Below are 1153433 nucleotides of genomic sequence, written 5' to 3'. Positions count from 1 at the left end.
TAATCTTAAAACCTCTCATAAAACAATAATTTAAAACGATATATATTCATAAAAAGTACATGATGTTTGACACAAAAGTAAAATAAAAAGGGACATAGCTTGCAATGAAAAAAAGAAGAAAAGGCATTATATATTCTGAGCACTTGAGATTGACCACCCAGTCCAGATGCCATTTGGAGACTTCCTGGTCATCAGAATGAGTCCGGCATTTACCAGTTGCACAGTGCCACATTGCTGCCTGATTTGACTTTATAGGTAAATAGGTCACTTGGACTGCTATGAATTTCTCCGCCAGTGATGACGAAGACCAGTGAATCATTAGCCTTTTTTGCTGTTGCCATTTTATATATAGCGCAAACTCGCATACTCAACCAGAAGATATTGGAGTGCTTCCAATGAGCACCAGTTACATTGCACATGGTCATGCTCTTTTTTTTATTTATTTTTTAGGCACGGGTGATTAAGTGAGTTGACCAGAATCACTTGATGTTGAGCCAATGGCGAGACTTGAACCTGGTTCCCAAGTTCCGAATGCGCAGCTCTGAGCGAGAAGAGACCATGCCTGGATGCAGCAAAGGAGGAAATCATCTCGGCAAAGGGGGGCCAAGAGGCACGGAAGCTTCTTTGGTACCACATCCAGGGCATCACCAAGCCTGCCATCCGCTGCCTAGTGCACCGTTGAGGACTCAAGTGCATCTACGGCCTCATCCATGAGCGACGTGCTCAAGGTTTTGCTCAGAATGTCATACAGGACGCTGTCACCTACACCGAGCACGCCAAGAGGAAGACTTTCACCGCCATGGATGTGGTGTACGCCCTTGAGCGCTAGAGCGCACTCTCTTCAAATTTGTCGGCTAAATATTCTACTTACTCCCAAAAACATCCTCTCCTCTAGGTTTAGCAAAGAGAGGTCTCTTCTGTCGAAATGCTTTATAGATTGCATGACCTCTGTCGTAGGATGGATAGGCGCCCACTCAACTCCAGAAAAATTGAAGTCATTGTCTATTGAATCGCCGCACACTGTGACAGCACATGATGGCCAATGAGCCTGCTAGCCCACCAGAACTAGTCAGTTGTACAGATGCCCTGTGAGTCATCTTTCACTTCTAACTCTCCTTTACCAAACTTACTTCGCCCTGCTTTTATCTCATTAAAGCTTTTTGAAAGATCCTTTCTTTTTCCTCCTCTCCCCACCGGTACAGTTGATCATTCTCTCATGACTTGAGTTCTGAAGTTCCTTTACATCAGTATCCTACGCTGTTTCCTGCTGAGACTGCAATTATTTCAGAATTCTGCAGCTTGTCTAATTCTAGGAATCGCCAGGCGCGCCCACATCTCCACCCACTTGGCATGACTTCAATGGCTTCCAACTCAGAAGCAGTCTTTGTTCAAACCTCTCCTCACCTGTCATCGTGCCAACAATAATAAAGGACATGTCTTTAATAAACAGCGTTCCTCTCGGTGTAATCCTGCCAGGGCTCTCTGCTCATCAGCGCCTCATTATCTGTATTTTTTAAGGGGTGCCAGCTCTCCCCTAGGAAGCCAAGCTTTGTTCATTTTCATAGCCGAGGCTTGAACAATCCTACTCACTCACCCCTGCCGATTTGGGGTTCAGAAAACTTGGTGGACTTTTGCAGACAACTCAAGCCCTAAACTCCTTTATAAGCGAGCCCGTAGTGCCAAGGTTCGGTGCCAGGTCACCATGTCCATGGCAGTGCCGGAAATGAACAGTCACTCGGGGATCGCATAAACTGTGAGTCAGGGAGTACCAGTGGAGATGGGGCATCGTCACATGAAGTTCGGAGTCTGACAGTCAGCCTACACATCTTTTTTTTAAATTCTGTCAAAAACAAATTGGCTACAAGAAAACATACTACAGTATATCTCTTCCCTCTTACTTATTTGGCAGCAAACAGATTATGTTTTAGAATATCTTAAGAGGGGTTACCATCTGTTGCAGAGATCCTTGTGTACCCAGCAAGCCCCAGGGTGTAATAGTGTAAAGGTAAATCTAGTGGTTGAGGTACTAGTGCACCCTGGTCACAGGTTTTACTCATGATAAAATAGCGTAGAGGGTTAATATACCTGCTGCAAAGCTCAGAAAGTACCAAGAAGGTCACAGGTTTGTATTTTATGTAGAAATGTCAGAGGGTTGCTGCTTTTCTTGACACAATACTTATGTTACCTACTGGTCACGAGTTACAATCCTCGTATTTTTTTCAATGAAAGTTTCTTTTGGGAACAACTAACCAAACACAAAACAACACTAAGCCCAGTCCAAAGAGACACAATTACACCTAAAACTCATAGATAAAAGAAGTCAGCCATCAATTGAGTCCCAACAATGACGTCTGACAGTCCGGGCTGCATGCAGGACCACAGTCCTTGATGTAACTGACTTCACAAGTTCTAAAGCCAGTTTCAGATTTCTAATGTCAAAGTTTCTCAGTAGTGGGAAAAGTCATCTTCTCCTAGGGTGGACTAAGTTGGAAAGGGTACTAGGAAATCCATCTCATCCTCCTCCCAGTTTAGACAATAATATAAATATTTTGACTGAAATTGACCTATTTTACCAGTTTTATGTCTAATAATTCAATGGCAAAATGAGGACGATAAGTTAAAGGTACGAAGTCTTTGCAAGTACTGGAATTACATCGTATAAATATCTGTGCATACACTTGCATGTCAGAAAGGCTTTGGTCAGGATGCTGTGAGGGTTTTTCGAGTGCTGCTTCATCTATTGTGAGCCACCGAGACTAATGCTCCGTGGTGTTTTCCTGCTTGAAGATTCAGACTTCGATTCTATCCATTCCGTCCTATTGACCTGAAGTCCTTCTTCGCTTTTCATTTACCCTGATGAGATAGACCTTGATCCTCACTGGCTTTCTGGAGACGGATTCTTCCCTCCATCGGACAAGGACCGTTCCCTTTGGCCTTTTGTTGAATAAACATCCCAGGCCCTCGACCTTTCCTGGAATCTATTCCACCTGTTGTGAATATACCACTCGTCGAGCTATTGAGAATACCTTTACCGCTAGATGTGTTTGTCCCACTCTACCTGCCCTCCTTCGCCCTGATGAAGGTGTAGCCCCCGTCGGGGCCTGACACCGAAACGTGCGTTGGCGTTTTTTAGCCCATCGGGCTGCTGAAATCATATTCTGTGAATTTGAATAGCAGAATTGTTATCTAATCATTTATGTGGTTTTATCTTTTGTGAATTGAGTTGATGTGTTGTATGATGTCACTGTGGAGTGAGTGCTAGTATGATTGTGTTTTTTGAAGGAGATGTGTGGGACTGCTAGTTGCTTTATTTACATGAATTGTGCAATGTTTTGTTATCAGCTCTATGTTACGATGTTGATCATTATATATAAAAATCAATTAAAAGATTAATAAATCCAATGACACTGTGATTGAGCTGAGTATTGTCCTGGTATGTTTGCCTACAGGTTGTGGTTATTAACTGTTTGGACCCTGTATAGGGCCTTGTTGTTAAACTAACTTTTGGCAGGTAATTTACTTCCTTTTGGTCTGCTCCTCCTACAGCCCTTGAAAAACCAACGTCTCTACAGGCTTTTGAGGAAACTGTTTTCACAGATCGATAATCATATAATGTTGGAATGGGCTCATATTTCTGCTCCATATTTGAAGTGTTTTGGCACGTGGGGGCAGATTTACAAGCCCCATGCGTCACATTTACGCCGCTGTTGCGTCACTTCTGTGACGCAGCGGCGGCGTAAATCATGCGCCACGTTGCGCCTTATTTACGATGTGATGCATCTAGGGAGATGCGTCATGTTGTAAAGCCCTGCGCCACATGAAACCTACATTAGGTTTCATGTGGGCGTTCCGGCGCAGGGTGGGCGTTTTGTCGCAGGAACGCCTCATAAAAGTGACGCAGTGAAATCTACAAGATTTCACTGAGTTACTTTTACGTCCATGCTCCGTCAAAACAGTGACGCACCATGTTAGGCATGGGGCGCCCCTGAGCATTGCTGGATCCACGTCGCGCTTGCTACACGACTCCAGCAATGTGCCGTCCTTACGCCACAGGATGCGACACGCATCGCCCTATCCTTGCGCCATGGTGCGACGCATTGTAAATGCGACGCATTTGTGGTGGTGCAGGGAGGGAATTGCGTGTCGCATCTTTTCTGGCGCATCCCTGCTGATTTGCAGAGATGCACCACAACCCGTAAATCTGACTCTAGGTTTTTAATGCATATAGGGCGAGGGATATAAGCAGCCTCCATTTTCCCTGGTAAAGTGGGAAGTTCCACCTTTGATCTATAAAGTTCTTTGATTGCTCCACTTGCAACATCAGAATTTCAACCCAAGGTAGATACATTCTCAGACCTTTTCCAGGGGACAATTGTTCATGGTAAAGTTAATTTTTTTGCACCTTTATGTGGTCCAAACATCATCAGCTTGGCCTTCAGTATTGACGACTAACCTCAGATGTTGACGGAAATAATACCTAAGCATACTGAACTTTGTTTTTATCTATTTTATAGGTCGAGACCCTCTGTGAAAGACGGTTGTATGTTTATGTCTGTTGTCGATTAGATCTTTTCTCCCTTAACACACATTGTTCTCATTGCCCACATTCGGCAACTCACGCTCATTGCTTGATTTTTTTTGTATATTTGTATATTTTTATGTGCGTTCTAAAATCCTATTTGTCTCGCATTATATGGTAAGTGACTTGATTATATTGTTTCTTCTTTCATTCATGTAAAGCGCTCTGATGTCCTCGGGTCTAGCTAGTGCTATAAAAAACATACAAATAAATAAATAATAAATAAATAAGTGAACCAGTCAAGTAGATTCTGCAAGCTTGGGTAGCCTGAAAACCTAGAGGCAATTAAAAGGGTGACAATCTTGGACCCACCTAATACAGGGGCATTGTAGTTACAAATGGCCTCTACCGCTTGATTTATATATGGAGAACATAAAGAGAGCTAAGGAACAGCCCTGTCAAACACCTTATTCGATGGGAAGGATTTTCTGTTTCCCACCGTTGGATCCCAATGAACTAAGGAAAAAATGTGGAGTTGTACAAAGATGTTCAGGAGATCCAATCGGTTACCCAAATCTTGGATAGAATTCTGTGACAAATGTCTAGAGACATTGTCAAAAGCAAAGTGAAGATTGATAAACACAAAGCTTAAAGCCAATCTTTTAAATATAACATACTTTCCTAAAATTTGAAATAAACCTCAACACCTGGTCAATTGTAGCATTTTTATTTGGAGCCTGCTTGACGTTGTGACAAAATTCTATTATTTTTGACACATTGTTTCATGTCTGGTTAATACCACAGAAGTAAAAGAATATTTGCATTTTATCAATTAATCTTTACAATCCTTGAAATATAACTGAGTGATCTTACTGAGTTATGAACCAGCATCAACCAGCAGCATGCAACCTTAAGACATCTGTGTAAAGCCTTGCTGGTCTTTGTCTCAATCTTTCGCTAGTTTCACATTCCTAACATTGGCTCCTTTTAAGTAGTAATGACTAATATGAGTTAATATATGTGACTTTCTTACAGTTCACTGACATATAGTGCTTGGAGAAGTCAAAAACTTGTCTCCATCAGCGGTCATACACCATAGAGTTCATATTTCGAGAAGTTATGGCTCCCGTTCGCCAATCATATGAAGAGAGATCAAATGTCGGGAGGCAAGCCCGCAATTATCTCCACGGCCCTTTTCCACTCCGGACTCTCTGATCAATCCCTCTCTCATGAAGGTGATGGTAGTTCCTCAGAACCCTGGACAATGATTATTTTTTTGACATTTCCGTCTGTATTTATCCATATTTATTGTTTGTCAACTTTATCTGTATTTATCCATATTTATTATGGGTTTTGTGAAAAAAATAAAGCTAAAACTGATGTATTTCTGCATTTATTTAACCAATAAATAGGCAGTCATGCTTGAATGCCTGCCCGGTTTCAGTGATATGAACACCTGCAGAAAATGCACATTTATGAAAATATGCACATTTCATTATCAGCCTTGTTCATATCTACTGCTCTTTTAAGCCTCTTTACTAAAATTCCTTTCTTTTTTAACCCTTTTACCTATCAACCAACACAGTTATTGGCCTGGCAGTCATGACAAAAGGCATTTAGAATCACTCAAAAAGCACCCAACTTCCTTTTTTATCCATATTTAAAAATAAATACTGACAAGAAAATAAATGGTTTTCTGTCTGTATTTGTCTGTAAAACTCAGTAATAACGGAAAAGAGAGAGCCTTAGTAATGATTTGTTACAATATTGTGTATCACCGGCGTTTTTTCTCTCTTTTCAACAAGATATACAAGCAGAATTGTGTGCTAAGTTAAACCATCATTCATTTCAAACCTCAGAAATAAAGTTTTAAAAAAGAACCCGACTCTAAATAATAGTTTATATTTTAAACACTTTGAAGTGCCAAGCTGAATGTCTTTGTTTCCCTGGATGTTATTTGCATCAAGGTGTTATGCTTCAGTGACAAAAGACGTGCATTTGGCTCTTAAAGTGACGCCTATGTGTTAGGCCCAGCTGAAACTGAACCTAAGAGATTTCCTAAACGCCCCTGCAGATCGAACTGAGTGTGTGTCTTCTCTGGAAATTGCCCGGGGACGTCAGCAAATTTCCGGCCCAGATCATTCTTAATAACAACAGCCAGATCCACATCTGGTGGATCTCCCACTTCTTGCACTGGTCTCCAGAGGGCATATGTATCAAATACCATTATTGCGATTCTCAAATAGCGATTTTTAGGGAATCGCTATTTGAGAATCGCAAAACGGGATGTAATAAAAAATTTGCAAATAATTTGCGATTCCTTGGCATTCCTTAATTGCGATTAATTAAGGAATACCTTCCTATTCATTCCTATGGGCTAGGAGGCCCATAGGAATGAATGGGAAGACATTCTCAATTTGCGATACGCAATTAGAGATTCGCAAAATGAGAATGCAATTTCAAGGGTGCCAGGGTGTCAAAAGGACACCCTGTTGCACCCCTGGAATATGTATGAGTGCACATGTGGCGCACATACATGTCCTAAGGGCCTGTATGTGCGCCACATGGCCCTTTGAAAAATTCAAAAAAGTGCATTTTTCAAAGAAGTCGCAAATTACCACCAACTTGAAGTTGGTGGTAATTTGCGACTCCTTAAGGCCAAATTGCACATTTTCTGTGCTTCATACATTGCATTTAAGGAATCGCAATTTGGGATTCCTTAAATGCAATCGCATTTGTGATGCCCTTTTGGGATGATACATCCTAAAAGACCTTTTCCTGTTCGCAAATGGGCCGATTCTGAGAATCTGCCCGTTTGCTAACGGGAAAAGGGCTTGATACATATGCCCCCAGGTAACAAACAACTACAAAAAATCTCTGTTCTGGGCGCCACCCAAGGAAAGATAAATCTAGGTTTTTAAACAGATCCTTTTACTGAGCTGTTATGACTGGCAACGTTGCTTACTGGCACATGCATCAAGGTAGGGATTTGCGTGTCCTTGATTGTGAATATTAAGGATTCGCAATTAAGGACTCGCAAAATCCTATGCATGTAGGAATCGCTATAATAATAGTATTTCCTACACATTCCTTATTTGCGACTCGCAAATTGCGAGTCGCAAATAAGGAATAGCTTCCCATTCATTCCTATGGGCCTAATGGGAAATTGCAAGCGCAATTTGCGAGTACCAATAGGTACTCGCAAATTGTGCATGCAATTTCAGGGTGCAAGGGTGTCAAAAGGACACCCTGTTGCACCCCTGGAATTGACCTGTGCACATAAGTTGCGCACACACATGCCTGTGTGCGCAACATGAAACTTTGAAAAATGCACAAAAGTGCTTTTTTTCAAAGGTTTTGCAAATTACCATGAAGTTCAACTTCATGGTAATTTGCGCACCCTATTAGCGAAAGCGCTAATTTTTTTACTTTAATGCATTGCATTTAAGGAATCTCAATTTGGGATTCCTTAAATGCAATCGCAATTTAAGTAATCGCAATTTAGCGACTACTTAAATTGCGATTTTTGCATTTGGGATTATGCATCCCAAATGCAAAAATACCGATCGCAAAGGGGCAGATTCTGAGGTGCTGCCCGTTTGCGACCGGTTTTTCTTTTGATGCATGTGCCTGTTAGTGAGTTAAACGCTCGCTGCTATCACCTACAAATCGAGAGTTTGAATCATGGCAATTAGATCTCATTCCGTTGGCAGGTAAAAACTGAAATTGGTAACCAGTAAAACTTCTCACGTACAGCGTTTAAAAAACCGGGACCAGGAGTTATGTAAAAACGATTTGTTACTTACAAAAGCAAGACTTATGATCCGATCGATTTGAGGGGTTGAGTCTGAGAAAGAAAGTTGGCTCTTGAGCCGTCAGATGTCTTGGGGGCTGGCAGCTCTTAAGCTGACGTGTTAACGCCGATGCCAATGAAGGACAGAACTGTACACGTGCCACCTTGAGGGCATTAGGAAGATTTAATGTATTTCGAAATACCAAGTACCATAGAAGCGTTATTTGACCTGCTGTGCAAACATTGCCCACTAGATGGCAGTGTTCACAGTAGTTTGTGGAACTAAATGTCAGGCATTATTGATCAGTGAGAGGCAGCATCGTGAGGGAGAACAGCCTTCCCTAACGGGGCGGAGACTAGCTGCCCTCCAGGGAAGAAGCTGAACTAACAAACAAGCAGTTCCACCTCCGCAGAGAGTGCAACAGCTGCAGAACCAGAGGACACAAGGACAGAAAGCAGCGTAAGAAGGAATGACTTCACCGGATGTGGGAGAGCCCTGACTGACGTAAGGCAAGCCAGGTATTAAGGGCAGCCAGGGAGCAGCAAACCAGGATACGTAGATGGAACGCAAGCAACGTCTTGGACACAAAAATGCGCAAATGATATAAAAGAACCGGAATGGAAACGGAAGACAACACAAACTGTTCTGGACAAAAAGTTTAATGATATAAATTATACGCGGTGGAAATTGTATGGAACGATATTAACAGGAGCCGAAAACTGTTGCAACGTATATGATCTGGAACAACATGGCAAGCAATTTAATAGAACCGAGGAGGCAAGCAAAGCAAATTATTCGGTTAAAAAAAAAACCGGTGAGCATTATAAATGTTCTGGGAGTAACAGAGACAATTCACCTACCAGAGAGAGATGCGCAGCGGGCAGCGCGGTGTCTGTCAGCAGCGTGGCAAGGGTTCCGTGAACCCGGGCGCAAGGATAACGGCCTGTTAAACTGGTGTTGGGGTAGCAAAATCCAGCCTTGGCAGGGTTAAGTGGGCAGCGGTGCCACTGCACATGCTGCACCGATGACAGCTACGCCCGTGTGGTGTGGGAAGGAGCGATTCATTCTTTCGTGTTACCTATTCGGAAGGACCCGAACAAACATGGAGGAGAAGTGATGGATCTACCACGATAACGGAAAATAATTCATTCGGCGTTTTTTGTCATTTCGCTTAGTTGTGCAATATATTAAAACGAGATGAAATCATTAAAGGTTATTCTCATTAAACACATCATTACCAATTCCAAAAGGCGGAAATATAGAAAGGATGCGGCCAACAGTGGACATGATCTCACGAGACAATGGTAAGGGAAGTGTCGGAGGGTTATTAAAGTGTGGGAAAAGGCGGTATGGTTGATAAGAACGCAAGACCGGTGCAAAAATTCAGAGTGGAAGAGAGGGTGACTGCGAGAGAGTTGAAGGGTGACTTGCTTACTCGTTGACAGATTGCATATTAAATTGCGTGGGCGCTGAGAATAGTTCTAACGCATTGGTATTTATATAGCGCCTTCTTTGCCCCTTAGGAGGCCAGAAGCACTTTGTGGGTGGTTTGATTGCATGTTTTACATAGAGCTTCATACTGCTGGCGAGGTTAAGAAGCCCTCCTGTTTGCATCAGGGTCCTGGGAGCCCTTCGAAGTATATTGTTGAAAGAGTGTTGTCAGAGCCACTGAATTTATGCGGCAGGGGAGCACCAAATTATGTGGCATGATTGACTGAATTGTGCTGAGAACCGCTAAATTATGTAGCACATTTTTTGATAGTATTAATTCCTTAATTGATTAGTTTTACACATGGCAATGCTGTCAGGGCGAAGTATAGTGTCAGGCTAACAACTAAATACAGAAATAAGCAAATTAATGATGAATAGTTAACCTGTGCGAAGTGCCTACTAGTGTGCGAACATATTTCCTTGCATTTTTTGAAAATTTTGATTCGTTTGAGCTAGAAGCAAACATTTTGTGTTCAAATCTACAGATTATGCAGCAGATGATAGATTATGTGGCAAATGCAGCAAATCCATAACTATGCGAAAAAAGCTGCTGCCGCAGAATCGCATAATTCCAGTGACCCTGACTAATGTTTGCAGGTTGGCCTACATGGCACGTGTTGTGTGACATGCATGTGGTTATAGCATCATAACAGAAGCCCGGTGCACCTAATGTCTCAGCCCATGATGCATGGAGTGTTGCAAGGAGTGTGAGAATAGACGTGAGGCTGGATTAAATAGTCTGCATCGGTGCAATTTTGCACCAACACTTTCAGATTACGAATGTGAATGTAGTTTTATAGCTACAAATGACATGCTCACTGTTCAAAAAATGCAAAAAATAAGGTTTGCAACAATAAACCAGTGGAAACATTTCATTTCATCCCCTCGGCCATCACCTACCCAGCCGGACATTGGGCACAGTTTCTCCCCGTCTCCCTGTTTTCTCCCTTCCCTCCCACTCCCATAACAAATTTTCTGTAACTTTGCCCTTTTTCTTTGTTTCCTATGTTTTGATTGCTCTAAAACAAACGTAACATGTTAACCTGTAACTCTGATCCTCATGTAAAGCGCTCTGATACCTCCGGGTCTACCCAGCGCTAGATAAAACTCATTAAATAAATACATTTTGCATGTGTCAGACAGTGCCGTCAATGTAATTTGGAAATGTTGATGCAAAACTGCATTGCCACTGATGCAGTCTCTGTAATTCAACCCCTGTCCCACTTGATAAAGTAATTAAAAGATTAATTGATATAATGAGATGCCAAATTCATGACTGTCTGCCACTTACGGTACAGGTTCAATAATTATCAGCTTGTTTAGTTTCACTGAACTTGGCAGTTTCAGGCGAGAATACATATTGTTCTGCACCTTAGCAAACAATTGCACAAACATATTTGGCAGCTTTGTTCCCTGTGTAATAGTAAATGGAGCAGACAGGTTTTGTACATACCAAAGCGTTGCTTCAAATCAAAACAAGCATTGGCATAGCCAATAGGTCTCGCCTTTGGGACCTTATAAGTGTTTAGCCATGCAACAGTTGCATAACTAAATACTTATAAGGTCCCAAAAGCGAGACCTATTGGCTATGCCAAGCGGCCGCGAAAGTGAAAGTAATCGCTGTAAAGCACGGCGCGCGCGCACATGCACTGTAACTCTAGGCTGGCCTTGTAGCACTTTTTGGAGCCCTCTCAATAAGTCTCGCCAGACCAGCGCATGCGCTGTGTCAGGCGAGACCTAAAAATAGAAGGAAGTCAGGCATCTCCAACGAGTCGCCCGCGAGCTTCTGGCAGCTTTCCAGCTACCTGTAAGTAGCTCTCTTACGTACACCCCAGCCTACTAAACTAGAAACGTTTGCTCAGTTGAATTATTATATGTATGCCAAAATTAAAACATTTCAGGACAAAGAATGGCAGCTAGGCACACAATACTGTACCACCCAGCATAGTCGCAAGCAAGTCTCGAGAATTTATATTGCCCACCTCAAATGACCAGCTGCCCCCTTGCCATAAATCAAATACAATTACAACAACAGAATGAGTGGCACTAATCACAAATATTAAAGAGATTTGAGTTCAAACAAGGCTGCGCCTATTTGCCTAAGTAATAAGTATTTGAATAAAGAATCTCCTCGCTTACACTGGAAGCTGTGGATTGAAATTGTTTGAACTCAAAATTCTTTAATATTTGTGATTATTGCCTCTCATTCTGTTGTCAAAATTAAAACATGCATGCAACATAAAATGTGTGTATTTTGAGAACTCCTAAACTGATGTTTGGTGAAACATGGTTGAAAATCCAAAATATACTTAATATTTACATTTGAGTGATAAATCATGCTGTGCTGGGGCAGACGTATTACTAGTCTATTTAACTCATTGCCAGTGGCATTGCAGCTATGGCTGCTAAGTATTTCCCACGTAGAGGCATTTCATATTGACAAACCCTTCTTTGCATTACTGCTGGCCAGCCACGGCCCGTATAGGGCGTGCCACCGGGCGGTGACGTGGAGCAGGGTGGGGGGTTGTGTAAAATGCGGCATACGGACGATTTCAGGTAAGTAGCGGGGAAAAACCACAAATTTTGTTGCGCGCGCTGCCTCGCATTTGGCGAAGCAGCGCGCGCAACAAAATTAGTTTTGTTTTTTTCGTTACTTACCTGAAATCGTCCGTATGCCGCATTTTACAACCCCCCACCCTGCCCCACATCACCGCCCGGTGGCATGCCCTATACGGGCCGTGGCTGCTGCTGGCTACCGTGACTGATGCAAAAAGGTGGCCACGGCTAGTAATCCTGCATATGGTGGCCACTAATGTAATCTTATCGGAAGTGGTCACTATTATAACACTTGTAATAGTAGCTTAGGATGCTCTTTAGTGAACTTACGTAGCCCTTATTGTAGAAAAAGGTGGAAACCCCTGGGCCAAGTGATTTCAAGCTATACTATTTTTGCTGTGGTTTACATTGTAAGAAAAGAGCCTGTCTTCAATTATCAGATATCAAATTGGGACTAGTATCATGCAAAATAAGGTGTTCTGTTTCATAGGAGGCAAACAGCTAAAACTGCAAATGAAGGTTGCTTCATTTTATTTTAAAAGATGGTGACCAGTTTCTTTTTTTATTCTCTAATTTTTATTATTTTTTAAACTCTCTTAGGTGCCTAAAATGAGTTATATGGAGTTAATGTGTCACACATTGTCTGCAGTCTCTTCTCAGCCTATTTTCATTTTTTGCCTTGGTACAAAATTCTATGTACTATGGGCTGGAGAAGAATCCATGAATTTAAATCCCCATAAACCATCCATCTAAAATGCTGTTAATTGTTTTTTATTTTTTGCACCGTTTCAAAATGTGTTTAATATTGTCATAGACCAGTGATACTCAAAGTACGACCCGGGTGCTGCATGCGGCCCTCCTGACCATTACATGCATCCCCCTGGGCAACTGCAGCACTGGGCTACTGTTCACTGGAATCAGCACTAACATTACAACAATGTTAAATACATTTAGAGCATTTTTTTAAAGGTTCATTTCAATTAAAGACAGGAAGTAACTAGGGTGTTCTGCATCCCAGGTTGTCCAGTTGCACATTGTGAAATTCAGTTAAGCCACTAGATATACTTGCTTCGCTTCTACTACACCCACTTTACACCTCCCCCACCCCACTCCATCATCCTGCTGGCATTAGTGTGGCCCTCAGCCACACCAAAAACCAAACTTTTCGACCCCGGGAAAATGTTTGTGATTACCCATGCTCTAAGGTATTCTGCTTCCTCCCGAACATTTCAAAGCAATTGGCACCTTACTCGAAGTCTTTTCTTTCTTCTGTTTTTGCTGACTCTGCCTCCTTTCTCTCTGGTAACAAGGTCCAGGGCCACAACCACTTCCACTTCTTTAGGTCTGTCTCCTGTCACAATGGCTAATAGAAAAGTGGGACAGCATAGCACAGGGGGTGGGCTTGGCGTCTTTGCGTCCACTGGAAGCCCCCTTGTTAGGCTCGAGCAGAGTTCTGCCTCAGGATCAAGTAATCCAGGAATTGATTGGTTGGGCCAGGAGCTCACTGTGTGACGAGGTCAGACAGTGGGTCTGTCTGAAGCAGCATCACAATCGTATCCCGGTAGTAGAAGGCGGGAGGATCGATTACCGAAGAACATGCATAGATATAGGTAACTCTATGCATTATGTGTTTGCCATAATATGACAGATGAACACAGCATCACGCAAATGTCCTGAAAAATCAAGAGAAGGGGAAGGTGCAGCAGGCCCCACTCCCGCTCTTCCTTTAGAGATCTTTTCTCCAATAGGGGCATATTTAGTTCATTTTTACTGGAAAGGGGGTCTTTCCTAATAACATTTGCTGAACTACAGAGAATGCCAGAGAAGGGAGTTGTTACTGAGGAGTAGAGGTGTGCCGCCTTCTTATTTGGAAATTGAGGAAGAACTAAAGTCTGTGTCTCAATCCAGATTTATTGGAAAAGAGCTACTTCCGTAATCACGGATCGCATCCGAGACAATGTTAGGAGTGCTTCCATGCGGGTTCCTCCTGTGGGAGCTGGAGATTTTCACAACTCTCTGAAAGTATTAACAACAGAGAATAGAAACGTTCAGAAAAGTTGAGTTTGCCATAATTTATCAGAAAAATGTATCCTGTTAATGGCGAAGAAATGTGGTTATCGGATACTACACCTGCGGATTACATGCTTCACAACCTGATAGGGAAAATGTCCATGGAAGCAGAAGACATGCCTCCCTGTGGTTCAGTGGGTCGAAGAACTGAAACCGCTTAAAAATAGTCTACGCCAGTTCCAACCTTTCCTAATGAGTTAGTAGACGTGGCCAAAACCTTCAAAGAGTAATTTTCAGTCATTATGTGACATGATGCAGGATGAACTAGACAGTTCAAAGATTCTCAGCCTGATGGAGCAGTATGTTGATATTTGCCGATATGGTGTTTTATTCAATCAGGGCACCACCTTCACAGGCGGTTCATTGGTAGCGACAAGATGTAATATCTGGGTTCATGAGTTGCAGACTGATGAACCTGCCAATTTTGAGCAACAATATATTTGGAGCCGACCTTGATGGCATGGTGCGGCACTTGTTCAAGAACGAGAAGTTTGCCTTTCCGTTTTTTAGGCAAGTCCAGCTATTATTATGATTCGCCTTCTAAAGACCAGGAAAATAAATCTCTAAGTTCTAGTCCTTCTTTTTTGGAGGTCCTCACAAATCATGTGAGTGCAAAGCAGACAAGACTCGATTTCCTCCATCTGCACAAGAGAAACAGTCACATTCCTGGCTGGAAGCTGACCCCCTCATCTGGAAATTCCAGTTGGGGGTCATTTCAAGGATGCCTGACATTGTTCTTTTCAGGATCCATGGTTCCTCTCAGTTATATCCAAGGATTCCGAAATAGAGTTCTTGTCTTCTCCAGTCTCTCTAGGTCCGATTGTTTGGCCTGCCCCAGGTGAACACATAGGATTTTAGGCACTCATGGAAGGCAACCAAGTGCTACTCGGCTGATGGGCTGTGATTCTTGTTCCGCCACGTGAGCAGTGGGGCATGGTTCTGTTTCATCACTTATGATGTTCCCAAGGGCAAAGGTGGTTTCCGACTTTTGTTTGATCTCAAACATCCTGATGTATGGAATCAAGGTTTGACTTTCAGAATGAAAACATTAAAAAGATAAAAATATTGTTCAGACCTATCGAATGTATGTCATCTCTGAATCTTCAGAATGCCTATCTTCGTGGACCAGTGTGGCCTCTTCTCGAAAGGTTTATCCAATTCATCATGTGATTAGCCTGGCGGCTGCGTTTATTGATGCTCTTAGTGGGGCTGTCGATGCTCTGGGAAGGCCGCAGAGAGCAAAACTCCCATATTCCACTCTGGGGATTACTAAAGTTTGGACTGCCTGTTTGAAGTCATTTGCGGGTATGGAGGGTTTCTGTCTTCTTAGGGTGTTCATTTGAAATGTTGCTCCTTTTGTTGCTGCACTGCTTCTGCATATTTAGCTTATTGTCCAGAGTTATACCTAGCGATTTGGCAGAATTGATCATGAGCACTTGGCCGTCTAGTGCTGTTAGGTGCTTCATCCATTCCATGATGGTGGTTGTTTGGTTGGGGGGCGCTATTAGGAGGAATTCTGTTTTTAGGGTGTTTAATTTTAAATGGTTATTTGCCAGCCAGGTCTGTGTTTTTTGTAGCGTTGAATTGAGGGACTTGATGTCCTCAAGTGAGTGTACCTTAATGTAGAGTTGTGTGTCGTCTGCGTACATGTGATATTGGACCTTTGCAGAGTTGAAAAGTTCTGTAAGTGGTTCCCTGAACAAGTTGAAGAGTGTCGGGGAGAGGGAGGATCCTAGGGGTACTCCTACAGTGACAGTAGTAGGTTTGGATAAAGATTGATTGGTCTTGAAACTTTGTGTTCTGTTTTGAAGGAAAGAAGTGAACCAATTGATAACTGTTCCCGATAGCCGCATTCCATGTTTCAGGAGGTCTAATAGACTGTCGTGTTTGACGGTGTCGAAGGCGGAGGATAGGTCCAGTAGGATTAGTAAACATGCTTTGTTTTGGTCCAGAAAGGTTATCCTGTCACTGTGGAATGACCTTTAGACTTGAATGTTTTGCAACATTAACAGATGTAATGAGAATTTATTTTCCATAAAGTGGTCTTTGTGGTGACTATTGCATTACTGCAAATGTTAAGAGATTTAGAACCTCTAGTTTCTTGTCCTCCTTACTTAAGAGTGACGCCTGATACTTTGATTGTTCACCCTGGCCCTTCCTTTTTGCCAAAATGTATTCAGGAATGTAATTCGGATAGATAAATAGTGCTTCATGATTTTGGGTTCGATATTTCTCTTTCGTCATTAAAATCTTAGGATGTCGGAGAACCCTTTTGTGTCATCTGGTTCGCAATGTAGACTTCAGAGCTTGTCAGCTTTTGTTTGTTAATTGTGGGTATTCAAAGTGGGTATTGAAGTAGGATGTATCCACTCTCAATTGATTTGATGTCTCATTGAAAAATCAGATGCTTAACAAGGTGTTGAGCTCCCTGCAGTAATTCAAGGCCGCTCCACTAGGAGGGTTGCTGCTTGCTGGGTTTCAGCAGCACATATTACTTTGTTAGATTATTGTAAATCTGCAATGCTGTCTGAGGAGGCTGTAGCAAGTGTGGGCCTACAGTTCTACCTACTGCTTGCCACTGACACATTTAGTGTTTCTTCCATACTTTTTTAGTACATTATTTTGTTTATATGTGTTAAGCATCATTAAGTGGTGAGTTGTGTTAATCCTCAACCAATGAGACATATTGGATACACCAGCCGAGTGTGATCATTGGGACAAGGATGAGACAACAAGACTGTAATGTTTTGATTACGTGTGATAATCCTCATTACATCATACTCTATCATCCTTTCCACATTCATGCATAAGCGGGTGGTTGAGCCATGGATTCTTGGATACCAAGGAAGTGGTTGTGGCTCTGTTGCGAGAGAGAGGGGAGATAATTTGCAGCCGAAACCAGAAGAAAGACAAGATTTGTGGAAAGAAGCTGTTGACATCAAAATGTTCGGGGTAGAGGCAGAATGCCTAAAAAAATAATGAATTGAACCAAGCTGACAATGACGTGACATAAAGAGGATTGCCATATGTAACTAAAACATTATATCTTCTGGCTGTCTGTAACCTTTCAATGGCTATACATATTGACTGAAGGAGGGGGCTGTCAGAAAATCAGATGCTCTGCCATGTCGCATATCTCTGCAGTAAGTCCAAGCACCTTTCCCTTTGTCCTTTAATAAATATTAAAATCGCCCCCTTTGTTCCCTAAGAAAGAGCCTTGTTCCATTTAGGTCTTTGTAAATAGTGGTCCATCGAGAGCTATTTATTTAATCAAAAATTTGTATATTCTTGATTGGGATTCTACTAGGATCAGGATAGATCAATGGTTCCACACAAGATTGAATTAACTATCTTAGTAGCCCCGTGAGCAGATTCTCCACCTACTAGGTTGGTTCAGTGTCCGCAAGCTTGCCTCTTCTAGCTGACTTCAGTTTCCAGGCTCTTATTCTTGCAACTTTCACATGAGCAACAAGATTTACAGAGCCCAGGTACTTTTAAGCACCACATAAAATCAATAAACATCTCTAACATCCCGATGATTTAATAATTCTGTATTTGAAACCAATTGTGCAGCATAGAATTTTTATCTAATTAGAAGAATATTAAAAGGATAGCCATATTAAGATTAAGACCACTGAAAGTAAAGTGATGATATTTTCTCGCTAATTAACCAAAAAATAATCTTTTGGGATTTTAGGCAAAGACAAACAGAATGATGAGGAAAGACAATAATTTCGGAGTGGTGCATAAAATTTTTTTTAAAAAATGTAAAGTGTGATATTGACCAACAAGTGGTCTATGAAACCACTCATGGCCTTGCCTAGGATTTGTTTGATGTTTCAGGCGCTTCTAATGAAAGTATATGCAATGAAAATCTTGCATAACTCCGGAATGGGTTTGAGTGTGTACCACATACTGATTTACAGCTGCGGGCCATGCAGATAAGAGCGGTGGGGTGGTGGGGCCGGGTGAGGGGGGATTTCGAAGGACGATGATGAAGGAAAATTAACCACAGCTGCTTATTTAAAGATTTATAAAAGATATAAGGAGAAGTATTAGGGAAAATTGGATGGTTTTAGGGAAAGCCTTTCTAATGAGACAGGATGCCTGGCTCTTGGTTTATTTACTCAGAAAAGTAAGCCAGTGGATCATGAATAAAATAATGCCATGCAATGGTATGTCCACGGATATTCAGTCCAAGCAAAATAATGAAAAATGAACTGTTTGGGGATTTTGCAGTGGATTATATACAATTATTGATTATGTGGTGAATCAAAATGTTAGCACAGTAATAGATCTATTAAATTACTCGTATGGACCAAAATAGATAATCATTTGTATTTAAATTTTCAAATTATTTTTAAATACCGTACAAACCTTTTTTTAGACATTTTGTCAACGGAAATTCTGATTGGAAATGACTGATTATTTTGTCTCTTGTATGTTTGATGTGTTTTGTTGACTTATTATGATGTTGGTATCAAAACTAATAAACTTCATTCTTTCAATAATCATCTCGAAGTCTACTTTACAAAACTATGAATAAATGTGTGTTTTTGTGTTGTAGATGGTTCTTAATGTAGCAGAGAGGCATCCACACTTTTTACAGAACACATGTAAAGAAAAAATAGAGAAAAAAAGAAGTGCACATAAATATAGACTGAAATGTAAAAAAAAAAAAAAAACATCAAACCAAGAAACTTGTCTATCGTCGTCAAAGGTCATCCCTACCAAATGACTTTAATTTCTATCCATAATTTGGCTCCTACATGTAGGGCATTAACCCCTCTCCCTTGTCAATTGACTCCTAGATCTTTTTTTCTAAACAGTTTTTATTGGCATTTCATCAAGATAGCTGCAGGCCAAGGGCCTACAAAAATAAGGGCGGAGGCAGGGAGAGGGGAAAAGGGCAAGGCACAGTGATAAGTTGATGAAATAACACAATCAGTCTCATCGTCATCCCAGCAAAGAAATGGTTAAAACAGCAGTGAATTCTTTCCAATACATAATCAAGCAATGTATAGCACCCCAGCGAAGAGGCGACGACATATGTAGAAATCCAACTATCCAAGTTGCATGGCTTCAGATGTGTGAAGGGGCAGGAGCCAGGTCACCAGAGGGGCCAGTGGCATCGTCAAGCAAATTGGGAAGTGCATCTCTCGGCATTTTCCCAGCAGTGGCCAGCACGGGAGAGGTATCTATCTGTCGTAGGTATGCCAACTGTGGTTCACAGATGTCTTTCGGGTGGGATCTGAGGGGCATGAATTTCCAGTATGCAGAAAGCGGTTCCCGGCAATAAACTATGTTGTGAAGCCAAGTCCCAGCTTTTGGCACCGACCGTCTCCCCCAGTGAACCGCAACTCAACGTTTAGTCAAAAGCGGGAGCAGGGCCATGAGGCACCAGAACTCAGGGGGAACATCCTTAACATATCCCAAAATACCTATTAGTGGGGTCTGCAACATTGAATGGCCAGTAATCTGGCACTAGATCGTAAATATTTCAAACTACTAGCTCACCACTCTCGGGCACTCCCAGGCAAGGTGCAAGAAGCAGGCCCGCGGGGCAGTGGCACGCCGACAGCAGTCATCATTGACAAGCTCCATGTGAGCAGCTACACCGGAGTGTGGTACAGCTGTTGTAGGAATTTGAAATGGATAAGCCAGAGTCTATATTTGGGTGAGAGGGCCACCAGTTGCCCACAGCTGTATGACCACTGCGCCTCAGTGATGGGGGGGGGGGTCTGACTCAGGGGCCCAATCAGCGCGAGCCCCCTGGACACGCACTGTTACCTTGTCTTGTATCTCAATATACAATCGAGTGACAAGTTTACGAGGGCCAGTGTTCATGAGCATGTGTTCAAGTGCACAGGGGTGAGGGAAATGTGTTGCGCAGAACACAGCAGGTGGCCCAGAGCTGCTGTTAAAGAAGGACATCTACCGATTGGGGACAAAGGGGTTTGTCAGCCGCAAACAGGGGTATAAATTTACCGTTAGGGCATATGTCAGCAAATGTGGTGAGACCTCGCCTATGGGCTCACCCTCTAGCACTGTCATCCTGCAGCGGCAAGAGCATGGTGTTATGCACTAGGAGATGGGGCAGCATAAATGCAAGGAAGCAGGGGCTCAGCGTGATGCCGCATGCCGTCCCACGCCCATGGGGTGCACTCTACTGTGTCAATTTTTACCCGCGCCGACTTGTAGGGATGGTAGAGTGCTGTGGTCAAGAGTCTGCCTGATCTGCTTCCACTGCTGTGTGGGGCTGAAAGCGCATCCGATAGTCAGAAGTGAATATATTGAGCCTGCGTGCACCATGCATATAGGATCATGTCAGGGACACTCAGACTTCTCTGCTGGAATGACAGAGCAAGCGTCTCCCAATTATTCCATTGCTGCCTACCAACCCAGACTAGGGCTACAAGGCTGGAGCGTAGGTGCTGGAGTATATGTGAGGTTAGCTGTATCAGCAGGTTGAGGAATAGATACAAAAATGTTGGCAATACCACCATTTTCACAAATGCAAACCTCCCCGTGACAAACCGAGCTAGCGAGTCCAAGCCCGTATCCGCTCCTCCAGCCATGTCATGGCCTGGCCATAATTGACTCTCCGGAGCTCGTCCAGATCTCGGCTGAGCCATATTCCCAGGTACCGTAGCAGTTCGGAGGCCCATTGCAATGTGTATTCCAATTTGATGTTGAATTGCATGCTGAAGGAGTGAGCCTGTAAGGTGCTGGGTGAGGAATTGTGTTTAGCAAATTTTCTAAACAGTGACATTGTTGTGTAGGGCTGATCCACTTTATTATTGCCAATATCGGCTGATACTCCTGGCACTAACAGACATTGCAATATTATCTTTTTCACTTAAAAAGTGTTATAAGGCTGCCAGTGCTGGTTGCTTTATAGCACTTTTTTCAACCATCCCCTTATTCACCACCCTCCTTACGTTCCCCTTAGATACCCACTCCCGAATGCAAAAACAGTAGCTTGCCCATGGGCAAGACCTATGGACTTTGCCAATGCTTGTTTAAATCTGCATCTGAGTCCACCTACGCTCCTCACAACCTATCAGTGAGCCTCCCTATCTCAGCTTTCTTTCCCATTTCAGCCATGAAGCCTCTCCCTTTCTGTCAGTCTCCATTTGTGTCCCTCCAAGAGTTCCTTTGCATCCCCTGCTAGTTTTTCTTTGCATGTTCCACCTTCCCCACTCCCCTGTCTTTGTTTAACTCCCAGGTTCTCCAGCCACTCATCCACTGTATGTTTCTATTCTTGTCTGGTTTAACCACCTCTGTCTCTCGTTTTAGGCCGAGCCTGGGCAGGGCATGCGTTGCTCTGCGAGGCATGCTGTATTCAGGTAAGGACTTGAAGCTCTGCCCAGTCTCCGCCCATATTTTTCACTGACTTGTGTTATTGTCCTTTGTAAATGCTGGTGATTGATTCGGTAATAGGTTTGTTAGTCCCAACTTAGTACCACCTTGTCTTCATTTGCAACCTCCCTTGAGGACTGGCCCTTTTACTTCTGTTGTGTCACGGAATGTTTTATTTAGTCTGTAAGCACTATTTTCTTTAATGAGTTTTGCTCTACTGCAGGCACAACGTGTCTTCCTACAACATGCAGCACGCCATGCATGCTTTCACTTTCAAAGCAGCCGGCGGCAATGGTGTCTCGTATTTACGAGAGATTGACCTATTGGCATTGTAAATGACAATCAATCGATCACATAATTTGTAAAGCGCACTACATACCCGGGAGGGTTTCAAGGCGCTGGGGGGGGGGGGGGGGCTTAAACTCCCCCCTCCCCTAAACAATAGCTTAAACTCTCGCAGATGCGAGACCTATTGCTTTGCAAATATATTTGTTTGTTTTAGTCAGGAGAAACCATCTTATTGGTATTGCTATTCCTACAACACTGCTGTTGAAGAGCGTTTCCTTAGCTCTGCATATGATGTATATTTAGCATACCACGGTTTACAATGCACAAAGTGAGCTCCATGTGAAAACAGAAGCTGTGTTCCGTCCAAAAGAAGCGGAAACATCCAACCCTCAGAGCACATTTGTCTCAGTCCCCAGCCTGCCCTCTCATGTCGCCTTCCACTCCCGCAAGTTGGGTTGTCACAGTGTATACAATGAAAAGCATTGGTAAAGCCAACAGTTCTTGCCTTTGTGACCTTATACTTTTGCTGAGTCTGTGAAGCTCCGGCAAAAAAGCACACGAGGACGTGGCTGTTGCTGGTAGTGACGTAATTCCCTGTATGAGTGATGACATATGCATGAACATGTAACACCTCACATTGTGAGGTGATACATGTTAGTGCATATGTCATCACCTTGTGAGGTGATACATGTTCGTGCAAATCTCATTTAGGGAATGATGTGAGCTAATTGTTTATTTTTGTTTATTTACTGATCCAAGGTGGATAACTCAGTTTGGCTCCGTAAATAAAAAACATTAATTTTAGTGGCACGATAGCGCTTTAGTCAGCCCAGAAACAAATGGCAACTATCAGGTCCTACCAAAAAATATATACACGTATCATAAAAAATTTCGGGGAGCAATGGAGGAGCAGGTAGCTGCGTAAAGAAATGGGAGCGGGCGTCGGGGGAAGGGAGCAATGACGCGCTTGTGAAAGGGCTGGGGAGGCCCAAAAAAGGAAAACAGATGCACTCTCATGGAATGGTGAAAGAAAAAGTAGTTCCCTAGCTGTGAGCAGTGAAATGATATGTCAGCCAATCAATAGGTTGGTAACAAGGCTTTGCTTTAGGGGAACGGCAAATACAAAAAGAGAAAACTGCCGCTAAAACGGCGATAATGGGCTTGATAATATGCTCTATGGAATTCCAATTGAAGCCCATGTTAGATGTGAAGGACATCTAACCTGAGCTGCGATTGGAATTCCATAGAGCATATTATCAAGCCCATTATCGCTGTTTTAGCTGCAGTTTTCTGCCACTAAAGCGGCGATAATTTTATCGCCTGTCTTGATAATATGCCCCTAAGTGCTGTTGGGCAAAAGCCTCTGAGGTATAAATTGAAGCCTGTATCTGCTGGTATCTCGGGGTACATCTGTTTTACATCTGTCCTTTCAGTGTGTGTTTGTATAGTAAATTGATCTGCTGGAAGATGTGACTTCTTCCTCATGAGGCCAAATTGAGCGACCCTAGGAAAATCACTATATTAATGTGCATCACTCTTTGTTACTGACAAAAGCCGGAGAGCTCCTAGAAAGAAGCTAAGCCTCATTGTTAGTAATCAATGTTAGGTCTCACATTAAGACCTCTTTTGCTGTCTTGTCAGCCTTATTTTTTCCATAAGAATCACATAATCAAAATATTGAAATATACAGGGACTTTTAGTCTGACCTTTTTATCCATTGTTATGTTGTAGTGTCATTCACATCACAAGTGCACCTCCGCCTGAAAAGAAGTGCTCTTCAATTCCAGAACTGATGACTTAATACTTTAACAATGCTTTTTCCTTTTGATTCTTTAGCCTATATTAATTTTTTTGCTATCTGTCATAGGTAAATGAAGTCCAGATGTAGTCTGGTAGTAAGTTCCAAGATAGTGCTTCATTAAGTTCCAGGTACAAATGAAGTATGATGGTAGATAAGATGGTAAGTAGCTAGGTAATTGCCCCACCAGGAGCAGCCTCCTTGCGGCTCAGCCTGCATTCATAAACTGATACTCCACGGATCAGCAGGCACCCAAATATTCCGTGACATCACCACACGTTCCAACACTCATCCTGGCTGAGCAGTAGGGAAGAAGAGAAAAAGGACAAAGAAAAGGAATAATAAAGACACAACACTATCCTTGTGTGTTTGAACTATGTCCTTAGGTTACTGCAGTTTAAAAGCCAACAGTTACATTTGTGAGTCAATATGAATTATATTTTCCTTTCATCTGTATCAAAACTAATAAAGATGGGTTTCTGTGCAGGTCTTTGTACAACTGCCTGCTATAAAGCACTATTCTTTTAAAACCATGAGATTATTTTTTATTCTTATTTTTTTATTTCAAGTATATGGCCGCTATATTCAGAATGTTTTTTTATTTTAGTGGCCTATACGTGCAATAAAAGTAAACATCTCATCCATTTGCCAAGCCCATACCTATTGCCTTTCCCAATGCTACTTTAATATAGCACTATGTATCACACTTCTGGCTTTTATGAACACTGTAAGTTGCATATGTTATGATCATCGACTTTAACTCGACTAATTTTACTGGCATTAAAAGAATGTAAGGGTGAGCGACTCTTGTCAGTATTCCAACGTAGCTCGTAGAAAGATGTCAGCAGAGAATATTTAACTTACTGCTCCGCATGCAACACAAGCAGAAACTGGTTAAGCTGAGGCCAGCGTTAAACGATTTGAAATGTACTCTCAGTAGGATGACCAACTGGCATGGGTGCAAATTCAGGACGGTGAGTGTAAAAAATTCAGGACAAAGGGTCAAAATTCAGGACAGAAGGTCAAAATTCAGGAAAAAACTTCAGGACAAAAGGTAAGTTTTACAGTCACATCAGTGCCATTGTGAGATGTTAAGCGGCACACATAGGACCTGCAGTGCTGGACTAGAGTGCAGTCCTCCGAGTGGCCCGCTTTATGTGTCAGATCGCTTCAGGTATTCCATGTCTGTTCAGCTGGTGATGAGTGCTTTAGGGGCTAGTACAGTACTGAGCGATGGATAAAACCCACAGCGGACAGGTATTGTGGGCGGGTAAGAGCATGAACAAAGAAAAGGGAGTTATTAAGCAGCCTGCATGAGCTACAGTTGGCTGCAGACTGCTGAGCGTTATGGTATTATTGTGGGTTAGAACTGTTAGATAGGAGTTGACATTACTATAGAATGCACTGGCTAGCCTTATATCAGCCCTCCTTAGTTTACCTGAATATGGGAAAATAGTATACTGCTTGGGCTGTTTCATTTCTGTGAGCTGTAAACTGCAGATTCTCATGATGCACAGAAGTGTGCTACAAACTAGAAACTGTATACACTGTTAAGGCATCATTGTAGGGCAGAAGGAGGCACTGTCTTTAACAAACAGAACCTTTTCTTTTGATTGGAAGCAAAATGCCAACATTCAGTTTTACTGATAAAACTATATAGCGCACAAATACTAATGTGTAGAATTGTGGTTCCGGCAAATATGTATCATGTGAACATCACCAAGTAAAGTGACTTGATTGTTTTGATCCTATTAAAACTGTTTCTAGCACACTTCTGAATCACAAACAAGTGGTCCATTTGTGGTTTCCTAACTGCTGATATGTTTTGAAACATTTGCACAGTTCATGTGCAGATATTTAGAAGTTGTGTTACAAACAAGCTGACAGCTTACAACCTTTGTTTTTGCACCCCCAAGGAAATTTGCGAAAACATGGTGTATTTTACAACACATTTGTCATTCTATATTTAATTGCATTATCTTCTAAAGCATAGTAAATGATGACCTTACTGTGCACCTGGATACAGCAATCTTTGATAGGGATCTTAAACGATTCCCTCACTATCACCAACAGTGCCTCGATCTCACATGTATTTCATTTGTTTTATAGCGCCTCTCATACCAGTGTAGGGTGCCAGAGCACTTTACATCACACTCACAAATACAGAGACAATGAATCATATGTCTGTAAATCAGTCTATAGAAAATGTTACATAAGGCAACGGGGACTACAAGGTGTAGGATGCACGTCACCCATACTGGTAGGCATTTTGTGAGAGTGCTTGGTCTGAAGAAGCACAAACTCAGGATCCAGAACATAAACCATTAGTTAGCGTTGACTTTAATGATAAGAAGTTATTTCTAGCCAAACAAACCCTTTTAGCAACATCAGGATAATGAAAAACTGGGAAGAAAGCATAACTTTGTAACCTGCACCATGCAGCTTGCATGCAGCTCGAGTCACATCGGTGCTGTTGTCTGCAAGTTCAGGTTATGTTGTCTTGCCCGCCTTTCCCTGCAGAAGTGGCTGCAGGGAACCGTGCCCTCATGCATCTCTCATGGACTCGGGGCAGGTGGAGGGCTGCTCGCGCTGCTTCCTGGTTGCATGGGAGCAGCGCCTGCGCCGCCCAGTGGCACAACATCAGAACGTCTCTTGTCGTACCACAGCGCCGTACAAGGAATTAGTTTTTCCTTTTTGGCAGGCAGAAGAAGCATTTCCAGACCGAGTTCCGCACTTGCTACCTGACGTCATGTGCCGGTTTGGGAGGGCGGGTTGAGTCACCCAGGGGGGGGGCAAAATCCATTAATTCTTTCATCCATCATTCAGTCTTTCACCATTCATTCTGTCCTTCCATCAGTGTGCCCATCCATATCCAAATCTATTCAACCATTTCCAAACCTATCCATCATCTATCCTTCCATCCATCAATTCAGTCATACATTCCTCCATCCACCCTTTCACTCATCCATCCATCATCCATTCATCCTGTCACCCCATCCATCCGTTCACTCATACATCCACCCATTCACTCATCCATCCATCTATTCACCCAGTCACTCATCCATCCATTTGTCCATCCATTCACCATTTCACTCATACATACATCCTTTCTTCCAGCTCTTCACCATCCTTTTCACTCATCTATGCATTATTTCACTCATCCATTCTGAAATCCTTCTTTTCACTCATCTTTACACCCATTCCCCATCCATCCTGTCAATCATCCAGTCATATTTTCACTCATCCATTCATCCTCCCTTTCTGTCTCCTTCCCCTTTTCACTTAGCTATCCCTTCACACATCCATCCACCCACGATCCATCCACTTATCCACTCATGAATCCATCCATTGACACTATAACGTATCCATCCTTTCTCTCATCCATCCATCCTTTCACTCATCCATCCTTGCCTTTGCCCATTTACCTTCCCTTTCACTCACTCATCCATTCTTACATCCAACCTTTCACACATCCATCTATCCATTTACCCTTTCACTTATCAATTCATCAATCCATCCATCATTTCACTCATCCTTCCACCCATTCACTCGCCCATCATCCACCCTTTTATTCATCCATCCATCCTTTCACTCATCCAGCCACCCATTTACCCATATATCCACCCTTTTACCCATTCAGTCACCATTCCACCCACACATCCACAATTCCACCCATATATCTATTTATTTACTCTTTCTCTCAACCATCCTTCACTCACTCATCCATCCATCCATCCTTTCTCTCATTACCCATCCATTCTCCCGTTCACTCATCCTTTCACTTATCCATCCAGCCATTTACCCATTCCTTCACTTACTCACTCACCCACCTATTCACATTAATTATGAGCTGAGCCTTTGTCTGCAGAGTTGCAGACAGAAGAGGCTCATTAAGAACTTCACCCCCGCTGTAGTTTCTAAAGCAGGTGGTGGGGGTGGGCGAGGGTTCGCTATGCCCCTGCACATACGTAATCTAAAAACTTGGAAGTCATGAGTCATGCATGATGCACAGTGCCAGGATGTGAGGTGACTGTGACATGGTGTTGTTTCGAGGGCTTTAAGTGGGTTAAAAAAACTTGAGTCTCTCCAATGGGTGTGTCCGATGTAAATACGGGTGTGGCCTAAAACAAAGAAGCTAAAAATCTGTGCTTGGAATAGTGTGCTGCCCAACTGGTATTTTGCTACTTCTGCCATTGCATCAAGATATACAGTTGTAGGAAAGTGGCTCTGTATATACTGTTCCCAAATAGGTACAGTGTGTACAGAGTCCACAGTCCCCAGGGGTTTGGCAGAGACTAAAGTTAGATATAACCTTACTCTCTAAAGTGGTAGCTTGGTCGAGCAGTAAGGCAGTATCAGAGGACAGTGTAAAGCATTTGTTGTACACACGCAGTCAGCAAATGGTCTCACTCACTCAAGAACTGAACTCTAGGCCAATGGTTTGTACATAAAAATATATGGTTGTTTTATTTTAGAACCAACAATAGGTATCAAAATATACTTTCTCAGAATGAGATACTTTAGTTAAATACTTTGCAATAGGCAATTGACTTTTGAATGCAATAGTTACAGTTTGTTGCAATAGGCAACACAATATCAAACACAATAATACATTGAGCTCAATGGGAATTTTAAGTTAAATGCAATTGATTACTTTCAGGATTACTTTTCTAACTCCAGGACTGGACCCTAGATTCAGTCCTGGGACATTTCTTGGAAACAAGTGAGTAAATACGTTTTAGTTACTGTTGTGGTTTTTAAGCAATATTTTGGTATTTTAAAAGTTGACACTTAGAAACTTTTTCTAATCAAATTACCAATGTTATCCTATGGAAGGAAATTCACTTAGCAGGTAAGTGGGGTTATGGTTACTTTTTCAGGTTCAGTGTTGGATCGTGGATCCAGCAGTAGTATACAACCTGTAAGCAGCTGATAGAATGCGTTTAGGTTATACAGACGATTTTTAACGAATATTTGTAAGTTTGCAAAATCGACACTTAAAAGAAATTTCACAGAAAAACAGTCAATGGTTTCCTATGGGAGAAAGTTCAAGTTACCGGTAAAGTATGTTCTCGTTACTTTTGTAATCCAGGGCTGGGCTCCTAGGCTCAGTACAGGGACATCTATCGAAAACAGGTAAGTAATTACGTTTTCACAGTTGGTACGACTTTAAAGAATATTTGTAGTTTGCAAAAATCGACACTTAGAAGAAATTTCACAGAAAAACAGTCAATGGTTTCCTATGGAAGAAAATTGAGTTAGCGTTAAGTATGGTTTGCAATTACTTTTCAGGGTCAGTGATGGGCACCAAGATCCAGCACTGGGATCTCTCCTAATAGCAGGTGAGTATTTCCGTTTTTGTTACTCGGTTGATTTTAGGTGAATATGTGAATATTTTAAAGTTTAGAAACTCCACACTTAGAAGAAATTTCAAGTGAAACCAGTCAATGTTACCCTATGGAAGAAAAGTGAGTTATCGGCCTTTGGGTAAGTACTCGTTTGGCAGAGTTACGGTTCTGGGCATAGACTCAGGGGTCTCCAAGGGTAAGGTAAGTACAGTTGTTACACCCTCAGCGGCACAGGGGCAGCCGGGTGCAGAGTGAGTTAGGCCCAATGTTATCCTATGGAAGGCAGGGGGCCCTTGGTTGGTGGCTGCTGGCTAGCAGGCCACGGGGCTGTGGGAGCTGGGCTCCTGGTCACTTGCTCAGGGCAAATGGGGAAGTAGGTAGGAGTAGAGGTTGCACAGCCAGGGGCACTCGGGCGGCTGGGTGCAGGGTGCTTTTGAGCCGTCAGGCGCTCGATGGATTGCAATGGAGAAGCTAAAGAACGAACAAAGGCTGCAAGCTCGGGGAGGAAGATTCTTCAGGTGCGACCACCACTTTGAGAGGTAAGTTGGGTAGTTGGAGGATAGGTAGGTACCCAGGAGTTGGGCACATGGGGTCGCAGGGCGCTGGGTGTATGGGTGCCTTTTGGTGTCGGGAAATCTTACCCTCTGTTGATCGCGGTTGGGGGGGTCCCTGGTTCTGAGGCTTCAGGTGTTGTCAGGAGCCTCGAGGTGGGTCCTTGGGTGCAGGATTCGGGGTCACAATCACCGGGGGGACGTCCTCGTGGTCTTGGTCCACTCCAGCACAGGCCAGGCTTGGCGGGTGCAGAGTGTGCAGGGTTCGCGGTTCCTGGCTGATGCCAGGGGTCAGTTACTTGCTTTGAGCAGTGCCACTGCTCCTGGGAGTCCCAGATGCTCAGAGTCACAAGGTAGCCAGGTCCCCCGGGGTTTGAGAGGTTGCTGGCCACGGGAGATGCTGGGATTTAGCAGGAGCAGGTTCGAGGGTCGACAGGGCGGTAGGGCTGGGGCCAAAGCAGTTGGTGTCTTCCTCTTGTTAGCAGCTGCACGGCAGGTCTTCTTTCTTCTTGATCCTCTTTGTTGTTTCGGAATCTGGATCTAAGGAAGGAAGGTTCAGGGTGCCCCTAAATACTAAATTTAGGGGCATTACCGGTAAGTAAAGGGGGTGGGTACACCCCCTATCCTGCCACCCTCCTGTGGGAGGGGGGCAGTGGCCTAGTCCTGATTGGGCAGGGCTCCCCATCTTCAAGATGGCGAGAGCCTGGAGATGTGCTTCACCTCGCCTCCCCCACCTGAGGGGTGGGGTTGGCAGAGGCTGACACACCCCCTGTCCTTCCTTGGGGTTTCCGGCCAGTCTTCCCACCAGAGTGGGAGTTTAGAACCAGTAGGGGCCAGTTGCTGAGTACAGCAAGTGGCCTGGAGAACCTCACAAAGGCGGCATGCCTTTGAAGCTTCCCCTACCCATCCTGGGGGAGGAGACCTAGTACCTCGCCCAGGATGTGCATTGTTGCAGGCCCAGGAGAGCGGATACCTCTCTTCCCAGGGGTCCAGCAACATGTCTGCTGTGTGGCAGCCTAGGCAGCCCCTCAGACCAGATGTGGATTGTAGGTTAGGTTCAGGGGGCATCTCTAAGATGCCCTCTGTCGTGCATTGTACATTAAATCCTGCACTGGCGTCAGTGCGGATTTAATGTGCTGAGACGTTTGATACCAAACTTCTCAGTCTTCAGTGAAGCCATCATGGTGCTGTGGAGTTCGTGTTGACGATTTCCCAGCACCATATACTCTTAAATGGCAGCACTGCATTTACAGTGCCCAGGAATGGACCTGGGCACTGTAGGGGCACAGGGCTCATGCTCCTGTGCCCACACCACTGGCATAGGGTACCCAGCTAGAGGGGTGGCTGATGTATGCCAAGGCAGTGTATGTTGTGGGCATGGCACACAGGGATGTGTGCCATGTCGACTTTCTGTTTTGTTCTATACCCAGACACTCAGCCTGCAAGGGCAGTATGTTTGTGTCAGGGTACAGGGCCCCTAAGGGTGGCACAATAAGTGCTGCAGCCCTTAGGGGCCTTCCCTGGTCACAAGGCCTTGGGTACCTAGAGTACCATTTACCAGGAGCTGACATGTGGCCAGGATTTGCCAAATTGGGTTTTAGGTTTCAGCACAGTTTTTAGGGAAGGAACATAGGCCCTGGGCACCTGATTGGCAGGAGCCCAGGTCACACTCAGTCAAAGTACATTCAGCAATTCTGCAAGAAGTGGGGGCATACCATGCAAGAAAGATGGCACTTTCTCACAATAATACATTACACCTACAAGCCAGGACTATTGGCTTTGTCAATGGTTGTTAGCTGCATAAAATAGAAAGCAGCAACTATGGCTTCATTGTATATATTACATTAAAAATGTGTCCGCTCTAAAATGATGAGACTGTGAAAGAACTATTACATCTTCTTTCTAACTTCTTTCCCTGGCTTCTTTTCATGAACTGGATTCTGTACATTTCTTCCATCCGGTGAGGTTCAACATTTTTCTTTAAGTACTGTTAAAACAGAATGCCTTGCCCTAGATCGAGGCAGGAGGGGGCCCATCACTTGCTTTAACAGCCCAGACTGGCCTATTGTCATTCTGTATGTGACAATCGGCTGCATACAGAATGACAATGTGCGAGGTGGGGCTGCTCTTGTGCTCAGAGGATGAGTGCGAGGCGGACCCATTAGGGAGCTGAGGGTTCTTGCAGGGGAACAGCGCTGCTCCCAGCAAGGCCCAAAATTACGGACAAAAGGGGTCCGTACCGACAAAAGGCGTCCGTTGAAAGGGATCATCACGGGCAACGGGCGTGAGATCCAAATCACGGACGCTCCATGAAATTTATGGACAGTTGGTCACCATAACTCACAGTGCAGAGTTTTCTGACTCTCGTTTAGGAAAGTCCAGGCCTTATTTTCCAGGTGCCGACCAGGAAGCCATTCACTGTTACTCCTGATTGTGGAATGTGTTGGACAGGAAACTGCGTCTCTTCAGATGACCCCACAGTACGAGTTGAATGAGGCATCTAGGTTCCTCCCACGAGGGCCACGCCCTCTCAGGCCCTCCCCTTTCCGACCCTCCACCCCAACTGGTGGCCTTTTGAGGCCAGCTTTTTAAGATTATCTGGGGCTTATTAACAAGCTCTTTGTGCCGCCGGTGCTTCACTTTTAATTTGGCCTACCTGAGACGCAAGGGGCTTGTATATAAGCCCCTCCATGTTTATAAACGGGATTATGGGAACCGATGGTGGAAAATGGCCATAATTTCTAATTTCAAAACTGTATCCACCTCACAAACCAGTTTCCTATCCATTTTTGAGCGGGCTTTAGAGCAGTTATATTGATGTAAGTAAGATCTGGAGTGACTCTGTAGTGGCTTTACAGACTCTTTTTTGGGAGGGGGATGTTAAGGAGTTATCTCAGTGGAATTTGGAGAAGTAATTACTGTAATCCGTCCATTTCTGTCGTATTTTTAGGGTTGTTTTGGTGTGGTTATGATTTATCTGGGAACTTGGAGTATCTGTTGTATTTTATTTGAATACATCTTTGCATTGCTCGATAAAAAGGCCATGCTCCTCCCGCCCCAACACAATCCAGACCCGTGGCCCAGACCCGCAGCATGTCTTTTCTAGACCTGAGTTCACCAGATGACTCTCGGTTTGCACCATATTCCAGTCCAGCTTGAAATTTAGCTCTGTTGAAATGAACTGAGTCTCTAAGACCTAGAATGCAGGGGCGTATGAAAGGAAAGTCTGGGCCTAGAGTACGGTATCCCAGAAGACACTACTCACCGGCTAACCTTGCGGAGCCCAACAATCCAGAGAGGAAGCAAGTTTCAGGCATCAGAAAGAGGTAACAACTTCCAAATTAAGACTGGAGGAAGGAATTCCATTTGGCTTGTTGCTGCTGCCGCGTCATTGTGTAGATGCGCTTACAGCATTAGCATTAGCAAAGTCAACAGGTCCTTAAGCCGAGGCCTGTTGACTTTCCACTGCTTGTGTCTTTGACGCTCCTCTGCAGCTGTGACATCACATTTATTAACTTTAATTTACACATCTGAGATGGACGCTGCCGCCATCCTTTGTGTTGGTATGTCATTCTTAATATTATAGACAGACATAAATTACATATACTTCTCCAGTCACACAGCTCCAGTACATATATGATCCCCTCATTATGGACGCCTTTCCTGAAAATGAGCTGTTGAAACACAGGCAGGGGCGGCTTGAGGGTTCATGCGCCTGCCTCCAGCCACAAATCAGTTTATGTAAGCCAGCTAACAAGCACTTGCCCCAAACGATGGGGAGTAGGCCAGGTAACGAAGACTAAACCGAGCGAGGGCGATAGGGAGCGCCTGTTGGAAGATCCACAGACAAGGTGTTTCTAATATCCCAGCATAAGATCAGGTTCATCTCTATGGCCCATGCAACCTATGAGCACCCTGTGTTGTTTGTTGGCCTTTATGAAGCCAGCGGCGAGTCCTGCCATGCCTCAGTTCCTGCCTGACCCTCCTCCTTTCTTTTTGTGGTTGTTTGCTCTGTGCGGAACGGACTGTAATGCTTGGATTGCTGCCCATAGGCCAAGAAAAATATTTTCACTCACTCTTGGCCAGTGCTGTGTAAGAAGCGATGTCGAGCTCGAAGAACACGATGGGAAAGTGAAAAGAATACTCCCATAAGTCTGTGCGCGGTTGTTGATCTTTGCAGGCGGCTCCCACTACAGCCCCCAGTGCCAGTACAAAAGCTGATAGTTAAGTTTTTGAGCTGAAGAGGAGGTAGGACAGAGATGATCCAGCTGTGTCCTGTTAAAGCTGAAGTAAAAAATAAAACTCCTTTACCACAAAAGAATGTCATAGTCTTGGAATTGGTCATGGGAGCTCCCTTGAAGCTCCCTTGAAGCACTCGTGGAGCCCTTGCAGCCTCTGCTCCGAGTGATCGAATGGTGCACATAAGGAGTTGGCCCAGATGCACCACTTTTTTGTCTGACTTCTTGCGTACTCCTTTCTTGCCACCCTCCATGCCGCTCTTCCCTTCACAGTTGCCTATCCAGCCAAGTATCACACTCTCGCACATAGATATTGATCCTCTTTTCCAAACCACTAATCTGTCGCATCATTTAGCAGTCCTATTTTTTTTTTTACCAAACAGGGAACCTGGTCTTAGTGGGCCAGGAAGCAGCAATACCATCTTCTAAATCCCCACAGTCTCAAGAGAGGTGCAGTGGAGAGCGCCACTTTCACTCTTGCCTCAACCAAGACCTTTTATGTTGGATCCAGCGCATCAAAGAATCACCATCCCTTTGACCACCAACCCTTTGATCCCATTATATTGGTCACTCATGAAGCTGGTGATGGATGTGGACCAAACGTGGAGTACTTCTTCGATTTACATGGAAGGCAAGCCTATCCGTGAACCACTAGAATTCCATGTCCCTGAGCCGAGCGGGAGACTCTCTACAAACCTTCCTGGACTACTCATCTTGACTACATGGCTGTTATCATAAAGATAAAGGGATAGCGACGGATAGCGGTACATGCTTAAGATTCTTCAAGTGGGATGGGTATTCCCAGACGTGGGACCCGTGCTCACTACGCCACTGGAGTCAAGCTATCCTGGCTGATGACGGCTGATAGCCAGAAACCGGTCCTAGGATGCTTGATTCCGGTCCAGGGAAGACATGGCTTGGCAGTTCGGGCTGGACTGTGCCCATGAGGCACAGGGTCAAGACTGATTTGCATATGGCCATGTCTAAACTGGGGTGGTGTAGTGGGCAAAAGAACGATGGATTTAACCCAGATCTCTTGACTGGGGGAGAATGTCTGCATTGTCAGCATTCCGTCCATCATTTGTTTGTTGTAACGCTTTTCGCCCTAAGTGGGATGGGTATTCCCAGACGTGGGACCCGTGCTCACTACGCCACTGGAGTCAAGCTATCCTGGCTGATGACGGCTGATAGCCAGAAACCGGTCCTAGGATGCTTGATTCCGGTCCAGGGAAGACATGGCTTGGCAGTTCGGGCTGGACTGTTCCCATGAGGCACAGGGTCAAGACTGATTTGCATATGGCCATGTCTAAACTGGGGTGGTGTAGTGGGCAAAAGAACGATGGATTTAACCCAGATCTCTTGACTGGGGGAGAATGTCTGCATTGTCAGCATTCCGTCCATCATTTGTTTGTTGTAACGCTTTTCGCCCTAAGTGGGATGGGTATTCCCAGACGTGGGACCCGTGCTCACTACGCCACTGGAGTCAAGCTATCCTGGCTGATGACGGCTGATAGCCAGAAACCGGTCCTAGGATGCTTGATTCCGGTCCAGGGAAGACATGGCTTGGCAGTTCGGGCTGGACTGTTCCCATGAGGCACAGGGTCAAGACTGATTTGCATATGGCCATGTCTAAACTGGGGTGGTGTAGTGGGCAAAAGAACGATGGATTTAACCCAGATCTCTTGACTGGGGGAGAATGTCTGCATTGTCAGCATTCCGTCCATCATTTGTTTGTTGTAACCCTTTTCGCCCTAAGTGGGATGGGTATTCCCAGACGTGGGACCCGTGCTCACTACGCCACCGGAGTCAAGCTATCCTGGCTGATGACGGCTGACAGCCAGAAACCGGTCCTAGGATGCTTGATTCCGGTCCAGGGAAGACATGGCTTGGCAGTTCGGGCTGGACTGTTCCCATGAGGCACAGGGTCAAGACTGATTTGCATATGGCCATGTCTAAACTGGGGTGGTGTAGTGGGCAAAAGAACGATGGATTTAACCCAGATCTCTTGACTGGGGGAGAATGTCTGCATTATCAGCATTCCGTCCATCATTTGTTTGTTGTAACGCTTTTCGCCCTAAGTGGGATGGGTATTCCCAGACGTGGGACCCGTGCTCACTACGCCACTGGAGTCAAGCTATCCTGGCTGATGACGGCTGATAGCCAGAAACCGGTCCTAGGATGCTTGATTCCGGTCCAGGGAAGACATGGCTTGGCAGTTCGGGCTGGACTGTTCCCATGAGGCACAGGGTCAAGACTGATTTGCATATGGCCATGTCTAAACTGGGGTGGTGTAGTGGGCAAAAGAACGATGGATTTAACCCAGATCTCTTGACTGGGGGAGAATGTCTGCATTGTCAGCATTCCGTCCATCATTTGTTTGTTGTAACGCTTTTCGCCCTAAGTGGGATGGGTATTCCCAGACGTGGGACCCGTGCTCACTACGCCACTGGAGTCAAGCTATCCTGGCTGATGACGGCTGATAGCCAGAAACCGGTCCTAGGATGCTTGATTCCGGTCCAGGGAAGACATGGCTTGGCAGTTCGGGCTGGACTGTTCCCATGAGGCACAGGGTCAAGACTGATTTGCATATGGCCATGTCTAAACTGGGGTGGTGTAGTGGGCAAAAGAACGATGGATTTAACCCAGATCTCTTGACTGGGGGAGAATGTCTGCATTGTCAGCATTCCGTCCATCATTTGTTTGTTGTAACGCTTTTCGCCCTAAGTGGGATGGGTATTCCCAGACGTGGGACCCGTGCTCACTACGCCACTGGAGTCAAGCTATCCTGGCTGATCACGGCTGATAGCCAGAAACCGGTCCTAGGATGCTTGATTCCGGTCCAGGGAAGACATGGCTTGGCAGTTCGGGCTGGACTGTTCCCATGAGGCACAGGGTCAAGACTGATTTGCATATGGCCATGTCTAAACTGGGGTGGTGTAGTGGGCAAAAGAACGATGGATTTAACCCAGATCTCTTGACTGGGGGAGAATGTCTGCATTGTCAGCATTCCGTCCATCATTTGTTTGTTGTAATGCTTTTCGCCCTAAGTGGGATGGGTATTCCCAGACGTGGGACCCGTGCTCACTACGCCACTGGAGTCAAGCTATCCTGGCTGATGACGGCTGATAGCCAGAAACCGGTCCTAGGATGCTTGATTCCGGTCCAGGGAAGACATGGCTTGGCAGTTCGGGCTGGACTGTTCCCATGAGGCACAGGGTCAAGACTGATTTGCATATGGCCATGTCTAAACTGGGGTGGTGTAGTGGGCAAAAGAACGATGGATTTAACCCAGATCTCTTGACTGGGGGAGAATGTCTGCATTGTCAGCATTCCGTCCATCATTTGTTTGTTGTAACGCTTTTCGCCCTAAGTGGGATGGGTATTCCCAGACGTGGGACCCGTGCTCACTACGCCACTGGAGTCAAGCTATCCTGGCTGATGACGGCTGATAGCCAGAAACCGGTCCTAGGATGCTTGATTCCGGTCCAGGGAAGACATGGCTTGGCAGTTCGGGCTGGACTGTTCCCATGAGGCACAGGGTCAAGACTGATTTGCATATGGCCATGTCTAAACTGGGGTGGTGTAGTGGGCAAAAGAACGATGGATTTAACCCAGATCTCTGGACTGGGGGAGAATGTCTGCATTGTCAGCATTCCGTCCATCATTTGTTTGTTGTAACGCTTTTCGCCCTAAGTGGGATGGGTATTCCCAGACGTGGGACCCGTGCTCACTACGCCACTGGAGTCAAGCTATCCTGGCTGATGACGGCTGATAGCCAGAAACCGGTCCTAGGATGCTTGATTCCGGTCCAGGGAAGACATGGCTTGGCAGTTCGGGCTGAACTGTTCCCATGAGGCACAGGGTCAAGACTGATTTGCATATGGCCATGTCTAAACTGGGGTGGTGTAGTGGGCAAAAGAACGATGGATTTAACCCAGATCTCTTGACTGGGGGAGAATGTCTGCATTGTCAGCATTCCGTCCATCATTTGTTTGTTGTAACGCTTTTCGCCCTAAGTGGGATGGGTATTCCCAGACGTGGGACCCATGCTCACTACGCCACTGGAGTCAAGCTATCCTGGCTGATGACGGCTGATAGCCAGAAACCGGTCCTAGGATGCTTGATTCCGGTCCAGGGAAGACATGGCTTGGCAGTTCGGGCTGGACTGTTCCCATGAGGCACAGGGTCAAGACTGATTTGCATATGGCCATGTCTAAACTGGGGTGGTGTAGTGGGCAAAAGAACGATGGATTTAACCCAGATCTCTTGACTGGGGGAGAATGTCTGCATTGTCAGCATTCCGTCCATCATTTGTTTGTTGTAACATTCTTCAATGGCTGAATACGTTTGAGCATTACCAATTTCCATAATGACTATTGATGAGTTAAATTTGCATTCAGTGGATCAGATTGGTAAGTTACTTTCCAATTTATTGAGAATACATAAAAATCTAACTGAGTGCAGCGCCGAACGACGGCCAGCAATGATCCATCACCTCCTAGGGCATGGTGCAAATCCTACAGAATCCTAGGTATCTCACGGCATGAATGATCTAAAAAAATCTTCACGCGAGATCACAAGCTTGAAGCAGTGAGATTACTTTGGAAAGTATTTTTATGGTTAAGGCTCGCATTAGTTATGCCAACGTTGAGATCTCATATTTCCTGTTTTGAAAACCTTGTTGAGCAACTTTCCCATCACAACATTAACTACCAAGAAATCAAATCTCGCTTCCTCTTTACTGAGTAAGAAACGTGTTCAAATTCCCAACAGCCAGCAGTATCGTAGGAAACGTTTTTATAGGAACTACAACTTCTCGGAATTGAAAAAAAAAAAATTCTGCGAAGGAGACCAAATGGAGATCCCATTCCTGACACTTAAATGTAATTAAAGTCGTTATGTTTGTTCTCACGGGGATATCTCCCTCCAGCTAGCATTATCCTGGCAGCATCGTTAGCCTTTTACTGCTGATCAGTATTTCAGGCTTTTTTGGTTAAAACATCTTGGCATGATTTAACCCCTTTTTAATCAGATAAAAAGTGTAAGTAGCTGTAAAGAGGTAATTAGGCAGCTGTAGCCTGTATTACCGTATTACCAGGGCCGGCTTTAGGGTAGTGCGAACGGTGCGGCCGCACTGGGCGCTGACATGTGGAGGGGGCGCTGACCTCGGGGGAGGGTACTGTGTTTAGCAGTAACTTATGAGGGGCACTTTTGGCCAGTGGTAGTGAGGGAATCCAATTATTGTCGCACCGGGCGCCACCAGCGCTAAAGCCAGCCCTGCATATTACATTCTCTTGCTGCGCAGGCTTTAGAGATGGAAGATGTGCCACTCATCTTTACTGCCTGTATCACACACATAGCAAGTCCTTGGTGGACAGAGTCTTAGCGCCTTTATCCCTTGCACATTCACACCAGCCTCTCCCACCACATAATCACGGAGGGTGGTAAGAATCAGTAGTTCAGGGGGTACACGAAGTGGCGCCATTTCTTGGGTCAAGCCATCCTTAGCTTTAAGCTCTTAAGGGGCCTTGGAGAACTCCGCCAGTTCTCTGCCCCTTGCCACCGTTGGCCTGGAGCCCATTTCAGGATTTATGCCGTGGGTTTCATTTGCTACTATTTTCCCCAAGGTGGGCCCTATTTCAGCTCCTCATAGATAGCCTTGTGGGCACTATGGTGTCCTGTTCGGGTCGCCTGCCCCAGCAACCCACAGCACCCTCTACCTCTCTTATCTCTGTTTTCCCTGTCACCCACCACAACTCTTTAAAGTCGTGTTGCATCAATTTAAACCTCTTGCATATTCCAACAAGCATTTGAAATGCAATAGGTCTCGCATTTGCGAGAGTTTAAGCTATTGGCATTGTAAATGACAATGCCTTTTATTTATATGTTTTGATAAATAGCACATAAATAAAAGGCATTGTCATGTACAATGCCAATAGCTCAAACTCTTGTAAATGCGAGACCTATGCAAAGAAGTGGCCGCCATTGTCCGGGGCTGCTTAGAAAGTGAAAGCGCGCATGGCGCGCTGAATGTTGAAGAAAAGCATGTCGTGCCTGGGGTAGGAGAAACTAAAGAAAAAAATAGTGCTTACAGACTAAAAAAGACTCACCATGTAACAACTGAAATAAAAGCGTCAGTCCTAATGGACTGGCCCTTTTTTTCTCAATTTAACAAATTCTTATTTAGAAAAAAGACCACCACGGATCCTTCATGGTTCTCTTGCCACACAACAGATACATGCAATGGATGGAAGTTTTTTTTATAAGGCCTGCCCTCTAGAATGTCATACCAGTGATGCTTATAAAGCATTTTAACAGCGGATTGCTGCTTTAAACTCCTCATAAACATTGCCAATATTACCTTCTTCAGTGAGTCAGCTCTGCTGCTAAAATCACTCTCCTCTAATTTCAAGGGTAGAACTCTGAAGCTTTAGAGAGGGGCATTTATTTGTGTACCCTGTAACACACATATGTCAGTATTTATTAAATATTTTATAAAGCTTCTGAGTAGTGAAGGGACTTGGACTGGGAGGTCAACGACAAGGGTGCATAACTTGGGACCGTACACCAGACATGAAGGGGGGGTGGGGGGAGATTAGGTGGGAGGGGGTCTGGGAGGGGGGATTGGTAGATAATGGGTAGTTCATAAGTTTGGAGGCATGGACTGTAACTGTCACCCGTGGGGGTGGACATAGATGAGGCAACATGCATAAAGGTGCAATTATTGCGGATGTTAGTAGAAAAGCTGATTATACTTGCATGGTAATTGGGCCATGAACCTGAGGAGGGATTTCGAGAGATGAAGGAAAATGTATTATTTATTTAACTTTGTCTCGTTGCCGTCTCTCGGAATCCCCCCTCACCTGGCCCCACTGCTCTTACCTGCAGCAGCTGCTGCCCTGGAGTCCTAGAAGCGGCCAAAGAGGACCGAGAGGCGGCGGCGGCACACAGGTAAGTGTTGTATTTTCTTTTTTTCACTCCCTCCCCTGACCCACCCTCTCCACTGCCGTTAAATACCAGCCGCCACTGGGAAGTGCCAGTGACTTTGTCTATGGTCAGCTTTTGTAAACCACTCACTGAACTCTTCCTAGCCATATGCGGAGAGGAAAGGATGTCAAAAAACCCAGGATTGTCCACAGTCATTGCCCATGCCCAGCTTAGCACTTGACCTGGCACAGAGCCCTACCTTTTATGGGTTAACAATCTACATCAAGGGTTCCTGCATTTTTGCAAGTGAAATTTCAACTAAACCCCGTCCACTTTCTTGTTGCACCCCCCAGGCAAGGTATATTTGCTGCTAACTTGCCTGTTTGTCCTTGTAATGGACGTTCTGCACATGGCACCCTGCAATTTATTCTCTTCTGCAAATATTACTCCTAGCTAAAGGCTGTGTTTATCTTACCGCTTCTGAAGCAGGCACATTTCAGACAGTGCATGGCTGCCATGGAGTTTTAGCAAACCTGGGCCAACGTGAGCATCGAAAACACAATCAAGACCATGAGCACGAGCCACTCCGGCTCGCCATCTACCCCTTTTCACACCACATCTTCAACAAAGCCAGCAGCTCCATTGCACCCCACCTGCGCAACACCATCAACCTCTCCTTCGAGACCACGACCTTCCCGGAGAGCTGGAAGCACGCCGAAATTACCGCCCTACTGAAGAAACCCAAGGCGGACCCGAGCGAACTCAAAAACTTCTGGCCCATGCCCTACTGAAGAAACCCAAGGCGGACCCGAGCGAACTCAAAAACTTCTGGCCCATCTCCCTGCTTCCGTTCCCAGCTAAAGTCATCGAGAAAATAGTCAACATCCAGCTCACCTGCTACCTCGAAGACAACAACATCCTGGACCCCTCCCGATCAGGATTCCGCAGCAACCACAGCACCGAGACCGCCCTCATCGCCACCACAGATGACATCAGGCTCCTACTGGACAACGGCGAGACGGCAGCCCTCATCCTCCTGGACCTGTCCGCCACCTTCGACACCGTCTGCCACCGCACACTAGGCACACGACTCCACGATGCCGGGGTCCGAGTCAAGGCCCTGGACTGGACCTCCTCCTTCCTCTCCGACAGAACCCAGAGAATCCGTCTACCCCCGTTCCAATCCGAAGCCTCCGAGATCATCTGTGGCGTCCCGCAGAGATCCTCCCTCAGCCCGGCGCTGTTCAACGTCTACATGGCGCCCCTCACACGCATCGCCCGACACCACGACCTCAACATAATCTCCTACGCCGACGACACGCAACTCATCCTCTCCCTCACCAAGGACCCTCTCACCGCCAAATCCAACCTCCACCAGGGAATGAAGTCCGTCGCCTAATGGATGGAGGATAGCCACCTTAAGCTGAACACAGACAAGACGGAGATCCTCATCCTCGGGCACAACCCCTCAGCATGGGACGACTCTTGGTGGCCCGCGTCACTGGGGACACCCCCCGCACCCACGAACCAAGCCTGCAACCTGGGAGTCATCCTTGACATGAAACTCACCATGAACAAACAAGTCAACGCCATCTCTTCCACCTGCTTCAACACCCTCCGCATGCTCCGCAAGATCTACAAATGGATCCAAACTGACACAAGAAAAACAGTCACCCAGGCCCTAGTCAGCAGCAGACTTGACTACGGAAACGCCCTCTATGCTGGCGCCCCCACCAAGCTCATCAACAGACTGCAAAGAATCCAGAATGCCTCTGCACGCCTGATCCTCGACGTCCAGCGCCGCGACCACATCGCCCCCCACCTCAGGAACCTGCACTGGCTCCCTGTCAACAAAAGAATCTCCTTCAAGCTCCTGATCCACGCACACACAAGGCACTCCACAAGACCGGCCCAGCCTACCTCAACAGCCGACTCTCCTTCCACGTACCCAACAGGAAACTCCGCTCCGCAGACCTCTCTCTGGCAACCGTCCCACGCATCCGTAGAACCACAGCCGGAGGCAGATCCTTCTCCCACCGCGCCGCCACTACCTGGAACACCCTCCCCCTCATCCTACGACAAACCGAAGACCTACTAACCTTCAGGAGACAACTCAAGACCTGGCGGTTCGATCAGTAGCTACAGCCCCCTCCCCCCCTTCTCCCCTCCCTCAGCGCCCTGGAACCCTTGCAGGTATTTAGTGCGCTCTACAAATTTTTTGATTGATTGATTGATTGATTGCAGTCTTTATACAGCGGGCTATACGCTCTGCACTTGTCCCATAAAATTGTTTTATCCTTGTATGTCACGACTTTGACCAAAAGCTTTCTGATTTTACGTGATCATTTTGTAATGATTGACTTTATACACTTATTTGTGTTTTATGGTATTTTGTGTTTTATGCCTATTGGTTGACTGGATAATGAAAAACGTATGAAACTTAAACAGGGTCTAACTGGCAATAGCATGTTCCATTCATGCATTTTGAATATGCTTTTTTATGCCTCTTTTTATGTATATTAATAGCCATTTCCTTCTATATGAAGATGCAGGGATCTATGCTCTCCTGTCAATAAAAGGCATATTATTTTTTCTTGTAACATAGGGGACCCATAGAGGTTTTGTCTACAGATGTGCTTCAGAGTTGGCGGGATATGTTGGCTAATCACATTCTGTTGTTAGGCTCCCTGTGCACATAGCACTTTGGGACCTATGCAGGAGGATGTTTTTATGGCACATTCCTCATGTACGTTGTTATTGTTTCAGAAACGCTATTATGCAGCTTTTAAGTATGATGTAATTTTGCAAATGTACTTTTATGATTTTAATTAAAATCAAATAAAGGTTTTGGTGATGACTCTTATCACATGTTTGACAGTAGCTGCTTACTGCCTATGCGCCAGCCGTGGCTCGTGCCGGTAAGAGTGGTGTGGCTGGGTGGGGGTGGGGGGTATTTCGACAGACGAAAACGAGGGAAAATTAATTATTTATTTATTTTCCCTTGTGGTCGTCTGTCGAATCCCCCTCCAACCCAGCCCCACCGCCCCACTGCTCTTACCTGCACAAGCCGCGGCTGCTATGCCCTGTACCTGAAGTGTGAGAAGATGACGTTTAAGCTGCATTTCCCTGAAGCTCGTGACAAGCCGCACTCATTCCCCGCTCTAGCATTGGCTAGAGGCTTCTCCCAAGCTGCCCCTGCTCCCCGCGCTGCATTACAAGATTGTAATGCTTGTGAAGTGGAGACTGAGAGCAGCAAGAGACGTTCCTCAGGCGGTGCAGCTAACACTTCCTCAACCTCTTCTCATTCACTCATCCAGGTGTCATAGAGTGCCTAGGAGTGCATGAATCAGCTGCTGTAAGGCCTCTAACAGCACTGCTCACATTCCCACAACCTGTTCAAAAGTGATCAAAGAGCTTATACACCATACCTCCCACTTCCTCACCTTGCACGTGCCTATATGTGACAGGCAGCACACTGTTAGCAGGGCCGGACTGGTCGTAGTGGGCATCAGGCGTTTCCCCAGGAGGTTGGAAGGGTGGGAGCCGGTTTTGCAGCAGTGGGGGTCAGTTTTGTTACTGGGGGCTGGTTTTGCAGCGGTCTTGCAATCAGTGGCAGCTCACAGAGGCAGTGCTGCGGTGACATGGGGCGGGGGAGGGTCCGGGTGGGGGGGTAGTGGAGTCGGACATATGACGGCCAGGAGTACAGTAAGTAAATAAATAAATAAAACTATTTACCTTGCGCTCGCTGCATCGCCTGTTTTATATTAGCCGCCCTTGTATGTGTAAACTTTGTCTTAGGACTATACTAATTCAACGCCCATGGCGCCTTTCTTTGTGCCAATAAGAATCATATTTCCCTGTGATGTGCAGTAAAAGTAAAAAGGGTTTTTATAACTGTTCTACCCACAAAGCCTGCACAAAGTACCAATTATGTTCTATTAAAATGTATATGCAATGGTTAATTAAAATCAAATCAATTATTTTTCACCACGTTTAGGCAATGGCATGTTTTTTTTTCGTTTTTTTAACTTTTTCTGAGACAATTAATTGCTAGGAAAAAAAAAGCCATGACATCAGTTTGATATTGCCAAGGGACAACTTAATCACAAGTGAAGGGCTCTCTGGCCCCTATGTACCACTGTTACCCCAGCTGCTCTCTTGCTCCATTCCTGTACACGCCAGGAGGCCTGTGTACAGACCCACTGTAGGAGGGGGCGTGGCCAGCTGCAGATGCGCCGATAATCACTGATGCTATCCCATAGCGCTGGACAACTTAACCAAAAGCAAAGGGCTCTCTGGCCCCTATGTACCACTGTGACCCCAGCTGCTCTCTTGCTCCATTCCTGTACACGCCAGGAGGCGTGTGTACAGACCCACTGTAGGAGGGGACGTGGCCAGCTGCAGATGCGCCGATAATCGCTGATGCTATCCCATAGCACTGGACAACTTAACCAAAAGCAAAGGGCTCTCTTGCCCCTACGCATCACTGTGACCCCAGCTGCTCCCTTGCCCCATTCCTGTACATGCCAGGAGGCGCATTTGCAGACCCGCTATAGGAGGGGGTGTGGCCAGCTGCCGACGTGCTGATAAGCCCTGCTGAAATCCCACAGTGTGGGACAACCAGCGACGGCCCGTATAGGGCGTGTTACCGGGGCAGTAAGTTACGAAAAAAATTAAGAAAACAAATCGCATTTGGGGATGCTGCGCGCGCAACAAAATTCGTTTTATTTATTTTTTTCGTAACTTACCTGCAATCGGCCGTATGCCACATTTTGCGACCCCCCGCCCTGCCCCTCCTCTACCCCATGTCACCGCCCCGGTAACACGCCGTCGCTGGGGACAACGTAATCAAAAGTGAAGGGCTCTCTGGTCCCTACGTACCACTGTGACTCCAGCTGCTCCCTTGCTCCATTTGTGTACACGCCAGGAGGTGTGTTTGCAAACCCACCTAAGAAGGGGGCTGGTCAGGGCAGCACCATATTTTTTTTTAAGCTGAGATAAAAATATTACGGGCATGACATGTGGCCCAGATTTTGTGGCGGATATGGTGTGACATTGCTTATTAATTTTCCTTGGATATTTGAAATCTTACCTAGACATTGTTAGTTGTGGAGGAATTCCTTCCATAGAAGGAAAAGGTTTTTTCTAGGTTTATTACATTTATTCTGGGTTATAAACAGGTGAAGATAGTCTGTGTATAATCCACTTGCCCCTCTTATTTATCCACCAATAAATATGGGGGAAACGTAAAGCTGTTGATGCCAGCACTATCCCTAATAAACCCACTAAATTTGCTAGGAAAAATGAAGAGGAATCTAAAGACACAACGACACTCAACCAAATAAATGTTGAGACAAAAATGAGGGGGGAGGAGCCTAGCGCGCATCCAAGATGGTCGCGTGAGCACAGGGCTCCCCGGACCCTCGCTGCTCCTCGGAATTTATCCTGATAATATCCTGATGTGGTTTATGGAATCTGGGAGATGAAGACCGGCTGAGCACGTATCTCTTTTCAGAAATTGAATCGGACCTGGGAATCCTGAGTTATCGTTGTTAGAACTTTTGGGACCCACCCGACGGAGGTGCCCGGGGCGAAGGTGAACAGTGGAGCCGTGTCGCAATTGAACAACAGCGGCTGCAGCGCGGTGCCAGGGGCCGCTCGACCACTTTCGGTTTCACTTTCGGACCTCAGGGGGCTGGCCGGTGGAGCGCTTGAGGTGGCGGGGTGTATCCTTGGCCTCTGCACGAGGCTTTGTCTCCATCTGCCACTAGAGTGCCTATCGCCTTGGGTCCCCCCGCACCGCCATATTGTGGTCTCGGATGAGGCGCTAGTCTCCGGTGCCGGTGCCTCTGCTACTTTGATCGGCGGTCCCCTTCGGTGTCCGTGACCGCATGGGGGGCAAGGGGGGCCCCGAGGGGCGTAAGACTAAGGCCTCCCTCCGGGGGGGATCGGTCCAGACCAACAACATGGACCGCTACACTCAGGGCAGAGGCTCCCCTGGAGCGGCCGGTCCCCCCCCGGACGCCACCGGTGGTGGCACGTCCATCTCTTCGGAGCTTTCCCTACAGGATATCATGGGCGCCATTGATGGCATCAGGGAAACCATCGCCACGCAATACGAGGCCCTGGCCCGTAAAATCGACACGGTGGCAATTGATGTCACCTTAATACGGGCGGATCTCTCCAAAACAAATGAGAGGGTTCAGGCTCTCGATGCGCGGACCTCCACCCTTGGGGCGGATGTGTCGGGCCTGCAGGCCGCACTTGGTGACATCAAGGTGGTCAACGATCAGATGGCCCGGCGGCTGGAGGACTTCGAGGGACGGGCCCGACGCAACAACATCCGTGTCATAGGCGTACCGGAGTCCTCCGACGACCGCCCGGTTGACCTCCTGGTCGAGGAGCTCATCCTCCAACAGTTGACCCCTGCTGGCTTGAGTAAGTTCTTTGCCGTGGAGCGGGCCCATCGAGTTCCGGGCGGTCGACCACGGCCGGGGGCCCCCCCGAGGCCTATCGTGGCCAAGCTGTTTTACTACAGAGACCGGGATGCGATTCTGCAGGCCTCACGTGTCCATGGCCCGGTTCGATATGAGAACTCATCCATTAACTTTTATCCGGACTTTACCCAACTTGTTCAGAAACAGCGGATGGGATTCCAGGGGGTGAAACGTCGTCTTCGTGAACTGGGCCTAAAGTACTCTATGCTCTACCCTGCAAAGCTCCGAGTGGAACATGAGGATCGGACTGCCTTTTTTGACTCTCCTGTGGCCGTGAGTGACTGGCTGGACTCGCTGCCGGACAGAGGTGGCCGTCCCGGGCCCTCTGCAGGTGCCAACGGGGACGGGTCCCCTTTGGAGTGACTTTTGGTCCTTGATTTTGCCATTTCAGCTGGGTTGTACTTCTTTGGTTCATTGTGTCTTGCTAGGACCTGTGTGGGGGGCGGGCGGGGTCGGGTCCCTTTCCTCTTCCGGGGTCTTTTCGTAGAATGGGGTTAGTTGGGCGACAGGCACACTGCAAGTTGGGGGGGTTTTTTGGCCCGCAGGGGTGCAGGGTGGGGGGAGTTGGATGTTGGGGGGGGGTGGGGGGGAAGGAGGGGTTGTTTTGTTGTGTGTTTTTTGTTTGCAGGGCGAGGTATTGATTTTTGTCCACCATCGGGAACTGTGCTGCTTACTGGGGGACCTTTGATTTATTGGAGGGGATGGGGGGGGACGGGTTGAAGCTGATGTCATGGAACGTCAATGGGTTGGGGGACCGTATCAAACGGGGTGTAGTACTGCAGTACTTGCGTCGTCTGACTCCTGATGTGGTGTTTATCCAGGAGACGCATCTGGTTGGTAATGTCTGCCATGCAATGAATAGGGGGGGATACCGCCTCGTGGCTCATTCTGGTTTCACAACTGGCTCCAGGGGGGTGGGCATCCTCCTGCGATCCTCACTTCCGTTGGAGATTACCAGGGTAGTCTCAGATGACAGAGGGCGTTATGTGTGTCTGACTGGGAGGTGGGAGGGGCATCCCCTTGCCCTGGTCTCAGTTTACGTCCCCCCGGGCCTCCAGAACTCCACCTTCGCGGACTTGGGTCGAATGCTGCTTGAACTTCCGGACAGTCTTTTGCTTATGGGCGGGGACTTTAATTCGGTGGTCTCGGGTGACCTGGATCGTCACCCACCCAGGGCCCTCCCCGCTGCCCAGGCATGGCTAGGTGGTCTGTTGGAGACCTTCGGCCTGGTGGATAGTTGGCGATTAATGCATCCGACCCAATGTCAGTACACCTTTCACTCTGGGGCACATGGGAGTCTTTCTAGGTTAGACTATTTCCTTATGCCCGCGGCGCAGACTGGTCGAATTCGAGAGGTCAGGCACCTGGCGAGGGGTATCTCCGATCATTCCCCGCTGTGGCTGCTCTTTGACACCGAGTCGCGGTCTGCAGGGCGGATCGCCCCCATTAACCCGTGGTACTTGCGAGACCCTACGACTCGCGATAGCCTGGTTAAGGCTATGGACCAATACTTCCTTGAAAATGAGGGGTCGGTGTTGTCTGCAATGTCCCTGTGGGAAGCCTTTAAAACCGTAATCCGCGGACACGCCCTCTCCCAGATAGTGGTGGCTAATAAGCTCAAGAGTGAGGCAGTGGTGAAGCTGGAGACTGACATCTCTGGGCTGGAGTCGGCCTTGGAGGAGGGTGTCACTCCGGACGGGCTCCATGCCCTCAGCCTGAAACAGTTTGAATACAGGTCTCTTGTCACTGACGCTGCCAAAACTATGTATAGGGAGCAGCAGGGTCGATTGTATGATGCCGGGGACAAGGCGGGTAAGTTGATTGCGTGGCTGGACAAGAAGGAGAGAGTGAATCGTGTGGTCCCGGAGCTGCGTGTCTCGGATGGAGTGTGTGTGACTGAGCCTGGTGAGATTGTGGAATGTTTCGCCGACCACCTCCGGGCCGTGTACTCCCCGGTGACTGATAGGGATGAGGAAGACTCTTGCCTTCTACTGAGGGATATTGCTTTGCCCGGCCTGTCCGTCGAGAACCGTGAGCAGCTGGACGCCCCCTTGTCGGTAGATGAGATAGCAACTGCGATTCGATCCCTTCGCTCGGGCAAGGCTATGGGTCCCAACGGTCTACCTATCGAATTATATAAGTTGCGCCCGGATAAACTAGCGCCCTTCCTCCGTCGTATGTTCCAGGAGTCCCTTGAGGCGGGATCCCTTCCTGTCGACCAGCGACTGGCCACGATAGTCGTGATCCCTAAGGAAGGTAAGCCGCGGGACCGCTGTGCCTCCTACAGGCCTATCTCACTGCTAAACGCAGAGCCTAAAATCCTGGCTAAAGTCCTTGCCAATCGTTTGTTGAGCGTCATCTGCGATCTGATTCATCCTGATCAATGCGGCTTCATCCCGCATCGCAACACCGCCCTCAACTTGCGGCGTCTTCATGGCGCCCTCGCCAGGGCGGAGTACCTCTCCGAACCGGCCGTGCTGGTTTCTTTAGACGCCACGATGGCCTTCGACACCATCGAGTGGCCGTTCCTCTGGGCTGTCTTGACCAAATTCGGCTTTGGGGAGGGATTTCTTGGCTGGGTGAAGCTTCTCTACACGGGACCCATGGCTCAGGTGGTGGTTAATGGGCGGGTCTCTCGGCCCTTCGCGCTCGGTCGGGGTACGAGGCAGGGGTGCCCGTTGTCCCCTCTGCTCTTTGCTCTCGCCCTGGAGCCCCTCGCTGCTTGGCTCCGCTGGGAGCCCTCGATTAAGGGGATCCGATGGGCCCCGGGCTTCGAGGATCGGGTCTCGTTATATGCTGACGATATTCTCCTGTATCTTACCTCGCCGCGGCAGTCGCTTAACGTTCTCTTTGACGTTCTGACTTCCTACGGGAGAAATTCGGGTCTCACGATTAACTGGTCTAAATCCTGTGTCTATCCTATCTCCGGTGGCCCTCCTCTCTTGCCGCCTCGGCTTCCGATCCAAGTATCTCTGGCCGGCTTTAAATACCTGGGGATATACGTCTCGTTGGACCCGGTGGCTCGCTATGAGCAAAATCTCCTGCTTCCACTGCGGCGTTTGAGGGAAGACACGGCTCGGTGGTGTAGGCTGCCCTTGTCCCCGCTGGGTCGGGCAGCACTGTTTAAAATTATGTCCCTTCCCAGATTCCTCTATGCACTTCAGAACTCCTTCGATGTCATTCCAGTGGCCTACTTTCGGGAGGTGGAGAGCCTGCAGAGGAGACTGGTGTGGGACGGACGGGCGCGTATCGCCCTGGCCAAGCTTACTCTCCCCTGGTACGACGGGGGCATCGCGCTTCCCGACATTCGCAGGTATTATTGGGCCTCGCAGTTATCGGCCATTAACCATGCCACGTATGCGCCTGGCTTGAATCCGGCGTATGAGATGGATAAATTCTTGCTTCCCGGCGGGAATTATAACAGGGCGCTTTACTCCCGCTCGGCTGGACGGACCCTGACGGGCCCTACTAAGATTGCGGTGCGGATCTGGAAGGCGGCCAATGTAGCCATGGGCTGGAGTGAGCGACCAACATGTGCTACTCCTTTATTTGCCTCCGACCGACTGGGAAGCCTCTGGACGACTAAAGGGTTTGACCGTTGGGACACGATTGGTATTAGTAGGGTGGGAGACCTATGGAGGAAGGGCGCGGTTAAGACCTTCGCGGCGCTCCAGAGCGAGTACGAACTCACGGACAGGGAGTTCTTCCGATATGCCCAGGTTCGGCACGCCCTGCTCTCCGTCTTTGGGGAGGGGACTAATATCCCTGCCTCTTCGCCCCTCGAGGACCGCATACTCGATGGTCATGTCCCCGACAGTACTATCTCTTTAATCTATAAAAAACTTATTAATAATCGGGCTGACCTATTGGTGCGCCTTCGGGAGACGTGGACGGGGGATGGGGTGGAATTAGACGACGAGGACTGGCAGTCCGCACTGTCGTCCCCTAAGGAAGTGGCCATTCCAGCCCGTCTCCGCCTGGTCCAGTTAAAGATTCTCCACCGGGTGTATGTGACGGGTCCCCGTTTGGTCTCGATGGGATTCTCGGAAGATGGGCTCTGTAAGCGGGGATGTGGGCTCAGTGCCACCTTTCTCCATATCCTTTGGGAGTGCCGCGAGGTGGCGGAATACTGGCGTCGGGTTCATGGGGTCATGGGACAAGTCACCGGAGTTGCGCTGCTGCCGGAGGTGCGCCGCTGTGTCCTGAATGTGTGGGAGCCCAATGATTATAACGCGGCTCAGACTCGGTGGGCGGCCCTGGGGAACATGATTGCCAAGAGGGATATAGCGCAGCTTTGGGGCTCCCAGCGGCCTCCCACCGTGTCAGTATGGAAGGAGAACATGGACTGGTGTATGTTCAGGGAGAAGACTGTGTATGTGGCCCGTGGTAAACCCGGGGCATGGGGTAGAATTTGGGGGCAATGGAACGCATATCGTGGGGGTATCTGTGCTCCCCCCCTTGTGGACACCGATATTGCCTTGTCCCCCTGACCCTTGATAGTTCCTTGCAACTTGTTGTAATAATCGAATATAGATGTTCCTCTAACGTTACCCCCCCCCCCGATCTCTCACTGCTCCTTCCTCTTGATAGCTGATTGAAGGTCCGAAGTAGAGTCCCCCGGATGTAGCCTGACCCACGTTTTTTGCCCTTATGCCTCGCCTTTTGTTTTTTAGTTGTTATTTATGTTAAATTTATGTCTCCTGCCTCCTTCGAACTATCCGGAGCCATTTACGGGGCTGGGCCCCAGGAGTCGCCTACTGCCTTACCTAATGCACGATCCTTTCTGAATCTAGCGGCCGGCCCTGGTGGTTGTAGGCCCATGCTTGTAACTGATTTATTGTTCAATAAAAAATTTAAAAAAAAAAAAAAAAAAAAAAATAAATGTTGAGACAATACTAAACCCACCCTTATCGGCTCAGACTGGTGGTCATAAGAAGGGCCCGAAATCTCACACAGCCAACATTGTCAAGTTTTCTTCCACTAAGATCTGACAAGGCAAGGCCTAGTACTAGTAGGTCATCTCCTGTTCCAGTACCTACCCCAACACGAGTAATAGCAGCGGAGACTTCTGATGCCCGGCCACCCCCCACCTCTTCAACCCACGGTGATCTGCTCTAACCACTTGTCCCCCTTAATGCAGGACACTTTAGAAGGTCCACCAGAAGTAGAACACAGGAGGAGGAGGCTAGTATTATTACTAGGTCACATGCTTCAATAACTAACTTGTATGAAATAGTGCTCGCCTTGTGTAATGAAGTAATGGGCAGGTCACAAATCGGAAGTACACGTGGGTACACGGCATCCATCCACTATTTTCACAGGTTAGACGCCGTCCACCCTGCCAAGAACTTGGGCCCCACAGAAATATGGTGAACTGGTCCTGGTGTCATTTTCATACACGTTCAGCAGTGACTGTACGTTGTCTGCTTTCCATACCCAGCAGCAACGAGCAACACGCTTTTTTATTTTCACCTTCAACTGGTCCACCCATTAAGGCCGAAGTTAAGAGGCCATCAGGCCTCCTTTTGATTGAGTATCCTGAGTGAGAGTGGCCTGGAATCTCACACTTGCAGGCAAATGCAATGGAGGGGAAACCAAAGCATACAGTTTGTTACCACTTCACAGGTACTTATGAGAGACATGCGTTTGCCTTTGTTCAGTCCCTGTGCATAAATGCGAGTGCTGTAAGAATGTCAGGTGTGTTGGTCTATCCCAGTATTCATACAAATAACAATTTAAATAGCACTATTCCCAATGCAGGGTGTCAGAGCGCTTTATGTAAAAAACACATTAATAATAAATCATGTAAGTGTTTTAAACAGTGAACAAGATGTGTTGCATGAGACAGTAAAGGGTTATATGGTGTAGGGGTCACATGTCCTTTATAGCTCACTGTGCTATATTTGAAGGATTACAATGTATGAACTGACATTAACAAAAGGATCTCTGTGTAAAAATCAGTAATCAACTTACCTACATACATAAAATAAAAAGTTGTCATCTACATGTCAAATGATTTCCTCTGTAGGAGACGCATTAACCTTCTTCTATTCAGATCTGGGACTACACAAAACACCCATCTCTCCAACAAACGCGTTCACCTACAGAGTTATCTCATCATTATTATTATTCCCAGAGATTTACTGGCCACCTTTGCAGCAGATGCATTAACCCCACATAATATTTTAAAATTCCGACTTTGCAAAGAAATTAGCAGAACAGATCTACTACCATGCTTCTCCTTGTTGCTAATTTCTTTGTGGCAAGGTTTTTTTAAAAAAAAGGAATTACTTGAGTCCTAGATTTAGGGGCACGATTGCGCCACTTTTTTGGCACAACCCCGACGCATAATCTCAATCGTTAAATCTCATAATGCGCTTAAATGTACTCTAAATATACCTGATAAGCATTTGTGTGAGGTCTTAATATCAGATGGTACTTCTTGTGATGTCACTTCCTGTGATGCCATGTGCGATGTAACACGTTGTTACATCATGCGCTGTAGTTGCACGCGCCATGATGTCAAATGCATCCTGCCTAACTTAATTAGTCCCCCCACTTCTTTTTAGGTCTCGCTGAGTCAGTGCGCATGTGCTGCTCGGAGAGACTTTAGTAGGTGAGTTTTCAAAGTGCTGCTGGCTGGCGACAAGCTTGTGTTCACGCGAGCGTGCACGCGCGAACCGCCAGCCTTCAGCAGCACTTTGAAAACTCACCTACTAAAGCATGTCTTGTAGCGTGTTTTCTTTACTTTTGGTATCATCGCGGCACCCGCGCTTTACTTTTCATGTTATAAGTAAAGCGCGGGTGCCGCGATTATACCAAAAGTAAAGAAATAGGAAAAAACATCTATTTCTTTCCTTTTGCTATAATCACGGCACCCGCGCTTTACATTTAACATTAAAAGTCAAGCGCGGGTGCCGCGATTATAGCAAAAGTACAGAAATAGATGTTTTTTTCGATTTGTTTACTTTTGGTATAATCGCGGCACCCGTGCTTTACTTTTAATGTTACAAGTAAGCACGGTTGCCGCGATTATACCAAAAGCAAAGAAATAGAAAAAAACATCTATTTCTTTACTTTTGATATAATCGCGGCACCCGCGCTTTACTTTTAACATTAAAAGCCAAGCGTCAGTGCCGCAATGCTTGTTTTTTTTTTGCTATCTGTATACAGATTGTTGTTGGCACCTTCGAATGGCCGTTCTGGTCTGCCTCCCACACATTCAGTGAAAAGGTCCCGGCCACCTTAAGGACACTGGTGTGCATCTCGTCTGTCTGTCAAAGCAGGCTTGGCAATCTGTGGAGTTGAGGTTTCTCCTCCAGGGCAACCTTGCTTTATTTGCCCCTTTTCCCCACATGCAAAGCAACCAACCGTGTACTTACTCTATGCATTCTTACCTCTTTTATTTTTCGACCTTAGTGGAAGGCCACATTAATCTTGGGCTTCTGTCCCTAGTGGAATCCATGGAATTACCTGCGCCTTTCTCCAAAAGCTTTTGGACGTACTGCTGGGAGGTGTCTCCCATTGGGTTTGTCTTGCTGCTTATCCTTCTCTTTCTGTCCTTTTTGAGAATCCCTGACTCACTTCCATTCTTAAAGTTCTTGTGGTTTTAGGCGGTTCTATATCCAGACCTTCTTTCTTGCAATTCTACTCTACTGGGCAACTCTTCCTCAGCTCAATAAAGACTCAGTGAATTCACTTCGCCCCACAGTTTCTGCATTTCACACACTGAGACATTTCCGTAGCAGATCCTTGGTCCACTTAGGGTAAGAGTTGCTGGAGGTGCTGTCGGTTTGCCTTCACTACTTCCAGTATGAACACCTTCTTTTTCAAGGCTTACCGGAAGGCATTCTCTACAAAGTGTGTGTATCCTGTTCTTACTCAGTCTCCCCACCCCTTCATTCTGTCGCTGCACGCAAGCATCATTCATTGAAACTCACTGGCGTTATCATCTTGTCTTACCTTGTTTATATTCATTTCCTGCCCGAGACACCTAATCCTAAGAAACTCTGCAATGGTTACAAGGACAAGTACAAGTCCGGTTATGTGGACCCCTGACTGCTGCCGACCCAATCGCGATGGCCTTTCGGACCAATCTACCAAGAAGAATATTGCTTGTGAGCTGGTCTGTGCAAAATCCATCATACGTATTGCTTTGGCCTTTGCGTTCATTCTGCAGCTCACCCACTCTTTTATCTCAGCACCACTTTTTTTTGCAAGATGGTGTACATAAGCCATCTCGTAACTGGCCTGCCACAAGTGTATTAGATTTCGATTGCTATTGATTGTACCTAATCCTCCTGAGGCGGAAGCCGGGAGTTCTGTTTGCTTAAAATTTAAAATTCACTGCTTTTAAAATTGTATTTCTGTATTTTTAAAGCACTTAGCACCCGCTCCTTAGCGCTCACCTGCTAACCCCAATCAGCCGATCCAAGCGCTGTCAGGGGCAGGAAACGCTTGCTCGCCGCCATCACTCACCTCGAGGAGCCACGGGACACGCCCACTCCTGTTGGCCACGCCCACCTCTCGCTAGTACAAAAGCGCGCCCTGATTCCTAGTGCCGCATTGTACCTAATCCTCCTGAGGCGGAAGCCGGGAGTTCTGTTTGCTTAAAATTGAAAATTCACTGCTTTTAAAATTGTATTTCTGTATTTTTAAAGCACTTAGCACCCACTCCTTAGCGCTCACCTGCTAACCCCAATCAGCCGATCCAAGCGCTGTCAGGGGCAGGAAACGCTTGCTCGCCGCCATCACTCACCTCGAGGAGCCACGGGACACGCCCACTCCTGTTGGCCACGCCCATCCCTCCAACGCCCATAAACTCCCCATAAAACATGTGCCAGCGTAGGGAGCGCAGCGGACGGGCGCAGCGGGTGCGCCGTCAGCGCGCCGAAGGCGCGCCAAAGGCAAGCCCGTCTGGGCCCGTCCGGGCCCAGCCGGCCCTAGGCCCAGCCACTCTGCCCTTTTCAGCCCGTAACGACAGGACCTACACTCGCGCGGACTTATTAGCCTTAAACCCCAACAAACAACCCTTCTGCTCGCGCATCCTGAATGGAGACACCCAATTCTCCGGTTGTGACCTCTGCGACCCCGCCAATCAGAACACGGCACCCAAGGGCTTGCACCTAGGCCTACTTAACTGCAGGTCGCTCGTGAAACACTCACACGAAGTGAACCTCTTAATCACAAACAATGCCTTGGACATTCTGTTTCTAACAGAAACCTGGCTCACCCCCAGTAGCGGCCCAGACATCGTTCTAGCACTCCCCCCCGGGTACGTCATGTGCTCACTGAACAGACCAAAGGGGAGGGGAGGTGGACTAGCGATAATTCTTAAAGATACCCTCACCTGTAGAACATCTGATGGCAACATCAAGGGATACGAAAGCTGCCACTATACAATACAAATCTCCCCAGTTACCTTGCTGTCAGGAACGCTGGTATATCGCCCGCCAGGCAATCTAGGAGACTTTCCGAACAAAATTATTGACCAGACGTCCATCAAATGTACGTCCACCACCAACTACCTACTACTAGGAGACCTGAATGTACATTTCTTGGACCCGGATGACAAGCAGGCCAGTGAACTACTCCAGGATTTCACCTCAATGGGCCTTGACCTCAAAAACCCACAGGCCACTCATGAAAGAGGGCAACTGCTTGATCCTATTCTCTCCAATATCCCCAATCTGAGAACTCTTGACCATATCCCCCTTCCCTGGACGGACCACTTTTTGGTCTCCCTAGTATGGAACATCATCACTCCGCCCCCTCCACCTCCCAAAACCAGAACGTATACCAGACGATGGCAGAAATTGGAACCAGACGTTTGGGCAGCCAAACTTAGGGAAAACGCTCCCTACCCCCCCACGACACCGTAGCAGGGGATAAAGAATTCAGTACCTGGATTACCCAATCGCTCGACGCCATTCTGCCTAAAACCCACTCTCTGAAACACACTAAGAGAGTTAATCCCTCATCCTGGTATACCCCGGAACTCAACCTTCTGCGTAAGGCTTGCAAAAGGAATGAACGTATCTGGAGGAAGGAAAAAACCAAGGAACAAAAAGAATCATTCCGTACCTCTGTAAAAACCTATAAAAAAGAGCTCCGCAACACCAAAACTAGCTTCTACGAGAACAGAATTAAAAACGCTGCCTGCTCGGCCCATGAAACCTATTCAGTTCTTAAAGAACTCCTCCACGCCCCTGACCCCCCACTTAAACCCCTCGATCCCAAAGAAGCTGAAATTAAATGTAACAACTTAGCCACCTTCTTTGACGAGAAGATTCAAAAAATTCTTCTTACCATACCCCCCCCCGATCAGGCCCACACAGAGCAGGATCTCACTACCACTATCACCTATCCTCCTCTGCTGTTAGCCCACCCCCAACCCTCCCTGGACGCTTTCGGCCCCGTAACAACGGAAAAAGTAGGAGCAACGTTGGCCTCAATCAAAAGTGGCTCCCCCCTCGACCCTGCACCCCTCCGCTTCCTAAAAAAAGTGTCGAGCACCATCATCCCTCCCCTTACGGCCCTGATCAACTCCTCTCTCTCGGAGGGCATAGTCCCCCCCAGCTGGAAAGCGGCCGCAGTCAAAGGTCTATTAAAAAAACCCTCCTTAGACCCGCAGGACTTCACCAACTATAGGCCCATATCCCTTCTCCCTGGAAACAGCAAGATCGCAGAGAAACTGGTAAACAAGCAATTATCGCTTTACCTAGAAAGCAACAACCTCTTAGCGGTCTCCCAGATAGGGTTCCGTCCAGGTCAGGGCACGGACATCGCCCTCCTGGCAGCGGTGGAGAAGGCCAGAAGCATTCTGGACACAGGAGGATCAGTGGCAGTGATCCTCCTGGATCTCAGTGCGGTCTTCGACACTGTAGACCATCCCACCCTAATCCACCGACTGGGAGAGATCGGACTAAAGGGTACGGCCTTGAAATGGCTAGAATCCTTCTTATCAGGACGCTCCTTCCAGGTGCGGGAAAACGACAGCTGCTCATCCACCATCCCCCTCCGGTGCGGAGTACCACAGGGCTCATCCCTTAGCCCTACGTTATTCAACGTGTACATGGCCCCACTGGAGAAGAGGGTCAGCTCGTTCGGCGTGTCAGTTATCAACTACGCCGACGACACTCAGCTGGTCGTAACCCTTTCACACCCCCACCACGCCCCATCCGATCTCCACAGCTGCCTCTCCGAAGTCCACCGATGGATGAATCTCTCCTCACTGAAACTGAATGGGTCCAAGACTGAGATCCTCTTGATGGGCCACAAGGGGCCCTCTCTACCATCTCACCTTTGGCCCAGTTGCCTAGGTGACCCTCCCGCACCCAAGGAAGAGCTCAAGAGCCTTGGTGTGTGGATTGAGAAGGACATGAGCTTTAAAACTCAGGCTAAAAGAACGGCAGGGACATGTTTTGGGCTCCTCAGAGCCTGCAGGAAGATCTTCCCCCTGCTCCCCGATACCGCAAGGAGGCTCCTCATTCAGGGTCTAATCCTGGCAAGATTAGACTACTGTAACGCCATCTACTTGGGAGCCCCTGAAGCCACCCTGAACTCGCTGCAAAAAGTCCAAAACGCCGCCGCCCGCCTACTCACGGGCACACCTGGAAGATCCTCCGCCAGGCCGGCTCTTAAATCCCTCCACTGGCTCCCAGTCAGAGAAAGGGTCGTCTTCAAGGCCCTCTGTCTGGCCCATAAAACCCTCAACAATAACGGCCCCCCTCTTCTCAAAGAACTCCTAATCCCATACAAAGCGGAGAGAGACCTCCGGTCTAGCGTAGAAAATCTTATCGTAGTCCCTAGAGTCAGAAAAGCCAAGATCGGTGGCCGTCGCTTCTCGGTTCACACGGCCAAACATTGGAACCATCTACCACGAAGACTCAGGACAGAACCAAACTACCTCCAGTTCAGAAAAACCCTAAAGACCCTCCTCTTCCCGCAGACATAATCTCATCAGACGGCTGAAACCCTTGAGAAACAGGTCAGCGCTGGGATGCTCTTTGAGTTACTACGCGCTTTATAAAACCATTAAATAAATGTCTTCTAAAGTCTGGAATCAATAATCAACTGTTTGCCAGCCAACATAAGGCCCTCACTTGTTAATGGGCGGTATTAATGGGAGTGTACTGTTGTTTTCCACTGATGTCTCGAGCACTATTTCACGTGAATTAAATGATGATGTCACTTTCTTGTACACTTTGCTCGTGTGATTGGGTAGACAGTCTTGTTCTAGGACAGGGTAGTAGTTTGGAACACAGAGACATTAATTGCACACAAAATAAATGTTTAATCACATCTATATATTTTAGAAATAAAACATTTGTTCACATTCAGGAAATTTAGGACTGTTAAAATAATGGGCACTAAATCAGTACGCCGTTGTCAAGTTGTGTCATACAGCACCAAAGAGTTTAGTAGCACATGAGCAGTTAGGCGCTACACTCTTAACATCATGATCTTTCCTGGACAGTGTTATCACATGCGGGAGAAACTGATTTCTCATCTCTCTTTGAATACAGTCTGTCTTGGTTCTTTCTCTGTGGCTTGAACTGTCCCCATCCAATGATAAAAAAGTACCTGGTGTGCTACGATGCCTCTTCTCAATGACTCATGGGCAAAGTGTAACACATCAGTGGGTTTGAAGCCTGGTAGTTTATATAACAAGCATTGGCATAGCCCATAGGTCTCGCTTTTGGGACCTTATAAGTGTTTAGCCATGCAACAGTTGATGTTGTTGCACCAAGGATATTGTGCTGTATAACTAAATACTTATAAGGTCCCAAAAGCGAGACCTATTGGCTATGCCAATGCTTGTTTTAGGACTTGTGCCCTGGTAATGGGTCTAAAGGAGTTTGTAAAGTCTTTGAGAAAATAAGCTGAATTCCACAGCCGATAAGATTACTCAGATTATTACTCCCCAGTCTCATGTGGCTGGCCTGTCCACATTTATACCCCCTTGTCAGTCGTTGCAACCCTGCCAAACTAACACAGAAGCATCTACTCTGTGTTCCCAAGGTAACTTTCTAGGTACCATGAGGTCTCGGCGGGTCACCCAGCCTCCTCAATTTAACAGACATCAGGAAGATCATTGTGGCTTGGGCTTTAGACAGGTTGTCACACATGATAATAATGGTTTGGAAGCCCATACTGTTGGGTCCCCTAGTGTATCCACTATATCAGGTTTCACTAGGGAATTGCTTAAAGGGCATGTAAGAAATGGTCAGCTGGATAGGGATTTGTGCGGTCCTACCAATAGTAGATGTTCCTTTGCCAGACCCTGTGTGGGTAATTACACTTTCAAACTGATCAGAGTCCCGAAATTGGACAAAGGTTTTTAATGAGAGTAGGCAATCATTATCTAATAAAGTCCTACACTGGGTAAGGAGTAACTTTAAATGCAAGCCGATCATCATGCCAGACATCTTGCATGTACAAAGGAAATAACAAGACTCCCAGTCACAGGACACAATTGAGATTGAGGTAGGATCCAGGTAAATCATCGATGGTCTCCTGGCGATTGAAGCTCGTGATATTCGTACTTCTAGAACAGGGATACAGCTTGCTTTTTAAAGTGATCCTGACTATTGATTCCCTATTAGCACGGTGAGGAGAGATTACGGGAGAGAGAGGCCCCTTTCTTAGGTTGACTTACGACCTCCTGATACCATTAGTGGAATCCCCTCTCCTGCTACTACCCCAGTGGACGTTGCGGGATTATATCCACAACAAGTTGAATTGACAGCTTGCACCCAGGGTGACGTTGTTCCCATTACAGCCATTTCTCAAAAATGTTGTGACCCAGAGGGGCAGCTGCAGGTCATTTCACAGAATATTGCAGGCATACATAGTAAGTTGGTTGATCCTTTATGGGGAGCTTACATTGACACTTTTAATGAATGTTTGTTCCAAGAGACATGGGCCCAGGAGCCCCTGTGTAGATCAGGTTTCATAACATATGCTGTGGACGCTCTTCCCTCTTCGTCTGGTCGACTTGCCGGGGGTCTTCTGATTTCGGCCAAAGTATCTCTCAAGTGGGATATTAATCAATTGACAATTGAGCCACCTGACATATTAGGTATAATCGTAAGAGCAAGCAGCTTACTCTTACTATTAACATTTACAACATCTATGTTTGTAGTTTGCCAAACTCGCGCCTCTGTGATCATAAACACCTTAGACCACCATCTAAGGTCACAAACTAGTCAGCCAAAAGTTCTTATTGGTGGTGACTTTAATATAACCTACGAGCCACTGGATTATATATCTTGGGTGACTGAATTGGAAGATGTGTCTATGGCTATTCCGCAACTAAATGCCTCCCTTAAAATCTTACTCTGCGGTTGCTACTGAGTTGGCCCTGTTTACGATCTCTCATAGAGTCCGGGCATGTAACAATAGATCAGTGTCTGATGTATGTAGGGCTTATACCTTCTATCGTGGAGCTGCTCAAAGTCGAATAGATTACATGCTTATTTCCCTTGATTTCTGGTCATGGTTGACAGACTTTGTGCTTGAAGACAGAATAGAGAGTGACCATAACCCATTAATTCTAACTCTTAAAGAAGGATTGTTAGCTGCTCCTTCCAAGGTAAGGTTTCTAGGGGATGTCATTGATAGAAATTCCAAAAGCGTCCGCAAGTGATCACTAGTTATTTCTTTCCCTGAGCTCCTTAGCACAATTTATGAGTGTTTCGATTCAGCTCTTTTGCCGTATTCGGATTCTAATCCACGTGTAATAACCATTTCTAAAATCCACAACCACCTTTTTAGTGCTTTAAGGGGACTAGTCCAGGTTGAGGAAGGCTCCGGTCGCACTAAACAACTCAAACCGGGTATAACCTGATGGTTCACAAAGGACTGCACATGGGCAAAAACTAGTTGATACTAGCCACTAAAACCTTAAACCCTCAATGTATACGTGAAGCTAGATCTTTTTATAAAAAGGTATTAGAGGCGAGCATTTAAAATGGAATGATGAAAATTGGCAACATTTATTGGAGGCTTCCCGAAGAAATTATGTTTAAACTTTTTGGCATATACCACAACAGGCCTGGGTACAACTACAACAGTTTGCAACCTTTATTCCACTCTTCATCAGGATCAGCCTACTAGACATGAATTCGGGTATAAGTGACATTGGCAACACAACAAATCATCCTTTATCACAGTAAGAACAATTTCCCCAAGCTAGCAATGCAGTTCCCATGGGTTATGGAGACCTCTCCAACCAGGTGAATGACATCTTTTCACTTGAAGACACCAAGGTAGCAATCCAGTCCCTGAAGCTTGGGAAAGCCCCTGGACTGGATTGCATACTGGGCGACTTTTATCGATCTGACGTCGATGTTTGGGCCCCTTACATTCATCTTGTCAAATGCTATTATGGCCAGAGCTCCCCTACCTGATACTTGGAGTGGTGCTGTGATTACACCTATTCAGAGCCGAGTAATTACAGGCCGATCAGCCTCATTGATATGTTACAGAAGGTGTTCTGTCGTCAGGTTCTTGATAAACTCCCGGGGTAGATCACTGCCAATAATATTCTTTCACCTTTCAGGCAGGGTTTAGATCTAGGGTGGGAACAATGGATCATGTTTTTAGATTTTTTTATGATCCTCAACACATATACTGAGATCCTGAAGGATCATTTATACATAGCCTTCATTTACCTGAGAGCTGCCTTTGAAGTGGTCCCAAGATCCAAACTTTGGGAGTGCCTGAGACTCTTATGGACACCTGTTGGAGATACTAATGAGACTGCATAAAAACAACTATACCCAAGTCCGGTGGGGGCCAGATGGGGAACTAACGGAGAGGATAAAGGTAACACGTGTGGTGCAGCAGGGATGCATCCTTGCACCCACCCTTTTTTCATTGTTTGTAAACAGCGCACTTGATTATCTTCTGGAGTGTTCTCATGATGCCCCTAAACTCTGTGGTATCCCCGTACCCGCCTTATTTTTTGCACAATACACGTTGCTTATTTCAAGGAACCCAGCTGGAATACAGAAGTTGCTAAATAAATTCCAGGATATCTGTAACCTTAGAGGACTTGAGATTAACGTTGCCAAGACAAAGTGTATGTATATCAGGCCTCACAGGACCTTTCAGGGGAAAATTGAACCTGGGGGCCTAGTTTTAGAGGAAGCTAAATCCTTTGACTACTTGGGTATAAGAATTAGTAATTATCTGTCATGGAAATCTCACATAGAGGAAAGTAAGGCTCCTATTGAGCACAAAGCAGCTGCAATTGGGAGAATGCAAAGGGCATTCAAACAGAGGGCTGTATCTTCCACTGTAGAGATTTATGGGGTTGCAGTTTAGTCAGCCGCCCTATATGGGGCGTAGGTTTGGAGAATGATATCTGTGGATCAGTTATCGGTTAGTGAAAACCACTTTGGAAGATCTATACTCACCTTGCCACGAGCCACACCTCTTGTCCGAATATAATATGATCTAGCACTTAACAAGATCAGTGATTTAGCCAGCTTAAGACCACTGGCTTAGAATTTGGTCCACCCCCAAATTGTTCTCGTATCGTGAAGACCTCCTCGATCTCATTCAACTGGATTGGAATGCAGCCACCCCCTGGTTGGCACACGTCAAACTATGGCTTTTTAAATTAGGTTTGGGAGAGTTGTGGACTTACCCCCTAACTATTAATTCTGCCTCAAAGGTCCTTTTTAAAGGATCCTTCTGGGGTATATTAATTGTAATCTTCCCCAAAGAGTTGACAGTGACAGCCTCACTGGCAAGTTTTTATCTATAAAATCAACACCTTTGTTTGAATCTTACATGGATGAGATCTTACCCTCGTGGCCCAAAATCCATTTTATTAAATTAAGGTTTGGTATCCTGGCACTTAATAGCTGCACCTGTAAGTGGAGGAAGTAGAGCACCGCCTTAAATGTTAGGAACAAGTACCCTTTTTGCCCCTTTTGCATCGAAACTCCCAAACATGTTCTATTCTGCCGTCCACTGTATTCTTATAATAGAGCGAAATGGCGAAAACTTTATTTCCGGAACCTGAAGTTCCAGCTATATTTGCCACCCTTTAGCATCATGAGAACAGAAACTAGCCTTTATACAGTGTTCTGTCTGAGCAGGTTCTTATTAGCTGTAGGTGTGACCAGAAAATGGCTTGCTCTACCATTCTAGTATAAATTCTTGTCATAGTTTAGGGTAAATGTAAACGCTGTGAGTGATGACTGTTCTGTGTTTACATTCTTCGGTCTTTTTCCTGTAAAGGTGCAATTTTACGTGTTGCTATCCAGACATGAGCAAATGTAGGTGTTCATTAAATTGACCAAGGTTTTTTACTATGCTTAAATTAATTTTACAGTATTTTGAGATACATGTTTTGGGAAGTCCCATATATTACGGATATTATTTTATTGTATATCTAAAATCATTTTATTGAAATAAAAATGTTTTGTATATCTCTATTTCCCATGTGGAAATGTTATGTTAAGTTAGTATTGTGGACAAGATGTGTTATTCTTAGTGCACTGTACTTTTAACTTCATCTGTTTTCATTTGTGTTTTGCTTGATGGTCTGTGACCAAAATAAAGCGTTATACCAGCACCAGCTCTTTCGCTATGGCAGAGGAGCAGCGACCCCCTCCCCCCCACCAGCAGCTGGAAAAATGTACAAATAAAATGATAATAAACCAGATTTATTATCATTTTTTTTCTCTACTGGGCCAGTTTGGGGGGGGGGCACCGGGGTGGGGGTGAGGGGGCAGTACGGGTGAAAAGTGATAAGCACTGTGATTCAGTGCACATGACGACTTGGACGGCCGTCTCAGGCAGGCCAAATTGTCATGCGCACTGAGGCTCTTTCCACCCCCAGCTGCAATGCTGGGTTGGAGAGAGCAGTCACAGGCTCCAAGTCTCCCTGAGAGCGCAAAATCGAGGTTGCTCAGGCCAATCCAGACGCTGCTCTCATGAATGAGAGCAGCGTCAGGATTGGCTGCAGGGGATTCTGGGAGTCTAGGCCAGGAGAATGAGAAAAGCTGCAATATGGCGGTGCGGCAGGACGGGCAGGTAAGTTATTTTTTTCTATTTGTATGTTGTAGTAGTCTCCTCCCTCCCACTTTCCCCCTCCCCTCCCGCCTCACCACTCAGCGCAGACACCAGCCGCTACTGCGTTGTACTACTATTCCCAAACCTATCTATCGACGTTGCCAATGCTCGTCATTCTATCTATTGACTTTGTCAATGGTTGACGTTCTTCTGCTCTCCTTTTGTCGCTGTTTTCCTATCTTTCCCTTCAACTTTCTTTCCCCTTTGTGTGCCTTTCTCTCTCTTGCTCTGCGTCTAAGCCTGAAACTGCAAATTTTTGTCCTGGTCCCCAAAGATGAATGCCCTGCGCACCGCCGCACAAATTAAGGCCGGCTTGTGGCCCACTTTAAAAGGACTACCATACTACTGCAAGCAGCCGAATAAAACCGGAATCAGTTCTGCAGCGAGTCGCAGTATCCATAGATTAACGCTGTTGTGTGTGTACCGAAGGTACCTCCGTCACTGCCGCTTTAAGATACAGACTGATCGGAAGTGACTTGTCAGCGGCACAGGCGGGCTTGAAAGTCTGTCTCGTTACCTCTTCATTTGTTCCCTAAGCTCTCTCTCTGTCTGCTCTCCCCCAGGCGGGGCCTCTCCGTTTCAAAGAAGGAACACTTGTCTAGGGTGCCGTCAAACTCTCGTGACCTGAACATGTATTTCAACATGTTGGAGTCAGCGAAACCCGTAGAGAACTGAGCTGCATTTATTACAAGGACGTGGCTTCTTCCAACAGCACCTGATTCACACGAGACGGCACACTGGCACGTGATGCAACCAAGAAAGGCACGCAATAATAGGGGTGGGCGAGCATGTTTACTTGGCGAGCATGTTTACTTTGGCAGCGAAGCTGCCTGGTTGCTTTTGAAAAGTTTTTCCCTCGCAATGCGAGATAATTGTCAAACTAATCGAACCCATCTAGTCTGAAAAATGAATACTGAATTTTTCTATGCCGATGTTCTTTTTGAAGAACTTTTTTGTATAAATTCGAAAAAAAAGCACTTACAGCCCGATTTCCATTACCGGCCAACAGGGAATTACAATAGCTGCAGCAATGTAGATGCGGTTCTCTTACAGAGCGGGGCAAGCACTGAAGCTCTCCAGGCGCGGGTGTTTGCCCCGTAGTGATTGCCCCATGTTATTTTTTATTTACGGGCTAGTACCACCACCACAACCACCACACGCACAATTTCTTCTTCCCACCAGCATCTGCAGCGTTGTTTATTTACGTGGTGCAGTGCAGGTGGGGAAAAATGCCTGTTGACAGGATAGCCTCGGCACAAAGGCTGTGAAGGAGCTGGGTTCCACGTTCTAGATTTACTCTGGAACCCTAGGCCAATGTCTCTTTTTGTCTGCATGAAAGTGTGGACGGGAGGAAAACGTTACTCAATCAATCATTACTGTTCCAATGAACTATGACTGAAGAATCACAGACTCCCAATCAAGTTTAGTTAGTTTATTACAAAGCCAAGAACAATTGGACATACAAACACCTCAAGACGAGGGTATAGAAATACATGGGAACTAATACAAAGCCAAACCTATGGGTGAAGTTGAGACGGTGCAGCATGGGACCCTTGGCCTTCTGGTAGGTCGCTCCCCCCTCCCCCCGCTGCAGCTCCGCCTGTACCCCCGCTGTCGCTGTTGCCGCCGGAGTAGTCGAGGTCCTCCACCACCCGCAGGCTCCACCTGCGCCTCATCCCTGGTGGCCAGTGGTGGCCTTAGGTTCGTTCTCGCTGCACGCCTGTTGTTTTGCCTGTTTCTGTCTGTGCCCCCTGCCCCCCTCTCGCCGGTTGCTTTGTGCCCCTTTTATTCTGTACCCCTCGCCGTCCTCTTTACCCTTGCGCTAATTCTGTGCCCCTGTGACCCTTGAACTTTGTGCCTGTATCTGTTCTGTGCCCCCTGCCCCCCCACTCGCTGCTTGCTTTGTGCCCCTTTTATTCTGCACCCCTCGCCGTCCTCTTTACCCTTGCGCTGATTCTGTGCCCCTTGAACTCTGTGCCTGTATCTGTTCTGTGCCCCCTGCCCCGCTCGCCGCTTTGCTTTGTGCCCCTTTTTATTCTGTACCCCTCGCCGTCCTTCCTACCCTCGCGCTGACTTTTGTGCCTCTGTGACCCTGATTTGTACACTTTCTTTTCTGTGCCCTGTGCCGGTCTCCGGTCCCCCGTCCCCGCCGCTGCCTCCCCTGCGGTCCACCCCCTCCGGGCCTATTCGTCACACCCGTCCCTCGCCCCCCGCCTCCCGCCTCCCAGCTGCTCCTCCCTCCCCACCTTCCCATATATGGCGGCCGCTGCGCGGTGAGGAGAGCGACCCTTGACCTTCTGGTAGGTCGCTCCCCCCCCCGCTGCAGCTCCGACTGCACCCCGCTGTCGCTGCTGCCGCCGGAGTAGTCGAGGCCCTCCACCACCTGCAGGCTCCACCTGCGCCTCATCCCTGGTGGCCAGTGGTGGCCTTAGGTTCGTTCTCGCTGCCGCCTGTTGTTTTGCCTGTTTCTGTCTGTGCCCCCTGCCCCCAGCTTGCCGCTTGCTTTGTGCCCCTTTTATTCTGTACCCCTCGCCGTCCTCTTTACCCTTGCGCTGATTCTGTGCCCCTGTGACCCTTGAACTTTGTGCCTGTATCTGTCCTGTGCCCCCTGCCCCCGCTCGCCGCTTTGCTTTGTGCCCCTTTTTATTCTGTACCCCTCGCCGTCCTTCCTACCGTCGCGCTGACTTTTGTGCCTCTGTGACCCTGATTTGTACACTTTCTTTTCTGTGCACCGCGACGGTCTCCGGTCCCCCGTCCCTGCCTCCCCTGCGGCCCCGCCCCCTCCACGCCTATTCGTCACACCCGTCCCTCGCCTCCCGCCTCCCAGCTGCTCCTCCCTCCCCACCTTCCCATATATGGCGGCCACTGCGCGGTGAGGAGAGCGACCCTTGACCTTCTGGTAGGTCGCTCCCCCCCCCCCCGCTGCAGCTCCGCCTGCACCCCTGCTGTCGCTGCTGCCGCCGGAGTAGTCGAGGCCCTCCACCACCCGCAGGCTCCACCTGCGCCTCATCCCTGGTGGCCAGTGGTGGCCTTAGGTTCGTTCTCGCTGCCGCCTGTTGTTTTGCCTGTTTCTGTCTGTGCCCCCTGCCCCCCGCTCGCCGCTTGCTTTGTGCCCCTTTTATTCTGTACCCCTCGCCGTCCTCTTGACCCTTGTGCTGATTCTGTGCCCCTGTGACCCTTGAACTTTGTGCCTGTATCTGTTCTGTGACCCCTGCCCCCCGCTCGCCGCTTGCTTTGTGCCCCTTTTATTCTGTACCCCTTGCCGTCCTCTTTACCCTTGCGCTGATTCTGTGCCCCTGTGACCCTTGAACTTTGTGCCTGTATCTGTTCTGTGCCCCTGCCCCCTGCTCGCCGCTTTGCTTTGTGCCCCTTTTTATTCTGTACCCCTCGCCGTCCTTCCTACCCTCGCGCTGACTTTTGTGCCTCTGTGACCCTGATTTGTACACTTTCTTTTCTGTGCCCCGTGCCGGTCTCCGGTCCCCCATCCCCGCCGCTGCCTCCCCTGCGGCCCCGCCCCCTCCGCGCCCATTCGTCACACCCGTCCCTTGCCCCCCGCCTCCCAGCTGCTCCTCCCTCCCCACCTTCCCATATATGGCGGCCGCTGCGCGGCCACGCCGCTGGCACACCGAAGGCGTGCCTAAGGCAAGCTCGTCTGCGCCCGTCCGCGCCTGGAGCGCGCCCAGCGCCAGAACCCCTGGCCCCCGCAGTAGTCACGATGTCCGCCTCCGCTACGACGCCAACACCCTCACCGCCCTCAACCCAGGAAGGACCCACACCTGCTGCAAGACCAACCCGAGGCGCACCCATGGCCCCTTCACCTGCCGGAACTGCAACTTCTCCTGCCACGAAAGCGCCAAGACACCCACCACAACGGAAGGCAACCAGCTCAGATGCATCCTGATCAACACCCGCTCCGCACACAAACACGCCGTCTAACTCTGGGACCTACTCGACACCACATCACCGGGCGTCGCCTTCCTGACCAAGACCTGGATGAACGAAACCTCCTCGCTAGACATCGCCATAGCCATCCCAGACGGGTACAAGATCACCCGCAGAGACCGCACCAACAGGGCCAGAGGAGGAATCGCCATCATCCACAAAAACACCGTCAAGGTCTCAACAAACACCAACGACACCCTCAGCACCGCCGAACACATGCACTTCCAGATCCACACGGACCCAAAGACCACCCTAAGAGGCACCCTCATCTACAGACCACCAGGACCCCGGCCTCAATTCTGCGACTCCTTTGCCGACCTCATCAGCACGCACGCGCGGACCTCCACCGACTACATCCTCCTCGGCGACCTAAACTATCATCTGGAGAACAACAACGACAGCAACTCCTCCACCCTGATCGACAATCTCGCCAACCTCGGACTGAAACAGCTCGTCACGACGCCGACCCACATCGCCGGCCACACGCTAGATGCCATCTTCTCCTCAAGCCCCCACGTCACCTTCAGCCACGCCTCCAAACTCACCTGGACAGACCACCACTGCATCCATTTCACCTTCCGAAAACCACTCAAACACCACCCTACAGACCCCCCGCCGCCGCTGGGGCAAAATCACTGAAGAACAACTACAGACAAGCCTCACACTCAACCCTCTGACGAACTCCACCAACCCGGATGAAGGTGCACTCGCCCTCAAACGCTGGATGAACGACTGCGCCAACACCGTAGCCCCGCTGAAAAACCCCACCAACAGAGACACCAGCAGAAGAGTCAGCTGGTTCACCCCGGAACTCCTCGACTCCAAACGCACCTGCCGGAAACTGGAAAACATATGGCACAGCAACAAGACGCCAGACAGCAGCACTGCCCACAAAGACGCCATCCGCAACCACCACCACCTCATCAGGACCGCCAAAAGAACCTCCTTCACAGACCGCCTTGACAACAACGCGAACATCAGCAAGGAGCTCTTCACCATCGTGGAGGAACTCTCCAACCCCAGCTCCAACTCCAACAACATCCCACCATCACAAGCCCTGTGCGACTCCCTCGCCGCCTTCTTCCACTGGAAAATCACCGACATCCATGACAGCTTCAGACCCCGAACGACCCCTGCCGACCACACCGCACCGAACCCACCGCACCCCACCGCCCAGGACACCCAGACAACCTGGACCAACGTGAGCCTCGAGGACACAATCAAGACCATGGGAACAATCCACTCCGGTTCCCCAGCCGACCCTCTTCCGCACCACATCTTCAACAAAGCCAGCAACTCCATGTACCCCACCTGCGCAAAATAATCAACCTCTCCTTCGAGACCGCCACCTTCCCTGAGAACTGGAAGCACGCAGAGATCAACGCACTACTGAAGAAACCCAAGGCGGACCCGAGCGACCTCAAGAACTTCCGGCCCATCTCCTTGCTTCCGTTCCCAGCAAAGGTCATCGAGAAGATAGTAAACACCCAGCTCACCCGGCACCTCGAAGACAACAACATCCTAGACCCGTCCCAATCAGGATTCCGCAGCAACCACAGCACCGAGACCGCCCTCATCTCCGCCACTGACGACATCAGGATCCTGCTAGACAACGGCGAGATGGCGGCCCTCATCCTCCTGGACCTCTCCGCCGCCTTCGACACCGTCTGCCACCGCACACTACGCACCCGCCTCCACGACGCAGGGATCCAAGACAAGGCTCTGAACTGGACCACCTCCTTCCTCTCCGGCAGAACTCAGAGAGTCCGCCTCCCCCCTTTCCGATCCGAGGCCTCCGAGATCATCTGCGGCGTCCCTCAAGGATCCTCCCTCAGCCCGACGCTCTTCAACGTCTACATGACACCACTAGCATGCATCGCCCGACAGCATGACCTCAACATGATCTCCTACGCCGACGACACTCAGCTGATCCTCTCCCTCACCAAGGACCCCCTCACCGCCAAATCCAACCTCCACCAGGGAATGAAGGCCGTCGCCGACTGGATGGACGACAGCCACCTCAAACCGAACACAGACAAGATGGAAATCCTCATCCTCGCCTCCAACCCCTCCGCCTGGGACGACTCCTGGTGGCCCACGTCACTGGGGTCCCCCCCGGCCCCCACTGACCACACACGCAACCTGGGAGTCATCCTCGACTCAAAACTTTCCATGACCAAACAAGTCAACGCAGTCTCCTCCACCTGTTTCAACACCCTCCGCATGCTCCGCAAGATCTACTGATGGATCCCGACAAACACGAGGAAAACAGTCACCCAGGCCCTAGTCAGCAGCAGACTCGACTACGGAAATGCCCTCTACGCCGGAGACTCGTCCAAGCTCATCAGCAGACTACAGAGAATCCAGAATGCCTCTGCACTCCTGATCCTCGACGTCCCGCGCCGCGACCACATCACCCCCCACCTGAGGAACCTGCACTGGCTCCCCATCGACAAAAGAATCTCCTTCAAACTCCTAATCCATGCACACAAGGCACTCCACAAAACCGGCCCAGTCGACTCTCCTTCTACGTACCCAACAGGAAAACAGGAAACTCCGCTCCGCTGACCACGCCCTGGCCACGGTCCCACGCATTAGGAGAACTACTTCAGGAGGCAGATCCTTCTCCCATTGCGCCGCCAAGACCTGGAACACCCTCCCCCGCTACCTGCGACAAACCGAAGACCTGCTGACCTTCAGGAGACAACTCAAGACCTGGCTCTTCGACCAGTAGCAGCTACAACCCCACCTCCCCCGCCCCCCACCCCCAGCGCCTTGAAACCCTCCCGGTTATGTAGTGCGCTTTACAAATTATATGATTTATTGATTGATTGCACAGAATAGTTAGTTTGAGAATCAGGATACAGAAAAGAATGGCCCCAACATCCAAGTTTCCCTTCATTGGGGGTTCGTAAGTAAAAGCATTTGCCTGTCCCTGCTCTACTACTAACGTGACATCCCTACTTAGCATGGCCCAGGCAAGTTCTATAAAGGTGTCAGCATGTGAAGACTTCCTAAGAAGTCTATTCACGTTGGAATGGAATGGAATCGTTCTAAGATGTCCTCTTTTCGAAGGCAAGGCAGAAGTCCCCGGGCTCTGTCCTTAACTTCAACACAAAACTTCAGGTAGGGTCCCAGAATTCACTGCGATATCACCCCATCCAAGCAAGCCACCTCCTCATAGGTAACTTTCTACGAGGCAACGATGCTCCCAGGCTTCAGCTCGATTACTTTGATTTCCAGGCTCTCTCCGAAGAGAAAGAACACTGTCCCTCATTATCAATACCGCCGTTCAATGTATCTTCTCCTCCCTAGGCTTAACTCCTAACACAAAGAGATTATTCTGACTAACAAGGATGAATTTCTCCACCTGCAACAGAAACCTGAGAAAGAACAAATTCCACATACACATGAAATTCACTAGCAAATCTAATACGAGAGAGAGCTTCCAGGAAGAAACACAATTCAGGCTTACAGAAATCGGCCAACATAAGAAATGGCACATAATTTTATAACGCACACATATAAATAAACATTATTACTGAGCATGTTAAATCTAGGCAATACACAAGTACATTGGTCACGAATATATCCGTTAGCTACACATACAATCCTACATGCTTAAGGATTTTCGTCTAGCCACATACAATTGCAACGTTGATTTCTTCACTTTATACTGAAATATACCTAACATTTAACTTTTCATGTTATTACAGTACACAATCTAATGAACCAATGTTAGCACAATTAAAGACTATATTCTGGCGCGAACTACCCATGATTATAATGCACCCCTACAAATGAAAGAGTCAAATCGCGCTCTAACAGCTGTGCACACCAGGAATATCACGGCTCCTGGGTTTTTCAAATGGATATTTTGTCTGCTCAAAACAGGCAAAATAAGCAAGCGAAACCTACCCGGAAAAGGGGGATAGGATATGGGACGTTGTGGGTAAACATAGATTCCTGTGTGTTATTCCCTATTTCTCAGGCTTATGATTGTAAGGGACCCATATTCCCAATTCCCGGCCGCATCAATAATCACAGTGGCTGAACTTCTGGATGGGGGAATACAATGGGAGTTTATCACACAAGTTGTGACATAGCCCTGTTTTCTGCAAAGTACATCTTACTCAGAGCCACTTTGTTACTATAAATGAAGCATTTGTGTGCCATAAATTGACAAGAAATTCACAATGTTCACACGTTAGTACCATAGCAAAACAGTTTATAGACTTCCTAAAATTGCAAAGTTTTTTCATAAGCCATGGCAAAGGTTGCAAAGAACAAACTTTGTAACTCTGTACACCCCAACATAAAACCTGTATCAGTAACCATTCTGACCTGCGGAACTCTTAATAAGGCCGAAATACTACATCCCAAGGTATTGTAATTCCCTATGCATTTTTGCTTAATGATTTACCCATCTCAATCAGAATGAGGGCATAAGTCGTTGGGCCACTTCCCAATAACTTCTGCTGGCAGAAAAACATTGTAACTTCAGAGTAACATCCAAAATTCCAAAATATTGGCTTGATAAATATAGAGATGCATCAGATATGCAAATATTACATACTGCTCCGATATGGAGAATCTTGCGAGCGGTCAATATAAAGAAAAGAAAGCGGAACGAGGGGGATACTATGATTGTATTATGCAACATGAAGTCATGGGAACTGCCCTTTACTTTGTATCTCTTGTGGATAGATTTAAACACTTTCTGGCCTATATTCAAGTGGCTACATGGAAAGGGCCTTTAACAATACACACAGAAGGGCTACTAAGGGTATCAGAAAATTCCATCCACAGAGGGTAGCACGTTCTAAATTGAGGAGAAACTGGAAAACCATCATTGAAATGTTGGAGCAGAAAGTATGATCCAAACACTTAGGTCCCTTTGACACTTTATTGTCTTCAGTGGAGCTCCTAACATTCCAAACTTTCAATACAATGTCATGCTAAGTCTGACTCTAATTTCACCAGTATTATGTATCTTGTCATGTGAAATTTGCAGAAATGTTCTTTAGTTTGTGTGCTAGGTTTAAAGAGCAAGAGATGCACGATCTGTTCCCACTGAAATTGACTGAGTACCACAGACAGCGAGTACTGCCTAGGCCACAAACACACTGTAATAAGGAACATCAACATTTTAGAGTGGTTTGAACTCAAGCAAAGAGGAGCACGCGTGGTGCTTACGGGTGATGTTTTGGTGTCAGAGCCTTGTCAGGCCAAGAGACATTCTCATGTACTCTGTCAGAGCATGTTTCTTGTGCCTTACAGGCGCGGTGCGTCAATTAGGGTGTTGGGGCGTAGCCCCCCCGCCCGCAGTGTCGCCCGCAGCGTCGGCGTCTTTGAACTTAAGTAAACTGAATCAGTTTACTTAAGTTCAAAGAGGAGAACTGACAATCATGTCAGTCAGAATGACGTCGGACCGCCCACCCGGGGGTGGGCGGTCTGACGTCATGTTGACTGACATGATTGTCAGACAGACCAGGCAGGGGCAACAGGCAGCAGCACAAGTGCGCATGATTGGGGAAGGTGAGCGAATTTTCGCTCCGTGCCCAGCCATGTGCACTTTTGTCTGCTCTGGCTGGCGCATGCCCATTAGGAGACCGAGGGTTGAGCAAAGGCTCAAACCTCGGTCTCCTAATTGGCAGGCGGGCGAGCAGTAACCGTGCCCTACGCCAATCCTGGCGCTGCTAGCAGCGCCAGGATTGGCTGAGAGCCTGAGAGGGGCTGTAGGCGCCATTCCAACGGACGGACCCGAGGCGGCGCGGACGTGCTCAGGACCTCAGGTAATAAGTATTTTTTTAAATTTATTTCAACACCCCCCCGCGCGATCCCCCCCCCACGTGACACATACACCCCCCCCCCCGCGAGCCGCAACTGCTCCCCCTCCCACCGCTCCTACAAGTGAAAATCTGGGACTGGGATCCCTCCCTTGGGGTGTGAGAGGTGAGTTTTTAGAGCGCATATTTAGGACTTTTGCTCAGTTGTTTATATGATGGGTGGAACAGCTTCCTCACTGTGCCCCTTTATAAATACTGGGTGTTCTTTTGGATGTTAATAGCGATTGATCGTTTGTTGCATTACACGTGGACGTTGGGGGCTCCTGTTTCATTTATTGGCATATTAACTGGAAAAAATGTTGTGTTTGCTTCCTGTGAGGTCGTGAATTCGTGGGTCGGCAATTTAGTGCGCGGGGAAAGGGAATCAGACTGCATTCGGAGACAGAGCAAAAGGTGTCACTGTCCACGTTTTGCAAGTAAACTGGTATATTGTCACTTATCGCCTCACCATTTGGCTATTGTTTACAAACGTATTTGAAGAATGCCCCTTTTAAAGTATTGTCTAATTTTGAGTTATTCACGCTGCTGGTGGTGTGTGGAGTTTCCAGTCACCTGACACTGTAGTGCAACATCCCATTGGCAGTGCTCTGAAGCGCTTCAATTAAAATGTGAAATGGCCCGCTCAAGAGTAGCATTCCCACGGCAATTCTAGAATTTGGCACACAGTGCAACGTTTCTATAGATACGTAGTGACACTGGCTCACTCGAGTGCAATATTCGTATGGACATGTCATCCATTTGGCACACAGCAGGACAGTATTCATGTGGCAATGATGTAGAAACGAGTTATTGTAGTGTCCCATGGTAATACTGTGCATTTGGGTGTCTATAATACAGTATACCAGGCCATTCTGTTGATTTACCTCACTACAGTGCACTATTCTCACGGTGATTGGGTGATTTTGGCACACTGTACTGCAGCATTCTGTTGATAATGCTGTGGCCTGCTACGGTGAAATACTACTATAGAAATGTGACTGTAGCACACTGCAGAACAGTTTGACAAACAGTTGTGCAGTGTTTCTATAGAATATTGTAATATTGGCACTGGCGAGTGCAGTATTAATATGGTCATGCTGGCGATTTGGCACACAAAAGCATAGTGCTAATGTGGCCATAATGCAGATATGGCGCACTGTAGTGCAGAATCCGCAAGGTAGTCCTGGGGGTTTAATACAAGATAGTTCTGTATTTTATGGCCATACTATGACCTTTGTAAACTGCATTACAATATTCCTGCTGTTAATGCTCTGGATTTGCATAACACAGTGCTATACGTGTGCTTGTCACAATGTTGTGCAATATTCATAGGACAACACTGCGTATTTAGCATACTCCAGTGCAGTTTTCCTATAGTAATGGGAGGATTCGAATCAAAATTGTGCAGCATTCAGAACCCCCCGAACCCCCTTTATTGCCGTCGGTCTCGCTCGCTGCGCTCGCTCGCATACGTTCATTTGTTATGCATACGCCCCCCCAGTTTCAAATTCCACCAGCCGCCACTGGTGCCTCACGTTTGGGGATCGCTGTATTGGAGTCAATTTTACCTTCGCTGAAGAGAGATTGCGGACTATTCACCATTTTGAATACATAAAGTAGTAATATCTGCCACAAAGTGGGAGGAGTAAAGGGAAAAGTAGGAAGGGGCATAGGGAGGCACATGCAAATACAAAGACACACCTACAAGAGGGAAAGCCAGTTGCTATTCACCAAAGTTACAACCACATCTGCTCCAGTGGTACGACAGCCCAAACTTACTCAAATTTACTCCAGTCAAACCTTGGAATACGTTACACACAACATATGGCCTGCTGCAAGGGAATCTCTTAGAAGTCATTGGTGGCAGAGAATAACACAAACAGCGCCACAGCGAAAAGTAGAAAAACAATAAAAAACACGTTTTATGCTGAAAAAATGTTTGAAAAAAAAAATTCTTTACAAAATATTTTTATATCATTTAAAAAATAAAGGTCCCACAATCACTCAACAGTAAACATATGCTGACACATTATTTCTCCTTGTTCCTTAGTTTGAGGAACAGCTACTTCAGGGAAGAGAGATAAAATAGAGACAGGAAATCAACACCGTTGGAATTTCCAGGAAAGCAGTACTGGTGAGTACTGTCCTAATGGTGGCAGACTGGGACCTTGATCTACAGCCCGCTCACAGGCCATCGCTGCACGTATCAAAATACTGGTTGGCAATCTAGCGCATTGTGTTTTTTGACTTCACTTTTTATGACTTTCTCTTGCATAAAGCCACAGGTACCTGCCTCACTTAATAAGTCTATGTTTGCCGGAAGCCTTCAAAGCAGAGGTGAAGATCAGAGAAGGGGGCGGAGCCACAATGACATATTCATCCTTGAGCTGGACAGTCTCTACTTAAAAGGCACTGAACTGCCAGAGTGGTGCAATGCGCATGTTACGCGTAGTCTGTGAAGTGCAACATTGTCGTGCCACCTGCCTGCGTGCCAGTGGGCAGCCCACTCTTTTGGTGGCGCACAATACATTGACGACACATTTATTGGGTACTATTATTTCTAATGTGAACCTTAGTCTGCACATTCGTTGCGTCTGTCTGCGTAACACACTTTGTGACACTAGTGTTACAAGAATGGAACAAAAGGCTAGCGTAGTGCACTTTTTCTAAAATGACCATGTTTAGAAAAAAGTTACACTATTTTAGGCTACTTTATGCAAGTTAATAAGAATAAGGCACAGATTGTGACCGATTTGACAGGTAGCACCCTCCTCCAAAACTGTATTGAGGCCAATAGCTTAGAGGACTATTTTAAAACTGATGCTTGTAGTGACAGTGGTAAAGTAAGCTTGCTGACGGCTGCATGGGCTCTATAAATAAAGTCCCTCTTCCCCCAAGCAATTGACTAAACAAAACCAGGTGGTGATATCAGTAAAAGCTCACCTCTTATTGGCACTGCAAATGAAGAAGTGTAAAATAGGTCCTCTGTTTCATCTAAAAACTTGAAAGTTCAGCAAATGTTTGGGGCTCAAATAATTGTCTGCTAGAAATACTAGCCAGATCCACCAATCTACGTGCAGATAAATTTGAGGTCTAGGCCTACTGCAAACACTTACAAACTATGTTATGGCAACTGTCACTGTATAAGGGCAACTAAATTAACTATTGAAATGGGTTGGGGTAAGGCCAAAAATAAGTCGATTTATTGCTCAAGTTCATCCATTCTAGATAAACTATCCACTCTGCCGGACAACCTTGGGGAGTATCTTAAAAAGGGCGCATCACGGCAGAACGGAGCATCATCGTTTGGATTGAGTAGCGAAGGGTCAAATGACGCAGGAACAATGGGCCCGATTCACAGAACTAACTTAAGACAAAATCCTAAACTTACTACCATTTTCGTATTCACAGAAGGCACTTACTCATTTTGGTATTCACAGAAGACACTTACTCACTTCGGTATTCACAGAAGTTAGGAGTCCTAACTTTAGGACTCCTAAATGCCTTCTGTGAATAACGAAAGTCTTAAAATTAGGATTTTTCTCAGTTTAGGAGTCCTAAAGTTAGGACTCCTAACTTTACTACAACCAAACTGAGAAAAATCCTAATTTTAAGGCTTTCGGTATTCACAGAAGGCATTTAGGAGTCCTAAAGTTAGGAGTCCTAACTTTACTACTACTAAATAGACAAAAATCCTAATTTTAAGACTTTCGGTATTCACAGAAGGCATTTAGGAGTCCTAAAGTTAGGAGTCCTAACTATACTACTACTAAACTGAGAAAAATCCTAATTTTAAGGCTTTCGGTATTCACAGAAGGCATTTAGGAGTCCTAAAGTTAGGAGTCCTAACTTTACTACTACTAAATTGAGAAAAAGCCTAATTTTAAGACTTTTGGTATTCAAAGAAGGCATTTAGGAGTCCTAAAGTTAGGAGTCCTAACTATACTACTACTAAACTGAAAAAAATCCTAATTTTAAGACTTTCGGTATTCACAGAAGGCATTTAGGAGTCCTAAAGTTAGGACTCCTAACTTCTGTGAATACCGAAATGAGTAAGTGCCTTCTGTGAATACCAAAATGAGTAAGTGCCATCTGTGAATACCAAAATGGTAGTAAGTTTAGGATTTTGTCCTAAGTTAGTTCTGTGATTTGGGCCCAATACATTTGGTAGTCCTAGGCTCTTTTTATATTGGGCAAACTCGACACGAAGGTATTGGAGCGCTTTAATGGCTCCCAGTTACATTACACAAAGCCACATTTATTTTAATTCATGGGGAGATTAAGAGATTTGCCCACCACCAGACAAGCCAAGCCTCGAACCTTGTGTAAAGGCCGGCAGTTAGCTCTCGCCGTATCCCCACATCCGTGACTGGCTCGTGACCAGGTATGAGCAGCATTACTGGACAGGCCCATTTGGACAGGTCTACAGCTTCCGGTGTTCCGGCGGGTGTTCACAGGGTGAGTTCCCACCGGAGTCCACCATCTGATGCAAACCTGCAGGCGATAAGGGCCCAGGGAGCACCGGTGAGCTCCTATGGAACCCCTCTGGACCCCCCAGTGCTGACTACCGTGTCCAGAGCAACGAACAGCGCTGGTTTTGGCAGTCAGGGTGTTGGCCACAAGACTGCGGAGGAGGGCTGTGACTAGGAGACCCATTGGCACATGCTGCCGAGAGAGGCCTGGAGCCTGAGAATAGAGGCAGGAGCGATGGAGCGGCGAGAGAACCCCCCACCCCCATGCCTCCAGGACAGACCCTGCAGCATGGAGGTCGGGACCCTGTGGCAGTTGTGGGTGCTTGAGCCCGGTGGGAGGCCTGACTTTGTGGTACAGATTTGCCTGCCCCTTCGGCCAACACCAGCTCATGGATCCCTCCAGGCCCAAGATCACCGTCCCTGAGAGCTGACTGAATGAGCACCGCAAGAACCCCAGCAATGGCGAGAATATGTAAATATGTGATGTATTATTGTCCAACCCTAATCGCTTCAAGTCTTCTTAAAATGGAATCTTGAGTGAATTTGCAACTTGTATATATTTAACTCTAACCACTAGTACCTTTAGTAGACTTATGAACTTACTACAATTATTATGTGATCTTGGAGTTTATATGTTTGCATCTTTTATGTTATTCATGTACTCTGAATTCCTTATGTAATGTAACTGGTTCTATTGTAAAGCGCTCTGACACCCTCAAGTAAAGTCAGAGCCAGAAACTACGTCCTACCCTTTATCCCCAAGCGGAAGGGTTGCTTTAATTAGCGCTCAGCAGAGACCGCGGAGACGGACAGTAACTCCTGGCCGGTTGGTGTCTGTGAACAATGGCGCTCAGCTTCTTCTGGCTAACTCTGTAAGTGGCCTGTCGAAAAAAATTAAAATAAACTCAGTAAGAACGTTCCGAGTGCCAACTATATTTTGTGGTCTGGCAATAATCCCTCCTTGGCATTGAAAGTTTTTATTCTCCATTTTTGAAGTTAACAATGGTGGAAAAGGCAGCGCCTCAGGTGAGCAGGCAAAAATAGAAATGACGCAGAATAAACAGGGAATTATCATTACGGTAAGGCAGTGATTCAAATGAGAAAATGAACATAATAATGCAGATTAAACAGCTATCACTACTAGGCTTCAATAGAGCAGCACCAGGGGCCGTATCGCATAAGGTGCCCGGGGGGGGGCGCAACAGGCGTTTATGCCCGCTTTGCGTGCCCCCGGGGCACTTTGGTATTATAGAAGATGCTTGTTTGTCCTCTTCTATAATACCGATAGCGCTGGCACACTTATTGCGCCAGCGCACCCTTCAGAGGGTGTTCCCTCATTTGCATAGGGGCGTGCCCTATCCAAATGAAGGAGTTCCTTTGACTCTGCGCCCGCACCATATTACAGATGCGGGCACAGAGTCAAAGAAGGCCTCAGGAGGCGCACTGACGGTGCGCCATTTAAAAGGAGGCGCACTGTCTGTGCGGCCCCTGAGAGCAGCCCTCTGCAGGGGGTAAAATGAGTCTCATGGACCCCCAGACATACCCTTGAAGGTGGGTGCAGTCACTGACTTCACCCACCTGCAAGGGGATCTCTAATCCCCTCTGAAAGTGCAGGCGGGTGCCGCCTGCACCGTGAACACAGAGCAGCTGCTAAGTGTTTTCACATGAATGCGCTGTCCCCAGGGCAGTGCAAGTTCATGGCTGGCCCCAGAGCAGAGCATTCACCATAATGGGGCGCATTGGCATTGTTTGCGCCCGGCACACCCTTTCAAAGGTGCACCAGGTGCAAACAATGCTAATACGTAATACGTTCCCAGGTGTTATGAAATCAAAAATTTATTTTTTCCCACCTGAAACCTCCCCAAATCTAATACAAGAATCAGAGAATGAAGCAAGCCCCGGGCTAACGATTATTGGTTGCAGAATACCTAAGGAAGTGAATTCCAGACGCGTTGGGATACTCTCCTACAGTTTAGTTCTGTCAGTTCTATTACCCTCAAACCAGAGGTGCATCTTTATCAGAAAACTGGGCAGAAATGTGAAGTAACTTGAATGAGAAACAGGATACTGAGTAGATGGAAAGTAGAAGATTTATTGCAGTAAGGAAGATCTCATCCAACCGCCAGCCATCAGTCCTTAACTGGAGGTTTTCAGAACCTTGTTAAGCTCAACAGTCCATGACATCGGCAAGTGATGTCATGGGAACACTAACACTCTAATACCCCACAACATGAGATGCCACACATCTCCCTTCCCCAAATGCAGAAAACAACATTATAGACAAGTTTAATAAATACAAAAATAAAGAAGATTAAATGAAGTCTGCCAAATAACCTGGCTTCATAACCACCCTGTTGGAATAAAGAAGATTAAATGAAGTCTGCCAAATAACCTGGCTTCATAACCACCCTGTTGGGTTTTCTAAGACAGTTCAATTTCACACCCACTCCACCACTACTGTGTGAAGAAACGTTATCATTCCCCTTTGAATCGGTATCCACACCACATTCCAACTTTCCCCTACACACAACAACCCTATTCAAGTTCCAAATGCGATGATCTTGAGTTTGGATTGCATTTTTAAATATTTTAGTTACCTTGATAGGTTTCATGTACTTGGACATAGAGCTGCCTAGAACACCAGGACGTTTAATCATGACCCAATCTCCCACATGTACCACAGTCCTCTTTACAGCATGTTTCATATCAAAGTATTCCTTCCTTATTCTCCCTTTTTCTTCCTCAACTCTCACCATCTTTTCTCCATCACATTCCTTTTCTTTTCCTTTTAGCAATTCATATTTATTGACCCAAAATGGTTCAACACACGTGTTAGGAAGTCTACCCCGAAACAGTAAGAAAGGAGTTTTCCCCATAGCTGTGTGTGGAGCTAGTATATATTCCTCAATTTTTGCAATGACCTCTTTTTTTCCAATCAATACCAACACTCTTTGCTAAGGCAATAGTCTCCTTGATCACTTTGTTAAACCTTTCTACCATCCCATTAGTTTCTGGGTGATAGAGAGCAGAGGTTTTGTGTACAATTCCCTTAGAAGACAAGAATTGTTCCATTTCTCTTGAAATTAACTGAACCCCATTATCCGATAAAATGGAAATGGGCAAACCTTCCCTGGCAAATAAAGACTTCAAACACTCGATAACATTGCCAGTGTTGACAGATGTCAAGAAGAATACTTCAGGCCACCTAGAATACATGTCTATGACCACTAGTAGGTATATTTGAGATTCTTTCCCATGAATGGGACCCACTATATCCAAAGCAATTTCTTGCCAAGGTCCGTTTGGACGTTTCCTTAAGACCTTAGGTTGTTCATGTGTACACTTGTACTTGTCGCTGATGGCACACGACACACAATCTCTAATAACACGCTCAACCATTCTGTCCATACCTGGCCACCAATAAGACATGCGTAATCTTTCTTTGCACTTAGTTAGACCTGAATGAGCCATATGTACTGAGTCTACCAATTCCTTTCTTAGAGTAGTAGGAGGAATCAGTCTTGTTCCCCTAAACAAGAAATCATTGTCTACTGACAATTCATTTTGTACACCCCAAAAACACTTCACATTCTCTGATACATTTTTGTTGGAGCACCACCCTGCCTTTAACAAGGACATAACTTCACACAAGGTTGAGTCCTTCTGTATTTCATCTAACCACCTATCTTCTGATATGATAACCTGATCTACAACACAAACAATTTCATCATCCTCTTCGTAGTCAGGACTATACTCATGCAAACTGACAGAGGGCACCAAACGCGATAGAACATCCGCTACACTGTTTTCAATACCCGGAATATACTTGATCATGAAATTATACTCCTGTAAACCAATCACCCACTTGGTAATCCTACCAGATATTAAATCCAAACCTTTCTTACTGAAAATCTCAACTAAAGGCTTATGATCCTATGGACCTCAAAGTCTACACCCCACAGAAACGTTTTGAGTTTTTTTACCACCCAAAACACAGCTAACGCTTCCCTCTCAACAACTGAATACCTAGTCTCTGGATCTCTAAGACTTCTGGACAGAAACATAATAGTTTTCATGCCATTACTACCACTCTGCTTCAAAACTGCTCCCAACCCCTTCTCACTCGCATCTGTCACCAAAATGGATTTACCAGAAGGATCAAAACTCTTCAAAGAAGGAGCTAGTCCTAGTTTTCCCTTTATAGCCACAAATTCATCCTCACATTTCTCAGTCCACAAGTACTCCTCACCCTTTCGTAGTAACCTTCTCATATTCACAGTTGCTAAAGCAAACCCTTTGATAAATTTGGCATAATATTCAATCATCCCTAAAAATTTCATAAGGTCAGACTTATTGGTAGGAGAACACATTTTTGTGATGGTTTCAACCAACTCGGACTTGGGCTTTACACCTTCTCCTGAGATGCTATGACCAAGATAATTGATGGTGTTAGATCTAAATGAGCATTTTTCCACTTTAATCGTGAGGTTGTGCTTACTCAAAGCCTTTAACACAGATCTCAATCTAATGTCGTGTTCCCTGTCGTCTTTTGCAAAAACCAATATATCGTCTTGGTAGACACACACTCCAGGAAGATCCTTTAAAAATCTTTCGTTTACTCTTTGGAATACTGAGGACGCAGACACCAAGCCAAAAGGCATTCTCCTAAATCTAAATGTACCAAATGGAGTAATGAACGAGGTACAATCTCGAGACGACTCATCAAGTTCAATTTGATGATACGCCGAGGTCAAATCTAACGTGCTGAAAATTTTTGCTCCATCAAGTAATGTTAACAATTCTGTAATGTTAGGCAATGGGTATCTGTCCACCACAACACTCTTGTTCAGTTGTCTTAAGTCAATACACAAACGCAAATTACCATTTGGTTTGCGAGCTGCGACAACCGGAGCAAGCCATTCCGATCCTTCTACTTCCTCGATGATCCCACCACTGCTTAGTTTTTCTATTTCCCTTTTCATGTCATCTTTAACTGATAGTGGAACACTCCTCACCTTACATTGTATAGGAATCGCATCAGCTTTTAATTGTATCTTGTGTCTATACCCCTCCAGACATCCCAAGGTATCCCTAAATACCTTTGGAAATTCAGATTTAAGCATAAGAGCATACGTTTCATTGGCATTGTTATCTACAGAATGAATCCTCTCCCTCAATTGTATCGGAAAATCTGCATTTGGATCAAGAAACACTCCTAAATCCCCTTGATGTAGCCAACTAATGATGCTGTCTCCACGCTTTGAAACATAGATTTTCCCATTAATCAACCGATCTTTATATTCTATTAGACCATTGAAATACCCATGTAACTTTATTGGTTCTCCCCCATAAGCCAATGGTATAATGTCTGGTTTAGTGAGAGTAACCTTTCCCTTAAGTTTGGATGCATAAAAATTATTCGATACTATGGTGATCTTAGCACCGGAATCAAATAGTACCTTGGTACTTTCTCCCTCCACCATAATTTCATCATATGGGCCTGTTTTTTCCCCAGTTTTTTCCTCGATTTGTACTACAATTTGTCCACAAATTGAGTTCTCAGAATCATCCTCTTGATAAATTTCCACCTCTTTGACCTTTGTCTTGAGTTTAGTTTTACAAAAGGCAGTGAAATGCCCCTTTAATTTACACTTTGAACATGTTTGATTGAGAGCCGGACATTTTCTATCATTAGCCAAATGATCCATTTTACCGCATCTATAACACTTCCTTTCCATCCCTACTTTGTCTGATTGCGTTTTAGTATACTGGTCACCTTTTTCTGTTTTAATCTTTACCACCTCAACCTTGGACCCTTTTTCAGCATCTTTCTTTATCACCGCAACACATTTTAAAGAGTGTTCAATGCGTTTTGCAACACTTAACACCTCATCTAGAGACGGTTCATCCCTCAACCATAACTCTTCTCTAACTTTTTCCATGTTGCACCCAAACATGAATTGATCTCTGATGCGTTCATCAGTTAAATTATCGAACTTGCAAGAAGAAGCAAGCTTCCTTAACTGAGTTATATAATCCTCAATTGACTCGTCAGTGGATTGCATTCTCTTTGCAAATTGATACCTTTCCAGGATAGTGCTAACTTTTGGCAAATAATGCTTATCCAGCTTCTTAATACAAATGTCATAATCATTTAGACCTCTAGCTTCCTCAGCCGATAGATCTGGCAAGTTGTCAAACACATCTTGGCCTTCCGAACCTAAACAATGAAGTAATAAGGCCGACCGTCTTTCAGCACTTAATGACGGACCACATACCCTGGCATATCTTTCAAATACCACCTTCCATTTTTTCCATTTGATTGTAGGGGCACCAGGACATGATAAGAAGAAAGGTGCTGCAGTAACATTCTGCATGGCTGAATGGCTAATGTGTCAAGTATCAAGTAATTAATTAAATTAATATGCCTATTATACCTTAAATAATTGCTATGTCTATACCACTCTCAACTTGTATTTACATCAATATTGACTCGTACCCAATGTAATGGCCATTGTTATAGTCAGAGAGACGCTGATCCATTCCACTTGGTTGATACATTTTGATGCATGTTAATTTTTTAAAACTAGTAATAACAAGTTTGTTCCCTTGCTTTTTGAATTGACTCACAACCTTTTCATTTTTAAAAAAAAAAAACATGCATGCACACCAACAGTATAACTTGCTACGGACTTACTGATGTAAATCGCAGATATAATATGGCTAACACAACACTCTCGGACACAAACGGATAAAATATGTAAAAAAACGTAGTTGCTAAGCAACCGTCAACAAAATGGCCACCACGCACGTCCAAAGTAACGTGATGCGCGATGACGAACTACAGGATGCCAGAGAAGTCAATCTCCGAATCAACTCCGTGAAGACGTGTTCCAAAGTTCTTCGTAGAATCCTGTAACGTCAAACTCCGACTGAGCGCGATGAAGGTCGATCATGGAATCCCAGGGTCAGCTTACAGAAAGAAGAACTCCAACTTCAGAATGAAAGTTCTAGTTCCAGGTATGCCGCACCGTGTCCGTTGAAACGTAAATGTTTGTCTTTGAATATTGCAGATTGAAATCGATAACTCTTGTAGTAATTATATCTTTGAGACCAGAATCACGATAACGGTTACGATGTCGATGAAAATGTTGCACCATTTGAGTCCGCTAGGCACAAAACATTACATCATTTTTGTGTCCGCCACGCACAAAACCATACACCGCACACCACCAGTTCTGAAATTGCGGAGCCGATGTGTATGGCGCTAAGAAAAAGCACATTGAACCAAAGGTCTCGCTGCAAGTGCGTCAGGCTTCACGTTATGGCTGCAGACAGCTAGAGATTCAATACAGGCTGACGATCTCTGTGACACTCCACTTCAAAACGGCAGACACAAGAACGAATATGGACTGACGATGATAATTGCAATCCGGGTGCACTTGTAATCAAACTCGCATCCAGTATAATGCAATATTCAAAAATTGATGGTAGACTGATGTGGCTTCCTCTTAGTGTACTTCACAAAAATTCAGAGGAAAAGAGACCTTTTAATAGCTTGACTCTCGTGTTGAGATCTTCCCGTTCCAATGCCGACTACGCCAATGAAGTATCTTGAATGAGAAACAGGATACTGAGTAGATGGAAAGTAGAAGATTTATTGCAGTAAGGAAGATCTCATCCAACCGCCAGCCATCAGTCCTTAACTGGAGGTTTTCAGAACCTTGTTAAGCTCAACAGTCCATGACATCGGCAAGTGATGTCATGGGAACACTAACACTCTAATACCCCACAACATGAGATGCCACAAAATGGAACAATAGTATCTCAGAAATTTGCTGTGTGTGTGAATCTCTGTGAAGCGCTCTGATACCCTCAGGTCAAGTCCGAGGTATATAAAACTCAATAAATAAAATATTTTAAAAAAAGAATTGTTGGGTGGTAAAAAGGACGCACCAAAACTGGCCACATTATCCTCTGCAGGGAGTTTGAAGTAGGCGTGTGTGAAATTCACGCAATTTGCTATTGCGTAATTCCATGAAGCTTCACAAAAATGTACGTGAAATTTTGCAAGATTACATGAAATGAAAATCTATCACTCAACATAAAAAAAAATCACAAAAAACACAAGTGCCGTAAACAACAGCTACTTGTGTTCTGGTAATATGTGTTGTTCGTGTGCTGCGGCACATAATTTTACTCTATGTGATTTCAGGAATTTAACGTAATAGGTGTAACACAAAGTTCGCGGAATTACATGAGATTACATAGTTGTAATAGGAATTGTGCCCCGGCCTAGTCTAAAGTGTTAGTCAATCACAACCATTGCCTCTGAACATAACAAGGGAGCACATAATAGTGCTTTTACTGCTCCCACATGGCACATGTTTATGCACGGTTGTAGAAATAATGAAAACATAAAAGTCACTGACTCTAAGCTATAGTACAGTACAAATACAGACCCAAAGGGAGAGAAGGTATCCCAAACCCACGAGCTAGAAACAACGATCCTATTGTATCCTTATTTCCCCTCGAAAGAGTCTCTTGAGGTGCTGAACAGGGGAATATATTAAAACATTTAGGCGGCCGCGGCCCGTGGAGGGAGTTCCGTATGGTGGAGGGGCGGGGGAGGGGCAGGGTGGGGGGTACTGAAAACCGGAATATGGATAATTGAAGTAAGTAAACAATTAAATAAATACAATGAATTTTGTAGCGCACGCTGCATCGCATTTTGCGAAGCAGGTTGCGCAACGAAATTCGTTTTATTTATTTAATTACTTACCTCCAATTATCCATATTCCGTTTTTAGTACCCCCCACCCTGCCCCTCCCCTGCCCCGCCTTTCCGCCCCACGGAACTCCCTCCACGGGCCGCGGCTGCATTTAGGGCCTGATTACGATGTTGGCAGGATGGCTCCCGCCGACACTTTTTCGGCAGTCCTCCCACCCACTTCATTGGTGGTCTGACTGCCCGATTTTGAACTAAGAGGGAACACGGCTGCAAGACTGCCACAGTCCCGCCACCTCTGCCAAAACTCCTGCTCCGGCAGCGGGAGAGCCAGAGGAAGCCCAAGGAGGGAGTTCCACCAGATTCCCACTGTGCATATTATGATCTGCCTTTCCGCCAAGCTTTTCCTGGTGGGGACACCGCCATGCAAGAGTCAGCGGAAAGACAGTACGTGAGTTAAAAACTCACCAAATTCTGGCCCAGAGTGTCTGCAACTTATTGAGGAGACACAATCACAGTCCATGCAGTGTCCATTCCAGGTGACAGTGTGTGGAATGTCTCTGGCTTGTTCCACAGGGCCACACTGTCAGCGCCCATACCGGACATAGAGTGTGCACATTCCTTGTTCTACAGAGCCACACTGATATTGCACGCAGTTCCAGCGGTGTAACGTCACTCCGTCATGACTCCGCCGTAAAGAGACCGCCAGCCCATCAGAAAACTAGTAATGCAGCGGGCAGGAAGGCCTGCAGCTCGGTGGAGGACTCTGTCCCGCCGCGCGGCGGAGGTAAGGCCGCCAACATTGTAATCACTCTTAAGCTCTAAGGATATCAACTCAGTTGCATCCAAAGCTCATATAAATTTCGAACTCAGGGAAACCATTGTAAAAACATTAGGCAGCATTGATACAGCTGCCGTCCCTATTGACAACCAAGCTATTTTTGAGCATTGGGCGATAGAAGCACAAAGGGAGCGCTATCCAAGTGTTCTTAAAATCGAAAATTATTCTTATTTAGGCACAAAAGCATTTGAGACCCCAAATTCCTACAGTTTAAATTTATAAGGTGCTTGAGGCTCAGATGGGAAATGGGCTCCAGAAGATGTAAAGATGACTATCAACTGGGACAAGAAGAAAGGGCGCAAATGTATGCTAAACCAAACCCATGAAAACACCATCAATTGGCTGGCTGATCCTCTAGCAAGTGGCCCTTAATGACAAGGATGGTGCAACTGAACCAGCTAACAGCAGCTCTAGAACTGTATATACATTACTCTTAATTTCATGGAACCTCAGTGGATCACATAAGCTATAAAAGGATAACAAACTGTTGGACGATATAATGGGCCTATAGAAACACTCGGGCCACGCAACAATCCCCATTAAGTGGGTATAGTGATTTTTTTGTGCTTTAGCTAAAAAACTTAAGAAGAGTTGTGGCTCTGGAGGTCTTTCAAATTATGTGTCTAACAATCTCAATTTCAATGCCACACAACTAACCGTAGATGTTTTATATATACCAGAAGTGAATTTTAAATTATCTAGTCATGGCAGTGGACATTTCAAATGGTTCTTAATTTTCAATCTATATATCCATCCAGCAACTTCAATAAAATGTGATAGTGTATCTCTTACCCAACGTCATTGCTAAGCTCAAGTCAGAATATTGTAAGGCCATGTCATAATAACTTGGGATTTTAATTTAAATCTGTTCTGGTATGATTACAAACGGAATCGTTTATTTTTTGCTAATGCACAAGGGTGGATTTCAAGTTGCAGCCCACCTGGTCAAATGAGGAACAAAGTAGGGGTGGGGAGGTCGAACGCCCTCCACTCCTTAGGCTTTTGTACCTTGGAGGCTGATAAAACAAGCATTGGTATAGCCAATAGGTCTCGCCTTTGGGACCTTATAAGTGTTTAGCCATGCAACAGTTGCATAACTAAATACTTATAAGGTCCCAAAAGCGAGACCTATTGGCTATGCAAAGCGGCCGCGAAAGTAAAAGTGATTGCGATCACGATCAAACATCAAAGCGGCCGTGCGGCCGCTAAAGTGAAAGTAATCGCGGTAAAGCGCGGCGCGTGCGCCCGCGCACATGCACTGTATCTCTAGGATGGCCTGGTAGCACTTTTTGGAGCCCTCTCAATAAGTCTCGCCAGACCAGCGCATGCGCTGGGTCAGGCGAGACCTAAAAATATTGACTGCCACAATATATTGTTTTTTTATTCAAAGACAAGCAGTATTAGATTTTATATTGACAACAATAGAAGCATTTGAAATAATTGTGGATCATAAAATAATTGTAAGTGATTATTACCCTTAATTGAATACATTAATTTCCAATCCCCCCCCCCCCCCACGTAACATGCGATTAGACTTGGAGGGACAATTCACCGGGGTAGATAAACGAAAAAGAATAAAATGGTCAGATTTTAAGTTGGCATGTCTCCCTGAGTGGTGTAGCAAAATGGAAATAGCCAACACCGCAGTAGCAATACAGAACAGACCCATGTTTCAGATACTGATGTCAACTTGACAACTTTAGATCCTACTGCCCTACTGTATCTCCAACTGTTAGATGATGTAAAGAAACATTTTTGTGTCGCCATTTTCCTTGTTGCTGCTGCCCGTCTTTGAAAAACAAGATTGCCCATGGTTAATGTTGTATGAATTTAACTGGAACTGTTTTTATCCGGGACTTCTAAATCATGATGTATAATAGAATATTTATGGTATTTTACTTTTTTTACTGCCCATTTGTATCTAGGATAATAATTGTTTTATGTGTGTTTTTATGCATTGTACTTTTATGATTTTAATCAATCGAATAAAGTGATTTTGTCTGTCTGTCTGACAACTTTAGATCTGCACAATTTGGCCTCAAGGTCCCTTTTACCAGTGACTGCAATACAAAAAGCACAGCAGTGTGGAGGAACAATCGGTTTACTAAGGATTTGAAAGAAAACAAGAGAAACTTAAACAAGGTTGTGGGGAAAAGCTAACAGGGTAACAAGTGATCAACAGCTAAGGCCCTGCTTTAAAAATTGGCTGACAGAGTACACTCTATCAGGAAGGCAGAGGACATTACGTCTGCCACCATGACAGGCTAACAATTAGACATCAGCTTACTAGGAACCGCCATCATGGTGGTTCCTGTCAAGATACAAAATTTGGTGCATGGCCAGCGCCAGTTTTGACGTACGTTTTTGTTTTAAAAAAGAAATCACTAAAGTGAAAGGTTAAGATTGAAAAACAAATAACCAATAACTACAGAGTTTTTTCCCTGGGTGAGGAGGTCACTGTTATCTCTGTCCCTCACATCCAGTTTTACTTGGCTGTGAGAGAAAGAACAAGCATTTGCAATGCAATAGGTCTCGCATTTACGAGAGTTTGAACTATTGGCATTACAAATGACAATGCCTTTTATTTATCTGCTTGAAAAAAAACACATAAATAAAAGGCATTGTCATTTACAATGCCAATAGCTGAAACTCTCGTAAATGCGAGACCTATTGTATTGCAAATGCTTTTTTTTGTAAAAGCGCCCAATGCCGATGTTTTACTTTAATAGCGGCTGCCCCTCTTTCATTAGACGCGGCTCGTCTAAAGAAAGGGGCGTGGCCGCCATTAACGTGAAAGCGCAGCATGGGGTGCTTGTTAAATAGATTCACTTGGCTAAAGGTGGATGATTTATAAACAAAAGAAGGATCCCATAAAAACTTACCAAACTTTGCAAACCATATTAGAAGGTAGGATACATGTTCTTGCACATCACAAACACGTTGAGTTGTAAGTAGATGTTTCATTGTGCGCAGATCCTTGTCTAGTTAGAAAGTAAGACGCATCATGCATCAAAAAAGTGAAGAAATAGAAATAAAACATGCAACCGCGTTCGGTGCCGCGTATAAACCAAAGGCGCAGCCACCACTGGATCAGCGTGGTGTGCCTGCTATGAAAAAAAAAAAAGCGTTGCAGGAGAGAGTGTCCTGCCTGCAACAGCAGGCAGGTGAAATCCATTTAACAAAATAGTGCTCGGAGGCTGTAATTAAAGCCTACTGACTAACAACACATGTAACGGGAGGTGTCCTCAAGGGAGGCTACAAGAAGAGACAAGGCAGTACTAAGGAGGGTTTACTAAGCCTATTGGCCAACGAAAAAAACAGTTTACAAAGGACAATGAAACAAGCCAATGAAAAATGTGGGCAGAGAGTGGGCGGAGCTTTATGTCCATACCTGAATACAGCATGTCTCGCAGAGCAGCGCATGCGCTGCCCAGGCTTGACCTAATAAACCAGCACCCGACCCAAAAACTAAACCTTTTTGAAGGGTCACCAGTACATGGAGAAGAACAAAGGCTAGTTCCATGCCGCATTATCTATGGCAGTCAGAGCCTCCTACAGTGAGCAAGACATAATTGAAAAGGCAGCAATGAAAAGGAAAGAATGTCAGGGAAAGAAGATCAAACTGTACACGTAGTGATACATTTCCACATACAATATTCATTTAATTTGTATGTGCCTTTTGCACTCTGTCTGTGTAGCGTTTTTGAGTAGCAATTCCTTTCACGTTTGTTACACATGCATCATTGTATGTTCTAGTTCTGTATCCCACTCTGTGGTTTTTCCTTGAACTTGTGCTAATTTGATTGGTGCCCTGGGAATAGGAACATCTTCCGTCGGGGATACAAGAAATACTAAATAACTTAAATTGTCTTGAGTGCCCTTCCTCAGTGCACAAAGAAAGCAATGGGGTTTTTTTCTGGTCTTCTGAAAGAATGATGGGAGACGCCCCAAAACATGCCCTATTCATATCTGGTGGGAACTGAGAGAATTAGCCTTTTGTTTGTCGATAGGTCTGAAAGTTTCACAGGCAGAGGTGTTTTTTTTTTTAGAAATACCCTCTCACTCTTCACGTGTTAAGAGTAATGTTAGATTAAGTTATTTAGCAATGAAATAGGCCTTTAAGCCTAAGGGGAAACCTAGCATCTTACATTATTCTATTTCTCTTATAAACAGTTGCCTTCCAGCCTATTCCGAGCACTATCCAAACCCGGAAGTTAAAGGGGTCAGTCAGCGGATGACGTCACAATAGGTATCAACCCCCCAGCTATTGTCCGATGCAACGCGTTAGCACGCCTACCGTTGGTGTTTGATTGAGATACAGGACTGGGTAAACGGAACTGTTTTATTCTCTACACAGGCTCGCCTGTTAAGGCCGTTGTGTGCGTCATTGTCTGTTGATGCTGTTGAGCGTGCATTGAAGGGTGAGCGTCTCTTGTTGTGAAAGAATGAGCCGAGCATTTATACAGCCCACAGTTGTTTCTGTCGTCGTTCTGCTTCCTTCTGGAGGATTCAAGTGGTGTGACTGGCAAAGACTGGAGTGCCCTTCGGGGGTGTCTAATTCCCAGTTAAGAAGGGTCACCTCCAAGGCCATCGGTGGTAAATCCTAACTGGAGCTGACAAGGGGAGAATTAGACCCAAATAGAGAACACCTTACTTTAAATCCCTCGCGTGACAAGCGGGGGGCATGTCAAGGAAGATGATCTGAGAAATACGAATTTAACAGTAACAGCTTATACAAAGGCCTGTGTCACAGGATTGTAACTGCCTCTAGAGAGCCAATGGGGAACAGTCAACCGTTTTGTTTGACGCAGTACAGCAGCCCAAGGCGAGGTAAGGATTTAAAATCACAATGAATGTATGGCCACAGTGGATGGGAGGCTGAAGGCGGCCTGCTATCGAAATCTCGGAGGTTTTATTTTCAATTTCTGAAGTTCACTTTAAAGGCAAAAAAGTGAAAAAGTGTTTTTTTTTTTTTTTTAATCATTGACCACTGTACTATAATTGCACTACATAGATTTTCCAGAGTTACTGTGTTTACTTTTTAACAATTGGAATTACCTGCTGGAAGCAATGATAAATGAAATGTAACTTTTTTATTCCACTGAAAATGGCCGAGATCAGCAGACATTTGAGCCCTGTGACATTAAAACATCCAAAAGCGAGAGTTGAATAAAGACCTTTCTTCATTTTGAGGCCCTCAGTTCAAGCTCTGAACTTTGTGAAGGTGGTGAGGGGCAGAGAGACAGAGGTACTTTCTCCTCTCTGCCAACAGACTACACCTGCAGGATTTCAAAGCAATCAGAAAAGTGGACGAGGGTGAAATGACCACAAGTAAAATCAATACTTGGCTGGCACACGTGTAGATATGAAGGGTTCTGTACTAATGCATGGACACCAAGACCACAATTCCCCCCTTCAAGTCAGTCTTGCTCATGATGGAGCAAGGACTCGTATCGAGGAGACTTGCACGGATGTAATCTTCTCAGATAACTCATAATACCGTATTAATTGTGTTTGTAAATACTAATAATGCATCACATTTCGTACATTTAAGCTTAGGGGAAGCTTGCCTATGTGTTGTACTAAAAAGTTACCCGTGTGCGACTAAAAATGGCTGCTAATGCAAAATTCTGTACTGCGCATGTTTCAACTACATTTACATAGTAATGACGAGTTCTTGCTTGGAGGGAAATCTTTGCAGCTGTGAAATCGCTTTCACGATGGACGCTTGGAACTTACATGTTAATGCACATGCTTTTGCTGAAACTAAACCATGCAAATTTAAGAAAATGCTAATGCGAAAGATTTATATAAGTAAAGGGGGTTAGAGTAGAGATAGGTGGTATACAGTGAATTCATTTTATTTTGAATTTAATATGTCTCTTTCGGACTTCTTTATTAGTTCGTATTTTGGGCCTCAAAGGATGACCGATGTCCATACCCCACGTGGTCTTCGCACAGGCGCACTTGTAACCCGCCAGGAACCATGACGAATGTATCTGAAACTCATCCAAGGCCACGACCTCTACATGTCATGGGAACGAAGTTGTCTTCCTGACTGATGAATGTAGAAAATATTAAAATGTATAATTTTGATCGATAAAGATGTGAACTTGGGTGGAAAATAAAGCATGGGAAAGTAAATTAAGGGGCGGGAACACGGAACAATAAGCTAAAAGAAAAGTATTAAACTTAGCATGGTGAGATGATCATCTCCCCTTTTCCTGTCCAATCAGAGTTAGGAGTTTCATAAATTTGAAACATTTAGGGGTGGTACATGCCATTAGAAGGGTATAATTGAGGTAGTTGGTTAGTTAGTTAACACACCACAGCAAGACCAGAATGCTGAGAGACCGAGATGCTGTCCGAGAATTGAATAAATGCTGAAGAAGAACCATTTCCAGACTTAGAATTTTGAGCCAATCAATTAGAAGAATATCGCGGAAGAACTGAGGAGGCACATAATAGAAGAAGATCGCGGAAGAATCGAGGAGGAAGATAGTGTCAGAGAGGGGTGCGACGCAGGTGTCGTATCTAGAAGAGGTGTCATCTATCCTGTCCCTGAATCTTGTCCTGAGCCTTTGTCACCTGATCTATCCCAGTGGACCCATTCCAGCTCCTTGGCCAAGGGGTTGGTTTCCACACAATTCTAGGTAACTATAATTCCGTGTAGTAGGTCATTGTACTGCTCTCGTTGTTTCTTCCCTATTCAGGTACTGTCATCGTAATAACTTTGTTTAACGATTATTCTGTTTTAAATTTTATTCCCTTCCTTGGAGAAAACTGTGTTCTAATTGTATTTTTGGTTCCTAGTTCACAAGAATTTAACTAGATAAACATTTAAAACTCTCCTGAGTCTGTGGTTATTAAAAGGTTTTATTCTATGTCAAATTTTTACCTACAAAGTTATCTAAAAGCTCCATTGACCAGAGGAAAGTACATTTGGTTAGAAAGTTTTGATAAGAAATGGGCCCAAGTGAGTATGAACCTTTGATTGGTTAGTAAAAATAGAAGCTACAATAATAATTGACAGTGGGCTTTGCATGTGAGACACGATCCAACATTAATAGGGAATCGCCCAGATAGAAGGTATTCAGGATTTGCCGGAGAACAATATATAAAAGGATCGACACCTAAAATGTATGGAGAAAAATGAAAGATGACATTTATGCAGAAAAGTAAAAATTATTTTAAAAAGGATAAACCCGTTAAGACTAGAGAGGGAATTCTTATCCCTCCCCCAAAAATGCCCGCATCACACATGATGATGGAAAGAGGCTATCATACTTGTGTACGGTTGGAAACTTGGATAGAGTATACAAAAAGTGATGGAGTTCTAGCCTTTCCAGAACATGGTACGTTTAATGGAAGGAATCGACATCATCTGAAATTAAGAATGAATGAATTAGAGCCCCGACCAAGATTAACACAATATGAAGCTTTAGAGGAATGGGAGACTGAAGCATTTGAGTGTGATAGATCAGAAGTAGCAGACGCTTTAGAGGGTTTTATCCTAGACTACCGTGCGAATCACGAGATAATCAGATGAAACAATGGAGACAAGCAATGGTGGCTGAGGGATTATATCCTATACTAATGGCTGAGGAACAGTCAGGAGGCAAGTGCACAGAGAAGACCAAACATTTAACGATGACAGGTAGCGGAGAATCGGAAGATGATTTTTTGGAGGACATTTTAATGAAAACCCCTCCACCTTACCAAGAAGGACTAAGTAGAACTACTCCCAGTGCTCCGGTTTTGGGAACACCATTAGTTCCCCAAGTTATACTTGACCCAACGAACGGATGGGGACTTCAGGAAAAAGAAAGAGAGGCAATAAACAAGACTAGAGAGGAAATAATACATAAAATAACCCAATTGAGTACCCAAACCCTGAAACACTGACTATACCAGTGACTATAGGTCCGGTGGTTCCATTATATGGAGATAAGACAATCGCTCACAAACCACCAGTCGTGTCCACACCTACAATTGAACCCAGAAAAGAGAATATAATAATTGGTGATCAAGGCAGTGAGTGTGATTCGGTGATATCATTAATGGATTTGCCGATAAGAGGACAGATACATGAAACCCTGAGAAGAGTTACACCTAGTTGTACAAAGGAAGTACAAATTGAAACATCTACAGGAGTCAAGAGTGCTACATTAGTATCCCCAGAAGAAATAGAAAGATGGGCACAGGGAATAGACAAGACAAAACAGCCACTGAAAATTTTAGATATTTACAAATTGAAAGTGGAATTGGAAGAAATGATAGCTGGAAACGTGGGACTGGACAGGTTAAATACTTACAGTGAAGAAGAATTACTGTTCATTTGTAGAAGTATCACTAGAAATACAAAAATATTCCATGAGAAACTGACAGACCTATCTTCTGAAATGGGAGTTGAAATAGGGAAATTCAAGGTATTACAGAAACCATACAGAGCAGAATTCAGTGATAAGGACTTGGAAAATATTAATGCATCTGGAAGAAAATTACAGGCTAAAGAATTATTGACCATTTTACAACAAGCATTTGCAATGCAATAGGTCTCGCGATTGCGAGATTTAGAGCTATTGGCATTGTAAATGACAAAGCCTTTTATTTACGTTTTAAAAACAAAAACATAAATAAAAGTAATTGTCATTTACAATGCCAATAGCTCAAACTCGCGTAAATGCGATATCTATTGCATTGCAAATGCTTGTTTCTGATGGAGTGGTGTGAGGGGAGGTGGCAAAGTGCTGAACAATTTTTACTTAGGTGTGTAAACTTAGGTTCTGAAAACCGGGCATTTGTTCCTAAAATGCAGACGTTGCATAATGGTATAATTGATAACTTTGGAAGTGGGGAACCAGGTACGAATCCTGGCGCCTGCTCAACGTCCTGTGATACTGTGCCAATCACTTAATCTCCATCTGCCTAAAAACGGAAAAGAAAAAAATGCACTTGTAAAGCGCTCTGATGTCAGTCGGCCAAGTTTCTGCTATATAATACTACACAAAATAATAATATAAGATAAAGCAAGCTGGTTACCCCACCCCTAGAAGACATGTGACATGAAGCCCATTCCTTCCCTTAATGGAGCGCCCGACCCCACTCCCCCTTCACCTCAGACTTAAGATCGTGCATCAATCTGTCCTAACAGCCTGTCAACCCCCAACTCAGGAAGTTTTTGCAGTGGATCATCCACTGGTTGTAAATCCTGGAGATCTGAGTTCTGACAACGTCTTCCTCATGAGAGCGAAGGCTGTGATCCGTGGAATATATCACCCTATCTCCATGGACCGCAGTTACCTTGCCTGTTATTATTAGGCGCTATCTTAACATGTCCAAGCTTAAGAAATAAGTAAAATATGAAACATGGATTAGAAGCGTGGGTCTGCGCCAACTGTCAATAACAAAACATGTATGGGACGGAAGAAACAGGATGTTTATTACACGTTTTTTTTTTATACAAGACGTAGCTTATTCGGAAAAAAATAGTTCTGGTGGTATAGTGCCCCCACATGACATTCCCACGCATACCACAGGTACAGAAAAACATTACTGTAAACGTTTGGTTGTACTTACAGATGTGAGCATCGAACTGCAGAGTAAAGAGAGCATAAGGCATGTTCTTAAAAACTCCATGACAACCGCAGAACCGGGGTCAGGCCCGTTCCTCCTCATTCAAAAGTATTTTAAATAACATCAAATGCCACCGTCCTCCCTCAGAGAAAGTAAAAAAATAAGTCAAAAATAAAAGGATAAAAATAAAAAGTTCAGTGCAGCTCGCAGGAAGTTGACTTGAAAATCTTCGAAGCACTGCACAGCGCTTTCCTAATACACAGTGTGCGCTGGCAGAAAAGTCCTCTTGTCATGGGCACCTGAGGGATGAATGAGTTGCAGGTCCAGGCTCGGGGTGGCACTCGCAGCACAGCGGCTGTCAGAAGCAACGTGTTCCCTCCTCCCTGCCGGTCCAGGAAAACCCCTCACTCAGCTATCTGCTCAGGTCTCCCCGTTCTGCCTTTAAAGCCCGCACTTTCATTAAAGAAAAAAAAATTGAAGCGGAGGGGCGGGGCGGGGCCCGGGTGAAGGCTGCGACGTGCGAGCTGTCTCCGCGTGCACATCTCCAGTACGCGCAGGCACAGCGAGCAGGAGACAGGGAGGGACAGGAGAAGTGCACGTGTGCACATTTCCTATCCTTGCGCGTGCACATCTCCTGTCCCCCTTCCGCCGAATAACCGACAATAGATCTCGCCAAGGCGAGCAGCGCATGCGCTGCGTCGCTAGGCGAGACCTAAAAAAGGGCATAACACCATCTACCCATAATAGGGTGGGCACTGTAATGCCCTTCCTCCGAAGGACCCTACTCTGTCAGGCCATTGGAGGAAGCATTCTGTAGACAGAGCCATTATGGGCTACTCTGAGGGAAAGCTGATGGTCTGTCTGACTCTAAATGAGGCAAGCAAACTGAGCGTTTGGCCGGCAGGATACTCCACCACATTTGTACCCTGTTTTTTAATCTCTAAATCGGGCCCGAGTCTTGAGTTACTCCGGATGAAGGACAGATGGTAGGTAAAACAGCTTGCAGAAGAAAACAGCTTGGTTCAGTTACTCGAAATCTGCAAAGGGAGTAAGACCAGTGCAAGGTTTGAAGTTATTTAAAGACTTTCATTAGCAATGAGGCAGAGCAAATGAACTGCGGAAATTTTGTTTAAAGAATAGGTAGTGTGGACGTGGAAAACAATGTTATCTCCCACTGACGAAGTGGTTTTTGGCAGAACTTCGGGGCTGAGGATAACATATTCTTTCATTCTTACACAATTGATCTACACACGCCAAGGATTCACTCCTTTGCACAGCTTTCATAGGCCTACATATATAATTTGGTATCATGAAACTGGTTATGGGGAAGATTGGTTGACTGAGGCATTCCCACTAGTTTTCTGAAGCCTATTATCATGCTCTCCATGGTCACTGGGGTAAAAATAAAACGTGGTCACCTCAGATAGGGTCTACACAAACAAGGGTATTATTAAGCGGGGGTGCATAGTGCCTGCTTGCTGTTTAATTTGTAAATATCGAACTTTGGGATATATCTTTTCTTGTCTTTCATACCGCTGAGCAAAAAACTCTCTGGGCCACTGTTCTATGCCATCTTACACAATATTCAAACTAAATTTATTGGCGACTACATACTACAGACTAGTTGCCTTCCGTATGAAAGTCACTCACTGGGCAGATCGTATGCAGTGCCCAGCATACAGATTGCTATATGGGCTGTCTGACAGCACAGCACAGGCACAAATATGGTGGAGACCTCATTTATGAAAACGGTCGCCTCACTGTGACAAAACAGCGATGCAACAGTTTTCACTGCACCCTCCTTGCGACATGATGGATGCGCCGTATTTAATGTACGGCACTCCATGTCGCAAGGAAAGACAGATACGTCAAGAATGCTGACATATCTGTTGGTGCAAAAGTCACACATTGCTGGAGTTGTGTCGTAAGCATGACGCAACTCCAGCACTGCATGGGGTAGGCCTGTGCCTATAGCACAGCAACCACCCCCCCCCCCCAAGGTTTTGTGGAATTGGCATCCTAGAAGTGTTCAAGTGAAATCTCACTTCTGCTCAGCTTTCTTGTGGGTGAATGCCCACCCTGCATGCATTATACCTGACGCAGGTATAATGTGGCGCAGGGCTTTACAAGGTGGCGCATCTCCCTAGTTGCGACACTTTGTAAATATGGCGCAACATGGCGCATTGTTTACGCCACCGGTGTGTCACAACAAATGATGCAATGGCGGTCGCAAGGCCTTCATAAATAAGGCCCTTGGAATCTAACCCGTAAATACAAACTCGAATATTTGAAGCTATATTTGTGTCAGTGTGAAAAGTGTAGGACAGCATCAGCAGGAACCTTGGCAAGAAATGAATAAACGTAGCCAACTCTACGATAGCCCTGATGTCTACTTCAGGAAATCAATTTATAATTTACAGCTCTGGCAAAAGCTGAGACAATCTACAAGCAAAAACGTTCATTATGAAGCAACCCAAACCAATTCCATTCAATGACGATTCCTTGGTGTTTAATAAGAAAACACATGCATGGTTGAGTTCATTTCCAAAGACAATGCATAAATATTTTAGCATGTCAATGTTGCTTCAACAGAAGTGCAAGCTGCACAGCTATAGAGTTTTTACTATTCCCATTTCAAGATTATAAATCCAGTAAAAAAATATGAAGGTCATCTGACCTCCTACATATGTTTAGTTGAGAAAAATAATTGGCACCTATCTTACGTAACTGACTGTGCCCGATTAATGAACGTTTATGCTTTCTAAGAGCTAACTTTGTGCTGCTGGGGATCAGGAAATGCCCTGAAGCAGCAACTGCATGTTTGTTTCAGTGGCTCAAATACACAACTGACAGGGATCGTTTTAAAATATATGGATGTAGTACACCCCAGGTTTGCATTATATGGAGCAGCATCTGCTCAAAATAAAACACTACTTGGCATTTTGTAAGTAAAAAGACATCCTACTCTTAAATCTTTTGGTATTCGGTGGACATGCAGAGATAGTGTTGGGGGGGGGGGGTGGATGAATGAAATGATTATTGCAAGGAAGGTCACCTTGCTACCTCCATTTAGATTAAGTGTATCACTTTCAAAGAGTGATACACATTTGTTACTCCTTTATATCGAAAGCATTGGTAGATGTACTGCCTGTGTCAAATGAATTTTATGGAGTATTTTTTTATAGTGTGAAACTTGATGACTGTAATGTGCATATTTGATTCCTTTGTATTTTCATACTTGTTAAACACAAGTCAGCCTGCGCGACTAACACTTTTTATAAGTTTTACAACTAGGGTAACTTCAAGCTTGTGAATGGCATGATTGCTTTTTAGGTCTCGCCTGGCGATAGCAGCGCATGCTTAATCAAAGGCGAGACCTCCTATTGCATTTTCAATGCTTGTTTGTCTTTTTAATGGTTTTAAGTAATCAAACAATAAAGAGTCAATTGAATTGCCTCCTCTCCCCTTTCTGACTACTGAATCTTTCTAGAGGATCCCTGGGGAGCCAGTGGGCATCTCAAAGGCAAGCCAATCCTACTACTTGTGCGAGGTACTGAGATACATCATCAGGAGAGTGGCCAAGTATATTGCTATTCCTCAGTCATTGATTGAAAGGCAGTGGGTGGCAAGAGAATTCTATTCCATTGCCTCAGCGCCTTGAGACCCTCACAGGTGAGTAGCACGCTTACAATTCCCTGATTGATTGATTGATTGATTCCCCACTCTCCTTGGGTCTTCTGTGCTGTTGATCGGCCCCACATGGCACTTCAACCACCTCACCACAGAGAACAGAATTTGGCCTTACATCACTGTAAAAGCTGTCTGCTTTGTCAGAGGCCGCTTCACTGATTTGTCGGCTGCCTTACACACACAACAAGTACACTTGTCACGAACTAGAAATTGCAAGTCAGCTGGTGGCAGGCGATTTAGATGAAATGTGTCCATTAGGTAAGCGTAGCTTACTCACACTGGTTCTACACGTGAGCCTGGCGAATGGCTCCACAAAAATAGGGACTCATAGCTTCACCCCATCTAAATATTCCCATGACTGTTACTTTGATTGCATGCAGGTATGGAATATCTGCAACATTGTCATGGTAACTACGTTAAAACAAATATCACATGCGTTTCTTGCAGGTGATGCCAGATAAGGCCCTTTTACCATTGCCTTTAGCTGCTTCCCACAACCAGCCACCCTGCCTCATAAGAGGTACAGCATGGCACCCATGCGTGCAATCATTGAGTGCATTTCCGGCATTTGAAAGTGTTGTTTCAGATATCTTGATCAAACAGGGGATGTGCTACACTACTCCCCCAAAATAGTGTGCAAGATCAATGTTGCAAGTTGCACAACATCTTTATTAGAAATGTACTAGATCTAGGCCCTACCCCTGAACAATGATCTATCAAGATCCCAGTGGTGGGTCACAGAGCAGCAGTCAATGATTGCAGTTGTGTGACCTACTAGTCGTCTCACATTTTTACCTGAGCTGCTAGTTTGATAGCTGCATCACATTGGTTGGAGAATGTTGAGTCAATGAAGAAAAGTGGCCTATGATATCACCCATCACACATACCCTCCTGAAACACCACTGTAAAAAAATCAATTTTCCTAGAACCGGGCAAGCTTCCATGTCTAAATGTAGTAAACATTTGCCCACACATCACTCACATCACAACTTATTCAAACATTCGGTCATACATCTATATACATTATTTATCCACACTTGTAACCTTCCCACACATCAGGACATGTAATGTGCTGAGAAAAGAACATAACACTGGTAGTATTACATCTGTGTACCAAACCGTACGCATTATACACATATAACTTCACAGTGTGTAGTTTCATTTGAAAGTGATGTATGGTACCACTAGGGTGTCATTCTGAACACCAGCCTTATTGTCGCCTTCACTCTTTCTTTTCCCCTAGTTTGTAAACTTATGTAGCATAGACCTACATAGTGGTGGTGGATTTCTTCTCCTGACCAACATCAACACAGAACTAGGTAGTAGATGCAGAGGTTTCCACAAACCGTGACAACAGTGAAGGTATATATAGCCAGAGGAAGTAAGGCCATTCTGACCCATGATTGGACCACAGCACAGTCCTCTTCCTTCCTGCTGCTTCTTCTTTTCAGAACCCCCCAGAATGGCTGAGAAGTTAGAGAGGGCCTCCAGCTTCTCCCAAGAGGAACTGGAAGTCATTGGAAAGGTGGTCATCCCCATTTTCCTCAGGTGTATGGTGGACCAGACATTCAACTGAGCAATGCAGTGCACATGGACTTCTTGGTAGACACTGCCAGCTATTCCCATATAGTGGGAGAATGTCATGTGGGCATCCTCCAAGCCCACAACACAGAATTGTACTCCAGTCTCAGCTCGCTGCACAGGAGGGTCTCAGCACATGTTGACCAAACCTCCACACCTAGCTGGAGTTTCATGAGCAGCAGCACAGTGGTAAGTCTTTGCATACATAAAGTGGCGGCTTCATCTGTGAATGGCAAGTGTGGTTGTTTCATGTCTCCAGTTTAGTGGGCCTGGTCAGGTGCATGATGTCTGTATTTAATGATGTCATGCATAAAGTGCATTTGAGAGCACATGGTCAATATGGCCACAATGACTGAGGTGTAAGAGGAGCTCCAAGTGGTTCAATCCTACGACCCCAAAGGTGGCCAGGGGTGAGATGGAGGTGGGTTCTATATCTCTCTCCAGGAAGAAACTTTGACCCCTTTATCATGGAAAACATCTTCTTCCCCAGGCTTTTCTCACCTCGCCATGCTTTCTTTAAATCCCCCATAAAGAGAACCTTCATCACAATGCATTCACCTTGTAGGTAACATTTTGCCCCATCTCCCCCCTCCACTCCAATGAGGGTTAGTGGAGGCAGATCATGTAGTTAGTTTCCTGTAGTGATTGACTACAAAATGAACTACAAGTTCTTTCTGCCCTTCAGTGAACGTGTCCTTTCTCTTTGTAAACTGGGTATATTCTGGAGACCAGAGATGGTGACAGGTGTCCACAAGGCCAAGCGTTAGAAAGAGAAGAGGGCAGAGAGCAGGGTGTGCACTCTATTTATGTACTTCAATAGTTAATGTTCATGCGTGAATTCCCTGGTGGGAATGATGTTTCCCTATTCTCTTCATTCTTACTTTTACATAGTCTAGATGGGCATCTCACAATACCTTACATAGAACTACGCCTATATCTGTAGGTCTAATGCACATAAATTTGCTAGCAGTACTCTCACATCCATAATTCCAGATGTACCTGTATCCACCACCGAATTTAAGGTCGGGGAGATACATATTTTCATATTCCTTTGCTAATTATTTCATCCAGCCTCTGACCTGTAGTTTATTAACCAGCCACTACCAAAGCACTTTAAAAACTCCTCATACACATACATTTCTTTAGCAATTAAGTAATGCTAATTTTGCCTTTATAGTCCAATTCCAGATACAATACAAATGTATCTATTGGCAGTTAAGGTATATGGTTGATGTATGAGATAGCAAATGAAAACTTGTTTCAGGCTGGACATAAAACTGTGTTGTTTTAAACCACAATTATTAGGTTTCAGATGTGTATAATATTCTTTTTTAATGGTCTGACAAATTGGAATCCAAATTAGCAGGTTCTACTTCTACATTTCACTGAGCTAGACACTGCTGTTTGCATTTAGAGCTCATTTAGTTTCCCACACTTAGTAACCATTTTTGGCTCTGGACAGTTACATCCTTGGGTGACTGAGCTATTTTAATGCATGCGTAGATCCATAACATTAATAACTAAGTTGAATGTAATAAATTGAGCAACAGTTAAACAGAGTTCCATAAGCAGTCTTTATAATCTGTAAATTGTACTGAAAGATTCTCATTATGCATAAAGAGGTCTACAAGTTTGGTATATTGTATTTCTGAAAAAAACACAAGTGCCATACATGATACATTGTCTCCATTTTCTTCAATCTCACTTTTGTAGAAAGTAGAGTGGCTGAATATAAAGGCAGGACTTCTCCTGGTTGAAGATAACTCAAATGTAATTCAGCTTTCCTGAGAAGAAATGTCTCTATTCCTTTCAGTGGCGGCTGGTGAACTCTGAAAGGGATAGGTTTAAATAAGTGCCCCAAGATGCACTGGGCGAGCGATCAAAGTGAGCAAGTTCAACGTCCTCTACAGGAGATTGTGGAGAGGATGGGATCTCTTGAAATGAATGCGTGAAAAGTGGAGGAAAATTGTGCATTTTAGGACACAATTTTCACATAAATTGTCTGAAATCCAGAGTATCTAAAGGGGCACTAATGGAATATTCCAATACTTTCAGCCAAACCTTATCTTTCCCAGAGGTGTAAGAGGTTTACCGTTTCCAAGAATGGTCTGAAATAATTGTGTCAAAATGGCGTCCATTTCAGTACAATTTCCATATAAATTGGCAACAGAGCAGCTCAAAATAATCTGGGTTTGCAATATCACAGGGTATCACATTTTCCAAAAGGTTTAAAACATCTGTCTTAACTTTTACATTCCTCTTCCGTTCATTTTCCACTCTGTCCCTTCCAAGTAAATTCTTCGTCCCATAACTATGACTGAGAACCTTCCTGGAAGGGGGCATCATGGAACAATCAGATGGTCTACAAGTCACACAATCACAGGTCGTACAGGTACAGAAATGGTACTGCTCCGTTTGCAAAGGCTTTGTGATATCACAAAGCCGACAGTTTACCACAATCTTACATACTCAAGTCTCAGATTTTAATAAATATAGATGATGAGATGCCTACGCAACGGTTGCTGCAACGCATAATGCAGAAAGTGCTCTCTGCTACAAAGGAACCAGGATCAGCAATATGCCACCCAAGCTCAGTATGAATTATCACTTGAAAAAAATATTTTAGGATCACAAATGCAAACAAATGGACTTAAAAAAATTATTGAGCTAGTTTCTGAAAATACTCATATTTTGGTATTAAATGCAAGTTTTCCCTTCCTTTTGGCTAAACACTAGACTCTATTCATCCATACAAAGGATTATCATTTTCACAAATAAAGCACTGTTTTTGCCTCCACCATATTGAGTTTTCATTTTTAGTAAATAAATATTGACAACAAACATAATTTTCTCATTGTAATCAATTACTTTTGTGTAGTACTGTCGCTTATTGGTAGATTATGACTTTTATGCCCATTTATCATCAAATGTTATGGATATAGCTCTCCAGTAACAGTTATTCCAACTACCATTATGCCTGGGATAGACAGTAACATGTAAAAAAAAATGCCCCTACTTGTCAAGGACAAGCCACTACTGAGCCTGGGATTGATAAGATATTGTTAAGGAATCCCACAATATGTCATGGATGGCTATTAAGTTTGTGCCAAGACCAGCGATTGCAAATGTTCAACAAGCACTCCTCACGCGGTCAGGCAGCATGTTGCTGGACACAGGCTCAACACATGGTTAAGCATCCGTGCCGCCTGGATTGCTCTGGCTCTTCCACGTTTGCAGTCACCCGGGGGAGTGTTCAGACACCCGCATGGAGTATCAGGTGGGAAGGGTGGCAGCAGCGCTGCAGAGTTCAGCACTGGGCAAAGGATTTCAAACAGGCACTTCATCACAATGTGCCAAAGCAACACCATGAGTTTAGGGAAAGAGCGTGGACAAGCCATATAAAGTGCCCTTTCCAAGATGGTGGTCTGACAGAGACTTCTATCTAAAGCTCCCAATCCAAGATGAAGTAGAGACGTTCTTTGTTTTGTCAGTTCGTGTTTAAATCATACATAAGGAGGCATTTTTAATAATTGGATGAATCACAATGCATTAGTTCCTTACATTTTCAGTGTGTTCTTTTCACACTTGCTTCTATATTTGTCTCTCATTTGTGTTTCTTGCAGATGGAACTTCTATTCAATCTACTTATACATGTCCTTGATTGGCTCTTTCCTCTTCCCTGATGTCTGGGTAAGTTTGGGGCCTTGTTATTAACTTCTATATAAATATCCATCTTCAATATGAGCTACAAGATTGCCACAGGGTTTTTTTTTTACTCTTTATATTTTTTCTCCTAAGTTGGACCGCCTTAAGGAGACTCCTGGCACATTTCAGATGTAATGTTAAGCAAAGAGCAGCACCGTGGCTACTGGGTATAGTTGCTGTATCTTGGGCAATGAGGAAAAGCACTCATCAGACCATCTCTGTGTCCAGTTCTTTATAATGGGCCACTCTATTACCAAGGATTACCTGATAGTGAGTGGAGAGAAGTAGTGTGGAGATTGTGAATGGAGAGAAGTACCGTGAAGGCATTGAGTGGAGTGGAGCATTGTGGAAACAGTTAGTGGAGAGAAGTGTGTGCAGGCAGTGAGGGGAGAGAAGTATTGTGGAGACTGAGTGGAGTGAAGTAACGTGAAGACAGTGAGTGGAAAGAAGTACTGTGAAAGAGTTAAGGTAGAAGAAATACTCTGCAGGCAGTGAGTGGCGAGAAGCAATGTGCAAGCAGTGACTGGAGAAAAGTATTGCAGAGACGGTGAGTGGGGAGAAGTACTGGGAAAGCAGTGAGTACAGGCTCGTAATAGTAAGTCAAGGTACAGCCTGATGCCACTGGTCATCTCATATCCAGTTAAGCAGCATCTTATAAAATGGGGTTGTAATGCTCGCCTCACTCTCCTGTGTCCTTGTGCCCCAATGCCTGACACTAATGATAGCTATGCCCCGGCAATGGCCCAATGGGGCTGGTCCCGTTCCTAAATTGAATAATCTGCTTTAATCGACTAGATTTGTATACTGACAGCTATTGAGACTCCGTGGCCACTATTACCCTTGTAGAAAGACCGTTTAATTATTTAGGACCGTGCAAACAGCTAGTTGTGATCCTTTAACCCTTTCGATGCGCATGACGGAGCGGTTCCATCATGCGCATCGGTCGCGCTGTGCGTATGACGGAACCGCTCCGTCACGGCCCCGCCCGCGCAACGAACCTTCAGCACGGCGCGGTAATCCGTGCCGCGCTGAAGGGGTTAATATCACAATTGCAGTGTAAACTCTTACCGCAGCAGCCCTGGTTTAACACTCAAAGACAAATTCCAGACACCTGCCAGAAAAACCTCTGGCAGATAACTTGTACCAAGACTTAAGGTCCCCTCCACACAGGACCTCAGCCTGAGACACAGGGAAACTAAACAACACTCCCCTCTTACCCAGTGTAGTAGATGAACTGCGATACCAAAGGCAGCAAACACAAGTGTCTATCTATGTGTATGAAAAGAGAATTGTATCATGTTGGTAAATAAATAGCGCTTTCCTTGCCACCTGCAAATTCTAAAGCACTTTTTGAGTGGTCCTGCTGTACTATTCCTATGGCACTTCATACCCCTGGGTCCGGTCTGATTTGCATCAGGTTACTGGTACCATTTAGATTCCATCAACAAGATTGTGATCTGGCCAGTATGTGACAAGTTGGGTAAGGCGCCTGGCGTTTAACGATATTGCAGAAACAAATATCTCTGCGCATAAGCATGGCGTGTTAGGAAGAGAATGAGAATAGACGTAGTGATGCATGAGCATACTTATCTTTTAGGGTTGAATGGTAATATATGCAGAAACCCTTGTTGATGTGCATCATTGAGGTCCAATACATGGGCTCCATGCAGAAATATGGAAATTCCAGGCCTTTGAAGGCACAGTTAAACCCCCAAGCGTTTAGTATTTGGGGCGTACCCAGGAGTGGCAGAAGACCATCCCATTAGAGGTTCTGTTAAACCACCATGAGAGGACTGTGTAGCTTCTACCCACAAGCAACAGAAGATTAGTCCTTTGGAGTCAGTGTTGCACCTCTAAAGGAGATTTACATGGAATCTACCCAGGAGTGACTGAACACCACCCCCACTCGAGGCCCTGTTAATTCACAAAGATGCTATTATAGGGATGGACAGAGGGAGATGGAAAGCAGACGTGATGAGGAAAGAGAGATAAAAAACAGAAGAGGGCTGGAAGGGAGAGCACAAGTGAGAATTATTTAATATGATAGTGAGAGAAAAGGCGGAAGATGGAGGAGGAACATTAAATGTAATGACAAAGCAAAATGAGCAAGAGAGAGAGTGATGAGAATGTTATAGGAACAGAATGAGACAAGCAGAACAGAATAGAATGAACAACGAGGAGCAGAAGAGTTGATTGAGAAGGATCATGTAGGGAAGGGGGAATGGTGGAAGAGTAAGAGAGACAAAAGAAATAAGGAAGTTTTGAGTTTAGATGATAAAGGAAGGAGCGTGTGGAGAACCGAAGTAGAGGGGAATGATAATACCGGATTCTTATCTTATCTCACCATCTCTTACCACTCATAAGAATCCTCAGGTCGACTGGATCTTTTATCTGCTGTGAAGTGTAAAGGGGAGAAACCAATTCATTCAAATCAAACCAATAACCTAATCAATTTCGACTCTGAAGAATCACTAACTCCAAATTAAGTTCTAGGGGATTTATTACAAAGTCAAAAATAACTGAACATACAAGCACCTCATGACGAGGTTAAGAAAATACATGGGCACTAATGCAAAGGTTAGTCTACGCAACAACCTAATTCGATGAAGCATGAAAAGGATAATGAACTCTAAAAATATCAAGCAAAAGATAACTGCTCTAATATCTAAATCAGTCTTCATGGTTACCTACAAAGAAATTGATTAGTCTGTCTCCCTACTCTGCCTCTAAAGTGACATCCCTGCTTAGCATTTCCCACGGTAAGATCCGAAAAGGTGTCAGCTCGTGAAGACTTCCTAAGAAGTACACTCATGTTGAAAGAATCAATAGCCAAACTACCAAGCTTGTTCTAAGTCTCCTTCCTCAATATCGATCTCTTCCTTCTACCCTCATCTGCTCCTTCTCTGCTCTCTTCCCTCTCTCATCTCTGCTCTCCTCCCTCAGGGCACTGTCCCTAATACAAATTGCACAACATAGAAGACACGCCTTCGTTACACCTCCTCTGGCTGGACACGTCCTGAAGGTAATTTTCCAGTGAAACCTGTATGTCGTCCAATAATGGTTGAAACGTCCTTGGGTCCCAGGCTCTCTCAGCGCAGAAAGTAGCTTCTTCCAAATATCAGCATTCCTGTAGAATATTGTAACTATCCTCCTTCGTACCTAACTCCTAAAACAAAAGGTTTGTCTTAGCTAACAAGGACGATGGCCTAGCACCTGCAACAGAAGCTTGAGAAACCAAAATCTTCGCACGCACATAATTCTTGCTGACTTTCTAAATGAGAGCTTTCCCAGGGAAAATACATCTCGATCTGCACAATTCAGCTAACAAAAGAAATGCGAATAGGCCTTCTCACAGCACAATATAGACATTCTGTTAGGCCTCTATGCATCAAAAACTACACACATTAATAAACATTACATCTGTAAGCACTATATTTCCTTGCATTCCATATATAAATAATCATTCCTACACGTGCAGACTTTAATATTCTGCACGTTTAAATCTAATGCATTACATTACACATGAACTGATTCGTTTGGCACTTTGCAATAAGCAGTTACATTTAAAATCAATTTACCCTTTCAGCTAACACGAATTACATTTCTAATGTTACAGTCACATTATTTATTATTATATTTACTCCTCTAATGATCATCTGTTAATACAACATAAGAATATATGTGTATATATGTGGGTGCGGGCTACATGTGATTATGATGCACCCCTACAATTTTCAAAACCTTATGGCGCTCTATCAGGAACAATTAGGGAATCGGGCAAGGAGAGGGAATGGGGGAGAAAGCCAAACGCTGAATTCAGAGATGTAATTCAAAGAAATGGGAATGGGGAAAGATAGAAAGAATGTGGCAAGAGTGTGAGAGAATGAGATAAATCAGGGTAAAGAAGAAATTACTGCTGTAGAGACATAGAGGCAGTGAAAACAAGTAAAGATCAATTCACTGAGCAACACATATGCACGCAAAACGAAGAGGCAGAGCAGAAATAGAAGCATTTGTGATAAGAGTTATCACTTTAGTCATTATTGGTGGGTGCAATACCCCACTAGGTCCAATTACTAATCATCACACTGTTAAAATTGTGACAATTCATACTATTCCAGGGCCCTAAAGCTGTAAGAATGGCTTGGAAGGCAAATACTAATCATTGAAAATGTAAATTGAATTAATAAATAGATGTTGTTGTGCTCGTACCTTAATTTGGCAGACACCACTACCATGTGGCAGACTGTCATAAGCCCTGATGCTGGCAATTAACTGCTGGTGCCAAACACCGGAAACCACTGGCCCAAATAAGAACTGCAAGCATGAAGCCTAAGGCATTGTAAATTCTAAGAATGAAACAAGTGATCTTTTCTGAAGACAGCAGATAGGTCATCCCTTCTGTCATTCTGCTCCTGCCTCTGCCATTGTGACCCGTGGGAGTATGACAGCAGGAACAGTATCACGGGTACCCAAGAACCAACAGTGTTCGGTATGTGCTGTTGATTGCGTGTGGAGGGCATTGGCACTCATTTTTGTAGGCAGGGACTAATATTTCGTCATAAGACTTTGACCCAGCCCAAAAGGGAGAAAGGCGGCAAAAGGGAGCGAGAAGGAGGAAGTGAAATATAGGAAGACAGTGACAAATATAGAAAACAGAGATGAAAAGGAACCTACAAGATTGACATAAATAGACAGGAAGTCCACCATAGAGGAAGAAATAGCAATGAAGTAGCTCCTAAGGAGACGTGTTGGCCCTTGAACATGCAAAGTAAGAACTACACCCATGGATGACTTTCGTAATTGATGTTCATGCTATGAACTGGGTGGCATGAATCTCTGCAAGCAGAGTGAAGACAGTTGCACCACCATCCCTGGCACTTTAAATGATACAATAACCATAACATTGAAGTCTGCCATACCCCAGCTGTATTCGGTATGCATTAGAGCTCTCTTGTACCCACTAAAGCTCTATTTGGCCCTGCAAGTGCTCTACCACAACCACTTTACATACAACGCAAGGGCCTATAGGTACGCGTAATCCTGAGTTACACCATTTAAATAATACTATTGCTAACCTAGTGTAGCAGACTGATTGCAGTCCTCATTCTTTTATTTTTCCTCAGGCTCTGTTTACGAGTCGCAGGGTACTGGTGGGTGGCAAACTCTGCACACATGATTATCTTTACTATGCAATTTCACCTTATACAGGACAATTATGAGTAATGGGGAATAACTGTGTAATTATTGTACAGTATTCTGATTGATATTCACTATTCTGAGGGGTTTAACACACACATTTACCACCTACACTAAAGATGTCGCAAATGTGTGCAGGGTCATCTGTGTGGAGCAGGGGTGGAGGGCAGGGGGCAGGAAAGGCAGAGGAGGGAAGTGTAGGAATAGTCCTTGCAGGGTGGAGCATTGCATGCTCCCCTCCTTTCCAGTGAAAAAAGCTTGGGTTCCGGGACCTGGCTACTGTTGCCTCCGAACCTCAATTGGTTTTACCTTCCGGAATTTCTAGCTAGTAAAATCAAGAGTTTCTGCACCTGGGAAAACCAGGTGTGGGAACATCAGACTGTCATCTATTTTTTTATATCCAAACTTATTTTTATTGGTTTAGCCATAAGAAGGAAAAACAATTATAATCGTGAGAAAAGACAAGCCACAGAATTAGTAGCATAACAGTAAAACCTACCTAGGATTTAACTATAAATATAGATCACAAACGTCACGCATGTTCACTACTTCGGACAGAAGCCTGCATTCTCTAACAAGCACATGGTAGCCAGGATCATGCAGATATTTCCTGGCATGGACCCGTAACCGGCTATGGAGATCCACTTGCTCCCAACCCCGTGCAGGTGGTGGAACTCTACGAAGAAAATAGCTGTTTTTGGTGTACAGAAGGCTGACTGCCCAGCATATTAACACAAGGATAGACCAACACTCACTGAAACTTGGCATGGCTTTCATCTGCCTGGAGGGCAGCACTGGGACACACTTTTCTCAGCAGCTGGAAGGAAGTGTGAGCAGCTATGTTTATCTGCCAACATAACAATCCTCTGCTCCACTCAAAACAAACGCACGTTAATAGATGGGTGGGAGCTGGTTGAGGAGATGGAAAACAGAGAGGCATTAATAAGAGTTGACAAAGCCTGTAGGCTTGGACTTTTTCAATACTAAGCATTGTAAGATTTGCATGGCAAAGTGATGGTGGATTTTTTACCAGTGCAATACATTTATTTTTATTATTGTTTTTATCGATGCCTCTCTATATTTATATAAAAATGATCTCAATGGGTGAAACAAAAGACAGACCCAGAGACAGACTGATGTGCGTCTAGAGTGTGGGAGGCGGCAGGAAATATGGAGATTTCTCTGTCTTCGTTGTTTATTCATATTCTTTTGGGTACACAGGAAGTGTTTTTTAAGAGAAAAAGCAGATGTGGGCAGTAAGTAGGATTTGCAATGTTGCAGCAGGCAGACGAATGATAAAGTTTCATAATAAAGAATGCTGAGTGTTGGGTAATAGGTATTATTTGAACCTGTCTAGCGCTATGCCTTGTTCAGTTGTACTCAGTGCTTTAAATGGGCCGGTACTCACCGGTACTGAGTACCGGCACTTATTTTTTCCCCCTCCAAGAGTACCGGCACTTCTCTGTTATTAAATAGAGTACCGGTACTCACTGTCACACATAGTCATGTGAGCATGCATCGCATTTCTACACTGCGGCGCATGCTCACATATTGGTGATTTCACAAGGAGAGCAGTGACGCCATGGCACCAAAGCAGAGCAACGTGTGACCCAGGCGCGCAACGCCCATTGGACTCAAAGGCCTTCGCCCCCCACCCCCCCTCGTGTGTAGCAGCCCGGGATGAGACAGTTTCCCCGGGTACAAACACAGCCGCACCTGAGTACTTCACAGGTCTTTAAAAGACCTTTTGCTCGTTAACGAGGCTTTGATGTTTTTCACCCCTTAGAGCCCCTGCACCTCCACTCTACCTTTTGCTTGAAGAATCAGACCCCCCACCCCACACGAAATTCGACTCTAGTTGTGCCTCAGGTGTGACCTCCCCCCCCCCGCCAGGAAGCTATGCGGCGGGAAGAAAGGGAAGCTCTTTAAAAATCCCAATTTGCTCTGGCTTTCCCTTTCTTCTGTGCGAAAAAGACGGAGAGGATAGCATAGCAGCTGGCGGGTGAAAAAGGGGACAACTGAGGAGAGCTTTCAGAAATGAAGGGGTATAAGCACAGTCAGCTAAATAAATCGAGGGGTTATCTGAAAAAGAAGAAAGGGGCAAGCAAAGATATTTGAGAATACACTGCGGGCGTGGGGCAGCCGCAGTGGGTTTAAAATAAAGCACCTGATGGATGAGATGGGGATCATCTGATGAGAGTCGGGGTGGGTAGGTGTCCCAAGAAAGCCAAGGCTTTCGATAATGACACAGGTCGGTGGAAGGGGCCTGTTGTTTGAGGACAGAGCGACAGCTACAGTGGCAGAGACTGGTATTTTAAATGGGGGAGGGGTATCCCAGAAAAGCAAGAGAAGGAATTTGATGAGATGAACAAGGGGACATTTAAGATGAAAGGTGGCGTGACCACCTGAAAAAAGAGAAAATTTAAAGAGACAAATGGGGCATCGGAGGGGACATGGGGCTAGTAAGTAAGGGCTAGGGACATCAGAGGGTAGAGGTAGGAGAGTATCTCGTCATCCAAAAGAGTGTTATCTAAAGCGGGGGCGGCAGCTGAATAGAAAAATAATTTTGAGGGGACAGTGGTATTTTTAAGTCGTGTTTTTTTTTTTTTAGCAGCTAATATAAAGTTTACCATAATGTGACTCATTTTTTTGTAACAAAGTTAAACAATGAAAGGCTCAACAAACAATCATAAGAATTCAGATCGCATACTTGGAGGAAGAATGGATTTATCAAAATACTTAAACACAGTATAGACCTTACTAGGGCACACTGGAGGGGGAAGAATAATGTGCACGGAGTTAAAAATGCGCGTTTACCAGAAAACACTGAATATAGCTAACAATATAAGCATTCAAACACGACTAAGACATGACATCCCATGGCTTGGTGAAAGTTTCTCATTCATTTCTATGATGTAAGATCACACTTTGAATTGCTTCCAGAATGCTTGTGACTGATATCAAGCATTTCTTAGAAACGAGGCCTATTCCAGATTGTCAAGTACGCTTTTTTGCTGTCATACACATGCTCAGTCACACTTTTTGGTATTTCTTTGTTGTTTAAACCCGATAAGTGCTACTCTCCAAACAAAAGCGCTTCAACACCCCATCAGGGGTAACAAGCGCTATATAAATGGAAACCTTTTTCCCTCTTCTATCTCTCTGCTTTCCTTCTGAATCCAAATAACTGACTAACCTATCCACCACTCAAATTACTTTCAGATTTTCACTATACTAATTCAACTCTAATCCTTCTTAGGTTCCGGAGTAGTGCGCTACTCGCCGAAAAAGCGCTTCGACGCCTCGTCAGGGGTAGTAAGCGCTATATAAATGCAATTACAATACAATACAATACCTTCAGTGTGGGGAGGATTTGGCCAGCTTCTACAAGCCCTTGATGGGAAGTGTTACAGTGGTTAAGGTGTTTTCATGGGTTTCTGAACACAACAGCTGGCTGTATCTGGTATTCAAGAAAAAAGTGAGCCACGTAGTAGGAGTGGGAGCACCAGGGAACCCAAAGCGCCCAAGTGAGGAAGCCAAGCCTTGGACTTGAGGTGAAGGAGTAGGATTAAGGGAAGCTTTGAGCATCAAACACATGTGGGTACAGGGTGCCTCCCATATCAGAAACCGTGGCTACAGCAGGCCTGCTGACCACCATCATCAGTGACACTGTGGTCATATGTACATGGTTATATGTGCCTCCATCCCTTTACTAGCCCCTCAGAATTTTGGACTAGATTTTGCTGGGTGGCACAGTATCTGAAAGTGAATGAAAGGGTGAAATATTATTGCTCTGTAACCAGATAACTTTCTTCTCCCAGGATCACTAGCATGACAACTGATGGCTTCCTTTCACCCGATGCGAGTCAGAGTTGCATTTTAGGATGTAGTCTTTTTCCTTTAATTAATTTTCAGTAAAACAAGTCTCTGCACCTTTTAATGTTTTGTTTAATATACAGGTGCCTCTGACAAAAAGGAAAACGTGATAGTTACCTTTCAATAGTCTGTCAACTAGTACAACTTCATACATGCAAGGGCATCAACAATAAATTGCTGAGGGAAGCAATTTGTCATCATTCAAAAATTCTTGAGCCCTTCAAATGTTTTTAATTAGACCCACCCCTATTCCCGCCTCTAGCCCCGCCTCCTTGCCACGCCCCCAGCTCGATCTGATGAGTACCTGCACTTTTTTTTCCCATTTAAAGCACTGGTTGTACTCATATACACTGTGTATACATGCTTGCTGCATTGTTCCATACAGAAGGAGTAAAGTTGTGTGTGCTGGTTAGTTGAGTCCTTCATCAATACAGGTGTACTTTGTGGATGCATCCTGCTTTTTTATAATATATGACATAAGACTCTACATCTTACAAGAGAATCTAATGTGGTGAATCTTTGTCCCTGACTGTTGAGTAAAGCCAGTTGAATAGAGGCTGAGCTGAGGAGACATGTGAGCTGGTGAAGGGGTGTTCCTAGTTAGGTGCCTACAAGTTAAATGCTAACTGATAAAAAAAAGGAACCTGAAGCTGGTCTCTGGACTTGTCCTACTCTGAGACAAGAGAGTAAGCAAACAAAGCCTGCTGCTAGGCAGCAGCCTGAAGAAGGAAGGCATGTGGAGATGCAGCTCAGGGAACAGCCATCATGCTCATTTGAAGCCTACTGCATATGCTAGATGAGGGCTATATCATATCCAGTAAACTTTTCATCCTTTTTTCAGCCATTGCCTCCAGACAAAACAAACTGACATATACTCTTCAGAACTTCGTCTTTTCCCATCTCCGGCTCCCATTCACTCTCCTCCATTACAGACCCCATCGTGATCTGACACACTCTGACCAGCCGTGGCCGGTGCAGGTAAGAGCGGTGGGCAGGGTGGGGAGGAGTCAACATAATTCGACGAGTGAGAATAAAATTTTAAAAAAGAAAAACACCTACCTTGCGTTAGTTGCATCGCCTACTCGGTTTTCTTGGTTTAATTTTATTCTCCTTCCTAGTCATATGTCGACTCCCCTCCACATCGCACCCATGCCCCACTGCTCCTACCTTCACTGTCGTGGCTGCCTCTGACTTTATTCTCCGTCGACCCGCACACTTCATCACTCCTAATTTCAGACTTCACTGCCAATATTCACAGGCAATCTGCAATCTTGTTGTCAATACCCAGCAGATAAGAAACAACAAACTGAAAATCCTGAAGTGCTACCAGCCACTTTCAGATCCTTGACGTCTGTGAGAGACCCCACAGATAACCGGCATTCACTGTGTCGACCACCACTGTGAACATTGTCTTCAGAGAATGAATGATGTTACAACGCATACAATTACAACGCATGCCTTTACAATGCAGTTTTTACATCGCAACACCCTTTACAATGCATACATTTACAACGCATGCCACTACAGCAAAATTTTTAAAACTACATTTACAACGCATTCCATTACATCGCATTATACCTTTACAACGCATACCATTACAACGCATGCCATTACATTGCATTTAAGGTAAGTGTTGGATAGTGTAGGGGTAAAAATTACTGTTCCAACTCCAGGGAGTGCAACAGTAGTGTAAGTGTTGGATGGTGTAGGGGTAAAAATTACTATTCTAACTCCAGGGGTGCAACAGTAGGGTAAGTGTTGTATAGTGTAGGGGTACTATGCGTTGTAATGGTATGTTTTGTAATGACATGTGATGCAATGCCTGCGTTGTAGTGACATGCATTGTAGTGTCATGCGTTGTAGTGACATGCAATGTAATGGCTGCTTTGTAGTGATATGCGTTGGAAAGGATCCTGCGATGTAATGACTGCGTTGTAAATGTAGTGCGATGTAATGACTGCGTTGTAAAGGTTGTTTCCCTCTTCAGAACCCTCTGGAGAATGCAGGTTCATCATGGAAACTGTATTGTCCAATAGACACACGCAATACAGTCAAGGCAAAACAAGAATAAATATGTACACACTACCACAGACTGCTCTTCAGAGGTGGTGAAAAAGCAGAGAAAGAAAGTTGGAAGTCTGTCCTCTAATCCGCAACGCCAAACAAGCATTGGCATAGCCAATAGGTCTCGCCTTTGGGACCTTATAAGTGTTTAGCCATGCAACAGTTGCATAGCTAAATACTTATAAGGTCCCAAAAGCGAGACCTATTGGCTATGCCAAGTGGCCTTGAGGACGCGAAAGTGAGAGAGCAGCGGAACCCAATCTAATGGGGGTCGAAAAGAGATGCTATTATCATTATCATCATCACAAAATATCCTTAAAAGCATCAAATTTGGTCAATACATAAAAAATAAAAAACTGACACAACTAAAAGACAAACACATACAAAGCAGCAATGTGTATAAAGTACAGGTGCAGTCAGAGCAAAATAACAATCTATAACATTACACAAATATTAACAATGACCAAAGGATGGTTCTGACTAAAACAAAAATAAAAAGCAAACCGCTTTAGTGCAATTTTTGCTGTGTAAGTGAACACACAGCTAAAGGAAATAAGCATTAGCTACCATTGGCTGACAAGTCAATACTTATTTTGTTCCTCATGGATTTTGGAAAGCGTTATTGTGAGGAAGCTGCCAGGTCCTCGCTAATATAAAAATAAATAATTGCCTAATAGCCAAAATATATTTTTTTTGTCTAAAAAAGAACATCTGACATTAAGGGAAGTACTTTGTGCATGGATGCACACCTTGTCAAAAAGCAGAATGCCATCACTCACAGTGAGGTTAGGGAATAGTTGAAGTGGACTGACCAGTTGCCCCACGCTATATGCTGTAGTGGGCGGAATAAAAAAGTGACACAACAACAGATCAATGGATGAAGAGTGCAGGCCAAAATCTCCTATAGGTATATACATTATATATGTAGTTTTAGTAAAATCACAAGGTCTTGGTTAATGCCAGGACTAAATAAGCATTGGTAAATCCAATGGGTCACATATGGTTGACCTATTGTCTTTGTCAGTATTTTTTGACGATGTTATCCAGTATTCTGTAGGCTCGCATATGCATGATAATCTATGCATGCACATGCCTCACCATGGATGCATGTGTCGGCAGAATGATGCAGGTGCCATTTTCTCTTTTTAGATTTACCGATCTTAGATGGATGATTTCACTTAGATAGGTATAAAAAAAAAAAACATTTATTTGCTTAAAGCAGCATTTCCCAAACTGTTGTCATGACCTACTGATCCCAGCAGATTTTTTGTTGGTTAGGAAAGTCTAAAAAATAAATAAAGGGTTGTTTAAATTCTGGGTGTAACTTGTCACATTCGTCAGTCTTTCAAAGACAGGTCAAATATCAGGATGTGTTTTCTGACAAATTGCTGCGGGATTGCTGTTCCTTGGCTGCAAAGTGAGAGGAGTTTTTAAAGTGAAATATGTGGTAATCTTGCTGAAGTACAGGGAATGGGAAAGGAAAGGCTGGCGTTTTTTGCAACACACTGCAAAATGTAAATACCTGTAAATGAACTGTATGAAATCAGCAATTAGGAATGCAAAAAAGAAGTACATTTTTGTAATTCTGAAGTGCCCTTTACACAGAGATTTTAATACAATCAAAAGAAATCAAGACACTTTACTAAGAGATACACAAATTATAAATGTTTGCAGAAACCAGCTTTCCACACATCACTATTTGTGTGTTATGTATGCCTGCTAAGTTAGTGGCCATGTCACAGTAAATCTGTCATCTGTAAATGAGCATGCGCTACCACATAATGCTTTGGCTACATAAAAAAATAGCCCTTCCTCATGTCTATTAAAGGTAGCTGGGTCGCGAACGTTTGTCATCCTAAAAAGTGGATCATGATCCTAAAAAGCAGGCCAGCAGCAAATGGCAGCTGCTGGTCTCTCAAAACCAAATAAACAAAAAAAATCCATTGGCTGCAAGGGATGGTAGAGCAATGAAGGAGCCCTTAGTGAATAGTTAGGGATGCTGGAGGGGAGGAAGAAATGGAGCGGGCAGATTAATGGGAAATGGAGGCATGCTAAAACACTTTTGGGAATGTCGTATGGCCCGTCTGGAAATGGTAGCTGCCAAGTCCTCCGAGAAAAGTAGAATTAATTTAAAACATTTATTTCTAGGATAGCAGTGGATAGGATAGCAATAGAGAAATATGGATTGGACCAGCAGAAATGGTAGCTGCTGAACCCTCCAAAAAGTCAAATTGAACTAAAACATTTATTTCAAGGACTGCGCTGGTTAGGTGAGCAAAGGAGGAGCGGGTAAGGTGCAGGTGAAGGGGAAACAACTAGAAGGCGTCTATTTGAGGGTGCATATGCAGCACACAAGAGAGAGCAAGAAAAGGGAGGCAAGTCAGCAAATAAAAAGCAAGCAAATAAGAGTGACTATGAAGCCAACCAATGATAAGCAATGGTTAGGCTCTAAGCCAACTGCAAGTTTTTGGCATGATCCACAAGAGGTCTTTCACAAACTGCCAGCTTTTACATATCTCTTAGGCGAGACCTATAAAGGGGCGTAAGAACTGACAGAAGCTCTTTTTCTACTCTGATGTACCACAACATTATAGCTGATGTTTCGCTATGTACTGTTGGATGTCGCCTGTCTTGTTTCGTTACTTAAGGTGAGTACCAGTGAGTGTTTATGTGTAGTCTGGCTGGCATTACATAGATGGAGGTGGAAGTGTTCATGGGCCTGTAGAGTCAAGAGTGATAGTGTTTGATGAATAAAGTTTTAGCTGCTACATTTTAGTGTTGAGAGGAACCCCCATTAATTTTATGTTTGCTGTTGCAATGGTCAAAGTGAGACTCATTATGTGGCTAAGTGTGTTTGACTGGATGAGGACCCGCTTGGGGGAGTGATTGCCTTTGTGTGGGGCATTCAGTAGCTGACATTGCGTGAGGCTGGGACCAACCCACTGTTTCATGTGCATTATACTGCTTTTAGTAGGTAGTTGATCCTTATAAGGAGATGTGGGTACCCTTGTGTGAAAAAAACGTTACACATGAGTATGTGCTATGTGTCATTGGCTAGGGTAGGTGGTTTGCTTTTTCATTTGTCGTGTGTGGGTGGAGAGTGGGTGGTATTAGTTTTATGGTGTCATACACCATGATGTCAAATTTGTGCCATTGTTTCCTTGGGAAGGCTGAGGAGGGCTGTTTCTGTGCAATGTTTATTTATATCTCTTTTAAGCATTTGCAAAGAAAGCCAAACTCAGAAATTCAGTACCTGCTTGAAAAGGAAGTATGGACAATCACCTCCAAAGCTTTAAAGACATTGCTCTTGCTGTCACTATCACACTAGTTACTCTGACCTATCCATTAAAACAATAAAAGTGTTTTTAAAAGGACTTTGTGGTTCTACTTCCAAGACCGCTTATATTAAAACGGCCTGAGTCATGCATTAGTCAACAACTCTTTCAGAGTTCGTCAAAAAATCATGATTCCTATAAAAGCCATTGTAAAATGTGCACCGTCTCCCCTAAAAGCTCTCCATCTGCCCTTTGAGCGCTTGATCTGCCCTAAGAACCCTCCGTCTGCCTTAGGAGCCCTCCGTTTGCACTTTGAGCCCTCCGTCTCCCTTAACAGCCCTCTGCCTCCCCTGCAAGCAGTCTGTTTGCCCTAGGAGCCATCTGCCTGCTCTAAGAGCCCTCCAACTGCCCTACAAATCCCACATCTGTCCTAAGAGCCCTCTGTCTGCACTAGGAGCCCTCTGTCTGCCCTAGGAGCCCTCCATCTGCCCTACGAGCCCTCCATCTGCGAGCCCTCCATCGGGCCTCCAAACTGCCTTTTCAGTTTACTCCTGTTTACTTGGGGCTCAAATGATCAGAGAAAATGAAAGTTCGTACTCTTCTGAGCACCAAAACAAAACTCAAATCGGCTTTTCATCAACCTAAACGCAGCAGCAGTATCCCATTGGGACTTCAGCTCCATCCTTCACTTCCTGTATTGATCCACTCGGTGCTCAATTTGTTAAAAAAAAGTGCAGGTGCTTTGGGCAAATGCTTGTGAATTCAGATGTTGCCAACAACAAAACTGCACTCCCTGACTCTTTATCTCACTCTTGTATGTTCTTTCCAGGTCTCGCCTATGCAGCGCGCAAGCGCTGTTTTGGAGTGACCTCTTGGAATCACTCCAGGCTTTTGTGGAAACTCGTGCATGTTCTGCACTGTTTCCAATGAGCCCTTGTGCATGTGCGGCATTTGCCTTGCGGGAGCGAGTAGCGGCGCCATCTGTTTGCAATTATCGCGCTCGCGCTTTGAAAACAGATGGCGCCCCTGCTCGCAATCGCAGGGTAAACACTGTGCATGCACTGAGCCTCGTAGCCGCGTTTGCGTTATCTTCGTGTTAACAGTTTATTTCTTCTTGAATTATGCCCCTCTCTTGATTTCTGTCTGCCTCCACTTCGCATTACTTTCCAAACAATGTTGCTCTGGCGGTGCCTGGTCCACCAGATGTGCCTTGTTTACAAGTGACATCACCAGTGGTTTAGGGCCCGGCTGTGACCGTGGGCCGCAGTTAAAGGGTGACTCAGCACCGGCTCCATGTGTTGTCTGTGCCCTGCACTGGGACAGGCAGAAGTGCAGACGGCGCAAAGGGCAGTGTCTGTGCCCTACTGACAGGTGCTGCAGCTGTCGCGTAACACATCTTGCGTACATGGCACATGCCAGCGTGCAAGGGCACCCGGGCTGCAGATTGTGTTTCAGAATATGGGAGAACTGTATGTGCCTACTGAACTTCAGGAAAACGTTAAACGCGCAGCGAACGTCACCGCTACTGCCGAAAAAACAGCGCCATTCTCTCTTAAATGGGAAATTGCGTGTTATAGTAATTTCATTGCCTTAGAAGTGCCCGTCTCATTGAAACATCCCTAGTCACTTTCTCAAATGGTCATTTCTCAGACATGGCAGGCGGTGCCTGGGCCAATAGGAGTGAAGGGACTGCTGGCTCGCAGATGCTTTTCACATTTCTATTGTGTGCTGTGTTTACTTATTTCGTGCTGTGCTTGCTGTCCCCGCAGTCAAGATACAGATCTGCCCGTTCGAGGGAGCACATTCAGACAGTTTATCTTCTGACAGTCTGGCACTTTACATCAATCAACACCCCCTCCCCCTTCTACCTTCCCCGAACAGACACTACTGCTCAGGACGAGGGCCACTATTCCAACATCCAAAACAAACTCAGCTGACAGTGTGCTGCTGCATGCTAGCTGGTACCTTAATGCCTCTGTTCATGCCTTAGCGCTAGTTCTTGTTGTGTATTTTGACGCTTGTTTTCATTTTTTGTGGTTGCAGTTTGATTGAGTGCAACGCCGTTGTTGTCGCTTGAGTTGAGCTGAACAAGTTTCCTCTCGCCTTGGGTTGCTTTGTGTCATGTTTAAATCCACCCATTTAAGGTTTGCCAAGAGGCCCTATACTATCGGTGTTCCTCTCAACAACTCCTTGTTCAGTAAACAGCAATGAGCTGAAAATCAAAAATGCAAGTCCCAGAATCCTTGCTACTAATAGCTAGGTACCGGAGCTGACTGAAGGTGCTCCAGCTGGCAAAGGGGCCGTACCTCCTTTACTGGCGCTGACCGTCTCACTCTGCAATGCTGCCAGCCCCCTTTAATCATGAAGCAATCATTGCCTGACATCAACTGGAACCTCGTCCAGTTTCACGTCTTTGCCACTGCAGGCTCCGTAACACTGGAACAGCTTTCAACTCAACATAACCTGTGCGTCTCCCCGGAGCATCTTTAAAATAGCCCTGAAACACCATCTCAAGCTGAAGAATCTCCCTGGCACCACTGCCCACTACATGCAGACTACATTATCACCCCTCACTGAGCCTGTCCTGTTAGATACTCAGCACTCATACATCACCACCTCACCACCAGCGCAGCACCACCTCAACATCAGCGTAGCGCCAACTCAGCACCAGCACAGCACAGCACCACCTCACCACCAGTGTGCCTTGGCATCTCGCCTTTGGGACCTTATAAGTGTTTAGTTATCCAGCACAGTATCCTTCGTTCAACAACATCAACTGTTGCATGGCTAAACACTTAGAAGGTCCCAAAGGCGAGACCTATTGGCTATGCCAATGCTTGTTTATAATTGATTTCTCCTTTGGTCACTGTTTTGCTATGTTTCTCTTTCTCCTTCTTTATCCATGTTCTGACTCTATCTTCCTTGTTCTGAGTCAAAGTCTGAAGATGGAAGATATGTTTCGGTCTCCAAAATTTAATGCCTGTAACCCCCACCTGCAAGCGCTGACACCAATAATGCACTGGATCTACTGCTCATTTGCAATGGTCCCTCTTTCATTCCCTGGCTAGCTAACTTTCTCATTCCTCATACAGTATTTGTTAAGAGTTGAGCTATATGTTCTGTTCTACTGTTTTCCTCCATAAAGTGCTCTGATTTCCCTCGAGATGCAGCCCTGATGAATTCCTAACAGATATGTTATGAACAACCTGGCAAGAGTAGATTTGCCTATGGCTGGTGGCCCTTCCAATACTGGCTCTGTGCATTTGTGAATTTATTTATCTGGGAGCTTTGGCATGGCACCTTATGGCCACTCGGCTCAAGGTCCATGAATATCATTGAGTAATGGGAAACTCAGAGGCCCCTTTCACATGCTGCAGGGAAGCCCATCATTTTTGCATTACACCACTGCCTGGACTCATCAGGAAAAAGGCAGGAAATTCTGCAAAAAATACGATAGCGTGTGAAGCAGGGGCGTAACACAGGCCCCCGCAGCCCCTGCGGTGCGGGGGGCCCCAAGCTCCAGGGAGCCCCCTCAGCACAGCACTCTTGCCGGAAAGCTCTTGATTGAGCTCGGAGGGGGCCCCTTCACATGCTGCAGGGAAGCCCATCATTTTTGCATTACACCACTGCCTGGACTCATCAGGACAAGGCAGGAAATTCTGCAAAAAATATGATAGCGTGTGAAGCAGGGGCGTAACACAGGCCCCCGCAGCCCCCGCGGTGCAGGGGGGGCCCAAACTCCAGGGAGCCCCCTCAGCACAGCACTCTTGCCGGAAAGCTCTTGATTGAGCTCGGAGGGGGCCCCTTTCACATGCTGCAGGGAAGCCCATCATTTTTGCATTACACCACTGCCTGGACTCATCAGGACAAGGCAGGAAATTCTGCCCAAAATACGATAGCGTGTGAAGAATTGTTTAACGAGAATGGGGGCTTACAAGAACTGGCAAGTTTGAAGTCCACCTACACAGGGTGCTTCGGGTGGGTGGTGTGGTCTGGGAGTCACGGGGAGGGGGTGACTTGATTTTAGGTCAGGAGTTGGCGGAGCTTGGGTTTCCAAGGTAGGGTCAGTTAGATATGACTTCTCCTCACTGTCCCTCCCTTTAGTTGGATTAAGATTAGTGGGGATTTATTCCCTACTTTCTTCCCTGCATTTCCCTTTGTGGTGAGACAGTTGAATTTAGTTGTGTTTAGTAAAGTTTTATTGGGGTCTTCTCGGTGGTGAACAGGTGCAAAGGGTTTATGGTGGTGGTTTCGGAGAGAAATTTGCAGGGTTTGACAAATTTGCCTTTAGGAAGCAGCAGGATGAACAGCACAGCAGAAGGGGGAGGGTGGGGAATTGCACAGCCAATAGTAGTTTGGCAGTGTTGGATAGAAGTTGGCATCTTGCAGGTGGATGGAACTGGAGAGACTGATGTCAGTGGGTAGTGTACAGCTTTTTAGGGGTGGGGGAGGGAGAAGGGCTTCGGTTATTAAAATGATTAGTTAAGCCATGGTGTTAGTCTGTATCAGCAAAGTGCCTAGGAAATGGGATTTTATTTTGCACCTGTCTAATTAAAGCGTCCTTTTCACATAAGTTGCTGTGTTCGTTTTTCATGAATGCGCCGACCCACCAAAGGTGTTTAGGTCCTACCAGATAATCCATGGCTAGATGCTTCCTATGACACTTCGCCTTTGAATTGTATTCGGTTAGGGAACATTCATCTGGTTGTTGCACAAGGAGTGATTTTGTGGTAAAGGAAGCATGACCTTTAAATCATCTGGTAATGCGTGTACAAGTGAAATTGAAAATCAGACTGAATGGTGGTCCCTAAAAAAGAAACATATAGATTTACAGACAACCATACCAGACACAGGAGACATAATGAGATTATGATATATGTGAACGGGCAAAGGTGCACACAGTTATACTGTAAGTACAATTCTAAAAATCCCCAAAGTGTTAGATTTAAAGGCAGAAGTCCACCCTCCCCCCGCCCCCAAACAATATATTTACAAGAGCAGAATGCAGGTATTATATATTTTCTTATAGAAAGACCAATCGGCTTCTCATATGCATTTTGAATGTGCCCCGCACTGTGATGATTACCAATTATAGGGTGACCAGATTTTGAAAACCAAAAACTGGAACATTTCACCACCGCAGAAGAAGGACTACAATTTTGCATCCACCGTGGGGCATAGAATGACTTAATTTACAGCGCTGACCAAAAGACAAAACACAAACAGTGGCGGCTCCTCGGCTATGGCGGAGGAACGTCGCCCCACTGCTTTTGAGCAGTGCGAGAAGAAGAAACATAACATGATAATCTTTCAGTTATTATCATGTTATGTTTCCTTTGCGGGCAGGGCAGCTCTGCTCACAGAGCAGGGCAGGGGCGGAGAGGTCTGCCCACTCAAGTGCGCAAAGACTGTTTGGTCGGCCCTCTCATGCTGCCCAAAGCAGTCATGCGCACTTTCCCCTTCTCCATGCAGGCTGCATTACAGGCTGAATGGAGAACATGCCCAACCCTACAGCCCCTGGCTGAGCGCCATGTCACGGTGCTCAGACCAATCACAATGCTGCACTGCAGCGTTGCGATTGGCTTAGGGGAGGGAGCCTGGCTGCCTACTTCCCTTTCGTGGATGCGGACTCAGGAGAGCAGGAGCACAGAAGACGCGGGACCCTGCCTCGGGGTAAGTTATTTTTTTATTGTATTTCTAAATCCCGCTCCCCCTGCACAACACCCCACCCCCTGCAGCCCCCGCACCCGCGAGCCATGCCTGCCATCCTGAACACAGGCAAGACACGAGAAGATTAATTGCAAATTTTACATACAGTATCATCTGTGTTATCAAAATTGCTTTCTGATAAGGGCTGCTAACTAATTATGCACTAGAACACATGAAAACGTTCTTCCTTTTATGTTCAGTAGACCATCTCTGAACGACTAACTTTATGATTCCACTTAGGACAAAAAATGTTTTAATCAAGCCACTCTTAACAAGCATTGTGTATCCACATAGTGCAGTGTGAAAGAATGTATGTATGTTGTTAAATAGAATTGTCGTTATAGCATGGGTTTAATCGTGGTCAATGAAGTATAACAAATAATGTTTTAGGTGTGTAAAATGGGTAGTCACTCATGTCAGCTTTGTTGTACATGTTTTCAGATTCTCTAATTATTAAATTGGGATCAGCAAACAATCCTGAGGAAGGTGTTGGCCGTTACCTGTAGCCTACCGAAACGCGTTGATGCTCTATTAAAGGGAAATCGAATAAATTTTGTGACAACACGGGTTATGTGAAATGTATAACGTAATTAAATGTTACCAGGGTCACAACGAATCAATCCTTGATTAAGCGATTTTCCCTCTGAAAGTAGGAATAATTTTCCTGTTCTTCTCCCTTTTTCCCAATTTTCTTGTTTTTATTAATTTCTCTATTGTATACTGACAGTGAGTATTATTGTTGTGGTGTCATTACACTACTTGTCACTGAATCATATGTACAATTTTTATTGAATTTTGAATTTTTTGTGTATTTTGATAAATTGTTATACAATTGTGTTAATGGATGTGTACAACTGCTCGCTTTTTGTGAGATCTACGTGACTAATTTTAATAAACTAATGATCTAGTAGTTTGTTTGTTTGCTTCGTTGATGCCGGTTTTCACCCTGCTATTATTTTTTTTAAAGTAAAGTTTTGTGTGTTTATATGATTGTTGGCATATACAGATCCAAGGGAGATCCTTCTTTTTTTACTACGGTCTTGCTTGGCACCCCTCTTCCTTGGTATAGGGGTCCCTCTCTCTTTGTTAGAGACCATCTCTGAGAACCGGGACGTATGCTGAATTTACTGAAATGTACCATAACAGATGATGGAAAACCGGAGATATCCTGACAAAACCGGGACTCCTAGACACTCTTAACAAATGAATATTCCATCGTGTGGGCAAGATGTCATTCACTCAGTGCACCTTAGCATACTCCTGTCCATTCAGTCATGCTTTCCATTGGTTTCTGTGTCCTTAGCAGTTTAAAATCCTTTCAAATGTTAGAAAGAAACGAAAAAGCACGTTGACCCCCTTAGAATAGGTCAATCAAAGTAGATTTGTTTAGCAGAATATAATAATTATTTTTCATTTTCTAGGCCTCTTTGTGGTGCTACTCGCCTCTACTGATGTCAGTTGATACAGCCAAGGGGCTGCCATATGTCCCACTCGATTCTCCAGCTCTGGGCTGAGCTGAGTGTTTATGAGGAGGTAAAAGAGTCACGTGTCTCTGAGTCAACTGAAGGGCGCAGCTGTACGATGAGGTTATGGGATGGGTAGTCTTTCAATTCAGGGCCTTTTAACTCGTCAAACAACAGTTTTATAAGGTGAAGGAGCAAAGGTGAGAGATGGGACAAATGAAAGGTCCACAAGGTCTGCCCTTGTTTGCGTAATGTGACTGTGAAAGGGGATTGGACAAATAAAGGTTAGCCCCCCGCAAATGAAAAATTTAGTAAATTAAGAGTAGCATTTACTGTAGCACAAAGGATGTGAATACTGTGGGGCATGTGTACAAGCCCCTGGCACCACTGGAGCATCTCTTTTTGTGACGTTCTGGTGGCGCAATGTCCTGCACCATATTTATAAAGTGGAGTTAAGCCACTTTTTGTGGCTTAATGTCTCTTTGTAAATATGCTCCGCTTTCATGCAGGTATCTGAGTGAAAGGGGAGTGCAATGGGTGTTGCTGTGGGCGTTCCACCGCAACACCCATTGCTTTTTGTCACTGCCCCAGATTTACAAGGAGGTGTAAATCTGTGGCAGCACCAAAAACTATCGCCATGAAAGAGCAGGTGTTGGAATGGCGCACAAGGAGAAATGCTTTTATTTCTCCTCATTTTTGCTTTTTCTATGTGTGCTGCATTCTGTGTTGCATTCTGTGTCTGTGTAGCGGGGAATGATTGGTTGTGTGCAGGAAGGTGTCCCTTCCTGCACATAAACAATCATAAATAATGACAATTTGTTGTTTCTATGTGCGTTGCAGAATGAAGCAAACATAGAAGTAACAACCAGCCATCGTGGACGAGGTGTGGTGCAGCGGCCAGGGCATCTGACTCCTGAACGCAGGAGCTCATGGTTCGATCCCTGGTGCTGGCAGCAGATCAGCCCAGCACCATGTGACTCTGGGCAATAGCTCGCTTAATCTTTCCAACGGCCCCCAGCGCCTTGACACCTTTGGGTAATTGTTCAAGCTTTACAAATACTGGACACTGTGGATTGTTCATGTGCAGGAAGAGACACCTTCTGCAACAAAGGCACCCTTATAGTGCAAGGGTGCCTGAGTTGGTGCTAGGCAGCTAATTTTAGCACCAGCGCTGGGGAAAACACAAGAGTGCGCGGCACTGTAGTAAATACGGTGCATCCCTGCATTTTGAAAGTGTCAGAGTGTGGTGCTGGCAAATTTGGTGCAGCTCTGCGCTCCGACATTTTATTGTCCATATGCCCCACTGTGTTTATCGAGTTGGCAAGGTAGGCGAGCCTTCCAAAGACCCTGATAAAGTAGGTCTGTTCTTTGCAGTACAATGTCGCTACTCCCGCTGGGATGGCTGCGCAATCAGGAGAGCCTGCACTAATTACCTCGCTAGCCAGACAAGCGTGCCGTGCTGCGCGTGGGCTCGTGTGTCACAGATTATAGTCTGGGGGAGTTTCTTTCTGATAGTCAGATGAGTGATTTCATTCTTCGGGTGTGCATGCACTAGGGCGGATCTCTGACTGATGGTGAGTGGTGACCCAATGTTCCTGAGGGTTGTTGTGGGCAGAGAAGCATTGGACAAATGCCATTTTCGTCCTGGTTCACAAAGTGAAACTTTTCTCAAATGGCCTAACCCGGTGCCATGGCTGCTTTGTATGCAAACTGAAAACAGTTTGCAGAAAGAACATTTTTATTTGATTGAAAACACATCATATCAAATTAGTACAGTAACAGCACAAAATCAATTAGATTTAGTGTTCAGGAAGAATTATTAAAGTAAAGAATTTAAAACAAACATATAACTATGTATTTTTAGTAACATTACTATTGTGAACACTTTTAGATTTACGGATATATTTACAATTGAAATAATTATAATTATTAATGTGAATGTAATAGCAATTTACAAGCTATCATGGCTAATTTGAACCATAAGACAATAGAAGAAGGAAAAGGGAGAGATGAAAGAAAAATATTTAAAAAAATCATGAAAATAATAAAATAAGCAGAGCATTCATTACCACTGTTCAATAATAGAAACACTTTGAAAACTAGCATCACACATTTATTAGGCTAAACTATCTTATCAAGGCTGCCAACATGCCAGACCTGTCACACTCAGACTCATCTCCTATTGAGAGAATACTTACGTGCAAAGAAATGCTTTAAGATTTTACAGAACATAAACAGATCTTGTACTCCTCTAATTATGGACAGATAATGTTTTAAATCTTGGGGTCACCAGTAGTTTCTTTTATGTTGATTGTTACATCATCAATGCAACATGGCAACCTATGTCTGTTTTGTTTGGTTGCTTTAACCTCACTATACTATCGCGCCAGAGAAGATTCAGGGCACTATATGAAAGCGAATGACCTGTGAAGATCAAGATCACAGAATACATGCATAATATAAAAGGCATTAAAGAAATGTGTGAAAAACCAGACAGTGCTTGGATACATCATCAAACTTTCTTTGCTTTACTTTTTTTTGTATTTTCAATACGCTACCTACAACACATATATTACATTAAATGGCATATACATGGTGAGAATGTAGACAACCCCAGTGTGCATACACACAATACATGAGACACTGAAAGTATTTAGGGCCTGATTACGAGTATGGCAGACAGGCTACTCCATCACAAACATGGCGGATATCCCGTCCACCTTATTACGAGTTTCATTTTATCCAATGGAACATAATAGAACTCGGATTACGGAGGTATGAATATCCGTCACGTTTGTGATGGAGTAACTTGTCCGCCAAACTCGTCATCAGGACCTTAGTGTATGGTGTCCATATATCAAACCAGATTTGTCTTTGTGTCATGTGAGGGTTTTTTGTTGATCTTTATGACTTCCTGTTTTGATTCACCCTGTAAAAATAGGCATTGCATTTGGTCTCAGGGGACGTAAAATACAGGTCTCTAATAAAGAGACTTTCCTTCCTAAAGGGATCACTTTGTGACCCTTCTATACTGATGTTGATTGTACAACATTTCACAATTCTTCTTTAAGAATTGTGTTTCTTGACAGAACTCACTGTAGGTGTAAGAATAATAGGCAGAAAAACAGCTGCTATAACAGAGGACATGATCAATCTTCAAACCTCGAAGATGGCCATTAAAGGGATCTTCCTATATAAAAAGCTAGATTGGGTTTAAAAAGCAGACCTTAAAGGGAAACTCCTAATCTGTGTCCATGTCAGACACAATAACTGATGCACCATTGGGACAGATAGCTACAGTTCACAGAGCTTTGCTTGTGCAGCAGGATACTAAGGTATTTACAAAGTTAGGGCATCTGGTTTGAAGAAGAGGCTCACTTAATTTCTCAGCACTGTATAATCTGTCTCAGCTTTACCCCATTCCCATACTAATGGTATTCGTCTGTTGGTGGAAGGGCAAATTATAGCATATATCAGGGGCCTCATTACGATTTGGCCGTTATTTGGTACAAGGATACTGGTGGCCCGGAATCTACAATTTTGTCCAGCATCCCAGCACCAAATACTGTGAATCACATTTCACTGCTCTTGGAATTGGGAATAAAATATGGACGCAGGAATACTGGGTCCATTCTACACATCATTCCCCCCTTCCGGGCCAAATCACAGGCCCTTTCCTAGGAGATTTACTATCTGCTTTTAACAGGTAGTCAGCGGCATCATGATGAGTGCTGTGGGTCGGGAGCTGAGAGGGAGAGGAATTGAGGGTGGAAGGAGGGCTCACCACCGCAGATCAATTCTGGGAAGCATTATACTCTCCCTCGTGGTGCAGAAATGGGGCAGGCACGGGCTGGACTGTGCCTCTACCACTAACCATGCCTACAGCTTCTCTTTGTGCGCATTCACAACCTGCGAAACCGGACCTGGTGTATTCAGACCTCAATTGCCAGGTCTAGTATTCGGGGACCCTGCCCTCCCTTGTCTGGAATCACTAGCATACCTGTAGTTGCCCAAAGTTGTTTCTCTCCTGGGGATATCGCTTCGGGCAACTCATAATCAGGCCCTGCATAACAACAGGGCTATGTGTACTTCCTCTGAAAGAAAACATCAGTTTGTGTAAATGGAACAATCAGATGTCCTCAGAAGTTTGTTTTATGGAACATCTTGTTAATGAGAAAAGAAAGAGAGGAGTGTGTATGCAGCCCTCCTTTACACTGCTCTGATTCAGACTTAGAGCGTCTTGAGGGTCAGGCGAATGGTGAGAGCCTCACCTTTGTAGTTATACAACTAAAAGTAGTTGGAAGGTCAGAACAGAGTGTTGGGTACCTCAAAATGTAGGTAGGGTCCTGGAAATCTGATGCGTCCAAGCACTGTCTGCTTACAACAACATTACAAAAACAGTACTAATGGCCCATCCAGCTTCAATAATTAAATAAACAATGCTGCCTTCAACAATCCAAAAACAGGGTGCCCAATTTTTGATAAATCCATTCACTACCTATGCAGCTAATCTTGAAGATAAAATTGAAACTGTGTCCCAGAGTATAATGACAGCACAGAAAGCAAGACTAAACCATCTAAAGATCTTCCTGCCAGATATCAAGTGGGAGAAGTGGATCATACACCCCTTTAACCTCAGTGGGACCTCCTTTGTTTGAGCCAGTACTATTCAAAGAGACCCGCAAAAGACTCAACAAACAAAACAAACAAAATAGAATTACTAATGATCTTAACCATACGGCGAGAGCAAAACCAAACTCTTTACTTTCCGGATCAACAGCGCAACGGCAGGAAAGAGTGGATCCAAGACAATTTTTTTAAAAGAAAGACCAATAAACCAGCACATTTAACATCCAATCATCCAGGAGTACAGTGAAACCACAACATGAACGAGTGGCGAACCAAGAGGAAATTGTATTTCTAAAATGATTGAGCTTTACCATCAAAGGTCCCAAGCAGAAGCAGCAAATGGGTTATTACGGACCATCAAGTACAGAGAAACACACAAGATGCTGCTCCGCACCAAATGCCGGATAGCCTTCCTGCTCAATCAAAGGTATTGCTTGTAGCAGATGTAATTCAGACTGATACAACTATTCAAACACTGTAAATCTCAAATCCCAAAGCAAAAACGCATAGAGAAGACAACTCTTTCAACCACGAGTGATCCAGATTGCTCAAGAAATAGCTCCATAGATTCAGTCTTGAGGAAAAAGCCTGACATATCCAACAGAGATAGTGGTGGCTGTGGGAAAGCGTTGATTTCTCCCTGTACTAGTGAACCGGATGTTGCGGGATTAAATCACAGTGATAGAATCTCATTGTTGACAAACGAAGCTGCTGAAGCACCACCAGCCATTGATCAGTACATCCCGAAGAAGACAAAATTCCTGCTTTCTCTTTACACCACAATATAACTGCAACAGAATTATTGATATATTAAACAGAGTCATCTATTGCATTTACTTAAAGTACACCAATATTTGAATCAACTAAATATGGCTAATTTGGAAAGGATCAGCTTCATCACCACATCAACAGAGGAAAAGTTTGAAAAAGCTAGAGTGCACTGGGAGAGTCAGTTGTTGATATGATTTATTCTTGCAAAGATGACTTTGAAGAATGGGAAGTCAGCATTGAAAAACCAGCCAAGCAGCTCCACTCAACCCCACAGATTCCAAGAAATTCAAAGAATCCCTTTTTAGAAACAGGAGGGAATTCTAACTCCTAATTAAAAGCTGCAAAGGGCCCAATAATAACTCAAACTAGTCGCTGGTATAAATGTCACCTGCAACATCGGCTCACAGAAATTGTGCCATTTAAATCAAGATATACCTACAGAAGCCATAGACGATTGGAAGTGGATACTTCCGGTGTTCCACCGCGGTCCTCCCCATTATTCCCACCTGCCGCACATTGTTTTTTACTAGCATGTTAACTTCGGATGGAAAATCACTTTGTTATACACGTTGGGGCAGATTTACAAGCCCCTTGCGCTGCCAGTGCGTCACTTTTTGTAACGAACCAGCAGCGCATTTTTCTGCCCCATATTTACAAGGACAGAAAACGCCACCCTATGTGGCTTTACCTGTCATTGTAAATACGACCCCTTTATATGCAGCACTTTGCGTGAAAGGGGCGTTCCATGGGTGGTGCTGTGGGTGTTTCCACGCAACACCCATGGAACCAGACACATTCAGATTTACAAGAAATTATAAATCTAGAAATACGTCTGAATGCTACGCCTCCCCAGGGGAGGCGTAGGGAGGTGCATCATTTCTCCTCGGTTTTTTTCCTCTTTCTATGCGTGCTGCATTCGGCAGCACACATAGAACGAGGAAATAACCTCTAATGATTGTTTATGTACAGGAAAGTGTCCCTTCCTGCGCATAAACAATCCTTTAAATAAATGACGTTTTACAAGTTCTATGTGTGCTAATGCAGGACACGTAGAAGTTGGAAAATGTCATTTCTGATTTTTTATGTACAGGAAGGGAACCCTTCCTTCACATAAACAATCTCTCCACTACACAGGCATCCTTGCACCATGGTGCAAGGGTGCCTCTGCTGGCGCATATTGTTGTAAATATGTGGCATCCCTGTGCTTTGAAAGTGACTCAGTGCGGCGCCGCAAAATGGTTTGCACAACGCACTGAGTCACTTTCCTTGTAAATATGGCCCATAATAAGAAAATCTTACATTTTAGGTCATGGAATCTTGCAGATTTTTGTAGATTAAAAAATAATGACAATGTTTTAAGTCTAATCAAATCACATGGCATTATTTGCTGTCAGGAAACATGATGCACAGAGCCCAAACCCATCATTGGGTTCTTCTTAGTTCATATCCCAGCAATGAACTCTAGGAAAAAATGGTCGACCATGTGGGGGTTTATCAACATGCATACTAACTTCATTAAAACCTATTTTGTTCAAATAACACCAATTGAACCTAGAAACAGTGCAATCAGTATTGGGAAAATTATAATATTTAACACTTGCATCACTATGGCCACAAATCAGAAGATGCTGGCTTTAGAGAAAGAATTAGAAATCTTTAAAAATATAAAGGTATCTAACAGCACAGCTTTGGTTTGTGCTGAATTTATGGGGCACCGATAATACATTGTTAAAAGAGTTCAAAGCCCTATAAACAGATGCCTGGGTTTCTGTGGAACGGGAGGACAGTGTCTCTCTTTAGAAAAAAAGATACAACAATAGAGGTTTCAAAAAGGCTGTATTTTAGCTCCAGTTTGGTTTAACCTTAAGAGCATATCCGCCAAGAATCAGTAGAAGGTGAGTACCAAAGTTAATGTATGACACTCAGCGGCGGCCCGTGCAGGTAAGGGCGGTGGGCCAGATGGGGGGGATTTCGCCAGATGATGACGAGGGGAAATTAATTATTTATTTCATTTTCCCTTGTGGTCATCTGTCGATTCCCCCCTCATCCCAGACCACCGCTCATACCTGGACAGGCCGCTGCTGATGACCCTGTGATTTTCGACCACACCTGCATGGGACTGCGACATACACTGAGAGGGCTTGAATCCTGTCTTAAAAACAAATACCTAAATATAGACCACAAGAATCCTAACATACTTTATTTCGGTAAAATGGAAGCAGGAAAAGTCAGCTGGACTATAAATAAGGAACAAATTAAGCTAGCTGATTTTTACAAATATTTGGGAGTATGGTTTAACAGCTCTGGAAGCTTCCTCAGACAGTAAGCAGAAATAAAAGCAAAAGCACGCAATTTGATGTTTGCCTTATTGAAATTGGGGAATAATCTGTCTGGCCCATCAGTGAAGCCAGCTATTGAGGTAATTAGAGTCAAATGCCTGTCGTTGTTATTCCACAGTTGCTAAGTGCTTCTTGCTCCACTGATTTCATGCTGGACATAGGGCCAGGGTCGGCTTTAGCGCTGGTGGCGCCTGGTTCAACAATCTTTTATGGTTCCCCTCACCATGATCTCTTCGTCAGATTCCCTATCACCCTATCACCCAGCAAAAGTGCCACTCATCTCTCCATGGCCCCTCTCTCACATACTTGGAATTTGTTTTAAAGTGCTGGTAAAGGCTGGCTTTACTAATCCACGCAGCTATCCACACAAAATACAGATCTGTTCTTTGCAGCAGGCATATTAACCCTTTACACTGCTTTATGGGGATTCAAAACTATCACTAGACAAAACACCCACCCGATCTCTCTCTCTAGTGGGAACATTAATCAAGAGTTATCCTGACATTTTTATTGCTGCCTGGAAGCTGGATGCACATGGAACTCTGCGACAGGTGCTTTTAAATCGTAAGTTATTGCAAAACTCAGTATCCCCTTTGAGGGCAGGGCCCCCCTTCCAGTGCAGCTGCACCGTTCGCACAGCCCTAAAGCCAGCCCTGCATAGTGGATGTATGACGTTACAACGCATGCTGTTACAACGCATGCTGTTACAACGAAAGTTTTACAACGCGAGTGCATTGACAACGCAGGACATTACAACGCAAGTCTTTACATCGACTTGCACTAGATGGCGAGCTAACATTAAAAAAGTGTAATTTACTATTCCAACTCCAGTCCACGTAACAGTAGGGAAGGTGTTGGGATAGTAAACTACACTATTTTTAATGTTAGCACGCCATCTAGTGCAAGTCGATGTAAAGACTTGCGTTGTAATGTCCTGCGTTGTCAATGCACTCGCGTTGTAACAGTTTCGTTGTAATGGTAGTGCGTTGTAAAAGTTGCGTTGTAAAGGTTGTTCCCCCTGCATAGTGCAATGTAATCTCTCCAGGCAACAAGTTGCTCTGCCTCCTTGTCTCGCGCAGGCCCAAATATGTTTGGAATTCAACCTAATTAAAGGCAGCGAGCCTCTTACATTATTGGCAGATGTAAGAACTCAGAGCAGGATTCATTAAGATCTCATCTGTGGCTTGAACTTGGAAATTCTACAAATAACAAATCGTGCCACTCATTCGATCTTTTCAAAATGAGTGACTTTAGGAATCATACTTACACTGGCCCAAATTCAAACATATTCTAAAAAACTCAAATGCAACCAGAATCTTTTAAATGGTTCTCCATGCCTGCTTGGCCCTAAAGCACCGTGGCACTTTATCAATATCATATTTTCAGGGATCATTGCAATAGTATCTAATAGAAGCCCTTCTATTAAATCTGTAAAAAGGATACCAGACTTAGATTTGGCCAGTTTTATATTGATAAGATTGAACAAAATAGTGATATACTTGTCAATCTGAGATCTATGGATAATATTGTAATAAATTGGAATCCCTGACACATGTGACTTGCTGTTGCATGTCTTATTTGCACGTTTTTGTCACCTTGGAATCAGAACTTGCACCGAAGCAATCAAATAATGTTTTAATCCAAAGGACATGCAACTGGTAAGCATTTTCGTAAAGTTTACCGAAGATCTTTCAGCTACACTAGCTGCTCCCATCTAACCACATGTAACACGTAGCGCCTTGGCTAACAACAATGGGTTGAAACAGAATGGGCTCCGTATTGACAGAATCGGTTGGCAATACATTTAAAATATATTTTAACAGACAAGTTTCTCGAAGAAGAAATCAACTATCACTTTCTTTTAATCTATTTAAATGTCTTAACATCTTACTTTAAGACATTAAGGGCTGATTAAGAGTTTGGCGCTGCGGCGCCGGTGCAACGCCGACTCTGCTGCCCCAAACCTGTGCATGGACCGCCGGCCGCATTATGAGTTGAACTTGTGTTACACGAGTTCAACTAGTACTATGGCGGGTGGTCCTTTGCCCTTCCCATGGCGGTGCCTGGAAAACAGGTACCGCAATGGGATCGGCTAAAAAGTTCCAGCACGGCATGGATGGTGACGTCAATGCCATGCTGGTACTTTGTGGGGATACAGAGAGGAGGGCACATGTTGTGCCCCCTGAATGTATCCCTTTGGCGGGGAGCACATGGTTTCTGCACTGCCAGCCTTTTTATGGCAGGGCTTTGCCATGAAATGGCTGGCGCTGCAGAAACCCAAAATATGCTGAGCGGGACTGCGCCAGTTCCTGCTCATCATAACGTGTTGTGACGACTGTTCTTTGGCGTAGCCGGCGGTCCACCACTGATAAGACTTTCAAAGTTGCAATCTGCAAAACAGTGGATCGTCCCTCCAACACCACCGCAAGTCTGGCTGTCGCAAAATCACCAGACTCGTAATCAGCCCCTCAGTTTTTGGGAGTTTTTTTGTAATGGGCTTTATTAACTAAGCAATAAAGATTTGACTTATTTGCATGGTCGACTGCAGAAAACATCTGATTAAGCAAAACAGAGCTTTGGAAAAGGAGGACTGGAAGGCAATGAGAGAGGCGAGGAAAAGGAAAGATGAGCCATCTTGGTGGAGACGGGTGAGAGCGTGACTCACTAGCACCAAAGAAGATTAATGAACCTCCTACCCATGTCCCAACAGGGAGAACTGTAGCAGCAAGTTAGTGTGATGCCTTAGTGAGGAGCACTAGGGGCCAGATGTATGACCCTAAATTGCATGCGCCAACGGGTTTGCGACCCGTTTGCGCATGCAAAATGTTACAGGGACATGTAGAATTCCTAATTAGCGAGTCGCAATTTATTTGCGACTCGCTAAGTATGAATTGCGAGTCGCTGTTAGGAAGCGGCGTGCCAAGGGCTTCCCTTCCTAATAGCGAGTCTCTACCCTATGTAAGAATGTTTTGCGACTGCAATTGCAGTTGCAAAACACTCACAAATTACCGCCCTCTTCAAGACAGTGGTAATGGAGTCGCAAACGGGAAGGGGTCCCCAGGGGACCCCTTCCCCTTTGTGACTGACTCTAGAAATATTTTTTAAGGGCAGGCAGTGGTCCCAGGGACCACTACCTGCCCTTAAAAATGAAACAAAAGGGTTAATATAATTTTTTTTTTAATGCATCCCGTTTTCCTTTCAGGAAAATAGGCTGCATTAAAAAACCTGCTTTATTGAAAAGCCGTCCCAGACATGGAGGTCTGCTGAGCCCAGCAGGCCACCATCCCTGGGAGGGCCAGCCATTTCCAATGGGGTCGCAAATTGCGAGTGGGTCATTAATATTCATGAGCCTCGCATTTTGCAACCCCATTGGGAATCGCTAACAGTGTCTCTGACACTGTTGTACATTCTAAATTGCGAATTGCAATTTGCGACATGCAATCAAGCGGGAATTGCGACTCAAAATTTAGAGTGGTCGTACATCTGGCCCTTGATCTCAGAACATAAAGGATCTCTGTGCTTTAGGACTCAATGAAGAAAAGTTCTTTATTTTCTTTCAATGAAATTTCCAGAGGTTAACAAATTGTTAGGAGGTAACATTGATTTAAAAGTTGATTTATTCTTTGAGAACTGAGCCGTAACAGAGTCAGACCTTATCAATAACCTGAATTAGGTGGTAACCATTTAAAATAAACAGCAGGGGATAGAATGATCTCAACAAAAGAAAGACTATACACATGAAAATGCACAATTAATTTGCACTTGTAGAATAATCCGAACAATAGGTGGCTTATCACATTTGCTGCATAATTCATTGTTTGCTGAACAATCAGCAAAGCTTCCAATCCCAAAAACATTTCTACAGTAGCGGTCCGTGGAGGGAGTGACGGTGGGGCAGTGAGGCGGGGCGGGGGAGGGGCAGGGTGGGGAAATGTAAACACCGGAATATGGATGAACGGAGGTAAGTACACATTTAAATAAATAAAACAAATTCCTTTGCGCGCGCTGCATCGCAAAATGCATTTTGCGATGCAGCGCGCGCAAATGAATTCGTTTTATTTTTTATTTAAATGTGTACTTACCTCCGTTCATCCATATTCCGGTGTTTACATTTCCCCACCCTGCCCCTCCCCCGCCCCGCCTCACTGCCTCACCATCACTCCCTCCACAGACCGCTACTGCATTGCTAGCTCAAACAGAACAAGCATTATCGTTATGCCAAATGCCTGATAGGAAATTCATCTAATATTGAGCTCATTAACCTTCACTTGCTAATACTGATACATTTCTCATGTGTTTTCTAACTTTAAACATCCCCAATGTAAGAACTGATAAGTCACTCCCCAGTCTTGCACCTGTGCAAACAAAACTTTGTTCCGCCACACATCTAGATCACAGAGGTGACCGCTACTTTTAATCAACATGTTAAAGTGTTAAAAAGAATACACTTGTTTCCGGAATATTTAGTTACTGTAAACAATGGATAAAATACTAAATAATAAATTAGTAATTTTTAGAAATAGGCAATACAATAAACATAACATAACTATAATGGTGAGGAAAATGAACACTGGAACCTAATAACATATGATTGGAAATATATTTATACAGTACAATAAAATCCACAAGTATAGTTTGCAAATCAACGAATAGCCTAAAAAGAAATAATGATACATAAAAGTACATGGCAGTGGAAAAAAAGGAACTAAAGCATGGATAAAGGAACTAAGCAAAGAGGTGTCATTACATGAAACAAACCTAACAAAGCGATATTTACAGCCTAGTAGCAATGCAGTGAAACAAAATATGCAATACTTTCTCAATCATGAAAAATCAACATAAACTGACAAGGTTTTCAAGGAGGTTTAGCAACTTTATTATTCACAATAATACAAAATTTAGAAGACAAGGAGGTTTATGTTAGGCACCCTGTCAAAGGTAACTAAAATGTATTATTTTTCAGGAGCAAGTGAGACATCGAACATTTATTAGTATTAATTGTATGCACATAACGTAAAGCATTCCACCATGCATTGTAAGAAAGTTTATAACTATCTTTCCAATACAATGAAATTTGTTGTAACAGTGTTGTAATAAACACATCCAATGATTTATCTTTCATTGGAAAGGGTTGAAAACCATTGCTATATTTCCAAGAAAAATATTTTGCACATATTGGGGAGCATTGGTATGGAATAAAATATTATTCTTTTTCCAGACATGTTTCCAAACGGACTGAACTAGACCACACTCAAAAATCATATGTGTAAAAGTACTGTGAGAGAATGAATGTGACCAACGAGAAGTGGACATTAGAGTGTTACATATATTGATAAAAAGTCCAGTAAGAAATACATGATTATAGAGAAAATACAGAGTTTTGATAATGTTAGCAGCACATGAAAAAGACATAATCTTTGTCCATACTTTACTCAAAAGTAAATGTAAACAAGATTTGCTAGCAACATTCAATAAGTAATACATTGATTAGGCCTTAGGGGGTAAATTAAAACAACATAAATTAATAACACCCTGCAAAGCACTAGGGGCCATATGTAGGAAGCCCAATACCGGTCGGTAACGGCCGATTTTCGGTAAATATACCATTACCGACCGGTATTTAGGCTTTTGCTATGTAGGGGGATCATTTCTGGATTCGGTAATTTACCGAATCGGTAAAATTACCGAATCGGTAATTTTACCGATTCGGTAAATACCGAATCCAGAAATGAGATGTAGGGGGAGTGTGTCGTGGGTGTGGGGATTCGTTATTTACCACCAACTAAAAGTTGGTGGTAAATGACGAATAGGTTTAAAAATGCATTTTTGTGCACTTTGAAGTGTGCAATGTGGCAGACATACATGCCCTTAGGGCATGTATGTGCGCCACATGTGCACACATGGACGAATCAGGGGTACAACAGGGTGTCAATGTGACACCCTGCCACCCATGATGATGCCTCCCCCATTACCGATTCGGTATTTACCGATTCGGTAATGGCAACTGGCTTCCCATTCATTCCTATGGGCCTCCAGGCCCATAGGAATGAATAGGAAGCCAGTTGCCATTACCGAATCGGTAAATACCGATTCTAAAATACCGACACTTACCGATTCGGTATTTTTTTACCTACATTACATTTACCGATTCATAAGTACCGAATCGGTAAAATTCGGTATTTAAGAATCGGTAAATGTAATTTACCTACATATGGACCTAAGCATCACTGATACAGATGCACTTAGCAACTAATGAAAGGTAGCTTCTATTAATGTATTGTGTTCTTTTCCACAATATTTGGAAAAGTTATTCTCTGCATAAGCAGAGCATTTAACTTCATTTCAGCCAAAATAAAAAACGTCAGTATTGGAATTGTATCTGATCCTGTCTAAAAACATTTCAATTGATAAAATATTAACAAGAGGAGGCAAATGATAGCCTTGAGTAGTTCCACTTTTAATAGTGAAAAGATGAAATAATATTATCAAAATTAGAAGTACTTGGAGATTTATATCAAAAAGCAACCACACTCAAAAATAGGGCCTAAACAATGTGATTTCAAGGCCCTTAAGATAAAATCCCAATTGAGGTGGTTAAAGGCTTTTTCAGCATCCAGGTACAATGTTGCAAAGCGGGATTGTATAAAATGTGTGTTGCTAATAATATATAGGAAAACGCTGGCATTATCTGACCTTTAGTTTATGTAATAAACCTAAATTGCTCTGAGTTGATGAGATTAGGGAAAACTACTCTAATTGATTTGCTGCTATATTAGCAAGCATTTTACAATAATTATTCTTTAATGATATTGAATGATAGTTATTACGAGGTGGTTTATCTGTTTACAGGTTTAATCATAGTGCAAATCATAGTTTGTGAAAAGGTGTCTTGAGGATTGTTAGTAGAACAAAATATTCATAAAGGGACAATAATTTAGAGGACAATAAATCCATAAATGTAGACTAAAATCCAATAAAACTCATCCAGCCAAGGGGCTTTCCTTCTTTACATAGTTTTATTGCATTCAATACCTCATCTACCTTTAAATCCTATTCTGAAAGAGTGAAATACAAATGAAGAAAAATATCTTATGATATTTCAGGAAAGTATTTATCAATATCATTTAAAGAATGGAAGAAGTCAGGAGAACTTAAGCTGGAAAAAAATAAGGAGAAACTTCTGCAATATGCCTACGAGCCTTCTGGACTCTTCCAGTAGTTTCATCAATAATTGAATCGATAATATATCTCTCTTTTTTAACTTTGAAATATTTAATCAATAATTTCCCATTAATAGTTTACCTTTATAAAACTTTGCTTTAATTCTAAATATTTAATGGGACTACATTAAGTATCTGATTGGATCAAATAGCAAATTGCAATAACCGGCTACAATTAAATTCTTATCACTATATTGTACTGATTCTTATTGACAGAAGACCAAAATGCTAAGCTAATATTGTTAGAAACATATATATTTTATAGTGATGACCACATGTTAGTCCCTTGTAAAAGGTCCCATGGATACCAAGGGCACTGTGGCCAGGGAAGGCCTCTAAGGGGTGCAGCACTTATTGTGCCACCCTTAAAGACCTGTACCTATACACACACACACTGCCATTGTTTTGATGCAGACCAAAGTGAAGAGACGACATGGCACACATCCCTTTGTGCCAAGCCTACAACCCACTGCCCTGGCATAGGTCAGTCACCCCTCAAGCTGGGTGCATTATACCAGTGGTGAGGGTACAGGGGCATGAGCCTTGTACCCCTACAGTGTCTAGACCAATTCTTAGACATTATAAGTGCAGTAATGTCATTAAGAGTATGTGGTGCTGTGAGTTTGTCATTACGGACAGCATCATAATGGCTTTACTGAAAACTAGGAAGTTTGGTATCAAACTTCTCAGCACATTGAACCCACACTGATGCCTGTGTGAGATTTAATGAAAAATGCACTCAAAGGGCATCTTAGAGATGCCCCTTGAAAAATGAGAAGCCTCTGGTGGGTTTGCTGACTGGTACACACCAGCTTGCCACCACGATAAATGTTTCTGGACCTCTGAGGTGGGAGCCTTCGCTCCCTGAGTCCAGAAATAAAGCCTTTCCTCAGGAGAGGTGTTCACACCTTCCCCAGGCCAGGAAGAGCCATCTGTGGCAGGGGAGCTTCAAAGACCTTGTGGCCTTTGTAATGCAACCCCCAGCCTCTCCTATTATCAGGAGCAGGCCCCTTCCTGTCTCCCCTCATTTTCGGCGGGAAGACAGGTGAGAGAAATTAGCCAACCCAGAAGGTGTGCCCACCTCTTACAACCCCACCTCTCAGGTGGGGGAGGTGAGATGAAGCTCACACTTCAGTGCCCACCATCTTGCAGATGGCAGGCACTCCCTAATCAGGAATAGGGATTGTGCCCACTCCCCCACGTGGGGTGAGCACAGCAAGGGTGTAGTCACCCTAAGGTCAGTAGCCCATTGGCTACTGACCTTGAGACCCCTAAAAGGCCCTTAAATACAGTATTTAGGGGGCAGCCCTAAACGAAGAAGGCAGATTCCCGTCGCATACGAAGAAGAAGGACCAAAGAAGACGCCCAGCAGAGGAGACTGCAGAGAAGAACTGACGGTCCCAGCCCTACCGGCCCATCTGCAGTTTCCAGAGACCCTGCGCCAAAAGTCGCCTTGTCCTGCATCCAGCAACCTCCAGAACCCCTGGCAGTACTGACTGCCTTCCATAAAGACCGGATCTCCTGTGAACAGCAGCTCTGTTCAAAAGAGTCTCCAAAGCAAAACTCGGAGCTTGCTGAGGACAAAGAAACCCGACGCCTTGAACCACCACTGCACCCGTTGCCTACGGTCCAAGTTCGAGTGGCCCACCGGTCACAGCGAGGTCCCCCAGCGCTTCAGAGTTTGAGTGCACCCTGGGTTGACCCCTCCAGGACTCCCTGATGTCGCCTGCAGCCTCTGCACGGAGACCCTCCAGCTGTGAGTGGCCTGGTAAGGTGAAATCTGCCCTCAAAAGACACACCTGCATCCAGCATTCATCCACCCTGAAGAAGAGAACCTGAGGTGCACACACGTCCCCGAGTCCTCCAACTTACCTGCCCAGCTGTTGGTTCCTCCCGTAAGTCTTCCTGGACTGAGCCTGCAGCGAAAATCCAAAACAGGCAACTCCCATCGAAAACAACCGGACACAACACCAAAACAACACCCTGCAGCCATCCGCCCCTACGCCGCTGCGGGTGTACCTTGTGTGCTAACTCGTATCGCCGGATTTGCCCTTAGCCTAAATCCAGGAGCTTTGCTCCCACAACCCTGTGGCCTGCTCGTGAGCAGCCACCAACCAGAGGCCCCCATCCCCCATTGGCTAACATTGGGCCTCAGCACTCTGCACCCGGCCGTCCTAATGCCGCTGAGGGTGTTTCAAGGGTGCATCCTTGACCCTGGGGGAACCCTGGTTCTAACCCCAGAATACCAACTCCCACAACAAAGTACTTACCTGTTAACCTATAACTTCATTTCTCTCCATAGGAATACATTGACTGTTTTTCCTTGAAAAATGTTCTAAGTGTGGAGTTGATTTGTATGAAACACTGAAAAACTGCAAATGTACAAAAACTGAATTACTTACCTTTTCTCTAGGAAATGTCCCTGTGTGATATATAGGCATATCATACTGAGTAAAAAAATAACTTAAAAAATTATTCAAAAAGTAACATACAAAGTAATCCGAAAAGTAACTGAACAGTAATTTCAAAACATTTAGTTACCTGTAATTCAATCAACTGCATTTGAATCTGCATTCAATTGTAAAACATTGCATACGTTTTTGCAAAGTATTATTTCACTTACCTGCACCAGGCGTGGCTTGGTTCTAGAAATATAATAACTTAATAATATTTTTATACAAATCAAATTGGTCTGAGTTCAGTCTTTGAGTGTGTGACATAATTTGCTGATTGAGAGTGTACAACAAATACTTAACACTACCCTCTGATAAAGCCTTGCTGCTCGCCCACACTACCACAAATAGAGTGTAAGGTGCTATCTACTTTTACCACTGCCTTCCTTTGGGGTTCCACTGGACTCTGTGCACTATATCTCATTTTGGTATAGTATATACAGAGCCAGCTTCCTACAGTCATCATTAGTTGAGGGCTCAGGGACCAGCAAAAGGCGTCCAAGTGCCCTGTCGGATCAAGAGGGCTGGTAGCCCTATGAGACCAAAACTGTAACCACACGTGGTTCACGCTGTATTGACTGTATCATATAATCACAAGGGCTGTGCAAATGGGAAACTAAGCAGCAATGTTTCAGGGGCTCAATACTGACCTAGTTCTCTCCTGTTCAACTCTGAGACGGCCCCTAACTCCGGGCAGCCGCGGCAGGCACAGGTAAACTTGGCGGGCGGGACAAGGTGGGAGGTGGGGAAGTCGACAGTCGATGGAATAGGTATAATTAAATAAATAAATAATACCTATACCATCATCGGTCGGCTTCCCCCGCCGCGCCCTGCCCCGCCCCACCCCACCGCGCTTACCTGTGCTGGCCGCCGCTGGCTCCGGGCTTGGCATTTTGGACCACAGAGCAGAACCCCTTTATCTCCCAGCCAATCACACATTCACCTCATGTAAATTGGCTTGTAGGTCATCCTCAATAAGTCTACAAGGCTATACAAGTTGCTAGGAGCAAGTAACAGTAATCCTAACACCTTACAAACTGTGACTGACAATAGTTAATGCATGTCTATGAAGTAACCTCACCCTCCTGGCTTGTACACATACCTGTGACCTGTGAATAACATGCACTCAGCCACTTACTTCGCATTGGAGGACCTTTACTACTCTATATGTACAACAGGGCCATACCTGTTGGGAAAAAGAATGATCAGATCTGGTGAATGTGACATTTAGGTACAGTGGTCCCCTAATGTTAGAAATTATCATTTTATCCAATACTGTCACCACAGGGGCTACACCATCCTCATTCTTTGTCAGTATATAATTCTTAACTCAATGAATTTAAGTCTTATCTTACGTTTCTTATTTGAAACGATAGACACCTCAAAGCCCCTGTTTATACCAAGGTTTGTCTGCCTATTGCTGTTCTTACCACCATCAAGCAAGAATGACCTGTCCTAATCAAAAAAGAGTAACAATCACTCAACTAATCTTTTCTCAAGTTGGATCATATGACTATTTTAAACAATCCCACTAGAATTTACACCAACACTAGTCACATCATGTTTAATAAACACTCAATACCATTCTCTTTGAGGGTTGCCGGATGAGTTAGAAATGGTCTTGATGATACCCTTCTTTATAGAGCTGGGGATTTTTTTGAGACTGCATTTTGCCATCCTCAAGGTGTAGAATGACCTTTATTTGCTCACTCATAGGTTTTCTCACTCATCGTTCAGTCCCAGTCATCTAGGGTAGATAAAAAGTAATTTCACAGAGGTGCTTCTGTTTCTCGGCTAGGTGAAGTGTCATGGACCTAGAAGGTCACTTAAAGTCCACATATACATTTTGCAGATTCTCTCAAGCTCATATGCCAACATTATCAGATCTTCATCATAGTTTGTTTTGTTACTCACAAACCAAACCTATTAGTCAGATGCATCCCTCAACTTCTCCCTTACAGAACAACCCCAAAGAAAAGAGCATGGAATTTGTGTGATTCTTTGAAGAGAAGATATTGAAAAAATAATTTCTACCTCACAACCAATCCAACCCCTATGCTGGAAAAGAACCACAAACATGAAAAGCTGATAAGAGTTTTTTTTTTTAATTTCTCACTAAAATATGTTACTAAGATGATATTGAATACCAAATCCTCTTCTCGCTTCACAGAGATAATTCCTTGTTACTTCATAAACAACTAAAGCCCCTCACCAGCTCTGTACTGGAATAAACTTATAAATATGTCACTGACACAGGGTATATAACCAGATTTCTTGAAACTAGGCCATCTGACCCCACTCCTAAGAAAACAACATCTCATCCTGAAGAACTGAACATCTTTCACCCGGTAACATCTCTTAATTTTCCAACTAAAGTCATAGAGAGCTGCATAGTCTTACAACTTAACCATCATTATCGAGAGAAGAATCTAATCAGTAATCTATAATGAGGGTTTAGAGTGGGCTGCAACACAGAGACAGCCATGCCACAAAATATTTGTGATAAGCTAAACATCCTAAACAATGCCACACTCGTGCCTTAGACTTCTCCACAACGTTCGATGTGACTGACCACCTCACTCTCATCATTATTCTAAAGGATCACAAGAGAACACAGAGGTGAGTCTTGAAGACTGAACCTAACAAATAAAAATAAACAACACATTATCAGAATCCTCCATTATAAAACAAGCTGTTCCCCAAGGCTACACTCTCTCCCCACACTTTTCTAACATCTACATCTAATCCCTCAGCTCTGTCCTTATCACTCCAACATATTGATTCTGGCAACACTCAGCTATTCCTTCCTGAAACTATTGCACCCATAACCTCGATTTCAGAATATATTCAATATTGGAGTAGTAAGTAATAATTCATCCTGAATCCCCTGAAAACAGATGTTCTCTTCATCGCTGTCCTACACAACTCTGTTTCCGTTCTATCTACTTCACTTGCTCAATATCTTAGGCTACAACCACCCTTGCATTGATTGCATGAAATCCCTAGGCTAAACCCTTGCAAAATGTAGTTTTTCAATACAAGTCCATGTAAATACACAAGCAAAAAAAAGCCAATCATCAACTATGTCTCTTGCACTATATCAAAGCCTACCTCCTGGCATCTGATTTAAAAATATTAATCCAAGCAGTAGTTCTCTATAACTTGTGCCCTAAGGTATTTATAAATCATGTCCTCATAGATGTCATTTTAAATGTTGCAATTATGTTATCAATGAAATTATAGAACATGTAACGAGTGATGTAATATGTGGGTTAATTAGCTGTGCATTGAGAGCACACGAGTTATAGTTACCTTAGGGCATGAGTTATAGTTACCTTAGAGCATGAGTTATAGTTACTTAAGACACATATCACTGGTGAATTTCAGTGTGATTTTTAGTTTAAATGTTATATTGTCATTGAAATTTTCACCTAACTATAACATCACTTTAACATTTGTTTTTTTCAGTGATTTTTTAGGGTTTTCCTTAAAGTAAAGTAAAATGTTATTATCATATGTAAAGTCAAACACACTGTGGTTGGCCTTTCGCCATACACAGCGAGAGGTTGGCCGTGGAGCCTGACCTGCATCCAACCGCCCTGCCAAACCCACACTGACTGCATCCAATCCCCTGTCGGCAGTCAACCCCACGCTGTGCATGGCCCCTGGGACCACCCCCTTGCAAGCAGGCAACATGCAATGGGCAGCATGTGGTTGGTCTCACAAGTCATGGCAGCACTCAGGTAGGCTGACTGGCTTTGCCAAAGAGTCACAACACCAATATAAAAAGTGACCCTATTATCATCTTGCTCCACAAATTACCAATATGTTTAATCTACTGTATATTTCAGTGATTTACATGATGCAAGGCTTAATAATAGTGATTATTATAAAAATGTTTAATAAAGTTTCAATAGAGAAATGTCTGTATGTCATTCTTTAAACATTTTTTTTATTATTGCATTTTGTGGGATGACAAATTTTAAAAGACTCAGAGACATATCAGTTTTATTTTTTACAAAAATACCAATATGTCTGTGAGTATTTCTTTTAACATTTTTATCCCATAAAATTAAATCATACAAATAAGCACAAGTGGGCCTTGTACTCCAGCATAGAGATGCAGCTAGGAGTGCTGTTTTTATGTTGCTGGGTGGCTGCTTCACTTCCTGCATCCCACACCACAACATTAAAAGAAAGATGAGTTGTGGTGCCCCTTCTCTATTCTAAGGGCACCAACCTAAATAATTAATAAACAAAAAACCTCGCAAGGCATTATGGGGCACACCTAGGAAGAAAAGTGAATTATAAATGACTCCTGTTGCTGATTTATTATTCACTTTGGTGTCCAGGTGCCTACCTGGGACACCCTTTTTTTAATTATTGGAGAAGGGGGCACATACCCCCACCTCCCCAAGCCTTTATGACCCAAGGGACCCTCCTCCCTGAACTACTTTGGAGCTCGGGGACCCCAACCCCCAAGGGCCACTTTGTGCCCTGCGGGCTTTACTTTTAAATAAAGGGCAGGGGAGGTGAAGCTCCCCTCCCTGAGCCACTTCAGGCACTGGGGATCCCACCTACCAGGTTGTTTCTTCTTTTTAGGAGGAGGAAGGGCATGGCTTCCCTCTGTCGAGCCACTTTGGGCTCCAGGGACCTCATTCCTGGCACCTCAGGTGGGTGTCTCGGTGCCCACCAGGAGCACCCACAAACCACTATGTTGGGGGCTACTGGAGCAGTCCCAAGGCCTGGGCGGATCGGCTAGCTCCCCACAGGCTCCAATCCCAGGTGCATTGGGAGCTGGCTTTGCTCCCACCCAGATGGAGTAGCTGTTTTTGCTTTCTCCCTCTCGGCGGCAGCAATTTGAGTTTCCCTGCCTGCAAGAGAATTAGTAGGGAAACAAATATCTGTTCCTATCTGGTGGGAGCATTGTTAAAGAGTGGACACATTTCTCAGCCTGTGCTCCTGCGGCCAGGAAAACGACTGGGCACCCTTGGATACAGTTTGTGAGCCAGGTCCGGAAGATGGGGTCCCCAGAGCACCTGCAGGTTTGGGAAGGGGGTGTGCACCACACTCCCACGTTTTTATTACTTGATCTGGGGCACTGGGGTTCAGAGAAGGGCCTGCATGCCCCCTCCCCTATCTTTAATATTTGGTCCCATGATCTAATAGAGACTTGGAGTGGGGGGGGTGCATGCCCCCCATCCCTTTAAAGTCTAATGGGCCCTTGGGATGGGGTCCCTAGGGCCCAGAGTGGCTTGGGGAGGCACTCCCCAAACTATTATAAATTAAAGAACCCCAGGCCCTGGCCCATCCCAGGGGTCAAATTACTAATAGAAAAAGGCCCAGATGTATTTTCCTTATTTTTAAGTTGCAATCTCTCCTCTGGGAACCCGTCTACGGAGACAGCTTCTTTGCTTCCGTATATCTTTTTCTTCTAATAAGCTCAGAACAGGGGACTAAGTCCCAGAGTCCTGTAATGGCTGTCTGCAACATTTTTTCTCATGCTCCAGTCAGCCAGACTACTCACTTCCACAAGAGCCTTTCTCCAGTGGAAGCAAGGAGTCCCAAGAGGAAACAAGCTCCCTATACCAATCAGAATGCTTTATATTTTTTTTAATGGGTTTGAGGGACCGAGAGTCCCTCGAAGCCAACCGTCCAGATATCCAAATATTTTTTATACCTTTATTTCTCAAAAACTACTGAGTGGATTTACACTAAATCACAAAAAGCAGGCTTTCTGGATTGAGATCTAGTTTCCTGCTAACTTTAGTGTAATATGCAGGACACATACATGCATGCACAGACACACACTACATAGATGTGGAATTAAGTAAAGTAAGCCACTTACCTATACTTGGTATCTCTATATTTTGGTTGTTGATATTTTACTACATTATCAAGGTAGCATATGAAAGACTATATTCTGGTATGACACCTTCAATGCAGTTTAGAAAAAAAACACTTCTCTTTACCCATTCCTGCATCTCTAACAATCACCAGCAATAGGTATTGCGTAATGTTCCTTTGTTTGATTATCCCTGCTGGGCCTTTGAGACATATTATGACATCATTCACTTGAAAGCTTCTGTAAATCACAACATATGACCTTTGAAGCATTTTTATGGTCATCCACCTCTTCATGTATATTGTTTGGTAAGCGCCAGGTCTATGTATACATGCATGCATTTTATGTTTCAACTGTATGCACATACTTTTCAACAAATCCCCATTAAGTTGTTCTCACCTTCCTTCAGCAATAGGACAGAGGCAAAGACGTCAATGCCTCGTGTTTTTGCATTCATTTTGTGTGTGAGGGTGGAAGGATTGCAAGGGCATTGCAAGGGCTGATGCCAATATTTCTGAACAGAGTGGAAGATTTAGAAAAAAATCGGAAGAATTAAATTTTCTTATAAACATACATTGAGAAGGAGGAAATATTTAGCCAGACAAAGATAAAAATGAAGTTATCTTTAGTGAAAAAAGTACAGTTTCCCGACGCAATCAGGAGTGTTGATATGTGTGAATGTTGTGAAATGATCTGGAGGAAGGCCAGATAGGTTCCACCTTTCCAGCAGTGTTTCCTTATCCAGGAGAAATTGTGTCTGTTGTGCTGCCTCACTGTGGTTTTTGACTTGCTTCCTTAATTGAAGGGTGGAGTACACCAGGGGCAGGAGGCGTGGCTCCACAGGGGATTTGAGGAAACAGCAGTTGTTGTGCCAGCTCAGCTTTTATTTTATCATAGCTTGCTTAATCTCCACAACGGCCCCATCAGCGCTGGGATGCCTGGTTTCACCTTGGGGGTGCCCAGGAGTGGACATTTCACAGGGAAAAGCCAGGAAGGGTTCCACAGCGGTACGAGTACAGCGCCAGGACACCCTAGGGTAACAGTGCGCTATACAAGTACAACACATTTACATTTATTTAGATGTCTACTTGTTTGGTTAATTGAAACGTGCACATTTACTAGGCAGGGGCGGCTGCACAACCACAGAGCAGGCAGGGCCGGACTGCAAACACAAACCAGCGCTGGCAATTTAGTCGGACCGGCCCCTGGAGGGGGGGATGGGAGGGGGCTAGCGAGAAGCACTGCTGCTGCTTTTGTTACAGGAGCAGATATTGCAGCAGTGCTGAAAAAGCGACCCCAGTAACAACAAGCATTTGCAATGCAATTGGTCTCGCAGTTACACGAGTTAAAGCTATTGGCATTGTAAATGACAATGCCTTTTATTTATGTTTTTAAAACGAAAACAAATATAAAAGGCATCGTTATTTGCAATGTGAATAGCTCAAACTCACGTAAATGTGATGTCAAAAACACCCACAAAAAAGTTTATGAAGTAAATATAGCACAATCACAAATACATAATCTAAATAAAAAAGCATACCTGTTATCCCTAGTCCGCCGTCAGGATAGTACTGTTCCGGGCATCTCCTAAAAACGCTTCCAACGGTATGTGCACATTCGCGCGTTGACTGGGGGATAAAAAAAAAAAAATAACGCTAGGCGCGAGAGCGCACGCGCGTCACAGCGAGCTGTAAATGTATACAGAGCTTGTGTTGAGGTTGTGAGGTCTGAGTGAAAAACATGTGAAGACTGTCTTCATGGCTGGTGTGTGTAGTGCTTGTGCACTGGTTGTGAGCGGAGCTGCTGCGCCAATTGTGCCCAATCAGACAGCTTGTGTTTAGGCTGTAGCGGGTTGTGTGAAAAGTAGAGGTGGGCGAGCCACTGAAGGCTCGATCCAGGGGTCTGGCTCTGGCCAAGCTCAAGGTCCTCTAAGATCCCCGAGCCCAAAACTTGCCGAGCTTCAATATGGCTTCTGCCTGCCACCTACACTCTACCACTGCTCTCCAAGAATTAAAAACAAAGTATAAACCATTGCTATTAAAAAACAAGTGAAAGAGTGGAGAATTGAATAATGTGAAACCAGAAACAATTGGACCAATTCTGGCTACCTGCTTGCCCAAATTGTGTGATCGTAGGAAAATATTTTAGTTTGCAGAGCCTCCTTTTTCTTTGTTGTTAGGTGTGAGAGCAACTTTCAAAACACGAGTTGAGGCCAGGGAGTGCGCTGTACAGAAATAATATAGTGTATTGAGGTCAAACCCTTCTGCATGTTAAATATCTTTTTTAATTTTGAAGAGACCATCATATTTTCAAACGAGGTTTGTTGCACGATTTAGATTCCAACTATTGTCACGGCTCGGTTCGTGCACCACCTGTTAGAGCCTCACAGACCCTTTGCTCGTTTCTGGCTTGGCTTCCCCTGCTAATCTATTGGCTCGCCCACCTCTAGTGAAAGGTGTGTGTAGTTATAAAAGTGGTGCGCAGAACCTGTCAGTCGGCTGCGTGCAGTGCATATTTGGGTGTATACAGTTTGGGTACAGGTTGTCTGCAGAGCTTGTGTGCATGTTGCCTGCAGAGTTAGATTGGGGGCTGCTGTGCCTCCACCAGTGATTGTGTGCAGAACACGTGAACAGCTTGTTTGCAAACTGCGTGGATATCTGATTTACAGGATGTGCGCACATTTCTATAGCTATTTGACTGTGTGCGCTTCTAGTTTTCCCTCTTCACTCTCTAGGAATGTCTCGTCACTGCAGCCACGCAGCAAGCGCTGTAAGTAACCCGAACCACCGAGCAGAAAGTAAAATAAGCTTTGCTTCTTTCAACTCCCAGAAATCCGTTCTTTTAGCCGCTCCATTTAAGCAAGCTGCGCAAACAAACTCAAGAAACAAGCGCTTCGAGTATTAAATACCTCCGAGCAGGGGCGTATCTCTTCTATTCTGTCCTGATGCCGCCGCTGTCGCTCGCGCCGCTCGCCGCCTCGCTTGTCTGCCGCTTATTAGCTGCTTCTGCTCGAGTCCAGCAGCGAGCAGGATGCAGCCAGGCGCCGCCTCCCGGCACAGTCAATCTCAGGGCTCGGGTGGCCCCAAACTCCCGGCCACACCGACTCTGCAAACCCAGGCCGGAGCATGCAGAGGGGATGGTCACAGGCAGTGCTCCAGGCCCCAGGACCCTGCTGCGCCCAAGCTCAAAGCTCCACAAAACTCTGAATGATAGCAGCTCCCTACATGGGCAAAAGGCCATTTTCGGACTTGGGTAACAAATGGCCCCGGACACCGACATAAAAGAGGCTTCCAGTAGCAAATCAGATAGCTAAAAGAAATGGCCCATATTTGGAACTGGTACAATTTCGGACTTGTAAAGACATACTATACAGGTGCTTCCCAAGATAGGGGTTACTGAGTGCATTTGCGCTCGCTGTAGGAAAATCAAACAATAAAACCAGTGCACAATACCATAAAACAGAAGCACAAACCAAACAGCCAAACGAACTGAACTTCCAGACCAGCCAGGGCACAAGTAAACAAGCAAAGAAGCCCACGAGTGGTGCGGACGGGCGCGCCACAGCGAACATATGGTTTCAATTATCGCGCCCATGTCTGGACACGATAATTAGAAACATATGCTGCTGCTGCTGCGCGTAACAGACACCAATAGGCCATGGGTGGAGCAATGCACCCGCCGTTGGCCTATTGCGTGCTGTCTTGGTAAAAACACGCACGCAAAGGCCAAAAGCGTGCCACAAAAGGAAAAGCACACGCACGAGCGTGTGCGATTCCTGGCTCGATTTTGTAACCCCCTACAAGAGGTCTCTCGCTGCAGGAGTAGTGCTGCGCACTGCAACGCTAGGCGCATGACCTATAAACGGCCCCCACCACTCAAAAACCAGCCCTCACCCTTCCAGCGCATTGGGATAACACCCGGTGCCCACTACGGACACTCCGGTCTTGAGAGCAGGGTCTGACTGTGTGTCAGCTTCACATCAGGCAACCAGCACAAGCCCAGCTAGCCTTAGGGATTAAAGCAAGGACCAGGACATCCCTGGGTTGGCAGGGAGGTCATTTAGCAATTCTTAGTGTTCGAAATAGTGCCCTCTGTGCTGCTGCTGGTAAACACTATAGACTGTTTTGTAACACTTGGGAATTAAACCAGTCTCACTTTTGAGCTTTTCAAAATAATTATGCTTTTACTTTGTGATAATTGTAGAATCTGGATGTTTTTGCATGCTATCAATTATTTGTACGGACCAGCCTTTGTGTTTGCAATAAAAACTGTTAAAAATCTGAATTAAAGTTCATACTTTGCACTCCAGCATTTATATGCTGCTTGGACAGAATATCAAGGAAAAATATTGTGTGGACAAAATATAATTTCAAGAATATCGAGGCCAAACATTTTGAGAAGGTAGTTTTTTGTGGTAAAGCAAAGTTTTACTATACTTAAATCCACATATACGTACCTTGACAGTATATAAATCTAACTTCAAGGTACGCAGATGTGGACTTAAGAATAGTAAATCTATACTTACCTATTTACACTTATCTTGTCGATATTTTTGTCCTCGACATATTTGACACAATATTCTGTCCACACGATATTTTTGTCATCGATATTCTATTAGACAGTCATTTACATAGCGCCACATACCCTATCGTTGTGTGACATAGTACATTTTTTGGAGGGTTGAATGCTATACTATAGGGGAGTGCATGGTTGGCAGAATGTTGTTTATTGTAGTGATCTTAAGAGTGACGTGTTTTGGTGCCATGTGTGAGTGACGAGCTCGTATCTTGGGGTGCAGCACCTAGCAGTGTGATGGAGGTGGAGGTGTAGGAGAAAAGCAAACAAGATATAATTACCTATAATTTACACTGTATCTCTCACCGAATCGTACATGGTACTATCATACTAGAGAGAGGAGAGTACCTTGTTGGGCTGTCTTATAATTATCCCTTTTGGGGAGGGTAGATTTTAGAGGACATGTACACCAAAAAAAGGTTGCAATTGAAGAAGGCCCAGTAATCCTTATGTCAACAAATGCAAAGCAGAGATGTACAATTATGCTAAATGGCACCAACAGCCGTGGCCCGTACAGGTAAGAGTGGTGGGGCCGGTTGGGGAGGATTTCGACATACGACGCGGGAAAATTAATTATTTATTTAACTTTTCCTCATGGTCATCTCTTGAATCTCCCCCCCCCCCCGCCCAACCCGGCCACAGCGCTCTTACCTGCACAGGCCGCGGCTGGGCACCAATAGGAGTTGGTGATACTAAGCAGTAGATATGCATGTTTATAAATGCCGTACAAGCACAAGTCATAGGTGAGGAAAGAAGTGGAAGACAAATAAAGGTTGGAAACCTGAGCAGAAATGACACAACCTCTAGAAGGCCCATATTCCACATACTCCTGCAAAGCCACAATTTTGAGTAGCTGCTTGTGCCCAAGCTCCTCTAGTGTTCGTGAAGGCGCTCAAAGGTACTCAAGCACCAGCTGGGCAAGCCTGAGTCGGGTCATGGCTTAGACCCTGTGATATAACTTAGTGTGAGTTGAAGACTGTGTGATGTCTCATTTCTAGTAATCCAGTGATAATGGTGACAATGGATCAGTATGGCTAGAGGTTGAAGAGGTCTAGAGTATCTCTGCTCACAATGTTTTCTTCACAAAGTCTGTCCCCTTTTACAGCCTCACATTAACTCTAAGATGAAACACAATCACTTTTGGGCTGTTTTTAGCACTGCACTGTGTTCTTTGTATGAAAAACTGCACACAAACTCTTACGGGTCCATTCGGATGGCGGCGGACTTCAGTACGCCTGCCACCCTAGCGGTGCTGGAACCGGCCACCAGTGGTGCGGCGGACCCGCACCGCCAATTAGGATGCGACCGCCACCTTGGCGGTCGCATCCAGCATATACAACATTGTGGCGGGCGGTGCTGTAAGCAGCACCCACCACAATGTGGTAAATGTATGTTGTACATTGGCATGCACAATGTGACAGGCACTGCGTGGTGCCTGCCATCTTGTGTATGCCAATGTAGGGGGGTACCATGGGTAGCTCCCAAGTGCAGCCCCCACTCCCCCAGGGGCCCATAACAGGCCCCCAAAGTGATTCCCGCATGCCTTTCCATGGCGGAGTCTCCGCCATGGAAAGGTTTGTAACCGCCAACATCCTAATATGGATGGCGGTGCCTGCAAGACAGCGCCACCCTATTGTGGGCCTTTTCCGCCCGGTAGGCAATCGTGACGATTGCCTACCGGCGGAGAAGCAGCAGACAGTCTCTCTGTTCACAGCGGTACCCCTTGCCATGCTAATGTGGCGGGGGGTAACAGGCCGTCCAGCAGGGTGTTTTGGCGTGCGGATCACCACCGCCGGTTGGCGGAGGAGATCCGCCCACCATGCTAATGACCCCCTTAATGCGTATTTTGGCAAAACAAAGAATGTATCCCTGGAAGACAATGTAAACAATGTGATAGTTATGTCAGCCAGGTATTCTTATTGTTTCACAAGATAAAGTATCTTGCAAACTTGCAGGAATGTTCAATGATTCAGTTGGGCTGGCACTCATTCATCAGGGAGGTATGTCAAGTATAAGAACTGTATATTTTGTAAGAAAAAAAAAAGATAATAATAATTGGTTTAGAGAGCTCTAAGTCTCTCTTAGGGGCTCATCGCTAGTGCTGCCGAATGCCAGAGCTTCGAAATACCAAGGCTGTCTACTCTTGATACCGTGCTTCTCTTCCATTCACCATACTGCACCATGGGGCCAGATGTATGGCCATTTTTTGCGGTCGCAAACGAGATATTGGCCCGTTTGTGACCGCACATTGGTCTGCCCCATTTACAAACCCTATTTTGCGAGTCGGTAACCTATTATCGACTCGCAAAATAGGGTTTGCAACTCACTATTAGGAAGGGGCATGCCATGGGCATCCCTTCCTAATAGCAAGCCGCACTTCAATGAACGATTGTTTTGGGACCGCAATTGCGGTCGCAAAACACTTGCAGTTTACCATCTACTTCAAGTAGGTGGTAAGCCACTCGCAAATGGGAAGGGGTGCCCAAGGGACCCCTTCCCCTTTGTGAATGTATGCGAGGGAGCTTGGTGTTTACTTTTCTTTCTCGGACTTCAAGTGAGGGGATTTATGTGACAATCTGGAGGTGTGAAAGGAAAGACTTTTTCTAGCACACAACAAAATCTAAACGTCTGTTAATAAACTGTGCAAATAGTTCAGAATATGTAAAAATTAGAAACGACAGATGAAGCAACTTTTTGGGTACTTCTGAAGTGTAGTGAATATAAATATTTTAATATTATCAAAACAAATCAATATACTAGACGATGCCATTTCCGCACATTATCGTTTGTGTGCTGTATAGGTTTATCAGTAACCATTGAGAAACGAAAAAGTACTCTGCCCATATGTTTCAATAAGTACAATGTATCATCTATTAAATTAATGACACTCTGACTGGACCGAACAAAAAACAGAAAAACAATAGACAAAAGAATATTTGAATCCAAAATAGAAAATAGAAAATAGTGATAATATTTGTCTTTTATTACATTTTTATGCAAGTTTTTTAAATATATATAAATGTAAATAAAGATAATTTATGTCTTTTGTTAGACAAAGGAAAACAATTAATAGGTACTAATACATAAAAATGACTGACAAGTCATCCGCAATCAGATACAAAAGGTCCCGGTAAACCGTCATTTAATCAAGGCATTCACTCAACCTCAAACACAATTCATAACGCAAGCCAAATACACACATCACACTCACACCAAGGAACAACCTAGCTATGCATTAAGACCCCACCAAACCTGAATACAAGAAAGACAATTCGGTAAATGCTCAATAAGTACAAAATAATAATGTTACAAATTCGAAGAAAAGAGCATCAGCGTAAATACAATCAAAGAGAAAGGGGGGGGGGCGTTCAAAGCGTTGACGCGCGTTTCGGTGAGACAACCCTCAATAGGGGTACCACCTTCATCAGGACGCAAAAAACACAGTACAGAGAAGATATCCGGGGACCTATATAGATATGCAGAGGCTGTTTAAAGCTCTCAACCCTCGCAACTTAAAGGTAACAAGGCCACAGTCCTAATTGGAAATTAAGAATATGGAGTCATTATTGCAGGCCGTGCAGAATCGCAGAAGTTTTCAAAAACGCGATCTCCAAGAGTGTTTCAAGGAAGCAATCTAAAAAAGAGTTTCAATATTTGTAGAACGGCTGCAGTATCTACCCTAGCTCTGGTTAAAAAGCGCAAGAATGAAGCGAAGCAAAGGCAAGACTCGATAAAGACTTTCTAGGCATAATACGAACAAACTGTCCATGTTTTTCCGAGGATCGAAATCAGAATCAGATATTAAGCATATGGCCAAACTTAAAACATAGAGACAGCGCCGAAAACTATTCAATCCATCATAGAAACGACGTCCAAACAAACGAGTCACAGGTGGCGGGCCAGAAGTTCTCTTTATTTGGTAGGTTTATCAGTAAAACTGCATGTCTGTGCAAATGTAATTGTCATTTGAATTGAAAATGGGTTGTCTGTAATGGCAGTGCGCTACCACACCATGTATTCTCTACTCTACGCCACTATTCTCTATGACACTCTACTCCACTGTATTCCACTCTAAGTCCCTCTGCTCTACACCCCTCTACTCTACGCCACTCCACTCTATCCCTCCCCACTCCATTCCACTCTATGCCATGCAACTCTACTGCACTCTGTGCCACTCTACCCTACACCACTCCACGTCTCCACTCTACTCTACTCTACAACATGCCACTCTACTATACTCAACACCATTCTACTCCACTATATGTCACACTACTCGCCGTTATGCCACTCCACTCTACGCCACTCCACTCATCTCCATGACATGCCACTCCATAACACTCCACTCTATGCCACTCCACTCTACGACACTCTATGTCACTAGACTCTATGACACTTCATGCCACTTCACTCTACGCCACTCTACTCTTGGAAACTCTATGACACTCCACTCTACTCCTCTCCACGCCACTCTACGCCACTCCACTTTATGCCACTCCATGTCATTCAACTCTATGACACTTTACGCCTCCCCACTCTACTACACTCCATGCCACTTTGTCCCACTCTACACCCTCCTCTCCACATCACTCCACTGTATGCCACTCTTTTCCACTCCACTGTAATCCATTCTATACCACTCCATGACACTCCACTCTACACCCTGTCACTCTATGCCACTCTACTCCACACTATGCCACTCTACTCCACACTACGCCACTCTATTCCACGACACTTTATTCCACTCTACAACCCTATACTCCATTTCAATCTATGATACTCTACTACCCTTCACTCTTCGCCTCTCCACTCTATGGTTTTCCACTCTATGTCACTCTACTCCACTCCATGCCACTCCTCTCTACAACACTCTACTCCACACCCCTCTACTCCCCTCTATGCCACTCCAATCAAATCTACGATGCACTACTCAACTCTAATTCACCCCACACCACTCCACTCGAAGCCCCTCTGCACCTGTACACTCTATGTCACTCCACTCCACAACACTGCACTGTACGACACTCCAAACTACAACACCCCACTCCACTCTATAATACTCGCCTCCATTTCACTCTACTCCACTCTATGCCACTTCACTCTACAACACTCTACACCACTCCACACCACTCCACTCTACGACACGCTACGCCACTGCACTTTACAACACTTTCTGCTACTTCACTCTATGACTCTCTATACCACTTTACTTCTCTCTACTTCCCTCTACACCATGCCACCCTACACCAATTCATGGTACTCTCTGTCACTCCATTTAATGCTACTCTATTTGATTCCACTCTATGAAACTCTATGCCACTCTACACCTCCCCACTCTACTACACTCCATGCCACTTTACTCCACTCTACCCCTCTCCACTCTCATGTCACTCCACTCTAGGCCACTCTTTTCCACCACACTGTTCACCTTTCTGTGCCACTCTACGCAACTTCTCTCCTCACTACGCCACTTAACTCTAGGCCACTCTACTCCACTCTACGTCACTCTACTCTATAACACTCTACTCCACTCCACAACACTATACTTCACTCTATGCTACTTCACTCTATGACACGCTACTCCACTTTACTCTATGCCCCTCGACTCTACGATACTCAACACCACTCTATGCCATTCTTGTCTACGACACTCTACTCCACTCTATGCCACACCATTCTAGAACACTCTACTGCCCACCCTTTACTCCACTCTACGCCACGCTACTCTATGACACACTACTCAACTTTAATCCATCACACACCACTCTATTCTATGCCCCTCTACTCTACATCACTTCACTCTATGCCACTTCACTTCGCAACACTCCACTCTACGACATTCAACTCTACAACACTGCACTCCACAACATTCCACTCTAGGATATTCTCCTCCATTCCACTCTACTCCACTCTAGGCCATTTCACTCTACTACACTCTACGACAATGCACTGTACAACACTTTATGCCACTTCGCTCAATGTTACTCTACGACACTCCCCTCTACGACACTCTGTACCATTCCACTCTACAACTCTTCATGCCTTGCCACTCTATGCCACTCCACAACACTCTATGCCATTCTACTCTATGCTACTCCACTCTACAATACTCTTTGCCACTCTACACCACTCTACTCTACTACACTCCATGCCACTTTACTCCACACTGTGCCGCTCTACTCTATATCGCTCCAACCTATGCCATTCAACTCCACTCCACTGTACTCCACTCTATGCCAATCCATTCTCTGGTACTCCCCCCCCCACTCTATGCCACTTAACTGTAATCCACTCTACTCCAGTCTATGCCACTCTACTCTACAACACTCTACTGCACTCTACAACACTCTACTCCACTCTATGTCACTCCCCTCTCCAACACCCTACTCCACCTTACTCTACGCCCCTCTACTCTATGGCCCTCCACGCTATGACACTATAATCCAATCTATGCCACTCCACTGTATGTCACTCCACTCTATTCCACTCTACAACACACAACTCTACTCCACCACACATTATTCCATTCTACTCTCCTCCACTCTATGTCCCTTCATACCACTCCACACCACTGTACTCCACACCACACCACTCCAAGTCACTCCACAACTCTCCACTCTACTCTACGACACTCCACAATACTCTACTACAACAAACTCTAGGACACTCCACTCCAAGGCACTGAATTCAATAGCACAACACTCTACCACACAACACTCTATGACACAACATTCCACTCTATGACACTCCACTCTACCACACTCCACTCCACAACACTCCACACCACTCTTCTCTAAGCCACTAATTGTATGCCATGCTGCTGTGCAACATGGCTAAAACACATTGACAAAGCCAATAGCTCTTGCATTGGTGCGACCTATTGGCTTTGCCAATGCTTGTTAAATGTGTGCTCATATTTAGTAACATTTGAACTTTAACTTTCATGTCGACATTAATCGACGTGTGTAGACAAGCATAAGCAGGAGCCACCTGTCACTTGGCTGGAGGAGTGAACTCACCATGTTTAATCACTTTATGTAGCTTCACCTGAAACTGGCGAGGGCTCTGCCTCTAACTGGGGTAATTAAGGGTTTAGCAAGCAGGGATGAGTCAAAGCTGGTATGCTCAGAATTAATGCCATCACAACACAGAACAAGGATTGATTTATGTGGAAATGCTTGGAATCTTCATACGCCTTGTGCATTTGTTCTCAGTGTGTTTGTAAAGGGAAATAAGGAAATAGACAAACGTCTTACACAAATCAAAGAGGGAGAGACAGCTCAGTCAGGAGTTAAAGACAAAAAAACACCCACCTGAGGAACAGAGGACCGTCTGATGAACTGTGTTTACATATGATCCTTGATATTCTATGAATAGATGACTGCCACAATATGTCACCCTCCCCTACAACAGATTCTTTGCCTTTGTCAGGGTGTGTCACATAACTCAAGGAAGTGTACTCCATGCAGAAACATGCCTTGTAAATATGTAAATTGAAGCTGTGACGAAAGAGAAGGCTGAACTGAACAAAATGTACTAAGCGCAGTCACAGCAACAGGTCTGACCGTCCTAGTTCGCGCTGTCGATTGCTCCCTTTCGTAATCATGAATTGCAGAGTTTACAGAACCCCTGCACACACTGCAAGGCCTGTGTCTTACTCCTACCTCGAATAGCAGCCAGTGGCATGTAATCCACACAGGAGACTCTTGGAACCAACATTCTTTGTATTTATGCTGTGCCCAACACTACGCACCCCTCAAAGAATCCTAGGAGCAGATTTACTAACATTTGAGCTGGGTTTGGGTCACAAACATAATGCATAGTGGTGCAAAATGTTTATTTGGATTTACTTTTCAGCGCAAACCTTGTTTTGCACTGGAAAGTTGCCTGAGTGCCATAACTTATGAGATATGGTGCTGACCTGCTCTCTCCTTCTCACGTAACGTGGCACAGCAACTTTGGTTGCTGCACCGCGTTGCGTGACAATTTTGCCCCCCAGAGTCTATTTGCAATACCTTTTCTCCCCCCCCCCGAACTCTCTCTGCCTGCCTGCCTGCCTGGCCTGCTTTAACTGCCTGCTCAAGGAGAAACATGGTGGTTCGCACTCAAAGGTCGATGAACTTTAAAGCCTGGCTGCTGGACCTGTCTCCATCTTGAATGCCAAAAATGCCTCCTTGGTGCCTTGTAAGGGGTCCTTAATGAATATTCTGTAAGGAGTTGTGTGCTAGCTATCCACCTTTTCAACTACTGTAAAAAAAAAAAAAAAAAACAGGTTACTCTCAATGAGTGTGGGAAACTCATTTGCCCCAAGATATTGGTCGGCCAAAATGTCACTTCCACACAATCTTTTTACTGGCATAAATCTGTCAGTTAAGGGGTCCTTCAATCCTCGATCCCCTAGGGGACTTGGCTTCGGGGCTTCCTAGCTTAGAGTGCAATACTTTGCTTCTAAGTGTATCAATATGAAAATACTTAAATGCCTCTGTTCATCTTATTGGAGTGAAAATTAGGGAAATTCAATCAATAGACGTAGGAGTCATAAAACACACCATGGTCTTCCATGAACTGGCCATACATTCCAAAGGTATTGTGGAGCACTGGACAGTAAATAGCATGACAGTGCATAGGATGTAAAGGAATAAGGATGGCCTGGACCCCCACCAAACAGTCATTGCGCACTTAGGAGTGGGCAAACCACTCCTCCCCTGCTGTGAGAGCAGAGCAGCCTCGCCCACACTCCCGCCTGCAAAGCAGCACGAAGCATAAAATGATAATAACTCAAAGTTAATATAATTTTGTGTTTCGTACTTTGCACCGCTCAAAAGTAGTGGGGCGACGCACCTCCGCCATAGCAGAGGATCCGCCACTGCAAACACGGCAGCTCTGACAGCTCCACCTTTAAAATTGAAACAACTATCGGGGCATACTATCTACTGTAATACAACATCACAAACCATCAGTTCCAACAGGGCCACTAAACCAAGGTCCAGTGCTGGAAAGGCAACAGAGCCCTACATATTTTTTTTTTTTGTGTTGAAATTTTTTATTGAATTTTATAAGACAAATACATTAGAGCATATGCAATAATAAATAAAAGAGAATAATTACATGTTAGAAGGAATCATGGAATAAGAAATTGATAAATAAATACGATATAAATATGCGTTTAAATAGATAAATACAACTTGATGCAGCAAAGATATCAAAACCCAGCATAATATATAATAAGAGTGAGCAATAGGGAAAAAAGAGAGAAGAAAAACATAGTGGGATAAAGAGTGCTGGAAATATAAAGAAATAGAACAAAGGAAAAATAATTAAATAAAAGCAGAGGAGTACCACAACGGAGGAAGCAAATGATTGTGAGGGAACAGGGAGAAGAGAAGACAAAAGACAGAAAAGTGAAAGTTAATTAGTGTGTTTGAGTAGAAGTGGAGGCCGGAGGGTCAGCAGCATTTGATTTAAGAAATGGAGACCATATTCGAAGAAAGGTGTCATTTTGATCTTGAAGATTATAGATTGTACGTTCATGGGAAGCAGTTTGCATCATGGCCACCAACCAATCCTCCTGTGATGGAGGCATAGTTGATTTCCAATGACGCAGTATACATATTTTGGCAGTAGCAATTGAAGTATGAAAAAGACGGAGTTGTGGCTTCATGAGCTTTGGGGAATGACGTAAGTCATGTAGGAGAATGTTAGTAGATGTAAGTGGCAATTTTAGGGGCATGGTGGATTTCAAGGTAGCACCAATAAAAGTCCAATAGGGTTGAATACTAGGACACTCACAGATGATATGAGTAATATCACAACCTGAATTGAAGCATCTCCAGCAGTTAGAATGCGAGAGAAGACCAGCTTGGTGTAATTTGACAGGAGACCAGTGCCAATCATGCAGAATTTTAAAAAGACAAAATTTAAGCCTTGATTCACGAGCTCCCTTATTTAAACTCTCTAGAATCAAATCCCACTCAGCATCGGAAAAGGAGATGGAGAGACGAGATTGCCATTTACGCTGGAGATCATGTGAAAGAGATTTAGAAAAAAGATGAGATGAAAAAATTTTGTATATACCAGAAGTAACACCCTTAAGTTTCCCCCAAATGTGCAAATAGGATAATATAGGGGAGTCCTGTAGGAGCCATGGTGATGATCCCATATGGGTCTTTAAACATTGTTGGAGTTGAAGATATTTGGAAGAATGATGAAGGGGAAGATCGAATTCTACCCTGAGTTGAGAGAATGACTTAAAATCCCCATCATGTAGGAGTTGATCCGGATAGAGAATACCTGCAGCTCGCCATTCAGACCAGGATAACATACGGCCATTAATACGGATCCCCGAATTATTCCACAAGGGAGCCTTAGCATGTATTCTGGAGTTTGAGCCTAATAATCTGTGACTTCTCTGCCAGGATTTATGCATGGCGGAGAGTATCGGGTTTTTTGGGTCAGAACGACTAGAGCCAGTACCATACAGAGGAGAAAGATTTGATTCCGAGGATAGAAGATGTCTTTCTATTTGAACCCATTGTGGTAAATCCTTGATGCCAGGTAAAAAATATGAGATTTGGGAAATATGTAACGCCAGAGAGTAGTGCTCAATAGAAGGAAGACCAATTCCGCCAGATAATTGGTGAGCCTTCAACTTAGTGATAGCAAGTCGCGGTTTCATAGTACCCCAGATGAAAGTTTTAATCTGGGCATCTATTGATCGAAGTAAGGATAGAGGGATCTGCAAAGGAAGCATACCTAGAATGTATATAAACCTCGGAAGGGTAACCATTTTAACCGCCTGAGTTCTGCCCCAAAGAGAAAGGCCCAAAGCCTTCCATTTGTCAAAATCTCGTTGCATTTGGGATATAAGAGGAGATAAATTATCTGCAACCATGTCTTGCAATCCTTTATTAACGAGGACACCCAAGTATTTAAGGCGTGAAGGCTGCCAATGAAAAGGGAATCCAAAAATGGCTGCTTTGGTGGTACCGTTAGAGATGGGCAAAGCTTCACTCTTGTCCCAATTAATCTTATAACCTGAAAAAGAGGAGAAATCATTGATAATGTGAAGAAGAGAAGGAATCGACCGGGGAAGACGGGTAAGTGTGAGTAGTATATCATCAGCATATAAGTATATTTTAGAATGTCCAATTGGAAGGGGGACACCAGAGACCTCATCCGATTGACGAATGGTGGCGGCCAAGGGTTCCATAGCCAGAAGAAACAAAAGAGGGGATAGTGGACATCCTTGACGTGTCCCTCTCTTAATAGTAAAGGTGTCTGATAGAAACCCACCGCAATTTACCTGAGCAGAAGGATGATCGTATAATAAGCGTACCTTATCAATAAATTTCTTGCCTAAACCAAATCTATCCATGACCTTGAAGAGATAGTTCCATTCGATGCGGTCGAACGCCTTTTCTGCGTCAAGTGAAAGGGCTAACGCATCACCCTTAAGATGTTGAGCCGACCATAATGCATGGGCCAGAGAACGCAGATGATTCCTAGAGGATCGACCCGGTACAAAGCCTACTTGAGAATGGTGTATCAAGGAAGGCAAGACCTTACGCAAACGCGAAGCAAGGATGCTGGCCAGGATTTTAATATCAGTATTTAATAAAGAGATGGGGCGATAGCTACTGCAGAGCTGGGGGTCCTTACCTGGCTTTGGAAGCACAACAATAATAGCCTTGTTAGAAAGAGGTCCAAGTGAAGATGAACTATCCGCCTCCTGGAATGCGGTATGCAGGGTATCAATAATATTGTGACCTGCCCAGCGATAGAACTCAGGGGGAAATCCATCTTCACCAGGGGCCTTGTGATAGGGCAGGGCAGTAATCGCACTAGAGACCTCATCTCTGGTTATTTCACCCTCTAGGATGGCTCTGCCCTCCGCCGAAAGAGAAGGAAGGTGTACTTTTGCAAGAAATGCTGTCATTTTATCCGGGTCCATTCTACTATCGGAGGTGTAAAGAGATTCGTAAAAAGAGGCGAACTCATTAACGATGTCTTGAGGTTTCGTGCACAGGTGACCTTGCGTAGATCTAATGGCCGGAATGGCCATGGACGCCTCCCTCTGACGCAGCTGCGCGGCTAATAACCTTCCCGCCTTTTCCCCTTGCTCGTAATGCCGGCCTTTCATTTTCTGTAAAGCGAATTCTGCTTTGGATGTAAAAAGGCTATTTAAGGCCATTCGGGCTTGCTCTAGTAATTTGCGGTTTTGTAAAGACGGAGATGCGGCGTATAAGCGAGAATAAGTTTGTATATCAGATTCGAGTTCACTTTGTCTCCTTGCATTTTGTTTATTGGCAATTGCTGCATCACGCATTAATTGCCCCCTCAAAGTAGCCTTCGCCGCGGCCCAAAGAGTCCTGCTGGAGGTGACAGACCCCTGGTTAGTAGAAAGATAATTTTGAAGGTGAGATTGCAGTTGGGCCTTACCAGCAGGAGTCCTGTGGCGTTGGATGCTCATACGCCATGGTTTACGCCCAGGCCGAGAGAGACCCAGATCAAGGGAAAGGAGAACCGGAGAGTGATCAGACAAGGCCGCTTCCAGTATGCAGGAGTCTGTAACGAATTGAACTGTATTATGAGAAATAAGGAAATAATCAAGACGAGAAAATGTACCATGGGCCGAAGAAAAGAAAGTATATTCCTTATCCGTTGGATGGCTAAAACGCCAATGGTCAACCAGTCCGATATCTGATATGATGTCCCCCAACAAGGCTCTGTCTGACGCATTGCCCCTATCTAATGGGCCAGTTTTGTCTAGAATGGGATCTTGCGTCACATTCCAGTCTCCACCAATCAAATATTGTGAAGCATTAATTTCAAGCAGCAAACGGGAAAGTTGAAGAAAGAATGTTTTTTTGGTACCCGTAGGGGCATAAACAGACCCTACACAAATGTGAGACTCTCCAATTTTAAGTTTGGCAAATACATAACGGCCATTTACATCTGACCATGTTTTAGAGACAGTGACCGGGAGGGATTTGCGAAGGAGGATTGCTACTCCACATTTGCGGAGAGGGCCTGTGTCTGAGGAATCGTCTTGTTGAACACTACTATGGATAACCTTACCCACCCAGTCTCTGCAAAGTTTGTCCGACTCCAGAGCATCCAAATGGGTCTCCTGAAGCAAGGCCACATCTACATGTTTGGTCTGGAGATAGGAGAGTACTTTCTTCCGCTTTATGTAATGGGTGAGGCCATGTACATTCCAGGTGATCGCATTCAGAGAATGTGCCTGTGTCATAGTAGAATAGAGCAAAAATCAGGAGGAAGAAGATAATATAAAGCACAAAACAACGTGATGAACCAAACAAAAGGAAAAGGAGAGAAATGACAAGAGAAAGAGGAAACAGAAAGAATATAAGTGGAAGTAGTACTTCTAATCTAGATAAAATGCATAAAGAAAACAATAAAAAGATAAAGACGAAAGGAGGTAAGATTTAGAAAATAGTACAGTAATAAAGAAATTATGGAATAATAGCGAGTAAAGAACAAGAAACCGTAAGACTGTTACCCGCGGGTCTGGGCGCACTAGAGCGCCGCCGCGGGAAAAGACCCCACAGAAAGAGAGAAGCAATTAAGAAGGCATTAATAATATAGAAGAGAAGCCCAAAAGAGCGATATAAAAAAGAACAAAAGAAGATAGAGAAAGCCAAATAGAGGTTGAGAAGCAACACTACAGAAGAAGAGAGATCCTACAGTAATTAAATGTGAGGCAACCTCAGCGTATAAAACATATCATACACATATATCAAAAATCTATACCAATATGCATACGAGCAAATAAGGTGATACAACTATAATCAAACAATTAGGCGCCAATGCACCCGGGTAACTGCAAAACCAGTTGAGAATATGCAATAAAATTGTAGCATGAAAAGTGAGAAATACAGGGAGAAAAAAGAATAGCATTATAAGGCAGAGATATAGCAGAAGGCAAAGTGAAAAGGAAAAGAGGTAAGATTAGAAGTTAATGAGAAAAGAGGTGAGAAAGAAAAGGCAATCAGATATTATAACAGCGAAAAATGCCAAAGATATATAATAATGGTTTAACAATATAAACAAGGCCCATAAGGACCGGAAGTCTACGATAAACTGCCAATAAGTCAAGAAGTGATTTTTCCCACATGAGGAAGTATTATTCAGTCCGCATCCGAGGGGGTTTTAAGAGGAGAGCGGGACTTGTCCCTTTGTGAATCTTGTGGGAATGTGGCTGCTGAGACCGACTGTATTGCTGACTTCCTATCTTCTTGTGAGCGGTGAAGTCTTTCAAGGTCCCTACCACGAGGCCGAGGACTACTAGGAGGGCGTCTGCTGCGGTCTGGCAATGGAGTAGAAGACTTATAGGGAGAATGGGACTGATCCTGCTGCGAAGATGAAGTGAGAACTTCCATATCTTGAGGTTGAAGACAGTCCAAGAATTGCTGAAGATGCTCTGGATCATGAAAGTCCTTAGAAACTCCATCTTTGGTGATCCGAAAACGTGCTGGTTCAAATAGGCCATACTTAATGCCTAATTGACGTAATTGAGGTCGCATAGAAAGAAAGGCTTTCCGCCGCTCATTTGTTTCTTTAGAGAAATCAGCTGCCATATGAATCCGATGGCCATCAAAGGAAAAAGAACCTTGTAACCGAGCAGCAGCCAATAATTGTCTTGTTTGATCGTGACGGAGAAAACAGGCAATGATCGGTCGTGGTCGCGCAGCAGGATCATTGCGTGGGGGGCCAAGTCTATGAGCCCTCTGTATCTCCAGAGGTGGAGTGAAAGAAATGCCAGTCAGCTTTGGAAGTATATGACACAAAAATGCACTGGAGTTTTGTCCTTCAATGCGCTCTGGAAAACCAAAAAAACGGATGTTGTCCCTCCTACTACGATCTTCCAAATCAATGAGCTTACTATGTAAGAATAAAAGGTCTTGTTCTTTGTTTGGAAGGGAATCAAATCGTTTCTCCATTGCCAGAACTCTGGAGTCCAGGGATTCAACCTTCACATGGAAGCTGGAGATTTCTGCTCTAATTGATTTAGTCTCCTCAGCCAAGGACGTGATTGTAAGGTTCATGTCATCTAACCGGCGACTAACCTCAGTTATTTCATGCAGAATACGCTGCATAGTTGCCGCCGACGCTTGCCCACCATTAGAGGGCGCAGCGTGAAGGGCCGAGGAGGATGCATGGCCCTTCGTTGGCATAGTAGTAGACTGTTTAAGAGCTTCTGCGAAAAGAAGTGGTTTAGGAGACTTATTTCCTTGCTTGGTAGCAGACATTTGAAGAATAGGCTTGATGGAGACTTTGAAAATACGTGAAGGCGTCTTTCCGTGTGGTGAAATACTTATATGTGAGCACAAAAAATATGGCAAAGTGTCGGAATATACAGAGCAGCACAATTAATAACTGTATATATATATGATGGTAGGACACTGGCCCCCCCAAAAGAAGAAACCCATGTCTCACCTTCAAACACTGAAATGCGAAAGCATATTTTCAAAAAGTGGTATCTGTGCAATAACAAGGCATCAATTATCGCTATAGTCAAAAGGGCGCAGAAATATAACAGTAATAGAATGAAAAACAGCGTATGTGCGCTTATGGCGGTGACAGACAAATTTGCGATTATGACGGGACTAAATTAATCAATATTCCAGAATGCAGATTAGTCATGGACCATACAGGAACAGAGGGCACAATTCCTGACTGAAAAAGTTGACAAGAGCGCTATGACGACATTATGAGGAGACACAGTCTAATGTAGGTCAGTCAGTCTGCTCTTAAAAAAGCCATTTTCATGAAGCACCAGCGTAAACAATAGTCAAATAGCGCAAAATTGTAGTTGCAGTGAAGATGAGAGGAAACAACTCTCAAAGGAACGAAGGTTCCGTTTTTTGTAAATTTCAGCTGAGCTTGAGGAACCAGAACTTCCCATTACAAGAGAGCCATTGACCATGTAAAGGATGAAGTGCACAAATCCTGTGCGAAATGCGCGTCAAAGGTGCTACAACAGTAGTATGGAAGAAATTAGCCCTACCAGTAGCTGACGAACAGCGCGGCAAAAAACATGGTTCCTGTCAGAAATTCCTGAACTCTGAAGGAGGCGTTGCTGCAGGCATGTTGAAGGAGGCGCGGCCAGAGTGAAACCAGGCAGGCGCCCGTTGTCAACGTCGGGGGCGCGGCTTCATGAGGAGAATGAGGCGGCCTGAAGGAACACGTCAGGCAGAGTGCGCCGGGCAACATCACCACAGAACATCGTCGAGGCGGTCATCAACAGAGAGCCGTTGTCATGCCTCCGAAACTCGCCCAAAGCCTGCCCTCCATCTTCCGGTTGCAGCAGGGCACGAAGAGGAGATTCGAAAGCCGGTGGAAGGTGAGAATATTCCCTTAAGGGCTCATCCCGCGGCGGAGCTCATCCGTCAGGCGGCCATCTTCCTGCGTGGCCAGACCACGCCCCAGAGCCCTACATATTAAGTCAGGGCTTCCTCCTAGCCTTGCTCCACTCAACCTTCAAGCTTGTTGATAATCCTTAACCATGTATCAACCCATTCTGATTTCTGAATTATCCATGCATCCTACCTGAAGCTTACAGTCTTCTACTGTGAACCAGCCACCTCACTGATTTAGTCCCACAAGAGGCTTGCATATGCACCTACTGCGCGATGTCTCTCTCCTGGTAATGTGCTAAAGAGCGAGGATCAAAAATTCCTTTGTGGCTTTCAGTATTACCCAGAAGTCCTCACTCCTAATACTGAAGAGATCTGCTCTTCTCAGAATTGTATGGTGGTACAGAACAAAAGAACCTAATATCTTCAAGTGTTATGGCAGAGACCTAAACCTATGTCAAAATGTCATCATACATGTGGAACAATGTAAGCTTGTGATAACATGGCACTCTTGCAGATCCGGCACCTATTTCTTTTTTGTGTTTGTTTTGCAGGTTCAGTTATTGATGAAGCAATGACTTTCCTTCTCCCACTTCAAACCCAACTGTGAAACAGAGTTCCACACTTACGTCAAAACACTCCACAGATGCAGCATCACTTAGGCTGAATATGTAAACAAAACAGTAGATTAGCATATCTCCTGTGCGTGTGATGTAACACAAGTACGACAACAAACACACAGTACCTCTCTCAACCACCTGTGCATTCAGTGTACCACCATAACCTTAAAAGTACTCCAAAACAGGCACACGACTGCCGGACCACATCATTCACCAGAAGCACAACACCACCCAACTGATGTAACCAAGGCTATTCTGCATCCAACTTCCAAACGGTTTTACTAAACATGAACATAAAATATTGTGAATTTTGTCACCCACATCACCCAGCACCTAGGGAGACCTCCACTAGTTCCCCATCCAGAAAAGAGGCCATTTCAAACTACTGACCCACACCTACACAGCCCTCCATGACAAAGGACCTGCATACCTGAACCACTGCTTGAATTTCCACCAACCACCCAGAAACCTCCACTCCGCTCACCTCGCACTCGCACAGACACAACACATACGCTGCTGCAGCACCAGAGGCCGTTCCTTCTCCCACCTCACCACCAAATCCTGGCATATCCTTCCCCTCAACCTCCGAACATCACCTTTGTTGGCAGACTTCAGGAAAGGACTTAAGACCTGGCTCGTCAACTGAACCCGCATCCCAGCGCCTGGATACCCTCACGGTTAACAAGTGTGCTATATAAGTACTACATGATTGATTGATTGATATCCCATTCACCATGGCATATAATCCATGGGATAAAATTAACTCTCACAAGCTGAAAATTATGACATAGAAATAAAAGAAACCAGAATCACTAGCACCGGATTAACGGCTGTCTCTCTGACTTCACTCATTTATCATCCGTCCTACAGCAAGTAGGCCAATTATGACTAGTGCAGGACATATTTTCAATACAGTTTCCTGGATGGCTTTTTCCCTTAAAGTCTCTTCTTACTTCTGGAATTGCTAAAGACAACTGAAGCAAAGTTATATTTATTATGCATCCTACTGGTGGACACTGAGCAAGCATGTGAGGGCCTGGCTCTGCCGTCGGTTTAGTTAAAGTTATGAAGTCATTATGTGACTAAAAGGTCGAGAAGTTGAGTGCTTGAGCATCCTCTCACACTATGGGGCCTATTACTATGTTGTTCAGAGTTTCCTCTGACTGACACTATGGCGAAAATGGGACCGATCGACCTCTGGTCGGAGGTCCTGACTGCAAAATTAAGATGCGAGCACACATAGTGCGGATGCATTCTCCCATTTCTCTATGGGAGCTTGTGTTACGGTCGTAAATGGGAGATTGTGTTAATCCCTGCACCCCATGGTGCCTGCCACAAGGTGCACAGATTAACAGGGGGATTTCATAAATGCCCCTTCGGCCTCCAACCGGAGGTCGCAAGGGAAAGGGGGCCCTGCTAGGGGCCCCCATACACGCATTCAAACAGAGTTTCCATGTCAGAAAGGTTGGCATAGAAACCCTGCCGTAAACCGTGCATCATAATCCGGACGCCGTAAACCACTGTCCGTATGGATTGCAGATTGGTTCCAACTCCGTCGGAGGCCTGCCGGAATGACTGGCCGGTTTCAATTCCGACAGGCTGTATCATAATCAGCCGGTCGGACCTAAGTTCAGAAGCTTTACGACCGACGTCGTAATCGCCCTCAAATGTCTTTTTTCCTATCGATCTCTTCCTTGAATGCATCTGGTGAGCATGGACAGAAGTCCCAGTTCAGGCTATTGTTGAAAACTCACACCAGAAGCTTACTACTTTCAGAACAACTTCACACAGACTGCATGAAACATTGCCAGTTTGCTCAAAAACTTGTATTTCTTTATGACTGCACTATGCTTTCAAAATGCTAATTCCCGCAACTAGGAAATATGAGTACCAAGTCTGGCTTTTCATACCAGATGTAGAGAAAACAAGGCTTGTAGCACAACAAAGCCACGACGAGGGTTGAATATAAGCAACTTTCCAAGGGTCTTTGTCATTATCAGTTTCAAAAGATGACAGGACATGTGCCACCCTACAATGGCCAGTAGATGCTGCCCGAAGCCGGTAATGCATGCTTGAGGAGTCCACATGTGATGCATCTATGAAACAGATAGCAAAGCATATGCAACAAAAACTACGTCTGGAAAAAGTGATCGCTTCCCCCTGGTCAACAGAAAAAAATCAAGTCAATAATAATAACCTAGGACAGGATCAGGCTGGTCAGATATCAAATTCCTTACAATAGCCTGGACAGAAGTTGATCTGTACAGATAAAACTGTCTCCTTAAAACAATTTCCACCAGCGCATCAATAGAAGTTTTAAGATGTAGTACAAAGACTAATGCACTTTAGGTGATTTTGGAAACCAATTTGTCAGCTGATGCCTTCAACAATAGTTTGTGTGAATGCCCCTTATTTTATTTTTTAGGCATTTGTTTATTGATTTTTTGTTTTTTGTTACAGTTACAACTGATATATGTGCATCCTGCAACAGTGTTCTAGAAAGCTCTCATTATTTCTTATTACGATTGATTTGTTGTCTGTGCACATTTCATCTGCTACATTATTCTTGGTATGTTAGTGTTCCAGCTAGCATACAATGCCCTTATTTAAGTCCAATTAGATGTTTATACATATTTAAGCCAATAAACAGATGGCTGTTACAACAAGTGTCAACATAAACAACAGTAACTTCTGAGCATTTGGTAATAACTTCCCTTCGGACATCAATCTCACTCTGTGTTTCCTTACACATTATGTGATATCCTTATTGTGTGCTTCCGCCTCCGTGTTTCTAAGTGCTGCGGAAGCTTAGTAGGCATTGCATGTGTCATGGGACACATGTTCATCAGTTAGTTGGCTTCTTCCAACAATTCTGTGACTTTAAGGTGAGGGATGCACGGTAGCTATGCTTGACTGATAACGGTCAGTCGTTGGGTGAATGCCCCTTATATCGACATTTTAATCTATTTTGGGCGGTGCCGCCAATTAAAAATGACGCTCTTTGTCTCAGCAAAGCAAGGATCCCAACTTAATTTACTATTACTCCTAATGCCCAAATATTTGTATTTCCCTGTGGTTACCAGCTGTGGACCATTTAAAAAACACTTACTGTCCTTGAGGGACTGCCCAAAGCACACAACCTGTATTTATGTTAGATTAATGGGAAGAGAAATCCGTCTTGAATAAGCATGCAAGCCGTCCTAATCTCCTAGGGTGTGATTGTAAAGCAGCAAACTACTTGCGGGAGAAATACAGCTAAATGTATTCATACCACAATTTGGAAGGGACAACTTAGCACATGTTAGATCATCATCCATGTCACACGGATACAGATTAAAGAGAAAGGGGCCCAGCACACAACCCTGCCTCACTCATTTGACACAGTCTATTTTATTTCTATATCTGCCCTTTGATAGGTTGATATCCTCTTGCCCCAGAATAATGCTCAATAATTACCATGATGAGCTCTCCAGCAGCACCCATTGTGAGCAGGTTAATCCACAATTCCAGTCACTGGTATGAAATGCTTTTGAATATTCCGCGTATGCACCGAGTAATGGGGCTCCACCTCGCACAAGGGATCTCCAACAATGACTGTCAGTGAAAATATTCCATGCTGTGAGGACATCTCTTTCGAAAAATCAATCAAATTTGGTGACAAAATTCCAGACCAGTGATTTTTATGTTCAGTCTTTCTGAGACGAACCCTGCTAGTAGTTTCCTGGGCAAGCCTAACTTGACTATGATTCTATAGTCTTCAGTTTGTGCCTTATTTGAAATATTTAGGCAGCAATAGTGCTGTTTTACCTTTTTCTGGATTGTTACCAATTTCAATAGCTAATTTAAAAATGAATGTCTGTGTATTTTTCCACCATTGATGGCAGACCATCAGAAAGCTATTAGCCCAGCCATGAGGGCCTGTAGCCTTCGAGCTTTTGCCTTCCACGATTTCTTCATTATTTCTTGAAAGGTAATTTTAGGCTTAACACTCTCCTTGTTTCCCCTAATTGATGCACTTCTGGATCTGCTCAGATCCAAAGAGATTCAAAATTTGATATGACCATTCATGATCTGATGTCCTTTTAGGCTGTTCATCAACTGGAAAACCAGTGCCTAATCTTACCACTACCATTGCCTTATCCTATCTTTTCATATGTGTAATTAGTACACAAAGATGTCTTCTTTAGGTCTCAGTCTCACTCTTTTCTTTTCTGTGCAATGTGTGCACCTTACATGTCAGACCCACTCATCACCCGGCAGACAGTGACAAATTCTTCTTCAGGCAACACAAGGGCTGACTATAGACCAGGATCACCCACACCTGAGAATGGTATTCATCGGCAGTCTGCTGAAAATGACACTGGTGGGATGAACTAATATTCTTCAGTCCATTTACTGGTTTCAATGTAGTATACATAGCATAAAGAGCCATTGAAAATCTTGTTCCCATTATAACAATGCAAGCTCTTGTCCTAGTAAAGATGCACATCTTGTGCTTTATGTAAGGAATATTGTTAGACCTGGCATTTTTGGCAGGTTTAGTCCAAATTTTTTGATTTTTACCTCTTGATTTTGTCACATTTTTCGTTGGTTTTAGGACTCTGGTCACTTTACCACTGTTAATCGGTGCTAAAGTGCATATGCTCTCCATGTAAATTGTGTATGATTTTGTGTTTCCATGATTGGCTGATTTGATTTACTAGTAAGTCCCTAGTAAAGTGCACTGTGTGTGCCGAGGGCTAGGAATCAAATGCTACTAGTGGGTCTGCAGCACTGGTTGTGCCACCCACACGAGTAGCCATTCAAAAGTGTCTCGGACCTGCCATTGCAGTGTCTGCGCACATATTTTACTGCCATGTTGAAATGGCAAGTGAACCCACTTGCCAGGCCCTAACCTTCACTTTTCTTACATTTAAGTCACCCCTAAGGTATGCACATGGGCAGGGTGCAGTGTATGTGAAAAGTAGCACACGTGCTGGTGGGATTTACGTTTCCTGATAGTGAAATACAATCAATTTCATTTTTCACTATTGAAAGGCTGTCTTACCCATAGGTGATCATTGGAGCTCCCTTGTAACATCTCACAAGTGTAACTTTACACTGGGACAAGATAGAGAAATGAAGTGTAGGCTACCTGAACTGTGGTAAATAATTTAATTACCGGTACTTAATTTGATGCGGAACATTAATAAGAATAGCTCAGTAAAATAAGAGGCAGAATCCGTGGTATTAGAGGTTCGGAACGGCTTTATTCCTATACAAAGGAACATAATTCGAATTATGGGCCTTCTATTCCATCACCACGAAAGTTCAGGAAGGAAGGACAATACTTTATTGACAGGTAATCATTTTTATAGAAGAGGCATTACAGTGAAACAGATGCAGGAGGCGTAACAGTTGATAACAGAGATAAAGACATACATGCGTAACTAAAATGGGTGTAACTAGGCGTAACTAAAGAACGTCATTAGGTATGATGTCACAAATGGGTGGTTCCATGAAAGAATTGCGCAATGTCAGCAAAAATACTTGGCAGAGATGTGCACGCAGCAGCATGACGTGTGATTTGACGTGCAACTAGGGGGAGAGAGGGACTTGACATTTAGCTCTACATGTGGAGACAGAAGTCTGGGGTTATGTCAACCTAATCCCAAATCATATCTAATATCCTATGTTTAAAGAACTGTGTTATCCAAAAAGAAAGGTCTCTTAGGATAGAATCTTATTCTATACTGACTATACTGACTGTTAGTGCGTGTACAAGCGTCTAAGTGTCTACACTAGATGCGAGGGGGTAGGAATATTCCATGGTAACAGGGCTATGAATTACTTGCATGAGGGCAGCGAGGCCTGGCCCTTTGCGCGGTAGCTGGAGGAATGTTTACCTAAACTACTAGACAGGAATGCATTGGATGAGGAGCGGAGCAGAGCAGATAATCTTGAAGGTGAAATACAGTTTTTGGCAGGCAGACAGGCCGAGTCAGGCACCGTTAGCCGCGCAGGGAGTAAGACATAGTTCATGGTCACAGATGCGAGCTCAGACTGGAGCTTTCAGAGGCAGAAGGCAGGAAAAGGCTTAATGGCAGAATCAGGGCCTACTCGCCTGGACTGTAAAATGGGATAAATGAACCATATAAAACCGGTGGCCTTTCATACTTAGGAATAGAATATCCGGCCCATTCATGGCGGGTCTGAAAGAGGACATGTTGACGGTGGACGCACATGTGTTTGCGTCTTCATAACTGGAACTGGAGGGAACATACATGTACTTGTGACTTATACATGAAACCGTTGGGGTCCAAGATAGGGGACATAACTGATCATAAAAATCCATATTTCCACATTCCCTCCTTGTCCCCTACTTGCCCTTAAGAGATATCAATCTTCATCAATCCGTTGATCTGTTCATATAGCATCATTTGTTCTTCTTTTTTCTTCTGGGATGAATGAAATCTTTGATGTGGGATACACGAGGTGGCACACAGACCACAAATCGCTGGCCCACATTGTAGACATAAGCAGCAACTGAATAGTATGAGAAAGCCAATACCTAGGAAGGAGAGCATTCTCCATCCCCAGGCTGACAACACGCCCCAGAACCAACCGGACCAAGTCCAGGTGCCTGGACTCTGGTGTATCTGGCTTACAATCTTATGAAGGCGGGTTATGGCTTTATATACTGACGGTGAATTTTCTGGTATGAAAATGCAACAACTTGATCCGATGACCCTACAAGCTCCGCCCCTATCGGCCAGGATGACGTCAAGGACAAGACGATTTTGGAGCACAACAATCCGCATAGCAGACTGCTCTTCTGTTAAATTGCCTAAGGCGGAAATAGTTTCGTTCACTACTGCTTCAAGGGTTCTGGTTAATCTACGTATCAGCTTACTATTAGTGACTGTACCTATATAGGGAAAGAAACCTTTATTGAAATCTGTGTATTTTTCCCATGCTGTTTCAGTGTAATCGACGATTGGGAGATCTCTCTGCTGTCTATTGTGTACTAAATGAGTATTTCTATGATAATCAGGAGGAGCTAGGAAAACAGGTGGTAGGAGGAATGCTATGTAACAGGTACCATCCCAATCTAGAGGTAGGCGTATATATGCGGTCTGGCCACATATAAAGTAGGAATGACGAGAAGCTCTAAATGTAGACTTGCCTTGATCACTGAATTTTATCACAGTGGTGCATTTACTATGGCCCATGTGTATGGAGCCATTCTTTCTTATACATAGTTCCCCTTTTACTGGGAATACGGACATGGCGGACAAGATTGGTGTAGCTTCAGATTCAACGTTCAGGATCATGAGGTTAAGTGTAAAATTACCTAATCCGTATACTTCATTTTCTAGATCAGTTCCTGTTCTTTTGGGAAGTCCCTCCTTGTTAGGGTAGCAGACTTTAAGCAAAACTAAGTTCATGTTTCCCCATACCCAGTTGTCTTGATAGACTGCGGAATTCGAATCTAGGGAATTAATCAAACTAAACCATGCTCCACAGGAGCCATTGTGTGTGAACGGATAGGGAAAGAGGGGCAAAACTCCCTTATAGTTCTGATAGGGAGGGAGTCGGCCACATATCCAACAATTTGTGGCATTGCTGGTTTGATGGGAATGATGTAGCATACTAATGAAAGTGTTATTGCGCAGCGCAAATCTATAGGACAACTCATGCGGGGGTAATTCACTAAAAGAATGTTCAGCAGTAACATTGTAAACATGTTTAGAAATAGGATAATATATGTGCAACAATATACTTGCAGTGATTATTAAAAGATTTAAGAAAAACAAAATTAATAACGTCACTGTGCAATGACTACGCAGTGATTTACAGTACGCATGTTGTTTCAACTGTATCTTTCGGTTTCTTTCTCTATTCAGGTCTAGGGGATACATGTCAGAGACAAATTCGACCGATTCACCTTGGAGAGGACTTAAACAATCAAATTGTCTGACTTTTTAGACCGTAATTTTAGTTTGTATAGTTCCTTATCGCTTAGTTCAACCAAAGGAAGCTTTGATTCAATCGGTGAAGACACGCAAGGTGTATCATTTACATCAGACGGTAGTCCATGAAATTTCTTGATATGACTTGAATGTATCCAACCTTTGCGACCTTCGATCTTCACGGCTGTCCTCGTGGTGAGCAGTACAAGATGAGGCGATTTCCACCTAGGATCCAGCTGAGTCTTCCGATCAAAATTCCGCACTAACACCAGGTCCCCGGGAACTACGTCATGGGGTTTCACCTCGGTGTTGTCGGGAAAGGCTGCAGCTACCTGTGAACGACAAGATTGTAGTGCAGACATCAAGGAAGCCAGGTAATCTGTCAGCATATTACAGTCAACGTCAGTTATTTTGCGTGGTATAGGCGTCCCCCACATATTTGGTGGTCTACCGAAGATCACCTCATACGGGGATAGCCCTGTTCGAGAGTGCGCTACCATTCTCATGTAAAAGAGTGCAACTGGTAAGGCTACTACCCAGTCGACACCTTTCTCCCTACATATTTTGGACAATCTAATTTTCAGAGTTTGATTATGTCGTTCCACGAGACCTGCTGCCTCGGGGTGTCGGACACAGTGAAATCTCCATTGATAGCCTAACAAAAGTGAAACGTGTTTCATTAGTTCGGATGAAAACGGCTGGCCGTTATCTGAGTAGACAACACGTGGTAAACCGTACCGTGGGAAGAATTCTCGAACCAACTGTTTGGCAGTAGTCGGGGCAGTGTAATCTGAAACCGGGTATGCTTCTGTCCAACGGGAAAGAGCACAGACAACTACGAGAACATATTTGAATCCTCGACATCGTTCCATCTGGATATAATCCATCTGGAGGACTTCAAAAGGGTGATCAGGAGGCTGAAATCCACCCTGTTCTACGGGAATGCTTTTACCTGGGTTAAACTGACAACAGATCATACAGGTACGAACTTTTTGTTTAGCTGCTGCTCGTAAATGTTTGTTGAACCAAATGTGTTGAATGCTGTCTAGCATAGCTTTTTCTCCTAGGTGCGCTGGACTATGTATTGTATTAATGATGACTTGGACCATTGAGTCGGGAAGAAACCATATAGATTTTTCCTTCGTCATCCATCCTTGATCCGTTTGGATCCCTCCTAATTCAGTCCATTTCTTTATTTCATCTGGTGTAGCATGTGTCTGTATGTCAATTACGTCAAGAGCGGGATCCTTAACCGTCATGCAATGTGTTGGTGTCAGAACTATTGTCTTTGTCATGTCAGATGTGTGAGTTTGAGCAGTCTGTTTAGCTGTTCTGTCAGCTAGATCATTGCCTTGGGAAATGATATCAGTAACTTTCGTATGAGCTTTACATTTCATAATTGATATTGCAGTGGGTAGATGTATTGCATCTAATAAGGCATGAATGAGGGGTCCGTGCTGAATGTGGGCACCGTGAGAAGTTAAATAACCTCTCTCTCGCCACAGCACGCCGAAGTCATGGACGACTCCGAATGCATAACGTGAATCTGTGTATATGTTGACTTTCTTATTTGTGGCTTGAATACAGGCTTGTGTCAGAGCGATGAGCTCTGCTGCTTGAGCTGACAAGGTATTTATGCAATTTGTTTCAATGACTTCAGTGTCTGTTGTGACTGCATACGCGGCCACTAGCTCTCCTGTACTTGTTCTCATACATGAACCATCTACATACAACGTCAGGTCTGGATCTGACAATGGGACGTCTGTCAAGTCTTGTCTGGGTTTCGTCGTGATAGTAATAACCTCAATACAATCATGTGCTAGTGGGTCTGTTCCGTTTACTGGCAAAAGTGTGGCAGGATTCAATGTATTACAACGTCTGATTTCTATGTGTGGCTGAAACAATGTTAATTCGTAACCGGTGAGTCTTGCTATAGTCAGGTGTTGTGTTTGTGTGCGGTTCAAGAGAACCTCTACTGCATGTGGTACTTGTACTGTCAATGGATGTCCTAACACTATGGCATCGCTTTGTCTGATTGCTAAAGCTGTCGCTGCCACTGATTTTAGGCATGCAGGCAGAGCCTGAGCTACGGGATCTAATGTACTAGAAAAATAAGCACATGGTTTGTGTGATCCTGCTTGTTCCTGAGTGAGTACTGACAAGGCAGTACCTTCGCGTTCTGTAACAAAGAGTGTAAACTGTTTACTGTAACATGGTGTTGCTAGGACAGGTGCTTGACATAAAGCTTTCTTTAGGCTTTCAAAAGCTTGTGTATGTTCCTGAGTCCAAGGGAGGACAGTCGATGTGGCCGCCTCCTGTGTTGTCAACTGAATGAGTGGTTTTGCTAGAAATGCATACTGAGGGATCCACTGCCTACAATATGAAGTGAGGCCTATAAAAGCCCGTACCTCCTTTTGTGTCTTGGGTATTGGCATGTTAGCAATTAACTGGATGCGATCTGACGTAAGCTGCCTTCCCTCCTTGGACAGCGAGTGCCCAAGGTAAACAACTCGCTGGACACAGAATTGCAGCTTAGAAGGGGACACCTTGTGCCCCTTTTCGGCCAAAAATTGTAAAACCGTCAGTGAGGCTTTTTCACATTCAGGTTCGCTTCTAGCGGTGATCAGCAGATCATCGACATATTGAAGCAGGGCAGTGTTGACTGGCATGTGGATACTGTCAAGTTCTCGTTTCAGTGCTTGGCTATAGATGCTGGGGCTTTCTGTGAATCCTTGAGGTGCGCGTGTGAATTTAAAGCTTCGTCCATTTAAACTAAATCCGAACAAGTATTGGCTTTCCGGATCTATTGGGACGCTGAAAAAGGCATTCTTGAGATCAATTACAGTAAAGAATTTTGCTTCGGAATCAATGGCTGTCAGTAATGAAGAAATGTCTGGGACTACGGGGTATTGTGGTACAATACATTTATTTAATTCGCGCAGATCAATAACCAATCGATATATTGGCGGGGCTTTTGGATCAGTTCGTTTAAGAATCGGAATTATCGGGGAATTACATACATTGGAGTCGGTTTCCACAACCACTCCTTGGGTAATAAGCTCGTCAATGATTTGCAGTAAAGCCACTACAGCATCTGGGGGTAACTTGTATTGTCGCATTCGTGGTAGTACCACTCCTGTCTTTAGTGTGACTCGATATGGTGTAATGTTCATGCAACCAACATCTGTAGGGCCTTGTGCCCATAAATGTGTGGGTAAAGTCTGCAGTCGGTGATCCATGTCTCGGGACACATAGTGCCCTTTGAAATCACGTAAAAACAATCTTACTCCTTCCGGAGAACAACATATTATAGCTCCTAGAGCTTTCAATGTTTTTATACCTAACAGGTTTTCTGGACATGATTTAGTAAGCAATAAATCTGTAGTTCGTGTCAAGGGACCAATCGTAAGTGGGAGAGGCTGTGATACTTCGTTAATGATAGGTTTTCCCGAAAAACCAAGGGAAATATTCTGTGAGCCTGAGAGGGGTGCCCCTGGAACTTCACTACATTTTATGGTTGTTCGGCTTGCCCCTGTATCAAGTAAAAATTTTCTATCTTGGCCTAATAGTTCACTGTGTACATAAGGTCCTTCTTGATCTACAGGGACCTCTATAAGGGGTAAGCCAACTTCCCTCTCTAGGCTGTTTCATGAGTATCGTTGATAATCAGGATAGTCATACTGTGCGGTCTGGTACATCTGTTGTGTGGTTGTTTGTGTGGCAGCAATAGGCTGCGGTGGTGGAGCTGGCATAGACTGTTGCGGAGCTGGCATGGACTGTGCATGCTGCGGGGCTCCTTGTTGGTTCTGATCCTGTCTAAGTGGCCGTGGTCTTTCTTTTGTATTACCTATGGCGATATTATGTTTTAAAACTGGACAATCGTGTACATAATGACCTGGCTGTTTACAATAGTTGCATGTCCCTTTTACAGAACCTGCTGAAACACTGGACTGTGTCATACCCTTTTTATGACCGTCAGCTGGAACTGTCTGGGAAACTAGCATTTTCATTTTCGTGTCTTTCATGCGTCTTTGTTCATGTTCTTGTTCCTCTCTAATTCTATTGTGATGGTACTGTAGCATTTGTAACATTTGTGACGGAGTGTTACCTTGCCAGGTACTCTCGAATTTCAATACTCTATTCTTAACTTGGGGCAAGGCATTTTCAACTAATTTTGTCACAAACAGATGTGGATACGATTCGCTACTTGCTTTTATTCCACTATTTATACCAAAACATTTTTCGAATCGGGCATAGAAATCACTAGTGTCTTCATCTGGCTTTTGTTTACAGGCTGATATTGCACCCCAGTCTTCCTTTTTCGTAGTTAATAAACGTGGCAGTACCTGTACTAATAAACCTGGTAGTATTTTGGTCTTTTCCCCAAGCCCTAAACCTGGACCTCGAGCTGTTTCTTCGTTTTCTAATGCTGTCCAATCTATCTTTTGGTCTCCCACCTCCCAATCCTTTTCTTTGAGTTTTTCGTAAATGCCCGCAGGCATTAATACCTTTAATATTTTCATAATGTCGGGATAGGTATACTCTCCCATGAGCAACATGTCTTTAATTTCACGGTGGAAACCCGCTGGGTCTTTGTCATGACTGGGTACCACTTTCTTCATTTCTAATAGTTCCATTTTAGATATGGGTGTGTATACAAACACACGTTTAAACTGATTGTCATCACCTTTTATCGGATGCACTTCGCGTAAGGGATTCTGTCTATCCATATAATACGTCGTTCTTTCCTTGATGGGCAGTGAGACATGTTCGGGGCATACAAAAAGAATGTACTGCTTTCTGGATTCTAGTATTTCTCTAATTAACTCAGTACCTGAACCTCTCCATTTATTCGTGAGTAATTCAGTCAATATATCAGGTAAGGGACCAGGATCGGAGTGTTGGCTTTTATATAATATAAGGAGTTGTTGAATCATGTAGATACCAGCTAAACGCTGTTCATCTGGGGTGAGGTTCAAAAACGTGTGCGCTAGTGTATCATCACTATATTTTCCGGGACTGTCAACCCAGTGAACGGCTGACCTGGCTAATTCTTGTTCGTCCATAGAATCGAGTATATGATAACCCCTTCGTTCTCGGAGTAATTTGTCAGCGGCTTGGAACGAATGTTCAGGGGACCTTATATTTATTATAGGGGTTTGGAAATTTCTGTTATTATCTGGACGTATCGGACGTATCGGATCAGTAAAGCATCTAGTATTATTACAAGATCTTCCTCTACCTACATAGGCCATGGTTTCTAACTGTCCTGTGGGCAGTTCTAATTCTTCCTCCTCCTCGTTTTGTTCAAGCTGGTCTACCGCCAATCTTTCTTCGTGTATTCGTTCTACTTCTTTGCGGATCTTTCGGCACATAGCTACTATACTTAATAGTTTATCATGTCTCCCCTCTGATATATTCCGACTCCATGTGGTAAGAATTCGCATTTCTTCCGGATTTACCCCTGGTCGGTCTTGATTTCTGATCACACAATTTATGAGGAAACGTAACAGTTCCCCCTGTATCTCCACTTTCTGGTACTCCATGGCTCTATTAATACTTTCAGAATCTCGCCCTGACTGGACAAAGTGATATATGTTTTCTAAATGTGTAGTCATTCCTGGTAGCCTCCCTAAATATATTGCAGCTCGTCGGATACGTAATGATGCCAGCAGCATTTCGTCCTCTTTGCCGGGCACAGGGTCATATCTACAATCTACTAGAAGTTCCTTAAGCATGTCGGGAGTTACTAGTTTGGGCGTACGTTGGTGGGCTAATTCTTGAAAGGAAAGTTTATTTACTCTGGGTGGCGTGGAAAAAATGTTTGCTGTACCTCCTGTGGCACCGCCTGGGGTGCTGGATGTGAAAGGATTCGTTGAACGTGATATAGCAACCATAGGTGTGGGTACAGCTGTAGAAACAGATGTGCTTGCCGGAACTTGTGTCGGAGTTTGTTGTTGCGGAGGTACAGACGGAGGGTCTTGGCGTTGAACCCCCTCGGCAGGCGGTCTATGTGGTGCAGTATTAGCATACTCGGGAGCTGCGTCGTCTAAATAAGAGGAAAGAAAAACATCTTCTGCGGTTCTGGGATGCCCTTTGGGATGTGCTTTTATCGGAAACAATGGAGGTGGCAAGTCTTTTGGTATCTCTGGAGTAGCCTTAGGTAGCCCTTCGGCCAGAAGAGGATACATACCATTCATGAGGGCATTTCTTTGTCTGTCTACTTGTTCTGATTTTACTCGGGTACCTTCTTCAATTAATAGAGTTTCTCGGATTTTATTTGAATTCTCCTTACTTTTCTCTTCCTGTCTGAGTGCTTTTTCTGTACGTCTATATGATTCTTTACGCCATAATTCAATGGCGTCTTTCTGTGATTGTCTAGCTTTCTTTTTCCATAATTCTTCCTCTACTTTCATGATGCAATCTGCATCCCAGGTCCCAGCTGCGGGCCACCTCTGACTTTCTGGTAATTCCTTGGTGTAGTCTACCCATAAATCAAGAAATAATATGGCGTCTAGGCCATGTTTATGATACATGAAGTACCCTGGAGTGTCCCTAGGAGGAATGGGAACAGCTTCTTCGAGTACCCCTTTTCTAGTTTTGATCTGTCTTAATTTCGAAAAGAGCGGCATATTGAGAACTGATCTGATACCTAATTTTGAACACGTTTAATACAACAAAACACAATAATGAACAGTCATTCACACCACAATATGCTGAACGTATTTAAAACATTTAACATTTAACATTTAATGAACAACAATGATGGCCATTTAGGGAACTAGTCACTAAGCATAATACTCGGCACTAACTAGGTAATTCTGAATTATATACTAGACATACTTGATATACTGCTAAACAGTACAGATACACTGCTGAAACAGTGCAGACCGGATTTGTGTACCCAAACCCGTCTTGACCGGCACAACCTATGTGCACGTCAGAACGCCTCCCCGGCAATGGTACTCACCGGGTAGCTCGGAACGGAAGGCCTCGGAACTGAACTGAACTGGACTTGGACCGGACTGGACTCGACTCGATACTTCGGAACTTCGGAACTTGGTGGGCCTCTGTATACCTCGGATCTTGCTCTCTCAGCTAGGCTCTGGTCGGGATACTTCGCACTTCTCACCGCCTCGTCTGGGTGTTGATCGCAGCCTCAGTTACCCCCGCTCGGCAGGAGGGAGATACAGGAAATCCTGTGGGTACGCGTTGTTGTCCGTCCAGCTGTGGCAGGAGACCGGGCCTGCAACGCACCTCCGGCGCGTGAGATGAGAAAGTGTCCCTATTCGGGCGCCATATCTGTGGTAAATAATTTAATTACCGGTACTTAATTTGATGCGGAACATTAATAAGAATAGCTCAGTAAAATAAGAGGCAGAATCTGTGGTATTAGAGGTTCGGAACGGCTTTATTCCTATACAAAGGAACATAATTCGAATTATGGGCCTTCTATTCCATCACCACGAAAGTTCAGGAAGGAAGGACAATACTTTATTGACAGGTAATCATTTTTATAGAAGAGGCATTACAGTGAAACAGATGCAGGAGGCGTAACAGTTGATAACAGAGATAAAGACATACATGCGTAACTAAAATGGGTGTAACTAGGCGTAACTAAAGAACGTCATTAGGTATGATGTCACAAATGGGTGGTTCCATGAAAGAATTGCGCAATGTCAGCAAAAATACTTGGCAGAGATGTGCGCGCAGCAGCATGACGTGTGATTTGACGTGCAACTAGGGGGAGAGAGGGACTTGACATTTAGCTCTACATGTGGAGACAGAAGTCTGGGGTTATGTCAACCTAATCCCAAATCATATCTAATATCCTATGTTTAAAGAACTGTGTTATCCAAAAAGAAAGGTCTCTTAGGATAGAATCTTATTCTATACTGACTATACTGACTGTTAGTGCGTGTACAAGCGTCTAAGTGTCTACACTAGATGCGAGGGGGTAGGAATATTCCATGGTAACAGGGCTATGAATTACTTGCATGAGGGCAGCGAGGCCTGGCCCTTTGCGCGGTAGCTGGAGGAATGTTTACCTAAACTACTAGACAGGAATGCATTGGATGAGGAGCGGAGCAGAGCAGATAATCTTGAAGGTGAAATACAGTTTTTGGCAGGCAGACAGGCCGAGTCAGGCACCGTTAGCCGCGCAGGGAGTAAGACATAGTTCATGGTCACAGATGCGAGCTCAGACTGGAGCTTTCAGAGGCAGAAGGCAGGAAAAGGCTTAATGGCAGAATCAGGGCCTACTCGCCTGGACTGTAAAATGGGATAAATGAACCATATAAAACCGGTGGCCTTTCATACTTAGGAATAGAATATCCGGCCCATTCATGGCGGGTCTGAAAGAGGACATGTTGACGGTGGACGCACATGTGTTTGCGTCTTCATAACTGGAACTGGAGGGAACATACATGTACTTGTGACTTATACATGAAACCGTTGGGGTCCAAGATAGGGGACATAACTGATCATAAAAATCCATATTTCCACAGAACTCAGAATTTGATAACTCATATTGTAGTAAAGGTGTTTTTTTTAATTGTGTGTTTGAAATGCCACTTTTAGAAAGTGTGCATTTTCTTACTTAACCATCCTGTTTGCCTCTGCCTGTTTGTATATTCACTGTCTGGTTTTGGAGCTACAGGGCTGGGGATGTACATTCACTCTAGACAGTCACAAGGGGGTTGAGGTGTGCCCTGCCTTTCCTAGGTGACTCAGCCAGGCTGAATGGACCGTTCTGCATTCAGAGTGGTGGGATGATTTTTCACTAGCACCTGAATGAGCTGTGTCTTCCCTGCACAATGCTGTCTACTCCTCCTGTAGTGAAGTTGGACCAGGGAGGACAGAACGTTTTTTTTACTGAACTCAGAGACATTATGCCTAAACCTTGAAAGGGAAAAGTAGTATAAATATTGGGGCCCTGACCCCAGAACTATATAACTCATTTGGACTAAGGAACCTGCCAAGAAGAAGAGCTGGGGAAGCTGTGGGGAGGGATTACCACTTTGCTGTGTGCTTTACTGTGTTGGTCTGCAGTGGCTGCTTCTGTCTTGGGCAGTGAAAGTACTGGACTGGAATTTCTGCAACTTACTTTCCTGAGTTTCTCTAAGGGCTTGAGGGAGAGCTTGCCCCCTGTTCAAGAAGTCTCAGGAACAGGAAAGACTTCAAGTTAATCTACTACCAGCACTGGAAACTGTGTGTTTTGTGCTGCAACAGAAGATAAAGCACTGCCACTGCCGACTGACACCGCCATTGAGCCGTTGCTTGTCCCGTGACCTGAGGGCACCGCACCTCGCACAGCCTCGCTTCACATCTCAGCCCTGGTATCCCCGATTACGCCGCTTCACACCGACATCGATGCTGCTGCCTGCCCCATGGCCTGGGAGCACCACTCGTAAGTTACTTGACCCACTGCCCCCGTCCCATACTGCAGCCTTACGATGACGGCGCTGCTTGCACCGTGACCTGCCAGCACCTCGACAAGCACTGCCCCAGTTCGCACCGCAGCCCTGGTTTTATCCACGCCGCGGGATGCTGTCACCGAGCCGCTGCCTGCACCACGACCTGAGGGCAGCGCACGCCACTCCACTTCGCACAGCAGCCTCAACGCCTGCCGTTACTCCTGACTTCAACCTCACAGAGTTTGATCTACAATGCGTGTGACTTCAAGGGCCCAACGACTCCTGCACCAACCTCCGGGAACAACGCCTGCAGCCACCTCTTTGGAGCTCATCACAAGGTCCACAACACCCTGTTTGCAGGTCTTCTCAACACTGTAGCTGAGCTGTGACAATGTGGCTGGCCTGAACTGTTGGATTTGTTTGTTCACAACGCTGTGATAGTCCCGAATGGAGCTATTGACTTCAAGGAACTGTATTTTAAGTTTATTTTTACAATCTTTAGTATCTTAATTAGTGTATGTTGGATTTTTATCGTTTTTGTCTTGTTTTAAACTGATCTATATTGGTTATTTTTCTAAAACTGCTGTGGTGTCCATTCGTAGTGTTTTCACTGTAGTACTGTGAGTTATGTGTAAATGCTTTACACATTGCCTCTGAGAGAAGTCTGACTGCTCCTGCCAAGCTAACCAAGGGGGTGAGCTCGGGTTATTTTAGACATGTAATCCCTTTTCCCTGACTAGAAGGAAGAGTTCCTACTTGGAAAAGGTGCATACATCTGCCAACTAGAGACCCCATTTCTAACATATGTCTTTATTGACGCCCAGATTACAGTTACATTTGCAGGTGGGAAGACGTGTGTAAGACATTTCTTGGCAGCTCACCAGGAGCAAGGGCTTTACTGTTCAGCTTCCCAGACATAACTTATGCAACTGCCCAGAGCCCCACCCTCACATTAGAACATACTTTCCATAGATGACTTCTTATCAGCCTGAGCAACACATAGAATACAGAGGACATATGAGAGAGCTACCTATAGTTGAAATATTACAGCAGGAGAAAAATCTGTTAATATTAGCAAACTATATAAGATGTGTTCCAAAACAATGTGTGATAACAATGTCAAACTATGGATGGCCCAAAAATTTGACACCAGTATAATATAAGGTTTTAAAACTAGAAAGCATTAGGTATGGGCATTAGGTATGGGCTGGACGTTTACTAGCTGTAAATCCTAAAGTTCAGAACTATCAAACAATACAGATGCTGTACTATTCACCTAAAAGGTTAAAGAAATGGAAATTCAAGAACAATTTACGCCGTCTGAGATGGGGTGCAGAAGAGCCTGCCGACATACATATGCTTGCGGCATGCAATAAGTTAACAGAATTATGTACTAATGTTTTGTGTCAGCTAAGTACAATATATGATATTGCGATTCACCTCGACAATCATAGTATAACATTGCCCTTAAGGATGAGATTGCGTAGTAATATGATATGCTTTGTTTAATAGCCGTCATTGTTGGTAGATTAATTGTCACCTTCTTTCCAAGCTAAGGATTAAAGCAGAACCACCGAAATGTGATGAATGCTGGACAAAGTTGTGTAATGAAACTGAAATATAAAATGCCGTCTATCAATGTAAGGTAAGGCAGGGCAAATGGCAAGGGAGGGCTAGTTGGAGCCCGTTTCCAAATTATTACTATTCACATCAATTTCATCCTAATGCATATTGAAATTGACTTTCAAAACATACAATGGGACAGCATAATGGGATCTTCGTTATATGAAGGGATACCTTATTCTAATGCAAAATATGTTAATCGCCTGCCACTAAAATTAATATATTCATAACGCTGTCTATTTTCTCAACTCTAAAAACGTAAGTATAATTTTGTTCCTCAATGTCGTTTCTTGATAAAATAATGTGTTTCTATAGGCAATAGACTGTAGGAACAGGGTAAAAGCAAAAGTGAAGATCATTTTGGGAGGAAAACATTACTGTTTGAATAACAGAAACTCTTTTTTTATTACGAACAGTGTGCACATCTAGGCTTTTTGCTGATAAGAGCAACATTTGTATGCTTTACACAAACTATTTTACCGAAGGAATTAGAAAGTACATTGTAAGTACAATGATGTTTCTGTGTTTCTTTACTAAATAAAGCCATTAATTATAGGTGCATAACAGTTTCAAGGGGATCCGGTATATTTCATTAATAATAATGTTAGCAATGGTACATATTAACAACGGTATAATAATGGTATACGCGTCAATACTTAAAAAAAACTTTCATTGACTACCGACTGGGCCTGCATTACTCAAAAGACTTAAAACCGTCTTGGAAACATCAGAACGATAGTCTCCAATGTAGACTATGCGGATATCACAACGAAACTCTAATTCACCTGTTTTGCGTGTGCCCAGCGTTAATGACACTGAGAAGGAAATACTTACGATCTACTTTTCTTAACTTGAACATAAAAACATGCCGGCAAGCGATAATAACTTGGTTGAGTGGCTCTTCTCCAATTCTTGCATGCCGGGGACTTAAATTTATGACAGAAGCAAAAAAACTATTCCCGGGCAAATGAGTAGCTCTACATTATAATTAAAAAGGATCACAGAGATTAAGGCCGGACGTTCCACCATGTGACTACAGCTCAAAACGCGTTAGACTAAGAACCCAAAAATATAATCTTTCGGGGACTTTGCGATATAGTCTTAGAAAACAAAATATTAAACAAAATAAAAAAATAAAAAATAATAATAACAGAGATAAATCAAGTAATTTATGAATGCAAGTTTTATAATTGTTTTTATACTAAATGTGGATTGTAATAGTTTTCATTAATTACGCAATAAAATTGAATTGAATTGAATTGAATTGAGTATACGCGTGTATTAATAACAGCATACATTATTTCGTGGTGCATAACATTTTTAAGATGATCTGGTAATCGTGTATTCTTTTCTTTCTTAGGCAACCTTTGTTTTTTGCGAATAATTGGGAATCCGTTTCAATCAATGTTTGTTAAAATAGCTAGAAATGCTATCACAAAATTAATCGCATAATATTGCGCAATTAATCCTTTTTGCCACACAGTTCAGTCAACCCTGCTACACAATATGGTACTCCACTTCCGCATAATTCGAGTTGCCTTGCCCATGGGCTAACCTGCGTCTGCTCACTGGTTTTGGAAACTATGTGGGACTAAATGTGAGTAATGTTATTTTAAAAAATAAAAGTGCTGACTTGACCTTTCAGGGAGCTGATGGGAGATTGCGGAGCCCCAGCTTGCACTCAGGGACACTGCAGGCGAGCTGGACGCCTGCCCATTAACGGCGAGTCTGTATGCCCTGTTATGCTGACGCAACTGTCAGTTGTGTAACATGTTGGACAGCTGCCTCCCGAAGAGGTTCTTCAGCCACAACCTGGGAACATTCCCTGCCCTGAACTCGCTGCTTTCCCCGGGCCACGGAACACGCCGTCTTTGAAAGAAGGGTGCTCTATTTTTCTAGGAAGAGTGTTTTCTTCGTACTTCAAACCTTATTACATTTTACAAAATTATACAAATAATGAACAACAATCACATGCCGTCGTGTGTAAACATAAAGTTCAGATGATACATAAAGGTATAAGGAAAATAGTAATGGAGATGAATTAAAAGATTAAAAAAGAATATTTCAAGTCCCGTAGTTAAAAACAAAGATGCGGTGGGGGTTGTTTAAGAGACTGCGTCAGTCTAGCCAGAGAAGTAACAATGTTAGTACATAACACAAGTGCCATTCATTAAGATCTCGCGGTGCCCGTGACCTCTGAACTGGAGTCTGCACAGGAGGCCCGACAGACTTCTTTAGTCCCTTCACAATAAAAGACGTGCTCGCTAGACTGTTTCGGGAAAAACTGGAGTTAGCAGCGTCCCCTCCCCCACTTCCTTCAGGCTTCTCCGTTCATCTTTTCCTCAGCTAACCGTGTCTCGTTACCCGGGCCCCCCCTTCCAAGCTCCACCCCCTTAGCAAACTAACCCATGGGCCTCGGCTGTCCTCAGACTCCGAGAGCAAACCTCGGGGCCAAACTGGGAACCAAAAGCAGCCTCGTCGAGTGGAGGGAAGGGGACTGGGGGCATTTTCCCATCAAGAGATTTTTCAAAAATCGTACGAAACCAGTGGTCGAAGTGTGTGTGTGGGGGGGTCTTGAAGGGGCACGATGTACCGATACTTTTATAATTTTAGAAAAACAGATCCCCCTACATTAATTGGGTGAAATGAATACCTTCCCGGGACGGTTATTTCCGAGAGCGGAAACGCTGCAGCAGAAGTGGTAGTCTCGTGCTGTGAAACCGATGGAGGCGCAGACAGATAAGCAAGCCTTCGTGCCAGGGTGCCTGCTTCCCTGAAAGAAATGTAAATTTGCGCAACTGGTCAATCTGCAAATGTAAAGGGACCTTGGTAGCCAGTATTGGCTTTAATTGATGGAATCACTTGAAGCTTTCCCATGGCACATTTGTTCCTTTTGGTGGGCATTGTAGGGGAGCTACCAGCTAAGCTGTGAAGAGTGTGCTTATTAAAAAATAATCAATACATACAGTCTGCAAAAAATATACATTTTGAAAACACTTTTTTTATCTTGAAACTTTTTGCACATTTTGTAGCAGCCTATACTGGGTGTAATTCAAGTTATAATGACTTACATGTTCACAGGGCTTTCTGTCACAGACCGGGACTTTGTAAAACTAAACATAGACAAGTCACTATTCTCCACTGCACCAACCAGGATTTAATTACGCGGCTCTCTGGTGAAGTGTGTTGACCAACAGAGGTTTCATAATGTGCGATAGTGCATTTCCCACTGAATAACATAGCTTGTATTTCATTTTCATTTAAGTTGTACGTTATTTGATATGTAGTTACACATATATTCCCTCTTAGTTCTTGACTGGGCACCTCTAAATCAAGCAGGCCACATGGGACACAGCTTAGCTTCTGGATGATGTCTGGAAGTTTTGTGAAAGCAGGCGCAATTGCTATGGTATGCTGGGCCAGTGTTATGTAGTACCTTCAAAGTGTGGCTGAGGAGTTTGAATTGTGCTAATTTGTGAATGGGGAGTCAGTGGATCTTTGTCAGGTGTGGTGTGATGTGGATGTGGCTTTGGAGGTTGAGAGTGATTCTGGCTGCCTGGATGGTCTGCAGCCTTCTGGTGAGTTTTTAGCTGATTCCAGCATAGAGGTTGTTCCCATACTCTAGCTTGCTTATGACCCGGGCGTGCATGGCGGTTTTCTGGCTGCTGATTGAGAGTCACTTGAAAATCTTCCTCAGTATCTTCAGGGTATGGAAGCGTGAGGCGGTGGTGGCATTGACTTGATTGGTCATGTCTAGTTTCCTGTCGATAATGATCCAGAGGTTCTTGGCGTGGGTGTGGGTGTCAGTCCTAGCTCTGTTGGCCACCAGGTGGAGTCCCACTAAGATATTTTCTTCCCGATGATCACGATTTCGGCCTTATCAGTGTTCATCTTTAGACAGTCGGTCTTCTTCCAGTGGGGCGATTTCAGTCATAAATGCATTGAACTTGATCCTAGTACTCGGTGCTTGCCTGTGAGGGAGAGAATGAGTTGTGTTTTATCAGTCTAGGAGAGGACGTTGATATTGTGAGAGCGGATGATGCTGGGTAGAAGGATCCTGTATGCGTTGAAGAGGGTCGGGCTCAGGGAGGATCCTTGTGAAACTCAGCAGATGAGGTTGCAGGCATCTGAGGTATACGGTGCCAGCCTGATTAACCGGGTTCTTTCAATCAGGAAGGAGCAGATCCATCGGAGTACGTGTCCTTGGATTCCGATGTTATGTAAGCATTGGATGAGGATGGGATGGGAAACTGTGTCAAAAGCTAGAGAGAGTTCCAGGACGATGATGGTCGCCGTGGCTCCTCTATCCAGAGTTATACGGATGTCACCCCGTGGCAGCAATGAGGGCAGTTTCCATCCTGTGGTTGGGTCTGAAACCAGATTGAGTGGTGTCAAGTAGTTGGTGGCCATTGAAGTATTCAGTGAGCTGTATTATGATGATTTTCTCTAAGACCTTGGCCGGGAATGGTAGCAGGGAGATCGGTCTGTAGTTGGTGAGCGTTGAAGGGGCTGCTGAGGGTTTGTTCAGCGATGAGAGAACAGTTGCGTGGTTCTAAGCTTTTGAGAAGGTAACAGAAGAGGTGGAGGTATTCACAAAGGGTGTGATCATGATGCTGATGGGTTGCAGTTCTCCAGAGTAGACATGGTGGGGGAGGGGTCTGATAGGGCCCAAATGGGAGGCACAAGTGTCTGGGGGATAGGCATGAACAGGACACGAGAAAATAGGGTAAGAGGTATGTGGGCATCAATTGCAACATAGTCGGGTCAAACAAGGTGTTTGGAGCTGCCAAATGGCAGAAAAATGGTTAGGAAAAAGAGCTAGACTGAACAACATTGAAAGTAGGGGTGAAAAGTTAAACACAGACACTGGTCGGAGAGAGCGGGCAGCTGCCTCAAACAACTCCTTTTCCGCTCATAGCATCAATTGAAGACATCTGTAGGGAGAAGATAGCCAAACATGGGAACAGAGCCTTTATCTTCTGTGTCAGGTGGTGTGTCAGGTACCACAGAAAGATGGAGAAAAAGTAATTTGTATAAAGGATCATCAATGTGCCACCAAGGCACTGAATTGAAGTTTCACCCTCTGGGAAAAGCAATGGAATCACTACTTTGGCAAAGCAAAGATATGTGAACAAGATAAACATCAGAATACATAATAATATCTATACTCATCTAATGAGCTCTAAAAAGAGTGATTCATGTGTCAAGAGTTGTTTGGGCTAAGCTGTAAAGGGTATATCTTCAGATTTATTGATTCAGTTCAAGTGTTCGGTCAAAGACCAAGCCCCATTGAAAGGCTAGTACATTAAGCTAACAGTTGCCTGCTGGATGCTGACACCTGTAAATTATTTGGTCTAGAAGGCTACAAAGGTATGTTTAGGGATCCCTCCATACAGAGTGAGTTGGTGTATGCAGTAACTAAGTAACTGGAGTGTTTGTTGGAAGTAAGAGAGTAAACATGAACTGGGTGAATGCTCCAGCTGATCCCTGTAGGCGGTACAGCTGTACATGGCGTAAAACATGTGGGCTAAGTGATAGGTACCCACTAAGAACTGGGAGGCTGCATTGGTGGTCTGAATGAGCTCTGTCAATTGATCGGTATGGGAAGAACCCAGCAGGATAGTATACGGCATGAGTAGAAGCTCAGGAGAACAAGTGGAGCGCAATCTTTCCTCACTTGTGATGTATCATGGTGGTACAATTTTTCAAATCTCGACGGAAGGCCCCACACCTAGCAGTTGAGGACTCAGAAGGACAGTAGTATGTAGACCAGACATCCAGGTTACCAGACTGACTACCAACACACTGGGTAACTGAGGCATCTGGTCAGTCCCCTACATTTTATCCTCAGTTATTGCAGTCTCCTGTGAGAGGTCGGTCAGGTCAAAGTTAAATAATGCAAAATTGATCGATTAAAATTACTAAAGTAGACAATTTGAAAGCTTCTCCAAATGTAATTTTCAAATTAAACTCAATATTCCAACATGTGGGCATTTGATAGGTGTCTACATTGTTAAAGCAAAAAAATATATGTGAACCATTATTCAACCATTTTGAAATAACACTCCATTTTATATCTGCCTGTAGACTTTTTGCAATATGCTTGCGTTCTTGTTAAATGCTCGCTTGTCAGAAGCCTGTTGACAGAAACTTGTAAATTTCCACTCTGTGATGATGAACTGTGATAATGCAGGTGCAAGGTGGGGGTATGCCCACTTGATAGAAGTCGTTTACACTCTTTGTCATAAAGAATATAGGGGCAGGCACATAAAAGCTGCCTTTTCTTAGAAATGCTTAATTGGGGCTTTAGCCTTGAAAACTAAGAAAAAGAATTAGTTACAAGGCACAGATTTCCTGCCAAGACACTCAGCTGTGAAGCCAGTGTCCTCTAGTTTTTGAGTGCTTTCAAGTTCTTGATAAAGGCGACCTTGCAGCTGCAAGTAGTAGAGGATTTAGCTCTCGACATATATCCTAATGTGCGTTCTGATGTATAAAAGGATTACCGTAACCCCAGTGAGGCGGAACACTTTAAAGTTTGGTCGACTGCGCATTTTCGCTCGAGCACGGGGCAAATAAACTTTGCTCTTTATTTGCATACCACATCCGTGTGCTGACTGTTTATTTCTTTCAGATAATTATGCTTTCACAATATGTTTTTGCAATTTTGTGTATTGTTTTGAGGTTCAGATCATAGAATGTTTAGGCTGGGGGTCCCCAACTCCTATATTGATTCAGTGGGTGGCCCTGGGTTCCAGTAATGATTCAGTGGGGGTCAATAGCACTCAAAAGGTTACCAACCTCTGGTCTAGAGTTAGGCACCATAGATGCCTAATCCTTGTGACAACACCTGGCATGTGAGGAGTGTGCCTCCTAGTTCAGGGGTGTGATGGGGTTAGTATGTGGAGGATAACAAAGAATGTTGAGACATAAAGTCCCTATTTATCCTGCATGTGTCATAGCCCAAAGGGCTCAGTCAGTGTATGAATGTGTGTACAATCCAAAATTCTCAAGTCACAAGGATCTGACGGGGATAATGCTCCCATACAATAAGTGTTTGGTACACAGTCCTTGTGTCAGTGGTGTTTGGTAGAGATATGTCAGAGTGATAAAAAACCAGGTGAAGACACAGTGTTAGGTTATTGGAATGCTGGCACTGTACTTGGGAAAGCCCTACACTATTCACACCAATGCTGCTCAGGACTGTAACAACACTCTTGTTCAGACATCAAAGGTTGGGTCCCATAGGTCCTACTGCATTGGGATACATAACTAGGCATTTCCCTGTAGTCCTCATTTAACATATAGGTCTCCGAAAGCACTTGGAGCTACGCAACCTTGTTAGCATCTGTCACACAAAAAAGGATGTTCCACACAGTGGGATCCTTTGATATTGCCAGTGTCTAGCCAGATCAGAGCCAGTGGTTCAATTTTGTTGTTCAGCATGAAATCTGTCTTAGATGGGTTCAGTTGGCAATAATTGTGGATGTTCACATGTGAATAGAATCCACCCATGACCTCATGCATTAGATGTCACATATTGAGATATATCTACATCTTGTAGGTCTATTGGTGTATATGAATGTTACATACTCTTAGAGGGTTCGCTTAAGGGATGACCTCCCATAGCCAATGTCGCAGGTGAAGAGTCTAGTCCAGGATTTTTAATTGCACTTTGTTCGTCCATGTGCATCACAGAAAATGCACATTTACCCCAAATGCTAAATGTTCTTGACTAATTAACAGGAACTGGCCAAAAATGCTACTCGTGACATGGGGTGATTTGGTAGCTATGAATAGCACATGATGGTGGATGGTGGTTTGGCAGACTCAAATTGGCTAGCTTGCGGTCTCAAAAAAAGGGGCTTTTCACTTTTGAATAGTGTCAGTGCTGCCCAAGCCATCAGGTTCCAAGACTCTTTGTCTTCAAGTCTAAGTGAACTCAAAGACAGGGAAGGGTCACTGTTGTCAGTAATCTATCGTGCATCACTCACCAGCCTAATGGTTTACTTTTCAGTGGTATGTCGTGGGCTGGACTTTTACTGGTCGGACTTGTGCAGAGGAGTTCTTGGAGATGAATTGTCAGTGCTCTGTCGAAATGTTTCTACCAGAAGAACTGGGCAATGCAGCACTAAACAGAGAGTTTTTCTGGGTCGAGTATGGGATATTTTGATATTCAGCATGACTTCACCTGGCTTTAGAGAAGATGTGTAGGTGCCTGTAAGCAGTGAGGCACTGGTGATGATGACAAGAGGCCTGAGACACCCAGTAGAGAGGGTATGATGATTACGCCCTTGTCATAGTTTATTGCTTTTGAGGACATGGTTTGGAATGAGTGTTAGGGTGGTATAGAGTTCTATAAGTGAAACCCTACACAGGAAGGGAATAGGTGTCACCTGCCAACGGTAAAAGCTGAGCGCAAAGCATCTCTAAATGGCCAGATATCTCAAGCGGGGAACAGTACCATGGATAACACAAGCATCTGAAGATAACACCAATATAAGGAAATAGAAAAAGTGGCTAGTACAAAAATATTTTATTCAAAATAGAACAATCTATAAATATTTTAAAGAATTTTTATTTTTACATTTATAATAGAACAAATCAAATAACATAATCATACATATTTTCCTTTGAAGATGCACCCAGAAGAACAATAATAGTGAAGTATCCCCTAGGTCAAGTGTATCACGGCAAAATAATAACTTAAACCATTATCATATCAGTTACACCCTAACACTCTCTCATTAAATCAATCATACCGCAATCGCACCCATACATCTGTCATACTCTCAAAGCCTACCAATAAAAAATGAATATATATAGACAGGGGCCACAAATGAAAGTAGCAGTGGTATAATGTACACCCCAATATCTGGGTGAAAGAGTACAGTGGTTTAAAATGATGTGCAGCCAGGTGTTGGCTGGAGTACCATAATATTTAAATCAGTAAACTAGTACCCAAAAATTGCCATATACATTATTATTTGCTCAATAACATTGATTTCATATGTACATGAAGAGAGGAAATAATAGAAAAAACACATTTGAACAGTTCAACTTCCTCTACTTCTTTACATGTACCAGGTGTAGAGTTCTGTCTGACTGTATTGATTATGTGACTGAAGTAGTGATTTATGCCCATGGATTTTTGCATTGCGAGTGGAATGAATTGGGGGGTGTGGGCGTAAATGCAGTGTTTAACAGCTTTGTAAATAACACTGATATGATTGTTGACCTAAAGCATGAACTTGAGGTAGTTGACCAATTAGGGTGAGATCTTTTTAAGTTTGCACATTTTCTGTGCTTATGTTGTATGGGCTCATTTGGCTTTCCACCAGGTATTTTACATTCGTGTATAGTTTGATTAGTTAGAGGTACGCTATTTTTGTGAGAAATGTCCAACTAACTATAACGTCCCTGAAACCTATGGTTTATTCAGTGAATTTCTAAGGTTTTTTAAATGCTAATTTCTAACTATAATGTGCCTGAAACCTATGTTTTTTCCAGTGAATTTCAATGTTTTTTTAAATGCTAATTTGTAACTATAACGTCCCTGACACCTATGGATTTTTCAGTGAATTTCAAAGGTTTTTAAATGCTAATTTCTAACTATAACATACCAGTCGTGTTTCCAGAGTGGTGGAGAAATGCGAGTGTGGTCTCCGAAACACCTCTTAGCAATCCCACTGTGTGGTATTTACTGGAGGTAACAGGAGTAGTTAGCCACCAACGTCAACCTTGGGGGCCAACTATCCCTTTTATTACCACCAGTAAGTCCCACACAGCAAGATTGCTAACTTCTTATATCAGGCCCGCCCCCTCTCTGCACCACTGTGCAAATGTGCCCCCTAGCACATTGTAAGTTGGGGTTTTAGTCCCCTTGAATCCTGAGGGTCCCTGGGGGCCAACAAGCCCACCAGGAAGCGGCCTTCAGGATTCAATGGGACTTAATCCCCCAACTTAAAACTTGCCACGGGGCGCGTTTCCACACCTGTCACACCAGGCCCCGCACCCTGCCTTCACCACTGTGCAAACGCACCCCGTGGCGCGCTTTAAGTTTGGGGATTAAGTCCCCTTGAATCCTGACGGTCCCTGTGGTCCAACTAGCCCACCAGGTATCTCCAGTAAGCGCCACAGACCTGTGTTGCAGAGAGGTGTATAAAGGGGCATGGCCTCAGACCACCTCTCTGCAACGCAGCCCTGTGGCGCTTACTGGAGGTACCTGGAGGGCTAGTTGGTCCCCCGGGACCCTCAGGGTTGAAGGAGAATTAATCCCCCAACTTAAAACGTGCCACGGGGCGCGTTTGCACAGTGGTGCAGGGAGGGGGCAGGGCCTGATGTGACTAGTGTGCAAACGCGCCCCTTGGCGTGTTTTAGGTTGGGGGATTAAGTCTCTTTGAATCCTGAGGGTCCCTGGGGTCCAACTAGCCCACCAGGTATCTCCAGTAAGCACAACAGAGCTGCGTTGCCGAGAGGTGTTAAAAGGGGCATGGCCTCAAACCACCTCTCTGCAATGCAGCTCTGTGGCGCTTACTGGAGGTACCTGGTGGGCTAGTTCGACCCCAGGGACCCTCAGGATTGAAGGGGACTTAATCCCACAATTTACAATGTGCCAGGGGGTGCGTTTGCACACTTGCTATGTCAGGCCCCGTCCCTTCCCTGCACCACTGTGCAAACGCGCCCCCCCCGGCACGTTGTAAATTGGGGGCTTAATTTCCCTTGAAGCGTGAGGGTCCCTGGGGGCCAACTAGCCCACCAGGTACCTCCAGTAAGCGACACAGAACTACGTTGCAGAGAGGTGTAAAAAGGAGAGCGACCTCGGATCACCTCTCCGCAACGCAGCTCTGTGGCCCATGCTGGAGGTACCTAGTGGGCTAGTTGGCCCCCAGGGAACCTCAGGATTCATTGGGACTTAATTTCCCAACTTAAACCGCGCCAGGGGGCGCGATTGCACAGTGGTGAAGGGAGGGAGCGGGGCCTCCGGCGTAATGCCGGCATTTTAATTTTATTTATTTTTTAGAAGGGGGGCTGTGTGGCCCCCTTCTTTCACTATTTTATGGGGCCCTGGGGACCCCATCTCCCAGGGTCTGGGAGATGGGGTCCCCAGGGTCATCCCCCAGGGCCGGCCCTTTACATTGGGGACCGTGGAGGAAGCCCCAATGCCCCCACGGTCCCACCGGCTCCCTGCGTCCTGCGGGAGCCGGCATTGCTTTTGAGCAAGGGGAGCTGCTGACATGCAGCTCCCCTTGCTCAAAAGCAATCCTGCTTTGCTTCATTGAAGCGAGAGTAGGTTTTCCGCCCTGCCATTGCAAATGGCAATGTCCCAGGGGTGAGCACCCTGGGACATTTCAGGGGCCGGCCCTGGGGGGTGGCGGTCCCCAGGGCCATCAAGGGCTCCTGAAGGGGGGCCGTTCGGCCCCCTCCCTTAATTTACAGAGCCCCGGGGAGGTGGCGGTCCCTGGGGCCGGGAGTCCACTACAGACCTCCACATTTAAATAAGTATGTGCCCCAGGGAGGAGGTGGTCCCGGGGGAATGTGTGGGGGGCTCTTGCCCCCCCCCACAGAGGAGGTGGTCCCCGGGGGAATGTGTGGGGGGCTCGTGCCCCCCCCCCACGCATCTTTAAAAAAAAAAAATGAACCAGAGCCCCAGTGAGGTGGCAGTCCCTGGGGCTGTGGGGGCCCCCGTGGACCCCCACACCCTAATTTTATATTGCCGCCGGGACCTGGCCCACCCGGGGCTTTTTTAGTAACAAAGCACAGGGGCCCGCGCTTTTTTTTTTTTCGGCATGATTCGCGCACCCAGACCGAAATCTGCCGATTTTTTTAATTTTTTTTTATGCGTTTTGATCCTTTCTGGGCCGCATCGTATTTGCATCAGACCTTTCAAAATGATCACATTTTAAAAATTGAAAATCATTAGTACACGACATAAAGCAAAGTATCACATACAGTGGGTAAATGTAAAAAAGCTTTGCCTATATTGGAATAACGTGAACTAATCTTGTTCTTACATTTTATTAAGTGAAGCCGAACATTAAAGCAGGTATATTCGTCAGAGCAATCAGAACTTCATTTTCAGGTTAAGTGACCAGTATAAACTTTCTTATTTGCCAAAAACATTTGTTTACATCTGACCGTTCAGAGTAGATTCATCGCATTTCTGTCCTAAGGCAGAGTGGAAATAAACGAAGGCTACCCATGCCTACCTACTACAGACAAGCTTTTAGCGTTTTGCGAGGCATTCTTTTAGATAATATCCGTACCGTATACTTCATAGAGTCCCTACCCCTTAAACGATCATCTTTAGGTCACGAGTTCAAATCCCGAAAATGCCTACTCCTTTCGAGGGCTGTAAATAGAGGGAAATTCAATTAACGCTATTGATACCTGTTACTTATACCATTTGGAAAAGACAAAGGTGTGGTATAAAAACTCAGTATAAAACAAGTGGATAGTATTATTTCTTGAATTAGCACCGGGCTGGCTTGAAGGGACGTTCGGCTCTGACTTCCTCCTGACGGGGCCGCCTCTCAATGTCCCATGTTATCTGCCGTCCTCTCCCGGCTGCTTCTAAGGGTGTGGTCCTGACAGAGTCGCTTAGTCATGAAATGCAGAAATACTACAGAGATGAAAGTCAGGTGTCCGCCTCTTCAGCCGGTGTCTCCTCGAGTTGTGAGTGGGTGCTGGAGCAGGCAAAACTGGCCTCCCTACAACTCTGGCATCTTCCGGGGGTGGGCTAAAGTCTATAGGGCTGCTTCCTGACCAGGATAGGCTGCCATGACCCAGCCATTTCTCCTCCATGGCTCCAGTTTAGTCAGCGCCTGCTGCAGCCTGGGGTTGGGTTGAATATTCTTGCTAAGGCTGATGATGGTTTCTAGTCCAACCCTTGACCTTAGAGCGAAGTGTTTCCAAGAATAAGCAGCGATAGCTAGGGTTGCCATTTTTTTTTTTTTTACATTTTAAGATTCTGTAAGGCTTGGAAATTGGTACTTACATTAGACCCTATGTAAGGTCCTTTGTACTCATTTACAACATGGCAAGTCTGCATTTGTTTAATTCAATTTACCTTCAGGAGGCCCAAGTGCACCCTGTAAAGTGATTTCCTCTTGTATTTTCTGCTTTCGCATGTACTGAAAAGGGGAAAAATACCAGCTTTGGCTGAATTTTCTATATTTTGTTTGCCTCCCTCGACATGAAAATACTGGCCATGTAGATATTTGCAACGCCAGAAAAAGGGTCTGATTGAAATGTTTCATGGTATTGTACCCACTGCCTATCTGAGTCAACGGTGTGGACGCTGTAGGAATCTATCCTGCTTATCTACCCCCAAATCATCATATCCTTGCAGGCAGCCGCGGTCGGTAGTAGGAGTAACCGCAGGGCGGTGACGTGGAGAGGGGGAGGGGCAGGGTGGGGGGTAGTAAACTATGGATTATGGAGGTTTACAGGTAAGTTAACATATAAATTAATAAAACGTATTTCGTTGCGTGCACTGCATCGCATTTGGGGATGCAGTGCACGCAACAAAATTAGTTTTATTCATTTATATGTTAACTTACCTGTAAACCTCCGTAATCCATAGTTTACTACCCCCCACCCTGCCTCTCCATGTCACCGCCCTACAGTTACTCCTACTACCGACCGCGGCTGCTTGCAGGGCCGGACTGGCCGTAGCGGGCACCGGGCAATCCCCCGGTGCGCCGCACGGGTGGGGGCCGGTTTTGGGCCCCTGGGTGCCGTTTTCGTTACAGGGCCGTTTTTTTGCAAAATCGGCCAAAAACCGGCCCTGGCAAAAAGCTCGGCAGCACCCCGACCCTGCCCAGCACTTTGCCAGGGCTGGTTGTGGTTCCCAGTCCGGCCCTGTATCCTTGACAGCAACAAGCTGTTGGACCAGTTCAAGATGTTACCTTAGTAAACACCCCTAAATCCTGCCACAATGACCATGCACGGGGCAAAATGAATGAAGGAGTGAATGAATGCATTTATATGACGCACACAGCTGTCTAGAGGACGTTCTGGTGCTGGCGAGCACAAAGAGACCTGGGGAAATTAGCTGGATGGAAAAGAAAGCCTCAGCTGAGATGTGAGTCGCCTGTTTGGGTGCCTCACACTTTGGGGCCTTGTAACAGAAGCTGATTAGAGGATTTGAAAGGTGACGGAAGGGACGGTAGGTAATATTTCTTTTCCTTACCTATTTAGGGTCTCTCTCATAATAGGCTTTGAAATTTAAAAGAAAGCGTTTAAAATGGAGTGTTTGCCTACTGGGAGCCAACGTGGGGCTCTTCGCAGCTATAGGTTCCTGTCTTGGTAGACAGAGAAGGCGCCTGGCCGCTGTGCTCTGAAATACTTGCACATGCTGGATCAAGTAGTCTATGAGGTTGAGGAAAGTAAATCGCGGTAAAGCGCGGCACGCACGCCCCTGCACATGCACTGTAGCTCTAGGCTGGCCTGGTAGCACTTTTTGGAGCCCTCTCAATACGTCTCGCCAGACCAGCGCATGTGCTGGGTCAGGCGAGACCTAAAAACTGCCGGTGCTCAGACCCGGTGAGACCCGGCCCACTTAAAGCCCTGATGAGGCATAATCTAGACGAGAGGTGATCTGCACATGGGTAAGAATCTTACACATCTGAAGATCTGAGTTAAGCTTTTCAGCAACGAAAAGCAGGAGACTGTTTCTGCTCTCAACTGGGGCTAAAAAGAGAGGTCCTTACCCATTTTAGGCCAATATGTTTAACTACCTCCACTGGCTCAGGTGGAACTCCGAGCTCAGATGGCCACCAAGCGTTGGGAAAAAGGGGGTGGTGATGGACAGAGTTTCTGAATGATGCAGAATACTCTTACCAAGTCAAGAGATCATGGTTTTAATCCATCACCGTTTTTTAGCTCACTGCACCATCCCAGCTCAGAACCTGGCTACATGCAAATTAGTCTGTACCTGTCCCAGTGCATGATGGGAACAGGGCAAACCAAACTACCAAGCCAATTCTTATACTGGGAAGGAAACAAGCTTCCGGGGACCGGTTTCTGGCATCACAGCCTTCGTCGACCCGGCTTGCCTGAATCCTGATGGTGCAATGAGCAAGGGACTCACGTCTGAGCATACCCTCCCACACTGAGTGTGGATAAATTCGATTTGGGAAAAAGGGGGTGGTGATGGACAGAGTTTCTGAATGATGCAGAATACTCTTACCAAGTCAAGAGATCATGGTTTTAATCCATCACCGTTTTTTAGCTCACTGCACCATCCCAGCTCAGAACCTGGCTACATGCAAATTAGTCTATACCTGTCCCAGTGCATGATGGGAACAGGGCAAACCAAACTACCAAGCCAATTCTTATACTGGGAAGGAAACAAGCTTCCGGGGACCGGTTTCTGGCATCACAGCCTTCGTCGGCCCGGCTTGCCTGAATCCTGATCCACCTCCTTTTGTAACGCTTTGTTCGCCATAAGTTGGCAGGGTATGCTCAGACGTGAGTTCCTTGCTCACTTTGCCACTGGATTCAAGCAAACCTGGCTGAAGACGGCTGAAATGCCAGAAACCGGTCCTAGGAAGCTTGTTTTCGGTCCAGGGAAGGCATGTCTTGGCAGTTCGGGCTGGACTGTTCCCATGAGGCACAGGGTCAGACTGATTTGCATATGGCCATGTCTGAACTGGGGTGGCAGAGTGGGCTAAAGAACGGTGATGGATCAAACCCAGATCTGTTGACTGGGTGTGAGTGTTTGATTGGTTCTGATGCTCCGTCCATCACCACCTCCTTTTGTAACGCTTTGTTCGCCATAAGTTGGCAGGGTATGCTCAGATGTGAGTTCCTTGCTCACTTTGCCACTGGATTCAAGCAAACCTGGCTGAAGACGGCTGAAATGCCAGAAACCGGTCCTAGGAAGCTTGTTTTCGGTCCAGGGAAGGCATGTCTTGGCAGTTCGGGCTGGACTGTTCCCATGAGGCACAGGGTCAGACTGATTTGCATATGGCCATGTCTGAACTGGGGTGGCAGAGTGGGCTAAAGAACGGTGATGGATCAAACCCAGATCTGTTGACTGGGTGTGAGTGTTTGATTGGTTCTGATGCTCCGTCCATCACCACCTCCTTTTGTAAAGCTTTGTTCGCCATAAGTTGGCAGGGTATGCTCAGACGTGAGTTCCTTGCTCACTTTGCCACTGGATTCAAGCAAACCTGGCTGAAGACGGCTGAAATGCCAGAAACCGGTCCTAGGAAGCTTGTTTTCGGTCCAGGGAAGGCATGTCTTGGCAGTTCGGGCTGGACTGTTCCCATGAGGCACAGGGTCAGACTGATTTGCATATGGCCATGTCTGAACTGGGGTGGCAGAGTGGGCTAAAGAACGGTGATGGATCAAACCCAGATCTGTTGACTGGGTGTGACTGTTTGATTGGTTCTGATGCTCCGTCCATCACCACCTCCTTTTGTAACGCTTTGTTCGCCATAAGTTGGCAGGGTATGCTCAGACGTGAGTTCCTTGCTCACTTTGCCACTGGATTCAAGCAAACCTGGCTGAAGACGGCTGAAATGCCAGAAACCGGTCCTAGGAAGCTTGTTTTCGGTCCAGGGAAGGCATGTCTTGGCAGTTCGGGCTGGACTGTTCCCATGAGGCACAGGGTCAGACTGATTTGCATATGGCCATGTCTGAACTGGGGTGGCAGAGTGGGCTAAAGAACGGTGATGGATCAAACCCAGATCTGTTGACTGGGTGTGAGTGTTTGATTGGTTCTGATGCTCCGTCCATCACCACCTCCTTTTGTAACGCTTTGTTCGCCATAAGTTGGCAGGGTATGCTCAGACGTGAGTTCCTTGCTCACTTTGCCACTGGATTCAAGCAAACCTGGCTGAAGACGGCTGAAATGCCAGAAACCGGTCCTAGGAAGCTTGTTTTCGGTCCAGGGAAGGCATGTCTTGGCAGTTCGGGCTGGACTGTTCCCATGAGGCACAGGGTCAGACTGATTTGCATATGGCCATGTCTGAACTGGGGTGGCAGAGTGGGCTAAAGAACGGTGATGGATCAAACCCAGATCTGTTGACTGGGGTGTGAGTGTTTGATTGGTTCTGATGCTCCGTCCATCACCACCTCCTTTTGTAACGCTTTGTTCGCCATAAGTTGGCAGGGTATGCTCAGACGTGAGTTCCTTGCTCACTTTGCCACTGGATTCAAGCAAACCTGGCTGAAGACGGCTGAAATGCCAGAAACCGGTCCTAGGAAGCTTGTTTTCGGTCCAGGGAAGGCATGTCTTGGCAGTTCGGGCTGGACTGTTCCCATGAGGCACAGGGTCAGACTGATTTGCATATGGCCATGTCTGAACTGGGGTGGCAGAGTGGGCTAAAGAACGGTGATGGATCAAACCCAGATCTGTTGACTGGGTGTGAGTGTTTGATTGGTTCTGATGCTCCGTCCATCACCACCTCCTTTTGTAACACCAAGTGTTGGACCAAATATACTGGCCAAAAGTCTGCAGAATCTGTGTTTCTAATAAGCATTTCTGTCCAGCCTGACTTTGCACTCCTGGGGCCGTATTACAGAAAGTGCCCTGGGGTGCAACAGACGTTTGCGCCGCTTTGGGCGCCCCAGGGCACTTTGGAATTATTGAAGGGAGCTTAGACACTTGTGGGTCCCCTTCAGAAATAAAAAAAGCGCCGACAAACAGAAAGCACCACTGCTACCTTCAGGGGGCGTTCCCTCGTTTGCATGTGGGGATGCCCTATTCGTAAATTGCTTTCCCTCTGCGCCCACGCCGTATTACCAGTGCTGGCGCAGAGGCAAAGAAGCTCTCAGAGGGTGCAAAAGGTGGAGCACTGTGAGTGCGCCCCCTGAGAGCAGCCCTCTGGAGGGGGAAAAGGGCTCCTATGGTCCCCCCAGACATCCCCTTGCAGGCAGGTGCAGTCACTGACTGCACCCGCCTGCAAGGGGGTCTCTAATCCCCTGTAAAAGTGGAGGCGGCTGCCGCCTGCACAGTGAAAACACGGAGCAAATGCAAGAGCTGCTCTGTGTTTTTACATGAGTGCGCTGCTCCTAGGGCAACGCGAGTTCACCGCTGCCCTGGGGGCAGCGCATTCACCATGTTAGGGCGCACTTTCATTGTTTGTAACGGGCGCACCTTTTAATAGGAGCGCCCATGGCAAACAATGAAAATGCATAATACGGCCCCTGGGTGTTAAAATGGGATGTATATGACACTTACAGATCAGTGGTTTTATACATTCACTCTTGCAATTATGTTCCCAAGATTTTTTATTTCTTGACTCTAACCAATGAATAAAAGTGTATTTCTCCATTCAGTTATTCGATGGTTGCAAATGTAGGTATTACGGGGAGCTTGTAATTTGATAGAACGTGTTAATGTATCAAAAACACCCCTTGACTTAACCATTGCGTCACATTAGTTTCTGGGGCCTTGGTTGGAAATGGTCATTTTAATTCACTTGGCAAAGAACCACGATTGTACTTTCAATGGCTACGTTTCTGAATCCGTTCGAGGTAGGTGAAGCACAGATACCACACAAGGACAAATCTTCAGCCACCCACCTACCACCCACCAGGGCTTCATCAAAATAATGCCATGCACCTTCACTTCCCCATGAAGCAATTCACTTTTCTTCCCTTTTTGCTCCGTTTTTTATTCACAAAATATATAAATCAGAATGCAATGCATTTCATTATCTATGATGTGCTTACATGAAAGGAGTAATGTCAGTTTCATAAGTAGCCCTCTTTGACTGTTGGTATATCTTCATGCTGAAAATGTGACCACTGTACCGTGTCCTTGAATTAATGCATGAGTTCAAGCAATTTGTCCTTCTTCTTACAAGTACATGTATTATAATTAGTGCTCCCGGTTTTATGGTATTTATTTTTTTGCCGTTTCCGTCTGTATTTATCCATATTTATTTTTTGCTAATTTGATCTGTATTTTTCCATATTTATTTTGGGTTTTGTGGAAAAAGTAAGCTAAAATTAGTATATTTCCACATTTATTTAACCGATAAAGATGCACTCATCCTTGAACATCTGCCAGGTTTCAGTGCTGTGAACACCCGCAGAAGATAAATCAGTGCACTTATATAAAAATATGCACATTTCTGTATCAACTTTGTACATATCAACTGCTGTTAAAGCCTCTTTACTAAAATTATTTTCTTTTTTAACCCCCTTACCTATCAATCCACACATCTATTGGCCTGGCAGTCATGGCAGACAAAATTTAGGATTACTCAAAAAGCAGCCCAATTTCCATTTTTATCCATATTTAAACATAAATACAGACAAGAAAATTTATGTTTTCTGTCTGTAGTTTTCTGTCTGTATTTATCTGTAAAAATCAGTAAAAACGGAAATCAGGGAGCCTTAATTATAATTGTGGTAAGTAAGAAGGTGGCTATTTTTCTACAGTATAAAAATGTTGTGGACTTACATGTAAAACTGCAACGTTTTCCTAAACGTGTGTCTATGCACTTTATACGTGCTTTAGGGCATGGCCGGTAATTAAAATTAATAATATTTTGTCAACAGCTGTGTTATTTGCCTTCATAACACTGTCCGCTCATCTTAGCTTCAATAAAGTGTTTTGCTTAAAAGCAGGTCATAAGTTTGACAATATCCACAATTGCCGTTCACAATGTAAACTCTTACTGCTATTCCAGTTTTCCAAATTGCATCTGCTCTAGCACATTAAAAAGGCACCCTAGTCATATCAGTATTTATAATTGCCCATCAGCATATACAGCTCCATTGCCATTCCCATATCCGTAATCACCTCAACAGGTATGCGGAACTGCTGTAATGTCGAAAGCTCCCTTGCCACATCAGACCTTCTAGCCTTCAGGAGACAACTCAAGACCTGGCTGTTCGACCAGTAACAGCAGCTCCCCCCCTCTCCCCACCCTCAGCGCCTTGAAACCCTTGCGGGTATGTAGTGCGCTTTACAAATTATTGATTGATTGATTGATTGATCAGTATCCACAATTGCCCATCAGCATGCAACTCCCCATTGCCATTCCATATTCGCAATTTCCGTACCAAGTATGCGGAAGTGCCCTAATATTGAAAGTGCCATAGCCATGACAGTATCCGCAGCTTTCTGTCAGCCTATAAAGCCCCATTGCCTGTCCAGTATCCACATTTACCTCTGCCTGCTATTGTTCTTCCGTATATGTGTCCTTTTTCACAGTTGATCTTCCTGTACTGCTAGAGTCCCTTTCTGCACACATTGCCATCACACCCGTGGTACTGAAATGGTTTACCACCTTTGTCTCTGGCAGAAAATAATTAGTTTGAATGGACTTCTTGGGTCACCTCTCACTTATGGCCTCCCAGGGGACTCTATATTAGCCTTCTGTTATTAAATGTATATATGAAGCCACTCGAAGCACTACTTGATCACCAAGTCATACCAATTCACTAATATGCTGATGTCTTAAGGCTTGGTGGTCACAGTGACCTTAGCTTCTTGAGAGCAAGAACAATGACTCTCTCCCAGCAGGAGGGTTTGTACTCTCGGTGCACTTCATCAAGCGAAGCATTGGTCTTCCAAGGGAGAAATATTTTTGTTTTTTGGACAAAGCTTGCACTTTCTGCCTCTCTCAGACAACTGATGTTAGCTTCATTACCCTCATTTTCAATGTTTCAAACACACGGTGTACTTGTCAGTGGCGGGGCTAGGACCTAGAAACCATGAACAGATTGAGGGCTTTATTTAGAGTTTGGCAGATGGGATCCTCAATCAAAATATGATGGATATCCTGTCCACCATATTACAAGTGCCATAGGCTACAATGAACTGTAATATGTTGGACAGAACGAGTAGCGTAACGAAATCTAAGGAGGCCCTGCTGCAAGTTCAGGTGAAGGGGTACCCCCACACTGAATGGGATGCGGGAGGCTCTGTTATGCCCCTGTATGGAGCTGCACTGAAGAGGCAGGGCTACATCTTCAGCTTCTCACAGTGAGGTAAACATCTCCCCTGCCTTGCCTGTCTCGGTCATTCTGCCTTTTATTTCATCCCTTTCCATTCTATCTACCCATTTTCTGTTTTCTTCCTTCTGTGGTAGTCTTTCTTTTCTCCCTTTTCTATTTAATCTGTCTTATCTTTTACTTTTTCACCTGTCTCTATATCTAATACAGATCTCCCTCTCTCTCTAAGCTCTCTCTCTCTTTATCACCTCTCTCACACACCTCTCCATCAGTAATATCCTCTCTCTGCCACTGGCCATATTATTATCAATTTGTATTTTCAAATATTTATAGTAATCTGCAACCTCCAGAGTTCTTTATTCCAGGAACCAACCAAGACAAGTTTGATTGTTGCCGAAGCATATGAACACCTCGACAAACAAGTTGTTTTCCTGGGCATGGAAGTCAAAATTGTTTAAGAGAGGCTAGAGCTGAACTGGCAACTCATCCAAAAATACTACATAGTCAGAAAAAAAGCAACACAATATTCTTGCAGCCCAGGTTTACAGGACTTGAACGGATGTGCCTAGCTTTCCCTTCATCCTCTGCAAAGTTGCCAACATTTATGTTAAAGAGAAGGGAAGCAGTGGAGAGGTCCAAAATAGACAGTCCTCAGAAGGCCTCCATAGAAAATTGCTTGCCTGGCCATTAGTGCTTGGGTTGATGTGTTGTGCATTGTGGAAATCTTCACTTTGAATCCAATTCACACTTTGAGGACAATTTTATGGAAGGCCTAAAAATTGTTCACAAATGTTTTGGAAACCCACTTACCTAAGTAGGAGGATTGGAACAGCATCAACATAAGACGTTAGCTGAAAGGGAAATTCATGTTGTCCTTTTATATGGACATGTATCAAGGTTTTATCGAATATGACTCGTTACTACTCAAGTCATTACATCGAGTGGCATTACAACGCGGTCATTACAACGACCGCGTTGTTCCCACGCATGGCATTACTACGCAACTCATTACATCGACTTGCAGTAGATGGTGCGCTGACATTAGAAATATATCATTTACTATTCCAACTCCAGCCTACGCAACAGTAGGGAAGGTGTTGTAATAGTAAACTATATACTATTTCTAATGTTAGCGGGCCATCTACTGCAAGACGATGCAATGACTTGAGTAGTAATGGCATTGCGTGCTAACAACGTGGTTGTTGTAACAACCGCGTTGTAATGGGATCGCGATGTAATCGCCGCAATGTAAAGGTCGTTTCCTTGTTTTATCATTTCAAACATCAAGACTCTAGCACAGCCAGTGCACATAACATCAGCAGTTTAAGCCATAAATCTATTTGTCCATAAATGTCTTCAGGGGACCAGCTTTCTTGGCCCAAGGCCTTAACTATCAGTATGCATGCAGATTTTGGTGTTTTCTGCATCAACATCTCCATGTCCTAGCATTTACTGGGATTCCAACCCCCTCCTTGCCCCCCCATTCCCTGCATTCCCAAGCCGTATATTGTAACAGGCTTGTGAGATGCAGAGTTTAATTACCTGTTATGATAAAACCCACAACATTTTTAATTGCAATCCCTGCACAAGAAGTAGTTTGCTCAGGGATCAGAATTATCCATCCCATTTGTAATCAGGGCCCACAGCTTTAAAACTCTTGATACCAATGTTAGTTCCCTTAACATGTTTGAATTAATTATATGGGAAGATATGAATTAACCAGGATGCAGATGAGCCTCTAAGCTAGCCACTCCTTAACACAGAGTTCCCACACAGAATGACACATGCATGTACCCTTTCCCAGACAACCCCTACCCTCTCTCAAAGGCCCACAGTTCCCAGTCCATTCTGTTTTCTGTAATAGTTTTACTGAGAACAGATTGATAGTAGAGTCTTGGAATCCAGGGAAAGCAATAGTTGTTTCTTCAATCAGATGTCCTTCATGCCACAAAGGAAACCAGGGGCAAAGGACGGGCATCCTGTGGCTCACTAAAGGTTGCCTAGGTGTCTTTAGCCTAGTTCTTCTTGTTGCCATGACGTTTCCCAGTTTTACTGGAAACTGTGTACCATGGGTAAGTGTGGAACAAATGCCAAAATCTTCCCTGGAAGTTAAATGCCACTAGTGGGCTACAGCACCTGTTGTGCCATCCAATATAGGCGCAGTGCAAACATGACTTCAGGCTACCACCATAGCCTAACTGTAACTATGCAAAACATGCAATGCAACCTGACAAAATAAACCCTTTTGACAGGTGAAAACATTCCTTTTAAATATTAATAAGTCAACCCTATGTAGGCCTTGTAGCCCACAAGGCATAGTGTGTGGCATTTAAAAATAGGACATGTAGAACTTTAAAGTTAACATGTCCTCACCTCAAAGCTATTTTCACTGTAGGAAGGCTTTCTGGCCCATACAGAAAATCAGAAAAAAGATTAAAGTAGTAATACTGTATATCAGGAATGGGATTAGCTTGAAATATAATTAAACAACAATTTATGACAATTATTGAAAATCAAATTCAATGGTGAAGTTGGATTTAAATGAATATTAAGGAAATTTAACTTTTAGAAAGTAACCTTTTCCCTGCCTGATGTTCATGGAGGCTAGTCTGCATTTGCTCTCCAACTTCTCCACCCAGTGATTAGCATTTGAATAGGTGAATAGGTGTGAAATGCCTCCCAGAAGCAGACAGTAGGCTGACCGGAAAGGGCAGAGATGACTCCTCTCAACTTCACAGACTATGCAGTGTGGGGGCTGTGGGCCTCTGTTTTTGATACTGCAGTGTCAAAATCCTATTAGAGTGTCAAATCCTGCTTGACAGGTTTGCTGGGTTTACACATAATACTGACGGTGCACTTGAAAGGTAGAGAGCAGGATGGTCTTGTGCATCCACTGTCTGGTTTCAGGAAACCCCTGCATTTGTCTCAGGGTTATTGTGGGTACAGTGGCTGCCTCAAACTGGAATTTAGTGTTACGTATGTGAGCACACCAGGATTATCACAGTGCAGGCTACACACATACCCCCAGCCCTCAGAGATGAAGTTTAGTGTGGCCGAAGACTTTCGCCATTTTGATAATGCCCAAAGTGGGTAGGGTTGGCAAGAGGAATTTTCACTCTATTGGTTAGGACATGCCCAGGAGTCATTCTCACCCGCTAGCTCATGCCAAGAATAAATGTGGCATTTCCAGGCATCCACTTCAGAACACTGATGGGCCTCAGGAAGAACAGGAGAGGACTGGACCTGCTGTTGGTGACCTAAGAGGAGCTCTGAAGAATTCGACCTGTTCCCTCTTGTTTTGCATTCTGACTTTATTACTGTTTTGGTAGTGCATACATACTTTGCACATTGCCCTGAATTAAGCCTGTTTGCTCTGTGCCATAGCTAGTAGGTAGTTGAACTCAGGTTAATTTAGAGACTTTGAGAGTTCACTTTGACAAGAGTTGTGGTTATTTCTTGAGGTGGGTAATCACCCACTTCATATAATAATTCAATTTCTCATAGAAATGAACAACCTTTCGAATGAGAATGGTTACCACTTCATCACCTCAGGCTACTGGAAGACAAATGATTGTAGCAGCAAATTTGTTACCATTGGGCCCAGGGCTTTTCATATGGTTTATTAGTTAAAAGCACTCAGGCTCCATAACTGTGGTACCTTGCTTCCGTGATGCGTGAAAGTCTGCGCAATGTGTGTTGCAGTGTGTTTGTGGACATGTTACTCTGATTGAGATGAGTAGTGGTTCAAATGGTGCCGCACATGTGGACCACATCTTTGTGCTGTACAAGATGGTTGCTTTGCATATGGAACAGTGCCCGTGTTGGAAATATTCACCTGCTACTATGCCTTCGGAAGTCTCCCTCCACAGTTCTGGTGTACCTGCTGTGTGGGGACAGGGCATCAGTCCATTCATTTATTTAGAGTAGACTTCCACCTGAGAGAAACCAAACATTCCCCTCTTCTCTGTCCAACTTGCAATTCACAAAACCACTTTCCACAGATTTAACTATTTTGACCTGTGACTCTAGGCCAAAGGTCTGGGAAAAACTAGACACCCAACAGGAAGATGCAATGCTGCAGAACTGGAGAAGGGTTAACAATTGAACGAAAGTGGATATCTGAGTCCGCATTATAAGCAGGGGGCACTGTTCCTGTTTGTGCTGCATCAGACCTTTAAATCTGTGTGTTGTGCACAGATCTGGACAGTGCAGAATGTTACAGTAAAATGGCTGCCCCGGTGAAGCTACAACGTGTGCCTGCTCTGGGAACAGTGCATTAGTGTAAGGCAAACTGGCTTGTTGAAGCATCTGGTCCACGTTTCAAAGTGGAGGTGGCAACCTCGTCTGGTTTTCAAAGAGGGGCATAGATCCCAATCAAGTGAGTACACATGCCTGCAGGAAGATATCTGGAGGGTCCACTGTACCATGTTATCCCTTTGAAGGGTCGCCTCAAAGGAACTACCCCTTGAGATCGCTCTGGTGCACATACACTGACGGCACAATCTGGTTTACAGAAGAGGTTGAGGTCTTGTTGTACTGACCTGAGCAGAGATGAAGAACCTACCTGTCTACACAAGGAGCTGGGCAGTACCTACCAGGAGGAACAACCTCTTCACAGGTAGACTTGCACAAGACACACCCGATCAGAGAATTTATGTAACATACTATTTAGAAAAGCCTGCTTCGAAAGACTTGAGGATCTGTGCTGCGAATACGCCAACGGACTAGGGCACCCAGACAAGCACTAGATCACTCTTCAAAATGTTTGTGCCTCATAACTTCACTGCTCAGACAGAAAAAACATCAGACACCCCTCCGATATCCACTCTGTCCTCGAAATCAGATAAACCAGCTGCCACAATGATTCCTGTGTGTGCTAATCAAGGGACAGAGGAAGCCGCTGAGATTGATCAAGGGACCTTTAAAGATCTTGAAACAGCTACAGGGTCTGATGTCATTTGCAAAGATCTGGATCAGCCCTATTGCAATGAGTGCGAGCAGATCGCTTTCTTTGTATATGGTGGCTTTTACACTCACCCTTACTCATATATGTTTCCTTGCTTGTTTAATGTGCTATTGCACTCATAGAATGTGAATAAAAATCTTGTTGTTTTAAGTGAGAACAATGGATGGATATGGATCTTTATTATAACGTATGTACTTTGCTGTTGTGCTGTGAGTTCAAACCACATCACTCTTATAGAAGCGCCTTGACTGTTCCATCGTGTGCCCATTGGAAGTCAAGTCCAATCACAAGGCTACCTTCGCTCCCAGCAGAAGCTCCCCCTGCTCAGGTTGCTAGATTCCAAGCTCAGACACTACCATTTCATTAGGAATGAATGACCTCCGCTAACTCAGTTCTCTAGAATCTGAACTGCTAGAGTGGAAATTAAAATTATTCCGTCTGTAATTTGGACTGGATAATTGTGTGCCCAATATTTCTGTTACTCTTAGTTCATGCTTTTCTCAAGGCCATTGGATTACATTTGGCTATTTTCATGGCACATCTGTAGTAACCGTATACATGGCCAGATAAACCGCATAGGTGTGCTATACAAAGCTTTAGTACATATCACATTATAACATCACATAATATAAATTAACATGGAATGGTAGGGATTACATATGAAATCCCCTTCTCACATGTTGCGGTGAAGGTGTTGATGGGTGCAAGCATCAGTGAATTGATCACCAGGTTGGGAATTCCGTCAAGGGATGCTATAATACTCAATACTTGAATTTAGCCGGTTTCCAAGCACTCCCATTGCTCACAGGTATGGGAATAAAAGCTGAAAGACTGTTACTCCATTTGTACATCAGCTCTCTCTTCTGGAACAGACAGCAAGCAGTCAACGTTAACTCCAGAAGATGGTTAGAGCATAGGGCCTTATTTAGAGGTAGGTGGAAGGGATACTCCACCACATACGTGGCAGATGTCACATCCACCGAATTACAAGTGCATTTTTGCCTATGTCACTTGTAATACAGCGTATAGGATATCCGTCACGTTTAGACGGAATATCCTATCTACCATACTCCAAATAAAGCTCCATGATCTGATTTAGAGGAGATTGGCAAGGAGAGAAACTCTCAAAAAGTTGTCCAGGACTCATAGTTTCCACCCCCTCCCTCAAATAAAGCAGGTAGTATTCTATAAAGTGATTATAAAAATGCAGCCACCCTGCATGAGTAGGGTTGCCACTTTTCTGAGAATAACATTAGAGTCATTTGTTTACATTTTACTGTTTTGGACAGCCAACAGGTGGTAGGTGAAGAAGTACTCCTTCAGAATGGTCATGAATGATTGTTCTGTAACATGGAGTGCTTAATTTGCAAAAAATAAGTGCCAGGGCTCTCGTCATGAGGCCCCTCCACCTTGTACCACACATTGCCCCTGCCAGCGGAGCCAATGATAGTAACAACACACTCTTACAAGTGTGACAGTTTGGACTATTTCAGGCCCCCAAAGCTATAAGGATAGCTTGGATGGCAGGTAATATTCAATGTTAATGTATATTAAGTAAATAATTAACTGGCCTTGTGGTCATCTCTAAATTAGCCAGACAGCTCCACCTTGTGGAAGACTATCACAGTTGAAAATGAAGTATCATGCCGAGCACCGGAAACCACCGGCCCAAATTAGGCACTCATGGCAATCGTCCATCAGTTTGCTCTAATAATCATTCAGAAATGATTTAGACCGCTCACAAAAACTTTTGAACTTCTTTATGTATTTTCAGTTTTAGGTTTAAGTTTCAGAAGGGCAAAACGACCAACTTTGACTGCTTTTCACGATATTTTATAGGTCAAAACTAAAACATACAGGTCAGGCGGGTGAAAAACGGCAAAGTGGTAACCCTGTCAGGAACGCGGCATGTGTAACACTACTGAGCTGGCTGCTACACACAGCCATTTGTACCTGGTCAACTGGAATTTCCACCACAGTGAGTCAGCCATTTATAGCGTGCGCTTCATAAAGCAATAAAAATCGACTTTTCCAGAGGAGAAATTATCCATTCTTGGCAACGCAGAAACTAAAAGCAGGTTTCGAGTGTCACCGAGAGGAGAACACGCTTGCAAAGTAAACACGGCGAGTTCATCTAGTGCCGCTGATGCAGTACTCCGAGTTCTGAAATGAAATCGTCCACTTATCCTTGACAACCCTGCCAGCGCGCGAGGCCCTCTGGAGGCGTAATCTTCATGCGTCAGGAATGTGATTACGACGGGAGGCAGGGCGGCCGCGCGGGCGGCCTTCTCATAAACCACAGATTCTGCAGACAATTTACACTTCATCCAGTTTTACACGGGAACATTTTTTTTGTCGCTCGTAAAATATGTAAACGTGCTGAATATGCTGGAAATATTTCTGTTGTTATTTATTTTGTCATTTCTATTTCCAAGTTGTGTTTCTACGTCAATCACGTTGTTTTCCTTCTTCACTACGATATTTATCTTTTTTGTTGTTGTACTTTTTGGATTTTGTTTCCCTTTTCTGTTTTGACACCGACCAAATATGAATTTGTTTTAGGGCTCAAACATCCTGTTGCTTGAATATATATTTTAAGGTGTGAAGACCTGATTACTGAGGTCTCAAACTCTGAACATAATAGCATCATGAAATGTATAACACAGTAACAGCAGCCAGTGCTGGGTCTTGTATAAACATTTGATTACAATTTCTAAACCCGAAACCGGTCCCAGGATGCTTGTTTCCGGTCCAGGGAAGACATGGCTTGGCAGTTCGGACTGGACTGTTCCCATGAGGCACAGAGTCAGACTGATTTGCATATGGCCAGTCTGAACTGGGGTGGTGGAGTGAGCTAAATAATGATGATGGATTAATCCCAGATCAGTTGACTGGGGGTGAGTGTTTGATTTGCTCAAACACTCTGTACATCATCCCCTTTGGTATCGCTTTATTCGCCCTAAGTTGGCAGGGTATGCCCAGACGTGGGTCCCTTGCTCACTTTGCCACTGGATTCAAGATAGCCTGGCTGGCGAGGGTTATGAACCCAAAATCGGTCCATGGATGCTTGTTTCTGGTCCAGGGAAGGCATGGCTTGGCAGTTTGGGCTGGAATGTTCCCATGAGGCACAGGGTCAGACTGATTTGCATATAGCCATGTCTGAACTGGGGTGGTGGAGTGAGCTAAAGAATTATGATGGATTAATCCCAGATCAGTTGACTGGGGGTTAGTGTTGGACTTGCTCAAACTCTCAGTCTCAGCTCCAGCAGATGCATGCAACAATGCTGGTATCTTTATTAACATCATACAGAGTGTGGAGAGTTGGCATGATGAGTTGGTGAGCCTCATGTTCAGTTTTTTTGGGATGAAAAAAGACAAAAACAATGATAACCCTAAGTCTCCACCAATGTATTAGGATATAGATGCTTACAGACCTTAAGGACCCAACCTGTGCCATCTACTTCTACCTGTTAATTCTGTGGGAGTCTCTTAATGATCTTCTAAAGAGTTGTGATAGCCATCTCAACTTCTGGAATAAATATTGACATAACCCTAAGTCTCCACCAATGTATTAGGAGATAGATGCTTACCGACCTGAAGGACCCAACCTGTGCCACCTACTTCTACCTGTTAATTCTGTGGGAGTCTCTTAATGATCTTCTAAAGAGTTGTGATAGCCATCTCAACTTCTGGAATAAAAATTGACATAAAGTCAGAGACACAGAATGTGAACACCAAACTGTCCATCTCTCTCACTACTAGAATGCATATATATCTTCCAAATACAGGAAAGTAATTTAGACATGGTGGGCGGCCCACCACGTCAGTGGAGCTGTGGCATCCGCGCTTTTGGCAGAAGCCCCGGAGTGATTTAGAAATCCCTGGATGCCTGGCAGTGAACACTAAGCCAATATTCGAGCCGCCATACTGGCAGTCCCACTGTAGTCTTGCTGAAATGGAGAGCGTATGCCATTTTGCTTTTGCACACTTAGTATTTCTGTTTGTTTTACACATAAAAAAATCCAGAGATGAGCACATTGAAGAATCAACGGCACTGATGAAGATGGTATTTTTTCCCATCCAGTGGGGGTCATTGAAGGATTTCCCTGCTGGGAAATATAGTAATGGATTTCCGGCCCTAAATACGGCTGGGCAATCGTCACTAAGTCTTGGCAGACAATGACATCAAGAGTTTCCAGAGGTTGAGGAAGCTGAGGCTTCACCACTGGATGTCCCATGCTTCCCCAGTATCTAAACGAAGTGAGCCAACTGAGAGCTTGGTGAGGCGGTAGCCCTCCATTTATGACGAGGTCCCACTACACCATGCTCTAAATTACCCTAATTCTCTTACAGCCAGGACGGAGTGAATTTTCTGTCGGAAATTAAGAGAGTTAGACATGGTGGATTTATTGTATAATGTGACAGCGATGTACCAGGATGAATGCATAAAAGCATGTCTACAAGGTCTTTGTGCAACATTGCCTATTACAGATTTGGCACTGCCCACAGCTATGTTCTTTATGTGTATGACAGTTTGCTACCTGATACTTCGTGTGTCTTTTCATTCATGGAATGCACAGTCCCCCTTGTACACACATGTGCAAGGGAACTCATTCATGCTCGCTTTCTCATCTGTGCCCTTGCGTCATCTCCCCAGGGAAATGAGGGGAGGCGTCTCTTCATTACATAATGTGAGTGCTCTACCAAGCACACCACTAGGCATCTACTGGCCCTACCAATGTTATTTCACCATAACCTGAAGTCAGGTTACCACTGGAAAACAAAAACAAGCCACATAAACCAGTACTGTAGCCGGCCAAACGTATCAAGCACTTTAACTTAGCAAGCCTCTCCGACGAAGGCCTTGTTACTTTTTGATCTTCCTTTCACCTGCATTCATATCACTTAGCTCAGCATTATAACACACTAGCTAATGCACTAAGCACCTTAACTTGTGAATCCTTAAGACCACGATCATATCGGCCTCCCCATCGATCATATATACACATCTCGACGCACCAATAGTATATGTCACCGCAGATGGAGACAGGATTACCTTTGGGACTGCAGCGTGCACTAAGTCCTTTAACATAGAGAGCCTTTAAGATCTAGGCCACAACCTGCACTGATTACGCGTTCAATTGAACATAGCACACCTTAGCTGACCTTTTCACAAATAGGCTACCGCACCAAACATTTTAACCTGAAACATTTACGCAATAAAAATAATAAAACCTTATGACAACTGCCATTGTTAGTGATACGGACTCTGGGACAGAGGAGTTAAAAACACATGGAAAGTTGGACTTAATTGTGGTTTTTAATCAACGAGATCACTGATTTGTACTTGTTTTTACTTGTAAGTTGTAATTAACTGAACAATAAAGTTATTCATTCATTGTAAGTAAGATTGAATATTACTTCCCACAGTACTATGCAGGGGTAAACTCTGAACAGGGTATTCATCAAACTAAAATTTTGGCATTTAGGTGCTGAAATCCCTCTGTGCCAATTGCTACAGGGCTAGCTTTTCTCTGCAACATAAGTAATGACCCATCCAGGTAGACTATACAGTAACATGGCCATTACACCACTATCATGGTCCAAGTATATTCAACCACTTTACCCCCATCTGTGGCCCTCCAGATCTGTGTATCCAGAAAGGGTAAATGCCACCCAGCTCCCAAGGCGTGAGCGTAATTCATTTTTCATCTTTGGAAGTTTCATTCTGGAGAACAAAACCTTTTGAAAAGTTTGGTGAACTTCCATCAAAGCCGATGTCAGTCATACACCAAACGTTTTGTTCATTGAAAGGACCACTGTGATAGTCCCTTTCATTGTACAGAGATGAGCACTGTACCAACACTCATTTGTAAATTTAACAGGCGGAAGACCGTCAAGATGGTGGAGGTAATGTCCTCCACATCTCGATGGAAGGAGTATCGTTTATCAAATTCAGACCCTAATACTTTGATTAAAGACATTATCTTCTGACATGTAAAAAAGCCAATAACACTATTTTGGTTTGAGCGTTTGAGGTACTTCATTGAACGTTCACCAAACTAGAAAGCACTTACTTGCCCAGTAAACAAGAAAAAGACGTGTTAGGTGGCTATTTCCGGCTCAAAAGTGGAGATTAATTTGGAAAAATATAATTTTCTATTTCGGAATTGCTGTGTTTCACAGAGCTTGGAAATCAACAGGGAAGCACATACAGAAAAACAAGCATTGGCAAATCCAATCAGTCTCACTTTTTTGTCTTTTTTTTTTTTTAGTTTTATATAGCGCGAACTAGACCAGAGGCATTGGTATCGAAGTGCTTTACATGAGCGCCAGTTTCGTTACAGATGGACACATTCCTTTTTTGTTAGGTACGGGAAGATTACGTGATTTGCCCAGAATCACAGGATGTGGAGCATTGTTGCCAAGACTCAAGCCTGGTTTTCCAGGTCCGAGGTCGACCGCTCTAGCCATAAGGCTACATTCTCTCCCCATTACTCACCTTTCTGGGTGCGCAAGGCTATTTACTTTGCCAATGCTTATTTGTAACACATTGGTTTTAAAAAAAATATATATATATATATATATATATATATACATATATATATATATATAAGAAAAAACATTTTCAAAATGAAAATGAAAACCACATATTTTAAGGTGTCTCAAAAATGCACACTGAATTCAACATTTACTTTTTTTGTGTGAATGGTATGCTATATTTTTCAAACACTTCTCAGTAGGAAAACTCTGAACATAATTTGAAAAGAATAAGGACAAAAAAAATGTGTTAAAAGATATTCATCCCTTGTAGTTATCATTCTGTAAATGTCTGAAACATTCTCAATTTTTGGCCTCAATTCTGATGGCTTCTGGTTAGCATTAGTGATTCCTTGACACTAAACAAAAAGAGGATACCGGGGGCTGACTCCCAACACCCCAAGTTCATCAATATATATGAATCGAAGCAAACCGTGTCTCTGTTGCTTTATCTGCCAAACACGTGCAAGCGCATTGGCATGATTTTACTTGCAGTGTCAGCTATACGAGAAAACGTATACATTCATTATTTCGAGATAATAAACGCTCTAGATTCCCTCTGAACGCAAGGGCCACTCACGCTGACCCAGCCCCCTTCCCAAAACTCCCATGTTTTTTAGTAAGGCCTAAATGCAGGGCTTTAAGTTGGAAAAAAAACTGGGGGTGCTCTAAAAGGGGCGAGGCAAACCTCTTAAAGGGGTGTGGCCTATCCAAGTAGCGGCGTGGTCTAAATGAAAATATGTATGGATAACGCCATACACCCTCCCCAGAGGCGCAGGTAGAGCCAAATTTCGAGGGGGGGGGGGCTAAGAAAACATTTTGGGGGGCTAATTCTTCAAGCAATAGGCAGAGTGTAGCTGCAGGGGCTCTAGAAAGGGGTGAAAAACAACAAAGCCTCATTAACAAGCAAATGGTCTTTAAAAAGACCTGTGAAGTACTTGGGTGCAGCTGTGTGTGTTTGGAGGCTGGTTGCAGGATCGCAATCTTACTCTTACCAAAAATAAGGCACGAAATCTATGAAATTACATGTTTTTTATTATCCTTAGTGGCACGCCACAGATGCTTTATGGTGGGCTCTGCGCTTGCTCCTGGGCCCCAGAAACTCCCCATCCCAGACATTTACCATTTGTGAGTCCGACGGTGATTTATTCATTATGTTGTTGACACTGTAATGTGTCAACCACTTTCGAGTAAGTGTGCCCTGACCTCGCACAATGTGCAGTGGGTCTGGGGTGGCACGGGTGCACACTTACAAGTGCACGGCCGCGCACATCTGCCAGTAGGGCTGCCACTTTTCCAAGAGAAAAGCGCTGACCATGGTACATTGCTTATTTTATAATGGAAGTGACAATCTCTTACATCCAGTAATAACTTTTTTTGTATTTATCTGCAAAGAGCGTATGTAAAGTACTGCCTCCGAAAGACACGTTTATTGTTTAATATCATGGTTACACAATTGTTTTACATTACAATGAACAAACCTAGTGCCCTTCCATTTCAACTCCTTTGCCGCAGTTTCAAGATCTTAGTTTCTCGTTACTCAAATGGGTGCAACTTCTGATATTTAACTTTTCCCATGGACTTCATTGCTTGATTTTGCTCGCGGGAAAGTGTCACTCATAGATAATGAATATCACTCCCAAGTACACTGACATATGAAAATGTCACCCATAAGCAGTCTGAAACCTTGGAAGCTATGAACGCTTTGTATGGGGTGGCAGTGAAGGATAGTTGTAAAAACTAATTTAAGAAAACACAGAAACAATGATCACTTAAATACTACTATGCGTATTCTTCTCTGCTTACCACAATTTCCAAAAACAAACCTTTAACCCCTTCAGTGCCATGCCCTTTCCCCGCCCTGTGCCGGGCGTTACATTAGCGGGCGGGGTTCATGACGAGATAGTCTCGTCATGGGCACAGCGCAACCGTGCTCCATGACGAGACTATCTCGTCATGGGCACAGAAGAGGTTAAATACACCTTCATACATGTATTTTGAATACAGTCACAAACAACAACACACACAAGGCATCAATCCGACCATAAAACTCTGGTCTATTTATTTAAGAAGAGATTGTATAATCCCAGAGGTCATCAGCGGGGTGTCCTGCCTCTGGCATCTCACCAGCTGCGGCCCGTGCAGGTAACAGTGGTGGGGCGGTGGGGGGGATTTTGAGGGGAAATTATTTATTTATTTAATTTTTCCTCTGCATCGTCCCTCGAAATCCCCCCCAATGCGGCCCCACCGCCCACTGCTGTTACCTGCACGGACCGCGGCTGCATCTCACCACGCCCCGAAGGCTCTGCCTGCATTGGTGAGTTGGAAAGGTAGCAGCACACAGACACTCCAGTACATCAATCGTTGGATACTCCATTTCAGATTACGAAAACAGAGCCCAATAGAGACCCGTTTCGAGGCCCCCTAAAAATAACTGCCGGTGCTCAGACCCGGACAGACCCGGCCCACTTCAAGCCCTGCCTAAATGTATGTCGCAGCCTTAGTTTTCAATTGAAATGCACTATTGATTGACATGCACTAATTGTGATGAAAGGGCTGTTCTATTGACAGCTAAAGACACATCTTGCCTCGGTTCATAGAGTTCAGCACATTTACGGACTGCCACGCAACCCGAAAATTAACCCCCCTGGGAGAATGGACAAGTAGGAATGCATGGAAACAGAAGTCCTCTCCACCAGTGGGACCAGGATGCCTGAAAGTACCAAATAAATAGGATTTATCGTGAAAACATATCGATCTGTAGCACTGCCCACGCTCTAGAAACACTTCGATAGTTTTATGAAAATTGCCTAGTTCACTCTGATGATATAACATTTAAAAATGACAATTTACGTTTTAAGGGTGGACATAGTCAATGGAGATGGGCTTGTGTGTGTGCAGGAAAGTGTCAGGGGGTAGGGGGCACTTTTTGAGGCGCAGCACCACAGAAACGAGATAGAGGCCTTAGTACCAAAAAGTAAATCCACGCTACGGTGCAGAGAACGCCCAGTCTGTGCGAGGACAATAGCGTGTCCTCGCCTGTCAGCGGCTCTAAGCAACGCGTGACATCATCACCTGGCACATGTCTGGCTCTGAGGCCGCCTGTACCTGTGCATGACGCACACCTGCTTTGATGCTTGCGTCCTGGCACTTCACGACTGCGCCCACTCGCAGGAAGGCGGCCAGTTCTAATTCGGCAGGTTTTGTTTTGGCATCCGAGGCGGCAGGCAGAAGAATGAAGGGGCGGCAGCGGAAGCCGAACCGAGACCGCCTTCAGGCGCGCAACACCCATTGGGCTCACCGGGCTTCAGACCCCCCCCCCCCCCCCCCCCCCATGTGTGTCAGCCCGGCTGAGACAGCCTCGCGGGCTGGCGTCCGTCTAATTGTAGCCGCACCCGAGTACTTCACAGGTCTTTAAAAGACCATTTACTCGTTAATGGGGCTGTTGTTGTGTTTTCTTTGTTGTGTTTTCACCCCTTCTTACAGCCACTCTGCCTATGGCTGGAAGACTTAGCCCCCCCCCCCCCCCCCCCAAAATCTTTTTCAGACCCCTCCCCCCTCCGAAATTTGGCTCTAGTTGCCCGCCTGGTTACCTGCGTGTTGTTATTTCACATTTCACGTAGCTTGTTCTAAATGATTTTTCTGCTGGCGGGGTTTAGGAGCCGGGACGTAACTCCAAATTTGAGCAGGGAACACAAAATATTAGAAGCAACATACATATACTTTATAATAGAACGTAAAGTGCACCGCTCTATGATGCGAGCCATTTCCAGGAAAAATGTAAGTCATTTATTAACCTGGGAGTGCCAAACCCGGACCTGCTCTTAATTGCTACTGTGTGGAGTTGACGCATCGCTGCACGTCAGGAGGGTGACGTCAGGCTCGGGTTGGCCAGTTGGGCAATCGTGTCATTTCCACGTAGAGATGATAGCAGGTCAATCTGGGCTAGCGTTTTTACATTATCAAGGCCTGATTGATGGCAGTGACTGACTGCTGGGCGTGTCTGTCTATCCCTGCAGATGGCCCAGTGCTGAATCCGAGTGCTGCAGGCTGTGGATGAGAGATGCAGAGCCTGCCTTTTGAGTGGAGAGGCTGGGAGCCCTAAAAACCAGTGGCTGCCAGCTGGGCATTTCAGTCAGGTCAGCTCAGGGAGAAGGTGGGGGGCAGTGTGAGAAACAAAAAGGTAGCGCGGAAGGAGGAATGGAGGAAGAAGTTCAAAGAGAATATAAAGGAATGTACCAATTACTTACCTGTATTATTCTTTACATCTGTGTCTCTTTTATCCACCTTGAACATTTTCCGTCCAAGAGATTGTCATTCTACAAGTTGAACACCCCTGCAGTATTTCTGGTAAAGATGCTCCTTGATACATAAACACGTTTTAGTCCATCGACTGTTCAAAAAGGGCCAACATTGACAAAGACTCTGTTGCATACACTGCATTCAGCTGAACTAGAGAGATTTCACTGGCCGGATGACATTGAGTGCATGGGCGTAGGAAGTGTGGGGGACGCGGGGGATATATCCCCCCCAGATTTTGGAGTGGGGGGGACACGGGGGACAAGGGTGGGGGGGACGAGGGGACAAAGGAATTTCCCCTCTCCCTTCTGTTATCGCAGGGCCATTAGCACGCGAAAGCGCTACCTAATGGCCCTGCACTTGACCTGCCTGGAGTCAGAGGCCACCCGCCCTCTGCCTTTTGTTCTGCTGCAGGAAGGCTCAGCCGTTGTGGAAAGGGCAGAGAACGGAGAAAAAATAAACGCCGTCTCTTTTCCTTCATGGCAAGGACCGTGCCCACTACTCCTGATCTGCCTCTGGCGGCTGCCCTCCTCTCTTTATTCCTCCATCTCTTTCTGTCTCTGTCTCGCTCCTGCTTACTGCTTATTTCAAGAGGCAGCTCTTAAGGTACTCCCTCTTGCCTCTCCTTTTCTTTATTTGTTCCCCTGTGAAATTTATTCAAAAAAGGCTGCACACTTTGGCTGTAAATGTCCTCATTTTCTGACCGTTTTCTATTGAAAAGAAAAACCTCGGAATGGAGAGAAAAAATAGTTAAATACCTAAATAAAGCAATACAGAGTGGACAGCAGACAGGCCAGACTGTTATTTACACCCACACACATTAGCGCCACTTTACAGAGTTTGCCAGTGAAAGCGCTACTTTCTTTTTATCTTCTTTCTTTGAACAACATTGTTTTCCCAGGGTGGGTAAGTGCACCATTCCTAAAGGGACTGCAATACCTGGTTGATGGGTAGAGTGGAAACGTTTAATATGATCGTTTTCAACTTTTTAATTATTTTAGCTTATAAAATGTGGCTCTGTGTTTGGGGATATGGTCTTTTTTAAACCAAACTGCATACATTTTGAAAGGATATAAGCAATGGACATTGAAAGGGGTCCCTTCCTGGTCCTGTAGCCATGTCTTGAACTTTTCAAGCAAAATCACTTACTGATTTCTGAATAATGAGTTTAAAACCGTTAAGGTAACCATGTTTTTTTCTGATTACAGTTCACATGCTTTGCTTATTCTTGCATCCCCTATGAGTGTTTGCTTTTTCCAGGGTGTTATTCATTTTTTTCAGGCAGCATTTTCCTGTCGTCTAGTGCATAATTTGAATTTAGTCGCAGCACAATTGAGTTGTGCTGAAGGCAGTGCGAGTTTCTCTCAGTGGGGCAGTATGGTGTTCAGTGAGGGAGAGAATGTGGCACTCTGGCCAGAGCTGCTGAATTTGGAACTGGAGAACCATGTTCAGACCTTCATGACCAGTTCACCATACCACACTCCTGACAGAGCTTATTCCGATGCTACACCTTAGAAGGCCCAATAGACCTTAGAAGCCCAGGTGTCTTAGCACCCGCTGGTGGACCTGTCCACCACAATCCATACTGCAGTTCACTTCCAGTCTTACGGGCAGGCATATGAAGAAGCACATCCTAGATCGACAGTGAATCTGTCACTGAGGTCACAAGACCCTTGAGGCCAGTCCACCTCACCCACCCATTGGTACCTCCATTGGCCTTTTTCCAGCACTAGCAGGGCAACTTGCCAGGGGTTGGCAATGTAGGATTTGCATGCACACCAAACTTAGGGGGTGATTATAATGGCAGTGGCACCGCCACGTCACCCCGTCGGTGGCGGTCCCACCGCCATTGGTGACTGCATCACAGCCCGCCATATTACAATGGCGGGTGGTTACCTGGCGGTCGGAAAGACCAACCACCACGCACCCGACTGGCTTCTTGAGCCCGCCGGTGTGGTGGAGGGGCTCGTGGTTCCTACAATGCTGGTGGTGCCTACCATGCACCGCAGCAGGGATTACGATGTCCCTTACCCGCCACCTTATCAATGGCGGTTCACCTGCCATGGAAATGCTGGCGAAAGGGACATTGGGGGCCCGTAGCAGGCCCCTTTACCCCTGGCCCCCAGACATGGGTCCTGGGGGGCATCAATGATGCCCCACAACATATCACTGCACCATGTGGCAGGCACCGATATATTTAATATGTTCCTTTTTTTTTTTACTTTGCGGCGGATGATGCAGCCAGCAGCACCTGCTGCAATGTAAAAGATAGGCACTGCGAACACCTTAGTGGCAATCGCATTGTAATGCCTATCGTGGGGCCTCCACCTTGAAGGCCAGCGGTCCCATTCCCCGATTCGATGGCGGTGGTACTGAAGTCCGCCTGCCATCGTAGTCAGCCCCTAAGTTTGCATTTTATGAATATGATTCAGCGGGAAATAAATTGATGTTTGCAATTTAATTGACTTTGGTTGGCCTCTTATCTATGAGATTTCCCTGTTGAATGTGCCTTTACATTATACATTTTCGGTTGTATGAATTGATTGCATACTACACTCTCCTACAGGTATTAATTTGAGTGTCATTAGGAGTGTCTGGGACCAATTGTTTTCTTAGGAATTGTTTTCTTTACTAACCTTTGCAAAGGGCCCTAAACTTCACAGCAACACAAGTCACATTTCTTTTAGTAATTTGGGATCCGTTTGAGCTACAAAATTGTTTTGGAGGAAATCGTTAGATTATGCAGCAGATGATGTATTATGTGGCAAATATGATATAGCCATAGTTATGTGGAAAACATTTTTCCACTTAATTTTGCCCCAACATTGTAGTTGATCAATTTGTATATATGTTTTATTTTAAACATTTGGTCTCATTACTATATGAATGTAAATAACAATAAAGCATACATGCAAACTGTGACTACATGCCTGCTTTTCTCAATATTTCACTTCGAAAGTATGCAATTGTATTTGTTTAACGGGCGGTGATTTGTATAGGGTCACTGGAAAGTGCACAAGGTTGTCCCTGTCCCCCCCAGAATTTTAGTGTCTCCTACGCCCCTGATTGAGTGGATGCCACACCTCTTCACTGGCCAAGGAGGGAGTCAATAAAAATATGGAACAAACTCTTGATCTATATGGAAAGAGAAAGACACTTTGTGACAAAAACCTAGACACATACAAAGAATAAGACTGTCAAAAGAAGGCAGCTATTGAGGTTTATTAGACAATGAGCGCAACTTCCCACATCTGCGAGCTGTTGTATTGTCCCTTAGCAAGAAATCCTTGACGGATAGAAATTTTAATGAAACCTCTTCCAGAGGCTCAAAAGATGGAAGCTTTAGGGCTTTGAGAGCCATAGGTAAATCCCAGAAAGGCAAGGCACAAGTCCTAAAAAAAGAAGTGGGGGGACTCTCCAAGTTAGGTGGTGTCACAGGAAGTGACATCACGAGAGAAAGTGATATCACAACAGGAAGTGACATCACAACAGCAAGTGACATCACAACAGCAAGTGACATCACATGTGCAGCAGATCTATCATTTGCACGTATTGCAAGATTTAACAATTGAAGCTGCTCAGTACTTAAGCCTGTGACTTAAGGTCCCTGTACGGAGGAATTAACAGCCCAAATGTGGAAGAAGTTTGGTGTACAACTACATTAGTCAAGCCACTAAGTGCTGTAAGCGAGGCATACTAAAACATGGCACCATGAACAAAAGCAGAGTTTGTGCGTTGTAAAAAACAAAGAAAACCACATGCTAGAAACTACAATAGTGATTATCAAAACTATAACATTTATTATGCTACCTAGAACACCACATTTAAATATACTGACAAGTTTAATACACTGTGACCATGATAAAAAAATGCAATGTGCACACTGTACAGTTTCAACCTGATACTCTGTACATCTGTTATTGCAGACATTATGGGACATGTTATATTGCCACAGGATGTTTGACCATGGAAAATTAGTAAGTCTACTTATATCATTGAAAACCATCAATTAAAAAACGCCCATGCGTCTGCATATCTTTTATTGTGCTGGGCTGTAGGATCTACCTTTCTAGACTGAGTATCATCTGCATGGCGATGAGCAATCAACCACCTGTTGACATATGGCATTGGGTTCCAAAGAGGCAGAGGAGGACCCATGAGGTTTATAAACATTAATGAGGAAAGGCTTCCGATACCAAGGCAGTTTCGTATGGGTGACATTATCAAGTTCATTGTGCTGAAACCCCTTTCACTGTCACTTGAAGTCACAGGAATTGTGTTTATGGCCCTCAAAACAGGTTGCAGTTTCTCTGGAACCTCATTACCACCATTATCAACATAGTCTCTGACGCCTTCAGATACGCCTTTATAATTAAGAGAGAATCTCCTGCACAGGTTTTGTAGTTTCTCCTCACCTTCATACCATGGGCTCTCAATGTCGTTTGGCCACTTCTGTGGGTTGATAACATCTATCTCTGATGTGAGCGCTAAAAATTCATCTGTCTGAGATGATGTGGCGGACCTATTGCTTGCAGACTGTGCATACAACTTGGAGCGCAAGTTATCTGCCAGATTTTGATAAAACTGGGGAAGGTTTATTTTTACCTGCCCACGTGAGTCCTCCCAGCTGATTAGCACTCCTCTAAATAAGCCACTCTCAATAACTTTGTCAGCCTCCTTTCTGTGTGTCTCTGGGAACTCCTTAAGCTTTTCAATTGCCCTTACTGAACGATTGATGAGCGGGTAAGCTCGTGGCAGAGTTACGTCATCCCTTTGAAGTGCTTCTGACAGTGTTCCAATTTCATGCACCGCATCTGCAACACCAGCTAGATTCAGCAAAAAATCGGAAGATGTCAGGATTTTATTCAGCCCGTTGAAAGTAGACTGGTGTTTGGCATCACAAGAAGTACTTAAGCTGGACTGAACAAAAAGCTGGTGAAGGGCTGGGTATGACTCCCACACTGCTCGTATTGCCCTTTTGCTAGAAGCAATCCACTGGACTGAAATACTCGCCCAATTTTCAGAATTGCAATTTCTAACTCTTTCGCACATGCAGAGAGTTCCCGCTGATTTTTGGGAGACTGGTGGTACACAGCATACAGGTTTTTGAAAAATTATGCGAGGTGCTTAAGGCCTGGCACTGTATCAACCGTGTCCGTGACACTGAGCTCAAGCCAGTGGCATAGACAGTGCCATTTACAAGGCGAGGGTATTTACAACATAGCCTCTCCAAAACACCAGAGTTTCTCCCAAGCATTGCACTGGCACCATCACTGCACATCCCTATCCAATTGTCTGCAAGGAACTTGTTGCAAAACCCATGTTTTTCAAGACATTTCAACAGTGAGTACTCAATGCACTCTGCTTCTCCTCATGGCAACTCAAGCACGTCAAGGAAAAAGGCGAGGGGCTCTTTTCCATTGATTGCGGCACAGACATAAATAATTAAAATGGTGATGGAAGTATGGGTTGTTGACTCATCAATATAAACTGAGATTTTTAGAGCCTGTTCAACGATGCAGATGCAAAGCTTTCTCCGCGATTCCTTAGCAATGCAATTGGTTATCCTTGCTGCAGTGGATTCGCTGTGTTGAATCGAGCCCATATCTGACTCATTAGCAACCTGCAAGGCTACTAGACCTAGAAGGTCTGAAAAGGGGCCATTATTTTTTGCACAAAAGTAAAGTGTGCAAAATACCTTAACCGTTGAAGCATGGCAATGCCTCTGCTGGTCCAGGATCGTTGACCGCAGTACCTCCTTCTTGGATGCAGCTCGGATATCACATGCGTTAGAAAGAGCTTCAGAAATGTTATGCTTATGGATTTATTTCCGCAGTGAGGTTAAGTGGCTAGCTTTTGTTGGGCCTGATGCAGCAATGCTCCCAGTGACCCATTCTCTAGACATACCCACACCATGTGACGCTAAAACTGAACGATTGATGAGCTGTCTCCCGCATCCCGGATCGTTGTTGTAGAGTCTTCCAGTGGAGAAGGTTGAATTGATCCTTGGCTTGACATCATACTATCTGAAACTTGTGCAGGTACATCGTTCAAGCACGCACTGGGCATCAATAGGCTACTTTCAGAATCGTACCGTGATCTCTTGTTCGCATTTGCAAAGAAATCCATGATGCTGTATTTGCGTTTGCTTATTTCTGTTGAAAGCATTGGGTCAGCTATATTTTTTTGCATTTGCCACTCTCATATTCACTGATGGTTGGTGAGGAGAAAAAATTGCAAAATTGCTTGGCAAAAATATTTTTATCATTACTTTTTGCACTTAGAAAAATGTTTGTGGCCCAATGAGCCACCCATCCAGGTTTGTGGTGGTATTACAATAAAAAAGAGAAAGTCACACAATGCCATTTTAAAAAAGAAAAATTCCCTCAATTAGCAATCAATGATCTTCAATTTTACCGGTGTGATATTGCTCATTTCGTTTCCCATGTAATGTATGAACATTAAATTACAAAGATCTGTGGTCATAAATGAACCAAACATTCTCTGGCAAGGAGTACCAGTGCTTTTTACCTCTCTTGGCTACCACTGTTGCAGCCTCCGTGCTAGGGCGAGAAGGTAAAGTTTCCAGTCTGGCAGCAGCTGGCTCTGCGACTTCCTGGTGATCTGTGTTGTGTCCTGGGTGAGCATGGGACCCAACGCGGCCCTGCTGTATTGCAGGATGGACCATGGTAGGTGTGAGCAGGACAAATGCAAGGCAGGGAGCTCTATTGAATAGGATGGCTCCCAAGATACTGTCTGTAAGCTGTAGCGCAAATAAAATATTCCACATTAGGCCGCTGTAAGCATTTTCATAGTTGAAGGAATGGTGGCAACCTGCTGCCATGGTCATTCATTCCTTAGAAATGATTCCGAGGCATTCCATAGATTTCCATAAATCTTGAGCACCCAAATTTTAATATTTGAAGAGGTTAAAGAGCTTTTGGATGTTGACGGCACAGCAGGTTGCCTTTCATGACTGCATTGAGACCTTTCAAAAGTGATCATTTTTATCCCTAAAGTTAGAAACATCCATGCTTCCTTGCCCCAAAGACAATTCCACTAGGGAACTAAGAGGAAAGTCAATTGGAAAAGTCATGCATGATGTGCGGAGCAGAATTGGTCAAAAGCAAAGAAAAAGATGCAGTTCTCAAGCTATGTTACGCGCTTGTAAAGTGCAGCTGCACAAATTGAGTTAAAATGATTCCAATGCAAGGTAGGTATGGTGTATTTCAGTTAGGAGGGTCTTCCATGCCGCAAAGTGATGGGATAATAGTGCATAACTCGAGTTAATACAAATAGCTGCCAAGTTTTTTCAGGATGCTTATGTGTAAGGCTCCCCGTTTTCCATTTTTACAGATTTTTTACAGATAAATACAGACAGAAAACACATTGTTTTCTGTCTGCATTTATTTTTAAAAGTGGATAAATACAGAACATTGTCCTACTTTTAAGTGACTCTCCGTGCTGTCTTTCATGAATTACAGAACAGCAGCTGGACAGCATGGAAATTAAAAAACAGGATGACATTTCTTTAAATAATAGCATATGTCAACATACATTTATGGTATAATGCTAGTATTTGCAGTGGATGTATTGTTATGTAATATTTGCCAGCTTAAATAGCTAAAACATGACAGACAGCAAAGTATGAGTGCGTGTCTATCAGTTAAATAAATATGGAAATGTACAGTTTTACAACTTAATTTATTTGCAAAGCACAAAATAAATATGAAGAAATACAGATAAAATGGCCAAAAGATAAATATGGATAAATACAGATTGAAATGATAAAAAAAGAAATACCATAAAACAGGAAGCCCTTCTTTTGTGTGACATTTCCATGGTTTCAATGTGTATGTGTGACACTTAGAGTGTCACTTTCCACTCAGTGAAAACAAACCAAGCTACAAAGTGCAAAGCAATAGATCTCAGTCATTGCACCCGATTCAGCGATGAGAAGCACTACAATATTTTGAAACTGCTGCAAAACACCTGAAATAAAAATCTGCGTTTCATACCATGTTCACACATTCAAGTGCAATCTATAGTTGTGAGAAATCGGAGAGCAAATACTGATTAACCTACACATGCTTCAAGCAAGGAAAATGTAACTTTCTAAAAGCCAGCCAATTAAAACCGATGGTAAAGTACCTATGCTTCATGGGAGGGTTGAACAAGATTGGCAAGTTGAGCCACAAGTATTGACCACACATCTTACTCTTCAGATTTTGCAGGACGAAAGAGAAGCCTTCTCCTATTGCAGTCGAAAAATCTTCATGGGACTACCAACTGCAGCTAAGGAACCATGTGCGGACAACTTGTATCGGATGGTCCACTGATAGCGTTATTCAGGTCTCAACATGAGCAAGACACCAGAGTCCACTGCAGGCCCAATCACCCTCATGGCCTGTGTCTCCCAGGACACTGTTTGTGGCGGTATCTGATCAGTAATAGGGGAGTGAAATGCTATTTTCCATGAAGATTTCAGCCAACTACCAAACTGATTTTGTCCTGCCATATGTGGCTCATTCACTGCAGCCCATTCCTTGTGGCTCTTTCTATGAGCCACTCAATTCCTGTGGCTCACTCCTTGCATGCCCTTTACCTCTGTGGCCCATTTTCAGTATCTCATTCTCTCTGGCTTAGTTCTTGCTGTTCATCCCCTGTGACTAATTCTCGGCGTTGCTCAAGTCTTGCAGCCCATTCCATTTGGGTACATTCTCTGTGGCTCATTCCTACGTGTTATACCCCATTGCCCATTCTCAGTGCTCAGTCTATGTGTGGGTTCATTCCCTGTGTTGCTCATTCCTTCCTTGTACCACCTATCTTATAATCTGTGGCCTATTTCCGGTGGGTCAGACCTGTGCTTGAAATGGAAAAATGGAAATGCCGGTACTCCATACCGGACAGTACAGGCTCATTTAAAGCGCTGGGTCAGACTAAGTGTGGTTAATTCTCTTCAGAGCTCTGTCCCGGGCGCTCAATGCCTGAGTAGCTCATTCCTACAGGTTCATTCCCTCGGGCTCATTCTAAGTCGCTTCTTCCCCTGTGGCACATTGCTATTCACAGTATGGCTTACTTCATGTGCCTGGTGCATGCTGGGACCTGCAGTTTGGCCTCCTCCTTAGGTCGGGGGGGTTGGGGGCTTGATTTGAGATGGGGAAGGGGCTTGGTCATGTTCTCTGCTTCAACAGTTCAGGGTCTGCACCACTCCTCCCGTGCGCCACCCCCTCACTCGAATCCATGCCAGCACTCAATACTGCACACTCACTCCTTCCCTCCACAGGCCCACTCGATACTGCACGCTCACTCCTTCTTCCCTCCCAACTCAATACTGCAGACTCACGTCCCTCTCCCTCGCTATCCTCTGTCTGAAATTTAATGAAAATGCAGATGCCCTTATGCTGGTCTGGCAGAGTTTACACTTAATGCTAACATTACTAACTTCACAAATAGCCAAGACAATAGTAAATAACCCCGCTCCGTCCCGGCCTCCCTGTCACGGGTACTGCAGAGCCCAGGCACCATCAGCTGCTCCCTTACCTTGAGATCGATTTATGGATATTTGTCAAACGGCACTGGAATACTCTGATTGCATATCCAACAACACTTCCCCTTCCCACACTTTCCAGAGCTAGACATCCTAATATGCCCAAATAACCTCAAAATAATTACCACTTTTTAACCGACTGACCGATCTCCAACACATCACATCAAAGCTACTGTGAACTATTGGTCTCCTGTCTCTAATGCAACTACCATATCTGCCTAGATCAAAAGACTTTGACCTTGAGTCTACTACACTTACTGAAACCTTGTTCTGTTCATCCCCCATGGACGCTACCATACCACAATGACACAACATCGTTAAATTTAGGTTAAGCCAGGGGCTGTTTTTAACCACAATTAATACTTTAAATGCAAACGAATGAACTCTGTAAACTCCTTCTCATTCCAGTTCCTCACTGTGAATATTAGAAACACAATACAAAAACAAGCCTTGGCATAGCCAATAGGTCTCGCCTTTGGGACCTTGTAAGTGTTTAGCCATGCAACAGTTGCATAACTAAACACTTATAAGGTCCCAAAAGCGAGACCTATTGGCTACGCCAAGCGGCTGCAAAAGTGAAAGTGATCGCGATCAAACATCAAAGCGGACGTGCGGCCGCTAAAGTGAAAGTAATCGCGGTAAAAGTGGCGCGCGCCCGCGCACATGCACTGTAGCTCTAGGCTGGCCTGGTAGCAGTTTTTGGAGCCCTCTCAATAAGTCTCGCTAGCCCAGCGCATGCGCTGGTCAGGCGAGACCTAACTACTAAAGCTGAACATCGTTCACCGTCCACCTAGAAGATGGTTTACTGCATTAGAGCACTGATGAACTCACCTCTTCTTGTGATAAGATTTTCTTGGAATCGTTCAACCTTCTTTGCGACAAAAACTTGCTAAAACATTGCAACTTTTCTACCCGCAGAAGGGCACCCCCTGGACCTGGTACTAATTAGATAGTGTTGTATACAAATCTTGAATGCAATGAAATGTGTCTTAATTTCTTTATAAATCAGGATATTATCGCACTGTCCCCTCGCTAAACTTGATGCAGAAATTAGAACTCCTAGAGACCTCAATCACATTTACAGCTTTATGCATAATGGGCTAATGCATGCAAAGAAATTACAGCACGAATATGCACAGACTATTTTCTGAAACTAGTCAACTTTTCTCATTCTATGCCCTGGTTTAATCTCAAAGTATACAAAAAGTGATGAATGGAATGCTTGAATGCATCTCAGCCACTGGTAATTACTCAGGCTGCATCCCAGTCCACCGTTATTTTGCGCACCAAACCAGACGTGAGTCCTGTGCACACTGTGTCACTGGAGCCAATCTATACCAAGCTAATGAGCCCATAACAAGGACGAAACTGGTCATATTTCTGGGACCAAGCTGAGGTGGCATGGTGCACAAAGTAACGCTGGAATAGGATTTAGCCCTGAATGATTACTAGGGGCTGAGATTAATTCAAGCATACATCCATTATTTTTTTGTATTCTGTACTGGTTTTAATCTCCGCGCTTGTAGTGCTGCTATTTTCACTCCACAAGCTTACTCCTATCTTACAGAATTGGACAGCCCTCAGCTCCACACACAGTAGCACAGAATGGCCCACATAGTTCTATATTGCGGTCAGTGTTCGGTGTAAGATGGGGTGCTCAAACTTACATTTCCAGTACCTGGCAGTTGGGCAGCTTTCCCTGATCATCATTCAGTGGATGTCAAAGGTCTTAGATCCCAGCTCCCAGAATGCATTTAGAGGGTTGATACTGACATGGCACGAGTCAGGTCCACTCTCTAATTGCTTGTTCTCATGGGAAACCTTATGTACTACCTTCAGACAATATCCAGTAGAACAAGAAGGAGTTTGAGAGGGGAAAGGGGCTTGGTCATGTTCTCTGCTTCAACAGTTCAGGGTCTGTACCGCTAATCCTTGCGCCCCCCTCCCTCAATCGAATCCATGCCGGCACTAAATACTGCACACTCACTCCTTCCCTCCCCAGGCCCACTTGATACTGCACGCTCACTCCTTTTTCCCTCCCAACTGAATACTGCAGAGTCAAGCCCCTCTCCCTCGCTATCCTCTGTCTGAAATTAAATTAAATTGCAGATACCCTTATGTTGGCCTGGTAGGGTTTACACGTAATGCTAACATTACTAACTTCACAAATATTCAAGAAAATAGCAAATCATCCCCGCTCCGTCACGGACTCATTGTCACAGACACTGCAGAGCCCAGGCACCATCGTCTGTTCCCTTACCTTGAGATCGACTTCACAAAATCATTGCCAAGCCAAAAATAACTTTCCTTCTCTGGATGCCAGCAACAAGTTTTAACTACTTCACTCTCGGGTAGGTCGGGCAGGTCAGGCAGGTCAGGCAGGTCAGGCAGCTTTTGAGCAGGGGGGAAGGCGTCCACTCTTGAAAATAAGTGGACCCCCAACTCGTGCCCTGCAGAAAGGTACAGCTGATCTAAGAGGAGGATGGTGAAGAGAAAAACTTTTCAGGAGACGATTTCCCAGTTGCTCAATTATAGATCCTCGCCACAAAAGGCTTTAACACCCTATATTGCTGCCCACGGTAACGACAAACTCAGATTAACCCGTCTTGAAGACATCAAAAGTCCCATTTGGGCCTAAATGTGCATGAGTCTAGAAATTTGCCTTAACACCAGGAAGAAAAAGTGTTCCAGTAGTGGTCATGTGACTGTCAAGTACAACAACACCAAGATGCTTGAATAGATACAGCAAGAGAAAAGGAAAGACATAGATGTTAGAGATCCCTCCTTTCAGCTTCCCGGCAGTTAGACGATGATGGTGACATCTGGAACAGAGGAGAACCATGGCACAAACAAGAATTTAAATGGAGATACAGGGCTTCGGCTCTTTGTCTCAGCAGGGGAAAACCAACCCATCTAGGACCAAAAGGTGACAATCAGAATTAAGGGCATGATTAGGAGTTTGGTGGATGGGATACTCCATCACAAATGTGACAGATATCCCATCCACCGACTTACAAGTTTGATTGGATATAATGAAATTGTAACTTTGGCAGATGGGATATATGTCACTTTTGTGACGTAGTAACCCTGTATGCCAAACTTGTAGTCAGGCCCTAAGACTACCTCTTCTCTCCAGAAACGAGCAAACAATCTGGGAATCAGAGGTATTAGGGGAAGTGGTACAAAGAAGAGGGGCCAAGGAGAAGTTAATGCATCTACCCCCTATACTCCGTTAACTGGAGAGGTAACATGGAGGAATAGCATTGTGGGAGCTGGCAAAGAGATCAACAACTGGAGTGCTGAACTTCCTTCAAATCTCCAGAAAAACTAAATAGGATAATTTAAAAATGTAAGAGGGAGAAAAGATTCTGTAAAAGTGATCTCTCACATTGAGAATTCCTAGAACTTGGGAGGCAGATAGGCCCCAGGTGAAGATCAGGGCAGCTATGTGAGTTTGACAATCAGATCCCATTCCTCACTGTTTGTTTATGTAGGACTTTGTTTCCATGTTGTCTGTCCAAATCAAAATTGCCTGAACATTTATCAGTGGAGAAAACCAGAGAAGAGCTTTGAGAATTGTCACCACGTGTCTTTAGTTAGAGGAGTGGCCTAGATCTGAATAAGACTACCTCCCCTGCACTAAAAAATGACCTTAGAGGCGCTACCCAGACCCCTTTGTTAGCATCTGTGGTAATAATAACAGGAGGGAGGGAAAGAAGAACTCCTCGCTTGAGGTCTGTAGGATTCAACCACCTCTGAAGACTGTTCCTGAGTGTAGAAGATACGGAACAACCATGTGATACTTCCGAAAATAAGGAGGACAAAACAGTAGATGTCTGATCATTGGACCCTAGTACAGACAAACTGAGTGAACAAGAAATACACAGAGTGCCCACAGTAAGCAAAATCAAAACTGTTAGTCAGATCTTGGCTAAATGAAAAGTGTCTTGGATTAGAACCCTTCAGCCCATCTCTGCTTGTACTTGTACAGTCCTTGACTGGAGCAATGTAGTAGACTAGAATGTTAGATAACTGAAGTCCCAACTTGTCCACTTTCAGTTCAGGGAGATAAATCTCTCTGGTGTCTAGAACCAGGTTCTGATGAATTCCAGATCTTGGGATGGACTGAAATGGGACTTATTGGTGTTGATAAGAAACTATGTCATAACAGAAGCGGACAGACCTTCATTGTGTCCTGTGATACTCGTTGCAGATGGAGAGTGGTGTAGCTTGATTTCTGGACTATGAAGGAGAGCTATTAAGGGCACTAACACTTTGGTGAATATCAATGGGGGTGAAGGTAGCCTGAAAAGCAAGACCTGAATCTACCACTAGGATGCCAGAACGTAAATCATTAGATACTGTTGACAGTCCGGATCAATCAATACGTGGAGATGTGAAGTTATATGGCTGTCACCCATTCTCCTGGAAATATCAGCAGAATGATTTTCTGCAAGATCTCTATTTTCAAATTAGTTATCTTTTTCAATGGATTCAGACTTTTCGGATTCATGATTGAGCTGAAGGCCTTTTTGAAGATTTTAACATCAAGAATAATGATGAATAAACTTCCTTTCCTCATTCCCTCTGAAGAACTGGAGCAATGGCTCATATTTTGAATATTAAAGGACGTTATAGTTAGGCTCATATCGCTCTCTTACAAAACCATAGAAATTCAGCAGTTATAGTTACCTGAGCTAACTATAACTCATGGCCCCACAATGCACTGCTTATGATTTCACATATTACATCACTCATGACATGGTGAATGAAATCACTGATGACATCACTGATGACATCTCAAAAGACATCGCTGATGACATCACCCAGTGAGTATAAGTATTTTGTAAGAATTTATGATTGTTAAACATATATACTAAGGTACCACAAAAGTTAAATTCGTAAACAAGGTGTACTACTAATGAGTGATACTGCTTCTAATATATATTATGTGAGTGGCTGTGTGACTGTGTGTATGCATGTGTGAGTCATTGTGTGAGTCCCTGTAACCTTTGTTTTTTTCAGTGAATTTATAGGATTTTTTTTAATTCTATTTCCTAACTATAACGTCCCTGTGACCTTTGTTTTTTTTGTTGTGAATTTTTAAGTTTTTTAAAATTCCATTTCCTGACTGTAACGTCCCTGCAACCTTTGCTTTTTTAAGTGAATTTCTAAGGTTTTTATTTTTTATTTCTTCAGTGTAACCTATAAGAGTGAGTGTGTGAGTGAGTACATGTGTGTCTCAGTGGGTGTGTGAGAGAGTGTGAGTGTCTCAATAGGTGTGTGAGTGGGTGTGTTCGTGATTGTCTGGCTGTGGAGTGGCTGCATAAATGTGTCACTGGGTGTGTGAATGGGTGCCTGAGTGTCTCAGTGGGTCTGTGGGTGGGTGCATGAGTGTCTGTGTGGGTCTGTGAATGGGTGCGTCAGTGTCTCAGTGGGACTGTGAGTGGGTGCAATTAGGCTCTGAGTGCATCTGTAAGTTGATGCATGAGTATCTCAGTGACTCTGAATGGGGCTGAGTGGGTGTGTGAGTGTCTGACTGGGTCTATGAGTGAGTGTGTCAAAGAGCTCCTATTCAAGACTTTCACAGTAGCAGAACTGCAGAATGTTTCCCAATGTCCTTTCTAAGCCTCTCTGTCATCTAATTTAACAGATTGACTGGAAATGCTCTAAGGGGGGAAGGAGATGAGATAGACAAGAGACTGCCTAATCTTCTTGGTTAACTTCTTCTTTCTCTGGACTCACGTCTATCTCCTGGCTGGAAAACCACGTAGCTCTTGCACTCTCTTGTGCTACTTTTAGAGCAACTGCAAGAAAACTTTATACATCTTACTTATTTCAAATGTACAGTTCACTGTTTCAAAACAATATATGTTTGTAATAAAATGAATTTTTAATGTATCTATACATATATATATATTCTTATTTATAGGATGATAAGTAACCTCCTTCTGTTTGCTTTTTTCTTTTGTTTTTAAAGCAATACTATTTGAAACTCCTCAAAGGAACTGGAACAATTCACAGGTAAGTCTTATTAAGATTAAATCTTCTATGCTTTTTCAGCGTGATACATAATATATTTATGACAATCATTCAAGGATTAATGGCATTTTCTACTTGACCTTTTCTTTTCAATATTATCTGTGCTAAACACTTTTGCTTATTCACTTAGCTCGATTCAGAGGAATTCCACAGAACAATCTCCTCGGGTCTATGGAAAATTTCTCTTGACCTGCAGGTTCAGGAAACATCAGGAGACACTGCTCTCACTACGAAAATTGCTGTGGTACTGGGACACTTCTCTCACTCCGATGGTGACACGGTGTAGGAACACTGCTCACTATTGTATTGTATTGTATTGTAATTGCATTTATATAGCGCTTACTAAACCTGACTTCTTTGGATTGAGAAGGGTAAGGGAGGGCTAGAAGAGGGAAAAAGGTTTGCATTTATATAGCGCTTCTTACCCCTGATGGGGTTTTAAAGCGCTTTTTTGGCGAATAGCACGCTCGTCAGGAACCCATAAAGGATTAGTGTTGAATTAGTAGAATTAAATATGAAAGTAATTTGAGTGGTGGATGGTGGTGGATATGTTAGTCAGTTATTTGGATTGAGCAGTGAAGAGGAGAGATAGAAGAGGGAAAAGGTTTTCATTTATATAGCGCTTGTCACCCCTGATGGGTTGTTGAAGCGCTTTTTTGGCTAGTATCACATACTCCGGAACCCATAACGGATTAATGTTGAATTAGTATAGTTAAATAATAAAGTAATTTGAGTGGTGGATATGTTATTGTAAAGTGTAAAGCTTATTCAGTTATTTGGATAGAGAAGGGTAGCGGAGGGATAGAAGAGGGGAAAAGGTTTGCATTTATATAGTGCTTGCTACCCCTGATGAGGTGTTGAGGCACTTTTTCGGCAAATAGCATGCTACTCTGGAACCCATAAAGGATTAGTGGTGAATTAGTATAGTGAAATATGAAATTTGAGAAGAGGACATGCTAGTCTGTTTTTTTTTTTAAACAATTTTATTGTCAAAAATAAAGTATCGGCATACAATATGAATCAGCACATTGAGTTCAACGCCCACAAAATATGACCAGCGCTTTACCTCCATACATTTCCCAACACAGTCTCGAGCCCTGTAGTACCTCTGGCCCTTGGGCAGCCTTCTTCGGGGCACATTACTAGGGGAGGACGCCTGCACAAACACAGCAAAAAATATTAGATTGTGCATTGTATATTTCCTACTCGGGGTGGGAAAGGCCACAGCCTCAGGCGCTAACTGGTCCAACCTCTCTAGTCATTCACGCCACAGCTCTATCGTAGGGGAGATACAAATATCGCCTCTGTATCTGTTCCACTTCCCCCACCGGTGGTCCCACTTCCCAGGGCAGCCCCGCCCCTGCTAGTCTGTTTTTGATTGAAAAGGATAGTGGAGGGATAGAAGAGTGAAGGGTTTAAACTTTTTTTTGTTTTGTTTTGGAGGTCATACCAGTAGGAGGAGGCTTGAGATGAGTGAAAAAGAATGTAGAGTGAAAGAGTCAGAGGGAAGAGTTCAGAAAGGCTTGTTTTGGGGGATCGGTATAGTAAAAGAGGCGTCAGATGATGCAAGGAAGGCTAGAGTAGGGGAGACTCTAAGAAGGGTTCTTTTGGGGATCACAGTAGTGGTATGGGGTTTGGGATGAATGAGAGTGGATGTAGAGAATATATTGATAGAGGTAGAGGGTGGGAAATAGGGAAGTGCATTGGAAAGAGTAGTAGAAAGAGGTTTGAGATGAGTCAGAGTTGAGGTAGAATATATATTGCGAGAGGCATAGGGTGTGAAATAGGGTAGTGCATTGGATATGTTGAATTAGAAGAAAGCAATAAATATAGATCCATAAGTACATGGAAAGTATATAGATGGATAAAGGAAGTGAGTATATGTAAATTAAAGACATTGATAGAGTTATTGGGTGAGAAATAGGGTAGTGCATGGAAAATGCTTTTTTAGGAAAAAGATATAATGCATATAGGAAGTAAGTATATGTATATTAAAGATGCATTAGATAAACTCTGGTTTTCAATTGTTAATGTACTTAAAAAGGTTTTTTTAACAACATAATTATTCTACATGTTAATACAAAGCAATACACATACATAGATACATATCCATAGTACAAATAAATGCTTATATACAGAAGGTTATGCTGTATATTTCTGTTTGTGGATGGTTCTTATGTGGAAAGAGCCAATTCTTGAGTAGTTTTCTGAAGATAAGGTGGTTGTCCGTGGATCTTATGTTGGGGGTAAAGAGTTCCATAATTTGGTTGCTTGATCAGAGAAGGATGTGCCACCCATGGTTTTTTTCTTGTATCTTGGGATTTTGAGTCGAGTTGCCACTCTACAGTGGAGGTTCCTTTGTTGAATGTGTTTGGTGATTTTATTCCTGATGAAGAGGGGTCCAATTCCATGTATCACTTTGTGGGTGATACAAAGCAGCTTGAACATGGATCTTCTGGCAACTAGTAACCAATGCGGGGCTTTCAAGACAGGGGAGATGTGGTCTCACAGTTTGATATGCAAGATTAGTCTGGCAGCCGAGTACAATCCTTCTTTCAGGATGTTCTTCCAGGTATCATTTGGGCTTTAATTACCCCCACTTTTACCCCCTTTCTCTTCCCACCTTTATCATTGCTTCTGGAAACTCTACCTTTGGCCATCATAACCATCTACTGATCCACTCCATCTAAGGATTGCTTCGGTGAACCCAAGTTATGGCACTTTGTTACTTAGCTCTTCCACATTAACCCACTGGGTTCTTTCCAGCCACCCCAGATTTTTTATAACTTCCATGGGCAACCCCTTCCAATATAGACCACTCTTTCTGATTCCATGGCAACGTCTCTTTTGGCTACCATGATTCTCAAGTTACAAAATAACAGGTTAGACCATGTAAGGACGACATTGCATTGAATAGCTAACAAGATACATGGAGGTGTTAACTGGATATCTATATCCAATATGGCTTCTAGCTCCTTGGGAATGATGCTTCAATACTTACAAATTGGGAGTGCAGGGGTTAGGGGGGTTTTGAAACTCCAATATTATGTATGAATGTGCCCTCAGTTGCATTACGTCTCAGACAGACAAAGCTCCAAGCCCTGCATATTTTAAATAACCTATTCCTGTTATATAAATACTATGTAGTATTTTTAATTGAACTAAACTCAGTCTGGACTTGATCGCTACCTCTCTACGGTGCATCCCAATCAACATCTTCCAGGGGCCAATATCTCTCTTCCATGTCTCTGAGTTTTTGAGTGTATCAGGTTTATAGTTAATGATGGTGATATATATTTGTAACACTACCCTAAAAGTGGTCAATTTTTGTAGCAATTTTCTCTCTAGAGAACTGCAATCCACTGTGGAAAATCTATGGTTTCAGTTGCAGTGAACTTGCACTTTGTGATGGTCTGCATCCCCCTGATATCTCTAGCTTTTGTGCCAGATATATGGGGGTCTTGAAATGTAGGGCTTTATGAGTCATGCAAGCAATCTTTAGCTGTATTCTTGCATTGTACGGCACCCAGTTTAGGGTTTTTAGGGCTAAGGATATGTGATCATTTATTTTTGTACATGTTATAAGTCTGGCCACGGCATTAAAGGAGGCCCTTAGCGGGGCTAAATTGTATTTAGGTAGACCGCAAAGAGTGGAGCTTCCATAGACTAGCTCGACAATACAAGAGCTTGGACCGCCAGCTTAAAGTCGTCCTGTGGTCGGAAGGGTTTGAGTTTCCTCAGTCTACTCGTCTGTTATTTAGCTCCCATGGTGGCATTGCTGATATGATTCTGCATATTCAAGTGTTTGTCTAGTGTGATTCCAAGGGATTTAGCGGACTCAATAATGTGAGGCAAACAGTTGAAGGCTGTTCAATGCTTCATCGAGAGGTTGATCTTGGGAGTGTGATTAGGAGGAGCGTTGAGGAGGAATTCCGTTTTGGAAGTGTTAAGCATGAGATGGTTATCAGTGAGCCAGTTTTGAGTGTTCAGCAAGGTAGAGTTGAGTGAAATGAAGTCTTCTGGGGAGGAGATTTTTAGATACAATTGTTCTTCCCAGTCTCGTTGTGGAGTCCTCTCTCGTAGAAAAACCCCATTCGTTAACAGTTTGTATCCAAGAAAGTCCACCAGTAGGCCCTGATATTCAGGACTGCTATCCCCCACTGTATACCGATCTCTGCAGAGATTGCAGTGCAATTTGGGGCGCGCTCCCATCCCATAACATGTAACGGGTAATCCTGTCAATCTCATCAAAGTATGGATAAGGCATTATAAATTGAGTAATTTGTAATAAATACAGCAGTTTTGGTCCCTTCTTCGGGTGATATATCTTGTAAGAGCATGTTGAATCAGAGGAGGGTGCATTCTGTAGATTTATTTACTGCCTGTGTGCTGAATTGTTATATATGAAATGCCAATAAAAATAAGTAAAAAAAAAAAAATACAGCAGTTTTGGTAGTGTGACCATTTTAAATATTGCTACTCTACCCATTAGGAACAGTAGACACTTTGTTCACCTCTCTAAGTCCGATACTCTCCAAGGACCACCTCTAAGTTACTCTCTAAGAATTGCGATTGGAGGGGAGAGAATATTTATGACACAAACTACAGAGAGGGAAATGGGCGTGGGGAGAGAGAAAGAGACACTGCCCACATGTCAACTGAGGAAAGTCAACTCTAAGACGCTGGTCTCCTCTAACAAATAGCACTGAAGCCAAGTACAAGAAGGAACTAAAACGACGCTCCCAAATGATGCCACTACCTTAAACTAAACAAACACATCGGAGGGAGCTAGAATTCTTTCCTCATAGGGAAAAAGCTCAGCGAAGTGTGCAGTATAGAATTAACACACACTGGACATTCCATTCCAGACCTTGCTGGAATCCCTTTCAACACTAGAATGGTGCTCAACTTGAAGCATATCGGAAGCCATCTTGGAGTTCCTTAAACTCCACTTTAATCTCCATTTATTGCTTTTGACACTACTCTTATTGCGAGACCTCCTAGAAGAAAGGATTACCTTAATCAATTTAGCCTTGCATCTAGGTAACCTTGGTTGTATCCTGACAGAGTGTGAGTCTCTGAGTGAGTTTGTAAGTGGGTGCATGAGTGTCCGAGTGGGCATGTGAGTGCCTGCATGAGTGTCTGAGTGGGTGTATCAGTGTCTGAGTGGGTTTATGAGTGGGTATATGAGTCTCTGAGTGTATCTGTAAATAGATGAATGAGTATGTCAGTGGATCTCTGAGTGGGTGCCTGATCTCTCTGTGGGTATGTGAGTGGGTACGTGAGTCTCTGAGTGAGTCTGTGTGTGGTTGCATGAGTGTCTGAGTGGGTCTTTCAGTGGGTACATCAGTATCTGTGTGGGTCTGTGAGTGGATGCATGACTCTCAGAGTAGGTCTGTGACTTAGTGGATGAATTCCTTAGTGGGTCTGTGAGTGGGTGCATAAGTGTATTAGTGGATCTGTGAGTGGGTGTATGAGTCTGTGACTGGGTTTGTGACTGGGTGTATTACTCTCAGTGCATCTGTGAGTGAGTGCCTCATTGTCAGACTGGGTCTGTGAATGTTTTACTTTTCTTTTGTGGCTATTTCTGAATTTGCCGCGATGTTACACTGGGGCCTGCGATGGCAGTAATGACAAATTAGCAAATACCGCGTGTGAAAAAAAGCCTGTTTAGCGACATATTGTAGACACGTGGAGTTCCTGAAAGATGCTTATATGCCTCCCATGGGGTCAGGACACTTCCAACCTGACCCCTTATGCCAAGTTCTGCCATTTGATTTCAGTCCTGGGGACTGTTCCAATGAGGTAAAATGACGGCCGCAACTCTCTGCTCAGGTTGCTGCCAGCCAACCACAGCCTTCCTGTTGGCACAAGCATGGCAATTAATTGTGAAGTTGTCACACACTAGCCGTGAGCGCAGATAAACAAATTTAGATTTTCTTAAATTTCACAACAACTACAGAAAGGATTTACACCAAATAACAAAAAACACAATCTGCAGGCCAAAAGCTAGCTTTCTGCCAAATTTGGTGTAATTCCGTCAAGTGGTTAGGGCTGCAGTCGTGTCGAAGTGTCCTATGGGAAATAACCTGGGAAACACAATTTTTTGGACTCCCCCTTGTTCTCTGCCCACCGCTTCACAGATCGTCCCGAAACTTTCCATGCACAACAAGACCCACCATGACTCCTTTTTTAGGGAAATTTAATGAAACTTTGTCAAACAACACTAGAGATATAGGCATGTCAAAAATGCTTTTTCTATGGAAACATGGTCTTAACGACTACTGGCAACTGCCAGTAGGTAATATCTATCTATCTATCTATCTATCTATCTATCTATCTATCTATCTATCTATCTATCTATCTATCTATCTATCTATCTATCTATCTATCTATCTATCTATCTATCTATCTATCTATCTATCTATCTATCTATCTATCTATCTATCTATCTATCTATCTATCTATCTATCTATCTATCTATCTATCTATCTATTTATCTATCTATCTATCTATCTATCTATCTATCTATCTATCTATCTATCTTTGTATATATAGATAGACAGACAGACAGACAGACAGACAGACAGATAGATAGATAGATAGATAGATAGATAGACAGACAGACAGACAGACAGACAGACAGACAGACAGATAGATATTCACTGAAAAAAACAAAGATTACAGGGACGTTACATTTAGGTTCAGATTTCCCTTGAACAAAACCAGTGAAATTCAGACGTCATTCACCCATACAGCCACTGGCACACCCACTCACTCACAATACAACCACTCACACATCATATCACTCACCTACACAGCTACTCACAAATCCACTTATACACCCAAACAGCCACTTGCACACACATACACACAAGGATACAGTCACACAACCACTCACATAATATGTGTTACAAGTAGTATCACTCAGTAGTAGTAAACCTAGCATACTAATTTAAATTTCGTAGCAGGTTACTATATATGTTTAACACCCATAAACACTTGAAAACACTTACATTCACTTTATGATTTTATCAGTGTTGTTATTTGAAATGTCATTGGTGATGTCATCAGTGATGTCACTGCCTATGTCATGAGTGATGTAATATGTGAGGTCATAAGCAGTGCATTGCGGAGTCGTAAGTTATAGTTAGCTCAGGTAGCTATAACTGCTGAATTTCACTGGTTTTGTATGAGGGAAATCTGAGCCTTTGGTTTTTTCACTGAATTTCTAAGGCTTTTTAATTCTATTTTCTAACTAACGTCCCTGTAACTTTTGTTTTTTTCTGTGAAATTCTAAGGTTTTTCAAAATCTATTTCCTATCCATAACTTCCCTATAACCTTTGTTTTTTTTAAGTGAATTTCTATGGTTTGGGTTTTTTAACTGGTAGTTGCGTTTGTAGAGTGATGGAGAAAGGGGGCAGGCCTCCAACCATCTCTCAGGAATCCCACTGTAAGGGACTTACTGGAGGTAACATGAGGGTTTCTTTCACCCCCACGGTCAACCAGCATCCAATAGGACTTCATCCGCCAACCAGTATTGCACCAGGAGACGCATTTGCAGACTGATGGAGAAAGGGGACGTGGCCTCCATCAACTTCTCAGCAATCCCGCTGTGTGGGACTTATTGGAGGTAACAGGAGGGGTAGTTGGCCCCCCAAAGACCCTCTGGAGCCAAGGGGACTTCATCCCGCAGCCAGCAGTGCTCCAGGAGGCATGTTTGCAGAGTGGTGGAGAAAGGGGCGTGACCTCCGAAGACCTCTCAGCAATCCCACTGTGTGGGACTTATTAGAGGTAACAGGAGGGGTAGTTGGCCCCCAAGGACCCTCTGCAGCCAAGGGGACATCATCCCCAACTAGCACTGTGCCAGGAGGCACATTTGCAGAGTGTTGGAGAAAGGGGGGGCAAGGTCGGATGGACCCAGATGATATACCTGGAAATGCCCATTAAAAAAAACACTGGTTTAAGCCCACCTAGGGTCCATTTAAAGAAAAAGGGGGGGGGGTAGGGTGACGGAAAAATGAGTGAGCAGGCATTAGTTTTCAAATTTTTCTTGACACCGCATATATATTCTCATTCTGGTCTGTGTAACCGCCTCACCGCTCCCCCTATCTCCTCATTCCCGCCCTGAATCCAGCAGTCAAAGGGTATCGACCTCTTCCACAACATGTTCAAATTTTCAGTTATTACTGAATGCACCACACCCACGTCCTCGGAGGGGCTGCTTTGACCACTAATGCCTGCTCACTCATTTTTCCGTCACCCTGCACCCCACCCTTTTTCTTTAAATGGACCCTAGGTGGGCTTAAACCAGTGTTTTTTTAATGGGCATTTCCAGGTATATCATCTGGGTTCGTCTGGCCTTTTGGCTATCAGGGGGCCTGACAGGGACTGCTCGAGACAACTAAGCGAGGTCACTTGACCTGCATGCTACCAGCTACAGTAGTAGTATGCCTATGGCTACAGTAGTAATATGTCAATAGTTGTAAGCCGAGCATGCAAAATAAGGCACTTGCCCCCCTTTCATTCCTTGAAGGCGATAGGCGCAGATCGCTCAGCACATGCACGACGCATCCATCACCTTGCTCCCTGTCACTTGTAGCACTTGCTTTGGCCACCGACTGCCTAAACTTGGACAGGGTTTTTTAACTATAGTACCCGCCTCTATGAAATGTGTCATGCACTTTTATGAATTAACTCGATTTTTGAGGGTTAAGTATTTGCCGCATTTGGTAATCATTGATGCTAATCATATGACTGTCTGTTTTTTATTATAATTGGTACGCTCCTGTTGTGCATATTTCTTTCATCGTTATCATTACACAGGAAATGCCACTTCTGGGTCATTGTATGACTTTTGACAAAGACCGTGCTGTCGAAACACGTCAGTAAATAAATACTTGAAGCTCTCTCTTAAAATCCTGAGTGCGACTCTTTCTTACGAACTTATATATGTGTATATATATTACCTATTGGCGGTGGCCAGTAGGTAGTTATAGTTAGGACCTTGTTTCTATTCAAAAAGCGTTTTTTCTTTTGCCAATATCTTTGGCACCGCTTGATGAATCTTCACGAAATGTTCAAAACTAATTTTTCACTCAGGTCAGCTATTGTCTCTAAAGTTTTTAAGTGATTCGTCAAGCGGGGGCCGAGAAAAAAGGAGGGTCCCAAAACATGTTTTTCCCATGTTAATTTCCATAGGAAACTTTAGACACAGCTACAGCCCAAACTGCTGAACGGATTTACACCAAATTTGGCAAAAATGTAGCTTTTGGTCCAGAAAGCACTCTTTTGTTTAAATGGTGTAAATCTGTTCAGTAGTTGCTAAGAAATTAAAAAAAGAAAATTATCAATATCTGAGCACCGAGGATGGTTCGTGAACCCTCCCAGGCACGAGCTTCACTCTGATTGACTGCCAACACTCTAAACCAGAATGTGTTGGCAGCCATCTTGTGACCCGGTAACCGAGTCACAAGAAATAGGTGAAAAAACATTAAAAAACAAGAAAAGGGGGCAGGGTAGAAAAACCCTGACCACTTAGGCCTGCTCAAGGAGTCCCACAGGGACACCCAGGCCCAAAAAAGTAATTTAAAAAAAAATTTGGGGGCTGAATTCGCGCTGGGTTCGCGAATCCGGCCGAAATTATTTTTAAAAACCTAAGCACGGGCTCCCGTGCCTTGTTTGTTAAAAAGCCCCCGGGTGGGCCAGGTCCCGGGGGCAATTCTAAATTAAGGGGTGGGGGCCCGGGTGGCCCCAACAGCCCCGGGGACCGCCACATCCCCGGGGCTTCATAATTTATGCGCAGGGGCATGAGGCCCCCCCACTGACCCAGGACCACCACCTCCCCAGGGCTTAAATTAAATAAAGGGGGGACTCGCAGGCCCGCCATAAGCCCCGGGGACCGCCAGCTCCACGGGGCTTTGTTGAAATTGGGAGCCCTGAGGATCGCCACCTCCCCGGGCCATTTAATTATTTGGGGGGCCTCGTGGGCCCCCCAAGGCCCAGGGACCACCACCTCCCCAGGGCTACCTGATTTAAATACGGGGGGTACGCGCCCCCCCACAGCCCCAGGCATCACCACCTCCCCAGTGCTACATTCAAAATCAAAGAGTGGGGGGCTGGGGCGCCCAACACTTGCCTGGGGACCACCACCTTCCAGGGGCACTGTGTATTTAAATGTGGGGGTCCGTTACAGACCCCCGGCCCCGGGGACTACCACATCCCTGGGGCTTTAGAAATGCTGGGGGGGGCACGTGGCCCCCCTCCTTGAGCCCCCACCCCGGGACATTGCTGTTTGCTATGGCAGGGCGGGAGCACAGCTCCCACCATGACATAGCAAACTCTGCTTTGGTTTTTGGAAGTGAGAGCAGGAAACCTGTTCTTGCTTCCAAAAACCAAAGCAGAATTGCTTTTGCACAAGGCGAGCTCCATCTCAGCAGCTTCCCTTGTGCAAAAGCAATGACGGCTCCCGCAGGAGGCGGGGAGGTGGCGAGACCGTGGGGGCATTGGGGCTCACGGTGAAGCCAGGCCCCGGGGGTGGGGTCCCTGAGGCAAGAAGTGGGCCAAGAGGTGGGCTGTGTGGCTCCCTCCCCTTTCATTATAATTTTACAAAAAAAACAAAAAACAAAAGGCTGACCCCATGGGACAGGGGCCCGAGGCCATAATTGGCCTCTGGAGGGAGGCCACGCAGCCCCCCTCCCATGAAATAAAAACAAGAAAAAAAGAAAAAAGTAACCTGCAACTCGCCGGAGGCCCCGACCCCAGGCGCGTTCTAAGTTGGGGAATTAAGTCCCCTTGAATACTGAGGGTCCTGGGGGGCCAACTAGCCCACCAGGTACCTTCAGTAAGTGCCAAACAACTGGATTGCAGAGAGGTGGTCTGAGGCCACGCCCCTTTTTATACCACTCTGCAAACGCAACTCTTGGCGCACTGATTGTGGGGTCCTCTTGTATCCTGAGGACACATGTTTGCAGAGTGGTGGGCAAAGGCGTGGCCTGCATGAGAACTTAGCAATCCTGCTGTGTGGGACTTAATGGAGGTAATAGGAAGGGTAGTTGGCCCCCAAGGTTGTCCTCTTGTTACCTCCAGTAAGTCCCACACAGTGGGATTGCTAAGACATCTTCGGAGGACATGCCCCTCTTTCTCCACCACTCTGCAAACGCGCTTCCTGGTAGACTACGGGATGGGGGATGAAGTCCAATTTACTCCTGAGGGACTTTGGGTGCCAATAAGCCATCCTAGTACCTCCTCTAAGTCCTATGCAGCGGAATTCCTGAGCGCTGGTCGGAGGCCCACCACCCTTTCTCCACCACACTGCAAACGTAACTACTATTTAAAGAAGCATCTTTCTGCACCTCTAACTTAGAGGTAGTTTTAATCCCCCTGCCCTATTATGTACTAGGGCCTTTCCAAAGAGGTCATGTCAATCACAGGGGTACCCCAATGCATAGTGTTCCCTAGTTTATGTAGGGGTTTTCACTGTATTCTAAGTGTCTTTTAGCATTACGCTGGCTCTAGGCCTGGTTAGTCAGAGTCAGTTACCACCAGTACCTGTCAGCAAAAAGTTGGGGGCACAGGTTGACTTTGCAACAAGGCCTCTTTCTGCTCCTCTGTTGGTTCTTTGTGCACATTTCTTGCTTCTTTCTGCACCTTTCTTCATCTTTCTGGACGTCTGTTGCCTCTTTCTGCATTTCTCTTGCTTCTTTCTGCGTCTTTCTTTCTCTTTCTGCACATGTCCTACCTCTGTAGGCATAGTTAGAAATTAGCATTTTAAAAAACCTTTGAAATTCACTGAAAAAAACACAGGTTTCAGGGACGTTATAGTTGGAAATGAGCATTTAAAAAACTTTAGAAATTCACTGATGTCATCAGTGATGTTGTTTGAGATGTCATTTGAGAAGTCATCAGTGATGTCCTACTTCTGTAGCCATAGTTCAAAATTAGCATTTAAAAAACATTAGAAATTCACTGATGTCATCAGTGATGTCATTTGAGATGTCATTTGAGATGTCATCAGTGATATCATCAGTGATGTCACTGACCATGTCATGAATGATGTAATATGTGACGTCATCAGCAGTGCATTGCGGGGGCGCAAGTTATAGTTTGCTTAACTAACTATAACGGCCGAATTTCTCTGGTTTTGTACGAGTGAAATGTCCAACTAACTATAACGTCCCTGAAACCTGTGTTTTTTTCAGTGAATATATATATATATATAATTTGTTTTTCGTTTTCTGAAACATGTGCAGGAGCACCAGTGGAAAAACACATTGGCAAAGACACTAGGTTGGCACCTGCCTTTAAAAGGCAAAAAACTATTGTTTTTTTAATGCATGTTGAGTTTGAACGCCTGTCCTCTTTTGGATCTTCCTATCATTGTCCCTTTTATGCTTTTTAAAAATATGTTGGACTTTATTACAAGTGTCCTTGTATTTTGAGACAGTAATATCACCCAAGAAATAGCAACACCTCCCACGTGTTAAGAGTTTTGCAGGTTAGAATAAAGTGTTAAGGCAGTAATACCACAGTTTTTCATTCATGCTGAACTGCAAAACATTGAATCATTAGCTTACCAAATGTGTGCGTGGAAACATACACTTTGTTATCCTGATTAAGGTGCAAACTTCACTTTGCATCCGGATCAAGATTACAGAGACACTTGTTAAAAAAATGGCACCTGAAGCGATAAAGCAGCATTTGACACCAAAGACTAATTCAAAGATGCAACTTCTTCTTAGCAGCTTACTATTTATTAAATGCAAGCATTGTCAAAGCCAATATCTTCTGAGGTTGATTACCAGCCTTTTGGTTTTGTCAATGCATGTTGTTTTTGCTGCATTTTTTGTAAAATGTTACCTTTTCGGCGCTGGTGGTCTTTTGATTTTATGAAAAAACAAAATTATTGGATAAAAGCTAAAATATTTTTTTGTCTCGAAAGCAAAGCTATTCATAGTAGTCCTTGGCTTTATAAGCATCTACTTTCCATGGATGTGCTCCTTGTGAAAGAGCAGAAGGTCATCAGTTGAAGCAAAGTTAACTGATGGCTGAAGTGATCTGACCCATTGTCCTGTGCTGTGTGCTCTAATGCGTAGAATTTTTTTTACATGACTCTAAACAACAGATCAATGGATGAAGTGGGCTGGCTGAAAGTCCCTATAACTAAGTATGGGCTATATGTGAAAATGCATTTTCTTTTCGCAAACACTGCGATATGATAAATCAGAAAGTTTGCAACAAGAAAATGTGGTTTTCAAATGTACTGAACCCATTTAGAGATTCTGTAACGTTATCGAATTGCTAAATGGGTTTAGGAAATGTTAAGGACTCGATATTCGGAAGGAGTGTGTTTAGGAGGTCCTTCCAAATAGCAATTCCTTATGAGATGTATCCATGTTTTGTGACTGAAATGCAGGCGCAAAATAAAATATTACCGACACCTCAAAGGAGGTGGTGACCCGCTCGCAAACAGGAAGTGGTCCCCAGGAGACGCCTTCACCTTTGTGATTGGTCTAGAAAACATTTTTAGGAGTAGGCAGAGGTCCATGGGAACTGTGCCTACTCATAAAAATATTTTTACAAAGTTTTCTCTTTTTTTAATTGTAAATGTATCCTGCTTTTCTCTAAAAATAAAATACGGACTCCATCAAAAAAACTATTTATTTTAAATTTTAAACCATTCACAGATACGATGATATGCTGGCATTAGTAGACAACCATCCTGTGAGGTCAGCGAGTTGTAAGGATCACAATTTGAGACGTACCTCATTAATACTCATGAGATAGGTTGAATCACTATTAGTACATAGGTCGGTTTGCAAAATACTGTTGCAAACCCTTTCAGTGAATCCAATGTACATACATCTGGCCCCTAATTATATAGGCATTGTCAGTTACTCAAACTCCACTGCAATGGCAATGAGGCCTTACGTTGTGGCACAGGGTCCAAACCAAAAGGACAAATGAAATAAGGTATGTATTTACTCCTATAGTATTACTCTTACATTTTAAGCAACAATTCTAAATGAGGAAATCTGAAACTAACGTGATTTTAAATAGTTTCTCCAAGGGAATCCATTTTTTTTCAATAGCTTAATGCTGTCCACCTAAGCCCCCATTGAATAAAGAGCGTTTCCATCCAAAACGCGCTCCTTGACAGAAGTACATTTACAAGGGATTCCACGGGGCAACCCTGCTGCAAGGGGAATGTAAATATACAAACTGTGTTATTTACCTACTTTTCCATGCTGCACTATCTTGGAATGCCATAAATTGTGCCGCATCCCTTAGCAACCAATGAGGAAATTCTGCCCTACTGCAGTGCCCACTTTACTGAATGTGAATAAACATCCACCAATCCCGATTCTTTAAACGAGGATGGATATTTTTAGGTTGCATAGTGATCATTTTGGCTAGCTACATTCAGCATAGGTCCACAAAATGCTTTCTGATCAGCTCCTGACTATCATAGTTGGAAAAAGAATAGATACATTTTTTAAGAATGGTTTCTGTTTATCAGGATCTAGCTACCTATTTAATGCCAATCTTTACTAAGTAAATAACGAAAAATAATCCAATTGAAATATTACCGGACGTAGTGTCAAAGAAGCAAGCCACATTTATTTGTTACAAATAATGCTCCGATCAGTGTAAATCCAAGTATAAGCTCTTGATAACATTTTGGTCCCTGCTAATGATGTCATGACAGTTCTATCTAGAAATTCTGCCAACCGACCCTGAAAGAATTGAGTGGGGCTGCTGGTTCACCACATCAATGGGGAGCCTGTTCCACACCACAACCATTTTCACTTCAGAAACACTTTCTTATTGGCAGTGATCAGACCACATTATTTGCAGCTTAATGTGTGGTGAGGTGCTCCGGCTGCTGTGGCTTCACAGTTCGGTACTAATGTGTCATATGGCCCCCTAGTGCACATATACAGTGCAATCACAACCCATCACGCTGTAATTTTTCTCAGGAAAAGAATCCTAGCTATTTAAGCCCCCATCACGACTTAAGAATTCTAAGCATTTTTTGTTAACATTCATGAACACAAGTACTTTACACTTATCTTGGCAGGTTTTCAAGCTCTGGTTTCTTAAGTTGTATTATCAACTTTCCAGGCTGTTAATGGTGCTTGCCGCCCTCTGCTAAGGGGGTTAACCACTATTAATTGTTCTGGCTCAATTATGGATAAGAGACAAAGATGAGAATGCAATTAACAAGTACTAATGTTTAACAGCAGCTGGGCAATAAAGTTACTATCAATCGTGCCGCTGAAATCGCCCATCACAGGCAAATAAACACTCTCACTTTCTCTGCCACAAGACTGCCACTGAACTTAGAAAGCAGGTAAACATCACTAGTTAGTGCTCCATTCAAAGCTTTCCAGTATTTTGCAAACCCTTTCAGTGAATCCAATGTACATACATCTGGCCCCTAATTATATAGGCATTGTCAGTTACTCAAACTCCACTGCAATGGCAATGAGGCCTTACGTTGTGGCACAGGGTCCAAACCAAAAGGACAAATGAAATAAGGTATGTATTTACTCCTATAGTATTACTCTTACATTTTAAGCAACAATTCTAAATGAGGAAATCTGAAACTAACGTGATTTTAAATAGTTTCTCCAAGGGAATCCATTTTTTTTCAATAGCTTAATGCTGTCCACCTAAGCCCCCATTGAATAAAGAGCGTTTCCATCCAAAACGCGCTCCTTGACAGAAGTACATTTACAAGGGATTCCACGGGGCAACCCTGCTGCAAGGGGAATGTAAATATACAAACTGTGTTATTTACCTACTTTTCCATGCTGCACTATCTTGGAATGCCATAAATTGTGCCGCATCCCTTAGCAACCAATGAGGAAATTCTGCCCTACTGCAGTGCCCACTTTACTGAATGTGAATAAACATCCACCAATCCCGATTCTTTAAACGAGGAAGGATATTTTTAGGTTGCATAGTGATCATTTTGGCTAGCTACATTCAGCATAGGTCCACAAAATGCTTTCTGATCAGCTCCTGACTATCATAGTTGGAAAAAGAATAGATACATTTTTTAAGAATGGTTTCTGTTTATCAGGATCTAGCTACCTATTTAATGCCAATCTTTACTAAGTAAATAACGAAAAATAATCCAATTGAAATATTACCGGACGTAGTGTCAAAGAAGCAAGCCACATTTATTTGTTACAAATAATGCTCCGATCAGTGTAAATCCAAGTATAAGCTCTTGATAACATTTTGGTCCCTGCTAATGATGTCATGACAGTTCTATCTAGAAATTCTGCCAACCGACCCTGAAAGAATTGAGTGGGGCTGCTGGTTCACCACATCCAATGGGGAGCCTGTTCCACACCACAACCATTTTCACTTCAGAAACACTTTCTTATTGGCAGTGATCAGACCACATTATTTGCAGCTTAATGTGTGGTGAGGTGCTCCGGCTGCTGTGGCTTCACAGTTCGGTACTAATGTGTCATATGGCCCCCTAGTGCACATATACAGTGCAATCACAACCCATCACGCTGTAATTTTTCTCAGGAAAAGAATCCTAGCTATTTAAGCCCCCATCACGACTTAAGAATTCTAAGCATTTTTTGTTAACATTCATGAACACAAGTACTTTACACTTATCTTGGCAGGTTTTCAAGCTCTGGTTTCTTAAGTTGTATTATCAACTTTCCAGGCTGTTAATGGTGCTTGCCGCCCTCTGCTAAGGGGGTTAACCACTATTAATTGTTCTGGCTCAATTATGGATAAGAGACAAAGATGAGAATGCAATTAACAAGTACTAATGTTTAACAGCAGCTGGGCAATAAAGTTACTATCAATCGTGCCGCTGAAATCGCCCATCACAGGCAAATAAACACTCTCACTTTCTCTGCCACAAGACTGCCACTGAACTTAGAAAGCAGGTAAACATCACTAGTTAGTGCTCCATTCAAAGCTTTCCATTTGGTTGTGCCAATCTCAAAACTCTCTCTACAAGTTGTTAGCATTTAGCTATTTTTTGCTTGTATTTATAAAGCATGGACCTAGACACAGGACAGGTTGGGTACCTTACGGGGCTGACCAAGAGGTATTAGGTAAACCACAAAAACATACAAAGGACTGGAAGAAGCAGAAAGAGTACCTTGGGGTGAGGTAAAGCATCAGGTTTCAGGTGACTTTGACTGTGGGACTACATATTGATCTGGTGAAATTCAAACGTTTAAAGGTTTCAGAAGGTACTATGCTGTTGGTAAGGTTGATCACTTCTACAATGTCATAATATTCAGGAAGGAGTGGGTGAATGACCCCCAACTATGTCCAGGGATGTTCTTATTAAAACATTTGAATATAGCACTCCTTTTTAATCCAAAAATAGCCCTGTGCAAGACAGTGTCCTGATCGAGTGAGTGTGACAGATAATGGGATGTCAGAGAGGTTAATGAGATGTGAGTGAGACTGCAATACACACTTTTGCAGGCACATGCATCAAAGAAAAAAACGGTCGCAAACGGGCAGATTCTCAGAATCTGCCCCTTTGCGATCGGTATTTTTGCATTTGGGATGCATCATCCCAAATGCAAAAATCGCAATTTAAGGAATCTCCCAATTGCGATTACTTAAATTGCAATTGCATTTACGGAATCCCAAATTGAGATTCCCTAAATGCAATGCATTAAAGTAAAAAAAAATTGCGATTTCGCTAATAGGGGGAGCAAATTACCACGAAGTTGAACTTCATGGTAATTTGCAAAAACTTTGAAAAATGCACTTTTGTGCATTTTTCAAAGTTTCATGTTGGGCACACACAGGCCCTTAGGGCATGTGTGTGTGCAACATATGTGCACAGATCAATTTCAGAGGTGCAATAGGGTGTCATTTTGACACCCTTGAAATTGCATGAGCTATTTGCGAGTACCTACTGGTACTCGCAAATTGCTCATGCAATTTCCAATTCATTCCTATGGGCCTGGAGGCCGATAGGAACAAATGGGATGGCATTCCTTAACTGCGACTCGCAATTTGCGAGTCGCAATTAAGGAATGTGTAGGATTCGCTATTTTTATAGCGATTCCTACATGCATAGGCTTTTGCAATTCCTTAATTGCGATTCCTTAATAATCGCAATTAAGGAATCACAAAAGCCTACGTTGATGCATGTGCCAGATGGTACTTAAAACATGCCTAACATAATTTCATTATACACACTGCTAATATGAAGACACTATATACCCTGTATTATCTCGCCTTTAAATTTAAATGTGTTTTATAGCAATCACTGCAAAAAACATCATGTTTAGTAAACAGTGGAAAACATACTTTTTGTCAGTGTGGGTGATTAGTCAGCTAATAAACAATTAAGCACTGACTTCAAAGGGCTTGGAAAAACTGACGAAACACTACTGAAATCCGCAAAATATAAACTCAGAAAACAGGACAGCCTATTTATATGTCTTCATTTTGTCATAGAGGCCAGGTAAAAGTATATGTGATTTTGCCAAGTGCCATTGTGCCCTACGTGTTCCCCCTGGTCACTAGAGAAGCGAGGTAGTTCTTGGACACATGAGGAATGTGTACTCCAGTTTGGGGTCCCCACACAAATATGTAGTCCTAAAGATTGTAAGGTGCATGCTTGGGTTAGTGGTAATAAGAATCCTGATGTCTCCTACAACCTGCATGTCCTCATCTGTTACAGTTCTTTCATTCCCCACTACAACCACTATAAAGCTAAGTGTATGCGTTCTCTGGATGTGTTTAACTTTGAATGGAGCCAGAAAATCTCTTTGCGTTCACATTCTCTGGATTTCGCTATATCAATCTGGTCAGTTTTGGACTGAGAGATGAGACCCCTACGCAAAGGACTCTGGCAACATTTGTGGCCCCTACAAAGGAAATGGGCTTCTTGCCCATCGTCCACATAATATGTCTTGATCTGCCCAAGAAGAAGGACCACAGCACCAGCTCCTAACTGGATAGAAGGTTGTCTGGCTACAATACAAATAAGAAGAGAACATTGTGGATGCTCACCATGCCTAAGAACTGGGGTGAAATGTTGTATCAATGCGTAATGTGCACTTTTGGATTATTGGTTCCCCCCGAAAGCAAGGGGACAACTTGAAACTGAGTAACCAGTTGCTTTAGACCCACTGCCACTGTTCTAGATACAAGTTAGTCCTGTGAATCTGCTCTACGTTCACCTTTTAACATGAAAAAGCTCTGTACACCTGTGCAGGGAAAGGCATCAGGAGAACACAAACTTGGCTGTTTCTTTTTCAGGAGTAAACTACAGAATGGAGTAAAAGACCTTCTGCTATCTCAATCTGAAAGTAGATCCATCCATTCCACATGTTACTGTGTGGAACGTGGACTTGTAAAGTGCTTCCAAAATTGGAGACTTGTGACTGCTACCCAGCCTGGCACAAGATCATTGATGACAGAAAGCAAAGCAAACACCAAAAGAACATTTTCATTGCCTGATACTCAGTGAGTTTAGAAAGAGTAAAAAAGCTGATGATGCAGATCACTGTGCAATCATGCGGATTGCCCAAGGTCTCTCTATTCCTTGCAAGATGTGCTGTGCACAAAGTGCAGCCTGACAAAAGTAGGGGTTAGTGGAGGTCTATGCCCTCAATTGGCCTCCGAATTAAATCCGTACAGAGCTCCTGTGATGACACTCTCTGAGTGCTCCACTTGCCGAATGGGCCTGTTCTCTTGCCACCTTGTTATAGTTGTGAATCTCATATGGCTGCCGACTCTGTACCCAGCTACTGTAATCCTCTTTGCTCACTGAACCCGTGTAAAGCCAGAGATTCCACTGACTATGCATTCAGGTGCATGGCTTACCTGTTATAATGGTACCCAAAAGAATGGAAAGTCCTGGAACCTTTCTCTTCAGCTATGGCAATCAGAATGCTGCAGAAAACCAGAACGCTGATCCCTTCTCGGGCTCGTTTGCCAGAACTGAGCATCATCCCTGCCTGCTCCCTCTTGTGTTTTGCCTCACTCTCTCAGTGAAGGGAGTGAGTCATTCAAAATATAGCACCAGAAGGGGTGTTTTAGGGTTTAGCCTGTGACCGTGTAATCCTGGTGGTACTGCCCGCATGTGACGTCCATTGATAATAAAATACCCCGCCTGGTTCTGGGACGGTTGTTATCCCCCAAGAGTTGTATGCGGTGTCTGGTGTTTCCTTGCTCCAGGTGTCCAGGTGTGTGTGCCTAAGCGACATGCACCGCAACAGTGGTGACGAGGGTGGTTCCTTGCATTTGAGCGAGTAAGGGGTGTTTTAGGGTTTAGCCTGTGACAGTGTAACCCTAGTGGTACTGCCCACATGTGACGTCCATTGATAATAAAATACCCCGCCTGGTTCTGGGGCGGTTGTTATTCCCCAAGAGTTGTATGCGGTGTCTGGTGTTTCCTTGCTCCAGGTGTCCAAGTGTGTGTGCCTAAGCGCCATGCACCGCAACAGTGGTGAAGAGGGTGGTTCCTGTCATTTGAGCGAGTCCCAGCAGCTCTGACGCTGTGCTACTCCACCTCACACATCTTGCCGCAAAGGCAGGCCTTGAACGGCACAAGCTGCTGCACCTCATCACTACCACCTGTAGATCCTCCTGCTGCCTCCTACAAGGGCATGCCCAATGCCATTGCCTAGCCTGTATGCCTGCTGCCTGTCAGTAGGGCTGTAGACCGTGCTGGGCCTTGCCTCTTTGGTGAGCCTGATGCCCGATCCCCACACGAGGAGGCACTGTGTTGGTGCACACCCATCAAGGGGCACCAGATCCACGTGGTTCCAGACAAGCTGGGCATTTACTGGTGTGCACAGTGTCCTGTCCTCAATGTGTGCTATGAGACATGCCTGACCTCTCACTAGACTGTGTCAAGTGCCCCTAAATGAGAGCCAAGCTCAGCAATAGCCCCGTCCCTAGTTCCACCGCTCATTTCAATCTGCCACTACCTACACTTCATGCCCTCCTGTGACCTGGTAAGGCCTGTCTGGCACAGTGCACTCTGTTACTGATGGCCATGGCTGGCATTCCCATGATTAATCCATTTATCATCTCTAGACACCCCACTCCACACACTTCCCTAACTGGAAGTTGTGGGTGGGATGGCTAGATTTCTATTTCAGGGCCACAGGGGGTGTGAGGGCTGTGGAACATAAGCAAGCTTTGTTACTCCACCTAACAGGGGCGGACATATATAATCTGCTTCGTAACCTCACTGAGGCAGGTCTTCCCCACACTTATGCCACCATGATTGCAGAGCATAATGCTTATTTTAAACCGATGACGAATCCTGATTACAACAGGTTTATCTTTTGCCATGCCCTCGAGGAGCTGGAAGAATCACTCCGTGTTTTTCTGGTGAGACTCAAAAAATAGGCCGCTATCTGCACTTTCACAAATGAACCAGAGAAGATATGAGCACAAATCATCTAAGGGTGCATGCCCTCCAAATTGAAGAAGCACACTGTCCAAGTATCAGGTATGATCACTCAATTACTCCAAACCCTGGGCCGATCCAACCAGTTGTCGAGGGCAAGAGTATCCCACATGGAGGCAGCACTACATAAATTAATTAAGTCAGAGACTGTAAACTTGGTCACGGCCGACAAATTGCCCAACAAAGGGAAACCACGACCAACACCACAATGCTCCAATGGGTGCCTGGCAGAGTGCCTGGCATGCAGCAAACGTGCATCCTCCCAAAAGCTAAATCTCTTTGTAAAAGTATGCCACTCTAGCCAGCATACCAAGACAGCACCATGGAAAACAGTGAACACTATTGCAGGCCCTCCAGGGGATGAGAAAAGAGAATACATAATGGATATGGACGATGATGACTTGGTAGAAGTGGTTCACAGGGTTCTGGCAATAGGACACAACCACACTGCGACCCCTTGTTTACCAAAATGCCAGGTGCCAGGTGCTAGGGCAACAAGGCTGGTGGGCATCATTGACACAGAGGCCTCTGTCAACATAATAGCGAGAGAGACCTATGAGAGCCTAATCCCAAGACTGCCCCTTAGCCAGACAAAACTCAAAGTCTACACATACAAGCAAACACACCCTCTGTTGCAGAAATGCCAATTCAAGACCAACATAATCAGACAATTGATTCTACAATACAAGTATTTAAGAAGGAACTGGAAAGCTATTGAACTGTTAGACCGCAGAGGAACTCAGGCTCATGCAATTAGCTCTACGAATACATACCAGCCAGCTAGACTTCCTGGTGGACTTCTAGGACATATTCAAAGTCATAGGGTGCCTAAGGAACAGAATTATGGCTCTCCACATTGATTGATCAGTCACACCGGTCATCTTAAGTCATCGGCAAGTAGCCTTTTATTTAAGGTCCAAAGTGGAAGCGGAACTGAGAAAACTGGAAAAAGAAAACTTCATTGGGAAAGTGTAGGGTTCCACACTCTGGATGTCCCCGATCATGATCACAAGGAAGCCCAAGCAAGTAGGAGAAGTGAGAATATGTGTGGACATGTGGCTAACAAGTGTAGCGATCAGAAGAGAAAGACCTCTACGGCTGAAGACATCCTCAGTGAGCTGAGTGCACGAGGGTGAATTTTGAAGATGGACCTTCCCTCTGGTTACCACCAGAAACTGCTACACACCGATTCACACTCATAACAACATTTTCGACACTCTACCAACCGACTTAATTTTGGGATATGTAGCACAGCTGAAGTGCCACCACATGCTGCTTTAATCCACCACCAGACAGTGGCTGCCCCCATATCTCACTCTTGAAGGTTTCTGCTTTCTCCATTGGTCACGTTTTCTCTATATTTATTTTCCTCCTTCTTTCCCTCTTGTGTGTTTTCTCTCTTTTGCACTAGGTCATAGTCAAATAAGCGTGCCAAAAATGAGTGCCGGTGGGCCCCAACTGCAACCAAAGGCTCAAATTATGCACTGACTGCCACAGACGCAGACAACTAATTAGGTAAGAGAAATGCTGCGAAAGCTCACGCCCTCTTGATAACCCAGACAACAAAATGCTGCTCAAGTTCGCAAAACCAGCTCAGGCAAGCACAGCGACTGCATGTGTGGTAAATGTAACTATGAAATATGTTGTTAAAAGCCCAGCAGCGCTTTCAGAGTGCATTAAGGAATTGTGCTACATTACCATGTCACGTTTTTAATACTAAATGGAATTAATGTGATATTTCTTTTATTAAATTAAATATGGCACATCCAGGATATTTTACGTTATTAAGTGATATGCATATTCTAACTGAAACTAATGTTCTACCCTTTAACTAACCTTCAAGATAAACCATTGACTGTTGAATTTCGCTTGCCCCTGAAAGTCGAAGCCTGAACAGAAGGTACTTGGAAAGTTAGTGAACCAACAGCTGTATTCAATACTGCTCTGAGGATAATTAGCACCACCGTTCACAAGAATTACCAAGGTACCATTGAATCACATCATTCCATGGGCATCCTCTGTTTGCTCGGTAAGTGCTATCTCTCTGCGGTTTCTGTTAGCTTTAGAGGGCTAGGCATGAGAAAATGGATAATATTTTTGGGTGTCTGGTTGGGGTTCCTATACTCAAAGTGTGTGCGCTACATTCAATTTGCATCCGCTTTTATCTTTTATTTCTCGTGTCCGCATTATGCTTTCTCCTGAGGTTCTATCTCTTTACCTCTGGACTCCTCACGTCTGCCCTTTCTTTACTTCCTGCCCCGTCCTTCCCATTTTGCTACTATCCTTTCTACTTGTTTCTTGTCCAGGATCTGTATTCAGTTCTGGCTTCTCTTCCCTTCATTGGACTCCAATGGTTTAAATCCACCTATTGCCACAGTGGGTCCGGTACCAGGCAGAGATACGCAAGAAATGGAAAACAATGTTACTGAAGTAGAATGACACAACGGGTCAAATCATTGAAGTATCCCTTGAAGCCCTAGGTTACAAAATAGTTATATAATTTATTTTGTGTTCCAGCGGAAAATCATGCTACACATGACTTTCATCAGCATACCTCATTCCAAGAAGACCTATTAGGTAGGTGGGGGGGTCACATAAAATGTTATCCTCGCACCTTTTAAAGGTCTAGGGCCATATGTAGGTAAATTATTTTTACCGATTCATAAATACCGAATTTTACCGAATCGGTATTTAAGAATCGGTAAGTTATATGTAGGTCAACATTCGGTAAACTTTACCGAATCGGTAAAATTCGGTAAACATGAATCTGAATTTACCGAATCGGTAAATACCGCTTCGGTATTTTCCGATTCGGTAAATACCGAAGCGGTATTTTCCGAATCAGTAAATACCGAATCGGTAAATACCGAATCGGCAGTTCAACAACACATGACTTCAAGCAGCCAATCCTGTGCAACCTCAACCCCACCCAACCAGGGAGTGGCCACACCCAGGCAGGTGCACACAATTAGCAGACTCTGGAGAGGCTGGGAGTGCTGAGGAGAGGAAGAGAGCAACTGCCATATTCAGACCTGGAGACTGCAAGAATGGCCAGCCAGGACACAGAGAGGGAAGGAGGGGAGAGGAAGCGAAAGCTCAAATTCAGCCCAAAGGAGCTGCAAGTTCTGGTGGAGGAGGTCGTGAAGCAGCACCAGAAACTATTTGGGAAACTGTCACAGCAAGTGCCTGAGTCAGAAAAAAGAAAGATCTGGCTTGGAATCCAGGCACAGGTGAATGCCATAGGAGTGACCCCCCGGGACATCGATGTCCTGAAGAAGCGGTGGTATGACATCCGCATTATCACCAAGAGGAAGGTGGCAGATTTAAAAAAAGAGGCCAGCCAGACAGGAGGTGGACGCAACAGAGCACCAGCCCTGACAGAACTGGAGGAGCTAGTGGAGACAACGATCGAGCCAGAAAGCATCGTGGGGATTGGGGACGCTGACAGCTCCGCCAGAGGCACCTCCAAACAAGGTAAGACGCTTGCACAGCAATGTGCCCCCCCCTACCCCTATCCCAACTCCCAAAATGTGCCATGAGAATCCAACTCCAGTACAGGTATTAGTGCATGCCGGCAATGCATCATGGGAGATGTAGTCCCTGAAAGGCCAAACATGATACGAGGACATTGAGATACTGTCTAGAAATTGCATTGTCATGTCAGCAAGACCAAGCTTCAGGTACACTTAGCTGCTGTTGCTTTTCTGTCCACAGGCACTACTGCGAACAGAAGTGGCCATGAGAAGGGAGAGAGAGCACACCACACACCCAGCACAGAGAAGGCCACCACCAGTTCCGGCCAGGGAACGGCACCACAGGCACTTACACCACCCCAGCCAGCATCGCCGCTCCAGCCAGCATCCCCAGTGCTGCAGGTTTCACCACCATCTTCACCACCTGCACAGCACAGGTTGAGTAGGCGTCCTGCAGCTAGGTTGGATGTGACCGACTCATCATCCGATGAGTCGAGGGGCCCGGAAACGTCCACTGTACCCCAGGATGTAACCCATGCCAGTGTGCCGTCCGAGTCTGAGGGAGAACACACTGTTGGCAGACGGCGCCGCAGGGCTCGGCCGCAGAGTCCACCTCCCCTTGGGCAGGGCCATGGAGTGTTCTCAGGTCTTGAGGGCACCATGGTGAAAATACAACGCGTACAGGCAAGGGCAATGGTGTCCGTACAGCGACAGATGCGTGGCCTACACAACACCTTTGGCAACATTGAAAAGGGCATCACCACCATGGCAGGGGGCATTGCGGATATGGCAGCGGGCATGCGGGACATGTCCCAATCCATCATGGAGCTGTGCTCAAAGTTCGATGAGGACAGGGCCACACGGCGCAGGGGACAGCAGAGGAAGGATCAGACCTCGAGGGCAGTGAACCGGCTGGCGACTGCCACATCGCTGATCTGCAGGCGCTCTGTTGCGATGCAGGAGGGCCTTGCACAGTGCAGCACAGATGTGTCCAGGGGGATGGTTAGGGTCACAAGTGCACTGGAAGTGCTGCTCACCAGCCAGTCTGCAGCAGCTGGCGCTTTGGATGCTGGCGACACAGAAGACACGACCAGCAGGAGCAGCATAACCCCCCCGTCCCAGACACTCGTCGGAGCAACAGGCGTCAACGTGGTGCCACTGGTACCCCAGCCAGTGAGGACGCCCCCTCAATTCCATCCCGCACTGCTGCGCGTGGGCGCAAACATTAATGCCCCATGCGAAACTATGACACATTTGGGTGAAGTAACCCTTAACTCACAAAACTTAATTTTTCATTGTTGTTGCAATACAGTTTCCTTTGTGTTGTGGCGTAGTGCTGCCTGATTAAACTACGTCATGGCATCCAACTACAGGCTGTGTCCCCTTACTCATTCAGAAATAGTTGGATGTGATCTCTGCCCGTCTCACTCTTCCATCTGTTGCTGCTTGTACTCCTGCTGCGTTGGCCTCTGCATGCGCAGTCTCATCATCATTGTCCTCAATATATGTCATTTCGACCTCTGTGCCTCTCTTTGTGGCAAGGTTGTGCAGCATTGCACAAGTGGCAATAATCTTGCAGCAGAGGATGGGTGTGTACTGGCGTGCACCTCCACTCTTATGGAGGCAGCGAAACCTGCTCTTCAGTAGTTCAAACGTGCGCTCCACCACATTGCGAGTTGATTTGTGTGCCACATTATATCGTCTCTCACTCTGGGTTGATGGGTGTAGGTAGGGAGTGAGGATGAATGACTGCACGGCATATGCACTGTCCCCTAGGTGAGTAAAAGGGAGTCATCAGTCACATGCCTCAATACACTATGATTTGCACTGAGTACTATGTAGCGTCACTGTTACTTACCTAGCAGGTATCCTTCTCCGAATTCTCCCGCAAGCAGTCGTGTGTAGATCCCACTGTTCTGGAAGATGTAGGAGTCATGGGTGCTCCCAGGGAATTTGGCAACGATATCAGTGATGATGTTCCCTGCATCGCAGATTACTTGCACATTGATGGAGTGGGTGGACTTTCTGTTTCTGTAGATGTGCTCAGTGGCAGCTGGTGGGCAGATTGGGATGTGTGTGCCATCTATACAGCCAATGACATGGGGGAACTGTGCCATATGATAAAAGTCAGTTTTAGTTTTCTGCAGTTCAGCCTGTGTGTTTGGAAAGCTGATGTAGTGGTGCATTCTCTGCATCATGGCATCCAGGAACTTCCTGAAGAAACGGGACATGCAACTCTGGGAAACACCGCCCACCGCAGCTATCACCCCCTGGTAACTGCCAGATGCAAGTAGGTGTAGGCTGCAGAGCACCTGCACATGTGGTGGTATGGCATGGGCCCTTCTTGTTGGCTGGTCCAGGAGTGGGTGCAGGTCCCTTATCAGGTCCAAGATGGTTTGGGGGTGTAGCCTGTACCTTTCATGTATCTCTGCGTCAGTCAGTTGGAAGAGTGTGATGCGCTGTCTGTAGATGCGTTCCTCCCGTCTCCATATCCTCAGTCCTGCAGCCTGTAGACGTAGCCGCCTTGCAATGACATACAGAGCAGCCATGTTGTCCATGCTGTTGCATTTTGGGATTGCTTAAATGCACTGTTGAAAATTACCACCTGCTTTCTATCAGTGTTAATTACCGACTCTTATTTACCGATTTTTAAGGATTTCTTAATTACCGAATTTACATACATATCATTTTTCCGTATTACCACTTCATATTTACCACTTCATATTTACCGATTCGGAAAATGTGTATTCGGTAAATTTGAAGCGGTATTTTTGAAGTCGGTAAATTTGAATCGGTATTTACCGATTCATATTTACCGAATATGTGTTTTTGGCCTCCTACATCTCAACTATCTAAATACCGGTCGGTAACGTGTGTTTTACCGAATTTCGGCCGTTACCGACCGGTATTTGGCTACCTACATATGGCCCCTAGTGCTCATGTTTATCTTTGAAGATGAGGTAAAGTCCCAGAATCCAAATAGGGGATTAGGAAATATTTCCCTAACTTAAAGTTTCCTTTTTAGTCTCTACATTCTCTTAAAAAGTAGGCACACGTGAAAATCTGCGGTGGCAGGATGCATTTTGCCATCGGATGTTCCCAATGTAACACATGATCAGACTCCTTCTATCCGTCACCACAGATCTAAGTCTCAGTGGCCGAACATCACTATTCCCACAGTGATAATAAGGTAGAACCTCATCCTCACCATTGGTGAAAGGAGGGCATGTGGTGCCTGATGGTGGTGCCTGAGACTCATGAACCTCAGTCTGCAAGGCTGAAGCATCGGTGTTGGAGCTCTTAGTCTCCCATCAGTCAAGAACCCTAAAAGCGGTGGCCCCGCCACTGCTCTGCTCAGCCTGGTAGAACAGTGGAAATCTTAAATTAATATTAACCTTGGTAACAACCGTCTCACCGGTTTATTTTCTTGAACCAGAGGGAGGTAATGCGCTGCATTGCCCTACAGAACATGTCTCTTAAATAAGAAGACTCCTTGTCTGGTAAGCATTCCCTGAAATACTGATCCCTTTTCTCCAAACATTAGAAAACAAATACCGTACAAACTTTGAAAATCTATAAAATCACAAAGAAATCTAGGAGAAAAGCAAAATATTAAATCCAATCTCATTGAAATCGTTCCATTCTGTGGCGAATATAACATACAAATATGTTTGTTTTTTTAAAATACACTTTAGCTCTAATGAATCCCTTTGAAAGTTTGATTACCCATTGGTACCTTGGGCCAAAAAACATGTTTGAGGCCGGTAGTTTGGCGTTATGACTTTATCAGTTTCCTCAAGGGGTCTCTCTCTCTCTCTCTCTGTCTCTCTCTCTCTCTCTCTCTCCCTCCCTCCCTCCCCTAGGAGCCTGTGCCAACCGGAAGATGGAGGTCTAATGTTAAATCTTGAGAGAAGTTTCTGGAAAATGTAGTCTCAAACACTGCCTCCTCCTTAATCAGGGAGTACAATGTCGGTTGTCCGATAGCCAGGAGGGCTGCTCACCCGAGGATTTGCATGCACGTAGTTTCCCATCCCTGAAGCTTCCACTCACAGAGGTGTTAGGGAAGACCCCTGGAGATGAGTAGAGTCGCTGGATAATTTTATTTTTGTTTTTACAGCGACTAATTTGTTCTCATTAATGAGAAGAGAAAACAACTCGAAGTGAGAGCGTGCGCGCGCATGTGACTCCCAGGGATGTCTTGGGGCGGTTTACCGGAAGTTCTGAGGTCAACCATACGTTTCCGACATTAAGCCACAAACACACATGAGCAGGTTGAGCCAAACCAACATGGATTGCCTGTCGCTCTATCCTGAATTTGCAGGGAAACCAAAGCTGCGAAAAAGTCAGCTACCACGGTTGTTATTCCATGTTCGAACTAACAATAAAACCAGTCTCTTCGAAAATATTCATGGGGGAGGGGAGAGGGACATAGCTTCACGATTAAGCAAAGACAAACATTCATTTTATGGAATTTTATTGACAAAAGTCTACCATCCTCGGGTCATCTTTTAGACAATTACCGCTGCTACCTGAAAAGAATGGTTGAAAGGAATATTTTTTCCTATAGGATTTGTGCTGTTGCAAAGCTGTGAGTACGTATGCTCATCGGTGCAGTGGGTTAGCATGGGTGCCATGGGCCCGGGCAAGGGTGCCATGGGCAAGCTTGGCAATAGGGCCCCTTAGAGCTGAACAGATAATAAACATAACAAGGAGGAGGGTCCAGAGGGACCCTAAGGGCCTTGTTGCTGCACCTGGTGCATAATTGACAGCTACGCCCCAGCATCTGTGGGCTTCTTGGGAATTACATCACCTTTAGGTGCTGTATGTCACAGAGACATAGAACCTACAATGGTAACATAGTCATCGGCCCAGCCTATACGCATTCACCCAGGGTTTGGGACCGTCAGAAATGATGCTAGCTCTCCCAAACAAGCATTGGCAAAGTCCATAGGTAACACCTTTTTTACCAAATGGCTTTCCAATGTTCTTCGACGATGGTCTGCAGTATTGGGAAAAATAAAAAATAATCTGAAAAAGAGTGCGATGATGAGGCATCAATGCCATTTGTACACATTACTCTATGGTGACTAAGAAGGATGACGTATGCGCGCTTGCACCACCATGCATGCAAACCTATACGGCATGAAATGGCTGCCATTTTAATTATTGTTTTATTTAGCATTGTTGAATGTAGTGTCGACCCTACAGTCAACACTGAGGGCAGCGCAAATTGTGCACTACATGTACCATGGTGCAAAGAAGAACACTTTTCTGGGTTATGATGTAGTGTCTGGTTGTAACCTTTTCCCTGGCCAAACAGTTTTTCATGACCTCCTCTACCATTTATCACACATTCCTAATGTTCCTTTTTGTCAAAATTGCAATCTGGCCCATTGATTACACTTTATCCGGCCCCAGCTGGAGATTACGTCTGGAGCTGGAAAGTACGGCCTTAGCCGGAGTGTACGGTCCGGGTGCAGAGAGTACGGTTCGGGTGTGGAGAGTACGGTCCGAGTGTGGAAATCCGGCCCGAGTGCGGACGTAATGTTAGGAGTAGTAATTGCATTCTGTGAATACCAAAAATTGTAAGTTCCTTCTGTGAATACCAAAAGTAGTACGTTTTGGATTTTGTCTCACATTAGTTCTGTGAATTGGCCCCAAGGTGAGGAAGCAAGCAATGGACAAGCTGTGTATGGTGGAGGAGGGGCAACATGTAGCAGCTAATAAGGGGGCTGTATTTCAGTTGTAGCGCAGCAAGTGAGGAAGAGAGCAAGAGAACACATACATTCTAATGGCGTACTAAGGAAAACAGGAAAAAAGTAGTCCCCTAAGTGTGAGCAGTGGAGGGTTACAAGTCAAACAGTCAAAATAATGGCAAAAAAATGTGGTCCAAGAGATAGAAAAACACAAGCATTGGTAAAGTCAATAGGTCTTGCCTATGCAAGACCTATTGGCTTTGCTTATGTGTTTTAGCCATGTTGTACACCAGCATGGCTGCTGTTCAGCATGGGTAAAAGTTAGTGGCATTTAGGAGAGTGGTGTGGAGTGGACTGTCATACAGTGGAGTGGCGAAGAGTGGAGTAGAGTAGCTGAAAGTGGAGCAGAGTGGTGAAAAGTGGAGTAGAGTGGCAAAGAGTGACATGGAGTGGAGAAGTGCGGTGGTGTGTACAGTGGAGGTGCATAGAGTAGATAGGCGTAGAGTGGATGGGCATGGAGTGGAGGGGTTTAGAGTCGAGGGGTGTAGAGTGAAATAAAGTGCTGTAGAGTGAGGTGTTGACTAGTAGAATGTCGTAGAGTGGCATAGAGTGGAGTAGAGTCAGAGTTTAATGGGGTAGAGTGGAGTGCAGTTGAGTGGAGTGGCGTCGAGTGGAGGAGAGTGGCATAGAGCAAAGTGGAGTGGAGTGGAGTGGAGTGGCGTATAGTAGCATAAAGTGGAGTGGAGTGTCCTAGGGTGCAGTGTAGTAGAGCTTAATAGAGTGGAGCAAAGTGTTGTAGAGTGGAGTAAAGTAGAGTGCCATAGAGTGGAGGGGCATAGAATGGAGAAGCATAGAGTGGAGAACATTGTTATAGAGTGGAGGAGAGTGGAGTGGTGCAGAGTGAGGAAGAGTAGCGGAGAGCGTAGTAAAGTGTTGTAGAATGGAGTGACATAGAGTAAAGAGGTATGGAGTGTCGTAGAGTGGCGTACAGTGACATAGAGTGTCATAGAGTGTCATAGAGTAGAGTGTTGTTGATTGGAGTGGCATAGAGTGGAGGGGCATAGAGTGGAGTGTTGTTGAGTGGCCTAGAGTGAAATAGCATAGAGTGGAGTGCATTGAAATGGAATGGGGTCTGGTGGAGTGTTGTGTCGTAGAGTGGAGTGTTATAGAGGTTCGTCGAGTGTTGTAGAGTGGTGTGGTTTGGAGTGGAGTTGCTAGAGTGGAGTATGCATGGTGTTAGCGCACTTCCATTACAGACAACACATTTTCAATTGAATTGACTGTTACATTTCCGCATACAGTTTTACTGATAAAACCATACAGTGCACTATAAGGTGTGAAAATGGTATCACCTAGTGTACTAAATTGTATTGATTGTATTAAAATATTTGTTTCCACTACACTTCTGAATTATAAAAAAGTGCACAGTTTATTTACAGACATAAATGTAGTTGTGTGCTAGGACAAAAAACTTTTCTTTCCCAATACCGGCAAGATTCTAGTATAAATCCTCTCACTCTGATGTCAGAGAAAGAAGAGTAAACACCAAGCTCTCTTGGAAGACAGAGCCAAATATTTGGCGTCTGGCTTTGAACACACAGCAAATGTTACACGATAAGAACAACATTTAAAGGCCTGTTTAGCAAAAGCAAGGACATGTGGAACAATACAAGAAATAATGGTGAACAAACATTGCTCCACGGGAGCGACAAAGACATGCTGAACAGCCTAAAATAAATAAAGCCAGCAAACACGAAGCAAGAAAATATGAGTTACAAGACGCAAAGCTAATGGTAAGCAATGGGTGGGATGCATTCCCAGGGAAGCTTTCAGATTGCCCAAAATAAATCTTTTCACAACCAGACAGCTGTGCAGGCTTCGACCTAAAAAGGAATATTACAGCACACGACCTGGACTGCCAAACCACACAGATAAATGTTCGATGAGTAATTGCTGTGTCTGTTGAGTGCCTAATCTCCCTCTCTGCGAAACCATGGACTTATCAGACATCTTAACCGTGCCGAACAACAGGGGCCATATCATCATCCCATTCTGTATGTTGCACCAATGCAAAATCCATCTGTATGGCATGGTATGGAATGGACCGTATGGCCTATCATATAGTATGTTATGGTGTGGTATGTCATTGTATAGTATGATATGGTATAATATGGCCTGTTACGTATTATGGTATGGCCTGTCATTGTATAGTATCGTATGGCCTGTCATTCTATGGTATGATATAGGATGGTATTGCCTGACATTGTATAGCATGGTATGGTATGGTAAGGTACGGTATGGTATGGTATTGTATGGTATGGTATGTGTGGCCCATCACTGTATGGTATGCTTTATATGGCATGCCATTGTTTAGTATTGTATGTTACAGTCTATTATTGTATAAAATGGTATGGCCCATCATTGTATGGTATGAAATAGCATGGCATGGTATGGCCTGTCATTGTATAGTATAGCATAGTCTGCTATTGTATAGAATGGTATGGGATGGTACGGCCTATCATTGTCTTGTATGGTATAGTATGCCTGTCATTGTATAGTATGGTATGGCCTATAATTGCATAGTATGGTAAGGTATGATATGATATGGTATGGTATAACTTACGTGTCCCATCACATGAAAGTGAACAATAAATTGCATTTAAAGGAAATGTATGCTGGTAAATATGATGTAGTCACTGTTGTTTCCATGCAATGGTCAGCCTTTATTTTAATGGATGTGATAAAGCTAAAATCAAGAGGACAGGCATGATAAAATAATATGTCAAGAGGAGATTTAAATATAAACTCACGCTTCTGTCTATTTCATGGAGAAGCTTTTATGCGAGTGCGAGTCTGAAACTTGAAAAGTGAAACTGATGCAAAGCTTTTTTTTTAAATTTAGCACGTGCTTTGATAGTAAATCACGCAGGTTTAAAAGTAATCTCACTCTGGCAAATCAATGTGTTTATTCATACTCTGATTTGACAGTGAAACAGTATTTTTAATCGTGAGTGTGCTTAAAACACGTGATCAAATCACTTTTCCATCATTGCAATGTAGGGAGTTTATTTGGGTGCGTATTTACAAAGAAAAGCAAGCAAACTCAGAATTAAAAGAAATGTTGTACCAGCAAATCAGAATAAAGATAAATGCAGGACAGGTGAATGTATTTAATTCTGATTTGCCAGTGGAACATTACTTTTAATATTGTGAGCGTGTGAATTACTTTCAAAATATGCACTTAAACAAACGCTTTACATTGCAGTGATAGATGCGTAATTGAAGCGGGTGTTTGGAAAGTCAATCACGCCCACTCAAAATTAAAAGTATTCACCAAAAACAATCTCTCTTTCAGTACAGCAGTGCAGAAGTGAGCTTTAATACCCGGCCATGCATATCCATCTTGCATGAATCTCTGTGGTGCACGCAGTTCCTTTTCCATGTTTTGTTTTGTTTTCCTGTGTTACATACTCTCTCTAAGAGTAGCCCTCCTCTGAAGAAACACACTTACAGATGGCACTTAGTAAAAGTCAGTGGGGCCGATTCACAGAACTAATCTGAGATAAAATCCTAAATTTACTACTTTTGGTATTCACATAAGGCATTTAGTAATAGTAAAGTTAGGACTCCTAACTTTACTACTACTAAACTGAGACAAAATCCTAACTTTACGACTTTCGGTATTCACAAAAGGCATTTAGTAGTAGTAAAGTTAGGAGTCCTAATTCTACTACATCTAAATGCCTTCTGTGAATACCAAAAGTAGTAAGTTCAGGATTTTATCTCAGTTTAGTAGTAGTAAAGTTAGGAGTCCTAACTTTACTACTACTAAATGCCTTCTGTGAATACCAAAAGTAGTAAGTTTAGGATTTTATCTCAGATTAGTTCTGTGAATCTGCCCCCAAATTAGCTGGCATTCCTAATATTAGAAATGGTAGGAGCCAGTTTACAATACAAAATCGGGTAAGGAAAGGGACGTTTTAAAGGCCTGCGCGGATTAATCCCCACTCTATATATGACAAAACACAAAATCCGCGGGTCTCATTAAGCGCACATACAGTGCACTAAGCACAACAACAGGGAAAAAAGACAAGCTAAGGAAGTCCTATTTCAGAGGACGGTATCCCATCACCCACCGAAGTGGCATGCTTCATCATCTGGGATCTCCTCTTGGCTGCAAGCCTAGTGCAGCCAAGGAGCTACAACTCCTTGCACGTGTTAGGAGGAGCTCGCGGATGTTTTAGTGCTATCCAGTGGCTAAATCTCCTAAGATCAATGGAGCATGAAAACAATGTGAGTGAAAATGCGTTATGCAGTGTGTGTAGTGAAAGGTTAAAATTGGCTACCAAGATTTATTTTGGGCATTCTGAAAGCTTCCCTGGGAATACATCCCACCTGGACCGGCATCCGGTTGTCACCGCTCGTGACAACCGGATGCCGGTCCGAGGTAGCGACAGATAGAGCATTGGCTCACGCCCTGATTTGTTACCATGAGCGGTGAGCAGTCCTCCCGAATACTTACGGGTGTCTACCAAATATCCCTGTAGTGCCTACCAATAAGTATTATACAGGTGAAAGTTGGTTGTATCGTTCCAATAATATTTGTATTTTTTGTGAAATTATTCACTCATGCATATTTTGTTTGCAGTAGTAGTAATAACTAGGTCCTGAGGAAAGCCATGATCAATACATGATCACGATTGGCTGAAACATGTAGACCCTCTTATTTTTTGACCAGCGCGCTCGCTAATTTTATCAGACCGCGCTTACAATGTTTTTTAACCCTTGACACCACGAGATATCCAATAAAAAAAAAATTCTCTTGGTAGCCAATTTTAACCTTTCACTTCACACACTGCATAACGCATTTTCACTCACATTGCTTTCATGCTCCATTGATCTTAGGAGATCTAGCCACTGGATCGCACTAAAACATACACAAGCTCCTCCTAACACGTGCAAGGAGTTTTAGCTCCTTGGCTGCACTAGGCTTGCAGCCAAGAGGAGATCCCAGATGATGAAGCATGCCACTTCGGTGGGTGATGGGATTCCGTAAAACAGGATAACAGCATAATAATAAGGAAAGCTGACAAGGGTGGGAATATTGTTTTAATGAATAAAACTGGCTATGTTGCAGAAGTGAAGAGACAATTAGACGACAAGAACTGTTATCTAAAACTATCCTATAATCCCATTCCAGAGGCGAGCAGGTTGATCTTAGGGAAGCTGTATGATTGGAAGGAAGCAGGGTTACTTGATGAAAAAGAATTTAAATATCTTAATGTGACTCATCCTGTACATCCCTTCATATACGTATTACCTAAGGTACATAAATCTCTGGTCGTTCCACCAGGAAGACCTATCGTGTCAAGTATGGGTAGTATTACTGAGCATGTATCAGAATTTGTGGACTTGTTTTTAAAACCACTGGTGTTAAATTTGCCGTTGTACGTTAAGGATACTACTGATATTTTGAATAAACTTCAAGATATTGTATGGGACGAAAGTCTAATGTTAGTAACCCTAGATTTAGTAGGGTTATACACTTGCATCAAGAGTGACAGTGGGAGACAGGCATTGCAACATTTTTTAAGTCAGAGAAGTGCTAGCCATTTAGAACATTCAGATATGATTTTGGAAATGTGTGACTTAATTCTAAATAATAATTTCTTTCTGTTCGGTGGTGAATGGTACCATCAGATAAGAGGGACTGCAATGGGGTCCAGGTTTGCTCCCTCTTATGCCAACCTATTCATGGGTTGGTATGAGAGGGAGCATGCCTGGTCACGACGAGCAGCACAATGGATAGACTTGATCGTCTTTTGGGGCAGATTTATAGATGACGTTCTGATGATTTGGCGGGGTACAGTAATGGAATTGAAAGAATACTTAGACTATCTAAATTCAAATGACTTTAATGTACAGTTTACTATGTGTCACAATGAAAGAAAAATTGCTTATCTGGATGTGAAGTTGTTTATATGTGACAACTCCATTCAGAGCAGACTATTTCGGAAAGATACAGCGACTAATTCAGTTTTACGAGCAGACAGTGCTCATCCCAAACCAATGGTTAAGGGAATTCCATATGGAGAAATGGTTCGCTTAAGAAGGAACTGCAGTCAGGAAAATGATTTTAGATCAGGTTTAGATGAATTGCAAAACCGCTTATTAAATAGAGGCTACTCTAAACGCATTATTTCTCAAGCAAGAAGTAAGATAGAGAAAATTACAAGAGAGAGCACTTTAACAACAATTAAGAAGTCTAAAGCTAATGACAGGATTGCATTTATATCGACGTACAGTAGAGAGACTAATCAGATATTCAGAATTTTAAATAAAAACTGAAGTCTACTAAAATGTGTGCCTGGATTAGTGGGCGTAATTCCGGAAAAACCGGCAATCACTTATAGAAACTGTCCAAAGTTGGGGAGCATGATTTCGAAAAACTATGTAGAGAAGCTACAGGATGAGGGCACAAACTGGTTGCCATCTCCACCCAAAGGCTTTTATACATGTAATAATTGCAATATCTGTGCTCTTGGCCTTAATGGAACTAAATCATTCAAATATAATACAGATAAAACTTATATTATTAATGAATTTATGAATTGTAATAGCACAGGTGTTGTGCATGTGATCATTTGTAACTGCTCCAAGGTGTATTTTGGGAGTACTAAGAGGATGTTGAAACTACGAATACAAGAGCATAGACGGGCAATCATGAATGAGGATGTGAAGTCTCCCTTATACCAACATATTAAATCTGAGCACAGTGAAAATAAGTCATTTAAATTTCATGGTGTGCAGAAAATTGTATTAGGACCAAGAGGAGGAGACTTAGTGATACGTCTGAGACAGCAAGAATCCAGATGGATTAGTAGATGTAGAGCGGTGCATTTTGGTTTGAACATTGACGCTGAGTTGCACTATTTCCTCACATAGTTTTCACCATTTAGAGTGTGTACAGACAATGTGATGTTGTTGAACACTGGGACGAGTTCGGGCTTTATGTTACAGTGTCTTAGGCAACATTAATTAGACAAGATTTAAAGTCTGTATTCATATCGACTGGTATCATCTTGCCAGAGTAAAACATTGGGTCATCAAGGGTTTGTGTTTAACGTGAGATGCCAATAGTAATTATTTCCAGTGTGATATTTCAGTTGAAATATATATTTTATAAGTAATTCATGATAATAATGCAGTTAAGATATGTGTTAGATTTTATTTTTGTGAATTAGAAGCCTATGTGATATTATAATCTGAATGGAATATTGTTGTCGGACATTTGTTATAATAGACTGTTTAGGAGCAGTCTTGGATCGTGTGGTGAGTGTTAGCTCCTTGAGATAATATGGTATCAATACAAATTTGGAGGTCGCGAGTTCGAGACCGGCATAGTAATTGTGGCGCTACTGGGCAGTCGATATACAACGCGAGATGCTAATAGTAATTATTTCTAGTGTGCTATTTCAGTTGCTATATATATTTTTTATAAAGTAATTAATGATAAAAATGTAGTTAAGATATGTGTTAGATATTATTCATGAGAATTAGAAGCGTATGTGATATCACAGTCTGAATGGAATATTGTTGTCGGGCATTTGTTATAATAGATTGTTTAAGAACAGGCTTAGATCGTGTGGTGCGTGTTAGCTCCTTGAGATAATATGGTGTGAATACTAATTTGGAGGTCGTGAGTTCTAGACTGGTATAGTAATTAGGGCGCTACTGGGCAGTCGATATACATGTTTTAAGTAATTGAGGACATAAGTTGAGTTTAGCTAATAGATTTAGCATGTTTTTGAGAATCAGATAAGTCGGACTACTGGCGCAAATGGTAGGTGTGGAATACTTTGTTTTACACATTGTGAAAATTTGGAAATTCGTGAGTTCGAGACCGAGTTGGGGATAATTCCATCTTTGTGATTTTTGTTCAAGTAATGGAGATTTAACATTTTAGGTGTTTTTCAGTTTATATCATCATATATTAAAGGTTTTTTAATGTTGTAGATTAATATTAATGATGTAGTTTGTAAAAGGTATCTATTAGGCTGGTTCACGATGGCTGACCAGAATGGAAGCAGTTGTATGGTAATCAGTGGGATAGTATTTCTAGAGTGTGATTGGCTCAAATTTCATTGCTTTAATGTGATTGGTCAGTAAACAGGTTTAAATATGGAGTAGCATCCAGAGACGATTACCGCTTGGGATTTATCGGGCACGCGGCAGGAGAGAGGATCGCTGTGAAATAAGATTGATAGGTGAGTAAGATTATGGGAAGGTCGACTGCTAGTAGTTTTTGTTAGGGGATATCTTGAACTCATAACAGTAAAATATAACATTATCTTTATTAAAAGTGGAGGGACTAATAGTCTTTCTTTGGTACTTTGTGCTTTTTTTGTCGCAGAGAGAAAGATTTTGAACTTAGTGAAAGGAGGAGGACTGAAGGATTTCAGAAAAATAATAATTGATTATTTTCAAGGTATGTTTCGAACTCTTGACTGTCAGTTAACAGATTCAGTATGTTTTTGAGAATAAAATGTTGATGGGATATTTCATCCGTGAACTGACTAGTGGATAAGTCTGATCAGTGGCGGAATTGTTAGGTGTGGAAAAATGTTGTCTTACACCTTGTGAAAATTTGGAAGTTTGGGTATTCGAGACCGAGTTGGGGATAATTCCATTCCAGAGAAATGATAATTGATTATTTTTAAGATATGTTTTGAAATCTCGAATGACAGTAGTTGAGGTAATGGATGACTTTAGCTAAAAACAGTCTAGTTGAATAATATTTTTGGGTGGCAGTATTGTGATTAATTATCTGGTTCTTGGATTTTGATTTTTTACACAGTGATTATCTTTTGAACATAGTGAAAAGAGGAGTATTGAAGAAATTCTGAGAAATAAGAATTGATGGAATTCAAGGTAGGTTTGAGCTTTCCCATTGTTCACCTCCTGATTTTAGTAAATACTGCTAGATACTAATTCAATGGGGACCCTTTTGTTTTCTTATTATTTTTTAGAGACTTAATAAGGAATTAGGTGTGAGACGTTTCTATTTCAAAGATCAATTTAGGTCAGTGCGACCTTTCTTAATATAAAAGTAAGGAGTTCTAGAGTAGCCTTAATTGGAAACTATCTATGATATTAATGTTTAAGACAGGTTTTATTCCTCATCCATCACAGAGATTTGGGGGCACGCTGTTAATTAGGGTCCAGTAATATTTCATTTTCAGAACAAGAAGAGAGATCTTTATTATAAGAACATAATAATTATGTATGTATTTATGTAGACATAAGTTCATATATCAGGTTACACTGGTTCAATGAGTAACGTTAGGGAATGTGTTTTTCTAACATGTAAAAAAGGGAGATGGATGAATTCTTTTAAACTAAATGGAAAAGAGAATTTTCAATACATGTTTCATTTCCCATTTACTACAGATATCTGGTTGCGCACCGCAAATTTATGACACAAAGTATTCGATGTTTAGAAAAAGAAGAGAATTCTTCTCTCTAAAATACAAGGTGTGTGAAGTTTAACAATCATTACTATAGTTTATTGGAAACTGTTAATTTATTAAGTTTATAGAAGTCACTGTTGCCTTTTTCATTTGGTGAGGGGTGCTATATATCATTAGTATAGGAAGTGTCTGTATTAGAATCAGGTCATTTAAACTAAATGTTTGTTGCATCACATGGTTTTGGTATATTGTGAAAATCGGGTGTAAATTGTATGTTTATTTGTTTATTATTACAGCCCTGATGAAGTCCTAAGGGAAGGACGAAACGCGTAGGCAGAAAGGCTGTTGATTTATAGAAAATGCAACTGTTATCTACAAATCGATTTTGTATTTTCGATTGAAGCAACTCATTGAAGAATCAGCAAATTTGAAAAAATAAAAAAATAAAAGGTTACTGAAACCTGAAGGAAAGATTTCATGGACTCTATTTTTTGATGTTCCTTCCTAACTGTACTCTTTTATTGATTGTGGTTTTGATGACAGTGAACCACAGGAAGTTGAGCATCTAACATTTTTTAAATTGGGTGGTACTGTATGTGTTAGTTGCGCACATTGTGTTCCCTTACTGTCATTGTTCTCAGAGTCTTGTCTTTTTTCCCTGTTGTTGTGCTTAGTGCACTCTATGTGCGCTTAATGAGACCCGCGGATTTAGTGTTTTGTCATATCAGGATCCAGTTTACACCAGCGACAAAACAAGCAACATCAATGCGGGAACAAAAAAAAAGTACCTCAATCCAAGTGCAAGCAGCGAAAGGACACTGATAAAGACATTAATCAGTACTTGGTCCATGGTCCATCAAAGAGACAAACACAGGAAGAGAGACAGTAAAATCAGCACATGCTGACTCATATGAAGAATGGAAATGAGAGTGAGGATGAAGCTAACCAATGGTAAGTGATGGGCAGGCTCTAAGCCCTTTTTAGTTTATAGGTCTCGACTACGCAGCACGCATGCGCTGCTTAGGAGGACCTTTAGCCGTCGTTCTGCTCTTTTTTGAAGCACATACCTGTGCTTGTGGCGGCATACACCTTGCGGGGGCGCGCAGGGGCGCGCCACAAGCACAAGTATGTGCTCTGAAAAAGAGCAGACTGCTCTACCAAGCGTGTGCACGCGCGCGCAACACTCACGGGCTCACCTCCTGCTCCCCCTCTCTCTCACAATTAACTTTCACTGCCGTGGGGCCACGCTTGTGTTTCAGCACTTGTTACAGTATCTGTGCACATTTAGTTTCACATTTTGATATACAGGTTTTCCATTTTCAAAATTGATTAGATTTCCCATTCAGTTCCTTTTATTGGTTCTGTATTTGTCATCTTCACACGGTACCTATGATGATTGTCGGCGGCCCTGTTTGAGAGGATTCGATCATGTGATGTATTTCACCCCCTCTGTATTATGTAGATGCAGCATTGTTGGTGCTCCCGCATTTTCGATGTTGTACGTAATATTTGTTTGTATCTTTGCATGCTGAACACTCTTATGTATGGAGGGTGTTTGGGGAGTGTCCCCATGCATGAGAGCGGGGGCTCTTGCACAGCGTATTCTGCATTTTCCTTTCTTCCCTCGGGCACACTGTGTCAGCCATTACGGAAACAATGAAGTTAATGTTGATATTTCCCCTGATTGGTTGTATCACGTGACAGACTCAAAAACTGTATAATGCGGAAGCTGTTATAGTTCCGGTTAGTCCTCACGCACAATCATAGCGTGAGGGGGATCCCTTTATCTGGAGAACATGCTGCATTATCAAAGTAAGTTTTCGTTTCAGACACGTTGCGATGGAGTCAGCATGCACGGGCCATTACATATTGTAGAAGTAAGACTGTTTATTGGGCACGCTATCCTAAAACATGGGAAATGTGAAAGTGTTGCTTTTAGTTTTGGGAGGGTTTTTTTCTAGTATCAGATTCTTATTGGTCTCATCGTGACCCAGTTTATTCTGCAGCAATATCATTACAGTTTGGTTCATTAAATACAAGAATACTGAGACGTGTGTATGGGATCTGGTGTTTTAGTTGTAAGATCCCTCTGTCCAATTATCGTGCCTATTTAAATTGTGCCATCTCGCCTTCATACACACAACCCGATATTGAAGGCATTCTCAGAAACAATTCATTATTTTTAGCTGCACGATAATGCTGTTAAAGCAGTCCCATTGAGAATTCGGCATTTGACCTCATACTTGGTCACTGAACAGGAGGTTGCGCGCTATTAAAATAATAGCTTTTCTGAACTAGTCAAACCCCTTAAATTCAGCTGTAATATATCGCACATTGCACAGTCTGCCCGTTCACAAACCATCAGCTGTCTGGGCCAGCACCCACTGTATAAAACTCATATGGTGCACTCCGCAGCTGCCATCATATTATTAAACCTGCTTGACATGCCTTAACATAGATCTTGGCTTTATGCGTAATAGCTGTATATACCAGCACTACACGTTTTTTCTTGTGTTTCTTTACCCTTTAGAATTATCTAATCTAAGAAACGCTCAATGTATCGCAATGTAAGTATTAGAGGTTTCTTCTCCTCTCCTTTCTCCCTTTTTCCAACACTGTGACTTCATTTTAAATTCTAATATAGAATCATTATATAGTAAATCATTACGTTCCCTCAATGATTAGCATACTACGAAGGAAGTATTTAGTGGTATTCCCCTTCTTTTTCAGTAACTCTCCATCACCGGTTTAACCTTGTTTCAAAACATCTTTGTCAACAACATATTACGTTTTACGTACCTGCAATTGATATCCCTGCAATTGGCGCACTCTTTATCTAGGTACATATAATAGCAAACCATAAATTTTTACATCACCGCATGATAGATTCTCATGTAGGTTATGTTTTTAACATTTAGTTTACAAAGATTACAGATCGTAGCAGAGACTGCACTGCACAATTTACAGATAGATTCTGGTGACCACTAACGTGATAATAGGGTAAACTCAAATTTTCTTTTCTTTTCCCTTCCCCTTATTCATCCATTCGGTGTCCACAATTAGACACACGTAGGTTTCAGTTGGGTGAAGCTTTGATTCATACCTTTTAGGTTGAGGCTTTTCTATTTTTCACTATGCACGTTATTCATCCACAATTTCAAATTTCATTTATATTATCTCCAGACTATCAACACCTATCTCATTCAGAGATAACAGGATACATTTCTTCTCTCCACCTTGGATATATTTTTCATTCACCGCCTTAATTCAGTTAACTGCAAACATAAAAAATAATTTTGCTCGCTTAATTAGCGGCTTTTTATCAACTAACTGAAAGAGCCAGTTATATAAAATATTGTCTTGTCAGGTATCATCGTTGTTTGATTGTGACCTTTCCTGACGAAGGCACCCCTCCAGTGCCGAAACGCGCGTAGAATACAACAGTCAAATATTATTGTGCCATATGGTTTGTTTATGTTAATGAACACTAAATATCAATTTCTATGAACAATTGTTTGTCATTTATATGTTGTTTTTAAATTGAGTGTAGAGTATATGAGATGTGTGACTGTAGACACAATTGGAATAGCATGATTGGATTTTCTTATTATTGAATTGATTACTAATAAAATATATTTTGTACTTTTTGAAGATAAATAGTTTTATTGGTTCTTTCTTCTAATTAATTCTTCTGTTCTATATTGATCACTCAATTGTTTATTGCTTTATATTAGTATTGTTGCCTTAAATATTTACACTGATTTATGTAGCCCTGCCTTATTAAGGAACTTTCATTTCATTAGGAGGGGGGCCTCTCTTTACAATAAGTACCGGGAGAAAGGTCAGAGGTCAGATGGCAAGCAGTCTGAAATGCCTGTAATTCCAACTTTACAACAAGCATTGGCATAGCCAATAGGTCTCGCTTTTGGGACCATATATGTATTAGCAAAATATCCTTTTTTTTTTTGTTGCAGAGTTTTATGTAGCGCGAACTTGACCCAAATCCAATCAGGTATCAGAGCGCTTTACATAGCACCAGTTACGTTACATGAGGACACACATTCATTTTTTGTTAGGCACGGGGAGATTAAGTGATTTGCCCAGAACCACAGGATGTTCAGCGTCATTGCCAAGACTCGAACCCAGTTCCCCAGGTCCGAGGTCGAGCACCCTAGCCGTTAGGCCTTGGTGCAACAACATCAACTGTTGCATGGCTAAACACTTATAAGGTCCCAAAGGCGAGACCTATTGGCTATGCCAATGCTTGTTTTAAGTAATAATAGACTCACGAGTGACAGCGCCTGCACTGTCTCAGGCCAGACCTAAAAAGGGTCTTAACCGTTCCTTTTACTTTCTGTGCTTTGGGCTCTTTGCCTGTCCCCTAGCCCCAAAGTATCAGACTAGAGTCTATTTAGGGTCTCAGCCTAGAATAAAGTGAGATCCTTTAATGTCATAAAGTGTCAAGAGGTGCAAGGTCAAAGGGTGCATATCACCTGGCATTTTGGTGAATTGACATCAGCGAGCATGCCCAAAGGCCCTTGTTATGCAAGCCTTATTATTTTATCTGTACACCATTTATCTCACTTCTGGCATGAGAATACATGGGAGCCTGCAACCCCTTGGTCAGACCCTGTTCCTGATTTCCTTATTAGAGTTGAGTTGTGTCATCCCTAATCACATATAAAAAGGAAATGATGTAGCTGCTCAGCTGTAATAATTTATTACAGTTGACTTGTGATGTCATAATAAATCCGGCAGAACCAACCGTCAATGTGAAAGGCAGATCACAGGGCATAATTCCGTTGCAGTTTAAACAACAAGAACAAGAACTTGCCTTCATCCTTATGATTAATTTTTATAAAAGGATAAGTGATCAGCAGAAATGAGACATGATAACATGTTTATTGTTAAACAGGACGGATAGAATCTCTGCATGTTTTACAAATTCTGAGTTACTGCCTTTTTCAATCTGATTTATGTTACTGATTCTAATATATGTTTGTAACAAATTACTAGCCGTCTTTTGGTGCGTTTAAATTTGCACTACAGATTCATCTTTTATTCTTCATGTCTGTAAATACATTATCTCTTTCATATTAAAGAGTAAGAAACGAATGATTTAAGTGGTTTGTAGCAAAGGTGCTGGTGAGACATGGTATTATAAGCAAGAAAAAACCCTCTTAAAAAGACTCTTAAAAGGAAGTCTTCCATTACTTTAGAAACTCTGCCTTCAGCCTTGTTTCTTTATGTGGTCATAGAACTCCCCTGTGACTTGCAATATGCTTCTATTGCAATACATAGGGTACTTTTATTCCACATATCGCTGCCCATCTAAAAGTAGGTTTTCATGGCAAACCCTGTAAAACTTTTCTTTTTATCTCTAAGTGAAAAAAGAATAAACTTATTTTAGATGTAATAATTATTTTTGAGATTTATGAGGTATAAAATGGGGAATGCTTGAGGTGATTTATTTATTTGGACATTTAATGTTGCATTTTTCTCACTACTTTGCTAAATCTCATGAATAAACCTTTTGTTATAGTTCCTGGCCAACAACAGGCATGGCTGCAAATAGGAAGAACCTGTTCAGCCCCCCTTTAATGAGACAACATGCCAAGATGCCCACCAGGCATGAGCACCATTTCACTATGTCTATTTCTCAGACCAGTATCTTTCTATCAGGTGGTATTTGTTTTATCAATATATAGAGGGCCATGGATCAATGTAGCACCACCCCACAACCTTTCCATCATGGGCCTGATGTAGGATTCTTTGCTCCTGCTCTGCTCCTGTAATGCAGCTCCACGTGTGCCCCAGACATTTCCTCTGATGCTTGCAGGTTCTACGTAACAAAAGAAATCTTTTCTGTAATCCATGTTACACCTGCGGTAGCCTGGCTTCCAGAAGGGATCACCGCTTCCTCGCAGTCTATAAGAAAGAGGTAAAGAACCAACCCCTACAACATGCCTGTGATACTCTTTGTGGAACTGAAACGTTACTTTGCTATGCTTTAAAGCTTCAATTTCAATTTTATTCTGAATTGTCACTGACATTTCTACTGACTTAGTTAATCATCTTTTTTTTTGTCAAAGTTGTATTTATTAGCAACAGGAAAGAAAGTACAAATCATGACACTGATAATTTCACAGAATGGACCGGCAAGCGAAGACTCTGCAAAAGAAAGGTCCAGACCCGACCCAAACCCGGACATAGACGAGGCAAGCCCCCCCTCCAGTAATATATGCCAAAGTAGGTGTACAGCTGTGCGAAAATATGGGGCATAGCAGGCCCAAAAAACTGTGCCCCGGAGAACCCCCAAGGGCAAACCCCATAGACCAATAGTCCGGTGTCCACAGTCTAGGTAGAGAATAAGAGTCCATTCAAGCCGCAGTCTCCGTGCCAAGGAACATCAAACTGATTTTATAGTAAACCCAACTCCCCACCACAACCCCACCTGTTAATCATCTTTTGATCGACCCCATTTGAAACTCAGATGGCAAAATATTTCTTAAGTTCCAGTCCATCCAGGAAAAAGTTGCTTTTTCCTCAATCCTCCCTAATTTCTGACCCTTGTTTCTGCTAGCCCAAATGGTTTTATTTACAAATCAACTCTGATTAACTTTTCCATCAAACTCAAGCATTAGAAGCAGCAGTTTCTTGAAATTATGAAAGCACACTCATTTCAGACCTTCTGTTGTTTAAAACTGCTTCTTCAAACTTTTATTTCTCGGTTAAATCACAGTTCTTCTTTGAACCATAACTTCCTAATCATGCTAGTTCTCCACTACGACCTATTATCGTCTTCAATTTCATTGACATGCTTCACTCAATCTTTGTCAGTCCCATATGCTACAAAGGGTGTTGAATCTTCAGGTCAATTTTTTGTGAATAATTTTCAAGCATGTATATTACTTACCTTAATTCCTTTCGTTCACCTTGTGCGGTTCCTAGTCTTTCCCTATTTTTATTAATAACTCAACTTCTCTGTAACACTCTCTCGGTGTAAGTGTGTTTGTCACTATCCCTTGCTGGATTTGTGCCGGTGCTTTCTGGTGCTTAGCACCGACACTTCTTTATCAGGGCTGGGTCTAGACATACCTGAGCACCAACTCACATAGTGGCAACGTGTGTCACACAATATCGGCACTTCATTGCAGCCTCCGGTGAAGAGCCAGTTGATATATCACAAACTAAAATAAATCCATGCCTTCAGTCAGTGTTGCGCTGGGTGGGCCACTGACTGGGCAGGATTTGGTCTTGTGTGCGGCAGCGTAACATTTTAAAAATTCAACGCTTCCCTCCTTGTCATGACGCACACACGCAAGACGCACTGGCACTATTCAGTCAGTCAGGCAGTTCAGTTGAAGCAGGCAGCAGCATGTTGTGCAGTGCAGCAGCAGGCTGCAGGCCTCGGTATCAGATTAATAAAAGCAGTAAGTAATTCTGCTTTTTCTTGAGCTTGCCGGCCATTACAATTTTATGTCAGCCAGGTGAAGTGAAAATAATTTGTACCCACGTCGCTCCTCCTGGGAATAATGCCCCGTCATTCATAGCAGCTAAGCTGAAATATGGGTGATTTCGTTGGAGACAACTAGTTTCGTCGTGCCCTAGAGACGACCCTCTAACTGATCCTCACTTCCGGGCTATACTTAGGAATATTTTTTTACTGGATGCATGTTTTGGCTTCTGATGTTCTAAACCAAGCATTGCCGTTAAACATTACATTATGTTAATATAGTGTGGATAGCTGAGTTGATTAATGTGCATGCTTTTTATAACAACACATATGTATGACGTATTCATCTTCCGACAGTGACAACTCTTTCCTACTGTGTGCCCCTCCAAAACAGTTTGTTTAATTTTGCATGTGCTTCTCTTTAAATTGAATCAGAGTGAGACCAATTTGTGATTGGGTGGGAGGCAGGTAAATTGCTACCGAGAGTTAAATCTGTATGAATTAATATGTTGGTATCCCTCCCTACTAATCCATACATTTATATGACGCCTAACCAGCAGACTCTAGAGATTCTCGTTTTATGATGTTGTGTCCCAAGCTTTAAGATCAGCAGTTTGCACATGTTCTGAATTGCCTGAATGGTTGTTTTGCTGCCTTAAAAAACGTTTTGAGTGCAGTACTGAGGGGTCGTGGTGCGGCACATGTGAATATTCAGCCAGCAGCGGGCCCCTGCGGGGCTGGTTTAAACTGTTGATAAAGAAGGTGATTTATTTAAAGTGTGCCATGTCTGGGTGCAAAGTTCAGTGGGAAGGAACCAGGAGAGCAGAGGGAATGCGCCTGAGAGGCAGGGCCAGACTGGACGTAGCAGGTGCAGGGCAATCCCCCGGTGCGCCATACGGGTGGGGGCTGTTTTTGGACCCCTGGGGGCTGGTTTTGTTACAGGGCCATTTTTGCAGCATATCTGCAAAATCGGCCCTGTAACAAAATCGGCCGAAAACCGGCCCTGCCAAAGAGCTCGGCGGCACCCCCACCGAGGGGTGGGGGCCGGCCAAGCACAAAATCGGCCCACAGTAACAAAATCAGAAGGCCACTGTGACAGGCTAGTCTGCACTAAGCACATGATGCTGCCAGCCTCCCTTTCTCCTTCCCGACCGGCACCAGCAGCAAGCACATTGTAGAGCGCAGGCTCAGCGTGCACACGCTTCACATGTGATGACCCTGCATTGCTTTTTTTCCTTTTTAAAATAAACATCACCCTATCCATATAGGGCGTCATTCAATTGGGTAGCGCAAAAGCGCTACAAATTGAATTGCTCTAGTGTGGTTGGTCTGTCTTGTCCATGTGGCCTCTGCCCTCACCGTCACCATGGAAAGCATTTGCATATTATATAATGCTTATGCTCGCACAGAGCATAAGCTTTAAATAATATGGAAATGCGTATCTGGAGACCCCAGGAGTTCATCTCTGCAATATGCTGGAGGCCCTCCCTTCCGATATGTAATCCCTTGCTGGTTACCCCTTGCCATGCACACGTGTACTGGGCTCTCTGGGCGCTTCTGTTCTGAGACAGAGTGACCTCAAGTTTTGGACCAAGACTGTGTGGCACTTTCTCCAGTGTCGTCGGGCCAGGAGGGTAGAGGGCGGCACAGACAGAGCATACTGGTGGTGGTGAGTATAACCTGCTAAGTTTGCATTGTCTGAACTTCGTGTGTGCCATTTCAATGCTTTCTGGCCTGGGCCATAGGTACTGGAAATAGGGTTGTGGATGCTGCAGCAACCCTAAAATAATCGGGGTAGAGTTCAAATAGGGGAATGGACAATATAATGCCTTTACGTTGTTCTCTTTTCATCTTGTTACATTTGCTGTGCATTCAAAGACAGGTCAAATGGCAGGCAATGTCATCTGACAAAGTGCTGTTTATTCTTTTTAAATGGATAGTGGTGTTTACTTTTATTTTTGTGACTGTAAAGTTAGTGGCTTTTGTAAAACAAACTATCTGTAAAGGAACTGCATTAACATTTCAAAAGTATACCAGCATTTCGAGAAGTGAAGCACATTATTTTGTTAATTCTGAAATGTGATGAAAACAATGATTTTAATAGGAGCAACATTAATCAAGACACCTTACTTGGTGATGTGCAAATTGTAAATATTTTCTAAATCCCAATTTCCATTCATTACTGTTTGAATGGCACATCGTTTTATCAATAAAACTGCATGTCAGTGGGACTTTTTGGCAATTTGAATGGAAAATGTGCTGTCAGTAATTGACAGAGCGCTGCCACAGCATGTTTTAGTAATATTTTTGCAACAGTGGTTTCCAAAATGCCCCACTGCTTACACGCCATCATCACCTCCACCGGAATTTGCAAAGCTCATTTGCTCTGCTTGTTCTTTGTGTGATACTTGGATTTTTCATAATCCTACCACTTTAGTGATGTCATTGTCACTTTAGCCAATTTGTTCCAAAATTATACTTTAAATGCACTTTTGTTTTCATTTTCAAAAGTGGTCATGGGTTAGAGAGGAACCTCCTATCAAAACCTCATTTGAGGAAGGCTCCCTTGCTGAAATTCAGATCGGTTATTACAACTGCCTTTCAGCAGTGCCAGTTGAGGATGTGGGTGGAGCCGATAGAGTAAGAGGGTGGGGCCAGTGGAGGAAGTGGGTGGAGCCGGGGAAAGTGGGAGTGGCCTTTTACAAAAATTTGAGCACCTGGACTTAATATTTTACAAATTAAGCACTGGGTGGCATTGATATAGTTGGTGCGCCAGATGCAGTCGTAGTGAGGCTGAGGAGTACGAGGGACTCACTGCACCCAAGCTATGGCCGTATTTTACTACACAAACCCCAGGGTTGGGTGGGGCAGACAATGGGACCCATGTCACCCTTACTACACCATTGTCCTTTATGTTACTCAAAATGTTTTAAAGTGGATCAACCTGTCCATGTTTATTGTATGCTTCAATAAATGGATTATATAATTAGTAGAGGTTTGTATTTTACAATTTGTTTTTTAAATAAACACATACATAAAATGCATATATCCTTGATCGAGAATAGGGATCTAGTTTAGTGTGACCAGAGATCGTGATGTGTATTCATAAAGGCACCAGTGCTAAAACCTGTCTTTGAGGCAAACTTACCCACAAAATGCGAAAGTGTCTCCTGAGGAGAAATGATTTATTATAGAGGGTGCACGTGCTATGACTCCAGCTAAGTAACCTTTTCAGATTCAGGGCTTGGCTATGGGGTGCATTTTCCAATGAAAGGATTTTTCACACAACGTTACATATTTTTAGAAATCTTTTTTATTAACTTTGCTCATGGTCTCATACAACACATCCATAACATCACAAGATAAAATAAAGGGGGAGTACCCCCTGTACGGGATATACAAACGTTACATATTTTTGAGGCATCTGGCGACCACCAAAGGTCACTAACAGACAGTACTTTCAGCTCCTTTTTGAAGCAATGACGTTGTGTGGATTGATGGTCGAATGGTGTTCCAAACTGTGGGCGCACAGCCAGAGAAAGATTTGTTCAGTGTCCATTTTTGTTAAAGATAAAGGAAGAAGATGGTTATTGCTGCAAAGTTGGTGAGATCCTTCGGAGGTCCACTTTGTTCTAATATGATTCGACTACAGTTGTATGCATCAATACTGTCAAGGTGAGGTTCAAACTGAAGCAAAAATGTGAGCAAAGCGGAAGCAAAACATACACCCAGGTGGGATATATATCTATCAAGAAACCTTGATGCAGACATGGAAATACTTGTATATTTAGATTGGTTGGACACTTTTACAGTATTTTATTGTTCATTTTGTTGGTTAGCTCTTGTATTTATAATTTTCTGGTGCTTATTGTGTACTCAATAGATTTTCATGAGCATTAATTACTAGATAATTCCCCTAGGGGTTGGGTCAACAGCTAACATTTCAAATAAAAGCGCCAACATATATAATATTAATCCATACTCTTTGTGCCAAATTGTGAAACACTTTTGGCAGGGTATACTTAATACTGACAGCTGGACAATGTTCAATTGATGACAGAATTGTTGAACACACATATTACAAAACTGTAAAATGTGTTAATTTAACTTCTTATGTATTATAATTAAACATTAATCAATGAGAACAGAGAATCAGATAGAGCACGCCATGAAAGGTATAGATCAAATTTACTCTCATAATATCACCACAAACACTGACAGAAACTGTGAGATATAAAAGTATGCCCAACTACAGAAAATACTACAGTACATCATCATTAAAAAAAATTGGGGAAATATGTATTTCCATGAAACATAAAGTAAAATTAAAACATTCGTCAAAAGGAATAGCAAAATACATCTAAAATTGTCCCGAGTTTTAAGCTTCACAAAGTGCAAATGCATACAGAGAGTCACTGCCATCATTATAAGAGCTTGTTATGGTTAAAGTAGACTGAAAAGTGCCCGTGCAACCTAACCATTGTAAAATACCTTTAAATTCCCGAAGATAATCTTTTTGTAAGAGTCCCCTACACAAAAACAACAATAAAAAAGTCTAACATCTGTTGATAGCATTTGGAAGTAGCCTGACCTGAGTAAAATTCATACCTTCAAGTAAGCGAAAAATAAATTGAGACATAAATCAACTTAAAAATTACAGAACATTCTAAAATGGAGCGTATCAGGCACAGAAGACATATCACATCTACATGGTTGAAGGCCTTTAACCCGAGCCCATTGGTGCGGGGTAACCAACAAATGTTTTACCAGTCAATGGGCCTGATTTATATGTTGGTGTAAAGAGAACTCCTTTGTAACAGCGATGGAGTTCCCTCCCTGCCAACATAATAGTTCACCCGCCCGATTAAGAGTCGCGTGGACCATGGTTTGAAGACAGCACAGACTACTCCATCTCTGTCGTGGTCATACTCCTTTGATGGCACAACAGAGTGAGGGCTGTTGGAGATTTGACTATATATTCACCCACCAAATTTAGAGGGGCAGACATACAGCTGATTTTCAATGCCTGTCACTGTGAGAAAGTGGCTCTGTATATACTGTTCCCAAATAGGTACAGGGTGTACAGAGTCCACAGTCCCCAGAGGCTTGGCAGAGGCTAAAGTTAGATGTAACCTTACTCTCTAAAGTGGTAGCTTGGTCGAGCAGTAAGGCAGTATCAGAGGACAGTGTAAAGCATTTGTTGTACACACTCAGTCAGCAAATGGTCTCACACACTCAATAACTGAACTCTAGGCCAATTGTTTATATATAAAAAAAATATATGCTTGTTTTATTTTAGAACCGACAATTGGATTTAAAATATACTTTCTCAGAATGAGATGCTTTATATAAATACTTTTGCAATATGCAATTGACTTTTGTAAACAGTTACAAGTGGTTGCAATAGGCAACACTATTTTAAACACAATAATGCATTGAGTTCAATGGAAGTTTCATGTTATTTGCCACAGATTACTTTTAGGATTACTTTTGGAATTCCAGGACTGGATCCTAGATTCAGTCCTGGGTCAGTACTTGGAATCAAGTGATAAAAGTCGACTTAATTACTGTGATGATTTTTAGACAATATTTTGCTATTTTAAAAGTTGACACTTGGAAAATATTTCATAGAAAACAGTCAATGATTCTCTATGGCAGAAAATTCAAGTTACAGGTATAGTATGTTCTCGTTACTTTTGTAATCCAGTACTGGGTGCCTAGACTCAGTACTGGGACCTTTATCCAAAAGCGGTAAGTAATTACGTTTTCAGATATTTTACGATTATTAAAGAATATTTAAAGATTGCAGAAATTGACACAGAAGAAATTTCACAGAAAAACAGTCAATGATTTCCTATGGGTGAAAATTCGGTTACTGGTAAGTGCAGTTGTAAGTAGTTTTCAGAGTCAGTGCTGGGTACCAAGATCCAGCACTGGGAGGTCACCTAAGAGCAGGTGAGTATTTTCGTTTTCGTTACTCGGCTGATTTTTGGTGAATATTTTTAGTTTTGAAAAGTCCACACAGAAGAAATTTCAGGAAAAAGCCAGTCAATGTTACCCTATGAAGAAAATTGAGTTATCGGTTTAAAGGTAAGTACTTGACTGGCAGAGTTTAGGTTCTGGGCATAGACTCAGGGGTCCCCCAGGGTCAGGTAGGTACAATTGGTTCACTCCCAGCGGCACTAGGGCGGCCGGGTGCAGAGAGAGTTAGGCCCAATGTTATCCAATGAGGGATGGGGGGCCTTGGTTGGTGGCTGCTGACTAGCAGGCCGCGCGGTTGTGGGAGCTGGGCTCCTGGTCACTTACTCAGGGCAAGTGGGGAAGTAGATAGGTGTAGAGGTTGCACTGCCAGGGCCACTCGGGCGGCTGGTTGCAGGGTGCTTTTGAGCAGCGACGGCGCGTATAGGGCGTGTTACCGGGGCGGTGACGTGGCACCCCTGCACCCGGCACCCCGCGGCCCCCTGTGCCCAATGCCGGGGTACCTACCTATCCTCCAACTACCCAACTTACCTCGCGAAGTGGTGGTGGCACCTGAAGAATCCTCGTCCCCGAGCAAGCAGTCTTTTTCTAAACCGGAGATTTCCCATTGAAATCAATTGAGTGCCCGAAGGCTCAAAAGCAGCGACGGCCCGTATAGGGCGTGTTACCGGGGCGGTGACGTGGGGCAGAGGAGGGGCAGGGTGGGGGATTGCAAAATGCGGCATACGGCCGATTGCAGGTAAGTTATGAAAAAAATTAAGAAAACAAATTTTGTTGCGCGTGCTGCATCGCATTTCGCGATGCTGCGCGCGCAACGAAATTCGTTTTTTTTTTTTCCGTATCTTACCTGCAAACGGCCATATGCCGCATTTTGCAAACCCCCACCCTGCCCCTCCTCTGCCCCACGTCACCGCCCCGGTAACACGCCCTATACGGGCCGTCGCTGCTTTTGAGCCTTCGGGCACTCAATTGATTTCAATGGGAAATCTCCGGTTTAGAAAAAGACTGCAAGCTCGGGGACGAGGATTCTTCAGGTGCCACCACCACTTCGCGAGGTAAGTTGGGTAGTTGGAGGATAGGTAGGTACCCCGGCATTGGGCACAGGGGGCCGCGGGGTGCCGGGTGCAGGGGTGCCTTTTGGTGTCGGGAAATCTTACCCTCTGTTGATCGCGGTTGGGGGGGCACCTTGTTCTGAGGTTGCATGCTTCTTCAGGGGTGTCGAGGGAGGTTCTTGGGTGCCGGACTCGGGGTCACAGTCGCTGTGGGGTCGTCCTCGTGAGTCAGTGCTGGGTACCAAGATCCAGCACTGGGAGGTCACCTAAGAGCAGGTGAGTATTTTCGTTTTCGTTACTCGGCTGATTTTTGGTGAATATTTTTAGTTTTGAAAAGTCCACACAGAAGAAATTTCAGGAAAAAGCCAGTCAATGTTACCCTATGAAGAAAATTGAGTTATCGGTTTAAAGGTAAGTACTTGACTGGCAGAGTTTAGGTTCTGGGCATAGACTCAGGGGTCCCCCAGGGTCAGGTAGGTACAATTGGTTCACTCCCAGCGGCACTAGGGCGGCCGGGTGCAGAGAGAGTTAGGCCCAATGTTATCCAATGAGGGATGGGGGGCCTTGGTTGGTGGCTGCTGACTAGCAGGCCGCGCGGTTGTGGGAGCTGGGCTCCTGGTCACTTACTCAGGGCAAGTGGGGAAGTAGATAGGTGTAGAGGTTGCACTGCCAGGGCCACTCGGGCGGCTGGTTGCAGGGTGCTTTTGAGCAGCGACGGCGCGTATAGGGCGTGTTACCGGGGCGGTGACGTGGGGCAGAGGAGGGGCAGGGTGGGGGATTGCAAAATGCGGCATACGGCCGATTGCAGGTAAATTATGAAAAAAAATAAGAAAACAAATTTTGTTGCGCGCGCTGCATCGCATTTCGCGATGCTGCGCGCGCAACGAAATTCGTTTTTTTTTTTCCGTATCTTACCTGCAAACGGCCATATGCCGCATTTTGCAAACCCCCAACCTGCCCCTCCTCTGCTCCACGTCACCGCCCCGGTAACACGCCCTATACGGGCCGTCGCTGCTTTTGAGCCTTCGGGCACTCAATTGATTTCAATGGGAAATCTCCGGTTTAGAAAAAGACTGCAAGCTCGGGGACGAGGATTCTTCAGGTGCCACCACCACTTCGCGAGGTAAGTTGGGTAGTTGGAGGATAGGTAGATACCCCGGCATTGGGCACAGGGGGCCGCGGGGTGCCGGGTGCAGGGGTGCCTTTTGGTGTCGGGAAATCTTACCCTCTGTTGATCGCGGTTGGGGGGGCACCTTGTTCTGAGGTTGCATGCTTCTTCAGGGGTGTCGAGGGAGGTCCTTGGGTGCCGGACTCGGGGTCACAGTCGCTGTGGGGTCGTCCTCGTGGTCTTTGTTCACTCCGGCACAGGCCAGGCTTGGCTGGTGCAGAGTGTGCTGGGTTCGCGGTTCCGGGCTGCTGCTAGGGATTGGAAGTAGATTTTGAGTACAGCCTTAGTGTCAAAAGGTAGCCAGGTCCTCCGGGGTTGGTGAGATTGCTGGCCACAAGAGATGCCAGGTTGGAGCAGGAGCAGGTTCGAGGGTCGACAGGCCGGTAGGGCTGGGGCCAAATCAGTTTGTGTCTTCCTCTTCTTAGCAGCTGCAGGGCAGGTCTTCTTTCTTCTAGCTCTTCTTCGGATTTTGGAATCTGGAATCTGGAATCTGGGGAAGGAAGGTTCAGGGTGCCCCTAAATACTAGATTTAGGGGCGTTACAGGTAGGTGAAGGGCAGGGACCAATGGGTCCCTGTCCTCGGGTGGGTACACCCTCTATCCTGCCTCTCTCCTGCGGGAGGGGGGCAGTAGCCTAGTCCTGATAGGGTAGGGCTTCCCATCTTCAAGATGGTGAGAGCCCGGAGTTGTGCTTCACCTCGCCTCCCCCACCTGAGGGGTGGGGTTGGCAGGCTGGCACATCCCCTGTCCTTATTTGGGGTTTCCGGCCAAGCTTCCCGCCAGAGTGGGGGGTTGCAGTGGCCTGGGGAAGCTCACAGAGGTGGCATGCCTTTGAAGCTTCCCCCTGCCCATCCTGGGGGAGGAAATTTAGCACCTCGCCCAGGATGTGCATTGTTGCAGGCCCAGGAAAGCAGGGGCTCTCCTACCCAGGGCTCCAGCAACATGTCTGCTGTGTGGCAGCCTAGGCAGCGTCAGAACAGACGTGGATTGTAGGTTAGGTTTTAGGGGGCATCTCTAAGATGCCCTCTGGGGTGCTTGGTACATTAAATCCCACACTGGCATCAGTGTGGGTTTAATGTGCTGAGAAGTTTGATACCAAACTTCTCAGTCTTCAGTGTTGCCATTATGGTGCTGTGGAGTTCGTGTTTGACGAGCTCTCAGCACCATGTACTCTTAAATGGCAGCACTGCACTTACAGTGCCCAGGAATGGACCTGGGTACTGTAGGGGCACAGGGCTCCTGCTCCTGTGCCCACACCATTGGCATAGGGCACCCAGCTAGAGGGGTGGCTGATATATGCCATGGCAGTGTAGGTGATGGGCATGGCACACAGGGATGTGTGCCATGTCGACTCTTTGTTTTGTCTTGCACCCAGACACCCAGCCTGCCAGGGCAGTGTGTGTGTGTAAGGGTACAGGGCCTCTAAGGGTGGCACAATGAGTGCTGCAGCCCTTAGAGGCCTTCCCTGGTCACAAGGCCCTGGGTACCTAGGGTACCATTTACCAGGGGCTGACATGTGGCCAAGGTTTGCCAATTTGGGTTTTGTGTGTTTAGGGAAGGAACATAGGCCCTGGGCACCTGATTGGCAGGAGTCCAGGGCACACTCAGTCAAAGTACATTCAGCAATTCAGCAAAAAGTGGGGGCATACCATGCAAGAAAGATGGCACTTTCTCACAGTCACCACCTGGAAAAACCTGGTGAAAGGTAATCAGTACCACCCTTGCCATGAGAGAAATCTCACATGGCGAGGGGGGCAATTCTTTTTTTTTATTTTCGAAAATAAAATGCTGCTTTCTGGTTTTCTTTTTGAAAATAAAAAAATCATTGTAAGTTTGTCATACGGCTCCACTATGTTGACGGAGCTTTACGGTAAACTTACATTACATTGACAGCAACTGCCGTCATGGCAGTTCCTGCTAATGCTAGAAACGTCTGCTGGGCCTGCAGAAATTGAAAAATTTGGTTAGTGGCATCTCTGTCAGGGCCATAGGGTAATTTACTCTGTCGCCATGGCTGAGAGCGGGCCTCCTGCCAAATAATAAATCAGGCCATAAGTTTCTGGTGATCATTGTGCCATAATGAGATCAGAGTAGATTATCAAATTTTATTTGGAAGTTTGTAGTCAATCTTACAGAGAACTTGTGCTGTCCATGTGAGGATGCATGTTGAGTATTCCGCTATTATTTTCTTAGTAGTAATAAGAGAGTTATGAGAGAGAAGTTCCGCTAGCTCCTTTTTAAACTCAAGTCACGAGGGGGAGATGATGTACGAGGGAGAGAACCAGAGGCTACTTTGTTAAGTTAGGATTGCGTGATGGTAGCTCCTGTAGTCTGGCAAGTTTAGGGTACCCAGTGATTTTGGCAGTCTTAGTTTTCTTAAGGCAATTCTGGGTTTTTGGGATTGCCATAAGAATTCGGTGCCAATTGCGTCTATTTTGGTAAAAAAGGAATCAGAAAGGTGAATCGATGACATACTGATTAGGAAGTTAATGAGTGGGGTAATCATCATTTTGAATGATTCAATACGTTCCCACCAAGTGATTTATCTAGAGGACCAACCGTTTACAATGTATCTCATTTTGGATAACATAATTTTCTCATTGTGATATATGGATTATTTTAGGTTTTGGGAAAGCCATAGGTCTAGGTATTTTATTTTGATGGAGGCCTAGTTGAGGCCGAGGTCACTTATAATGGAGCTGTTACAGTGTATATTAGGAGGAAGCACCTCCGTTTTGTCTTTACTGAGACAATATCCTGAGACCTGGGTGTATTTGTTTATTGTGGATGTGCTGTTGGGTAGGACTATATCTGCTTAGGAGGTAAATAGGGGAATATCGTCAGCCTAAGCTGACACTTTCTGTGTTCCTTCTTTGAAGGGGATGCCTGGAATGGAGGGGTCCTCTTTGATTTGTGTCAGAAGGAGATCCAGTGTTATTAGGAATAAAAGTGGGGAGAGGAGGCAGCCATGTCTGGTACCTTGTTGAAGGTATTACATAGGCTGCTGTTGATGCCTATTCTGGCTCTGGGTTCTCTGTACAAGATGAGGATCATTTTAATAAAGGAAGAACGTAGGTTGACGGTAGTGAGGGTGGCGTGGAGGAAAGGACAAGAGACCTTGTCAAAAGCCTTCTGTGTGTCTATTATATGGCTGAATATTCTGATATTGTCTGCGCTAAATCTGACTTTGATGAAGCCGGTTTGGGAGGTTGATGTATACAGTTATCAAGTATGGGTTCTAGTCAAAGTGCAAGAATGTTTGCTTATATTTTGTAATCAGATTTTATTAGGGATATAGGCCATTAGTTTTTAGGGTTGGTAGGATCTTTCCCTTCTTTGGGAATGACTCTTATTGTTGCTTCTGCTGATGTGTTTTTAATGGTGCCAGAGGAGGAATAATGGGCAAAAAGGTCCTCTAGAGGGGTGACTAAAGAGGATGTTGCCATTTGGTAGAAGGAGGTTGGGAAGCCATCTAGGCCTCTGGCTTTCAAAGGTTTGAGTTTTTTAATTGCGTATAGGATTTTGTATCGAGAAATAGGTGTTTCTGAAGAGAGTTTGATGTCCTCATATACTTTTTTTATATTAATACCTTTCAGGTAGTCTAAACAGGAGTGATATGACAAGTTATTACTTTTTTACATGGAGTTTGCGATAGAAGTCTTCAAAAGTGGTTAGAATATCTTTCTCTTTTTTGGGGGATATGTCATGTTCGTTTGTTATATAAGTTATCCTAGATTTACAGTAGTTTTGTTTTAAATAAGAGGCTAGTATTCTACCCGCTTTCTTTCGACCACAGATTTTGATGCCTTTATTTCTTTGAATTAAAAGAAGTGCTTTCTTACTTAGGATTTTGTTAAATTCATACTTTAGTTTACTCAGTTGGTTTAGTTGTGACTTATCTCTGAAAAGTGTAAGGGATTTTACTATTGGCTTTATTTGGTCTAAGGCTTTATTATTTTGCTTGTTTTTCTTAGACATTAGTTTAATCACATGGCCACGAATTGTGGCTTTCAATGCATCCAACATTATTTGAGGATTAGAGACCGAGTCTTTGTTGACTTCTTTGTATCATTTAATTTCTTTTTTGATTGACTTCTTAAATATGGGGTCTTCTGAAAGGAGGTAATTAATTTCCCATGTTTTGGTTGTAGACATGGCACAAGAGATATCATAGAGTAGGGAATGCAGGCATGGTCAGATACCAAGATTGGTTTCATAGTGGGGTGTGAGGTAGCTGTAACATGTAGATCATCTACTAAAATGTAATCGATATGCTACAAGGAGTTATGAGGGTGGGAGAAGAACGAGTAGTGCTTGCCTGTAGGGTTACAGAGTCCCAATATGTAATTTCCTTTATTTGTTTTACAGAGGTTTAGCATTTGTTTCTTAGACCTGTTAGGTCTAAAACGGCATTGAGTTTCTGTCTAGTAGTTTCTTCTAGGCGGTATCAACAAAAGTCAAATAAGGTTCTATAGTCCAAATTGCTTTTACCAAAACACGAGTATGGACAGTTACTTTTTGGAATGTGTTAGACTCCCTAATGGGCTTTTTTAATGCAAGAAAGTTTGTTTTGTCTAGGGTGGGACTGATTTCTCAATACCCTCTGGAATTAAAAATAGTTCTGGGGGCCCCAGATCCATAAAGCCAGGCCCAACATGATTCAAACAAGAAATCCTGCCAGCTTTTTCAAGTGACAAACAGTCCCTTAGAAAAGTTGAATTGAGCTCAAGTTCTGGGTTCATCCAGACCTAGAGCCATTTTAACAATGTGCGAAGGGCAAGCATATCACTAATATAGCTCTGCCTAGCTCTTCATAGCCTATATAATATTTGATGCTATGGGGAACAGCCAGTAAATGTCTTAGGAAATTGTTTTTAATAGTTGGTAGGAGTGTAGAGTCAACATACTCTCAAATATCACTACCATACAACACTGCTCTAACACATTTGGCATGTAAAACAAAGATGGCTGGGGTCCTATCACTTCCTGGCCTAGACCACGATAATTTTAACAAACAAAAGATGGGCCAGAAAGGTTGTTGAATAATTATTTACCAATGCCTAGCCATTAAATCCTAAGCATGCATGATTTATTTGATATTTTTTCAGTTTCAAATTATTATGCATAGAAACATTTTGTCATGTCTTAAAAAAGAAACACTAGTTTTTCACATTTAACAACAAAAATACATATAAATAGAAATACAAAATACTTAATACACACATATACAAAACATAGACACCATATGAAATGTCAATTGCCTCCTACAAGTCTTTAGAGAACACCAGTCCATGTATAACACAAAAGAACAGGCAGACGTATCTTAATTCAACCGTTCTACCTGCTTGCTGAGCTGAAGGCTACTCTATGTACAAGGGATCATAACCTCATAAGGGAATACATCTCTTTTAACACCCCTTGGGGTGCCCCATAAATGTCGTGGCTTGAGCTCAGCAACGACACTCAGGTTGATCCCAAAGAATTACGAGAATGGGCACAAAGAGCCTTTTGTCTTCTAGGTAACGCAAGCATAGCCCTTTCTAATGAAAGGAAGAAGAGCATCCTGCTTAAACTAGACCCCAAGCTTATGGAATTAGCAAACAAGGAAGGAGGCCCTTCTAGTCAAGGCCAACTCTTTGGGGATGACTTTATAAAAGAAATGGCTAAATATGTAGGGAATTTTCGTTCCATTCAAAAAGCCCAAAAGGAAATCAGAAAAGTCTTTCAGGATAGAGATTTTGCTAGGGCCGGGAGAACAAGGGGTCGGTTTCCCAGCTGAGGTCAATTCTCCTCCAGACCTTTATGGGACGTGGAAGCAGATTTTATCAACAATCTGGCTACGGATCCTATCAAGGCTTCTACCCCCAATGACAAAGACCCCGCAACAGATCATCAAGAGGAGCTAGAAGGCAGAGAGGATTTTCAACCGGTAACTCTTATGAGAGACCTTTTAGATACCCCTATAAGGGTGGGGGGCAGACTGTCCCACTTTTGTGGGAACTGGACGTTAGTAACACAAGAACCTTGGGTATTAGAAACTGTCAAGGGATACAAACTGGAATTCTTAGATACCCCATTCCAGAGGAAAATTCCCAGGTAAATAACCTTTTCACAAGAGCATTCGGAATTAGTAACAAAAGAAGTAGAGGACCTACTACTAAAAGGGGCCATACAGGAAGCATTCAACCCTGGGATACGTTTTATCAGCAACATTTTCCTAGTTGGAAAAAAAAGGCAAAGGTATGAGACCCTTTATTAATCTCAAAGAATTAAACGAATGGGTGGTCTATTGTCATTTCAAAATGGAGGGGATTTACCTCTTAAGAGACATTCTGAGAACAGGGGATTGGTTAACAATATTAGACCTGAAAGATGCTTGCTTAACTATTCCAATTTGTCCTCCACATTGAAAATACCTCCGCTTCACCTGGAAAGACAGACTCTGGGAGTTCTCGAGGCTCCCTTTCGGACTTTCTTCGGCACCTTAGTGCTTCACAAAAGTACTGCGCCCGGTAGCAGCATGGCTCCAAGCGAGGGAAGTAAGATTAATTATTTACCTGGACAACATCCTAATAATTGGGCAATCCAAGGATCTCGTATCACAACACACAGACTGGACAATTCGACTGCTAGAAAAACTAGGCTCCATAATAAATTTTAAAAAATCATGCTTAACCGCATCACAGAGCATCCAGTTCCTGGGGATCGTTGTAGACACATTTCAAACAGAACTACGATTACCAATGAAAAACAACAAAAAAACTATGCAAGGAACTAAGAAAGAGATATAATTGAAAACATTAGCAAGGATTCTAGGCCTGTTATTTTCAACGATTCATGCAATATTTCAAGGACCTCTACATTATCGAGCCCGCCAAGGACTCAAAACAAGGTGCTTGTGAAAGAACCCTTCATACTCTCAAATGTTGTGCCTCGATCTCGAATCAAAGGAAGAACTACTATGGCGGCTGAAGAATGCAGAGGCATGGAACGGAAGGGCAATTTTTGGAGAAAAACTCGAACTGATAATAGAATCGGATGCAAGTTTTGAAGGATTGGGGGCGAGATGTGGGAATTCTTCCACTGGAGGTCCCTGGTCAACCCAGGAGAAGAAGTTACACATCAATTACTTAGAATTGCTAGCAGGTTCCTTTGCCGTACGCAGTTTCACACAAGAAATGATTAAATGCTGTGTGGTGCTTCGCATGGACAATGTTTCAGCCGTGTACTATGTCAGCAAGATGGGGAGACCACATTCCAAGAACCTAGCAGATTTAGCGAAAGACTTTTGGGGATATTGTCTGAGCAAAGGGATTTCCATTGTAGCAGAACACATTCCTGGGTTGAGCAATGATAGTGGATTGGTTCTCTCAGAACTTCATTGACTCCAGCAATTGGAGACTGAACAGATGGATCTTTCTCAATATCCAATAGAAATAGGGCCATTCGGGTTGGGTCTCTTCGCAGACAGATTGAAAACACAATTAACTCACTTCTTCAGTTGGAAACCAGACCCCCAAGCCTCTGGGGTAGATACTTTCCTACAGAACTGGAAAGGCCTGACACCATATGCCTTCCCGCAGTTTGCCATGCTACCAAGAGTTCTACGGCAATCACGCAGATACAAGGAAACCCTAGTAGTGATAACCCCACTACGCAGATCACAAGCCTTGTTCCCAATAATACTAGAGATGACAACAGACTTTCTATTACTAATACTGGAATTCAAAATAGTACTCCTAAGTCCAGAGGGAGAAACTCACCCGCTAATGGAAGAAGGCTCCCTTACACTGATGGCATGGAGGATTACAGGAGACAGTGGGAAATCCCTGGGCTTTCGGCAGATGCTTTCAGACTCATATCAGAGTCGTGGGCATCTGGGACAAGGAAAGCATATTGACTGGCTTGGAACAAATGGGTTCGCTGGTGTCTTCAACGGGGTTCCAATCCCGTTTCAAACGATGTAGTACACATAATTAATTACCTAACAGAGTGGTTTGGATCAGGTTTGTCCTATAGAACAATAACGTCTATAGGTCAGCCATCTCAGCTGGACACTGTTTGATAGATAACATACCTATAGTCCAAAATGCATTAACAGGAAAAAAATGCAAAGCATGAGAGTTCTAAAACCACCCTTAGCAAAATACACCTCACTGTGGGATATTAAAAGTGGTTTTACAAGTACTTGAGAACTGGGGTGTGAGAAGTTGGCCTGGTATATGCTGTTCACTAGTTAAAGTGACCACCTTGTACCATGCCAAGCAACCCTTATGGTGTGGTTGTAAGTCAACCTTTTCAGACTAGCTGCCCTAGTGGTAGCGTAGGCTAAGCAGTCTTTGAGGCTTAACTCGTTAAAGCGTGTTAAGCAAGCTGTTTTACCATATGTAATCCCCTTTTATACCAATGAAAGGACACCACACAGATATATATTCAAAATATATATGTATGTATTACTCAAAGTATCCCCTAGACTCTTTATGAGCACAGGAGCACAAATCGTTAAACAAGAAAGTATTACAATATACAGAAGTTGCACTTTATATGGATAGGGCCTGGTGGCCGATCAAACCATATACTAAAATAGTGGTATAAGTACCATGAACAGGAAAGGGAAAAGGCCTAGGGCCTCTAGAATCGCTGGGCCTACAAGGAGCTAACTTCAGTTAGTGACCAGGAGGTCCACGGGTCGCGTGTGCAGCGAGGAAAGTTACACGCGTGCTCCCATAGGTTTTCAATGGGTGCGTAAAAGTTCAAAAGTTACTGCTAGAAGGGTCTTCTGGATGGACTACGAACTTAAGACTTAAAACATAGGCACTAGAGATGTTTCTCTACACTTGGGCACCGGAGTGCCAGCTTTACCTCACCCACAGGCAGCGGGTGCATAGGTCTCGAAGTGCGTCGGGTTTCGTCTATCGATTCAATGGAGCCTGATGACAAAGATGCTGCAGGCGGTCGGTCCAGAAGAGCTGCGTTGGATCCAAGGGTGGATCGGAGTTGTAGAAGACCTGAAAGCAGAGGGGACAGTGTTCACAGTCACTAGCCAGTGACCGGCGTGGCACCAGGTAGGTACCAGGCGATGTCGGGTGCAAACAGGTGATGAGGTGTAGCTTGTCTCCGCAGCCACGTGGTCCCTGAAGGTCGACGATGTCCAGGAGTCGGTACACGAGCTGTCCCACGCAGGCTCTCGCTGTCGGCGGTGTCGGCGACTCGAAAGAAGCAAACAAGCCTTGGCAAAGGCAGGAGTCATGGAAAGTAAAGAAAGCTGTTTACTCGAACCAGCAAGGTCAGAGGGGCTGCTTCTTTGGAGGGAAGGAGGGGCCAGTCTGGAGCAACCAGACCAGCATTGTAATATTCAAGGTTCATTGCCAAAATGGCCACTAGCCAACGGGCCAGGGACCGGGCAGGCGCCTCAAGATGCAAAATGCAGAAGGGCCCCACGCAGATCGTGGAGATGCTGGAGGGCTCACCTTTGGTGCAGATGCTGCTCGGGTGTTGGGCTTCTCAGGACCCAAAGCACAACTTGGAGGGAGCCTCTGTTGTCGCGCTTGCAGCTTGTCGTCGGTCTTTCAAGATGGCTGGCTCCACGTGTCTCGGTGCCTCCACGGGTTCCTTCTTTGCAGGGACTGTGGATCGGGCTGTGAGAGGTCTGGAGGTCCAGTTCTTGTTGGGCTCTGGGCTCGGGCTCCGGCGGGAGGCGGCGGCAAGCAGACGTCGAGTAGCTGGTTGGTGCTTGCGTTAGCAAGATGGTCACTCCCTGACCATAGGGGAGATTTCCTTCTGTCCTCTGTGCAGCAGAGCGTCGAAGTTCCCGTCTTCTTCTTGTAGTTAAGTTGATTCCAGGATGTCCGAAGTCTTAGGACACAGCTCCTACCTTTAAGCGGATTCTAGGGGCCGGACTACCTGCTAGGTCTCTCCCTAAGGGTGGGACCAGGAAGGGGGGTGGTTACACCCCCAATCCTTTGTCCAGCTCGCCCCAGGTCCGGGGCTGGTGTGCCCCAGGACCGGTTTGAACTGGCATATGCACCGAGGCTCCTTGTGAGCCTCAGGCATGTCTGATTCCATTCAAGCCCTACCTGACCAATACACAAAATCCTGTCTGGGGTGGTGCACGCACCTCCCCTGGCAGGAAACCCTTTGTCCACGTCTCCCAAGCTGGAAGGACTCCCAGCAGTAGGAGGGCAGACTTGTGTCTGTGGTGGCAGCGTCCATTTTGTGGAGCTGAGGCTATGTCTGATTTTACCCGGGTTTCAGGTACTGTACATGTCGTGTCCCTCTAGAAGGGTGGAATGCTAACCCCGTCGCCAGAATTGGCGAGGGGTTAGTATTCCAATTCGTATGACACCTTACTCGACATGTTTTGATAAAGCCAAACCAAAGATAGCATTTAACCGCGAGGTTCATAATGCACTTAAGAGTATATGGTATGACGATATCTGGAAACGGTAGAAGGAAGTTGTTCCGACCACTGCAGACAGGCTCAGCTCATGCCAGAGCACCATCTCACATGGAACCAAGCACTCTGCCTTCAGGATTGTCAAGGCCTGCCATAGGAGTGACTTATAGGTTAACATGTGTCCCATTTAAGGTTAGGTATAGGTATACTACACCTAAGTAAGAGGTGGTTACACAAACTTACCCCAGCTGAGTGATCAGCCAGTTGTGTCAAATTTGTTAGGCCAGTCCAGGGGTGGCACAATACATGCTTCAGCCCCTGGTGGCCTTAGATACACCAATGCCCTGGGTACCTAGTGTATACTGGTACAGGGGCTCACAGGGTGATCTAGTTCCAATGGGTTATGCACCTAGGGTACATGGAGTCCATTTTAAAGAGAGAGCAGGTAGGCTGAGATCCTGAATGGCAGGATCTCAGGCCAACTAAGTCGAAAAACCAGCTAGACACTAGGCAAAAATTTGGGGGTAACCATAGTCAGATATCCACCTTCCTACACAACCCCCCCCCCCAAACGAAGGGAGATAAGGCTGTCCTTGACCAGGTAAGCCTCTATTGCCCAAGTGGCCATATAAGGAAGAACCAGCACTGGCATGCTTACCCCCTGTCTCATGGTCCACTAAGCAATCCTTCACCCTAAAGGTATCATAGGGTCTCCACCATAGGGAATCTCTACCTTTGGTGTGTCTTTGCAAAGTAAAAGGCGGGTGTGGAGATGGAGTACTGAAGTGAGGGTCCTCAAAGTGAGGCCTCAGCTTCCTCCCATCATCCTCAACCATGGATGCCTTTCTCTCTTTAGCTGAGTTGCACTGTGCTCTCAGGGTCAGCCTCTGGCTACCTAAAGCTGGAGGCTGGGTCCCTTTTGTGGGCTTACTGGAGGGGCAGGTCAGGTTTGGGGCCCTAAGGTCCCATGTTTGCCTGTGCCCAACAGAATCCCTCTGGGGGAGGTCCCTAACTACCTGTAAAGGAGATCCCTCAGGAATGTTTTTACCCATCACCTGGCTAGGGCTACTAGTCAGGCAATCCTCATTCTTTTGATGGGGGGGTTCTTGTGGACAGGGGCCCTCTTGGGGTCCACTGGCCTCCCTGACCTCTGCAGCCCTGGAATGACGGAGGCAGGGTGGAGAGAGGCAGGCTACCTGCACCAGACTGGGTCCCACCTTGGAAGGGGCCACTGACATCAGAGGCTCTGCCAGGCCAGGCCTGGCTACCTCTGGGGCAGTTCCTTCACAAGGGGTGAGGTCAGATCCCTGAGGAGGCTGACCTTTTCCTAATGTCTGGGGAGAGGGAGACTTTTCTTCCTCCCCACTACTCTCTGTTTGTGTGGAGTGATCCATAGTTTCAGGCTTCACTACACCTATGTCAGTCTGAGTATAGGCTGAGACCATTGCAGCCTTGCCAACCTTTTCAGGGGGGCACTCAGTTTGTGTTTGAGCTGTGACTGTCACAGCTCTGCCAGTCTCTACAGGGAAGTCTGTCTGTGCCTGGGCTGTGGCTACCACTGCCCTTCCAACCTTTCCAGGGAGGAAATCTATTTGGACAGGGGTTGTGAATGGCACAACCCCACTACCCTTTTGTGAAAGGCCTACCATTTTAGAATGGGTGTCTTGTTCAACTCCAGCCCAAGCTGAGAGTTCTAAGTCATTCCCCACTAAGCAGTCTACAGGCAAGGTTGGGGACACTGCCACCCTTTTAGGGCCAGTGACACCCCCCCAGCTGAGACATACCTCTGCCATGGGATGACTGTTTTGTTTGCCATCAATGTTTGTTACCTGGTAGGAGAAACCAGGCAAAAGCTGCTCAGAGGGAACTAGCCAATGGGCCACCATAGTGATGCTAGCTCCAGTGTCTCTGTAGGCCTCAGCTTTTGTACCATTGATGTAGGGCTCCTGTCTGTACCTACCCAAAGTGTTGGGACAGGCAGTGAAGTTGGCAAACCCCATGCCACCATCACAGACAAGAGTAGTTGCTGTAGGGGAATTGGCTAAGCCAGGGTCCCCCTGCGTTCCCCAAGTGAACCCACGCAGATTTCTGGGGGCACTCCCACCACCTGGGGAATTACTGCTGACAGTAATAGGTGGTGTGACAGGAGTAATTGGAGCAACAGTTTTGTTTTTAGCCTTTGGGCAACTGCTGTCAGTTTTCCAATGCCCAGGAATTTTACATTCATGGCAGTAAGGCTTTTTAGCTGTGGTAGAGGAGGGAGCTTGGGACCCACCACCGTGTGTGGAGTTTTGGGGCCCTGAGGAAGATTTCTCTTTTGCTTTATCCCCACCCTTCTCTTGAGGCTTGGTGGTATCTTTCTTTAGGTCACCACCCTGGTTTTTAGGCCTGATCCTGGTCCTGACCCATTTATCTGCCCTCTTTACCAATTCTTGGGGAGAGGTCAAATCTGAGTCTACCAGGTGTTGATGGAGAAGCTGGTTTTGACAATTACTTATAATCTGCTCTCTCATCATCAAATTGTACAATCCTGTATAATCAGACACCTTACTTCCCAGCAACCAACCCTCCAAAGCCTTAGTGGCACATTCCACATATTCAGACCAGTCCTGAGTCTGTGCCTTCTGGGTATCTCTGAACATTAACCTGTACTGTTCAGTGGTTAAGCCTAACCCATCAACCAGGACACTCTTCAGGGCTCTGTAGTTTCTGACATCCTCCTCTCTAACAGTGAGGAGTCTATCTCTGCCTCTACCTTCAAAGGAGAGCCATAAGATTGCTGCCCACTGGTCTTCAGGAACCTGCTGCACTTTGCAGGCTCTCTCAAGAGCAGTCATCCACTTGTGGATATCATCCCCACTTTTGTAGGGGGGCACAACCTTGGACAGGTTCCTATTGTCAAAGACCCTATCTTTGTCCCTAGGGACATTGCTGCCACCAGTGGGTATAGACCCACTCTCTCTAGGTTGCCTAGCCTTACTCAGTTTCTCTTCCATCAGAGCTACTTCTAGCTCCTGTCTCCTGATTCTCAGCTGAGCTTCCTTCATTCTGGCCTCATGCTCCCTCCTCTGAGGGCTGGTCATCCTTCTCCTGGAGTGACCTTGAGAGACTCTAGAGGCATGAGAAGCATTAGATTCACCTGAGTGATTCCTTTGCCTCCCAAACCCCTGGTTAAGTCCACTAGGGAGATCCAATGGGGTGACCCCATTGTCAGTCCCCAGTAGCCTTAAGTTAGCTGGGCCACGTATAACACTTGGCACTGGGCTAATTCTCCCTTTATCCCCACTACCATCTGTATCAGTACCCTTATCACTTTCCTCCTCTGTAGTATGATTCTCATCTAAGGGGTGACTATTGGAAATGGGTACCTCAGTGGCATCTTCAGAAGGGGGGCCTCCTGTTCCAGTCCCTAAGGGGCCTAACTGGGAAGCTTTCTTGAGAGCTCTCTGATCTTCATCAGCTTGTAAGAGTTCTCTGAGTTCAGCAGAGGTAGGGTTCCTGGGCTGTTTAAGGCCCCTGATATTTGCCAACTGCCTGAGCTCATTTTGGTTTAGGGTAGCAAAGATGGTTGGTGCCCTCTGGGGGTCACTCTCGACAGAGATGGGTACATTGGACCCCTCTGCCCCAGCCATTGCTCTTAAGTGTGGGTGGATGTGTTGCAACTACCTACACTTGGGTTTTCCTACTAAACCTATCTAGTAGTTGTAGTCAGGGTGTGCTACTCCCTTTGCTCTACAACAACTAAGTTCAGTAGAACTTAAGTATATCTAATCTTGTTTTATATGTACCTACAGGTACCTGTATGATCTTTCAATTGGTAACAAAGAGATTACAGAGGTAAAACACAGTAAGCTCAAATCCAACCGCTGCTCACCAATGTGAGAAGTTGGCCTGGTATATGCTGTTCACTAGTTAAAGTGACCACCTTGTACCATGCCAAGCAACCCTTATGGTGTGGTTGTAAGTCAACCTTTTCGGACTAGCTGCCCTAGTGGTAGCGTAGGCTAAGCAGTCTTTGAGGCTAAACTCGTTAAAGCGTGTTAAGCAAGCTGTTTTACCATATGTAACCCCCTTTTATACCAATGAAAGGACACCACACAGATATATATTCAAAATATATATGTATTTATTACTCAAAGTATCCCCTAGACTCTTTATGAGCACAGGAGCACAAATCGTTAAACAAGAAAGTATTACAATATACAGAAGTTGCACTTTATATGGATAGGCCCTGGTGGCCGATCAAACCATATACTAAAATAGTGGTATAAGTACCACGAACAGGAAAGGGAAAAGGCCTAGGGCCTCTAGAATCGCTGGGCCTACAAGGAGCTAACTTCAGTTAGTGACCAGGAGGTCCACGGGTCGCGTGTGCAGCGAGGAAAGTTACACGCGTGCTCCCATAGGTTTTCAATGGGTGCGTAAAAGTTCAAAAGTTACTGCTAGAAGGGTCTTCTGGATGGACTACGAACTTAAGACTTAAAACACAGACACTAGAGATGTTTCTCTACACTTGGGCACCGGAGTGCCAGCTTTACCTCACCCACAGGAAGCGGGTGCATAGGTCTCGAAGTGCGTCGGGTTTCGTCTATCGATTCAATGGAGCCTGATGACAAAGATGCTGCAGGCGGTCGGTCCAGAAGAGCTGCGTTGGATCCAAGGGTGGATCGGAGTTGTAGAAGACCTGAAAGCAGAGGGGACAGTGTTCACAGTCACTAGCCAGTGACCGGCGTGGCACCAGGTAGGTACCAGGCGATGTCGGGTGCAAACAGGTGATGAGGTGTAGCTTGTCTCCGCAGCCACGTAGTCCCTGAAGGTCAACGACATCTAGGAGTCAGTTCACGAGCTGTCCCACGCAGGCTTTCGCTGTCGGTGGTGTCGGCGACTCGAAAGAAGCAAACAATCCTTGGCAAAGGCAGGAGTTGTGGAAAGTAAAGAAAGCTGTTTACTCGGACCAGCAAGGTCAGAGGGGCTGCTCCTTTGGAGGGAAGCAGGGGCCAGTCTGGAGCAACCAGACCAGCATCGTAATATTCAAGGTCCGTTGCCAAAATGGCCACTAGCCAACGGGCCAGGGACCGGGCAGGCGCGTCAAGATGCAAAATGCAGAAGGGCCCCACGCAGATCGTGGAGATGCTGGAGGGCTCACCTTTAGTGCAGATGCTGCTCGGCTGTTGGGCTTCTCAGGACCCAAAGCACAACTTGGAGGGAGCCTCTGTTGTTGCGCTTGCAGCTTGTCGTCGGTCTTTCAAGATGGCTGGCTCCACGTGTCTCGGTGCCTCCACGGGTTCCTTCTTTGCAGGAACTGTGGATCGGGCTGTGAGAGGTCTGGAGGTCCAGTTCTTGTTGGGCTCTGGGCTCGGGCTCCGGCGGGAGGCGGCGGCAAAGCAGATGTCGAGTAGCTGGTTGGTGCTTGCGTTATCAAGATGGTCACTCCCTGACCATAGGGGAGATTTCCTTCTGTCCTCTGTGCAGCAGAGCATCGAAGTTCCCGTCTTCTTCTTGTAGTTAAGTTGATTCCAGGATGTCCAAAGTCTTAGGACACAGCTCCTCCCTTTAAGCGGATTCTAGGGGCCGGACTACCTGCTAGGTACCTCCCTAAGGGTGGGACCAGGAAGGGGGGTGGTTACACCCAATCCTTTGTCCAGCTCGCCCCAGGTCCGGGGCTGGTGTACCCCAGGACCGGTTTGAACTGGCATATGCACCGAGGCTCCTTGTGAGCCTCAGGCATGTCTGATTCCATTCAAGCCCTACCTGACCAATACACAAAATCCTGTCTGGGGTGGTGCACGCACCTCCCCTGGCAGGAAACCCTTTGTCCACGTCTCCCAAGCTGGAAGGACTCCCAGCAGCAGGAGGGCAGACTTGTGTCTGTGGTGGCAGCATCCATTTTGTGGAGCTGAGGCTATGTCTGATTTTACCCGGGTTTCAGGTACTGTACATGTCGTGTCCCTCTAGAAGGGTGGAATGCTAACCCCGTCGCCAGAATTGGCGAGGGGTTAGTATTCCAATTCGTATGACACCTTACTCGACATGTTTTGATAAAGCCAAACCAAAGATAGCATTTAACCGCGAGGTTCATAATGCACTTAAGAGTATATGGTATGACGATATCTGGAAACGGTAGAAGGAAGTTGTTCCGACCACTGCAGACAGGCTCAGCTCATGCCAGAGCACCATCTCACATGGAACCAAGCACTCTGCCTTCAGGATTGTCAAGGCCTGCCATAGGAGTGACTTATAGGTTAACATGTGTCCCATTTAAGGTTAGGTATAGGTATACCACACCTAAGTAAGAGGTGGTTACACCATCTTACCTCAGCTGAGTGATCAGCCAGTTGTGTCAAATTTGTTAGGCCAGTCCAGGGGTGGCACAATACATGCTTCAGCCCCTGGTGGCCTTAGATACACCAATGCCCTGGGTACCTAGTGTACACTGGTACAGGGGCTCACAGGGTGATCTAGTTCCAATGGGTTATGCACCTAGGGTACATGGAGTCCATTTTAAAGAGAGAGCAGATAGGCTGAGATCCTGAATGGCAGGATCTCAGGCCAACTAAGTCGAAAAACCAGCTAGACACTAGGCAAAAATTTTGGGGTAACCATTGTCAGATATCCACCTTCCTACACATGGGGTGATAATGCCTCTCTACCTCTAAAAAACATTCCTACAAACTGACAACTCTACTATGTTTAGTATTCTTTAGACGCACCTCAGATGTAAGGGCCTTAGATGTTACCAGTAAAGCATACCAACTGGAAGGGGTCTGTTCTATATTAAAAGAAGAACAAAGACCCTATCATGTACTATATTCTGTCCCTACTTCCAATGAAACCCTAGACTATGTGTGGTTAAATGTCTAAAAGAATACGAAAAAAGAACTGAAAGTATGAGGAATGATGTCCCACAACTGCTAATTTTCCACAAATGGCCTCATAGAGTTGTTTCTTCCCCTACCCTAGTAAGATGGGTGAAAGATGTGATGAAAGAAGCTGATGTGGATGTTTCTAAAGTTTGGAGTGCACTCACTTAGGGGTGCATCAGCATCCAAAGCCTTTGTTTTGGAAGGCGGATTGCAAGACATTTTGAGAGCGGCAGATTGGTCGAATTAAAACATGTTTAGAAGATGTTACTTTAAACCAATGTCTAATGCAATTGATAAGGTGTTGAATGCACTTTAAACTTGCATGATATTAGACTACGTGTCATGCCATAAAATGTCAATTTTTCACAGCCTGGTGGGCAAAAAATCTGGATTTCATTAAAGACACGGAGGCTAAGATTAACCCGCAAAGCAAACCGATGAATGTGTCTGGTAAGGCTTGCATTCATTTGCTAATAATAATTTTGAGAACAAAAACGGTTTTGAGCTCCATCTGAGCTTTAATTGTTAGGAAAATGGAAACCGGGGGGTTTCCTTTCCAGGGTGGTTAGTGTAGAAGAAGCCATGCAACATGCAAAGATTTTGGGGGGATAAAACTGAAAGATTTAGGATTGTCGGTCTGGGTTGCATCAAAACACTGTCTCAACTAATCTGACTTCCAGATAAATAATGAGGACTATCCGTCTAAGATGTCATAGGTAAAAAGAAAGAGTGACAGTCTAGATTAGTTCTTAAAGTGTAGGCTCTTAGCATTGTGGTTAGGCTGCATTTAGGTACAAAGAATACAAGGATATGCTTCATGGCTTTTCTTTATTTGAGGTATTTGTTAGGCTCCAATCAAGGCTCCCTTGCTTTTCAAATTAGGGGTGTGCTTAACGTGCCTGGAACTCTTAACCTCACTGGTTCAGAATGGCACCAATATCACTCAGTCTTTTTTTTTTTTTTTTTTTTTTTTGAAACCGTTTATTACAAATCTTCAAGAATATACAATTATGGGCCCACAACCTTCCGGCCGGCCGCTAGGAATAGCAGAAACATATGGCATACGTTCATAGAACCTTTGGCATTACAAAGGAGCATAAGCAGGAGTCATCAACATCATGGGCCACAGCCATAAAACGTCACAGTGCGGTTTCATTTTATACAAACAACAAGAAAACAACACCCACAAGGCTACCCTACAGTCGAAAGTAGCAGCACGTGCTCCCCAATGGGGAACCCCAACTATTAGAAGAGTCCAAAGAGGGGAAGGGAAACAGAGCGAGGACTGGGGGAACCCTGTGCCCGGGGCTAGGGGAAGGGGTCAGCTAAGGGGACGGGGCTGGTGAGGCAGCAGGCAGCAATGGTGGCGCGCAAATACTCCCACGGTAGGCGTTCCAGGGGCCCCACACTTTCACCCATGTCGCAGGCTTACCCCTCGCGACATACACCACCTTTTCTCGAAACATGCACCAGTCCATGTGCTCTTTCCAGGCCGACACCGTCGGGGGGTTCTGGGATCCCCACAGTTGCGCAATGTCACGCTTAGCAATCATATATCCCAGAGTCACCCACCACGTTTGCGGAGCCGAGTAGTCAGTTGGTTCCCACACATTCAACAGGCATCTCCTCGCTTCCGGCAGCAGCGCAACACGCGTAACCACTCGCAGGACCTCGTGCACACCGCGCCAGAATCGCTCCAACTTCGGGCATTCCCATAAAATATGCAGGAAGGTCGCCAAGGCACCACAACCACGCTTACACAATCCATCCACAGTGTAGCCCATGCGTTGAAGCCTTGGCCCCGTCATGTAGACCCGGTGGAGTATCTTGAGCTGGACGAAGCGAAGGCGAGCCAGTATAGCCACCTCCTTCGGAGAGGCCACCGCGGAGATCCAGTCCTCATCGTCCAATTCCAGACCGTCGGCAACCCAAGCCTCGCGAAGGCCAATCAGCAAGCCCGATCGATCATTAATCAGTTTTTTATAAATAAGGGAGATCGTACTGTCTGGGACGTGGCCATCTAGCACTCTATCCTCCAGGGGGGAAGACTCCGGGATGGAGGCGACGTCTGGGAAGACGGAGCCCAGTGCATGACGGATCTGCAGGTATCGGAAGTATTCACTGCCCTGCAACTGAAACTCCGTCTGCAGCATCTCGAATGTTTTAAATCCTCCCCTCGACCAGAGATCCCCCACTTTACTGATGCCTATCATGTCCCATTTCGCGAAGCCCTTCGAGGTCCAGAGAGAGCCCAACTTCTCAGACGCATACAGCGGTGACGCCCGGGTCAAACGGTCCTTCCACCCCATAGCTGCATTAGCCGCATGCCATACGCTGACCACGACACGCGTAGGTCCCGTCAAGCGAGCGTCGGGCGCGCCAGAGTAGAGCGCTCGATTGTAGTCGCCACCGGGCAGTAGCATCTTGTCCATCTCAAACGCCGGGTTCAAGGCGGGCCCATAGAGGCCATGGTTAATTGCAGCTAGCTGGGAGGCCCAGTAATACCGTTTAATGTCCGGGAGGGCAATCCCCCCGTCATACCATGGGAGCGTCAACTTCGCCAGGGCAATGCGCGGCCTCCCGTCCCAGAACAGGCGGCGCTGTAAACTCTCCACCTCACGGAAGTAGCGCGCCGGGACTGGGTCCATAGTGTTCTGGAGAGCGTATAAGAAACGTGGCAACGACATCATCTTAAACAACGCCGCCCGGCCGAGCGGCGAAAGCGGCAGGCGCCGCCAGCGCACGACGTCCTCCTTCAAGCGCTGGAGAGGGGGAAGCAAGTTCCGCTCGTAGCGGGCCTCTGGGTCCAGAGTAATGTAGACACCCAGGTATCGAAACCCCTGAGAGGCAATCTGAATCGGACAACCCCGCGGAAGGACAGGAGCCTCCCCAGAGAGCACATACACGCATGATTTAGCCCAGTTGATGACAAGGCCTGAGTTCCGGCCGAATGAACGTAAAACATCAACCAGGACTATGAGTGACTTACGTGGGGAGGCTAGGTACAAAAGGATGTCATCAGCGTATAGGGACACACGGTCCTCATACTCGGGGGTCCAACGGAGACCACGGATGGAGGGGTGCCACCGCAGCCACTCCGCCAGGGGCTCCAAGGCCAGCGCAAACAGGAGCGGCGACAAGGGGCAGCCCTGTCGCGTGCCCCGGCCCAGCTCGAATGGGGCCGAAACTCTTCCATTCACCACCACCTGCGCCAATGGGCCCGAATACAACAATTTGACCCAACTGATGAAGCCCGGGCCGAATCCAAACTTCGCCAGCATCGCCCAAATGTATGGCCACTCAAGCGTGTCAAACGCCATAGTGGCGTCTAAGGACGCCAAAATGGCCGGCTCCCGCACGAATGGGACACGTGCGAGCACCCCGTGCAAGCGCCGCAGATTAAGGGCTGTGTTGCGATGGGGAATAAAGCCGGACTGGTCTTGGTGGACCAGGTCGCCCACCACGCCGACCAGCCGATTGGCCAACACCTTGGCGAGAATTTTGGGCTCCGCATTCAAAAGCGAGATAGGCCGATAGGATGTGACCCGGTCCCGAGGCCTCCCCTCCTTGTGGATCACCACGATAGTAGCCAGACGCTGGTCCGGCGGGAGGGAGCCCAGCGAGTGGGCCGCCAGGAACATCGCGCGGAGGTGGGGCGCCAGTACATCTGGTCGCAACTTATATAACTCGATAGGGATGCCATTTGGGCCCATGGCCTTGCCGGAGGCAACCGAACGTATGGCAAGGGCAATTTCGTCGGATGTAGGAGCGGCATCCAGCGACACCCTGTCCTCCTCCGAGAGGGAAGGCAGCGCGATATCCCTAAGCAGGGAATGGGAGTCCTCCTCCGAGCAAGGAGAGACCGGAGAATACACCTCGCGGAAATAATCCGCGAAACAGGAGACAATTTCTTCTGGCTCGGTGACACTCACACCATCCGTCCTCTCAATCAGCGGGACCACACGATTCACTCTCTCCTTTTTATCCAACCACGCTATCAGTTTGCCCGCCTTATCACCCACATCATACAGTCGCCCCTGCTGCTCCCTACTGAGGCCCCTGGCCGCCTCCGTAACGAGGGCCCTGTAGGCCGCCTGCTTAAGTTGTAGGACATGCAGTGCAGCATCCGTCACTCCGCCCTCTAAATCACCCTCCAATTCAGCAATTTCGGCCTCCACCCGGGTAACCTCCTCCCGCTCACGCCTCCGGGCATGGGAAATGAGGGACAGGGCCTCTCCTCTGAGAACTGTCTTGAAGGCTTCCCACAAGGAGATAGCCGAAGGGACGGACCCCACATTCTCATCAAAGTATCGCTGCAGGGATTTAATCACAGCAGCGCGAATGGTGGGGTCGCGCAGGTACCAGGCATTGATGGGAACTACCCTGCCCTCACCCCTCGGAAGGACATCAAAATGGAACAGGAGCGGGGAGTGATCTGAAATACCCCGCGCCAGATGGCGCACCTCCCCCACACTCCCAGCATAGGCCGCCGGGACAAGGACATGATCAAGCCGTGAAAGGCTACCATGTGCCCCCGAGTGGAAAGTGTACTGCTGCTGCGTGGGATGTTTTAAGCGCCAGCAGTCCACCAATCCCAGTGTATCCAAGAGGCCAGATAGCCACGCCTGGGCCCGGGGGAGGTCCCTAGGGGGGTGACGATCCAGAGTCCCAGAAACCACCGCATTGAAGTCCCCCCCAACCACTAGGAGTCCCCCCGGAAGGCCCAGGAGGAGGCGCCCCAGGTCTGCAAAAGTGGTCGCCTGCAACCCCGGTGGGACGTATACCGATACAAAAGCCACCACTTTGCCCTCCATTCTCCCCACTAAAACAGCATAGCGCCCCCTATCATCATGGCGCACCTCATCAATTTCCAACGGGAGCGAGTTTTTCACCATAATGCCCACACCCCGTGAGCCCGACGTGAAGCCCGAGTGGGCCACCAAACGATAGCCACGCCGATTCATGGCACAAAAAGAGTTTCCAATAAGGTGTGTCTCCTGCAGGAAGACTACATCGGGTGAGATTCGTTTCAAATACTGCAGGACCACACCTCGTTTGATCCTATCCCCCAGTCCATTAACGTTCCAAGACAACAAAGTCAACTCCCTACCCCCCATAACACACAGGAGCCATCAATCGTCCCCCGGAGAGCACCTTAAAAACAATACAGAAAAGGGTTTGCCTTGTGGTAAAAACGAACAACAACACCCCACCCCAACTCCCCCCCCCCAACAGAACTCCCCCCTCCCTGCACCCCTGCATGAGCCCAAACAGCCCCCCCAAAGTGCAGTGTGCCTGTCGCCCCATAGATGGTGAAACTAACTAAACCCCCAGAGGAGGAGGGAGAACCCCCAAGAGACCCCACACGACCTCCACAGGAGGAGACTTACTCGAACAGGCGAACAGTCAAAAGTGACATCAATTTTGTCCAGAGCGAGGCATAATATTAGTCCCTCAGTCCTGATCCGGCGGGCCCTCTCCCCCCACCGCTCCCCCCCCACCCCCCCGATCCCGATCCCCAGGCAAAGTATCCAGCCAGTCCCCGACTGCTTCGGGACGATCAAAGAAGTGCGTGCGGCCATCCAACTCCACCCGCAGCTTAGCCGGGAAAAGCATAGCGTACTTAAGATTTAGGTCCCGTAGACGACGTTTGACTCCGAGAAAGCTTAGTCTCTGCTTTTGGACCGCTGGGGTGAAGTCAGGATAACAATTTATATCCATATTGTCGAGTCTGACCGGCCCCTGTAGTCTGGATGATTGCAGGATAGCGTCTCTGTCTCGGAAGTTGAAAATCCGGGCGATGAGAGGCCTCGGGGGGGCTCCGGCCTTGGGCCTTCCCCCGGGAACCCTGTGGGCCCGCTCCACCGCGAAGAATTTACTCAGTCCCCGGGGCTGGAGGTGGGTGAGAATCAAGTCCTCCACGAATAGATCCGCCGCCGCCTCCTCCCGTCCCTCAGGCACCCCGAGAATACGGACATTGTTCCTCCGGGCCCGACCCTCAGAATCCTCCAGGCGACGATCCATCAGCGCGCTCGCCTGGCCAAGCCGGCGCACCTCCTTTTGGAGGGCTGCCACATCCGTCGTGAGGCCCGATGTGGTGTGGGCCAACGAATCAACCCGGTCATTGGTCTTGGATAAATCGGCCCTTACCAGGCCAACATCCTCAAGGACCGAGTCAATTTTCTGCGCCAGGGTATCAAAACGCTGGTCCACCGAGGCCTTCATCTCAGCGATGGCGCCCATCACGTCTCGCAGGGTCAGGTCCGCGGGCAGAGCAGGAGCATCAGTCGGGCCCTCAGGGGACCTACGCGGCACCTCGGGAGATCCCTTCTGGAGGGTGTAGCGGTCCATGCTGTTAGACTGGGGGACTGCGCCACGTCGGGTCGATTTCACCTTTGCCCGATCTCCATCTTGCTTTGTGGACATGGTTCCAGTCCCACGGCCGTGCCAAGCACGTCGTAAAGGGCGGGCAAGCCGGTTCACGGGATCCGGGGGGGGGGTCACCACAGGGCCACGGGGCAAGTCACAGCCGGCGGGTCGGCAGGGCACCCCAACGGGGCCACACTACCTCACAGTGCCCCGCGACCCAACCTCGCAGAAACAGCAAGGAGGGTGCAAAAGCGAAAGTGAAAGTGCGGGGTATGCGAGCCGCCGCGCCCAGCCCGCCGCTGTTGTTGACTTTGCCTCCGGATCACCCCACAACTCCAATCCGGGGTCCGGCGTGGAGAAGGCCGGAAATCTCGAATCGGTGCTACCGCCGGAGTCCGAGGTCCAATTTGGAAGCGGAAAGCGGGTGCCACCTCAGCTCGGGCTCACCAACACAGTCCCCTCATCTAGGACAGGATATTGTCAGGATATATGTAGGAGGTCGCGGAGGTCCTCGGGAGCCTCGCACCTACGCGGCCATCTTGGTTGCGCGCTAGGCTCCTCCCCCCACTCAGTCTTGGCTCATCACATACTACCACTTGGTAATATTGACAGAAAACAAACACAAGACAAAGACTAATAGAACTCACGTGATCAAGCAAATATTGAAAAACAACATATTGATTTTGTGTCTTTTGCTGGACCCTATATGTTTACTGGCTGTAGGACTCTGTGCAACTTACCCCTTCCAAGCAGTGATAAAGAATCTGTGCCTCCGGCCCCCCATTTTAACAAGATGATATTGGCATACACTTAATTGGAATATTTAACTTACCTATAAGATCCTAAAATATGGTACAGAGTGTACCCAAGGCATGTAGGGTAACTGTAGTTGTATTTGTATTTATATAGCACTTACTACCCCTGATGAGGCATTGAAGCAATTTTCCCTGGGCAGCATGCCGCTTCAGAATCCAAGGTTAGTGGTTAGTCTAGTGCAATTGGTTATTGTTAGTTATTGGAATCAGTCTTGTACAGAACCCATTGTGCCATGCACTACAGTGACAGTGACTGCAGGCCTACCATTTGTAGCCTGGCTGTTGCAGTTTAAAACTGTAAATTCGAACTGTAAATCAACCCCTTTTGAGAAGCCTAAATCTTCTTTTGAAATATTTATAAATCATCCCTATGTAGCCTTATTGCCCACAAAGCAGGAGGCATGGTATTTAACGGTAGGACTTGTAGGAATTGTAATGTTAAACATGCCCTTACACTAAGAAATCTCCAAAATCTATTTTCACTGTCGCAAGGCTGGCTAATCAATTGGAAAACACTAGGTTGTATTATCACATTTAATCAGTGGTCGAAGTGGGGGAAAAAAAGTAGGGGAACTGTGGGCGGAGACTCAGGGGGCGGGAATAACCCAAGGATTGGATTAGTGGGCGGAGTCGGAGGTGTGGCTAGAAATAGCAAAACATACCAATTTTTGAACGTTTGGCATTTCACTGACCAGTTACAGCTTATAACGTTAGTTAATTCAAAGAATCAATAAACATGTTTATTTGAGGTTTAATATATAAGTTGTTTATATTTAATTCATTTACAATGTGGGACATGTTTCCAATCACAGAATATTCCAAATACGCTTATAAGTGGAATCATAAGCCATTTGTCTCCGAGCCATGCAGTCTCTTTCATCTGCACTTCTCCTCCCTTTTTCTAACCATTTCTGAACATAAAATTCAGGTTTAAATTCTATGACAGGTGGCCCCACGATATTTATGAACATTGTAGAAGACAGACGATTGATTGATATTCTGTTCCGCAGTGGTGTGAGCACATCATTCATTACACTAAAGCCCCGTTCACATTCAGCAGTTGAGGTACAAAAGGTGTTTATAATGTGCATTAATGGTTTCAGGCTTTCAGAGATGCAATTTTTATTTTGTTTGTACTCTCTGAAACCAAGGATGTACTGCCTGGTATCAAATACATGCAACCTGCTACAAAGGTTTTGTAATTCTCCCTCACCGTATAAGATGTCTACTGGATCTGGCCAATAAACTGGTTGTAGGAGTTTCATTCTATGTACTAACTCTTTGTATTCTATTTCATCATTGTTTGTGGTTGTGCATCTAGAAACATTTGATGCATTAGACATTGTCATCCTTTTTCGCAGGTTATTTGCTAAGCTCCTAGAGAACTGTGCCATATTGATGCTAACACAGCCTTTGTTCTGTTGCAGTCCTACACCAGCAAACTGCATCCGTTCAGCAGCATCTAATGCAGTTGTAGCAAACAAAGGGCCCAGGTGCATCAGCCATTGATTCAAACACTAAAATCTGCATCTGTATTGAACGATCAGCCTCATATATGGTCATATCACGCCGCTGCAGCCTTCTGGATAGGTCACCCAATTCTGTGAGAGCATCATATAAAATGCCCATATTTTCAACAAACACCAGGGAGGTTAATAAATGGTTTAAACCAGCATATTTCCTCTGCTCAATGTCACTCCTCGTTGAGTCTTTGGAAGATTCCATGAAATGTTTAATAAGTCCTTTGTAGTTATTCCAAACAGCTCTCAAAGATCTTTCACTTGAGGACACCCAACGTACATCTAGCACCTTTCCAATTGCCAGAAGTCTTACTTCTACCTCCAGAGCACATTCCCCAAGCTCTCTCTGATTTTTCGGAGAGGCATGGTAGGTGGTATATAGTTTATCAAAAAAAAATTTGAGCTGATTAATGCCTGCGACTTCTTTACAAACATCACCCACAGCAAGCTCCAGCTTGTGGTTAGCACAGTGCCATACACTCAACTGTGGATATTTCAGTTTCAGAAGAGTTGCCACACCGGATTTCCTACCTATCATATTGGAAGCACCATCTGTTACAAGCTGAACCAAATGACTTTTTAAATACTCATCAGTAAAACCGTGTCTCTCTAAGCATGCAAGTAAGGTATCTAAGATTAGATTTGCTGCTGTGCTTGGCAACTCAACAAGGTCCAAGAAAAAGGTCAGTGGCTCATTGTGTTTATCAATACATGCTCTTACACAGATAATTAGTCTGGTCAATTTACTATTTGTGAGCTTAGGGACATATTTATGGGAATGGTGGCGCAGGGCAGCACAGCAAGTTACTTTGCTGCGCTGCCCTGCGTCACAGGGAAAGGGCGGGAATGTGCCGTATTTATCCAATATGGTGCATTCCGGTCTTTTCCCCCTGCACTGGCGCCATTTCGACAGCCTAGCTTCAACGCAGGCACACTTGCCCCATGGTGCAAGGGTGCCTCCTTTGCATGCAGGATTGTTTTTGTGCAGGAAGGGGCACCTTCCTGTACAAAAACAATCTTGAGAGGCTTTTTCATCTTTCTATGTGGGCTGCAGAATAAAGCACAGTTTGAAAGAGGAAAAAGCACAGAGAAATAAAGATATTTCTCCTAGTTATGCCTCCTCTGGGGCAGCGCAAGATTTTGCTGCATTCCCAGGATTACAAGTCCTTGTTACCTTAACGCTTTTACTCTCGTTCAGAAATCAATGAGTATTTTTTGTCTCAAACATTGAGGACATGAATATAGGGCTCCTCCTGTACACATGTGTTAAGCAGGGCTCAGAGACAAAGGAACTCTTCAAGAGAATCTGATCTGACTCACGGAAACCCACAAGGGCTCCTTCTTATCCACAAATTGTGCACTCTTGATTGTCAGCGCCAGGATGCCTGTTAGGTGAGAGTGCGATAAATAAATAAATAATTCTTATTCATGTCAGCCAGCTAGCTGCTCAAACATAGTATAGCACATATGTATTCAAGTGTCCTGCAAAGAAGAATGAGTGCGAGTAAGTAAATGTGGGTGTGAATGATTGAGTGCCTGAATGTAACTGAGCATGAGTGAAAGAGTGTATGTCGATGAAAGTGAGAGAAAGTGAGTGAGAAGGAGTCACGTAGAGTAAGTGAAACTGTAAGTTAGAATGAGGTAATCAGAGTAGGAAAAAGTGGTGAGACTGATTGAGTGAGAATGTGATACCGAATGTTGAAGAGTGAGTGCAAGTGAGCAATTTTGAGTAAAAGGGAAAGTGAATGAGAATGAATAATGGGGGTAGTGAGCCTGAGTGAGATAACATGTGAGCAAGCAGGACAAAACACAGGCCTTGGCAAGTGGAGGTAAATATTTACTTATGGGAGGAACATATTGTGCATCTTGAAAAAAAATGTGGTCAACTCCTGGGGATGTTGTCTTGGCACAGTAATGGCTTTCGAGAGAATTTGTGTAAAAATGGGGTGTTGAAAATAAAATGCAGTATTTGACCCTATAGTTTTTTTTTTCAAAATTATCTTGGGAGTAGCAACACCCAGACTGCAAATCCTCCGGGCCCTCCTTTATCTCTTCTTAGTCTTACAAGGCCCAGTAAATCGCACTCTTTACCAAATCTCTTTCTAAATATTATCACTCTCAAAAACTGTTTTTTCTATGTAATTTTCCTTTGATGGGAAGAGGAGGTTTCTGAGGTGGTAGTATCAGGCAAGTGACACTACTTGGGCTCCCTCTGTTCGAGCCTTCATGGAGGATCCCTCTTCATTGCTACCTCCACCTGACCCCAGACTCCGCAACGCACTCCCTTACAGGCTTGATTATCCACTACTCCTCTCCAGTGCACCTTATCTCACAGCTGACCTTGGGCCCCAGCCCCATATCAGGCACCATCGGGCTCCACTTTCATTTTTCCCGGTAAAAACATTAGTAAAATCACCTTCAAACTTAAAACATTGAATATAGCAGTAAATACAATTAGCACACACTTTAAAGTATGTTCCACAGTAGCCCTTATGACCCGACTGCTAATTAAATAAACAAAAACAGAAAGGCCATGACAAGGCCGGCTTTAGCGCTGATGCGAAAGTCTTTTTTGGCGCCACACCAATAATCACTGCCATACGCCACAAGTGCTCCTCATCTCCCCATAGCCCCTCCCCCTCATGACCTCCTCCTCGGATTTCCTCACTGCCACCCTCCACCAGTGCCCCTCATTTCGCTGTAGCCCCTCCCCCTCATGACCTTCTCCTCAGAATCCCTCACTACCATCCTCCAGCAGTGCCCCTCATCTCTCCCTAGCTCCCCCCTCCCCCCCATGACCTCTTCTTCGGTTTCCCTCACTGCCACCCTCCAACAGTGCCCCTCATCGCTCCATAGTCACTCCCACTACCTCCTCCTCGGATTCCCTCACTGCCACCCTCCAACAGTGCCCCTCATCTTTATGTAGCCCCTCTCTCATATGCAATTCATTTGTTGTGTAGCGCTACTCATATCAGTGTAGTGTGTGTCAGTACTTTACATCACGCACACATTATACAGAGACAACGAATCATACAAGTATGTAAATCAGCCTACAGGGAATGTCACATAAGCCAATGAGGATTACAAGGTGTATGAATCACATGTCATCCATACTGGTGGGCAGTTATTTTAAGAGGGTTTGGTCTGGAGAAGCACAAACTCAGGATTTAAAGAGTACTCCAGTGGTTAGGGGTTGGCTTTACTGATAAAAATTTATATCTGCCCAAAGATACTCATTTTAGCAACATTAGAATAATGAAAGACTGGGGAAGTTCTAACTATATCACAAAACAAAAAACGCGAAGTTCTAACTATATCATTCAGGTTTGCATACAGCTCTTTGATGACAGTTCATTGGTCACTGTCCTAGGTTAGGATTGTAACTTCTGAACTGCAAGTAACACAAGGATCTCTTGTCACAATGACAATAACCCACTGAGCTTCCACATAAAATACAGTTCATCTGCACTTAACTACTAACAGAGAAATGATTGCTCTCCAGCAGGATCATTAATCCCCAGCGTTATCTGGGCATTTTTTTATTGTCCTATTGTTGTCCTGCATCAGCCATGATAATGATAAAAACGGATTAAATGAAGCACACACGAAGTACATGTCCTGCTGCGCCTGTGCAGATTTAAAAAGAAAAACAAATAGTGACACATTCTCCTACCTACTCCATTAGTCAATCTTAGTGTCGCAGCCTGAAGTGATAAGCAGCTGCAGGGGTTGGGAAAGGTGAATCGAAATAAACAAACTTCTTTTCTCCTGCGCTGCAGAGAAAAAGAATATCCACGCAGCAGGACAGTAGGCAAAGGTTACAGCGGCCAAAGAAAGGATGTGTCGCCTTTCGCCATGTGGAGATGAAGGGGTGAAAAAATAAACAAAGCCTCGCTAACATGTAAATGGTCTTTTAACCCCTTCCATGCTCATGACGGAACGATTCCGTCATGAGCATCGGTTGAGCTGTGCTCATGACGGAACCGTTCCGTCATGTCCCCGCCCGCGCTCGAACCCTTCAGCACCGCGGGGGAATCCGCGCAGCGCTGAAGGGGTTAAAGACCTGTGAAGTACTCAGGTACGGCTGCGATAATCTCTGAAACTGTCTGTGTGTGAAGCACTTTGATCCCCTTGGCGCCTACCTTCAAGCCCTTACTAGAACCGGGTCTGAATTAGGGCAGTCCCGGGACGCTTTTTTAAAATCAAGAAGTAGGGGAACGGACTAGCATAATTTTTAAAAGTAGGGGCACGCCGTGCCCTTCCGTTCCCCCCCACTTCTAACACTGCATTTAATGCTAATTTCAGTTAGGAAACAACTAGAAAGAGAATTTTTTTATTTTATAGTTATTAAAAATGTAATCCAATGGTGAAGTTGGATTTTATTTTAAATGTCTTTTTATTGACAAAACAAAACCCACACAATCAATACATCCTGCAGGGCACATAGTATGACCCAGTGCAAAATTGAAGCATTAGTCATATTAGCACATTGACTTTTAATACTAGCCTTGCAAGTGATGTAATACAGTAAATACCAGTTGTTGTATCTCAAACGCCTTACAAGGTAAACCATGTACTCCTGGTAGAATCGGTACACCCATATAACTATAAACTGACACAATCTCTCTTCCAGGTGCCCCACATCTTTTGGAATTTCGTCGGACAACCCCTTCCTTTATATACAAATTGCTCAGCTTTCATGCACAAGTCCATGATTATAGTCCATTGTTCCAAGTGAGGCAGAAGTTGAGAACCCCAAAATTGTGCAATGTTGCCCCGGGCTACCACAAGAGCTAAATTACAGAGAAGGCACTGGTAGCTGGTACCCTCCCTTTGGTCTGCGAAAATCCAATGATTGATGATGACCATTTGGGCAGCCCAGTAATATCTCCAAATGTCTGGGAGGGCTATCCAACCTTCGCCTTGAGACCCTCAAGGGTGAGTACTGGGATAAAGCAATTCTAGGGGTGCCACCATTCCATAAAAGCTGTCCTAATTCTCGGTCAATACTTTGAAAAAAGCTTTCAGGAATGATGCAAGGAGTGTTTTGTAAAACATAAAGGAACTTGGGCAGCAGCATCATTTTATATAGAGCCGCCCCACCCAGCAGAGGTGAAGTTGGATTTTTGATCAATATTAAGAGAAAGGCCTGAAACCTCTGGAGATCCATTTGCATTTTCTCTCCCACTTCTGCCAGCCAGTAATTAGTATTTGAATAGGTGTGAAAAGGTACGAAATGCTTCCCAAGAGCAAACAATAGGCTGACTTGAATCAACAGATATGACCCCTCTCAACCTGACAGAATATGCAGGGAGGGGGTGTGAGCATCCTTTTTTACATTAAACTGTAACATCCTGCTTGAATTTCATTTCCTGCTTGACAGGTCTGCTGGGTTTACATATAAAACTGATATACAGGATGCCAAAAACATTCCTGTATATCCACTGTCTGGTTGCAGGAAAACCCTGGTTTGTTCTACCACACTTCTGTCTTTGGGTTTTAACACATAACACTGGGGGTACACTTGAAAGGAAGGGAAGCAGAATTCCGAAACATTTCTTGTGTATCCACTATCTGGTTGCTGGAAAACCCTGCTGTGTTCTACCTGCCTTCTGTCTCGGGTTTATGGGGGTATGGTGACTGCCCCACACTGGATTTCAGTGTTAGATATGGAAAGATACTAGGATTATCATAGTACCCTCCTCAGACAGTAACCCAGCCCCCAGAGCCCAAGTTTAGTGTGACTGAAGACTTTCGCCATCTTGAAAAAGCCGAAACTGGGTAGGATTGGCCCCAGGATCTTTTAGTCCATTGATTAGGTTCTGCCCAGGAGTCATTCGCACCAAATTACTTGTGCCAGGCAAAAACGTGCCACATTCCGATGGCCTACTTCAAAACTCTCCTGGAACTGAGGAAGATCAGAAGAGGACTGAACTTGATGTTTGCAACCTGAGAAGAGCCCTGTAAGGACTGGACCTGCTATCTCTTATACTCAGGAGAAAGAAGACAAAGAAATGGACTCCAAATGTCTATGGCAACCTCTTGTTAAAGCTACAGGAACACACAAGTTACAGCTGACCAGTGGCAAGTGGACCTAGACTGGATCCTGCTGTTAGGCATCTAATTGATACCTTGCGAGTCTCTGTGTTCCTCTTCTGAGGTCGTGGGGGAGCTCTAGAAGTGTACTCCTGTGGTGGTTTGAGATTTAAAGAATTAAAGCAGGTAAAATCTTTGACCAGGACAAACCTGATTGATATATCCAACTCGCACTCCACCATGGTCAGTGTCAAATTGCACCTAAGTTCCGGTCTACAGTGATTATTGACTATCATTGGCAGCTTATGTTTCTTGGCGCTATTTCTACTTGGAAGCTTAAAAATTCATATCTCCAGCTTCCTTTGTTGGATGTTTGTCATTTGGTGTCATTTTGTGTATTAACTTTTCCTCAATTTTTCTAATTCGGTTTGGGATAATTATTGTACTGCCTTTCAAGTTTATCACTGTTTTGGTACTGCATAAATAATTTATACATAGCTAAGCTTGATTGCTCTGTGCCATAGCTACCAGGGGTTGAGCTCAGGTTAATTTGGTGCCTTTGAGGGTTCACTCAGACAAGGGTTGTGATTATTGCTTGAGGTGGGCAGTCACCCTCCCCAAATAATAATTCAATTTCTTCCAGAGAGGCACAAGAGAGTAGAAGTTTGCAGCTGCCTGAATATTCAGGATTGAAGGTAAGCAATGGTCGGAATGTTAATAAGGGTTCACAGGAACCGGGAACAGAGAAGGGGCTAACCAACAAAGTGTGGCAGTGCAAGCCAAGGTGACAAACTGGTTTGGAAGTGAAAAGCTGAAACAGCTATCTACATTGCCAGGCACCTACTAAGTGACTTTGCAAGCCTTTTATACTGATTCCGCCCTGGAAGTGCCACTTCTAACCCAAAAGCGTAGCCACGCTATCTCTCAGGCTAGCTTCAATGCCCCCTTCTTTCACAGTTTTCATGGGTTGTATGACAAAATATCATTTTCCCAAAATACTGCCAACACAAATTTTGAGTTTACATACTTTGTATGTAAACTACCAAAATATTGTGTAAAAAACATTTTGGAACGTGTTGTACAGTAATATATACTATTTATACAAATATTTCTTATTTGTGAATAAAAGGTGGGTTTTGATTAGTCAAATAGCTGATGCCAGTTTTTCATAGCCATAATGAATGTTTAATCCTGCATCCTCGTAACAGTTTACTTTTCAGAGTTCATGCTGACTTGGGATGCTCTGAGTTACCATGGGAATGTTTTATTTCTTTCAGTATATGAGATCTCTCTTTGGATGGGATGCAGAGGGGCAGGTGCTTGTACCTTCAATCTACCAGTTGCTTATTGGCTCAGAAGACAATGGGTGTTTGCTAAAGCTAGCGAATCCCAGCTATTATATAAAAATAAGTCTGATTTAAGGTGCTAGGGGCTGCCTTCAAACTTTGGGCTACATTTAGGCAGAAGGCTGGGCTTGGGAGACTGAACCATTATACTCCGCTGCAGAGGAATCTGCTTCTACCAGAGTTGTTTCAAGATGCTTGCTTGTTGAGGTGGGAGCTGCAGAGGCTTGTTAAAGTAGGGTTTTTTGTGCAAGGGCAGACACTAGTCTCCTTCGAATTTTGGTTTGAGCCACAAGGATTTTTTCAAATGTCTACAGATTTGTGAATGTCTGTTAAAAAACATGGCGGCTTGATAGGGTTTTCCGGGGTATCACTCCTGGACCAATTACTAGGGGATGAAGAGTGCACAATAAGCATGATTTATTTGGAGATATGTACAAGTACCCGAGATGACCTTGAGAATCATAATAATAGCTGGCAATAGAAACTTTAAATATATGATCTAAGCTTTTTAAAATCCCTGGAGCTCATTCGCACGGTGCTTTGTTCATTGGGTCTACAGGCTCAGCATTACAAGACAATCTTTGAGTTATATTTTACCCCAGCGAAGATTGCGAAGTGGGGTGGTACTGAGGGAATACGTTGCCCGCGTTGCTGTGTCTTAGAGGCAGACTTTCTACACATGTTTTGTACCTGTCTAAGGTTAGATGCTCTCAAGGCTGTCATTTCAGAATTTTTAGGGGAAGTGTTGAAAATTAATTTGGTTCTGAACCCTCAAATGATGTTTCTAGGGGTGCAAGCAGCAGGGGATTCTTTATCTGGTGAATTCTTACTATTGATTGCACTGGCAGTATGTCATCTTTGCATTGCCTTGGACTGGCTCAACCCCCTACCTTTCAACAATGGCAAGGGCGCTTTCTTTCTATTTTCAATTTAGAATCTGCACTTTATGAGTGCAAAAGAAAGAGGACTAGGCAGAAGAGGACTTAAACCCGGGGAGCTCTGACTGATTGGGTCAAGGCCCGGCAGGAGGAAGAGGGTTTAACAAATAGCTGAGGAAGTACTCTTATTTAATTCTGCGCAAGCCCTGGTACTGGTATGCTGCCCACCTGACGTGCTGTTAAGTTTTAAGCTCTGGTATCCATATCCACTAGGAGACAGGTCAAAAGTTGGATACTATTTGGGAACATTATTATGTTTTCTCTAGGTTTATGTGGAAGAACACTGTTGTTATTACACCTATTACTGGCTTAATTTTATGTTGTATGACCCTTACTGCTGGCCAGGAGTTAGCTAAAGGAGAACACCTTGCACTTTATGAATGGACTGATTGGGGTACCCAATATTAATGAATTCTGTACTTTCATGTTGCTTTTTGTTGTATTATTTATTATTATCTATTAATGGATTGGTTGAAGATATTTTTTTTTAATTATTTGTGACCTTTTTCTCTTCCCCTATTACCTTCTCTGATGATGGATGTTTGGAAATATTTAAAAAATGTATCAATAAAGATATCCAAAACAAAAAAAGGGAATGCTTTATTTGACACATTTTACTTATTGAGATTTACGGCACAAATACTACAGACATAATTGACATTGTTTTATGAACAGCACAAACATTATTAAAAAAAAGATTTTTATTGAGCAGAGCTTTCAGGAAAAACAATACATATTTGCATATTAAAAATAAAGTAATAACGAGACAAAAAAGGAAATTTCCCTTGAATACAGTTCGACAAAAATCATCGGTTAATCTAGCTCATGATACAGCTTGTTAAACAAAATTCAAGAAGCTTATAAACCTTGATTTAAAATCATTAGCCAAAACAAAATTACTTTTATCATCCCTCAAGTTTGACTTTCAGCAAGATATTTCCAAATCAAATAATTGTTTTTAATTGCCCGCACTCGTTTAGCATAAGCTTCTTCGAACTTTTTAGTACACCTCATTTTATTGAGCCATTTCTCAAAGAAAGTTACCTCCAACGATCTCCAATTTTGTAAAATTAGAGAGCGAGCAACCAACATAGAAATAGCTAAAAAAAAACAACTCAGATTTGGACAACATAACCTCCTGACTTATTATACCAAACACAACGGCTTCCGCTACTGGAGCGTACAGTTTTTGAATTGCCCGACTAAAGTACCCAAACAATTTTCCCAAAACACTTCCAGTTTTGGGCAGGTGAAGAATATATTTGCCTCCATCCCCCTTCCGTTGGGGTGAGACAACGAAAACACCTATTTTCAACCTCAGGATAGATTCTATTTAAGGCCTTTGGGGTATAGTAAGCCATTCAATGAGAAAGAAAGGCCATTTTAAAAAAATTGGCACCTCTGAGGGTCCTATTTCCTGTACTGGATATTGTCTACCATTCTTGGTAGGAAAAAAAACATTGAGTTTCTGAAGCGACTTTCTCCAAAAACGTTTGCAACAAAGGGGATTCGTTTTGAGTTCGCATTAAACGATACCAGTTTCCCACCCCTCTCATGTTTGCAGAATAGAGGGCGGTAGCTGCCTTTGAGGGAGAACTATTTAGTATACAATTATATTTGTTTAAGAAATGAACTATTTGTAGATACGCAAAAAATAATGGCTTGTTGCGATCATAACACCTGGTCTAAACTTCTTCCCAGTTGATCATACTCCCCTGAATAAAAAAAAGATTAACTACCCCCAAACCAGAATCCTGCCAGGTTTTCAAATGGGTAGAATAAATGTGGAGATCCGGATCTCTACACTCATTCAATTTTAAAGTGTGGAAGCCAGATAAACCGCTCTGCTTAAAAAAGGAGCAAAGTGTACTTGACAAGTCCAAGAGCATTTTGTACATTGTTCATTTGGGGAGTTTAGAGCTTTTAAGGAATGTGGGGATTTGAGTTCCCGCTTCTTGGATCATCTTATTTATAAAAAAATTATCTGTTCGTTTTGTATTAGATAATAATCAAGCTGTCAAATCCAAAAATGCTGCATCATAATATGAACGGAAATACGGTAGTGCTAAGCCACCCAAATTTGTATCAAGTTGTAACACTGAGAGTCTAACTCTGGAAACCTTTTTGTTCCAAATGAATGATCTTATCATAGAATCAATCACTTTAAAATAACTATAATTGATCTTGTGATATTAGAAAAAAGAAATAATAATACGGGTGATATAGACATCTTGATAAGCGACACTCGACCTATCAGAGTTATCAGAAGACTGGCCCATTTTTCTAGTAGCTTCTGAATCTTAATACTAGTTGCCTCATAATTCAATTTAACGAGCTGGCCATATTGTCCTGAAACATAAATCCCCAGGAAACGTATAGGATCAGTTTTTAGAGCCTGCTGTTTCAAACTCTCAGGCAAGAACTCAGCTCCAGTATTTAGAATTATAATCTCGGTTTTACTTGGATTAATTTTATATCCCCCGATTAGTTCAAATTGACTAAATTCAGCCAAAGTCTGATCTACGTTCGGCTTGTCGGGGCACAGATAAAGAATAGTATAGTCTGCAAAAAGTTTAAATTTTGCCATGCCTGAAATTGGGGCTTTGATATCCATATTAGCTCGTATTTTAATCGCTAGTGGTTCTATAAAAAAAGTAAACAATAACGGTGATAGGGGGCAGCCTTGCCTGGTCCCCCGATTAATATCCACTGACCGTATTTGATTCCCGTTAATTACTAACTGAGCCTGAGCCCCTTGATAGATATTTTGTAGCATAGAAATTACTTGAACTGGGATCCCAAACCTTTCGAGGCCAAGGAATAAAGCATCCCAATTGACTAAGTCAAAGGCTTTTTCTGCATCAACCATCATGATGCAGGCTGGTGTCTTATTAACGTTAAAATAGTCAAGTGCTTGAATCAGGTACCCGGTATTAGATGACATAGTTCGCCCCGCAACAAAGCCCGTTTGGTAGAAATGAATTACTTCCTGAGCCAAAGGAGTGAATCGCTGTGCCCATATTTTCATCAAGTTCTTGTAGTTGGAGTTCAAGAGGCTAATCGGTCTGTATGAGTTCACATTATTAGGTTTCTTACCCTTTTTTATAAAACTAACCACGATCGCCCTCTTGAACTCCGATGGAACAGCGCCTCCAGTTTTTATATGGTTAAATAGTTTCTTCAGAAAAGGTGTCAACTCTTTGGCGAAAGTTTTATAGAGTTCGATGGGAATTCAATCTTCCCCGCAAGCTTTTGCCCTAGCCATAGACTTTATAGCTACCAAAATCTCTGGTCCTGTTATTTAATTTCGAAGCTGAACAGCTGAATTCAATGATATCCTGGGTAGTTGCACTTCAGCGAAATATTCATGGATTGCTCCCACGCTGGTCATATATTTAGTGGTATATAATTATTGATAATGTTCAACAAAAACCCGGGCAATATCAGCTCTATCGGTTACTATTACATTAGACTTGGGGTCTATTACCTCCAAGATACAGGCAGATTCCTGTCGTGCTTTTGTTGACCAGGCTAGCATTTTCCCCACCATTTGACTTTCTTCGTATATCCTTTGTAAATAGGTTTGAGAACTATTGATTTCTTCAAGAATAAAATAATCTCTCATCGTCTTCTTTGCTTCTTCCCACTGACCCTGTGATGAAGAATTTAAAGATCTAGAGGAGCTTTCTAGAGTTAACTGGAGTTCTGCAATTTTTACTAGACGTTTTCTAGCCTTTCCTGTGGATGCTGCAAACATTTGGCCACGGGCCGCGACTTTAAATCCGTCCCAAACAGAGAAAATGTCAGCTGTGCCTTCGTTCGTATTAAAAAATTCTACAATCCAATCCCTAAACCGCTCAAGCCACAAAGGGTCTTGAAGAAGGAGGTGGTCCATCTGCAACCTGGACCTCCTCCTCCTCCCATCCCTAATTTCTACATCAGCTTGAACATAAGAATGGTCCAAAAAAGCATTTACGCCAATTAATGCAGCCCTTTGCACCAGAGATCGCTATGTCAATAAAAAATCAATATGTGAAGCTGTATGGAATTGGCGAGAATAGCAAGAATATTCTCGTGCAGTCTGGTTAATCCTGCGCCATGCATCAATTAACTGCAAATCCTCAATCAAGGCATCTAAAACTTTTTTTGTCTTTTGCTTCAATTGTTTCTTATTCCTATTTGAGGTATCTGTTTTCAAGTCTTGTATGAAATTAAAATCACCCCCTAAAACAATTTGACCAGACACCCCAATAAGAAGCCTATGTATAGTCAATAATGTGGATGTATCATCTGTTGTAGGCCCATAATAATTAATAAAATTGAAAATATGCCCGTTAATTTTGACCTTAACCCAGATCCACCTGCCCTGGGGATCTCGTTGTTCTTGTAAGAATTCCCAATCCAAATCTCTAGAGAAATATATTGCGACCCCGCTCATTGCAACCCCCGCTGAAGCAAATAAATTCCCGGTATAAAATGTTTTGGTGAGTTAGTTTTTGAATGAGTTTCTTGAATGAAAAGAATTTGGGGTTTTAACGTAACAAGCCACCTTATTAGTCCCCCATATTTTTGTCTATTCAATATGCCGTTGACATTCAATGATATAATACGACATTTACTAGTTATATTCATAATCCTGGTATTGAAAAAAGATCTTAACATTCAATATTCTAGTCTGTGCTTCATTTTCCTGTTTGCTACTGCTCATTTTTCCAATTTTTTTGCTGCTTCACCCAGCCCAAAACCTGCCACCCCGTGGCCTAGCCCACCCCTTAGAAATGTGGCCTCCCCCGCTATCCACATTTTGGGCCCCCCTACTAAACTAGTGGTGCCCTGGAACTGCACCATGGGTGACCTGCACCCCCTTCAGACAAAGCTACCCCCAATTATGAAAAGAACATCAAAAAAAGGAGAAGAAAAAAAAAGCAAAGTCTGTTTCACTTGACAGCTGAGATATCTTTGAGTAGTTCCTGCACCTCCTCAATTCGTGTGAACATATGGAACTTCCCCTGCACAAGGACTTTAAGTTTGGATTGCTGTGCAATAGATGCTTGCGCGTCTTGGGCTTTGAAAAGATACAAAAGTTTTACAAACTCCTTGCGTCTTCGTGCAGCTGCTACAGACATATCTGCAAAGATTCTGCATTTGGTCCCGTCATTTATATCAAATTGACTCATCTGGATGGCCTTGAGAAACATTTTTTCCTTCACACGATAGTCCGCAAAGTTGATAAATATTGTGCCGGGGAACTTCATGTTGGGTAGGAGATGAGCTGGAACACGATGAGCCCTGATCAGCGTTAAATCTCCCGAGAATTCGGGGATGACCTTTTGCTTAATAAATGACTCCACCCATTGTTGCTTATTGGCTCCCTCGCACCCCTCCAGGGCCCCCACAATCCACAGATTTGAACGGCATAAATAATTTTCTAATTCTTCAACTTTATTCTCCAAAATTATTTTATCCTGCGCCGCCGAGTTGACTTGTTGTAATATGGCGTTCATTTGATCCTCTAGATGTGATATCCTCGATTCAGCTTCTTGAATTCTAATGGGAAAGTTCGCGACTGCCTCTTCAATTTTCCCCAATCGGAGGTGAAGTGCCGCTATTTCAATTTCTTGAGATTTCTTCATGTCTCGAATCTCCTCTAATATTGGATTAAGCATCGTCTTGATGTCAATCTGGTGCGTCACGAGTTCATTTTGCGCCGATAACTCCAAGCTGCCATTTTCTCGAGTTTTCTCTTCAATCGAAACTGGTAGAGTCAGTGGCTGGAAGAAGACTTCAAAGTGTTGTTGCAAAAGATTTTTACTGGTGGACGAGAGCGGGAGACAGGCTGCTAAGTTCGCAGGCTTTGTTTGAGCATGAACCAGACTGACTTCTTCTGTCGATATCACTCCTGCTCCAGAAGCTTGAGCTAAAACACCTGGTGGAGACAGCGGGGTCGGTGATATAGACCCTAGAGGTGAGGGTAGCATAGTGGGGAACACTGTTGAGTTTACAAATGGCGCAAGTATTGCCTCCCCTGGTGAACCTTGAATTGACTTCACGAGGACTTGGGTTGTGATGGGTAGGAAATTCTTTTTTACAAAGAGAGGAAAGTCTCTGGGGTTTTTTAACTCTTGTTTTTTCAGCCCTGAGGGACCCCCTAGCGTTGTTACCTGCTCCTTATCCTTCTCCTCCGTTTTTGAGCCCTCAATTGTAATTGAGTCATTGAGGTCTTCGACCCCTTGCTGTGTTTCAGACAGATCTATTTCCGAGCTTTCAGGACTATAGTTTATCTCAGCGCGGTGCATTTTACTTCCAGCTTTGATCGAGGGCTGGTTAAGTTTTGCTTGAGCTAAGCGTTTCTTAGCCTTTGCCGTAATGGCAGTATCAGTTTTAACGGCTGATGTAATTTTTAAATGGTTCCCCATCTCCGTTCTGCTCTCAATGTTTAAAGTTTTTTAAGAGATGCTTTTTCCTGCAATTAATAAGCAGCCCAAGAGTCACTTTGCCTCCCGAATTCTATTTCCCCACAGATACAATGTTGCAGCGTCACCACCGCCTTGACCACCTCCACCGCTTGTACTGTTTCCTCTTTAGACCCTTAGTGAAAGTTAGTGACAGTTCAGCACTCACCTACACTTCTTAGTCCACTTCTGCCGTGCCGCCACCTCCCGGGCTCACCACCTTTCCTTTTGGCGAAAACGGCAGCTCCTTTGAATTGCTCCAAGTGTCTAGGAATCGGCATCAGACTCCTGCCTTCCGCCTTCGCCTTACGCTTCTCCGGTTGTCAGCTTCCCCAGAAATGTTCTTGTAACCTGACTCGCCGAATACAAAGCGCCACCCGTAGCGCCACACTCCTCCGTACTGCCCGCTTTGTTTCTACACTCGTTCACATCGGTAAACTACTCGGCGTCCGAAGTGCTAGTGTCCGTCATGCTGGCCTGCTGAGGGGAGAGGCAACGGTCACCTGAGGCTAGGTGGAGGCGGAGTTCTCCATAGCCTCTCTCGATCCACCTGGGCGAATGAACAACACAAACATGCCAAGAAATATGCACTCAAGACCTTGCCATGACCTTCTGGGTTCTGTTGCAGATACACACGTGCTTTAACTGCTAGTTTTCTACACCTGGATTCCCTGACCTCCATAATGACTACCAAAGTCTGGTCCTGATTTCAGGGGGAAAAGGGAGCTCTTTTAGACTTACATACTATGGAATTTTCTCCTATGATTAGGATTGCCTGGCTTCTAACCAGTCACAGAATGTATTTTAATAAATATATTAATATGTGACTGGCAGGTCTGAAGTGCACGTGCCAGCACTCCCATTCACACTCCCACTGGGGCCACCGACTTAGAGCCAGATTTGGCGGACGGAATACAGTCCAGCAGGGTTGGGAAGGGCATTATGTCTTCCCCCCCTGATGGACTACCACCTCCCGCATATAGAGGTCACCACTGGCCCACCAGTAATCTATGTAGCTTGATAGGAACTGCATCATAGTGGCTTCTGTCAAGGTATAAAGGCTTTGGTGGACAACCACAGTCGGTCTCATCTGCCATTCACCAACTTTGTGAATTCCTCCCAGTCACAAAAAAGAGGGATTATGTGTGCCTCAATGGGCCATCGGCTGACAGGATGGGGGGCAGAGCTGTGCCCAGCCCCACTTGCAACTGAATGGCGTGTGCTCAGGCTCCACACAAAGAACTTAACAACCCCACATTGTCACTGCAGCCAGCGTGGAGCCATGGCAGGGGAGTCAGGAAATTCCATGCACTTCAAAACCACTGTCTAGAAGCTTCTTCAACTTTCTAAAACCTGGGCACCAGGGTATAAAAGTAGGGCCTCAGACACAAACTCTTCAGCACAATTCTGAACCTGTTGATACTCTGTCAGAAAGAAGGACTGTTGTGTTGCTGTAAGGACTGCCACACCAAAGCAAAATGTTTGCCAAACAGAACTCTTTATGTCACGACAATTACCATGATAAAAACACACAGGTATATTCTCATGACGTAAGTTATATATGTTCTTACATTGAAATGTACAAATAACATCCTTTTTCCTTCCCCACTTTTCTTCATTTTACTTTCCATCCTGCTACACTGAGCATCTTTGGGTATTTTGGAACAGAAAGATATTCCATATTCTTGAATGCAATATCTGCACTAACTACGCTCTGCCTTTTTCAAAAGACTTGTATAGCGGTCTTTAGGGCTCGCGCCCTAGCGTTGCAGTGCACAGCACTGCTCGCAGAGGCGAGAGCCCTTTTGTACAGGGTTTTAAAACGGAGCCTGGAATCGCACACACTCGTGTGTTGCTTTTCCTTTTGGCTTCCGCGATTGGCCTTTGCGTGCGTGTTTTTCCCAAAGACGGCACACAATAGGCCAAAGGCGGACACATTGCTCCGCCCATGGCCTATTGGTGTCTATTATGCGCACCAAAGGCCTTGTGGTTTCAATTATCGTGCCCAGACACGGGCGCGATAATTGAAACCACATGTTCGCTGTGGCGCGCGAGCGCAACACTCGTGGGCGTCTTTTTTTACAATAGCGATCGCAAAATCACTTTCACTGCCGCTTGTTACTTGTTTAACAACAAACTGCCCTGTAGAAAAGCATTGGACAGTACTAATCTCTTGCTTCCTATATCTGTACCATGCACACACGAGAGAAGACGACTGGTTTATGGAAGAATTGTCCCTACGCCGATACAGCCCCAGGATGCCTTCTACCTAAGAGGTAAAGTATTATTAATAAAACTGTAAAAACAAAAACAAAAACGCTCTCCAACAAAAACAGCAAAAGGTCAGAACGTCTAGTCTCCACTAGAGGAGGGCTGAAAGCTCGAGCCAGGCTCTAGCTAGCTAGAAGCCTGGGTCTGGCTCAGATCGAGGTCATCTGGTACCCTCAAACCCAAAATGGGCAGAACTTTCATGTGGCTCCTGACTGCAGCCACCCTCTAACCTCATGCATCAAAAACTGAAGACAAAGAAATAACCTATGATTTAAAATCGAAGACAGGAAAACATACCCAAGTAGGGGCTGAGCTGCACAATATGAAACAAGAAAACCTGTGATAAATCCCGGCTGCACTGCTCGCAAATTCTGTAATCCTAGTCTAATATTTTATTTCGCCACGCTTCCTTTTCCTTCACCATCATATAGGAGAAATCCTTCAAATACATAAGTTCTAGACATGCGCGATACAAAAAATAAATACACATGGGCTTTATTTAATACGATATAAGTGGCTCAGCCTATAACATTAAGATGTTAGGCCACATTTAGGGTATACAAATGTCTTGCCTCTATTACAGAAATATTTTAAAATTCATGTTAATAACTATCACGTTAAAAACTATAACTTTTAGTAAATGACTCTCAATGTGGGTAATATACTCTGATGTACTCATGTTAAGTGCTTCTGATATGTGAAAATAAATATGTTTGAATTATAAAGAGACTATTATATTTTTGTACGATTTACATGCCACGTGTGGAAGGAAGGCTCGGTTTGTGGAGGGGCTCCAAGAGCCAAGCCAGACCCTTGGCTCGGCTCTCGGTGTTAATGTATTGCCATTCCCACCTCTAGTCTATACCAGTACTCTCTGCTTTTGTGACGGGTGTGAGAAAGTGGCTCTGTATATACTGTTCCTTAACAGTACAGGGTGTACAGAGTTTACAGTCCCCCAGGGTTTGACAGAGGTTAAAGTTAGATATAACCTTACTCTCTAAAGTGGTAGCTTGGTCGAGCAGTAAGGCAGTATCAGAGGACAGTGTAAAGGATTTGTTGTACACATTCAGTCAGCAAATGGTCTCACACACTCAATAACTGAACTCTAGGCCAATGGTTTATATATAAAAAATATATGCTTGTTTTATTTTAGAACCAACACTTGGATTTAAAATATACTTTCTCAGCATGAGATGTTTCATATAAATACTTTTGCAATATGCAATAGACTTTTGTAAACAGTTACAAGCGTTTGCAGTAGGCAACTCTATTTTTAAACACAACAATACATTGAGCTCAATGGTAAATTCAAGTTATTTGCAACAGATTACTTTCTAGATTACTTTTGGAATTCCAGGACTGGATCCTAGATTCAGTCCTGGGTCAGTACTCAGAATCAAGTGATGAAAGTCAACTTAATTACTGTAATGATTTTTAAACAATATTTAGCTATTTTAAAAGTTGACACTTAGAAAATATTTCAAAGAAAACAGTCAATGATTCCCTATGGAAGAAAATTGAGGTTACAGGTACAGTATGTTCTCGTTACTTTTGTAATCCAGTACTGGGTGCCTAGACTCAGTACTGGGACCTTTATCCAAAACAGGTAAGTAATTACGTTTTCAGATATTATACGATTTTTGAACAATATTTAAAGATTGCAGAAATCGACAGAAGAAATTTCACAGAAAAACAGTCAATGGTTTCCTATGGAAGAAAATTGAGTTAAGGGTAAGTACAGTTGTAAGTATTTTTCAGAGTCAGTGCTGGGCACCAAGATCCAGCACTGGGAGCTCACCTAAGAGCAGGTGAGTAATTTTGTTTTTGTTACTCGGCTGATTTTTGGTGAATATTTTAAGATTTGAAAAGTCCACACTTAGAAGAAATTTCAGGAAAAAGCCAGTCAATGTTACCCTATGAGGAAAATAGAGTTTGCGGTTTAAGGGTAAGTACTCGACTGGCAGAGTTGAGGTTCTGGGCATAGACTCAGGGGTCCCCCAGGGTCAGGTAGGTACAGTTGGTTCACCCTCAGCGGCTCTAGGGCGGCCGGGTGCAGAGAGAGTTAGGCCCAATGTTATCCTATGAGGGATAGGGGGGCCTTGGTTGGTGGCTGCTGACGGGCAAGCCACGCGGCTGTGGGAGCTGGGCTCCTGGTCACTTACTCAGGGCAAGTGGGGAAGTAGGTAGGTGTAGAGTTTTCACTGCCAGGGCCACTCGGGCGGCTGGGTGCAGAGTGCTTTTGAGCCTTCGGGCGCTCAATTGATTTCAATGGGAAATCTCCGGTTTAGAAAAAGACTGCAAGCTCGGGGACGAGGACTCTTCAGGTGCCACCACCACTTCGAGAGGTAAGTTGGATAGTTGGAGGATAGGTAGGTACCCCGGGATTGGGCACAGGGGGCCGTGGGGCGCCGCGTGCAGGGGTGCCTTTTGGTGTTGGGAAATCTTACCCTCTGTTGATCGCGGTTGGGGGGGCACCTTGTTCTGAGGCTGCAGGCTTCTTCAGGAGTGTCGAGGGAGGTCCTTGGGTGCCGGACTCGGGGTCACAGTCGCCGTGGGGTCGTCCTCAGGGTCTTTGTTCACTCCGGCACTGGCCAGGCTTGGCTGGTGCAGAGTGTGCTGGGTTCGCGGTTCCGGGCTGCTGGTTTTGAGTAGAGCCTCTACTCATGGGAGTCCCAGGGGCTTAGAGCCAAAAGGTAGCCAGGTCCTCCGGGGTTGGTGAGGTTGCTGGCCACGAGAGATACCGGTTTGGAGCAGGAGCAGGTTCCCTGAGGCTGTGGGAGGTTCAAGTGGACCCACAATGTCCACTCCTACCCTTTCAAAGGGGACCCCCACCACTGGTAGTGGGATGAGGGGGGCCTTTGGGTAGCCACCTGTCTTGCCACTGGCTTGACAGGTAACACAGGAGCTGACAAACTCCTTCACCTTTTGGTGCATCTGGGGCCAGTAAAAGTGACTCACTAGCCTTTCCCAAGTTTTGGATTGCCCCAGATGTCCAGCTAGGGGGATGTCATGAGCCAAAGTTAGGAGGAACTCCCTGTACTTCTGTGGCACTACCACCCTCCTGGTGACTCCAGGAGTGGGGTTTCTTGCCTCAGCATATAGTAATCCCTCTTCCCAATAAGCTCTGTGAGTACCACTGACATCTCCCCTTGCTTCTGAAACAGCTTGCTGCCTCAGGCTTTCAAGAGTGGGACAGTCTCGCTGACCCTGGCACAGCTCTTCCCTAGAGGGTCCCCCTGGGCCCAAGAGTTCAACCTGGTAAGGGTCAAGCTCCATGGACTCAGTTCCCTCAGGGGTATCCAAATCCTCTCCCTGGGGAGAGGGGTCCTGAATGTTTTGCTGTGTAGAAGCTGGTTCCCCAGTCTTCTTTCCTTTTCTCTTGGGTGGCTGGGCCATTATTTCAGGCTCCAGACCTACTTTTTCACCCTTCCTCTAGCTCTGTGCTCTGGTTTGCACACACACCAATTCAGGGATGCCCAGCATGGCTGCATGGGCCTTAAGCTCAACCTCAGCCCAGGCTGAGGTTTCCAGATCATTTCCAAGCAGACAGGCAGTTGGCAACTTTGGAGAGACCACTACCTGTTTCAGGCCAGTAACCCCCCCCCCCCCAGCCTAATGTTGCCATGGGATGACTAGTGGTGACACTGTCAGCGTTGGTGACTGGGTAAGACTTCCCAATCAAGTATTGCTCAGGGGAAACCAGTGTGTCTTTCACCATAGTGACACTGGCACCTGTATCCCTCAGAGCTTCTACCCTAGTTCCATTCACCCAGGGGTACTGTAAGTATTTCTTTAAGTTGGGGGGCCACACAGCTACAGTGGCAAACTCCACTTCTCCCAAGGAGACTAGACTTGCTTCAGTGTGTTCACAGATTTACTCAGGGTACACCTCTGATCCCATTTGTTTGCTTGCTGCCCCAGGAGTAGCTGTACTGGGTGCCTTAGGGGCTTTGTTTTGGGGGCAAGCTACAGTTAGGTGTCGTGACTTCTTACAGTTATTACACCAGGCCTTTAAGGGATCAAAGTTCTTCCCCCTATATGGTTGGGGCACATAGGGAGTAGTTTGGGTCCCATCCACCTGAACAGGTTTTTGGGGCCCTTTGGAAGACTCAGACTTTTTATCTTGGGGATTCTCACCACCTTTCCCCTGGGGAGGTTTTGGGACCACTTTCTTTTGGTCACCCCCAGTGGCTGTCTTTGTCAGCCTAGTCTTGACCCAGTGGTCTGCCTTCTTTCCCAATTCTTGGGGAGAAATTAGACCTAGGTCTACCAAATGCTGATGCAACTTTTCATTTGTGCAGTTACTCAATATATGTTCCTTCATGAATAAATTATACAATCCAGTAAAATCATGCACACCATGTCCAGCTAACCAACCATCCAGTGTCTTCACTGAGAAGTCTACAAAATCAATCCAGGACTGTGTCTGGGTTTTGTGAGCCCCCCTGAATCTAATTCTATACTCCTCAGTGGTGAATCCAAATCCCTCAATCAGAGCTTTCTTCATGAGGTCATAGGATCCTGCTTCTGGCCCAGAAAGGGTCAGAAGCCTGTCTCTGCAGTTACCAGAGAACAGTTCCCACAGGAGTGCCCCCCAGAGAGGTTTCCTTACTTTTCTGATATCACAAGCCCTCTCAAAGGCTGTGAACCATTTGGTGATATCATCACCTTCCTCAAATTTAGGGACAATCCCTTTGGGGATTTTAAGGTCAGAAGTTTCCTCCCTATCCTTATTTTTATTATTGCTGCCACCATTGATGGGTGCTAAACCCATCTCTCTCCTTTCTTTGTCTAGAGCCAGGAGCCTGGACTCTAGCTCTAGTCCTTTGGCCAGCCTCACAAGACTGTCCTCTTCACTGGTGGGTCCCCAGTGTTCTCTCTGGTAAGAGAGCCACCTGTGTAGTCTCTAGGTGCCCAGATGCTAATCCTTGGATTGGCGGGTATGGGTGCCCTCTCCTCCCTAGGGGATAGTATGGGGGGGTTATTGTCACGCTCCTCTGCTTCCCCTTCCTCATCTGACTGGCCATCACCATGTTCAGATGGGTGGCCCTTAGCATACTCAGCCAAAAGCTCCTGAAGCCCTAGTTTGGTTGGATGCAGGCCCATTGGTATTTTTTTAAGTTTGCATAAGGACCTAAATTCCTTCAAAGACAAGTGTAAGTAAGGTGTGAGGTCGGGCTCCTCCACCAGGTCCATGTTATTATTGTCACTAACAGCTGGGTTTGTTTGAGACATTCTAACCTGACAGTTCTAATCCTCTACCCTGACTATAGTGACTTTTATTTTTCTAAAATTCTAATGGGACTTAAGCAAGGCCCTAGCAAGACTTTTAGTAATTTTGGAAAAGACCAATCAGAATTCTAAAGGCAATTTTTAAGAGTTCTGTCGTGTGATCAGATGGTAACCAAGTAGTCCAACAAATGCAAGTTTGTATCCCACCGCTGATCCACCAATGTGAGAAAGTGGCTCTGTATATACTGTTCCTTAATAGGTACAGGGTGTACAGAGTCCACAGACCCCCAGGGTTTGACAGAGGTTAAAGTTAGATATAACCTTACTCTATAAAGTGGTAGCTTGGTCAAGCAGTAAGGCAGTATCAGAGGACAGTGTAAAGCATTTGTTGTACACACTCAGTCAGCAAATGGTCTCACACACTCAATAACTGAACTCTAGGCCAATGGTTTATATATAAAAAAAATATATGCTTGTTTTATTTTAGAACCAACACTTGGATTTAAAATATACTTTCTCAGCATGAGATGTTTCATATAAATACTTTTGCAATATGCAATAGACTTTTGTAAACAGTTACAAGCGGTTGCAGTAGGCAACTCTATTTTTAAACACAACAATACATTGAGCTCAATGGTAAATTCAAGTTATTTGCAACAGATTACTTTCTAGATTACTTTTGGAATTCCAGGACTGGATCCTAGATTCAGTCCTGGGTCAGTACTCAGAATCAAGTGATGAAAGTCAACTTAATTACTGTAAGGATTTTTAAACAATATTTAGCTATTTTAAAAGTTGACACTTAGAAAATATTTCAAAGAAAACAGTCAATGATTCCCTATGGAAGAAAATTGAGGTTACAGGTACAGTATGTTCTCGTTACTTTTGTAATCCAGTACTGGGTGCCTAGACTCAGTACTGGGACCTTTATCCAAAACAGGTAAGTAATTACGTTTTCAGATATTATGCAATTTTTGAACAATATTTAAAGATTGCAGAAATCGACAGAAGAAATTTCACAGAAAAACAGTCAATGGTTTCCTATGGAAGAAAATTGAGTTACGGGTAAGTACAGTTGTAAGTATTTTTCAGAGTCAGTGCTGGGCACCAAGATCCAGCACTGGGAGCTCACCTAAGAGCAGGTGAGTAATTTCGTTTTCGTTACTCGGCTGATTTTTGGTGAATATTTTAAGATTTGAAAAGTCCACACTTAGAAGAAATTTCAGGAAAAAGCCAGTCAATGTTACCCTATGAGGAAAATAGAATTTGTGGTTTAAGGGTAAGTACTCGACTGGCAGAGTTGAGGTTCTGGGCATAGACTCAGGGGTTCCCCAGGGTCAGGTAGGTACAGTTGGTTCACCCTCAGCGGCTCTAGGGCGGCTGGGTGCAGAGAGAGTTAGGCCCAATGTTATCCTATGAGGGATAGGGGGGCCTTGGTTGGTGGCTGCTGACGGGCCAGCCACGCGGCTGTGGGAGCTGGGCTCCTGGTCACTTACTCAGGGCAAGTGGGGAAGTAGGTAGGTGTAGAGTTTTCACTGCCAGGGCCACTCGGGCGGCTGGGTGCAGAGTGCTTTTGAGCCTTCGGGCGCTCAATTGATTTCAATGGGAAATCTCCGGTTTAGAAAAAGACTGCAAGCTCGGGGACGAGGACTCTTCAGGTGCCACCACCACTTCGAGAGGTAAGTTGGATAGTTGGAGGATAGGTAGGTACCCCGGGATTGGGCACAGGGGGCCGTGGGGCGCCGCGTGCAGGGGTGCCTTTTGGTGTCGGGAAATCTTACCCTCTGTTGATCGCGGTTGGGGGGGGCACCTTGTTCTGAGGCTGCAGGCTTCTTCAGGAGTGTCGAGGGAGGTCCTTGGGTGCCGGACTCGGGGGTCACAGTTGCCGTGGGGTCGTCCTCAGGGTCTTTGTTCACTCCGGCACTGGCCAGGCTTGGCTGGTGCAGAGTGTGCTGGGTTCGCGGTTCCGGGCTGCTGGTTTTGAGTAGAGCCTCTACTCATGGGAGTCCCAGGGGCTTAGAGCCAAAAGGTAGCCAGGTCCTCCGGGGTTGGTGAGGTTGCTGGCCACGAGAGATGCCGGTTTGGAGCAGGAGCAGGTTCGAGGGTCGACAGGCCGGTAGGGCTGGGGCCAAAGCAGTTGGTGTTTTCCTCTTTTCAGCAGCTGCAGGGCAGGTCTTCTTTCTTCTTGCTCTTTGTAGTTTTGAATCTGGAATCTGGGGAAGGAAGGTTCAGGGTGCCCCTAAATACTAGATTTAGGGGCGTTACAGGTAGGTGAAGGGCAGGGACCAATGGGTCCCTGTCCTGGGGTGTATACACCCCCTATCCTGCCTCTCTCCTGTGGGAGGGGGGCAGTAGCCTAGTCCTGATAGGGTAGGGCTACCCATCTTCAAGATGGCGAGAACCCGGAGATGTGCTTCACCTCGCCTCCCCCACCTGAGGGGTGGGGTTGGCAGGCTGGCACATCCCCTGTCCTTATTTGGGGTTTCCGGCCAAAGCTTCCCGGGTTGCAGGGGCCTGGGGAAGCTCACAGAGGCGGCATGCCTTTGAAGCTTCCCCCTGCCCATCCTGGGGGAGGAGATTTAGCACCTCGCCCAGGATGTGCATTGTTGCAGGCCCAGGAGAGCAGGGGCTCTCCTACCAAGGGGTCCAGCAACATGTCTGCTGGGTGGCAGCCTAGGCAGCCTCAGAGCAGACGTGGATTGTAGGTTAGGTTTAAGGGGGCACCTCTAAGATGTCCTCTGGGGTGCTGGGTACATTAAATCCCACACTGGCATCAGTGTGGGTTTAATGTGCTGAGAAGTTTGATACCAAACTTCTCAGTCTTTAGTGTTGCCATTATGGTGCTGTGGAGCTCGTGTTTGACGAGCTCTCAGCACCATGTACTCTTAAATGGCAGCACTGCACTTACAGTGCTCAGGAATGGACCTGGGCACTGTAGGGGCACAGGGCTCCTGCTCCTGTGCCCACACCATTGGCATAAAGCACCCAGCTAGAGGGGTGACTGATGTATGCCATGGCAGTGTAGGTGATGGGCATGGCACACAGGAATGTGTGCCATGTCGACTTTGTTTTTGTCTTGCACCCAAACACTCAGCCTGCAAAGGCAGTGTGTGTGTGTAAGGGTACCGGGCCTCTAAGGGTGGCACAAGGAGTGCTGCAGCCCTTAGAGGCCTTCCCTGGTCACAAGGCCCTGGGTACCTAGGGTACCATTTACCAGGGGCTGACATGTGGCCAGGGTTTGCCAATTTGGGTTTGGTTTGTTTTAGGGAAGGAACATAGGCCCTGGGCACCTGATTGGCAGGAGTCCAGGGCACACTCAGTCAAAGTACATTCAGCAATTCAGCAAAAAGTGGGGGCATATCATGCAAGAAAGATGGCACTTTCTCACAACGGGTCAACAGAACACAGCCCACTCCCACTGGCTTCGAGGCACTATGAAGTGGCTACAAGACGACAAGTTGGGCCTTACCAGTCGATCGCATCTCAGACCGACACAAATTACCTGAAGAATGCACATAAATAGAGCGTGTGAAATTGAAAGCATTTCTACTACTGGGAGGTTTGCTTTTGTGCAAAACACTTGCTGCCAACAGTTACTACTGAAAGGGTGTGGTGGCGAGCCGAGCAAAATACATATACGGCGCACGCACTTCACAGAAATCTGCTGGCCTCTGCCCACTTCAACAACTCAATAACTAGAGCCACATTCTGCCCACATCTGCGGCCGATGCCCAGAGGCGCCCCGGCCTGACCCGGAGGTGAGCACTGCACGCTCAGCTCCACGGCTGTGCACCCCACTGCACAAGGCATGGAGGCTTGGTTCGAGCGCGGGAAAGACAATCCAGCTTCAGCACAATGCGTTTCACCCTTCGTGCGTAATTCCAGAGGAAAAGCACATCGCACCACGCAAGCATTTGCAAGGCAATAGGTCTCGCATTTGTGAAATTATAAGCTATTTGCATTATAAATGACAATGCCTTTTATTTATCTGTTTTTAAAATCAACACATAGATAAAAGTTTTGTCATTTACACTGCCAGTAGATTCGCTAGTGCGAGACCTATTGCATTGCAAATGCTTGTTCTAGTTGAAGGTAGAACCTTATTTACACTTCTTGTTTCACAACGATACAGTAGCCTCAGCTTTTTATTTGGCATTATGGGCAGCAAGGATACACTATTTGCTTGATACAATTATTGATTTAAAATAACAAATATATTGGGTTGCAGAGAAATATATACATTTTACATAGTCACAGCATTTGATGAAGGACATAGGTTGATGTCACATTTCTTGTTTCGAAGAAACTGAAATACCAGTATGGACTAGGTCAGCTTGGTTTCATAGTTTGGCATTATTTGGGCTGGTGTTGATTTCGCTTGAGGGTTGTGAAACCTAAGACTGAGTTTGTCAACTTTGCATGGTGATGTTTTTATGCAATGCATACTTAATAGCTGCACTCATGGAATAGTAACCAATCCAACCAAAGGTACTTTCGAATATCCAAGCCATTCTGGCACATGCTACAGAGAGGTCAGGCAGGATCAATCAGATCTACCTGAGTGTGTCTCAGAAACGGATTGTGTATTGGAATCCCCTTCTTGACACCCCCAAAAAACTGGATGTCTTGTCTCTTACTGAAACGAAATGCTCTGAAGAGCCAATTCTTCCACCCACCCTTTGATTCTACCAATCTAAATGACCAGAACTGCCTCACATCCATTAAGCCTCTCTTCGTACAACACCAAACTATCCCATCTCTAAGGTTATCAGTTTTTTTGATGGACATACAGCGAGAAAAACAGACCCACAGAGAGAAAAACTCTACATCAGTTGTCTAGCAGCTCTGGCTCCATCTTGAGTTTTAATCGCTGATTCCAAAAGAGAGCATCAAAACTATAGTGCCGTCTCTAACTTCCCGTATATTTATATGGTAAAATGCCATTTTAGCCTGCCCAAAGCATTTCTAGGTATGATGAAATCCAATAATTTCTTTCAAGATATGTTTCTTGGTTTAAAAAAAATATACAGAAAATGATATGCAATGCGTTATAAAGGGTTTGCTACAATGTAAATTCAAAAATCAAAATCATAGAAATTTTGTCATGGACCACAACATGCTCTTTAAAGTGACATTAATCCATCTCTATGCCATGAGAATGAATAAGATAAAAACATTCTAGAGTGTCAAACAATAGAAAACTATCACATCTCCAACATAGCATGTATTCTATATCTTAGCATATGATCACCATTACCAAAACGTATTGATCACTGTGAGGAAATTAGGTGTATTATATGATGTGGTTGTGTGACTTCACCGTGTAATATACTACCAACCCATCAGAGTGGCCCTGATACAAGTGATACAGGATGCTGAAGATGCTGAGGATGCTGTGCAGTAGTCAAGGGTCTTCCTAGGGCTACTCCTAGTGAGGCGATTCGGGCCACGGGGAACGGTGTCCCCGTGGGTGTCCTCTCAGGGTCGGTGGAAATCCTGTCACTACTAGGCTACCAGTCGACCAGAGCAGTGGAATCAGTGGTTTCCTTATTTTGGCAATTCTGGGCGACCCACGTGGATCCAGATACTCGGTGCAACTCTCAAGCATTGGGTCCTAGTCTCGTAGGCTCCATGGGGGCTAGGAGCGACAATCAGGGATATCGACTACCAACTCGACAGGCAGGCCACTTCAGCTTTTGTGGCCCTCGTCAGTCAACTGGCTCTTGGAGTTTCTCCTTCTGAATGGGGCTCAGGAATGTCTTCTGCTTGGGCAGGACACAGCAAGCATAGACCATTTTTTGTGCTAGACCAAGGTGAGCAGGTGCATTCCCACTTTGGTGCAGCCTCTTCTTTGCCAGTTCCTTGGTGCAGCTGGGGAGTCCTTCTTCTGTAATCTTTTCCAGTACAATAAAATCTGAATTCTGTGTGTTGCGTGTACACTTTTTATGCCCAGAAAATGTCCTACTGCCTGATGACAACTTCCAGTGAAGAGTGGCATCCAGCTATCCCAGACTGGCCCATTCTGCCCACTCCCAAGTGGCAGTACCCCTCTCTCATCCTCAAGACCTCGGTAGCCCACCACTGGGGTGTGACTACCCGTGGGGTACACGCCTACGGAAAAACTGATTTGGTCAGTGTTTCCTCCTCTCTGTCCCCAACGCCAACCTGTCTAATAGAACAAAAGAGCAGCTCCTCTAGAGTGTGTTCCCCATTTGCACTTCAAAGGTGGTTACCCTTTGAAGCTTGCCGTTTGAGCTAAAACCCCGTGTGGTTGCCTTCCAGGAGGAGGTAAATGTATGTAAATGTATGTGTCTTGTAAAGCGCACTGCTGCCCTGAGGCGTCGTGGCGCTGTAGACCGCTGGGGAACCCGTCCTGGTTATCCCTGTGAGATGGTCCCTCCAGGGTATCTCCCAAGGTGAAACCAGGCATCCCTGGCGAATGTGGGGGACCGTTGTGGAGATGAGGCAAGCTAGTAACACCTTCTCCAGTGACAGGCCTGTTTTTACCTGTCCTGGGAGCTGTTACGTGCCTCCCTAGGAGGGCTGAAGTCTGTCTTGTGGCCAGACTGAGCAAATGGCCAATGGAAAACTTCGGCAACAGAGTAGCGTCTTTCTAAAAGTTACATGTGGCAACAAATTACATTAATTTTAACTTTGGCATCAAGTAGGGCTCAGTGCAACAAGTCCCACTCAGAAGTTAGCACAGCTGAGTTGCCAGCATGTAACTCTGTACTCGCCAATGTGGCTACCAGTCTCTCTCACAGCAAAAACAACAATTCTGGGTTTTTGCAGACAGAACATGTTAGGCACATGTTCTACTTTTTAATAGGTTGAATCCTGCCCGAGGACTCGATAGGCCTCCCTGTGGTGGTGGCTTAAACATATTGATAAGGGAGTTTGGGCTTTGCCATGGCTTGAAATGACAAAGTCAAGTTAGCAGTTTTAAACTGCGCTACCAGTCTGCAGTGTCACGCTGGGAGCCATGTTTTACCATGTCCCACTCAGGTGCTGCAGTATCTAAGGGGACACTCTAATTATAGGCTCTAGGTACCCTTGGTACCATATACTAGGGAGGTAGAAGTAAGTTAGCTAAGGCCAATTGTGTTATAGGCCAATCAAACATACACGTTTATGGGTCAGGGCACCAGTACTAATGTCCGGTTAGCCGGCCTCAGGGCAGTTTCAGAGCTCAAAAACCAGCAGCATCTGTCCAAAACATTGGGGGTGACCATACAAAAGAGGCATTTCCTTATAACCACAGTCTACTTTTCTCAAAATTGCCACCCTACATCGTTCCAGGTATTGCAGTGCTCGTCAACATTAGGCCAACCTAAGAGTGCATGCTAAAACTGATTGTCAACAATATGTTGCTATACGCTCATAGTGGTGACGTTTTACTCATATATTAAAATATTCCATTAACCCCTTCAGTGCCCATGACGAGATGGTTGCGCTGTGCCCATGACGAGACTATCTTGTCATGAACCCCGCCCGCTAATGCAACGCCCGGCACAAGGCGGGGAAAGGGCGTGGCACTGAAGAGGTTAACACAACAATAACACATAAACAAATAAACAAACAAATGTTATTTGTAGAGAAACATGTACCTTTACGTTTAGATTGACCAATATAGGACTGCACTTTAAAATGGCTAACAGTGTTTGCTAACTTTGCTTTGTGATACGTTGACATTTTATTTCTAGGTGAAGCTGGAGTCCTCATGATCAAATTAAAAAAACTTTTGCTTTCATTCTCATGGGAAATGTTTTCTTTTCTTTTTGACAGTCATGTCAATGTTTAAATGAGTAGCACATTCACGAAGACACCTGCAGAGTACAGGCTGGTATCTCATTTTGCTACAAGTTTGAAGGACATCAAGAGAGGATGTGTTGTGAGAAATCGTGAGAACCTAAAAACCATATAACTGTATCATCTTGTTTTAACATGATTGGATCGTCTCATGAGAACTGTGAGTAGGTGCATCAAATGTTCGAATTGTGTGATTTAAGTTAGTGCAGGGTAGACTCAGGACACATTGGGCTTTGATACAGCTTTGTGCATGCAGAGCATTGTAGGAGATTTAGAGTAATCTTTTAATGAGAAAACATATTCCATTTGACTTTCCCTTCAAGGAGACTCCATGCTGATTCTTATAGGACTTTGATAAAATGTTGAATTGCATATTAAACAAGTATACGCATTTTAATCATTTAATAATACTAATCAGATATTTTTGCCTTTTTGTAAACTTCTTACCTTTAATAAACCTTAATGGTTTGAAAGCGTAATCATTCTATGTCTTTCTTGTGGAGCCTAATGTACTTCACATTTTTTAAATGTAATGACTTGTTGACCAGCCTCAGTTCTGAAATTCGATTCATCCGAAAGCACATTATGGACCCTGAAATTTGCACAAAGAAAAGTGCTAATAAGAGCCTAGAACCATTGTATCTGTGATAATACACCAAGAGATATTCATGCAGGCACATCATTGGAGCTTCTTTCATTTGCATCAAATAAAATCCATTCATAACACCACTGCATTCCCTTACCTCCTCGTGGAGACTCAGATTGCATTCACTGCTGGCATTCCCTGCTGGATCTATATCCTTAATCAGGATGAGATCCAAACTATGAATGTCTCTGAAATAAATGAATAAGTAGCCAAAGTTATGTGACCTTCCTTGACGGTAGGTTTGCCAGAGTGAATTTTGTTCCTCTCAACGAACTAACAGCCCAACAACATAAAATGTAGCTTGTGATTGAGAAGCAGGACGTTTTGCCCTACATTGTGGCAAAATTGCCCCATGATCACTCTTTAGAATCTTTTGCTGTCTTATGGGAGGTTAGAAAAAGACTTAAAACTGATTATAAAGTCTGCTGTAGCAGCAGCCGCAGCCGCTGCAGGTAAAAGTGGTGAGGCCGTTGGGGAGGTATTTCGACGGACAATGACGAGGAACATTTTTTTTTAGTTTAAATTCCCCTCATCATCGTCCGTCCAAATCTCCCCCTTCCCCCAACCCGGCCCTACTGCCCACCTCTCTTCCCTGCACTGGCCGCGGCTGTGCTGTAGGTGTTTTCATAAGTGGGGAGATTATTTCAGGCTTCAGCTGGTGAGGAATGCAATCCTTTCTGAAGGACATGGATACCAGAAGCGATATCAAGAAAGAGTAATATGTTTTGAAAATGATCCACAGGATCCTCACTTTCTGGAAAGTAAGAGGAGCAGTTTTCCATGCATGCGGATGCATTGCCCCAGTACAGAGATGTCAGATTTGGCAAGTGAAATTTTCTGTGCCGAGAATCAGACTGTCTCGAATGGGAGGCAGATCATTTGCATATCTTGGTCCCTCCTTGTGGAATGCACTTCCTATAGCTATCCGGCATGAAACGGTCTACACGCTATTTCATAAATCCCTCAAGACATGGCTGTTCAATCAGTAAATAAATAAGCTCCCTCTCCTTCTTTTTGGTCTTTGTAGGCGCCGGGAAACCCTATTTGGGTAGCTGTTGCGCCTTATAAATTCAATAATAATAATTTGGCAGAGAAAGCTTTCTCCAATCCATTGATAGAAATGGCCTGCTACCGGGTTAAAGAAAGTCAGTAACTGCCCAGGTAGTTTTCTGTTCAGACTGAGCAAATGGCCAATGGAAAACTTCGGCAACAGAGTAGCGTCTTTCTAAAAGTTACATGTGGCAACAAATTACATTAATTTTAACTTGGGCATCAAGTAGGGCTCAGTGCAACAAGTCCCACTCAGAAGTTAGCACAGCTGAGTTGCCAGCATGTAACTCTGTACTCGCCAATGTGGCTACCAGTCTCTCTCACAGCAAAAACAACAATTCTGGGTTTTTGCAGACAGAACATGTTAGGCACATGTTCTACTTTTTAATAGGTTGAATCCTGCCCGAGGACTCGATAGGCCTCCCTGTGGTGGTGGCTTAAACATATTGATAAGGGAGTTTGGGCTTTGCCATGGCTTGAAATGACAAAGTCAAGTTAGCAGTTTTAAACTGCGCTACCAGTCTGCAGTGTCACGCTGGGAGCCATGTTTTACCATGTCCCACTCAGGTGCTGCAGTATCTAAGGGGACACTCTAATTATAGGCTCTAGGTACCCTTGGTACCATATACTAGGGAGGTAGAAGTAAGTTAGCTAAGGCCAATTGTGTTATAGGCCAATCAAACATACACGTTTATGGGTCAGGGCACCAGTACTAATGTCCGGTTAGCCGGCCTCAGGGCAGTTTCAGAGCTCAAAAACCAGCAGCATCTGTCCAAAACATTGGGGGTGACCATACAAAAGAGGCATTTCCTTATAACCACAGTCTACTTTTCTCAAAATTGCCACCCTACATCGTTCCAGGTATTGCAGTGCTCGTCAACATTAGGCCAACCTAAGAGTGCATGCTAAAACTGATTGTCAACAATATGTTGCTATACGCTCATAGTGGTGACGTTTTACTCATATATTAAAATATTCCATTAACCCCTTCAGTGCCCATGACGAGATGGTCTCGTCATGGAGCGCGGTTGCGCTGTGCCCATGACGAGACTATCTTGTCATGAACCCCGCCCGCTAATGCAACGCCCGGCACAGGGCGGGGAAAGGGCGTGGCACTGAAGAGGTTAACACAACAATAACACATAAACAAATAAACAAACAAATGTTATTTGTAGAGAAACATGTACCTTTACGTTTAGATTGACCAATATAGGACTGCACTTTAAAATGGCTAACAGTGTTTGCTAACTTTGCTTTGTGATACGTTGACATTTTATTTCTAGGTGAAGCTGGAGTCCTCATGATCAAATTAAAAAAACTTTTGCTTTCATTCTCATGGGAAATGTTTTCTTTTCTTTTTGACAGTCATGTCAATGTTTAAATGAGTAGCACATTCACGAAGACACCTGCAGAGTACAGGCTGGTATCTCATTTTGCTACAAGTTTGAAGGACATCAAGAGAGGATGTGTTGTGAGAAATCGTGAGAACCTAAAAACCATATAACTGTATCATCTTGTTTTAACATGATTGGATCGTCTCATGAGAACTGTGAGTAGGTGCATCAAATGTTCGAATTGTGTGATTTAAGTTAGTGCAGGGTAGACTCAGGACACATTGGGCTTTGATACAGCTTTGTGCATGCAGAGCATTGTAGGAGATTTAGAGTAATCTTTTAATGAGAAAACATATTCCATTTGACTTTCCCTTCAAGGAGACTCCATGCTGATTCTTATAGGATTTTGATAAAATGTTGAATTGCATATTAAACAAGTATACGCATTTTAATCATTTAATAATACTAATCAGATATTTTTGCCTTTTTGTAAACTTCTTACCTTTAATAAACCTTAATGGTTTGAAAGCGTAATCATTCTATGTCTTTCTTGTGGAGCCTAATGTACTTCACATTTTTTAAATGTAATGACTTGTTGACCAGCCTCAGTTCTGAAATTCGATTCATCCGAAAGCACATTATGGACCCTGAAATTTGCACAAAGAAAAGTGCTAATAAGAGCCTAGAACCATTGTATCTGTGATAATACACCAAGAGATGTTCATGCAGGCACATCATTGGAGCTTCTTTCATTTGCATCAAATAAAATCCATTCATAACACCACTGCATTCCCTTACCTCCTCGTGGAGACTCAGATTGCATTCACTGCTGGCATTCCCTGCTGGATCTATATCCTTAATCAGGATGAGATCCAAACTATGAATGTCTCTGAAATAAATGAATAAGTAGCCAAAGTTATGTGACCTTCCTTGACGGTAGGTTTGCCAGAGTGAATTTTGTTCCTCTCAACGAACTAACAGCCCAACAACATAAAATGTAGCTTGTGATTGAGAAGCAGGACGTTTTGCCCTACATTGTGGCAAAATTGCCCCATGATCACTCTTTAGAATCTTTTGCTGTCTTATGGGAGGTTAGAAAAAGACTTAAAACTGATTATAAAGTCTGCTGTAGCAGCAGCCGCAGCCGCTGCAGGTAAAAGTGGTGAGGCCGTTGGGGAGGTATTTCGACGGACAATGACGAGGAACATTTTTTTTTAGTTTAAATTCCCCTCATCATCGTCCGTCCAAATCTCCCCCTTCCCCCAACCCGGCCCTACTGCCCACCTCTCTTCCCTGCACTGGCCGCGGCTGTGCTGTAGGTGTTTTCATAAGTGGGGAGATTATTTCAGGCTTCAGCTGGTGAGGAATGCAATCCTTTCTGAAGGACATGGATACCAGAAGCGATATCAAGAAAGAGTAATATGTTTTGAAAATGATCCACAGGATCCTCACTTTCTGGAAAGTAAGAGGAGCAGTTTCCATGCATGCGGATGCATTGCCCCAGTACAGAGATGTCAGATTTGGCAAGTGAAATTTTCTGTGCCGAGAATCAGACTGTCTCGAATGGGAGGCAGATCATTTGCATATCTTGGTCCCTCCTTGTGGAATGCACTTCCTATAGCTATCCGGCATGAAACGGTCTACACGCTATTTCATAAATCCCTCAAGACATGGCTGTTCAATCAGTAAATAAATAAGCTCCCTCTCCTTCTTTTTGGTCTTTGTAGGTGCCGGGAAACCCTATTTGGGTAGCTGTTGCGCCTTATAAATTCAATAATAATAATTTGGCAGAGAAAGCTTTCTCCAATCTATTGATAGAAATGGCCTGCTACCGGGTTAAAGAAAGTCAGTAACTGCCCAGGTAGTTTTCTGTTCAGTAGTTGATTTGGGAGTTGTTGACATAAATCACTGAAGCACTTGGTTTTGCTCTAGCACCAATGTTGATGGTAAATCTAATCATTGAACAACAGGAGGCGAGAAGGATCCCTGTCACACTTCACACAATACTGTACATGATGACGATTATATTGATCCAATGCCAACTATACCGTAATGATCAAGGAAGAAAGAAAAAACAGATTCCATCAAAGACCCTTTTGGATATTCCTTCCCACTCTTTAACACAGAATATCATATTCCTGCATATCAAAAGCTACAGAGAGGTTAAGAAGAATGATCTCTGCTTGGACCAGACCGTGTGCTCTACATATTCTTCTGAGGCCACTCTTTTAGTGTTTGCTAATGTGTGGGAAGATAAAGAGTTTGCTAGCACTACAGAGTCTGCTGTGGATTTCTTTCGGGTGCCGGAGATGATTCCAAATTTTAGCTGGTGAGGATTAAATGCTGTTATGAAGAATGGCAACAAGAGGTGGGAAGAATTGCTTCATGAAGAAGTCAGGTCAGACTTTGCTGACAGGTTTGATGCTTAGAACTTTAAAACTATTCTTGTATCTCTTACCTCATCTATTGATTTGATGGCAGTGAAATATAATTAAGGCCAATGAGGGAGGAGGGCATGGTGCTATCTGGGAGTTGAGAAGAATAGGTTGACAGACTATGTACTTCATGCTCAGAATTCAGTAACAGGTCTTATTAATGTTGCTGGAAAGAACATGGTATGTTATTTAGGGATGTATGACGATACAACGCAAACATTTACAACGTATGCCTTTACAACGCATTTTTAGAACTACATTTACAAAGCATTCCATTACAACGCATACCATAACAACACATATTACTTTTAGGGCAACAGTAGGGTAAGTGTTGGATAGTGTAGGGGTAAAAATTACTATTCCCACTCCAGTGAGTGCAACAGGAGGGTAAGTCTTGGATAGTGTAGGGTTAAAAATTACTATTCCCACTCCAGTGAGTGCAACAGTAGGGTAAGTGTTGGATAGTGTAGGGGTAAAAATTACTATTCCCACTCCAGTGAGTGCAACAGTAGGGTAAGTGTTGGATGGGGGAGGGGTAAAAATTACTATTCCCCATTACTTATCTTATATTGCGTTGTAATGACATGCGTTGTAGTGACATGCGTTGTAATGACATGCGTTGTAGTGACATGCGATGTAATGGCTGTGTTGTAATGGCATGCGATGTAAAGGATGTTGCGTTGTAATGACTGCGTTGTAAAGGTTGTTTCCCGTTATTTAGTACTTTACTGCTCTCATGGATGCACATATATCCCTTCATGAGGTCCTTCCTCAACATGGGTATCAAAGGAAAAACCCTTATTAATAACTTAAGAAGTTGTTATTTCATTGCGTTTGCCTTCTTTTAAATGGCACGGCGAGGAGCTCTCATCCTATCGCTTACTCAGGATAAGGTGCCCGAGCCATTATAATACATACCAAGAATACTGGAGTTTTGTTTGCGTTATGCCCAGTTATTACTGGGCTTGCTAAATAAACCTTAAATACGTTCTGCTTTTATGCGCCGCTCCTCTGTCTTTTGTTTATAAGAATTTACTGAAACATTTACGTCAACTTCACAATGACCTATTTCTTTAATTGAGAAGAATTACACAGAGTTAAGACTCAGAGATGCCAAAACATCAGTTAAACTCACTTGTGTCAATAATGTGCTGTCCAACCCAGCATAGCTAAGGAGTAAAACATCCTGTCTTTTAATGACAGAACTGAAAAGTGGTGTAACATTAAGATAAGTATATTGCGGGTCGCATTTAGAGTTTGAGCTGAAGTGAAAATCTGCCATTACCTGGAGGAGCCTGTAAATTGGATTAGAATTCACAGCTAAATTTCAGTCAAATTACTCGCCCTATAGTAAAGGATATTTAGCTGATGGATTCCACTCCATATTTAGAGGTTACTCCAGAAAATGCAGAATGTCCGTTACCTTCAAACTCTATGTGAGGCTTTTAGTCTTTAAGTATATTTTAGTCTTGCAGCGGTGGGCACAAAAGTGTTTGTTTCATATCTGCCTATTAATTGTATTGTATTGTTATTGCATTTATATAGCGCTTACTACCCCTGACGAGGCGTTGAAGCGCTTTTTTAGCATGCTACTCCGGAACCCATAAAGGATTAGTGCTCAATTAGTATAGTGAAATATGAAAGTAATTTGAGTGGTGGATAGGTTAGTCAGTTATTTGGATTTAGAAGGATAGCGGAAGGATAGAAGTGGGAAAAGGGTTTGCATTTATATAGCGCTTGTTACCCCTGATAGGGTGTTGAAGCGCTTTTTTCGGCCAGTTGCAAGCTACTCCAGAACCCATAAAGGATTAGTGGTGAATTAGTATAGTGAAATATGAAAGTAATTTGAGTGATGGATATTAGTCATTTATTTGGATTGAGAAGGATAGCGGAGGGAAAGAAGAGGGATAAAATGTTTGCATTTATATAGTGCTTGCTACCCCTAATGAGGTGTTGAAGCGCTTTTTTTCAGCGAGTAGCACGCTACTCTGGAACCCATAGAGGATTAGTGGTGAATTAGTACAGTGAAATATGAAATTTGAGAATTGAACATGTTAGTCTGTTATTTTGATTGAAAAGGATAGTGGAGGGATAGAAGAGTGAAGGATTTAGACTTTTTTTGGGGGAGGTCATAGCAGTAGTGAGAGGCTTGGGATGAGTAAAAAGGGATGTGGGGGAGAAGAGTCAGAGGGAAGAGTTTAGAAAGGCTTGTTTTGGGGGATCAGTATGGTAAAAGAGGTGTCAGATGGTGCAAGAAGGGGTAGAGTAGGGGAGAGTCTAGAAAGGGCTATTTTGGGGAGCATAGGGGTTTGCGATGAATGAGAGTGTGGATGTGGAGGATATATTGATAGAGGTATAGAGTGAGAAATAGGGTAGTGCTTCGGAAAGAGTAGTAGAAAGAGGTTTGAGATGAGTCACAGTTTTAAGGTAGAAGATATATTGAGAGAGGTATTGGGTGAGAAATGGATAGTGCATTGGATATGCTGGATTAGAAGAAAGTAAAAAATATATAGATCCATACATTGAATGTTTATATATGCATAAAGGAAATAAGCATATGTAGATTAAAGTCTGTGAGAATAGTTTTGGTTAAGATTATAGGTAACTACCAACAAGAGTTTTTCGCTATACATATCTAAGGAAATAACATACTTGGTCAGAGGACCAATAATAATGAGAACTCTGTTTTAGGGGCTCCCTGTCTTTTGATTCATTGTAGTAACCATCAGAATAATCTGACCTCTCATACTCAGGTTGGCACTCCCTTCTATTCCTCGTCAAGGTCTCTAAGTGTTTTTTATGTGAAACATCTATTGTCTACAGAGGAAATGTAAGTACAGTACTAGGTCTGTTTTTTTTTAAAGCATCACTCTTGCCCTGTGCTATACCTACTCTAAGGTATTTTAGAAACTATTAGGGTCCAACAAGCTAGATAGCTCCTAATTGTGTACATTACCACATCCATTCCATTATACCTCCTGGCAAGGTATTCAGTGCCTATGGTGGAACGTGTTTCTACTTTTCAATAATGTTGCTTAAAACAAGGTTCCAGACAGCCTACCTTATCTTATAATAAGGGATCCACCTCTCACTTTCAAGCACCACATTTTTGTTAACGTTGATGATCTGGGTCAGGATTCCAGACAACCAAGTCCTACTCCATGACCAGGATGAGAAAGATCTTAGGTACGTTTATTTAAATAAAACTCTACATTGTTGAAGGGCCTGCTTGGGAAACACTAGTAACAGCCTTTTCCAGTCTTCATGGTCAGTCCCTCTTTGCTGCCTCTTGGACAGCGTATTCTCTCTCCAATCCCCTCCTCAACTGAAAACTCTCAACTTCTTTCACACACACACACCGAGTCACAAAGAATACAACCTGGCAAAATGTTCACACCCGGGCAAACTAAACAAGTATAAATGCTGCGAAAATACCCACACCAGGGAACACAATGACATACAAGCTAACTGTACTCACTGTCGTTTTGACTAGTGTCAAAAAAATCTCCTCACACACCACAAGAATCTGAAAGATTTTATTGACAAAAGAAAAATGTATTAGTCGGTGAACCATAGTGAATCTGCCAGGTGTTTGCATGGAAATTACCATTGGCGACAAGCTTGACAAGTTCCTATCCGGAAGAATGGAGGTCACTCTTTGAGGAGTGCCTGGTCGACAGACCCTCAGCTCCTGGTCAACCACTTCTTGTACAAGTTGGCAATCAGGACCTCATGCGGGGTTGACTCACTCCTTCCCTCTTCTCCTAGACAGAACTCTGAGATGCTTCAAGACAGGGAGACAGCTCTTCCTTCATATTAGACTCCAGGTGATGTCTGCTTACCTCTGAGGAGCCGTCTGTTAGGTAGACACCGGCCCTGGTTGGATAGCAGTCTTCGAGGCACTTTGCATAGTACTTCCCCCATTTCAGATAGAACTTGGAACTGAAACATTAAGTGAGCCATCCGCCCAATTTTATACAAGCTCAGTGGATGGGTATTCTGTGTCTACAATTTCAGAATGTTGTGGGTCATTCTCTTTTCATGTGTCCTTCTCAGGTTGTCTTATTGACTCAGCCGTTGTGTAGAGTGATTTTCCTCACAATAGGGCCATCTCCAGGTTGTGCCATCTAAAACAGAAGCACATGGAGATGTGAGCAGTCTGCACCCGGCTATAAACAGTCACACACACTGTCAGTGATCAGGAAGAGAAACAAAGACTTGTTCTCGACTAAAGGACCCTTCACGCTCTAAACAACAGAGGCTGCAGTTCCACACTTTACTCCCACCCTCTACCAAATGGCAGTGCTCAAGAAGACTATTCAGCAGCCCTCTGCAGCCAAGGGACCTAATCTAGTTTCTAAGGGAAGCATTGTCTCCTCTTCTCCCACTTTAATATCCTCTTCCTCCAGTCTCAGAAATGTCAGCAATACACTACTACTGTCTGCAAAAGCAACTTCACCTCCAACTTGTGCACATGAACAGGCCACGGGCTTGCAAAATCGAATCTGCAGGCTTCCTTCACTCTGGTTTAATCACACACCTTCGATGTATGTGTTACACAGATCATACGCATTCACACAAGCATACATGCACAGGGATTTTAGCAGTAGAATTTGGGCTAGCTATCAGCAGCGAAGCTTTACATGAGGGATTTTGTAACTTTCCCCTCTGTGACACAGGTAAAAAGGTTTGGTCACAAATGATTTATAAAATCAGAGTATGCTGCCACCACAGCTCTACATGCTAACTCCTGAAAGGCATGGGCACGTTAGTCCACTATTGCAAAGGAGTGTGTGTTTGGTGTATCCCGCCAGATACAGGACGTGTCCAGGACCTCCTGTTAAGGGACAGGCGTAGGACTCCGTGCACATTCAATATTAGCGCAAGGCTGGGCCACAAAACCAAAATCCAGGATACCAGAAACTTGCAGTTGGGCACTCAGGGCAGTGGCCATAAGTGTACACCATGCAGGGAACATTCCAGTTCAAACAATGGTATTATCTTGGTAGTTCCTTATCCTCATGACGGTACTGTAGAGTGCATTCATTTCCGAATAGGCAAAACTTTTTAGCGACAAAGAGGCGTGGTCGAGTAGTCCTACATTATTGAATATATACATCTATGACTTAGGTGAAGACCTGCACAATTCTACACTAGGTGTCCTTAGCCTTGAGAGAACCCATGTGATGAATACATCAACAACAAGAGCACCATATTGGGTTTTTCAATAAAGTAAAATATATATATATGGTTAAAGACCTGTCTCTGATTATGAGTAATCTGCTTCTCAGGGAACCCATATTCAGATGTAGCTCATGTTGCACAAGGGCTTAGAAATTGTTCACAGGAATATTTGCTAAAGATGAAATTGGCATTAACAGCATGGAAAAAATATTTTTAAGAATTACTCAAAGTCATGTGGCCATTATATACAAAATATGTGTGAGCATAACGATAAGACAGATGAGACCAGAAATGTGATCTCAAAGTCAGAGTATTCAAATGGAAGCAAGAAGACAGAAACCAAAAAAACTTCCATTTAAAAGTAAATATTTTTCCACTTTATTTATCTCCCCACCTCTGATCAGGTAACTGAAGCAGGTCCAATCTCTGGATGTTATGATCACACACGGCTGAAATCAACTAGTCATTCATCAGCTGCCTCACTGGTGAATTAAATTCTGAAGACACATTTGAGAAGATAGTCTCATGTTTGGCCAGGGATAAGTCACCAGGGAGTAAAAGCATACATGCCCAGGTGAAACAGATATTATTTAAAGAATTACTTACAATCCCTAAGTTCTAAAGATTGGATACAAAAAGATACAAAAAGAAACAGAAGTGCAGCAAAAGATACATGTTTCTGTATGTATAAAAAAATATATACATCTCTCCGAATCAATTACAAGATCTTATCCAACAATGATGCATCTTTTGCTGGACATACAGGTTTTTGACTTACAGAAAAACTAATCGTCAATACCTTCTGGTACACTCAACTGAAACATCTGCCTACACCACCTAAGAAATAATCCACTATTTCTCTGGATTTTATAGTAATCTTGCTTCCATCAGAATTTAGCACAATCTTTTTGGTAGTCTTAAATGTATTTACAAAGATTGGCCACTTCCATTGAATGCCACAAGTAACCTACAGACGTCCCACACACATATTTTATGAGGGGGGAAAATGTGTCTCCAGGGCCTATGTACCATTAACATGCCTGATGGGTACCTGCAACATAAAACAAAATTCTGGACAGTAATGCTGAATGTCCTCTGAATTTGAGGGACACAACCATAGAGGTAACCATTTGGAGCCATATTGATAAATAAGACACACACTGATGGCCACCATCTACCAGCTTCTTCATACATAAAATGTGTCACTGGTTGACAACCTGTTATTTCGGTCTCCCTAGATAGCGCTCCAAGTTTGGTCCTTCTTTTGTTGAGTCTTCTTTTGCTATCGCCCTTATTTAACCCTGCGGCTGTTCATCTCTCTATTCTAAAGCACCAACCTATCCATCTGTGTTTCAAATTTTGCATCTGAAGTCATTGCCTTTGATTTTTCTCCGTTCTCCTCTTCCTTCTCCTGTCATGGTCGGTTATGCTCCTGAATTTGAAGGTAAAGACATATTTGACTGTTTTTGGACACAGGGCAGTTGCAGTACCTAATTGACCTGACGGGGTACAGACTCAGACATCGCACTTCGGAACCTGTATCTTTAGTGTCTATTCCTCGACTAGTATGTACATTGCATCCCAAGTTTCCCTCTAAACAGAGGGTTGTTCAGGAGGAGGTTTTCTTGGTGACTCTTGAGCCACTAGCTGACCATTGAAACTACCGCTAAGAATGAAATGGCTTCACACAGCAATCAGGGGGACCATTTCCTTCTCAGCACTCTGTCCCACGACACACTGCCTACGACGCCACTGTTCATGTTCGCATGGAATGTCCAGTGACAAACAGATAACTAATATTTGCAGCCAGCAGGGTTTATTTTCAGTTCACTTTTGCATGTACAAATGCTTAGTGCACATTTTATTTCATATCCTGCGAGGAGAGCGTTTCGGATTAAATGTGTAACTACGGCCATCTCAGAGCAGAAGCTTGCTGCAAGTCAAGTTCAAGTTTCAAAGCTTTATTCGACAGCATGTCATAAAAGCAAATAAACATCCTATCAATACAATAAATACTATATTAAGATACATCTTAAAAATACATTAAATCATGATGCTGGCGAATAGTTTATAAAACGTCATCATACAATTAATCTATTTAATGTTAAAATTAATGTCTGCATAATTGGAAAACTCAGCCATCATTAAAATAGCTGTGCTTCGTCAGAAGTGCTACAAGAGTTTTGCAATGTGTTTCCGCCTGGTCATAATTGTGAGTTTGTACCTATGCTTGCTGTCTGACAGTCAAGATACCACCAGATCATGCCTTTGTCCATGGTATCACTGTTCCATGTGATTCTGCATTTAGCATTTACTCAGTCGATGCCTGAAATCACTTTCTCCATCTTGAGTGCATTGGGGATTGCCCCTTGAATTAGCTACTTCGCACACTCTACATTGTGATCTGCTTCCATTGCTGACTTAGCATTCCTCTAGTTAATTCACAAGTTCGTCAAATTGCGGTCTAGATAAGAAAGAGGGACTTGTGATTGTCAGTTGTCTCGAAAGGAGGCCTTCGTAAATACTGAGGAAAAAGAGCATCATACAACCTTAGAGTTTTACAGTCATGATGTACCATTTGCAAGAGCCATTTTGTGCCCAAGTCTGCAGTAAGCAAAAAACACACAATTGATGGACGGAATGCAGAACAAATCAAAACATTCACCCCAGTCAAGATATCTGGGTTAAATTCACCATTCTTTTGCTCACCATGCCACCCCAGTTTAGACCTGGCCATATGCAAATCAGTCTTGACCCTGTGCCTCATGGGAACAGTCCAGCCCGAACTGTCGAGTCAGGTCCTCCCTGGACAGGAAACAAGCATCCTAGGACCGGTTTGGGGGTTTTACCCCTCATCAGCCAGGATAGCTTGAATCCAGTGGCACAGTGAGCACAGGACCCACGCCTGGGCATACCAGGCGCGCTTAGGACGTGAAAGCAAAAAACACACAATTAATGGACGGAGTCAAGCTATCCTGGCTGATGAGGGGTGAAACCCTGAAACCGGTCCTAGGATGCTTGTTTCCATTCCAGGTAGGTCCTGGCCTGGCAGTTCGGGCTGGACTGTTCCCATTGGGTGCAGGGTCAAGACTGATTTGCATATGGCTAGGTTCAAACTGGAATGGCATGGGGAGCAAAAATAAATAAACGATGGATTCAGGCCCACATCTTTGTACTGGGGTGAATGTATGACATTGTTCTGCATTCTGTCCATCAATTGTTCTTTTTGCAAGTCTGTAGTAAGGCATCGTGTAACCATGTACGTGTACTGTTAGAATTTCAATGATCAAGTCTCATACATGCCTACGTCATTTATCTATAAAGTATGGATACCTAGTGTCATAATAACCTCATGCACGTCAACACTATTAATGGGGTGAGCAAGTTGGGCCTCAAGGTTACAACTTTTTAATTGTGCTTCTCTGCTACCTGCCCAGCACCCTTGTGCGTACCCTCACAGTCTGCATACCCTGCACCTTTTCTACCTAGACCCACAGTACTGAGGGTCGCCTGGTCACGTCTCCACATGCCTGTCAGCCTCCTTTCCAGCCATGCATCGACTCCAGTCGAAGAGTGACGGAAGGAGGCGGGGCGGGCCATGTAAATGAAGTCATTTAAAGGGTGCGCAGGCGCAGTGGCCCGAAAATCGGACTTAGTCTGTTGCACAAGAGCCGGGCTCCACCTCACTCTGCCAGCCTCGCAACCCGGCGCCTCTCACCCTCCAGCCCCAGCACCGGCAGCAGCATCGCGAGGCGGCCCACACAGACTCAGCCAGGCCCGGCTTCATTCTCCCAGACCCGGCCGCCAGTCACCGCCCGACTCTGTACTGTTCTGCTGGCACGGGAGCCATGAGCGGGGACCAGCCGCACAATGAGAGCCAGGTAGCGGCGGCAGGGAACCCGGGAGGGGGAAGGGGCAATCGAGGGAGGGGAGCTCGGAGCCCCGGCCTCTGTCCTAAAGTTGAGAGGGGCCCTGCCAGGTGGAAGTACTGATAGAAGTAGCCGGTCTGGTGGGAGGGGTGTTGGGGGTAGTCACTGGGCCATGTGTGGCGGGAGGAAGTGTGGGGGGGGTTAATGCTGTATGCTACATTTGCATTAAAAAAAATACTTTTTTTGCTATTTTTTAAATATTTTTTTTATTTTATTTTTTTATTTATGATGGGGTATGTTTTCTGATTCACTTTTTTCTCCCCGCAGATCGATTCCGGCTTCCATGCTAACGGTAAGTGTGACCGGGGCGCCCGTGCGAGCGTGGCCGGGTTAGGGTGTGGGTTGCCCGGCAAGGCCTGCCTGTCCCTACCGCTTCTCCGGCGCCAGACATGGCGTCTCAGAGACTAAGTCCCGTCGGCGGCCTCACCGGCCCTATTGTTCACCTAGAGGCCCCTAGCGCGGGCCCCTGAGGGGCCCACCGAGACAACCGACCCCCTGGCTCCCTGGAGCTCCCACCCGTGCTTCAGCCGCCCTCCTCCCCGGGACCTCTGCCCCTCTGGATGAGCCGCTGGCCGCCCGGGAAAGTGACTCTTCCGACGGTGCGGACTTAGTCTCTGCGCCATTTTCTTTTTGCCTTTCGTTCTCTATGAGCCGAGTGCAGAGATGGGGCCTGCGAGCAGGGAGAGCTGGGACTGTGCGCAGAGTGTAAGGGCGACATGTACAATGAATGTGGCCTATAACTGGAATGTTTAATGAATCTGAAACAAAATGTTATCCGTAATGCTATGCAATTCAAGAAATCATACATTGCCAATTACCCTGAAATGTTATCCGGCTTTTTTTTTTTTTTATTTAACCTGAAGTCGCCATCACACACAACCAATAAGTCTTAATTGGATTTTGAATACTACTGAAAAGTATTTGATAGGACAAAATACCTCGTGTTTTGATGTAACCAACTATGTTGATGTATGTTTGCTATGTATTTCCTCTAAAATCATTATTTTCCGGGTAAACAGAAACGCCAATACTCCATAACTCGAACAATGTCTAAAATAACGTTCTTAACTTTCTAACTATGAATGCCTTTCAGCACTCAAGTGTGTTTGTTGTTGTTTAAATTCACTTTGCATACATCTAGTCACCCAACGTTTAACTGAGTTCCTTGCCTCCTTTAAACAAGTCAGTCCCTCGTGTTTAAAGGAGTCGCCCTAAGCTAAACCACATACCTGTAGGCAAAGCCTTTGCAGGATTTTCTCCCCTTGTGTACCTGCAGCATTGTACTATGGTACTGTGAATGCACCTCATGCCCCCACCACCTGGAGCATCTAACTGAAATTAACAAGAATGCCTGAAAACCAATTCATGCTTCTACACCAGGGTGGACATCTCACTCGATCAATAATGACTTGCATTTCCATAAATATTACGCACGTCTTGTCGTGCAGTAGAGTGGAGACTTTTAGGGTTATGAACACTACGCCATGTAGTGCAGAACACAGCCAGACAACCCAGCTAAAACCTCGTATACTTTAGGGATGTCCCTTACAACCAAAAATCACACCACATTTGCATCATCCTAGCATGTTCCGCCCAGTTGATCAAATTCTCTATCACTCATTGTGTGTCATGGGTCGATATACTCTGACTATTTCTTGATGTTTAATGGTCCTCTCACCACTGTCTCCACCATCATAGGCTTCTTGTTGAGTGGGTCGATATACTCTGAGACTTTCTTGATGTTTAATGGTCCTCTCACCACTGTCTCCACCATCATAGGCTTCTTGTTGAGTGGGTCGATATACTCTGAGACTTTCTTGATGTTTAATGGTCCTCTCACCACTGTCTCCACCATCATAGGCTTCTTGTTGAGTGAAAAAAGTAACAGATTCCTTTCAATAGAATTACGAACATCATTTGTTAAAAGATCTCAATTTTGTTTTTTAAATGCGTTGTGTAAATATTGGTTCCTTTTCAACATGAATTAATCTGCACCTCATTACGAGCACAATGCTTCATTGTGGTCACGTCATCTCTTCGTGTAGTCTAAACTAGATTTACCATGGATGTCTGTCTTGTGCCCAGATGTTGCTCTGTCTAATCAGGCGGATCCTCCATCAATGGTTAGTCCTTGCTAAAGAACCGACCAATACAGATGTGTCATCATTAATTGGTTGTCAATGGGCCTAGGATTTGAGGAAATGCACAGCTTTGCCATTGCCCTGATAAATGCTGGAAACGCACACCAGTGAGCTCAGCATACCGTACCCTGAGGTGTTCTTCATAAGTCTATACATAAATGTGGATATGTAGATCCCCGGTCCACTATGCTAAGTTAACCATAACTGTATAGATGAACTGCTATGACTATAGTCCATATGAATGCATGTGGTGACAGAGTGGACCTAAGTGAAGCAATGTGTTGATGAAGTCATGCGTAGTCCATAATTAAACTAAAGATTCTGGACCATGAGCAGTCACTCAAAGGAAGATTGGAGAGCCGGCACACTTGATAGTAGAGCCTGACAGCCAAATCCTACAATACCGAACAACTATATTTTAAGGAAAGAACAAGATACTGACTCGGGAATGGGAAATGAAGTGAACTTTGAGTCCCATATACCTAGGTGACATCCCAGCTGCAGGTTTGAGATTGAAGTGAGGGGCATGTAATATTCCGGAATAGTCCAAATGAAGGATCTGCCTGAGCAGCGTTTGGAAAAACGTTCCCTTCTGTAAGAATTGTCAGCCACATGTAGGAGTTAGTACATGAGGCCGACAAACTTATGTGAGATTGTGTCACTGGCAGCCAAAATATGGCACATCAATCTCAAGTTACATTACCGGACTTCGGTCCTCTGCCATATTCGTACCCTCTTAATTTGAATTTAATGGTATGAGGTGTCCAATTGAAGTTCATACACACCACTCGTGCAGTTTTAACATGCCATTCATGATATCATATCTGTATTGAGTTAATTTATAGCAAAGATTAACCGTTGGGATGGAAACTCCTCCTGAACAAGCAGCTACATGAGTATGATGCAGAGACCATACCCTGGTAACCATGACTTTCAGCATGCCTGTATGGTGGCATTGCTTCACAGTGGAGCGATCACCTTGAAGATGTACGCCACTTCAGAAGGAAGAGGTTGACGCCATTGTAAGTAGAAATCCCCACAACTCTAAATCCTCAGTACCATAGGATACTGATGGACCTTCAGCTTTAAGAGCAGAAAAGACTAGCTTTCGTTGGGTCTGTCAATTAAATGTCTAGGGATGGTATATATGTTGGATCCTCTTAAATATTTTCCTCTGTTAGCTTTGGGTAGGTGAAGTCTGCGTAGTTAATGCTGCTATCAATACTTAGAATTATGTGAATACCGCTTCACTGTCAGTGTATGTACACTCAGGAGTTTGTGTCAGATGGACGTTACAATGCTTAGCATCTAAAAAGAGATATATAAGCGCCCCTACTTATGGATAAGTGTAACATTTCTCTTTGGATGCTCGCCTCCAATAAGTACAAATGGTCCGGATCACCTATTCCTTCTTTAATGTTTGAGGTCTATAAACAAGGCTACTGCAATTGTGTGGTTCAGCTACCAGTCCCTTTCCACATAATTATGGATTTGCTATGCTTGCCACATAATCCTTGTATTTCACTGGTAAAGGTCAGATGTGGCTTCCTACTGACATATTTACGTAGTGTGTAAGTAGTGCACAAAAGTTCTCTGCTGGGGGCTGTTGCTTACCTGAAAGGGGTACCCCAGAGGCCCAGACACAGAATAAACCCAATACAGAATACCAGTTTTAAAATGTGCATTTCTGATACATAGAATGGAGACTGCACTTTGCCTTTTTTCTGCTTAATGCGATAGTGATTTAGCTCTGGCAGTTAGAACTGTGTTAGTAAAATGTTTCAGAGCTTCCTGCAAAACAGCCGGATTTGAAGATGAATACCTTTTTCAGTAAGAGCTACTGGATGTGTAAAGGTTCTTCCTTAAGAATCCTTTGTATGTTTTGTAACTGCGCTTCCCTTTAATAATCGGTGTGTTAAAACTAGTTAGATAATGAGACCTAATTTACCTACTCTCATTTTGTTATCACAAAGTTGGGTCTTTTTCTCACTGCCCCAAATGAAAGCCGGGAGTTTTTGTTGTGTTCGCCTGCATAGTGTAAAAAAAACGCTTTGAGGATTATGATTGAGATGTGAATTTAGGATGTTTGGAAAGGTGGGTAGTTTCATGGTGCTTGGAGCAATCAAAATGTAAGACAAATTGAGCAATTTCAACTTATTGGCGTTAAGTATAAGACAACTGTAGAGTTAACCGGTAAAGCAAGTGGTGATGCTTGGTTGGAGGCGATATAGATAAAGAGGAAAAAAATGTATGATTTGTTTTCATATGATCCACAAAGGCAACTGAGGAAACCACCAAAGGGTGAAGGGGAGGGAGTTGCAATGAAGAAAAGGCTTTAGCAGGTGCCAACACATTCCATCATTTGATGGAGGTAGGAAAACAGCCCAAAGCAGCTGAGTAGACAGAGGTAAGATACAAACCATGCAAAGAAGGATTCAATTTCCCCAAAGTGTACCCTTCTTCCTGCAGGAAACAAATAACGTATTCTATTTAATCTGTGTGTTCACAGATCCAGGACACAGAACAAATCGCTTTATAATGAAATGGCGCTGATGAAGTATGCTGGTTTTACTTCCGTTAAATATTATTAGATGTTCTGTCACCGAGCTCCATAGTTTGTTGCCATCTTCAGGTAGAATTGTACTTTATAAGGTTATTCTAACATGCCTCTGATCCTGGCCCATTTCGCTCTTGGTCACAGCTTACAATACCTTCCTACAGGGGGTGGAAGCCTTCTTCATTCAAATTGGTTCAGGCCTTTAGGATAACTTCATATGACCCAGATGGTTTTCAGTTGTAGCATTTGTCTGCAACCTTTCCTGCATTTTTCCCTGTGATGATACCTCTTAAAAAGTAAAAATGCTCACCGGAGGGGGATTACTATAGTTTGGACTAGGAGCCTCATGTTGGACACATCACTCTGCCACTGTACCTCTCTTCTAAAAGCTTGAGCGCTGAAGAACAGCACAAAGTCTCTATTGATGGCTGTGGCTAGAAAAATGTACTGTTGGCCAAGCATTCTCTTTTGTCTGCCGCCTGCTCTTTAAAAAATCCACTTTCTGTACTGGTGTGACGTAATCTGTTGCATAGTACAGTACATGCAAGCCTATAAAACTATTTTTGCATGAACCAACGTGCTAATTTTAAGGGGGGGGAAGGCATTTTTGTTATCTGCTGGATCATTTGGGAGGGGGGTTTATTAGTGTTAGGTGTGGGAATTTGTGTGGGGGTTGTTAAGCGGTTTGTGGCCTATATGGCGGGCTAGAGGTTGGGTATTTCGGGCATAAATGTCCAAGTGGCACTGGGAATGTGGCCCTAGATTACTATTACCCTTTGTGTCACTGATAATAAAAGGAGTTGGAGAACTTGTTTCCCCACTGTTGCGTAGTATTGTCGTATCTTTCAATAGGAAAGATGGGTGTAAGTAGGGAGAAGAGTGTGCTGGATCTCTTGCCCAGACTGCAAGATTTGGAGTGGAATAAGAGTTGGTCTTTAATTGTGCCCCATTTAAGGCAGTGTTGTAGCTCTAAGGCCCATGGTGGGTAGTTTGTATAGTGTTTGGATCGTGGGTACTCAAACATTTCCCCAAGGGCTGCAAAGCACTACCAGTTTGTTTCACAGCTTTCTGAATGTTTCTGCTTTGTCAAGTGAACAGCTGACTAGCAGCCGAGTGCTGCTGTTCACCCCGCCCCCCCCCAGAGTATTCCAGGTTTAGACAAAGTTTTACTAAGGATTGGTCCTTCTAGAGTGTTCAAAAGGTCATCACATGTTCATCATTCTAACTGTAAATTTTCTTTTTAAACCTAGTTGATACCTAAATGCTAACATTTAGGTTTTGCTCATCTCACAAAACCTCTGCTCGATTAACTTACTCCACCAAACTCCCCTGCCCCCCTCTTTTTAATTTTTTTTGCGTTGGTGGGGTATTTGGTTCTTGTTGTGGGAACTTATCCCAGTTGCTTATGAAGCCGATATGCATTCAAGTTTCCAGACAGTTGGCTTTATCTTTACTCGTGGAATTACATTTTTTAACCTCGCTTTTATGCTTTTTAAAATGGAGATGTTAATTGGGTTCCTGTAAACAGATATACAAAGCGATGCACGTGCCTACTCATGGTAATGTGTTCAGGTTTGCAATTAATCCGCAAGCTTGGTTGACGGGCGCTTCCTTTTGGTTTAGTTTACCTTAAACGCTCGTCCTTGGATGTTTCTGCGCATGCGTATTTCTAATTTTGGATGACCACGCTGTGGCACACTTGGCGAGCCGTCAGAGCCTGAATACATACATTTTGTTAGCAGTTTTGATGTTCCTGCAGAACCTGCTCCAAGAACAAAGCTGTACGCACAACTTTACCTCGGGTTTTTGTAATTTCATAGGTTCGTATGCACGTGTCTCTGCACTAGTCCTTTAATGGCAACAGTGCCTTTGTATTCACGGATTCAGTATTTATTAATGACTTGAGCCTAGTCGCTTAACTGTTTAAATACTTTTTTAATGTATCCTTGCATTTTACACAGCCATCAATCACGCCGTTGATGTCTTCTTTTTGGTCGTTTATCTGACAACCAAACGGTTTAACTGACATCTAATGAGTTATCGTATATTTGTATTTTTTTTTTTTATTGTTTTGTTTGTTTATAGGTTAGTCAAATGTTCTGGATGCAGCCGGACGGTGCTCAGACACGTTACACTGGCTTAAACAGTATGAATGTGAATCTAGGAAATCCTTCCAGGGTGCTGCTTGCTATGCAATCTTTTGCTGGCTCAGTTACGTTCTCCGCGTCCCTTCAGTCGGGGAATTGTGCTCTTGGAAGCGTTAGTGAGGGGGGAAGTGTTTCGTTTTGTTGATGCGAATAGTCCCTGACGCATTTCATGTAAGGACTTTAGAATTTGTATTGTTGAATGAAGTCTTTGAATGAATCGTCCACGTACCCCTCGACTGCTTCTATCACGAGTATTTATGACAACATCGGAGACGTCATTAAATAAGCTTAAGGAGCATCTATATAGCACATATTTTAAAGCAAGCATTATGAAACATAAAATTATCCTAATGCTTCATAACTGTTCTACTAAAAACGACACGTTTATTTGTTTTTGAAGCAGCTTTAAAAACAAGTACGCCTTAATTCATGGTCCATAATAACCTGATATTTTCAGAGACTAGTTATCTTTGACTAAAAAGTTCAGATTACACAGAATATGCCGCTGGTGTACATATGAAATTGGTAATAAGTGTTAATAGTTAGGGAAGTGTAACATATCAAACCTTTCTTCTGGTAGTGATTGTAGAAACAACATACATAAAACCACATGAGGCGCAATACTGGGCTACCAACTTTCAATACGTTCTGTGAATAGAAAGCCAGTTAAGGATCTTCCAAATTCACTCAATTTTATCAGACATTGAAAGACGTTCTACAGCCAACAGTATCCATAAGAAACCCTTGTGTTCACAGCTTAAGGTACCAAACATTTGTGCTGATGCAAATTTATTAGTACAACTCTAGCCAAGCACAAAAGATCTTACTAGAATGAACTTTTTTCTTTTCGCATTAACTCGCAAAACTTGAAATGCCATGCGAATCCAAATACCACTAAACCGACAGACTTAGTCAAACAGTGGTTTCTCCAATCTAATATCCTTCCCAGATCCACAGAAAATGCTCTATTATAGAGAATCTCTACTAAGTACCATAACAATAGCTTGCGCAGTAGCATAGGAAACTAATTTCAGAGTTTGTTTTGGATTGGGACCCATTTAAATCTGCTTTGGTGAACATATAAATAGCTTTGTCAGGTCCTCAAATCTACTTTTTTTTATTTATTTATTTTCTATGGGCATTGGTAGACTCTTCCTTCAGGGTTTGTCTGACCCCCATCTAGTTTAGCTGCATCACCACCTTCTTAGTGGTAAATAAGACTGTTTCCCTGAACTAGAGCTTATTGTTGTTTCTAAATGGCTTTTGTTACCAAATACAGTTTTCATTTTAAATTATTTGCTTGCCATTTTTATCCAATATGGGTTCTGCTACTGCACCCATATGGGCGAACTCTGCCTGGCCTACTAGCGTACACCTCTTGCATGCCAAGGGTACCCGTCTGGGATGCTGCCTGTTGGCAGGAATTTACACAATATGCCAGGTTGCTGAAGTTAATCAACGGCCGCTGCTATGATTTTGATGGCCACCACTATGTCCGAATACAGTGTGACTAGGATAACGTCCATGCTTAAAGTGACAGTCTAGGAGCGGATGCTATAGTGCCAATGGTGCATATGCCAGTAAAAACACCCAGTACATGCTAGGGTGATCATCATACCAGGGGTAGACAGTTATCCTCAGACGCCTATCATAGTCCTGGTGTAATTGTGCCAATAACATTCTGTGGTGGTAGCAATACGTGGATTAATGACTTCGCTATGCATACCCTAAGTACACCAGACCACAGTTATACCAGTAGTGGCAATCATGATGGCAAGGATGCTTTCAGTATGCCAGAGCTGCCATGACACACCCCAAATGCCAGCGTATGCCCCCCTTTACTGGGTGGGAATGTTAACTCCTCAACATGCAGGTTCCTTTCAGGGCCACACACCGTGGTGGCGGTGGATTCAGTTGGTAGTTGCGGATCTCCAAAGCTTTCTGCTGCTAGACCTCCCTGTGGCACGTGGAGCCCAAGATCCAACACTTCTCCTTTGCTCAAAGAAGAGCACCAGCATCTTGAGGGACAACGTGCAGAGAAAGTCCTGAGCAGTAATTAAGGTGGTGCAGACACGAAGTAGCAATGACTTGGCTGCCATCCCTGTCCCACTCGGGTCCCTGCTCCTGGGTGAAGAGGTGGCAGAAGCTGGGCCTGGTTCCTGGGTTGAGAATTAACCTGGGCTGAACTATGGCACATCTTCCATGTGCCTGCTCTCGCATCTGCAGTAAACCCAAGCAAATGTGTGTTTTGTGGTGTCATCGGAAGGAGACTTTGAGTAGCTCTGTTGCAGTACTCTGCAGTGTGGGTGCAGCAGGGCATTGTGCTACTCTCCCTTTTGTCACGGTGTTGCTCCAGTGCGGTGTGGCTCAAATGTGCTGGTGGAGTCAAAGCTTCTTTATTGTAGTCAAACTTTTGTGATGACGGAGTATGACTGCATTTTATGTACAGTAGCTAAATATGAGGCAACCTGTATAGATCAATAAATGAGAACATGCTTGCTTGGGAGCTCCTTATTCAATTATGATCAGTATCTGAGGGGATCAATCGATGCATTGCCAAATAACATGTATAGAATGGACTCATTGTCCCTATAGTGTCATTGGTCTTAATATTTATTGCATTTTCTGTATAATCACAGAATTTCAGTTCAAATATTCATGTAATTTCTGTGATTGACCGAAAATGAATGTGTATTTGGTGATTTCAACATTGTTAATACTTAATTGTAAAACTGCGCACATCCCTTGCCCCTAAATGCGTATCCGCCAATAGGATTCGCAATTTTTTGCCAAACTCGATATCGCCACTATGTTCATACTTTTTTTTTTTTTTAACGGAGAAGTGCTCTAGTGGCTAAAATTAGCTGCTGAAGTTCAGGGTACTAATTCTGGTCGATGGAGGACCGGCGTTCGTTAACATGAATGGAAGGCTGGCGATCTGAAGTAGCTGCTGAAAAGTTTGTAAAACAGTCTGTATGATTTCTTAGCAAGTATACAAGTTTCTGCAGCAGTTACTTGTACGTAGGGTTCTGGAACGTTTCTATGTATCGCCTCACTGTTGCTTCCATATCAAAATGAAGTTGTAGACGTATTTTTCCCCTTATTTAACTGTTTTCCCTGTAGTTTGTGAACTGCAGTTCTTGCTGGCCCGGATGTAGCAAATAAAAGAACTACTTGTATTCATATTTTGCGTTTTCGCAAAAATATATATTTCCTTAAATTACGAAGCCATTCAATAATGATAAAATATTTTACTGGTCCCTGTATAGTAAGGGTTTTATATTGACACTCTCCCACCCAATTTTCAGAGCTTTGTACTATCGTTCATGGCTTATTTAACAATATCTTGAAAGGCAAACCTTAACAGAACATTGTATTTCCAGCCTTTTATTTAACTGTAACTACACCTGGCAGGGAATGGCTTCAAAAAATCGCGATTTTCTGAAGATAGATTTTTAACAAAGGAAAATATGTTTCTACATCTGTATCCACAAAATTGAGAATATTTATTTTTTCTTCTTCTGTCAACAACTAAACAGGGTAGTCTAGTATTAACTTTTTGTTTTCACTAAATATTTAGCCGCATTTTCAAGCTGGCTGGTCAATTGCACAAACTCAACTTTACATATGGCCATTATTTGCTGCTTTCAACTTATTCTGAAATTGAATCTGTAAGACCATGAGTACTGTTTACCAGTTACCTTATTTTCTGGTAATATGGTATTTGATCTTCACACTCTAGTATTAAGTGAAAATGTGTTAACTCGTTATTTGGAGCTACTGAGCTAGTAATGAGACCACAAGTTTCAATAAAATTGTATGCATGTGTGTTCTTTCTCCAGATATGCATTTCTGAGCTATGCCGCTATCCAAACAACTTTCTAAATGAATGAAAGGAACTATCGAGCACACTACTATAGTTTGAGGTCCATGATAAAACTTAACATCCCTGATAAAGCAGCCGCTCAAGACCTGGTTAGGCCGGGCCTTCTAATACCTGGTCCCACGCAGGCCTCCTCTAAGCTAGTTTATTCTAGGACCCGCACACGTTGCGTGTTATGTACTTGAGGACATCACTGTCTAGTGTTTCAGGTGCTGTCAAAGTGAGCCCCAAGGCAGGCGCGAGCAGCATTTTACATCTCCACAAGATAGAAGATCTGAGAGTGTTTTCAAATTAACTGGAAGAATACTTATTGGAGTTGAAAGAATTTGGTGGACTTATACAAAATATTTAGATGACTTCATATGATCTTGCTAGTTAGAGCAATGGGGATAATATGGCAGTCGCTTGCTGGGCTATGTTTAGCTGCTGCTAAACAGGAGCAATGTCCTGAACATGTACTAGTCCACTCTCTTGCCCTTTGTTACTTTTGTAATACACTGTCAATATATTATTCTTTTCCTTTTTATTGTACATTTTGTGTTCCTAATCTTAAATTATCTTAGCTGGAAAGCGCAATTGCCAGTTTTGAGGAATGTCGTGTAACTTATTTTGTTAAATTATTTTAGCTAAAGTGGGACCATTTTTCAGAAACTTTCGAACTCTGCTAAATTGTTATCTGCCTTAGTACTTGTAGTTTTTTCACTTGTCTGATAATGTGGGAAAAAGTATTGTAAACTGAAGGGAAGGGCTTTTTATTTCCACTGTATTACTTTGCGTCTGCTGTGTGTGAAAGGACCCATCTCACGGAGTATTTTTAAATATAGGCTGTTTAGAGTTTGATTGTCAGTGTTCATCAGTCAACGGCATTATGGAGAGTATTAATACTTGCAGTGGGCTTTAGGTTGGGCCAATGCTTACCGTTGGTTGCCTCTCATGTCCGTTCAGTTTGTTTGCTTTTGATCTACTATTTTCCTTCATCTTGTGTTGGGTCTGTACACGAGAGCATAGCTGCTACATCCCTTTTGATTGGATGAGTTGTAGATTGCCCCTTTTTAAATTCAGGGAAGTAATTTCATTTTTATTTCAGCTTTCCAAGTGAGTGCCTATGATCTAGCTCTCTCCCTCGTGTGTTGCTTCCCTCATCCCTCTCGCTTTGAACTCCTTTCAACTTTGTTGCCTCTAAGTCTAATCACCCCTCTCCCAAAGACATTCCTCACTTAGCATTCCTTGATGACATTTCTTTTTCTTCCATTAAGTTAATTGTGCACTTAGTATTGTGGTGAAAAATTATGGCGAACAATTATGGCAAAGCCTAGATGGTGAGGGCATAAATATAAGGGGCCAGTGTTAGGGAGCCTGACTGTCAATAATGGTGGCTGGTATGCTAAAGTAACTGGGTGTTGTATGTATTTATTTTTGCTGCATTAACTCTTCAGGGGTGTGGAATTTAGTAAAATGTCTACTTGTAAAATGTCTAAGTTGCTTCATGAATCTACATGTCCTGAAAAAAAAAAACACTTGTCCATTGGGTGCCATGTGGTCCGGCAATAAATTATAGCCGCAATCTCATTATATAAGAGCTTTAATAAAAAGCCTCTCTGGTTATGCCAGGGCTCACACTACAGTAGGGATTGAATTCTAGCAATTCCCACACTTTGCCACCTTTCCACATATCTACATACTGAGGCTGTAGGTAGCATTATGTAGTAGTTCCAGGGTTGGACTGCACTTTTGAATCTGTGCAAACTTACTAACTTGAATGTTGTAGTGGTTTTCACCAGCTCTTCTCGAATTTTTTCCCATACTGAGAGAGGTTGGAAAATGTTCTCCTGACCAAGGCAGAAGTAAAACGACTTCCACGGTTGGAAAGAAAGTGGTTGGAGATAAAGTGAACTTGTAAATGCTCAATGGACTTTCGCATGAGCAAATCTGCACATGCATAGTTACCTGGTTCTAAAATGTAGTTGACAAATATTTTTGAGAATTTGTGAAAGCTGTAAATCTGCACTAATGCAAGGGCCTACCTTGTATGGAATTGGGCCTCTAAGTTTGGTCTCTAGTTAACCAAGACCTTTCATTTTTATTAAAATTTGGTCTGTATCTATCTGTAGGCTGGCTTCACTGTGAATGACAGCGTTTTGCTCTTTTGCAAGGAGCACATCAGCACACAAAATAGTTTTATTCAGTGCCAGGGTCAACTGTGGCAATGTGTGCTTTCTGAGACCAAAAAGTATTATTGCTTTTTGCCAGTTATTGTTACATGGGTGAGCGCTGTCATCTCCCACAGGAATAAAGTTTTACAAATCTTGTAGTAACTGGTTGCACTGGTTTCCCCCCCCCCCCCCCCTCCTTTCTGAATCTATTTTGGAGGGAATACTAGCATACATTATCATATTTCACTAGATGATGCGTCAAAGAAATGGTACCTAAAATTTCACAATTGTTTAGCAATTTTTTATTTTTTTTTCCTAGCTGCATTTTTTTGTAAACATTTAATTTGGAAGCAAAAACTTAACAATCTTGCTTTCAAGCTTCTGAAAATGTTTTCATCTAATCGGAGCATTCTGGGGGCATTATATATAGCCTTATATTGAATATTGTTAAACTTTGCAAACGTGTGTACACATTTTTATAACTTGACCACTGTGTGCAGTCTGAGCTTACATCATTTCATAAGAGCCCTCACCCTAACAATAAAGGCTTTGAATTATTGAATCATAAATACAGTTTCCAACATCATTATCATTTAGCCACAGATATTACCTTAACTGCAGACAATACCCTCCCTGACTCATAATGTGGTACTGTAACCTGGCAGCAAACGTGTTTGTGCTGCAGGGGGTTAGGCATACTTGTCCCAAGGATAAACTCAACATGAAAAACTTCTTGTATTTGCCCGCCCCCCCCCCCAACCAATATGTCCTGCTAGTCGGGCTATAGGAATTCCGCATCCCTGACTCTTCATCAAATGAATATTTTCCTGTCTGAACCAATATTTCCTTAATACTACAAACACAAGGACCAGCCCTGCGCTTATTTCTGTTACCAGAAGTACATGAGAGCCTTGCGTTGTTACAAATTTTGAGTTCTGAGTTTACCATGTTACTGCACATTAATGTGATGAAAATGCAATTCCATTTCTATTAAATTTGTGGCGTTTTTTTGTAAAACAATTACAATTCCAAGCAGTTTAAACTATGCTCCCTAATTGAAGGTTCTGCTTGGTCTAAAAATGAACAGTTGAAACCCTGAATTATTTAAGAATATGACTCGTTATTCTGCAAAACTTTATATTGAAGTTGCCGGTAAAGAGTTGGAACAGCAGTACCATCATGGTTAATTTAAAGTATGTGGATATTGGAAGCAACACATGCCTCTAGTGGCTTGAAGTGCTCTTACTGGATGTCTGTAAGACCAATCAAAGTTTTAACCAACAGCTCTTAACTTAAGCTGTCTTTCAGTCTTTTGAAAAAAAAATTTTTTTAACATGTTTCAGATGATAAATTGCATTGCTATACAGACCCGCACTGGCAGTTATTTTTATTTTTCATTCTTATATTCTGTGTTTTTTGCTTTCCTTCGTTCTGTTCTATGGTATCCAATCACTATTTTTTGGGGCATTTCTTTCTCTTTATTATTTATTAAAATAATCAGCCGGCCACATATTTTTCATAGACTCCTCCTCACTAATGTCAGCGTTATCTCTTATTCTTGAAGGTCTTTCTCCCTTAGTCATAATCTTCCCTTACTCTGTATGTTGAACATCCTTTTATATAATGTTGGCCTGTCAGCTATGTAATGCCTGTGAAGTTCTATTATTTTTTGGGGCCGCTCTTGTGGGCACTTTTGTGCTGTAAAATCAAAATATGCATTAGTAATCTACAGGGCAATCTACATTTGCATTCACATGTAGATACTAACAGTAAGCTATTGAAACTAATGTGCTAAGACATTAAGTGTTTTCTTGGCTTAAACTAACTAGGCCTCTGTTAGGCTTGAATGCCCCTTTGTCCAACATGAATGCTTTTTCATGTGTATTATCTTTTTATATTTCTGCCTGACACTAGTTCAGCAAGATGTGGATTTGTTTATTTCTGATTGACACGGTTTTCCAAGATGCTTTAGTAAACTTTTCAAGGACTTTCGCTTGCACACAGGTATTTCGTGTATTCACAATGGCTCATAGTAGTTTATGTAACTAGTTTGTTCTGACACCTCAAGACTACATTAGGTCCTAGGGGCTGAATCTATATTCATGTCGTGGGCTAGTGCTAAGGAGAAGGTATTATATGATTCATAGTTCTGTAATCTGATTTGTTGGAAACGTAATTCTTTGCCCACACCTTGATGATTTTACAGTTTCAAAGTTTTCTGATAGAGAACATGACTATGTTAACCCTTGAATTTGGAGGTGAGCCAGGGCACTTTGCCTTCCTCCTGGGGTGCTGTCCGATTTTTTTTTTTTTTTTTTTTTTTTTTTTTTTTTTGCTGTACATTCGAGACTTATTCAGTTCTTGAGTTTGCCTATTCTGCATTGTTTCGATTTGAGAGCAGTCATGGCAATGACTGCATTTAAATGAGACTATTGCTGCATCTGGTATTTAACTATTTCTGTAATGCGCATTTCAATTGTATAATAAGATGGCGTTTTTTTTCTGCATCCCACTCTAGAACTTACTTTGAGTCAGTCCTTTCTTTATTGACTTTATTTTGAAATGCTGTTTTGAACCTTGCCTCTGGGACACATTGCTTCATGATTTGAGGTTAGCACCATCCCCGATCCACCCAAAATCTTGGTGTGCCATTGAGGTGTAAAATTTCAATGGGTACAGCATGCCCACACTGTAAAGAGCCGAAGCCCTGGCAGGTGAATTATTTACTTCTCTTTAACTGTGATACACTAAACACATTGATAAATATAGGCACATTTGTTCTGTGGAATAAAGGGTGTTTACCCCTTTTTTCCCGCTAAATGCATAATAACTCACGCGTTTAGACTGCTATATTTACATTAAAAAAATTGTTGTCTGTTGTAATCTACTGTTAAGTGTAATTCATCCTCCTCGTTGGTCTCTTCTCTGCTGCTCAGCCATCGTGTGAGGTCATTGGAACGTGGTCATTGGAACGTGGAGTGTTTGGATGAGTTCAGTTGAAGTGGATGGGCTTAGCAGCAAGGGTGCTGCTCCTGGTGGGGCTTTACCTGTAACCTGTATAAGGGTTAAATAATCGTTTATTCATAATTTACAAGGATTCATCTTCATTGTAACAGTGTCATCTATGTTTTGTCTGACTATGCCTTACACCAGTAGCCAGTAGGGCTTTTAATGGTATCTTTTAACTTGTGTTGGCTCCCAGCAGTCATTCCTCAAAGGGTGTAATACATTTATTATTCTCAAGTCGGTTTGTATCATCCAAGGAAGGCATGTGCTTCTGCAGTTAATAATTATTTGAAGCCCGATGTCTGGGAGGTTTCCTCAGCCAGCATTAATGTTGTCATGCCTTCCTTTGTTCTGGCGTGCCTCTTGCGGTGTGTAGTGGTGGTCTGGCTGTTGCTCGTGATGTAATGAAGGGTACGTCTTTCTGTGACATGCCTTCAGCTAGCTTACCAAGTAAAGGCGCAGAGTCATGTTGGCCGCCCGCCTATTGAACTTCCTTTTCCTTTACTCGAGAACGAAATGTGCTGCTGGTGCCCGTGGACTGTGTCAAGGACCTTTTTTGCGACAATGGAAAAACCTATCGTCCTCTGGGTGTGTTTGTTCGCATTCTTCTCACCGGCTCCGGTTAATATCCTGGCTCGCTGTTTCGGCGGGCTGCAGGGCAGCGAAGCTTGTGTTTTACTGTCTTCGGGTAGAAAGGCGGGAGGAACTTGTTAGCAAAGCCCGCTGTAATTACTTCATGAGGTACTTGCATACCGAGACTCGCCGCAGGGGCAGCAAAGGGCTGTACAAAACACGAAGATGGCAGAACCGCTCATCATTCAGAAGATTAGTAACTCGAGTTTGGGTGATAGTTACACTTGCTGGTTACAGCTCTTAGAAATGGCAGAAGTGAGATGAACTGCGGTCTAAAAACTGATTGATATTCCTGCAGACTTAAATTGGTGCCCAGCACATGAAGAGTGCTGGCGCGAGACGAGTTCCTAGAAGTCGTGTAATTTGTTTACATGGTGGGAGCAGGGATACGCAGGCCGCCTCTGTAGCCCCAGGGGTGGGTCTCTACGGAGCTGTAAAAGAATAGGTTTCCGTGTATACGTCTGTTCCCATCTGCATTTGTTAACCAGCATCGGCTAAATAACGTCCGAAAATGCTCCCACAGGCCTGCTTGCTCTAGTTTTATTATCGACGGATGGAATGGCAGATCTTGGGTGAATATCGTACTTTAGTAGGGTGGCCTGGCAGACCTCTTAAGCACCGAGTTAGTGTGTGAAATAAATAGCCCGTATTATTTGCTTTTGAAACAGTCTTTATGAACATGCTGGTCACATTCAAAACAAAGGGCCCTTTGTTGTGGGGTTTAATAGTGATACTTTCGTCTATGTTTATTAAGTGGGGGTATAACCTGCTTGTTCAGTAACATGGCACGGGGATCACGTGGTAGTTCCACGTGCACTTTAATTATTTGTAATTTTCTGTGCACAAATTCGGTCGGGCTCTACCTTACAAAATGTGTGGCAGGAACATATAGTATTACCACAAAAGTTGTAATTGCAGGTAAGATGCAAACTACTGTTGATGTCTGAGCGATTACCGGCCCAATGAAATGGGAACTAAACTGACTAATGGCTGCAAATATAGCAAATTACAAAAGCATGGTCTGGTTTCAAATGGTTGTAACACTTCAAAGAAAGGCACATTTCCTGATGTGGGTGGAAGCCAAATAGAAAAGCACATACAAGACACAGTAGCGAAAGTTTTAAAGTGTGGATAGATTTCTTAAAAAATTATTATTAGCTAAATTTCGTTCTTTTTGTTTTTTTATGTGGGAAAATGTTTTGTGTGCAAAGTGCACAAGAATGGCTGCTGACTCTATTAGCCTTGCTTGAGTTTTTCTTTGCACAAGTTGCGCTATAATTAGCTCGGTTTGATACATGGTTACTGCTGAAAAAATGTACATTAATCTTTTACGCCAGATTGAGGACCGAATGGAAAAATCACATGATTAATGGTCGACAGAGTGTTGTTGGGAATGGGGGTGTTAATGAATACTTTATCCACAATTGGATGGACCACTTCAGGGGGCAGTGTTCTATTAGCTAAGCAGGTGAGTATTAGGTCGCTGAGTCAAGTTCCTTCTGGTACAGCACGCTTCATAGATGGGTATGCGATCAAAATTTCGGGTTGGCGGTGGTGGGATGTGACTCTTTGATGCTCAGGGGTCTATCCTGAGTGGTTGCTGGGACCCCACACTTTGAGTTATTGAGTGGTGGTGAAGTCCGTGGTTAACTTTGGTATTGTGGCCAGCACCTTGTGGATGGTTATTGCTACTGCAATACCTTGTCTGGTATGGAATTCCTCGACTTCTGGGCGTTCACACTTTATACGTGGTGCAGTGCAGCATGTATCGGTAAAAGACCTCCACCGTGTGTTTGTATCTATATGTATAGATTTCTGCGGTGGGTAATGCCGCTTGTGTATATTGTGGTGGCTGTTTGGTTGTTTTCCTCTAGTTTTATTTTTTTCTTTCTTGCAAGTGTTTAATCTTGCAGTCTTACTACTTGTTTTTATGCCTGTAATGAAATGAAAATGATGCAGTTGAAACGGTGGTAAATCAGTTGCCACCCACAAACTGTTACTGGTTTTCTAAGTTGCCCACATTTATTGGTGCTGTTGGAAGATGGCTCAGTGAGATATTGACTTTTAGCTGCAGATTGCGATTTGGGAACGCTAACTCAGCCTTCCATGGTTGTCAAACATGGTACCGTTACATTGGGCAGTCCCATGCGTTGTGACAATGATGGCAGTCTTAAAGCCGTGTTTGTCACAAGCTATGAAAGCAGTTCTTAATAAACAGGTTCTGTTCTGGACTTGAGCAGACTGTTCTAAGGGGTGGAGGTAGAAGCCGTATTCTGCCACAGTTTGAAGTGGTGATGTAAATACGCCGGTTCGAGCATAGCCCACCAAGCATAGATTGCATCGTGTCTTTACACGAAGACAGTGCAGTGTGGTGGATAATGAGACCTGTATGACGGATCCTGGAGGGGCGGAGACTTTACCTTAAAGAATGCATACCTGTAGGGGAACAGCTAAAGCAGTCTGTTTGTGCACCTGACAAGAGAGGAATTTGCCAGCCTAGAAAAGCGTTCTTTGTTTTCAGTGCTAGTTAAGCTGGAAAAAAAATCATGCTTGGGGTTATAACGTATGAACGTCTTTTACCTATCGATCTTGTGGAAATTTGCTTTTGATGATTCTCTTACTGACAACTGCTTGCTGACAGTATGCAGTCCTCCTGGCCCTTTGAAGTAGAGTGCAATACATTGGACGTCGTACTACGCTCTACCTTGCATATGGAGCATAACACACAGAATCTTCAAGTTAACACACCAAAATTAAGCATGTTTCGCTTTTTTTTTATTTTTACGTTCTTTTCCGTGGATTGGGTGTTTTTTAATAGTCATACAACTCGTAATTCTGATCACTACAAGTATCGGAATTTAGCCATGTACTTAAAATAAGGGCCTAAGATTTGTTCCCCCACCTTTCTCCTACATTAAACGTGGTGGAGTTTGGCCCCACTGTGTCCTTACCTTTGGGTGCAGAATTGCAGTATCGGGTTACTACAGGAGAGGGATTGAGCCTATTTTGTAGAAGGGGTTAGTAGGTGCAGTGCAAGGATCCCTGGTGTGCTGCTGCAGTACTGATTCTTTCCATGGCCTTTCAGCAGGCATTTCACATTCATTCATACAATTCTAGGATCTGCCGTTGTACACACAGGTTTCTTTCGTCAATACACACACAGAGGTTTCCTCCCATCCCTGAAAAATCTCACGTTTTGTAGAGATGTTGACCGCGGTAGATTTCTTGGGTTGGTCACTCTGTGCCACATGTTGGAAGTGGTTAGTTGCTTTCGTTGAAGACTATGAACATTCCTTCAACTGCTTTTGTCATCAAAATAATCTAAAGTCTATTCTGACCCAAGAGAAGCCTGTAAATCTTTCTGAATACTGTAGGAAAATGGAGAACGTCTTATTAAGTGAACGAAAGACACTACTAAAATCCCATGCAATGGACGGTTAAAATATGAAGTTTTCTTAGTACTTCTTTTTCAGGATATTAACGTAAATTCTTATCTGGAGTAGTAGTATTTATTGTAGATGATGCCCACAGGCTGGTGTTAAAATATGCGTAAGAACTTGATGCAGAAGGCAGTAAAAGGGGCTGTGAATGATTGGGCCCACTGGGAAAATAAACCTCTGAAGTTTGAGTGGTAATCTGAACCTGTAGATGAGTTCACAGTAGATCTTGGCAGCCTTCTTCCTAGCCACCTAACTGGGAGTTCTACAGGCAGATTGTGTACTAGGAAGAGTTGCGCTGGGGTAACTGTTACAAATCAAGTTTGGCTAGCTGTAATGAATGGAATGCTTAAGAGCAAGCGTTTTAGGTGTGTTTTATAATATATATATATATATATATATATATATATTTTTTGCTTTGATTTCAGCAATCGGAGCGCAAGGCCAACCCAATATTGTCCCTCCATCAGTCATGTTGGAACTTGCAGCCAGCCAGTCCAATTCAGGCCTATCTGAAATGGGGGGGGGGGATTGTTCTATGTGCAGCAGGGAGATCTGATGGTAACAGTAATTTATCTTGTGTAGTGCCAGTGCTAATAACTTAAGAATTGTGCAGAGTACTGCTTGCTGCTCTGGGAAACGACGCTGCCCATGGTGATCTTTCTTCAGGCCACATTCTTTCTGCTCCCAGAAGCATCTGGTTTTAGGAAGACCATGGATTGTAGCAGGACAGTGTACTGTATATTTTATTTTATTATTTCTATTTGTTTTACTGCATCATCAGAGGCGTGGTCATCTAATAAAAAAGTACCCAGCAGTTACATCCTAAAGGTGCAGGCTCTTTAGATTTTCTTCTATTGTCAAGCATTTGATGGACCATCAAAGTTGCACAATTTTAATTATCCACATTTGATGGGGCAACACAGTACTGTCTTGGCTCTGTTCTGAACGGTGAATCGGTTCCTACTAAATATTTCAGGGCAGTTCTTGCTCTCATCTTGTATAATGCATAAGAATGTGAATAAGATGGGCCTACCCGTAACCTTCATCTGTTAGGCTGATCGGGCTATGGTTCCTGATCATGAACAGTATGACAGAAAACTGTCATATTGCATTTGGATGCTCCACTTTTCACAGGAAGTAGATGGTGGTGTGTTTTTTTTTTTGTTTTTTTTTTTTCTTGGAACATTGGCTCTTTGGCTTGCAATCACACTTGTACAGGTTGTTCTTCTCTTCCTTGGCTTTTCCCTCCTATCCTTTTATCAAATGACACATTTTCTTCCAAACCCAGAACATTTATCTCCTCTTAATTGTGGCATAGTGGTTGTGGGTTTGCAGAGGGCACTGGCCCTTTAATGAGCTTCCTTTTTCCCCCGATTACGTTCGCTGCGTGGTAACTGGTTCCCATGCCTCAGTAGGGCGCGAGATCTGTCTAAACCTCATGACTTGGAGCACATTGCAAAGCCAAATCCATAAGTCTCTTAACTTCAACTAAGAAAACATTTCAAGTTGTAGATCCTAGGTTGAGTTTGGAAGTGGAAGGCATATGAGCCCAATATGTTGTGTAACTCATCTGTTGGATTTAGTTATTCCTGTTTAGGGAAGCTCTGGAGCCCATTTTGGATCGGGCCGTGCTTTAGAGCACCAGAACACGGACTGTTACCGGATTGATTTACCCTTGGGAGCTTCTTCTCTCTTTGAATCTGATACAAGCAAGCCACAAGGCCCTTTGAATGATCCTAGCACGCCCTTGGCCTTTTTGAGTTTTGAAAAAAATAAGTCACAAGCCAGTCAATGCCCTTGGTTAAATATAAAACATACCGTTCAGCTCTTAGCTGTATAGCTTTGAATGTTCACTCTCTCCAAGCACAGAGTTGCTCGGTTAATTATTCATAACCAGCTGTAAATTGTAGTTCTTAAAACGTGGATTCAGGATTTCTCAGGACCTCTTCTCTCCAAAGGTATTGATTGCACTTTAAAATAAAATTATGTGGCAAGACAGAACTAAAACTTGGACCGCTTTTCCGTAACTCATCATGGAATGTTTATAGATGTAGACCAGCCTTCCCAATTCTTTAAATGTTATCTGCTTCATGCATGACATGTTATGCAGGTTGTCGATTTCTAATTAGGTCTGTCAAAATTAGATTAGTATAGTTTTACTTCCTTGAGGATCTTCTTTAATTTATTCTGATAATTTAAGATGCACTTCAGATGTAAGCTGTGTTTTTATGGTTATGACATTTTTTGACTTTAACATTTGATTGATCCTAGTGATTTGTTAAATGACTCCGGTTCCTATGGCCTTTGTTAATCTTGATTGAAATTTTGCTTTTAAAAATGGGCTTAACATCCACAAGGTACTGGTCTTTGGGCTGGCTGCTGGCAGATCTCATTACACTGTATGATGCGAGAGATGCCGGTTTTGCATGAGTTGAGCCCACCTGCCTGGGCTCTTTCCTTCTCAAATCTTCATCAGTGCCTGGACTCGTTTGGGGCGCAGCGAACCTTAACCATATTGCAGGTCCTATTCTTGATCCGATATTTTTTTTTTTTCACTCTAACATTTACATTTTAAGTCCAGCACGTAAGCTAATCTTTTTGGAGTCGCCTTTGCATACCGCAAATGACATTACAACTCAACCCAGATGCTAGTCTAAAATCTTGAGCTGTAGCCTGTTGTACCAGTTTGCCACCATTTTCTGATGACTTTTTCACATATCGGGCACTGAAAATGGTAAAATGGCATCTCAAATCAGACTGCTAAACCTAGTAGGGGTGGTTCATCCTAAACTGAGCTCATTCTTTCTTAGGTTTAATGGAGAACTGGATACAGAGAATCACGTTTGTAAATACTTAGTGCTAATTGTGCTCGAACTGCAGTAGTCTAAATGCAAATTGTGAGAAGTTGGCCTGGCATATGCTGTTCCTAGTTATAGGGACACCTTGCACCAGTCCAATTCGACTCCTATTGATGGTAGGTTTAAGACAACCTTTAAAGAAAGCTATCCTAGTGGTAGCTGTGGAGAGCAGCCTTCAGGCTAAGTCTTGAAGGAGTGTTAAGCTTATTGTTTTACCATAATAACCTCTTGAATAACCAAATGAAAGAGTAGCCCACACAGGTATATATATAAAATATATGTATTTATTCTAGACAGAATCCCACAGTCACTTTATGTGGCTAGTGGCAAAGTTACAATTCAAACAAGCATTTCTAAACACAATAAATAGCACAGAAATCAATGGGCCCCAGGGGGGGACCGAACCATATACTAAAATAGTGGTATAAGAACCACGACAATTCTACAGGCAATGCCTAGGGCATTCAGGATCGCTGGCCCCTTAAGAATCCACCCACAGTTAAGAGGAAGGGGACCCACGGGAGGCGTGTGCAGTGCGAGAAGCTGCTGTCGGGATCGCAATGTTAGCCTATGGAGAATGTCGCGGTTGAATAATTAAGGGTTAAGGACACTTCTAACAACAGTACAAAGTTAAGGCTTGAGACTTAAGGCTTTGGAGAGCCCACCACCACGGGAGTACCGAAGTACCACTGTTACCTGCCCCAGGGAAGCCGGGTGCATAGGTCGATTCTGGTGTCGGGTCGCGGGCTGATTTTCTATGGAAAAGGAGTCCAAACTGCTGCTAGCTGGAAGTGTCGCTGAAGTCGTGAAGATTAAAGTTGAAGAAAAGACAAAGATGAACCTGAAAGCAGAGGGGACAGAGTCTGGGTCACAGCACAGTGACCAGGGAGCTCACAGGAAGGAGCTCGTGGATGTCGGGTGCTTCAGGTGTGGAAGGTACAGCTGGGCTCTGCAGTCACGGGCTCCGGGAGGCTTCAAGGAAGGCCAGCTTCTGGAGGGCGACTGTCCCACGTCGGCTGAGGGTCGCTGCGGTGTTAGTGTCCCGATTGGATCCACTAAGCATTGGCAACCGCAACCCACGCAAGATGAACAAAGCAGCTGCTGGTGCAGACCCACGGGGTCTGAGGGTGCTCTCCTTTGCAGGGAGCGTAGAGTAGGCCTGGAGCAACCAGGGGAACTCTTAGAAAGGAAGATTGTCCTCCGTCAGGGCCCACAAGTCGAGAGACAAGGGACCGCGGAAGGCAGCAAAATGGAGTGCGTAAAAGGGCTCCCACGGGCCACCGGAGCGGGCCAGGGAGCTGAGGGTCGGCACAAATGCTGCTTGAAGGTTGGCTCAAGAATGGGCCAAAGCACAACTTCCCCACTGGTCGGGGTCGTGTGCTGGACAAGAGGTGGCCGGTGTCTCGGGGTATGCGGGGATCTCGACACCCACGTGGTCCAGGGTGCTCAGACTTGCTGGGCACACTCACAGGACGCTGGGATGCACTGGAGACCCACCTCGAGGTTGCTGGAAGGCGTCGAAGGTCGTGAGAGCAACGAAGTTCCAACCGGGTATCTTGTAGTCTTTTAGGTGCCTGCCAAGCAGGGGGATAACTCCTTTATCCCAAGGGAGATTTCTTCAGTCAGCTGGGCAGCAGCTCGTCGAAGGTCAGTTCTGTGAAGTCCTGTACGAATCTGAGGCTCTAGGGCAAAGTTATTCCCATATATCCCCAAGATTAGGGGATGGTCCAAAATAGAGCCTACCAATCAGAGTAGAGGCGGGAAAGGGTGGTTACACCCACTCCCCTTTGTGTGTTTCCCGCCTGGGCGAGGGGCAGGATGCCCCTGAACCGGTTCCAGGCGGTGTATGCAGAATTGGGGCTCTGCAGCTGCCTACGTGCAACTCTGAATGGACTTTTGGTGCACCCACCCTGTTCCAATCCACATATCCTGTCTGGGGAGGTGCTGGCACCTCCCTGCCACAGGAGCCCTATTGTCCAGATGGCGAGGCTGGGGTTTTCCCCAGCAACAGCCAGCCAGAGTCGTGTAGGTGGCGAACAGTAGCCATTTTGTGGTACATGTGCACTTTTAAATTGGTTTCCAAATTCTACCGCTTTTCCCATATCACCCTCCTAGCAAGGGGGAATCGTGCCCCCATGCCCATGGCTGGACTGGGGGTATGATTCCTTCATGTTTGACACCAAACACGATATGGTTCGGTGTAGCCATTCCAAAGTTACAGCGATGACGCAATAACTTATAATGCGGTTAAGAGTATATGGTATGGCTACACTACAAACAACCCAGTAACGATTTTACGAAGGTTGCAGAGAGGTCCTACTCACGTAGGGGTCCCCCCTCACACATACCTCAGCACCCAGCCCTGTAGGATTACCAGGGCCTGCCATAGGGGTGACCTATGAGAGTATATGTGTTGTAATGGTATGGGACATAGGGTACCTACATCCCTGTAAGGGGTGCTAGCACCACCTTACCCAGGCTACAGTAGTGGCCTGGTGGTGTCAGTTTGGGTGGCTGTCCCAGGGTGGCACAATAAGTGCTGCAGCCCTGGTAGGCCTACTGGGGGACCCATGCCCTGGGTACCTAAGGTACCATCTACAAGGGACTGGGAGGGCATGCCCAGCATCCAATTATGTTTGTACCTAGAGTACTCACAACAGTTTTAGGGAGAAAGCAGATAGGCTGGGGTCCTGGATAGCAGGATCCCAGCCAGACTAGTCAAAAACCACTTAAATACCAGGCAAAAAGTTGGGGGCAACCATTAGTCAGATTCCACTCTCCTACACAAATATAGGGCAATTAAACTAATATAATATGCTCACTCCTATGTAAACAAAATGGATAATTACAAGAATTAATCCAACGAAGTCTTTGCAATTCTATGTTTTTTTAAAAAGAAACATATATATTTTTTTTTATTTTTTTATTATTGAAATTCCTTGAACTTGTATAGTCTGTCACCTTTTTTTTCTCTTCTCTTTCTCTAAAGAGCTTCAGCTGTGGGTGCGTTTTGTGTGGTTTTTCTTTATTTCTTATGTTGAAAGTTGCTTCAGAAATCTCCTTTTAATCCTTACACTCTGACAGGGTACCAACTTTTCACCAGATTTCAGTCGTCTTTTTTGACATTCCTGGCAGATCTGGGATCATAGTTCTTCTCAACCCTTCTCTCAAGTGCTTCATACATTTTTACCTGTCTGAGCACCTGTTCTTACAAGTCTTTGCACTCTTTCTTCCACGCTCCCAACATGGAATAGAAAATTCTAATAGTTGGCCTTTATTAGGTCGAGCCTACCAGACAGTACAAACTGTCTGGTTTAAAAAAATACTTTTTGTCCGCTTATAACAAATTTAAAGCCTTCCCATTGTGTGCCATTACTGCTTGGCCTTGTCACTAGTTTGCTCCCATCTTATTAATGGCTGGTCTTGTCCATCTTGTCTGTTCTGACCCTGTAGCATAGTCTTTACTTGTGTGCTATCCCCCGCTATGCATTCATCTGCCTCGTCTGGTTGCTCCTATTCACCTTGCACTCTGTGTTGCTATCTCCCTTGTAAGCTTCTCCACTGCATGGTGTTGTACTCAGTCATGCCCCCATTCCCCTTGCGACCACAGCTCACCTCTCTTGCTTTCCCCACCCTGCTCCCCCACTCTCATATCAGTTAGGCCATTCCCCACTGCGGCTGTGTGTGTGTATGTATGATATAGATATATATATATATATATATATATATATATATATATATATATATATATATATATATATATATTACCTACTGGCGGTCGCCAGTAGGTAGTTATAGTTAGGACCCCTTTTCCATAGGAAAACCTCAACATTCTATTTTGAATAACTTTGGCGCCGGTCGACGAATCCTCGCGAATTTCTCAAAATAGGTGGGGCGCTACGCTCCGCTCCTACCCTGAAAGTCTCGGGGGGATTCGTCAAGCGGGGGCTGAGATAAAGGGGGGTCCCAAAACGCGTTTTTCCCATGCATTTTTCCATAGGACCTTTAGAACGAGCTACAGCCCGAACGGCTGAACAGAATTACTAGAAATTTGGCAGAGAGGTAGTCCCTAGGTCAAGGAAGTGCCTTTTGTAGGTTTGGTGTAAATCTGTTCAGTAGATTCTGAGAAAATAGCCTTTAAATCAATATATATATATCTGAGCCCGCTTACCGTACGCTTACCGTAAGCGTACGGTGGCGTGCGCGAGCGCGATTCTGATTGGCTCTTAGATCTTAGTAAACATTCGAATCGGCCGAAACCAGGAAGCGGCGTCCGCCATTTTGTCTCTCGCACTGAGTGTTGTTTATCAAACATGATGGCCAAAAACATGTTACGGGGCTGTTTTGACAACTCCCTCCCACATAGTCATGTTGAGGGAGTCCCCAAACATTCCCCAAGAGCAAAAACGGTTTTATTTTTTTTTCGGCAATTTCGCGGGGTACGCTTACCGTACGCTTACCGTACGCTTACCGTAAGTAAAAAAAATAAAAATAAAAAAAACACTATCCACACTTACCCCACCCCCTGTGCTTTTGGTGGCCGCAGGCCACCAAATGTGCAGGGCTTATTAATAGAGAAAAAAAACGTAATTTTGGCAACATGAAATTATAATATCGAAATAAAAAAAACACTATCCACATTGACCTCACCCCCTGTGCTTTTGGTGGCCGAAGGCCACCAAATGTACAGGGCTTATTAAAGTTGATAAAAACCGTGCACGGAACGAACTGCGTTAAGTGGGCGCGCACGCCACAAATGGCGTAAAGTAACTTAGCATTTAAAAAACCGTACAAATTCACTGAAAAAACCATAGGTTTCACACACGTTATAGTTAGGAAATAGCATTTAAAAAACCTTGCTAATTCACTGAAAAAACCATAGGTTTCACACATGTTATAGTTAGCTGGACATTTTACTGATAAAAAACCAATGAAATTCCCCCGTTATAGTTACTGTAGGCAACTATAACTCACGCGACCGTAATCCTCTGCTGATGACATATGTGTCTTTATGAAAAAAAAATATTTGTAATATATGTATAGCTAAAATTTAATGGAAGAAGACATGGGCAAATAAGTGTCTAAATACAGTATTAGCATCAGCAGAGGATTACGGTCGCGTGAGTTATAGTTGCCTACAGTAACTATAACGGGGGAATTTCATTGGTTTTTTATCAGTAAAATGTCCAGCTAACTATAACATGTGTGAAACCTATGGTTTTTTCAGTGAATATATATATATATATATGCAGGTAGCAAATTGCTGTCAATCCTCAACAAAATTACTTGGACTTAGAAAACAAAACCATCATTAATTGTTGGTCGGCACCATCATAGATTGGTCGATAATTGATAGATAAATGAAAATGGTGCATGTATTATTTTGGTGATGCATGCACACCCCTATACTGATCAACACTAACAAACGAGCATTGGCATAGCCAAAAGGTCTCACCTTTGGGACCTTATAAGTGTTTAGCCATGCAACAGTTGCATAACTAAACACTTATAAGGTCCCAAAAGCGAGACCTATTGGCTATGCCAATGCTTGTTTTAACTGCTGCAATCTATTGAAGCCTCACGGAGAACATCAAAGCGGCCGTGTGGCCGAGAAAGTGATCAAACATCAAAGCGGCTGCGAAAGTGAAAGTAATCGCGGTAAAGCGCGACGCCCGCGCACTTGCACTGTAGCTCTAGGCTGGCCTGGTAGCACTTTTTGGAGCCCTCACAAAATGTCTCGCCAGACCAGCGCATACGCTGAGACCTAAAAAGCATTGCTTTGTGCAGATGCTGTTCAGCATTGTATAAAGCATTGGTCACACCAGAATTTCCCATTGGCAAGACCTATTGGCTTTTGCAGTGTTCGTTTGAAAAAGCCTTCTGTATACTCCAGTGGCCTGAGTAACTTTAGACCCATTTCACATCTGCCCATTGAAGCCAATAAGCAGTTCAGGTCTCTAACTGAAACCAGCTCCTACTTAAATCTTGTGCAGGGAAGTTTTCGATTCCAGCAAGGAACAGAAGTAGTTTTAGCAATTACAGATAATTGTCACCCGATTTGGATCAGGGAAGGAGGGAGCTGAGCCCGGTTACTATTTGAACTTCGTGAGGTTTTTAGATATTGACTATCTTAAGGGCCTTCGATCACTCTCGACTGCTACTACCATCCAAGGCTCAGCCTTGGCCTGAATTAATCTTTCCCTGATAGATTGGGAATGGTCCCTTTCCTCCTAATCTATGTTATGTTAAAAATGATTTGTTTAGCGCACATACACTAGGCGGTTGCTTGGCGCTAAAGAGAGGACAATTGCAGTCGCAAAATAGTGAGTTCAGTTATATGCCTGGGAGAATAGCAAGTTTTAAGTGATTTCCTGAATTGGGTGTAAGAGCTTGTCATACGCAGTTCGGGAGAGAGAAGGTTCCAGAATTGAGGAGCCAAGGTCTTAAATCCAAGGCCCCCATGTTCCTTAAGTTTGAAGAGATTGAGGGACAACAGGTTCTTGTTAGAAGAGCGTAGGTCACGCGAAGGAATGTACCGCTGTAACTTTGAGGCGATGAAGGCAGGACCACGTCCTGAGAGAGCTTTATAGATGGTGCAGCCTAGCTTAAATATACAGCGTTGGGACACAGGAAGCCAATGAAGGCTTTTCAGCAGTGGTCTCACATGTTGGTGTTTCGGCTGACCAAAGATTAGCCTAGCCGCTTGATTCTGAACCAATTGCAGCCGATTAAATTGGTACGCAGGTATACCAGCGTACAGAGAATTTGCGTAGTCAATACGCAAGATTACCAGGGCAAGGACGACTTGGGGGCTGGGCCTCTGTGGACAAGAATCTACAGATTTTTCGAATTCGTCGCAAATCAAAAAAACATCCGGAGACCACTGAGCAGATCTGAGCCTTCATTGTTAGATCATTACTGATCACAATTCCCAGACTTTTACAGAACTAGCTGGGAGTGGGGGACTCCCCAGTAACGGAGGCCAGAAGTTGGAATTCCAAGGGTTGGCCGGCCCACCAGTAAGGATCAGCTCGGTTATATCCGGGTTTAATTTGAGCTGATTTATATTCATCCAATCACTGATGAAGTTCATTGTAGATTGGAAACTCGCAGCAGATGACTCAATGTTAAACACCAACTGAAGATCGTCGGCATAATTAAAAACGATAACCTCTCTTTTACTCAAAGCCACGATCAGAGGTAAAATGTACAAGTTAAAAAGTAGGGGTGAGAGGGAATAGCCCTGTGGGACCCTCATGTCAATTTTCTTTGCTCTGCACAAAAATTAGTGAGGCAAGATGACAGGCTCCGTTGAATGTTCAGGTCTAAACCCTGCTTGATGAGAGTCCAGATAAGATTGATCTACAAGAGAACTGAGATCCAGTGCGGTGAGACTTTTCTGCATGATATCTCATGGTGTCTGTCCCCCTCCATCCCGATCCATGAGCCCCACGCGATTCAGTCTTTATATACCACCAATGACAGCCATAATCTACTCTTTTGAATGCCCCGTACTGTCCATATGCTGCATACACCTCTCCTTAAAGGCTTTTTAGGAACTACTCTAACCACTATCTGTATTATCTGTCAACTGGATGAAGGCACACCGCCTTGGACAAAATGAAGATGGAACGAAGGTCCTAATTTTTGGCAGTTCCAGTCTGAGTATTGTACGATTTGGCTGGCCCAGTGGTCAATGGCCCACTCTTGTTCATGCCGATTCAGCTTGTAATCTGTTTTCAACTTCAATTTTTCCCGCTCTTGAGCAATATTTCCAATTTTCAATGATCTAGAAACTACTTTATCTTCGCATTCTCTAAAGTTATTCATATAACTTTCTGTCATAAAACCATAGTTCAGTGTATTTAGGACTTCCTTCTTACACATCCGCTTCAGGTTGTGTAAGATGTGGCTGTGTATTTTCATCCTGGTTGCCTTGTTTTTCATGGTCTCCCAGTGGCCAAGCCATCATTTAATGCGATTTGTATCGCCCATCGGACACTCACTAATACTGTCCCCTTTTTATTCAAATCCTCCTGCTGCTAGATCTTGCCCCCGTGCCAACCATCTACGAACAAGGACCAACAAGAAAATAGGGATAGAAGGTCAAGGTTTCTCGTTTCTTGCAGTAAAACACGAATAGCAGTCCTCTGTTTACTCGATCAGAAGTTTATGAAATCCGTTGTAAACAACTGGAGATGTGGCTTTTCACTCACTAGTGTCCTCTTAGGGCTGACCTAGAGACAAATTTGTAGCCGGCCTCTTGATTTAATAAAACAACAACAAAAGTATACAAGTGGTTTTCAGTGAGGCTCTTCATCTATTGGTCTGAAGTGTCATTCACATCTTAATTCCTCTCAACATGGCCTAAAGCATGGGTAATGAGTCCTCCCACTTAAGCCATTGAATGTTAAATGTGAGTGAAAGAATTTTGTAGTTTGCATATCCCCTTCCATAAGTTGGTCAGCATCGGTAGGAAAGCTTTGCCTTTGTTTCTGCTTTTATTTAAATTATTTATTTTAACACTGTTTCAAATTTACTTGCTTTTTTGGAAACCTTCATACCAGGTTTGATGTCGTTAATTTTTACATTTTATTACGGTTCCTCTTCTAATGTCTATTGGAAATGTTTGTAAAAACAGGGGGGGAAATGTCTAAATGAACAGACCTCTTGGCATTGCTAAATGTTTGTTGAGTAGTGCTGTAACATACCTACATTCTAGTGTCTGTATACAATGCGCTTCAGAAGTCATTAGGACTTCTGAAACCATTTTCTAAGGTTGTCATTCAAGAGCCAGGGTGTTTTGACTTCTACCTTTTTATCCTTCAAAGTACTTGCCTATAAATTAACTGATGAGCACAGCCTTTTAAAAAAAAAAAGATGCATTTTCATAAAACCCTCCTAACGGCAGTGTTTCTTTTCTCTCTTTAAATGCCTTGACTGTCGTTAAGCCCTCTACAACACTGGTGGGACTTCACTTAAACTGTAGCCTAAGGTGCACATGTTCAGGCTGTTTCCAAGGTCACTTGACTGTTCTCCTGTATAATCTGTCTGTGCTCGACTGTTTTAATTTTCTCAGCGTTGAGTAAAAACCTGTATGACTCTTGATCCACGGCTCGAGGTCGTATACCGAACAGTGGTTTACAATCCCTAACTTGACATTTTATGAATTCTTATATTGTGATGGTTATAAGGACCAACATTTTGGAAATGCTTGAATAGCAAAAGTTCATGTAGCAGTTTACCACTGCTTTCATTCAGCTGTTGTATCCATTCACCAATCGTGTGCACAGACTGCGTTTTGCATTTATTACCACTGCTTTCATTCAGCTGTTGTATCCATTCACCAATCGTGTGCACAGACTGCGTTTTGCATTTAATTGTTAACAAACACTTGCACACTACATCGTGCACTGTTTGTTATTTGCTTTGGAAGTGAAAAGGTCCGGTCTGTCTTTTCTTTAGTGAAATTGTGTATAGCCAGGCATGTCAGGGTTGATATGAGGGGACACTGCAGAAATGTTCAGTGACCTGCCTAAGAACTTGTATCGATTCTGCAAAGGTTGCGCTCATCTCAGCTAGTCAGTGGAGGTGCCATAAATACAGATGAGGGTACATACAGTTATAGAAGTCTAATATTTGCCAATGTTGCTGTTGTGATTTCCATAATGCTTGCTATAGTAGGCTTGAGTAAAATCTAAATCTTCTGTCATTGTGGTATTCTCTTAACTTCCCAGAAGCAAAGTGGGCCACAGGCATGTTGATTTTCCTAGGCAGACTTTCGGGCAGACTCCTGATTGACTTGTCTCGTGACTTTTCCCATGGTGTCATTGAGACCCAACCATGATGGATTTGAGGGCTGTAGAACCTGAATAGGGTTTGTGGAGTAATCAGAAAAATAGCTTTGGCTTGTGACGACTCATTTGTCACTGGAGTATTCAACCATCAACTAAGTAGATGGGCAGCTTCACATGGGTAGCGTTGGAAGAACGTCTGACTCCAGTGGGTCTTCATGTCACTTGGACCTCAATGGAGTAGTGAGGCTCTGGTTTAGTTTTGACATGAGCAAGAGAAGCAGTCTCAATCTTCTTTACAGCGTACCCTATAGCTAATTTCCTGAGCCGTCTTGTATTTCGAAGATTGTTGCTTGTGAACTCTGAATTTATATTTCAATTTCTTGCAGATTTAATCTTTGCGCTAGATTGACCCAAAACGTGAAGAGAAAGTGAGTTCATTGCCGTTCCTAATGTCCCAAAGAAAGAGATTGGGTAGGGGGTACAGATCAGTTTTGAAGATCCTTTTTAGCTTTTGGAAATAACCCCCTCAATATATTTTTCTTTAACTATGGTAGGGTGTTAACTTAAGTCTGTAGTTCCTTGTCTCTTCGTGTGTTTTTTAGTAACCTTTTCTTTATTGCCGAACAGATTTATGGCTCTACGTGCTTGAGCCTTGAGCCCCACTGTGCCGGAGCACAAGTTCTCGGTCGTTGATATTGCATGTAAGCTGGCTTACTGCATAACAAGCAGAGATTAAGGTTCTGCAGCTTTAATGCTCGCATTAGGCAATGGTTTGTAAATCTTATTTAGGTGAACTGTCTTGTATTGCTTTTGTAGGCCGCAGCTGTTGGCAATTACATTGGATCAGTAATTCTCACTGTCTGTAGAAAGTTGATTATGGGTAAAGTCATTAATCTTTAACAGAAGAACGTCTCCACCTCTGCATTGTATCTCCAATGACTTCCTTTTTTTTAAAGAAACTTAATTTTATTTATTTTAGGCGTTTTTATATAGCGCTGACCTGACCCGAGGGTATCGGAGCGCTTTACAACAGCGAGACTTAAGAATTGCATAGTAGAGGAGTCTTAAACATAGAGTTCGGGAGTCAAAAAGTGCTGTGGATTCATGAGGTAGTAGATGGGTCATGCGGTAGCTTCATTGAATACATTCTTGAGGTGGTGCGAGAGTTGTGCAGCAGCCTCACCTTCTGGACCTACTTGTCAGGTGGCGGACTTTAGTGGATCAGTACGATGCAGAGTCGGAGAGCAACTGGATCAGGGTTGGCGTGGAGGTGGCCGCTATCCGTTTGGGAGGGACTGGTTGAGGAGGAGGGCTTTTAGGAGTTTTTTTAATTTTGTGAAGTACGGGGCCGTCCTGATATTTGCTGGGATGGAGTTCCAGATTTTGGGCGCGTTTCCGGCGAATTATCTGGCCACGGTTTTTTGTTTGCGTGCTTTCATGGGGATTAGAAGGAGGGAGTTGGAGCTCCTGAGGTTACTTGTTTGGCCAGCCCTCTTTATTTTGGCAGACAGTCCGGTTTTCCTGTGTGTAGGGCTTTGTGCGTGAGGCAGGCAGTTTTGAAGTTGGCCCGCTGTTCCACAGGGAGCCATTTTAGTTCTCTTAGGGTTGGTGAGATGTGATCATATTTCCTGATTCCAGTGACGATTCTGGCTGCCGCGTTGAGGGTTGTTTTGAGGGGAGCTAGGTGGGCTTTAGCGGTGCCGGTTAGGGTTGCGTTACCTTAGTCGAGTCTGGATAGCACCAGTGCTTGTGTGGCTTGTTTGAGGTCTTTGGTCGGGATGAATGGTTAAATTTTGTGGAGAAGTTTCAGGTTAAGGAAGGCAGTCTCTGCGGAGTTTTTAATCTGGTGGGTCATTTCCAGTTTTGGGTCCAGGGTGATTCCCAGAGATTTTACTGAGTTAGCCATGGTGGGAGTGCTGCTTAGTGCATCCATATCCCTGAGCCATTCTGCAATTTGTTGGTTCTCTTCCTTGTTGGAGATTAGGTGGATCTACGTTTTGTCTTGATTGAGTTTGAGGTGGTTTTGGGACAGCCATTGGTGAATTTCTTTTAGTGTTATTTAGTCTGGAAATGTCGTCTGGGGAGGAGGTTTCTAGATAGATCTGGGTGTCGTCAGCGTATAGGTGGAAGGAGATCTTCGCGTTTGAGTATAGTGGTGATGGGTTGTATGTATATGTTGAACAGTGTCGGAGAGAGCACTGAACTTTGGAGTACTTCCCTGCTGACTGGGCGAAGGTCGGATGTTAAGTCTTTGATATTTATCCTTTGCGATCGGTTTTGTAGGAAGGCTGTGAACCAACGGAGGACCATCTCATGTGCGCCAACCCTTTCCTGTAGGGCCTTGATGAGGAGATGTGTTTTACTGTGTCGAAGGCAGCCGACCGGTCTAGGAGAATGAGTGGGCAGCAGTGATCGGTATCAAGTGACTTATGGATGTCATCTGTGATGTTGAGGATCGCCGTTTCAGTGCTGTAATCTTTTCTGAAACCTGATTGGTGAGGATCAAGAAGGCTGATATTGTCCATGTGCGGAGTTAGTGAGCGAGTACGCATTTTTCGAGGATTTTGGATAGGAGGGGGGGAGATTGGAGACGGGTCTGAAGTTGTTTAGGTCCGTGCAGTCAAGGCCTGGTTTCTTAATTGATGGCGTTACTTGCCCGACTTTAAGGCAGTCTGGTATGATGTTGATGATTGTGCACCAGAACGGGGCTATGTAGAGTTGGCTATGGAGTTTGATTTCTTTGGTCAGTTGGGAGGGTATAGGGTCGAGGGCGTGAGAAGCGGGTTTGGTGGTGGAGATTAGCTTGATAATCTCGGCTTCTGAGATGGGATTGAAGGATTTCCACGCATTAGTGTGTAGCCGGCCACTGTTTTCCAGTGCGACTGGGGGCAGGCCTACGCATGCAGAGTTGGTGTCTGTGTCTAGTGAGAGCTCAATCTTGGAGATTTTTTCTTCAAAGTAGGTGGCGAAGTCTTCGCACAGTTCCTTGGAGGCCTGGATAGAGGATACGGGGGGCTTGGACGTTTGTTGCTTGATGATTTTGAAAAGTTCATTGGGCCTGTTTTTAGCATTGTCCTGGGCGGAGCAGAAGTTGGATTTTACGCTATGGATGTGTATTTTGTATCTTCTTCTAGCTGCTTTGAGTTGTTAAAGTAGGCTCGTGGAGGGGTTCTTTCTCCAGAGTCTTTCTGTGGCTCTGAGTTGTCTCCTTTCATTTTTGATGTCTGTATTGAACCAGGATCTGGATGGATGTTTTTTTAGTTTCAGGGGGGCTATTTGATCTAGAATGGATGACGGATGTGTTGTAATGGTCCGTGAGTTCTGTCATGGTTAGACCATCTGTGGGGATACTGAGTTATGCATTGACTGTTTCCTTCAGGTCAGTCATGTTGACCTGGGTGAGGTTTCTGGTCCATTTGGGCTGTTCGCGGACGGGTGTTTGTAGGGTAACTGGCTGGGTGAGGTGGAAGAGGATTAAGTTGTGGTCTGACCAGTCCATGGGCAGGGTGTGACTTGCCATCACTAAGTCTCGTTTGGCGATAATCGCATCCAAGATTGATCCTTTGTTGTGGGTTTCTTCTGTGCAGTGTTGCGAGAGGTTGTTGCTGAGGTAGCTCACTCAGGTTTTGAAAGTAATGCTAAATCAATCAGGGAATTGTAAGTGCGCTACTCACAAAAAATGTTCTTTAAATCCTGCGGGAGATACAAGCTAGCCTAAAACAGTGAACAGGACTTGTGTAGTGCAATCCTTCTTCAAATACTGACAAAACCTTTGAATTTGGCTTTAAAATCTTTTGCATCAGTACATTGGCAGCACCAGGCATAGACTAACCATGGGATAGCTATGTAGCACGTCTTTGCTGTTTTGGGCTGGGCAATGATGGCCTTTTTCCCCTAAAGTGTTACTGATGATGTGGATATATGGTCTCGGTGGTTACCTCTTTTGAGAGTAAGGAGTTCTAGTTTCTGCTAAGCCTGGGCAAAGCACTACGCTACGCTTGCGTAGTTTGCGCTACTTCGCACTACGCGAATTGCACGTAGCACAGTGCGAACACGCGTAGCGTAGTGCTGCGGTCATTTTTTGCTTGCTCGCGGTTCTCAACGTCAAGTTGGCGACCGCGAGCAAGCAAAATGACATCCCGGCGCAACTTTTTCCTTGTTCGCGATCAGCAACATCAAGTTGGCGATCGCGAGCATGGAAAATAAACCTCCCGGCGAGATTCCCAACGCGAGGAGGTCGGGTTTCTCATTGCGCGTGGTCGCGTATGCTCGCGATGAGAATCTACCAGTTCGCGTTGAGAAAGCTGCCGCTCGAGTAAAAATCTACTTGAGCAGCAGAAAACTACAGCTCGCACTGTGCAAGATGCCATTTTCAATGATTGCAGTGCCGGTTGCTTGTCCGCACTGTGCAATCATTGAAACCGACATCTGGCACAGTGCGAACAAGGTACTACGCAGTTCGCGAAGTGCTACACGTAGCTCGCGAAGTGCACTTTGCGTAGCTTCGCGAAGTGCTACTTCGCGAACTACGCCCAGGGTTAGTTTCTGCCCTACCTTTATTGTGCTGATGGCTTGTTATGCTCTTGTTTAAAGGCATGTTCTCTTAATGATGATTTGCTAATTGTTGCCTATATTTGGGATTAGTGCTTGATTAAGATGGCAGTTGAAGGGCCAGACATGGTTTGACTCTTTAACTTGCGTCATTAAATTGACATGCTGTTTCATGGAGATGTGGATTTACAAATGATGGTCAAGCTAAAATAGCATTTATTGTTTTCCACTCCCTTCTCCAGGGTTGGCCCACTCCCTTTTGTCCAAGACCAATTTAATTTATCTTGCAAATTTAGAGCTCTACTCTTCGTCACTTGCATACTTAAAATGTGTAATTTGTTTAGCAGTGCTTTGGTTGTGGGGGTATGTCTGAGATACTCATCACAAATATTTGTAGTTTACTTATGGAGCTTTTTTTATTTTATCATTCTTTTCTCATGTGTGTGCGCATCCTACTTCCTAATATGCATGGGCTTCACATGGTCGTCCTTTATTTTCAGTTTAATAATATCTTCATTATCCTTGGTCTTCTTTGTTTTAGGTCCGGCGTGACCGCATAGCTGTCTTATGTTTCCTCAGAAAAGGAGCTTTAGGAAGCGATTTGCTCCACCCAAATGTTGATTCAATTGATTTTGATTGGGCAGATCTTGTGTGCTTCTGCTGAAAGAGTGCTTGGATTGCACTTTTTTTTGTCCTGTGCAAAAGCCCTCATTACACTGTAATGGGTAAGAGGGCCCATGGAAATTAGTCACGGGTGGACTAATTTCTGCATTATAACTTGGAGTGCCTAAACTCCTCTAACTGAAGTGGCACTTTCAGTTATAAACTATATCTGTTGGCATTGTAATGCTAGTTTAACATGCTGGCAGTTCCTCTTGTATGCTAAGTGCAAGTGACTTTCATGAGCAGCTATTTTTTAAAGTTATTCCATGTTTCTTCCACCTAGTTAATGATGGGCTTATTTCTTTTTTACGCTTAGCTATCCATTTTCAGATATTTAGTTTTCTCCTCCCTTGTCCTAACGTGCCTTGTGAGTGAAACCAGTGTTCATCGTTCTGCCCAATAGGCTTAGTTACTGTTGGTAGAATTGGCCTTTTCCGTGGTCTCCAATATCCTTAGTGCTACTATCTAAAGTGAAAGTAGCATACTCAAAGCAGAGGTGTTAATTTGCGTCGTCCTAGGCGCTCAGTGGCGCTAAGGGCCTTGTTTTGGCTAGGCTGACAGTCTATACAATGTTTAAACCCTCTGATGCAACTGCTGCTTCATACCGGAACATTTGTGTATTAAGAAAAGGCTTTTGGCAAGGGAGGAAAGAACATTCACTCTTTGCTTCAGGTTGTATGAACAAGGAACAGGCTGTTCAATTTTGATTGTGTTTGAGTCTGGAATGTTTGACGTGACCTCTCTACAGGCAAGCCTTACTTCCATCAAAGCCATGGCTCTTTAAGGTTCAATTTCCACTAGATATGTTGACCTGCATCACGGGCTCTTTAGATTGTGCTGCCTAGGGGCCTGGCCCAACTTAGCAGACAGTAATCAAAGCTGCCATTACATTCTGAAGGCCAAGCCAGCACAGCTGGCAAGTTTCCCAGGTCCATTCATGATGTGCTGCTCCAGTCCAGGTTTTTATTTGAATTTTGGAACTTGTAGTCTTATTTAACCCATTCTAATACGAGAGTACAAGTCTCAGAATTCAATAGAAAAAACCTAAACTGGAGCAGCACACCATGCATGGACCTGGTAAACTTGGCATTCATGAGCCAGATACCAGTTGATCACAATGTGCTCCCCATTGGATGTGACTGCCGTTAGGCCTTCTACGTGAGGGCGTTGCTATAATTTATGTTGAATATAGCCAGGGGTGGGCAACGTTTTCTTTACCAGCTCTTTATAACTTTGCCAATGGGCATTCAGTTCTTAAGTCTGACCTTGGCAAGTGTGAACCGTCCTGTTGCACTAGGCCCATTGTCCCATTCTTTTTTTTAAGCCCACGACTGCAACACAGATGGGAATATGCACATTACCATGAAAGTTGAATTAAAGAAAAAAACACCATGCCAGCCAATAACTGCCTTAACTAATGTCTGCTCACAACTTCTCCACCTTTATTCAAACAGCCCTTTCATTGACTCTAGATATTATCTGTTTTGAATTATTTCCAGAAAACGCACAAATTGGCTCTTGTTGACTTCTGCCACAAATATGTTGAACTTATCCAACCTACTTGCCCCCGCCAACCCCACTTCTTTTTAATTGCAAATATTTGTAAATTCTATTTTTAGGCTGGGTCTAGAACCAGGTGTAGTTATCGTGTTAGATTATATTTTGTTTTAAACAATAACAAACACACATACCTACTTATGAGGCTTTGGGTTAACCCTTGTCAATCATTCAAGTGCTATTTAGAAATGTCTTTTTGACTGTCTGGTATACGAAAGGCTACTGAAGCAGTACCGGAAAAAAAACTAGTGGACTTTGACCCAGCCCATAGCTTAGCATTGGTTTCCTTTTTCAGTGACTTATTGTCAATCTCGTTTTCCCTCCACTGGAGTTTAGCCTCTTTTACCACCTTTTTGATTGGATGACTTTCATTCTTGCACTACTCGTATTGCAAAAGGAATGTGCAAGTGAACTGAGAATAGAAGTACTGTAGAAGCCAGAGCTTGGTTGGCAAGATCCCACTGGGTTTCAGGATCCTATGCATATCAAATTTCTCGGAAAAATCCTATTTAAACCCTATATAGCCTATCGCTGAGGTGTGCTGCTACCTCCGCTTTATTTTTCCTTCTGTGAATTAGAATTACATTGTGATAAAATACTGTTTGGTACACATCAGTGTCACCTTATCTAAGGCTTAGTGTAGTGGGGATCTATTGACACTAGGATCTCCATTTAGCTTGTGTGACTTTGTGGTGATTGCACATGTTTAACCAATCACCTGATAGATTGGTTTGAGAGTTATAACTGTTTCCCTGCATAGGGTGTCATCTGCATATGGCAGTTGATTCCAGGTTGTGGTGATCTGTTGTCTCCTGCCGTTTGTTGGTTGCACGTGACGAAGCTTAATTCTCTAATCCTCCCCTTAAAAAATGATCATTCTCCCTTTTCTGTTCATTAAAGATCCGGCTGTTTTTGATGCCTTATTTAACTCAAACTGATTACATGAACGCCTTGTATATTAATTAATCGATTTCTGATAGCTCAGAATGCAGTCATGAGATTTGTTTTCCATTTGAGTAAATGCTGTGACATTTCTACTATTGATAGATCTTCCTTTGGTTGCTACAGGCAGCTTATTTTCAGAATCTGATGTTTTACCTAAAAACTCCGACTATATTGAACCCCATACCTAATCGCCAAGCTTCGACCTTTTGTTCCCAGTCAAACCGTAGAGGAAACAGCAGGTCTTACAGCACCAAATTTCATCTACCTACAGAGGTTTTCCTTTCTCAGTTTAGACACCATTACTCTACAGTTCCTACTGATTGACAGAAGACTAGTAACTTCTGTAGTTCGCATCAGACAAAACTGAAGCCTACTCTGTTTGTTGAACAGGACCCATGCCTAGACACTCTTCTAGGTAGTGTGCTCTTTATAAACCTTAGTTCTTTGTTAATTCCACCTACTATGTCTTTCTGCTAGGGTTTACTTCACTGCTATGTTGCCCCACCCCTTTTTGTGTATGCGTTGTATTCAAAGGTTGCTTATGTCACATACTGTAAATGGGATAAAGCATATATATCCCTGTTCCCAGTGCAGAATTAATTAAAAATAAGCCTGAAAGCTGCTCCCCTCACACACGCGCCCAAAAATGCTATCTGCATTGTATGTTGTTGAGTAGACCATCGCTGCCTGCAAAGAATCGGTGAAATGGACTTTGTGGCACTGAAGCTGTCCAGAGGACATGTGTTGAAAACCAGTGATGGGTGGCTTATTTTCAATGTCAAGCAGGGGAAGGCCACCCTCCCTAGAACTCAAATAAGCGCAAACTCTCCTTATTCGCTGGAATGGAGCACAAATGTATAAAAAGTTGGCTTGAGCATCAAGCCATGACCACTGGCTTTATTTTTAATCCTTGTGGTCTTTGATTGCAGATTCTCACAAACACAAAGACAAACACAAGGACAAAGAACACCGGCACAAGGAGCACAAGAAAGACAAGGAGAAGGACCGAGAAAAATCCAAGCACAGTAACAGGTGAGTGTTGTGATCATGCACAGCGACGTTATTGGCGTGTTTCTCCTTTTTCGTCTGGCTTTAGTGCCTAGATTCTAGGTCCACGGGGACCAAAGCACTAGGTCCTGTCCCCGTGTGGTTTGTTTCCTACTATGTTCCACTGGAAGGTAGATTAGGGTTATTATGGCAGTCCTATCCGTAGTACAGCAAAAAAAAAAACATTTTTTTTTTTAAATTCTACATTGGAGATCAAAAAATGTTGTATGTTCATGTTTAGTCCACACAAAAAGGCATACACTTGTGAAAGCTTTGGATATGTTAATACAACTTTGGAGCAATAACTAAATAGTAGGCATATATTGCAAAAATAACGGTGCTCCTGCTGTACTATATGAAGGAAGCCGGCAACCTAAACGTTTTCACTCCTTAAACTGATCAATAACCCGCTGAACACTGCTCCGACATGGATGTGTGCTTCAAAAGATTTAAACAGCCAGATGTGAGCTTCCCTGTCCGTCTGTGACCCGCACAATTTTTTTTATTTTTTAGGCCTGGCCATGGAGGTGAGAGCATATACCTTGCCCCAGATTTTTTTATTTTATGTCTTTTTACTGATATCAACAGGGCAAAACATTAGAATCCGTATTCTCGCCCCTACCTGCTCCTCTTCCCCCTCTCACCACCCTTCATCGGGGCAAGTTGGGATTAAATGGTGTAATGCACTGTCACAGAGCAAGGGGCGGGAAGTAACTTCTGTTTTCAATTAAATTGCAGATTCACTGAATAAAAAAGCCTGCTAGCTGTTTTTTGCTGGCTCACCTGATGTTTGCAAACATGGAGGGGGAGGAAAGATACAGTTCAAAAAAAAACGCACACAAAAAAAAACTAGACCTTTTTGCCTTCTGTAAATAAATTTGTATTCAACTTACATTGTCTGCAATTGGGAACACCACTTTATCATCTTGGTGTTATCAAATACTTTGATAATGTGCTGTATCATGCTGCTAGGCTGGACTTTTTGATGATACTCCATGGTCTCCATGGTGTGGATGGCACCAGTATCCCTCCGAACAATGACTGAGATTTCGTTCCCTGTGACCTGATGGAAGTAATGACTCGCACCCTCCAGGATCACAAGCCTACCATCTGAGTCTTTATCTCCCAATTAAAGAAGAGCCTGCCATGTTCTGTCATTTGCTCCTGGGGACTACCTGCCCCTAAGACCATATTGGCCACTCCTGTAGCGCTTCCACCAGTGGATGGTTTCTTAGGTTCAGGGGAATAGGGGGGGGGAACGCTGTCCCATCTGGGAATGCCCAAAGAAAAGGAATTGGAAATACAGTGCCGTGGGAACAACCCTGCTTACATTCCTAAGGCTTTAACTCAATTTTCTTCTGGTCTATCAAACTGGGTGGGTTGCGGAGATCTGAGGCGAGTTGAATATTTTTATAAGCCACCACGAGTTTTAGAAGGGAAAGTGACTGTACCAACGATAGTTAAACTAAGACACTGCATGGTAAAAGTGGGCTTGTAGTGGAAGTGACCATTACATAGAAGTGAAGAATTTAGACATGGGTATGAGAACTCTGGTTTAAAAATCTCAAATCCTACTCAGTTTAAGTAATAACCCTCGCGTGCACTTTAAAATGTAAAATTGCCGGTAGCTGGCCGCCCTCATACAACCTCTTACATGAAAACCGTAATGCTGAGCCGTGGTTCCCACAAACTCCAAGGCGTCAGTTAGCCATAGAAATATGTTCTTACCGATGTTGGTTGATTTTCTTAATAACTTTTCTCGCACCCTACTCGGTGGCGCTATGAAGTCAGCTGTTCAGGCTCCGTTCCGTGCTTGGTGAACTGCCTCATAATGAAAACCCGCGTCATAATGGTCGCCATGTGAACGGGGTCAGAGAGCGGGCCTGTGTTGTCTCAGTGATACGGAACTTTGCTCAAACACATTGGTCTTTTTTGTAAGGCATGTGTCCGAGTCGGCGTACACGAAGAGTTGCGGGTTTTCAGACTGTGGTTACCGTGTAAGCTGGTGCGTTCCAAATGCTGAGCAACGTTCAAGTTGTGGGCCACAATGAATCGAAGGCCTACGGAACGGCTGGCGATCCGGTTTTAGTCCTCATTTGTGAGGACTGTCTGAACGAACCACACTTCCAAGGCAGAGAAAATGTCAACCTGGAGATAAACCCATGGTAAGAAATCTGTACTTGGGCGTCCTGTAAACGGTTCGGAAACAAAGCCGAAAGGAGAGTTTCTTTTGTGAGGGTAACGCGAGGGATAGAATTGGTTTCTTTTGTATCGCCACCTAATGGCGAAAACTAGGAACAGCAGATCTGTGAATCATGAAGGCTGTAGAGGTTAGGTTGTTAATGTATTGAGATTCCCAGCCAGCAGACCCGTAAAAATAGGGTGGGTGTGTGGGTTTTTATTTTTTTATTATTGATTTCTTTTTTTAACATTACCAAATGCAAACAGCACGCGCCCTTGTATATTTTAAAGATGACCGTGTTTCGTAGGCCAAGTACTCGGCAACAAATATTTTATTTATCTTGTTCACAGCTATGTAATTAATAACTAGGAACCAAAATATTTCAAGGGATATAGCAGGCGCCAGAAGGGCATAGTAAACACCTCGATTTGGCCCCAGTTAGCAATTTCTATACAGCTGCATTCACATTGGAACTTGGTTCCATCAGGTAAGCACTTTTAGTAACATTACTCATCATCGATCCTGCCAAACATTGCAGCCGGTGGATTTCTTTCTTTTTTTTTGCTGTAGCTTTCTGCGTGTCTCATACCCTGTCTGTGTCAATACTGTTGCTGAGCATGTGTGGAGAAAATGTAGTAGTGACTATCTGACAAGACAAGACCTGGTACACCTAACTGTCCTGTCTGTCTGCAAACAGGGATCCTACGTACATGGAGTAATGCTGCCAAGTCACTCGTGTGCATGAAGCCAGTTTGCCTTTTTGAGGAATATGTAGTTGTCTAGCCCCCTGGCCCCTTTTTTTTTTTTTTTGGTTGCAATTGGTGCTAATCTTGTGGAGCTGGCTATGCTGTAAAAGTAGAATCTGTAAACAATACCTTAAAGCTATTCCTTTAGTGTCTTGGACAGTATATGTAAAGTTACAAGTTGAATCTTGAAAATGTTGGCATAAATAAAGAGAGAATGCGTAATTGACTTTGTGCTGGATCTCAATGTTGACGCTGTTCTCCTCCTTGCTGTGACTTCATCAGAACTCCTGCATCACAACACGGTCCGGTGTAGCAGTTCACGCAGGCCCAGTATTTGCTTTTCTGATGTTTGGGCGCAGATGGCAGGGCAATTCTCCATGCCTTCTTTAGAGAAAATTATGGCCAATCTTGGATCTAGGTGCTGAGGTGTTGCAAGAATGGAACTGACTAACCGGTCCCTTTTAAATATTGGCTGTACAAATCCATTTTGGGGGGGAAAAAATGAAACTTCAAAATCTACTCGAGGTCTGTTCTTTAAGTTATGCTTTCTCTCTCTACAGCACTTAACTAAAACCTTTTAATTCATAATGTTCTGCTGCCTGGCTCTTAAAGTTTTCAAGAAACTAAGCTAAATGCGTAGGCAGTGCACCAATTGGTTTGTTTTGAGTTTAGTCAAACTGTAAATTGCTGTCTCTTAATACTACAAAAGGGAAAACCTAACTTTTGCTCAAGCCCCTTGAGTTTTATAACATGCCTTTTGAACCAGTAAGCCCACTCCTGGTTTTCAATTGAAGATGAGAGATTCTCTGCATTTCATCATGCAAATGGTAGAATTAGGATCCCATATTTGGGGCCAGAGCAGGCATGTCTGTCCTCTGCAACTGGAACCTGTACTTTTTGTATACATGATCCATAGTTGAGTGGACCACTTACCCTCTGATATTTGCATTATTCACAAGATGGTCTCATTCCATGGTGTCTTCAGTAGCGTTCAGGATCCTTTGCAATGCAGTAGCATTAGTCTAGATTTGTTGCTGTCTGTTGGTCATTTTCGCTTCTGGTGGTTTAGTGACTTTTGATATTTGATTGGTGGAGAATGTTCTTCAGTACCGTTTAAGGATGGTACCCTTCCGAGAGCTGTGCAAGTTTTTCTGTTTGATGAAAAGCCTAGTGCTATCTGCTGTGAACTTGAAATAATATCTCCAGTTTAATGTGTCTACTTATTCTGTCTTATCCACAGCGAGCACAAACATTCCTCAGAGAAGAAACACAAAGATAAAGAAAAGGAAAAACATAAAGAGAAGGATGCCAGCATAGACAAACACAAGGATGGCATCTTGGAAAAACACCGAGATAAAGATGGTGGTGTGGAAAAAATTAAGATTAGCATCTCTGAGAAGCATCCTAAAGACAAGGTTTTCATCATTGAGAAACAGGACTGTGTTTTGGAAAAGCACAAGGTTAACAGTATGGAGAAACACAAGGATGTTAGTGCTGAGAAACACAGAGACAAGGATGTTAGTGCTGAGAAACACAGAGACAAGGATGCCAGTGCTGAGAAACATAAGGACAAAGATGCCAGTGTTCTGAAACATAAGGACAAAGATGGCAGTGCCATAAAACATAAAGATGGTAGTGGTGAGAAACGGAAAGATAAAGAGGGGAGTTCTGAGAAACGCAAGGACAAGGAAGGGGGTGATGAAAAACAAAAGGACAGCAGTGCAGAGAAACACCACGATAAAGATAGTACAGAGAAACCTAAGGATAGCATATTGGAGAAACCCAAGGATGGTCTTGTGGACAAACACAAGGATGCCACTGGAGAAAAACTGAAGGAGAAGGATGACATAGTGGAAAAACACAAAAATAAAGATGGCAGCTCGGAAAAACACAAAAACAAGGATGGTAGCTCCAAACACAAAGACAAACACCGAGAGAAAGACAAAGAAAAAAAGAAGGAAAAGGTATGAATTCATAATTTGGCCTATTTTGAAGCTGTTTTACTGTCCCTCATCTGAAAATGTTGATGTCCATGGATATTTTGGTTTTGTTCTTGGTTACTTTGATAGTCTTGGTTGGGCAAGACCTATGGAATGATAACGCCATTTTTGTGCTTGATATTTCACCAATTACATTCCCTGACCTATCTAGTCTATGCCTTTCACATTGTACTTATTCTATATTTTTGATGTTGACTAAATTTCCGGTGCCTAGCCTGGAACGGTTTGCTTTAAGGTTGAAATTGTGTGATCTAGTTTGTAACATTTTAGCTAGGTTGCCGAAAGCATTCCACACATCACCAAATTTCTCGATGATGCGTCTTTTAGTGCACCATCCTCTGTCGCTTCCAGGTTGCTTATTTCAGATAGCAGTCTTTCTTGCGTATTTCTCTCTTCTAAATTATTTTCGATGGCCACTATTAAAGTTTTTCTGACATGTGATATCTTGGACCTAGTTTCTGACGGTATGCTTCTATTTGTGCAGCTTTTATGCCAAATAAATTTAGAGACTCCCTTTGGAAAGCTAAATCTTTTTATTACCACAGTATTTATGAACTTGTTTCTGGAACATTGGTGCTTGGTCAACCAAAACTCATCCTAATCCGCCGTTTCTCTGTTGTGAATAGTATGTACTTTTGTGCTTGTTGGGTTCGGGGGGGGGGGGGTCCCCAGCCCTGTTTTTTTAAAGGCATTGTTTAGCGAATCGTGGGCAGCTAAAAGGGGTAATATGTTGCAACTCCAGTCTAAAGGGACTTTGCCTATGAAACTTAATTAGTGTGGTCTCTTAGCTTCAGTATGAATGTCAATTCAGCTCTGCACTAATGTGGAACGGTTTGGTGGGTAAGGGCCTCCTACATCGTGCTGACTTCACCACTGTGCGATTGAGTCTCCTGGGTGGGTGGCATTCCTTGCTCAGTCTCAAAAGGGTGATCGGAAAAAGTCATACGGAACCATGTCCCTATTTCCGTTCGCGTGACCCTCCTTGATGATCCCCCTCCCCACACACACACACACGGGAGCAGTAGTGATCGGCCAAAGAGTTTAAAATGGCCGTTATTCTGAAATGTGTAAAAATGCCATACGTGCATTGCCATTTTAAGTTCGAATTTGATATCGGCAGTCGACCCTTCGGGTTTCTCCCCACCAACAGTGTACATGAAACTTGCCCTGCACTTAGAATCTCGGCTCCAGCCAGTGCTAGAGTCCACAAAGTAGACGTCCAACTCCAAAGTAACGTATTTAAAATTTCGCCGTTATTACCTGGCATCTTCTTGGCCACCAGGATAAGGAATCATAAGTCGCCAGTTCGGTTACGGGCTCTCAGTAGTGAAACTGGTCAGGACAGCTTTTCTCCGATGGCGAATCCCTCTCTGAATAAAGGGAGATTTTAGCAGCTGTCCGCTCCGTCATAAGCTCTTTGCAGGTGCACATCAGATGTAGCAAATTTTCTGTGGTCTTGCCGCATAAACAGCTGGCCGTCTTTCCAAAGTCTGTGCCAATGTGGAAGGCGCAGAGAGCACTGTTGCAGCCCCAGATGATATTTCTGGAATTGTTCTTCAATAGTTCTTGAGTAGCCTCATTCACATTATTTAAAGGGGGGGGGGTGGATTCTATATGTGCTCAATGCCATCCAGCCTTGGGCCCTTTTTGCTAACACAGCTTTGTCTTCCACCAACGATAGGGACTTCTTTGATTTCCACACTAGCTTTTGAAATGCAACATGGCAAATAGTATGTTTTTCTGCTGATACTCATCAGATACTTATGACCGTTTGAATCGGTAGTCCTGTAGTTTCACTACAGGTCCTATTGGAACCGGTTTGTGAGCCACGGGGCATTCTGAAATTGCTGGACTCCAATTGTGAGAAATAGGCCACTTGACGTCAGATGTCCTGGGACTGGCCTCCTATGTAATTCAAAACTGAGCACCAAGTACAGCCCATTTGCACTCTACTATTAGCGTAGTGAGGTGCATTGTAAGGCCTACTCTGGGTGGTGGCACAGGGGTTGGGAGTATCTTTTCCTAAACAGATTGCGGAGCCAATGATTCATAATCTGTATGAAAACTACTTTATTCTACCTGACCCACATTACACAAATGAATCTGCTACTGTATCAGGAACAGGTTAACTGCTATGGTTAATGTACAGGTAACTCAAGTCTCAAACTGCTAAAGCCTTCAATGGGACCATTTATCTTGATCTCTTAAGCTCTCCTTTTACCTTAAATTGGGGTGAAGTCTATTACAAAGCAGACCAATCACTTATTCTACAGGTCTTTAGTGCCAAGGTGCTCCGTTCTGGGGTGTGAGTTTGTGCCTTATTAATTCCTCTTTTCATTTAATCTCTGCGGAAGTCTCAGTTGGAGACACTTGTACTGAATCAGAGGCAGGCCCGATACTTCCTGCTTTCAGATTTCTGGGGTCTGAAAGGTCAGTTGGGCCAATACCCGTTGAGATCTCTGCAAGGATCACCGACCCAACCAAAATAACCCTTTGAGGTGCGCCCACCCCAGGGTCACTGGACTGAGGATCAGCTGCTCATTGAGGTGTGGTCCACCGTCTCCCGCCACAATAGTCCCTGGAACTTGCTGTCTAGGGTCCATGTGCTTGCAGAGGCCTAAAAGTGGGCTTAGAGCACGAACTGCAGGTTGCAGTCTTAGTCTTTTCAGCAGGTTGGCAGCTATACAAGCGGATTACCCCAGCAGCAGAGCTCCCAGCTTTTAGGCATATGCAGTTTGTCTGAACTGACCACCTCAGTAAGCTCTCCCAGGGCAAGAAGGAGGGTTGCTACTACCTCTAGACCCAGTAGATGGCAGCAGGGACATGCCAGGCACACCACACTTGTTTGCAGCAACAATCTCCCCCTTACCCTCGCAGTTCAGATGTCGAATGTTGACCTTCTTTGGCCCTTACTCTGGTCTAGGGGTCTACAACGTTTTCATTAATAATGGCTACTTATGTTCAATCAAAAATTAACCCGATCTACTAATGTTAGTGTTGTGCATATCAGGCAAGATTACATTTTTGGGCACCCTATGCAAGATTGCTAGCCGTGTTCACCTCTGCAGGATTACAAAGTAATTTAAACAAGCATTAGCATAGCCAATAGGTCTCGCCTTTGGGACCATATAAGTGTCAGCTGCTCATTGCGCGGTTCCTCTAAAAAGCAATTATGTAACACACGTTTCCGCCATTTCTTATGCAGTCCTGGGCACTTAAACTTCTAGCACAAAAAGATTCTGAAGGAGGGGTTTCAAGTGAGGAGAGTGCTGTCAAGGAGCCTTTCACTTGGTAGCAAAGTCACAAATGGCAAAAAAAAGAAGAAAACAAAACAATGTAAAGATGTTAGTCACTAATGCCCATCTTTCTCGCTCTCCTTGCAGGGCCACTGCACTGTAAGCCTCAGACAAAGACCCCTATGCCGTATCTTGGTTACGGACGCTAGAGCAGAGACCACACACTATAAAGGATTCATGAATGTGCTTTTAGGAACACCAGAGTAAGTGAAACTCATTAGTCACTCCTTTCCTTGTACTAGGTACAGTTTAGGAAAGGGGACTGGCCTGATGTCAGCCGGATGAGACACAGACCCCCTTTGTTGTCAGACGAGGGGCAGGACCCTTGATGGCTGTTTGACTACAGGGCTATCCCGCAGAGCGTTGAGTTTCCACTAGGAGTTGAAACCCCTCCCAAAACGGGATGGAGTGATTACATGAGACTAATTTGTCTTAGAAAAGTGATAAGGAGCAGCTATCTGCCCTTATAATAAATAGAATAGGGAAATTCTCTGTACTACTCATACCAGGGGGCACACAATTTCGCCTGGAAGAAAGTCCAGCACCCTTTATGGGGCTTACATGGACAAACATGTTGGCTATAGGGTCTTAGGACCATAATATCCCTACTGACCCTTTCTTTATATTTTATCATTACCCCCGGCAGACCCAAGAATAAAGGAAACTGGGATCTGTTGGTGGGCTTTTAATCTTTATCCCCCTGGCGAAAAACATCTTCCTAAGAGCTCCCTGAAAGACGGTTGAGCCCACCCTGACTTTTAGGCGTCGGGTGTCCCGATGATGAAGCATGACACCACTAGGGTGTGTGAGGGAATATAAAATAAAAGGATTTGCCTCCTTTCCCACCTAGTAGTGATGTTCCTGTAGTGGCTTCACATAGGGATCTCCACACTATCAGAATTCCAGGATTGTTCAAATAGATCCAACCACTCATTAGTGAGTCGGTAGTGGGGAGTACTTTTTGGTAAAGCAGTGTTCAAACACGGGAGGGTGCACTCCCCTCTTTATTTCCTCTCGGCCCCCCCCCCCCCTTTTAAGTCTGAAAGCTTTTCCTGCTTACATTGTGCATTATGCAAAAGTGAACGCCATCTGTTTCCAATTAACGTGACCGCGAGACAGGCAAATGTAAACCAGCGTGGGTGCGATAATTGGAAACCGATGGCGCCACTGCTCGCTCCCGAGACACATAGGCTATGGGAGGGGACATTTAAAGATAGGGCGGGACATACCCGAGCCTTTGGCCATTTGCTTTCTTTCTTTTGTGGAAGCCTTATACAAATGGCCAATCAAATGCGTGGCAGGAAAAAAAAACATGAGGAAAAGATGTGTGAGATTGAAGTCCTTACAATAAGCCGCGCAGGGCAGCGCATGCGCGCTGGCTCAGGCGAGACCTAAAAAGGCTTTGTCAAATTGGAATGGCTCTATAAGAGTTTTGCATAACAGCTAATAGTACCATGGTAATATTATTAGTAATAAGACTCCCAATGCTTCATGATTTCATTCAGTTATCCACTTTAAATCTAGTTTGAAAATGATGGGTTTGGAATATACACACATTTTTAGATCGAGCCTAGAGCAGCGCACATGCGCGGCTTGCTCGACTTTTAGTAATGGGCTTTAGAAAGCTCACCACACGCTCGTGCGTGGTGATGTTTTTCTCCCAGGCTATTGGGCTTTGCGTGAGTCTTTCTAAGACAGTCAGCACGCAATTGGGAAAAGGTGGGGTGCATGTCCTGCCTTTGCTCTGCCCACGGCCTATTGCTTGCGGATACCCACACAGGCCGCATCTGTTTTCAATTATCGTGCCCAGACACGGGCGTGATAATTGAAAACGGGTCGCTCGCACGCACCACTCGCGTGCTTGTCTAGTTGTGAAGATGGGCTGATGTGCGAGTATTGTTTGTGAAGATGGGGTGTGCTTGTTAAGTGGGTATGTGAGCGGTTTGTAAAGTGTACCGGGTTTTGTTGTGAATGTGGGTAGTTTGCGTGCATGTTGCGTTGATTGTGTGCACGTGGTAGCTTTGTTTACATGTGGATGGTTTGTAGGCATGTTGAAGTGTTGTTCATCATATGTCCATGGTTCCAAATATTGCAGTTATTGTGGTTGCACACAAGTCAGTGAGTCCCTAAAGGCCATTATACGTGTATTTCAGAAGTCTCTGTTCCTTTAAAGTTAGTAAAATACGTACTAGCACCGATACGGAAGATCTGCGCGTGCTAAATGATGCGCAGCAGGAGCTACATTTTACTTTACCACACGTCCAGGGAGCGTGCTTATTTGGTCCACCTGACAGTAGCCCAGAGTGAATGTCCCATTACCTTTTGGACATTTATATATTGTCATATTGTTGTAACTAACTTATTTCCCTTTAACATAAGACTTCCCTGTGGTCTTCCTCATCCGCATTTAATCCTACAGACTCCCACATCACATAAGTTATTACAGGTATTTGCAGAACAGGGACACAGGAATAGGAAGGTGGCTTTTCTGTATCCTGCTCAGACCAATTCCAATTCATTGGCATGACTGCCACCTAGCGGCACGACCTCCAATATACACATCACCGAGCACCATTGTCAAATCATTGACAAGCAGAATTCTGACCCGATGAGCTATCGGGCAACGCGTTTACCCGATAAATGGTATACAACAAGCATTGGCATAACCAATAGGTCTCGCCTTTGGGACCTTATAAGTATTTAGTTATGCAGCAGGTCCCAAAGGCGAGACCTATTGGCTATGCCAATGCTTGTCTGTCTCAAGTTTACACTTTAAAAATTTGGTGTACACATTATTTAAAACAAGCAAAAACTTATAATTTAGTAGGCTGGATGGCAACTGGACAGCTACTAACGGTTAGCTGGAGTGCTACGAGCTACTTATGGAAAAAGCCAGGTCTGTTCCTCTTCCAGGTAGCTGGGCTAGGCACTATGAGCATCTCCTTCTGCAGAAACGCCTCCAGTGCTTCTCTCTGCAAGAAGTGCAGGAGATTCTCCGTGCGCTCAGTAGGAATTCCTTGGGGATGCCCCCTTGCGTGGCTGGGTAAGTGGTTGTCGAGCACTAGCAGTGGTTCAGACGTTTCTCCAACTCCATGCAGGGCTTAGTCTGGGCGTTAGTCAGTGAGAGTCCTGGAATATCATATTTATTCATACTACTTCCCGGACAGTTTGAGTTTTAAGACCCACTTCTGGGAGTGGTTTCAGGTGCATCTACTCTTTGTTTTTTTCCTTCTTGACAGGCAAGCCACATTCTTTGTCCGAGTGTTCTGCAGGAATAAGGGGTGTGGTTTGAAGTCTCTGGCTCAGCGAAAGTTCAAACATTGTCTCATAAGAAAGTAGTGTATATCCTTCATACAGCATTGGGGTGGGGGGCAGTGGGTGGCTACCACTTTTTGGGTGGGATGGGTGGATAGAAGTGGCAGAACTGGGGCAAAGAATAGCTGTACTTGCAGTCTTCTACTCTGCCACTGTGGAGTTTAGCCTTTCAGAAAGGTTTCAGAAATGCATTGAAGGAGCTTGGTAATATACATTGCTTGTCTTGCAGGTTGTCGACTGCCTTCGTTTTGTACACCATCTCCCAGGGGAAGTTTAAAATGGATTCCAGTGTCCACAGTCAATCATGATTAGGGCTTATGGTTTTTTTTTTTTTTTTTTTTTTTTTTTTGTCGTTTCTTTTTTTTTGCCATTTCCGTCTGTATTTATCCATATTTATTTTTTGGGCATTTTTCTATATTTATCCATATTTATTTTTGCCACAAGCAAAAGGCGACGCTACAGCTAGTATTTTTCCACATTTATTTAAATTGACAAGGCACACCTGCGCCCGGTTGTTATTGGTCAACACAATACATTCATCATTGTAGTACAAGCACATGTGCATTTCAAGAGACTTTGAGGACATTGAGGCTCTTTCTGGTTTGTTAATGAAGTGAAGACCACTGAAAACCCGTTCAATATTTGCTGATGATACCGGAATGGCCAAAAGATTCAAAGAAAGATTACACAGTGTTGGCCATTCTTGCTTCTGAGAACGCCAGTATGTCATTGCACTGATGTCTTTTTGTGGGATAGGGTGCATTAAATATTTCTTGAATTCTTCTTCTACAATATTCATTACATCATCGGAAGCTCCAACCAACATGAATAAATCTTTGTAATCCTTTGAAATCCGGACTAAACTGAACTTTCTTGAATGAGTCCAGGATTGTAACCTGTTTCCAAAAAGAGCTTTAACTCATTTGCCCAGTTATGTTATGAGCTAGTACAGCATCCCACTTGTTTTTCAGTGCATCTTTAAAAGTAATCATCTCTTTTATCAGGGCATTTGCTTTTTTGGGTGATAAGACTTGTGATCATTGAGTCTTGCGTATAGTCTTGCTCCAATGCCAAAGCCATGTCAATATCTATGGCTGAATATATTTGGTGCTACAACAAACAAATGATGGACGGAATGCTGACAATGCAGACATTCTCCCCCAGTCAAGAGATCTGGGTTAAATCCATCGTTCTTTTGCCCACTACACCACCCCAGTTTAGACATGGCCATATGCAAATCAGTCTTGACCCTGTGCCTCATGGGAACAGTCCAGCCCGAACTGCCAAGCCATGTCTTCCCTGGACCGGAATCAAGCATCCTAGGACCGGTTTCTGGCTATCAGCCGTCATCAGCCAGGATAGCTTGACTCCAGTGGCGTAGTGAGCACGGGTCCCACGTCTGGGAATACCCATCCCACTTAGGGCGAAAAGCGTTACAACAAACAAATGATGGACGGAATGCAGACATTCTCCCCCAGTCAAGAGATCTGGGTTAAATCCATCGTTCTTTTGCTCACTACACCACCCCACTTTAGACATGGCCATATGCAAATCAGTCTTGACCCTGTGCCCCATGGGAACAGTCCAGCCCGAACTGCCAAGCCATGTCTTCCCTGGACCGGAGTTTATTTGAATGTTTTTGAATTTCTCACCCCGAGTGGGAAGGGTATGCTCAGACGCGAGTCCTGTGCTCTCCATGCCACTGGAATTGAGCTAGCCTGGCTGACGAGGGCTGAAAGCCCGAAACCGGTCCTAGGATGCTTGTTTCCAGTCCAGGGAGGACCTGGCTTGGCAGTTCGGGCTGGACTGTTCCCATGGGGCACAGGGTCAAGACTGATTTGCATATGGCTGGGTTCAAACTGGAATGGCATGGTGAGCAAAAAAACAATGGATTTAGGCCCAGATCTCTGTACTGGGGTGAATGTATGACATTGTTCTGCATTCTGTCCATCAATTGTTGTTTTTGAATATATTTGGTGGGCATGTGTTTCTTCTGACTCGAGCTTCTTCTGAATGTTGATACCAGTGTGAGTTTTAACAATGAAATGCATCTTCGCATAGAAAGATTGGTGGTTTGCACTGTTGGGGCCGAGTAGTTTACGTAGGTGATCAATTTTGGATCCAGTGGCTTCTTCATTGTTTACAAAAGCTAGGAAGTAGTGCCATATTTCCAAAAGTCTTACTGTTCCCTCATACCAGCTGAACCATTGGATCACAACAACCGCCCTTGGATATCTCATTCTCCCGTCTACTTTTCCTTGAGAATTAATGCGTTGTAAGTTTCGCGCATACTTGTATACTGCTCCAGCCTTTATAACAAAATCATACATGTCCCGGTTCTCGGGCTGAGACAGAGCATAGGAAACAGCAGCATGTATGAGGTGACATGGATCTTTTACATGGATGGTATTAATCCTCTGAGCAGCGTGCAAATCAGTTACTGCCTTTGTCATATAGGATGCAGAATCAGAACATACTGCAACAAGATCATGCCATGATTTACCCAACCTTTGAAGCACTCTGTATACAATTAAGGCAATTTTAGCAGAATTACACTATTCAGATACAGCGATGTCAACCAAGGCTGAGTGGCGACCTTTTTCTTCATCATCACAGTAATATGTGACCAATGTTCCAATGGTTGGGTCACCATGCACCTCTGTGGTTTCATCAATTGTTAAAGAGATAGGGACATTTGCTTCAAACACTTCGGGGAGATATTTTTCGTACATTTTGCTGGATTTGCACGTTGTCCTTGCTGCACGGCACAGCTGCCTAATCAGCTCTCCAATTGGACCATCAGTCTGGTGAAGTGGAACACCACCTTCACACAGAGCTTTCACAAACTTGTGCGGGATATCCGCAGCCTCTTCAATATTTTGGCGTGCAAGAGTTGTGCATTACTCCATGGTCATTTGCTCCATGCGGGCCTTCTCCACGACCGGAGAAGAACGTCTCTCGTGGGTTTTGCTGCTCAGGTGGGCTTTGATATTATCCGCTGCCCTGTTTTCAATGTCGACAGTTGTTTGACATGACTTGCAGGTGAACATTTTCATCCCTTTAAGGGATACGGCTTCAAATTCAGCATACTCCTGTACGTAATGGTCAATGTCCTTGCGTTTGCGGCCCATCTCTATAAATGTAAGGATTCAACAATTAAGCAGCCATTGGTTTGATGTTTGAAATACTGTATTTGACCATGACAAAACACTCAGCCATTATCTGCACTTGGAATTGGGTATGTAGGAATTTTACCCCAAAGGCATACCAATCCATCAATGTTTCTCGTTGATCTTAGCTTGTACATTTTTCGATGCAATTAGTTTCTTCTTTGTCCAAATATGTTCACATATACCAATTGTTTCTTCATTGATATATTCCGCTCATGCTTCTGCTGATGCGGGGGGGTGTGGGCGAGCGAGATGGAGGCGATGGTGACGTGTATTCTGACCTCTGCAAGCTTTTTTGCTATTGGTAATCTATCATATCACAAAAAGTAAATGATGCAAAAGGACATCATGGACACACTATGAAAAAGAATAACTTTCAAAATAGGCGCCTTAGGGCAGAAAGACCCACAGCAGTGGTTGCCTTATTGTTCCGGATTTCCTCAAAGGTAAAAAAAGCTTTAAGGTTTCAAATTCTAGTTTTTCCAGTGGGGAGACAGAGGTAGACAGATGGTGTTTTTGTTGTTGTTTTATGATGTGCCTTTTCTCTGAACAATTACCCTCACCGTAGGCGTACACCATACTGACGTAAAACTCTGTGTTTTATCGACCTGATAAGGATGAAAGGCCGAGTAGGCCCACCAATTTCAAATTGACAACCTCTCTTTTAAACGGTGTGATACTAATTACATGGAAGTGCAGAGGTAAATGGGGCACCTCAAGGAAGTATTGAACCCTAAACTTAACAGGCTTACCTTAAGTGTTACACAGGAAGTGACGTCAGGACCTTGCAGCAGCAGGCGAGTCAGGAGAGTGCAACACACTGAAAGCAAGAAACAAAGTGAACACAGACCCCTCACATATAGTGCAGAATTACATCCTACAGACACCATATACGTCACATGTTACACCAATATAAGTTGCAGCATAGTGCTCTGTCCTCCACACACACTACTTTGATAAATGTAAACTTTCCAACACAATGACCTAGCACTAACATTTTATATCGGCATGCTTCTTTTTGCTCAGAAGTCTTTAAGGCCAGCTTCAAAATTTGCTGCCGCTCAAATAAGGGAAGGGGCACACATAGATAAGAAGCAAGCATGAGCCATGAAGATTGCAGCGCGATCGTACCCCAGTACAAAATGAGTATTTTGCTTGTGAAAGAATGCCAATATAGTCAAACGGAGGGAACAACAAAGTAAAAATGGCAACACAACACACTGATTTTAATGGTAGCTGTACAAAATGTTAAAGCAAAAACAGTTTAAAACGCTGCCTTTATTTTCACTGAGATTAAGCGTAGTAAGGAGAAGGCCAGAGGCCCGAAGTAGCTGTTCCAGGGCCTGTGTGGCCGCTGTGCCTGTACTACTCTGCGTCATTCCGTCTTGTGGTTGCCAGAGATAGGCAACCCTCATTGATGTCATCATCAGAGTTTGATAGAGAGAGACAGGCAGCACTGGGGGAAAGAAGGGTGGGCAGAAAGAGGAAAACCGGGATAGAGAAAGAAAGGAAAGATGAACAAGAATCTGACAGCTTGAAATACAGAGAGTATCAGGTGTTAAAAGGAAGAAACCAAGGTGAGGCACATTTACTGTTCAGCAACACCAGTAAATAGAAGCGACTCTAACATACCCGAACCCCCCCCACAAGTATTGGGGTCGCGCGGATCGGTGTAAGGGCGGGAGAGCACTGGGCTGCTGTTCACTTGACAGATCATAATATTCAGAAAGTTAAACAGGCAAGCATTTTTTTACACATTAACTTAAAGCAAGGGTAGCAAAGGTGTCCTGTACCACTTTTCTTTAGGAACACGTTCATTTTGAAAGAAATCGTGCAATAAAAATGTAAAATATTATAGATTATTCAAAATGTTAAAAATATATATTTCAGTAACTTTCCGAAGTATTTCACCTTAGTACATAAGAATATATCACTGTATTCAGAAGTATGTATTAGTAGTGATAGTTTTCAAACAAGAACTTAGAAACAGTTATGCCTCCTCTGTTCCCTGTCAACGACCTTTAGAGAGGCAAGTAGCAAATAATTTCTTATGTGTACCCTGTGGATGGCCTAGTTTATAGTTATTCTTGGAACAAAAATGCAGTTTAGTAAATCAAACCCAAAGAAGGTTGTGTGCAGCACACATCCAGAACTCGTGCATTTCAAGGTGTTCTTGTATGTGATAAAGAAAGCAAAGTGAAATTAAAAGTTGCCTAGGATCACACAATTTGGTCGAGTGTGGAAGCCAGGGTTGATTCCAGGTTTTCTGGTTTCAATTCAGTCACTAGGTTGATATCTCTTTCCCTCGCACTTTTTACACCAAACTGTAATGCTTAGCCGTTAATTCTTGGAAGATGAGGTTACAGCATGGTTGACACACAAAAGCGACATGAAGGGCCAGTGTGCTTTGGGTTTGAGTATCCACAAGAACCTTAAGCTGAGCCAGAACCAGGCACCTGACTCACGTCGCGCACCTCTACCACTTAATGGCATTGGCAATTAAGGAGACCAAGCCATAGGAAGGATTTGATTTGCCCCTCAAAATAACGCCACAACTCACTGTCCACACTATGTACATGCTTTGCCTCCTCTATGCCCACCTTACCCCTACACGGCATCACCCCCCCCCCCCAGCACACACACAACCCCCGTTGGAAGCTGGAAATAGAAGCGACATACCCGAATCCCCCACGTATTAGGGTCATGCGGATTAGTGTAAGGGCGGTAGAGCACGCTAAGTCAGGTGAAAGGAGAAGGCGGAGTGCACAGGGGGCGGGGGGCGAGTGCGTACAGGGCCACATCTAAAATCGGTCGACAAGCGGAGATTACCAGACTGGAATCAGTAGTCTTACAAATGCCTCGGTGCGACTTCATTACCCGCAACAAACAATTCCGTCGTCTTTATCGTAACACACTTACCTGGCGAGTAGGGATGGCGGCGGGCTGGCGCAGAGCAAATGCTGATGGTGGCAGCAGGAAGGCGCCTGGTGGTCCGTAGTGCAGACAAACAGGATAAATACGCAGGTGAGCCCCCAAATAAAGGATAAAAGTTATGAGGGAGGGGCTGGGGGTGTTGGCACGCCCACACAGTGACGCTTAGATCAGACGAGAATTGGCTGAAGACTGTCGTCACTGCAAGACCCTGAGCCCATAGGTCCACACGAGGGCACTAAAAGACTCCGATTGGAAGATCGGAAGGGATTGGAAGGCATTTCCTGGAAGCAGGGGGCGTGGCAAAGAAACTGCGCTGCAACATTTACTCGTATTTTGCAGTTAATAAATATAAATACAGACAAACAAAATATCGATTTCCGTCTGTATTTATATGTATAAATATGGAAAACCAGAAGCACTAATCATGATGCACCTTACTCATTGTGTACTACAAACAACGTGCATATTCGTGCAACATCTACTGTCAGCCAGGTGCAGTGAAGGATCTAGTTATAGGGGTCAGGCAGACCCATTTAAAGCAGATAAGTTGGCAGCTCTCTATGAACAGGTTACACGAGAAAAGGCTTTCCTGTCTGACTGCAGTCGACTCTGACAAAAAGGAGCTCTGTTGAAAAGACCTCTCTAAGCCTAAATGGCAGCAGTTCTACAAAATAAAGCATTTGAGGCATAACTTTGGAGCCCTAGGGTGAACCAGCTTGGAGGAAACGGAGGAGGTTGAGCTAGACCCACCAACCACACCAGTTTCAGGAAGCCCACAATACATTTCTTCGGGGCGAAGAGCTCCACGACAATCGGAGGCTGTTCTCAGACGTCAAAAGTGCTGATGAGCAGCCCCAAGATAATGTTGCAGACTCGTCAGAGGATGGATAGACTCCTACCCTTTAAGGCCATCCCTTCCAGACGATATCGCCACGTACAATTCTGTTGTAAAAAGGGCAGCAGATGGCTATGGAGTCTAACTCAAGATAGAGAAGATACAGACCTGCTTTCTTCTTAAAACTTCCTCTGCCCTTAAAGAGCTGGAACAAATATCTACTGAGCTTCCCAGCATTCTGGTCCAGGGAATGGAGGCCTTCAGGGAGCCAGCACCCTGCAGAGCCGTGACACCCAATAGTGGAGAGAAATTTAAGTACTCCTCCAGAGACCCACTATACATCTTTGGAAATTCTATAGCGGACTCCATAATCGTATCCACAGCCAGAAGGAGCCAACATCCCTACTTCCACGGCCCACCCTCTAGAAGGAGGGCAAGAGAGTGGAAGTGGTGAGGTGAAAAATGCAGAGGGGAGCAGCAACATGTTTGTGGATCGCAAACTGCAGCGCTCTCAGGAACTGTTATGGCAGCCAACAATGGGAAGAAATTGGCTAGCTAATGAAACGCCCTCCCAGAGCAGTTCTAATTGCGGGCAGCTGCACTAGTCGAAGAGTGGAAGACTGTTGCCAACACATGCTTGAAGTTTGCCCTCAGGCAGCAGGCAGATGGTCACTGACTCAACCTTGAGGAGACACGACTGGCTACGGGTGTGGCGTTCAAGTGCAAGATACAAGAAAGAATCATAAATCTCCCCTTCCCCGAAGAGCACTTGTTCGTAGAGCAGTGGATGAGGCTCTTCAATAACTTAAAAAAAAAAAAAAAAAAAAAGACCGTGCTAAGGCCATGGAAGTGTTGAAGTTTTGAGGCCACCCTGGGAGAGGGGTAACGCCCATACGGAGACTAGCAGGAAGGGGAACTTCAAGAGCACAGCGTCACAGGCACCCTTCCATAGCAGAGTGGAGCAACAGTCAGTTGCTCAACACCAGCAGCTACAGACCATACGCCAGCCTTTTTGTGGCAGAACAGCTCTCCAGAGGAGCCAGCTCCTCAATCAAGTGATTCTGTGATCAAGTTGGGGGGTGGGGGAGAGTGATTGAGGGAGTGATAGATGCCCACAACAGAAATCGATCCAGGGAACTACTTGGCATATTTCCTTGTTTCAAAACAAGACCAGTAGGTCCAAAAAGTATGGCTCTTCGCTTCATAAACAAGTTTATAAAGACTCCAATTCAAAATGTGTATGCTGTTATAGGTCCCCCTTCGACTGCGTGGATATACACTACATGACAATGACAACCATAGTCTTAAAGGATGCCTTCCTTTATATCCCCATAAACCGCAAACACAAGAGATTCCACTACCAGTTCAGAGTGTTCCCTTTCCAAATTAAGTCTGCATCCGGGTTAATCGCAATGCCTACCCACTGTTGCGGCCTGCCTATGAAAAAAGGGTATCCATGTGTACCCATATCTGAATGACTGGCGGTGAAACGCAAACTCCTTCTCCCAATGCAAGAACAGTCATGGACACCCTCCACAGGCTTTGTTTCAAAATCAACCTGAAACAATCCTCAGTGAGGCCGGGAAGGGAAAAGTCCTTCCTTCAAGCAGCAATCAACACTGAGGTGAAGTCATTCCCTTCCCTCAAGAAAATTCAGGCACTCCCAGAACATGCTTGTCGCTACTGCAAGGGTCAGTCTCTGACAGTGAGGACTATAAGGGAAAATGATTGGCATGATGACCTTGTGCATTTCCCATATACCACACACATGACTACACTTGAGACCTCTCCAAGAGTGGATCCTGAATAAATATAGTGGAACTAAAACAGTTTTCCTGGCCCTGAATGGCTTTTGGACGCATATAAAGGGAAGACTATGTCCAAACGGGACACCATAGTTGTGTTGTCCACCTGAACAAGCAAGGAGGAACACAGTCTTAAGTTTTGTCTAAACCAGTCCAGCAAATATGTGCATAGGCCGTTCAGAGGGAAATAACCTTAATAAGAACACACCTTACAGGAGTCAAACGAAGAGGCAGACATACTAAGAAGACCAGCATCGGTATCGGAGGAATGGGACCTGACCAGCAGGTGCATCAGGAACTCTTCACACACTGGGCATCCCAGAGATCGATCTGTTAACACCAGAAAACGAAAGATGCCAAGACTTCGTGTTCAGGCACCCACACTATCGCTTCCAGGGGAATACCCTGTCAATAGACCGATCCAGGGAATTTGCATATGCCTTTCACCCAATTACACTCATACCTTTAGTTATAAATGAGTGCAAACAGTTGTAAATGACGATCCTGATTTCTCCACAGTGGGCTAGATGGACGTGGTTCACGGACCACGGTGGAAATTGCACAAGGAGATGTAAGACTACAAACAAAACACAACCTCCTCTCCATAAAAGAAGGAAGAGTCCACCACCTGGAAGTAAGCACCTTGAACCTGGCAGTCTGACTCCTGAGGGCATACAACTTGGTCACTTGAACCTTCCAAAGCTGTGTTTAGATATCCCAAAAAAAAGGCTAGAAGGCCAAGCACATGGAGGTGCTACTGTGCTAAAATAGCAATGGTGTCCTGTGGTGCATAGATAGGAAAAGTTCCATCTCAGAATGGAGGACACCAGAGGAGTCAGATAATCGTAGTCCTAACCTAAGCTTCAATAAAAGTGCACTTGTATGCAATAGTAGCCTACACAAACCTCTTAACAACACTGGTGATTAAAACGTTTCTGGAAAGAGTGAAGAGAATAGCTCCTCCAAATCTGTGCCCATACCAATGACCAATCTGGAACCTCAACCTGGTACTAGCACAACTACTGAAGGCACCTTTTGAACTGCTATGCAAGGTAGAACTGCGGCTACTGACCTTAAAGACCGCCTTTCCAATGGCTATCGCTTTGCTGCACAGAGCGAGCTACAAGCACTACCTACCCAGGGGCCCTACCTACATATACACAAGGACAGGGTAGTCATGCAGACCAACCCACACTTCCTCTCCAAGGTCGTATCACTGATCCATGTGAATCAAGCCATCCATCACCTGGGGTTTTTCCATCAACCAAAAGCACAAGATGAAAGAGCCCTCCATAAGCTGGATGTTCGTACAGCAGTGATGTACTACCTGGAAAGGACAAAGGAGATCTGAAAGGGAAACCAGTTGTTTGTTTCCTTTACACTATCTGTCTTGCGATGGTGCACTTTTGTTACTGCTTCTTTTTTGCCAGTGATACAGTTAATCTACCAAGAATCGGACGCACATCTAGAAACCAGGTCTAGAGCCCATTACACAAAGAAAACTGGGGCAACTTTAGCATTCCTAGTGAACATGCCAATAAAGGTCCTATGCATGTCAGCCACTTGCTCTTCATTCAACATCTTCACAAGACACTGTTGCATGGATATAAAGGTAAACAAAGTCCAAGTGGGATAGAGGGTACTAGAGCACCTGGTTGCAAAGTCACTAATTTTCAACGCCACCCTAAAGGTACCGCTACAAAATTGATGCACAGCATGTGAATCCAGAAAAAGGTTCATGCTGCAGAACAAAAGGGTTACTTACTAGGAGTAGCTTTGTAGTTTGAACAATTTTCTTGATTCACATATGACCCTCCCTGGAAAATTAGGTGATACATGGAGAGTTGTAATCTGCCTCACCTAAGAACATCAGGAAGCCAGCACAGACTAGATGGATTAAAAAAGAATCTGACGATGGTAAGCATGCACTGGGCTGCACGTCCGACGTCCTAGGAGGACAGACCAAGAACCAAATGGCTACATTCGACATCCATCTGCAAAAATAGAGGGGACTAACAAGATGTTTCTGGACCCAACCGCTAGATGGCAGAATGATGCACCGCATGTGAATCCAGAAAATTCTACAAGCTGCAAAACTACTCCTACTGGGAAGTAACCATTTCCCTGCACCCCACACAACTAGAACTTGAATATTTGAGTGTCGCATTATTTCATCTGTTGATGTCTTACAAACATTAATGGGATGCCAGTGACTTGTCCCCCGTTTTATTTTTTAGCTACGTATAAAGACTGATTCCAAAAGGAAGTTTGCTATGTCTTGTGACCATACATACTTCTGGCATGAAATAATGTATGGACCCAGGCACCCTTCCTTTATGAAAGTTTGGGGTAACGAATGCTTGTGATTAGCTTTGCTCTGCTAGCCCGGAGTTGTAATAGCTGTATGCCTTCTTTCTTCCATCTCTCAGTGGTTAAAAAACTGAATTTGATTAAATTGACGTTGAGGCTTTCCAACAACTTTTTCCTGTTTAGGCAGTGCTGATATTAAAGTTTCCTGTGTGCGCGAGCTGTTTAGTTTCTGGCAAGGCTCCAAGCTTCTTTGTGCAAGATTTCCTCTGACAATCTGTTGAGACTATGACTCAAGTACATTTTTTAAGCATTTGTTTGTCGTGGTCTTTTTTACATTTGAAGAGACCAAACATTATTTTGTGCTTGGAATGGCTCTTACATTTTGAAATAGACATTAGAGGAATTGATCCACCTGAATTCAAGCTCATGCCACCAAAGGAAAGACTGCATAGGTCTCTTTACGGAGACCTGCTTCTCAGTTATTGTGAGTTTGTCGGCATGATTTTTATTACGATGACATACTTGAATTCTACTTCTTCAAAATGCATTTAGAAAGGACCTTTGTTCATCTTTGCTCTAAAGCCTTTTTTGAGCATATGCAGTCTTCTTTCCCACTCCTTCAAAGATTAGGAGCTAACCTTTTGCGATGGAAACATGGTATTTTTAGTTTTCATTCCGTCAAATCCTTTGGCTCCAAACCAGGTGTGATTGAGGGAGAGCAAAAGCTAAGAGCACCCATGGAGGTAGAATTTCCTCTACTAAATAGTGGTAAAACATTTGCTGCAGGTCTTTCATTCCGTTACTAAGCCTTCATCCCACCTTCTAAATGTTAATGTTTTTCTTGCGGCAAAATACAACCATTTTAAAGAATTTGTGATTTCGTTATTTTTCTTGACTAGTTACTGTCCTTCAAGAAAAAATAAACCACCATGTAAGTCCAATGAGTTGATAACTGCACTACTTTAAACTAAGCTACATTACAGATTTTCCGTAAGAGGGTGCTTCTATGCCAAGTCCCTTTGGGGTTCTCCTTTTACTTGCTAATTTTAATAATCAAGCATTTTAGATAAAAAAATAATAATAATATTTACCTTAAAGCAGAAGGATATGGTTGATGTCTACATCCTTAATCATGTTTGAATTTCACCATTCTCCGCACATGCAGGCAACTCCTTTGTTGAAGGCCACACTGTGGACCTTGGCTGTGTGCATCTTAGAACGAGTTAGGCTTGTGCAGTCTTGTGTGTGAACTGGAGATATTTTCGAAAGTGGAGACTTCCTCACATGAATCTAGGGAGTGGATATTTTGTAGTTAGGCCCGTTGCGGCTGGGACTTCACAAAGATTAAAAATATCTGCTAATATTTAATACCATCGAAAGGAGGTCCTCTATTTCAATGTCTTACATGAAATGGCTATGCAGTACCAGAAAGTGATCTTTGTATAGTGTAGTAGAATTCCTGAATTTATTTGAAAAATGATTTCTGTACTTATTTGCCAATTTCCATATTCGGTTACTGAAATCCTTGTTTGTAACAATAGTTGGCCACAGGACACGCCGAGTATTAGGAAACTGGCACAAATTAAATGTACCACACCGCCGGGAATAGAGAAATGAGCTGCCCATGTAGGTGAACAATGGACCGATGATGAATGGTCGTATTGCTCTACCTAAATAGCTCTCCTCTCTAGCTGTTGGCACAGACTGATGCCTTTTCAGTTTCTCCACAGAATGACTCCCACTCAATTCTATAGAATAGATACCAGTAGAAATCAGGCATGTAACAGGTGTGTGGCACCGCGTGCAGTTTTTATGCACCTACCTTGGCTATTTCCAGAAGCTCAGAGTTTCTGGCATGCTGTTGGATAAGATCTTTATAAAATGGTGGCACATGTGATACCTGTTGTGCCCTTGGTCATACTTCTTGGGTATGTAGTGGATGTCCTTAATTATGAGAAAATGGTTACTGCCCTAAAGCGCCAGTTGGCAAAGAGGTCGGTGGCTCGGCACTGCCACTCAAGGTGAAGGTATGCTATGGTTGCAGGGCTCTTTGGTGCAGATTCAGTGCCAAGATGCATACCACTCTTCTACCAGAGCAAAGAAAGCCCAAAGACATGTGGGAACAGTTTTGTGGGCATCTGGGTATACCTCAACAAAATTCAGCAAATCTGTCTAATCCTGATTTCAATAGATTTTGGTCTGTTTTATCGAAGCAGACTGTTGGAGTTACTGGAGTCTGTGCCGTTGGTGTACTCGTTTGCTGATTAACTAGTGCATTGCTTCTTTTTGTCATGCTGTATGGTAATTTTGAGGGTTGGGTGCAATTGATTTCTGCTATATAGGGATAATGTATGGTGAGCAGTACATTGTTACCTTGAGTTTTTTTGTTTCTCAAATAAAAAATTTTTTGTATTGCTAGTGTGCAATTTAATAAATGTGTTTTTAAAATTCTTTGCGATATGCTAGCAATGTGTTAAAACGAATAAAAAGCATTGACAAAGTTAGCAGGACTGGCCTTGAACAGCAGCTGCAATTTCTCTTTTCTTTTCAAGTGCAGTTTGTAGTTGGTCTTCCAACCATTCTTATCTGTCTACATTATAGAATAGCTCCTTTTCCAAGTCTCTGGCTTTAATAACAAAGCTGTGACTTGGAGACCTATTGGTAGCCAGCAGATGGCTAGGAACTGATGCCAGGCTATTGAGTTCCAAGCCCGCTCCCTTATCTTCTCTTTCTAGACGAAGTCTCTGCAACAAACCTTGGAACCTCTCCGACTGTTAACTCAATTCTCACCCACCAAGCCCCACCTTTGCCCCACCTTTGTGTGACACCAGGAAGCTGCATTTTGCTTGAGCTCACTAGGGTCTTGTCAAATTGTTTAGGCATGTTGAGGTCCTGATGCAGTGATTCCCAGATTTCTCTTGAAGGATTGCCTTTACAGCTTCCCCTCGTTTTTAGGTCAAGGCTGGGCAGCTCATGCGCTGCTTTGCGAGGCATGCTGTATTCAGGCATGGACTTGACGCTCCACCCATCTTTTCAATTGGCTCCGGTTACTATCCTTTCGAAATCATTGCTTTTGAATCATAAATAGGCTTTGTAGTCCCTCCTTAGTACCGCCTTGTCTGCATTTGTAACCTACCATGAGGACTGGACTTTTTACTTGTGGTGTTAGTCTGTTTTATCTAGTCTGTAAGCAATATTTTCTTTAATGATTTTCCCTATTCCACCAACGACTTGATTTCTTACAACTCCGCACGCCACATGCTTTTATATTTTCTATAATTAATGTCGGCCGGTCTACTTTAACCATAGTGACTGCGTTTCTTTATTTAATTTGCCTGCGCTGTCCACTTTAACTATAGCGGCTGTGCTCTGGAACATTTTTTAATATACTTTATTTTTTTTTTACTCTTTTTTTCCGTGAAAACATCCCATACTGTGCTTTCACTTTAATGGTGGCCGCGTGCCTTTCTTTAGATGCTGCTCGCTTTATTGAGCTTGCACCAAGCCGCGTCTAAAAGGGGCGCGATCGCCATTAAAGTGAACTTCACAAACAAGTGTGGTTTTTTCACAAATAAATAAAAGGCATTGTCCTTTACAATTCCAATAGTTTAAACTTTCGCAAATGTGAGTCCTATTGCATTTCAAATACTTGATCCCCCTGCAGTATACCATCTTGTAAGCGCCATCTAACACAAACAAGTTGCCTCCTAGACTACTATAAGGATCATTATTCTCACCTGGGATCTTAAATCAAACTGCTGTACTAACCGGCTTTAGGTGTGCAAATCGTCCATTCAATGCATGTTGCTCTTCACCCATCCGATTATTTAAATAAAAAAAGCACCTACTTCCCCGTCCACTCCTGACTAGCATAACTCAATTGACCAAACCTGACATCTGATGCAGATTTGCTGCAGTATTTCAACTATCCCAGCGAGTAAACGATTGAAGCTCATGATATCCTTGGAATGAGACCTGTAGCTTGAGTTTGCAGCTCACTTGGGGCATAGCTTAGAGTCTTATTGCAGACGTTGGTTGTTGCTAACCATAGATGCTTTATAGGTCAAAACTGTGGTTGAAAAGGCAATGTTAACACCTTTTAATCAGTTCACAGTGGGATGATGGGTGGACATATTTATCTTCTTAACATGAGGCTGTTTTAGTCCTCTTTTTTTCTTGGCCATTGAAATTGTTGAAAACTAAAATGATGCATTTCTAATTTCAGAACAAATTTGATGATCAGATCAAATTAAAGAAGGAAAAGGAAAACGGTTTCCCTAGGTAAGACCTTAATTTGGTTTACGATGTCCCTTTTTCCTTTTTAATGATGGTGCTACCAACAAACTTTTAATTCCTGCAAGAGGAAACCTATTTGATATTTGTAGCCAGTCTCAGAAGTAGCTATGTGTTCTCTTTTTTTTTTTAATGTTATCTGTGGTAGTAAATGTTCTTTTTATTTTTGCAAAAGACAGTTTATCGAATGATGAACTTTAAATTTACGTCTGACGACCTCCTGCAAGGGTTTAGCTTCTCGGAATATAATTGCATTAATGGAGAAAACTGATTTGTTTGTTCGCCTCTTTAGAGTGCTTTTATTCTGCCTTTGCTAGAAAGTAAAAATGCCCTTTCTTTTAATGTAGTTGTGGGGGTGCCTCCTTAAAGAGCTTCTGAATGAGAAAGCATTTCATAACTGGTGACCTGCTACCCTGAATACCACGCCAAGCGAGATGCTTTCAGACATCTAGTTTGAAACGTTAACTTTGAGGTTCGAACATTCTCCTCTTCCAAATCTTATCATGGTTTGGATGTTGTGCCCTTTTTGGCTAGGACTGATACACATTAGCTCAGAAGTTATTGCGAGAGAAATATAATGGCCTAAGATGAATTAATGTCTATCTAAATTAAGTTGTATACTTTTTTCCACATTGGAGGTCAAATAGTTTTTAACGCGTTGATTTAAAAAAATTTTTTTTTTTTTTTGCTTTTGTTTGAATTTTAGCGTAATAGTAAGTTTACTAGTTGTGCAACTATGAGCCTTAAATATTTTCTTTTCCCCAAAATTGAATGGAAACGTATTTTCTACCAGATGTATTTGACTTGGGTTACAATTTGAAAATTGTACTGTCTGAGATGGTGTTAAGTTAGAGCTGGGAATCTCCCAATTTCTGCAAGTGAGGTTGTGCTTCAAACTCATTTGTCTGTAGCCATGTAATCTTTTTTCTTTTATCCTGACAGCCCAACTAGAGTTAAAGAGGAGCCTGACGATGCCTATTTCGCTTCTGCTATTGAGCACTCTAAGCCTCCAAAAAGATCTCGCGATGATGAGGAGTAAGTCACTGAAAGGAGCAGTAAAATGGGACTAAGTTTTATTTTTTATTTACACTTGAATTCCAAGACTTGTATTTGTACTTCATGTAATGAGAGCAGAGATTTTAGCTGCCTCTTGAGTTCACCTCTCTACACTGAGTTTGTTTTGAGGTCCATATCCCTGTGTCTACTAGTGTATCACAGTATTCACTGCCACTTATCTATACGGAGCTGGATTGTGTTTTTAAAAATGTATTATAAGGGAGAGGATACCAAGAAGACAGCATAGCGGTCTAGTTGCAAAAGACATCGTGGGCATACCAAGAACGTAGAGGACCTTGCAGCCCACCCATTGCTTATGATTCGTTGGCTCTACAGTCACTCGTTTTTCAGTGGCTTATCTTGTCTGGAGCATTGCCAAATTACTTGTCCTTTAACTGCTCACTGTCTAAGAAACCACTCTTCTTTTGTCTTAAGCACACCAGCGGAGTGCATGTGTTTCCAGCTGTCTCCCCAGTGTGCTAATCTTTTTCCCCTCTGTGTTGCTGTCTCGCCTATGTACTTCTTTCACGCCCCCTCGATGATGCGCTCATCCTTGTGTGCTGCTCCATGCTGCTGTCGTCCATTTGCTTTTCTCCCTCCTTGTTTTGCTTCTCTCCACTTGTGCCCCCGGTGTTGCTTGACCCCCTTCCCCCGCTTTAAGTTGACATATGGGCTTTCAGTTTAAGGTCCAGCAACAAGGCTAATAGACTTAAGGCGGGCTGTTATTAGTAGTGTGTGAGATGGGCCCCAGAAGAATTGGCAATATTATATGAAAAGTTTTCTAGAGCGGTCGAATTCTTACATTTTGTATTCTTCTAAAAAATAGATATTAAATGTTAAATATTTTTCACACAGCACTGATTACCAGCCCAAGAAAATCAAAACGGAGCACACTAAAACGGAGGATGAATTTAGGACTGAAGACAGCAAGAAAGCAAAGAAAAGGAAAATAAAGGCGGAAGAGGAGGTAAAAGGAAGGCATGCATTTTGTATTTTTGATGGCAGTAGTAGAGCATGTGTATCTGTCATTTTAGTAGTAACTAAGCATTTTGTTTTGGATCTGTGTACTGCCACTTGAACAGGCAACTTTCTACAATGTTAGTTTTGCATTTGATTTTGTTTACTTTACCGTTGTTTGAAATACTGACCGACATAATGGACTTGGTAAAAACCTGTCTTGCTTAAAGGGGTGTTAAACATTTCAGTTAGATTTTGTTAGTTTGTAATCCTTTAAACTGCAGAGAATTTTGTTCAGTTGACTTGATAAGTAGATCAAACGCAGCTCGTTTATGTTCTCGCACTTAAGCAAAGTGATGGATCTGGACTCTGCACCCTCTTGTCTGTGTAGGGCTGCTCGAGTGGGTGTAGGGTGTATTGCTGTTCTCTAAAAGCTAAATTGATTCACTTGGTATTTGGTTCAAATGGGTGGGATTTGAGAAAGCATTACTTACAAGATAAATACAGTAAGTGAGCTTTTTTTATGCTTCTCACAGGATTTCAAGCCACAGATTAAGCCGAAGAAAAAGGTTAAGAACAAAGACAAAAATAAAACTAAAGGACAGCCTTCAGAAGGAACTGAACTGAAGAAGAAAAAAATGAAGAAAGAGGAGGAAGAAAAGTGGAAATGGTAAGCATACAGCATCTGACCTATAGTTTTTTTTTAACTAATTGAAAGCATGGTTAATTTTGTGGGCCCAGTTTTATCTATCTCCATAAAATTAGGACATTATCATTTACCCCAGTATTGGAACTTTCATAGATTCTCATGCTTTGTATCATTCCCCGTCGTCGGAATGGGAGCCTCGGTAACAAATATATATATATATATATATATATATACATATGTATAACCATAGAAACAAAAGAGAAAAATAGGCCTAGGCCTCATCTCATTTTGTAGTATATCACCCTCTTTGTGTAAAAGAGCCCAAACTTTTGCCAGGGCCAATCAGCACAGCCTCACCCTCTGGAACCTTCCTGAGAGAGCTCAGAGCCTCAGATTTTTCTACCGCACGTTGTGCTAGGGAGTCTCCACTGAGCTCTGCTCAGTTTTTCACAGAGTTACTTTTGGATATCTTTATTACCATCTTTTGAGACAGAATGTCAGAAAAGGAGAAGAAAGCTTTATTTAGGGCTTGTGCCTCTTGTGGGAAGAAGAGGCTGTTTGTGGAAGACAGGCATGAGAACTGCATATACTGCCTGTACCCGGAACACAAGGCCACCGACTGTAAAATCTGTCGGACCTTCTCGACCAAGACCTTGAGAGACAGAGAGGGGCGCTTGCTGACGTGGCTGCAGAAGATAAAGACCAGGGAGGTCATTTCTTCGGATGAGGAAGGATCTATCTCTGGTACCTCCTCCAGGAGATCGAAGAAGAGGGGTAGGTCATCGCCCTCCACTTCTGCGGAACCCCCTCTCAAGGTTCCTCTCAAAGCCCCTCACGGGATCTCTGACAGGTCTGAGGAGGCTGGTCCCAAAAAATCTCCTCACGACAGTGTAAAGGAGAGGCAGGGACGGGCTACTTTGGACATAGCCCCTAAGGACAATAAGGGGGTTGCTACATCTACCCCTCCGTCCCAGAAGGAGAAACCTGTAAAGAAACAGGCTGCAGAAACTCCTCAGTCGGTGCCACTGAAGAAACCGCGTCCGTCGACGCAGGCGGCAGCAGGTACGTCGACGACGATCTCCTCAATTAAGCCTATTTCCATGGGGTCGTCCACGAGACCGTCGACAATATCTACTTCGTCGACGGCGGTGTCGACGACGAGGACCACGATGACGACGACGACGACGAGTTCGTCGATGTTGATGACTACAAGTTCGTCGACGAGACTGTCGACGGGTGCTCCGCCGACTATGAAACAGACTACGTCGACGAAAAAGAAAGCTCCGTCGACGACTGCTCCGTCGACGACTGCTCCGTCGACGACTGCTCCGGTGACGGCTGCCCCGTCGACGACTGCTCCGTCGACGGCTGCTCCGTCGACGAGGATTACAGGACTGTCGACGGCCTCATCGTCGACGACGATTTCAGCTCCGTCGACGACAGTTGCCTTTCAGTCGTCGTCGAGTGCGTCGACATTGGAAATCCCGTTGCCATCGACTCCGTCGACGAGACCGCCGACGGGACCGTCGACGACGAAAAATTTGGATTTTTCAACCCAAAGATTAGTGATTACACCGGACATGACTTCCCCTAGGCGGGTCATGCCTTTGCCACCATCCATGCTTCTCGAGGACTCGGAGGAGGATGAGGAGGATGGGCAGTTTGGGGACGCATACAGCCTTTCAGACCTGAATGTCAAACAGCAGGACACAGATACGGAGGAGTTTTATGGCCCAGAGGGGCAGGAGAGGCACCAACAGGGATTACGCCCCCGCCCTATAAGGCAGGACCTAATTGCCTTGCCAGTGGCTTTGGTGTCGGATTTGCAACAGATGCTGCAAGACTATAGATCTCGTTTTCCGACGTTGCCGGATCGCACTCCAGTGCGTCCTTCTCCTTTGGAAGTGCCACGTGACATACCAATGGACTTGCCACCTCTACCAAGAGAGGTACCTCGGTCCATTTCACCAGTGCTGCCCTTAGTGGTTCCCCAACCTTCAGGTACGGAACCTGCTGATGATGACGCGGACGATGGAGATACGGACGAAGACGACGAGGGACAGGTGATCCCTCTTACAGATCCAGGCGATCCAGATGGGGACCCTGATGATACACAGGATCCTGATTCTGTAGGCCGAGAGACAAATATATCGCCTCCGGTGGACATTGGGGGTTTCCATAATTTGATGGAACGGGCATCCAAGAGGTTTGGTTTGCCCTTTACGGCGGAGCAGTCCGACTGCTTCCTTTATGACTTTAAAGCCCAATATAAGAAGTCTGTAAGATCAATTCCCATTATAGAACATGTCTGGGATGAGGGACTGAAGACAATGCAGAATCCAGCAACCGTCATTCCGGTTCTTCCCCGGCTGGAGAAGAAATACAAGGCACCAGAGGGCAGTCCTGCGTGTCTTCTAGGACAACCTAAGCCGGATTCTGTTATTTCTCAAGCTGCTCAAAGTAAATCTAAGAATCCGTCCACTCCTTTAACCACGCCTCCAGATAAAGAAGGCAGAAGACTGGACAATGTGGGTAAAAGATTCTCCACCATGGCCAGCTTGTTGGTGCGGGCAGCTAATTCTCTGGCTATTCTGGGCAGATACGACCGCCAGATGTGGTGTGATATGGAACCATTCCTGGACCAGCTACCAGAAACTAGTCAAGACGAAGCCAGACAGGTGCTGTTGGAGGGAGAACGATGCTCTTCGGAAGTCATCGACTGTGCGATGGACATTGCCTCAACTGCTTTCAGGGCTTTGGCGGGCTCAGCCGTCTTGCGCCGCCAAGGCTGGTTGAAGGCGACTTGGTTTCGCCAGGAGGTCCAGAATAAGATCTTGGACCTCCCCTTTGACGGAGAGATGCTTTTTGGAAAGCATGTGGATGACGCCCTCCAAGGCATTAAAAAGGACACCGATACAGCTAAGTCCTTAGGCTCTTTGACCTACCGTAAGGTGCCATTTAAGGGGGCACGTGGTCGGGGGTTTTCTAACTACAGAGGAAACCAACGACAGTATTCCTCTCAATCTGGACAGTCCTATAAAGGACAATATTCCAGCCAGCGCCAAGGACAGTCGGCGTCTTTCTCTCGGCAGTCCCAGAGAGGACGTCAGAATCGTCAGGGACGAGACAACGCCAAGAGGCAATAGCGGCCTCCTGGCTCTGGCTACTGTTCCTCCCCTGCCACAAACACCGATCGGGGGCAGGATATCTTTTTGTCTGGACAGCTGGGTGCGTTTAACATCAGACCGGTGGGTCTTGAACATAGTTCAGAGTGGCCATACGTTGGAGTTCCAAGATCTTCCTCCAACAAGAGCTCCAGACGCCCGTGCAGCGAAACATCTCCGACTCTTACATCTCGAAGCCCACCAGCTTTTCATCAAGGGGGCGATAGAGCCTGTGCCACTTTCACAAAGGGGCAAGGGGTTTTATTCCAGGTTCTTCCTGGTTCGGAAGACGGAGGAGGCATGGCGTCCTATACTAGACCTCAGGGAGCTCAACACCTATCTCATCAAGCTCTCTTTCAGGATGGTCACACTCCAGGATATTCTAAGGCTGCTCAATCCGGGAGATTTTTTGGCATCCCTGGATTTAGAGGATGCTTACTTTCATGTTCCGATCCACCCAGCTCACAGGCAATATCTACGCTTCACAGTAGGCAAGAGCCATTTCCAGTTCAAGGTGCTCCCGTTTGGCCTTCGGTCGGCACCCCGCATTTTCACGAAGATGCTGGCACCAGTCGCTGCTTTCCTGAGAAAACAGTCCTTGGAAGTGTTCCCGTACTTGGACGACTGGCTCATCAAGGCTCCATCGTTCAGGGCAACGTCTCAGGCTGTGTCAACTTGCATAAGATTGTTCGCCCATTTGGGTCTTCAGCTCAATGTGTCCAAGTCGGAACTGATACCCTCCAGGTCACGGAAGTTCCTTGGGGCAATTCTGGACACGAGACGATGCACGGCTCGTCCGTCAGAGGAGCGTCAGGGCAAACTGGCCGCTTCCGCTCGTCTAATACTGCACAAGAGACATGTATCGGTTCGACAGTACAAGTCCTTGCTCGGATCAATCTCATCCTGCATACCTTTGATACCGCATTGCAGGCTACATATGCGTCCTCTACAGGAGGAGCTGGACAAACAGTGGCGTCAGGCAGAAGGATCGTTCAACGACAAAGTATGGATAACACCTGCCATGCGCACGGCTTGCGAATGGTGGCTGGTGAAGGAAAACATCGCAGGAGGATTAACGTTCCGAGTCCCTCCTTCGCCTATGGTGGTGACCACGGATGCTTCCCTAGAAGGGTGGGGAGCTGTCCTCCAGGAGCTTCAGGTCAGCGGTCACTGGAGTCCAGCAGACAGACTGCGCCACATCAATCTTTTGGAGCTGAGGGCCATTCACTTAGCCTTGCTGGCGTTCCTCCCCAGACTTCAGAACCGTGCAGTGCTGGTCCGGACAGACAACACTACGGCCATGCACTATATAAACAAGCAAGGGGGAACGAGATCACGGACGCTGTCCAAAGAAGCTCAGGTGATCTGGGAATTTGCCATCTCTCACGGGATCACTCTGCGAGCCGAGCACCTGGCGGGGTGTCTCAACATCACAGCGGATGCTCTAAGTCGGCAGACGAAGGTGACACACGAGTGGGAGCTGGATCAGGCCACTCTGGAGGCAGTGTTCAAGAAATGGGGTACTCCGACCATAGACCTCTTTGCGACCCCGGAGAACGCCAAGTGCCGGTTTTACGCAAGCAAGGTTCCCCAGCGAGGGTCTCTGGGGAATGCCCTTTCGATTGCTTGGTTCGGCGCATTTTGCTACGCCTTTCCTCCAATTCCCCTCATTCCTCGAGTTCTCAGGAAGGTCAGGGCAGAACCATGCAAAATGATCCTCATTGCTCCAGCATGGGCGCGGCAGTTCTGGTACTCGGAACTCCTACTTCTCTCCCAAGATCGCCAGATTCGCTTGCCACTGATTCCATCTCTGTTATCGAGAAATCAGGGGCAAGTCCTCCATCCGGATCCGGAATCACTTCACTTGTCAGCGTGGCTCCTGAACACAGAGAATTCCGCCATCTGAATCTGTCTAAGGAATGCAGGGATGTTCTATCTCAAGCACGGGCACCAAGCACTAATAAGACCTACAGGGCAAAGTGGAAGAGATTTTGCCTTTGGTGCCAGAGGAATAAACTCCATCCTTACAAATCCCGGCCACATCAGATTCTGCCCTATATCCTGTCCCTGGCAAAATCAGGTCTGGCGCACTCTTCGATCAAGGTGCATCTGGCTGCCTTATCCCGCTTTCGACGGAAGACATCGGGGCCATCTCTATGGTCTGCAAGAATTGTTAAGCAGTTCCTTAAGGGGTTATTTCGGATGTATCCTCCGGTCCGGCCACCTCCGCCTATCTGGCAACTTAACCTGGTACTGGCTCAACTGATGAAAGCGCCCTTTGAGCCGATTCACAAAGCGGATTTGAAGTTCCTATCTTGGAAGCTGGCCCTTCTCCTAGCATTGACTTCGGCTAGGAGAGTTAGTGAACTCCAGGCTCTCTCTATAGTGGAGCCTTTTCTACAGTTCAAGAGGGATGTCATGATTTTGAGAACCAACCCAAAATTCATCCCGAAGGTGCCTTCGGAGTTTCATTTGAATGAACCCTTAATTTTGAACTCCTTTTTTCCGCGTCCTTCCACTCAAGCGGAACGAACATTGCATTCTTTGGATGTCCAAAGATGCCTGAAATTCTATCTGGAGCGCACACGCTCTTTCAGAAAGTCTACTCAACTATTTATCGCCTACAGTGCACCACGGAAGGGGTTACCGCTCGCTAAGAGTGGCATTTCCCGCTGGATCTCCAGTGCAATTCAGTACTGTCATCAGGCTGCGGGCAAACCTTTGGATAAAAGGGCCCGGGCGCATTCTACGAGAGCGATGGCGTCTTCAGTGGCTCTCTTTGCTGGAGTGGCGATTAAGGACATCTGCAGGGCAGCAACGTGGAGCAGTGTACACACCTTCACGAAGCACTACTGCCTGGAATCGGTGGGACGAGCTGACGCTGCGGTTGGTCAAGCAGTCCTCCGGAATCTTTTTCAATGAGAGGTGAGCTTTCCCTACAATCCCTCCATCCTGGTAAGCACATTTGGTTTCAGTAATGGTTGTTTTATCATGTGCACTGAGATGATTTTGTAAAGCCATGTAATTACCGAAATGTGCTTGTCGTGATCTACTGCTTGCTATTCTGATACAAAGCATGAAAATCTATGAAAGTTCCAATACTGGGGTAAGAAAACAAGTTACTTACCTGTAACTTTGGTTCCCCAGTATTGGTAACTTTCATAGATTCTCATGCGCCCACCCACCTCCCCTGGGAAAGCTCTGCCGGTTTACTAAGGTAGTGGCTGTTGGCACAACGGCTACGAAAATCTGAGGCTCTGAGCTCTCTCAGGAAGGTTCCAGAGGGTGAGGCTGTGCTGATTGGCCCTGGCAAAAGTTTGGGCTCTTTTACACAAAGAGGGTGATATACTACAAAATGAGATGAGGCCTAGGCCTATTTTTCTCTTTTGTTTCTATGGTTATACATATGTATATATATATATATATATTGTTACCGAGGCTCCCATTCCGACGACGGGGAATGATACAAAGCATGAGAATCTATGAAAGTTACCAATACTGGGGAACCAAAGTTACAGGTAAGTAACTTGTTTTCTTCATTCTGTCCACTTTATGACTTGGGTTTGTCTCAGTGGGGCCGAACCTAAAGAAACGTGCATCTGTTGCACCTACCTCTAGTTGTAAAGAAATTAGCTTAGTAATGTGCACCACTTTTCTGTTTTCTTGCTGTTGGTAGTAATATCTAATGGTGATTACAAAAAATAACTAAAAGGTGACGGACATAAATGGTAGCACCTCACTTTTATAATGCTGCTTCCTTATCAGGCTGTTTGTGCACTAAAACTCCAGCACCCTTCACCCAATGGTGCCTCTGTAAACAGATATGACAATTTATTTAAAACAAATGGAGGTGCACTAAACCTAGAATAGAGAGTCCAAAATATTTCTCTTTTTCTTCGTTTGACTTTTATTTCATAGATAGACAACAACAGCCAACGCGTTTCGTTCCTTTAAAGAAAGTTTTAACGGAACTTCTTCAGGGCTCGAAATGATAGCAAGTCAAGTTCAAACTTTATATTGGTGATTCGAGAGTGAAAATTAGAAGGTAGATCCAACTCGATGTATAGGAAATCCAAATTAACTTTAGACGTCGGTCATTGATGGTTTATATATATATATATATAACCATTGATTTTAAAGATGAGAAGCCCTTTGTAAAATGGACTATCAGATTTATGATAAGGAATCTGTTGAATAGCTCCTACATGTTTTGACGGAAATGCTAATTTGCATGATAGTCGCTTGATAAGCGATTCCTACTCACACTCCCGATTTACCGGTAAATCGGAGAGTGAGAAGGAATCGCTTATCAAGGTGAATGATCGATGCTTCGCATTTATTAAGCTGAGCGACTTATCAATGCAAATTAGCATTTCCGTCTCAACCTGTAGGAGCTATTCAACAGATTTTTATCATAAATCTGATAGTCCATTTTACAAAGGGCTTCTCATCTTTAAAATGAATCAATGGTTTTTTATATATATCTAAACCATCAACGACCGACGTCTAAAGTTAATTTGGATCTCCTATACATCGAGTTGGATCTACCTTCTAATTTTCACTCTAGAATCACCACTAATATCTAATGGTTTCAGGGGTTCAGATTACAAAAGTACAATGTCCGAGTTGTATTCTAAATAGAAGTAGCTATAAATGTACAGGGCACTCTCAGGATTGTAACCGCTTAAAGACTAAACATTTTCTCCCATTAAATTCTGCACCAGATAGTCCCTGTGCTGGGAGTTCTCCAAGGAGAGCCTGGAATGTGGTACTTACCAACTTAATGATGCAACTACCCACTGGAGTAGGTGATATGTCACACAAACTGCAGAGCTGCCTGCAATTGGTCATGGATGTAATAATTTGAACTACCATGGACCAGTCGAGTGGCTGCTGTGATGTGCCTTCTGTTATTCCCAACAACCAGGGTAAATTGAAATGCTTTTACAGTTGGTAGTACCTTTTTGCTACCAGTGAGGCCCCGGTCTACCCTGTTCAGGACAACACATCACTCCTTTTTGGAGGAAGCGCGGCTTCTCAACACTTGCAATTTCATCTCAGGAAAAATATCAGATGATTAGTGGTGCCTTTGCATTTGAACTCCGCACACAAATCCAGATAATTTTTGGTGGGAGTTGAGTGGAGGGGGGGGGCCTTTTGGGGATCTCCGTTCCTTAGGGCCAAGTGCCCTAAAGAGGTATATTGGCCTTAGATCAAATCCATTATCAGGGTTCAGCATGATTCAACGTTCCTGGTTCCAGTGTCTGTATTGAAGTGGCATGTTACTGGGACCTTTAGCTGAAATAATTAAGAATTACCTCCCAAGTGTTTGATTTTTTGATAGCACATAAAAGGACGGTGAGCAAAACTTGCTCCATGTAACAGCACAGATTCCAATGTCAGCCTCTTTCTTTGCTTCTGATCCCAAAAATTCAAGTCCTTATCCTTTGTAAGTTTGTCGAGGCTATTGCTTCTCAGTGTTGGGTGTATTTCCTAAATATTTTCTGAAGACACGGTTGACAGGAATTTTCATATTCCATATAAAGGATCAGTTGTTCAGTATTTAGGGTTTGGAAATTTGGTTTCATCTTCATTTGTCTCCAAACAGTTGGGGTTCTCCCTGTATTTTCAGTCAGCAGCCGCGTGTTTTAACTTATTGGCAATATAAATTCCACTACTTGTTGTCTTCTCTACAATGTTTCCTTCTCTACCAACTGTTATAGAAGAGAAAGGATTGCTTCTGTAGTGTATTCATCTGATCAAGAAGAGGCACTGCCTAATTTTTCTGGCTACTTTTGTAAACTGTATCGGAAGTGGTCATGCAGTTCGTCTTCTTTCTATCTCCTTGATGTGCCTTCCTGCACAAAACCATTCCATTGCCAGCGTCCTATCATTGTGCTATATATGCTACGTTAGACTAGATATTTATTTCGCTTTACTTTATGCGAACGGACTGCCTTGCCACCATTTGCTGTGAACAATCCTGTTACAGAGGTACATTCTTACCACGTACCTGTACCTCCACTGTTGACCACTACTCGGAGTACCACACTCCAGTTGACTTGCCATATGTTCTACACATACAGAGGCCCTAGCCTCCTAGAGAATGATACCAATTCGGCATTGAGCAGGTCCATCTGAAACCCGTGACTTACCAATAACACTAGCTGTATACTATATACAGTTCATTCAAATCGACGGGAATTCCACAGGACAACGTTAGGAAATTTCATATGCAGTTTGATGCACTCCCTTGTTGTTTCGCTATTGGAATCAACTGTTGCTATATTCCCATACCGCCTTGAAAAAGTCTGAGTACAGACGAAACACGTGTCGGCTAGATCCTATGCTGGGAAGCTTTTAAAAAAAATAATTATTAAAGACCAGGATCTGAAAATTGTTCAACTTGGTTTGGACTGTCTATTGGATATGAACAATACTTATTGAATTTCGCTTTTCAGAATCGGTTGTACTAACAGGTGCATCTTGTTTACGTTTTGAATTCATCCTATGTTGGACTGATAAATACACGTAAGGGTGTGCTGTTAAAGCTTATATGGGTTTTAGATATTTATTTTAATCTAACACCGTGAGTTGATTCTTTTTGATGCGTATCAGCAAAAAAGCAATAAGTGGGTAGTCACAGATTCTGAGCAGTGCCATTTGCTGACTGAGTGTGTACAACAAATGCTTTACACTGTCCTCTGATACTACCACTTTAGAGAGTAAGGTTATATCTAACTTTAACCTCTGCCAAACCTCTGGGGACTGTGGAATCTGTACACACTGTACCTTTTTGGGAACAGTATATACAGAGCAACTTTCTCTCAGCAGGCAACATACCAGTGCCATGATACCTGTATATGTGAACCTTGCACTTTTATAAAAGCTTGTTAATTATCCTAATTTGTTAATAGTATTAATAAGAGATGAGGCAAAGAAGACGCCGTAAGATGCCAAGAAGAAACGGCTGAAAGTAATGACACAGCAGAAAGGCATGGATATTAAGTTCTTGGACCCAAAGTTTTAAAAGGCAGTCTCGGTGTCAAAACAACCGAAGGTCAGCACAAGCAGAGAGCACCACACTGGCCTTGAACAAAGGACACTGATGTGTGCAAGTCTTCAAAAAAACCTTTGACGCAGGCAAGTGCTGGAGTGGGAGCTAGGGAGAAGGGCAACTATTAAGGAACAGGAGAGCCCTTGGCACCAAAAAGAATCTCTGCTCCTGGGTGACACCGAACAGAGTGGTTTAGATCGAGCGGAAGTGGAGGCTTAAGGATAAACAGCCAGTCCTAGTTCAGAGGAAAGAGTTCGACAACTCGAGTTCCGCATCCCACCAAAATCTTCAGCACACAGAGGTCGAAGACTAACAGTCAGGCATGGAGCACCCGGCAACCCCAGAGCCGTACGAGAAGGAACAAAAAGTTTGACAAACTAAGACGAGGAGGCAGCAGTATTCGAGGAACATAGCCAGTTCGAGGACACATGGCAGGACCTACACCCAGAGTCCCATGAGGAGATGATAGACAGTTGCCCCTTGAGGTCTTCTTGCAATGACTTGTCCCTATACAACAGCTTCATCAAAAGCGCTGTAGACCTCTGCCCTTCGAGTGGAGGAGAAATACAAACATGCGACTCGAGAGCCTCATGCTATTTAAGACTCCGATTCCGTCCATTGTCTCCACAGCGAGGAAAAGAAGCTATGCACCCCCACATCAATGGGGCCTCAACCAAAGGAGAGCAAGAAGCTTGATCTGGTGGGGAGTAAGATAAAGAGGGAAGCAGCAATGGGACGAGAGAGTGGCTGATGCAGCATTTTCTGGAGGAGTTGCAAGAGGGCTAAGACCGTGATCCAGGAGGGCAAGAATATCACCAACCCCTGCCTTGAATCTGCCCTGGATGCAGCAGACCGGTGGCAGATGTGTACTGGCACAACACTCCAGAGACTCTCCTGGCTCAGGGTTTTCAGGGCTCAAAACAGATGTACAAGCCTCTGTTATTCACATGCCCTTCAAAGGTGGCACCCTGTTCCGACAATTAGTAGACTAGTCGCTACCACAGATAAAAGAGAACGTATAGTTTCTTACCTGTTGGTGTAGTTTTGCAGCTTGAAGACTTTCTGGATTTACTATGCTGTGCATTATTCTGCCATCTAGTGGTTGGGTCCGGAATTGTAGTATTTCTATTCTCTTTTTTTTTTTTAATTTATTTTTTTTTTTCGTGGCCCAGGTGGGATTTGACATACCACCATATGGTGTCCTTCGTGACGTAGATGCGCTTCCTCTGGAAGCGCCCACCTTTGGTCGCCATCTTCGGATTCTTTTTTCTTTCTTGTGCTACTTTTTCTCATCTAACCTTAAAGTTGTGTTTTTTTTTTTTTTTTTTGTTCTTTTTTTTGTTCTTTCTGGATTCACTATGCTGTGCATAGACTTTGTAGCGGTTTGTCCTTATAGTGGTGGTTGGGTGTAAGATGAGCACTGGTTACTGAAAATGTGTTGCAAGACCTTCTGTCCTACTTGCGCTTCTTTGTTCATTTGGATATCCACACAGTAGTGCTTCGTGAACGTGTGCACTGAAGACCATGTAGCTGCTTGGCAAATGTCTTAAATTGGTGTGTTGGCTAGAAAAGCATTTGTTGCTCCTCTCTTCCTTGTTGAGTGAGCATGAGCTGCTCCTTGTAATGGTTGCGCTGCCTGTTTGTGGCAGAGCAGTATGGTTTGTACAATCCATCGTGCAACGGTATTTTTGGTAACTGGTCGTCCCAAAAACCTGCTGGCAAAGGATACAAAGAATTGCTTTGTTTTCCTGCACTCTTTTGTCCTTTACGTATAGTGCATCACTGCCCTTCTGGCGTCCAGTGTGTGTAAGGCCCTCTCTGTGCTTGTGGAAGGTTTATGGAAAAAACTAGGTTTTTGAATAGTCTGATTGTTGTGGAACTTAGACACCACCTTTGGCATGAAATGCGGGTCCGTTCTCATGACAATCCTATCCCTGTGTATTTGCAGGTAGGGTTCTTGGAGCGTTAGCGATTGTAATTCACTCACTCTTCGCAGTGATGTGATAGCTACTAGGAAGGCTGTCTTTAGCGTGAGCATATGCAGTGTAGCTTTGTGAATAGGCTCAAATCGTGCTTTATCAGTTGTTAGCACTACATTGAGGTTCCATGCTGGTGCTGGCATTCTTCTTGGTGATGCAATCCTTTTTGCTCCTTCTAGGAATGTTTTTACCACCTGTGAGGTGAAGAAACTTTTCCCTGTTTCTCCTCTTGTGTAATCCACAATTGCCGTTAAGTGGATCCTTGGGGATGTGTAGCTTAGTTTATTCTGCAGTAGACGCATTAAGTATCTTAGTACTGTTGATTCCTTAGTAATCCTTGTTTTCAGTTTCTCCCTACTGCACCATTCGGTGAATCTTTTCCACTTTGCTACGTAGCACGTTCTTGTGGTTGGTGTCGTTGCCTCTCTGAGTACTGCCATCGTGCTTGCTGGTAGTTTGAGGTGTGTGAACTCTAGGTCCTCAGGAGCCATGCAGTTAGGCTGAGGCTTTCTGGCTCTGGGTGTAGTACTCTTCCGTTTTGCATCGTTAGCAGGTCCTTCCTGGCAGGGAACCTGTGTGCGTGCGTTTGTGACCTCTCCATGATTTGTGAGAACCATGTTTGTCTGGCCCACTGGGGTGCTATCAGGATGAGCATCATGTTGCTGAACCTGCACTTGTTCAGTACCCTGTGTAGTAGCGGTATCGGTGGAAAAGCGTAGGCAATTGTCCCTGACCAGCTTATCCATCGCGCATTCCCCAGGGACTGTTTGCACGGTACTCTGGATGCAAAGTGTTGCAAATACGTCTATTTGCGGAGTTCCCCATTTGTGGAATACCTTCTGGATTTTTTTGTTCGTTGATTTCCCATTCGTGGGATGCTGACATCTGTCTGCTGAGCCAGTCTGCTTCTACATTGTCCTTCCCTGGTAGATGTATTGCTAACATGTCTATTTTCCTGGGGATTGCCCATCTCCATTTTCCTGCGCTAGCAGGGAAAGTGTCGCAGATTGTGTCCCTCCCTGCTTGTTGATGTAGAACATGGTAGTTGTATTGTCTGTATCAGTACTCAGTGTCCGTACAGCAGTTTCTGAAAGGCTTTTAAGGCTAGGAACACTGTCTTGAGTTCTAGGTAGTTGATGTGCTTTATTGCATCCTGATGTCCCCACAACCCCCTTACTTTGAGGTTGTTTGTGTGCGCTCCCCACCCCTTCTGGGAGGCGTCTGTTGTAATGGTTACTGTTGGAGTTGGTTTTGTGAATGATCTCCCCTGTGCTAAGTTCTTCAGGTTCCACCACGCTATTTCTTGCTGTACTGCCTGCGTGACAACCACTAGATCCTCCCAACTCCCTGTCGCTTGTGACCATTGCTGCTGGATCCATTCTTGGAATGGTCTCGTGTGTAGCTGTGAGAAAGTGCCATCTTTCTTGCATGGTATGCCCCCACTTTTTGCTGAATGTACTTTGACTGAGTGTGCCTTGGACTCCTGCCAATCAAATTTCCTTCCCTAAAAAACCTCAAACCCAAATTGCCAAACCCTGGCCACATGTCAGCCCCTAGTAAAGGTACCCAGGGCCTTGTGACCAGTGAAGGCCTCTAAGGGCTGCAGCACTCATTTGCCACCCTTGTAGGCCCTGTACCCTAACAGAAACACACTGCCCTTGCAGGCGGAGTGTCTGGGTATAAGACAAAACAAAGAGTCGACATGGCACACATCCCTGTGTGCCATGCCCACCACCTACACTGCCCTGGCATACATCAGCCACCCCTCTAGCTGGGTGCCCTATGCCAGTGGTGTGGGCACAGGAGCATGAGCCCTGTGCCCCTACAGTACCCAGGTCCATTCCTGGGCACTAAGTGCAGTGCTGCCATTTAAGAGTACATGGTGCTGAGAGCTCGTCAAACACGAACTCCACAGCACCATAATGGAAACACTGAAGACTGAGAAGTTTGGTATCAAACTTCTCAGCACATTAAATCCCACACTGGCATCAGTGCGGGTTTATTGTACCAAGCACCCCAGAGGGCATCTTAGAGATGCCCCCTGAAACTTAACCTACAATCCACGTCTGGTCTGGGAGGCTGCCTAGGCTGCCACACAGCAGACATGTTGCTGGACCCCTGGGTAGGAGAGCCCCTGCACTCCTGGGCCTGCAACAATGCACATACTGGGCGAGGTGCTAGGTCTCCTCCCCCAGGATGGACAGGGGAAGCTTCAAAGGCATGCTGCCTCTGTGAGCTTCCCCAGGTCACTTGCTGCCCCCACTCTGGTGGGAAGCCTGGCCGGAAACCCCAAATAAGGACGGGATGTGCCAGCCTGCCAACCCCACCCCTCAGGTGGGGGAGGCGAGGTGAAGAACATCTCCGGGCGCTCGCCATCTTGAAGATGGGAGGCCCTGCCCAATCAGGACTAGGCTACTGCCCCCCTCCCACAGGAGAGGGGCAGGATAGGGGGTGTACCCACCCCAGGGCAGGGACCCATTGGTCCCTGCCCTTTACCTACCTGTAACGCCCCTAAATCTAGTATTTAGGGGCACCCTGAACCTTCCTTCCTTCCTTAGATTCCGAAATACAAATAATCCAGAAAGATTCACGCTGCAAAAACGGACACTTCAAAGGCTGGGGGGGGGGGGGGGCATTCAAATTTCGAGGATTTTAGGAGGGGGTGGTTCTGTGGACAGAAGGCCTACAGGCAGGGTGGCATTCACAACTGGGCAGCAGCCCCAAAACCTTGTTCACCAAACATAGCAAATACCATATCATCAATGGCAACACTTGGCAAGACAACCCTTTTGAGAGAGGCCGAGAGGAAGAGGCCAACCTCCCAGAGGGGGGGGGGGGGGGGGGGGGGTAGATCAACAAGCAAGTGACTGGTTTGTCACTCAGCCTCACCACAATACTCCCTTTGGAGGCAGAATAGGGGTGGATTGGGAGGATCCTCGGAATGGTGGACAATACATTCAGACAACTGGATCCTAAACCTAATCAAACATGGATACTGCATAGAACTCATCATGACACTGCCACACAGACCCCCTGAAGGTAAGGAACTTCAAGGGACTGGAGCTTGCGCAACAGAGGGCTTCCAAAGAAAGGGTTTTCTTAAGGGATCACCAGTGACAAAGGGAACAATCTCACAGTGGATAGTAGAGAACTCTAGCATTCTTAGCAAACCTATCCATTGACATAATCTGCATGGCAGCAACTTGGTTGTCTCCTCACACCTTTACAAAACACTACTGCGTGGAAATCCAAATGGATAAGCATGCACAGGTGGGACAAAAAGTACTTCAACCCAACCTACCCAAGGAACGGGATTCCGCTACATAATATGATGCGCAGCAGGTTAATCCAGAGAAGTATTCATGCAGTTAAACGAAATGGTTACTTACCAGGAGGAGGAGTTTTGCAACTTTAATGATTTTCTGGATTCACATGACCCACCCACCTCCCCAGAAATGAGAGCGAAGCAAACTGGTGGGAAGCACAAGACGTTATCATATAAATGTTTTACAACGATTGAAAAACAGAGAAAGTTGAGAAAAATAATCAGACGATGGCGGCCATTCACAGGAACTTCCAAATGGTTACCGCCCACACAAAAAAACAATGTTTCTGGACCCAACCACTAGATGGTGGAATAATACACAGCATGTGAATCCAGAAAGTTCTTCAAGCTGAAAAACCACTCCTACTTGGTAAGTAACCTTTTCGTTTTGGGTCATAAACATCTATAATAGTGAAGCTTCAGTAGTAATTGTATGTAACCGCTTTCTCCTCTCATTTCCTGGTTACTAAAGCATTACAAATGTTACTATTGCCTATTTTGAAAGTATATATTTCAGGTTTCCAGCATTAAAAACTTTGGTTATTTTTTGTTGTTGGAAGGAATAGACTTTATTCAGATCTGCAGTCACTTGTTTGTGTTAATTGCTTTGAGTTATGTGCATGTCTGCGTAGCTTTCTTAATTTGTCTGCCCTAGTCTTTTTTTTCTTGACTTAAGTCTAGTTTGCTCTGAGCCTCTCTTTATCTTTAAAGGTGGGAGGAAGAGCGCCATCCTGAAGGCATCAAGTGGAAATTCCTTGAGCACAAAGGTCCAGTCTTTGCTCCTCCCTACGAGCCTCTTCCAGACCATGTGAAATTCTACTATGACGGTGAGCCGCAAGGGTCTTGTCTTTTGCATGGCTCTGATGAGAATGGATAAATGACTGCAACTCTTGAGCCGTAAAAGAACATGCCATGTGTGTTTTTTCAGGTAAAGAAATGAAGCTGAAACCAAAAGCTGAAGAAGTTGCTACCTTCTTTGCTAAAATGCTTGATCACGAGTACACTACAAAGGACATTTTTATGAAAAACTTCTTCAAAGACTGGAAGAAGGTATGCTTGGGGCCTTGCCCTTTACTTTGGGTGGTAGCCACTGTAGTTTTTGTTGTACTTTTTCTGTTTTCACTTTTTGTAGTATTTGTGGGCTATTAGCACGTCCTTTCTGGATGCTGTCTTAACAGCTCCCGCCATCTTTATTTAGAAGGTTTGCTCTGAGTGCTGTTGTACGTTTGTTTGTGTGGTGCTAATCTGGAGTTGCTGTAATGTGTAATTATACATTTTTATAATGGTCTAATTGCCAGTGATAGCCACTCTAAACACTTTATTGATGACCTGTCAAACTTGCTCCTGAATTTTAATTGCTCAGTAGCCCATTAATGTGGTTGGTTTTGGGTTTATACATCCAAGCAAGACCAGAAGCAGTGCTCAATATATGAAAAGTACAGACTGCTGTTGCATTTGTATAGCTCTTACTACTCCCGACGAGGCGTTTAAGCGCTTTACGCTGGCCAGCACGCTGCTCTAGAACTCCAGCTTAGTGGTTAGTTCATTATTATTTGTTTTTGTTGACTATTTTTGGATTAGTCTTTTGTGCCCAACCCAACTATTCCAAAGGGAAGGCTTTACCAATTCTGACACAATTCAGTTCTTTCTTGGTGATTGTTAGCCCGAGAATCTTCAAGAAACCTGTCAAAACCTATTTTATGGTTCTGCACAGTGTGAGAATGTGGCTCTGTATATACTGTTCCCAAATAGGTACAGTGTTCTGAGAAAGTGCCATCTTTCTTGCATGGTATGCCCCCACTTTTTGCTGAATGTACTTTGACTGAGTGTGCCCAGGGCCTATGTTCCTTCCCTAAAACCCAAAACGGCAAACCCTGGCCACATGTCAGCCCCTGGTAAATGGTACCCTAGGTACCCAGGGCCTTGTGACCAGGGAAGGGCTGCAGCACTCATTGTGCCAGCCTTGGAGGCCCTGTACCCTAACACACACACACTGCCCTTGCAGGCTGAGTGTCTGGGTACAAGACAAAACAGTCGACATGGCACACATCCCTGTGTGCCATGCCCACCACCTACACTGCCATGGCATACATCAGCCACCCCTCTAGCTGGGTGCCCTATGCCAATGGTGTGGGCGCAGGAGTCCTGTGCCCCTACAGTACCCAGGTCCATTCCTGGGCACTGTAAGTGCAGTGCTGCCATTTAAGAGTATATGGTACTGGGAGCTCGTCAAACACGAACTCCACAGCACCATAATGGCAACACTGAAGACTGAGAAGTTTGGTATCCAACTTCTCAGCACATTAAACCCACGCTGATGCCAGTGTGGGATTTAATGTACCAAGCACCCCAGAGGGCATCTTATAGATGCTCCCTGAAACCTAACCTACAATCCACGTCTGTTCTGAGGCTGCCTAGGCTGCCACACAGCAGACATGTTGCTGGACCCCTGGGTAGGAGAGCCCCTCCTCTCCTGGGTCTGCAACAATGCACATCCTGGGCAAGGTGCTAAATGTCCTCCCCCAGGATGGGCAGGGAGAAGCTACAAAGGCATGCTGCCTCTGTGAGCTTCCCCAGGCCACTGCAACCCCCCACTCTGGCGGGAAGACTGGCTGGAAACTCCAAGTAGGGACAGGGGATGTGCCAACCCCACCCCTCAGGTGGGGAGGCGAGGTGAAGCACATCTCCGGGCTCTCGCCATCTTGAAGATATGAATCTCTGCCCCATCGGGACGAGGCTACTGCCCCCCTCCCACAGGAGAGAGGCAGGATAGGGGGTGTACCCACCCCAGGACAGGGACCTATTGGTCCCTGCCCTTCACCTACCTGTAACACCCCTAAATCTAGTATTTAGGGGCACCCTGAACCTTCTTCCCCAGATTCCAAAATCCAAAGAAGAGCTAGAAGAAAGAGAACCTGCCCTGCAGCTGCTAAGAAGAGGAAGACACAAACTGCTTTGGCTCTAGCCCTACTGGCCTGTTGACCCTCGAACCTGCTCCTGCTCCAACCCGGCATCTCTTGTGGCCAGCAACCTCACAAACTCAGGAGGACCTGGCTACCTTTTGACTCTAAGCCCACTGGGACTCCCATGAGTAGAGGCTCTACTCAAAATCTACTTCTAATCCCTGGCAGCAGCCCGGAACCGCGAACCCAGCACACTCTGCACCCGCCAAGCCTTGCCTGTGCCGTAGTGAACAAAGACCACGAGGACGACCCCACGGCGACAGTGACCCCGAGTCGGCACCCACGGACCTCCTTCAACACTCCTGAAGAAGCCTGCAGCCTCAGAACCAGGTGCCCCCCCCCCCCCCCCCCCCCCCCAACCGCGATCAAGAGGGTAAGATTTCCCGACACCAAAAGGCACCCCTGCACCCGGCGCCCCGCGGCCCCCTGTGCCCAATCCCGGGGTACCTACCTATCCTCCAACTACCAAACATACCTCTATTAGTGGTGGTGGCACCTGAAGAATCTTCGTCCCACAACAGGAGGTGCCAGGATTTAGCAGGAGCAGGTTCGAGGGTCGACAGGCCGGTAGGGCTGGGACCAAAGCAGTTGGTGTCTTCCTCTTCTTAGCAGCTGCACGGCAGGTTTTCTTTCTTCTTGTTCTTCTTTGCTTTTTTCGGAATCTGTAATCTGAGGAGGGAAGGTTCTGGGTGCCCCTAAATACTAGATTTAGAGGCGTTACAGGTCGGTAAAGGGCAGGGAGCAATGGGTCCCTGCCCAGGGGTGGGTACACCTCCTATTCTGCCACTCTCCTGTGGGAGGGGGCAGTAGCCTAGTCCTGATTGGGCAGGGCTTCCCATCTTCAAGATGGCGAGAGCCCGGAGATGTGCTTCACCTCGCTTCCCCACCTGAGGGGTGGGGTTGGCAGAGGCTGGCACATCCCCTGTCCTTAGTTGGGGTTTCCGGCCAGTCTTCCCGCCAGAGTAGGGGTCAGAACCAGTGGGGGCCAGTTGCTGTGTACAGCAAATGGCCTGGAGAAGCTCACAAAGGCGGCATGCCTTTGAAGCGTCCCCGTGCCCATCCTGGGGGAGGAGACCTAGCACCTCGGATGTGCATTGTTGCAGGCCCAGAAGAGCGGGGGCTCTCCACCCAGGGGTCCAGCAACATGTTTGCTGTGTGGCAGCCTCTCAGTCAAGACTTTGATTGTAGGTTAGGTTTCAGGGGGCATCTCTAAGATGCACTCTGCAGTGCTTTGTACATTAAATCCCACACTGGCATCTTTGAGGGTTTAATGTGCTGAGAAGTTTGATACTAAACGTCCCAGTCTTCAGTGTTGCCATTATGGTGCTCTGGGGTTCGTGTTTGATGAGCTCCCAGCACCATATACTTTTAAATGGCAGCACTGCACTTACAGTGCCCAGGAATGGACCTGGGTACTGTAGGGGCACAGGGATCATGCTCCTGTGCCCACACCACTGGCATAGGGCACCCAGCTAGAGGGGTGGCTGATGTATGCCACGGCAGTGTAGGTTGTGGGCATGGCACACAGGGAGGTGTGCCATGTTGACTCTGTGTTTTGTCTTGTACCCAGACACTCAGCCTGCAAGGGCAGTGTGTTTGTTAGGGTACAGGGCCTCTAAGTGTGGCACAATAAGTGCTGCAGCCCTTGAGTCCTTCCCTGCTCACAAGGCCCTGGGTACCTATGGTACTATTTACCAGGGGCTGACATGTGGCCAGGGTTTGCCAATTTGGGTTTTTAGCGAAGGAACATAGGCCCTGGGCTCCTGATTGGCAGGAGCCCAGGGCACATTCAAAGTACAGTCTGCAATTCAGCAAAAAGTGGGGGCATACCATGCAAGAAAGATGGCACTTTATCACACACAGCCAAAGCAAATTATTGAGGTGTAATGGTTTTTCCTCTCACTGATGGTTTACCAGCGGTCTTTATAGCAGATTTGTGGCCCTTCTGCATGTAGATTTCAAAGAACCTTCTACTACTTTTCTGCTTCCCATAAGGAGAAACATGGAAAGGTGTACCCAAATGAAAGGAAATGCCTTATTTTGTATTGTCATCCCCAGGTTTTCTGACTGATGCTGCTCTTTTTTGACTGAGTGCACTGAGGCTTGCTAATCAGACCTCTGTGCTGGTGCCCTGACCCTAAAGTGTATGTTGATTGGCAATGTCGAACTTACCCATGAGTCCTTATTAAATAATACTCTGGTACCCTGGGAATGTAAATTAGAGGAGCACTGCAGGAAATGCAGCACTGGTTGTGCCATCCTGCGGGTCCCCCCAAGTAAAACAAGTTTCCCAATCCACCACTGCAGACTGGTAGAGCAGTCATGCACTGCTACCCCGACTTTGCCATTGACAGCAATGACAAAGTCATCCTTTTCCCAGGCTGTGAAAGTCACCCTTCTGGAAGGCTTACTGAGCCCTAAAGGTAGGGTGCATTATATGACACAGGCCGGACATGTGGTTTACATGTCCTGGCAGTAAGACTCGCTCACTAACCTTGTACTGTGGAAAGACTTGGTCGCCCAATTGGCGAGTACAGGGTTACACGCTGAACCCTCATCTGTCTTAACTCCTGAAAGGTGCGACCAAAGTTGGTACTCCAAGGTATCAAACAACTTGTTACATTAAGCCAGACTTGTATCAAGTTGGATTTAATGTAACTTGTTGCAGTGTACAGCTTTAGCAAAACTGCCACTTCGCTGTGCCTTCCTGGTCACACGTAGCCTGCTCCATGAGACCGCTTTCTGCCCTCCTGAAGAGACCTGCTAATGACTCCCAGGAAAGAGAACCATGAGGGATTACAGGCCAGGGACCTTTCACCTCTCTCGTGCCAATAGCCTCTTGTGTGGTGATCCCCAAAGGCAGTCTTCAAAGGTGAAGCCGCTCTTGAAGGGCATTTGTGTAGCACCGGGAATGGGCTGCCCCATTGTTGAGGTAAACCGACAGGCACGGGAGGCAGAGAGGGGAAACCAGTTGCAAAACCGTTTTCCCCAGGGGCATGTAGCCCTGAGGTAGCCTCACCCGCGGGTGGGCTAGTTAAGTCTGTGCAACCATAGAGGGGGTCTCCATCTTGGGAGTGGGCAGAATGGTGTATCTTGGGATAGCCAGATGGTTCACTTCATGGGAAGTGGACACCAGGTGGGAGGGAACCTGGTGGCCTATTGGCTACCAACCGCATCCTGCACTGAGGGCACTTATTGAGCATAAAGAGGCCCTGGCACACACACCTCGTATGTTAACTGACTCGTAAGGTGGACCGAATAGAGACTAAACTGCTTCACCGAGAGACCAGCAAAGAGAGGCTGCACCTGGTGACTAGCTAAGGAAGGGACTGATCCCGGAGCAGGCAAAGCTGTCTCCAGAGCCCAGTCAAGCCAAGAGAACACCAAGGGCCAGTCGAATGTCCACCTGTTTTTAGCACTGGGACACATCAGAAGCAGCCTGCTCGGGCAAGTTGGTAGCCCAAAGTCTTAAAGCCACTACCACTGCTGCGGTGCAGCACTGATGACCGAGACCCGACTCCGAGTTCGCTGAACCTAGGAGTGCTGTTGGAGAGATGCTGGACCCTCTGAAGGAAAGTTATCAGCCTGGGAATTACTTACCTGTGACCACGACAACAGGCGACTGGTTGTCCAGTGGCAACTGGACTTTGGCTAGACCGGAGAGGACTTCGTGGGACATCGACCCTGTAACCAGGACCCTCTCGCCATCTTCATGGAGCGAGGAATCCCTGCAGGAACATTCCCATCAACCGTGTCGCGTCCTTGGAGTGTGTTCAGCATTCTTCATTTGTTGCATCACAACCTCTCCATAGGAATCTAATGCAACGTGAATTAAGTTCCTAGAACTGTTGAAGGACTGCTCCTCCTATGAAGATCACTGTTTTTGAGAACCTAGCTGGTTCCCTTAACTAGTTCCCTGCCGCCCTAAGTTCTTCCAGCCGACTGTATTGACACTTACCCAAGTTTTCCTTGAAAGTTTTTAAGTGTCCAATTTGTTGACTTTGCCAATGCTTGTTAGCGGTTGAGTGAAACTGCATAGATTTATTATTGCTTGTAAAATCGAGGTCTCCAACTCCCGGTGAATCTTTATTCATTCTAGTGTCTTAATTCTTTAAAAAAAATAGTCTAATTTTATAAATTGGTGTCTGGCTTGTTGAGTGTTATGTCGATTATCATCGAATTGTTTTGGGGCTGGTTGAATGCGTAACACTTCGTCTGTGTAAGCCTTACTGCTCCGTGCCGTAGCTACGGGGGGTTGAGCTAAGGGTTTGATAGACGAAACCAAAGGGTCCTAAAGGGATTGGTAAGTGTATTACACGGTGAGGTTGCACTACCACACCATATAATGCACCCCATTCTCTCAGACCAAATATTTATTAATTCTTTTGGGTCTTCTGTTTGTAGGGATGTACAACTTGTGGGTTTTGGTTCTCACTAGACATGGACAGGCACATTGCAGACAATTTTGTTTATTCATTGTTTATTTTAACTTTGAGGTGCCGGTTTGTGGCATCTTCTTTTTTCATATATTGACCTCCCTTGTGTAAAACCCACTTTTTCCTCCCATCCCGCTCTCTCCTTACTCTTTTCCCAGCAGCAAATATAAGGGTCGGATGGTATTGAGCATAGGATCTTTGACTTTTAGGGAGATGTATCAGTAAAGGCCCTTTCAAAATGATAATGAAGTCATTTTAATCTTTCAAGAAATCCCTTTGATTCCGCCTATGGGGAATGGGACAACTGCTCCAAGCTTACCTGAAGCTTTTGTGGAGTCTGGTTGCAAACGTGATGCTGGCCCCTCTACGGTGATATGTAGGACAGGGTAATCTTGCCTGCCTTATTGAATGTCACCAAAGCAGGTTAAACCCGCTTATTAAATCTATACATTTATCAGTGGCAGAGCAGGGTGCTTAACGGAGTGTGCCCTATAACCAGATGTGTGGGGCTTGGTGGTAGTTTATTTGCTCAGGTGCGTTTGAATTACTGAAGCACAGGAAAGGCTAGTTTTGTAGGGCCTCTATTCAACTGAAGGGAAATCTGTGGCATTGTATACTGGTCTTCAAGTTACTGTACCATGGGAACTAACTATAGCAATAATACAGAAATATTTGTATGTCATCACCTGTTGTGATTTTCAAGGGAGCACTAATTTTCACAGCAGTGCTTTTGAAGCTTTGACAGATTGCTGCCTTAATATTCTGGTGTCCCATTTTCTTCTGGTAATTTTCATTGTATTTCTTGTTAAACTTTGAGACTTTAGTATAGCCTAGTTCGTAGTAACAATGCTTGTGTATGTTCTCCTGAGTGATTTTTATTCCTTAGCATTATATTAGTCACACTCAGTTATCTGAATCTCCTATAAATGTGACTGTTTTTGGAACATTTTCCTGCACATGGTTCTTTTAGAATCTTTGCGATGGTCTATTCGAGACCTATAAAAGTTAATGTCCCTACTAGGGAATAATGGTTAGTTAATGCTCTCAATATGATTGACTTGGAATGACCTCATCATAGAAGTCCACCTCATCGTTTGCTAAAGAACACACTGACGTTCTCCTGTTTCCTCTACAGGAGATGACTGCGGACGAAAGGGAAGAAATCACTAACCTTGGCAAATGTAACTTTAATGAAATGGGAGCTTACTTCAAGGTGCAGTCCGAAGCCAGGAAACAAATGTCCAAGGAGGAGAAACTGGTGCGTATAGAACTCTAGAGTGTCTGTGGATCGCAAAGATGTGCAATATTAGTCGTAATTCAAATGTTATAAATAGTGACTCCATCGTTGGTGTATAGTTGCATGTAAATGTATTTATTTTGCACATAGTTAATAGAAGTCATGTTGTAAAATATTTCCAGCTGTTGACCACTTGTCATATTTACAATTCGTTTGAATGCACAATAGCAGCACAGTACATGTTTTCTACCATACTGGTATAGACCAAGCAATTATTTGAGCTTGGGTAAGAGCACTGTGAGTCTATGCAACACGTTCAGAAAGGCTGCAGGATACCCATAGATGGAGGCAAAAAAGGGTCTGCTTTAACTGCCAGGTGACTATCTCGTTGCTTCAGTGGCTCTAGGCTCCAAGGATCTGTAGTTCATGAGCAGCTATCTTTTGAGTTCATCTGCAAAGACCTTCAGTCCTCTAGTTATTGTGGGATTGTGCAGGTCTTCTTCCCAGTGGGTAGTCTGCCTCTCTCCAGCTCACAGCAGCTAGGTTTTTGAGGGACCGTATCTTATTCCCAGCATCGATGGAAAGTGACCATGATCCTGATGGATTAAAAGAAATAAGTATAAATAAAAACCAGCTCTCTGCTAATGGACACTGTTTCCGTGATGCCCACTTCAAGGGAAGGAGATGTAGCTTAATTGTCAGAGCTACCAACTTTAGAACCAAAAGTGCAACACTTGGTCGGTCTGCTTTTTGATGGGGAACACTTTTTTGGTCCACAAGGAGACCAAATGTCAGGAAAAAAATAATAAGGAGACATAACATCAAAGAAGGCCTCCAGGCACTATCGGCCATGGACTCCTTTCAGAGGCAACAAAAGCTGCCTCCCCACCCTGAGCATTTAAAGCCGTACCATCACCAGTAGTCTTACCACCAACAGGCAGGGGTACTCGCGTGCCTCATACAAAGGCAGTTGCACCAGAGGTAAAGGCAGAGGCACTCCCAATAAAGGAGCTTCTGCCACAAAACACTGACTTGTCTCATTCCCACCAATTACACTACACCTGTAGGAGGAAGACTTCAATGTTTCTTCCTCTGGAAGAGCTCGCGTCGGACCGCTAGGTTCCAAATATAATGCGACACGGCTACTAAGTGCCGAACACTTCCATCTTCTTGAAAAGGCTCAAACGCCCCTTATTCAAGGTGGGGGGGGGGGGGGAGTCACCACAGCTGCTACCTTTAAAACACTAAGGTAAGGGGGTGTACTCCCATACTTTCTGATTCCCAAATGGAGCCTCTCCCCAGGCTCCTCAATATCCGGCCCTTCAACAGATAAATCCGTTCTGAGGATTCCTGCTGCCGCAGCAAGAAGACTTCATGACCTCCCCGATCTGAAGGTACCAAGGGCACTGTGGCCAGGGAGGGCCTCTAAGGTCTGCAGCACTTATTGTGCCACCCTTGGAGGATAGAAGATATATATATATATATATATATATATATATATATATATATATATATATATATATATATATATATATATATATATATATATATTATCGCACTTGAAAATTAGCATTTAAAAAACCTTAGAAATTCACAGAAAAAAACATAGGTTTCAAGGGTGTTAGTTAGCTGGCCATTTCACTCATACAAAACCATAGAAACTAACTAACTCGCGCGCCCGCAATGCACTGCTGATGTCACATATTGCATCATTCATGACGTGGTCAGTGACCTCACTGATGACATCATCCACTTGACAATCTGATACACCTCATCTTACACTAGTATAACCTTTCATCACTCACTGTAAAATAGAGTACCATATTTGAATCCATTGACACACCAATACCAGTTTCTACATACGCACTCACTGATTCCTAAGTCTACACACGCAACTCCCCATTCAACAGAATAATTTATACATGCAGTCACTAATTATGAGAAAGTGGCTCTGTATATACTGTTCCCAAATAGGTACAGGGTGTACAGAGTCCACAGTCCCCAGAGGCTAAAGTTAGATATAACCTTACTCTCTAAAGTGGTAGCTTGGTCGAGCAGTAAGGCAGTATCAGAGGACAGTGTAAAGCATTTGTTGTACACACTCAGTCAGCAAATGGTCTCACACACTCAATAACTGAACTATAAAAAATATATGCTTGTTTTATTTTAGAACCAACAATTGGAGTTAAAATATACTTTCTCAGAATGAGATGCTTTATATAAATACTTTTGCAATATGCAATTGACTTTTTTAAACCGTTACAAGTGGTTGCAATAGGCAACACTATTTTAAACACAATAATGCATTGACTTCAATGGAAGTTTCATGTTATTTGCCACAAATTACTTTTAGGATTACTTTTGGAATTCCAGGACTGGATCCTAGATTCAGTCCTGGGGCAGTACTTGGAATCAAGTGATAAAAGTCGACTTAATTACTGTGATGATTTGTAGACATATCTTGCTATTTTAAAAGTTGACACTTAGAAAATATTTCATAGAAAACAGTCAATGATTCCCTATGGCAGAAAATTCAAGTTACAGGTATAGTATGTTCTTGTTACTTTTGTAATCCAGTACTGGATGCCTAGACTACGTACTGGGACCTTTATCCAAAACAGGTAAGTAATTACGTTTTCAGATATTATACGATTTTTAAAGAATATTTAAAGATTGCAGAAATTGACACTTAGAAGAAATTTCACAGAAAAATAGTCAATGATTTCCTATGGAAGAAAATTGGGTTACTGGTAAGTACAGTTGTAAGTAGTTTTCAGAGTCCGTGCTGGGCACCAAGATCCAGCACTGGGAGCTCACCTAAGAGCAGGTGAGTATTTTCGTTTTCATTACTCGGCTGATTTTTGGTGAATATTTTTAGTTTTGAAAAGTCCACACTTAGAAGAAATTTCAGGAAGAAGCCAGTCAATGTTACCCCATGAAGAAAATTGAGTTATCGGTTTGAAGTAAGTATTCGACTGGCAGAGTTGAGGTTTTGGGCATAGATTCAGAGGTCCCCCAGGGTCAGGTAGGTACAGTTGGTTCACACCCACCGGCACTAGGGCGGCCGGGTGCAGAGAGAGCTGGGCCCAATGTTATCCTAGCACCTTGTTCTGAGGCTGCAGGGTTCTTCAGGAGTGTCGAGGGAGGTCCTTGGGTGCCGGACTCGGGGTCACGGTCGCCGTGGGGTCATCCTCGTGGTCTTTGTTCACTCCAGCACTGGCCAGGCTTGGCTGGTGCAGAGTGTGCTGGGTTCGCGGATCCGGGCTGCTGCCAGGGATTGGAAGTAGATTTTGAGTAGAGCCTCTACTCATAGGAGTCCCAGGGACTTGGAGTCAAAAGGTAGCCAGGTCCTCCGGGGTTTGTGAGGTTGCTGGCCACGAGAGATGCCGGGTTGGAGCAGGAGCAGGTTCGAGGGTCGACAGGCCGGTAGGGCTGGGGCCAAAGCAGTTTGTGTCTTCCTCTTCTTAGCAGCTGCTGGGCAGGTCTTCTTTCTTCTAGATCTTCTTCAGATTTTGGAATCTGGGGAAGGAAGGTTCAGGGTGCCCCTAAATACTAGATTTAGGGGTGTTACAGGTAGGTGAAGGGCAGGGACCAATGGGTCCCTGTCCTGGGGTGGGTACACCCCCTATCCTGCATCTCTGCTGTGGGAGGGGGGCAGTAGCCTAGTCCTGAGAGGGTAGGGCTTCCCATCTTCAAGATGGCGAGAGCCCGGAGATGTGCTTCACCTCGCCTCCCCCACCTGAGGGGTGGGGTTGGCAGGCTGGCACATCCTCTGTCCTGATTTGGTATTTCCGGCCAAGCTTCCCGCCAGAGTGGGGGGGTTGCAGTGGCCTGGGGAAGCTCACAGAGGCGGCATGCCTTTGAAGCTTCCCCATGCCCATCCTGGGGGAGGAGATTTAGCACCTCGCCCAGGATGTGCATTGTTGCAGGCCCAGGAGAGCAGGGGCTCTCCTACCCAGGGGTCCAGCAACATGTCTGCTGTGTGGCAGCCTAGGCAGCCTCAGAACAGACGTGGATTGTAGGTTAGGTTTCAGGGGGCATCTCTAAGATGCCCTCTGGGGTGCTTGGTACATTAAATCCCACACTGGCATCAGTGTGGGTTTAATGTGCTGAGAAGTTTGATAACAAACTTCTCAGTCTTCAGTGTTGCCATTATGGTGCTATGGAGTTCGTGTTTGACGAGCTCTCAGCACCATGTACTCTTAAATGGCAGCACTGCACTTACAGTGCCCAGGAATGGACCTGGGTACTGTAGGGGCACAGGGCTCCTGCTCCTGTGCCCACACCATTGGCATAGGGCACCCAGCTAGAGGGGTGGTTGGTAAATGTCATGGCAGTGTAGGTGATGGGCATGGCACACAGGGATGTGTGCCATGTTGACTCTTTGTTTTGTCTTACACCCAGCCTGCAAGTGTGTGTGAGTCAGTCAGTGTGTGAGTCAGTCAGTGTGTGTCAGTCAGTGTCAGTCATCCATCCTGCTCAACAGAGAAAATGGCACGTACTCCGGATCGGTATGCATCAGGCTTGTTTATTACATTTCGGTCTCCCACGACCCCGCAATAAAGATGCGTTTCACCTGCACAGCAGGCTTTATGAATCTACTTTGGCGCCATAAAATCTATATATAGCCCTCCTCTCTTGCACAGGCACTAGTAAGCATAGAGAAAAGACTACATAGGTTAATCCACATCACGGAAAAAACACTAAATGCAAGTTTCAAAGGTAAAGTGCACGGTGCAACTAATTAGAAAAGAGCAGCCTAATGCAAAAAAAAACCCTATTGCTAAATAATGAAAGGTCTCAGCCTGGAAAGAAAGCATATACAAATTTGACTTCCTAAATTGAATTGGAAGATTATCATGGTTGTCACCAAAGCTCTCAAAATTATGCAGCCCAATCATTAAAAATATTTTGAACAAACTATAAAAGGACATGCTCATTAATGCATACACGATGGTCCGAAATCCACATATTGCCTCATTTACCTAAAAAAGAAACGCATTTCCCAAAATCACAAATGCGGCAAACATGGCATGATATCGAAATAATCACATATTCTATTTATCATCTGGAACTTATTGAAGAGAACAGTCTTATGGTAATTCCACGGGGCTCAGCTTGCACCAACTGAGTGCACTTGTAACCTGAATATTGGCCTCCGAACAGTGTATACTCGCTGCATGAACCACAAGATCCAGAATCCCCTTTGACGGATTAGTAAATCAAAATCTATGCAGAAATTATTGCAATAGTTCCAAATAGAAATAAACCTGTGACTTGTTAATGCCTAAAATGTTGTTCCATAATAGTGCCGCTATCTTAATGTTTAAACAGAAATATGGGCAACAGTTTTCCAAGCTTCCAGTGCGAAGAGCATGATAATGTGCTTGAATTCATGGACAGATGAGGGGCCGGAGAAGACTGAAATATAAAATTGGATACGCCACACCGACCTCACCATTTCGCTGTCATCATCCACCCTGCCCAGTCACCAGAATGCCACGGTATATCTGGTAAGGAATTTCTTGATGCAGAGTGCCGATATGCGAGCTGGCAGTTGAATAACCGCCCCGCCCTCCAAGCCTCCACGTCAGTCATCCTAAATCCGCTGCCCGGTTTGGTTATCAAACTTCTCAGCACATTAAACCCACACTGATGCCAGTGTGGGATTTAAGGCAAAATGCACTCGGAGGGCATCTCAGAGATGCCCCTTGAAAAACGACCTAACACTAGTGTCCTGGCTGAGTGGCTTCTCGCCAGCTGCCACCACAAGACCGGTTTCTGGACCCCTGGTTCGAGAGCCTGCTGCTCTTGGGGGTCTGAAACGATGAACATCCTGGGACGAGGTGCAAAGCCTCCTCCCCCAGGTTGGGCAGGGTCCACCAAGGGGAAGCTTGAAAGGCTTGCCGCCTTTTGTAAGCTACCCCAGCCATTTGCTGCTTCCAGCAACTGGCCCCCACTGGTTTGTCTCCCGTGAGCACTGGATTTGCTCAACAGACTCTGGCCCTGGCCAAATCCACAGCCTGAGTTCGAGTGGCCCAACACCACAAGGAGGTCTCCCCGGCAATCCTGACCTGCCTCGAATCTCCAATCGATGCCTGCAGCCCTTTTCTGGAGGACCTCTCTGACCGCGACCAGAGCTGGTAAGAAAACCCAATGCCTAAAGACACCCCTGCACCTGACATTCCAAGGCCTTGGGTGCCCAACCGACGGTGTCCCTGCATCCCCACACATCCCAACTTCCCTCTCCAACCAGTGGTCACCTCTAGAAGATCTTCACCCCAAGCCTACAGTATTTGTTGCAACCAGAGAATCCCCAGTGAAATCAACAAAGCACTCGATGCCAAAACAGCACCCTGCACCCAGCCGCAGTCTGTTTCTGAGCGATGTCACCTGTGTGGAGTCAACCTTTTGTTTCTTGAAGGAGGACAATATCTCCTTTAAGCCTGTATACATAGTCAGTGATTTTCTTTTATTCTTAATTGGATGGTGGATGATCCGTTTCACGTTTAGTGACTGTCTTAATATTGTGTGTAATCTGTCATTTGAACATCTGTAGGAGCGTGTTGATCCTAACTGCAAGGTAACTGAGTTGTGCGACGACTTCACAGAGGAATCAAGGTCTCCTTAGGTATGTTAAGATAGATGTAGTACGGACCTATTATAGTCAAAGTGGTACCTGCTGCTTAATAGATAAATATTTGGTTGAACTCCACTGAATGGGTCTCAGTGGGTGTAATCATTCGAAGAGTACATTGTAAGCAATTTGGTTAGTGTCTAGTGCAGTAATTCGGATTCACATTTGTGATAAAGTATAAAAGGCAGAGCATGCAAAAATACAAATAAAGTAGCGTTAACCAACAATCCCTCCCCTCGAGTAATCTCCTCCCCATTAGGTACGCAAAAGGCATGGCCATAAGAGGAAGAAGATGCTCCTCCAGGGAAACAAATACTCAACAGTAGATATTACAAACTTTGCTTTTCAGTGAGGAAACCTATCACTTGTTATACTGATTATTTACCTATTTTGAACTATGATCAAAAGGTTTGCTAACTAGGATGAGTAAATTCTACATTGATATGTAGCTTAACTCAACAAGGTATTCACAAAGTATCTATTCCTCAATCTATGCTGCTAGATGTAACTTTAAGACGCTTATACATTCCTACATTTTGGCAGCATCATAGGTACATATTAAGATGGTAACCACAGTCAACTACAAGGTGTTGCTTGTTGTCCTGTAATGGGTACATTGTTGAACAATTAAATTTCCACTCCTTGCATGACAGTTGCTAGTTTGAAGTAAGCCGATGTGATTTGTCACATTTTTCTTATTAACCATTCATACGTTAGACATAGTTTTTCAGTTCAAAGTCTTGCGCTAGGGAAGAGCTGCAGTCGAAGTAATTTATAGCCGCTTGAGTCTGTGGTTGATGAGGCACTGCTCAGTTAGTGAGCTATCATCTGGTTCTTGTATCTGTAGACTTTATTTTCGAGGGATCAATCTCATCTTTTTCGTCCAATTATTTTTTGAGTGTAGTATGGTCATTGAAGATGTGTGAGGTGCCCTGTATGGTTGCCTGATATCTAACAGGGTATACGAATGAGAACTGGCTATTCATTGCTTTGTCTGGGTGGTAGGGCTAAGAATCCCTTTCTGGGCTTGACTGTGGATTTAGAATAGTCCTGGGAGACCAAAAATGTGTTGCCTTTCCATTGTATGTGGTTGTTTCCTCATGAATGCTAAGATTTGTTCAACATGTTGATAGCAGAGGGGTTTGCATACAATGGACCGTGGGTGAGATTGGTTATGAGTATTCCTCGTAGGGACTCTATGCGCCCTTTCAAATTGGAATTTTCATTTTTCTTTTCCATAATATTGTATCTGTCATGAACCATTTCTCTAGGAAAGGGATGCAGGCGCATTCTGTTCCCTCTTTCAGGTATATAAAAATGTGAAGATTCCCTCATCTACTTAGATCATCAGGTTTCGCTATATCTTTAAGTGATCTGATGGCGCTATTTAGAGCAGAGATAGTTTTCTGTGTTTTGTTTTCAGCATCTTAAAGGTTACTAATTCTGTTCTTGGTCTCAGCGATTCTGATTTTGATTTGTTTAATGTCTTTGCGAATGGTGCAGATTTCATTCTGCATAGTTTCTGTATTTTCTGTAGTCCACTTAGCCAAGTTGTGGATGTCTGCCAGTTTCTTTAAGATCATCTCCATTGTAGCGTTTGTCATTCTTGCTCTTGATTGGTGAGTCTGGATTTGGTTGGTCTGTCTTGATCCTTCTCAGGTTCTTTATTCTTCTTTTCTGCCATGATTTGTGTTTTTGGTTTTCTGAAAGGGCTGGATATTATTGCCTTGGTAGGTCTTGTTTACTGTACTATTTACATGTATGGTAGTTTGTCGGTCTAGCGATTTGAGATGTGGTTCACTTCATTGGACTATTGTGGGCAGTGTTGTAAGGCACGGGCCAATTTTCAGGTTTTGGGTGCTGGGCCAATGCTCCTTAAGTTGTTGGCGCACTCTTTCTATAGGTATTCAGCCTCTCTTAGTATAGTCATGCCATTATTGTCCGAATTCCTTGAGTTGTTTATTGTGTATTGCCAAGATAACCTTTTTACCCTGCTGAGACGATTTGGTTTGGTGCCTCTGCGGAGTGTTTGTCTAGATTTGTCACTGTTGTATGTTTGGTATGATCAGGCATCAGAGCACTTCCAGTAAATATTCACCAGCTGAGTAGATTGTCGATGCTACTAAATAGTTGATGCTAAGGAATTGTTGATGCTAATGTCAGTTGGGTTTCCAGACAGTGGCAGTCAGTAGCAAGACAATAAATAGCTAGTTAGTGGGCACAATGTCAAGCAACAGCAGAATGCAAGGTAACAAAACTAGTGCACACCAGGCCAAACGTAGGATTGTGACCGGCGTAATCTGTGTTTGCTTGATCTTCACTTTAGGGAACTTGTTGTTTGTGCTGTTGGACGACTTGGATTGTATCTAGCTAGTGTTGCCAGCGAGGTAGTTTGTGTAGTTGCTTTTGTGTCGAGTATCCTGAACGTTTATAGGGCTACATCAGTTACCTCCATTCTAACAGAATGGTACTTGCCCTTATTTCAGATTGGCTTCTAAATAACTTGTTTGCCATGTTTATCCTCCATGTGGACTGGAAGGCGGTGTGTATGGTGACTTGTGTCCTGTATCTTGATTGCTTTTAGGGCTACAGGGGGTCATTGGCTTCTAGTAGAGCGGAACTGGTCCTAAGTTGCCACACAGACAGTGCCCAGGATGCCCAGAGTATCTTTTTGTTCGTAGGTTTTGGTGTTCGCTTTTGTTCTTTTATCCCATGTACACTTGTATTATGGTCACCAGCAGATCACTAGCATTGTATGCAGAGCTTGTTGCATTATAGGGCTGCAGCGGGTGGTGCTTAGACACACAGCCATTTTACGGGTATTTATTACTTATTTTGCTATCTTCTTGAAATTGTTTATCACCATGCTCATGCAAGATTCCTCCAAGTGTGGGTTTGATTTTTAATCGGCAGTTTGCTTTACAAGTTTTTCCTTTTGCATAGTGTTATAATATGCTTGTGTGTATCCTGCTTGTTGCTCTATGAATGCTAATTGAGTGATAAGGCTGCAGCAGGTCATGTTAATCGTCATTTTACGGGTACTTCTCCTTTATTTCGGTGGTCACCTCGACTGTTTATCGGCCTGTACATTCCGGTTTTACAATAATTTGCACCTCTCATTGATGGCACTGAATTTGTATTAATCAGTGCTTCTTTCTCATACTTCTTTGTGTTGCGTTCTACCATGTTCGCGGTGTACCAACGAGTGGAGATCAGGCGGCTGCCATTTTAATTGCCCAGTTTGCCTTGAATCGCTCCCAGCCATGTACATCTCGCTTGTCCCCCCAAGCCTTGGGACAGCACTGGTGGTCCTATTAATATAACTCTGCTTCTGGTAAGTTCCTAGGGTTGTTTTTGTACTGTGTAGCTGTTTTTCTTAGTTTGTGAGCACATCGGGGACTCTATTATTGCAGTGAATATTGCGATGAGTGCTGTGGTGGCTCAGTGAAACTGTTGTTTTATGTGGTGTCTCATGCATTTGCATTGCGTTGTAGGTGGTTTATCATTTTGCAGTTTCTGTGCCCGGTGAAGGGTAGATAACGATTGCTTGGGTTAAGCGCTAGCTGGCTTACGCTGGTTTTTGCACCGGCTGGTTATGGAGTTGACATTTTGGATTTGGCCCGACTCATGCTTTGCGTCGACAATGCATTTATTATTGTGTTTTTGGTTTCTCTTATGCGTTGCTTTAATTATTTTGCTGCGAATACTTGTTAACACACTGGAGCTCCAAAAGAAAGTTTTTGACCTTGGTCTCACTTATCCGCTGTAAGCCCTGTAGCCCCAGTGCCGCATCCTTTAACTGGAAGCAGCACAAAGACCTGAGAGGGTATCAACCGACAGTATCCTCCTAGGCGAAAGTTATCAGCAGCCAACGGATATCATGGTGCTCGCCCTTTCGTTGTTTCCTTGATATAGTCTTTCTTAGTCTGTAAGATTGTCGGGAGCACCAACTTCTTTTCGGTTGAAAGGTTCCCTGGAGCGGAGCTGTAGGCTCAAACTGCAATCTTCCTCACTCTCGAAGCCCCCCCCCCCCCCCCCCCCCCCCCCAAGTGATACTATTTCTAACATGCATTGTGATTGGCTTTGTGACTGTGTTGCCGTGTGAGTGGCTGTATGGTAGTGTGAGAGTGGCTGTTTGGGTTTATAAGTTGATATGTGAGTAGCTGTGTAGGTGAGTTTGTGGCCGTGACTATATTGGGGAGCGTGGGTTTGTCAGTGGCTGTATGGGTGGGTGACTGGGTGTATAAGTGACAATGAGTGAGTGTCTGGCTGTGTAAGTGGCTGGCAGTGTAAGTGGATGGCTGAGTGAATGGCTGTTGGTTAAGTGAGTTGGTGTGAGCGTGGCTGTGTTGTAGAGCAAGTGTGTAAATGGGTGGGTGAGTGACCTGGTGTGTGTGCATGCTTGTATGGATGTATGAGTGGATATGTGAGTGGTTGTGTAAGAGTGTGAGTGGCTGTATTCGTGAGTGGGTGTGTGAGTTGATGTATAGGTGAATAAGTGTGTGTCTAAGTATCTGTTTGGGTGAGTGTGTGGTTCTAAGTATTCACCATCCCATACTGGGGGAGGTGTGCCAAATCCCATCGGTTTTATTGGCGTTACACTGAAGGCTACTGTGCTGCATTAAATGGAAAATGGCTGTCTGGCATGAATTTAACTAGCTAGAAGCATTCGACGTGGTCCTGTACAGGGTTAGAAGAACCTGCATATCATCCGCACAGGATACAATCTGCCCACCAAATGATTCCACCAAAAAAGCAGGGGGGGGGGTCATATAAATGTTTGAGTGCCTGGCTAAGTGCATAACCTTGTGGGACACCCAGTGTCAGAGCTTTGGGATCGTAGCCAAAGTGAGCCATCCAGACAGATTGGATACGGCCTGTCAAAAGGAACCGAACCATGCCACCGCTGAGCCACCTATCCCTATGTCCTCAACCTTTATAAAAGAATGGTTGGGACACCATGTCAATAGCTGTCGATAGATCAAGAAGAATTTGAGCAACTTGCTTCCCCTGATCTGCCGCCAATCATATCGGATTTGTGAACTCAACCAGGGTGGTTTCCATGCAGAAATGGGAGCGAAAACCTGATTGGGATGGGCAAAGCAGCTGGCCGATCTCCACATAGCTAGATAGTTGGTGATTAATGAGCTTTCCAAGAATCTTCCAGTAGGCGGGTAGAAGGGAGATAGGCCTAAAATATATATAAAAAAATTATCTGTCAGCAGATGGTTCTTTCAGAAGTGGTATTAACTGATCATGTTTCCAACTGCTTGGCACCATTGCCGATTGAATGGAACAATTTAATCATGTGTTTAGACTGGGATTGATGACCTGCAGAACGATCTGCAGACAACTGCAGAATGCAAGGCAGGATGGTCCTCAGGTAAAACCTTCCAGGTCTTGTTCATTCGCCATGAGGGTGAAGGGGACAAATTCTGATAGTGAGCAGAACGTAGTCTTAGGAGGGCCAGTGCTACCTTCCAGACAAAACTGCGGCCACAAATGTCATAGCAGGACATACAGTTACAAGTTTTAATGACAACATGATTTTTGTTGGAAAAATCAGATAATTACCCACGCAAATTTTGGGAGGCCACCAACTGCTGAGAGGGCAGCAGGATGGGAGAACTTTCTTTACTATTTTAAAAACCTTCTGCACTTTATTACCTGACTGAGTAATTTTGATTAGAAAATTAGGTGGCTTGCGCATTCTTATTGGTACCATGGTAGTCACTCAGAGCTTTTTGTAATAGATTTTATCAGAGTGGAGATATCCCGTTCTCCACTCATTCTAATTTATTACAGTACTTGTGAAGAGCCCCGAGTGTCATTAAACCATGGACAGAAGAGAGCCTACTTGTATGAATGACTGATTTCTGAGTTTTAATAGCTGCAACAGAGTATGCCATTTGCAGTATCCGAGAGTTGACAGTTAGAATGTCACCTCCTTAATTTTGGCCTGGTTTCGTAAAGAATAGACCCCACAGCATAGCTCTAGGCTTTATTACCCAGTTCTTGTTGGGAACACAAGGTAACAGCCTCCTAGACGCAGGGGACACGTCAATCTTCCTTGAAAAGATGATGGAATGATCAGACCAGTCAAATCTTCAAATCAGTGACCAATACCTGGGTATTTGAAAAAATGAGGTCGTGAATGTGGCTGGCCCTCTGAGTAGTCTGATGGACAAGTTGTTTCTGATTCCACTAAGCTATACCCCCGAGAAACCGCTTGAATTGAACCTCAGAAATATTATCTATGAGAAGATTCTAGTCACCCAGGACAGTAAAGCTAGAAAATGTCAATAGAGATTGAGAGACTTTCATCCAAGGAAGAAATGAATCCGCCAGCGTAGCTTGGAAGGCAATAAATTAAGTCACCTGCCAGGGATGCATTGGCTGATGCAGAGAGACAGAAGCCCAACAATTCAGCCCCGATTAGATTTAACATCTCAAAAGTGACATCTAAGACTCTTTAAAAGCAATGGCCACACCCCCTCCTATTTTCACATGCAACATAGTGTAGCCTTCGGGAATTGCAAAAGCAATATTTGGGTCTGAATAGTCATCCATGTTTCAGTAAGAAAGAGCATATAAAGCTCCTCCTCCCTCAGCAAGTCAAAAATATAAAGGGCATTTTTATGCAGCGAACCTACATTGATTAGGGCAGCTCTAATGCGTATAGGTTCTGTGGAACCCAGGGACTTACCAGACACAATCTGGATTGCCACCTGGGCCAATTGGAGAACAATCAGTGCATACATGTAAAAGGCAGGCAATTCAACTGGGTCAGGCTCAGGTGGGGGGGGGGGGGGGGGGAGAAAAATATGCGATCCCTCAGCTGGAGAAAAATGGGCAGCATGGCTAGCACTAAGCGCAAACGGAGTAGATTTCTCAAGCCTTGCTTTGAGGCTTCTGGGCTTCTTGGCATCAGCATCAGTCATTGTGGTCATCTACAATGCAAGGTGCCATATGTGAGCTCTGCGGTAGAACCTGAAGTCTTAGCACAAAGGTAACCTATTGAATTCCATCCAGGTTTCAAGGAAGACTGCAAAAGACCTATAGTGGGTCTCAATAGCAGCTGGACCGGTGGCAGATCGCTCTCACTACCCCACCCAGGGCTTGGCGTGGGGACCGATGTATTGCTGCTGGGAAGTGGAGGTAACCTGTCTGCCGAGATCTAAGTCAGGCCCTTAGTCTCCGGAGCTGAAATATTGGGTCATTTCCCTGGGCGTGAACCACATCTTGGGATCTTTAAACGCCAGGTTGACTAGCTCAGCAGATGCTACATATAGGATCCTGAATGACTGTCTGTTCTAAATGCGACGGAGGGCATTTTCCAGCAGCAGGGTGAACCCTGGCTAGATCTTTTCGCCACTGACATGAACTTACAACGCTGGGATTTCCTGCAATACATTCTATATAGTGACCTCCTGTATGCTTTCAGTTGCTGCCTTTCCTGTCCAGAGTCTAAAGATGATCCTGAATGACCGGGCACAAGTCCTTGTAGGCCCTTCTGGGCATGCGCATCTGTACTCTGATCAGGCTACTGCTTCAGGAGTATTTGTCACAGCAGGACAGTGCACCAGAGCCTGCACCTCCATGCATGGAGATTGAGTGGCAGATGTTTACTGTGTTCGATCTTCATCCTGGGGTTGTGAAGGTGATCCTTGCTGCTTCTCTACAAAGTCTGTCTACGCTTGGGCAAGTTTGTAGCCTTGTGCGGCACCCATAATACTGACCCATTGTTGGCCAAGCTGTCAGATGTTTCATTTTATCCCTGTTTCAGTAAGCATTTGCTGTGGGCACTGTTAAGTTATTTGTCAGGACTTTTTAGGTCTCTGCTCGAAGGCTGCGCTTGCGCAGTCTCTATCCGAGATTTAATGACTTGGAGAAGAGGGGCTTGAACCCGCCCCTCTTCTCCCCTGTTCTCCATTGGCTGGCTTCTTGAATGCTGGCCAGTCATTGGAGAAGAGGTCCGTCATTCCGATTAGGCCCCGTCCTTTTCGGATCGGGGGGCGTGTTTTTTTCAAGAAGTCTAATTATCTCCTCCAGCCAATGGCAAGAGGAGATAAAAGCAAAACACGCCCCCGAATCCGAAAACGCCACTGCATTTCTCCGAGGCATTTCTGCTCTGCCTCGGAGAAAGGCAGTGGTGTGCTTGCCTTTTGCTCTGCCTTGTTCAACGGTGTCTCAACGGTGAACTCTTCAAAAGCTGTTTACGAGAATTACTTCTCTGAAACTCCCAGTATATTTCAAATACTCCTTTACCTATACGGAATATGTATACAATAAGAGTACATTCTTTTTAAAGGATAATTAGCCTGTGTGTGTTGTGAAAAGTCAAACATGATTTCAGTTTCATTTATCCCAGATTTGACAATGAACAAGCCGGGGTTCTCCATTTTCAAATACTACATGTTGAAAGTGTTTTTTCGTTCAATTCTTTATTCTCATTTTTGTAGGCATGATTGTTTTTTAAACTATGTCTCCAGATAATTCAAAGCCACTCGTGGTTTGTGCAATAAAAATATGTCCATGAGTTATTTTTTCAAACTTAAAAGGGTAAAGTTATATGTGCCTGTTAAAAGCACACCTTTAAGCAATGAGCCACAGGTGTGTGTTTTTTGTTTGTGGCAGTTTTATGTTGCGCGAACTCGACTCGAAGTTCTTGGAGTACTTTACATGAGCACCAGTTACATTACATACATTTTTTTTAGACACTGGGAGATTTAAGTGATTTACTCAGAATCGCAGGATCTTGAGGTGACGCCGAGACTCGAACAGAGTTGTTCCCCAGCTTCCAAGTCTGCAGCTCTGGCCCTAACGGAACATCACCCTATTAACCTTATAAACATAGATTATTTCTTTGTAACTTTGAATTTGTATTGTACGGTGAAGTGACTTTGTTATGTTTTATTTTTGTTTTCAATTTTTATTTTTTCAGCATATGCATGCAATTCCCCCCCAAATGTAATAATAATAATAATAACCATCACCCCAGCAGCAGACCAAGACCATTGTCTTTGCCAATGTTTGTTTTGTTTGTAGATTTTCCGGAAGTCTCAGTGCAGCGAGTTCGCGTGGAACAAAGACTGTTTGTTGTGTGTTCGCCCCCGTCTCCAGTGCGAGAGGGGTGTTTCGAAAATGATAGTCCTGGGTCTCCCTTGTACGAGGCTGTAACTAAACTTCAAGCCACAATAATATGCAATGCCTCCTGCTGGGTTTACACGTCACAGCAGCCCAGGGAAGGCCGCCTGGAATGTGTAAGGTGCTCCTCGTTGTGTTTTATTGGGTCGGGCTCGGACTAACGTGACCCCGGGTGTGCCCCCCTTGGAAGCAGTGACACGGTGAATCGTCGCGTCTGGGAGGGGGGGGGTGGGGGGCGGTTCTGGTTTGCAAGTGAAAAGAACATGCACCTTTGCTGCTGTTGTCGTTACTGTAGGCGCTGTACAGTCACACACGTTCACAAATGTATGTGCTTAATGAGCACAAGGTTCTCACCACTTTCGTGTCTGTAAGCATTGAGCAGTGTGTATCACGAAGAAGTGTGGAGTATAGACTGGAGTCATGGTCTGTTTTATGAAGAAAAACAATTATATGTTTCTTTGAAAAAATCTTCCCCCAAGTTTAATTTTACACACTTCATTTCGGTAGCGAGGAGATGTATTTTGGAATAAACTGTTTACAGTTGACATTGTAAATAACAATGCCGTTTCTTTAAATGTTTTAAAAACAAAAACATAAACAAAAATAATGTCATGAGCAATGCCAATAGCTCTAACTTTAACAATGCCGAGACCATTGCATTGTAAATGCTTGTTACATTTTATGAACTGCCGTCCTTGTTCAAATCACCTGTAGTGGTGAGGTTTCTGTAAAGTTTGACTAGTTTATTTCAAAATCCTTTTCAGTGCCAAAGAGGGTCCTCCCTTTCCGCTTGTGCATGCCATTCAAACTCCTGCACAGTTGTCCTTTACGGCTCTCTACTCAAACTGTTTCTATTCACGGTGACATCTGCTCATCGCATGACTGAAATCCTTCCTGTCTTGGTGCAGACAACTTAGGCCACCTTTTATCCAGACAATGTTGTACTGGTGACCAAGGCACTTTTTAGGTCTCGGCTAGCGAAGGCTGCGCTTGCGCAGTCTCGCTCGCGAGAGATAATGACTTGGAGAAGAGGGGCTTGAACCCGCCCCTCTTCTCCCCTGTTCTCCATTGGCTGGCCTCTTGAATGCTGGCCAGCCATTGGAGAAGAGGTCCGTCACTCCGAACAGGCCCCGTCCTTTTCGGATTCAGGGGCGTGTTTTTTCCAACTTTTCTAATTATCTCCTCCAGCCAATGGCAAGAGGTGAGTAAAGAAAAACACGCCCCCGAATTCGAAACCGCCGCTGCCTTTCTCCGAGGCATTTCTGCTTCTCCGAGGCATTTCTGCTTCGCTTCGGAGAAAGGCGGCGGTGTTCATGGCTCTCGCCAGGTAAGTCAACGGTGCTTTCCATGTGTGTGTTAACAGCTCACTCGCTGCTTGCTCCTCTACCATTGCTCTCCTGGCGCGGGGGGGGTGCTGCTACTTGGGTTCAAATTCCATGTTCCCTTGTTGGCCAGATTGTGTGAGTTTAGTCAAATCAGTTTACTTCATTGCGTCTCATTTTCTGTGCTCGTCGCACGTGGGAGATTCTTCAAGTAATTCAGTTCAGCGTGTGCTATGTAAATAACTCGTAGGTATGACTTAATAGCCTTTAACGTTGCTCGATCTATGCTAGAATATTGGCCACATGTAGGTGGAGAATGACGGTTTACTTATAGAATCGTTGTTAGGACAGGGAGGTTATCACTCTGTGCGGTGATATAATCTAGCAGCACATTGAAACTTTTATATGTTCAATACATTTGTGTGACTTTTAGTCTTTTCCTTATTTTTCAAGTACTTTTGTTGTGCGATTTGCATGCCAGTACTTTCGATGGCTCGGCTGGTGCTTTGGCTTCTAAGGCCAAGCGGCAGCCATATGGATACCGGGTCGGAACTGGCTCAGTTCTCCCTATTAACGGCTACCGTGCCCTCTTCTAATCGGGCGATCGCCGCCCTTCCAAAACAGACTTCAGTGGGAGGGCCGAGTCTGAGGGAGGGAGGGAGGACCCCTTCGCGAAGCCGCCTCCCTGCGCTCCCGGGGCGAGGAATCCTACACAGTGGCAGAAGTGCGCCAGCGAAGCATTTGTTCGGTGTTGTGCATGTAGCGTTTGGCACCAAATGCAGTTGTGTATCCCCTCCTTTCATGGGATACCGAATGCCCAGCACAGGCTTCTCTCCATTTCCTTGTCTCTTCCCCGGGCGCACTGAAGGTATCACTAGAGCTGCCCGTGTTGTTTATGTTTAGACCACCGCGTGGTTTGTTTTGTAAACACGTCTTGTGATTTTTTTAAACTCCTACAAACTGTGGTGCTTTTAATAACGAAAGACGCCCACGTGTAGTCGTGGTGTTGCAGCAGCACATAGTTATGTGAACTGGAGCTGCTGACTCGAGCTCTGTTCTCGCTCAGAACAGAGTCTCTTTACACTGGAATTTTAAATCACAGCCACGGGTAAACTCTCGGGCATCTCACTGGCAATGAGTCTGTGTGTGACGTCTAAAAAACAAGATATCTATTCACACACAGGGGTTTCTTTGGCGTCTTTAATTGGACTATAGTGTCCTGCTGGAGTGTTTTTATTTCTTTTCTGCGCATTTAGTATTTCCCTGTTCGCCAGCAGTTGGCACTTTTTAACCTTCTTTTTTCCATTGTGCGTTTTCAAGTATTTCGCTAACGTCTAATCACCCCAAGCCGCCTATCAGAGCGTAACAAACACCAAGCCAACTCGCAGAGCGGTTGTCACACCGGCCAAAATAGTTTCATAGTTAAGTGTGTTACAGCTGCTTCCATCACTTGCTGTGATCAGACTCGGTAAAAATTGTTCCTTTACAGCTTCTAATCGTAGTTTTGTCTATATTTCTGGCCATTTTTTTTAATCGGCCTAGTTCCTTTATCCTCTGAACAGGTACCTGTGGATACTGATGCCCCAGTCTAATTGTACAGTATGGGAGACACTTCCGTAATTGCTATTATTGGCGTTATGACACCAGTTAAAGCACTTCAATTTTTATCTAGTGCATACATAATGCCTAGTGTTGTTTCTGCGCTTTACAGAGACTTAAATAATATTTGCGATTTTAGATTGACAGTTGTGCTCCCGATTTACCTTTACATTGATCATCACAGTTTGTATTTATATATGTGAGTGGAATATTGATACAGTATACGGTCAGAGTAACAGCGCATTGCAACAGTGCTGCATATTCTTGAGTAATGTAAACAAAACAAATGAATATGGACAGAATAACTGGAATAGACCGTAACGTACAAGGAGAGGTTCCGTGTTTATCAAGCATTGGTTGAGGCAGCATGGTTCGAATCAAGCTTTCCTCTTTAGTGTAGTCGCTTCGCTCAATATTTTAAAGCGGAGTTGGAAGTTTACCGCTCCTGCCCGGTCACCTCTCCTGCTCATGCCTAAACACCACTCCTGCCCCGTCGCCTCTCCTGCCCCGTCGCCTCTCCTGCCCCGTCGCCTCTCCTGTCCCGGCACTGCTCCTGCCCGTTCACTGCTTCTGTCTGGTTAGCACTCAGTGGCTCTGTGTGTGGGTGCAAATGCAATAGGTCTCGCATTTGAGAGTGATTAAGCTATTGACATTGTAAATAACAATGTTGTTTCTTTAAATGTTTTAAAAACATAAACAAAAATGTCATGAGCAATGCCAATAGCTCTAACTTTAACAATGCCGAGACCATTGCATTGTAAATGCTTGTTCCCCCAAGCTATTAATACTTTTCACGTTGGACAATCCATCACTCTTTCAGCGTTCTCCGCTCTGCCTAACTCCTTGAAAGAGGAGGAGAAACTTAATCAAATGGATCCTAAACAAAGCTTTGACTTTCTATATCAATTCCACCAAATACCATTGGGTGCTCAGTCAGCTTTTTGTACAGTTCTCTGGAGTAAAAGACAAGGCAGGGGAACTTGAAAAGGGACTGTCAAGTTCTATACTCCTGCAAAAACCTCTGCTTTGTACTGGCCAAGAAGCAGCCACTGTAGTAGTTATGGGGCCATTCCTCCAGGGCCAAGAATTCTACCACTCTGCTGGCACAGTGTGGTGTGTGTATGCAGCCCCATTTGTTATTTTCGGCAGGAAGAAAGTCTGCACAGAGCACACAACGTCATCTACCAGCATGCAGGAGTCATGCTGTTTTGGATCTTCAGATCCAGTGCACCTCTGTCTAATAGCATGCGGGAGCAGTGCTGTTTGGATCTTCCGGAACCAGTGTGGCACTTGGGGATATTCTAAAAGTGTTGAATTTTCAGTTGGTGTCCTCGGGAAAGAGTGTTCTTGAAGGTAAGCAGCTTTTTGTAACTATTTACAGTGATCCTTTTTTGGATATTTGTTTTTAATAAATTGGACATAAATAGCTGAATATAGTCTTGATAAGCTGTCAAAAGTAATTGAAAATGGCATTTGGAAAACACATTTTGTGTAGGTTTGTAAGTTTTTTAGGACAGTAATCTAGATAGATTCTCTTGGACACCTATGATTGCAGGTAAATTACTATTCTGGTTAACTTGATGTTAAAAATATGAGCTTTGGATACATTTCAGATGAGCAAAAATGGCTACACAAAGAGACTTTAGATAATTTAATTGTAACACTCCTAGTTTGTTTTGTTACTACGTGGATAGGTTAACTACATTTTAAAAAACTGTGTTCTAAGCAGAATTACCCTTTGGTTCTCCATAGCAATTGAGATGCCCTTTGTGAACCCACTATGAAGAATCTGCATGCCAATGTTCTGTAGACTAGATAGAAAATTTTAATTACTGCTTTATTTCTGCACCTAGAAAATCAAAGAAGAGAATGAGCGGCTACTTCAGGAGTATGGTTTCTGTATTATGGACAACCACAAGGAACGGATAGCAAATTTCCGCATTGAACCTCCAGGGTTGTTCCGAGGCAGAGGCAATCATCCTAAGATGGGCAAGCTGAAGAGACGGATACGACCAGAGGACATTATAATTAATTGCAGCAAGTAAGCCCAGTGATTTATCTTACTGTGAATGAGGTTAGAAGTTTTGGTTACCTATGTAGCACTGCTTTTTCAAGCACATCATTTCTGTGCATAGAAAGCGGAGCAGAATTAAGTTTTATATCATGCTACTGGACCACAACGTATTTATCTCCTTCTATAATACAGTAGTCCAGACAAATGATAACCTGTTATTTAAACACTGAAGTTAAAAATACATTGAAGTGATGGTCAAACATTGGATCAGCAGTGTCTGAGTTTTGTGTTGCGCTCAATGTGGAACTCTCTTCCTAATTTAACCGACTTCCTAAAATGAAAACTAGAATACTTCTTTATGTTCCATGCGAGCCCTTCATTGTTTGTGCACTTTCCGCATAGCTTTAGGTGGGGTAGGAGCAGTATTTTCACTCAACCTTTTCCCTGAACTTTAAAAGATTTCCTGTTTTAAAAAAGAATAGTTTTGCAGGTTAGTCGATGTTTTCTGTGAAATGTCATTGGTGATGGTCTCTAAAGCTGTAATGTGGTTATTGCGACATGTGCACATTGAATTTTTTATGTTTAGTACCTGTGCGACCGCTGCAAGACAAATGTGAGTGTGTGGGTTTCCCTTTGACCACAGTACCACAAATGATTTTCCTTTGTACTGCTAATGAAGGATATTTTGAGTACATTTGTGAAAGTAAGAATGTAGAAGCCGTGCTGCTGAATATATTTACAGAAGTTAGTTTATATATGCTGCTCAAATTGCAGACTGAATCGCCTAAGTTCTTCCAGAAGGGCTGGTAGTGGCTTTCAGGTTTAAAGTGTTGCATTTGGAGGTTTTTTCTATAGAGGTCTACTGTGAGAAGGTTGCATAACCTGGATCTGATTTTCAAAGTGTCATTAACATTGTGAGTTACATCAAGTTATGCATGGTATTTCCAACGAAACTGAACATCTTTGCTCACAATGAGAGGTCGCTACATTCAAATTTGGATCTTGGAGGCTGGGTGGCAGGCGGTTTCTTAAGATTGGCTTAAATGCAGAATACTGCATGACGTTGGAAAGTTGATGTTTCAGTAGACCACTGTAAGTTTGAGTTGAATGTTCACACTGATGGGGTATTTTGAGGGACATAAATTGACTGGGGCGGAAGTAAATAATATTTTTGCAGCGTGAATCTTTCTGGATTCACTATGCTGTGCATTATTCCGCGATCTTGTGGTTGGGTCCGGATTCGTAGTCTTTTCTTTGTTTTTTTTTTTTTTTTTTTTGTAGCCCAGGTGGGCGTCGACGTCCACCATTTGGTGCACCTCCCGTGACGTCGTCGTGCTTCCTGCGGAAGTCCCACCTTCGGGGCGCCATCTTCAGATTCTTTTTTCCGCCGTTGGGTCTGGATCGTCATCGGGAAGCTCCAGAAATTCACTCGGAGGAAGAAGGAAGAAAAGCGAGTTTCATCGATAGAATCAAGAGAAGACATCAGGAAATAGAACAGATTTCATCAGGAGCGCGAAGAAAGAGGACCAGCGAACCCTTTTCTTCGACAGCCTTGGAGAATGCACGCTCAGAGACCCTGAGCGAAATGGACAAGACGCCATTCAAGTTCTGCCCAAACTGCCACCACAAGTTCGCGCAGAAAGACCAGCATCCGGTCTGCAACCTCTGCCTACCGGTGGATCACCAGAGTATCGACTGCAACGCCTGCTCAGCCTTCGCGCCGAAGACACTCAGGGTGAGAGAGAGGCAGAGAAGAGCCAACGCCAACATGGATGGCAAAGGGAAACCCCCAACACTCTACGAGCTGGGCCTCGACACGGACGACGAGGACAACGTCGCCGAGACAGCCGAAAACTTCACGGTCGTAGAGACCGACAAGAAAAAAGAAGACGAGGTAAGAGAATCGTCGAGCGCAAATCAAAAAACACCTCAAACACGAGGGTGACTCGAGAAAAACTGAGTCAAGGTCCACGAAGGGAGCCTCGACGCCGAAAACTTCGACGTCCAAAGGGGGAACTTCGGACAAAAGGCCCAGCGGATCCTTACAAAAGGACTCCCTGGTGCAGAAAGACGCCGAAAGGCAAGGGTCGTCGAAATCATCCCATGAAACGGGCCGATCGACGCAGAAAGAACGTTCGACGTCGACGCAAGTTTCATCGAAAAGACCCGCGGTCGACGCCGAAAGCATCTCCGAAATGGAGAAAAAGAAGAGGCGGCTCGAGGCCGAAATGGAGAACATCCTTCAAAGGAAGAAGGAGTTCGACGCCAGGATGAAGGAATTCAAGATTCCAACGGTTTCATCGGCGGACGTCGTCGAGGTCGAAGACGAGTTCGACGCCGAAGGGCTGACAAGGGATCTCGAGGAAGAAGAGGAGCCCTATTATGAGGAAGAAGCCGAGGAAGAAGACCAACAGTCGTTCTTCGAATCGGCGGCATCTACCAGCAACGACGTCGAATGGCACGATCTCGACACCGAAAACCCGGAGGAGGCCGTGGACACGTACCCCTCGAGGCCTTCGCCACCCGACGACATCGGGGTGTACAATATGGTGGTGAAGAGCGCAGCAATGGCCTTCGGCGTCAAACTCGACGAGGAGAGGCCGGAAGCCGATTTTCTCGTCGAAACACTGCTCCCCATCCAGACTAGGAGTCAGTTCCTCCCCATGCTACAAAGCGTGATGAACCAGGGGAGAGAAGCCTTCAAGGAGCCTGCCACCTGCCGGTCGATCACGCCCAAGACAGAGAAGAAATATAAGCACTCCTCCCTGGACCCACCTTACATCAAGGGTAGCGTCACCGCAGACTCCATCATAGCCTCCACGGCCAGGAGAAGGGCCAACGTTCCAGCAACTTCGGGCCCACCTCCGGATAAAGAGAGCAGGAGGATCGACCTCACAGGCAGAAAGGTCGAGAGGAACGCCGCAATGCACTGGCGCATGGCGAATTCGAATGCACTCCTCAATAGACACCAATACCAACACTGGGATGAGATGGGGGAGCTACTAAAGCACCTCCCCGAAGAATACCGACAGAGAGCCTCTCACCTGGTGGATGAAGGCAAGAACATCGCCAACTCCTGTATAAAGACGGCGTTGGATGGGGCAGAGACTTCAGCAAGACTCATGGCCATAGGGGTCACAGAGAGGAGGCACGCATGGCTAAGAATCTCGGGATTCAAACCGGAAGTGCAGAACAACATCCTTGGCACCCCCTTCAACGGAGAGACACTGTTCGGAGCAACAGTGGACGAAAAGCTCACCCAGCTCAAGAAGGAAAACGAGACAGCGAGGTCCATGGGGGCCCTACAGCTGAGGGGAATGAGACGAGGAAATCCCTCGAGGAGACCCTACGGTAGGGGTGGAAGCCAACAGGGGACGTCGCACCAGGCGTTCCAACAAGGTCAGCAGGGCGAAGGTCACGGACAAAGTCAGCAGAAGCAAAGCTGGCAATATCAACCTCGGGGCCAGTCCTTTCGCGGGAGAGGGAACGGATGTGGCCAAAGGAGGAGAGGGGGCGATCAGCCCTCCTCCAAGTGACTCAGCACGCAAGAAGACGCCTACCCTCGTAAGGTCCCCAAGGGTGAGGCGCAAAAAAGTGTCATCAGGGGGAAGAGAAGATTCAAGAGCCTACGAGCATACGTCACCAGTAGGCGGAAGGCTGAGGTTCTACCTTCAGGAGTGGCGGCGTATAACCACAGACAAGTGGATACGGAACATCGTGCAGTACGGATACTGCGTAGACTTGGAGAAAAGACCTCCAAACAGGAAGCCGAAGGGAAGACAGAGATCGGCCCAAGAACTGGCAATACTCAGAGAAGAAACGCGGAAACTCCTACAAAAGGGAGCCATAGAGACAGTGCCGTTCAGGGAACGCAACAAAGGGGTCTACTCAAACTACTTCGTGGTTCCGAAGGTAGACGGAGACCTCAGACCCATACTGGACCTCCGTTACCTAAACAAGTTCATCAGAACGCAAAGGTTCAAAATGACTTCACTGCAGGAGGTACTGCCACAGATAAGAGAAGGGGACTTCATGGTCACCGTGGACCTCAAGGATGCCTACCTTCACATCCCAAGAAACAGAAGGCACAAGGGCCTTCTAAGATTCAACATCGAACAGGAACACTACCAGTTCACAACCCTGGCCTTCGGATTAAAATCAGCGCCAAGGGTCTTTACAAAATGCCTGTCGGCGGTAGCGGCACACCTACGAAAGCAGGGAATACACGTATACCCCTACTTGGACGACTGGCTGGTCAAGGCAAACTCACGCGAGAAGTGCGAGAGGCACGCAAAATGCGTAACAGACACCCTCACAAATCTGGGATTTTCCATCCACTGGGGAAAATCATCGCTGGAACCGGAACAGGTAAAGATTTTCCTGGGGGCAAAGATCAACTCCCTCAACAGTACAGTAGTGCCCAGCGACAGGAGGACAGATGCTCTACTGAAGGAGACGCAGCTCTACCAGAAGGGGCGAGTTCTGACAGTGAGGGCGGTGAGCAAGATGATGGGGATGATGGCGTCCTGTATCCAGCTGGTGCCGAATGTACGCCTGCACATGAGACCATTCCAGGAATGGCTGCAACAGCAATGGTCACAAGCAAACGGAAGTTGGGAGGATCTAGTGGTTGTTACGCACGCAGTGCAGGAGGAGATAACTTGGTGGAACAGAGACAACATAACAACGGGGAGAAGCCTGACACCACCAAGCCCAACAATGACCATTACCACGGACGCATCGCAGAAGGGATGGGGAGCGCACATGGACAACCTCAGAGTGAGGGGTCTATGGGCTCCAGCAGACGCAGTCCGCCACATCAACTACCTCGAGTTGAAAACGATACTGTTAGCCCTGAAGGCATTCCAGAGACACCTGTTCGGCCAGAGGGTGTTGGTACAGACAGACAACACCACGGCGATGTTCTACATCAACAAACAAGGGGGGACACAGTCGTTTCCCCTCTCATCCCTAGCCCAGGAGATTTGGAGATGGGCCATACCTCTCAAGATAGATCTACTGGCAATTCACCTACCAGGGAAGGACAATGTGGAGGCAGACTGGCTGAGCAGACAGACCTCAGCATCGCACGAGTGGGAGCTCAATGGCCAGGAAACGGAGAAAATCTTCCAGAGATGGGGGACTCCCACAATAGACCTATTTGCAACACGCCACAATGCAAAATGCCAAAGCTTCGCGTCCAGGCAACCAGATCAGCAATCCAAGGGAAATGCCCTATGGATAAGCTGGTGGAGGACATTTGCCTACGCCTTTCCACCGATACCCCTGTTGCACAGAGTGCTCGACAAGTGCAGAACCAGCAACATGACTCTGATCCTGGTGGCTCCTCAGTGGGCGAGGCAGACATGGTTCTCACAGATTCAAGAAATGGCGCAAGGCAATCCGTACAGGTTCGAGAGGAGAAAAGACCTGCTCTCAATGCAAAACGGGGAGGTCCTGCACCCAGAGCCAGAGACACTCAACCTAGCAGCATGGCTCCTGAAGACCTAGAGTTCGCACACCTAAGGTTACCTCAGAGCACTATGCGAGTGCTACGGGAGGCAAGGAAACCTACTACAAGAAAGTGCTACAGCGCAAAGTGGAAGAGATTCACGGTGTGGTGCAGGAAAAAGGGCCTGCAAAACAGAATGACAAGAGACTCTACGGTGCTGAGGTACCTCACACACCTTCTAAAGAGTAACCTCTGCTCGAGCTCCCTAAGGGTACACCTAGCAGCGATCGTTGCCTACACCAGAGGTGAGAAGGGTGGAAGTTTCTTCACCTCGCAGGTGGTGAAGAGATTCATGGAGGGAGCCAAAAGAATGGCACCCCCGAAAAGGTTGCCGCCGCCGGCATGGAATTTAAACGTGGTTCTGACGGAGCTCATGAAGGCGCCGTTTGAACCCATTCACAAGGCCACTCTACAAATGTTGTCGATGAAAACTGCCTTTCTAGTGGCCATAACCTCACTCCGCAGGGTGAGCGAGCTTCAAGCACTAACGCTACAGGAGCCCTACATTCAAATTCACAGACAGGGTAGTCCTGAGGACGGACCCACACTTCATGCCCAAGGTAGTGTCGGCGTTCCACATGAATCAGAGTATCCAGATACCGAGTTTCTTCCAAAACCCGACTACAAACGCAGAAAAGGCCCTGCACACCCTCGATGCCAGAAGAGCGGTGATGCACTACATTGAAAGAACCAAGGAACTCAGGAAGTCTAAGCAGCTGTTTGTGTCCTTTGCTACTAGCTTCATGGGTAGACCAGTGACCAAGGGCACCATCGCTAGGTGGATTGCCCTCACTATTCAATTCTGTCACAAACAGGCTGGACAGGAGCTAACGGAGGGGCCCCAAGCTCACTCCACAAGGAAGAAGGGGGCCACAGTTGCCTTCCTGGCAAACACGCCCATCCAGGACATTTGTCTCGCAGCAACTTGGGCATCTGTGCACACGTTCACAAAGCACTACTGCGTGGACATTCAAATGAATAAGGAAGCACAGGTCGGACAGAAGGTGCTACAACACATTTTCAACGACCAGCGATCATCTTCCACCCAGCCACCACAAAAATAGGAAAACCGCTACAAAGTCTATGCACAGCATAGTGAATCCAGAAAGATTCACGCTGCAAAACGAAAAGTTTCTTACCTGTCGGTGTAGTTTTGCAGCTTGAAGATCTTTCTGGATTCACTAGCGAACCCACCCACCTCCGCCAGGAAGATGAGGCTGGAGGAAGAGGGGGTGAAATGGATAGGATCAAAGAAGTGGAAACGTACAGAAATATGGACAAAAGGATTAATCAATCGCCTAGGGTTAAAAAAAAAAAAAAAAAAAACAGGGAAAAAAGAACCCGAAGATGGCGCCCCGAAGGTGGGACTTCCGCAGGAAGCACGACGATGTCACGGGAGGTGCACCAAATGGTGGACGTCGACGCCCACCTGGGCTACAAAAAAAAAAAACAAAGAAAAGACTACGAATCCGGACCCAACCACAAGATCGCGGAATAATGCACAGCATAGTGAATCCAGAAAGATCTTCAAGCTGCAAAACTACACCGACAGGTAAGAAACTTTTCGTTACATTGTTTGGTCTTTGATTGGCACTCCCAACTAGTTTATCTCCAAGCATTTTTCTTTGAGTCGGCGAGTACTTATCTGTATGGAAGTGTTGAGAGGGATGCGAAAGGGTGAGCATCTGATAAACGGGCTGCTGGGTTTTCCTTAAACCACCTTGCCTCCACTTCCTCAGTTCCCCATCCCTTAGATTTGTTTTGGAGTCTGAGTTTGAGAGTTCGATGTGCTTTGATGGAGGACCTGCAGTTTTTCTGATCATCATGAGCTAGGTGTAAATTGGTTTCTGCTCAGTTAAAGCATCCATTGTACTGCAGCGTGAATCTTTCTGGATTCACTATGCTGTGCATTATTCCGCCATCTAGTGGTTGGGTCCGGAATTGTAGTCTGTTTTTTTTTTTTTTGTCGTGGCCCAGGTGGGCATCGACCTCCCACCATTTGGTGTCCTTCGTGATGTTGACGTGCTTCCTCCGGAAGCTCCCACCTTGGTCGCCATCTTCAGATTCTTTTTTCCACCGTTGGGTCTGGATCGTTACCGAAGAGTTCGGAAGAGGAATCAAAGAAAAGAGAAGAAAATCGACGAAAATCAAAAGTTTGAGCTACCCCAGACTTCAGGTCAGGTAACCGGGACGACGAGGGAGAAGGTTTCAACCTCTGTTTCGATCTCGACGTTCAACAGAGAATGCGCTCGCTTGAGCGCTGGAATGGACAAAACACCTTTCAAGTTTTGCACCAATTGCCACCACAAATACGCCCAGAAGGACCAGCATTCAGTCTGCAACCTCTACCTGCCGCTCGACCACAACAGCGAGGACTGCAACGCGTGCTTGGCGTTCACACCCAAGACTCTCAGAGTAGGAGAGGCAGAGAAGGGCAAACCACACCATGCAGGGGCCACCTCAATCGCTCCGAGACTTGGGACTCCGGCGGTGGAGAGGAAGACAACCTCGCCGAAGAACCAGAGGACTGCACGGTCTAGGTCCATAAGAAAACGTCGAAGGAGGTAAGGGAGTAGTCTACCCCTAGACACTCGAACGACACTCGAAAGGGTGAAGCTAAAGCCCAGAGCGACACTCGTAAGAGTGAAGCAAAGTCCTCGAAGGGAGCATTGCCGCCGAAACACTCGACGAAGTCAACAGCAACCAAGGACAGTCAGCCGAGCAGATCCTTCGAAAAGGACTCCCAATCGGTGAAAGCCCTCGAAAAACCTAGATCCTCGAAGGTTGCCCCTGAAATGAACACCTCAGCGCCAAGAAAAGGGCCTACATCGACTGCCTCGAAGCGAGGCACTACAACCCTCGACGCCGAACATGCCGCCGAGAGGGAGAGGAAGAAGAGAAGGCTCGAAGCCGAAAAGGCGAGCATCCTGCAATGGAAAATGTACTTCGACAAGATGGGCCAATACACCACCCGGCCGAAACCCGTGCTTTAAGTCAGACTAGGACGCCGAACCGGTCGAGGAACAGGAGGACGAAGTCTATTATTTCGAGGGCGAAAGCAACGAGGATCAGAAATCCCACCGGGACTCTACGTCCTCGGGGGGAGGGGGGGGGGGCATAAGACTTCGAATGGCAGGATCTTGACAGAAGAAGGGGTAGGCACTTACCCTTCGAGGCCCTTGCCGCCAAATGACATAGGGATCTACAATATGGTCGTCCAAAAGGCTGCACAGACGTATGGAGTGAAAATGGAAGAGGAGAAGCCCAAGGCATGTTTTCTCCTGGAAACTCTACAGCCCCAACAAACTAGGAGCCAGTTCCTGCCCATGGTCCCTAGTGTGCTGGATCAAGGAAGAGAGGCCTTTAAGGAACCAGCAGTATTGAAGGCTGTGACTCCAAGAATGGAGAAGTATAAACATTCATCTAAGGACCCTGCATACATCCAAGGGTCAGTACCAGCCGACTCCATAATTGCAGCAACGGCTAGGAAGAGGGCCAATGTGCCCACTAATGCCGGACCACCTCCAGACAAGGAGAGTAGAAGGATGGATCTCACAGGGAGAAAGGTGGAGGGAAATGCATCAATCCATTGGCGCATCGCACACTCAAACGCCCTGAACAGGCACGCATACCAGCACTGGGAGGAAGTGGGGCAACTCCTTAAGCATTTACCAGACCAGTACCAACAAAGAGCGGCTCACCTGGTAGAAGAGGGCAAAAGCATGGCGAACACATGCTTAAAATCTGCCTTGGATGCTGCAGAGACGTCCAGCAGACTAATGATAGGAGTGACCGAGAGAAGACCCACATGGCTCAGAATTTCTGGATTCAAGCCAGTGGTGCAAAGCAACATCCTGAACACAACTTTTAACAGAGAGGAACTGTTTCGCACCAGTTGATGACCAGTTAACGCAGCTCAAGAAGGACGAGACAGCAAGGTCCATGGGTGCGCTGAAGGTCAGGGGGATGAGAAGGGGTACACCCACAAGAAGACCAGGTGGTGGGGGGGACAGCGTGCCTACCACATCGCACCAAACGTTTCAACCAGGCTACCAAGGGAACAACCAAGGCCAACAGCAGCAGGGACAGCAGCAGCAGAACTGGTAGTACCAGCCACCGAGCCAGTCCTTTCGAGGGCGCGCAAACGGATGAGAACAGACACGAAGAGGAGGCCAACAACCTCCCTCCAAGTGACTTCGCCATGAAGCCAACCCCCACCCTAGCAACACCACGGGGTGGGCGCAAAGACTTAAGAAAAAGCGGCAACCGGACGTTCCACGACAAATAGTACCTCGAACACACAACACCAGTAGGGGGCAGAATAAGAAACTTAATCCAGGAGTGGAGGAAGGTCACAACAGACAAATGGATACTTGACATCATACAATACGGATACTGTATAGAGCTAGAGAAACAACCTCCAAACAGAAAACCAAGAAGCAAGGTACACTCAGCAAAGGAAGTCTCGCTCTTGCGACTAGAGGTGCAAGAACTGCTCAGCAAGGAGGTGATGGAGATAGTGCCAGGCAACCAGAGGAACAAAGGGGTCCACTCAACTTGCTTCCTCGTGCCAAAGGTGGACGAAACACTAAGACCTATCCTAGATCAGAGGTTCTTGAACAATTTCATAAAAACCACTAATACCACTAATACAACAAGGGGATTACATGGCAACTATAGATTTAAAGGATGCGTACTTACACATCCCCATCAACCACAAGCACAAATGTCTACTAAGGTTTGTCCTCAACCAAAGTCACTACCAGTTCACAGTACTGGCAATCGGACTCAAATACGCACCAAAGGTGTTTACAAAATGCCTAGCCGCTGTTGCAGCGCACCTACGACGGCAAGGAATACACGTTTACCCCTACCTCGACGACTGGCTCGTACAGGCAAGTTCATACAGCCAATGCAACCAACACATCCAGCAGGTCATACTAACACTGACGCAACTGGGTTTCTCAATCCATTGGGAAAAATAGTCAATGGAACCGGAGCAAATCAAGATTCTTAGGGGCAGAGATCAACACCATACAGGCCAAAGTGTTCCCCAGCAGGAAGAGAACATTGGCAATACTGAAGGAAACGCGTTATTACCGCAAGGGGCAAGTTCTGACAGTGAGGACGGTGAGCAAGCTGATGGGAATGATAGCGTCATGCATTCACCTAGTGCAAAGTATTAGACTACACATGAGACCATTCCAGGAATGGATACAGCAGCAAAGGCCACAGGCAACGGGGAGTTGGGAATATCTAGTAGTTGTCACACACGCAGTGCATCAAGAAATAGCGTGGTGGAACAAAGAACACATATCACAGGGGAAACCATTCACACAACCAACTCCAACAGTGACCATCACAACTGACGCCTCCCAGCTGGGGTGGGGCACGCAGATGAACAAGCTGAAGGTGAGGGGTCTATGGTCGCAGCAGGATGCGGTCAAGCACATCAACTACCTGGAACTAAAGACCGTGTTCCTAGCCTTAAAAGCCTTCCAGAAGGAGCTGTACGGAAACAGGGTGTTGATCCAAACAGACAACACCACGACCATGTTCTACATTAACAAACAAGGAGGAACACCATCAGTAGCACTATCCGAGCTAGCACAGGAAATATGGATATGGGCCATTCCACTAATAGACCTACTAGCAATACATCTCCCGGGGAAGGACGATGTGGAAGCAGACACTCAGCAGGCAGACGTCAGCATCCCACGGATGGGAGATCAACCAACAGGAAATAGAGTATCCTGAAAGTGGGGTACACCGCAAATAGACCTATTTGCCACACACCAAAATGCCAACACTTCGCATCCAGACAACCAGACCATCGGTCACAAGAGAATGCGCTATGGATAAGTTGGTCAAAGACATTTGCATACGCTTTCCTCCCCCCCCCCCCCCCCCCCCCCCGATACCACTGATACGCAGGGTACTCAGCAAATGCAGGATCAGCAACCTGTCGCTAATACTAATAGCACCTCAGTGGGCCAGACAGTCATGGTTTTGCAGCGTGAATCTTTCTGGATTCACTATGCTGTGCATTATTCCGCGATCTTGTGGTTGGGTCCGGATTCGTAGTCTTTTCTTTGTTTTTTTTTTTTTTTTTTTTTCGTAGCCCAGGTGGGCGTCGACGTACACCATTTGGTGCACCTCCCGTGACGTCGTCGTGCTTCCTGCGGAAGTCCCACCTTTGGGGCGCCATCTTCAGATTCTTTTTTCCGCCGTTGGGTCTGGATCGTCATCGGGAAGCTCCAGAATTACACTCGAAGGAAGAAAAGCGAGTTTCGTCGATAGAAACACTAGAAGATATCAGGAAAGGAAAAGATTTCATCAGGAGCGCGAAGAAAGGAGGACCAGCGCCCTTTTTCTTCGACGGCCTTGGAGAATGCACGCTCAGAGACCCTGAGCGCAATGGACAAGACGCCATTCAAGTTCTGCCCAAACTGCCACCACAAGTTCGCGCAGAAAGACCAGCATCCGGTCTGCAACCTCTGCCTACCGGTCGATCACCAGAGTATCGACTGCAACGCCTGCTCAGCCTTCGCGCCGAAGACACTCGGGGTGAGAGAGCGGCAGAGAAGGGCCAACGCCAGCATGGATGGCAAGGGGAAGCCCCCGACGCTCTGGGCCTCTCCTCGGACGACGAGGACAACGACGCCGAGACAGCCGAAAACTTCACGGTCGTAGAGACCGACAAGGAAAAAGAAGACTAGGTAAGAGAATCGTCGAGCGCAAAACAGAAAATACCTCGACAACACGAGGGTGACTCGAGAAAATCTGAGTCAAAGTCCACGAAGGGAGCCCCGGCGCCGAAAAATTCGACGTCCAAAGGGGGAACCACGGACAAGAGGCCGAGCGGATCCTTAGATAAGGACTCCCTGGTGCCGAAAGACGCCGAAAGGCAAGGGTCGTCGAAAGCATCCCATGAAACGGGCCGATCGACGCAGAAAGAACGTTCGACGTCGACGCAAGTTTCATCGAAAAGACCCGCGGTCGACGCCGAAAGCATCTCCGAGATGGAGAAAAAGAAGAGGCGGCTCGAGGCCGAAATGGAGAACATCCTTCAAAGAAAGGAGTTCGACGCCAGAATGAAGGAATTCAAGATTCCAACGGTTTCAACAGCGGACGTCGGTGAGGTCGAAGACGAGTTCGATGCCGAAGGGCTGACAAGAGAACTCGAAGAGGAAGAAGAGCCCTATTATGAGGGAGAAGCCGAGGAAGAAGACCAACGAATGGCACGACGTCGAATGGCACGATCTCGACACCGAAAACCCGGAGGAGCCCGTGGACACGTACCCTTCGAGGCCTTCGCCACCCGACGACATCGGGGTCTACAATATGGTGGTCAGGAGCGCAGCAATGGCCTTCGGCGTCAAACTCGACGAGGAGAAACCGAAAGCCGATTTTTCTCGTCGAGACACTGCTCCCCATCCAGACAAGGAGCCAGTTCCTCCCCATGCTACAAAGCGTGATGAATCAGGGGAGAGAAGCCTTCAAGGAACCTGCGACCTGCCGGTCGATCACGCCCAGGACAGAGAAGAAATATAAGCACTCCTCCCTGGACCCCCCTTACATCAAGGGTAGCGTGACCGCGGACTCCATCATAGCCTCCACGGCCAGGAGAAGGGCCAACGTACCAGCAACTTCGGGCCCACCCCCGGATAAGGAGAGCAGGAGGATTGACCTCACAGGAAGAAAGGTCGAGAGGAACGCCGCAATGCACTGGCGCATGGCGAATTCAAATGCACTCCTCAATAGACACCAATACCAGCACTGGGATGAGATGGGGGAGTTAGTAAAGCACCTCCCCGAAGAATACCGGCAGAGAGCCTCTCACCTGATAGATGAAGGCAAAAACATCGCCAACTCCTGTATAAAGACGGCGTTGGATGGGGCAGAGACTTCAGCAAGACTCATGGCCATAGGGGTCACAGAGAGGAGGCATGCATGGCTAAGAATCTCGGGATTCAAACCGGAAGTGCAGAACAACATCCTTGGCACCCCCTTCAATGGAGAGACACTGTTCGGAGCAACAGTGGACGACAAGCTCACCCAGCTGAAAAAAGAAAACGAGACGGCGAGGTCCATGGGGGCCCTACAGCTGAGGGGAATGAGGCGAGGAAATCCCTCGAAGACCCTACGGTAGGGGAGGAAGCCAGCAGGGGACGTCGCACCAGGCGTTCCAACAAAGTCAGCAGGGTGAAGGTCGAGGACAAGGTCAGCAGAAGCAAAACTGGCAATATCAACCTCGGGGCCAGTCCTTTCGCGGGAGAGGGAACGGACGTGGCCAAAGGAGGAGAGGGGGCGAACAGCCCTCGACGAAGTGACTCAGCACGCAAGAGGACGCCTACCCTCGTCAGGACCCCAAGGGTGAGGCGCAAAAAAGTGTCATCAGGGGGAAGAGAAAATTCAAGAGCCTACGAGCATACGACACCAGTAGGCGGAAGACTGAGGTTCTACCTTCAGGAGTGGCGGCGTATAACCACAGACAAGTGGATACGGAACGTTGTGCAGTACGGGTACTGCGTAGATTTGGAGAAAAGACCTCCAAACAGGAAACCAAGGGGAAGACTGAGATCGGCCCAAGAACTGGCAATACTCAGAGAAGAAACGCGGAAACTCCTGCAAAAGGGAGCCATAGAGACAGTGCCGTTCAGAGAACGCAACAAAGGGGTCTACTCAAACTACTTCGTGGTTCCGAAGGTAGACGGAGACCTCAGACCCATACTAGACCTCCGTTACCTAAACAAGTTCATCAGAACGCAAAGGTTCAAAATGACTTCACTGCAGGAGGTTCTGCCACAGATAAGAGAAGGGGACTTCATGGTCACCGTGGACCTCAAGGATGCCTATCTTCACATCCCAATAAACAGAAGGCACAAGGGCCTTCTAAGATTCAACATCGAACAAGAACACTACCAGTTCACGACCCTGGCCTTCGGATTAAAATCAGCACCAAGGGTCTTTACAAAATGCCTGTCGGCGGTAGCGGAGCACCTACGAAGGCAGGGAATACATGTCTACCCCTACTTGGACGACTGGCTGGTCAAGGCAAACTCACGCGGAAAGTGCGAGAGGCACGCAAAACGCGTAACAGACACCCTCACAAATCTGGGATTCTCGATCCACTGGGGAAAATCATCGATGGAACCGGAGCAGGTGAAGATTTTCCTGGGGGCAAAGATCAACTCCCGCAACAGTACAGTAGTGCCCAGCGAGAGGAGGACAGAGGCTCTACTGAAGGAGGCGAAGCTCTACCAGAAGGGGCGAGCTCTGACAGTGAGGGCTGTGAGCAAGATGATGGGGATGATGGCGTCCTGTATCCAGCTGGTGCCGAATGTACGCCTGCACATGAGACCATTCCAGGAATGGCTACAACAACAATGGTCACAAGCAAACGGAAGTTGGGAGGATCTAGTGGTTGTTACGCACGCAGTGCAGGAGGAGATAACTTGGTGGAACAGAGACAACATAACAGCAGGGAGAAGCCTGACACCACCAATCCCAACAGTGACCATTACCACGGACGCATCACAGAAGGGATGGGGAGCGCACATGGACAACCTCAGAGTGAGGGGTCTATGGGCCCCAGCAGATGCGGTCCGCCATATCAACTACCTCGAGTTGAAAACAATCCTGCTAGCCCTGAAGGCATTCCAGAGGCACCTGTTCAACAAGAGGGTGTTGGTCCAAACAGACAACACCACGGCGATGTTCTACATCAACAAACAAGGGGGGACACAGTCGTTCCCGCTCTCATCCCTAGCTCAGGAGATTTGGAGATGGGCCATACCCCTCAGTATAGATCTGCTGGCAATTCACCTACCGGGGAAGGACAATGTGGAGGCAGACTGGCTAAGCAGGCAGACCTCAGCATCACACGAGTGGGAGCTCAATGGCCAGGAAACGGAGAAACTCTTCCGGAGATGGGGGACTCCCACAATAGACCTTTTTGCAACACGCCACAATGCAAAATGCCAAAGCTTCGCGTCCAGGCAACCAGATCAGCAATCCAAGGGAAATGCCCTATGGATAAGCTGGTCGAGGACATTTGCCTACGCCTTTCCACCGATACCCCTGTTGCACAGAGTGCTCGACAAGTGCAGAACCAGCAACATGACCCTGATCCTGGTGGCTCCGCAGTGGGCGAGGCAGACATGGTTCTCACAAATTCAGTAAATGGCACAAGGCGACCCATACAGGTTCGAGAGGAGGAAGGACCTGCTCTCAATGCAAAACGGAGAGGTCCTGCACCCAGAGCCAGAGACCCTCAACCTGGCGGCATGGCTCCTGAAGACCTAGAGTTCGCACACCTAAGATTGCCGCCGAGCACGATGCGAGTGCTACGGGAGGCGAGGAAACCAACTACACGAAAATGCTACAGCGCAAAATGGAAGAGGTTCACTGTGTGGTGCAGGAAAAAGGGCCTGCAAAACAGAATGACAAGAGACTCAACAGTACTGAGGTACCTCACACACCTTCTAAAGAGTAACCTCTGCTCGAGCTCACTAAGGGTACACCTAGCGGCCATCGTGGCCTACACCAGAGGTGAAAAAGGTGGAAGTTTCTTCAGCTCGCAGGTAGTGAGGAGATTCATGGAAGGAGCCAAAAGGATGGCCCCCCCGAGAAGGTTGCCGCCGACGGCATGGAATCTGAATGTGGTCCTGACGGAGCTCATGAAGGCACCGTTTGAACCCATTCACAAGGCCACACTGCAGATGTTGACTATGAAAACAGCCTTTCTGGTGGCCATAACCTCACTACGCAGGGTGAGCGAGCTTCAAGCACTAACGCTGCAGGAACCCTACATTCAGATTCACAAAGATAGAATAGTCCTGAGAACGGACCCACACTTCATGCCCAAGGTAGTGTCGGCGTTCCACATAAATCAGACTATCCAGATACCAAGTTTCTTCCAAAACCCGACTACAAACGCAGAAAAGGCACTGCACACCCTTGATGCCAGAAGAGCGGTGATGCACTACATTGAGAGAACCAAAGAACTCAGGAAGTCGAAACAGCTGTTTGTGTCCTACTAGCTTCATGGGTAGACCAGTGACTAAGGGCACCATCGCAAGGTGGATTGCCCTCACTATTCAATTCTGCCACAAACAGGCTGGACAGGAGCTAGCGGAGGGGCCGCAGGCTCACTCCACAAGGAAGAAAGGGGCCACCGTGGCCTTCCTGGCGAACACGCCCATCCAGGACATATGCCTCGCGGCAACTTGGGCATCTGTGCACACGTTCACGAAACACTACTGCGTGGACATTCAGATGAACAAGGAAGCACAGGTTGGACAGAAGGTGCTTCAGCACATTTTCAACGACCAACGCTCATCTACCACCCAGCCGCCACAGAACTAGGAAAACCGCTACAAAATCGATGCACAGCATAGTGAATCCAGAAAGATTCACGCTGCAAAACGAATAGTTTCTTACCTGTCGGTGTAGTTTTGCAGCTTGAAGATCTTTCTGGATTCACTAGCGAACCCACCCACCTCCGCCAGGAAGATGAGGCTGGAGGAAGAGGGGGTAAAATGGAAAAGATCAAAGAAATACAAACATACAGATAAAGGGACAAGAAGGATTAATCAATCGCCTAGGGTTAAAAAAAAAAAAAAAAAAAGAGGAAAGGAAAAAAGAACCCGAAGATGGCGCCCCAAAGGTGGGACTTCCGCAGGAAGCACGACGACGTCACGGGAGGTGCACCAAATGGTGTACGTCGACGCCCACCTGGGCTACGAAAAAAAAACAAAAAAAAACCAAAGAAAATACTACGAATCCGGACCCAACCACAAGATCGCGGAATAATGCACAGCATAGTGAATCCAGAAAGATCTTCAAGCTGCAAAACTACACCGACAGGTAAGAAACTATTCGTTCTCACAAATAGTAGAGATGGCGCATGCACCAACAAACAGATTCCCAAAGAGAAGGGACCTGTTAACAATGCAGAACGGAAGGGTGCTACACCCAGAGCAAGAGAGCCTCAGCCTAGCGGCATGGCTCCTGAGCACCTAGAGTTTGCACACCTCAAACTCCCGGCGAGCACAATGGCAGTGCTCAGAGAAGCGAGAAGACCTACCACAAGGAAATGCTATGTAGCAAAATGGAAAAGATTCTCCGAATGGTGCATTAGGGAGAAACTGCAAAGGAAAATTACTAAGGAGTCAACCGTACTAAAATACTTCATCTGCTGCAAAGTAAACTAGTCTACACATCCCTAAGGGTACACTTTGCGGCGATAGTGGCTTACACAAGAGAAGAAACAGGGAAAAGCTTCTTCACCTCCCAAGTAGTAAAAAGATTTCTAGAAGGAGCAAAGAGAATCTCACTTCCAAACAGAATGCCAGCACCGGCATGGAACCTTAACGTAGTGCAAACTCAACTGATGAAGGCACCATTTGAGCAGATTCCTAAGGCTACACTGCACATGCTCACGCTAAAGACTGCTTTCTTAGTGGCTATCACATCTACGAAGGGTAAGTGAGTTGCAGGCGCTAACACTTCAAAAGCCCTACCTGCAGATACACAGTGATAGGATTGTAATAAGAACGGACCCACAATTCATGTCGAAGGTGGTGTCACGGTTCCACATCCACCAAACCATCCAAATACCTAGTTTTTTCCAAAAACCAACCACTAGCACAGAAAGGGCGCTGCACACACTGGACGCCAGAAGGGCTGTGATGCACTATATAGAAAGGACAAAGGAGTGCAGAAAGACAAAGCAACTCTGTCTCCTTCGCCAGCAGTTTTTTGGGACGACCAGTCACTAAAAATACCATTGCACGATGGATTGCACAAACCATACAACTATGCCACGAACAAGCAAGGCAACTGTTACAAGAAGCAGCTCATGCTCACTCAACGAAGAAAGGAGCAACAATTGCGTTTCTAGCTAACGCACCAATTCAAGACATTTGCCAAGCTGCAACATGGTCTAGTGCACACGTTCACTAAGCACTACTGTGTAGATATCGAATTGAACAAAGAAGCGCAAGTGGGATAGAAGGTCTTACAACAGCTATTCAGTAACCAGTGCTCAACTTCCACCCAGCCACCACAATAAGGAAAAACCACTACAAAGTCTATGCAAAGCATAGTGCATCCAGAATGATTCACGCTGCAAAACGTATAGTTTATTACCTGTCGGTGTAGTTTTGCAGCTTGAAGACTTTCTGGATTCACTAGCAAACCCACACTCCTACACCAGAAAGATGAGACCGGTGGAAAGGGATTAAAAGACTTTAAAAAGCAAGAGGAAAAACTGGAATAACACAAGACAGGAAAAAAAGAATCCGAAGATGGTGACCAAGGTGGGAGCTTGTCAATGTCACGAAGGACACCAAATGGTGGGAGGTCAACGCCCACCAGGGCCACGAAACAAAAAAAAAGCGAGAGACTACAATTCCGGACCCAACCACTAGATGGCAGAATAATGCACAGCTTGGTGAATCCAGAAAGTCTTCAAGCTGCAAAACTACACCAACAGGTAAACTATACTTTTACTTTGTAGGTGTATAATGCAGAGCAAGATTTTTATAGTTTGTTGGAATGGTGTGCACGGAGTAGGAATGATGAAGATTGTAGAATGTTGAAAAGAGTGGCACCATTTTTAGGTCTCGCCTGGCGTAGGTTGCGCACATGCGCAGTCTCGCTGGCGAGATTTAATGACTTGGGGTATTTTGTGTAAAGGGCATTAAGCCCCGCCCCTCTTTTGCATTGGCTGGCGTCACTGTTTATGCTAAACGGGGGCCAGCCATTGGAAAAGAGCTGGTTGTGACGTTTTTGAAAACGTCATGACGAGCGCCTGTTATGACACCGTATTCTAGTTTGTTTTACTTTGCCGCGCTCACTGCCCAGTATTTGGGTTTGAGAACTGTGCCTTCACTGCATTTGTAACTTAGGTGTAGAATCTTGAATGTGATTTAGTCGTTTACTGGGAGGCAGTGTAGGCTTCATGTTTTTATGAAAAGTGAACATGGACTTCCCAAGCTGAGTTTTGCCCATTTATTGTGTGCTGCAGACAACTAACAGAATGAGGCACACTTGAAATGCCACAAAAGCAGGTCCTTCAAGCGTGACTTTTGAAGTGGCCCGCTGCCCAAGCTGTTGTGTGGTTTCTAGCACAGCGGTTGGGGGCCAGTGTATGATCTGAAGGGCGAGCGCATGCGCTCCGACATGGCGATTTGTCAAACACTTTCGTTTACGGCAAACAAAGTTGCGATGGCTTTGCAAACACTCGGGTTATGGGGGGGGGGGGGGGCAAAAGGAAAAACAACTAGAATGTTTGTTTAATAGCCCAACTTTGTGAGATCCTTAAAAATATTGTATTTGTTTTATTTGATGCTGCCTTAAGTCCTCGGCTGTGGCATGTCTTACCCTACTCTATTTACGATACCTACTGGACATGGCAGGAGTGTTTTTATTTTGTCAGAACAGAACTTGCTGTGCTGTTGTTTCTGGGTGGTGTACTGGCTCCCTTCGATTCGCGCCAGAAGAGACACCTTCAGACTAGTTGAGCACAGGCAGCCTTTACTGTCAACAAACATCCACCAATTCCAGATTGCCCAGCGGGGCAGGCAGTGGACAGCAGACTCATCCACTGGAGCTAGGGCTGGGGGGGTTGAAGCCACCTCCCCCCGCTCGTGGCAGGAGTGGGGAGAAGGGTCGGTCCTCAGTCAGCAACCGGAACCCCGGACTCATCCTGGAGGTAAAGTTTGCTGGAGTGCGGCGTCGTGCTCTGCAGGAAGTTCTAGGAAACCGCTGAGTCTGCAGCATCAGGAGGCAGGAGCGAGTGAACGGAGCCAGGAGAAGGAAAGCAGCCGGGCGGGATACGGACTGCCCCGTGGACTGCACCTGACTGGGGAGGCGAATCCGGCTTAAAGAGGTCAGCCAGGTAGGGGGTCTGCCTTAATGGGCCTGTAAAAAGGGTTGCGGGGATCGCGGGCAGAGTGGGCGGTACAGGACATCAGAACACGGTATTAAACTGAGAACACGTCGGTCGTGCACCAAACTGCCCTAAGGATGGACGCGACCCCTACACAAGGGTACCTTTCTCGTTTTGCACTTTGACTGGCATCTGATAGGGGTGTTGTATTAAACTTTTCGCCCATACAAGACAGTCTTACATCATACTGGAATATCCTGGCCATAAAATGCCCTGTAGGATAATCCTTCCCGTCGTAAATGAGTCACACCGGGAAGATGGCTCAGCGAGTTGCACGGGCGCCTGGCATCTGCTGCAACCCACAGCTCGAGTCCCGGCAGTGTCAATTTAGCCTCTCATCCTTCCACGGAGTTCCTCTAAACGAGACTACAGTAATGCTTTCATATTATGGTTGAAAAGACAAAATGGATGGCAGTGAGCGCTATACAAAAACACTTACTGTTAATTTTGTCACGCGCCAATCAGTGGGCAGAAAAAGCTAAGTGTTCTCTCTTGTGATTCCCAGATTCTATACTTACAAGAAACCCTGAAACATTCCTCCAAATCAGAAAAAGTCTCAACCGAGGGACGCTTGAACGAGACGTGTCCATGTTACTTAGACACTAGTCCTTCAGCAGTTAAGAAACCAGCATTAAAAATGCAATAGGTTTCGCTTTTCATTAAGTTAAAGCCATTTGCTTTGCTATACAATACCGTTAAGAAAGCAAATGGCTTTAACTTAATCAAAGGCGAGAATTATTGCATTTCCAATGCTTGTTCTTTGTTTCTTTGTGGTTGACGAGGAAACCAGGGTTGAAGAGTTTTTTGGGGGCTGCAGAGTAGGATGACCTGGTCTGTCTAATAGAATTCATGCACTTTGCTTATTACTAACTGTCAGGGATTTGTTAGCTCCTTCAAGAGTTTTTTTCAAAGATCGGTCTATATCCCCGATTAAAAGAGTGTGCAGTCTTTTCAGAACTCATTTTTATTAATTTGCTCATTCTGTTAGTTGCCCCTGCTTTGTCCTCTGGGTGCCTTGATATTGGCAAATGCTTTTGTATTCGTTAAAGTGGTCCCATTTTTTTAAGAATCTACCCAAACTCCAAATTTAAGGTGCAGATCCACCAATAGCTGGGCTAGTGCACCTTTGCTGAAATTGTTTGTGTGCTGGCACATACTCATGTATTCTGCCATTGTTCTCAAAGTAACTCCTTCGTTTGCAAACATTTATAAGCACATCTGCCTGTTACTTCATCTGTGTCCTCTTTAGTTCAAGCCCATAAGTCAAGAAAGTTGTCCTGCGGCTCCCATAGCATAATCTATTAACAATTGTTGCTTTATATTTGAGTGTTCTATATTTGCTTGTATGTATTCTGGGCAATCATTCCACCGCAGCTCTGACAATTCTTATGAGCAAAAACATTGTTTAAACACTAGTATAAATTTGCACCAAGCTTTCTAATATTTACTGGTTACTAAAAGTAACTTTTTATAAAATATTGGGCAAGGTCTTCTGTGCAAGGGCTGCATTCAGTTAGCACTTAGAACACCGACCCCTTCAGGTATATTGTGTATGCACTTGCACTAATAGTTGGAGCAGGTTCTGCAAGTGATTCATTGCAATAATACACTGCCATGCAATCCAGTAGTTTTAGCTGACCTCTTAAAGTGCATGGTGAATCATCCCTTCATGAAGACTAAGTTTTCCCTAGCTAGCGTCCTCATTGATTTTACTTCACTTTCAGTTTGCTTTACAATTTCCCCAAAGACATTGTGAATTTCAGGTTTTTTTTTTGCCAGCTAATAGTTTTATTCTACAGACCTTCTTCTCTTGTAATGGGTCTCGCATCACCCATGTTTTACATTTGTCCAAAAACAGTTAATATTGTCTGGCTGGATCGCACTGTGGATCCTCATTCAATCGTGTTTTTATTACGTATATAATCTATTATAATCTTATTATTGTAGAAGATAGAAAATGTAGGACTTTTTTTTTTTTTTTTTTTTTTTTTTTTTTTTTTGTTGATCGGATCATATGTATATCTGAAATTATTCAATTGCACTCTTTAAAATCTCCAGTGAAAATTGTGGTATTCCATGATGGTGTACTGTACATGGACCAAAAATAAAAATAATAAAATAGAATAAAAAATATATATATTAAAAAAAAAAAATGCAGATGCCTATCTGCAGCATTTCATAATGGTCAACTACTCTTAAAACTGGGGTTATATTTGGAGGCAGCCTTACTTGAACTTGCACTGGAAAACCTAAATAACTGTTTACAAGCATATGCTTAGTGCTCCAGTTGTATCTAGCATGGATATTTTGAGGCTTAAACATCAGGAGGCCCAGTAACAGAGCTGTCAAGATAATTGCCAATCCTCCTATTCAGAAATATTTTAGGCTTCAAAATCAGTGATGCCTCGGGAGCCCAACTAAAGGCATTGGGCATTCTAATTTATTGGAGCGATACGGATAGCAGCTGACACTGTTAAGTATTTGAATCCTGGAAGAATCCTCCTTTTCACCAGAGATGCCTTATCACAGAAGCCAAAGTTTGATTAATCCCATCTGGCCAGATCTCACTAAACCCTATCCCATTTACATCTAAATATTGCACTGATTGACTGTCTTATAGAGAAGGAATTCCAAAGTGGCGCATGAGCATACAAGAATATTTGGCCCCTTAATCCTAGATTCTAAAATTCTTGATTATCTGGGCTCGCCCTGATCCCATAACCATAGCTGCAACGAAGGTAGTGAAGCACCCTCCTCAACGAGTACTTTTAGGAAAGCTGGCTCTGTATATACTATACCAAATTAAGGTTTAGTGTGCAGAGTCCAGTTGATCCCCAAAGGTAGGCAGAGGTTAAAAATAGACAATACCTTACTGTCAGTTTGTGGTAGTGTGGGTGAGCAGTAAGGCTTTATCAGAGGGTAATGTTAAGCATTTAATACACACACTCAGGCAAGATATGATGTCACATACTCGAAGACTGAACTCAGACCAGTTTGTTTGTAAAAAAAATATTTATTTTATTTATATTTTCTAGAACTAAGGAAGTTGAGCACAGGTAAGTGTAAATGGTACTTTTCAAGGCAGGTTGAACAATACAAGCAAGCTGAATGAAAATGACTTTGTTACAGGTTTGTGAATACTTTGAATACAGTTGAAAGTACTGTTGGATTACTTTTGATTACTTTGCAGATTACTCTTTCGATTACTTTTTCTACTCCGTGTGATATGCCTAGATATCACACTGGAACACTTCCTAGAACACTTCCTAGGGAAAATGTAAGTAAATCAGTTTTTGTATATTTGCAGTTTCTTAGAGTTCCATACACACCAACTCCACACTTTAAACAATTTTCAAAGATAAAGTCAATGCAATCCTACGGGAGGAAATGAAGTTTTCGGTTTACAGGTAAGTACTTGTGCGAGTTGGGTTTCAGGGGTCAGAACCAGGGTTTCCCCAGGCATTAGGATGCACTCTAACACCCTCAGCGGCACTGGGGTGGCCGGGTGCAGAATGCTGAGGCCCAATATTCTCCAATGGGGGGGGGGATAGGGGGCCTCCGGTTAGTGGCTGCTCACGAGAAGGCCACAAGCTCAGGGCAAAGGGGAATCCGATTTAGCACACAAGGTGCACCCACAGCGGCACAGGGGCAGCCGGGGGGCAGGTGCTGGTTTGGCCACCGCATGTAAGAGCAGTGGGGCTGGCTAGGGAGTATTTTGAGAGACTACCACGAGGGAAAATTTAATAAATGTTCCCTCGTGGTCATCTCTCGAAATCCCCACCGCTCTTACCTGCTGCGGCTGGTCGTGTGTGGGTCTGGCATCGGGTGCTCTGTTGATTTCAATGGGTATTCTCCAGTTGCGACAAACACTGCAGGCTCGGGGATGAAGATCTTCTGGAGGCGACCACCAGTTGTAGAGGTAAGTTGGGTTGCCTGGGGATGCTGGGACACCGTCAGTTGGGCCACCCAAGGCTGTGGGACGTCTGGTGCAGGGGTGTCTTTAGGCATCAGGTTTTTCTTACTGGCTCTGGTCGCAGTCGAGGAGGATCCTCCAGAAAGGGGCTGCGGGCGTCGATTTTGGAGGTTCGAGGCAGGTCAGAGATCACTAAATCTCAGGTCAGGGTTGCCAGGGAGACCACCTCATTGTGTTGGGCCACTTGAACTCTGCCCGTAGACTTCTGGTGCAGAGTTGTGCAGGCTCACACATTTGCCCGGAGCCAGAGTCTGTGGGTAAACAAATCCAGTGCTCACGGGAGACAATGTCTTGGTTTGGGAAGGCAGGGCAGGTCCTCCAGGTTCTTCGGGACTGCTGGCTACAGAACACTCTAGGATTTCACTGGAGTAGGTTTGAGGTGGGAACAGGCCGGTAGGCTGGGGCCACGTCAGTAGGTGTCCTCTTCTTAGTTCAGCACGGCTTCTTTGGGCCCTCTCTCTCCTTGTCTGAAGAGGTAAGGTTCGGCGTTGCCCCTAAATACTAGATTTAGGGGCGTTACAGGTAGGTACAGGTTACCTTCCTTTGGGGGGGTACACCCCCTATTATGCCACCCTCCAGTGGGGGGGGGGGGGTCATAAGCCTCACTCTGGCGCTCCCCCCCCCCCCCCCCCATTTGCAAGAAGGCCGGGACTGTGAGTTGTGATTCACCTTGCCAACCCACCTGAGGGGTGGGGTTGGCAAAGGTGTGCACACCTCTCCTCCTAACTTGATTTTCCCGTCGATTTTCCTGCCCAAAGTGAGGGTCAGAACTGGTGGAGACCAGTTGCTGGGTGACCTCTCCCAATCAAAAACACACACCACTCTGGTGTTGCACCTTCCCCATTGCATGCAGCCTTTACCTATCATAGTACACCCTGAGGAGTATTTTAAATTGAATTTAACGGAGCTTCACTTTAAAAAGGCGCCTCCCTCTGGTGCATCGTGGCCACCTCCCAGTCAATGTCTTCCAGGTCTCCCAAATTATCCACCCATTTCCCTTGCACCCTGTGGCGGCTGTTTGGCATGTTATTATTCAGAGTCCTGTAGGTCAGGGAAAATGCACCCCTTCCAAGCTCCTCCATGAGGAGCCAACCCTCCAGTGGGGCAAACTCTGGTATTTCGTCCCCAAGGATTAGCGGAGCTGGGTGTATCTCAAGAATTGGTTGACCTTCATCTCATATTCTTGGTTTAGCGCCGACAACATTAAACCATCTCTTACCAACAGGTCCCCTATCTTGGAGATCCCAATTAGGTCCCAGGGTAAAAGTGTCCTTTTTGCATGGTTGCCCCCACTTTTTGCCAAACTGTTAATGTACTTTGAGTGTGCCCTGGCTTCCTGCCAATGAGGTACCCAAGGTCTATGTTCTTTCCCTAAACTGCATTGATACAAAACCCAATTGGCACTCTTTGGACACATGTAGGTCCCTTGTAAATGGTACCATAGGTACCAAGGGCACTGTGGCCAGGGAAGGCCTCTAAGGGTGCATCACGCGGAGTAGAAAAAGTAATCCTATACCCTAAAGTAATCTGAACAGTAATCACAAAGAAATTACAAATACTGTTTTGAAATATTTTACAAACTTGTAACGACTTATTTTCATCCAGCTTGCTTGTTTTGATCGATCGGTCTTGAAAAGTACAATTCTATTTACCTGTATCAAGTCTTGCTAGGTTATAAAAAAAAAAAATACACCTAAAGTGCTTAATTTGAGCCGGTGCTCAGCACCGGCACTTAATTGGATTCTGGTGCTCGGCACCTAAATGTCAACACCATACTTGGAACAGTCCACCACATGGTGGCTCTGCTCATCTAATTTAGAGATGAGCAGAACTGTAGTTTAGGACTACAATATGTTAAAATTGCTAATACCTGCCTCCCCAGCCATTCCTTTAGTTTTGGGCACCTTGAATAATCTGAACTGTCGCATTTACATGCGAGAGAGATGGTTAGTAGTTTTGGCAGCGATGACCAGGGTGATGGGTGGTGCAAGCTGCAGTGGCATCCTGGTCAGAGCCCTGGCACTTAATATTTTACAAATTTAAGCACTGCACCCACACTACCACAAATGGAAAGTAAGTTATCTACTTTTACCTCTGTACGCCTTTGGGATCCACTGGACTCTGTGCACACTATACCTTAGGTTGGTATAGTATACAAAGCCAGTTTCATACAGTAGCTATAGACCTAAAAGATGCTTACTAGCACATTCCCATGAACCAAAAACGGTTTCAATGCTTTGTTGTACATCAAATTCATTGTCGTTCATTGTGCTTCCCCTCCGCATCAAATCGGCACACAGGGTTTAACAAAATGCCTAGCAGCAGTAGCAGCTTACTTGAGAGATGAAGGAATGCATATACATCCCTACTTAAATGACTGGCTGGTAAAAGCAAGCTTGTTTCCCAGTGCAGGAGGAGCATTGGGCGTTCGTGGACACTGTTCACAAACTGGGTTTTAGGATAAACCTGGAAAAGTCCTTACCCAAAGTTTGATAAAGAAAAGGTATTTCCGGACCAAATATCACAGTTGAGGCAAGGCCCATCCCTACTTTCAAGATAGCCCAGTCTCTGACTGTGCATCCTTCGGAATACCTGTGCAGGACTAGATAAGAGACCAATTCAGCAATGTGTCCAAATCTACGATCACAAAAATGGGGAGTGAAAAAGATCTATTTATTGTAACACAGAAGGTACTGTAAGTGATGACATGGTGGAACATGAGCAGTGCAACTGTTGAAGATCTTTCATGCAATCAACTGCTACTGTAGCCATCGCTGCAGACTCCTTCCACACACGAAGGGGAGTGAGTGCACATGGGAGAGCTCAACATCTGGGAACTATAGAAAGCACAGGAAGCAGTCAATTACATAAATGTGCTAGATCTTGCAACAGTCTTCTCGTCCTAAAGGCCTTCCAAACGCAAGTTTGGGGAAAGGGACTGCAAACTCAGACTGACAATCCGACCACAGTGTTCTACCTTAACAAACCGGGGTGGACCGAACGCAAGGAGTCTCGCTGATTGGTTGTCGTGTTGGGCCTTACATGACGTATGGCGTACCTTACACCCCAGTGATCGTCTTTATTCGTACTATTCGGCGGTACATGACCTTCACGTCCGCCTTGACAGGGTGGTGGGCTCTTCCTCGTTGACCCCGCTGATGGCTCAGGCGGAATACCTGGGCCGGACCCACTCGGACCATAACCCACTTCGGTTGAGTCTCTGCTGGGACCCGGGGAGGCCCCCCATTCCCACGTGGCGACTGCAGCCGGCCGCTCTTGAGGACGTGGAGTTTCGTGCCTCGCTCGGCACAGAGGTCGAGCAATTCTTTGACCTAAATGAGGGTACGGCAGGGAGTGTGCTGACGGAATGGGATGCACACAAATCCACCATGCGGGGACATTGCCTGGGGGCGACAGGGAATATTCGTAAGCAACTCACGTTGCTGCTTACTGCTTTGGAATCACGTCTACTGTCGTGTGAAGCCATGGTGAAGGAGGAGGTCGGGGCTCGGCTGGTGCGGCTCTGGGTGAGACATGCTGAGCTGTTGGAGCGACTACAGTGCCACAACTACGCTGCACATTCGGCTCGGGTCCATGCTACGTCCGATAGAGCGGGGCGGTTACTGGCCTGGTTGATTGGGCAGGAGTTGGTTTACGCACCAATAGCATCTATTCGTGGACCGGATGGGACGCTGGTACATACGCAGCGGGAGATCCTCATATACTGACAACGCATTACACGGCCCTATACACCTCAACGGGGCGTAGACCGGCACAGGATCTGGATCAGTTTCTAGAAGCCGCCTGTCTGCCCACGATTCCGGGTGCCCACCAGGAATCATTAGAAGGCCCCCTCCTGCTGGAGGAGATAGGGGAGGCGGTGGCCTCACTGGCTTCTGGCAAGGCGCCTGGACCGGATGGTCTCCCGGCGGAGTATTACAAAGCCTATCAAGAGTCCCTAGTGCCTAGGCTGCATGCGTTATATCTCACAGCCCTTGAGGAAGCTACCCTGCCTGCCTCCATGAGGGAGGCATACCTGATTTCTTTACTCAAGCCAGGACGTGACCCTACCAGCTTGGGGTCCTACCGCCCCCTCGCCCTCCTCAATGCTGACTACAAAATTCTGGTCCAAGTCCTGGCGGAGCGGCTGGCCCCAACTGTACCTGTGTTGGTGCACAAGGACAAATGGGTTTGTACCAAAGCGCAGCACCTCTCTTAACCTACGACTGTTCTTCCGCGTTGCCGCAAATGGAGCACAGCATTGGCCGAGGGCAGGCTGTTTAGTATTAGACCTCGAAAAGGCCTTCGACTGCCTTGAATGGGGGGTATCTGGTGGCGGCGTTGTCACACTATGGACTAGGCCTCGGGTTCCTCCAAATGGCGGCGCTTCTCTATAAGAACCCTGTGGTTCGGGTGAGAACCGGCCCATACATTTCTGATGCCATTCCGGTTGGCCGTGGTACCAGGCAGGGGTGCCCTCTTTCGCCTCTCCTTTTTGCGCTCGCCATAGAACCTTTAGCAGCTACCCTAAGGAGGGTATTGACAGACGGCATCCCCATGGGCGACGCGACTCACCAAGTCTCCTTATATGTGGATGACCTCCTGGTCTTCATTAAAGATGTGGCGCACATCTCCGGGGACCTGGAACGAGTCCTCACGGAATTTGCTGCGCTCTCCGGTCTACGGGTGAATGCGGCCAAATCGTGCCTTTATCCGTTCCGAGCTGATACTCTGGATCCCCAGTACCACCTGGGGGGTGTGCCTGTCAAGTGGCAGCCGGACACCTTCCGTTACTTGGGCATCCAAGTGTATAGGCAACCAGCTGACCTGGTTGAGAGCAATCTGGGCAGGGCGGTATCGGCTGTCCCAGCCCAGATGCGATTTTGGGGTGCCCTTCCTCTCGCAGTCACAGGGCGCATCGCCTTAGTCAAAATGGTGATTCTGCCCAGGCTCCTCTACTATTTTGCTAACCTACCAGTCTACATTCGGGCATCCTTCTTTGCAACCTTGGAGCGCTCACTCCGGGACTTTGTGTGGGGTACTGCGCGCCACAGGGTGGCACTATCCAAGTTATATCTTCCTACGGGTCAAGGGGGGCCTCACGATGCCATGCTTTGCGCACTATTACCTAGCAGCACAACTACAATGGGTGGCCAGGTGGTTGGCAGATAGAAAACGGGACGACACGGCGTCCGCGGAGCCACCTATCCCTCTGGCAGATATCATTGTGTCGTTCCACCCGACTGCCAGGGTGGTCAAGCCGGGGCCCCTCCTCGTTAAAGTGGCCTATAAATGTTACCGATGTGCTCTTTACTTGACCCGGTTGAGTGTCCCTTACGCCCCTGCCATGCCGATTGAGGGTTCCCCTAGTGGGCAGAGGATACTGCGCTCGGCTGAGCTTGCAGAATAGCATGCGGTGGATATTTACACATTGGGGGACCTCTACCGCGATGGTGCTCTTATCCCATTTGCCCTGTTGGCGGAGGAGACGGGGTTACCAATCGGCCAATTTCTCTGTCACCGCTCACTAATATCGACATTGGCGAGCCGGTGGGGAGCTCTTCAGGAGGAACCGGAGCAGCACCTCGCGATGCAATATCTACATGTCATGGGACGGGGGAGCCATATGATACGTTGGTTCGCAGCTTCCCTGCGTACGCAAGCGGCTACTGACTTTTCCCCATTGCGCCGTAAATGGGAAGCGGACTTGAATCGCCCCATGGCTGACAAGGAATGGAGTAATGTGCTACGGGGGCCGACGCGGATTCCCAGAACCATGCGGTTTCGCCAGATTCAATACTTTATACTACACAGAGCATATCTCACTCCCGACTCTATAAACCGGTATTTCCATCGCACAGATGCAAGCTGTCCACGCTGCAAGGCTCTGGATGCTGGGCTAGTGCACATGTTGTGGAGCTGTCCGGCGCTGGACTCGTATTGGCGGATGGTGCATGGAGCATTAAGTAAATGCGCGGGTCAACTGGCGCCGCTGGAGTGGCCGGCTTGCCTGCTGCACTTGTTTCGTAGAACCCCCTCCACGAAGGTCGCCTCTCGTTTTTTCGACTTTGGTCTGGTGGTGGCGAAGCGGTTGCTCACCAAACGCTGGAAGGCAGCAGAACCCCCCCCCCCCCCCGAGCACAAGCGTGGCGAAGTTCCCTGCTGGTGTGGGCAGGGGCAGAGGGTATGGCCCTTTTGCGGGAGGAAACACTGGGCCTCAGGCGAACACCTATAGCGAACCAGTGGGGCACACATTTGCAGATCCTGATGCAGCTAGATGGGGATGCTCTGAGACTCTGTGGGACACACATTGGGGAGGCACTCGCTTAGGAGGAGGGGGGCAGAGGTTAGACTGGGGGTCGGGCATGAAAAATGTCGCGGGGGCCTTAGCTGAATCAGGTGATATGCAGGGGAATAGAAAATTGCTATCAATGGAACTGTCTGTACCAGGGGACGGGGAGTTGGTGGGGGAGGGGGTCAAGTCGGGGGAGGGAACATGGGGATTTTATGGTAAAGACCGAACCTGCTGCTGCTGTTATGCTGGGGCATTTGTTGTTCTGCCTCTTTATTCTTATTGTTTAACGGAACTGTTTAGAGGACTGCACTAGGGAAAAACGGGTGTATTATGAGTGGCTCCCCTGGGAACACCCCCCCGGTGACGTGAAAGCTAAGTGGGATGTTGAGATAATGGTGCTGGTTCAGAGACCCATAATGTTCGTCTTTCATAGCAAACGGGTGCGGCACTTAATCCTGTTATTTACCATGCTCATGATTGGGGATGTACCATTAGACTTGCTGACTCATTGCCTGTCAGGTAATTCAAATGTACTATGTGTTATGCTTATATTAACGAAATGCCAATAAACAGATTTCATAATAATAACAAACAAGGGTGGACAAGGTGAATAATAACAAACAAGGGTGGACAAGGTGATGCGCATAATCAAAGCTAGTCCAGGACATTTGAAGATGTGCCATTCATAAAAGGATAAGCACACAAAATAAGTGGATAAGCAACAGTCTTGCACTAATGAGAGCTAAATCAATTAGTAGTTCAGAGGGTATTCCAAGAATGGGGTACACCAGAGGTGTACATTTTTGCAACACCAGAAAGTCCAAAATGCAACAATTTCGCACCACTGTTCCCTGGGGAATACCCTGTCGATAGACTGGTCAAGGAAACTTAAATATGTGTTTTCACCAAAACCCCTCATATATCTAGTGATAAGCAAGTGCAAGCAGTCTCCAATAATGCTGATGTTGATTGCCCCACAATGGACAAGGCAAGCTTGATTTTCAGTCATTATAGACATTATGCAGGAGAACACAGATATTGCCAGTGACTCATGACCTGCTCTCCATGAAGAGATGCAGGGTTCACTATTCAGAGCTGAACAGCCCAAGTCTAGCAGCCTGGCTCCTCAGGATATAGTGTGGTCATCTAGATCGTCTGAAGAGATCCATGGACATTCTAAAAGAGGCTAGAAGTCTGAGCACAAGATGCTACACAGCAAAATGGAAAAAATACGTTTTTGGTGCTGAGAAAAGGAACTGTTCCATGAAGCAACACAAGACCACAGTGATCGGGTACCTAACATACCTGCTAGACAAGAGATTAACTTGCACTTTATTATAGCAGCAATAGTTGCCTACATGCAGGCTCCTATAGAGATGAGCTTCTTAACTGCACCAGTGATTTAAAGATTCCTAGTGTGAGCAAAGAGAGAACCTCCACACAGATTGGTACTAATGCCCATGTGGGGCCTCAGTCTGGTACTAAAAATGCTAATGAAGGAACACTTTGAACTCTTCTACAAAACAGAGCTAAAGTTCTTAACCCTAAAGATCGCCTTTTTAATTGCTATCATGTCACTACGCAGAGTACTCAAACTGGAACTGCTACCACCCTGGAGCTTTACCTTCAAATACGTTTGGATAGGGTAGTTTTTATTTATTTTTATTTTTTTTCTTCTCCTTTTTAAAGGTCATATTAGTTTCATGTCAATCAAGCCATTCAGCTGCCTGATTATTTCCAGCAACCATAACTGCAACCAGACTAGACTGCTGGCTTTTGTGTTCATGTGTTCAAATGACAATTGGGTAATGCGGTCTCCAAATGTGCAGCATTATGCTACATAATTTGCCTTTTCTTGTTGCATAATTAAGTTAATTCTGCCTCATAACTTGGTCCTTTCCAGCTGTATAATTCCAGTGGCCCTAAAATGCAACAAATCCATTCTAAGGCTAGCCTACTGCTCATTTGATAAGACCTGGTGCTTCCAGTGCCATTCTCGGAAACCTGATCGCTGAAATCCGCAGGCAACCATCTGGTGAGCAGTTGACATGTTCAGTCAACACTGCCTATACTCTGTCAAAGTGGGCCTAGCTTGCCTGGGAAACGTTTGATTGTATTTGATATTTGTAAAGCGCACAGAGGGATATCCTGATGCTAGTCTTAGTCAATAACTGGCTCCTGGTTAGTAAGACAAGTGGATATAGCCAGGTCTTCATTTTTTCCCCCTAAAAGTCAGAAAATCTGACACCATGCGTAGATCCTGATAGAGCTTATTCCAGTGAGTGCCGGTTAAGAAATTAAGAGCATCCACCCATCCAGGATTTCTTAATCCTTTTACAGAATATCAAGGTCTTGCTGGCTTAGCTGAGATAGGTTAGCTGACTTGTATCCTCTGGCTGTCCTTCCACGTTCCTACTTAGCTATTTCCTTTTTCAGGGTTCATTCATTCAATAATTTGACCTCTGGCTGTCCACCTCTGTAATCACCAGCCTTGGCATTTACATCTAAAGGTGTGAAGGTTCAAACCAAGTGTCAAAGTTTGGAGCAAGAGCTGATGTGTTCTCTGCAATGGTCTGCTGCCCAATTTTACAGTTTTTCACTTATTTATATGAAGCTGGTAGGATTAACGGTAACTGATTGTTGGTCAGTTTCAGGGTTAAATTGACATACTTAAAAAAAATATTTTAAAAAAGCGTACTTTTAGGTGCCCATTGTATTTGGCCTGACTGCTTGTGTTTGGGGATTTAGATTCTATGGCACTTTATAATATGAACATCCAGTGTAAGACTTCACACTACTTCTAGGTTCACTAAGTTCTAATCCTTTTTGGTTTCTGAGGCCTGCACTATTTTATTTTTTTATCGTTTTACGTTTACCAAAAAGTTCCCTGAACAGTTTTTATTTCTACAACTGTGCTAGATGTTCACATAATCTGCTTTCTCAACCATCCCATGTTTCCAAATCCTTTGGCTACTAAACCTGAAGAAATTCCATAATCTGAAGGAGAAACACATGCTCAGTTTGCAGAATATCAAATTCCTGCTATGCAGGGACATCTTGCTGTGGGACTGAAGTTTGTGGATCTGCAGATGAGATGTGAGCTTGCTAGATTTGTCCTGCTTACAAAAGACCCCTCTACATACCAAATTAATCTATTGCCTATTAGTGCTCTCCCTCATCCTAAGAAAAAAGCGTTCTGGCTTTTTTTCTGGTTTAGATCATCCACCTTTCCCCCTTCCCTTAGTGCTAAGAGTTGTATATGTTAGTCTCCAATGTTGGTTGTTTCCAGTTACACAGGTGGTAAATTATTGACTCATTAGTGCTTGTGCAGATTTCTTGATTAACTAAATATGCAGTGTTTCTTTTTTGCCACTTATCCTTGTTTCTAATTCTATGGATGTAGGCCATATTTAGTTTCGCACTCTGCCTGTAGGATAAGATTTATCCGCTTTGCCGCTATGTGGTAACCTTTGCAAGATCTTTTTTCTGCTTTGATTTAATATTTTCACCCTAGACTGTATTTTTGCATCCTAAATGTTCTTAGTATTATGGTTTCATGTTCTGAAAGTCTAATATACCTGCCACTTTGTTCTTTAAGCAGTATTAGATACCATATAGTTCAAAGTAGAAGTCTTCTGATGTATTATGAGTCCTAGTCAAATAATGGAACTAAACTTTGTGCTCCTTTTTAATCTTCACCAGAGATGCCAAGATTCCTGTTGCTCCTGAAGGGCACAAGTGGAAAGAGGTTAGGCACGATAACAAGGTGACCTGGCTGGTGTCTTGGACAGAGAACATTCAAGGATCTATAAAATACATCATGCTTAACCCCAGCTCCAGAATCAAGGTAGGTATAGCAGAGAGGGGACAATTGAGTAAAATGAAGCGCATACTATTGTAATTAAGTCGGAAAGCTTTTCTTCCTTTGTGTATGAACACACTTGTTAGCTTTCATTCCACTGGTTTATTCTGCACGATTACATTGGATCATCAGCCATGGTGTACTCATTCATACTAAATGCTTACATATTTATGCATTTAACTTGTAGGGTGAGAAGGATTGGCAAAAGTATGAGGTGGCAAGGAAATTGAAGAAGACTGTTGATAGAATTCGCAACACTTACCGTGAAAACTGGAAGTCTAAGGAAATGAGAGTGCGTCAAAGAGCTGTGGCATTGTACTTCATCGATAAGGTAAGCATGCTTTGCTCCAGTGTAGTTCCAAGTTTATACTCCTTTCTGTTCTGCTTTTATGTACACAGTACTTGGATTACTTTTGGTGCTGATCATGCCTTCAGATTAAATAAAATAATTGGCATGTATTGTTGATTCCCAGTAATCTGCATGCATTTTTTACTTTCTCCTTGGAATGTGGTGCGCAATTGTCAAATTTCATGTGGGCTAGCAGATGTGGTGTTTTGAAACCGTCATGGTATTCTAACAAAGTCATTTCATGATTGCTTTTAGGAGGTAGGTTTTCTTTCAAAAAAGCTTCTGTCTGCACAATGTCATTATCTCTACCCTAAAAAATTTGTTTATATTATCCTTCAGAAAGTGGCTCTGTATATACTGTTCCCCAAATAGGTACAGGGTGTACAGAGTCCACAGTCCCCAGAGGCTAAAGTAAGATATACCCTTACTCTCTAAAGTGGTAGCTTGGTCGAGCAGTAAGGCAGTATCAGAGGACCGTGTAAAGCATTTGTTGTTCACACTCAGTCAGCAAATGGTCTCACACACTCTATAACTGAACTCTAGGCCAATGGTTTATATATAAAAAATATATGCTTGTTTTATTTTAGAACCAACAATTGGAATTAAAATATACTTTCTCAGAATGAGATGCTTTATATAAATACTTTTGCAATATGCAATTGACTTTTGTAAGCAGTTACAAGTGGTTGCAAAAGGCAACACTATTTTAAACACAATGCATTGAGTTCAATGGAAGTTTCATGTTATTTGCCACAGATTACTTTTGGGATTACTTTTGGAATTCCAGGACTGGATCCTAGATTCAGTCCTGGGTCAGTACTTAGAATCAAGTGATGAAAGTCGACTTAATTACTGTGATTTTTAAACAATATTTAGCTATTTTAAAAGTTGACACTTAGAAAATATTTCAAAGAAAACAGTCAATGATTCCCTATGGAAGAAAATTCAAGTTGCAGGTACAGTATGTTCTCGTTACTTTTGTAATCCAGTACTGGGTGCCTAGACTCAGTACTGGGACCTTTATCCAAAACAGGTAAGTAATTACGTTTTCAGATATTATATGATTTTTAAAGAATATTTAAAGATTGCAGAAATTACACTTAGAAGAAATTTCACAGAAAAACAGTCAATGATTTCCTATGGGAGAAAATTGGGTTACTGGTAAGTACAGTTGTAAGTATTTTTCAGAGTCAGTGCTGGGCACCAAGATCCAGCACTGGGAGCTCACCTAAGAGCAGGTGAGTATTTTCGTTTTCGTTACTCGGCTGATTTTTGGTGAATATTTTAAGATTTGAAAAGTCCACACTTAGAAGAAATTTCAGGAAAAAGCCAGTCAATGTTACCCTATGAAGAAAATGGAGTTATAGGTTTAAAGGTAAGTACGCGACTGGCAGAGTTGAGGTTCTGGGCATAGACTCTGGTCCCCCAGGGCCAGGTAGGTACAGTTGGTTCACCCTCAGCGACTCTAGGGCGGCCGGGTGCAGAGAGAGTTAGGCCCAATGTTATCCTATGAGGGATAGGGGGGCCTTGGTTGGTGGCTGCTGACTAGCAAGCCACGCGGCTGTGGGAGCTGGGCTCCTGGTCACTTACCCAGGGCAAGTGGGGAAGTAGGTAGGTGTAGAGGTTGCAGTGCCAGGGCCACTCGGGCGGCTGGGTGCAGGGTGCTTTTGAGCCTTCGGGCGCTCAATTGGTTTCAATGGGAAATCTCCGGTTGAGAAAAAGATTGCAAGCTCGGGGACGAGGATTCTTCAGGTGCCACCACCACTTCGAGAGGTAAGTTAGGTAGTTGGAGGATAGGTAGGTACCCCGGGATTGGGCACAGGCGGCCGCGGGGCGGCGCGTGCAGGGGTGCCTTTTGGTGTCTGGAAATCTTACCCTCTGTTGATCGCGGTAGGGGGGAGGGGGGGGCACCTTGTTCTGAAGCTGCAGGCTTCTTCAGGAGTGTCGAGGGAGGTCCTTGGGTACCGGACTCTGGGTCACAGTCGCCGTGGGGTCGTACTCGTGGTCTTTGTTCACTCTGGCACTGGCCAGGCTTGGCTGGTGCAGAGTGTGCTGGGTTCGCGGTTCCGGGCTGCTGCCAGGGATTAGAAGTAGGTTTGGAGTAGAGCCTCTACTCATGGGAGTCCCAGGGGCTTAGAGCCAAAAGGTAGCCAGGTCCTCCGGGGTTTGTGAGGTTGCTGGCCACAAGAGATGCCGGGTTGGCGCAGTAGCAGGTTCGAGGGTCGACAGGCCAGTAGGGCTGGGGCCAAAGCAGTTGGTGTCTTCCTCTTCTTAGCAGCTGCACGGCAGGTCTTCTTTCTTCTTTGTATTTTGGAATCTGGAATCTGGGGGGAGATAGATTCAGGGTGCCCCTAAATACTAGATTTAGGGGCGTTACAGGTAGGTGAAGGGCAGGGGCCAAGGGGTCCCTGTCCTGGGGTGGGTACACCCCCTATCCTGCCTCTCTCCTGTGGGAGGGGGGGCAGGAGCCTAGTCCTGATTGGACAGGGCTTCCCATCTTCAAGATGGCGAGAGCCCGGCGATGTGCTTCACCTCGCCTCCCCCACCTGAGGGGTGGGATTGGCAGGCTGGCACATCCCCTGTCCTTATCTGGGGTTTCCGGCCAAGCTTCCCGCCAGAGTGGGGGGGTTGCAGTGGCCTGGGGAAGCTCACAGAGGTGGCATGCCTTTGAAGCTTCCCCCTGCCCATCCTGGGGGAGGAGATATAGCACCTCGCCCAGGATGTGCATTGTTGCAGACCCAGGAGAGCAGGGGCTCTCCCACCCAGGGGTCCAGCAACATGTCTGCTGTGTGGCAGCCTAGGCAGCCTCAGAACAGACGTGGATTGTAGGTTTAGGTTTCAGGGGGCCTCTCTAGGATGCCCTCTCTGGTGCTTGGTACATTAAATCACACACTGGCATCAGTGTTGATTTAATGTGCTGAGCAGTTTGATACCAAACTTCAGTCTTCAGTGCTGCCATTATAGTGCTGTGGAGTTCGTGTTTGACAAGCTCCCAGCACCATATACTCTTAGATGGCAGCACTGCACTTACAGGACCCAGGAATGGACCTAGGTACTGTAGGGGCACAGGGCTCCTGCCTCTGTGCCCACACCACTGGCATAGGGCACCCAGCTAGAGGGGTGGCTGATGTATTCCAGGGCAGTGTAGGTTGTGGGCATGGCACACACGGATGTGTGCCATGTCGACTCTGTTTTGTCTTGTATCCAGACACTCAGCCTGCAAGAGCAGTGTGTGTGTGTGTTAGGGTACAGGGCCTCTAAGGGTGGCACAATGAGTGCTGCAGCCCTTAGAGGCCTTCCCTGGTCACAAGGCCCTGGGTACCTAGGGTACCATTTACCAGGGGCTGACATGTGGCCAGGGTTTGCCAATTTGGGATTTGGCTGTTAGGCAGTTTTTAGGGAAGGAACACAGGCCCTGGGCACCTGATTGGCAGGAGCCCAGGGCACAACAAGGAAAAGTGCATCAGCTAATAGGCAAAAAAGGGGGGGGGGGGGTTACTGCAACAGAAACCCACTTTCTTATAATCCTCCACAGAAACAGAATTCTGCATGTAGTGCTGAAGCTTTTTGCTGCAGTTTAGACATTTGTTAACTGAGTGGAGACTCCTTTTACCTGTTTGTCGAAATAATTTAAAATGTGTTAGAAAAAGTTTATATATATATATGTATATATATGTATGTGTATATATATGTATGTGTATATATATGTATGTGTATATATATGTATGTGTATATATATGTATATGTGTATATATGTATGTATGTGTGTATATATATATATATATATATATATATATATATATATATATAATATTACCTACTGGCGGTCGCCAGTAGGTAGTTATATTTCGGACCCTGTTTCCATAGGAAAACTGCAACATTCTATTTGGAATAACTTTGGCGCCGGTCGACGAATCCTCGCAAAATTTTCAAAATAGGTGGGGCGCTACGCTCCGCTCCTACCCTGAAAGTCTCGGGGGGATACGTCAAGCGGGGGCTGAGAAAAAAGGGGGGTCCCAAAACCCGTTTTTCCCATGCATTTTTCCATAGGACCTTTAGACACAGCTACAGCCCGAACGGCTGAACAGAGTTACTTGAAATTTGGCAGAGAGGTAGTCCTCAGGTCAAGGGAGTGCCTTTTGTAGGTCTGGTGTAATTCTGTTCAGTAGTTCCTGAGAAAATAGCATTTAAATCAATATATATATCTGTGGCAGCTTACGGTGCGCTTACGGTAAGCTTGCCGAGCACGAATCTGATTGGCTATTAGATCTTAGTAAACATTCGAATCGGTCGAAACCAGGTCTTAGTAAACATTCGAATCGGTCGAAACCAGGAAGTGGCGGCCGCCATTTTCTCTCTCGCACTCTGAGAGGGTGTTAAAAAACAAAGGCCAAAAACATGTAAAGGGGCTGTTTAGACAGCTCCTAAGCACCTAGCCATGTTGAGGGAGTCCCCAAAGATCCCCCAAGGCCAAAAACGGAATTTAAATTTTTTCGGTAATTTCGCCGATTACGCTTACCGTACGCGTACGGTAAAAATTATTAAAAAAAAAAAAATATATCCATACTCTCCCCACCCCATGTGAAAATGCTGCCCGAAGGGCACCATTTGTGCATGGCATATCACATTATCCCAAAAATTAAAATATTACCGTTCACAACGAAGCGCATCATATGTCCTCCATGTGCGCACGGTGCGCGAAGCGCATCGTGCGTACATGGCCCATCTAGCGTAACGTGGGCACGGCACTAACTGCGTAAAGTGGGCGCGCGGTGCGCAAAGCGCACCGCGTGCTCACGCGCACGGAACGAACTGCGTGAAGTGGGCGCGCACGCCACGAATGGCGTAAAGTAACTTAGCATTTAAAAAAACGTACAAATTCACTGAAAAAACCATAGGTTTCACACACGTTATAGTTAGGAATTAGCATTTAAAAAACCTTGCAAATTCAGTGAAAAAACCATAGGTTTCACACATGTTATAGTTAGCTGGACATTTTACTGATAAAAAAACCAATGAAATTCCCCCGTTATAGTTAGTGCAGGCAACTATAACTCACGCGACCGCAATCCTCTGCTGATGACATGTGTCTTTATGAAAAAAAAATATTTGTAATATATGTATAGCTAAAATTTAATGGAAGAAGACATGGGCAAATAAGTGTCTAAATACAGTATTAGCATCAGCAGAGGATTGCGGTCGCGTGAGTTATAGTTGCCTGCACTAACTATAACGAGGGAATTTCATTGGTTTTTTATCAGTAAAATGTCCAGCTAACTATAACATGTGTGAAACCTATGGTTTTTTCACTGATATATATATATATATATTGCATTGAAGTTCTCCCCAATATCCTAGGAAGAAAGACGAGCCACTCCGTAGTCTGCAGGAAGGTGTAAAGTTTATTCACACCAGACGACGCGTTTCGGCTGACAAGCAGCCTTGGTCACATGACCTCGCTCCTGAACCAGGAAGTACATATCAGAATTGGTTCCGAGCACGTCGCAGCGTGCACAAACAAAAGTGAAAACAGACTTGATCTCAAAGGTATTCAATCTTTCTTATAACACAATAACATTCGTAGTTGAAAACAAATTTCATTCGATATATTTGATGCTTACACTTATGTATCCCATATCAAACGACCAAGTTGCAGATCTTGTAAACATTATTACATTCTGATTGATTCTTATGTCGTTCGTGACAGTCAATATTCAGTTTTCACATATTTTAGTTGTTGATACATAGAATTAAATCGTAAATCCTGCAGCTGGGTGATATAGTCTAGTAAGATCAGTGGCAGGTAGAAAGAGTTGAAAAGGTTGTGGTCACATAATATCTATGTCCAAAAATCAATATAAAGCTACTGGTAAAGTACCAGGGAGTGCTTAAACCTAATATTTATGGAGAAGACCACAACTGGGAATAAGTGCATTCAACTGTAGGTATAGTACCCCAAATCTATAGATGGGTCCCATTAAGTGAACAATGTGCGCATACCAAAGACTTAGCCAGTACATTCTATCGGTGACTATTGGTGATGAATTCATCTATTCATAGGCCCCAAGCTGCAGAAACGAAAAAAAGAAAGGATAGTAAATCGTTAGTGTATGTTCATGTTTAAGACAAACTGTCACCAAACAACCCATGTTTGTATCAGGTCATGGGGTACAAACAGAAAGCGTAATATTTTAATTGAGATAAAAAAACAGAATCAATAACCAAAAAAAGTAAAGAGTCATTCAGATTCAGATTTTAAAACTGGTTACAATTGCAGCGAGGGAAACAGAAGAAAAAAAGGGGGGGAGGGAGGGGGGGATGAAACTTTCCCTCAGGCCTCTTTCAGCAAACAGCAATACAATAATATTTACAAATGTGAATACATTTCCTCATCATTATTAAGACCAATTGGAAAAAGACTGCCTGTTTGTAAAATAAAACGAGATTCGAGTCGCCTCAGTGATTGTACTCTATTACCACCTCTAGGGTGTTTGGGCACACTGTCTAGTGCAAAGAATTTTGCTTTCATCCAATCACTGGAATGATGCTCCTTGAAGTGCCTGGCAGTACTATAACTCAGATCTTGATTCGTTATGGCCCGCCAGTGTTCCAAGATTCGTTTTTTTACTGGGAATGTAGTGGACCCTACATACCATTTGGGGCAGGGGCATGTAATGGCATACACTACATGGTCAGTGTTGCAGTGGATCATTTTCGGGATCCTCCACAATTTGCCTGTTTTTTGTAGTACAACTTCTTTCATATCTTCAGAGTGGCTGCAGGCTTTACATTTCCTACACCGCTTAAATCCCTTCCCCTGTTCCAGCCAAGTTCCTTTTTTGGGGTTCAGATGGCTATTTACCAGCATATCTTTCAGGGATGGACTTTTTCTAAAAGAAAAAGAAGGGCAAGATCCAATTTTAACTGATAGCATACTATCCTGTGTCAGAATGTCCCACCTGTTTTTCAGAATATTCTTCAACTGATTAGTTTGTGAAGAAAAGGTGGTTACAAATCTGATGGGTGTCAAATCAGTTGGGGCGTTTGTTGGTTTTGTAGATGCTTTAAAAAGGGCCTCAGTTCTACTGATATTGTCTACTTTTTTTGTACCTTTCATGAGCATTTTACCAGTGTAGCCCCTCTCCCTCAGTCTGTTTATCATCATTCCTTTGGTGTTTAGATATTCTTTCTTGGTACTACAATTTCGTTTTGCTCTGAGGAATTCCCCATAGGGTAGACTCCACCTGAAGCTTGGCAGGTGGCAGCTGGTAGCATGTAAAATACTATTTCCAGAGGTTTCTTTTCTGAAGAGAGTGGTTGTCAAGATATTATTGCTGACCATGAGTTTAATGTCCAAAAAATTTACGGTATGTTGGCTGTGCACCATCGTAAATCTTAAATTCATACTGTTCTCATTGAGAGTGTCGTAAAAGGTAAAAAGTTCACTCTCACACCCTTCCCAAATAAAAAAGATATCGTCTATCTACCGTAGCCATAGATTAATCTTTCGGGTCCATTTGTCCATATCTTCATTCCAGAGCACTTGCTTCTCCCACCAGCCCACGGTAAGATTCGCGTAGCTGGGAGCGAAGCAAGTGCCCATAGAAGTACCCTGTGTTTGTTTGTACAGATTGCCATTAAACAAAAACACATTCTCAGTAAGGCACATCTCAATCATTTGGAGGATCATGTGTGTGTGGTCAGACAAGTGTGTACTCCTTGTTTTAAGGAAATCATGGCAAGCTCTTATCCCATCGTTATGACGTATGCTCGTATATAAGCTTTCTACGTCAAGGCATACCATCCAACAATTGGGTCCCCAATGGAGATCCTCAATTTTCTGGAGAAAATCCTTAGTATCCCTGACGTAGGAGCTGAGATCTCTAACAAAAGGGAAGAGAAAGTGGTCCATATATATTGAAGTATTCTCAAAAAGACTGTTCTTGGAAGACACAATGGGACGTCCCGGTGGATTTACGGGGTTCTTGTGTACTTTAGGCAATAGGTAGAAGGTGGGTGTAGTCGGTGTGGTGTTAATAAGGAACCTACTTTCATCCCAATTAAGAAACTCATCTTGGGTCCATTTATCAACCATTTGATGGTATCTTTTTTGCAATTTATCAAGATAGCCCTTGTCTACTCTCTCATAACATATACTGTCAGAGAGTTGTCTGTTAGCTTCTTTAACGTAGGCTTCTCTATCCATAATGATCACATTCCCCCCCTTTATCGAAAGGTTTGATCACTATGTTTTCATCTTTTTGTAGAGCAATTACCGCATCCCACTGCTCTTTTGTGATATTTCTCCTACGTGTATGCATCAGTGTAAGTTTGTTCAAATCACGGATCACAGCATCCTGGAAAACATCGATATTGTCTTTGGGTATTTGTGGAATATATTTAGACTTCGGTCTAAAATTAGTTTTCACAGAATGAATGTGTTCGCGATCATGTTCTGTGCCAGCCTCACTGTGTATTGTTAGGTCCACTAATTCTGGAGGACTGTTGTACAAAGGGAGAGACTTTGTCAGATCAGGGTCTTCATTAGCCAAATCACATAAGGTATTCAAGAGTGAGAGATCATTATTCTTATGGGCAGTGTCCTCAATCGTAATGGTGTTTGGTAACCCAGGGCAGGGATTGACCTGTTGCATTTTTTTGTTGCTAGTGTGTATTTTGCATAATTTCAATTTTCTAATAAACTTGTACAGATCAATTCGTACTTGTGCGTAATCGAGAGGATATATATATATATTCTCCCGGAGATACAATTCAAAAGAATGCTTTATTCCTCACAAGCTGTTACAAGGTATCGTAGACGGTAAGGCTGGTCCACGCGTTTCGGCTCCCAGCCTTCTACTGGACCATAGAGTCCTGGAGCCCAGAATGTCATTTTAAAGTGCCAGTGCAAATACTATTCATAAACAGTGAAGACTTACTAGACATGAAGTGCATCAATCATTTCAAAAATAAAAATTTCTTTGTATGTTTTTCATATTGATCCACTTTTTCTAATTGGGATAAAATAATAATCATAGTAAAGTACTAGTGTAATTTATGGGAGAAATTAGATTTTTCTTTTCTCTTTCTTTTTCAAAGAAATGGAGATAATTCTGTAATATTATATTCCAATATGGAGAATGATAGTTGTGCCATTTCTCCTCAACATCATTATTTACTTATCTTCTGTTATTAAGGCTTAGATAAGAGTGCACGTCTAAATATATATACACATTTATGAAAGTGTTGACCATTGTTGTAAACATAACCATTGTCTAGCACTCTTGTCGCTTTTCAGAGAAAACCGTTTGTTAGAACTTTCAACTAAATCATCCTAAAGTCAACACGGGAACTTTGAATTCATATGAACCCATATGTATTTAATATCACTGCTATTTCATATTTACTCTCAGACACACATCTATATGTATATTTTCCCTCTTGGGAAAATATATGGGAGAAAAATAGACCGAAATGAAATGATGGATTTCCTTATTATGGAGTAAAATCATACATGTTATCTTTATCTTCTTTTAGGCAATTTTGATTATGTACTTTACAATTAATTATAACAGCTGCATACACTCATAATTGGAGCACTGAATTGAACCAATCATTCTATGCAATAGCTGTTTTCCTTCCAATATCATAAGTGTACGTGCAATTCAGCATCAAGATTATGTCCCCCCGGATTCTCTGTACCAATTGATAGGATTGTTTTGGACTCAGTTCTTCGTAAGTCAAGGATTCTGTTACTTCCTCTTTTTGTTTTACGATCTTGATTCCTGAGTATTTCAGTTGTTTGCAATCACTAGAGTGGAATTCAAAAAAATGTTTTGCCATTGGGTACGTGAAATCTGTATTTTTGATGGCACGTAGATGTTATAAGATACGTAGTTTAAGTTTGTTGATGGTGCTTCCTACGTATAACTTTTTACACGGCATTCCAGTATGTAGACAACAAATTTTGATTCACAAGTTATGTGATCCATAATTTTTTCGGTATGGCCATTTTGCAGTTGGTATGTAGTCATGTTTTTACTATATATATATATATATGTGTGTGTTCACATGTTTGAGAGGCATCTTTCTGCAAGAACAGCGGAGAGCAGCACTCATAGGAGTCTTTACCCGCACATTGTAGAGGTATTTCATGTAAATGTGAGTTTCGGCTTCGCCAAGCTCCTGTGGGTTTGTTCAACGTGTTAGTGGCTTGATCTTCCCATTCTCTCAATCACTATCACTTCTATACTAAACATTAACTTCAATGCGAATGTATAGAAGGGCACGAACATTAGGGATTACAGAGGTTGGTTGCTTGCTTCTTTCAAAGGTGTCCCTTCTTTTGTTAGTCCCTGAAGCGTAGAATGTAAGCAAGAGATGGTTGTGAGAAAGTGCCTCTGTATATACTGTTCCCAAATAAGTACAGTGTGTACAGAGTCCACAGTCCCCAGAGGTTAAAGTTAGATATAACCTTACTCGCTAAAGTGGTAGTTTGGTCGAGCAGTAAGGCAGTATCAGAGGACAGTGTAAAGCATTTGTTGTACACACTCAGTCAGCAAATGGTCTCACACACTCAAGAACTGAACTCTAGGCCAATGGTTTATATAAAAAATACATGGTTGTTTTATTTTAGAACCAGCAATAGGTATCAAAATATACTTTCTCAGAATGACATGCTTTAGTTAAATACTTTGCAATAGGCAATTGACTTTTGCAGATAATAGTTCGTTTTTTGCAATAGGCAACACAATTTCAAACACAATAATACATTGAGCTCAATGTGAATTTTAAGTTATTTGCAATTGATTACTTTCAGGATTACTTTTCTAACTCCAGGACTGGATCCTAGATTCAGTACTGGGACAGTTCTTGGAAACAAGTGAGTAAATACGATTTAGTTACTGTGGTGATTTTTTTTTTAAGCATTATTTTGGTATTTTAAAAGTTGACACTCGGAAACTGTTTCTAATGCAATCACCAATGTTATCCTATGGAAGGAAATTCACTTTGCAGGTAAGTGGGGTTATTGTTACTTTTTCTAGCTCAGTGTTGGATGCTGGATCTAGCACTAGTGTACCACCTGTAAGCAGTTGAGAGAATGCGTTTAGGTTATACAGGCGATTTTTAACGAATATTTGTAATTTTGCAAAATCGACACTTAGAAACATTTTCAGCAAAAAACAGGCAATGTTATTCTATGGCAGGAAATTCAAGTTGCAGGTAAAGTATGTTCTCGTTACTTTTGTAATCCAGTGCTGGGCTCCTAGGCTCAGTAGTGGGACATCTATCTAAAACAGGTAAGTAATTACGTTTTCACAGTTGGTACGATTTTTAAAGAATATTTGTAGATTGCAAAAATCGACACTGTGAAGAAATTTCACAGAAAAACAGTCAATGGTTTACACCAGGATATTTCCTTTTGCTACACACACAATCCTAATCTGCTACATGATATGACCAACTATCAAAACGGATTACCAGTCGAGCAAGTGACAGTGTAGTCCTGGTGGAAACCCCAGCCTGACTGCCCCCCCTCATATTAGAATGAGACGCAGCTTTTTAGAAGTGACTAGTCTGATAGAACCAGAGTGACCAGACCTTCCTTTTGCATCACCAAATGCCACTGTTTCTTGTGAATGAGGTGGTATCAGTTAGCCCTCTTTAAGTTTTCTTTCTAGATGTAGTATTTTTTTGCAGGATGCTTTCTGGTGGGTATGGAGAGAATGAAACACCTTGCAGTCTAGTTGTGGAAAATTGATATGCACAAAACTAGAGTATGTTTGAAATAAAAATTATTGAGCTGCTTTTCATTTGCCCTTAAAAAATGGCACTTTGTGTATTTTCCAACTCTTTCTGAGCCACTTACAGCAGTCTCATGTAGGTGTTAGAAGAGCAAAGAGGTGTGGAAAGGCATTGATTTTTTTTGTGAATACCCACAACTGTAGTTTAACTCATTTTCATAGTGTTTGCTTTGTAATAATCCTGAAAGGGTAGCACAGCACACACCAGCAAGCTGAATGTTAAACAGACTAGCTTACTATCTCTGCTGGATCTCTGCACACCCGCAGCCTGGACACCACCCGAAGTGTGTAAAGGAAAAAGTAAAGCAACAGGCCTTTCCCATTTATGCACCCAGAATGTGGAACAACATCGCCGTATCTAGCTAGACCATCCCAGCACTGCTGCTAATCAGGAAAGAGCTGTTGACCCGCCTCTTTAAAGAATGGTACATCACAGTGCATTAACCATCCACAACCTATCTTAATCTTCTATTACTCTTTGACTTTATGCTGGTCTTTCACCATAAACAGTCCTCCACTCCCTGCTGGCTAGTTTTGAACTATGGAAATGCCACTTAATACAGACTCAAAACATGCTATGCCATCCTTAAGCTAAATAACTGAAAGTGAATGTTCTCCTCAGAAGACCTGCTATCCCAACCAGCAAAGAGTTAACTCTTACTGAGTTATAGGGAACTAAATGATAATGGAACCACAGCTACTCTGATCCTTAACTACTACAAAAATCCTTATCTACTCTGGTGGATCTTTGAAACTAGTGGAAGCTAGTGCTGATAGGTACAGGGCTGCCAGCTCTGCAAGGCCATACCAATCTGAATGTACATATTTAAATGTGTAACCTAGAATTGGATTATGAATGTTGGGAGCCAACTGTTCCTGTAGGACAGTTACAAGTAAGTAACTTTACCATATTGTCTGCCTCCCTAGGGAATCAACATAAAATGTGATTTCAAAGACCTATTTCATTAAAAAAAAAAAAAAAAAAATCGGACTCTTGGAGTTACCCTCCTGGACACAGAAGGGTTGGGTTTAGTGGCAAATTACTTTATCGCCATCTTCTGCTTAACAAACTATGTACTTGATAAGAGCTAGAAGATGTATTTATTATCTGTTGCAAACCCTAGATCTGTTGTCTTGAAGCGAGCAACTTATGGTATTTTGAGGCTAGTTGTTCAGTCAGCACACTTTTGCTGCATAAATGATTCAGATATTTGTATGTGATTTCACTAACTTTTGCCGTTTTTTCTTTCTCCCTACCCCGATTGCCTTCTGTAGCTTGCTCTGAGAGCTGGTAACGAGAAAGAGGAAGGTGAAACTGCAGACACTGTAGGTTGTTGCTCGTTAAGGGTGGAACATATTCAACTTTACCCCGAGAATGATGGTCAGGAGTTTGTGGTGGAATTTGACTTTCTTGGTAAAGATTCCATCCGATACTACAACAAAGTTCCTGTGGAGAAGAGGGTAAGAATGTTCATCTTCCTGACATAACGTTACTTGAATCCACAACATTTAACACCTAATTCCACATTAGATGTATTTTCTGTAACCATCTTCCACAATTAGGTTGAGGAACGAATCATTGACAGTTTTTGGTCTCTGCATAGTTGGTCTGCATATACTAATTTTCCTTTCCTGCTTTTCACTCAAGCTGTTCATACTGGTGGTTTAGTTGCACATGAACCTGTTTATTAAGTCTTCTGTCAGCAGCTTCGTATCCTCTCCAGTGAAAATGTTAAAGCAGTGTCCTACTTAAATTAATGTTGCATCTTGCAGCATCCCACCAAGATATATGCATATGTGTATCTGTTCACTTGAGAAGCTTATCGAACCTAGGCAACTTTGCATAATTATTGTAATGAGGTGGGGAAGTGCCAAATTTGCAAATCAATCCAATTATGTAATATCCTATGGAGACTGCTAGACCAGTATTTTAGAACGTTTTATGCCTTCAGGGGGATGATGCCTGCTTCCCAATGTTGTAGAGGACCACGTCTAATTGATAATTAATGATCCCAGCAATACTTTCTAAAACAGAAGCAGATATCATTGTGGGAGCGTAACCTGTTGTTGCTCCATAATGTAGGTCTATCTCCATATTATTACAGTCAAAGGCCAAGCAGACTAACTTTTTTTTTATTAAGAGTAAACTATTAAGATATCAAACCATTGTAGGACCACAGTCCTACTGTATTAACATATTTTGGAAAATGGTGAAGATTCAAATTTAATGAGCTTTCATAAGCTGATAACAGGAAAGCCATTGAGAGATGCTAAGTCTTGATTTCCCACACATTTGTTTTGTGGAGGCATTTTTAAACCACACGAGTTACAATTCTGTATGGGGGTTCTATTGAACAAATCTCACTTTGAGGTGGTGCTAGAGTCGGGAGACCTTATTTTACTTTTAAATTCTCATCAAAAGTTTTGAAGATCAACTATGAGGGGAACTTTAAGACGTTTTGGCACAAACAGTCAATTTAAATCACCTAATTTCTACTCCACAGACCACATCTTATTTGCCTGATGGACTAAATGTTATAGATTACACAGTAGTGCAGAAAGATTAAGGAACCTGCCTCTTCTTGTAGGTGCCCCTGACATGGAATGACTGTAGGAAAGTGCCTCTGTTGACATGGGCACCCCCACTTTTTGCTTGGAATTTGATGCAATTTTGACATAATTGCACTGGATTCCTGCTATATAGCTCCTCTGTGCCAGATCTCCTTCCCTAAAATTGTACAATTGTTACCCCAATTGGCAATATCTTTAGCACCCCTGCAAGTACCTAGTAAATGGTACCCTTGGTACCTATGCCAGGGAGACTACATGCTGCAGCCCTTAGGGACCCTCTTTATTGTGCCACCCTAAGGGACCCCTCATCACTCATGGATTTCGTGGAACATCAGTCACACTAGGGCATCTATGGTGTACATCAAATATGGCCACAACAGTTAACTTCCAGGACGACCAGTGAGTTCTCAAGTTCTGTGCAATATAGGGGTTGGGAGAAGAGGTGCCCTTGGAGTTTTTAATACAGGCCACGTTAATTACGTTTCCCGAAAAGCTGTTACTGTTCACCATCATGTCTTCTGAATTTGGGCCAAGTTCTTTCGTTTTCAGTTAAAAATAATTCCATGACGATGTAGAACAAATCCTAAATTATTTTGTAACTTTTTGTCAGATTGGAAGCTCAACAAACCAATGGTTCCTCCCATTCTTTCTTGATACTGTTCGGCAATCCTGCACGTTTCTGTTTTAAGGAATTGTGTTAAATATAAGGGAGAAGAAAACTACCTTTTTAGAAAATCTGACCAGCTCTTCATTTTTGTGGGACACTTTAAGTCTGGTGATTTCCGGGTAGGAGTCAGCATGGTTAGTTTACCTTAATGTGGGTTTGATCCGAATGATGCAGCCAGTGTTAACTGAGCATGCATCAAACTACATTTGTATACAAGCCCTTGAAAACATCTGTAGCTATACATTACTGTGTTTTGTGGTGTCTATTTTCTAAAGGCTTCTCTTGGGATTACCTGCCCAATGGTTTTAATTAAAGTACCTCACTATAAAGATAACGAACACCAGACAGCTGTAATTGCTAATAACTCGTGTACACTGTCATTTGTTGTATAGCCTTGTATTTGTGTTTCGTAGAACAATTTTAAATTTTGTGGCTTTTTTTCCTCTCCTGGTTTGAGCAGCAATGACACATCTTATCCTTTCTTCTTTTCTAGGTATTTAAGAATCTTCAGCTGTTTATGGAAGGAAAACAACCAGAGGACGACCTGTTTGACAGGCTAAATGTAAGTAGTGATGTGGGTTAACTGATTGTATTTTCTCTGATAGTCTGTTTACAGGCCATGGATAGTGTAATATTACATTTGAATCTTACAGAGCCCTCTGTGGCTAGAAACCTGAATGGCAGCATTTCCAGTCCCTTTTTTTCTGTCTGTCTGTACAAACCACATCTCAATATACAAAGTCTGAAGAAGTAGACTATTCAATGCCTCTAGTATCAAATGTGTGCTGTGGTATGGGAAATATATGATGCAGTATTGGTAAATGTGATGTTTGGTCGGTTAGTTTGAGAGCTTTGGATTAAAAGGATAAGGAAAGTGGGCCATGGCTGATACTGGGAGGTAGTGGACTTTTATCAAGATGTTTCCAGTGTGGTGACAAAACGTTGTCTTGCTCTTATAGACTAGTATTTTAAATAAACATCTCCAAGACCTGATGGAAGGATTGACGGCAAAAGTTTTCCGTACTTACAACGCCTCCATTACTCTGCAACAACAGCTGAAGGAGCTCACTAACCGTAAGACTTCTATAAATCTTACACAGTTATAAAGATTTGGTTAAATGGCTTTTTCTTTTACTTTTATCTAGTTTTAAAGCTTGGTGCTGGGACTAGACTGGGTAACAATGGCTTTAAATCATTTGGGCAGAGCTTATGATGTATGAATTCTAAACCTTAACCAGTGAAGTAGAAAAAAGACTGATTTTTACTTGATGGAAGCTCCCTCTGCTACTTTGGTCACTTTAAGTCATGAAAATATTCCTCTGCATTAAGGACTGAGTTCAGACTCTTTGTCGATGAACCTTGCATAGTTTTCAAAAAGTCAATGCAAGCCGCCCTATTTTGCTAACGGTTTAGTCTGATCTTGAACGTACCTGTTGTGTTAAGCATCCCAGAAAGGACCTCAACTACTTTCTGTGGGCCCTGAGATATGTTCATAGACTGCCTTATATGCCAAACTCCATGACCGGAAACACTAGAGGGCTGATTGTAGTACATTTTTTAGCACTCCAAACCGTACTACAAAGTGTAATTCACAAATTAAATGCAGTAAGTACGCCCCTGCATTAGATCTACGTAGGTTTGCGGAGTTCTCCAACCGGCTGTAGAGTCTCCGTACCATTAAGTACACAATATAGTAGTAAATGTGGGTGGGTTTGGAGGGAGTGGGGTAGGAAAAAGGGTAGAAGACGTATTGCAAAAGAGGATGGGATTAGGGAGAAGTAATAGAGGTTTTTGGGGTGCCTAGGAGATGTTTGAGGGACTGCTACTCCCCCACACAACAGTAAGCCAATTGAGCGGGGGTTCTTATCACTAGAAGGCGGAGCAGAGATCTGGGACTTGAGGGACCACCGTCTGCTTTTGAGTCGATATTGGGAAAGGAGGCTTTTTCAAGAATAGAGAACCAAGTTTTTACAAAGTTTTTTTTTATTTTTTTTTCCCTATTTTTTTTAAAAACATTTCAAGTTAAAGAAATATGACTCACTGTACAATTCGACTAGGGATAGTGTAAAACGAGCAAAAAAAAATGGCAGTACACCATTAGAGTTGCGCTGCCAAGAGATAACCAGAAACATCGAGGAAGCACAGGCCACCATCCAAAACTGGCTTGTTCAACGTTGCTCTTGCTACTTGCAGGGACACCCTCCTGTCCCCCACGTGACCACACACTTCTGTGGCATTTTAAGGCAGATATGTTTATGAAGCGAGGGGGAAGAAATAACGCTAGAGTCTTGAGGCCAAAGTTTGAAAATGAACTTTGTGCCTCGCTTGCTCGGAGTCCACCCTGCCATGAAATCTCCAGTTTATCCCAGCGATACATGTCCTTGAAGATGGAAGTAAGTAAGGGGGGGGGGTATATTACAGGAATATATATCTTTCATCTTTGGCGGCAAAACAATCTCTAGATAATGAATGGCTGTTTCCCCAAAGTCTTGGAGTCCTGCAGAAGCCCCCTTCCCTGTGCCGTGCTTTTGCCTGACATATTTGAGTCTCTAGCTTCTGTTGGCAAAGTTTGTTTGCCCTTTCAAGGTATGGGAGATACGTTCTCCCTGCAAAAATGCTTTCGCAGCATCGCAGTGAGTTGCTGGTGAAACCTTGCCTGTGTCCTTTGCAGGGAAGTAGTATTCAATAGATTCTAATATACGGTTGTGGAGAACTGGATCTCGAAGCGCTACATCTTTGAGGATCCATGGCTGGGAATAAAAGCACCATCTGGCTGCTGGGCTAATTGTCTACCACACTGGGGCATGGTCAGAGATAACACTAATTATTTTGTGTAAACAAGACTGGGCAATAAAGACCAGGAAGCTAAGAAATAATCTAGCCTAGAGCATGTTCCGCGGACATTGGATTAGAACATATACTCCCACTCCCAGGGGTAATGGTGGCACCAAATGTTCATCAGAGTCCGGTCTAATATACCCTGGGTTAGAGCAGTGGGTGGGGGAGGCCTCTCGCACCGGGGCTGAGCAGAGTGTGGCTTTCCTCAGAGCACTCAATTTCTTGAAGGCTTTTGGAGAGGCATTCAGATAAAAGGGATCTGTCTTTTTGAGGCTAGTGTTGGTTTCAGACTGTGAAGCAGCGGCTCTTCCTTCATTCCCATAAGACGGCTACATTAAAGTAAACCAAGTCCTGGCGGCATCAAGAATGAGTCGGTCAACATCTTCACCATTCTGTTAAATGATCTGTCAAATGTTTTAGGCCTTGTCAGTGTTGCAAATAAGGCTACAGTTGTGCATTTAATCCACTTTCAAAATGAGCATTTCAAGTCTAAAGTTAATGCCTTTGGAGCAAAGGCAGCTATACCCAAACATTGCCAGGAAAGTGTACTGAACAATAGGTTTATACTGTTATTAATCTAAATACCATTCTCGAAGGCATCAATTTTAAGTGTGGTGTTGACAATTTTCATCTGTTCTTAAGGAGACTTAATCCGGACGTTCTAAGAAGCATTTGTTAGGGATCTTGCTGGAGTAGCATCACTGACAGCCTACATACTTACAGAGCCATCATTGACTGAAGCAGGACTCCTTGCCATTGGGCTGTTTGAATCAATTATAAACTGCCTGACATGGGTTCTGCTCTTCATTACTTAGGAAACCTTGACCCATCCTCTCAACCTTAACTATCTCATGCCCATACTTTGCCCCGTATTCAGATTCCAGACTGAGGCAGTTTCTTTCCTTTCTGAGCAACATAGTCTTGATTTTGTGCAAGTTGAACTTGTTCGGTGGATTCAAAGAAACCCTTCACACTCAATCACACCTCCAGTCCCCATTTCTTGTATACCACCTGGGAAAGCAGTTCGTACTGGGCTTCGATCCTGTGTTAAGTGTCAGACTGCATCAGTTTCCCTGGCATCCTTTCTGCCACATGCTTGAAAGTTCTATGTAGATGGCACTATCATTCCACAAAACCGTCCTTGTTGCATGCATCTGCAGAAGCCCTAAGTTCAGCCTAAATAGTTTCACCTCAGTAATGTCAAACTAAACCACGATCAATAAGTTCCTAATAGTCATGACTTTTTTCTCCTGCTCAACTGTTGAATAGTAAAAAATGTTACTTAAGTCATACCTGTCCTTCAGTTTCAGTGTTTATGTAAAATACTGCAGGTTTTGCTAGAAGTCAAGTACTGATCTCAATGGTTCAGGACAAACTGATGTATCTCAAATATTTTTTTGCTTCTTTTGTAATGCTATCTTCTCACTATTTCAGCTGACGACAACGTGCCGGCCAAGATTCTGTCCTACAACCGTGCCAACAGAGCTGTTGCAGTTCTCTGTAACCATCAAAGGGCTCCCCCGAAAACATTTGAAAAATCAATGTTAACACTCCAGACCAAGGTATTGTGTTATCTGATGTGCCACTGCTGTTTTTTGTGTGAAAATATCCTTTAAGCACACATTATGTAAGCCGAACAATGTGAGGTTTTCTAGCTTCCTTCATTTGCCAATTTGTCTATAATCAGTCTTTTTTCCTTTCCCAATATACTTCAAGTTGAATGTAATTTTGGGATGAAATGAGTGGCTGAATATTTTTACCACATAGTGAAACACACCCAGGTCTAGTACCTTTTTCAGTCTAACTGGTAGACGGTGTGACCATAAGCCACCGCCTTTAGCCTAATTAGTAGATGCTTCCCCCCCCATACTATCCCCGTTAACCCCTGAAGATGGTGTCCCCTGTCTTTCAGTAGTTCAAACACAAGGAACAATGGAAATGACGGGTACTCGGTTGTAATGTACTGATTGAATTACCCTCTAGTGCATTTAGCTATGAGTTTACCCCACTCATGCAAATTGGCCTTTCAGCACAGATTTATGAAATTCTGCCTGTACTAGTCTATCAGAATGCTGATAAGACTACTACTGTTTCAGAAGTGTTAGTTTGCAGTCCTAGAACTATGTTCTGAAGCTGTTAGTCGTTTCAGCACTGTTAATACGTAGGACTCTTGTAAAGTTGGAGGTGTGTGTCTGTTTGAATCCATAAAAATGGTCAACAGTAGGTTTTGTTGTGTGCTGCACGATGGAAAGGGGTCAGTCTATCCTAAGGCTTCTGAATGCTTGACTAAAACACTGCATTATTTGGCTCCGTACGTTGGAAATTGAATGTTCGTTGCATGTGTCTCTGTATATACACCCTATTGGAAAGTGGGTTTCTGTTTCAGTAATGCCCCCCCCTCCCCCCCCACACACACACACACATTCTGCCAGATTTCTGATGCACTTCGAGTGTGTCCTACCAATCAGGTTCCCAGGGCCTGTGTTCTTTCCCCGAAACTGTACTTTTGTTTTCACAATTGCCACACCTCTGGGCCCTGTGTAAGTCCCTTGTAAAAGGGACAAGTGGTGCTAAGGACTTGTGACCAGAGATGCCTTCTAAGGGCGGTTGCATGTATTGTGCCTCCCTCAGAGGCCCCTCGACAAACCCACACACTGCCATTGCAGACTCTGTTCTGGTGCAGACAAAACGTAAGTCGACATGGCACACATCCCTATGTGCCATGCCTACCAACCACTGCCTGTGGCATAGGTAAGCCGCTCCTCCAGCAGGCCTCACAGCCCCAAGGCATGGTGCACTATACCACAGATGAGCGTAAAGCTGAATAAGCAATGTGCCGATTCAGACTTTGTAAGTACAGTGGAGCCATATTGAGTACATGGGCTGGGAGTTCTGTCATTACGAACTCCACAGCTCCGAAATAGTTTTACTGAATGCTAAGGAGTTTGGTATCCAACTCCTCCGCATAATAAACCCACACTGATGCCAGTGTTGGATTTATTTCAAAATGCACTAAGAGGGCATCTTGGAGATACCCCCTGAAAAACAACCAACTCCCTTGTGTCCAGCTCACTGGTCTTGCCGAGCCTGCCATGCACGGACATGTTTCTGACCCCCTGAGGTGGGAGCACTTGTGCTCTCGTGGGCAGGGACACAAAAGGCTGGTTGGGATGGAGGTGCTTCACAGCTGCCCCCAAGCAGAAACACCATTCTGGGCAATGAACCTCAAAGGCTTCCTTACCTTCGATATGCTAGCTAGGGCCTCTCCAGCTAGTGGAGATGGCCGCCTCCTTGACCAAGCCCCACTTTTGGTGGCAAGGTTGGTAAGAAAATTGGTAGTCAGGAGAGGTGTGTCCTCTGTCAGGAACACCCCTAAGGTGCCATGGACCAAGGTGACCCCCTCCTTAGGAAGTCTTTTATCTTGAATGGAAGGATTCGACCCAAGCAGGTTGGGGGGAGCCTCCCTTCCCAAAGGGAGGGGACATTCTAAGGGTGGACTCACCCTAAAGGCAAGTACCCATTGGCTACCATCTGCCAGTGCCTGTAATGTCCTAAAATTCAGTATTTAGGGGCACCCATGAACTTTGATCCTCAAAGTCCTGTGACCTAAGAAGAGGAACTAAGAGGATGCCGTGCAGCACAGCAAGGGGACACCCACTGACTTGGCCCCAGCCCTACCGGCCTGTCTCCTGCTCACCGAGCCAGTGCAGTCAGTGGTGTAGTTTTGGTGCTGCCTTGTGGGGCAGCCAACCCCCCTCTCCTATTTTAACACCTGGGGCTTGTGCCCTGAAACCGCAGGTATCTACCTGCAAACCGTAGTCTCTATTGATTACATTGGGCCCAGTGACCTCTGCACCAGGCCGCCCCACTGTCGCTGCTGGTGGTGCAGTGGTCCAAACCACTAAAGACTGGGATTGTAAGTAAAGTACTTACCTGCTAATGCATAACACTGGTTTCCTCCCATAGGATTGCATTGTATCTATTGCATACAACTGTCTTTCAGATTGCTAAGTGCTACTGTTTCTGATTGACACACATACAAGTATTTCTAAGACTGTAAAGAATTCCTTCTGCCTTGCAAAATCAATTCTTACTTCAATTATAAAAGGATTACTGCTTTAAAACGGTTACCTGCAACTGGCTATTTTTTGGTTCTAGAAATAACCAAATAATATTGTATACAAAACAATTGGTCTGGATTCAGTCTTGGAGTGGCCGCCCTTGCATCTTTCCTGAGTGTGTACAATAATGCTTTACACAGTCCTTTGATAAGCCTAACTGCTTGACCCCCACTACCAAAAATTGAGCTTTTAGTATTATCTACTGTAGCCTCTGTATACCTCTGGGAATCCACTGGACTCTGCGCACACTATACCTTACTTTGGTATAGTATTTACAGAGCCAGCTTCCTTCACATACGTTCTGTATATTCCTGCCATCTAGGGCTGGGCTTGGACTTTTGCAAGTTATTCCTTATACAAGTCTTCTGTGTCACAGGATGCACTGACTAATCCCTTTGTGGGCAATACAATACGTCTGAGCATCAAATGCATGTTAGATTGTGTTTTTATTTTTTTCCTGCCATCTGGTTCAGATGTGTACCATTTGGGACTCAAGGCTTCGAAGTGGCTCCCGCATTCTTTCTGGGTCATGCAGTAAGACCAACACCCAATCTAAGATGAACCTTTCGGCAATCACATTTCCCTTTAATACCCTCTGGAGACAGATGCCCAGTAACTGAGTCCCTAAATGATGGACCCCGCACCCTTCTGTGGTCACGTACCCTGTTCCTCAACCTTCAACACTGAAGAATGTAGATTCTTACAGGGTAATGGAACCTAAGCCCTTCTATACTGCCCCAGTGCCAAGTGAAGTACCGGTGGTCGGACTGTCACGATGTTTGTAACCTCCCCAGACCAAGAGAACGCCTCCTGGTCTGGGGAGGTTACAAACATTGTGCAAGATTTACCAACAGTACTCTGCTGATGCCCCAACATCTTAGGCAAAGAGGATGCCTTAGGAGCTGAGGAAGGAGAGGATGTTTGCCCTTATGGCATTACACTGCATCAAGCACATCCAGCCCAGTGGTCATCTCCTCAAGCGCCTCCGACTCGGAGGAGTAGAAGCCTCTACCAAACCCTCTTTTCCCAAAACAAGGTAACTGTGTAGTTCCCCAATTGGCAAGATGTTAAGCACCCCTGTAAGTCCTTAGTAAGTGCTATCCCTGGTACCTAGGATATAGGTACTAAGGAAGGACCACAAGGGCTGCAGCATGCATTGTGCCACCCTAAGGGACACACCACCACACTCATGCAGACTGCCATTGCAGGCTGCGTGAAATGGTTCAGACAAAGGTTTAAACACGACATGGCACACAGCCTGTGTGCCATGTCCATAGACACTGCATGCAAAATATGTACGTCGCCCCTACAGCAGGCCTTATAGCTCTATGGCAGGGTGCATTATATTACATGTGTGGACATAGCTGCATGTGTAGATATGGCCCTGTGCGGTCAAGTTCATTTACTAGATGGTACAATTGGATAGGAAAGCCATCTTGCGTATATGTACTGGCCACTGGTCATTAAGAGTTTCCCAGCGACATGAAGGTTTCGCCAAGACCTATGGTGCCTGGTATCAAATGCCTTGTCTTAAATAAATCCATACTGATGCCAGTAGTGGGTTTATTAAGACAGAAACCCAGAAGAGGGCCTCTTACAGGTGCCCCTGAAAACCTTTAATCCTCTAGTGTGCTGGCAGACTGGTATAGTCCAGCCTGCCATCGCAGAAAGGTTTCTGACCCACCTGCAGGTAACAGCCCATGCTCTGAGGCCAGAAACAATGCCTGCTCTGGAGGAAGGTGTTCACACCAACTCCATCCAGATGGCTAGAGATTTAGCATATCCGGGCCTGGGACTTTCAAAGTCCCTGCCACCTTTGATATGAAATCCCAGCTTCACCCAAACCTGAGATGCCACCCTGTGCCCTGAGGCCCATTTGGCACCAGCACAGGCAGGAAATAAGACCTGCAGGGATGCCTGGTGCACTACTAGGCCAGTCGCACCCCTAAGGTGGGGTGCCTGGTGTGACCCACAAAAGGATTCCACAGTCTTGATTTTAGTGAAATTAGAAACTCTGGAACATGGTTATGCTCTCTCCACACAGGAAGTGGTCTTATAGGGGGTGTAGTGACCCCCCAGCATAAGTAGCACATTTGCTACTGCCCTTCACTTTAACCCCCTCTAAATTCAGTATTTAGGTGACCTCCTTGAAACCAGGAACTTAGATTTGTCTGACTGAAGAAGAGAGGACTAAGAGCCGAAAAAGCAAGACCTGCGGACTGCAGGTGGACTATGGCGCTAAACCATGCCTTCCTACCTGCTCCTGTCTTGACGATTGCAACAGTCTGACTCGTCCTGCAGCTGTGCATCCTCCAAAATCCTTGGAGAGCCTCCCGCACTTTGCCAAGCCATCAGCATCTCCCTTGAACTGGAGGAGCCACTTGCCTGCAGTCCCCAACCGCAATCCCGTTTCACCAGTCTGCTGTTCATCGCCCCCCCCCCCCTTGCAGGTCCAACCGAGATCTGTGGGAGCTTTTGAGGCACTAGCTGATCAAACCCCTCTGCACCCGAGCTCCCAGGCCCACAGCAACCTTACAGTGCCCCCAGGATCCTCACATATCTAGCCCCCGCTGTGAGCTCCTGGACTTGGTCCCTAGTTCCTCCCTTCAGCCTGTTTCTAGGTGGCCCTCCTCTCTGCCTACAGTGCAGCGCTCAAGGCTACCAGCTCGTCCAGCATCTCTGCACCTGAACACTCTAGGTTAGGTTTAATTGAACTGCTGGTGCTACTTTGGACCTCCTCCCCCTCCCTGCTCCTCCCCCACCATCCCTCACTTACATGGATAAATGGAGCGTGCTGGTTAATGCTCAGAATTCATAAACTCTGGCAGCAGCCATGCAACATGCACACAAAAACCTGATTGCCTGCTTTAGGCAGTGCCTACCTCTTTTGACCATGCAGAGAGGTAGCTTAAAGTAGCGCTGCCAGCCTCTAGTGCAAGCCTGGTAGGGGGGCTCAAGCTATAACTAGAGTGTCACATTGCTGCACAGAGCTGCAACAACAGCAAATTGTGCTTTGAATGTTGTGAGCCGAGTTAACAGGTGAAATGCTACAAAAAGGAGTACGTAATGAAGGACAGAGGTTATTGTACTTGACTCTTCAGCAAACTAGTCTGGATGACAGTTGTAGCAGTGCGAGTGAGCATTAATCTTTTCTGGAACCCAGCTGATTACAGCACTCTGCATGCCCAAAAGAGAAGCTGGTTTTGAGAAAAGTGACTGCACTAATTTTAAGGGATGAGATCAGCCCAACTACATCTGTCTAGTGGTGCTTGCTCAGTTTCCCTGTGGGACAACTCCTGCAGCCTCCTTACAGCCACAGCTGCTGCTTCGCACCCTCTTTTTCTGGCATTTCCTTTATTGAAATTAGGGTTGTGATAAAGCACTGGTGCCAGTCTGTCCGAGCGTCTGCCATGGGAACCATGGTGCTAGGTGAAGTAACTTGGGTGGCTTTCGACTTCCTATGCAGAAGGATGATTGTATTGGTGAATGCATTGATTAACTGTTCGTTCTCAAAAAGCGATGTATACTTTAGGGAAGGAATCTGTTTGCCAAATTACTGTGAACTTGATGTTTCTCCTTTTATTTTGATGTGGGCTCTACCTACATGTTGGTAATAGGGTAAAGGCAGGATGTAGTAGTATCTCCTTTTCCGACTTACTGCAGCCTGCTCTTAACCATGGATTTCTCCTTTTCCAAATTGAAAATGTAAATGGGAAGTGTTTGTTTGTGGTACGCAGGGGTCATGATTTGTCTGTATGCTTTTTTTATTGCTTTGGTTAGTAATGGTCATTCTGACATAAAGGTAGCCAATATTTTCTATTACAACCAATTAATATTGAGACACCAGAATTGTGTGGTTATTTGGATGTGTTAAGAGTTCCCATGTGCAACAGAAGTGTGGCTCAATGGTTAGAGTGGCAGACCTCGATGCAGAGCACTGGTCTGGGACCAGGGTTCGATTCCCGACGCGGCAGGGTCTCGGGCTATAAATTCCTCGGACCTGATATTCTCGCATCAGTGCCTATTCTAATCATGGGTCCCACGCTGCAACTCTGGGCAATAGCTTGCTTAGACTCCACAACGGCCCGAACAGCGCTGGGATGCCTGGCTTCACCATGGGGGTGCCCAGGAGTGGATACTTCACACGGATAGCCAGGAAGGGTTCCTACAGCGGTATGAGTACATCGCGGAGATACCCCCAGGGGTGATTCGGCGCTATATAAGCCCATACACATTTACATTTACACACATTTACATTTACATTTACATTCATCCTAACTGTATACTCTTAACTGATCACTTTTCGTCATTTACTAAAACTTGATTGTCCGGTTTAAAAAAAGATTGCTCCATTGTATTTCTCAGATTGATGCCAAGAAAGAGCAGCTCACAGAAGCAAGGCGAGAGCTGAAAAGCGCCAAAGCAGATGCCAAAGCCCGAAAAGATGAGAGGACAAAAAAGTAAGTGATTTAGTTTGCATTTAATTGACCAGCTCAACAAGTTGACATTTTTCAGACGGTTTATGAACATCGATGAAGCTGTATTTTTTATTCTTGTACTGTGTATTAAAGTAATCTAGAGTGTGATCCATTCTTCAGTAACCGTGGTTTATAAAGATCATCCTCTCACTTAAGGTAGTCAACAAGGAAGTAAAGAAATCCGTTCTTATTGACGTTTCTGTGCAGGACTCCAATAGTAGTTAACCTAAACACGCTATTGATCCAAAATACCCAAGCCTATTTTGGATACCCATGAGCTTGAACATCCCTTTGCAGTTTGATGGGCTACTTCTGTAGAGAAGGTTGAGACATAGGTTGGCCATTTATGCCTGGTTTTCAGGGTACTGTCATGATAAAGTTAGGAAACACTGAAAGTTGCTTTGATGTTCCTTGGATGGATTGGCCCTACATCCTGGACCAAAATTTAGTAGCCCCTATTTAAATGGTAATTATGCAGCATTAATAAATGATTGAACTATTTTGATAAGGAAGTATTTTTGTATTCCCATATATTCCGGTATGGCTTTTCTTTTACTGCACTCTGTATGCTAGTTTGGACATGTTCGTTCTGTAGTAAATAAGTCCTATAAATTAATTCCTGACTACAGGTGCAGGATGGCCTTTAAACATCTTTTTCCTGTAGAACTGGTGGCGTAAACATTTTGTATGTTGCACAGCATAATTTAGGTACACCAAAGCTGCTTCCATTGCTGCATTGAAGATACTGCAGCACATCAGATTGATACTTGGAAGCCAACAGTCTATGCCGGTTTAGTCCTTTAATGGCTCCAGGGTGGTGGTGATGGTGGCAGAGGATGGAGTCACCAAAAACATAGCTAGTCGTCTTAATCTATCGCTGCTAAGCCACTCTAATTTCCATCTTAAGTCCCCTATGGCTAGTGGGAGGCAAAAACCGCTTTTGCATAGCAAACTGGTGTGTGGTTACCTCAGCTCGATCAGTGCTGCACGTTGTCCATTGTGGTTATAGTCCTTTGTCAAACCAGCATCCACTCCACCATTTCGGGTCACAGTGCATCTGGCTTTTTGCTCACAGCATGCTTCCATTTGTGCCGAAGAGGTTCGATCATTGCTGGCTAAAGTAGCAGTAGAGATGTTGCGAAACCTAGAAAATGCAAGATGGCGTCCTAGTTGTTGCAATTACTCCTGGTCCTAGCGAGATGAAGGATAGCAATAGTATAGATGAGGTTTGTCTCTTGTATCTTGCTGGTGCCTCATTCCTCTTGTTTTGAAGAGTTCCGCAGTGGAACCTCTGCCTTAACTGTGCTCAGCATTGAAGTGATCTCTTCCACAACATCTTGTGTCAGAACAACTTTTTCAGGACCTTCAATGGTGGATTAAGTATTCCAATCTGACCCCAACCAGGCCCGGAGGGCATTCTCTATACCCTGGCGAGCACCTAAAGGGATGACCGATGCATCATTTTTGGGCAAAGAAAGACATTTGGATAAGTGGGGATCAGGAGCCTCTGGTCTTATTTGGAGCCAAGGCATTCCACGGCCTTTCTACCTTTCTTCAAGGGCAGTCTTGTGTGCGTTTCGATGGCCGATACAATTGCCATGTGCTACTGCAACAAACGGCCATGTGGGGTCACTTGTGTTTTCCCTGGAGGCATTAAGGCTGCGGCTCTAGCTGGACCGTCGGGGAATTTCCTTGACTGTCAACCATCTTTGCAGGAATCCTGAACATCAGGGTAAATGAGCTTATCTGATGCCATCCAGATATGGTCTTTCTCTAGATGGATCATTCTCTCTGCATGAAAATGTGCTAAACTTTGGCAAAAACAGCAGTCTACCAGAGCCAAATGCCACTTCTGTCACCAGGGGTGATTTCTGAAGGTGGTCATCTTCAGGTAAGTAGATGGGCATCTGTCCCCACCATAACCATGCAATAATGCCTTTAATTTCTGATCCTTCAGGAGGACTATTTTGGAGTTCGAGGCATGTGGGCTGCTGAATTCATATCTGTGCATAGATCGCCGCCTAGTGTTGGGTCCGGATGTTTGCACGTTGTTGTCCTGGAAGAGTCTTCGAAGTATCCTGGGATAGGTGACTCCTCCCCTGGACTACAGTGCGCATGGGCATCCTCTCCATCCTCAGATTGTTTTTTTCCGCCATTGGGTTCGGATGTGCTTATCTTGACTCAAGCTAGGAAAAACTTTTTCCAGGCCAAAAGGCCTTTAGTTCGCGTCGGTACTGTTCCCGATCGGTATCGATAGTATCTTTGTTAGTTTACTAACTTCAAGAACAACTTTTTCGCATCTTACCCGACACCGACGATGGAATCGAGGACACCATTCAAGCGGTGTCCTGTATGCAATGCGAAATATCCCCATGTCGACGTCCACCCGGTGTGCAACAAATGCCTTTCACCGGATCACGACGAGTCCACATGTATGGCCTGTGCCCGATTCCGATCCAAGAAGACTCCGGAATCGACGAGCAGCGAGACTCGAAGCGCAGCAAGCGGCACCGGCCCCGACCAACATCTTCAGCGCCGAGGACGAAGATGTCGAAGACGTGGAGAACCTACCCTCCAGCCCCGCTTCCGAACACGACTCCGGATCGGAAGACATCGAAGAACGACTCTTTCACAGAGATGAGCAGACACCGAGGTAGGAGACTACGATGAGGCCTTAGGGGCCGAAGAGAGTAGCTCCGGTGACGAGCAAGGCCTACCCGTACAGACTGAGGATATCCCAGTGCACCAGTCTATGGCTCCGGTCGAGGGATCGCCTTCGGGCCTTACCCAAGACCTATCCCGCAGTTCTTCGGCCCCGCCCTCTGGCCCGGCCTCGGACATTCAGCGGCAGCCATTACTACCCAAAACGGCTGGTTTCCCTTCTTCGAAAGCTGTATTGGTTCATCAAAAACCGAAACCAAAAGTGACGCTGGTCGGATCGAAGCCCACCACACCTTCGACGCCAGCCAAACCCGTCGGCACCGACCGCACCAAACGAGACTTCGGTGCCGAGCTTGCAGCAGCCGACGTCGGCGCCGACACACGGAAAAAGACCTTTGGTGCCGCCAAACCTACTCGACTCCCGGCACCGAAACAATCGGCTCCGGCTACAAAGGTCAAACTGGCTGTTGCGTCTCACACCGCTTCGACAGCACCACCAAAGGCACAATCATCGACGGCGTCGACGGATACTACCGCTCCTCGACTCGATGACCCAGTGGCGCCGAAGAAGTCCACGCCCGCCTCTACAGAACCGGTCGGCGCCAAAGAACCGATGGCGCTCCAGTTGCGGCCAGTTGCTGCGTCCTTGCAACGCATCAAACACAAGGCAGTCCTCCAGGACACGTCAGGCTCCGAGCCGATAAAAGCTCCAACAGCCTCTCCGGCACCGGCCAACATCACTTTTGGCCTACCGCCGTCCACGGCCCCAAAACTGTTCCAAATCAGAACACGTGTCACCCACACCACGATCACGCCTGCCGAACGCTCTCCTGCAGAGACGTCACCATCACACGTCATCGACGCCGACACCGGCAGAATGATGCTCCACAAGAGGAGAATAACCTCCGAGCCAGCTTTGGACTCCTACCGGATCCCGCTTAAGAAAAAGCTGCCAGTGGCTTCGGAACCAGTTCTTTATGAACCTCTCCATTCCTCTTACCAAGATCCACACTCCTTCTCTCCCACACACTCCGACACAGACGTTTTGGAGGACTACATAGGTGACCACGTCCCCTACCCAGGAGAGATGGACCCTGAAGGCCAACAGGACCCTGACCAAGCTTGGGATGACCCTGTAGACCCGGGTGCACCTATGGATACACAGGACCCGCAACTATATGGAGCGAAAACATCTCCCACAGAGGACACTGCCGCATTCAACGCCCTCATTGAACGTGCAACTCCACTCTGACACCGTCGAGGACGACTTTCTCATGGATACTTTCGCATCCTCAGAAAGGAATATAAAAACTCTACCCATGTTGAAAGGTGTCCTCAAACCAGCAAAGGACATCTTCAAAGAACCCACCAGGGCAAGAGTAATAAACCCCAGGATCGACAAGAAATACAGGTCGGCGCCTGGGGACCCTACCTACATTAGAGGCCAGTTACCTCTGGATTCCATAGTAGTTGCGAATGCTCGCAAACGGGCACACTCGCAAACGACAGGGGATGCTCCTCCCCCGGACAAAGAGTCCAAGGTGCTAGAGACCTCCGGCAAACGGGTTGCGGCCCAAGCAGCTAACATATGGCGTATTGCCAATACTCAGGCGCTCCTCGCTCGCTACGATCGAGCACGCTACGACACATTGGAAACATTACTCCAACATCTCCCTGACCAATTCAAAGAGGGAGCAGAGATCCTCATCAGGGAGGGACAACTCCTCACAAACGCATCCATTAAGTGTGCACTGGATGCCGCAGATAAAGCTGCCAGAGCCATAAATACTAGCGTCATGTTGCGACGACACGCCTGGTTACGAATCTCCGGATTCAAACCTGAGGTACAAAATAACATCCTCAACCAGCCTGTCAACCCCGACTACTTATTCGGGCCAGAGGTTGACACCACCCTAGAGAAAATAAAAAAGGACACACACTGCAAAGTCCATGGGGGCTCTCCAAACGCAGTCCTTTCGGAGCGGCTCCTTTCGTCGCCCCGGAAATAAAGGAGCAGGTAGAGGACAGGGGTCACAGCAAACCTACAACAAGGGAAACACACAAACTTCCTACGATAAAAACACCCGGGGTGGATATCGTGGCTCAAGCACAAAGGGCAGAGGACGCGGATACGGCAACACCAGGTCCTCCCCCAAGAACAAACAGTGACGCCCTCTCCCTTCCTCCAGACCACATAACACCTGTCGGGGGAAGGCTACAAAGGTTCCTGTCCACGTGGGACTCCATCACCACGGACAGGTGGGTCAAAGATATTGTCAAACACGGTTACTGCCTAGAATTAACCTCAACTCCACCCACAATACCTCCAAAGCACCGTCCTATGTCCTCAGAGCACTTAACGCTCTTACAGCAGGAAGTGCTAAGTATGCTACTAAAAGGCGCAATAGAGGTCGTACCCGTCCACGAGCAAGGTACGGGGGTGTACTCCCTGTACTTTTTAATACCGAAAAAGGACGGGTCACTCAGACCTATACTAGACATGAGACCCCTCAACCGCTACATTCTCTCCGAGCATTTCCACATGCTCACCCTACAGCAAGTCCTCCCGCTGCTCAAGCAGAGAGACTTCCTGGCCACACTGGACCTCAAAGATGCGTATTTCCACATACCCATTCACCCCTCACACAGAAAATACCTCAGGTTCACTGTTCAGGGGCAGCACTACCAGTTCAAAGTCCTTCCCTTCGGCGTGACAACAGCACCCAGAGTTTTCACAAAGTGCCTAGCTACTGTGGCTGCACATCTACGGAGGCAGCACATACACGTCTACCCTTACCTGGACAACTGGCTTGTTCAAGCAAAGTCAGCCCAGCAATGTGCCAGCCACATGTCCCGCACCATTCACCTCCTTCACAGTCTGGGGTTCTCACTAAATTACCCAAAATCACATCTCCAACCCGCACACGTACAACAGTACCTAGGTGCGACCATAGACACTCTGGCGGCCACAGCTCAGCCAAATTTAGTGAGAATCAACGGCATGCAAATGCTGATTTCCAAGTTCAAACCACAACACTCCCTTCCCGCGCGAGTGTTCATGCAGTTGATAGGCATGATGGCCTCCTGCATTTTCATAGTCCCACACGCGAGACTACATATGCGCCCGCTTCAGGAGTGCTTAGCACGTCAATGGAATCAGGCTCACGGACAACTAAAAGACCTAGTGTTGGTGAGCGGTCGGGCATACAACTCTCTGCATTGGTGGAATCCACAAAACCTTTGCAAGGGCCGACTGTTCCAAGAGCCTGTTCCACAGATAATACTGACAGCGGACGCGTCTCTCCAGGGATGGGGTGCTCATGTACTCAACTACACAGTGCAGGGACTATGGACAACACAACAAAAGAAGATGCACATCAACCTTCTAGAACTGATGGCAATCTTCCTGGCTATGAAAGCATTCAAAGTACACTTGTGCAACAAAGTCGTGTTGATCTGGACGGACAACATGACCGCCATGTACTACATACAGAAGCAGGGAGGAACACACTCTCCACAGTTGTCTCATCTGGCTCAGAGCATGTGGAAGTGGGCCATTCAGAGGAACATGTTCCTCATGGCGGAACACCTCCCCGGCAAGGACAACCAGATGGCGGATCTGCTCAGCAGACACAGCCACCAGATGCACGAGTGGGAGTTACACCCATCAGTACTCCAACCGTACTTCCAGCAATGGGGTCATCCAGAGATAGACCTATTCGCCACAAGCAAAAACGCAAAATGCCAAAGCTTTGCCTCCAGGTTCCCACATCCACAGTCGCAGGGCAATGCGATATGGATGAACTAGTCCGGCAGATTTGCGTACGCTTTTCCCCTAGCACCGTTGATACCGCTTGTGGCTCGCAAACTCAGACAACACTCACTGACACTCGTCCTGGTTGCTCCAACGTGGGCACGCCAGCCATGGTACACCACTTTTCTCGAACTTTCCGTGGTGCCGCATCACAGGCTGCGGATCAAACCCGCGCATTTGACGTTGAACCATGGAGAGATTCAGCACCCAGATCCGCAACAGCTGAACCTGGCAATCTGGCTCCTGAAGTCCTAGAGTTTGGCTACCTAAACCTGCCACCTGACTGTATGGACATCATTAAAGAAGCTAGAAGACCCACTACCAGAGCTTGCTATGCAGCCAAATGGAAAAGGTTCGTAATCTATTGCAATAATAATGACATTAACCCGCTAGACGCATCCATCCAAAACATAATTTGTTACCTCTTACACCTATACCGATGCAATCTGGCGTACACCTCGATACGTGTCCATTTGACCGCAATATCAGCCTATCTCCAGAACAGGCAGCACCTCTCTTTATTCAGAGTGCCTGCCATCAAAGCATTCTTGGAAGGACTCAAACGAGTAATTCCTCCAAGCCACCCACCGGCTCCGATGTGGAACCTCAACTTGGTCCTCACACGCCTGATGGGTCCACCCTTTGAACCTCTACACTCATGCGAGATTCAATTCCTTACCTGGAAAGTAGCTGTTCGAGGCATATGAGCTGCAGATTGTACACTTAGCATAGATCGCCATCTGGTGTTGGGCCCGGATGTTTGCAGTTTGTTTTTCTTCTTGGACAGTCTTTGGAAGTCACGAGTTTGGTGACTCCTCCTTCGGTCCGTACTGCGCATGGGCTTCGGCTCCATCCTCAGATTGTTTTTTTCCGCCATCGGGCTCGGATGTGATACTTCGTGCTCCGGCTTCGAACTTCTACGGTTCCAGCCTCGACGGAAAATCCTCGTTTCTTAGAGTTTCTTCATCATCATCATCTTCATTTCTCGGAGCGGCACTTTCTCCATCCCGTACATCGGCACCGGCCTTCGGGCCTTCCTCGACTCCGGTCCCGGCCGATGGAAAGGACTCCGTTCAAAAAGTGCCCAAAATGTGGGTCTAAATTTCCCCACACCGACCTCCATCAGGTGTGTAATCTTTGCCTCTCTCCAGAACACGAGGCCAGAGACTGCCCCGCCTGTAAGTCTTTTCGATCGAAGAAAACCATCCGGGATCGAAAAGCTCGACGCACCATGGCGCACTCATCGTCTGCAGCTCCACCGGACATCTTCGGAGACGGCGCCGAAGCTTCGGGGCAAATACACACCCAGCAGGAGGAAGACGTCGTCCGCGCTTCCGAGGCCGACGACTCCGACGTGGAGGACATCACACCGGCGCAGCGGGTCGTGAGTACTGTGCCCCCTCCCACCCCCGCACCCAAAACCAAAGAGACTCAGGTTACTCCCTCGCCTGCCGGCCTGGGCAAAACCAAGACCAAAGCTTCTATCACCCCACCTTCGGGCCCGGTGTCGAAGCCTCCAAAGTCTCACGGCAGCTCGGGATCGAGCCAGCCGACGCCCGGTGCCGAAAAACAGCATCCGGCACCGAAGAAAGTAATATCCAGCTCGGCTCCGAAGCCACCAGTGCCGAAGCCTGGACTCTCGGTGCCGACCAAACACAAATCTGTCGGCACCGACGCTCCGGCGCCGATAACTCCTTCGACGCCGAAAAAACCGGAGGCCCCAAAAAAGCATGGCGCACACAAACCATCGAAGCCCTCGGTTCCGAAATCACCGGTGCCGACGGACGATTCGGCACCATTGGCTCTGTTTACACCAGACCCTTTACAAAAGACTCTGTCCAAAGATCCAAAGACTGGGCTATTGACTTTAATTATCAAGAAAAGACGCCTTGATACTCCGGCTCCTCGTCCACCGCCCAAACGGAAGGACTCTGCTACTTCTCCCCTCAGAGTGCCCTCCCCACTACCGCCTCCCCTACCTCCTCCACACCCTCCCCCTCCCCCTCCCAGGTCTCCGCCACCTTTACCTCATTACTCTCCGACCCCGTCCCCAGATCCGGATGACGGGGACCCGGACAATTACCCGGCGGACGCCCCAATGGATCCCACTCCACCGGGGACCCCAGACCCATGGGAGGATTACAATAACCCTGATGTACCCGATATACCTCAGGACGACCTATACCCATCCAGGCCGTCTCCTCCAGAGGACTCCTTAGGGTTCCATCATTTAGTGCAGAGAGCAGCACACTACCATGGGGTGGACATGCACACTGAACCAGTGGAAGACGACTTCTTACTGGATACATTTGACATACAGGACAAATCCACTTCTATTTTACCCATGCTTAATGGTGTCACCAAGCATGCCGCAGAGGTGTTCAAAGACCCTGTCAGGGCCAGGGTACTAAACCCTAGAATAGAGAAAAAGTACAAGGCGGCACCCACAGACCCTGCATACATTAAGGGCCCTGCTCCCTTAGATTCCCTAGTTGTCTCTACAGCTAGAAAGCGGGCTAACTCCCAGTCCTCAGGAGAAGCCCCACCGCCAGACAAGGAATCCAAACTCCTAGACGCGTCTGGCAAGCGCACCGCCTCTCAAGCTGCAAACATGTGGCGCATTGCAAACACACAAGCGCTACTTGTGCGCTATGACAGAGCACACTACGACGAACTTGAGGCTCTTATGCAGCACCTTCCCGAGAAACACAAGCGTAGGGCTCATGAGCTAATACAGGAGGGTAAACTAATTACAAACACCTCCATTAAGTGTGCCCTCGATGCAGCCGACACTGCTTCTAGAGCCATAAATACCAGTGTCCTGCTTCGTCGCCATGCCTGGCTCAGGATCTCAGGGTTTAAGCCTGAAGTCCAGGCGTCCATACTCAATCACCCCTTTGACCAACACACTCTCTTTGGGCCCAAGGTAGACGAAGCGTTGGAAAAGATGAAAAAGGACACAGACACAGCAAAGTCTATGGGGGCACTATAAACACAAGCCTCTAAACGTTCCTTTCGACGCTCCTCCTTTCGTGGCACAGGCAGAGGCTTCTCCACCGATAGCACCTCTACCTCCTACAAATCCCCTCCTCAAAATACCTTTTCAAAGGGCAACCTAAGGGGTGGTTACAGAGGCAACAACAATAAGGGCAGGGGCAAAACTAACACCACCCGTTCTGCCACCCCGCCCACACAATGACTTCCCTCCGCTCCCCCCAGACCATTCCACTCCGGTCGGGGGCAGACTACAAAACTTTATCCACGCATGGGAGTCCATAACATCGGACAAATGGGTGACCCAAATCATTCGGTCAGGGTACTGTCTCGAGCTAACATCTACCCCACCCAATATCCCACCAAGGCACCGTCCACTGTCTCAAGAACATTCCACACTGCTCAAACAGGAGGTACTCTCCCTCCTCCAAAAACACGCTATAGAGCAGGTCCCCATCAATCAGCAAAATCTAGGGGTTTACTCCCTATATTTCTTAATACCAAAGAAAGACGGGACCCTCAGGCCCATTCTGGACCTCCGGCCTCTAAATGCCTACATACATTCAGACCATTTCCATATGGTCACCCTACAACAAGTCCTCCCGCTCCTCTGTCAGGGAGACTTTCTCACAACCTTGGATCTGAAAGACGCATACTTTCACATTCCAATACACCCCTCTCACAGGAAATACCTCAGGTTCGTGGTGGACGGGCAACATTACCAATTCACGGTTCTCCCCTTCGGGGTCACCACCGCACCACGGGTGTTTACCAAATGCCTAGCGGTAGTAGCAGCACACCTCAGACGTCAACACATTCACGTCTTCCCTTACTTAGACGACTGGCTGATAAAAGCTGCGTCCTACCACCAATGCGTGCAGCATACAAACAGCACCATCCAACTGCTCCACCAGCTAGGCTTCACGGTGAACTACCAAAAGTCCCACCTCATACCATCTCACACAAAGCAATATCTCGGGGCCACTATAGACACCTCCAAAGGTATTGCCTATCCAAACTCAGCCAGAATCACAAGCATTCAAGCCTTACGCAAAACATTCCTTCCCCAACACTCTCTTCCAGCAAGAGTGTTCATGAAGCTCATAGGAATGATGGCGTCTTGCATCTTTATAGTGCCCCATGCAAGACTCCACATGCGTCCACTTCAAGAGTGCCTAGCACAACAGTGGAACCAGGCCCAGGGTCAGCTGACGGATCTGGTGTTGGTGGACGACCGCACACATCACTCTCTGCAGTGGTGGAACACCACAAACCTTTCCAAAGGGCGGCCGTTCCTGGACCCGGTTCCTCAGGTGATTCTAACAGCGGACGCATCGCTCTCCGGCTGGGGAGCGCACCTCCTACACCTCACAATGCAAGGTCTATGGACGCCACAGCAAAAATCGCTCCACATCAACCATCTGGAGCTCTTGGCGATCTTTCTAGCCCTAAAATCTTTCCAAAAACAGATTTCGGGCAAAGCAGTCCTCATTCGCACAGACAACATGACTGCAATGTATTATATCCAAAAAACAGGGGGGGACACACTCTCCCCAGCTCTCCCGCTTAGCCCAGAGCATATGGAGATGGGCAATTCCCCAAAACATCTTTCTCCTGGCACAGCACGTTCCAGGAGTACAAAACACCATAGCAGATCTGCTCAGCAGACAAACGCAACAACTACACGAATGGGAACTGCATCCACAAGTTCTTCAGCCATTCTTCCAACAGTGGGGGCATCCTCAGATAGACCTCTTCGCCACCCACGAAAACACAAAATGCCCAAGCTTCGCCGCCAGATACCCACACCCATTGTCCAAGGGCAATGCGATATGGATGAACTGGTCAGGCAGATTTGCATACGCCTTTCCACCTCTCCCACTAATTCCATTAGTGGTAAGGAAGCTACAACAACACTCCCTCACACTCATTCTAGTAGCTCCGACGTGGGTCAGGCAGCCGTGGTACACCACGCTACTACAACTGTCAGTGGTACCACATCAAAAACTGCACCTATCCCCATGCCTCCTAACCCAGAACCATGGAGAAATCAGGCACCCGGACCCAGCTCAGCTCAACCTGGCGATCTGGCTCCTGAAATCTTAGAATTCGGATACCTTAACCTTCCCCCTGATTGCATGAACATCATCATGGAAGCCAGACGTCCTACCACTAGAGCATGCTATGCCGCAAAGTGGAAAAGATTTGTAATTTACTGCCGTAACAATACAATCAACCCTTTAGATGCATCCATACAGCACATCATATGCTATCTGCTCCATCTTCACAGGTGTAACCTGGCATATTCATCCATACGCTTACACCTAGCAGCGATCGCTGCTTATCTACAAAACAGACAGCATTTATCACTCTTCAGAGTGCCCGCTATTAAAGCCTTCATGGAAGGCCTTAAACGAGTAATTCCTCCCAGGGCACCACCTTCCCCTGTATGGAATCTAAATTTAGTTCTTACACGACTAATGAGTCCGCCCTTCGAACCAATGCATAAATGCGAGCTACAGTTTCTCACCTGGAAAACAGCTTTTCTCGTAGCTATCACTTCCCTTAGAAGGGTTGGTGAAATACAAGCGTTCACTATACAGGAACCCTTCATACAAATACATCACAGCAAGGTCATACTTCGCACAAATCCGAAGTTCCTGCCCAAGGTCATTTCCCCCTTCCATCTCAATCAATCGGTGGAATTACCTGTCTTCTTCTCGCAACCTCAATCTGTTGCAGAAAGGGCCTTACACACACTCGATGTAAAAAGGGCCTTGCAATACTACATACAAAGAACGCAACCCTTCAGGAAGACTAAACAATTGTTCGTCTCCTTCTCTCCACCACATAAAGGCAACCCCATTTCTAAATCAGGGATAGCTAGGTGGATTGTAAAATGCATACAGATTTGCTATCAAAAGGCAAAAAGAACATTATCTGTTCCGCCTAAAGCCCATTCTACAAGAAAGTTAGGGGCTTCTATGGCCTTTCTAGGGAATATACCCTTAGATGACATCTGCAAAGCAGCCACATGGTCTACACCGCACACCTTCACAAAACATTACTGTGTAGATGTGCATTCCAAGCAGCAAGCTAGAGTGGGCCAGGCTGTACTAAAGACACTATTTCAAACCACTGCAACGGATACCGGTGGTCGCCGCTAAGGTTGGGTACTGCTATATAATCTATGCTAAGTGTACAATCTGCAGCTCATATGCCTCGAACGGAATATGCTACTTACCAGTATGCATCTGTTCTTGGCATGTAGAGCTGCAGAGTTGTACACGCCCACCCGCCTCCCCGGCTACCTGTATCCGTTCCAGTACATCTTATTTAGATACAACACACATGGGTTTCTCACTGTGATTACTAAGCTCCATCATTTCCCTGTTGGCGAAAAACAATCTGAGGATGGAGCCGAAGCCCATGCGCAGTACGGACCGAAGGAGGAGTCACCAAACTCGTGACTTCCAAAGACTGTCCAAGAAGAAAAACAAACTGCCGTTCAAGAGCCATTCATACAGGTTCACGCCAACCGGGTCGTACTACGTACCAACCCCAAATTCATGCCCAAGGTGATATCGCAGTTCCACATGAATCAAACTATTGAACTGCCCGTTTTCTTTCAAAACCCACAAACTGTCGCAGAAAGAGCACTCCATACACTAGATGTGAAGAGAGCCCTCATGTACTATATCGACAGGACTAAGATCTTTAGGAAGACTAAACAACTTTTCGTTGCCTTTGCCCCACACCACAAAGGTAACGCTATCTCCAAAGCAGGTATAGCCAGATGGATCGTTAAATGTATTCAAATTTGCTATCAAAAGGCTAAACGCACATTAACGATTCCCCCACGAGCCCACTCAACACGTAAGTTAGGGGCCTCCATGGCTTTCCTGGGAAACATCCCTTTGCATGATATATGTAGAGCAGCTACCTGGTCCACTCCACACACATTTACCAAACACTATTGTGTAGATGTGCAATCAAAACAGCAGGCAGCTGTAGGACAGGCTGTTCTCAAAACTCTTTTTCAGACCGCTGCAGCTGGCACTTGTAGCCGCCGCTAATAGGAGGTACTGCTATGTATTCTATGCACAGATATGAATTCAGCAGCCCACATGCCTCGAACTGAATATGCTACTTACCAGTATGCATCTGTTCTTGGCATGTAGGGCTGCTGACATTCATATCGCCCTTTGGAGCAGACCAGGTTTCCATCAAAAGGCATCTAGACTTGACACTCCTGAACACGCTCTTGCCTGAAGGGCACCTCCTTTCACCCCTCCCCAAAAAAGCGGAAACCTATTGCCAGAGCACCTCCCAAACCTACTGCCAAGCCGACTGTCAGAACAGTAATCTGATACACCTATCCTACGCCAGGCAATAGCAGATATACAACAGATACACCCAGAACTGGCAAGATTTCTAATGAGCTGCCCCTGAGAAACCCCCTACGATTCTATCCAAAAACTGAGGATAACCTTTTAGGATGTTCTCTCCTTCCACATACCAAAGCACCCAGTGTGTAAGAGGTATAAGGACATATATACAAGCCCTCCTTGACAACCTTGCAACGCCCAGGCACTCGCCAGCACAGCCTTGCATCAGAGGCCAAGGCCCAGCTAACTCGTTAGTGTTCCATATGGCAAGGTAGTGCTCCTCTACCCCGCCAAATGGAGACTCTTTCCTCCACCTCCAAAAGAAAATAAGGAGAGTAAGCCCCTCAATGCCATGGTCTGGTGTCTTGTGGCGAATCGCCAATTTAATGGATCACTGGGAGATTGACGGCCTACGGCAGCACCTCCCTGAGACATACCGAAAATGGACTGAGGAGCAAAAATAGCTTCCTAGTTAACATCTGCTGTTTATTGGATGCTTCAGCTACTGCTCCTCGCATTGTAAATACTAGCATCCAGCTCGGTCCTCACGCATGGCTTTGTGTGTCAGGGTTCACAATGTGCCCAGCAACACCTGCTTAACATCCCATTTGTTGAGAACATCTCTTTGGTCATCAAGTGGGTGAGATGTTAAAGAAAATCAAGGACACAAATTGCAGTCTGCCACTCCAAAGGGCACTTACCAGCAGTCGAAGGGCAGGAGCAAGACCACATCCTCCGTCCATGTTCAATCCTACCAGCATCAACAAGCCTTTCAACAGTACAATGCAGACAGAGGGTACTCTAGGGAATGCTACAGAGGCAACATCATCTCTGGAAAAGAAGCCTCTGCTCCGAACTACAGACTCTCCCATGCAACCCCAATATCTTAATGCCTATTGGGGGAGCTTAAGGTATTTCTGCTCTCTGGAAATACGTCACCTTGGTTCAAGAGGGTTACTTCTGAGAATTCCATGCCATCCAACAAAACAGCAAATCAACACTCCCTAAGCAAAAATCACCTCTCTTGCAAGGTGAGAGTGCTCATTCAGGACACAATACAGCCGGTGCCCCCACACCAACTAGACAAAGGAGTTTTGACAATGACCTTTCTCATTCCAATGCTGCATCCTATTGGAGCACTTTCATATGACAACCCTGCAGGACTTATCTCTCTACTTCTTCAGGGAGACTTCATGATGGTGTAAGATCTCGAGGGCACTACCTCCACATCACTAGCCATCCCGCTCATCTCAAGTATCTTTGATTTGTGATAAACTGTAGGAAACTGGTTCTGTATATGGTATTGCTACTAGGTGGTTATACCGTGCAGAGTCCAGGGGTTTTAGAAAAGTGTACAGGGCTCATTGTAAAACCCAAAGTGCTCAATTAATGGTAGTGTGGGCGAGCAGCCATAAGCCTAACACAGAGGAATGTAAGACATTTATTGCACAAAGTTGACCAATAATAGACATGACTCCAAAAGGTACGCCACACCAATTTTTGAAAAATATACTTTGTATTTTTATACCAAGATCTTCGCAATAAGATAAGTACATTTTTAAATAAAAATACATTTCACACACTTCAATACTTTTCAGAAATTTTCAAGGTTATCCTATGGGGGAAACAATATTGTGGTTAAACAGTTCTTTGGTATAAAAGGTCATCGGGGGGGGCAAGGGTCAGTTGAGTACCAAAATTGCACCACCAGCGGCAAAGGTCAAAATCAGAGTTCGGCCCAATGCTTTTCAGTGGTGACTGGGGTACCTGGAGCCACACTGTCTGCAGATAGGTAAATTGGTTGCAGGGGGCAAGCTTTGGGGATTAGGACCAGCACTTGGGGGGAGGGGGGGCACAAAGAAGCATCAAACATACACCACCAGCAGTGCAGGGGCAGCTGGTTTCAGGGTGCAATTTCAGCATCGGGAGCCCAGTGTGTTTCAGTGGAGAATCTTCTTTTGGCGAACAGGCTGCAGGCGTTGCACCGGTGGTTGCAGGAGGTAGGCCAACGATAACGGAGATAAGTGACATGCAAGTTCTTTACCGGAATTGGTCTCGGTCAGGAGGAGTTTCTGGATTCACACTGCAGGCGCTGGCTACAAGACAGTTTTGCAGAAGCTGGAGACTGGCTGGTAGGACTGGGGCCAAGGTAGTCGTCGTATATAGTCTTCTCTGCAGGGATGTCTTCTTTCTTCTCACTCCCCACTACCCCCTTCACCCTGCTCCAGCTGTCTGCATTTGCACAAGAGATCTTGCACTGGGCAATCCACCCCAGGATCCCACTCTTGGCAGAACACGTTCCAGGGGAGGACAACCTTTTAAGCAGGACTAGTCCACAAATCCATGAGTGGGAACTCTGGGCCTTATTTAAGTTCTACACCAACAAACTGATGAAGCCCCCTTCGGTAGCATCTGTGTCTCCTTAAGTCCTGTTTCTGTAATACCATAGACCTGCTACAGACTACCTTAAATCTTGAATTTAAGCCTCTTCTGTTGGGTTCTGCTTTCCCACAGACATCATCCCTTGCAATACATACATGGCCCATGTCAGTGACTGTTCTTCTGGTGGGGTCATTAGCCTGGGATGATGTCCGTTTCAGCACCACTATGGGGAACCCTGCCAAGCTCGGTAGCTGACGTTTTGCAGCATGAATCTTTTCTGAATTCACATGCTGTGCATTATTTCGCCATCTAGTGGTTGGGTCGAATTGTTTTATTAGGCTTTTTTTCTAAAAATTCTTCACAATTGCCCCTTGCTCCAACTCCTCTGTTGCTGCTTCATCTAGTTCTTTCTGCCCCCATCTTTGGCAGCGAGTTCTACTGAAGCTCAGAGGGCATTGATGAACCCTCCGTTCTCACTCCTGGTTTATCTTGTAGAGATCCAGAGAATTTGCTAGAATGTAGCATGGAATCTGTCTCCTATTGAATTGCTGTGAATCTTTAGGGAAAATCTTTTCCAGCCTGACGTCTGGGAATACTAGAAGTAGAACTCATTTGTACTTGAACTTTAAATTTATGGTAGTGATGTAACTGTATCACCACCAGAAAATGTCTCTAGTTACACATGCAAAATCAATGAATGACTTCAGGGAAAATGTAGATCTGCTGTCCATTCTTCTGTACTGCCTTCAAGTATACCTTCATGTTGGCCAGGCTTTGGAAGAGAATGTCTCTATTACAAGAACACATAGCAGCCCAGTAACCTGCACTTGATGTATTAACCAATGCCAAGCTTTTACTATTTGTCGCGAGGTTTAAAATGTATACTGTGTCCTTGCTTACCCTTGACAACCCTAAAATGGGTAGTTTTCTTTTTTTAATGAGATATTAACCTCTTCAGTGCCCATGACAAGATAGTCTCATCATGGAGCACGGTTGCGCTGTGCCCATGACGAGACTATCTCGTCATGAACCCCACCCACTAGTGCAACGCCCGGCACAGGAGGGGGAAAGGGCGTGGCACTGAAGGGGTTAAAGCATATAAGGAGTGGTGTTTAAGGAGCCATAAACAATAATACTTTTGCTTTCTCTTGTACTGAATTTTGTACCCATATTTGTAACTAATATAACCTCTTCTTCACAGGATGTTGGAAAGTAAGAAGAAAGCAGTTCAGAGAACTGAGGAGCAGCTAATGAAGCTGGAGGTTCAGGCAACAGACAGAGAAGAGAATAAGCAGATTGCCTTAGGAACCTCCAAACTCAACTATTTAGATCCTCGTATCTCCGTTGCATGGTAAGACCGCTGTTCAGCAATTTCCAACCTTCAGATTACTCCTTTCGATGTTTATGCTAGTTGCGATACTGGTAGAACAGTTCTGCTTCAGTGACATTCTTAGTTCATCCCATTGTGTTACCCTGGAAAACTTCCTCAACTTAATTTTAAAATGTAAAAATAGGTTAGGTTTTGTGGCACCACCTTTTGTAGAATCTCTTGTACATTCCATTGTTTGCTTAACTGTTTTTGAAGGGCTGATTTTTCTTGGCCTTAAAAGGAAAGCTGTAGATCAGGTAACTAAAATCAATATTTTCATTATACCCCCCCCCCCCCATTTTTTTTGTTTTTTGTTTAAAGTTTCAGAAATCTATCTGCAAAGAGTAAGTTTTCATCGTAGTTCAGCTTCGATTTGTGTCACTAGACTGTTGACTTGCCAGCTTTGCTAAAAGTTAATTTGGGGAAACTATCTACATTGGCTCATATTTGGAAAGTTTTATTTTTGTAACAGCCTTTAATCAAATAATTCATGAATTCTACACTTAACTGCCATCCCTTTGCTGTGTTAGTTTCCATTCAGTTAGTGAAAGCTTAAGGTCCAGTCATCCTACAGTTACCGGTTGGCAGTAAACTTATGTAATGGTTTGTTTCATAGTAGAAAAGGATTAAGTGTAATAAGTGGATCTAACCAGTGAAGACCAACTGCCAGGGCTGTACACCGAAATTTGCCTTTTCAAAATTTTAGGTGTGCGTATCAAAACAGCAAACTTAAATTTCACATCTCTACAGAGGCTGAGTAAACTAAGTTATTAAATTATTGAAGATGAATTAAATGAAGTTGAATTGGTTTTTCAGTCATTCACGCCATTGGAGTGTTGGTTATACCAGTCTTATTTCAATACTTTTTATTGGACTTTTGAAAAGTAGTATTCGAGGCATATGAGCTGCAGAATTCACACTTTGTGCATAGATCGCCATCTGGTGTTGGGCTCGGATGCTTGCACCTTGTTGTCTTGGAAGAAGTCTTATGTAGTCACGAGATAGGTGACTCCTCCCTTAGACAATAGTGCGCATGGGCATCGACTCCATCCTCCGATTGTTTTTTTTCCGTCATCGGGTTCGGATGGAACTTCCAACGCTTCGGTTCGGTACCGTGTTATTCAAACCTTTTTGACGCCCAAACCATCGCAAACTCGACAGTATTGTTTTCGTTTGCGTGCCTTTCGACGCGCTAGCTCAAATACTAGATTCTGGTCGTCGACGCAGGCCACTGGGCCTATCGACGCCTTTCGGACCTACAGCTAATGGAAAGGACTCCATTCAAAAAATGCCCCCAGTGTGGAGCTAAATTCCCACACAGCGACCAACACAAGGTCTGCAACCTCTGTGTCTCGCCCGAGGAGAACTTGCCAAGCCTGTGCCTCCTTCTGGTCAAAGAAGACTATTCGTGATTGGCGGGCCTGACGACACGTTATGGCGCAACAGGCTGCACCGGTGCCAGAAGACCTCTTTGATGAAGACCCCGATGTTCCAGAGGCAGAGGATTCGGAGGATCTGGACATAGTTTCTGAGGCAGACTACTCCGACGACCACATCACTCCAGGTCAACAAGTGAGTACAACAGCCCCTGCCCCGATCCCACCCGAAAAAGAAGGCTCTGGTCAAGACTTAGCCTGCACGCCCCAGTCGCGACCAAAACAAAGATTCAAAAGCCCTGCCCCTGGCTCCGAAGACAAAGGAAAAACCTTCCACCGGCTCTGGACCGAGCAAGCCGCATGTCAGTGTCCCGCAAACGCCATCAGCACCTAAGTCGGGAGCACATCCTTCTCCCGCAGTCTCCAAAAAGGCCTCTGCACCAAACACCTCGGCACCGAAAGAACAAAAGCCCTCTGATCCGAAACCAAAACACTCTGAACCAACAAAGATTTCCGACTAGACGCCGAAGGATCCAAAAACACCTTCAAGGGCACCAGAGCAGAAATCTAAATCCCGCTCGGAACTGAAAAAATCGGTGCCGAAAGCGCTCATCGAAGAGGAAGAACATTTTCTTCCGGATCCCATCGAGCCGCCAAAAAAAACCTCTCCAAGTGGACCCTAAGACAGACCATATTGTCAGTGTTCCACACAAAGAGGAAATTGGACACCACACATCCCTGAGGTACCTGTGAAGAAAAGACTTTGCAACTTCACCCTTACGACCCTCTTCTCCTGTTCTTCCTACTAAACCTTCCTCTCCTCCAAACTTCCCTCATATTCACCACCACCACAGGATGTTGATGATTTAGGGGGTGGAGGAGGAAACAATTACCCTTTTACTGACCCTGACACATGGAATGATTATGATGACCCAGTAGATCCTCCAGACCTTCCTGATCCTGATGCATACCCAACATAGCCATCTCCCCCAGATGACAATATTGGCTTTAGTCAGCTCATTGATAGGGCTGCCCAGTACCATGGTGTTGAAATGCATTCGGACCCCACAGAGGAAGACTTCCTGATAGACACTTTTGCACAGTCACAAAGGACAGTACAAACTTTACCCATGTTCAAAGGCGTCATTAAACATGCCCCAGAGATATTTAAAGACCCTGTAAGGGCTAGAATTCTCAATCCTCGGATTGATAACAAATATATACCCGCCCTTAATGATCCCACCTACAGTAAGGGCCAACTTCCCTTAGACTCCCTGGTAGTCACCAATGCTAGAAAGCGTGCCAACTCTCAGACCTCCGGTGATGCTCCACCTCCAGACAGAGTATAAATTACTGGACACTTCGGGCAAACGAGTTGCCACCCAGGCAGCTAATCACTGGAGGATAGCTAATGCGCAGGCATTTCTTGCCAGGTACGATCGGGCTCATTACGACGAGCTTGAAACCCTAATGCAGCATTTGCCTGACCAATATAAAGCTAAAGCTAATGATTTGATCCAGGAGGGCAAATTAATAACAAATGCATCAATTAAGTGTGCCCTCGATGCAGCAGACACCGCATCTAGATACATCAACACTAGTGTGTTACTAAGGAGACATGCCTGCAGGGCATTTCTGGGTTCAAACAAGAAGTTCAGACTACTATCCTCAATCATCCGTTCAATCGCGAACAACTCTTTGGCCCAGCTGTGGATACAGCTTTGATAAAAATGAAAAAGGACACGGACTGCTAAATCCATGGGAGCATTACAGTCTCCATCTGCACACGGCTCCTTTCGATGCTCTTTTTATAGAGGAGCATCCAAAAACATTAGTACAGACACTGCTTCTTCCTCCTATAAAAGCCCCACACAAACATCCCCCCAACAAGGGATATTTTAGAGGTGGATACAGGGGAAATAACAAAGGTAGAGGCCGAGGTAACAACAATCGAACCTCCCCCACTACCAAACAATGACTTCCCTCCGCTCCCTCCAGACCATTCCACGCTGGTCGGAGGGAGACTCTCACAGTTCCTACCTGTCTGGAATTCCATCACTACAAACAAGTGGGTAAGACAAATTATCCAGTATGGTTACTGCCTGGAACGTACTGCAACTCCCCCCAACATACCGCCCAAACAATGTCCCATGTCCACGGAACATTTGACGCTCCTAAAACGGGAAGTTCTCACTGCTTAAAAAGCATGCAATAGAACTAGTTCCATTACAACATCAGGGAACAGGAGTTTACTCCCTGTATTTCCTCATCTCCCAAAAAGACGGTACTCTAAGACCAATACTGGACCTCAGACCCCTCAATCTTTACATACAGTCAGATCGTTTTCACATGATCACTCTTCAAGTCCTTCCACTGCTTCAACATGGCGACTTCCTTGCCGCACTAGACCTCAAGGACACCTACTTCCATATTCCCATACACCCTGCTCACAGGAAATATCTAAGGTTCACAGATGACGGCCAACACTATCAGTTGAAAGTTCTGCCATTCGGGGTGACCACGGCACCCATAGTGTTCACAAACTGCCTTGCGGTAGTAGCAGCGCACATGCGAAGACAGCAAATCCATGTATTTCCATACATCCACGACTGGCCGATAAAAGCCAAGTCATACAACCAATGTGTTCACCACACTTCTCAAACTATTCAGCTGCTACACAGCTTGGGGTTCACAGTGAATTACACCAAGTCACACCTTCAACCCTCCTACCTACATCAGTACCTAGGAGCCACAATAGACACTTCCAAAGCAATAGCATACCCCAATCCAGCCAGGATAGCCAGTATGCAAACCCTCATCACCAAATTTCAGCCCCAACACTCTGTTCCAGATCGAGTGTTTATGCAAGTCATAGGAATGATGGCCTCTTGCATTTTCATTGTACCTCATGCAAGACTTCAAATGCGCCCTTTACATGAATGCTTAGCACGTCAGTGAAACCAGGCTCAAGGTCAACTTACAGATCTGGTGTTGGTGGACAGCTGCAAACATCGCTCTCTCCAGTGGTGGAACACACAACCTTTCCAAGGGTGGCCGTTCCTTGAGCCAGTTCCACAGATAGTGCTAACAGCGGACGCATCACTCACAGGCTGGGGAGCCCATCTCCTAAACCACACAATTCAGGGCAAGTGGACCACTCAACAAAAACGGCTCCACTTCAACCACCTAGAATTACTAGCAATCTTTCTAGAGCTAAAGTGGTTCCAAGTACATCTCCTCCACAAAACGGTCCTAGTCCGCACCGACAATGACAGCAATGTATTGCATACAAAAACAAGGAGGAACACACTCGTTGTCTCAACTGGCGCAAAGCATATGGAGATGGGCCATTCCACAAAATGTATGTCTTCTGGCAGAACATCTTCCAGGAGTGAACAATCAGATTGCTGATCTGTTGAGTCGTCAGACTCAGCAGATACATGAATGGGAACTTCATCCCGAAGTTCTTCTAGCCTTTTTCCACATGCGGGGCCACCCAGACATAGATCTGTTCACCACCGACGCAAACGCAAAATGCCCGACATTCGCCGCCAGGTACCCACACCCGTTGTCCAAAGGCAATGCGATATGGATGAACTGGTCAGGCAGATTTGCGTATGCTTTTCCGCCACTCCCACTCATTCCGCTAGTAGTACGCAAGCTCAAACTGCAGTGTCTCAAGATGATCCTGGTTGCTCCCACATGGGCATGGCAACCATGGTTCACAATACTACTCGAACTCTCAGTAGTTCCACACCAAAAACTACGTCTCTCTCAAACGCTGCTCACGCAGAACCATGGAGAGATAAGACACCCAGATCCAGCACAACTGAATCTAGCAATCTGGCTCCTGAAATCCTAGAGTTCGGTTACCTCAACCTTCCACCGGACTGTATGAATATTATTAAAGAAGCCAGACGCCCCATTACAAGAGCTTGCTATGCAGCTAAATGGAAAAGATTTGTCATTTACTGCAATAACACAATTGACCCGCTAGATGCTTCAATTCAAAACATTATTTGCTGCACTTACAAAGATCCAATCTGGCATACTCATCTATGACTACACCTGGCCACCCTTGCCGCCTACCTGCAAAACAGACAACATTTGTCATTGTTTAGAGTACCTGCTATCAAAGCCTTTATGGAAGGCCTTAAAAGGGTAATTCCACCAAGACTGCCACCCTCTCCAGTGTGGAACCTAAATATTGTTATTACTAGACTCATGGGTCCCCCATTAGAGGCATTACACAAATGCTAATTACAATTACTTACATGGAAAGTAGCTTTCCTTGTCGCAATCACCTCTCTCAGGAGAGTAAGTGAGATCCAGGCTTTAACCATACAAGAGCCCTTCTTACAAATACATCGTAACAAGGTGGTTCTTAGGATAAATCCAAAATTCCTTCCCAAAGTAATCTCTGCTTTCCATCTTAATCAATCAGTAGAGTTACCAGTATTTTTCCAAAACCCTGATTTGGTAGCGGAAAGAGTTCCTCACATGCTTGACGTCAAAAGAGCTTTGCTTTACTACATAGACAGGACTAAAGCCTTCAGAAAAACGAAACCACTGTTTGTAGCTTTCCCTCCACCTCATAAGGGCAACCCCATCTCCAAAGCTGGAATTGAAAGGTGGATAGTCAAATGTATTTAAATATGCTACCAAAAAGCAAAACGTACATTAACAATTTCCCCTAGGGCGCATTCAACTCGCAAACTAGGGGCTTTCATGGCATTCTTAGGGAACATTCCCCCTAGAAGATATTTGTAAGGCAGCAACATGGTCTACTACACACACCTTCACCAAACACTATTGTGTAGATGTGCAAGCGAAGCAAAAAGCTTCTGTAGGCCAGGCTGTTCTTAAGACACTTTTTCAAACTACTGTAACCGATACAGGTGACCACCGCTAGGGGAGACACTGCTGAACAGTATATGCACAAAGTGTGAATTCTGCAGCTCCTATGTCTCAACGGAAAATGCTACTTACCAGTATGTATCGGTTTTTGGCATGTAGAGCTGCAGAGATTCACACACCCACCTACCCGGAACCTGTATCCGTTCCAGTATTATCTTACTTAGATGCATTCACATGGACATCTTTTCTGTTTCTTACAAACGCCATCATTTCCCAACATGGCGAAAAACAATCTGAGGATGGAGTCGATGCCCATGCGCACTATCGTCCAAGGGCGGAGTCCCCTATCTCGTGACTACAAAAGACTTCTTCCAAGACAACAAGGTGCAAGCATCCGAGCCCAACACAAGATGGCGATCTATGCACAAAGTGTGAATCTCTGCAGCTCTACATGCCAAGAACAGATGCATACTGGCAAGTAGCATTTTCCTTTTCCATTTGTATTATGTATTCATATTCTGATGAATACTTCTTGCTGCAGATTCCTCACCATTAAAATATCCCATGTATCAGGCTGGGTCTGAGAAATTCTCCAAGCGTGCTTACTACTGGCTCAGTGTGGCTCCACAGCAATTTTGTACATCCTCAAAAGTGAGTGTGCTAGGCAACAAGAAGGCACCACCCCTGCACACGATGACAGTTACTTCCTTTCCATGCCCTTCGTGGAGCTGGACCTCCACTCCCAACCTGTCTGTTCTAACTCCCCTGAAGAAGACGGTATTAAAGTTCTGCTGTGACTGCATGAAGCACATGTCTGTTAGGGACCCATGAATGCAAGCCGAAACTCCATATCGTCGATCCTAAGTGTTTGCAACAGCTCGCTCGCTCTCAGTCACAGGTCCAATCCAGCACAAAGTCCTGTACATCCCTCCCTCACTCGGGCACGAAAGCAAAGCAGGTCTTAACCCCATCCTGCCACTCTAAATCGGGAGAGAAGTCACAAGAGCAGCACTTAAACGGTTCCTCGCCTGTAGAGTCTTTTAATCTGATCAGGTGCCACAGTTGGGGCTTAGGTGCCTCCTATTCCCCGTTCTGTGGCTTACAGCTCAGAAAACTGCAAACTTCAATGGGGCTATACCTGACCGGCTTCCTCTGGTGTGCTTTTTGAACCCAAAGGAGCGCCAGGGGCCATCAGGCACACTATTAGCCTGCCCTCTCTGGCACCAGCTGCCCCCTTAGGACCTGCTTCCAGGCCCATACCAAAGCTGGTCCAAGCTTTCAACCCTGGCTCCACGCCAGTCCCTTCCATGCAGCTGCGCCCGCCACTCGTGCTGGATCCAATCCAGACATCTGTATCTAATCCTGAACCAATGTTGAACCGCTCAAAACTAGTGTCAAGGCATGAGCTTATGAAGCCGCTCGGTCAGTGGTCGTTTAACAAGATAATCTGCCTCCTCCTCGATGCCAGTATTACTAACACTCTAAGGTTCCAATTCTGTGTCCCACTACGTAAAAAACACTTGGGCTCCTCAAAAACAAGAGCCTCCGCCACATGAATTAGTTTGTACACTATATTATATGGGCGGGGGGCGGCGACACCTCATTAAATGGTTGTACATTGGTGTCCGTGCACAGGCGTCTGTCCCACTCACCGACCTGAGAATGAAATGGGCAGAAACTACTGATTGTGCACTGTCTGATTAAGCGTGGGCAAGTATATTGGAGCATCCCAAGCAAGTGTCCCGCAACACAAAATTCAAATTTATACAAAGTATGGTACTACACAGGTTCGAGGCATGTGTGCTGCTGAATTCATATCTGTGCATAGATCGCCGCCTAGTGTTGGGTCCGGATGTTTGCACGTTGTTGTCCTGGAAGAGTCTTCGAAGTATCCTGGGATAGGTGACTCCTCCCCTGGACTACAGTGCGCATGGGCATCCTCTCCATCCTCAGATTGTTTTTTTCCGCCATTGGGTTCGGATGTGCTTATCTTGACTCAAGTTAGGAAAAACTTTTTCCAGGCCAAAAGGCCTTTATTTCGCGTCGGTACTGTTCCCGATCGGTATCGATAGCATCTTTGTTAGTTAACTAACTTCAAGAACAACTTTTTCGCATCTTACCCGACCATCGACCCGACACCGACGATGGAATCGAGGACACCATTCAAGCGGTGTCCTGTATGCAATGCGAAATATCCCCATGTCGACGTGCACCCGGTGTGCAACAAATGCCTTTCACCGGATCACGACGAGTCCACATGTATGGCCTGTGCCCGATTCCGATCCAAGAAGACTCTCCGGAATCGACGAGCAGCGAGACTCGAAGCGCAGCAAGCGGCACCGGCCCCGACCAACATCTTCAGCGCCGAGGACGAAGTTGTCGAAGATGTGGAGAACCTACCCTCCAGCCCCGCTTCCGAACAAGACTCCGGATCGGAAGACATCGAAGAACGACTCTTTCACAGAGATGATGCTGACACTGAGGTAGGAGACTACGATGAGGCCTTAGGGGCCGAAGAGAGTAGCTCCGGTGACGAGCAAGGCCTACCCGTACAAACTGAGGATATCCCAGTGCGCCAGTCTATGGCTCCGGTCGAGGGATCGCCTTCGGGCCTTACCCAAGACCTATCCCGCAGTTCTTCGGCCCCGCCCTCTGGCCCGGCCTCGGACATTCAGCGGCAGCCATTACTACCCAAAACGGCTGGTTTCCCTTCTTCGAAACCGAAAGCTGTATTGGTTCATCAAAAACCGAAACCAAAAGTGACGCTGGTCGGATCGAAACCCACCACACCTTCGACGCCAACCAAACCAGTCGGCATCGACCGCACCAAACGAGACTTCGGTGCCGAGCTTGCAGCAGCCGACGCCGACACACGGAAAAAGACCTTCGGTGCCGCCAAACCTACTCGGCTCCCAGAACCGAAACAATCGGCTCCGGCCACAAAGGTCAAACTGGCTGCTGCATCTCACACCGCTTCGACAGCACCACCGAAGGCACAATCATCGACGGCGTCGACGGCTACTACCGCTCCTCGACTCGATGGCCCAGTGGCGCCGAAGAAGTCCACGTCCGCCTCTACAGAACCGGTCGGCGCCAAAGAACCGATGGCGCTCCAGGTGCGGCCAATTGCTGCGTCCTTGCAACGCATCAAACACAAGGCAGTCCTCCAGGACACGTCAGGCTCCGAGCCGATCAAAGCTCCAACAGCCTCTCCGGCACCGGCCAACATCACTTTTGGCCTACCGCCGTCCACGGCCCCAAAACTGTTCCAAATCAGAACACGTGTCACCCACACCACGATCACGCCTGCCGAACGCTCTTCTGCAGAGACGTCGCCATCACACATCATTGACGCCGACACCGGCAGAATGATGCTCCACAAGAGGAGAATAACATCCGAGCCAGCTTTGGACTCCTACCGGATCCCGCTTAAGAAAAAGCTGCCAGTGGCTTCGGAACCAGTTCTTTTCGAACCTCTCCATTCCTCTTACCAGGATTTTAGTCCTTCTCTCCCACGCACTCCGAAACAGACGTTTTGGAGGACTACATCAGTGGCCACGTCCCCTACCCCGGAGAGATGGACCCTGAAGGCCAACAGGACCCTGACCAAGCTTGGGATGACCCTGTAGACCCGGGTGCATCTATGGATACACAGGACCCGCAACTATATGGAGCGAAAACATCTCCCACAGAGGACACTGCCGCATTCAATGCCCTCATTGAACGTGCTGCGGCCAATCATGGTGTGCAACTCCACTCTGACACCGTCGAGGACGACTTTCTCATGGATACTTTCGCATCCTCAAAGGAATATAAAAACTCTACCCATGTTGAAAGGTGTCCTCAAACCAGCAAAGGACATCTTCAAAGAACCCACCAGGGCAAGAGTAATAAACCCCAGGATCGACAAATACAGGTCGGCGCCTGGGGACCCTACCTACATTAGAGGCCAGTTACCTCTGGATTCCATAGTAGTTGCGAATGCTCGCAAACGGGCACACTCTCAAACGACAGGGGATGCTCCTCCCCCGAACAAAGAGTCCAAGGTGCTAGAGACCTCCGGCAAACGGGTTGCGGCCCAAGCAGCTAACATATGGCGTATTGCCAATACTCAGGCGCTCCTCGCTCGCTACGATCGAGCACACTACGACACATTAGAAACATTACTCCAACATCTCCCTGACCAATTTAAAGAGGGAGCAGAGATCCTCATCAGGGAGGGACAACTCCTCACAAACGCATCCATTAAGTGTGCACTGGATGCCGCAGATACAGCTGCCAGAGCCATAAACACTAGCGTCATGTTGAGGAGACACGCCTGGTTACGAATCTCCGGATTCAAACCTGAGGTACAAAATAACATCCTCAACCAGCCTGTCAACCCCGACTACTTATTCGGGCCAGAGGTTGACACCACCCTAGAGAAAATAAAAAAGGACACAGACACTGCGAAGTCCATGGGGGCTCTCCAAACTCAGTCCTTTCGGAGCGGCTCCTTTCGTCGCCCTGGAAATAGAGGAGCAGGTAGAGGACAAGGGTCACAGCAAACCTACAACAAGGGAAACACACAAAGTTCCTACGATAAAAAAACCCGGGTTGGATATCGTGGCTCAAGCACAAAGGGCAGAGGACACGGATACGGCAACACCATGTCCTCCCCAAGAACAAACAGTGACGCCCTCTCCCTTCCTCCCAACCACATAACACCTGTCGGGGGAAGGCTACAAAGGTTCCTGTCCACGTGGGACTCCATCACCACGGACAGGTGGGTCAAAGATATTGTCAAACACGGTTACTGCCTAGAATTAACCTCAACTCCACCCACAATACCTCCAAAGCACCGTCCTATGTCCTCAGAGCACTTAACGCTCTTACAGCAGGAAGTGCTAAGTATGCTACTAAAAGGCGCAATAGAGGTCGTACCCGTCCACGAGCAAGGTACAGGGGTGTACTCCCTGTACTTTTTAATACCGAAAAAGGACGGGTCACTCAGACCTATACTAGACCTGAGACCCCTCAACCGCTACATTCTCTCCGAGCATTTCCACATGCTCACCCTACAGCAAGTCCTCACGCTGCTCAAGCAGGGAGACTTCCTGGCCACACTGGACCTCAAAGATGCGTATTTCCACATACCCATTCACCCCTCACACAGAAAATACCTCAGATTCACTGTTCAAGGGCAGCACTACCAGTTCAAAGTCCTTCCCTTCGGCGTGACAACAGCACCCAGAGTTTTCACAAAGTGCCTAGCTACTGTGGCTGCACATCTACGGAGGCAGCACATACACGTCTACCCTTACCTGGACAACTGGCTTGTTCAAGCAAAGTCAGCCCAGCAATGTGCCAGCCACATGTCCCGCACCATTCACCTCCTTCACAGTCTGGGGTTCTCACTAAATTACCCAAAATCACATCTCCAACCCGCACACGTACAACAGTACCTAGGTGCGACCATAGACACTCTGGCGGCCACAGCTCAGCCAAATTTAGTGAGAATCAACAGCATGCAAATGCTGATTTCCAAGTTCAAACCACAACACTCCCTTCCTGCGCGAGTGTTCATGCAGTTGATAGGCATGATGGCCTCCTGCATTTTCATAGTCCCACACGCGAGACTACATATGCGCCCGCTTCAGGAGTGCTTAGCACGTCAATGGAATCAGGCTCATGGACAACTAAAAGACCTAGTGTTGGTGAGCGGTCGGGCATACAACTCTCTGCATTGGTGGAATCCACAAAACCTTTGCAAGGGCCGACCGTTCCAAGAGCCTGTTCCACAGATAATACTGACAGCGGACGCGTCTCTCCAGGGATGGGGAGCTCATGTACTCAACTACACAGTGCAGGGACTATGGACAACACAACAAAAGAAGATGCACATCAACCTTCTAGAACTGATGGCAATCTTCCTGGCTATGAAAGCATTCAAAGTACACTTTTGCAACAAAGTCGTGTTGATCTGGACGGACAACATGACCGCCATGTACTACATACAGAAGCAGGGAGGAACACACTCTCCACAGTTGTCTCATCTGGCTCAGAGCATGTGGAAGTGGGCCATTCAGAGGAACATGTTCCTCATGGCGGAACACCTCCCCGGCAAAGACAACCAGATGGCGGATCTGCTCAGCAGACACAGCCACCAGATGCACGAGTGGGAGTTACACCCATCAGTACTCCAACCGTACTTCCAGCAATGGGGTCGTCCAGAAATAGACCTATTCGCCACAAGCGAAAACGCAAAATGCCAAAGCTTTGCCGCAAGGTTCCCACATCCACAGTCGCAGGGCAATGCGATATGGATGAACTGGTCCGGCAGATTTGCGTACGCTTTTCCCCCAGCACCGTTGATACCGCTGGTGGCTCGCAAACTCAGACAACACTCACTGACACTCGTCCTGGTTGCTCCAACGTGGGCACGCCAGCCATGGTACACCACTTTTCTCGAACTTTCCGTGGTGCCGCATCAAAGGCTGCGGATCAAACCCGCGCATTTGACGCAGAACCATGGAGAGATTCAGCACCCAGATCCGCAACAGCTGAACCTGGCAATCTGGCTCCTGAAGTCCTAGAGTTTGGCTACCTAAACCTGCCACCTGACTGTATGGACATCATTAAGGAAGCTAGAAGACCCACTACCAGAGCTTGCTATGCAGCCAAATGGAAAAGGTTCGTCATTTACTGCAATAATAATGACATTAACCCGCTAGACGCATCCATCCACAACATAATTTGTTACCTCTTACACCTATACCGATGCAATCTGGCGTACACCTCTATACGTGTCCATTTGACCGCAATATCAGCCTATCTCCAGAACAGGCAGCACCTCTCTTTATTCAGAGTGCCTGCCATCAAAGCATTCCTGGAAGGACTCAAACGAGTAATTCCTCCAAGCCACCCACCAGCTCCGATGTGGAACCTCAACTTGCAGGAAATTGCAGTTAAAAGTACATAAATATCTATATGCGCGCACGGTGCTGTGCACGAGCGTAATACTGATTGGTGGTTAGATGTCAGTCAACATTCAAAATCGGTCGAAATCAGGAAGTGTCGGACGCCATTGTGTGTGTGGCAGTGAAAAACAAAGGTGGAGAACGTGAAAAGGGGGCAGGGTAGAGAGTTCCTGACCCCCCCCTAGCCTTTGTCAGGGGGTCCCTGAAGGACCCCGAAGGGTGAAAAAAACATTTTCAAAAAATCGCGGGGTGCGCGCACGGTGAAAAACCCTTAAAAAAAAAAAAAAAAAAAATACAAATGCACATCCCACAGCAGTTCCGTATATAAATTGATACATGTTGGTGCTGGTATAGAAACCTGGGATACCTGACATGTTGTTATTACAGGTCCCCCAGGTATAACCTTAAATCTTCATAATTTGGGATTGGTTGGGTAAAGAAATGGAAAACCAGCTTAACACTGATCCCTGGATCACCATTCGACATTGAAGCAGAGAGACGACTCGTGTAACCTCATGTGCAATTCACTCAGCCAATAGATATTTGCAAAGCTTTCGCTGGCTGTACAAGTAGAAACTATTTGATGGTTTTGTGGTCTGCAATCACATAGGTTGCAGGCCTTTCTAAGAAGAATGAAACAAATGACTGCTGGTATTCTAATTGTTGTAATCTGGATTCTTGTGAGTTAACAAAAGGCAGTGATTAGATTGTGAAAGGGTTTTATAAAAATGTAAGAAGTTTTCAAAACTTACACTGTCTTGTTGTTTTCCCCCTCTCTTTAGGTGTAAGAAGTATGGTGTCCCTATAGAGAAGATCTATAACAAAACACAGCGAGAGAAATTTGCGTGGGCCATAGATATGGCAGAAGAAGACTATGAATTTTAACATATTTTTAAATGGGCTGGATTTTACTGCGAAAGGCTTAGCCTGATATTAGACAGCTTGAACTGTGAGCCTTACTTGTCCTAACCTTTTCTTTTATGGGAGGGGAGGAGGAAGAGTAAGGAGAGGTGATTAAAGTTTTTTTTCCAAAAAAACATTTGAACCAACCTCTTCAAGTACTAATAACCAGACAAATGAAAGAAAAAAAACTTTTCCAAAAGCCTTGAAACAGTTGTCCTATGGACAACTTATTAAAAAGAGAAACACAAATATTAAGATATTAAATTAGATGCATTTTTTTGCTTTGGTTTTGTTTCACATTGTGGAGGATTCAGGGGATATGTCCATCTTCAGCCAGGTTAATTTTAATCTGTTTTATTGCAATGACCATGGGTCTTGAACGTCTGTATTAATGACCAATTCTAGTGGTGCATTATTACAGTCGGGGTTTTGCAATAATTTCTATATTTTAATAGAAAAAGGAGTTCCTCTTCCCCTCCCCCCACCTACCACCCCACCCCTTCTCAGTAGTTCACCTTCTCCCTCTCTTTGTTGATGGCACTCAACCATTGTAGGCCAATGGTTGCAGTGGCCTCAAGGCTAAAGTGACTAGCCTATACAAAAAGGGGTGTTGGGAACTTTATATTTTTTCTTGTATCATCTTGGAGGGAGGGGACATCAACACGTATCCTGAGTCTTGCTGATGGCAAAGCATGATGAGATGATGAATCTGGTGTTCCTTTCAAATGTGAATTTTTATTTCCTTTTTAATTATTTTTAAGTATTTAAAACGTTTGTCTTAAAGAACGCTTTGTTATAGAAAATGGAGGGATATGTGTGTGGGAGGGAGATTGTGAACCATTTAAACAGAAAATGAAAAATCAGAGACTGAAACAATGTTCCTCTGCATCTTTGTGAGCCTATGGTGTATACCAGTGGCATGTTTCACCTTAATGGAGTCCTTTTAAAAAACAATCTGGTCTTTTACTTGAAAATTGTATGTTATAAAAATACTTCACCGATCAATTTTAAGACAAGAGCACTGGTCCAAAAAACGGAAATCAATTTTTAGGTTATTTTATTTATATTTTCTTTTATGTTTGTAATTGTGTACAAAAAATTACAGAGGCAGGATTTTAATGTGAAACTTGTTTTTGCTATTGCCATTTTTTTTTTTTTTTAGAAGCTTTGTTAGCCAAGTGTGTATGTGTGTGCAAGGGCAGTTCCGGCATCTTTCTTCAACAGGTATCTTATATTTTTATCATGAACCCCCTTTTAATCAACTGTAGGTTATTTAAAATAAATTCCTACAACTTAACGATATGTTTGGTGTGTTGTGCCTTTTCTTTTCCTGTTGGAACCCTATGTATTTTGTTGTTCTTTATATATTAAGTGCAGTGGATTTGGAGTGGGTTAGAAGAAGTTGCTTAATATGCATCCTCTACAATGATTATAGAATGAATTTTGAACCAACTTTTACTGGCAGAAGTTGAAACTTAATGCAAAACAAACAAACTAGAAAAGTGCTGACTGCACAGAAAAACTTTGCACATCTTTTAGACGCTATTGTGGCTGCATGAATGAAAGTATTTCTGATGGATACGTCTAACAGATTCCTCACTTTGTGAATATTCCACCAGGCATGTGATTAGCTCGGGAAACTTTAAATAGTTACTCTATGGGCTGGTAGGTGGCATTGTGCAGCTCCACACCAATGCCGTTCCGCTCCTGAACTGACAAACCAAACTGCATATAAGAACCACCCATAGGTGCTGACATCAGCACCTTTCTGTGCCTTCAGACACTGACCTGAAGCTTTACTTTGGTCTTCAATACCCACTTTTTGTCATAAAAATTAACCAGTGTGCTAAAGAAAATGTCCCCACCTAAGACTATAGGGTATGTAGGGGATTTTGTAAAGACATGTCTGTGATGGACCTGCATAAAGAAAGTCTGTGGTGCCTGGGGAATAAATATGACTGCAAGACCCGTGATTACTGTGCTCTGATTAATCAGAAGACCATACAGGACCACAAGGCATGACTTTATTTCGCCAACCACTGCGACCGGTCAAACGGAAGGTCCCTTTCCCAAAGTAGTTCCCTTGGCAAATCATCTTTGCTGTTTAAGTCTTGGGGTAAGTCGATGGAAAAAGCATACAAGTCCAAGCAGGAATCGTCCCCTTCTCGCCACTCTTGGGCTCCATAGAGGGCACAAGGATGTCAACGTACCTCCTGGCCTCACTCCTGCTCTGCAGTGGCCTTCAGACAGATTTACACTGGTGGGTCTGCCCTCAGCACAGTCTGTGCCCTCTTCACCAACATGGAGTTACTCAAAAGCTCCATTGCAGACTTTGGTTCCGGTGCCACCTGCCTGTGCCCGTTCAGTTCACATCAATGCCAGAGGAGGATTAGCTGCCCATTGTGCTATCCAGCTCCGAGCAAAGTCCATCGAACAAGGCCATGCCTGGCTTAGACAGGCACTCTGCCAACAGGCAGAGTGCCAATACTTTCTATTCTGACACTTTGCACTGACCACCGGGTAGCAGTGGCTGCTCCTCGAGGGAGTGCTGCAGGGCGGTGGGTAGTACACTCTGGCATTTGGCCAAACTGAGTTAAGTAAATAAATAGAACTGATTACATTGCGCGCGCTGCATTGCCGATTTGGCGTGGCAGCGCGCAATGTAATTAGTTTTATTTATTTACTTAACTCCGTTTGGCCAAATGCCAGAGTTTACTACCCCCCCCCCCCCCCCCCCACCCTGCCCTTCCCCCGCCTCCCCTCCCATCAGCTATCCCTCGAGGTGCCACCACTGCCGGGTAGGGTCCAAACTTGGCCAAATCTTTTAAACACTGACTGTGCCAATCCTAATTATTATGAAGACAACGATTATATCCCGCAATATGTTGAGGAAAACTGGTATGAAGAATTTTTACGGTGCCAGTGGGATGGATAATTCTCCACATATGGACTTTGGGTTGGCAGAATTCTGCAGATTTACAAAAGAACTCCAACTTTTTGCAGAGTTCCACAGGCAGAATTCAGCACCTTGCGCTGATTCTTAGCACTGAGAGCTTGTTCGGCCTTGTAAAATCCGCCTGAGTGGCACCATGCGGCGCACCAGAGCGCTGTTTCTTTCTGCCGCTCGGGTAGATTTTCTACTAGAGCGGCAGCTTTCTCAATACACACGGTCGCTACCTGCCACAACCGCCCGCAATTAGAAAGCTTGCCGGGAGGTGTTTAAGCACCAAAAAATGGTGCGCGGGGATGCAAATTATCGCTTGTGCTTGGCAACTTAGTTTTTCCTCTAGCACAGCTCCCCAATGTTGTCACATGGCTGTTGGCAGAGTTTTTCCAGAACTCAGTGTTACAAGCTGAATGTGGGGTGGGCAAAAACCTGTGAACTCTGCCGGCGGAGCAGACTTTATCACCCACCCCCATCTTTGTGTTCTTCCCCCTCTCAGACACCCTTCCTGCTACTGAGGAAAGTGTGTTCTTCGCAGTTGCGAAAGGTGTTAGAAGTCTTGGACCGACAGCTACCTACTATGAAGGTGAAGACTGTTTTGGCGGAGGTTCTTCAGCCTGGTCCAACACCTACAGAACCTCTATTGCCATTTAATCCCTCATGGATACCCTTTTGGGCACCACCATGTTTGAGTCCACCTGTTAATATGCATGTCCCTGTCGCTCTGCACCTTGCATCCAAGCCTCTGATGCTAGGGAGTTTAGTGGCACAGTCATCCATAAGATTAAGTCAATCCCAATGCCTTCCCAACCACCCGCCTGATTGTGAGTGAAAAACTATATTTGCTGCTACTGCCATGCCCTTTGGGGCACAGTAGAATAAGTTTTACCTGCTGTTCCGGACAGCCTTCAGATGGCCTTCACTCAAGCAATTCAGGTTGGTTGAGATTCAGCAATATTTTTAATGCGTTATGGCTTGGAAGCAGCCGACTGCTTGGGCAAAGCAATGGGTACCAGTGTGTTACTTTGGTCTGATGCTTGGGTGAGGTCTACAGGTTGCTGCGGGGATGTCAGAGCATCCCTGGTGGAAATGCCATTTGATGGCTCTCGCCTTTTCGGCAACAAAAGGATTCAGCCCTGGAATGGTTAAGGAACACAGCATGTTCCTTTAATTTTTTTTTGTACCCTACCAGACCATTTCATCAACAGGTTTGCCTTCTCAGTGGCTGTGGTCAGGGTTTTCAGTTTCGCCAACACAAGGTCCCTCCACCAACCCAGCAGGACTTTCATGGCAGAGACTCTGGTTCTAAGACAATGCCCAAGAAAGCAGGGACAACGTGCACCTTCTTCATCTGCAGGCTCAAAGCCACTTAAATATGTCCCTGCTGACACTGCCAGGCAGGATCCGATATTTCCTCCAAGGGTGGCAGGCCATTATTTCACACAAGCAGGGCATTCCATATTGTACAACACCACACTTTCCACCACCATCAGGACCGTTGACTGAAGACCATTGTTTGATTTTGCCGAAAAAAAAAAGGACAGGCCCTCTTGTTCAAAAGGACCATAGAGAGAGAGTCCAGTCTCTGAAGTAGTAACTCTGTTATTCCTGCTACTTCCTTGTGCCGTAGAAGTATGGAGGCCTTTGTTCTATTGTTAGATCGGCATCGTCTCAGCATCTTTCTGCAGAAGGACAAATTTGTAATGCTCCTGGTGGCCCAGGTCCTGTCTTCTCTAGACCCTGGAGACTGGATGATGGAGTTGAAACTGCAGGACACTTACGTTCGAGGCATATGAGCTGCAGAATTCATACTTTTGCATAGATCGCCATCGGGTGTTGGGCTCGGATGATTGCAGTTTGTTGTTGTCTTGGAATAAGTCTTTGTTGTCACGAGATGGGTGACTCCTCCCTTGGACGATTGTGCGCATGGGCATTGACTCCATCCTCAGATTGTTTTTTTTTCCGCCATCGGGTTTGGATACAAGTTCGGCTCCAGTTCGTTACCGTGTTTTCAAACCATCACAACTCGAGGGTATTTTTGTTCGCGTGCCCTTTGACGTGCTAACTTAAAAATACTCTATTCCGGCGTCGATGCGGTCTGCTGGGCCCATCAGCACCATTCGGGCCTACAGCTAATGGAAAGGACTCCATTTAAAAAATGCCCCCCAGTGTGGAGCTAAATTTCCACATAGCGACCACCACAAGGTCTGCAACCTTTGTCTCTCGCCACGAGGAAAAAGATTGCCAAGCCTGCGCCTCCGTTCAATCCAAACGACTATCCGTGATCACCGGGCTCGACGACACGTTATGGCGCAACAGGCTGCACCGGTGCCAGAAGACATCTTCGATGAAGTCCCGATGTTGCAGAGGATTCGGAGGAGCTCGACAACGTATCCGAAGCGGAGGACTACGACTCCGATGACAACATCATTCCAGGTCAACGAGTGAGTGAGTACAACTGCCCCTGCCCCTACCCCACCCGAGAAAAAGAAGGCTCCGGTCAAAACTTCACCTGAGGGCCTTAGTTGTGACCAAAAGAGAACTTCAGAAGCCCCGCCTCCAGGCCCAGCTCCGAAGACAAAGGAAAAGACTTCCGGCGGTTCGGGACCGAGCAAGCTGCATAATGGTCCCCAAGAAACACCGTCTGTACCGAAATCAGGAATACATCCAACTCCTATTACCTCCAAAAAGGCCTTGGCATCGAGCTCTTTGGCACCGAAAGACAAAAGGGCCTCTGTTCCGAACAAACCCCGAAAACCTTCGGATCTGAAAAAGATTACCGACTCGACATTGAAGCCGAAGGAGCAAAAAAAACTTTCTAAGGCTCCAGAGCAGAAATCAAAACCAGGTTCAGAACTGAAAAAATCGGAACCGAAAGGAGACGCCAACCAGGAAGAACTGTTTCAACCAGATCCTATCGATCCGAAACAAAAGACATTGCACGTGGACCCTAAAACAGGCCATATTGTCAGTCTCCCAACAAAGAGGAAATTAGACACCAGACACTCTCCTGAGGTGCCTGTGAAGAAAACTGACTTTGCAACTTCACCCATACAACCCTCTTCTCCTGTTCTTATTACTAAGCCTGTGTCTCCTGCAAAGTCTCCCATACACTCTCCTATACTCTCTCCACACTCACCACCACCACCACAGGATGATGACCATGGGGACGGGGGTGGATATAATGACCCTTTAAAGGACCCTGATGATGACACTGCTATACCACAGGACACATGGGCAGATTACAATGATCCTCCAGACCTTCCTGATCCAGAGGCATACCCAACAAGGCCATATCCCCCAGATGACAACATGGGGTTTAGTCAGCTTGTTGATAGGGCTGTCCAATACTTCCTGATAGATACTTTTGCCCAGTCACAAAGGACAATACAAACATTGCCCATGCTCAAAGGTGTCATTAAACATGCACCAGACATCTTCAAAGAACCTGTCAGGACCAGAATTCTCAATCCCTGCATTGATAAAAAATATAAACCCGCCCCCAATGATCCCATGTACATTAAAGGACAACTCCCTCTAGATAGATTCTTTGCTAGTGTCCAATGCAAGGAAACGTGCCAATTCTCAAACCCCCGGTGATGCTTCACCTCCAGACAAAGAGTCTAAACTACTAGATGCTTCAGGCAAACGAGTTGCCTCCCAAGCAGCTAATCATTGGAGGATAGCTAATGCACAAGCACTGCTTGCCAGGTATATCTGAAAGAGACACGTTAGTGATAGATGCCTTACCTTAGAATATCCCCAGGCGTCAGACTAAATCCGGAGAGTTTTTGTCAGCAGTACCCCTGCGTGTCGGAAGGTGGTGTCATGCGGCTCCGCGACCGTCGCTGGCGTCGTATGCGCCGAGATGACGTCATGGAGACTACTTAGGCGTCACCCATGCACGCTGACGTCAGTTCTTTCTTTTTCCACGCCAGCAAGCGGAGATCCGGTTAGAGCACGTACCCTAGTTACTTTTTCACTGACTTGAGACTTTTTGTCTTTCAATTTTAAGCCTTTGACTCCTGGTGCCACCACGTAGGGTTGCCTGGGTTTAAATCCTGCGGGGCCTGTCGCTGTACGATGTTGGTGGCTGACCCCCATGGCATCTGTCTCTACTGACTAGAGCGCGCTATGACTCCCGGTCATGTTCTGACTGTCTGGCCATGGATCCGAAAGCCTTACGGGAGTGGTCCCATAAGCTGCTGGAGGCCCGGCAGTCATCTCTGTGCTGTTCGAGGTTCAGGAGTCGATCGAGGGACTGACCGCGGAGCCATCATCGTTCCTTGGGGTCGAAGTCTTCATACTCTGAATCGGGTAAGAGACGTCATAAGAAGTTGTCGCTCTCAGACGTCCCTCTGTCTGTCTCCAGACGCGCGTGCCGGGGGTACCTCCCAGCGGCTCCTTTGGAGCCTGTGAGTCCCGCGGCCTACCCACCTTATCCGGATCCGTCGGCGACTCCTGCCCAGGTGCAAGCTTTCCTTGCTGCCATGGACTGCTTTTTCAGGCTTAGGGCTCCAGCTGGCGTGCCTTCGGTCCAAGCCGAGGGCCCTACCTTGCTGACCCCGGTGCCTCTTAATCCTCCGCCGGAAGGTCCTCCCCTGCCGCAGTGCGTTCAGTTTGTTCCACCACCGCCCTTGTCCGGTTACCCGGACAATTTTGTCCCTAATTGGGACAAGGAGCCGGACCGGTGCCGACTGGCTACATTCCCGGCGCCGTTCAACCCTTTTTATTCCCTGTCCCTCCCCCGCTGCCACAGCCTGTTCAAGGACAGTGGAGGACGGGGACGACTGGGAGGGGTCTGAGGACCCTCTCGCATGGCAGTGCGGGTCCGAACAGGAATGGACAGAAGAGTTGGAGGATGCAGGTGGCCTTGACCTCTCCTCTGAACCTGGTTTTCTTTCTCCTCCTGCTGTGGCTATGGAGGAGGGCGCCACATACACTATGGTGCTCCGTAGAGCGGCTGAGGCCTTGACCTTGACCTGCCTATGGTGTCCCTCAAAACTAATCTCACTGAAGTACTTCAGCCAGCGGCAAGCTCTATGGAGCCCCTGCTGCCATTCAATGAGGCATTAACTGACGTACTGATGGGCACCTGGTCTAGAGCAACAACGGGGGTTTCCGTGGATAAAAATGTAGCCAGGCGTCATCGCCTGGCCCCGGGTGACCCTGCTTTTCTGACAACCCACCCAACTCTGGAGAGCCTGGTCATCCAGGCATCCACTTCCTAAAGCGTATTCCCAACTGCCCTGCCGGATAGGGAATCCAAGGAGCTGGAACAGTTCGGCAAGAAACTGTTTTCTTCTGCCAGCCTGGGGCTGCGGTTGGTGAACGCCGCATGCCTCTTGGGCCGCTACTCCCACGCTGTGTGGGACACAGTTGCACAGGTGCTGCCTCAGTGTCCGGAGGAGGTCCTGACAGTGCTTTCCCAAGCTGTTGCTGAGGGGAAAGATGCAGCAAAGTTCGCCATCCGGTGTGGATTGGACACCGCGGACTCACTGGGTAGGGTGATTTCCACAACAGTGGCCCTCCATCGCCTCGACCTGGTTGCGGTCCACTGAGTTTTCAAGGGATGTTAAGAGTTCTTATGGACATGCCTTTTGATGGTACTCGCCTGTTTTGTGATAAGGCAGATAGTGCACTGGAGTGTTTAAAGGACTCCCGGACTACGGCCAAGTCCTTGGGTCTCTCCACCATGCGCCCAGCCACGTCTGCTTTTCGTTTGTTTTGTGGCCACGGAAGGGGCGCCCGAAGCGTTCGTTCAGCCAGAAGCCTGCGCAGAACCAACCTCAGCGTGGCAGTGGACGTGGTTCACGCCGTGGCGGGACAGGGGGCCAGCGTGCGGGTCAGTCCACCTCCGCTCCCACAGCATCCGCCTGGAAGCCTTCCTAGTCCGAGCTCTGGGGCACACTCCTCTCCGGTGGGTGGTAGGATTCGCCATCACCTCCTCCACTGGCGTTCCGTTACCTCGGACAGGTGGATGTTGCAAATTGTCTAAAGGGGCTACTCCCTCCCCTGCGAGTCTGCCCCTCCAGCCATGCCACCTCAGTTCCAGAGAGTCAGGGATATTCAGGCTATGATTCCGACCTTTCAGCCTCTATCCCTGGTTTCGGTCAGGGTGACTCTCCGGCTCCTTGGCCTAATGGCCTCCTGCATCCTGCTAGTGCAACATGCCAGATGTCATATGCGGGCTCTGCAGTGGGACCTGAAGTTCCAGTGGGCACAGCATCAGGGCAACCTGTCCGATCACGTCCAGATCTCGGAGTGCACTGCATGACAATTGCAGTGGAGGCTCACTAATCGCGATTGGGTCTAGGGCAGATTCTCTCCCTTCCCCAACTGGAGCATACAGTGGTGACGGATGCGTCCCTCCTGGGATTGGAGGGGAGGGGGGGGCACTTGGGAGAGGCGGAGATCAGAGGCCTCTGGTCTCTGTCGAAGTCCCGGCTCCATATCAACCTTTTGGAGCTTCGGGCGATCCGGCTTGCACTGTCCAGGGAAGTGTAGTGCAGGTGTTCACGGACAACACCACTGCCATGTGGTACTTCAACAAACAGGGCAGGGTGGGGTCGTGGACCCGATGTCAGGAGGCTCTTTGCCTCTGGACATGGCTGGAACATCAAGGCATTACCTTGGTGGTTCAACACCTGGCAGGTTCTCTGAACGCCAGGACGGACAAACTCGGCTGCCGGTGCATGATGGATCAGGAATGGCGTCTGAACTCGGACGTGGCGCAAGGTCTCTTTCTGCAGTGGGGAGAGCCTTTGTTAGATCTATTCGCCACCGCAGATAACGCGCAATGTCATCAGGTCTGCGCTTTGTAATTTCCAAGGCGGCACTCACTCTGCAACGCTTTTTGTCGTGAGTGGAGCTGCGGTCTGTTGTACGCCTTTCCGCCTATACCACTTCTGCCCAGAGTGGTGAAGATTCGGCGCAAACGGGGCCCAAGTCATACTTGTGGCTCCGGTCTGGGCACGAAGATACTGGTATCCCGAGCTACTCAGCATGGCGATTGATCCCCCGATCAGACTGCCTCTCCGGGAGGATCTTCTGTCGCAGCAGCAGGGGACTATCCTCAACCCAAACCTGTCCAGCCTCCACCTCCATGTGTGGAGATTGAGCAGTGACAGTTGACAGCTTTCGACCTTCCTCCCGAAGTCTGTGATGTTATTTTGGCAGCCAGGCGTCCCTCCACTAAAACGGTATACGCCTGCAGTTGGAACAAATTTTTGGCATGGTGCACAGCAAAGGCTGTGGATCCCCTTTCTGACCCTCTTTCTGAGGTCCTTCTGTTCCTTCTTTCTTTGGCCCAGCAGGGCTCTGCTCTGGGCACTATCAAAGGTTAGCTTTCGGCCATCTCCGCCTTTCTACGGCTTCGAGATTAGCCTTCTCTTTTTAAGTACCCAGTTGTTAATTGCTTCCTCAAAGGCATTACACACACGTTTCCTCCCGTGCCTTTCATAATGCCTCAATGGGACGTAAATCTTGTCTTGCCAGATCTGATGGGCGCTCCCTTTGAGCCCCTTCATAACCGTCCCTTATGTCTTTTCACTCTCAAGACGGCTTTCCTGGTAGCCATCACCTCTGCCAGAAGAGTGAGTGAGCTCCAGGCTCTTTCTTCTAAAACTCCTTTACTTTCTGTTCATCTGGACAAGGTGGTTTTAAGGACTCTTCCTTTCTTGCCGAAGGTTGTCACTCCCTTCCACATCGGGCAGACCATCACTTTGCCCACCTTCTTTCCGCCTCTGCATCCTTCAAAAATGGGAGTCTCCACCGTCTGGACCAAAAACATGCGCTTTCGTTCTATCTGAAGCGCACACAACAGTTCGGGGTGGATGACCAGCTTTTTGTTGGCTACGTGGGCGCCAAAAACGTCGGGCCGTGCACAAACAAACCATCTCTCGGTAGGTCGTTCTGTGCATCAAAGCATGTTACTCGTTGGCTAAGAAGGAGCCTCCTGTGGGGCTGCGTGCCCATTCTACCAGGGCAACGGCGGCCACTACTGCCTTGGGACGCGGCGTTCCCTTGCAGGACATTTGTCAGGCAGCTATGTGGGCCTCGCTGCACACGTTTACGAAGCATTATTGCCTTGACAGTCAAGTCCAGAGAGACTGCTTCTTTGGCCGTTCCATGCTCCGTGACTTTCTGGTGTAATCTTGTTTGCAGACCCACCACCGGGGTTGGTATTGCTGGGGTATCTATTCTAAGGTAAGGAATCGTGCGTCTGAAAGAGACACAAGTTACTACTTGTGTAACGATATATCTGTAGGAGACATTAGTTAGTGATAGATTCCTTACCGCCCCACCCATCCTCCCTGTTCTGCGAACTGATTTCTAGGGTTAAGGTCATCCCTTTCAGGGCCCTAGTTTCATGGCACCAGTGGTCAGTTTCTTGCATGGCTCTGCGTTCCTGGCACGGAAAGTCGTGTACAGAACTGAAGTCAGCATGCATGGGTGGCGCCTAAGTAGTCTCCGTGACGTCATCTCGGCGCATAAGACGCCAGCGACGGACGCGGAGCCACACGACGCCACCTTCCGACGCGCAGAGGTACTACTAACAAACTTTCCGGATCCAGTCTGACGCATGGGGATATTCTAACGTAAGGAATCTATCACTAACTAATGTCTCTTACAGATATATCGTTACACAAGTAGTAACTTGTGCGATAGGGCTCACTACGATGAGCTTGAGGACCTAATTCACCATTTGCTTGACCAATACAAGGCCAAAGCCCATGATCTGGTCCTGGAGGGCAAGTTAATTACAAATGCATCCATTAAATGTGCCCTCGATGCAGCAGACACCGCATCTAGATCTGTCAACACCAGTGTCTTACTATGTAGACATGCATGGTTGTGCATCTCTGGTTTTAAACAAGAAGTGCAAACTACGATCTTGAATCAGCCGTTCGACCAGGAACACCTGTTTGGGCCAGCTGTAGACACAGCTTTAGAAAAAATTAAAAGACACAGACACTGCAAAATCTATGGGAGCATCAGTCTCCAACACAAGGCTCCTTTTGTTGCTCCTTTTATAGGGGCGCATCCAAAAACATCAGCGCAGACACTGCTTCTTCCTCCTACAAAAGCCCCACACAAACATCCCCCAACAAGGGATATTTCAGAGGTGGGTACAGGGGGAATAATAAAGGGAGAGGCCGAGGTAACAACAATCTAACCTCCCCCACTACCAAACAAATAATGACTTCCCTCTGCTCCCTCCAGACCATTCCACTCCAGTCGGGAGGAAGACTCTCACAGTTCCTACCTGTCTGGAACTCCATCACTACAGACAGATGGGTAAGACAAATTATCCAGTATGGTTACTGCCTGGAACTTACTGCAACTCCCCCCAACATTACCGCCCAAACAGCGTCCCATGTCCATGGAACATCTAACGCTCCTCAAACAGGAAGTTCTCTCACTGCTTCCAAAGCATGCAATAGAACAAGTTCCCCTACAGCATCAAGGGACAGGGGTTTACTCCCTGTATTTTCTAATCCCCCAAAAAGGACGGTACTCTCAGACCAATACCGGACCTCAGACCTCTCAATTTCTACATACAGTCAGATCACTTTCACCTGATCTCTCTTCAACCAATCCTTCCACTTCTTCAACAAGGCGACTTCCTTGCCACTTTATGTCTCAAGGACGCAACTTCCATATTCCTATACTCCCTGCTCACGGAAAATATCTAAGGTTTACAGTTGACAGCCAACACTAGCAGTTCAAGGTTCCCCCATTCGGAGTAGCCACAGCACCCAGGGTCTTCACCAAGTGTCTTGCGGTAGTAGCCGCACACTTGCAGAGACAACAGATTCATGTTTTTCCATACCTGGACGACTGGCTGATAAAAGCCAAGTCACACAGCCAGTGTGTTCACCACACTTGCCAAACAATTCAGCTGCTCCATGACTTGGGGTTCACAATAAACCTCACCAAGTCACATCTCCAGCCCTCCTACCTACATCAGTATCTAGGGGCCATACCCCAATCCAGCCAGGATAGCCAGTATGCAGACCCTCCTCCCAAAATTCCAACCCAAACACTCCCTACCAGCTCGAGTGTTTATGCAGCACATCGGAATGATGGCCTCTTGCATCATCATAGTACCTCATGCAAGACTTAAGATGCGCCCTTCACAGGAATGCTTAGCACGTCAGGGGAACCAGGCTTCAAGGTCCGCTTTCAGATCTGGCGTTGGTGGACAGCAGCACACATCGCTCTCTGCAGTGGTGGGGCACACAAAACCTTTCCAAAGGGCGGCCGTTCCTAGATCCTGTTCCACAGATCGTGCTAACAGCGGACGCATCACTCACCGACTGGGGAGCCCATCTCCTAATCCACACAATTCAGGGCAGGTTGACCACGCAACAAAAAATGCTCCACATCAATCACCTAGAATTACTGTCCATTTGTCTAGGATTAAAATCATTCCAAATACATCTCACCAACAAGACTGTCCTTTCCGCAAGGACAATATGAGAGCAATGTATTATATACAGAAACCAGGAGGAACACATTCTTTGCAACTTTCTCAACTAGCACAAAGCATATGGAGATGGGCCATTCGGCTAAACGTATATCTTCCGGGTAGACATCTCCAAGGAGTACACAATCAGATTACGAATCTGTTAAGTCGTCCGACACAGCAGATACACGAATAGGATCTTCATCCTCAAGTTCTTCCCACATTTTTCAAAATGTGGGGCCACCCAGACAAGGTCTGTTCGCCACACATGCAAACGCAAAATGCCCAACCTTCGCCGCCAGGTTTCCACACCCGTTGTCCAAGGGCAATGCGATATGGATGAACTTGTCAGGCAGATTTGCGTACGCTTTTCCTCCACTCGCGCTCATAGTACGCAAGCTCAAACAGTCTCAAGATGATCCTAGTTGCTCCAACATGGGCCTGGCAACCATGGTTCACAACACTCCTGGAACTCTCAGTAGTTCCACACCAAAAACTACGGCTCCCCCCAAAGCTGCTTACGCAGAACTATGGAGAGGGGAACAACCTTTACAACGCAACTTTTACAACGCATAATCCATTACAACGCATGACATTACAACGCATGACACTACAACGCATTTTTAAAAACTACCTTTACAACGCATACTACCATTACAACGCATACTACCATTACAACGCATACCATTACAACGCATAATATTACACTATACTATCCAACACTTACCCTACTGATGCACCCCCTGGAGTTAGAATAGTAATTTTTACCCCTACACTATCCAACACTTACCCTACTGTTGCACCCCCTGGAGTTAGAATAGTAATTTTTACCCCTACACTATCCAACACTTACCCTACTGTTGCACCCCCTGGAGTTAGAATAGTAATTTTTACCCCTACACTATCCAACACTTACCCTACTGTTGCACCCCCTGGAGTTAGAATAGTAATTTTTACCCCTATACTATCCAACACTTACCCTACTGATGCACCCCCTGGAGTTAGAATAGTAATTTTTACCCCTATACTATCCAACACTTACCCTACTGATGCACCCCCTGGAGTTAGAATAGTAATTTTTACCCCTATACTATCCAACACTTACCCTACTGATGCACCCCCTGGAGTTAGAATAGTAATTTTTACCCCTATACTATCCAACACTTACCCTACTGTTGCACCCCCTGGAGTTAGAATAGTAATTTTTACCCCTATACTATCTAATACTTACCTTAAATGTAATTTAATATTATGCGTTGTAATGGTATGCGTTGTAAAGGTAGTATGCGTTGTAATGGTAATGCGTTGTAAAGGTATTTTTTAAAAATGCGTTGTAGTGTCCTGCGTTGTAATGTCATGCGTTGTAATGGATTATGCGTTGTAAAAAATGCGTTGTAAGTGCATGCGTTGTAAAAGTGTGCGTTGTAACGTCATACATCCCTATGGAGAGATACAGCATCCAGATCCAACTCAACTGAATCTAGCAATCTGGCTCCTGAAGTCCTAGAGTTCGGTTATCTCAACCTCCCACCGGACTGTATGAACATTATTAAAGAAACCAGACTCCCTGCTACTAGAGCTTGCTATGCAGCCAAATGGAAAAGATTTGTCATTTACTGGAATAACAAAATTGACCCGTTGGGTGCTTCAATTCAGAACATTATTTGCTATTTGCTGCATCTACAAAAATGTCATCTAGCATACACATCCATACGACTACATCTTGCTGCCCTTGCCACTTACCTGCAAAACAGACATTTGTCATTGTTTAGGGTACCCACTATCAAAGCTTTCATGGAAGGCCTTAAAAGAATTCCTCCCACCCTTTCCGGTGTGGAATTTAAACATTGTCCTTACTAGGCTCATGGGTCCTTCATTTGAACCTCTACACAAATGTGAACTACAGTTCCTTACATGGAAAGTAGCTTTCCTTGTCACAATCGCCTCTCTCGGGAGAGTAAGTGAGATCCAGGCTTTAACCATACAAGAACCATTCTTACAAATACATCGTAACAAGGTGGTTCTTAGAACAAATCCAAAATTCCTTCCCAAAGTAATCTCTGCTTTTCATCTTAATCAATCTGTAGAGTTACCCGTTTTTCCCCAAACTCAAATTCTGTAGCGCAGCGAGCTCTTCACACACTTGATGTTAAAAGAGCTATACTTTATTACATTGACAGAACTAAACCTTTTAGAAACACAAACCAACTGTTTGTAGCTTTCTCTCCACCTCATAAAGGAAACCCCAACTCCAAAGCTGGAATTGCCAGGTGGATAGTCAAATGCATTCAAATATGCTACCAGAAGGCAAAACGCACATTACCAATTCCCCCCCTAGAGCACACTCAACATGCAAACTAGGGGCTTCCATGGCATTCTTGGGGAACATTCCCTTAGATGACATTTGTAAGGCAGCAACATGGTCTACGCCACACACCTTCACCATACACTATTGTGTAGACGTGCAGGCAAAACCGGCTTCTGTAGGTCAGGCTGTTCTTAAAACACTTTTTCGGACCACTGCAACAGATACAGGTGACCACTGCTAAGGGAGATCACTGCTCAATGCAAAATTATGAATTCTGCAGCTCATATGCCTCAAACGGAAAATGCTACTTACCAGTATGCATCTGATTTTGGCATGTAGAGCTGCAGAATATCATACGCCCACCCGCCTCCCCGGAACCTGTCTGTTCCAGTGCTATCTTACTTGGATACACTCACATGGACATCTTTTCTGTTTCTTACAAATTCCATTTCCCATCATGGCGAAAAACAATCTGAGGATGGAGTCTATGCCCATGCGCACTATCGTCCAAGGAAGGAGTCTCCTATCTCGTGACTACAAAGACATCTTCCAAGACAACAACAAACTGCAATCATCCGAGCCCAACACCAGATGACGATCTATGCAAAAGTATGATATTCTGCAGCTCTACATGCCAAGAACAGATGCATACTGGTAAGTAGCATTTTCCTTCCGGGTCCTTGTCCTGCAGTTCCACAGGCGCGGACTGTGGTTCTGAGTGGGCCAGGAGTAATTTCAGTTTGCAGTGCTCCCTTTTGGTCTCACCAATGTCCCTCGGGTGTTCACAAAAGTGATGACAATATTTTCAGCATACTTTTGAAGGTTATGGGTGCCAGTTTTCCCCAACTTACAGGCTGCTGAAGGTGGGTTTGCCCCAGGCAGATCAATGTCCCGAAGTCCTGCCCGACTCGTTCACAGATGCTCCTGTTCATCTGACCTATTCTGGGTATGGTGCATTTCATGCCTATTTGCCCACAGCCTAGTCCTGAACATTTGGACTATGATCCTGAAGTTTCAGCCTCTGTCCTGGATCTTGGTACAGAAATATGCAGCTGCTGGGATTGTCGGCCACCTTAATCCTACTGGCCCCTAAAGCCTTAGTGGGCACAACATCAGGATAATGTCAGATTATATCCAGGTTTTGGGGGAAGACTGCGAAAGATCTGCAGGGGTGGTGTCTGGAACACAATTGGGTCAGTGGCAGACACCTCTTTCTTCCACATCCATACTTTACAGTGGCAAAAGTTGCATCCATTCTGAATTGGGGAGACACTACTCCACATTAGTTAGTTGGAGTTGAGGGTGATCCACATGACGTTGAAATCATTCTTGCCCACCTTCAAAGGAAAGCTTTTACAGGTGCTCACTGACACCACCATCGCCATTGGGTACAATATGCCGGTTGGGGGTCTTGTGGCAGGAGGCTCTACACCTGTGAAAATCCCTGAACCACTAGGGAATTTCTCTTGTGGTGATCTACCTGGTGGGATCTTTAAACGCCAAGGTGAAAAATCTCAGCCGCCGACGCTTAGTGGACTAATGGCAGTGACAACCAGAGGTGGCACAGCGCGTGTTCCAGCAGTGGGGAAAATCCTAGCTTGATCTTTAGGTCACGACCATGAATGCACGATGTCAACACTTATGCATGTTGGAGTTTTCAATGTTGTGCTTTTGGAAATGCTTCCATCTAGAGTGGAGCTCGGGATCTTGTATGCCTGCCGGCCTTAGGTTTCTGAAGGTCATCATGAATGGCCAGGCCCAAGTTTTACTAGTAGCATTGGCTTGAACCAGGAGAGTGTGGTACCCAGAGCTCCTGGGCATGACCATTTGTTCGCTGATCAGGCTGGCACTCTGGGAAGATCTTGAGCCGCAGCAGCAAAGCAGGGTACTGCACCTAGACCTGCACAATTTGCATCTTCCCAGACCCAACTACCCGCTGACCTCATGTCTCCTTCCCCACTAGAACTCCCACCCTTGCATGTCAAATGAGCACGGTCTGTCATGCCTACTCTTCCTCCTTCCCATAACCAACTATCGCCTACCCCTCTCCCTTCCTCCAGCCCAACTTCCCTCTCCCTGCCCCTACAACCTGAATTCCCTACCGTACCCTACCCTCTGCCAATATCTCTCTCTCCAAATGGCCCTCACCCCCTCAAAGTGAAGCAGCCTATCCCTACATCCCTCAATCCCATTCATCACCTACCTCTGCCCGGACCAACGCTACAACTGACCCATCTTTGCACACCCATAACGTCCTGCCAAACAGGAATGTCTTTCTGGCTGCCTCCCCGCTCACTCGCCGCCACCCCCCCCCCCCCCTCAGGCACCCTACCCCAACAAAAACATAACCCACTGCATCCCCCTGCACCCATACAACTGAACCCCCCCATATTCTTCTAACACAGACTTTTACTAACCTTGAGCGTAATCTCTCAACCGTGACCACTGAACTTACACGTCTTAGAGAGGAACGCCCTCAAGTCCCTGGTCCTCTAACCACAGCGACTATCCCTGCGCCCGAAACCTCCCCCGACATTAGTGGAGAACTACACCCCTCTGCAACCGATCTCTTAGGCTTCTCCGCTCCGAGAGCAACTTATCCTCTCCTGACCTCAGGGACCTCTATAATTCCTACCTTCCTAATCCGCCGATTTCTTATCCTCTCCTCCCACATGTCAAGATCCCAGTGATTGTGGGTATTAACAGAATCCCCTCCACACATCTCCCCTAGACCCCAGCTCAACTCACCACCATCCACCCCTGTAATCTTACACTAGACAACCCTAATCCCTGCTACTGCATGCTTATAAACTGCGGCTCGGCTGTCCGCCATGCAACTGAAATATAATCTATCCTCAGCGAAGGTATTGACATAGCCTTCCTTACAGAAACCTGGCTCAACAACCATTTGACTGCTTTTCTTGACCTTCTCATCCCACCAGGGTTCTCTATCCTTAGGAAAGACAGGCCTGTTAGAAAAGGTGGCGGTCTAGCTATAATATATAACCAGCATTGAAAATGCACTAGGTCTTGCCTTTTATTAAGTTAAATGGTATTGTATAGCAAAGCAAATGGCTTTTAACTTAACGAAAGGTGAGACCTATTGCATTTGTAATGCTTTTTTTTGCGAGTTGTTCCGAATGCATGCATGGTACCTGCAAACCCAACCGTATTCTTCAGAGAGTAGGTGAAACGGCTGCCGTCATTCCTTTTCATGAGGACGAAAGTGGCTTGCTGGTGACTACAGTGCACTGACGGGAGTATGGTAGTAAGAAGGGGAAAATAATCTGTCAAATGATGTGCCCTGTTTGTGAAGGATTTTTACCCCAGAGATATTTTTTTGTTACAAGAATGCCATTACAGTGCAGCGCCAAGCACCGATGGAACGCACACAGGTACAGCCCCAAGCACTCATGGTAATAACACACCTTCGTGTTATTTGCAAAGTGTTGCAAAGTTTTATATTTACCTGTTTTCAGTCAATCCTTATCTTGGATATTTTGCAATAATGAAACTCTGAGCTTAGCAGTTCCATGGCCTGCATCTGTGTTACTCAAGATAAAACGTATAGAAGCAGGTTTTGAAAACCGTTTATCTTTCCATATGTCCTCTCGAGAAGAGCCGCAATCTCCAACTTTTATCTCTTCAATACAGAACTAATGCTGTAGTCTGTGCCAAGCTTCAATGTGCTCATGCATGTAAACGCCGTCATGCACAAAGGTGCGCTGGCTATATGTGTAGTGTGAATGTTTAACCTGCTGTATTGCACTGCAAGCATGGGGAATAAATGAGGGCTGAAATCTAGGCAGTAGAAGAAACTTACAAAGAACTTAATTTCCTATTAACCATCTTCACAGAAGGGGATGTCACTGGATTGCCGATCATCCATTGTACAGGAAGTGACATAACTGGTTTCCGTTTCCCGGCCTCGGCACCCTGTGCTCCTCCTCTTTCCCACAAACTGCTTAATGGCAGGTGCCAAACGGATGATGAAAGGATGCATGCAGCAGGCACAGCTGCGCCTATCTGCACCTGCACCATGTCCAGCACCAGGGACCCTGGTTCTGTCCTGGCCCCGCTACCGTGCTGCACTCCTCTGTGCTTTCAGGCCTGGCTGCGGCTCACTGCACTGCTGCCACAATGCATCACACAACATTGAACGTGGGTTCACAGGTCTCCTGCAAGTTCTTATGATCAACCACTCCTACGCCAACAGCATCCAGCAGTCCACTTGCCAATAGCTCAAACTCGCAAGATGAGAGACCTATTGCATTGCAAATGATTTTTTTCCCCCCAACTATGGGAATTACAGGAAATTAAAGAGAAGAACTTTTTAATTAAAAAGTTAAGGAAAATACAATTTACTCTTAATCGCCAAATTTGTTTGTAGAGCCCCAAGAGATACAGTGGAGCAGATCTGCCAATAACACAAGCATTTGCAATGCAATTGGTCTCCCATTAGTGAAAGTTGGAGTTAATGGTGTAAATGACAATGTCTTTTGTTTATGGAGTGGATGTATGTAGTGTGGAGTTTAATTATATGGATTGGATTGAACTTATTAGTTGTGGAATTGTGTGGGGTGGAACTGTGTGTGTGTATTTGTGTAGCGGAATTATGTGGATAGTAATTATGTGGTATTAAATTAGCTGGAATTATGTAGAATGGAATTGAGTTATGGAGTGTAAATATGTGTATTGGTATTTTGCCTTGTGGCGTGGTATGTAGTGGAATTTAATTATGTGGTGAGCTGTTGAATTGTGTGACATGATGTTGACTTTTGAGGTGTGGATTGGATGCATTTGTTTAAGTATGTTGATTTGAATTATGTGGTTTGTTGAATTATGTGGTGCAGAATGGAAATGTGTGGAGCTGAATTGCGTGGCGTGGAACTGGTATTTTGAGTGAAATTATGCTGATGGGAATTATGTGGCATGGTGTGGAGTGTATTTGTATGGATGGTTGCTACGTGGCATAATGTGTGATGTATTTATCTGGTATTTAGTAGTGTAATTAGGTGGCAATGATTAATGTGCACGTATGTGCAAAGGCTATATTGAATGTACTTTATTAACCTTTATGAATAACGGTAAAACCAGCTGCAGGAGGACTGTCAAAATGATATTTGTTTGCAGGGCCTGTTTTAGCCTTGGTAAGTTGTTGGATGTAAAGTTACCAGACAGAAACCGCCACACCATTTCCAAAAAATAAATACACAGATCCTGGAGATGCTGCCAGAAAGAGTACTTACAAGAAGGGTTTCAGGTGATATTACAATTTGGATGCAGCACTTTAAACAATCCCTTGCCCATGACTTGGAAAAGAAATAACCTTTTAAACATAATTTAGGTGGCGAATGCAGATTTAATTAATAAAGCTTCAGCAGCATTTCAAATGTTTAAAAATGCAAACTCTAAACATGTTTCTGCTAGTGTGCTGGGTTTATTACACTGCCCTGGTCCCATTACATGTGAAGTCTAATGGCTCACTGTAGGAGGGTGGAGTAGCCGACGCAGCCATAAATCTCGGCAGGGAGCTCATTTACGGAAAAGAGCCACCTAGCGAAGCAAAGAGGCCCAGCTCGGCAGGCGCTCATGTGAGAAAATTAATAGCTGTTGTGTGTGAAAAGTGTGGCAGAGCAGAAAGAATACAGAGGAGCAGGACAGCATGCCAGGTCAGTCATGTGGGGGGACGTCCACGGAGCAGAGGCACACTAGCGAGAGCTATAAAAGCACAGATGTGGGGGGGAAGAGCAACAGAAGGGAGACCTCTGAAACATCCCTGCCGCTGCGCATTGGGGGTGAACTAACGCCAATTAAGTCATTTTCCCCTCATTCCAGCACAAAAAATGAGAAACATTGAGCAATAAATCTTACAGGCTATAAATAAATGGTGTGTTAAAAACAAAACATGTACAACAAAAAGCACCCGTAAATGGCACCTGAAAATAAAGTGACCATTGCGTTTCAAAATCTGAATGGTTTTATTTATGTAGCTAAAAGAAAGCATTGCTTTATTAATTTGCACAAGCACAGTGGCACACAATAATGGGTGCAGACTGCAAATAAACAGCGTGGTGAAATTTTGAGGAGTGCCTCATGTTTGCAGTTAACCTTGAGGCAAACGCTTTCTAGGAATACGAACCGCTGCACTGCTGGGGCTAAGGTGCCCTCTGTTAGCCTCGGTCGCGGGCACACACAAGTGCACCATTAAAGACACCGGCAGTGGGCTAGCAGGGGGAGCAGTGAGGATCTGCAGCATGCAGCTGAAGTGCTCCCTGGAGTCAAAGTGCAGCAGCAGTAACCTGAAAAGTGTGAGGAAGAGCGGCTTCTTGCGCAGGCACACACAAGGTTTTTCATGCAGCTGGGGCCGGGAGAGACGCCTGAGGAGCCTGCCCAAGTACTAGGAGATTGAAAAGAAGTGGCACAGCAGGCCGCCCATGCGCAGCATTTTGCTAGTCTCCTCTAAGTAACAAGATGAAAACAAATGTAAAACCATGATGGAGTAGCGTTTTTTTGCAGTTTTGTATAGCGCAAACTCCACACAAAGATATGGGATCACTGTACATGAGCACCGGTTAAATTACACAAGATCACATTCGTGTTTTGAGGCACGGGGAGAAGTGATGTGCCCAGAATCACAGGATTGTGAGCACGCCGAGATTCAATCATGGTTCTCAAATTCGAAATTCTACAGTTGTGGTTGTAACGACAGTCAACCCTGCAGCTGGACAGACATGGAGATTAAGACGCACAGCACCATTAAACTGAGCCTTGCTGGTGGTCGTGTACGACAACTTGTATTTTGCTGCTTCTGTCATTGCATACAGATATATAATACTGATATAGCAAGTAACAACACCTACACCAAGCCAGGGTTATTGGCTTTGCCAATGGTTGTTGTTTGTGTAGGATAAATCCGCAACAACTACGGCTTCCTTGTATATAACATTGAAATTGCTTCCGTTCTGAAATGAGACTGAAAGAACTATAACGAGTCTCCTTGAAGGTACCTCAAAAGCAGTGACGAGTGGTACTGCTGCAGAGGTACGTTTTTTTCTTTTCACCCCGGGGGCAAAAATGGAGAGCCCGATAGAGACCTGGTTTGGCAATTGCTTTATAGAACTGCCAGTGCAGAGCACTGGCAGGACCCGGCCCACTTAAAGCCCTGGTGTGAGAAAGTGCCATCTTTCTTGCATGGTATGCCCCCACATTTTGCTGAATTGCTGAATGTACTTTGACTGAGTGTGCCCTGGACTCCTACCAATCAGGTGCCCAGGGCCTATGTTCCTTCCCTAAAACACAAATTGGCAAACCCTGGCCACATGTCAGCCCCTGGTAAATGGTACCCTAGGTACCACCCCCCCCACCTCCACACAGTCTGGGTACAAGACAAAACAAAGAGTCGACGTGGCACACATCCCTGTGTGCCATGCCCACCACCTACACTGCCATGGCATACATCAGCCACCCCTCTAGCTGGGTGCCCTATGCCAATGGTGTGGGCGCAGGGGCCCTGTGCTTCAGTACCCAGGTCCATTCCTGGGCACTGTAAGTGCAGTGCTGCCATTTAAGAGTACATGGTGCTAAGAGCTCGTCAAACACAAACTCCACAGCACCATAATGGCACCACTGAAGACTGAGAAGTTTGGTATCAAACTTCTCAGCACATTAAACCCACACTGATGCCAGTGTGGGATTTAATGTACCAAGCACCCCAGAGGGCATCTTGGAGATGCCCCCTAAAATCTAACCTACAATCCACGTCTGTTCTGAGGCTGCCTAGGCTGCGACACAGCAGACCTGTTGCTGGACCCCTGGGTAGGAGAGCCCCTGCTCTCCTGGGCCTGCAACAATGCACATCCTGGGCTGTGCCAGCCTGCCAACCCCACCCCTCAGGTGGGGAAGGCGAGGTGAAGCACATCTGTGGGCACTCGCCATCTTGAAGATGGAAAGCCCTGCCTAATCAGGACTAGGCTACTGCCCACCTCCCACAGGAGAGAGGCAGGATAGGGGGTGTACCCACCCCAGGACAGGGACCCATTGGTCCCTGCCCTTCACCTACATGTAACGCCCCTAAATCTAGTATTTAGGGGCACCCTGAACCTTCCTTCCCCAGATTCCAAAATCCGAAGAAGAGCTAGAAGAAAGAAGACCTGCCCTGCAGCTGCTAAGAAGAGGAAGACACCAACTGCTTTGGCCCCAGCCCTACCGGCCTGTCGACCCTCGAACCTGCTCCTGCTCCAACCCGGCATCTCATGTGGCCAGCAACCTCACAAACCCCGGAGGACCTGGCTACCTTTTGACTCTAAGCCCACTGGGACTCCCATGAGTAGAGGCTCTACTCAAAATCTACTTCTAATCCCTGGCAGCAGCCCGGAACTGCAAACCCAGCACACTCTGCACCTGCCAAGCCTGGCCTGTGCCGGAGTGAACAAAGACCACGAGGACGACCCCACGGTGACTGTGACCCCGAGTCCGGCACCCAAGGACCTCCCTTGACACTCCTGAAGAAGCCTGCAGCCTCAGAACCAGGGCCCCCCCAACCGCTAGCAACAGAGGGTAAGATTTCCCGACACCAAAAGGCACCCTTGCTCCCGGCGCCCCACGGCCCCCTGTGCCCAATCACGGGGTACCTACCTATCCTCCAACTACCCAACTTACCTCTCGAAGTGGTGGTGGCACCTGAAGAATCTTTGTCCCCGAGCTTGCAGTCTTTTTCTAAACCGGAGCTTTCCCATTGAAATCAATTGAGCGCCCGAAGGCTCAAAAGCACCCTGCACCCAGCTGCCCGAGTGGCCCTGGCAGTGCAACCTCTACACCTATCTTCTTCCCCACTTGCCCTGAGTAAATGACCAGGAGCCCAGCTCCCACAGCCGCATGGCCTGCTAGTCAGAAGCCACCAACCAAGGCCCCCCTACCTCTCATAGGATAACATTGGGCCTAACTCTCTCTGCACCCGGCCGCCCTTGTGCTGCTGAGTGTGAACCAACTGTACCTACCTGACCCTGGGAGACCCCTGAGTCTATGCCAAGAACCTTAACTCTGCCAGTAGAGTACTTACCTTTAAACCGATAACTCAATTTTCTCCATAAGGTAACACTGACTGGTTTTTTAGGTCTCCCTGGCTATTGCGTAAGCGATCGCTCAGCGAGACTTATGTAGGGGCTTCCGAAAATGCTGCTAAAGGCTTCTCAGGCGGATCGTGTGGCGGTTACGCGCACAACCACGCGATTTCCATTTGCCACCAGCTACTTCCTGCGCGTGCGCCACCTGACGCATTCAGAGAGATTTAGTAAGGGGCACAAGACCTTAGGAATGCGGTTTATGGCCAGTGCATGTGAGGCATTCAAGCACGAAGCTGGCATCGGACTTGAAAGCAGCAGACTGCTTTCGCCAGAACTTTCGTTATAACTAGGCTTTCCCGTTTTCAGTTTCTATTTTTGGTAAATTCTGGTGGGGTTTTTTCAGTTTTTTCAATACCTTAAAAAACAGTGGTTATCAGTGGTTACACATTTTCGCGCCATTAAAAACAACAGTGTTTTTCCGGTGTTTATGGAATTTGAATTGAATTTTAATTATTGCTTGCTTTCTGCACTGATAGTGCATGTGTATAGGTAGCGTATGCACAGGGTATATGATGTCCAAATACATTTTTACTGCACCAGAATAGACAAAAAAGTCAATAGCATTCTTCATTAACTCTGAAGATTGTAAAGATGCTTTCAGCATAACATCTAGCAAGTGACGAGGATCTCTTACAGGGAAGCACTTCAGCTCAGGTATCGATTTTTACAGGCTATCATACAACTTTTTCATATACGTAGCTAAGCTGAATTACTGCAAATACAAACAGTATCACTCCAATCTTTATTGAACTTGGAAGGAACGTTTTTCAGCAGCATTCCAAGTGACACTGCATTCCATGTTTACCAAACGCCTGGTGTTGTTTTCACCACTATCTCAGATGCTTGGTGACAACTTTCTTTTCATATATGTGAGAAGTTGGCCTGATGTATGATGTCACTAGTTCTAGTGTACACCTTATATCAGTCCAAATACTCTTATGGTGATTGGTTGTAAAGTCAACCTTATAGACCAGCTATCCTAGTGGTAGCATGGACAAGAGCAGTCTTAGGCTAAACTCTGAATGGCATGTGAAGCCAGCTGTGATACCATATATAATCCCTTGAATACCAAATGAAAGGACACCACAACAGATATATATATAAAATAAAGTGTATTTATTCTAGTCAAACCCTCAACACTCTTTATGAGATTAGAGGTAAGTACAACACAGTCTTATTTATGCATACATTAAGTCACACAGGTAAGTAATACAGTTAGGCCCTAGGGGCCACGCAAACCATATACTAAGTAAGTGGTATAAGGACCACTGTCACGGAAATAGGATAGGCCTAGGCCTAGGGAATCGCTGGGGTTACACTATACTACCAAAGGTTAGGAAGTGGGAGGCCCACGGGATTCAGGTGCAGAGTGGAAACACTCACGCGTAATGCGTAAAAGTCACTAGCAATAGTACAGTTTAGAAATAGACAGATTTAGGACACTTCCGGAGTAGCTAGGAAGTCAAGACTGGAAAACTAGACACTAGGATAGTCACTATCCTGATGAGCACCGGAGTACCCAAGTTACCTAGCCCACAGGCTGCGGGTGCATAGGGGTGAAGTTGCGTCGGGTTTCGTCGTCGACTCCTATGGATGCCTGAAGAAAGATGCTGACAGGCAGTCAGTGAAGAGTGTCCGGTGGATCCCAAGGCTGGGATCAAGAAGAGAGGAGACCTGCAAGCAGAAGGGACAGAGTCAAGGTCACTAGCCAGTGACCACGTGGAACCAGGAAGGAACCAGGCGATGTCGTGAAGATTGCAGGTGAAGGTGAAGCTTGTCGCTGCAGCCACGAGGACCAGGAAGCGTCAAGGACGACCAGGACCAGGAGGCGAGCTGTCCCACGAAGGCTCTTGCTGTCGGCGGCGTCGAAGTTGGACTAGGACTCACCAAGCCTTGGCAAGCGGAACCCACGCAGGATGGAGGACTTGCTTCTGGTGCAGACCAGGAAGGTCTGGGATGCTTCTCTTTTTCAAAGAAGCAGGAGCCAGTCTGGAGGAGCCAAACCAGCGCTGAAGATTACGGGGTGCGTCGTCACAAAGGCCACTAGCCAACGGGCAAGCAACCGGACAGACGCGGCAAGCAGGAAAATGCAGAAGGGCCCCACGCAGGACTCGTGGAGTGTGGGGGGCTGGTCTTCGGTGCAGATGGTGCTTGGGGTTGGGGCTTCTCAATCCCCGGTGCACAACTTCGAGGGTGCCTCAGAAGCTGCGCTTGAAGATACTAGCCACTTTTCCCAGGTAGCCGGTCCCACGTCTCTCGTCGCCTCCACGGATCTCAGCTCTGCTGTGGATGTGGATCAGGGTCGGAGAAGTCTGGAAGTCAAGGCTCTGGTCGGGCTCTGCAGTCGGTTCCTTGTAGAACTTGGGCAAAGCAAAGGGTAGTCTCTTGATGGTGCCTGTTTGCACAGGGTAGCCACTCCTTGGCCACAAGGGAGATTCTTCAGTCTTCTTCTTTCGTCGAATGTCGAAGGTCCAGAGTTTCTGTTCAAGTTTGCAGGTTCAGGATAATCTAAAGTCTTGAGGCCCAACTCCCACTCTTATACTAATCTGGGGGGCTGGGATACCTGCTAGGTCACGCCTTATGGGTGGGACCTGGGAGGGGGTGGTTACACCCACTTCCCTTTGTCCAGTTTCGCGCCAGAGCTGGGGCTGGAGTGCCCCAGCGCCGGTTTGAACTGGACTATGCAAGGAACACCTTGTGTGCCCCAGGCATGTCTCATTCCTTTCAGCCCACCCTGCCCCAATACACTAAAGGCTGTCTGGGGAGGTGCTAGCACCTCCCCAAGCAGGAAACCTATTGTCCAGGCCTCCCTGGCTGGGATCACTCCCAGCAGCAGGAGGTCAGACTTGTGTCGTGGCAGCAGCATCCATTTTGTGATGCTGAGGCTTTGGTCAGAGGCTAACAGTGAAGTATGATTTTAGCATGCCTTTCCCTCTAGAAGGGGGGAATAATATCCTCGTGTCCAGAAATGGTATGGGGGTATTATTCCACAGTGTTAGACACCTTACACGACATGTTTCGATAAAGCCAAACCATAGTTACCATAACCGTTTAAGATTATAAGGCACTTTAAGAGTATATGGTAGGCTATATCATAGAACAGCTATAAGGACATGGTTCCGAAAGCTGCAGACAGGCCCAGCTCATGCTAGAGCACAATCTCACATGTTACCAAGCACTCTGCCTCCAGGATTGTTAAGGCCTGCCATAGGAGTGACTGATAGGTACATATGTGTCTATATGTAAGTTAGGTATAGGAATACTACACCTAAGCAAGGGGTGATTACACGACCTTGCCCCAGCTGAGTGATCAGCCAGTTGTGTCAAAATGGAAGGCCAGGCCAGGGGTGGCATAATACATGCTGCAGCCCCTGGTAGGCCTAGGGTACACCTTTGCCCTGGGTACCTAGGGTACACCGTACAGGGGCCAATAAGGTGATCCTATCCAAATGGGTTATGCACCTAAAGTACATAGTATCAATTTAGAGAGAGAACAGCAGGGCTGTGGGTCTGATTAGCAGGCCCACAGCCACATCTAAGTCAAACCAGTAAAGCAAAAGCAAAAAGTGGGGGTGAACATAGAAAGCAGACCCTACTCTCCTACACAACCCCCCCCCCCCAAACTTAGGGACATTAAACTAACCTTGACCAGTTGAGTCTTCATGTTCTAAGTGGAAATATCTGGAGAGTCAATCGGCATTGGCATGGTCAGTCCCAGGTCTATGTTCCACTGTGAAGTCCATCCCCTGTAGGGAAATGGACCACCTAAGAAGTTTGGGATTTTCACCCTTCATCTGATTTAGCCACAAGAGGGGCTTATGGTCTGTCTGAATCTTGAAGTGAGTGCCAAACAAGTATGGCCTCAGCTTCTTCAGGGCCCAAACCACAGCAAAGGCCTCCCTCTCAATAGCTGACCAACGTTTCTCTCTAGGGGTCAGCCTTCTACTTATAAAAGCAATGGGCTGGTCTTGACCATCTACATTCAGTTGTGAAAGAACAGCTCCCACACCTAACTCAGAAGCATCTGTCTGGACAATGAACTCTTTGGAGTAGTCTGGACTTTTCAGAATAGGTGCACTGCACATGGCCTGTTTCAGGTCATCAAATGCTTTTTGACAGCTTACTGTCCACTGAACTTTCTTTGGCATCTTCTTGGAGGTCAAGTCATTAAGTGGTGTCACAATGGACCCATAGTTCTTAACAAACTTTCTGTAGTACCCAGTCAGGCCCAAGAAAGCTCTGACCTGAGTCTGGGTAGTTGGAGGAGTCCAGTCCTTTATGGTCTGGATCTTGCTCTCCAGTGGTTGAACCTGACCCCCACCAACTAGGTGGCCCAGGTATACAACCTTGCTCTGCCCTATCTGGCACTTAGTGGCCTTGATAGTGAGGCCTGCCTTTTGCAGGGCCTCTAAAATATTCCTCAGGTGGACCAGGTGATCCTCCCAGGTGGAGCTAAAGACAGCAATATCATCAAGATAAGCTGCACAATAATCATCCAACCCAGTAAGGACTTGATTCACCAACCTTTGGAAAGTGGCAGGTGCATTCTTCAAACCAAAGGGCATTACCACAAATTGATAATGTCCTCCTGGGGTCGAGAAAGCAGTTTTGGCCTTTGCACTCTCAGCTAGTCTGATTTGCCAGTAGCCTGCTGTCAGGTCAAATGTGCTCAAAAACTTAGCAGCTGCCAGTCTGTCAATGAGCTCATCTGCCCTAGGTATTGGGCGGGCATCTGTCCTAGTGACAGCATTGAGACCTCTGTAATCCACGCAAAACCTCATCTCTCTTTTACCATCTTGGGTGTGAGGCTTTGGCACAAGGACTACAGGACTAGCCCAAGGGCTCTCTGAAGGTTCAATGACTCCCAGCTCCAACATCTTTTGTACCTCAACTTTTATGCAGTCCCTGACATGGTCAGGTTGCCTGTAGATTTCACTCTTCACAGGCAGACTGTCACCAGTGTCCACCTCGTGGGTGCACCAGTTTGTCTGACTTGGGGTCAGAGAGAACATATGTCTGTAGGACTGCAGAACTTGCCTGCAGTCCTGTTGCTGATGGGCAGTGAGGCTGTCAGAAAAGACCACACCATCAACTGAGCCATCATCAGGGTTCTGAGTCAACAGGTCTGGGAGAGGGTCACTCTCTTCCTCCTGCCCCTCATCTGTAGCCATGAGTAGCCCCATGTCTGCCCTGTCAACATATGCCTTCAATCTGTTGACATGAAGCACCCTGTGGGGGCTTCGGGGAGTCCCAAGGTCCACCAAGTAGGTGACTTCTCCCTTTTTCTCAACAATAGTGTGGGGTCCAGACCATTTGTCTTGGAGTGCTGCTGGGGCCACTGGCTCCAACACCCACACTTTCTGTCCTGGCTGGTAAACAGTCAGTACAGCCTTTTGGTCATGCCAAGCTTTTTGGAGTTCTTGGCTTGCCTCAAGGTTTTTAGAAGCCTTCTTCATATACTCTGCCATCCTGGAGCGGAGACCAAGTACATAATCCACTATGTCCAGTTTGGGTTGTCTGAGAGGTCTCTCCCATCCTTCCCTCACCAAACACAGGGGTCCTCTTACAGGATGCCCAAACAAAAGCTCAAAAGGGCTGTAGCCAACCCCCTTTTGTGGGACCTCTCTGTAAGCAAACAGAAGGCAGGGTAAAAGGATGTCCCATCTTCGCCTAAGCTTGTCTGGTAATCCTTTTATCATTCCCTTTAGGGTCTTGTTGACTCTCTCAACAAGCCCATTGCACTGTGGGTGATAGGGTGTGGTGAACTTGTAGTTAACACCACACTCCTTCCACATTGCAGTCAAGTATCCTGACATGAAGTTGGCACCTCTGTCAGAAATGACCTCCTTTGGAAAGCCCACTCTGGAGAATACTCCAAGCAGGGCCCTTGCCACAACAGGAGCTGTTGTGGTCCTCGGGGGAATAGCTTCTGGATACCTGGTGGCATGGTCCACTATCACCAGTATGAATCTGTGCCCAGATGCTGTTTGTGGGTCCATTGGTCCTACAATATCTATGCCCACTCTTTCAAAGGGGACCCCCACCACAGGTAGTGGTATGAGGGGGGCCTTTGTGGTGCCACCTGATTTGCCACTGGCTTGGCAGGTGACACAGGAGCGACAAAACTCCTTAGTATCTTCTGACATATGGGGCCAGTGAAAGTGAGGGACAAGCCTGTCCCAAGTCTTGTTCTGGCATTAATGTCCTGCAAGGGGAATATCATGGGCCAAGGTAAGAAGGAAGCCTCTGAACTTCAGTGGTATGACCAACCTCCTGGATGCACCAGGCTTGGGGTCTCTAGCCTCTGAATACAGTAGCCCTTCATCCCAATACACTCTATGGGTACCTTGAACATTCCCTGCAGCCTCAGCAGCAGCCAGCTGTCTGAGGGGTTCAAGAGAGGGGCAGTCTAATTGAGCCTGCCTCAGGTCTGCCCTTGAAGGTCCCCCTGTCCCAAGAAACTCAACCTGATCAGGTTCAAGTTCTTCTAGGACAGTTCCTTCAGGGCTCTCAGAATCATCCTCCTGGGAGGGCTGATCCACCACCTGAGGCAGGGGGGAAGGCACAGCCTTAACCCTACTGCTCTTTCTCTTGGGTTGTGACTGGTCCATAGTTTCAGGATCCAGCACTTGTTCAGTGGTGCACTTTTTGGCCTGTGACCTGGTCACAGCAAGGACATGTGCATCTATTCCCAGCATTTCTGCATGGGTCCTATACTCCACTTCAGACCAAACTGAAGTTTCAAGATCATTGCCCAGTAAACACTCTACAGTAAGGTCTGAACTAACAACAACTTTCTTGAGGCCAGTTACCCCTCCCCAGGAGAAGTTAACAATAGCCACACTATGGGAGGTAGTGGCATTGCTAGCGTTGGTCACTAGGTAATTCTCACCTAGTATGATCTGTCCAGGGTCCACAAAAGCAGGTGTCACCATTGTGACACTAGCCCCAGTGTCCCTGTAGGCCTGAGCCATTCTTTGGTTGATAAAAGGAGTCTGTCTGTACTTGCCCAGGTTACTGGGGCCTACAGTAGAGGACAAAGCTAAGTCCCCATCACAGATCAGAACAGCCTGAGTAGGTATTCTGACTAGGCCAGAATCCTCCTCAGTTCCCAGGGTTAACCCTACTACACCCTTTTGCTGGGAACCACCACTTACAGCTGAACTAGGGGGTACAGTTGCCTTAGGGGCAATGGTGGCTGGGGGCTTATCCTTTTTGGTGCACTCACTAAACCAATGTGAGTTGGACTTACAATAGTTGCACCATGGTTTCTTTTGGCCTTCTTTCTTTTTATCCTTTTTGGGACCACCCTCCCCCTGAGCCTTTTGGGGGCCTGGTGAAGACTTCTGGTCTTTTTGTTTCTGATCATTACCCTTCTGGTCTGCCTTTTTCTGATCACCGCCCTGGTTCTGGTTTTTCTGCTTAACTCTAGTCCTGACCCATCTATCTGTCTTCTTTCCCAATTCTTGGGGAGAAGTCAGATCAGAATCAATCAGGTGTTGATGCAATAGCTGGTTTTGACAGTTGTTAAGGATTTGTTCTCTCATGATCAAATTATACAATCCTGTATAGTCCTTAACCTTACTTCCCATTAGCCAGCCTTCCAGAGCCTTAGTGGCACAATCTACAAAGTCAGTCCAGTCCTGAGTCTGTGTCTTCTGGGTATCCCTGAACAACAACCTGTATTGTTCAGTGGTTAGGCCAAACCCATCAATCAGAGCACTCTTCAGGACAGTGTAATTATCTGCATCCTCATCACTAACTGTGAGGAGCTTGTCTCTACCTTTCTCAGAGAAGGAGAGCCACAAGATAGCTGCCCACTGACTTTGGGGTACCTGCTGTACTTTGCAAGCTCTCTCCAAAGCAGTTATCCATTTGTGGATGTCATCCCCACACTTGTAGGGAGGGACAATCTTGCTCAGGTTTCTATTATCATAGTGCCTGTCTCTATCCTTAGGGATATTGCTGCCACCAGTGGGTTCTGACCCACTTAACTTTTGCTCTCTAGCCAGAGCAAGCTTCTCCTTGGCAAGGGCAAGTTCTTCCCTCTGAATCCTCGGATTAGCTTCCCTCATTCTGGCTTCATGTTCCTTTCTCTCAGGGGAAGTCATTCCCCTGTGAGAGGAAACACTAGAGATGCTAGAGACATGGGAGTGGATGGATTCCCTTGAAGGGGATCTGTCCTTCCTGCTTCTCTGTGTAAGCCCACTTGGGGGTCTGTATGGGGGGACCCCATGCAAACTCCCATGTAAGCTTAGGTTAGCCTGGCTAAGTCTTCCTACTTGGCCCTGGCTGTCTACCTCTTCATCTGAAGTCCCATCTGACTCATCTGTGGTGGGTAGACCCTCCTTTGTACCTAGGGTACCTGCCTGTGAGGCTTTAAGAGCATCATACTCCTCTAGGAGTTGTCTTAACTGAAGGAGGGTAGGGTTTGCACCCTGTTTTATTCCTCTGGAGGTACACAATTGTCTCATCTCCTGTAATGTTAGAGTATCATATCTAGAGGGGGTCTTCTGCAGACCTGACCCTCCTGAGAGAGCATCTACTTGATCTCCTCCCAGAGACATGATCTAGTGAGGGTGTGGTGTGTGCACCTACCTACACTAGTTGTTTCTACTAAACCTCTCTGGTAGTTGCAGTCAGGGTGTGTTACTCCCTTCAACCTACAACTACTAAGTCTAGTAGGACTTAAGTATTATAATCTATGTTATGTGTACCTAGACAATATCTGTGTGATCTTTCAATTTAGTATCTCAAGATTACAATGGTATTACAACAGCAAGCTCAGATCCCAACCGCTGCTCACCAATGTGAGAAGTTGGCCTGATGTATGATGTCACTAGTTCTAGTGTACACCTTATATCAGTCCAAATACTCTTATGGTGATTGGTTGTAAAGTCAACCTTATAGACCAGCTATCCTAGTGGTAGCATGGACAAGAGCAGTCTTAGGCTAAACTCTGAATGGCATGTGAAGCCAGCTGTGATACCATATATAATCCCTTGAATACCAAATGAAAGGACACCACAACAGATATATATATATAAAATAAAGTGTATTTATTCTAGTCAAACCCTCAGCACTCTTTATGAGATTAGAGGTAAGTACAACACAGTCTTATTTATGCATACATTAAGTCACACAGGTAAGTAATACAGTTAGGCCCTAGGGGCCACGCAAACCATATACTAAGTAAGTGGTATAAGGACCACTGTCACGGAAATAGGATAGGCCTAGGCCTAGGGAATCGCTGGGGCTACACTATACTACCAAAGGTTAGGAAGTGGGAGGCCCACGGGATTCAGGTGCAGAGTGGAAACACTCACGCGTAATGCGTAAAAGTCACTAGCAATAGTACAGTTTAGAAATAGACAGATTTAGGACACTTCCGGAGTAGCTAGGAAGTCGAGACTGGAAAACTAGACACTAGGATAGTCACTATCCTGATGAGCACCGGAGTACCCAAGTTACCTAGCCCACAGGCTGCGGGTGCATAGGGGTGAAGTTGCGTCGGGTTTCGTCGTCGACTCCTATGGATGCCTGAAGAAAGATGCTGACAGGCAGTCAGTGAAGAGTGTCCGGTGGATCCCAAGGCTGGGATCAAGAAGAGAGGAGACCTGCAAGCAGAAGGGACAGAGTCAAGGTCACTAGCCAGTGACCACGTGGAACCAGGAAGGAACCAGGCGATGTCGTGAAGATTGCAGGTGAAGGCAAAGCTTGTCGCTGCAGCCACGAGGACCAGGAAGCGTCGAGGACGACCAGGACCAGGAGGCGAGCTGTCCCACGAAGGCTCTTGCTGTCGGCGGCGTCGAAGTTGGACTAGGACTCACCAAGCCTTGGCAAGCGGAACCCACGCAGGACGGAGGACTTGCTTCTGGTGCAGACCAGGAAGGTCTGGGATGCTTCTCTTTTTCAAAGAAGCAGGAGCCAGTCTGGAGGAGCCAAACCAGCGCTGAAGATTACGGGGTGTGTCGTCACAAAGGCCACTAGCCAACGGGCAAGCAACCGGACAGACGCGGCAAGCAGGAAAATGCAGAAGGGCCCCACGCAGGACTCGTGGAGTGTGGGGGGCTGGTCTTCGGTGCAGATGGTGCTTGGGGTTGGGGCTTCTCAATCCCCGGTGCACAACTTCGAGGGTGCCTCAGAAGCTGCGCTTGAAGATACTAGCCACTTTTCCCAGGTAGCCGGTCCCACGTCTCTCGTCGCCTCCACGGATCTCAGCTCTGCTGTGGATGTGGATCAGGGTCGGAGAAGTCTGGAAGTCAAGTCTCTGGTCGGGCTCTGCAGTCGGTTCCTCGTAGAACTTGGGCAAAGCAAAGGGTAGTCTCTTGATGGTGCCTGTTTGCACAGGGTAGCCACTCCTTGGCCACAAGGGAGATTCTTCAGTCTTCTTCTTTCGTCGAATGTCGAAGGTCCAGAGTTTCTGTTCAAGTTTGCAGGTTCAGGATAATCTAAAGTCTTGAGGCCCAACTCCCACTCTTATACTAATCTGGGGGGCTGGGATACCTGCTAGGTCACGCCTTATGGGTGGGACCTGGGAGGGGGTGGTTACACCCACTTCCCTTTGTCCAGTTTCGCGCCAGAGCTGGGGCTGGAGTGCCCCAGCGCCGGTTTGAACTGGACTATGCAAGGAACACCTTGTGTGCCCCAGGCATGTCTCATTCCTTTCAGCCCACCCTGCCCCAATACACTAAAGGCTGTCTGGGGAGGTGCTAGCACCTCCCCAAGCAGGAAACCTATTGTCCAGGCCTCCCTGGCTGGGATCACTCCCAGCAGCAGGAGGTCAGACTTGTGTCGTGGCAGCAGCATCCATTTTGTGATGCTGAGGCTTTGGTCAGAGGCTAACAGTGAAGTATGATTTTAGCATGCCTTTCCCTCTAGAAGGGGGGAATAATATCCTTGTGTCCAGAAATGGTATGGGGGTATTATTCCACAGTGTTAGACACCTTACACGACATGTTTCGATAAAGCCAAACCATAGTTACCATAACCGTTTAAGATTATAAGGCACTTTAAGAGTATATGGTAGGCTATATCATAGAACAGCTATAAGGACATGGTTCCGAAAGCTGCAGACAGGCCCAGCTCATGCTAGAGCACCATCTCACATGCTACCAAGCACTCTGCCTCCAGGATTGTTAAGGCCTGCCATAGGAGTGACTGATAGGTACATATGTGTCTATATGTAAGTTAGGTATAGGAATACTACACCTAAGCAAGGGGTGATTACACGACCTTGCCCCAGCTGAGTGATCAGCCAGTTGTGTCAAAATGGAAGGCCAGGCCAGGGGTGGCATAATACATGCTGCAGCCCCTGGTAGGCCTAGGGTACACCTATGCCCTGGGTACCTAGGGTACACTGTACAGGGGCCAATAAGGTGATCCTATCCAAATGGGTTATGCACCTAAAGTACATAGTATCAATTTAGAGAGAGAACAGCAGGGCTGTGGGTCTGATTAGCAGGCCCACAGCCACATCTAAGTCGAAAACCAGTAAAGCAAAAGCAAAAAGTGGGGGTGAACATAGAAAGCAGACCCTACTCTCCTACACAATACACCTGTCATTCCATCCTGTATTAAATGTTAAAAGACTGGGGTGTTTGGCAATTCACTTACAATCAAAACTGACTCACTAGAAAAGGGGGCTGATGTATCAAAGGATTTTACCCATTCACTGTCTGTGGGTAAATGTGATGGTAGATATTAGGAAAGATTCTTATGAAACCAGCCATTTTACCTATCAGTGAAATTAAATGTAACCAACATTTCAAATATGATTTGGATATTTCCCGATTCTCTACAGTTTATAAAATAACTAAATAAGGCCTAACATTTGCTTCTAAACACTGCATCTTTAGACCAAAGAACACAAAATTGATAAAAGCAGAAGGAAGAAGAGACCATGTTTTAGTGACATCCCTAAACAACAAAACTCAAGCAGAATAATGATAGCCCAGTCTTTCTTGTTGCTACCTTGAATAACAAAGTCACATTGTATTGGCCCCTTCAGGAAAAATGACTCTTTCACTCATCTTTTCCTTTCTATGAATGGCACTTAGTTTGTGGTTGCAAAGGTGTTTTTTCAGTGTTTATATGTTTACACCAGTGATGGCTATTTTCATTTCGGTGGGGTTTTATCAGTTATTATAGGTTTAAACCTAAAACCAAATAGCCTAGTTATAACTCACACCCCATATGCTCGTTCCCTCCCAACCTTCATTTGATGTCCGCTTTTCTTGTTGTTTACAAACCACGCCACTCACTGCTGCACGCCACACACTGCTGCACACTGCTGCATGCCGCACACTACCGCATGCCACACACTGCTGCGCACACTGCTGCATTACACACTGCTGCATTACACACTGCTGCACGCCTCACACTGCTGCACGCCTCACACTGCTGCACGCCTCACACTGCTACACGCCACACACTGCTACACGCCACTGCACGCCGCACACTGCTGCACGCCGCACACTGCTACATGAAACACTGCTGCACGCCACACACTGCTGCACGCCACACACTGCTGCACGCCACACACTGCTGCACGCCGCACAATGCTACACGAAACACTGCTGCACGCCACACACTGCTGCACGGCACACACTGCTGCACGCCGCACACTGCTGCACGCCACACACTGCTGCATTACTCACTGCTGCATGTTGCACGACACTGCTGCACGCAGCACAGTGCTGCACGCCGCACACTGCTGCACGCCACACAGTGCTGCATGCCTCACACTGCTGCATGCCACACACTGCTGCATGCCACACACTGCTGCACGCCACACACTGCTGCTCGCCGCACACTACCGCACGCCACACACTGCTGCATTACACACAACTGCATTACACACTACTGCATTACACACTGCTGCACGCCACACACTGCTGCACGCCACACACTGCTGCACACCACACACTGCTGCACGCCTCACACTGCTGCACGCCTCACACTGCTGCACGCCTCACACTGCTGCACACCGCACACTGCTGCACACCACACACTGCTGCATGCCGCTGCACGCCACACACTGCTGCATGCTGCTGCACGCCACACACTGCTGCACGCCACACACTGCTGCACGCCGCACACTGCTGCACGCCGCACACTGCTACACGAAACACTGCTGCATGCCGCACACTGCTGCATGCCACACACTGCTGCACGCCTCACACTGCTGCATGCCTCACACTGCTGCATGCCGCACACTACCGCACGCCACACACTGCTGCATTACACACTGCTGCATTACACACTGCTGCATTACACACTGCTGCACTACACACTGCTGCACTACACACTGCTGCATGCCGCACACTGCTGCACGCCCCACACTGCTACATGAAACACTGCTGCACGCCTCACACTGCTGCACGCCACACACTGCTGCACGCCACACACTGCTGCACGCCACACACTGCTGCACGCCTCACACTGCTGCACGCCGCACACTGCTGCACGCCACAGTGCTGCATGCCTCACACTGCTACACAAAACTGCTGCACGCCGCACACTGCTGCACGCAGCACGCTACCGCACGCCACACAATGCTGCATTACACACTGCTGCATTACACACTGCTGCACGCCTCACACTGCTGCACGCCTCACACTGCTGCACGCCGCACACTGCTGCACGCCTCACACTGCTGCATACCGCTGCACACTGCTGCATACCGCTGCACACTGCTGCACGCTGCACACTGCTGCACGCCGCACACTGCTGCACGCCGCACACTGCTGCACGCCGCACACTGCTGCACGCCACACACTGCTGCACGCCGCACACTGCTGCACGCCGCACACTGCTGCACGCCACACACTGCTGCACACTGCTGCATTACTCACTGCTGCACGCAGCACACTGCTGCATGCCGCACACTGCTGCTCGCCGCACACTGCTGCACGCCACAGTGCTGCATGCCCCACACTGCTACTCAAAACTGCTGCACGCCGCACACTGCCGCACGCTACCTCACGCCGCACACTACCGCACGCCACACACTGCTGCATTACACACTTCTGCATTACACACTGCTGCACGCCGCACACTGGTGCACGCCGCACACTTCTGCACGCCTCACATTGCTGCAAGCCTCACATTGCTGCACACCACACACTGCTGCACGCCTCACACTGCTGCACGCCTCACACTGCTGCACGCCTCACACTGCTGCACGCCTCACACTGCTGCACGCCTCACACTGCTGCACACCGCACACTGCTGCACGCCGCACACTGCTGCACGCCGCACACTGCTGCACGCCGCACACTGCTGCACGCCGCACACTGCTGCACGCCGCACACTGCTGCACGCCGCACACTGCTGCACGGCACACACTGCTGCACGGCACACACTGCTGCACGCCGCACACTGCTGCACACTGCTGCATTACTCACTGCTGCACGCCGCACACTGCTGCACGCCGCACACTGCTGCACGCCGCACACTGCTGCACGCCGCTGCACGCCACAGTGCTGCATGCCTCACACTGCTAAACGAAACACTGCTGCACGCCACACACTGCCGCACGCCGCATACTGCCGCACACTGCCGCACGCCGCACACTACCGTACGCCGCACACTACCGCACGCCACACACTGCTACATTACACACTACTGCATTACACACTGCTGCATTACACACAGCTGCACGCCGCACACTGCTGCACGCCTCACTGCTACACGAAACACTGCTGCACGCCTCACACTGCTGCACGCCTCACACTGCTGCACGCCTCACACTGCTGCACGCCACACTGCTGCACGCCACACACTGCTGCACGCCACACACTGCTGCACGCCACACACTGCTGCACGCCACACACTGCTGCACGCCACTGCACGCCACACACTGCTGCACGCCGCACACTGCTGCACGCCGCACACTGCTGCACGCCGCACACTGCTGCACGCCGCACACTGCTGCACGCCGCACAATGCTACACGAAACACTGCTGCACGCCACACACTGCTGCACGGCACACACTGCTGCACACTGCTGCACGCCGCACACTGCTGCATTACTCACTGCTGCATGCTGCACGACACTGCTGCACGCCGCACACTGCTGCACGCCACACAGTGCTGCATGCCGCACACTGCTACACGAAACACTGCTGCACGCCGCACACTGCTGCACGCCGCACACTGCTGCACGCCGCACACTGCTGCACTCCACACACTGCTGCACGCCGCACACTGCTGCACTCCACACACTGCTTTTATGCAAGTTTATGCTACTGACATTGTAAATGACAATGCCTTTTATTTGTTTTAAAACCAAAACATAAATAAAAGGCCATTGTAATTTTACAATGCCAATAGCCCAAACTCTTATAAATGCGAGACCTATTGCATTGCAAATGCTTGTCCTGAAATTTCTTCTGTGTTCTTTTCAAAACTTAAAATATTCACCAAAAATCAGCCGAGTAACGAAAACGAAAATACTCACCTGCTATTAGGTGAGCTCCCAGTGCTGGATCTTGGTGCCCAGCACTGACTCTGAAAAATACTTATAACTGTACTTACCAGTAACCCAATTTTCTTCCATAGGAAATCATGGATTGTTTTTCTGTGAAATTTCTTCTAAGTGTCAATTTCTGCAAACTTTAAATATTCTTTAAAAATCGTATAATGTCTGAAAACGTAATTGCTTACCTGTTTTGGATAAAGGTCCCAGTACTGAGTCTAGACACTCAGTACTGGATTACAAAAGTAACAAGAATATACTTTACCTGTAACTTGAGTTTTCTGCCATAGAGAATCATTGACTGTTTTCTATGAAATATTTTCTAAGAGTCAACTTTTAAAATAGCAAAATATTGTCTAAAAATCATCACAGTAATTAAGTCGACTTTTATCATTAGTTTCTAAGTACTGTCCCAGGACTGAATCTAGGATCCAGTCCTGGAATTCCAAAAGTAATCCAAAAAGTAATCTATTGCAAATAACTTTAAACTTCCATTGAACTCAATGCATTATTGTGTTTAAAATGGTGTTGCCTATTGCAACCACTTGTAACTTTCTACAAAAGCCAATTGCATATTGCAAAAGTATTTATATAAAGCCTCTCATTCTGAGAAAGTACATTTTAATACCTATTGTTGGTTCTAAAATAAAACAAGCATATCATTTTTATATATAAACCATTGGCCTAGAGTTCAGTTATTGAGTGTGTGAGACCATGTGCTGACTGAGTGTGTACAACAAATGCTTTACACTGTCCTCTGGTACTGCCTTACTGTTCGACCAAGCTACCACTTTAGAGAGTAAGGTTATATCTAACTTTAGCCTCTGCCAAACCTCTGGGGACTGTGGACTCTGTACACCCTGTACCTATTTGGGAACAGTATATACAGAGCCACTTTCTCACACCTGGCTCTCACCTGTAGGAGGATGGAACCAAGCAGGGTCCACAGCTCCTGACGCACTCGTGATCACGCAGCACACACAACACTGGCAGTAAAAGCATGCCCTAGCCGGCTGTGCCCCTGCATCTGTGGGGGACTAGTACAACTAACAGACACTGAGTCAGTTTTGGTGCAGGTCAGTTCACACAGAGGCCCAGAGCTCTGCGCACGCTACTACAAGCAAGATTAGCCAGGACAGAAGGCAACCCCAGCAGGCCAACCAACAAGATGAAAACAAGTGTTAAACCATGATGGAGTAGCGATTATTGCAGTTTTAGCGCGGTCTCCACACAAAGATATTGGATCACTGTGCATGAGCACCGGTTAAATTACACAAGATCACATTCATGTTTTGAGGCACGGGGAGAAGTGATGTGCCCAGAATCGCAGGATTTTGAGCACGCTGAGATTCAATCATGGTTCTCAAATTCGAAATTCTGCAGTTCTGGTTGTAACGACACAGTCAACCCTGCAGCTGGACAGATGTGGCGATTAAGATGCACAGCGCCATTAAACGGAGCCTTGCTGGTGGTCGTGTACGACAACTTGTATTTTGCTGCTTCTGTCATTGCATACAGATATATAATACTGATAAAGCAAGTGATATTACACCTACAGCAAGCCAGGGCTTTTGGCTTTGCCAATGGTTGTTGTTTGTGTAAGATAAATCAGCAACACCTACGGCTTCATTGTATATAACATTGAAAATGCTTCCGTTCTGAAATGATGAGACTGAAAGAACTATAACGAGTCTCCTTGAAGTTACCTCAAAAGCAGTGACGAGTGGCATTGATCTCTTGTCTTTATTGGGCCATTTTTTTCTATTGACACATTGCCCCATAAAGATAAGAAAGTGCTTTGCGACAGCAGCAAAGCAGGCCACCGAGTCCGGATCAGAGGCGAAAGGGCGTGAACCCAAAACACTCATTTCCAATGGCAGGCCACCGCTTAGCATAAACGGTGATGCCAGCCAATGGAAATGAGGGGCGGGGCTTCAAGCCCTCTTCTGAAAGTCCTCCTTAACAATAAATCTCGCTGAGCGTGCAACGCACACGCTACCACGCTAGGCGAGACCTAAAAACGACCTTCATCTCTCCCTTTTAAAGGACTCAGACCACCTAACCTTTGGGTACCTTGGCGCCGAACTCGGGACACAGGGCTCGCCCTCTATCCGACTACAGAACATCTACCACCCTCCAGGTGAACCTCTTCCCTTTGCTGAAGAACTTTACAACTTCATTACACAATCCTCTTTCTGACTCAAAAAACTCTTTCCAGGGGATTTTAACATTCATTGGAACAATGTTGAGGATCCCAGTCATGCGTCTCACTAAACTCCTTGAGATTAACGAACTCAAACAACTATGTCAACATCCAACCCATATCAAAGGAGCCACTCTTGACGCTATCATTTCTAACAATGACCTAACCTCCCTTTCCAACATCCCCCACTGACCGGTCTGACCATCGCCTCATTATTTTCAAAATCGTAACCAATTCCCCTCTCCCCCCTACAAACGGCACCAAACTGTGAGAAAGTGCTATCTTTCTTGCATGGTATGCCCCCACTTTTTGCTGAATCGCTGAATGTACTTTGACTGAGTGCCCTGGACTCCTGCCAATCACGTGCCCAGGGCCTATGTTCCTTACCTAAAACCCAAATTGGCAAATCCTGGCCACATGTCAGCCCCTGGTAAATGGTACCATAGGTACCCAGGGCCTTGTGACCAGGGAAGGACTCCAAGGGCTGCAGCACTTATTGTGCCACCCTTAGAGGCCCTGTACCCTAACACAAACACACTGCCCTTGCAGGCTGAGTGTCTGGGTACAAGACAAAACAAAGAGTCGACATGGCACACATCCCTGTGTGCCATGCCCACAACCTACACTGCCCTGGCATACATCAGCCACCCCTCTAGCTGGGTGCCCTATGCTAGTGGTGTGGGCACAGGAGCATGAGCCCTGTGCCCATACAGTGCCCAGGTCAATTCCTGGGCACTGTTAAGTGCACTGCTGCCATTTAAGAGTACATGGTGCTGGGAGCTCGTCAAACACGAACTTCACAGCACCATAATGGCAACACTGAAGACTGAGAAGTTTGGTATCACACTTCTCAGCACATTAAATCCCACACTGGCATCAGTGTGGGTTTAATGTACAAGGCACTACAGAGGGCAACTTGGAGATGCCCTCTGAAACCTAACCTACAATCCACGTCTTGTCTGAGAGGCTGCCACACAGCAGACATGTTGCTGGACCCCTGGGTGGAGAGCCCCCACTCTCCTGGGCCTGCAACAATGCACATCCTGGGCGAGGTTCTAGGTCTCCTCCCCCAGGATGGGCAGGGGGAAGATTCAAAGGTATGCCGCCTTTGTGAGCTTCTCCAGGCCACTTGCTGTACTCAGCAACTGGCCCCCACCGGTTCTGACCCCCACTCTGGCGGGAAGACTGGCCAGAAAGGACAGGGGATGTGCCAGCCCTGCCAACCCCACCCCTCAGGTGGGGGAGGCGAGGTGAAGCACATCTCCGGGCCCTCGCCATCTTGAAGATGGGGAGCCCTACCCAATCTGGACTAGGCCACTGCCCCCCCTCCCACAGGAGAGTGGCAGGATAGGGGGTGTACCCACCCCAGGACAGGGACCCAGTGGTCCCTGCCCTTTACCTACCTGTAATGCCCCTAAATTTAGTATTTAGGGGCACCCTGAACCTTCCTTCCTTAAATTCCAGATTCTAAACCAGCAAAGAAGATCAAGAAGAAAGAAGACCTGCCGTGCAGCTGCTAAGAAGAGGAAGACACCAACTGCTTTGGCCCCAGCCCTACTGGCCTGTCGACCCTCGAACCTGCTAAATCCCAGCACCTTCTGTGGCCAGCAACCTCACAAACCCCGGAGGACCTGGCTACCTTATGACTCTGAGTACCTGGGACTCCCACGAGCAGTGGCTCTGCACAAAGGTAACCCCTGGCATCAGCCCGGAACCGCGAACCCTGCACACTCTGCACCCGCCAAGCCTGGCCTGTACCGGAGTGGACCAAGACCCCGAGGACGTCCCCCCGGCGACTGTGACCCTGAATCCGGCCCCCAAGGACCCACCTCGACGCTCCTGACAACGCCTGCAGCTTCAGAACCAGTGACCCCCCCCAACCGCGATCAACAGAGGGTAAGATTTCCCGACACCAAAAGGCACCCCTGCATCCGGCACCCTGTGGCCCCCTGTGCCAGACTCCTGGGTACCTACCTATCCTCCAACTACCCAACTTACCTCTCGAAGTGGTGGTGTCACCTGAAGAATCTTCGTCCCTGAGCTTGCAGCCTTTGTTCGTTCTTGAGCTTTTCCATAGCAATCCATTGAGCGCCCGAAGGTTCAAAAGCACCCTGCACCCAACCGCCCGAGTGGCCCTGGCAGTGCAACTTCTACTCCTATCTACTTCCCCATTTGCCCTGAGCAAGTGACCAGGAGCCCAGCTCTCACAGCCGCGTGACCTGCTAGTCAGCAGCCACCAACCAAGGGCCCCCTGCCTTCCATAGGATAACATTGGGCCTAACTCACTCTGCACCCGGCTGCCCCTGTGCCGCTGAGGGTGCAACAACTGTACTTACCTGACCCTGGGAGACCCCTGAGTCTATGCCCAGAACCTTAACTCTGCCAGTCGAGTACTTCCCCAAAAGCCGATAGCTCACTTTTCTTCCATAGGGTAACATTGACTGGTTCCTCTTGAAATTTCTTCTAAATGTGGAGTTTCTAAACTTTAAAATATTTACCTAAAATCAACCGAGTAACGAAAACGGAAATACTCACCTGCTATTAAGAGAGATCCCAGTGCTGAATCTTGGTGCCCAGCACTGACCCTGAAAAGTACTCACAATCGTACTTCTCACTAACTCCATGTTCTCCCATAGGAAACCATTGACTGTTTTTCTGTGAAATTTCTTCTGTGTCGATTTTTGCAAACTACAAATATTCTTTAAAAATCGTACCAACTGTGAAAACGTAATTACTTACCTGATTTAGATAGATGCCCCAGTACTGAGCCTAGGAGCCCAGCACTGGATTACAAAAGTAACAAGAACATACTTTACCTGTAACTTGAATTTTCTCCCATAGGAAACCATTGACTGTTTTTCTGTGAAATTTCTTCGAAGTGTCGATTTTACAAACTTATAAATATTCCTTAAAAATCGCCTGTGAAACTTAAACGCAGTTTCTCAACCGCTTACAGGTGGTACACTAGTGCTGGATCTAGGATCCAACACTGATCTAGAAAAAGAAACCCTAACCCCACTTACCTGCTAAGTGAATTTCCTTCCTTAGGATAACATTGGTAGTTTGATTAGAAAAAGTTTCTAAGTGTCAACTTTTAAAATAGCAAAATATTGCTTAAAAATCACAACAGTAACTAAAACAAATTTGCTCACTTGTTTCCAAGAACTGTCCCAGGACTGAATCTAGGATCCAGTCCTGGAGTTAGAAAAGTAATCCTTAAAGTAATCAATGGCACAGAACTTAAAATTCCGATTGAGCTCAATGTATTATTGTGTTTGAAATTGTGTTGCCTATTGCAACAAGCTGTAACTATTATCTGCAAAAGTCAATTGCCTATTGCAAAGTATTTAACTAAAGCATCTCATTCTGAGAAAGTATATTTTGATACCTATTGTTGCTTCTAAAATAAAACAACCATATATTTTTTATATAAACCATTGGCCTAGAGTTCAGTTCTTGAGTGTGTGAGACCATTTGCTGACTGAGTGTGTACAACAAATGCTTTACACTGTCCTCTGATACTGCCTTACTGCTCGACCAAGCTACCACTGTAGAGAGTAAGGTTATATCTAACTTTAACCTGTTCCAAACCTCTGGGGACTGTGGACTCTGTACACACTGTACCTATTTGGGAACAGTATATACAGAGCCACTTTCTCACACAAACCCCCAGCCACACAAACCCCCAGAGATTTTAGTCAAAACCCCCCGATGTACTTGAATCCAAACTCCAAACCCAGCTCCTTCTCACCCCTCTCTCCCACAATGCCAACGAGCTCACTGAACATTTTAACAAGACAGTCAAGGATGTCCTGGACCAATTAGCCCCTCCTAAACTAAAAAAACAAAGAAATATCTCATCCAAATCTTGATTCAACTTCGACCTGAACAATGAAAGACGTTCTCTTAGACTTACTGAAAGAACAGGGAGACAACATCCCTCTCCCTCCCATCTTGCCCTCCTCAGAACCACTAGATCAAAATACAAAAAACACATCTTCAAGGAAAAGGCCTCCTTTTTTCGATCACAACTTGATCATGCCAAAAATAGGCCCAGAGAATTGTTCAATATCATAAGAAAACAAACCTCTTCCTCTCCCCCTGAGCTGATTGCCTCCACTGAGAGATGTGAAGAAATTGCTAACTTCCTCTCGGATAAAATCACCAAAATTGAGCAGTCCTTCCTTCCAACCCTTGCTTCACCCCCATCAACCAGCCGTTGATGTCTTCTTTGACTTACCGCCCTTGTTGAGACCCCTGTCATCCCAACACCCCCAATGCTCCGACCCGTTTCAATCTCTCCTGAATCCAACCCCTCCAACATACAGTTGTAAAATAATGCTTCCTGGCAAAACTTTCATCCTGTAACCGAACATGAAGCCCTCCACATCATCTCCAAACGTAAGCCGACTTCGAAACTCCAAAGACCCTCTTCCTTTCAACCTTGTCCAAGATCTCAAACACATCATTGCCCTTTACTGGACTTCAATCACTAACTCCTTTACCACGGAGTGTGTCCCCGACTCTCTCCAGCTCGGTCAAATCAAGACCATCTGCTGACCCTAACAACCTTCGCCCCATTTCGAACCCCCCACTTCACTCTAAAGTCCTTGAAAAATGTGCTCTCAGACAACTGGACAATCATTTCTACATTTTTAACCTACTTGACTTGTTGCAATCAGGTTTTATAAAAGGATGCAGCACAGAAACTGCCATCCTAAATATTGTCGATGACCTCCACCGGTTCCTTGATAATGGTGAGTCATGCCTACTCATTCTCCTCGACTCTCCGCTGCCTACGATACAGTAAACCACTCCGTCCTACTTCACTCATTCTAAAGGCCACTTTGGCCTCCACAGTCTAGTCCTCAAATGGTTCTCCTCCTATCTCCAACACAGAACACAACAAATCAAAATCAATGACTGCCTCTCCAACCCCACTCCGGTCTCCCTAGGCGTCCCCCAGGGCTCCATTCTCTCCCCCTCCCTCTTCAACCTCTTCATGGAAACCCTTAGCCTCATTCTGAAACAAGCAGGAATTAACTACCATCTCTATGCAGATTACACCCAACTGTACTACAAGATCAAATCCCACTCTGATATTATTCACCTAAACAGCGCACTGAGTAAATTCCAATCCTGGTTCTTCTCCAACCACCTCAAACGTAACCTTAAAAAAACTAAATCATTCTCTTCTCGCCCAAAAACCACAAGCTCCCCATCCAGGGCTGGCTCTCTGACCTCAATGCCCTTAAAAGCTCGCTCTCCTTATCTAACTCAGTAAAATCACTTGGCTTCAATATCGACAACAAACTCACTCTTAATAACCACATCAACAACTCTGCAAAAGGAGCTCTCCTCACTCTCCGACATCCTAAAAAAACTCAAACCCTTCATTCCTTCCGACGACTTTAAATGGGTTGTCCAATCCCTAGTCCTCTCAAAAATAGACTATGGCAACGCGATCATCACCGGAACCCCCAAAACACACCTTGCCCCCCCTCAGAGCTCTGCTCAACCTGGCCGCCAGGCTAATCATGGACTGCAAATATTTCGATCATGTGTCTCCAGCCCTCAAGGCCCTAAATTGGCTACTTGTCGAAGGAAGATCCGCATACAAGACTGCCTGCATAACTCACAAAGCCCTTCACTAACAAACCCCGTTGTACCTCTCCAACAAACTCGAAAAAGCAAGCTGCGCCTGACAGATGAGAACCTCAAATGCTCTACTCCTCGTCCCCCCCCCCTTTCAAAAAGGAACACCACTCAATCTCGCTCCTTCTCCGGAAATGCCCCAATCATCTCGAATGGCCTCTCCAGAGACTTGCACTGCAACCCCTCTTACCTGAGCTTTAAAAAAGACCTTAAATCCCACCTTCTCACCAAATACTGGGGCACTTAACCTTGCCTCCGACCCTTTATTTAATCCTCCTGACACCTCTTTTACTCTCCTTTCTGTCCACTCTTTTCCCCTCCCCTCTCTCTCTCCTTGCTTTACTCTACACTCCAACCAACTCCCCACCCCCGTTACGACCCATACCTCTAGCTCCTCCGTAATCTCCTTCTAATTCGTTACTTCCTTTCTCCTCAATTGTGTTCCCTTCTATTCTATATCTCTAAATTTACCTCTTCCCCACTAATCTGCCCCGAACTCTTTCTCTCCCCCTCTTTCAAAAATGAACTGAACCTCATGTTTCTGTCAATATATAAAAATGCCTTTCATGATAGCCCTGTCCCGTGTAAATTACCCTTCTTGTTCCTTTGCCAATTTATTAATGTCTTCGTGTTAAGTCTATCCTGACAATTTCTGCTCACTGCAACAACTTTTTTGCCTATTCGTTAACTTAAGTATTTTTAAACTGCCCTGTCTGTAAATTTTACCCAATTGAATCAACGGTAATGATTAATGCTCATGTAAAGCGCTCCAATACCCCCGGGTCTTGCCAGCGCTATATAAAACTTTTCAAATAAAAAAATAAAAAATCTCCATGCTTGAGATTGAGCGACTGCAGGTAACCACTTTCAACCTCGCCTCTGAGGAAGTTGTCATCTTGGCGGCATTGCGTCTTCACAAAATTGGTATACACCAGTCGTGGGGCAAATCTGTGCTTTGGTGCTACACACAACACATTGATCTTCTGCAAGCCAAGCTTTATTTCTTTTTCTACTTCCCTGAGCCAGCAAAGACTTCCGTTGGGCACTGTTAAAAGCTATTTGTCATTTCTTTCAGCTTATTGTTCGATTGCTGAATCGGCCTTCTCTCTTTAAATCACTGGTTGTGATGAGTTTTTAGAAAGGTTTGCAACACTTATTTGCACCAAAGCCTCTGATTCCACGGTGGAACTTGAAGTTAATTCTTACATTTTTCATATGCACTCCTTTTAAACCACTACACAGTTCTCCGTTAACACTTCTGACTCTGAAGACAGTCTTTCTCATCTCTAGAACATTGGTTAGGCGTGTGAGTGAGCGGCAGACTGTCCGCTCACCATATACAACAGTCTTCCCATGTAAGTTGGTATTGAGGACCCGAGGTTCCTTTTTGCTGAAAATGGTCACGCTTATTTCATGTCAAGAGACGCCATTTGGGCCCTAGAAGGCCACTATGCTCGTATAGGTCGCACCAAAGAATATCTGATGGACAATCCACTCCAAAGCCAAGAAGGGCAAAGTAGTACAAAAATTAACCATCTTCAGGTGGATTATTCTCTGCACGAATATCTGCTACACACTGGGGGAGAAGAAGCAAACTCCAGAAGGCTTACTAGCTCATAACAGCAGAGCTAAGGCTGCTACCACTGCACTAGCTCGCGAGTTCCTATTTTTTACATTTGTCGGGCACCTATGTGGGAGTGTGTACATACGTTCCCAAGCATTCCTGCCTCTACAGTCCAATCGGGAGCATTTTGCCCACTCAGTTCCGCAGGACTTTTTGGACTAAGCCAGTTCACGAACCTACTACCTGGGTTGGTACTACTATGGTATCTATTCACAAGGTGCCAAATCTGTGATTAGAACTATCCATCAGTAAAGCACTATTTACCTTCAGTAACTATCTTTCTTTTTTGTCCTCAGACACCCCCTCCTCCCCAGTTGGTGAACTAAACCTTTTTCATCTGAGTGTACCACTTTAGAGAGTAAGGTTATATCTAACTTTAACCTCTGTTAAACCCTTGGGGTCTGTGGACTCTGTACACCCTGTACCTATTAAGGAACAGTATATACAGAGCCACTTTCTCACAAGCAGCTGATGTCAGTGCTCAGGAAGGGGGCTGGGGGGAGAGTTCTATGCAGCTCTGCTTGTCTCTTCCAGAGCAGAACGACCGGAGTAGCACAATGCTAGGAGTACTGCTCTAAAGTTCTAGATCCAGTCTAATGCCAGGGGAAATATTTGCAAGATGAGGAATCTGCAATTATAAACGTTATCCATAAGAAAGATCATTGCCAAAGACAAGGAACTTGTTCTTTAGACCCAAACCCTCCAGACAGCTTGGCATAATCGAAATGTTGATAGCCAGCTGAAGAACTCGACTCTGAAAGGACATTTTTTACAAGGAGGTTTTTTTTTAATTAAGGTTTAAATGCGGCAGCCCAGTACTGTCTGGTTCATGCCTCTTATTAAAAACCTATAAACTACTTGTGTGCAAATTGAGTTTCTGTGCTTAGCTTAACCAATCCACTGCAGAGGAATAAACTGCTTTGGTATTGGTTCTCATCTTGGGCTGGGTGAGATAGATGTGCTTTATTTGGATCTAAAATAAGCAGAGCATTAATGGCCCATACCCTTTACCAACATGGCTACTCTCCTTTCCCTCTTATGGATCCATATCCACCTAGGCATGTGAGCATTGCTTATACTCTCTGGTGAGCCATTTCTAATGTACCATTAGTTTGTTTTTTCCTTGAAGTGATCTCCTGCCTAGCTGGACATTTTTGTGCACCATTCTCACTCCCTAGTCATGTTGCTGAAGACTTCTTTCATTGTGGGGAAACTTCGACTGTCAACATTTAGACAATCACAGCTTTCAACTCTGCCAGAACTGATCACTGCATCTCATGAGTGGTACACTTGCCATGTTTGTGCCATAGAAAGGACCTCTTGACATGCAGGATAGCTAATCAGCAACAAGGTAAAATGTCCCTTTCATGCCCACGAGAGGTGGCCTCCAATCTCTTCACTTGTTAGTGACCCACACTTGGAGTGGATGTGGTGGGGGTGGATTTTGAGAAACCCAGATGACTGATTTGAGAAGCAGGGGCGTAACACAGGCCCCCGCATCCCCCGCAGTGCGGGGGGCCCCCAAGCTCCAGGGGGCCCCCTCAGCACTGCACTTCAGCCGGGGAGCTCCTGATAGAGTCCGGAGGGGGCCCGCCACGTACCTTGCAGGGGGGCCCCCTCAATTATCTTTACGCCACTGTTGAGAAGATACGGTACAGTTTATTCCTGCTCAACCAGGCAACAGTTTCTCACAAATCTAGTGAAAAGTGGCCATAAAGTTGGTAAAACACTTCTGCTGGCCATTGTAGTTCATGGGTACTAACAAACATTTTCTCAAGGGCCAAACGTATGGTTTAAGACTGAAGGCCTTCTAAAAAATATCAGTACAAAAAGCTGTATTTCTAATGTAGAAGTGAATACTTGGGTTTACCTTCCATAAATATGTACACTTTAAAAAGTACATTCTATTTACATTTTTACTGTCAGAACTGCTAGCAACTTCAATAAGTATTGCATGGCAATTCTCTTTAGCCTGATATTCAAGATGGGTCCAATGCAGCAGAGGTTTAACTGGTTTGATCGATAAGTTAGATATATATTATGAATTTATTTGACTTTTCGTGTTTCCTATTGATGCCTTGTAATCTGAAACTGTGTTTGAGACTGCAAGCCTCAAGAGCTGATCCAGCTGTGAATTTATTTCCGAGTATGTCCTCCAACACATCCATTGTGGAAAATGAACTTTGACGTACGCTTGTTGACCCAAATATACGAATTACTTTCTAGGCCAATGTGAATGGAGAAGAAATTCATCAGAGGGCACAATTATCAATAATTCTTCTGTTTCATGCCTCAAAAATGATGCTTTGAGAACTGAACAGTGCTGCATATCAATTGGCTCCATTTCTGCTTGTGCCCTTGTCAAGCCAATAAGTTTGAAAGTGCCAAGATTTCTTGCACTCACCATCCGGCCATTTTCAATCAGTCTTGGGGGTGGGGGAGGTCTTATGATCTCACCATAAATTTCCTCCGCACATGCACCAGGGTTTAGTACTGGGAGTGTTTCTTGAGCATTTGAAATCCTTCAGTTACATCCCACAGTTCTTGGAAAGTGAGCGAAATCCACATCTTACAGGTGTTCTTTGAATAGGATGAGCTCACTTTCAAATTAATAAACCGCACTCATCATAGAGAACACAAGCGGGAGAGGATGTGGTCCGTCGGCAGCGCTGCCGCCTCTGGTGGAGGAAACCAGGGTTCGAGCCTCGAGGTCGCTTCCAGATCCTGTGATTCTGGGCAAATCACTTAATCTCCCCAGTGCCTGAATGTGTAATGTAAATACGGTGCTATGTAAAGCGCTCCAATACCTTCGGGTCGAGTTCGCGCTATATAAACATGCAAAAAAAAAAGCGGTTTGCTTTGCAGTGCCCAATTGAGCGCCTTGAAATGTCTGAATATATCTGAAAGGAATGGAGCATGGTGTGCCTTTTCACATCCTTCAGTTCTGGGCAGGATTGATCAACTCTTTGCTGTGTGTTCAGTTTCAGGAACCGCTCCTTACCTTTACGTTTTCTTATCCATTGTATTTCAGTGTGTAGAAAGAGGTCTGTATATTGGGTTTCAGAATCTGCAGGTGCGCTTTAAAGTCTATGGTTAGGGGCTTGACCTCAAATAAAGCTAACGATTTTCACTTCATGTTTTACTACACTATTCAGTTCTTCTTGCTTTATTTTTACAGACCGGATGGCTTGATGGATAATGCAGTAGTAGTCTGTCTGTGTGTGCTTCTTTTTAAGCAGATAAAAAGCCTCTCTCATGGAGTTGTTTTGGATTCATTGATTGTGCCAAATCTCACCCAAACTAATAACTGTTCCAAATTGCTTCTTTCTGATGGACTTAAGCAGCAGATTCCTCACCTTTTTACTATTCCCCAAGCATCCTACTGGATTTAGAAACTTTTCAGCAGTACCTCTCCGTGCCAGTAGGTGGCACCTTGGGGCTTCGCACAGACGCCATTCCCTGCCAGAAAATATTTGCGTAGTCTATATAAGTGCCACTCTCGCACATTGTCATCAGTTTCTTTCTACACCACCAGGTGCAAATCCAGAGCGCTCACTTTTCTCAGACACTTTCCTCAATATTTTGCCGAACTTTTTTCAGTGTGCAAGAGAGTTCTCCCAAAAACTACGGGTTTTAAGCCCTGTAGGGACTCTCGCCAACAAATGTCTATCAGATCCTAATTTGGTGTGCCTCTTGTGTTCGGGGTAGAGTCACTACTCCAATGTGTGTCAATGAACCCAAAGGCCGTCCAGGACCTCAAACCGACCTTTCCATTGCCAAGTCCAAGAAGATTCCTCAGTGAGACTGATCTGAGTTACTGTTAAAATCCAAGGTTTGATCAACGTCCCATTCCCTCTCCAGGAGTCCACTATGCGGCTCCAGAGGTCAGTCTTTGCGATCCAAATCCACCGGTGAGTCTGAAAAGAAGCCTGTGAAGACTCTGCCCCGTATAGCATTTGCCTGAGGAGACTAGTAGTTTTGATGTCCTTCCTGAAATGGGCTTTCTCTCGCCCCCTGGTCCAGCCACGGAGGAATCTGCTTCTTTGCTGTGGTTATGCGTAGGGCAGCTGAAGTCCTTGATCTTCAGCTTCCCAGAGGTGAAGACAAATGTATTGACAGAAGTCCTCCAGCCTGGGCAGATCTTCTCTGATCCTCATCTACCGTTCTATGAAGCACTACTGACACCCTATTGGGGGCCTGGGCCAAACCTTGCTTTGGCCGTTCGGTCAACAGGCAAATAGCGAGACTCCATTGCCCTGTGCCTGGTAACCCCGTGTTCTTATCTCAGCAACACTCCCCTGAATGCTTAGTGGTGCAGGCGTCCAAGAGTAGGTCAGCCTCAACACTTTTCCAACTACTCCACAGGATAGGGAGTATAAACGGTTGGAGACTTTTGGAAAGTGAGTTTTCTCTTCACCAGCCTTGCTCTCCATTCAGTTAATGCCAGCTGTCTCCTGGGACGCTACTCCCATGCTATTTGGGACTGTATAAGCCTCTCTGGTGTCTGAAGACCTGACCTTGCCTGGGCCATTCAGGAAGGTCGTGATGTGGCAAAGTTCATAATCGGTTATATCTGATAAAGACTTCTAGCTGAAGATTCCTTACCTTAGAATTATCCCTAGGCGTCTCTGACTGGATTCGGAATTTTTTTGTGAGCAGTAGCCCTGCACGCCAGTAGGCGGTGTTGATTGGCTCTGCGTTGCGTCGTCCACGCAGGGAGTAATGTGTGCAGTGCCTGTTTGGGGCTACCCCAAGGCGCTGGGGTAGTCTTTTCTTGCCATGCCAGACAGCACATATCTTGAGAGAGCTACCCCATCAGTAACTTTTTGACGTAGCTTTTTTTCAACTTATTGTCAGATTTTTTTGTGAGTCTTCTCCTGGTGTGGGAAGGATGTCTACTAGAAGACCAGCTTCAAGCCCTGCAGTGCCTGTCCTCGACAGATGTCGGTGATGGGCCTGCATCTTGTTTGTCTCTGGTGCCTGGAAGTGACGACAACACGAAGTTTTGCGCCGTTTGCTGCGCTATGCACCCCAAAGCCTTGAGGGAGCGGTTCCGCCAGCTTCTTGCTGCCCGTGTGATGCCACAATGTCTTCGATCCCATTCGTGAGGAAGGTCCCAGATTCAGTTGTGGAGTTCAAGATCTTTGCCGCATTCCAAGTCGTCAAGCCACTCTGGTTAAGTCCCACAAGCAGAAAAGTAATAAGTTGATGCCCTTTTTGACAGAGGTGCTTCAGCTGTGAGTGACCCCCCTCAGAACTGCTTCTACGATTCAATGAAGCCCTTACTGACTTACTGCTTGGGACTTGGTCCAAGCCCAGCACTGTGGCTTCTGTGAAGAAGGTGATTGGTCGACCCCTCCCTGCCCCAGGGGACCCCAATTTCCTCACACAACACCCCACCCCAGAGAGCTTGTCGGTCCAAGGCTCTACTTCCCACATAAATCCTGGCGCATTCCCTACCGCCCCACTCCACATGGGGAATCCAAGAGGCTGGACACCTTTGGGAAAATGTTTTCTTCCACCAGCCTGGCACTGCGTTCCGTGAACACTGTATCTTTTGGGCCGTTACTCCCATGCTGTATGGGGTTCGGTTGCGCAGGTTCTGCCCATCGTTGCAGAGAAGGCAACGACCATGCTTTCCCAGATTGTTATCGACAGGAGAGCCACAGCAAAGTTCATGATCAGATGTGGACTGGATACCACCATCTCGCTGGGCAGAACGGTTTCATAGACCATTGCCTTTTGGCACCACACCTCGTTGAGGACAACTGGCTTTTCAGGGGCTGTCCAAGCAGGCTACAGCCAGGTCCTTGGGCCTTTCCAAGGCCCCTCACCACCCCCAATCCGCTTTTTGTGGCCACAGAAGGGGCTTCCAGCTGTGTCTATACCGGCCCAGCCAAAGCAGCGCGCAAGTTTCCCAGACTCTGAGGATGCAGTACCCACAGACCTCATGGGTCGGGCAGCGAGAGGTCTGGCCAGTCCGCCATCCCCCCCAGCAGCCAAAGCCTCTAAACCCTGATAGTTTGCCCTCTCACCATCGTGGGAGGCTGGATACGCCATCACCTGCCCCACTGGAGGTCTACAACATCAGACCAAAGAGTTTGAAGGGGGTTACTTCCTCCCCTTAGTGACTCCCCCCTTCACCCATGCCACTTGCTAGCGACAGGCTGATGGAGGACCATCTTGCCTTACTCCACTGCGAAGGGACGGTTCTCTTAGCCAGGGGAGCCATATAGATGGTGCCAATGCCAGAAGTAGGTTGTGGTTGCCATTCCTGCTACTTTTTGGTGCTCAAGAAGGACGGAAACCTTTGTCCTATCCTATACCTGTGCCCTCAATTTCTTCCTCAAAAGGGAGAATTTAAAATGCTCACCCTCGCTCAAGACCCATCTGACTTGGACTCAGGAGGCTGGATGGTACCATTGGACTTGCGGATGGGTATTTCCATATTCCTGTCCTGCCAGCCCACAGGCGTTATCTGCGGTTAATGGCGGGCCACAAGCACTTTGTTGCCATGCTCCCTTTTTCCCTTATCAGCACTCCTTGGGTGTTTACCAAGGTGATAGCGGTGTTTGCAGCTCATCTGGGGAGATCAGGGGTACCGGTCTTCCCCGATCTTGATGTCTGGGTGTTGAAGGCGGCTTGCACCAGGCTGTGGTCTCTCGCCTCCAGACTACAGCAAACCTACTGCATTTGCTGAGTGTAAGGAAAACAGTCTTTTTCCAGGTCCCCCCCCCACACGTTTTTCTCCAGTGCTCATGGTTATGACTCAAATAGTGCACTGGAGCCTGCTAACCAGACCCCAGTACCAGTGCTCTCTCCCTAAATATGATGCCCTGTGCAGGGCGGGATTTGCCATAGCGGTCATCGGGCCTTTCCCCGAGGGGCGGAAGGGTGAGGGCCGGTTTTGGACCGGTGGGGGCTGTTTTTGGTACAAGGGGCTGGTTTTGCCACAGTGCTTCCCACCGGCACCCGCCTCCCATCCGACATAATTGACCGGGCCGGTTTGCGTTCCATGGTCCAGCCCTCTGAATGTGAATTGGTAACCCCAATTGGCAAGGACTTTAACCCCCTTATAAACCTCTGGTAACTGATACCAGTAGTACCAAGGGTATGGGAGTTAAAGGGGTCACCAGGGCCAGAAGCACCGATTCCATCACCCTGAGTGACCCCCAGCAAACCGATGATAGTAGTGCTCAAACTCGACTTTCCCTCACCATGAGTTGCAAGGTTTTAGCACTATTTTTAATATATGCCAGTCACCCCTAAGGTAGACCTCCTGAGCCCAGGAGGTTGGGTCCATTATATTAAGGACATATAAGTACAAGCTTTTATGCCCCTATGGTAGCTTCTTTCCATTAAGGGCAATTATACGTTTTCAGGGGACTATAGGATAACATTGGCTGACACCTGGGCATCCTGAGGTTGCCAGCTCCATAATGGTCCCACTGAAATATGTCCTGTTTGGCATCAAATAATTTGTCTCATCAAACCCAACCTTTTCCCAAGGTCGCAATTAATGTGACCTGCAACCCAGGTGGCTAACTTTGAGGTTACCCACCTGGTTGCTCCTGCCCTTCCTGTGCCCTGGCTGACAGCTTACAGCTGCTGCTGCTGCTAAGAAAATAATCTGACCCCCTGCTAGGAGGTGTGAACTCTCTCAGGAGGCAGAAACAAAGGGTCCCCTGGGTGGGAGGTGTCCCCTTCCTCCCTGACAGGATGGTTAGTTAAGTGGCAAATCAAGGTGGTGAGCTTCAAAGCGCCCTCTGCCTCGGATATGTAATCAGGCTTCCTCCCAGAGTAAGAAAAAGCCAACCCCCTACCCCAGGCAGATTTGCTACCCGGGCAGATTAGATAGTCAGAAGGCATACACCACCTTTTTAAAAGTGGCAGAGTAGTGGCTTCTGAGTAGAAAAGGTAACACCCCTCACAGGAAGTGGTCACCTCGGGTGTGAATTAGCTGTTGTGGCTAGTAGCCCATTCACTAGTAACACCCACAACCCTAAACCAAAGATTTAAAGGGCTCCCGTGGCACCAGAACCTCAGATCTGAACAACTTGCAACCAAGGGCAGAGACCCAAGTCTGCTGCATAAAGCGAGGGTGTAATTACCTGCATCTGTGGCAACCACCCTGCAACTGCAAAACTGCGACTCGTCCCGGTCCAGCGACCAGCTCCAAAGGAAAGAGGAACCGCTCTGGGAGCCAAAAGCTACACCAGAACTCAACCTGTAGGTAAAGCACTCTCCCTTAACCAAAGAATCACTGGCAATCGGGCCCACTGAGGGATCACGCAAAAGAAAATAGTCCTGTGCATTGTGGTAAATGTAGTCATGGCCTCTAGTATATTTCAGGCAGCTCAGCTTTTTTCCAGGATGTCAAATTAGCCCAAGGCTAAGCAGGCTGCTGCCAAGGTTTGTGGGTGATCAGCCTGGCTACCACTACCTTTGATCAATGCCGCTGTGACTTCAGGGAACCCCAAAGCACCTTCAACTTGTTGTCTCACTGCCGCATTGTCGAGCTTTAGCATCCGTTTCCTCTCCATCACGTCTAAGTGGAAAATCCAGCAAACCCTGCACCAGGGCCGTATAAGCCAGACAAAACTGAAATGACTGCTGGACCCCGATCCTGATACCCGCATCACCTTACCACCCAGTGGTTTCCGCTGAATGTGACAGATTCACAGATTCTCACTAGTGGTTTTCCCCATTGACCACAATGTTAAACTTGCAATGCACTGATATATTTTTCCCTTTAGAAATCCATAACTCCATTTATACTATTGCCTTCATTTTGGTGTAAAATATGCTTTATTTTTATAAGTTGGTGTTGGATTTCTTTTGAGTTGTGTCAATTACTTATTATCCATGTTGGCCCTCTGAATAGCTAGGGCTAGGGATGTATTAGTGTGAATCCAAAGGACTTACTTGGGGTATTGTGATAGTATTACAAAGTGCAGCCTAACCAGCATCACTGCATAATACTCCTCTTTCCTACACTGTTTCACGATCAATGTGCTGAAGTCACACCTGATTACCTCTCAGACGCTCCCCTTCATCAGAGCTGTTCTGGTCACGGTGCAGTTTCGGGCTTTTCCTCCTGAACTGTAAAGTCAAGGATATTCAGGCCATGATACTGATGTTTCAGTCTCTATCCTGGATTTTGGTGAGACGGACTCTGAAGCTTGCCCGCCTCATGGCCTCCTGCTTGTGACGCATGCATGCTGGCATATGTGGGCTCTGCAATGGGACCTGAAGTTCCAGTGAGCCCATCATCAGGGGAATCTCTCTGACATGGTCCAGATCTCAGAGGGAATCGCAAATTATCTGCAGTGGTGAACAAACTGCAATTGGGTTAGCGGCAGGCCCCTCTTCCCTCCCAACCAGATCTGACAGCATTGAGAGATGCGTCACTCCTGGGATACGGCGGAGAGCAGAGGCCACTGGCGGAATCCGGACTCCACATCAACCTTCTAGAGCTCTGGGCGATCTGACTGGCATTAAATCCTTTCTACCCTCCATCAAGGGATGGCTAGTGCAGGTGTTCACAGACTACACCACAGCCATGTGTTACTGCAACAAGCAGGGTGGGGTGGGGTCATGAAAACTTTGTCAAGAGGCCCTGCGTCTCTGTACATGGCTGGAATGTCTGGGCATTTCTCTGGTGGTTCAACAACTGAGGGGGATGCTCTAAATGCCATGACGCATAAACTCAGCCGATGCTTTGTGGATTATAAATGGGGTCTCCATCTGGAGGTGCTGCAAGGTCTCATTCAGCAGTGTAGAGAGGCTTGGTTATATCCTTCACCAGCAAAAACACGCAATGTCAGCAGTTTTGCAAGTTGGAGTTTCCAAGACGGCCCTCACTCGGAGACTCTTCATCTCCAGGGATCTCAGGCCTCCTGTACACCTTTCCGCCCATACCACTCATGACCAGCTTTCTCAAGAAAGTCAGGAACTGCTGGGCCCAAATCATCCCTGTGGCTCCGGAATGGGCTCGGATGGTTTGGTATCCTGAGCTGTTGGACATGGCCAGCTGTCCTCCGATCAGGCTGCCCCTTTAGGAGGATCTTCTGTCACCGCAGGTTCTTCAGCTGACCCTGTCCATGCTCAGCCTTCTTACGTGGAGATTGAGTGGCAGCAGTAGACAGCTTTTGACCTTCCAGCAGAAGTCTGCAATATTATTGAGGCATCTCTCTACCAAAGGTATACACCTGCCTTTGGGGCTAGTTTGTTGCATGGTGTGCAGAAAAGCAGGTTGACCACCTTTCTGCTCCCCTTTCTCAGGTTCTCTTTCTTTTTTCCCTGGCACAGCAGAGCTTTGTCTGAGAACTTTAAAGGTTTACCTTTCTGCTCTATCAGCCTTTCTGTGGTTGCCTCACCAGCCATCCTGCTTGAAATCCCCTATTGTATATAGGTTCTTGAAAGATTCGAAACACGTTTCCTCCTTCTTTCCATCATGCCTCAGTGGCACCTTAATCTGGTCCTCACGTTCCTGATGAGCACTCCCATTTGAGCCATTGCACAGCTGTCCTCTTAGGCTCCTTACCATCAGGACGGCCTTCCTAATGGTAAAAACATCTGCCCAGAGGGTCATTGAGCTTCAAGCTTTGTCATCCAAGCCTCCCTACTTAAACATTTACCCAGACAAGCAGGTTCTAAGAACTAGAGCTTCCTTTCTGCTGAAAGTAGTCACTCCCTTTCATTTAGGCCAGTCCATCACCCTGCCTACCTTTTATTCTTTGCCACATCCCCTCTAAAGCAGGACCCCAAAAGAGCATTGTTCTACCTGGACCGTATGAGAGAGTGTTGCGGATGGGTGAGCAACTCTTCATGGTGTGTGTCAGAGTAAAGAAGGGAAATGCCATGCAGAAGCAGACCATCTCCTGATCGATCATGCTCTGCATCAAAATCTACTACACATTGGCCAAAAAGCAACCCCCGAGGGCTTGCATGTTCCTTACAGAGAGCCAAGGCATCTGCCAGGCAGCAATGTGGGCTTTGCAGCACACATTCACAAAACACTACTACTGCGACAGTCCGGTCCGTCACTGATCTTCGTGGGTCCATTCTCTTGGCATGGAAAGTCACGAAATGAAACTGATATCTGAAAGAGACTGTAGTTATTGATTCCTTACCTTAGAATTACCCCCACACGTCAGACTAGATCCTAAGAATTTTTTTCGTAGCGGTACCCCTACACGTTGGTAGATGTCGTTGGTCGACTCCGCTTTAGTCATCTGCATCGTGGTCGCAGTGTCTTAGGCGCCGCCCTTGCGCGCTGACGTCAGTTGTTTCTTTTTCCGCGCCAGCCAGCGCAGATCCGGAGAGAGCGTAGCCCTTAGTCACTTTTTGACTAACCCTTTCTTGACTTTTGTTGACATCTTTTTTAGTCTTCGACTCCAAGTGCACGAGGGATGTCCAGCCGTCGGCCTGGTTTCAAGCCCTGTGACGCCTGTCACCAAGTTTATGTTGGTCAATCGATCCACACCTCGTGTGTTGCTGGTGCCTGGAGCGGGACCACGACCCAAAGTTGTGCTCCGACTGCCGGGCCCTGAAGCTGAAGTCTTTGTGGGAGTGTTCCCAAAAGCTTTTGGAGGCTTGGCAGTCCGCTCCACGCCATTCGAGGTTCCAGTCGAGGGGAAGGTCACGGGACTGGTTGCAGAGCCATCACCATTCGTTTGCCAAGTCTTCGCACTCCTCAGGTAAGTCGAAGCACAAGAAGAAGGCGAAGAAGCATCGCCGTTCTTCGCCTTCTCCCTGGCCAATGTAACACAGGCCCTGGAGCATCATCGCTCTCCTACTCCTTCCTCGGAGCCCGCTGGGATGGCTCCGTGCTTTCCTCCTTTTCCCAGAGCCGGAGCATCCCCTGCCCAACTTCGTGCATTTTAAAAGTGCTGCACAGCATCTTTGTGCAGCCCGACACCACAGACGTACCTTCAGGCCCCACGGACTTGGATGGGGGCCCTGGGCCTTCAATGCCGGCGGCTCCGGCCTCGGCACCACAGGGTCCCCAAGGATCCAGGCCTGGATCTGGATCGGTGCCAGTCGACCTCACAGTACCTTCCCCGGCACTGATTCCAGTGACTACGCCACCGTCGGTTGTGCCTCCAACCGGCATCCACCCCAGCCCCACCCTTGATTTGGACACAGCACCGGAGCAGACTGGCAAGAGGAGTTGTGTGATGCCAGTGGTCTGGATACCTCTCCAGACCTTGGTATGCTTTCTCCCCCTACCGTGGCTATGGAGGAGGGAGCTTCCTATGCTGTGATGTAGCGTAGGGCGCCTGAGGCATTAAGCCTCGAGCTTCCTACAGTGGCTGTCAGGACTAACCTCCTGACTAAGGTGCTTCAGCCAGCAGCGGCCTCTTTGGAGCACCTGCTGCCTCTTAATGAGGCTCTCACTGACATCCTTCTGGGCACTTGGTCCAAGCTCAGCACAGGGGTTCCTGTGGACAGGATAATTGCCCGATGCCACTGCTCGGCCCCGGGTGACTCACTTTTCCTCTCCCAACACCCTACCCCTGAGAGCTTGGTGGTCCAAGCCTCATCCTCAAAAGGCGCATTCCCTACTGCTCCCCAGATTGGGAATCCAACAAGCTGGACCATCTTGGGAAGATGTTTTCTTCCGCCAGTTTAGGACTGTGGCCGGTGAACACCGCATGTCTCTTGGCCATTACACACACACTGTGTGGGACATAGTCGCGCAAGTGCTGCCACAGTGCCCAGAGGAGGCCCGAGCCGTGCTCACCCACGCTGTTGATGAGGGTCGAGACACAGCTAAGTTCACCATCTGGTGTGGGCTGAATACCGCCGACTCGCTGGGTAGGACGGTTTCCACGTCAGTAGCCCTGAGGCACTATGCCTGGCTGAGAATGTCTGGCTTCTCTGGGGATGTCCATCTTGCCTGTGTGAGCCTTCTGTTGACTGTGCCTGGTACTGTTTTGTGTGAGCGTGTTTCCCACCGCTCTCAGCCTATCTTCCGCCCCGCTCCCGCCTCCCAGCTGCTCGTCCCTCCCCTACAAATGCCGACCGCTGCAGGGGAGCGCGCGTGAGTCCTCAGACCTTGGTCCCAGGACAACACTCTCCCCGGCAGCTCCGTGGCGATCAGCGTTGCCCTTGAAGCCAGCCAGCCCTCCGTGGTAGGGTTCGAGCCCACCCTCAGCCCGTTTTTGCTTGTGTGAGCCTTCTGTTAACTGTGCCTGGTACTGGTTTGCGTGAGCATGTAACTTCCTTTTGTGCCCATTACCGTTTATTCTTAGGTCTTTCCTCTTGGTGCCCCCTCGTTGTGTTCTTGTTTTTTCCCGCTGCTCTCACCCCGGCTCCCGGCTCCCGCCTCCCAGCTGCTCGTCCCTCCCCCCTCCCCTACAAATGCCGACCGCTGCGCAGTCAAACCAAAGGCGCACCTAAGGCAAGCCCGTCTGCACCCGGACCGCGCCCAGCACCAGACCCCCTGGCCCCCACGAGCTCCACAGGACCCGACGCCGCTATGACGCAAACACCCTCCACGCACTCAACGACGGCAGAAACTCCACCTGCTTCCAAGCCTCCCCGAAGATCACCCACTGACCCTGCACCTGCCGTAGCTGCAGCTGCTCCAGCTAGCGCACACCAGTACGCCTTGCCCATCCCAACACAGCAGGCCACACCATCTCAGCTTCATACTGCTCAACACCCGCTCAGTCCACAAGCACGCCGTCGAACTTTGGGACCTGCTCGACTCCTCCGCCCCGGACGTCGCCTTCCTGACGGAAACCTGGATGAACACCACCTCAGCACCGGACATAGCCATAGCCATCCCCGACGGCTACAAGATCACGCGCAGAGACCGGACAACAACAAACCTGGAGGAGGAATCGCCATCATCCACAGGGACACCATCAGAGTCTCAACCAGCACTGAAGACGCCCTCAACATGACCGAACACCTACACTTCCAGATCCACATCAACAACACCACCACCCTCAGAGGAATCCTCGTCTACAGGCCCCGCGGGCCCCTGACCACAGTTCAGTGAATCCATCACCGACCTCATTAGCACGCACGCCATCGCCTCCACAGACTACATCCTCCTCGGAGACCTAAATTTTCACCTAGAGAACGCCAACGACAACAACTCCATAACACTGATCGACAACCTCGCCAACCTGGGACTCAAACAACTCGTCAGGACACCTACCCCACTCCGCTGGACACACGCTCGACACCATCGTCTCTGCCAGCGACCACGTCACCTTCAGCCACACCACCGAACTCCACTGGACCGACCACCACTGCATCCACTTCTCCTTCGAGAAACACACCGCACACAACAAACCGCAACGCATCCCACACCGCAGCTGGAAAAAAGTCACAAAGACCAGCTCATCACCGCACTCGCCCGAGACCCTCCACCCGAGCCCTCCGAGACCAACGCAGCAGCCCACAACTTCAGACTATGGATCGACAACTGCGCCAACACCCTCGCCCCAATCAGGGAACCCTCCAACAGACACACCAACACTAGAGCCATCTGGTTCAACTGTGGTAAATAATTTAATTACCGGGACTTAATTTGATACAGAACATAATAAAATAGCTCAATAAATAAGAGGCAGAATCCGTGGTATTAGAGGTTAGGAACGGGCTTTATTCCAATGGACGATTTCGAAATCGTGGACTCCAGGTTCCATCACCACGGAGGCTCAGGAAGTGAAGTACATACATTATTGATAATTAATTACTTTTATACAATAGACATTACAGTAAAGCAAATGCGAGAGGCGTAACAATTGATAAGGAAGATAACATTGTACATGCGTAATGAAAAATGGGCGTGATTGGGCGTAACAAGGGAACGTCATCAGGCATGATGTCATAATGGGGTGGTTCCATGAAAGAATTTCGCAATGTCAGCAGAAATACTTGGCAGAGATGCGCGCGCAGCAGCATGACGTGTGATTGACGTGCAGCTAGGGGGTGAAGGGGACTTGACATTTAGCTCTACATGTGGCGACAGATGTCTGGAGGGTCAAGTCAACCTAATCCCAAATCATATCTAACATCCTATGTTTAAAGAACTATGTTATCCAAAAGAGAGGCCTTCTTGGAGTAGAATCTTATTCTATACTGACTATACTGACTGTTAGTGCGTGTACAAGCGTCTAAGTGTCTACACTAGATGCGAGGGCAGGAATCTTCCATAGTAACAGGGCTATGAATTACTTGCATAAAGACAGAGAAGCCGGGCCTTTGCTCGGTAGCTGGCAGAATGTTTACTTAAACTACTAGACAGGAATGCATTGGGCAGGGAACGGAGCAGATAATTTCGAAGGTGAAATACAGTTCTTGGCAGGCAGCAAGCTGGTGTCAGGCATCGTGAGCCGCGCAGAGGATGAGACAAAGTTCATGGTCACAGATGCAGGCTCGGACTGGAGCTTCAGAGACAGAAAGCAAGAAAAGCTTGATGACAGAATCAGGGCCTACTCGTCTGAACTGTAAAATGGCATAAGTGAACCATATAAAGGCGGTGGCCTTTCGTACTTAGGAATGGAATATCCGGCCCATTCATGGCGGATCTGAAAGAGGACATGTTAACGGTGGACGCACATGTATTTGCGTCTTCATAACTGGAACTGGAGGGAACATACATGTACTTGTAACATGCACATAGAACCGTTGGGGTCCAAGATAGGGGACATAACTGACCAGAAAAATCCATATTTCCACATTCCCTCCTTGTCCCCTACTTGCCCGTCAAGAGATATCAATCTTCATTAATCCATTGATCTGTTCATATAGCATCATTTGTTCTTCTTTCTTCTTCCGGGATCTTGAACGAAAATCTTGATGTGGAATACACGATGTGGCACACAGACCACAAATCGCTGGTCCACATTGCAGGCATAGACAGCAACTGAATAGTATGAGAAGGCCAATACCTAGGAAGGATAGAACTCTCCATCCCCAGGCTGATAACACACTCCAAAACCAACCGGACCAAGTCCAGGTGCCTGGATTCTGGTGTATCTGGCTCACAATCTTATGAAGGCGGGTTATAGCTTTATATACAGATGGCGAATTTTCTGGTATGAAAATGCAACAGCTTGATCCGATGACCCTACAAGCTCCGCCCCTATCGGCCAGGAGGACGTCAAGGACAAGACGATTTTGAAGCACAACAATCCGCATAGCAGACTGCTCTTCTGTTAAATTGCCTAAGGCGGAAATAGTTTCGTTCACTACTGCTTCAAGGGTTCGAGTTAATCTACGTATCAGCTTACTATTAGTAACGGTACCTATATAGGGAAAGAGACCTTTATTGAAATCTGTGTATTTTTCCCATGCTGTTTCAGTGTAATCGACTATTGGGAGATCTCTCCTTTCTCTATTGTGTACTAAATGAGTATTTCTGTGATAATCAGGAGGAGCTAGAAAAACAGGTGGCAAAAGGAATCCAATGTAGCAGGTACCATCCCAATCTAGAGGCAAACGTACATATGCCGTCTGACCACATATAAAATAGGAATGGCGGGAAGCTCTAAATGTCGACTTGCCTTGATCCCTGAATTCTATTACAGTGGTGCATCTACTATGGCCCATATTTATGGAACCATTCTTTCTTACACATAGTTCACCTTTTACTGGGAATACTGACATGGCGGGCAAAATTGGATTAGCTTCGGATTCGACATTCAAGATCAGGAGATTAAGCGTAAAGTTACCTAATCCATATACTTCATTTTCTAGATCAGTTCCTGTTCTTTTGGGAAGTCCCTCCTTGTTGGGGTGGCAGACTTTAAGTAAAACTAAGTTCAGATTTCCCCATACCCAGTTGTCTTGATAAACTGCAGAATTTGAATCTAAGGAATTAATTAAGCTAAACCATGCTCCACAGGAGCCGTTGTGTGTGAACGGGTATGGAAAAAGAGGTAGAATTCCTTTATAGTTCTGATAGGGAGGGAGTCGGCCACATATCCAACAATTTGTAGCATTGCTAACCTGATGGGAATGATGTAACATACTAATAAAAGTGTTATTGCGCAGCGCAAATCGGTATGACAATTCATGCGGAGGTAATTCACTAAAAGAATGTTCAGCAGTAACATTATAAACATGTCTAGAAATAGGATAATATATGTGCAACAATATACTTGCAATAATTATTAAAAGACTTAAGAAAAACAAGATTAATAACGTCACTGTGCAATGACTACGCAGTGATTTACAGTATGCATGTCGTTTCAACATTTTTCGGGTTTTTTCTCTATTCAGATCTAAGGGATACATGTCAGAGACAAATTCAACCGCTTCACCTTGGAGAGGACTTAAACAATCAAATTGCCCGACTGGTTAGATCTAAGTTTTAGCTTATATTGTTCGTGACTGCTTGAGTCAACCAAAGGAAGTTTTGAGTCAATGGGTGAAGACACGCAAGGTGTGGTTTTCACATCTGATGGTAGTCCATAAAATTTCTTGATATGACTTGAATGTACCCAGCCTTTTCTGCCTTCGATCTTCACGGCTGTCCTTGTGGTGAGCAAGACCAATTGCGGCGACCTCCACCTAGGATCCAGCTGAGTCTTTCGATCAAAGTTCCTCACTAAAACGAGATCCCCCGGAATTACGTCGTGGGGTTTCACCTCAGTGTTGTCAGGAAAAGCTGCAGCTACCTGTGAACGACAAGATTGTAGTGCAGACATCAAGGAAGCCAAATAATCTGTCAGCATATTACAGTCAATATCAGTTATTTTACGTGGTATTGGCGTCCCCCACATATTTGGTGGTCTGCCAAAGATCACCTCATACGGGGATAGCCCTGTTCGAGAGTGTGCTACCATTCTCATGTAAAAGAGTGCAACTGGTAATGCTACTACCCAGTCGACACCTTTCTCCCTGCATATTTTGGACAATCTAATTTTCAGGGTCTGATTATGTCTTTCCACGAGACCTGCTGCCTCGGGGTGTCGGACACAGTGGAATTTCCACTGATAACCTAACAAAAGTGAAACGTGTTTCATTAGTTCGGATGAGAACGGCTGGCCGTTATCTGAGTAGACAGCACGTGGTAAACCGTATCGTGGGAAGAATTCTCGAACTAACTGTTTGGCAGTAGTCGGGGCAGTGTAATCTGAAACCGGGTATGCCTCTGTCCAACGGGAAAGAGCACAGACAACTACGAGAACATATTTGAATCCTCGACATCGTTCCATCTGGATATAATCCATCTGGAGGATTTCAAAAGGGTGATCAGGAGGCTGAAATCCACCCTGCTCTACGGGAATGCTTTTTCCTGGGTTGAACTGACAACAGATCATACAGGTACGAACTTTTTGTTTGGCTGCTGCTCGTAAATGTTTGTTGAACCAAATGTGCTGAATACTGTCTAGCATAGCTTTCTCTCCTAGATGCGCTGGACTATGGACAGTGTTAATAATGACTTGGACCATTGAATCAGGAAGGAACCACACAGATTTTTCCTTCGTCATCCATCCTTGATCCGTTTGGATCCCTCCTAATTCAGTCCATTTCCCTATTTCGTCTGGAGTAGCATGTGTCTGTATGTCCATTACATCAAGAGCAGGATCCTTAACCATCATGCAATGTGTTGGTGTCTGGACTATTGTCTTTGTCATGTCGGATGTTTGAGTTTGAGCAGTCTGTTTAGCTGTTCTGTCAGCTAGATCATTGCCTTGAGAAATGATATCAGTAACTTTCGTATGAGCTTTGCATTTCATAATCGATATTGCAGTGGGTAGATGTATTGCATCTAATAAGGCATGAATGAGGGGTCCGTGCTGAATGTGGGCACCGTGAGAAGTTAAATAACCTCTCTCTCGCCACAGCACGCCGAAGTCATGTACAACTCCGAATGCATAACGTGAATCAGTGTATATGTTGACTCTTTTATTTGTGGCTTGAATACAGGCTTGTGTCAGAGCGACGAGCTCTGCTGCTTGAGCGGACAAGGTATTTATACACTTGGTTTCAATAATTTCAGTGTCTGTTGTGACTGCATAAGCGGCCACTAACTCTCCTGTACCTGTTCTCATACATGAACCATCTACATACAACGTCAGGTCTGGATCTGACAATGGGACATCTGTCAAGTCTTGTCTGGGTTTCGTCGTTATTGTAATAAGTTCAATACAATCATGAGCTAGTGGGTCTGTTCCGTTTACAGGTAAAAGTGTGGCAGGATTCAATGTGTTACAACGTCTGATTTCTATATGTGGCTGAAACAATGTTAATTCGTAACCTGTAAGTCGCGCTATAGTCAAGTGTTGTGTTTGCGTTCGATTCACAAGAACCTCTACTGCATGTGGTACTTGGACTGTCAATGGATGTCCTAACACTATGGCATCGCTTTGTCTGATTGCTAAAGCTGTTGCTGCCACTGATTTCAGGCATGCAGGCAAAGCCTGAGCTACGGGATCTAATGTACTAGAAAAATAAGCACACGGTTTGTGTGATCCTGCTTGTTCCTGTGTGAGTACTGACAAGGCAGTACCTTCTCGTTCTGTAACAGAGTGTAAAATGTTTTCTGTAACATGGTGTTGCTAAAACAGGTGCTTGGCATAGAGCTTTCTTTAAGCTTTCAAAAGCTAGTGTGTGTTCCTGAGTCCAAGGGAGGACAGTCGATGTGGCTGCCTCCTGTGTTGTTAATTGAATGAGTGGTTTTGCTAGAAATGCATACTGAGGGATCCACTGCCTACAATATGAAGTGAGGCCTATGAAAGCCCGCACCTCCTTTTGTGTCTTGGGTATTGGCATGTTAGCTATTAACTGAATGCGATCTGGTGTAAGCTGCCTTCCCTCCTTGGACAGCGAGTGACCAAGGTAAATAACTCGCTGGACACAGAATTGCAGCTTAGAAGGGGACACCTTGTGCCCCTTTTCGGCTAGAAATTGTAAAACCGTCAGTGATGCTTTTTCACATTCAGGTTCGCTTCGGGCGGTGATCAGCAGATCATCGACATATTGAAGCAGAGCAGTGTTGACTGGCATGTGTATACTGTCAAGTTCTCGTTTCAGTGCTTGGCTATAGATGCTGGGGCTTTCTGTAAATCCTTGAGGTGCGCGTGTGAATTTAAAGATACGTCCATTTAAACTAAATCCGAACAAGTATTGGCTTTCCGGATCTATTGGGACGCTAAAAAAGGCATTCTTGAGATCAATTACAGTAAAGAACGTTGCTTCGGAATCAATAGCGGTCAGTAATGAAGAGATGTCTGGAACTACGGGGTATTGTGGTACAATACATTTATTTAATTCGCGCAGATCAATAACCAATCGATATACTGGGGGAGCCTTTGGATCAGTTTGTTTAAGAATCGGAATTATCGGTGAATTACATACATTGGAGTCGGTCTCCACAACCACTCCTTGGCCAATAAGCTCGTCAATGATTTGCAGTAAAGCCATTACAGCATCTGAGGGTAACTTGTATTGTCGCATTCGTGGTAGTACCACTCCTGCCTTTAGTGTGACTCGATATGGTGTAATGTTCATGCAACCAACATCTGTAGGGCCTTGTGCCCATAAATGTGTGGGTAAAGTCTGCAGTCGGGAATCCATGTCTCGAGACACATAATGACCTTTGAAATCACGCAAAAACAATCTTACTCCTTCCGGAGAACAACATATTATAGCTCCTAGAGCTTTCAGTGTTTTTATACCTAACAAGTTTTCTGGACATGATTTAGTAAGCAATAAATCTGTAGTTCTAGTCAAGGGTCCTATCGTAAGTGGAAGAGGCTGTGATACTTCATTAACAATAGGTTTTCCTGAAAAAGCAAGGGAAATATTCTGTGAGCCTGAGAGGGGTGCCCCTGGAACTTCACTACGTTTTATAGTTGTTCGACTTGCCCCTGTATCAAGTAAAAATTTTCTATCTTGGCCTAATAATTCACTATGTACATAAGGTCCTTCTTGGTCTACAGGGACCTCGATAAGGGGTAAGTCAACTTCCCTCTCTAGGCTGGTTCATGCATATCGTTGATAATCAGGATAGTCATACTGTGCGGTCTGGTACAGCTGTCGTGTCGTGGTTTGTGTGGCAGCAGCAGGCAACGCTGGTGCGGCTGGCACAAACTGTATAGACTGTTGTGGAGCTGGCATGGCCTGTGCATGCTGCGGTGCTCCTTGTTCATTCTGATCCTGTCTAGGTAGCCGTGGTCTTTCTTTTGTAATACCTGTGGCGATATTACGCTTCAGGACTGGGCAATCGTGTATGTAATGTCCTGGCTGTTTACAATAGTTGCATGTCCCTTTTACAGGTCCTGCTGAATCACTGGACTGTGTCGTACCCTTTTTATGACCTTCAGCTGGAACTGTCTGGGAGACTAGCATTTTCATTTTTGTGTCTTTCATGCGTCTTTGCTCATGTTCTTGTTCTTCTCTAATTCTATTGTAATGGTACTGTAACATTTGTAACATTTGTGATGGGGTATTACCTTGCCAGGTACTCTCGAATTTTAATACTCTATTCTTCACTTGGGGCAAGGAATTTTCAACTAATTTTGTCACAAACAGATGTGGGTATGACTCGCTACTTGCTTTTATACCACTATTTATACCAAAACATTTTTCGAATCGGGCATAGAAATCACTAGTGTCTTCATCTTGCTTTTGTTTACAGGCTGAGATTGCACCCCAGTCTTCCTTTTTCGTAGTTAATAAACGTGGCAGTACCTGTACTAGTAAACCTGGTAGTGCTTTAGTTTTGTCCCCAAGCCCCGAACCTGGACCTCGGGCCTTTTCTTCATTTTCTAATGCTGTCCAATCTATCTTTTGGTCTCCTACCTCCCACTCTTTTTCCTTGAGTTTTTCATAAATGCCAGCAGGCATTAATACCTTTAATATTGTCATAATGTCGGGATAGGTATACTCTCCCATGAGTAACATGTCTTTAATTTCTCGGTGGAAACCCGCTGGGTCTTTGTCATGACTGGGTACCACTTTCTTCATTTCTAACAATTCTATTTTCGATATGGGCGTATATACATATACACGTTTAAACTGATTGTCCTCGCCCTTTATTGGGTGCACTTCTCGTAAGGGATTCTGTCTGTCCATGTAATACATCGGTCTTTCCTTGATGGGCAGTGAATCATGTTCTGGACATACAAAAAGAAAGTACTGCTTTCTGGATTCTAGTATTTCCTTAATTAACTTAGTACCTGAACCTCTCCATCTATTCGTGAGTAATTCAGTCAATATATCAGGTAAGGGACCAGGATCTGAATGTTGGCTTTTATATAGTATAAGAAGTTGTTGAATCATATAAATCCCAGCTAAACGCTGTTCATCTGGGGTGAGGTTCAAAAATGTGTGTGCTACTGTATCATCACCATATTTTTCGGGACTGTCAACCCAATGAACGGCTGACCTGGCTAATTCTTGTTCATCCATAGAATCGAGTAAATGATAACCTCTTCGTTCTCGGAGTAGTTTATCAGCGGCTTGGAACGAATGCTCGGGGGACCTCATATTTATTATAGGTGTTTGGAAATTCCTGTTATTTTCTGGACATATCGGACGTATCGGGTCTGTAAAACATCTAGTACTATTACAAGATCTTCCTCTACCTACATAGGCTATGGTTTCTGACTGTCCTATGGACGGTCCTGATCCTTCCTCCTCCTCGTTTTGTTCAAACTGGTCTACCGCTAATCTCTCTTCGTGTAGGCGTTCTATTTCTTTTCGGATCTTTCTGCACATGGCTATTATACATTTTTGCCTATCATGTCTCCCTTCTGATATATTCTGGCTCCATCTGGTAAGAGTTTGCATTATTTCCGGATCTACCCCCGATCGGTCTTGATTTCTGATTACACAATTTATGAGGAAACGTAACAGTTCCCCCTGTATCTCCACTTTCTGGTATTCCATAGCCCTGTTAATACTTTCAGAATCTCGCCCTGTTTGGACATAATGATATATATTATCTAGATGCACAGTCATTCCTGGTAACTTCCCTAAATACACCGCGGCTCGTCTGATACGTAATGATGCCATGATCATTTCGTCCTCTTTGCCGGGCACAGGGTCATATCTACAATCTACCAGAAGTTCCTTAAGCGTGCGGGCATTTATGAGTTTGGGGGTACGTGGATGTGCTGACTCTTGAAAAGTAAGTTTATTTACTCTGGGCGGCGTAGAAAAAATGTTGGTAGTACCTCCAGTAGCCCCGTCTGGAGTATCGGGCGTGAAAGGATTCGTAGAACGCGATACAGCAACTATAGGTGTGGACACAGCTATAGAAGTAGCTGTAGGAACAGATGTGGAAACGGACGTGCTTGCCGGATTTTGTGTCAGGGTTTGTTGTTGTAGAGATACAGATACAGGATCTTGGCGTTGAACCTCCCCGGCCGACGGTCTATGTGGGGCGGGGTTAGCATACTCGGGAGCTGCGTCATCTAAATATGAGGAAAGAAAAACATCTTCTGCGGTTCTAGGATGCCCCTTAGGATGTACCTTTATTGGAAATAACGGGGGTGGCAAGTCTTTTGGTATCCCCGGAGTAGCCTTAGGTAATCCCTCGGCCAGAAGGGGATACATACCCTTCATAAGGGCATTTCTTTGTCTGTCTACTTGTTCTGATTTTACTCGTGTACCTTCTTCAATTAATATATTTTCTCGAACTTCCTTTGAATTCTCCTTACTCTTCTCTTCCTGTCTACGTGCTTTTTCTGTGCGTCTATACGATTCTTTACGCCATAATTCAATGGCGTCTTTCTGTGACTGTCTGGCTTTCCTTTTCCATAACTCTTCCTCTACTTTAACGATGCAATCTGCATCCCAGGTCCCAGCTGCGGGCCACCTCTGACTTTCTGGTAATTCCTTAGTGTAGTCTACCCATAGATCAAGAAATAATATAGCGTCTAAGCCGTGTTTATGGTACATGAAGTACCCTGGAGTGTCCCTAGGAGGAATGGGAACAGCTTCTTCGAGTACCCCTTTTCTAGTTGTGATCTGTCTTAGTTTCGAAAAGAGCGGCATATTGAGAACTGGTCTGATACTTGGTCTCGAACAAACTTAATACAATAAACCACGATAATGAACAGTCATTCACACCACAATATGCAGGACGTATTAATACATTTAACATTTAACATTTAAATGAGCAGCGATGATGATGACTATCTAAGAAAACTTAATCATAAAACATATTTCTCGACATTAATGGAAATTATTCTGAACTTATATACTTGATATACTAGATATACTGCTAAACAGTACAGATACACTGCTGAAACAGTGCAGACCGGATTTGTGTACCCAAACCCGTCTGGACCGGCACAACTTATGTGCACGCCAGAACGCCTCCCCAGTAATGGTACTCACCGGGTAGCTCGGAACGGAAGGCCTCGGAACGGAACTGAACTGAACTGGACCGGACTGGACTGGACTCGACTCGAAAACTTCGGACACGTCGGGACATCGGAAACCTGGTGGGCCTCTGTATACCTCGGATCTTGCTCTCTCAGCTAGGCTCTGGTCGGGATACTTCGCACTTCTCACCGCCTCGTCTGGGTGTTGATCGCAGCCTCAGTCGCCCCCGCTTGACCGGAGGGAGATACAGGAAATCCTGCTGGTACGCGTTGTTGTCCGTCCAGCTGTGGCAGGAGACCGGGCCTGCAACGCACCGCCGGCGCGTGAGATGAGAAAGTGTCCCTGTTCGGGCGCCATTTATGTGGTAAATAATTTAATTACCGGGACTTAATTTGATACAGAACATAATAAAATAGCTCAATAAATAAGAGGCAGAATCCGTGGTATTAGAGGTTAGGAACGGGCTTTATTCCAATGGACGATTTCGAAATCGTGGACTCCAGGTTCCATCACCACGGAGGCTCAGGAAGTGAAGTACATACATTATTGATAATTAATTACTTTTATACAATAGACATTACAGTAAAGCAAATGCGAGAGGCGTAACAATTGATAAGGAAGATAACATTGTACATGCGTAATGAAAAATGGGCGTGATTGGGCGTAACAAGGGAACGTCACCAGGCATGATGTCATAATGGGGTGGTTCCATGAAAGAATTTCGCAATGTCAGCAGAAATACTTGGCAGAGATGTGCGCGCAGCAGCATGACGTGTGATTGACGTGCAGCTAGGGGGTGAAGGGGACTTGACATTTAGCTCTACATGTGGCGACAGATGTCTGGAGGGTCAAGTCAACCTAATCCCAAATCATATCTAACATCCTATGTTTAAAGAACTATGTTATCCAAAAGAGAGGCCTTCTTGGAGTAGAATCTTATTCTATACTGACTATACTGACTGTTAGTGCGTGTACAAGCGTCTAAGTGTCTACACTAGATGCGAGGGCAGGAATCTTCCATAGTAACAGGGCTATGAATTACTTGCATAAAGACAGAGAAGCCGGGCCTTTGCTCGGTAGCTGGCAGAATGTTTACTTAAACTACTAGACAGGAATGCATTGGGCAGGGAACGGAGCAGATAATTTCGAAGGTGAAATACAGTTCTTGGCAGGCAGCAAGCTGGTGTCAGGCATCGTGAGCCGCGCAGAGGATGAGACAAAGTTCATGGTCACAGATGCAGGCTCGGACTGGAGCTTCAGAGACAGAAAGCAAGAAAAGCTTGATGACAGAATCAGGGCCTACTCGTCTGAACTGTAAAATGGCATAAGTGAACCATATAAAGGCGGTGGCCTTTCGTACTTAGGAATGGAATATCCGGCCCATTCATGGCGGATCTGAAAGAGGACATGTTAACGGTGGACGCACATGTATTTGCGTCTTCATAACTGGAACTGGAGGGAACATACATGTACTTGTAACATGCACATAGAACCGTTGGGGTCCAAGATAGGGGACATAACTGACCAGAAAAATCCATATTTCCACACAACGACTACCTCCAGAACTCCAAGCATACCTGCAGAAAACTCGAGAAGCAATGGTGCAAGGACCAGACACCAGACAACCACGCAGCCCTCATGAACGCCAGACGCAGACACCACCAGCTCATCAGATCCGCCAAAAAAACCTCCTTTAAGGAACGCATAGACAACAACGCACACAACAGCAAAAACTCTTCAACCTCGTGAAAGAACTCGCCACCCCCTGCTCCAGCTCCAATGACATCCCACCGACACAAGAACTCTGCAACGCCCTGGCTAGCATCTTCCACCGCAAGATCGCAGACAACTACAACAGCTTCGATACCCAGATGCAAACGGCAGACGTCGACACCCCAGAATCAACACCCACCGAATGCACCGACCTTCTTCTCTCCTGGAACAACGTCAACGACGAAGAAAACGCCAAAATCATGAACACCATCCACTCCGGCTAACCTTCCAACCCCTGCCTCCACCACGTCTTCAACAAGGCAAGCACCATCATCACACCCCAACTTCGAAAGATCATCAACAGCTCCTTCGAGATCTCCACCTTCCCAGAGAGCTGGAAACACGCCGAAACCAACGTCCTCCTCAAAAAACCCAAGGCAGACCCAAAGGACCTCAAGAACGTCCGACCCATCTCCCTGCTCCCGTTCCCAGCTAAAGTCATTGAGAAGACCGCCAACAGACAACTGACCCTCTTCCTGGAGGAGAACAACGTCCTGGACTCCTCCCAATCTAGCTTCCGCAGCAACCACAGCACGGAGACCGCCCTCATTGCTGCCACTGACGACATCATGGCCATACTAGACAAGGGTGAGACCGTGGCCCTCCTTCTCCTGGACCTCTCTGCCGCCTTCGACACCGTCTGCCACCACACCCTTCACACACGCCTCCACGACGCAGGGATCCGAGGCAAAACCCTGGACTGGATCACCTCCTTCCTCACCGGCAGAACCCAGAGAGTCCGCCTCCCCTTGTACGGATCCGAAACCACCACGATCACCTGCGGCATACCCCAAGGATCATTCCTCAGCCCAACCCTTTTTAACATCTACATGGCACCGCTCGCCAACATCGTCCGACAACACCACCTCAACATCGTCTCGTACGACGACGACACGCAGCTGATCCTCTCCCTCACCAAAGACCCGGCCATCGCCAAATCCAACCTCCATGTGGGAATGAAGGCTGTCACAGAATGGATGAAGACCAGCCGCCTGAAACTGAACTCGGACAAGACGGAGGTCCTCATTCTCGGCTCCACCACCTCCGCATGGGACGACTCCTGGTGGCCGACCGCGCTAGGAGCTGATTTGACACCCACAAACCACGCACATAATCTGGGGTTCATCCTGGACTCAACGCTCGCCATGACCACGCAAGTCAACGCCATCTCCTCCTCCTGCTTCAACACCCTCCGAATGCTCCTTAAAATCTACAGATGGATCCCCACCAAAACCAGGAGAACGGTCACCCAGGTACTCGTCAGCAGCAGGTTGGACTACGGCAACGCACTCTATGCAGGAACCACGGCTACACTCCAGAAGAGACTCCAGCGCATACAGAACGCCTCCGCACGCCTCATCCTCAGACTTCCCCGCCACAGCCACATCACCACCCACCTACGAGACTTGCATTGGCTTCCGGTCAACAAGAGGCTCACTTTCAAACTCCTCACCCACGCGCACAAAGCACTCCACAACGCCGGACCAGCATACCTCAGCTGACGACTGTCCTTCTACACCCTGAACCGTCAACTGCGCTCCGCCGACTTCGCCCTCGCCACCGTCCCACCCATCCGCCAAACGACCACCAGTGGCAGATCCTTCTCCCACCTCGCCGCAAAGACATGGAATACCCTCCCCGACCATCTACGTAAGACCCAGGACCTGCTGACCTACAGGAGACGCTTCAAGGCATGGCTGTTCGACCAGTAGCTGCCTACCCCCACACCACCCCCCTCCCTTAGCACCTTGAGACCCTCACGGGTGAGTAGTGCGCTCTACAAATGTTTTGATTGATTGATCCACACTTTTGGACATGCCATTTGATAGCCGTCGCCTGTTTGACAAGGCGAACAACACGCTCTAGCGCTTAAAGGACTCTAGGGCCATGGACAGGTCCTTGGGCCTTGCAGCTACTTCTCGTCTCATGCAGTATGCCTTTCGCCCCTTTCGTGGCTACGGAAGGGGTGCCCCACCACGTTTCACCCAGAGCCACAGGGCTGCGCAGGCTACCCACCCCTTGCGTAGCCGAGGAAGTGGGACCCAGCATCGCCGGTCTGGAAGCCAGCGGGTGGGCCAGTCCACCAATGCCCCCCCTGCAGCAGCCTACAAACCTTTCTAGTCCAACTTTTCAGGGCCACCAGTTACCAGTGGGTGGCAGGATCTGCCATCACCTTCCCCACTGGCACAACATCACATCAGACAGGAGGGTTTTACAGATAGTCCGAAGGGGCTACTCCCTCCCCTTCGAGACTACCCCTCCCTCCATGCCACCAACACTCCATCGCATGTCGGAGGATCACTTGGCCCTTTTCTGCCAGAATGTTACAGCTCTCTTGGCCAAGGGAGCTATAGAACGAGTCCCTGTGCCAGAAGTAGGTCGTGGTTGTTACTCCCACTACTTCCTGGTACCCAAGAAGGACAAAGGCCTGCGGGCTAACTTGGATCTCAGGGACGTCAACCGTTTCCTCCGGAAGGAGAAGTTCAAAATGCTCACATTGCCTCAGGTCCTGTCTGTCCTCGACCCCGGAGACTGGATGGTAGCGTTGGACTTGCAGGTGGCCTATTTCCACATCCCGGCCTGCCAGCACACAGGCGTTACCTACAGTTCATTGTGGGCCACGAGCATTTTCAGTTTACTGTGCTCCCCTGTGGCCTTACCAGCGCCCCTCGGGTGTTCACGAAAGTGATGACGTTGGTCATAGCTCATCTGCGCAGATCAGGGGTTCCATTCTTCCCCTATCTCGATAACTGGCTGTTGAAGGTGGGTTCACCCCAGGCTGTCGTCTCCCACCTCCAGGCTACAGGAGGACCTCCTGCATTCGCTGGGGTTCACTATCAATGTGCCAAAGTCACATCTGATTCCCTCTCAGAAGCTCCTTTTCATTGGAGCAATTCTGGATACAGCACAGTTTTGGGCTTATCCTCCCGAGCAGCGAGTCCAGGATATTCAGCCTCGAAGCCGGATTTCAGTGAGAATGACTGAGGGTGCTGGGCCTCATTGCCTCCTGCGTCCTGCTGGTAGATGATGGCATATGCGAGCTCTGCAGCATCAGGGGAATCTTTCCGATGTCGTCCAGATCTCAGAAGGGACTGCGAGTCATTTGCAGTGGTAACTCACAAACCAAGATTGGGTCAGTGGCAGATCCCGCTCCCTTCCCCCACCAGAGTTCACAGTAGTGACAGATGCGTCACTCCTGGGATGAGGTGGCGACATGGGAGAGGCGGAGAGCAGACGTCTGGTCTCCGGCGGAGTCCGGGCACCACATCAATCTTCTGGAGCTTCGAGGAATCAGTCTGGCAGTGAAGACATTCCTTCCTTCTGTCAAAGGAAGGGTAGTGAAGGTTGTCAAGGACAACACCACCGCCATGTGGTATTGCAACAAACAGGGCGGGTGGGGTTGTGGACCTTATGTCAAGAGGTTCTTCGCCTTTGGACATGGCTAGAACATCAGGGCATGTCCCTGGTGGTTCAACACCTGGTGTGTTCCCTGAACGCCAGGGCGGACGAACTCAGCCACCAGTGCATGATGGATAATGAATGGTGTCTTCAATCGGAGGTGGTACAAGGTCTCTTTCAGCAGTGGGGAGAGTCTTGGTTAGATCTATTTGCCACAGAGGAGAACCCTCAATGTCAGTAGTTCTGTGCATTGGAGTTTCCAAGGCGCCACTCGCTCGGCAATGCCTTTCGCCACGAGTGGAATTGCGTTCTACTGTACGCCTTTCCGCCTGTACCACTTCTAGCCAGAATGCTGACGAAGATCAAGCGGGACCAGGCCCAAGTTATTCTTGTGGCTCCAGACTAGGTGAGAAGAGTCTGGTACCCTGAGCTTTTGAGCATGGCTATCAATCCTCCGATCAGACTGCCTCTTCGGGAGGATCTTCTGTCGCAGCAGCAGGGGATGGTTCCCCACCCGAACCTGTCCAGCCTCTACCTCCTTGCGTGGAGATTGAGCGGGGACAGTTAACAGCTTTCGACCTTCCTTCCGAAGTCTGTAACGTCATCTTGGCAGCCAGGCGTCCCTCCACTAAAACGGTATACGCCTGTAGATGGAGCAAATTTGTGGCATAGTGCGCAGCAAAGGCTTCGGATCCCCTTTCTGACCCTCTTTCTGAGGTGGTACTATTCATTCTTTCTTTAGCCCAGAAGGGCTCTGCTCTGGGCACCCTTAAAGGCTATCTTTCAGCCTTTCTTCGCCTTCCTGATCAGCCTTCTCAATTCAAGTCCCCGGTTGTTAACAGATTTCTGAAGGGCATCACTCATCTCTTTCCTCCTTCGCCTTTCGTACTGCCCCAGTGGGACTTTAATCTTGTCCTCACTTATCTTATGTGTGCTCCCTTTGACCCACTACATAATTGTCCACTTCGCCTTCTTACTTTGAAAACTGCTTTCCATCACTTCTGCTCGCAGGGTGAGTGAGCTTCAGGCTCTTTCTTCCAAACCTCTTTCTTGCTGTTCATCCGGCCAAAGTAGTCCTTCGTACTAGGCCTTCTTTTCTGCCCAAAGTGGCTACCTCTTTCCACATAGGCCAGACCATCACATTGCCCACCTTCTTCCCGCCTCCGCACCCTTCCAAAGAGTAAGAGAGACTCCACCGTCTGGACCCAAAACGTGCGCTGTCCTTCTACCTTGACTGCACTAAAGAATTCCAGGCAAACGATCAACTCTTCGTGGATTATGTGGGCGCCAAGAAAGGTCAGGCAGTGCACAAACGTACCATCTCTCGATGGGTTGTCTAATGCATTAAGATCTGCTATTCTTTGGCTAAAAAGTTACCTAAAGTAGGACTATGCGCCCACTCTACGAGGGAGACGGCAGCCCCTTCTGCCTTGGGATGTTGTGTTCCGTTGGTTGACATCTGCCAGGTGGCCATGTGGGCATCCTTGCACACGTTCACAAAGCATTACTGCCTGGACAGCCAAGTCCAGAGAAGACTGCTTTTTCAGCCGTTCTGTTCTCCAGGGCTTCCTGGTATGAACTTAATTTGCAGACCCACCACCGGGGTTGGCATTGCTGGGGTATCCTAAGATAAGGAATCTATAACCACGGTCTCTTTCAGATGGAAAAGTTACTAACCGTCGGTAATGATGTATCTGTAAGAGACATGTAGTTCGAGATTCCTTACCACCTGTACTGCTCGATTTTCCCGGCCCTATTGTGTTGACGGGTGATTAGGGTGACTTCAGTCTCTTACCATTCAAGCCTAAGGGTTAGAGTAGTGAATGAAGCCTATTTACTAGGCACTTCGACATGATCCTGTGTTCTTCCCCATAGATTAGGGCTTGCACACATATCCTAGGGGATAGATTCGTTAGTATTAGGGATAACCTGCCCTGTAGTGAGGGTATTTCATGAAGCCGTGCTGAATTCAGGCCTGGTAGGCCTCAAACGGGAGAGACTCCATCTTTCTTTCTGCCCCGGCAGCTTGAGATGCTTCTAGGTTAAAGGGGATGTTTTAGTTATGAGGTGTTATTCACTTGGAGAGAACCGGTTCAGACCGGCCCTTATCGAAGGATTGTATTTTTCTTCATGCCGAAGACACTACATCAGGCCGGCCGGCTGGGAAAGTGTCCTTGGTACGGGGAGGTACAAGAATTTGGTGGGCGGCAGGTTACGGGCCGGAATTTTCCATGAGGAAATGCACCTCTATATTAGTGAAAGTCTGAGGCAGTTACTTGGCACTTACTTCAGTCCGTAGGCGGCATCTAGCCGTTAGCAGTAAAGCTACTACTTATTCCAGGGAAGACAGATGACAAACTTGAAGGCGGAGAAAAACCGAGAGACAGATACTCTTCTAGCAGAGTTGCCAGAGAGGAGAGAGTAGCCGATGAGGAAGAGGTCCCAGTGGCTCGGAGAAGGGAGAAGGGAACAGATCCGTGACTGCGGAGGTGTGACTTCCAGGCGAGCCGAGGCACAGACGAGAAGGGAACCTAGATGACCATTGAGTGCAGGCTACACACGACTAACGTGATGTCAACCCCTTTCTTATTAGAGTGTACAACCTAATCTTTCACTTTTCTTTGCAGGTTATGTGTTACACAGTAATGTTATGTGATTGCGTATATAATGAATAATAAAGTATCCAGTTTGTAGTGAATCAACATGTGCTGCGTGTTCTTGTATAAGAGGGTAGCCTATTCTTCTAGTCAGCTGTGACTTGACATGAACGGATGTTAACCCTGATCAGGTAGGTGGTAACTGAATAGAGGAGAGAGAGGAGCCCCTCGAACCAGAGAACAGGTTGTGCTCAAACTGGCAGTTCTTGTGTGATCTGATAAATAGTAAAACTGATTCCCTTGTTGTATGTTATGGTAATCATAGGATGAACTCGTGAGGCTGCCGTCTGGGTAGGAAGTCCTGGGTCCGTCTGGGACCGCGAGGCTGAGGCTGCCGTCTGGGTAGGAAGTCCTGGGTCCGTCTGGGACCGCGAGGCTGAGGCTGCCGTCTGGGTAGGAAGTCCTGGGTCCGTCTGGGACCGCGAGGCTGAGGCTGCCGTCTGGGTAGGAAGTCCTGGGTCCATCTGGGACCGCGAGGCTGAGGCTGCCGTCTGGGTAGGAAGTCCTGGGTCCGTCTGGGACCGCGAGGCTGAGGCTGCCGTCTGGGTAGGAAGCCCTGGGTCCGTCTGGGACCGCGAGGCTGAGGCTGCCGTCTGGGTAGGAAGTCCTGGGTCCGTCTGGGACCGCGAGGCTGAGACTGCCGTCTGGGTAGGAAGTCCTGGGTCCGTTTGGGACCGCGAGGCTGAGGCTGCCGTCTGGGTAGGAAGTTCTGGGTCCGTCTGGGACCGCGAGGCTGAGGCTGCCGTCTGGGTAGGAAGTCCTGGGTCCGTCTGGGATCGCGAGGCCGCCACTTGTATTATAAGAGGTCTAGATATATATATATATATATAGTAGGAATTCCCTGTCCTTAGGTGGTATATATAATAGGCCCTAGGGAGAGGGAAACGTTCTGGCTGGGTTAGAGAGGCTCTGATGAGCGGGTTCTATCTGATCCGAAAACCCAAGCAGAACACCACCCCACCCATCCTCCCCGTTCTGCTAATTTGCTTCTAGGGATAGGGACTCCCTTTCAGGGCCCTAGTTGTGTGCACCAGTCATCAGTGTCCTGCATGGCTCTGCGCTTCTGGCGTGGAAAGTCGTGTAAGAACGGATGTCAGTGAACAGGGGCGGTGTCTTAAGTAGACACTGCAACGTCATCCCAGCTACCACAATGCCGACGACTAACGCGGAGTCGACCGACGCGCAGGGGGTACTGCTGCGAAAAAATCTCCGGATACAGTCTGACGCCTGTGGGTAATTCTAGGGTAAGAAGTCCATAACTACATATGTCTCTTAGAGATACATTGTTACCGAAGGTAAGCAACTTGTTCGTCAGTGCCCTGGGGTGGCACCTATATAGGCACCACGCATGTCGCTTCCGGTGCGGACAATAACGCTACGTGGAGCCAATCGATGCCACCTACCAGTGCACAGGGGTACTGCTCACAAAAATGTTCCAGGTCCAATCTAGCACCTGGGAATAATCCTAAAGTAAGAAATCTGCAGGTAATTTCTACCAGATAAGGCGTTACCCAACGTAAGTAACTTGTTCAACTTGGACACCACTGATCCATTGGGCAAGCCATTAGCACCAGTGTTGCCATTCGCTGTCCTGCATGGCAGCAATTAACCGGGTTATCTGGTAATGGCCAGACCTCCCTTATGGGCATGCCTCATAACAGGACTCACCTATTTGGGAACAAGGTTGATTCTGCTTTAGAGAGCAGAGCTACTGCATACTCTCTGGGCTTATCTGCACCCCCTAGCCATCCACAGCAAATTTACCACTCCTTTTGTGGATTTGTTCTAGCTGCCCCTTGAGACCTGCCTCCCCATCCTCAGCAGGGAACCCAGCAGTTTTGTTGTTGAGATCATGGTGCCCACTGCCCCCCCCACACCCCCATCCTGCCAAGGTCAATGGAGACTGGATGGTGGAGGTGAAGGACCCCTATTTACATATACCCATTCTGCCAGCACATGGGCACTACCTGCGAATCGTGGTGAGACAGAAGTACATTCAGTTTGCTGTGCTCCCCTTTGGTCACACCTTCGGAGGTCTGGAAATCCAGTCTTCCCCCTACTTTGACGACTGGCTGTTGAAGGCTGGCTCAGCCCAGGCAGTCATCAACCACCTCCAGACTATGGCAAACCTCTTGTCCTCTTTAGTGTACATTGTCAATGTGCTGAAGTCATACCTGACTCCTTCTCAGACGCTACCCTTTATCGGAGCAGTTGTGGACACGGTTCGATTTTGTAATTTTCCCCTAGGAAGGAGTCCAGGACATTCAGGCTATGATCCCGAGCTTTCAGCCTTGACCAGAGGGTGGCTCTGAGGCTGCTGGAACTGATGACTGCTTGCATCCTGCTGGTAGAACACACCGGTTGGTATATGTAGGCTTTGCAGTGAGATCTGGTCTCAGTGGGGCCCAACATCAAGGTGACATCCCTGACCATGTTCATATTCCAGAGGAGAATGCGCAATATCTGCAGTGGTTACTGGACTATGATTGGGTGTGAGGGGGACTCTCTCCCTTTCCTACCCAGACCTGATACTTGTCACAGATTAATTGCTTCTGGGTTGGGGTGGCCATATGGGAGGGGAGATTAGAGGCTTCTGATCTCCGGCAGAGTCCCGGCTTCATATTAACCTTTTGGAGCGGAGGGCCAGCTGCTTGGCTTTGAAGGCTATTCATCAAGGGGAGGCTTGTAAAGGTGCTTACAAACAACACCATTGCCATGTGGTACTACAATAAATAGGTTTAGGAAAGGGCAATGGTTCAATGTTGGCCGCCGCTCCAGCCATTAGCTGCGCGTCCACCAGGAAGGTGCTTCACTCATCCACGGGATCCTGAATTAAATTCCGACTCGCCGGAAGCCTCGCCATTATGCTGCGTAGAACTATCACTCTGGCTTAATACTTTGTAAAACTCAAGTTAGCAAATGCTTACCTTACAGACACAGTTACAAGCGGAACTCTGAGCCCCCTCTCGCTGGACCTGCATCCACACAGCACTCCCTCCACACCTAATTAAGGCACGTTCAACCGCGACCCCGCAAACGGCCTTTATCAACTCCCAGAATTAGTTCAGACCTACTGGCCACGGCACTACATCCAGACGGCAGTAGCCCCATTTCTGCGCCTTCACTCATACTTCATCAATCGGTACAGCCGTACTCACACAAGCTGCACCTCCTGAATCTCTGTTGAGAATACATTCACATCCTCGCCTTGATCAGTACTGCCTTACAACATTTAGAGATTTCAGACTGCTCACTATATGTCCTGAAGATGATCTTAAGTCCCTAAGATCGAAACGCCGTCGACCCCTACAATAGGAACTCCCCACATTGTATATATTCACGTGGAGTTCCAATGTGTGTTGTCAATGAGATGTTATGTTTTTAATGCATTATCACCTTGTCACATCACGCCCACTTTTCACCTTGTGTGAGCACTTGAGTACTATTTAAAGTACTAAGTTAAAACTTGTGTAAAATAAACTGTCTATTTTACACTACCAAGTTCCCCTACTTTTGTGTTCCCAGTATGATTAATTGTCCAGTTTTAACTTGAACCCCAGTGTCCCCCTTGGGGATCAGCCTTTTGCCCTGGACCCACTGTGGCCAACATTGAACCATTGCCCTTTCCTAAACATATGTCAACCCCAGGTTCACATATTGGGGTACCCTTGTTCTCCCATACTACTGGAATAAATAGGGCAGGGTGTGGCCACAGACCCAGTACCAGGAGGTTCTGCAGCTCTGGAAACGGCTGACCCCCAAGGGATCTTCCTGGTGATGAACCACCTGGCAGGCTTTTTAAAGGCCATGGCGGATGACCTTAGTTGTCGACGCCTAGGGGATCACCAGTGGCAACTGCAGCCAGAGGTGGTGCATGGTCACTTCCGCAAAACTGCAGCCAGAGGTGGCGCATGGTCACTTCCGCAAATGGGGAGAAACTTGGCTCAATCTGTTCCCCACCGCTGACAACGCACAATGTCAGCACTTCTGTGCATTTGAGTTTCCAAGGTGTCGCTTGAACCGAGACTCGTTCCACCTCGAGTGGAGTTCGGGACTCCAGTATGCCTTGCTGCCGATACCACTTGTGCCCAAGTTCTCAAGAAGCTCAACAGCAACCAGGTCTAAAGTAATCTTAATGGCTCTATATTGGGGCACATAAGGTATGGTATCCAGAACTCCTCTGCTTGCATCTGTCCTCTGATCAGGCTACTCCTCCAGTGGGGTCTGCTGTCACAGCAGCAGAGTAGGGTTCTGCATCCGGGCCTTCGCTTTCTCCACCTTCATGCTTGAAGATTGGTGACAGCTGAAACCTTCGACCTTTCTCCGGAGGTGATTAAACAAAAACTGTATAGGTCTATTGTTGGGACAAATTTGTAGCTCAGTGTGGCACTCAAAGATGACTCAGATGAGACACACCTCCCCGCCCCCTAGGCAAAATTATCTGAAGTTTTTTGTTTTGCCCCTCGTTTGGCAACACTTTGCTCTGAGCATTTTTCTCCGGTTACTGGATTTGCCTTCGTTGAAGTCTGGTTGTTATGCCTTTTTAAAAAGGGTTATATTATCTGTTTCCTATGTCCCTCTTTGTCATGCCACGATGGGTCCTTAATTTGGTTTGTACATTTCCTGATGTGTACTCTCTTCAAGCCACTTAACTGCCCCATGCAGCTTTTCACCATCAAGACCATGTTCCTCATCGCCATCACATTGGCACAGCTGTTTAGGGAACTTCAAGCTCTGTGTCTGTGTGATGTGAAACCACCTTTTGCCCAGCCAAACTCTTTCAGAAGAACACAAGCATCCTTCTTACCAAAAGTTGTGACATCTTCCTTGTCAGTCAAACCATCACCCTGCCAGAGTTCTATGCTCCACCTCACCCCTCTTAAGCTGGAGGGGAGACTCCATCGCTTGGAACTCAAGAGAGTGCAGAGCTTTTACAAAGGTACCAAAGAACGCATGGTGGACTATCAACTCGTTCTCTGGAGCAAAAAAAGGGACTGATGCTGAATTGTGCTGTGCATTAAGATCTACTATGCATTGGCTAAAACGCAGACTCCAGAAGGACTGCATACTCTTTCTACCAGGGACAAACCCGCTACCACGTTCTAGATATTTGCCAGGTGGCTACTTGGGCAACTATGAATAAGTTCATGAAGCACTTTTGCCTGGACTATCTGAAAGAAACACGTAGTGATAGATTCCTTACCTTAGAATTACCCCAGGCGTCAGACTGGATCCAGAATGTTTTCGTCAGCAGTACTCCTGCGTGTCGGAAGGTGGCGTTGTGCGGCTCCGTCGTTGGCGTCGTGGTCACCGAGATAACGTCGCAGCAGCTACTCAGATGCCGCCCTCGCGCACTGACATCAGTTCTTTCTTTTTCCGTGCCAGCAAGCACAGATCCGGAAAGAGCGGTACCCCCAGTCATTTTTTGACTGAGTTTTTTTAGGCTCTTTGTCTCTGTTTTTTTCGAGTCGATCGACTCCTGGTTCCGTAGGGATGCCCGGCTTCAAATCTTGTGGGGACTGTCCTCGCATGATGTCGGTGATGGACCCACACCGCGTGTGTCTCTACTGTCTGGAGCGCGACCATGACCCCAAGTCGTGCACCGACTTCTGGGCCATGGCACCGAAGACTTTGCTGGAGCGGTCCCAAAAGTTGCTGGAAGTCCGGCAGTCGGCTCCGCGCCGCACAAGGTCCCGGTCCCGTGGGAGTTCGAGGGAACGGTCGTGGAGCCATCACCATCGTTCATCGGGATCGAAGTCTTCGCACTCTGGGTCAGGTAAGACGAAGCATCACAAGAAGTCGATTAAGCGTCAGTTCTCTGACTTCCCGTCGCGGCTGAGGGTGGTGCCTCCCCCACGGCTCCGGCGGAGCCTACGCAGTCGGCCTATCCGCCCTTCCCGGGTTAGTCGGCGACTCCGGCCCAGCTGCAGGAATTTGTCAGCCATGTCTCGCCTCTTAGGGGCGTCGGGCCCCACGGGCGCGCCTTCGGGCCCGACTGGGGGTCATCGCCCTTCACTGTCGGTGGCTCCGGCATCGCTGTTGGCTCCGGACCCGCACCGCAGGGCCCCCATGGATCCAGGCCTGAATCCCGGTCAACGCCCGTTGACCTTGTTAAACCTCCGCCGACCCCACCAGCACCACCTCTGACGTCGCCTGTGGCACCGGACGACACCGGCCCCGGTTTCAGCCCCGAAGTGGACACAGAGCCGGAACGACGTCGCTCTACGCTGATTCTGACGCCGATGGGACATTTCTTTCCCTACGTCCAACCTCCGTATTTTTGGCCTGTACATCAGCCTTCGGAGGAAGGGGAGGACTGGGAGGGGTCTGAGGACCCTCTCACAGCTCAGTGTGAGTATGACCCAGACTGGGCAGAGGAGCTGGGGGGATGCCAGTGGTCTTGACACCTCTCCTGACCTTGGCATGCTAACTCCTCCTACTGTGGCTACGGAGGAGGGTGCTAGTTACGCAGTGGTGTTGCGTAGGGCAGCTGAGGCTCTCCACCGCCAACTCCCTACAGTGGCGGTCAGGACTAACTTCCTGACAGAAGTGCTGTCGCCGGCGGCTACCTCTGCGGAGCCACTGCTGCCTTTTAATGATGCACTTTCTGACGTTCTTTTGGGCACCTGGTCCAGGCCCAACACAGGGGCTCCTGTTGATAGGAACGTGGCCTGATGCTATCGCACAGCCCTGGGCGACCCCCTTTTCCTCTCCCAACACCCGACCCTGGAGAGCTTGGTTGTCCAAGCCTCCACGTCCCAAAGCGCATTCCCTACCGCACCCCCGGATAGGGAATCCAAGAGACTGGAACAGTTTGGCAAGAAGATTTTTTCGTCCGTCAGTTCAGCGCTGCGGTCTGTGAACACCACATTCCTCTTGGGCCATTATTCCCACTCTGTGTGGGATACGGTGATGCAAGTGCTGCCTCAGTGTCCGGAAGAGACCCGGACAGTGCTCTCGCAGACTATTGCTGAAGGGAGAGATGCAGCCAAGTTCACAATTCGATGTGGCCATGACACCGCTGACTCGCTGGGCAGAGCGATTTCCACGATAGTGGTGCTCCGTCGCCACACCTGGCTGAGGACTACTGGCTTCTCTGGGGATGTCCAGAACACTCTCATGGACATGCCCTTTGATGGCATTCGCCTTTTTGGCACAACAAGGCAGATAGTGCGTTGGAGCGTTTTAAGGACTCACGGGCTACGGTCAAGTCCTTGGGCCTTTCGGCCACTCGGCCTCCTCCTTTTCGCTCCTTTTGTGGCTAGGAAGGGGCGGCCCGACACGTTTGCTTCAGAGCCACAGGCCTGCGCAGCAACAGTCCCAGCGCGGCCGCGGACGTGAAACCTGCCGAGGTGAGTCAGGGGCGGGTCAGTCCAACTCCATCCTGGCCACCACTGCCTCCAAACCTTCCTAGTTTGGTCTTTCAGGCCCATCAAACGCCAGTGGGCGGCAGGATTCGCCATCACCCCCCCACTGGTGCACCATCACTACGGACAGGTGGGTTTTTCAAATAGTACGAAGGAGCTACTCCCTCCCCTTCGAGACTACCCTCCAGCCACGCCTCCCCAGTACCACCGCATGTCGGGGTTCACTTGGCACTTCTTCAACAGGAAGTTGTGGCCCTCTTGGCAAAGGGGGCCATCGAGCACATTCCTGCGCCAGAAGTAGGTTGTGGTTGTTACTCCCACTACTTTCTGGTGCCCAAGAAGGACAAGGGCCTGCGTCCTATCTTAGACCTCCGGAACGTCAATCGCTTCCTCTGGAAGAGGAAGTTCAAGATTTTAACTCTGGCTCAGGTCTTGTATGCCCTCGACCCTAGAGACTGGATGGTAGCGTTGGATCTGCAGGACACATATTTCCATATTCCCGTCTTGCTGGCCCACCGACGTTACCTGCGGTTTACGGTAGGCCACGAGCACTTTCAGTTTACCGTGCTCCCTTTTGGCTAACTAGCGCCCCTCGGGTGTTGATGAAAGTGATGGCGGTGGTCGCAGCTCATCTGCGCAGATCAGGGGTTCCGGTCTTCTCCTATCTCGACGACTGGCTGTTGAAGGCGGGATCGCCCCAGGCAGTCGTCTCCCACCTCCAGACTACGGCCGACCTCCTGCATTTGCTGGGGTTCTCCATCAATGTGACAAAGTCGCACCTGATGCCCTCTCAGAAGCTCCTCTTCATCGGAGTGGTTCTGGATACAACGCTCTTTCGGGTCTATTGTCCCGAACGGCGAGTCCAGGATATTCAGGCTCTGATTCCGATCTTTCGGCCTCTATCCTGGGTTTCGGTCAGGAGGACCCTGAGGCTGCTGGGCTTCATGGCCTCCTGCATCCTGCTGGCCGATCAAGCCAGATAGCATATGCGGGCTCTGCAGTGGGACCTGAAGTTCCAGTGGGCGCAGCATCAGGGGAACCTGTCCGAGTCCGTCCAGATCTCAGAGGGCACTGCACGACAATTGTAGTGGTGGCTCGCAAACCGGCATTGGGTCAATGGCAGATCCCTCTCCCTTCCCCAACCGGAGCACACAGTGGTGACGGATGCGTCCCTCCTGGGATGGGGGGGGGGCACATGGGAGAAGTGGAGATCAGAGGCCTCTGGTCTCCGGAGGAGTCCCGGCTCAATAGCAACCTTCTGGAGCTCCAGGCGATCCGACTTGCACTGAAGGCATTCCTTCCCTCTGTCAAGGGGAGAGTAGTGCAGGTGTTCACAGACAACATCATCGTTATGTGGTACTGCCACAAACAGGGCGGGGTGGGGTCGTGGACCCTTAGTCAGGAGGCTCTGCACCTCTGGACATGGCTGGAGCATCAGGGAATTTCCCTGGTGGTTCAACACCTGGCAGGTTCACTGAACGCCAGGGCGAACGAACTCAGCCGCAGGTGCATGATAGATTACGATTGGCATCTTCACTCGGACGTGGCGCAAGGTCTCTTTTAACAGTGGGGAGAGCCTTGGTTAGATCTATTCGCCACCGAAGAGAACGTGCAATGTCGGCAGTTTTGCGCGTTGGAATTTCCAAGGCGGCGCTCGCTCGGCGACGCTTTTCATCGCAAGTGGAGTTGCGGTCTGTTGTACGTCTTTCCCCCTATACCACTTCTGCCCAGAGTGCTGAAGATCAGGCGCGACCGGGCACAAGTCATCCTTGTGGCTCCGGACTGGGCTCGAAGAGTATGGTATCCCGAGCTACTCAGTATGACCATTGATCCCCGATCCGACTGCCTCTTCGGGAGGATCTTCTGTCGCAGCAGCAGGGGACGGTCCTCCACCCGAACCTGTCCAGTCTCCACCTCCTTGCGTGGAGATTGAGCGGCGGCAGTTGATTCCTTTCGACTTGTCTCCTGTATTTGTAATGTCATTCTGGCAGCCAGGCGTCCCTCCACTAAGTTGGCATACGCCTGCAGGTTCAACAAATTTGTGCCACGGTGCACAGCAAAGGCTGTGGACCCCCTTTCTGCCCCTCTTTCAGAAGTCCTTTTGTTCCTTCTTTCCTTGGCCCAGCAGGGCTCTGCTCTGGGCACTATCAAGGGCTACCTTTCTGCTATTTCAGCCTTTCTCAGGCTCCCTGATCAGCCCTCTCTTTTCAAGTCCCCTGTTGTAAATAGATTCCTCAAAGGCATTACTGACCTTTCCCTCCTATTACTTTTGTGATGCCGCAGTGGGACTTGAACCAGGTTCTCACATATTTAATGTGTGCTGCCTTTGAGCCTCTTCACAACTGTCCTCTACGTCTATTAATCTTGAAGACTGCTTTCCTGGTTGCCATCACCTGCGCTAGGACAGTGAGCGAGTTCCAGGCTCTTTCTTGTAAACCTCCTTTTCGGTCTGTCCATCCGGACAAGGTTGGGCTACGGACCCGTCCATCCTTTTTGCCAAAAGTTGTCACTGCTTTTCACATTGGGCAAACCATCACTTTGCCCACCTTCTTTCCGCTTCCGCATCCTTCCAGAGAGGAAGAGAGGCTCCACCATCTGGACCCAAAACATGCACTCTCATTTGACCTGAACCGCACATAACAGTTCCGGGTGGATGACCAGCTCTTTGTTGGCTACGTTGCTGGCAAGAAAGGTCGGTCCGTACACAAGCGGACTATCTCCCGATGGGTCATCTTGTGTATAAAAGCCTGTTATTCTCTGGCTAAGAAGGAGCCTCTGTTGGGGCTGCGTGCCCATTCCACCAGGGCGACGGCTGCCACTACGGAGTTGGGACGTGGTGTCCCCTTACAAGACATCTATCAGGCAGCTACGTGGGCCTCGCTGCACACTTTTACTAAGCACTATTGCCTGGACAGCCAAGTCAGGAGAGACAGCTTCTTTGGCCGTTCTGTTCTCCAAGACTTCCTGGTGTGATCTTCGTTCCCAGAACCACCACCGGGGTTGGTATTGCTGGGGTATCTATTCTAAGGTAAGGAATCTATCACTAAGTGTTTCTTTCAGATGAAAAAGTTACTTACCTTTGGTAACGATATATCTGTAAGAAACATTAGTAGTGATAGATTCCTTACCGTCCCACCCATCCTCCCCGTTCTGCGAACTCATTTCTAGGGTTAAGGTCATCCCTTTCAGGGCCCTAGTTTCAAGGCACCAGTGGTCAGTATCTTGCATGGCTCTGCGTTCCTGGTGCAGAAATTAGTGTACAGAACTTCAGTCAGCGCGCGAGGGTGTCGTCTAAGTTGCCGCGACATCATCTCGGCGACCACGATGCCAACGATGGATGCGGAGTCGCACGACGCCACCTTCCAATGCGCAGGGGTACTGCTGATGAAAACTTTCCGGATCCAGTCTGACGCCTAGGGGTAATTCTAAGGTAAGGAATCTATCACTACTAATGTTTCTTACAGATATATCGTTACCGAAGGTAAGTAACTTTTTCATCGGGTCTGTCAACGAGGGCATTTTGCCCTCTGTTCGATAGGACCTTCTCATTTTAGTCTCTTCACAGTGCCACCTCCAATTAGGTACTGCTTTGGTATCTATTCTAAGGTGAGGAATCCACAGGTAAAAGTCTCTATCAGATGAACAAGTTACTTACCTTCTGTAATGCTCTCTGATAGAAAACTCAATTTAATTGCAGATTTCTCACCCACCCTCCCATCATACCGGTTACGTGATTGGACTCTTTCCCGTAATAAGATCCCAAGTCAATCTGCACACTAGTCACGCCAATTTGCTTTTGGGGCTCTGCATCTGGGAACGTGGACAGTCTCGAAAGCAACTGATGTCAGTTGCTGCTGGAGTTCCGCCTATATAGGCTCTGCGTGTCATGTCTGGAGTGGAACGGCATCAGCGCTGAGCTGCACAGCACCACCTTCAAGCGTGCAGAGGTAATGCTGAAAAGTTTCTGAATCCAGTCTGATGCGTGAGGAATATTCAAAAGGTGAGGAATCTGTGCTTAGATGCTCTATCAGAAAAAGCCTTACCAAAGGTAAATAAGTTGTTCATCAGTTGACTCATCCATGGCAGTGCTGAAAAATAGCTACTCTGACTGCTTTGATCACTTATCCCTGGATATTTTCACCATTACCGCTAGTCTTCGTGCACAAGTCTAATCTGGTAGCTGCAATTCATTGATTTCCCTTAAAATGTTGGCTTTATTACTAAAGTTTTGAAATATAATTTCTGCTTCCCAAAGGAAACATTTCTTCACTAGCTCGGCTACGATGCATCTGTAATAGCCTCATATTCTTTCGCCAGACACATGAAGAGCTTTTTCTGGGAAGGAAGAGATTGCTTTAATGATGCCACTTTTGCAGAACACAGTTTTGACTTCAATGGGGCCTCAGTATATTCTGAGTGTATGATTTTATAGTGCAACTCCATGTTATATCTATTAAGAACTTCTACTTTCTCTTGCCGAAGGAAATGCGTAGATTTCTGTGGTGGGCATTCTACAAAGAAGTACTCTACCAGGCGGCCTGGAACACCCTGTGTTCACTCACTATGGATCTGGGTTGTTTGCAAGACTTGGTTGCTGTTGTGTAGGCCATTATGGGGACCTTCAACTGGTAAAGAACAAGGGTCATCAATCAGATTTTCCATCTCATGACTGACACTGCATCTTGCTACAGATCTCATCATGCAACAAATCTAGCAACACCTCAAGTGAGGCTGCTGGCTTCATATAAAAAGTGGTGTTTATAAAAAAGGTATCTGTAAAGTTATGCTTGTAACTTGACAGTTATTAAATCGGTAAAAAAAACACTGAGACCTCTAAATTACTATGAAATATATCATGCAAACTAACAATTTTGAAAATTCTTTTTATTGGCATTTTCATAATATAAACGTACATTCATCATGTCTCGCATAGATGACTGTAATATAAAAGTAGCAAAGTAGACCATCGTTGATATAGAGAGTACGTTTACATCTTGGCCAGTGTGGATGCGGTCTGTGGTGTAGCAGGTATTTGCCAGTTAAGAAGAAAAACTGGGGGAGAACTGAACTAGGATGTGCCATGGGGTAATGCAAACTAACAATGTTGATGAGATGACCTTGGATAAGCTACTAACTCATGAAGATACATTTACAATTGACACCTTTCAAATATTTTTATTTCGAGGTCAGAGGTGTCCTTTGCAGTGTTCATGGGCTGCTTTGGGTTACCAGTCTGGCCCTGCATCTCATACAGTCTAGTAATTCATACCTGCCAACTTGAAGTACAATCTCACTGTGAGGAGGGGCAGGGCCTTGTGCCTGTAAGAACCTAGCAAAAGACACAAATGATGGACAGAATACGGAACAAATCAAACATTCACCCACATTCAAGATTTCTGGCTTAAATCCATCATTCTTTTGCTCACCATGCCACCAAAGTTTAGACCCAGCCCTTTGCAAATCAGTCTTGACCCTGCTCCTCATGGGAACAGCCCAGCCTTACCTGCCAAGACAGGTCCTCTCTGGACCACAAACAAGCATCCTGGGACCGGATTTGGGTATCGCCCCTCATCAGCCAAGCTAGCTTGACTCCAGTGGCACAGTGAGTCTGGGATCCACGTCTAGGCATATCTGGCGCACATAGGGCGAGAAAGAAAAGACACACAAATTATGGACCTGCAAGGCACTTTCAAACTCCCCCAATAAACTTACTGCGGCTGGTGCCAATGTCTTGGCGTGTTTTCACACTCTTAATGGAGGTCGCTGTTAGAAGCCTCAGAAAAAGAGCTGGAAAACCATTTACAGTGCTTTTCAGCTCATTTTCCCTACCACTGTGTGATAGAGGCTCCTCACTGGGAGGCCATGTGAATGGAGCCGATATCGTGTGTCACACGATGGCACCGTGTGAAATGGCAGGTATGGTAATTTACTATTCATTGTGTGACGTGTAGTAATAGGATAAACCGGACTACATATCACAGAATAAAAAGAAAATATCTGCACTGGATAAGTTACTGTTGCGTGAAACTGGGGAACCCTCTTCGGCCATTTTCACAGGGTGAAAAAAATGTGGTTGAAGTCAAACATTTCTTTAGAGGTTTTCCCCTTCCCCAGATACATCTGGTTGCATTTATCAGATTATTGTGGGGTGTCAGGTATGCCCCCTGCCCGGAGAGTCCAAGAGGTATACCTGTAGACTTTGACTCTCGGAGGTGGTGTGGTAACAGAAGTTGTTCGCATGTAGGAGACAGCCTTGCCACCTTGCCAGAGAAAAACACCAGCTTTTCATTCACATTTTAAAATTCAATAACGGTCCAAACATATTTAAATACAACTTTATAGAAAAACGTCTGAATTTGTTTTTAACATGGCCTTTTCAGGCTTTGTTTACTTACATTATTAGTCAACTGTCAGGGGGGGTTCTAGCACATGTTTTAGCGCGCTTTCCTCAAATATTTACTGTTTAAAGTAGGTACTGATAAGGAGAAAGAAAACCAGCTTTAAGTGAGTTTCCTTGTTTCTCTTACCATCCATGAACATTAAAAATATTAGTCGCGCCCCCTAAAAAACACGGCCAGGTGGAGGTCAAATTTCTTCCGGTTGCCGTCATCCATTCACGGTCACTGTCGTGTCCGACCATTCCTACAGGTGGCCGCGATTCCACCACTTCTCGTAGCGATCATAAATCCACTCCCAATAACAGCAGATGGTGCTCGCGCCCCTCCGAATCGTGCACCCCGCGAAACACGTGAGATTCAGAGAAGAGGGGGATTGTCAGACGCGACTGCTGTCTGCCCAGCGAGGTAAAAGAAGGTGCTGCCCCTTTAAGAGGCCGAACCTCCCTCCCTCTCTGCTTTTGTGTAGTGAAGGGGTGGGGAGACTTGCTGGAGCTGTACACCACTGCTGGGGAGGGAGAGACGAGGCGCCTCTGCCATGGAGGCGGAGTGACTGGGATGCGGAGGCCGCAGGGAGAAGGGGAAAAGACACGGATTCTGCAGGGCTGGCCGCGCAGACCGCAATACTGGGGGTCACGCACATCCAGTGCCGCCGTTGGAGGAGAAGCCTGCCTGCATGGGTGCTGGAGGGGAGAGCGCCTCGCGCATTTGGGGTAGGCTTGATCTGCTGTGAAATCTTTGGAGAGTCCGAGGGCGCCTCTCCAGCGGGGGAGATCCGCGCGCACCTCTCCACAGCGCGAGACAGTGGAAAGTGAGAACTGCGTGCACCGCGTAAGAAGGGGGAGCGCGCTACCGGCGACTTGTCGTCACTAGCCGCTACCTGGCACTGGACTAGGGGGAGAATGCGGGACTGACTCAGACTGCAGCAGCGTCTCTCCCGAGCCTCACTTCCTTGAGCGCACCGGTCTCCTATTGCTGCTCTTTATCTGCCCTCAGATCGATGCTAAAACGGGGAGTCAACAGCTGCCCCCTCCCGCCCCCCATTGGGCTGCAACAAAGGGGGAGGGGATTTGGCCATGTTTGAGAAACTAGCCAGTTAGGATGCAGCAGAAAACCAAAACGTCTGTTTTCCCTGCTGTGGATTTGGTTTCAGGGCCTCTGGAAAATGGTGCATGATTGCAGGGCACAGGCGACCCGGGCTGTGGAATAAGAAAGCGCTGGACTGCTCGCCTGGCTGCTGCAGCAAAGACACATTTGTTTTAATTCCTCGCAGGGGTGCAGGTGGAGCGCCCACTCGGATTGCATACAGGATTTCCCAAGTTGGAAAGTTTGTATCCCCCTCCGGGAGACCCTTCAGCTCTGCGGGAACCATGGCTTCAGGCCCCCTTTGCAATGGCTTCCTCTCCAATGGCCAGTCTGAGGCCGAGGTGGCCCACCTCTGCAGGAGCCTGGAGCTGGGCACGGTCATGGCCCTGTTCTACACCAAGAAGTCGCAGAGGCCCGAGAAGAAGACCTTCCAGGTCAAGCTGGAGACCCGGCAGGTCACCTGGAGCCGATGCTCGGACAAGCTGGAAGGCGCAAGTAAGGTTTATTCATTTATTTTTGTGGCAGGTTTTCATTTTTTTTTCCTGAGCCACAGCTTGTATATGAACTTGGTTCAACGGTATCAGACAGTGCTGGAATTGGAAACTATGTATCCCGGGAGCCCATACATTTGGGGTGAAGGTTTGGCAGAGGAAAGGGGGGGGGGGGGGGGGTTCCGAGGGGCGGAGATTGAAAAGCAGAGTCGGGCCTCAACTTATATATTTAGTTAAAACTGCTGCACAGAAATTGTCAATAAGGACCCCCTGTAACTGCAGATCGATTATAATTGCGTAGTTGTTCACAGAGAGCTTGCAGTTTAAAATTTCCTAGAGTGAAGACACCTGCTGTTGAGTTCTTTGTGTGTCAGACAATTTTGAGGGAATTCTAATAGTGGGAAGAGAACTCTAGTGGCTAACGCAGTTCTTGGGGAGTTCAGTGTGTTGACCAGTCACAGTTTTGACTCCTTAAGTGGCATAGATGGCCAATGACACCAGGACACATTCTGTATGTTTTTCTGGGTATCCGGCCCAGAAATAGCTGGTGGAACCGGCATCTGGCCGGTTCCCACTTCTTTCCAGTACTGATATAAGTAGATAAAGAGGTTTGGGGGCTATCTGCATAAGAGGTGCACGGGGCTTAAGGTTTCTGCATAGAAAGTGCATGGATGTAGGAAGCGGGGATAGGAGCGCGTCTGCATAGTGGCCGCTTAGGGCAGGCTGTACAGAGATCCGATGGGAGTGCTGAAGAGTTTCAGATGTCTAATGCTGACTCTGAAGATGCAGAGCTATGTTGGGGTCTGCATAGGGCACCACTGCCGGTGCTCAGCACCCGTGAGACCCGACCCACTTAAAGCCCTGTGTATAATCCTGGCCACATTAAATGCAGTGTCTCTGCAAAAATATATGCAAAAGTATAAACATGCCTACAAAGGATAATTGGAAATTCAGCGGCATGAACGTCTTTTTATGAAATATTTTATTTATTTGCAGCTTTGCTTAGCAAGGCCCACATCTATTGACGTCAGAGGTTAATACATTAGATTTTAGACTATATGTACTCACATAGAGATAGAAACACGTTGCAATATAAATTACCAGTTTCAGTCGTTCTGGTAATACTTTCCGAGTACCAATGCAGCAAAATGTCTCTATGCACCCTGTTAGGATGTAATTGATGTTCGGATAGGAGTACTTTCATTCCACTCCTGAACACAGTGTACGAAAGGGCACTCGCCAGGTCTGGAGGAATGTTATTCCAGATTTTAAGAGCGTTCGGCACGGAATGTCTGTCTAGAGAGCAGAGTCTAGAGAGCAGATATCTCAAGATCTTCCCTTACGAGACAGACAGGGCCGGACTGGGAAACTAAAAGCGGCTTTGGCAAACATGCCTAAACCAGTCCCGCTCCCTTCCTCTCCTTGCACACTTTCTTTCTTTCTCTCTTTCTCTCTTTCTTTTTTTCTCTCTCTCTCTCTCTCTCTCTTTCTCTTTCTCTTTCTCTTTCTCTTTCTCTTTCTCTTTCTCTTTTTCTCTTTTTCTCTTTTTCTCTTTTTCTCTTTTTCTCTTTTTCTCTTTTTCTCTTTTTCTCTCTCTCTCTCTCTCTCTCTCTCTCTCTCTCTCTCTCTTTCTCTCTCTTTCTCTCTCTTTCTCTCTCTTTCTCTCTCACCCCGAAGCCTTCCCCGTGCCTGGGTTGGAAAGCGAGAGAGTCACCAGGAGCAGTCATGGCCTTTCAAAACTGGCCTCCAATGACTCCAAACCACCGGGGAGATGCCCGTGGAATAAAAGGCCCGTCCGGCCCTGGAGAGGCAGTGATTTTGTAAGGATGAATTTGATGTGAGGTACCTAGGTCACCACAAACAGAGGTAACTGGCCCATAACCCAGAGGCGCAATGGCCTCCTGCAGCCTAGTAGACTAGACATAAGTATACGCTCCAGAGAGCTCAAGTTGTCCCTTTCATCCCAGTTGTTTGTGCGCTGGCACTTGCCTTTGTTTCCCCCCAACTGTAAGGACTACATGTACCAGAATGCAAAGGAGAACGAGTGCACGGGTGCCTGATCACAGCTGGCGTGGGGCATAGTGAGTTCTCAGCAGTATGGGCTGCTCATTAGTGTTCAACTAGGAATGGTGTGTATTCAGATGATCTTTTGCAAATCATGCGGAATTTGGTCGTTCTTCTCGGTTGCGACATAAGGGACCGAATCTTGCATATTGTTCCTGTGTCCCAAAAGGGCAAATTAGCAAGCTCTGTGTGTGTTTTACTTTAAGTTGCATCGGTCTCTGCGAATGTTTCTGCCATATTTCATATTTGCACCTCCAATGGCCGATACATACATGTTGATAGAGCGCATCAATCAGACTGAGATATTAAATGTATGATACAGGGTTCAAGGTGTGTTAGGATGGTGACGAGGGCAGATCCCCCAAAATAGATGAGCAAGGCGCTGAAGCAGATTTTCTGGTCCTTGGAAGGAGAATATGGAATTAAGTACTTTGATCTGTTACTTGCGAAACGCTGCGGCTCCCATGTGCCCAGGTCTGCCCTGCTCAGATATCTTCAGTAAATAAATGTCGGTTGTTGTCTCCTTTTCATGGGTTCCGCAGTGCTGTCCACCTTTGTTTTGGGTCTGGCCTTCAAGTGGGTATCTCTTTCAGCTATCCACGCTTCGTGGTGATACTTTGTTGGCTAGGGAATGAGCGATTGCCAGTTGTAAAAGTTCAATTGTAATGTTTTCCAAACAGATTTTTTCCTCATAAAATATTTTGTCTTTGAGTACAAAGCATGCTTACGGTGGCCCGGAAGTGGTACTATGTCTAAGATTCTAGCTCGCTCGGAGTCACCGGAGACAGGATCCTCCGGGGCTGTTATCCATTCACAAATCCCTGTGACCCGGGCATTTAAGCATAAGTGTGTTTGTTGTGGTGGACAGAACTCCAACTCTAAGAATGCATTGGATGGTTATATACATCCCAGTGCGTGCCTGCGGTGGCGCGCGGGACCGATCGCTCCTCCTTATGCCCATTATCCGCATTGTAAACACACACCATGGCTGCCACATGTTCATGATGCCTCATACGTGTATCGGGCCTCATCAGTGCTCATGTACTCTTCTCAACATCAGGCACACATCTTTGATGTACATTAAGCCGTAAAGGAAGAGGGTTATGTGGTCTTCAGACGCAAAGGAACGAGCCTGGCTTAAGTTAAATCATTTCCAGCAAATACATGTGCCAGGCGTGGTCAGGAGTTCAGGACAAGGGGTTGAGGACGAGGGCAGCGGTGCCATATTCAGTGAAGGAGTATACATGTGGTAAGGAAGGCGAGATGTTTAGACGTTAACAAATGTGTGAGTGCAGCAGGGAGCCTAATATTCTGTCAAGAGGGCCGAATACATCGAGCAAATGAAAAACTAGTGAAGAGCTGAGGATTGCCGGGGAAATGATTTTCTCTGTGACTCGTAGGTAAGAGCTTCGCTGGAGTGCCCGCCCTCGTGTGCTCTTATACCCTGCCACAGGCCGTAGCTACCCTTGGTGCAGTGTCACCGGGGCTCAGATCCCCAGTGGGGCCATCAAACTGATAATTGCTGCATTTTACCTCTGACAGCTGCCAAAAGGACAATTTGCCTTGCTTTCACCAGGGCCCACGACATCTTTGGTAGCTACTACCCTTGGTAGCAAGTCGAGCCCCTGTGGAGTGGGTTTCAAAATGTACATCTTGGCTCAAGGTCCTTCGCTTGTGGTCTTTAATGTTCCTGTAATTCGTTAGTGTTTCTTTAATTACATTGCGCCAATATCTCCAGTGCCCATAAGCTACATAAGGGGGTACTCTAATATACCCATAATATAAATATACCTTCCAGGTTATGCGTGTTTTTTTTTTTTTATAACCACCCTCCTGCCTTCCAGTGAGATGTCAGGCAGTGATTAAGGGCTACACATTCTGTATACTTAATCGCGAATATTTCATGTCCTTTCCAAGTAGATTAACATCGTAAAGTTCGCATATGACATGGAGTGCCTTAGTGTTTTGGCAGATAAGGAATGAGCTACGTGAGAACTTGATTTGTCCAGAATTGTAAATCTGATAAAGCAGAGACGACTGGATTAACAGGTCTGCCCCTTGGTGTGGCAGTGATTGTTTACAAACCAGGTTTGTGTACCCTCCACCTTCTAATACCAGCCATCCATTACCACCAGACAATGGTCTCAGTCTGATATCTAGATGCACTGAAAGCAGGATAGATCCGTGACCTTTGAACTGTGCTACCATACGTTATTGCTTTCCTTGTTTGATGTCATTTAAGCCCGGCTGTAAAGTCATTTCTTTTAATTTTAGCATAATGATGCTGTCTTTTAAGTACTGCAGTTTAACTATGAAGTCATGTTTTTCTCATTGCAGTCCACAGTGCCTTTTGTTAGGGCTGGGTTGAGAGTACATCTCTCTACTGACTGGTAACAGTTACGTACACACTTTACATAGCGTGGCATTTTGCTCTTGATCAGAAATCGCTCATTACTATTGGTTGATTGGTGGATCTTTCCGGTTCCTATGGGGTGCTTGCATTGAAGGGCACAAAGGACTATTTTACGCAAGAAGGCGGTAAATCATCCCACATTAATTTCTTTATCTCAAACTTGCATTGAATACATACAGGTACAGTACAGATACAATCCCTTTTTGTATTATTTTTTCGGCAATAGGCTTTTTAATGTTTTAGATAGGACTATGGTGTGAGCCCTTACCAAAATCACCCTCACTACCATCATTACTAACACCACCACAAGTACACCATCACCATTTCCGTTACCACCACCAGGACATTTGTGCATGCCCTTGTTTGGGCGCTTTGCGACATGAAAGGCAGACCTACCAGCTTCGCAGTGGTTTTTGTCTTCTCATGGGCTTACAGCTGTGATGTCCCATTTTTCAATCCTCTGGGGCAGTAATTTGTTGTCATATCTCAGCTGTAATGCCAACTTCCTATAGCAGTTCAGTTGTCATTTCCTTGTTTTTGAGGAGATGTTGCAGCATTTTCCAGAGGTTAGGTTGTTGTGAGGTTTGGTGGCAAACATTGAAAGTCCCAGTACCAGAATACTGTGCATTTAATGTTGTCCTGCAGAAATATTGTAGCCACAATATCGAATACCGACTTCATCAACGGAAGTGCGTGCTTACTGCACGTCAATCCACACATGACGATCTATATCTTCAAGGTACGTAGACGTGGAGTTAATAGCAGAGTAAATCTATACTTCCCTATGTATACTGACCATTAATTCACATCTTATGTTTTATGGCCAAGCAAATGAAAACACCATTGGGGAATGGGGAGGTGTATTTAAAAATAATCTACCCGCCTCATTCTGCGTCTCTTGCTACGAACCATCCCGTAATCATAGTCCCAAGGAGGCTCCAGGTTCTCAGTTTGTTTCCTTGTTCCCAATAAGTGCATTTTTCATGTTCCCGGATCGTGAGCAGCAGATTACTGGGCCATCTGTGCCATGTGTGCATGAATCATATTTGGTGTCCAGCCAGGCCATGTCGCCGGCCAACCAGCGGAATTCGTGCAGGGGTTGCAGGAATGCAGGAATGCTACACTTGGCCTTATACTGCTGCATTTCATTACTCAGGCCTTAAAAGAAGTGTACCGAGAGAGGTTTAATTCCGCGACAAAACCACATGTTCAAAAAGTACCCTCATTTCATGTAGGTATTTTATTTATTTATTTATTTATTTAATTAATTTATATGGCGCAACAGCTACCCAACAAGGGTTTAATAAAGCCATATAAACATACAAAAATAAATTTACACAGATTCTCAATATTAATAATTTTACTGCAATTTGAATCCGTGAAAATCAGTCATTTAAAAATCTTTATGATCGCTCCTAAAAGAGCTAAAAATCATAATGTCTTGCCCCAGTGAATTACAATATAAATATGACTTCATTTTAACATCGTCTGTACTGCGTAGCCGCTCAGATGGGGTATATGTCAGATCTCGCCCCTCTCTTGTTACCTCGAGCACCTCCAAATGATTTAATATAATCGTTAATTTTTGAAATTTTAGTGTGGAATTTACAATTTAATATTTATGTATTTTTTTTGTAACTTGCACACGCGTGACCCTCGATAAGGTGGGATTTCGGGCCTCTACACAAGGAGTGGAACAGAAAAACGGTACCCTTCTGCAATATTTAGTTACTGGTTTTAGCAAGACTGCGACCAGTGTCGCAGGAAGATGCAACTTCACTTGTGACTTTAGCTGGGCCTGAAATTTATCATTGAATTTACCGAAGAGAAGAATCCAGTCTGTATGAACTGAGGGGCGGGGTTGTTTTTATGCCAATAAATCCATTTTGTTGAGATCTTGTAATTTCAGTGTCTCGGCTTAAGATCATTTTTATCTATTTCGAGAATGCAAAACATCGACATAGGCATTAACAATGAGGTATGCAGACCAGAAGGTTTTATTTGCCGTTTCTAGAAGGTGAGAACCACACACTGCTGTAACAAAGCGGTGTTAAATGCACACAAAGGATACAGCGAAAAAGTGTAGCGCAAAATAGGCGCGGTATTAGCTATACACATCATGTCATTTTGAAATGTCACCTCTGACGTTACCTGTTTGTGGTGCTTCAGATGATCAAATCGGATATAGATAAAGTCTGGAAGCACAAATGTATATGATCTGGGTACAGGTCAAGAGGGACACTCGGCACTGCCATTGAATCTCTTCCAGGGACCCACATAACGATTGAATGATACAGGCTTCCGGGTTGGTCCCTTGGAAGTCTAGAGTAATGGGCCCAGGTCTCCCACACTGAGTCTCAATCTAACATAAATGAGTGCATTTCCATTTTGTGTCATCATACTCAATTGGACTTTTGCATGTATTGATGCTCTGGCATGAAAACAGATCATTACTTTTTAAGACACATATTTTATACTTGGCTACAACAAACAATTATAATGATGATTGCCAAGATTAATTTGTTAAGTCCTGCATTTACTTATTTTATGCCAACCCTACAGATGCAGTACCCACAACATCCAGAGAAAGCATTCTACACATAGCAAACCAGATTGGAAACTACTTACCTGTTCCATGGGTCTGCGGATCAGCTTGTCCTGTCTGTTTTTGTAAAAAAGACCAAATACACTACCTGATTAAAAACAAAAAGTGGGAGCATGAGTTTCAGTTGTGCTAATATATTTGCTGCTGCAATCGGTGTATATCCCACTGGTCGGATCACAGGTTACAATCCCAGCAGAAGGCTCCATAGATGGTTGCTCAGTAGACCTTATTTTTAAGAGTATCTCCTTAATTATTGACTGAAGATGCAAGGGCTCTGCATGTTGGCAGAACAATTCAACCGTTAGGAGGAACTGGTGAAGTAAGGGACTGGGAGAGTGCCACCACAAGGGCACTGTGACACACTCCATGCTTGTTGTAACCATGTGGTGGAGTACAGGGCCGCGGAACAGCTGTGTACTCTCTTTTTATGGTAACAGTGAGGGGAGTGTATGGCCTATCATGGCAGTTCCTCTCCCTAACTTGATAATGACTTTACGATGCCTGTGTACTATGGTTATATAGACATAATAAACAGACTAGCGGAGGAAGTGGTGTCAGAGAACGCTACCAGCTCTTGCATTAAGCACATTTATCATGCACTACTACTGCCCTTAATCCCTGCAGTATTTTTAAAGAGGGGATTGATGATCACATCAAGGATTAGCAAGCATTGTTTCGCCTACAAAGAGCACCGGCTTTGCCAATGTCCCCATTTTTTAAACATTTTCATTTGCGGAAAGCATAGTCAACAACACTACTTGCACACAATGTCTTCATATGGTGCAAGAATCAAGATGCCAATGTATTTTAGCAATGTTGTACAACAGCGGAGAGTAGAGTAGAGTACAGTAGAGTAGAGTGGCTTGGAGTGCATAGAGTGAAGTGGATTGCCGTGGAGTGGTATGGAGTGGTGTACAGTGCAGTGGCATAGAGTCACGTGGGGTACAGAGGAGTGATGTAGAGTGTCACTGTATTGAGTGGGGTAGAGTGGCACTGTGTGGAGTGCAGTGGCATACAGTGGCGTAGAGTGCAGTGGGATAGACTGGTGCAGAGTAGAGTGATGTATAGTTCACTAGAATAAAGTGCAGTGGAGTAGAATGATGCAGAGTGGCAGAGTGCAGTGGCATAGAGTAGAGTGGTGCAGAATGGCATTGAGTGCAGGCTAGGGGGTAGGAAGGAAAAGAAGCAACATCAAATGGGATCTGGGCGATGGACTGAAAACACAAGCACTCATACGGAGTGCTTGAAAACAAAGCAAAAAAATAGCTCCATAAAATGGGAGCAGGGGATGGACACAAGAACCTGGTCCATGCTTCAGGGGAGGGCCAAATTCAAAAAGAGGACATGACACCAGCATTCAAAAAAAGGGGAAATAAACTGTAATTTAAGGTTTTTGAAGTCTCTATTTTATGCAAAAGTTTTTGGTCAGAATACTTAATTTGCAAGTCACTTTCATTGCTCTTCTGCTGGCAAACCATTTGGATAGAATGCAGATCCACCACCTGCTGTTGGACTTGAATTAAATATTTAGCAAGACTTTAGCCCTTGGACCCGAGAAGGTTTAACAGAATAAAATGCATAGCAAGCCTTTTGGTCCCAGGGACCAAGATAGTTTAAACGAGGCAGTTCATTGCTAGAAATTATTTAATCACAAACTAAAATTCCAGTTATGCTTTTTGAAAGCCTCATCACTCGTCCCATATAGGGGGAATTTTTAAGCTGTGTAAATAAATCCTGCTAATTTTCTTTAATAGGGGATTCTTGTTATTGCAAAATATTTATATTGCTGGTCCAAAATCCTTAAATTGGATACATACTTTTCTATCAGAATGTCTCTGTATCTATGGCGATACCGCAGCTTGTGGTCCAACATTTACCTTTTAAATGATGACTATTTATCAAACCATGATTTGCTCTCATTTCATGTTATAAATCGATATCCATTGGCTCCTTTCCTGCACAGGAAGCTCTGAAGACCCAACCAGAGAAGCCCATTTTTTTTATTACTCCTCAAAAACGCCATTGGTCAAATATTCTAATGAAGTATATCAGCTGTATATAGTGGTGACCTTCTCATCTTGGAGTGCTTCGAATGCTCCCCTTTAATCATAAGACACTTAACATACTAAACCAAAGTGGTTTAAGGATAAAATTGAAACTAATAACCGGTGAGCAGGGCCACTAGACTTGTGCGGCAGGGTTGACTAAACATACGCAAGAAAAGGCAAATTATAGGGCATAACGTGACACATTTTGCCAGAGTATTACTTTATTATTTTATCATTTTTCACATGGTAGCAATGTCTGGGCAAATGTTTCACCTTAATAGTACAAGTTTAAGATACAAATATAGCAATAAGCAGTTAAAAGGATGATCAGTCAACTTTTTGTGAGGGGCTTTCTACGACTCAGAGACACTTCGCCATGCTTTTAGTGACTTTTGATCAGTCTGAACTAAAATCGTTTTTTTAAATGAAATTTGCAGATTATGAATCGGGTGATGGATTGTGCCAAATGCATAATAATGCGAAAAACGATGTGGCCGCAGAATGGTATAATTTCAGTGACTCTCCCCGTGAGGTTGGATCCCTGATTTTAAGCTTTGGCGATGTATGTGTGCACCTGAAAGGAAATCCATATTCCGTTTCTGGGCAACCTTCCTGACGCTGCACCATCCTCACAGATACAGCTGGAATTTCGTCTTTATAAACAAACTAATATGTTGAAAGTCCAGTTCTTGGGATATTATGAAAAGCTGAAGGATACCCCTGTGGTGTCCCTGAAAGAAATGGTAGGGCAAGGTATCCAAGGCAAAACATTCCTGTGGGGAACCCTACCTAAGGGAGGCAATGGAAGCACTCGATGCGCAGAACATCTTTAAACAAAATGTATCCCCAAAGCTCACTGCAAAGTTGTAGGTTAAAACCGTCAAGATACCGTCCGGAATCGATGATAAACAAGATCTTTCTCGAAAGGCCCATGCCAACGTATGTGAGACTCTACCCAGATCTGGAGAAAACCTTATATATATCCAGCCCCATGAAATTGGACTTTAAAAAAAGATCTCTTGAGGCTAAGATGTCTTAATGTCCCTAAAAGGCCACAAGTTTGGTCATTTAACTGGGTCAGTGGAACATAACGTGATATTCTTGTGTCCAGCCTTAAACACTTTAAGGTGCTTTTGGCTAAAAGCATTGTTCTGCAACCTCGACGTAACGCAATGTAACCTGGTTATCCGCACGTGTCTGAGTAGTGTGGATGTGCAGCTATCAGTCAGATGTGTGAAATTTCTCAGAGAAGTACTCAAGCTTCTGAACTCACCACCGGAAAGCCATTGAAATGGGAAATTCTTAGATCCTCCATTCCTTTTTTTGAAGTTTTCCTATTTATGACAAGCAGGTGAGGCCGCGAGGAGGCTGTCTGTGGTAGTAGACCACTGCAGACCTACTCAAATTGGGCCTGTTTTCGATCATCGGCGCTCTACCTGAAAAATCTAACTACTAGAGCACACCCAAAATGGACTTCCTGCATGACATCCTATTAGTATGTTACCTTAGTAAATCATAAATTTGCACTCCAGTCCTTTGGCTCCACTGCAGAGATGTCCGCCAGATCTTGCTGCACTTCGCACAAATTTTAATTTGCTTGGGTCTGTCTTAGATTGCCGGCCCATCATAACAGAACAATCCGATTATTAGAGCACAGCCAAAATGGACTTCCCCCATCGCGTTGCATTTGCACTTTACTTTAACCAATCCTTAAATTTGCACTCCTGACACTGGTTTCGCCGCAGAGATGCCTGGCAGTCCTTACTGCACTAGGCACTTTTCCAATCTGTTCGGGTCTGTTTCAGATCGCTGGCCTTTCACCTCAAAAGAATCCGACTGTTGGAGCACAGCCAAAAGGGACCCCCCCCATCTCGTTGCATTTGCACTTTACCTTTAATTTTCACTTCAGCTACTGGCCTCACCGCAGAATGCCTGCCAGCTCCCACTGCACCAGGCACTTTACCAATACCATTCTGCTCTTGTCCATGTTCCTTCCATGGAACTCCTCCAGTATATAAGACGCTTTCTGACTAACTTCGTTTGACTCTAACCTAGCACACAGGCCCCTCATTCCGGGCGAGCAGTGTATTTTAACCACCTCGTTGTATTCCACTGCAGCCTGCACCTTATCGGTTCCAATTGGGTACACTGTGTGTAGGAAAGATTTCTGTGCCGCTAAATGTATTAAGTGAATAGTTCATATTATGTCTTCTCGACACTTTTATTGTTTTAAGAACATTTTTGTTTCATATTGTGATGGTTTTAAATAACTGGAAACAATAGAAATGTATCTATCTTTCTGGGAAGGGGAGACCACCACATCCTTTTTAGTTCTGATATTTGAGACCGCTTGACTTGTCTTGCCAGAATATTGTTTACCCATAAAATCATACAGAATATAAATACATAAGAGGGATTTTCGGGCGTGCGAGCTTCATCCTCTGGCCTCTTAAATTGTCACTCACATTGTGCTTCTACCCACCACTGCATGGAGCAATAGGTCCCTCCGCTTCGCCCTTTGGCTTCCTGTATGTTGAATGGCTGCATGAAGCCTGCGCACATTGTTCACGTCTGCCTAAAAATAGTTCCCTTCTCCGCGTTTGCCAAGCTGGTTCAGAGTGGGTATTGTTTTTTTGTTCTTTTAACTTTAAAAAAAAAAATGCATTTTATATATTAACTTTAACTTCTATTTATTTTGCTTGCACTACGTTTGTTGAAGTTTGCCTCCCGTGATTTGAACAGTCACATCTGTGAATGTGTTTTAAATGTAACATTTTTGTTGCAGGCTTATGGTGGTCACATGTAAGGTGATGGCATGTTTTCTTTTTTTGTTTTTGGGGCATATGCTTATAACGTATTCATTAAAAAAATTAACCATCGCCCCTGTGAGAAAGTGTCCTCCTTCTTGCATGGTATGCCCCCACTTTTTGCTGAATTGCTGATGTTCTTTGACTGAGTGTGCCCTGGGCTCCTGCTAATCAGGTACCCAGGGCCTAAGTTCCTTCCCGAAAACTGCATTGAAGCCTAAACCCAATTGGCATCTCTGGCCACATGTCAGCCCCTGGTAAATGGTACCACAAGAATCCAGGGCACTGTGACCAGAGATGGCCTCTAAGGACTGCAGCACTTATTGTGCCACCCTCAGAGGCCCTGTGCCCTGACACTCACACACTGCCTTTGAAGACTGAGTGCTTTGGTGTGGAACAAAGTGAAGAGTCGATATGGCACACATCCCTGTGTGCCATGCTCACAAACCACTGCCATGGCATACATCAGCCACCCCTCTAGCTGGGTGCCCTATGCCAAGCCTCCTCCCCCAGGATGGGCAGGGTTCATGAAGGAGACGCTTCAAAGGCATGCTGCCTTTGTGAGCCTCTCCAGACCATTTGCTGCTTTCAGCAACTGGTCCCCACTGGTTCTACCCCCCACTTTAAGCGGGAGAACCGGCGGGAAAAACAAGTGAGGAAGGGAGGTGTGCCCACCTCTGCCAGCTCCACCCCTCAAGTGGGGGAGGCGAGGTGAAGCACAACCTCGATTCCCAGCCATCTTGAGGATGGGGGACCCAGTCAACCAGGGACAGGCTCCTATCCCCCTCCCACAGGAGAGTGGCAGAATAGGGGGTGTACCCACCCCAGGGAAGGAACCCATTGGTCCCTGCCCTTCACCTACCTGTAACGCCCCAAAATGTAGTATTTAGGGGGCACCCTGAATATTGCTTCCACAGATTAGAAACCACAAGAAAAGAAGATAAGAAGAAGGACCGAAGAGCCATGCAGAGCTAACAAGAGGACTACGCCCACTGACTTGGCCCCAGCCCTATAGGCCTGTCTCACCCCCTCAAACCTGCTTTTGCGAAATTCCAGCGTGTCCTGCAGCCAGCAACCTCACAAACCCCGGAGGACCTGCCTGCCTTCACTTCCAGGACTCTATCTCCCGAGAACACTGGACGTGTTTAAACTGCAGCTTCTGGTGCCAGCCAGAGACCGTGAATCCAGCACACTCTGCACCCGCCGACCCTGGCCCGAGCTAGAGTGAACCAACACCACAAGGAGGTCCCCCCAGCGATCCTGACCTGCCTCAAGCCTCCAGACTACGCCTGCAGCCTCAATCCAGAGGAACCCCCTACCGCGACCAGAGCGGGTAAGCAAATCCAACGTCCCAAGGCACCCCTGCACCCAACACCTCACGTCCTTGTGTGCCCAAACCAACGGTGCATAACCAACCCACGACATCCCAACTTACCCCTCGAAGTGGTGGTCGCACCCAGTAGATCCTCGTCCCCGAGCCTGCTGTGTTTCTTTGTCCTGGAGGTTCTCCATTGGAAACAACAGGGAACCCAACCTCAAAACAGCCCCCTGTTCTGCCCTAGTTCCGCTGAGGGTGTACCTTTGGTGCTACTTTGGTCCCCAACTTGCCCTGAGCTAAACCCTAGGAGCTTTGCTCCCACAGCCATGTGGCCTGCTAGCCAGCAGCCACCAACCGGAAGCCCCCTATCCTCAATAGGATAACATTGGGCCTCAACATTCTGCACCCGGATGCCATAGTGCCGCTGAGGGTGCAATCACAGTGCACAACTGACCCTGGGGGACCCCTGAGTCTAACCCCAGAACCTTAACTCCCACAGTCGTTTACTTACCTGCAAACCGATAACCGGTTTTTCTTCCATAGAATAACATAGACAATTTTCTTCTAAAAAACCACTGTGTGGAGTTTTGAAAACTTGAAATATTCCTTAAAAATCGAAGTAATAACAAACGCATTTTCTCAACTTTTTTCAGGAAATGTTCCAGTGCTGAATCTAGGCATCCAGCACTGAGTTAGAAAAAGTAACTTACCTGCAAATTGTTGAAAAAGTCCATTCATTCCAATGTACTATACCTGCTAAGTGCAATCTGCTACATTATCTGTAAACCAAAACCAGTATAATTTCTACTGCATTTTTGAACTATTGCAAAGTATCATATTATTGCAAAGTATTTATATGCTTACCTGTGCCAGACTTGCTTGGTTCTAGAAAAACAAAACAATAGTATATATACAACAACAATTGGCCTAGAGTTCAGTTCTTGAGTGTGTGAATTCATTGGCTGACTGAGTGTGTACATCAAATGCTTAACACTGTCCTCTGATACTGCCTTACTGCTCGGCCAAGCTACCACTTTGGAGAGTAAAGTTCTATCTAACTTTAACCTATGCCTACCTTTGGGGACTTGTGGACTCTATACACGCTGTACCTCACTTTGGTGCAGTATATATAGAGCCAGTTTCTTTACCCCCCCCCCTTGCCAAGGCCTGTCTATTGGCTTTGCCAATACTTGTCTGACTTTGGTGCGCTCCTATTTTGAGACTTTGCCTTCTACAAGGAGCCATACATTGCAGGTGATTCGACACTGAACAGTGTCTGCAAGAATGATTGACAAACCTTAAGGCGAGATCTTTACCTTTGTCAGTGCTTGTTACAGTAGTTGCACGACCACAATTCCACCCCTAAGGCATATTTCTTGATGTCCATTGGCTGAAGGGACACAGGGCATGCCCAATTTTTCACCATATTCGCACAGGGGCGTAGCTACAATTGGTGCAGCAGGGGCACTGGCACCGGACTCATTGAACTCTTGACAACGTACCCCAGTGACAGTCTTGAGGGGCTTTTTAGGTCGAGCCTGGGCAGCGCATGCGCTGCTCTGTGAAGCATGATGTAATCAGGAAAAAGGGTCATGGCATGTACAAACTTTATTTTGCAAGTCACTGACCCGCAAAATAGCATTTGTGATTATCACTATTAGGAAGGGGCGTCCCTTCCTAATAGTGAGACTCAATGCCATTTACTATTGTTTTTCAAACGCATTTGCGGCAGCAAAACACTCGCAGTTTACCACCTACTTCAAATAGGTGGTAAACCACTTGCAAATGGGAAGGGGTCCCCAGGGGACCACTTCCCCTTTGTGAATGGGTGCGTAAATATTTTTTAAGAGAAGGCAGTGGTCCCAAGGACCACTGCCTGCCTTTAACAAATGAAACTAAAAAGAAAAACTGGCTGCATTTAAAAAAAAAAAAAATATATATATATATATATATATATATATATATATATATATATATATATATATATATATATATATATATATATATATATATATATATATATATATATTATATATATATATATAATCTCAAACAAAAGAGACCCCCTCGTGGCCGGCACTCACGGGCAGTTAGGTTCAAGGTCCTTGTCGGGCTGACGGCTCTCATGTAAACTGCCCCTCAGAAGCATTGGTCGACGTGTTTCGGGAGTCAATCCCTTCATCATGAACCATTTAAAACAACAAGCGGCAGGCAAAACGGGCTACAACAAGTCCTCCTTTTATTTCAAATTAATACACGAAGTCTGTCTCAAGTGAGTCTCATTGCATGCTGGGGCATGTAGTCCATCAGAAAATATCTAATCTCCAAGTGGGGTGTCTGCCGCCTTGTTTCTGCACATACATTCTTAAAAGAGGGGGCCAGTGAGTTCCGCTATGCAGCTGAAATACAAGGCAACCTCCAGGCCACCCATACCGCACTCTTGCCAAGTGTTACAGGGGCGGTTCCGCAAGGATCTCGCAGCGGTGCCATGCCGTGGCCAGGTTGAGGCCACATATTCATTAAACAAAAGAGACACCCTCGTGGCCGGCACTCACGGGAAGTTAGGTTCAAGGTCCTTGTCGGGCTGACGGCTCTCATGTAAACTGCCCCTCAGAAGCATTGGTCGACACGTTTCGGGAGTCAATCCCTTCATCATGAGCGCTGCTCTGTGAAGCATGATGTAATCAGGAAAAAGGGTCATGGCATGTACAAACTTTATTTTGCAAGTCACTGACTCGCAAAATAGCGTTTGTGATTATCACTATTAGGAAGGGGCGTCCCGTCCTAATAGCGAGACTCAATGCCATTTACTATTGTTTTTCAAACGCATTTGCGGCAGCAAAACACTCGCAGTTTACCACCTACTTCAAATAGGTGGTAAACCACTTGCAAATGGGAAGGGGTCCCCAGGGGACCGCTTCCCCTTTGTGAATGGGTGCGTAAATATTTTTTAAGAGAAGGCAGTGGTCCCAAGGACCACTGCCTGCCTTTAACAAATGAAACTGGAAAGGAAAACTGGCTGCATTTAAAAAAAAAATATATATATATATATATATAAAGCTGGCTGCATAAAAAAAAATAATATATATATATATAGCTGGCTGCATAAAAAAAAATAATTTATTTATATATATATATATATATATATATATATATATATATATATATATATATATATATATATATATATTACCACAGCAGCGGCTCTTTTCTTTCGGCATCCGGTGCTCTTGACGGTGCGAACAGCGTGGAGACGGCAGAGCCAGCCGTTATTGTATTCCAACCAATATTCCTTTACAGAATTAATCCACACGCACTCACTGGTATCTTGATGTTCTAATTCCAATTTTAATTACGGCAACAGCATATTTCAACAGGTTCAAAACCCAACGCGTTTCAGTCTGCCCACAGACCTTGTTCACGGGTAGCAAAACGTTTCAGCCACTGTTTTTTATACAAAGGTCACATGATGTTACATCACATCCTAGTTTGTTTGTCGCCTTGCATTCTGGTCCTTGTAGTGTGATAACGAAATAACAAAACCAGGGGGTGAAGTGTGCTGTTTGTGATTATCTCCATCATCTCATTACTAATAATGCCATTGTTTCTAATAGTAGTGCGATACATCTTTTTTTGTGGGGGGGGGGGTCTAAACCATTTTCTTAAGGTGAACGTAAGGTATATTCAAGTAACATCATGTGACCTTTGTATAAAAAACAATGGCTGAAACGTTTTGCTACCCGTGAACAAGGTCTTTGGGCAGACTGAAACGTGTTGGGTTTTGAACCTGTTGAAATATGCTGTTGCCGTAATTAAAATTGGAATTATAACATCAAGATACCAGTGAGTGCATGTGGATTAATTCTGCAAAGGAATATTGGTTGGAATATATAAATATATAGCTTTATTTTAAAAGCAGTCCCAGACATGGTGGTCTGCTAACCCCAGCAGGCCACCTTCCCCTGGGAGTGCTAGCCATTCGCAATGAGGTCGCAAATTGAGCTTGCCTCATGAATATTAATGAGGCATGCAATTTGCGACCCCATTGGGAATCGCTAACAGTGTCTGCGACACTGTTGTGCATTCACTTTTGCGAGTCGCAATTCAACACAACTCGCAAAGCTGAATGGTCGTACATCTGGCCCAAAGTCTTTAATTTATCACATAAATAAAACACATTGTCATTTACAATGCCAATAGCTCAAACTCTCGTAAATGCGAAACCTATTGCATTGCAAATGCTTTTTATCCTTGCTTACAGCAGTGCCCAGGTATCCCTGCTGCGCTACTGTATTCGCATAAGATAAACATATATACAATTCTGATTTTAGGTTGCTGCTCGGCGGGGCCCATTTCAACGAGGGACTTATGCGCACAGAGATTTATCTCACTTCCGGGATTTACCACCTTAGCCTTGCATTTTAAACTATTTAGTGATGCGCAGAAGTGCCGAATGTGGCGTCAACGTGCTGCTGCGAGTTACAGCATTTCTTTAAAGCCCAGTGCCATTCTGGTGGCCGCCGTCAGACGAGCCTTCTTTTAATGATGCCTTTCTTCTGTGAAAAGGAAACATTTTATTGCTCATTCTGCTATTTTTTTGTTGTTGCAATTACTACAGCTTTCCAGTGGCGCCTGTCGCAAGGTGACTAATGTCCAACCTACAGATTACTAACTGTGAATGGGAAATCCCCGGTTTCTGGATTTAATTTTTTTTTTTTTGATCTGGGTAGAGACCTCTAACTATTTCGCCAGCCTCTGTAACATAAAGAAATCATATATAAAAAAAATACATGCGATATACATGCATAGAAGGCATTGGGTCAGTGTCTTTTGCAAACATTCACAGTTTGCTTACGCTTCCCACAGCATTTCCCATGGAGCAGTGGATGTCCGCCTACGTCAGCCATAGTCTCTTTTGCACGAGGAGTGACACAAATGGACTCTCACATGTACAGATGTGCACTTCTTTTTACGCAGATGTGCTCAAGTGCTGGTGGTCCAAAACCTTACTTAACCAATGCCCTTTCTTTCCATTTTTTTAATCCGTGTTAGGTTTGGCGTTAGCCAAACCCTTTTGTTTTAAATAAAACAAAAAAATACATATATACAGGGACTTTCATTCATACCCGTAAATCCATTGGTCTTTTGTAGTGTCATTCACATTTTGCTTCCGCCCACAGCAGCATACAGCTTGGGTCACAGCAGCAGCCCACTTCAGCCTTAGGCTTACCGGATTGTTAGTAACAGCATTGGGCTGTTGTACAATGTGCATAGCATTGCAACAAGCAATCCCTTTCAGCACCAAGAACCACTGGTGCTATGTGTGCTTTAACATTAAATGTGCGAATATAGGCTTTTAGAGAATACAAGGCATGTCTTCATACAAAAACCTCTCCCAATCAAAATTAGCATTGGCAAAGGTCAGGAGCCAGCACCAGACTTATTGAATTTGTTAATGATTTTTTTTTTAATACTTTTTTATTAAACAACATAAAGCAGCAACACAAAACCGCATACATTTGGTCCCCACATAATAACAATCTAAATAGAGAAGTATTACTGCATCACAATGCCATCTTCAGCGGTTTAAGATCCTGAAGGTACGCCCACCACTGAGTCCAGATTTGTTGTATTTATGTTGAGGGCCCCTGGAGTTCTACCCATGTTCTTCTACTTTGGCACAATTGTCCACGCTTCGTTTCATGGAGGGTGACGCTTCTGATCTCCAGTGGCGGGCAATAGTTCGTTTAGCTACCAGAATACCCACTGCCACAAAAAGCTTTGTACACTTCCGTCCCCCCTCCTCCAATCCATCAGGCTGAGTAGGGCGATTTTGGGGCTGGGAGTCATATGCCTGGTGATTATCGCCAATACTACAATGTGCACTCGTTATCAGTAAGCGTGTATCACAGGGCAGGACCAAATGTTGTGATAAAAGGTACCCCACTTATTCCCACATCGCTGACAGTGAGGTTTTACCCCTGCAATCATCGTGTGCGGTCTAGTAGGATGACCATGAACTCGGTGGCAGTATCGCCATTGGACCAATCTGAGGCGCTTAGATACTGCAAGTACCAGAGGGGCCATCTTCACTTGGGTCCACTCATCATCGCCCAAAGGGCCTAGGTCTGGTATCCGCTTTCCTAGGAGCTGCTAAAGTGTATCCGGGGTATTGAGCACCAATTAACGATGAAGTCGAGGGCTTGCATTTAATTGTTTTGCTCATTCTTGTGTGTTTAAACTATGTCTTCAGGTTACAACAATTCTAAGCCAGAAGTTTTAAATGCATTAATAAGCATACTATATTCTTTAAACCCAAAGGGGATTTCTTTACCAGTTCTAAGTAAACCGACCTACTATGAAGCACCTATGTCGTTCTATTAAAATTATATTTTTTGATTAATTTTGATCATTTAAAACTTTTATTGCTATCACTTGGCTGCCATATAAAAGCTACTTATGTTTCGCTACACATTACGTATTCCGCCTGCAACTGTGTCTTTCCAGAACACATAAAATACTGGATATAAACGATTTTCCTATTTGTCCTTGCAGGCACTAGGGTCATGATTTCAAATGGTGCAGCAGGTGCAGTGGCACAGGGGCTGAAAGGTTTATGAAACACACTGAACACCAATTGTTATATTTTACAACTAAACAAGCAGTCCAGTGCAATTACCTTGCAGACACTACAGTCATGATGTGGCTTGTGCAGCGGCATAGGGTAAAAGGGTCTAGGAAACCAACTGAACACTGATTATTGCTACATTTTACTATTGAACGAGCAGTCACAAGTACAATTACCTTGCAGGCACTAGATTCATGATTTGAATGGTGCAGCAGGTGTAGTGCCACATGATCCAAAAGGTCTAGGAAACCCACTGAATACTGATTATTACAATATTTTACTACTAAACAAGCAGTCACAAGTGCTTTTACCTTGCAGACACTAAGGTCATGATTTGAATGGTGCAGCAGGAGCCTAGTAACGGGTAAAAAGGTCTAGGGAAACCCACTGAACACAGATTATTGCTATATTTTACTACTACCCCAACTTGGAACCAGCTCTGGCGGATATCTCCCCGCTTCCTACTGACCGTCTGCCGTTCCAGTGCTCCCTGTGGCGCTGTGCGAGCGCTGCCTTCTCTACTGCCATGCTTCCTGACCCTTCCTCTATCCCCTCACGGGCTTCCTCGCTCGCAGGCTTCCTCTTCTAGTCACCTAGGGCACTGGAACACTTGTTTTTTGTGTGTTTAATATCTGTTTTTTAAACTGGAACACTTTTAAAAGTGTTTGGATGACCTTTTTTCACAGTACGGTCGGCTTTTATAAAAAGCACTTGAAAGTTCTATAAAGAATTTCAGCGCTTAATAAGATCACCAGTTACATTCCACAAAGGCACTTTTTTATGGCACTGGAGTGATTACATGATTTTGCCATTACATGATTTTGCCAGGATCACATGATGTTAAGCCAATGCCGAGACTCTAACCCGGTTCCCCAAGTCTGCAGCTCTTTCCGGTTTTGCACATCTTTACTATGGTCATCTGCAACATGCACAAAAACATTGACAAAAACAATAGTTTTCGCATAGGTGAAACCTATTTGCTTTGCCAATGCTTGTACTTTAGTATTACATATAATACAATCTTGAAATACATACCTTCAGGATGTGCGCTGTACGAGAACTTCAACATTTGATTTTCCTAAAACATACATATCGAATGGCAACTCGAGTCATCCGAAGGGTGCACATAACAGACTGGCCTCTTAGTTCTAATTGATATAGTCAGGGTGGGTGGCAGAGTGAACACTTCAAAATTCATGTTTGAAAGCTATTCCTTACAACAACAAAAAAGAAATTACTTGCACTGATTTAGTCTGATGTACTACTACTAAGATGAAACAGTTCTGCAGGTTTGGAATTTTTGAAGAGACTTTTTCTTATTTTACAAGTGTATTGCAGAATGTCTTTAAAAACGAAGGTGGCCCAAAAGTTAAGTATGCAGGACACCCTAGTTCCTTACCTTTTTTTCACGTCGATTAACTTGTAAGTAAATACTTGCCTCTTTTGAACAGGGGACTGCATGCAAAGGTCAGGAGTGTGCTTGCTGCGCCCAGAATATAGATCTACAGGGAAGTTATAGTATAGATTAAACAGCAGTTCTGGCTTCAGTGCAGCATAGCTGTAAGTTAAAAAAAACTAAACGCTATAATGCAGTCAATGCTGGCTTTGTCATAAAGCTTTTTTAGGTCTCGCCTGACCCAGCGCATGCGCTGGTCTGGCGAGACTTATTGAGAGGGCTCCAAAAAGTGCTACCAGGCCAGCCTAGTGCTACAGTGCATGTGCGCGGGCGCGCGCGCCGTGCTTCACTGCAATTACTTTCCCTTTCGCGGCCGCTTTGATGTGTGATCGTGATCGCGAACGCGATCACTTTCACTTTTGCGGCCGCACGGCCACTTTACATAGCCAATAGGTCTCGCTTTTGGGACCTTATAAGTATTTAGTTATGCAACTGTTGCATGGCTAAACACGTATAAGGTCCCAAAGGCGAGACCTATTGGCTATGCCAATGCTTGTTTCCTTTACTGTCAGCCATTTGCAACATAGCTAAAAAAACATTGCCAAACTCAATAGATCTCGCATAGGCAAAACCTATCGGCTTTGCCAATGCTTGTTTATTTTTGTGGCATATGCTTTCAGTAAAAACAAAATGGAAAAAAATAATGCACCAACTTGACCAAGGCTAGACCTGGGGTGCACTGGTAAACTTTACCAGTTAAAGGTTATTTATTTATTTATAATTTGCTATAGTGCCAACGAACCCAAGTTCTAGGCACAGGGGTAAAAAGAAAGATCTAAAATAAGAGTAGAAAACATAGCATAAATCACAACGAATCATGATTTTAAAACCACTGTCCAGGGAAACCTAGCATGGAGTCAAACAATGTACGTACCAGTCTTAAACAGCAGGGTACAACAGCATCCGTGACTGCTTGACAGTCCAAATTGTTAGAGCCTCTTCTCAGAGCAGATTACAGCAGATTATCGAATTATGTATTCTGTACTTTTGAGTTGGTTGGTAGAGGGGATTAAATATAGTAAGCCACAGTTATTTAGGCAACTATTAATGGAGACACTAACTGTTTGTTTTGTGTATGTGAGACCTGTGAGGTTTCTTCTGCAAATTATATCCTTTTACAAATGTCAATTTGTTTCAAAGGAGAGGTTGCCACCCGAAATTAACCCCTTCATGCCAGGTTATGGGCTGAGTTACTAGCTTACATTCTTTAATATTGGTTATAACTGGGTGTTGAATGTTGGGGCTTGTTTATGTGGGGACTTGGATCTCGTTGGTAAGAAAATGTACTTGAAACCTTTTGATACAGGACATGCTGTTGCATCCAGATCTAAATGTTTGGGGCAACTTCATATTGAGCTTTAAACTTGCTTTCCTTGTGTTTTAATTTGTAGCATTATGGGCTCATTAATGCATAAGTAGCTCATGTTTGTGTTGTGTTCTGGCAGGAGATGATTTAGACATTAGGTAGGATAATGGAAGTAGGTGAACCCTGGCCAACTTTTATAGGCAAGAGTGGAGGCTTAGTATTGGTTAAATCACATTGGTTAGGACAGATGGATAAAGCCATTCAGCGCCATGGGAGAAAATTGTGGTGCAAGGAGGAGCAGGACATTAAGGTCGCTATCCTCTAAAAACCTAAAAGTCATCACAGATTTTTAAATGTCTGTGGCAAATACAAGCATGTACAGTAAGAAGACCATGAATGCTGGAGGAGGTTGGGAGGAAAGAACAGAGTTTAGATCTTGCACTATGAGCATAGAATCTTTGCTTGTTGTTTAAATGTTTCCGGGAAGACCTTGCTTGGCAGTTCGGGCTGGACTGTTCCCATGAGGCACATGGTCAAGACTGATTTGCATATAGCTGGGTCTGAAACGAGGTAGCGAAGTGAGCTAAATAATAATGATGGATTCAACCCAGATCTGTGACTGGGGGTGAGTGTCTGAAAAGTTTCAGCGCTCCGTCTATCTCCGTCTATCTCCTTGTGTTTGCTTTGTTTAAATGTTTCTGCCCTCAGTTTACATGGTGTATCAGGCAGATCAGTGCGATTGTCTCTCATTCACGCATTCCGCTAGGGGTTTTTTCTTTTTATAAAAAAGACGCTCATCCAATGGAAATTCCAGTGGCATGCTTCATCATCGAGTTCTCACCCAGATGCTAGTTGTTCCTGGGTGTGCTCAACCTTGAGCCACAAAGTCTGTGCTTGGAAAAGTCGCTTTCTGGTACGGGAACTCCAAGTCATGAGGCACATGCACACACAGCAGTTACCTGGTGCAGGTGCATGTGTGCTCATGTACATCTGCACACACAAACGCATATCAAAACCCGTGCTTGAATGGAGAATTGTTCCCATTTTATCTTGCTTTCTGGCTTGCCTTTCTTTATCTGCTGTGGATCATGCTTTCCTATGAACTGCTTCTCTCCATGTTCCACTGTTCGCCACACAACTTTTGTGATTGACAGTGCTTGGCCAGCAGTAAGTGCAATCACCATGTGGGTTTAGAAAGCCTGCTTGAGGTATAGTCTTTGAGACGCCATTTTGAATTGGTTAAGAACTATATTGTTGTGTGTAAGCCGACAGCTGCCTTTCATAAACAGGGTCACCAATGCCATAGAATCCTTCAGTAGAATAGAAAGTATCAAAGAGAAATAGATCAGAACGATTTCATGTCCAGACCAGAGGCTAGCAATATGCATAAACTTTTATTGCCACTCCAAAACCGCAGCACTTTAAAGCATATCTCAACCATACTTACAATTCCATAATTAGAACTCCACTACAGTCTATTTAAACCAAAGCCCAGCAGCCATCTTCCTCTTTTATTCACTGCTCCTTATCAGTTAACTATCTGTTAGCTCATTTTTAGTGGAAATTGATGTAACCTGTTTTTTATTACAATCAAAGTCTTTTGTTGCTGTTAGGCCTATGTTTTTATAATTCTATTTTAGAGTATGTTAGTATTTTTAATTTGTTCCCAATTTATGGGATCTTTATTTAATTATTAGGAAATGTGATCATTAGTTAGATGTTATAAGACTATCGTGTTTAGTTAGTTAGAAGTATTAGGTTTGTATAAAAAAAAAAATGGAAAAAAACCCTTGCGTTTTTGTTTTTTTAAGCGAGGCGTCCGGAGTTTAACGGTTAGCAGCATAAGGAATTTCATTTACCTTGCGCTGTCTTCGAATTTCCAGGCAGCGTAGAGGCGCGGGGGCGTTTGTTTGTTCTGTGACTGGTGGTGCATTGGAGACTCAAGACCTTGTGGGCCTCCGTAGGTCAATGACGTTGCACGTCCTTTGTATGCGACGTCATTAGACTATGTACTGCCATTTTGTATACAGGGTTGCCATAGAGACCAGGATCTCGGCAAACCTGTAAGTGAAGGGATTTATGAGGCAGTTACAAACTGACATTTTAAGGGCTTTTCCCGACTAGCGCAAGTGATTAAAAGAACAAAAAGTGAAAGTGGGTTTGTAAGTGTCTATGGAGAAAAGAAAACTAAGGGAAGGGTTTAGAGAGATTTGTGTATGCTACAGATATGAGTGAGGAAAATGAACCATTAATAATGGATAATAATTATGATTTAATTTTCAAAAATGGTACAGGAGGAGGTAAGGTCCTTAGATAAAGAAACGTTAGGATTCGTTTTTAAGTGGAAAAGGAGGGCTACAGTTTTTCTGATGAGCAGGGGCGGCTGGTGACATTTTAAAGTGGTGGGGCGTAAAATGATTGGTATACTTTAGCGAGCGAGCGTAGCGAGCGAGCCCGAACCCCTATAAGGAGGGTTCGGGGGGGTTCTCCCCCCGAGAAAATTTTGAAAAAAGAGAAGAGAAATGGTGCATTTTCAAGCAAATTTGAGAAAGCAGGAAGGTTAATAAATCAATTGTGAAAGTGCAGTTATAACATTAATAAAGAGATGTCATATAACATAGGTAGCTGCTTATTCAGTGTATAACCACAGAGCTTCATAACAGACTTCGAGATACAATGCATTTCTGAGTACCTCACTCACAGATGTTTTTTATTTAACAAACTAAACTGGTTGCAAAGTAGCAGCATTCAACATTGTTTACTTTTTGTAAATGAAATCAGCACGTCTCTCTCTAAGAGCAGCAAACTTTTCAATAACTTTAGTGTTAAAGTCCGGGATTTTCTGAACTAGCTTGCTCTCTACAGAGAGCATTGCCAAAGCATTGAGTCTTTCCTCAAGCATGGTGTTTCTCAGGAATGTCTTAATCCTCTTTAAGGCTGAAAAACATCGTTCTGCCTCGACTGTTGTCATAGGAGTGGTTATGACAATTTTAAGTGAAGCCACTGTCTCTCCAAGTGACTTTTCCATATTAAGTTTATGGATTAAAGCCAGCAAAGACAAGGCACTTGTGGCCTTCCGGTACACAGGCATTCCGTACAGTACAGTCAACTCAGTTCTCAGCTCTTCTTTATTGAGCATAGGATAAGCTCCCACAGCCTCATTCAGAGCACGCTCCGGGAAGGATTCATCATATTTGGCAAACTGTTGACTTTGCAATAATGTGGCACTCACCAAATGTTTAGTGAAAGAAAAACGCTCTCGTGCCTGCACAATTACAATGTCACAGATCTCCTTTGCAATTCGGACCATAGTGGTGATGTTTTTCCTGCGGTATGTGAAAAAAGATTTCTCTGGCAGTTTGCTGTCTAAATTGTCAACCCCATCTCTCACTTTGCTTATGCTTTGTACAAACATAGTAGTATATACTTGCACTTTGACAGTATCTATCTCTCGTGCTTGTAACTGATTGTATAACAACAGGTCGACAGCTACCATTATATCATGAAATAAATACAGTAAGAACTGAAACTCTCTGTCTTGTAGTGTTCTACCAAAGCCATGGGCTTCAATCTGACTTTTGTAATCAAACTCATCATTGGCTTCTATGGCTTCAAAACATTTCAGAAGGTCCTCTCTATGTTCATAGATTAGGTTGACTGTACGGATGTTAAAGTTCCAACGAGTTGAGGATCCCCTTGGAACGCTTTTGTCTACAATGTCATGAAGTGCTTCTGTTCTTTTGGGGGAACGCGAGAAGAATGCTGCCATGCCTCCTATATCCTGAAAGAAAATTCGTGTCTCGGTGATCTTTGATACTGCCTGTTGCATAATAAGATTAAGTTGGTGAGCGTAACAGTGCACATAATGAGCATTAGGGTACACATCTCGAATTCTCTTTTGTACTCCACTAAGGCTTCCACTCATTACGGACGCACCATCATAGCTTTGCGCAATAAGTTTTTTTTTTTGAGGCAGCTCTGGAAAAATTAAGCTCAGTTGACGCAGTATAGCTGCAGTAATGGTTTCTGCACTAGAGTCTCTTAAATGTGTGAAACCATAGAACCTCTCCACAACTTGTCTGTCATTGTCAATGTATCGAAACACTAATACGGACTGTGTTTTAGTGGCCACATCAGTGGTGTCATCAGCCTGAATAGCCACAAAGTCTGTGTTTTGCAATTCTTGCACAATATGGCTTCTCATAATTTCGAGCATACACTCAAGAAGTTCATTTTGTATTGTTTTAGAGGTGCCCTTAAAGACTGTAGCACGTGCTAAATGTGCTTCCATATCCTTGTCTATGCTTGCTATTAAATCCACAAGGCCTTTGAATATTCCAGGATTTGGGGAACCTTCCGATTCATCATGGCCTCGCAATGCCAGTTCAAAAGCACCACAGAAACGAATGCAATCAATTATTTTGGATAGAATCTGTCTGTTCCTATCAACTGTTTCATTGTGTTTCTGTATTGCTTTGCGGTATGCATCATTTATCTGCTGCTCAATCGGAGCATCTTCCCCCAACATTCCCAGTCTAGTCAGGTTTTCCATATGCTTTCTTGTGCGTGAATGCTTCTTTATTTTTTCAGACAAATGCTTCAAGTCTGTTACTCCTTGATTTGTCCAAGAAAACTCCCCACCAAACAGCAAGCAGGGGAAGCAGAACAGAGAATTTCTTAAAGGGCACCCTGTAAGCCAATCAGCTTTTGTGTACCAGGCGTTTGAGAATGTACGTGTGGACATTTTCCCTCTGTCCTGGGAAGTTTGCTGTAGTTTTAGGTCAGGCCGATGAGGTCCCAATTGCTTTAAATCTATTTTCTCTTGAAGTGGCCGTGCCTGGAATGACCTTGTAATCAGCTCTTGTACTGTATTCATGATGACGATGCTGGCCTTACCAATATATATTAAAGAAACCTGCCAATAATCAAAGTACAACATATAAGGTGCGGTGCAATAATATCAAATTTCTGTATAAATACATATATCTTGTGCAGTATCGCAATAAATCTCCAACAGCTCCCCTTTGCACAACATGACTGCTAAAAATACAGCCTTACTGCCTGCTGCCTCTGTGTGCCATAGTGGTTGCTGAAGGCACTGAAACAGACACTGCTTGAGGGCCTTGAACAAGGCAAGGGATAGTTAGTGCTGTTAACAACCGTTATTGGCCAAATCACAGGGCTAAGGCTGTTAGTAAATTCCATCTACTGAGGGTACAATGTTCAGAATGTGTGCCTACCCCAACCACCATGTACAGTGACCACACACATAGCTCTAACTCCAATCTAAAAAAAAAAATAGCATCAGTTTCCTTACCTTTAACTCTGGTGTTTGCTGGGTCGTAGCCGGGGTGAAAGAGCAGCAAAGGAGGTCTTGTTCTTCGCCGGAAATATGACCAAAAATTTGGTAAGGGTTGTCAAGCTTTAGAAGGTGCTGAAAATATAAATAACGTGCTGTAACTAGACAAGCATTGCTTTTAAAATACAAGTAATCCCAATGAATTTTACCAGCGTCAGTTCTTCAAGTTAACATAAAATAACTACAGTGTTCTTAAAATATTTATTTTGTTTGATGTTCGGGGAAACCAGACTTTTTTTTAGTCTGCTACGTTAAAATTATCCATTGGAACCTGCTTACATTTAAATGTAATAATGATATTATCTTTAGCTTTCAGTATCTTTATGGAATACAATAGATCACAATTTTAAATTCAAATTATCCTTTAATCAATACATTAAGAAGTGCAACACTGGTAGTAGTCCAACGTGAAAAAATAGCGTGAAACTGCGTCTCGTCGTGAATCTGCAAGGAGCTTGACCCACCCGGACAGAGCGTGCGAGTAGTTCAGTCAGTGTGCATGGGCATAGTGTGAAAAGCTTGGCGTGCATGCTGCACCGAAGGGTAATTCTGCCCGGTACTGGTGCAGATCTTCAAGCATTTATTTCAAGAGCTCCCCTTGAGAACTGTCTCTAAAATCTGTAAATCTACCGGATTTTGCTTCAAAACAGCGTTTTGCTCCTTTATTTTATTTCGGGTTGTGCAGCTATAAACTATAAATCCTAGTTGGGGTGATAAATTGCACACCCAGCTGAATCCCACCTCATCGCTCGGTTGTGTACATGGACAGAGAAAGTGCGCATACAAACATTCTTCGTACACACACATATATTGGTGGAAACTGATGAGAGCAACATCATCATAGTCTAGGATGCTTTTATGCAGCTGGTCTGACATTGCGCTCTGCGGTGGCTTTCAATCTGAGGGGCCGATTAACCAAAGAATGGATGAGGATGGGAAGTAGTACTACATGAGTCCTCTTTTATTTTACTCCTAGCAGCCTTTGTAAACCAGGCCCGATGCATTCAACTCGCTATTATTGAACGTGCTAAGTTGTGTTTGTTTTGCTGAAATCTTTCCGCAGTCTTTCTTCCCCGCTTTCCAACAGACCCTTCCTCAGAGCTAAAGGGAAGGAAGTCGAAAGACGCATCAATCAGCCCCCCCCCCCAACCTCCCCCAAGAATCCATGGACTCTCAAAACATGCTAAATATGTATCAGTATAGATTACAGGTTTATAATATGTATCGTCATAAATGTTAGGCCTCAATGTTAGGTACATTCAATGCACAGTTCAAGAGGCAAACGGGTGCTCCAACTGCAGCATCCGGGGCTTTAAACAGTACCTGGCCCTTTAAGAAAGTCCCCGTGGGTTCTCCCATTGATAGACCGTCTTGAATACCAAATGGGGTGAGTAGTAATTACCACCAAAATGTTGTTGTTTTATTTTTCCTCATCTTTATCTTTATTTTTTAACTATGGTTGTATATGCTAAAATGCCATTATTATAAACCATGTTATTTCATTGTATCTTTTATAGTCACTTGATGACCGAATAAAGAATGTTTGACTAAATTACTACCAGTCATAAAAATATTGCTCAGCATTTAAAACCATTGAGCTGATCTGCCAAAGGTGGTAAAATGAGTGGAATTCGTAAGTGTAGTTAGTACCACTGATAGTAAATGCATTCACAGCAGCAATCCCAAAGAAAGAAACGATGCCAGCAAAAAATGCCTGGGATGGTCTTAAAGAGAGCACCAGCAGCACCGGCTGCCACTGGTGGAGGATCTGGCAGATGAGGACTAAGCTTATTTACCACTCCATATCAAGGGCTCAATGTCAACCATGGCACTCTGGTGAGATCTACCCACCCCTTATATTGGCGCCAGGATCCATATGTGAGCTGCCTTCTTGACTGGATCTATGCCAGACTGTTTTTGCTGTTCCTTCTGTGAACGTTTTTCTTTATCTATGTTTTTGGTTGATACCTTGCAATGTATTTAGCTGATTCTTTTTATGTTGACCGTGCAACACTTTTATTCATTGTTTTTGCTCCTAGCTCACAAGCGCCCAACATACGCCCTATCGGTTTATCACATAATTGTGGGACATATGCATTTCTATTTTCTATCCTGTTTTTTTGGAGTTAAGCTTTGCTGGAGCATGAATTGCTGCTTACTTAGACAGTTAGGACTAGGACACCTTTAAATGTTTGACTTAGAACGTGCAGGGTGGGTTTAAGTTTTCCCATGAAAAGACGCACATTGTGTCCATGCTAGAGAGGTGTCAATGGCCTTTCTCCAGAAGATTCACCTCCTTGGGGAGAATGTGGACCCCCTTAACTTTCTGATACATCCCGGTGCGTACAATATCAATCCCCGAGCAAAGCGAAAACAAAGGGAGTCACGATTCTATTTTGTAGTCGAGGAGCGGCTTTGTTCTCCTTTTCATAATACAGCTGCTGGTTGTATGTCATTACAGCGCGTTGCTTAGCACACGTTATTACAACGCAGGCGCGCAACACCCATTGGACTCACAGGGCTTCAGCCCCCCCCCCCCCCCCCCCCCCCCCCCCAGTCGCGTGTGGCAGCCCGGGCTGAGACAGCATCCCCGAGCACTTCACAGGTCTTTAAAAAACCATTTGCATGTTAATGAGGCCTCGCTGTTGTTTCACCCCTTCTAAGAGCCCCTGCAGCTCCACTCTGCCTATGGCTTAAAAGATTCAGCCCCCCCCCCCCCCGAAATTTGGCTCTAGTTGCGACTCTGCAACGCACATAATACCACGCATACAATTACAACATTTCCAAGAAGATTCCACATTCTAGGATGGTGAAGGGAGGTCACTCAGTCATTGTTCGGGGTCAGCTGGAGGGAATTGAGGTTACGCTTGCCAATGTCTATGGGTAACCAGATCATAAAGCAAAATTCTATGCCACACTATTTGAACATCTGGGGGAGCTAATGTTTGGGCAGCTGTTATTGGGTGAGAAATTCAATATAGTTATTGACCCATATTTACTGTCAGGGAGATATATATGGGGCTCCACGTGCCGCCCTGGAGGGACTTCGGGACTGTCCTCTGGTACTAGACATCTAGAGGCGCATCACCCGACCGACTGTGAATATACCATTTTTTCCCAATGTGCATAGAACCTCCTCTAGACTGGGCACGTTCGTCACACAACAATCTGACCTACAGGCCTTCATTGGTAGTCAGATAGACACTCAGGTTCTGTTGAACCATGCCCCGGTTACAGTTGTTTGGCTTTGATTCCCCTGCACGGTGCAGTGTCTTTCAGGGGTTTTTCTCAAACACTCAGTTAATGAAGGAGACCGGATTGGGATTCTGCAGTCTTACCGCTGCCATTTCAATGTAGATGTTTTATCGTGAGAGGTGATTTTTTACCAATTGTGATAAAGATACTCCACGTGGGCAGTGTGTGAGGTGTTTGACGCGCATGGCCGAGTGTGAGAAACTTTGAGGGGAGCCCGAGCTTGAGTCGCTTGACGACGGTGTGAGAAGCTAGCCTAGCTCGGATGGATGTAGACGACATGTTGTGTCGGGAGCTTTATACTTACGTTACGGACACTATGCGGTCTGCGGAGTATTCAGCACATAGCGCGTGTGGCTTGGGGCAGAGTGAGGAATGGCGTGAGGAGTTTGATGCACGTGAACAGCGCGGGGTCGGGGAGCTCGCAGACAGTGTAAGAGCTACAGGCCTAGTACATATTTCCTTATTGTTTTCTCATTATACAGTACTTACTTCAGCCCAGGTACTTTTATGCAGTGATATCACGAGTTTTTCACGAACACGACGAGTCACTCAGTCACGACGGGTCCTCCTGACTCTGAACGCACCGCCGCCACGAGGTTATGAGCAGACAGTGTCGCACCACCGCGTGCGTGATGACGCGACCGACTGCTGGAGTGCGCACCTCATGGCCAATCACTGTCACTGTGTTCAGACATAAGCCACAGTGATTGGCCATAGGTGCGCGGCACCCAATTAGCAGTTACTCGTTGCTGTATCAGGCTCTCAGCCAATCCAGAGACGCTGCATTATCAGCGCCTGCCCTGGATTGGCGAAAGAGCACGGATAGGGCTCGCCCGGATACCTAGAGGGGGGCTGCTGCAGAGGCAACCCTCGGCCTCTCGGCCCCCTCCTCTCAGTACAGTAGTCAGTGGCAGGCAGTGCGGCGAATGCGCATGCTCGTGCTTGTCGTGAGACAAACTCGAGCATGCGCAATAAAATTGCGAGCCGCTGCCTGTCTGTCAACTAGTCTCAACTGTCAGTGCTCGCCCCCCGGCCCCACCCCCTTCATGTCCGACGCAATGCATCATTTGCATTGCCATTGCTGCCGGTCTGGGGATTGATTTGCGTGCCGTGCATGGTAAGTGGGGCTCCGCCCCTGCGCCCCAATGGACGCACCGCCGCTGCTGATGAGTTTGGGTCCTTAGAAGTGGGTGAGCAGGCTAGAAGCTTAACAGGATAAAGGAAAAGGAAGAATAATAATATTGGTTGGATAGGTTTGTGGCCTTACAGAAAGGTGGTCTTAGCACCACACAAAAGGAGGGTGTCCTTAGCTGCACACATAAGAATCAGGGTGGACATGATGATGATAATTCATATAGCCAAGATCATGAGAGTTTTGATGAGTTTGTTTTTGATAATTTTGATACTGATGTTTGGGATCTGGACTATGATACGGAAGAAAAGAACAGGAAAGAGAAAGGTTTGGTTAAGGACCCTCAGGGAATGGATATGTTCAGTCCAGATTTGATAAGGCACCTGTGAAGTGCAGATTGGTGGCCACTTGCACATGTGGCGGAGTTTATAATCTTGTGGATAAAAAAGCCTTTAGAGAAGGAGGTGAACGGAATGCTATTGTCCAGTGCTAGAGAATAAAGCTTGCTTGACCCCAGATCTAGATCCCAATCTAATTATTTTTTTATTTAAGATGGGTCGTGGTCCCAGGAAAGGACTGAAACGGACACTCAAACAGTGCCAGTGGCGTCTGCTAAACATAATTGGCCCTCTTGCTAGAATTATGGACCTGGCAGAGGATGCCAGAACGAAGTCAGTCTCTGTGGATACAGAGCTTTTTAAAGGTTGGTCTCAAAGGGAAGTGTGTTCCCTTGGAAATGCTAATGCAGCCATAATGGCGGAGAGACGGAAGACAGTCCTCACGTGAATCAGTCTGAAATTGGGGGAGTTTGCTAGGAAGGAGTCTAGTGAAGATCCTAAAGGATATTTATTTGGTGAAGCACTAGTGAAAGGGGTGGGGAAATACTTTTCCACCTTCTCTAGCCTGATAAGGCTCAAAGTTCCCTTAGAAAGGTTTTTTTTTGGGGGGGGGGGGTTTGACAGGGCCGGATCAAGAGGACGTTTATCTGGCCGGTTTAACTCAAGGTCCCCATACCAGTCGTTTGGATGGGCTTCCTTCAGAGATTTCCAGTCAACCACTGGTTCCTATCCTCCAAGAGGAAGGAGTGTCGGAGGACGTCAACCCAGAGGAAGGGCTCATTTTGCCCAAGGAAATCAGGGTAGGTATGAGGATAATTTATTCTTCTTCTTCCCTAGGAAAGATGGGGTGATTAAGTTTCTCCAATTCTGAAGAAAATGTCTTAAAGGATCAATGGGCTCTACAGGCAGTTCAGGGGTATTCAATAGACTTCAGGGATTTGTCTGTTTAAGAGGTAGAACCAAGAGATGTTTTTTCAGAAGGAGCATCACGAGTTGTTAAACATGGATGTTAAGAATATGATGGGGGAAAGGAGCAATAGAGAGAAAGTAATTGCGGAACATGTGGGTTATGTGAGCACGTTATTTCTGGTAAAGAAGGAGGACAAAGGATAGCGTCCAGTCATAAATTTGAGAGGTCTGAATTAGTACCTAGTTTACAGGCATTTAAAGATGGAAGGTATCCATCTATTAGGAGATATTTTAGAAAAAACTGCTGTTTGGCAAAATTAGATCTGAAACATGTATATTTTACTATTCCAGTAGCAGGAGAGTCGCAGTTTTTTGCAATTCAGATGGATGGGAATGCTTTATCAGTTTACTTTTGTGCCTTTTGGTCTGGCTTCAGCACCCTTGTGTTTTACGAAGGTACTAAGACTGGATGCCTCGTATCTCAGGGAGAGAGGAATTCATATGATTATGTATCTCAACGATTTCCTATTGATACCTCCGAATCGGGAGCAGTTGAGGATTCAATTGTCTGAAGTTCGGCAGGTACTGGAGTCCCTGGTGTTTTTAATACATTTGGAGAAATCAGTTTTGAAACCCTGTCAGGACTTGGAATTGGAGTTTCTTGTGTTCCAGATGAATACTTCACAAGTGATTTTGAGTTTACCAGGGAGTAAGGTTGTAAAAGTAAAAACTGAAGTGAAACGGATTTAAAAAATAAGTTTATTTCTTTGAAGGCTTTAGCAAGGATAATAGTATTGTTTCCAGACGTTTTTTCCAGGACTGCTTCATTACAGAGATTTGCAGATGTTGAAGGCGGAAGGTTTAAGGAGAGGCGTGTGGTATGGAGATCAGGTGCAGATATCTGTGGAAGCACAGGAGGAGTTGGTTTGGTGGCTACAAAAATGTAGAGACTTGGAATGGCAGAGCAATATTTGGGATATGTCCAGATTTTGTTTTGGAAACTGATGTGAGTCTTTCTGGTTGGGGTGTATGTTTGCCTCGGCAACAGACAGGTGGCAGATGGTCATCAGAGGAGAGTCCGAGCCATATAAATGGGTTAGAAATGAGAGCAGGCCTTTTTGCTTTGTAGAGTTTTGGGAGAAAATTGAAGAATTGCAATGTCTTATTAAAGATGCATAATGTGTCAGCAGTTATATAAATTGTTTGTGTGGCAGCAAATCAAACAATTTGACTCCGATTGCAAAGGAGTTATGGAGTTATTGTCTAGAGCAGAAAATAGGACTGCAGGCTGAATATCTACCAGGACTGTTCAATGCGGGGACAGATTGGAGTTCAAGGTATCTCCGGGATTACAGTGATTGGAAGCTGAGTGTGCATCTATTCAGGAGAATGTATTCTGGAGAATCTATTCAGAATGTTTGGGTTCCCTTGGGCGTGGATCGGTTTGCCTCAAAGTTAACTTTCCCGTCTCCACTGTATTTCAGTTGGAGCGCCGATCCCCAGGTGGAAGCTGTGGATGCTTTTCAACCGGTTTGGAAGGATCTTCAGGGTTTTGCATTCCCTCCGTTTTCAGTGATTCAGAGAGGGCTGTTAATAGCGAGGAGACAGATGTCAGATTATTCTGATAACTACTTTTTGGACAGCACAACCTTGGTTTCCAGGGTTGTTGGAGTTGGTAGTAGAAGAGCTTTATTTGGTTCCAAGTCGGAGGAGATATTGTTAGGACCAGGAGGAGAGGTTCATCCATTAGATGTAGAAGGATCTTTTAACCTTCTTGTTTGGAAGATTTCAGAGGAGGAAGACAGTTTGAAGGTCTTTCAGAAAAGGCTCAAGAGTTGCTCAAGGAATCGTGGGCACATGGGTCAAGAAAGAGATATGTTGGAGTTTGGAAGAAATGAGTTGGTTGGTGTGTGGAGAGAGATGCGGATTCCGTGATGGCATCTCCTGTAGAATTCTCACATTTTTTATCAAGTTTGTTTGAGAAGGGTTTTTCTTATAGGACTATTAATTGTTATAGATCTGCAGTAGCAGCAGGTCATTCCCGAGTAGAGGGTTTTCCTTAGGAGGCATGCTTTGATTTGTAGAGTAATGAAGGGGATTAAGTTATGGAGGCCTCCTAACCCAAGATATAGTTATTTATGGGAGGTGAATTTAATTTTTAAAAAGTTAGAGATCTGGCCTTCTAGTTCGTTTTTGTAATTACGACAGTTGAGGAGCAGATTGCCACTCCTTTATGTCTAATTCCTTTCGAAGGGTTTCGGACATTCGTACATTAGAGGTAAGTAACCGATTTTACAACCCAGATGGGGTGATTTTTAACATTACAAGAAGAAATAAGGCAATGTCCTCATCAATTTATTTTATCCAAGTTTTGATGACCATCCAAAACTATGTGTTGTGCGTTGTTTAAGAGACTATGAGAATAGAATGTCAGAATTCAGAAAGGATGGAGCAAACCAATTATTAATTTCATATATGAAGCCATTTAATCCTGTGAGTGCTGCGACTATTGCACGTTGGGTGAGATGATGTATGTTTGAAGCCGGTGTGGATATGTTGAAGTTTGGTACACATTCAGTGAGAGGGGCTATGGCAAGTAAGGTGTTTACATCCGGAGGTCGCCTTGAAGAGATTCTGAAGGTGACAGACTGGTCTAATGCTGGTGTAAGGCAAGGTTTTATTTAAAGACTAGTGAACATGTTTCAGCGGTGGTGTTATCACAGCTTTGAACATGCATAATGCTATCCTCCGGTCTTGACATGAAATGTAGATTCTCCTATTTTTATGATCAGAGAATCTGGATTTCATTAAATACATGGAGGCTAGCATTATCCCGCCCTCCCTTCCCAAGTAGGTTAAAATAAAGGGAGAGGCTTGGTATTTGAGATCCTGTGTTATTTAAGTTATATTCATTTTGCTATACTGACTTACATAAATTACAGTGTTCATTCATAGTTATGTTATGTTTTTTCTAGAAAATCCTTAGAGGAGCGGAAGGAGAGAAGAAGAGAATGGAGGAAAGGATAATTTTATTTTGCGTTTGGTTTCAAGTTCAAGGATGTTCCCATGGAGCAGCTAAAAAGAGGAAGATGGCTGCTAGGCTTTGGTTTATATAGACTGTACTGGAGTTCTAATTCTGGAATTTTAGTATGGTCGATATGTTTTAAAGTGCTACAGTTTTTGGAGTGACAAAAGGTTATGCATAATCCTAACCTCTGTGTCCTTAATGAAATCCAGAAATCTCCAGAGATCAAATAACTAGAAGTATCTGCATTCTCACAGGGTATTGTCCATTCAGACCAAAAGGCCTGAAGTTGTTTTGGGTTATTTTATGATTTTTCTGGAGGGGAAATAGTGAACTACAGCAGTAATCACATTAAAGATTCTTTCCCGTTCACTTCCATTGCTCTATATTCAGGTGGAGTAAAATGTTGGGTTTTGCTCCTGGCGTAAATTAACTGTATAATTTGTATATTATCCAAAACGCTATATTTTTCTGATGTTGCTATCTTTATTTCAGCTTGAATTTCTGTAATGATTTGAGTCCATGTAAATGACAATGTCTTATAGCTGTGTTGCACAGCAGCGTGTCACACAAACAAGGGGTGGAAACAAGCAACACAGACCACGGAAAGGTGGACGGGAACAAGCAGCATGAGCAGGGGGAGGGTGGGGAGGACAAGCAATATGGACAATGGGAGGGTGGGAAGGAACAACTAACACAAGCAACAACTTACCAACAGCACAGACGAGGGACAGGGGAACAAGCCATGATGAAGACGGCAGGGTAAGGAGAAAAAAAAATAGTACCTCAATCGCAGTGCGAGCAGCAGAAGGATGGTAATCAAAGTGAAGCAATCGGTACCTGGCCCATGCTTAGAAACGGCAGGAATGGAAGCAGAGAAAATGACATCTGCAAGCGCTGACCAAGTAGGAGGAAGCAACTAAGAGTGACCGTGAAGCCAACAAATGGTAAGGAATGGGCGGGCTCCAAGCCCCTTTTAGTTAACAAAAGGGTGCAAGCCACAGCACATATGCGTTGTGTCACGCTAAAAAAAAAAGAGTTGTAATTTCCATCTGTGTCTTTACAACAGCATTACAGGAGACCTGGTATACTGTCAGGGTTCAGTAGACATCCCTTATTATCAACCTGTTATGTAATTTATACCCTGTTCGGTATCAGCCACTGATTATCTATCATAAAGCAGGGCAGAATCAGGGAAGGGTGGAAATGGTAAAAATTATGAACAGGGCTAAAATCACAATCTCATTATCACGTTTACCTTCCCAGTAGATGTGGCACTGTGCCAATCTGTTGACTTATACAGGAGGATCCTTGGATAATGCAGTGCTTTCAGTTTAATCTATTCCTTAAGGCTTCCTGGTAAAGGACTTAATAGTGGGTGGATTTGTGTAGAAAGCTGAAGCAAAAAAGGCAAAATTCAAATTGTAGCATCAGCGAGGATCCTAGAGCTTCATGCTATATTTACTGTCAGGTTATTGTAGGGTGGCTTGCCAGAACCACAATGGATAGCATGCTTACTTACTGGACCTGCATGGATCTCATTTTGCTTTTGGAAAGCTTCCAAGTGTTAAAAGGATGACTTGTGATTCCACCATTTTGGACTGTGCCATTTCAGACTTAATCACAGTGTTAGATGCTGTGCTTTTTTCTGGTGTTCCTCACCAGAGTGGCCTGGAGATATAATCCCCTGTAGAAGAGCCGAGCCAATAAGAGGATTTGCCCATTGTTGTAGCTCTGCTGACCTGTCTAAGCGACATGCTGCTTATACCGTAAACTCGCTGCTTCATTTGTGCTTGTTGTGTCCATGGGCATGATTTTTTGGGGAGTGGGACTTCTTTTCCATCATCTTAGTTTGACATAGAGCAATATGGAGAAAGAAAGCAAAGGGAGATAGATGGAGGAAAAGAGCGAAAAACAGTGACAAAGGAGGAAAACGGGGATGAAGGCAATCTGCAAGATTGAGATGAAGAGACAAGCAGTGGAGGATGGTGGAAGAAAGAGGCCTAAGGAGAATCCAGGCTAGACAGACGTGATATTCAGCAGAAGTAGGCTGTTAATAAAAACTTTGGGCTTCTTCACTTATAATATTATTATTATTACTGCAAATTAAACATTGATTAAGCCACTCGCTGATCGATATTCCTATTGGAGATGGCATGCAGTGGCAAAAAAAATGTTAATTAGGCATCCAGCCTTCGCATCCATTGCTGTAAATTGTTTTCCTTGTTAACTATGAGGAGTTACTGAGACTTGGCTTTGCGCCATTATACATTTTTGGCATTGTTTGAAAATGTAATGACTTTATTGTCAAACTGGATATTGTTTGGTCCCTTTTACTTTTTGTGTGTGTCCTTTTGCATTCTTTCTTAACTCTCCACCATCTTCTATAATTTATTGACCACCTTTTGGTGAAAACATGATTGAGGCTCCATTGACTAAATTAATATATTGCTGTGCTGTACTGTGAATAAATTCGGGAGTCCAGTGACTGTTAGCAAGATGGCCATAGGATATCCTGAGTAAATATTTGAGCATGGTGATGATTTCAGGGGCAGATGTGATGTATTTTGGGTTTAGGCAGAATCAACATGATATTTCTGGAAGTTGACAATGATGTGCCTAGGGACAAAACATGAGCATGATGGCCACGGGCACAGACGTCATGTTCTGGGAAATCTATGCGCAGGAGGTAACAGATATGCGCGTGAATTGCAGTGAAGAGACCAGAAAAGCTGGTATGTCCATGTACCAGATATTGTTTCCTGTCAAACCTTTGTAGGTAGTACTACACACTTTGCAGTGACAAAGGAAGTAAAAGAACTCTAAATATAGCACTTAGGTTTAAACAAGAGATAAATATACACATATTTGAAGTATGTATATCAGGCTGCTCAAGTAAACATTTGAAGAAAGGTCTTGGCAGGCGAAAGAAGATTTCAGAATTGCTAGAAAGTAGTTGATTGATCAACTGCCTGACCTTCACATCTCACTAAAAGGAACAGAACAATCGGTGTCGGACACTGGGTTTTATTCTAAGTGTCAAATGAAGAGATAAAAAAAAAACTTTTATACTTGGAAACCATTTGGTGTTCCTGATTTTAGCTCTTTGCATATGTTTGATCAGTATCTTGAGCACATCCGGGAGCAAAGTAATCGTGGCCTAGTTCATCCTGAGTCAACAGTATATTTGCAGACCTGCTAGAGAAGCTGGCTACACTTCCTACAATAAATTTAAACCAAAGTAACCAAATGGGATACATGAAGAGAAGAGCCTTCTCTACATTTTGCTACGAAAACTGAATCGGGGCACAGTCAAAAGGTGTTGCACCTTCATAATTTGTCCTACATGTTGAACGCACAGACCTCTGTCGTGCAGTTTCACAGTACGTCAAAGGCGGTGGATCCAGTCCCAGAGTCTGATCAAATATGTTTGGTACATTTCGGTGAATAATAGACATCCCTTAAACTGGAAACATTTTTGATAAACCTAAGGAAATTCTATGAAAAGCTAGTTTAGGTAACATTCAAGGCCCACACTCAGATCCCAGAATGTTAAGAAATTACATCATTAAGGTTCGGAGACAACTTTACTGTGCTCTCCATTTCTCTGCTCAGGACTTCAGGCAAAACATCGCCGATTACATCGGTTACATCACTGTGGTCATTTGATGCCTTTTCTTATTGATATTGTCATTCCTGCTGTCATGTGATGTCATCACTTACTGACATTGTGTATGACTGCCTTGCTGCCATCCACTGCATGCTCATTGCAGATGGCCTTACATGACATGTCATTGGTTCCCCATATAGTATATACTCCCAGTATCACACAGGTTCATGGCTCATTAATGTCGATTAGTCTAGTGGGCCCCAGTATTCTTTACTCGTTACTCTGAAACACTGACCTACTCTTTCTTTATGTGGCTCTGTCTTCTCCTTGGACAGTTCTATGTAAGGTGGACATGGGGTAGGAAATATGTAAGGGGAGCAGGCAGGGTACAGACGAGTGTTTGGAGGGCGAGGTGATCTGTACATTTTGAATGGCCAAGAAAAACAATTTAACATTTAAGTAATCACTTAAAAAAATGTTTTGCTGTTAAAGTTCACAGTAGCAGAAGCAACTAAACATTTCCGTGCACCATATTGGGTTATTTTGTAGCTCTTGTTTTCTTTTTTAGCTTAACTGGGCTGCTATATCTAGTATGTTTTAACATTCAGTGCATGTTTTTTATGTTAGCACTGCAGTCAGGTCATCTATTGTTATTATTGGAACATTGGAATGTTGAGCTCTCCGTTGAAGACAGTGGAGAGCTCCAGGTTTCTAATGGCTGGTTGAAGCCTAGAGCATCAGCTTTGAACAAAGGCCTCATGGAGCCCGACGGGATTTAACCCCCGTCTGGCTTAGTGAGGCCTTAGTTTTACAAATTAGAACATTCTGCCCTCTAGTGGTGGAATGTTTTAATAGCTTTAGAGCCCTTCATAGCGGGCTCTACTGGACATTAAAGTCCCACTTCCTTGTTAAAGGCCATCGCCTTCGGCTTGTGACTTTAACGCTGGAGTGGGCCTTAAATGGCTGGTAGAGCCTTCTACGGCAGGCTCTAAGGCTATTTTAGAACACTGGGATGCAGGGAGCTCAATTTAAGACCATGGATTAGCTTAAATCCAATAAAGGTGGTACCGACTTTCTTCTTTAGTGTTCCAGTGTTTGTCTTTTTATTTCTCCCTTTTTAATGTAAAATCATTTTGCCCTCGGTCGGGGGAATTTTCTAGTTCTTATGCTTCGTGCTTTGCTGGATGTTAAATGCTCTCTTCCTTGTTGTATACCCTTGCCTGTAGCTCGGGCCTGTAACTCTGGTACAGAACTTTTAACAACTATTATTACCCTCCGTAGCAGGCTATACAGCTGTTATATTGTGATATTAATAAAGGGAGGACCTTACCAAATGGGTCGCAGAGCACTTGACAAGCTAACAGATTACATAGGACTGACTGGTTAGCAACACAGAGCCAATCAGTCTGTCTGTGGAAGAGAATAAACCACATATTATTAGAAGACCAGAACTAGCAACAGATGTAACTGTGTGAAAGAATGGGTCGATTAGTTATATGGTTTCATGTGGAGTGCTAATAGGTGAGTTTTTTAGTCCTTCTGTAAGCCAAGACATTTTAGCTGAATACCTGAAGTTGTTCCAGGTTCTAGGAGCAAGATGAAAGATGACTTGGTACAGAGTTTTTGATCTGTTTTCATCGAGATTTCAAGAAGTATGGTTCATTTGACTCTTTTTGTCTGTCCTGCTGTAATCTGCCGTTTGGTGCTTTAGGTAAAAGAACAGACTGAGACGAAGCACCTTGTGTATGAGGTAGGCTATTTTTAAGTCCATTCTGGCCTGAAGTGGCTGCCAGTGGAGGTCTTTTAAATGGGTGTAATGTGGTGGGATTCTTTTTTTTTTTTTTTTTTGCTTTTGACTATGTGTGCAAAGGAGTTGAAGATGACTCTGGGAAGTGCTGCAGAGGCTTTGGGGAGACCAGCTAACATGCTATTGCCACCATCGAGGTGATCAAGAACCAGAGATTTTACCACTGTTGTAAAATCTGATGGTGGGTTTAAGATTTGAAGAGGTACGGTTGGCCGTCTTAGATAGGTGGGGCATTTTTTTTATTTTCTTGTTGACCAGTGGTTTAGCTGAAGGGAACAAGGTTTGGGGAAATGACTAAAAGGGAGAGTATGTGAAACCAGGGCTGTACTGGGGAATGGGGTTATTTGAGTGTAGGAGAAAGAACTGTGGTTTAGTTTAAGAGAGAATGTGTTCATCTAGTTTGGTTTTATTATATTTTATGGTATGTTTTACGATATGTTATACTTTATGATCTGTTTTTTGTTATGTTTTTTAATGTTATGGGGATTTGAAATACGCACTTTTCCTTGGATGGTATCCTGGCGCTTAGCAGGTATTAATCTAGCCAAGCCTAGGGCCATTGTGATTACTCGAACAGCTAGGTCTTCAGCTTCTTGCGGAATTGAAGGACTGAGGGGCTTGCTCAGATGTGAAGCTGCAGGTTGCCTTACGCTTTAAGAGCTATTTAGGAGAAGGACCAAGCGATGGATCTCTTTTTCCGAATCCATAGTAAATGAGGAGTTCAGAGTCAGGCGGAGCGGAGGTGTCTGGAAGGTTTGTGAAACCAGGTGCGATTGTTGAGGTATACAGGGTCAGAGTTATGTAGTGCTTTGAAAGAGAGGGTGAGGAGTTTAAAGTGTGCTTGTTTGTGTAAGGGTAGCTAGTGTAGCTCCTTGGGATAAGGTGAGATGTGTGGGAGGTTGAGAGTGATACTGGCCGCCGAGTTCTGAATGGTCTGAAGACGCCTGGTAAGCAGTTTGTTGATCCTGGCCTAGAGGCTGTTTCAATAATGCAGCTTGCTGGTGACGATGGTGTGGATAATGGTTTTCTGGCTTGGATTGGGGGCCATTTGAAAATCGTAGTGACTTGTGCATTCATGTTGAGTTTGCACCCATTGATGATTGGGTATAAGGAAGTGCTTTAGAAACTCTGTGATGAGTTTGAGATTTTCAAGTAACGATGGACATTGTCTGCAAACTGATGAATGTTTTAATACCCTTTTCGTTAACCGCAGTGCTCAGAAGTTTTACTTGTAGGGGACAATGTAGAACCCTAGGGCACTAGTTGTAAAGTTGAAGATCTAAATATTTCCATTTGAATTGATTGAGATCTTAATGCTGGGGATGAGGAAAACCATTTCAGCTTTGTTGAATCTATGCCAAAAAAATATGTGTATGAGTTTTTGAATTTCTGCTGTTAACTGAGGAAAACACTTGAAAGCTGGAGAAGAGCTCACATTTTAGTTGAACAGCATCCCAAGTGAACTACATCAATGTACAAGTGGAAACCGCTTTTTTGCTCTAGTGCCTGTAGGGCGGCAAAGTCTTTCAGCGCTGCACTAGTAAGGAATGTCCACTGCTAATGCAGGAAGAAACGCAAGTATTCCCCATCCTAGGTAAAGTATCTGAATTAGTAAAATGGCACCTGGATTAAATGAAAGCAACCATTGACACCTGTTTCGCTCTCAAAATAGCTCATCCGAGGAATATAGATTTTGTCCAAACCTGAGCAAGGAATCCAGCAAAGTGCACAAAATATACAACATAGAATAATGCTCTTATGCATGAGTTATGTTATGTTATGTTACGGTTATTTATTGTGCGCACAGCTACTCCAGCCAAGGAGCGTCCTGGCGCAGAGACAAGGTAGCACGTAACATACCACAGGCTAAAAACAGACACTAAAAGAGAGCTAAAACAGGAAGGTTTTTATAGCCTTCCGAAAGATCAAAAGGTCCTCCAACATGCGAATCTCAACAGGCAGGGAGTTCCATGCTGACGCAGCCATAACCCTGAACGAGCGGCCTCCCATGCGGCTAAGCCTAAATCTGGGAACCACCGCAAGGGCCAAACCCTGAGAACGAAGGCTGCGGGCAGGAACATAGAACGATAGACAACTCGACAAAATCTCCGGGCCTGTACCTCGCAAGATTTTAAAAGCAAGACACAATACCTTAAAGAGGATGCGCTTCCTAACCGGAAGCCAGTGTAGGGAGCGGAGGACACCTGTCACCGAGCAGAATCTGGGCAGGCCCACGATCGCCCTTGCCGCAGCATTCTGAACCCGTTGTAAACGGGCTAGTTCAGACTGATTGGCCCCAGCCAGGAGAGAACTGGCGTAATCCAGGCGAGAGATGATAGTAGCCTGGATCACCAGTTGCCTGGTCGGGGCGTCAAAGAACTTGAGAACAGGTCTCAAGCCCCTCAGAAGACCGAAACAACAGGCCGCGTTTTTTTTAGTGTGGCCGACAAAGGAGAGGCCCGCATCCAGCCATACCCCCAGATTTTTCACCTCCGATACCGGGATCGGAGTAGGTCCCAACTCTGAGGGCCACCAATGGTCGCCCCACAGCTCCACTCCCTTCCCGACGACCATCACCTCTGTTTTAGTGGCGTTAAGCTGAAGGCAGTTGCCTGTCAGCCAACTAGCCACCGCCTTCAGTCCAGACTGAAACCTGGGGGCCTCAATCTCCGCATCCCCGCTGAGACTAACCGCCAGCTGAGTGTCGTCGGCATATGAGACTAAAGTAAGGCCCCACTGCCTAGCGACATCTGCCAGCGGTCTCACGTAAAGATTGAACAACGTGGGACTCAGCGAGGACCCTTGCGGAACCCCCATGGCCAGTGGTTGGTAGTTGGACTTGAAGGGAGGGATGGCAACACAGAAGGAACGGTCATCTAAAAAGGAGCGGAACCATTGCAACACCCGACCGCCAATACCAGTCTCCTCGAGCCGACGCAGGAGGATGCTGTGATCTACCGTATCAAAGGTGGCGCTAAGATCTAGCAAAATAAGCGCCGCCGTTTGGCCAGCATCCAACATTGCCCGGAGATGTTCCACCATCACAAGTAACGCAGTTTCCGTACTGTGCCCAGCACGGAATCCGTTTTGTGAGGGGTCGAGGGCATTGGTCCGAGTCAAATGTTCGGACAGGGCCAGGTTAACATGGGCCTCCGTGATCTTGGCTGGCCAGGGCAACAACGAGATGGGGCGATAGCTCTCAGGCTTAGAAGGGTCCAGGGTGGGCTTTTTAATAATCGGGGACACCACAGCTTGTTTCCACTTAGATGGAACAATTCCCGATTCCAAGGACAGGTTGACCAAGGAGCATACAGCTGTACGCCCCATGAAGGCTTGATCTCGGAAGAGAGAAGGCCTTACTGGATCTGATGGGGACCCAGATTTGACTTGCGACGCAAGTTTATCAAAACCATCCGAGGTAAGGGGGGGAAAAACAAGCAGGGTAGTCTGGTGATGGACCCCATTTATACTTTCCTCAGTGGACCCTATGCTAGGGAATGTCCTATATATAGCTTGGACCTTCCCCAAGAAGTAAGATGCAAGGGATTCACAATGGGAAAGGGAGCTTACGGTCGTAGAGGTAGTCCGCTTTACTGTAAGATCTTTTACGGCCTTAAAGATAGCTTTTGACGGATTCGGGCTGTTCCGGAATTCGATGGCATAAAAAGCCGCACGGGCTCGGCAGATAGCTCGATGGTAGAGCTTAACGGACTTGGCGTATGCAGCTTTTAACTCAGCCCCATAGGTTTTCCTCCAAGCCCTCTCTGCTCGTCTACAGGCTCCCTTTAGGGCCCGGAGAGTGCCATCGTACCAGGGACTCGACTCTCTGGAATTGATTTTAGTTGACACAATTGGTACCAGAGAGTCCAAGGCCCTAGTTATCCAAGAACAGAAGAGGTCATACCCCCTTTCCACATCCGTCAAAGGGCCCAGCGGCTCCTCTAATAGAAGACGATGTAAGTCCTCTAACCGAAGCTTTTTCCATGCCCTCTTCAGAACCCTTCTGGCCGTAGAGATAAAAGGAGTGGCCGAGACCGGGCAGAGGACGGACACCAAGAAATGGTCCATCCATTCCACCGGAGAGACAGAAATAATTTGAATCCCCGCCAGATTGGAAAACAGGGGATCCAAAATATGCCCCCCCGGATGAGTAGGCTGGGACACCATCTGGGGAAGTTGAAAGGCCTCAAGGTCAGAAGAGATGGAACGCACTGTCAGGCCAGAGAGAGTATCAAAATGTAGGTTTAGATCACCCAAGATAGAAAAGTTGGCACAGTCAGCAACCAAAGGGCCAACAGTGTCGGGGAAAGCGCTTCTAAACGCTACATTACTGCCGGGTGGGCGATAAACGACCATCCCGGACAGGGTAAACTCGGGGCTGACAGAGACCTTAAACATGGCACTTTCACACCCAGAGATGTTTAGGGCACCCAGACGCACTGGTAGATAGATTTTACCACTAACGCGATACCTCCACCCCCTAGACAGCCTATTCACGGTGTACATAGAATAGGCGGGTGGGCAGGCTAGATTAGTAATAGCGGTATCAGCGTCCTGTAGCCATGTTTCCGTCATGGCAAATACGTCTGGGGCTTCCTCCTCAATGAGGTCATAAATCTGCTGATGGTGTTTCAGCGCAGACCTGACGTTTAAATTCAAGATCTTCAGAGTGGTAAGAGTGCCTGTAGTACGGCGGGTCTCCGAGGAAATAAACCCTGGGAGAGGTTGCGGAGAGTCGAGAGCCCACTCATTACAGGGGAAATGATATGGGCCACGCAATGGGTGTACCGGTGGAAGGATACAACAGCGACTTACCTGGCCGATGGCAAACAGGCGATCCCGCGTGTACGTCAGCATAGCTGACCCAAGATGGAGTAATGGTCCTGACACAAAGTACCGCGACGTCCAGCGCGTCCTTAGCGCGGACGGGCGCAGACGGGCAGGACTCTGGCACGACTCCGGCCACGCGAGGACACGCCCGCTGCGCGATCCCGCTGCGCTAGGGGAGGAGCGTTAAATGCCCGTTCCCATCTGGCGCATGCGCAGTAAGCGCTGTGAGCCTGATCCTCACCCCCAACCCAAGATGTCTGCCACCCCGGAACCCGGAACCAGCCCGCCAAACGGCGGTGAGGGACACAAATTATTGTGCGTGTGAGGGGGAGATGCAGCGCGAGACCGAGAACCTAAGAAAAAAGAAAACCAGGTAAAATGTTAAAATTTGCGCAGCAGCGCCGTAAAGCTCCTACTACACGCTCCTTGAGTGAGTAATATGAGACTCCCTTTTTGGGGAGAGAGCATCCCGGGTGAACACATCAATCCGTTAGTGGTGGCTGTTTCCTTATTCGACAATTCCATCTATTTACAGCATGTACCTCAGTGTTGGTTTGGCATATAGGGCAATCTAGCAGTGCCCGATGGGAGGGTCGGACAGTTCAGTGTTTGTGCTGGTTTTTAGGTTGAGCATTCGAGACCTCTTGTATATACTTTAGTATATACTTATATGTGTATGTACTTTGTGGGCTATGGAGATCAGCCCTAGGACGCGTCTACTTCCGCTTAGGGACTTTTTTTCTGTTCAACTGCCTCTATTTAACTGTCTTGATAGAAAACGACCAGTAGATGTCAGTAAAATACCAGACTCACTTTAGCATTCTCTAGATTCCAGTCCATAGAAATTGTCTTCCACGAGCACCCGTAGACAATAATATTTTTCAAATCTTGTATTTTTAGTGATATGACCACTGAAGGCCCTGTTTTTATATTAAAAACAGAGCTTTGGACTATACTATTTCCCGCTGAAAGGCAATATTTCTCTCCATGTGTTCCCATGCCTCATGTGTCACGCAGTTTGGTGCTTACTTTCCCTCCATGTTAAAGAGCAGTAGATGTTTCAGCACCCAGGCTAATGTGCTGCATAGCTAAATACATATAACGTCCCAAAGGCTAGACTGATTGCACTGCAAATGCTTGTTTAGTAGTTGTGGGCACGTTTTATGGCCAGGCAGGCCGGTTTTTCTGCTGATTTGCCTGATATTACCGCTATTTATACCTGCTTGATTCTCTAATGGAGGCCACTTTCATTTTGGTGCTCAGGCCAATTTTTTGGGCCCAGCCCGACTCTGATGTGCCTCGTGATTGCAAATACACAGATTTGTTTCTAAAAGAACCGCAAGATGCCAGAACGGCATAGATGACTTTGGCATTATATGGGATTAGTGCATCTGAGAGAAATAATAGGGTGGTATTTTATAAAAAATAAAATGTGCATTTCTACACTCGCTGTTATTTCCGATTCAGGTTGAAAAACTATTAATAAACTGCTATAAAGGGGCAGCATTGAAGATGGACGTTGTAGTGTGTGTTTTTTCCTCCTCCATTGTTTCATTTATTTATTGTGGTGCATATTGTTTACGGAAATATTTTGTTTCATTAAAACGTAGTTACCTTCGGTTTGCCTGACTTACAGGTTCTCTGACCGTCTTCAACAGCCCAACCCAGTCTGATCTCTTTGTATCCGAGAGGAGGGTTTTTGTTGTTGGTTTTTTTTTAACATATTCTTTTGTTATACTGAAAAACAAACCTGGTGCTACCCACGAGGGCCTGTCAACATATAGAAATGTGTATGCAGTCTGACTTTGAAGTGATCTGCAGGTTACCAATCTGTATTTAAATAAATGTTCATTTCTTGTTTACCTCTTCTGCATTTGTTTGCATAATGGCGTGTTGACAGGCCTGTGCAGACACGATAAGAATTATTCGCTAAAGAAAGGTCTACAGTAGGACATAAGTGCTTGATTTATAAAATAAGCCGAGGGGCCCAAAGATTCCCTTTTGACTGAGTCTGGCGTTGCCGAATACCGAGGCTGCCTTGCCTTGATTTCACCTGTTGCACCTTCCACCATCTAACATTTTGTGATTTTAATCTCACCTGTGTAATTTTCTTTTTCATCAGTGCTTTCTCCCTTTATCACTATTTTTCTATCATTCTTGTGCTTCTTTTCCCCCTTTACTGACTTTCTCTCTCTTGCTCTGGGTCAAAGTCGGATGAAGAAAATAAGTCCCGGTGCCAAAAACGAGTGCTAATGCCCACCACCTGCAACTGGCAGGACCAATTATGTACTGGTGCATAATCACCAGAGATGCGATTGGCGTGGGTGATCTCGTGCATGGCTTTGTCGCCAAGGTCCTAAGGAGCTGTCCCTGTGTTGCCACTGAGAGTGCGCGCTTCATGGATGTGTGTGTTAAGGGAAACGTTTAATATGGCTCCTAACAAAGTTTTTATTCAACAAATGTGTGATCTACTTTTAAGATTCTACGAAGTGTACATTACTGACCGCCATAGTGCCACATTAAGAAGAAGGTTTCCAAGACATCCTAATGAAAGGACATGTTCTATTACCCCTCCTGCCTGTACCATGCTGCTTCATGATGCTGTAAATAACCTGTATTTACGGGAACCAGTCTCAGTGGTTCTTGGAGTGAGCCGATCCTGTGGTGTTGGGTAGAGCTTGACTCATAGGCCCAATTACAGTAAAATGTATTCCGGTTTACAATAAATATGCACTAGGCAAAATTTAATAATTTGAATTTCTGTGGAGGCTTTTTTCATTTGTTGGTCATTATGAAAATCTCACTGTATGTTAATATTTTGAGGTTCAATACACCGAATCCTAGTCCTGTGCTGCTCGGATTCAATTTTTTGCAGCAGGAGGATTAACTTGAGTTTTGTTGCAGCCTGTGTACTGATTCAGAAATTAACTCTTAACTTTACATGTTTTTGAAAATGTCACTCATTTTAAAGTAGCGGCTCGTGCAGGTCGTGGGTGATCTTGTTTAAGCTAAAGAATCAGACGATCAGCAAATGGACTATAATGGACAGCGTAGGAAGGAAAACTGAAAAAAGTAGAAACAAATGTCCTAAATACACGAAAGAGTATTTTATACTACACATGAGTGTAGTACTATGTGGTGAATTTGTTCTATTTTTGCTCTTCTGGTTGAGGTGAGTGAACGCGTCCGCCATGACTTGTTATACATTCTGGAGGAGGCAGAGCGGGGTTCGAGGGTCCCTTTCCAATGAGGTGTTTTTCAGCCCAGGGAGGCTGCCAAGCGCAGGCAGGTGTCCCCACAAGGCGGCCATTGATTCACTTGGCACGGGGATGGGCACCGTTTCTTATTTGTGGTATAAACTGCACTGCTGTGCTCGACTGGCAGCAGCAACAGTTGTGCTTGTGTGTATCAAACAGCCAGGTCGCCAGGAGTGCACGCATACTGTGCGGCCCCCATGCCTGCCGCAACCCAGCACTGTGTTTACACTTCTTGTTTTGGAACAAACACTGCTGTCTTTATAGAGCTGTGTTGAGAAGGAATTTTGGCTTTCTGGGTGATTTTGAATGGTGAGTAGCTTTTGTCTGGTGGCTGCTTCTTTTTAAAAACAGTTTGTGTTCCATTGGTAGTGTTGGCATCGGCCCGGCTCAGCTGCCTTCCTTGGAATTGGCAAAGCCTTGTGCATCCTTTAATTCCAAGGGACCACCAGTGTGTTGAAAAGCACCATCCCCTCTTGCAGGCATACAGTGACCCTAGACAGATCTACCCTGCCTTCCCTTGATCCCCAGGAGACCAACAACCACCCCCTGTAGCGCAGGTGCCCCTCACTGGACCACCAGCCATGACCAGTTGCAGGGTGCAGCATCCCTGCACAGCAGTTCACTTCTGGACAATCCCACCTGATGCTATATTATCAAACTGATAATTTCCATCCCAGCAACCAGGAGTGGTGGCTGTAAGGCTGCGGTGGGGTGAAGGTCGCCAGAACAGGGGCACTTTTTTCCTTTAATACATTTTGCGCTGTCAGCATTCTAATAAAAGTAAGTGAGTACTGGAGATTAGCTTCACTGGGGAAGAGATTAGCTTCACTGGGGAAGTCTTCTGTACAGACTGTAATGTCATATGCAGCCAGGGCCCTGATTGCAGTCATTTGCAAGGAAGAGGTGCGTGACGCCTATAATATCCCTTGTTGTCCAGTCGCTTTTTCCCTTCTAGTAATGCATGAAGGGGAAGCACCTTTGTGGTGCTTATCCTGTAATTCCACCAGTGGCTTCTTGCAATTCTCCTTCTCTCCCCATTTAAATATCGTTTGAATCCCCCTTGTAAGACCACCTCCTATGAGAACCCCTGTGGTATATGGGTACAGTGGGAACACTGATAATCTCCTACAGTACAATCTTCTCGAGGTCTTCTCTATTTCAGCCTTGTTGCACCTCTATCATTTGCCAATCTTCCTGCAGAATTGTATGCTTTCGTGCATTTCCGCCGTGGTTCACAACACTTGCTACCTTAATGTTTTAAACTGTAGTTTTCTGCATTGACCTGTTTTGATTCTTTATCCGTCTTCTGCTATTTGAGGTTTATTAGATTTTCTTAGGCTCCATATCCTTTTAAAAGGCGAACATGCAGGATTAAGTGTCATTTGTGTCTTTCTTTTTTTTTTATATCTTTTTTTTACGAAAAGGTAAGCGGTGTAATCGTGAATGTGGGGAGCACTGGCATCAAATGTCACCAGGAAATATCCGCATTAACATCTCTGAACTAGAGGTCTTCAAACCGTGAGGCACAAACCCTGGAGAGTGGGGTGACTCCTTTTGTAGGGTGCAAGTTCCCATAGCCTTTTTAAAAGGCTTCTGCAGTCCTGTAGAAGTAGGCTTCGACTTGGAAGTCTGGTTAAACATCTCCCGTGTATACAGTCTGGGTGCTAGTCTGCCTCTTCAAGAAGCAAGCATTGGTAAAGCCAGTAGGTCTCGTCTTTTGATTTTTGCCGGACTGAGATTCCAAAGAGGCCCTGGCAAATTTTACCTGACCAGCCCTCATATGGTGCATATAGAGTACAGCGAGTGAGCCTGACCTCAAGAGGGTTTGGGGGCTTCTCCATCCAAGAGAATTTGGAAAACCATGTGCATTCCACAACACATTTGTCATTGTATATTGAGTTTTTATTGGTTTTTAAAGCATAGTAAATAATGACCTTACTGAGCACCAGGATATGACCATCTTTGTTGGGGCTCTTCAATGATTACCTTACTGTCACACTCCAAAAGCGCCTCTCGTCTCTCTATAGCCACTTTCTCACATGTATAAAATTTGTTATGTAGCACCTCTTATACCAGTGTAGGGTGTCGGAGCACTTTACATCACACTCACACATACAGGGAAAAAGAATCCTACATATGTAAATCAGTGTATAGAAAATGTTACATAAGGCAAAGGGTACTACATAGTGAGGGATTCACATCACAGCCGAACTGGTAGGCGTTATTTAAGAGTGCTTGGTCTGGAGATGCAGAAACTCCGGATTCAGACCGTACACAGTGGTTAGTGTTGACTGTAATAATAAGAATTGAGTTCTACCCAAACAAACCTTTTTTTAGCAACATAAGGATAATGAAAGCGTGGGGGGGAAAATAACTTTCTAACCTGTACCATGCAGTTTGCATGCAGCTCTTTGAATGCAGTTTATAGCTCACTGGGCTAGAATATGATTGTAACTTATGAACTGCACAGTAACAAAGGAATCTCTGTGACAAAAGCAGTAACCCATTGTGCTATGCGCATAAAATACTGTTCTTTGACCTGCATGGTGCACGTTTTTTGCAGCAGGCATATTAAACCTAAGTGCTACCTTGGATGAGTGAAAACTGCCACTAGAAAAACTCCCATCTCTGTCCCAAAGGTGCATTAGTCACCAGAGTTATCTTGACATGTTCAAATCAAATCAAAACAAACTTTATTCGGTTGAAGACAAACAACCATAAAAGTACAAAGCAGTTCAATCTATAAAAAAACAAAAAATGAGAAAAAAAAATAAAACAATATAACCGAGCATATTGAATACAGCCATAAAATGAACAAAGGGAAAGCTAGCCACAATTCAAAAGCAAATCTAGTAGGCATTTCCTTTATCCAAAGAATTTTTTAGAATTATTAATCATCAACAGGAGTTCCAGTTGATGAGAAAAATAAAAAGGATAAATGGAATCTACAAATTCTGTCTATGCCTCAAGACTAATTTAAAAAAAGTGACTACCAATTTGGCAGATAGCTCAGTGTCCAAAAATTGGAGAGCCAAAAAGGCGGGACGACATTTGCGGAGGCCCCAGATCTTTAAAAGTGGGCCAAGCCAACGTTTCCGCAAGTCATGATAACATTTGCAGAACAATACTGTATGAATCGTGGATTGAGAGGAAATCTCATCACAAGGGCAAGGTTGAAGTGAATTTTCCTAGCTATTAGACTTTGGGAAAGTGACCAAGTGATGGAAGATGTTAAGTCTAAATTTTGTTAGGAGAAGTCTCTCAAAATCCATGCAGTTGTAGGTTAGATAGGGCTGAATGGACAGGGTTGTTTGGACCAACAACAAGTGTTGTACAGTTGGTTTGACGAACTCATTAGTCATTCTCGGGGATTCTAGGTGAGCCATACACAACTTTTTAAGTTGTTTCCTCGGTAATTCGGCCAATGACAGGGGAGAGTGGAAAAAGCGTGCCATGCCCAGATCATCGAGGAATCTCTTTATATAAGAGATCCAACCAATCTTATGTGCATGGTCTAGGGCTATACAGTCCTTGATGAACCCCTGGGAAAAAGAAGTGGCATTCGATGTCCAAATACGATGCCATAGGAGTAAGGGTTGAGTCCTAATCAGATCTGTGAGATAGGGCAGACCCAGCTCTAAATGACATGTTTATTGTTGCCCAAAAACTGCTGAATATACAAGAACTTTCCAGTGGTTTTAAAATGGCTGCACTGCTACAAAACCCCCCACCCTTCCAGCCTCCCGGAGAAACGCCCGGTACCGCCAATCCGGCCTTGCGGTACCTGGGCAACAAATGTAACCTTTAAAGTTTGTTCTGCAAAAGCCCTCTTTCCACCTGCGGCAGTAATAACTGCAACACTGTACCAGCACAGCCTTGGGCGGCCCTTCTCAGTTCAGTATGCAGAGGAGATAGAGCCTGGGTGTGAGCTGCTCAGAGCTGCCTGGTGAAGGTCAGTCCACTGAGTGTACCTCATGCCTGGTCAAGGTCAGTCCACTGAGTGTACCTCATGCCTGGTCAAGGTCAGTCCACTGAGTGTACCTCATGCCTGGTCAAGGTCAGTCCACTGAGTGTACCTCATGCCTGGTCAAGGTCAGTCCACTGAGTGTACCTCATGCCTGGTCAAGGTCAGTCCACTGAGTGTACCTCATGCCTTGTCAAGGTCAGTCCACTGAGTGTACCTCATGCCTGGTCAAGGTCAGTCCACTGAGTGTACCTCATGCCTGGTCAAGGTCAGTCCACTGAGTGTACCTCATGCCTGGTCAAGGTCAGTCCACTGAGTGTACCTCATGCCTGGTCAAGGTCAGTCCACTGAGTGTACCTCATGCCTGGTCAAGGTCAGTCCACTGAGTGTACCTCATGCCTTGTCAAGGTCAGTCCACTGAGTGTACCTCATGCCTTGTCAAGGTCAGTCCACTGAGTGTACCTCATGCCTGGTCAAGGTCAGTCCACTGAGTGTACCTCATGCCTTGTCAAGGTCAGTCCACTGAGTGTACCTCATGCCTGGTCAAGGTCAGTCCACTGAGTGTACCTCATGCCTGGTCAAGGTCAGTCCACTGAGTGTACCTCATAAAATTCGAAATATTTCCTTCAAATGTTGTTTAAATTCGTAATTTTTACTACTTTTCATTTTACTTCATTTCTGTTCAACTTTTTCTCTCTTCTAAATGGTGTATGTTTAATATTCAATGTGTAATTTTACGTGCAACCCGCACTGCTTGTTTCGGTTTTTTCCTTACGGGCCTAACTTCCCTCATCACCTTACTGCTTGCTTCTTCCTCTTCCCTTTACTCCCTTTTCTTTTTTCCGCTCTCAACTATCTACCCTGAAACTATCATTCATAAAATGTGCAATACAATCCTTCTCTCCATTTCTAGCAATTTGTTTTCACTATACTTTACGAAAAGAAAAAACGGTTCACACATCTACCTACAACCAGATGTATTTGTGTGCTGTATAGTCTCTGTTTCATCCTTTTCTTTTTTAGTTGCTCTTCTATTGTTTCCCTTGGAATAATCCTCGTATCCTACTTTTGAGGTCTGGCTTAACAGCACCTATCTTTGACCTGTTACTACAATGCCATAAAATATACATAGACTGGCCTTTGGCTCTGCCTAAAGGAGTAATTTCTCTCACCTCATGCTATCGGCTGTTTGGTGTATCATTCCACCTCCCATAGAATGTTTGCTTTGCAACTGATAAAGGACTATTTTGCATCTCAAAATTACTCTCAATTATCACACATCCCATTTTGTAGCTCCCTGATGTATTGCATACAGAAGGCATTTTGGTTTTATAGCCAGTCTCAAATTGCATGTCAGACCTACAGACTTTGCCAATGCCCATTTCCTCTTGCCCTCCCCTCCGTTTTTTGTTCTTTTTTACTGTTGACCGTTTATCCATTCTCTATTTGTATCTTATTTTTCAAATTGTTCTTTTTTTTTTCCTTGGTGCTTTCGAAGAGAGGCAGCTAGCTAATGTGAAGTGGAGTACAATATGCTCTATCTAGAAGAGCAATCTGCTTGGAGGTGGGAGAAAATCTGTTGGGAGACTTATGAAAGAGAAGGACAGGAAATAGAAGGTGCAGGTTGGGAAAAGTAGTGTAGTGGAAAGGAGGGAGTAGGGGAGTAGAGTGGAGGAGGGATATGGGCTGGGTGACTAAAGGAGGAATTTAAGTTAAAATTGGAAAGGAGATGAGCAGTGCTGAAAAGAGGGGCGGGGAGAGAAGTATGAGGGGGACCTTGGTAGGCCTATCCCGGAGACGACGTGGTCGCAGCTGTTGCGGCGAACTTGGAAGGGCACGCGCAACGCTAGATTTCAACTGGTCCAATTCTATACTCTCCACAGGGCCTACTTAACCCCGGCAAAGATTCTGCAATATTTTGGAGGCTCCTCGTCGGGCTGCCCTCGGTGCCATACGGAGGGGGCTGACTTCGGCCATATGTTCTGGTCCTGTCCGGGTTTGGACTCTTACTGGACGGATGTGGTGGCGTGTCTGAATCGAGTGACTGAGCGCGTGCTGGCGGTGGACATGGGAGCTTGCCTTCTGCTTTGGTTCCCACACACCCCCGTACAAAAATCACAAGAAAATGTATCGATCTGGGGCTGATAATGGCGAAGAGGGAGCTTACCATGCACTGGAAGGCAAGAACGGGGCCGAGCATTCGGAGGTGGAGGGCGAGCTTCCTGGTTTGGGCGGGGACTGAGGGGACACTTCGCCTACAGTTGGCCAGGCGTACTTCCAATGACAAAGCGCAGGATGCTGCTAGGGCGTGGGGGGCTTTGGTGGAGGAGCTTCGTCGCTGGGGGGGAACAGGAAGAGGAGGGTGGGGATCAGGCGCGAGTGGCCCGGGCTGTGAGGAGTGTGGAGGGACCTGCTGGGACTGCCGGGGATACTACTTAGGAGGAGGCCGCTTGAATATTCTCCGAGAATAATCGCTGTTTGCGCAACTTTATTAGGATGTACATGGTGGTCGAGCTCCGGGGTGGTATGCCTATGAGCGGTAGAGTACAGCCTTTGGTACTTTTGAGAACGCTGATGGGGTCATGATTCTGAGTTCAGCTCCCTGGCTGCGTGGGGCACTCTACGCATTACGGGGGGGGGGGGACCGCTGTGGGCACACTGACAGGGGGGGTGGGGGTAGGGGGGGAGTGGGGTGGGGTGTTAGGAATGGCACTGTTGCGGAACTACTTTCTCCTGTTTTGTCGTTAATTGCCTAGTTCTCCTACACGGGCCTACTGTATGTAACGCTGACCTCAAGATGCTGTTGTTGGGGACAAACTAATAAAAATTGTTTTAAAAAAAAAAAAGGGGGGGGCGGGGAGAAACGAGCAAAGTTTAAACAAGAACGAGGAGAAAGAAAAGAGCACCAAAAAGAGAAGTATACGTGGGGCTGAGTGAGGAAGATTGGCAGTGAGGAAAGGTAGAGGGAAGTAAAGAGAGTGTGAAGAGTGTTGAGTGGTAGAGGGTAAGGACAAGAAAATGGGTTGGATTGAGTTTAAATGAATACAAGAGGATAATCCATGTGGTGAAGAGGATGAGAGAGTGAAGAAAGGTGGAGAATGGTCATAAAAGGTACTGAGTGATCAGTGGGCATGGGCAATGGGCTTTGTGGAAGGGAGAGGAGTGGCTAAGATGAAGATTGGAGAAACCGTGCTGGAAAGTCGTGCTCCTCAGATAAAAGGACAAGCAACATGTGTTCGGTACTTTTATTTGTAAACCACTTTCAACAACTGCCTCTCAACTACACAACTTTGTGGGAAAGCAAAGGTGTACGTGCATTACTGCAAAATGTTCAATGTTTTTAGATCTGTTTAGAGTAAGCATTGGGAAGACAAAAGTCTGGCTTTAATGTCATAAAGCATACAAACCAAGGCATGTACAAACGCTATGGCGGTGTTGGAAAATTTGATTATGGTGTTGGAAATGGTGGTGGTGGTGTAAGTTGTGGTAGTAATGATAGTACAGGTGATTGATTGGTGGTAATGGCTCGCACTTGAATCCTAACTAAAACGCTAAAAACCTACTGCAGTAAAAATAAACCCAAAAATATTGCTTTCTGCACACAATGCAAGTATGAGATCATTTATTTAGTGTACTTTTGAGAAGTAAAATGTAAAATCGTTCAAGCATTTAGGTTGAAGTTAGTGTCCTATGCTGACGACACTCAAATTATTGTGTCAATCCCCAAGAATTCATGCTCACTAGCAGATAATGTCTCAGGATGCATGTCGGCAGTGGCAGACTGGATGACCTGAAACATTTTAAGCCTATCGGGGAAAAGACTGAGGTACTGCTTTTTTGCGCAGAATCACCTAGCTGGAATAGTAGTTGCTGGCCAGAATCTCTAGGGACCTAACTGACCCTTGGGAAGAAGGCTAAGAACCTCGGAGTTCTGGTAGATACCGAAATCAACCTCAATGCCCATGTGAATCATACTGTAGCAACCTGCATTTGGATTATAAGGATGCTTAAGAAAATCTTTCCGCTTGTTCAGCAGTCAGCCCGCAAGCAGGTCGCTCTTGCCCTAGTAATGTCCAGACTGGATTACTGCACCTCCCTATACTTGGACTCCAATAAGAACACTCCGTACAGACTCCAGGTGGTACAAAATGCGATTGCCAGATTTATTCTAGACATCCCCAGGTGCCAGTCTGCCGCCAAGGGATGGAGGATTTACACTGACTGCCGATTAGAAAGCGCATTATGTTTAAATCTCTATGCATTCTGCACAAAGCTCTTCATCTCCCATGTCCACTAAGAATAAAAGCTATGTTTAGTTGGTACATCCCAGGAAAAAACCTGTGATCAGCGCATCAATACCAGCTCATGGTGCTGAGAACTAAAAGAAAGAAATGGGGTGATAGAGCATTTTCAACGGCAGCAAGCAGACTCTGGAACTCCCTTCCACAAAGCCTTCGGGCCATTCCTCAGTTCATGCCCTGCCGAAAGGCACTCAAGACCTGGCTATACTCCCTTTAGATTATCTCCCATCATCTATAGGCATAGCAGTGTTCCTCCGGACGATCGTCTAAAGTGCCTTGATGCCTTTGGGTAATTGTTTGCGCTTTACAAATTTCAAATCAATCAATCAATCATGCATTGCAATCAAGAGGAAACTGAATGATGGATCAAGTAGCCAAGAGCATGAGATGAGAGAAATAATCATCTGGGAGGAGTCAAATCTAACGCATGTATATTTTAAAGATTTGGTAATACATGGTCTTGCTGACAGCTGTGCATTCAAGGGTATAGCTGTGAGAATGATTCTCCAAAATATGCTAACACGTCGGTTTTCAGTCAGAGGACCGCTTTGTATTTCGATCGGGAACCTCATCCACAATTTATCATAGGGCCCTGTCCACATTCAGCACACATTTCACGTTTGGTTTGGCTCAACCACGTTGCGGGAGCTCTTAAGTGTGTTTTGGACAGAGGCATGTGGATGGGATTAAATTGCCTAGTGGGTCACCAAAAATGTAATTTAATATTGGTGCTCTGGACCATAATCACTTAATAATTTAATAATGGTGCTGTGCATAAGCTTAAGGCGTGGATATCTGGAATCCATAATTCACCTTACAACGTATTTTAAGTTACAATGTTTCAGTAATTCCCATATGGGCCAGTGGTCTTAGTCAGTATTAAGAAGATCTAATGTGTGCCTAACCTACCTAAACAGTGTATATATTTGTTTGTGACAAAATACATAAAACCATATACAGTATTTCTTGCTTTGTGTCCTTTTTTGTGAAGAATGCAACACCTGGAATTATCTAGAGTGGGTGTTCTTTGTGCCCCATGGTTGGATGGGGGAGCAATACATTTTAATTAAACATTCACAAAGGGTTATCTTTTGCCGCCAGTCTGGTCCTCCATTCCCTGCAAGCCAGACCTAAACAGCACACAATTACTTCTGATTGGTTGATTTGCCTGCAATCTGTTTTTCCTTCTGAGGAAGTAGTACCAAGAAAAATTGCTAGAAGTGAAAACAATGAATTATATTGCACATCTTCTAAACGAATCATCTAGGGTAGGTTGGGTTAAATTCCCCTATCAAGTCAACTGTCTGTGCTCCAGATGGCTTCTGTGCCCCAGACAGTGTCTTGATTCAGTCCTGTTATCCTGCCATGGTGACCTCTGCATTGAAAGGTAGAAATCACTGCACATTTAGGTATCCAGCAATAGGGAATCTAAATCTCTGAAGCTGGGGTTGGGCTATCAGTCTTCAAAGGCTCGGCAAAGATACCTTAGCCTCTCATGCAAGCATAGAAATTTGGCCTTCCAATCTCTGGCTTGGTTGTAAACAAAACAGCTGAATTTGGGGTGCAGTGGGCCCCTCACTGCCCTGGGCCCCTTTGCCACTGCCCCTACTGCACTATTGCTAGCTACACACCTGTTCCCTTCCATTAGCTAGAAACTGAAAAACATCCTTCGTTGTAGAAATGATATCTTCAAGTTTTCAGGGGCACACCTCACCGATGGTATTCTCCATATGTCTTTCAGAATCTGGTGCTACAATAGAGTGTGCTTAGACGTGGGTACCTTGCTCACTGTGCCTCTGTAACCAAGCTACACCTGAATTAGGAGTCCTAACTAGGCGGAAATCAGTCTTGGGTAGTCTGTGCTCCAGTTCAAAGAGCGCCAAGATTGGCACTTAAGGCTGTACTGGCCTGATTTGAGCAGGACCAAGGCTGAGTTGCATGTGGCTGGGTCTAATCTGATGTGATATTGTGGGCAGAAAAATTATGGATTGGAATACTACTCCAAGTGATTGCCAATGATTAGACTATTTCCAAACCTTCCTCCTGTCACTTTTTTTGTGTTTCACAATTTTAACGTGCATCTCTCCATCTGCTGGCAATGCGCACATGCTTACTAACATACCCATATATGTTTTGGGTGTTCTTGCTACCTGACATTACGGCCAATATACCCCAAAGTACACTTCCCTAAATATTCAAAGGCTAGAGTGAAACTAGTAAATGTTGCAGGGCTCGAAGGTCTGGACATTTTTTAGGTCTCGCCTGAGACAGGACATGTGCCATCGCTTTTGAAGATCTTTTGCTACTTTAAAAAAACACATTAAAAAAAGCGGCTTTGTTCAGTACATTCAGTCTTATTATCTTGCTTCCCATTGATGAACAGGTGTAACCACATGCTTGCTTTAAGTTTATTTCCGAATGTTTGTTCCTTTCCTGATCAAGTACTGATGATTTTCTTGATTAGTGTTCTTCTGCACTGCTTGCGCTCGGACCGTGGCCTTTTTGTTTTGTTTTGCTTGCAAGACAACTTGATTATGGATTGGTGAGAACTTTGTAGCACCACCCTTACGTCCCTTTACCTCTACTCAGTCCAAACACTAAAATCACCTTTACTTCGCCCTACCTCTACCCACCCTGAGCCCTAAAATTATCCTTACCTCCATTTACCTCTACCCAACCCTAATAAATAAAATCACCCATACCTCACTTTACTCTACCCTGCTTGGCTCCCTAAAACCACCCTTACCTCACTTTACCTCTACCTATCTCTGAACCCTAAAATCAGCCTTACCTCTTTTTATTTCGCCCCATCCATAAACCCTAAAATCACTCTTTCCTCCCTTTACCCCTTCCCACCCCTGAATCCTAATTTCACCCTTACCTCCCTTTACCTCTACCCATACCTGAACCCATCCTTGAACCCTGAACCATCATTTTTTTTTATATAACATAAAAACGTATGTGTTAGAAATGGGGGTATCTACTTGGCAGCGCAGAGATACTCCAGTTGGAGTCGATTCTAGCGCTATATAAACCTACAAATAAATAAATGTAAGGGAGTTACACACCCAAGATAACCCGGGCATACTTCAAAGGATAGTCTTTGCAGTACACAGATCCTACCTTGCCCTGTCCTGACTCCAGACACACCACAGGGAAATGTAGACAGCATTGTGAGAGGACAAGCAGCCCGATTCAGGTATCAGTCACCACTCTTCCCGCCACTCTAGCTCAGGAAGGCCCATCAGCCTGGGGATGGGCAATCGGGATATGCAAGGCAGACCTCAGTGCCCTTTGTGTGACTGTCTAGAGTGAATGCACAAACAGCCCAATTGTCAGTCTAAACCAGACGTGGATTCCACATCCAGCTAGAGGCACAGGATGGTAGAGTAAGAAAATGCCCACTTCATAAATGTGGCATTTTCAAAAACACAGTTTAAAAACCACCTTCACAGAAGTATGTGTTTTTTAAATCCTGAGCTCCGGGAACTCCGACTCAAAATCTCAATCTCTTCCCAATTGAAACTTACACTTGTGTTACAAGGCAGCTCCAATGTTAACCTATGGGAGAGATAGCCCTTCCAATAGTGAAAATGAAAATTAGCAGTATTTCACTATCAGAACATGTAAAACATACCAATACATGTCCTACCTTTCACATACACTGCACCCTGCCCATGGGGCTACCTAAGGCGTACCTTGCATGTAATAAAAGGGAAGGTTTGGGCCTGTCAAGTGAGTGCATTTGCCAGGTCGGCATTGTAATTTAAAACTGCACTCACAAGCACTGCAGTGGTTGCAGGCCTACTCATGTGGGTGGCACAATCATTGCTGCGGGCCCACTAGTAGCATTTGATTTACAGGCCCTGGGCACACACACTGCACTTTACTAGGGACTTACCATTAAATGAAATATGCCAATCATGGATAACAAATTGCCAGTACACTTTAGACAGAGAGCACTGATCAGCAGTGGTAAAGTGTCCACAGTCCTAGAGCCAGCAAAAACAATTCAGAAAAAATAGGAGATAAGAGGGCAAACGTTTGGGGATAACCCTGCAAAAAGAGACAGGTCCAACAGTATTTCATAAAAAAAATACCTATGTGGTAAATGTACAAATGCTTACCTGTGTGATAAAGACTGTGGTAAAGGTCCTGCATGGTAAAGGCCCCTCAGGCAGGACACATCCCCACCCTATCCTTAAGCACTCTTTTGCTTTCACAGTAGCGCCTCTAAATGTTTTGTGGGTACTGTGTTGTTTTATGCCCTTCGGTATATTTGACGCGCACCTTCGCCTCTGACAGTTTGCCTCCTCCCTGACCCCCACCCACACCCAATGTTTTAGATTTTGTCTTAGACAGAGCATGCGATGTCACTTGCATGACATTTTGTTTACTTGCAGGGGCTTAAACCCAACTAATGGTAAGCCATTAGCAGGCTGTATCATCACTCTCATTTCCTTGCTTCAATTGGGTCTGAGATTGCCTGCTTCACTTCCTCTTCATGTTTGTCCCTACCATGGAGCATGGGCCAAGTACTGCTTCCCTTGCATAGTGTCCTTTCACTGCTCTCAGCTTTCAGAGGTACTTTTTTTCCTTTTACTTGCACCCCCTTCCTCACCTTCCAAATTGTTGCTTGATCTGCCCCCCTCAACACCACCTTCTGCGCTGTTGCTTGTCAGGGCCGTCCCACCCCAAACCCTTCTTTGTTTTCCCTCGCCCGTCTCGCCAGAAAAAAACACCGCAACGTCGCATCAACGGGTTTCAAGATGCTGCACTCCGTACTCTGCATCTCCTATTTGATGCTTTCCTCCGGAGGGGCCAACACTGCGAACCTTAACTTGGAGGCAAGATGATTTAGAAAGTGAATTTTTATCCTAGAATGCCATTTATGTATTTTAGTTTCAGACAGCAACCATGCCATGATCCTTCTTGCTTTTACATGCCATATCGCTTTAAGTAGATTGAAGTCCTCACACCTGTTTATGGATAGAGTTCATCTTTTTGTTTTTGTCGTTATTAGTGGTCAATTTCTATTGTGCACAGCATCCTTAACCTTTTGATGCATACATGTGTATTTTACTTCCGTTATGGTTTACATTTGCTGACAAGGTATTATTGTCATTTGTTCATGTATTTTTTTTTTTTTTTTTTTTTGGGGTGATTTGTCATCTCACATTAAGAAAATAAAGCACTGCTCCTCGTGCTCACCTCTGGCCGCGACATAACACATTTTCTTTTTTTTTAAAACTTTCCGCACTACTTACTGTACAACATGGCTAAAATACATTGACAAAGCTAATAGCTCTTGCATAACTAAAACCTATTGGCTTTGCCAATGTGTGTTCTATGCTCCCCCCCTCCCCCTGCATTTGAGGAGAAGTTTTGAAATATGGATGCTTCTGTAGGAAGCACTAATGGTTGAGACCTGGAACAGGGATGCAAGAGCCGTGTGGTTCCAGGGGTGGCAGTCTGGTTGGTTCATGTTGAGATTGTGTTTTTCCACTTGTTGCGCGCAGGCACACAATTTATAATAAAACTTAATAAAAGCAGACTATGCTGCCAAAATTGAATGCACCACACTGGCTTCCTGTGAGTTCGGCACATCGTTAGCCATGTCAAAGAAATAAAGGTTAGGAAAAAATTCCAGGAATGGTGCAGGGCAGTTGGATGTCTTACAGCCGGATGTTATATTTTCTTGCTGGCCCTATGCACCCACGTTCTCTTAGTCCCCTCTCTTTGTAGATGCTGGGATCTGTCACGGTTTAATAGAGGTTTTATCAGTCCTAGAAAATCACTTCCCTTTTCGTCCTCCATTTCCCAGCAGTACCATGCGCCACTTTCAGACGTGGCTCTATCCCTGAGGAGCCCGGTGGGATTCACTCTATTGATCGGCCTCTGTCCTCAGAGTTACCTTTCCGGATCCTGTTACCACAGAGCATCCGCAGCGGAAGATGATACTGGCTGTTCTTTGAGGGGATTGGCTGAGAAGGCAGGGCAAGGGAACCCTGCCAGGATCCTGCAGTGACTATTATTTTACATGGATGCAGGCATTTTTGGACTGGGAGAGGTCGCGGTGCCTGGAAGTGGTGCATGATAGGTCACCTTGTCATAAGGTGATGCCTTTTGATACAGTACGTTTTAAAGTCTCCCCTACTCAGTGGCGGCTGGTATTTTTAGGAGGGAGGGGGTGAATGGGAGACACACACACTCAGTCACATACACACACTCGCAGTCACACACTCACACACACTCTGTCTCACACACACCCTCACATACAGTCACACAGTCACACAAGCAGACCCACAGTCGCATGCAGTCAAACACGCACACACATTCACACACACACACACTCCCATGCAACCACACACTGTCACACACTCACTCACTCTCACACACACACGCAGTCACACACACACCTGCACACTCACATGCAGTCTCACACACACACACTCAAATGCAGTCACACACTCAAATGCAGTCACACACTCAAATGCAGTCACACACTCAAATGCAGCCACACACTCAAATGCAGCCACACACTCAAATGCAGCCACACACTCAAATGCAGCCACACACTCAAATGCAGCCACACACTCAAATGCAGCCACACACTCAAATGCAGCCACACACTCAAATGCAGCCACACACTCAAATGCAGCCACACACTCAAATGCAGTCACACACTCAAATGCAGTCACACACTCAAATGCAGTCACACACTCAAATGCAGTCACACACTCAAATGCAGTCACACACTCACATGCAGTCACACACTCACATGCAGTCACACACTCGCACACATGCAGTCACACACTCGCACACATGCAGTCACACACTCGCACACATGCAGTCACACACTCGCACACATGCAGTCACACACTCGCACACATGCAGTCACTCACTCACACACACACTCAGTCACACACACATGCAGTCACACACTCTCACACACACACACATGCAGTCACACACTCTCACATGCAGTCACACACTCTCACATGCAGTCACACGCTCGCTCACATGCAGTCACACGCTCGCTCACATGCAGTCACACGCTCGCTCACATGCAGTCACACGCTCGCTCACATGCAGTCACACGCTCGCTCACATGCAGTCACACGCTCGCTCACATGCAGTCACACGCTCGCCCACATGCAGTCACACGCTCGCTCACATGCAGTCACACGCTCGCTCACATGCAGTCACACGCTCGCTCGCTCACATGCAGTCACACGCTCGCTCACTCACATGCAGTCACACGCTCACTCACATGCAGTCACACGCTCACTCACATGCAGTCACACGCACGCTCACTCACATGCAGTCACACGCACGCTCACTCACATGCAGTCACACGCACGCTCACTCACATCTATTCACAACACTCATTATCAAATATTCAAACATATACGCATGCATGAAACATTTATTTTAAAGAAATCACACTTCCCTGCAGTTCTGCCTCGGAGAGTTCCAGGAGGGTTGGGATTGCTGCCTTCCCTAATTGGTTGACCTAAGGTCACCAATTGAGGGAAGGCGGCAGTCCCGAGCCTTGGAGGTCCCAGGAGGGTTGGGACTGCTGCCTTTACCTCTGGCTGACCTAAGTACAGCCAATGAGGGAAGGCAGCAGTCCCAACTTCGACACAGAGTGGGATGGAGTTGGTGAGACTGCTGACCCCACCCCACTCTGTGATGAAGTTTCACTGATTGACACTCAACCCTGGGCGCTTCAGGGCTTGAAACTGAAGTGCCCAAGTCTGAGACAATGAGTGATGCTACCCCTCGTCACAGAAGCGGAGGGCCTCAAGGACATTTGCTGAGTTGAGGAGGTGACGCCCGCAGGAGCTGTGACCTTCTCAGTACAGCACAGGCAGCCAGGAGCCTGTGCATTTAGCGCCTGACTAGCTCCTGGCTGCCTGACCTGAAAATGAAGTGTGTCTGTCAGGCTGACCTTTGCTCAGCCTGACTTGAGGGGCAAAAGTTGAGGAGGCGTGGCCCCTCAATGCCAACGGACCTGCCGCTGCTGTCCCTACTTCTTATTCATGCACCAGAGGTGGCCAGCGCTGTAGGGTCATTGGATGGTTTTCCAACAGGACAGTGGCTCGGAAAGGCCAGAGATGCCATTGCAGAGTCAACTGCTTCTTAGACATATCTGCATTCTCAAACCACTCCAAATTTGTCAATTTCTTCAAGCCTCTTTTTTTTTTTTTTTTTTTTCGTTTTGCGATATTGCACCTGTTTTCCCTTTTATTTGCTGCATGTAAAGCGAGGTCACTTAATTTGTATTTAACTATTGCAGCTGATTGGTTATTAACCTATACCTATGATTTTATAAATAATGCTCGTGATTTCTTTCCGCTTGACAGTACTAAACCCAATATATTGGTCTATTTTTAGATGTCTGGAGTAATATCAATATTTTAAAGGGCCTCTAGCTTGATGATTTTTAATTTTTTTTATATATTTCTGGTCCAATTGACAGGAATCCTATATTTGCCCTATTTAATTTGATATTAATGCCTATTGAGGTATCGGAGGCATTTGAGATAGGATTAGCTAATGGCTCCATCTCACCAAAGTCAACATATTGCCATTTCTGGAGTTTTTTCTAGCAATATAACACATTCTGGTACTTTGGACCTTAGTTCTTTCGAATTTATTCTGATTGAAAGTCAAAGACTGAATCGCGAGCCCATGGTGGCACAGAATCATTTAGTAAAGAGATAATTCCTTTTTTATTCCGAGACGTGCATGTAGCTGTAAAAGAAATATTTGTGCTTCATGTTCCAGTCTAGTATTTTATATTTTGACGAGCATCCCACTTTTTGTTACTTGATTTAAGCACTTAGTTTCTCCAGCACTAATGGTATCTATCGCAAACACAGTGTTTCAGTTTATAGAATAGTTTTGTACTTTTAATATTTTGTGGGAACTCGGTGTCTTGTTACAAAATTGTTTTGTCTTCGATTAACCCTTAGTTGGCTCGCTACACCATCCTTCTACAAACTCTACTGCTTTCAAGGCTTAGACCGTGTCAGAAAAGATTGGCACTACTTTTGTGTATTTCAAAACATTCAACTATTTTCCCTTGCGCCCAGCTGCAGAATTGCTGCTGACTCTCAAGAACCTACTTTTTTTCTATTCTCTGCTGTATGAGCTGTGACATTCCTCTTCTTTAGGGCTTGCGCCTTGCGTTGCAGAGCGCAGCACTGCTCACGCAGGCGAGAGCCCTTTTGTCCGGGGTTTGAAAACGGACCCTGGAATCGCACACTCTTGTGCGTGTGCTTTTCCTTTTGGGTTCCGCTATTGGGCTTTGAGTGTGTGTTTTTTTTAAACAAAGCACGCAGTAGGCCAAAGGCAGGCGCATTGCTCCGCCCATGGCCTATTGGTGTCTGTTTCGCGCACCAAAGCCCATGTGGTTTCAGTTGTCGTGCCCAGACACGGACGCGATAATTGAAAACATATGGCTCGCTGTGGCGCGCGCGCACCTTTAGCGGGCGTGTTTTCTTTTTTTTTTGTTTTTTAAAATGCGATCGCGAAAGCGATCGCTTTCAGTGCCGCTTGTTATCTCTGGCTACTTTTTAAAGGTGTGTGTGTGTGTATATATGTGTGTGTATATATGTATATGTGTGTATATATATAATATATATATATATACCCTGTGTGTTCGCTCCTTCACCTCGACCTTCAAATAAAAACTTTCGTCTTGGTTTAGTAGGCTTCGGCAATGGGGAAAAAGATAGCCGCTTCCACAGTGACTGGATGTAACCGGGTGGCAGCTAAGCTCAAAGACGCATTTCGTAAGAGAAGGCCGAGTCCTCTTGATTTTGCTAAGTCAAGCAAACTGAAGCGGGGTGGTGTTTCTTCGCTAGTGTCTCCGGGTGTTCTTCCTGATGATGGAATTACGCAGTTAAGAGTCTTGAATGTATTTCTCCACGCCACTGTGAAAAGATGATTTCCCAACTTCAAGAGAGTGATTGCTCCTCAAAAGCCAGGGGGATTTGGCATTGCTGCTGTGGTGTTCATCAATATTCACCCATGGTTGGCGCCATAACACTGATGAAAACAAGCATCGTCATACAAATAGAACACGGTGACCAGTACGGGGTTGTTTGCTCTACCCCACGCCCCAGTGACACACTCAGGAATGACACCCTCAGTAATGACACACCCAATAGTGATACATCCATGAGTGAGCCTCAGGAGAGACACACAGGACTGACAAACTTAAGAGTGACACGCCCAGGAGTGACACACTCTGGAGTGTAAGTACATGGGCCCCTGTCCCTGCAGGCTGGACTCATTAAGATGTGGCCTAACGATTAGAGCGTATGACCTCAAAGCTGGGTAACCAGGTTCTAGTCTCTGCGGCTCAACCCCTTGTGATTCTGGGCAAATCACTTCATCTCCCCACACCTAGCAAAACATGGATGTGCCCGTCTGGAACAGCTGGCGCTCGTGTAAAGTGCCCTGATACCTCCGGGTCGAATTCGAGCTATATAAAACTGCAAGACAAAAAACACGGCTCTGTGGATGCCTCAGAGGTACTCTCGTGCTTGTGGGGGATGCACTCTCCCCTCCATAAGTGCCTCTCTCTCCCAGCAAATTCACGCACTTCCTGCTGGTTGGCGAAGAGTGAGACACAAGCTCTCGCGTGACAAGGTTGGGGTATAGCGCCCACCAAGCGTCTTTAGGATTTAAGAAAGCATCAGCATACAAATAGAACACGGTGACCAGTACAGGGTTGTTTGCTCTCCCCCACGCCCCAGTGACACACTGGAGTGACACCCTCAGTAATGACACACCCAGTAGTGATACATACAGGAGTGATAATCTCAGGAAAAACACACAGGAATGACAAACTTAGGAGTGACACGCCCAGGAGTGACACACACTGGAGTGTAAGTACAGGGGCCCCTGTCCCTGCAGGCTGGGCTCATTAAGATGTGGCCTAACGGTTAGAGCATATGACCTCGAAGCTGGGTAACCAGGTTCGAGTCTCTGCGGCTCAACCTCTTGTGATTCTGGGCAAATCACTTCATCTCCCCGCGCCTAACAAAACATGGATGTGCCTGTCTGGAACAGCTGGTGCTCCTGTAAAGCGCCCTGATACCTCCAGGTTGAATTCGAGCTATATGTTATGTTATGTTATGTTATTCACTTTTATTAGGCGCACAGCTGCCCCAGCGAAGGGGCGTCCTGGCGCCTGATCAGGTACACAACACAACAGGTCAAGGCCAAGAAAAGAGAAATCAGATAGCAGGGGCAAACAGATGTGTTTTAATGGCGCGTCTAAAAAGAGTCAGGCTGTTTAGGGCGCGAATATGTAAAGGAAGGGAATTCCATAGATCAGCCGCCAGAACACGAAAAGAGCGTCCTCCCATCCTACTCAGCCTGAACCTAGGCTTAGTCGCCAGATGGTAAGATTCAGACCTGAGAGACCGCGTGGGGACGTAAGGAGAAATAAGGCCCGCCAAAGCAGGGGGAGAGGAAAGCTTCAGGATCTTAAATGTCAGACAGAGAGCCTTAAATTTGATTCTCTGTCTGACCGGAAGCCAGTGAAGGGAGGTCAGAACAGCAGAGACAGAGCCTCGTCTCGGAAGGCCAACAATGGCCCGTGCAGCAGCGTTCTGCACCCTCTGAAGCCTAGTAGCCTCAGCCTGGTTGACTCCAAGAAGCAAGGCACTCCCGTAGTCCAGCCGGGAAAGAATAGAGGCCTGAACCACCAGTTGCCGAGTGGGGGGGTCAAAGAATTTGAGGACTGACCTCCGCCCTCGCAGAATACCAAAACAGGTAGCTGCTGTCTTCTTTGTATGGCTGGTATAAGAAAGATTGGAATCCAGCCACACCCCCAGATTTTTAACTTCGGCCGCTGGAATGGGGGACACCCCGAGTTCAGAAGGCCACCACTGGTCTCCCCAAAGTTCCGCCTGCTTCCCCACAACCAGGACCTCGGTTTTCTTAGCATTAAGCTGTAGGCAGTTGCTACGCATCCAGCTAGCCACAGCTATAAGTCCTGCACGGAACCTGGGCGCAGTCACCTCAGGGTCCCCACTGAGTGTCACCGCCAGCTGCGTGTCGTCGGCATACGATGTCATGGTAAGGCCACATTGCCTGACGACAGCGGCCAACGGTTTCACATACAAGTTGAACAATGTGGGGCTTAAAGCAGAACCCTGAGGGACTCCCAGTTCCAAAGAATGGAAAGAGGACTGGCCAGGTGGAATGGCTACTTTGAAAAACCGGTCCGAGAGGAAGGAGCGGAACCACTGAAGAGCCTTCCCCCCCAATACCCACTTCCTCCAAGCGCCGCATCAGAATGTCATGAGACACCGTGTCAAACGCGGCGCTCAGGTCTAACAATAGGAGTGCCGCAGTCTGCCCCGCATCCAGCACTGACCGCAAATGCTCGGTCATGAAGAGCAAAGCAGTTTCAGTGCTGTGTTGGGCGCGAAAACCATTTTGACTCTCGTCAAGAATGTTATTACGAGAGAGGCGGGCAGACAAGATGGAATTCACGTGTGCCTCAGTGACCTTGGCGGTCCAAGGCAGGAGGGAGATGGGCCGGTAATTCTCCGGGAGCAAGGGGTCAGAGTTGGATTTCTTCAGAATAGGGCTGACCACAGCTTGCTTCCAGGATGGCGGGACCACGCCCTCACTGAGGGAAAGATTAATCACGTCCAAAATGGGTTCACGACAGAGAGGCGGGAGACGAATAAGGAACTCCGGCTTCAATGGGTCTAAGGGGGAGCCAGATTTAATTTTAAGGCTCAGAGTGTCAAATACCTCGTTAGACAAAGCCGGCAGGATGGACAGAGTTTCGGACACCGGGACCTTCATATCACTAAGAGCATCCCCGAAGACAGATGGTATAAATCCTCGATAGATTGTCTGCACCTTCCCCACGAAAAAGGATGCCAAACTTTCACAGTGAGAGTCCGTGCAGATTTCTTGCGAGGTAGCCCGTTTCCCCATCAGGTCTTTGAGTACCTTGAAAATTAACTTAGAAGGGTTAGGGCTGTTGGAAAACTCAGCTGCATAGTAAGCGGCCCGGGTTTGACAGATAGCTCTGTGATAGGTCTTAAGCTGGGCAAAGTACAGTGATTTTAACGTGGGATCAAAGGATTTTCGCCAGGCCCTCTCAGCTTGCCTGCAAGTTCTCTTAAGTTCGGCAAGAGTCTCATTATACCAAGGGCTGCGATTTTTTACGTGACATTTAGCCCAGCGCAGAGGTATAAGAGAATCGAGGGCAGTAAGGACCCAGTTGCAATACTGTTCATATCCCTGTTCCACATTCTGCAGTTTGCCCAGGGGTTGTGCCTCCAATATCCTGACAAACTCCTCCAACTTGAGTTTACGCCAATTGCGCTTTAAGATCTGTTTATCCACAGGTTTAAATTGCGGATTTTCTAGGGGGCATGACACCTTGACCAACAGATGGTCAGTCCAACCCACCACCATCGGCTCAGATGATCTAGCCCGAACTAGGGTGGTAAAAAAGGGGTCAAGTATATGACCTCCTATATGGGTGGGGGAGGTGACTAGTTGGTTAAATTGCATCGCTTCCAGGTCCGCTAAAAACTGCGAGACAAAAAACACGGCTCTGCGGATCTTACACGGCCGGAAATTGCTTGTACTCTCTCCACGCAAGGAAGCGAGAGATGTTTAGGAACGACTGCTGTGGCACAAAATGCCATGAAGGTGCTTGTGTGTGGCATAGAAGGACTCCCTGCAGATAAATCACGGATTACAGTGACATAGCGCGTGTCAGTAAGAAAATAACAAGCGCTTGCCATGACGTTTTCGTTGCCTTTTTCTGCCGTCCCACTGCTAAAAGGTTTCTTATCTTTATGGGGCCATGTGTTTGGCCCCATAAAGATAAGAAACCTTTTACGCCAGCAGGAAGTCAGACGAGCCAGTCCAACTGGGACGGCTCTAAAAGAGAAAAGTGTACGTCACTGGAAGCTCTTTTCCAATGTCTGGCCACCGTTTAGCATAAACAGTGACGCCAGCCAATGGAAAAGAGGGGCGGGGCTTAAACCCTGCTAGTGAAAGCTACCCAAAAACACAAAATCTCACCTGCGAGACTGTGCATGTCTGCGCAGCCTACGCCAAGCGAGACCTAAAGAAAGGCAATCTACTTAACAAATGCCCTGTCTAAGCAGAAATGACCATCAGCCAATGCCAAGCCGCTTTTCTAAGTCTATTGAATCACCTTCCGCCTTCGGATCATCCCTTCGTGCTGTACTTGTTGGTGCTAATTTATACAAGCCATCATTTCAAGCCGGCAGCCTGGGAAGCCACGTTTAGGCCTGAGTCAGCAAGTAAATATTAGGAGGAGTTGGTGAGATGTCTGGCTGCAGAGTGGACAGTATTGAACTGGTGGTAAACTATAGTTCAAAGCAATGCAACAACCTCATGTTTGCTGGGTGCAATGCAGAAAGAGATCTGCGGCCTCTGTATGTATGTCGGTCTCTGCTGTAATGTCAAGACGTTGCTTGCGGGGCCAAGACTCTTTCTATGCATAGGGTCTGGCAGAGACCTACCTCTCCTGTCAGAATGCTTGTCACACGCGGAGACGCGCGAGCGCGTGAATCAAGATGGCCGCCACCCGGTGAGCTCCTCCGCGTTTTCGCCCGTTTTTTAATATAAAACGACGAAAGTCTGTCCCAATTTCTTTTAAAAGGAGGTCGCTGCTACAATAATAGGCTTACCTGCATTGTGAAGTGGTTTCAAGCCTATTTGGTCGTGGGAAGTGGTGTTTCTGGCTCCCTGGTTCCTGCTCCGAGCTCTGCATTGAGGTACTGCCTGGTTAGTCTGTCAGGGGGGCGGAGCATACTTCAGGAAAGGGCCTGGCTTGGGCCTAGCCACACCCCTAGTCCAGTTTAGCTGCTGCACCAGTCATTTTGAGGATTGCTTTGCATCTTTTGCTCTTTTTACTCATAAACTGTTCTTTTTTTTTTCTTTAAATTTCATTATTTATTCTCAAAAATGGATAATAAAAATCCTCTCAACAATAAAAGAAGACAGCAGATTTTACCTCCTCCAATAAAATCAAAAGTAGTGGAGTCATCTGAACCTTCGCTTTCTTTAATTTTAGAGGAAATTCAGGCTCTTCGTGCTAATACAGCAACTATTGCGACTGAAATTAAAAATGTACGAAAAGAAATGGCGAGTATGTCAATGAAAATATCAGATAACTCAATTAAAATACAGGATAATAAAGTTAAAGTCGACGCTTTTACTCCACTTGTGGCGAAAATATCACCTTTGTGCTCACATCTTTTGGACATGGAAAATCGCAATAGACAATACAACCTTCGCATATTTAATTTACCAGAAGAGGTTGAGGGAACTAACTGTCGACTATACTTGGAGAACTTAATTCCTGGTCTTTTAAATATCAAATTTCCAGAAAAATTTGAAATTGATAAGGCTCATAGAATTCCTTCACGTCGCAATCCTCAACATACCAAGCCTAGACAAATGTTATTTAAAGTTCTTCGTCACCATCATTTGGTTCTGATCAGAAAAGCAGCTAGAGAAATTCCCGCATTGATGGTCAATGGTCACAAAATCTTTATTCATCAAGATTTTGCCAAAGAAACTGTTGCAATACGTAAGGGATTTACTGATCTTCGCCCACAATTAAGAAGCCTTGGATACCAATACGGCCTTTTTGATCCTTCAACAATGCGCATTTGGAAAGATAATTTTTCAAAATCCTCTCAGCGTCCTGAAGATCTGCGACATTTTCTAGATCAACAATTACAGCAATCTATGGACACTCATGGCCCTACCACTTGATTTTTTCCTGTATGATCTTCTTTGACAGATTTATATAACTCATAATATTTTGGGCTCCAGCGGTTCCAGCCATGCTTGTAGAGGGTGTGTGCGTTTCAATGTTCATATTTATGTATTTTGTTTGTCTTTTTTACTATGTTTTATTCCTTCCACTCCCTTTTGTGTGTTCTGGAGCTACTTTCTTCTTAACATTTGTGTCTTTTTCTGACTTTCCTCTTTCTAACCCTTCTCTCTTTTTTATTATGTTATGGCTAATATTAAAGTAGTGTCATTGAATGTTAAAGGTTTACGCCATCCTGTGAAACGTACAAAAATTTTGGATTATTTGGGTTGTTGCAAAGCTGACTTTTGTTTTTTACAAGAAACTAATATAGATGATAAAATCTTAGATTATATGAAGAAAAAATGGGTTGACAATATTGTTTCTTCTCCTGCTAATGGCAAGAAAAATGGTGTAGCTATATTATTTGCAATAAAATCGCATTGCCAAATTTTGAGCAAAATTACAGATACGGATGGGAGATATTTAATTGTTAAGGTTAAAGTTCATGATTCTATCTTATTTCTATTAAATGTTTATGGCCCTACTGCAGATGACCCTGTTTTTTGGACTAATCTTTCAACTGAGGTTGTAAAAATTGGTAATGTACCTTTAATTGTTGCAGGTGATTTTAATGTCATATCTGATCCTTTATTAGATAGATTATCTCGTACTAAATTCCATCCCCCTAAGGTTTATTTTGCTTTTAAATCATTTCTTCAAACCACTAAGTTAGTTGATATTTGGCGTCTACACTTCCCTACAGAAAAAAACTTTACTTTTTTTTCTAACCCACACAATTCTCATTCTAGGATCGATTACATATTAGTCTCAAAACAGCTGATCAACTCTGTTAATACCCCTAAGATTGGCAACATTGACGTCTCTGATCATGCTATGGTTTCTTGTATTCTAAATCTAAATTCAACCTTTAGTAACCAGCCTAGATGGAGAATGAATTCTGGTATAGCTCTTAATGAACATAATAAACCAAAGCTCCTCTCTGCCATTCATGATTTTTTTCAGTTTAATCCTGAAGGTACTACTTCAATGGTTAATAGATGGGATGCTTTTAAAGCTTATATTAAAGGGGTTACTATTTCTATTATGGCTCACGAAAATAAGACCTTTAATGCCAATATTAAAAAGTTAGAAAAGCAAATTGCGGAATATGAACGACTTTTTATTACGTCTAATGATCCTCAATATAGAGTTAAGTTGCAAAAGCTTTGATATGAATTTAATACAATTCTTAGTAAAAGAGCTGGCATTCAGATTTCTAAAGCCAAAGCTAAATTTAGTTTTAATGCACATAGATCTGGAAGACTTTTAGCGAATTACATATGTATCAAAAAAGACAAAACTCAAATCATCTCTATTCACGGATCCAATGGTAAAATTGCTTTATCTCATAAAGATATTGTTAATGAATTTTTGGATTTGTACTCTAAGTTATATGATAAACCTGACTTTCATAATGATTCTTTAGTTGATTCTTTTTTATCTTCATGTGGTCTACCTAAAATTTCTCCATCAGATAAAATGGGTCTTGACTCTCCAATTACTAAGGATGAAATTTTATCCGCTATAAAATCTCTTAAAAAAAATAAATCTCCGGGTCCTGATGGTATCCCGGCGGAGTTTTATAAAGAGTTTCAGTCCCATCTTTTACCTTTATTATTTCAACTTTTTACAACGTTTGGCTCTACGGGAATTACTTCAGGTTCCTTTACTGAAGCTTTAATTATCGTTCTTCCCAAACCCGATAAAGACCCCACCCTTGTATCTAATTATCGCCCTATCTCTTTAATTAATCAAGATTGTAAATTATATGCCAAAATATTAGCCACACGATTATCCCCTGTATTAGATTCTATTATACATTCAGATCAATCTGGTTTTATGAAAAATAGACACTCTGCAAATAATACAAGAACTTTGTTACATGTCATTGAACAGGGTCATACGTTAACTATTCCTTCAGGAATTATGGCTTTGGACGCTGAAAAAGCCTTTGATAAACTTCATTGGCAATTTTTATTTCATGCTTTATCATTTAATTTTGGCGACAATTTTATTCGTATGATTTCAGCTCTATACTTTGCTCCTACTGCTCGTCTATTTATTAATGGCCAAGTTTCAAATCAATTCTCCCTCTTTAGAGGTACTAGACAAGGGTGTCCCCTTTCCCCGCTATTGTTTTTAATTGGCATTGAACCTTTCCTTACCTCTGTAAGAAAATGTGATAATATTAAAGGAATTAGTATTAATGAGATTATTATTAAAACTTTAGCGTATGCTGATGATGTACTTTTATTTATTAGTGACCCCTTATCCTCATTTCCTTCTTTATTAGAGATTATAACAAAGTATTCTATGGTTTCTGGCTACAAATTAAACACTAACAAAACGGAATTTTTCCCTTTAAACATTTATTGTACTCCTGATATGATATCCATGAATGAAATTATTTGGCAAATAATAAATTAAAATATCTTGGTATTTTATTTTCTTCATCCATAAAATCTACAATGACTTTAAACTGTAATTTTGTCTTAGATTTTATAAAAGATAAAACGTCTAAATGGGCATCACTGCACCTTTCATGGTGGGGTAGAATGGAATCTATTAAAATGAATATTGCTCCAAAATTTTTTTACACTCTTGCCATGATTCCTACTCAATTTCCATTAACATTTTATAAAGATGTTGATACACTTCTCTCTAAATTTCTTTGGAATAACAAATCACCTCGCATTAGTTATAAAAAATTAAAAATGTCTAAATGTAATGCTGGATTTGGTATCCCAGATTTTTTTCTTTATCACAAAGCTTTTATTTTAAAACAAAGTGCCATATGGTTTAATCATTCCCTTTTACATAATCCACCTTCTTGGCTCCAAATTGAAAAATCTATTGTGAAGCCATTTCCATTACCAACTCTGTTAACTATGTCTAACAAATCATCATTTTTTCATAAATCTGTCCTTCTCAAATCCACTAAAATGATTTTTAATTATCTAGATTCCATTTTTCTATATCCCATGTATAATACTGTTGAATTATCATTATGGTATAGCAATGTCATTAAATTAAATAGGAACATTATTTTTTGGTTTTCGTGGATTAAGGCTGGTATTTTTTATCTTAAAGACATTTATTCCAACAATACTTTTATACCGTTTGAGGATCTACAAACAAGGTTTGGTTTATCTCAATCTGATCTTATTAAATATGAATATTTAACTAATTCAATTTTAGATTCCTTTCCGCAAGCTATTCCGTCTAATGTTACAGCTGACTTATCCGTTTATATTCAAACTATATCGATGACAGCTCATGGTGTTTCTATTTTATATAAAAAATTATCTAAAGCTCTAGGAAGTAACATAAATATGATTGCAACCTTCTGGAATAATGAACTTTCACTTACATTGTCTATTGATACATGGGAAACTATATGGATTAGAAATATATCTGGTTGGTTACCTGTCTCACTTTATCAAACCAATTCCTATATTTTATTTAATTCTTTATGGACTCCATTACGTTTATTCCAGGCTAAACTTCTTCAATCCGACACATGTTGGCATTGTAAATTACACCCTGGCTCGTTACGACATATGCTTTTTGATTCTGTACAGAAGTTTGGGATATTATTAAGAAGTTGTTAAATATACATGAAGACATATCATATAAAGTGTTAATATGCAAATCAGTTACATTATCACAAACTCTAAGTAATCTTGAATGTAGGCTTTTTGATTTTTTGATTTCTGCTGCGTTAAAATCTATTACCTTTTGTTGGAAAGGTGTTTCTAAGTTATCAGTTCATGCTTGGTGGTCATGGGTTATCTTTACAAGAAGAGGTGCTCAGTTATCTTTGTCTGGGGTTAATCATAATTCTATATCCCATCACTCTTTTTGGATTCCTGTTGATATTTATTTTGCATCTTAAAGGTATATTTATGTCTTGTACCCCTTTTTACTGTTCTTATATTAATCGATATGTCATAGTAGCTCTATTTATAGCTTAAACAATAATTTGTTATTAGATGTTTCCCTCCCCCCCCCTCTTTTTAGTTTTATAAGAATATGACTATTTTCTTTTCTATTGAAATGAATATGAAAATATGATATTGTACGTATTGTATTAGATATTTTAGCTTATTAATATTCTTTTTTGTATGTATGTTTTTTGTTCATTATGAAATTTCAATAAAATATTTTGAACACAAAAGAATGCTTGTCACACACCTCAGGTGAAGGGGACATAGATGCACACTTAATTGCAATTACGGTGCAAATATTTAGTTTTTTTGCAACATAAGGTGTAATTGAAACATTCTCGTTCTCCAGAATTATTGGCGCTATATATCAGATGCTTATTGCTAGCCAACACAATGGTGCTAATTTATTCTTTCTCAGGAGGATTAAAGGCTGAGTCGAACCCCTGTGATTTGCACTTGTGACCATAGCATCGGTGGCCCTTGTGGGGGGGCAGTCCTGCAGCACGTGCTGCTCGAAATCAAAACAGTGACACAGGCAGGTGCTCGGGGACAGGGGCACCGCACGTTATTTTACCTTTCACTGTGTCTCTACTGCTAGTATTGTTCTGGGAAACATGTGGGCTACGTGAGTGTTTCTCTCCGTCCCTTCCTTCGATTTTGTTCATGCGTTTTTGTGTTCTCTTGTTGACCAGTCAATAAATTAAAAGGGCGTCTGACAACCTCGGGTAAAGCTTGCGCTATATAAACAAATGCATAAATAATACATACATTTGAGTAGCGGGGATTAGCTGTGGCGGCAACCTCGCGCTCACTGCAGGCTGTAGGGGCTTCTGTTGCACCCCTGTAGAGGCTCGGAAAAAGTACACCACAGGAAAACACACCGCGTGCGAGGCATGCAGACCCGAGTTCGAACCCGGCTGTAGTGCCGATTTCCTCCACAGAATCTCGGGCTTGCGTTATTTATATGTACACATTTAGTATACACAACTGCGCTACACAGTGCTTGACTTTCTTGACTTCCCTGCAGAATCGCTCATGGTCCGGGCTTTGGCTGTACAAGGAAAGAATAGAATCATGCTCGGCCGATTGGCCCTCCCACTAGCCTGCTTCTATGCTGAGCATGAGAGTCATGGTGGGCCCTGCAATTTGTAGAGGATACTAATAATAACGGTTTGCAATGCAATAGGTCTCGCATGTACATGATTTTGAGCTATTGGCATTGTAAATGCAAATGCCTTTTGTTTATGTGTTTGTTTTTAAAACATAAATAAAAGGCATTGTCATTTACAATGCTGATAGCTTAAACGTGCGTAAATGCGAGACCTATTGCATTGCAAATGCTTGTTCTGAGTTGAAGCACATTGAAATTGTCCTGGTGAAGATTTCACTGACGTCATTTTTATGAAGCTTTAACACTGTCAGCACTTACATGGTATTCTCTGGATCAACTCTTTATTAATATGGTTTGTATTGAGGGACAGCCAATACATGATATATGTACTACTTTTAAGGGGTTTGTCAGTGGCTCTGAATAAGGTGATGATGGGCTGATTTTTATTTACCACTTTATTTGTCGGGGATGCTTATTTGATTGAGTGGTATGTGTTGTAATACTTGATAGTAATAGTATTTCGATACAGAAAATGTATTTATCAATACAGCTATCTGGTCAAGACGAAGTGGAAGGTTACATTTAGACATTCAGATGGCAATTGATCATCCTTTATCAGAAATTAATTTGTCGCTCTTACAGTGATTGAACGTCTGCTGCCAGTTCTCTACATCTTCCGACCATCACCCACTCATTGGAGAAACATTGACCATGGCATGAGAGAAAAGTCTATTCTCAGCGATGTTCTAACAAGGTAGAAAATTGTATGCCAAGTGATGCAAATCCTCAGTCACAGTTGACGTCTGACTGACCCTCACTAGAATGACAGTGTTCATTGCTTACAAAGTGCCAGCATTCTGAAAATGTTGTTACTTTTCAATTTGTATTTGATTTAAAGCAGTAGTCTTGAGGCAGACGGCTCTGTAGCACTGTGCTAAACTCCTGAATGGGGGTGGGGGGAAGAAGAGAGAGAGATATATATCCAAGATTAGACCTTCCCCATTGGTTATAGAGACTACGATTGATAGAGAGAGAGAGAGAGAGAGAGAGATATAACCAAGATTAGACCTACTCCATTGGTTATAGAGACTACGATTGATTTGGATGTAAACGTCACTTCATATTACGGATACCATGTTTCCAGTTCAAGACCTTCTTGTGACAATCTAATTGGTGGGTGTTTTAGCCTTGATTTGCTTCCATTGAACTAATGAGACTCCTGCACCACACAGCAGTGTTTGTAGTTGGCTTGCCCAGGGCCAGAAACATTTTCCCTAACTAGGAAAGGTCGAGCTGGACAAAATCTTTGGTTCACTTGAGGTGCTTTTTTTTACAATTGGTGTTTCTGCATTTTTATCCTCTTTAAGCAGGGATCTACATTTGTTGTGTGTAATAAGAGCTACTTATGTTCAAAGAAAAATTAAAAGCATCCTGAACTACTAGTCTAAGTGTTGTAAAAGTGACCACATTGGAAAAGAGTACCTTATTGTCCACCCTATGCAAGATTACGAGCAATGATCACTTCATTTCATCATGCAGGGTTACCACCAACAGTATAAAACCAACATTGGTAAAGCCAATGGGTCTCACCTATACAAGAGCGATTGACTTTGCCAATGTTTTTTAGCCATGTTGTACATCAGCATGGCTGCTGTTCAGCATGACTAAAAGTTAGTGATGTAATGGTGAATAGATTGGCATGGCCTAGAGTGTTGTCGACTGTCATGAAGGAATAGAATGTCGTAGAGTGGAAGGGCGAAGAGTTGGGTGGAGTGACATATAACAGAGTGAAGTGGCATTGATTGGAGTAAAGTAACATGGTCAGACATAGAGGGAGAGGCGTAGAGTGTCATAGCATGGCGTAGAGCAGAGTTGGCTGTCATAGAGTTGATTGGCATAGAGTGGAGTAGTGGCAGAGAGTGGTGTGGCGTAAAAGGAAGTGACATACAATGGAGTGGGGTAGAGTAGAGTAGTCTGTTGTATTGTAATTGCATTTATATAGCGCTTACTATCCCTGAGGAGGCGTTGAAGTGCTTTGTCAGCGAGTAGCGCTCTACTTCGGAAATCCCAACAGGATTAGTGGAGAATTAGTAGAGGGAAATATGATATTAACTTGAGCGGTGGACATGTTAGTCTGTTATTTAGATTGAAAAGAAATAGTGGTGAGATAGTAGTGGTATGAGGTTTGAGATGAATGAGAGTATGGAGGTTGAGGATATATTGAGAGAGGTATAGGGTGAGAAATAGGGTAGTACATTGGAAAGAGTAGTACAATGAGGTTTGAGATGAGTCAGAGTGGAGGTAGAGGATATATTACAGAACGCCCTTCATAAACGCTGGTGGACGTTGGAGGACAGTGAGGGAGAACAAGGCACAGGCAGCCATTTTAGAGAGCACTCAATAGCAGAAAACCGAGCTGGATGAAGGAGTATGGGGGACACAAACTACAACTCAACACAGTGTACACCTGCGCTCTGTACCCCCGCGCTCTGTACCCCCGCAAACGTTAGCAGATTATCTACACTCTGAAAAGCACAAGCACTAAGGCCACCCCAGTAAACAGCCCTGTACAAAAACCTAAACCACCAGGGGGCTTTCATTTAAAGCCCTATCCACCTAACGCTGCTTTGCACCTTGCGATGCTGCTGGCCTGTGTACGTTAAGTGACCCCAACACCATCACTCGTACTATTATCTATACAACACCTGAACTCAGAAAGTTGCATAACTGCATCAAAAGGCTACAGTTTTGTGCTCATTTTAAACTATTAAACCCTAAACTTAACAATGACATAGTAGTATAAAGGCCCCAGTATATTTAGGAGAAATACCCTGCCTACCCTGTTCTATGAACACAGGCCTCGGTGCCCCAAATCTCCTCATCATTAGAGCAACAAAAATGCATATTCAGGTTAGTGCATACCAGCCACAAATAGTTGGTCCCAATAACCACCAGATACCATGTATGCACAACAAACCAACTTACAGCATGCTTGAAGGACTGTCCCCTTGATGACCATAAACCCCCCCCCCCCACATATCGATAATCAAGATATTCCTGGATTCTCACCTACTGCCCGTCCTTATGTTAGCATCACGACCTGACACCAAGAATAGGACCCCGTTCAAGTCCCAACCCCCTGCCTGATACCAGTGAATTATCATCCCATTGTTCCAAACCCCCTCCCACTCCTGTTCCCATCGCCAGCCATATCTTCCCTTAGAGATACACGGCTCTATAATCACATTTTCTTTGTAGTTTTGCCCCATTAGTCCAGCCCCTTTACCTGCAGACTTCTGGGCAAGGGCTGCCCGCTGCTGCCGGGACTGGCTGATTTGTGGTGTGCCCCCTGCTGTGCAGCCCCCCAGCTCCAGATGGACCTCCATAATGCTGGGCGGAGGCTCCGTCTGGTCCCTTGTGTTGCTAGCTGAGGTAGGTGCGGGCGGGCGCCGTGAGGGACTGGTTTAGAGTCGGGAAGGCGCCGGGGGATCCCCAAGGTAGGGCTTGTACCGAGGGTAGGATGGGCAGGCCTGGCCTGGGTAGGATGGGTAGGCCCAGGCTGAGTAGGGCGGGTAGGCCCAGTATTATGATTCAGGGGGTTCGCGGTAGGGTGCGCCATAACCACCGGGCTGGTAGGCCGCGGGTTCTGGGAGACTGGTGGGTTTGTTGCTTTTGGGGGCAGCCGGGTCTCCTCCGCTGGGAGGAGAGGCCTCTTCCTTGTCGGTGTTGCTCTCCAGTCCACTGTCTGTGGCCACCGTGCCCGACTCTTTGGGCCGCCCACTTTTCTTTGGCTCTGGGGGACTGCCAAGCCCCGACGGGAAGGCTGCTGCCGGGGCCACCTGTGCGGCCATCACGGGGATGCGAGGGGGGGCAGACACCGCATAGTGCACAAGAGGCTTACTCCTGGCCCCGGCACATTCGACCCCCCGCCGGGGACGGGAGCTCTGGTTTCTGGGAGAGGATATAAATACCACAGAACATCAACACACAAACACAATAATACAGGGTCACAATGAAAAAAGCAGCACAACTCAAAAAGCAACCCAAAAATGTGGCACAAAGGGGAGCGTGGCCAGCAAGATGGCGGGGGTGGGGGGGCATAGCTCTGCGGAGCTCCGACTAGGCCTTCAATAGCCTGATCTAATCCTGCCGCCCTTGTGCCAATCAGTCTCCTAATTTCACTGCACAGTGCCTCCCTACGCTAGGGGCATAGATTGGAGTGAGTTTGGTGCCCATAGACTCTGCTGTGGCCGATCGTTAAGCTGCGGCCTGTACGGATCTGCCCAGGGATCACCAAAATGGCAGCCGTGTGCACTGTTGGGAGATAGGTCGGGTGGTGAGCCCCTCGCCTGCCTGCCCGCTAAAACCCAGAATGCAGCGGTGGTGATATTCATGGCCTGTGGTCCCCCTCACTACCCCCCCGTGACTTGAGGGAGATACCAGTGTGTGCATGGTGCTCTGTGCCTGCTGCTCTGTGTGCGTACGCTGCTTTGTGCCGCTAGTCTACTGTACATATGTGAACCCAGAGCTTTGAATTCAAACCGTGTTTTTATAAAGCTAATGAAGTGTCCTGTTTGGGCTAGTGTGCAATATAATGAACCCAAGTGCAAGCGTAAGACCAGAGGTTTCAATGCGGATTCATATATTGAGATAAAACCACGTGAAACGCTAGGCACAACTTGCAGCCTAAAATCTAGACGTAGTGAATAAACCTGAAGAGGTAAAACGAAAAGTACGAACAGAGCAGTGCTGCCGGTTATACGAACGGCGCATAGTACAAAGACAGTGAGCAACATCATTCTGGTGCAGAGGGGGAAATGAACCACAATATATTCACGTACCTCAGAGGGATAAAGGCCAGACGATACCGACATGTTAGTGTAATAGCCAATACTGACATTTCAGTGTAATAGCTATGTGCTGGCAGTCCTTGTGTACCTCCCAGACTGCTCCTCCGGTGCGAGGCAGTGTGTCGCCATGCAGGCCCCAGCATACTTCCGCAGCGGAGAAAGGAGGTCAGCTGTGGTTTTTTCAGCCCTGACAGGCTGGGTGGCACAAGTCTTGTGCGCGGGGCCCCTGACAGGCTGTTATTTGGGGGAGATCTGCTCTCATCACCTAATCGTCCCAGTTGGGGCTGCAGGCATGAGACGGCCTTTGTGGCCGTCCAGAGCCCTGGGAGGCCGCAGAGGTCAGGCGGCAGAATCCTTTGGCATGTAGTGGCATAGAGGGAGTTGCGCAGAGCATGCCAGAGTGGAGAGGCGTGGAGTGTTGTAGAGTGGAGTATCGGGGAGTGTGATGTCGTGGAGTAGAGTGCAGTAGAGTTGCTTAGAGTGAAGTGACGTAGAGTACAGTGGTGCAGAGTAGATTAGCGTAGAGTGCATTGGTTATGAGTAAAATGGTATATAGTGTTGTGGTTTAGAATTGAGTGCAGTGGCACAGCATAGGTTGCAGTAGCATAAAGTAGAGTGCCATAGAGTGCAGTGGCGTAGTGTTGAGTGGTAGAGGGTAGAGTACAGTGGTGTAGAGTGGCATAAAGTGCAGTGTCTTAGAGTAGAGTGGTGCAGAGTAGAACGGCGACGAGAGCAGTGACGTAGAGTACAGAGATGCACAGTAGAATTGAGTAGTGTAGATTGCAGTCGTGCAGAGTAACTTGGTGTAGAGTGAAGTGGCACAGTTTGCATTGGCTTTGAGTAAAGTGGTGCAGAGTGCATTTGCATAGAGTGCAGTGGTGTACAGTGCACTGGTTAGAGTGGAGTAACATAGTGTAGAATACAGTGGTGCAGAGTAGAATACAGTGGTGCAGAGTAGAATACAGTAATGCAGAGTAAAGTACAGTGGTGTGGATTACAGTGGTGTAGAGTGCAGTGGCATACAGTACAGTGTTGTAGAGTGTAATGGCATAGAGTGCAGTGAAGCAGAGTAGATTGGTGTAGATTATTGATTTTGAGTAAAGTGGTATAGAGACGCGTAGAGTGCAGTGGCATAGAATGCAGTGTTGCAGAGTAGAATGTCGTTGAGGTGCAGAGGCGTATAGTGCATTGGCGGTGAGTGGTGCAGAGTAGAGTGGCATAGAGTACAGTGGTGCAGAGTGCAGTAGCGTAGAGTGCATTGGTTTTGAGTAATGTGGTGTAGTATGGTAGTGTAGAGAGCAATGGCATAGAGTGCAGTAGTATAAAGTATACTAGAGTGGTGTATAGTGGAGTGGCGCAGGGTAGATTGGATTGGCGCAGGGTACGTTGCAGTAGCTTGGATTGGCTCAGCGTACAGTGCAGTAGTGCAGAATAGATTAGAGTGGCTTAGAGAGGAGTGTCGTACTCTGCATTGGGCATAGAGTGCCGTAGAGAAGTGGTTCCCTAACTACTGGCTTCTGAGGACCCCCATTGAGTCACTACTGGAAGCCAGGGGGACCCCCAAGCAATTTGTAAGATTTACATTTCAAACATTAAAAAAGTAATTTGCAAAAAATGCACAAACCAGTGCACACCAAACAAATATTTGAATTACTAAAGATTTTGTTATTTTAGATTGAAAAAATTTGCAGAAATCAAATCATTTTAATGGGAAGGTTGGTGTTGCATCCCTGCAACGAAATTTTCTAAGTTTGATTTTATTTCGCGGTTCGAGGCTCCTGCTCTGCCAGGGCCGGACTGGAAACCCAAAGCTGCCCAGGCAAATGTTAACAGACCAGTCCCCATACGGTGCACACCAAGTGCAGCAAGTGAGCCTGACTACAAACTGTGCTTTGGGGGGGCTCACCACCCAAGAATTTTTTTGTTCAAAATGGTGCATTCTACAACACATTTGTCATTGTATATTGAATTGTATTACCTTTTAAAGAATAGTAAATGATGAGCTTCCTGTGCACCAGGATAGGTCAGTTTTTGTTGAGGCTCTTAAATGATTCCCTCTCTATCACCCTCCAACAGTGCCTCTCATCTCTCCTTAGCCCCTCTGTCACTTGTATTTAAAAAAATTTATGACACCTCTCATATCAATGCAGGGTGTCAGAGCACTTTACATCACACACATACAGAGACAATGTATCATACATGTGTAAATCAGTGTATAGAAAATGTTACATAAGGCAAAGGGGACTACAAGGTGTAGGATTCACATGTCCTTACTGGTAGGCATTTTTCAAGAGCGCTTGGTCTAGGAATGCACAAACTCCGGATTCAGAACATAACCCAGTGGTTAGCGTTGACTTTAATAATAAGAATTTATTTCTACCCAAAGAAACCTTTTTTAGCAGCATCAGGTTTATGAAAGGCTGGGAAAAAACATAACTTACTAACTTGTACCATGCAACTTGCATACAGCTCTTTGATGGCAGTTCATAGCTCACTGTGCTAGATTACGTTTGTAATTTATGAACTGCACAGTAACAAAAGAATCTGTGACAAAAGCAGTAACCTGCTGAGCTATGCACATAAAATACTGTTTTTTTGTTTTTTTTATAAATGCATGGTAAACGTTCTTTGCACCAGGCATATTAACCATCTGCACTACTTTAGATGAGTTAAAGCTGCCACTGGACAAAACTCCCATCTCTCTTCAGCAGGTACGTTAATCCCCAAAGTTATCTTGACACTTTTATTGTTGCCCGAAAAAGTTAATTATACAAGGAACTCTGCAGTGCTTTTAAAACTGCTGCCTGCAGACCCCCTGGGAATGTGTCCTGAACCCCTGGGTGCCCTCGGACCACAGTTTGGCAACCATTAGTGTGGAGTGGTGAAGAGTAGAGTGCAGCAGCGTAGGCTCCAGTAGGGTAGAGTGTTGTAAAGTATAATAGCATAGAGTGCAGTGGAGCGGAGTAGATTGTTTTTCCGTAAAGTGGTACAGAGTGCATTGGTGTAGAGTGCAAGGGTTTAGAGTAGAGTGCAGTGACGTGATGCAGAGTAGAGTGGCACAGAGGGCAGTGTTGAAGAGTCGAGTGTCGTAGAGGTACAGCGGAGTAGTGCAGAGTAGAGTGCCGTGGCGTACAGTGCATTGGTTTTGAGTAAAGTAGCATTGAGTGCAGTGGTGTAGAGAGCAGTGGCATAGAGTGCAGTACTGTAGAATAGACTATAGTGGAGTGGTGCAGGGTACGTTGAAGTGACGTAGAGTGGTGTGGCATAGAGTGAAGTAGAGTGGTGCAGGGTAGAGTGCAGTGGCATAGAGTTGAGTGCAGTGATGCTGAATAGATTAGAGTGGCGTCGAGTGCAGTGTTGTGCACTGAATTAGGCATAGAATTCAGTAGAGGTGAGTGGCGTACAGAGTATTGGCGAAGAGTGGTGCAAGTAGAGTGCAGTGGCAAATAGTGCAATAGTGCAGAGTAGACTGGTGTAGAGTTCACTATTGGAGAGTGCAATGGTGTATGGTAGAGAGGCGTAGAGAAAGATAACCTAGGGTACAGTGGTGCACAGAAGAATAGAGTGTTGTTGAGTGCAGTGGTGCATAGTAGCTTGGCGAAGAGTGTGGTGGCGTAGTGCACTAGCTTTGAGTAAAGTAGTGTCGAGCGCATTGGCCAGGGGCGGTTCCTCCATGTGGGCGGAGGAGCGTTGCTCCACTGCTTTCTTGCAGTGCGAGAAGCAGAAAGATAACATGGTATTATAAATACCAGCGAGAAAGCAGAAGGTTTTGGTTGGGGGTGGGCAGTCCTGCTCTAGGGCAGGGGAGGAGTGGCTTGGCCACTGTTGAGGGCGCTGACTTTGGTCGGCCCTCTGGGGCCGAACAGACCAGTCATGCCCACTCTGCCTTTTCTCCATGTAGGCTGCATGCAGCCTACATGGTGAAAATGGCCTCCCAAGAGACACCTGCTGGTCGGCGACCCGACCAATCACAATGCTTCCATTGCAGCATTCTGATTGGTTTAGGGAAGGGAAGGCTTCCTGCTTCCAGGAGAGGAGCAGACCCGACGTGGGACCGGGCCGGCGAAGGTAAGGTAACTTTTTTTTTCTTTGTTTTAAATTGAACCTCCCCCTCCCCTCCTCTGCATTGGTTTTGAGTAAAGTAGTGTAGAGTGTATTGGCGTAGAGTACAGTTGTGTACAGTACAGTGGTTAATGTAGAGTGGTGTAGGAAAGTGCTCTTTTTGTAAGTTCACCCCACACTTTTTTCTCCAATGCTGATGATTTAGACTTTGAAAGTGCACTGAAACCTGCTAACCAGGCCCCAGTAACAGTGCTCTCTCCCTAAAATATGATGCATGTGAATTGCTAAACCACGATTAGCAAGGACTTTAACCCCCTTATAACTCCCTGATCAGTGGTACCCAGGGCATGGGACTTAAAGTTGTCACCATGGCCTGAAGCACTGATTTGGCCACCCTGAGTGACTCAAGTAAACAGATAACAGTAGCTCTACCATTGCAGACTGCATTAGCACTGCAAACTGCTCAAACTCAACTTTGCTCTCCCCATGTGTGGCAAGGTCATAGCATTATTTTTAATACATGCCAGTGACCCCCTAAGGTAGGTCTCCTGAGTCCAGGACACAGGATGCATTATATTAAATGTATGGACATTTAAGTGCAATCTTATATGTCCCTATAGTGGCCTCCTTCCATTAGGGGCTACTGTAAGTGTTCAGGGGCTATAGAATAACATGTGCTAACACTTGGGCACTCCCAGGATTCAGGCTCCATTATGACCCAACTGAAAAGTGTCATGTTTGGTATCACCTTGTCTCATCAAACCCATCATTTTTACCCAAAGTCAGATTTAATGTGCCATACACCCATGTGGCTGCTGTAAAGGTTGCCCCAGCCTTTCTTGTGCCCTGGGTGACAGCCTGCAGCGGCTGCTGCCAGGACAGTAATCTACCCCCCTGTTAGGAGGTGTAAACCCTCTCAGGAGTCGGAAGCAAAGACCTACCTGGGCGGGAGTGTCAGCTTCCACCCTGACAGGATGGCTAGTGAAATGGCATATCAAAGCTGTGTTCTTCAAAAGCCCTCACCGCCTCTGATATGCAAGCAGGCTTCCTCCCAGAGGAGGAAAAGGCCAACCCCCTGCCCCAGGCACATTTGCAACTTGGGCAGGTGGTAAATTTAGGCAGTCAGTAGGCATACACTCCCAGAAGGCTAGCCACACACATAGTGTAGGCAGCCTGGTCTGTGCAGCCCAAGAAGGAGTCTGCCATTTTTAAAAGTGGCAGAATAAAGGCTTCTTGGTAGGAAAAGTGACGCACTTCCCCAGAAGTGGTCATCTCGGGGAGGATTAGCCACTGGGGCTAGTAGACCATTGGCTACTAGCTCCCACACCCCTAAGACACCTAGGTCTACGATTTAAGGGGCTACCCTGGCACCAGAACCTTAGAACAGATTGACTGGCAACCAAAAGACAAAGAAGAGACCAGAGTCTGTGACTTCAGGACCTGCACAAAGAAAAGGCGCCAAAGGCTGCACCTGTGGCAGCCGCCCTGCAATTGCACGACTATGACTCGTCCTGGCCCAGAGACCAGTCCCAAAGGAAAGAGGAACACCAGAACTCATTTGGACTAGAGAGACTAGTCGCCTGCAGGCAAGAACCACACTCCTGGATCCCAAAAATCGCTGGCCTTCGGGCCCGCTGAGGGAATCATCCAAAAGTAAATGGTTAAGTGCATTGTGGGAAATACTGTCCTCACCTCCAGTAAGTTTCAGGTGGCTACCATTTTCTCCAGGATATCAGAGTGACCAAAGGCTGAGCTTGCCGCTTCCAAGGATTGTTGGTGGCCAGTCAGGCTACCACCACCATTGTTAGATGCTGTGCCTCAAAGAAATCCTGCAGCATCCTCAACCTGACTCGTCTGTGGCCCCTTTGTCGAGAGTTTACATACCCTACCTCACCAGCACCATCTAAGTGGTAAAGTCCATAACTACGGGTCACGTTCTAGAGCACCAGAGACAGTCAGGACTACTCTCTACCCGGGCCCTACAAGCCAGGTAAAAATCAACTGACTGTCCGAGCCTGGCCCTGGGACCTGCCTCACCGTCCTATCCAGTGGTTTCCACTGAAATCAACCTGCAAGTGACACTAGTCCATTTCCCCATTGACTACAGCTTTAAAGTTTTGCAGGAGTGAAATCAACTGATTTATATTTCCTATAAAAAAACTATAACTCCGGTTATACTCATCTGATTGCATTTTTTTGATGTAAAAAATTATATTAAAATCTGCTTTATTTTTATAAATTTGTGTCAGATTTTTTTCGAGTCATGTCAATTACTTATCGGCCATGTTGGTACTCTGAAATACTTCACACATGTTGCTCTAGTAAAGCCTGATTGTTCTGTGCCACACTTAGAGGACTGGGCTGAGGATTTATTAGTGTTAATCCAAGGACCTATTTTGGGTATTCCGAGATTATTGCATAGTGAAGCCTAACCAGACTCACTGCATAATAATCCACTTTCCTACAAGTGGCATAGATTGCAGTGGCGTAGTGTAGAGTGGTGCAGAGTACAGTGGCGTAGAGTGGTGCAGTGCGATTGCAGTGGCATGGATTGGAGTGACTTGGAATAGAGTGGTGCAGAGTGGAGTGGAATAGAGTGGAGTAGTGGAGATTGTTTCAAAGTAGAGTGAAGTGGCATATTGAGTGGAGGTGGTGCACGGTAGAGTGCAGTGGTGCAGGGTAGAGTGCAGTGGTGCAGATTAGATTGGCGTAGAGTGGCGTGGTGCAGAGTAGAGTGCCGTCGAGTGCATTGGCATAGACGTGAGTAGAATAGAGTGGTATGAAGTGGCGCAGAGTAGAGTGGAGTGGTGTAAAGTGGAGTATGCATGGTGTGGTAGTGCACTACCATTACAGACTACACATCTTCAATTGGAATGACCATTACATTTTTCACAGACATACAGTTTTACTGATAAAAGTATACAGCGCACAAACAATGTGTGGAAATGTCATCACCTAATGTATTGATTTTGTTTTAGTCGTATTAACGTATGATTCCTCCACAGTCGGAATGACCAAATATTTTGCTTTTATTTTTGATTAGCTAATTCAGATATATTCTGAAATATCTGAACAGTACATTTACATTTTGTTGTGTGCTAGATAAAAATAGCATTCTACAGCCTTCCTCCAGCACACCCTGGGTAGCCAGCATGATTGTTGCACAAAGCCTCTCACTCTGAAGTCGGAGAAAGAAAAGTAAACACCAAGCTCCCTAGGAAGACAGAGCCTGACATTTGACCTGTCTTTGAATGCACCTTAAATGTGACAAGATAATAGGATTTAAATGCCTGTTTACAGAAATTGAGTACTCGGAAGGATACAGTAAACAAGGTATGGTCAACAGGAGGGATGAACTCGAGCTGGACAGCCTAACAAAAAGCCAGCAAATAGAAGCCAAGCAAATGTGATTTTCAAACCATGAAGCCATTTGTAAAAAAATAGGAGGAATGTCTTCCCAGGGAAGCTTTTCTAATGTGCCCAAGATGGTAGGCTTCGGCCTAAAATGGCCGAAGCCTACCGAAATGGCTTTGTCAATATGGAACGCCTCTGCTTCAGTAATAAATAGCAAGCAGAGCTGCAATGCATCTGGCACCAGGTTAATTATATTAGTTCTACGTCTCCCCATTGCAGCATCACTTATAACTGTATTTGGGACATTTATCTATTTTTGTCCAAACATTAGCTTAAAGGTTTTGAAAATGCACACATTTTTTCTTGAATACACACTTTCTAGTTTTGGGATACGAATATTAATTCAACCAAGCAAATTAATTTAGTAGTCTGAGTTGCACACGGGAGAGCTACCTGTAGGTAGCTGGAGACGTATGAGTAGCTTGCGAGCTACTCGTTGGTGAAGCCTGTCCTTGTGTATTTTTTTTGGTGCTGTTGCACCTCAAAAGCAGTTTGCTTTGAAGAATGTGTATTATGCAAGATGGATATATAGGGTGCCACAATTTTGTAGTTCCAGACTAGTAATTGTGGACAGAGTGTGATTTTAGATCTTTGCTGTGGACCTGTGTTCCCATAGTGTAATGCTGTCTTGTGTTATACCGCAGCACACCTCTTTAAAGAGGGGAAGGAAGTGGTGGTGACTGCCTTTATACACACTTTAAGTCATCCTCTACCAACAGCTAGTGAGTTAAGCCGCGATGAGATTTCCTCAGAGGGTCACCCTGTATTCTAAGCAACATTGTCGATATTTAGGTCGTACACTTCAGAGCTACTTGATGTGTCGGGCAAAGACCAGCCAAATTAAGGTGGGCACGAGGCCCAGTTCATATGATTTAGGTGGCCACCCTCATTTGAAAGAACCAGGTTTGTAAGGTCTGTTGGAACCTTTAGAAAAAACACAGAAAACAGAGGTTTTTACTTTTTTAGTCTTGTGTCTCACGGGAAAAGCCTGTCTCCTCCATCTTATCTGTCAGGCTTAACTTGTACCTTGTGGTCTTTATAGAGGGTTTTACATCCATTTTTTTCTGTCGTGCAGGTCTGGGGAGATCTGCAGCTTACAGTATTTTATCTTCAGGGTTATGCCCAGTTCCCACCGTTGTCATATTGAGGAGGTCCATATCTTTAGGTTTGTTGGGGCATGCCATGGTCCATATTGTGTGGGCATTCATGAGATCTGTACCTTTCTGTTCTGCAGAGCTGATGCAGTGTTATTGTAAAGGAACAGGTAGAATCTTAAGGCAAGTAATTTTATAAAAATGTCTTGAACATTTTATGTGCTGAAAATACTTTTTACACTTCCCTTTTGTAGTTTGTATCAATGAACAGTATATAAAACGCAAGTCTTCTGTGCCTTACCTTTTGTTGTTAAAAGAAAATTCATTAAGATTGCACCTTTTTGAGAGGTTACGTATTCTTAATGTATATTGTTAGGCTTAATGTTTGCATACGACAACAGTAAACGAGAAAAGTCTGGAGCATCAACAAGTATGGCCAGGCCTTTAGCATCAAAGGACCTCCTCAGTCTGGTCTTCAGTTTCTTTCCATTGACAACTGCCACCATTGAGTGGCAGGACAAATTTGCTTCTTGAGCCATTTCTTACCACACAGTTCAAACTGGTGGACTTAAAATGAATTAAATAAATGAATTGCATGTAATTAACATAGTTCCTGCAAGAACCTTTGATAAATACACATAGATGGATTTATCTACAAATTGATGTCATATTATCAACAAATATGAAAAGTAAGTGTCAAACGTCACCATTTTAATATTGCTACGTACGGAGACCTTGCACTGCAGAGCGAACTGGTACCCTTCTGTTACAACCTATGATGGGAACATCTCAAAGAGTTACATGAACAAGTGTCCCAAAACTAGTACCCTGGAAGGGTAGCCTGTAGAGATTGAAAAGTGCATGATGCATCAAGGGCATTTAACAAGCACCATCACTCAATATTGAATTTACTCTAACCATGTGGGGGTCTCACGTCAGTCTTAGTAGGCCACAAATAGAATTATTGCCTTAACAACAAGATACTGCCAAATACATTACTATTACCTATTTTTACATGCCTATTAACAAATTTGTCAATGAGATTTACATCTGCATACATTGCACCTGTTAAGCCTTTACTTTTAATATTCTGATATAATGGTATGCCGGATCTGCTCTCTAATTTTCGGAGAAGTATGATTGTTAAGGAGTATTTATAGACATTTTTATTGGTGCATTTTGTAATGAGATGGTGAAGTAATTATCAAAAAATAGACAAAAAAAGAATTCAATCTGTCATTCACCCAATCATTCCCATTTCTTTCACGTTCGGCCCTCCACTCCATCCAACGGCATCCATACAACCACACAGTCACCCATCAGTCAACTGACCCTTTCATTATTAATAATCTTAACTACTTGTTTTTCAGGCGCCACAAATGTATAACTTCTGCCCACTGATTACCTTTATTGAATACAATCTCCACTCTGTGTGACTGTGAGAAGTTGTTAGATGAAAGGAGCCGTACTGCAGACCAATTATCATATATCTCTTCCAGCTGCTTTAAAACTCAAACCATCATTCTTTTATTGGTACAACTCTCACAGTAACATTTAATAGCTTGTTTTATTTATGTATTCTGCATCCTGTTTGTTACCTGTGGTGGGCAGTGTAGGAGACCAATCTCTGCTGGCGGTGAGTGAGGTATACTGACTTCTAAGAATGGTTGTTTTGCCCTCCTAAGGCCTAGAACTAGAAGCTCTGCAAAGAAGGCAGGGTTGCTAGGCCCGGAGCTCATCTGAGTGGGATACTTCCTATACCGTAGTGTGTATATATACCACTCTCGCCCCTTGGTGATCTATAACCTTCCGAGAATGCTCCTGAATGCAATCTAGGCCAAAAGGAGCAGACCTTGTATCCATCAAGTGCGCCCCTTCACTACTCCTGTCAACAGTGTCCTTCAGGTGAGTCAACAAAAGGTAGACATTTGACCTGCCCTCCATTTTGAGCAGCCTGTGCCCACTGCTTTTGGTCCATTGGGAAGAGCTCATTTGAAAGGTCATTGCTCACGAGTTAGATTATGAGTTCTGAATAGCCACTCGCCTGACGAAACTAGCGAGAGGCGTAATGTATTGAAGCTTTTCTGGTCAGAGTGGCAGAAAAGCTATTTCGATTCGTTACATATTTATGGAGAGTTACTCAAGATGTACACTTTTACACAATTTCACATTGCTCCTATACAAAATTCCCTTGTCGTTCAATAAATGGATTAAATTCAGCTCTACAAAATCTATTGACTTTGGCAAAGTTTTGCACACAGAATTGAAATCTTTATAATGGGGTTTATTATTATATTGGTGCAAAAGAATCAACAAGCTGTGGATGGCAAGGAGGTTAGGGCTTCTAGAGGGTGATTATGAGCTCTTCTGCTGAGCCTCAATCCCACCTGCCTTTACCCAGGGTTCGATCTTCATGAACGGGCCGGTTTTCTTTAGGAGAGGGACATCCGCATTGGGTGGGAACAGTGCTTCTAGACAGAGGGGTGCTTACGGGTGATCTAAGGGGAGCGAGAGCTACTGGTTTGATGAAGAAAGTGAATAAAGATGGGGTGGAAAGGCGATCCAGATGTACAGAGTATTTTGATAGCTGTTCAGAAGAGGGGAGCAGGGTAAACTCATTCCAGATGGGAGGCGTAGGAGCAGAGGCAGAGCTCTGCAAGTGGCACAAGGTTGCCATTCACTATGTTACCACGAATGAGTGATTTTACTAATGAAGTAGCTTGATAAATCTTCAAAAAAGATTGGGTGGGAAAGAGCTAGAATCGAATGTAGGGAGTTCAATCGATATAATGCTTCTGGTTTGATGCCCTTGCCTGCCCCTTCTCAGCGCCACGCAACCAGATCCTCACTTTGGATGTCTTAACCCGCTGACTCATATTATGCGATGCCAATATAGACACAGTGTACCCCTTTTCTGCCTCCCAGTTTAGAAGAGTTCAGATTGTTATTTTCAAACATAGCATCAAGTCACCTACTGGTCTAGCGTTGAGAGCCTACGCCCGGGCTCCAGTACAGGCCACAGACTATCTCTCATGGACACATGCTCTATACCCATGTACCTTCTCACACCAGCGAGGCTACCCAATGAAAGGATGGATGGGTTATTTGATATGACCAGAATATAATGCACGCCATGGTGCACAAGTGGCATGTTGTTTCTTTAAGATCACTGATTCGTATGTACAGTATTATACAATGAAATGATAATAAAAGCGATTTACAAAAAAAAAATGTAGGGAGTTCAATCAGTGAATCCATTTTTATTCAAATATCGTTTTGCCTATTGTCCGAGGATACAATTAAGAGCTATCATAACTACCTAAACAGGTTTGTTTTAAACTTGCTTTGTATTGCCTTACGTGGTTGCCAGGCAGTTTTGAGTGTCCCAAGCAGCTGTTTAATGTCATTACCTGTTCTGAGTGAAGAATCCGAATCTATTTTCAAACCTTTGGTATAGTGCCACCTGGCCCACTCAGAGGACAGGGTGTGCATCACTGACCCCTTGCCACTGGGACTGCAGAGATGGAACTATGTTATGCTTTCCAGACTGCCATTTCAATATCCCCAGCCTTTTGTCCGTCTCTTTATTGACAGCATTGCAGAATTAATGCTTTCCCATGATTATTAATGAGGCAGGTTTGCTCTGGATTTTTTAGAAGGACTTTTAGCACTGTTTTCGATTCTTACATCCATCACCATGAGGGCAAAGAGTTTGAAGGGTTGCGTTGCGTACACTGTGCACACAGTGCTGCAGCGTAGTGCTCCCAATGATCTATTTTGCCCACCATCGTTGATGTACCTAAATAGATTCAAACAAAAAAGTTGGCTATAAGGACCACTTTAATCTAGCAAATTGGTGGGAAATAAGTGGACAAAAATAAAAAAACGCTTATTTGATTTAATTTACCGACTTTTTTTAATATCTAGGTGAGAGGTGAGATTTTTCTTTCTTTAGCGCCATTGTCTCCTCCATTAATTTTTATTGGTTTCTATTTAACAATTGCAACTTATTAATGAATAATACCAATTTTTGATAAACAACAAAAGAGTGAAGGTAGAAAGTCAAGGGCTTTCAACAGGAATCACTCTTGTTTTAAAAGAACCCTCACTCACCAACCTAGTTGGTGACATGCTTCATCATTGGGCCCCCACCAGAGAGGCCGAGTGCCCCTCCAGTGTGCTACAACGCCTGATTACAGGGGAGCGGGATTTTTTCGGCGACAAGTGCAAGTGCTGGTGCATAAAGTGAAGATAAAATAGTACTTACTATTCCTTTTTTTATTTTTTTTTTTATTATCCATGACAGTTCATTTAACTTAATATATCAGGTAAACATTTTGGCAGTGAAAAGTAACATTGATTAAAAGAATACAAAAATTTAATTCTTAAATAAATCCCTTGTTTCCAACTTCAACCATTCTCCCAAAAATTTGTTAACGCTCCCCAAATTAATAGACCAATACTTTTTTTCCGGGGTCCCCTCAATGCATACAAATTCCACTCAATTTCATAAATACGATACAGCTTGGATCTCCAAATTTCAAAAGTAGGAGCATCAGATGATAACCATTCTGAAGCAATACATAATCGTGCTACAGTCATTGCAAGAAATAAAAAATACTTATGATCTACTAAGTGTCTATCTGTTTTTTGACCAATTCCCAGTAACATAAGTGTAGGCGAAATTTTGAAAGGACATGCGAGTAGCAACGACACAAATGATTCAATTCTCTTAAAAATGAGAAAGTTTTATACAGTAAAAAAAAATGTGCGCCATATCAGCTTCTGAATCCCCACATCGAAAACATTTCCCATCATATTTGTTTCCCCAACTTGCCATACGTTTAGGAGTATAGTATAGCCTAAATAGCGTCTTATAAACTTGAGCTTTTAAATTAGCGGCAAGGCAGATCTCTTTTGACAATATTAACGATTCAGTTATATCAATTTGAGGGTCTCCCAAATGTTTTATCCAGTACTGATTATATTTTTGAATATCATCATGTCTATATTCCATCAAAGCCTGATAAAGTGGAGCAATCCTTTTTTGAAGACGAATCCCTTCTAATATATTATTAGAAGATGCCGCAATCTGATTTTTAAAGCAAAAATCTCGAAGTTGAAGATACTTAAAGAATGAGGATTGAGATAGCTGATATTTCTCTACCAATTCAGCATATGTTAAAAATATTGCTTTATTGTCATATAAATCCCCAATTTTGGAGATCCCTTTTTTAACCCAAATTTTTGCATTATTGTCCCAGAAAACTGAGGGGAGTACTTTATCCGCATTGAAAGGTGTGTAATATGAGATTCTATCAAAATTAATCAATTTCTTAATATTTCTCCATACTCTAAACGCTGAAGACAATACCTTAAAGCGAGTGTGCTTGTAGTAGTGACCCTCAAGTTCCTTTAATAAACACCCTTTAGCATGCTCTCCCAACATTAAAAAAAAAATAGAGGGAGCTTCCGCGTCATTTTTCGGGGGGTCGCCTGTCAAAATATAACTCATTTTCTGCAAAAAGCAAACATAATAGTAACTTAAAAAATCAGGCAAGCTTCGTCCGCCTCTTTCTTCTGGTAGTGTTAACCATTTCATACCTCTTCGAACCTTCCCCGGAGCCCAGAAGAATTTTCCACAAATAATTTGTAATTGCTGTAACTGTTTGTGAGAAAATTCAAGTGGAATACTACGAAATAAATATAAAATTTTGGCGAGAACACTCATCTTTATGATATTTCCTCTGCCTATTATTGATAGTTGGTCCCTGGTCCTGACGAAAGCCTTGCAAATAGCACTGAGAGGCTGAAACATGTAGACCCAACATTTTAACTTTGGATTCAACTGATCAATTTACTCAGCCATAACCTCCACCACATATTTTTAACCTGGCCTTAATATCCACCTAATAACATTTCTTTAGGAATAGTAAGTACTATTTTATCTTCACTTTATGCACCAGCACTTGCACTTGTCACCGAAAAAATCCTGCTCTGCTGTAATCAGGCATTGTAGCACACCGGAGAGGCACTCGGCCTCTCTGGTGGGGGCCCAATGATGAAGCATGTCGCCAACTAGGTTGGTGAGTGAGGGCTCTTTTAAAACATGAGTGACTCCTGTTGAAAGCCCTCGACTTTCTAGCTTCACTCTTTTGTTGTTTATCAGATATTTCCCCGGGGAATAAGAGTGGATGCTGCAATTTCCCTCTCTCTCTTTTTGTTTGTATTTAATTCCAATATTTGTCAATCTTATTTTATTGTTACAATGTAAGTCAGCCACATTCCTGTGCCCTTTAAACAGTCTTTAATTTGTCATTGGGAGTTTGCCTGAGGAGTAGGCCTTAAAAATGTGAAAAGCTTTGACGCTTACGTTCACAGAAGTGCCCACCTTTCAATAAGGAATACTTTAGCGTGCCCACAACCGTTTCCTGTCTGTGGGGTAGAGTTTATTCAGGTAATCATGTGAGGTTCTAGGTTGCTGCATGCTCCTCGGCTGGCTTTCACTCTTAACCTAGACACGTCTTGCAAGGGCTGCAGTTTGGACTTTTTGTGAATCCTGGAGGCCCAAGTACCAGAGGGGAGTTCTTGTAGTAGAGGAATAACTGCAAAGACACCCCCTTTCACTACACAGCACCCAGAGCGCCTCCGCATTCTGCACCCCCAGTATCGGGAGTACTCCATTAGAGTCTACGGCGGTCGTGATGCAAAGAGTGAATCTGGACTCGAGACTGGACAGTTAGCTGGTCATCAAAGCAAATACTCCTTAGTGGCCCCACTGACATTCTTCCTGTTGGATTTGGTCGCCCCATTTGGGCCAGAATAGGCAGTGAGACTCTTTTTCAAACTTTTCAAAAATGTCTAACCTTTTCGGTTACAAATGCTTGTTTGCACCTTTAACTAAAAAGCCTGGATTTAAGTTTTACCTGAATATCTATATCTCTGGAACCCTCTGGTGGATTTTGCTAACCTTCATGTCAAAATCAATAAAAATATAATCTATTTTTATAAATTGGTCTCCGCTTTCTTTTGTGTTGTGTGACTTTCTCATTCCGTCATTTGGTGCTTCTAAATACTTTACAATAGTTCCTTAGTTTAAACCTTGCAGCTCCAAGTCACAGCAACCTAGTGTTGAGCTACATGTCTTTACAAACGAGCATAACTGGACCCACGACCGTTTTGTGAGTGTATTACACGCTAAGGTCCCACAACCATGCCATATAATACACTACAATCCTCAAACACCCCCCAACTCTTTACTCTGGATATGGAGGGAAATGTGTCCAACAGGCACTGGTCCAATCCTGGGTGGGTAACCTGTGATGGGCAGTCACAGTCCTGCCCCCTAAACGAAACTCTGTAGGTGAATCCTGTTCCTTTCCTTCCGGTCAGCATTTCCTTATTTCTCCACGACCTTCTGGTTCCCCTGCTGGGATCTTGCCCTCTGGTAAGTGGTGCAATGTCCCGGTTCTGTGAAGGTTGGCCATTTGGCTACAAAATGAGGCAACTCTTGGGTCCAACTGAAGTATGCACAGTACTTGTAATATCCTTCTGACACCGTGGGGGCTTCATGCTCTTCATATCATGGGCTCAAGATGGTGTGCTTTTGAGGATGTGAGTGGTCAGTAAGCCGCAAGTCCTTGTGATGTACACAGCAAAGCTGTTGTAATATCAGTTCAGGGCCCATAGGCTCCGGTTTCCTGCAGCCTGTAGAGAAAATCATTTGCTCATGTATTAAAACGTTTTTTTTTATATAACTTCCTCAGTAGCAGCTCCCTTTAATAAGTGAGAGGGGGTAGGTGTGGGGGCTAGAGGCTGTATAATAAATTTGAAAAAAAAGCTCCTACCGGCTGCTCTTCTGCCGGCTATCGTCTCAGGGTTCTACTGCCCCAAGCCCTTCACACTACACAGGCTCCTAGCTGCCAATCAAGACTCTTCTCTCATGAGAGCAGCAATGTGATTGGCCTGAGCGGGCTTGTTTAACGCTCGCTCAGGTCCTCGGAGCTGAGGGCAAGAGGGCATGATAGAGCGAAGGTTCACAGAGCCGGTGTGGAATGTTCTATAAACCAGAGCGAAATATCGGAGTGGGAAGAAAGAATAATTGGCATTGAAGGGCAGAGTCCTCCTGTGCTTAACGAGGGCAAGCCATTGTTTATTTTTTTCAGTCTGCTGTTCTGCTCTGTTTACACAGGTAGCAGAATTGATTAATTGATTAATAAGGTAATTATTCTACTACTGTTAGCATTCGAATGCAGCGTGTTCCTCCTTGCAGTCAACTGTGAGGGCATAATGCACTGTAAAGTGCAGGGTTAAAAAACACACACAATATACCTCCCCCCACACACACACACCTCCCCACACACACACACACACCTCCCCCCACACACACCCCTCCCCCTCAACCCCCAAACACACACCTCCCCCCGGCCCCCACACACACCTCCCCCCACAAATACCCAGACCTCCCCCTCGCACACACACACACTCCACCCCTTCATGTAATGCTTTTTCCAAACAGCGCATCTTCCTTTAAAAAGTCTTGAGATAGTAGCAGAAGACTAGTTGGAGTAGAAAGTGACTCACCGAAAGGCATTTTCTGTTCAAACCACTCTCGTGGTATCTCTTGGAACTTTTTAGGTCTTGCCTGACCCAGCGCATGCGCTGGTCTGGCGAGACTTTTTGAGAGGGCTCCAAAAAGTGCTACCAGGCCAGCCTAGAGCTACAGTGCATGTGCGCGGGCACGCGCGCCGCGCTTTTCCGCAATTACTTTCACTTTCACGGCCACTTTGATGTTTGATCGCGATCACTTTCGCGGCCGCATGGCCGCTAGGCATAGCCAATAGGTCTCGCTTTTGGGACCTTAGAAGTATTTAGTTATGCAACTGTTGCATGGCTAAACACTTATAAGGTCCCAAAGGCGAGACCTATTAGCTATGCCAATGCTTGTTAAAGTGAGGTGCGAGCTTGGGTAAAAGAGTTCATCCAGCCTTAGTTCTATGCTTCAGGAGGGGCCTAAAGACCTAGCTCTCTAAAATTGAAAAGCGTTTTGGTTACTTTTAGGTCTCGCCTGGCGAAAGCAGCGCATGCGTTGTCCTAGCCATGAGAGCACCTTTTGTAATCAATTCTGCGAGGGCTCTCATGCACGCGTCTGCAATGGACAAAGATGGCTGCTCTCGCCATTTGTCCATTGCAAACAGCATGCGCGTGTCTGTGGGACTGTGTGGACAGTCCCACACCATTTTGTTGCCATAGCAACAAAATGCCGCTTTGCGTGTTTTTTTTTTTTTTTTTTTTTTGGCAGTCCCCCTGGGGCACAAGCAGGCATTCACTTCTGTCTTTTTGCTCAGATCAGCCGTCCTCACAGAAGTGGATGCAATAGGTCTCGCATTTATGTGAGTTTGAGCTATTGACATTGCAAATGACAATGCCTTTTATTTATGTTTCAAAAACAAGAATAAAAGGCATTGCCATTTGCAATGTCAATAGCTCAAACTCGCGTAAATGCGAGACCTATTGCATTGCAAATGCTTGTTTTACTTATGTGGTTGCTTGGCATGGCCCCCTCAGACACTCGAATGCACGTTTTTGTCATGTAGTGCCTCGATGCAGTGTGACCCCAGGCTGCATTCTCTCCGGTCGAGGGGAATTGCAGAACTGTACCAAAAGAGCTTCTAGACTCCAAAAGCGGTATAGGACTGTACAAATTGTGGAAGCAACTGTCCAAAGGTTTATTATATACTGTGCCATGAAAAGATCATTTAAATCGAACGTCAGCCTTTCCTATTCTAGGGCTGAGGTCCATACATGGCCACGCAAACGTCCCCGCCCACTGTCTGAAGTGTGCCCAGCACTGTACAGTGGCATCTAAGCCTGCTAGAGGTTTGATTTAAACTCTTTCACATTAGGATGGTAGGTTTTTACACTTTGTCTAACCCGCCAGCTTTATCAAATATTCCAATTAGAGGAACTTTATAAATGAGGATTTTTTTAACAGGCTCATGTTGCACAACAAGAAGCACAAATTTGTGCACGACAACATGCAAATCAATTTCTGCACATTGATCTCCTATTCATCTCTGCATACTTTTGTGTCAAAGATGTGTTTACCTATTGAGTGTATATTCTAATGTGAAGAAGAACCAGTAGAGATGTATTTGATGCAGGTTTTTCTCACAGCTTTGGTTTTTCCCACAATATCCTGTTTGAAAGAACGATGCAACCCACCAATGCTTTGCAAAATGACACCACTTCCTGTACATTTGTACATACTCTTTTAGGACAACAAGACTGTCTACGAAACTTTGCGCATCCACTCATGACCTGTACTGCTCATGTTCTTCTGGTGCTGCGGCCTGCACCTGGTTTTTCCAGTGCACAAAGTCATACCTGGCACAGATTTGCCACTGCTGTATGTAGACTGCTATGGTATGTTACGTATGCAAATTTTGACACCCCATAGCATCCATCCTGGCAAGGTACCATGGAGGTCATAGCACCTGTTTGACTGGTTAGAAAGCAAAGAAAACTATAAGCCAGGAAAATCCCTCTATTCAAAGTGAGCATCTGTCTGGGTTGTGGAGAGCATAGATGACATTTGTGATGGATTTGGTGGGTCCACTAGCTGTTATGCTATTGGTTCTGCTCTGGTATGGCGCTCTCTGCCTATTATTGATGAGAACTCCAGAACTCCAAGGAAGTGCACTGCAGTGTATGTGGTTCCCTTTCTTTATTGGTAAGCGTGCCTCTTGTTGATTTGGTGCCACAGGAGTAAATGACCATGCAGCTTGAGCTACCGTATTTGCTGCAGCAGCTTGATCCACACTGTTCACCAGTCTGAGAAACTGTCCTTGTTGTGGAGAGCTTCAGGCTCCAGTGCTGATACCACCGGCCTTTCAAGAACATCAAGACCAAGTCTTGAAATCAACGCAAGACACATTTAATATTCTGGTGTGAGCAATACTACGATGTTCAACTAACCTGTGGTCTAAAGAAGTTGGAGAAGATGGACACCTGACATGTTCTTTCCAAGCACCCCACCACCATTACACACAACAACTTTTAAACCGTGACATCCACACAGATTTTCTGTGGACCATTGGTTTGTCTACAGGCAGAGGCTGAAATTCTAGGCACATTCGGTGGATACCCGACTCAATAAACACAAGTGATGCAACAAATAAATATTTGTGGACATTGCTGTCTACGCTAAGCTGATATACACTGAAGTCATTTGTTCATTGAAACAATGAAACATCCATAGGTCAAGAGTAATTGGAAAGCAGTTTTAAAACAAATTGTTGGTGGCTACTATGGGTAAATCATTAGTTTGGGACCTTAACATCCAGTTATCTTTCAGCAGTAGATAAAATGTCCCTTGGCTATTTTGGGCAGCAATGGAGCTGAGGTTGAAGTCAGTGTCTGGCAAGAGGTGGACAGGGATGTTTAGGCCTGTCGAAGAGCTTTATTTAATACTTGAGATGGAGGGATAGTCATTCAAACTTCCCTGACCTAACCACGCATTGCTCAGTTGATACGAACCACAATGTAAGTTGATTTAAATAGCACAGCTACACGACCATAATTCTCTCCTGGCGCTCTTAGTGACTCCCTCACTTTACTTTTCACTCGCGTCTCTGTCGATTATATTTCTTGAAGTGCCAAAGTAACATACGTGTAGTTCATGCCCACCATTTTTTATCAAAATGCTCAAGAATCCACCAAATACAAATATCTTTTTAGTATATAAAAGTGAGAAAACCCTGTGCTTGACCCGGTACTTGCAGAAAACGTTATGGTGACAAGTATCTGTCCGTGGAGGACTCGCAGATGATTTAAACTGGCACATGCCTTATGTGACGCATTTAGTGGTACCAGGCTTTTTCCTACTGCAACCATTAGGTAATTACAGCATGTAAGAAAAGGAAAGCTAGGAGTCCAAGAACTCAAGGGGTGCCACAAAAACTGTAGGAATCGGCATGTATATAGTGTGCACTATAGCATGCCCTACCTGACGAGATCTTTTGTCGGTTCTGGATGTAAAAACAGAAATGGCTAAAGGTATCATGACATGAGGCCACTTGGCAGCTATGCTTTACTCATAGTTCCTTACACATTTTTCTTTGCAAGTCCCCTTTGTTGGGTATTGAGAGTGGGTGGTGCAGTAGTTAATGTTTGAAGTGCCATACCATGTGAATGGTCACTCAGGAGTACATATTGTTGTTGGATTTGTGAGGAATGGATCACTGACATAATATCGACGACCAAAATATCGTCTGGACAGAATATCGTTGCCAAAATATCGATGGACAAAATATCGTCTCCCTATCTACCAACAGGTAAGTACAAATATATCGAAGACAAAATATCGTTGTTTTAAATATAGTTTGTACAAATATCATTTTTTTTTTTTAAATATGTTAAGTAATATTAACTTAATTAAATAAGATATAATTAAGTAAAACTACTTAAAATGTATTTTAAAAAGTTAAAATTAATATATAATATGTATAATCTCTCCATTTTTTTTTTTTTTTTTTTTTTTTTTTTACATCAGTGTTGGATAGCGGGAGGGTAAAATTTACTATTCTCACTTCAGCGAGTGGAACAGTCGGGAAAGTGTTGGATAGCGGGAGGGTAACATTTACTATTCCCACTCCAGTGAGTGGAACAGTAGGGAAAGCGTTGGATAGCGGGAGGGTAAACTTTACTATTCCCACTCCAGTGAGTGCAACAGTAGGGAAAGTGTTGAATAGCGGATAGGAATAATTTAATATTCTCACTCAAGCAATTTAATCCACATTAATTAACAATTATTTTTTGTAAATTAGTTTACCTCCCACCATTTTCCCCTATAAACGTCCCCTCCAATTTACTAAATTATTAATTATTTAACATAATTAACTAATAGCAATTAACAATCAAATTAATAATTATCAAATCGAAATTAATTCACACAATTAACATTCTGAAATAACTTTTAATAAATATTATTTTTAAATTATGAAATTTAAATTAAATTAAATTACTTCCCACCCTACTCCCCTATCAACCCTCAACCCTCTCCTAAAAAACGTACACAATTAACCATATTTACAAAATAATTTTTAATAATTAATCTTTTGAACTACTAATTCATTTTTTAACATAATTGCCAATTAATTAATTCTTGTTATTAGTCAATTATAAGTAATACATTAATTACCCTAATTAACAATATAAATTTATTAAATATTAAATTATTAATCAAATATTTAATTAATTGGAATTAAAGTACTTCCCACACTATTCCCCTATAAACCCACAACCCGCTATAGATTTAAATTACACAAAAATGAATTAACATTTTAATTTTAATTTTATAAAAATATATATTATAATTAAATTACTTCCCACCCTTTTCCCCTATAAACCCACGACCCGCTACGGAAGTAAAATATGCAAAAAATTATTTTACATACATTTCATGAAAATTAAACATACATTACAAAAATAATATACATTTTTAACTTGTATACTAACATACAAAACCTGTGATGCACGCCAAAGAAGTAATATGCAGATCTTAGCCATCATAAGGGCTGTCCGCATCCATCTAAGCCAATGAGAAGTTGTACTATCTGAAGCGACAAAATCATGCCTTTGGTAAAGCCCCACAACTTGAGGTGGTTTAGAACCGGAGAAGCCTAGAGATTAATCGGATATCGCCCAACATTACCTCTCAAGTAGTGCCATACTTGCCAATAACTCCAGAGCTGCGACTGGGAAAGCGAGAATGCTGCAATGTGTCTGTTAGCAAAATATCTATTTTTGTACGTTTTGATTTGGTTCGTGTCTGGTTGATGAATAGCGGGAGTGCGCAAACAGAAACTCTCTACCTAGGTCACAACTGTATTGAGGATAGAACATTTGAAATTGGTGATCAGGTGTGAGTGTTACAAAGCTTTGATATTTATAGCGCAAGCTATGTGAAGATGAAGCTTGTGTGCATAGAAATAAGGGTGGAGGAGGTGGGGTTTGAGTGGCGTTTTGAATGCAAGGAGGAAGGATGAACCATATATTTCATATGGGATATGTAGTCTAGAGGGGGAAGGATTGAAAATGATAGGCCACACCAGGAGGTTTAGGAATGATGAGAAGGTCTTGGTTTCCAAACCCCAGAGTGTAGTGGGAGAAAGTTATGGTGTTGGAGGGCAGGGACTCAATAGCTTTAAAGACTATAGTGATGAATGTGTGAATTGTTCTGAGAGTGGCATATAGTCTTTTGGAGATTAAGGAGGAATTGTGTGGTGAAATTGATACATTTGTCATGGAGACAGAAATGGGTTTGCAAGAGCACAGCTGGAGTAGTCAACCTCGCACTCCTAAAAAGTCTTTGAGAGTTTGGGTGCTGTGAAATGGGAGGCTGTGCTGATTTTTCAGATGCTTAAGAGTTATCTGACTACCAAGGCCATGTTGGAAAGAACACTCGTTGTTGATCATTGAATTAAAGTTTGTCCTAAGTTTTTGACTAAGGGGATGCAATAAGAGTGTCGGGGGTGGGGGGAGAAGGAGGGGAAAGTAAGCGTGAGCGAGCACAGAGCCACTTCGCAGAGCGAACATGAGTAGTAAAAAATAGTGTTACAAACCCTCAATAGAGCGGTAGTGGAACAACATGAAGGAGCAGGTGTCATCAGAGGAGTTTGAGAAGCCATAGAATGCGAGGTCCAGAGTGAGAGTCCTGTTTGGCCCCCATTAGAGCCTTGCTGATTGGTATTAACACTTATAAATTGCTGTGTTGCAAGTTTTGTGGCTCCACCGCATGCACTGTGAGGGAGGAAAGCCCGCATCACTAATACAAGCCACCATTGATTCCCTAGATTATATTACTGTCAGCAGCTTGGTTATTCATTTGGGAAGGGGTTACCTCAACCTCCTTAATAAAACATAATCTGGTTTTGTCACAACACAGTTCAGTGAGAAACCTACTTAATTCTTGTAGCTGTGACACAAGTAGCAATGTATTTTCTCCAGTAATGCATGCTATGTTCAAGCAATACTAAACAAGAGCTCCAAATACAGCCCACTATATTACATACCCATTTGAAAAGAATAAAGAAGTGTTTAATAGACAGAATTACATAACACAGAGTAAAACCTGTTGATATGTTTTTTTTAAGTTTATGGAGAAGTCCTCCCCATATTAACAATGGAGGTGTAAAAGCCACTCTCCTTCTATTTGCATTACCCAAAGAAACCAACAGATACCAATTTTGTACCAGAAACAAAAACAATGAGAATTTGGCACTTGGTCATGTGAAGTGTCTGTAATCTTCCTCTCTGGTACACTCCCGGGCTTTTAGTCCTCCCAATACTGTTCTGAATGCTCCAGTCACAGCTTCAAGGGTGAGACTACTCCCAGCCCAGGCTTCCTGCTACAGCCGAGAGTGCCAATTCCTTCGAAGGTCCTGGAAAGGTCACTCCATGTCTCTCTCACTTCTCCTAAGGTCCAGGCTTCTACCCACTGGGGCAGGGCCGAACTGGGAACCAAAACCGGCCCTGGCAAAGTGCTTAGGGGTGTGGCCGAGCTGTTTGCCAGGGCCAGTTTTGGCTGATTTTGTTACAGAAGCCGATATTTCAGCTATGCAGCAAAAGCGGCCCTGTAACAAAAACGGCCCCCCAGGGGTCCGAAACCAGCCCCCACACTGGTGGCCCACTGGGGAAATGCCCGGTGCCTGCTACGGCCAGTCCGGCCCTGCACTGGGGCTGCAGCAGGGTCCAGTGCAGTTCAGTCGCAAATGGACAGCTCTGTCGTCCTCACAGGATGAAGCCCTTCCTTCTCCTGCCTTTTTAGAGGTATTGAACACAAGGCCGGTCAGAAACTCTGGAAGGTAGTTGCAGTCCTAGGAGGTCAGTCAGGCTTCTTGCTGCATCGGGTAAAGCAGAGTTTCTTCTTTCTTCATTTGTCTTTCCCAGTCCATGAATGTTCTGAGGAGACGGTGAAGAGGTGCTGTTGTGCTGGTTACCTTAGCCAGTGATCAGATTTCAAGGGTCCATACTTCCACACTCTTGCGCATCCTTTTATCAGCATTACCTGAGATTTGTGGCGAGTGAGAAACATTATTAATTTCATGAACTATTTGTTCAGTGTCCAGTCGTCACCAAGGGTCTTTCCAAATCCTCTGCTTGTGGCAGCACACTTCGGTAGTCAGGTCATCCATTCTCATCCGTATACGAATGACTGGCTGGCCAAGGGGGACCTTTACAGCAAAGCCAGTAATACACTCACTGCACCATCAATTGCTTGTACAATTAGGGTGCAGTATTAATGTGACAGAATTTTCCATGGGCAAATTCACGGGTGTAAAAATGTATCCCTCCCAGGATGATGTCTGAAAGCATTTCTGAAGCAGAACCGCCATTATCAGAACTCAGTGTTTGCATTGAGGTATGTAATGCTTCCATTGGGTGTGATGGCCTCACGTATTGCCTTGGTCCAGAGTGCAAGGCAGCATGAGACTGGTTCAACTGTAATGGTCAATGCAGTGGGCACAAGAGAGCAATCAGGCCAACATGCCCGTCAACCACTGCCAAATAACAGGCTGCACTCTGAAAAGAAATAGTAAGATGTAGAACAAATAATTACAAAATCTAGGCTAGATGTTCAGAACGAATTAGTTGAAGTGTGAACATATCAACAGAAGCAACCTGATGAGCTAGACCGTGAACAAAGAACGGAAGCTTTTAGCCACATTGTATATTTTTGGAACCATTGCTTAATAAATTTTAAAAAAAAAAGTGCTGTGACAATTTTGGTTAGAAGCCCACTGCTGCCTTATGCTGGGATTACTGAATACCTTGGCTGCATTGACGCGGTTCCGCCTCATGCCCCTTTCTTCCACCACCCTGCACTTCCTGTCCCTTTATCTCACGCATGCAAGTTAATTTTCACTCCTGCTTTCTCCCGTTGCCACCGTTTTCCTATTTTTCTCTTTCTCCTTCTTTCCCCCTTTTAGGTCTTTCACTTTCTTGCTCGCGGTCAGGCTGATAATGAAAAATACGTGGTGGTCCCCAAAAATGAGTGCTGGTGCCCATCACCTGCACTAATTAAACACTGGTCATACCTGTCACCTGGGCTGCTCGGATGGTAGAAAAAGTGTGCAGAGAAATGTACTTGTTTTCTTTTCTGCAAATCTTTCATCTTTGTGCATATGCTCCCTTCATTCGTTTCATTTTAGCATTTATATTTTTCTCCTAACGTATACAGTGCTTATTCTTTGGTCGCAGGAGCCACCTTGACTCCTTACTTCAAATCTGCTAATCCAGCCCCCATGTGAATCGCTTGCAAAACATCTAATCTAAGAAGCAGCTGACTGCCTTAGAAGCAGAAACATGACCTCTTTGGTCGAAAGTAGGGCACCTGTAATACTGATAGCGCTGGCACATATATTGTATTGTAATTGCATTTATATAGCACTTACTACCCCAGTGCTATCATAAGATGCCTTCATTTGCTTGGGTGTGTGGTCCCCATGAAAATGAGGGAATCTTTGTCTCTGCGCCCGCGCTGTGTTATGGACAAGGGTGCAAAGGCAAAGAAGCTGTCAGGAGAGCACCACAAAAAGATGCGCCCCCTGATAGTAGCTCTCTGGAGGGAAGAACAAGCATTTACAATGCAATAGGTCTCGCAATTGCGAGTTTTGGAGCTATTGGAATTGTAAATGGCAATGCCTTTTATAAAAAATTAAAATGCATTGTCATTTACAATACCAAAAGCAACTCCTATTGCATTGCAGAGCGCGTTGTCCCTGAAGTGGGCACCGTGCTCATTACTAAAGTTAACGAGAAGGGGCCCTGCCCAGCTGCCTGCTGCCACCAAGCACCTTCGATCCCGCAGCTCTACTCATTTAAATTAAAGAAAAGCAGCAATCTGATTTTGTGCGAGCTGCTGTGGCCCGTCATGTGGGTGCGTGTGGCACATTGTGAAAGTTGCACAGTTAACAAAAAAACGGCTGCCTTTGAGAGAATAGCATGTAGCACAGTGCCAGAGCTGCCGACTTTTAGCTGGGGACTTACGGTTCGATCCTTGGTGTCGGCTCATCGACCTGCGATTCTTTTCACATTATGTAATTTCCAAATTATGTAATTGCGCAGCTCTTCAAATTTATATTATAGAAAAGCAGCGATCCCGCAGCTCTACTCCTTTAAATTAAAGAAAAGCAGCGATCTGATTTGGGGGGCGTGTGGCAGCCCGTTGTGGGTGTGTGTGGCACATTGTGAAAGTTGCAAAGTTACACAAAAAAAAAGGCTGCCACTGCTAAAGCTGGCCTCCCACTAGTGGTCTTTAGATTGATTAACCAAAGGGTTCTCCCGAAATGGAGACCAGGCGGTACCAAGGAGGGACTGGCAAGCCTCATGACAAAAGCCAATTAAAACTATGGGCTGATAGTGGGCGAGGCTTCAAAGCCATACTCCACTACTGTATGCCTCGCAGAGTGAGCAGCGCATGCGCGCTGCCGCTATGCTCGACCTAAAAGGATCCCATGGACCCCCCAGACATCCCCTTGCAGTCACATGCTGTCACTCACTGCTCTGGCATGCAAACGGATCTCTAATAACTCCACAAAGTGCAGGCTGGTTGCTACCTGCACAGTGAAACACGGGGAGGCTATGAAGCAGCCGCTATGTATTTCACTTGAACTTGTGCTGCCCTGAGGGCAGCGCATTGTCTGTATTAGAGAGCACATTTTCTGATTGCACACGGCGCAAACAGGAGAATTGTGCTCTGATGTGCAATAAGGGCCCTAGGGTGCAGACAGATCAGGATGCGATTGACGTTCACCAAGCTGCGAGGGCACACAGGAAGTTGTCTTCTGCTATTTATCTCAAATTTCTCTCTCACACATTAAGTTAGATCCGAAAGCTTACCTGTGCATAGCTTTGTGGTTATAGTTCCTTTGTCTCGCAGTGACAGGAAGCTTGCACTCTTCCTGCATCTGCAGAGGCATTAGCAGTTTCTCTTTATGGCACGGAAGTGCCGCGTTATCAACAGCCAGTTTGTAGAAGATGAGTGTCCATCCTCGCACCCTCCCACCCTAGTTGGTCTTTATGACCCCCTGGTCAAAACAGTGTGTATTCCCTTGAACTGTGCAGCACCCGTGCTGATCTAGGACAAATTAGATTTAGAAGCTTGCAAATGTTTCAACTTCCTATAACTAGTCAAGGATAACAGAGGCACACACAGGCTGTGCCAGAACGCGCACAGGAACTCTTTTCGATAGCATCTCTGTGATTGGCCACGGTAAAGTGTATTTCTGACAGAGACTGGTATTGTGGTATTGGGGAGTGAGGATTGCACATTTTGCGTCCCTCCCACAGGCCGGTGATGAAATGATCAGACATAAGGTACTTTCAAGGTAAACTCAAAACGCGAATGCGTGCCTGATTCAGGTCTCCAGTCCTCGTTTTTTTTGCTTTAGCCAAAAAGGTGAGTGGCTCCTAGATAATAAATTAGAGGCACAAGTCCACATTTTCAGGAACCACTATTATCACATAGATGGACATGGTACAATGTCTGCACAACTAACATTGAAATTATTGTATCCGTCCCAAAAGCATAAATTCTTCAGTGCACTGTAGTTCTGTTTATATTCACTCTGCTCAGCTCCATTTCCATGCGACTGACCTACCTTTTGCTTCCAACACCTCTGAAGGGCCTTCTCCCGCCCCTCCAATCAACTTTCACCTCATTCTTGCTCACCTTTCACACACACACTAAGTTGTGGTACTCGCACCCCAACCACATTGTTTTGCTCTCATCCTTTGACCCTTCATGATTACTTTCCCATATCCAGGCGCCCCCCCTCCCCTTCCCCTAAATAGCCTACCCCACTTTCCCTGTTTAGGCTGGGGCTTCTGTTTCTTTTAATTTTCCTTCATGAAAAATCATCAGTGGCCCCCATGCGCATGGAACCAACTCCTTACACATTTGGGCCATTGCCTCGTTGTATCTTGGAAATAAATGTGCAATTTTGCAGGTTTGTATCCAAAATGCAACAAGCATTGGCTAAGCCAATAGATCGCGCCTATGCTGAGGTATTGGCTTTTGTTTAGCCTTGTTGTAAAGCAGTGCGACTACTGTGCAGCATGACTGAAAGTACAGAAAATAAGCATTTGCAATGCAATAGACCTCGCATTTGGGAGAGTAAGAGCTATTTGCGTTGTAAATGTTTTTTACCTATGTGTTTGGGTTTGGAGTGTAGTGGATGTATGTGGTGTAGAGTGGAATTATGTGGGTTGTACTGGAATTGTTGTGGAATTGTATGGTGTGGGGTGGATTTGTGGAGTGGAATTATGTGGCATGGTGAATAGATAGAGGGGAGAGCTGCACAGAATTGATAGAGAGAGGGATTGGTAGTTTGTGCAAGAAGTGGTGAATGAGCTCCAGACAGAGGAGCAGAAAGAGCGTGTGAGAAAGAGAGAAAGAAGGGGAGAGCAGGTGACAGACGCATTAAGAGGGAGGACATGTGTATGCAGAAGACACCCCAAGAAGAGGAGGAGAGGGTGGGATTGAGGGACAGAACATTTGAAAAGGCCGGAAAGAAACTGTTCTTAGTATGTGTGAGTAGGTAGTATAGAGTGGCGATGAGGAGTGTGAGGGATAACAAGGGTCAGTGCGATTGCAAGTTGAGAGGGGTTGAAGCAGTAGACACATGTTTTCAAATGTATTTGTTTAAGTTAACATTCCTGGCAGTACAAAGCTATCATTTTTCAGAGATGATTGTGAGATGCGATATTGGACAAATGGTACCCAAAGGTGGATACATTTTTTGTAAAGTGCTTGCAGATCAATTTTATCAGTGGCTGGTTCTGAATTTCAAGGTTTACAAATTTGAATAAACCCCAAATTGAACCCCTCAATCCATGCCTCACTTTCACTGAAAATCAAACCGAGGGGCCAAACTCCTTAGTGGTAAATTTCTCTCAAGGCACTAAAAATATGTGGAAAGTTTAAATGATACTAAAAGACAACAAGAATATTAAAACTACTTTTAAAGAAATAAAAGCATGCCTTCTATTGAAGAGAGTAGCAGGATTAATCACAAAGTGTTTCTGGGAAAAATATGCGTTCATGTGAATTTCTAAATATTAGCAACAGGGAAAATGAATGCTCACTGGAACTGCCGTTTTACGTGGTTAGTATCTTATTTTAAATAGCGGTATTACATAGATTATAATAAATATTTAATTTCTGTAGAATTTTTTTAGACATGTTCACAATTATTCCCATTTCAAAGTATTTTATTAATTTTATAAGCAAGTACATTGGCATTTCTGTTACGAGGTTTAGCCAAACTTAGTTGTGTTGCAGTAATTACAGGTACTTTGGTATACATGTATAGCAACACCCTTCTGCATTGACTTGCTGGGAAATTAGGTAGAAGATGATAGAAAGAGAGAGGATAGGAAAGGAAGGGTAAAGAGAAGATCCAAGAAAGGTTCTATAGCGGTGAGCCTAATCTGAGCCTATAGCTCTGTGTCAAAGCGATATCCCACTCGGGGGGAGAGGTGGGGGGGGCGAGGAGTCTGGGTGGCATCATGGGGGTTCGTAGGAGTCCAGAAACGTGTCTAGTGACTCCCACATACCCCTGGTTGCTGGTCTCCAGGGTGAGTTTTGTACGGTCAAGCTATCCACGCCTCTGAGGTACGTCATCCAGTTGACCCAGCCTTTGTATGAGGTCTTAGTTGTGTCCTTCCAGTTGGACAGGACCATTTTCACTGCCGCGGTCAGAAGGTCCAGTAGGTCTCTATCATGCAGTGAACTCAGTCCTGTAGTCATGAATGCGGTGGTGAGGGAGGAGAATTCAGGTGTTAGTGTGCACCCCAGTGCTTTGTTTATAAAATCAGTTTTTAACTTGTTTTTTTCAGCAAACGTTTCTGAAGGTGTTTGCATTTCTCTTCCTATTTTAACTACCTGTAATAATGGGAGGAAATGTTTCAGTTAATATGGACTTGGAGTTGTTCAGCAGCTACTCAAACCCATGCCTTTAACCCCTTCAGCGCGGCGCGGATTTCCGCGCCACGCTGAAGGTTCCGTGCGCGGGCGGGGCCGTGACAGAGCGGTTCCGTCATGCGCACAGCGCGACCGTCGCGCATGACGGAACCGCTCCGTCACAAGCACGGAAAGGGTTAACTATGAAGCAAACTCTTAAAAAGCACCTCAATTTCTCCAAGTTTGAAACTTCAAAATGTTCTTCTTAAGAACAAGAAATGACATATGCCCCTTTAAGGGTGCTTCACAGAGATAAAGAAGCCACGAAGTTGCTGCCAATGCTCCAAGATTTGAGATCCTTTAAATTTTTACCAGGTTATGGGTTAAAAAGACACACTCTCATTGGTGGGGGTTGTTGTAGGTTGAAAAGGGAGACTGCTTTCAAAGGAAGGTTTGAGAGGCAAGGAGAAAAACTGCATCTGGTAACAAATATGTGTGACCCGTGCAGACCATATTTATTGATTTAAAAAATACGATGCAAAGATCAGATTTTCTGAAACTACTGTACTGCTAAGTTCTTTTCTCTTTTCGTAACGTTGTCCTACAACATAGTTTGGCAAGTAAGTCTTCTCAGAATTCTGAAGATCGTACAAAATGATGCACAACAGTCAAGATGTGTGCCAAAATATTTTGATATAAAGTAAAGCACCTGCTCATATGGCTACAATAAGTCAACGACTCCACATGTTTTCAGTAAAATCTACTTTTAAGAAGTGTAAATCACTAGTGTACGCATGCCACTAGTTCGCGGAATTGATGCTTTTTAGTCGGATTTGTTTATGCAGTGATGCACAGATACCGATCTTCGTGCATGCTCTCTCCAAGTGTTAAAACTGGAGAATATTTTGACAGTAACCATAAATATTCACCTACACACACACATTCACTCACCCCAAGACTGCTTACTTGACCTGACAGCAGGAACATTCATCCTAAAGTTGTTCCCCACCAGTAGTGCTGGAGTTAAGAAACCAGTGAAACAATTATTTATACATCTTTTTAAACAAAAATACACACATGGTATTTAAACGATGATCTAACTGTAGTGAGTGGTGTCCCAGTGACAAATTGGAACCTGGGACACCACTCACTACTGTTAGACCAATGTTTAAATACCATGTGTGTATTTTTGTTTAAAAAAATTGTATAAATAATTATTAATGAAATACAAAAATAAGGTGTTTATTTGGCTTTCTCTCCTTTTGACATCACACTAACCCGTTTCATTGCCATTGCGCATTACTATATATAAATTAGATTGCCACTAGTCCACAGGAGCCATTAGTTTTGTTAACAATTTACGTTCCATGTGAGTTGGGTTCCCTTGTTTTTTGTTCTCGTAGCCAGGAACATGGCAGCAGGTGCTTTTAAAATGTTAATATACTTTACAAAAATGACGCCCCCACACCAAGTCAGGGTTGGTGCGGTGGCACCGATCGCACCACCCTAGAGCTGGCCCTGCCCCCAGCTTTTGTGTGGCGAGAGAGAGAGTGGGGAGAGAGAGACTGACTGACTGAAAGAGAGACTGACTGAAAGAGAGACTGACTGAAAGAGAGACTGACTGAAAGAGAGACTGACTGAAAGAGAGACTGACTGAAAGAGAGACTGACTGAAAGAGAGACTGACTGAGAGAGAGACTGACTGAGAGAGAGACTGACTGAAAGAGTGACTGAGAAAGAGACTGACAGAGAGACTGACTGACCGAGAGAGAGAGACTGCCTGACTGAAAGAGACTGGCCGACTGAGGGAGAGAGACTGAGAGGGACTGACTGAGAGAGAGAGAGACTAAGACAGACTGACTGAGCGAGAGACACTGACTGTCAGTCAGTCTCTGTCAGTCTCTCTCTCAAAGAGACAGTGACTCACTGATAGAGAGAGACTGACTGACTGAGAGAGAGAGACTGACCGAGAGAGAGACTGACCGAGAGAGAGACTGACCGAGAGAGAGACTGACCGAGAGAGAGACTGACCGAGAGAGAGACTGACCGAGAGAGAGAGACTGCCTTACTGTGAGAGATTGACTGAGAGACTGACTGACTCTCAGAGAGAGAGACTGACTGACACAGAGAGAGAGAGAGAGAGAGAGAGAGATACTGACTGAGGGAGAGAGACTGACTGAGAGAGAGAGTGACTGACTGACTGACTGAGTGAGAGAGACTGACTGACTGAGTACGAGAGACTGACTGACTGTCAGTGAAAAGCTATCTCTGAACCTTTTATTCAATTTCTTCCTCTTAGTCGATCTTTCTGTCCAAGTCTTCACTCTTCACAATTAGCAGGCAGCTTCGTGTCTAAATTGGGGACCAAGATTCAGGAGTTCTAAGGCAGCTTCGCCGCTTAACCACATCAGGAACAATAGACCACTCACTTTATCTTCCTTTGCCTCGCTCCCCTTATCTCGCCACAACCGGTAGACCTTGGAGTACTCATGTTAAGTGCTGTGTAAAACTAGGTTGGCCATGTTTTGTACATTCTTTGTGGGCAAAAGTGCTGGCACTGTCTCTAGGCTCAACAGGACAACATTCAGAATGAGTCACAGGTACACTTCCTGTACTTCCAGCAGCAGGCAGGAAGCGACATCATTTGAGGGAAATCGAGGCATGGAGCAGGGAAACCTGTGTGATTGCAGCAGCAAACAATGGAAACATGAAGAGGTGTGTGACAATAAAACCAAGCTAGGGTTGGCACTAGATTCCCTGCACCTTATGAGCTGTAAAAATGAAAAATTTTACGATTTAGACAACAGTTACGGAAAATGGATCCTGCTTACTTGTACCCAAAAAATTTTAAAAAGCAAATGAGCGCACACATTCTGTGCAAAATAAATATTTGCTTCCATATAGCTGGCACAAGTACATGAGAGCAAATCAATATGATTAAGAAAAAAACACCAGTTTAATTAAACAACTGCTAGAGTGTTTTGGTTATGTATCCTCATTCCTGTCAATATCATTAAGTAAGTAACGTTTTTAGGTCTCGCCTAGCTATTGCGTTTACGCAATCGCTATGTGAGGCTCTAGTAAGAGGGGCATTTCAAAGTGCTCCCAAAAGTGGATTGCATGGCGAGCACGCGCACAATCGCGTGCATCGTGCCGCCATGCAATCCGTTTGGGGAAGCGCTTCAGCCCACTGGCGCGTGCATGTGTAGCCACAGCCTCGGCATCATACTTCAAAGGGTCCGCTCCCCCACCTGGAATGCGCTCCCCCGCCACAGCATGCCGAGTGATTGTTAGGTCTGTTAGCTGGGGCCCGTATTGTGCCTCTTTAAAACTGGTTCTTTTTTTATGCATCTCAATTATAATAAATTAGTAAAAATTAAATAAAAACAAGACTTGTGTTTATAGCGTAGGCTCATACGAACGCACGGATATAGAAAAAGCTAAAAAGTTGCAATAATGTTTGTTGAAAATGTGGCCTTGCATTGTAGAATGCTGCTAGATTGAGCAGCCAGCAGCAAATCGTGCGCGACCTTTGTCACAGTAATTTTCATTAGATTGGACTCAGTCTGGATTGAGTGCTACTTTCCAACTCCCACTTCGGGCAGATCGAAATATAATGTACATAAACGGATCCTGTCTTTTCTCACATACGTCTCTGCTGTATATGAGGGGCTAAGCCTAGGAGCAATTCACCATAAGCTCCAAGTGTGCCTAGCTGACTTTGCATGAACACAAAGACTGCTTGCAGCCTGTCCCAGCGCCGGATTCTGCGAGCATTCTTCCCATTGCTTCTGCTGGTAACCGCATTCGTAACGTTAAAGATGAAAAATCAGAGCACAAGGACGCAGGGGTGCACAGAAATCATGCTGCTTGATAACTGGGAAGGGTACATGCGTGCAGGAGAATGAGGGCAACATGCAGGGCTCGTCTTTGGCATGTGCGAGCTGGGCCCAGGCCCAAGGCGCCAATCTTCAGCGGGGCTTAAGGGTTGTGTGCATTAAAGTTTTGTTTTTCAAAAATATATTTTTCTTTATTGGCAATTCAACAAAAGGAAGACAGTCATGATCATTAACAAATCATACCGACAGCAGAGGGGACAGCGTACATGTTAGGCAGCACATGTCCACGTGTGTTTACTGTTTGATAATATTTATCTAAGTACAATCTACATTCTCAATATACACATTGCTAGCGGAGTATGTCAGTCTCTCAATTTTTAGACCTGCATAGGCAGAACATATCTTCTGCAAAGTGTCTATTACTCCCCTAAGTACTACCCCCTCCATCCAGTGGTGTAGCTAGAGCTTTTGCTGCCCAGGGTGGTCCCCGAGTTTGCTGGCCAGTAACGGCTAGAGCAGGTAAAGGGGGTGGGGGAGGACAGGGGTGGTGCTGGTGGCAAACAACGAAGAGTGGGGGGAGGGGCAACAGACGTCGTAGGAGTATTAAGAAAGAAAAAAAAATGAAAATTTTACATTGCGATTGCATTGGCATAGCCAATAGGTCTCGCCTTTGGGACCTTATAAGTGTTTTGCCATGCAACAGTTGTTGTTGCGCCGAGGATATTGTGCTGCATAACTAATTACTTATACGGTCCCAAAAGCGAGACCTATTGGCTATGCCAATGCTTGTTTACCAAAGGAACGGTGATTCGGTTGATCACCTGTCCTGGTTTTCTTTCCCACCACTTGAACTTCCTGCCTCCAACACCCTGAAGATTTGATGTGTTGTCGATTTGTTCTACATTTCACCACCAAACAGTCCGAATCAGTGACAAACCATCACCTATTCCAATGGATGTTAGTCCATTCCTACCTACGGCGGTGCAGGTGTTCCTCCAGAAGCCGCTTGGGTCTGCGGTGCCTTCAAGTCGCAGTCCTTCTCCAGCTGCAGTCTGTGTCCACCTCTCCTGGGGTACTCACCTACTTACTTTTGGACTGCTTGTTCCTCAGCACAGGTTTCTTTGCTTGCCAGTCTACTCTGATCTTAATAACTGGAGTCCAAGGTGTAACCTCAGTGAAACCAGCTCCGTATCCAATGCAAGTGTGCTTTAGTCAAAATCATATTTTTGGGAAATGGCTCCTGCCAAGAACTATGTTAGCGACCAGAGCCCATCTATAATACTGTTAGGAGGTACCTAATAAGGCGCCGCGTGATACTGTTAATGAATGTACTGCTCTTCCCTCACACTCTTAACATATGCATGCCTAAACACAGCATCCTCATACATGGTTCAAGGTCCTCAAGCATGGCATCAAACTCTTCCCTCATAACCCACTCTGGATCCAGACCCACTTTTATCCATGCACAGACTCTCTGACTCGCAACAGGAAAAGAGCTGTTTGAATGCTACAAAGCCACACAGCTGGCCATCATATGTGTTTTTTCTGAAAACGCCACTTGTGATATGCTCATGCAGGGTGGACACACCACACTGTTTTAAATTAATGAACAGCTTTACAGTGTAAGATTATCTATGACACCTGCCCTTATGGAAGCGCTCAACAGTCCTCATAGGTGCGCTGGTTCTCATATATTTGTGTGTCAGGGTATTAACAGCACAGTTCAGCATTATGCAGGCAAAGAAGAATCTATTGGTATATATTAAGGATGTTGCAGACCTATATGACTGTCAAATGACATTGCTTCATTTGTGCGCTCACAAATAGCTTTAAAATAAATATTTCCAGAAGAAGGTTTTTAGGCGTTCGGATATTTCCTTTGAGAGTTCTATATGCCAGAATCTTTGAAGATCACAATGTGAGCTGTTCGAATTGAAAAGCGAACAGGTGTAGAAGTTGTTGAGGACAGGAGATGCTTATGTTAAATATACATCGTTCTTGAAATCTTTGATCTCTAGACAAAAGATTTAGTTTTAGATTTTACAAAAAAATACTTTTTAGATTTGCATGCAGAGCGTCATCTTGAGGGAGATGTTTGTTTTGGAGGTACAGGCCCAGATCATTTTAGGTGCTCTTTATGAAGGTTTTTAGAATTGATGAGCATGTAAGGTTTGGGGCACGCAACCGCATTGTCAATATGTGACTCAATGGAAATCCAGTAGAATTGAGTTTTAAGTTTAATTCTTCTTATTACCTCATCTTCCAGGAACTTGGTCCTTCAATCGCCGGCTTCAATCTGAAGTTAAAACAGCAGATGTTCTAAGTGTCATACAAACATAACATAAATAACTTTGGTTACTGTCATCAAGCCTTCAATGTGATTAGTCATTATACAAAACAATAGATCGTCGTAGTAGGTCTTGCATATCCTTTTGCGGGGCAGGCATGCAGTAACTAAAAGTTAAAAACAATTCCTAGGAATCATTCCCTCCCCTAGGTCACCGGGGTTTCTTAGGCTATTGAGGCATCTGGGGGGGCCTGCCCAATAGGGACATACCAACATTCTAAACCCATTCTTTAACAATGTAATTACCACAAACAGTCTTTGTCAGTCCGCCAAGATGGGAGCAAGAAACACAACTCATTGAGTGAAGGGGTCAAAAAGCGCTAGGTGTATTATAGTTTTTGATTTACGTCTTTAGGTCTCGCCTAGCGAAGCTGCTCGCTAGCGAGATCTATTGTTGCCGACTTGACTTTAGAAGGGGCGACAGGAGATGTGCACTTTCTCAGACCGGCGATGTGCACGCTCACAGCATGTGTATCAGCTTGCTCCAGGACAGCACATGGGCACGCGCACGGCGTGTCTTTCAGCTTGTGCCTGGAGCTTGCCCCTGGACAGCAGATGAGCATGCGCAGCCATCTCTAAACTTTCAGGCGCTCCTACCCACCGTGCGCTCGCCTGACCAGCCCCATTGGCCTGAGTTGGACGCACATAGCGTCTCTTAACTTTCGAGCGCTCCAACCGTGCGCTCGGCTGGACAGCCCCATCGGCCTGAGTTGGCAGCGGGTCAGCGCTTTGTGCACGGCTGAGGAGAAGCGCTGTTTCTCACTCAGGAGGAACTCCGCTCGCGCCCTGTCCCTGCCGGCATCCTCCCAGTGCGCTCGAGGCTGAAGGCGTGAGGCTTCTGCGGCTGCAGTCCCCGTGTACTCACGAGGCGAAGGAACAAGGTGGACAAAAAGAGGTAGGGTTTGTTTCAAATAAAGCATAATTATAACATCACTGTAAACGATTGGTCCGATGATGTCAGCGCAGGAAATCGAATAAGTGCTGTTGCTCATTAGTTGACTCGATTCCAAACGTGTACAGCGTCTCTTTTACTGAGGAGATGTGCACGCGTACAGACACGCGATGTGCACATCTCCTGTCCCCCTTCCGTCGTCACAAGCCTCACGCAGTTTCACTTTGGTAATGTGCACGCGCGCTCAGTTCGGGATGTCCTCAAGCCCCGGTGAGCGACGCGCTTTCGCTTGTTTGTCTTGCATCAGCGAATCTGGTGTGAGAGCGCTTGTAAAGCAACACCTATGTTTTAGTGTATTCCAATACCCCAAGGGAGCCCACAGTAAGTGAAACTGCTCCAGTCCTAAACTCGCCTATCCACATTGCAAAGGGCCGGCCTGGCCTGACTAACGCTGTCCCGTTTCTTTACCCACTTTTCAGAGGGAGCGGCTTCACATGCGATTAACCAGCCTCCAGTTCGTTCCACCTGTCCGTGGCATCATATTTCACTTACCTTGGCCCAGCTCTACCCCTCTCTTTAAGTGAGATAAAAAACGGGAGTCTCTCATAGGGGCGTGACCACTGTAATAAAGGTTGTGGCTTAAAAGACAAGCTAAAAATGTGTGCTTAACATAGTGTGCCGCCCGACTGGTATTTTGCTGCTTCTATCCATTCATCCAGACATATTACACAACAAATAACATTACACCTACAACAAGCCCGGACTATTGGCTTAACGTTGCTTTCCACCCGTTGCTTTTCTGTCCGTCACTTTCCGCCTGTTGTTGCTTCACATTTTTTTTACTATTCCCTTACAAGCGCACAGCTTTTTTTTTTTATTAACGTTGCTTTCCACCCGTTTTTTTTTTTGTTCCTTTACGAGCGCTGCTTATGTTATGCCGCCTTCCTGAACAGCAATGGTAAACTCCCTTGTTTTCAAAACGGCCACTTGCAGACACACTCTTCAACAGGATTCGTTTAGTTATTTTGTTTTATGTCTGGAAAAGGTAGTGTTTAGTTTAAAAAAAAAAAGTGGTGTTTAAATAATTACTCGCTTGGAAAACGGATTTAGACTTAATTGTCATTGCAATTTTTGACATGCTTCAAAAAGCATTTGTATGCTCCGATTGAGTGTGTACTCAGACATACCCCAAGGCACAATTAGGCACTGACTTAAGTGATTCCCGATCATCGTGCACTAAGTAGTAAACCCTCCCCCCCTCCCCCCCAAGCCAAAGCAGGCGCCTACTTCTGTGCTTAGAGTGAAGGTATGGCTCGCGGACAACTCTCTAAAAACACGTGAACAGGGGTGCCGGAAATTGTACGTCTTCTCTTACCAGGTTAATCATGCAAAATCTCATATTTTACAAACACTCTCTCCCTTTATCTCGCTCTTGCTCGCAAACACACTCTACACACAGGCGAGTACTTCCTCCTACTGCCACATACCCTCCTGCGTATCTCACCAGGTCGCTTCTCTCCAATCCCCAGCTGTCCCTGCACCCCCTCCAGTGTCGGCCAGCCCTGCGCCATCTGCCGACCCCCACCCTATTCTTCCAGAACTACAGACTTTGTTTCCTATGAAGGCATCGCGGCAGAACCTTTCAGCCCCTGACGCCCCCTCCATACAGCTACACCCTCCCCGCATTCCTTACCGTTACGCCATACATCGTACGATGCCTTGCAGCGTGTCCCCAGAGCTCACTGGGTGCTCTCTGTACCTCTCTGCCCAGGTGGCCGCTCAAGGACACTTCGGCCTCGGAATCAGACTCTGAGCCTCAGCGCGGATAGACGGCGTGTCTTCTCTGGCGATCCTCAGCTTGCGCCGGGACAGCTGATGTGCACACTCATGGCGTCTCGTGCGCTCCCACCGCACTTTCAGTTTCGTTCCTGCCCTCCAGCAACTTCCAGACATCATTTAAAATGTTGAGAGAAGCCCCGTCATTAATCGGCTTCCTAGAAACAGACCGGAGGTTTCTGTAGTGGAAAGTTTGACTCATCCTAAGGCAGCGCAGAGGGTTAAACTGCCTGCTGCTAAGAAAGTGTCCCACTAGTTTTTCTTTCCTTTGGCGCGCAGTTTACCTATTTTGTTTAAAAATGTTTCTCCACATTTGCGAAAAGTACTGAGGGTAGTCTTATGGGTAAGCTCCTTTTCTCACAGAAAATCAGAGAGCCCAGGGCGCATTGGACACACGAGCACTGGGAAAAAACAAGGACGTTACACATGACACCGTTGACTCTTCTCACTTTCAAAGAACCAAATACATCTCATATTTATTTATTCCCACTGAGCCAGCGTAAAGCAGTTCTTTATTGCACACCTTCACCTCTGGTGGGTGGGCTGTGCTTTTAGGAGCCTGCAAGGCTTCTGAAGGTCGTGAAGCATTGGTGCAAGAAAAAATGAAAGTAGTTCAGGCAATATGAAAGATTTGTTGATGTAAAACAGAGTAAAACTGCATTGTTCTAGGGCTGGAAGGAACGGACTCTGTCAGTCTTCAAGTGCCACTGTCACTGCTTTGTCATTAGCTAACCAAGTCTGCCAAGGGAAACCAAGATTGTTTACAGCATACCAAGTGAGTTTCCATATTGACTACATCTCCAACCCCTGTCTTGCCTTACACTATAAACACAGAGGATGCAAGCAACAAGGACTGCCAATAGTGCACCTGACACATTTTTACATGCAGGGTAAATTCCAGGTCAACCTGTGGAATCACAACAAACAAGCATTTGCAATGCAATAGGTCTCGCATTTGCGAGAGTTTAAGCTATTGGCATTGTAAATGACAACGCCTTTTATTTATGTGTTTTGTAAACTTGCAAACGGTGTGTAAATACGCACTTTGTACTTATAGAAGCAAGGCTGGCAGTAAAAGAGGCGCAGTTACTGCCAGCCTTGCTTCCTGTAAGCAAGGACTATAAGCACCGCTTGCACGTTTTCAAAACACATAATTAAAAGCATTGTCATTTACAATGCCAATAGATCAAACTCTCGCAAATGCAAGACCTATTGCATTGCAAATGCTTGTTAAATTCTGACAGCAAAGACCAATGTGGAGCAGCCAATGGGACTCTCTCTCTATAAATGTTAAGAAGTCCCAGTCAAAACACAAAGCAGTCTGTTGAATTATTTCATTGACAGGCTCGTATTTGTGGGAGTTTTTGGTTCTGAAACAGCTTAACTGGGGCAGTTGCCTTCCTCTAGCCACTTCCAAATTATATTTAAATACTTCAGACATTAAATGTTTATAGAGCCCTCTACAAAGAGGCGAAGCCTTTGCCCTCATGGAGCAAATAGCAGGCATACGCCTGCATCTTTTTTCACCCTCAAGCACTTTCCTCCTTAGATAATAAATACCGAATTAAATGCAGTCTATAGGAGATTACTTGTTCCATATAGACTGATCAGTTAGAAGTAATGAGCTAACAATATTTGATTAAATGCTACATAATCCTCTCTTACTAATATTATGTTACTCATTAAAACTACTAACTAACGGAAATCCAATTCCATTTGTTAAGCATTCTTGCTTGAAATGTTTGCTAGTCAGCCTTCTTACACCGACAGGTGAGTGTAGGTGTATGCGTTACATGTATTAACTCTGGATTTAGGTAGATTACATAATGCCATTAGGAAAGCATAAGTGTGATATCCCAAAATACACACATGAGCATTATGAGATTCAGGGAAAAAAATGGTAGTCTACTTCACGAGAAGTGAGTTAAGTTCCAGAACTCGGCTACCTGAACAAACTGTATCGGCACTTCTACAAAGCTTCCATATTGAATAAATGTCAGAGTGTGGTTTTGAAAAGTACGTTGAAGGGAAGAGTTGCACTGTTTAACTTTGCCAAAGAGGAAAGGAAAGTTGACGTTTTGGAGCACCTTGTATACAGAATTATTTTATTGTGTTTTTCGCTGTGAGCCGGTGTAGTGGGCGCAGGTCCTCAATGGTGTGGGGATGTCCATTGACTCAAGGAAGGTCTTGTACTGCTGCAGTCAGTACCATTGGCAGATGATTCAAATGGTCATTGTTGAGGCCCAGGTAGACTCCACTACTGTAGTTGAGCCTGGAACGAATCTTAGCCATGGTAAAGTAGACCTAGTTTTGTGTCTTCACAACATCAACCATGTGGTGAAGAGTTTTTTTAGTTGTTGAACAAAATGTTATTGATTTCAAATCGCAAGGGGTGTACTGCATAGAATACTCCAATATTACAATCTCATGGCTGAAACAGACCACGTGTTTACTTTTACCATGCCCCAGCATTCCCTCCCAACACATCCATCCTTTCCACCCTGATTGGATTTTATAAAAACGCACAATAACACTGTCTGCACAAATATTTTCATTTGATTGCTCTCTTATTACAGCGACTTGCGCTTACTTTGTAATCAAATCAAATTGCTTAGTCTATTGAGAAGGCCATAAGACGCAATTATATCAATGTTTTTGGACAGGCAAACCGTAATCCTCGACCGGATGAAGAATCTACTAGAGGGTGCCAGAACTTCGCCCATTTTGTTAGGTTCCGCGGGGCTTTAACTAAAAATACATTTGGACTCTTAGAAAAGGTGTTGTTTGTAAAAATACATGACCATTACTGCCTGGGTCAGTTGGAGTCTAAAGTCTTTATTGATTCTTTTGTTTGGAGGAGATCAATTGCTTGTAGGTATTGATGACGCATGGGTGCAGTGGGCTGTGATACCTTTGTGGATGCTGGTACTGGGTTTGCTTTGTTATCATTTACGTTGTTAAATAGTTACTTTCTGTTATGTAATATAACTGGCTCTCCAACAACATTATTTATACCGGGTTTTTATTGGCGTACCATACATTTTGGCTTCTTGTCTAGAGACAAGATGCAAATGTATGCAGTCCTTTCAACGAATCGCAGTGCAACAATGACTTGCTCAAGCCATCTTAGACCATCTTCCATACTTTGCTAAAGAAAATGGGGCCATTGTGTTGCCCGGAGGTCCTTGTTTGGAATATTATTTAGATTTTCCTTCTAAGAATGGTGTTCTTTCAATTTTTGTGAATTTATCTCTTTGACCACATTCTTATCCTTTCGTCCCTTCCTTCTGGTTCTGTCCTGTTGCTTGGTGGTAAATACATAGATATTGAGGAGATTTGTGCCTCTTATGGCCCCATTCTTTCTTTATTACATGTACATTAGAACATTGGCCTGGCTGATACTGACACACATGCCGGCTTTAATCAGTCGGACCTCTACCCATTAAAAGTCTTTTGCCTTGTCCCTCTACCGACCGGACATTTCCCCCCGGCACAGCGACACCCTCTCTCTGGCTCCTATTGCTACAGGGGCACATCGGGCAAATTATCGTTTTGTGGAATTAACATTTACTTTCTTGCCCAGTGTGCCATTCAGAGCAGAGGAAACTATGGACACTACTCCAGTGCCTTGTGTGTGAGAAGGTCTCCTCTTTTGTATATGACCCTTACAGGTGATGGTTAACACAGCAGCTACGGGAATCCCTGGAAGGGAGGATGCAGTTGAGTAGAGCTTTATGGAGACTCTTGCATCTGAATTAACTGCACTGCTTGCCAAACCCTTGGACACCAAGTTGTGTGCTCCCACATGGTGATCAGTTCGCTCCAGGAGTTAAGAAAAAATGCATACTTTTTACGGTGTTTGCCACATGTATGAATGCAGTGCTTGGCCTCTTCCAACGCCTGTGTTTCTCCCATGCCATAGAGTAGGAGGCTGTCTAAAAGTCTGAGAGTTTGGGTTTTTGCTATGTCTCACCAGGGATTGCTGAAGATTGAGGCAAGGGAAGACCACCTTAGATTGACATTCCAGCTAAAGAGTCTAGCATACAACAGCGCCACTTGCCACTGAAGCGGTGTGCAAATTATCCCTCCTGAAACATTTTCTTTGGCTCTCCCTCTTCCCCCGATACCCTTTCCCAGTAGAAAGAGAACATGACGCGCTCCCTAACGCCACCAAACCTAATGGGAAGGTCTTTTTCAGCCTGACTGAAGTTAGATATCTTTTCCCGACAGTTGATCCAATAAAAAGGTTTGCAAGGAAAATGGGTAGCAAACATTATTTTGCCAAGAAAAAACTTGCAAGGAGGGCTTTAAGTTCTTTTGTTGCAGTCTCCGCGCATGGTCATGCCAGCTCTAATTGTCCATTGCTATAACTCAAATGATTTCCCTGTATTCACAATTGAGGTGCTTTCTTTCTCACTGATTTATTCAAGTGCTTTTCTTTCTAAATCTTATGTGTTGTCAACTTTTTTCTTTACTCCGTTAAATCTTGGAACGCTACCAGTGGCATAGACTGGCAGCTGATGAAAGCTAGGGCCACTGATGTTAAAGAAGTGCGTGAAAATTATTTTTAATCACTATATTTGTGATTGATAAACGAAGAAAGTACGTGCACTTGATTCAGAAAAAACTGTATTCGTGGTAAACGGGCGATTTATGTAATGGGCAGTAGTGAAAGAGTGGGTGAGTTGGTCTGGATGAGGTGCATATTGGAAGGCTGTAGGTTGATCACAAAGGCAGTGGCAGGAAACACTAGATTTGGGGTGCTTTTTAGTTGAAGTGTAAAGTTGAGGAGAAGAGTAGCACCATCGCCAACAGTGTTGAGCGGGCTATGTTGTTGAAGAATGTGTAATAGTTAAAAGTGGAATAGTGGGGGAAGGATTCATGTCTGGCGAGATGCTTATTTTAGGACCCCATATTTCCCTGAAGTACAGTGGCAGGGGAGCTCTGGCGCACTGGAACAGCCCTGTAAGCCACAGGAGTGCAGTGTCAGTGGAACAACAGCTGAGGTGTCCCACGAGAGCTGCGCAGTTCTCGGAAACGGAATAACATGATTAAAGAGTAACTTATCCTTTGAGGTTTTGAGTACAGTCATCTTCCACTGACCTCCCTTGTCTTGTGGTTTCCTGGGGAAGCCTCTAGCAAGGGAATATGTAGCCCTGGGCTCGGAGATTTGCAGTGGGATGCATTTCTAAGGCCTTGTAGACGTGGCACAGTATTATTTTATTTTTAATTTTGTCCTTTACATGGTACCTTCCTTCTTTTGATATCCAAAGTGAGGAGCGGGTTGGAGTGTTGCCTGTGACAAATTGATTTAAGGCTGCCTTTGTTTGGTAGCAAACCGGCACTGCCATAAACACTCATGATAATGGTTGTATGGAACACTCTGCCCACCAGCACGAATGCACAGTATTTATATATATATATATATATATATATATATATAAGTGCCCCTTTTTGATGTGGTCACCCCCACTTTTTTCTTGGTAAATGTGATTTTGACTGAAAGTGCACTGGGTTCCTGCTAACCAGGTCCCAAATGCTAGAGCTCTTTCCCAAAACTGTACAATTTTTCCCCCAAATGCCAAAACCTTTTGCACCCTCTGTAAGCCCCTTGCAAATGGTACCCCTGATACCCAGGGCCTGAGGTACTAAAGAGGGCCCACTAGGGCAGCAGCACTAATTGTGCCACCCCGAGGGACCCCTCACCAAGCACATGCAGGGCTGCTATCACAGGCTTCGTGTCTTGGTGCAGACCAAAGTGAAAACATGAGATGTCAAACATCCGTGTCAGCCATGTCCCCTACCACTGCATGTAAAAATTGTAAGTCACCCCTACAGCAGGCCCGACAGCCCTAAGGCAGGGTGCTGAGTATTACATGTGAGGGCATACCTGCATGAGCAGATATGCCCCTGTGCTGCTCAGTCCCAGTACAAGTGACCAGGGAAGCCATTTTAAAAAATGTGCTGAAGACTGGGGAAAATGAGTTCCCCAGCTACATGATGGCTTCACTCAAAATAGGAACGTTTGGTATCAAACATCTTGTATAGGTAAACCCACACTGGTGCCAGTGTTGAATTTACCAATACATACACCCAGAGGGCACTTTTTAGGTGCCCCATGAAAACCTACCAGCTTGGTTTCTGCCAGCTGATCAACATCAGACGCCCCCCCCTTCTCTGCACATCTTCAGGAAGAGCCTTAAGACCTGGCTCTTCGGCTGACTCTGAGCTGCACCCCCCTTCCCCGAGCGCCTTGAGAACCTCACGGGTGAGTAGCGTGCTTCACAATTCCCTGATTGATTGATTGAGCCTGCCACCCGAGATGCTGTTCTGACCTCCTAGGGTGAGATCCTTGAGCTCTCAGGAGACCCAGAATAACAGCCTGTCTTGGAAGAGAGTGTACCGCCCTTTCCCACAGGATGACCTGCTGATTAGCCTCCTTGGGCCGGCAGCTGCCTTTGGAATGCAAATCTGGCTTCCCTCACAGGAGAGGAAGCCACCCCCCCCCCCGTCCAAAGCTCCCTTGGCACATGGCTAGGCTAGAAAATTAGATAGTCAGTGAGACGTGCCACCTCCAGGCAAGTAACACCCCTAAGGTAAGCTACTGTGAGGTGGACACAATTTTCCAGTAATAGCCATCTTTGTAATGGATACTTAGCAATTCTGGGGCCTACAGTACCCTAAAATCAGTATTTAGGGGAGTCCCTGGCACCAGAGTAGCAGATCCTGACGACCTAAGAAGAAAGAGGACACCAAAGAGCCGCAGAATCCGAGAAGAGGGAAGAAGCAGCTGACTTGGTACCAACCCTGCTGGCCTGTCTGCATTCCTCATCGAAAATGGCGCCAAAGTAGACTCGTTCTGCAGCTGTGACTCCTCCTCTGGAAGGACTGTCTGCCTTCAAAAAAAGACTCAAGACCTCCTGTGAACAGTGGAACTGTTCTAAAGAATCTCCAAGAGAAGACCCTGATGCCTCCTGAACTGCCAAAACCCCACTCCCTAAGCCATCACTGCACCCTTCACCTCGGCCCAAGCTGAAGTGGACCACTGGTGCCAACAAGGTTCCCCAGTCCCTTGGAGCTCGAGTCCATCGTGGTTTCACCCCTTCTGAAATCCCTCTGGAATCCCTCCGCGTGCATGCCCCCTCAACTGCGACTGCCCCGATAAGGGAAAAACTGGACACCTAAGGACACCCCTGGACACGTCGCCTCTGGGCCTTGAAGAAAAGGACCAAAGATGTCCTCCCGTCTCCGAGCATCGCAAGGCCTGATCCCACGTGCTGGTCCAACCCGACTGGCTTTACGGTGACGATCCGCGTTGAAACGCATTGGACTCCCGATGCTGATTTGCACCTTGCACCTGGCCGCCCTCGTGCCGCTGGTAGTGTACTGTTGGTGCTACCTTTGACCTTGCCTACCACTCGCCTTAACTACTGGAGATTGGTCCTCTAAGTCGATGTACTGTGCCTGTTTGCAAAACTTGTTATTTTTTCCATAGGACAACATTGTAGAACTCAGAAATTGCACAGTGTCCACTTTTTAAAGTGAAAAGAATTTATATTTAAAAACTTACTTACCTGAACAATTTTTCTCGGATTCCAAATCCTATATAAAGGTCCTTGGTATTTTTATAAATTGGTGTCGATCTCCTTCTTGAGTTGTGTTGTCATTTATTAATCATTTTGTGTATTTAGTAAATGTCTTGCGCTCCTCTGTGTTAAGCCTAAGGCTGCTTGACCACACTAACCCTAATAGAGCACTTTGGGATTGCATAGCAAGCCCCTGTTCACTCGTGAGGGAATGCCTGGACTCTTTACAAGGTATATTAACGTATTTATATATCGCTTAAGATCCAGCTTCCTACAGTATATTAAGCTAGAGTGCAACAGTATATAAACTGAATGTATACATGCCCACCTCCATGTTAGGCCCACTCTTTAATGAGCAGGAGACTTCAACATGGAATACATAGATTCGAAATATGTTCAATCTGGTGATTCTTATAATCTGGCAGGTACTCGAACATTTGGCTCAGATGAAATCTACCGCGTTGCCTCCCCTATGAGGGTTGCTTGCTGCAGGTCAAGTCCTTGCATGGGCTAGTGGATGGTAAGTCACCCAGCACCATCATCACCTCTTAAGCACTTTCAGTGTTTTCAGACTTTTGGAAAGGCCTTTCCATTTCTTTTTTTTAAGTTTTGAAAGTGAAGTTTATTAAGTAGTAAAAGGGGAAATAACAAAACAGCAGGTTCCCAATTTAATATAATAACAATGTACTGAAAACATGTGAAAGGCCTTTCCACTTCTTAAAGTGTGATATTTTGAGAGTGTTGACCCGGTTGCCACTGGAAGCTGTTAGCAGGGTGTCTTTGCAATCTGGTGCTGTAGGGGCCAAATAAACTAGTTCCCAACAGGTTGCACGGCATGTTCTTTGTTACCGACTCATCCAGCTTTAGTCGATCGTGAAAAACACCCCTTTTCTCTCATGCAGATTTTTGACAAAACCTTGGTCTCTTCCATGTGCCAGTGCAACTATTCTGAGAACCAGGAACAAGGTACATGTATTCTTGTTCTCCTCTGTAGTAATCACCGACTAGACAGACTAAGCTCTTGGCTTAAACGGCTTACCCATTTATGGAATTTCCTTGCTTCCGGGATCAGATCCTGTAATGATAAAGGACGTTCTTGCATTTGTTTCTCCGTGGGCCATGTTCATTGTTTGTTATGAATGCAGCCATCAACGCTCTTGGTATGAGCAATCATGTCAGTTTGCATTGGTGCAGGTAGGTCTGACTCCACGATCAATCAAGTGCGCTCCACCATCTTTTCCACCTCCAGCGTTCAATTACAGTTGCTGCTTTGGGTTGCCGAGACAGAAGATTATCCATTTCACCATATTTTGCCTTTGAAAAGATAAAAACCTTCAGCTACAGAAGCCATTTTCAAAGTTTGTTATTGGGCTGGGTGTAGACAGTTGTTACAAGCGGTTGGTGCTACCTCAACGCCTACAAAGACTTCCTAAGACCTTCAAGTGACAGTGGTTGAACCCCCACAGGATAACGACATATTCTCAATTTTATTAGAACAGTTTGTCGATTAGTCTGAGTGCCTTTCTGGCATAGGCATGGAACCACCTTTTCCATATAGATCTTCTTGGGTGAGCAGGGACCAAAACCCATAGTGACCAGTTCACTGCCAGTTTGTTGTTGCAGTTCTGGATAAAGTAAGCTTTGATGCGTGCTGGCTGCAAGGGCTTCTTTTGTTGTCTGAAAAGCTTCCCAGTGTGTACATATCCAATTCCAATCAATGCCTCGCTTTTGAAGCTTCATGATTTGGTTTTTGATTCATCTGTTTACAGCCCTTAAAATATATTCCCCTCAAGGGTACACGCCGGTATGGCTCCTAGTCGAGCGGGCCATACTAAACAACCTCAACACACTGGTACTACTAACAGCTAACCAATACACACACGCTTCCAGCCCAGTCTTCAAAAACACAAAAATTGCCCTACTCAAAATAGACAAGAAAATGGAGAACCGTGCAAGGAACTCGAAATGGGAGTCTCTTTGGGCCAACAGCAAGATCAAATACAAAGGGAAATGCCTGTCTCTTGACACATGGAAGGAGAAAGGAATCTCCTACCCAGCCCAACTAGAGGAGGAGGACCATCCCATCATGTTCACCACAATAAAAGATAGACATAAGCTACCGGACATAGAGTTCTACAATTTCCTAAAAGTCAGAACAGCCCTAACAAAAGCCAAACTATCACAACACAACCCGTCAATTATGCAGTATATGGCGAAAATCAACAGAATAGGTCATCCAGTATCGCACCTCTACAAACTTCTACGCCCAAACTCCACCAAACTTAACGATAAGTCAACTAACTACTGGGTAAATCAAGGCAATATCTCACTAAATGAGCAAGAGCTGGCTTTGCTTTGGGCTTCCCCCTCACATAATAAAATCTCCCCAGTACTATCCCAAACAAAATTTTGGCTAATCCACAAGACTTACTGGACCCCGGCTCGGTTAGCCTCGCTAGGCCTCAGGCAAAGCGACCTATGCTGGAACTGCGGCAACGAAAAGGAGGATCTAGCACATCTCATCTTTTACTGCCCAAAAATCAAAACGTTTTGGGGAAAAATCTTTGATTTCATAAAAAAAGGCGCCGGGATGCACACTAAAACCAGAATTCTCTCCCCTCACCACCGTATTTATGACCACAGGACTTGCTTCACAGCATGACCGGGATCTGCTAGACCTCCTGCTGACCGCGGCAGTGAAACTGGTCCTGTCCAACTGGAAGGATACAGCTAAGACATCATACAAAGGCTGGGTCAACTGGGTGACGTACCTCAGAGGCGCAGATAGCACTGCACTGCAAAACTCACCCTGGAGACCAGCTACTAGGGGGATGTGGAAGTCGCTTGACGCGTATCTGGACTCCTATGAACCCCCGTGAGGCCACTTGGGGGTGTCGGTTTTTCACACAAGGCAACAAACCCAGACTAGGCTCATCGCTACAGAACACTCCTTGTAACCTATCTCCATCCTTTCTTTTCTATCCTCTCTCTTTCTATCATCCTGTCCTTAATCTCCCAGCAAGTCAAAGTAAAGGGGTGCAGCTAAACACGTACACCAAGTACCTGTAACTACTGCAACACCAACCACGTTTGGCTGCGACCTTGCGACGGAAACGCTAATGTACCGGTCTATAAAATTAATAAAATACTTTGATATTAACATAATGCCTCTGAAATTCATACACTCATTGTTACGTGGTTTTGTGAGATTTCGCAGGCAACATTTTGCATAACTTTTCCAGCGGTTCCAGTAGAGAATGTGTTGTTGGAGCAGACTAGTTATCATTTTTCCCTCCAATTAATCAATTAGCTGGTAACTCATGTGACCTATGGACACGAGATTCAGTTTTCACCTGAGATGCAGTCAAATTAATTTCTAGGATTAGTGCAAAATGTTAATTAAGTTTTATGTACAAAAAAAAAAGTTTACTATTTCGCACACCCCTAGTTGGTAGTTTTGGGATGAACTATTCACAGTACTTCAATATCTCAAGGTGATATATTTATTAAAGACTCTGTTTGAATAACTCCTGCCTTCCGAGATTGTGTGCTAGTAGAAATCCACATTCCGCTTTTGCATCTCTCTTTTCTTCTTGTGGAGGGTCAGTCTATTCTCTCAGAGGTGTTGCAGCACAATTCTACACTATTCCTGGCTATGATCTCCTGTCATCAAACTTCAGAATGCTATCCTGACCTTTCCCATAGCAATCTCTGACATTTCCCAAAGTCCAACTGCTCCACTAGGACGTCCTGTATGGTTTTCGAGAAGACATGTACAGCTCAAAATATGCTAAAGCATATTTGCTTCTACCAAGGTAGTTAAATGTGAATGGAAAAGTTTGCGATACAGAACACAAGCAGCTGCTAGTATTGGTGTTCAGCTCCTGCTGTGAGAACCATTTTGTCTTGTTCAGGTTAAGAAAGGATGCCATCTCATCATGCCCACAATTATTCAGTCCTCAACTGGTTCCTTGGTCTTCTTAGTGACCTGGTTAGCGACAACCATGCAGAGGGTTACATTTATTTTTAATAAAAACCTTCACTAATTTTTTTCAAGTTCTTCAAATTTAGACCTTGTGTGAAGTGGTATTTTTCCGTGACGTAGATCCACATGCTGAATGGAGTCATCTATATGGACCACCACATTTTTTTCAAGGATCCCAAGGGATTGAACGGATTTACAACTGCTTCAGGAATTTTTCCAGCTTACATGTTTGTACAATAAAGTTAAATTATACAAGCTTACCTGTCACGTGCACCAACACACCCTGCACCCACCATGCACACAACTATATCAGACAGACAGCGATGGTGCCTCTGCAACTATGACGTCAGTTTCCAAAGAAAAGCATTTTTTTTTGTTTTCTTAATAACTTTAACACTTTGAATTTGCATAAAAAAATCCAAAAAAGGTAATATATTTTGGGTTTGGCATAGCCAGCTTCAATCATATTTGTTAAGGGAAGGGCAAAAACAGGGAGGGAGGGTTCACAAAAGGGCCATTTCAACTCCCATTGGAATCGTTGCTTGCCACTACAGAAAAAACATTTGAATGGAATTGCGCCAAACTTAGATTGAAAGACAAACTTTAGTAAAAAGAAGTGCCTCTGGTTGATTTATATAAATCTGTTGGTACTTTTAGAGAAGGTAGTCTTTGAAAATTGTCTGAGAGGTCCTGAAATTCATGTGACATGTCAATCAAGTTAGAGCTTGTCTGGACCTTTAGCACATGGATGGTTCATGGACCATCTGCGGACCCCAATCTTTCAACAACAACAAAAATGGACAATGTGTGTGTGTGTGTATGTATGTGTATACATACATACATATTTATTTATAGGAGTCATAGCATCCTGTAATGGCTAGTTAAACGTTTCCCTTAAAGTTTGCGGAAAGCCAATCAGAACACTTCGGTCCAGTGAACCCAACTTTGGGTCTGCAGCGGACCAGAAGAGAAGAGAAAAGCGTGTGTGTGTGTGTCTCTGTCTGTCTGTCTCTATTTATTTTACTGGACAAGTGCACTTTTCTCTCCTTTTTTTTCTGGTCCGCTTCAGACCCAAAGTTGGATTCACTGGACTGAAGTGTTCTGATTGGCTTTCCGCAAACTTTAAGGAAGACGTTTCACCAGCCATTACAGGATGCTATGACTCCTATAAATAAGTCATTACTGAAATTATTGAAAAACACCTGTACTTGACTAGGCAATTTTTTGCTAAGACGGAAATATTACACTTCCACTGAAAAGGATGGCTGCAATGCCCCAAAATAATTAGGAACGCACTGAAATCTGATTGCTCAGCAATAAACTTGTTCTGGGGCAGTAAGGGAGGCATGAGGAAATGCATACCAGCACGGAAACAAAAAAAATACAACCGCAGGTGTTCATGCAATCTACCCATTGTCTCAGAGTCTAAGTGACTTCCTGTGGTAGTTATGTGACCTACATATCTCCCTTCATTAAGGGTCAAACCATGTCGTTGCTTCAAAGATGGCCGGGCGACGGGTCTGCAGACAGGCGCCTCTGGGGCAACCGCGCAGGACACACGGGGCGGCTGGAAGCTCTGCTCCCCGCCCGCGGCCCTGGAGCCCCGCGCTCCCCTTGGACGAGGCGGACACTTCCCGAGGACGTGCACTTCAAGGGGAGCGCGGCCGGGGCCACTTGTGTTTGCTGCTCAGTTGAACTCTGGGGGAAGTCGGGTTGAACCCGTGCGTCCTGTGCAGACCACACAGCATTACTGTTTCTGTGTTGGTAATGATTTCGAGTTTTTCGAGGCTGCTCTGACTCCCCAGATTTTATGGATCCACCCCCCCCCTGTTGAGCGGCAGACCGCAATGCTTTTCTTTTTTGTAATGTCGGACTCCAACCGTGATGACTAAACTTACCGTGATAACAAATGTTTCTGTTACCTAACACACTGGTGCCCATTTTGTCCATTTCACAAAAATGGAAAGGTGGTAAATTGGGCGTGCATAGGTTAGGAGTTCGAGCCTGGGGGATAGAGGCTGCACACAGGTCTCTTTAGTTTTCTCAGACTTAGACTCACCCACGGATCTGTGGCTTTAAATAGTCTTCCATAACAACTCTCGCCTTATTGCTGGCTTCAAGCCGCGTTAACAGCCACAGACGACGGTGTGTCTCACCCCTCTTTAATGTAGATTTATGTTATGCTTAACAGTGCTTTTTATTATGTGTGCGTCATGTTATGTTATTATTACAGTTGTATATAGTTTTATTTCCTGACAGTTTCACGGTCTCGTAGCGCTATTAGCAGTGTGGCGACTTTCAGACTGTTTCCGGTGTGTACAGTCGCAGGCCGTGAAGCCTTGTAATGGGTATTGTGTTGAGTCCAGGGCTTTAAGTGGGCCGGGTCCTGCTGGTGCTCAGCACCGGCACTTCTGAAAAGCAGGTGCTGAGGCGGTTCCCTATCGGGCTCTCTGTTTTTGCCTTGGTAACTTCAAAGAGATTCGTTATAGTAACAGTCTTATCAGTAAAGAACCAACGCATTTTCACTATTATATACAATTAAGCCATATAGTTGCTCATTTATTTTATGCAACTAACAACCATTGACAAAGCCAATAATCTAGGCTTGTTTTAGGTGTAATGTTACTTGTATTATAGATCTTGATGCAATGACAAAACCAGCAAAACACTAGTGGGGCGGCACACTATGATGAGCACAGATTTCTAGTTTGTGTTTTTAAGCCACACCCTTATTTACATCGACCACGCCCATTTGAGAGAGCTTCCCCCCCTAGTTTTTTCATCCCACTTAAAGCCATGGTTGAGTCTTGTTTTGCGTTATGTGGTGTAATGGCAAATTCTTAATCTGTGGGCGGGTGATTTTGTGACCATGCCGCGGGAGCCTCGCGGGGGCGCAGCCGTCGGTCAGCCGCCGAGCCTTGAATCTCGAGGGAGGTGGTGGAGGCAGGGAGGTAGCTCGTGCGCCATCTGTGCCTCTCAGATGGACCCTGCATTAGGCGCCTTAAAGTGCTGCGTTTCCTGGTCGCAGCTGCAGCACCAGTGGTAGCTGGAGGCAGTTCAGCTCTCCAGGGAGGAAGAGGGACAGGATCAGTGGGGGAACCTTTTCGGGAGGTGATGTCTTTCTGCGTTTGCGTTTAGAGCTCATTTGTGGAATAGTATATTAGCTAAATCAAAATATATCGTTTTCAATTAGGTTTCTGAAAATGATGATGCTGGGTGGAGTGAAGAATATATTTCAGTACCACATGTTTTCGGATTTGTATTTCAGGAACAGAATTGTCTTTTCCTCGCGCAGTTGTCAACGTACAGGCTCGGTGTGTGTTGTGTATCAGACATTCTGCCCTTGCTATAACATCATAGCAGCTTTCGAGGTCGCGACTTTCCTCGTGGAACCGAGGTTACCATCGCAGACTAGCGTCTGATTCACCTTGCCATGATGCATAGTCAAGCTTCAGAAGGCGCCTGATGTCTTTGCACGCGCTGTAGTCTAACCAAGGTTCTAATCCTAATTAGAAGGGCATCCTCACATACCGCTGAGTCATGATACGCTCGGTAGTTTTCTGCCTCTACCCAGCCTTGTCCCATGTCACCTTCCGACTTTACAAGTTAGGTTCTTTATTTTGGATCCCAGACACCCTTCCTTTGTGGTGTGTACATGATGGTACCCCTCAGCCCTTCCACAATTTCCACTCCGCGATTTCACTTTAAGTTTTAGCTGAAAATTATGTTTCAGGCAGTGAAAAACAAGTAAACTAAAGACGCGCAATGTTGTCTCTTGCCATACATGTTCTCCACGAAACAGTCTCCTGCTGCCATCTGTAATTTTTCCCCCCTAAGGCACGCTTAAAAAAAAAAATTAAGCAAAATGCAGAAATTTTGCTGACGTAATTAACATTTTTCTTCGACGCTCCCTGTGTTTCCCGGACGCTACGCTGCTTTTGGGGGCTGGCCTCAGATCTTCAAACCCACGGGACTGCGAGGACCACGGAGCATTGCGCTCCGCTAACACTGCTCACCTGTTCCTCTTCCCGCTGGTTCCTCCTCAAACGCCGCGCCTCGCGGCCCCCGCTGCGCGGGAGCCGCTCGTAGGCTCCTGCTCTATAAAATCTTGGTTGGTGCACTTCTGTCTGGGTTTCTTCGACGCGCCCTGTGTTTCCAGGACGCTACGCTGCTTTTGGGGGCTGGCCTCAGATCTTCAAACCCACGGGACTGCGAGGACCACGGAGCATTGCGCTCCGCTAACACTGCTCACCTGTTCCTCTTCCCGCTGGTTCCTCCTCAAACGCCGCACCTCGCGGCCCCCGCTGCGCGGAAGCCGCTCGTAGGCTCCTGCTCTATAAAATCTTGGTTGGTGCACTTCTGTCTGGGTTTCTTCGACGCTCCCTGTGTTTCCAGGACGCTACGCTGCTTTTGGGGGCTGGCCTCAGATCTTCAAACCCACGGGACTGCGAGGACCACGGAGCATTGCGCTCCGCTAACACTGCTCACCTGTTCCTCTTCCCAAGGCCCCGCCCCCTTTCCCCTTTTATTTCCGTCCACGTATTTCCGCAGCGCGGATCGCAGCGCGGGCGAAGCCCGGGCCAAGGGCGGGCCCGTTTGTGCCCGTTCGTGTCCGAGAGAGTCCGGGCCGGCCACACCCCTTGGTTGTTCGGTTTCAGTGAACACATTGAGGCTGATTGAAACCCCGGGTAAATATGGTAAACAAACGGGTGTTAAAACCTAGTCCCATTGACCATGTAGCTGGCTCGTTGGACAAATTCATCGTAAGAGCATCTTCCATACTAGAGCATGAAATTGCTATAACTGAGCGCAGGCTGTCTATGGAACCCTTGGCTTCAAAACGCTCCTCTTTGGGTACTATTGCTTCCTGTCGTTCTCCTGTTACCTCCTCTGACACTACGGCGACCTTGCCCAATGATACAGGCCATCCATGTCCACCAATTCCTAATATTGCTTCTACTGTTTCATCAATGGACACGGCCTCCAACGTCCCTGCCCTTGTTTTGGGTTCCTCTAATAAGCCTGTAACCCCAACTCGGGAAGTTGGCACCATCCCCAAAAGGAAACGAACTGGGTTATCACCTAAATGTAGGAGGAACAAACTGCAGAAATGAAATCCTGATATCTTGGACAATTCTGCGACTGTATCTACACTTACCACCAGTCCAATTCGTTTAGAGTGTTCCCCTCCTGTTGTAGTAACACCATTGTTAGACCTGTCAGCCCTTTGGGTGGTCCCTCCTCATCATTATTTATTTTGTCCCACTTTTGCCTCAAACCCTGTTTGAATTTTTCCTTTTTGGGAACCACCAGACTTTTTCGTGTTGCTACAGATTCAGGGAACCATTTTAGCTACCCCTGAAACTTCTGTCTGAGGGCCTGAAGCACAAAATGGTGGCCACCTGTGACATCACCAGCATCCACTGGAACCTACCAGCACCTTCCAGAACATTCCAGGAGATTCCAGAACCCTGTGACCGTTGGAGGCGGTTTAGAATGTTGGGAGGTTAAGAGAGTGAGTTGGCAGTTGGAGCTGGCAGTTGGCACCTGACTGGTGAAGAGAGAGGAGCACAACAGTGAAGGAGGAAGGAGTGAAGCAGCAGGGGTGGAAACTTGTGCCTGGAGTGGGGTCCATAAACCCACCCTTGATACTTGTCCCTACTGATGGATCCCAGCCTATAGCCCTGTGTGGGAAGAAGACAGAAAAACTCATCCTAAGGACCTGGACAGCAGGAACAGGCCTTAGAAGCAGAAAGCAGCAAGATCCTGACCTGGAAACTGGTTTCCCTGGAGTCCGGCGTCGAGTAGCCTGAAGACCTGGAGCCCGAGGTGGAGAAGCGGCGCTGACTGAAGTAGCAGACGTCGTACCCGGAGCCGCCCGAGGTCGTGAGAGGGCGCCGACAGAGGTCGTGAGGAATACCAGAGGTCGAGGAGGAAGTGAACCGAGGTCGAGCGAGCGGCGTCATCGGAGGAGTGAAGTCCGCCCTCCGGAGTCGTCGGAGACCGAGGTAGAGGTGAACCGGAGGTCGGGAGTGAGGATCGCACTCCGGAGTCGCCCGGAACCTGAGAGGAGGAGCACCGGAGGTCGGGGGTGAGGATCGCACCCCGGAGTCGCCGGAAGTCGACATCGAGGCCAGGCCGGCCGACGTCATCGGAGCCGAGAGCGCCATCGGACCGGAGCCGCCCGAAGTCGACACCGTGAAGAGACTGCCCGACGCCGTCGAATCGGAGGTAGAGATCGAACCGAGGCCGCCGACATCGGACCGGAACCGCCTACCGGCGTCGTCAAAGAACTGACATTGTGCCGAGGCCGCCGAGACCGAACCGGAACCGCCTCACGGCGTCGACACGACTCCAGCGGCGTCGGAACATCAGAAAAAGGGCAGTAAGTGGAGTAGAGGGCGCCTAAGGCCCTGTGGAGACCTGAGAGACTGCTCTAAGGGGCTAGGGAGGTGCTGAAACCAACCTGACTGTGCCTGGGGTGAACTGGGACTAACCTAGAGAGGTTGTGTGGAGAGAGAAAGCCAGGGCACTGGTATTCCCCCCTTTGATCTACCTCAGTTTAGGCCTCAGCCTTGTCCCGGCCAGGGAGTAGCCTCCCCCCTCAAGCCTTCCACAACCCTACAAGCTGTACCTGGGCCAAATCAGCCCTTAAGAATTGAAGTGTCATCTGATTATATGAGTGTTGCTGTATACTTTTAATTATTTATTGGGGGTACTGTATTTATTGAGTTTTTACCTATTTATTGCTTCACTATATTTATAGGTCCGCAGGACTTGTTGGTGTACAATATTTATTGGTACAGTATTTATTGCCTCAAAGTATTTAATTGTCTGTATATATTGCACTTGTATTTATGCCCTGTTATTTATGATCACCCCTATTTATTTCATCAAACAGCCAATATTTATTTGACCTGCACTATTTAAAATTGTATATTGTGATTGACCTATTTATTTTTCCAATCAGCAACTAAGAGAAAAAGATAAAGAAAGAATATTTTCATAATTTTTACGGTGTAGAGTCGTTTTTGGAACGGATGCACGCATGGTTATTGTATGGGTATATTGTATGCTTAGCACTGTGCCTGTTTCCTGACCACTCGAGCCAAGCTACCACAGTGTGTTCGGGGAGTCCATCACCACCCTGCGGAGTGGGAGTGGGCTGTTTCCAACAACCATCATTTGACTTGGACACGCTACTAGGGAAAATGTCTTCTATACTAGAGTTAGCCATTCGACCTCTTGATCATAGACTAACTGCCATAGAAAACAGGCTCACTACCTTGGAGTCTGTCTTGGTTAAAATTGACGATAACATACAATCTTCCCCATCACATCCACCCCCACCCCTAAACCACCCTGATATTTCTGAAATCCCTTCAGCTGTACAAGTTCCAATCAACACCCTGTCGACCCAACAACAGGGTGCTGCATCTAATCATCGTCAGAGTCTTAGACGGGGGTCTCTCTCAACTAACCCCCCCCGCTAATAACTTCCCTGATAGCATCCTTTCAATAACCAATCATTGCCCTGAAATTCCTTCCAAGGTATCCCACTTGTTGGATCCCCCATGTATAGATCTCCCTCCCGAAAGCGTACCTTATGTGGTCATTCTAACAAATGTTCCCAAATTGACCTCCAAGAGACCAGAATCATTCTATGAACTTAAAAATAAAGTAATGTTCTGGCTGAACACCTATAGACCACTGCCATCAAATATACGATCCTCTATCCTATTTGTTAGAAGAGTTGGTGGGGTGGGTCACATACGAAAAAATGTGGGAGGCGATTGTGTTATTGTCAACTTCCAAAACCCTGAGGTGGTAGACCACATTTGTAGCCCTGCTTTCGATAATGTTTTTTCCAACATCAAAACACTCCCTCTTGGTTATTTTTATCCCCCGCCCATTAACCCCCCCCCCCCTATGTCCCAGACCTCTTTTTCCACCCCCACAAATTGCCCCCTGGGAGTTTCCCAAGGATGGCTTGCGGAGTAGGTATCTTACCAACAAAGCCCCAGCCATTCCTACTTCTAATAGGTTTAGCCTGTTGGACGATGTAGAATGACTGGAGCTCCAAGCGAACTGCATTCCTCCCCATACCCGCACCACTGACAATTCCGACGCTAAGAGTGATCTTGGCGAATTGCTGGTGCTGACTACCGAGGGCCCAACTTCCCCAGTAGCTGAAGCCATTCCTTCCATTCCCGTCGCTTCTACGAGGGATGCTCACATTGAATACCCGGCTTTGAGGGGTGTTTCCGGGACCCAATCCGTTCTTATTGTCCCACCACCTGTCTATCCTAATTTTGTAGAAACTCCCCCAAACACTGAAAGTCAGCTTAAAGTTCTTAATTGGAACATTGCGGGCCTTGCCCCAAACATTGCCAACCCAGATTGGTGCACCTTTATTGACCCTTTCGGGATTTGTCTTTTTCAGGAAACCTGGTCAACCGAACCCATACATCGATCGGGTTATATTACATTTATGCATCCCGCTGTAAAAGGTCATAGAGGGAGGCCTTCGGGGGGTTTGTGTGTCTGGGTGGCTGTACATCTTGGTTTCAATATCAAGCGGGTCGATACGGCAAGCCCCGATATATTATGCATTCTTTTGTCACATAAAAAGACCCCCAAGATTGCACTTATTAACATTTATTCCCGTTATACCCGAGGAGGTGGCCGTTCCCCCACCCTAGACTCCTTGTCATCACTTTTGGAATCACTTCCAGACGAGGTAGTGTTGATGATTGGAGGGGATTTTAATTGTCACTTTGAGCCTTTGTCTGGAGTGATCCCCCTTACACTGGAAGAGGATGAGGCCAGACTTATTCCTCCCTTAAGTATGTACCCAGTCAAACATTGGACACCGAAGGTCCTTCAACTTACCTCCCTTACCTATGCCTTCTCCATGAGAGCATGTAACGGGCGTCTTAACGGAGATATTCCGGGGCAGCCGACATACAGGGGTATGGGTCACGAATCTGTGATTGACTATGTTCTGGTGAGCCTAGACTTATGGCCCAATGTCTTGGATTTTAAAATAATCAGACGTACTGAAAGTGACCATGACCCCCTGATAGTTGCCTTAAACTTTTACCTATTGAACACAGGGTTAGCTACACCTACTCCCCCAGTAGGTAATTTAAGAATTATCCAAGGGGGGAAGAGGATTCGCTGGCAAACTATAAATCAGTCTGAAACGGCAATAGCCAGTATGTACTCTCAAATACTTCCCCTATTTGTTAAGATGTTTAATGAAGAGGCTAATCCTAGTCCTGTCGACGCAACTTTGGACATGGCTAAAATTCATCAAGACCTAGTTGACACATTATGTGGTTCCTTTTATATATCCGGCTCACAAAATACAAAGAAGCCGGCCAACCCTAATTCTTGGTTCACCAAGAAATGCAGGCTAGCCAAACACGATCTACTCTATGCTATTAGAGGAGGTAATCCCCTATCAATCAGGGAAGCCAGGCGATCTTACAAAAAGTTAATTTTTATTGCTAAGTCTGAGTGGGAAGAGAAAAGATGGGCTGCTTTAAGACTAGCACTCGTAGCAAAAGATCCAAGAACATTCTGGAATCTTGTCCACTCTGGGAAGTCCGAGGGCATCACCCTGATTGACCCAAACGTTTCTGAAGACGCTTGGGCTTCTCACTTTGAAAACCTCTACTCGATCGATACAGGTAGGTGTATCGATCCCCCAGCTATTCTAACGGTCAAGGATCCTTCCTGGCTTGCCCCCCCCCCTGGACCCTATCAGAAGTAGATTTGGTATTGCACCAGCTCCAAGCTAATAAAGCTCCGGGGTTAGATCGTATTCCAGGGGACATGTATAAAGACGAACCTAAGATCTGGGCACCCTACTTTCAAATCCTTTTCAATGCCATCTCACAAGGCTCACCTGTACCGCCAACCTGGAAGGGTGCGGAAATCATTCCCATCTTTAAAAAGGGATCCCTCCTTGATCCAGGCAACTATAGGCCCATAAGCCTAATAGATGTGAGTCAAAAAATTTACTCTAGGCTTCTCCTCCAACGCCTACAGAGTTGGATTGAAGAGAATAATACACTAACCCCTCTACAAGCTGGATTCAGGTCCAAAACGTCCACTATGGACCAACTATTCAGGCTCCAGATGCTCCACTGGAAGCATGTTATACTAGATGGGGGCAGCCTATACATGACTTTTGTGGATTTGAAATCCGCATTTGACATGGTGGATCGTAATCAGCTATGGCATCTATTGCTGGGCATGGGCGTCCCGCCATATTTATGTTACCAACTGAAGACTCTTCACGACGGGACCTACGCTAGAGTTTGCTATGGAAAACATGGCAATCTGACCGGCCCATTCCCTGTTGCAAAGGGAGTTCGGCAGGGCTGTGTTCTTGCCCCAACCCTGTTTTCTTTATTCCTTAATGGCCTTATTGCTGACCTCCTTGATGCCACTGACATAGATGCGCCAAAATTGGCCTCCAGAAAATTCCCTGCCCTTATGTTTGCTGACGACACCCTGCTGCTGTCCAAGTCTCCAATGGGCATGCAGCGGGTGCTAGATCAGTTCACCACCTTCTGTAAAAAAAGGAACCTGGTGGTCAACATAGGCAAAACTAAATATATGGCCTTCAATGTAAAATCCTCCAATTACCCACATCCCAAAATGGAAGGAGTCTCCTTGGATCGGGTCTCTGTATTCGAGTACCTAGGCCTGACCCTAAATGACAAAATGGGCTGGTGCCCTCAAATTTGCAAAGCCAATTTAAAACTCAACCAGGCTGTGGGGGGCATCCTCAAAGTCCACAAAAAATGTCGTTTAAAAATTATAAGTGCCCCACTAGAAATTTACCGTGTCCAATCTAGATCTTCCACATTGTATGGGGCGGAATTATGGGGACACACTAATTCCAAGGACTTATCTACCACTGAAAATAACTTCTTGAGGAAACTTCTATCACTTCCAATTAATACCCCGCTTATGCCATTAAGGCTGGATCTTAACATCCGTCCCATCTTAGAGGTCATTGCCTCTCGCCCGGTGATGTACTGGAAAAGATTGTGGAGTACACCGGAGTTGGCATGTTACAGAGACGAACTGAAAGTAATCTTGAGCTTACTAGGGGCCGACAAGATTCTTTGGCTCCAGTATGTTAGGCAGACATTAACCAACATTGGTCTTGCCCACCTCTGGACTAACCCAGAGATTTCTACTTTAGGCATTTCCAAAAAAACCCTTGCCACCACTCTTAAAGATTACTTTCTAACAAAAGCTTATAGTGTAGTCAAGCCTTCTAGCCTGACTGATATCTTTTTAGATGTTAAATGCCACTACGCCTTTGTACCTGACCTCGACGTTATTCAGCCCACTTTTGCAAAGAAGCTGTTTCTACAGTTCAGATGCGGGACACTCCCCTCTATTCTTTCACTGATGAATGGGTGGGTGCCCTCGAGCATAGTTGTCCGGGCTGCTCATCTGAAAAGGAAACCATGATACACGTTGTGCTCTTTTGCCCCGCATATGCTGGTATCCGGAAAAAATGGATTATCCAGCTATGCCTAAACCTGGGTATTAGAAGCTACCTGGATTTTTTCAGGATCCTGCGAAGTGACCAAAGTTCACTTGTTGTGATAGCAATTTCCAAGTTCTTGTTTGCGATGTGGCTAATTCGTACGAAACTATTAAGCAACAATATAGCCTGATTGATTGTCTTAAAAAGGCCCTTGTTAGTCGACTAAACTGTATGCCATCTTCTTTTTTTACTAGTATGGTATATTTTATTAACTGTATATGTTCTTAAATGAATTGTTTTACATGTACTTTTATAATTTTATACAATCGAAATAAAGACTTTTTGAATTGAATTGAATTAAAATGTCACTTAGGCTATTTATGTTTTCTTTAAAAAAAAATAAAAAGTGGTAAATTCTATATACAACCGAACCTATGATTACTTTTTGTAGATGGTACAGAAGAGATTTTTCTGGGTCATGCAGTATCTGTCCCCTTTTATCACTGGTTAAGGAGCAGATCTAACCAGCACAAAAACCTCTCGTTCGGACAAAGCTTATTTTTCTGTATATTTTCTCACTGCTTACATCTTTGTACTGTATTGGCTATTTATGACAAACTATTGGTGTGCTTTTACCTCCAGAGCCAAAGTACATGTATACAGTATGTCATAGCTTTGACAGTATCTGCTGTACAGAATACATGGGATTAAATACCCTTTTCAGTATATTGTAAATATATTGTGTTTTATTATATGATGCCGTATGTTTATAAAAAATGGATGTGGTGCTGTGAGGTAAATAAAATGTTGGGTGTTGAACAGTTTTGGGGTAAAAATATAAAATTCAACATGGTGCATTATACTTTTCCATCCCAAATATACCCAAGTCAGCGATATTCTCTCAGTTAAAAGGGCCTGCTCCCTATTCCGGGGCTTGTAGCATTTGGGTGGATGGATAGATAGAACCTGCTCCATTTTTCTTTTCATTAGATTTTTGTTTCATCCCGGTCGTACAGTACCAAAAGTTTGTGAGGTTTCATATCCAAATTAAAGTAACCAGAAGCATTCAAATTAGTAGGAAAGCACACTATGGGTCTAAAAGGATTGTGGGAATAATAAAAAGAGTGTCTTGGAATGATGTCAGTGGGGTACAATAACATTATTTTAAAGACTTATGGCGAAGCAAACCAGTACAACAGGGAGAGAATAGAGAAGTTGCAGCGCCTTAGAAAAAAGAAAAATTGAGAAATCTGTGACAGATATCCAAGTAAACGTTCCTATATATATACTTTTTTTGCGGAATAGTGACTGTTTAAACGTTTGTATGCCACTTTTTCCATTGTGATCTTGGTTGGTTTATCTGAGAACCAATTTTCAATAGTTTAATAGATGTTTTCGTTTTGCGTTCTAGTTATGTAGGCTGATCTTTTGCAATTTGTTAGTCTTAGAGAACCAGAGGTTGATGCCATAGTAAGGTATCAAGATGGGATATATTGTAAAAATGAATGGAAGTGGTGGTAATATAAATTTGCTAATAGTGATCAGTTTAAAATGTCAATAAATTCATTTTTTTCAATCATTGACTAATAGACATTGGACAGATCCGAGAACATGCCTAGTATTTGATTACATTTCCAACAGAATGAACCGCTTTTGAAGGTAATCCTGTGAAGTGTGAGTGGCAACCTCCTCCCTCATACTGCACTTCTCCATGTGCACCCCCACAATATTTCTAAAACCTAACAATCTTAATGGAAGTAATCCTCTCACCAAACACCCACATAAGTAAGGTCACAAATTCTCATTTTACCACATTCCATTCCCATTGTTACGTCAAAAAGTCACTGACATCCTGGCTACAGTAATGTCCGGGCTGGGCTGAGAAAAGTATTTATCTGAGCTTCCCAACCTACATACTTAAGGCTTCAGAAGATCCAAAATACAGAAGCCAGACTTCTTCACCTCGATCCTAGAAGCCACACGTCTCCAGCACCGCAAGACTTGCACTGGAATCCAATCAACAGCAGAGTTGTTCTTAAATCACTTGCTATTAGACACAAGGTATCCCATGACTTGGAATCAGAATTTTTGCAATCCAAATTTAGGAAATACTCCCAAGCCATTCTTTGAAATCTCCTCTAGAACTCCTGTGGTCGATTTAAAACTTCAGAAAAACATGAATAGGAGTGGGAGCCGCACCAGTCAACGTGTCTGACTGCGGATGATATGGGGCATGTGATGTGTAGGGGATTCCTATGAGCTTTGGCCAGCACCCTTGTCTGTGGTGTTCTTACCTGGAATGGAGTCTCCACCTCATTTAACACACCCTGCCGCCCAGCCCAAGTCCCAATGTTGGTGAGTAGAGGAGAGACCCTTCACCCAGGCGAAGATGTTTTAGACAGACGCAGTAAAAGATGGCTTAAATATTGTGTGTGGAAACCCAGCCACCCCAGCTTTATATAAGTGCTGAACCCCAACAGGGTGAGCGCACCCAAATATATGTGTGTGGGGCCAAATTGATAAGAAGCATGTGAATGTGCTTGGTGGGCTGTGATGGTCCTGACTTGTGTAATGGGGATTGACGACCTAGATGACCCTTGGGAGAAGGGGTCAACATAGACTGATTGAGTCGACAGTGGTATGGGACCCGTTGGGTATCCTCATTGGGCATTAATATTACATGCACTTAGGATAGTGCCTACCTCAATTCTTCACAAGTCGCTAATAACCTGAGCCAACTACTTGTTAGGCATGGCCCTCACTTTACTGATTGCCTATTGGTTCTGTAAGGCCACATGGCAACAAATGCCGCTGATATGGACAATGGCGACAACAAGCAACAGAATTTAACCTGCCTTGCTCGGGTGTAGGGAACATCTAGCTGGCGCACAGGAATGGAGAGCCAACCAGGTCATCCCATAGATAAAAGGAGCATGTGAATGCATGCTGTACTGTTAGATATTAAAATAACCTGCGTTTAATGTATGGCAAAGTCAGTAGATGAAATTAGCATTTGGTTGTTTCTGTTGGGAGTGTTGGAATGTTGGTTTGGTTGTCCGTGACAGCATAGGCACGCTACTACAGAGGCGGATTATTACCATGTGTAAAGGTACTCTGGGGAACACCTCACGTGTCGATGATCCGTCTCTTACCATACATTGGGTGCGTGATCAGTCCGAAATCTTGGATGAAAGAGCTAAAAAAAAACAGAGAAACGCCAGCATGTTCTAGCTTATTTGGATAGACATAATATCAGTTTCACAGTGTTACAAGAAACACATTTATTCACAGAAAGAACCATACAGTTTGCTGCCAGATAGGGTATTAATTGCTACTTTAGTTGTATAGATTCCAGTCATGGGGAGTGGTTACTGTTATGCTCAAGTTGGCTGAGTTTATATGTGTAAGTAGTTGCTCTTTCTTCTGGGTCGGTATTTAGTGGTTCAGGGTGCATTATTGAGCATACCCATTACGTTGGTTAATGTCGGTGGTCCAAACTTGAACTCCAAGGAACATTTAATGAGATTTGACACATTCAAGCCTCTGAACGCCCAAAACCTACTATGGAAATGTGACTTCAATGTAGTTTTTGACTGTGCTCTTGAAAGATCCCATCACACCACAAATCAATCACTGAGAGCAGTAAACTACTGCATGGAAGCACAAGGGCTGGTGGATGTCTGGTGGGCTACCCAACAAGATTTTCAGGCACACTCCTACTATTCGTCCATACCCGGACACCTTGAAAGAACAGACTTTCGATTATGGTTCAGTCTCTTACTGAACTTGGGATTTGAGATGCACCATTCAACAGGAACATTGTCTGATCTTGAGCTACAGCTTGAACTTCCATTGAAGTCAAGGATCGAAAACCCCTGTAGGCTCCCACCAGAAGCCCTTGGAGATACGCTATTCAGACACGAGATCTCCTTAGCAATAAATGAACACTTTGCCCTGAATCAGGTCACAGTGTCACACTTTCTTGAACGCCTTTAAGTTGGCAAATAGGCGGGGTGGTTATTTATAAAAGCAGGCAGGTGTAATATAAATATAGGGATTGCGAGGTCAGGTGGACAGGCAAGAGGGTCAGGTAGCTCAAATGGGGAGGGAAGTTGTGAGAGACAATGCCGGGAAGGCGCTGGTGCATCTAGAAGATGCAATGGTGGAATTTACAGAAACAGTAATTATGGAGGTGACTTTCCTGGGCAAACGTGCATGGGCTAGGGAATGGGAGAGAATCGGGTGCGATTTAGCCTGGCATATTAAGCAAGGGGTTATGCAAATATGGTAGTTGCAATTCATAGTGAAAAAAACGGAAGAAATGTTGGTAGTTTTCACTGTGTAGCATGAAGAGCTTTACTCTCGGCAAGCAACAGCTACCTCCTAGGACATTGTGCAATAGTATGTCTCCCCATTGGCGAGGGTAAAGGTTAACAGTTGCTTGTTTTGGTCATTCTCGATATGCAGAGGCACTAGCCAGGGGTGCCCCTTGTCTCTCATCCTCTTTGAAATTGCTATAGAACCTCTTGCATGTCACCCAAGGGAGGACCATTCTCATTCAGGGTTGACCTTCGCCAGCACAAGACTGAAACTTCTATGTATGCAGACAAAATACTGATCTTCATTAAACATCCTGCAGTCAATCTCCCACACGTGATCCTTAAGATTGCACTGGGTACCTTATAATGAATCCTGATAAATGGAAATATATCTGAAATATTTCCACTGACTTCCAGTGCCTAGCCTGTTGACTTGGTTATCCACAGTTTTTGTCTGTTTTATCTAGATTGAAATACACAGACCAGAGAGGCAGTCTCGGAGACCATTATGATCCAGTAATTGAAACGCTCTTTATACAGATTGATAAGTAAATTCTCCTTCCAGTGTTGCCTGTTGGTCACATCCCAATCTCCCTCCTTTCCAGAAGAGTCCCCCTAAACTTATACTGTTGACTAGAATCATACAACTGGAAGAAACCCTGTGTCGGATGGCCAAACTGTGCCATTCTTTAATATGGCCCCAAATGGTGCTCTATTACAAGCTAGGATATTTTAAGACTAGGGCAACCAGGTGCTCCGGTGTTGGATGCTGCCATATGGGAATGGTGTGGCTAATTGAAGGAGAGTGATAAGGATATTGTAGCTTGTTTTTTAAAAAAAGGTTGACTCAGCACTGCTCTTTCATAAAATAACACAGATCTGCCAGTGACCACATGTGATGCATGTGATTGTTTTCATTGTTTGATGTGTCATAAGATTGGGCTGATTATACCCTGCGCGCTTTAATGGTTGTGAATCCATGAAATAACATTGAAATAATAAAAGCAGCCATACTGCAGAACACGCTTCAATATTGATCTGTCACACCCATGACCATGTATCCTTGAAGAAGTTACTCAAACTTTGCTTTTCCCAAAACCTCAACAATGGAGCCAAAAGAACCCAGCAGCAAACCTATGACAACGTGAGGAGAGTCAACTACCCTCGCTCTAAATCTGCTTCTACCCGGATCTCTACTTATTTGGACTTTCTGTCCAACTAAGTGCAAGGTTTTGAAGAACAAAAAAGACAGCGTTCATCCCTCAGACCAGATAAACCCACAACAAAACGATAGAGGGATAAACCTTCACTCCTGGATAACAGCAAAACCTTCCACAACCAGAAAACGGGATGGAGATAGACGTTCAGAACGAGCACAGTCATAACTGTACTCCTGTATGGTTACATTAATCTAACTGTTAAATTGCTGCTAACAACAAAGTGCAAGTCCATTAGTTGGGCATATCCAGCACATGTGTATAAATCAAAAGGGGGGGGGGAGAAAGAAGGGGTTATGACCCACTCAGCTTCTTTTTCTCAAATGTTCAAATATCAAATAGAGAGTGAATCACTGGTCCTGAAAAAACCAGGGTTAGCAACAACAGTACAAAGTAAATCACTTCACTATACACCCAACACGGTTCTCTGATCACTACTGAAAAAACCAGAGGAAAAACCTCCGGGTGGAGGAAGCACTAATTAACCCAATGATGAGGCTGTCACGCTGTCAAGCAAGTAGCGGATAATCGAACATACCGCTAATTCCCACCTGCAAAAACGTGTTTGAGGGTTTCTTAACAGTACTTTGTACTGTTGTTGCTAACCCTGGTTCTTTCAAGATCAGTGATCCACTCTCTATTTGATATTTGAATATCCAGCACATGAACATCAAGCCCAAATATTCCAGCCCAGGCTCCCATCTGTTGATCATTCTCCTTTCAAACAATATAGTAGGCGATTAGCTTGTCCCTCGCCTTCAGTTTCCCTCTACTGGGACAACTCGTACTTTCCCAACCACAAAGACCATGACTATACTGCAACATGCAGTTCACACTTTTTCAACAAATGTAGCTGACTCCCAGTGACTTACCAGACGGAAATTCCTTTTTCTGCTGTCACCATGTCTTCATAAACCTACTTGGACTCCAGGCTACGATAGAGAACTTCGAAGATTTGTTTGGAAGACCATCTCAGGACTTAAGCATGAGTTGCAATGTCACACCACTGTCAAATCTCGAACTAAGTGCCAGTTAAGAATCGCCAGTAACGTCTTTGTTAATTATTTAAACCAAGTCACTTTTTAAAGTCCTCAACATAAAAGCCACCTCCACTCTAAGCCCTCCAGATACTTTCAGAGTGACTGGTGACTCTATCGAAGCCACTTTTAGAAGTGGGTTGACATATTACTTTTTGACACATGACCTTGTGATTGAATGCTAGGTCGAAGGGCGAATTTCTGGATAAACATAGAACATGGACTATCATTTAGGCCTTTAATGTCCTGACTAGTTAAGTACGGGCACAAGCTACACACCAAACTACCTTTATCATCTGGGCTCCTGGTCAGACCCAGGATCCCAGCAATATTAAATAGATAGGCTTGTGAATCTAAACGAGAAAGGTTAGACCAGCACCCTGCACCAAATACACACATCTGCATGCTCTTGGGATTATCTGGCCGCAGCTAGGAATGCTGTCTATATTTTTAATGTGTGACATGTACTCGTATGTACAATGTGATTAAATGATATTGGCATCACCCAGTGTCGATGCACTTTAAAAAAAAAATGTTTAAACTTTTAAAGTGGTAATATCAACTGCTGGTGCCTTAACATCCCACATTGACTTAAAATTGCACACTTCAGCTAGGCATTCCATACTTTGCTTGTCTAACATGCTACAAAGGTTTTCCTAGCCCTTTATGGCTAGGACAGGTACTTTAACCCACAGTATCTCTCTATGCTGAACAGAATCTCACTAAAGAGATTTGAGAAATGGCACCAGTTGGGCTGAATACTGTTTAAGTTTGCTAATGATTACTCCAGTAAGGAAAGTCCCTGAGATGAAGGAACCCAATGACTCCATTCTTATATGACACAGTCATCGAAGAGAACTGCGTTGCTAGCAGGAGACATGGAGAGAAGAGAAGCAGGCTGTCAATAGCGGACAGCACCACGGGCAGCCAGGTGACCCTTAAAACTTAAATTCTGATGGCTTCCTCTGAATGCTAACCCTGGAGATGGCAATCCCCAGTATGCTATGACCCATAGCAGTGTACTCGGCAGTAGACACTCTGGCCTGTGTCTTTGCGTATCTACCCTAGGTTCCGGTGAAGGGACTTCTTAAACTCCAGACGTAGAAGTGTGCAAAGCTTTGCATTGTTCTGCTATCCTCCCCTTTAACAGTACATTTTAGAAAGAACTCTGTTCATGAATGTGCCATGTTAATGGATAACTAATAACTCCTCGGCTGTCACACTCAAAATATCCAACAGCACACATTACACAGGACCTCGCACAGTCGTCCATTACAGCATAGAATTGCCACTTAGATGGGTATAAACGTCCACAAAAACGTAATTAATTCCTCACCAAATGCATACTAGAATAACCTGTCAATGCACCTTTTCAATAGAAAACTAAAGGCATGCCCAGCACACGAGAGAAACCTCACATAATCGAGCACCACCAACCAAGCAACACAATGCACTAATACTTGCCGCTCCCACACTAGGACACAGAGGCAGAACTCTGATCACACATTCACACGGCCTGAATATGTAATGCCTGGAGACCAGGCCACCCAGTAGCTATGCCTTCACTACCTACCTTCATACTACACACAAACCTCTTCAGAGCTATTAATATACGGTACTGAAAAGATGCTCAACTACTTTTAGTTTAGTCCTCTGCCCTGAGAGGGCAAACCCACTTCTTTCTTAGGTGCTCGTTGGGAGGTATGCAGGACCTCTGCATCGGTAATTCTGCACCCGGAATTGCCGTTCTCATAGGGTTTAGTAATTCCAGAATGTAGGATTAAGAGTTATCCCATGAGAAATGGGGAATAACCACAAGAGTCGGTATTTCTTCACAACTTGTAATTCAGATTCGCAAGGAAAATCCTGTTTCCTCCAGACTCGTAGGTCAGAAAGAAGCCTCAAGTCTGACACATTCACAAGAGCACAATATTTTTGTCCGTGCAGACACCACATCTCCACAAGCGGGCTCAGCTCTGCCATGGAAATCTCAGACGTTTGCAGAGGCATCCTTGGACTACCGGATACACTGCAATGTCTTGATGGTGGACAACTTTGGGCATTAGGAGAGCAAAAACCAGTACCACCTGGAGTACTTTATTCTGGAGGTGAACCCGTGTGTGTGTGTTTCTTTGCTCCTCATTGTTTTATCGAGTGTGTGTGTTGCCAAGTTTCTAACTAGCAAGTCTCAATGTCTCTCCTCTTCCTTCCCAGACCAGAAATTGTGTTTTTAAATAGAATTCTTGCATTGTTACTTGATCTTTTAATAGCTCGCACTGCCTGAGAATATTCCCAGAAGACTTATTGTCTTGAAAATGATTGTGAAATAAAGCATACTGGGCCTCAGCGAGTAGATCCTTGAAGGGATTTGCGCCTTCACGCGCTTGCCACAGATAAAAGCAGACGGTTCATAATGTCTCGTCCTGTTCCACTCTCCCCCTGATACCTCAAGGGGCTTGTTACAACTCATAATTTTCTTGACTGGTCATGTTATTTCTAAGAGGCCTTCCTGACTTAAAATATCACTTGATTTTTCCCACCCTAAATGGGAGGTAATTCCATGTTTTGGTGACCACCAAGGACATGCGCTTGCAAAGCCAATGGGTGTAGCAGTGGCAACTAGCCTTATGGCTATGTCATTGCTTGTTTTGTTTGTCATGGTTTTTGCAACATTTTATTGTTGGGGAAGTTGCTGGGATCTAATAATTGGTTAAAACTGTCTATAAGCAAAAATATTTTTATGTCTCAAAAATCTCAGAGCACCATAGTAATTCCTGGCACTGATAGGAATTGCTTTGTATGTGGATGTTTTCGTTGTTAAGAGCAATATGCCATCAGTCTAAGCGCACCTGCCAGTGAATGAAGTGGGCTGACCCATTTCCCCCATGCAGTATGCTGTAGTGTGTGGAACAAAAATGTGAATGACACATTAACAGTCTAATGGATGAATAGGACTGATGGAAGTCCCTATAAATAAGTAGATTATATATATCATTTAAGTAAAATCAAATGGTCTTGGGTAACACTGTCATAAAAAATCACCACAACCTGCCAACTCTGTGGGGGATTTGGGAACCACAGCTTTGAATCTTGTAGGCGTTAAAAAAAAAAAAAACACAGCATGTATTTTACCATGAGAATTTAAGGAGTTCTCTGTGGGTCGTACACAGTGCTTTAAAGTGATATTCTTTCAGCAGTTGGTAGTCCATTGTCGATGCAGAGGTTAAGAGTAATTTGGTCTTTATACAGTTAAGTGTAGGTTTTACTTATGTGCCTTACAGCGTGGGTAGTTTGGCAGTAGTCTGTACTAGTCCTGAATAGGGCCTGCATGGCTTCTACTCTATATGGATAGGTTATCAATGGTAGTAATTATTTTTAGAATATTGCAGTGAAAGAAATCCAGCCTTGTCATCATGAGATATTTGAGATGTCCCTGACCCCCGAGTCCATGCTAAATCTTATGCTTCTAACATGCTTCAATGGTACTGAAAGCCTGCCCTGTGTTGCTGGCCAAAGACATCAGAGCCATGTGGTGGAAGGCATCATCATTATTTGGGGTTAACTTTTAAAACCTTCAGTCCCATCCCTGTTTCCAGGTGAAACAGCTCTTTGGCGTTGAAAGTAAATTTTATAAGTTATGATCCAAATATCCAGGGTGTAGGGCAGAAGGAAGGTGGTGTGGAGACCAATGTCTGCTCTTGGGTAAATCATGTTGGCATTGGTGTGTATTGTGTAAGGCGGGTGACTTCATTTCATGACTGACACCATGCTCCAGTCCACGGTTTCCTTTTGTTGCATCCTTGAAATCCCTTTTCGGAAAGAATTGAAAACTTGGCTTTTCCAGAATGGGTCTCTGTAAATTCCTCATAAGATTCTGTGCCGCACTATCAGCGCTGTGATGTCTACCACTAGCTATGTGCTATACAAGTACGAATAGAATCTTTTTTTGTAATTAATTCAGCTGAGGTGATCGAGGTCTGGGCTCGCGCACCGTGTCCATGATTACGGCGATCGGGTAACCCTGTACAGCTAGAGTAGAGCTCACTCGTAGAGGTAGGAGACGCTGTATCACAGCTCATTATTTTATTGCTACTGTTATCACAGGAAGGACGCAAGAAGTTTAAGGCAAGTGCATTTTTTTGTGTTGGAGAGGATGGGCAGGCAGCTGCTCTGTACACAAACTGCCTGATTGAGGTGGGGGGGGGGGGTCTTGTGAGTGAAAGGTACTTAATTATTTAATGATACCCATCCTTAGTGTCTTTGATACCTCCGTATTATCCACTTTTGTAGCATGAATCCTTATCTGGATTCACATGCTGTGTATTATTCCGCCATCTAGTGGTTGGGTCCCAAATGTTTGTGTCGGTCTTTTTAGGTCGAGGACTACGGGTCTGCCGAAGGCAGAACCGGAAGTCGAGATTTAATGTTTCCTAGAGTGGCTCCTTAGCCCGCCTCTCTTTTTGCCTCTCATCCATTGGCTGGCTTCCTAAACGGAGGCCAGGCATTGGAGGAGAGAGCCGTCCCTCCAAATAGGCTCCGTCTTTTTCAGATTCGGGGGCGTCTTCTTGCTGTTCTTTCTACTTTTTAGCCACGCCCTTTCTCAGGCGTGTTTTTCTCTCCTCCAGCCAATGGCAAGAGGAGAGAAAAAGAAACACGCCCCCGAATCTGAAACGGCCGCTGCCTTTCTCCGAGGCATTTCTTCTTCGCTCGAGAAAGGCGGTGGTGTTCATGGCGTCCTCTCCCCCTAGCTAGGACAGTAGCACCTGCGTTTTACCGGTTTATTAAGTCCTCTCATGTTGAGCGTACAAAACTTTAAGTGGCTTGACCTGCTTTAGGAGTAACCAGGTAGGTGTTTGTTATGTGATGCAGCCTCATGTCGAGCCTGAAGTTATCGCTAAATTGTATGGAGCTCTCCTACAAATCCCTGCCTGTTTTCCGTTGTGTGGCAGGCGACATCTGCCTCCAGCGCGAGGCGCTTCAGCTTACAGCGAGCGAGTGATAAGGCGTAACATAACGTCAAGTCGGGCCCGCCTTGAAAAACGGGGGCTGTGATACGACACAGCACCACCATCCGAGTGTAGGTTGCCCAGCGTGGTTACATGCAGTTTGCACACTAAAATAAACTGTGCGCAGTGTCGAAATGGGATGCCTGTCAAATGAAAGGTCTTTGGGTCCGTGTATGAAAGTAGGTTCTCCAAAGAGTGCATGAACTTTCGGCCAGCGCCTCCCTTTCCGAGAGATTGTCCTGCGTACCCCGCCGCAGACCGCAGTGCGATGTTATTATCTGGGAACAGACCCGCCGGGCAGAGAACTGCGCCGTCCACGAACTCCGGCTTTGCTTGTGTCTGCGCTGTTCTTGGCTCGTCGTGTGTTTTCCTTCATGTTTCGGTGCTGCTGCTTTCACTGTTTCAGAAGTGATAACTACGAACTCCAGTCCCCCTATAGAGTAATGTACCTAGCTGCAAGCGAGAGCAGGGGTGATGAGCAATAAAACAATGCTCGGACAATCGATATATATTCAGCGAAGGCTGCTGCAGAAATTCGGTAGTCATGAGAGCTATGCGTTATTTCTTTTTACAAACTCCCTCCTCAGAGAAATTAGCAGCAGGGAAAAGTTGGATAGTACATTTTATTTCTTCTGGCTTACTTTAGTCACAGGCAGGCTCTGTTTTACACTAGGTTACGGGGTAAGGCACCAGTTGCAACGATCGGTGCGTATCCAGGACTTGTTGGGTGGAAGACGGTGACTGTGGTGTTAAATGCATTTGCAGGAGTGACCTGCGTGGGCTTTCATCTCATGTTTAGCTCTTACAATAACACAGCAGGTTAATGTTCCTGCTTCACAGCATCGCCTATAAATGTCGGTTACAGATGTGTTTTATGTAAGACAGCTGAGCTCAGTGGGTTAATGTCTTTGTTGCATAGATTCGTATGGTACGTGCAGGCAGTGCAGGAAGTGAGGGGGTCAAGCTAGATCAGGGAACCAGCAGCTGTTATGGAGCCTGCTCTGGTTCTGCTGGCCTGATGGAGTATGCTGAATTTGCCAACACCGGGATGCATTCTAGATGTGCTTGTAGCATGGTATGCTTTCCGTAGAGAGCAGCAGCCTGCAGGCGATGAGGCGTCTCTCCCACTTTCACTTACAACTGGGTCCAAACACACAGGCCTCACTTAAAGAGCCATCAGCCTCACTTGTGTTCCAGTATCATCCTGGCTGGAAGCTATCTTGATCGTAGCATCTAAATGCCAATGCAATGGAGGGAAACAAAGGCTCTTAGGTTATCACTTCATAAATTCTTAAAGGAAACTGTGATTTGGAGACATGTTTTTGACTTTGTGTGTAAGAGATATGCATTCACTGTAAGAATATCAGATATATCTGTCTGTATGAATACCAAAACAAATAACAAGTTAAATGCACTAATTTATGTTTAATTTAATTCTTTAATACCTCTCTAATCCCAATATGGGGCATCTGAGCACTTTAGAGCATACGCATACATTAGAAAGAGACAATAAATCATACAAGTGTGCAAATCAATGTTTTGTTAAAGCCCTGTTTTGCTCCAGACTGAAACACACGCCATGCCACCATCTGTGCGGCATTAGCTTTGCTGCTTCGCCCGCTGCCAGGGTGACTGGCTGCGCGCGCTGCCACGTAAATCTCCACAGAAGTGGGGCTGCCCCGCCCGTAATCCACAGCTGAAAGGACGCGAACGAGGCTCTGTGAAAAGGCCGTGCAACGAGTCTCTGTCAATCAGCCCGGGTCTATTTTCTGTCCCTGCCTGAATCTGACCCTGCAACATCGACGCCCTAATTGTTCGCGCCTCGGCAGGTTTGAGGCGCTATGTAAACGCACTTACAAAAGCCATGCAGCCCACCACCACCTTAGGCACGCCCCCGCCCACACGGGAGCACCCCCACTGTATCCCTAGCGACCCCTACCAATTTACCTCACAGTTAGCTGCTAATGACCGCCCACTGTCCCTACTGGGAAGTAATCGGCGCCATCTGGATATAAACAAAGCCCGGACCCACTGGAAAAGGGGCTTTGACATTCAAGAGATGCCCCATCCCGGAAGGGCATCTTCGCACATTCCAACACAATGCCCTGGTCTTGCTGAGTCCTCGCCGGGGTTATTCTGAAAACCGAGGCGTGTGTTGAATGAGTCTGTGCCAGTCTACCCAAAGTACTACAGAATGGGCACATTTTGCCAATACAACAAACATGCAAATCCTAGCGCTTCATTATGAACATGGGGCGTCTTTAAAATCGGTACTTGTGTAACACGAGTCCCACCGCGTGGGTAAAGTTAACAATATACCACTCTCATCACATTACACCGGAGCAGCGAGGTGCATGTATGCAGCCCACGTAAATACCACAAGTGCACACTTTCAAACAAAATGACAAATAAATACTCCATATGGCATTCAAATGGAAAATTAAGATTTGCGAAAGTAACTGTTACAGTTTACAAGAAATATTCATTATATCACAAAAACGACATTTTGACTAAAAATTGAGCTGTGGTCAGTTTGCGTCAGTCATACTAACAAGTGATGCGCCGTCGACACAGTTTATATCAGTGTTTAACAAGACTGAGCACTGAGGGTGTAGTGTCCCCGTGACCATTACAGAGGGGCTTTCCCTAATGGTTACAGTTTCCATAAACTCCTCTAGCGCGTGAAACCTAAGAACTGACGAGCACGTTGTGCAGTTATCAGAGTAGTTTAAGTGCGGACGAGCGGCGCGTCTATATCCAGTGTGTGTGAACCAGCAGTCAATGCCCGCTTGAGTCGGTTTCAGGCAATACCTAATTTCTGATGTTGAATATGAATTTTGAGCTGAGTTCAGGCCCCGCATGCGTTACAGACAGTACTGAGAAAGCTACTAATCTCGTCGCCACAATGTCCCCCTGAGGACTGAGCTCTGTTGACACAACTGTCTATCTCCCTCCTCAAAGGGGCACGGAGTGCGCAGTTTCCTCAGTCGGACCGCGCCTTCGTGCCGGATGCGGATATCGAGGCTTGCCCCCTGACTGAGCGGGGTTCCCAGTGTTGTTATTGTAGTCAGTGTGTCATGGGTCCTAGTGCAAGGAAGGACATGCCTCCCCGGCTGCTGTTTGAAGTGTGAAATACAATAATATTCAAGGCTCAGTGTGTCCCTGGTGCCACTGCACCTGCTGCACCAATGGAAGCTTCACCCCTGGGGGTCCTTTGCAGGGACGCCTGAGTGAAGTCTGTGAGGTTACAGTAAATGGCGGCAGATAGGACTTGCTTGCTCGCACGAAGATCACGGCTTGGGAGGGAACTCTGCCTTCTTTGGCCTGCAAGGCAGACAGCCCTGGGCAAGTTTTTGGGGCACAAGCTCTTCTTGTCAGTGGTTATTGGTCAATGCTTCTTGTGAAATACAGGACTCGATTATTTGCAGTCAGCCTCGCATAATGCACGGGGGTAGCTTCTTCAGGAAGATTGAGGGGGAGGGGTATATACGTCAGATTTCCCAACAATCACGCAGGTTAAAATACATTATATGCACTCTCTCTCTATCTCACTACCTCACTCTCTATCACTACATCACTATCTATTTCTATCTCACTCTCACTACCTCACTATATCACAACGCACTCTCTCAAAACTTCACTACATCACTCTCTCACTACCTCGCAACTTCACTCTCTCTTTCTAACTCACTAATTCACTCTCTCTATCTCACTACCTCACTCTCTCTCTCAAATACACTAAGTCACTTACACTCACTCTTTCACTACCTCACTACATCACTATCTGTTTCTATCTTAATACCTCACAACATCCCTCACTACCTCACTCTCTCTTTCCTTACCTCAATCTTTCTCACAACATCACTCACTGTTTTTATCTCACTACATCAGAAAATACCTCACTCACTAACTCACTCTTTCACTACCTCACTCTCTACCTCACTCTCTCTCACTACCTCACTCTCTATTTCAATACCTCACTCTCTATCTGCCTACCTCACTCTCTCTCTGCTAATGCAATAGGTATCACATATGCAAAAAAAAAAAACTAATGCCAATAGAAATGACAATGCCATTTATTTAGGGATACAAAAAAAATAAAAAAATAATGAGCAATACCAATAGCTCTACCTATAATATTGCCGAGACCATTGCATTGTAAATGCTTGTTTTTTTGTGTGTGTGGGTGTCGTCCACCATCATTTGGTGGTAAGGCCATCCTTTGTGTGAGGTCAGACTGCACCCTGAAAGTTTCTGTGCGTGGTCGCAATCTTCAGATTTCTTTGTGACGGAGGAACTCCGAAGAATTTTTGAGAGGAATACTAGGAGTCAAAAAATCAGCAAAAATCGCAGACCACAATAAATCTAAAACGGAGAAGGAGAGCCTTCTCCATCCCAACTGGGAACCCCGCTAGTAAGAATAACATGGTTGGAGAATTAAGAGGGGAGAGACAGAAAAGAAACAAGGAAAATACTCCTTTTAAGTTGACATCACAAATTCGCAAAGAGAAACCCCTATAGCGGAGTAGCCGTGGCTGCCACCGAGGTGCAATTATCATGTTATGGCTTTATAGGTGTTGTCTAGGAATCATAAAAGTAAATTGGTTGGCACTCTTCATTGAATAATTGGATACTCACATGCTACATCCTTATGACTAGGATATTACTATTGGATCTCACCCCCTGTTGAAACAGAACTTTCAAGGACTTGTACGAAAAAAAAGTGAACAAACTCCATCTTTGTTGAGGCACGTGGCAGGTATGTTCTCCTTAAAACAAAATTAGCGCTAGACCTTCGTCATTTGGCCGAAACAAACTCATACAACAATGTAAAAACATCAAGCTAGATTAGTCGGATCATTATCGATCCTAGTCTTTGCCACAGTAAAAGAAATGGCTCTATAGAACCATCCCTTACAAAGAAGAATTTTAATCAGCATATGAAGTCATGATACCCTGCTCATGAACCCCAGATCTTGTTGAACGGTTTTAGGCAGCCTGACTTCTCTGTTAACTTGCACCAGTCTATGTTGTGTCATCAGGTTTCAAACGTCTACTGGAGAGTATTTCCCAAACTACGAGCTATATCTGGTGTCGCCTCTGCCAGACCCACATTAAAAAGCTTTTTAGCATATTTGGGGATATTAAGGTAACGTATGATGCTTCGGCATCAGGAAGTGCACTCTCCTAAATGGCTGTCCTGGCTTAATATTCTGTTGGCAAAACAATTAGTTTTCATAAATTTTCCAAAACTATATGCAGGTTTCATATTGACTAAAAGTGGCCTTGTGGGTGTAGTCCAGCCAATGCATAGAAACATTGCCTGGAGCATCATTCTTTTGTGTTTATGGTTGGCTTTTCACGAACATGGGCTAATGTGTTTCTTTTGGGAAGTGATCCAACTAAATCTGCTCATTTTTATATTTTCTCTTTATAAATAAATATGCCTTTCTTTTTTCTAGTTGATATTCGTGAAATCAAAGAAATTCGCCAGGGAAAGAATTCTCGGGATTTCGACAGATATCAAGAGGATCCCTCGTTTCGACCGGATCCAGCATACTGCTTCGTTATTCTCTACGGCACAGACTTCCGGCTCAAAACCCTCAGTCTGCAAGGTGGGTCTTTCATAAAAAAATCTTTTATCCTTCTACTATAAAATAATTGAATTGTTTTCCTTACCTGTTTTTTTCACTTAGCACTATCACATTTTGTTACTTCACTCTAAGTTCATTTCATTTAAATTCAGTCTTTGTTTTTTGTTCATACTCAATGCTTTTCACCACTGAAACTGGATAGGTTTATGGAGTGGCATGTGCCCGGGAACGAATAAAGAAAAGCCAGCCATCAATAATACATAAGGACATACATGATAAACTACTAAATGGGAGAGAGGGGTGGTAATTTTCTTCTGAACACCATACCTTTAGAGTTGCTTTGTAAAATGATTTGAAGTATGCTGCAGAGTAGTGGAAAAGTAATTAAGTAAAACTCCACCCATCTCCCTTGAGCTCAAGCAACAGATTTTTCTTAAAGCTTTTTCCCTGAGATTGGAGGGCTAAATGTTTGGGTTTGGGGGCAAGTCTGTTTCGATAGAGAGGATAATTTTTCACAGTGATGCAAGAAAAAGATAACCCAGCCCAGCATGGTCTCTCTCTGTAGTAACCTGCACACTGAAGATAACCATGGTTATCCAAGCAAAGGTTTCTGTCTTTCACTAGCTTCCTTATCAACACACTCACTGTAATCCACATCATATGAAGGTCATATCATCCCTGCATTACTTGTGAAAGCTCTGATGATTTCATCAAACCTCTCTTCAACGTTTTTTTAAAACATACTTTATTGATTTCCATTTATATCTGTTATATTCAAACATGCTTAGGTATCTGTACATTGTTTCCAATCCATTTAACACTGCATGTAACATAGCAAACATTGTCGTATCCAGCTGCTTATCATTGCCATAGATATTCGTCTTATATATGAATTTAGGCTGTGACATAATTATACAGATACCAAGAATAGATAAACTTTATAACTAGTAACAACTATTCGAAACCTTTCTTCAACTTAATCAAAGTTTCTCGCTACTGAAGCATTTTCCCAAGACATGACAAATTGTGCCTCTGTTGAAAAAACATAGCAATGACCAAGACGGACCTGATCAATTACCAATAACCTGTGTCCCATTTCTGCGTAAGATGATCAAAAAGGCAGTTGCAATTAGAATTCATGGGAAAAAAAACTAGAACATTCAGCTCCAGATACTGCTCTGGATTCATATATGAATGCAGGAGAGAAGACTGCAGTATTTAAGCATTCTACTGCACACTTCAAATCACTGCTCATGGTAACTGCTGTTGCTTTATCCTGCTGGATCTCTCTTAGTCCTTCAGTACTGCCCATTATCAAATATCACTCCACATTCTGTCCTCAATAATGGGTTGCAGGGGGCGTGGCCAGGCGCCGAACGGAATGGCCGCCTGATTCCAGAGCTCCGCCGGGACCGTTGGTGTCCTCTACCATTCGCCATCAATTCGAGCTGTGGGGCTGGCCAGTGAATGTCCCCCGGCTCCCCCAAGGCCCAGTGATCCAGCGGAGCGCTTTTGCGGACCCCGAGGACCCTCGGACGGCTCGACACGGCTGCCGCGACTGACGGCGGCGGCCGAGTGTTTCGCTCCGAAGCTGCGGTGCCGCCTCTGTGCTACCTGAGGCCCCGGCTTTGGCCTGACGCGCGCGGCGTGCGGAGGGGCGCTGCCGAGGACGGCGCTGTTCCCCTGCGGAGCCGAGGGGCCGTAGGTCTCCAGCTGCCTGCCATCGTTGGCTGAAGGCCCCCACAGCCTCTGGGGGCCGGACAGAGAGGAGCGGAGTGCGGCGGCAGGGGCCCTGCTTTTCCGGCGCTGCGACAGGAGGCCCCGTGAGCCCGGAGGTGGGCCGGCTGCCTTCCGGACTGCTTCAGCTGGGGCGAGGACAGGAGACCAGCCGGGGCTGCTGCTGTGGTGTGACCTGTGTGGCCCGCCGGCTTGAGCCCTTGTTTCACGGCCGTTGGTGTGGCCTGGGCGAATCATAACCGGCGGCGGGAGGCGACTGAGGTTCCGGACCATACAGCGGACGCGCAAGGTTCGTTTTGGGGGCCCCCCCCCCGCCCTGAACTTTGATCAAGGGAGTGCCGGCGGTGCCAGGGTTGCGCCCGACTACACGTGGGCGGCCGGAGCTGTCGCGGCCCCCCGCGGGCGCTTCCGAGCGAGGGAGGAAGAGGGGACGCTGTCCCCAGAGATACCGGCGGCACCATGCGGCCTAAAGGAGGAGCCGCGACCCAGTCAAACAAACTTGACAACTACACGGTGGCCAAATCGGCGGCGCAGCCTGGAGGGACGGCGAAGGAGGCGGCAGGCCAGGCGGAACCCTCCCTGACGTCCATAATGGCCGCAATTCAAACCCTGGGCACCAACCTGGAGACGAAAATGGATAAGATAACAATAGAAGTTAACTTGCTCCGGGCTGACTTGGGGACCACCACCGACCGCTCAAAAACCAATGCAGCTGACATCGCGACCCTGCAGGAATCCGAGAAGCGGCTCGCTGGGAGGGTCAACGAACTCATGCACCAACAGAGGCTGATGGCCTCGCGGCTCGATGAGCAGGAAGGCCGGGCCCGGAGAAGTAACATCCGTGTGGTAGGTGTGGCGGAGGGACTTGAGGGGGACTGTGTGGAGCTCTTTATTGAGGATTTGATCCTTCAACACCTCCAACCCAAGAGACTGTCTAAGCTGTTTACGGTCGAGCGGGCGCACAGGGCCCCGATCCCGAAACCTAAACCGGGGGCCTTCCCGCGAACAATCATTGCCAAAATACTGAACTATCGAGACCGCGATGCAATCTCCAGGCTGCTAGACAACACGGTGATTTGAAGTACGAGGGCGCCACGGTTCGCTTCTTCCCGGACTTCACGCTCCAGGTTCAGCAGGAGAGGCGCTCCTTTCAGGGGGTGAAGGCGGCGCTCCGAAACCGCGGGATTCTGTACATGATGTTCTTTCCCGCCAAATTGAAGGTCATAGCCGGTGGCAAATCCCATTTCTTCACATCGCCTGCGGCGGTGCAGGAGTGGCTGGACTCAGAGGATACGTCGGGGGACCTACGGCGAGATGGGGCACAGTGGAGAAGCGCGGGGAACTCCTCCCTGGGGTCAGCGACGGGGCGAGTGGACAGGGGAGAGCAGAGCCAGCGATCTTGGCGGTCAAGATCAAACAGTCCCCGTTGGGACACACCAAGAGACGACTAAGTGAGATGAGCCACGGACGCTCGGCAGAGAAGCCATCGGACAGTAATGTATTAAAGTTGTTAACTGTGAGACTGGCTTGCTCCATGAGGTGCTTAGACTGTATGCCCGCGGTTGCTGAGCCGGGCTCCTAATGTAGCAAAGGTATCGTGGGCCTGGGGGCTGCGTTAACTGGGCACCACGGGCGGGCGGTCAGGATGGGGCTGGCCCACGAACTTCCCACGTAGAGTTCCTCGGTGGGCTCTCACCGGGGTAGGGTTGGGCGACAGGCGCTCTGCTAATTGGGGCGGTGGGTAGTTTTGAGCCCACGGAGCAGGGGGCAGGGAGGGGGGGGTCTGTTGGGCAAGGGGTGGCAGGGATGTTGGGGGTTGTTGAGGTTGGGGGAGGGGGAGGGTGAGGGTGGTTAGGTCCCGTACGGCGGGTGTTGTGGGCACTTGCGGGGTGGAGATCGGGGAGGGGCGGGGAGTTGGGGTTTATTTATGGTCACACAAACTAGGTCACCACTGCATCAGCCGGCACATTGGGGTGGTGGGACGAGGCACCCTGCGTAGCAAGGGCAATGGATAGCCGCTGGGAGAAGAGTCTAAAAGTCCTAAGCTGGAATGTCAACGGTTTGGGGGACAGGCTTAAGCGCACTATAGTCCTGCAATTCCTCAAACGGCACCAGCCGGACGTGGTGCTGCTGCAAGAGACTCACTTGATGGGTAATGTCTGTCAGGCCCTCAACAGGTATGGCTTCACGCTGGCGGCGCACTCTGGTTTTACGTCTGGTTCCCGGGGAGTGGGGATCCTCCTGCGGCGCGCACTGCCCTTCCATATAGACCTTATCAAAACTGATCCGCAGGGCCGCTTCGCGGCAATCTCTGGACGGTGGGAGGGACGTACACTTACCCTGCTTTCTATATACATCCCGCCTGGCCTCCAGGCCCGGGCCTTCGCGGACCTGGGTGCGCTGCTCCTTTCCCTTCCCGGGGGTCAGTTGCTGCTGGGTGGGGACTTTAACGCCGTGGTGTCAGGAACCCGAGATAGGCAGCCTCCCCGCGACCTCCCTCGAGGGCAGGGGTGGTTGGTGGAATTTATTGACAACTTCGGACTCACAGACGTTTGGCGACTGCTCCACCCTACAGACACCCACTTTTTCTCGGGGTCGCATCACTCATTCTCAAGATTAGATTATATCCTTACCCTCCTGCACCCTGATATGATGATCCGGGAGACAGAGCTCCTGCCTAGGGGTATCTCCGACCACTCACCTGTCCGTACACACATTGTATTTGGTACTCACCGGGAGGGAAGTATAGTGCCCGTGAACGCTTGGCAATTGAAACATGAGGACACCAGGAAACATGTGTCCGCCTCAATCTCCCAGTACTTTGATGACAATTTGGGCTCCGTAGACTCCCCCGTCACCCTATGGGAGGCATTTAAACCCGTGATTAGAGGGGAGGCGCTCTCGGTCATAGCGGCCAGGCGTCGGGAGCGGCGCCTGCAGGTTACTACGATTGAGGCGGAATTGGAGGTTCTGGAAGGGGAGGCGACTGAGGGTGGGGACCGTGAAGCTAGGCACAAATTGCAGTTGAAGGCGGCGGAATATAGGGCTCTGGTTACCCAGGAGGCTCAGACAGTGGCTCAACACAAGCTAGGCACGATATATGACCAGGGCGATAAAGCCGGGAAATTGATAGCCTGGCTGGAGAGAAAACAACAAGCCAGTAGGGTGGTGCCTGAAATACGCACCGAGTCTGGGAATGTAGTGACAGAACCCCGGGAAATAGTTGGCCAATTCGCGAGACACTTCCAGCGGGTCTATCGGAGTGAGTCGGACCGGCCGGAGGAGGACTCCAGGGTCCTCTTAACTGATATTCGCTTGCCCTCCCTCTCTGACGAAGATCGTGAAGCTATTGATAGCCCGATCACCGAGGCCGAACTGCAGCGTGCAATAGGGGAACTTCGCCCTGGAAAGGCTCTCGGACCCAATGGCCTCCCGATAGAGCTCTACAAGCTCCGTCCGGACGTCACTAGCAAATATTTGAAACTCATGTTTGATCGAAGCAAGGAGGAGGGGGTCCTGCCCCGCGACCAGCGCATCGCGACTATAGTGGCACTCCCTAAAGAAGGGAGACCCAGGGACTCCTGTGCCTCCTACCGACCAATCTCGCTCCTCAACGCGGAGCCCAAAATACTGGCAAAGACTCTTGCCAACAGGCTCAAGACAGTGCTTCCTTCGTTGGTCCATCCGGACCAATCAGGCTTCATGCCCCATCGTAACACGGCCCTTAACATCAGACGGTTGCACGGCGTTCTGGGGCAGCGCCACAGACTGCAGGAAGACGCAGTGGTGGTCTCCCTAGACGCCACAATGGCCTTCGACACCTTAGAGTGGCCATACATGTTCGCAGTCCTGCATAAATTCGGATTTGGACCTCACTTCATAGCCTGGGTGCGTCTCTTGTACACCGAACCCCTAGCGCAGGTACTGATTAACAACAAATTGTCCGAGGTGTTCCCGCTTGCAAGAGGGACTAGGCAGGGCTGCCCCCTCTCTCCTCTTCTCTTTGCCCTCTCCCTTGAGCCGCTCGCGGCCTGGATAAGGCAGGACGTAGATCTCAGGGGTATAGCGTGGACGGAGGGGTGGGAAGACAGAATATCCCTCTACGCCGACGACATTCTCCTATACCTTTGCAGGCCGCGCAGGTCACTCATTGTGGCACTCGACATATTTGCGAGTTTCGGGCGTAACTCTGGCTTCCGGATCAATTGGGCCAAATCACATCTTTACGTCTTGCGGGGCGACCCCCCGAGGCTCCCTGACGCGTGCCCTCTCAGGGTGGCGGAAGACGGTTTCCGGTACCTGGGAATATTCATCACGACTGACAAGGCCCTGTTGTACGAGCGCAACCTCAAGCCACCGCTGGTTCGGTTGCAAAGGGAGGCCAAGGCCTGGCAGCGCCTGCCACTGTCTTTGTTGGGCCGGGCAGCCTTGTTCAAGATGCTGGGGTTGCCACGGTTCCTTTATGCGCTACAAAACTATCCCGACTTAGTCCCCAACACCTACTTTGCGGCGATAGAGGCAGCGCTGCGGGACCTCCTATGGGCGGGGTCGCCCCGAATCTCGTTGACTAAACTCACATTGGGGTGGTACGACGGCGGTATAGCCCTCCCCGACATTCGGAAATATTACTGGGTGGCCCATCTCACAGCGATCAATCACGGGACATACGGCGACGGGAACGACCCAGCGTTCGGTATGGATAGATGGCTGCTTCCCGGCGGGAACTATGAGAGAGCCCTCTACTCCAAACGCGGTACACATAACCTCACGGGTCCTACCCTTCATTCGGTACAAGTCTGGCGCATGGCCCAGAGGAAGCTCGGATGGGCGGGAGTCCTAACGCTAGCCACGCCACTCTGGGCGTCTGAACAACTGGGCAATCTTGGACGCACGAAGGGCTTCCGCAACTGGGACTTGATCGGCATCTCCCAAATCAGAGACATCTGGGGCCCCACGGGGATCCGCACGTTCGCCCAACTGCAGGACACATATGAGCTGGCACACACTGAATACTTTAGGTACCTGCAGGTGCGGCACTCCTTACAGGCCAATATTCCACCGGAAACTAAGCCACCGCCAGCCTCCCCGTTGGAAGATAGGTTACTGGATGGGTATCTCCCAGAACACGCCATCTCCCTCACATACAAAAAACTAATTAACAACCCCCCTGATCTGCTGCTGCCCCTTAGAGAAAAGTGGGTCGCTGACGGGCTTGAGATCGACGACGAGGAATGGCTCTATGCGTTAGCCTCCCCTAGGGAGGTCGCGATATCTGCCCGGCTGCGCCTGATCCACCTCAAGCTTTTACACAATCTATTTCTCCTGTACTAGGTTGCACAAAATGGGTAGGGCAGACACAGTTCTTTGTAGGAGGGGCTGTGGGGGTACGGGTACCTTCTTCCACGTGTTGTGGGACTGCCCTCAGATTCAACGATATTGGAGAAGGGTGGTAAAGTGTATGGAGGAGGTATGGGAGGTGGAAATTCGCCCGGAGGCCAAGAGGTGTCTCCTTAACCTCTTCAGTGCCCATGACGAGATAGTCTCGTCATGGAGCACGGTTGCGCTGTGCCCATGACGAGACTATCTCGTCATGAACCCCACCCACTAGTGCAACGCCCGGCACAGGAGGGGGAAAGGGCGTGGCACTGAAGGGGTTAACATATGGGAGCCAACGGACCTGCCACCGAAGGGAAGGCTCTGGGTGACGCTTGGTCAAATGGTGGCAAAAAGGAACATTGCCAGACTCTGGGGAAGCCCTACTCCACCAAAACTCTCGGACTGGCACGGTGACATGGACTGGTGCATGCTGCGAGAAAAGACTGTATATATGGCAAGAGGGTGCCCCAGGAAGTGGGGGGGAAGTATGGTCCAAATGGAATGACTTTAGGGGTGGCATTTGCGAGCCGCCTGCCGTCGAGCAGGATGACGCAGGGGCTATATAGGACTCACATGATTTTGTTGCTCCAGGGGCTGAAAGCGGGTGCCGCGGTCACCCATGGGTACGGAGTGTTTATGCGGTTCGAGTGGTGACCGGTTTTGGGGAGTTTGGGGGGGAGGGGGGGGGGGGGGTTGGTTGATCGTTAGGCGCAGGCGCCAGTTGGGGTTCTCCGCTTGTTTATGGTTGTGCACAGAGAAAATGAGGCCTGCATTATCCTTCTCTAACTGTGATACGAATGCACCTGCTAGCGCCGCCGTACCCCCGGGTTGACGGCAAGGGGCTGTGTTAGATAAGACAAAGTGCATGTATGCAATTATGCGGCCGGCCCGAGGGGTTGTAGGCCAAAGCTGTGTATTGGTAAACATAACAATAAAGGTCTTTATATATAAAAAAAAAAATAATAAATAATGGGTTGCATTTGCATCCTCCATCAGCGGTTTACATTTTACTTCGGCAGTAGAGCCCATCTCTTCTAAAAGAGAAACTTCACTTCCAACTACAACTTCAGTGTGTCTCCTTTTCGGTTGTGTTCAACCTCTTCATAAAACCCATTGCTTCCCTACTAGCCGACCAGTGCAACATGATCCATCAGTATGCAGTCAACATGAAACTGTATCTGAAAATTACATCAACGAATAGCATCACCATTATGTTGATGGATGCCTCACCAACCTACTAGTCTGAACGGCAATGTTGTACTTGACATTAAACTGTCTGAAGATAGTCCATGTTCGTTACCAGTGACACTGTAACAAACTTGCGCCGGAATGGTTGTCAACAATAGATCTTGACTGCTTTACCCAAATCTGGTCAGCTGAGTGAAATCTATAGATTCCACATCAAAGCCATTGCCTATTTCAGACTGATTCTTAAAAAAAAGACACCGAATGGCAGGCAGGCACCCACTCCCAAAGGTCCGAAAAGTAAAAACGTTTCTCCTTAAAACTGACTACAGAACAGCTAAGCTGGTCAAGCTCTGATCCAACTCACCTCAGTAGTGGGAGATCCCTTCTTGTTGACATCCCAAAATCACAACTGCCTTGGCTTATCGAGGGTCTCAAGATGTTGTACAGAATCTCAGCACCTTCAAAATAAATCCACTGCCCTGTGTCAGCCTGTCGCATTTTCAGTCTTCTGCATCACCTTCTCAGCGGTAAATGTAAGCTTTTCATGATATCTGGCAAGCAAAATCAGAATCTCTATTGAGTTCCATAACATTCCCAGCAGTAACCCAGTGAGGCCTGAAGGAAAAACTGAAAAATGGAAATAGTTAAGATACCAATCTTTCTCTAGCTGCCTTCATATGTTCAGAAATTGTCTCTCAACCCAGAAACAGTGTGCTTTATCACTCTCCTCTGTACTCCAGCCATCTCCGTATGCCCGGTTTAAGTGCATCTTTGTATTTTAGGTAAATTTTCACTTTATAAGTCCCCACACATTGATATATACTTGACCGAAACCAATCATCCTGCCTCCAAACTTTTTTTGAAGTCCCTAAATGAATTTTTCACTTCCCCGTCATATTAATTTGTTATTATAATAGTTGCGGACCTGCAGTTCTTTCTAGTTTAAAAGCATTTGCTTAGAAGCTATAGTCAAACCTTTTCCCAAACACATCCTTTAAAACTGAACAGGGAATACCCACCTCAACCGCAGCCCATTATGTTTAGATGAAGATGTAGAAAAAACGCACTAAGGAGCCTTGTTCAGTTTAGGGAATCAGAAAAGTATATGTGGCGTTCTGATTACGCTATCTTTAATAATCTGATAATATATATATCATGCGTCTATGCTGGATTGGGGGCCAAGTTGACCTCTATAGTATATGAGTTAATGTGCCACTAAACTGCACTGAAAGATACATGAAAGAGATAGCATTTCATTGAACTAAGAACCCTGGAGTGAGCAACAAATTGAAAACCATGAAGCTTTATTAAAATATTAAACAACTTATTACAGAAGGCAAAAATATAGTTAATATATGTGCAGGCAAAATCATAATTGGAAATTAGCTTAAGGCTCCGTCAAATGCAGCAGGACTTATGATATTAAAAAAAAAACTGGCCTCAGAGGAAATCTTAACATTATTTTAAGTCCAAAGTATGAGACAAACCGACAAGGTTTCAGTCTCTAGAGTTGGGGCAGCAACTACTAGCTCACCTCCAAAATGTACCATCTTCAGGAGGATAATACACCCCAAAAACATATTGTCAGCAAGTCAAGTTCAAGTTCAAAACAACTTTATTTCGATTCATGACGAATCATAAAAAGCACGTAGACATGAAATACATAATTAAGGGGTACAGTTACATCGGGTTGCAGTCACTATAAAAATAGAGCAATTAAAATATTTACAAAAAAAAAAAAAAAAAAAATTTAAATAAAAAAATGCAGAAATTTTTCGATAATTACATCGGGTGTTGTCAAAGACTGTTAAGTTATCTATTTACAGAACGTTTTTTAAGGCGAAAGGCAGCTACCAGGAAGTTAGCGACACTAAACATAGTTAGTGGTGAATCTAATTTTTTTAAGAAAAATAGAGCAGGCTTGATTTGCACGAACCCCTTGTTCTTAAGCAATGGAACAATATACTTTTTCCTGGGCAGATCATATGTACCACAGAAGAACATAAAATGAGCAGTGTCCTGCAGAGAAAAACCATCACATTTGCAGGCCGCTAAATCCTCTGGCTTGGCCCATACCTTCGAGTCATTTAGCAGAAAGTGAATCTGGTTAAGTCTTAGTTTGGTTAATAACCAGCGATGTAATGGAATAGACACTACTGTTAAATAAGGTTCAATGGCCGGTGTAGTTTTGGAAATATAATGCTCCCTCACAGTGGGTTTCGCAAGCTCACAGCTCTCCCGCTCCATTTCTCTTGCTTGGGAAAAAGTTACTTTGAACCATTCCAGGTCATTCTTAACGATGCAGTCTGGTTTATGGAAGAGATCTGGGCGGCCCAGGGATGTTAGTGTTTTTTTAATATATGCTAGCCACGGGATCTTTTTCATATTGTCCAGAAGTAGGCAGTCTCTCATAATTGTGTGGTTCAGAGTTAAATTGGAGTTCAGCCATGTTTTTAACCACATCAAGATAGGGGATTGTTTGATGGTGTCACTGATGTACCCCTGGCCTAGTTCCATATGGACAGAAAAGGTGGCTGTGGATTGAGGTAATCCTAGAAACATACGTAGAAATCTGTTTTCTTCCATCTGTATTGGTTCTATATTGTTGGAATAACCCCAGATGGAAGCCCCGTACCTTACTACTGAGATTGATTTCGCTCTGTAGAGTGCCAGCATTGCTTCCGTTGGCTTTCCACCCAGACGTTTTGAGAAGCCGACAATGGCGGCTGCTGTTCTTTTCATGGCGTTAGTTTTGACAGATATTTGAGATGCCCATGTGCCCTTATCGTCGTATACTACCCCCAGGTAGGTGAAAGTTCTCACATTAGAAATAGAAGTATTAGCACAGTAGAAGGTCTTCAAGTCCTTATTTTTTCTGCCGCCTACAGCCATAACATGGGACTTGTCTGTGTTGATTTTTAAATCATGGGAGATCATAAAGGCATCGAAGGATGTCAATAGTCTTTGTAGCCCAAGAGGAGTACGTGCCACGAGCACCGCGTCGTCCGCGTAAAGGAGGACCGGGGTGGTCAGTCCGCCAAAACGCGGAACGTCGAGAGTTGCCAGCTCCAGTGTGGATTCGAGGTGGTTAATATAGAGTGTAAATAGTATTGGGGCGAGAATACACCCCTGTCGCACCCCTCTGGTAGACTTGAATCCAGCTGTACAAACTCCTTCCGGCGTCATCCTAATGGACGCTTCTAGGTCCCGATGAGCCTCAGCCAGGAAATGAGCCAAGGTAGGGTCCATCCCCAGTTCCAGGAGGATGTCCCACAGCCTGGACCTATTCACTAGGTCGAAGGCTGTGGACAAGTCCATGAACCCCAGGTAGATTGATCCGCTGGATGCCACTGTGTATTTGCCTAGGATCAGATGTAAGTTGAGGCACTGGTCCTTCGTCCCTCTCCCCTTACGAAACCCGTATTGGGCGTTTGATAAGATGTTATTGCTGGCAGCCCACTCGTCGATCCTTGCCAGTATCACTTTCCCCAAGATTTGAAAAGACGAGTCGATTAATGAGATGGGGCGGTAGCACCTCGGGTCTCCCCTCTGGCCTTTCTTGAAGATTGGAATGATGGTGGCATGTGACCAGGAGGCAGGCAAGCTATGTTTCATGGCGGCATTGAAGACGTTGGTCAAAATGTTAGCCCAGAAAGAGACATTTGCCTTGAACATATCGGCTGGGACGCCATCTGGGCCTGGCGCTTTCTTCCCTACTGTGTTGGTTATGGCTTTTTCAACTTCTTCCATATTAAAGGAGAGTGCTGGCATAGGGGAGTTAGAATTGAGGATAGTAGGTGTTTCACATATTTGGTCACTCCCATAGATGATTTTAAAATGAGCTAACCAGTCCTCCTCACTGATGTTGGCCTCTAGGGTATCATTAGCTTCTCCAGAAAACAGGGGATTGTTTATGATGGCCCAGAAGTTGGAACTGTCTCTTAAGGTGGCCTTTTCCATTAGTGAGGCCCAGGCATCATTTTTAAGAACTTCTTTACGTTCGTGAATGATATTATAGTATTCTTGTCTTAGTCTGGCAACTTCCCCTCTGTCCCTAGGTGATTTTTTTAGTTCATTCAGGAGGCAAGTGTGTGCTTTCGAGCAGGCTTTGTTAAACCAGCCCTTGGTCGGTCGAGTCTTTTTCCTGGATTTAACTGTAAGTTCGTCAGAAATTAAAGCACACAAAGTATCAAAGGCGGTGATTACATCCTCCCCCTGTTTGGAGTTGTCTTGGCAGATGTCTAATTCATAGCGAGCTATGCTGCTTAGAGTCTTGAGGAACTCAGTTGGAACTACTTTGGACCACTTCAGCCTTCTACCTTGGTCCGTGGGCCGTACAGCCAGCTCGGGCATTTTGATTGTTCCCTCCTTGAGTAGGCCCGCAGAACTGGCAAGCTCAAGGATGACTGGGTTATGGTCACTAAACGCGGCCACAACTGCGTTGTAAAAGACGACCCAACTTAATAATCTAGGGGAAACAAAGATGTAATCAATGATGGAGTCGGAGTTTCTAGCACTGTATGTCATAACCCTTTCACTGTAGGCGTTGAACCCCGGTTCGTAGAGGTCCACGTTCGCAAGGAGGTTTTCTAGTGCCAGTCCTTTAGGGTTGTGTTCAAAGTGTTGGTAATCGCCTGAGGTAGGGCAATCAGTGTCTTCAATGTGGCAGGAAAGCCTGCAAAGATGTGTGTTGAAATCCCCCATAATTATAATGTGCAACAAAGTGGTTTGACGTTCTTTAAAATTAATCAGAAAAGACTGTAGAGAACAGAGATGCTCAGTAGAGTGTCCGTCTGCTACAGAGTTATAAAAATTTATAAGAATGTATTTGTGACCATTGGCTAAGCTGATCTCTAGACACAAGAAGTTGGGGGAGTTAGTAGTTATTTGTTTAACAGTTCCCGCCAGTTGGACAGTAATCAAAATCATAATGCCCCCTTTGTCCCTTCCACTGGAGGATCCAGTAGCTGGGACAAAGTAAGATGTAAACCCAGGAACCCAGAAATCACTATTGCAGTCCCAGGTTTCTTGTAGGGCTATGATGTCATGTTGGTTCAGAAGGTTCAGCCAAACACTGTCCTCCCTTTTTGAGCGAAGGCCGGCTATGTTCCAGCTTATGAGTTTAGGCCTTCTGCTGGGAGCTCCTAGAGGGGGACAGTTCCCTGTAGGTTGTCTGGGCATAGGGGTATTGGTGACTAGGCGTCAATTTTGTTCATCCGCCTGAGTCAAGGGCGTGAATCTATTATGCAGGGTTAAAGTGCTATTAAGGGGCATTGGAATGTGTGTGACCACCTTATGATTACTCAACCTATTAATCGTGGACCAGCTATAGTCTGGTTCTGGTTGAGTGTTATCGAGATGGGAGGGCAAGCTAGGTGTCCTATCGAATCCCCTGCCTTGGTCGTAACCCAAGTTCGAAAAAGGGTGAGGTCTAGATTTGGGATAGAAAAAGCCCAGGGGTACGGCACTGGGCCCAGCAATTAAGCCCTCTAGGGGTGAAGCATCCCAGAGTAATCTACGGGCCTCACCCGGATTATTGAAGTTGATTATCAAGCAGTCTCCCTCAGTTGTTTTATTAGTTCGCCCGATCCAGCCCACCCGCCGAACAGAGATAATGGCATTGGAAACTTCATTGTCTCCTGAGCAGGTCGAATTTGCCCAAGACTTAGCCCTGGCTAGCAATTGGGGCGGATGTTCATGTTCACCTGACTTGAGTGGGGGAACATTTACCAAAATGGCTACAAAAGGGGCAGCCTCGGGAGGTAAGTTAATAAAAGGTTGACGAACAGGTTTGGGTGGGCTAGGTAGGTTTTGTTGACCTATAGTAGCAGGAGCAGCAAGCTTATTTGTTACTCCTGTTATACTAGGGATGTCTATCGTGGTAGTTGCTGATCCAGAGGGCAAGTTGTATACAGCACTCCTGGCAACTGAGAAATCTTCCCTTGGTCTTTTAGTACCAAAGTTTGGTTGAGGACATTTAATACCTAGGTCCGCCGGTGTATTACCTTTAAAAACAAAAGTGGCTGGGTCGGCTGTTTTATGGCATACATTCAGGCGTTCACATTTCCTTAAGATGCCATCGACGCACTGATGTAAGACGTCTATGATGTCTGAGGCTATTTTTGTAAGTGTGGGCTCTATCTTGTCAGTGATTACTTTTTCCACCATGTCTCTGATAGCCTTTTCAAGTGAACCCACTGTGCCCTTTCCTCCCTTGTGATTCTGCGTATTCCTTTTTTTATACTGTCTTTTTGCCTGCTTTGTGCTTGATGTTCTGCATGCTCGGGCTGAGCTAGAAGGTTTGGGGGTAGCCCCATTAGAGTCAGCAGTAGTAGGGTGGGGAGGTAACGCAGACACCTTAGGCGGGGCAATAACAGATTTTGGTTCAAGGGGAACAGATGTGATACCAGGTTGTGGATGGCTTGTACTCTCCTTGCTGTTCAGCGATGGTTCTAGCCCCAGTTTGCGTTCAGTTCTTGCAATTTCAGTAGTCAACTTCCCCACCTCCAAGGTCAAAAAAGAGAGAATGCTATTAGATTTCCTGGGGGCTTTATCCTTGGGTGTACCACCCACAGTGGGGGATGGTAACTTTCTCTTACCCATTTTGAGCCTGAGTCCTGGATCCTGGGTCCTGGGCGTAAGGGGGGTGGCCCGTCCCGTCCCTCGTCGTCCCTAGACGGCCACAGGCGGCCCGCCCTCTGCCCGGGCTCCGCCCGGCACCGTCCGCGCACGTCCGCGACGCGGAGGAAGCTGTTCCCTTTTGTGCGCCTCCTGGCGCTTTCCCACAGGAAGAGGAAGCGGTGATGAAGCAGAGCAAGCTGGGAGCTGTAGTCCAGTCACAGCGTCAGGAACCCAACGGCGCTGCGTGGTTGAGCCTGGCAGGTTGGTTCAGCGTGCAGCATGCGGTGTGGCGCTATGACCCCTCCTGGAGCCGGTGTGCGCTAGCGATGTCCCCCGCTCCTCTGTGGGAGCTGTTCCCATATTGTCAGCAGAAAATGAGCAACATTTTCACTGGATTAGCAAATCGTAATACAGAATAAATGCAACATGAAGTGGCACCAACCCCTAAATGTTATAATAATTAATGCACTTTTGACCTAATGTCAACGCACATGTCAGTACAAATCTTGTTCCACACAAAACCATGACAAACGTATTGTACGAAAAAGATTTCAAAGCCCTAGTTAGAGGAAACTGAAGATCCTTCTAGTGTTGCAAACTTGTAGAAAACTTGGACTCACTGAAAATGTGATTTTGCTACATAGGCAGTTACGCCTGTACATATTCTAACTTTGCACCGAAAGCGAAAAATAGAACGCTGAGTCACATGTGGAAATCTAAGATAGAGTAGAGGCCTAGCTTAGGTTCAGTGTAGCTAGCTAAGAAAAATCACTTCCATAATGTGAAGAACAACCCTAAAACGAATGCTAATGTTAATTATTCAAAATCATCTTTAACAGGTTTGTCTGCGTGTACAAGAATTTATATTTCTTGTTAGAAGTATAACCCAAAAACTTAGAATTATTGAGGACATTGATGTTTTCATCCTCGAAACCTCACAAAAAACTATATTAAGTGAATTTAAAGACATTTAGGTGAATCCGTACCCCTATGATATGATATTATGACAAAAATGCTGACATTGGGCATATTGCATTGTATTGGCAGGAATGGAATTTGCGACAATTTAAAGCAGACTGACCAAAAGCTATCATAATAATTTGGGTTAGCCAAGAGTTCATGTATCGTAGAACAAGCACTTTATCAGTCAAATGTGTTTGCTCCCTCTTCCTCAACAACCTTGAGGAACTAGCCATCACCTAAGAACTTATGCATGTCTGGAAGCATTAAAGATCCGAGGTCACTTTATTTTTGCAAGTCTCTTCAAAAGCGCCCATCCGACCTTCTTACAGATTTCTGCAGTCATTGGTCATGTTGAAGAAGTCTTGCCTCATTTCTGTGCACCCTGACCAAGGCTAGGAAAGTTGTCTTAATTGTTTTATTGTTATTTATGTCCTTATTGAGTGGTAGCCGAAAAAAAGGCAAACCAATACCCTTCTCAATACCACTATTTAGATGTCTACAAATAATAAGGGAGTGGTTCAGTGAACTCTAGTAAATAACGAAATACACAGTATGTGATACTGATCAACTTTATTCACACTGGCACTTAATTGACCAAATTAATTTTTAAATCAAGATCGGTGCTATGCTTTCCTTGTGTTACAAAAAACAGGGACAATTAATGAAAGGACAATTTGGCTGTAGACGTACACGAATAGCATATATAAAATTGACAAAGGGGTGAACTGCATCTCTATAGTACCCAGATTATTGCATTTCTAAGTACTTCAAACACTGTCTCTAGAGAGATAGATTAGCTGTGAGACTGGTTGAGCAGGTTGCCATGTGTGCTTGAAACAAAATGCTTTACTGATTGTTCTAATGACCCCAGGCACATGCTGTCTGGTGCATACCTGTAGTTGTTTGTTGTATAGCTTTTTGTGCAGTTATGGGATACTGCTGAACTTTATGTACTGCGTATGCCACACTTGTGTTACAGTGAGCTATCAAATGGAAAATCATAAACAATAAAGGATAACAGGCCTTCTGAGAAGTTATGATACTATACCATTAAAAACCATAGCAGTTCTGCTAAGTGCTGGCACTGCTGCTTTAAAAGTAAAACAGCTTGTTGGAAGGTGATACCACATACTTGTAACATAAAGAGGTTTAGCCTAAGCAGTTGTGCAACTTTATCTTACCTTTCCAACTGAGCAATTTATTTTCAGTACTGGAACCGTCACCCACATTATTGTAGCATCCTTAATCATAGGTAATCTGTCCTCGCTCTGAGCTGGATAGCCAGGGGGCTCGACCTCCTCAACGAGCTCAAGAGATTTATATACGACGGTTAGGAAATCCCTTAATGTAAAATTACTTCTTGAAATCCACAGACGTATTGTCTATATTGCTGGTTTCGAGGGGAGGTGGTGTGCTGAAATGTCAATTATTCCCACATCTGAAATGCTTGACACGTTTCAGATTTCAAATCGCCTCTATAGTTTGTTGGCTTTCCTTAGGACCAGGATCCATGTGAATTGTCTGTATGCCGTTTAATCGGATATACAATCATTAAATGTGAGATCAGTTCACAAATCCTACAGTAATATTTGTCAAGGTAGGTAGTCCTTGAAAACCGCTCCTGTTGGGTACTGACATCCAGTCCCATTGGGACTCAAATTCTGGAAGCAGCCTGTAGTCAAACATTCACCAAGGCTCTACTGCCAGCCATTCGCCTATTCTCCTTGAGCCCCTGAACATGCTTGTAGAAGGTAAGATACTGCTTTCCAGCAAGCCATCAACCTATCCCATTGTGTATATGAAAGAAATGGCCAGGGAATCTAGCCTTCACCTAAAATTAGTGTGTGTAAGGTCTTGTCTCCCTAAAGAAGATTCGAGAATGGCTGCTCCAGCTGCACTTGTAGTAGTGCCCAAAAGAGACAGTAAAAGAGCTGTATGCAGATGTGTTGACATGTGTCAGGCCAATAAGGCAATTGGGAGAGAAACAGCCCGATCCACACATTGCTGATATGATTACTCTACTGAATGCTACAACATTTTTCTCTCCACTCTACTTAAATAAAGGAAATGACCAATTGGAGCTTGAAATAAAATCTAGGTACATTACATCCTTTTCTACGCAGATTTGTCTGTTTTCTATAAGCAATTGAGTTTTGGTGTATACTCTGCTGCAGAACATTTTCAAGAGGTCATTCGACGTATGATACAGCCTGTAGTGAATGCATTTTACTAATGTGATGACATTTTAGTTTTTGAAGCCACACAGAGAGAACATGACAAAGCTCTCATGCATGTATGTCGTTTGCTGAGCAATGCAGGCTTAACTCTGAATGCTAAAAAATGTGACTTCCACAAGAGAAGCTTGAAATTCTTTCACCATGTCTTTTCTGAAGGGGATATGAAACATGATCCAGTAAAAGTGCAAGCATTAACTACTGCAAATCCACCACAAGACATTTCTATATTATGATCCTTTCTTGGACTGGCCAATTACCGTTCGAGATGCATACGAGATTGCTGCAGTCAGTGCACTATTACGAGAACTAACGAAAAAGAACATATCTTTTCAAAGGTCACATGAGTGTGGGAGGAGCTTCCGACACACCAAGCAAGCCATTGAGAGTGCTACTGAAATGGCCTACTTTAATCCCAAGCTACATACATACAGAGGTTGTAGTTGATGCTAACCCTGTGGAGACATATAGTGGCACATGCCAGTTAGAGCCTGTCACAAACAGAATGTGCTTACTCGCATCCTGAGAAATAAAGATTGGCAGTGGTCTGGGATTGAGAATATTTCCAAGTGTTCTTGTACGGAAAGAATTTCACTGTAGTGGCTGATCATCGTGCACTGTTTACAATATTTGGCTATCCCAAAGTCAAAATGCCTACTTCAATTGAACATTGGGGTTTGAGGTTACACGAATACAACTTTACGATTATTCATTGTCCAGGGAAAGATCAGAAACTGACTGATAATTTCTCAAGAGGGCCATTACAGTGCCTTGGTACCCCATCTAAGACAGCGGAGGCCTACATCAATTTTTGTGTGACTTCGAGCACATCACCTACTATGTCTTTAGAAAAAATTATCACTGCCACGAGCCTAGAAAGTAACATGTTAAGATTAAAATTCATTATTGCTCATCAATTGTGTAACCAGCTCTCTTACATTTCACTAATGACAGTAAGTATTTGAAGTTCAAAAATGTAAGAGATGAACTTTCAGTGACTCAAGAAGACCTCATTCTGTGAGGTACACAAATTGTTATTCCTGAGAGCCTATGGCAACAAGTAATCAATGTCGCCTATGAAGGACATTGAGGAATAGTTGCCACCAAGAGAGCTCTTCGTGACAGAATCTGGTTTCTGTATCTTGACGAAGGGTCGGAAAAAAATTAAAGACTTAAAATATATGCAACTCCTCTCAAGTCATTCAGCACCCTTCGAATGTGTCAGAATTGCCACATCATGCTTGGAAGAAAATTGCTATTGGTTATTTTGGTCCTCTTGATAATGGACATCATCATATTGTCATTGTTAAATACTCCTGTTTTCCATTGGTGGAAGACCTTTTATTCACTACACATGAAAAGGTCATTCAAAAACGAATGGCATCTTTGCTACGTGGGGTGTACCTGCAGTCATCATCATCATCATCATCACAAAACGTTATTCGATCTATCGAGGTAGACCATAAAAGTACAAGAAAATTAAAAAAGTTACAGTACAATGCAAGAAGATGAAGTGGTTACAAGTTTAATATAAAAATGGTTAATGAGTTGACCATTACAGTTAAAATCAAAGAGAAGGGGAGAAAGGTGCCAACCTCAATTAGTGATCCACTATACATTTCAGTCTACCAAAGTTTCTCTTAAGGTCATCAAGCTTCATTTAAAACTATATACAATGATTACGATTATAAATGAGCCAAAAATATATATAGTTAAAAACCATATAATGTACTTTTAACAGTTCAATTCTAGAACCCTTGCCTGCAAGGTTCCAGAGATAAAAACAGACAAACCTGAACTAGAACAATTATGTAGATCATGGTTACACAATTTTCTTTAAGGACTCGGCCATGTCAATTAATCACAGCTAGATCTAAGCTTGACTGTGGACCACAAGAAGCTAAGGACGTGTAACACAGAGTTGCTGGTAAGCATTTGTACAAATATAAACGTTGGTCAGACCTGTCTAAAATTGTCCTTCTTGAAAATGGGAATAAGATCAGATTTTCTAGGTACCTCGTAGAAACTGCAGAACGTCAAAAAATGCATCATGTCCTGTGGAGACTTCCTATTGCAACCACAGGCAGGAAGGCTCTGTCCCCTATGTGCCCACCAGGGTGGGCCAGGAGGTAATGAAAAAGGTCCAACCGGAACCTAGTCAATAGAAAACAATCATGGGAACTTTTAAGCCATAAGAGATAGGGCTCGGTTGATGGCACGGTTTTCAATGGGAAATACCCGTGCACACTAGACTTCTTCAGCTCCCCTTCTTTCCTGTCCATCTGCCATTTGAAAAAAATTCTCCTTCACCCAGTCCTGGTCTCTTCTGCACATACTCTCAAGGGCTGATAAATAAATCAACCCTTCCCAGGTCAGCAAGACAGTCCCTTACATACTTGAGCCAGGGAATACGGTAAAAGTAATTTTCAGCTTCACAAGCGTCTGCTCCAAGATATAGATGTACAAATTAAAAAGAAAGCGGGCCAGAATACACCCCTGTCGAACCCCTCTCTCAATTGAGAGCTGGCGGGTAACTCTCAGGTCATTAGCATTATCGTACCACCGCCTTGGTATCTCTGTGCAAGTCCCTCAAAAAATGTACAACGTCTGGGCTAAATCCTAAGGACAACATGATCTGCCAAAGCTTCAATCTATTAACAAGGTCGAAAGCTGAGGACAGGTCCATGAAGGCTAAATACACTGTGCCGGGGCGTGCAACAGTGAACTTGTTAAGTACCATGTACAGGTTTAAACTTTGGCCCACTGTGGATCACCCCGGCCAAAAACCATATCGGGCGTCAGACAGAATGTTATTGTCCTCTGCCCAAGTAGGGAGCCTATTAAGAAGTCTCCCTTTTTCAAGATCGTTACAATTGTAGATAGTGCCCAAGAGGCAGGACAGCCGGACTCCGCTGCGGCATTAATAACCGTGGTGAGGGTCGGGTCCCAGGTGTCCATGTTTGAAATGTACAGGTCCGGGGTATTCAGTCGGGGCCTGGGGCCTTCTTTTTTGTTAGCCCTGCTATACCTTCTCTAACTTCCTCAGATGTAAAAACCACATAGGGGGGTCCCCTCACCTCACCACAGATCTACCTTTGTGGCAGAAGGGGACAAGAACATGTCCTCAAAGTGCCTTAACCATTCATCTTCGGTAATGTGCAAGTCCATGAGATTGGTGTCATCACCTGCCAAGTAGGGATTATCGACAACACTCCGAAACTTAGAACCATTCATCAGGGTACTGGCTTCTCTTCGGTTTGTCCAGGCTTCGTCCTTCAAGGAAGATTTACGGCTCGCCAGAGCAGCTTTGTAGAGTTTAAGACAGACCTTCACAGTGGAGGGGTCTCTTGGTTTCGTGCCAAGGACTACTCTCAAATTCCTAGGGGCTTGTGTACATTCTGGATCAAACCCTCTTGGGGTTCCAGGACGCTGAGCCGCTGAGGCCTTTAGTAAGCTAGCAATTACGCCTGAGATCGCGTTAAATCCCCCTAAGATGTCTCATGACTTAGCCTGACGATCTATGCAGGTTGCAAACTCTTTGACAATGAGAGAGCAAGTACTCCTAAAACTTTTCTGGAGAAATCTGTACCCACTTCAATCTCTTCCATCCAGCCGTTGTTGACAGCAACCCCCTGGGTTCTACTCTGTTGGTTTGGGTCCCTGGGGCCAATAAGTAGACATACACACTGGATTATGATCTCTGTACTCACTGTCCTGAATGGAAAAGTCCAAAATATGTGCTAAAAAGGGAGTAGAGACAAAAATAAAATCTATAAATGACTCACACGCTCTGCCAGTAAAAGTGGGGTTGATATCATTAGTCTCCGGAGGGGGGCAACTTGTTCATGGAAAGCGTTAAATCAAACTAGTTTACAATGGCATTAAGTAAATAGCCCTGTAACGTGTGCTCCATATGCAACCCTGACAACCGTGCACATCCCATGTGGTTGATCCCTTCTCGCCTGAAATCCACACATAACTGAATATTAAAACCTCCTGCAATCATAAGATTAGTGTGGCTTTGTGTTTTTTTAACACAAGTTTCTCAAGACGGAACCTAACCGGGAGATGTTACAGCCTTCAATAAGAGGGGATACAGAGTTCTAAACGTTCACAACCAGCAACTTATTTGGCCCCCTTGAAAACATCAAAGCCTGCATGGTGGGGAAATCTGTGGGCACTGTTAAAAAGCTGCTACAGACAACCAGGGAGACAAAACTGACCAGACCCCCTTGGCTCTGCCCACACTTGAGGGAGTAGCTGGTACGAAGAAAGATTTAAAACCTTCCAAGAAGAAGTTGTTGGCAATGGCCCATGTTTTCTGCAGGCATATTTCATCGTACCATTTTTTAAAAATTAATCCACTAGAATCCTGAAACTTTCTTGCCAGCTCTGAAATATTCCAAGAGATGAATTTGCATTCAGAAGAAACCTGGTTGGCCTGCCCCAAGAGCCCGATGTCTGCTGGATAGAAAGTCTTATGTTCAGAAGAGACTCTGGCAGGCAGTCAGTCACAACAGTCAAGCGATCCCAATGGTGCATACCTATTGTATGTATCAATGCCAGGGGAGAACACCTGAAGTGACCCCCAGTCACAGGCGTTTGGTCCACACAAGCTCCTAGCTCCGGGAAGGAGCGGGTAGATTGAGGACCTGTAAAAATAACCCATGGGGCGGGCTTGAGAGTTGTAGTTGGTTCAAAACTGGTAGGCTGCGAGATCGAGAATTTTGTTTGGTTCTCGCTCCCTTCCCTGTTGCAGAGTACTGTGCGTGTATTGCTGAGGCTGCCCCGCGGTCCAATGACTGAGTGGTACCTTGGTCCAAATGTGAACCCTGCTGCTCTCAACCAAATCAGCATGTTGTGAGTCACAAATCATGATGGAATCAGGATGAACTGAGGTTGTGGGGGGGGGGGGGGGCAATCGAGGGGCCGTTAAGTGCCTGGTTCACTGGGGAGCGAGAGAGACATCGAGCATCTAGCTCTATCTCCTTGCCCAAGATGTGGACCGCTCTTTGTAAAAGGGCATCCATAGTTGACACTGTGTTCGTAGGCGTTTTTGACGAACCTCCTGCTTGCTTATGCCTCCCTATGACGACATGCCCAATCAGCCTCAAAGGGTTCAGGCTGTATACTACCGCTGCTTGCGAACCCTGTAAGGCTGGTTTGCGGCTTGCATTAAAAGGATCGCTCACAAGCTAGATTACAGGCTGCGTGTGGAAGTCATAACATGGACAACAGCAGGGCAATGAAGAAAGTCTTATTAGTTAGAAAGCCCCCAGTAGACGATAGAAAAGGTGCCTGTGCAAGTGCAAACATCCCAAAAACCTGACGATGGAATAACATCAGGGTTGGCCTGAGTTAAAGAAAAAAGGACATAGGGTCTCCACTGGGGGTCCCAAAAATCCAAGTGTCCTTCCTCACGGTCAGCTCCTAAAAGCTGATGAAAATTCACCAAGACCGAAGCCCAAGGGAGATGGCCCAGCCCATCCTCTCCCGGGCTCTGATGGGCCTGCCCTTGGCCCAGGCTTCGCCCGGGAGCGTCCTGCGCCGCGGGAGAAGTAACACACTTTTAAGTCTGGTAAACAGCAGTGGCAGAACAGGATTCTGGGACAGCGAGTCCCTCGGCAACCTCTCCGGACCTTGCCAGCACCTCTCCAGACAGCAAAGACGCCCGGGCAGTTGGAGAAGTAACGCACTTTTAAGTGCGCGGCATGTGAAACAGCGGTGGCAGAACAGGATTCTGGTACAGCGAGTCCCTCAGCAGCCTCTATGGACCTTGTCAGCACCTCTCCAGACAGCCAAGAGGCACCCTGCCGCCCCTGGGCCGCTGCGGGTGCACTTTGTGTGCTAAACCAGATCCCCCTTTGCCCTGAGTCTAACACCAGGAGCTTTGCTCCCATAACCTTGTGGCCTTCTCATGAGCAGCTACCTACCGGATGCCCCCTATCCCTCATTGGATAACATTGGGCCTCAACACTCTGCACCTGGCTGCCCTCGTGCCGCCCAGGGTGCTTGAAGGGTGCATCCTTGACCCTGGGGGACCCAAATGCTAACCCCAGAATACCAACTCCCACAAATAAATACTTACCTGCAAACCGTTAACTTCATTTCCTCCTATATGATTGCATTCACTGCTTTTCCTTAAATTCTTATTGGTGTGGAGTTGGTTTGTATGAAACCTTGAAATACTGCAAAACTGTAAAAACGGAATTACTTACCTTTTGTCTAAGAAATGTTTCAGTGTGATATCTAGGCATATCACACTGATTAGCAAATGTAATTTAAAGAGTAATCTAATTAGTAACGTGTACTGTAATCTACGAAGTAACTAAAAAGTAATTTGAAACTGTTGACTTACCTGTAACTCAACCAACTGTATTTGATCCTGAATTCAACTGTAAATCACTGCATAAGATTTTGCTAAGTATTCTTTCACTTACCTGCACAAGGCCGATGCTGATACTGCACAAGACTTGGCTTGGTTCTAGAAATAAAATAACTAAATAATATTTTTTCATAAAAACAAGTTCAGTCTTTGAGTGCGATATCCTTTCTTACCTGAGTGTGTACAGCAAATGCTTAGCACTACCCTCTGATAAAGCCTTACTGTGCGCCCACACTACCATAAATAGAGAGTAAGGTGCTATCTACGTTTACCGCTGCCTACCTTTGGGGTTCCACTGGACTCTGTGCACACTATACCTTACTTTGGTGTAGTATATACAGAGCCAGCTTACTACACATATGTCATAACTGATGCACAAGCTTATTGAATGTCTGCCAGTAGCAGATTCTGTCCCACTAGTATACCTGCAGAAGTGTTCTGTTGTTTATATTAAAAGTGCAGCACTCTTGTTAATAAGTGCTGACACTGTTTCTGAAGCATAACACTCATTTTCATGTGTGCTGGTGCGATATAATTGAAAGTCTGTGTTATGTTAATCAACATTTGTACAGTGCTCTTACGATTTAAATGTTTTTTTTAGTGCTATAGATTATGGGGTAAGAGAATTGTTGAGATTATTCAGTGAAGAGGACAGTTTAACCTCAAAATAAAAGGTGATGGTATGCTTTTGATGTTTAATGGCAACACATTTAAAAGTTTAGATCCAAGAATAGAGGAGTTTTTTCATTAAAAGCAGGAACCTTAAAGATATGGGGGAAAGGTGAACAGAGGCATATAGAAGAATAGTATGTGCAATTTTTTGTGAATAGAAAGTTGGGTGCTAAGCCGTACAAACATTTATGAACCAAACAAAGTATCTTTAAATTGATCCTCCCCATGATTAGGGAGCCAGCGTAACTCTGTTAAGAGAGGCATTGCTTTTACAAAGCGAGTAGATGAGGTAATAAGTCTGGCAGCTTGATTTTTGTATTGATTGGAGACGTTGGAGAGAGGATTTGTTAATGCCCAGATAGAGAGCATTACAATAAAAATTCTAAGAGCGCTACAATGGCTTTTTTACTTTCATCCAAGGTCAAGTAAGGTGTAATGGGTTTATCTTAGGCTTCTGTAGGATGCAGGAAGGAATCACTGAAGATATATGACTCTGTTCTAAGTTGGGGGTCTATTTTTACAACTCGACTTTTAAAGCTTTGGATGGGGGTGGGGGGTGGAAGAAGGTAACCTGGGCAAACATTGTGAGGATCAAGCATAGCTCTGTCTTGTCCACGTTTGTCTTAAACCAGTTATCCATTCACATTTTGACGTTGAAGAGACATTCTTTAAGTGGAGTCACACTGGTTGTCTGATAAGGGAAACCTCATTTGCGTATCTATCATCACCGTAAAGAAAATAGATTTCAAAGAAAAGCAGCCATAGTCTGTACATGTACACTAGACCAGCTAGGGGATATCACTGATCCCTTGGGAATATCTGTATTTACCTCTTTGGCAGAGGAAGTATAGGTTCCTAGGACATTCTTTTGTGTTTTGAGGTTCAGAAAAAAGATGTACCAGTCTAAGGCCTTCCCTATCCAGCCACACACAGGGAGAGCCTTTTTATAAAAAGCTTATGCTCAACTGTGTCTAAGGCTGCTAACAAATTTATGGTTTGAATCTTTTATTGATTTTCAAACCAATATAAAAGACAAGACCCTCAGCTCCTTGGAGACAGTGCAAATGAGACAACGAGGTCGCAAGACATATCATTACCAAAGGCAATAAGCGTGGAGCGGCCCACAAAATTTAACAAGGGAAGGAAACAAATAAATACAAACCAACAATACCCCCCTTCCTCTCCCTCCCCTCGTCCACCCTTAACGAAAAATAAAGGGAAAACAGCCTAATGATCAGCGACGCTGTTTGCGACGCTTCATGGAATCGCTACTTGGAATCTGTGTGTCTGGAAGGCGGAGGCAACGAGGGCATGTTAACTCTCGAAACTCGGACACTAGTAAGGTTAAGAAGGGCCGCCACAACTCTGGGATTTCAGACCCTCTGCCAGCTAATGTGAGGGTTAGCTTCTCCATGCCTAACACCAGCCAGAGTCTCTGGAGCCATCCGGAATGTGTTGGGAGTTGGGTGGAGCGCCAGTGTATCAGAATGTTTTGTGTTGCAGCTCCTAAGGCAATAGCAATCCGCCGACCCCTCCGGGATTTTAGTGGATATGTCAATGGGTTGGGTAAGCCCAGGAGGACATAAGTAGGAAAATGCGGAGCTGTGTCTCAAAGTGGAGGTCTATTTCATCAAGGATTTGGGACCAATATGGTTGTATGCAGGTACAGCTCCAGAGAACGTGTTCTAGAGTACCCACCTCTCCGCACCCCCTCCAGCACAGGGCGCTCTGGCGAGGGTCAAATCGGTGTAAGCGCTCTGGTGTGTAATACCAATAGGTGGCAATCTTGGTCAAGGTCTCCGTGAGACCCATATGGTATGCCGAATGCCGCGCCCTATGGTAGATACCTTCCCATTCTTTGTGGCTTAGAGATCTACCCAAGTCCCTTTACCAGCGGGCTCGGCCTGCATTGTATGTGTGTGTAGTAGTAGCTAGAAGCATCTTGTATAGGTCGGAGATCATTGTCTTATCAGAGGTGCATGTTACAAGCCATTTTTCATATGGGGTCAGAAAGCGCTGTGCCGGAGGTTTAACATGCGGGTGAAGTGCCCAGTGCCTGAATTGCAGATATGGCAAACGCTCTGATTCTGAAAGGCCATAGTGTTCTTTGAGCTGTGTAAATGGGAGGATACCATCTATGTCGAAAAGGTGACCCAGAGACCTGCAAGAGGAGGAGCGCCAGGCTTGAAAGGTCCGGACGTCCGTGCCGGGGTGAAACTCTGGGTTATCAAATAGTGGTGTGAGGGGAGATGGGAAGGTGGTTAGTTGGCTGGTAACGGTAGTGCGGTCCCAGGATTCCATAATAGTGCTTGTGATATATGAAGCATAAAGATTGGACGCTCTGTGTTGTTTGCGGAGAAAGGGAATACCTTGTAATGGCCTGGCTGCCACCGCCCGGTCTTGAAACATCCAGTGTTTCTCCGATTCCAGGCGATGCCATTCCACTAGGTATCTGAGCTGTGAAGCGTGGAAGTATATTTGAAGGTCAGGCACCCCCCACTCCCCCCTTCCCCGGCGGAAGAACTGCAATCTGGTGTCGGAATCTGGGTTTATGGCCATGCCAGATGAAGCACGCTAAGTCCGCTTGGGTCTGTTGGATCCAGCCCAATGGAGGGCGAAGGGGAAGGGTCTGGAATAGGTACAGAATCTGGGGAAGAATAGTCATTTTGGTAGCTGCGATCCTGCCTAGCCAAGACATCGTGCAATGTTTCCACCTATTTAGTTCCTTGCGTATGTGGGATCGGAGATTAGAGTAGTTGATGTCAGTGGTGGCCTGAGTAGTGGGAGCTAGGTGAATTCTTAAGTAGGGAATTGAAGCAGATGCCCATTGCACCGGATGCTCCTCCTGTAGGTGGGCGAGCGTGAAAAAGAGAGTGAGCTGTTAAGAGCTATAGATTTATCCATATTGATTTTAAAGCCCGACCCTTGCGCAAAGCTATACAATTCAACAAAGAGGGAGCGCAAAGCTGTTATCGGATCTGAGAGGGACAGCAAGATATCATACCCCCCCCCCCCAACTTAATCCCAGAAATAAGGGGGTGCCGTCAGATTCTAATTGCCAGAGGTTCCATATAGAGCGCAAAGAGGAGGAGTGACAGAGGGCACCCCTGCCTAGTGCCCCTCTCAATGGGGAAACGAGAGGAGGTGTGACAGTTAACTCAAACTGTCGCCATAGGAGAGCGGTAGCAATTCAGGATCCGAGTGCGGAGCTTCTCACCAAAGCCAGCATTCTTCAGGACCATCTCTAGGTAGGGCCAGTGCACTCTATCGAAGGCCTTCTTCGCGTCAATGACCAGGAGCATGTATTCTCCCTGGGTACGTGACTCCTTTTCGATCAGGAGCAGAATGCGTTTAGTGTTCTCACTGGTCTGCCTCTGCAGGATAAAGCACGCTTGATCTGGTTCAACCAGTTGGGTCATATATGGTGCTAGTCGAGTCGCTATGATGCTATTGTATAATTTGATATCTATATTCAATAGGGATATGGGCCTATACGTGCTACAAGCAGTCTTGTCTTTCCCAGGTTTCGGGATAACAACTATTGCCGCTTCCAACATCTCTCCCGGAATAACCCCTGCTTGTTCAAAGGTATTAAACAAACCCGTCAAAATCGGTACTACTTGGTTGCAAAATGTCTTATAAAAGGCAGCCGTGTAGCCGTTTGGGCCGGGCGATTTACCTAACTTGAGGCGCGAAATTGCAGAAATAACCTCCTCTGTCTGTATAGCTCTATCCAGGTGGTCAGCCTGCGCTTGGGTTAAAGAGGGCATGTGGGCTGTGGCTATGTAATTGCGCTATTCTGGGCATCTAGGTTGTCACCCGTGTAGAGGTCCGCATAGAAGTCTCGGAATGTGTCGGCTATAGCCGTGTCGTCAGAGACTGACCCGCCCCCAGGGGTTCGAACAGTATGGACACCCTGCCTCTGTCTAGTCTCTCGCAGCTTGTTTGTTAGGAGGCGGCCGCATCTGTCTCCTCCCGTATAGTATGAATGACGGAGTCTGAGAGCCGCATACTCGGCCCTATCTTGGTCTAAGGCTGCGAGTTGCTTTTGTTCTATACAAAGCTGACGCCAAGCACGGGAGGCGCCAGTTCTTTGATGCATCTGTTTGAGCTCTGAGACTCTCTGGGAACGTTCCGCCCATTTGCGGCTTCTCTCTCGGTTGTGGGCCGAAGATATAGCTATAATTCCCCCCTTATGACTGCCTTCAGTGCGGTCTGTTGTGTCGCTAGGGATGTGTCTGGGTTAGCATTAAGGGTGATGAAGTTTGTGACGACCTTCTGGATCTGTTTGATTACAGATGGGTGATGTAGCAACGTGTCGCGCAGGCGTCCGTGTCGGAGAGGCCGCGATGATGGTGGGAGCTGAAAGGTGGCCAGGACCGGGGAATGGTCTGAGAGGGAGGCCGTTAAAATGTCAGTGCTCGGTGCATGTGCTTGAAGTGATGAGGAGCTAAGAAAGTAATCTAATCGCGCGTATGTTTTGTGCGCCCCCGAAGAAAAAGCGTAGCTGTGACTGTTCGGATGGAAGTGGCGCCAAAGATCTAACAGCCCCACGTCTTGGAGGTGAACCCATCTTGCAGACGTAAGAACGCCCGCTTGACTTGTTCTCTGACCATGGACCATCTGGTCCATGTCGTTATCAAAGACCATATTTAGGTCACCGCCCAGTAATAAGTGGTGATCCGAGGCTGCAGCTGCCTCATTGAGTGCATTGAGGAGGAACTTGGTCTGCCCTTCATTAGGTGCGTATATAGAACCAACTACAAAGGTCACCCCTCCTAGTAAGAACTGATATGTGAGTAAGCGGCCCTTAATCTCTGCTTCCTTCTGTATGACCCTGCCAGTAAAGGATCAGGAGACCAGTATAGCTACCCTGGCTGATTTGGAGGTGTTAGAGGAGAACATCTGTGTTGGGAAGGCCTCTGCTAACAAATTTAAAAAGACCAAAGCTCTGGTAAAATGTTGTGCAACCGCCAAGTGAAGTGAGCTGCTACTATTGAAGCCCTTTCTGTGCTTCTCTTAGGCCGAAAGCTGGTTAGAGTATCATCGAGGAAGGAATTGGTCTAATATGTTAGTGACTGCTTTTGTAGGGTTATTGGCCTCTAGTTGGATGTGTTGGGGGTATCTAGATTCAGTTTTTTAAGAGAGGTTCTAAGATTCCAGATTCAGGGTTTCTTGTAACCATGGCGGAATTAGGAAAAGATAAACTATGACCTTGCTAGATTTCACTAAACAACTAATTTTGAAGTGAATAATCTTAATAAGGACTGTGTCTGAAGGTAAGTCTGCTCTACATTTGGTAGGTAAAAGCTCAAAATCTGAAACATATAGGTTGTGTTAAAGCAAGATAACATAGCAGAAGGGCCCAAAGGGACCTTGGTTGAGTGTTCACGGCTGCTAAATTTAGGTTTGGAATGTGGTCAAGGACCTGCTCTTCTTGTTGAGTTGGGGGTCAGAGGTTGAAAGACACTGCTCTATATTGTTTCAAATCAGAGCAATACTATTTAAAAAGACAAATTAATCTGGGGCCATATTATACAAGTGCCCTCGGGGCACAAAGTGCGATTGCGCCTATTTTGCGTGCCCCGTGGCACTTTGGTATTACAGACGGGGCCACAGATGCATATGCGTCCCCTTCTGTAATACTGATAGAGCTGGTGCTTTATAAGCTCAAGAGCTATTTTCAGAGGATGTTCCCTCATTTGCATGGTGGCGTGCCTCATGCAAATGAGGAAATCTCTTTGCCTCTGCGCCCACACCCTGTTACAGGCGCAGGGGCAAAGAAGCTCTCAGGAGGCGCACTGACAGTGCGCCACCTAAAAGGTGGTGCATTCTCTGTGCGCCCCCTGATGGCAGCCCTGTGGCGGGGGGAAAAGGGATCCCATGGACTCCCCTAGACATACCCTTGCAGGCGGGGGCAGTCAATCACTCACTGCTCCCGCCTGCAAGTAGATCTCTATCCCCCCTTCAAAGTACAGGCGGGTTGCCGCCTGCATTGTGAAAACACAGAGCTGCTTCAAAGCAGCCGCTCTTTTTTTCACATGAATGTGCTGCCCTGGGGGAAGCACAAGTTCACTGCTGCCCTGGGGGCAGCGCATTCATCATAATACAACGCGTTTTCCTTCATTGCACCAGGCGCACCTTTTAAATGAAGCGCCCAGCGCAGTGAAGGAAAATGCACTGCATGTATAATACGGCCCCAGGTGGTCATGGAGATCTTAGAGTGGAGCGGTTTGGGGCAAAAAGCCTGCAGGGTTGAAGAGCTCTCTTAAAGTAATTTTCTTTCTAGCAGCTGCTAGCTGTGACTCTGCGGTTGGAGTATATTCTTTACCAGTTGAAGAAAGTACTTTCTGGTATCAAAGCAATTTGGTTTTGAAATGCAACTTGAAATCTAAGGTATATATGGAATGCCATTTGGGTTCTGCTTCTCCACTTTCGAGTATATGGTTGTGGAGAAAAGAGATGAACCAGGGAGCACATTTTGATTTTCCTTTAGGCTTTTGATTCTCAGACAGCAGAGTTAGATGTGGAAGAGAGACAGTTGTATTCATTGTAGCCTCTAAATGGGCAATCTATTTTAGAGGGGTTATGTAAGGCTTCACATCAGGCATGCAAACTGATTGTGTTTTAGTGTTTGTGCACCATTAGTATGTTTTCAACAGGCACCAACTTATTTGTATTAGAGGACATAAGAGTGATTAGGTGATTGGTCTATACCAAGGGTGTCACTTGAAGATTGTGAAAATCCCCGGGGACTCTCCTATAATGTGGTTTGCCTGTTAGAAGGACAGTTTCATCACTTGAAAAGGGCCACAATCCTCACAGTGCATTACAAGTATAGAGTGCAAGGAGCAGAGTTCCATATCTAGATGAAAGTTAAAATCACCTAGAATTAATAGGCATTTATTCTCAGTGGATAAACGTGGAAATTACTTCAGTGGATAATTATTTGAATATCCAAGGAGTGGAATGGGAGAGTGGAATTTGACCATTGTTGTCATAGTGTCATGGAGGTTTAAGTTCTGCATACTAATAATGTTGAACGACTCCTGTTCAAAATTGCCATTCCTCCTCCATGTTTGTCACCAGGTCTGTTGTGTCCCAGCTGTGCCTAGTCTGCTGGGGCAGAAGAGCCCAAATCAGAAAAATGCCAATCTTTCAGCCATGTTTCCAATAGGCACATGGCGTCTAAAGTTGCTTGTGATTTAGTCAGTAGGCTAGTTCATAGGCTTGATTAGGTCATAAATGGATGTTGTGCAGATCTCTGGTTGTATCGAGATATGTAGAGGGAGGAGAGAAAAACGTGTGCTTCAGGTTGTTGGAGGTCTTAGAATTATTACATTTAGACTTGTTTACCTGTAGATGTTTATCTACTGAGACTTTTTAGTTGTGTGAGTGAGTATGTTAATGGTGGTGACCTGTCCGGGGGTTGGCAAATTGATATGCTGGCCATCCATCCTAGTCCCCATCCCATGGTCCATACGTGTCAGGACAGGCCCAAACAGGTGTTCCTTTGGCCATGTGTTTATATAGTGGAGGCTTGGCCCAGGCATGCTTGAAGACAACTAGAGCGTGTGAACTGTCAGAAATAGTGAAAAGAAAAGGAGCATTACAAAAGAGAATCTAAAGAGCAGGCAGCAGCACTATGACGGGGCTGAAGCCATCATGTTCAGACATTTAGACAGCCAAAAGGAGAGGCAAAAGGGGGAAAACGAGCTTTGGCAAAGGCAATAGGCCTCACCTTTTGGACCTATTGCCTTTTCCAGTACTGTTAATACGAGGAATTTGAGTGGGGGAAAGCACAGAAAGAAGAAAGCACCACGTGGGTTGGCGGAAGGGGGAGCATGGAGAGAGCAGCACAGATTTCATGGGGTGATTGGAGTGCAGGAGTCAAAAAGAAACAGTGTGTGGTCGGTCGAGATGGGTTTTAACGAAGAGCCAGGGGGTAATGCAGATGAGGTCGGGGGCAACACAGAGCTACTGCTGGAGGTGTACTCCAGAGGACTGAGAAGCAAGAACATCTTAAGGATTTTGGGGGCCTGGGCCGAATGAATTTTGGGGGCCCCTGTTCGGAACAGCTTTGAATTTATTATCCAAGTTCAGTTCTTTGATACCTTCTTTGGCCAGGTCACTGACAGTGCACAGGGGAACTCATCCAAATTCTAAAGTTGCTACATCTAATATTCAGGGATAGTGACGTGTGTTTTCAATATTGTAACACAGTAGCATCTCACTAATATGACTGCAAGTAATCTCTGTGACACCCTCCCATTTATCATATGTGAGGTCCTGTGTTGATCTAAAATAAAAAATTTCTACGGATGTTGCATGAAACATGAAAACAACATTTCTCTGCAAAATGTGTATAATAGACTCTCACAGATCGCTCGCATTAAACATATATTGTTTTAAATAGTTTTACACTTTAATTTATTTCAGAATGATTCAAGGACTTGAGGGCAAGACTCTCTGCAGAACAGAGCTGGCTCTGTCAGGGGCCCCCCTAAAAAGGCTGGGGCCCTGGGCCATAGCCAACTTTGCCCATGCCTTAAAATGTCTCTGCAGAGAAGAACTCAAGGGAACTAGCAAGACAAGCCCAATGAGAGTTGGGGGCAGGGGTGTTTGCAGGGGTGGGAAAGTACACGATGGAAAGACCACACAGGCTGCGGGGTGATTTTTTGGGGGTGGGGGAAGAGAAGCATATAACTGAGAGAGACCAACACAGAGCGCTGGGGAGAACCACATGAAGAAGAGAGCAGCAAATGAATGCAGGAGCATTTTGGTGGGGAGAAGGCAAAGCACAGATGGGAGAGCGACATATAGTGCAGGAGAGGGCAGCGGACACACATAAGAGAAAGCAGATGACACAGTTGGTGGTTTCCCTTTACTCCAGAACCAATGGCGAACCAGATCTTATAGCACCATGTCTGTAAAGTGTGGTGGAATGGATGACTAGCAGCTGCCTGAAATTGAACGGAGGCAAAACTGAGCTGATGGTCCTCGTTAACGATGTGGTCCCTAGGCCTTTGATTAGCTGGCCTAACTGTCTACGTGTGTCACCAGTCTCGAGAACTACTAACAAAAATCTTGGCTTCTGGCTCGACAGGGAACTAACAAAGGAGACCCAAGCAAAGAAAGTTGCAGGCACATGATTTAGGTTACTAAAAATTGTTCTAAGACGCTGGAGCTTATTCCTATGCAGTTTAGAAAGACCGTAATCCATGCACTGGTCACATCACGTCTCAACTATGGAACCTCCCAGTATCTGGGGGCACTAAAATATCTCATTAAAAGACTCCAGGTGGTGCAGAATGCTGAAGTGCAATGTCTATGTAAGGTCCCAATACAGGAATCGGTGGGAAAGCACCTAAGAGCACTACACTGGCCTCCGATCAAGGCTAGAGTCCAATTCAATCCTCTTTGCTTGACACACAAAGCTATACACAAGGGCCCCGGTAGAATTAGAGACTTGGTGAGTCTATATGTCGAACTGTTACTAAACATGACCACAATCAAAAGAACCAGATGGGCGTCGGACCCTTTGGATATCTAGCACCCAAGCTGTGAAATTCCCTTCTGGAAGCAGAATCAATCTTCCGTAAAAAGCTTAAGACCTGGTTTTTCCCATTAGTGACACTAAACTCCTCTCTGGCTTTCACACCATATTCTGATCTCTAGCGCTGGAAAGTTTTTAGGAAGCTATGCTCCCTATAAATCCTATAACATCAACAAAGCAACTCCGAGCCTGGGGCGGGGGTATGGTGGAGGTGCAGCAGAGGACTAGAAACTACCTGCACTCTCATGGAGTGCTTAATTAACAAGCATTGGCATAGCCAATAGGTCTCGCCTTTGGGACCTTATAAGTGTTTAGCCATGCTACAGTTGATGTTGTTGCACCAAGGATATTACTAAACACTTATAAGATCCCAAAGGCTATGCCAATGCTTGTTTAAATGGGCTATAAGAGACTTTAATGATGAACACCCTTGCCCCGTGGCTACCTGTCCTTTGCAGAGAACCATAAAGCCCCCAGTCTGGCAGGAACCTCCCATGTCATCCCATGCTGAGACTCCGACGAAGGCCATACCCTTGCCTTGCCAGGTCTGTGAAGGACAGGGTTGTAGCACGAGAGATGTTCCGGAAGAGCCCCGGACCCCCGAGCATCCGGCTCTTCCAGAAAAGAACAATGAGGCACAGGGTACAATAGTGACATTATCTGCAATAACGAAGAGCCAGGGGTCAAGCCCTGAGCGAGGAGGGGAGGGCGACAGAGGGCCGAACGGAAAGACATTAGAAAAGGGCTATCCCAACCCGGAAGGACAGAGTCTGTTTAGTTGTAGGCATACCTTCGAGCAAATTGAGGTCTACTTCCCTTTACTGGCTTTACCTGCCTTTCCGAGGGTGAGCTGGGCGTGAAATGGAGGCAACCCTTCATGGGGCTCCCATTATGCACAATGTCAGTGAATATCTGTGAGAGTTGGGAGCCCGTTGTCACATTCTGCAGGGGCCCCATGATTTTTGGTTGCGGTACTCAGCATGAGGGGAACTGTACACCCTGCGGCCAGCTTCACATCCCTCCCTCTGCACCGGGCACGGTTCGCTCTGCTGCTGAGACCAGAGGGTCAGGAGAGCACCTCTTCTCAGTTATAAGTGTGTGCCCTAACACGGAAACATTATGTGCTGCCCGGTGTGTTTAAGAGCCCAGACTATCAGCACCCCTTGCTTTTGTCACACAGGGAATAGATCTGGCCCAGAGTCAGAGTTCAGACACGCCTGTTTTGTTGTATTTTAATAGTTTAGTGATTTGCTCAGTTGTTATAAATATGAGGCACTAACAGCAAGCACCAAATTTAAAAACAGTACTGTACTGGGCGACCTGCTCACTTGACACGTTCCAGAGTACCGGAAACTAGCCTAGTACTGGGCCTCAGTCTGAATTGCTTCAGCTAGCCTAAGTTTTAAGTTCCTTTTAAACGCATGCACATATATAAAGAATGCCTGTTGTTTGTAGAAGTCCATATTTGTCTTCCTTAACACGCGTTACTGTAATAAACTCGTCCTAATTAGATGATTGCCGTACACGCATTTAAATTGTTACTTTTGTGAACCAGGAAATGGAGACGTTGCTGACATTCGGATAACATAGCAACAAAGGCCTGTAAGCATAAACACGATGCAATACGTGCTTGGGCGAGTTGGCTTTCAGCTGACAAAAGCAACTACTGCAAAGTGCGGCATGTGAGAATGCAAAGAGTGGAGCATTTTCCACTGTTAAAGATTGGCTAAGCCCAGAGGACGCTGTAATCTTACAGGGTGCGTAGCCAGGAGTCAAAGGGAGCTAATGAACCCCAGGAACACGCCTCTCTATAGGTTGTAAAAGACTGCATCGTGCACGTTTCCTAATGAAAACAGACTGCCTCGCCTGCCGCGCCGGGTCCAACCTCTTCACCTGTCTCCTTGTTCTTTGGCCAGGCTAGTGTCTTGCAACAACGGGAGAGTAAACATACACAGAATGGCCACAGTAAATACTTGCTACCTGTTCGCAGAGTGCAAGGGAGTTGTTGACTTGGGAGATGGTTAGGCATCTGAAAGCATGCAACCCTGGCATTCTTCTCACACCTTCGAGTTAACAGGTCGCCTGGAAGCTTCTGCTTATGTATGAATTAAGATCTGGGTACGTGCAGACGCTTTACGAGCCCTTTCAAACGATGTGCATCACGGTCCCAAAAACATGCATGAAATGCTCTCACGTAATAGTCGATCATAAATCGATACACGTCTTTACCACATTCCGATGTTCAGGGTGAAAACTCAGGGGCTTCAAAGTATCGTTCTGCGCTTGTTTGAGACCTGCGTGTCCCCCCAGACATGAGCAGTCATTAAAATTCATCCTTAACCCTTCTACCTGCTTGTTCTGGCTTGACAAAATGGAGCAGAGCTACTGCACTCCCCTTTACCACTGAGAAAAAAACAGAGGCCCCTGTGCGCACCGCTGTTTCAAAAAGCACGACAGTGAAAGCTAATTAGAAACGAGCGCGGCCGCAGCTGCAGCGTCCCGTGAGCGCGCTCGCGAGCCGCTGCTCGTAACCGCAAGCCATAGGCCGGAAGTCCAGAGCGATTCCAGTAGGTCGTTTTCCTAGAGCAGGATATGCGCGTTGCGCTAGGCTCGACCTAAAAAGGAACAAGCATTGGCATAGCCAATAGGTCTCGCCTTTGGGACCTTATAAGTGTTTAGCCATGCAACAGTTGCATGACTAAATACTTATAAGGTCCCAAAAGCGAGACCTATTGGCTATGCTAAGCGGCCACGAAAGTGATCCCGATCACGATCAAATATCAAAGCGGCTGTGCGGCCGCAAAAGTGAAAGAAAGCGCCGCGCGCCCGCGCACGTGCAGTGTAGCTCTAGGCTGGCCTGGTAGCACTTTTTGGAGCCCTCTCAATAAGTCTCGCCAGACCAGCGCATGCGCTGGGTCAGGCGAGACCTAAAAAGGAGTTCCCTAAAAGTGAGCAGTGGAAGGTTAAAAGTCATCCAAACAAAAGGGTGGTGGTAAAGAGGCTATGCTCCGGGGGAGGAACAAACACTGAATGGGCAAGGAAAGCTGTGAATAAGAAGCAAGCAAAAAAGTGTGACAGTAAAATGAACCAACAATAGACAGTGAGTGGACTGAAAGCCCACTGTATGTTCTTGGCAAGCCTTTGCAAACAAACAGTTCATGGTAAGCCATTTGCCTGCTGACAGATTGTGCTGTCTAGTAGGAGAGACCAAAAAAGTAAGATAAAGTTAACGTAGTCCACATTATACTATAATATGAAAAAAGGGATAAAGCACCCTGTGCCTTAATATGTGAAAATTTAGCAAGCATACTTGCAAAAATGTATATCTAAAAAACAGAAAATAGAATGAAATCTATTTTCTAGATCCCAAAATCGCCGTCAGAGGTTACCTCCTAATTTAATGTGGATCATATGTTTATAGCATATAGATTAAATCTCTGCATACTCCGAAACAGCTGGAAATATTACATTGCGAACTTTTCAATTGAGTGTTGTAGTTTTGTTGAGAAGTGAGAGGACTCATTATAAGTGAACCAGTACTGCTGAGAAATGTTGCTGTTTTCAATTGCCAATAGATTTCTCTGCAAAGGAGCGTGCCAGTTGCTGTTTATTTATCACTGTTTATTGTCCCTCGACATAAGCTATCGTTGCTATTTGGGGTTGTGCAGCTTTACTTTTTCCCTCAATTTCCTACTTGCCATTTTCCATCCCTTCTGCCTGACTGTGCTTTTTTAGGTCTCTCCTGACCCAGCGCATGCGCTGGTCTGGCGAGACTTATTGAGAGTGCTCCAAAAAGTGCTACCAGGCCAGCCTAGAGCTACAGTGCATGTGCGTGGGCGCGCGCGCCGCGCTTTACCGCGATTACTTTCACTTTCGCGGCCGCACGGCCACTTTGCATAGCCAATAGGTCTCGCTTTTGGGACCTTATAAGTATTTAGTTATGCAACTGTTGCATGGCTAAACACTTATAAGGTCCCAAAAGCGAGACCTATTGGCTATGCCAATGCTTGTTTCTGTGGCTTTCAGGACTGTCAGACCACCATCTCCAGTCACTTTCTGAATATTCCAGTGTGCCCTTGTCCCATTAGCACATATTCCCCTATATTTTCTGTGCTCTCTCCTTGCTATGCAGGATTTAGCAAAAGGGAGCCATGTTGCTCTCATGTGTTGATGGCTATATTGAAAAGGCTTACTGCTTCCCTATTGGTCAGAGCACCATTTGGAAAGGGACAAGGCTGAAGATAATCTGTAGGCTTGAAATGCCAGAAGATGCACTGAGGCAATAGAGAGAAGTACTCTTGACCTTAACATTTATGCCATCTTCTCTTGCTTTTTTGTTCTGGCAGCCATGTCCGAGGATGAAGTCAGTATGTGGATCAAAGGACTGAACTGGTTGGTGGCGGATACCTTGAAGGCAACCACTCCACTGCAGATTGAAAGGTAACCCACAACATGTGATTCTCTCGTTGCAGCACTGCAGTGATCCCTTCCCCATTGAATAGAGGGAATCCTACATATTTTCAGAGATCCCTTCCCCATTGAATAGAGGGAATCCTACATATTTTCAGAAGCTTTTCAATCTTCGGCACACCAGTCCTTTTTTTTTTTTTTTTTTTAATTGTAAACGCGTACGTCATTGTAAAAAGCTTATAGATGGAAGGTTATCTGATGAATGTGATGAGCATATGTATGTTTCAGCAAATGTATGTTTTAGCAAATGTATGTTCTACATGTTTCTATTTTACAGTTTTTTTTTTTCTTCTGATCTTTGTGGGACATCCCGACCACCTCCATCTACCCTTACTTTCTCCGATTGGTTACCATCACACAATCCCTGATCCAGCATCCGATGTATAGCACTATATTTGTAACCCTTTGTCCGTCATTTATGCAGCAAGAATATTTTGACCACCCTTCATCTCATTCGTTGCGGAGGCTAATAACTGTGGAACTAAAACAGCCGTGATTGCTGTTAAAATAAGAGATACCTCACATCAGCAACTGAGACATTGACACTGGATTTTTATTACAGAGACAGGGGCTTCTCCTCATCGGTGTACTCCTATTGTGCAGGGATGGAGGGCTGCCCGTCAAAACTTGTGTCAGCCAACGTAATAGCTCAGTTTCTACTGCGTCCTTTGCTATGTCACATCCCTGCTTAGTATTGTATTTATTTTGGTTCTCTGTTCAGCGAAACATCCTACAGTTCAATAGTCTAATAATAATTTTAAAATGTGTCTCGGGTCCCGTCCACACTTTAAATAAATAAATATATATATATATATATATATATATATATATATATATATATATATATATATATATATATATATATAACCTAGGCGCGTGATTAAAACACGTCATTACATGTTATAGGACCTGTGAGCTACATCTGGTCAACATGTTTACTGACTTCATCTCCCCTTGTCAAATTGAACAGGACCAGAGGGCCAAAGTATCACCCATAGTAACAAACTAACTGTCCCCAGGGTGGAAGCCTATTAGTGGACAGGGTAGCCAACGTTTAAAAAAAAGAAAGGATAATGTGTTTTCTTTTGAGCATCTGCTGTGACGGTGGTCTCTGGCAGCGCGTGAGATAGCCCTCCTGCGTCACAAATTAGCCTGATGTGGCTTTGCTCGCCGAAGTTGAAAGCCGAGGAGCTTTCCTCAGTTTCAGAGGCAGTCCAGAGGTGCAGGTTTCAGTGTCTTACTTTTAAATTCATACATGTTGAGGTTCTATACGAAGCATGCCCTGGACATGAATACATACATTTTGGCTCAGTTGGAAGAGGCATGTGATCTTATGTGTAAGCTAAATAAGTAAATAGTAGGTGGAAGAAGAGAAAAACAGCACCATGGCGATCCTCCAAGTGTTCAGGCTCATATAATAGCATGCTGCTATTCCAAGACTACAACACGAGATTTAACTAAGTATTAGAAGCTGCAATCATTTGAACCTACTTGTTTGAGAATTTAACACTTTACATCCCTCCAGGAGACAGCAGACAGCTAGACCGCATTCAGTAACAACAGATACGAGATTGGTTAGGGCTGGCTTTTGTTGAATAGTTATCACGAAACATAGATTCTCCTGTTTACTTACTAAACAAAAGATTTCTCAAAGCGACAGTGTTCTTGATTTTGCCCACAATGTTGACGCTTCTGCGTAGCAGAACTTGAAAACAAAGAATTAAGTGTGCTTTGGAAAAAGTAAGGTTTGAGATCCACTGATTGGATTCTTTTAGTTAGTTGTTAGAAACTGCTTTGCAACCTTTAGAGAAAGCATATTTCTAACATTGAAAACGTTGGAGGGAATGGGTAGTCACGAGAGATGCAAATCTTTTGGCCTCACACTCTTACCTAGAAATTGCATTCCCAAGGGTCAGAAATGGGGCAGCCCACTCAACATCATTTGGTGAAAGGTTGAAGATAGGGAGTGGTTCAGAAAACTCAGAAACATTTTGAGTTTAAGACTACATTGAGATTCAGTAATGTTTACCCTGTAATACTGTCCTGGGGATTCTGCTTTCACCTGTCACTGCTATCCTTGCTTGGCTTACCAAACTATCTTGCAGTGGCAGAAGACTTTTAGAAGCCACTCCAGGAGACAGGGCAAACTCAGTTTGAGGCTTTTAGCTTATTGTGCCATAGGTACTCTGCACCTCACTGAGGCACAGCGAGGGCGAAATCCGACTGTGGTTGCTTGTGTTCTTCCTCTGAGAAGTTGCAGCTTGGCTGTTTGTACCCTGTTTAGGGAAGGGTCTAGTCTGATTTACATATGACTGGGGCTGCTTGGCGATGATGAAGACAGCAAAAAATAAGCAATGGTGTGCATGACACCCAGAGCAGTACCATTGCTTGTCATTAATACAAGCATTCCACCCATCACACTGCTATAGGAGAAATGGGGATGACTAGACATGTATACCGTAGCTCGCTGTAATGTAGGAACACGGACAACATTTATACTGTCCTTCACTGAAGAGACCCAGTGAAGTAGAAAGTAGTCTAAGGTTGCTGCTTATGTTCCAATTCTAACAGGATCTGGCCTGATGGTTCAGACTGGACTTTCTCTGATACCTAGACTGGTTTGCATGTGGCTGGACGACCCTCTCCATAATGGCACTGGGAACAAAAAACAATGGAGGAAATGCTACCCAGAGCTACAGTGGTGGCTATGACATTTGTGATTTTACTTTGTTGAGGAAGGCTACAACAAGTTTCAGGCGAGTAAGCCAATACTTATTAGCCACTGATGGACAGCCCTGGCCATTCAGGTGGTCTAAACACACAAGGAAGAGTGTAAGGAGAAAGGGTTTCAGATACACACGTTCAAATTAACTGTTTACTCGAAGACATATTTGATCTGTATGAAGAGTAGTTAATTCAGTCTAGATCAATTATTACAAACGTCGATATTGACCATAGTTCTCTACGTAATCCCTAAAGTCCTATTTTGAGATGTCTGTTCAGGTCAGGCAAAATACTAAAAAGTATTCACACATTAATGCATATTATGGGCACTTCCACAATGGTTCAGACCCCATCCATGCGGCAGCTGTCGTATATGTGTAAATACACAACACTCAGCACTGAACAGAACCTGGGTGTTCTATACCCATGAAAACAGAAACCCTGTGTAAACCGTATATATGTTTACATGCCCCTTGCAATTTATGGTACATAGGGATGACAGAAAGTCAAAACATTGATCATTGAACATTTCAGCATTGTCCCATTTCAAACAGAGTGACCACACACAAAATGATATCTAGAGGAGAATAATTTATAAAGTTTGCCAAATCTGTCAAAGACACACTTTATAACTCTGAACAGTGCTGTAGATCTAGACTCTGTAACCATAAAGAAGGCCTTAATGATGAGATTGAATGGACTCAACTGTAGACCTTAGAAACAGATGTGCACTGATTGAAGGATTCCTGTTCCAGCGTGCAAGCCTACAATACAGTGCCAGTAGGAGGACTTTGACCACACAACTCAGTGCAACAGATTTGAGACCCTTTATATAAAGAAAACATTTTGCTCAATTGGAGTCGTTTTCAGATTACACCAGAATATATTGATTAACTGTAGGAAGCTGTTTTTTTATGTGATCTATCAAAAGTTAATATACTGTGTAAAGAGTCCATGGGTTAGCTTATGAATGGGCAGGGGCTTGCTATACAATCCCAAAGTGCTCTGTGTGGTAGTGTGGCCGAGCAGCCTTCGGCTTAACAGAGAGGAGTGCAAGACCGTTGCAAAATATACACAGTGATTAATAAATTAAGATCCACACCAATGAATGCAAATACCAAGGACCTTTATATATGATTTGGCATAAGAGAAAAATCGTTCAGTTAAGTACGTTTTTAAATATAAATTATTTTCACTTTAAAAAGTGGGCATAGTGCAATTTCTGACTTCTGCAATGTTATCCTATGAAAGGAAGTACAAGTTCTGCAAACAGGTACCGTTCATCGACTTGACCTATCTCCACGAGTTAAGGTGAGTGGTGGGGAAGGTCCAAGGCAGCACCAACAGTAAACCACAAGCGGCACAAGGGCGGCCGGTTGCAGGGTGCAAATCAACATCGGGAGCCCAATTCGTTTCAGTGTGGATCGATCACTGTAAAAAGAGGCTGCAGGCTCTGGCTAGGAAGCTAGTCAGGCTGAACCAGCATGTGAACTCAGCCCTTGTGATGCTCCGGGACAAGGGAACACCTTTGGTCCTCTTCTTCAAGGCCCAGGGACGACTAGTGCAGGAGTGTCCTTAGCCGTCGGATTTTTCCTTACTGGAGCAGTCTCTGTTAGAGCGCCTGCATGAAGAGGCTGCAGGCAACGTTTGGGAGTCCAGGAGGTGTGAAACCACGATGCTCTGGAGGGCTGGGGAACCTTGTTGGCACCGTAGGCCCACTTCAACTCGGGCAAGAAGCGACGCGTGCAGTGGTGACTTTGGGTGTTTGGTTTTGTCAGTTCCCGAAGCCTCAGAGTCTTCTCTTTTGGAGATTCTGTAGAACAGGTCCGCTGTTCACGGGAGGTCTTGAGACGTGTTTTTTGAGGGCAGGCAGTCCTTCCAAGTTTCTAGAGTCACAGCTGTAGGACGAGTCGACTTTGGTGCCATTTTCGAAGATGGATGCAGACAGGCCGTCAGGGTTGGTACCAGGTCAGCTGCTGCTTCTCAGCTTTTGCGGATCTTTAGTGTCCTCTTTCCTCTCAGTACACAGGGTCAATACAGTAGACGCACATACATAGGTTATCAGATTGTTTTTATAAAGTGGAGGAGAGACATAATTGATTCTAGACCACTCATGTGATCGAGGAGACCACAGTGTCAGTGAGGGTGGGCAGGATTGAACATAAATCTATTGATGTATGATGGGTGTTTTGGTCCAGCTGCGGTGACGGAAATAAAATGCCTGATTAGTAATGGGACAACCAATAAACTGAAAAAGTAGTAAAACAATGGGACATTCATGACGGTCTAATGATATTTCTATTGTAGATTCAGATGGACACAACCCATCTACATTTTAGGGGCTAGGCATTGTTCTAGTCTACTGAGAGAGGTGTTCCGTCTCCTTTATCTTATTAGCCCCTGCAAGAGATGGACCCCTTGTCATCTAAATTCCTCACGATGGATGTTTTGATCACAAAATGCTCACTTTCAAGCTCTCAATGTGAAAATGGCGGGGATGGGGTGTGTGTACTGTTGAGGTAGATGAGATACTCTGGTGAGAATGTGGCGAGATGGGTAGTTGAGGAACTTTGTAGCGGTAGACTAAATGTTGCCTTTTCTCTAGGTGGTTGCGGAAGCAGTTCTACTCGCTGGATCGTAACCGAGAAGACAAGTAAGTCGAATCCTATGTGTTCTCTATTTTCCCATTCCTTACATTATCTTGAAAAGACTATTGCCCCTGCACTGTAAGTTTAGGAGTTCTGCTGAAATTATTTGGCAAATTCCACTGCAGAGTTTGACTTGTAGGTAATGTGATCCAGTGAGATTAAACAATGAATTGGTAGTTGGTGGATAGCACTTAAGGGTTTAACACAGGCGTGGAAGATTTTCATTGGTGAACCAATTCAATTCACTTTATGTTGTGTTTGATCAGTAAGTATGCATTTGTTTTTTAGTGTGCATCCATTTTAGGGCCTGTCAGTTTTGGTTCATAAAATTATAATGACAGCAGAAACTAGTAAAGCACAGAAGGAACCTCACAACTACATGCAGCTTTTTGCAGCATAGTGTGTTGTTTCTTGCACATGGGCCTCGGAGTTCCTTTGTATAGCACCATGTTGTCCTCTATTTTGCCAGTGTGGATAGAGCTGTGCCTCTCTTTGGAAATATTCAGAAAGGGTGTAGAGGGCTGAAGTTAACAGCTGAGGCTTCTCATTTGTCGTCAGTTCTTAGCAAAAGGGTAGGGCTTGGGGAGCAAAAATCACAGATGTTAAGCATAAACACACCAAATATCTGACGGCTCTGTTGGTACACGAGATATGCCCCACCTATCTCTGCCTTCAAGGAAGATCTCAAACCGCACTTTCTGAAATGCCTTTTAAAGGTTACATTCCATTGTCTGAACCGGACTTTCCAAATTTACTTTCTGAATGTCTCCCTGATGTATAACAATATTGCAATTCCAGGCAAAAATGTTATGTCTTATTCCGTCTGTTGACTTAATGTGCCATATTTCCACCTGTACTTGAATTTCTGTATTGTTTTATAAAGCGCTTTGCTACCTTATGCTCAGGACCTTAATATGCTTTATCGAGAACTACAATAAACAAACATGAGGAAACTTACCAAACCTGCCTCGAAACTTGTAGCAATAATAGGTAAATATGCCTACAAGGGAATTTATTTTTCTCTAAATCTTCATAATCTTTTTATATATCCGCAAAGTCCTAAATAGTGACTTCAAACAACAAATCTTTAGAATTAAACCTATTTTTTCAATGTGAATGAATCTTCAAAGAAAACAAGATGGTGTATACTTTTTTAGAAAAATATAAATTTACATTCAAGTTCTTTAAATGCATGGAAGACATTTTTGAAGAAACCATGAACCTTTTTTTTACCGCTTTATTTATTTGCGGAAATAGGTGAGCTGTTCGACGTTTCGGTCTATTTGTTCTTATCTCTTAGACCATCTTCATGACCAGATGTTCATGTTGTGAAATGAAGACCCTAGATTATAGCATGAGTTGAATCTGATGATATTTAAATTGGCAAGGCAATCTATTCCCTCGAGTCAATTACGTATACGCTACACCCGTAATGATTTCCATATAACACGTTTTAAGACGCACAAATTGGAGAGTTCTCCGGCATGGTGTCCTGGTCGGTTAGTGAACTACTTTGACCATTAAGTGTAATTTTGCCGAATGGAGAAACTGTCATGGATCGGGTCTCTTAAAACTTGTAGCAGCAGTTCACAGTACAAAAATGAATCTGGTTCTGGGTTATTTCAGCGGCTCTTACTGCAATCCAACCAGTACCTGTCGCTTCATGTTGTGGCAATTTACCCACCATTTCTGATTTATTGAATGGTGGGCTAGCTGCTCCATCACCCTCGCCAGCAGTTGCCTCTCCTTTTTTCCAGCTATTGCACCATTTCCAGCAGCCGCCCACAAAAGTAAAAAAACAGCTTATTGTTATGGCGGCATGGGACGAGGTGGCTACCCTGACTAAAGGAAGCTATGTAGTGTATTTAATGCACTCAGACATTAAAGTCCCCAAATGTAGCTCAGCCTTTTAATACGTTTTGTGACTTAAGTAAATATGTACCTCAGTTATGGAGCAACATGTCTTCTCCTTGTGGACTTTGCTGACCTCTCTTGTATCTCTATTAGTTATGCCTTTTATAGTGTACATTTGTCCATGTAAGGGTTCTGGCTTGTCTCATTAAGTATTTGTTGCCCTGTTCACTGGTTTCATACAGGCTGGCTCACATTTTGACCTCTGGTGGTTACATATATTTTTACTGATCTGGTTTGCTGTACTAGGGTTTTTGTGTGCATCAAATATATTCTGTTGATATGTGAATGATGCTTGTAACAGTTAACAATCTTCTACAAAATCCCCCTCTAGCTGTAACTAGCAATTTGTTCTTAAATTGTTCCACACAATTTTATTTCTTAACAGCTGACGGTCATTAATGCCAGGGGGCACTACTATTATATTATAGCATTATACCCTGGGTGAAGTTTTGATTGGAAACTGGAGACCAATAAAAATTAGGAAAACATATTTGTGAGATTCTCAATGAGGAAATGCTGACCCAGTGGTTTCAGAATCAAGCTCTGTACCAGACCTCAGTAAGTATCCTAACTTGAGCTTGAGTATTGCAGTGTTGAAACAACCGGAATCTTTCTTCTAAAATGTAAAAAAAAAAAGAAGCGCGCTCATCTTCAGCTCGTCAGCTAACATGAAACTCGGATGGGCAGGGCTCATTTAATTTCCTGTGACCGTATATTTCCAGAGTCTCCTCTCCTTACTTCTTATTTCACATTTGCTGGCTCAGCAGGTTTGGTTTCCTTCATGCCAACCATCTTTACTTCTGCCTGGTTTTCAGCAGATCCTTAACTCCATTCAAATCAGAGGAGCCTTCACAAACGGATAGTTGAAGCAACTTCTCCTATTGACCACCTTACATGAAGAGGTGCCGTCAGCCTTGCCCAGAGTAGAGGTGAAAGTAGCCTCGTTGTGAGTCTGAGCTCTTAAACGCAGTTCTAAGATGTGCAACCAGAAATGGTCACCCACATAGTATTGCAGCAGTGTCAGCACTGTCGGTGGCCTGGGCTCGCTGTATCTGCATGGTAGCATGCTTGGCAGAGAACTAGGACATGGATTAACTGTATCAATATGGCAACAGGCCTACAGGTTAACTCTTGGAACACAACAAATGCACCAAACAGCTCATATATGCCTTAAATGGCTGACACTAAAGAAGCACAATCTCTTTTAGAGCACATTAGACATAACTCATGTGACTGTCTTAAGAACAACATGCTTCCAAGACATCTACAGATAGCACATCTGCATACACGTGAAATGCCATCAAAGCCAATTGATTGGGAAAGAGGTCTCTAATCAAACTCACCTAAAGCAGAGCAATGGTCTACTATACACCCCAGCAAAACAAAACAAATGCAACATCCAGTTACACTCCCATCCATACACATAATGCGCCTTATTCATCCCTCACAGGGTAGCACCGACCCTTTCCAATGTATTCCATCACTGAACAATAGTTTAGACTACTCTATCATTGGTGGCATATATCCATTACGCCTCACACTTAAAACAGCTGCTAAAAATAAAAACAAAATCAAAAGGCCTCTTTGACTCTGGTTATAAGGAATCCCAGAACCTTAGAGGCCCAGATTCCAAAAGCTGCAAAAAATCCTACTTCTGTTCTGGGCCTATCAAATTGCTGTCATTGATAGGAGATCTGTATCAAAATCCATGTAACTGTTCTCCCTTTGGTGCTCTCTGTTGTACACAGGGTACTTCTACCTTGTTGCACTGTGCATTGGGTAAATTGACGTGTTCTTTCATCCTGGCACGCTCTTCTATCAAATCTGAAACCACTTATGTGTTTTAAGAGTCTTTTTCGTTAAAATACCAATGAGTTTGTTTGTATTTTTATTGTAGAAGTTAATTTCCACGGATAGAGTCTTCCATTTGTCTTGATTTTGGCACCGTGAGTCTTAACGAATGTTTTGATTGTGACAGGACAGCTTATCAATCAATTAGGATTTATAAAGCGCGGCTAATCACCCGATAAGGTATCAGGCGCTTGCAGGCCCCAGAAGCTTATTCGAAAGGCCAGGTCTCTAGGGCCCTTATATGATTGTGGCATATTTATCCGTTCATAGAAGATGAACTCTGTGATCAGACCAAGGTTGTAATCGTAGGGCTACTAAAACCTGCGATTATGTCTTACCTGGTATCTCTGATATTCTCTGCAAAAGCTTCCTGACTAAATCCATTCTCCCTAATAGAGCCTCCCGTTAAATGGCAGAAGTGCTTGATGTCTTAATAGGTGGTGAAGTCCTCACTGAAATTCCTTTGGACTAGAGACGTCTTTTGTTGTCAGTGGAACTAGAGCCATCAAGATACTTGTGTTTCAAACTATACATACTTAAAATGTGTATCTTACCACTTACCAGGGATGAATGTATTATTAGATTAAAAAGAGAAAACGGACATTTTATTTGTTTTGTTTGAACTTGTGTTGTAAAGAGCTTAGAAATATTTTTTGTTACAAATAAACATTCAAAAATAAATCTTAAAACATCCCAAACTCCAAGACTGCTAATCCTTGTAGCTTTGTAGCATTTGTATTGATTGAGCCTCTTGCACCTGGGGGTGTGTTTAAGGACACATGTTGGAGGTGGGTTTTTTTGTGTTTGTGCAGACATGTATAGCAGATGATTGTAAAGCACTTATAAAAAATGCACAGGAAGCGGCTTGCAAATGCACCTTAATGGCACACTGTGGACTTATAAAGCTGATGGTTTTGACGTCAAAGTGAACGTGAGCTAATTATAACTGAGTTCCACGCCTATTCCTTGTCTGATATATACTTGCGAATTCTTGTCTCTTGAAAATGCACATTTGATTAGCTAGAGCAGCCTAAAGGTAGCATTACTGTTTTTTTGTGATTTTTTTTTTTTTTTTTTAATATTCGTCTTTGACTAGGACCAGCCCAGCCAGCGAACTCACTGCGTGCAACAAGATGTCCTCAGGTGTTCCTAACAATTACATGATTCTTCAGGGTTTCAGGTTTTCCTTTCTGTTGCCACCACAGGCGACAATTCTTCCATAGATCAAGCCTGACTTTGCTTTCGTGATGTTACCAGTTTTGTTTGCTGCCTGCCTGTCACCTACCCGCTTGTAAGAATGCCTTCTTGCTTGTCCTTTCTAGGATTTCAGCGAAGGACCTGAAGAACATGCTGTCCCAGGTCAACTACAGGGTGCCAAATATGAGGTTTCTCAGGGAGAAACTGACGGTAAGTCCACAACCCGGGCCTCCACCTGCCCAGATGCTCTGCCTTCGGGCAAGCCTGGAGGCAACTGCTCTTGTTCTTTGGAATTCTGCACTCCTGTATCTATACTTCATTTTTTCGTACACTTTTATTATTTATTTTCAGATTTTATTTCCGTTACCTCAGATCACTGCTTTGCTTGCTGCACGACAAATGTTTAGCTCCTCTTCTTTTCTCTACAGATCTTTCCTGTGGTCTCGTCCCACCATCTGTCTGCTCACAACTTCATTTGCTTCTTTATTTGCACATTTTATTTGGGGTTATGTAAACACGAACCTGATTGTTTAGGCTAAAAATAAATTACCAGTAATACTGAGAATGTCATTTCGAGGTAAAGCAATGCATAGTCAACAATGCTATTTTAAAAATAGAATTATGTGTAACTGTCGTTTGAAAATGTTGAAAAGGGCCAAACCTTGTTTGGCTCCGAATTTCCTTCACTCCGCGTCCTCGCATATTGTATATGATTTTGTTTCGCTGATAAAACCTTCCCTATACACTCCACACATTTGTCCTCTCTGTTGCTGCGGATGGCAATCCACTGCACCTCCACTGCTGAACTATTCTTGTTTAACAAAAATACATTTTAAAATACATCTTATTTTTGCTGTTATTTAAAGGATATATTTTAAACTTTATTACATCACATCTTTACTCTTCTTCCTTACACCATCACACTTTAGATTTGTATATTTTCCTTCTTCTCTGTCCTTCCTTCATCACCTTGTCAGTCCCTACCGCTTTTCTTTGTCTTCAGTTTACTCCCTCCTTTTCTTCTAGCTTCGTTTTTATCCACATTGCCTCCTACTTCGTTCCTTTATTCCTATTTTTCATCTAATATTTTTCTTTCCTTTCTGATGATTTATTCCTCTTTCAGTTTATCAATCCTGCTAATTTGTTCCTGTTTTAAAATTTTCTTGTTGGCCATCCTTTTTTGGTCTCGCTTATAGACAGACCACTTTAGCTGTGTGTTGGAGTCTTGTCACTAATAGATTGAAGTATATACATATTGTGGGCTTTGGGTCTGCCACTACTATTGATTTCTGATCAATAATCTCCTTGCTTCATATTTGATGATTTTATTCCCTATTTTTTATTTGCTATTCGGTGCACCTCTGGAACATTTCCTCTTAATGGTCTTCTGATTGGATGACTTAGTCCAACTGTTTGAAATTAGGGAACAGCTTTTTTTTCTTTCAGCAGTCCATTGGAGTCCGTGTATTTTTTTTGCTCTATCCATTGTGTGGTACTTGCCTGTTAAATACCACCCGTATGCTCCATGTTGTTCCCGCCACCTATGTAGCTCCATCATTGCTTCCCTCACCCCACCTGCTTGACTTTTTTGTTCTTTTCTTATTTTTATTTCATCCTTCCTCCCCGCGTAAAGCTCCTCTTTTGCTCCCTTGTCTCCTATTCCCTGTTCTCTGCCGCCCCCACACACATTGGCTTTCACACACCCAGACCTTCCTCAACTCCCCTTTTAATATCTTCATATTCTTTATAAAATAATGCTTATTATAAAAACTTGTTGAAGGCCTGACAGTATCATTTAGCTGTTGGACCACTCCTTTTTTCAAAATGCTCTTTTGTGCATAGTTAATGTTTTTATTTATTTACTGTTTCAAGATTGATGTTCACTGTCTTGGAACAGTAAATTAAAAAAAAAATGGTGGCTGGATTATGCTGGATGTACGCACGTGTATGGTGATGCATGTGCTCATATATGTCATCACACTGTGCCATGACAGCGTAATGCAGTGTCAGCAAAAAAAAAAAAAAAAAAAATGAACCGTTTATTTGCTATTTTGAGCACAGCATTTGCAAAGCCAATTGGTCTGCAATAGCAGGCAAACAATAGATCCATTGGCTTTGTTAGAGCTTGTTTAACATTCCAGAGTTAGACATTTTAGATCTAAACTAGAGACCGCTTTAGCTGTTTTGCTAGCCTCAGTTTAAAAAATAAATATAGTAAAAATACATCAATACAGGGGGCTTGCTGTCATCCCTATTCATGGATTGGTCGGTTGAACTGTCATTAACAATCTGGTTCTGCCCACTATAGCATACAGCAAGGTGCAGTGGCAGTGAGTCAGCTGTATTGTACCAGGAGTGAAAATATTTTTCTGATCAGGTGCACAGCTGTTGGAAAAGGAGTGCATTCCAGTCCCAGGTCTGGTGTGATTGGGCCACTTGTTTATTTTTATATTTATAGTTTGACAATTTTTGTGCATTGCATATACATGCATAAAAATCTATAAAAGGAACATTATACTCTTGCCAGGTTTATTGCCAATCCTTGCGACAAATTCTTGAGATAACTGAGGTCAGAGCCAATAAATTAAAATGGTCAGAACAATCTATTGCAAGTCGTTGTCATGGTTTATATGGTAATGGTGTTGACGAAAAACGTTCCTTTGTGACTCTCCGATGATTTTCTAATAAAATACACTTTTTACATTTGCTAATAAAATCATCCACCATTTTGGTCCATAGACGACCACCAGTAATACTGTTATACAGTCTTCTTAGTTAAAGTTCGACCAGTATGACCTTGATGTGCATTTTCAAACAATAGCTTACATAAGCTACACTGTAAATTATGCCCAATTATGATATCATTTTACATTGACAAGTCAGATGCAAATTGCTGGAAAAGAATTCAAAGTTTTTTTCAAAGCATCTAACCAATGATAATCTATTCATAATCTTTGTTCAGTACAGTATCATTCTCAGGCGCTTTGCTCTACTCCTCTTCAGCAATACCTCCTTCACACACACCTACAATATCCGCAACAGCCACTACACATTCACCATCGACATCCATTTTTTCCATCTCAAAATCTAAATGTGTGCAGGATGGACAGTCAGCTCTTACATTCTTGGCTCCTGGTAAATTTGGAATGTGAGAGGGAATGAAAACTCAAATGTTTGTTATGACTGTACCTAAATGTCCCAACAAAAACGTTACTCATTCAAGCTCATGCTCTAGTACTAATAATATCTTGCACTCAGTTTATTGAGCCAAAATGAGTGTTTTTCATGATAATGTGCATTATAATATTGATCTGAACATATTCTGACTTTCCCTTTTTTCTGGACATTCTGAATACTTCAGTGCAGCCTTCATTTCTGTGCCCACTCGGATTTCTTACTTGTCTTCCACCTTAGTACACTAGGGCTCTTTCCTAATCTCCACTTTAACTGTTGCTCACACATTCAGTCTTTGTTTGATAACTCTATTATTATTGCTCTGCTGTTATTGCCTTACTCCAAGATGTCTTTCCCACCCCCTTTCAGGATGTTGAACAAAGGAACGGTGACATCACGTATGGACAGTTTGCTCAGCTTTACCGAAGCCTTATGTTCAGCGCACAGAGAACGGTAAATACTATACTGTGAAGTATATCACGCATAAGCCGTCGACCTGCTATAGGAGTGAAAATATGATGTTGAAGCCCAATTTTGCGGCGGTGATTATTGAAGAAATTCTTTGTTGTTCTGTGGCACTTGTATTGTGCGGAAACAGTGATTGTGTCCTTAGGTTCATGACATCCTGATGGCTTTCCGTTCCTAATGGTGTGATCAGTGGATTCTAGTAGCCCAGCAGGAGTGGATGAAGTGAGCTCCCATGGGAACAAAGATGGATCTGCCGATGAGCGATTGTCATGACAGGGATGTCCACTGAGCTCTCCAGACCATGCCTATGTAGGATACCATGTCTAGATTGATAATTGTAATGGAAGCAGTGGGTAAAAGGTTGTCATAAGCATACCCAAACTTGCAGGTGCTTGGTGACATCTGCAGCCCAATACTTTCATTAGGTATGTAAAACAGTGATGGATGCCATGCTTGAATTCAACGCAGCCACTGGTAATCACAAGGGCTGCGTCTCAATCTATCATATGCTGCACACCATGCCACCTCAGTTTGGACCCAGCAATATGCAATTCAGTGTTGACCCAGCTCCAATAGGAACAGTCTAGCCCGAACTGCAAAGCCAGGTCACCCTGAACTGGAACACAAGTAACCTGGGACCAGTTTTGCCCTAGTGATGGGCTCATCTCCGGTGTACAGCATGGTTCCGGTGACAGTGTGCATGGGACCCATGTCTAGGTATGCCAGTCCCTCTTTGGGCTGCACAGTAAGTATACAAAACAGTGATGGATGGAATCACTCGAGGCTGCATCCCAATCCATCGTTATGGTGTGCAAAATAACAGTGGATTGGGATGTGGCCCCCAGTAATTACCAGTGGCTGAGATTAGTTCAGGCATTACATCCATCACTTTTTCGTATGCTTCAATACTTTCATGCCAGACCGTGTTCAAGGGGCCACATGACAAGTAGACGCTACTGGACCTCAACCGTGGTGGTTGTGGTTGCTTGCCTCCGATGTCCTGTCATGTCTGTGCAAACTGGGCCAAGTACAACCCCTTCTGTCCCTGAATATCAGTGGCGGGGATGATGAGCAGTCACAAGCTTTTCAAGGCGACTCAAACTGAGCAATCGTACAGCAGTGCAATAACGGATTGTCCAAACCAGTGCTTTAATTTAAAGACCAAAAATACTTTAAAACAAATGAAAACTAAATATTATTCATACAGTTGTTGTGAGATGCTATATGCTGTCCTATGCACTGGGACTTGAGGCATCATGACATGCCATCCTGTTTGCCGTCTGGGTTCCACACCCTCCTAGCCCAGACTTTTCCCCCAGTAGTAATAACCATGATAGCATGAGTTACACTCCGGTGAAGATATCAGTGCTTTCGGTCTTGCATGGTTCATTTAATCTTTTTCTCACCAGTCAGTGATACCTCTGGTGATCAGGCTGGGATAGTTGATTTAAGCAGCACACAGCCCCTCTCCGCTTCCGAGAAGATACGCCCACCACAGCTCCAACAGGTCCCCATCCAGGCTGCACTGAGGTTATGGCTGGCAGGTAATAGTCAAAGCAGAGGACGAATCATTCTAGAAGTTGCCGATCCATTATTCTCTGGTTGTGGCGGCCCCATTTTGGCAGGTCTCATCTTGGCCATGCATCGCTCAATTTCAGCGGTACAAAAGGGGGTGGTGATGGACGGAGCATCAGAACCAATCAAACACTCACACCCAGTCAACAGATCTGGGTTTGATCCATCACCGTTCTTTAGCCCACTCTGCCATCCCAGTTCAGACATGGCCATATGCAAATCCGTCTGACCCTGTGCCTCATGGGAACAGTCCAGCCCGAACTGCCAAGCCATGCCTTCCCTGGACCGGAAACAAGCTTCCTAGGACCGGTTTCTGGCATTTCAGCCATCTTCAGCCAGGCTTGCTTGAATCCAGTGGCAAAGTGAGCAAGGGACTCACGTCTGAGCATACCCTGCCAACTTATGGCGAACAAAGCGGTACAAAAGGGGGTGGTGATGGACGGAGCATCAGAACCAATCAAACACACCCAGTCAACAGATCTGGGTTTGATCCATCACCGTTCTTTAGCACACTCTGCCACCCCAGTTCAGACATGGCCATATGCAAATCAGTCTGACCCTGTGCCTCATGGGAACAGTCCAGCCCGAACTGCCAAGCCATGCCTTCCCTGGACCGGAAATAAGCTTCCTAGGACCAGTTTCTGGCATTTCAGCCCTCTTCAGCCAGGCTTGCTTGAATCCAGTGGCAAAGTGAGTAAGGGACTCACGTCTAAGCATACCCTGCCAACTTATGGCGAACAAAGCGGTACAAAAGGGGGTGGTGATGGACGGAGCATCAGAACCAATCAAACACTCACACCCAGTCAACAGATCTGGGTTTGATCCATCACCGTTCTTTAGCCCACTCTGCCACCCCTGTTCAGACATGGCCATATGCAAATCAGTCTGACCCTGTGCCTCATGGGAACAGTCCAGCCCGAACTGCCAAGCCATGCCTTCCCTGGACCGGAAACAAGCTTCCTAGGACCGGTTTCTGGCATTTCAGCCATCTTCAGCCAGGCTTGCTTGAATCCAGTGGCAAAGTGAGCAAGGGACTCACGTCTGAGCATACCCTGCCAACTTATGGCGAACAAAGCGGTACAAAAGGGGGTGGTGATGGACGGAGCATCAGAACCAATCAAACACTCACACCCAGTCAACAGATAAGGGTTTGATCCATCACCGTTCTTTAGCCCACTCTGCCACCCCAGTTCAGACATGGCCATATGCAAATCAGTCTGACCCTGTGCCTCATGGGAACAGTCCCGCACGAACGGCCAAGCCATGCCTTCCCTGGACCGGAAACAAGCTTCCTAGGACCGGTTTCTGGCATTTCAGCCATCTTCAGCCAGGCTTGCTTGAATCCAGTGGCAAAGTGAGCAAGGGACTCACGTCTGAGCATACCCTGCCAAATTATGGCGAACAAAGCGGTACAAAAGGGGGTGGTGATGGACGGAGCATCAGAACCAATCAAACACTCACACCCAGTCAACAGATCTGGGTTTGATAAATCACCGTTCTTTAGCCCACTCTGCCACCCCAGTTCAGACATGGCCATATGCAAATCAGTCTGACCCTGTGCCTCATGGGAACAGTCCAGCCCGAACTGCCAAGCTATGCCTTCCCTGGACCGGAAACAAGCTTCCTAGGACCGGTTTCTGGCATTTCAGCCATCTTCAGCCAGGCTTGCTTGAATCCAGTGGCAAAGTGAGCAAGGGACTCACGTCTGAGCATACCCTGCCAACTTATGGCGAACAAAGCGGTACAAAAGGGGGTGGTGATGGACGGAGCATCAGAACCAATCAAACACTCACACCCAGTCAGCAGATCTGGGTTTGATCCATCACCGTTCTTTAGCCCACTCTGCCACCCCAGTTCAGACATGGCCATATGCAAATCAGTCTGACCCTGTGCCTCATGGGAACAGTCCAGCCCGAACTGCCAAGCCATGCCTTCCCTGGACCGGAAACAAGCTTCCTAGGACCGGTTTCTGGCATTTCAGCCATCTTCAGCCAGGCTTGCTTGAATCCAGTGGCAGAGTGAGCAAGGGACTCACGTCTGAGCATACCCTGCCAACTTATGGCGAACAAAGCGGTACAAAAGGGGGTGGTGATGGACAGAGCATCAGAACCAATCAAACACTCACACCCAGTCAACAGATCTGGGTTTGATCCATCACCGTTCTTTAGCCCACTCTGCCACCCCCTTTTGTACCTCTTTGTTCGCCATAAGTTGGCAGGGTATGCCCAGACGCGAGTCCCTTGCTCACTCTGCCACTGGATTCAAGCAAGCCTGGCTGAAGACGGCTGAAATGCCAGAAACCGGTCCTAGGAAGCTTGTTTCCGGTCCAGGGAAGGCATGGCTTGGCAGTTCGTGCTGGACTGTTCCTATGAGGCACAGGGTCAGAATGATTTGCATATGGCCATGTCTGAACTGGGGTGGCAGAGTGGGCTAAAGAACGGTGATGGATCAAACCCAGATCTGTTGACTGGGTGTGAGTGTTTGATTGGTTCTGATGCTCCGTCCATCACCACCCCCTTTTGTACCGCTTCGCTTAATTTCAGAGCATTTGACTTCACTCTGGCCTCACTCCTCTCAGCAAGCCAACTCAAGACAGGCCACAATCTTCTTGCGCCCACTGTCACCCCGGCAAGCTGCTCCCTTCTTGACCATTGCTGATACACAGGTCAGCCATGATCGTGCTCTTGTTCACACCGGCACTGGTCAGCCTCGTTTCCTCTAATTCTGCCTGAGGAGAGCAATCTGGTACTGGCCACCGCCCGAAGCACGCAGACTGCTCTCCCCCGTCCTCCTCTTCTGGCAAACCCCCTCAAAACTGGGGTGTTTCTGCACTTGACTCCTCTGGACATTCACCCTTGCAATATTGAAATGCTCCTTCCCTCTCTTAGCAAGCAAGCGCGCTTCTAGGTCCTTCAGTTCACATAAACCGCTTTTTCTAGCAAAGGCAGAACTTGGATAATGTTTGCTTACCTCTGGGAAGCTGGCTATCAAGCAGACAGGAACTCTGGTTGAAAGACAGACCTCCAAGAACCCTGGAGCACTCACTTCTTTGATCAGTGGAACTTGAACTAGCGGGTCAAAGCAGAATTCAAATATTGATGCATTGACTATACTCTCTGAACTATTTGGGGATGGTCATCTTTTCAGGTGATTTCTCCAGGCTCCACTCTAGACACTGCCTTTCTGTAAAGTGATGCTTCTCATAGGAATGTTGGTAATCTCCAGCATTGAGCACCCACAACAGAGGCACGAAGAGGTGTAAACCTTTCTTCTCCTTGCTGTCGTCAGCCAGTCTGAAGAGTGATGGAGGGAAAGACAAAAGTCTGGTCCCACCTTAGGCAGCACTTGCACCTGAAGCAACAGAGACTGCAGTCCTAACCTGATCTCCCATTTTCTATCAAGTAGCAGTGGTTGAAAGAGACTTATCAGCCACCTTCTGCAGCAAAAGGCTTAATCGGCTTCCTAAAGGAGTCTTGTCTCCTCTCTATACCACTTAATTTCTCCTCCCTCCATCTTCAGGAATGTTAGCAATACACGTCCATTGTGTGAGAAAATAACCTCATCTCCACCTTATGCATAAATGCCAGGTTGAGGTATCCAAAGTAGATCCCAGAGGCCTCCATTCCTCTGGCTCTCTCATACGCACAATGCATGAGCCCTGCAGGCCACATACACAATCAATCACAACATACACTAGGGATGCTAGCGCTACAATCTGGGTTAACACATTGAAGTAGAAGACCCGAGCGGGCCAGTAGGCCTCCACCCCAAGGTTCGGTCACAACTATGGATTTACAAAACACAGTACACTAACACCACCGGTCTATGTACTAAACCCATGACAGGTACACAGTCCACTCTCAGTGCAGTGATGGCAAGTGTGCTGTGCCTTCTAGGTAACAGGAAAGTTCCAGAAACTCACTCATGCCATGTCAATGGACATGTCTAGGGTTCAGCACACTCTCTAGTGTGAGGCTGCAGCCAAAATCAAAAGCTAGGATATCAGTCACATTTGGGCACTTGGAGCAAAGTCATATGAATGTACATCATTCAGGGAACATTCCTGTCCAAATGCTTAATCTCAGTGTATTTCTGCTGAAAGGCTATGTGAATGCTTTGTGGCTCAAATTAAGTCCAAGAAACAGCTAGTCGCGTGGTCAACTAAACAGATAATAGTAAAGAGTAGAAAAGATGTGCTGTATGGTATAAGAGACTCAAAGCTTTACGATATTGTGAGGCTTGATCTAATTGCAAACCACTTTTGTCCGATGAGCCTAGGAAGTCTCTCCAAACAGAAAAGACAGCTCATCCTGCCTGCAAAAACATATTTGTTGCTGTGCTAGGTGAGTTAGTAATACCATCTTTGCACAAGACGTTCTCTGACTGCCTCTGGTGGAGTGATTGGTGGAGTGATTGAGAGTTCAGGGTCCATTGTAGAGGGCTACTCTCCGCCTTCAATCTTGGTGCTCGGGCGAAAAGCAGCTGAAGCAAAAAGACTCATAACATGGGACATTTTTATACTGACAACCAGAAAATTGAGCCTTTTATGCAGGGTACAGTTTTTGATGTGCTTACTCACAGCTGTGAAACAAGTTGCCCGAAAATAAACCGAAATCATTATACTTGATTTCCAGCTTACCTAAAGAGGAGCAAGGCACACCATGAATACATTCTACAGTTGAGTCACCAACCTCCGCTGATACAGTTGAGTCACGGTCCTCCACTTGATCTGTACATACAAATTGTGTTTAAGGCTGTAGTTTGGCTGAACATTTGATTTGAGTATGACATAACATGATCTCATTCGAAAATCGTGCAACAGCAATATTGTCATTTGTATGTGACTACCTTAATGCATGCAATGATATTTTTTGCAGGGTGAATCCTTTTTTTGCTTTATTCTGCCATCAAGTGGTTGGGTCCGGAATTATCAACTTGTTTATAGACCTTCTATTTTTAGGCCTCGCCTGGCGTTAGCAGCGCATAGCGTTGCTCTCGCCATTCGACGGCTTTTTGTAATCAACTCAAAATGTGCACGCATACAGAGGAACAAAGGTGGCGTCATGCTGTCCACATACAGCTGCAAATGCACGCGCATGTGGACAGCCCGACGCCATCTTTGTCCCTCTGGACGCGTTCACATGTAAAAAGCCCTCGCATGGCGAGAGCAGCCCTGTGCGCTGCTAACGCCGTCGGGCTGTCAACATGCGGGCTCCTCGCTTGCCATGGCAGTGGCTGCAGCATCCCGCTGGCTGTCAGCCTCGGCGCGGGCCGGAGAATCGCGCCCTTATTCCCCACTTACTGAGTCAGGCCGGGCCGGGCCGACCGTCTCGCATTCACTTTGGCCTTCGTGCCTTGCCTGCTCCCCTTGTCAGCCGAGGGAGTGCTGCGCCGCGAAGTGCTCGTGAAGGCCACTGCAATAATATTAATGCAGCACTGCCCCGTTTTTGTTTCCTCCTGTCCCAGGCTGGACAGTCGCAGCCCGAAAAATGTCCTAAAATGCACGAGCGTGCTCCTGTTGCCTAAGCAACGCGTCTTGAAACTGACAATCTGCTGCATACCGCTCAGTCGAACATGCCGAGATTGCATTTTAGTTCACATTCACATTTCTAGCATTTTCAGATTTATAGACCAGATATTTCGCAAACACAAAATGTTTGTTACTAAGCAAGCACCAGATGAGGTTCTGCTTACATTTGTTTTGAGGAAGCGTTTAGATGTCAGAATGTACAAATATGTGAATGAATGTCAATAGGCCCACGCATAAACCGGGAAAATACGTAAGCGTTTCCGACTGTTAGATAAACAGTGTTCATAAAAGTGAAATATGTAGTTTATTCCTTACCATCTAAGAAAAATATAGTCAGCTTTTTACACTTAAATCCACACCTAGTTTTTTTCAGGACCCGAACTGTTCCTCAATAAGAGCCTCCAGAATCAATCCTAAGTAAAAATGCCATGGGCAGGGTCACTGAAATTGAGGGATTCAGAGGTCGAGGCATTTTCTGCATTATAATAAATTGCCCGCATTTGCCACATATTCCATCATCGGTTTCATAATCTGTAGATTTTAACAAAAAAGTTTGTTGCCAGCTGAAATGGGTCAAAAGTTACTAAAAAAAGTCACGACTTGGTTTCAGTGCAGTGGAAAACCATTTGCAAAAGTTGACTGGTCAGCTTTCAGTTACCTATCGCTGTATTTGGTTGTTAAACTGGTACTGAAGAGGTGAAATATTTTTCCAGACAGTGTAACCATGAGAAACAAGCATTGGCATAGCCAATAAGTTTCGCCTTTGGGACCTTATAAGTATTTAGTTATGCAGCACAATATCATTGGTACAACAGCATCAAATGTTGCATGGCTAAACACTTATAAGGTCCCAAAGGCGAGACCTATAGGCTATGTCAATGCTAGTTGTTATTGGTTGTCGATGGAACCCCCATTTGGTGCTTCCTGTGACATATTTGCCTTCCCCCGGAAGCTGCCACCTTTGGTCGCCATCTTCAGATTCTTTTTTTTCCACTGTTTGGTCTGGATCCTTGGCTGAAGGCTCTCCAGCACGAGGAAGTACAAATTTGAGAAAGTTTGCGAATTTGGCAAGTACTCAGTGTGTGATACTTTGCAAAAGGATATCAATTGAAAGCTAAAAATCGGTACTGTACTTGGGAATTGAAATATTGGTTCAGTGTGTACAAGACTGTGGTTTGGCCTTTCTGTAAGCGCTCTTAGTTAAATGATCTTGGTGGCAGCACAGACAAATAGTGGTTCTCCAAGAATCACATATGTCAGCCAGGCTTGACAGCTGAGACTAGAATTCTGGGTTTTGCTCTTCAGTCAACTATTTAGTCAGTATACCATATCTTCTCCTTAGTAAGTGTGGTTTAAATATGTTCTAAAATCTTATAGTTGAAATCACAATGAGTACTTTTTGAAGAAGTACATAGTTTTATAAAACTAATGCTGTGCTAAAAGAACAAATGTTTGACGGAAAGCCATGCCAGGTCAGATCCACCCCATTTTTCAATGTTTCTACTATATTGCATATATTATGTTTTTAAGCTGGGTCATGGCAATGATCTTAGGGTTCTGGGGCATGGTGTTATTTAGATAATGGGTAGTACTCAGTCTAGCAATGTAATTATGTGTGAGTTAAAACGCAGTACTGTGTAAACTTGTATAATATATAAATATTTCAAGAAAGATAAAAACTTGCTTCAGTTTTGTATCCTTGCTCTCATGACCTTAACACTTGACTGTCTTATCGTCTTTAACAGATGGAGGTTCCCTTTCTTGAGAGGTGAGTGCCTTACCTTTTTTTCTGTTTTTGTACTTTGTGTCTTGCAATATGCCATATTTTTTCCTAATTGCATTGAGTATTTTTCACAAATTATTGCGTACTCTGGGCTGTGCAAACTTCACATAAAAATGCCCTTAGTGTCCCCTGAAAGAGTATTTCCATGCAAGAATCTGTACTTTCTTAACTAGCCAGTCTTTCTGACCACATGTGCCTTCTTAATTATTGCTCTCCTAGAGGGCGCTGGAGTTACTTAACACCTTGTATTGACTGTTTATCATGTGTGTCATTACCTTGCCTTGGATACTATCTACATAGAAACTAATCACAATGTGGAACTCTGCTGGGTAAATCAACTTGTTTGATCCTAACAATTGCAGTGCCAGAAAATGCATAAAGAAGGAACAGCTGGCCTATCTGAATCCAAGAGCAATTTTGCCACAGAGTTACTTCATATAATAGACTCAGTTTCCACCAACAGAAATGAACGCTGGCCTTCTCAAAGTCATCCGAGCAGCTCTGCAGATAGGCATTTCAACAAGTGTACGGGCCAGGAGCTTTCCTCGATTACAGACTGAATCTAAAGCTGTAGACCACAATGTTCTCACAAATGTTTGCTGAAGGGGCTGCTTCATCAAATTACACCACTGCAGCACTTGTCAGATCTTCAAACCTTGCATTGTGTCACCCACGCAGGTAGATGGTGTGAGAAAGTGGCTCTGTATATACTGTTCCCTAATAGGTACAGGGTGTACAGAGTCCACAGTCCCCCAGAGGCTGATAGAGGTCAAAGTTAGGTATGACCTTACTCTCAAAAGTGGTAGCTTGGTCGAGCAGTAAGGCAGTACCAGAGGACAGTGTAAAGCACTTATTGTACACACTCAGTCAGCAAATGGTTTCACACACTCAATAACTGAACTCTAGGCCAATGATTTGTATATATAAAATATATGCTTGTTTTATTTTTAGAACCACAAGGGGGTAAAAATATACTTTCTCAGAATGAGAGGTTGAATATAAATACTTTTGTTTCAAGCAATAAATTTGTGTAAACAGTCACAGTTGGTTGCAATAAACAATCCTATTTCCTAAACATAACAATGCATTGAGCTCAATGGTAAATTCAGGTTATTTGTAATAAATTACTTTTCAGATTACTTTTGGAATTCCAGGTCTGGATCCTAGAACCAGCCTGGGGTCAGTATTCAGAATCAAGTGAAGAAAGTCGACTTAATAACTGTAATGATTTTTAGATAATTTTTAGCTATTTCAAAAGTTAGCACTTAGAAAATATTTCACAGAAAACATTCAATGGATCTCTATGGCAAGAAATTCAAATTGCAGGTAGAGTACTTTATCGTTACTTTAGTAATCCAGGACTGGGTGCCTAGACCCAGGACTGGGGTCCTTATCAAAAGCAGGTAAGTAATTTCGTTTGCAGAAATGGTACGATTTTAAAAGAATATTTCAAATTTGCAAAAGTAGACACTTAGAAGAAATTTCACAGAAAAGCAGGCAATGGTTTCCTATGGGAGAAAAATGAGTTAGAAGTAAGTATAGTTGTGAACACTTTTCAGAGTCAGGGCTGGGCACCAAGATCCAGCACTGGGAGCTCACCTAGGAGCAGGTGAGTAAATTCGTTTTTGTCACTTGGCTGATTTTTGGTGAATTTTTGCAGTTTTGAAAAGTTCACACTTAGAAGATTTTTGAAGAAAAAGCCAGTCAATGTTACCCTATGAGGAAAATGAAGTTAGCGGTTTAAGGGTAAGTACTCGACTGGTAGTGTTGAAATTCCGGGCATGGACTCAGGGGTCCCCCAGTGTCAGGTAGGTACAGTTGGTTCACCCTCAGCGGTTTCAGGACGGCCGGGTGCAGAGAGAGTTGGGCCCAATGTTATCCTATGAGGGATAGGGGGGCCTTGGTTGGTGGCTGCTGTCTGGCAAGCCACGCGGCTGTGGGAGCTGGGCTCCTGGTCACTTACTCAGGGCAAGTGGGGAAGTAGGTTAGAGTAGAGAGGGCACTGCCAGGGCCACTCGGGCGGCTGGGTGCAGGGTGCTTTTGAGCCTTAGGGCGCTCAATGGAAATCAATGGGAATGTTCCGGTTTGGAAAGAGGCTGCAGGCTCGGGGACGAGGATGTTTCAGGTGCCACCACCACTTCGAGAGGTAAGTTGGGTAGTTGTAGGTTAGGTGGGTACCCCAGGATTGGGCACAGGGGGTCGCAGGGCGCCGGGTGCAGGGGTGCCTTTTGGCGTCGGGAATCTTACCCTCTGGTTGATCGCGGCTGGGGTGGCACTTGGTTCTGAGGCTGCAGGCTTCTTCCGGGATGTCGAGGGGGGTCCTTGGGTGCCGGACTCTGGGTCACAGTCGCCGTGGGGTCGTCCTCTGGGTCTTTGTCCACTCCGGCACTGGCCAGGCTTGGCTGGTGCAGAGTGTGTTGGGTCCGCGGTCCCGGGCTGGTGCCAGGGATAGCAAGTAGGTTTCTTGAGTAGAGCCTCTACTCGTGGGAGTCCCAGGGGCTTAGAGCTAAAAGGTAGCCAGGTCCTCCGGGGTTGGTGAGGTTGCTGGCCACGTGGGATGCCGCGCTGGTGCAGGTTCGAGAGTCGACAGGCCGGTAGGGCTGGGGCCAAAGCAGTTGGTGTCTTCTTCTCTTTTTAGCAGCTGCAGGGCAGGTCTTTGTTCTTCTTGCTCTTCTTGTCGTTTTTCTATCTGGAATCTGAGGAAGTAAGGTTCAGGGGGCCCCTAAATACTAGATTTAGGGGCGTTACAGTTAGGTGAAGGCCAGGGACCAATGGGTCCTTGTCCTGGGGTGGGTACACCCCCTATCCTGCCTCTCTCCTGTGGGAGGGGGGCAGTAGCGTAATCCTGATAGGGTAGGGCCTCCCATCTTCAAGATGGCGAGAGCCCGGAGATGTGCTTCACCTCGCCTCCCCCACCTGAGGGGTGGGGTGGGCAGGCTGGCACATCCCCTGTCCTTGTATGGGGTTTCCGGCCAAGCTTCCCGCCAGAGTGGGGGGTTGCAGTGGCCTGGGGAAACTCCAACTGGCGGCATGCCTTTGAAGCTTCCCTTTGCTCATCCTGGGGGAGGAGATTTCTCACCTCACCCAGGATGTGCATTGTTGCAGGCCCGGGAGAGCAGGGGCTCTCCCACCCAGGGGTCCAGCAACGTGTCTGCTGTGTGGCAGCCTGGGCAGCCTCAGAGCAGACGTGGATTGCAAGTTAGCTGTAAGGGGGCATCTTCTAAGATGCCCTCTGGGGTGCTTAGTACATTAAATCCTACACTGGCATCAGTGTGGGTTCAATGTGCTGAGAAGTTTGATACCAAACTTCCCAGGCTTCAGTGTTGCCAATATGGTGCTGTGGAGCTCGTGTTTGACAAGCTCTCAGCACCATGTATTCTTAAATGACAGCACTGCACTTACAGTGCCCAGGAATGGACCCGGGTACTGTAGGGGCACAGGGCTCCTGCTCCTGTGCCCACACCATAGGCGTAATGCACCCAGCTAGAGGGGTGGCTGACATATGCCTTGGCAGTGTAGGTGATGGGCATGGTACACAGTGATGTGTGCCATGTCGACTCTTTGTTTTGTCCTGCACCCAGACACTCAGCCTGCAAGGGCAGTGTGTGTGTGTAAGGGTACAGGGCCTCTGAGGGTGGCACAATGAGTGCTGCAGCCCTTAGAGGCCTTCCCTGGTCACAAGGCCCTGGGTACCTAGGGTACCATTTACTAGGGGCTGACATGTGGCTAGGGTTTGCCAATTTGGAGTTTGTGTGGTTTAAGGAAGGAACATAGGCCCTGGGCACCTGATTGGCAGGAACCCAGGGTACACTCAATCGAAGTACATTCAGCAGTTTAGCAAAAAGTGGGGGCATACCATGCAAGAAAGATGGCACTTTCTCACACAACCCCCCCCCAAACGAAAGGTGATGAGACTAACCTTGTCCTATGGAGTCTTCATTGTCTAAGTGGAAGAACCTGGAAAGTCCATCTGCATTGGCATGGGCAGTCCCTGGTCTGTGTTCCACTTCAAAGTCCATTCCCTGTAGGGAGATGGACCACCTCAGTAGTTTTGGATTTTCCCCTTTCATCTGCATTAGCCATCTGAGAGGTCTGTGGTCAGTTTGAACTAGGAAGTGAGTGCCAAACAAGTATGGCCTCAGCTTCTTCAGGGACCAAACCACAGCAAAGGCCTCCCTCTCAATGGCACTCCAACGCTGCTCTCTAGGGAGTAGTCTTCTGCTTATAAAAGCAACAGGTTGGTCTTGGCCTTCATCATTGGTCTGGGATAGGACCGCTCCTATCCCTAGCTCAGAGGCATCAGTCTGCACTATGAACTGCTTGGCATAATCTGGAGCTTTTAGAATTGGTGCTGAGCACATTGCTTCTTTTAGGGTGTCAAAAGCCTTTTGACAACTAACTGTCCAGTTAACTTTCTTGGGCATTTTCTTGGAGGTGAGTTCTGTGAGGGGGGTCACAATGGACCCATACCCCTTCACAAACCTCCTGTAGTACCCAGTCAAGCCAAGGAATGCCCTGACTTGGGTCTGGGTTGTTGGAGCTATCCAGTCCATGATGGCCTGGATTTTGGGTTGTAAGGGCTGTACCTGGCCTCCACCTACAAGGTGGCCCAAGTACACCACAGTGCCCTGCCCTATCTGGCATTTGGATGCTTTGATAGTGAGACCTGCACTCTGCAGAGCCTCTAAAACCTTCCCAAGGTGGATCAGGTGATCCTGCCAGGTGGAGCTAAAGACAGCAATATCATCAAGATAAGCTGCACTAAAGGACTCCAACCCAGCCAGGACATGGTTCACCAACCTCTGGAAGGTGGCAGGGGCATTCTTTAACCCAAAGGGCATCACAGTAAACTGATAATGCCCATCAGGGGTGGAGAATGCTGTCTTTTCTTTTGCTCCTGGGGCCATGCCAATCTGCCAGTACCCTGCAGTTAAGTCAAAGGTACTGAGAAATTTGGCAGCCCCCAATTTGTCTATCAGTTCATCTGCTCTTGGGATAGGGTGAGCATCTGTCTTGGTGACAGAGTTGAGCCCTCTATAGTCCACACAGAACCTCATCTCTCTCTTTTCACCCTGCTGATGAGGTTTGGGGACCAGAACTACTGGGCTAGCCCAGGGGCTCTCTGAAGGCTCAATGACCCCTAACTCCAGCATCTTGCTGACCTCAGCTTTGATGCTTTCCTTGACTTGATCTGACTGTCGATAGATTTTGTTCTTGACAGGTGCACTGTCACCAGTGTCCACATCATGGGTACACCAGCTTGTCAGACCAGGGGTCAGGGAAAAGAGGCTAGCATATTGTTGCAAGACTTGCTTGCAGTCAGTCTGCTGTTGGGCAGAGAGGGTGTCTGAGAAAATCACACCATCTACTGACCCATCTTTTGGGCTGTAGGATAGGAGGTCAGGGAGTGGCTCACTCTCTGCTTCCTGTTCTTCATCAGTCACCATCAGCATGGTGATGTCAGCCCTATCATTGTAGAGTTTAAGGCGGTTCACATGGATGACCCTTTTGGGTGTCCTGCTAGTGCCCAGGTCAACTAGATAGGTGACCTCACTCTTTCTCTCTAGGATAGGGTAAGGGCCACTCCATTTGTCTTGGAGAGCCCTTGGTGCCACTGGCTCCAAAACCCACACCTGTTGCCCTGGTTGAAATTCAACCAGTGCAGCTTTTTGGTCATACCAGTGCTTCTGGAGCTCCTGGCTGGCCTCAAGGTTCTTGGATGCTTTTTCCATATACTCAGCCATTCTGGACCTTAGGCCAAGCACATAGTCCACTATGTCCTGTTTGGGTTCTTGAAGAGGCCTCTCCCAGCCCTCCTTTACAAGACACAGTGGTCCCCTTACAGGATGACCAAACAGAAGTTCAAAGGGTGAGAAACCTACTCCCTTCTGTGGCACTTCCCTGTAGGCGAAAAGCAAGCATGGTAATAGGACATCCCACCTCCTTTTGAGTTTCTCAGGGAGTCCCATGATCATACCTTTCAATGTCTTGTTGAACCTCTCAACAAGGCCATTGGTTTGTGGGTGGTAGGGTGTAGTAAACTTGTACTGCACTCCACACTCTTTCCACATGTGTGTTAGGTAAGCAGACATGAAGTTGGAACCTCTGTCTGAAACCACCTCCTTAGGAAAACCCACCCTGGTGAAGACACCCAGGAGGGCCTTGGCTACTGCAGGAGCTGTAGTAGTCCTAAGTGGAATTGCTTCAGGGTACCTAGTAGCATGATCCACTACTACTAGAATGAATTTGTTCCCTGAGGCTGTGGGAGGTTCGAGTGGACCCACAATGTCCACACCTACCCTTTCAAAGGGGACCCCCACCACTGGTAGTGGAATGAGGGGGGCCTTTGGGTGGCCACCTGTCTTGCCACTGGCCTGACAGGTAACACAGGAGCTGACAAACTCCTTCACCTTTTGGTGCATCTGGGGCCAGTAAAAGTGACTCACTAACCTTTCCCAAGTTTTGGATTGCCCCAGATGTCCAGCTAGGGGGATGTCATGAGCCAAAGTTAGGAGGAACTCCCTGTACTTCTGTGGCACTACCACCCTCCTGGTGGCTCCAGGAGTGGGGTCTCTTGCCTCAGCATACAGTAATCCCTCTTCCCAATAAGCTCTATGGGTACCACTGACATCTCCCCTGGCTTCTGAAGCAGCTTGTTGTCTCAGGCTTTCAAGAGTGGGACAGTCTTGCTGACCCTGGCACAGCTCTTCCCTAGAGGGTCCCCCTGGGCCCAAGAGTTCAACCTGGTAAGGGTCAAGCTCCATGGACTCAGTTCCCTCAGAGGTATCTACATCCTCTCCAGGGGGAGAGGGGTTCTGAGTGTTTGGCTGTACAGAAGCTGGTCCCCCAGTCTTCTTGCCCTTCCTCTTGGTGGGTTGGGCCATTATTCCAGGCTCCAAACCTACTTTTTCACCCTTCCTCTTGCTCTGTGCTCTGGTTTGCACACACACCAATTCAGGGATGCCCAGCATGGCTGCATGGGCCTTTAACTCAACCTCAGCCCAGGCTGAGGTTTCCAGATCATTTCCAAGCAGACATGCAGCTGGCAACTTTGGAGAGACCACTACCTGTTTCAGGCCAGTAACCCCCCCCCAGCCTAATGTTACCATGGCCATGGGATGACTAGTGGTGACACTGTCAGCGTTGGTGACTGGGTAAGACTTCCCAATCAAGTATTGCTCAGGGGAAACCAGTGTGTCTTTCACCATAGTGACACTGGCACCTGTATCCCTCAGAGCTTCTACCCTAGTTCCATTCACCCAGGGGTACTGTAAGTATTTCTTCAAGTTGGGGGGCCACACAGCCACAGTGGCAAACTCCACTTCTCCCAAGGAGACTAAACTTGCTTCAGTGTGTTCCCAGATTTGCTCAGGGTACACCTCTGATCCCATTTGTATACTTGCTGCCCCAGGAGTGGCTGTACTGGGTGCCTTAGGGGCTTTGTTTTGGGGGCAAGATACAGTTAGGTGTCCCTGCTTCTTACAGGTATTACAAAAGGCCTTTAAGGGATCAAAGTTCTTCCCCCTATATGGTTGGGGCACATAGGGAGTAGTTTGGGGCCCACCCACCTGAACAGGTTTTTGGGGCCCTTTGGAAGACTCAGACTTTTTATCTTGGGGATTCTCACCACCTTTCCCCTGGGGAGGTTTTGTGACCACCTTCTTTTGGTCACCCCCAGTGGTTGTCTTGGTCACCCTAGTCTTGACCCAGTGGTCCGCCTTCTTTCCCAATTCTTGGGGAGAAATTAGACCTAGGTCTACCAAATGCTGATGTAACTTTTCATTTGTGCAGTTACTCAAAATATGTTCCTTCATGAATAAATTGTACAATCCAGTAAAATCCTGCACACCATGTCCAGCTAACCAACCATCCAGTGTCTTCACTGAGAAATCTACAAAATCAATCCAGGACTGGGTCTGGGTTTTGTGAGCCCCCCTGAATCTAATTCTATACTCCTCAGTGGTGAATCCAAATCCCTCAATCAGAGCTTTCTTCATGAGGTCATAGGATCCTGCTTCTGGCCCAGAGAGAGTCAGAAGCCTGTCCCTGCAGTTACCAGAGAACAGTTCCCACAGGAGTGCCCCCCAGAGAGGTTTCTTTACTTTCCTGATATCACAAGCCCTCTCAAAGGCTGTGAACCATTTGGTGATATCATCACCTTCCTCAAATTTAGGGACAATCCCTTTGGGGATTTTAAGGTCAGAAGTTTCCTCCCTATCCTTGTTTTTATTATTGCTGCCACCATTGATGGGTGCTAAACCCATCTCTCTCCTTTCCTTTTCTAGAGCCAGGAGCCTGGACTCTAGATCTATTCTTTTGGCCAGCCTCACAAGGCTGTCCTCTTCACTGGGGGGTCCCCCAGTGTTGTCTCTGGGACCAGAGCCACCTGTGTGGTCTCTAGGTGCCCAGATGCTATGTCTTGAGTTGGAGGGTATGGGTGCCATCTCCTCCCTAGGGAATAGTATGGGGAGGTTGCTGTCCTCCTCCCCTGTTTCCCTTTCCTCATCTGACTGGCCATCACCATGTTCAGATGGGTGGTCTTTAGCATACTCAGCCAGGAGCTCCTGGAGCCCTTGTTTGGATGGATGCTGACCCATTTGTAAATTTTTGAGTTTACATAAGGACCTCAATTCCTTGAAAGACAAGTGTAAGTAAGGTGTGAGGTCGAGCTCCTCCACCAGGTCCATGTTATTATTATCACTAATAGCTGGGTTTGTTTGAGACATTCTAACCTGACAGTTCTAACCCTCTACCCTGACTATAGTGACTTTTATTTTTCTAAAATTCTAATGGGACTTAAGCAAGGCCCTAGCAAGACTTTTAGTAATTTTGGAAAAACCAATCAGAATTCTAAAGGCAATTTTTAAGAGTTCTGTCGTGTGATCAGATGGTAACCAAGTAGTCCAACAAATGCAAGTTTGTATCCCACCGCTGATCCACCAATGTGAGAAAGTGGCTCTGTATATACTGTTCCCTAATAGGTACAGGGTGTACAGAGTCCACAGTCCCCCAGAGGCTGATAGAGGTCAAAGTTAGGTATGACCTTACTCTCAAAAGTGGTAGCTTGGTCGAGCAGTAAGGCAGTACCAGAGGACAGTGTAAAGCACTTATTGTACACACTCAGTCAGCAAATGGTTTCACACACTCAATAACTGAACTCTAGGCCAATGATTTGTATATATAAAATATATGCTTGTTTTATTTTTAGAACCACAAGGGGGTAAAAATATACTTTCTCAGAATGAGAGGTTGAATATAAATACTTTTGTTTCAAGCAATAAATTTGTGTAAACAGTCACAGTTGGTTGCAATAAACAATCCTATTTCCTAAACATAACAATGCATTGAGCTCAATGGTAAATTCAGGTTATTTGTAATAAATTACTTTTCAGATTACTTTTGGAATTCCAGGTCTGGATCCTAGAACCAGCCTGGGGTCAGTATTCAGAATCAAGTGAAGAAAGTCGACTTAATAACTGTAATGATTTTTAGATAATTTTTAGCTATTTCAAAAGTTAGCACTTAGAAAATATTTCACAGAAAACATTCAATGGATCTCTATGGCAAGAAATTCAAATTGCAGGTAGAGTACTTTATCGTTACTTTAGTAATCCAGGACTGGGTGCCTAGACCCAGGACTGGGGTCCTTATCAAAAGCAGGTAAGTAATTTCGTTTGCAGAAATGGTACGATTTTAAAAGAATATTTCAAATTTGCAAAAGTAGACACTTAGAAGAAATTTCACAGAAAAGCAGGCAATGGTTTCCTATGGGAGAAAAATGAGTTAGAAGTAAGTATAGTTGTGAACACTTTTCAGAGTCAGGGCTGGGCACCAAGATCCAGCACTGGGAGCTCACCTAGGAGCAGGTGAGTAAATTCGTTTTTGTCACTTGGCTGATTTTTGGTGAATTTTTGCAGTTTTGAAAAGTTCACACTTAGAAGATTTTTGAAGAAAAAGCCAGTCAATGTTACCCTATGAGGAAAATGAAGTTAGCGGTTTAAGGGTAAGTACTCGACTGGTAGTGTTGAAATTCCGGGCATGGACTCAGGGGTCCCCCAGTGTCAGGTAGGTACAGTTGGTTCACCCTCAGCGGTTTCAGGACGGCCGGGTGCAGAGAGAGTTGGGCCCAATGTTATCCTATGAGGGATAGGGGGGCCTTGGTTGGTGGCTGCTGTCTGGCAAGCCACGCGGCTGTGGGAGCTGGGCTCCTGGTCACTTACTCAGGGCAAGTGGGGAAGTAGGTTAGAGTAGAGAGGGCACTGCCAGGGCCACTCGGGCGGCTGGGTGCAGGGTGCTTTTGAGCCTTAGGGCGCTCAATGGAAATCAATGGGAATGTTCCGGTTTGGAAAGAGGCTGCAGGCTCGGGGACGAGGATGTTTCAGGTGCCACCACCACTTCGAGAGGTAAGTTGGGTAGTTGTAGGTTAGGTGGGTACCCCAGGATTGGGCACAGGGGGTCGCAGGGCGCCGGGTGCAGGGGTGCCTTTTGGCGTCGGGAATCTTACCCTCTGGTTGATCGCGGCTGGGGTGGCACTTGGTTCTGAGGCTGCAGGCTTCTTCCGGGATGTCGAGGGGGGTCCTTGGGTGCCGGACTCTGGGTCACAGTCGCCGTGGGGTCGTCCTCTGGGTCTTTGTCCACTCCGGCACTGGCCAGGCTTGGCTGGTGCAGAGTGTGTTGGGTCCGCGGTCCCGGGCTGGTGCCAGGGATAGCAAGTAGGTTTCTTGAGTAGAGCCTCTACTCGTGGGAGTCCCAGGGGCTTAGAGCTAAAAGGTAGCCAGGTCCTCCGGGGTTGGTGAGGTTGCTGGCCACGTGGGATGCCGCGCTGGTGCAGGTTCGAGAGTCGACAGGCCGGTAGGGCTGGGGCCAAAGCAGTTGGTGTCTTCTTCTCTTTTTAGCAGCTGCAGGGCAGGTCTTTGTTCTTCTTGCTCTTCTTGTCGTTTTTCTATCTGGAATCTGAGGAAGTAAGGTTCAGGGGGCCCCTAAATACTAGATTTAGGGGCGTTACAGTTAGGTGAAGGCCAGGGACCAATGGGTCCTTGTCCTGGGGTGGGTACACCCCCTATCCTGCCTCTCTCCTGTGGGAGGGGGGCAGTAGCGTAATCCTGATAGGGTAGGGCCTCCCATCTTCAAGATGGCGAGAGCCCGGAGATGTGCTTCACCTCGCCTCCCCCACCTGAGGGGTGGGGTGGGCAGGCTGGCACATCCCCTGTCCTTGTATGGGGTTTCCGGCCAAGCTTCCCGCCAGAGTGGGGGGTTGCAGTGGCCTGGGGAAACTCCAACTGGCGGCATGCCTTTGAAGCTTCCCTTTGCTCATCCTGGGGGAGGAGATTTCTCACCTCACCCAGGATGTGCATTGTTGCAGGCCCGGGAGAGCAGGGGCTCTCCCACCCAGGGGTCCAGCAACGTGTCTGCTGTGTGGCAGCCTGGGCAGCCTCAGAGCAGACGTGGATTGCAAGTTAGCTGTAAGGGGGCATCTTCTAAGATGCCCTCTGGGGTGCTTAGTACATTAAATCCTACACTGGCATCAGTGTGGGTTCAATGTGCTGAGAAGTTTGATACCAAACTTCCCAGGCTTCAGTGTTGCCAATATGGTGCTGTGGAGCTCGTGTTTGACAAGCTCTCAGCACCATGTATTCTTAAATGACAGCACTGCACTTACAGTGCCCAGGAATGGACCCGGGTACTGTAGGGGCACAGGGCTCCTGCTCCTGTGCCCACACCATAGGCGTAATGCACCCAGCTAGAGGGGTGGCTGACATATGCCTTGGCAGTGTAGGTGATGGGCATGGTACACAGTGATGTGTGCCATGTCGACTCTTTGTTTTGTCCTGCACCCAGACACTCAGCCTGCAAGGGCAGTGTGTGTGTGTAAGGGTACAGGGCCTCTGAGGGTGGCACAATGAGTGCTGCAGCCCTTAGAGGCCTTCCCTGGTCACAAGGCCCTGGGTACCTAGGGTACCATTTACTAGGGGCTGACATGTGGCTAGGGTTTGCCAATTTGGAGTTTGTGTGGTTTAAGGAAGGAACATAGGCCCTGGGCACCTGATTGGCAGGAACCCAGGGTACACTCAATCGAAGTACATTCAGCAGTTTAGCAAAAAGTGGGGGCATACCATGCAAGAAAGATGGCACTTTCTCACAGATGGCTTTGCATTTTTCTGATAGTGTAAGCCAGTAAATATATGACCTTTTGAGCCTTGCCGAATTTAAATTGCAAGCTCCCAGAAGATTCAGTACTCTTAAATGGCATTTTTGCAAAAAATAAAGATTCCTGCTTAGGTAAACAAATGTTGTGTTATACGTTCCATAAATATCCTATATTCATTTCAAACCCTTAACTTTGGCATGTCTCCTTTTGGTAGTTCCATTCTATGTCTGAAGCCACATTTAGAATATTGGAATTCATCAGTCAAAAAGGCTTTTCAGCTTGAAGAAGGTATTTTAAACCATACATGTCAGGGAGGAGGGGGTCAGAGGGCAGAGGGACGCAAAGGTAGACTGGCCCATGGAAAACCCGGAACAGTTTCCAATTCGTATGTGCTTTAGGTCCATGCATGGCTTTAATCCAAGTGATGATGGCTCATTCCAGGCCATGAGTTGACTCTGGACAGTGGTGGCAGCATGATTACAGTCCTGAGACACCACCCTTTTCACTTTTACCCTTTTTAGAAGACTACTGATAGTCTCTCTCCATCTTAAAGAGAGTGCATGTGTGCCGGGTATGTATGCCTGTCTGGCACATACTTTGAAAATAAAGTCCCTTGAAGAAAAATACCATCATGGGATGTAACCGTGGGTTCTGACCCACAACTAAAAGTGCCTCCATTTAAAAACTGAGTCCAGGTGGTCTAAACGGGTCTCCAAACACTACCATTAACCTCATGCGGGTAGAGGGGGGATTTATTATTTGAATTGCGTGGTGGATTTCAGGAAGATACTATTATTGCTTTGTGACTGGAAACAGCAATTGTAGTCAATCTACTGAGTTGCCCAGTGTTGACCAAAGAGACAGAGACCCCTGAAACAGAGGCACAGTGACACACTTGCGCCTTCCCTTGTGAATGAGAGTGGCAGGATAGGGTTGAGTCCTGTTTGGACTTCTTATGTTTATTTTTTTGACATGCTCGAAGATTTTGACCGTGGAGAAAGTCTGCTGAGGGAATGACTTTGGGAGTGTGTCCACACACTCAATTTCAGCCAGGAACAGGACCTGCATGTAGTCTTGTGCTACTTGCCACATAGAGCTTCATTTCACGTTCCCGAATGGCTTTCAAAGTCATCTGGGTGCAGTAGTTCAAGGCCTTGGAGTCACGCGCTAATCCCAAACAACAAAGGAACACCACGTGGGGATTTTTCAGACATCGGTTTGTAATAGTCCCTACAAGCTTTAAACCTTGTAGCCTCAGGGGGTGAAAAACTTATTTTAACAGTAGAAGACTTTTAGGAAATAAATTTGAAAAAATCAATTCAAGGAATGATTAAAAAGGATGCAAGTTGTGGATCTTCATCTAAAGGCAGTGATGTCGGCGTGTATGGTGACACTTCTACGGATCTCTTTCTGTCACTTCTGGAGTGGAACGAAGTTGGAGTGAAGTCACACACCACCACCTATCAGCATGCAGCGTCACTGCTCTGAGTTTCCAATCCCAGTCTGGCACCTGGGTGATATTCATAAAGTGAGGAATCTGTGGTTAGAAGTATTCATCGGAAGGGGGAGAGAAAATAGTCCCTCATTCACTGCAGTAAAAAGTCTGGATGTCAGCAGTGGAAGGATCCATGCCATCCAATCAAAACATGGTAGAACAAAAATCCCCTCTGGGAGGAAGCAACACAAGATTAGGAAGTAAAGTCATCAAATCAGGAGCAGGACACTGAGATAGACAAGAAAGCCATGGAATCATGAGCAAAGGGCAGATCCAAAGCCCAGTCTACATATTTAGGATATAATATTTCTGTTGCCAACAGACAGCTAAAGTTGTCTGTAGGCGAGACTTAAAAAAAGATAGAGTACCTCTGATGGGTGTGCATGACTGTCCATGTCAACATTGAAAAAATAAGGGGCTTGTGAGAAAAATATTACAGTGTAAGATTACCAAGCCATGCTTGGGACTTTTGTCTGAACAGTGGCCATCGGAGCAATACCGGACAGCAACAATCATTCATTGCAGTGTCACGTGGAGGCCTTCACTGCAAGTTCACTCTTTGTCAGTGTAATGCCCCAAACTGACCTTTAGTCAAATGCCTGTGACTTACAACATCAGACTTTCACACTACGGAATGACTCCCATTTTTAATCCGTGTACGTCCCTTAGAGTACCAACACTGCAATGCCCTGTAGTCATCAGCAGTGTAACTGCATCAAAGCAATGCCCCTTAGTGATCACTGGTGCAATACACTGCAATAAGCCTAAATGGATTACCCTCATCTATTTTACAGCAATTCTACTCTTTTAAATCTCAGTGCAGTGTCCATAATAATATCCTAAAATATATTCTTCAATTCCATTCAGTGGCAGTAAGGACAATGTTCCATATTAACTCTGATATCCCACATCAATCCCCATGCAGCCCTTCTCCCAAGACTAGTGATACACAAAAGTGGTCATAAGTCCAGGGGCAGTCAATGTATGCCTAAGTATAAGATTCACATCCCCTGATGCTGCCAACATGGTGAAAGGAAGAGGGCAAGTTTCAGTGCAGCCGTTTTAGCTTTACTGATAATGCCCTGCCTGCACAACCGGTCTGTGTTTCACTCAAGTGGGAGAAGCAACCTGAAAAGCAGCACAAAACTGAAGACCTTGTGGGATTCCCATGGTGAGTACTTGAATGCCAATCTCCATGCACACATCAGTAAATCCAATGAGCATCAAGTCCGTAACAGTTTTTGACAAAGTCAGACACTGTAGTGGCAGTATAGCGTCAAGTGTGTAAAACAAATCTGTGGAAGATTCTGGCCTCAATGAACCTGTTCAGCACAGCACTTATGGGACAAACACAGGTTTCTAAGCGGACATCCAGGCATCCCTACTAGACATGGCTTTAAATGGGTCCTACCCGTTTGGCAAAAAGGCTGACTCGTCACTGTAGCATTTTAAAGAGGGCCACAGCATGCTCTTTGGACCTTTTAGTACCAGCCCAACAATCCCCACCAGTAGTTTTATACTTTTCATTGATATGCTTAGGGATTGGTGTATTCACAGCATCATGCCCTACTGCCCACACAACAGGCCTCCAAGGTTATTTGCATTTGGGGCTATGAGCCCACCAGACAAAGGCCAGGCAATCAGGGGTAGCGTATGTCCCAATTCCCCACTCCTCTTGCAACAATTCCAAAATCTCTTTGGTGTGCTTTTAGCAACCCACTTAATTCCAGTAGGAGGCAGTGTCAGTCACTTCCTCCAGGGGTGGCAAAGCATTGCGCCTGACAGGTGAATTCAAATTGTCCAAACGGGATATGCTCTGCCATTCCTTTTTGACCTACCGCACCTGCCACCTACATCTAAGAACTTTTTGGAGGACCATCTATCTTTTTTGCTGAAGGCAGTGCAAGTCTTTTTGGTCCTAGGAGCCATAGAGAGGGTACCGACCTCAGAAGTGGGGATTGGATGATATTCCTGCAACTTACTTGTGCTGAAGGGGGTAGACCTTTGTTCTATTTTGGATCTTCGCCTTCTCAACTCTTTCTAGTGCTCGGTACAAATTAACGATGCTCATTCTGTTCCAGGTTTTATCTTCCCTGGATCCCCGAGACTGAATGGTGGTGTTTGACTTGCAGGACTCCTATTTTCATATCCCTGCCCTGCAGGTCCACAGACGCTACCTGTAGTTTAAGGTGGGCAACGAACACTTTCAGTTTACCTTTCTCCCTTTCAGCTCACTAGTGCCCCTTGTGGGGGTGGGGGGGGGGGGGATGGAAAAGGTGAAGCTGGTGGTTGCTGTTAATCTTTGAAGGTGGGCTCGCCACAGTAAGTTACAAACCACCTCCAGGTGACAGTCAACCTCCCGACATCGCTGAGGTTCTCAAGCAGCCTGCCAAAATCACAGCGAACTCTTCTGCAGAGGCTTCCTTTAATCTGGACCCTCCTGGGCACAGTTTGCGTTCATTACTTTCCTCCGGGCAAATGAATCCAAGACATTCTGGCTATGATCCCAATATTTCAGACACTGTGCCGGTTTTTAGAGAGGATGGCCTTGGGGCTTCTTGGCCTGCTGCCATCATGCTGGCTGACCATGCCAGATGGCACACATGAGCGCTGCAGTGGGCTCTGAAGTCTAAGTAGGCCCAGCACCATTGGCATTTGTCAGATTCCATCCAGGTTTTGAAAAAGATTGGAACAAATCCACAGTGGTGGCTGCTCAACCACAATTGGACCAGCAGCAGACCTCTCTCCCTAACTCACCCACAGTTGACAGATATGACAAATACAACACTACTAGGCTGGTGAGATCATCTGTAATAGGTGATCAGAGGACTGCACCTCTGTGTGAGGAGATTGAATGGCAGCAGTTGATCTCTTTTGATCTTCATTCCGAAACCATTGATGTAATCAAGGCAGCCAGGTGCCATTCCACAAAATCAGTGTATTTTGGGCACTGGGATGAGTTGATGGCTTGGTGCAGCACCCGTCAGACGACCGTTGCAGACCAAGCTGTTGGATGTCCTATTTTTTGTCTTTGGCCCTACAAAGGTAAAGTTTATTTGACGGCACTCTCGGTCTTTTTGTGTTTGCTGGACCAGCCATTCTTTTTCAAATCACCTGTTGTGATGCCTTTCCACCAAAGCCATTTGTGATGCCACAGTGGAACTTAAATTCGTTTTTCTCTTTCCTAATTACCTCTGTCGAGCCAAAGGACAGTTGTCCAGTATGTGTCCTGATGTTGAAAACAGTCTTTCTAGTTGCCATAACATCAGGACACTGCGAGAGTAAACTTCAAGCCTATCGGTCCGGCACCTCATATCACCTTTTTTTTTTGGACCAACTGATGTTAAGAACTCAAGCTGTGTTACCGCTGAAAGTAGTGACGCCTTTACATGTTTGATAAGCCACTACTCTTCTGACTTTCTGTTCTCCAGCTCATTTCTCAAAAGAAGAGCAGAGGATCCATTGTTTGGTCCAAAGAGAGTGCTGAGCTTTTTACATCAATTGTACCAAGTAACATCGATCTGGTGTACAATTAGGTCTTTATGGGGTTCTGTGGGACAAAGGAGGGCAAGGTGGTGCAGACGTAAACAAAAAAGTGATGGGTGGAATGTTTGATTTAATATCAGTCACTAGTAATTTCTCAGGCCTTCACCCCAGTCCTTCATTTTTTTGCTGACCATGCCACCTCATATTACACCTCTCCATATGCTAATGAACTTTGTTCTTGCTCCCGTAGGAACAGTCCAGCCCGAAAAACATAAAGAGATGGGTGGTTTGCTTGAATTGAGCTCAAGAAATGGTAATTAGTCAGACCACATCCATGTCCATTGTGGTTTTTTTTGCCCACCATGCCATCTCAGATTAGATCCACTCATTTGATAATCATCCTTGGTCCTGCCCCATTAGGAACAGTCCAGCCCGAATTGCTAAGTGAGGTCTTCTACCCAAGACCAGTTTTGCCCTAATTAAGGCTCTCCAGTAAGGTGTGTACCTGGTTCCAGTGGTACAGTGAGCATGGGACCCATGTCTGGACATACCCGTCACACTGAAGTAGATAAAAGAATCAGCCTTCAGAACGTCTGAGTGCTCACTCTCCCCAAGTTAAGGCTGCTGCCATTATGTTGGCATGCGAGTGCCTCTCCGGGATGCCTTTCAGGCTGCTATGTGGGCATCAATGAGAACGTTCACAGAGCACTATTGCCTTTATATTCTGGTCTATTGGGTTAGACATTTTGCCTGTTTGGTCTTGCAGTACTTTTTGATCTGGGCCATTCCACAGGCCACCACCTTGAAAGGTACTGTTTTGGCAACTATGGACAAAGTGAGGAATCTGCAGTTAGAAGTATTCATCATCAGTAACACTCTTTCAGGTGGACACTCTATCTAACCACAAATTCCTAATCCGTTAACCTCCTTGTTCTGTGTAATGATCTCATTTTCCATCTGAAGAGTTCCCAATTTAGAAATCTACAAACTGGTTCTTCATGTTTGCTGATTGGCTCTGTTTGATGACGCAGATAGCTTCCATAATAAAGTGACATCAGTGCGCATGACTGGTGCTCATATGCTGCTCCTTTCATCACGTCTGGAGTGGAATGAAGTTGGCGCAGAGTCGCACTGTGCCTCCTATCGTTACTCAGGAGCACTGCTTTCTCAGTTTCCAGATCCAACAATGGGGATAGTCACAAGGTGAAGAATCTGTGGTTAGAGTATCCACTAGAAGAGCGTTACCGATGGTAAGTAACTTCTTCTTCTCTCTTTTTTATTTCCCTCCCTCCCCCGATTTCTTACCCCTGCGGGGTTTGTTCACCACCCTGCTTCCCCAGGGCCTGCTTGCCCTGCCAGCGCTTTGTCCGATTCCTGCTGCTAATATAAAAAGAAGGCGGACACCTTTCAAAGGTTCTAAAACTATTTCTTGAGGGAACTCTTGTGTCTGGATGCATGCACGCACAGTATGATTGTGGCAAGTTTTTTCTTATGCTTTATGAAAAACTATTCCAAGGTGGCCACCCATGTGTCTGAATGTTGAACTCACACTGAAGTCATCTTAGAATGTTTTTTTGCCATAAACAATGTCAGATCCAATGCTATTTTTTCCATCAGAACTATGCAGCAGATTAATAGTCCACCATGTAAAATTAACGTGCGTGAAGGAGTAAGCTCGCTATCCAATTTGAGTTCACCAATATTGTGGCACTGGGGTGCCAGTGGTAAACAATAGTACTGACACCAAATGCTTCCACATAAACTTTCTCTGCTGACGACCACAAGAAAAGGCCTCTCAGCCAACGTGAGGCATTGCACTGATGGCCTCTGTAGGGCATTGCATTGATTCGCACAGTGACGAAATAGCACAGATGTGTACAACTGTTCATTGAACTGATTGGTACTGAGAGGCATTCTGTTGTTGGTCACTATAGGTATTTTGCTTAGTGTCACTTTGGGACATTGCACCAATGACCTCTGTGTGGCATTTGTATGATGGCTCAGGTGGACATTACATTGATGGCTTCTATGCAACATTACAACAATGCTCTCTCTGGGGCATTGCGCAGAGTCCCTTTATGCAGGATTTCCTCAATGACAACCACCTCTAGAAGTCATTAAACCAGGCGGTATATATAGGGCTTGGCCCTGGTTTTCATTGTGAATTGCAATGATTCCTCTTAAGGGGGCACTGCACTGACTCAACGTAGGGGAATTGCTTTGATAGCCATTGTCTTGTATTGTACAATGTCACTGTGAGGCATTTCACTGATTGCCACTATGGGGCATTTCTGTGATGGCATTATGGGGCATTTTCACAATTTGCCATCATGAGTATTGTGCTGATAGCTTTTTATGGGAGATTGTATTAATTTTCAAAGTGGGTGTAGGAGGCTGGCTCTTTACGTGATATATCAGTAATCTGATGTACTCTGTAAAGAGTCCAGGGGTTTCTTCATGAGTGGACAGGGGCTAGCAATGCAATTCCAAAATGCTCTATTGGGGAGTAGAGTGGTTGAGCAGCCTTAGGCTTAACACAGAGGAGTGCAAGACATTTGCAAATATACACAATGATCAATAAATGACACACATAAATCGAAGAAGATCCATGCCAACCTATAAAAATAGCAAGTATCTTTATATGTGCTTAGGCATCAGAGAAAAATCGTTCACTTAGGTACATTTTTAAATATAAATTCTTTTCACTATAAAAAGTGGACACAATGCAATTTTTGAGTTCTGCAATGTCCTATGTAAGGAAGAACAAGTTCTCCAAACAGGTATGTTACAGCGACTTACAAGACCAATCTCTAGGAGTTAAGGTGAGTGGTGGGCAAGGTCCAAGGCAGCACCAAAAATACACCACCAAAAATACACCACCAGTGGCTCGAGGACAGCCGGGTGCAGGGTGCAAAACAGCATCAGGATCCCAATGTATTTCAAAGGAGATTGGTCACTGCGGAAAGAGGCTGCAGGCTCTGGCCAGGAGGCAAGTCAGGCTGAACCAGCAGGTTGGTTCAGGCCTTGCAATGCTGAGGGACGGGGGATACACCTTTGGGTCCCTTCTCTAAGGCCCAGGGGCCACTAGTGCAGGGGTGTCCTTAGGCATCGGGTTTTTCCTTACCGGAGCGGTTGTGGTTGAGGGGGTTTTTGTGCATAGGTTACAGGTGACGTCGGGGAGTCCAGGAGGGGTGGAAACATGATGGACTCGAGGGCTGGGTGACCTTGTAGACACCAGTAGCGGACTTCAACTTGGGCCGGAGGCGATGGCTGCAGTAGGGACTTCGGTTTTTTTTTGGGGACTTTCTTTAGAATAGGTCCACTGTTCACAGGAACAGTAAGAGTCAACTTTGGTGCAGTTTTCGACACAGATGCAGACAGGGTGGCAGGGTTGTTACCAGGCCAGCTGCTTCTTCTCTCATCTCTGCTTTTGTGGCTCTTCGGTGTCCTCTGTCCTTTTAGGTCATCGGGATCTGCTTCTCTGGTGCCAGGATTTTCCCAAAATATTGAATTTAGGGGTGTTAGAGGTTTGTAGGGTAGTAGTTAATGGTCTACTGACCCTTGTGGTCACTATATCCCCTATATGACCCCTTCCTATGGGAAGTGGGCATAACCCTGTCCCAGAATTCCTCAGTATGCCATCACAAAGATGGCTACTTCTGAAACATCGTGTCCACCTCACAGTAGCCCACCTTAGGGGTGGTACTAGTCTGGAGGTAGCACTCCTACCTGACTAGCTATTTTTCCTACCTGTCCAGGTGCCAAGGGGGTCCTAGACAAAGGGGGGTGGCTTCCTTTCCTGTGAGGGGAGCCAGATAAGCCTTCCAAAAGCGGCAGCTCTTTGAATCTTGCCGGTCCAAGGAGGCTAATCAACCGGTTATCCTGTGGGCGGGGGTGTTACACCCTCTTCCCGGACAGGCTTTTGTTCTGGGTCTCCTGAGAACAAAAGGCTCTCACCCTAGGAGGTCAGAACAGCGTCTCAGGTGGCAGGCTGCAGAAACCAGTGAGCAAGGACACCAGTGGCTGGTAGGTTTTCATTTTCATGGGGTACCTCTAAGGTGCCTTTTGGGTTCATGTATTGGTAAATCCAACTCTAGTATCACCGTGGGTTTAGCAATATGAGATGTTTGATACCAAACATCCCTATTTTCAGTGAAGCCACCATGTAGCCGGAGAACTGCAACAAAACCTCAGTTTTCTACAGTGGGAGATTGCTCTTATTTCCACTCTGGAGCATTACGTGGACGGCCCCTATCTCACACTGCACTGATGTCCTTTATAGGACATTGTACTGATGATCATTATGGGGCAGATTCTTTTGCTCAGAGGTATGAAATTGTTTGAAGGCCATTATTACCATGGTTACTTTGTGACACGTGTTCACATTGGTCACTATGGTCATGGGTCCAGTGGTTAATCTGGAGACATTGGCATGGATTCTGATTCCTGCTAAGGATTATTATGCTGAAGGTTAGTATGAGAGTTTAGTTGCAAGGCAGATACCACCTTTGGATTACAGCGGTCACTCCAGCACACTGTTGCTTATTATGGCATCGCATGTCTGCTTGTATCACTGCACCATAGAGTACATTCTGGGGCACACAGCCACTTGATAATTGCAAAGTTTATGCTTTCAAAATCTCTGATCAAAGTGAAAATGGCAAACGGGAACATTAGGAGAAGGAGGGTGTATACATACACAACATACACACATGCACACTCTTTCTCCCCCTCTTGCTTCCTCTTGCTTCTCCCACCCTCAGAACGCTTGTGCATGCCCTTGAGGCACCACTAGGAATTGGTGTTCGCATCTCATTTGTAACAAGCATTGGCATAGCCAATAGGTCTCGCTTTTGGGACCTTCTAAGTGTTTAGTTATGCAGCATAATATCCTTGGTGCAACCACATCAACTGTTGCGTGGCTAAACACTTATAAGGTCCCAAAGGCAAGACCTATTGGCTATGCCAATGCTTGGTGTGGTTGTGTGTGTGTGGTTGTGTGTGTGTGGTTGTTTGTGTGGTTGTGGGTGGGTGTGGGTGTGTGTGTGGGGGGTTTGTGTGTTGGTGTGTGTGTGGGGTTGTGTGTGGGGTTGTGTGTGGGGTTGTGTGTGTGTGTGTGTGAGGGGTTGTGATTGTGGTGTGTGGGGTTGTGTGTGTGGTTGTGTGTGTGTGTGGTTGGGTGTGTGGTTGTGGTGTGTGTGGTTGTGGTGGGGTGTGTGTGTGTGGTTGTGGCTGTGTGTGTGTGGTTGTGGCTGTGTGTGTGTGGTTGTGGTTGGGTGTGGTTGTGGTTGTGGGGGTGTGTGTGGTTGTGGTGGTGGTGTGTTGTGTGTGTGGTGGTGTGTGTGGGTGTGGTTGTGTGTGGTTATGGTTGGTTGTGGTTTTGGGTGTGGTTGGGTGTGGATGTGGGTGTGTGTGGTTGTGTGTGGTTGTATGTGTGGTTGTGTGTGTGACAGTAATACTAAAAGCATCTCAAAATAAAGGAACACAAACATCGAGTTTGTGGGAAGGAAAAGTCAAACGGGCGCAGCAAAACATTAACACAACAACATGTTCTTTGATTTTGATGTTCTTTGAACGAGAACATCAAAGGTGCGCCGCGAAAGTGATCGCAGACGCTTAATGAGCATGACGAGGTTTGCCAGCCTCTGCTCCTAAGCGCGCGCCCGCACCCATGCACTGTAGCTCTAGGCTGGCCATTGTAGCATTTTTTGAGCCCTCACAAAAAGTCTCGCCAGACTAGCGCATGCGCTGGGTCAGGCGAGACCTAAAAAGGGTTATGGGTCCTTGTGATACTGTGGCTGGCACTGGCATAGTGAGATACCACCACAGTACTCTGAGGAAGTTAACTCTGTATCAAAGTCCTGTGAGTAATCCGAATAATAAGCCTTTGTGAGGAGTATTGGGAGACTAGCAGACTGGGGGGAGATACAGTGCTGTGCAAAGAGGGTTTTCCTAGGGGAGCCCCTGCCTTCAGTCATGACTGGTTGAACTGAGGGGCATCAATCCCGGGGCTTGTGCCAGGGAAGGCATGGTAATGAATTGCTCTACTGCTTGTTTTTTGCACCTAGTGCACATGGATCCTTTATGTTCCTAGAGCACAAAAAACTCAAGTGTGTCTCAGATGGTACAATATTTCAACACAAGCACTTGGTAGGACGTAAGTAACCAGTCAATAACTTTTGCTGAGCTTCACACATGCCAGTTCCTTATTTAAAGTGAAGATGAATGAATTTTTATGCAGCAAACTGTCAAAATCTTTTAGTTTTCACACCTGTGTTAAGGCATCATTCTGACTCTGTGGTATATGTTATCGTTTTCATATCCTATTATTTTCCTTTTCTTCTGCTCTCTAGGAGTGCAGGGAGGCCAGACCTTGGGAAAGTGACCCTGCTGGACTTCCAGGCCTTTTTACTGGAATACCAAAAGGTAAAGGAAGCTGCATTTCCATTCTAACATGCATCCCCCCCAACAAATATCCTACTTGTTGGGTCCATTGACCTTGCTACATCCTTCAAACTTTCAAATGCCAAAATTATTAGATGATTATGTTCTGGCCGCAGTCGCGTTCAATAACAGATGTCCTTGTATAAACATATTTGTTTTATATTATTATTTTTAACTTATTATACTGTATCGAATGAGTGAAGCCCAGATATGCTGCTGTTATTGACTGTCATTCCCACCTTTTGTTACTTTTAAATGACTTAAGTGGTTGATACTTGGGAGCTGAGCACAGACATCTGTAAGGAAAAAGGCGTCACTCTAATCGGTTTTCTCAACTAGTACAGCTAAATTCAGGGTGAAGTCTGCTCCGTGTCCACACCCAAAATCCACCAATGTAATGACTGTGAGCGACGAAGAGCTTCTGCAGCGCCTAAGCAATTTATGTAAAAGTTACAGGATGGCGCACAGGTTGGGATTTCATGTGCAGCTTAAAAAGCATTTTGCTTGCGATTTACAGACCTAGGCTTTTTAAAGTGCATGCAGAATCACCATGTTGAAAGTGGCTCTTTTAGCATTTTTCATGAATCTTTAATTAAAGGTTTTAAAGATCAAAAGGATATATGTTTTGGAACCATATTCAATTCATATCCCTCCTCCCTCCCTCCACCTCCAATGTTACAATTTTTTTCTTAAGATCATAAATATTGACCTCTATTATTTGATTTGACTTGTGCCTCAAGTTTATTAACTGTTGATCTGCCAAATATTCCGCTATCTGATAACTCTATTAAGATTTATCGTCATTCCTATAGTAAAGCCAGGCCACTCTTCAAGTCAGTATTTAAACTGATTTATTCAAGCTGGCTTATACAACCATCTACCACTATCTTATGCTGCATTTGAGAAACTAAATGCATTCAGTGTACAATACCGTATATGTCTTTATATTAATTTCTATTCTCCTAACTACATATATTTATTTTAACCACAGATTCATTGATGTTGCATTTAGTGGTACGCTGGTGTTATGAAAACAAAAAACTATTTGGAAATTGCCCCGGCTCTCATAACCAATTGGTCAGCTTTACATTTTCCACTGGGCACACCAGAAATTCAGCTGGTTGTATAAGTGTTTTTATGAGAGTGGTTTGGTGAGGAGAATAAGATGGGGTTGGATTCACCACCATATTTCCTACTCTGTCATAACGCAGTCAGAATGCGATGACTTACCCAAGCGTATCGTTTTGATGATGAGGTTATCCCACCCTTGGTGCCAGTTTAGCATTGAAGGCGCTGTCACTCTACACATCTTCTATTTATTATTCAGCATCTTCTATATGTTATTCAGCAATGAAATTGAAATCGTCTAAAAAAAAAAATTGAGCGCATCATAGGGTCAATAGATTACTATTTCGAGCTTTTAGTCTTTTTCAGATATCTTTGGCAAACAATTTGAACAAAATGTGTATCCAAAAGTGTTGCAAGTTGCCTTGGTAACTGATGCAGAGAGACATTGCAATACATCAGTAGATTTTCAGGATTCCAAACTGAACAGAATATTTGCTAAACCAATGCATTGTCACCATATAATGTTCTCCTATGCAAGATAGTAAAACTATCTAATTTATTCCCTTATGTGGCAGTGACAGAGTAACAGGTCTCTCTTCTGGACAACATATGTACATTCATGTGCTCCACCATTACTACTGATGACGTGAATTAATTGAACACCATTGCAAATGCTTAATGTGCTCTCACAATGCGGGCACATTGCTCAGTTTTCTGTCCTGCAGAGGTGAACATCTGTATATGAACACCTCACCACTGCCATTTGTTGACACTGCATGGCAGGGATTGCAGCCATCAATCTATTTGTTCAACATTTCATCCATTGTTATTACTTCTCTAAAACCATAAAATCTCTTTTGCTGCTTCTTAGGATACTGAAGGATCTCTGCTTCCATATAAATAATATATATAATACAACATTGAGTCTGCAAGCGCAAGAAAGAGCACATAATGTGCAGCAACATTCTTGTTCCCTTCGACCTATCCAGGGGCCCACTGCACTAAGAGCCAGCAACTAATTGAATCGGAACTTCATATATCTTTTGTGTATTTGTGTGGCACATTTCTACGATAGATATACCAGCCGTTGAACATAACCGTATGTTCCTGCTAGACATTTCTGTGGCTTATCCTGCTTCGTGTATACAAAAGAAGTAGCCAGTGAGCAACGTTTGGCTGATAGTCAACAATGTTGATTAAATACATCATCTTCTGCCTGCTGTTTTAATTAAACCTTTAAAGGCAATCTTCGTATTCATTCCACTGTCCAGCCGTGCTTTCTAAACCTTATGATCTGTTGCCCATTGCCTCTAATTGTCAAATACCGTTGCGGCTGATCCATCCCTCTGCAGGGCCACTTTACCATATAACGCTTCTTCCAGTTGATCTTTTTTAGATGCATGACATCCCTCAAAAGACTCGCCGTGTCACACTGAATTTTCTCTCGTGCTAATCAGTGCCAGCTCGAGTCTAGTTACCCAGACTGAGCACTATAAAGACTATTCGACATCCTACATTGTTGGACCTCCATTTCCCAAGCTCTGACTTCTCCCACCACATTGATAACAGGTCCTATTACATAAATTCTTAGAGGACCTGTAGTAAGCTGGCTCTTTATATAGTATACCAAAAAGAGGCATACTGTGCAAGGAGTCCAGGCATTCCTGCATGAGTGGACAGGGCTTGCTCCAGCAATCCCAAGGTGCTATTCTTGGGGGTAGTGTAGTCAAGCAGCCTTAGGCTTATCAGAGAGGAGGGTTAGACATCTGCAAAATACACACACGGTCAATAAATGATGCACACAACTCAATAAGGAGATCCACACCAACTTACAAAAATAACATATCTTTATATATATAAGTTTTGAGATAGAAATAGTTCAAGTTTTCAGCTCCTCTGGCTTTCAATTTTTGGGTCTGGGAGAATGCAACAGTCTGGGCCTACATTTGCAACTAAGATATATTGAGATTTGGAGCGACTGTGGGTTTTCACAACTTAAACACTTCATCGCCCATAACAAAATAATATCCTGGCAAGAAATAATGGATAGGGCAGAAGGTTGTACAAAGCCCACATTTCTTGAATATATGCGGATAGTTCATTTTATTTCCAATATTGAGGGTATTTTGAATACTCCACACTATACCATGGTAGAACTCTATGACTTCAAGCTTTTGGGACTGGGGAAATGGTATTCTGTATTGCGGAAGGATGAACAGGCAAAGGGGATAGTCTCCCATATCGAAAAAATAGCAAGGGATACTGGTTGCAGATTTAGCCCTAGGGAATGGGAAAAAATATGCCTTCTAGGGCATAGGTCTCTACGTGCCGCTAATTTTAAAAGAATGTCCTTTCTATCAAGATGGCTCGCTTATTGGACCCCATCTATGATTCAGAAACGATATCCCGACCATCCCAATAGGTGTTTCCGCTGTCACCAGGAGGAGGAAGGAGGATGGCTACACATTTTTTTTTCTTGCCCGCAACTGGTACAGTTCTGGGGGGAGATTTTCAACGATTTGGGAGCAGTTATAGGCATGAGTGTTTCTCCCCAGGTCGAAACTGCATTATTCGGGTATTCAAGGGACGAGGCCAATTTATCTAGCTCCGACAGGGTTTTTGTAGCCATATCTTGTATGGTGGCGCGTTCCTTGATACTTCAAAATTGGAAATCTAAGGAGATTCCGAATCATTTAAATTGGTTTAATAAAATGAAAAGGATTTGGAAATTCGAAGAGGCATATGCCAAAAGAGTAGGGGGCATAAGGAAATATAAGAAAAACTGGAAAAAATTTGAAGAATTACTCCTACTCAAGGATAGGTCTTAGAGAGGGCGCGGATTTTCTAATTGTTAAAGAGCAATGCAGTTTTAATTACTAAATTATCATTGATCCCCAAATGGATTGGGGCAACGATTTTCTACTTGTATAAGTTTTACACTGGGGTCAATGATGTTAATGTTGCTCTCCTTTTTATGTGATTTTAGCAGCTTTTAAATGGTTGCCATCTGTATTTTGCACTTTACCCCGTTGCCTGATATTTTGTATTTTACGACTAAGCTTTGCTGCTAGTACAATTGCACTTTAAACAGTAATAATGTTACTAATACTGTATTCTAACAAGGCAGATTCTGGTTGCTTATGCATTGACACTTTAATTTAGAACCTAATTAGGTCCTTAGAGCTCTAAGATGAGTTGAGTTATATGCGACTCTGTAGTTTTATCTTGCATTTGCACTTCATTCGTCTATATTTTTGTTCGATGCTAAGAGTACTGTATTTGTCAAGGTTAACTCTGACTGCTATTGCATTGGGCACTTTAATCTGGATTTCAATTTTTGTCTTGAGTGATTTAAGATGAATCTTATGTCTCAGCTGAGTTATAAGTTAACTCGTAGTTATATTTTGCATTTGCACTTGATTTGCCAACTTGTCAATAGACAATGGAATGATATGTGACTGCCTACAAAATATGAAAATGCATAGCATTCTGTACTTTGCTTAGTAAGTAGTCTATCAACAACCAACATCAATGGTGGGTCTAATTCTGGTGTTTCAAATGTTGCATTTGCACTTTATTTGTGATGCTAAGAATACTGTATTTGCCAAGGTTAACTTCGGCTGCTATCGCACTGGGCACTTTAATCGGGATTTTAATTTTTGTCTTGAGTGAATCTTGTGTCTGTCTTGTGTCTTAGCTGAGTTATAAGTTAACTTGTGGCTACATTTTGTATTTGCACTTTATTTTTTAACTTGTCAACAGACAATGAAATTATATGTGACTGCCTATAAAATATGAAAATGCATTGCATTCCGCACTTTGCTTAGTAAGTAGCCAATCAACAAATCAACATCAATGGTTGGTCTAATTGTGGTGTTTCAAATGTTGCTCTCGAAAAATATGTATGTACCTTTTTGCTCTGCTCAATTAAAAAAAAAAAAAAATTAAAAAAAAAAATCGTTTTCAAAGGTCAACACTCAGTGTAATAATTTTCAGAAGCTGCAATGTTATCCTATGGGAGGAAAATCAAATACAGCATACAGGTAGAGTACAGCGACTTACGAGACCATTCACCTGGACTTAAGGTGAGTATAGGGCGAGGTCCAAGGCAGTATCAAGAGGTCACACAGGGTGGCACTCCGACGCCCAGGTGCAAACATGCAATACAGCATTGGGTGGCCAAGTTGGTCCAAGGGGCTCGGTCTTCATGAAAAGAGACTGCAGGTTTGGACTGGGAGGCCAATCTGGCTGAACCAACAGGGGGGCTCAGGCCTAGCAATGCTCAGGGATGTGGGGACACCCTCGGTCCTCTTCTCCACGGGCCAGGGGCGACTGGTATCTTTAGGCATCAGGTTTTCGTCACCGGGAGCACTTGCGGTCAAGGAGGCCTGCAAACATATGCTGCAGGCGGCGCCGGTGAGTCCACGGTGAGCAAGTCGAAGGTGGGTTTTGTCTCTGAAGGGTGGGGGACGATTGTGAGAAAGTGGCTCTGTATATACTGTTCCTTAATAGGTACAGGGTGTACAGAGTCCACAGTCCCCCAGGGTATGACAGAGGTTAAAGTTAAATATAACCTTACTCTCTAAAGTGGTAGCTTGGTCGAGCAGTAAGGCAGTATCAGAGGACAGTGTAAGGCATTTGTTGTACACACTCAGTCAGCAAATGGTTCCACACACTCAATAACTGAACTCTAGGCCAATGGTTTATATATAAAAAAAATATATGCTTGTTTTATTTTAGAACCAACACTTGGATTTAAAATATACTTTCTCAACAGGAGATGTTTCATATAAATACTTTTGCAATATGCAATAGACTTTAGTAAACAGTTACAAGTGGTTGCAGTAGGCAACTCTATTTTTAAACACAACAATACATTGAGCTCAATGGTAAATTCAAGTTATTTGCAACAGATTACTTTTTAGATTACTTTTGGAATTCCAGGACTGGATGCTAGATTCAGTCCTGGGTCAGTTCTCAGAATCAAGGGATGAAAGTCGACTTAAGTACTGTAATGATTTTTAACTAATATTTAGCTATTTTAAAAGTTGACAGGAAATATTTCAGAGAAAACAGTCAATGATTCCCTATGGAAGAAAATTCAGGTTACAGGTACAGTATGTTCTTGTTACTTTTGTAATCCAGTACTGGGTGCCTAGACTCAGTACTGGGACCTTTATCCAAAACAGGTAAGTAATTACGTTTTCAGATATTATACGATTTTTGAAGAATATTTAAAGATTGCAGAAATCGACACTTAGAAGAAATTTCACAGAAAAACAGTCAATGGTTTCCTATGGAAGAAAATTGAGTTAAGGGTAAGTACAGTTGTAGGTATTTTGCAGAGTCAGTGCTGGGCACCAAGATCCAGCACTGGGAGCTCACCTAAGAGCAGGTGAGTAAATTCGTTTTTGTCACTCGGCTGATTTTTGGTGAATATTTGAATATTTGAAAAGTCCACACTTAGAAGAAATTTCAGGAAAAAGCCAGTCAATGTTACCCTATGAGGAAAATAGAGTTTGTGGTTTAAGGGTAAGTACTCGACTGGTAGAGTTGAGGTTCTGGGCACAGACTCAGGGGTCTCCCAGGGTCAGGTAGGTACAGTTGGTTCACCCTCAGCGGCTCTAGGGCGGCCGGGTGCAGAGAGAGTTAGGCCCAATGTTATCCTATGAGGGATAGGGGGGCCTTGGTTGGTGGCTGCTGACGGGCCAGCCACGCGGCTGTGGGAGCTGGGCTCCTGGTCACTTACTCAGGGCAAGTGGGGAAGTAGGTAGGTGTAGAGTTTTCACTGCCAGGGCCACTCGGGCGGCTGGGTGCAGAGGGCTTTTGAGCCTTCGGGAGCTCAATGGATTTCAATGGGAAATCTCCGGAGTAGAAAAAGACTGCAAGCTCGGGGACGAGGACTCTTCAGGTGCCACCACCACTTCGAGAGGTAAGTTGGGTAGTTGGAGGATAGGTGGGTACCCCGGGATTGGGCACAGGGGGCCGTGGGGCGCCGCGTGCAGGGGTGCCTTTAGGTGTCGGGAAATCTTACCCTCTGTTGATCGCGGTTGGGGGGCACCTTGTTCTGAGGCTGCAGGCTTCTTCAGGAGTGTCGAGGGAGGTCCTTGGGTGCCGGACTCGGGGTCACAGTCGCCGTGGGGTCGTCCTCAGGGTCTTTGTTCACTCCGGCACTGGCCAGGCTCGGCTGGTGCAGAGTGTGCTGGGTTCGCGGTTCCGGGCTGCTGCCAGGGGTTAGAGATAGGTTTCGAGTAGAGCCTCTACTCATGGGAGTCCCAGGGGCTTAGAGCCAAAAGGTAGCCAAGTCCTCCGGGGTTGGTGAGGTTGCCAGCCACAAGAGATGCCGGGCTGGAGCAGGAGCAGGTTCGACAGGCCGGTAGGGCTGGGGCCAAAGCAGTTGGTGTCTTCCTCTTTTCAGCAGCTGCAAGGCAGGTCTTCTTTCTTCTTGCTCTTCGTAGTTTTGAATCTGGAATCTGGGGAAGGAAGGTTCAGGGTGCCCCTAAATACTAGATTTAGGGGCGTTACAGGTAGGTGAAGGGCAGGGACCAATGGGTCCCCGTCCTGGGGTGGGTCGACCCCCTATCCTGCCTCTCTCCTGTGGGAGGGGGGCAGTAGCCTAGTCCTGATAGGGTAGGGCTCCCCATCTTCAAGATGGCGAGAGCCCGGAGATGTGCTTCACCTCGCCTCCCCCACCTGAGGGGTGGGGTTGGCAGGCTGGCACATCCCCTGTCCTTATTTGGGGTTTCCGGCCAAAGCTTCCCGCCAGAATGGGGGGTTGCAGGGGCCTGGGGCAGCTCACAGAGGCGGCATGCCTTTGAAGCTTCCCCCTGCCCATCCTGGGGGAGAAGATTTAGCACCTCGCCCAGGATGTGCATTGTTGCAGGACCAGGAGAGCAGGGGCGCTCCTACCCAGGGGTCCAGCAACATGTCTGCTGGGTGGCAGCCTCAGAGCAGACGTGGATTTGTAGGTTAGGTTTAAGGGGGCACCTCTAAGATGCCCTCTGGGGTGCTGGGTACATTAAATCCCACACTGGCATCAGTGTGGGTTTAATGTGCTGAGAAGTTTGATACCAAACTTCAGTCTTTAGTGTTGGCATTATGGTGCTTTGGAGCTCGTGTTTGACGAGCTCTCAGCACCATGTACTCTTAAATGGCAGCACTGCACTTACAGGGCTCAGGAATGGAACTGGGCACTGTAGGGGCACAGGGCTCCTGCTCCTGTGCCCACACCATTGGCATAAGGCACCCAGCTAGAGGGGTGACTGATGTATGCCATGGCAGTGTAGGTGATGGGCATGGCACACAGGGATGTGTGCCATGTCGACTTTGTTTTTGTCTTGCACCCAAACACTCAGCCTGCTAAGGCAGTGTGTGTGTGTGTGTGTGTAAGGGTACAGGGCCTCTAAGGGTGGCACAAGGAGTGCTGCAGCTCTTAGAGGCCTTCCTTGGTCACAAAGCCCTGGGTACTTAGGGTACCATTTACCAGGGGCTGACATGTGGCCAGGGTTTGCCAATTTGGGTTTGGTTTGTTTTAGGGAAGGAACATAGGCCCTGGGCACCTGATTGGCAGGAGTCCAGGGCACACTCAGTCAAAGTACATTCAGCAATTCAGCAAAAAGTGGGGGCATACCATGCAAGAAAGATGGCACTTTCTCACAACGATGCTGGCACCTTTGGCCCACCTCAGCTCGGGCTCGGCAGCACGGGTGCAGTGGTGCTTGCTGGTGTCTGATTTCTGGTGTTCCAGAGTCCTCTCGGGTCTTTTTGGGTGCCTGCAGGATGGAGGGAAGCAGCTCTACTGCTTCACTGGAGTTTTGGTTCCTGAGTGAGGTTCTGGCCGGTCTCCCAGGTTTTGGAGACACAGCAGCTGCAGGGCAAGTCGTCTTTGGCGCAATTGTCAAAGTCTGCAGGCAGGCCGGCAGGGTTGGTGGCAAGTCATTTGCTGGACTTCTGTTCTTGCGACTCTTCACGTCCATCTTCTTCTTTCAGGTTGGCAGGATCTAATTATCTGGTGCCAGGGGCTCCCGTAAATACTGAATTTAGGAGTGTTAGGGGAGTGTAGGGTAGCAGCCAATGGGCTTCCTACCCCAGGGCTCACTAGTCCCGCTATATGACCACTTCCTGTGGGAAGTGAGCCTAACCCTGTCCCAGAGTTCCTAAGTTTGCCATCACCAAGATGGCAGACACTGAGATTTCGTCTTCACTTTAGGTAGCCCACCCTTGGTCTGGAAGTAGCCTGAAGGTGAACTCGCCTCTCTGACTATTAATTTTCCTTCCTTGTCCAGGCGCCAAATGAGCCCTTGCCAAGGGGGGTCGGCATCCTCTCATGTGAGGTAAGCTAGATTTGCATACCAAAGCCGGTGGGCTTCTTTGAAACTCCATGCCTGGGAAAGCTAATTTGCAGGTCATCCTGAGGGAGGGGTAGGGGGGTAAACACTTTCTGCCCTTGTAAGTCAGAAACTCGTCTGGGGTGGCAGGCTGGCTAAGAGCAGTCCGTGAGCACACCAGTAGTTGGTAGGTTTTTAGGGGGCACCTCTAAGATGCCCTCTGGATGCATCTATTAATAAGTAAAACACTGGCATCAGTGTGGGCTTATTAATATGAAATGTTTGATAAAAACATTTTGTGCACCCCAAGGAATGTGCTTCAGACACAGTCACTGTGGCGGGCTGCATGTTAGGCTCTCCTATGAGCCTAACAGCCCACTGCTGCAACACCGCCGGCCCGCCATAGTTTACAATCTTAATTCTGTGGGCGGGCACACTACAGCTTTGGCAGTCCTCCTGCGGACGGCGCAGTGGCGGCACCGCAGGAGGAACATGAAACTGGTAATAAGACCCTAAGCATTGTCAATAGTCAAAAACTAACTGGCTCATCACAAGAACCCTTTCAGTTGACAAGAAATGAACATTGCCCTCTCCCATCCTTTGAGTTATTGCCTTGGACAGAATTTCAAATAACTTTGTTAGTAACACAGTCCACCATTGCGAGTGTATTTTAGGGGAAAATTGCACAGGTCTTCTGACTCTCAGCCATGGATGGCTTAATACTTTCAATCAGGTTCAATACCAAACCATTAGATTTTAATTAAAAATGTATTTCAGTTGTTGGTGCTGTTTTTGCAATAGGGGCCAAATCAAACTCCTGAGATTCGGCTAACCAATAATTCACTTGTTCACGAGTATTATTCCACCCTCATGCCATCTCATGTCTTCTCTGCAGGAGCTGTGGGCCACCGATGTCCTCCGCGTTCAGGAGTTCATGTTCAACTTCCTGCGTGAACCATTAAGAGAGATTGAGGAACCTTACTTCACTCTGGATGAGGTGAGAGCCCAAGATGGTTGCTAAGAAAAGACTGTGGCCACATGGCTAGAAAAAATAATGAATATTCAAATCCTGGGCAGAGATTAAGTGGGGTTACAGTTGCCTCTATATTTCAGAATCACACATAAAACGCTAAGTACAGTTTATAGGTGCAGCAGTAGGTGTTGAAATCAGATGCTGAAATGGTCCAAGGAGGTGTCTCCATGCCATACCCTTTTGTAAACACAGGATCCTCCAAAATGTGGGATTGGAGATATCGCCTAATCTTATCTCTAAAATCAAGCTGGCTTTCTTAAAGGGTCCAAACAAATAATGTAACGTCATACCGTTCTTGATATGTTTGTAGCTTTGTAGTTTGGATGAAATTCACACATTGCTACCTCTGCTCACTGGAAACCATGGCATGCCTTTTTTAAGACATACATATCTTTTTACTGCATCACTCGCAAGGTGTCTCCACTTTTGTAAAGCTCCATCACACTGAACAGATTTCTCTACGCTATATAAAAATCCAAACAAAAAAAGGGTTTTGAATACCATTTTTCCTTTCCACTCCAGGGAGACTATGAGGGGGTAATGGCCATGCTGCTGACTTGCACTAATTTGTTACTAATACACTGACTCTTGAAATCTGTCATGGCTAGTTAACTTTGCCCAATGGCTTCCGGTTTGAGAAAGCCACATAATGTAAAAAAGGACTATAATTTAGCTAAACAAGTAAATAAAGAATGTGGAAAGTCCTTTACACTACCTTTTTACTTCTTCAGTTTCTGGTTCTGTATCATGTTTTGCTTCTGGTTGCACCAATTGGAAATGGGCCCAAGTCTTGGAAGATACAAGCCTGGAACATAAAAGCTTGGCTCATTCAGCTATTCTATAAATTGGTATCCATACTGAGTGCTGCCCTGAAAAGCTGTTAGGGGCCAGCACAGAAACACGTCTTCAGCTAGGCACTGGATTTAAATGCATGTGTTGTGCATAGGCTTGTTATCTGGGTGGTTCAGCTAGGCACTGGATTTAACTGCATGTGTTGTGCATAGGATTGTTATCTGGGTGGTTCAGCTAGGCACTGGATTTAAACGCATGTGTTGTGCATAGGCTTGTCGTCTGGGTGGTTCAGCTAGGCACTGGATTAAAACGCATGTGTTGTGCATAGGCTTGTCATCTGGATGGTTCAGCTAGGCACTGGATTTAAACGTATGTGTTGTGCATAGGCTTGTCGTCTGGATGGCCTCATACCAATCCTTGAGATATACTTATTTCACACCCTTGATACCAAACTCTGCCTTCACAGGAGAATTGAGTAGCAAATTTTTCCTCCTGTTGGCTGATATGTGAGAGATCTTGCGCGACCAACTCAGTTGTGTCTCACTGAGTAGGCACTGCACATCTAGAAGTGTGATTTTGCTTTTGTTCAACCTCAATGTTGAGATATACCTTCAAGCAGTCTAACACCTCGGAGTAGGATTTTTTGTTAAAATGTCATATTTTGATACCAAAGGTTGTTTGCCTTGGTGCTACTGCAAAACAAAACCTATTCAGTGTGGTGCATTTTTTGCACCTTTTATAGGACCAAACCTATGTAAGGGGCAAGGACGGTGCACCATGTGACACAGTTCAAGAAGTTTCCAGTCTTGTGAAGATAAATCTTTTATTCTTTTTCAATCTTAAAAATAAGGCACAGCCAACGCGTTTCGTTCCTACGGAACTTCGTCAGGGCTTCTTGTACAATCTTTATACAGGAAATACTGTCAATCTGTTTCCTTTTAAAGTCCTAATAATCCAAGTATTATAGTAAATCAATCTCAACATATAGTGGGGCAAAATTAATCCCCAAGGTAGAATAACCAATCAGTCCCACCCGTCTACATATTTCTTTTCTGGTGAGTCTCCCTGGTCGCCTTGATATAGGTCCAACCGCGAAAAGTTCCAGCAAGTTTAAACCTATGTAAGGGTCTGAGTCAGAGGAGAACAGTATGCGGGGGTCTGGTCTGCAACCCAAGGTATCCCAAAACTTCAAATTGGCATTTCTAGGTGTCTGATTTTCCAGTTCTGTGTCTAGAACATTTACAAAATGCTCATTGTGATGACTCCAGCGAGAACTCTAAAATGTGACAAGTTGTTGTGGCGTCATGCTGCCCTCGAACACTCGTAACTGGGACAGCAATAATCCGGTGATGACATTTAAGTTTCAGGTCTGACTCCTGTGAATGGCTTGTAGGGCGAGACACAAATGCGCGCCCATGCTAATCTGCTAAAGAACAGGTTTGACAAAATTGCACTAAATACACAGAAATAAACAACAGCTTGCCATTCTGCTGTTTGTTGTCTGTTGAATGATTTCCAGCACTTGTTTTAGCTGTTTGTGACCAGCGTGACGAGGCTTCATTCTTGGAACTAGTTTATAAAGTACATTTTTCAATTGTGGCTTGTACATAAATACTCTTCTATCATAAACGTTATAGTGAAATAGCGCCTGCCTTTTAGCATGTGATTGTATTGCACTTTCTTATCTCAGGTGAGTCGCGGTTTTTCAAACTACTCCTTAAGTAGAGGGGCGGAATGTATCACATGTTTTGTTGCAATGCACAGGTGTGAAGTTGAACCGAAAAGGAGCCGGGGATAGGATACTTTCATGTGAGAGCTGATGTATAGATGGGTACAGAGTGTGTGAGCGCAGTCACAAATCGGAAACAATGCTCAAACCGTAATGCTGCTGGTGTGACGCTGTGCTCATGCAAAAATGGAGATTAGACATGGTCATCCTACTGTTTTAATTGCTCTCTGTCATACAGTGTCGGCCTATTTGAGAATGACACAATGGAAGACCTCAAAAGCTAAAGAATCTTCCATTGGTGGTGCAGGCTTCCATTGACTGTAGTATAAGTTCTGGTGGTTTACCTAGGAAGGGCTGTGGAGCGTCCCATAGGAATGGGCATTATGCACCCAGCCACTGACTATGCTGTGGGGTTCATCACAAGTGGCTTCGTAGGAACCCTTAGGAATGGGTGTTATAGAAGCTGCCGTAGCACATACTCTATGGAAGTACGCCCAGGAGCAGCAACCACATAACTCCGTAGAATGGGCATTATGCAACCATTCATGGTGTGTGCGTTGGGGTTCTATCCTGGACCGGCAGAGGAGCAACGAATGGGTATTATACAGCCAGTCCCTGAATATGCTCACAGTTCTACCCAAGAAGTGAAACCGTTACAAATGGGCAATATGCAACCAGCTACTGTACGTGTTCTGATGAGTGGTAAAGAAACCCATAGTATTGTACAGCCGATCATAATGCCCTGTGGGGTGCTCCCAGGAGTGCCATAGAAGCAGTTCGTATAAAATGGTTTTTGCAGCCAGTCACTGTTCTTGTGTCCTCCCAGAAGCAGCAGGGTAGTAACCCGTAGAATTATAAAATAAATAATGCCTTGGGATAAATCCAATATACAATTAGATGAAGAGGTAGTTAAATTATCTCTTCCTAAACACCTTATTTTTGTTGAAAAAGCTATATTTTTATTTCAATCCAGAGTCAAAGGTAACGCGTCGACAGTTAATTTGAAGACACCCATATGAATTTAAATATGATCAAATAGACAAAGAATACTCAATAAGTGTATGGTGGAAGAAATAGCCCTTTGAGTTTCTTTAAAAGAGTGATCTTCGTTTTAGGAATGCTGGTGTGAAAAAGTATTGAATGCATCCACATTGATTAGTAGGGCAAGGAGAAAAGTGTAAAATGTAAATTTGAGGTATAAATATGTGTATATATGTATAATTTCTATAAAAAAAGACATACACGTGATGTAAAATGTATAATAAATAAGAAAAAACTTTTTGATACATACAAGTCGGTATACATTTTTTGCTGGATTACCTTTGACTCTGGATTGAAATAAAAATATAGATTTTTCAACAAAAATAAGGTGTTTAGGAACAGATAATTTAACTACCTCTTCATCTAATTGTATATTGGATTTATCCCAAGGCATTATTTATTTTATAATTCTGTTTATTTACCCAGATGCCAGAGGGTTAAATGGGTACACCCCCCTCCCCCCTTTTTTTGAAGAGGGTAGTAACCCGTAGGCAGGGGCGTAGCTTCAGGGATGGTGGTTGGGATGTTATACCCCACTAATAAATGTATTTTCTGCTAAATATTGGGTACATGTCCTTTGAGTCAGGTATGGTGAGGTGTCAGTCGGAATTCAACAGGGCGTTTTACCTACACAGCAAAAACACACACGCTTTTCCTTTTCTTGTTTTGAAAGTCTTAGGCAATGTTGATTATTTTACAAAATGACGTTTTCTCTCACTTAGTACCCCTCCAATCCGCATTTGTCTCCCTTTCCATTGCTCCTTTAGCCCCTCCCATGCGCCTTGTTTGTCGTATAATGTATTTTAACATTGTAGGCAAGCGCCGTTGTTGGATAATCTTAAGCTCACACCACCCCTATCTTACTAACCAAGCTACTTCTCTGCTGATAGGAAAGGCAATTGCACAACCAAGTTTGGTCTATTCTCCACAGGTGTGCGGTTCAGGATGGGTGCTACTAGGTGAGCCTAAATTGTTCACTAAGTGTGTGGGAGGGTCTAGTTATATTGCATTACATGATGCAATAGGTCTCGCCTTTAATTAAGTTAAAGCCATTTGCTTTGCTATACATTGCCATTAGCAAAGCAAATGGCTTTAACGTAAAGGCGAGACCTATTGCATTTTCAATGATTGTTCTTTGTAGGATTAGTCATTGCTGTGTTTTTAGGTACATGGAGTAATTCCGTACCAAGATATGCACGCTTAATTGGTAAAGTGAATCAGATTTTTTTTTGTAACGAGGCATGTATGTGAATTCAAATCGGTAGCGGTAACTTTGCAGCGCAGAAGCAATGGGCACGTTAATTTTGCACTGGTCAGTACAGTTATTCAAAGTATATTTGTTGGTTGGCAGTGGCCATAAAAAGTGCACTTTGAGTTACCGGGCTAACAGGAGCCAAAATCCATTATATGTTTTTACTCTGAATATGTAACGTGGCGCGTCATTTCCGTGGTGATCAGTGTTTGGAGGTTGGCATATATATACATACATTCATAGGAAATTTACGGTTTGCTGTAATTACCCTGGTATGGAAAGTACTGGGTCCAGATTAGCTAGTGCGGAACACCCGGAAGTAGTTAACCACTCTACAGCCCCAGTACAACCTCATGATTCCAAAAGCCCGACCGGTCGCCCTCGAAGAGATTGTATTTTGGGCGCTCGCTCCCTTATCCCGCCCGTAGGACGTTCTCAGGGAGCCAAGGAGGCCTTCCGCGGATCTCCATCTGAACGGTCTCTGATAGTCTGTTTCGCACTTTATCAAATTCATTTACAGCACAATCCTGCCACCAGCTGGCTATATCGAGGAACTCCAGTCTCTTCCACTCAGCACTCAAACATGGCTCGATAAGCGCGAGACCGTTATGCCAGAAGACACTTTTATCTCTTCTTGGCAGATTTGTATGTGTGTGGTCGTGTAAATAGAATCCTCTATACCAGCGCGGTTATTGTAGTGTTTGATGCACCTGAACACCACTGATGCTGAAATTAATTCGGCTTCTGTTCAGGAGGAGCCGGAATAGAGAATCCAGGGCGAACTGTAGAAGGCGCACAATGAGCGCAGTGTTGGAAGTTTACTTGCACAGGCACCAATATTGATTATGGTAACAGTTATGTGTAACATGTAGACCTCCATAGCGCAGTCATATCCTTCTGCCTGCAGGTAGATGTTTTAGACTGTACAAGGTATACTAGACTGTAGAGAGTATATTTCATAAGCTTTTGTTTTTCCTTTTTTTTTTTTTTTTTTGCAGTTTCTTACCTTCCTGTTTTCCCAAGAGAACACCATCTGGGATTCTCAGCTGGATGCCGTGATCCCGGAAAACATGAATAATCCCCTGTCCCATTACTGGATCTCCTCATCTCACAACACGTAAGGCTCCTTTTCACCTCGCTGAAAACAACATAGGACATGGACTGTCTATTGACATTGCTGAACTCTCACACAGTGATGTGTGTGGGTATGATTTAGGTATATGTATGTATTCTGATACCTGTATGTTAAAATTCTCTTGGCCAAGGATTGCATGATCTCCTTTACACCTGCTTTTCTACTTGCCTATGAGAAGGGCACTGTAGGTTCTGTTGAGTTAGTGTCTAGAACATCGCTGAATTTAAAAAAGCACATCCAAGCATTACGCAGCCATTCGGGTCGGAATGATGATTGGCGTTTGCAGAGATGACCATTCTGTGAAATTCATGGCACTCACCCAAGCCCAGCCCTCCTCCTCCTGCCAGGCAGGGTCTTTAAGGGTGTTTAGAGTGCCCTCAGTGTGCTCTTTTCCCAGACCGGGGGCTCAATCCTATTGCCCCCAGAGCATTCTAGGTATGGCAACCTTCTCAGCAACCCCAAATAATTTTGCCTAAGCTCTACTGACGACGGATAACAATCCCGAAACACGTGTATAGAGATGGCCAGTAAAACTATGTATTTAATCGAGACTATCTTGCAAGCATCCACGCTTGATGAACTGCATTGCCCATGATGCACAGGGGCGACCCGCTGAAAAGTGTAAGCAGTGTGATCCCACTTTGGTTTCCTGATTCTGAAGTATAGCTCTGCGGATGTCCATGTTTCTAATAGTGCTAATAGAACTTCCTCTTTTTTTCTTTCTTCTCAATTAGGTACTTGACAGGTGATCAGTTCTCCAGTGAGTCGTCTTTGGAAGCGTATGCCCGCTGTCTCCGCATGGGTTGCAGGTGCATTGAGTGTGAGTATTCGGTGTAATTGTGCCCCTGTATAAGCTTATGTGTTATGTATTGGCTGTCAGCGTTGTGCTTCTCACCATAAGTCTCGTATACATCTCCTGACTACAAGTCTCTATATACACCCTGAGTGTTTATTATTGTGGATTGTTGTTCCTCTCAATGAGCACTGGTATAACCCACAAAGTGTGATTAAGTGTAGTCTCTGACAAAACATCTGTGTATGACCCCGAAGTTGAGAATTGTGCCAGGCTTTCTCACCAGGTTTTATTCCATCTGCGTGGTCCAAATGTGTTTTCCTTTCTTATTTTGTTATTCTTTTATCAGATACTATTTTCATACTATTCTTAACATCAGTCAGTTACTATTCCCTACCCTCCCTAATTTTTTCGTAATCCAATCCTAGGCAGTTTCTAAGCAATCACAATCACCGCACGACAGTCGAAGCCACTCCTCGGGTGGGGGTGGATGCTGTTCCTATGCATGATAAAGGTAAATAATATTTTGTTCATCCTATTGTGCTTCTCAGGGGCCTTCAGCATCGCAGTCTGTGGTAGGAATTCTCATTTTAGCAGGGTCTGACAAGCTGTTTAGTTAGTTTCCCTTTTATTCCCTGGTTGATGAAATTCATACAGATGTATTGCTTTGTGTGATGGAGTAGCCCCCAAAGTGCATTTCTGTCCCTTGTCTCTGTTTGACAGCTTTATGGAATTCTATTAGATGGCCCATGCAATTTCATTTGTAAGCATGCAAGTGACACCCACTTTGTCAACTTGTCTTCACTGATGGTGCCCTGGGAATTTACCTTGATGCAATCCAGAAGAGGATGACTTCCAACTTTTTTCTTTGTTTGAGTTAACAACCCTATCCAACCACCAATATGCATGACTGGCTAATTGTTTCCTTCTCATGAGAGTACTACCCCAAACTCCATTATTTCCTCACTCATTCAAATAACTGGACATCACTTTGAAAGCCTCTGTAAACATCAGTGTGCGCGTTTGCAAAACATTTCTAGCAGTCTCTGCTACTTCAACTTCATTGCAGAATAAAACACTTCATCCTTCTAATTCAGCTCTGTGGTTTAGATCCTAATTAGCTCATGATGTAAGAATCCCTCTATTGACTGGCAGTCCAGCTCCTCTCTCTTTTGAATGCCTGCCCCTTGTCTCAGAAAAAGCACATTTTCACCTGTAAATGTGTTTCTTTGCTGCCCCTGAAAAAAATACCAACACCACTGAGCTCTTAAATCCTACATATGTCTTTCCTGTCAGTGCCTGTACTGTCTTCACATGTGCCTCCATCAGTGTTAAGAGATCAAGTTGAAGAAACCGAGCAACATACCTGGCAAACAATTTATATCGGTTGCAACACTTGGCCTCCTTTAATCTGTCAGCAAAAATGTCCTTTCTGATGATCCTTTAGAGGAAATGTGGAACACCATCCAAGAACTTCACAGCCGCAGCTTCCACAATTTGGAACTCTCGCCATCACAGCATCAACTTACCTCCTGACTTGCTCTCAGACATTTGTCAGTCAGTCAGTCATAAGCTTTTATTCGATATGCAAGATATCTTATAAGCATAATAAAATACAATCATTACAATATACAAAAAGAAACATTGCTACAAGAAGCCAGTATAAAGATCATAAAAATGATAAAAGGACATGGAATGCCCGTTTCTAAATTAGCTAAAAAGGAATTAAACAGCTGCTGACAATCTCTTACAACGAATAAGCCAAAACTGCTTTAAAAATGTTGCTGTTCCGCACACTATGGGGGGGGGAAGTGTCCGTGGTTAGGATACGCAAGGCTACTCGGTGGCTATGTGTGCCCATATTCCGACAAAGAGGTTTCAACTAATAACTCCTAGGCCTTGCATAATCCGGACATTCAAATAGGACATGCACAATGGACTCAACCCTGCTCGGGCAACATGCACAGTTGGGAGAAGTGCGGGCCGCTGATGTCCAATTCGATACCACAGCACCAAGGGGGAGGGATCCAACTCTAAATTTAAAATAAAGGGCTCGGTCGAAGGGGAGGGTGATCAAATCCAGGTAGGGTTCAAAAGCCACAATGTCTTTGATTTGTAAAAAGGCGACAGTGGACTTGCAGTGGTTAGAGTTTGTAATTAGACGCTCCGCAATCCATTTCCAGTAAAGCGCCTTGACAACGTCTTTTGGAGGGGCTGAACGTGATGCCCAATGATCTCCTAATCCAATCTTCTCCAAAAGCTTTTTAGTTTCTCTTAACCATCTTATCTTAGCCCAACCCCCCAGACTCATTATTTCCCCCAGAGCATCCGCATAGGATTTTAGTTCTTCACCCCTCCAGATTCGTGTCCACAGCAGGAGCGGGCGAAGCTGGGCCTGATCTTTGATGTTTTTACAGCCCGTGTCCAACCACACTGGTACAGATGGTGTGCTCAGTGGAATGGAGATAATGGATTTCAATATCTTGCTCTCCGTTGTCACTAGGGCATCCAATCGGCAGTGGCCCCACAGTTCTGCCCCATACAAGGCTGATGACACTACTTTAGCCTTGTAGATATCAATTACTGGGGTAAGTGATCTCCTAGGTGAGGCCCTGAACTCCCTCATGAGAGCTCCTCCTACTCTCCTATGGTTGAGGACCATTTTGTTAATATGATTTGCCCAAGACATCCTATCCGTAATCCGAATGCCGAGATAATCGAATTCGGATACTTTCTCCAAGGGAATCGAATTAAGTGTGGGTGGACGGCCCAGTTTCTTAGGAGGATTTAGGACTAGATATTTTGTCTTGTCCACATTTATTGTTAAGCCTTTTGCAGCACAGAACTCCTGGAATCGCGTTAGCAATTTCTGGAGGCCTTGTGGGGTCTTCGAGATCAGGAGCGTATCGTCCGCAAAAAGCAGGGTGGGGATACGAACTCCTCCAAGACAGGGGGCGTCGGCTGGTTCTTGTTGGAGATGTTTTACCACCCCATTCACATATAGTGAAAATAGGGTGGGTGCCAAGACACAACCCTGTCTAACGCCCCTGGACACTGGTATCTTCTCAGTGAGCTCTCCATTTTTACCCCAACGGACCTGTGCAAAGGTATGGGCATGAAGGCTAATGAGTAGGGACAAGATGTAAGGGGGTAGTCCCAACTCATAAAGCACCCTCCAAAGCTCTTCCCGGGGGACTAGGTCAAAGGCAGTCTTCAGGTCTATAAAGGCCAAATAAAGACTACCCTTGCCCAGTTCCACCACCTTCCATCCCAGTAGTACCAGCCTAAACACCTGCTCTATTGTCCCCATACCAACCCGGAAACCTGCCTGAAAGTCTGATAGGATTTTATTCTCCTCCACCCAGTGGAGAATCCTTCCAAGGATAGCTTTACCAGCTATCTTTTGGGTCGAGTCTATCAGACTTATAGGGCGATAGTTCCCCGGTGTTTCCCTGCATCCTTTTTTATAAATCGGGACCACCACCGCCCCTTTCCAGGATTCTGGCACTGCCCCTCCCATCATGATGTCGTTTAGGAGGGCTGCTATGACCCTTGCCCATTCCGCTGGGTATGCCCTCATAAGGTCCCCCGGAAGGCCATCAGGGCCTGCTGCCTTGCGAGGCGCTACCCACCCTATAACTCCCTCAATCTCTAAGGGAGTGAAGAGATCAAAGGCATGGGGTTCAATTGCTCTTGTAAGGTCCATCCCCACGTTCAATTCCCCATCTGGGGGGAGGTATAGGGACCCAAAGTGTTTTACCCAACTTTGAGGCGGGATGTTGCAGGGTCTCACAGATGCATCGGGTTTATTCCGTGTGCTTATGAGATTCCAAAAGGCCCTTGAATCCCTGATTTTACTAGCCTGGAGCAGGTCTTCCCAGAATTTGTCTTCCCATTCCCTCTTTGCAAATTTAAGGGACTTATTATAGGCCTTCCTTGCTTCCTGTATCACACTACGGGACTTGAGTTTAACCGCCTCAACTAACTTGGCCTTGTAAACCCTGCATGTTTGGGTATACCATCCATCGACTTGTTTTTTAGATTCTTTGTTACCCGGCTTGTTAGGGTATAAGGTAAACACGTTAGTTAAGGCTACAACCAGGGACACAAAAAGCCCACTCACTTTACCCACCTCTTCTAAGGAGGTTCCGAGGGATGTTACCGCATGGTTTAAATGGGATTGAATTTCCCCTACCTTTGCCTCGGATAAAACCAATTTCGCCCATTTTATTCGCCTACCACATGGGGAGACTTCAGACTCATCCGGGAGTGCGGCTACCGGGTTAATATTGTCTTTCCTTAAGGGGCGCCACCACTGGTCCATACTTAAGGAGAGTGAATTGTGGTCACTTTCAGTCGTGAGGACCACCTGCATGTCCCTTACATAAGACCATAAGTACACATCTATTAGGAAATAATCTAGCCTAGAGGTGTGTCCTGGTCTATTGTACGTGTGGGCACCCCCCCCTATCCGAGGATGTCCTCCCATTAGCTGCCCTTAAATTGAATTCAAGGCTCAGGGCGTATATCTGGAGCGCCACTTCTGTCCACCTTCTAATCGGTGGGATTTCCAATACCGGGATCCCCAACCTGGTATCCTCCGCGTCTTGGTCGAGGGAAAGGTCCGAGCCCAAGGGCTCGAACGTACAGTTCATATCACCTGCAACCAATGAACGAGTCTTATATGGGGTATTATTTAGCAAAGTCTCGAGGAGATATATTACAGAAGACTTTCTCCCGCCCTTGGTTCCCCGGGCATAAACATTATAAACATTTAAAACAATTCTTCCCCTTTGATCTATTAGGGTGATGTTTTGTATGTCAGGGGAACCTGTGGGGAACTCCACTACTCTGCAGTCTAAAGAAGCCGCAACCCAGATGAGAAGGCCGCCCGAGGGTCGCCCTCTCCCTGATTCCGAAACTTGCGCAGGGGAGGAATAGGAAGAGAAACCCACCCTATGGACCGGCACCAAGCTCCATGTCTCTTGGAAAAGGCACAGGGAGTGCTCATCAACCCAAGCAGCGAAATCCGGTAGAGCCAGTTTTCTTGCAATCCCTGCGACATTCCAGCTGAAAACCTTAAAGGCTAGGTCCGTCACAGCTGAAGTGTCGCTGGGCACCGGAATGCCCCTGTCTATGGGGCCCCTCGGAGGTATCTGGGGGGAACAGGGATCTTGTGAGGTGTATATAGGGTCTCCTATCCCACTTGCAAGGTTTGATTGGGTGGGTGATACTCCTGCTGGGTCTACTCTTCTCCCACTTTCCAGTCAATAGGGCCCTGGTGCCCACAATTGGTTCTCCCTGGTACCCCCCGAGACCCCAGCCCAGTTTTGACCAAAAACAGGGGAACTTGAGCTTCCTCCTGTTGTGCTAACAATTTGCCTGGGGTAGAAATAAGAAAGATCTACCACTTTAACCCCCGGAGCCCCCATACTTTTAATGGGAGTGCAAATCGATGGTACTACTCTTGGGTCTTGGAAATTTATAATTATACAATCCCCCTCCTCCGTTTTTTTCCCCTGCCCTACCCAACCCACTCTGCGGACACTTAAAATAATACCATCCATACCCAACGGAATTGGCTTGTTTGCCTTCAGCCAGTGGATACACTTATTCTTGAGTGATTGGTGATTTTCCAACTGGCCATCCTTTAAAGGGGGCACATTAACCATGACAGCAACAAAAGGTTGACAGTCTGGTGGGAGGTTTACTGGGGGGGTCCGTCGTACTAAATTACTGGAGGCCAGTAAGGGGATAGTTGAGGCAGTAGGTTGGGACACAGACCTGGGGGCATTCCCTGTCGCTAACCCGTTGGATTTGCTGCATGACCCTAGTTTTTGGGAGTCTTCCGTTTTGCCACTAGCTATCTGTGGCTGATTTTGTGGAAGAGGCTTAGATTTATTTTTATCAGGCTCTAAAGATGATGATGGACCCTTGTGTTTTGGCCCTGCTTTGGGGCGGGGAGGAGATTTAAGGGCTAAGATTAGTGGACTATTAGAGACAACTTTATTTAGACATATTGGGGGCTTAGGGTCTCTCTGAAATGGTGGTTCATTCCCCTTTATGCCCAAGTCCTTATTTTCAGTCACTCTGGTTATTTGTTTCAATGTTGTTTTGAGTGAATGAAACCCATCAAGCGTTGATTGCTCTAATTTGTCTATCCTCTCCCCTAGCCCTTTGACTTGTATTAGTAACGGTTTCAAGAGGCTATATACCTTCTCAAATATGTTTTCAACTGTTACTGAGTCAGAGAGCTTTGATACCTTGGGAGTATTGGCGTCAGGGTGTAGCCCCTTGGGAGAGATCAGAACACCCCCTTCTATGTCGATTTCATTCACTATGGGGGTACCCCTTGTGGATCTCGTACCAGATCCGGAAGGCTTTCTTACTCTTTGGTAAGGAGCGGCCTGCCTCACTAGACAACCTTTTTTACGTTTTCGTTGCTTTTTGCTTAGAGGCCTATTCTCCTGCCTAGTATCGGGAGTTTGGGTGTTTGTGGAAGCCCTCCCTGACCCCCCTTCTGGTATATCTGTGGAGGGAGTGAGCGATTTTGGAGGTTCAGGATCACTAATGGCTTCGCTTGGGGAATTAAGTAATAATGGTGTGGACAGCTTACTAAGTCCACCGTCTTCCACTGTAACTATGGGGAGAAGAGCGGCCAGGTTTTCCAGCCTAACCATGTTTTGCTCTATACCAACCAACTGAGGGGGGTCTGTAAAAACACCAGACACACTAGGAGGGGAAACAGTTAGAACCCGGACACCGGCCGGTGTAGGCGACTGGGCGGCGGCCCCCAAGGATGAGCGTCTTGAGGGGAGGTAGACCTCGGATAAGCGCCGCTCAGACATAGCAATCTCCTTTTCGATCACCGCTGCCACCCTGGTGATAAAACGGTCCATAGTTCCTATGACAGGGCTCGCGGCATTTGGCCCCCTTTCGCCGTCGCTCCTAAGAAGCTTTCCAGAGCGAGTAGACATAGTTTCAGGGAACAGAACGGGGGCACACACCGGGCGTATGTACTCACTGTTAATGGGATGGAACGGGACGTGGCCCAGCCCAGACTCCTCGGGCCTCTGAGGGCCCGCTCTTTGCCCGGTCTTCGCTCCGGGTTGAGCTCCGCGCGCGTCCCGCTAGCGCGTTCAGGGATAGGCCACGTTATATACCAATAAACAGGGAGGAAAGGGGCGGGAAGAGGACACAGCTGCGCAAGATCACGGGGCTGCTGGTCCTCGCAGTCCCGTCAGGAGAAATAATCCGCAAGGGTTTCAGGGCCAATGTTCCGCTATCCTCAAGGCACAATAGAGACAACAAGGTCCGGGAAATACACCACGCTCCTCTCACTGCGACCGGCACCCGCGAAGCGGGGGCCGGGAGTCGTTAAGAGCGTTCAGGCAGCAGGGGCGGGAAGAGGACACAGCTGCGCAAGATCACGGGGCTGCTGGTCCTCGCAGTCCCGTCAGGAGAAATAATCCGCAAGGGTTTCAGGGCCAATGTTCCGCTATCCTCAAGGCACAATAGAGACAACAAGGTCCGGGAAATACACCACGCTCCTCTCACTGCGACCGGCACTCAGACATTTGTTTAAGTAATCCTTTTCCATGGATTTATTGACTCATTTCCCTCTAAAACTTACTTCAAGCTGTCTTGTTTATCAGTCTGTGATACGTAAGTAACTGGACTTGAGAAGCTATTTATTCTTCCTTCATGGCTATCCTGGCTATTTACCCTTGTTTTGCCATATTTTCACCATTGTGTTGCCACATTTCTCTTTGTTGCTCTTTGATTGTAAAGTACGGTGACACCTTTGGGTGATGTAGTGTGAGAGCCAAACCCCAATAATTTACTGAACACCAATAATTTACATTCTCCGATTCTTACCGTAGACAGTTTGGTTTCGCCATTTTAGTTGATCGAGCAGCAAGAGACACCACCGTCCCCAACATTAAACCTACTCAAACGGATACACTGGGACCACTCAATAACTGAGTACCAGATCAAATTTTTTTTTAAGGTTTATTACAGAATTCTTATTGTAAACAATGGGGGAAAATGCATAGATTGCCATGAAGGCTCGGATAAAGAACACAAAATCAGAAATCGGAACAAACATCTCATCATTTAAGCAGTTAGACTCTCCAGATTTCAAGAGTCAAACTCACGAAGAGTACTGACCGCAATCTAAGTGATAAAAAGAAAGTCTCAAATAAATTGGAGAGAGTCTCAGGTGGAAAATGACGTCAACCCTGAACCTTAAAAATTAGGAGTTTTTGTAGACATTTTATAAATAAACAGTTAGTAATTCTGCCGATTCCGCTTGACATGACCATGGTTAACTAGCATTGGCAATTCATAAGAGACATCATAATAATTAACACTCTTAGCACTAATCCTTTTATTAAGGAACAAGAAATGTTCTGTTTGCCTCTTCAGCTATTGTACTCCGGAGATGTACGATTCATTATGAAACATTTCTCCAACAAAAGCTCATACAGTTATGTTCTTCTGCAGGCCTACCTTAGAACGTCCAGCGGAAAGCCTTCAAAATGATACATGAAGTTGAAAGTTTCATTCACAATACACGCTTTCTAAGGACAATCCGCATTACATCCTAGCACTCTGTGCTCCGTGGAAACTGTTGGGGGGGAAGACTTGCAGCCGGTCACTGATTGGGAGCGGGGAGAATGAGTGGGAACAAGATGAGCAGAACGCGAGAAACTTCATCCATTCTAATGTTTAATTAAATATCAGCAGTGTTAGTTGTCAATAGTACTTGGTATGGCCCTTTCCCCCTTTCATCGAGCCAGCCCTTATGAACAAGCTAACTAACTGCAACTCAGTCACCTGCTTTCAGTCTATGCCTGGGTATGTCCTTGTAATCTTCAGTAGCCACATTCACCTGATGAGAGACAGATTTTACCATATCTCCATGACCTTTGCAATATTCTAGCACAATGTCATCGGTTATTAAAACTAGTGCAGCTGAAGGTACAGATGCAAGCGTCATTGCAAACCTGTTTGATTTCTTGACCCTTTTTCAAATTACCTTGTCTGAACCATCATTGCTTTCTCCTTTAGCTTCTTCTGCTTTGCCTCAAAATAATCATTACAATTTTTCACCAAAATCTCATCTGCTGTTCGTTAGCCAACACAATTTTCTCTGCTCAATATGATTACTAATATTCGGACTCAATTGATTCATGAATGCAGAAAGAAAACCACTAACTCCATTTTTGTCTGTATTTTCAACTCCATTCTGTTTCTTGCAAATGTGCATCAATCTTTCATAAAAAGAATGCACTGACTCCTTTGGTTCTTAGGTTATTCTCTGAAGCTTATGTCAATGTATATCCTTTTCCGGAACTCACTTTTTCAAATAATCATTTACAGCCTTATATTTGTTTGTTACTTCTGTAGCCAACACATTATTAGGACCATGTCTAGCTGGTTCCTGTGTCGACCATCAAACAACAACCTTACATTCTATCCACAAATCTCCTGGAACCACCATTTCAAATAATTGATTCAAATCAGTCCACAATATTGGAGAATTGTGTAAATTTATGTACTTCATCAAACAACTTTGCCAAGTCCACTCGCAACTTTAGAAAATTATGAGTGAATACATACAAATCAGTCCATGGGACATGGGTAAAATTTCCTCCAGGAACTTCCCTTAAAGCAAGCTCCAAAACCAAGCTTATTCCCAGCTCAGAATCACTTGCAATATTTCTCGCCATACCCCCAATCCCTTTCAGTGTTTTTTGATTGGCTGCCCCATTGTTCCATCTTTCTTGATATTTGTTCAGATCAATCCAATCCTGTGTTTTCTCAGTCAAATATTTAATGAAAGCCCTTAAAGTAATCAAGTCATCTCTATTTTGTCATGTGTTAAATCCATTGTATAATTTTGTTTCACAGTTTTCATTTTGCTAATGTCAATCTCTAATTCATCAGCTGATTCTTCCAATTTGTCATGTGTGTCATTAGCACAACGAGCAGCTTCTTTTATCAAATACCTAATTTCATCAGCATTATAAGGCAATAATCTGTTCAATTCCATATTCCTTTTCTATATTTAGCCAAATTCAATTTTTAAAATTCCAATGCTAACTTCTCTAGGTGGCATCTCTATTATCACTGCTGTCATGGGAGTAACTTGTGTCCGAGTTACTGGCAGCCTATTTCCACTTTCACCAGACATGGCTGTGTTCACCGTAATTTCTGCCGGTGCACTCTGTACCATTCCAAAAGGAGTCTGCACTATTGTACTATCTCTCCCAGCACCTGCGTCAACCCCCGATGTAGTAAGGGTTGTGTTCGTCAGTCTGTGTATGGAGGAGGTCTAGAATTCAAAAGCTCACTTATAAATTAAATTATCATGATCTGTCTCCTCATCCTACTTTATTTTCTCTTTACCCTGCTCTTCTTTACCAGTTACTATAACATGTAATGTTTTTACACATTGTCATATCCTCTTCCTAACTTTTCTCCTGGTTATCGAGTTTGCTCTTAAGCCAATGTCTTTATGAACTCTTTACTACTTTAGAGGCTTTCTTGCTCTCCTTTTTAGTAGCTATGCAATCCCATTTATTAAGTGCCACAAACTGTGTAGGTCTGGAAAAATCAGACTTTCTAATATTAAAAGTACCCTCTAACCGAAACTTTAAATCGTCATCCGTCACCATGTGCAGATATTTATTCCATTCTAAAATTCAGGTACAGGTATAGTACCCAACCTCCATCATTTCATAGTCTGGCATTACTTCAGCTGGTATTTTCTGACCCTCTCTGGACATTTCTGTAACTTCAGATTTTGCCGCCAAATTTCTCATTGTTAATTCTAAAAATGAATACACTATATGCTCAAAAAGCAATTTTAAACCCACAACAGTTTAGCGAATAACCACCAATTGCAGTGCGACTCTGTCAAAGGTCAACCTATCCCTGATCGGCTTTGTAAGTAATCAACCAATCTGAGCACTGCTTTGTGATGACGTATCGCCAATCCCAGTGCAGCTTCCTGGCTGTGTAACCAATCACAGCATGATTATTCTGTGAAACTGGAAAACAATTGCAAAACCTCTTTCAAATCAAATAACTAAACAACCTTTTGTTTGTTTACTCTAAAAAGGAGAAAAAAGTTAAGTACATCAAATACAACCCTTCTAATTAATGTTCTGTAGTAGGGGATCTCTGTGTATAGTCATAATCTATGAATAGTCCCGCCCATGTTCGGGGACCCCGGAGCAATCAAAATATCTCTTAAGGTGTCCTGCATTTGCAAACCTGCAAAGACACTTAAGAGACAGACAAAATAATACAGCCTAATACAACATGGCTGCACTGGCCAGCACTTCATCTGAAGTGAACACAAAAGCCAAAATAAAGTTTAAATGTCATTTGTATTCACATCTGACATGTTCCTTTAGTGTATCACACTCCCTTCACCAAAATCCCTTTAAACAATAGAGAGGAAGGGGTGGACAGACAAGCCCTATAGGCTGTCATTATGTGTCTGCTAAAGGGATACCGTGCCTTTAAGGAACTCTCCAGAGACCCCCGGTATCCCAGGATGCACAGCCAAAGCAAGTTACTTTCAGTTCTTTTTTCCGGCTCCTGCTAGCAGGACCCTGGAGCTTGAGCTCTACCCTTTTGGGTGGATATTTGGAATAAATTTTGGTTTTTTGGATAAAATAGTTTGTTCATTCGACGTCTGGAGCCTTTCTCTACTGCATCCTGCAATTTGGTGCAGTTTGATCCACTCTTAGATGGCTTTATTTGATAAATGCCCGGAGTGTGGGAGGAAAAAGGCCAAGACGGACCCACATGATGTCTGTATCCTCTGCTTGTCATCCTCATATGTCCCTGCTACATGTGCCATCTGCAAGACCTTCTCCAAGAGGACCCTGAGGGACAGAGAGAAGATTCGCCTCCAGGGACAGGAGAAGCAGAGGACAGGTGGGACTTCGGGGCATGGGGGATCTCATTCCCCCTCCTCTGCCCATGCTTCAGCCACTGGAGGGACCTCCGGGCAGAAAAAGGAGCAGAAACGGCACCTACCGGCTGGTAGGTCGCGTTCGACGTCGAAGGCGACGACATCGAGAGGTAAAGCACCGGTGTGTTCGCCGTCGATCCAGGGCTCTGGATCTCGGCGTTCGACGTCGAGAGAGGGGCCGGCGAGACCTAGGACTAGGTCGCCGTCGAGGATTCCACAGTCGACGTCGACACACCATCGACGTCGTACCGAGCCCCACGGACAGCGCAGCTCGCCGTCGAGGCGACCCCGCTCGTCTCCTTCGCCGTCGACTCATGGATCGACGCCGACGGCATCGACGCCGAGACACCGGCGACTGCCGTCGAGACGAAGAAGATCGCCGTCGAGGCACAGATCGCCATCGAGGCACAGATCGCCGTCGAGGCACAGATCGCCGTCGAGGCGAAGGAGATCGACGTCGAGGCACAGATCGCCGTCGAAGCGAAGGAGATCGACGTCGGGGCACAGATCGCCGTCGAGGCGAAGGAGATCGACGTCGAGGAGGCATCGCTCGCCGTCGATGTCGAGAGGCTCTCCGTCGACCCGCCGTTCGACGTCGGGGGGCCGCCGAACGGCGAAGATACGCCGTACGAGGTCGACGCTCAGTTCGACGTCGAGGACATCTGGTAACACGTCTTCGGTGATTACAATCTCCAGTCGTGGATCTAGGAGGAGAAGGCGCTGCCCCTCGTTCACGTCAGCACGGGACAGGCCCGCCAAGAAGAGAAGGGTGGACGAGAGTCCGGACAGTGCTGGTCCGGGTTCTCCTGCACGGAGTGATGGAGCTCCGCAGCCTCTCCCTCAGCCGCTGCCTCAGAAGCCTCCTACGCCTCCTCCTCCTCCTCAGCGACCTACGCCACCTCCGCCACCGCCGGTGCCACAGCTCCCGCCGTCTCCTCGGCTACCGGCGATTCCTAAGGCTCCACGCAGACCGAGGTCACGCTCTCGATCTCGCAGGAGGTCACGGAGTAGACACAGATCGTCCACTCACACAAGGCATGGACGACGGAGATATAGATCTCGTTCCAGAGGCACGAGGTATACGGACTCTTCTGGCAATGGACGGCTCTCTCCCTCGCTGTCGGAAACACCGCCTACTCGAATCTCGCCGGTGGATGATATTGCCACTTTCCAGGATGTGCTGATGAGGGGGGCGGCGAAATTGGGAATCTCGGTAGCAGTCCCGGTTCCCACTACCTCTGTGATATTTGAGACATTGCACAAGGCTCACCTGTCACGCCCCCTCCTTCCTCTGGTTCCGGGTTTGGAGGAACCAGCCATGGAGGTCTTCTTGACACCAGCCGTGGTGAAGTCTGCTCCCTCACGGTTGCAGAAAAAGTACAGGGCCCCTGATTCGGACCCGGCGTTCCTCAGGGTGGACCCTCCCCCGGACTCTGTCATTGTGGTTGCGGCTCGTAAACAACACTCCACGACGCCCTCTTCCACGGCGCCTCCGGCTAAGGAGAGTCGCAAGAGGGACTCCTTGGGGAGGAGAATGTGCTCTACGTCGGCCACAACTATGAAGGCTGCTAGCGCCTCCGCTCTGCTGAGTCGCTATGACCGATCGCTTTGGGACTCTCTGCAACAGTTTGCTGCCTCCCTGCCTAGGGATAAAAGGGAGGACTTCCAGGAGGTGCTGAACGAGGGCATGATGGTCTCCAACCAGATCATCAGTGCGGCGGGGGATGCATCGTTGCTGGCGGCCCATGGGTACTGTCATGGAGTACACATGAGGAGACATTCCTGGCTGAGGCTTACCTCTCTGAAACCTGAAGCGCAGCAAAAGATTGCTAACTTGCCTTTCTCTGGCACGACGTTGTTCGGGTCTCATGCGGATGACGAGATGGCCCGCATGAAGGCCGAAGCGGAAACCCTGAAGGCCGTGGGATTGGAAAAACCCAAGGAGCAGAAGAGGTCATTCCGGTCCTACGGCAGGCGTTATTCTAAGCAACGCGGTCAAGGGCGTCAGTCTGGTCACCAACAACAGCACCAGCAACAACAACAGTTCCCGAGGCAGTCCTTTCAAAAGCGCCAGAGGGGCAGAGGCCAGCATCAATCCTCGTCGGGGAACAAAGGCCCGGCCGGGTAGAAGCCCTGAAATGTTACTTCCCCCTCATCCGTTACCCGCTCCGGTGGGGGGAAGTATTCAATACTACCTGGCAGAGTGGAGGACAATAACTCAGGACAAGTGGGTGCTGAATATTGTTTGCAATGGATACAGTCTTCGTTTCACCAGCCCGCCTCCACAGATTCCACCAGTGCGCTCTCCCTACATGGTGCGGGAGCTCCAGTGGGAGGCGGACGTTCTGTTAAAGAAGAAGGCGATAGAAACTGTTCCTTTGAGGCAAAAAGGAAAAGGTCTTTACTCCAGGTTCTTTCTCGTCAGAAAAAAGGACAAGAACGAGTTCAGGCCTATTCTAGATCTGCGTCAAGCAAACAAGTGGATCCGCAGAGAAAAGTTCCGTATGTTGTCCCTGCATCAGATTTACCCTCAGTTGCATCGAGGAGACTGGCTGTGCGCCATAGATCTGCAGGACGCTTACTTTCATGTGCCGATCGCACCAAAGCATCGCAAGTTCCTGAGGTTTCTGGTAGGCAACAACCATTACCAGTATACAGTACTCCCGTTTGGTCTGAAGTCTGCACCACGGACGTTCTCCAAGTGCATGGCAGTGGTGGCAGCACACTTGCGGAAGAACAAAGTGTTTGTGTACCCATACCTGGACGATTGGCTGATCAAAGCTTCCACGTACCGGGAAGCCCAGTGTCACTTCAACAGGACAGCTGCCTTGCTTCATCGCCTGGGACTGCACATCAACATGTCGAAGTCGGTGCCGATCCCTGTGCAGTCTCTCCAGTACTTGGGGGCCTCAGTCAATACCTTGAACGCAAGCGTGTGTCCTTCGGAGGAGAGACGCTTATCGATCCGTGGGAAGGCCCTGCACCTCCTCTCAGCCCACTCTCCTACAGTGAGGACGGTGTCCTCTTTACTGGGGTCGATGGCTTCCTGCATCTTTCTCACCCCCAATGCACGTCTGCATATGAGGCCCCTGCAGGAATGTCTGGAGGATCAATGGGACCAGAGGCGGGGGCGTTGGGAGGACACGATTCATCTGTCCCTACACGCTCTCCAATCTCTGAAATGGTGGTGCTCCTCAGAGAATGTTTGCAAGGGGACTCCCTTTCACAAGGATATTCCGGTCCAGACCATAGTGACCGATGCGTCTCTCCAGGGCTGGGGAGCGCATTCGGGCCCTCTTCAGATTCAAGGGGTATGGTCACAGACGGAGATGACTTACCACATCAACTTTTTGGAACTCAGAGCAGTACACTTGGCCCTGAAGGCGTTCCATCCCTCCTTCAAGACGAACTCCCTGCTAGTTCAGACGGACAATACTACTACCATGTATTACCTCAACAAGCAGGGGGGCTCCCGTTCACGCACGCTGTCTCGGGAGGCGCAGACGATCTGGAATTGGCTGGTGGCCAGGAACCTAACGATCACGGCGACCCATCTGCCGGGAGTGCAGAATGCCCAAGCCGATGCGCTCAGCAGGCTCGTTCAAGAAAATCACGAGTGGGTGCTAAACGACGACGTGCTAAGAGGCGTCTTCGCAGAGTGGGGCACTCCGGATATCGATCTTTTCGCTACGGCAGAAAACAGCAAATGCCGCGACTTCGCGTCCAGGTACTACCAACCAGGGACACTGGGGAATGCCCTATGGATCAGCTGGTCGAAAAGCTTTCTCTACGCCTTTCCACCCATTCCCCTGATTCCGGCGGGGCTGATCAAGCTGTCGCAATCCAGAGCCAGGATGATCCTGATTGCTCCGGAGTGGCCGAGGCAACGGTGGTTCACCGACCTTCTTCACCGGTCTGTTCTGCCGCACCGGTGCCTGCCGTGTCGGCCGGACCTTCTCACGAAGTTCGGAGGACAGATGGTTCACCCCAATCTCTCGTCCTGGAGTTTGGCAGCATGGCTCCTGAGCTAGTACAGTATGGACACTTGAACCTACCTCAGGACTGTATGGAGATCTTGAAAGAGGCGAAGAGACCGTCTACGAGGACTTCTTACGCCTATAAGTGGAAGAGATTCTGCTTATGGTGCACGGCAAAGGACATTGACCCTACATCCTGTAAAGAAGATGTTATTTTGCCTTATCTGCTGCAGTTAGCTCAATCTGGGCTTAATTTTCAGTCTATTAAAGTTCATCTCGCAGCTTTGACTGCGTATAGAAAGGGCCCTTCCCAAACCTCATTTTTTCAAATCCCTGTGATTAAAGATTTTTTTGGAGGGTTTGCGTAAGGTGTTTCCCCCTGTTAGACGGCCTTCTCCGCCATGGGAATTGAACGTGGTGTTGTCCAGATTAATGAGGGAGCCTTTTGAGCCTATTCATAAGGCTTCTCTGCAGCATTTGTCCTGGAAGGCCGCCTTCCTTGTGGCCATTACATCGGCCAGGAGAGTAAGTGAGATTCAGGCTCTGTGTTGTCAAGAGCCGTATACTGTGTTCCATGCTTCTAAAGTGGTAATGCGTACTCATCCTAAGTTTTTACCTAAAGTGATATCTGATTTCCATGTAAATCAAATGATAACTTTGCCTACATTTTTTCAGCATCCCTCCTCTCCGGCGGAGAGGTCTCTGCATTCACTAGATGTGCGTAGGGTGTTGAAATTCTATCTCGATAAGACAAAAGACATCCGCAGGTCGGATCAACTGTTTGTAAATTACGGTTCCGTAAGAACTGGTCTACCTACCTCGAAACAATCCATCTCCAGATGGATTGTGTCATGTATTCAGCTCTGTTATCAGAAAGCTAATAAGACGTTAGGAGGTAAGCCTACAGCGCATTCGACTAGGGGCAAAGCAGCGACTACAGCTTTGCTTAGGAATGTTCCAATTGCTGACATTTGTAAGGCTGCCACCTGGAAGTCGGTCCATACGTTTACAAAGCATTACTGCCTGGACTCTGATGCTAGGGCAGATGCGCAGGTTGGACAGGCTTCGCTGAGGAATTTGTTTGCACAGTGATTTGTTGGTGTTTGGTTTTACTCCACCGCTGTTTGTTGTTTGGGATGGGCTTGCCATTCTATTCATAGATTATGACTATACACAGAGATCCCCTACTACAGAAGGAGTAGTTTCTTACCTGTAACTCCAGTTCTGTAGTAGGGGTATCTCTGTTATAGTCATAAGCGACCCTCCCTCCTCCCCGGTGGAGTACCCTGACAGTATCAGGCCTGTTGTTATACACCTTCAAAAAGAACTGAAAGTAACTTGCTTTGGCTGTGCATCCTGGGATACCGGGGGTCTCTGGAGAGTTCCTTAAAGGCACGGTATCCCTTTAGCAGACACATAATGACAGCCTATAGGGCTTGTCTGTCCACCCCTTCCTCTCTATTGTTTAAAGAGATTTTGGTGAAGGGAGTGTGATACACTAAAGGAACATGTCAGATGTGAATACAAATGACATTTAAACTTTATTTTGGCTTTTGTGTTCACTTCAGATGAAGTGCTGGCCAGTGCAGCCATGTTGTATTAGGCTGTATTATTTTGTCTGTCTCTTAAGTGTCTTTGCAGGTTTGCAAATGCAGGACACCTTAAGAGATATTTTGATTGCTCCGGGGTCCCCGCACATGGGCGGGACTATTCATAGATTATGACTATAACAGAGATACCCCTACTACAGAACTGGAGTTACAGGTAAGAAACTACTCCTTCATACTAAAGATTAAAACTACAACTGTGTTTAAGCAACTATTGTACTGGTGGACTACCGTCCTGTCGTCTTCTACCTACTTCAATGCAAATTTACAAACTCAGTTTCTCCCTATTCATACTAGCACTCCAATACCGTTCAGGAGCGCACAGCCAATACAGATAGTCACTTTTCAGTAGTAATCAACATCGGAAAGTTGCCAAAATTCTAAAAAGTCCTTTCTCTCTCAGACCGAGCATTAAAGGTTAAAAAAATCACAGAAAACTTTTGGGGACACCTTTAAAGAGGAAGAGCTCCTATGCTAACCATCCTCGGCCACCAAAATGTGTGGAAACCGAACCCCAATAATTTATTCAACACAATGATTTACACACTCGGATTTTTACCTCTGGCAGTTTGGTTCGGCTGTTTTAGTTGATCTAGCGGCAAGAGACACCACCCTCCCCAACATAACACCTACTGATTAGAAGAGTAGCAACACATAGATACAGTGACTACTCAGTAACTGAGTTCTAGATCAAAATAAGTTTAAGACATTTATTGCAGAGTTAATAATATAAGTAAAAAGTGCATAGATTGCCAAGAAGGCTCAGAAACGGAACACAAAATCAGATATCGGAACTAGAATCCCTATTTAAGCAGTTAATCTCCCTAGATTGTAAGTGTCAAACTCATAAAAAGTACTGACTGCATTCTAATGGAGAATAAAGAAAATTTCAAATAAATCAGTCAGAGTCTCTGGAGGAATTTGAGAAGTCGCCCCAAAGCTTCAAAACTAAGTTTTTGATATACATTTTCTGCATAAACAATTAACACTCTACAGATTCAGCATTAGATGATTATGGTTAGCGCGTATTGGCAAACCGAAAGCTACATCATTATAATAGTTAATACTCTGAGCATTAACCTATTTCTTGGGGTAAAAGAAATCTTCCATTTTCCTCCGCAGCAACTGCACTCCCGGAGATGTGCTCTGTGGAAACTGTGGTGAGAGAAGACTTGCAGCGGGTCACTGATTGGGAGGGGGAATGAACAGGAGCAAGATGAGCAGAACACCAGAAACTTCAGCCATTCTATTGAAATGGAGTCTTGCACGAAAATGTGAATTTTTAAACCATAGCGAGAAACATAAAAGAGCTCACCCCCCCTCAATGAACTGCAACCCTCATTTCCGTAAAATTGCGTTGTCACTTCCGCCGCATTTTTGTTGTGTCCTACAATTGTTGTTGTAAGTGTAACACCTTTTGCACATTTTTTCAGTGGATTGCTGGGATGGGCCTGATGGAATGCCAGTGATCTACCACGGACATACCTTAACCACCAAAATCAAGTTCTCAGATGTTTTGTCAACCATCAAAGAGCACGCCTTTGTCACTTCAGAGTGAGTATAGGGGGTTTGGATGCGAGTGTTCATTGTCCAGAGCAGCAGTGTTGTGCCTCCATTCCAACTTTAAATTATATACTTCTCATTCTCGCAGACACCCAGTCATTCTCTCAATTGAGGACCACTGCAGCATTGCTCAGCAGAGGAACATGGCCCATCAGTTTAAGAAGGTCTTCGGGGAAATGCTTTTGACAAAGCCAGTGGATATTGCTGCTGATGGGCTGCCTTCACCAAACCAGCTGAAGAGGAAAATTCTGATTAAGGTGAGTGATTTTTATATAGGTGGTGTGTTTAAAAGGTAGGGTGACTGGCTTGCACTGTTTTCTTAAGATTTGTGTGTATTCAGTGGCTGGCATATTTTTGGTGTTTGCTTGTATTTGGCAAATAGGGCTATGTATGTGCCTATACATGTGTATTGGGCACGGTGTTTGGTGGCAGATGTTTTAGGCGAACTGTTGTGTTTTAAAAGACTGCAGTGTTTGCGATATCATGTGTGCTGTGTTAGGCAATTTGTGATGGTTGTAGGGTTCTGCCAAATCAAATGTGTCACAGGTAAGATATGTGGTGTGTATTATGTTCAGTTGGGCTCAATTAGTGAGCGCTTTTGGTGGATGGCTGTGGTGTGCTTGGACTGTGAATCTGATGCAGCACATCTGGCAACTGAAGTATGTTTGGTGGGCTGCTTGTACCGTTTTGTTTATTGCGTATTATGTGTCTAATATGAGAGATGTGTATAGTGAGTGCATTCTGTCTTCTAAGTGTGATATTGTTAGGGAGAAAGTGTTTCCCGCAGTTTGTCAATCTTGTTAGCGCTACATATCACTGGTGGTTTCTCTAATACTAGAAGCAGTGAAAGAGTAGGAGAAACAACAATGTTTTTTAATAAAGTAAATCTGAACCTTTCCCATCACTAGGTCAAGTGTAGGCCAGTAGACAGTAATTGCAAAACATTAATGTTTTTTCTCCTGTTTCTGATTTCAACTGAAGTGCCTGTGCATAGGTTTCTACTTAAAAAAACTGAATGTCTGTTGGCTATCTTAACATGGACGCTATAGGCAGAAACATGCTATGATCTTCAACCACCATGGAGTGCATAATTCTGTTATATTGATGGGATTCAGTTAAGCCATACATTACTCTTGTATATGTTGCCTAAATAAAGGATTTAAATAGAAAATTCCCCATTCCCACCAGAGCAGCAATATATTGGCTCACTCTGTTACTCTTTGATCACTGACTTTCTTTTTAAAAAGGTGTGTGTGGGTCAAATGGTGTCAACTAAATCTCTATAGCTCCACTCTGCATTTTCACTGTTCCAGTATTGCCATTTAGTGTACCTTTGCTCCTGACTCAGTTAACTTATTTCCCATCTTTTAGTGAAGCAGTTGATAGCTTTGTCCCACTGCGGCCCTCACTTGAAGTTCCAGCATAGGAAACTCCTCCCTCATTCAAAACTACATCCCTTTGGGGGTTTAGCTTTTGGCGTCTCCAATCTGTCGTGTGGGAGGGAAGTAAAAGTCACAGATTAAAAGTGGCAGCGATTTGGAAACCACAAACAGAGAGGCAGAATACGTCTTCTGCAACCACGCTGGAATCTGCAGAATTCAGGGAAAACTACAATCAGAACTTGGATCACTTGGAAGAACTTTTTCTGAAAGATGCAGTCTCTGGCTGAGCTATAGTGGAACGTTTAGATGCCTGCAGAGTGGAACTCCTAGTAGTATCTGTCTTGCCTTTTAACAGGAGACCATGCTGAATGTTGCATCCCATCAGTGTATCCCATGTGGGAGCTGAAGCTGCTGTAATGAAATTCAAGCTAGAATGTCATGTGACAAGGGTTACCCTTCTGATAAGAGAAGTCCATGCAGAGGTTTAATTCCAGGAGGCCTTGTCTAACATATCCAGAGGCCTGGGGCACCCCTGCCCTGCTCCCCTGCCAAAGTAGTTATTTTGAACGTTTCTATTAAAACTGATGCCCCATCTGTGGGTACCAATAAGTTAATCTACTTGTTGTCCAGAAGAACCCCAAGGTTGAGGGCAAGGGAAACTCCTGAGCATTCCTAAAGGATGATCTTCCACTTGAGGAGATTATATTTATTCCAAATGGGAGTGAGGTGCTGGAATGTCCTATATCAGACCCTGTACCTCTCTTACAAACATATTGAGTAGCATACTATTTAAACTTGGGCAATTTACTTTCCTGAGGCATTTTCCAAATGTAATCACTCACTCATTTAGCCAATTGGGAAAGGAATCCAGCGGATACCTTTAGGGTGACTCTTGCCCTCCCTAAAAAGTTCATATGATCAAAGATTGCATTTTCTGTCTTGCAGCACAAAAAGCTGGCCGAGGGCAGTGCTTACGAAGAGATGCCAACTTCTACAGTGTACTCTGAAAATGACATCAGCAACTCCATCAAGAATGGCATCCTATACCTAGAAGATCCCATCAACCATGTAAGTCTGTGTCTTGTTGTTTTCAGTAAACAAAGAGGCAACTTGTGTGAAAAAGTCGGCAGCTTTTCACGCATCATAGCTGACCTCTATTTTATCTCCTGGGAATTAAGCCTCTCCTGCCATTTTATTTCCCATAGGTATCCTGACCACTAGTTTCAGTTTCTAGGTTGTGTGTCCAAGACTGAGGGTTTGTCAGAGTGCCAGCCAGTAAGTGTTAGAAAGATCAGTGTGCTGCTTGTTAGAACTCTGTTTCACAAGTTGATCCCACGGAAGTCATCCAAAGTTAAATTCATGTTCTTGGGTATGCTTTGGAGGTATTCTGCTAGGATACTTGGGGCGGTGTTTGGAACTAGCAGCACAGTCCCAGTTATCTAATCTTTAACAGACACCCTTTTCCAGCCTTAATTGATTGATTGCCCAAAGGCTCCTCTGGTGTGCCTCTCACATATGGCTTCTCGTTGGGTATCTTTCTATATAGATAGACTGACACCCTTCTCCATGTACCTTGCAAGTGTCACGGGTGTGATGGTCGCTTTAATCTGTGATCCTTTCAATAAGATTATATTTTTACTCAATGGGAAAGAAAAGGCTGGGATCCAGGAGCCCTTTAATATTGATAAAAGTATAACTAACCTACATTTTATATTTCCTTTGAAATTCTGTTTGCAGAATGTGGCCAAGTGATCTAACGACATTGTAGTACACTAGTTAATGTCCTGCTTTTACATTGAAGAGCATTTATATAATAGCGGAGTACGCTATACTACAACACAAAGTGTTGAGTTCTATTTATAATTAAATGACCAGTCCAGATTAAGAATGACATTGGCCCAGTTTTGTCGATATTGAAGGATTGCCAGCTTAGGACACCTTAAGTGTGGGTGTTAAAGTCTCATTTTTTAGGTCGAGCCTGGGCAGTGTGTGCTGCTGCGAGGCTTGCATTATTGGAGTATGGCTTTGAAGCCCTGCCCACTCTCCGCCCATATTTGTCATTGTCTTGTGTCATTGCCCTGTGTAAACGCTGGCTTGTGAGTCGTTATTAGGCATGTTAGTCCCTCCTTGGTACCACCCTGTCTACATTTGTAACCTCCCATGGCGACTGGCCCCTTTACTTCTGTTGCGCCACAGTATGTCTTATTTAGTCTGCAAGCACTCTTTTTTTTAAAGGGTTTCTCCTACTGCAGACACGACGTGCTTTCCTCGCCATGCGCGCTTTCAATTTCAAGCTGCCCCGGACAATGGCGGCCGCTTCTTTGAAGTGAAATAGGTCTCGCATTTACAAGAGTTTCAGCTATTGCCATTGTAAATGACAATAGCTTATACTCTCGTAAATGCGAGACCCATTGCATTGCAAATGCTTGTGTTTTACAGTATCTGGAAATAGTACTTGAAAGAGCAGGGAAATGGCTATTGTCAGTTCTCTTGTGGCACCGGGGACTTGCCATCTGAGGGACCCTATGCACCTCAACTATAGGTGTCTCCTACTACTCAGTCGGGAGGTAGCGGTGTGACACATATGTTCTTTTTTTCTTTTTTTTTTTTTTTTTGGGTCACTGTGGAAGACATCCTTTCCCCTTTCTGTAAATGTCGCTGTGAAGTTGATCTTTGGTTTCAGAATTGGTTGTAAAATAGAACGCTTGTTTTTAATTAAGCACCTCACCCCACCTTCCCTCCCCAAAAAGTATTTTTAAAAAAGGGGAGGATCGATGATTTGAAATGGCTTACATGCGGAAATGTATACATCAGTTTGCAAAGCCAACTAGCCAAATTGTCTTTGGAATTCTGACAGCCCGGTCTCCCAAATTGCCAATTTACAACTCTCACCTCATTGGTGTTACAGGGGGGCAAATACAGCTGTCCCAACTCAGCTTGTAAAATGTTTCCAGTTTTTATTAAATGTATGTACCCTCTCCCCACCCAAACTTTAAAAGTTTCATTGGTGGGAGCAGGAGCTTTTCCCCAACTACCTTCAAGTGATGCTCACTGTAGGAAACTGGAATTTTGCTGAAGCTATCTCCCCACTTTTGCCTCATTATTAACTACTAGATGCAGGTTTTCAACTCTGACAGTGCACTGAGGCCAGCTAACCAGACCTCCGGGCCAGTGCACCTTCCCCTAAAACCAGTTAAAGTCTAATTGTAACCCAATTAGCAAGAGCTTTAGCACCCCTATAAGTCCCTAATAAATGGTACCCCCGGTACCTAGGGATGCGGTACTAAAGAGGGTCCCTAAGGGCTGCTGTATGTCTTATGCAACCAGAAGGGACCCACACACAAATTACATGCAGGTTGCCATTGCAGACTGCGTGTCATGGTGCAAACCATGAGTGAAAATACGACATAGCACACTCCCTGTGTGCCATGCCAGAGTCATTGCATGTAATATATGTAAGTCACCCCTACAGCAGGCTTTGTAACCCTAAGGCAGAGTGCATTATATTACATGTGAGGACATATCTGCATGTGCAGATATGCCCCTTTGCTCTCTAGTTCAATAACTAGATGGTACAAGTGAATAGAGAAGCCATCTTAAGTATATGTACTGGGCACTGGTCATCGCAAGTTACCCAGCTACATGATGGCTTCACTGAAAACTATGGTGTTTGGTATCAAACACCGTGTCTTAATAAATCTGTACTGATGCCAGTACTAGATCTATTATGATATGCACCCAGAGGGCAACTTAGAGGTGCCCCCTGAAACTTTACTAGTCTTCTAGCGTGCTAGCTGACTGCTCTTCCAGCCTGCCACCACGGATGCGTTTCTGACCCCATGTAGGTGAGAGCCCAGCACTTACGAGGTCAGGAATAATGCCTGCTCTGAAAGGAGGTGTTATCACCTCCTCCAGCAAGATTGCTAGGGAACTGCATACCAAGGGCAGAGGCATCAAAGCCTCTGCCGCCTTTGACATGCTACCCCAGCTTCCCCCAGACTTTGGGAAGGCCACCCCCTGCTCTGAGGCCAATTTAGCACCAGGACAAGTGGGAAATTAGATAGTCAGGAGACGTGTTGCACTACCAGGCTGGGCAAACCTCTAGGGTGGGCAGCCTGAAATGGATAGCCAGCAAAGGATTTCACCATCTTGTTTGTGATGAAATTAGGAACTCTGGGACAGGCTGATGCGCACTCCTCACCGGAAGTGGTCAACTAGGGGATGTAGTGACTCCAGGGGTAAGTAACCATTGACTACCCTACACACCCCTTATTACCCCTAAATTGAGTATTTAGGTGGCCCCCCTGAAACCAGGAAAACAGATTCACTTGATCAAAGAAGAAGGACAAAGACGAGCCAAAGAACGCAAGAACTGTGGACTAGCTGTGGACTTGGCACCAAACACTGCCTGCCTACTTCTGTCTCGGCAATTGCAAAGACCCGACTCATCCTGCAGCTTTGCATCCTCAAAGTCTCCGAGAGCTGCCAACACTTCTCCAACCCGTCAGCATCTCCCTTGAAGTGGAGAAGTAACTTGCCTGCAGGCACCGACACAAACATCTAGTTCACCCATCTGTTGGCCAACGGGTCCACCGACGCAGCAGCTACCCAGGAGGTGGTCACCGTGCTCCAGGAGGTCAGGTCTGTCTTCCACCAAGTATGCGGACGCCAGGACCCCCAGAAGCCTCCCTGCACCAATACCCGGGGTACTGGACCCCCTTACAGCAGGCAAGGCTTGTTCAGTGTCCATCCCAAACACACCAACGCCGCCAATACCGACCTACCAATGAGGGATGTCGGCATCACCGAGGCCAGCACTGAGAGTGGTCCAGCTGACCTGTTCTTTCCTCATCTCCAGGTTGACCTAACAAGTGAGAGCCTCCAACGCAAGCGACCCGCTGGACAAAAATCCTCTGCACCCGAGCACCACAGCCCGAGCTTACCAATGGTGCACACTTGTCCCAGAGACCCTCAAGAACCACGCCCCCCTTTGGATTCCGATAGACTTGTACCCAAGTCCCCAATTGCAGCTGTTTTCTGTTACAGGTTTTTTCCATAGACTTCAGCTGTAGCATTCAAGGCTACCCTTGTAACTAGCTCTCCTACAACTTGACACACCAGGGCATGACAACCAAAAATGCTGGTTCCTCGAAGGACCTTGGCCCCTACTTACCTTAAGCCCAGAACTACCCTGCAACTCGATTGCAAGCATCCCTATGCAGTGTTTTATTCCCTATAGGAACATGACCTCGTGCAAGGATCATGTCTCACATCTGACAGCTGTATTTTGTGTTTCTGAAAATCGCTAACTCGAAAAGTACTTGCCTAATCTCGTAGATCTTGGTGTCTAAATTAATATAAAAATCTGTTATTTTTCTAAATTGGTGTCTGATTTCCTTACTGAATGTGTCTTCCCTTTATTGGCTCTGTGTGTGCAACAAATGCCTAGCACCTCCCCTTTGAGAAGCCCAAGGGTGTTCGACCACACTACCACATATAGAGCACCTTGGGATTGTTAAAGCAACCCCCTGTTCACTAATAAGGGATACCTGGACTCTCTGCACAGTGCACCTCATTTTGGTACACTATATAGAGAGCTAGCTTTTTACACTCACAAAGAGTGAAGACCGTTTCTAGTAGCCGCTGCAGGGTCGGTGGATGATAAATGGCATCACATAGACTTATCTGTCTCTCACCCTTCTTTGAAGTGTAAATGGCAAATTATATATGGCTTATTGAGGATTAGGGGGTGTGAGAGTTCTGCACAGGGAGATAGTCACTACCCCTGGCAGTTGTGCTCAAATGATCAATGCATGTTTTTTTGCCTTAGGAATGGTACCCACACTTCTTTGTTCTGACCAGCAGCAAGATTTATTATTCTGAGGAGACCAGCAATAGCCAGGGCAATGATGAAGAGGATGAGCAGAAAGAGGTACATTTTAAGAGCTCAGATGCTCTGCATGTTACTGCTAAATTTGGTGTACATACTTTCCATGACTGAATGTTCTCAAAAAGTGTAAATGCTTCTTTAATCCAGGTTTCCCTGTGCATCAATCTGTACTTGAATCCGGGAGGTTTACAGCATTGACTTGCATTACATCACATTAATTGTCCAAAGGATTTTATTTTAATGTCAGTTATTTTTTTTTCTGATTACTTCATTGCTTAAAACCCCTGTGGATGCTCACACTCCATATATCAAACTCGAAATGCCCATCCACACTCTTACATGCAAGTAACGTTCTCAAAAGATCTACGTACAGCTTTTCCACAGAACCCTGAGCACATCCTACCACACAAACAACGCTGTCTCCCAGCCAAGCACTCGCACACATACTCACTCCCAATGTTCATATACCACGAACCCACACTTGAATATACCACTGATACCTACATACAGTTTCTAAATTGTGCGTGTTTAATGTTGTCAGAAAGAAAAACATTGTGCACATAAACTCCCCAATTGTTTTTCCCTATTCCTGAATTTTGAAATTGCAATCAAAGTCCTGTCTGAAGACCTATTAAGAATCTGATTTATTGATGCTGAAGACAGTGAATGCTCCAGGCTTGCATGTAGGAGACTGGCAAACACTGAATTCCAAGCAGCGAAGGGGGAAGCAGTGCTGATCCTTGTTTGAAAATTTAGGACAAAATGCTTTTCAGCTTATTTTTTGTTAACTATCGCAAGGCTTTTCTCTCTCCCACTTCTGTGGTTAGTGAAATGACAATTAATGTTAAACGATTTCCAACCATTCAGGGCATCTCGAGAAATATAAGCAAGTGTATATATACATATATTTTTCATTGTTGCGTGTAAATAGAACGAAATATCTCCCTTTATAATACTGTAAGTTTTGTTTTGTGTAGTGAAGTTCCTTGTATAAATTGCTAAAATGAAGTTTCTCTGCAGACTAAAAAATCACGAAAGGTTATGATGGGTAGAAATCTTTGGGTTTTTGTTCTCTCAGGCGAGCAACAGCACCGAACTTCACTCAGCAGAGAAGTGGTTCCATGGGAAGCTTGGTGCTGGGCGAGATGGGAGGCACATTGCGGAGAGGCTGCTGTCTGAATACTGCATTGAAACGGGTGCGCCGGATGGCTCTTTCCTGGTTCGAGAGAGTGAGACCTTTGTGGGAGATTACACCTTGTCTTTCTGGTGAGTAATACTAATTTTTTGCCTAAGCTGCAATTTCAGAAACCTTTCATCTTCTTTTCCTTTTAAATATTTTTTTATTTGTAAACAGGCTGACAAAGCCAATATGCGTAAATACATGCGTTTATAAACATAACAACAAAAGAGAAAGAGCACGTAGTAAAACTACATAAAGTATAAAATTATTTAACAGTACTAAGCGGAGGGAAGAAACCAAATTATTCCATAAAGGTTCCCCAATTCTTTTCATGTTTGCTCAGCGAACGTGTCCCTCTTAAATTTGCTAAAGCTAGCTCCATCGAATGGATCTCCATTACCAGTGCCCACCAATCCCATACCGTAGGTGGATCAGAGCTGATCCAAGCTCTGGCCAGAGTTAACTTGGCACAAGACATAAGGATTGAAGCCAAGGCTGCTTGTGGGAAAGAAATGGGATAAATATCCAACAGTACTGAGGCGGCATTGAATATGGGTAATTGAACAAATTTGGCTCTTAGAACTTTTTGAATATCCCCCCAAAAGGTCCCAAGAGTGGGGCATGAAAACAGCATATGTACCAAATCAGCCGACACAGCCGAGCATTTAGGGCATTTTGTCCGATTGCTGTATAAATTATTAAAAGACCATTTAGAAATTATTTTAGGCGTGTAATATAACATACAGCTCGTTCTGAACTGTTGGAGCCTTAGGCTAGATGATCGGACCCGTTTATTGATGTTTGATAGGGAGCATTCTATCTCCCTGGATGTAATATTTGTGCCTAGTAACTTACCCCATTTATCAGCTAACTTAGCGCAATCATTTAATTTAAAGCTGCTTAAGAGGTTATAGGTATCGCTTATTACTGATTTATCTTTACCAGAATATAAATAGTTCCATATGTCACTATCTAGAACCACCATAAGTTGTTTTTTATTAATCAGATAATCGTGTATCTGTAAGTATTTGTATCTCATAGTTTCAGGTAGGTCATATAGAAGTTTGAGAGTATTAAAATCTAGAAAGCCATGTGTGCCATATAGATCTCCTAAGACATTGATGCCCTTCCTAGCCCAGCTATAAGCTGTATTATCATTAAAAATTCCCGGAAGACCCGGGTTACCCCACAGTGGTAGCTTTGAATGAAAATAAGTAATTTTACAGTGCATTGATATGTTGCCCCAGATCTTTATTAAATCTCTAGCAGTCTTAAATTTAATTCTTTTGAAATAATTGGGGTCGTTAGCTCGTAGCAAAAACCTGTTTGAGTCGTGTTTTAACATGAAAGTATGAAAAAAAAATGTACCTCCTCCATTTAGTAAAGAGCGGATGCGCAGAGCAAAAGCGGACCAGAAGTAAAGCTTAAAATCAGGAAAGTTAAGCCCTCCCATGTTTATATTATTTTTCAAAGAATTCAGCGACCTTCTTGCTTTTTTGTAGCCCCAAATGAATCTGCTGAATGCACTGTCTAGTTGTTTAAAGAACAGATTGTTTAAAGCCAGAGGGATAGAGCGGAATAAATACAGATATTTAGGTAATATTTTCATCTTTATTAAATTAATTCTTCCAATTAGGTTTAAAGGTAATCTATGCCATTTTTTTAGTTGTAGAATGGTGGATTTGTTTAGTTCGTTATAGTTCAAATTATTGATTTCTTGAATTTTAGCTGTTAATTTTACGCCTAAATATGTTGCATTTTTGCATATCTCAGGGACCACTGAAGCTGGTGTGTAGTTAGCAATAACCTGAGTCTTTTGTAAGTTGAGTTTATACCCAGAGACATCCCCGAATTTACTAGCCTCAGAGACAATACCTTTTAGAGCCTCCTCAATGTCTTGTGAATAAACCGCTATATCATCAGCGTATGCAGTTATTTTAAGTGTTTGTGAGCCGGATTTGAAAGGTATAATTTGGGTTTGGGACTGAAGGGCACATAGAAATGGTTCTAGTGATAGGGCGAATAACAGAGGTGATAAGGGACATCCCTGACGTGTACCACGGAATATTGGAAAATCTGGAGAGGTCAAATTCCCGTAACTTATAAAGGCCGTTGGGCTATCGTAAAGAGCCTGTATGCCCCGTAAAAATTGACCCCCAAAACCCATTTTAGACAAGACACGCCAGAGATAATCCCACCCCACTCGGTCAAAAGCCTTCTCAGCGTCTAATAGGATCATGCCTAGTGGGGTGGGGTCCAGCTCTGCTACGTCAAATGCCGTGATGGCCATATTTACGTGTGTGGTAGTGTCTCTCCCGGTTATAAACCCATGTTGTTGTGGGTTAACGATTTTAGGCAAAATGGGAGACAGTCTCAGTGCCAAAATTTTTGCGTATATTTTTGCGTCAGCGTTTATCAAAGATATGGGTCGGTATGACCCCCTCTCCTCCTTTGGTTTACCTTTCTTTAAAAAAAAGATTATTTTAGCTCTATTCCATGATTTGGGTGTTTTTCCCTTAATCCCAACTGATTGCAATACCTTCAGGAAAAAAGATTCTATTTCAGTAAGACACGCTTTATAGATTTCCAGCGGTATAGAATCTTCCCCCGCCGCTTTCCCTACAGGTAATAATGATAAAGCTTGATGTAGTTCAGCCATTGTTATACCTTTCATCTTCTATAACTAAAGTGATTTGCTGGGTGTCTCCCATGATTATAGCCTTGAGCCTCTGCATGTATTATGCCTCTGTGGAGTATCAGTCATTCTCTTGTTTCTAACCTTGTGTACCTTAGTGGATCTCTCTAATTCAAACAATACCGCCCTCATGTCGAAACAATCTCACTCATTCTCTTTTCTGTCGTCAATTTCCATGGACCCTTATCTATTGTCACCCTTGCTTGATGCAGCAACCCATTCCAGTGTTACTAGTCACATTGTACTGAATTGCCCCTCTATATGTGACCTCATGCATTCTACTGGAGGCATGTGCTCTCCAAAGACGACCTTTGGGCATCAATTGGTATGACAGAATGAGCATGATTGGCTGTGAGATGGCTGATGAAGGTTTGTCACTGTGCTTGGCTGGTGCAGTGATAATCAATGGAACGTTGAAGTTTGACATTCCTCTTGTTCTTTTCCAGGCGTAATGGGAAGGTGCAGCACTGTCGTATCCATTCCAGGCAGGAGGCAGGGAGCCCTAAATTCTTTCTCACGGACAACCTGGTGTTTGAAAGTCTCTACGCGCTCATCACACATTATCAACAGATGCCGCTGCGGTGCAACGAGTTTGAGATGAGGCTGACGGAGCCTGTGCCCCAGACCAACGCCCATGAGAGCAAAGAGTGAGTGGGCAGAAGGCACTGTAGCATTCAGTAAACCTGATTGGCTGAATATTTTAACGTAAAGCATGGTAATAAATGTGTTCTCAGACATTTAGCCATGAGCATAGCTCGCCTGTTCGAGAGCAGAGAGACTTCTTTTTCAAGCGAGTACTGGGCAACACTAGGAAGTAGACGTAACAGGGTATCTCACGCCTGTTGAGGGAGGTTAAGCAGGGCAGTGTCACCAGTACACTTGGTTCTCACCTTTTGGAGGAAAGGGAGAGGTGGTACTGTGTCAGTGGTACCCACATAGCTGCAATAACTGTAGATATGCCACCATAGAAGGATATCTTATGAAGCAGCAGCTTGTGTCTTCATTGCAGGTGTTCCATGTTTCCAGTAAGAAGTACACAAATAGATCAATGTGAGACTGACTCCTTTTGCAAATACTTTGCACAATTTCTACACCTGCCTATCCTTACCCCTTCGGTCCATGACTATGGCAGCCTGTTGTGTAACCACATTGCTTGTTTCAGTTTTATTGAATAAAACTCAAATGTTTTGTTTAGAAAAAAGCTCAGTGATTTTAACAGCATCGAGATACTGACAAAGAGTAATGTACAGGAACCCAGTAATAGGCTCCCAAGTGTTTTTACATCATCTTTGCATTTTATCTAGATTTTAGTTGGATTGAGTTGTCCTCTTGCCCGCAAGAGGTACAACAGTAAAGCAGGTGGCGACATACAGATTATATAGCACTAGTTTGATGGAGAGGTGGACTGTAACTGGTGTGAAGTATATATTAAATCGGGTGTCTTTCCTCTTATCATAACATGACCCCCTAAGTAGAATGCATGGCTTTGGAAAATAAAATGTAAAGTTAAAACATTATAGAGGTGTAAGAAATTGTTGGGAAAAGCAAACAGTATGGCTACGTGATGTAGCAGCAAAAGTGTCTGCGGGACCGTTAGAGTTGCCTTGACTCCTGTACTTTTCACAACCAATGGCATCATTTTGCTTGCATTTAATGGGAGAAGTTGAGACACAACCAAGGTATGCTGGGTGAGTTTGAGGATTATTAGTGGGCTTTGTGGTTGGTGTCTGTTAAAGAAAAAAAAAAGAAACAGGGGGGGGAGACATAACGGCTCCCATTAATTACAGTATATTCAGTATATTTTGATTAAGTCTGGTAGCCAGTGGGTGGTGGTCATTTGGGTGAAGGAGTCCATTTTATCACCATTGGCTCAATTAGTCTATGAGACCACCTAGTCATATTTTTTGTTATTTTACTGTGATAGCGAAAAGTGCACTGGATAAAATAATCTGTCACTTTCCTACTGTACTTTTGTCGATTTTACATCTGCCTTCAACTAGACTGATAGCCACTAGTATGGAAATAAAACTGTAGTTTGTAGTGTAGCTACCAGTTATTAAAATCTACTCTGCAAGGTCATAAACAAGGATGGGTACCTTTCTATTTATGCTCTACCTGCCAGATCTGGATATTAGAAATAAAACGAATAATCTACTGCATCTGGGATTGATGGTACTACCAGCATGTTATTACGCAGATGAAGTGGTGTTGGAGAAGAATAAACAATGGCTCCTGTAATGAAGATAAGAGTGGAGGATTGCTAGAATGTGAAATTGTATATTTAAAGGAATACAAAATCACATAAAATTAGAGCAACGCCATTCTGTAATCCGTTTTAACTGAACTATGTATTGACGGATGATTGAGTTGTTTCGCTCTGTGCAGTGATACATTATATTATTCACTACAAGTTTATAGGTAAAAGAATTGATGTTACGCTGTTCATTGTATTTTACCCTACATGTAGATTGAGGGTTGTTATGATTAATGGAATGCAGACTTTTTTTCAAATCTGATTAAACAAGTATAGTTTTATGGTTTATTTTGAACTAAAACAACCTTATGACAAATAGCCATTTCTCTTTTTCGCACACGCACTCAATTTAAAGATTACTAACCAACTGCAAGTTGTCTGCTCTGTTCAGCCATATCTTAGAACCTGCAAGAACAACAGTTGATGGATAGAATGCAGAACAATGTCATACATTCACCCCAGTACAGAGATCTGGGCCTAAATCCGTCGTTTTTTTGCTCACCATGCCATTCCAGTTTGAACCCAGCCATATGCAAATCAGTCTTGACCCTGTGCCTCATGGGAACAGTCCAGCCCGAACTGCCAAGCCAGGTACTCACTGGACTGGAAACAAGCATCCTAGGACCGGTTTCGGGGTTTCACCCCTCTTCAGCCAGGATAGCTTGATTCCAGTGGCATGGAGAGCACGGGACTCACGTCTGAGCATACCCATCCCACTTGGGGTGACAAATGCAAGAACAACAGTTGATGGACAGAATGCAGAACAATGTCATACATTCACCCCAGTACAGAGATCTGGGCCTAAATCCGTCGTTTTTTTGCTCACCATGCCATTCCAGTTTGAACCCAGCCATATGCAAATCAGTCTTGACCCTGTGCCTCAAGGGAACAGTCCAGCCCGAACTGCCAAGCCAGGTCCTCACTGGACTGGAAACAGGCATCCTAGGACCGGTTTCGGGGTTTCAGTCCTTCAGCCAGGATAGCTTGATTCCAGTGGCATGGAGAGCACGGGACTCTCGTCTGAGCATACCCGTCCCGCTCGGGGTGACAAATGCAAGAACAACAGTTGATGGACAGAATGCAGAACAATGTCATACATTCACCCCAGTACAGAGATCTGGGCCTAAATCCGTCGTTTTTTTGCTCACCATGCCATTCCAGTTTGAACCCAGCCATATGCAAATCAGTCTTGACCCTGTGCCTCATGGAAACAGTCCAGCCCGAACTGCCAAGCCAGGTCCTCACTGGACTGGAAACAAGCATCCTAGGACCGGTTTCGGGGTTTCACCGCCCTTCAGCCAGCACCCTAGCAACCTAGCACCCTCTTAAACTTTCCGAACAGCCTGTCATCGAACTGGCATCCCATTAGGCTACACAAATCCTAGGTTATTGCCGATAATACAGCCACCCTCTATAACGCAGCACTCAAATGCCGTTGCCAAATGAAAGTCAGTGATAATTTGGTGAAAATTAGGTGATTCCAGGAACTCATTGGTTGTATCCATGTCTATTTTCATTTAAGGTGGTACCATGCCAATCTCACAAGAACACAAGCAGAGCACATGTTAATGAGGGTGCCACGAGACGGAGCCTTCCTAGTGCGAAAGAGGAGCGAACCTACTTCTTATGCCATCTCGTTTAGGTAAGGCTTGTTTATTTGTTTAATTCAATTTAAAACCGTGGAGGAGTTGTGGCTACATTGCTCTATAACTGAGATCCTTTTCTAAGAAAAAATCCAGTTGTTCGAAAATTCATACACCTGGGTGAATGTATGTGTGAAGAAAGGGTTTTTATTTATTTGTCCATGTATATCAGTTTTGGGTAGTCTTGCAAACTGTCACGTTACTCCTTCAGAGTGATGGGTAAGGAATTACAGAGGAGAGGATGGTGCACAACCTATGCGTGTGCTTCCAAGCTCAAGTAACACTTTGAAGAGTCGTTTTGATGTTCCTAAAATGTAGGTTGTTTGTATTCAAGTGTCCCCCTAGATGTTAAAACCTTGAGGTAAGACCTCGAAGAGAGACTAGTTGGCCATAGTCATTTGGCCATAAGGGCTAAATAAATTGTTTGCCGAAGGGACGGATTGTGGTCTCTGGCATGAGTAAACCAGGCCATATGCTGTGTGCATGAGATGCATTTTCAGATCTCTTTTTAACTTTCGGAAGCCATTTTCCGTTTTCAAGGTGAGAGGCAGAAAATTTCGAAGATAAGAACCATGTACAGAGTAAGATCTTCCAATTAAGCCTTTCAGCTTAGTTGGGCAGATGACCTTCAGATTAACCCCATCAGATCTTAAGTGTGTTGTTGGCATATAGTGTAGGACGTCTTTACCTAGAAACTTTCAGGCACAGTGACGGAGAGATGTGGAATATAAAATGTATTTTGAAATGTGCTCTCATTAGCAGTCAGTGGAGAGATCTCTGGCCATGAGTAATGTGATTTTTTGCACTATGCCACATATGAGGCAAACAGCCTAGTTTTGCACCCGTTTCAACTTTACAGTTGCTTCCATGGGGGAGAACCGTGAAAATGTTACTCAAAAATGTTGTTACATAGGCGAGGTGAGGGATATCCTTGCAAGTACAATGTCAGTAGTTTGTGGAAATGATAGTAGTACGCTTTGCAGCAGGGTCACTTGGTGGACAGCATTCACATGGGGAATTGTTGAAAACCAGGCCAACGTTTAATATGTCTACTCTGGCACAGAGACAGGGTGGTGGCTTCTGTCCCAGCCACAGCAAATGGGGACAGGGCTAATATGGGCCAGAAGCATGATTTCAGACTTGTGGAGATTCAGATGGACTCCATTTTGTTGCATCTACTGCAGTTCCTGCCTCAGGCAGTTGGCTACCTGACTGTTGTTGCTAAGTTGGCTGGCTAACTGGTTACACATTATGGGGACAATACGCACACTCCTGGTATAGATAGGACAAAAGAAGGGTAATGAAAAAGGCGGCGACTGGTCTAGTGGTACTCTTCCATATCTTCCGTGCATAGGTTTTCTTTATACTGTTCATCATTTTTGATTGCTCCCAAATGTAATGGCCAGTTTGTTGCATTATTTTGCCATTACAATAGATCCATGTGGAATCCCTTAGTAAAGTGAGTTTTATGTCTTTCGCGCAAGAAGCTAGAACAGCATATGTCTTTGATTTGAAAGGGCTGGCGACACCAAGCACTGCCTCCGGAGAGGTAGTGTGTAGTTTATCTCAGGGGAGGGGCCCAGTTCAGAATAGATCAGTGGCAGCAAATTTTACTGAAGCTTAGGTTTGGCATCCCTAGTCTGTATTTTCAGCACGTGTCCAATTGCATTCCAAATTATGACAAGCAGCTAAATGCTAGTGCTAATTATGTTTGTTTTTAATGTTTGAGCGTGTGACCATAGGAGGCTGGGTGATGTACACGAGCTACACCCATTAGAGAATGGAGGACTAATTAATCAGTTTTGCACACTATGAACAAATGGCGCTCTCTTGGAGGTTTTCCAGTTTATTTCCTTTCATAAAAGACCTTTTCATTTGTGGAGTGGGCTCTTCGGATTGAGGTGAAAGAATACACCAGGGAGCATGTTGCGAGAGTCATTAATTTCAGAAACAGTTTTTTTCTTAACTTCATAAAAAAATAATTTATTGCTTTTCAATGTTAATGAATTGATTTGGCTGACTACTAGCAGCCTGCAAAGATCATTGTCCTAGGGTGCAATTCATTATGTAAAATATGATTGTTTTCATTTGATGTAAATAAATGCTGGGATACTTATGTAGTGTTGTAGGATTTATTAGAGAGGTGAGAGCTATTTGCTTCAGCACTTGTTAGAGTGTACCTTGACGAACAGACACAGGTTTCCTAATTTTAAAACCGCTGCATTTATTGTGTATGGTTTTTCATTAAACAGATCAGCAAGCAGCATGCTAAGGGTAAATGTCAATAGACTGAGCTTCAGTCTTTTCTTTTTCTGATTTTTGTGTGTTTGTTTCACGTGTTGACTTGAGTGATTAAGTAGACTGCTAGCATTCAAATTAACTTAAGAGACCATGATTTTTTTTGCCATTTTCTTTTCTAAAGTAGATTTATGTGAGTTATTGAAACAATGGATTCTTCGGGCCAGATTTATGACCATAGCATTTTGCCACTGTTAGCGATTCCCATGTCTCATGAATATTAATGAGGCTGTCGCAATTTGCTACTCCATTGGGAATATCTAGCACTCCCAGGGATGGTGGCCTGCGGGGGTCAGCAGACCTCCATGTCTGGGCCTACTTTTAAACAAAGCAGTTTTTTTTAATGCAGCCTGTTTTCCTTAAAGGAAAACGGGATGCATTTAAAAAAAAAAAAAAAAATTTACTTTTCATTTTCATTTTTTAAGGGCAGGCAGTGGTCCCTGGGGCCACTGCCTGCCCTTAAAAATATGTTTGCACATGCATTCCTGATAAGGATGGTAAACTGCGAGTGTCTTGCGACTGCATTTGCGGTCGCAAAACATTCTTACATGGCTTTTGGAGTCGCTATTCGGAAGGGAATGCCCCTTCCTAATAACGATTGGCTAAACCCTATTTTGCGAGTCGCAAATTATTTGCGACTCGCAAAATAGGGCTGGTACACGGGCCACACATTTTTTGCAGTCACAAACGGGCCTAAAACCCCTTTGCGACCGCAGAAAACGGTTGTAAATCTGGCCCTTAGTGCTTTGTGAGGTGCGAGCTCACGTCTTTTACTCAAAATGGCTGCCATCACCCTCATGAGATTTGATCATAGTTCTATCAGGGAAGATCGTATGTGCTGTCTATAGTTTCATGGTAAATGTGGATCAAGGTTAAACTAGAGGGATGGATCCTTATGCCACTGACACTGCTGTGCTCAGTCAACACAGCATAAGGTGTGTAGAATACTGGGATTTTGTTGCAGTACCCCCCGCCCCCACCCCCCCAAACACACACACACACACACACTGTGTTGCAACTTTGACTGAAGTGTACTGGGTTGCTGCTAATCCTGACCCCAGTACCAGTGTTGCTTCCCTAAAAAGGTTCTATTATTTCCCCCGATTGACAAACCCTTTATCACCCTCTATAAGTGCCTAGTAAATGGTGCCCCTGGTACCCAAGGCCGTAGGTACTAAATTGGGTCCCTAAGGGCAGCAGCACAAAGTGTGCCACCCTTAGGGACCCCTCAGCAAGCACATGCAGGGCTGCTGTCACATGCTGGGTGTGTTGGTGCAGATAAAGGTGAAAACACAACATGTCACACATCCCTGTGTGCCATGTCCCGTAGCACTGCATGTAATATTTGTAAGTCGCCCCTACAGCAGGCCTGACAGCCCTAAGGCAGGGTGCTGAATATTGCATGAGATGGCATGCCTGCATGAGCAGATACTCCCCTGTGCCAGTCAATCCTATTCCTGCCAGTACAAGTTACCAGGGAAGCCATTTTAAAACATGTGCTGGACACTGGTGAAAAAGGGTTCCCCAGCTACATGGTGGCTTCACTGAAGATAGGGATGTTTGGTATCAATCATCTCGTATTGATAAACCCACACTGATGCCAGGATGAACTACCGATTAGCCTCCTTGGGCCGGCGAGCTTCAAAGAAGCTGTTGCTTTTGGAATGCGAATCTGGCTCCCCTCACAGGAAAGGGAGTCAACCCCTTTGTCTAGGTTCCCCTATTACCTGCACAGGCTGGAAAATTAGCTAGTCAGGTTGGCGTGCCACTCCCAGGCTAGCACCACACTCAAGGTGGGCTACAGGGAGGTGGACACGATTTTTCAAAAGTCGCCATCTTTGTGATGGCATACATAGGAATTCTGGGACAGGATTATTCCCACTTCCCACAGGAAGTGGTCATATAGGGGGCTTAGTAACGCCAAGGGTCAGTAGCCAAGTGGCTACTACCCTACCCTACAAGTTCAGTATTTAGGGATGGCCTTTGCACCAGAGAAGAAGATCCTGATGACCTCTGAAGAAGGACAAAAAGAGCCGCAAAAGACTGAAGAGAGCACCTGACTTGGCCCTAGCCCTGCTGTCCTATCTGCCGTTCTCTGTCAAACCTGCGCCAAAGATTACTTGTCCTGCAGCCCTATGTCTCCAAAACCTGGGAGGACTGCCTACCTTCAATAAAGACCAAGACTTCCTGAAGAACAGCGGAACTGTTCCCTGCATCCTGCAGAAACTCCAAAAGAATGGTCTCTGAGGCCTCCGGAATCGCCAACACCTGAAACCACCACTGCACCCGTTGCCTCTGGCCCAAATTGGGTTACTGATGTCAATAAGGTCCCTCAGCCCTCCAGAGGTCAAGTCCATCGTGGTTTGATCCCTCGCGGACTCCCATCACCTGCAGCCTCTGCACGCAGGCCCCCTTTGCACGTGACTGCTCCTGGTAAGAAAGCCAGACGCCTGGAGACACCTCTGCATCTGAGCCGTGGAAAAGACCCCAGGTGTTCCTACGTCCCAAGTATCGCAAGCCTTGATCCCCCTGTTGGTTCACCCGGACTGGCTTCCAGACAGAGCCTACAGCTCCTGACGCGGTCTTGCACCCTCCAGAAGGTCACCTTGCACCCTCCACGAGGCTGCCCTCACGCCGCTGGTGGTTTACTGCTGGTGCTGCCTTGGTCTTTGCCCACCACTCACCTTAACTCCTGGAGATTGCTCTTGTAAGTCTCTGTACGATATCTGTTTGCAGAACTTGATCTGTTCTTCCTTTCATAGGATAACATTGCAGAACTCAGAAATTGTAGAGTCCACTTTATAAAGTAAAAAGAATTTATATTTAAAAACACACTTACCGGAATGATTTGTCTCTAATGCCTAAACATGTATAAAGATACTTGCTATTTTTATAAAGTGGTGTGGATCTCCATCTTGAGTCGTGTGTCATTTGTTGATCATTGTGTGTTGCAGATGTCATGTTCTCCTCTTTGTTAAGTCTAAGGCTGCTCGACCCCACTACCCCCTAACAGAGCACTTTGGGATTACATTTCAAACCCCTTTCTACTCATAAGAGAACCCCTGGACTCTTTACACGGTATGTCAAATTGTTGATATATCAGATAACGAGCCAGCTTCCTACTGGTGTCAAATCAAGTTCCTGATCTAGAGGTCTAGGCTGTCTCCCAGTTTTCCATCCGCACTTCTCAGTGAAAGCCACGAAACACAGGTGATTAAGCAGGACCAGGTCATAATCTCATTGAGTAGGCCCATTGTGTGAAGCAATGAAGCTCAAGAGTGTGATGATTCAGAAGCACCTCTCCTGTACTGTGTCAATAACATGGGATTTCACCTTTGCACTGTAGTAATAAATGCCTGAATCTGCATTTATTACACACTTGCTCCAAATAGCACTTTCTTGGGCTCACATTTATTTACTCTGGCATGGCATACGTTTGTGATAATAAGTGTGCAAATGAGTACTCTTTTGGACATAAACCACTGTCTGTAGCCTTTGGTAATGCACAGAATGCGTTGGGGGGTGCAAAAAATATACGCCTAACATATGCACATCAATACATAACACATAAACACAACAAATGCATCATAATATACACATTAGCCTAATATGCACATTAAAAAATCACTTACCTTACACTGCTGCTCCATGTTCTGCAGCGCGTCCTCATTGTTCTGCAGCACGTACTCCGAGCGCGAAGCCCACAGCCAACTCTCTTAATTATTATTTCCCTAACAAGACGCTGTTCTAAAGTGTCTTGATTGGCTGGGGCGGGCTGGCTCCATGTTCCAAAAAACACTTTAGGCCTGTGCCTGCTCTACAACCCAGCTGTCCAAAACAGCCTGGTTGGAGACGTTTGAATTGCGCATGTCGGTTTGGCCGTAGCAAGGTAGCCAGTCAAACCAACATGCGCAATGCAAACATAAGCGGCTACTCCTCACTGCTGCCAATCATTGGCAGCAGTGACAAACTGGCCCAACCCTGCCCTCGCAGTCTGTTTGCTGGCTGAAAGCGTCAAATATAAAATGGTAATAAAATCATTTTATTACTATTTCATTTGTGACACTTTTTGCCCAGCAATGTGGGGTGGAGGAGGGGGAGGAACGCTCCTCCACTCACATGGAGGAACTGCCGCTTCTATGAACTTTGATTACCTTTTCACCGTTCTATGCTAATTTCAAAACATTTGCTTACAACAGAGACCTAAGCTTGCTTGTAAATACAAATTGGAAACAGTAATTACAGCTTCATGCAGCAATAAATCAGTCGTCTTATTAATTTTTTTTTTTTTTTTTTTGAGGTTTCATGGGACCAGAGGGCAAAGCATTCACATATTATACAATTATAAGAGCGGCATACATGTTCCTTTATGTGATATGCGGATGGCTTAAAGCTTTGTTGGAAACATCATGTCCTTTTTGGTGCATAAATTCTTTTCGGTGTTGAATATTTTCTTTGTTTTGTCAGCCACATCTTATTTAAAACTTAATTTTTGCTTTATGATTTCAGTAGTTTGAGTATGTTTAAAGTGACTCTTTATTATGGTTTTTAGACCTTCATACCAGTCGATCTCTGTCCTAGTTTGTTTACATTTCTTTTAAAAAACAATCTTCAAAAAAAATCAGTATACAATAAACCAGATGATGGTGGGTAAGGCATAGAGGAAACAAACACAAAACGTCAGAAAAAAAGATAAATTAAGGTGCATTGGTCCATGGAAACAATAACAGTTTGCCCAACAAGGAGGCATCCTCGGGACAAGAAACAAAACTGAGGTCCCATAGTTTGGATCCCTACATGACAACAGATTTACAATACTACAACCCCATTGATAGAGAGACAGGGGTCTCCCCTACAAGCATAAGACCCACAGAAAAGGAGACGGACAAAACCAAAATACAGCAAGACCGAGGGCATCTAAGGGGAGAGTTCCAAAACCGGGCTCCCTGCTCGCGCTTAAGAGGTGGTCGAGGATATGCCTGAAAGGATTCATCCACCACTATAATGCCCCTGCAGTTCAGATCTCAGTCCTAGTTTATATGTTCCAAAAACAGAACTGTATAAAAAAGATAAGTAAGACTTCCATATAGATCCCTTTTAATTTCTCTCTCTGATTTTAATGTGCATTTGCTGGCTTTATCATTGCTTGTTTCCTTTTGCTGCAGCTGTTCTACGTCTGCAACAGGCATCAACAAAACATTTGGCTAACTCCTTGGAAAGGCAAGACCTATTGCCTTTCCAAGCTTGTTGCTACAGATGCAGCAGGTTTCTGCACGTATGGGGAACCCCTGCTGGATTTCTACAAAACTCTTAAGAATTAACAAGGATAAATGAGAATTGAGGAAGGTTTTGTGAAATCACAAAAACAAAAAAAGTTTTTAATTCTTAAATCATGTGTAGTTGTAGATACACATGCTGTGCACATTCCTGCCATCTAGTGTTGGGTTCTTTTCCAGTCATGGGGTGTGTTGACTCCACCTATTGCAGGTAATGTGCTTGGGCATCTGCTCCATAGTACGTTTTTCTCTGCCGTCTGTTTCAGATGTGTATACGGGAGCTCCAGTTCGATGCCACCTGGTGTTGTCGCCGGGCCGTCGGCACTGTCCCTCATCAGTCCAAAAAAATCGCACTTTTTATCTGTCTACTGGTGGTGTTAGTTTGATGCCATTTCTTCATGGTCCACGCTTTGTCAGCTGCGGGGCTGTGTGCCTTTGACTCCCATCACCCATAACAGTTGAGTCTGTCCACGTAATAGAAAGTACTCCTTTTTTGGTTATGCCCATCTTGCCACACCAAGTATCCTACGACAGACTTGCACAAAGTTTATAACCTGTGCTTGTCCCCTGACCACTGAGCGGAATCCTGTGCATCATGTCTTGCGTTCCTTAATAAGAAAACCCTTCGGAACCATAGAGTGCATCGCATTGCCTCGGCTTTGATGGCACATCACCAGGGAGCAGACGACATTTCATGCATCTTCGGTGAAGGTGAGGAGGAAGCTCTGCAGCAACCAGGCAAGTCTGGTGCTGGGATTAAAGAGGCATTCTCATTGGAGGAGGCCACCTCTGAGTCTGACGTCGAAGCCGAATAGTCCCCGCCAGGCAAGCTCCTGTTGCTGAAGGCTGCAGTGAGTACCTCTACCACCCTTTCTTCTGAGGCACCATCATTAAGCTCTTGTGCCTCTTCAGATGGCTCCGGGCTACCACTGCCTCATGGCCATGGCCAGCACCAAACTACGCCTTCCCAACACTCACTGGCATAGTCCACCTTGAAGCCTCTCCTCTTGATGCAGACTGCCGCTTCAGTCACTCGGCCTATAGGGACATTGTTGTTTTTCAATAACTTAGCATGAGCTCGTTGCAGCTTGCCTGCTGCTTTGCACACATTACTACACGTCTTTATTTTTTGCAATATTGTCAAAGACTGCTTTCACATAAGAACTCATCGCTGTATTCGCTCTCGGCATGTTCCTGGGATTTTGACTGACCATTATGTGCAAGATCGAACAACAATTTTGTTTTGGCCAGTCCTCAGCCCTTAGACAAAACATACCGATGCAGCTGTTGTTTAGACAGCGTACTTGTGTTTTTAGTTGGGTGCACGAATAGGTAACACACACTTGAAGAGGGACCTTTCCAGGGAGACGAGCGCCCATGATGTAGATCTACCATCTATGGGCTAATGTATGGGGTCTGCTGACAAAGCCCGTAGATCTTCTATTATATACTAATACTACATCTTAGCAAGGGGAGGGAGGTTAAGAACTATAGTCTCCATTGTCTTTTTATGACATCTCCCTTCATGATTTATGGACCGACTGGTATGCTGACAATATTTGTACTGTGCATTTTCCTGCTCGTTGTGGCACGTATACTGCATGTTAGGGCACATTGGTTAAAATAAATGTTTTAAACTGTTTCATGTCTTCGTCAGATCTTAGTGTGGACGAGTACAAGAGAATGAGTGAAAAGGTCTCTCTTGTTACCGCGATTCCTGAGATATCTGGGAGTGTTGTGTTCTGGGGTGCCTAATCATTTGTTTCCCTGTGAGTGAGTAGGAGAGCAAGTGAGGCACTATAGCGAGTCGGTCCTGGGTTCGTGGGTTCTAAGGTGGTAGGAAGACTCAGTCCCTATACACCAAGGTCTCATTTCCTGCGCATAGTTCTGTATTTGTGCAGAATCCCTACAACATAGCGCCCAAATGAAATTTGGAAACTGTCTCAGATGGAAGCTGCAGTGCGCTTCTGTCAATTTGACCAGACTCATTTGGAAAAAGTTCTTGCAGTTGTCGATAACAGCATTAATACAATGTCTTCCCCTATATATACTTTAGATAATATTGTTTCTTCTGTCATTGACCTTGTTCAACATAAAGTGTCTGTTTTGTATCATGTTCAAAATCAGTTACATTCTGTGATGCAGTTTGCTTGGACGTTGCAAACACTCAAAAATGGAAAAGTGCCATGCAATTATTTGAATGCTACTTGTGAGAAAGTGGCTCTGTATATACTGTTCCCAAATAGGTACAGTGTGCACAGAGTCCACAGTCCCCAGAGGTTTGGCAGAGGCTAAAGTTAGGTATAACCTTACTCTCTAAAGTGGTAGCTTGGTCGAGCAGTAAGGCAGTATCAGAGGACAGTGTAAAGCATTTGTCATACACACTCAGTCAGCAAATGGTCTCACACACTCAATTACTAAACTCTAGGCCAATGGTTTATATAAAAAATATATATGCTTGTTTTATTTTAGAAAAAACAATAGGTATTAAAATATACTTTCTCAGAATGAGATGCTTTAGGTAAATACTTTTGCAATATGCAATTGACTTTTGTAAATACTGGTTACAGGTTGTTGCAATAGGCAACACAATTTCAAACCCAATAATGCATTGAGCTCAATGGAAGTTTTAAGATCTTTGCAATAGATTACTTTCAGGATTACTTTTGTAACGCCAGGACTGGATCCTAGATTCAGTCCTGGGACAGTTCTTAGAATCAAGTGATAAAAGTCGACTTAGTTACTGTTGTGATTTTTACGCAATATTTTGCTATTTTAAAAGTTGACACTTAGAAGAAATTTCATAGAAAACAGTCAATGATTCCCTATGGGAGAAAATTCAAGTTGCAGGTAAAGTAGGTTCTCGTTACTTTTGTAATCCAGTACTGGGCTCCTAGGCTCAGTACTGGGACCTCTATTTAAAACAGGTAAGTAATTATGTTTTCACAGTTGGTACGATTTTTAAAGAATATTTGAATTTGCAAAAATCGACACTTAGAAGAAATTTCACAGAAAAACAGTCAATGATTTCCTATGGAGGAAAATTGGGTCACTGGTAAATAAGGTTGTGAATATTTTTCAGGGTCAGTGCTGGGCACCAAGATCCAGCACTGGGATCTCTCCTAATAGCAGGTGAGTATTTTCGTTTTCGTTACTCGGTTGATTTTTGGTCAATATTTTAAGTTTTAGAAACTCCACACTTAGAAAGAAATTTCAGAAGAAACCAGTCAATGTTACCCTATGGAGGAAAATTGGGTTATCGGTTTTGGGTAAGTACTCAACAGGCAGAGTTAAGGTTCTGGGCACAGACTCGGCGGTCTCCCAGGGTCAGGTAGGTACAGTTGTTACACCCTCAGCGGCACAGGGGCAGCCGGGTGCAGAGTGAGTTAGGCCCAATGTTATCCTAAGGGAGGCAGGGGGGCCTTGGTTGGTGGCTGCTGACTAGCAGGCCACGCGGCTGTGGGAGTTGGGCTCCTGGTCACTTGCTTAGGGCAAATGGGGAAGTAGATAGGTGTAGAGGTTGCACTGCCAGGGCCACTCGGGCGGCTGGGTGCAGGGTGCTTTTAAGCCTTCGGGCGCTCAGTGGGTTTCAATGGAAAAGCTCCTGGTTGAACAAAGGGGGCGGGGACGAAGATTCTTCAGGTGCCACCACCACTTCGAGAGGCAAGTTGGGTAGTTGGAGGATAGGTAGGTACCCAGGAGTTGGGCACAGGGGGCCGCTGGGCGCCGGTTGCAGGGGTGCCTTTTGATGTCGGGAAATCTTACCCTCTGTCGATCGCGGTTGGGGGGGTACCTGGTTCTGAGGCTGCAGGCGTCATCAGGAGCGTCGAGGTGAGTCCTTGGTTGCCGTATTCGGGGTCACAGTCGCCGGGGGGACGTCCTCGGGGTCTTTGTTCACACCGGCACAGGCCAGGCTTGGTGGGTGCAGAGTGTGCAGGGTTCGCGGTTCCGGGCTGATGCCAGGGGTTAGAAGCTGGTTTTGAGCAGAGCCTCTGACCATGGGAGTCCCAGGTGCTTAGAGCCAAAAGGTAGCCAGGTCCTCCGGGGTTTGTGACGTTGCTGGCCACAAGAGGTGCCGGGATGTAGCAGGAGCAGGTTCGAGGGTCGACAGGCCGGTAGAGCTGGGGCCGAAGCAGTTGGTGTCTTCCTCTTCTTAGCAGCTGCATGGCAGGTCTTCTTTCTTCTTGCTCTTCTTTGTTTTTTGGAATCTGGAATCTAAGGAAGGAAGGTTCAGGGTGCCCCTAAATACTAGATTTAGGGGCGTTACAGGTAGGTGATGGGCAGGGACCAATGGGTCCCTGCCCTGGGGTGGATACACCCCCTATCCTGCCACTCTCCTGTGGGAGGGGGGCAGTAGCCTAGTCCTGATTGGGCAGGGCCTCCCATCTTCAAGATGGCGAGCGCCCGGAGATGTGCTTCACCTCGCCTCCCCACCTGAGGGGTGGGGTTGGCAAGCTGGCACATCCCCTGTCCTTGTTTGGGGTTTCCGGCCAGGCTTCCCGCCAGAGTGGGGGCTGCAAGTGGCCTGGGGAAGCTCACAGAGGCGGCATGCCTTTGAAGCTTCCCCCTGTCCATCCTGGGGGAGGAGACCTAGTACCTCGCCCAGGATGTGCATTGTTGCAGGCCCAGGAGATCGGGTGCTCTCCTACCCAGGGGCCCAGCAACATGTCTGCTGTGTGGCAGCCTAGGCAGCCTCCCAGACCAGACGTGGATTGTAGGTTAGGTTGCAGGGGGCATCTCTAAGAAGCCCTCTGGGGTGCTTGGTATATTAAATCCCACACTGGCATCAGTGCGGGTTTAATGTGCTGAGAAGTTTGATACCAAACTTCTCAGTCTTCAGTGTTGCCATTATGGTGCTGGGGAGTTCGTGTTTGACGAGCTCTCAGCACCATGTACTCTTAAAGGGCAGTACTGCACTTACGGTGCCCAGGAAGGACCTGGGTACTGTAGGGGCACAGGGCTCATGCTCCTGTGCCCACACCACTGGCATACGGCACCCAGCTAGAGGGGTGGCTGATGTATGCCAGGGCAGTGTAGGTGGTGGGCATGGCACACAGGGATGTGTGCCATGTCGACTCTGCAAGGGCAGTGTGTGTGTGTTAGGGTACAGGGCCTCTAAGGGTGGCACAGTGAGTGCTGCAGCCCTTAGAGGCCTTCCCTGGTCACAAGGCCCTGGGTACCTAGGGTACCATTTACTAGGGGCTGACATGTGGCCAGGGTTTGCCAATTTGGGTTTGAGGTTTTTAGGGAAGGAACATAGGCCCTGGGCACCTGATTGACAGGAATCCAGGGCACACTCAGTCAAAGTACATTCAGCAATTCAGCAAAAAGTGGGGGCATACCATGCAAGAAAAATGGCACTTTCTCACACTATTGAACTGTTTTTGCCATTTAATTTGACTGATAAACGGAAATTAATGTCCATGAAAGATGCCACATACACATTGTTACATATTGAACAATTAGAACATTTACCGTTTTCGGTGGCCTAGACTGATTGAGCTGTGTGGTTAATACATGGGGTTATTTAATTGCCTATCTCACTTTTTCAGTTCACAGCATGCATGAAACATTACCCAATTGGTAGATATGAGCCTCTAAGCAATAATTTTATTCACAAATTGTGGTCTTTACCTTTCGCTTATAGATGTCAACGTGCAGAAAAGGACATTTTACTTAAAGGGAGGACTGTGATTCAACAGTAGAACATTCCCTAGTCAGTAAACAGGTTAAGCTACATGGAGCCTTTAACGTTTTGGACCCTGATCTAGCTTGTTTTTTGAAAGGTACCCTTGTCCCTGCTATTATTCCCGTATTAACTTTGCTTTCTAACGGTAGTTATCTTATTTCGAATAACCACGATTGCTGCGGCTTGAGAGCTGGCATCCTGTATATAGTAACAGTTTCTCAAAACGTTACATGTTGCAGCAATGTCCTATTTCCACCCCCGCAAGGGATTGTAGATAGTTCGCTTTGGCCTTCCATTCCGACTTTGAAAACAGATTTCAATTAACTAAGCAGACTCAAAGCGCTATCGTTTCAAGAACCGCAAGCGAGATAAACTCGCTGCTAAACACAAATCTCCAATTTCGTTTTGGGGAATTAATACACCAAATATTTAATGGGTCTTATACGGGGGGCTCACTTTTTTAAACTGGTTTCTTCCTTTCAAACTATTTTTGGAGTAATTCCGGCCTTTATTCATTCTATTTTTTCCAGTGCCTAGGAGGGTTTCCCCTAGTGCTCCTGTTGGTTTGCGGCGTGCTGGTTCTCCTATTATTGTTTTGCAATGGATTTTCGATCTATGGAGCTGACAAACCCGGTCCAGTTGCAACTGTACCGTGATCGTATGTGGTAGCTCTTTGGTTCTGTGCCAGTGGAATAGTTTGCCATCGATTACTGGCTGACCTTCGGCGCTGCCTACTTCACCTGCGTGCAGCCTGTGTTTCACTGCCTCCGGTGCCCTGTTCAATTGACCATGGACGTTTGCTTATCCAATACTACACTTGCTGCCCTGGATTACGATCTGCTAATGGGTCCATTAAAGGTTTATGACCGGGTATGTGCCAGGGGTATGCGTTTGGTGTGCAATCCTCTGCTCGGACCAACGGCAGACTTGAGCACCTCATTGACCGCAGTTTCATTTAGGTAAACGCAGGTTGCCCAGAGATGCTCCTAACAGCTTCTAGATATGAGGAGCATGTGTGTTCGTTCGACCTACTAAACTGGATGGCATACATTTTTTTTCGATGGAAGGAATGGACAACGTTCTGGAGTTCATGGCATTCCGCTTTACCCCCAGCATTTTTAGAATTTAAGACTAACTGTGAATACATTTTTGACGGCAGGAGATGTGCCACAACAAGCAGGAAAATTCATAGTACAAATATTGATAAATATCATACTGAGGGCCCCTTCAGTGGCAGTTGGCTTCCTTTTCACAATATCCTTCTCACTCATATGCAGCGCTCTGAGCTATCCATAAGGTGACTCCAAAATAAACAAATGGATAGTCAAATGAATAGTAATATAAATAATGAGAGAGAGCATGATACTATTTCATTTTAAAATGATTATAAATTTAATGTACATTAGACTTACACTTAGAAATCGTGAGATGTCCGTATTACACAATTTTATAATTATGGACGGGGAGAATATATTATTGAATAATGATTATACATTATCCTGTATGCTTGCTACATTGGTTCCCGCACACTGCTAGGACTAAGGTAACCAGCCGGTTCATTGACCTGGGGCTGGTCCTGGCTAAGCGGGAGCTCACTTCTCATTGGAAAGCGAGGCAAGGGCCTAATCTCTTGCGTTGGAATAGGGAGATGGTGAAGTGGGCGGGGAGTGAGGGGAACTATAGGCTGGGCGTGGCTCGAAGGAATGGAAGTGAGAAATCACAAGAAATGGCCCGGGCATGGGTGGCACTCCTGGAACTATTCAAGCAGTCGGATGAAGATGGCGAGGGGGAGCCTGGGGAGGGGGATGGGTTAGGGGACCCGTGAGCATCTCTCCATGAGAATGGGAGTGTAGGGTGGGGGGAGGACTTTGGACCTGGGATAGGACGCTTCCCCCTGATCTCTTGGTTTACTCACTGTGCCCTGTGGGAGGGGAATCTATCAGGCGGTGCGGGAGGCTTCAGGGTTCACTTGGGTCCATTAGCTACTGGCGACATGCTTGGGGGGGGTGGCTGGGGTGGAGGGCGTTGTTGGGGGAGGTTTACTGGGGATCGGGGTGGGGGGCCTTTTGCTTGTACTGCATTGTGCTAATGGACCACTCTTATGGACGATCTGCATTATGGCACAGATGCCTTGTGGGACGAGAGATATGCTTGTATTACTCTGTAAAGTTCAATAAAAGTCTGTTTAAAAAAAAAATATACATTATCCTGTATGATACATTTAAGAGAAGTGTGAGAAAAAGTTATTGGTTTGAAGCTCCTTGTAAGAACTATAAATAATGATGGGTGGAATTCAGATAGAGGAACTAAGTTACAATTAATATAAGGAAACTTAACCATGCACAGGCCTAATAAAATACTTCCTGTCAGACCAGATAACTGACCAACAGCATTCATAAACCACTGAAATCTAATATGTATACAGACACAGACTTGAATATCTATTCTACAGAGGTGGCCTGATATATTTAGTGTAGGAGCATCAACTTTTATATACAATGAATTTTCAGTTTTAGAAGCAATATCAACATAAAAATCTGGCCATACAGTAAACACAAATGAGTTTATTAAACGTGGACAAAAATGATAATACATTCAATGCATTATAATTCATCTGAGCACCTTTTCAGGAGCTAGTAATGCATGTTAGCCATGGATTGGTAAATGTGCATATTAATATAAACGCACTAATACCTGAAAAATAGCTTGAAATCATTTTAATAAACTTTTGATATACATTTGGTGGTGTGTAAAACTTTTGTCCATTGCTTTATGCCCAATAGGTATGGACGAGCATTGAAATAGGTTTGCTGTGAGATGTCAGGGGCTGAATATGATAAAATAATACCTTTGCCAACTAACAGGAGATGAGCTATACCAGGGCCCTAAAAATGCTTTTTGTTTTCATGTGTATAAATAAAAATGATTAGATTTGATAAGCAACAAACATACAAAACAATAAATAACAGACTCGATAGGAAGATGATAGATCAATACATATAATAAATGAATATACTGGTTATGATTCGCTGTTTGTAATTGCTTAGTTTTGTGCCGAAAATAAGGGAATGTTAGAACACTATGCTTGTTATTTAAGGTTAGGATTTGTCTTTTTTCTGGTGGTTGGATTTAAGTAATTAAATTATGTGAATGTGGCTTAAAAAATTAATTGATTTTGGAAAAACATTTATTAATGACTTAAAGTATCCAATCTGTGTGTTTGTGGCATTACCGTATGAAGTACTGGTTAATAAAAGTTCCTCGGCTGGACGTTATTAATGGGAAGCAAAACTAAGGTGATAAAAAAGTGAGACTGTCTTAATTAGCCCAGCCCTCAAATTTGTTCACCATTAGCACACTGATTCGTTGAACATTAGAGGCACAGCCTCTGAGTTATTAATTTTTCCTGTTAATTCGTTAGAGCGGAAGGGAAGATTAAACACTGTCGAGTGCTGCAGGAGAGCCAGTCGGTGGTCTTGGGTAACTCTGAATTTGACAGCTTGGTGGATCTGATCAGCTACTATGAGAAGCACCCCCTGTACCGAAAGATGAAGCTGCGTTACCCAATCAATGAGGAGACACTGGAGAAGATTGGTACAGCGGTGAGTTCTTCGCATTGACCAAGGACCTGGCCAACTTGGATCAGAATGCAAAAATGTGGGTAGATGCAGGACAAATCTGTTGGTACTAGTCAAATAACAATGTACTCATGAGGAAAGAGCATTGCTAGCCCACGTTTTGAAATTAGAGAACTTGACAAAGTTCTTGTAGTCAAAATGTTGAGTTATAGGTTTTTGAAGAGAGGTGTTACATTTAAAAAAGTCACAACAGGAAGTTGAATTTAACAATAATGTGAAGACTCCTTGAGAGCTGGGCAAGTCAAGAGGCAAGTTTTTTGATAGGATTGAATTAATTTGCCTAACTTTGCCAACTGTCACTTTTTTCCCTGTTTCCCCAATATTACAAAATCCACGATGCATGTTTTTTTTAATAAAGTGGTTGAAACCTAATTGCAGAAATTGTGTGCCTAACCAAACTAAAATTGTTAACTAGAGAATCACCTCTGTCCCACAAAACATTCTTTGAGAGCCTCCTCTCACTTTGGCAATTTTGTTTAAAGTATACATATTATGCAACATTGTGGAAGTTCAAATGGTGTGTTTACAAACAATTGCCTACTCCATTACCGTTGTCTTCACTATACTAGAAAAGTATCTGCGTCACTGTTGCGATTGACCAAAACCTTAAGCAACAGAGCCTGGCTGAGGCACAAGGCTTTGGAGCAGTGGAAAAAAAGATTATAGGAGGGAAAAGAATTAGGATCATAGTGTGAAATACCAAAGACCAGATGAATTAACATCATAGGCTCTGAAGGAACAGAAAGTGAGGAGTTTGAAAGGAGTGCAGAGACCTTTTGTAAGGATTTTAACACATTGCTGCACAAAGTATCGAAGTGTTTATACCATAGAGAAGGCAATAAGAGCTTAGCAATGCAAAGTTGAAGAAGAAATGGGGTAGCTACGTCTATCACCAGTGCAGAACGTTTGACCTACACTTGACATTTTGATCCTAGAACCACAGCCAGAAATACATTGTGGATCAATGTAACTTAAAATCTAGAGTTTCAGGCACAGAAGAGCTATATAATAATTCTAAAATATGTTTGTAGTCAATGGATCTGCCATGTTACTCTAGGTGTGTGGCACAGCTTCCTGATACTCGTCTGGATTTTGTGCGGCGCAGCAAAGAGCAATGTGTTTTGGGCTGCACAACACCCTGGTAGTTTGCAGCATTGCTTATAATAAGGAATGCAGTTTCCCCAATGCATTGAGGAAGTCTGATGTCGAACGCTATTCGTCCAACTTCTAGGCATTGTTCTTGAGAGCGTTTCTTGGTACTCTTATTTGGGGGTCAGGTTACCACTGCTGTTTTTGGAGAATAGTACCCTTTTTTTACAACACAACTTCCAGATATTATTGAGCACAGTGGCTTAGCAAACGTATCCTGGCCCCAAATGAGAATTGTGCCCTTCCATCACTTACTGGGTAGTAAAAAAAATATAATCATATTTTGGGTTACGTGCTGCTTATACTCTGTGTCCTGCCTAGCATTTTAATTGCTGCGCTAATGATAGCTAAGGCCCTCTTTAGGCAGTGTTTCGATAGCCAAGTATTGTTTGTTCACATTGAAAGTCATAGAGGTGCAGTTCACAGGATTGCTTTCAATATGTTGGCTGTACCATATTAAGATACAGTGTAGAGCTTTGATATTTGTGGGCAGTATAATGAGTGCATTAACCCTCTGTGCTGCTCCCTTTATGTTTTAGTGCTATTTCCTCTTGCTGCTTTGTGCCAGCCTTATGCATTACAGTAGTACGTAGCTAAGACCAAGCTGTGGAGCTGCTTTTCTTGTCCTCACAAGAGTTGTTTGTAAAAGTTTAATTTTCTTTCTTGGTTCTGTAGGAGCCGGACTATGGAGCCCTCTATGAAGGAAGGAATCCTGGTTTCTACGTGGAAGCGAACCCCATGCCCACCTTTAAGGTAGAATCCATCTTACATTAATGTATAAAGTCCTGGATGCTTCTTCATACCTATACCCATCACTGTTGGTGATTCACATAGTGGCTGTGATGTAGCAGATCTCCATGTTACTGAGTTTGCGGTTTAACAAACAACCTTTCTTCTGCAGTGTTCCGTAAAAGCCCTGTTTGATTACAAGGCCCAGCGGGAAGACGAACTGACATTCACCAAGAATGCCATCATCCAGAATGTTGAGAAGCAGGAAGGAGGCTGGTAAGTTGTTTGCTTGGTGCAAACATATTGCCTGTTGTCCTTTTTAAGAGTATTGTGAGGTGAGACCCCGTAGAGTTCTGAAGGTCGAAAGCAAGGGAGCAATGAAAGTAGAGATTGGGTTTGTCATGAGAATGGAGGTACAGTATGTGAGAATGAGTTAAGATCAGGTGGGGAGAGAAGGACATAGGAAGTTGGGCATGGGAGAAGCACTGTGGCAGAAGGGCATGACATATTATACAGCTTTTCTGTCTAATGGAAGACGTTAAGGAAACCGGTCTCTGGGGCTGCGCGGTTATGTTATGGATAAAGCTCTGCTGTATATTAGTGAGTACAGTCATTGTCCCAAAGAAGTATCATCCTTGATGGGGACCAGTGGCAGAATAAATCTTCGGGCTCAGGTCCACACCATACAAAAACTTCGAGCGCCCCGCCTCCGGTCCCGGCACCGAAGGACAAAGAAAAGCCTTCCTGCTCAAGCCAACCACCCGGTACCGAAAAGCCATCTTCGGCACCGAAAGCTCAGTCGTCCGAGTTTCCGCGCTCTCCTTCACCGGCACCGGAAAAACATTCGGCACCGATATTGACAAAAGATCCCTCTGCACTGAAGCAGCCAGATAAAGCATCGGCACCGAAGCAGCCGGATAAGACACCGGCACCAAAGCAGCCGGCTAAAACATCGGCCCCAAAGCACACAGACAAGGCGAAAACATTGACGGACACAACTTCTATGAATAATTCTCATAAACAAATGCCTCCGGAGCCGAAACAACCCGCACTGAAGGCCTCGGAACCAGGGAAAGCTTCTGTACCGGACACTGTCCCTAAACAGTCAAGGACAGTTTCCAAGGAGAAATCTTCGGTGCCAAAGAAACCTATTGATCCCGAAGAGCTTTTCTCTTACCCGATCCAAAACAGACTACTATCTTAATTCACTCAAAGACTGGTCATATAGTCACCAAGCTACCTACAAAGAGGAAACCAAAACATTTGCCACATGCTCCAGTTCCTCCAAAGAAATTACACATGGCTACTAATACTTCACCACCACCTTCACCTCCTCCACCGGTTAACCCTAATTTACTCATTTCTCCAGCACATTCTCTACAACCAGAGGATAGTGACGATTCACATGGGGATGGGCAAGAAAATGAAGATGTAGTACCATTAGACACTGAGGATCCTGATGATCCACCATAGGATCCAGACCCATGGCATAACTATAACACTGATCCAGAACTAACTAATGATCTGGATTTCTGCCCCTCAAAACCATCTCCGCCAGATGACAATGTGGGTTTTGCCCAGCTAATCAATTGGGCTGCCATATACCATAAGGTCAAACTACATTCAGATCCTGTAGAAGAGGATTTTCTGCTGGAGACTTTTGACCAATCACAAAAGCTTTTACGGAAGAACTTAAAAAAATTATTCCACCAAGAGCTCCACCGTCTCCGGTGTGGAAACTACAGTTCCTCACTTGGAAAGTAGCCTTTTTAGTCGCTATCACATCTCTCAGAAGAGTGAGTGAACTCCAGGCATTAACCACACAAGAACAATTTTTACAAATCCATCATAACAAAGTGGTTCTTAGAACAAACCCAAAATATTTACCCAAAGTAGGATCTGCCTTCCATCCGAACCAGTCTGTTGAACTACCAGTATTCTTCCCTCAACCAGACTCAGTGGCAGAAAGAGCTCTACACACCTTAGATGGTAAAAGAGTGATACTTTACTACATTGAAAGAACAAAATCCTTTAGGAAAACCAAACAACTTTTCGTGGCTTTCTCCCCACCTCATAAGGGCAATCCTATATCCAAAACAGGAATTGCAAGGTGGATTGTAAAATGCATACAAATATGCTACCTTAAAGCCAAACGAACATTAACCATTCCCCCTAGAGCTCATTCTAGACGCAAATTAGGGGCTTCTATGGCATTCTTAGGGAACATTCCCCTAGATGACATATGTAAGCAGGCAACTTGGGCCACAACACACACCTTCACAAAACACTATTGTGTAGATGTGAAAACAACAAGCTAGTGTGGGCCAGGCTGTATTAAAAACACAATTTCAAACTACTGCAACAGATACAGGTAGCCACCGCTAAGGAGGAAATTACTGTATAGTCTATGCAAAAGTGTACAATATGCCTTGAACAGAAAATGCAACTTACCAGTATGCATCTGTTCTTGGCATGTAGAGCTGCAGAGTTGTACACGACCACCCGCCTCCCCGGATACCTCTGTCTGTTCCAGTATTATCTTATTTAGATACATCACGCATGGACATCTTTCTACTTCTTACTACTCCATCTAACCCTAAGTGGCAAAAACAAACTAACGATGAAGCCGATGCCCATGCGCATTGTCCCCCGAAGGAGAGTCACTGGTCTCGTGACTACAACACTTCTTCGAAGACAAAAACAAGATGCAGACATCCGAGCCCAACACCAGATGGCGATCTATGTAAAAGTGTACAACTCTGCAGCTCTACATGCCAAGAACAGATGCATACTGGTAAGTAGCATTTTCCATAGTGTACACGTGGTGCGTTATGCTCCTCCTTATAAAGGAGAAGCATTACTAATCGGAGCTCATCCAAAACAACCTGCCACTCCTCCCCTCCAAAAAAAAAAGTAAGACCACTCTTGACTGCAGTACTTTTCCTTGCACTGGATGACAGGCAATCACTGATCTCATCCTCTAGAAGGTGAAATAGTCCGAAGAGATTTATGAATTATCAGGCTTCCTAATCAGTTCTTTTGTTATGGAAGAGTACCCGTGAAAAGAATTCAAGTGTTACATATAGCTAAGAGTATCATGTTAAACATTTATAGTGGGTTCCTGAAAAATGTAGGCACAGTAGAGCAATGTCTTAGTGTGAGAAAGTGCCTCTTTTGACATGGTTAGCTGCCACCTTTTGCCTGGTATTTGATATGGTTTTGATTGTACTTCACAGAGTACCTGCCAACCAGGCCCCCTGTGCCAGTGCTTCTTCCCCAAAACCATTCCATAGTTGGCCCTTCAGGTCACCTCTAAGTCCCCAGTACATTTTACCTGGGTACCTATGGCAGTGGGACTGAAGAGGGTCCCCTAGGGACCCCTCACCTAGGCCCTGCAGACTGCCACTGCAGCATGCAGGGCCTAGGGCAGGCAGTCGACATGTTCCCCTGTGTGCATGCACCCCTAATTCCAGCACGGCCTGGACTTCATAGGTCATGCTGTGCTGGAACTTCCTTTGACATTCCCATTATGGTGCCTATTTTATAAGCACCACCTTGGAAACGGCAAAGGAAACACCCTCCAATTACTAAAAAAGTCATTATACAGCAGGCTTCAAAGTCTTTGAGTATGTCTACCGAGAGTACACACAGCATGGTGAATATAGCTCTTGCCAATCCTGGGTGAGGATTCAACTTGTGGGTGTCAAGATGGCACCTGCTGTGTCCGTCTGCCCTGGCAAATGGCCCATTGCAAAAGGATTTAGTCCTGCCTATTCAGTACATGACTAGCCAAAGTTTAAGGCCTTAGGTGCCAGATCACATGGTTGAGCTGTTTGGGATCTGGATGGCCGCTTTGGCAAAGCTCTTGATGAGAAGTCCAGTCTGATTCGTAGCTTTTCATAGCAAGTGATGGCTATCCCCAGGTGTACTGAGCACAGGGCTGCCTGGTCCAAGTTGGAGCCACCAGGATGAGGGTCATGGACAGTTGCTTCATCTTCCTAATAACATACGGAATTAGTTGGATACTCAATGACTCTGAACTCTCATTAGCGCCCAGCCTCCTGTGGTCTAAAAGTTTCCTCTTGGGTTGTTGCGTGGAGGCTTGTGCTAATTTCAGTGTGAATTTGGCTTTTGTACATGTTTCTACCTCTGCCTCTGTTCCTGCAGGTCCTAAAGAAAGTCGAGCTGATGTGGACACTAAATGGGCTCAAGAGAGTCTGGTACTCTGAAATTCTGACTCTTACCATCAAAGCAAACACAAGGAGATGATGGATGGAGCGCTCATATTTTCAGACACTCACCCCCCAGTCACTAATAGATCTGGGTTGAATCCATCATCGTTCATCAGCCATATGCAAATCAGTCTTGACCCTGTTTCTCATGGGAACAGTCCTCCCCGAACTGCCAAGCAAGATCTTCCCTGGGCTGTAAACAAGCATCTTGGGATGGTGTTGGAGTAATCCAGTGGCAAAGTGAGCAAAGGACAGATGTCTGGACATATCCTGCCAACATATGGCGAACAAAGCAAACCCAAGGAGATAATGGACAGAGTGCTGAAACTTTTCAAACACTCACCCCCAGTCACTAATAGATCTGGGTTGAATCCAACATCGTTCTTCAGCTCACTTCGCCACCCCAGGCAGGACCCAGCTATATGCATTTCAGTCTTTACCTTGTTTCTCAAAGGAACAGTCCAGCCCGAACTGCCAAGCCAGGTCTTCCCTGGACAGGAAACAAGCATACGGGGACCGGTTTCAAAGTAACACCCCTTATCAACTAGGCTAGGTTTAATCCATTGGCAAAGTGAGCAAGGGGCCCACGTCTGGGCATACGTTGCCAACTTAGGGCACACAAAGCAAACACAAGGAGATGGTGGACGGAGCACTAAAACCTTTTCAGAAACTCTCAGCATGGGCACTAAACTCAGCCCTAAACTCCAATTATCTCTTCAGTAGGATCTTCAGTAGGCTCTCTGCCCCATTAGCAGGCAGAATGTTACACCCAGACCTCCACAATCTAATCCTTCATGCTTGGAGATTTAGTAGAATCAACAGAGATGTTTCATTCTCTCTGAGCAAGTGGTGAATGTAATTCTGGCTGCCAACTGTCTTACTGAGTTGATTTATTCAGACTGTTGGGCCAGATTTGTCACCTGGTGCAAAAAAAAGAAAACCAGGCTAGCCTTCTATAGGCGAGATTGTCTGATGCCCTTTCATTCATAATATATTAAGGCTTTGCTGTGACAACTGTTAAATGTTTCTTTTTGAGCTAATTGACCTTAATTAGTTTGCCTCATCAACTTACCCCTTGTGACATATTTTTTTAAATGGCCATCACATATGCTTCCCCTGCTTCCTTCTTTATGCCACAGTGGGACTTAAATGTATTCTTATATTTCTTATGTGTGCGCTGTTCATAGTTGTAGTATGATTCTTGACCGTGAAAACTGTGTTTCTCATTGCAGTTACATCTTAATGTCATATAAATGAGGTGTCAGTTCAGCCTCTTTATACTATTTTATTCTCCAACAAGCTGATATTTAGGACCTGTGTATCATTCGCTCTGAAAGTGCTGTCAAGTTTCCATGTGGAGTAGTCTACCAGGCTCTCTTCATGCTTTTGCCGGCCACATCCATTGTAGGAGGAGGAGAGGCTACACCAGTTAGGCCCACAGTATACCCTTATCTTACTTTGTTAGGGCTAATAAGCACTGTCTAGATAATCAGTTGTATGTTGGGATTGCCAGTGTACAGATAGAAAAGACAGTCCAGAAATTGGCCTTATCCTGATGGATTGCTTGTGCATCAAGCTGTGCTATCCCTTGGTCGGAAAAACCCTTCTGATGGCCTTTGAGTTCATTTCATGATGATGAAAGCTGTGGCTACAGTTTTAGACATTTGTTAAGCAGCCACATTGGATGGTTGTCCATACTTTCACCAGGCTGTGCTGCATTGAAGACCCGGTCTGCAGAAAGGGCCCTTTTGCCTCCTCTTTACTACAGGACTTCCTGAAGTTTTAATTCCACTCCACAGACCCACCTCCTTGGAGGAAGCATTGCTCTGGTATTTATTATACAAGAGGATTCTGCTGTTAGAAGTTTCCATCAGAAAAATGTGTTACTTGCCTTCAGTAACGCTCATTCCAGTGCAAATTCTATCTAAACATATATTATTCACCACCGGCCTACCTCCCCGTTTTTTGGTTTTGACTTTCCAGAATTAATAGTCACAAGTTAGAGTTACATACTGCCAGTTAAATTGAAATCTATCAGCTATGCTCAACATCTGAGAGTGCTGAATAGAATAATGAAAAAGCGAATAGCGCATAGGGATAGCGCCTTTATATGTTTTTTTGTGGTCCTGTGTGGAGGCAGGAAAGAGTTACAACAGAGGCCAGTGGCAGTCACCTGCAGGCATACAGTACCTATTGTAAGAGCTTCTGGATTCAGTCTGGCACCTGTGGAGATTCACAGGTGAGGAATCTGCTGTTTTATTATCCATCAGAAAAAGCATTACCGAAGGAAAGTAACTCATCCTTCATTGCTGCTTCTTCCACTCTGTTTTCTACTACTTTTGGTTGGGTCAGGTCAGAGCTTTCAAGGTTCCTATATCCACTCTAAGGGAATGAATCTTTGGCAGTATAAAGCTTTTTAGCAATATTCCTAATCCAAGTGTCTGCTATATTCAGGAACATTGCGACACAATGGTCACTCGCTATGCGACAAACCATGGTGAACACAAACAATAGAAGCACAGTGGATCATAGTAGACTTATTTATCTGTAATTAATTAACTGGAAGGACAGTTAACCCAGTGATGAACTGAACGCATTGGAGAAAAGGCCAGCCAAAATCTCAGCAATTATTGATGAGAAAAATGCATAGACAAACGTTAGTCATCAATATAGTGCTCAAAAAGTGATCAACCGGTGCAAGAATTGACAAAGTGAAATGTGTATATATATTTTAAAAACAGTGGACTTCGGGACTCGCAGGCTATATAAAGATAAGTAGTCCCCAGTAGAGATAATGTGCTCCAAATAGGATGATTAAAGACTCCGATTGTATCAAAGTTGATGGCATTTCAACCTTATTGTGAATAGAAAGGTCATCAGTCTCAGTTTCTGCTGTGCGTTGACGGCTTTCACTCCACACCTTAACTACTAAATTTCATGCCTGGCTGACGTTAAAGAACTCCTCACTTCTTACTGTAATGGCGATTTAATCATACTGTCCCTGATATAATTTTGTATCATCTGTAGCAATATTTGTTTTTGATACCAAGCTTTATACATAATGGTGATTATACCTTCACCTACCAGACCATAGTATCCTTCAAATTGTTTTCAATGGACATATGCAGGAGGGCCATTATCTTTATTCTACTAACCTGTTAGTACATTGGCAAAAGTATGTAATAAGTGGAATGGTGCACCAGAAGATCTGGTAGTCCACAATAACCACGTTTGTATTTCAAAACAGGTCCCAGAAAAGAAGTGCAATAATATTTTCTTGTACCTCTGTGTGAAGTGCGGTCACCTTAGTCTGCTGTTGGTGTCTATTAGTTATTTATGCTTTAAGTCATTAGCAAATGTACCAGCAATTACTCTTTCTTTGTTTCTTGGCTGTTTGCCGCGAGCCTTGAGTGACTTATAGAATCCCTTGAATTATTACTGGGCACTAATTTATTGCATTTAGCTACTCCCTGAGACCCTTCAGCTCTCACGGTTAGTGCCCTCATGATGCCCTTCTACTTCACAATAAGCTTTTAACGCCATATAGAGTGGTATTGAAGACAGCTCTGGTTCATCTAAGAGCACCAGGTTTTACCAACAAGGAGCGCATCAGGGCAATGACATGAACACGTGATTTATTAAAAGTGGGATGGAGAACTTTCACCCTGAATGGTAGAGATGCATGCTACATTCGTTCTAGAATAATTAAACATAGGTAGAAATTGTAAATGCTGCTGTATGTATTAGAAGGAGACCTATTATTCGGTATTCTGCACAAAATGCTCATGCATGAGAAACAATCTCATTTGTGTTCTTAGGAAAGAAACTTAATCCACTGATGTGGTTAGGAGAAATAATCTTTTTTGAGAGCCTAGGCACACGTTGGTCACTTGCTTGTGGAAATACAAGTGCATATTTGAACAGGGCATATCCTTAATGTAAATGAGAAACCTGGAAAGAGACCTTCACCGTAGGGGTAAACAAAGCTACCATTGCCTAGAAGCCTCAGGTTTATGGCAATGGTAAATGTTCAGCTGCACTTAAATACTATCCGCATCAAAGGAACTCGCCTTTCAATTATGCTGTTTCTCTTTTAGCTCTGCCATACAGCGTAGCTTTTGGAGTGACTGTTTCAGCTGTTTCACACCTTTTCTGTATTGGCCCTGTAGAGCCACTTTTAAAAGGACCGAGCCAACAGAAGTTTCACATCTCATCTCCAAGTCATTGCCCAACATGACAATTCTTAGACCCTGAGAACCTCCAGTAGTCCCATTTCTCCTCTTGCACAGCTGTTTGTAGTCATTATACCCAGAATTGCGCCACTAGTTGTTCTACTCCCGCCCCCTCTTGATAACTTCATTGTGCAGCCAGTTTTTGACAAAAAACACATGCAGTACATGTTCATGTCTTCAGTAACTGGCAAAGGTGAGACCTTCCCATCACTGACACTTCCATGTTTAAAGAAGGTTACCTGTGCCTCTAGACAACAGCACCTACCACTGCATTATGGTTTTGGTTTTGGGGAGATGGCACCACCAATAACTCTGTTCATTTATCATGTGAGCCAATGAACGGTTAACGGTCTCATTCACAATTTTCTTCCCATCACCTTTTGGTGGACCAGTTATCTGTACTTCCTATCTCCTTGTACTTGTCGTGCCTAATCCTGCTCATCAGCAGTCATGTTAATTTGCAAGAACAGACACAGCATTCCACAACGCTGGTTTCATTTGGTTTGAGAGTTTTTGAGTGGCAAATATGTTTGCATTCAGAGTTCAAATGCTAAAAGTAGGATATTGATTTAAAAAATACTTATTCCATAGTTGGTCTGATGAGCTCCGTCTATGCAGTTTTCCATAGGCTAACAATACTTATAATTAGTTTGCATGACTTATATAATTGGTTTTGACTCATTTATTGTTACATCATTGCCTTCCTTTGCCTCTGATTTTTATTTGTAATTTCCAAGCTTTCATTGGGCCCATCTCAAGCATCAGATACACCATAGTTATGCCCAAGAGGAGCCCAGTGAACTCTTTAAAATTTCACGCCTTATGTAAATGTATATGTTGTAGACTTGTAAAGCGCACAGCTGCCCCAGCAACGGGGCGTCCCGGCGCTGTAGACCGCTGGGGAACCCGTCCTGGCTATCCCTGTGAGATGGTCCCTTTCTGGGTATCTCCAAGGTGAAACCAGGCATCCCCGGCGTCTGTGGGGGGCCGTTGTAGAGATGAGGCAAGCTTAATGCCCAGAGTTGCCGAGTGTGTTCCTGGTTAGAGTAGGTACTGAGGCGAGAATTATCGAGTCCGTTTTGACCCTGGTCCACGACCCTGCCGCGTCGGGAATTGAACCCTGGTCTCTGGCCAATTCTCTGCTTACGGATCTGCCACCTCTAACCAGTGAGCCACACCTCTCCACATGATAAGCCATTTTTTCCTCTGATCTGCACCTCTCCTTGAGAAAGATACGTTTTTATACGAGATAGTACAAACACCTATGCATTGAAGATCAGTGCTGACTCAGAGCATTATCTCACATGACACATTGGGCAGAATTGTTTGCCCTACACTTAACAGTTACCAATATTGATCTAGTCAGTTATAGTGAACCTCATTTTTCACTGAAGTTGATCTGACGCTGTGAAATTAGCAATACGTATTATGATTATTATTTTATTGGTTAAGTGCATCAGCAATAGGTATGCACATTCAGATTGGAGGTAGTTTAGCATTGGATATCCTACAGTGTCAAATAGTACTTGTGTCATAAAAGTGGAAGAACTTAGCAATGTGTTGACCCACAATTTCAGGGGATCTCCATTGATGGTCATAAGTGTTTGAATAGTTCCACTCACGTGCAGGAATCCCGGAGCACTTCATAGAATATCTTAAGTGTAGACATTTGCCTTTCTTTAGGAAGGACTGTAGAAACACTTAAGAAAGAACATAATGCATAGCCTCATACTAGGCTACATTGGACAAATACTTCAGATTGTACTTCACTAATCTTGAAATACATTTTTTATAACACAGCTTAAATCTTTTTCACAAACCGTTTTTTGTAAAGGTAGAAGATGAAGGATAGCAGGACAGTGCAGCATAAATGCCATAATGTGAGTTTTAAACTGTGTGTGCGCCTTTAAGGATTTGGAGACCACCAGTATCCCATCATGCCTAGCAGGTGGCCCCAGTTCTTTTTTCCGGCACATGGTGACAGGATCCTGAAACTCTGAGCTCAGCCTTTTAGGCTTATTTGTCTTCAAAATTCACCTCTGGTATTTTGTTTTCTTTGATTAACTCAACATCTTTAATCATCCTCTCCCTGTTTTCAGCCTTTTCTGACAGACTTTTGAGGCATTTTGTCAAAATTATGCCTTCTGTGTTAGATAAGTGCCATGCCTATGGGAAGAAGAAGGCCACACCAGACCTTCACAACATCAAGTTTTCACATTGCACCCTGGAGGAGAGAGAGAGAATGTATCTTCATGGCACAGAAGAATAATGCAGGTAGCAAGTCCAGTCTCATGGTGAGACATCAGAGCGAGGAGAGGGTCAGTCCTCTACCAGGGTTCTTAGTTCTTCCTCTGAGGGACGTGGAAGGTCCAAGAAGAGGGTGACATCCAGAACACTGCAAGGTTCTTGGTCCCTTGACGTCGAAACCAGGTATGGCACCGACTTGCTCGCCGTCTAGGAAAAGACTCAGATCGAAGTCGACATGCTCTGCAAGATCGAAGATGAGGTGTTTCATCGACGCCGAGGAGCAGTTCGACATTGAGGTGTCGGAAGAGATCACCGTCAAGAATGTCGACTCGTCGATGGCAGTCCATGTCGAGGGCACAAGAAAAGAGGATAAAACGCATGTAAATATATTGGTCCCCTGATTACTAGAGGACCTACTCTCCCTCTTCCACTATAGTACTGTCAGATTATCCATCCCTTCTCCTCTGCCTCCGCCACCAATGCCTCCTCCACCTGTGGCACCTACTCGTCCAGCACCAATGCCTCCGTCTTTAGCACCCCAAGGCTTAGATTGTGATCCAGAACGCACCATCGGTCATATCATCACAGGCGTCATTCAAGGCATTTGTCCTTCTCTAGGCACTCTTGCCATCGCAGCCATAGATCACTGTCCAGCACACGTACATCATGCAGATGTCAATCAAGACACACAACAACCTCATCTACATCATATGGATGATATTCGCTGGCAATGTTTGATTCTCCACCACCTCGCATCTCTCCAGTGGATGATATCACCACATTCCAGGAGTTTCTGGTGAAAGGTGCTGCAAAACTTAAGATTCGGATGTCGGTCCCCCCACCTACCACATCTGTTATATTTGAGACTATACCAGTGGTCAGCTTCAAGACCTCTGCTTCCATTAGTTTCCGGTCTTTTGGAACCAGCAATGGAACGATTTCTGACACCAGTCTGAACAAAAACTGCTCCTTTGAGGCCACAGACAAAATATAGACCTGCTGAGGAAGATCCTCTTTTTCTCAGATTGGATTCACCTCCTAACTCTTGATCATTCTGGTGGGCAAGAAACTGCTTCTTCAGGACCTCCTGAAAAGGAATGCAAAAAATTGGACTCTGGGGGTCGCAAAGTTTGTAACACGGCCGCAACTACCATGAAAGTGGCCAGTGCTACTGCCCTCCTGGGTAGATATGATAGAGCGCTCTGGAACTGTATCCAGCAATTTGCAGAAAACCTTCCCAGGGACCAAAGGGAAGACTTTCCTGGAGATCGTTAATGAAGGCCTCTTGGTGTTCACCCAAGTCATAAGTGCCGCAGCAGACTCCTCCCTATAAGCGGCACATGAATATTGTCATGGTATTGCCATTGCCATTAGGTGACATTCCTGGATCCACCTCATGTTTCCAAAACCCGAATCACAGCAAAGAATTTTAAATCTTCCTTTTTCGGGGTCTACCCTCTTCGGCAGTCACACTGACAATGAGATGGCTCGCATGAAGTCTGAAATGGAGATTCTTAAGGCTGTTGGCCTAGAAAGACTGAAAGAGCAAAGGCGTTCCTTCAGGCCTTACCAACACCGGTTTTACCCTCTGAGGGTTCAACCCCTCATTGGTTTCAGGGTTGCCAGCAGCCACAGCAACAGTGGCCATATCAGCAGCAGCGACAATCTAAAGGACGCTCTTACCAACAACCCGCCCAAGTGGGTAAACTCACAACTGCTGCCAAACCTTGAATCTTCCCTTCCCCCTCTTCTATTACCCACTCCAGTAGGGGAAACTTCACACCCTTTCTTGCAGAGTTGGCAGAAAATCACGAAAGATGCTTGAGTTCTGAATATTGTTTAAAATGGCTTTTCTCTCAGATTTACCAGTCCTTCTCTGACCAAATTACCAAAATCATCTAGCCATCACCTGCACATGCTTCTGGATGAAGTCAACATCTTGCTTCCGAAGTGCACAGGCGAGGTAGCCCCCCACAAACAAAGGGGTACAGGCACCTGCTCCAGATCATTTTTGGTGAAGAAAAAAGAAATGGACGAATTCAGCCCTATCCTCATCTTAGAAGTATCCAACAAATTGATTCAACAAGAAAAGTTTTGTATGCTGGTATTTACATCCGATCTATCCCCAACTACACCAGGGGGATTGTCTCTGATCCATAAACCTCCAAGACACGTATTTACATGTGCCCATCGCCAAGAAATATCGCAAGTTTCTGAGGATTGTAGTGGGGCACAACCACTATCAATTCCAGGTCCTTCCATTCTGCCTCAAGTCGGTTTCCCTAATCTTCTCGAAGTTCATGCCAGAAGTTGCTGCTCACCTCTGGAGGTACCAACTCTGTCTATCCCTATGTAGATGATTGGTTCATTAAGGCGTCAACTTCACAGTAAGCCCAGTGGCATTTCAAGTGGACATGCAAGGTCCTTAAATGGTTGGGTCTTCACATCAACCACAAGTCAATCTCCAGCCTGGTTCAGACTCTGCAATACTTAGGAGCCACCATCGACACAATGCAGGCAAAAGTGTGTCCTTTGGATGAGAGACTTTAATTGATCCTTTGGTAATGTCACTCGCTAATGAAAGCCTCTCATCTCACGGTGAGGTCAGTGTCATCCCTCCTCAGCCTCCTGTATCTTCCTTGCTCTGAATGCACTCATCAACAAGTGTCCTCTGCAGGAATGTGTCGAGGAGCGATGAGACGAGGTAATAGGCAAGATAAGATCATTCTCCCCCATCATGTGAAGCAATCTCTGACTTGGTGGTGCTCTTCATTGAATCTTGTTCACAGGATGCCTTTCCATCAACAGACTGCCTCTCAAACCATAGTACAGATGCATCTTTACTGGGATCAGGAGCCCATATATGATGATATATCACATTAATCTCCTCAAGCTAAGGCAGTCCACCCTGCGCTGAAGAGTTTCACCCGTACCATCCCTACTTGTTCAGACAAACAGTGCGACCACCATGTATTACCTCGACAAGCAGAGAGGGGCACTCTCCAGACCTTTTCCCCACAAAGCCCAAGCAATTTGGAAATGGCTTGTATTCAGGAACCTACGGACCATGGCAACTCACCTCCCAGGTGTGCAAAATGTGCAGGCTGACTCCCTCAGCAGGGTTCTGCAAGAAAATGACGAATAGGTCTTTCACGAAGACATCGTGCAAGACATCTTCCGGCTGAGGAGCATTTGGCACATCGACTTGTTCACTACCACAGAAAACAAAAAATGCCAAGCCTTGACCTTGAGGTAATTCCAACCAGACACTCTTGGGAATGCCTAAGGATCGACTGGTCAGGCGGCAAATGTCTTTATGCCTTTCCATAAATCCCTTTGACCTGGCAGTTCTCCTCAAGCTGTCCCACTCGAGAGCCACTCCTCATAGCCCCTGAGTGGCCACGTCAGTGGTGGTTCATGGACCTCCTTTACCGGTCACAGCGACCACATCTCAAGCTGCCATGCCGACCAGACCTTCTAACGAAGTTCAGTGGCCAAATGGTTCACCCCAATCTCTCCTCTTGGAATATGGCAGCATGGCTCCTGAGCTAGTGCAGTATGTGCACTTGGACTTGCCACAGGATTGCATAGATATCCTCAAGGAGGCTAAACAGCCTTCAACCAGTTCTGCATATGCCTTCAAGTGGAAGAGATTTTGCATTCCAAGTTCCTACAAGAACACAGATCCTACTGCTTGCCAGGAAGATGTCATTCTTCTCTATCTTTTCATTTTGTAAAAATCTGGCTTGCAATTCTCTTCCATACAAGTCCACTTTGCTGCATTCACTGCCTCCAGAACATGTCCTACAAAAACCTCTTTTTTCAAAATCCCTGTGATCAAGGACTTTCTTGAAGAGCTATAGAAGGTTTTCCTTCCTACTAGGTGTCCTTCCTCTCCCTGTGATCTTAATATAGTCCTTTTACGTCTCATGCAGGCACCTTTTGAACCTATTCATAAGGCGACCTTACAGTTTCTCTCCTGGAAAGCAGCTTACCTCGTAGCAATCGCATCAGCTCATAGGATTATCGAAATTCAGGTGTTATTTTCTCACATGTCCCACACTGTCTTCCACTCTAACAAGGTAGTAATGAGTACTTACCCTAAATTCCTCCCCAAGGTAGTTTTGAATTTCATGTCAATCAGACAATTTCATTACCAACTTTATTTCAGCACCCTTCAACTCTGGCTGAAGGAACTCTCCTTTCCCTGGATGTGAGGTGGTTCTTGAAGTTTTATCTAGATATGACTCGTGACATACATAGAGTGAACCAATTGTTTATCAGTTATGATCCAGGCCTTTCCATGTTTAGCTACTTCCAAACATTCCATCTCCAAATGAATCGTGTCTTGCATTCTCTTATGCCATCAAAAAAACAAGACCTTGTCAGCTAGAGCTAAGGCCCCTTGTACTAGAGGTACAGCAGTTACTGCAGCTATGATCAGAAATGTCCCTATAGCAGAGATCTTTAAAGCGGCTATATGGACATTTGTTCACACATTCACCAAATATTACTGTTTGGATTCAACTGTCGCTCAGGTAGGACAAGCTTTCCTCAGAAATGTATTTGCTTAATTCAAGCCTATTGTCATTCCACTGTTGTTTACCACCGCACTTGGTGGGGAAAGGCTTGATATTCTGTTCAAACGCTTATGTCTATCAATGGAGATCCTTTATGAGAGGAGGAATATTTTCTTACTTGAAACTCCTGTTCTCTTATAGGGGAATCTCCATTGAAGTCATAAGTGACCCACCCGCTTTCCCAGTGAATCTCCACTGAAGTCATAAGTGACCCACCCGCTTCCCCAGTGAATATAACGGAGGATATTATTAGGATTACCTATCACTAATGCATTCCTTCAAAAAGAACTGAGGCAATTGCTGCTTGCTAAGCATGATGGGATACTGAGGGTCTCTGAGTCCCTAAATGCGCAGCCACTGTTTAAAACTCACATAATGGCAGCCTTTGGGGCTACATTGTCCTACTATCCTTCATCTTCTACCTTTACAAAAAAGGGTTTGTGAAAGAGATTTTTAGCAGTTTTATAAAATTTTCACTCCAAAATGATATGTATTTAACTCATTTGCAAGTAAAATCTGAAGTATTTCTCCAATGTAGCCTGTTGTCTAGGCTGCGCATTATGTTCTTTCTTAAGTGTTTCTGCAGGCCTTCATGAAGAAAGGCAAACATCAACACTTAAGAAGCTATTCTATGAAGTGCTCCGGGATTGACGCAAATGGGCTAAACTACTCAAACACTTAGGACTTTAATTTAGATTCTCCTACGAGAGAACTGGAGTTACAGGTAAGAAACTATTCCTTTTCTTATAATTAAAAGAAAACATTGCTTTTGTCCGTTAAAACTCTGGTTGAGTATTGCAGTTAGTATCCCAGCACTATGCACACATTTTGTTATCGTTTTAGGTGGCGTGGAGACTATGGCGGAAAGAAGCAGATGTGGTTCCCTTCAAATTATGTGGAGGATATCTTCAGTCCTGTTGAATTAGAACCAGACCGACAGGTGAGGTCATAATATTAAGACTTTGGGAATTGAGGGCAATTTGATGTACTTCTTGCACTCATTAAATATGAATCCTAACTAAAGTGCTTCTGGCTAAGATTACCTCCTGGCACTTACTGCCAGGCACCACTGGGCGTGAAATGACCAGCTTGCCTTGTATTCAATAACTTGCCAGTCTGTTTAGCATGCCTGAAGAGCAGTTGGTCATTGCTTGTTGAAATCTCATTGTAAGCCCAATCAAAGTAATGCGTCATCCTTTAGTAAAGCCTCAAATTGTGTCTTGTAATCAACAGATAAAGCAGCATTCCAAATGTATCTGTTGTAGAAAGTTCAGATTATTTTCATGCACTATCTCATGGCCGCTGGAAAACTGAGTGAGTCGAGGTTCTAAGGTAAAGCCAGGAAATCGCCTCAGGCCAGGAGGACCATGTGTTCTCTTTTCCTAAATATCAGCTTTTATTTGCAGAGTATACTGCTGGTTCTAAAAATCGTATTTGGCATTTTTCCGACCAGTTTCTTGGGGTCTAGTTGAACTGTGCCCAGTGTGGCACTGTTTGTTGCTGGTGAAATATGATGTTTTGTTCTGCTTTGTCTCGCAGAGAGTCTGGCATGCATTGCTGTTAAAAATGAAGGTGAGAGTCACCTTGGCAATTAGGAAGTTCCAATTCTTAACCTCTTCAGTGCCCATGACGAGATAGTCTCGTCTTGGAGCACGGTTGCGCTGTGCCCATGACGAGACTATCTCGTCATGAACCCCGCCCGCTAATGTAACGCCTGGCACAGGGCGGGGAAAGGGCGTGGCACTGAAGGGGTTAAAGGGAACCCATTCCTTTTTAGGAAGCCCCCCTTATTTGGGTCTTATTCAAGTCAAAGGACATTACCTTAATTGCTTCCTGTTTTACTCAAGAATGGCCTTAGGGTGTGACTGGACTGCTACACTCGTCCACACCTCAGTTGGGCTGCTCATTAATTTCCACTTGTCTCATCCACTATGACATTTGCTATCAAACTCTGTGGTTAATGCTAATGTTCCTTCCTACATTAATCTCCAACAGCTCCTGGAAGAGAACAGCCCTCTGGGAGATCTGTTAGGGGGTGTCCTTGATGTGCCATCTTGCCAAATTGGTGAGTGTTTTTACAGCTGATTTACATTTTTGTGAAATTGAAGGAGAAATGTGGAGTTTAGGTTGAATAAGAAAACTGATATCTAGTCTTTCCCCCCAAACGCATCAGTAAAGACGTTTTATTTTATGGTTTCTGATGTATAGAAGATGTAGTGAGAAACTGGATGTGCATGTTTGTCATACTGTAAATATAACTTGATAATATAAAATCTGTTGCTAGAGTGGGGCAGGATCAGAGGACAGAACCAAATAAAGTTGAATTGTGTAAAAAGATACAATGCAAATGCATCAGTAAGTAGGATTAGCAAGATAGAATGCTATGCTATAGTGCCAAAGTGAAAGAATTGAATTCGATATCAAGGTTGAATCAAATTATTAGGTGATACAGAATTGAATGTTGATAGCATATAATAGTGTACCCTGATAGTCGACTGTCATGACTGATATATGCCTCGGTATCTGTACCTGAAAAGAGTCAAACTATCATAATGGACAGAATCAAATGCTTCACAGGGATAAATTGAAGTCTAATGGCATTTGGAGTCCGTTGCATTAATAGTAAAATTACAGCATGAAGTATTGATAGTGTGGTGAAAAGGGGTTGAGTCAGATAGCTGCATAAGATGGAACTTAATGATATGGTATGGAATTGAAACCTAGATATATATGGAATCGGATGCTGGAAATCACTGGATTTATAGAGCCAAAGGGAACAAATTAAATTAGCAAGGCAAATGGGATTAAATGGCAGAACAGCACATAATCAAATGGACATTATAAAAACCAACGTGAGAGGTCTGCAAAAGAACAATAAAGCAACCAGCAATTGAATGGCATTATGGGTTGTAGTTGAATATTAGAATAGGACCAAATAGGCATTATTGCATAGAATAAAATAGTGATGTGGCATCTATTTATTGTGCAAAATGGCTTTGAACTAAAGGGTGAAGAAGTATCGTCCACAATACCGTAGACTCAAATAGCTGACTAGTGCAAGTGGTGAATGTTGGAATGTAAGAGAATGGTGGGGTGTAGATGGAAACACCGATTGATCTCAGAGGAGTATCTTTTCTGTTTGCGATCTGGGCAAATGGATTTATTACACACTACTTGCAGTTAGTGCAAAATGAGATTGCCTGCAACTTATCAGGGTGTACATAAAGTGTGTGACTGTCGGTACAAATGTTCTGCATACTTCTGGCATCTATTTTTTGACTCTGATATTGCAGCTTGTTTTGGTTCAAAGAACTCTGAGCCACAAGACTTCCCATAAATATAATGTGCGAGGGCTTTTCACTTCAAAAGTACTTTATTTGGTTACCATAACCATCAAAGCATACAGTAAAAACATCAGAAATGGCATATTAAAGTCACGCTTACAAAAATATAAAACAATCTTAAAAATTTGATGTTTACTGCATATTTGTCTCATGAAACTTCTCAGGGAACAGCCACAGGATATTTCACAAATTCCATATTATACATACTCTGCATATCACATGTGTAAATCAACCATAGGATCTATGAATACCTATAGTTTTCTGTCATTCTTTAAAACAATGTAATACAAAGTGAATACTCAAATCTCTAAAAAGATTAAGAATAAAAAATACAAGATCTGATTTGTATGTTTTATTAACAATGTAACAGTGTTATCAACAAATATTATTTATTAAGTACAAAGTGTCAGGAGTTCAGCAGAAACCAAACAGTACGCAGTGCTAGGATATCTTGGTTAATGTTAAAGATAGCTACACAATTAAGCTTACTGTACCAAAGACTTTTAACATGCTTATATCAAACATTTAACCAAGGACGACTGGCAGCGTAAACTATTGGACCTAAAAATTCTCTAAACGGATAGATAACAGTTTAACTTAGATCAGATTAGTGCGTTTGATTAGCGATGTAACAGTACACAGCCAAAAAGTGCAAAATGTGTATAGTGCAAAGCATCTGCGATTCTATTAAAACCTAATCATACACAATACTAAAATATCTTGGTTCTCATTAAAAGCAGCTACTCAATTTAAGCCAACTAAATCAGAGGCTTGACACACTTGTAACTTCTATTTAGTATAAAACAACTATTAGCAAATGCAATTAGACCAGGGGATTCCGGTTTCAAAAATGTTATGGGCAACTAAATAACAAATAGCCCCCGGTAGTTAACCCATATAGCAGTGCAAAATCAGAAATTGCAGGGTTTATAAGGTGCAAAGTGTCTGTAGTTCTACAAAAGCCTAGCCAAATACAGCACGCTAGTATGGCTAGCACTTTTAACACTGTCTTGTTGGTGTGGCCGGGTCAAAAAATTCACCATACATTTAGCAAAAAGCGGCTAACTGCAAATACAATCCGACTTGAAGTATTATTTTTTAAGATTCTCTGAGCAGCTAGATAGGCAGTTGCCCCCAGGTTTAAGCACACTAGGTGTATCTATTTGCGGCGGAAGCAGCGGTACTGTGGGCAGAAGAATAAAATATACTCCTCTGTCTCGGGGACCAAACTACAGGCTGGGTACAGGTCTGAAGTCTGATCTTTTTTCCATTTGCTACAGGATGCATTCAAGGGTAGACTGTCAAATTGAAACCACACAAATAGACTTTTGGCTAGGGGTGGTGTGATTGTATCCCGAAACTATTCAAAGTACAGGTGTGAGAAAGTGCCCTCTTTTTTGCATGTGGACTGAGTTTGCCCTGGTCTCCTGCTAATCATGTACCCAGGGCCTATGTTCCTTCCCTACAACTGCATTGAAGCCTAAACCCAATTGGTATCTCTGGCCACGTCAGCCCCTGGTAAATGGTATCACAGGTAGCCAGGGCACTGTGACCACAGAAGGCCTCTAAGGGCTGCAGCACATATTGAGCCACTCTTAGAGGTCCTGTACCCTAACACTCACACCCTGCCTTTGCAGGCTGCGTGTCTTGGTGCAGAACAAAGTGAAGAGTCGACTTGGCACACATCCCTGTGTGCCATGCCCACAAACCACTGCCCTGGCATTCATCAGTCACCCCTCTAGCTGGGTGCCCTATGCCAGTGTTGAGGGTGCAGGTGCATGAGCCCTGTACCCCTACAGTGCCCAAGTCCATTCCTGGGCACTGTAAGTGCAGTGCTGCCATTAAGAATATATGGTGCTGGGAGTTTGTTCTTACGAACTCCACAACACCATAATGGATACACAGAAGACTGGGAACTTTGGTATCAAACTGCTTAGTACATTAAACCCACACTGATGCCAGTGTGGGATTTAATGTAAAATGCACAACAGAGGGCATCTTAGAGATGCCCCCTGAAACTCGACCAACTTCTAGTGACCTGACTGAGTGGCTGCTTAGGCTGCCACAAACAGACATATTTCTGGACCCCTGAGTCTAGAGCCTGCTGCTCTCGGGGGGCCTGAAACAATGCACATCGAGGGACAAGGTGCCAAGCCTCCTCCCCCAGGATTGGCAGGGTTCACGAAGGGGAAGCTTCAAAGGCATGCTGCCTTTGTGAGCCTCCCCAAACCATTTGCTGCTTTCAGCATCTGGTCCCCATTGGTTCTACCCCCACTTTGGGCGGGAGAACCGTCGGGAAAAACAATTGAGGGAAAGACGTGCCCACCTCTGCCAACTCCACCTCTCAGGTGGGGAAGGCGAGTTGAAGCACAACTCTGAGTCTCCGCCATCTTTAAGATGGGGGACCTAGCCAACCAGGAACAGGCTCCTGCCCCCCTCCCACTGTAGGGTGGCACGATAGGGGGTGTTCCCAACCCAGGGAAGGGACCCAATGGTCACTGCCCTTACCTACCTGTAACGCCCCTAAATCTAGTATTTAGGGGGCATCCTGAACCTTGCATCCTCAGATCCAGACAAGAAAGAAGGCAAAAAGAAGAAGGACCGAACAGCCGTGCAGCCAGCTAATAAGAGGAAGACGCTCACTGACTTGGCCCCAGACCTACCGGCCTCTCTCCCCTCGAACCTGCTCCTGCAAAATCCCCGTGTGTCCTGCAGCCAGCAACCTCAAAAACCCCGGAAGACCTGCCTGCCTGCCTGCCTTCACTTCCAAAGACTGCTTCTCCCATGCCCAAACCAACGGTGCCTAACCAACCCTTAACTTCCCAACTTACCTCTCGAAGTGGTGGTCGCACCTAGAAGTCCTTCGTCTCCCTGCCTGCAGTGCTTTTGCAAACCGGAGGTTCTCCATTGAAAACAGGGCACCCGACCTCAAAATAGCACCTTGCACCTGGCCGCCCTGGTGCCGCTGAGGGTGCACCTTGGGTGCTAATTTGGTTCCCTATTTGCCCCGACCTAAACTCTAGGAGCTTTGCTCCCACAGCTGTGTGGCCTGCTTGCCAGCAGCCACCAACCGGAGGCCCCCTATCCTCCGTAGGATAACATTGGGCCTCAACACTCTGCACCCGGCCGCTCTAGTGCCGCTGAGGGTGAAACATAAGTACATCGCTGACCCTGGGGGACCCCTGAGTCTATCCCCAGAACCTTAACTCCCACAGACAATTACTTACCTGTGAACCGATAACCTGTTTTTCCTCCCTAGGATAACATGGACAATTTTCTTCCAAAAGGTTTTAGTGTGGAGCTTTGAAATCTAAAAATATTCTTTAAAAATCGCACAAATAACCAAAACGTATTTACTCATCTGTTTACAGAAAATGTCCCAGTGCTGAATCCAGGCATCCAGCACTGAGTTGGAAAAGTAACTAGAAAAGTAACTTACCTGCAATTTACTGAAAAAGCCTATTCATTCCAATGTACTGTATTTGCCAAGTGCTGCAACCTACTGCATTCCTTGTAAATAAACAAAGTACAATTTCTATTACATTTTCAAACTTTTCTATAACCAGTAACTTATTACTGAAAAGTATTTAATGCTTACCTGTGCCAGGCTTGCTTTGTTCTAAAAATAAAACAGTATATATTTTTATACAAATACAATTGGCCTGGAGTTCAGTTATTGAGTGTGTGAATTCATTTGCTGACTGAGTGTGTACATCTAATGCTTTACACAGTCCTCTGATACTGCCTTACTGCTCAACCACTCTATCACAAATAGAGAGTAAGGGTCTATCTAACTTTAACCTCTGCCTACCTCTGGGGTAACTTGAACTCTATACACACTATACCTCATTTTGGTGTAGTATATAGAGCCAGTTTCCTAGAACAGGTTTGGCTTAAACTCAATAAACTACTTAGTTAAGTGCCCATATGTCCTCCTCACAACTTGTTGTTCGCAAGCATAGGCCCAATAAACGGATTTTAGAATAACAGCCTCTACCTTGCGAATATTTCCAGTATCTTCCCATAGTTTAATTAAACCTAGCTTCCTACACAAACAAGAAACAAACTTAAACTTCAACCAGGGCACCTTCGTAGTACTACTTATTTTCATCTGGTCCCCTAGAGAATCCCTATCCTCTGCTAGCTCTAGTGTTGACCAGATGCATATCCAGTACATTAAAAGCTATAAATGTGCTACATCTGAAATTCATTTTGTACCTAAATCGGAAAAAAGACTGATACGGTGAGTGCTGACCAAAACAGAGATAAGTGATATTATAAAATTATTCTCAACTGCTCCCAGCTTCTGGGTGTCGGCCCAGTCCCAGACTTCAGCTCCAAACAATGCTGCATTTGAACCTTAGCACAATATACCTTAACAGCAGGTGATATTGAGCGAGAATGGGCCCTCTTGTGTAATCAAAGGATGGCTTTAGTTCTATGTAATATTACCAGAGTGCTTTTATTATGTTGAGATTCCCATTTAAACTTGTCCGATAGTTTAACTCACAAGTAATCAAAACTAGGGATTCATTTCCAGGGGCATTTGTAGGAAAGTGCCCCTTTTTGACATGCTCACCCCCACCTTTTGCCTGGTATTTGATTTGATTTTGACTGGAAGTGCACTGGGTTCCTGCTATTCAGGTCCCCAGTTCCAGATCCCTTTCCCAAAACTGCACAGTTGTTTCTCCAATTGGCAACACCTTTATCACTCCCAGTAAGTCCCTAGTAAATGATACCCCTGGTACCTAGGGCAAGGAGGCTAAAGAGGGTCCTTAAGGGCTGCAGCATCAATTGTGCCACCCTAAAGGACCCCTCACCAAAATTATACAGACTGCCACTGCAGTCTATGCGTCTTGGTACAGACAAAAGTGGAAACGCGACATGGCATACAGCCTGTGTTCCATGCCTACAGACACTGCATGCAGTATAGGCAAGTCACCTCTACAGCAGGCCTTACAGAGCTAAGGCAGGATGCACTATACTACATATGAGGCCATAACTGCATGAGCAGATATACCCCAGTGCTGGTCAGTTCCATTACTGCCAGTACAAATGGCCCGGGAAACCATTTTAAAAGCATGGGCTGGACACTGGTGAAAACAAGTTCCCCAGTTACATGATGGCTTCACTGAAAATAGGGATGTTTGCTATCAAATATCTCATATGAATAAACCCACACTGATTCCAGTATTGTATTTATTAATACATGCACCCAGAGGGCACCTTAGAGATGCCCACTGAAAACCTACCGGCAACTGGTCTGCTGACTGACTGGTTTTGGCCAGCCTGCCATCAGGGACAAGTTTCTGACTCCCCAAGGGCGAGGGCCTTGCCTTTGCTTTCAGGAGGTAAGACACAAAGCCTGATTGAACAGAGGGTGTTTACACCCCCTCCCACATAATAACATGCAGATTAGCATTTCAAGGCAGGGGAGCTTCAAAGAGGGCAGGAAAATTAGCTAGTTAGATAGGGGTGTCCACCTTGAGGCTAGTACCACCCCTAAGGTGGGCTACCTGAAGTGGAGACTGTAGGAAGCTGGCTCTGCATATACTATACCAAAGCAGGGATGTGGCATTCCTATAGCCCGACGCCCGGGACATATTGTTTGGGGTCAAGGGCAACAAGTTTTCATGTGGTTTGTCCTTAGGACAAGTAGGGCCAACCCTTTGGCTGCCAGTTTACAGTACCACATTCTGGATCAGGAAAGGGTAATGTCTGCAGTTAAGGTTATATTTGTGTCCATGTGTTAAATGTTGTTCAAGCTTGTATTTATGGTTCATTAATGCAAAGCCTTTATTATTAGGGTGAGTACTAAAAGTAAATGCTGTAAGCTCGGTCTGCACTACTGACGGTGGTTACAGTATAAATGTGTACACACGTTTTCAAAGTTTAGTAATATGAGGCTATGTATAATGCTCCCAGAATGCTCTCTGATTATATGCAAATATTTGCCGAAGCTTGAAAGCAAGTGATGATTCTTTGCTTTCAAAATAAAATGTTCACAAAAAAATGCAAGTAGGAAAAAAACATTTTGCTAAACTACTGTAAGGTTTTAGGTACCATATCTTTGCAGCATCATTTAGTTCCATGTTGATGTATGCTTGCATTTCCCAACAATATTCATAATGGAAAATCAGTGTAACCAGTTTAAATACGATTATGGGAAACAAAAATAAACAAGCATTGGCAAAGCCAGTAGGTCTGAAATTGGTGGTCAGCCTTATGGTTTTGTCAATGCGTGACTTGTTTAGGCATGGTTTTTGTAAAACCTTATTGGTGTGTGAGCTGCTGGGCCCTCACCATTCTAAGAAGCATTGGCAAAATCAAAAATTGTTTTTGCTCTCAAAAAGCACACATTGCCACAGCAGTTTCAGGCACTGAACAAAACTACTTTGTGTGCCAATATGCTCCTTGTAAAAGAGCAGAATACTGTCACTTACAGTGAAGCCACCTGATAGAACGAGAGAAAAAGAGAGAGAGACAAAATTTTATTAAACACAAAGGGTCATGGTTAACGCGAGGCCTAATTAGAGGCCCAATTATTGAAGAAATTCTCAAAAGTGCATCCATTGTATATTTCCTTGCATTAAGTGCATATATATATATATATATATATATATATATATATAGTTTCCGTGAATTCACGAGAATTTACAGAAGTAGGCCAAGAAATAGTACTCCTAGAAAATATTTGTGAACTGCATTTTAGCATGAGCAAATGTGCATGTGTAGATTTGCTCATGTGAAAATCTGAATGTTTCAAGTTCACTTTTCCTCCAACCACTTTTTTCCCAACCATGGAAGAAGTTTTACGTCTGCCACTGTTAGGAGTAAATTTCCAACCTTTTTCAGTATGGGAAAAGATTAGAAAAGATTTGGTGCAAACCCTTAAAACACGCAAGTTAGTAGGTTAGCACAGACTCAAAAGGGCATTCCAACCCTTGAACTATTGCTTACCACTACCTTCAGCCCCAGCATGTAGAGCTGCAGAAACGTAGCAATATAAGGGAATTGCTAGTATTCAACCCGTACGAGCCCTGGCATAATTAGAGAGGCTATATCAGATCTCTTAAATAATGAAATTGCTGCCGGAATTTGTCGCCGTATTACATGGCACAAAAGGGACAAGTGGATTTTGTTACAGGACAAGTAGATTTATGAAGCAACCTGCCCCATGGACATGTAGATACTTTATTAAATTCCACACCCCTGCAAAGCAAGGTATAGTGTCCACAGAATCCAGTGAATCCCTGAAGTCTTACAGAGGTTAAAGTAGATAATACCTTAATCTCTATTTGTGGTAGTGTGGACGAGCAGTAAGGCTTTTTCAGAGGGTAGTGTTAATCATTTATTGTACACACTCAGGCAAGAAATTATGTCACACACCCTGAGACTAAACTCTGACCAACTTGTTTTGTATACAAAATATTATATAGTTGTATTTTATTTCTAGAACCAAGCAAGGCCTTGCTCAGGTAAGTGTAATAGTACTTTGTAAGAATAGTGCAGTTGAATACAGTTAAAATGCAGTTGAATGCAATTGGTTTGGTTACAGGTAACTCAAATGTTCAAAAACAGTTGAAATTACTATTCAGTTACTTTGTAATTACATTGTGAGTAGTTTGTTGGATTACTTTTCAGATTACTTTTCTTACTCAGTGTGGTATACCTGGATACCACACTGGGACATTTCCTGGATAAAGTAATGCAATTGATCAAAACACACTTGTATGACTTTTCATAGAATTTCCAACTCCACACTTAGAACTTTTTTCTTAGAAAAGCAGTCAGTGCAATTCTATGGGAGGAAATTAAGTTATCGGTTTACGGGTTAGTACTTGGTTTTGGAAGTTGGGTTTCTGGGGTCAAATCCAGGGTTCCCCCAGGGTCAAGGATGCACTCCAAGAGTGCCCTCAGCTGCACTGGGGCGGCCCAGTGTAGAGTGCTGAGGCCCAGTGTTATCCAATGGGGGATAGGGGGCCTCCGGTTGGTGGCTGCTCACGAGCAGGCAACAAGGTTGAGGGAGCAAAGCTCCTGGAGTTAAGCTCAGGGCAAAGGGGTGGTTCAAGTTATTACACAAAGTGCACCCGGGTGCAGGGTACTGTTTTGGCGTTGGGTCCCCTTTTGTTTTCAAAGGGAATTCTCTGGTTCCAACAAACACTGCAGGCTCAGGGATGTAGATCTTCTGGAGGCGATCAAGGGTTGAAGAGGTAAGTTGGGATCCCGGGACACAGTTGGTTGTGCCACCTAAGGCCGCGGGGTGTCGGGTGCAGGGGTGTCTTTTGGCATTGTGTTGTCCTTACTGGCTTCAGTCGCGGTCGGGAGATCCTCCAAAAAGAGGCTGCAGGCATAGTCTGGAGATTTGAGGTACGTAAGGGATCACCATATTCCATGTTAGGATAGCCAGGGAGACCTCCTCGTGGTGTTGAGCCATCCGAACTCGGGCCGTGGTCGTCGGGTGCAGAGTGGTGAAGACTCGCTGATTTGGCCGGAACCAGAGTCTGTTGGTGAGCAAATACGGTGTTCACAGGAGACAACGTATTTTCAGTGAAGGTAGGGATGGTCCGCTGTGTTTTTGGGGGCTGCTGGCTGCAAGACAGACCGGGATTCTGCTGGAGCAGGTCATGTTCGGGACAGGCTGGTAGGACTGGGGCCCAGTCAGTTGGTGTCCTCCTCTTCTTCCTTCGGCACGGATCTTCGGTTCTTATTCTTCTCTCTCCTTGGCTGAGGCGGCAACGTTCGGGGTTGCCCCTAAATACTAGCTTAAGGGGCATTTCAGGTAGTTACAGGTTAGGACCAATGGGTCCCTTCCCTCGGGTGGGTACACCCCCTATTATGCCACCCTTCAGTGGCAGGGTAGCATAAGCCTCAACTCTGTGCCCTTTGCCAAAATCTGTGTCCTTTGTCTGACTTGGAAGCAAATCATCCACACACTAATCGCAAATAGACACCAGATCTTTTATTATGGGTGCAATTACCGTTTAACAGCTGGCAACATATTACAAGATTATTTGCAGTGACTCCTCAACTAACTTTTAAGATGAAGTTACATTACGTAGTGCATTGTCAAAACTGCTTCCTTCCACAAAGATACGATCAGCAGTCCATATAACTGAGCAGTTAACAAGGGAGGGAGGGGGCAGTTTGTTCTTGATTCTGAACATGCACCTCAGCTTCTCTGGCAAAGGCTTCTCTGTCTCTGAATCTAGCCCGTTGATGGCTGTAGGGAGACAGTTGGATTCCAACTGCCTTGCCTTCAATTTCTTGCCTTCTCATTACAGTGAATGTGATAGTTGCCCTTATGTTCTCTTTGGCCGATCAGTAATTAACTGACACTCCATGAAATGTCAGTCGAATGCTTTCACTTCTTGGCTTCTGCAGGCAAAGCTGGCAAAAGACTTATGTAGAATATTGGTATTTTACAAGCAGAGCATCGTGTGTGGGGCGTCTGCTTAACCGATGTCAGCATGCGTGCAACGTGACTTTACAAAGGCATTCAGCACTTCTAGGGCAGATGGCTGAGGGTATCATTGAAAGGAAAACATCTGTCAAATTAATTGTCGAACAGTGAAAAAAACGTATATGGTATCTGGATGCCGTGAGCACTTCCTGTGTCAGCAGGAAAACTACAGTCTTCCCCCACGCTGGGGTTGACTTTTACACCTGATTCCCTTTCTCATCTTGTTGGAAGTTGGGATACTATTGCAAATGACAATCTTTGGTAAGATGGTGTGATGAAGTACTTTAAATCAGACAAAATTATAAAAGTGGACAACAAATAATGTGTGTGTAAATACTGATGAAGTTAATTCTCTGGAATGTGTGTTGCAGCCATTCGACCAGAAGGAAAGAACAACAGGTCATATATTTTCTCCATCAGTATGGCCTCTGCATCTCGTTGCACATTGGATGTGGCAGCAGACTCACTGGAAGATCTGCATGACTGGGTGAAGAAAATCCGGGAGGCAACACAGACTGCAGACGCTAAGGTAACTTGCAGGAAGAGGCCGCTATATTACCATAGGTTCACCATGCCCTTCTCGTTTTATTACACTGTGTGCTTTCTGGAGCTCATGAATAGAGCACCCAACATTTTGAAGACGTAGCCTTCCTAGTGCAGCTCATGCTGTAGATGGCTATAGTTAAGACAAGTACTGGGATTTCTGTTATGAGCAGTGCAACCAGGTGCTTGGTGGATTGGTGAGAAAGCTGGATACATCAAGGATTTTCAACCACAATGGTGAGGCAGCTGGATACATCAAGGGCTTTCAACCACAGAAACTATTGGTAGTCTGAGACCTTGACCCTGGCTGGGATATGACTTTCCTGACTCCCTCTCTTCTAATTATGAGTCTTGTAACCCTGGGGTATCTCATGCCTTTACTTTGAAGGGTGTTTATAGATTATGTTTAACCTCTCGCATGTCTCTGTTCTGTCCTCCCTCATGGACTCTGGGCACTCTGTTTAAAATCTGTCTCAATATGGCAGCTATACCTTTGGGATGTCACTGGCTGATCCCTCTATCCAGGTTTAATATGAATGAGACCCAACCTGCTGCCATTCCAGATAGTAGATTTACTTCACAGTCTCGGTATTGCTGCCTTTCCTGAAAGCCTTGTAGATCGAATCCTTCTAGCCTTTATGATTTAAGATAATACACAATTTCATTGTGCCCAATTTAAACCAAAATTTGAGATCTTACCTAGAGTGACGATAATCTTTAGTTAGGCCACACAAGCAAAAACTGGGCTGTGCTGTTGTGTATTTTTTCTGCAACGTTTTTCTATTGATTTGTCATCCTGCTGCCTAATGGGAGTTTTTCTGATGTATTCCATTCTGCTTTTTCCAGCTCACGGAAGGGAAGATGATGGAGAGGAGGAAAAAGATTGCCCTGGAGTTGTCTGAACTCGTCATCTACTGCCGGCCCGTACCTTTTGATGAAGAGAGTAAGAAGTGACACAACCCAATATTACTACCCTCTCTTATTAAGTCCTAAAACATTCATCCACCAGTACACCCTGATTTTGCCGGCCCTCACAACCCGATGGTACTGCATTATCACATGAAACTACTTATTGCCCTCTCTCATAAACAAGTGTTAATTGTTCACCCTTTACCTAGTGCTCCTTCCCTCACCCACTTCTTCATGATTGTCTGTTCCCTCTATCCTAGACTGTCAGTCTCTCCATTACCTCTTGTATTGCCCTCACCATTACCTTCTCCAGCTTTCCTTCATCATTATTCCAAGCTACATCTTTTCTCCACTACCATATGCTATTTCCCCCCCCCCCCTTCCCCCCTCCCTGCTTCCTTAGGCCATCTACTGCTTTATTACCCAGGAGTTCTCTCCTCTACCACATGGAAGAGCCTTTCATTATTTCCAGCTAATGCACTCTCCTGCAGCCTAATGCTTCTGTGCTACTCCCACAAGCCTAAACCTAGAAACCCCTTTTAATAAAAGCAAAAATGCTATAGTTGTTTCTGGTATAACTATGTAAGGACCATTAGAAGGTAATTATTCATATAACCTAGTCAGGGAAGGAGGTAAATTAAAAATGTATTTGAATGTATATATTGATATCATATATATAGCAGAAACCTAGCAACAGAGTGCATACATACGTGGGGAGATCGTGTACATCAAATGCAATTCACACATTACATATCACATTTTTATGCCATGGGACATGTGTTGATTCATTGATTGAGAGTCTTCAACTTGTACGCATTGTGAAGTGAGACAAGTTCCGAGTCATTTGTGTTTTGAACTGTGTATTTGTTGCGTTTATTAATTGCCACAACTCTGTGATGAACTAATATTGGAATATCTGACATACAATGCAGTCTAGATTTAATTGTAAAAGAGTGGTACTAGAGGGCTTGAGGTTGAAATATATTTATATAATACATATTTTATTTAAATATGCATATATTAAGCATATGTTAGCCATAAACTATCTCTTTGCTCATGCAATTAACCAAAGCCTGCATAGCTGACCTCTTTAAGAAACAGATGTAGATTTAGGTGTTTCCTAAAAGAACATACGTGAGAGGCAACTACTGCTACTTTAGCGCCAAGTAGGAGAATTAACACGTGTTTCCTGGGCATCTGCTCTTGCACTTGAGGATATATTTATTTATTTTACAGAAAGGTTGGTTCCTATATGATGGCTTTTTTGGAGCCATGCAGAGCATCCAAATGACCCCTCCACTTCACCATCAGTCAATGAAGGCTTATTATGGCTATTTGCACTGTCTACGTAGACTTAACGTTTGTGCGTTGCAGATTGGATTTGGGAATCAGGCGTGAAATATGTTTAATAACTAAAGGTTAGGTTGAGGTTTCATTTGTGTAGTTGAAGGAGATTTAGCATATAATGTGGAGGCCAATGTGTGCCGAGATTGGGGTGAATTTACAGCTGTAGGTTCTCCATGCTTGTCATGGTTTGGTGCATTAGTGGAGTTTCCTAGCTACCCTTGGGAAGGGCGAGTTCAGTCTCTAATACATTTTAAGCCGTGACTTCTTAGCAGTAGTGCATTTATAGGCTTGTCGGAGGATTTGGATTAAATATCTCTGGGTAATGTGTGTCTTGGTTGGGTTGACATGCAATGGTGGTTTCTTAGGATTGGTCACAGTAGACCTGTATTAGTATTAATTTGCAGGAGCCTATCTTTAGTATTGCTACAAAGGACTGACGCTAAACTTGGACTTTGGTATGCAAACACTAGTTACAGTAGTTGCCTTAGTCAATTTTGTGAAATCCTTAACGCACCTGTAGATGTGCATGGATGACATTTGCACAAAATTTACCATTTGCAATGTGTCCTGGGGTTATAGAGCTTGCCACAATTTGATATGGTGGAATAAAGGTTTAGTATTTGCACAATATAGTACCATGGGGTAGCTCAAGATTGAAGTTAGTTTGTAAAGTTGCTTGTGCCACTTAAACTATTACTTCTTAATGTTATGCAGTTCTGCAAGGTTGTGCGTTTGAAGAGCTATATGGAATTCTGTATCTGAAATAACCGTGTATTGTGACCAAATAACTCCATAATGAAAGAGTGAATGTTAAAGTGATTGTTAAAGTGACTAATGACAGAAATATGTCTTGTTTATGCACACCAGGAAGAGGATGCATTGGTAATGCAATGCATGGACTAATAACGCAATATATTGAGGTAATACTCTTAGAAAGAATGATTGTAGAAAACTGGACTCTGTTGTAGTATCCCCCTCCCACACTTTTTGCCTGGTATCTGATGAAACTGTGCTGGGTCCTGCTAACCAGGTCCCCGCACCAGTGTTCTTTCCCTAAAACTGTACCATTGTTGCACAATTGGCACCACTTTAGGCTTCATGTAAGTCCCTAGTAAGTGGTACCCCTGGTACCTAGGGCATTGGGAATAAAGAGGATTCCTAAGGGCTGCAGCACAAATTGTGCCACCCTAATGGACCCCTCACCAAGCTCATGGAAACTGCCATTGCAGCCTGCTTGTCTTGATGCAGAGAAAAATGAAGAGTCGACGTGTCACACATCCTTCTGTGCCATGCCTACCCAGCACTGCATGTGGTATAGGTAAGTCACCCTTACAGCAGGCCTAACAGCCCTAAGACAGGGTTCACTATACCCATGTGTGGGGATATCTGCAGGAGTGGATGAGTCCCTGTGAAGTCTAAGTTCACCTTTATATAACAAGTGCACAGGGACGCCATACCAAGTATATAGGCTGGACACTCGTCCTTATGTGTTCCTCAGCTACATGATGGCTTCGCTGTACCCCAAGATGTTCAGTGCCAAACAACTAGACTTGATAAACCCCCACTGGTGCCAGTCCTGGATTTATTAACAAATGCACCCAGAGGCCACCTTAGAGGTGCCCCTTGAAAACCTACCAATCTCTTGTGTGTTCACTGACTGGTCTCGACTGGCCTGCCACCCTAGACCAGTTTCTGAACCCCTGAGGTGAGAGCTTTTCCTCTCGGAGGTCAGGAACAAAGCCTGCTCTGGTCAGAGATGTGCACACGTCCTCCAAGCAGGAACTGCTTTCCAGGGCGGGAAGCTTCAAAGGCCCTGCTGCATTTGTTATGTGACCCAGGTCTCTCCAAATAGTGGAGATACCCACCCCCCGCTATCCTGACCCCACTTTTTGGCGGCAAGACAGGTGGGGAAGTTAGTAATATTAGGAGGTGTACCCACATCAAGCCAGCACCACCCATAAGGTGGACTAGCTGATGTGGATCCACTTTTCAGATTCCTTCATTTTGTGTTGGATGGAATTGGCAATCTAAGATCAGGCTTATACCCACTTCCTACAGGAAGTGATCATATAGAGAGGGTGTAGACACAATAAAGGTAGGCAGCCCATTGGCTACTACCTGTCACTCCCCTTAACACCCCTAAATTAATTTTTTTAGGTAGATCCCCTGAACCCAAGAACTCAGATTTGACAGATCAAGAGAAGGACGAAGAAGAGTCACTGCCAGGCGAGAACAGCCGAAAAGCGGAGAACAGAGAATTTTTGGAGCTAATCTCTGCCTGCTCGCAACTCTCACGACAAAGTGACTCGTCCTGCAAGATGGAGAACTACTAAAGCCTTGGGTACCCTGCCAGCAATCGCCTACAGTCTCCCTTGGAGTAGAGGGACTACTCCCCTACAGTCTGTAGGCACCGACAAGCAGAGTCCAGTCCACCGCTTTGCCACTCCCCAGCCGGACCGACACCGCAGACAACCAGGAGAAGGTACTCGTGCTCTGGAAGGTGACATCGGTCCCTCCACTGAGTGTGAAGACACCAGAACCGACCAGAGCCATGCAGCACCAACCCCCCGGGGTACCAGACGCCCTGCATCAAGCACCAACAGTGAGAGTCAAGTCTGGATTCCCACTGTACCACAAACGGGCATCAGTCGAGGGACTTCAGCATCACTGAGACTCACTTCATGAGTGGCCCAGCTGTCCTGATTTTGCCCCTGCCAGCTGTTTCCCTCGAACCAAAAGTAGTATATTTGCGCATCAGCCCAGCCGTCCTAACTACTCTGCACCTGAGCCGCCCTGCCCGGGTCCAGGAAAACCGGCTGTGCCCCCTTGCTTCAAGACCCCTTGCTACCTAGGCCCCTGTTTGGGAGCTCCCGGACTTGTCCCCTAGTCCCCCTTTGCAGCCTGTTTCCAGGTGCCCATGTGCACCCAGCTACAACCTCACCAGCATCCTGCTTCTGGTTAAACCCGGGCAGTTCCTGAAGAACTGCTGGTAGTACTTACCTTGGTCCTGAAACTGACTGCACCTACCTTTATGCATATCTGACTTTTCATCCCAGAGGATTGCATCTTGCATAAAAGCGCACAGGTTCTTACTTTGAACAAAGTTCTTGGTTTTACAAAATAAATAAAAAGAAGTGTTATTTTTCTTAATTTGGTCTCAGATTTATTCTTTGAACGTGTGTCTCATTATTGCCTCTGTGAGTACAACAATTGCTTAGCACTACCCTCTGATAAGCCTAACTGCTCGCCCACACTACCACGAAAGAGAGCGTTGGTATTATCTACTTTAGCCTCTGCAAACCAGCTGGGGACCCACTGGACTATCTGCTCAATATACTTGTTTTTAGTTCTCTATATAGAGAGCCAGCTTCCTACAATGGTTTTGTTTGATAAGCTCTAACTAGTCTACCCAGCCTGTCATTCATTTCTGCCAGTTCCTTACTCACAAACCCTCTGTTGTTACTTTCTTAATACGATTATGCCACTCTTAATAGATGATAAAGGCAATATCATGAACTATGTCTTGAATGAAGAGATGAGATGCAAAGATCTTTCTGGGGTCTGAGTGTATTAATGTCTATGGAGCTTTATCCTGGGGACTGAAAAATATTTCATAGGTTAGTACATTGTGTTTCTTTTTGCAGAAATTGGCACAGAGCGGGCCTGCTACAGAGACATGTCATCTTTTCCGGAAACCAAAGCTGAAAAGTATGTCAATAAGATCAAAGGCAAGAAGTTCCTCCAGTACAACCGGCGGCAGCTCTCTCGCATATACCCAAAAGGCCAGCGTCTTGATTCCTCCAACTATGACCCACTCCCTATGTGGATCTGTGGCAGTCAGCTAGTAGCACTCAACTTCCAGACTCCAGGTAAACATATCTTGTGGCACTGTGAGTTTAGCCGCGACCAGATGTGTTTTTGTGCTGTAGAGAATTTCTTCATATCCCATTAAGTGATAAAGAAATTTGGCTTCTGCATCTAGTGTCAATCGAAAGTCGGTGTAAAGCTTTCGGATGACTGGGATTTTAAGTGTTGGAGTACGCCTTTCATTTCAACATATACCACATAGTTCTCAACTAGGTTGCCACCTTTCTCGACACTTTGCACTTTTAAGTATTGTTGGGACTGAGTGAGGACTAAATGGTCAAATTACTCAATATGTTAAACCTTAAGGAGGTGTATTTTCTTTTTCACATCCCTGTATTTAATTTTTCACATTGTGCATTCCCTGAATTCACATTGCACAGAAACCACTCCTGGTGCATCGCTGTAAAGTTGTGGGAAACCTGTAGTACCTAGCAATGACATAAGCAAAATCAATTACCACTGGCCACACTAATATAAATTAGCCTTGGTATTGGGAGTATGCCGTGAAAGAATACAAAATACTGCTTAATGATAATCACAGCTTCTTTGCTACTGTTAGTAATCTGTTCATTAAGGAACAGGAGAGGGATTCGACTTCCGGATGATCATCCAGTTTAAATTTAAGAAAACAGGAGTTGTTCCAATTCTGAGTTCCAAAACCATTTATTATGTTTAAACAGTTTTAATATGCTTTAGAATACATCCGAAAACAGGCCTTGCTAGCAGGTGTAGGCGTGTGTTAACAAGCTGAAATAATCTTTTTTAATTAAAAATAAAAAAAATTGTGCACTCATCTTAAGCTGTTGCATATTTTACACTGTAGCCCATAGAACCCCCAGTTAAGCCGGGGATGTTCACATATTTAAATATGATTGAGGTTAGTGTTTCTGGCTGCCTGGGCATGCTAGTTGGCATTCACTTGCTCAGCTGTACTCGATTAAATGCTTGTGGTCATTGTTGTGGTTACTCTAATATATTGGATGTACCTATGTGCTTATGTCTTATGGTTTGAACTAACCACAAAGGTTAGTCACGTTTTATTGCGTTCAGTAAAGCCAATTGGTTTGTCTTTAAATATGGGTGGTTTGGTGGGTTAAGGAGATATACTTAGCTGTGGGCACTCGGGGCAAATATGTGTATTGCTCTACATTTGTTCTCTAATTCCTTCTACATATAAATAAACGCTGAAATGATCATGTGTGGAATAGGAAGTGTCCTACTATTGTGATGTGTTGTTATTGGATGGCTGCTACTTAGTCAGTGAGAGCGAAGGACATTGCCTCTACAAGGGCAGGTTCATACTAACCATCTTTTGTTTCAGACAAGCCAATGCAAATGAATCAGTCTCTGTTCTTGGCGAGCGGACGCTGCGGGTACATGTTGCAGCCACCCAGCATGAGGGATGACGTCTTCGACCCCTTCGATAAGTGCTCCCTGAGAATAGTCGAGCCATTGATCATCTACATTGAGGTTTGTGACCTTGTCCAGAAACTCCTTGAATGAATTGTTGTCTGCCCCTCAATTGAAGGTGTTGGCCAAAGGTGTTTTTTGGATTCGTGGGCACATATTGATGGCTGTAGTCAAACCAGTGTCTCCCTATTGTTTCTTCAGAATGCCATGTAGCGTCCGCTGCTTCCTTTCCCCACCTCTCTCCCTGGCAATGTGGGTATCATTCTACCAGATACTCCACACCCACTTCCAAGAAGATGTGCAAAGTGCTCCCATATCTGAAAGTTGTATTTCTGAGTCTTTATTATGAGAAGAACACAAAGGCTGGGTACATGCCTGATCACTCCTTGGCTGAGTGAATGAGAGCCAGACAGAGAGGAAAGATTTCTCAAAAAAAGACAGATGGGAAGAAAGAAGAGAGGAGGCTTCATCATTATGAAAAAAGTCAGGGGGAATGAGGAAATATTTTATTGATGGAAAATTGAGTGAGTGGAAGATGAAAACTTGTGTTTTTGACCGGCATTGGAGGAGGATGAAAAGTGATGATGAAAGAAGTGAGAGTGGTCAGCAAAAAGTAACAGACAATAGATAATAAACAGTGAACCACCGATAAATAAAAAATTAAGTACCCCAGTTACCTAACTAAATCTGAAGGTTTATTACTTTCAAGGGTTACAGGATGTTTGTCTTCAGAAGTAACAGATGGGCAAAGAATGTGTGAATGATGTGTACCCCAATTGCTCACCTCAGAAAACATTTGCTACCGGCTAGGTATAAAGTAGCACAGTAAAATTCAAAATGCTAACCAAACAAAGTACAGCTGTAACATCAATCAGTATACATTTTATATCAAGATAGTTATGTATTAATGGTACAATAAAAATGTTTCTGTCTGCGAAGTAGTTTAAAGTGTATGTGGGTCTGTACCCTATCATCATGCTCACTGCCATAAGTTTGTATCAGGGCTTGCTGTCTGACACAGAGTGCACATATTGGTATGTACAGGTGTTGAAGTTCTAATCCCTCAATCATGTTTGCTCTGTTTTGAGGCTTTTTCGCATAGGTTATATTTGGGATGCTTTGCTCTACTGTCATTGCCTACGCTTCTCCCCTTGGGTGGGTTTAATACACTGATTTCTTTTGCATTCTTTTATCGAAAGGTCCTCGGAGCACGACATCTCCCCAAAAACGGACGAGGCATCGTGTGCCCATTTGTAGAGATTGAGGTGTGTGGTGCCGATTACGACAACACCAAGCAGAAGACGGACTTTGTCGGTGAGAGCGAGGGCAGCAAATTGTTAATGGAAAGCTGTTCTGTTGCACTCTGTGCAGATGGAATGATACTTGCGGTAGTCAGCGTTTTGTATGTGTGCATATGAGAGAGAGAGAGAGAGAGAGAGAGAGAGATTCAGCTGCTGGCTTCCACATTGCAGGATATGCACCTGTTGTATAACTTCTCTGGTGGCTAGAACTGGCATTAATCAGGCAAAGTCCAATAATCTCAGACAGGCTACCTTTTTTTTGTGCACAAGACCGACACAATGAATCTTGCGAAACAGAGCATAATGAATTTATGTGAAATTTTTTCTGTTAAAATACCTTTTACCTAACTTATTACCCAAAGGTATGTGTACTAAAAACTAGGCAAAAAATAAAACACTCTTTATTTTCCAGTTCTAATTCCAGTGTCAAGATCAGCTTTATCAAAACCCTTAGTGATTACAGTTCAGGTAGTTATTGCAGTTCGGGTTTCTCCACATTGCTCCAATTTCACACCAGTGTATCCCTGTTTTTACTGCCCTACCTGTTCACCACATGCTCCCCACCACCACCTAACAAGTATAAAATCACTTTGCTTTCACTTGCTACTGTGTTCTCCTCCTCTGCTGTCTTAAGATCTCTCCTGCTGCCCTTCTCTCTTGATTCCATGTGCTCCTTCAGTTTGGTCTTTCATTTGTTGTTATATTGTATTTCTCCCTCAACATGCCCCATCTCCTCTACCTTTAATAGGCAACCATGTTCTCTTACAATGTACACATCTCCCTATTTCTTCATTTGTTAGCATGACGCATACCCCCGATCTTCACCTCACACACACCCCAAACCCCATCTGTCTTCTCCTTTGGCAAAATGCCTCTGATATGCATTTATTCTCACCCTGATTATTCTTTGTTACCATGTCTTGTGTTGTCTGTGGCCCTTCAGTACTCGCTCAGTTGCATTTCCATCCGCACTTCCTTCGCCGAGCCTCTTCCTCTTACTGCATCTATTGCAACATTGTCCCCTCATGTCACTACGCGTGTACATCTTCATTCACTCAAACTCCATTTGTATAGCGCACAGCTGGCTCATAAGAAGTGTGTTCCTACCAGCATCCCCCTCATTATCTATGTTGCTGTCCCGAGGCATTATTTCATACACCCCTGAATTCCTGTACCAAACTCAAAGTTTCAAATCTTCACTATGCAGATAAACCCAATTGAGTGCATGTAACCTCTGTAGTCCCTTCAGCCATAGTCGAAAAAAGGTATTGCACTTAGCATTTCAGGCATGTGTGTTCACAGACTGGGATGGCTGGTGTTGCTATAGAGCATGTATCTTTTTCTAAAGCCGGAAACAGAAAAGCCACAAACACAAGAAATGCAGATAGTGCTTTTCCCCAATGAATGGTCCTCTTAGTCCAGCACGATTGACGCTAAGCTAGGAGGTTTCGGTGAAAAAGTAGGCACTCTATACCCTCTGCTTAGTGGCATATAGGAATGACAGGATTATACTGTGCTCCAAATTAGAACATGTTTGACTTCATTCGATGGACTAGGAAAAAATGACCCATCCACAAGACGTTGAGTAATAGCCTTTTTGAAAAGCATATGTTGTAGTTGGATAAGTGTTTAAGGCTGTCTGCTCATTTACGTTGAAGTATAGTTTTATAGAAGGGGAGTTTTGGGTGTATTCTGTATACAGAGTTCTGCATTTACTAAGTGCTGTCTCTTTTGAACAATATTGAACCTATCTGTACAATAAGGTGTCTTTCCAGGTGCCTTCAACCACTATAAGGTACTGGTGAGGGTAGTATATTAAAAGTCAACTACAGTTGCATATCTTTCAAAAACGTAGACTCTAAAACACAGAATACCAAAATGTAGACCTTATGTAAATATCTCCGGAGTAAATTTTTGACTAGCACCTAATCCTGTTATCAAGCAACTGCCCCAAAATATGCCAGGAGTAAAGTTTGATTGGTAAATTTTTTGTGTCCTAAAATAATTTGCAGTGTAAATTTCGCTGTATTTAATCATTATATCCAGGTTGTAATTTTGTGAGACTTATGTAAATTAAATGTCATCTGTTTTTGCAAAGTATGTTTTGCCATCTTTTTCTATGGCAAGAGCCAGGTAAATGATAGTGTGCTCAAATTTACAGGACGGTGCCCTCCAGGCAAGAGAGGAATGATGCATTTATTCCCCTCAGTTACCTTAGTGCTTCCAAACAGCTCACCAGGACAGTGTGTGGTGTAGTAGTAGGAGCTTGCTTGTAAAAAGTTAGGGCTAATGAGTAAGAAAAGCAAGGTTATGTCATGACTTCAGAATTTTCAGCATGGGCTTTACTTAAAATATTGTGCCCTGTTCTAGAATGCACATTTTTAGAGGAGCCGGCTAAATCAGACAGTACATGCAAAAGCTGCCAGCATTGTTCAAGGACTTGTATATATATACTGCATGGAAAAGATGGATAGGTTGGTTACATTTATATATATATTAGGGGTTGAAGTATCCTAGAGAAGATGAGTATTTTCCTTACGAGTTGTGGATCCAAAAAAAGATGATGATCATATGCAACAATGTAGGACCTTCTTCCCTAAAAGTGTGGTAAATACATATAGCAATCGCTTTGTTAGATGGGTCTGTGCTACTTCCCATATTGTCCAATGACTTGTTAGGCTTGTATATCACAAACTTCTTTTTTTTCCTTTAAAATGCCTCCTTACAACGTTTGTTTTTTGCTATGAAATGCAGCAACAACATTACCATATGGCCATAACTCATTATTCAGACTCTCCCACTCACTCTCCAACTTCCCCTAACTCTCTGGGCTCCCCTCTCTTTCCCAGGGCATAACTTGCCACTTAACACTGTCAATCCCATTTCCCGAAAACTGTGAGCATAGTGCCTGAGTCACCTACTCACCCTCCGCCGTTCTATGTCGGGAGTGTTTTCCACTTCTTTCAGTCCTTCTGCATTAATTCTTAGGCTTCTGTCTAAACTATAGTGTACATGATTTAAGAAATGCCAGTCTTCAGGATTCATTTCTTAACAACTTACTGGTAAGCAAGCAGTATTTGGCCTAAACCATTCTGTAGACCATAACAGGTAAAAATCTGTTGTTTTGTTGGAGAGGCAGCTCTGGTTTCTGTCTGACAATGAAGATTAAGGACACACTCTGGGCAGTGATGTTTATTTTCCTACAAAGCAGATAGCTCTCACTGTAGGATGACTATTGTGGCAAATGCTGGCCACTCGATGGAATCACTGTGTTAAATTTGCTGCAGAAGTCTAATTCTGGCACAGCACTCTGGTAGGAATTAGCAGTGAAACCACAACCGTTTTGTAGACAGTGACTTTTTTTCCGGTACCATGTTCATACTGATAACGCAAGATTCATTCAGCTGTGCAACATAAGCATATAAACACATTTTCACAGATCGAATTCCTTACAGTTTGTACCAAGGAGCATCAAAAGCCTTCCGGGAACGGATAAGATTCATAAAAGGAGTTTAACTTCTTTGGCCCCGATACCAGCTAATCACATGAGTCTCGCCATTTCAGATGTGAGCACTGCTATACCACCTGTTCTCGTGTCAGTTTTGCCTAGCTAGCACAGGCAATGAACACGGCTCTGGAATCTACCAAGCTCTCCTAGTGAGCACTCTCCTATGGGTAGTTTTAAAGCCTTTTTTGTGCCTTTTTTTAAAAAAAATGGGTTTTGTCTGTTGACGATCTTATAAACTTATCACCAAGCATATTTGTAAACTCCGCTTGGGACTGCTAGTAAGACTGAGATACTTAGTCATAAACCTGCTTTCCCCACCACTTGCCCCACAGTGAGCCCAGGCTGGTGTACACCAATGAGTTTTTCTTATGGCCATTATGATTTGCAATGTCACAGCTGTTCAAATGAGAATCCTGCACACCTTGTGAGAGGATTCATTGCTGTAAGTTGAAATGAAACCTGTATAACTGCTTCTTAAGAAAGGAGCATTCACACTCCGGCTCTTCCCTGCTGCGTTAGAAAATCTATCTCTCACATTGCTGGAGAAAACAGAGCTCTACTTAAAATTCACGGAAACATTGGTCTATTTCTGACGTATGACTGCATCACAGATGTTTTTTAAATACCAGCTTGTGTCTGAAATGCTTGTTACTGTATTTTATTTCTTGCAATGCCTTATGCAAATGGTATACCATGCAAATATATAATACTAAATCCCAGTTCACTAGACACCATTTCGTTTTATAAAACTGTTTTCTCTCGAACTAAAGCTTCACTGTGTAAAGTCAGTAGGGACATAGTCCGCACTACACATAACTTGTACATTTTTTTGAAAGCCCATCCAATTGATTTATGAAGGATGCCGGGCAAGCTGATTTTTTTTCAGACTAGTAGATTTCTGTAACTTGTTGTTTTTTGGACAACAAGATTTAAAAAATAATTCCACATCCCTGTGCACTGGCTGGCAGTTCTGCATACCTGCAAGCTTGTGATTTTTAGTGAGCCTCATAGAGTTGGGCTCTTGATCTGACAGGGAGGGCCAGTTGTGAAGTGGGCGAACGGGTTAGCCAAGGGCCTAAGTTGTTAGGGGCTATTCGGGGTATGAGCGGAAGGCCTGACACAGAACTTTACTCAGTCTTGAGGCTTCCTCTGTCCTCTTCCTTTCAGTTTGATCTGTGCCTGTTCTCTGATGAACCTGCAAGGTTGTCATGGGGTGGTAGGACTCATCGTTTTGGGTCTTGGTTATGGCGAGGTCTCAGGCAGTAAAATTTAGCCACACCAGGCTAAGTAGAGGTGATGTAACCAAATGCTGGTATCAAGCTCATTGTGCCTAGGACTCAAACTGTCCCTCACTGATGAAGTAGCCCAAGGCTGAAACCAGTCTGGAGTGGCTTGTGTTCCTATTCAGAATGGACGTGTCCAAGCATTTTGGGCTATGCCTGCCTTTTTAGATGTGGCCAAGGCATTGGATCCTTATCTGTAGTGGAACAGTTGTGTTAAAAAGATAGAACAGAATGTCCCAGAGTAATTACCACTAGCTAAGATTAACGGAAGCAAACCATCCATCACTTGCATTCTAAAGATGAATTGACTCTCTGTAATGTTTTTAATGAGGGTTAGACATGAGATGCATGTTGGAGGCGAGTGGGTGATTGTAGAAAAACAGGTAATTTATCTCAGTGTTGTGAATGATGGCACGAGAAAATAAGTAAGCATTTTTTTGTATTAATGGATTCCATTAGGGAGCTGGGTAAGGAAGTAGTAAAAAAGAGATCCTCTGTGTTTTTTTGTTTTTCAAATAAGTTAGGGTGTTGCTGTGAAGAGATCGGTGAGTGGGGCAGGAAACACCAAGTTCGAGGCATGTGTGGCTGTAGATAGACATGCTTTGTATTCTCCTGCCATCTAGTATTGGGTCAGGATGTGTGTAAGTTGTTTTTAGAGTCATGAGTTAGAGAGAATCCTCTTGGTGATAATGCCCATGGGCATTGACTCCATTGTTAGATTGTGTGTGCCTGCGTGCCGCATCAAGACCATTAAGGTGCTTTTTTGCGGGTAGTGCTCCACCCCCACCCTCATCGGTATTGTTGTCAATCGCGTACTCCAGCTTGTGTATCGAAGTATAGAAAACCTTTTCCGTCTTCGACTCAACACGCTTTACCCATGGCTCAAAAGGGTGTCGCCCTTCTGGGCCTACATTTCGTTCTATTCATGGTTCTTCAGAGAATGCCCAGCTGTTGATGGAACAGACACCTCTCCGTTTCTGCCTGAGCTGCCACACTGAATAGTGTGAGAAAGTGGCTCTGTATATACTGTTCCCAAATAGGTACAGGGTGTACAGAGTCCACAGTCCCTAGAGGTTTGGCAGAGGCTAAAGTTAGATATAACCTTACTCTCTAAAGTGGTAGCTTGGTCAAGCAGTAAGGCAGTATCAGAGGACAGTGTAAAGCATTTGTAGCACACACTCAGTCAGCAAATGGTCTCACACACTCAATAACTGAACTCTAGGCCAATGGTTTATATATAAAAAATATATGCTTGTTTTATTTTAGAACCAACAATAGGCATTAAAATATACTTTCTCAGAATGAGATGCTTCATATAAATACTTTTGCAATATGCAATTGACTTTTGTAGAAAGTTACAAGTGGTTGCAATAGGCAACACAATCCTAAACACAATAATGCATTGAGTTCAATGGAAGTTTCAAGTTATTTGCCACAGATTACTTTTAGGATTACTTTTGGAATTCTAGGACTGGATCCTAGATTTAGTCCTGGGTCAGTACTTGGAATCAAGTGATAAAAGTAGACTTAATTACTGTGATGATTTTTAGACAATATTTTGCTATTTTATAAGTTGACAAAAAAAATATTTCATAGAAAACAGTCAATGATTCCCTATGGCAGAAAACTCAAGTTGCAGGTATAGTATGTTCTCGTTACTTTTGTAATCCAGTACTGGGTGCCTAGACTCAGTACTGGGACCTTTATCCAAAACAGGTAAGTAATTACGTTTTCAGATATTATACGATTTTTAAAGAATATTTAAAGATTGCAGAAATTGACACTTAGAAGAAATTTCACAGAAAAACAGTCAATGATTTCCTATGTAAGAAAATTGGGTTACTGGTAAGTACAGTTGTAAGTATTTTTCAGAGTCAGTGCTGGGCACCAAGATCCAGCACTGGGAGCTCACCTAAGAGCAGGTGAGTATTTTCGTTTTCGTTACTCGGCTGATTTTTGATGAATATTTTAGGTTTTGAAAAGTCCACACTTAGAAGAAATTTCAGGAAAAGCCAGTCAATGCTACCCTATGGAGAAAATTGAGTTATCAGTTTAAAGATAAGTACTCGACTGGCAGAGTTAAGGTTCTGGGCATAGACTCAGGGGTCTCCCAGGGTCAGGTAGGTACAGTTGGTTCACCCTCAGCGGCACAAGGGCGGCCGGGTGCAGAGAGAGTTAGGCCCAATGTTATCCTACGAGAGGTAGGGGGGCCTTGGTTGGTGGCTGCTGACTAGCCGGCCACGCGGCTGTGGGAGCTGGCCTCCTGGTCACTTACTCAGGGCAAGTGGGGAAGTAGATAGGTGTAGAGGTTGCACTGCCAGGGCCACTCGGGCGGCTGGGTGCAGGGTGCTTTTGAGCCTTCCGGCGCTCCATTGATTTTAATGGGAAATCTCCGGTTTAGAAAAAGACTGCAAGCTCGCGGACGAAGGTTCTTCAGGTGCCACCACCACTTCGAGAGGTAAGTTGGGTAGTTGGAGGATAGGTAGGTACCCCGGGATTGGGCACAGGGGGCCGCGGGGCGCCGGGTGCAGGGGTGCCTTTTGGTGTCAGGAAATCTTACCCTCTGTTGATCGCGGTAGGGGGGCACCTTGTTCTGAGGCTGCAGGCTTCTTCAGGAGTGTCGAGGGAGGTCCTTGGGTGCCGGACTCGGGGTCACAGTCGCCGTGGGGTCGTCCTCGTGGTCTTTATTCACTCCGGCACAGGCCAGGCTTGGCGAGTGCAGAGTGTGCTGGGTTCGCGGTTCCGGGCTGCTGCCAGGGATTAGAAGTAGATTTTGAGTAGAACCTCTACTCATGGGAGTCCCAGGGGGCTTAGTGTCAAAAGGTAGCCAGGTCCTCCGGCGTTTGTGAGGTTGCTGGCCACAAGAGATGCCGGGTTGGATCAGGAGCAGGTTCGAGGGTCGACAGGCCGGTAGGGCTGGGGCCAAAGCAGTTGGTGTCTTCCTCTTCTTAGCAGCTGCAGGGCAGGTCTTCTTTCTTCTAGCTCTTCTTCGGATTTTGGAATCTGGAATCTGGGGAAGGAAGGTTCAGGGTGCCCCTAAATACTAGATTTAGAGGCGTTACCGGTAGGTGAAGGGCAGGGACCAATGGGTCCCTGTCCTGGGGTGGGTACACCCCCTATCCTGCCTCTCTCCTGTGGGAGGGGGGCAGTAGCCTAGTCCTGATTGGGCAGGGCTTCCCATCTTCAAGATGGCGAGAGCCCGTAGATGTGCTTCACCTCGCCTCCCCCACCTGAGGGGTGGGGTTGGCAGGCTGGCACATCCCCTGTCCTTATTTGGGGTTTCCGGACAAGCTTCCCTCCAGAGTGGGGGGTTGCAGTGGCCTGGGGAAGCTCACAGAGGCGGCATGCCTTTGAAGCTTCCCCCTGCCCATCCTGGGGGAGGAGATTTAGCACCTCGCCCAGGATGTGCATTGTTGCAGACACAGGAGAGCAGGGGCTCTCCTACCCAGGGGTCCAGGAACATGTCTGCTGTGTGGCAGCCTAGGCAGCCTCAGATCAGACGTGGATTGTAGGTTAGGTTTCAGGGGGCATCTCAAAGATACCCTCTGGGGTGCTTGGTACATTAAATCCCACACTGGCATCAGTGTGGGTTTAATGTGCTGAAAAGTTTGATACCAAACTTCTCAGTCTTCGGTGTTGCCATTATGGTGCTGTGGAGTTCGTGTTTGACGAGCTCCCAGCACCATATACTCTTAAATGGCAGCACTGCACTTACAGTGCCAAGGAATGGACCTGGGTACTGTAGGGGCACAGGGCTCCTGCTCCTGTGCCCACACCATTGGCATAGGGCACCCAGCTAGAGGGGTGGCTGATGTATGCCATGGCAGTGTAGGTGGTGGGCATGGCACACAGGGATGTGTGCCATGTCGACTCTTTGTTTTGTCTTGTACCCAGACACTCAGCCTGCAAGGGCAGTGTGTGTGTGTGTGTGGGTACAGGGCCTCTAAGGGTGGCACAATGAGTGCTGCAGCCCTTAGAGGCCTTCCCTGGTCACAAGGCCCTGGGCACCTAGGGTACCATTTACCAGGGGCTGACATGTGGCCAGGGTTTGCCAATTTGGGTTTTGTGTTTTAGGGAAGGAACATAGGCCCTGGGCACCTGATTGGCAGGAGTCCAGGGCACACTCAGTCAAAGTACATTCAGCAATTCAGCAAAAAGTGGGGGCATACCATGCAAGAAAGATGGCACTTTCTCACAAATACCCCCAGACTGATCTCCATCAGGTCTGTGACCTGTGTTTGTAATCAGGAGGATTGCGAGGCCTTTAGCTCTTTCTGCTCGAAGAAGACTATCGGGCATGTCGAAGTAATGCAGCGGAGGGATGTTGAAGACAGTCCCAACATTTTTGGTCATCAAAATGTCAAGAAGAGGAAGAACACTATGAGACCTTTGTGGCAGAGAAAACTGCATTCTCTATTGAGGGGAGCTCCGACCCTGAGCTTGAGATCGGCTTGGAGATGAAGGACATTCCACCAACTCAACAAACCATGAGTACAGAAGCCCCTACCCCTCAACCTAAAATACATTCGGTTCCTACTGTTCACTAGGCTTCCGGTCCACCACTGCCTTCAGGCCATGGTCGGTTCTGAAAGACTGATTCGGATGCACTGCCCTTGGGATTGGTGCCGAAACACCAGCCGAAGACATTGACCGCCTTGGTGCTGAGCCGACCAGCTCCATCTTCAGCACAGACCGCACCAAAACAAAAACCTTGGCTCTGAAACCTTCCGATCCAGCTCCGAAATCTGACCTGGCAAGCCCATGTAGCATATTCTCCTTAAATTGCTGGAGAAACTGGATGCACGCCAAAGCAGCTCAATCCGCCAACCATTGGCGTATTGCCAAGTCCATGGGTTTGCTTACAAAGTATGACTGTGCCTACTGGGACAAAAGGGAGGAACTGCTCCAGTATCTCCCAGAGGAGCACAAGACAAGGTGTCAGGAGCTTATCTCAGATGGCAAGCTCATCTACAGCAGCTCTATCCTTTGTGCCTTAGATTCTGTAGTTACCGATGTTAGGTGGATCAATACAATCATCCTGCTGCGAGCCATACCTGGCTTCACATATCTGGCTTAAAGCCAGAAGTACAAGAAAGCCTATTAAATGACCGTTTCAACAGAGAACATCTTTTAGGTCCCCAGGATGCCCCAGCCTTGGAAACAATGAACAAGGATACAGAGACTTGTAAGTCTATGGGTGCACTTCAGATACCTAGTCCATGTTGCTCTTTTCGCCACTCCACCTACCGAGCAGGTTTGAAAACCTCCTACGCCGATGCCTCTACCTCGTACCATCGTGGCCAGGGTCACCACTTCTCTCTCCGAGGTAACTATAGAGACTCTGTAGTCCAAGGACTCCCTTATGAATGGACAGGGGCTTGCTGTGCAATTCCAAAGTGCTCTTTCAGGTGGTTGTCTGGTTGAGCAGCCTTGGGCTTAACACAGAGTGCAAGACATTTGCAAATACACACGTCTCAAGAAGGAGATCCACACCAATTTATAAAAATAGCAAGTATATTTAAATATGTTTAGGCACCAGAGAAAAATCATTCAGTTAAGTGCATTTTTAGATATATCTTCTTTTCAGTACAAATAGTGGACACAGTGCAGTTTTTGAGTTTCGCAATGTTCTACTATGTAAGGAAGAAAATGTTCTGCAAACCGCAACAGTACAGTGACTTACGGGACCAATCACCAGGAGTTAAGGTGAGTGGTTGGCAGAGTCCAAAGCAGCACCAGCAGTACGCCACCAGTGGCATGAGGGCCGCCAGGTGCAGGGTGCACAACAGCACCAGGAGCCTAATACAGTTTTTATGGAGATCAGTCACTGTGAAAAGAGGTTTCAGGCTCTGACTTAGAGGCAAGTTGGGCCGAATCAACTCCACAGCCCAGGGGCGACAGTTTCAGGTGACTTTAGGTGTCAGGTTTTCTTACCGAAAGCAGTCCCGATCGAGGTGGCGTATGTGCAGAAGCTACAGGTAGCATCAGGGAGTTCAAAAGGGGTGAAACTATGATGGACTCGTGCTCTGGAGGGCTGGGGGACCTTGTTGACCCACTTCAACTCGGGCAGGGGGCAACTGGTGCAGTGGTTGCTTCAGGTGTCGGGTTTTGGCGGTACCGGAGGCCTCAGAGTCTTTACTTCCGAGTTTCTGCGAGGTGCAGGCAAACAGGTCCACTGTTCACAGGAGATCTTGGTCTTTATTGAATGCAGGCAGTCCTCCCAGGTTTCTGAAGTCAATAACAACTGCAGTCGACTTTGGCGCAGTTTTTGACGAGGGATGCAGACAAGCAGGCAGGGATGGTACAGGTCAGCTGCTTCTTCTCTGCTCTCTGCTTTTGCTGCTCTTCTGTGTTCCCTTTCTTGTTAGGTCATCAGGATCTGGTTCTCTGGTGCTGGGGGCTCCCCTAAATACTGAATGTAGGGGCGTTAAGGAAGTGTAGGGTAGTAGCTGATATGCTACTGACACTTGTGGTCACTACGCCCCCTACTTGACCACTTCCTGTCGGAAGTGCGCACAACCCTGCCCCAGAATTCCGAAGTATGCCATCACAAAGATGGCTACTCCCGAAAAATCGTGTCCACCTCACAGTAGCCCACCTTAGGGATTGTACTAACCTGGGGGAGGACCTCATATCTGACTAGCTAATTTACCCACCTGTTCAGGTGCCAAGTGGGTCCTGAACAAAGAGAGGGGCGGCTTCCACTCCTGAGAGGGGAGGCAAACTCACATTCCAAAGGCTGCAGCTCTTTGAATCTTGAATGCTAATCAGCCGGTGATCCTGTGGGAGGGGATGTTACACCCCCTTATCGGACAGGCTTTTGTTCTGGGCCTCCTGAGAGCACCAGCTTTCCCCCTAGATGTTCAGAACAGTTTCTTGGATGGCAGGCTGACAGAAACCAGTCAGGGAGTACACCAGAGGCTGGTAGGTTTTCAGGTGGCACCTCTAAGGTGCCCTCTGGGTGCATGTACTGGTAAATCCATCACTGGAATTAGTTTGTTTATCAATATGAGATGTTTGATCCCAAGCATCCCTATGTTCAGTGAAGACATCATGTAGCTGGGGAACTTGTTTTCACCAGTGTACAGCACATGTTTTAAAATGGCTTCCCTGTCCACTCGCATTGGCAGTAAATAACTGACCAGCACAGAGGCATATCTGCTCATGGAGGTATGCCCTCACATGTAATATTCATCACCCTGCCTTAGGGCTGTCAGGCCTGCTGTAGAGGTGACTTATATATATCACACGAAGTGTTAGGGGACATGGCACACAGGGAAGTGTGACATGTCGTGTTTTCACTATTGTCTCTGCAAAGACACGCTGCCTGCAATGACTGCCTTGCATGTGCTTGGTGAGGGGTCCCTTAGGGTGGCGCAATTCGTGCTGCTGCACTTAGGGACCCTCTTTAGTACCTCGACCCAAGATACCAGAGATACCATTCACAGAGGGTGCTAAAGGATTTTTCGATTGGGGACCAGTTGTACAGTTTTGTGAAAGGGCTTCGACACGGAGAACCTGGTTAGCAGTCACATCATTTTCCTGGCAAAAAGTGGGGGTGACCACGTTAAAAAGGGGGACTTTCCTATAGGTTCAACAATGCCAAAGGGAGAGGCAAAGGTGCCTCCCCATATAGTGGTGCATCCACCACAAAACAGTGAGTTCTTTCTCCTTCCCACGCACACTCAACACCTGTCTGGGGACAATTACAGGACTTTCTTCCCACATGGCAATTGATAACCTCATACCAGCGGATGTTGGACATTATCCAACATAGTTATTGTCTGGAGCTCATTACCATACCGCCGACCATTCCACTTCGCACTCTCAGGCTCTCTCTGGAACACCAAACACTCCTGAAAAAGGAAGTTCAAGCTCTCGTTCTCATAGGAGCTATAGAACCCATTCCTCTACAACATCAGTGGTCAGGGGTACACTCCCTATACTTCCTAATCCCCCAAAATTACGGATCTTTACGGCCAATCTTAGATCTACGACCCTTCAATCATTACATGCTGTCATAGCCATATGATCACTCTCCAAAACGTAATCTCAGTTCTCCAGCAAAGCAACTTTCTGTCAGCCCTAGACTTAAAGGATACTTTCTTTCACATTCAAAACATCCAGCACTTCGCAAATATCTAAGATTTGTGATAGCAGGCAAGCATTACCAATTCAAAGTCCTCCCGTTTGCAGTGATTACTGCACCTCCACTATTCACCAAATGCCTAGCAGTGATGGTAGCAGCACATTTACACAGACAAATAATCCATATCTTCCCCAATCTCGACGACTGACTTATCAAAGCGAATACACTTTTCCTCTGTGCCAACAACACACTTAAAATACCATAGACCTACACCATCAACTAGGCTTCACCATCAATGTCCAAAAATCTAATCTTCAATCTGGGGGCTATCCCAAACACACAGGGAGGATTAGTCTATCCCAATAGAGCAAGAATCTAGGGTTGATAGACAGCCACACTCATCGCTCTCTGTAGTGGTGGAACACAAACAACCTGTTAAAACAGTGGCTTTTCCTCAAACTTGTTCCCCACATCATCCTGACAAAAGACTCATCACTGACAGGCTGGGGTGCTCACTTACAGATTCTCACAGTCCAGGGTCTCTAGCTCACCAAACACCAGGGTCTCCACATCAGCTACCTAGAGCTTCAAGTCGTTCACCTAGCATTGAAAGTGTTCCTTCCTTACCTGATCTGCAGGGTTATCTTAGTCTGGACGGACAGTATGACCACCATGTAAAACAGGGTGGGGAAGGGACACATTCTTCAGAGTTATCCCACCCATCTCGGACCATTTGGCACTGGGCTCTACATCACAGCATTCCTCTGTTAGCAGAACACCTCCCGGTAACAGACAACAATTTTGCCGACCTCCTCAGCAGAATAAGCAACATGCTCAAAGTGGGAACTCCACCTCAGAGTTCTCCTCCCTTACTTCCACAAGTGGGGATTTCCACAAATAAATCTGTTCGCAACGGCACACAATGCAAAATGCCCAAAGTTTGCCTTCAGGTTCCCACACTCACTAGCCAAGGGCAATGCTGTATGGATGAATTGGTCTGGGAGATTTGCCTATGCTTTTATGCGTCTCTCTATTCGTTCGTTTCTGCTTCGAAAGCTCAGGCAAATATCTCTCACATTCCTACTAGTGGCTCCCACATGGGCCCACCAACCCTGGTTCAGAAGTCTACTAGGACTATCCGTAGTTTCCCACAAGAAGCTTCCCCTCAACCCAGACCTTCTCACTCAGAACCATGGAGAAATCAGACACACAAATCCCAAGCCATTTGGCTTCTGAGGTCATAGAATTCCATTATCTCAATCTCCCACCTGAATGTATGCCCATTCTCAAAGAAGCTGCTGGCGGGACCACTACTAGAACATGCTATACAGCTAAATGGAAGAGGTGAGTTTGTTACTATCATAATGAAATTATCAATACAATTAATGCCACAATACAAAACATTGTTTTTTACCTTCTGCATTTACAGCTCTCTGGCCTTGCATTCACATCGATACGGTTACATCTGGTTGCAGTGGCTGTCTATCTGCAAAATAGATAACACCTGTCTGTTCACAGTACCGGTCATCAATGCCTTTATGGAAGGTTTCAAGAGAGTGATTCCACCCGGGTTCCACCAGCACCCATCTGGAGTCTGAACATTGTTCTCATAAAAAGTATGGGTCCACTATTTAAATCACTACATAACTGCTCCCTTCAATTTCTGGCTTGGAAGGTCGTTACTTTAATTGCCATCACTTCACTCCGACGTATTTGTGACTTTCAAGTACTAACCTTAGAAGAGCCTTTTTTCCAGCTGTGAGAGAGTACCATCTTTCTTGCATGGTATGCCCCCACTTTTTGCTGAATTGCTGTTGTACTTTGACTGAGTGTGCCCTGGGCTCCTGCCAATCAGGTGCCCAGGGCCTGTGTTCCTTCCCTAAAACTGCATTGAAGCCTAAACCCAATTGGCATCTCTGGCCAAATGTCAGCCCCTGGTAAATGGTACCATAGGTACCCTGGGCGCTGTGACCAGAGAAGGCCCCTAAGGGCTGCAGCACTTATTGTGCCACCCTTAGGGGCACTGTACCCTGACACACACACACACACTGCCTTTGCAGGCTGAGTGTCTTGGTGCAGAACAAAACAGAGTCGACATGGCACACATCCCTGTGTGCCATGCCCACAAACACATTGCCCTGGCATACCTCAGTCACCCCTCTAGCTGGGTGCACTATGCCAGTGGTGAGGGTACAGGTGCATGAGCCCTGTACCCCTACAGTACCCAGGTCCATTCCTGGGCACTGTAAGTGCAGTGCTGCCATTGAGAGTATATGGTGCTGGGAGGTCGTCATCACAAACTCCACAGCACCATGATGGCTACACTGAAGACTGAGAAGTTTGGTATCAAACTTCTCAGCACATTAAACCCACACTGATGCCAGTGTGGGATTTAATGTAAGATGAACGACGAAGGGCATCTTAGAGGTGCCCCCTAAACCTAACCAACAACCAGAATCCTGCCTGAGAGGCTGCCTAGACTGCCACCCAGCAGACATGTTGCTGGACCCCTGGGTAGAGAGCCATCCGCTCTCGTCGGTTTGCAAAAAAGCATATCCTGGGCGAGGTGCTAGGTCTCCTCCCCCAGGAGGGGCAGGGGAAGCTTCAAAGGCATGCCGCATTTGTGAGCTTCTCCAGGCCACTTGCTGTACTCAGCAACTGACCCCCACCGGTTCTGACCCCCACTCTTGTGGGAAGATCGGTGGGAAAACCTAAGTGAGGAAAAGGGGGTGTGCCAGCTTCTGCCAACCCCACCCCTCAGGTGGGGAAGGCGAGGTGAAGCACAACTCCGAGCTCTCGCCATCTTGAGGATGGGGAGCCCTACCCAATCAGGACTAGGCTCCTGCCCCCCTCCCACTAGAGAGTGGCAGGCTAGGGGGTGTACCCTCCCCAGGGAAGGGACCCATTGGTCCCTGACTTCTACCTACCTGTAACGCCCCTAAATTTAGTTTTTAGGGGCACCCTGAACCTTCCTTCCTCAGATCCCAAATCCGAAACAAGAAAGAAGAACAAGAAGAAAGACCTGCCATGCAGCTGCTAACAAGAGGACGACACCAACTGACTTGGCCCCAGCCTACAGGGCCCTACAGGGCTGTTGACCCTCGAACCTGTTCCTGCTAAATCCTAGCGTCTCCAGTGGTCAGCAACCTCGAAAACCTCGGAGGACCTGACTGCCTTGCACATCTACCAAGACTGGGACTCCCACGAGCAGTGGTCCTGCTCAAAAACAAGCAACAACCCCTGGTGCCAGCCAGGAACCGTGCATCCAGCACACTCTGCACCCGCCGAGCCCGACCTGTGCCTGAGTGAACAAAGACCCCGAGGATATCCCCCCCGGCGACTGTGACCAAGAATCCAGCACCCAAGGACCCTCCTCGATGCTCCTGACGACGCCTGCAGCCTCAGAACCAGGGACCCCTCCAACCGCGACCAGCCGAGGGTAAGATTTCCCGATGCGAAAAGGCACCCCGGCGCCCTGCGGCCCCCTGTGCCCAGCCCCTGGGGGCCTACCTAACCTACAGCTTCCCAACTTACCTCTCGAAGTGGTGGTCGCACCTGAAGAATCTATGTCCCCGAGCTTGCAGCCTTTGTTCATCTTGCAGCTTCCCCATTGAAATACATTGAGGGCCCGACGGCTCAAAAGCACCCTCCACCCAGCCGCCCGAGTGCCTCTGGAAGTGCAACATCTATCCTATCTTACTTCCCCACTTGCCCTGGGTGAGTGACCAGGAGCCCAGCTCCCACAGCCGTGTGGCCTGCCTGCTAGCAGCCACCAACCAAATGCCCCCTGCCCGCCATAGGCTAACATTGGGCCTAACTCTCTCTGCACCTGGCTGCCCCTGTGCTGCTGAGGGTGTACCAACAGTACTTACCTGACCCTGGGAGACCCCGGAGTCTATGCCCAGAACCTTAACACTGCCAGTCGAGTACTTACCTGAAAGCCGATAACCTACATTTTCTCCATAGGGTAACATTGACTGGTTTAACTTGGAAATTCTTCTAAGTGTCGAGTTTTGAAACTTAAAAATATTCCCTAAAAATCAGCCGATCAACGAAAACGAAATTACTCACCTGTTATCAGGAGAGAACCCAGTGCTGGATCTTGGTGCCGAGCACTGACCCTGAAAAGTAATTACAACTGTACTTACCGATAACTTGATTTCCCTCCATAGGATAACATTGCCTGGTTTTTGCCAGAAATTCTTTTTGAAACATACAAATATTCCTTAAAAATCTTCTGTGTAACAAAAACGATTTCTTTCAACTGTTTACAGTAAATGCACCAGGGCTGAATCCAGGATCCAACCCTGAGTAAGAAAATCATACGCAAAGTAATTGAAATTGCATTTACTTAAAACCTCCCATTGAGCTCAATGTTATAATTGTGTTTAACTTGTGTTGCCTATTGCATTTAAAAGTCTATTGCTTATTGAAAGTATTTAACTTAAGCATCTCATTCTGAGAATGTATTTTGATACCTACTTGTGGTTCTAAAATAAAACAACTATATATTTTTATATGCAAAACAATTGGCCTAGAGTTCAGTTCTAGAGTGTGTGAGACCATTTGCTGACTGAGTGTGTTCAACAAATGTTTTACACTGTCCTCTGATACTGCCTTACTGCTCGACCAAGCTACTACTTTAGAGAGTAAGGTTATATCTAACTTTCGCCTCTGCCAAACCTCTGGGGACTGTGGACTCTGTGCACACTGAACCTTACTTTGGTGCAGTATATACAGAGCCACTTTCTTACACCCACTCCACAGAAATAGGATGGTCCTGCCCTCCAATCAAAAATTCCTGCCAAAGGTGGTCTCTAATTTCCATCTTCATCAAATCAATAACCCTTATTCGTTTTTTCAATCAAAACCATAAACGTTATACAACCTATAATAAAACTCACATGTGTGAAAAATAGCAATACAGTTCACCCATTATAATCTAATTATAGGATAGAGTAAATCAAATCCCACTATCCAGGTTAATCACAGCTTGACCTAAGCCTGATGGCAGCCGTTAAAAATCTAAGCATATACAGTACAGTGTCATTTGAAAGGAGTTGTAAAAAGATAAAAGCAGGTCTCGCCCTCCTAAAACAAGCCTTTTTAAGAATAGGAACAATAAAAGACTTTCTAGGGACCTCATAAAAACTACAAAACATTAAAAAGTGCAACATGTCCTGAGGAGACTGGTTGTCGCAGCCACAGGGCATAAGACACTGCCCTTTGAGCACCACGTGGTTGGGCCAGCAGGTAATGGAGAAGGTCAAGCCGAAATCTTGTCAATTAATCAATCCGTTGAGTTACCTGTGTTCTTTCCTCAACCAGACGGAAAGGGCTTTCCATACATTAGTGGGCCGATTCCGATCCTGTATTTTTTTTTCCCGTATGACTCGTATCCGTATTTTTTTACGTACGAATCGTACAAGTACCGTACAAACTGTGAAGTACAATCGTACGGGAAAAATACATACGAATCGCCTCGGGAAAAGTCTACGAGACTTCCCCGGACAGTTTTACGTACGAGTCGTAAAACTGAAGTCCGAGCGCACAAGTCAGATCCGTACCGGCGTTCCGAATGCACAAGCGTATGGAAAACGTCCCGTACGGAGCGGACTGTGTACAACCCCTACCCCGGGTACACTTGTGCCCGGGGTACGAGTCGTATGGCCTCCCCACCCCAGCCCCGTATGTACGCGCCGTACCCCCAGCCCCATATGTATGCGCCGTACCCCCAGCCCCGTATGTACGCGCCGTGGGGGGGTGGGGGTATGGCGCGTACATACGGGGCTGGGGTGGGGTACGGCGCGTACATACCGGACTGGTGGTATGGTGCGTACATACCGGGCTGGGGGTACGGCGCGTACATACGGGGCTGGGGTGGGGGTACGGCGCGTACATACTGGGCTGGGGGTACGGCGCGTACATACGGGGCTGGGGTGGGGGTATGGCGCGTACATACGGGGCTGGGGGTACGGCGCGTACTTACAGGGCTGGGGGTACGGCGTGTATATACGGGGCTGGTGGTACGGCGCATACATACGGGGCTGGGGTGGGGGTACGGCGCGTACATACGGGGCTGGGGTGGGGGTACGGCGTGTACATACGGGGCTGGGGGTACGGAGCGTACATACGGGGCTGGGAGTACGGCGCATACATACGGGGCTGGAGGTACGGCGTGTACATACTGGGGTGGGGGTACGGCGCGTACATACGGGGCTGGGGGTACGGAGCGTACATACGGGGCTGGGAGTACGGCGCATACATACGGGGCTGGGGGTACGACGCATACATACGGGGCTGGGGTGGGGGTACAGCGCGTACATACGCGAGGATTGGGGTACGCCTGGGGCATGGTGCGGACATACGCGGGGTGTGGGGGGTACGGTCCGTACATATGCAATGTTGGGGTACGCACCGTACATGATGACACGTACGATGTGGGTGATGGCGTGTACGTCGCGTAGCGGGCCCCCATTTCCTCGTGCATAGCAGCGTACTTAGCTTTTCCGGCACTTTTTGGCTCCCGTAAAAATATAGCCGTGCGGAGTGCTGTGGGTACGAATCGTACTTGCTGGTCCGTAAAACGCTGCCTGACTACGTGCGGACGTCGCGTACGCGCTGTCCAGGATCGGAATTGTATGTATTTTTTAGCCGTACGGTGTTTTTTACGATTCGTACGGAAATTGTATTTCTGTACGAATCGTACTTGCTGGTTTGTACGGTGGAATTCCCGGGTACGAGTCGTACGGAGAAAACGCTCCGTACAACCATTTGTACCCGGGTTTTACAGGATCGGAATCGCCACCTAGATGTTAAGAAAGCCCTTATGTATTACATTGACAGAACTAAAGACTTTCACAAAACCAAACAGCTCTTTGTTGCTTTTTCGCCCCCTCATAAAGAAAAGCTCATATCCAAATCAGGCATTGCCAGTTGGATAGTTAAATGCATTCAGACATGTTACGCTAAATCCAAAAAGACTTTACCTACATCCCCTAGCGCATACTCTACTTTCAAGATAGGGGTTTCTATGGTTTTCCTGGGCAATATTCCACTAGGTGATAAATGCAAACCAGCAACATTGTCTACGCCACACACTTTCTCTAAACATTGTGTGGATGTTCTAGCACACCAACAAGCTAATATGGGTCAGGCGGTGCTACATGCACTCTTTCAAACAACTGCAACACCCACATGTTGTTAGCCACTGCTTTTGGAAGGCACTGCTGTACAGTCTATGCAAAGCATGTGTATCTACAGCCACACGTCTTGAACAGATTGTTACATAGCCTGTAAGCATCTGTTCTTGGCATGTAGTGCTGTAGATTCCCATGTGCCCACCCTTCTCCCTGGACACCTGTGGCCGTTGCAGTTCCTTTACCTTTTCATATGCATGAACATCTCTTTACTTACACTCCATTCTTACCCGCCTGTGAGAAAACAATCTAACAATGAAGTTGATGCCCATGCTCATTATCTGCAAAAGCAGTTGTCACTCTACCTAGTGACTCAAAATACTTCTTAGAAGAAAAACAACTTGCACACATCTGAACCCAACACTAGATGACAGGAGTATGCAAAGCATGTGAATCTATAGCAATACATGCCACGTACAGATGCTTACAGGGGTTATAAATAATCCCTACTTTTTTAATCTCTCGTGCCACATGACTCCCCTCTTTGTTTACTTCTGTATTTATTTTTGTGTAGGAGTACAGGGCCTCATTTCATAACTGCAAAGGATCCCAGATTTTGAAAGCTCTTCTGGACCATAGAAATTCTTGACAAACTTGTGTTAAAGATAATTTTAGCTGCACTCCCTTTGTCTGACTAATGTGTTTAGTAATCTACTTGTGCTCACCATCAAAACCTGTTATTGCTATACTTTTTTCAGTGGTTAAGTTCATCCTTCACAAACTGACTTCAGATGAGATGCAAAGTTAAGACAGAATGTGTTTTATTGCTGTTTGCTGATCCTTGCTTTTCCTCTTCCTCATGTCTTCTTCAGTTGACAATGGCCTGAACCCTGTGTGGCCTCAGAAGTCCTTTCAGTTTCTGGTCAGCAACCCCGATTTTGCCTTTCTTCGATTTGTGGTGTACGAGGAGGACATGTTCAGTGACCAGAACTTCCTAGCCCAGGCCACCTTCCTAATGAAGGGATTGAAGACAGGTAACATGATGAAACTGTGTGTGTGATGCATAGGAATATGTGTACATGTATCATCAATCATAAATATTGTCTCCCCCCCCCCCCCCCCCAATTTTTCCCCCCAAAGTGAACCCAAACACTCTTCTCTATCCAACCTGCTGAGACATTCAGCTCTAAAATGCTGCTGCTTGCACAACTGTAGGAAGCTGGCTCTTTATGTAGTGGACCAAAAAGAAGTACACTGTGCAAAGGGTCCAAGCAAACCCCAAAGCAAATACAGAGGCACAAATGACGTCCCGAGTGCTCTCTACTGTGGTAGTGCGGGCGAGCAGTTATGCTTATTAGAGGGTAGTGCTAAGCATTTATTGCACACACCCTGGCAGTAAATGAGACACTCACTCAATAAAGAAATCCGGCACCAATTTATAAAAATAGCACATACTTTTATATGAATTTAGATACCAAGCTCATCAGAATCAGGTAAATACTTTAGACTTAGGAATTTTTGCAGTTTTCAAAAGTTGATAGTGTAATTTTTGGGAACAGTAATGTTATCCTATGGGGAAAACATATGTACTGCATTCGGACACTTACCGGCGACTTACGGGACTATTCTTCAGGACTTAAGGTGATTATGGGGCAAGGTCCAAGGCCACACAAACAGGTCACCTCTGGAGACTCTTGGGCATCTGAATGCAGAGGTGTGTCACGGCGTCTGGTGTCCCCTTCACTTTAATAGAGAATGGTCTGGTTGCATAGAGGCTGCAAGTAGGAACTGGGGGACCAGTCTGGGGGAACCCACAGGGGGGCTCGACCCTTGAGATGCTTGGGCACGTCGGGAACACCTTTGGGCCACTTTTCCTTGGGCTGTGAGGCTCTAGTGCAGTGGTGTCTTTTGCCGTTGGATTGAGTGCTGTAGTCTCACGCAGTTGGAGGGGGCCTGCAGAAAGAGGCTGCAGGTGGTGACTGGAAGTCCTGTCTGGGCAAACCCAAAGATGGACTTAGCTCTTGTTGGTCTGGGAAACTCGTTGGCACGGTCGCCTCACGTGGACTCTGGCTTTGGAGCATAGGTACTTTAAGCGTTCGGTGGCTGCAGTTACACTCACTGTTTGTCTTTGTTTCTGCTGCAGAAGGGCAACAAGACAGCGGGACCACTCTCCATGTGGGTCTCACTGTCCCTGAAGTCCCTCGACGCACAGGTCGGTCTTCGTTGGGGTCCGGACTGGACCAAACAAGTCTTGGCTGCTGCAAGGGGTCAGTACACCAGGTATTGTTATTGTGCGGCTCTGGTCGACCCTGGCATCCCCACACTTGGAGAGAGTATGGATCTGACCTTTAGGAGCATTGCTACCTCTTCCTGGGCAGCCGCTGCATCGTTAGTCCCCGTAGGCAGCATGTCTGTGTACCGGACTTTGCTTCCTGGGTGCCTGCGGCTGCAGGGGAGTAACTTCTCCACTCCAAGGAAGTTTCTTTGGCAATTGGCAAAGCACTGGCAGCTCTTTGGATTTATGGGGTCTGTACAGTGACAGAATGTGTCGGTTGTTCCATGAGGGTCGAGTGCAGCAGGCAGGCTGGCAGGGTTGGTGCCAAGTCAGTTGTGCTCCCTGGTTCTTGGGTCAGCAGTCTTCTTCTTTCTCCACTTCTTCATTTTTGTCAGTTGAAGTCTTGGTATCAGGGGGTCCCCTAAATTCTCAATTTAGTGGCGTTAAAGGAAGTAAGGGGTAGTAGCCAATGGGCTACTTACCCCTGGGGTCACTATACCCCCTAGATGACCACTTCCTTACACACAAAGTTGAATTTTAAATTTGTGTTCACATCAGGCTTGGTCACTCTAGAGGTTTGTCCAGCTTCGCAGTGAAACACCCCTCTTGCACAGCTACTTTTCCTGCCTGTCCTGGTGCCAGATGGGCCCAGGGCATTGGGTGGCATTTCCCTGTCTGGGGAAGTCTTAGGTCTCATATAAAATGTGTCAAGAGACCTTTGAATTCTCCTGACTTGGTATGCTGATTTACCTGCCTTCTTGGAGGAGGAGGTAATAAAACCTTTCTCCAGAGTAGGCATTGTTCCTGACCTCCTGAGGGGGAGGGCTTTCACCCATGGGGGTCAGAAACTTGACTGTGGCAGTAGGGTGGTCAGCCAGAACACTCGAGGGCTGGTAGGTTTCAGGAGGTACCTCTAAGGTTCCTCTGGGTACATGTACTAATAAATCCAACACTGGAATCAGTGTGGGTGTGTTAATAAGAAGTGTTTGATAGCAAACACCATAGGTTTTGATGAAGCCATTATGTAGCTGGGAAACTCATTTTGGCCAGTGCCCAGTACATACCTTAAGGTGGCTTCTCTATTTACTTGCACTGTCAGTAATTGAAATAGCAAGAAAGGGGCATATTTGTTCATACAGATACATCCCCATGTGTAATATAATGCACCCTGCCTTACTGCTGTAATGCCTGCTGTAGGGGTGACTTTCAAATATTAGATGCAGTGTAAGGAGACATGGCACACAAGTGTGTGCCATGTCCAGGTTTCACTTAGAGCACCTTGTGACACAGCCTGCAGTGGCAGTCTGTATGAGTTTGGTGCTGGGTCCCTTAGAATGCAAAGGACACACAATTGATGGATAGAATGCAGAACAAATCATAACATTCACCCCCAGTCAAGAGATCTTGGTTAAATCCATCATTCTTTTGCTCACCATGCCAGCCCAGTTTAAACCTGGCCATATGCAAATCAGTCTTGACCCTGTGCCTCATGCGAATAGTCCAGCCCGAACTGCCAAGCCAGGTCCTCCCTGGACCGGAAACAAGCATCCGAGCACCGGTTTCGGGGTTTCACCCCTCATCAGCCAGGATAGCTTGAATCCAGTAGCTCAGTGAGCCCACGTCTGGGCATACCTGGCGCACTTAGAGCGAGAAAGCAAAAGATGCACAATTGATGGACGGAACGCAGAACAAAACATTCACCTCAGTCAAGAGATCTGGGTTAAATCCATTCCACCCCAGTTTATACCTGGTCATATACAAATCACTCTTGACCCTCTGCGTCATGGGAACAGTCCAACCCCAACTGCCAAGCCAGGTCCTCCTCTCGTGGGTCACGGGCTCACTGTGCTACTGGATTCAAGTTAACTGGGGTGGCATGGTGAGCAAAATAATGATGGATTTAACCTAGATCTCTTGACAGGGGGTGAATGTTTTGATTTGTTCTTTATTCCGTCCATCAATTGTGTCTTTTGCTTTCTCGCCCTAAGTGCACCGGGTATGCCAAGACGTGGGTCCCGGGCACACTGTGCTGCTGGATTCAAGCTATCCTGGCTGATGAAGGGTGAAACCCCGAAACTGGTGCTCGGATGCTTGTTTCCGGTCCAGGGAGGACCTGGCTTGGCAGTTCAAGCTAGACTGTTCCCATGAGGCACATGGTCAACACTGATTTGCATATGGCCACGTCTAAACTGGGGTAGCATGGTGAGCAAAAGAAAGATGGATTTAACCCGATCTCTTGACTGGCGGTGAATGTTTTGATTTGTTCTGCATTCCGTCCATCAATTATGTGTCTTTTGGGTCCCTTAGAATGGCACAAGATATGCTGCAGCTCTTAGGCACCTAGTCTGTCTAGTCTGTCAGGCGAGGAACAGTAAGGAAGCAGGTTGGATTGTTGCAGGGCCTACTCTGTCCTACATCTTCCTGTCTAGGTCATTCCTTTGAGTAGCTGACCGGTCTCAACAATGTTAGGACCCTGTTTAAAAAGCCTATTGTCAGCCACTTTAATTTCCTTGCCTATTCTATTTGGTTTGGAACAAGAGGTGTCTACCTCTGCTAACCCTAACTTAGCCAGGGTACCCCCAGCTTACCCATAGAGGTTACCCACAACTTGAGGAACCTCACCATAACCAACAGAGTCAGGGGGACTAGCGTACTATTAGACATGGGGTCAGACCACCAATCCAAGAACGGTGCAGCAATAAAGGCTAACACCCAGCAGAGGCCACTGACAGTCGTCAGTGCCCAGAACCACACCTTTAGCACTTCGCTGACAGGCGAAGGTACTAGCATACAGGCTTCTTTGTCTTCAGGTTGGCTGTCTTCTGCTTTAGAGTGGTGTGGTTACTACATCCTGTAGTAAACACCCTTCTTCCACTCTCTTTTCTATTAGCTGAGGAGCCACCAACTCAGGCTTAACAGCTCCCTGACTAGTCAGGACTTCTTGTGGGTCAGGCAAGGCTACACCAGTACCAACTTTAGAGTTCTCCCCTGCTGGTGTAGAATCTCCTTGTCTCACTGAAACTTTGGCTTAAGGTTGCCCACCTTTCCTACACTTTCTCTTTTTCCTCTTCATTTGGGGCTTACTTGAACTAGCTGCAGGTTCATCCCCCCTCCCAGAATTCTTTGGTGAGGACTGGCATTGGACCAGTACCTCTTTTTGGCTCAGACCAACCTCTGGGTGGTCATTTCCAAGGAAACAGTCAAGGGAGAGCTCTGTCCTGACTACCACCCTTCTCCAGCTAAGGGACCCAACTATTTCTAGGGGTACTAAAGCCACAGGCCTAACAGTAACCTCTCCTGGAATAGCCTTTACTCTTCTAGTCTCACCTATGATATACTGGTTTGAGAGTACCAACCTGTCATGCACAACAGTGTGACCGGCACCGGTATCTCCCAGGGCAGTGGCTGGGATTCCATTCACCAGTAGGTGGAGGAAGTGTTTGCTTCTCTCTGGAATCTCCAACTCACCTGTGGGTCCCACTTGGCAGTAAAAGAATAGGAGGACGTCTTCATCTGTGAAATCATTCTCAAAAGCTCCACTAGGAACGCCTGAAGGTACACTAGTGGGTTTGGTTTTAGTACATGAAGGGTCCTTGGCTCTGTGACCTGTCTGTTATTACAGTTAAGGGACAAAGCTTTCTTGGGGCCCCAGTTCTTACCCTGGTGCCCACCTTTGTGTTGTGAGATGTCTCAGGGCCCACCCTCCTGGACAGGTTTTTGGGGGCCTACAGAGTCCTCCTTTTCTCTTTCTTTAGAGTTGTCCACCTTTTGCTCTTGGAGGGGCTTAGCAAAAGCCTTTCTTTTGGTCACCCCCTCCATGACTAGTTTTGGACACTCTAGTTTTAAAAAATGGTCAGCCTTTCTTCCCCAACTCTTAGGGAGAGACTGGCCCCAGGTCGCCCAGGTACTGATGTAATTTATGTTGAGAACAATTACTTAACAGGTGCTCTTTCATAATTTAATGATAAAGCCCATCATAATCATGCACATTGTTACCTTTTAACCAGCCACCTAGTGTTTTCACTGAAAAGACTGAAAAATCAACCCAGGACTGACTTGGGGTTTTCTGAGTCTCTCTGAACCTGTTCGTGTATTCCCTTTTGTGAGTCCAAAGCCCTCAACCAGGGTGTCCTTCATGAGGTCATAAGACTCAGTACCTGCCTCATTCACAATGCATGCTGTAGCTCTTAGATGTCCTCTTTTTGTACCTCAAGCCCTAGGTACCAAGATACTCTTTACTGGGAACTTGCAGAGGGTGCTAAAGGTTTTCCAATTGGGTAGACAATTGTACTTTTTTAGGGAAAACACTGGTACTGGGACCTGGTTAGCAGGAACCGAGTACACTCCAGACAAAGGTGCATCAAATATCAGGCAGAAAGAGTGTGTGTGCCGGGGAGGGGGGTGTACTGCAACAAGAACCCAGCTTCCTACAAGGGCTATGAAAATGCCACTATGAACACAAATGTTGCCTAGATGAGGTACCTTCTTTGGTCATCATACTGGTTCTGCATGCACCCTGATGGAGAATAGGGCTTCTCTATTTGCCCAAGAAGGAACTTGTAGACAGATTTGCCAAATGCAGTGAGGGAAGCAGTGTATGTAGGTTGTCCTTGCAAAAGATGCTCATAATAAATCCCTCTACGCTGCTTTTAGGCTTGGGGATACTTTATTTCGGGAATCTTTTGCCCAAATGCTGCCAATGTTTGCTTAAATCCATCAGAAATAGTTTCTAAAGCGTGACTTAAAACAATGCTGGACTGTTCTTGAATGTGCCACTAGTAGACCAACTTAAAGCGTTAGTTTACATTTCGTGGTGGCCTGCTTTTGAGAGGAGGGAGTTTGTGTTCTGTGCCAAATGTTCTACACTAGCAGAGGCCTTGTTTTATTGTTGTTTGTTTTGTAAGGATACCCATCCAAATAAACGTGCAACAGAGCTCGGGCTCAATTTGGCCATTTTTTAAGTTTACAGTTGGACAGATGGAAGCATTAGATCCCTCCACCTTGAGTGGAAGGAGTGTTTTTTTTATTAACTAAATGTAAGTTTACATAGTATGACTGCACAAATGAAAAATCCGTTTCAAAGGAAGAACACTAGCTGTTAAAATAACGCTGTTTAAAATGTTTGAGACTTTGTAAATAATTATGTAAAAACTATGTAAATAACTATGTTCACCTCCATCACTTCCTTGAAAATTTAATGTATGGCTTTTCACAAATATCATCGCTGATGGGCCTGATTTGCTGCATTCCTATCCACGATGCAGCATTTAGTATGAATGAGATGCATTGACAGTCTGTGAAATCTCAGCTTTTTGTTACTGCTGATGCACGAGCCACACTCCTGCCTGGGTACCAGAGCCTGCCACAGACTCTAACAGGCTTGTACCAGGACCCTTTTACAATTTAGTTACCTCATCGTGATTATATGGCAGTTCGGGAGTGTGTTGATGGTTAATCTCCTACAGTCTTGTAACTGGTTGATGGTTTCTTTTATTTAAGGATACAGAGCAGTGCCTTTGAAGAATAACTTCAGTGAGGATCTGGAGCTGGCCACGTTGCTTGTTAAGTTGGATATTTTCCCTGCTAAGGTAAATGCCTTTTTTCAGACCTATCCCGAAGGCCCATGGGTGGGGGAAATTGGCTGACGGTGTCTGGTAGGCAGTTTGGCTGGTATGTCGTAGTTAGTGCTACAATATAGATCTGAGAAGCAAAACCAGGCAGACCAAAGCATTCCGTTCCATGCTGCCTAACATTTTATGTACGTATTTTGCTATTAGCAGCTGTTTACCCAAGAGGTATGTCATTCAATACATATTATTCCTGTTTAGATTGATTTAGGTGGTTTGTTAAGTGTTGTGTTGATCCCAAAGGAGTATTGTAGCGCTAAGAAACTAGCTCAGACCCTCGAAAGACATTACAACGAAGAAGCGATACAAGTACTGTTAGAAATGCCCACTAACCAACCATGTCTTCAGCTGCTTCCTATGTCTACAGAGGGCTGCAATCTACCTAAGATGTAAGGGCAAGAATTTCCAATCCTCAGCTGCAGTAACAGAAAAGGCCTGATCTCCAAAAGTTTAGTGGCAGACTTTAGGTACAGCGAGAAGACCTTTCTTGACCTTATGTTGACAAATCTTCTTCGCACCTTTGAAAGTTGGCTAACTCGCTGGTTTTGACAAGTGAAATATTTTTTTACTAGTGTTGCACTGTGGTGTAGTTGACCCTGTATATCTGGGTCTGGCACTAGCTATCATTTTACTTGGTGTAGTAGTTTATACCTAAATGAGTGTGCGTTAAGTAATCTACAAAGCAAGAGGAGTAATACTACCTGCCCTGGTTTAGTTGGCAGCTCCAACAATGGTCATAACTTTGCTGAATCACCAACCAGTGTGTGGTAAAGCATGCAACTGTTTCTTCTTCGGTGTGTTTTTTCTTTTTTGGTTTTTTAACTTTAACTTTATTTTGGTATAGTACAATGCTGTGATGTGTATGTATGTTGTTGTTGCATGGATTCTGCTCATGCACAGAACTATGCTCAGGAAAGCAGGACCTGTGGTGAATTGTGGTGTACCAAAAACTCACCTCAGAACCCCTTATCCGACCAGCATCAGTGTCCCATTCGTTATCCGATTTTTATCTCGGCGGTCCCAATGTATAGACAACCCAGAACAAGCGACTTAGTGTATTCTCAGGAATGGTGGGAATCAGAAATACCTGTTCGTTATTATTCTCATATCAGTCCACAACAACAGTAAACAGAGACACGGTAAAGTTTAAAGAGTTTATTTTATAAACCTCGTGTCCTAAGATTCAGTACTTTGGCTAACATAAGCAGACAAATGATTAAAATCAAAACCATCAGCATAGTTACAATACCATAGAAAATGAAAGGAGAAATCATAATAAAATGACAGTGGATTACAGCCACCTTCCTTTCGCTAGTAAACTAATATTATTATTATTTATTAGACTAATAGAGGGTCTCTAGGCTTGAATGGGGAACCCCACACCGTAAAGATCAGCTTAGTGGAATCACATCACAGGATCAGGTATACTCTGCTCCTGGGAAAGCTCTTCTTCCGAATGTGTGTAAAGCATGCAGCCTGCAATATTAAAAGCACTCGACTTTCAGGTATTTGCAGCTGCGTGCGTGTTATGGCTAAATAGTGGGCCGATCAACCTGAACCCAAAAACATGCACCGTCTAGCGACCCAGACTGTTTCTTTACACAATGTTCAGACCAAGGTCGCAGCTCACTGTTAGGGATGTGAACAACAGACAGTTCTCATGTGAAGCAAAGGCGAGCAAGCCTTTCTCAAATAATAACATGTAACTGCAGTGTCGTGTGCAAAAGCAGCAAAAGTGGCAAGATGGCTTTCTAACATCTAACACGGTTGTGCTAACTTAGCAATGTACGTATATAAATAGCAGTCCTCACTACATTGTGTTCATACTTCTTATTACTTACATAGTGCACAGCAACTTGAGGAATCCCGGTTCATGTTATACTCACTTGTGAGTTGCGTAACTGCTGTAGCACACATCAGGAAATTTAGTTTCAGTATGAAGTTGTGTTGAACAGATTGACATCATGTCTTCACTTAACACGTCTCGGGTTTGATTATATCTATAGTGTAATAGGTTCTGTCTGGAGTAGAATAATTACTTTAAATGTATCATAGACATTAGTACAAGAACGTAGAACACACCTAGATTGATGAAATCAAAAGCGATTGTATTTAACAACTTAATTAATTTTATATTTTACAATTTGCTCTGGTAGACATAGTCAGGCTGTCACTTCGCCGCCGGCCGGCCAGAGACCTCTGACTCACGCCGCAGTTGATGAGATTCATTACCCTCACTGCTTTCTGAATAGGACTTGTGTTTCCAACCCCTGGTGGCTCTACAGTGAGGCAATTCCTCATCTCTGGCAACAATCCAACCACTGGTGGATCAATCTATTGAAGCTTTTATCGGGGCCTTGGTTGCTAGCCCCACTGGCTGTCCCCCCTTGTCCTGAAGAACACCTGCTGTGACTCATCCTGAATCACGCACCACTTGGGTTGAAACATCGATGTGCAAATACAATCTATTCCATACTCTCTCCACCCGAAAAGCAGAACTGTGTATGAATTGGAGATTCAAGTGTATAGAGATTGATGTCTACTGAATGAACAGTTTTTAATACATCTTATACAGCGCTGTATACATCTTATTCACCTAAAGCACTTTGTCCCCACTAGATCACCTTATCACAGATTCGTCTGTGTTGCGTCGTTCCTTATTTAATCACTTCTTTCCTATCTGTGACAGCTTGACCAAATGCCGACCAGAGCAAATTGTAAAATATAAAATTAATTAAGTTGTTAATTACAATCTCTTTTGATTTCATCAATCTAGGTGTGCTACGTTCTTGTTCAAATGTCTATGATATATTTAAAGTAATTCTTCTACTCCCGACACAACCTATTGCACTATAGATTTACAATACCCAGGTTCTGAGGGTCAATGGGTAACCCCATAATACTTGATGTATATCGGGTTTGAGTATCACATAGCAGATATGTTGAGAAAGCTGTTTGCAGACATTCGTTCATTAATTTGTGTGCATGTTTTTTTTTGGTTGTTTTTCTCATTTCTGTACGTGTTCATCCCTGTTAGATCACAGTTAACGAGATTTCCTGCAGAATTACACCTATTTAGGCGCTGCTTTGTAAGCCATATGTCCGGTCTACTTGGGTGTATTTTTCAATCTCCTGTTAGTAAAATGAGCATCACTGCAGTCAGTGTGCAATATTACAGTATGGCGTGTTCTTGGCCAGCACGTAAGGCGAAAAAGATTTAATCTCTGCAGATCTTTCTTTTGAGAAAGTTTTCCTTTCTAAATAAAATGGATCACCCCATCAACTACACATCAACTACACGTAATTATCATTGCAAGTGACACCTTACTAGCTATTGAATAGCTTCATGCAGAAACCTATTTGAAACTTTTGCTTCACTTCACATTGTCTCAGTACTTTGATTTGGTCACAAGATTATCTACCTAAATCAACAAGAACAGAAGTATTTACAAACTTGTAGTCTTCTACTTAAGTGTTTCTTATCCTGGGGTCCGGGGACCCCTGGGGGTCCGCGACTCCTACCCGGGGAGTCCATCACTGCTTGGAAAATTGAATACCATTAACAGATTTATAGAGCTTATATAAATAAAGGAGCAAAATGTACAATTGGCAATTTTTAAACATTCTGTAAATGCGAAAGCTTTTAAAATTGGAGACAAAAAATTAACTTTGTATCCTTGGATTGATTTGTGGGAACAGTGCAAGCGCATCAAACAAAATATAGTAGGGACAATTGGTGGCCTCGATTGAATTTAGAAAAGCTCCAAACTTTTCATTTAAATTTTGATTTTTTGGGGGGTATTTGTTTATTAATTAAATTAAATATTACATCATTTGTGTATTTGTTTGATGATTGCATTTTTCTGTATTTCTTTGTATTGTTTTGCACTTAAAATATTCAAGATTGCTTAGGCCTAGGTCCCCGGATTCCAATAATGACTCAGTGGGGGTTCCCAAATTCCAATAATGACTGTGGGTGTCCTCTTGTTTCAATGATGGCTCACTAGAATGATAAAGTGGAGGTTCACAGAAGTCAAAAGGTTAAGAACCACTGTACTACATCATAATCACATATACAAAAGATTCAGTTTGTTCAGTATTAGTTATTTGACTGCATGCCTTTGTTGTAACCCATCTCTGACACTTGATTGCTTTTATGGCATGGCTACAACAATTGTAAGTAAGAAAAGCAATACAATTATTCTTTCTAACACTTACAGCTGGAGAATGGGGACTTTAACTCCTTTGGTGCATCAGCCCAGAGAGATCGGAGCAGCGAATCCTTAAGCACAATGCAGGGCTACAGAAACCGGGAGGGCTCCATAGATTCCCGCTACCAGCAGCAATTCGATGATTTCCGTGTCTCTCAGGAGCAGCTGGCGGACCACTTCGACAGCCAGGACAGAAGGTAAAGGTCGGTCTCTCCTAAATATGGGAAAGGGGTATTACACATAGTTGGCTGTAATAGACTTAGATGATAGTGGTTTTTATGGTGGAGTATCTTAGAAGTGACTTGGACATTACTGAGCTGCTCAGAACCTTGTCCGTTCCTGGAGTCTCTTCATATTGCATGAGTCACTTATCGAGTTGCGGTCCATGTGGGATAAACTAAACGAGTTGCTGTCTATGGAGTTATGAGAACAAACCAGAAAGAGGTAGGAAAAGCCCATGGTAATCCATTTCAGCTCACTACCACAGTGCATTCCATATTGAAATCCCTTTCATGCCTTTGCAGAGCTTTCAAAGGGAAGAGGAGGATTGAAAAGTCCCCTGGTCTTGAGAAAAGGGGACTACGTAGGGGTTTGTTTGGAAGAGAGAAATCCAGGATCAAAGAAAGATGAAGGGTGAAGTCACCCTAACAGGACACAGCTCATTAACAGTGAAAAACATATCAAGTAATGAACAAGTTACTTGATAAAGCAAGAAATCTAAAAAGAAGGAAGCTATTGATAGCACACATCTCACTGAGTTTCTATTTGCTGTGGAAACATAAGTGTGGCTAACCTGCCCGAGACAAAGGCCTTTCCACATATTGACAGTGCATGGACAGCACGGGCAACGTCCTTGTAGGGCACATCCACTCGGTCGCTGCCCATGTGATTAATCTGTGCTGTGATCTCTACAAATGTAAGGGGATATGATCTACAGTAAACATGCCAATTTTTGGCCTCTCAACTGAGACTTCCAAAATGGGTGATAGTTTATTCTGAATCATTTTACTGGCATAGGCACCAGACTAGTGAGATTGGATTTAAGCTGAGCACTACTTTCATATAGCACATTGAGCCACCATTAAATTACTTTTTTAATATCACTGACTTTTGACATTTGAAAAGACTATTGAAATCCTGCATAAGAATTAGTATTTATGAGGTCATACTCTTTCTAATCATATACCAAAAAGGTTGAGTTACCATCCCAGTATTTCTATTTGCTATTTATTGGGACTTAATGGTCAATACTGACAACTCATCCATGTTGTTCTCACATTCAAAGTTTTATCTTGTGCGGATGTGATTGGGCAGTCTTTTCAAATGAGGCCCTTTGTCCCCCGTAGTGTATTTTGATTTGTATGGAGTTGGATGACATGATGTATTCATTTTTTGCTACTGGTCTATTATTTTCCTGGTTTTTAAGTGACCCTTGCCTTTTTAGGTCTGGTGTTTGATTTTAATTCAATTATATGTATAAAATACTTAAATATAGGGGCTTTCAGTTCGCCTCTTTTTAGCCATTGGTCTGTTATTGTGTCACTCACGTTTTTCTTCCACACACTACAGCATCCAGCATGGAGCAATGGATCAGTCCTCTTCAGACATGGGCTAACTTCACTGTGAGTGACGGCATTCTGCACCTTTCACAAGGATCACATCCTTAAGGACTACCATAGCAATGTGTGCTTTTGAGACCAAAGATTTTATTGTAATTTTTTTGTTGCTTTGAGACAGTTTTTTTTAAAGATTGATGAGGACCTGGCAACTTCCCGTAAAATAACATTTTTGAAAAACACTGACAAAACAAATCCGGTATTAACAAAGCAAAAAGACTGGCAATCCAATGTCCGACCTACTGGCTTTGCCAATGCCCATATTTCTTGGGGCCATAGATTTTCTCTTTATTCTTCATTTCACACCCTGACCTGTCTCCTATTTATTCCAATCCCGTACTATCACCTCTGAAAAATCCAACCCTGATGGGCCACCCTTGTTTATTAAACCCTTATATTAATTGCTGTTTCTTTATTTTCTGCAACATATTCTAGCCAGGAAAATTTGATACTTTTTGACAGATGTTGAGCCTTTTATGCCATGTCCTTGATTGAAAGAGATTGCTGAGAAAATGCCAGCGATGCCATGACGGAAAACCTTCAAAAGTGATTGTTCTCCAAGAATCAGAGTCTGTTCAACGGGACTCAGAAGACAGGCAGGGACACTTTGGTCAAGATGATACTGAAGAATCGCAACTTATTTCTACAGTGAAGCTCAACATCCACAAAGGCAGCTTTATTGAGGGGCCTGAGCAGATACGATAGATACATACACTATGGCATGTGAAACAGACTTCAGGCTCAAAAGATGCAGGCACTCCACTGGAGTCCTGGCTCTTTGTTGAAAGCAGGCAGGCTTCCCAGGCTTTGAGGCATGACAGCTGCAGGATGAGGCGACTTTGGGGCAAATGCGACGAGAACAGCAGACATGCTGGCAGTCTTTGCTTTCACGGCTCTTCAGGGTCCTTCTTCTTCATAGGTCAGCAAAATCTGCTTTTCTGGTGCTAGGTGTTCCTCTAAATCTTGAATTTAGGGGTGTTAAGAGAGTGTAGGGTAGTAGCCAATGGACCACCTACCCCTGGGGTCACTACACCCCCAATATGACCACTTCCTGTGGGAAGTGGGCGTAACCCGTTCCCTGAGTTTCTATGTTTGCCATCAACATGATGGCCAACTTTGAAAAGGCGCCTCCACTTCAGGCAGCCATCCTTAGGCGTAGTACTAGCTTTAAGGGGGGGAGGGGGGCACGCCTATCTTACTAGCTAATTTTCCCGCCTGCTCAGGGGCCAAAGGGCTCTGGAAAAAAGGGGGTAGGCTTCCTCTCCTTTGAAGCTCCCCTGCCTTATAATGCAAATCGGCGGGTCATCCTGTGGGAGGGGGTGTAAACACCCACTACCAGGGCAGGCTTGGTTTCTGACCACCTGAGACCAAAGGCCCTCACCCTTGGGGGTCAGAAACTTGTCTCTGGTGGCAGGCTGGTGAAAACCAGTCAGTCAACACACTAGTAACTGGTAGGTTTTCAGGAGACACCTCTAAGATGCCCTCAGCGTACATGCATTAATAAATACAGCACTGCCATCAGTGTGGGCTTATTAATATGAGACTTTTGATACCAAATATCCGTATTTTCAGTGAAGCCATCATGGAGCTGGGGAAATAGTTTTCCCCAGTGTCCAGCACATGTACTTAAAATGGCTTCCCTGTTCACTTGTACTGGCAGCAATAGAGTTGACCAGCACAGGGGCATATCTGCAGATATGTTCCTACATTTAGTATAGTGCACCCTGCCTTATCGCTGTAAGGCCTACTCTAGGGGTGACTTACTGACACTACATGCCACACAGGCTGTGTAGTGGAATATATGATGGAACCATGTCTGGTTTCAACCCAGGTTGCACAGCCATGAAATGAGAACAACTCATGAGATACATGAAATTGGAGGTTAAACGACATTTGTGAAGGGGTGCACAAAGTAACAACAGCAAAGATGAGTTTGGGATGGGTATTGGTGATGTATATATTTTCTGTTTTTTCGCAGTTACCCCTGAGAAAGGTCAATTGTTGCCCAAAATGCACTGCCTTGTATTAGTCAACGTTGCACAATGAGGAATGCTGAATCCCATGTATTTTTAAAAAAAGCCTATATACTCATATGTTTACAGGGAGTACGAAAGGTATTGTCAATTGGAGAAACAATTGTGTAGTTTTATGAAAGAAATCTGGCACTGGAGACCTAGTTAGCAGGCATCCAGTGCACTACCAGACGATATCACATCAGATACCAGGCGGGGGATGACTATTCCCAAAGGGTGCACTTTCCTACCATGATAACTATATGGGGAGGGGATTGGAAGAATACAAACAAGCATTGGCATAGCCAATAGGTCTCGCATTTGGGACCTTATAAGTGTTTAGCCATGCAACAGTTGCATAACTAAATACTTATAAGGTCCCAAAAGCGAGACCTATTGGCTATGCAAAGCGGCCGTGCGGCAGCGAAAGTGAAAGTAATCGCGGTAAAACGCGGCGCCCGCGCACATGCACTGTAGCTCTAGGCTGGCCTGGTAGCACTTTTTGGGGCCCTCTCAATAAGTCTCGCCAGACCAGCGCATGCGCTGGGTCAGGCGAGACCTAAAAACTGAAGAACAAAATGATCACAAAGCTTCACAACCTGGTCACACTCTCAAAGATAAGACCCTTAGATTTAGGGTGCATTAGGATTTTTAGAGTTTAGTTTGAGCTCAAACATATAATATTTTAATGAATGTCTTTCTGTGAATTGTCTTCTTTAAAAAGAGATGACGGGAGAATACTGATCCATTCTGTACTAGATAAATTACTAACATTCAAAGCTAATATTATATCTAACTAGCTTCAAAGTGCATCTTTCAATTATATATGTGGGTAAAGGTCCCATGAATGAAAAAGATCTTTTTTCATCCAGCGATAAGTAGCAGTTAGATTTTATGATGCCTTTTAATAATCAGAAGTTAAGAGATTATGAAATCGCTGTCCTAGCCTCTGCATACGTGACCCAAAAACACATTGGCGGTCTTGTTCTTCTTTAGATACAAGGGGAGGCCACTGTATCTCCATTTCTTTGAGACTTTTGAAGATTTCATGAATTTTCTACAAATTTGATTTTTTGACCTGGACGTTTGAAAGCACACATCGCTTGAGCCATACTTAAAATAAAGCACGGTACGATTATATTGTCATGTCACATAGCCTTCAAAAGGGGCCAAGTTTTTAAGTCCCTGCCTACAAATAAGACTTAATTGATGACATTCCAAATTTTGTTATAGAGTAAGTTGTGCAGTTATTTGATATTTTATTCTTAATATAACATTTTGCTCAATTGAAATTAACCTTTTATCTCTTCTCTCTAGAGTACCACGAAAGACCAGGCCAAACGGCGACAATCGTCTCTAGAAAATCTTCACGGAGTGTCACGGATGTCACTGAACTGGTTTCTATGGAAACGTTATTGCTTTGGCCTACTTTCGGGCACCTTTTACGTTATTCTCGTTTAAAGTCTGCACTCAGAGTTGTCAACCCTGAAATGTATTAATGCGTAAAGTGAACCTGTCCACGTTGGATGCGAACTGGATCTTGAATGTCGACTGTTTCCAGCACAGTGAAAGATGCAACTCTTTTCAGAAGACAAGTAGTCGTCCGACCACTGTATAGTGATAGCAGTGTGAAGGGCCTCTGAGTACAGTGTTACCGAGTGTAAAGCGTAAGGCTTTGACATTGTCCTCTGCAGCCTGTGGTTGTTTGCCTTAAGGGGCCTTCAGGCATCCTGTTTATTTCCGCCATCTCCCTTTTGGACATATAGAGTATTGTGCCATTGCAGCTGGCACTAATTTCACTCCGTATCAACGCTGGATGGGCATCTCTTACAAAGGCAGTGTTCAATTACCAGAAGGCTCTCCCTGAAATCAATCACCCAAGTGGTCCGCTTGCTGCCTGCAGACAACGGCTCCCACCTCATGCCCACTTGGATGCACCCAGCCGAACAACACATCTATTTCAGTAGGTTTTAAATAGGACACCAGCGGGTGTTTTTTATGTGCTGCCTGGAAATACAATGCTTTTATGACGCCAAAAAACATATTCTAGCGTAGGTATTATAATCAAAAGGGACCAAGTGTCTACATTAACATAAGGTCATTTAATGGGCAGCTTTTATCAGATTAGAGCAAGGATGCTCGTTCGCAAACATGCTCCTGCTATACAGCTCCCTTATGCGAAATATGTGTATAATATTTTACCTTTCACAGGGGAAGCTGAATGATTCCGACAAACTTCCTATGAATGTGAACTTTCACCTTTTTAGGCTCTGCGGTTATATTTAAACATCAGTGTTTGTTTTCAGAAAACAAGATGATGCGTTATTTTGTCCCTCACCCTTTTAGCATTGGCCCCCATTCTCCTTTGTAAGTTTGTAGAAAATGTTTTTTCCCCCTTCTTTTTTCCTTTCCTTTTGCGGGTTTGTCACAAGACAAACTATTTAATACGGTAAGACCGTTCTACCCATGGCATATATCTGCACAGCCACAACAGTTATTTACTAGCAATGTATGAAATGTGTTGGCGGCGCAGGACAAGTCGTTCAGAATTAGTTAGTCAACTGGAATTGGCTGCTTCTTTGAGACTCTGTGATGTCCATTACAACGCCACAGCCTTGCATATTTTATAACCAGAAGAGCTCAACTGCAATATCCCCTTGCCTATTGGTGGACATTTTACTGAGTGTGCAATGCATTCTGGGATGTTTTGACCTTAGCCTCTGAAAAAGAGCCACTGGTCAAAAAGCCAGCCACATTTCATTGCCCGATTAACTGCTGTGGCTAGAGGAGGATCTCTGTGATGGAGAGTAGCGACCATCTTAATTTAAAGCATATCGCACATCTTTAATGGAAGAATGCTTCTTTTGTACTATAACTACCGAAAGTGTGTTTTTAATGTTTTAATTCTTTATTATAAGATGTTTTTCATGAGGTGCTTTTTTGATTACTTTATGGTATAAGAAGGACGTCAATGAAAAAAAACATGAATGTTTCTTTACCTTTTTATTTGAATCCAAATATTTCAACGGCACTGAGGGTCGCTGCTTCTCCAGTGCCTTCGGAAGTGAAAGAATTGATGTTTTAATGACTCTGAAAACGGGAATTCTTGCCAAAAAAGGTTGACAACATCCCCAAGGATTACAAAGTGTGTGTGTCCCTTCCAAGGACAGGCCTACGTTGCTGTGTTTTCCCGTAGCATCCGGCAAGACTAGCGTTGTTTTATAAACTGTTCTTATTGTAAAGTCAATATTTGTTATGGTACCTTCAAGTTTTATCTCTATTGTTTGGCATTTCACGAGCCATTTAAGAAGCAGCACTTCTCACAACATTGGGCCTTTCATTTCGCCGTGGGGTGGACGAGAAATATTGTTACAACATTTCTTTCCCATTTACCAAAAAAACTGTCTATTAGTATTTTTTGTGTGAACTATTCCAGAATGCTGTATACACAAAATAACTTGGTCTGAAAAATGTTTTTGTAGAAATTGGTCCTGTGTTGTCAGATATTTCCGTTTGCCAGTGAATGTTTCTACCATTGTGCCGTTAAGATGCATTAAATATTCATATAGTTAATAAGAGCCATCTCTCTCGTATCAGACTCTGAGGCGGACTGCTCTATCTGATAACTGGAAGCTACCTGACAGACCGCTGCCACTTAAACACGGTTAGGGCTGGGTCAAAATAAATAATGTCAGGTTGTAACTTGTTGTTCCAGTTATGTCAGTGTTTGAGAGGAAGTGACCTGTTAAATCTGCTTAAATCTTCATTGGCAAATTCAATTAAATTTTGCAGGCCACCTGCTCTTAAGATAGTTTGAGGGTAGCAATTGAGTATAATATGCTTGGATGAGTTTAAAAAAAACCTCAGGCTGGCTGTGGGTTTATTTTACTATGGACAGTACTGTACAAACCAGTTGCAATTTCACAGTTTACTTGCCAATGCTCCTGGTAATTTGCGTTGCCCAGTGAATCCAGTCTAAATAAAATGGCATATTTGGAAGGTGTTGTATGAAGGTGCCAAATTCTCTTGTGATGCATTCAAGATTAAATAATCTGGTTTGTTTTTAAAGGAGCAGTTAAGCCCACTAAAGAGTTTGCTGCTGACAGCATTAAAGTTACACCTCGAAGTTTGCAGTCTCTGGATTTGTTTGGCCTCATTATGCACCATGTACATGAATCCGTAGACGCCATGCATGCGGTAACTGGCAGACACAAAGCAGGTGCCTCTCAACAGGCTGGTTGGTTCTTGATGTGCTCCAGTGTAACAAAATGCGTATTTGTCGCACATACAAGGTCTTAGTCTCAGGCCTTGGATTGGCTAATGGACACCAGTTATGTGTAAAGTTAAGTTCTTAAATAAAGCCCTCTCCAAAGAGTATGTCTGATGTTCCGATTTTTTAAATGCATCTTATGTTAATGTGAGGGAGACAAAAAAAGGATATGGTTTAATAATTTGAATAGAAGATGGAAGATTATTTTGGTAGGGCCACTAATCTGCTGCATGAAAAGACAAAGGGATCGCTTCATAGAGATCAGCAATAAATAGCAAGGCAAATGCCTAAATCTGTGATCATATTGAGAAGTGGGATTTCAACATAGTTGGAGTTTGCACAATAATGGACCGCTCTGTTTGAAATAACACATCACAATTAAATGCACTCATAGATTTACACGGTTTACATTCTAGACCTTATAAAAGTTTAATTTAGATTTCATGAACATGGATATCTGAAACAATACAATCAAGACCATAGCTGGATATAGTGTTGCTGAAGTATTCAAGCTTTATGAGAAGTTCTAACATTTGGTTGTTCCATGTATGTTTTGCTGTGCTTTGCAGTCTGCAAGCCACAACAGGCAATTAACCCTTCACCTGTTTCTCCTCCTGTTTATTCTCGAAGTGTGCAGATATAATTTTGAATGCAGATTGTCAAAATATTAATTCTTTTCTTTTATACAGTAACATAGTTTTCTCTTTCTGCATACTGTAGTGGATATCTTTATCTTGAATCAATACTAACACACATCTGTTGACCACCACTTGGTGGAAAATTCGGAGGTATTAATACCCCCTTACCCTTCCATACCTAAGGTTTATCATCTGCCTGACGTGTGGTCACCTGGTTGGTTGGTTTATGGTCTAAAATCCTGTCTAAACAACGTCCAGCCATCAATGATCAAGGAGAAATTTGCTACAGGAAAGCTGGTGCTTTGCTTCTCAATTCATTGAGTGTTGTCTGACCACCTAAGGGACCCTTAACGTCTATAAACTAAATGTTAATGACAAGATCTTCAGATAGTCATATGTTATGTAATTGCTAAATATTGCTCTTACAAAACCATCTAACTGCCCTAGCCCTCCCCTTCTAAATTGTCTATTCATTTACTCCATTTCTCCTGCCACTGCCCTCTTGCACCCAACTGCTTTGTTTTATCTTATTCTCTGCACCTCTTCTACTTTGCATAACACTCCAACTCTTTCACCTCAGTCTCCTGTGAACCCCCAGCACCATGCACATTGCATTTCTTGCCTCCCTTTAGGTACGCCAGACTATCAACACCTTAATCCCACTCTTAATTTACAAATCCTCCACTCCTTACAAACAAAGGCTACAGCCTTAATCTACCTTGCCCTCTCCTCTTCCTCTGATAATCCATTCCTCCCTATCTTGTATTCCTCCCCTCTCTTTTTACAATGGATAACTGATTTATTTTACACTTTCTAAAACCTCTCATGCTTTCTCTTAATAACAAACCTCTACTGCTCTGACCTAACCCTTTCAAGATGCATCTTGGAACCTGAAGATGAGTCTTCCACCATTACCTTGTTTAGTGTCATATGAGTATGACGGTACCCTTTTGGGTTCGGATGGACTCTGTAGAACTGTGACGTAAGTGTTAGAGTCTAGTGAAGTAAAGGCAAGTTTAGAATGTTGCGTTCACAGTTACATGCAGACGAATAAAGACGTGTGATATCAAGCACCGTGTGTGGTGTAGTCATTGTCGGTACTCGGGCTGTGAAGGACGCCACAACTGGTGACAAGATGTGGGATGTGGGATAAGTATCCCGAAGATCGACAGTGCTCTCCCATTGAGTTTACCATTGTCTAGCAAACTGCTAGTGTGTGGGAAATGTGCCTGTTGAAGTGCAGAATCAACATTTGGCATATGTGGAGTCACAGCGCAGCTCCAGCCAGTGTGAAGTAGTTGAAGATAACTAAAGCTTCATTGAGAAGTCTACACATCGTTAGCCAGAATCCTGCTGGTAAGACCGCAACGAGAGGTACAGCACTAATACGCAACCTCAAGGCATGCACCCTACTGAGTGATAACAAAGGCGGATACAACCAGGTTTTGAAAGAGCAGTAAATTGTGAGATAGCGCTATGATCAGAAGCTCTGCAAGACAGAGATCAACCAGGTGTCAGACGGTGCAAAGCGACTTCTAAAAGCAAATCAGTTTAGATACAAGAAATGATCATCTGCTTACCAAACCGATTAAAGAGTCGTCATACCACAGCTTTAGTTGGGTTGAAGTGACCCAGAATTAGAGCACGGGTTGTGCTAACGGAACCGTCCATAACCGAAACGGCATGCCACCAAAGCTGCTGGGTGGCAGCTCAGAACAACTTCAAAGATCTCCAGAAAAGTGTTGGGCTCCAATGGAGACCAAGAGGAAGGTCACGGTTCCACAGACTCTCCAAGATGACAAAAAGGCCAGCTCAGCACAAAGTCTTAGAAATGGCATAGATGAAGCAGGTGCTAGCAGACAGTATCAGTGAGAACTGGATGCAAGAGGGGTGCAGAAAGAGGCAAGAGGGGCGCAGAAAGAGGCAAGGGGGTGCAGAAAGAGGCAAGAGGGGTGCATAAAGAGACAAGAGGGCCCAGAAAGAGGCGAGAGGGGTGCAGAACGGGGCAAAAGGGTATAAAAGAAGCAAGAGAAGAGCAGAAAGAAGCAAGAGGGGCACAGATAGAGGCAAGAGGTGCAGCAAGATGCAAGAGGTGCAGAAAGAGGCAAGAGAGGTGCAGAGACAGGCAAGTGAGGTGCACACAGGCAAGTGTGGTGCAGAGGCAGGCAAGAGAGGCGCAGAGGCAGGCAAGAGAGGCGCAGAGGCAGGCAAGAGAGGCGCACAGACAGGCAACAGGGGTGCAGAAAGAGGCAACAGGGGTGAAGAAAGAAGCAACGGGTGCAGAAAGAAGCACAGGGGTGCAGAAAGCACCAACAGAGGTGCAAAAAGAGGCAAGAGTGCAGAAAGTGGCAAGGGGAGTGCAGAAAGAAGCAATAGAGGTGCATAAATAGGCAAGAGAACTGCAGAAAGAAGTAAGAAAGGTGCAGAAAGAGGCAAGAGGATTGCAGAAAGAGGCAAAAGTGGTGCAGAAACCGGCAAAAGAGGTGCAGAAAGAATGAACACATCTGCAGAAAGAGGCAAGAGAAGTGCAGGTAGACGCAACAAAGGTGCAGAAAGAGGCAACAGAAGTGTAGAAAGACAGGTGCAGAAAGAGGCAACGGGTGTAGGAAGAGGAAAGAAGTACAGAAAGAGGCAAGAGAAGTACAGAAAGAAGCAAATGAGGTGTAGAAACAGGCAGAAGAGGGTTGCAGGAAGAAGCAACTGAAGTGCTGAAAGAAGCAACAGATGCAGAAAGAGGCGAAAAGTGCAGATAAAAGCAACAGATGTGCAGAAATAGACAACAGAAGTGCAGGAAGAGGAAAGAGGTGCAAAAAGAGACGAGAGGTGCACAAAAAGACAAGAGGTACCAAAAACGTCAAGAGGTGCACAAAGAGACCAGAGGGGGGCAGAAAGAGGCAAGAGGGGTATAGAAAGAGGCAAGAGGGGTACAGAAAGAAGCACAGGGGGTGCAGAAGGCACCAACAGAGGTGCAAAAAGTGGCAAGAGAAGTGCAGAAAGAAGCAATAGAGGTGCAGAAAGAGGCAAGAGAAGTGCAGAAAGAGGCAAAAGGTGCAGAAACAGACAAAAGAGGCGCAGAAAGAATGAACACATCTGCAGAAAGAGGCAAGAGAAGTGCAGGAAGACGCAACAGAGGTGCAGAAAGAGGCAATAGAAGGGTATAAAGACAAGAGAGGTGCAGAAAGAGGGAAAACAAGTGCAGAAAGAGGCAACGGGTATAGGAAGAGGAAAGTAGTACAGAAAGAGGCAAGAGAAGTGCATAAAGAAGCAACAGAGGTTCAGAAACAGGCAAGAGAGGTGCAAGAAGAGGGTTGCAGAAAGAAGCAACTGAAATGTAGAGAGGCAAGAGAAGTGCTGAAAGAAGCAACAGAGATGCAGAAAGAGGTGAGAAGTGCAGACGGAAGCAACAGATGTGCAGAAATAGACAACAGAAGTGCAGGAAGAGGAAAGAGAGGTGGACAAAGAGACAAGAGGTGCACAAAGAGATGAGAGGTGCACAAAGAGACAAGAAAGGTGCACAAAGAGACAAGAGGGGTGCAAAAAGAGGCAAGAGGGGTGCAGAAAGATGCAAGAGGGTGCAGAAAGAGGGAAGAGTGCAGAAAGAGGGAAGAGGGGTGCAGAAAGAGGCAAGAGGGGGGTGCAAAAAGAAGCAAGAAAGGTGCAGAAAGAAGGAACAGAGGTGCAGAAAGAGGCAAGAGGGGTGCAGAAAGAAAAGAAGCAACAGGTGCAGAATGAGGCAAGAGAAGTGCAGAAAAAGGAAAGTGAGGTGTAGAAAGAAGCAAGAACTGCAGAAAGAGAAAAAGTGCAGAAAAAGGGAGAGGCGCAGAAAGGCGAGAGATGCAGAAAGAAGCAAGAGAGGTACAGAAAGAAGCAGGAGAGGTGCAGAAACAAGCAAGAGAAGTTCAGAAAGAGGAATAAAGGTACAGAAAGAAGCAGGAGAGGTGCAGAAACAAGCAAGAGAAGTTCAGAAAGAGGAATAAAGGTGCAGAAAGAAGCAAGAGAAGTACAGAAAGAGGCAAGTGAGGACAGAAAGAAGCAAGTGAGGTGCAGAGAGAAGCAAGTGAGGTGCAGAAAGAAGGAAGAGAGGTGCAGAAACAAGCAAGAGAAGTTCAGAAAGAGGAATAAAGGTACAGAAAGAAGCAGGAGAGGTGCAGAAACAAGCAAGAGAAGTTCAGAAAGAGGAATAAAGGTGCAGAAAGAAGCAAGAGAAGTACAGAAAGAGGCAAGTGAGGACAGAAAGAAGCAAGTGAGGTGCAGAGAGAAGCAAGTGAGGTGCAGAAAGAAGGAAGAGATGTACAGAAAGAAGCGAGAGGTATAGAACGAAGCAAGAGAGGTGAACAAGTTTCACATTTGTCAAAGAGTGGTCTAACATTATGTTTTTATTTCTTGCCCTCAATGATGACTTATCGCTATCAGGGTGGTCTCTCTTCCTGCGGCCTTCTTAGAGGAGGTACAATTTCTGTGATAGTGATAAACGTTTCCCAGGTAAATGAAACATAAGGCCTGAGCTTCCTCAGCCCGCAGCCTTGCTCCTTGAAGCTTTGCGCCTGCTACGGAAAGGAAGAGCATGCCAGGGACAATAGCCAGCATTGATTAATCTGGACTTTGTGAATGGCTCTTCTTCTGCGCACACACAAAGCGGCGATGGGCTCTCCGAGCACTCTGGTTCTTGCAGTCACCACCACCTCCCTCGCAGACTAAGCCAACATTTATTGCGACATAGTCCCCCTTCAAGGTCACTTTACAACTAGGCCTGTTAAGACTTCTATTTACCATACTGAAAAACACGAGTGATTCCATGAATAAAGAGCCTCAGTGTCTCAACAGGGGTACTAAGCGCTATGTAATTGTCGATATCATTACAATCCATGCATGTCAAAATATATCCACTGGCACTGACCATGAGTTGGTGTGTTTCAAGGTGGGATAACTGTCTCCCAATTGGTGTGACATTATCTGGAAGTACTGATGTCCCTAGCTAGCTCCGTCCTCTGCAGACACGTCCAAGTCAATATTCTTTTTTTGGAAAAAGAAGCCTAAACTAAGGTTGGTAATGACATAATGTTCCAATTTTTATCATTCTTTTACAAATCACTCCATGCAGTTTTTTCCTCATCAGTTGGACAGATCATCTTAACTGAATCAGAAATACAAATCGCACAATGCTGTTGGTTAATAAACTGCACCATTATTGACTGAGACATCTTTAAACCATGGCTTTAACTTGGATTGTTTCTATTTTACTCATCTTTGTCTCGACATGCCAAACCGGCCACCCCGCTGTGCAGGTACAACTCCGTGTATCCCAATTAAGCGGATATGATTCATAATATTATACCAATTCCCATATTCCACTAGCCCTAAAACTTCAGTAGACAAGTAAGGCGGGGCCAGCCTTGTACCAGGACACTGGTACCAAGACCTACCTTTTTGCCAAATTTGGTGTAATTCCGTTCAGCGGTTCGGGTTGTAACCTGTTTCAAAATTCTTATGGTAATTAACATGGGGAAAACGTGTTTTGGGAACCCCCTTTTTTCTCGGCCCCTGCTTAACAAATCACCCAAAACCTTCAAGACAGGAGCTGACCGGTCTGCCCCATTTGTTTTGAAAATTTCGCGAAGATTCATCAATCAACACCAAAGATATCGTCAAACGAAAAAATGCTTTTTGAATAGAAACGAGGTTCTAACTATAACTACCTACTGGCGACCACCAGTAGGATGTGTGTGTATGTATATATGTATGTATGTATATGTGTATATATATATATATATATATATATATATATATATATTCACTGAAAAAACCATAGGTTTCAGGGGCGTTCTAGTTAGCTGGACATTTCACTCGTACAAAACCATTGAAATTCCCCCGTTATAGTTAGTTCAGCTAACTATAACTCGCGCGCCCGCAATGCACTGCTGATGACGTCACATATTAAATCACTCATGACATGGTCAGTGACATCACTGATGACATCTCAAATGACATCACTGATGACATCATCCACTGAATGTGTGTTTTTCTGGAAATTAAATATGTTTTAATATGTATATCTCAAGGTCAGTGGAAGAATAAATGGGTATATAAGTGTCTAAATGGATGATTTTTTTTAATGAAAAATTGATTGCATGACTGATTAAGTTTATCGTACTGAATACATGTGTTCGTGAGTAATGTTTAAATATGTAAATATCTGTATCAGTCTCACTTTGTGTATAAGTGACTGCATGGGTTGGTGAGTAGCTACATGAGTGTCTATATGGGTTATTACTTTGTTTTTCGAGTAGCGGTATGAGTGTCTGTATGGTTCGGTGGGGGGTATTACATAGTGCATAGATGCATGAATGAGTGATTCACTGTTTGTATGTGTTGAAGACAGCATGTGTGCAGGACTGTATGGGTGGATGAGTGTGTGTATGGATGTGTTAGTGAGTGAATGACTGTCTCAATAGTGTCTTTGAGTAACTACATATGTTTTAAACTAGTATATGTGAGTATTGGTGTATATAAGTGAGTATATGTGAGAGAGAGAGAGATTGGAAGAGTTCCTGTATAAATTAGTATGTGTTTCTATACGTGATTGCTTAAGAGAGTAAGTATGTGTACATTTCTGTAGAAGTAAGTGTGGTGGTGTGTGTATAACTGTATATGCAAGTAAATGGATGTTTGATTCTTTTTTAGCATGAGTGACTATGTGTGTGAGTAACTCTATGAATGAGTGGCGGTGTGTAACAGGATGTATAGGCGTATGAGTACATATGATGAGTGAGTACATGTATGAGTGACTATATAGGACTGTTGGTGACTGAGTGGATGTGTATGTAGATCTTGGAATTACTGAATATGTTGTTGTAACTGGTATTGGTATGTCCATTTTTTTGAAAATGTTAGTTTCTATTTTTGAATGTGTGTATCAAAGGTTATATTAGGGTGAGAGGAGGTCTGCCACTCTATCACAAGGATGATGTCATCAGTGATGTCATTTGAGATGTCATCAGTGATGTCACAAGTGATGTCACTGACCATGTCATGAGTGATGTAATATGTGACGTCATCAGCAGTGCATTGCGGGCGTGCGAGTTATAGTTAGCTGAACTAACTAGATCAGGGGAATTTCAATGGTTTTGTACGAGTAAAATGTCCAGCTAACTATAACACCCCTGAAACCTATGGTTTTTTCAGTGAATTTCAAAGGTTTTTTAAATGCTAGTTTCTACCTATACCTACAGAGGTAGGACATGTGAAGAAAGAACAAAAAACGCACAGAAAGAAGCAAAAGAAATGCAGAAAGAAGCAACAGAAGTCCTCAAAGACGAAGAAAAGTGCAGGAAGTAGCAAGACGTGCAGAAAGAACAAACGGGGGAGCAGAAAGAAGCCTGTACCCTCAACTTTTTCAGATGGGTACTGGTGGTAACTGTGTCTGACTAACCAGTCCTAGAGCCAGTGCTATGTTAAAAGACACTCAATACAGTGAAAACACCTACATACACTAGGGAACACTATGCGTTGGGGTCCCCCTGTGATTAGCATGACCTCCTCTGTAAGGCCCTAGTAAATAATAGGGCAGGGGGATTAAAACTACCTCTTAAAACGCACCACAGGGTGTGTTTGCACACTGGTGAAGGGAGGGGGGGGCCTGAGATGACCTGTGTGCAAACATGACCTGTGGGCGTTTTAAGTTGGGGGATAAAGTCCCCTTGAATCCCGAGGGTCCCTGGGGGCCAACTAACCCACCAGGTATGTCCAGTAAGTGCCACAGATTTGCATTGCAGAGAGGTGTAAAATGGGTTATGGCCTCAGACCACCTCTGTGCAACGCAGCTCTGTGGTGCTTACTGGAGGTACATGGTGGACTAGTTGGACCCAGGGACTCTCAGGATTAAACAGGACTTAATTCCCCACCTTAAAATGCGCCACAGGGCGTGTTTACACATGTCACCTCAGGCCCCGTCACCACTGTGTAAACCCGCCCTGTGGCCGTTTTAATTTGGGGGATTAAGTCCCCTTGAATCCTGAGGGTCCCTCTAGCCCACTAGGTACCTCCAGTAAGCACCACAGAGCTGCGTTGCAGAGAGGTGTAAAAAGGTGCACGGCCTAGACCACTTCTCTGCAGCGCAGTGGTGCTTACTAGAAGCACCTGGTGGGCTAGTTGGTCTTCAGGATTGAAGGAGAATTATTTCCCCAACTTAAAATGCGCCACCGGGCGTGTTTGCACACATCACCTCAGGCCCCGTCACCTCCCTTCACCTCTGTGTAAACACGCTCTGTGGCCGTTTTAATTAGGGAAATTAAGTCCCCTTGAATCCTGAGGGTCCCTAGGGTCCAACTAGCCCACTAGGTACCTCTAGTAAGCGCCAAAGAGCTGTGTTGCAGAGAGATGTAAAAAGGGGCACGGCCTAGACCACCTTTCTGCAACGCAGCGCAGTGGCGCTTACTGGAAGCACCTGGTGGGCTAGTTGGCCCTCAGGATTGAAGGGGAATTATTTCCCCAACTTAAAATGCACCACAGGGCGTGTTTGCACACGTCTCCTCAGGCCTCGTCCCCTCCATTCACCACTGTGTAAACACGCCCTGTGGCTGATTTAAGTTGGGAGAATAAGTCCCCTTGAATCCTGAGAGTCCCTAGGGTCAAACTAGCGCACTAGGTAACTCCAGTAAGCACCACAGAGCTGCGTTACAGAGAGGTGTAAAAAGGGGTGTGGCCTCTGAACTCCTCTTTGCAACGCAGCTCCCTGGTGCAAACTGGAGGTACCTGGAGGACTATTTGGCCCTCAGGGACCCTCACTATTGAAGGGGAATTAATTCTCCAACTTACAACTCGCCAGGGGACGCGTTTGCACAATGGTGAAGGAAGGGGGCGGGGCCTGAGGTGACATGTCTGCAAACACGCCTTGTGGCGCGTTTTAAGTTGGGGAATTCCTCTTCAATCCTGAGGGTCCCTGGGGGCCAACTAGCCCACCATGTACCTCCAGTATGCGCCAGAGAGCTGCGTTGCAGAGGTGTTCAGAGGCCACGCCCCTTTTTGCAACACTCTGCAAAGAAGCTCCGTGACGCTTACTGGAGGTACCTGGTGGGCTAGTTGAACCCAGGGACCCTCAGGATTGAAGATTAAGTAATTCCCCCAACTTAATGTCGGCCAAAATTTGCGCTGGGTGCGCGAATCTCGGCGATTTCTTTTTTTTAAATTAAAATGCATTTTTGGGCCCTGGGGGTCCTTGCGGGACCCCCTGAGCAGGCTTAGGGGGTCAGGGTGTTTCTACCCTGCCCCCTTTTCTCGTTTTTCACGTTTATTTTCCCTTTTCTTGTACCTCGGTTCTACCGAGGCACAAGATGGCTGCTAACACTTCCTGCTTTGGAGTGTTGACAGCCAATTAGCATTCAGCTCGTGATCGGGAGGGTGTGCGGATCCTGCGCGGCCATAGATATCGAAACGTATTTAATTTTCATTTACTCAGCAACTACTGAACGGATTCACACCATTTAACAAAAAGGGTTCTTTTGGTACCAAGAACTACCTCTTTGCCAAATTTGGTGTAATTCCGTTCAGCAATTCGGGCTGTAGCCGTGCCTAAAGTTTCCTATGGGAAATTGCATGGGAAAAACACGTTTTGGGACCCCCTTTTTTCTCTGCCCTCGCTTGCCAAATCTCCCCGAAACTTTCAAGATAGGAGCGGACCGGAGTGCGACATAAGTTTTGAAAGTTTTGCGAAGATTCGACATACGGCGCCAAAGTTATTGGGAATAGAATGTTGCGATTTTCCTATGGAAAATAGGTCCTAACTATAACTATCTACTGGCGACTGCCAGTAGATGATATATATTCATATATATATATATATATATATATATATATATATTCACTGACAAAAACATAGGTTTCAGGCACGTTATAGTACGAAATTAGCATTTAAAAAACCTTAGAAATTCACTGAAAAAACCCCTAGGTTTCAGGGACGTTATAGTTAGTTGGACATTTCACTCGTACAAAACCATAGAAATTCCCCCATTATAGTTAGTTCAGCTAACTATAACTCTTGCCCCTGCAATGCACTGCTGATGACGTCACATATTACATCATTTATGACATGGTCAGTGACATCACTAATGACCTCATCCAGTGACTGTGTGTTTCTGTAAAGTTTAAATATGTGTTCTTGGCATATGAGCTGCAGATTACACACTTTTGCATAGATCGCCATCTGGTGTTGGGCCCGGATGTTTGCAGTTTGTTTTTCCTCTTGGAAAGTCTTTGGAAGTCACAAGGTCGGTGACTCCTCCTTTGGATCGTATTGCGCATGGGCTTCGGCTCCATCCTCAGATTGTTTTTTTCCACCATCGGGCTCGGATGTTATCTTTGTGATCCGGTTCCGAACAGCTTCCAGTTCGACGATCGACGCGCAATCCTCACCCCAATCGCTTTATTGTTTCGATCACGATCTCTTCAACCAACGCACCTTCTCATCGACACAAACCTTCGGTTCCAGTTGTCGACGGCGGCCTTCGGGCCTACCCAGGCTCCGGTCCCGGCTCATGGAAAGAACTCCATTTAAAAAGTGCCCTCAATGTGGGTCCAAATTTCCACACACCGATCTTCATGAGGTATGCAACCTTTGCCTCTCCCCGGAACACGAGGCTCGAGACTGTCCGGCCTGTAAGTCTTTCCGATCCAAAAAGACTATTCAGGACCGAAGAGCCAGAAGGAACATGGCACACTCCTAGACGTCCATTCCAGTCTACATCTTCGGAGACGACATCGACGATCCGGAACATCATCGTACCGAAGAGGACCTCGTCAGCGCTTCCGAGGCCGACAAGTCAGATGTGGAGGACATCCCCCCCGGCGCAGAGGGTCGTGAGTACCAATCTACCCCCTCCCACACCCGCGCTGACACCCAAAAAGGCTTCGGTCACGCCTTCGCCTCCGGGCCTAGGCAAGACCAGAGACACTGCTTCACACACCCCACCTTCGGGCCCGGTGAAGAAGCCAAGTAAGCCTTCCGGCAGCTCGGGCTCGAGCCAGCCTGCCAGCGGTGCAGAGAAACACACTTCGGCACCGAAAAAGAAGACGGCCTCCACCTTGACACCGAGCTCCGCACCGAAACCCTCGGGGTCGAAACTCAGCCCTTCGGCACCGACGCCATCTTCGGTGCCGACCAAACCACACAAGGCCACCAACACTTCCAAGCCGAAGCACATCTCGGCGCCGACCAAGAGACCGGAGGGTCCCAAGCCGGGTTCTAAACATCAAACCGGCACGGAAAAACCTAAAAAATCATCGCCCCGACGCCTTCGGCGCCGACGGACCAATTTACCTCACCAGAGTTATTCACACCGGATCCCTTGCAACAAAACTCTTACCAAGGATCCAAAAACTGGACATTTAACTCTCTCTACTAAGAAGAGACATTTGGAGAAGCCTGCTCCGCCTCCACCTCCAAAGAGGAAGGACTCTGCTACCTCTCCATTCAGAATACCTTCCCCTCCTCCGCCACCTCCTCCTCCTCCTCCTCCTCCTTCCCCACATCCACCCCCTCCACCTTCTCCACCCCCACCTCATCGTTCTCCTACTTCGTCTTCAGACGATGATGATCATGGGGACCCATATTATGATACAGGGGATGTGCCACAAGACCCCACCCCTACAGGATCTCCAGATCCATGGGACGATTACCATATCCCAGATATCCCCAACGTCCCACAAGACGATATTTACCCTTCTAGACCATCTCCACCTGAAGATTCACTAGGGTTTAACCATCTTCTCCAAAGAGCAGCACATTATCATGGGGTGGACATGCATAATGACCCTGTGGAGGAAGATTTCCTCCTAGACACATTCGATACTACACAGAGGTCCACCTCCATACTGCCCATGCTCAAAGGGGTGGTAAAGCATGCGGCAGAAGTTTTTAAAGACCCAGTTAGAGCCAGGGTCCTTAACCCACGTATCGAAAAGAAGTACAAATCTGCTCCCTTAGATCCATCTTACATTAGAGGACCAGCGCCACTAGATTCCTTAATGGTCTCTACGGCACGTAAAAGGGCAAACTCACAAGCGTCAGGCGATGCAGCACCACCTGACAAGGAATCAAAACTGCTAGATGCTTCAGGCAAACGCACAGCATCCCAGGCCGCCAACATATGGCGTATAGCAAACACTCAGGCACTGCTGGCCAGATATGACCGGGCTCATTAGAGAGCATAATGCAACATCTCCCTTAAGAATATAAAAGTAAAGCCAACGAGTTAATTCAAGAGGGTAAAACAATCACAAACACCTCTATACGTTGTGCCCTAGACGCAGCAGACACAGCCTCCCGGGCCATTAACACCAGCGTCCTTCTCCGTCGTCATGCTTGGTTAAGGGTATCTGGGTTTAAACCAGAAGTACAAGCTTCTATCCTTAACCATCCCTTTGACCAGGAACATCTATTCGGGCCAAAGGTGGATGAGGTCTTAGAATAGATGAAAAAGGACACGGATACAGCAAAATCCATGGGGGCCTTACAGTCTCACCCGCCCAGACGCTCCTTTCGCGGCTCATCCTTTCGGAGTGCATCCAGAGGCTACTCCTCAGACACAGCGTCCACATCGTACAAGTCCCCTACTCAAACCACCTTTACAAAAGGTTACCAAAGAGGCGGCTAAAGGGGTAACGACAACAAGGGCAGAGGCAAAACAAACAACGCCCGTTCTGCCACACCTACTACCCAATGACTTCCCCCCCGCTCCCCCCAGACCATTCCACTCCAGTCGGGGGCAGACTCACAAATTTCCTTCATGTTTGGGAGACCATCACCTCAGACAAATGGGTGACCCAAATAATTCAGTCACGATACTGCCTGGAATTAACATCTACCCCCCCAAACATTCCGCCCAGGCAACGCCCAATGTCACAAGAACATTCCACATTGCTAAAGCAGGAGGTAATCTCCCTCCTACAAAAACAGGCAATAGAACACGTTCCTGTCAATCAACAAAATTTGGGGGTTTACTCCCTATATTTTCTAATACCAAAAAGGGACGAGACTCTACGACCTATTCTAGATCTCCGGCCCCTAAACACACACATACAATCAGACCATTTTCACATGGTAACGCTTCAGCAGGTACTTCCGCTCCTCTCCCAGAATGACTTTCTCACCACACTGGACTTGAAAGACGCATACTTCCACATTCCAGTACACCATGCTCACAGAAAGTACCTCAGATTTGTAGTGGACGGACAACACTACCAATTCAAAGTGCTCCCGTTCGGAGTCACAACAGCACCACAGGTATTCACCAAGTGCCTAGTGGTGGTGGCGGCACACCTCAGAAGACAGCACATTCACGTCTTCCCATACTTGGACGATTGGCTGATAAAAGCCACTTCATACCACCAATGTGTACACCACACCGCCACCACAATCCAACTACTTCACCAACTAGGCTTCACGGTGAACCACCAAAAGTCCCAGCTAACACCATCCCACATAAAACAATACCTCTGTGCCACCATAGACACCTCAAAAGCAATAACCTACCCCAATCTGGCCAGGATTGCAAGCATTCAGGCTTTGCGACAAAAATTCGTACTTCAACACTCCCTTCCAGCACAAGTGTTTATGCAACTGATAGGGATGATGGTCTCTTGCATTTTCATAGTGCCTCACGCAAGACTCCAGATGCGTCCACTCCAAGAATGCTTAGCGCGCCAATGGAACCAGGCGCAGGGGCAACTGACAGATCTGGTGTTGGTAGACCGTCGCACCCATCACTCTCTGCAGTGGTGGAACACCACAAACCTTTCCAAAGTTCGACCGTTCCTGGACCCGGTTCCCCAAATAATACTAACAACGGACGCATCGCTCTCCGGCTGGGGAGCTCATCTATTACACCTCACAGTGCAGGGCACATGGACGCCGCAACAAAAGTTACTCCATATCAACCATCTGGAGTTACTAGCAATCTTTCTAGCCCTGAAATCCTTTCAACCACGGATTTCAGGCAAGGCAGTCCTCATTCGCACAGACAACATGACGGCCATGTATTATATTCAAAAACAAGGCGGCACACACTATCCACAGCTCTTTCAATTAGCACAGAGCATATGGAAATGGGCAATTCCCCACAAAATCTTTCTCCTAGCTCAACATGTCCCAGGAGTCCAAAACACCGTGGCAGATCTGCTCAGCAGACAGACACAACAGATCCACGAGTGGGAACTTCACCCACAGGTTCTTCATCCGTTCTTTCAAATGTGGGGGCATCCACAGATAGACCTCTTCGCCACCCACGAAAACACAAAATGCCCAAGCTTCGCCGCCAGATACCCACACCAATTGTCCAAAGGAAATGCGATATGGATGAACTGGTCAGGCAAATTTGCGTACGCTTTTCCACCTCTCCCACTCATTCCATTAGTGGTGCGAAAGCTACAACAGCACTCCCTCACACTGATCCTAGTAGCTCCAACGTGGGCCAGACAACCGCGGTACACCACTCTGCTGGAACTCTCGGTAGTACCACACCAAAAGCTACACCTCTCACCATGCCTCCTAACCCAGAACCATGGAGAGATCAGGCACCCGGACCCAGCTCAGCTCAGCCTTGCGATCTGGCTCCTGAAATCCTAGAATTCGGGTACCTAAACCTTCCCCCTGACTGTTTGAATGTCATCAGAGAAGCTAGACGCCCTACCACTAGAGCCTGCTACACTGCCAAGTGGAAAAGATTTGTTGTTTATTGCCATAACAACACAATCAATCCTCTAGACGTGTCTATACAACACATCATATGCTACTTACTCCACCTACAAAGGTGTAATCTAGCCTATACCTCCATTCGGCTACACCTCGCAGCAATTGCAGCATACTTACAAAACAGGCAGCATCTATCACATTTCAGAGTACCTGCCATTAAATCCTTCATGGAAGGCCACAAAAGAATAATTCACCCCAGAGTACCACCCTCACCTGTGTGGAACTTAAATATCGTTCTCACAAGGCTGATGGGGCCTCCCTTCGAACCTTTGCATAAATGCGAACTGCAATTCCTCACATGGAAAACAGCTTTCCTTGTAGCCATCACTTCCCTTAGAAGGGTCAGTGAGATACAAGCACTTACCATACAAGAACCTTTTCTTCAAATGCACCAGAACAAGGTTGTTCTCCGTACCAACCCAAAATTCCTACCTAAAGTCATTTCCCCTTTTCACCTAAACCAATCTGTAGAATTACCAGTATTTTTCTCGCAACCTCAGAGCGTTGCAGAAAGGGCTCTGCACACGATAGATGTCAAACGAGTCTTACTTTACTATATCCAAAGAACACAACCTTTCAGAAAGACCAAACAACTGTTTGTCTCTTTCTCTCCACCACACAAGGGCAACCCCATCTCAAAATCAGGGATATCTAGGTGGATTGTAAAATGCATCCAGATTTGCTACCACAAAGCAAAACGAACGCTTTCCGTTCCCCCTAAAGCCCATTCTACACGGAAGATAGGGGCTTCCATGGCTTTTCTAGGGAACATCCCACTAGATGATATCTGCAAAGCAGCTACATGGTCAACACCGCACACTTTCACTAAACACTATTGTGTAGATGTGCAAACCAAGCAACAAGCTAGTGTGGGCCAGGCTGTACTAAAAATACTATTTCAAACCACTGCAACAGATACCGGCGGTCGCCGCTAAGGTTGGGAACTGCTATATAGTCTATGCAAAAGTGTATAATCTGCAGCTCATATGCCTTAAACGGAATATGCTACTTACCAGTATGCATCTGTTCTTGGCATGTAGAGCTGCAGATCTACACACGCCCACCCGCCTCCCCGGCTACCTGTATCTATTCCAGTCCATCTTATTTAGATACAACACACATGGGTTTCTTCACTGTTGTTACTACGCTCCATCTTTCCCTGCTGGCGAAAAACAATCTGAGGATGGAGCCGAAGTCCATGTGTCACCGACCTCGTGACTTCCAAAGACTTTCCAAGAGGAAAAACAAACTGCAAACATCCGGGCCCAACACCAGATGCCGATCTATGCAAAAGTGTGTAGATCAGCAGCTCTACATGCTAAGAACAGATGCATACTGGTAAGTAGTATATTCCTTTATATATATGCCAAGGTGAATTGAAGAATGAGTGGGTGTATAAGTGTGTGGATGAAGGATTTAGTAGGTGCGTGACTGACTGTATAAGTGAGTGATTAAATGTGTCTTACTGAATGCATGGGTTAGTGACTAAACTGTCTGAATATGTGTATCAGTATGTCTGATGTTGTGTAAGCTGCTACATGTGTTGGTCAGTAGCTACATGAGTGTCTATGTGGGTTATTGATTGGTTCTCTGAGTATTTGTATGGGAGACTGAGTGTGGGTGGGTGGGAGGTGTGTGACTGCATGGATGTGTGAGTGGTTGATTCACTTGGTGTATGGGTTCAAGAGTGCATGTGCAAACAGCTGTATGGGCGGGTGAGTGTGTGTATGGGTGTATTGGTGAGAGATTGGATGTCTCAGTGGTACATGTTCAAGTAACTGCATATGTAAAAGGCAGTGTATGTGAGAGTTGGAGTATATAAATGACTATACGTGAGTCAGTGATTGTGAGAGTGGCTGTATGGATGAGTGTGTACTTGTATCAGTGATTGTATAAGAGAGTAAGTATGTGTTAGTATATGTTGGAATAAGTGAGGTGGTGTGTGTATAACTGTATAGGTGAGGAAATGGAAGTGTGATTGATTCTTTGCATGACTGACTAGGTGTGTGAGTAACTCCGTGGATGATTGGCGGTGTGTGAGTATCTGTATAGGTGTATAAGTGCATATGATAGTGTTGTATTGATGAGTGACTGTGTGTATGAGTGATAGTATGGGTGAATGAGTGAATGTGTATGTAGACCTAGGAATCAGTGGGTGCATATGTAGTAACTGGTATCGGTGTTGATGGTTTCGAAAATGGTAGTCTGTATTTTACAGTGGGTGTATCAAAGGTTATATTAGAGTGTGAGGAGGTGCATCAGATTTTCATGTGGATGATGTCATCAGTGATGTCACTGACCATGTCATGAATGATGTAATATGTGACGTCATCAGTAGTGCATTGCGGGGGCGCAAGTTATAGTTAGCTGAACTAACTATAACGGGGGAATTGCTATGGTTTTGTACGGGTAAAATGTCCAACTAACTAGAACGTCCCTGAAACCTATGTTCTTTTTCAGTGAAATTCTAAGGTTTTTTAAATGCTAATTTCTAACTATAACGTGCCTGAAACCCATGTTTTTTTCAGTGAATTTCAATGGTTTTTTAAATGCTAATTTTTAACTATAACGTGCCTGAAACCTATGGTTTTTTCATTGAATTTCAATGGTTTTTTAAATGCTAATTTCTAACTATGCCTACAATGGTAGGACATGTGAAGAAAGAGAACGAAAAGCGCAGAAAGAAGCAAGACAAATACAGAAAGAGGCAACAGAAGTCCAGAAAGACGAAGAAAAGTGCAGGAAGAAGCAAGAGATGTGCAGAAAGAACCAATAGAGGAGCAGAAAGTCCTCCTGTGCCCCCAACTTTTTACTGACGGATACTGGTGGTAACTGACTGACTAACCAGGACCGGATCCAGTGCTATGCTAAAAGACACTTAGAATACAGTGAAAACACCTACCTACACTAGGGAACACTATGCGTTGGGGTACCCTTGTGATTAGCATGACCTCCTCTGTATTTGCCATGAGTTAGTGCCTGGGCCATTGCATGAGTACATGGGTACTGAGTGGATGATTAGAGTACTGCAAGGAGAGTGCTTGGTGAATTTATAAGTGCTTGGGTTTTGGCGGAGTGATTGGATAAGTACATGGTGCTGGCTGGGTGATTGGAGGAATGCATGGGTAATGACAAGGAGATGGCTGGACTGCATCAGTAGTGAATAGGGGATCTTAGCAGTTAATGCGTTAGTGCCTGGGTCATTGCATGAGTACATGGGTAGTGACTGGATGATTAGAGTGCTGCAAGGACGGTGCATGGTGAATTTATAAGTGCTTGAGTTTTGGCAGAGTGATTGGATAAGTACATGATGCTGGATGGGTGATTTGAGGAGTGCATGGATAGTGACAGGGATTTCTGGAGTGCATGGGTACAACATGGGTAATTGGAGGAGTGAATCAGTACTGTGTAGGTGGTTAGAGATCTGCATGAGTAGTGCACAGGGGATTGTAGCAGTGCATGTGTTAGTGCCTGGGTCATTCCATGAGTACATGGGTACTGACTGGAAGTTTAGAGTACTACAAGTAGAGTGCATGGTGAATTTTTAAGTGCCTGGGTTTTCGCGGAGTGATTGGATGAGTACATGGTGCACGCTAGGAGATTGGAGGAGTGCATGGGGAGTGACAGGGCGATGACTGGACTGCATGGGTACTGCTCAGGGTATTGTAGCAGTGCATGAGTTAGTGCATGGGTCATTGCATGAGTGCATGGGTAGTGACTGGATGATTAGAGTGCTGCATGGAGAGTACATGGTGGATTTATAAGTGCTTGGGATTTGGTGAGTGATTACTTAAGAACACACATGTCACATCATGCCCCGCCCCATCCCTTCACCACTGTGCAAACGCGCCCCCTGGCAGGTTTTAAGTCGGGTGATTAATTCCCCTTGAATCCTGAGGGTCCCTGGGGGCCAACTAGCCCACCAGGTACCTCCAGTAAGCGCCACAGAGCTATGTTGCAGAGAGGTGGTCCGAGGCCACGCCCCTTTTTACACCTCTCTGCAATGCAACTCTGTGGCGCTAATGGATTTACCTGGTGGGCTAGTTGGCTCCCAGGGATTCTCAGTATTCAAAGGAAATTAATTTGTCAACTTACAATGCGCCAGGGGGTGCGTTTGCTGAGTGCTGCAGGGAGGGGGCGGGGCCTAGCTTCTTTCCTTTTTTTGGGCCCTTTGGACCCCATCCCCCAGGGCCTGACCCCTTTTTAAAAATAAATTGGTCCCCGTGGCCAATTTCGGCCCAGGGGACCCCAACCCCTGAGGCATGGCCACATTTATCTTTTTAAAAGGAGAGGGGGCTGCATGACCCCCCCCCCTCCTGAGGCCTCTAATGGCCCCGGGGATCCCATCCCCCGGGGCCTTTATTTATTTGGGGCCCTTCCGGGCCACTTGTGGCCCCAGGGACATCATCCCCCGGGGCCTGGCCATCCTTTTGTTTTTTATTTTTGGGAGGGGGGCCCGCTTGGCCCCCTCCTCAGGTCAATTATGGCCCCGGGGACCCCATCCCCCGGGCCTGGTCTCTAATTTTTTTAAAAATTACTATACACAGTGGAGAGGGGCCGCGTGGATCCCCTCCCGGGCCACTTCTAGCCCCGGGGACCCCATCCCCTGGGGCCTGGCCAGCCTTTTGTTTTTATTTTTGGGAGGTGGCCACGTGGCCCCCCTCCTCCGGCCAATTCCATATTCCCTAGGGCCTGGCCTCACCGCTGGGGCCCGTGGGGGGAGCCCCAATGCCCTTACGGTCCCGCCGGCTCCCCACGTCCTGTGAGAGTCTGCATTGCTTTTCCACACGGGGAGCTGCTGACATGCAGCTCCCCGTGTGGAAAAGCAATCCGCTTTACATTTTGGAAACAAAAGCATGTTACCCTGCTCTCGCTTCCAAAATCCAAAGCAAGTTTGCTATGACAGGGCAGGAGCCGAACGGCTCCCGCCCTGCCATAGCAAACAGCAGTTTCCTGGGTGCCGGCCCTGGGGTGTGGCGGTCCCCAGGGCCATCGAGGGCTCCTGGGGGCGGCCGTGCGGCCCCCCTCCCTGTATTTCAAAGCCCCGGGGAGGTGCTGGTCCCAGGGGCTGGGGGTCCGCTACGGACCCCCAAATCTCAATATTAAGTGCCCCGGCGAGGTGGCGGTCCCTGGGGCACTGTGGGGGGGCTTGAGCACCCCACACTAATTATTATTTTAGCCCCGGGGAGGTGGCAGTCCCTGGGGCTCGGGGGCTACCAATTACCATAAATGCTCCGGGGAGGTGGCGGTCCCCGGAGCAGTGTGGGGGGGTTGGGACCCCCCACGCATTTCTGTATATAGCCCCGGGGAGGTGGTGGTCCCCGGGGTATGGAGGGCTGCGTGCCCCCGCATTTATTTTAATAAGCCCCAGGGAGGTGGTGGTCCCCGGGGCTGCGGAACTTTATTTATAAGTGCCCCCGGGACCTGGCCCACCCGGGTGCTTTTTGAATAGGAAGCGCGGGAGGCCGCGCTTTTTTTTTTTTTTGGTCCAGATTTGCGCACCCAGCGCGAATTCGGCCGATTTAAAAAAAAAAAAAAAAAAAAAAAAAAAAAAAAATTATAATAATGCTTTTCTTGACCCTGGGGGTCCTTGGGGGACCCCCCGAGCAGGCCTAGGGGGTCAGGGTGTTTCTACCCAGTCCCCTTTTCTTTTTTTCACCTTTGTTTTTCTGTTTTCTACCGAGTCACAAGATGGCTGCCAACACTTCCTGGTTCGGAGTGTTGACAGCCAATTAGAATAAAGCTCACGGTAGGGAGGGTTTGTGAACCCTCCTTGGCCATAGATATCGATATTTTTTTTTTGTGTAAATTCTTTTTATTCAACAACTTGCACAGTATGACAACATCTTTACATCATTGCAATATACGAACTGCCTTTGCATATTTCTAACCTTAGCCTTCTGATGTACTGTGTACATCAACGTATTGCAGTCTTTTCATTGCCATCCCTCTACTCCATGCCCCCCCTATTCCGCTTCATCACTATCCTCTGAGTCTGTGGCAGTAGCTTTGGGGGTTTCACATATGTTCCCTCTGTACTTATTCCATCCACCCCAGATCTTTCCCCACTTTTTAGGGCATCTCCGATGGACGTACACTGATTTTTCCGCCACCATCGCCATATCCATGTCTTTGCACCATTGATTCAGCGTGGGGCAGATACTGGATCCCCACCGTTGGGCAATGTTGCGCTTAGCTATTGTCATTCCCAGCGTCACCCAATCTTGGGCAGTCGCAGTCAGATCCGTTGGGTCCCATATATTAAGTAGGCAGCACCTCGGGCTTGGGAGTGTCCCAATATGCGTGACTTGGGACATAGTACGCATCACCGCCGCCCAAAACCGCCCTATTACAGAGCATAGCCAAATGGTGTGGTAAAACGTGCCCATCTCTCCGCATTGTCGGAGACAGAGTGGCGTGTCAGCCCTGCGTATTTTATGTAGAAGTTGTCTAGGGTAGTAGGTACGATGTAAGATTTTCAATTGGACTAGCCGTAGTCTTGAGGGAACCGCCGCCTCTCTAGGGGAGGCAAGTGCCTCCCTCCAGTCCGCCTCATCGATCTCCCCCACGTTGCGCTCCCACTTCCCCTTGAGTTCCACCATAAGATCCTTCCGATTATTCACTATTTTTTTATATGTCAGTGAGATCGCTCTCCTGTAGAGATGGTCCGTCAAGAGTCTGTCTTCTAGTGGAGAGGCCTCTTCGAGCCTCGTGCCCCGCAGTACCAGGGACTGCAACGCATGCCTGACCTGCAGATATCTATAGAATTCCGTCTCTGCCATATCATACGTTTCCCAAAGATGAGCAAAGGAGACCACCTCACCCTTTCGCCACAGGTCCCCTACTTTGGAAATGCCGATCAGGTCCCAACCCCGGAATCCCTTCGTCCGGCCCAACCTCCCCAGTCGCTTGGTCTCCCATAGCGGCATCGCCTGCGTGACTACCCCGTCCCACCCCAGTGTGCGTTGCGCCTCGTACCATATTTGCAATGTATGCCGTGTGGGCCCTGTACTCCCTCTCTGTATCTGTTTATCATATAAGGCACCCATCAGTCCCGAGGGTTCTAGTAGGTGCCTGTCCAGCCTAAATGCGGGGTCCTCCCGTGGGATGTGCAGCCACTGATTGACCGCGACCAGCTGGGATGCCCAATAATAAATCTTCAAGTCCGGGAGGGCTATTCCGCCATCATACCAACAGCTTGTGAGTTTCTGCTGAGCTATTCGAGGCGTTTTCCCGTCCCATAGCAGCGACGTTATCTCCGCCTTGACTGTCGTGAAATATGCATCTGGAACCCGAAAGGGCGTGTTTTGCAAAGCGTATTAGAACCGGGGGAGCGCCATCATTTTAAATAGGGCCGCACGTCCCAGGAGCGTCAAGGGTAGGGTGCGCCAGAACTTGTCGTCTTTTTTGAATCACTCCAGGGGCAGGTTCGATTCCTGTCCATAAAGAGCGCCCGATCATGTGTCATGAACACTCCCAAATATTTGAAGCCGTCCGTCACCACTTGTAGTGGACAGCCTCTCGGCAGTCGCGGCGGAGGGCCATGAAGTAGATACAGCAAAGACTTTCCCCAGTTGATGGTGTATCCCGACATCCGGCCGTACGCGGCGCAGATGTCTAGCAGACAGTTAATGGACCATGCAGGGGACGTCAAGTAGAGCAATATGTCATCCGCATACAGCGAAATGCGATCCTCCCAACCCGCCGCCCACCGCAACCCTCGTATGGAGAGGTCCTGTCTGATCCACGTCGCCAATGGTTCCAAGACTATTGCGAACAGGAGCGGCGAGAGCGGGCACCCCTGCCTGGTCCCCCTACCCAATGGGAATTCAGCCGATAAGTGGCCGTTGACTACAACCTGTGCCACTGGCTTCGTGTAGAGCAAACGTATCCATGCGCATAGTTTTGGCCCGAACCCCATATGTTTAAGGACAGCAAAGAGGAAGGGCCATTCCACAAGGTCAAAGGCCATCTGCGCGTCTAGCGATAGTATGACCGCATCTTCTTCTATCGTTGCCTTGCGCTCCATAACACCGTGTACCCTTCTGAGATTTAACGCTGTATTACGGTTGGGCATAAATCCCGATTGGTCTGGATGTATTATGGCACCAAGATAGGGCTGTATCCTGTACGCCAGTGTCTTGGCGAGTATCTTTGCCTCCGCATTGAGGAGGGAGATTGGTCTGTACGATCCGCATTTTTGTGGCGGTTTCCCTACCTTAGGTATCGCCACTATGGTGGCAAGCCGTTGCTCTGTGGGCAATATTCCTCTATCCAAACTTTCAGTATACATAGCGAGGAGGTGAGATGATATCTGTGTGCTTGTCAGCTTATAAAATTCGACTGGTATTCCATTGGGCCCTAACGCCTTCCCTACATGAAGTGCCCTAATAGCTTGCGTCAGTTCCTTCTTCGTGATGTCAGCCTCTAGTGCATCCACGGCCGCTTCATCTAGTTTTGGCATGTGTATGTCTCGTAGGAGCGCTAAGTGTTCTGCCTCCTTATCTGAAGCCCTCGGTGTGTATATAGCCTCAAAATGCTGCGCCAAAGCCTCCGCTATTAGGTTAGGCGCCGTCACTATGGCCCCATCCTTCGCTTCGATCTGGGTTACCCAGTTGCTCGCCCTTTCCCGCTTCCCGAGCCAAGTCAGGAGGCGCCCCGCCTTGTCCCCCTGCTCATAGATCGTGTGCTGTGTCTTTGTCAGTTTAGTCATAGCCTCCTCTCGTGTGTACGCCCTGTATTCTGTTTGCGCCAGATGTAGGTCATGTAGCGTGTCGTCTGTGTTGTCCGCCGCCAGGGCCGCCTCTGCCCGCAACAGGTCGCCCTCTAAGTCATCCACGTGTCTGCGGTGGTCCCTCTGCTGCCCTACTATCAGTGACATGACCTGCCCACGAATAACAGTCTTGAACGCTTCCCATAACGTTATTGGGGAGGTGACCGAACCTGAGTTTTCCTCAAAGTATGTCTTCGTCGCCCTGAGGAGACCCTTTCGTATCACCCGATTCTGGAGGTGACCTGCCCTGATGGGGAACAGTCTGCGGGTCCGCCGTGCGTCCGCCGCATATGTGACTATTATCGGTGAGTGGTCCGATATACCCCTAGGTAAATGTCGAATGTCTGCCATGCTCATCATCCCAGTTGCCAGTGTGAAAATATAGTCTATTCGAGAGAGACTGCGGTGGACCCCTGAGTTAAAGGTGTATTGTCTCTCGCCTGGGTGTCTCACCCTCCATGCATCCAGCAGCCCCAGCGCTTGAGCAAATTCCTGAAGTCTATTTGTTGGGCCGCACGGGTCCCGAGGGGGGTGTCGGTCCATGGTGGAGTCCATGGCGGCGTTAAAATCCCCACCCACTATCAACTCCCCGTCCGGAAGTGCCAGCAGCATGTTCCCCAGATCAGTGAGTGCCGGCTGGTGCAGCGCCGGGGGGACATATACCGACACAATATTGTAAGTTCTACCCTCCCACTGACCCGTGAAGGCCGCAAACCTCCCCTGATCATCCTTGTGCGTAGCCACTACCGACAAAGGGAAGCCTTTGTAGAGGAGGATCCCAACTCCACGGGACCCTGAGGTAAAGTCGGAGTGTACTATCATTTTATACCCCATGCGATCCAATGCCTTGACTGCCATGCCCTGCAGGTGCGACTCCTGTAGGAGTGCCACCGCTGGCCTATGCCGTCTGAGGAACTGCATCACCAGTCCCCTTTTAATTTTATCCTCCAAGCCATTAACATTCCAAGACATGACAGTCAATGGGGGCCCGTCTACCTGATCAGCCTGTACCCCGGGGACGCTAGTGCCCGTTCCCTGGTTCCTATCCGTACTCTCGGTGGTGAACTTGACCTGGCTCCTTCGCTCTCCCTGTTGTGCCTAGTGCTGTGCAGCTCACAATCGCCTGTATCACTGCTATATCAAGCATTGTCCCTCCTGTGAAGAAAAAATACCCCCCCAACCCCCCCTTACCCCAACGCCCGTCCCTGTCCCCCCTCCCTGCCCGGTGGATGTGAAACTACCCACCTCCCAAACTTAGCAGAGTGCTTCAGCTCCCCACCCATGGACCAACTTGCAGGGGAGAAAGTCCCCCACAGCACCCCGAGTCCCCCTTATAAAGGAATTTTGTGTGGCGGTGCGCGCCCTCAGTGTCCAGCGGCCCAGTCCCAACAGGCCTTTGACAGTTTACCTCACCATCAGAAGGGGTCCATGTCTCTGCCCTTCCATAACTGTCTTTGCTGGCCCCCACCCTACCCTTGCAACTTCCCTTCCGCCCTTGTCCGCTGTACCTGGACCTTCACGAAGGATCATGGCCAGGCCCCATCCGTGTTCGAGACTATCGTCCTGTCTCCGCGTCCCGGGGTGCCTCTTCAATCTCTCCCTCCGCACCGTGTCCAGATCGCTCCACAGCCTCCGTGCCTCCCCCTGCCGCACCTTGCTCCTCATGTCGGGCCGCCTGCCCGGGTCGTCGGTGTCGTCTCTTCTCCCGCACATCCTTGTCTCTGGCGGGGCGCCATCCCTCCAGCCACTCCTGCGCCTCCGCCGGGGTGGCAAAGAACCAGCTTTTGCTCTCCGCCTCCACCCGCAGCTTAGCCTGGTAGAGCATTGAGTATTTAAGTTCTCTTCTGCGCAATTCTCGCTTAACCTCCGTGAACGTGCGCCTCTTCCTCGCAACTGCGTCTGTATAGTCCGGATAAAGGGTCACCACACTGTTGTCTACCCGGAGCGGCGGCCCCACCCGGGCGGCCTGCAGGTTTGCGTCCCTGTGGCGAAAATTGAATATCCGCGCCAAGATCGGCCTCGTCGGAGCGCCCGGCCTCGGACGGCCCCCCGGCACCCGGTGCGCTCTTTCTACCGAAAAGAATTTTGAAAGTCTGCGGGGCTTCAGCTGGTCCTGGATCAATTCCTCTACAAACTGCTCGAGCGCCGGGCCTGTAACACTCTCCGGCACCCCCACCAGGCGCACGTTATTGCGGTGCGCGCGGCCCTCCTGGTCATCAATCTTCTCCAGAATCAACTTATTAGCCGCCTCGAGCTGCTATACCTGCTTCTGGAGAGTCTGCGTCTCGGCCGAGAGGACCGTCGTTGTAGCCTCCACGTCCGCCAGCCGCATTCCCAGTTTGGACATGTCTGCCCGAAGAAGTGTCACATCGCAGGAAATTGTGCCAATGGAGGCCTGCATCTGCTGCAAAGTTAGCATCACATTCCGGAGCGTGATTTCCTTTTGCCCCTCCGCCTCCGGGTCTTGCAGGGTGCCCGACGCCCCTTCCAAGCCGCCACTGCGATCCTTGGCAGTGGCGTATTTGTCAATGAGGTTGCTTTGCACCGTTTTGGGGCCCCTGCCACTCATGGCGTCTCGGGCCACGCCGTGCGTGCACTTATTGCCTCCGGCCCACCGCTGGCGTCATACCCCGGCTGCCGCCGGTCCCCCTCCTGTAGCACGACCTCCGCTCCGGGCAGCGCAATCCACAATCTGGCCTCAGCACCACTGCTTAGCCCGCCGCAGGGGGGGGCATGCAGCTACCCCCAGCCCCAGTCCCCCGCGTCTGCCGGCCGTTCGCCGCTATGGCCTCCGCTCCTGTCCTTCTACCTGCCCTCGTACCACGTATAGTCTTCTGGTCACCGACCTCTCCTTTCCAGGTGTGTCCTCAGCTGCCTCTGTGCTCTCTGCACCCGGCCCGTCTTGTTTGCGCACTGGGCCTAGACTGCCCTCGAGGGGAGCCAAGTAATCGGAGTCACACTGTGACCGTCGTGCGGCTCCTCCGGGTGCCGCAAGGGAGTCCTCCCCCAACTGTCGCCGTATCACACGCCGGCCAGGGCGCGTGCCGATGCCAGTCCCGCTCTCGCCACGCCGCCTGACATTTCTCTGCCTCTCAGCGTGTCCTCTGCCGGCGCTCACCTCTCCCTTCCGGCCGCTGCCACAACTTTACCCCCCGGCTGTTGTCTCGTGGGTAGGCCGCTGACGGGCACCTCGATCGCCGGCGGCTCCCGGGCCCGCCGCGTCACAGCAATTATCGCCATCGGTGCCACTGGTTGTCCGACACCTTCGCCACTGCTTGTGCACCGCTCACAACAGGATTAGTGTCCGGATCGTCGGGGGGTTTCCTCGGCGCCCTCGGGAGACCTCTAAGGCTGCGGCCATTTTCTTCGGTCGATATTTTTTTTTTTTGATCTTCTCAGCAACTACTGAACGTATTTACACCATTTTACAAAAGGTCGCTTTTTGAACCAAGCACTACCTTTTTGCCAAATTTGGGGTGATTCAGTTCAGCAGTTCGCGCTGCCTTGCCTAAAGTTTCCTATGGGAAATTGATTTTTTTACTCTTATTTTTGGAATTTCTCAGCAACTACTGAACGGATTAACACCATTTTTAAAAAAAAGGTCGCTTTCTGAACCAAGCACTACCTTTTTGCAAAATTTGGGGTAATTCCGTTCAGCAGTTCGGGCTGTAGCCTGTCTCAAAATTTCCTATGGAAATTAACATGGGAAAAATGCTTTTTGGGACCCCCTTTGTTCTCAGCCCCTGCTTGATGAATCACCCCCAAGCATTCAGGATAGGAGTCTACTTTGATAGACTCTGTTTGGGGAGGATTTCGCAAAGATTCGTCAAACGACGCCAGAATTATTAGCAAATCAAAAAATGCCTTTCCTATGGAAACTAGGTTCTAACTATAACTACCTACTGGCAACTGCCAGTAGGTAATGTATATATAACCTACTGGCAGTCGCCAGTAGGTAGCTATAGTTAGGGCCTTGTTTCTATTCAAAAAGCGTTTTTTCTTTTGCCAATATTTTTGGCGCCGTTTGACGAATCCTCACAAAATTTTCACGCATTTAGGTCCCCTCTGGTCACCTCCTGTCTTGAAAGTTATGGGGTAATTCGTCAAGCGGGGTCAGAGAAAAAAGGGGGGTCCCAAAACACGTTTTCCAAATTTTAATTTCCATAGGAAACTTTAGACAAAGCTACAGCCCGAACTGCTGAACTGAATTAAACCAAATTTGGCAAAAAGGTAGCGCTTGGTTCAGAAACCAATCTTTTTTTAAAATGGTGTAAATCCTTTCAGTAGTTCCTGAGAAATTAGAAAACTTTATATATCTGAGCACCGAGGAGGAGTCGCGACTCCTCCCAGGCACGAGTTGACTTCTGATAGGCTGCCAACACTCCAAACCAGGAAGTGTTGGCAGCCATCTTGCGAGGTATAGTTAGCTCTACTAACTCTAACAGCTGAATTTCTCTGGTTTTGAACAAGTTCAATGTCCAACTGACTAGAACGTCCCTGAAACCTGTGTTTTTTTCCCGTGAATTTCTAAGATTTTTTTAAATGCTAATTTCTAACTATAATGTCCCTGAAACCTATGGTTTTTTCAGTGAATATATATATATATTCACTGAAAAAACCATAGGTTTCAGGGGCGTTATAGTTAGCTGGACTTTTCACTCGTACAAAACCATAGAAATTCCCCCGTTATAGTTAGTTCAGCTAACTATAACTCGCACGCCCGCAATGCACTTCTGATGACGTCACATATTACATCACTCATGACATGGTCAGTGACATCACTCATGACATCACTGATGACATCTCAAATGACATCATTGATGACATCACTGATGACATCATCCAGTGAATGTGTGTTTTTCTGAAAATTACATATGTATATCTCAAGGTCGATGGAAGAATAAATGGGTATATAAGTGTCTAAATGGATGATTTGTTTTTGAAAAATTGATTGTATAACTGATTAAGTGTATCTTAGTGAATACATGGCTTAGTGAGTAATGTTTAAATATGTAAATATCTGTATCAGTCTCTCACTTTGTGTATAAGTGGCTGCATGGGCTGGTGAGTAGCTACATGAGTGTCTATATAGGTTATTAGTTGGTTTTTTGAGTATCAGTATAAGTGTCTGATGTCTGTATGGTTCGGTGGGGGGTATTACGTAGTGCATAGGTGCATGAATGAGTAACTCACTGTTTGTATGTGTTGAAGACCGCATGTGTGCAGGACTGTATGGGTGGATGAGTGTGTGCATGGATGTGTTAGTGAGTGAATGACTGTCTCAATAGTGTCTCTATGAGTAACTACATATGTTTTAAACTAGTATATGTGACTATTGGTGTATATAAGTGAGTATATGTGAGAGTGAGAGATTGAAAGAGTTCCTGTATGAATAAGTATGTGTTTCTATAAGTGATTGTTAAAAAGACTAAGTATGTGTAAGTTTCTGTAGAAGTAAGTGTGGTGGTGTGTGTATAACTGTATATGCAGGTAAACGGATGTTTGATTCTTTATGAGCATGAGTGACTATGTGTGTGAGTAACTTTATGGATGAGTGGTGTTGTGTAACAGGATGTATAGGTGTATGAGTACATATGATGAGTGAGTACATGTATGAGTGACTGTATAGGGCTGTTGGTGAATGAGTGGATGTGGATCTTACAATTACTGAATAGGTGGTTGTAACTGGTATTGGTATGTCCATTGTTTTGAAAATTTTAATTTCTATTTTTGAATGTGTGTATCAAAGGTTATATTAGGGGGAGAGGAAGTCTGCCACTCTATCACAAGGATGATGTCATCAGTGATGTCACTGACCATGTCATGAGTGATGTAATATGTGACGTCATCAGCAGTGCATTGCGGGCGCGCGAGTTATAGTTAGCTGAACTAACTATAACGGGGGAATTTCTATGGTTTTGTACGAGTGAAAAGTCCAGCTAACTATAACGCCCCTGAAACTTATGGTTTTTTCAGTGAATTTCTAAGGTTTTTTTAAATGCTAATTCCTAGCTATAACGTGCCTGAAACCTATGTTTTTTTCAGTGAATTTCAAAGGTTTTTAAATGCTAATTTCTAGCTATGCCTACAGAGACAGGACATGTGAAGAAAGAAGGAAAAACGCACCGAAAGAAAAAAAAGAAATGCAGAAAGAAGCAACAGAAGTCCTCAAAGATGAAGAAAAGTGCAGGAAGAAGTATAACGTGCAGAAAGAACAAACAGAAGAGCAGAAACAATCCTTGTTGCAAAATCATCCTGTACCCTCAACTTTTTCAGACGGATACTGGTGGTAACTGAGTCGGACTAACCAGTCCTAGAGCCAGTGCTATGTTAAAAGACACTCAGAATACAGTGAAAACACCTACATACACTAGGGGACACTATGTGTTGGGGTCCCCCTGTGATTAGCATGACCTCCTCTGTAAGCCCCTAGTATATAATAGGGCAGGGGATTAAAACTACCTCTTAAAACGCACCACAGGGCGTGTTTGAACACGTCACCTCATGCCCCGTCCCCTCCCTTCCCCACTGTGTAAACACGCCCTGTAGCCGTTTTAAGTTGGGAGATTAAGGCCCCTTGAATCCTAAGGGTCCCTAGGGTCCAACTAGACCACTAGGTACCTCCAGTAAGCGCCACAGAGCTGCGTTGCAGAGAGGTGTAAAAAGTGGCACGGCCTGCACCACCTCTCTGCAACGCAGAGCAGTGGTGCTTACTGGAAGCACCTGGTGGGCTAGTTGGACCCCAGGGTCCCTCAGGATTGAAAGGGAATTATTTCCCCAACTTCAAAACGCGCCACAGGGCCTGTGGGCGTTCTGAGTTGAGAGATTAAGTACCCTTGAATCCTAAGGGTCCCTAGGGTCAAACTAGCCCACTAGGTACCTCCAGTAAGCGCCACAGAGCTGCGTTGCATGGAGGTGTAAAAAGGGGCGTGGCCTCAGAACACCTGTCTGCAACGCAGCTCCCTGGCGCATACTGGAGATACCTGTTGGGCTAGTTGGCCCTCAGGGACCCTCAGTATTGAAGGGGAATTAATTCCTCAACTTACAACTGGCCAGGGGGCGCGTTTGCAGAGTGCTGCAAGGAGGGGGCGTGGCCTCCGGCACGATGCCGGTCTTTCATTTATTTATTTTTAAGAAGGAGGGCTGTGTGGCCTCCTTTCTTTTTCTAATTTATTAGCCCTGGGGACCCCATCCCCCAGGGCCTGCACCCTAATTTTTTTTGTTGAAAAAAATTAATTTGGTCCTCCCAAGGCCTTAATCGGCCCCGGGGACCCCAACCCCCAGGTCATGGCCTTTGTTATTTATTTATTTTTTTAAATATATATTCATAGAAACACCTAGGACATGCTGGACAAACCGTATGTACCTATCACCATGACGATTTGCGTGATATTCATTAAAAGGCGACTATGCATACAATGAATCCACGTAGAATGTATTCACACCGCTAGTGAAGCTCTGACATGTCTGACACCCTACCGTGCCTAATCCCGGCGCCCCCGCTGGTGGGTACTCTCCAAGTAGACACCCTTGTTGTTTATTTATACAAACATGGGTAGCTATTGACGGGCACATTTAATACACATGCACACCAAGCCATTCAAAGGGGATTCGTCAAAAATTCGACCAAACTATGCAAGAAACCCACTCACGGTTAATAAAACACACATCCACTGACGGATGTGTAATACTTTTTATTTTACTCTCTGGAAAGGAGACAAACCTCACTTGAGAGTCACAGCGTGCTCCTGGCTGAGCCCAATGCTGTGTTACACCCACCAGTGCCCGCCGAGTGCCACACACCTCTGTCTTGTATTCCACCAGCTAGTGCGTATGCTATGACACTCTCTAGCCCATGTGCACTGTAACACCACCCCGTGAATATGTCATGCCACACTTGCCTTCGCACGGGTTATATTGCCCCATCTAACGTGCCTTCCTCGATGCCTATGTTATAAAGCACAGCGCTATGCCATACATATTACAATCTGGGATCCATATCTTTGTCACAGTGCATATGCAATGTTACACTACCCAGCACATATTTTATATTACAACTTTAGAGACTACTTAGGTTACACAACACTGCCCTGTGCATATTACACTCCAAGGCGCATATCACATAGCAAGCGCTAATGCCTGTGCTATCTCGCGCTCTCCAATGAATCTGTCATTGCGCACAATGTATTGCATATTATATTTCACGCCCTGGTTCATCTTATATCACACTTTTTGGTGCATAATTTATACCATATACTATATCTAGTTTTCATTTTCAATCGTGCTCTCAGGACTATGTTCTATATAACACTGCGTCCACCTACCCTTTTCACGGGCATTACATTTTGCGATGGGGGGTGGAGGGTCAGTGAGCCCGGAGTCACAGTCCCAAACGTCCTCTTCTTCCTGAATAAAAGTGAGATTATGCTGCATACTTGTTCATATTTTAAGTAGTTCGCACAGACACACATTTTAAAAACAATGAAGTTCCTAATACCCACCTTCTATGAACAGTTAGCTTGCTGCCCCACCCACCTCCTCCCTATCCTCTGTTGTCTGAATCCATGGACTAGCCTCCTCCCTCCTGCCATGCATGGTCTGATGTGCTGCCACTGCCCTGCATTTAGCATGATGTACCAGTCCACTCATCCTGCCCTCCATTGCCCAATTCTATGGCCCATCATTGACCTCCTGCTTAGCCTCTGTGCTTTGCTTGCTGCCCCTATTCTCCTTCCCCCTGCCCTCCGATGTCTTTGTGCATGCCCCTGCTCCATCCTTTTTGACCACCATGTTCCATGGACCTGCCACTCCTATCTACTCTGAGTGTTCTGTTGAGCTGCCACTCCCCTACCACCTGCCTAGCATTGTCAGATGACTGTAACCTGTCCCTGCCACCTCCACCCTGCCTGTCCACATGCCATGCCCCTATCCCCTTCCTCCTGTCCTCCATGGTCCATTTTACTGCCACACCCTTCTGCCCTCCCTGGTCTGTTGTGCTGCAACTGCTCCTCCTGCTTGCCCCGCGCGGTCTGTTGTGAGGCCCCTTCCCCTGAACTCTCTTGTCTGTACCCAGGTCCTGACCCTCCCTTCTATCCTCCATGGTCCTTTGTGCATGCCCCTGCACCCTCCTTCTTGCCCATCATAGCCATTGCGCTGCCACTAACTCTCCCGCTTGCCATGCATGGTCTTCTGTGCTGCCATGGCCCCTCCCACCTTCCCTGTGTGGTCAGCTAGCTGCTCCTGACCCCCTCCCACCTTCCCTCCATGGTCTGTGTGTATGCCATCATAGTCTCACTGTTGCTCTCCATGGTATGTCTAGTTTCTAGTGCCCATCCTGCCTGACCTCCATGGTCATCTTGCTGCTCCTGCCCTGCCCCCTTGCCCCCTGTTTCCATGTGCAGACCCCTATTCCCTCCCTCCTGGCTTGTCGGTTCCATTGTAATGCCCCTGATCCGTCCCTCCTGCCCTTTATGGTCTGTTATGCTGCAGCTTTCTCTCCTGTCTGTCCATTATGGTCAGCTAGCTACCATTGCCTCTTTCCCCTCTGTTGTCTGTTGTCCATGTGCATGGTCCTGTCCCCTCCCTATTGCTTTCTATGGATTGTTGTGCTGCACTCCCGTCCCGCATGCCCTGTGTGGTGTATTGTGCTGCTGCAAACCCTGATGCCTGCCCTGTAGGGTCAGTTTGGTGCACCTCTCAATGTCCCTCCTGTCCTCTGTTATCCGAGTCCATGTCCCTACCCCAATTCCTCCTGCCTACCATGATCCAATGTACCATACTTGCGAACATTTTGAACTTGGTAAGAGGGAGATTTTGAAATAAAACTGGGGTATTGGGGAGGAGGAGCCTAGCGCGCATCCAAGATGGTCGCGTGAGCACAGGGCTCCCCGGACCCTCGCTGCTCCTCGGAATTTATCCTGACTTTATCCTGACTTGGCTGACGGAATCTGGAAGGCGAATTCTGGCTGAACGTTGACCTTCTTTCAGAAACCGAATCGGACCGGGGAATCCTGATCTAAGGTGGTTTGAACTTTCGAGGCCCAATCGATGGCTGTGCCCGGTGCGAGGGTGACCTGTGGAGCCGGGGCGTAATTGAACAACAGCGGCAGCGGATCTGTGCCAGTGGCCGCTCCATTACTTTCGGTTTCACTTTTGGATCCCTGAGGGGCTGGAAATCGTAACTGCTTGGAGCGGCTGGGTGTTTATCTCTGCTGGATGCCCTTGTCTCTGCCTGCCACCAGTGTGCCCGTTGACTTTGGTTTCCTCGCCCGGCCGCATCACGGTATCTGGTGCGGCTTCTGACCGATTGGCCGGTGCCCCCTTGACGCTTGGCCGGTGGTCCCCGTTGGTGAGCGTGGTTCTCATGGGTGGCAGGGGGGGCCCCGAGGGGCGTAAGACTAAGACATCCCTCCGCGGGGGACCGGTCCAGACGAACAACATGGACCGCTATACTCAAGGAAGAGGGTCCCCTGGAGCGGCCGGTGCCCCCTCGGACGAAGCTGGTGGTGGCCCGTCCATTTCTTCAGATCCGTCCCTGCAGGACATTATGGGCGCCATTAACGGCATCAAGGAGACTATTGCTACGCAATACGAGGCCTTGGCCCGTAAAATCGACACGGTGGCTATTGATGTCGCACTGATTCGGGCGGATCTCTCTAAGACCAACGAGAGGGTTCAGTCGCTTGACGTGCGGACGTCCACCCTGGTTGCGGATGTGTCGGACCAGCGGGCCACTCTCGGCGACCTCAAGTCGGCCAACGATCTGATGGCCCGGCGGCTGGAGGACTTTGAGGGACGGGCCCGCCGCAATAACATCCGCGTCATAGGCGTCCCGGAGACCTCCGACAACCACCCGGTGGATCTCATGGTGGAGGAGCTCATCCTCAAGCAGCTTGCCCCCGCCGGCCTGAGTAAGTTCTTTGCCGTGGAGAGGGCCCATCGAGTCCCGGGCGGTCGGCCGCGGCCGGGGGCCCCCCCGAGACCCATTGTTGCCAAACTTTTCTACTACAGAGACCGAGATGTGATTTTGCAGGCCTCGCGGGCCCATGGCCCGGTCCGCCATGAGAATGCGTCCATTAACTTTTTCCCGGACTTCACCCAACTTGTCCAGAAACAGAGGATGGGCTTCCAGGGGGTAAAGCGTCGCCTCCGCGACCTGGGTCTCAAGTACTCCATGCTTTTTCCTGCTAGGCTCCGAGTGGAACACGACGATCGGACAACCTTTTTTGACTCTCCAGCGACTGTGAGTGACTGGCTTGACTCGCTGCCGGGCCGCGGGGACCGGCCTGGGCCCTTTGATGGTACCGAGGGTGGCGGGTCTCCCTCGGAGTGACTTTGGTCCTTGACTTTGCCATTTTGTACTGTTCGGCTGGGTTCAACTTCTTTTTTGCATTTTGTTTCATTATGATCTATGTGGGGGGCGGTCGGGACGGGTCCCTCTCCTCCTCCGGGGTCTTTCCGTAGAATGGGGTTTATGGGGCGACAGGCACACTGCAAGTTGGGGTGGTTTTTTGGGTCGCAGGGGTGCAGGGTGGGGGGAGTTGGAAGTGGGGGGGGGTTGGGGGGGTTTTGATTTGTGTGTTTTGTTTTTAATGCGAGGTCTTTGTTCTGTTCCAGTTTTGGGCGTTGCGCTATCTGCTGAGGGACCCTTGATCTACTGGAGGGGATGGGGGGGGACGGGTTGAGGTTGATGTCATGGAACGTCAATGGATTGGGGGATCGTATCAAACGGGGTATTGTGCTGCAGTATTTGCGACGTATGTCTCCTGATGTGGTGTTTTTACAGGAGACGCATCTGGTGGGTAACGTTTGTCATGCCATGAACAGGGGGGGTTACCGACTCGTTGCCCATTCTGGTTTCACCACTGGCTCTAGAGGGGTAGGCATTCTCCTGCGTTCTTCACTTCCGCTGGAGATCACCAGGGTAGTCCCGGACGATAGAGGGCGCTATGTGGCTTTGACTGGGCGGTGGGAGGGGCAGTCCCTTTCCTTGGTCTCTGTCTATGTTCCCCCGGGCCTCCAGAACTCCACCTTTTCAGACTTGGGTCGAATGCTGCTTGAGCTTCCTGATAGTCTTCTGCTTATGGGTGGGGATTTCAATTCGGTAGTCTCGGGCGACCGGGATCGCCACCCGCCCAGGGCCCTCCCTGCTGCCCAGGCGTGGCTTGGCGGATTCTTGGAGACCTTCGGTCTAGTAGATTGCTGGAGGTTAATGCATCCTACACAGTGTCAGTACACCTTTCATTCTGGGGCACATGGGAGTCTCTCCAGATTGGATTACTTTCTTATGCCCGCGGCCCAAACTGCCCGGATTCGAGAGGTTAAGCACCTGGCCCGGGGTATTTCTGATCATTCCCCACTGTGGTTGCTTTTTGACACTGGGACGCGGTCTGCTGGGCGGATCGCTCCTATTAACCCTTGGTACCTGCGGAACCCCACGATCCGCGATAGCCTGGTCAAGTCGATTGACCAATACTTCCATGAGAATGATGGGTCGGTGTTGTCCGCAGTGTCCCTGTGGGAAGCTTTTAAGGCAGTACTCCGTGGGCAGGCCCTATCCCAGATAGTGGCGGCTAAGAAGGTTAAGATGGAGGCGGTGGTGAAGCTGGAGACCGACATCTTGGGGTTGGAGGCGGCCTTGGAGACGGGTGTCACTCCGGATGGGCTACATGCCCTCAGCCTGAAGCAGTTCGAGTATAAGTCCCTTGTCACTGACGCTGCCAAGACCATGTATAGGGAGCAGCAGGGTAGGTTGTATGATGCTGGGGACAAGGCTGGTAAATTGATTGCTTGGCTGGATAGGAAGGAGAGAGTGAATCGTGTGGTCCCAGAGCTCCGGGTTGCGGATGGAGTGTGTGTGACTGAGCTTGGCGAGATTGTGGAGTGCTTTGCTGACCACCTCCGGGCGGTGTATTCCCCGGTGTCTGATAGAGATGAAGACGACTCTCGTCTTCTACTACGGGATATTGCCCTGCCCGGCCTATCCGTCGAGGACCGTGAGCAGTTGGATGCCCCCTTGTCCGTCGATGAGATTGCTACTGCGATTAGCTCCCTTCGCTCGGGCAAAGCCATGGGCCCCAATGGCCTGCCGATCGAACTATATAAACTACGCCCGGATAAAATCGCGCCCTTCCTTCGTCGCATGTTTCAGGAGTCGAACGAGAGGGGTTCCCTTCCCGCCGACCAGCGTCTGGCGACTATAGTCGTGATTCCTAAGGAGGGTAAACCACGTGACCGCTGTGCTTCGTATAGGCCTATCTCCCTCTTAAACGCAGAACCCAAGATCCTGGCTAAAGTCCTCGCCAACCGCTTGCTGAGCGTTATCTGTGATCTGATTCATCCGGATCAATGCGGCTTCATCCCCCACCGTAATACCGCTCTTAATCTGCGGCGTCTGCGCGGCGTCCTAGCTAGGGCGGAGTACTTTTCTGAACCAGCCGTATTGGTTTCCTTGGACGCCACCATGGCCTTTGACACCATCGAGTGGCCATTCCTCTGGGCGGTCTTGGAGAAGTTTGGCTTTGGGGAGGGATTTCTTAGCTGGGTGAAGCTTCTTTATGCCGGACCAATGGCTCAGGTGGTTGTCAATGGGCGGGCTTCCCGGCCTTTTGCTCTCGGGAGGGGCACTAGGCAGGGGTGCCCGTTGTCCCCTCTGCTTTTTGCTCTTGCATTGGAACCGCTCGCCGCCTGGCTCCGCTGGGAGCCCTCTATCAGAGGGATCCGGTGGGCCCCGGGCTTCGAGGATCGGGTCTCGCTGTACGCGCATGATATTCTTCTGTACCTCACTTCGCCGCGACAGTCGCTTAATGTTCTCTTTGATGTCCTCACTTCCTTTGGGAGAAACTCGGGTTTGATAATTAATTGGTCCAAATCTTGCGTGTACCCTATCTCTGGTGGCCCTCCCCTTTTGCCGCCTCTACTTCCTATCCAGACTTCTTCATCCGGCTTTAAGTACCTGGGGGTATATGTTTCGTTGGACCCGGCGGTCCGCTATGAGCAGAACCTCCTGTCTCCACTCCGACGTTTGAGGGTGGATACGGCTCGTTGGTGTAGGTTGCCCCTGTCTCCGCTTGGTCGCGCGGCCCTGTTTAAAATGATGTCCCTTCCCAGATTTCTTTACGCCCTTCAGAACTCCTTTGATGTCATTCCGGTGGCCTACTTTCGGGAGGTGGAGAGTCTGCAGAGGAGACTGGTTTGGGACGGGCGGGCGCGTATCGCTCTGGCAAAGCTTACTCTCCCCTGGTATGACGGGGGCATCGCGCTTCCTGACATTAGACGGTACTATTGGGCCTCCCAACTGTCGGCAATTAACCATGCCACGTATGCTCCTGGTCTGAACCCGGCGTATGAGATGGATAAATTCCTGCTTCCCGGCGGTAATTATAACAGAGCGCTTTACTCCTGATCTGCTGGTAGGACCCTCATGGTCCCTACTAGGATTGCGGTACGGGTGTGGAAGGCGGCGAATGTAGCGATGGGCTGGAGTGAGCGTTTAACGTGTGCTACTCCCTTGTTTGCCTCAGACCGCCTGGGGAGCCTCTGGACGACGAAAGGCTTTGAGCACTGGGACACGATCGGCATTAGCAGAGTGGGGGATCTGTGGGTTAAAGGCGCGGTCAAGACCTTCGCGGCGCTCCGGAGCGAGTATGAGCTTAGTGAGAGGGAGTTTTTCCGCTACGCTCAGGTTCGGCATGCCCTGCTCTCGGTTTTTGGGGAAGGGACCACGGTCCCTGTTTCTTCGCCCCTCGAGGACCGCATACTCGACGGTCACGTTCCCGATAGTACTATCTCTTTGATCTATAAAAAATTGATAAATAATCGGGCTGACCTCTTGGTGCGTCTACGGGAGGCATGGACGGGGGATGGGGTTGAGTTGGACGACGAGGACTGGCAGTCCGCGCTGTCATCTCCTAAGGAGGTTGCCATCCCGGCCCGTCTCCGTTTGGTCCAGCTTAAGATCCTCCATCGCGTTTACGTGACGGGTCCCCGACTGGTCTCGATGGGGTTTTCTGAGGACGGGCTCTGTAAGCGTGGCTGTGGGCACAGTGCCACCTTTCTCCACATCCTGTGGGAGTGCCGCGAGGTGGTGGAATACTGGCGTCAGGTGCATGAGGTTATGAGGCGAGTCACCGGGGTCACGCTGTTGCCGGAGGTGCGTCGTTGTGTTCTGAATGTGTGGGAGCCCAATGACTATAACGCGGCCCAGACTCGGTGGGCGGCCCTGGGGAACATGATAGCAAAGAGGGACATAGCGCAGCTTTGGGGTTCGCAGCGGCCCCCCACCGTGTCTGTCTGGAAGGAGAACATGGACTGGTGCATGTTCAGGGAAAAGACTGTGTATGTGGCTCGTGGTAAACCCGGGGCTTGGAGCAGAATTTGGGGGCAGTGGAATGTGTATCGTGGAAGTATTTGTGCTCCCCCCCTGGTGGAAACGTCTGAGGTAGCCTTGTCCCCCTGATCCTTGATGGTTCCTTACTTATCTGGCACATCTGAGTATAGATTTGTATTCCCGTTTCTCCCCCCCCCTACCTCTTAGTTCCCCTTCTTCTTGACTGCCATCGGGTGGTCGGGTATGGAAGTGCCCCTGCTGTGGCCCGACGCCCATCTCATGTTTTCTTGCCTCGCTTTTGTTTTAAGTTGTTATTTATGTTAAAAGGGTGTATCCTGATTTCCTTTATGTGCAGTCTGATCTTCTGTAGGGTGCGGAGCCCCGGTGGGCCAGTCATTGTGTGTGCACTGTTTGAACTTTTTACCTACTAGCGGCCGGCCCAGGGGGTTGTAGGCCCTTGCTTGTACCCTTCTTTCTGCACAATAAAAATTTAAAAAAAAAACAACAAAAAAAAAAAAACTGGGGTATTGATTTTCCCCTTTGAGTTACATTGTAAAAGAGAAGATTGTAGACAGGAAACAGATCAAGTAAAGCTCATTTGAGCTTAAAAACATTGGACGTTTCCTGGCTGAAACGGGTCTGTTGGCATGTATGGTTGTATGACCACTGCCTCTTCCTTCTGCCCACAATGGTCTATTATATTGCCACAGCCTCTCTTGCCAGTCCTGTATTGTTGGTTTGTTGCCCCTGCCCCCCTTTCCACTGCCCTCCATAGTCTGTTGTGCTGCCACTGCCCTTCCTGCCTGCCTAGTGTGGTCAAATTGTTGCCTCTGCACTCTCCTACCTGCCTTCAATTTTCAGAGTCCGTGCCCCTGGCCTCTGCCTCTCAACAGTATCCCAATGAACAACTAGATTGCTAACATTCTATATTTATTACAAAAGTGTGGAATGCCTGACGTCATCTTGATGTAATCAAAACTGTAATACCTAGAGCATTTCCTTTAGAAATTACATATATGAGAGGGTCTTATTTGCATCAAAATTATGGTTAGTACTCTAAAAAGCTAAAATGAGGACATCATTTCTGAGTTTTCAAATAGCGACAACTTTTAAATTATTTGTAATCTTCGTTTTTTGTATCCAGTTGACCACTTGATTAAATGTTGCATCCAAGGGGAGAGGGTGTGGTGTTACTTCCAGAGCTGCAGACTTTGCAACTGGGGAACCAGGTTGGAGTTTCTGCTTCAGCTCAACATTCTGTGATTCTGGTCAAATCACTTAATCTCCCCATGTCTACAACCAAAATGAATTTGATCTTGTGTGAGGTAACCAATGTTCATGTAAAGCACTCCAATACCTGACAAGTCTGCACTATATAAAACTGCAAATACACAAAAAATAAGTGTTTTGCACACTTCTGTCATTGGGCTACATTTGGGCTACATCTGGGTGCTATTTGGGCTACATTTGGGCTGTTTTGTCTCTGGTGGCCATTTTAGGAGATTTATTTGTTATGAAGTTTCCTAATTTCCTCATTTACTGCAGTCTCCTCAGTAGGAAATGCTTTCAGTTTTTTACTTTGATTCCATCAAGAAGGTATTCAGATATGTCACACATTTGCCATAAATTCTGAATGTTAGCACTCTAGTTGCTCATTAGATCACTGTAGTAAAGCTACTGCTCACCACGGAAGTCTGCTGCTAGTATTAGAAGTGCATGTTTCAGTCTGCATATCAGAATTTTTTAATGAAATAGAAGAGGATTTGAGAAGTCACTCAAAATGTGCCCTAATTTTTCTTTCTTCAGCACTAATCATAATTTCTATGGCAAAATGAACCCCCTCATTGTGTTCCTTTTTAAATTAAATGTTTTAAGTGTTACCAGTTTATTCCAATCAAGATGGCTTCAGGTGTGCCATACTTTGTCATAAGTAAGACAGTAAGCGCTCTGGTTGATCTTAAGAACACTCTGGGACATTCTGTCATTGGGCTATACTTGGGCTACATCTGGGTGATATGTGGGCTACATTTGGGCTCTTTTGTCTCTGGTGGCCATCTTGGGAGATTTATTTGTTATGAAGTTTCCTAATTTCCTCATTTACTGCAGTCTCCTCAGTAGGAAATACTTTCAGTTTTTTACTTTGATTCCATCAAGAAGGCATTCAGATATGTCACACATTTTCCATAAATTCTGAATGTTAGCACTCTAGTTGCTCATTAGATCACTGTAGTAAAGCTACTGCTCACCAGGCAAGTCTGCTGCTGGTATTCAAAGTGCATGTTTCAGTCTGCATTTCAGAATGTTTTTATGAAATAAAAGAGGATTTCAGAAGTCAAAATGTGCCCTAGTTTTTCTTTCTGCAGCACTACTCATAATTTATATGGCAAAATGAACCCCCTCATTTTGTTCCTTTGTAAATTAAAAGTTTTAAGTGTTACCACTTTATTCCAATCAAGATGGCTTCAGGTGTGCCATACTTTTGTCATAAGTAAGACTGTTAGCGCTCTAGTTGTTCTTTAGAGCACTCTGGGAAGCTGCAGTAGAACACAAAGGAATCAACTGACAGTCTCTGTCCTTGTTGGATGTACATGTTTTACTGAGAATGTCAGACTTCATTCTTACATGACTGAGAAAGATAATGTGAATTTACAGAAAATATGCTCTCAGTTTAGCTTATAGATCACCTTCCAAACCTCTGTGGGAAAAGTATGAGAAAATAGTTTTCTCTCAAACATGGTTCGTGATATCACAGCAGAAGGCTTTTTCACATGGTAAAATCACCTTAGAACACACCACAATTCCTAAAATGAGTATGGTATCATCAACAAATGATTTATAATGTAACTAAAGTCTTAAAACCTTCTATTAACTGCAATGCTTTTTAATGAGGTGCTATCATGTATATTGGTCCCAAGATGGCTGCCAACACTTCTTGGATGAAGTACTGACAGCCAATCAGATCTCACGATGGGATGTGTGGTTAGGCTCCGCCCAGATATGTATGTGATTTTACTTTTGATTTTCTCAGGAACTACTGAACAGATTGACACCATATATGCAAAAGGCACATGCCTGACCTGAGGACTACCTCTTTGCCAAATTTCAAGTAATTCTGTTCAGCCGTTCGGGCTGTACCTTGGACTAAAGGTCCCTATGGAAAATTGCATGGGGAAAACGCATTTTGGGACCCCCCTTTTTTCTCAGCCCCCGCTTGACGAATCCCCCCCGAGGCTTTCAGGGTAGGAGCGGAGCGGAGCGCCCCACCTATTCTGAAAATTTCGCGAGGATTCGTCAACCGGCGCCAAAGTTATTCCAAATAGAATGTTGCGGATTTCCTAAGGAAACACGGTCCTAACTATAACTATCTACTGGCGACCGCCAGTAGATAATATATATATATATATATATATATATATATATATATATATATATATTATCTACTGGCGGTCGCCAGTAGATAGTTATAGTTACAACCTAGTTTCCATAGGAAATCTGAAAATTCTATTTTGAAAAACTTTGGCGCCGGTTGACTTATGTTCGTGAAATTTTCAAAACTAATGGGGCGCTCCGCTCAGCTCCTACCCTGACAGTCTCGGGGTGATTCGTCAAGCGGGGGCTGAGAAAAAAGGGGGGTCCCAAAACGCGTTTTCCCCATGCATTTTCCCATAGGACCTTTAGTCGAAGGTACAGCCCGAACGGCTGAACAGAATTACTTGAAATTTGGCAAAGAGGTAGTCCTCAGGTCAGGCATGTGCCTTTTGCATATATGGTGTAAATCCGTTCAGTAGTTCCTGTGAAAATCAAAAGTAAAATCATATACATATCTGGGCGGAGCCTAACCACACATCTCATTGTGAGATCTGATTGGCTGTCAGCACTTCATCCAAGAAGTGTTGGCAGCCATCTTGGGACCAATATACATGATAACACCTCATTAAAAAGCATTGCAGTTAATAGAAGGTTTTAAGACTTTAGTTACATTATAAATCATTTGTTGATGGTACCATACTCATTTTAGGAATTGTGGTATGTTCTAAGGTGATTTTACCATGTGAAAAAGCCTTCTGCTGGGATATCATGAATCATGTTTGAGAGAAAGCTATTTTCACATGCTTTTCCCACAGAGGTTTGGAAGGTGATCTATAAGCTAAACTGAGAGCATATTTTCTGTAAATTCACATTATCTTTCTCAGTCATGTGAGAATGAAGTCTGACATTCTCAGTAAAACATGTACATCCAACAAGGGCAGAGACTGTCAGTTGATTCCTTTGTGTTCTACTGCAGCTTCCCAGAGTGTTCCAAAGAACAACTAGAGCGCTAACGGTCTTACTTATGACAAAGGTATGGCACACCTGAAGCCATCTTGATTGGAATAAAGTGGTAACATTTAAAACATTTAATTTAAAAAGGAACAAAATGAGAGGGTTCATTTTGCCATAGAATGTATGATTAGTGCTGCAGAAAGAAAAATTAGGGCACATTTTGAGTGACTTCACAAATCCTCTTCTATTTCATTAAAGAATTGTGACATGCAGACTGAAACATGCACTTTCAATACCAGCAGCAGACTTCCCTGGTGAGCAGTAGCTTTACTACAGTGATCTAATGAGCGACTAGAGTGCTAACATTCTGAATTTATGGCAATGTGTGACACATCTGAATGCCTTCTTCATTGAATCAAAGTAAAAAACTGACAGTATGCCTACTGAGGAGACTGCAGTAAATGAGGAAATTAGGAATCTTCATAACAAGGTTCCCAAGATGGCCACCAGAGACAAAAGAGCCCAAATGTAGCACAAATATCACCGAGATGTAGCCCAAGTATAGCCCAATGACAGAAATCCCAGAGTGTTTTAAAGAACAACTAGAGCGCTAACAGTCTTAATTATGACAAAGGTATGGCACACCTGAAGCCATCTTGATTGGAATAAAGTGGTAACATTTAAAACATTTAATTTGCAAAGGAACAAAATGAGGGGGTTCATTTTGCCATCGAAATTATGATTAGTGCTGCAGAAAGAAAACTTAGGGCACATTTTGACTTCTCAAATCCTCTTCTATTTCATTAAAAAGTTCTGACATGCAGACTGAAACATGCACTTTGAATACCAGCAGCAGACTTCCATGGTGAGCAGTAGCTTTGCTACAGTGATCTAATGAGGAACTAGAGTGCTACCATTCAGAATTTATGGCAAATGTGTCACACCTGAATGCCTTCTTGATGGAACCAAAGTAAACGAGCATTGAAAATGCAATAGGTCTCTCCCTCGTTTAAGTTAAAGCAATTCTGTTTATAGTTAGGTGGCTTTTTAGCTTTGCTTTTATTAGTGTTTTTCAAAATTTCATATACATACCATTCATATGTATGCATATATGTATATGTATATGTTTGCATGAATTTATATTTATATAGATATGCAGATTATATGTTTATATATGTGTGTATATATATATATATACACATACATATATAAATGCATATGCATATATATTCATATATATATGTGCATATGTGTGTATAGGTAGAGGTGTAGAGGTAGAGAGGTATAGAGTAGTAGAGAGAGAGGTAGAGAGTAGAGAGCGAGTAATAGAGAGTAGAGAGTGAGTAGTAGAGAGTAGTAGAGAAAGTATCAGAGAGTGAGTAGTAGAGAGTAGTAGAGTGAGTAGTAGTAGAGTGAGTAGTAGAGAGTGAGTAGTAGAGAGCGAGTATTAGAGAGTGAGTAGTAGAGAGTGAGTAGTAGAGTGAGTAGTACAAAGTAGTAGAGAGAAGTAGAGAGTGAGTAGTAGAGAGTGAGTAGTAGAGAGTAAGTAGTAGAGAGTAGTAGAGAGTGAGTAGCAGAGTGAGTATGCGAAGGAGAAGACGGAGCGGACCGGAAGTGGTGCTGGTCGGAGCCACTGCATACCGCTCCGGAAGCAGGACGCGGTCTAGTCTCCGACTCAACCTTAGGAGCGGACCCGGAAACAGAAGAAAAGGCACAGAGGCAGACGCGAGAGGGGAGTCGAGAAGAGGAGAAGGAGACCGGAGAGAAGAGGGAGAGAAGACGCGAGGACGACGAGAACACGGATAAAGGCAAGCGACGACGGGAAGAAGCAGCCGAAGCAGACGGCGAGAAGAGAGACGACGAACCCAGGAGAGGAGTATACACTGCGGACAAACCCGGTGGGCAGAGGAGAGGAGAAGACGCCCCGGGTCCCAGCGCCGCGGTCCGTGTAACGGGCCGTGGCTCAAGGCGAGTGACTCTTAGGGGACCTTTCGGGTGGGGTCGGTGGAGGTAATAAAGGGGAGGGGGCAGGCACTAGAAAGGTGTGAGACCTGACCTAACGCCCTCACTTCCCTACCCTCACGCCCGAAATCGACGGTGGTGGTAGCACAAAACAACTGTATCAAGAGCCCTGACTAAAATCTGGTTCCCTTTGTTGTTTTTTCCTTTCCTCCTCCCGAGCACCAGGAACCAAGACCACACCCTGGAAAATTACAGAAAACGCAAAGAAGAACCCGAAGACAGTGAAGAAACTGTTTTGTTGTTTTGAGGCCATTTTCGTTTATTTGCTACGTATAATTGCTATGCATATACACTGACTGGCATCCGGAGAATAAAAGAGCCTGATATTTCACCTGTTACCCTGAGAGAGTTTCTTTGGCTGGATCCACTGCCCGTTAGGAACCCCGACTACCACAGTTTTGGTGTCAGAAGTGGGATTCTAGAGTGTCGACATGACACAGCCCGTGCCTCTTACGGTGGAAAGTATTATCAACCAGTTGGCTGAGGGACAGAGACATCTCCAATTGGCACTGGAAGAACAGGCCCAAGCCGCCCAAAAGGATAGAGAAGTGTTACATGGGGCCCTACGGGATCAGGCGGTCATACTCGCATCCAACCAACAAGTGCAAGACACCGCAATACTTAGACTGACCGATGCTATCGTCAGTGCGAGAGTCCGTCCAAATGTCCCTGGGTCTGTCTTACAAAAATTTCAAGAAGGAGATGACCCTGATTATTTTTTCGTTAACTTTGAAAGGGTAGCGACTACAGCCGCTTGGCCCCCGGAGAGGTGGAGTCAGTACATAGCACCTCTCCTAGCAGGAGAACTGCAAGCCGCCTATCAGGCCGCCAACCCAGATGGAACAACAGCCTATGCGGACGTAAAAAGAGCGATTTTAGAGCGACTAGGCTGTGATCAAGAATACTACCGGGCTAAGTTTAGGAAGGAAAGGTGGAACACAGGTGATAATCCACGAGCCCTATACTACAGGGTCAGAGACATGGCAAGTCGATGGTTAACCCCGCATACATCCACAATCGAGGAAGTGTCAGAAAAAGTATACTTGGAACAGTACCTTGAGGCCCTTCCCCCAACAACCCGTTCTTGGTTGAAACAACACCCTAACCTGACATCCGCAACAGTGGTAGATTTAGCGTGTGCCTTCCACCGGTCACCAGAGTTTAAAGCTGGAGTAGCCCGTACTTCTTCGGTACCACCAAGAAATATGCCCCGCCCCGCGCTAATACCTCGTACACAGCCTAGACCTCTTCCTCCACTTATGAGTACGAGTAATCAAGGACCCCAATGTTATCACTGCTCTGAGTGGGGACACATAGCTCGCCAATGTCCCCATAAAACCTCAACTGCGGAACCCATGGAGGTTGGGTACTCTAGAGGGAGGATATGTATGGTAGGCCAGGGGTCCCCCCGATACAAAAAGGACATTCTCCTGAATGGGAAAAAGCAACAGGCTTTGCTGGACACGGGATGTCACGTATCTGTAGTGGATAGCGCCCTGATTCCCCAAACCCAACTCCAAGGCACCGAACAAGTACAAGTCACATGCGTACACGGGGATACAAAATCATACCCCGTCGCAGAGGTACTTCTGGATGTTTCTGGCGACCCCCAAATACGGAGAGTGGGAGTTATCCCGTCATTGCCTGAAGCTGTAATTATAGGTACAGATCACCCCAAGTTCGAACAATACTTAAACGAGACCAAACAAGAAGCACTAAGATGGCTACAGGAGGCTCCCTATCACGAATGTGTCCTGGAGAAGGGGGCAGGCAAGGAAAAGAAAAGCAAGTTAGAGAGAAGGAAAGCAAAGCAACATTTCATGGAGACCCATAACTCAAACCTCGCTTTTCCTATCTCCCTTACAGACCCCGTTGAGGCAGATCCGATTAGCTTCCGCTCCGCCCAGAGGGATGATCAAACCCTGGTTCATGCCTGGGAACAAGCACAGGAGCAAGATCCAGACAAGGTAGGACCTTATTTCGTTCTTAAGAAAGGGTTGCTGTACCGCACTATAAAAGAGGGGGAACAGGTAAAAACCCAGCTCTTAGTGCCCCTTTCATTTCGTACACACGTGTTACAGTTGGCCCACAATCACATAGGGGGTGGACACTATGGGAAGGAGAATACCTTGAAGTATCTCTTGGGTAGGTTTTACTGGCCAGGGGTATACAGGGATGTGGCAAAACACTGTACCTCCTGTGTGAGGTGTCAATACTCCAACCCTGCAGGAATAAAAAAAGCGCCTCTGTGTCCATTACCAATAATTGATGTCCCCTTTAAGCGGGTTGGCATGGACTTGGTAGGCCCCCTTACCCCGTCCGCTAGAGGACATAGATACATCCTCGTCATCATAGACTACGCCAGCAGATATCCAGAGGCATTCCCTTTGAAAACAATGACTTCTCCTGCTGTGGCTAGAGCCATGATTTCTTTCTTTACCAGGGTAGGGTTTCCCTCCGAAATATTGACGGACCAGGGAACACCGTTTATGTCTCGGTTAATGTCCCAAGTATGTAAGATCCTGGGTATACATCAAATTCGAACATCAGTGTATCACCCCCAAACAGATGGCCTGGTGGAGCGCTATAACAAAACCATCAAAAGCATGCTCCGCAAGGCCATCTCTGAAACCGGGAGAGACTGGGACCAACAGCTACCCCTGGTCCTTTTTGCAATCCGAACTCACGAGCAGAAATCTACCGGTTTCTCCCCGTATGAGCTGTTATTCGGGAGAAAACCCCGAACACTGCTAGACATGGCAGCCGAACAATGGGAGGCAGAGGAAGAGGAGGGACAAACACTACCCAAATACGCCGCAGACTTAAAGTCCGCTGTGAGCAAGATCTGGGGCTTAGTACACGAAAACATGGAAAAAGCCCAAGACTCCCAGAAGGCGTATTACGATAGAAACAGCCAAGTAAGAGAGTTCGCCCCCGGAGACAAAGTCCTCCTTCTTCTACCAACGACCGAGAATAAATTGTTATCCAAATGTCAAGGACCTTATATAATCGAGAAAAAGGTCACCCCAGTCACCTACAGCGTCCTCCAACCCCTTAGGGCTGGAGGCAAGCAGATATATCACATCAATCTGCTAAAACAATGGTTAGAACCCACTACACCCGACGAGTCAGGGCAAGCGATACTGACGATAAATACAGAGAGAGCCCTAGAAATATCCACAGCCAACACCAAGGGAGAAACAGGGGAAAGAGCCCCCGTTGGGAACAACTTATCAGAAGTCCAGCAGTCGCAATTAACATCCCTATTGGACTGCTTCCCTGGTCTATTCTCGACCACCCCGGGACTGACGTCCCTCACTCACCATGACATTATTTCAGTGGACAACAGCATAGTGAAGCTAAAACCGTATCGTATCCCTGAAGCCAGAAGAGAAGCGGTAGAAAAAGAAGTCACTGACATGTTACAGGCCAATATCATAGAACCCTCCACAAGCAACTGGTGCTCACCCATAGTGTTAGTACCAAAACCCGACGGTAGTCTGCGCTTCTGTATGGACTTCCATCAGGTAAACAGCGTTACAAAATTTGACTCCTATCCTATGCCCCGTATAGACGAATTAATAGAGAAGTTAGGCAGTGCCAGGTACTTAACCACTCTCGACCTTACAAAAGGTTATTGGCAGATTCCCCTAACCCCTCAAGCCAAAGAGAAAACAGCCTTTGCCACCCCTTCCGGGCTTTATCAATTCCGGGTGCTCCCTTTCGGTCTCCACGGGGCCCCAGCGACATTTCAACGCCTTATGGATCGTATACTGAAACCCCATGCCACCTATGCAGCAGCCTATCTGGACGACATAGTCATTTTCAGCCCAACTTGGACCGATCATCTCAAACATCTCACAGCTGTATTCACTGCCATTCAGGAAGCGGGCTTAAAAATAAACCCGAAAAAGTCCCTTCTAGTCACAGATACCATACAATACCTTGGCTACACCATACAACGAGGTCTGATAAAACCACAGCTGACTAAAGTGGAGGCCATCAAAGCACTTCCCAACCCTACAACCAAACGTGACATTCGCTCTTTTCTGGGGTTCATAGGGTACTATAGGAGATTCGTCCCTAACTTTTCTGCCTTGGCAAGCCCTCTCACCGATCTTCTAACCAAAACATATCCATCCAGGATACGCTCGTGGACAGAAGAGCACGAACAGAGCTACCAAGCACTCAAAGACGCCATCTGTAAGGCACCTGTGTTGCATTGCCCAGACTTCAAGAAGCCATTTATCCTCCAAACAGATGCGTCCGGTCTTGGGTTAGGTGCGGTACTACAACAACCGGACTCTGGGGGGGAGCTCAAACCTATTCTCTATATTAGCAGAAAGTTATTTCCCAGAGAAACTCATTACTCAACCATCGAAAAAGAGTGCCTGGCTATTAAATGGGCAGTGGAAGCGCTCCAGTACTACCTGCTAGGACGGCGCTTCACCGTCCTAACTGATCATGCACCCCTAACCTGGCTCGTAAAGCATAAAGATTCCAACCAACGCATACTCAGGTGGTTTATGTCCCTCCAACCTTTCTCTTTCCAGACACTGCACATACCTGGGGCCAGACAGGGCTGTGCGGACTATTTGTCCAGGAATCCCACAACTGAATGGCCCCAACGTCCATTCCTAGAGGGAGAGATATGTGAAGGAGAAGACGGAGCGGACCGGAAGTGGTGCTGGTCGGAGCCACTGCATACCGCTCCGGAAGCAGGACGCGGTCTAGTCTCCGACTCAACCTTAGGGGCGGACCCGGAAACAGAAGAAAAGGCACAGAGGCAGACGCGAGAGGGGAGTCGAGAAGAGGAGAAGGAGACCGGAGAGAAGAGGGAGAGAAGACGCGAGGACGACGAGAACACGGATAAAGGCAAGCGACGACGGGAAGAAGCAGCCGAAGCAGACGGCGAGAAGAGAGACGACGAACCCAGGAGAGGAGTATACACTGCGGACAAACCCGGTGGGCAGAGGAGAGGAGAAGACGCCCCGGGTCCCAGCGCCGCGGTCCGTGTAACGGGCCGTGGCTCAAGGCGAGTGACTCTTAGGGGACCTTTCGGGTGGGGTCGGTGGAGGTAATAAAGGGGAGGGGGCAGGCACTAGAAAGGTGTGAGACCTGACCTAACGCCCTCACTTCCCTACCCTCACGCCCGAAATCGACGGTGGTGGTAGCACAAAATAACTGTATCAAGAGCCCTGACTAAAATTTGGTTCCCTTTGTTGTTTTTTCCTTTCCTCCTCCCGAGCACCAGGAACCAAGACTACACCCTGGAAAATTACAGAAAACGCAAAGAAGAACCCGAAGACAGTGAAGAAACTGTTTTGTTGTTTTGAGGCCATTTTCGTTTATTTGCTACGTATAATTGCTATGCATATACACTGACTGGCATCCGGAGAATAAAAGAGCCTGATATTTCACCTGTTACCCTGAGAGAGTTTCTTTGGCTGGATCCACTGCCCGTTAGGAACCCCGACTACCACAGAGTAGTAGAGAGTAGTAGCGAGAGAGTAGTAGAGAGTGAGTAGTAGAGAGTTGTAGAGAGTGAGTAGTAGAGAGTGGTAGAGAGAGTAGTAGAGAGTGAGTAGTAGAGAGTAGTAGAGAGTGAGTAGTAGAGAGCGAGTATTAGAGAGTGAGTAGTAGAGAGTGAGTAGTAGAAAGCAGTAGAGAGTAGTAGAGAGTGAGTTGTAGAGAGTGAGTAGTAGAGAGTGAGTAGTAGAGAGTAGTAGAGAGTGAGTAGCAGAGTGAGTAGTAGAGAGTAGTAGAGAGAGAGTAGTAGAGAGTGAGTAGTAGAGAGTGAGTAGTAGAGAGTGGTAGAGAGAGTAGTAGAGAGTGAGTAGTAGAGAGTAGTAGAGAGTGAGTAGTAGAGAGTGAGTAGTAGAGGGTAGTAGATTAGTAGAGCGTGAGTAGTAGAGAGTGAGTAGTAGAGAGTAGTGGAGTAGTAGAGAGTGAGTAGTAGAGAGTAGTAGAGAGTGAGTATTAGAGTGAGTACTAGAGAGTAGTAGAGAGCGAGTAGCAGAGAGCAAGTAGTAGAGAGTGTGTAGTAGAGAGTGAGTAGTAGAGAGTGAGTGGTAGAGAGAGTAGTAGAGAGTGAGAAGTAGAGAGAGTAGTAGAGTAGTAGAGAGTGAGTAGTAGAGTGAGTAGTAGAGAATCAGTAGGGGAGAGTGAGCAGTAGAGAGTAGTAGAGAGTGAGTAGTAGAGAGTGAGTAGTACAGAGTGAGTAGTGAAGAGTAGTACAGAGTGAGTAGTATAGAGTAGTAGAGTGAGTAGTAGAGAGTGAGTAGTAGAGAGTGAGTGGTAGAGAGTAGGAGAGAGTAGTAGAGTGAGAAGTAGAGAATAGTAGAGAGTGAGTAGTAGAGAATAGTAGAGAGTGAGTAGTAGAGCGAGTAGTAGAGAGTAGTAGAGTAGTAGAGAGTGAGTAGCAGAGAGAGTAGTAGAGAGTAGTAGAGAGTGAGTAGTAGAGAGCGAGTAGTAGAGAGCGAGTAGTAGAGAGCGAGTAGTAGAGAGTGAATAGTAGAGTGAATAGTAGTAGAGTAGTAGAGAGTGAGTAGTAGAGAGTGAGTAGTAGAGAGTGAGTAGTAGAGAGTGAGTAGTAGAGAGAGAGTACTAGAGAGTGAGTGCTAGAGAGCAGCAGAGAGTAGTAGAGTGAGTAGTAGAGAGAAGTAGAGAGTGAGTAGTAGAGAGTGAATAGTAGAGAGTAGTAGTAGAGATTAGTAGAGAGAGTAGTACAGAGTGAGTAGTATAGAGTAGTAGAGTGAGTAGTAGAGAGTGAGTAGTAGAGAGAGAGTAGTAGAGTGGTAGAGAGTAGGAGAGAGTAGTAGAGTGAGTAGTAGAGAATAGTAGAGAGTGAGTAGTAGAGTAGTAGAGTGAGTAGTAGAGAGTGAGTAGCAGAGAGAGTAGTAGAGAGTAGAAGAGTGAGTAGTAGAGAGTGAGTAGTGGAGAGCGAGTAGTGGAGAGTGAGTAGTGGAGAGTGAGTAGTGGAGAGCGAGTAGTAGAGAGCTAGTAGTAGAGAGTGAGTAGTAGAGAGTGAGTAGTAGAGTGTGAGTAGTAGAGAGTGAATAGTAGAGAGTGAATAGTAGAGAGTGAGTAGTAGAGAGTGGTAGAGTGAGTAGTAGAGAGTAGTAGAGAGAGAGTAGTAGAGAGCGAGTAGTAGAGAGCGAGTAGTAGAGAGCGAGTAGTAGAGAGTGAATAGTAGAGAGCGAGTAGTAGAGAGTAGTAGAGAGTAGTAGAGAGAGAGTAGTAGAGAGTAAGTAGTAGAGAGAGAGTAGTAGAGTGAGTGCTAGAGAGCAGCAGAGAGTAGTAGAGTGAGTAGTAGAGAGTGAATAGTAGAGAGTGTAGTAGAGAGAGTAGTAGAGAGTGAGAAGTAGAGAGAGTAGTAGAGTAGTAGAGAGTGAGTAGTAGAGAGTAGTTGAGAGTGAGTAGTAGAGAATCAGTAGTGGAGAGTGAGCAGTAGAGAGTAGTACAGAGTGAGTAGTACAGAGTGAGTAGTACAGAGTAAGTAGTAGAGAGTAGTACAGAGTGAGTAGTATAGAGTAGTAGAGAGTGAGTAGTAGAGAGTGAGTAGTAGAGAGTGAGTAGTAGAGAGTGAGTAGTAGAGAGTGAGTGGTAGAGAGTAGTAGAGTGAGTAGTAGAGAATAGTAGAGAATAGTAGAGTGAGTAGTAGAGCGAGTAGTAGAGAGTAGTAGAGTAGTAGAGAGTGAGTAGTAGAGAGTGAATAGCAGAGAGAGTAGTAGAGAGTAGTAGAGAGTGAGTAGTAGAGAGCGAGTAGTAGAGAGCGAGTAGTGGAGAGTGAGTAGTAGAGAGTGAGTATTAGAGAGTGAGTAGTAGAGAGTGAGTAGTAGAGAGTAGGAGAGTGAGTAGTAGAGAGTAAGTAGTAGAGAGTGAGTAGTAGAGAGTAGTAGAGAGAGAGTAGTAGTAGAGAGTAGTAGAGAGTGAGTAGTAGAGAGTGAGTAGAAGAGAGTAGTAGAGTAGTAGAGCGTGAGTAGTAGAGAGTGAGTAGTAGAGAGTAGTGGAGTAGTAGAGAGTGAGTAGTAGAGAGTAGTAGCGAGTGAGTATTAGAGTGAGTACTAGAGAGTAGTAGAGAGCGAGTAGCAGAGAGCAAGTAGTAGAGAGTGTGTAGTAGAGAGTGGTTAGTAGAGAGTGAGTGGTAGAGAGAGTAGTAGAGAGTGAGAAGTAGAGAGAGTAGTAGAGAGTGAGTAGTAGAGTGAGTAGTAGAGAGTAGTAGAGAGTGAGTAGTAGAGAGTGAGTAGTACAGAGTGAGTAGTAGAGAGTACTACAGAGTGAGTAGTATAGAGTAGTAGAGTGAGTAGTAGAGAGTGAGTAGTAGAGAGAGAGTAGTAGAGAGTGAGTAGTAGAGTAGTAGAGAGTGAGTGGTAGAGAGTAGGAGAGAGTAGTAGAGTAGTAGAGAGTGAGTAGTAGAGAGCGAGTAGTAGAGAGCGAGTAGTAGAGAGCGAGTAGTAGAGAGCGAGTAGTAGAGAGTGAGTAGTAGAGAATGAATAGTAGAGAGTGAATAGTAGTAGAGTAGTAGAGAGTGAATAGTAGAGAGAGAGTAGTAGAGAGTGAGTAGTAGAGAGAGAGTAGTAGAGAGTGAGTGCTAGAGAGCAGCAGAGAGTAGTAGAGTGAGTAGTAGAGAGAAGTAGAGAGTGAGTAGTAGAGAGTGAATAGTAGAGAGTAGTAGTAGAGATTAGTAGAGAGAGAGAGTAGTACAGAGTGAGTAGTATAGAGTAGTAGAGTGAGTAGTAGAGAGTGAGTAGTAGAGAGTGAGTAGTAGAGAGTGAGTAGTAGAGAGTAGGAGAGTGAGTAGTAGAGAGTGAGCGGTAGAGAGAGTAGTAGAGAGTGAGAAGTAGAGAGAGTAGTAGAGAAGTAGAGAGTGAGTAGTAGAGTGAGTAGTAGAGAGTAGTTGAGAGTGAGTAGTAGAGAATCAGTAGTGGAGAGTGAGCAGTAGAGAGTAGTAGAGAGTGAGTAGTAGAGAGTGAGTAGTACAGAGTGAGTAGTGAAGAGTAGTACAGAGTGAGTAGTATAGAGTAGTAGAGTGAGTAGTAGAGAGTGAGTAGTAGAGAGTGAGTAGTAGAGAGTGAGTGGTAGAGAGTAGGAGAGAGTAGTAGAGTGAGAAGTAGAGAATAGTAGAGAGTGAGAAGTAGAGAATAGTAGAGAGTGAGTAGTAGAGAATAGTAGAGAGTGAGTAGTAGAGCGAGTAGTAGAGAGTAGTAGAGAGTGAGTAGCAGAGAGAGTAGTAGAGAGTAGTAGAGAGTGAGTAGTAGAGAGTGAGTAGTAGAGAGCGAGTAGTAAAGAGCGAGTAGTTCGAGAGCGAGTAGTAGAGAGTGAATAGTAGAGTGAATAGTAGTAGAGTAGTAGAGAGTGAGTAGTAGAGAGTGAGTAGTAGAGAGAGAGTAGTAGAGAGTGAGTAGTAGAGAGAGAATACTAGAGAGTGAGTGCTAGAGAGCAGCAGAGAGTAGTAGAGTGAGTAGTAGAGAGAAGTAGAGAGTGAGTAGTAGAGAGTGAATAGTAGAGAGTAGTAGTAGAGATTAGTAGAGAGAGTAGTACAGAGTGAGTAGTATAGAGTAGTAGAGTGAGTAGTAGAGAGTGAGTAGTAGAGAGAGAGTAGTAGAGTGGTAGAGAGTAGGAGAGAGTAGTAGAGTGAGTAGTAGAGAATAGTAGAGAGTGAGTAGTAGAGTAGTAGAGAGTGAGTAGTAGAGAGTGAGTAGCAGAGAGTGAGTAGAAGAGAGTAGTAGAGTAGTAGAGCGTGAGTAGTAGAGAGTGAGTAGTAGAGAGTAGTGGAGTAGTAGAGAGTGAGTAGTAGAGAGTAGTAGAGAGTGAGTATTAGAGTGAGTACTAGAGAGTAGTAGAGAGCGAGTAGCAGAGAGCAAGTAGTAGAGAGTGTGTAGTAGAGAGTGGTTAGTAGAGAGTGAGTGGTAGAGAGAGTAGTAGAGAGTGAGAAGTAGAGAGAGTAGTAGAGTGGTAGAGAGTGAGTAGTAGAGTGAGTAGTAGAGAGTAGTTGAGAGTGAGTAGTAGAGAATCAGTAGTGGAGAGTGAGCAGTAGAGAGTAGTAGAGAGTGAGTAGTAGAGAGTGAGTAGTACAGAGTGAGTAGTAGAGAGTAGTACAGAGTGAGTAGTATAGAGTAGTAGAGAGTGAGTAGTAGAGAGTGAGTAGTAGAGAGAGAGTAGTAGAGAGTGAGTAGTAGAGTAGTAGAGAGTGAGTGGTAGAGAGTAGGAGAGAGTAGTAGAGTGAGTAGTAGAGAATAGTAGAGAGTGAGTAGTAGAGCGAGTAGTAGAGAGTAGTAGAGTAGTAGAGAGTAGTAGAGAGTGAGTAGTAGAGAGTGAGTAGTAGAAAGCGAGTAGTAGAGAGCGAGTAGTAGAGAGCGAGTAGTAGAGAGCGAGTAGTAGAGAGCGAGTAGTAGAGAATGAAGTAGTAGAGAGTGAGTAGTAGAGTGAGTAGTAGAGAGTAGTTGAGAGTGAGTAGTAGAGAATGAATAGTAGAGAGTGAATAGTAGTAGAGTAGTAGAGAGTGAATAGTAGAGAGAGAGTAGTAGAGAGTGAGTAGTAGAGAGAGAGTAGTAGAGAGTGAGTGCTAGAGAGCAGCAGAGAGTAGTAGAGTGAGTAGTAGAGAGGAGTAGAGAGTGAGTAGTAGAGAGTGAATAGTAGAGAGTAGTAGTAGAGATTAGTAGAGAGAGAGAGTAGTACAGAGTGAGTAGTATAGAGTAGTAGAGTGAGTAGTAGAGAGTGAGTAGTAGAGAGTGAGTAGTAGAGAGTGAGTAGTAGAGAGTAGGAGAGTGAGTAGTAGAGAGTGAGTAGTAGAGAGTGAGTGGTAGAGAGAGTAGTAGAGAGTGAGAAGTAGAGAGAGTAGTAGAGAAGTAGAGAGTGAGTAGTAGAGTGAGTAGTAGAGTGAGTAGTAGAGAGTAGTTGAGAGTGAGTAGTAGAGAATCAGTAGTGGAGAGTGAGCAGTAGAGAGTAGTAGAGAGTGAGTAGTAGAGAGTGAGTAGTACAGAGTGAGTAGTAGAGAGCGAGTAGTAGAGAGTGAATAGTAGAGTGAATTGTAGTAGAGTAGTAGAGAGTGAGTAGTAGAGAGTGAGTAGTAGAGAGAGAGTAGTAGAGAGTGAGTAGTAGAGAGAGAGTACTAGAGAGTGAGTGCTAGAGAGCAGCAGAGAGTAGTAGAGTGAGTAGTAGAGAGAAGTAGAGAGTGAGTAGTAGAGAGTGAATAGTAGAGAGTAGTAGTAGAGATTAGTAGAGAGAGTAGTACAGAGTGAGTAGTATAGAGTAGTAGAGTGAGTAGTAGAGAGTGAGTAGTAGAGAGAGAGTAGTAGAGTGGTAGAGAGTAGGAGAGAGTAGTAGAGTGAGTAGTAGAGAATAGTAGAGAGTGAGTAGTAGAGTAGTAGAGAGTGAGTAGTAGAGAGTGAGTAGCAGAGAGTGAGTAGAAGAGAGTAGTAGAGTAGTAGAGCGTGAGTAGTAGAGAGTGAGTAGTAGAGAGTAGTGGAGTAGTAGAGAGTGAGTAGTAGAGAGTAGTAGAGAGTGAGTATTAGAGTGAGTACTAGAGAGTAGTAGAGAGCGAGTAGCAGAGAGCAAGTAGTAGAGAGTGTGTAGTAGAGAGTGGTTAGTAGAGAGTGAGTGGTAGAGAGAGTAGTAGAGAGTGAGAAGTAGAGAGAGTAGTAGAGTGGTAGAGAGTGAGTAGTAGAGTGAGTAGTAGAGAGTAGTTGAGAGTGAGTAGTAGAGAATCAGTAGTGGAGAGTGAGCAGTAGAGAGTAGTAGAGAGTGAGTAGTAGAGAGTGAGTAGTACAGAGTGAGTAGTAGAGAGTAGTACAGAGTGAGTAGTATAGAGTAGTAGAGAGTGAGTAGTAGAGAGTGAGTAGTAGAGAGAGAGTAGTAGAGAGTGAGTAGTAGAGTAGTAGAGAGTGAGTGGTAGAGAGTAGGAGAGAGTAGTAGAGTGAGTAGTAGAGAATAGTAGAGAGTGAGTAGTAGAGCGAGTAGTAGAGAGTAGTAGAGTAGTAGAGAGTAGTAGAGAGTGAGTAGTAGAGAGTGAGTAGTAGAGAGCGAGTAGTAGAGAGCGAGTAGTAGAGAGCGAGTAGTAGAGAGCGAGTAGTAGAGAATGAATAGTAGAGAGTGAATAGTAGTAGAGTAGTAGAGAGTGAGTAGTAGAGAGAGAGTAGTAGAGAGTGAGTAGTAGAGAGAGAGTACTAGAGAGTGAGTGCTAGAGAGCAGCAGAGAGTAGTAGAGTGAGTAGTAGAGAGAAGTAGAGAGTGAGTAGTAGAGAGTGAATAGTAGAGAGTAGTAGTAGAGATTAGTAGAGAGAGTAGTACAGAGTGAGTAGTATGGAGTAGTAGAGTGAGTAGTAGAGAGTGAGTAGTAGAGAGAGAGTAGTAGAGTGGTAGAGAGTAGGAGAGAGTAGTAGAGTGAGTAGTAGAGAATAGTAGAGAGTGAGTAGTAGAGTAGTAGAGAGTGAGTAGTAGAGAGTGAGTAGCAGAGAGAGTAGTAGAGAGTAGAAGAGTGAGTAGTAGAGAGTGAGTAGTGGAGAGCGAGTAGTGGAGAGTGAGTAGTGGAGAGTGAGTAGTGGAGAGCGAGTAGTAGAGAGTGAGTAGTAGAGAGTGAGTAGTAGAGAATGAGTAGTAGAGTGTGAGTAGTAGAGAGTGAATAGTAGAGAGTGAATAGTAGAGAGTGAGTAGTAGAGAGTGGTAGAGTGAGTAGTAGAGAGAGAGTAGTAGAGAGCGAGTAGTAGAGAGCGAGTAGTAGAGAGCGAGTAGTAGAGAGCGAGTAGTAGAGAGTGAATAGTAGAGAGCGAGTAGTAGAGAGTAGTAGAGAGTAGTAGAGAGAGAGTAGTAGAGAGTAAGTAGTAGAGAGAGAGTAGTAGAGTGAGTGCTAGAGAGCAGCAGAGAGTAGTAGAGTGAGTAGTAGAGAGTGAATAGTAGAGAGTGTAGTAGAGAGAGTAGTAGAGAGTGAGAAGTAGAGAGAGTAGTAGAGTAGTAGAGAGTGAGTAGTAGAGAGTAGTTGAGAGTGAGTAGTAGAGAATCAGTAGTGGAGAGTGAGCAGTAGAGAATAGTACAGAATGAGTAGTACAGAGTGAGTAGTACAGAGTAAGTAGTAGAGAGTAGTACAGAGTGAGTAGTATAGAGTAGTAGAGAGTGAGTAGTAGAGAGTGAGTGGTAGAGAGTAGTAGAGTGAGTAGTAGAGAATAGTAGAGAATAGTAGAGTGAGTAGTAGAGCGAGTAGTAGAGAGCAGTAGAGTAGTAGAGAGTGAGTAGTAGAGAGTGAATAGCAGAGAGAGTAGTAGAGAGTGAGTAGTAGAGAGCGAGTAGTAGAGAGCGAGTAGTGGAGAGTGAGTAGTAGAGAGTGAGTAGTAGAGAGTAGGAGAGTGAGTAGTAGAGAGTAAGTAGTAGAGAGTGAGTAGTAGAGAGTAGTAGAGAGAGAGTAGTAGTAGAGAGTAGTAGAGAGTGAGTAGTAGAGAGTGAGTAGAAGAGAGTAGTAGAGTAGTAGAGCGTGAGTAGTAGAGAGTGAGTAGTAGAGAGTAGTGGAGTAGTAGAGAGTGTTTAGTAGAGAGTAGTAGAGAGTGAGTATTAGAGTGAGTACTAGAGAGTAGTAGAGAGCGAGTAGCAGAGAGCAAGTAGTAGAGAGTGTGTAGTAGAGAGTGGTTAGTAGAGAGTGAGTGGTAGAGAGAGTAGTAGAGTAGTAGAGAGTGAGTAGTAGAGTGAGTAGTAGAGAGTAGTTGAGAGTGAGTAGTAGAGAATCAGTAGTGGAGAGTGAGCAGTAGAGAGTAGGAGAGAGTGAGTAGTAGAGAGTGAGTAGTACAGAGTGAGTAGTAGAGAGTAGTACAGAGTGAGTAGTATAGAGTAGTAGAGTGAGTAGTAGAGAGTGAGTAGTAGAGAGAGAGTAGTAGAGAGTGAGTAGTAGAGTAGTAGAGAGTGAGTGGTAGAGAGTAGGAGAGAGTAGTAGAGTGAGTAGTAGAGAATAGTAGAGAGTGAGTAGTAGAGCGAGTAGTAGAGAGTAGTAGAGTAGTAGAGAGTAGTAGAGAGTGAGTAGTAGAGAGCGAGTAGTAGAGAACGAGTAGTAGAGAGCGAGTAGTAGAGAGCGAGTAGTAGAGAGCGAGTAGTAGAGAATGAATAGTAGAGAGTGAATAGTAGTAGAGTAGTAGAGAGTGAGTAGTAGAGAGAGAGTAGTAGAGAGTGAGTAGTAGAGAGAGAGTAGTAGAGAGTGAGTGCTAGAGAGCAGCAGAGAGTAGTAGAGTGAGTAGTAGAGAGAAGTAGAGAGTGAGTAGTAGAGAGTGAATAGTAGAGAGTAGTAGTAGAGATTAGTAGAGAGAGAGAGTAGTACAGAGTGAGTAGTATAGAGTAGTAGAGTGAGTAGTAGAGAGTGAGTAGTAGAGAGTGAGTAGTAGAGAGTGAGTAGTAGAGAGTAGGAGAGTGAGTAGTAGAGAGTGAGTAGTAGAGAGTAGTACAGAGTAGTAGAGAGAGAGTAGTAGAGATGGAGTAGTAGAGAGAGAGTAGTAGAGAGTGAGTAGTAGAGAGAGTAGTAGAGTAGTAGAGAGTGAGTGCTAGAGAGCAGCAGAGAGTAGTAGAGAGAAGTAGAGAGTAGTAGTAGAGAGTAGTAATAGAGAGTAGTAGAGAGAGAGTAGTACAGAGTGAGTAGTATAGAGTAGTAGAGTGAGTAGTAGAGAGTGAGTAGTAGAGAGAGAGTAGTAGAGAGTGAGTAGTAGAGTAGTAGAGAGTGAGTGGTAGAGAGTAGGAGAGAGTAGTAGAGTGAGTAGTAGAGAATAGTAGAGAGTGAGTAGTAGAGAGTAGTAGAGAGTGAGTAGTAGAGAGAGATTAGTAGAGAGTAGTAGAGTGAGTAGTAGAGAGTGAGTAGTAGAGAGTAGTAGAGAGAGAGTAGTAGAGAGAGAGTAGTAGAGAGTGAGTAGTAGAGAGTGAGTAGTAGAGAGTAGTAGAGAGTGAGTAGTAGAGAGTAGTAGAGAGTGAGTAGTAGAGAGTGAGTAGTAGAGAGAGAGTAGTAGAGTAGTAGAGAGTCAGTGCTAGAGAGCAGCAGAGAGTAGTAGAGTGAGTAGTAGAGAGAAGTAGAGAGAGAGAGTAGTACAGAGTGAGTAGTATAGAGTAGTAGAGTGAGTAGTAGAGAGTAGTAGAGAGAGAGTAGTACAGAGTGAGTAGTATAGAGTAGTAGAGTGAGTAGTAGAGAGTGAGTAGAAGAGAGCGAGTAGTAGAGAGAGAGTAGTAGAGAGTGAGTAGTAGAGTAGTAGAGAGTGAGTGGTAGAGAGTAGGAGAGAGTAGTAGAGAGTGAGTAGTAGAGAGTAGTAGAGAGTGAGTAGTAGAGAGTGAGTAGCAGAGAGAGTAGTAGAGAGTAGAAGAGAGTGAGTAGTAGAGAGCGAGTAGTAGAGAGTGAGTAGTGGAGAGCGAGTAGTGGAGAGTGAGTAGTAGAGAGTGAGTAGTAGAGAGTGAATAGTAGAGAGTGAGTAGTAGAGAGAGAGTAGTAGAGAGTAGTAGAGTGAGTAGTAGAGAGTGAGTAGTAGAGAGTAGTAGAGAGAGAGTAGTGGAGAGAGAGTAGTAGAGAGTGAGTAGTAGAGAGCGTAGTAGATTAGTAGAGAGTGGGTGGTAGAGAGTAGTAGAAAGTAGTAGAGTGAGTAGTAGAGAGTGAGTAGTAGAGAGTGAATAGTAGAGAGTGAGTAGTAGAGAGTAGTAGAGCGTGAGTAGTAGAGCGTGAGTAGTAGCGAGTGAGTAGTAGCGAGTGAGTAGTAGCGAGTGAGTAGTAGAGAGTGAGTAGTAGAGAGTGAGTAGTAGAGAGTAGTAGAGTAGTAGAGAGTGAGTAGTGGAGAGTGAGTTGTGGAGAGTGAGTAGTAGAGAGCGAGTAGTAGAGAGTAGTAGAGAGTCAGTAGTAGAGTAGTAGAGAGTAGTCAGTGTCAGTCAATGTCAGTCAGTGTCAGTCAGTCAGTGTCAGTCAGACACTGTCAGCTAGAGCAGCTCTGCTGACCTGGTTCTCTGGCTCTAAAGCAGCTCTGCTGACCTGGTTCTCTCTCTCTAAAGCAGCTCTGCTGACCTGGTTTCTCTGGCTCTACAGCAGGTGTGCTGACCTGGTTCTCTGGCTCTAGAGCAGCTCTGCTGACCTAGTTCTTATGCTACAGAGCAGCTCTGCTGATCTAGTTCTCTGGCTCTACAACAGCTCTGCAGACCTGGTTCTCTGGCTCTAAAGCAGCTCCGTTGACCCAGTTCTATGGCTCTGAAGCAGTTCTGCTGACATGGTTCTCTGGCTCTATAGAAGCTCTTCTGACCTGGTTCTCTCCCTCTAAAGCAGCTCTACTGACCTGATTTCTCTGGCTCTGCAGCAGCTCTGCTGACCTGGTTCTCTGGCTCTAGAGCAGCTCTGTTGACCTGATGATTCTTAGGCTCTAGAGCAGCTCTACTGACCTGGTTCTCTGGCTCTAAAGCAGCTCTGCTGACCTGGTTCTATGGCTCTAAAGAAGCTCTGCTGATTTGGTTCTCTGGCTCTAGAGTAGCTCTGCTGACCTGGTTCTCTGGCTCTAAAGCAGCTCTGCTAACCTGGTTCTCTGGCTCTAAAGCAGCTCTGCTGGCCTGGTTCTCTGGCTCTAAAGCAGCTCTGCTGACCTGGTTCTCTCCCTCTAAAGCAGCTCTGCTGACCTGGTTTCTCTGGCTCTACAGCAGCTCTGCTGTCCTGGTTCTCTGACTCTAGAGCAGCTCTGCTGACCTAGTTCTTAGGCTCTAGAGCAGCTCTGCTGACCTGGTTCTCTGCCTCTACAGCAACTCTGCTGACCTGATTTTCTGCACTCACGACGCACGCACCCGACTTCGCGAAAATATATTTAAAAATAATATAAGTTTCTTATAAGTACAAATATATTATTTTGATGAATATCTTACATAATCTCTTGCCTTAATATGTATATTAAAGACACATACATATCATTTTGGAACATAAATTTTTTTTGCGGGAGTCGCGCACCCAGCACGCCCCAGCACGTATATGATGTCACGCGGGACCCGCAAGCGCGCAAACATCTTGTACCGTAATGCGCATGTGTCGCGAATGCGCGGGAGCAGGAGTCGCAGACTGGTCGCATACCAATCGCGCATATCACGTGATATTAAATGTATATGATGTAACTGAAAAACACGCAGCCGTCGCACACCATACGCGGATCCTTCATGACTTTTCTAAAATGGCGGCTAGAATGCGCGCACCCACCGTGATGTGTACACTTTGAGTGCGCGACTGCAAAAAAAATTGGAATTATTTTTTTAAAGAAAATGATATAAATATATTAAAATAAAAAATGAAAACAAGAAAATTAATCAATATTTCAGTTTTAAGTAAAAAATGTTTTTTGGCAATTTTCAGAAAAAATATATTTTATTTAATGAATAAAATATTTATAAATAAACAGTTAAAAAACTGTAGAAAATCAGTACAAAAAATAGATATAACTACAATTACACTTAAAAGTTAGCATTTAAAAAACCTTTGAAATTCACTGAAAAAACCATAGGTTTCACACACGTTATAGTTACGAATTAGCATTTAAAAAACCTTGCAAATTCACTTAAAAAACCATAGGTTTCACACATGTTATAGTTAGCTGGACATTTCACTCGTAAAAAACCTATGAAATTCCCCCGTTATAGTTAGTGCAGGCAACTATAACTCACGCGACCGCAATCTACTGCTGATGACATCAGATATTACATCACTGATGACATATGTGTCTTTCTGAAAAATAAATATTTGTAATATATGTATAGCTAAAGATTAATGGAAGAAGACATGGGTAAATAAGTGTCTAAATACAGTGATGTAATATATGACATCATCAGCAGAGGATTGCGGTCGCGTGAGTTATAGTTGCCTGCACTAACTATAACAGGGGAATTTCATTGGTTTTTTACGAGTGAAATGTCCAGCTAACTATAACATGTGTGAAACCTATGGTTTTTTAAGTGAATATATATATAGATAACTATATATATTACCTACTTGCGTTCGCCAGTAGGTAGTTCTAGTTAGGACCTAGTTTCCATAGGAAAAAAGTTTTTTGATTTGCCAATCTCTTTGCCGCAGGTTGAAAAATTTTCGCAAAATTTTTAAAACGAATGGGCCGATCTGGTCAGCTCCTGTCTTGAAAGTTTCATGGTGATTCGTCAAGTGGGGCAGAGAAAAAGGGGGGTCCCAAAACGTGTTTCCTCCATGTTAATTTCCATAGGAACTTTTATTGCGGCTACAGCCCGAACTGCTGAACGAATTACACCAAATTTGGCAGAGATGTAGTTCTTGGTCCAGGGTGCACTCTTTGCTTCAAATGCTGTAAATCTGTTCCGTAGTTCCTGAGAAATTTTAAAATAAAAAATATAAATATCTGGTGGCCGAGAAGGATCCACGAACCCTCCCGAGCTGGAGCTTCATTCTGATTGGCTGCCAACACTCCAAACAAAGAAGGCCTTCAGGGCTAAAGTGGACTTCATACCTCGAGCAGCAGTGTACCAGGAGGCGTGTTTGCAGAGTGGTGTAAAAAGGGAGCATGGCCTTTACCACTCTCAGCAATCCAGCTCTGTGGGGCTTACTAGAGTTAACAGGAGGGCTAGTTGGCCCCCAGGGACCATCAGGAGGCAAGGGGACTTCATCCCTAACCAAGAGCCCGCCAGGAGGCATGTTTGCAGAGTGGTGAAGAGAGGAGGCATGGCCTGTATTCACATCTTAGCAATCCCACTATCTGGGGCTTACTGGAAGTGTCAGGTAGGCTAGTTGGCCTTAAAGGACCCCCAACATCGAAGTGGACTTTAATCTCTATCTAAGAGTGCACCGGGGAGCATGTTTGCAAACTGGTGGGCAAAGGGGAAATGGCCTGATTTGAGAACTTTCCAATGCTGCTGTGTGGGACTTACTGGAGGTAATAGGAGGGGTAGTTAGGCCCCAAGGATGTCCTTGGGGGCCAACTACCCCTCCTATTATCTCCAGTGAGTTCCACACAGTGGTATTGCTAAGCGGTCTGCAGAGGCCATGCCCCCATTTCTCCATCACTCTGCAAACTCACCTCTTGGCAAACTTCGGGTTTGGGAATGAAGTTCACTTTGCTTCTGAGGGACTTTGGAGGCCAAGAAGCCCTCCTGGCACCTCCTGTAAGTCCTACGCAGCGGAATTCCTAAGCGCTAGTCGAAGGCCCAGCCCCCTTTCTGCACCAGTCTGCAAATGCAACTACTACGTTATAGTTATAAATTAGCATTTAAAACACCTTAGAAATTCACTGAAAAAAACAGAGGTTTCAGGGACGTTATAGTTAGTAATTAGCATTAAAAAAACCTTAGAAATTCACTGAAAAAACCATAGGTTACAGGAATGTTATAGTTAGTTGGACTCCTACAAAACCAGAGAAATTTGGCCTTTATAGTTAGTTGAGCTAACTATAACTCGTGCCCCTGCAATGCGCTGCCGATGACATCACATATTACATCACTCATGACATGGTCAGTGACATCACTCATGACATCTCAAATTACATCACTGATGACATCACTGAAGACATCATCCACTTAATATTTGATGGACCTCCTCACACCCTAATATCTTTCATACACCCACTCTAAATAAAGACTAACATTCTCGAAACCATAGACACACCAATACAAGTACGTACATACCCACTCACTGATTGTTAGGTTCATATACACATCCACTCACTCACTCATACAGTCAGTCACTCATCAATACAGCTACTATTATATGCACTCATACACCCATACAGACACCCACACACTGCCACTTACCCATAGAGTCACTCACACACCTAGTCAGTCACCCAAAGAGTCAATCACACTGCCATTTACTCACCTATACAGTTATACACACCCCACCTCACTTATTCACACAGATACTATCACATACTTACTCTCTTATACAATCACTGACACAAGCACACAGTCATCCATACAGCCACTCTCACAATCACTCACTTTTACATATAGTCAGTTATATACTGCTTCACTCACATATACTGCCTTTCACATTTCTAGTTACTCATATATATACCACTTAGACATCCATTCACTCACAAACACAGCCATACGTCCACGCACTCACCCATAAAGCCCCTCGCAGATGCACCCATGAACCCATACACCCACTGAATCACCCAGTCACACATCCATGCAGGGAGTTACAACCCCCACCCACACAGACACTCAGGCACCCAAACAGGTACTCGGGCAACCAATCATTAACCAATATAGACACTCATGTAGCTACTCACAACCCATGCAGCCACTTACTTACCAAATGACAGATTGATACAGACATTCACATTGATTAGTCATTCACCCATGCATTCACTAAGACACATCTAATCACTCACTTATACAGTCAGTCACCCACACCCACTAAATCATCCAGTCAGACACTCATACACCCACTCATTCTTCAATACACCTTTGTGTATCTACACATAACATTCTTAAACTTTTATAAATCACCCAGTCTCTGAGTGATGTCATCAGTGATGTTATCAGTGATGTAATTTGATATGTCATTAGTGATGTCATCAGTGATTTCACTGACCATATCATGAGTGAAGTAATATGTGATCTCATCAGCAGTGCATTGAGGGGGCGTAAGTTATAGTTAGCTCAGCTAACTATAATGACTGAATTTTGCTGATTTTGTACGAGTGAAATGTCCAACAAACTATAATGTCCCTGAAACCTATGGTTTTTTCAATGAATTTAGGAAGTTACAGAAAAACAGTAGATTTCACACACAAACCAAAGGTTACAGGGATGTTATAGTTAGAAAATAGAATTTTTTTAAACTCACAAATTCACTGAAAAAAACAAAGGTTACAAGGACGTTATAGTTTAGGCTCAGATTTCACTCATACAAAACCAGTAAGAATTCTGCAGTTATAGTTTCCTGAGCTAACTATAAATTACGGCCCGGCAATGCACTTATAATGACCTCACCTATTACATCACTCATGACATGGTCTGAGATATCACTGATGACATCATCCAGTGAGTGTAAGTGTTTCTAAAAACATTTTTGCGGCTTAAAAATATACACTAAAGTACTGCATTAGTTAAATTACTATTGTTTCTTTATCTACCGAGTGAAACAATTTCTTCATATGTCATCTGAGTGGCTGTGGGACTATCTGAATCTGTGTGTGAGTGGCTGTCTGAGTGGCTGCATGGGTGTGTGAATGCCTGTATGGGTGAATAAGTGAGTGTATGAGTATTTGTATGGGTGAGTGAGTGGTGTATGGGTGAGTGAGTGTCTGTGTGAATGACATTGTAGGTGAGTGAGGGGTGTATGGGTAAGTGGGTGTCCATGTGAATGACTGTGTGAGTGGCTCTATGGGTGAGTGACTGGGTGAGTGACTGAATGTGTAAGTGGGTGAGAGAGTGGCTGTTTAAGTAGATGTATGAGAAAGTGTGTGAGTATCTGTGTTGCAGAGTAAGTGTCTGTGTGTGAGTGGCAGTATAGGTGAGTGAGTGGATGTATGAGTGCTTGTATAGGTGTGTGAGTGCTTGTATGAATGGGTATGTAAGTAGTTGTGTGGGTGATCGAATGGGTGTCTGAGTGGCTGTAGTGGTGAGTGAGTAGCTCTGTCACTAGCTGTACGAGTGAGTGGCTGTGTGAGTAGTTATATGGGTGAGTGAATGGGTGTGTTAGTATCTCTATGGATGAGTGTGTGTGTTAGTTGTATGGGTATGTGAATCAGCTTTTGAGTGGTTGTGTGAGTGTGTAAGTGGGTGTATGAGAGGGTCTATAGGGGTGTTGATTTGATTTGGAATTTGTAAAGCGCAACTGTCACTCCGCAAGGAGTATCCTGGCGCTGGATTGGAGGTGAGAAAGAACCATAAAGGGACTAGATAACAGCAAGACAAGATTAATCCGAAACACTAAAAACCCAGGTTTTTAAGGCCTTCCTGAATAAACTTTCTGAGTTGCATAGCCTAAGATGAGATGGAAGCAGATTCCAGGCTTTGGCACCCAGGTAAGCCACGGTCTTACCTCCTTTCAATTTGTATCTAAAGATGGGGAGTTTAAGCAAGTTTGCTGAGGAAGACCTTAGAAGTCTTATTGTGGTGTATGGAGCAAAGCGTGCTGTCAGATATTTGGGTCCCACGTTGAGCTTGGCTCTATAAGTGATCAGGAGAATCTTGAAAAGAATTCTCTAGTGCACCGGGAACCAATGCCGACTATTTAGAGCTGCGGAGGCTGAAGATCTTCGTGGAAGTTTAAGCACTAACCGCGCTGCTGCATGCTGCACCACCTGTAACTTCATTAAGATGGCTTTATTAGCTCCTTCAAGGAGACTATTGCAATAATCTAGGCGCAAGAGTATCAAAGCCACTGCCACAGATTTCCTTGCTGCCAAAGGGAGAAATTTGAAGAACTTTTTTAGTGATTTGATGAGGCTGAAGCGTGTCCCTACTCCCTCTTTAGCATGAGGTAAAAAAGAAAGTGAGGCATCAAATTGTACCCCCAAGTTCTTAGCAGCCTCTACCACATCTGGCGGAGGAGTCGCATCCTCAGGCCACCATTTAGATGGCTGGAAAAGGACATCTTTCCCTATCGGGAGGATTTCTGTTTTGTCCGTGTTGCATGTTAGTGGGTCTGTGGATGATGTGATCAGTGTTTTCATCAGAGATGTCATTTGAGATGTCATTAGTGATGTCACTGACCTTCTCATGAGTGATGTAATATGTGAGGTCATAAGCATTTACGGGGGCGTAAGTTATAGTTAGCGCAAGGAACTATAACTGCTAAATTTCACTGGTTTTGTACAAGTGAAATCTAAGCCTAACTATAACTTCCCTGCAAACTTTGTTTTTTTCAGTGCTTCAAGTCAAGTAATCTTTATTCGGTCAGCAGCATGAACATAAAAGCCCATGTGAAAAACAAATACGAATAGATCACACAAATCAGTATCACAAATTGTACTTGGTGTTGTCATAGCTAGAGCATGTGGCATACTTTTTCCTTAAACTCATTGCTTGAGTGGTAAAATGTAACACTTCATAACAGATTGTCGGTGACTCAAACCATTGTAAAAATAATAAATGAACTTGATGTGTTTTAAAACATTTTTCAGATAATATTGGACATAAAAACTAAGTTCTAAAAATAGAGTATAATGTGCAAAATAACATAAAGTGCTTAGTGGACTGTATAGACACACTGTCACACGGACAACAGGGAAATGAGGCAAATCAAGTCCCAGTGAGGGGGGAAAGCCACTACAAAATAATCCATGTTGACTCACGGGCAAGTTAAATAGAATCTGTGTTCTGGTGCATTTATCCATGATATATAGGGCTCCATGCCTTTACAGGTTGACAATGGAATATATGACTGCACAGTAACCATATCTAAAACTTTCTCGAGTCTCATCTTGTCTCTGAGGGCATGATAAGTGTCCTTTACCAAGGCCTTCATGTGCGAGCTGATCTCACTAGTATTCCCTAAGAGACTAGATAATCCTAGGTCTTGAATAGTATTTTTTATATACTTAATCCATGGGATAGCTAACATGTTAGTCTGTTTCAGGCCATAATCCGGACCCAGCCACAAACAAATGGGGGAGGAGAGGTGCTCATACCCCTCCCCAGGCTGATTTAGACCCGGGGACCCCATCCCCTGGGACCTGTCCATGTTTCCTGGGTACCCTGGACACCCAGTATGTAGCATGGGTACTGCAGCGGGAGACTTGAAGCCCCCATGGTCTGAGCCAGCTCCGCACCTCTTGTGGGAGCCGGCGTTGCTGCTGCATGGAGGGAGCTGCTGGAAAAGCAGATCTCTCCATACAGGAGTAATTGTTTCATCTCTTACCTTGCCTGCATGTCTGCAAGCAGGGAAAGAGATTAAACCTCTTCTTCCATGGGACGGGAGCACTTTGATCGCTCCCCTCCGCTGGAACCAGAGTGTTTGCTTTTTATTGGTGGGAACTGTCAAAGCAAGTGCTGCCACCCTTCCCATTAAGCCGTCGAGTTCCTATCGACGGACGGTACTTGAATTCGCTTCGACTCTGACAAAATCATGTCTCTGAATCAAGAACCCCAACCAACGAAGGACCAACTGGCCTTCCTTATTACACAAGATCAGGATAATCAGAATACTGACTTCCATTATTGCCCTATTTCGCTACAGGCATTCAAATGGTATATACTTACCCAACTAAGACCGGATGAAGTATAAACAAAATCAATGAGGAAACGATAACCCCTCTATACGAATGCAATAATTCATAAGAGTCTTCTTTTGAAATTCCAACTGTCCTGAAGATGGTCTGACTGATTGACGCCCTAACAGACCGAAACGTCGACTGTATTATCCATTTCCACAGCATACATGCACAGTTGATTGTTCTCTAAACATGAGATAGATCTCTGTTTACTTCATTGGATTGGATATTTGTTGTGTCATGAATTGTGGATAATATTTGGTTGTTTTTCTCCCTTCATGCCACGTTGCACATTTATTTGTTTTCTGTACTCCTTTTTATCAATTGTTTCTATATAAAAAGTCAGTGATTTTTTCACTTGAAAAGATACCCCGTGTGTGTTGTATATCTTTGACTAAATTCAATTGAATAACGTATGGTTGAGTATCAGTCTTGAGCTCATATAAAAAGTAATTTGCTTTGCACAAAGAAATTGAACCTTCCTAAAACAAAATCCCTTGTTGGCATACTACTGGCATACTACTATTGCAGCTGCATGGAGGGAGCTGCTGGAAAAGCAGATCTCTCCATACAGGAGTAATTGTTTCATCTCTTACCTTGCCTGCATGTCTGCAAGCAGGGAAAGAGATTAAACCTCTTCTTCCATGGGACGGGAGCACTTTGATCGCTCCCCTCCGCTGGAACCAGAGTGTTTGCTTTTTATTGGTGGGAACTGTCAAAGCAAGTGCTGCCACCCTTCCCATTCATTTTTTAGGCCCAGGGAAGGTGGTAGTTCCCTGGCTTTAGGGGGGACCGCAAGGCCCCAATGTTATTTTTTTAATGTAGCCCCAGGGAGATGGTTGTTCCCGGGGCTCCTGCTACATTTTAACTGTAGCCCTGGGGAGGTTATGGTCCTCAGGGCCCGGGGGTCCGTGCAGACCCCAATATTATTTTTTTAATGTAGCGCCAGGGAGGTGGTGGTATCTGTGGCATGAGGGGGTCCGTGTGGCCCACGCATATTTGTAAAATATAGCCTTGGGGAGGTGGTGGTACTCGGGCTCCAAACAATTTAGGAGCGGGACCTATGCGCCGCCTCCATTTTTTATACAAAGCCCCTGGCCCAACCAGGGTTTTTCCCAAAACAAGCGCGAGAGCCCACGCTTGGTTTTTTTCCAATTTTTGCCAGAGTTGTCTCCATTTCCGGGGGCCCAGCTCTTGTATTTTGGGGGTAATTTTTATCGGAGTTACGGATCCAATTTGATTTTCAGTGAAATGTTTTTTAAAAAATCAGTTTTTTTGCCCTGGGGAGTTCCTCTGGGATGCCACAGCAAGAGCTAAGGGGTCAAGGTATTCCTACCCTGTCACTTTTCTTTTTTTTAAATGTTTTTTCTGGAACTGGGCTCAAACTGAGTCTCAAGATGGCTGCCAACACTTCCTGCTTGAAGTGTTGGCAGCCAATCAGATCTCAGCACAAGATCGGGAGGGTTTGCGGCGCCTTTGCATCTCTAGATATACAAATTTGGCTTTTATCTCCCAAACTACTGAACTGATTTACACCAAATAGCAACAACTACTTGTGAGAGTTAGAGCTATTGGAGTTGTAAATGACAATGTCTTTCACCTATGTGTTTTAGTTTGGAATGTAGTGGATGTTTGACATGGAAGTATGTGCGTTGTATTGGAATTATTAGTTGTGGTATGATGTGTACATTTGTGGTGTTTTGGAGGTATGTGGTGTGTTGTGGAATTGTGTTGCGTATTTGAAATATGTGGTTTTGTGTGGAATTAAGTGATGTGCTTTGTAAATGTGTGGAGTTGACTTGTGAGGGATTGAGTGGAATTAAGTGTATTGGAATTATGTGTTATGGTGTGGAGTGAATTTATGCAGATTGCAGGTATGTGGCATAGAGTGCATTTATGTGGGGGTATCTATGTTGCATTGAGTAGAGTGTAATTATGTGTAGAGTAATTGTGTGGAGCTGAGTGTCAATAGATGAAAATAAATCCAACAAGTAGAGTTTCCCTGTGCTGGTCCATGCCGTTCAGGCTTCAGCTGATGATGTTGCCAGCCACCCTGAAGCACAGTCACAACCATCTGTAAAAGAGCTGTTTCCTTTGGTAACTTCTTAGCTCTCTCTCCCATATGAAGGTCCTCTGATTAGAATAAAAGTAAGCCTTCAATGTTCATGAATTCAAGGAGCACCATGGGCTCTTGTCAAAGCTTACTGATCAGGTGTCTTTTCTGCTGTGTACTCCTTCTCATGCTCCTGTGCACATGCAATTAAACAAAATGCTCTCACTCAAAGTGTGGACAGCCAGTGAATGAAGTGGGTTGACCAACTGCTGGATAACTTGAAGTCACGGGTCAGTGATGAGCTGTACAACGGATGAGAGACCGGCAACTCTACTGAGCAGAACCCTTGCTCAACTATCAAATGGCAAAAATCAAGGAGCAGCAACAGTGTAATTGCTAATGGTCTATAAAGCAAGCAGCTTTTCCATCCATGTGAAAACTTATGCACACACAGAACGAAGTGGGCATCTCCCAGCTTGCACACTGAAAGTGTTCAGACCTGAGCGGGTTGTAATTTCTGGCTCTAAAGGTGGGGAGGGAGGGCAGAATTAGGTTTTGTGAGCTGTGGGGATGCCACTACTCTAAATCAGAAAAACACATAAACTGGCATTGGAGATTAAAGACCAGAGAGGGAGATTTAAAAGGATAGCCAAGGAAGATCGAACTACTACTACCCACAGCTCAGATCTGTTGGCCCTACTCTCGGTTTGAGAAGGAAAGGGCTATGTATTATGTCTGGGAATTCTAGTTGAATCAACCAGTGTACAGGCTATTGTGCCCCCTTCAGGCCATTCTGTCCCACAAGATTTACTTTTAGAGTTGGCAGGGGTTAACTTCCCCGAGTGTGTGCATGCACTTACACTGACCCTTCAGCAATCATGTCTAGCCTAGACATTGGCTGCAGGGAAAGCACACATGACTTCCTGTTGCTGACAGCTTCAATGGAGCTTTCCCACAAGTGGCAATGGGGGTGTTTGTTCTTCCACTTCACATGGGTAATACTCTACATTTCAATATACCAGCACTGCTGGCACTAAAGAGCTGCTCCACTCTCCCATGCGTCGGATAAACAGGTTCACGTTTGCCCTTGGATTCAGACAGAAAGTGTTAGCAGCACATGTTGTAAATGTCTCAAAGTCCCACGGATAGTTGGCTTGATAGAAGACAGAAGGTGGTGGGGAGGGCACCGCCCCCTTCCTCGCCCTCAGCTAGTTTTGGTGTACCAGAAACGCAATGTCAGTTAAACCGGACAGCAAGCAAGAATGTCCTTTTTTAAAGTGGATGACAAAGCTATTCACAGAGGTATATGTTGGCCTGTCAACAGCCTGATTAGAAGGCTGTTTTGTTCCTGCATAACATTCATTTTGGAGGCCCTGGGTGAATAGACGGGTAGATATTCTTGACAGCAAAGTTTGAAGAGCAGGGGGGATTACTGTGTGGAAGCTCAAGTTATTCTACTGTATTAATTCACTGTGCTGTGTGCTGCGCATGGAGAAAACAATAAAAAAAATGGACAAAATAAGGCGCACAGCCACCATTTAAGTATGTAAATATTAGCCAAGATGTCTTTAATTAAGACAGCACCTGCCTTGCGGGCGTCCGTTCAGTGGGGGGAGGAGGGGAGGTACGGAGCGTATTTAAAAGTGATAGCGCAATGCTCAGGTAAAAACAACAAAGCCACATGAAAAGCATAGATGGGGAGGGAGGGGGAACAAAGGAGGAAGCAATATATATGTAAATGGTTAAAAAAAATGAGTTGATGAGCCGTGTGCAACAAGATGCGCGGCCGCCATTATTAACTATGTAAACATGGGACCGAATTTCTTTAATTAAGACAATGCCTGCCTCGCGGGTTTCGGTGCAGCGGGAGAAGGAGTGGGGATGAAGTGTATTTAAGTTAGAGCGGGACGCTCCGGTAAAAAAATTAAAAACCCACATGAAGGGCGTAGCTGGGGGAGGGCGGGAGGGGGGACAAAGGCGGAATCATCCAAGCAGATTTCGGTGCAGGGAGTGTGTTTAAAAGAAATGCAAATGCAAAGAAGCAGCCACCATTACTGATGCTGGGGTACAGTGCCTGCTGTGTACATTAATCAGGTAAATAGTTCTGGGAACTGCTAATGAAAGCTCCCGAATAAGGACACATGTAAGAGGGCCAGTCCTCATTGGAGGTAACAATAGATGACAGGGAGGTACTAAGGAGGGACTAATGAGCTTATTAACAAATCAGAAGCCAACATTTTCAAAGGACAATGACACAAGCCAATGAAATATATGGGCAGAGAGTGGGTGGAGCTTCAAGTCCATACCTCAATACAGCATGTCTCGAAGAGACAGCGCAAACGCTGCCTAGGCGAGACCTAAGAAGGGTTCTTTCTGGACCAAGGGCTACCTTTGTGCCAAATTTGGTGTAGTTCCATCCAGCCGTTCGGGCGGTAGTGATGTCTAAAATCTCTATGGAAGTTAACATTGGAATAACAATTTTTTTGAACCCCCCCTTTTTTCAGCCCCACTTCACAGATAGCCCCAAAACTTTCCATGCGCAACAAGAATCACGTGGGCACTTCTTCTGGAAACGTTTGTGAAGATTCGTCAAAAGGCGCAAAAAATATATGCAAGTCAAACATGCCTTTCCTACGGAAACATGATCCTCACTATAACTATCTGGTGATCACAAGTAGGATATATATATATCCCAGTGGCGACCTGTGTAGTTATAGTTGGGTCAGCTGTTCCATAGGCAAAAAGATTTTTGTGTTGCTAACAAGTTTGGTCCTGCTTGACAAATCTCCAAGTAACTTTCCCTAAAGGTGCTACATTTGACTAGTTTGTGCATGGAACATTTCGGGGTGATTTGTCCAGCGGGCTGAGAAGAAAAGGGGAACCCAAAACACAAAATCCCCATGCATTTTCCCATAGACTTCTTTAAGAAGGACCACAGCATAAACTGCAGAAAGGGAAATTACACCAAATTTGGCAGGAAGCTAGGTCTTAGTCCGCAGATTGTGCTTTCTTGTGATTTGGTGTAAATCCGTTCAGTTTTGAAAAAAAAGAAATTAGTGGTCAAAAATATTTTTCTATCTGGACGGTTGGGTCCGCAACAGGCTCAAGTAACTCTTGCGAGAGCCACATTAAAAAATAAAGCAAGGTGATGGGCAACCCAAATTAATTCGAAAAAGAAACCAGAATTATTTATAAAAACAGATACAGTCAACAGGTGTATTAGAGAAGGGAGTTAATGTTATATTAAAAAACTTTATAAATAGGGGTGCAAAAAAAACAACAAATAAATCAACAAACATACATTGACAACAGCAACCATATATATTACATATACAAAAATATCCATTCTTCTTGTTATATTTACTGTCAATTGTTTTGATTGAGTTTTGAACCCTAAACTATGGACAAACTCCTAGGTTTATTCTAATGAAGATGGATTTTATGCAACAGGAATGGGCCACATCTGCCCGGAGCCATTATAGAACCTGGGGAGTCCACCCCCGGGGGCCGCATTATATAAGGGGAGGGGGGAGCAAGCCCCCTCCTGAGCCCTTATAGGCCCCAGGTACCCCACCACTGGTGCTCAAATGTGCACAAAAGGGGAGGGGGATCATGCGGTCCCCCCTCCCCTAGCTTGCAAAGGCCCCAGGGACCCCATCCCCTAGGGTAAATATCATTATTAGAGGGGAGGAGGGCTACACAGCCCCCTCCCTGAGCCTTTCATGGCTTTATGGAGCTTACCTTTGTTGTGTAGCTCCTATAAAAAGTATACAGAATCTGCACGTTCGGACAGCATACACTGTACAATTGGTGTCAGACTGACTCTGAACACCCCCATCGGGTATGTTGGCCTTCTGTACCAACTATATCACAGTGCCCCTAGAATCTCCTCATATCAAGGAGAAAATAGTTCCTGGCAACCATTGAACATGACAACCCTGATTCCTCAGGACCATGGAAACAATATACCGCCTTTTGCTCAGTCACTCGTGCCTACTTAGTCTGTCTCAGAGAGATACACAGAATAAACAGGGTGGGCGTTATCAATCAGCATTTATTGAACAGTTGTTATTCTGGTATAGAATTGATGAGCTGCAACAACCATTAGACACTATGAGATATAAATGATTAGCAGTACGATAAAGGTAAATGGACAGTATAGTTCTACCATCTTATAACAGTCATGAATACATACGAGTATATAAAACACATGATAAAAGATGCGTACTCATATGATGCCTCCCTAACTAGATGTACCTAAGTGTACCTAGCGTGTGTGTAGGTGTTAAGCCAAGAATCCCTCTAGGCTCTAGTCAACCCCATTACCTGATGTGAGAGACTGTGGGACCCCATCCTGGTCTCGAGTTGGACACCCCGCGAGGGATGTTAGACCACTGCAAGCTGGAGTGTCTGCATGCAGGAATCTCAGCGTCTCTGATCAGTGTGTCGGCCAGGAAATCTCGGTCTCCTCCCTCTATCTTAGCAAGCTGTGATGTATATATACACATAGGTGTCCCCAGAGGTCCTACCTTGCTCTATTACTGTGCCGGTCTAAGGATGACGTTGGGCATGAACTTTATACATAGATATTATACAGGCAATGGTAGTCCTGCTGTGCTGCCAAGAATCCTCATGCATAAGGTATGAGATTTTGAACTAGGGAAAACTCGCATTCTGAATGCAGTGTCGTATCTAGGTAAAAGGTCAGTCCCAGTAAACCATGACAAGTGAAATGTAGGGAAGAATATAGGTGAAGGGTAATGAAGTTACCGGGACATATATTATGATACCTATATGGAATATAACACCTTAAATCCTGCAATCTGCCCAAAGGAGGAGGGGAGCAATGCTGCCCCCTCCCCATGTCTTCAAAGACCCCATGAACCCCATCTCCTGGGGTCGATATCTTTATTTACCCAGAGGAAGCAGCATAAATAGCTACTCCCTCCAGGAGGGAGCAAGGGGCCCTGGTACTTGACCCACGACTCCCAATGTGGTGCATGGTGGGTGCCCTGGGTGAGCACCAGGGCACCCACCTATATTAAACTCAAGCCCCGGGGTCAAAATAGGCTTGTGAAGTGGGCCTCTCCCCTTTAAATAAACAAGGTGCCATATCACCTACAAGCTCTGCCCGTTTGGTCCTCCCCTTCCATGTTAGTAGTATGTAATAGTGATCCTGCCATTTTCCAGGCGGATGCACAGTGTATTCTCTACAATTAAACGTTGAAAAATTATTTGAAATCCTTGATAGAGTTGAATACATCATTGATATATTGGAGCTCAATCTCTTTTGTAGTGACTGTCCAAGAACAGTGGGTTCTTTCTTGTCGCCTCCTGATCTGAGAGCAGAGTCCACGGTTCTCCCTTTTAGTTGCTGCTGCATATGCAAAAGTCATACGCAGTGTGTATGGTGGGGCTCACATTTTAGTTAGCTCTGCTAACTATAAAGGGTGAATTTCTGTGTTTTTGTAGTTCAAAACATTAACCTTACTATAACGTTATTTTAACCTTATTTTTTTCAGTGAATTCCTAAGGTTTTTGTTAAACAAAAACAGGGATTTTTTTTAATCACACTTATCTATAACGTTACCTTAACCTTTGGCTTTTTTCAGAGAATTTCTAGGGTTTTTGAAGGTAAATTAATGTTTTATTACCACACGTAAAGCTAACCCCGCCACACATGGCAGGGGATTGTCCACAGGGCCTTTGGCTGTGCACGGCAGGGGGTTGGCCTCATGGCCTGGTCTTTGGCCAACCCACCCAGAATCAACACCATTGATTACTACTAATGTGGTAGCCAAATTTGTCACAGGGGAGAGTAAGAGACACCTGTCTGTTCTGCTTTTCTCCAAAGTGGGTCCAAAATCATTACCCGTAGGGCTAAGGCTATCTAACTAGGTGTGCCCTGCCCCCAATGGGGAGGTTCGGAATACTGGCTCTACTACTTCTGGGGTAAATCCCAAAGATCCACTACTGTAACATCTTTTCCTGGGTACTCCTGTATATTTGCCTAGCA

General features: G+C 45.2%; 3 protein-coding genes and 1 long non-coding RNA gene across 7 annotated transcripts; 2 read left to right on the top strand and 2 right to left on the bottom strand.

Annotated features, from left to right (window-relative positions):
- Window positions 1–234028: 234028 nt before the first annotated feature.
- On the bottom strand, window positions 234029–235075 carry LOC146812110 (E3 SUMO-protein ligase KIAA1586-like). Its single transcript, XM_085615131.1, has one exon. It carries the CDS (start codon window positions 235073–235075, stop codon window positions 234029–234031), a length of 1047 nt encoding a protein of 348 aa, XP_085471257.1.
- A 136607-nt stretch (window positions 235076–371682) lies between these two features.
- On the top strand, window positions 371683–582210 carry TOP1 (DNA topoisomerase I). Its single transcript, XM_085619113.1, has 21 exons — window positions 371683–371922; window positions 372238–372262; window positions 413231–413333; window positions 417517–418240; window positions 440167–440222; window positions 441177–441269; window positions 442146–442257; window positions 442784–442917; window positions 459133–459248; window positions 459350–459471; window positions 466956–467078; window positions 487616–487803; window positions 522218–522362; window positions 522565–522708; window positions 535806–535991; window positions 538262–538330; window positions 538728–538842; window positions 542041–542168; window positions 549093–549187; window positions 566646–566795; window positions 580788–582210. Exons 1-21 carry the CDS (start codon window positions 371890–371892, stop codon window positions 580888–580890), a joined length of 2964 nt encoding a protein of 987 aa, XP_085475239.1. The 5' UTR covers window positions 371683–371889; the 3' UTR covers window positions 580891–582210.
- Window positions 528112–677058, bottom strand: LOC146812108 (uncharacterized). The gene is made up of 3 exons (XR_014966819.1): window positions 676755–677058; window positions 675731–675858; window positions 528112–528794 (listed from the first exon to the last, which is right to left on the bottom strand). It is a non-coding gene; the product is annotated as an uncharacterized LOC146812108 (long non-coding RNA).
- Window positions 677059–677087: 29 nt separating this feature from the next.
- On the top strand, window positions 677088–1075547 carry PLCG1 (phospholipase C gamma 1). Of its 4 annotated transcripts, XM_085619109.1 has the most exons (33): window positions 677088–678203; window positions 842033–842185; window positions 881243–881336; window positions 886696–886743; window positions 891826–891910; window positions 895244–895327; window positions 904193–904215; window positions 927713–927785; window positions 938094–938195; window positions 944044–944162; window positions 944915–945000; window positions 963986–964106; window positions 964204–964372; window positions 966443–966565; window positions 971328–971429; window positions 972466–972653; window positions 975709–975909; window positions 979039–979158; window positions 995844–996024; window positions 997885–997962; window positions 998111–998214; window positions 1014073–1014169; window positions 1015225–1015294; window positions 1026408–1026565; window positions 1027426–1027522; window positions 1032480–1032704; window positions 1034024–1034172; window positions 1035312–1035426; window positions 1056305–1056466; window positions 1063207–1063295; window positions 1067555–1067742; window positions 1069115–1069167; window positions 1072491–1072628. In XM_085619109.1, the coding sequence occupies exons 1-32, from the start codon at window positions 677795–677797 to the stop codon at window positions 1069158–1069160; spliced, it is 4059 nt and encodes a 1352-aa protein (XP_085475235.1). In that variant the 5' UTR covers window positions 677088–677794; the 3' UTR covers window positions 1069161–1069167; window positions 1072491–1072628. The 4 variants fall into 4 exon arrangements, with proteins under 4 accessions (XP_085475235.1, XP_085475236.1, XP_085475237.1 ...); XM_085619110.1 differs by lacking the exon at window positions 1069115–1069167 and having other exon boundaries at window positions 1072491–1075547; XM_085619111.1 differs by lacking the exon at window positions 1069115–1069167 and having other exon boundaries at window positions 1067555–1067748; window positions 1072491–1075547.
- The last annotated feature ends 77886 nt before the right edge of the window (window positions 1075548–1153433 follow it).

The sequence above is a fragment of the Triturus cristatus genome, chromosome 7 (assembly GCF_964204655.1).
Source record: "Triturus cristatus chromosome 7, aTriCri1.1, whole genome shotgun sequence".
In the NCBI taxonomy this organism is placed as follows: domain Eukaryota; kingdom Metazoa; phylum Chordata; class Amphibia; order Caudata; family Salamandridae; genus Triturus; species Triturus cristatus.
The sequence above is the reverse complement of the archived record's forward strand: the minus strand, read 5'-3'. Positions and strand labels throughout refer to the sequence as shown.

Excerpts from the sequence above, each read along its gene's own strand:
- LOC146812110 (XM_085615131.1), bottom strand. The coding sequence starts at position 235,075 with ATGTGCGAAAGAGTTAGAAATTGCAATTCTGAAAATTGGGCGAGTATT.
- PLCG1 (XM_085619109.1), top strand. The coding sequence starts at position 677,795 with ATGATTGCAGGGCACAGGCGACCCGGGCTGTGGAATAAGAAAGCGCTG. Across the intron at positions 927,786-938,093 it reads TTTTACTGGAATACCAAAAG|GAGCTGTGGGCCACCGATGT; the intron begins GTAAAGGAAGCT and ends TCTTCTCTGCAG. Across the intron at positions 1,063,296-1,067,554 it reads TGGATATTTTCCCTGCTAAG|CTGGAGAATGGGGACTTTAA; the intron begins GTAAATGCCTTT and ends TAACACTTACAG.
- TOP1 (XM_085619113.1), top strand. The coding sequence starts at position 371,890 with ATGAGCGGGGACCAGCCGCACAATGAGAGCCAG. Across the intron at positions 459,249-459,349 it reads TGTGAAATTCTACTATGACG|GTAAAGAAATGAAGCTGAAA; the intron begins GTGAGCCGCAAG and ends GTGTTTTTTCAG. Across the intron at positions 538,331-538,727 it reads ACCTGTTTGACAGGCTAAAT|ACTAGTATTTTAAATAAACA; the intron begins GTAAGTAGTGAT and ends TTGCTCTTATAG.